The sequence below is a fragment of the Triturus cristatus genome, chromosome 8 (genome assembly GCF_964204655.1).
Source record: "Triturus cristatus chromosome 8, aTriCri1.1, whole genome shotgun sequence".
Classification (NCBI taxonomy): domain Eukaryota; kingdom Metazoa; phylum Chordata; class Amphibia; order Caudata; family Salamandridae; genus Triturus; species Triturus cristatus.
The window spans coordinates 1,096,179,584-1,097,333,016 of NC_140591.1; the positions used below are offsets into that span (position 1 = coordinate 1,096,179,584).

General features: G+C 45.5%; 1 protein-coding gene and 2 long non-coding RNA genes across 4 annotated transcripts; 2 read left to right on the forward strand and 1 right to left on the reverse strand.

Moving 5' to 3' along the window:
• Window positions 1-187,771: 187,771 nt before the first annotated feature.
• LOC146805427 (uncharacterized) lies at window positions 187,772-567,439 on the forward strand. The gene is made up of 4 exons (XR_014967842.1): window positions 187,772-187,903; window positions 286,958-287,019; window positions 503,530-503,619; window positions 567,332-567,439. It is a non-coding gene; the product is annotated as an uncharacterized LOC146805427 (long non-coding RNA).
• EDAR (ectodysplasin A receptor) lies at window positions 559,786-913,427 on the reverse strand. Of its 2 annotated transcripts, none has more exons than XM_085622640.1 (12): window positions 913,039-913,427; window positions 794,930-794,999; window positions 792,592-792,714; window positions 771,862-772,043; window positions 759,472-759,557; window positions 654,685-654,771; window positions 632,476-632,604; window positions 632,309-632,383; window positions 629,302-629,371; window positions 614,444-614,603; window positions 569,446-569,506; window positions 559,786-562,041 (listed from the first exon to the last, which is right to left on the reverse strand). In XM_085622640.1, exons 2-12 carry the CDS (start codon window positions 794,978-794,980, stop codon window positions 561,704-561,706), a joined length of 1,362 nt encoding a protein of 453 aa, XP_085478766.1. In that variant the 5' UTR covers window positions 794,981-794,999; window positions 913,039-913,427; the 3' UTR covers window positions 559,786-561,703. The 2 variants fall into 2 exon arrangements, with proteins under 2 accessions (XP_085478766.1, XP_085478767.1); XM_085622641.1 differs by lacking the exon at window positions 913,039-913,427 and adding an exon at window positions 908,211-908,324.
• LOC146805429 (uncharacterized) lies at window positions 814,840-815,897 on the forward strand. Its single transcript, XR_014967460.1, has 3 exons — window positions 814,840-814,900; window positions 815,404-815,473; window positions 815,564-815,897. It is a non-coding gene; the product is annotated as an uncharacterized LOC146805429 (long non-coding RNA).
• Window positions 913,428-1,153,433: the final 240,006 nt, after the last annotated feature.

Genomic DNA, 1,153,433 nt, shown 5'->3' on the forward strand with positions numbered 1-1,153,433 from the left:
GTTTTTTATAGCGCTAAATCAACCCGAAGGTATCAGGGCGCTTTACTTGAGCACCAGTTACATGACAGAGGAACACATTCATTATTAAGGCACGGGGAGATTTCAAAATCACAGGACGTTTGAACCTCCTGCCAGACTGGAACCTCGTGCCGGAACTTCAAGGTCGGCCGCTCTAGCCGTTAAACCACATCCTCTCCCATCTTGGATACGGTGATGTGGCCCAGTAAAAATCATTTTTAATTTGTACAATGAAGGAGCGCTGTTTGAACAAGTGATGAGAATGCGGACTATGATAAAAAGTTCCATTTATTTTAAATGAAGACTTTAAAAAACCCTGCATTTTATATTGATTCGAAAGGCGCGTGCCTTCCCAGCGGCACCAGAAGCAAAATCCTGTGAATGGAACGCTTATGATGTAACATCACTGTGATGTCAGGAGGCGCAGGGCAAATTCAGGGGGGAGGCCGTCCCCGCAGTAGAGAGGAAAGGAGAGACCACTGTTGAGGAAGTGTGTCGGGCAGGAGGGGATTTTCTTTCAGGTTCATCGCAGGTTATTTTTGTCATGAAATATTTGGATTTACTTAACGAATACCGCAATACCAGTGCCTTGCCTGCTCCCCCGTTAATCTTAAAACACATGGTATCACCCACAAAGTTGTGATGTATGATGACACGTCGAAAAAACAACATTGTGACGTGTCCTTGGTATAAGAGGCTGGTAACCAGGCAGCTGCAGCATTGCACTCGGGGACACTGGAGGGAGAGGACGGCTGCTGGCGGCTGGATCTCGCGGCAGGGAGAGGCCGAATCTGCAGGGTCTGAGCAGGCTCTGAAAAGGGAAAGGGGCGGTGAGAGGTGTGGGACGGAATAAGGCGACAAGGTGAGTGAATAAACCAAACTGAAAGCTAAACTTGAAATCAAACTGAAAGCTAACTTGAAACTGACTTGATACTGACTTGAAATTCCAATACCCTTCCCTGAAAACCAAACTGAACTTTAAACCAAACTTGAAACTGACTTGAAATTCCAATACCCTTCCCTGAAAAACAAACTGAACTTGAAACCAAACTTGAAACTGACTTGAAATTCCAATACCCTTCCCTGAAAACAAAACTGAACTTGAAACGAAACTTGAAACTGACTTGAAATTCCAATTCCCTTTCCCCTTTTCATCTTCACTTTTTCCGTCCATTTCATTTCCTTTCTTTTCTTCTTTTCTCTTTTCCTTTCTTTCATTTCCATTACCTTCCTCCCCCCCCCCACACCACCACCTCTCTCTTTCTCTCCTCTCCCCTTCTCTTCCTTTCTTTTCTGCCCTTCCTTTCCCTCCTGGCCTTCCTTTCCCTCCTGCCATTCCCTGGTCTCCTGCCCTTTCCTGCCCTCCTGCGGTTACTTGCCCTCCTATCCTTCCTTTCCCTCTTGCCCTGCCTTTCCCTCCTGCTCTGCCCTCCTGTCCTACCCTGGAGCCCTGACCCCTGTCTTGCCTTCCTGCCTTGCCACCTGCTCTGACCTCCTGCCTTGCCCCTCTGCCCTCCCACATGCCCTCCTACCCTGCCCCCTGCCCTGCACTCTGCCCTCTTGCCCTCCCACCCTGCTCCATTGACCCACCCTTCTTCCCTACCCCACTGTACTGCCTTCCTGCCCACCTGCCCTCCCATTCTGGCCTCCTGCCCTGCTCTGCCTTGCCATCCTTTCCTGCTCTGCCTCACCATGCTCTGCCCTCTTACCCAGCCCATTCCTTTCCTTTCTTTCCTTTCCTTTCCTTTCCTTTCCTTTCCTTTCCTTTCCTTTCCTTTCCTTTCCTTTCCTTTCCTTTCCTTTCCTTTCCTTTCCTTTCCTTTCCTTATGCCTCCTCTCGTATATCCTTCCAAACTAACCCAACCCATCCGCTTCCCTGTCTCCTCCTAAACCCCTTCCCTATCTCCTCATATACCTGCTCCTGTCTTCTTCTGTAACCCTTCCCTTCCTACTCCTATACCCCTTACATTCCCTTCCTCCTCCTATACCCCTTCCCTTCCTCCTCCCATATGCTTTCCCTTCCTCCTGCTATACTTTTCCATTTCTCCTCCTATACCCATTCCCTCCCTCCTCCTATATATCTTCCCTTCCTCCTCCTATACCACTTCCCTTCCCTGTCTCCTCCTATACTCATTCCATTCCCTTCCCTGTCTCCTCCTACACCCCTTCCTTTCCCTCTCTCCTCCTACACCCCTTCCCTTTCCTCCTCTTTCCTGTCCTCTCCTATACCCATTTCCTTCCCAGCCCCTCTTATACCCCTTCCCTTGCCTTACCTTCCCTTCCCCATTTCCTCCTATACCTCTTCCCTGTCTCCTCCTATACCCTTTCCTTTCCCTTCACTTCCCTGCCTCCTCCTATACCCCTTATCTTCCATTCTCTGTCTCCTCCTATACCCATGCCCTGTCTCCTCCTAAACACCTTCCCTGTCTCCTCCTATACTCCTTCCCTTCCCTGTCTCCTCCTAAACCCCTTCCCTATACCCCTTCTCTTCCACATCTCCCCCTATACTCCTGCCTTCCCTGTCTCCTCCTCTACCCCTTCCCTTCAATGTCTCCTATACCCCTTCCCTGTCTCCTTCTATATCCCTTCACTTTCCCGTCTCCTTCTATACCCCTTCCCTTCACTGTCTCCTCCTCCTATACCCCTTCTTTCCCTGTCTCGTTTTATACCCTTCTCCTTCCCTTCTTCCCTCCCCTTCTTCCCTTCTCCCTTCTTTTCCCTTCTCTTTCCATTCCCTTTCACCTCTCCTTCTCCATTTCCTTTCCCCTTTCCCCTTCCCACTTCCCCCTTTCCTTTGCCCTTTTACCCTTTTCCTTTTCTGCTTCTCCTTCCTCTTCCCTTCCTCCTCTTATACCCCTTCTCTTCTCTTCCCTTCCCTGTCTCCTCCTATACCCCTGCCCTTTCCTTCCCTTTGTCCTATACTTCTTTCCTTTCATTCCCAGTCCCCTCCTATACCCCTTTCCTGTCTCCTACTAAACCCCTTCCCTGTCTCCTCCTATACCCATTTCCTGTCTCCTCCTCTATCCCTTCCCTTCCTTGTCTCCTCCCATACCACTTCCCTGTCTCCACCTATACCATTCCATTTCTCATCCTATACCCCTTCCCTTTCTCCTCCTATACCCCTTCCCTGTTTCCTCCTATATCCTCCCCTTCCATTCCCTTCCCTTCCCTGTCTATACCCCTTCCTTTTCTCCTCCTATACCCCTTCCCTTCCATGCTTCATCCTATACCCCTTCCCTTCCCTGTCTCCTATGCCTTTCCTCCACTTACCTGTCTCCACCTATACTCCTTCCCTTCCCTTTTCCCTTCCACCCTCCTTTCTCTTCTCCCTTCCTTTACCGTTCCTTCCATTTATTCCTCCTCCCTTCCACTCCCCTCCCCTTCCCATCCCCCTTTCCTTCCCCTCCCCTCCCCTCTCACTTTCCTTTCTCCTTCTCCCTTTGCTTTGCCCTTTCCCCTTTCCTTTGCCCATTTTCCCTTTTCATTTTCCCCTTCCCTTCATTTCCCTTCTCTGCCCTTCCCTCTCTCCACTTATACCTTTCCAACCCCCATGTTCCCTCTTTTTCCTTCCTCATTTCTCTTCCCTGTCTCCTCATATTACTCCTCCCCATACTCCTTAGCTTTTTCCTCCCATACTCCATACCTTTCCTGTCTCCTATACCCCTTCCCTGCCTCCTACTATACCCCTTCCCTCTCTTACTTGTCCCCTATACCCCTTCTCTGCCTCCTACAATACACCTCCCCTCTCTTACCTGTGTCCTCCTTTATCCCTACCCTTCCCAGTCTCCTCCTATACCCCTTTCTTTCCATCCCTTTCCCTGTCTGCCCCTTCACCCCTTCCCTGCCTCTTCCTATACCCCTTCCCTGTCTCCTCCTATACCCCTTCCCTGTCTCCTATACCCCTTCCCTGTCTCCTTCTATACCCCTTCACTTCCCCGTCTCCTTCTATACCCCATCCCTTCACTGTCTTCTCCTCCTATACCCCTTCTTTCCCTGTCTCGTTTTATACCCCTCTCCTTCCTTTCTTCCCTCTCCATCTTCCCTTCTCCCTTCTTTTCCCTTCTCCTTCCGTTCCCTTTCCCCTCTCCTTCTCCATTTCCTTTCCCCTTTCCCCTTTCCCTTCCCCCTTTCCTTTGCCCTTTTGCCCTTTTCCTTTTCTGCTTCTCCTTCCTCTTCCCTTCACTGCCTCCTCTTATACCCCTTCTCTTCTCTTCCCTTCCCTGTCTCCTCCTATAACCCTGCCCTTTCCTTCCCTGTGTCCTATACCACTTCCCTTTCATTCCCAGTCTCCTCCTGTACCCCTTTCCTGTCTCCTACTAAGCCCCTTCCCTTTCTCCTCCTATACCCCTTCCCTTCCCTGTCTCCTCCTATACCCCTTCCCTGTCTCCTCCTATACCCCTTCCCTGTCTACTCCTATACCCGGCCCTTCCCTTCCATGTCTCCTCCTATACCCCTTCCCTTCCCTGTCTCATACGCCTTTCCTCCCCTTACTTGTCTCCTCCTATACCCCTTCCCTTTTCCCTTCCCCCTGCCCGTCTCCCTTCCTTTACCTTCCCTTCCCTTCCCCCATCCCCACCCTTCCCCTCCACTCCCCTTCCTTTTTCCCTCCCCTTTCCATCCTCCTCCCTTTGCCCTTTCCCTTTTCCTTTCCCCTTTTCATTTTCCCCTTCTCTTCATTTCCCTTCCTTTCTTCCCTCTCCCCTACTATACCCCTCTCTTCCTGTCCCTTTTTCCTCATACCCCTTGCCTTTTGTCTCCTATTCTCCGTCCCTTCCCTGTTCCCCCTATTCCCCTGCCTTCCCGGTCTCCTCTATCCCTTCCTTGTCTCCTCCCATACCACTTCTCTGTCTCCACCTATACCATTCCCTTTCTCCTTCTATACCCCTTCCCTTTCTCCTCCTATACCCCTTCCCTGTTTCCTCCTATACCCTTCCATTCCCTTCCTCCCCTTCCCTGTCTATACCCCTTCCCTTCCCTTTCTCCTCCTATACCCCTTCCCTGTCTCCTCCTATACCCCTTCCCTTCCATGCTTCATCCTATACCCCTTCCCTTCCCTGTCTCCTACGCCTTTCCTCCACTTACCTGTCTCCTCCTATACTCCTTTCCTTTTCCTTCCCCCTTCCTTTCTCTTCTCCCTTCCTTTACCTTTCCTTCCATTTATTCCTCCTCCTCTCCACTCCCCTCCCCTTCCCTTCCCCCTTTCCTTCCCCTCCCCTCCCCTCTCGCTTTCCTTTCTCCTTCTCCCTTTGCTTTGCCCTTTCCTCTTTCCTTTGCCCATTTTCCCTTTTCATTTTCCCCTTCCCTTCATTTCCCTTCTCTGCCCTTCCCTCTCTCCGCTTATACCCTTCCAACCCCCATGTTCCCTCTTTTTCCTTCTTCCTTTCTCTTCCCTGTCTCCTCAAATTACCCCTCCCCATACTCCTTATCTTTTTCCTCCTATACTCCATCCCTTCCCTGTCTCTTATACCCCTTCCCTGCCTCCTACTATACCCCTTCCCTCTCTTACGTGTCCCCTATACCCCTTCTCTGCCTCCTACAATACACCTCCCCTCTCTTACCTGTGTCCTCCTTTATCCCTACCCTTCCCAGTCTCCTCCTATACCCCTGTCTTTCCATTCCTTTCCCTGTCTGCCCCTTTACCCTTTCCCTGCCTCTTCCTATACCCCTTCCCTGTCTCCTCCTATACCCCTTCCCTGTCTCCTATACCCCTGCCCTGTCTCCTTCTATACCCCTTCACTTCCCCGTCTCCTTCTATACCCCATCCCTTCACTGTCTTCTCCTTCTATACCCCTTCTTTCCCTGTCTCGTTTTATACCCCTCTCCTTCCCTTCTTCCCTCTCCATCTTCCCTTCTCCCTTCTTTTCCCTTCTCCTTCCGTTCCCTTTCCCCTCTCCTTCTCCTTCTCCATTTCCTTTCCCCTTTCCCCTTTCTCATTCCCCCTTTCCTTTGCCCTTTTCCTTTTCTGCTTCTCCTTCCTCTTCCCTTTACTGCCTTCTCTTATACCCCTTCTCATCTCTTCCCTTCCCTGTCTCCTCCTATAACCCTGCCCTTTCTTTCCCTGTGTCCTATACCACTTCCCTTTCATTCCCAGTCTCCTCCTATACCCCTTTCCTTTCTCCTACTAAACCCCTTCCCTGTCTCCTCCTATACCCCTTTCCTGTCTCCTACTAAACCCTTTCCCTGTCTCCTCCTATAGCCCTTCCCTTCCCTGTCTCCTGCTATACCCCGGCCCTTCCCTTCCATGTCTCCTCCTATACCCCTTCCTTTCCCTGTCTCATACGCCTTTCCTCCCCTTACCTGTCTCCTCCTATACCCCTTCCCTTTTCCCTTCCCCCTGCCCGCCTCCCTTTCTTTACCTTCCCTTCCCTTCCCCCATCCCCACCCTTTCCCTCCTCTCCCCTTCCTTTTTCCCTCCCCTTTCCATTCTCCTTCTCCCTTTGCTTTGCCCTTTCCCCTTTCCTTTCCCCTTTTCCCCTTTTCATTTCCCCCTTCTCTTCTTTTCCCTTCCTTGCCCTTACCTGTCTCTGCCTATACCCTTCTAACCCCCACTTTCCCTCTCTTTCCTTCTTCCTTTCTCTTCCCTTCCCTGTCTCTTCATATTGCCATTCCCTTCCCTGTCTACTCCTATACCCCTCTCTTTTCCCCCATACTCCTTATCTTTTTCCTCCTATAACCCTTCACTTCCCTGTCTCCTTCTATACCCCTCCCCTTCACTGTCTCCTCCTTCTCCTGTACCCCTTCCTTCCCTGTCTCCTTTATACCCCTTCCCTCTCTCCTATATCCCTTCCCTCCCCTTCTGTCTCCAACTAAACCCCTTCCCTGTCTCCTACTTTACCCCTCACTTTCCCTTCTTCACTTCTCCCTTCTCTTCCCTTCCATTCCCCTTCCATTCCCATTCCCTCTCCCCTCCCCTCTCCTTCCAATTTCCTTTCCTGTTCGGGTTCCCCTTTCCTTTGCCCTTTCCTTTGCCCTTTTGCCCTTTTCCTTTTCCACTTCTCTTTCCTCTTCCCTGCCCTGCCTCCTCTTATACCCCTTCTCTCCCCTTCCCTGTCTCCTCCTATACCCATGCCCTTCCCTTCCCTGTCTCGTATACCACTTCCCTTTCATTCCCTGTCTCCTCCTGATGAATACAAGCCCCAGCTAGGCCCGCAAGAGACAAGGGTTCGCTCTTCTGTAACAAAATCTATAAGGAAGTTGGCACGGAAACTGCAAAGTACAAAAACAACGTTTATTAACCCTTAAGGGTGGTCCTACAATCCACACAACACTCTTCAGTATTGCAAGGAGTAGCACAAAGAACATTCGTACACAGTCCCCTTTTATACACAGCAGAGGGGCTCATAAGTGGGTGGATACCACATGAGGTTGAAGAACATTACCATTTAGGGTCATTCTCGATACTGAATCAATACATGGGCGGAGCCAACACGCTCCTTGGGCCCGCGAAAACACATGGTCAAGCAAAGCTAATTATAACAGATGTGGTCAAGTCTGGGCATGCACCAGATAGACAAGAAAGCTATTTATAACTGTTACTAGGCAGATTACAAGAGCAACTAACACAGAGGTCGGACTCTCCTCGTGTTGAACACATGGCAGCATGTCAATACAAAATGGAGTCCGGACTTCGGCCAACATAATGAGGAAAACATGATCTAAAGGGAAAGTATTAATGTTTTCAGTAAATGCTTAATCACATTCTGCCTTAATTTACAACAGACGACCCTTTCAGCATTTACTGAAAACATCCGGTTTCCAAGAATAATCATCATATATGTCAATTATCATCATTCCTTTAACCTCTTTAGCTAGCCCCTTCTGGCGGGCAACATCGGCAATAGCTTTCTTATCTGGAATGCAGAATGAAATGCATACGGAACAGCACAATGGTCCACATTGAATACACATACAGAAAAGGAACAGAATTGCTATAATAATACAGAGACCAGTTAGAACCTTCCAACCCCAGGCAGTAACCAACGCCCAAAACCATCCAGAAAAGGACCAAGTGCCGTTTTCTGTGTGGATTTCAGCTGCTATTTTGTGCAGTTTGTTAATGGCATTATAAACGGATGGCGTATGATCAGGAATGAACACACAGCAGCTACTTCCAATAATTTTACAGGCTCCTCCTCGATCAGCTAGCATTACATCTAACACCATACGATTCTGCAACGCAACAATCCTGGTTATTTGTAACTCTTCCGTAAGATTCCCAAGAGCAGCGGCAGTCTGATTGGTCACAGCTTCTACCACTCTTGTTAATCTTCGGATCTTCCTACTATTCAGAGCGGCTCCAACAAAGAAAAACAGTCCTAAGTTAAAATCAATATACTGTTGCAAGCTGGTATCTGTTTGATCCACCTCATCAATTGATAGAGTACGTTTATATCTATTTACAGTCACATTATTCAACAGTTTTAAATCCTTATGATATGACGCGGGTGCTAAAAATACAGGAGGTAATAGGAATGATACATAGCATACCCCAGACCACCCAGCCGGCAAACGGTAATAACCTTTATTTCCACATACAAAGTAGGTATTATGGGATGCGAGGAAGGTACTGTTGTTTAACCCATCGATGTTTAGTACGGTTATACAATCACTGACACCCACAGGGATAAAACCCACACTCTGGACACACAGGTCTGCTTGGGCTTGTGCTACTTGGATTACGAATTTGTCCTTCCCCACAGTGTCTCTAGTGTTCGTGAAGATATAGGGGATGGATTCATTGTCCGGTCGGTACTCTTCCCATTCCCAAATTGTCCCATTCGCTTGTGGATATCCATTCTTGTCCTGATGGCATTCTTTATTAAGTCTGAAAAGCAATCGTCCCACTGTCGGTTTCCGAGTGGCAAACAACAAAGTGTACCAAGCTCTACAAGAGCCATTGTGAGAGAAAGGAAGTGGTATGAATGGCGTACCTCCTTTCTTCTGATGGGCTGGCATCATCCCACATATCCAACAGTTCGTAGCGTTCGTAGCAACGTGGGTGTGATGCAGCATCTGAATGAAAGTGTTATTCAAATAGGATTGTCGATGCTTCAACTCTTGATATGGCAATGTATAAAAGTAGTGCTCCGCAGGCACTGGAGTCGTCAACACAAGTGTCTTTCGAGCAGGAGTTGCCTCCTCCACAAACCATGTGGTTATACCAACAATAGCTACTGTTAGCATGAACCCCAACGCACAAAGAATTTTCTTCTTCTCCATGTCAAAGGAAACAATACCCTGATATCTTCCTGAAACTAAAAGTCTGTCAGAACTCTTCCCCTTGGGCAGCGGTTGATTTCTTCACCAGCGGGCCAAGACGGGTGTCACTACACTAATGCAGGGCTGATCCCCCCCCTTGCCTCATCGGCTCTCCGTTTCACTAACCCAAGGGCCGTTCTGACAGTATGTCCCGGTACTGGAAACCTCACTTCCTTGGTCGCAGATGATATCGCCTTCCTCCAGAAGTCGCGTGGTCCGGAAAGAGCTCCTCAGTGTCGCTTGGCTCTGCAGCACGGCCTGTTTCTGCTGCTAGGATGTCTCGTTGATCGGTCAGCACGGCAGACTCTACCAATCCGGGCGGTACCTTTCGACAGTGCAGGGAATGGATCCAATTCTTCCTGTTCGAGACTCGCACTGCCGTCCTCGTTGCAAGAAGGACTTGCTCAGGTCCGACCCATCTCGGCTCCAAACTGTTCGATCTGTCGAAAACCTTTATCATTACATGATCTCCAGGCCGGAGACCATGTCCTTCGCCGGTAGACCGATCAGGGAGCGCCTCTCGGACCTGTTGATGAATAGAAACCAAGTTATCCGTTAACTGCGCCAGATAATCACTCATCATCACACAAGGTACATCATACACAGCCTTAGGCCTTGGTGGACCCCAAATGTTCATTGGGCGTCCGAATACTATTTCGTATGGCGTAAGGCCGGTTCGAGAGTGTGGCACTGACCTAATTGACAATAACGCCAGCGGCAGGGCGTCTGGCCAAGTCAAAGACGTTGAAGCTTGGATTTTGGCGATCTTAAGCTTCAATGTACCATTATATTTCTCGACTAGTCCTGCAGACTGAGGGTGGAACACGGCGTGGAACTTCTGGGTGATGCCTAGGCCCTTCAAGACATACTTTATAACATCCGCTACAAAGTGAGGGCCATTATCACTCCACAGAAGTCTACAGACGCCGTATCGGGGGAAAAACTCTTTCAGCAGTAGCTTCGCCGTGGTCATTGCAGTATTGTCTTTCGTAGGGTACGCCTCAACCCATTTGCTGAAAGCGCAAACCACTACTAGAACATACTTCAAATTGTTACAGCGCTCAAGCTGGATGTAATCCATCTGCAGGACCTCAAAGGGTGCAGTGGGCGTCGCAAATCCTCCTGCTGGAGTTCGCGTGCCTTTCCCTGGGTTATACTTCAGACAGATCATACAGGTCTGCACCACCCTCTTTGCCGTGCTAGCAATCTCTGGATGCTCCCAGACTTGGGTAAGCAATTTCACAATTGCGGAAGCTCCAACATGTGCTAGCCCATGTGCCATTTGAACCATAGGTTGTACAAAAGCCGTGGGTAACTTCCATCTATCCATCTGCTTATTTCTCCAACAGCCCTCATCATCCAACTCTCCCTCGCTAGCCCATTGCTCCCGCTCTTTATCAGAAGCGGTCCTTTGCATTTCTCGCACTTCCTCCTTCGCATCACGCCATCTTTCCACCTGTGACTTTACTACATACATGGCAGTAGTACCGGGCTGCATCGCAGTCTCCCGTGCTACTCGATCCGCTAACGCATTCCCTTCTCCAACCTTATCAACCACTTTCCTATGGGCGCTACACTTAACAATGGCGATTTTCTTTGGGTATGTCAATGCAGTTAAAAGATTGTGGACTAACTCCCCATGCATTATCTGTACCCCATGTGACGTTAGAAACCCTCTCTCCTTCCAGAGTAGGCCGAAATCGTGCGCTACTCCGAAGGCATAGCGGCTGTCTGTGTAAACATTCACACACAATCCTGTACTGAGCTCACACGCTCGTGTTAATGCTATCAGCTCCGCTGCTTGAGCTGATTTCTGTGGTATGCGTGCTGTCTCCACTATCGTGTGTAATGTGGTAATTGCATACGCTGCTGAAGTCGTACCATCTGGTAGCTTCAGGCATGACCCGTCTACCCACAACTCTCCATCTACCTCTGAAAAGGGCGTATCCTGGAGATCAATACGACCCTTTGTTTGTTCCTCAGTCACAAGAATACAATCATGCGCTTTCTGCGCCTCAGGCTGGGTCTCGGGGTATGGCAACAATGTTGCCGGGTTTAATGTCACGCACCTCTTTAACGTAATATGAGGAGCCAAAAGCGTCAGCTCATATCCCGTTAAACGGGCACTGGTCAAATGCTGCGTCTTTGTTTGATTAAGCAGGGCATCCACAGCATGGGGAACTAACACCAACAATTTATGGGACAACACAATTCCTTCACTTTGGCGTATTGACACAGCTGTCGCCGCTACCGAGCGAAAACACCCTGGTAATGCTCGGGCGACAGGATCAAGCACAGCCGAAAAGTATGCACAAGGGCGCTGCTTGTCGCCGTGCATCTGCACTAAAACTGACAATGCACATCCATCTTTCTCATGCACATACAACGAAAAGGGTTTTGCATAATCAGGGGTCCCTAACACTGGTGCTGAACAAAGGGCCTGTCGCAGTTGCTGAAAAGCAGCATCACACTCATCTGACCAAGGGATTGGGATAGGCGTGTCTTTTGTCAAAAGAGCTAGTAATGGCTTAGCTATGTGTGAAAACCCCAGTATCCACTGCCTACAAAAAGAAACAAGACCCAAAAATGCACGCACATCCTTCTGCGTGGATGGCCTTGGTGTGTCCAAAATTACTTGGATACGATCTGGTGTGAGTGCACGCCCCTCCTTAGACAAAAGGTGACCCAAATAAGTCACCTTTGGTCTACAGAATTGCAACTTCTTCCTAGAGACCTTGTGATTGTGGAATGCTAAAAAGGAAAGTAAGGCTATCGTGCTTTTCTCGCACAACTCCAGGGTGTCAGCCGCCAACAGGATGTCATCGACATATTGAATGAGGGCGACCCCCTCGAGTAAAACAAAGGAATCCAACTGTCGCTTCAAGGCCTGACTATAAATACTAGGGCTTTCTGTATAGCCTTGGGGAATTCTACAAAAACGATAAGATCTATTGTTTAATGTGAACCCAAAAAGAAATCGGCTATCAGGGTGAATGGGAATAGAAAAGAAGGCATTTTTCAAATCAATCACTGAGAACATGGTCGCCGTAGGCGGGACCAAGGTAAGCAACGTCGTGATATCGGAAACCACCGGGTACTGAGGTATCACGATCTTGTTTACCTCCCTCAAATCAATTATGAACCGATAGACCTTTGCATCCGTGTCTTTTTTCAGAATAGGGAGAATCGGACTGTTACAGATATTATAGGGAACTTCTTCCACTACTCCTACTGCGATCAAATCTCGCACAATCTGTATGAGAGCTTCCTCGCCCTCCTGGGAAATACGATACTGTGGGAGGCGCGGTAGTACCGCCCCCTCCTGGACACTAATGTGGACCGGAGGAATCACCATTTGTCCCACATCTGTGTCCGAAGTCGCCCATAAAGCTCGGGGGAGGGTAGCCAACAACGCATCCTCTGATATCGTACACATCCGCCCAGACCGGGGGTAGTTGTCATTTAAAATCACCCTCACACCCTCAGGGGAACAGCGGATTGTAGCCCTAAAGTACTTTAACATATCAAGGCCCATAATGTTATCCGGTGTGTACGGAGCAAGCAGAAACGGACAGGGCGCAGAAAAACAATCAACTTTAAATGCAAGGGGCTGTGAAAGAGGGCTTCGGGAGAGTGTACCGTCAAACCCTACCGATGTAACTATTGAGCCGGATGGGGGAGCCCCCGGAACCAAGTACCTAGACAATGCACTACGTGTCGCTCCTGTATCCACTAGGAACTGATCAGTAGAACCTAAAACCTCAGCCGATACATAAGGACCCGTCTGATCGACCGGCACCTCAACTGATTCAGACCCCCATCCAACGCATTCCTATGCATGCTGAGAATCATGATATCCCGATCGATCGATCGATCGATGTCCGATACATGATACTGGTGCTGGCGATCGAAAACGTTTGAGCTATCTCGGTGCTGTCCGGCAGTATCGAAACGGGCATTATCGTTGGAATTCCCTCTAAAGTTCGAGAAGCCCCCTCTACCTCTCGGGCCACCCGGAGCGTGCCCCTGACGCGAAGCACGCAACGCTGGGCAATCCCTGGCCCAATGGCCCAACTGCTTGCAATACGCACACTGGTTCCTATTCAAATCAGATCGGCCCGAAGGGGGACCATAAGATCCACCCCTTCCCCTATTATTATTACCCCGGCGGGGCGGGCCATATACTTGTGCTAACATCACTTTGGTTTTAAGATCTTTCGATTTCTTCTCCTCCTGGCCCTTCGCCTCGTGCTCCTGACGCTCATAATACTGGGCGATGGTCAGAAGGGCCGTCGGTGTCGCGGAGGACCAAGAACTCTCACTCGCTTTTAACCGGGCCGCAACTGCCGGCAGCAGATTAGCCACATATTTGTCCGCGAAAAGGTGGCGGCCCGTGTCGTCAGTAAGCGACTGGCCACTAAAATCATGAAACGTCTCCTCAAAGCGCGTAAAGAAGTCCGCGACTGACTCGTCAACTTTCTGTTTACATGCAGCTAACATATTCCAGTCAATCTTTTTAGGGGGGATAATCGTCTTCAACTTAGCCACAATAGCCGCAGGGAGATCTAAAATATTCTGGGGTGGTTTCTGTGCGGGCTTCCGTTCCCTATCCTCATCCTCAAGGTCAGACCACCGGGCCTTGAAGGCAACCGCATCATCTACCTTTCGGACAGAGCGCCACGTATCCGGCGGTAGGATAAGGCCAAAGAACAGGTCTATATCCGCTAAGGTCATAATGCAAGAATTCAAGGCCCCCTCGACTTCTTCATAGAAGGCCGCTGGATTCTTGCGGGGGTCAGGCAGCGCATTCTTTAATGCCATAACATCGGCCCTATGCCATGGAGTGTAAACCCAATTATATACAAAATATCCCCTTGCATCGGCGGAGTTAATATCCGAGCTAGTCCCTGCTCCCTTAGGAGGAACATACAAAGGCGCCGCCTCTCGCATTGGTTTAGCATGCACTATGTCATCCTTATCTGACTGGGAGGCGGATGGGTGGCCCCCTGCTGCAGACGAATCCGACTGCTTCTCCTCCTCCGTTTGTTGACGTGCTTTCTCTCTAAGGGCCAGCACCTCGTCCCGTAAAGCGAACAGCCGCCGAGCCGCCTCAGGAGCCTTAGGGGGAGAAAAAACACCATTACGTAATGCTCCGGCATCCGAAGACACTTCGTCAGGCTCAAGGACACTAGAATATTTTCGGAAAGCAGCAATTACTTCATCCGCGAAATGAGACAGAAAATACACCCTCTCTCTATCTTGCCACGACCCCCAAGTATGGAACAACTCATCCTTAGACATCTTGCCCTTAAGTACACGGAGGGAAAGTTTCCGAAGATCAGCCATATGCTCGGTCGATAACATGGACCGTGTGTCGACCTTACCCGAAGCCGGGCCAGAATCTTGCGGCCGCGGAGCAGATGCGCCAACATAAGGGGGCGGAGAGCGATCTAGTAAATAAAAATCGTCATCAGGATTATTAAGGACAGGATAAAGTGGCTGACGAACAACATATTGACCCGACACTTGTAGCCTACGCTCTTTCTCTTGTCTGTCCGTTTGCTCTTTGTCCTCCCGACGCTTCGCTTCCTGCGCTCGCATATGATCATTCTTTCGTTGCTCCTTATCAAACAGCGCTTTCTCACGTTTCTCTCGCTCACGCACTTCCTTCACCCATAATCGCACACACTCAAACATATCCTGACGAGCACGTCGCTTACACATACACTGTTCCACATACTCAATCTTACGTATATCAAACGATCCATACAAAGGCCATCGCAACTCAGGATCCTTCCTCGTATATTTCCTCCATAACGCGCTGTACATTATGGAAGAAAGACCATGCTTCACGTACATATCCCTATTAGGAGTCCCCTCTGGGGGAGCTGGAGCAGATTCCTCGAGGTTCAACCGGTTCCCAAAACAGCAGCACCACTTACGAAGTGCGCTAAAAGCAGGCATGCTAGGAATAATGCAAAATATGCAGTATTATCAAGAAAAATGGCACTTAATCGTTGCGCCGTTCAAAGTTTACACAGCTCCGGAGAAATTTCTCCACATTACCTGCCTATATGTGTTGCAACGCATATATTTTCACAAAGACAAATTCAAAATATGACTAGTCACCATCAATCAAACTCAAATAGCCAGACCAGGCTTCAAAACTCGGAGCAAGTACCGTACAACGGTTCTTACCAATCAAGAGTCCAGGTTCCAACTGCCAAGCTCCACAATCGCCCAAACGGCTCTCACGGCAGGACCGACAGAAGAGGTCTCAGTCGATGACCGGCGCCACCCAGACGGTCAGCTCGGAAGGGAAGGAAGAAAAACCTCGGGATGCCAGGGCTAAGACGCCGCTGGCAGTGATCACGTCCCCGGCCAAACTCCTCACCTTCGTCGCGACCAGTCCTTCGAGCATCCGAGTCGCCGATGAGCCCCACGTTGGGCGCCAATTGATGAATACAAGCCCCAGCTAGGCCCGCAAGAGACAAGGGTTCGCTCTTCTGTAACGAAATCTATAAGGAAGTTGGCACGGAAACTGCAAAGTACAAAAACAACGTTTATTAACCCTTAAGGGTGGTCCTACAATCCACACAACACTCTTCAGTATTGCAAGGAGTAGCACAAAGAACATTCGTACACAGTCCCCTTTTATACACAGCAGAGGGGCTCATAAGTGGGTGGATACCACATGAGGTTGAAGAACATTACCATTTAGGGTCATTCTCGATACTGAATCAATACATGGGCGGAGCCAACACGCTCTTTGGGCCCGCGAAAACACATGGTCAAGCAAAGCTAATTATAACAGATGTGGTCAAGTCTGGGCATGCGCCAGATAGACAAGAAAGCTATTTATAACTGTTACTAGGCAGATTACAAGAGCAACTAACACAGAGGTCGGACTCTCCTCGTGGTGAACACATGGCAGCATGTCAATACAAAATGGAGTCCGGACTTCGGCCAACATAATGAGGAAAACATGATCTAAAGGGAAAGTATTAATGTTTTCAGTAAATGCTTAATCACATTCTGCCTTAATTTACAACATTATTCCCCTGCCTTCCCTGTTTCCTCTTCTATCCCTTACCTTCCCTGTCTCCTCCCATACTACTCCCCTGTCTCCACCTATACCCTTCCCTTTCTCCTCCTATACCCCGTCTCTTCCCTGTTTCCTCCTATACCCTTCCCACTTCCTTTGCCTTTCCTTTACTTTATCCCATCCTCCCCTCCCCTCCCCTCCCCTCCCCCTTCCCTTCCCTTCCCCTCCCCCTTTCCTCTTTCCTTTGCCCTTTTCCTCTTTTCATTTTCCCCTTCCCTTCATTTGCCTTCCCTGCCCTTCCTTATCTCCGCCTATTCCCTTCCAAACCCCAACTTTCCTCCTCTTTCCTTCTTCCTTTCTCTTCTCTTCCCTCTCTCCTCATATTACCCTTCCCTTCCCTGTCTCCTCCTATACACTTCTCTTTTTCCCCAAACCCCTTATCTTTTTCCTACTATACCCCATCCCTTCCCTGTATCCTATACCCCTTCCCTCCCTCCTCCTATACCCCTTCCCTCTCTTACCTGTCTCTTATACTCCTTCCCTGCCTCCTCCAATACACTTCCCTTCTCTTACCTGTCTCCGCCTGTATCCCTTCCCTTCCCAGTCTCCTCCTATACCCCTTCACTGTTTTCTCCTATACCCCTTCCCTTCCATTCCTTCCCTTGTCTGCTCCTATACCCCTTCCCTTCCCTGCCTCTTCCTATACCCATTCCCTGTCTCCTCCTATACCCGATCCCTGTCTCCTCCTATACCCCTTCCCTGTCTCCTCCTATACCCCTTCCCTTTCCTGTCTCCTACACCTCTTCCCTGTCTCCTTTATTACCCCTTCACTTCCCTGTCTCCTTCTATACCCCTTCCCTTCACTGTCTTCTCCTCCTATACCCCTTCCCTGTCTCCTTTTATACACCTTCCCTCTTTCCTATATCCCTCCCTCCCCTTCTGTCTCCTTTTAAACCCCTTCCCTTCTTCCCTTCTCCCTTCACTTCCCTTCCCCTCACATTCCCTTTCACTTCCCCTCTCCTTCCCCATTTCCTTTCCCCTTCCCCCTTTCCTTTGCCCTTTTGCCCTTTTCCCTTCCTGCTTCTCCTTCCTCTTCCCTTCCCCGCCTCCTCCTATACCACTTCTCTTCACTTCCCTGTCTCTTCCTATTCCCCTGCTCTTTCCTTCCCTGTGTTTTATACCCCTTCATTTTATTCCCTGTATCCTCTTATACCGCTTTCCTGTCTACTCCTTAACCCCTTTTGTCTCCTCCTATACCCCTTCTCTTCCCTGTCTCCTCCTATACCCCTTCTGTGTCTCCTCCTATACCCGTTCCCTGTCTTCTATACCCCTTCCCTTCCATGTCTCCTCCTATTCCCCTGCCTTCCCTGTCTCCTCCTCTATCCCTTCCCTACCACCTCCCATACCACTCCCCTGTCTCCACCTATACCCTTCCCTTTCTCCTCCTATACCCCTCCCCTTCCCTTTCTCATCCTATACCCCTTCCCTTCCCTGTATCCTTCTATACCTTTCCCTTCCATTCCCTTCCTTCCCTGTCTATACCCGTTCCCTGTCTCCTCCTATACCCCTTTCCTTCCCTTCCATGTCTCCTCCTATACCCCTTCCCTTCCCTGTCTCATACGCCTTTCCTCCCCTTACCTGTCTCCTCCTATACCCCTTCCCCCTTCCTTTTTTCCTTCCCTTCTCTTCTCCCTTCCTTCACCTTTCCTTCCCTTCATCCCTCCCCCACCCCACCCCACCCCTCCACTCCCCATCCCTTTCCCCTTCCCTTTCCCTTTCCCCTCCCCCTTTCCTTTCCTTTCTCATTCTCTCTTTGCTTTGCCCTTTTCCCCTTTTCATTTTCCCTTTCTCTTCATTTCTCTTCATTTCCCTTCCTTGCCCTTCCAAACCCACTTTCCCTTCTTCCTTTCTCTTCCCTTCTCTGTCTCCTCATATTACCCTTCCCTTCCCTGTCTCCTTCTATATCCTTCTCTTTTTCCCCATACCCCTTTTCTTTTTTTCCTATACCCCATCCCTTCCCTGTCTCCTATACCCCTTCCCTGCCTCCTCCTATAACCCTTCCCTCTCTTACCTGTCTCCTATGCCCTTTACCTGCCTTCTCCAATACACCTCCCCTCTCTTACCTGTCTAATCCTTTATCCCTTCCCAGTCTCCTCCTATACCCCTTCCCCGTTTTCTCCTATACCCCTTCCCTTCCATTCCTTACCCTGTCTGCTCCTATACCCATTCCCTGCCTCTTCATATACCCCTTCCCTGTCTACTTCTATAGCCCTTCACTTCCCTGTCTCCTTCTATACCCTTCCCTTCACTGTTTCCTCCTCCTATACCCCTTCACTGTCTCCAACTATACCTCTTCCCTGTCTCCTACTTTACACATCCTCTTCAATTCTTCCCTCCCCTTCCCTTCTTCCCTTCCCTTCCCCCTTCCCTTCCATTCTCCGTCTGTTCCCTTTCCTCCCCCTTTTCTTTCCCCTTTCCTTTGCCCTTTCTCCTTTCATTTCCACTTTTCCCTTTCCCCTTCCTCTTCCATTCCCTTCCCTGTCTCCTCCTATACCGTTTCCCTGTCTCCTCCTGTACCCTTTCTCTTCCCTGCCTCTTCCTATATCCCTTCTCTTTCGTCTCCCCATACCGCTGCCCTTTCCTTCCCTGTCTCCTATATCCCTTCCCTTTCCCGTCTACTCCTATACCTCTTCCATGTCTCCTCCTATACCTCTGCCTTTCCTATCTCCTCCTCTACCCCTATCCTTCCCTGTCACCTCCTATACCACTCCCCTGTCTCCTCATATACTGTTTCCCTTCTCTGTCTCCTCCTATATCACTTCCCTTCCCTGTCTCGAAGAGAAGAGAAGAGAAGAGGAAGGGAAAGGGTAAATGGGAAACGGAAAAGGGAAAGGGAAGGGGGAAGTGTTATATGAGGAGATAGGGAAGGGAAGTGAAGGCGTATGAGGAGACAGGGAATGGATATACCCCTTTCCCTTTCCCCTTTCCCCTTTCTCTTCCTCTTCTCTCTTCTCTTCCCCCATTTGTTCACCTTTCCTTCCCTTCATCCCCTCCCCTTCCCCTTCCCCTTTCCCCTCCCCTTCCCTTCTCCCTTTCCTTTCCTTTCCTTTCCTTTCCTTTCCTTTCCCCTTCCTTTTCCCTTTCCCCTTTCCTTTGCCCCCTTCTTTTTCCCTTTTCATTTTCTCCACCCCATCATTTCCCTGCCTTTCCTTTCCCTTTTCCGTCTCTGCCTATACCCTTCCAATCCCCACTTTCCCTCCCTTTCCTTCTTCCCTTCCCTTCTCTTCCCTTCCCTTTCTCCTCCAATTACGCTTTCCCTTCCCTTCCCTGCCTCCTCCTATACCCCTCTCTTCCCTTCCCTGTCTCCTCCTATACCCCCCTCTCCCCTCCCCTATTTCCCCATACCCTTTCCCTTTTTCCTCCTAAACCCATCCTACCCTGTCTCCTATACCCTTTCCCTGCCTCCTCCTATACCCATCCCCTGTCTGCTCCTATACCCCTCTCTTCCCTTCCCTTTCCCCATACCCTTTCCCTTTTTCCTTCTTAATCCCGTCCTTCCCTGTCTCCTTTACCCCTTCCCTGCCTCCTCCTATGACCCTCCCCTTCCCTGTCTTCTTCTTTATCTCTTCCCTTCCCAGTCTCCTCCTATACCCCTTACCCTATACCGCTTCCCTGTCTTCTCCTATACCCATTCCCTTCAATTCCTGTCCCTGTCTCCTACTATACCCCTTCCCTGCCCTTTCCTATGCCCCTTCCCTGTCTCCTTCTATGCCCCTTCCCATCCCTGCCTCCTCCTATACCCCTTCCCTGTCTCCTCCTATACCCCTTCCCTGTTTCCTTCTATACCCCTACCCTTCCCGGTCTCCTTTTATACCCCTTAACTTCCCTGTCTCCTCCTATATCCCTTCCCACCCCTTCTGTCTCCTCCTATACCCCTTCCCTGTCTCCTACTTTACCCCTCCCCTTAATTTCTTCCCTCTTCTCCTTCCCTTCCCTCTTACCTTCCATTCCACTTCCGTTCCCTTTCTCCTCCCCTTTCCTTCCCCCTTTTTTCCCCTTCCCCCTTTCCTATCCCTTCCTCCTTCCCATTTCATTTCCCCTTTCCCCTTTCCTTTGCCGTTTTGCCCTTCCCCTTCCTCTGCTTTCCCTGCCCTTCCTGTCCCTTCCCTGTCACCGCCTTTACCCTTCCAACCCCATCTTTCCATCCCTTTTCTTCTTCCCTTCCCTTCCCTTCCCCTCCGTTCCTTTCCTTTTTCTTTCCTTTCCGTCCCTTCCCTTCCTTTTCCTGTCCTCTGTCCTATCCCCTTCCAATCCCTCCCATCCACTTCCCTATCATGTCTTTTCCCATGCCTTCTTTCCTTTCCTTCCCTTTTCTCTCCTTTCCTTACCTTTGCCTACCATATGCTTCCGCCTTTTTTCTTCCCTTTCCCTTTCATTTCCCCTTCCCTTTTTCTCCTTTCCCCTCCCGCTTCTCTTCCCTTCTCTCCCCTTCTCTTTTCTTTCCTTCCCCTCTCTTTCCATTCCTTTCCATTCTTTCTCTGTCTCCTCCTATACCCTTCCGTTCCTTCTTCTTACCTATCTCTATCTTCTGTCCTTTACCCTTCTAACACCACCCATCCCTTTCTACTACACTGTGCCCTTCCCTGTCTCTCTTCTCCATATATGTATATATATCTGTATATATATATATATATATATATATATATATATATATATATATATATATATATATATATATATATATATATATATGTTTATTATATATATATATAATTTTTTGATCAATCTAAAACCCTAAGATTACTCTTACTACCCCAATGCCCCTACCCCCTTAAATTCTTAAAATACCCTTACCACCCCCATACCCACCGTAACTTACCTTTAGCACTCCAAAACCCATACCCACCCTGAACCCCTAAATTACCCTTGACACCCCAAAACCCATACCCCCTGAACTTTAAAATTACCCCTGGCACCCCAAAACCCATAGCTACCCTGAACCCTAAAATCACCCTTAGCACCCCAAAACCCATACCCACGCTTAACCCTTAAATTACCATTGGCACCCCAAAACCTAGACACCCTGAACACTAAAATTACCATTGGCACCCCAAAGCCCATACACCCCATAACCCTAAAAATAAACTTGGCACCCCAAAACCCATACCTACCCTCAACCCTAAAATTAACCTTGGCACCCCAAAACCCATACCAACCCTGAACCCTAAAATTACCCTTAGCACCCCAAAACCCATACCCACCCTGAACCCTAAATTTACCCTTGGTACTCCAAAACCCATACCCCAAAAATAACCATGGCACCTCAAACCTACAATGTACCCTAAAATTACCCTTAGTACCGCAAAACCTATACCCATCCTGAAACCTAAAATTACCCTTCGCACCCTAAAACCCATACCCACCCTGAACCTTAAAATTACCTTTTGCACCCCAAAACCAATACCTAAAATTACCCTTGGCACCACAAAACCCATACCTCCCATAACCCCAAAATAACCTTGGCACCCTAAAACCCATACCTACAATGAACCCAAAAATTACCCTTAGCACCCTAAAACCAATGCACACTCTGAACCTTAAAACTACCTTTCGCTCCCCAAAACCCATACCAACCCTGAATTTTAAAATGACCCTTGGCATCCCAAAACCCATATCCACCCTGAGCTCTAAAATTACCCTTGGCACCCTAAAACCCACATCCACCCTGAACCCTAAAATTACCATTGGTACCCTAAAACCCATACGCAACCTGAATCCTAGAATTACCCTTGGCAACCCAAAACCCACAGCCACCCTGAACCTAAAAATTTCCCTTTGCACCCCAAAACCCATACCCACCCTGAACCCCAAAATTACCCTTGGCACCTCAAAACCCATACCCAGGCTCAACCTTAAATTGACCCTTAGCACCCCAAAACCCATACCCACCCTGAACCGTCAAATTAACCTTTGCAGCACAAAATCCATGCCCACCCAGAACTCTTAAATTACCCTTGGCTAGCCAAAACCCATCCCATACTGAACCCTAAAATTACCCTTGGCGCCCCAAAACCCATACCTACCCTGAGCCCTAAAATTACGCTTGGCAACCCCAAAACCCACACCCACCCTGAGCCCTTAAAGTATCCTCGACACCCCAAAACCTACACCCACCCTGAACCCTAAAATTACCCTAGGTACCCCAAAACCGATATCCACCCTGAGACCTAAAATTACCATTGACACCCTAAAACCCATACCCACCCTGAACCCTAAGGTTACCCTTGGCCACCCAAAACCCACACCCACCCTGAACCCCAAAATTACCCTTGGCACCCCAAAACCCATACCCACCCTGAACCACAAAATTACCCTTGGCACCCCAAAAACTACTACCACCCTAAACTCCAAAATTACCTTTGGCACCCCAAAACCCATACCCACCCTGAACCCTAAAATTACCATTGGCACCCCAAAACCCATACCCACTGTGAGCCCTAAAATTACCTTTGGCACCCCAAAACCCACACCCACCCTGAACCCTTAAATTATCATTGGCACCCCAAAACCCATACCCATCCTGAACCCTAAATTTACCCTTGGCACCCCAAAACCCATTCCCACCCTGAGCCCTAAATCTACCATTGGCACCCCAAAACCCATACCTCTGTGAGCCCTAAAATTACCTTTGGCACCCCAAAACCCACACCCACCCTGAACCCCAAAATTTCCCTTGGCACCCCAAAACCCACACCCACCCTAAACACCAAAATTACCCTTGCCATCCAAAAACCGATACCCAGGCTCAAACCCTAAAATGACCCTTAGCACCCCAAAACCCATACCCACACTGAACCCTAAAATTAACCTTTGCAGCCCAAAATCCATACCCACCCTGGACCCTAAGGTTACCCTTGTCACCCCAAAACCCACTTCCACCCTGAACCCCAAAATTAGCCTTGGCACCCCAAAACCCATACGCACCCTTAACCCCAAAATTACCCTTGGCACCCTAAAACCTATACCCAACCTCATCCCTAAAATGCCCCCTAGCATTCCAAAACCCATACCCACCCTGAACCCTCAAATTAACCTTGCCAGCCCAAAATGCATACCCACCCTGAACCCTAAAATGACCATTGGCACCCCAAAACCCATACCCACGCTGAGCCATAAAATCACCTTTGGCACCACAAAACCCACACCCACCCTGAAACCTTAAATTATCCTTGGCACCCCAAAACCCATACCCATCCTGAACCCTAAAATTACCCTAGGCACCTGAAAACCCATACCTACCCTGAACCCTAGAATCCCCATTGGCACCCCAAAACCCACACCCACCCTGAACCCCAAAATTTCCTTTGGCACCCTAAAACCCATACCCACCCGTAACCATAGAATTACCCTTGGCACCCCAAAACCCACACCCAGCCTGAACCCCAAAATTTTCCTCGGCACGCCAAAACCCATAGCCACCCTGAACCCTTAGAATTACCCTTGGCACTCCAAAACCCACACCCACCCTGAACCCCAAAATTACCCTTGGGACCCCCAAATCCATACAGTCTCAACCCTAAAATTACCCTTTGCACCCCAAAACCCATACCTACCCTGAACCCTTTAATTACCCTTAGCACCCCAACACCCATACCCACTCTGATCCCTAAAATTACCCTTGTCACCCCACAACCCATACCCTCATAACCCCCCAAAAAACCTTGGCATCCCATACCTCCAATGTATCCTGAAATGACCCTTGGCACCCAAAAACCCATAACCACCCTGAACCCTAAAATTACCTTTGGCACACAAAAACCCATAACCATCCTGAACCCTAAAATTACCCTTTGCACCCCAAAACCAATACCTAATATTACCTGTGGCACCCCAAAACCCATATCCCCCATTCCCCAAAAATAACCTTGAGACCCTAAAACCCATACCTACAATGAACCCTAAAATTATCCCCGACACCCCAAAACCCACACCCACCCTGAACCCTAAATTTACCCTTGGCACCCCAAAACTCATACCCATCCTGCGCTCTAAAATTACAATTGGCACCCTAAAATCCACACCCACCCTGATCCCCAAAATTACTCTTGGCACCCCAAAACCCACACCCACCCTGAACCCCAAAATTACCCTTGGCACCCCAAAACCCATACCCAGGTTCAACCCTAAAATGACCCTTAGCACCCCAAAACACATACCCGCCCTGAAACTAAAATTACCCTTAGCAACCCAAAACCCATACTCACTCTGAACCCTAGAACTACCCTTGGCTCACCAAAGCCCATGCCCACCCTGAACTCTAAAATTACCCTTGGCTCGCCAAACCCCATCCCATACTGAACCCTAAAATTACCCTTGGCACCCCTAAACCCACACCCACCCTGAACCGTAAAATCAACCTTGTCACCCCAAAACCCATTCACAGTTTGGTGTTATTCTCTGTATTGTGTTTATTATTTATGAAAAATACATTTAATAAAAAAATTTGAACACAAAAAAAGGAATGTCTTTCTTGTTCAACTTTTCGTGTTAAAGGGTGAGACGTTTTGTGTTTTTCATGCTCAGTTCAGTTTGCTCTCCAAGCTGCTGTATCTTTGAGCTAGCGGAAATGGAAGAGATGGAAAAGTAGAATTAGGGATGGGAGGGAAGGTCGGGGGATATAACAAAGTCGAGAGGAGAGCCAGGGAACTAAGGACGACAAGGGAAGTGAAGAAAAGGGCAAGGAGGGGAATAGGAGATAGTGAAGGTGGGAAGGAGAGGTGGGGAGAGGAGAGAGCGAAGAAAGGAAAAGGGTGGGGAAGGGATTGAAGGAAAGTGCATATGAGAAGAGAAGAGTGGAGAGATAGGTAAGGAATGTAGGGGAAGTGAAAGGAGAGGGGGAAGGAGAGCTAGATAAGTAAGGAAGAGAACCAAAGGGAATGGAAGGGAATAGAAGTGGAGGGAGGGTTAGACAGTAAAGTAGAAATAGGGAAGGGAGAAACAATGGAAGGAATAGGTAGACAAGTTGGGGAGAGATATTAAGGGTGGAAGTGAGGAGAAAAAAGAGAGGGAAAGAAAATGGGAAGAGGCAAAGGAAGGGATTAGAAGAGCTAAAGGGGGAGCAGGAGAGAAGGCATGTGGAGGAAGGAAAAGGGAGATGAGAAAAGGCTAGGAAGGGAAACAGAGGAACTAGAAGAGAACGGAAGAGGCGAGTTAAAGTCGAGGAGAGGCAAGGCAGGGAAGCGGAGAAATGGGAAAGGAAGAGAATGGAATGGAGGGTAATACTAGAGGTGATAGGGAAGGATGAAAGGAATGGATGGAGAGGGGAGTGGTTTGGAGAGGAGAGACAGGCAAGGAAAGGAAAGGTTATGATAAAAGGGAAGTAAATGTAAGAAGGGAAGAGGAGAGGAAGCATTAAGTGAAAGGGAGAGAAGGTGAAGGGAGGGTGGAATGTCAAGAAAAGTGTATGTAAAGGGGAAGAGACGCTGAGGAGATGAGAAGAGTGGAGGGATAGGGAAAGGAATGGAAGGTAAGAGCAAAGGAAAAGGGAGAGGAGAGGACAAGGAGTAGCAGAGAGGGAAAGGTTTGGGAGAAAGAGGAGTGTACAGATGGAGAAGAGAAGAGAAGAGAAGAGAAGAGAAGAGAAGAGAAGAGAAGAGAAGAGAAGAGAAGAGAAAGGAAAGGGTGGAAGGATAGCTAAAAAGGCTGGGAAGGGTACATGGGGAAAGAAATGGGCAAAGAAAGGAAGGGAAAGGAAAGAAGAGAAAGGGATAGAAGAGATAAAGAAACTAATGGGAAGGGAAAGGAAAGCAAAGGAAGGGGTGTATCGGCAGGGAAGGGGAGAGAATAGATGGGGAAGGAAGTGAAGTAAGGGGGTGGGAGAGGGAGAATGAGGAGTAGGGACGGAAAGAGTATGTAGAGGGGAAGGGAAAGGAGGTATGAAAAGATGGGGAAGGGGAGGTAAGGGTAGAGAAAAGAAAAGAAGAGCTAGGTAAGAGGGAGTGAAAGGGGAGGGTACTTGAGGGAAGGCTCGAGTAGAGGAGAGATAGTCGAGGGAAGGGAACAGTAGGGGAGAGAAGAGACAGAAAAGGAAGGAAGTCAGGGAAGGGAAATGAAGGGAAAGGGAGAGGAGAGGAGTGATAGGGAAGCAAAGGAGGGAGGCAAGGGAAGGGAGGAAAGATATGGAAGGGATAGGGAAGAAAAATTAGGGAAGGTGAGGAGAGCCGAGAGGAGAGAAGAGCAGGAGAGAAGGGATGCAGCAGAAAGTAAACGGGAGAAGACAGGAGACATAGGTAAGGGGAGAAGAGATATAGGGACGCGAAACAGGAAAGATAGAGATGAGAAGAGAAGAGGATGGTAGACGGGAAGGTGAGGAGAGCAGATGGGAGAGGAGAGGCAATGAGGGAAGTAGATAAAAGGGAAGAGGAAAGGAAAGGAGAATATACATACGCAATGGAAGAGAAGGAAAGGGATAGAAGGGAGAGGAGCCATACGGAAGGGACAGGAAAGGGAAGGAGAGATAGGCAATGGGAGGGGGAAGAGGGATGGAAATGAATGTGAAGCATAGGGGCGGCAAGGAAGTGGAAGATGCAGAGAGGGGATAGGGATTAAGAAATGGGGAGGGAGGTGAAGGGAAGGGGAGAGTTGAGACAGCGAAGGTAGGGGGTGGGAAAGAGAGTAGATGAAGGGTAGAGAATGGGAAATTATACAAAAATTAGGGTAGTAAGGAAGGAAAGGGGAGTGATGGGGAGGCGAGGGCAGAGAAGGGAAGGTGCAAGGAAAGCAGAGACAGAAGGAAGGAAAATGCCATGGGAAGGAAGGGAAAGGGAATGTTAAGGGAGATACATTGGAGGGAGGGATGGGGTGGGGATGAAAGGGAAGGGATAGAAGGGATAGAGAAGCAAAGAATGCATTGGAAAGGGAGAGGAGAGCAAGGTAAAGGCATAAAGGGGAGGGGAGGGGAGGGGAGAGGAGAGTAGAGATAGGGAAGGAAGGAACAGAAGGGAAGGAGGGGGAAGTGAGGGGAGAGATAAGCTGGAGAAGGGCAGGGGAAGGGTAAAGGAAATGAATGGAGGGGAGAGGGGAGGAGAGATGGGAAGGATTGAAGGGAAGGAGAGGCGAGAGAAGATAAGCCAAGAGATAGGGAATGGAGAGGCTGGGGGAAAAGGGAAGGGTAAGGAAAGGATATGGAACAGGGGAAGGGATGGAAATTGAAGGTGAGGAGAGGAGAAGAGAAGAGAAGAGAGATAGACAAGAGGCCTAAAGTGGAGACGCTCAATATGGAAGGAAGAAAGTGAGGGGAAGGAAAGTGGGGGAATGGTAGAGGAAGGAGAGATAGGGAAGTAAGGGAGATATAGGAAAGGGAATGAAATGGAAGGGGAGATGGAAATGAATGGAAGTAAGAGGTAAGGCAATGAAAGGGAGGGACAAGAGGAAGGTGAGGGGGAGTGGAGGAGAGAAGGAGAAGGAAGGGAATGAAGAGAATTGAAGGGAAATGGAAAGGGAAGTGAAGCAAATGGAAGAGAAGCGAAGGAGAGGAAGAGGAGGGAAGGGGAAAGGATAAAAGAGAATGGGTAGGAAGGAAGGCGAGTGGAGGGGAGAGGAAGGAAGGGGAAGAAAGGTAGGGGAGAGGCGATGTAGAGAAGAAAGGGGAAAGACATTTGAATGGAAATGAGGAGAAGGAAAAAAGAACAGAAGGGGATAGATGAAATTGGAAAGGAAGGAAAGGGGAGATGAGAGGAGAGTTAGGGAAGGGAAGTGAAGAGGAGATAGTCAAGGGAAGTGATGAGAATAAGCAAAGGGATATGGAGGAGAAGGAATGAAAGGGAAGGAAGGAGATGGGAGGGAAGGTGAAAGGCTATTAGAGATAGGGTAGAGAGGAAGGGAAGGGCATTGGGAGGCGGGGACAGGAGAGGGAAGGGGAGAAGAATGAAGGGTAGAGGAGAACAGACATAGAGAAGGAAGGGAAAGGAATAGGAAGTGAAGGGAGGTAAAGGGAAGGAAAGGAAGGGAGAGGGAGGGGCCCCTTCCTTTTCGGAGCCTGTTCAGCCCCTGCAGCTCCGGCCTCTCACTGCCCCGAGCTCCAGGCGCCAGCAGCCGTCCTCTCCGTACGACGTCCCTGAGTGCAATGCTGCAGCTGCCTGGTTACCAGCCTCTCATACCAAGGACACGTCACAATGGAGGCTTTTCATCGTGTCATCATACATCCCGGCTGTGCGGGTGATGCCATGTGTTTCAGTTTAACAGGGGGGGGGGGGGGGGCAGGCAAGGCACGGGTATTATGCAATTTATTGAGAAAATAAAACTTTTTAGCTGCAAAATGTTCCTGTAATGAACCTGAAAGAAGATCTCATCCTACCCGATATACTTTCCCAACAGTGTTCTCTCCTTTTTTCTCCGCTGCGGCGACGATCTCCCCCTGCATTTACCCTGCGCCTCGTGACATCACATTGGAGGACCTGTTACATCATAAACCTTCCATTCACAGGATTCTGCTTCTGGTACCGCTTGGAAGGCACGGGCCTTTCAAGCGTATGTCAAATGTGGCTGTTTTTGGTCTTCGTTTAAAATTAATTACATTTCAATTGTACGTCTTATTCTCACAACTTGTTTTCACGGTTCCCTTACATTGTACAACTTAAATGATTTTTCACTGGGACACATCCGCATCTCTGTCTGTCCAGTTTCTCCCCTCGAGTATTGTCCAGTAAACCGCTTCATCCCTTTTAAGAAATGTTTGTATTGATAACTACAAACGTAATTGTTCTCATACGGTGAATATTATAGTGAGCAGAAGGGGCAGTCTTTGGGTCTCGCCTCAGGAGACCTGTAGTTCGAGCCCTGTACAGTGCTGGCCGCTCAGTCCAATCGTCCTTAGTGAGTCTGTAGATGTGGCTTCTGTCGGTCTAATTGTTAACAATTGAAAACTGTTCTGGTCTCCTGCACGAAGCACAGTGCCCGTCTTTGCGGAAGGGCGAACGTGTAGTCTCCGATTGAAATGTACAGGCCCAGCTCTTTACAACCTGTGCCGGAAAGGGTAATGTCTCATATATACGTATGGCTGAATAAACGTGAACATTTTACCAATTCGAATACCAGGAGATAAGACCAGGGAATGACTGACGTGTCTGGAGTGCGCGTGAAAGAAGAATGATTAGGGTGACCAACTGGCATGGGTGAATATTCAGGATGGTCGGTGTGAAAATTCAGGACAATGGGTCAAATATCGGTATAAAAATTCAGGACAGAAGGTCAAAATTCATGACAAGACTTTGGGACAAAAGGTATGTTTTACAGACAAATGTTAAACTGTGATCAGCGCTGGCCTAGTCGTTGCGGCGCGCAGTAAAGGAGGCCACACATTCAGGTTCTCAGTCGGTGCGCGAATGCCCAGCCCGGGCACGCCCCTTTTATTTATACCTTGTGCGTACGCCACCGTCGTAGCGTACGCACGTCACAACCAACAAGGGCGCTCTAGCGAGAACCGCTAGAGCGCTGACTGCAACATCCCTATCCAACTTTAGCTGAAAGTTCAGACCCCAAGTCCCTTCTATCAGTCACTTACTTGACAGGCAAAGTCTCTGAGGCGGCTGCTTGGCGGGGGGTTCCGCCGCAGCTCATACCTGGCCGTCGCTCGTGTGTTGGTGACCCCTGGGTCCTCACAGGCGGTTTCCTCAGTTCCGGAGCTGGCCCCCTCCTGAGCTGCCGTCTCTTCACGCTGGTCGGGTGGCGGTGACGGCGACCTCACGGGGCCCTGTGCGCCTCTGTCCTCTTCTACCTCCGACTCGGGCTGGTGTCTTGTGGCCGTGGGGATGCGTTTGAACCACGAGATGTTTCGGGTGGCTGACTCATTCCCTCGGCGCACTGTGACCATTGTCCCCTGACATCGTTCCACTGTCCAACTGCCCGACTCGTACCGTGGCTTGAATTTACTCCCCGGCCGCCGATCCTTGATAAGGACACTGTCTCCCGGCTCGAGGGCGCGTTCTCGGCACCCTCTCGTCCGGCTCGCCTGCTGGTTTCGGTGCGCTCGTCGTCGTAGAGCGTGTTCTGCATCAAACGGTGGGGGAGCCCACCCCGGGACCGTGGGCAACCCATCCCGGCGGGCCCCCTTCAGCATGAGGGCCCAGGGAGCTTGCTTGGTCGAGCAGTGGGGTGTACTTCGGTATTCTCCAAGGAAACGCTGGACCTCTCGCTCGGGGTCCAACTGTTCCGTGACGGCAATGCGGATGATTTTGTTCAGGGTCCTCATGAACCGTTCGACCTCGCCATTTGCTTGAGGCCACTGTGGGGTGATCCGCCGGTGTCGTATTCCGTGGCGGACGAGGAATTCTTTGAACTCGTGTCCTTGGAACGGTGGCCCGTTGTCGCTTTTTAGTTCTGACGGGCGTCCGAACATCTGAAACATTTTCTCCAGTGCTGGTCCTACAAAGGTGAACGCCGTGGACGGCAGCGCCTCTACCAACGGATACTTGGAGAAATTGTCCACCACTACCAGTGTGACTCTGCCATCAGGGAGGGTCCCAAAATCAACGCTGACCTTGTCCCACGGGTGTCTTCCGGGTTCCTCAGTCGCGATGGGGGCTGGACGTTCCGGTCCGCTGGTCATCTGGCACGCTGAACAGCTCCTTACGACCTCGCCCACCAAGGCTTCCATCCCTGGGAACCATACCTTCTCCCTCATCCTGGCTTTCATTTTCTCCGTCCCTTGATGTCCGTTGTGGGCCAGGAGGGTGGCTTGGCGTCGCAGAGTTGTTGGCACGACGATCTTGGCCCCCCGTAGGACTATTCCGTCTCTGGTAATGCTGAGCTCGTTGCGTACTTTCCAGATCTGCTGCAGGTCAGCCCTTTCTTCCGGCGTCCACGCGTTAGCGGACTGGAGGAACCTAGCCCATGACCCCTGCAGGAGGGCTTCTTTGGTTCTGGTTATCACGGGGTCTTGGTCTGCTGCTTGTCTTATCTCTTGCATTGTGAGCACTTGTGGACATGTTAAGGCTGCAACGAAGTCGAGGTGTGCTTCGGCGTCGTCTTCCTCGGTTGTCCCCTCTGGGATGTGCTCACGGGGGCCTGGGTGTCTCGACAGGAAGTCGGCGGGGTTCTTGGCTCCAGGCCGGTACGCTACGTCCATGTGATACTGCTGCAATCCGATGGCCCACCGTTCTATCCGTGGCGGGGGGTGCGGAGCAGTTCCTTTGAACAGGGGTACCAGCGGTTGATGGTCCGTCACGACCGTGAAGGGATGTCCGCAGACGTACAGGTGGAAGTGTCGACAACCCCACCGTATGGCTAGCGCTTCCCGCTCAATCTGTGAATACCTCCGTTCGGTCGCTGTGAGGGCCTTGCTTGCATAGGCCAACGTGGCCCACCGGCCTGGTTCTTGCTCCTGGGTGAGGACTGCACCAAGTCCTACTGGGCTGGCGTCGACTATCAGCTCAGTTCTTTTTTCCGGGTCAAAATAGACGAGCGTGGCTTGGTCGAGGAGCGCCGTCTTAACAGACTGAAACGCCGAGTCTTCTTGTGGGCCCCAGTGCCACGGGGCGTCCTTTTTCGTGAGCTGGCGGAGCGGCTCTGCAATGGTTGCTAGGTTAGGAATGAACCTTCCACAGTACGTGGCCATCCCCAAGAAACTTCGCACTTCTGCGGCCGACATGGGTGCAGGAGCGTCTTTGATGGCCTGTGATTTGCGGGGGTCTACTTCAATGCCGTCGTTTGTGAAGGTGTATCCGAAAAACTCTATTCGCTGTTGGAACAGCTGGCATTTGTCCTTGTGGAGAGTGACCCCATACTCTCTGAGGCGCGTCAGTGTGGCTCTGACTCGCCGATAGTGTTCGTCTACAGTCGTCGAGTGAATCAGGATATCGTCGCTTACGTTCATGACCCCAGGCTGACCTTGCAGGATGTCTCTGATAGTGTTCTGGAATATCTCCGCTGCCGAAGATATTCCGAAGTTGAGCCGCCGGTATCGCCGTAACCCTAGGTGCGTGCTGAACGTGGTGATGTACCTACTCTCCTTGGCTAGTGTCAGTTGGTGATAGCCGGCGTTGAGGTCTAGTTTGGAGAACCACCTCGCCCCGTTCAGGTCTGCAATGATGTCATCCATGGTGGGCGTGATGTGCCTCTCCCTCTTGATGGCTTTGTTGGGGAGCCTCATGTCGATGCACACCCGGATCTTGCCTGGTTGGCGGGGTTTCTCCGCGATCACCATCGGGGACACCCATGGGGTGGGTCCGGTGACTGGCTCTATGACCCCTTGTTCTTCGAGTTTTCGGAGCTCTTCCTCTACCAGCGGCCGGAGGCAGAACGGGATTCGCCTGTGCTTCAAGGCTGTGGGCGCAACAGCGCGGTCAATGTGGAGCTTGACTGGTGGTCGTTTGATCTTCCCTAGGCCTGTGAACAGTTCGGGGAATTGATCCAACAGGTCGGCCGTTTGCGTGTCCTGCACCTTTCGGAGGAACACCAGGAGCCCCAGGTCTTCAGCGGCGTGTCCACTCAGGAGGGTGTCTACCTCCTGGTTGATGATGTGCACTTCAATGGTGATCTCCGCATCTTCCGTCCCTACCGGCACTGTCATCTTGCCTAGGAGGGGCAGGGGGACGTCGCTGCCGTACGCATAGATCCGGGCCTTCGAGGTTCTGAGCTCTGGTTTGGGCCGGAGGCGGTTGTACTGTTGCACCCCCATGACGGTGACAGACGCCCCTGTGTCGATCACGGCGTTCACTTTTGATCCGGCGACCATGATGTCGCACCGAGGCTGGGGACGTCTCGTGCTTTTCAGTGCTCTGGTAAACGAGACCACGTAAGTTTCTTCGTCGTCATCGGAGTCCAGTTCGCCTTCTCGTAGGGCTTGCGCGTGCCGCTGCCCCGTTTCAGCTTTGGATGAGAGGGACAGATGGGAGAGTTGCCTCACCATGCCTCTTGTGGGTCTCTTCCCCCGAGCCTCCTTCCGTGTGACGCGCTTTCTGCAAACGGAGGAAAAATGGTTCATCGTGCCACAGTTCGTGCATGTCTTTCCTTTTGCTGGGCAGGTTTTTCCTTGGTGTTCTTCATACCCGCAGTAGTCGCACTGTGCTGTGGTTGATTGTCCGGCTGCAGGCCTGCGTTTCTTTTCGTGCGTCCGCACTGCGTCAGCGCGTTCCGTTTTGATTGTCGCGCTCGGCCCTGGGCCTCGTGTCAGTGCTAGTTCCATCTCTTCTGCCCGAGCATCGGACAGGTCGTGGGATCGGGCTAGCACGAGGATGTCGGCCATGGGAATATCTGGCTGGCGGAGGATGAGGGTCCGCAGCTTCTTGCTGCGAATGCCACAGATGAGCTGGGCTCTGATTTCTTCTTTCGCGCGGTCGCCGGCCAGGTGGGTGTCCGCCAGCACCCTTAGTCGTGCATGAAATGCGTCTACCGTTTCCCCTTCCTTCTGCTTGGCCTGGCGCATCTTGAACATCTCGAAATCTGGGTTCGTCTGGGGGTCAAAGTGTGCATTGAGGGCCGTCACGGCGGCATCGTAGTCATCTGCGTTACCAGTGTTCGGGAGGTGTTTGAACAACAGGTAGACCTCCTCCCCCGCGTAATGTAGAAGAAGGGACCTCTTCACCGCGCCGTCCGTCTCTCTGGTTCCGATGAAATAGTTGTTCAATCGCCCAATCCACGTGTGCCAGCGTGGAGCGGCGGTCGCCGGGTCAGCCATTTCGCTGAACGGAGGCAGGACACCTGTGGGCGGGTGGAACGGGTGGGCAGGAGGTGGAGCCTCATCATCCGCCATGGCGCAGCAGCTGGGGTGTGACCCTGGGTGGAAGGGGCACCAAAACAGGCCTACCGCGGCACACCGAGGGCAGATGCAGGCTCGCGGCAGGGCCAGAGGGCGGGAATCTTCGTCCGCCTCGCTGCGTGGCTTGTGTCAGTGGGGTACGTGCTCACCTCACGGGCAGGCCTGTAGCGTGGGAGGCGCCGGGGCAGGAGCAGCTCGAGGGCCTCAGGCGCGCGATCGCGGGTCTGCCGCGATGCGCTCGGCGGGGCGCCGTTGAAGGTGCGCACGGCGGGTCCGACCGCCTCGTCGCCAATGTTAAACTGTGATCAGCGCTGGCCTAGTCGTTGCGGCGCGCAGTAAAGGAGGCCACACATTCAGGTTCTCAGTCGGTGCGCGAATGCCCAGCCCGGGCACGCCCCTTTTATTTATACCTTGTGCGTACGCCACCGTCGTAGCGTACGCACGTCACAACCAACAAGGGCGCTCTAGCGAGAACCGCTAGAGCGCTGACTGCAACAACAAACAGGCGGTTGCGCAATAGTATATGAGTAAGTAAATTGACAACCAAAATAAGTACAAGTCAAAAAAAGTTCATATTAGATTGAGACGATCGTGTACTTCACAGTTTATCAGTGTGCGCACAGTTTTGAGCAACTGTGCAGTTCTTTTTGTGGGAATTCATTTGATCATAATCTATTTTATGTAATTGTTTTCTCTCTATTCTTTAAATTCATATTTCATTTTCTTTTCATATTTCCCTATTCCATATTCCCATTATTTGTTTTGTTCCTTTTTTCGTTTGATCATCCTCTTGTCCTTCCTTTATTGTTAAATCCGTCTTGTATCTCATACTCAGTTTCTTCCTTCGTTTTCTCACTCCATTTGTGTCATACGTCATTTTGATTTACCATTTTAATAATTTATCTTTCTCTCCCCACTTTTGCCAACTTCGGCATCCTTTGGGCCCCTCCCCACGGCTGCATCCCGGTGATTATTCTTGTTTTGTTTACTAGGCTCTTATCCTGTCTTGTGCTGACCTGGGAGCCATGGATTAAAGTTAGGAAGGGTGATGAAACACTTTTATCTGACGCAGTACATTTATATCATTTCCATCACCGCTAGTACCTGGGTAACGTTGGGGACACGTGTGTTGTGGTTTCCTTGCACTACTAGTAGCATGACACTGTACTGCGATGTATGACTGGGCCATGAAAAGTGCATTTTCATGTTTTTATTATTGTTAGTTCTGATTATCCAAGGCCTATTGATTTTATAAAAATTATATTTATAATAGTCTCAATTGTAGGGTCTGTCGGTCAGCCCTTCTCGCCATTGGTCTCTTGTTATGTCATTTATATAGTCTTCTGTCCACTACAGCATACAACATGAGGCAGTGGGTCAGCCCACTTCAGCCATTGGCTAAGTTATCTCTGACTGACAGCATTCTGCTCTTTCACAGGGAGCACATGCACAGACAAAGTAGTTATCCTCAGTGCCAGGGACAACTTTGAGTGCTTTTTAAAACCAAAAATGATTTTTCCTTTTAGGCAATTTTTGAAATTCGTTTTGGCCTGGCAGCTCCCTCAGCAATAATGTTTTAGAGAAGTTATGAGAAAACAAAAGAAGCAGTGAAAAAGTTAAAAGACTGGCAGCCAGCTCCAGATCTTTTGACTTGCTCAAAGCTTGTTTATTTTGTTGTTGTTTATTTTGTTCACAGCACACATGCGGATCATTTTATTTAAAATGTAATGATATTCATACACACTTTTTAAGTGACAACCCCAGCTCCGGTTCTGGATGCCCGACATCAAAGACTTGTCCCAGGGGTTCAAGATGGTGGAATCCGAACAGCTGGATGACGCTTCCTTCAAAGCCCTTATGTGTAAAGTAAAGTAGGGCTCCCCCGATGATCCGATTAAACCAGATCTGATACATAAAGCTGAGGAGATTCCTATCCCCATCTTTGCAAGCCTAAATAATCTTTCTTTGTCCACTGCAGCGGTGCCTGCTGGGTGGAAACATGGTAAAGTCATCCAGCTTTTATAAAAGATCTATTCTCGACCCTCCCTGCCTGATAGTGATCGACTCATTTCTCTCCTTCCCTTTCTGTGGAAAGTGGAAGAGAAACATCTGAACAGTCTCCTGGTGGATTTCTTAGAAAAGCATCAGCTGCTGGACCCTTTGCAGAAAGGCTTCAGACCTGTCCATAGCACCGAATCTGCCCTTCTTAAAGCGACAGAGGCCCTTCGACAAAATATCGATGAAAGAGAGCCCGCAGCTCTTATTCTGGTGGAGTTGAGCGCTGCCTTTTATAGGGTGTCCCATGAGGTGCTCCCTATGATCTTTTGTGTTAGTCGGTGTTATTTTTGGGAGGATATGCAATGGCGTTACCGCTGATTCCCCTTTGTGATAGGTTTACATGATGTCAATCATGTTCTGTCTTCCTGTGAATGGCTTTGAAATTCCGCACCTGCTTCACAATCAGCCTCCAAGGTTCGGACCAGTCCTAGCATGTGCCATCCTCTCGGAAACAGGACAAGCACCTCTTCGGTTTCAGCCCTGTCACCAGCAGGGGCATAGAGCCTCACCTGTCTCTAGGGTTTTAAGTGGGCCGGGTTCTGCCGGTGCTTAGCACCGCCATTTCTTTAAAGCCGGTTCAGAGATGTTGTAGGTGTAATGTTACTTGTGTTATATTATCTGGATGAATGGACAGAAGCAGCATAAATCAGTGGGCAGCACACTATGCTAAGTACAGATTTTTAGCTTCAGTGTTCTAAGTCACGTCCTTAACTACATAGGCCACGCCACTATGGGAGACCCCGAGTTTTTTCATCCCTCTTAAGCCCTTCCTGTCTCCCAGTAGCACGTCATGGGCCTGCAAAGGAAAATTGAGAGAGCTCCAAACGAAGGTGGCCATCTTGGAGCCGACCCAACCCAACCCAACCTCAATGGATTATTTTCATATATTTCTAGTTTATTTTTTGCTTTCAAAACACAACAGCATTGTGAAAAAAATGAATTTATTTTACATTATTAATACGAATACAGTCTATGCAGAGGTGAAATACACAAAATTCTGAATATGTGTAAAATACCATCATTGCAACGAAGAATGGAAAGAGAGGGCAGGACAGCCCAAGACTCTTCCGCCCAATTACATATACAAAAAAACCCGAGGCTATCTAGTTTAATTGTCACACCTGCTCAACAGTTTGTTAGGGGGCGGATGGGCTTCCTGTGTTTACAGGAAGCGCTTTGATGGTATTAAATACCATCCTATTGAGGGATCTTAGGATACTAGAAATCTCTCTCAAAGGGCCCTTTATCAGAATTTATTGTGGATTCCTTGGAGGGATATTAAAAACGAAGCAATGGGATAGGTGGGATAATTATTGCTCCGCTATCCTGTAGGTCGACATGTTTCAGGCTCTCTGGGGCTCCTCAGAGGTCCAGGGCTTTCTTCAGGATCATGATCCCCATTGATTTAGAGAACTCTCATTCATCCGTGCTTACACAAACACAGTAAGGCCTAGTGAACATAAAAGTCACAGTGGGTGTTTTGCTTCTGGTGTAAAGTTCCTGTAAAATATAAGCAGGACAAGAAATACGGACATGAATAACAGCCTATGCACGTAGAGGAGTTGTCTTAACTCTTTTGCCATTGAAAACCTCTGTCTTAAGAGTATAACAGCAATTAGTAGCCTATAATATAAAATAACATGACAGATGTTGCCCACTGCAAACTGTGGAGCCTAACTCTGTACAGCTTCTCTTGAACCCCCCTAAACGTGGGGCACAGTCGGGCAGATTTTCTTAACCCAAGGACTGTTTGCTTATCACTGCCTTTTGGAGAAAAGGAATACAGGCAGGTGTCTCATTCTTCTCTATTATGAGTTAGACTCATCTAGATTATGGGGCATATTAGCAAGGAGCTGCGATAATTATCGCATAGCGCGCTTAGCTCTGTTTTAAATATCGCCGGCTATCGCAGCATTTCATCGCCGAGATGTTGCATTATTATCAACGCTTATCTCCAAGGCGATAACTAATGCAGCGATAGCGGCGAAATGCTGGGTGTTATTGCTGGAAATCCAGCGATAACACTGCAGCGATAGGGAATTCATTGTCGATACGCCATGATGGTCGTAGACTGACAATCCACCTCCCTTTATACATATAGCTAAGTCTGAAATTTAGCAGACGTTAGCTTACGGCGATAACCGCGGTTAGCGCAGCTTTTTATATCGCTATGAGTGTCAGGGTCTGGCTTGTCAATATTGCGATGTGCGGTTAGTGACTTTTTCACTGTTGTTTTCTGAGGGAACGCCTTCTTTGCATCTCATTAGAGATGCAATGCGAGGCGTTAGTGAAACAGCGACTGACACAAGGAAACACGCGCTGATGCCTATTAGCGTGTCCTTGCTAATACTGAGGTAATTCAATCGCCGCTTTTCGTCTGAAACTGGACGTTAAAGCGGCGATGTTGGCCTTGATAATATGCCCCTTTGAGTGTTGTGGGTCACACAACTCTGTCATCGGTATTCTTATCTACAAAGGATATTTGCAGTTTTGTGGACCATTGATCTGATCTCTGAAAGCAGTGGACACACACAGTAAGTGGCACTTGTCATAATTAGTCATTTATTATGTACAATCTGCACACACACTCTGAGTGTAAATGATGAGAATCTTGTATCATGCATCCCTACTAGTAATTGGTCTAAACCCTCACCAACTTTACACCTATATGATCTCCAGCCTCCCACTTATGGAACAGTTTTCACGATTAGCTGCTTATCTCACTATGTTATGCCAACCATGTATTATCCTTGAATACCTCAAAGAATGCCCGATCTCAGCTCTCCGGTATTCTCAAGGAAGCAATCAATCTTCGTGTCTGCCCCTCTTTAATTCTTGGGTCTCTTTCTCCCCAGTGATTTTCTGTGGAGGGAGGCGGGTTGCGTGTGCAGCTCCTTGCACCCACATTACTATGTGAACAAAGCCTCAGTTACAGACATGCCCAAAAGGCAGGCAATTGTATAAAAACAAGCTTCCTTCCACATTAGCTCTACTGAACATAGCTTCCTAAACAGCAGAATGGAAGCTTTTATTTTTGATGCATTTCTGCTTCTTTTGTTATCACCACTAATGCCAATTTATTTATAAAATAATGTGCATACTCTAAAGGACGGTCATGTCTACCATGCAATTAGACCTCATTTGTATGTAACATGCATGTCCCCAAAAAAGCCCTGCAATTACATCAAGCTGAGGTCATAGAAATTAAAAATAAGAATCAGTGTATTTATTCATGCATTTAGCTTGGAGTCACCTCAAAGCTGAGAGGGGACAGAAGCAGGCAGAAGGATAACTCTTGAGGAGCAACAGAATGAACAGCCAAGATATAGGACTCAATTCATGTGATCACAGTATATACAATGGAAAAGCCATGTTCATGACGAGAATGGTCATGTGTCATCAGCTGTGTGAGTGAGTGTCAGGTCCAGTTGTAGGTGTCTGCCAGACATGATATACTCTTAGGTTTCGAGTGGTGTAAAAGAAAGACTGAGAGACAGTACTGCGCTTTTAGTCAAATGTAGGGGGGAGGGTTCAGTCCTCTGTTGGACTTGGAGGCGTCTTTGTTGGTTCCTAAGTGTCTAAAGTGCTTTTCTCAGAGAATTAATTGTGTGCATGAAGCAATTGACCCCCAAATGCTTTCGTAATCTGGCTCATTTTTGGCAACCGGGCTTTGGATAGCTGACGTCAGACTTATGACAAGTTAGAATAGATGTAAGGCATAGTAAAGGTATCCATGGAGCTGCCCATGCAACCATTGTGGAAAAGCCAAGTGTTTGACATGCAATCTTTCTTTTACAAGGAGCCATTTTAGCATTTTGATGGTAGACCTGATATGATCTTAGCATTTTAGGTAGAAAATGAGCTGGACTGACTGGTTCGGGACTCCTGAGAGTTTGGAAATGACCTTTTCTGGGAGCTCTGTGTTGATGGCTTTCAGTAGCCTAATTGGGAAATAACCATAGCTAGAATCAGGCACTTTTATGAGAAATGGGCATCACAGGAAGAATTCCACAGTTTTTCATGCATCATTCATGACTGAATGGATTTGGGATCTGAAGAGGAAGCTGATGTCACACAGCACTCCTACTCTGCATGTCAGTTTAGTCTGGGCAGATTAGTGGTGTGGGTGGACAATATCTAGCAAAATGTTCCTGAAATCTGTGCCTCCCGTCTTGTGCTGGCTTCTACATCCCGATCATTTGGGCGCAGACCTGCCCCTTATGCAGGTTTAGAGTGACACTGTAGGAGAACGAGACACTGGCATGTAAACCCTCCAACTGTTAGTGAATTCATGTAGCCTAAAATTCAAACACAAAGTTAAAGTCAGATTTCAATACAATGTTACTTCCTTTTACTATCAGGGGCTGAGGTGAGATTTTCTCATAACAGTGTTTTGACCTAACCAGAGTGAGTTTATTGAGGCGGTGGGGATACCCCCCTCTCAAATTATTAAACCTGTCCTGAAACATAGAATATCCCATCTCCAGGCTCTTCAGCAACACACATTGGGGGATATTCTCAAGAATGTGTGTTAATTATCGCAAAATTATCTTAATGCAACTTTGCACATCACAGTCTATCGCGGGAAAATAACGCACTGTTAACATTGTATTCTCAACCCGGTGGCACCATGCAATAGTCTCATGATAACGTGACAAATGACCCCGTTAAAATCATCGCAATTCTGAAAAAATGCGAAACACGAACGCGAAAAAAGTTGCGATGTCCCAAATCACGAAACAAAAATCTGTGATAACTAGCGACAGGCCTGCAATTCCCACGTGTCGTAGCACCATGGGCGCACCCGGACATAGTGCAGAGGACAACGCGACCCCCAAAGCCCCAAAGACGACCAGCAAGGAACCCCGGGGTCGGGGAAGGCCAAGGAGAAGAGGAAGACGCAGTTCAGTCCACAGGAAAACAGGATCAACGTTACGGAGGTGATAGAACCCTACCAACAACTGTTCATCACCTCCAACGTGTCATTGGCAACAAAGACACAAATATGGCAGACCATCTTGGAACATGTGAATGCAGTTGCAGCGTTGAGGAGGGCAATGGAAGAGGTCAAGAGGCGCTGGAATGTTGTGACGGGCAAAACCAAGAAGGAACTCGATGCCAACATGAAAGCAGCAACTTAGATTGGAGTTGGAGGTCCAGCAGCACACCAGGAGCTGGATGAAATGAACGAAATTAAATTAAATGAAATAAAATGTATAAAGCGCGGGTTCTCCCAGCGCTACGGACGGGTACAAGAGACAGGACAGTAGGGGTGACTACAGATCTAAAACAGCCACGTTTTTAGGAGTTTTCGGAATGAGAGCAAATTAGGCTCTTTCTGCAGTAAAAGTGGGGGGGGGCATTCCAACCGATGGCACCATTATATGAGAAGGAGCGCCCACCACATTTGGCTCTCCTTATTCTGGGTTGAAGGGCAAGGAAAGCGGTAGTTGACCGAAGGTCTCTCCTCGGTTTATAAGGAATGATCAGAGATTGAAGAATGGACTGACCATTCTTCCAAAAGGCTTTATGGGCCAGGCACATAGCCTTAAATGGAATCCTTTCCCTAATCGGCAGCCAGTGCAAGCTTCTTAGAGCTTGTTTAACGGGCTGCCGACGAGGAATATGCAGGAGCCTGCGGGTGGCGCTGTTTTGAATAATTTGGCGCTTGTTGATGGTATACTGCGGGCCTCCCAGGTATAAAGCATTCCCATAGTCCAAACGGGAGAGGATCAGCGCTTGAACCATAATTTTTCTGGCATGGAAAGGGAGAAGGGGGAGAACCCTTCGGAGCATCCTTAGTAGACCAAAGCACGTTGCTGAAAGCTTAATTGCCTGTTGATTGAAGGTAAGAGAGCAATCCAGCCATACACCAAGGCTCTTAATCTGGTCTTTATGGGCCGGGGCAGGGCCTAGGCAGTCTGGCCAGAGAGATGCCGGATTAAAGGAAGGGGAGTTGCCCAGGAGCATAAGCTCTGTCTTGTCCCCGTTGAGTTTGAGGCATGAGAGTTCCATCCATATGGCCACCTCCTCTAGGCAACAGCCTAGGGTGCTAGATGACCCTTCGGGTGGTTAAGTGCCACCACGAGCTGCGTATCATCTGCATAGGTGATGATTTCTATGCCAAATGGATGGACAATCTCTGCCAGGGGTCTCATATAAACATTAAACAGTGTGGGGCTCAGGGCAGAGCCCTGGGGAACCCCACAACTGAGAGGCAACTGGTTGGAGACATTTCCCTCAAAAACCCTAACGGAGCGATCGCTGAGAAAAGACTGCAACCATGCTACTGCCGATCCGGATACTCCTAGATTCCTGAGTCTAAGGATCAGAGTATTATGGTTAACAGTATCAAAAGCGGCACTGAGATCAAGGAGGATAATTGCCGCTGTGCCCCCTTGATCTAGAATCCTTCTTGCTTCCTCTGTCACTGCAAGAAGGGCAGTCTCAGTACCAAGCTGGGGATGAAACCCAGTCTGGCAAGGGTGAAGGAGATTATTAGACTCCAGAAAGGCTACAAGCATGGTATTTATGTGTCTCTCCAGAATCTTACTCACCCAGGGCAGAAGGGAGCACATTTCCAGGCCAATGGCACTTCACCTGTAGAGATACAGGAATTCACCAGGTCAAGAATCGCAGGACGAATAGTCTCTGCGACCAAAGAGAGAGCTTGGGGGGGGGGGGGGTGGGGTCAATGGCAGAGCCCGATTTGATATTCGTAATAATTAGCTCCAATAAAGCAAGATCCAGCAGGGGAAACTGTGCTAGTAGGATTTGAGGTCCTACAATCGGCTCGGAAAGGGAAGTCGAGAGATTAATGGACTGAGGAGGTGAAAAAGTGAGATATATATCCTGAATTTTCTGTTGAAAAAACTCTGCCATATTATTACAGTCTGTAAGGACATCATCTAGCAGAGGAGGTTTCTGGGGCAGTTTGATTAAAGTTTTAGCGATTTAAAAACTTTCTTTGGGAGAGTTCGCAGCTTGAATGACTTTGATTTCAGATTTGTAGGATCTAATAGAATCCCTATATTCAATTTTGCTAAGAGCTGAATAATTCACTCTCCATCTCCTTTCAAGCCTTCTGCAGCGTTGTTTAAGTTCCCTCAATTTAGGAGTGAACCAAGGGGCATTTTTCAGTCTGTAAGTTATATGGGAGGATTTCTTAGGGAGTACTATATCCAAGGAACCTTGGATCCGAGAGTTAAATGTTTCAATAGCATTGGCTAAATTAATGTTAAGGTCATGGGTGGTCTAGTGGTTTCTAGAGCCAAGTTCCATTGATCAACAGGAAGCCTTCACCAGTTCCACTCTCGGACCGGAATTATATTGGGGGGCATACGGGTCCAGGAATTTCCCAAGTCATAGGGATCAGGAAGTGGTCAGTCCAAGGAAGAGGGACGGGGGGTCCTACCGTGAGTGTGCTACAATTGCTAAAAACTAGATCCAATAGATGACCTTTATTGTGAGTGGGTTTCAACACTTTCTCCGTAAGCTGGAGTGCTAAAAGATTCTCAGTCAGTTCTTTAGCCAAATTATCAGCAGGATCATCTAGGTGTACGTTAAGGTCACCAAGCACCGTGAAATTGGCTGGTCCCAGGGCTAAGTCAGCAATTGCGGTAGGGAATGTTTCAAAGAATTGTCTAGAACTGCCAGGAGGGCGATATACTAGGAGGACGGAAAAGGTGCTGGTAGGAGAGGCCTCTACGAAGAAAGCCAAGCTTTCACAATCTGTTACGGGGTCTGCAATAATACGACAGTTAAAAATCTTTTTAAATATAATGGCTATACCCCCGCCTCTACCGGTCTTATGATCGGACCGACTTATGGAGTAGTCGGGAGGAAGGGTTTGCGCAAGAATGGGCTCAGGTTCATTATGTAGCCACGTCTCTGTTAAAAAAGGACGTTGGGCTTTAAATCGTCCAACAACATTGAAAGTTCTGTGGAGTGCTTAGTGAAAGATCTGCTATTAAGGGAAAACATCTTTAGAGTGGAAGGGCAGTCAGTGTTTACAAAAATTTTAGTGGGGGACGAGAATGCAAAGTCACAATAGGAACATTGCACATTACCATTCATCGCGTTCACGGAATGCCGGCATGCTTCCATGATGTCTGTCCGAAGCTCATGGAGGTGTAATGGACTATATGATATGGCTTCGGCCGAAAAACCGACAGGGGTTGTGGCCCCTGGGCCCGGCCGGGCGCAGACGGGCTTGCCTTTGGCGTGCAGCTGGCGCGCCTGCTGCACGCGTCTACTGGGCGTCGGGTAAAGCATCCGGTTATATAGAGGAGGAGCGCGAATGCTAGAGTGCTAACCTCCTTTGGACCGGAAGTCGTCTTCCCTCCCTCCACACAATTGGGACGACACCCGTGGTGGACTGGGGAGGGGCAGCCAGGAAGAGAACAACGGAAGACACGGCACGAATCAGTGCAAAAAGTTGCCAATAAAGTGCATACAAATAAAACAAAGTTAAATGACGTTTTTAAAAGACAGCGCTAAATCAGGTTAAAATAGTTTACATTTGCTTAAAACAGGAAAGAACAGAGCTTCTGCCTTGCCTATACGCGTCCGCTGCGCGTCTGGTAAACCATCAGGTTATATAGAGGAGGAGCGCGAATGCTAGAGCGCTAACCTCCCTTGGACTAGAAGTCGCCTTTCCTCCCTCCACACAATCGGGACAACACCCGTGGTGGACCGGGGAGGGGTAGCCAGGAAGAGAACAACGGAAGACACGGCGCGAATCAGTGCAAAAAGGTGCCAATAAAGTGCATACACATAAAACAAAGTTAAATGACGTTTTTTAAAAAAAACAGCACTATATCAGGTTAAAATAGTTTGCATTTGCTTAAAACAGGAAAGAACAGAGCCTCTGCCTTGCCTATACACGTCCGCTGCGCATCGGGTAAAGCATCCGGTTATATAGAGGAGGAGCGCGAATGCTAGAGCGCTAACCTCCCTTGGACCGGAAGTCGCCTTTCCTCCCTCCAAGCAATCGGGATGACACCCGTGGGTGACATGGAGGAAATGGCGGCCACAGTCATCGGGATACGGTGCCAGGAGTTGGGGATCCGGACACTGCTCAACATGACCTGACACAATATCAACAGGGTGAGTACCGACCAGGGACTGGGGGGACGGGGGGAGATGGGCACAATGGCATACATGCACAAGTGAGTAAAGTACATTGCACACCCACTATTACTCTGGATCATGTCCCTGATCCCCTTGGCACACTGCAGCACACATACAAACAGCAAGTAGGACCCCGTCCACTATGGGCAAAAAGGGGAACCTCCCCACACAGTACCAATCTCACTACCAACCCATGCACACGTGTCAAAACCAGCAAAGCTGCATGTCTGTGAGCCACACTGACAATGCAAGTGACACTGCATGACAAATAGCATGGCTGCTATCCAATTATCATGACATGGTGCACGCCACGACGAGGGGCGTGGCTTGGTCGCCGATGAGGACGGTCACGTGAGCCAAGAGCTCCACGCCAACCTCACCGCTTATCCTGCACAGAGAGCCGAGCAGGCTCTTCTGTGACCCTGGGAGGGTTCCTCCAGCTGCGGGAGCCTGCACAGCATGGAAATGGGTGCTTTAATTCTGCCTGAGACCGAGCCGAGCAGCGAAATAAAGAGGAGGAAGACCTGGCCTGCATGGAAAGAAAATGGCGCCCAACTCCTTGGCTCGAGTTCTAGGGAGTGCCGGAGGGAAGGCGTAGTTTGGAGCCCTAGAAGGACGAGGGCTCTCCCCGCTTACGAGCGGTGAGTTCCGGATGCCTGCAGCGAGATCCTGGGCCCCCCGTGCACCGTGAGGAGAGTGAGGTGGTTGCCGGTAGCGCGGCCCCTGGGGGGGTCGTAGAAGTGTCTGGCTGCAATGTCGCAGTGAGTTACTGGCAGAAGAGGAGCGGGGAGGACTGCGCCTTGCCCGGTGTATCGTTGGAGAAGACGGGCAGGGGTCCCGACACCGATGGCCTGTGAGCGGCAGCTGTGCTTACATCGGGGGTGACATGGGCCTCTGTGCTCGGCCGTAGCGGGCGGACTCAGCCACTATCTGTTTGTTGGGCCGCGAGAGGGAACCCGGCCCTGCCTACGGCGAGGCGTGTTCTACCCCGAGATCTGAGACGGGAGCCTGTAGCGGGATCCTGGCCCCCCCCTTAGTGGTGCAAGGAGGGAGCGGTCTCCTGGCGGTGCGGCCCCGGAGAGGGATATTGGAGACACCCGGCCGCCAAAGTGAAGTGCATTGCCGGCTGCAGAGAGACGGGGAGGACTATACAGTGCCAGGGGAGTTACCAGAGAGGACATGTGGAGACCCTGGCTCCGGCGGCCCGCGAGCAACTCCTGCACTAGCGGTGGGGGCGAGATGGGCTCCGGCTCTTGACTGTCGCGGGCGGAGTTAGCTGCTGCCTACTTACTGGACCGCGAGTGGGGGTTTAGCCCTGCCTGCTGTGGGGGCCCGCTCTACCCCGCTAACTGGAGTAAGCAGAGGAAGCTGTGACGTGACACTGGGGGGGCCCTGACCTCGTGAATTCGGGGCGAAGTGGAGCTGCCCACAATTTGGCCAGAGGGCGGAGGAGTGAGCTTGCCGGTCATTCCAGTGTGGGTGGCCTGGTGCGGTAGAGCTGTTTGGAGGCTGCGGGCGGACCTCTGGAGCCAGCGGCGGGGGCTGGATGTGGCGTGGCCCCCAGCTGGCAGTGCATGAGTGGACTGAAGTGAACTGTGGCACCCTGGACTGGAGGAGTGACTGGCAGGGTGCTCCGTGGTGCTTGCGGGAGTGACAACGCTAGTGGGCAGAAGTTATTGCCCCCTGCGGCTTGCAGCGGCATCTGGCCCTGGATTGGGATACTTGCTTGGTGTTGCGGACTGTTGGATCTCCCTCCTGTGAAGGCTGGCTCTGTAGGCTGGGGAACCCCGCTGGATTATCTCAAGCGTGGGGGGATCCTTACGAGGCCGCGGTGGTCCTGCTGGGTCTGATGCACCCTTGCCTGGCGGCTAGGGGTTTTGCCTGAGAGTGGATTGTCCTGTCGGGATGCTTGCAGGAAGTGGAGACGGGTGAGGACACCGGGAGCGTTGTGGATGGAGGGGGCTGACGACTCGGAGAACCCATACTTTCGACTAACGGGGGACCCACGTCACCAGATTATAGGAGGAACTGGATGGTGAGACCAGGACTGGGGGCCAAGTCATCTGACACCCATGGGGGAAGCCGCGGGGCCGACAGGGGGGGGGCTCCCCCGGAGCCAGAGGAGGAGGCAGTGGAGGAGCAGAAGCAAGATGTGGTTGAGCCGGCCCCAGAAGGGCCGATGCAACAGCAGGTGGATCAGATCCTCCGAGCAATTACGGATACAAAGGAGGCGCTCCAACAAGACATTGCTCAAGTGTCACTGGGACTGGGACTCCTCCGGGTAGATCATGTAAAGCTGACTGACCGAGTGAATCAAGCTGAGGCTACCTTGGAGGTCTTAAAACCGGCTCAGAAGGCAATGGATGCTAAAATGGGAGAAGTCACTCGCAGGCTTCAAGTGCTGGACAAGAGGGCCGGAGATGCAGAAGGGCGTAATAGACGGAACAACATCAGGGTAGTGGGCCTTCCGGAAGGAGTGGAAGGGGACAGAATGATAGACTACCTGGAACAGTGGCTGCGCACTGAGGTTGGCCATGAGGGCCTGACACCATTTTACACCTTGGAGAGGGCGCACAGGGTGCCTGCCCGCTCGTTGGCACCTGGGAGACCGTCTAGACCTGTGGTGGCCCGCTTGCTTCATTATAAGGACAGGGATCTACTGCTTCATACAGCACGCACCGCAGGCCCATACAGAGTGGACAATAATAATGTGTCACTGTTCCCGGATTATACTTTTTATGTACAGCGACATCGAGCCTCGTTACTGGCGATCAAGAAGGCCCTCCGAGACGAAGGCATTCAATACTCCCTGATGTTCCCGGCACGCCTGCGAGTGACTTTGGATGACAAAACATTCTTTTATAATGACCCAGATGAAGCATGGAGCGGGTTGGAAACCTACCGGGCAGGGACGGATGGAGCAGAAGGGTCAGGAAGTTGGACAGAAGAGGCACCGCGACCGCGCCGCACAAGGCGTACCAGACGACGGCATCCTGGGACACAGAAATCTTCCACGACACAGACGGAGAAAGAGAGGTCGGCGGCCCTGCAAGCTGCGACAGAGATCTCACAGGCGAGCGGCACAACACTGCTGAGAGTGACCGACTCAGAAAAGGAATCGGCGGGGACGGATTCTGATGGGACAGACGTGGGGAGTGTCACCCTACCACATGTCACTCCAGGGACGGCGGACGAGATCGCTGATGCCTGACTTTATGCACTGTCTCAAGTGGCTAGTAAGAGGGGTCAAATGGTCCAGGCACTGTTGCTTTTGGGCAGGGGTGATAGGGTGAGGCTCAGCGGTTCGGTGGGCTTGGGCGAGGTGACATATGCCCTGTGCGGTTGGCCGTCTGTCTGTGGGCCCTCCCGGGGTTGAGGGGAATTCTTTATTGTTATAGTGAGGTTGGCGTCGGGATGCAGTGAAGCAGCGGGCCAGATCCTCTTGGCGTTAAAGCTCCCCCTAGTTTCACTCTTAGAGTGAATCCCTGGTAGCTACCATTACGACTGTTTGTGGTTAGTTTGGATGGGTACTAGCTGTTTAGAGCCTGTTCTGGGGAGGGGAGGGGGGAACATTTTGGGGTTGTTTTTGGGATTGTTAGAGCCACCGGTGTGTCAATGCAAGGAGTGCAGTTGTGGAACAGAGATAATCCGCATTATGGAGATATCACCTGAATTCAAATGTATCATGTGGAATGTATCGGGAATGCATACGATGTTGAGACGCCACAGGGTCCATGCTTATTTGGTGCGGTACAGATAGCTTTCCTCCAGGAAACCCATATGGATCGAGTTGAAGGCCAGGCTTTGCAGCGCCGGTGGAGGGGGCAGCTTTTTAACACAACGTATTCTGCTTTTGCTAGGGGCGCACTGATTTGGGTGAGGGTTCCCTTCCAGCCGACTCAACAGACAGTGGATCCTGAAGGGAGGTTTGTGGCTGTTCAGGGGAGGTTAGATGGGAGAGATGTGGCATTGTGCAGTGTGTATGCCCCTAATGTGGAACAGAAGGCTTTTTTTGCTCGGCTATCAGGGAGACTGGCTTCGTTACTTGTTGTAAATAGGCTGTAGGCAGTCTCCACTTGCTCATCTCTTTATTCCTCCAACAGCCCTCATCGTCCAATGTTCCCTCCTTAGACCATTGCTCAATTTCTTCTGCAGAAGCAGATCTCTGCATATCTAGCACTTCCTGTCTGGTATCATGCCAACGTTCAGCCTGTGACTTCACTACGTACATAGACGTGGTGCTTCGCTGCATGGCAGTTTCACGGGCTGTCTGGTCTGCAAAAGCATTGCCTTGTCCTATCTTATCAATTATTTTCTTATATGCGCTACATTTAACAATTGCTATTCTCTTCAGGTATGTTAAAGCAGTCAAGAGATTATGTACTAATTCTCCATGCATTATTTGCATCCCGTGGGATGTAAGAAAGCCCCTCTCCTTCCAGAGTAGCCCAAAATCATGAGCCACTCCGAAAGCATAGCGGCTATCTGTATAAATGTTCACAGATAAGTCAGTACTAAGTTCACATGCTCGTGTTAAAGCTATTAGCTCAGCTGCCTGAGCTGACTTCTGTGGAATACGAGCTGTCTCAACTACCGTCTGAAGTGTTGTAATTGCATATGCAGCTGACGTTGTACCATCTGGTAACTTCAAACAGGACCCATCAACCCATAGTTCCCCATCAACACTTGAAAGGGGCGTGTCTTGTAAATCGACACGACCCTTTGTCTGTTCCTCAGTAAGGAATATACAATCATGAGACTCCTGTGACTGAGACTGAGTCACCGGGTATGGCAACAAAGTGGCTGGGTTTAGTATCGCACATCTCTTTAGTGTAATGTGAGGGGCCAACAATGTCAATTCGTATCCTGTCAGACGAGCACTAGTTAAATGCTGCGTCTTCGTCTGATTTAAAAGGGCATCAACCGCATGGGGTGCTAGCACCAACAGCTTATGTGACAAAACTATCCCTTCACTCTGACGTATTGACACAGCTGTTGCTGCAACTGAACGGAAGCATCCAGGTAACGCACGAGCAACAGGATCAAGTACTGCTGAAAAATATGCACAGGGATGCTGTTTGTCACCGTGTGTCTGCACTACAACTGACAATGCGCATCCATCTTTCTCATGTACATAGAGTGTAAAAGGCTTCGTATAATCTGGAGTACCTAACACTGGTGCTGAACAAAGAGCTTGTCGTAACTGTCGGAAAGCAGTCTCACATTCATCTGTCCATGGGAGGGGCATTGGAGTATCTTTAGTCAAAAGTGCTAGCAAGGGTTTAACAATGTGTGAAAACCCTAATATCCATTTTCTACAAAAAGAAGTAAGGCCAATGAATGCACGGACATCTTTCTGAGTAAGGGGCACATGGTGTGTCTAAAATAGCTTGAATGCGATCTGGTGTGAGTGCACGGCCCTCCTTAGACAGAAGGTGACCTAAGTAGGTTACCTTCGGTCTACAATATTGCAATTTCTTTCGTGACACTTTGTGATGATGGGAAGCAAGAAAAGATAGCAAGGACAAAGTACATTTTTCACACTGTTCAGGGGTATCGGCTGCCAACAAGATGTCATCGACATATTGTATGAGAGCCACACCTTCAGGCAAAACAAAAGAATCAAGTTGTCTTTTTAATGCTTGACTGTAAATACTAGGACTCTCAGTATAGCCTTGAGGAACTCTACAAAATCTATACGATCGATTATTCAAAGTGAAACCGAACAAATAATCGGCTATCAGGATGAATAGGGATCGAAAAGAAAGCATTCTTCAAGTCTATCACAGAGAATGTAGTTGCTGTCGGAGGAACCAAAGTAAGAAGTGTCGTTATGTCAGAAACCACGGGGTATTGTGGTACTACAATCTTGTTAACTTCTCGCAAATCAATAATGAATCTGTAAATCCTAGTGTCAGTATCTTTTTTCAGAATAGGAAGAATCGGACTGTTACAAACATTGTAAGGAACTTCCTCAACAACCCCCACTTCAATGAGATCATGGACAATACGTATGAGTACTTCTTCACCTTCCTGTGAAATTTTGTATTGAGGCAAACGTGGCAGCACAGCGCCCTCCTTGACACTAATATTTACTGGTGGAATAACTATTTGCCCTACATCAGTGTCTGAAGTAGCCCACAAATTACTAGGGAGTGTAGCTAATGCAATATCCTCTTTAACAAGACAAGCTCTCTCCTTCACAGGATGGTTGTCATTCAAGATAACACGTACACCTTCTGGAGAACATCGTATCGTAGCCCTGAAATACTTGAGCATATCAAGACCCACAATATTGTCTGGTGTATTCGGGGAAAGCAAAAATGGACACGGAGCAGTAAATTTATCCACATGGAATGCAAGTGGTTGTGACAATGGGCTAGGGGAAGGGGTTCCATCGAAACCTATCGATGTAATGGTTAAGCCAGACAGGGGAGCCCTTGGAACCAATTGTTTAGACAAGGCGCTACGAGTAGCTCCTGTATCAACCAGAAACTGATCAGCGGAACCCAAAATATTTGCTGTAACATAGGGACCCCTCTGATCTACTGGAACTTCAACTGATTCCTTACCCCATCCTAGGCAATCCTATGCATAGGCAGAATCTTGAGAATCAGACGGCACATAGTCGGACATTTGATATTGGTTCCTTCTATCAAAAGTGTTAAACCCATTCTGCCCACGTATATTAGCATCAAACCTAGCACGATCACCTGTGCTTCCTCTAGGCCCTGAATATCCTGAATAATTTCTCATTTGTCCCCGACCACGTGGACACTGCTGAGCACACAGTGCTGGACAATCGGAAGCCCAATGCCCAAATTTCTTACAGTACGCGCACTGGTCAGCAGACAAATTCGAACGAGTATAAGAAGGGAAAGACGAACCATAAGATCCACGTCCACCTCTATCACTACCTCTAAAAGGCGGACCATAAGCCTGAGCCAACATAACCTTCGTTTTTAATTCTTTAGTCTTCTTATCCTCATTACCCTTTGCTTCTAATTCCTGGCGTTCATAATACTGAGCCATAGTCAAGAGAGAAACCGGAGAAGAGGTAGTCCATGAACTCTCACTGGCTTTTAAGCGACTAGCTATTCCTGGCAACAGGTTTGCGACATATTTATCGACAAACAGATGTCTGCTCGTATCATCTGTCAATGACTGGCTACTAAAATCGTGGAATGCTTCTTCAAAGCGTGTAAAGAAATCAGAGACCGATTCATCTGCCTTTTGCTTACAAGACGCTAAAACAGTCCAATCTATCTTTTTAGGGGGAATAATCGTTTTTAACTTAACTAATATAGCTGCGGGAAGATCTAAAATTAACTGACATGGCTTCTGTGCGGGTTCCCTTTCTACATCCATTTGTTCTAACTCTTTCCATAACGCCCCAAAAGCTGCACAATCATCAATTTTACGAACAGTTCTCCACATATCAGGCGGTAATATCAATCCGAAAAATAAATCAATATCAGGCAAAGTCATAGTACAAGAGCTAATAGCACCCTCAACTTCCTCATAAAAAGCGGCTGGATTTTTCCGCGGATCAGGCAATGCAGTTTTAAGTGCCATGACATCCGTCCTATTCCAAGGAGTGTAAACCCAATTATAAATAAAATAACCCTTTGCATCGATAGAGGCCTTATCATCACTTGTACCCTGTCCTTTGGGAGGAACATACAAAGGCGCGGCCTCCCGCATAGGTTTTGCATGAACTATCATTGTCTTATCTGTTCCGGAGATAGAAGCTTGTGCCATGCCGGTCTGAGATGTCTGTGCAGCTGCGTCTGCAGCCTTTTTCTCCTCTCGCAAACGGACTGCATCAACACGCAGTTTAACCAAACGCCTGATTGTATCATTCACCTGGGGGAAAACAAAAAGACCATCACGCATTTGCTTACAATTAACTGCTACATCGTCGGGCTCTAACTCCTCAGAATATTTCCTAAACAGCTCAAGGACCTCTGCGGCAAACACCTCAGTAAAATACAGCTGCTCCCTTTCCTGCCACCCTTTCATACTATCTATAAGTTCAGAGGCGGGGGCAATGCTACGAACTGCTTTACGAGCAGGAGATCTAAGCTGGGTCAAACGCGCAGCGGTCAACATAGAACGAGTTTCTCGTGCCTTGTGTTCCTCCGAACTAGAGTCCTCATCTGACTCATGAGGGGCAGAAGGAACAGTATACGGAGGTGGAGGACGATCTAATAATAAGGAATCATCTTGTGGTTTATTAAGTATAGGATAAAGGGGCCGCCGAACAGCATATTGGCCAGTTACCTGTAAATTGAGCTCCCTATCTTCTCTCTCTTTTAACTCTTTTATTTCTTTGTTCTTCAGCTCTAATGCTTTCACATAAATGTTCTTTCGCTGTCCTTTTTCAATCAAGGCTTGCTCACGCTTCATTCGTTCACGCACTTCTTTCTCCCACATTCCTACACAATCAAACATATCTTGCCTAGTTTTTCGCTTACACAGACATTGTTCCACATACTCAATCTTTCGTAAATCAAATGACCCATACATAGGCCAACGCAACTCAGGATCCTTACGAGTGTATTTATTCCATAATGTGCTGTACATTATAGAAGAAAGACCATGCTTAATATACATATCCCTATTAGGCGTCCCCTCCGGGGGGGCCGGTTGTGCTTCATCGAGTCTCAAATTGGTACCACTACAAAAGCAACAAATCCTACGAAGTGTGCTAAAAACAGGCATGCCAAAAATAGTGCAGAATATGCAGTATTATAATCAAAGTAGCACTTAAGGTACCTTTAGTACGATGTGCCGTTCAAATCAATTCAGATAGAGAAAATTCTCCTCATTACCTGCCTATATAAATTGCAATTTATATACGAATCACATAGAAATTAAGTTGGCCAACACAAATCCACAATACAAAAGCCGCAGTAAGTGTTACTAAACTACCTTACCAATCCCAGGCATAAAAACCAACAGCAAGCGCCGCAGAATGACACTTACCAATCACTTGGTGTCCAGGTTCCAACTGCCAAGTTCTAAAATCGACCAAATGGTCACTGCACGGCGAATCAACAGAAGAGATCTCAGTCGAGGACTGGCACCACCTGGATGGTCAGATCAGAAAGAAAGGAAAAACGCCGTGGTTGCCAAGACTCGGGTCTCATCGGGCAGCGATCACGTCCAGAGCGAGATTCCAATCCTTCGTCGCAACCAATCCTTTGGGCATCCGAGTCGCAGATGAGCCCCACTGGTTGGGCGCCAATTTGTAGAAGTGGACCTCAGCTAGGCCTACCAGTGCAAGGGGTTCGCCCTTCTCTGCACAGAGTCCTCAGACCAATAGGAAGAAGTTGGCACAGAAACTGGAATAGAAAATACAAAGTTTAATAAACCTCATGAGGTGGAACTACATTCACACAGCACCCTTCGGTATTGAATGAAGTAGCACACCAAACAGAAGGAGCATGGTCCTTTTATACCCACACAGGGGCTTGAAAGAGGGCGGTACAAGTACAGCAGAAGATTTTATGTACATATAAGGTCATATAGAAATGCACAGTCGACAAGTAGGAGGAGTTAACAGTTTGCCAATGCTAGTAAACACATCCTGACAGTTACATACTACTAACAGCTGCAAGGACAGTTGAAAACTCACTGGGCATGTGCAAAGGTGGAAGATGCTAAATATAGTTTGTTTCTAGGCAGATTACAAGAGCAGTCAACACTGAGGGAGGACAAAGCACATGGTGAGCACATGGCAAACAAAATGGCTGTCCGAAATACAAAACGGATTCCGCAAAATGGACAAGATAGCCTCTAAATACAAGATGGATTCCGCTAATGCTAAGCCAATCGCTGCCAATTTACAACATACTGACCGGCTCTGTGATCCTGGGGGGCGATTTCAACTGAGATGGATAGGTCACATTCACCGCTACCCCAGGCACCCATACATAAGCTCTCGAAACTCTGGAGGAATTGGCAGGCAGAGTGGGGGCTGATAGATACGTGGCGGGTGCAGCATAGGGGCGAGTGGGACTATTTTTATTAATCTGCTGTACATGCCTTGCATGTGCGGCTGGATGCAGTGTTGTGCTCCCCGGACGTCCACGCGCTGGTCCGCCATAGTGAGTACCTGGCAAGGACAATCTCGGATCATAATCCGCTACTTTTGGCGCTGAGGTGGTCTCGGGAACGGCCTACAATCCCTTCCTGGTGATTGCGCCCAGAGGCTTTGGAAGACCCGGTGTTTCGCACAGAAGTACAGGAGGGTATTGAGCATTATTTCCTCGAGAATTAAGGGATGGTGTCGACCCTAGCCCTAGAGTGGGATGCCTTTAAGGTGGTGGTGCGGGGCTTATGTATTGCTAAAACGGCAGGAGTGTAGAGGACGCTTTTGCAGGACATAGAGAGGGAGGAACAGCGGCTGCGTTGAGCAGAGAGGGCCCACTCTGAGGACCCGGGGGCACAGGCCGAAGTCCTAACTGCAAGAGAGGGAGTGGCGACGCAGGTAGAAAGGTTGCGCTGCTTTGACCACAAGGAGTATTTAGTGCAGGCACACGCGGAGAGAGTTAAGGTGGGTTCCCTCTTTGCGTGGCTGGCTAATCCGGCCCCGGGTGGCACGCCCATTCTGGCTTTAACCACACCAGCGGGCGTACTGGAATATACCCAACAAGGGATTAACGAGATGTTCTTGATGTTCTATGCGGACCTATACGAGAGTAGATTGCAGGGTGTATGTGATGGATTAGATGAGTTCTTGGCTGAGATACGACTGCCACGTCTCGAGGACGATCAGAGAGATACATTGGAACAGGACATTTCAGTGGGGGAAATACGTAGTGCAATAAAACATATGGCGCGTAATAAAACCCCGGGAGCAGATGGTCTACCGATTTAATTTTACTCAACATATGTCGATATCCTTGCCCCCAAAATGCTGGTGGTCTATCAGGAAACCTGGGACTTGGGGAGATTGCCAGATTCCACTCGCGAGGCCATCATTATCCCGTTGCTGAAACTGGGTAAGGACTCGTTGTCTAGGTCAGCCTACCGTCCACTATCGATGTTAACAACCAACTACAAAGATTTTGAGTAGGATTCTGGCAACCCGGCTTCTTCCTTATATGACGCAGCTGGTCCATTCTGACCAGGCGGGCTTTATTCCAAAGCGCAATACTGCGACTAATGTGCGACGCCTTTTGCGGATTTTGGGCGAGGCCCATAGTGAGGCCCCTGCTGTGGCGGTTCTCTCAGTTGACATCGAGAAGGCGTTCGACAGCCTAGAGTGGCCATATTTATATCGGATCCTGCGCAAATTTGGACTGGGGGACACCTTTGTAGGGTGGACGGAACTTCTCTATAGGTCGGCGACGGCTCGGGTGCGGACGGGTGGGACGATCTCATCAGCCTGCCAAGTGGGACGGGGCACGCAACAGGGATGTCCGCTCTCTCCATTGTTATTTGCCCTAGCCATTGAGCCTCTGGCTTCACATGCCCGATTGGGGACGCATTATCCAGGTTTATACCTCCATGTGGACATGCAGTTTATCTCCCTTTATGCGGATGACTTGTTGATCTTTCTCGCAGACATGGCTGCGGCTTTAGAGGGCGCGCAACACTTGCTACAGGTGTTTGGGCGGTACTCGGGGCTGAGGATGAACTGGGCAAAGACCTGCTTGTTCCCAGTGGCGCCGGCTGTGCTGAACCCGTCGCAGGCATCCGTTGGGAGACCCACTGTTTACCTTATTTAGGCACCAACGTTTATCATACCTCCGAGGATTTGTTGGAGGGTAATTTGGGTCGGGCCATGCACGGACTTAGGGGCAGTTTTGGGTTTTGGAGCATGTTGCCGCTATCGGTAGCGGGTCGGGTGGCGCTCCTAAAGATGGTGGCGCTCCCGCGCTTTTTGTATTATTTTCAGACGTTGCCGGTCTGGGTGCCGGGCTCCATCTTCCGACAGCTCCGCTCTATGGCTGTAGGATTCATCTGGGGGTCGGGCAGACGGTGGGTTGCAATGGCTACAATGATATGCCCGAGAGCTGATGGGGGGCTGGCAGTGCCAGACTTGGAATGGTACTATTTAGCAGCGCAATTGCAGTGGCTCACCCAGGCTGTTGCTCAGGAGTTCCGGGGTCCGGATGGTCCTGAGGGGCGATAGATCCCACGCTACATCTTGTCCTTTATAGTGCTTCAGCAGAAGATGCGTCTTAAACCACTCACTGTGGAAGAGAGGACGCTGCGGTTGTGCTGGAATCGGATCCAATGTCGGGCCGGATTCACTCGCCCTTTATGCTCCGGAGATACCGCTGGGTATGTGCACGGCCTTCCCACATGGTGGGGATTGGACGGCACTGGCTAACTGGGAAGACATGGGAATACAAATGCTAGGAGACCTCTATGTGAATGAAACCCTGTTGACATTTCAGGCCCTTCAGCATAAATACGATCTCCCGCGAGGGGATTATTTGCTGCATTCAGCGCTTATTTCAGCAATACAGCGCTATTGGGGGACGGGTCTGTCGGAACCGCGGGCCTCAACGGTGTGCCAATATGTGGTAATGGCGAGGGAACTCTTAAGGCTATTACCTGCCTTTACAGACGCATGATGACAGAGGCTCTGGTGCCATCGAGCAGACCTTGGCAGGGAAATCCCAGAAAAAACGTGGGCCCAGTTGGTCAGAAGAGCTTGGAAGAGCACGAGGAATGCTAGATTTCAATTGGTACAGTTCTATGTCCTGCACAGGGCGTACTTGACACCAGCCAAGCTTAATCAATATTTCAGTGCGGCGTCCGCTGCATGTCCGAGATGTAGTTTGGAGGGAGCCGACTTCCAGCATATGATGTGGGGATGTACGAGTTTGGGAACATATTGGAAAGAGGTGCTGGAACTACTGTGTAATATAACTGATCGTATAATAGAACTGGACCTCGGTGCTTGTTTGTTGCATTGGTTCCCGCATACAGCTAAAACAAAAGTGACAAGTAAATTTATAGATCTGGGCCTCGTATTAGCCAAGAGGGAAATCACTATGCATTGGAAGTCAGCGAGGGGGCCAGGTGTGGGGAGATGGCTGGTGGAAATACTCAAGTGGGCACGGAGCGAAGGTACGCTTCGGCTACAGCAGGCCCTACGTACTAATAATGACAAGGCGCAGGAGGCGGCAAGGGCGTGGGAGGCCTTAGTTGCAATATTACAGGCTCCAGAGCCAGGTATGGAGGAGAACTCGGACTTGGAGGACCGACAGGATCCAGCTGGCACTTTAGCACAAGGAGAATGACCTAGGGTGCGATCAATGGGACACATGGTGATCTTTAAGGTATATGTAAGCCCTGTACTGTATTACTGTTGTTCACGACTGCTATTGTATTGGATTCTGATGCACCTTAATGGCTTAACGACCATGCTCTTGAGGTACACCGGTGGAGGGGGAGGGATGTGGGCGGGGGACACACTGAGAAGCGACTTGTGAGATATTATATTGTCATTTATCCGCTTGTTACTGTATTGCTTCTCAATGACGTTGGTTGTTTGAAAATCAATAAAAAAAATATATTTTAAAAAAATGGTGCACGCAACGACACTGAGGTGGCTGAGTGTGGAACACATCAGGAAAGGAGCAGGTAACACTCTGACACATCCACTTGCACAAACAACCCCTGACGACAACAACACATCTGCGATAAACTATGCCCAGGAGTACAAAATACGAACAAGTCTGAAACATCTCAGCACTGTAGAAGCACAGAAGTCAAAGGCACACCACCTCAAAGGGAGAAGGGGCAGCAGATTCACAGCTGAAGGGGCGACTCTCCCACAATGCAGCACACACACATAGCAAGAACAGCACATCAACATTGACGACAATGTGGCACAAAGTGCAACACTTTCACTACAGAACAGAGGACACAACTTGTTCCGCTTGTGCGTAGAAACTGGCCAATCACATCTGGCATAGCAGAAAACTGTGAGATGAAGATGTACGTGTACAACCTCACATCCAAGATGTAGTTCAAATGTCCACTGCCCCGTATCAAATAGTGAGCTCCTCCCAAACAGTCACAATGTACATTGTCATGCAGTCTGTTTGTAGACCTGAGCAATGTGTCAACATACATGTCAACACAATGTTTAAATGCATCTCCCCTTCACATTGCAGAGCAACAATCACCACCTACCACAGAGCAGAGCGGACAACCCATCAGTGATGATGAAGAGGACCTCCACACCTTCGACACCGACGCCCTACAACAGCTCATGGACATCTTAGGCAACTCACCTCCAGGAGCAGGGCAGCCCAGCTGCATCGGGGAGACCCACCCCCTGCACAGACCACACAGAAGGAAGCACCCACCACCAGGGCTGGCTACCATCACCTCACCGAAGCACACCGCATTCCAAGACCAGGTGTTAGACTGCCAGAAGGAGGTGGCTGATTATGTGTGGGTGGGGTTTGACCTCATGGCAGCCGAACTAGATTACATACATGGCTGTCTAATTCCCATCAGGGACCACTTACACTCCACAACAGACACCCACACTGCGACAGAGACACAAGCATTTGCACATTTCCAGTACTGAACCACGCCCAGAGCCCCGGGATAATCATTCCCACCCCTACGCTGGACTTGCGTATCCCGACCCAGTCCACTCCTCTTACGTGTAAAGGGGACGACGACAAAGCTACATGTCCAAGGTCTAACCCACTGCCTGAGGTAACATGGTTGCGTCCGCTGTACACAGCACAAAACCCAATCAGAAAGGGTCCATGAGTTGTGGTTCACTGAGTTAGTGGCACCTGAAGAGCTGAGCAGGGTATCAAGCTGATGATGGCATCCAAGACAGGTGTGACCAACTCTGATAGTCTGGCTGTAAGACTGTTTCGACTCTGGCAGTTGTTGGTTGGAGGAGTTCCTGGCGGTGGTGGCGTGTGTAGCCAGCGGTAATGCATCTTCTGGGCAGGTCAGGCTCGATTTGATGTGAGAGCCCTGGTGGACCACAGTTGAGGCAGGAGTCAGCGGTCAGCGCAGGGCCACAGACACATGGCATTGCTGGCCCCCAGGCCATCGACTCACAGGCCAGCCAATATTCAATCAGACAGGCTCCATGACATGAGCTGCACAGAGTTAGTGGCCCCGGATGCACTGCGGCCGGCACAGGCACACCGCCACGGGACGGTGACTTGCGATGCACTGAGGTAGGGCCACGAGAGCTGAGCGGGTCCTTGTCGATGTCCAAGGTGAATGACGCGGTGTGTTTCAGGGGACAGTGGAAGGTGTTCTTCCAGGGCATGATGCAGAGAGCAGAACCAAGCAGAAACAGGCAATATGGAGGTGATGAATGCTACAGATTCATTTTTAACACCAAGTCAGTATCAGCTACATGATGATGAAGGCAACCCCCAGGCCATAGACTCAGACCACACCAAAGTTCAACCAGAGAGTGTCCATAAATTTCAGGGCACAGAGTTAGTGGCACCAGAGCTGAAAGTGGATGCAGTCTGCGATGAGGCCTGTACAATGGTATAAACTCGGCCATAAATAAATCAAGGCTCAGTTCCAAATGTGTGACCTACTCGACCGCAGTGTAGGCCGGAAGCAGCGGTCAGCAGGGTCCCACAGCCATGTGTCGTTGGCTTGAGATGCACAGAGTTAGTGGCACCAGAGCAGTTGTTGGTAGTGTCCGATCAACTCCGTAACGATGATCCTTTTTTCCTCCGAACTGAACCGCGTCTTCCTCTTTCTCCTCTCCTTGCGTCTAATGATATGAACACGGCCATTACTAAATCAAGACTCAGTTCCAAATGTGTGACCTACTGGACCGCACTGTGGGCCAGAGGCAGCGGTGGAGTATGTCAATGAGAAAGGAGTACTGCGGGCCTGTCTCGCGGAGGCCAGCAATGGTCTGAGGAGGCTGCCAAGGTCGCAGGACTCAGGCTTGGAGCATGCACCGGCACGTGGTGGGCCCTCTTTGACACACGCTGGTGTCTGCAGGTGAGCTTTGAGGCCTGGGTATGCAGGGGGGGCCAAGACGGGTCTGGGGACCAGCGGCCTGGGGTGCAGAATTCGAACAGGATCGCCAGCACTACCGCTCACGGCGTCGGCCTAGTGGCGGGATGAGCGGCGCTGCCCTGGCTGCAAGTTGGCCATTCCGGAAGAGAACCACGCCCAGAGCAACATGCTTTTTATTCACACCCCTACGCTAGCATGGCGTATGCCGGGCCAGCCCACTCCGCTCACGCTTGCACGGGGTGACGTAACAAGCTCCATTTCCCCAATCTTCCCCACTGGCTGAGCTAACATGGTTGCGTCCACTGTCCACTGCACTCCAAACAAAAGCAGTGTATATCGACATGGACATGTCTGTGGTCTGCATACTGCAGTCTGGCCAGCACATCCACGCCACACTTGCCACTGTGTACATTCTCATTCATGGGTCACTTGCCTCCTTTGCACATGCCTGGTTCCCACCTTTCCCCACATTCTGCTATTGTGTGGCTGAGGTGCCATGCCGTTGATGGCTTGTGTACATGGCCAGCCCTGGTTACCACAGTAAATTGTGCTGTCGTGTCTGGTAGGTGGGCATGTTGTTTGGCATGTTGTATGTGAGTTTGTAGCGTGTGCATTACCAAAGTTCTGATTTGCATGATTGGGGAGTTGAGGTATGTGGTGTGTTCATTTGGTACTTACTAACGAGCACTGCATTCACATAGGTGCCAGCCACAAAGCGCTGATTGATGATGGACTGTTGGAAGATGAAGGAATCATTCACACTGCCTGGGTAGTTGGCGACGACATTGGTGAAGAGTCCCTGGTGGTCCACTATTGCCTGCACATTGATGGAATGTGTGTGCTTTCTGTTGCGGTAATTGTGTGCAGTGGCGGCTGGGGGCACAAGTAGGACATGTGTGCAGTCAATTGCCCAACACGTGCGGGAAGCCAGCTATGGCGTAGATGCCTTGCTTGGTCTCCAGCGGTTCCTGCGCAGTGTGGGGGAAGTGAAGGTGCTGGGCTATCAAGCTGATGATGGCATCCAAGACAGGTGTGAGGAACTTTGATAGGGCTGGCTGTGAGACTCCTCCGACTCTGGCAGTTGTTGGTTGGAAGGTACCAGAGGACAACAGATGCAGCACAGCCAGCAGCTTTGTCTGTGGAGGGATGTTGGTTGTCCGCTGTGTTGGTACCATCAGCCTGTGGGCAATGATGGTCAGAATGCAGAGGATGGTTGTCCTTTTGAGCCTGTAGTGGGCAATTACATCCTCTGATGTTAGGTCTGTGAGGCTGGTGCATTTTCTGAAGGTCCGCTGTCTTGTTCTGCGCTGCCTCGGTGGTAGTCCAGAGGGGATGGTCCTGGGGGTGAGGGTGGTCGTGGGGGTGGTGGTGGTGGGTGTTGTGGCCCTCTTGGGGCTCCAAGCTGCACGATCAGGAGCTCCATAGCATCTGTTGTTTTTCAGGTGTGGCTCTGGGCTGGGCTCCCTTTTATAGTGCAGGTTGTTAAATCCCTGCTCCTAACGCGCCTTAACGCCTGTTTTGGGATTTTATCGCCGATCTGGCTGGTCATTGAGAATGTTGCGGAGTAGTGTTGTCTCTGCTTTTTGCACGGGAACGCCTACTCTGCATATCATTAGCGTTAGTTGCCGGGGTCATCTGTGGCGATGTTTTTTGCGGCTGCTATCGCAGGTGAACTGTTGATATCAGCTGTTAGCACCAGATTGTGAATAGGGCGATAAATTTATCACCACTTTGGCTGCGATAAAGTGCCACTAACTCTGCGATATGTCCTTGAGAATATGCCGCTCTATTCCTAGCAGAAACCTGCTCTTCATTAGGAAATTACAGGAGTATTTAAGTAAAGGGCGTTTTGATTTCAATGGGTCCAAGAGAAAAGGATATTGGCCTTTGTACATTGAATTTGAGCCATCTGAACCTCATCTTTTTCTAAGGATTCATCACTTCTGAATAGTTTGACAGTCTGCATGGGTCCCTAGATCCTTCTTTTAACTTAAGGGACATGCTGCTCACGTTACCACAGCTTTCCAGTGCTAAAGGTCTTGTATTCTCTCCCATGAACGTGGTAATATTGGTTCATCCCAAATTGGCATATTTAATTTACTTATAGGCCACTAGTAAAGTGCCTAAACGTACCCAAGGTCTGTAAATTACATGCTATTAGTGGGCCTGCAGCACTGATTGTGCCATCCTCTTAAGAAACCTTTTTACCATGTCCCAGGCCAGCCATTGCAGAGCCGGTGTGTGCAGTTTACACTACCATATCAACCTGGCAAAAGTAACCTTTTGCCAGGTCTAAACCTTCCCCTTTTATACATATTCTCTTTCCTTACAGTAGGCCTCGGACAACCCAGAGGGCAGGGTGTAATGTAGTTAAAAGTCAGGACATGTACTTTTAAGGTTTACGTGACCTGGCAATGAAAAACTCTCAAAGTCATTTTTCACTACTGCAATGCCTGTTGCTTCCATAGGATTACATTAGGATTACCTTAATTTTATTTTTTATAAGTGTAATCTCCAATTAGGAAGAGATGAACCTTTCAAGTCTGGTGTCTCTGGAATCACAATTTGAAATCCAAACTTATGGTGAAGTCGGATTTTAAATTACAATTCTGAAAATGACATTTTTAGACTGTTGGCATTTTCTTGCTTCAGCCATTTGGTGCCTATAACCTGTCTCTGATCACATATCTGGGTGCAGTTGACAGATGATCTTTGTGTATTCCTCCCAGTCAGCAACACACAGTGGGACCTAGGTGTGTCTCAATGGGCCATCTCGGACAGGGTGAGAGAGAGGAGCTGGGCATAGCCTCACTTACACCTGAATAGGCTGTGTCCTTCCCACACAAAAATGGCTACATACCCCCTCTGTATTGAGTCTGGACCAGGGCAGGAAGAGTGGACATTTGTGCTCCTCAAAGGGCCACTGGGTTTAAGTACTGCAACTCAGACACTACCACTTCAGTACACTTCTAGATCTGTGTATACTCTGTTAGTAAGAAGGACTGCCGTGCTGCTGAAGAACCGCCACTCTGCTGGACTGGACCTAGATGGACTCCTGCTTTGCTGTGGTGAACTGCCTGCTCCCCTCTTGCCTGGGTGAGAAAGACTGGACCTTCATCACTTGAACCCAGCACCTAGAGTGACTCCAAGGGCTACTTGGCTGGCCTCCAGATCTGAAGCCTCAGGGACATAATAGGATTCCAACCTACTTGGATTTGAACTGCGACTCTGCCATCTGTGAGTCTACCCTGCCAAGTGGTGCCACCCCGGTCCTGGACCCTTGGATGTGGGCCTAATGTGCTTACCAGTGGAACCAATCATTGGTTTACTCACATGGAAACATCAAAAACAACACACATGGAAAGACCATAAAGGGTATTCAAAAGTTTTATAAATTACATCATTTATAAATACCCACATTGATTTGCGTGGCTGTCAGAAACATAACATAAAATGCGTTGCAATTTGTGACAAGGTGAATATGGTGCTCAGTGCCGTAGTGAGGGTGCAATATATACAGATTGAATTTTTGTCGTTTTTTTAAGAGGCCAGGAAAAGAACAACAATGTTTGAATAGCTCTGTAAGTTAAATGAATACGTCTTGACACAGAGTCTTTCAACTGGTCCAGGGGATATGTCGACGTTTCAACCCAAGGAGCATTACTATGTTAGTCAATGCGGGTCTTCATCAGGACAAGAAGAATAAGGACAGCCTATGAAATAGTAAGGGTATTGGTCAGGTGTGTTGTAAAGAAGAATGCTAGAACTAATCGTGACAATAAGGCGGGAAACTCACCTAAAAAGCCCAATTATAATCAAAGGGCGTATGTATCTTCAAGGATTCGGACAGTTACAACAATGTACTGTACAGCGAGGATTAATCCAATTAGGGGGACCCTATTAAGGAAACGAAGCATATTAGGGACCCAAAAACGCTAAAAATTAAGGTGTATAAGGTGTAAGCATGCTCAGTTCAATTGGCTACTGAGGACTTACCCCAAGGAGGCATTGACTAACATAGTAATGCTCCTTGGGTTGAAACGTCGACATATCCCCTGGACCAGTTGAAAGACTCTGTGTCAAGACTTATTCATTTAACTTACAGAGCTATTCAAACATTGTTGTTCTTTTCCTGGCCTCTTAAAAAAACGACAAAAATTCAATCTGTATATATTGCACCCTCACTACGGCACTGAGCACCATATTCACCTTGTCACAAATTGCAACGCATTTTATGTTATGTTTCTGACAGCCACGCAAATCAATGTGGGTATTTATAAATGATGCAATTTATAAAACTTTTGAATACCCTTTATGGTCTTTCCATGTGTGTTGTTTTTGATGTTTCCATGTGAGTAAACCAATGATTGGTTTAATGATTTAAAGAGATAATTTACACCTGACAGAACCAATTGTTTATATAACATAATTGCCCAGGTTCTGAGGGATACTGGGTCACCCCATTGTTACTATATTCATACCAGTGGAACCAAGGCATTTTCTCTGATGAACGACGCATACCAAACAGAATTAACACAGCGGCGCTTCCGCATGGATTTCGACCATAATAAAAATCTAGCATCGCTACCACCTCTTGCATGTTTGGACTCATGCATATCCTTCAGAACTGCCACTGCACAATGCTTTTCCTGCCGCAAGCGTCTTCTCACGTCCCTCGTCGACGGCAGCCTCAAGGATGACGACAAAACTCCTCATCGCAGCTTCACTGCTCATTAAACCCGATGCATCACCTCGGCTGTGCTTTACATCCTCGACACTGGGCTTTGCATCGCAAGCCCATCAACAGGATCCTCTATGTCGACACAACAGGGCCACGCACCACAGCCTCTCCGCATCTCGGAACTGACGCATTGCCTCTGCTGTGCGATGCATCTTTGACACAGAGCCACACAAACATCTACAACCACGATTTAAGGTAATTTGTTCAGAGGGACTAACTGGGTCCCCATAGCTCGCCCGTGCACCACTATGGTCAGCCTAAACTGGTGACTTTGTCACAGCCTGAAGTGACCAGATATCCTCAATGGTGCTTTTTGCTTCTTGCTGTTATTTTCTACTATAAATTTTACATTTGATATCTCCGAGTCTGCTAATTGGATTTTTGTTGCTTTTGTTCAGAGCTAATTTTCTAAACTGGTAAGGGATCATTTGGCGTTATCACCATTTTACTGTTTGTAGTGTTGCACAAATACTTTAAACACTGCCTCTAAAGTTAGGCCTGACTACTCTGTGCCAAGCTACCAGAGGGTGAGCATAGGTTAATTTAGGGTAGCCTACTTCTCACCGTGACTAGAATTGTGGTTGCTGCTTGACCAAGGCTCATGCCCCTGTCATCCAGTAGCCAATTTTGACTTGTAGTTGTGCAGTGCCATACAGTGATTTGGTATACACTACCATTCCACACCTAGGACCAATTTGAATTTCAAATTCTCCCTGATCGTCATTTTTTATTTCCCAAATTATCTCTCTACATATTGGATCTTAAAACCACACCTGCAAGCATGGAATTTGAGCTGGCCAACTTGGAGGTTTACACTGTGGCCCTACTCAAGGACTTTGCAAGGAGTTTGGACTTCCTGCCAAGAGCACCACCAGGAAGGTGAAGTTCACTCCATACAGAATGAGACCACAGGAGAGGATGACGAGCGGGAGGGGCCTGTGGAGGACCCTTCCATGGAGCCACTTGAAGAGGAAAGGAATTACTTGATCCCTAGAATGGATCCCCCTGCTAGGGCAGGGAGCAGTATCTACTCCCCTGGCCTGTCCCCCAAGGAACGGGCAGAAAGGAGGGAGGAGTACTGGCTTATGAACCAAGTCTGAAGGAGCTGGATCTCAAGGCCATACAGGCAGAGTCCAGCAGTGAGGGTGGCACCATACCTGCAGATACCATTATATGGTGGGAGATGATATTGACAAATGGTATTCTGCATACGAGGTAGCCCTGACGGTTCACAAGGTCCCAGAAGAGCATTATGAGGGTGGTTTATGGAAACACATGCCTCTGTGGGATGGAACACACTTCTGACTCTAAAGGTTGGGGACCAAACCAACGAAGGCTCTTTTAATTGTAAACTTTGGGCTGACCCCTCAAAAGTACTACCAAATGCCCATTTGCCTGACAATATTTTGAAGTACTGGCAGTGGCTCACCGTTATTTGCCAACTGTTGGAGGCTCTGAGAGACACAGGAACCAGTATGACTAATGTGAATAATCAGCTGGTGTCCTCAGAGCAGGTCCTTCCCAACACATTTCACCAAGTCATAGTCACTGACAATCGTGAGAGCCATCTACCAATAGCTCTGGTTCCCTTTGAGTGGGCCTAAAACAATGGCCCAGACTACTGCCATGAAAGAGAGAGGCGGGGGGGTGAGAAAGCAGCCCCTGAATTCCCCATGGTCGAGGTTGACGGGGCACCTGAGGAGGAGGCCCGAGCCAAATGGGGAGGACATTGAGACCCTTGGTGACCTGCCTGAACTTGCTGGTTGGCAAGTTGAGGGCGGGCCCACCAGTTCTGCAAGATGCATAGAGACTGTCGCACTCTAGAGGGCTTGAGGGAGCAAGACCAAGCCCAGGCAGAAGGTGACACCTCTGGGGATCACCTGATCTATTTTGAGAATAACCTCCTATATAGCGAGCCTAAGGGTTCTGGTTAAGCCCTTATGCTGGTGGTCCCCCAGTGTTCCAGGACCTTCCACTAAGTATGGCTCCTCATATAGCTCTGGCAGGACATCTAGGGGAAGATAAGACCTTTGCCAGGCTTTCTGCACACTTTTATTGTCCCTGGATGAAGACGGCCTCAGATGCATACTGTACGTCCTGCCCAACCTGCCCAACCTGCCAGGCCAGTGGGAAGTCAGGGAAAAAGCATAAAGCTCCCCTGACTCCACTACCTGTTGTTGGCACTTCCTTTGAAAGGGTAGGCATCGACATTATTGGACCCTTGGACCCTTAGACCCCAACACAGCCTTTAACAACAGGTTTGTGCTGGTTTTGGTGGAATATGCCACCGCTAGCCAGAGGCCATCTCTTTGAGGTACGTGACTGTACCTGTGTTGGCCAGAACTCTGATGGGTGGCTAGAACTCTGATAGGGATTTTTATCTGTGTGGGGTTCCACAAGGAGGTAGTGTCTGACTGAGGTACTGCCTTAATGTCAGCGTACATGCAGTCCAAGTGGGATGAGTGTAGGGTAACCTAAAAGTTCACTGTACCCTATCAGCTCCAAATCAATGGTCTTTTTGAGAGATTCAACAAGACCTTGAAAAACATGATAATGGGCCTTCCTGAGCCCATGAGGCATGAGTGGGACATCCTCCATCTATGCCTTGACTTTGCCTACAGGGAGGTGCCACAGAAACAATTAGTTATTGGCCCCTTTGAACTCCTCAATGACTGTCCTGTTAGGGTACGTATGAGCTTTGTGAGGGAGGGGTGGGAGCAAGCTCCCAGGAAACCTCACCAGGATGTGGTCATCTACATGCTGGTCCTCTGCAACCAGATGCACCGCTTCTGGAAAATATAAAAAGTAACCTTGAGGCCAATCAAGAGGTTATGATGCTCTAGTATGACCACACGGCCACTCTGTGGAGTTTCAGCCTGGCCAGAAAGTATGGGCCATAGAGCCTGTGGAGCCCAGAGCTCCCCAGGATTGCTGGGCGGGCCCATATGATGTGAAAGAGCAACAGGAGAAGTCTCCTACCTGGAAGATTTTCAGACCCTAGAAACCTTCTAAGCTTGCTCTACATGAATCGCCTCCAGCCTCAGTTTGATAGGTACGAAGTGGGCATGCTCCTGGAGATAGATGAAGGTGTGGAAGAGGAGAGCGAGCCTCTCCCTCGCCTCCTCTTTCCAGGAGCACAATGCTTCAGTGGAAGGTGTTATTCTCTCTTCTACCCTAGCCCCAGCCCCAGAGTGACTGTTATCAGTTACTGGGCAGTTTACCTCTCTTTTCTCCCTCACATCTCGACTCACACACCTGCGCATCCATGATGTGGACCCTGGTACAGCCTACCTGTAAAGATCAAAATGTACAAGTTGTCAGACAGAGTGCGAGTCAGCATCAAGGAGGTCTAAAAGATGCTGGTGTTAGGGGTGATTGAGCCTTCCAACAGTCCCTGGTCCAGCCCAGTGGTGCTGGTATCAACGGCTGCCCCACTGGGCGCACCCCCTGAACTTAGGTTCTGCGTGGAGTACAGGGGTCTCAATTAAGTCACCAGGAATGATGCACACCCCACCCCCTCAGCTGATGAGTTCATCGACAGGCTGGACACTGCCAAATTCCTCAGTACTTTTGATTTGGTATCAGGGTGCGGGCAGGTTGCTCTGACTGAAGGAGCAAAAGAGAGGTCAGAATTCTCAACCCTATAGGGCCACTTCCTATTTCGGGTGATGCCCTTTGGCCTGCAGCATGCCCCTGCCACCTTCAAGAGATTGGCTACCAGCATCCTAGCTGGAAAGGAGGTCTTCTTTGCCTCTAATCTGAACTACATTGCGGCCTACAGCTCCAGCTAGGAGGAGCACTTGCAACATCTCCAGATGGTGATTCAGGCCCTGCAACAGGCAGGCCTGACTATCAAGGTCAGTAAGTGCCAGATAGGGTAGGGTTATCTGGTGTGTCTGGTCCACCTGCTGAACGGAGGCAAGGGTAGCCTCTCCAAACCAAGATTGGGACAATCATGACCTGGCAACCACCTAAAACACAGAGTGAGGTGATTATCTTCCTAGGCCTCACAGGATACTACAAAAGATTTTTTTTTTTAACAAGAGTTTTATATAGCGCAAACTTGACCCGAATCGGGTATCAGAGCGCTTTATATAGCACCAGTTGCATTACATGAGGACACATTCATTTTTGTTAAGCACGGAGAGATTAAGTGATTTGCCCAGAATCACAGGATGTTCAGCTTCATTGCCGAGACTCGAACCCAGGTCCCCCGGATTCAAGGTCGACCGCCCTAGCCGTTAGGCCAACTCCTCTCTCCTAAATTTGTTAACGGATAAGGCACCGTTGTTGCCCTGGTAACAAAGGTGACATTGAAGAAACAGCCCAGATCGGCGATCTGGACACGGGCCTGTCATGAAGACTTCAATACCCTCAAGGAGGCCATGTGTACAGCACCTGTACTCAAGGCTCATGACTTCTCCAAGGAATTAATAGTGCAGATGGATGCTTCAGAGAATGGCATGGGGATGGTCTTAGCACAGTTGAAGGAAGAGGGCCCATACCAACTGGTAGTATTTGTAAGAAGCTGACTCTGTAAATAGTATACCAAAGTAAGGTATACACGGAGTCCAATGACTCCCGAAAGGTAGGCAGAGGTAAACATAGATAATACCTTACTCTATTTTTGTGGGCGAGCAGTAAGGCTATATCAGAGGGTAGTGTTAAGCATTTATTGTACACACTCAGGCAAGAGATGATTTCACACACTAAAAGACTGAACTCTGACCAATTTGTTTTGTAAAAATATAATTTAGTTTTATTTTATTTCAAGAACCAAGCCAGGCCTGGTGCAGGTAAGTGAAATAATACTTTGCAGGAATAACACAGTTGAATGCAGTTGTATGTAATTGATTTGAATACAGATAGGTTAATTATTCAGAAACAATTTAAATTACTTTTCAGTTTCTTTGCAGTTACTGTCTGAATACTTATTAGATTACTTTTTCTACTCAGTGGGATGTGCCTAGATGTCACACTGGGACATTTCCTAAATAAAAGGTAAGTAAATCAGTTTTTGTGAGTACACAGTTTCTTAAGGTTTCATACAATTTTCCAGCTCCACACTTAAAACATTTTTCATAGAAAAGCAGTCAATGCAATCCTATGGGGGAGGAAATTAACTTATTGGTTTACAGGTAAGTACTTAATTTTGGGAGTTGGTTTTCTGGGGTTAGAACAAGGGTCCCTCCAGGGTCAAGAATGCACTCCTAGAGCACTCTCAGCCGGCACTAGGGCGGCCGGGTGCAGAGTGCTGAGGCCCAATGTTATCCAATGAGGGATAGCTGGCCCCTGGCTTGGCAGGTCGGGCTGGACTGTGCCCATGAGGAACAAGGTCAAGACTGATTTTCATATGGCTGAATCTGAACTGGGGTGACAAGGTAAGCTAAAGAACGATGATGGATTCAACCCAGATCTGTGACTGGGGGTGAAAGTCTGAAAAGTTTCAGAACTTTGTCAATCATCTCCTTGTGTTTGCTTTGTTTGCTCCAAGTTGGCAGGGTATGCCCAGATATGGGTCCCTTGCTCACTTTGCCACTGGATTCACGCTAGCCTGGCTGATGAGGGGAATTACCCCGAAACCGGTCCTAGGATGCTTGCTTCCGGTCCAGAAAATACCTGGCTTGGCAGTTCGGGCAGGACTTTTCTCATGAGGAACAGGGTCAAGACTGATTTGCATATGGCTGGGTCTGAACTGGGATGGCAAAGAAAGCTAAAGAACAATGATGGATTAAACCCAGATCTGTGACTGGGGGTGAGTGTCTGAAAAGTTTCAGCACTTTGTCAATCATCTCCTTGTGTTTTCTTTGTTTGCCCTAAATTGGCAGGGTATGCCCAGACATGGGTCCGTTGCTCACTTTGCCACTGGATTCAAGCTAGCCTGGCTGATGAGGAGTGTTACCCCAAAACTGGTCCCAGGAAGCTTGTTTCCAGTTCAGTGAAGATCTGGCTTGGCAGTTCAGGCTGAATTTTTCCATGAGGAAATGGGTCAAGAAGGCTGATTTGTATATGGCAAGGACTGAACTGGGGTGGCGAAGTGAGATAAAGAACGATGATGGATGGAACCCAGATCTGTGACTGGGGTGAGTGTCTGAAAAGTTCCAGCGCTCCATCCATCATCTACTTGTGTTTGCTTTGTTTGCCCTAAGTTGGCAGGGTATGCCCAGACGTGGGTACGTTGCTCACTTTGCCACTGGATTCAAGCTAGCCTGGCTGATGAGGAGTGTTACCCCAAAACTGGTCCCAGGATGCTTGTTTCCAGTCCAGGGAAGACCTGGCTTGGCAATTCGGGCTAGACTGTTCACATGAGAAATAGGGTCAAGGCTGATTTGCATATGCTTGGTCTGAACTGGGGTGGCGAAGTGAGCTAAAGGACGATGATGGGTTCAACCCAGATCTGTGACTTGGGGTGAGTGTCTGAAAAGATTCAGCACTCCATCCATCATCTCCTTGTGTTTGCTTTGTTTTCCCTAAGTTGGCAGGGTATGCCCAGAAGTGGGTACGTTGCTCACTTTGCCACTGGACTTAAGCTAGCCTGCTGATGAGGATTGTTACCACAAAACTGGTCCCAGGATGCTTGTTTCCAGTCCAGGGAAGACCTGGCTTGGCATTTCGGCCTGGACTGTTCCCACGAGGAACAGGGTCAAAACTGATTTGATTATGGCTGGGTCTGAACTGGGGTGGTGAAGTGAGCTAAAGAACAATGATGGATTCAGCCTAGATTTCTGACTGGGGTGAGTGTCTAAAAAGTTTCAGCGCTCCGTCCATCATCACCTAGTGTTTGCCTTGTTTGCCCCAAGTTAGCAGGATATGCCCGGACGTGGGTCTCTTGCTCACTTTGCCACTGGATTCAAGCTACCCTGGCTGATGAGGGGTGTTACCCCAAAACTGGACCCAGTATGATTGTTTCCCATCCAGGAAAGACCTGGCTCGGCAGTTTGGGCTGTACTGTTCCTATGGGGAACAGGGTCAAGACTGATTTACATATGGCAAAAAAGAGGGACTTCCCTGGCACCCAAATGCAGATGGGCCTGGGCAACCTGACCAATCCATGGCCCTCTGGTGCAGCCATCAACCCCCATGCATTCCCATATTTTGAAAGGTTTGCTGAAGTAGTATACAAGAAGGATTATCCATGGGCTACCCTGTCAGGCTATGGATGATAGCTGCAGTGGACGTCACCAGCCCTTCTCTAGAGACAGTGGGGACATTACCCTGGCTTGTGCCAATGGCTTAAAACCAATTCCATCTTGAGTTCGCCTGTAATCATACTCCTGAATGCCAAAGTTGTTCACTTCTTTTCTGGCCAACAGCAACTCCTCCACCACCACAGGACCCCCGTATCCCTTTGCCTATTGTTGTGAGAACTATTCTATTACGAAAGTCACCAAGTCCTCTATAAATAACTAGTTGCCCCAGGCTGACAGATAAGCCCTATCTTTGTGAAAGGATAATTTCCTGGGGGCAGCCACGGGAAATTGTGTTAAACCAACCATGGTAAGCACTCCGCTTCCTATTTAAATGATTGACTGATTCATTGAGGCCCTTGAAGGACTGCCCTAACTTCTAAATTCTCCATGGGGTGATGTGTGACCATGCTATGACTGTCACTTCCAAGCCAACCAAGAGATTTTGACTATCAGGTTCTCGAATAGGATCTTTCTGCCCATTGTCACCTATGTGGCAGGAGCCTCTGCGTATAAACTCCTCAACTAGATGGCGTAATCCATCAAAGTGGAGACCGCCCCCATTAGCCATGGGGAAATGAAAACTCGCCTCTGCTGCCTGCCTGTTCAACCCAGTCTGGGTAAACATCGACTTTGCATGTTGCACAATTGAATGACCAATGATCGATACACTGGCCATAGCCATGTGCCTAATGCAAAAACTGACATGTGAAAAATACATGCCATTACTCCAAAAGTCCAAAGACATTCATATCTACAGAATGTTGATACACACATAGTGCTTATAACAGTCTAACCTCCACCAGACAATCTTCTTGACCACCTCGGGTTTAACCCCTGCTCCTACTGCGGATGTCCCTGTCTCAGTTCTAAAAGGGAGTGAGCTGAAATTGCCATGGATGCTTGCTGCTGAAGGTCTTTGTGCAGAACCTTAAGGAATTGGTATCTAGTGAAAAGGACACCAGTGACGTGAGCCAGTATGGAGGTAGCTGCTACCTGAGGACGTATCTGAGAATGTGCATACCACGACCACTGGACCACCTGAGAAACTACCTGTCCTCGAAATTATTAAGTCCCCTTTGCCCAATGGGTACATCGAGGTATGGGGATGACCAAGTCCTTTCCAAATCAATATATCATACTGACCAAAACCCCCATGTACGTCTTGTATGTACCTCGCCACAATCTCAGAGACTCTAAATGCACCAAAAATATGAGAAATTTGACGTGAACAGCGTCACCTCATATGTAGATTTGCATACTCTGTGAAAGGCAACAAAAATCCTTCCCAACTTGTCCACGTTGTTGGGGTGCCGTCGATTTAGGTTTGACCCATCCAACCTTTCCCACCCCCTCAGGGCTTTCTAAATTTAAAAGGATTGTAAATGATCTGAGTCCCCCCCCAATTTTGGGAAAAATGGCACTGCTAATGTGTGTCACTTAGCAAGCACCGCTGATCTACCCTGCCACTGCATGTGTTCAAGGAAAACCAGTCAATTAGTCAAAGAGAAAAGCTGTTCCTGAGGTCTGGCCGCAGTGTATACAATTTAGCTGAAAAATGCCCTTTCATATGCCTGTGTTGTTTTAGGCGCAATGGTGTCTGAAACAAACTCGGAGAGAGTTGGGTTCCATGGTTCCATAGATGTCCAGGTAAGTGGTGGGTTCTGCCTCTGCCCATGGGTGGAAACTCTGGACATTCAGGACAAGATAAAACATTGTCTGCATTAGTCAAGATACCAGGTACATGTTTTGCTTTAAACATAATGTTATTCTTCAGACAAATCAAGTCCAATTCCTTCGAGCACCTTGGGTACTGAGAATTGATTCGCTCAACCACCGCCACGTTGTCCGACAAGAATATGACCAATTGGTTGCAGAACCTGCTAGTCCAAATGCGAAGAGGCACCAAAATGGGGTACAGTTCCTGGAAGGTGATAATCTGGGCCGAGCACATGTCCAGCCAAGACTAAGCCCAGGTCTGGGTAAACCACCTGGTGCTTACATCATCACCGAAACCCACACTGCCTGCTGAATATGTAAACAACCCAAAATCATGGCTTTACCGTAGGTGCCTGACCACACCCATGAACCATTAAAACCTCTCAGAAAGGACAACCAAATCCTCAAATCTTGTTTTTGGTCTGTTGAAAGGTGGGTCATATGGTACTTTTCTTTCAAGCCATACATGGCCTGAGCTATGGTGCATGAAAGTGGGTGACCCACGGGTATTACTTATAAGTCAAAATTGAGCTGATTTGTAACTGGTGGAAGGTGACCTACTGTGTCCCCAGGTAGGACTCCAGGAAGGCTCTGAAGACGTCCACTTTATCTATTGGAAGTCTGCAGTCCCCTTTCACTGTATCGATTTCTATATCTAAAAATCAAGGTTGTTGCTGATCCTGCATTTGTTTCCTGAGTTTCAAATTCAGACATTAAGCACTGAAAAGTAGCAGGTGATTTGGCACAGCAAATGGACCCACCTGGTCCCAGGAGTAGGAAATCGTCCAAGAACTGAATGACTGAACAGACACCAATACCTGTGTGGAAACGCATTCCAAAAAGGTGCTGAACTGTAGGAAATAGGCACAAGAGACAGCGCACCCCATCTGCATGCGCTTGTCATAATAGAATTTATCTTGGAACTGAAAACCTAGGAAGTGATAGTCATGGGGGGCACTGGCAAAAGGCAGAAAGCCAACTCAATCTCTGCTTTGGCCATGAAGGCCCCAGACCCAATTACCTTAGTAATAGGGTGCCATCCAAGGATGTCTATTTGACAGAGCAAAGGAATGGGTCAATAGCATCATTAACAAAAGCCCTTCTAGGTGCTGAGTGCTTATGAACCAATCTAAATTCCCCAGTTTCTTTCTATGGGAACAAACTTCGAGCAAATAAGCACTACTAGAAAAAGGCTTACAATCGGTCCAGGCACCCCAGTGGTGTAACAATAGCCCTCGCAACCCTTGCAGAGCATGGGGGCATCGAGCTACAGGGGGCGCCCTCTGGCACTCTGCACAAGGAGCAGGCTGAGAGCTCTTAACTGGGTCTAGAGCATTGGGAGCCTCCTCCATGTACTTTGCAGGGGGCTGGGCCTCACGTTGCGCCACTGAGCCACCATACTCAATCTCATGGACTTATTTACAAGAGGCCTGCGCTGCTGGAACATCACTTTTTTGATGCTCCTGTGGCGCAGGCCTCTCAGTCATATCTATGAGACGATGCAAAGCCACCCTGAGTGGGTCTGCATGGCCTCATGGATATGAAGTAAGGCAAGGCAGCGCAAGCGTTGCTTTGCCTTACTCTGCTTCAAGGAGGCGCTCCATGGGTATTGTAGTGGGTGTCGCCACACAGCACCCATGGATTTTGACTCTGCCCCAAATTTACAAAATCACATAAACCTGGGTCAGTGCCAAAACCTTACACCTCCCCAGAGCAGGTGTAATGAGGAGAAATCCTTTCATTTCTGCTTTTTTTTTCCTCTTCCCATGTGTGCTGCATTCGGCAGCACACATAGAATAAGGAAAATGTCTCCATGGATTGTTTTTATGCAGGAAGGTGCCCCTCCATGCACAAAAACAATCCTGCTAACAACGCAGACACCCTTGCACCATGTTGCAAGGGTGCCCGCGTTGGCGCTAGGCAACAAATTTTGCGCGGTGCTAGCTGAAAGGACTGGAATGCACCATATATATATATATATATATATATATATATATATATATATATATATATATATATATATATATATATATAACACAACAACGGGTGTCCCCAATAAAGATGTCACTCCTGGGGGGGAATCCGCACACACACCTCCGGCAGCAGCTGTCAGCAAAACACCTCAGCTTCCAAATGCAAATGCCAAACGCGTTTCAAGCCGTAAGCCCTTGTTCACTGGCTTGCATTGACAACAGAGGCAGCATGAAGTTTAGGAACACCTTTATTTAATTAACACAGTCCCGCCCCAATGGGCGTCAACAGGCAAGGCATTGTGGTAATTATAGTCCATGTGCCAGCGATGAATGCGGTTCCATCCAAACCCAAGTGGGTGTTGCTGCCCCCATTGAAATTAATCCTCAGTGGGATATCTACTTGAAAGTCGTCATCCCCAGTGGGTGAAAGTCAAAGGAAAATCACTGACTGCTCATCAATGTACTCCGTAGGTGAGGCCCCCTCCACTTCTGTGTGTGCTCGTGGTTGCGGGCACAAATAATCCGCTATTTAGAGTAGCGGGACATCTTTGCGGCCGGACCAGCCGCTATACAAAACAACAACGGGTGTCCCCAATAAAGATGTCACTCCTGGGGGGGAATCCGCACACACACCTCCGGGAGCAGCTGTCAGCAAAACACCTCAGCTTCCAAATGCAAATGTCAAACGCGTTTCAAGCCGTAAGCCCTTGTTCACTGGCTTGCATTGACAACAGAGGCAGCATGAAGTTTTTTCCCCTTTTTCCCCAGCAACCCCCCCAGTGGCGTAGCTAGAGCTTGTGGCGCCCGGGGCTATCCCTCAGATTGCCGCCCCCCCCCTTCCCGGCGGGAGGGCATGCACTTCAAAGAGGTCCGAGAAAAACATAATATCGCCTCTAATGGTTACCTTGATCATACAAGTTACATGCACATACATGACACGGTCCAAGGCTACACAGTTGAATACACCGGTGACTGGCAGTACAAAAGAGAACACACAGACTGCATGATCTATCTGGGGACTCAGAAAAACCTCATATGACATCCATCAGAGAGCTGCGTGAACAATTTCTTGGTAATCCCCTCAACACAATGCAAACATGCACACACATGACACTGTTCATGTAACCTTCATCTACAGCTGACATTAAATGATCATACATCATGGTCCCACCATTAAAGCAGTGGGGACCTGCACGAACGTGATGTGCTCTGTGGACCCAAAACCAACTTAACAGTGTCGAAGCCTATGATTCTTTATCTTTCAAAAACAGCAAATTAATTATTCACAGGGAATGACTCACTGTGTGCCCTTAAAACTAAACGCAGCATAAAGGGGTCAGTCAGCTCCACCTTGCCAACACAGACCAGATACAAAGCCCACTCTGGTGGCCCAAATGCAACATCCAGGGGTCGCTCCCTGTCATTACTTCCAAGCAGCAGCAACCAACTCCCTGGGAATGAAAAGACGTGTGCTCTTGGTACCCAAAACCAGCTTGTAATAGTGCATCTCTCCTTCACAGCAGCCTCAGCACACACATGGTGCACAGCCTGCCTGGGGGCCCAAAGCTAAAATACAGGGAGGGGCGACATTATGATCACAATCCTTAAATACAGTTGTGGGGGCCATGGGAACTTGTTCAACTCTATCCAAGACCCGGGACAAACTGTTCCGGCGCTGCGGCACTCCTTGAATATTCAGAAGAAACAAGAAATATTAAACCACAGTGATGTCGGCCAAGAATGGTCAATGTTTCGAAATAAAGAAATGTGCAGGGCAAATAAATAGATACAAGACAAAGACGACATCAAGCATGTTAAGTGAGATTGTCAGCTGCTAAAATTTAAGTGAAATACATCTAGATTAAAGGAAGTAGATGTACATAGGTGAGTCTTGAGCATACCAGGTAGGCTGCATTATGCTAAACTTACATGAGATGCTGTTAGGTGTGTCTATTTAAATATATTGCCAAACTAATACCACACATACATTATGGCTAAATTAAAGAAGACAATAACAATCAAACTGAAAATTAAGGGATGTAAAGCCAGGGAATCGAACCCTGGATGTACATGAGATAATCATGGAGATTATGGGATGGGCTGTATTGTGCTATACTACTGTGCCCCCCTGTTATATGTGCCCATTAAAATCTATTACCAACATAAGTTAAAATAATTTGAGTAAGCTACATCTGAATTATACATTAGAGAAGAAAATTGTGCAATCTACATGACTTATATGGGGGTACTGCCAAAGAGATTCAACCCTTGATGTGCATGGACAAGTCACAGATGATACACAGTAAGAAGAGTTCTACTGTACATTGTTGTTTTGAGTAGTTCCAACGTCAGTTGGTAAAGAGCAGCCTCAAAGTGCATAGCTGCCAAGCTTTCAGATTGCTGGGTGTGATATTTTCATAATTTTATTGCAATTATGAGTCCGCCGCCGCAGACATTTGCACCAGTTTTAGTCTTCTTAGAGTTTCTCATTGCTCAAATGGGTGTAATTACTGATATATATATATATATATATATATATATATATATATATATATATATATATATATATATATATATATGTGTGTGTTTCCCTCGTCTTCATTGCTTGAGTTTTGCTCGCAAAGAAGTGTCACTCATAGTCGTTGAAATGTCACTCACAACTACAATTGAATTATGAAAATGTCACACATAGCAATTTGAAACCTTGGGAGCTATGCTCATAATCGTTGAAATGTCAATCATAATTACACTGAAGTTATGAGAAAATGTCACACATCTGAAACCTTGGCAGCTATGCTGCCACTCTGCCACTCACTAAATATCCCCTCTGAAAACGTTTAGCTCTTACCTCACTCAGCCTCCAGCAGCACTCCACAGTGGTGGCAGCCAGAGCCAGGGTCTCTATGGCAGGGGTTGGTTCACGTCTGGGGACGAAGGACACAAAAGAACCTGGGAGGGCAATGCACAGCAAGACACACTCCGGACAGGGAGGGGACCTCATGGAAGAGGACGCGATGCAGGAAGAAAAAAGAACGTGCAATAACATGGTCAGGCTTGTGTCAGAGAGCAGCGGGAGGTAATGAAGGAGTAGAGGCAGGCAAATTGGTAGAGGGACTGTAGATGCACATACTTAGGGGGGCGACCAACAGGCGAGACAGGAAGAGAATGAGGAGGGCCAGTGTGAGGGAGAGAGGCCAGGGAGTGATAAAGAGAATGAGGAGGGTTTCCAGAAAACGGCATTAGCCACTCGGGCAACCGGAGAGGGGTCTTCATTTTCCTAATGGGCTGGAAGTGCAGCCAATGGTGGGAAGCTGAGAGCCGCCTGTCCTGTGGGCTGAGCCTGTAACTTACCCCCAAGTCTACCCAGGGCACAGGAAGGGAGCCACTGCCGAGAGAGACACGGGCTGGGAGGCAGTCCCAGGGCAGGGCTGCTCTGTGGAGTGCCATGCTGTCAGCTTCAGACATCCATTGTTTGAATGTAAATGGTCGAGGATCAACTAAGCCCCTGGGTCCAAGCTGTTACATTCTTCCTCAATGTGGAGTGGGATTTTAATGTGTGTAATGGGTCTTAATTTTGGAAGTACTGCTCAGATGCTGGAACCACAAGATTTGTCTGTTAACATCATTATACACCCAGTCATTGATCGCTTATGGAATGCTTTCTGAAGCCCCATGCCTCTTCTCTGTGGAGAGCCTTTCAGCTTCAAACCGTTTAGAGCTGTGCTCACCCATTCTTTGAACGTAAAGGGTTGAGGATCTTTAACACTGTGTGGCCATTCAACCCTAACCATACATATCACTATCCCCATCGCACATAAATGTTCATTGTAAAATACTAGCATGCATCGTAGCCAGCAGGATAAACCCACTGAGGCCCAGTCGGATGCCTCCAGATGAGGCAGCTTAAAAACAGTCACCACCACAGAGCAATGCCACACAACAAACATGCACAAATATTTTTGCCACACATCAGGCCCGGGTCCAGGAATTTTTATTTGGGTGGGCCAAGGGTGCATTTGGGTGGGCCACTGTGGGCTCAATTTGTCGCATATATGTCTGGGCAGGCCTGCTTCAGAGCCCTCCTTTATCTCTTCTTAGTCTTATAAGGACCAGTAAAACTCACTCTTTTCCAAATTTCTTTCTAAATATTATCACTCACAAAAAGTGTTTTTTCCATGTAATGTTCCTTTGATGGGAAGAGGATGTTTCTGAGGTGGGAGTATCAGGCGAGTGATACTACTCAGGCTCCATCTGTTTGAGCCTTCATGGAGGATCCCTCTTCATTACTACCTCCAGCTGACCCCGGACTCGGCAACGCTCTCCCTTACAGGCTTGATTATCCGCTACTCCTCTCTCCAGTGCACCTTATCTCACAGCTGACCTTGGGCCCCAGCCCCATATCAGGCACCATCGGGCTCCACTTAGATTTTTCCCGGTAAAAACATTAGTAAAATCACCTTCAAACTTCAAACATTGAAAGTAGCAGTAAATATAATTAGCATGCACTTTAAAGTATGTTCCACAGTAGCCCTTATGACCCGACTGCTAATTAAATAAACAAAAACAGAAAGGCCATGACAGGGCCGGCTTTAGCGCTGATGCGAAAGTCTTTTTTGGCGCCACACTAATAACCTCTTTCTCCGTAAATACCTTTACTACCACCTTCCAACAGTGCCCCTCATCCCTCCATGGCCCCCTAGTGACCTCCTCCTCAGATTGCCTCACGCCACAAGTGCCCCTCATCTCCCCATAGCCCCTCCCCCTCATGACCTCCTCCTTGGACTCCCTCACTACCACTATCCACCAGTGACCCTTATCTCTCTGTAGCCGCCTCTCCCCCTCATGACCTCCTCCTCAGACTCCCTCACTACCACCCTCCACCAGTGCTCATCTCACCCTAGCTTCCCCTCGACACCATGACCTCTACCTCAGATTCCCTCACTGTCACCCAGGGCACAAGTCCTAAAAAAAGAAGTGGGTGGGGGGACGCTGACGTCACAACAACAAGTTATGTCACGAAAGGTGGCTTGCACCATCAGACTCATTGCCTCCCCTCGCTCACCCCTTAGATGCCACTGGGGATTTCACAGTTTGTCTTTGGTTGGTCAGCATCAACAGAGTGCCTATGATTTTGACAGTAATGCTACTGCGCGCACACCAGTAAAGGCTTTATCAATATATTTTTAGGTCTGGCATGAGACAGTTTTGGGTGTCATGCTAAATACACAAAGGGTCCTTGCATCAGCTATCTTTATCCGCTGGCCTGTTCAAATGTCATTCCCATATTTCTTCCGCCCTCCAAAGCATGCAGCAGGGGCAATGGCTCACACCAGTTTTGCCTACTCACATAGGCACATCTGCCTAAAAAGAAGTCTACTTCAGTGCCAGGGCTGGTGCTAATACTTTACTTTGCTGATACTTTTTTCTTCACTTCTTTATCCCTTTTTCAATAGTTTTATGCGCTTCTGGGTATTTAAACAACCTTCTGGTTAAAGTACTTCGAAATAAATAGTACCTTTTGTGTGCACCTAAATGTATTATATTTCCCTTTGATGTGCATTAAAACTAAAAAGCGTGAGTCCTGTGCTCACTCTGCCACAGGACTCAAAAGGACCTCACTGACAAGGCCCAGGTGGGGTGCGGTTGCGGAGGTTCCCTCTCAGAGGGATCCTTGCTAGACTTTTCTTATTGGAGCAAGACAACGCCCGAGTTGCAATCTGTCCCGAGAGGCACAGTGGAGGAAAAAACAATGGAATGCAGCTTGAATAATTTCAGTTTCAGTCTTCAGAGACTTTCTGCATGTATTCCCGGGACCCATCTCCATCGACTGTTACCAATTCTCTAAGGCAGGCGCAGCAACCCACTGAGCTTCCACACAAAATACAGTTCAGCCAGTTATTTGAAAACTACTAACAGACAAATAATTGCTCTCCAGCGGATCATTAATCACCAGCGTTATTGGGGCATCTTTTAAAATTGTTGTCTTATTGTTGTCCTGCATCGGCCATGATAAATAATGATAAAACAGCCCCCTCTGTTAGGACATCTAAAGTGCACGCACAGCCCCACTGTAAGGACATCTCAAGTGCACGCACAGCCCCCTCTGTAAGGACATCTAAAGTGCACGCACTGCCCCCTCTGTAAGGACTTCCTAAGTGCACGCACATCCCCACTGTAAGGACATCGCAAGTGCACGCACAGCCCCTCTGTAAGCCAGGACATCTCAAGCGCACGCACAGCCCCACTGTAAGGACATCTCAAGTGCACGCACAGCTCCTCTGTAAGGACATCTCAACTGCACGCACAGCCCCGCTGTAAGGACATCTCACGTCACGTGCATGCACAGCCGCCTCCTTTGAGGACATCTAAAGTGCACGCACAGCCCCTTTGTAGAGACATCCCAAGTGCACTCACAACCTAACTATAAGGACACCTCAACTGCACGCACAGCCCACTTAAACGACATTGAAAGTGAACGCACAGCCCCCTCTGTTAGGACATCTAAAGTGCACGCACAGCCCCACTGTAAGGACATCTCAAGTGCACGCACAGCCCCCTCTGTAAGGACATCTAAAGTGCACGCACAGCCCCCTCTGTAAGGACATCCTAAGTGCACGCACATCCCCACTGTAAGGACATCGCAAATGCACGCACAGCCCCTCTGTAAGGACATCTCAAGTGCACGCACAGCCCCCTCTGTAAGGACATGCTAAGTGCACGCACAGGCCCACTGTAAGGACATCTCAAGTGCACGAACAGCCCCCTCTGTAAGGACATCTAAAGTGCACGCACAGCCCCCTCTGTAAGGACATCCTAATTGCACGCACATCCCCACTGTAAGGACATCGCAAGTGCACGCACAGCCCCTCTGTAAGGACATCTCAAGTGCACGCACAGCCCCCTCTGTAAGGACATGCTAAGTGCACGCACAGGCCCACTGTAAGGACATCTCAAGTGCACGCACAGCCCCCTCTGTATGGACATCTAAAGTGCACGCACAGCCCCCTCTGTAAGGACATCCGAAGTGCACGCACATCCCCACTGTAAGGACATCGCAAGTGCACGCACAGCCCCTCTGTAAGGACATCTCAAGTGCACGCACAGCCCCCTCTGTAAGGACATGCTAAGTGCACGCACAGGCCCACTGTAAGGACATCTCAAGTGCACGCACAGCCCCCTCTGTAAGGACATCTAAAGTGCACGCACAGCCCCCTCTGTAAGGACATCCTACGTGCACGCACATCCCCACTGTAAGGACATCGCAAGTGCACGCACAGCCCCTCTGTAAGGACATCTCAAGTGCACGCACAGCCCCCTCTGTAAGGACATGCTAAGTGCACGCACAGGCCCATTGTAAGATCATCTCAACTGCACACACAGCCACTCTGTAGGGACATCTCGACTGCACGCACACCCCCTCTGTGAGCACTTCTAAATTGCACGCACAGCCCCTCTGTAGGGACATCACAAGTGCACGCACAGCCCCTCTGTAAGGACATCTCAACTGTACGCACAGGCACAGCCACACTACAAGGACATCTCACGTGCATGCACAGCCACCCCCTTTGAGGACATCTAAAGTGCACGCATAGCCCCTCTGTAATGTATAGACATCCCAAGTGCACGCACAACCTAACTGTAAGGATACCTCAATTGCACGCACAGCCACAGCCCCCACTGTAAGGACATCTCGCGTGCATGCACAGCCGCCCCCTTTGAGGACATCTAAAGTGCATGCACAGCCCCACTGGACATCTCACTGCATGCACTGCCACCTCAGGAAACTTCAAGTTTCCCATGGGGCACAGGGTCAAGACGGATTTGCAAATAGCTGGGTCTGAACTGGGGTGACAAAGTGAGCTAAAGAATGATGATGGATTCAACCCAGATCTGTGACTGGGGGTGAGTGTCTGAAAAGTTTCAGTGCTCCATCCATCATCTCCGTGTGTTTGCTTTATGCTATTTGAGCCAGAAAGCAAATATCAAAAACAAAAAAACCGTCTTTGCCTGCTTTGTCGACTACACGGCAGCGTTCGATGGGGTCTCTCGTCATTAGCTTTGGAATAAGCTACGGAATTGGAACTCCCCAGTAGGCTTCTTGAATGCAGTCATCTCTGTATATAACAAAACCTGGGTAAGAGTCAAACTAGCAGAAAATATAATTTCAAAAAAGTGCTATCCAGACCGCAGCCTAAAACAGGACTGCGTTCGTGCCCCAACTCTTTTTAATTTATATAGAGCAGATTTGGTGAAGACGCTTCAAAATGCTAACCTCGTAACTCCTGAAATAGGCCCCAACAGATTCCATATCCTACAATATGCAGATGACCTCATGGACTATACCAAAATTGGCCTACAAAGGGGATTAAACACTCTCAATAGTTACAATGAAACTAATGAACTGGTCATAAATCCTTACAAGCCCAAAGTGATGGTCTTTGGGCATTGTGCAAAAAAATCATTACTCAAATGGAAAGTGGGTAATCAGACAATTTCCACCAACGAACATATAATTATCTTGGGGCGTGGCTCAGCGACTCCGGGAAAGCGACCTTACATCTCCAAAAAAGGAAGTCAAAAGTTCAGTTGACAATTTACCCCTTATGCAACTCCATGGGAAGCTGCAAAGTCCGATGACGGGGCCAATAAGAAGGGGCATACAATGTAAAATAAGGTCAATACCGGGTTATGCACAACAGGCATTCCTAGGCCAAATGGACAGGTTGCTTGAAAAATAACAATGTCAGGCGTAAAAAACGCATATTCATTCTACTAGAGCATACCGGCAATACCCTAATTCACCTGGAGTACTGCCTGGTGCCGCAAAACTATGAATGGCTGGGAAAGCAGACAAAATACTACTCCCAAGTTCATAAAGCACCTCTTGGAAGCGTAAAGAGCACGCTCAAACCCTTCTATGACGGAACAACTAATCCATGGAAAACGTATATGCAAAACACGGGGGGGAACACTTGGCCTAGTAACACAAAACTGGGGCCCGGAAGGGCTAAGTTGTGCGGCAATCAAAAATTCACTTAACAAACAAATCCAGCAATTATCACGGGAAGCAGATTTTCAAAACTATACATCCAGGGGAGGCCATTCCGAATTGATTACATCATACAAGGAGCGCAGAATACAGCCGTATCTGAAGCAAACACTGGGGATGAAGTGCCTAAAAGATACTCAATGGGTTAGGCGTGTGCCCCTTCCAATAAAATAACTAAATCCCGGGTGGAAATCCTTGGGCCCCATAAGCAGGTGCAGAATCTGCAAGTACAGAAAGGAGTCTCAGCTGCATTTGGTGTTTTGTTGTCCTGGCCTGCTACCTCTACGTCGGAAGTTGTTATGACCGATGCATCTCTCTAAAGGGGTCGGGACATGCAAAGAAGCAGTATCTGCTTTGTTCTCTTGCACTGCACCAACTGAACTGGCCAAATTTGAGAAGTATATGTCAGATGTGCGTGCTCGGCTCTCTGAACAAGAAGGGCCCGACGACACTATTGCGGTTTGCACGAACAATAAGGAAGTATGCAGTGATGAGACCCGCCATGTAGTTCCAATACGAACTTTATTATTCGCCTGCCAATTAGTGAGAATAGGTATGAGTCAGGAAACTTCAAGTTTCCCATGGGGCACAGGGTCAAGACGGATTTGCAAATAGCTGGGTCTGAACTGGGGTGACAAAGTGAGCTAAAGAATGATGATGGATTCAACCCCCTAAACTGTTTAAATGAAGCGCACAAGTACGTGTCATGCTGGGCCTGCGCGCATATTTTTAAAAAAGAAAAGAAACATTCTCTTACCTACTACTACTGCTGCACTGTCTAAAAGGATTTATCCACGGCGGTGACGCTGCGCAGCACAGACTACCCGTGCCCCAGGCCACAAGGTCGTCACGAGACTAGAGTGCGTAGTGGTGAAGCGCGTGACGCGTCACCGCTCCGCTACGTTCTCATCGCGACGCGAGGGCCGGGCAAAAATGTAGCCAGGGCCGTCATTGGTAGCGCTGGCGCGCGCTCTCCAGATTGACGGCCCTGGAGCGGGCTGGGGGATGGGCCAGTCAGCAAGCAACATATACGCGGCACCGCGCCCGCGGGCAGAGATAACGGTCAGTGAGTCAGTCATCATCATGTAAAATGTAAATGTTGTAGACTTGTAAAGCGCACAGCTACCCCAGCAACGGGGTGTCCCGGCGCTGTAGACCGCTGGGGAACCCGTCCTGGCTATCCCTGTGAGATGGTCCCTTTCTGGGTATCTCCAAGGTGAAACCAGGTATCCCCGGCGTCTGTGGGGGGCCGTTGTAGAGATGAGGCAAGCTTAATGCCCAGAGTCGCCGAGTGTGTTCCTGGTTAGAGTAGGTACCGAGGCGAGAATTATCGAGTCCGTTTTGACCCTGGTCCACGACCCTGCCGTGTCGGGAATTGAACCCTGGTCCCTGGCCGATTCTCTGCTTACGGGTCTGCCCCCTCTAACTAGTGAGCCACACCTCTCCACTAATGTGATGTCATGTGGCTGTGGCAATGTGTTATTTCAAATTGCAAGTGCAGCAGCAGCGCGCGCAGTGCGCAGCGCGCTGCTTGCACTCAAACTGGCCCACCCGGCCGCGCGCGCCGTTGCGGCCGGGCCGCGGCGGACTTTACAGGGATTTTATTATAATTTATTTTAGTACTGTGTGTGTCCCACTCCCTAAATAAATTATAAAGGCCGCCGCAGGCAGCCGCCCTAAATGTAGTGCCGCCTGGGGCGGTCCGCCCCCACCGCCCCCCCCCCCTAGCTACGCGCCTGAACCCCCCCCCCACAGGGGCGGCAATCTGAGGGATAGCCCCGGGTGCCACAAGCTCTAGCTACGCCTCTGTTTGGGAACTATATGCTAGGGACTTATAGCTGTGTTAAATATGCCAATCTGGAGTATATTAATTTTGCTGTGTTGAAAAGAGAAGCACAACAAGCATGTTACCACTGGTTAGCAGGGGTAAAGTGCACAGAGTTACATAACCAGCAAAAATAGGGTTCAGCAAAAAGGCCAATGAATCAGGGTGACCCTGAAGAGAGGGCAAATTTCCAACAACCACTCCTGATCTCCTTTCTGCACACTTACCTCATCCAGGTAACATGCAGCTCGGATGCTGGCTCATTGGTTTCATCAACGCTCACCGCCAGTCGAGCCTGGCTAGAATGCTATATAGGTAGGAGTGAGTTGGCAGTCTCACACCTGCCCTACAACAATTAGGCTGAACATCTGGCGGTTCTAGGCTATATGCAAAGGCTAAAAACACCCTTTAACCCCTAGAGTATATTGCGAGGAACAGTTTGGCACTTGTTACCTGTGTTTTTGGAGAATTAAGATGCCAGGCCATTCACAGCCTCTCTAACAACGGCAGTCGTGACACACTAGAGCCAGAGCGAGGTGTGAGTCATTTCCGCCTGCCTTAATGGACACAGCAAAGCAGGGGCAGGGAAGAATAATTGTGACTCTGTGTGACCACAAATAACTTCTCTAGTTCTGAGCTTTTCTGGGATCTCTTGTTTTATTTCTCTGTGTTCGTCCATTTCAACGGGAATAGCTCCCATAATGCAGTGCTTTGTTAAATGACACTGCATGATTTGAAACAGACTGTCACGGGCATGGAATCATTTAACAAGTGCTAGCATGGCACCACCACCAGAGCCCTGTGTAAACCATTAATGGAATGATTGCTAACGGAGCCTTCCATTCTCCACCACATTATCCGTAGATACACTCACTCGTTCATTTACCCGTTCACTCTATCGCCCCTTGGCCTTTACCAGCCATTCATTCTTACACCTATCGGGCCATCTATTAATGCACTGAGTCACTCGGTGCACTTGTGTGCCCATTGAGCCATCTATACACGCATTCATTCATTCATCCATCCACCAGTGCACTCAATCATCAATGCAAACATCGACTTTTTCACGCATTCACCACTCACTTGCTAATCATGTTGTCAGGGAAGGAGAAAGACTTGTTTCCCAAAGACATTCTCATGACGTCAGTGCTCGTTTTTCTATCACATTCGCTGACTTCATAGTTAAATGACTGGAATAACACCAATCGCCTCGAGTGCAATGAGGCTTTCCGCACATAACTTACCACTGCTGCTAGATAGGTACCAGTGGCCCGAGGCTGCATTCCTAGGAGGTGAGGGAGTATGTATTCATGAGTGAAGCTCGAGGACTTCCGTGTCTGATGATGATGTCACGCCTCGGGTTGGGGACCGGGAGATGTCACAGCGAGGGGGGATAAGTGAGAAGGGCTTGGAGGGAAATCATGCCTGGAGGCTGTAGACTGAGGGGGGTTTCGGGGTGGTCCTTCCCTGGGGTGGTCAGGAATCAATGTATTAATGTGCCGGAATGGGCAGTGGGACGGGAAGTGCATCTACTTGTTAATGAGTGGAATGGCTTTTTTAGTCCGTTGCTGTACAACGGATTTGAAACAGTAGAAAGTGTAAAATGTAAGTATTCTACGAACAGTTCATAAAATTGAAATAGGTAATTTCTCCGCAGTGTATAACGGAAGTCGTAACACAGGAAGGAGTGGATTACTGGACAGTACTCGAGGTGAGGAGCAGGGCTGACAGGGAGATGTTGTTGTTGCAGTTTTTTATAGCGCTAAGTCAACCCGAAGGTATCAGGGCGCTTTACTTGAGCACCAGTTACATGACAGAGGAACACATTCATTATTAAGGCACGGGGAGATTTCAAAATCACAGGACGTTTGAACCTCCTGCCAGACTGGAACCTTGTGCCGGAACTTCAAGGTCGGCCGCTCTAGCCGTTAAACCACATCCTCTCCCATCTTGGATACGGTGATGTGGCCCAGTAAAAATCATTTTTAATTTGTACAATGAAGGAGCGCTGTTTGAACAAGTGATGAGAATGCGGACTATGATAAAAAGTTCCATTTATTTTAAATGAAGACTTTAAAAAACCCTGCATTTTATATTGATTCGAAAGGCGCGTGCCTTCCCAGCGGCACCAGAAGCAAAATCCTGTGAATGGAACGCTTATGATGTAACATCACTGTGATGTCACGAGGCGCAGGGCAAATGCAGGGGGGAGGCCGTCCCCGCAGTAGAGAGGAAAGGAGAGACCACTGTTGAGGAAGTGTGGCGGGCAGGAGGGGATTTTCTTTCATGTTCATCGCTGGTTATTTTTGTCATGAAATATTTGGATTTACTTAACGAACACCGCAATACCAGTGCCTTGCCTGCTCCCCCGTTAATCTTAAAACACATGGTATCACCCACAAAGTTGTCATGTATGATGACACGTCGAAAAAACAACATTGTGACGTGTCCTTGGTATAAGAGGCTGGTAACCAGGCAGCTGCAGCATTGCACTCGGGGACACTGGAGGGAGAGGACGGCTGCTGGCGGCTGGATCTCGGGGCAGGGAGAGGCCGAATCTGCAGGGTCTGAGCAGGCTCTGAAAAGGGAAAGGGGCGGTGAGAGGTGTGAGACGGAATAAGGAGACAAGGTGAGTGAATAAACCAAACTGAAAGCTAAACTTGAAATCAAACTGAAAGCTAACTTGAAACTGACTTGATACTGACTTGAAATTCCAATTCCCTTCCCTGAAAACCTAACTGAACTTTAAACCAAACTTGAAACTGACTTGAAATTCCAATACCCTTCCCTGAAAACCAAACTGAACTTTAAACCAAACTTGAAACTGACTTGAAATTCCAATACCCTTCCCTGAAAACCAAACTGAACTTGAAACCAAACTTGAAACTGACTTGAAATTCCAATACCCTTCCCTGAAAACCAAACTGAACTTGAAACGAAACTTGAAACTGACTTGAAATTCCAATTCCCTTTCCGCTTTTCATCTTCACTTTTTCCGTCCATTTCATTTCCTTTCTTTTCTTCTTTTCTCTTTTCCTTTCTTTCATTTCCATTACCTTCCTCCCCCCCACACCACCACCTCTCTCTTTCTCTCCTCTCCCCTTCTCTTCCTTTCTTTTCTGCCCTTCCTTTCCCTCCTGGCCTTCCTTTCCCTCCTGCCATTCCCTGGTCTCCTGCCCTTTCCTGCCCTCCTGCGGTTACTTGCCCTCCTATCCTTCCTTTCCCTCCTGCCCTGCCTTTCCCTCCTGCTCTGCCCTCCTGTCCTACCCTGGAGCCCTGACCCCTGTCTTGCCTTCCTGCCTTGCCACCTGCTCTGACCTCCTGCTTTGCCCCTCTGCCCTCCCACATGCCCTCCTACCCTGCCCCCTGCCCTGCACTCTGCCCTCTTGCCCTCCCACCCTGCTCTATTGACCCACCCTTCTTCCCTACCCCACTGTACTGCCTTCCTGCCCACCTGCCCTCCCATTCTGGCCTCTTGCCCTGCTCTGCCTTGCCATCCTTTCCTGCTCTGCCCCACCATGCTCTGCCCTCTTACCCAGCCCATTCCTTTCCTTTCCTTTCTTTCCTCTCCTTTCCTTTCCTTATGCCTCCTCTCGTATACCCTTCCAAACTAACCCAACCCATCCGCTTCCCTGTCTCCTCCTAAACCCCTTCCCTATCTCCTCATATACCTGCTCCTGTCTTCTCCTGTAACCCTTCCCTTCCTACTCCTATACCCCTTACATTCCCTTCCTCCTCCTATACCCCTTCCCTTCCTCCTCCCATATGCTTTCCCTTCCTCCTGCTATACTTTTCCATTTCTCCTCCTATACCCATTCCCTCCCTCCTCCTATATACCTTCCCTTCCTCCTCCTATACCACTTCCCTTCCCTGTCTCCTCCTATACTCATTCCATTCCCTTCCCTGTCTCCTCCTACACCCCTTCCTTTCCCTCTCTCCTCCTACACCCCTTCCCTTTCCTCCTCTTTCCTGTCCTCTCCTATACCCATTTCTTTCCCAGCCCCTCTTATACCCCTTCCCTTGCCTTACCTTCCCTTCCCCATTTCCTCCTATACCTCTTCCCTGTCTTCTCCTATACCCTTTCCTTTCCCTTCACTTCCCTGCCTCCTCCTATACCCCTTATCTTCCATTCTCTGTCTCCTCCTATACCCATGCCCTGTCTCCTCCTAAACTCCTTCCCTGTCTCCTCCTATACTCCTTCCATTCCCTGTCTCCTCCTATACCCCTTCCCTATACCCCTTCTCTTCCACGTCTCCTCCTATACTCCTGCCTTCCCTGTCTCCTCCTCTACCCCTTCCCTTCAATGTCTCCTATACCCCTTCCCTGTCTCCTTCTATATCCCTTCACTTTCCCGTCTCCTTCTATACCCCTTCCCTTCACTGTCTCCTCCTCCTATACCCCTTCTTTCCCTGTCTCGTTTTATACCCTTCTCCTTCCCTTCTTCCCTCCCCTTCTTCCCTTCTCCCTTCTTTTCCCTTCTCTTTCCATTCCCTTTCCCCTCTCCTTCTCCTCCATTTCCTTACCCCTTTCCCCTTCCCACTTCCCCCTTTCCTTTGCCCTTTTACCCTTTTCCTTTTCTGCTTCTCCTTCCTCTTCCCTTCCTCCTCTTATACCCCTTCTCTTCTCTTCTCTTCCCTTCCCTGTCTCCTCCTATACCTCTGCCCTTTCCTTCCCTTTGTCCTATACCCCTTCCCTTTCATTCCCAGTCTCCTCCTATACCCCTTTCCTGTCTCCTACTAAACCCCTTCCCTGTCTCCTCCTATACCCCTTTCCTGTCTCCTACTAAACCCTTTCCCTGTCTCCTCCTATACCCCTTCCCTTCCCTGTCTCCTCCTATACTCCTTCCCTGTCTCCTCCTATATCCCGGCCATTCCCTTTCATGTCTCCTCCTATACCCCTTCCCAGTCTCATACGCCTTTCCTCCCCTTACCTGTCACCTCCTATACCCCTTCCCCCTTCCCTTTTCCCTTCCCCCTTCCCTTCTCCCTTCCTTTACCTTTCCTTCCCTTCATCCATCCCTACCCCTCCCCTCCCCTCCCCTCCCCTTCCTTTTTCCCTCCCCTTTCCATTCTCCTTCTCCCTTTGCTTTGCCCTTTCCCATTCCTTTCCCATTTTCATTTTCCCCTTCTCTTCATTTCCCTTCCTTGCCCTTACCTGTCTCTGCCTATACCCTTCCAACCCCCACTTTCCCTCTCTTTCCGTCTTTCTTTCTCTTCCCTTCCCTGTCTCCTCATATTGCCATTCCCTTCCCTTCCCTGTCTACTCCTATACCCCTCTCTTTTCCCCATACTATTTATCTTTTTCCTCCTATACCCCATTCCTTCCCTGTCTCCTATACCCCTTCCCTGCCTCCTCCAATACACCTCCCTTCTTAACTGTCTCCTCCTTTATCCCTTTCCTTCCCAGTCTCCTCCTATACCCCTTCCATTCCTTTCCCTGTCTGCTCCTATACCCCTTCCCTGTCTCCTATGCACCTTCCCTTCACTGTCTCCTATACCCCGTCCCTGTCTCCTTCTATACCCCTTCACTTCTGTGTCTCCTTCTATACCACTTCCCTTCACTGTCTCCTCCTCCTATACCCCTTCCTTTCCCTCTCTCCTCCTATATCCCTTCCCTCCCCTTCTGTCTCCAACTAAACCCCTTCCCTGTCTCCTACTTTACCCCTCCCCTTCCCTTCTTCCCTTCTCTTCCCTTCCTCTTCCATTCCCTTTCCCTCGCCCCTCCCCTCTCCTTCTGAATTTCCTTTCCCGTTCCCCCTTTCCTTTGCCCTTTTGCCCTTTCCGCTTCTCCTTCTTCTTCCCTTCCCTGCCTCCTCTTACACCCCTTCTCTTCTCTTTCCTTCCCTGTCTCCTCCTATATCCCTGCCCTTTCCTTCCCTGTGTCCTATACCCCTTCCCTTTCATTCCCAGTCTCCTCCTATACCCCTTTCCTGTCTCCTACTAAACCCCTTCCCTGTCTCCTCCTATACCCATTTCCTGTTTCCTCCTCTATCCCTTCCCTTCCTTGTCTCCTCCCATACCACTTCCCTGTCTCCACCTATACCATTCCATTTCTCATCCTATACCCCTTCCCTTTCTCCTCCTATACCCCTTCCCTGTTTCCTCCTACATCCTCCCCTTCCATTCCCTTCCCTGTCTATACCCCTTCCCTTTCTCCTCCTATACCCCTTCCCTGTCTCCTCCTATACCCCTTCCCTTCCATGCTTCATCCTATACCCCTTCCCTTCCCTGTCTCCTATGCCTTTCCTCCACTTACCTGTCTCCACCTATACTCCTTCCCTCCCCTTTTCCCTTCCCCCTTCCTTTCTCTTCTCCCTTCCTTTACCGTTCCTTCCATTTATTCCTACTCCCCTCCCCTTCCCATCCCCGTTTCCTTCCCCTCCCCTCTCACTTTCCTTTCTCCTTCTCCCTTTGCTTTGCCCTTTCCCCTTTCCTTTGCCCATTTTCCCTTTTCATTTTCCCCTTCCCTTCATTTCCCTTCTCTGCCCTTCCCTCTCTCCTTATACCCTTCCAACCCCCATGTTCCCTCTTTTTCCTTCTTCCTTTCTCTTCCCTGTCTCCTCATATTACCCCTCCCCATACCCCTTAGCTTTTTCCTCCTATACTCCATACCTTCCCTGTCTCCTATACCCCTTCCCTGCCTCCTACTATACTCCTTCCCTCTCTTACTTGTCCCCTATACCCCTTCTCTGCCTCCTACAATACACCTCCCCTCTCTTACCTGTGTCCTCCTTTATCCCTACCCTTCCCAGTCTCCTCCTATACCCCTTTCTTTCCATCCCTTTCCCTGTCGGCCCCTTCACCCCTTCCCTGCCTCTTCCTATACCCCTTCCCTGTCTCCTCCTATACCCCTTCCCTGTCTCCTATACCCCTTCCCTGTCTCCTTCTATACCCCTTCACTTCCCCGTCTCCTTCTATACCCCATCCCTTCACTGTCTTCTCCTCCTATACCCCTTCTTTCCCTGTCTCGTTTTATACCCCTCTCCTTCCTTTCTTCCCTCTCCATCTTCCCTTCTTTTCCCTTCTCCTTCTGTTCCCTTTCCCCTCTCCTTCTCCATTTCCTTTCCCCTTTCCCCTTTCCCTTCCCCCTTTCCTTTTCCCTTTTGCCCTTTTCCTTTTCTGCTTCTCCTTCCTCTTCCCTTCACTGCCTCCTATTATACCCCTTCTCTTCTCTTCCCTTCCCTGTCTCCTCCTATAAACCTGCCCTTTCCTTCCCTGTGTCCTATACCACTCCCCTTTCATTCCCGGTCTCCTCCTATACCCCTTTCCTGTCTCCTACTAAACCCCTTCCCTGTCTCCTCCTATACCCCTTTCCTGTCTCCTACTAAACCCTTTCCCTGTCTCCTCCTATACCCCTTCCATTCCCTGTCTCCTCCTATACCCCTTCCCTGTCTCCTCCTATACCCCTTCCCTGTCTACTCCTATACCCAGCCCTTCCCTTCCATGTCTCCTCCTATACCCCTTCCCTTCCCTGTCTCATACGCCTTTCCTCCCCTTACCTGTCTCCTCCTATACCCCTTCCCTTTTCCCTTCCCCCTGCCCGTCTCCCTTCCTTTACCTTCCCTTCCCTTCCCCCATCCCCATCCCCACCCTTCCCCTCCACTCCCCTTCCTTTTTCCCTCCCCTTTTCATCCTCCTTCTCCTTTTGCTTTGCCCTTTCCCTTTCCCCTTTTCCCCTTCTCTTCATTTCCCTTCCTTTCCCTTCCCTCTCCCCTCCTATACCCCTCTCTTCCTTTCCCTTTTTCCTCATACCCCTTGCCTTTTGTCGCCTATTCTCCGTCCCTTCCCTGTTCCCCCTATTCCCCTGCCTTCCCTGTCTCCTCTATCCCTTCCTTGTCTCCTCCCATACCACTTCCCTGTCTCCACCTATACCATTCCCTTTCTCCTTCTATACCCCTTCCCTTTCTCCTCCTATACCCCTTCCCTGTTTCCTCCTATACCCTTCCATTCCATTCCTCCCCTTCCCTGTCTATACCCCTTCCCTTCCCTTTCTCCTCCTATACCCCTTCCCTGTCTCCTCCTATACCCCTTCCCTTCCATGCTTCATCCTATACCCCTTCCCTTCCCTGTCTCCTACGCCTTTCCTCCACTTACCTGTCTCCTCCTATACTCCTTCCCTTTTCCCTTCCCTCTTCCTTTCTCTTCTCCCTTCCTTTACCTTTCCTTCCATTTATTCCTCCTCCCCTCCACTCCCCTCCCCTCCCCTCCCCTCTCGCTTTCCTTTCTCCTTCTCCCTTTGCTTTGCCCTTTCCTCTTAACTTTGCCCATTTTCCCTTTTCATTTTCCCCTTCCCTTCATTTCCCTTCTCTGCCCTTCCCTCTCTCCGCTTATACCCTTCCAACCCCCATGTTCCCTCTTTTTCCTTCTTCCTTTCTCTTCCCTGTCTCCTCATATTACCCCTCCGCATACTCCTTATCTTTTTCCTCCTATACTCCATCCCTTCCCTGTCTCCTATACCCTTTCCCTGCCTCCTAGTATACCCCTTCCCTCTCTTACTTGTCTCCTATACCCATTCTCTGCCTCCTACAATACACCTCCCCTCTCTTACCTGTGTCCTCCTTTATCCCTACCCTTCCCAGTCTCCTCCTATACCCCTGTCTTTCCATTCCTTTCCCTGTCTGCCCCTTTACCCTTTCCCTGCCTCTTCCTATACCCCTTCCCTGTCTCCTCCTATACCCCTTTCCTGTCTCCTATACCCCTGCCCTGTCTCCTTCTATACCCCTTCACTTCCCCGTCTCCTTCTATACCCCATCCCTTCACTGTCTTCTCCTCCTATACCCCTTCTTTCCCTATCTCGTTTTATACCCCTCTCCTTCCCTTCTTCCCTCTCCATCTTCCCTTCTCCCTTCTTTTCCCTTCTCCTTCCGTTCCCTTTCCCCTCTCCTTCTCCTTCTCCATTTCCTTTCCCCTTTCCCCTTTCTCATTCCCCCTTTCCTTTGCCCTTTTCCTTTTCTGCTTCTCCTTCCTCTTCCCTTCACTGCCTTCTCTTATACCCCTTCTCATCTCTTCCCTTCCCTGTCTCCTCCTATAACCCTGCCCTTTCCTTCCCTATGTCCTATACCACTTCCCTTTCATTCCCAGTCTCCTCCTATACCCCTTTCCTTTCTCCTACTAAACCCCTTCCCTGTCTCCTCCTATACCCCTTTCCTGTCTCCTACTAAACCCTTTCCCTGTCTCCTCCTATAGCCCTTCCCTTCCCTGTCTCCTGCTATACCCCTTCCCTGTCTCCTCCTATACCCCGGCCCTTCCCTTCCATGTCTCCTCCTATACCCCTTCCCTTCCCTGTCTCATACACCTTTCCTCCCCTTACCTGTCTCCTCCTATACCCCTTCCCTTTTCCCTTCCCCCTGCCCGTCTCCCTTCCTTTACCTTCCCTTCCCTTCCCCCATCCCCACCCTTTCCCTCCACTCCCCTTCCTTTTTCCCTCCCCTTTCCATTCTCCTTCTCCCTTTGCTTTGCCCTTTCCCCTTTCCTTTCCCCTTTTCCCCTTTTCATTTCCCCCTTCTCTTCTTTTCCCTTCCTTGCCCTTACCTGTCTCTGCCTATACCCTTCTAACCCCCACTTTCCCTCTCTTTCCTTCTTCCTTTCTCTTCCCTTCCCTGTCTCTTCATATTGCCATTCCCTTCCCTGTCTACTCCTATACCCCTCTCTTTTTCCCCATACTCCTTATCTTTTTCCTCCTATAACCCTTCACTTCCCTGTCTCCTTCTATACCCCTTCCCTTCACTGTCTCCTCCTTATCCTGTACCCCTTCCTTCCCTGTCTCCTTTATACCCCTTCCCTCTCTCCTATATCCCTTCCCTCCCCTTCTGTCTCCAACTAAACCCCTTCCCTGTCTTCTACTTTACCTCTCACTTTCCCTTCTTCACTTCTCCCTTCTCTTCCCTTCCCCTTCCATTCCCATTCCCTCTCCCCTCCCCTATCCTTCCAATTTCCTTGCCCGTTCCCCTTTCCTTTGCCCTTTCCTTTGCCCTTTTCCTTTTCCACTTCTCTTTCCTCTTCCCTGCCCTGCCTCCTCTTATACCCCTTCTCTTCCCTTCCCTGTCTCCTCCTATACCCATGCCCTTCCCTTCCCTGTCTTGTATACCACTTCCCTTTCATTCCCTGTCTCCTCCAATTCCCCTGCCTTCCCTGTTTCCTCTTCTATCCCTTACCTTCCCTGTCTCCTCCCATACTACTCCCCTGTCTCCACCTATACCCTTCCCTTTCTCCTCCTATACCCCGTCTCTTCCCTGTTTCCTCCTATACCCTTCCCACTTCCTTTGCCTTTCCTTTACTTTATCCCATCCTCCCCTCCCCTCCCCTCCCCTTCCCTTCCCCCTTCCCTTCCCCTCCCCCTTTCCTCTTTCCTCTTTCCTTTGCCCTTTTCCTCTTTTCATTTTCCCCTTCCCTTCCCTTCATTTGCCTTCCCTGCCCTTCCTTATCTCCGGCTATTCCCTTCCAAACCCCAACTTTCCTCCTCTTTCCTTCTTCCTTTCTCTTCTCTTCCCTCTCTCCTCATATTACCCTTCCCTTCCCTGTCTCCTCCTATACACTTCTCTTTTTCCCCAAACCCCTTATCTTTTTCCTACTATACCCCATCCCTTCCCTGTATCCCATACCCCTTCCCTCCCTCCTCCTATACCCCTTCCCTCTCTTACCTGTCTCTTATACTCCTTCCCTGCCTCCTCCAATACACTTCCCTTCTCTTACCTGTCTCCTCCTGTATCCCTTCCCTTCCCAGTCTCCTCCTATACCCCTTCACTGTTTTCTCCTATACCCCTTCCCTTCCATTCCTTTCCTTGTCTGCTCCTATACCCCTTCCCTTCCCTGCCTCTTCCTATACCCCTTCCCTGTCTCCTCCTATACCCGATCCCTGTCTCCTCCTATACCCCTTCCCTGTCTCCTCCTATACCCCTTCCCTTTCCTGTCTCCTATACCTCTTCCCTGTCTCCTTTATTACCCCTTCACTTCCCTGTCTCCTGCTATACCCCTTCCCTTCACTGTCTTCTCCTCCTATACCCCTTCCCTGTCTCCTTTTATACACCGTCCCTCTTTCCTATATCCCTCCCTCCCCTTCTGTCTCCTTTTATACCCCTTCCCTTCTTCCCTTCTCCCTTCACTTCCCTTCCCCTCACATTCCCTTACACTTCCCCTCTCCTTCCCCATTTCCTTTCCCCTTCCCCCTTTCCTTTGCCCTTTCCTTTGCCCTTTTGCCCTTTTCCCTTCCTGCTTCTCCTTCCTCTTCCCTTCCCCGCCTCCTCCTATACCACTTCTCTTCACTTCCCTGTCTCTTCCTATACCCCTGCTCTTTCCTTCCCTGTGTTTTATACCCCTTCATTTTATTCCCTGTATCCTCTTATACCGCTTTCCTGTCTACTCCTTAACCCCTTTTGTCTCCTCCTATACCCCTTCTCTTCCCTGTCTCCTCCTATACCCCTTCTCTGTCTCCTCCTATACCCGTTCCCTGTCTTCTATACTCCTTCCCTTCCATGTCTCCTCCTATTCCCCTGCCTTCCCTGTCTCCTCCTCTATCCCTTCCCTACCACCTCCCATACCACTCCCCTGTCTCCACCTATACCCTCCCCTTTCTCCTCCTATACCCCTCCCCTTCCCTTTCTCATCCTATACCCCTTCCCTTCCCTGTATCCTCCTATACCTTTCCCTTCCATTCCCTTCCTTCCCTTCCCTGTCTATACCCCTTCCCTGTCTCCTCCTATACCCCTTTCCTTCCCTTCCATGTCTCCTCCTATACCCCTTCCCTTCCCTGTCTCATACGCCTTTCCTCCCCTTACCTGTCTCCTCCTATACCCCTTCCCCCTTCCTTTTTTCCTTCCCTTCTCTTCTCCCTTCCTTTACCTTTCCTTCCCTTCATCCCTCCCCCACCCCACCCCACCCCACCCCTCCCCTTCCCTTCCCTTTCCCCTTCCCTTTCCCCTCCCCCTTTCCTTTCTCATTCTCTCTTTGCTTTGCCCTTTTCCCCTTTTCATTTTCCCTTTCTCTTCATTCCTCTTCATTTCCCTTCCTTGCCCTTCCAAACCCACTTTCCCTCTCTTTCCTTCTTCCTTTCTCTCCCCTTCCCTGTCTCCTCATATTACCCTTCCCTTCCCTGTCTCCTTCTATATCCTTCTCTTTTTCCCCATACCCCTTTTCTTTTTTTTCCTATACCCCATCCCTTCCCTGTCTCCTATACCCCTTCCCTGCCTCCTCCTATAACCCTTCTCTCTCTTACCTGTCTCCTATGCCCTTTACCTGCCTTCTCCAATACACCTCCCCTCTCTTACCTGTCTAATCCTTTATCCCTTCCCAGTCTCCTCCTATACCCCTTCCCTGTTTTCTCCTATACCCCTTCCCTTCCATTCCTTACCCTGTCTGCTCCTATACCCCTTCCCTGCCTCTTCATATACCCCTTCCCTGTCTACTTCTATAGCCCTTCACTTCCCTGTCTCCTTCTATAACCTTCCCTTCACTGTTTCCTCCTCCTATACCCCTTCACTGTCTCCAACTATACCTCTTCCCTGTCTCCTACTTTACCCATCCTCTTCAATTCTTCCCTCCCCTTCCCTTCCCTTCCCCCTTCCTTTCCATTCTCCGTCTGTTCCCATTCCTCCCCCTTTTCTTTCCCTTCCCCTTTTCTTTCCCCTTTCCTTTGCCCTTTCTCCTTTCATTTCCACTTTTCCCTTTCCCCTTCCTCTTCCATTCCCTTCCCTGTCTCCTCCTATACCTTTTCCCTGTCTCCTCCTGTACCCTTTCTCTTCCCTGCCTCTTCCTATATCCCTTCTCTTTCGTCTCCCCCATACCACTGCCCTTTCCTTCCCTGTCTCCTATATCCCTTCCCTTTCCTGTCTACTCCTATACCTCTTCCATGTCTCCTCCTATACCTCTGCCTTTCCTATCTCCTCCTCTACCCCTATCCTTCCCTGTCACCTCCTATACCACTCCCCTGTCTCCTCCTATACCGTTTCCCTTCTCTGTCTCCTCCTATATCACTTCCCTTCCCTGTCTCGAAGAGAAGAGAAGAGAAGAGGAAGGGAAAGGGTAAATGGGAAACGGAAAAGGGAAAGGGAAGGGGGAAGTGGTATATGAGGAGATAGGGAAGGGAAGTGAAGGCGTATGAGGAGACAGGGAAGGGATATACCCCTTTCCCCTTTCTCTTCCTCTTCTCTCTCTTCTCTTCCCCCATTTGTTCACCTTTCCTTCCCTTCATCCCCTCCCCTTCCCCTTCCACTTTCCCCTCCCCTTCCCTTCTCCCTTTCCTTTCCTTTCCCCTTCCTTTTCCCTTTCCCCTTTCCTTTGCCCCCTTCTTTTTCCCTTTTCATTTTCCCCACCCCGTCATTTCCCTACCTTTCCTTTCCCTTTTCCGTCTCTGCCTATACCCTTCCAATCCCCACTTTCCCTCCCTTTCCTTCTTCCCTTCCCTTCTCTTCTCTTCCCTTCCCTTTCTCCTCCAATTACGCTTTCCCTTCCCTTCCCTGCCTCCTCCTATACCCCTCTCTTCCCTTCCCTGTCTCCTCCTATACCCCTCTCTCCCCTTCCCTATTTCCCCATACCCTTTCCCTTTTTCCTCCTAAACCCATCCTATCCTGTCTCCTATACCCTTTCCCTGCCTCCTCCTATACCTATCCCCTGTCTGCTCCTATACCCCTCTCTTCCCTTCCCTTTCCCCATGCCCTTTCCCTTTTTCCTTCTTAATCCCGTCCTTCCCTGTCTCCTTTACCCCTTCCCTACCTCCTCCTATGACCCTCCCCTTCCCTGTCTTCTTCTTTATCTCTTCCCTTCCCAGTCTCCTCCTATACCCCTTACCCTATACCGCTTCCCTTTCTTCTCCTATACCCATTCCCTTCAATTCCTGTCCCTGTCTCCTACTATACCCCTTCCCTGCCCTTTCCTATACCCCTTCCCTGTCTCCTTCTATGCCCCTTCCCTTCCCTGCCTCCTCCTATACCCCTTCCCTTCCCTGTCTCCTCCTATACCCCTTCCCTGTTTCCTTCTATACCCCTACCCTTCCCGGTCTCCTTTTATACCCCTTAACTTCCCTGTCGCCTCCTATATCCCTTCCCACCCCTTCTGTCTCCTCCTATACCCCTTCCCTGTCTCCTACTTTACCCCTCCCCTTAATTTCTTCCTTCCCCTTCCCTTCTCCCTTCCCTTCCCTCTTACCTTCCATTCCACTTCCGTTCCCTTTCTCCTCCCCTTTCCTTCCCCCTTTTTTCCCCTTCCCCCTTTCCTATCCCTTCCTCCTTCTCATTTCATTTCCCCTTCCCCTTTCCCCTTTCCTTTGCCCTTTTGCCCTTCCCCTTCTTCTGCTTTCCCTGCCCTTCCTGTCCCTTCCCTGTCACCGCCTTTACCCTTCCAACCCCATCTTTCCATCCCTTTTCTTCTTCCCTTCCCCTCCGTTCCTTTCCTTTTTCTTTCCTTTCCGTCCCTTCCCTTCCTTTCCCTGTCCTCTGTCCTATCCCCTTCCAATCCCTCCCATCCACTTCCCTATCATGTCTTTTCCCATGCCTTCTTTCCTTTCCTTCCCTTTTCTCTCCTTTCCTTACATTTCCCTTCCATATGCTTCCGCCTTTTTTTCATCCCTTTCCCTTTCACTTCCCCTTCCCTTTTTCTCCTTTCCCCTCCCCCTTCTCTTCCCTTCTCTCCCCTTCTCTTTTCTTTCCTTCCCCTCTCTTTCCATTCCTTTCCATTCTTTCTCTGTCTCCTCCTATACCCTTCCGTTCCTTCTTCTTACCTATCTCTATCTTCTGTCCTTTACCCTTCTAACTCCACCCATCCCCTTCTACTACACTGTGCCCTTCCCTGTCTCTCTTCTCCAAATATATATATATATATATATATATATATATATATATATATATATATATATATATATATATATATATATATATATATATATATATATATATATATATATATATTTATATAATTTGTTTATCAATCTAAAACCCTAAGATTACTCTTACTACCCCAATGCCCCTACCCCCTTAAATTCCTAAAATACCCTTACCACCCCCATACCCACGTAACTTACCTTTAGCACTCCAAAACCCATACCCACCCTGAACCCCTAAATTACCCTTGACACCCCAAAACCCATACCCCCTGAACTTTAAAATTACCCCTGGCACCCCAAAACCCATAGCTACCCTGAACCCTAAAATCACCCTTAGCACCCCAAAACCCATACCCACGCTGAACCCTTAAATTACCATTGGCACCCCAAAACCTAGACACCCTGAACACTAAAATTACCATTGGCACCCCAAAGCCCATACACCACATAACCCTAAAAATAAACTTGGCACCCAAAAACCATACCTACCCTCAACCCTAAAATTAACCTTGGCACCCCAAAACCCATACCAACCCTGAACCCTAAAATTACCCTTAGCACCCCAAAACCCATACCCACCCTGAACCCTAAATTTACCCTTGGTACTCCAAAACCCATACCCCAAAAATAACCATGGCACCTCAAACCTACAATGTACCCTAAAATTACCCTTAGTACCCCAAAACCTATACCCATCCTGAAACCTAAAATTACCCTTCGCACCCTAAAACCCATACCCACCCTGAACCTTAAAATTACCTTTTGCACCCCAAAACCAATACCTAAAATTACCCTTGGCACCACAAAACCCATACCTCCCATAACCCCAAAACAACCTTGGCACCCTAAAACCCATACCTACAATGAACCCAAAAATTACCCTTAGCACCCCAAAACCAATGCACACTCTGAACCTTAAAACTACCGTTCGCTCCCCAAAACCCATACCAACCCTGAATTTTAAAATGACCCTTGGCATCCCAAAACCCATATCCACCCTGAGCTCTAAAATTACCCTTGGCACCTTAAAACCCACATCCACCCTGAACCGTAAAATTACCATTGGTACCCTAAAACCCATACGCAACCTGAATCCTAGAATTACCCTTGGCAACCCAAAACCCACAGCCACCCTGAACCTAAAAATTTCCCTTGGCACCTCAAAACCCATACCCACCCTGAACCCCAAAATTACCCTTGGCACCTCAAAACCCATACCCAGTCTCAACCCTAAAATGACAGCACCCGGCCAAAACCATACCTACCCTGAAATCTAAAATTACCCTTAGTACCACAAAACCCATACCCACCCTGAACCCTAAAATTACCCTTGGCACCCCAAAACCCATACCCCCCATAACCCCAAAAATAACCTTGGCACCCCATACCTACAATGTACCCTAAAATTATCCTGAGCAGCCCAAAACCCATACCCACCCTGAAACCTAAAATTACCCTTGGCACCCCAAAACCCATAACCACCCTAAACCCTAAAATTACCTTTTGCATCCCAAAACCAATACCTAAAATTACCCGTGGCACCCCAAAAACCCATATCTCCCATAACCCCAAAAATAACCTTGACACCCTAAAACCGATACCTACAATGAACCCTAAAATTACCCTTAGCACCCCAAAACCCATACTCACACTGAACCCTAAAACTACCCTTGGCTCCCCAAAACCCATACCCACCCTGAACTTTAAAATGACCCTTTGTACCCCAAAACCCATACCCACCCTGAGCCCTAAAGTTACCCTTGGCACCCCAAAACCCACAACCACCCTGAACCCTTAAATTATCCTCAACACGCCAAAACCCACACCCACCCTGAACCCTAAATTTACCCTTGGCACCTCAAAACCTATACCCAACCTGAGCCATAAAATTACCATTGGCACCCTAAAACCCATACTCACCCTGAACCCTAAGGTTACCCTTGGCACCCCAAAACCCATACCCACCCTGAACCCCAAAATTACCCCTGGCACCCCAAACCCCTTACCCACCCTGAACACCAAAATTACCGTTGGCACCCCAAAACCCATACCCAGGCTCAACCTTAAATTGACCCCTAGCACCCCAAAAACCCTACCCAGCCTGAACCGTCAAATTAACCTTTGCAGCACAAAATCCATGCCCACCCAGAACTCTTAAATTACCCTTGGCTAGCCAAAACCCATCCCATACTGAACCCTAAAATTACCCTTAGCGCCCCAAAACCCATACCTACCATGAGCCCTAAAATTACGCTTGGCAACCCCAAAACCCACACCCACCCTGAGCCCTTAAATTATCCTCAACACCCCAAAACCTACACCCACCCTGAACCCTAAAATTACCCTAGGTACCCCAAAACCGATATCCACCCTGAGACCTAAAATTACCATTGACACCCTAAAACCCATACCCACCCTGAACCCTAAGGTTACCCTTGGCCACCCAAAACCCACACCCACCCTGAACCCCAAAATTACCCGTGGCACCCCAAAACCCATACCCACCCTGAACCACAAAATTACCCTTGGCACCCCAAAAACTACTACCACCCTAAACTCCAAAATTACCTTTGGCACCCCAAAACCCATACCCACCCTAAACCCTAAAATTACCATTGGCACCCCAAAACCCATACCCACTGTGAGCCCTAAAATTACCTTTGGCACCCCAAAACCCACACCCACCCTGAACCCTTAAATTATCATTGGCACCCCAAAACCCATACCCATCCTGAACCCTAAATTTACCCTTGGCACCCCAAAACCCATTCCCACCCTGAGCCCTAAAATTACCATTGGCACCCCAAAACCCATACCACTGTGAGCCCTAAAATTACCTTTGGCACCCCAAAACCCACACCCACCCTGAACCCCAAAATTTCCCTTGGCACCCCAAAACCCATACCCACCCTAAACACCAAAATTACCCTTGCCACCCCAAAACCGATACCCAGGCTCAAACCCTAAAATGACCCTTAGCACCCCAAAACCCATACCCACACTGAACCCTAAAATTAACCTTTGCAGCCCAAAATCCATACCCACCCTGGACCCTAAGGTTACCCTTGTCACCCCAAAACCCACTTCCACCCTGAACCCCAAAATTAGGCTTGGCACCCCAAAACCCATACGCACCCTTAACCCCAAAATTACCCTTGGCACCCTAAAACCTATACCCAAGCTCATCCCTAAAATGCCCCCTAGCATTCCAAAACCCATACCCACCCTGAACCCTCAAATTAACCTTGCCAGCCCAAAATGCATACCCACCCTGAACCCTAAAATGACCATTGGCACCCAAAAACCCATACCCACGCTGAGCCATAAAACCACCTTTGGCACCACAAAACCCACACCCACCCTGAAACCTTAAATTATCCTTGGCACCCCAAAACCCATACCCATCCTGAACCCTAAAATTACCCTAGGCACCTGAAAACCCATACCTACCCTGAACCCTAGAATCACCATTGGCACCCCAAAACCCACACCCACCCTGAACCCCAAAATTTCCTTTGGCACCCTAAAACCCATACCCACCCTTAACCCTAGAATTACCCTTTGCACCCCAAAGCCCACACCCAGCCTGAACCCCAAAATTTTCCTTGGCACGCCAAAACCCATAGCCACCCTGAACCCTTAGAATTACCCTTGGCACCCCAAAACCCACACCCACCCTGAACCCCAAAATTACCCTTGGGACCCCCAAATCCATACAGTCTCAACCCTAAAATGACCCTTTGCACCCAAAAACCCATACCTACCCTGAACCCTATAATTACCCTTTGTACCCCAAAACCCATACCCACTCTGAACCCTACAATTACCCTTGTCACCCCAAAACCCATACCCTCATAACCCCCCAAAAAACCTTGGCATCCCATACCGCCAATGTATCCTAAAATGACCCTTGGCACCCAAAAACTCATAACCACCCTGAACCCTAAAATTACCTTTGGCACCCAAAAACCCATAACCATCCTGAACCCTAAAATTACCCTTTGCACCCCAAAACCAATACCTAATATTACCTGTGGCACCCCAAAACCCATATCCCCCATTCCCCAAAAATAACCTTGACACCCTAAAACCCATACCTACAATGAACCCTAAAATGATCCCCGACACCCCAAAACCCACACCCACCCTGAACCCTAAATTTACCCTTGGCACCCCAAAACCCATACCCATCCTGAGCTTTAAAATTACAATTGGCACCCTAAAATCCACACCCACCCTGATCCCCAAAATTACTCTTGGCACCCCAAAACCCACACCCACCCTGAACCCCAAAATTACCCTTGGCACCCCAAAACCCATACCCAGGTTCAACCCTAAAATGACCCTTAGCACCCCAAAACACATACCCGCCCTGAAACTAAAATTACCCTTAGCAACCCAAAACCCATACTCACTCTGAACCCTAGAACTACCCTTGGCTCACCAAAGCCCATGCCCACCCTGAACTCTAAAATTACCCTTGGCTCGCCAAACCCCATCCCATACTGAACCCTAAAATTACCCTTGGCACCCCTAAACCCACACCCACCCTGAACCCTAAAATCAACCTTGTCACCCCAAAACCCATTCACAGTTTGGTGTTATTCTCTGTATTGTGTTTATTATTTATGAAAAATACATTTAATAAAAAAATTTGAACACAAAAAAAGGAATGTCTTTCTTGTTCAACTTTTCGTGTTAAAGGGTGAGACGTTTTGTGTTTTTCATGCTCAGTTCAGTTTGCTCTCCAAGCTGCTGTATCTTTGAGCTAGCGGAAATGGAAGAGATGGAAAAGTAGAATTAGGGATGGGAGGGAAGGTCGGGGGATATAACAAAGTCGAGAGGAGAGCCAGGGAACTAAGGACGACAAGGGAAGTGAAGAAAAGGGCAAGGAGGGGAATAGGAGATAGTGAAGGTGGGAAGGAGAGGTGGGGAGAGGAGAGAGCGAAGAAAGGAAAAGGGTGGGGAAGGGATTGAAGGAAAGTGCATATGAGAAGAGAAGAGTGGAGAGATAGGTAAGGAATGTAGGGGAAGTGAAAGGAGAGGGGGAAGGAGAGCTAGATAAGTAAGGAAGAGAATAGAAGTGGAGGGAGGGTTAGACAGTAAAGTAGAAATAGGGAAGGGAGAAACAATGGAAGGAATAGGTAGACAAGTTGGGGAGAGATATTAAGGGTGAAAGTGAGGAGAGAAAAGAGAGGGAAAGAAAATGGGAAGAGGCAAAGGAAGGGATTAGAAGAGCTAAAGGGGGAGCAGGAGAGAAGGCATGTGGAGGAAGGAAAAGGGAGATGAGAAAAGGCTAGGAAGGGAAACAGAGGAACTAGAAGAGAATGGAAGAGGCGAGTTAAAGTCGAGGAGAATGGAATGGAGGGTAATACTAGAGGTGATAGGGAAGGATGAAAGGAATGGAAGGAGAGGGGAGTGGTTTGGAGAGGAGAGACAGGCAAGGAAAGGAAAGGATATGATAAAAGGGAAGTAAATGTAAGAAGGGAAGAGGAGAGGAAGAATTAAGTGAAAGGGAGAGAAGGTGAAGGGAGGGTGGAATGTCAAGAAAAGTGTATGTAAAGGGGAAGAGACGCTAAGGAGATGAGAAGAGTGGAGGGATAGGGAAAGGAATGGAAGGGAAGAGTAAAGGAAAGGGGAGAGGAGAGGACAAGGAGTAGCAGAGAGGGAAAGGTTTGGGAGAAAGAGGAGTGTACAGATGGAGAAGAGAAGAGAAGAGAAGAGAAGAGAAGAGAAGAGAAGAGAAGAGAAGAGAAGAGAAGAGAAGAGAAGAGAAGAGAAGAGAAGAGAAGAGAAGAGAAGAGAGAAGAGAAGAGAAAGGAAAGGGTGGAAGGATAGCTAAAAAGGCTGGGAAGGGTAGATGGGGAAAGAAATGGGCAAAGAAAGGAAGGGAAAGGAAAGAAGAGAAAGGGATAGAAGAGATAAAGAAACTAATGGGAAGGGAAAGGAAAGCAAAGGAAGGGGTGTATCGGGAGGGAAGGGGAGAGAATAGATGGGGAAGGAAGTGAAGTAAGGGGGTGGGAGAGGGAGAATGAGAAGGAGTAGGGACGGAAAGAGTATGTAGAGGGGAAGGGAAAGGAGGAAGGGAAAGATGGGGAAGGGGAGGTAAGGGTAGAGAAAAGAAAAGAAGAGCTAGGTAAGAGGGAGTGAAAGGGGAGGGGAGGGTACTTGAGGGAGGGCTCGAGTAGAGGAGAGATAGTCGAGGGAAGGGAACAGTAGGGGAGAGAAGAGACAGAAAAGGAAGGAAGTCAGGGAAGGGAAATGAAGGGAAGGGGAGAGGAGAGGAGTGATAGGGAAGCAAAGGAGGGAGGCAAGGGAAGGGAGGAAAGATATGGAAGGGATAGGGAAGAAAAATTAGGGAAGGTGAGGAGAGCCGAGAGGAGAGAAGAGCAGGAGAGAAGGGATGCAGCAGAAAGTAAATGGGAGAAGACAAGAGACATAGGTAAGGGGAGAAGAGATATAGGGACGCGAAACAGGAAAGATAGAGATGAGAAGAGAAGAGGATGGTAGACGGGAAGGGGAGGAGAGCAGATGGGAGAGGAGAGGCAATGAGGGAAGTAGATAAAAGGGAAGAGGAAAGGAAAGGAGAGTATACGTACGCAATGGAAGAGAAGGAAAGGGATAGAAGGGAGAGGAGCCATACGGAAGGGACAGGAAAGGGAAGGAGAGATAGGCAATGGGAGGGGGAAGAGGGATGGAAATGAATGTGAAGCATAGGGGCGGCAAGGAAGTGGAAGATGCAGAGAGGGGGTAGGGATTAAGAAATGGGGAGGGAGGTGAAGGGAAGGGGAGAGTTGAGACAGCGAAGGTAGGGGGTGGGAAAGAGTAGATGAAGGGTAGAGAATGGGAAATTATACAAAAATTAGGGTAGTAAGGAAGGAAAGGGGAATGATGGGGAGGCGAGGGGAGAGAAGGGAAGGTGCAAGGAAAGCAGAGACAGAAGGAAGGAAAATGCCATGGGAAGGAAGGGAAAGGGAATGTTAAGGGAGAGACATTGAAGGGAGGGATGGGGTGGGGATGAAAGGGAAGGGATAGAAGGGATAGAGAAGCAAAGAATGCATGGGAAAGGGAGAGGAGAGCCAGGTAAAGGCATAAAGGGGAGGGGAGGGGAGAGGAGAGGAGAGATAGGGAAGGAAGGAACAGAAGGGAAGGAGGGGGAAGTGAGGGGAGAGATAAGCTAGAGAAGGGTAGGGGAAGGGTAAAGGAAATGAATGGAGGGGAGAGGGGAGGAGAGATGGGAAGGACTGAAGGGAAGGAGAGGCAAGAGAAGATAAGCCAAGAGATAGGGAATGGAGAGGCTGGGGGAAAAGGGAAGGGTAAGGAAAGGATATGGAACAGGGGAAGGGATGGAAATTGAAGGTGAGGAGAGGAGAAGAGAGATAGACAAGAGGCCTAAAGTGGAGACGATCAATATGGAAGGAAGAAAGTGAGGGGAAGGAAAGGGGAGGGAATGGTAGAGGAAGGAGAGATAGGGAAGTAAGGGAGATATAGGAAAGGGAATGAAATGGAAGGGGAGATGGAAATGAATGGAAGTAAGAGGGAAGGCAATGAAAGGGAGGGACAAGAGGAAGGTGAGGGGGAGTGGAGGAGAGAAGGAGAAGGAAGGGAATGAAGACAATTGAAGGGAAATGGAAAGGGAAGTGAAGCAAATGGAAGAGAAGCGAAGGAGAGGAAGAGGATCGAAGGGGAAATGATAAGAGAGAAAGGGTAGGAAGGAAGGCGAGTGGAGGGGAGAGGAAGGAAGGGGAAGAAAGGTAGGGGAGAGGCGATGTAGAGAAGAAAGGGGAAGGACATTTGAATGGAAATGAGGAGAAGGAAAAAAGAACAGAAGGGGATAGAAGAAATTGGAAAGGAAGGAAAGGGGAGATGAGAGGAGAGTTAGGGAAGGGAAGTGAAGAGGAGATAGTCAAGGGAAGTGATGAGAATAAGCAAAGGATTATGTAGGAGAAGGAATGAAAGGGAAGGAAGGAGATGGAAGGGAAGGTGAAAGGCTATTAGAGATAGGGTAGAGAGGAAGGGAAGGGCATTGGGAGGCGGGGACAGGAGAGGGAAGGGGAGAAGAATGAAGGGTAGAGGAGAACAGACATAGAGAAGGAAGGGAAAGGAATAGGAAGTGAAGGGAGGTAAAGGGAAGGGAAGGAAGGGAGAGGGAGGGGCCCCTTCCTTTTCGGAGCCTGTTCAGCCCCTGCAGCTCCGGCCTCTCACTGCCCCGAGCTCCAGGCGCCAGCAGCGGTCCTCTCCGTACGACGTCCCTGAGTGCAATGCTGCAGCTGCCTGGTTACCAGCCTCTCATACCAAGGACACGTCACAATGGAGGCTTTTCATCGTGTCATCATACATCCCGGCTGTGTGGGTGATGCCATGTGTTTCAGTTTAACGGGGGGGGGGGGGGGGGGAGGCAAGGCACGGGTATTATGCAATTTATTGAGAAAATAAAACTTTTTAGCTGCAAAATGTTCCTGTAATGAACCTGAAAGAAGATCCCATCCTATATACTTTCCCAACAGTGTTCTCTCCTTTTTTCTCCGCTGCGGTGACGATCTCCCCCTGCATTTACCCTGCGCCTCGTGACATCACATTGGAGGACCTGTTACATCATAAGCCTTCCATTCGCAGGATTCTGCTTCTGGTACCGCTTGGAAGGCACGGGCCTTTCAAGCGTATGTCAAATGTGGCTGTTTTTGGTCTTCGTTTAAAATTAATTACATTTCAATTGTACGTCTTATTCTCACAACTTGTTTTCACGGTGCCCTTACATTGTACAAGTTAAATGATTTTTCACTGGGACACATCCGCATCTCTGTCTGTCAAGTTTCTCCCCTCGAGTATTGTCCAGTAAACCGCGTCATCCCTTTTAAGAAATGTTTGTATTGATAAATACAAACGTAATTGTTCTCATACGGTGAATATTATAGTGAACAGAAGGGGCAGTCTTTGGGTCTCGCCTCAGGAGACCTGTAGTTCGAACCCTGTACAGTGCTGGCCGCTCAGTCCAATCGTCCTTAGTGAGTCTGTAGATGTGGCTTCTGTCGGTCTAATTGTTAACAATTGAAAACTGTTCTGGTCTCCTGCACGAAGCACAGTGCCCGTCTTTGCGGAAGGGCGAACGTGTAGTCTCCGATTGAAATGTACAGGCCCAGCTCTTTACAACCTGTGCCGGAAAGGGTAATGTCTCATATATACGTACGGCTGAATAAACGTGAACATTTTGCCACTTCGAACACCAGGAGATAAGACCAGGGAATGACTGACGTGTCTGGAGTGCGCGTGAAAGAGGAATGATTAGGGAGACCAACTGGCATGGGTGCATATTCAGGATGGTCGGTGTGAAAATTCATGACAACGGGTCAAATATCGGTATAAAAATTCAGGACAGAAGGTCAAAATTCATGACAAAACTTTGGGACAAAAGGTATGTTTTACAGACAAACAGGAAGTCGCGCAATAGTATATGAGTAAGTAAATTGACAACCAAAATAAGTACAAGTCAAAAAAAGGTCATATTAGATTGAGACGATGGTGTACTTCACGGTTTATCAGTGTGCGCACAGTTTTGAGCAACTGTGCAGTTCTTTTTGTGGGAATTCATTTGATCATAATCTATTTTATGTAATTGTTTTCTCTCTATTCTTTAAATTCATATTTCATTTTCTTTTCATATTTCCCTATTCCATATTCCCATTATTCTTTTTGTTCCTTTTTTCGTTTGATCATCCTCTTGTCCTTCCTTTATTGTTAAATCCGTCTTGTATCTCATACTCAGTTTCTTCCTTCGTTTTCTCACTCCATTTGTGTCATACGTCATTTTGATTTACCATTTTAATAATTTATCTTTCTCTCCCCACTTTTGCCAACTTCGGCATCCTTTGGGCCCCTCCCCACGGCTGCATCACGGTGATTATTCTTGGTTTGTTTACTAGGTTCTTATCCTGTCTTGTGCTGGCCTGGGAGCCATGGATTAAAGTTAGGAAGGGTGATGAAACACTTTTATCTGACGCAGTACATTTATATCATTTCCATCACCACTAGTACCTGGGTAACGTTGGGGACACGTGTGTTGTGGCTTCCTTGCACTACTAGTAGCATGACACTGTACTGCGATGTATGACTGGGCCATGAAAAGTGAATTTTCATGTTTTTATTATTGTTAGGTCTGATTATCCAAGGCCTTTTGATTTTATAAACATTATATTTATAATAGTCTCAATTGTAGGGTCTTTCGGTCAGCCCTTCTCGCCATTGGTCTCTTGTTATGTCATTTATATAGTCTTCTGTCCACTACAGCATACAACATGAGGCAGTGGGTCAGCCCACTTCAGCCATTGGCTAAGTTATCTGTGACTGACAGCATTCTGCTCTTTCACAGGGAGCACATGCACATACAAAGTAGTTATCCTCAGTGCCAGGGACTACTTTGAGTGCTTTTTAAAACCAAAAATGATTTTTCCTTTTAGGCAATTTTTGAAATTCGTTTTGGCCTGGCAGCTCCCTCAGCAATAATGTTTTAGAGAAGTCATGAGAAAACAAAAGAAGCATTGAAAAAGTTAAAAGACTGGCAGCCAACTCCAGATCTTTTGACTTGCTCAAAGCTTGTTTATTTTGTTGTTGTTTATTTTGTTCACAGCACACATGCGGATCATTTTATTTAAAATGTAATGATATTCATACACACTTTTTAAGTGACAACCCCAGCTCCGGTTCTGGATGCCCGACATCAAAGACCTGTCCCAGGGGTTCAAGATGGTGGAATCCGAACAGCTGGATGACGCTTCCTTCAAAGCTCTTATGTGTAGAGTAAAGTAGGGCTCCCCCGATGATCCGATTAAACCAGATCTGATACATAAAGCTGAGGAGATTCCTATCCCCATCTTTGCAAGCCTAAATAATCTTTCTTTGTCCACTGCAGCGGTGCCTGCTGGGTGGAAACATGGTAAAGTCATCCAGCTTTTATAAAAGATCCATTCTCGACCCTCCCTGCCTGATAGTGATCGACCCATTTCTCTCCTTCCCTTTCTGTGGAAAGTGGAAGAGAAACATCTGAACAGTCTCCTGGTGGATTTCTTAGAAAAGCTTCAGCTGCTGGACCCTTTGCAGAAAGGCTTCAGACCTGTCCATAGCACCGAATCTGCCCTTCTTTTTTTTTTTGAAAACTTTATTTTTCGTTTTAATACAAACAATCAAATTTCACCCCCCTCCCCCCGACATCAGAAATAAGCAGTACATACAGGTCCAATCAGCAAACATATACATATGTAGTACCTTGGAGTGAGGCAGGCCACCGGCCATAACGTGAGAGTACCCGGGTTAGCCCCGCTCAGTGCCGCACAGGATCAGCCTCGCCTTCATCACCTCCCCCCTCCCCCTCCGAAGATAGCGGGGAATACAGCTCCCCACTCGTTCCCTCCGACTCACTCTGTGGCGATTGCCCCTCCTCCGCCAACCCCTCCATACACAGAACTCGCCACGCCAGAAGGTCCCCCTGCAACTTCTCGTCCCTCCTAGAGCACTGCATATGTGTTTCTTCCGCCAGCGACCATTCCCTCACATCCCTGAGCCACGTATCGAGCTCCGGGGCCTTCCGACTCATCCAGGTAATTGCGACCCTACGCCTCGCCAAAACCAACATTAACTGCAGCAATTTATAGGCTAGTCTCTGTTTCCTCGGTTTGGGAACCAGGGCTAACAGGCAGTGTAGGGGTGTCTGTTGGATTCGGAGGCCAGTGGCGGCCATCACCCTTTTGAGTTGGTCAGTCATTCGCGGTTTCGTCCCTGTAGGAAGGTGGATATCTGACTATGGTTACCCCCAATTTTTTGCCTAGTGTCTAGCTGGTTTTTCGACTTAGTTGGCCTGAGATCCTGCCATTCAGGCTCTCAGGCTATCTGCTCTCTCTTTAAAATTGACACTGTGCACCCTAGGTGCATAACCTATTGGAATTGGATCACCCTGTGAGCCCCTGTACCAGTGTACACTAGGTACCCAGGGCATTGGTGCATCTAAGGCCTACCAGGGGCTGAAGCATGTATTATGCCACCCCTGGCCTGGCCTAACAAATTTGACACAACTGGCTGATCACTCAGCTGGGGTAAGTTGGTGTAACCACCTCTTACTTAGGTGTAGTATACCTATACCTAACCTTAAATGGGACACCTGGTAACCTATAAGTCACTCCTATGGCAGGCCTTAACAATCCTGAAGGCAGAGTGCTTGGTTCCATGTGAGATGGTGCTCTGGCATGAGCTGAGCCTGTCTGCAGTGGTCGGAACAACTTCCTTCTACTGTTTCCAGATATCGTCATACCATATACTCTTAAGTGCATTATGAACCTCGCGGTTAAATGCTAACTTTGGTTTGGCTTTATCAAAACATGTCGAGTAAGGTGTCATACGAATTGGAATACTAACCCCTCGCCAATTCTGGCGACGGGGTTAGCATTCCACCCTTCTAGAGGGACACGACATGTACAGTACCTGAAACCCGGGTAAAATCAGACATAGCCTCAGCTCCACAAAATGGATGCTGCCACCACAGACACAAGTCTGCCCTCCTGCTGCTGGGAGTCCTTCCAGCTTGGGAGGTGTGGACAAAGGGTTTCCTGCCAGGGGAGGTGCGTGCACCACCCCATACAGGATTTTGTGTATTGGTCAGGTAGGGCTTTTATAGAACCAGACATGCCTGAGGCTCACAAGGAGCCTCGGTGCATATGCCAGTTCCAACCGGTCCTGGGGCACACCAGTCCTGGGCCTGGGGCGAGCTGGACAAAGGATTGGGGGTGTAACCACCCCCCTTCCTGGTCCCACCCTTAGGGAGGGACCTAGCAGGTAGTCCGGCCCCTAGAATCCGCTTAAAGGTAGGAGCTGTGTCCTAAGACTTCAGACATCCTGGAATCAACTTGAAACTAAGAAGAAGACGGGAACTTCGACGCTCTGCCGCACAGAGGACTGAAGCCAATCTCCCCTGTGGTCAGGGAGTGACCACCTTGCTAACGCAAGCACCATCCAGCGAATCAACGTCTGCTTTGCCGCCGCCTCCCGCCGGAGCCCGAGCCCAGAGAATGACAAGACCTGGACCTCCAGACCTCTCACCGCCCGATCCACAGTCCCTAAAAAAGAGGAGACCCGTGGAGGCACCGAGACACGTGGAGCCAGCCATCTTGGAACGACTACGACAAGCTGACAAGTGCAACAACCGAGGCTCCCTCCAAGTTGTGCTTTGGGATCTGAGAAGCCCAACATCCGAGCAGCATCTGCACCAAAGGTGAGCCCTCCAGCATCTCCACGATCTGCGTGGGGCCCTTCTGCATTTTGCCACTCGACGCGCCTAACCGGTTGCTGGCCCGCTGGCTAGTGGCCATCTTGGCGACGAACTTCACAAAATACACCGCTGGTCTGGTTGCTCCAGACTGGCCCTTGCTCCCCTCCAAAGGAGCAGTCCCTCTGACCTTGCTGGTCAGAAACATCAGCTTATTTCCTTTCCTACAACAATTGCTTTTGCCAAGGCTTGTTTGCTTTGATCAAGTCGCCGACACCGCCGACAGCGAGAGCCTGCGTGGGACAGCTCGTGACTTGACTCCTGGACGTCGTCAACCTTCAGGGACCACGTGGCTGCAGAGACAAGCTACGCCTTTCTTCCTGTTTGCACCCGACATCGCCTGGTACCCACCTGGTGCCACGCTGGTCACTGGCTAGTGACTGTGAACACTGTCCCCTCTGCTTACAGGTCTTCAACATCTCCGATCCACTCTTGGATCCACCGCATCTCTTCCAGACCGACCGCCTGCAGCATCGTTGTCCACAGGCTCCACGGAACAGATAGAAGAAACCCGACGCACTTCGACGCCTATGCACCCGCTTCCTGTGGGTGAGGTAAAGCTGGCACTCCGGTGCCCAAGTGTAGAGAATCCTCTCTAGTGTCTGTGTTTCCAATCTTAAGTTCCTAGGTCATCCGGAAGATCCTCCTTGCAGTAACTTTGTACTTTTTACGCACCCATTGAAACCTATGGGAGCCCGCGTGTGACTATTTGCTCTGCACACGCAACCCGTGGACCTCCTGGTCACTAACTGAAGTTAGCTCCTTGTAGGCCCAGCGATTCTAGAGGCCCTAGGCCTTTTCCCTTTTCTGTTCGTGGTACTTATACCACTATTTTAGTATATGGTTTGAGTGGCCACCAGGGCCTATCCATATAAAGTGCAACTTCTGTGTATTCTAACGTATTCTTGTTTAACGATTTGTGCTCCTGTGCTCATAAAGAGACTAGGGGTTACTTTGAGAAATAAATACATATATATTTTGAATATATATCTGTGTGGTGTCCTTTCATTGGTATAAAAGGGGGTTGCATTTGGTAAAACAGCTTGCTTAACACGTTTCACGAGTTTAGCCTCAAAGACTGCTTAGCCTACGCTACCACTAGGGCAGCTAGTCCGAAAAGGTTGACTTACAACCACACCATAAGGGTTGCTTGGCATGGTACAAGGTGGTCACTTTAACTAGTGAACATCATATACCAGGCCAACTTCTCACATTGGTGAGCAGCGGTTGGATTTGAGCTTGCTGTGTTTTACCATTGTAATCTCTTGGTTACCAATTGAAAGATCACATAGGTACCTGTAGGTACATATAAAACAAGATTAGATATACATAAGTTCTACTGAACTTAGTTGTTGTAGAGCAAAGGGAGTAGCACACCCTGACTACAACTACTAGATAGGTTTAGTAGGTAAACCCAAGTGTAGGTAGATTGCAACACATCCACCCACACTTAAGAGCAATGGCTGGAGCAGAGGGGTCCACTGTACCCATCTCTGTTGAGAGTGACCCCCAGAGGGCACCATCCATCTTTGCTACCCTTAATCAAAATGAGCTCAGGCAGTTGGCAAATATCAGGGGCCTTAAACAGCCCAAGAATCCTACTTCTGCTGAACTCAGGGAGCTTTTACAGGCTGATGAAGATCAGAAAGCTCTCAGGAAAGCCTCCCAGTTAGCCCCCTTAGGGACAGGAACAGGAGGCCCCCCTTCTGAAGATGCTACAGAGGTACCCCTTCCCAATAGTCACCCCTTAGATGGGATGCCTACCACAGAGGATGAGAGTGAGAAGGATACTGAAAGTAGTGAGGATGAAGGGAGAACTAGCCCAGTGCCAAGTATTATACGTGGCCCAGCTAACCTAAGGCTATTGGGGACTGACAGTGGGTTCACCCCACTGGATCTCCCCAGTGGACTTAACACAGGGCTTGGAAGGCAAAGGAATCGCTCAGGTGAATCCAATGCCTCCCATGGCTCTAGAGGCTCTCAAGGTCACTCCAGAAGGAGACTGACCACCCCTCAGAGGAGGGAACATGAGGCCAGAATGCAGGAAGCCCAGTTGAGGATCAGGAAGCAGGAGCTAGAGGTAGCCCTGATGGAAGAAAAACTGAACAAGGCTAGGCAACCTAGAGAGAGTGGGTCTATACCCACTGGTGGCAGCATTGTCCCTAAGGACAAAGATAGGGTCTTTGACAATAGGAACCTGTCTAAGGTTGTGCCCCCCTACAAAAGTGGGGATGACATCCACAAATGGATGACTGCTCTTGAGAGAGCCTGCAAAGTGCAGCAGGTTCCTGAAGACCAGTGGGCAGCAATCCTCTGGCTCTCCTTTGAAGGAAGAGGCAGAGACAGACTCCTCACTACTAGAGAAGAGGATGTCAGAAATTACAGAGTCCTGAAGAGTGTCCTAGTTGATGGGTTAGGCTTAACCACTGAACAGTACAGGTTAATGTTCAGAGACACCCAGAAGACACAGACTCAGGACTGGTCTGAATATGTTGAATGTGCCACTAAGGCTTTGGAGGGTTGGTTGCTGGGAAGTAAGGTGTCTGATTATACAGGATTGTACAACTTGATTATGAGGGAGCAGATTTTAAGTAATTGTCAAAACCAGCTTCTCCATCAACACCTGGTAGACTCAGATTTGACCTCTCCCCAAGAATTGGGAAAGAGGGCAGATAAATGGGTCAGGACCAGGATCAGGCCTAAAAACCAGGGTGGTGACCAAAAGAAAGATACCACCAAGCCTCAAGAGAAGGGTGGGGATAAAGCAAAAGAGAAATCTTCCTCAGGGCCCCAAAACTCCACACAGGGTGGTGGGTCCCAAGCTCCCTCCTCTACCACAGCTAAAAAGCCTTACTGCCATGAGTGTAAAACTCCTGGGCATTGGAAAACTGACAGCAGTTGCCCAAGGGCTAAAAACAAAACTGTTCCTCCAATTACTCCTGTCACACCACCTATTACTGTCAGCAGTAATCCCCCAGGTGGTGGGAGTGCCCCCAGAAATCTGGGTGGGTTTACTTGGGGAACACAGGGGGACCCTGGCTTAGCCAATTCCCCTGCAACAACTACTCTTGTCTGTGATGGTGGCATGGGGTTTGCCAACTTCACTGCCTGTCCCAACACTTTGGGTAGGTACAGACAGGAGCCCTACATCAATGGTACCAAAGCTGAGGCCTACAGAGACACTGGAGCTAGCATCACAATGGTGGCCCATTGGCTAGTTCCCTCTGAGCAGCTTTTGCCTGGTTGCTCCTACCAGGTAACTAACATTGATGGCAAACAGAACAGTCATCCCATGGCAGAGGTGTGTCTCAGCTGGGGAGGTGTCACTGGCCCTAAAAGGGTGGCAGCGTCCCCAACCTTGCCTGTAGACTGCTTACTGGGGAATGACTTAGAACTCTCAGCTTGGGCTGGAGTTGAACAAGACACCCATTCTAAAATGGTAGGCCTTTCAAAAAAGGGTAGTGGGGTTGTGCCAATCACAACCCCTGTCCAAATAGGTTTCCTCCCTGAAAAGGTTGGAAGGGCAGTGGTAGCCACAGCCCAGGCACAGACAGACTTCCCTGTAGAGACTGGCAGAGCTGTGACAATCACAGCTCAAACACAAACTGAGTGCCCCCCTGAAAAGGTTGGCAAGGCGGTAATGGTCTCAGCCTATACTCAGACTGACATAGGTGTAGTGAAGCCTGAAACTATGGATCACTCCACACAAACAGAGAGTAGTGGGGAGGAAGAAAAGTCTCCCTCTCCCCAGACATTAGGAAAAAGTCAGCCTCCTCAGGGAGCTGACCTCACCCCTTGTGAAGGAACTGCCCCAGAGGTAGCCAGGCCTGGCCTGGCAGAGCCTCTGATGTCAGTGGCCCCTTCCAAGGTGGGACCCAGTCTGGTGCAGGTAGCCTGCCTCTCTCTACCCTGCCTCAGTCAGCCCAGGGCTGCAGAGGTCAGGGAGGCCAGTGGACCCCAAGAGGGCCCCTGTCCCCAAGAACCCCCCCATCAAAAGAATGAGGATTGCCTGGCTAGTAGCCCTAGTCAGGTGATGGTTAAAAACATTCCTGAGGGATCTCCTTTTCAGGTAGTTAGGGACCTCCCCCAGAGGGATTCTGTTGGGCACAGGCAAACATGGGACCTTAGGGCCCCAAACCTGACCTGTCCCTCCAGTAAGCCCACAAAAGGGACCCAGCCTCCAGCTTTAGGTAGCCAGAGGCTGACCCTGAGAGCACAGTGCAACTCAGTTAAGGAAAGAAAGGCATCCATGGTGGAGGATGATTGGAGGAAGCTGAGGCCTCACTTTGAGGACACTCACTTCAGTACTCCATCTCAACACCAGCCTTTTACTTTGCCAAGACACACCAAAGGTAGAGATTCCCTATGGTGGAGACCCTCTGATACCCTTAGGGTGAGGGATTGCTTAGTGGACCATGAGACAGGGGGTAACCATGCCAGTGCTGGTTCCTCCTTATATGGCCACTTGGGCAATATAGGCTTACCTAGTCAAGGTCAGCCTTATCTCCCTTCGTTTGGGGGGGGTTGTGTAGGAAGGTGGATATCTGACTATGGTTACCCCCAATTTTTTGCCTAGTGTCTAGCTGGTTTTTCGACTTAGTTGGCCTGAGATCCTGCCATTCAGGCTCTCAGGCTATCTGCTCTCTCTTTAAAATTGACACTGTGCACCCTAGGTGCATAACCTATTGGAATTGGATCACCCTGTGAGCCCCTGTACCAGTGTACACTAGGTACCCAGGGCATTGGTGCATCTAAGGCCTACCAGGGGCTGAAGCATGTATTATGCCACCCCTGGCCTGGCCTAACAAATTTGACACAACTGGCTGATCACTCAGCTGGGGTAAGTTGGTGTAACCACCTCTTACTTAGGTGTAGTATACCTATACCTAACCTTAAATGGGACACCTGGTAACCTATAAGTCACTCCTATGGCAGGCCTTAACAATCCTGAAGGCAGAGTGCTTGGTTCCATGTGAGATGGTGCTCTGGCATGAGCTGAGCCTGTCTGCAGTGGTCGGAACAACTTCCTTCTACTGTTTCCAGATATCGTCATACCATATACTCTTAAGTGCATTATGAACCTCGCGGTTAAATGCTAACTTTGGTTTGGCTTTATCAAAACATGTCGAGTAAGGTGTCATACGAATTGGAATACTAACCCCTCGCCAATTCTGGCGACGGGGTTAGCATTCCACCCTTCTAGAGGGACACGGCATGTACAGTACCTGAAACCCGGGTAAAATCAGACATAGCCTCAGCTCCACAAAATGGATGCTGCCACCACAGACACAAGTCTGCCCTCCTGCTGCTGGGAGTCCTTCCAGCTTGGGAGGTGTGGACAAAGGGTTTCCTGCCAGGGGAGGTGCGTGCACCACCCCAGACAGGATTTTGTGTATTGGTCAGGTAGGGCTTGAATAGAACCAGACATGCCTGAGGTTCACAAGGAGCCTCGGTGCATATGCCAGTTCCAACCGGTCCTGGGGCACACCAGTCCCGGGCCTGGGGCGAGCTGGACAAAGGATTGGGGGTGTAACCACCCCCCTTCCTGGTCCCACCCTTAGGGAGGGACCTAGCAGGTAGTCCGGCCCCTAGAATCCGCTTAAAGGTAGGAGCTGTGTCCTAAGACTTCAGACATCCTGGAATCAACTTTAAACTAAGAAGAAGACGGGAACTTCGACGCTCTGCCGCACAGAGGACTGAAGCCAATCTCCCCTGTGGTCAGGGAGTGACCACCTTGCTAACGCAAGCACCATCCAGCGAATCAACGTCTGCTTTGCCGCCGCCTCCCGCCGGAGCCCGAGCCCAGAGACTGACAAGACCTGGACCTCCAGACCTCTCACCGCCCGATCCACAGTCCCTGAAAAGAGGAGACCCGTGGAGGCACCGAGACACGTGGAGCCAGCCATCTTGGAACGACTACGACAAGCTGACAAGTGCAACAACCGAGGCTCCCTCCAAGTTGTGCTTTGGGATCTGAGAAGCCCAACATCCGAGCAGCATCTGCACCAAAGGTGAGCCCTCCAGCATCTCCACGATCTGCGTGGGGCCCTTCTGCGTTTTGCCACTCGACGCGCCTAACCGGTTGCTGGCCCGCTGGCTAGTGGCCATCTTGGCGACGAACTTCACAAAATACACCGCTGGTCTGGTTGCTCCAGACTGGCCCTTGCTCCCCTCCAAAGGAGCAGTCCCTCTGACCTTGCTGGTCAGAAACATCAGCTTATTTCCTTTCCTACAACAATTGCTTTTGCCAAGGCTTGTTTGCTTCGATCAAGTCGCCGACACCGCCGACAGCGAGAGCCTGCGTGGGACAGCTCGTGACTCGACTCCTGGACGTCGTCAACCTTCAGGGACCACGTAGCTGCAGAGACAAGCTACACCTTTCTTCCTGTTTGCACCCGACATCGCCTGGTACCCACCTGGTGCCACGCTGGTCACTGGCTAGTGACTGTGAACACTGTCCCCTCTGCTTACAGGTCTTCAACATCTCCGATCCACTCTTGGATCCCCCGCATCTCTTCCAGACCGACCGCCTGCAGCATCGTTGTCCACAGGCTCTACGGAACAGATAGAAGAAACCCGACGCACTTCGACGCCTATGCACCCGCTTCCTGTGGGTGAGGTAAAGCTGGCACTCCGGTGCCCAAGTGTAGAGAATCCTCTCTAGTGTCTGTGTTTCCAATCTTAAGTTCCTAGGTCATCCGGAAGATCCTCCTTGCAGTAACTTTGTACTTTTTACGCACCCATTGAAACCTATGGGAGCCCGCGTGTGACTATTTGCTCTGCACACGCAACCCGTGGACCTCCTGGTCACTAACTGAAGTTAGCTCCTTGTAGGCCCAGCGATTCTAGAGGCCCTAGGCCTTTTCCCTTTTCTGTTCGTGGTACTTATACCACTATTTTAGTATATGGTTTGAGTGGCCACCAGGGCCTATCCATATAAAGTGCAACTTCTGTGTATTCTACTGTAATCTTGTTTGACGATTTGTGCTCCTGTGCTCATAAAGAGACTAGGGGTTACTTTGAGAAATAAATACATATATATTTTGAATATATATCTGTGTGGTGTCCTTTCATTGGTATAAAAGGGGGTTACTTTTGGTAAAACAGCTTGCTTAACACGCTTCACGAGTTTAGCCTCAAAGACTGCTTAGCCTACGCTACCACTAGGGCAGCTAGTCCGAAAAGGTTGACTTACAACCACACCATAAGGGTTGCTTGGCATGGTACAAGGTGGTCACTTTAACTAGTGAACATCATATACCAGGCCAACTTCTCACAGTCCCCTCCCGGGGGGGGCGCCCTGTCCAGTACCGGGTCCAGGACACAATTGAAATCACCACACCAGAGTATCGGGGTCCCCAGATTGTAAGTCAAAACATCCTGCAAGGCCCGGAAAAATGCGGGGTCATCTATATTGGGCGCGTAGGAATTCAAAATGACTATGTCCCTGCCATCTAATCGCGCCCGGAGGAGCAGGTATCGGCCTTCGACGTCTGCTTCTATATATCGGATGGCGAACGGCACCCCCGGCGCCACCCAAATCAGGACCCCTCTGGCGTGTGTAGAGAAGGATGAATGAAACAGTTGTCCCCGCCATTTTCTCCCCAACTTCTGCGCCCCTTCATCCATTAAGTGGGTCTCCTGTAGGCACGCTATCGATACTTTGTGCCGCCGGAGGAAGGAGAGGACCCTGTATCGTTTTGTGCACGTGCCGAGCCCCCTCACATTCCAGATCAAAAACTTATATCCCATGATCTCTTAATCACTCCACCCCGCCTCGGCCACTCCCTCCCAACGTAGCCCCACTTCGGTACCTGACCTACAATACAACTGATGTCATCAACTTTCCCCATCAACATCCCCCCCAACAATGCCCCCCTCCCCCCACCCTCGAGCACTTTGCCAGCAACAACCAAACCTGCCCATATGCCCTTACCCCGCTGGTGCCAGGACGTGCACAGCCACCCCATTCACACACCCAAACTATACCCCCGTGCTCAAACCACCACTCCCCCCCCCACCATGACCCCCGTTCTGACCCCGTTACCAACCATGCATGCCAGGCGCACCCTGACCAAATCTCCCCTCAACACCCAGTCCCCCCACCCCACTCCCTCCCGCCCCAGTTCTCAAATTCCACATAGACGGCAAAACCCCTCCCGGATCCATGTCTCAGCCCCCACACAGCCTAGTACCGACACCGCAACCCAGGGTAGTGTCTCATCCCTTCCCCGACTCCCCAGGCCAGGGCGACAGGTTGCTTCAAGAGGGCTCCCCCCGACCCGGAGTCTCAACCCCCACAGTTTCCGGGATCACCAGGGTTGCGGCCACGACCTCTCCCTCCGAGGCCAGCAGCGTGTCCGGGACCAAAATGTCGTCGGGGCCCGCCGGGCGTCCTGCGGAAGGCTCCGGCCCCTCCTCTGCTCCCTCCTGTCCCAGCTGCAATGCCCCGTCAGCTCCCACTGTCACTCTGCCACCATCCAGGCCTGCCACCGGCCCCGCGGAATACCTGCGCCTGTTAGGACGTTTCCGCTGTGGCCGCATGCCCCACGCCTCACGGGGGCCCCTCCCCGCTCCCGACGGGACATCCTCTCCCCGAGCTTCCAACCATTCCCAAGCCTCTCCCGGGGTCTCGAAGAAGTGAGCCTTCCCCTGACACAGTACCTTTAGCTTGGCAGGATAGAGCAGCATGTGTTGCAGGTTCATCGCCCGTAGCTTCTGTTTAACCCCCAAGAACGACTTTCGTTGCTCCTGCACCTGCTGGGTATAGTCAGGGTAAATGGAGATCCTGCTGTTCTCATACATAAGATTCGCCACCTCCCTCGTCGCCTTTAGAATACAGTCCCTGTCGCGGTAATTGAGGATTTTGGCAATGATGGCCCGTGGAGGGGCCCCCGGTCTTGGCGGTGTCACCAGTGCCCTGTGTGCCCTCTCGATAACGAAAACGTCCGACAGCCCCCTCGGGTACAGACTCGTGCGAATCCAGCGTTCTAGGAACCGTTCCGCGTTGCCTTCCTCCGCCCGTTCCGGTACACCAACGACCCTAATGTTACTGCGGCGGGCCCTCCCTTCCGCATCTTCCGCCCTCCATTCCAGGGCAGCTGTGGTAGCCCTGAGCTGCCCGACTGTCTGTGTGAGGGTCTTCACCTCTCTCTTTAGGTGCTCTATGTCCCCTTCTGCATCGGCCACTTTATCCGCCACGTTTCGGAGGTCTGTCCTGAGCAAGTTCACATCAATGGAGACCGTTTCGATTTGCCGCTCCAGCGCCGAATGGGACCCCTGTATCGCTTTTAACAACTCCGCACGGGAGGGCTCCGCCGGGTCGTCCTCCGCCCCGCTTAGGCCCGTCTGCCGCGTAAGCCGCTGGGATGGCAGTCTCTGCGTGGTATATTGCGTGATCGTGTTCGGTTGCGTCGATCGAGACATCTTACCCCTCGTCATCCCCGAGTCCTCCCGAGGCGCTCAAGGCCGCCGCGAGGCCGCGCAGGGGCCCAAAGTCGGCCCTCTCTCCCGACCGTGGGAGGTGCTCAGGCAAGGATTAAGGAGTTAGGACCCCGGGGGCTGCGCTGACCCCACCCCGCCACCACTCCCTGGAGTCACCGCCCGAGTCCAGCGGCCGTTCCCGCGTCAGCAGCGGCACCCAGGCGGCAAGTCAAGTATCCGGAGCAGGCCGCCCACAGCTAGGCCTCGCCCCGTCTCGCAGCGTCCAAATCTCTCTCCTCCGAGGCGGTCCAGGCGCTGCCGGCCAATCCCCACCTGGCCTCTCAGGTCCGGGGCCGTCGTAGGATTCTGCAGTGTGGTCTGGCGAGAGCCCGGCTCAGGGAAACCTCCAGCGCCCCCCCCGTGAGGCCAACCCCAGTCTCCCTCGCAGCTCCGCACCTCAGGGCCCCACGGCGCCACAGGTCCGGTCCCTCGCCGCCAATCGTATGCGCCAGGCACTCCCTCGCAGGAAAGGAACCGTCCTCACCTCATCTGCAGTCGGGCCCGGCAGCCCCTCCACTCCGTCTCCCGCCACTCTCACAGGCTCCCAGTCGCGGGCCTCTCCGCCAACCTCCTCACCAGGCCGCCGCACCCGCTATGATGGTAGGCCGGACCCGCTGCGCCAGGCTCCGCCGCACTCCACAACTGTCTCAGGCCTGCCAGAGGCCCGTCCCGGCCTCCCGCAGCGTCTCGGGGGTGCCAAGGCGGCAGCGTTGTCCCCTCAGGATCTCCGCTTGGGGGCGGTCTCGCCCTCCCCGGCGTCCAGTAGTAGGCCCCAGACCTCGGCCTCGCGTCTTCCGTACCCCGGTCGGGGAATGCAGGGTCCGCTCTCCGGCCTCCCCGCCAGGCACTCGCGGAGGCTCCTGACCTCAAGCCCCCCGCCACGTACTGGACCAGGATGTCGCTCTCGCCAAGGGGGTAGTTTGGGTCAGACCCACCAGCCACTCCGCCACCCTCCGGCTCGTCCGCCCGGAGCCCCCCAGTGCACCCGTCCCGGGCACCCGATGTGGCTCGAGGAAGTTCTTTCTGCCGGTCAAGGCGCCCGCATCCCCTCCTCCGGGGCTCCGCCGTGTAACACGCTCCGGCCGTCCTCAGCGTCCGGGAGCAGGCCCCAGACCCCGGCCTCCCGTGATCTCTTATCCGGGCTGGCGACTACGGGTGCCGTACCACTGCTTCACCGCAGGATTCCCGCTCCACTACGCTCCGGAGCGATCCCCAGGGCTTAGGGGGTCGATGCGCTCTCCATCCGTGGGCACAGGGGCCCTGGCAGGATCGTTATGACAGGATTTTGGGGTCAAGGGAGCGGGAGCCGGTGGAGCTCACGTCCTGTCGGCCATGCTGCTTGGCCACGCCCCCCGAATCTGCCCTTCTTAAAGCGACAGAGGCCCTTCGACAAAATATCGATGAAAGAGAGTCCGCAACTCTTATTCTGGTGGAGTTGAGCGCTGCCTTTTTTATAGGGTGTCCCATGAGGTGCTCCCTATGATCTTTTGTGTTAGTCGGTGTTATTTTTGGGAGGATATGCAATGGCGTTACCGCTGATTCCCCTTTGTGATAGGTTTACATGATATCAATCATGTTCTGTCTTCCTGTGAATGGCTTTGAAATTTCGCACCTGCTTCACAGTGGGCCGGGTTCTGCCGGTGCTTAGCACCGCCATTTCTTTAAAGCAGGTGCAGAGATGGGTCCCTTCCATTTTTACCTTCAGGGTGGGAGAAAAAGCTTAACTCTGCAATATAGTACCACCCTCGTTGCTTTTGATGTAACTTCAAAGAGACTCATTTTTCAGTTTTATATAGCGCAAACGTGGAGCACACAACGAGCACCAGCTACATTACACAAACACATATTCATGTTTTGAATCACAGGATGTTGAGCCGACCTGAGGCTCGAACCTGTTTTCTCGGCTCGAAAGTCGCTAGCTCTAGCCTTAGCCACAACCTCACACACAAGAATGGAAGAATTTTCAATATGATATACAACGAAGTCATAGTTGTTCCTTATTTATCTTAAGCAGTTTACAACCATTGACAAAGCCAATAGTTCTGGCTTGTTGTAGGTGTAATGTTACTTGTGTTATATATCTGGATGAATGGACAGAAGCAGCATAAACCAGTGGGCAGCACACTATGCTAAGTACAGATTTTTAGCTTCAGTGTTCTAAGTTACGTCCTTAACTACATAGGCCACTATGGGAGACCCCCAGTTTTTTCATCCCTCTTAAGCCCTTCCTGTCTCCCAGTACCACTACATGGGCCTGCAAAGGAAAATTGAGAGAGCTCCAAACGAAGGTGGCCATCTTGGAGCCGACCCAACCCAACCTCAATGGATTATTTTCATATATTTCTAGTTTATTTTTTGCTCTGAAAACACAGCATTGTGAAAAAAATGAATTTATTTTACATTATTAATATGAATACAGTTTATGCAGATGTGAAATACACAAAATTCTGAATATGTGTAAAATACCATAATTGCAACGAAGAATGGAAAGAGAGGGCAGGACAGCCCAAGACTCTTCCGCCCAATTACATATACAAAAATACCCGAGGCTATCTAGTTTAATTGTCACACCTGCTCAACAGTTTGTTAGGGGGCGGATGGGCTTCCTGTGTTTACAGGAAGCGCTTTGATGGCATTAAATACCATCCTATTGAGGGATCTTAGGATACTAGAAATCTCTCTCAAAGGGCCCTTTATCAGAATTTATTGTGGATTCCTTGGAGGGATATTAAAAACGAAGCAATGGGATAGGTGGGATAATTATTGCTCCGCTATCCTGTAGGTCGACATGTTTCAGGCTCTCTGGGGCTCCTCAGAGGTCCAGGGCTTTCTTCAGGATCATGATCCCCATTGATTTAGAGAACTCTCATTCATCCGTGCTTACACAAACACAGTAAGGCCTAGTGAACATAAAAGTCACAGTGGGTGTTTTGTTTCTGGTGTAAAGTTCCTGTAAAATTTAAGCGGGACAAGAAATACGGACATGAATAACAGCCTATGCACGTAGAGGAGTTGTCTTAACTCTTCTGCCATTGAAAACCTCTGTCTTAAGAGTATAACAGCAATTAGTAGCCTATAATATAAAATAACATGACAGATGTTGCCCACTGCAAACTGTGGAGCCTAACTCTGTACAGCTTCTCTTGAACCCCCCTAAACGTGGGGTACAGTCGGGCAGATTTTCTTAACCCAAGGACTGTTTGCTTATCACTGCCTTTTGGAGAAAAGGAATACAGGCAGGTGTCTCATTCTTCTCTATTATGAGTTAGACTCATCTAGATTATGGGGCATATTAGCAAGGAGCTGCGATAATTATCGCAAAGCGCGCTTAGCTCTGTTTTAAATATCGCCGGCTATCGCAGCATTTCATCGCCGAGATATTACGTTATTATCAACGCTTATCTCCAAGGCGATAACTAATGTAGCGATAGCGGCGAAATGCGGGGTGTTATCGCTGGAAATCCAGCGATAACACTGCAGCGATAGGGAATTCATTGTTGATACGCCATGGTGGTCGTAGACTGACAATCCACCTCCCTTTATACATATAGCTAAGTCTGAAATTTAGCAGACGTTAGCTTACGGCGATAACCGCGGTTAGCGCAGCTTTTTATATCGCTATGGGTGTCAGGGTCCGGCTTGTAAGTACCGCGATGTGCGGTTAGCGACTTTTTCACTGTTGTTTTCTGAGGGAACGCCTTCTTTGCATCTCATTAGAGATGCAATGCGAGGCGTTAGTGAAACAGCGACTGACACAAGGAAACACGCGCTGATGCCTATTAGCGTGTCCTTGCTAATACTAAGGTAATTCAATCGCCGCTTTTCGTCTGAAACTGGACGTTAAAGCGGCGATGTTGGCCTTGATAATATGCCCCTTTGAGTGTTGTGGGTCACACAACTCTGTCATCGGTATTCTTATCTACAAAGGATATTTGCAGTTTTGTGGACCATTGATCTGATCTCTGAAAGCAGTGGACACACACAGTAAGTGGCACTTATAATAATTAGTCATTTATTATGTACAATCTGCACACACACTCTGAGTGTAAATGATGAGAATCTTGTATCATGCATACCTACTAGTAATTGGTCTAAACCCTCACCAACTTTACACCTATATGATCTCCAGCCTCCCACTTATGGAACAGTTTTCACGATTAGCTGCTTATCTCACTATGTTATGCCAACCATGTATTATCCTTGAATACCTCAAAGAATGCCCGATCTCAGCTCTCCGGTATTCTCAAGGAAGCAATCAATCTTCGTGTCTGCTCCTCTTTAATTCTTGGGTCTCTTTCTCCCCAGTGATTGTCTGTGGAGGGAGGCGGGTTGCGTGTGCAGCTCCTTGCACCCACATTACTATGTGAACAAAGCCTCAGTTACAGACATGCCCAAAAGGCAGGCAATTGTATAAAAACAAGCTTCCTTCCACATTAGCTCTACTGAACATAGCTTCCTAAACAGCAGAATGGAAGCTTTTATTTTTGATGCATTTCTGCTTCTTTTGTTATCACCACTAATGCCAATTTATTTATAAAATAATGTGCATACTCTAAAGGACGGTCATGTCTACCATGCAATTAGGCCTCATTTGTATGTAACATGCATGTCCCCAAAAAAGCCCTGCAATTACATCAAGCTGAGGTCATAGAAATTAAAAATAAGAATCAATGTATTTATTCATGCATTTAGCTTAGAGCCACCTCAAAGCTGAGAGGGGACAGAAGTAGGCAGAAGGATAACTCTTGAGGAGCAACAGAATGAACAGCCAAGATATAGGACTCAATTCATGTGATCACAGTATATACAATGGAAAAGCCATGTTCATGACGAGAATGGTCATGTGTCATCAGCTGTGTGACTGAGTGTCAGGTCCAGTTGTAGGTGTCTGCCAGACATGATATGCTCTTAGGTTTCGAGTGGTGTAAAAAAAAGACTGAGAGACAGTACTGCGCTTTTAGTCAAATGTAGGGGGGAGGGTTCAGTCCTCTGTTGGACTTGGGGGTGTCTTTGTTGATTCCTAAGTGTCTAAAGTGGTTTTCTCAGAGAATTAATTGTGTGCATGAAGCAATTGACCCCCAAATGCTTTCGTAATCTGGCTCATTTTTGGCAACCGGGCTTTGGATAGCTGACGTCAGACTTATGACAAGTTAGAATAGATGTAAGGCATAGTAAAGGTATCCATGGAGCTGCCCATGCAACCATTGTGGAAAAGCCAAGTGTTTGACATGCAATCTTTCTTTTACAAGGAGCCATTTTAGCATTTTGATGGTAAACCTGATATGATCTTAGCATTTTAGGTAGAAAATGAGCTGGACTGACTGGTTCGGGACTCCTGAGAGTTTGGAAATGTCCTTTTCTGGGAGCTCTGTGTTGATGGTCTTTCAGTAGCCTAATTGGGAAATAACCATAGCTAGAATCAGGCACTTTTATGAGAAATGGGCATCACAGGAAGAATTCCACAGTTTTTTCATGCATCATTCATGACTGAATGGATTTGGGATCTGAAGAGGAAGCTGATGTCACACAGCACTCCTACTCTGCATGTCAGTTTAGTCTGACCAGATTAGAGGTGTGGGTGGACAATATCTAGCAAAATATTCCTGAAATCTGTGCCTCCCGTCTTGTGCTGGCTTCTACATCCCGATCATTTGGGCGCAGACCTGCCCCTTATGCAGGTTTAGAGTGACACTGTAGGAGAACGAGACACTGGCATGTAAACCCTCCAACTGTTAGTGAATTCATGTAGCCTAAAATTCAAACACAAAGTTAAAGTCAGATTTCAATACAATGTTACTTCCTTTTACTATCAGGGGCTGAGGTGAGATTTTCTCATAACAGCGTTTTGACCTAACCAAAGTGAGTTTATTGAGGCGGTGGGGATACCCCCCTCTCAAATTATTAAACCTGTCCTGAAACATAGAATATCCCATCTCCAGGCTCTTCAGCAACACACATTGGGGGATATTCTCAAGAATGTGTGTTAATTATCGCAAAATTATCTTAATGCAACTTTGCACATCACAGTCTATCGCGGGAAAATAACGCACTGTTAACGTTGTATTCTCAACCCGGTGGCACCATGCAATAGTCTCATGATAACGTGACAAATGACCCCGTTAAAATCATCGCAATTCTGAAAAAATGCGAAACACGAACGCGAAAAAAGTTGCGATGTCCCAAATCACGAAACAAAAATCTGTGATAACTAGCGACAGGCCTGCAATTCCCACGTGTCGTAGCACCATGGGCGCACCCGGACATAGTGCAGAGGACAACGCGACCCCCAAAGCCCCAAAGACGACCAGCAAGGAACCCCGGGGTCGGGGAAGGCCAAGGAGAAGAGGAAGAGGAAGACGCAGTTCAGTCCACAGGAAAACAGGATCAACGTTACGGAGGTGATAGAACCCTACCAACAACTGTTCATCACCTCCAACGTGTCATTGGCAACAAAGACACAAATATGGCAGACCATCTTGGAACATGTGAATGCAGTTGCAGCGTTGAGGAGGGCAATGGAAGAGGTCAAGAGGCGCTGGAATGTTGTGACGGGCAAAACCAAGAAGGAACTCGATGCCAACATGAAAGCAGCAACTTAGATTGGAGTTGGAGGTCCAGCAGCACACCAGGAGCTGGATGAAATGAACGAAATTAAATTAAATGAAATAAAATGTATAAAGCGCAAGTTCTCCCAGCGCTACGGACGGGTACAAGAGACAGGACAGTAGGGGTGACTACAGATCTAAAACAGCCACGTTTTTAGGAGTTTTCGGAATGAGAGCAAATTAGGCTCTTTCTGCAGTAAAAGTGGGGGGGCATTCCAACCGATGGCACCATTATATGAGAAGGAGCGCCCACCACATTTGGCTCTCCTTATTCTGGGTTGAAGGGCAAGGAAAGCGGTAGTTGACCGAAGGTCTCTCCTCGGTTTATAAGGAATGATCAGAGATTGAAGAATGGACTGACCATTCTTCCAAAAGGCTTTATGGGCCAGGCACATAGCCTTAAATGGAATCCTTTCCCTAATCGGCAGCCAGTGCAAGCTTCTTAGAGCTTGTTTAACGGGCTGCCGACGAGGAATATGCAGGAGCCTGCGGGTGGCGCTGTTTTGAATAATTTGGCGCTTGTTGATGGTATACTGCGGGCCTCCCAGGTATAAAGCATTCCCATAGTCCAAACGGGAGAGGATCAGCGCTTGAACCATAATTTTTCTGGCATGGAAAGGGAGAAGGGGGAGAACCCTTCGGAGCATCCTTAGTAGACCAAAGCTTAATTGCCTGTTGATTGAAGGTAAGAGAGCAATCCAGCCATACACCAAGGCTCTTAATCTGGTCTTTATGGGCCGGGGCAGGGCCTAGGCAGTCTGGCCAGAGAGATGCCGGATTAAAGGAAGGGGAGTTGCCCAGGAGCATAAGCTCTGTCTTGTCCCCGTTGAGTTTGAGGCATGAGAGTTCCATCCATATGGCCACCTCCTCTAGGCAACAGCCTAGGGTGCTAGATGACCCTTCGGGGTGGTTAAGTGCCACCACGAGCTGCGTATCATCTGCATAGGTGATGATTTCTATGCCAAATGGATGGACAATCTCTGCCAGGGGTCTCATATAAACATTAAACAGTGTGGGGCTCAGGGCAGAGCCCTGGGGAACCCCACAACTGAGAGGCAACTGGTTGGAGACATTTCCCTCAAAAACCCTAACGGAGCGATCGCTGAGAAAAGACTGCAACCATGCTACTGCCGATCCGGATACTCCTAGATTCCTGAGTCTAAGGATCAGAGTATTATGGTTAACAGTATCAAAAGCGGCACTGAGATCAAGGAGGATAATTGCCGCTGTGCCCCCTTGATCTAGAATCCTTCTTGCTTCCTCTGTCACTGCAAGAAGGGCAGTCTCAGTACCAAGCTGGGGATGAAACCCAGTCTGGCAAGGGTGAAGGAGATTATTAGACTCCAGAAAGGCTACAAGCATGGTATTTATGTGTCTCTCCAGAATCTTACTCACCCAGGGCAGAAGGGAGCACATTTCCAGGCCAATGGCACTTCACCTGAGGAGATACAGGAATTCACCAGGTCAAGAATCGCAGGACGAATAGTCTCTGCGACCAAAGAGAGAGCTTGGGGGGGGGGGGGGGGGGGGTCTATGGCAGAGCCCGATTTGATATTCGTAATAATTAGCTCCAATAAAGCAAGATCCAGCAGGGGAAACTGTGCTAGTAGGATTTGAGGTCCTACAATCGGCTCGGAAAGGGAAGTCGAGAGATTAATGGACTGAGGAGGTGAAAAAGTGAGATATATATCCTGAATTTTCTGTTGAAAAAACTCTGCCATATTATTACAGTCTGTAAGGACATCATCTAGCAGAGGAGGTTTCTGGGGCAGTTTGATTAAAGTTTTAGCGATTTAAAAACTTTCTTTGGGAGAGTTCGCAGCTTGAATGACTTTGATTTCAGATTTGTAGGATCTAATAGAATCCCTATATTCAATTTTGCTAAGAGCTGAATAATTCACTCTCCATCTCCTTTCAAGCCTTCTGCAGCGTTGTTTAAGTTCCCTCAATTTAGGAGTGAACCAAGGGGCATTTTTCAGTCTGTAAGTTATATGGGAGGATTTCTTAGGGAGTACTATATCCAAGGAACCTTGGATCCGAGAGTTAAATGTTTCAATAGCATTGGCTAAATTAATGTTAAGGTCATGGGTGGTCTAGTGGATGTTAGAGCCAAGTTCCATTGATCAACAGGAAGCCTTCACCAGTTCCACTCTCGGACCGGAATTATATTGGGGGGCATACGGGTCCAGGAATTCCCCAAGTCATAGGGATCAGGAAGTGGTCAGTCCAAGGAAGAGGGACGGGGGGTCCTACCGTGAGTGTGCTACAATTGCTAAAAACTAGAACCAATAGATGACCTTTATTGTGAGTGGGTTTCAACACTTTCTCCGTAAGCTGGAGTGCTAAAAGATTCTCAGTCAGTTCTTTAGCCAAATTATCAGCAGGATCATCTAGGTGTACGTTAAGGTCACCAAGCACCGTGAAATTGGCTGGTCCCAGGGCTAAGTCAGCAATTGCGGTAGGGAATGTTTCAAAGAATTGTCTAGAACTGCCAGGAGGGCGATATACTAGGAGGACGGAAAAGGTGCTGGTAGGAGAGGCCTCTACGAAGAAAGCCAAGCTTTCACAATCTGTTACGGGGTCTGCAATAATACGACAGTTAAAAATCTTTTTAAATATAATGGCTATACCCCCGCCTCTACCGGTCTTATGATCGGACCGACTTATGGAGTAGTCGGGAGGAAGGGTTTGCGCAAGAATGGGCTCAGGTTCATTATGTAGCCACGTCTCTGTTAAAAAAGGACGTTGGGCTTTAAATCGTCCAACAACATTGAAAGTTCTGTGGAGTGCTTAGTGAAAGATCTGCTATTAAGGGAAAACATCTTTAGAGTGGAAGGGCAGTCAGTGTTTACAAAAATTTTAGTGGGGGACGAGAATGCAAAGTCACAATAGGAACATTGCACATTACCATTCATCGCGTTCACGGAATGCCGGCATGCTTCCATGATGTCTGTCCGAAGCTCATGGAGGTGTAATGGACTATATGATATGGCTTTGGCCGAAAAACCGACAGGGGTTGTGGCCCCTGGGCCCGGCCGGGCGCAGACGGGCTTGCCTTTGGCGTGCAGCTGGCACGCCTGCTGCACGCGTCTGCTGGGCGTCGGGTAAAGCATCCGGTTATATAGAGGAGGAGCGCGAATGCTAGAGTGCTAACCTCCTTTGGACCGGAAGTCGCCTTCCCTCCCTCCACACAATCGGGACGACACCCGTGGTGGACTGGGGAGGGGCAGCCAGGAAGAGAACAACGGAAGACACGGCACGAATCAGTGCAAAAAGTTGCCAATAAAGTGCATACAAATAAAACAAAGTTAAATGACGTTTTTAAAAGACAGCGCTAAATCAGGTTAAAATAGTTTACATTTGCTTAAAACAGGAAAGAACAGAGCTTCTGCCTTGCCTATACGCGTCCGCTGTGCGTCTGGTAAACCATCAGGTTATATAGAGAAGGAGCGCGAATGCTAGAGCGCTAACCTCCCTTGGACTAGAAGTCGCCTTTCCTCCCTCCACACAATCGGGACAACACCCGTGGTGGACCGGGGAGGGGTAGCCAGGAAGAGAACAACGGAAGACACGGCGCGAATCAGTGCAAAAAGGTGCCAATAAAGTGCATACACATAAAACAAAGTTAAATGACGTTTTTTAAAAAAACAGCACTATATCAGGTTAAAATAGTTTGCATTTGCTTAAAACAGGAAAGAACAGAGCCTCTGCCTTGCCTATACACGTCCGCTGCGCATCGGGTAAAGCATCCGGTTATATAGAGGAGGAGCGCGAATGCTAGAGCGCTAACCTCCCTTGGACCGGAAGTCGCCTTTCCTCCCTCCAAGCAATCGGGATGACACCCGTGGTTGACATGGAGGAAATGGCGGCCACAGTCATCGGGATACGGTGCCAGGAGTTGGGGATCCGGACACTGCTCAACATGACCTGACACAACATCAACAGGGTGAGTACCGACCAGGGACTGGGGGGACGGGGGGAGATGGGCACAATGGCATACATGCACAAGTGAGTAAAGTACATTGCACACCCACTATTACTCTGGATCATGTCCCTGATCCCCTTGGCACACTGCAGCACACATACAAACAGCAAGTAGGACCCCGTCCACTATGGGCAAAAAGGGGAACCTCCCCACACAGTACCAATCTCACAACCAACCCATGCACACGTGTCAAAACCAGCAAAGCTGCATGTCTGTGAGCCACACTGACAATGCAAGTGACACTGCATGACAAATAGCATGGCTGCTATCCAATTATCATGACATGGTGCACGCCACGACGAGGGGCGTGGCTTGGTCGCCGATGAGGACGGTCGCGTGAGCCAAGAGCTCCACGCCGACCTCACCGCTTATCCTGCACAGAGAGCCGAGCAGGCTCTTCTGTGACCCTGGGAGGGTTCCTCCAGCTGCGGGAGCCTGCACAGCATGGAAATGGGTGCTTTAATTCTGCCTGAGACCGAGCCGAGCAGCGAAATGAAGAGGAGGAAGACCTGGCCTGCATGGAAAGAAAATGGCGCCCAACTCCTTGGCTCGAGTTCTAGGGAGTGCCGGAGGGAAGGCGTAGTTTGGAGCCCTAGAAGGACGAGGGCTCTCCCCCCTTACGAGCGGTGAGTTCCGGATGCCTGCAGCGAGATCCTGGGCCCCCCGTGCACCGTGAGGAGAGTGAGGTGGTTGCCGGTATCGCGGCCCCTGGGGGGTCGTAGAAGTGTCTGGCTGCAATGTCGCAGTGAGTTACTGGCAGAAGAGGAGCGGGGAGGACTGCGCCTTGCCCGGTGTATCGTTGGAGAAGACGGGCAGGGGTCCCGACACCGATGGCCTGTGAGCGGCAGCTGTGCTTACATCGGGGGTGAGATGGGCCTCTGTGCTCGGCCGTAGCGGGCGGACTCAGCCACTATCTGTTTGTTGGGCCGCGAGAGGGAACCCGGCCCTGCCTACGGCGAGGCCGTGTTCTACCCCGAGATCTGAGACGGGAGCCTGTAGCGGGATCCTGGCCCCCCCCTTAGTGGTGCAAGGAGGGAGCGGTCTCCTGGCGGTGCGGCCCCGGAGAGGGATATTGGAGACACCCGGCCGCCAAAGTGAAGTGCATTGCCGGCTGCAGAGAGACGGGGAGGCCTATACAGTGCCAGGGGAGTTACCAGAGAGGACATGTGGAGACCCTGGCTCCGGCGGCCCGCGAGCAACTCCTGCACTAGCGGTGGGGGCGAGATGGGCTCCCGCTCTTGACTGTCGCGGGCGGAGTTAGCTGCTGCCTACTTACTGGACCGCGAGTGGGGGTTTAGCCCTGCCTGCTGTGGGGGCCCGCTCTACCCCGCTAACTGGAGTAAGCAGAGGAAGCTGTGACGTGACACTGGGGGGGCCCTGACCTCGTGAATTCGGGGCGAAGTGGAGCTGCCCACAATTTGGCCAGCGGGCGGAGGAGTGAGCTTGCCGGTCATTCCAGTGTGGGTGGCCTGGTGCGGTAGAGCTGTTTGGAGGCTGCGGGCGGACCTCCGGAGCCAGCGGCGGGGGCTGGATGTGGCGTGGCCCCCAGCTGGCAGTGCATGAGTGGACTGAAGTGAACTGTGGCACCCTGGACTGGAGGAGTGACTGGCAGGGTGCTCCGTGGTGCTTGCGGGAGTGACAACGCTAGTGGGCAGAAGTTATTGCCCCCTGCGGCTTGCAGCGGCATCTGGCCCTGGATTGGGATACTTGCTTGGTGTTGCGGACTGTTGGATCTCCCTCCTGTGAAGGCTGGCTCTGTAGGCTGGGGAACCCCGCTGGATTATCCCAAGCGTGGGGGGATCCTTACGAGGCCGCGGTGGTCCTGCTGGGTCTGATGCACCCTTGCCTGGCGGCTAGGGGTTTTGCCTGAGAGTGGATTGTCCTGTCGGGATGCTTGCAGGAAGTGGAGACGGGTGAGGACACCGGGAGCGTTGTGGATGGAGGGGGCCGACGACTCAGAGAACCCATACTTTCGACTAACGGGGGACCCACGTCACCAGATTATAGGAGGAACTGGATGGTGAGACCAGGACTGGGGGCCAAGTCATCTGACACCCATGGGGGAAGCCGCGGGGCCGACAGGGGGGGGGCTCCCCCGGAGCCAGAGGAGGAGGCAGTGGAGGAGCAGAAGCAAGATGTGGTTGAGCCGGCCCCAGAAGGGCCGATGCAACAGCAGGTGGATCAGATCCTCCGAGCAATTACGGATACAAAGGAGGCGCTCCAACAAGACATTGCTCAAGTGTCACTGGGACTGGGACTCCTCCGGGTAGATCATGTAAAGCTGACTGACCGAGTGAATCAAGCTGAGGCTACCTTGGAGGTCTTAAAACCGGCTCAGAAGGCAATGGATGCTAAAATGGGAGAAGTCACTCGCAGGCTTCAAGTGCTGGACAAGAGGGCCGGAGATGCAGAAGGGCGTAATAGACGGAACAACATCAGGGTAGTGGGCCTTCCGGAAGGAGTGGAAGGGGACAGAATGATAGAACCTGGAACAGTGGCTGCGCACTGAGGTTGGCCATGAGGGCCTGACACCATTTTACACCTTGGAGAGGGCGCACAGGGTGCCTGCCCGCTCGTTGGCACCTGGGAGACCGTCTAGACCTGTGGTGGCCCGCTTGCTTCATTATAAGGACAGGGATCTACTGCTTCATAAAGCACGCACCGCAGGCCCATACAGAGTGGACAATAATAATGTGTCACTGTTCCCGGATTATACTTTTTATGTACAGCGACATCGAGCCTCGTTACTGGCGATCAAGAAGGCCCTCCGAGACGAAGGCATTCAATACTCCCTGATGTTCCCGGCACGCCTGCGAGTGACTTTGGATGACAAAACATTCTTTTATAATGACCCCGATGAAGCATGGAGCGGGTTGGAAACCTACCGGGCAGGGACGGATGGAGCAGAAGGGTCAGGAAGTTGGACAGAAGAGGCACCGCGACCGCGCCGCACAAGGCGTACCAGACGACGGCATCCTGGGACACAGAAATCTTCCACGACACAGACGGAGAAAGAGAGGTCGGCGGCCCTGCAAGCTGCGACAGAGATCTCACAGGCGAGCGGCACAACACTGCTGAGAGTGACCGACTCAGAAAAGGAATCGGTGGGGACGGATTCTGATGGGACAGACGTGGGGAGTGTCACTCTACCACATGTCACTCCAGGGACGGCGGACGAGATCGCTGATGCCTGACTTTATGCACTGTCTCAAGTGGCTAGTAAGAGGGGTCAAATGGTCCAGGCACTGTTGCTTTTGGGCAGGGGTGATAGGGTGAGGCTCAGCGGTTCGGTGGGCTTGGGCGAGGTGACATATGCCCTGTGCGGTTGGCCGTCTGTCTGTGGGCCCTCCCGGGGTTGAGGGGAATTCTTTATTGTTATAGTGAGGTTGGCGTCGGGATGCAGTGAAGCAGCGGGCCAGATCCTCTTGGCGTTAAAGCTCCCCCTAGTTTCACTCTTAGAGTGAATCCCTGGTAGCTACCATTGGGACTGTTTGTGGTTAGTTTGGATGGGTACTAGCTGTTTAGAGCCTGTTCTGGGGAGGGGAGGGGGGAACATTTTGGGGTTGTTTTTGGGATTGTTAGAGCCACCGGTGTGTCAATGCAAGGAGTGCAGTTGTGGAACAGAGATAATCCGCATTATGGAGATATCACCTGAATTCAAATGTATCATGTGGAATGTATCGGGAATGCATACGATGTTGAGACGCCACAGGGTCCATGCTTATTTGGTGCGGTACAGATAGCTTTCCTCCAGGAAACCCATATGGATCGAGTTGAAGGCCAGGCTTTGCAGCGCCGGTGGAGGGGGCAGCTTTTTAACACAACGTATTCTGCTTTTGCTAGGGGCGCACTGATTTGGGTGAGGGTTCCCTTCCAGCCGACTCAACAGACAGTGGATCCTGAAGGGAGGTTTGTGGCTGTTCAGGGGAGGTTAGATGGGAGAGATGTGGCATTGTGCAGTGTGTATGCCCCTAATGTGGAACAGAAGGCTTTTTTTGCTCGGCTATCAGGGAGACTGGCTTCGTTACTTGTTGTAAATAGGCTGTAGGCAGTCTCCACTTGCTCATCTCTTTATTCCTCCAACAGCCCTCATCGTCCAATGTTCCCTCCTTAGACCATTGCTCAATTTCTTCTGCAGAAGCAGATCTCTGCATATCTAGCACTTCCTGTCTGGTATCATGCCAACGTTCAGCCTGTGACTTCACTACGTACATAGACGTGGTGCTTCGCTGCATGGCAGTTTCACGGGCTGTCTGGTCTGCAAAAGCATTGCCTTGTCCTATCTTATCAATTATTTTCTTATGTGCGCTACATTTAACAATTGCTATTCTCTTCAGGTATGTTAAAGCAGTCAAGAGATTATGTACTAATTCTCCATGCATTATTTGCATCCCGTGGGATGTAAGAAAGCCCCTCTCCTTCCAGAGTAGCCCAAAATCATGAGCCACTCCGAAAGCATAGCGGCTATCTGTATAAATGTTCACAGATAAGTCAGTACTAAGTTCACATGCTCGTGTTAAAGCTATTAGCTCAGCTGCCTGAGCTGACTTCTGTGGAATACGAGCTGTCTCAACTACCGTCTGAAGTGTTGTAATTGCATATGCAGCTGACGTTGTACCATCTGGTAACTTCAAACAGGACCCATCAACCCATAGTTCCCCATCAACACTTGAAAGGGGCGTGTCTTGCAAATCGACACGACCCTTTGTCTGTTCCTCAGTAAGGAATATACAATCATGAGACTCCTGTGACTGAGACTGAGTCACCGGGTATGGCAACAAAGTGGCTGGGTTTAGTATCGCACATCTCTTTAGTGTAATGTGAGGGGCCAACAATGTCAATTCGTATCCTGTCAGACGAGCACTAGTTAAATGCTGCGTCTTCGTCTGATTTAAAAGGGCATCAACCGCATGGGGTGCTAGCACCAACAGCTTATGTGACAAAACTATCCCTTCACTCTGACGTATTGACACAGCTGTTGCTGCAACTGAACGGAAGCATCCAGGTAACGCACGAGCAACAGGATCAAGTACTGCTGAAAAATATGCACAGGGATGCTGTTTGTCACCGTGTGTCTGCACTACAACTGACAATGCGCATCCATCTTTCTCATGTACATAGAGTGTAAAAGGCTTCGTATAATCTGGAGTACCTAACACTGGTGCTGAACAAAGAGCTTGTCGTAACTGTCGGAAAGCAGTCTCACATTCATCTGTCCATGGGAGGGGCATTGGAGTATCTTTAGTCAAAAGTGCTAGCAAGGGTTTAACAATGTGTGAAAACCCTAATATCCATTGTCTACAAAAAGAAGTAAGGCCAATGAATGCACGGACATCTTTCTGAGTAAGGGGCACATGGTGTGTCTAAAATAGCTTGAATGCGATCTGGTGTGAGTGCACGGCCCTCCTTAGACAGAAGGTGACCTAAGTAGGTTACCTTCGGTCTACAATATTGCAATTTCTTTCGTGACACTTTGTGATGATGGGAAGCAAGAAAAGATAGCAAGGACAAAGTACATTTTTCACACTGTTCAGGGGTATCGGCTGCCAACAAGATGTAATCGACATATTGTATGAGAGCCACACCTTCAGGCAAAACAAAAGAATCAAGTTGTCTTTTTAATGCTTGACTGTAAATACTAGGACTCTCAGTATAGCCTTGAGGAACTCTACAAAATCTATACGATCGATTATTCAAAGTGAAACCGAACAAATAATCGGCTATCAGGATGAATAGGGATCGAAAAGAAAGCATTCTTCAAGTCTATCACAGAGAATGTAGTTGCTGTCGGAGGAACCAAAGTAAGAAGTGTCGTTATGTCAGAAACCACGGGGTATTGTGGTACTACAATCTTGTTAACTTCTCGCAAATCAATAATGAATCTGTAAATCCTAGTGTCAGTATCTTTTTTCAGAATAGGAAGAATCGGACTGTTACAAACATTGTAAGGAACTTCCTCAACAACCCCCACTTCAATGAGATCATGGACAATACGTATGAGTGCTTCTTCACCTTCCTGTGAAATTTAGTATTGAGGCAAACGTGGCAGCACAGCGCCCTCCTTGACACTAATATTTACTGGTGGAATAACTATTTGCCCTACATCAGTGTCTGAAGTAGCCCACAAATTACTAGGGAGTGTAGCTAATGCAATATCCTCTTTAACAAGACAAGCTCTCTCCTTCACAGGATGGTTGTCATTCAAGATAACACGTACACCTTCTGGAGAACATCGTATCGTAGCCCTGAAATACTTGAGCATATCAAGACCCACAATATTGTCTGGTGTATTCGGGGAAAGCAAAAATGGACACGGAGCAGTAAATTTATCCACATGGAATGCAAGTGGTTGTGACAATGGGCTAAGGGAAGGGGTTCCATCGAAACCTATCGATGTAATGGTTAAGCCAGACAGGGGAGCCCTTGGAACCAATTGTTTAGATAAGGCGCTACGAGTAGCTCCTGTATCAACCAGAAACTGATCAGCGGAACCCAAAATATTTGCTGTAACATAGGGACCCCTCTGATCTACTGGAACTTCAACTGATTCCTTACCCCATCCTAGGCAATCCTATGCATAGGCAGAATCTTGAGAATCAGACGGCACATAGTCGGACATTTGATATTGGTTCCTTCTATCAAAAGTGTTAAACCCATTCTGCCCACGTATATTAGCATCAAACCTAGCACGATCACCTGTGCTTCCTCTAGGCCCTGAATATCCTGAATAATTTCTCATTTGTCCCCGACCACGTGGACACTGCTGAGCACACAGTGCTGGACAATCGGAAGCCCAATGCCCAAATTTCTTACAGTACGCGCACTGGTCAGCAGACAAATTCGAACGAGTATAAGAAGGGAAAGACGAACCATAAGATCCACGTCCACCTCTATCACTACCTCTAAAAGGCGGACCATAAGCCTGAGCCAACATAACCTTCGTTTTTAATTCTTTAGTCTTCTTATCCTCATTACCCTTTGCTTCTAATTCCTGGCGTTCATAATACTGAGCCATAGTCAAGAGAGAAACCGGAGAAGAGGTAGTCCATGAACTCTCACTGGCTTTTAAGCGACTAGCTATTCCTGGCAACAGGTTTGCGACATATTTATCGACAAACAGATGTCTGCTCGTATCATCTGTCAATGACTGGCTACTAAAATCGTGGAATGCTTCTTCAAAGCGTGTAAAGAAATCAGAGACCGATTCATCTGCCTTTTGCTTACAAGACGCTAAAACAGTCCAATCTATCTTTTTAGGGGGAATAATCGTTTTTAACTTAACTAATATAGCTGCGGGAAGATCTAAAATTAACTGACATGGCTTCTGTGCGGGTTCCCTTTCTACATCCATTTGTTCTAACTCTTTCCATAACGCCCCAAAAGCTGCACAATCATCAATTTTACGAACAGTTCTCCACATATCAGGCGGTAATATCAATCCGAAAAATAAATCAATATCAGGCAAAGTCATAGTACAAGAGCTAATAGCACCCTCAACTTCCTCATAAAAAGCGGCTGGATTTTTCCGCGGATCAGGCAATGCAGTTTTAAGTGCCATGACATCCGTCCTATTCCAAGGAGTGTAAACCCAATTATAAATAAAATAACCCTTTGCATCGATAGAGGCCTTATCATCACTTGTACCCTGTCCTTTGGGAGGAACATACAAAGGCGCGGCCTCCCGCATAGGTTTTGCATGAACTATCATTGTCTTATCTGTTCCGGAGATAGAAGCTTGTGCCATGCCGGTCTGAGATGTCTGTGCAGCTGCGTCTGCAGCCTTTTTCTCCTCTCGCAAACGGACTGCATCAACACGCAGTTTAACCAAACGCCTGATTGTATCATTCACCTGGGGGAAAACAAAAAGACCATCACGCATTTGCTTACAATTAACTGCTACATCGTCGGGCTCTAACTCCTCAGAATATTTCCTAAACAGCTCAAGGACCTCTGTGGCAAACACCTCAGTAAAATACAGCTGCTCCCTTTCCTGCCACCCTTTCATACTATCTATAAGTTCAGAGGCGGGGGCAATGCTACGAACTGCTTTACGAGCAGGAGATCTAAGCTGGGTCGAACGCGCAGCGGTCAACATAGAACGAGTTTCTCGTGCCTTGTGTTCCTCCGAACTAGAGTCCTCATCTGACTCATGAGGGGCAGAAGGAACAGTATACGGAGGTGGAGGACGATCTAATAATAAGGAATCATCTTGTGGTTTATTAAGTATAGGATAAAGGGGCCGCCGAACAGCATATTGGCCAGTTACCTGTAAATTGAGCTCCCTATCTTCTCTCTCTTTTAACTCTTTTATTTCTTTGTTCTTCAGCTCTAATGCTTTCACATAAATGTTCTTTCGCTGTCCTTTTTCAATCAAGGCTTGCTCACGCTTCATTCGTTCACGCACTTCTTTCTCCCACATTCCTACACAATCAAACATATCTTGCCTAGTTTTTCGCTTACACAGACATTGTTCCACATACTCAATCTTTCGTAAATCAAATGACCCATACATAGGCCAACGCAACTCAGGATCCTTACGAGTGTATTTATTCCATAATGTGCTGTACATTATAGAAGAAAGACCATGCTTAATATACATATCCCTATTAGGCGTCCCCTCCGGGGGGGCTGGTTGTGCTTCATCGAGTCTCAAATTGGTACCACTACAAAAGCAACACATCCTACGAAGTGTGCTAAAAACAGGCATGCCAAAAATAGTGCAGAATATGCAGTATTATAATCAAAGTAGCACTTAAGGTACCTTTAGTACGATGTGCCGTTCAAATCAATTCAGATAGAGAAAATTCTCCTCATTACCTGCCTATATAAATTGCAATTTATATACGAATCACATAGAAATTAAGTTGGCCAACACAAATCCAAAATACAAAAGCCGCAGTAAGTGTTACTAAACTACCTTACCAATCCCAGGCATAAAAACCAACAGCAAGCGCCGCAGAATGACACTTACCAATCACTTGGTGTCCAGGTTCCAACTGCCAAGTTCTAAAATCGACCAAATGGTCACTGCACGGCGAATCAACAGAAGAGATCTCAGTCGAGGACTGGCACCACCTGGATGGTCAGATCAGAAAGAAAGGAAAAACGCCGTGGTTGCCAAGACTCGGGTCTCATCGGGCAGCGATCACGTCCAGAGCGAGATTCCAATCCTTCGTCGCAACCAATCCTTTGGGCATCCGAGTCGCAGATGAGCCCCACTGGTTGGGCGCCAATTTGTAGAAGTGGACCTCAGCTAGGCCTACCAGTGCAAGGGGTTCGCCCTTCTCTGCACAGAGTCCTCAGACCAATAGGAAGAAGTTGGCACAGAAACTGGAATAGAAAATACAAAGTTTAATAAACCTCATGAGGTGGAACTACATTCACACAGCACCCTTCGGTATTGAATGAAGTAGCACACCAAACAGAAGGAGCATGGTCCTTTTATACCCACACAGGGGCTTGAAAGAGGGCGGTACAAGTACAGCAGAAGATTTTATGTACATATAAGGTCATATAGAAATGCACAGTCGACAAGTAGGAGGAGTTAACAGTTTGCCAATGCTAGTAAACACATCCTGACAGTTACATACTACTAACAGTGAAGTACTCCAATTTTTGAGACCCCAGAGGTGCTAGGGGTAGCACCCTTTGACTTCGAGTACTTCCTGATGTGGTATTATAAAATTCTGCATATCTTGATAATATCACAAAGAACTTGGCAACAGAAGCTGAAATATGAAAAGACATCTTTATTAAACTCAAATGAGTGAGACTACGTCGCACAGAAGCCTTAGCAACTGAATGAGGCAGTCTGCAGAACAAAAACCAGTCTTCCCTTATATACAGATTCTTGTGCTTCAGGCACACATTCTTCAGTTTATGGTATGGTCATTCAAAAGTATATATTACAAACGAAAGAGCAGAGTCATGATGACCATCCCACATTCCAGTTAAGCCAGCCCGCAATTATTTACCCAGCAAGGCTCAGATCCCGCATCAGATATCGATAGGCCCCAATAAACATGAGCATCTCCTGTTAGGGAAAGCAAGCCATAAAACAGGAACAGTCAGGTGTGAAAGAGATTAGCTGGAGGCTTGTGTGAGATGAAAAGGCTTTATGGTGTGTCAAGCCCCGATGCTAATCACAGGTGGCCAGGGGACGGGGAGCTCGTGAGACCGGACTGACCTGGTGCAGCGGAGCCAAGCTGCCCAGGTCACAGAGAAGTCAAAGGAAAGTACATGTGTTCTGGAGGCTTGTATTTGTTCTTAGAGTGTAGTCTATGTGAGGGCAACTATAAGATGGCCACCGCTCCAAGATGGAACCCACGGAGTCAATGTATAATAACGTATACATCGTGCATTTGGCAATGGGACGTTATGCAAAGCGCTTGTACATACCGCATTGACCAATCGCGGTTTGCTAATACATGAATAAACAGGGGTAGGGCCCTGTCTCCTACGTGGTCCCAAATACCAAAGTACGACAACAGCTGCATGGACAGTTGAAAACTCACTGGGCATGTGCAAAGGTGGAAGATGCTAAATATAGTTTTTTTCTAGGCAGATTACAAGAGCAGTCAACACTGAGGGAGGACAAAGCACATGGTGAGCACATGGCAAACAAAATGGCTGTCAGAAATACAAAATGGATTCCGCAAAATGGACGAGATAGCCTCTAAATACAAGATGGATTCCGCTAATGCTAAGCCAATCGCTGCCAATTTACAACATACTGACCGGTTCTGTGATCCTGGGGGGCGATTTCAACTGAGATGGATAGGTCACATTCACCGCTACCCCAGGCACCCATACATAAGCTCTCGAAACTCTGGAGGAATTGGCAGGCAGAGTGGGGGCTGATAGATACGTGGCGGGTGCAGCATATGGGCGAGTGGGACTATTTTTATTAATCTGCTGTACATGCCTTGCATGTGCGGCTGGATGCAGTGTTGTGCTCCCCGGACATCCACGCGCTGGTCCGCCATAATGAGTACCTGGCAAGGACAATCTCGGATCATAATCCGCTACTTTTGGCGCTGAGGTGGTCTCGGGAACGGCCTGCAATCCCTTCCTGGTGATTGCGCCCAGAGGCTTTGGAAGACCCGGTGTTTCGCACAGAAGTACAAGAGGGTATTGAGCATTATTTCCTCGAGAATTAAGGGATGGTGTCGACCCTAGCCCTAGAGTGGGATGCCTTTAAGGTGGTGGTGCGGGGCTTATGTATTGCTAAAACGGCAGGAGTGTAGAGGACGCTTTTGCAGGACATAGAGAGGGAGGAACAGCGGCTGCGTTGAGCAGAGAGGGCCCACTCTGAGGACCCGGGGGCACAGGCCGAAGTCCTAACTGCAAGAGAGGGAGTGGCGACGCAGGTAGAAAGGTTGCGCTGCTTTGACCACAAGGAGTATTTAGTGCAGGCACACGCGGAGAGAGTTAAGGTGGGTTCCCTCTTTGCGTGGCTGGCTAATCCGGCCCCGGGGGGCACGCCCATTCTGGCTTTAACCACACCAGCGGGCGTACTGGAATATACCCAACAAGGGATTAACGAGATGTTCTTGATGTTCTATGCGGACCTATACGAGAGTAGATTGCAGGGTGTATGTGATGGATTAGATGAGTTCTTGGCTGAGATACGACTGCCACGTCTCGAGGACGATCAGAGAGATACATTGGGACAGGACATTTCAGTGGGGGAAATACGTAGTGCAATAAAACATATGGCGCGAAGAAAACCCCGGGAGCAGATGGTCTACCGATTTAATTTTACTCAACATATGTCGATATCCTTGCCCCCAAAATGCTGGTGGTCTATCAGGAAACCTGGGACTTGGGGAGATTGCCAGATTCCACTCGCGAGGCCATCATTATCCCGTTGCTGAAACTGGGTAAGGACTCGTTGTCTAGGTCAGCCTACCGTCCACTATCGATGTTAACAACCAACTACAAGATTTTGAGTAGGATTCTGGCAACCCGGCTTCTTCCTTATATGACGCAGCTGGTCCATTCTGACCAGGCGGGCTTTATTCCAAAGCGCAATACTGCGACTAATGTGCAACGCCTTTTGCGGATTTTGGGCGAGGCCCATAGTGAGGCCCCTGCTGTGGCGGTTCGCTCAGTTGACATCGAGAAGGCGTTCGACAGCCTAGAGTGGCCATATTTATATCGGATCCTGCGCAAATTTGGACTGGGGGACACCTTTGTAGGGTGGACGGAACTTCTCTATAGGTCGGCGACGGCTCGGGTGCGGACGGGTGGGACGATCTCATCAGCCTGCCAAGTGGGACGGGGCACGCAACAGGGATGTCCGCTTTCCCCATTGTTATTTGCCCTAGCCATTGAGCCTCTGGCTTCACATGCCCGATTGGGGACGCATTATCCAGGTTTGTACCTCCATGTGGACATGCAGTTTATCTCCCTTTATGCGGATGACTTGTTGATCTTTCTCGCAGACATGGCTGCGGCTTTAGAGGGCGCGCAACACTTGCTACAGGTGTTTGGGCGGTACTCGGGGCTGAGGATGAACTGGGCAAAGACCTGCTTGTTCCCAGTGGCGCCGGCTGTGCTGAACCCGTCGCAGGCATCCGTTGGGAGCCCCACTGTTTACCTTCTTTAGGCACCAACGTTTATCATACCTCCGAGGATTTGTTGGAGGGTAATTTTGGTCGGGCCATGCACGGACTTAGGGGCAGTTTTGGGTTTTGGAGCATGTTGCCGCTATCGGTAGCGGGTCGGGTGGCGCTCCTGAAGATGGTGGCGCTCCCGCGCTTTTTGTATTATTTTCAGACGTTGCCGGTCTGGGTGCCGGGCTCCATCTTCCGACAGCTCCGCTCTATGGCTGTAGGATTTATCTGGGGGTCGGGCAGACGGTGGGTTGCAATGGCTACAATGATATGCCCGAGAGCTGATGGGGGGCTGGCAGTGCCAGACTTGGAATGGTACTATTTAGCAGCGCAATTGCAGTGGCTCACCCAGGCTGTTGCTCAGGAGTTCCGGGGTCCGGATGGTCCTGAGGGGCGATGGATCCCACGCTACATCTTGTCCTTTATAGTGCTTCAGCAGAAGATGCGTCTTAAACCACTCACTGTGGAAGAGAGGACGCTGCGGTTGTGCTGGAATCGGATCCAATGTCGGGCCGGATTCACTCGCCCTTTATGCTCCGGAGATACCGCTGGGTATGTGCACGGCCTTCCCACATGGTGGGGATTGGACGGCACTGGCTAACTGGGAAGACATGGGAATACAAATGCTAGGAGACCTCTATGTGAATGAAACCCTGTTGACATTTCAGGCCCTTCAGCAAAAATACGATCTCCCGCGAGGGGATTATTTGCTGCATTCAGCGCTTATTTCAGCAATACAGCGCTATTGGGGGACGGGTCTGTCGGAACCGCGGGCCTCAACGGTGTGCCAATATGTGGTAATGGCGAGGGAACTCTTAAGGCTATTACCTGCCTTTACAGACGCATGATGACAGAGGCTCTGGAGCCATCGAGCAGACCTTGGCAGGGAAATCCCAGAAAAAACGTGGGCCCAGTTGGTCAGAAGAGCTTGGAAGAGCACGAGGAATGCTAGATTTCAATTGGTACAGTTCTATGTCCTGCACAGGGCGTACTTGACACCAGCCAAGCTTAATCAAAATTTCAGTGCGGCGTCCGCTGCATGTCCGAGATGTAGTTTGGAGGGAGCCGACTTCCAGCATATGATGTGGGGATGTACGAGTTTGGGAACATATTGGAAAGAGGTGCTGGAACTACTGTGTAATATAACTGATCGTATAATAGAACTGGACCTGGGCGCTTGTTTGTTGCATTGGTTCCCGCATACAGCTAAAACAAAAGTGACAAGTAAATTTATAGATCTGGGCCTCGTATTAGCCAAGAGGGAAATCACTATGCATTGGAAGTCAGCGAGGGGGCCAGGTGTGGGGAGATGGCTGGTGGAAATACTCAAGTGGGCACGGAGCGAAGGTACGCTTCGGCTACAGCAGGCCCTACGTACTAATAATGACAAGGCGCAGGAGGCGGCAAGGGCGTGGGAGGCCTTAGTTGCAATATTACAGGCTCCAGAGCCAGGTATGGAGGAGAACTCGGACTTGGAGGACCGACAGGATCCAGCTGGCACTTTAGCACAAGGAGAATGACCCAGGGTGCGATCAATGGGACACATGGTGATCTTTAAGGTATATGTAAGCCCTGTACTGTATTACTGTTGTTCACGACTGCTATAGTATTGGATTCTGATGCACCTTAATGGCTTAACGACCATGCTCTTGAGGTACACCGGTGGAGGGGGAGGGATGTGGGCGGGGGACACACTGAGAAGCGACTTGTGAGATATTATATTGTCATTTATCCGCTTGTTACTGTATTGCTTCTCAATGACGTTGGTTGTTTGAAAATCAATAAAAAAAATATATTTTAAAAAAATGGTGCACGCAACGACACTGAGGTGGCTGAGTGTGGAACACATCAGGAAAGGAGCAGGTAACACTCTGACACATCCACTTGCACAAACAACCCCTGACGACAACAACACATCTGCGATAAACTATGCCCAGGAGTACAAAATACGAACAAGTCTGAAACATCTCAGCACTGTAGAAGCACAGAAGTCAAAGGCACACCACCTCAAAGGGAGAAGGGGCAGCAGATTCACAGCTGAAGGGGCGACTCTCCCACAATGCAGCACACACACATAGCAAGAACAGCACATCAACATTGACGACAATGTGGCACAAAGTGCAACACTTTCACTACAGAACAGAGGACACAACTTGTTCCGCTTGTGCGTAGAAACTGGCCAATCACATCTGGCATAGCAGAAAACTGTGAGATGAAGATGTACGTGTACAACCTCACATCCAAGATGTAGTTCAAATGTCCACTGCCCCGTATCAAATAGTGAGCTCCTCCCAAACAGTCACAATGTACATTGTCATGCAGTCTGTTTGTAGACCTGAGCAATGTGTCAACATACATGTCAACACAATGTTTAAATGCATCTCCCCTTCACATTGCAGAGCAACAATCACCACCTACCACAGAGCAGAGCGGACAACCCATCAGTGATGATGAAGAGGACCTCCACACCTTCGACACCGACGCCCTACAACAGCTCATGGACATCTTAGGCAACTCACCTCCAGGAGCAGGGCAGCCCAGCTGCATCGGGGAGACCCACCCCCTGCACAGACCACACAGAAGGAAGCACCCACCACCAGGGCTGGCTACCATCACCTCACCGAAGCACACCGCATTCCAAGACCAGGTGTTAGACTGCCAGAAGGAGGTGGCTGATTATGTGTGGGTGGGGTTTGACCTCTTGGCAGCCGAACTAGATTACATACATGGCTGTCTAATTCCCATCAGGGACCACTTACACTCCCCAACAGACACCCACACTGCGACAGAGACACAAGCATTTGCACATTTCCAGTACTGAACCACGCCCAGAGCCCCGGGATAATCATTCCCACCCCTACGCTGGACTTGCGTATCCCGACCCAGTCCACTCCTCTTACGTGTAAAGGGGACGACGACAAAGCTACATGTCCAAGGTCTAACCCACTGCCTGAGGTAACATGGTTGCGTCCGCTGTACACAGCACAAAACCCAATCAGAAAGGGTCCATGAGTTGTGGTTCACTGAGTTAGTGGCACCTGAAGAGCTGAACAGGGTATCAAGCTGATGATGGCATCCAAGACAGGTGTGACCAACTCTGATAGTCTGGCTGTAAGACTGTTTCGACTCTGGCAGTTGTTGGTTGGAGGAGTTCCTGGCGGTGGTGGCGTGTGTAGCCAGCGGTAATGCATCTTCTGGGCAGGTCAGGCTCGATTTGATGTGAGAGCCCTGGTGGACCACAGTTGAGGCAGGAGCCAGCGGTCAGCGCAGGGCCACAGACACATGGCATTGCTGGCCCCCAGGCCATCGACTCACAGGCCAGCCAATATTCAATCAGACAGGCTCCATGACATGAGCTGCACAGAGTTAGTGGCCCCGGATGCACTGCGGCCGGCACAGGCACACCGCCACGGGACGGTGACTTGCGATGCACTGAGGTAGGGCCACGAGAGCTGAGCGGGTCCTTGTCGATGTCCAAGGTGAATGACGCGGTGTGTTTCAGGGGACAGTGGAAGGTGTTCTTCCAGGGCATGATGCAGAGAGCAGAACCAAGCAGAAACAGGCAATATGGAGGTGATGAATGCTACAGATTCATTTTTAACACCAAGTCAGTATCAGCTACATGATGATGAAGGCAACCCCCAGGCCATAGACTCAGACGACACCAAAGTTCAACCAGAGAGTGTCCATAAATTTCAGGGCACAGAGTTAGTGGCACCAGAGCTGAAAGTGGATGCAGTCTGCGATGAGGCCTGTACAATGGTATAAACTCGGCCATAAATAAATCAAGGCTCAGTTCCAAATGTGTGACCTACTTGACCGCAGTGTAGGCCGGAAGCAGCGGTCAGCAGGGTCCCACAGCCATGTGTCGTTGGCTTGACATGCACAGAGTTAGTGGCACCAGAGCAGTTGTTGGTAGTGTCCGATCAACTCCGTAACGATGATCCTTTTTTCCTCCGAACTGAACCGCGTCTTCCTCTTTCTCCTCTCCTTGTGTCTAATGATATGAACACGGCCATTACTAAATCAAGACTCAGTTCCAAATGTGTGACCTACTGGACCGCACTGTGGGCCAGAGGCAGCGGTGGAGTATGTAAATGAGAAAGGAGTACTGCGGGCCTGTCTCGCGGAGTCCAGCAATGGTCTGAGGAGGCTGCCAAGGTCGCAGGACTCAGGCTTGGAGCATGCACCGGCACGTGGTGGGCCCTCTTTGACACACGCTGGTGTCTGCAGGTGAGCTTTGAGGCCTGGGTATGCAGGGGGGGCCAAGACGGGTCTGGGGACCAGCGGCCTGGGGTGCAGAATTCGAACAGGATCGCCAGCACTACCGCTCACGGCGTCGGCCTAGTGGCGGGATGAGCGGCGCTGCCCTGGCTGCAAGTTGGCCATTCCGGAAGAGAACCACGCCCAGAGCAACGTGCTTTTTATTCACACCCCTACGCTAGCATGGCGTATGCCGGGCCAGCCCACTCCGCTCACGCTTGCACGGGGTGACGTAACAAGCTCCATTTCCCCGATCTTCCCCACTGGCTGAGCTAACATGGTTGCGTCCACTGTCCACTGCACTCCAAACAAAAGCAGTGTATATCGACATGGACATGTCTGTGGTCTGCATACTGCAGTCTGGCCAGCACATCCACGCCACACTTGCCACTGTGTACATTCTCATTCATGGGTCACTTGCCTCCTTTGCACATGCCTGGTTCCCACCTTTCCCCACATTCTGCTATTGTGTGGCTGAGGTGCCATGCCGTTGATGGCTTGTGTACATGGCCAGCCCTGGTTACCACAGTAAATTGTGCTGTCGTGTCTGGTAGGTGGGCATGTTGTTTGGCATGTTGTATGTGAGTTTGTAGCGTGTGCATTACCAAAGTTCTGATTTGCATGATTGGGGAGTTGAGGTATGTGGTGTGTTCATTTGGTACTTACTAACGAGCACTGCATTCACATAGGTGCCAGCCACAAAGCGCTGGTTGATGATGGACTGTTGGAAGATGAAGGAATCATTCACACTGCCTGGGTAGTTGGCGACGACATTGGTGAAGAGTCCCTGGTGGTCCACTATTGCCTGCACATTGATGGAATGCGTGTGCTTTCTGTTGCGGTAATTGTGTGCAGTGGCGGCTGGGGGCACAAGTAGGACATGTGTGCAGTCAATTGCCCAACACGTGCAGGAAGCCAGCTATGGCGTAGATGCCTTGCTTGGTCTCCAGCGGTTCCTGCGCAGTGTGGGGGAAGTGAAGGTGCTGGGCTATCAAGCTGATGATGGCATCCAAGACAGGTGTGAGGAACTTTGATAGGGCTGGCTGTGAGACTCCTCCGACTCTGGCAGTTGTTGGTTGGAAGGTACCAGAGGACAACAGATGCAGCACAGCCAGCAGCTTTGTCTGCGGAGGGATGTTGGTTGTCCGCTGTGTTGGTACCATCAGCCTGTGGGCAATGATGGTCAGAATGCAGAGGATGGTTGTCCTTTTGAGCCTGTAGTGGGCAATTACATCCTCTGATGTTAGGTCTGTGAGGCTGGTGCATTTTCTGAAGGTCCGCTGTCTTGTTCTGGGCTGCCTCGGTGGTAGTCCAGAGGGGATGGTCCTGGGGGTGAGGGTGGTCGTGGGGGTGGTGGTGGTGGGTGTTGTGGCCCTCTTGGGGCTCCAAGCTGCACGATCAGTAGCTCCATGGCATCTGTTGTTTTTCAGGTGTGGCTCTGGGCTGGGCTCCCTTTTATAGTGCAGGTTGTTAAATCCCTGCTCCTAACGCGCCTTAACGCCTGTTTTGGGATTTTATCGCCGATCTGGCTGGTCATTGAGAATGTTGCGGAGTAGTGTTGTCTCTGCTTTTTGCACGGGAACGCTTACTCTGCATATCATTAGCGTTAGTTGCCGGGGTCATCTGTGGCGATGTTTTTTGCGGCTGCTATCGCAGGTGAACTGTTGATATCGGCTGTTAGCACCAGATTGTGAATAGGGCGATAAATTTATCACCACTTTGGCTGCGATAAAGTGCCACTAACTCTGCGATATGTCCTTGAGAATATGCCGCTCTATTCCTAGCAGAAACCTGCTCTTCATTAGGAAATTACAGGAGTATTTAAGTAAAGGGCGTTTTGATTTCAATGGGTCCAAGAGAAAAGGATATTGGCCTTTGTACATTGAATTTGAGCCATCTGAACCTCATCTTTTTCTAAGGATTCATCACTTCTGAATAGTTTGACAGTCTGCATGGGTCCCTAGATCCTTCTTTTAACTTAAGGGACATGCTGCTCACGTTACCACAGCTTTCCAGTGCTAAAGTTCTTGTATTCTCTCCCATGAACGTGGTAATATTGGTTCATCCCAAATTGGCATATTTAATTTACTTATAGGCCACTAGTAAAGTGCCTAAACGTACCCAAGGTCTGTAAATTACATGCTATTAGTGGGCCTGCAGCACTGATTGTGCCATCCTCTTAAGAAACCTTTTTACCATGTCCCAGGCCAGCCATTGCAGAGCCGGTGTGTGCAGTTTACACTACCATATCAACCTGGCAAAAGTAACCTTTTGCCAGGTCTAAACCTTCCCCTTTTATACATATTCTCTATCCCTACAGTAGGCCTCGGACAACCCAGAGGGCAGGGTGTAATGTAGTTAAAAGTCAGGACATGTACTTTTAAGGTTTACGTGACCTGGCAATGAAAAACTCTCAAAGTCATTTTTCACTACTGCAATGCCTGTTGCTTCCATAGGATTACATTAGGATTACCTTAATTTTATTTTTTATAAGTGTAATCTCCAATTAGGAAGAGATGAACCTTTCAAGTCTGGTGTCTCTGGAATCACAATTTGAAATCCAAACTTATGGTGAAGTCGGATTTTAAATTACAATTCTGAAAATGACATTTTTAGACTGTTGGCATTTTCTTGCTTCAGCCATTTGGTGCCTATAACCTGTCTCTGATCACATATCTGGGTGCAGTTGACAGATGATCTTTGTGTATTCCTCCCAGTCAGCAACACACAGTGGGACCTAGGTGTGTCTCAATGGGCCATCTCGGACAGGGTGAGAGAGAGGAGCTGGGCATAGCCTCACTTACACCTGAATAGGCTGTGTCCTTCCCACACAAAAATGGCTACATACCCCCTCTGTATTGAGTCTGGACCAGGGCAGGAAGAGTGGAGATTTGTGCTCCTCAAAGGGCCACTGGGTTTAAGTACTGCAACTCAGACACTACCACTTCAGTACACTTCTAGATCTGTGTATACTCTGTTAGTAAGAAGGACTGCCGTGCTGCTGAAGAACCGCCACTCTGCTGGACTGCACCTAGATGGACTCCTGCTTTGCTGTGGTGAACTGCCTGCTCCCCTCTTGCCTGGGTGAGAAAGACTGGACCTTCATCACTTGAACCCAGCACCTAGAGTGACTCCAAGGGCTACTTGGCTGGCCTCCAGATCTGAAGCCTCAGGGACATAATAGGATTCCAACCTACTTGGATTTGAACTGCGACTCTGCCATCTGTGAGTCTACCCTGCCAAGTGGTGCCACCCCGGTCCTGGACCCTTGGATGTGGGCCTAATGTGCTTACCAGTGGAACCAATCATTGGTTTACTCACAATGAAACATCAAAAACAACACACATAGAAAGACCATAAAGGGTATTCAAAAGTTTTATAAATTACATCATTTATAAATACCCACATTGATTTGCGTGGCTGTCAGAAACATAACATAAAATGCGTTGCAATTTGTGACAAGGTGAATATGGTGCTCAGTGCCGTAGTGAGGGTGCAATATATACAGATTGAATTTTTTTCGTTTTTTTAAGAGGCCAGGAAAAGAACAACAATGTTTGAATAGCTCTGTAAGTTAAATGAATACGTCTTGACACAGAGTCTTTCAACTGGTCCAGGGGATATGTCGACGTTTCAACCCAAGGAGCATTACTATGTTAGTCAATGCGGGTCTTCATCAGGACAAGAAGAATAAGGACAGCCTATGAAATAGTAAGGGTATTGGTCAGGTGTGTTGTAAAGAAGAATGCTAGAACTAATTGTGACAATAAGGCGGGAAACTCACCTAAAAAGCCCAATTATAATCAAAGGGCGTATGTATCTTCAAGGATTCGGACAGTTACAACAATGTACTGTACAGCGAGGATTAATCCAATTAGGGGGACCCTATTAATGAAACGAAGCATATTAGGGACCCAAAAACGCTAAAAATTAAGGTGTATAAGGTGTAAGCATGCTCAGTTCAATTGGCTACTGAGGACTTACCCCAAGGAGGCATTGACTAACATAGTAATGCTCCTTGGGTTGAAACGTCGACATATCCCCTGGACCAGTTGAAAGACTCTGTGTCAAGACTTATTCATTTAACTTACAGAGCTATTCAAACATTGTTGTTCTTTTCCTGGCCTCTTAAAAAAACGACAAAAATTCAATCTGTATATATTGCACCCTCACTACGGCACTGAGCAATCCTCCAACATATGAGCAGAATAAGGTGTAAAATACAGGGTGCACCTTTGGTTGACCACTTCTTGACACACAACCACTCTCCCGACAGCATAAGATGGTGGATTATTGAAAAGATCTGTCCAAACCCAAGGGGAGGTGCTATTTCTGGGGTCCGGAACTACAAGGAATGCAGATGGATACATTCGCTCAACTCAGTACAGAATGGGTTGAACGAGATAGAAGAGATTACAAGACAGATGGGGCAACTCTAGCTATCTATGTCCCATTACTAGTTAGGCATTCCACATACCTGAGACTCGCATCATGGGGCCTTACCCAGCAACCTAGCCAATTAGACACGATACTCCCTAGCTTGTTGGCCACTTCGGCCCCTTCCCCACTGGCTTTAGTTTTAACCTTTATTAATACCCTAGGAGATTGTATGACTAAAACCAATGTATTACCAATGTATTATACTGTACTTTGATCTCGCATATAACAGACCGCGATTCTTTCTTGACTCGAATTATGTATTATACTGTAATTCATTTCGCATTTTGATACACACCTGTGAATTTTGTGTTTCCATCAAAATAAGTCAACCTAATTGTTAATTAAGTTTGTTCAAAATGTCTAGATTTATGCGGATTTGGCTTCTCATTCTTTTCCGCTCCAGGGATGCATGCAGGGCTCTTTGAGACCCACTGGTAATTGCGGATTGTAATTCTTCATTGCACTTTAGTTGCCTTCCAATGGTATTACACCAGATCACCCACGTGTCAACTTGGCAATGAGACATGAATCCCCTATGACGGAGCACGCCACACAAGTTACGCGTTGCTTAGCAACTAGCACCAAGACGCCACGTAACTTATACGCGTCTTTCTTTTAACCTGCAGTCGATTTCACTTCATTGCACTAGAGCTGCCTTCCAATGGCATTACACTTGACAACTAGACATGGACTCCCCCATGACAGAACACGCCTAATACGTTACGCGTTGCCTAGCAACTAGCCCCAAGAAGCTACGTAACGTACACGCGTCCTCCCCCCTTTTTAACTGCAGTCGAATCGCATACCCGTGACTAACGCGGACGATACAGGACGCTTGCCTGCGCTGCTTAACTTGGCCCCCCGGTTCCTCTAAAAAGTTTAAAAGATTATAAGGTAAGCATGCTTTTGAGGCAGTTTTTATCCCGAGCTTAGATGCGTTCCGTGCTTGGAACTAATCCCCTTTAAACCTTTCGTATAGAAACAAGCATTTGGTCTGCACGACTGCATAGGAGACGTGAGGTCCGTCTGCTTCTCCGTTCCTGGGTATTTATTACCAATAGCAACCGTGGATGATTGATTCCCTCCTTGGGGTAAGTCCTCAGTAGCCAATTGAACTGAGCATGCTTGAACCTTAATTTTTTGCGTTTTTGGGTCCCTAATATGCTTCGTTTCATTGATAGGGTCCCCCTAATTGGATTAATCCTCGCTGTACAGTACATTGTTGTAACTGTCCGAATCCTTGAAGATACATACGCCCTTTGATTATAATTGGGCTTTTTAGGTGAGTTTCCCGCCTTATTGTCACGATTAGTTCTAGCATTCTTCTTTACAACACACCTGACCAATACCCTTACTATTTCATAGGCTGTCCTTATTCTTCTTGTCCTGATGAAGACCCGCATTGACTAACATAGTAATGCTCCTTGGGTTGAAACGTCGACATATCCCCTGGACCAGTTGAAAGACTCTGTGTCAAGACTTATTCATTTAACTTACAGAGCTATTCAAACATTGTTGTTCTTTTCCTGGCCTCTTAAAAAAACGACAAAAATTCAATCTGTATATATTGCACCCTCACTACGGCACTGAGCACCATATTCACCTTGTCACAAATTGCAACGCATTTTATGTTATGTTTCTGACAGCCACGCAAATCAATGTGGGTATTTATAAATGATGTAATTTATAAAACTTTTGAATACCCTTTATGGTCTTTCCATGTGTGTTGTTTTTGATGTTTCCATGTGAGTAAACCAATGATTGGTTTAATGATTTAAAGAGATAATTTACACCCGACAGAACCAATTGTTTATATAACATAATTGCCCAGGTTCTGAGGGATACTGGGTCACCCCATTGTTACTATATTCAGATTAGTGCAGGTAGTTACCTGCAAGGGTTTTTTGCTCTCATTCATTGTTCTTAAATTATTCGTATTGCATCTTTACTATTGTAGTATGTCTGAGAAAGATACTCTGTCATATAGTGAAGATTACATTGGAAGGCTTATTCAAGACCAAGGTGCTTCTAACTTTTTTCTAGGATCAGACAGAGTTTCAGTAGATGTAGGCCTGAATGAAAAATTAGCCAAGATCGAGAGATTAGAAAAGAAACTCATCAGATCCCGCCTTCACGGGCATGTACTAACTAAATATTTGCATGCCAATATAATTCTTAAAGGGTTACAAGTTCGCAATGAACCAGCTATATTTATAGACGTCCCGAAGTTCAGAGAGGGGTTCAGCTTCGTGGCTAACAACTGTTCCCGACACTGGATGGTCCTTGGGGTCGAAACTGCGATTGAGTACGTCAAAAAACTCACGCAGGAAATCTCTGACCTCAAGAAGGAGATCCTTGAAGATAGAGCCCTCTCAAACGCTAGAGAAGCCCTAGAGCGAGCAGAAAAAACTCTTGCCGATTTCAACACAGTCACACTTAATCGTAAGTTAGATAAACTTGCAAAGGACATAAGAAGCTATGATAAAAATGTAACCTATCCTTACTTGTCTGATGACTACTATCAACAGGATAGTCAGGGCTTTTTCTCCAATAGAAGCAGACAGGGCCCTAGGAGGTTTAAAACATTTTCAGACTCCTCGGCAGGGAGTGGTACAGATTCTGACTCCGAGAGACCCTCCACTAGTTACCAGGGTAATCAGGGCTCCCATTTTTTAGGGGAAGGTTACCGACAGACCAACAGGGGAGGAGGGAGGTCACAGAATTGAGAAAGACCAAGGGGCTGGAACAGAGGCAGGAATACCCAACAGGGAACATCGCGGGTGCGCTTCTACCAACCGGAAACGCATGGCGAGATCTCAACCCGAAGGCAAACCTACGGATGGTAGAAACTCAGAGGGTCAATTGTGATAATATTGAGACAGAGTAGACTTAACTCCACTGATACTGACAACAACAATATTGACATACTTATTATGGCAGACCACGAAGTGATTCCTATCGATTCACTTAGGACCAACATTTCGGAACCACGACATCCTATGACCACTCCCAACAATGTGATAACTTCCATCCCGCTCAGCACTAACATTCCTACACCACAGGAGCTGTCTAATAGTGCGTCTAGACATATAGTACCACCCAATGAAATCACATTGTTAGATCAGAGTGAACCAATAATTAACCTGTCCACTCACGTTATGTCTATTGCTGAGAGAGATGTCCTTGCCAAGGGGCTCTCCTTTGTGCCAACTGTCATACCTGACTCATTCCAGGTTAAACTTGAGCTCCAACAATTTTTTCGGAAGATCAGACTGAAATATTATTTCAGCAAAAACACATACAGTCCTAAACCGGCTGCTACCTGCTTCAGACCCGTTTCCACCTTCACACCAAACTCATACCTGATAAGTGAAAAAATACTGGCATTTGAGAAAATTGTCCTCCAAGAAACTATGCAAGTCTTGGCTGAAAGAAAATACATACAGTACAACATCAGCAAGGAAGAGAAACTTGCACTAAATTTGCTGCGAAATAATGATTCTATCGTCATTAAAGCCGCAGACAAGGGTGGGGCCGTGGTGCTACAAAATTCCAATGGACTATGTAGAAGAGATAGACCTCCAACTGAGTGACCGGGAGAGCTACCAACCAACTCCACGTGACCCCACGCCAAACCTAAAATCCATGATAGAAAACGTAACTAAGGAAGGCATGACTTCTGGATTCCTCAGCCAACATGAACATGATTTCCCCAACAAGAAAGAACCTCGGATCCCAACTATCTACACACTACCTAAAGTGCACAAGCGGATAACCAAACCACCCGGCAGACCGATTGTGTCCGGTTGCGGCTCCATACTTGAGCCATTGAACCAATTCATTGACCATTTCCTCCAGCCATGGGTCCCGAAAACCAAATCCTTCGTACGGGACTCGATGCATATCATACAACTTCTGGAGGGTCAGGCGTTTGATGTACAGACACAACTGCTGGTAACACTGGATGTATCATCCCTGTATACATCAATCCCCCAGGACAAGGCATTGACGGTCATCAGAAACACACTTGACGGACGGCAGAGACCCCATTGGATCCCCACGGATTTCTTGATTTCGCTCTTGGAGATTGCTATGAAGAGGAATTATTTTGTCTTCAAGAAACAATTTTATTGTCAATGCAAAGGTGTGGCGATGGGGGCTACCTATGCGCCGAGCCTGGCCAATATTTTCATGGATCATTATGAGGAGGAACATTTGTACAGTAATGATAATCCATACCTGAACCAGATTAGTTTGGAAACGCTACATCGACGATGTTATAATGGTTTGGACAGGCGATGTGCAAGAACTGAATGCGTTCCATGGCTGGCTCAATGCCAGATCTAATGACATCCAATTTACAATGACGAGTAACAATGATACAATAGATTTTTTGGATCTCATGTTTCGGGTCGAAGATGGTCTCCTGTATTGTGACCTTTACCGGAAACCAATGGAAAGAAACACATTGCTGATGTACAACTCACACCATCCCCGCAACCTGAGGGATAACCTGCCCTATGGGCAATTCCTCCGACTCAGAAGGAATTGCACCAGGCGAGCTGATTACTTCAAAGAGGCGCATACCCTCGTGAGTCGCTTGAGAGAAAGAGGATATCCGAAGGGACTACTAAAACGAGCAAAAAAACGCGCTTGGTATTGCCCACGGGACCAACTTTTGGAGGTCAAGACCAAAGAAACCAAATCAGATAACATCGTCTGTGTCACGACATTTAACACCAGGAGCAATGACATCAAAAGAATCATCAGGAAATATTGGAATCTGGTGGCAAGTGAACTACTGACTAAACAAGACCCGATCTTTGCCTTCAAGAGGGGCAAGAACATCAAGAACACTGTTGTCAGAGCATTTCTAGAACCGCCCAAGCAACCGGATCTAAGGAACTACTTCGGACTACCAGCACTAAGTGGACACCATAAATGTGGACAGTGTAAAGCCTGTGATTTATGTCAGGAAGGAACGACTTTTACGTACAACAACAAAACGTATAAGCAACCACACTTTACCAATTGCAATAGCTCCTATGTGATTTATGCCATCCTTTGCCCCTGTGACCTGATATATGTGGGGCAAACCACTCAGAAAGCCAAAACTAGAATCCTCCAACATATGAGCAGAATAAGGTGTAAAATACAGGGTGCACCTTTGGTTGACCACTTCTTGACACACAACCACTCTCCCGACAGCATAAGATGGTGGATTATTGAAAAGATCTGTCCAAACCCAAGGGGAGGTGCTATTTCTGGGGTCCGGAACTACAAGGAATGCAGATGGATACATTCGCTCAACTCAGTACAGAATGGGTTGAACGAGATAGAAGAGATTACAAGACAGATGGGGCAACTCTAGCTATCTATGTCCCATTACTAGTTAGGCATTCCACATACCTGAGACTCGCATCATGGGGCCTTACCCAGCAACCTAGCCAATTAGACACGATACTCCATAGCTTGTTGGCCACTTCGGCCCCTTCCCCACTGGCTTTAGTTTTAACCTTTATTAATACCCTAGGAGATTGTATGACTAAAACCAATGTATTGTTTGTAAAATAACAACCTAGGCAGTTCTTGTAAATAGCAATAATAGATATTTTCCTTTTGATAGTCAGACCAATTAAAGCAGTAAGACGAAAAAATGAAGATTGTGATTCTTTTTTTTAATTATAAGTTCTGAGTACATTCACAATTAAAAACAAATTTATTATATACATAATAAAAAATCATAACAAATGATAAAATAAATTGTAGGTTACATGGGGATAAAAGATAAACAAATGTGGTGGCACAACTGTTTATAATTCGACGCGCGTTTCGGCGTAGTTAACGCCTTCGTCAGGAGAGCTAAGGTCACAATTCCTGTAATATAAAAACAGATAAACAAATTCTAAATCATGTTTCGTCACTGCCATTATATTTTTTACAATTTCTCTTAATGTTGGGTTAGACATCTCTTAAGTCTGACTAGATAGTTTAATTTAATAAACATGTGGTATGCCTTCGATCACGTGGTTATAGTTGAGACTTTTTTATGACAACACTTAGTTTGATCACAGAGAGGAGAGAGCAATATCTGAGACATCATCAGCTTCTTAATACAGTAGAAACACTTACACAGTATATTCCATTTTTTAACATTTCAGCTTATTGATAATTAGTAGTGATTTCTATAGAAAGAAAGAGTAATAGGATAGTATAGAGCAGATATTTACGGACTCCACTAGTTTAATTTAAGGTGAAGAGCAATTCGTTAAATGTCTACCTGTTTTTCAAGGTTCAGAAGGAGGGTTTTTCCAGGAAGTTAGGTAGATTATTTTCTCTTGTGGGTGAATCCCTATTAATATAGAGCATATGATTAGCTGTTTTTATTAGAAGACATTTTCTTTATTCTAGTTCATCCCCAATTAGTTTATACCTTAATGGATGTTTATTCAATCAAAGATAGTAGATGTTGAGAGGGGATGGCTATTCTTTTATGATCTGAATTCCGGTAAATCCATAAATATAGCACAACCTAAGATAGGAATTAAAGAATACATAACTAGCTAATATTTACATGGGAATGTAGCAACACAGCTTGGTTACTCATTGGTGTCGTTGTTATATTACCTTATTTGACGGAAGTTTTACGTGTCAGTGACAGTTCTTTTGGTATTTCATTATAAATAGTTCTTATATGTGTTAAAACCTAGGAAAATGAGAGTACAATGATGTTCAAATGACTGTTGTATTAGATCAACGTGTAGAATATACATTATACCTTTATGTGGTACCGCATTACCTGGTATTTAATAGATTCTTGTAAATGCCGGTCTTGGTAAAAGTTGTTGATAAATAAAACAATGGTTGAAGGGGCGTCGCAGGTATGATATAACCTAAAAGTTGGAAATGACATGATTTAAGTTAAAGTAATGCGTGGAGGAGGATATAGAAATCAGAATTATCGCTGTATTATTAATACGAAAAAATATATATGTGTATGTTGCTAATAGTTTGTCACGTTCAAAAGAATATCGCTTTTTGGGTGATATATGAATCAAATGTTTTAATATGATTCATGCATGCGCGAAAGAGTATTGTTATAGCGTGGTTTAAATGTACAGCGTGTGATAATTGGTGGCGAACCTTGATCAGGTCGCATTGGATATGAGAATGACTATTGGTTGGTGTAAACGGATTAGGTTTAGCATACAAGGCGTTTAAAAAATAGACAGTTTCATTTATCATGATGTTTACCGGCTTTTCGTTTGTATATTGCAAGAGGGCACGGCTACATTGTGTATATATGCAAAGCGAGTGACGGGCGTTCTTCTACCCTTGTTTGCAAACTTAAGTTCCAATTTAAAATCTTAGCAGTCTCGTCTATGTTCTAATTAGTTCAGTTGTCTAGTCTATTATTAAGTATTAGGGGTGATATTAAGTAGCGAACCACCTTACCTTTGTATTCGACGCGTTAACGATGTCGACCGGGCTCCTTGGATAATAGTTGAAACAATGTATCAATGTATTCTGTCTTTATATTGGTTTTCGCTTTCTAAAGTCGTGCTTTCTGATTGGTTCAATTCTGGAGCCTAACGTGTGCAGGTTACGTAGCTTTAATGACGTTAGGCTTCATTTACAGCGTGTTTGAGTGGCTAGCCTATCAGTGTAACGTGTCTCTTTTCAAATTGTGTATTAGTGCAATGTGAAAAAGACGGGAAGACGCGTAGCGCGGTGGAATTCTTTTACACGTGATACTCGTTCTCATGTTGCAGTTCGTACTTTTTTCGTCTAAATAGTATGAAATTAGTGAATGAGGAAAGGTATATATGTCGCTGATATACGGTACAACCCCCAAGTGGTGGAATAGTTAATATATCACAGTAGTGACATAATGAGAGGTCTCTTGATGTTTATTTTGTTCACTGAGCACTGAGTATTAAAACTTTTTCTTCTAGTGTATTGTAGCTGTAATAGTGAATTAATTAGTACAGCACAAGTTCAAATTACAGAGCAAGTACTACCGGAAGGTTCGCGTAGAAGAACTTTCCATTCTTTATGTTATTTTTGAAGAAAGGAATTTCTCAAGGTTCTCTGGGGTTATAGAATTTCTTAAATAGTGAGGGTATGTCATGACTAGGGTGATAAATGGGTACATGTTGTATAGGGAGCGTTAGCAGACTAGGTGGGACTTTTAGATAATTGCATTTTCCCACGGTAATTCATTGTTGAGACCATTTTTAAAGGTATTTAATGAAAAAATCCAAAAAACTTCCCGTTTTTTGCGGATTTTGGTTCCATATGTTTCATCTGATATGTTGATTTTCTCTAAGATACGCCAGCGGATATCATCTGGTTTATGTTGAAGTTCTATGAAATGTTTTACCAGAGGGGCTGTCAGTTTTTTGGTTTTTATAGCTGAGCGATGTTCAGATATTCTTGTCTGTATTGCTCTTGATGTCTCTCCCACGTAGCCTAATTGGCACGGGCATAGAATGAGATACACTACATTTTGTGTTTTACAGTTCCACATCTGTGTTGCTCGGATTGTAAAACTATTATGTATTAGTGTTTCACCTGTATTGATGAGATCGCAGGATTTACAGTTAGTACATTTGAATGTTCCCTTGATGGGACGTTGTCCATCAATGGATTTCTGTATGTACTGGGTTTTGGTATTGCCATCTTCAAATTTGGAGTGTACTAGGATGTCTTTCAGATTTTTATTCCTGCGGTGGGCATATAAAGGTTTTTCTAATTTGGTGGTATTAGTGGCGCTGCAATTCAAAATATGCCAGTTTTTATTGATAATGCATTTGACTTTAGCATTCAATGTTGAATGCCTTGTTATGCATACCAATTGTTTTTGTTTTTGTATTTTCTCCTTCCGCAATAGGCAGTCTCTATCGTAGAATCTAGCTCTTTTATATGATTCTCTTATGAGGCGATGGGGGTAGCCTCTTTCTAGAAATTTGGTTTTCATGGTGGTAGCTTGTTTGTCAAAGTCTGAAAGGCTAGAGCAATTCCGTCTGACTCTTAGGAATTGTGAAAAAGGAATGCTTTGTTTCTGGCTGCGAGGGTGATAGCTTTGGAAATGTAAGAAAGTGTTTCTTGCGGTTGGTTTGATATGGAGATCTACTTCTAGTAGTCCTGTTCGGTTTATGATGTTAATGTCTAAAAATTCAACTTGGTTATTGCTGCTATTGCTTGTAAATTTCAAGTGGGGGTCTGTGAGGTTGAGCCATTGGATGAATTCTGGGAGTGTGTCGTCCCCACCGGTCCAGATAAAGAAGATGTCATCAATGTATCTGGACCAGTGGGTCACAGATTCGAAGAAAGGAGCTATTTCATTGTAAATGAATTTGGATTCCCATCTTGCCATATAGATGTTGGCTATAGATGGGGCTACAGATGCTCCCATACTAACGCCTTTAGTTTGGCGAAAGAGATGATGTCCAAATGAAAAAATATTTTCTGTGAGTATAATTTGTAGGCACTCTTTAATGAATGGTTTGGAACAGGGTATTTTAAATTCATCTATGAACCAATCAGTAGCCTCTATTGCTTCTTGTTGTGGAATGTTACTGTATAGCGACTCGATGTCGAGGGTCACTAATACATCAAAATTACTGTTGAAAGTTAGATGTTCAACTTTATTAATTATATCTCTTGTGTCTTGCACATAGGATGTAATTTGAGATATATAAGGTCTTAGCTGATTATCTACAAATTTAGATAGTGGTTCTGTGACTGTGCCGATGGTAGAGACTATCGGTCTATATGGGGGGTAATTAAGACTTTTGTGGATTTTTGGTACTCCATATATACATGCTGTTTTATTTTTTGAGGAGTTAAGGTAATCATATTCTTTAGATGTAATATGTTTTTCATCTAGAGCATGAGTAGTTAGAGTCAATATCTTGAAAGAGTTCAAAAGTATTAGCCGATGTATGGGGAACAAAAGAGAGGCCCTTAGATAGAAGGTCTATAGCAGGGGGTTCTAGTTGATGAGATGACAAATTGAAGATGGGAATTACATTCCGCTTTTCCAATATCTTTCAAGATATTTTCTCATTCTTTAGAAAAATTAGACTTAGCAAGTTCTTCACAGACAATGAATGAATACAGACTTAGACCATAATGTGAGTAAATTGAGACTACCGTCCACGTTCACCCCCACACTAGAGCAATTAGGACCAGAGGTATCAACCTTCGAAAACACGGTCCTCAAACAACTTGAGCAAGACTTAAAATTTATTCCAAAACCAACCTATAATCTAAATAAACAAGAATTCACAGCAATGAAAAGCCTAATAGGAAATAAGCACTTAACAATAAAATGCTGCGACAAAGGTGGTGGAATTGTCGTCTTAGACACTGACGACTATAAGAATAAGATGCTCAATATGCTACAAGATAATACCTTCTACTCAAAAATACAGACTAACCCTATTTTTGAAATAGAAAAAAGAATATTGACTCTAACTACTCATGCTCTAGATGAAAAACATATTACATCTAAAGAATATGATTACCTTAACTCCTCAAAAAATAAAACAGCATGTATATATGGAGTACCAAAAATCCACAAAAGTCTTAATAACCCCCCATATAGACCGATAGTCTCTACCATCGGCACAGTCACAGAACCACTATCTAAATTTGTAGATAATCAGCTAAGACCTTATATATCTCAAATTACATCCTATGTGCAAGACACAAGAGATATAATTAATAAAGTTGAACATCTAACTTTCAACAGTAATTTTGATGTATTAGTGACCCTCGACATCGAGTCGCTATACAGTAACATTCCACAACAAGAAGCAATAGAGGCTACTGATTGGTTCATAGATGAATTTAAAATACCCTGTTCCAAACCATTCATTAAAGAGTGCCTACAAATTATACTCACAGAAAATATTTTTTCATTTGGACATCATCTCTTTCGCCAAACTAAAGGCGTTAGTATGGGAGCATCTGTAGCCCCATCTATAGCCAACATCTATATGGCAAGATGGGAATCCAAATTCATTTACAATGAAATAGCTCCTTTCTTCGAATCTGTGACCCACTGGTCCAGATACATTGATGACATCTTCTTTATCTGGACCGGTGGGGACGACACACTCCCAGAATTCATCCAATGGCTCAACCTCACAGACCCCCACTTGAAATTTACAAGCAATAGCAGCAATAACCAAGTTGAATTTTTAGACATTAACATCATAAACCGAACAGGACTACTAGAAGTAGATCTCCATATCAAACCAACCGCAAGAAACACTTTATTACATTTCCAAAGCTATCACCCTCGCAGCCAGAAACAAAGCATTCCTTTTTCACAATTCCTAAGAGTCAGACGGAATTGCTCTAGCCTTTCAGACTTTGACAAACAAGCTACCACCATGAAAACCAAATTTCTAGAAAGAGGCTACCCCCATCGCCTCATAAGAGAATCATATAAAAGAGCTAGATTCTACGATAGAGACTGCCTATTGCGGAAGGAGAAAATACAAAAACAAAAACAATTGGTATGCATAACAAGGCATTCAACATTGAATGCTAAAGTCAAATGCATTATCAATAAAAACTGGCATATTTTGAATTGCAGCGCCACTAATACCACCAAATTAGAAAAACCTTTATATGCCCACCGCAGGAATAAAAATCTGAAAGACATCCTAGTACACTCCAAATTTGAAGATGCAATACCAAAACCCAGTACATACAGAAATCCATTGATGGACAACGTCCCATCAAGGGAACATTCAAATGTACTAACTGTAAATCCTGCGATCTCATCAATACAGGTGAAACACTAATACATAATAGTTTTACAATCCGAGCAACACAGATGTGGAACTGTAAAACACAAAATGTAGTGTATCTCATTCTATGCCCGTGCCAATTAGGCTACGTGGGAGAGACATCAAGAGCAATACAGACAAGAATATCTGAACATCGCTCAGCTATAAAAACCAAAAAACTGACAGCCCCTCTGGTAAAACATTTCATAGAACTTCAACATAAACCAGATGATATCCGCTGGCGTATCTTAGAGAAAATCAACATATCAGATGAAACATATGGAACCAAAATCCGCAAAAAACGGGAAGTTTTTTGGATTTTTTCATTAAATACCTTTAAAAATGGTCTCAACAATGAATTACCGTGGGAAAATGCAATTATCTAAAAGTCCCACCTAGTCTGCTAACGCTCCCTATACAACATGTACCCATTTATCACCCTAGTCATGACATACCCTCACTATTTAAGAAATTCTATAACCCCAGAGAACCTTGAGAAATTCCTTTCTTCAAAAATAACATAAAGAATGGAAAGTTCTTCTACGCGAACCTTCCGGTAGTACTTGCTCTGTAATTTGAACTTGTGCTGTACTAATTAATTCACTATTACAGCTACAATACACTAGAAGAAAAAGTTTTAATACTCAGTGCTCAGTGAACAAAATAAACATCAAGAGACCTCTCATTATGTCACTACTGTGATATATTAACTATTCCACCACTTGGGGGTTGTACCGTATATCAGCGACATATATACCTTTCCTCATTCACTAATTTCATACTATTTAGACGAAAAAAGTACGAACTGCAACATGAGAACGAGTATCACGTGTAAAAGAATTCCACCGCGCTACGCGTCTTCCCGTCTTTTTCACATTGCACTAATACACAATTTGAAAAGAGACACGTTACACTGATAGGCTAGCCACTCAAACACGCTGTAAATGAAGCCTAACGTCATTAAAGCTACGTAACCTGCACACGTTAGGCTCCAGAATTGAACCAATCAGAAAGCACGACTTTAGAAAGCGAAAACCAATATAAAGACAGAATACATTGATACATTGTTTCAACTATTATCCAAGGAGCCCGGTCGACATCGTTAACGCGTCGAATACAAAGGTAAGGTGGTTCGCTACTTAATATCACCCCTAATACTTAATAATAGACTAGACAACTGAACTAATTAGAACATAGACGAGACTGCTAAGATTTTAAATTGGAACTTAAGTTTGCAAACAAGGGTAGAAGAACGCCCGTCACTCGCTTTGCATATATACACAATGTAGCCGTGCCCTCTTGCAATATACAAACGAAAAGCCGGTAAACATCATGATAAATGAAACTGTCTATTTTTTAAACGCCTTGTATGCTAAACCTAATCCGTTTACACCAACCAATAGTCATTCTCATATCCAATGCGACCTGATCAAGGTTCGCCACCAATTATCACACGCTGTACATTTAAACCACGCTATAACAATACTCTTTCGCGCATGCATGAATCATATTAAAACATTTGATTCATATATCACCCAAAAAGCGATATTCTTTTGAACGTGACAAACTATTAGCAACATACACATATATATTTTTTCGTATTAATAATACAGCGATAATTCTGATTTCTATATCCTCCTCCACGCATTACTTTAACTTAAATCATGTCATTTCCAACTTTTAGGTTATATCATACCTGCGACGCCCCTTCAACCATTGTTTTATTTATCAACAACTTTTACCAAGACCGGCATTTACAAGAATCTATTAAATACCAGGTAATGCGGTACCACATAAAGGTATAATGTATATTCTACACGTTGATCTAATACAACAGTCATTTGAACATCATTGTACTCTCATTTTCCTAGGTTTTAACACATATAAGAACTATTTATAATGAAATACCAAAAGAACTGTCACTGACACGTAAAACTTCAGTCAAATAAGGTAATATAACAACGACACCAATGAGTAACCAAGCTGTGTTGCTACATTCCCATGTAAATATTAGCTAGTTATGTATTCTTTAATTCCTATCTTAGGTTGTGCTATATTTATGGATTTACCGGAATTCAGATCATAAAAGAATAGCCATCCCCTCTCAACATCTACTATCTTTGATTGAATAAACATCCATTAAGGTATAAACTAATTGGGGATGAACTAGAATAAAGAAAATGTCTTCTAATAAAAACAGCTAATCATATGCTCTATATTAATAGGGATTCACCCACAAGAGAAAATAATCTACCTAACTTCCTGGAAAAACCCTCCTTCTGAACCTTGAAAAACAGGTAGACATTTAACGAATTGCTCTTCATCTTAAATTAAACTAGTGGAGTCCGTAAATATCTGCTCTATACTATCCTATTACTCTTTCTTTCTATAGAAATCACTACTAATTATCAATAAGCTGAAATGTTAAAAAATGGAATATACTGTGTAAGTGTTTCTACTGTATTAAGAAGCTGATGATGTCTCAGATATTGCTCTCTCCTCTCTGTGATCAAACTAAGTGTTGTCATAATAAAGTCACAACTATAACCATGTGATCGAAGGCATACCACATGTTTATTAAATTAAACTATCTAGTCAGACTTAAGAGATGTCTAACCCAACATTAAGAGAAATTGTAAAAAATATAATGGCAGTAACGAAACATGATTTAGAATTTGTTTATCTGTTTTTATATTACAGGAATTGTGGCCTTAGCTCTCCTGACGAAGGCGTTAACTACGCCGAAACGCGCGTCGAATTATAAACAGTTGTGCCACCACATTTGTTTATCTTTTATCCCCATGTAACCTACAATTTATTTTATCATTTGTTATGATTTTTTATTATGTATATAATAAATTTGTTTTTAATTGTGAATGTACTCAGAACTTATAATTAAAAAAAAGAATCACAATCTTCATTTTTTCGTCTTACTGCTTTAATTGGTCTGACTATCAAAAGGAAAATATCTATTATTGCTATTTACAAGAATTGCCTAGGTTGTTATTTTACAAACATATGTTACCCTGTCCTAGGAATTTTCAGGGGGTCCTCATTATCTGCACAAAATAAAACCAATGTATTACCAATGTATTATACTGTACTTTGATCTCGCATATAACAGACCGCGATTCTTTCTTGACTCGAATTATGTATTATACTGTAATTCATTTCGCATTTTGATACACACCTGTGAATTTTGTGTTTCCATCAAAATAAGTCAACCTAATTGTTAATTAAGTTTGTTCAAAATGTCTAGATTTATGCGGATTTGGCTTCTCATTCTTTTCCGCTCCAGGGATGCATGCAGGGCTCTTTGAGACCCACTGGTAATTGCGGATTGTAATTCTTCATTGCACTTTAGTTGCCTTCCAATGGTATTACACCAGATCACCCACGTGTCAACTTGGCAATGAGACATGAATCCCCTATGACGGAGCACGCCACACAAGTTACGCGTTGCTTAGCAACTAGCACCAAGACGCCACGTAACTTATACGCGTCTTTCTTTTAACCTGCAGTCGATTTCACTTCATTGCACTAGAGCTGCCTTCCAATGGCATTACACTTGACAACTAGACATGGACTCCCCCATGACAGAACACGCCTAATACGTTACGCGTTGCCTAGCAACTAGCCCCAAGAAGCTACGTAACGTACACGCGTCCTCCCCTCTTTTTAACTGCAGTCGAATCGCATACCCGTGACTAACGCGGACGATACAGGACGCTTGCCTGCGCTGCTTAACTTGGCCCCCCGGTTCCTCTAAAAAGTTTAAAAGATTATAAGGTAAGCATGCTTTTGAGGCAGTTTTTATCCCGAGCTTAGATGCGTTCCGTGCTTGGAACTAATCCCCTTTAAACCTTTCGTATAGAAACAAGCATTTGGTCTGCACGACTGCATAGGAGACGTGAGGTCCGTCTGCTTCTCCGTTCCTGGGTATTTATTACCAATAGCAACCGTGGATGATTGATTCCCTCCTTGGGGTAAGTCCTCAGTAGCCAATTGAACTGAGCATGCTTACACCTTAATTTTTAGCGTTTTTGGGTCCCTAATATGCTTCGTTTCATTGATAGGGTCCCCCTAATTGGATTAATCCTCGCTGTACAGTACATTGTTGTAACTGTCCGAATCCTTGAAGATACATACGCCCTTTGATTATAATTGGGCTTTTTAGGTGAGTTTCCCGCCTTATTGTCACGATTAGTTCTAGCATTCTTCTTTACAACACACCTGACCAATACCCTTACTATTTCATAGGCTGTCCTTATTCTTCTTGTCCTGATGAAGACCCGCATTGACTAACATAGTAATGCTCCTTGGGTTGAAACGTCGACATATCCCCTGGACCAGTTGAAAGACTCTGTGTCAAGACTTATTCATTTAACTTACAGAGCTATTCAAACATTGTTGTTCTTTTCCTGGCCTCTTAAAAAAACGACAAAAATTCAATCTGTATATATTGCACCCTCACTACGGCACTGAGCACCATATTCACCTTGTCACAAATTGCAACGCATTTTATGTTATGTTTCTGACAGCCACGCAAATCAATGTGGGTATTTATAAATGATGTAATTTATAAAACTTTTGAATACCCTTTATGGTCTTTCCATGTGTGTTGTTTTTGATGTTTCCATGTGAGTAAACCAATGATTGGTTTAATGATTTAAAGAGATAATTTACACCCGACAGAACCAATTGTTTATATAACATAATTGCCCAGGTTCTGAGGGATACTGGGTCACCCCATTGTTACTATATTCATACCAGTGGAACCAAGGCATTTTCTCTGATGAACAACGCATACCAAACAGAATTAACACAGCGGCGCTTCCGCATGGATTTCGACCATAATAAAAATCTAGCATCGCTACCACCTCTTGCATGTTTGGACTCATGCATATCCTTCAGAACTGCCACTGCACAATGCTTTTCCTGCCGCAAGCGTCTTCTCACGTCCCTCGTCGACGGCAGCCTCAAGGATGACGACAAAACTCCTCATCGCAGCTTCACTGCTCATTAAACCCGATGCATCACCTCGGCTGTGCTTTACATCCTCGACACTGGGCTTTGCATCGCAAGCCCATCAACAGGATCCTCGATGTCGACACAACAGGGCCACGCACCACAGCCTCTCCGCATCTCGGAACTGACGCATTGCCTCTGCTGTGCGATGCATCTTTGACACAGAGCCACACAAACATCTACAACCACGATTTAAGGTAATTTGTTCAGAGGGACTAACTGGGTCCCCATAGCTCGCCCGTGCACCACTATGGTCAGCCTAAACTGGTGACTTTGTCCCAGCCTGAAGTGACCAGATATCCTCAATGGTACTTTTTGCTTCTTGCTGTTATTTTCTACTATAAATTTTACATTTGATATCTCCGGGTCTGCGAATTGGATTTTTGTTGCTTTTGTTCAGAGCTAATTTTCTAAACTGGTAAGGGATCATTTGGCGTTATCACCATTTTACTGTTTGTAGTGTTGCACAAATACTTTAAACACTGCCTCTAAAGTTAGGCCTGACTACTCTGTGCCAAGCTACCAGAGGGTGAGCATAGGTTAATTTAGGGTAGCCTACTTCTCACCGTGACTCGAATTGTGGTTGCTGCTTGACCAAGGCTCATGCCCCTGTCATCCGGTAGCCAATTTTGACTTGTAGTTGTGCAGTGCCATACAGTGATTTGGTATACACTACCATTCCACACCTAGGACCAATTTGAATTTCAAATTCTCCCTGATCGTCATTTTTTATTTCCCAAATTATCTCTCTACTTATTGGATCTTAAAACCACACCTGTAAGCATGGAATTTGAGCTGGCCAACTTGGAGGTTTACACTGTGGCCCTACTCAAGGACTTTGCATGGAGTTTGGACTTCCTGCCAAGAGCACCACCAGGAAGGTGAAGTTCACTCCATACAGAATGAGACCACAGGAGAGGATGAGGAGCGGGAGGGGCCTGTGGTGGACCCTTCCATGGAGCCACTTGAAGAGGAAAGGAATTACTTGATCCCTAGAATGGATCCCCCTGCTAGGGCAGGGAGCAGTATCTACTCCCCTGGCCTGTCCCCCAAGGAACTGGCAGAAAGGAGGGAGGAGTACTGGCTTATGAACCAAGTCTGAAGGAGCTGGATCTCAAGGCCATACAGGCAGAGTCCAGCAGTGAGGCTGGCACCATACCTGCAGATACCATTATATGGTGGGAGATGATATTGACAAATGGTATTCTGCGTACGAGGTAGCCCTGACGGTTCACAAGGTCCCAGAAGAGCATTATGAGGGTGGTTTATGGAAACACATGCCTCTGTGGGATGGAACACACTTCTGACTCTAAAGGTTGGGGACCAAACCAACGAAGGCTCTTTTAATTGTAAACGTTGGGCTGACTCCTCAAAAGTGCTGCCAAATGCCCAATTGCCTGATAATATTTTGAAGTACTGGCAGTGGCTCACCGTTATTTGCCAACTGTTGGAGGCTCTGAGAGACACAGGAACCAGTATGACTAATGTGAAGAATCAGCTGGTGTCCTCAGAGCAGGTCCTTCCCAACACATTTCACCAAGTCATAGTCACTGACAATCGTGAGAGCCATCTACCAATAGCTCTGGTTCCCTTTGAGTGGGCCTAAAACAATGGCCCAGACTACTGCCATGAAAGAGAGAGGCAGGGGTGTGAGAAAGCAGCCCTTGAATTCCCCATGGTCGAGGTTGACGGGGCACCTGAGGAGGAGGCCCGAGCCAAATGGGGGGACATTGAGACCCTTGGTGACCTGCCTGAACTTGCTGGTTGGCAAGTTGAGGGCGGGCCCACCAGTTCTGCAAGATGCATAGAGACTGTCCCACTCTAGAGGGCTTGAGGGAGCAAGACCAAGCCCAGACAGAAGGTGACACCTCTGGGGATCACCTGATCTATTTTGAGAATAACCTCCTATATAGCGAGCCTAAGGGTTCTGGTTATGCCCTTATGCTGGTGGTCCCCCAGTGTTCCAGGACCTTCCACTAAGTATGGCTCCTCATATAGCTCTGGCAGGACATCTAGGGGAAGATAAGACCTTTGCCAGGCTTTCTGCACACTTTTATTGTCCCTGGATGAAGACGGCCTCAGATGCATACTGTACGTCCTGCCCAACCTGCCGAACCTGCCAGGCCAGTGGGAAGTCAGGGAAAAACCATAAAGCTCCCCTGACTCCACTACCTGTTGTTGGCACTTCCTTTGAAAGGGTAGGCATCAACATTATTGGACCCTTGGACCCTTAGACCCCAACACAGCCTTTAACAACAGGTTTGTGCTGGTTTTGGTGGAATATACCACCGCTAGCCAGAGGCCATCTCTTTGAGGTCCGTGACTGTACCTGTGTTGGCCAGAACTCTGATGGGTGGCTAGAACTCTGATAGGGATTTTTACCTGTGTGGGGTTCCACAAGGAGGTAGTGTCTGACTGAGGTACTGCCTTAATGTCAGCGCACATGCAGTCCAAGTGGGATGAGTGTAGGGTAACCTAAAAGTTCACTGTACCCTATCAGCTCCAAATCAATGGTCTTTTTGAGAGATTCAACAAGACCTTGAAAAACATGATAATGGGCCTTCCTGAGCCCATGAGGCATGAGTGGGACATCCTCCATCTATGCCTTGACTTTGCCTACAGGGAGGTGCCACAGAAACAATTAGTTATTGGCCCCTTTGAACTCCTCAATGACTGTCCTGTTAGGGTACGTATGAGCTTTGTGAGGGAGGGGTGGGAGCAAGCTCCCAGGAAACCTCACCAGGATGTGGTCATCTACATGCTGGTCCTCTGCAACCAGATGCACCGCTTCTGGAAAATATAAAAAGTAACCTTGAGGCCAATCAAGAGGTTATGATGCTCTAGTATGACCACACGGCCACTCTGTGGAGCTTCAGCCTGGCCAGAAAGTATGGGCCATAGAGCCTGTGGAGCCCAGAGCTCCCCAGGATTGCTGGGCGGGCCCATATGATGTGAAAGAGCAACAGGAGAAGTCTCCTACCTGGAAGATCTTCAGACCCTAGAAACCTTCTAAGCTTGCTCTACATGAATCGCCTCCAGCCTCAGTTTGATAGGTACGAAGTGGGCATGCTCTTGGAGATAGATGAAGGTGTGGAAGAGGAGAGCGAGCCTCTCCATCGCCTCCTCTTTCCAGGAGCACAATGCTTCAGTGGAAGGTGTTATTCTCTCTTCTACCCTAGCCCCAGAGCAGGAGAGTGACTGTTATCAGTTACTGGGGCAGTTTACCTCTCTTTTCTCACTCACATCTCGACTCACACACCTGCGCGTCCATGATGTGGACCCTGGTACAGCCTACCTGTAAAGATCAAAATGTACAGGTTGTCAGACAGAGTGCGAGTCAGCATCAAGGAGGTCTAAAAGATGCTGGTGTTAGGGGTGATTGAGCCTTCCAACAGTCCCTGGTCCAGCCCAGTGGTGCTGGTATCAACGGCTGCCCCACTGGGTGCACCCCCTGAACTTAGGTTCTGCGTGGAGTACAGGGGTCTCAATTAAGTCACCAGGAATGATGCACACCCCACCCCCTCAGCTGATGAGTTCATCGACAGGCTGGACACTGCCAAATTCCTCAGTACTTTTGATTTGGTATCAGGGTGCGGGCAGGTTGCTCTGACTGAAGGAGCAAAAGAGAGGTCAGAATTCTCAACCCTAGAGGGCCACTTCCTATTTCGGGTGATGCCCTTTGGCCTGCAGCATGCCCCTGCCACCTTCAAGAGATTGGCTACCAGCATCCTAGCTGGAAAGGAGGTCTTCTTTGCCTCTAATCTGAACTACATTGCGGCCTACAGCTCCAGCTAGGAGGAGCACTTGCAACATCTCCAGATGGTGATTCAGGCCCTGCAACAGGCAGGCCTGACTATCAAGGTCAGTAAGTGCCAGATAGGGTAGGGTTATCTGGTGTGTCTGGTCCACCTGCTGAACGGAGGCAAGGGTAGCCTCTCCAAACCAAGATTGGGACAATCATGACCTGGCAACCACCTAAAACACAGAGTGAGGTGATTATCTTCCTAGGCCTCACAGGATACTACAAAAGATTTTTTTTTTTAACAAGAGTTTTATATAGCGCAAACTTGACCCGAATCGGGTATCAGAGCGCTTTATATAGCACCAGTTGCATTACATGAGGACACATTCATTTTTGTTAAGCACGGAGAGATTAAGTGATTTGCCCAGAATCACAGGATGTTCAGCTTCATTGCCGAGACTCGAACCCAGTTCCCCCGGATTCAAGGTCGACCGCCCTAGCCGTTAGGCCAACTCCTCTCTCCTAAATTTGTTAACGGATAAGGCACCGTTGTTGCCCTGGTAACAAAGGTGACATTGAAGAAACAGCCCAGATCGGCGATCTGGACACGGGCCTGTCATGAAGACTTCAATACCCTCAAGGAGGCCATGTGTACAGCACCTGTACTCAAGGCTCATGACTTCTCCAAGGAATTAATAGTGCAGATGGATGCTTCAGAGAATGGCATGGGGATGGTCTTAGCACAGTTGAAGGAAGAGGGCCCATACCAACTGGTAGTATTTGTAAGAAGCTGACTCTGTAAATAGTATACCAAAGTAAGGTATACACGGAGTCCAATGACTCCCGAAAGGTAGGCAGAGGTAAACATAGATAATACCTTACTCTATTTTTGTGGGCGAGCAGTAAGGCTTTATCAGAGGGTAATGTTAAGCATTTATTGTACACACTCAGGCAAGAGATGATTTCACACACTAAAAGACTGAACTCTGACCAATTTGTTTTGTAAAAATATAATTTAGTTTTATTTTATTTCAAGAACCAAGCCAGGCCTGGTGCAGGTAAGTGAAATAATACTTTGCAGGAATAACACAGTTGAATGCAGTTGTATGTAATTGATTTGAATACAGATAGGTTAATTATTCAGAAACAATTTAAATTACTTTTCAGTTTCTTTGCAGTTACTGTCTGAATACTTATTACATTACTTTTTCTACTCAGTGGGATGTGCCTAGATGTCACACTGGGACATTTCCTAAATAAAAGGTAAGTAAATCAGTTTTTGTGAGTACACAGTTTCTTAAGGTTTCATACAATTTTCCAGCTCCACACTTTTTAAAATATTTTTCATAGAAAAGCAGTCAATGCAATCCTATGGGGGAGGAAATGAACTTATTGGTTTACAGGTAAGTAATTAATTTTGGGAGTTGGTTTTCTGGGGTTAGAACAAGGGTCCCTCCAGGGTCAAGAATGCACTCCTAGAGCACTCTCAGCCGGCACTAGGGCGGCCTGGTGCAGAGTGCTGAGGCCCAATGTTATCCAATGAGGGATAGCGGGCCCCTGGCTTGGCAGGTCGGGCTGGACTGTGCCCATGAGGAACAAGGTCAAGACTGATTTTCATATGACTGAATCTGAACTGGGGTGACAAGGTAAGCTAAAGAACGATGATGGATTCAACCCAGATCTGGGACTGGGGGTGAAAGTCTGAAAAGTTTCAGAACTTTGTCAATCATCTCCTTGTGTTTGCTTTGTTTGCTCCAAGTTGGCAGGGTATGCCCAGATATGGGTCCCTTGCTCACTTTGCCACTGGATTCACGCTAGCCTGGCTGATGAGGGGTATTACCCCGAAACCGGTCCTAGGATGCTTGCTTCCGGTCCAGAAAAGACCTGGCTTGGCAGTTCGGGCAGGACTGTTCTCATGAGGAACAGGGTCAAGACTGATTTGCATATGGCTGGGTCTGAACTGGGATGGCAAAGAAAGCTAAAGAACAATGATGGATTAAACCCAGATCTGTGACTGGGGGTGAGTGTCTGAAAAGTTTCAGCACTTTGTCAATCATCTCCTTGTGTTTTCTTTGTTTGCCCTAAATTGGCAGGGTATGCCCAGGCATGGGTCCGTTGCTCACTTTGCCACTGGATTCAAGCTAGCCTGGCTGATGAGGAGTGTTACCCCAAAACTGGTCCCAGGAAGCTTGTTTCCAGTTCAGTGATGATCTGGCTTGGCAGTTTAGGCTGAATTTTTCCATGAGGAAATGGGTCAAGAAGGCTGATTTGTATATGGCAAGGACTGAACTGGGGTGGCGAAGTGAGCTAAAGAACGATGATGGATGGAACCCAGATCTATGACTGGGGTGACTGTCTGAAAAGTTCCAGCGCTCCATCCATCAACCACTTGTGTTTGCTTTGTTTGCCCTAAGTTGGCAGGGTATGCCCAGACATGGGTACGTTGCTCACTTTGCCACTGGATCCAAGCTAGCCTGGCTGATGAGGAGTGTTACCCCAAAACTGGTCCCAGGATGCTTGTTTCCAGTCCAGGGAAGACCTGGCTTGGCAATTCGGGCTAGACTGTTCACATGAGAAATAGGGTCAAGGCTGATTTGCATATGCTTGGTCTGAACTGGGGTGGCGAAGTGAGCTAAAGGACGATGATGGGTTCAACCCAGATCTGTGACTTGGGGTGAATGTCTGAAAAGATTCAGCGCTCCATCCATCATCTCCTTGTGTTTGCTTTGTTTTCCCTAAGTTGGCAGGGTATGCCCAGAAGTGGGTACGTTGCTCACTTTGCCACTGGACTTAAGCTAGCCTGACTGATGAGGATTGTTACCTCAAAACTGGTCCCAGGATGCTTGTTTCCAGTCCAGGGAAGACCTGGCTTGGCATTTCGGCCTGGACTGTTCCCACGAGGAACAGGGTCAAAACTGATTTGATTATGGCTGGGTCTGAACTGGGGTGGTGAAGTGAGCTAAAGAACAATGATGGATTCAGCCTAGTTTTCTGACTGGGGTAGGTGTCTAAAAAGATTCAGCGCTCCGTCCATCATCACCTAGTGTTTGCCTTGTTTGCCCCAAGTTAGCAGGATATGCCCGGATGTGGGTCTCTTGCTCACTTTGCCACTGGATTCAAGCTACCCTGGCTGATGAGGGGTGTTACCCCAAAACTGGACCCAGTATGATTGTTTCCCGTCCAGGGAAGACCTGGCTCGGCAGTTTGGGCTGGACTGTTCCTATGGGGAACAGGGTCAAGACTGATTTACATATGGCAAAAAAGAGGGACTTCCCTGGCACCCAAATGCAGATGGGCTTGGGCAACCTGACCAATCCATGGCCCTCTGGTGCAGCCATCAACCCCCATGCATTCCCATATTTTGAAAGGTTTGCTGAAGTAGCATACAAGGATTATCCATGGGCTACCCTGTCAGGCTATGGATGATAGCTGCAGTGGACATCACCAGCCCTTCTCTAGAGACAGTGGGGACATTACCCTGGCTTGTGCCAATGGCTTAAAACCAATTCCATCTTGAGTTCGCCTGTAATCATACTCCTGAATGCCAAAGTTGTTCACTTCTTTTCTGGCCAACAGCAACTCCTCCACCACCACAGGACCCCCGTATCCCTTTGCCTATTGTTGTGAGAACTATTCTATTACGAAAGTCACCAAGTCCTCTATAAATAACTAGTTGCCCCAGGCTGACAGATAAGCCCTATCGTTGTGAAAGGATAATTTCCTGGGGGCAGCCACAGGAAATTGTGTTAAACCAAACATGGTAAGCACTCCGCTTCCTATTGAAATGATTGACTGATTCATTGAGGCCCTTGAAGGACTGCCCTAACTTCTAAATTCTCCATGGGGGGATGTGTGACCATGCTATGACTGTCACTTCCAAGCCAACCAAGAGATTTTGACTATCAGGTTCTCGAATAGGATCTTTCTGCCCATTGTCACCTATGTGGCAGGAGCCTCTGCGTATAAACTCCTCAACTAGATGGCGTAATCCATCAAAGCGGAGACCGCCCCCATTAGCCATGGGGAAATGAAAACTTGCCTCTGCTGCCTGCCTGTCCAACCCAGTCTGGGTAAACATCGACTTTGCATGTTGCACAATTGAATGACCAATGATCGATACACTGGCCATAGCCATGTGCCTAATGCAAAAACTGACATGTGAAAAATACATGCCATTACTCCAAAAGTCCAAAGACATTCATATCTACAGAATGTTGATACACACATAGTGCTTATAACAGTCTAACCTCCACCAGACAATCTTCTTGACCACCTCGGGTTTAACCCCTGCTCCTACTGCGGATGTCCCTGTCTCAGTTCTAAAAGGGAGTGAGCTGAAATTGCCATGGATGCTTGCTGCTGAAGGTCTTTGTGCAGAACCTTAAGGAATTGGTATCTAGTGAAAAGGACACCAGTGACGTGAGCCAGTATGGAGGTAGCTGCTACCTGAGGACGTATCTGAGAATGTACATACCACGACCACTGGACCACCTGAGAAACTACCTGTCCTCCTCAAAATTATCCGGTCCCCTTTGCCCAATGGGTACATCGAGGTATGGGGATGACCAAGTCCTTTCCAAATCAATATATCATACTGACCAAAACCCCCATGTACGTCTTGTATGTACCTCGCCACAATCTCAGAGACTCTAAATGCACCAAAAATATGAGAAATTTGACGTGAACAGCGTCACCTCATATGTAGATTTGCATACTCTGTGAAAGGCAACAAAAATCCTTCCCAACTTGTCCACGTTGTTGGGGTGCCGTCGATTTAGGTTTGACCCATCCAACCTTTCCCACCCCCTCAGGGCTTTCTAAATTTAAAAGGATTGTAAATGATCTGAGTCCCCCCCCAATTTTGGGAAAAATGGCACTGCTAATGTGTGTCACTTAGCAAGCACCGCTGATCTACCCTGCCACTGCATGTGTTCAAGGAAAACCAGTCAATTAGTCAAAGAGAAAAGCTGTTCCTGAGGTCTGGCCGCAGTGTATACAATTTAGCTGAAAAATGCCCTTTCATATGCCTGTGTTGTTTTAGGTGCAATGCTGTCTGAAACAAACTCGGAGAGAGTTGGGTTCCATGGTTCCATAGATGTCCCGGTAAGTGGCGGGTTCTGCCTCTGCCCATGGGTGGAAACTTTGGACATTCAGGACAAGATAAAACATTGTCTGCATTAGTCAAGATACCAGGTACATGTTTTGCTTTAAACATAGTGTTATTCTTCAGACAAATCAAGTCCAATTCCTTCGAGCACCTTGGGTACTGAGAATTGATTCGCTCAACCACCGCCACGTTGTCCGACAAGAATATGACCAATTGGTTGCAGAACCTGCCAGTCCAAATGCGAAGAGGCACCAAATTGGGGTACAGTTCCTGGAAGGTGATAATCTGGGCCGAGCACATGTCCAGCCAAGACTAAGCCCAGGTTTGGGTAAACCACCTGGTGCTTACATCATCACCGAAACCCACACTGCCTGCTGAATATGTAAACAACCCAAAATCATGGCTTTACCGTAGGTGCCTGACCACACCCATGAACCATTAAAACCTCTCAGAAAGGACAACCAAATCCTCAAATCTTGCTTTTGGTCTGTTGAAAGGTGGGTCATATTGTACTTTTCTTTCAAGCCATACATGGCCTTAGCTATGGTGCATGAAAGTGGGTGACCCATGGGTATTACCTATAAGTCAAAATTGAGCTGATTTGTAACTGGTGTAAGGTGACCTACTGTGTCCCCAGGTAGGACCGCAGGAAGGCTCTGAAGACGTCCACTTTATCTATTGGAAGTCTGCAGTCCCCTTTCACTGTATCGATTTCTATATCTAAAAATCAAGGTTGTTGCTGATCCTGCATTTGTTTCCTGAGTTTCAAATTCAGACATTAAGCACTGAAAAGTAGCAGGTGATTTGGCACAGCAAATGGACCCACCTGGTCCCAGGAGTAGGAAATCGTCCAAGAACTGAATGACTGAACAGACACCGATACCTGTGTGGAAACGCATTCCAAAAAGGTGCTGAACTGTAGGAAATAGGCACAAGAGACAGCGCACCCCATCAGCATGCGCTTGTCATAATAGAATTTATCTTGGAACTGAAAACCTAGGAAGTGATAGTCATGGGGGGCACTGGCAAAAGGCAGAAAGCCAACTCAATGTCTGCTTTGGCCATGAAGGCCCCAGACCCAATTACCTTAGTAATAGGGTGCCATCCAAGGATGCCTTTTTGACCGAGCAAAGGAATGGGTCAATAGCATCATTAACAAAAGCCCTTCTAGGTGCTGAGTGCTTATGAACCAATCTAAATTCCCCAGTTTCTGTCAATGGGAACAAACTTCGAGCAAATAAGCACTACTAGAAAAAGGCTTACAATCGGTCCAGGCACCCCAGTGGTGTAACAATAGCCCTCGCAACCCTTGCAGAGCATGGGGGCATCGAGCTACAGGGGGCGCCCTCTGGCACTCTGCACAAGGAGCAGGCTGAGAGCTCTTAACTGGGTCTAGAGCATTGGGAGACTCCTCCATGTACTTTGCAGGGGGCTGGGCCCCACGTCACGCCACTGAGCCACCATACTCAATCTCATGGACTTATTTACAAGAGGCCTGCGCTGCTGGAGCATAACTTTTTTTGATACCCCTGTGGCGCAGGCCTATCAGTCATATCTATGAGACGATGCAAAGCCACCCTGAATGGGTTTGCATGGCCTCATGGATATGAAGTAAGGCAAGGCAGCGCAAGCGTTGCTTTGCCTTACTCTGCTTCAAGGAGGCGCTCCATGGGTGTTGTAGTGGGTGTCGCCACACAGCACCCATGGATTTTGACTCTGCCCCAAATTTACAAAATCACATAAACCTGGGTCAGTGCCAAAACCTTACACCTCCCCAGAGCAGGTGTAATGAGGAGAAATCCTTTCATTTCTGCTCTTTTTTTCCTCTTCCCATGTGTGCTGCATTCGGCAGCACACATAGAATAAGGAAAATGTCTCCATGGATTGTTTTTATGCAGGAAGCTGCCCCTTCATGCACAAAAACAATCCTGCTAACAACGCAGACACCCTTGCACCATGTTGCAAGGGTGCCCGCGTTGGCGCTCGGCAACAAATTGTGCGCGGTGCTAGCTGAAAGGACTGGAATGCACCATATATATATATATATAACACAACAACGGGTGTCCCCAATAAAGATGTCACTCCTGGGGGGGAATCCGCACACACACCTCCGGCAGCAGCTGTCAGCAAAACACCTCAGCTTCCAAATGCAAATGCCAAACGCGTTTCAAGCCGTAAGCCCTTGTTCACTGGCTTGCATTGACAACAGAGGCAGCATGAAGTTTTTTCCCCTTTTTCCCCAGCAACCCCCCCCACAGGGGCGGCAATCTGAGGGATAGCCCCGGGTGCCACAAGCTCTAGCTACGCCTCTGTTTGGGAACTATATGCTAGGGATTTATAGCTGTGTTAAATATGCCAATCTGGAGTATATTAATTTTGCCAAGTTGAAACGAGAAGCACAACAAGCATGTTACCACTGGTTAGCAGGGGTAAAGTGCACAGAGTTACATAACCAGCAAAAATAGGGTTCAGCAAAAAGGCCAATGAATCAGGGTGACCCTGAAGAGAGGGCAAATTTCCAACAACCACTCCTGACCTCCTTTCTGCACACTTACCTCATCCAGGTAACATGCAGCTCGGATGCTGGCTCATTGGTTTCATCAACGCTCACCGCCAGTCGAGCCTGGCTAGAATGCTATATAGGTAGGAGTGAGTTGGCAGTCTCACACCTGCCCTACAACAATGCTGCTGAACATCTGGCGGTTCTAGGCTATATGCAAAGGCTAAAAACACCCTTTAACCCCTAGAGTATATTGCGAGGAACAGTTTGGCACTTGTTACCTGTGTTTTTGGAGAATTAAGATGCCAGGCCATTCACAGCCTCTCTAACAACGGCAGTCGTGACACACTAGAGCCAGAGCGAGGTGTGAGTCATTTCCGCCTCCTTAATGGACACAGCAAAGCAGGGGCAGGGAAGAATAATTGTGACTCTGTGTGACCACAAATAACTTCTCTAGTTCTGGGCTTTTCTGGGATCTCTTGTTTTATTTCTCTGTGTTCGTCCATTTCAACGGGAATAGCTCCCAGAATGCAGTGCTTTGTTAAATGACACTGCATGATTTGAAACAGACTGGCACGGGCATGGAATCATTTAACAAGTGCTAGCACGGCAGCACCACCAGAGCCCTGTGTAAACCATTAATGGAATGATTGCTAACGGAGCCTTCCATTCTCCACCACATTATCCGTAGATACACTCACTCGTTCATTTACCCGTTCACTCTATCGCCCCTTGGCCTTTACCAGCCATTCATTCTTACACCTATCGGGCCATCTATTAATGCACTGAGTCACTCGGTGCACTTGTGTGCCCATTGAGCCATCTATACACGCATTCATTCATTCATCCATCCATCAGTGCACTCAATCATAAATGCAAACATCGACTTTTCACGCATTCACCACTCACTTGCTAATCATGTTGTCAGGGAAGGAGAAAGACTTGTTTCCCAAAGACATTCTCATGACGTCAGTGCTCGTTTTTCTATCACATTCGCTGACATCATAAATAGTGAAATAACACCAATTGCCTCGAGTGCAATGAGGCTTTCCGCACAGAACTTACCACTGCTGCTAGATAGGTACCAGTGGCCCGAGGCTGCATTCCTAGGAGGTGAGGGAGTATGTATTCATGAGTGAAGCTCGAGGACTTCCGTGTCTGATGATGATGTCACGCCTCGGGTTGGGGACCGGGAGATGTCACAGCGAGGGGGGATAAGTGAGAAGGGCTTGGAGGGAAATCATGCCTGGAGGCTGTAGACTGAGGGGGGGTTTCGGGGTGGTCCTTCCCTGGGGTGGTCAGGAATCAATGTATTAATGTGCCGGAATGGGCAGTGGGACGGGAAGTGCATCTACTTGTTAATGAGTGGAATGGCTTTTTTAGTCCGTTGCTGTACAACGGATTTGAAACAGTAGAAAGTGTAAAATGTAAGTATTCTACGAACAGTTCATAAAATTGAAATAGGTAATTTCTCCGCAGTGTATAACGGCTGTCGTAACACAGGAAGGAGTGGATTACTGGACAGTACTCGAGGTGAGGAGCAGGGCTGACAGGGAGATGTTGTTGTTGCAGTATTTTATAGCGCTAAATCAACCCGAAGGTATCAGGGCGCTTTACTTGAGCACCAGTTACATGACAGAGGAACACATTCATTATTAAGGCACGGGGAGATTTCAAAATCACAGGACGTTTGAACCTCCTGCCAGACTGGAACCTCGTGCCGGAACTTCAAGGTCGGCCGCTCTAGCCGTTAAACCACATCCTCTCCCATCTTGGATACGGTGATGTGGCCCTGTAAAAATCATTTTAATTTGTAAAATGAAGGAGCGCTGTTTGAACAAGTGATGAGAATGCGGACTATGATAAAAAGTTCCATTTATTTTAAATGAAGACTTTAAAAAACCCTGCATTTTATATTGATTCGAAAGGCGCGTGCCTTCCCAGCGGCACCAGAAGCAAAATCCTGTGAATGGAACGCTTATGATGTAACATGACTGTGATGTCAGGAGGCGCAGGGCAAATGCAGGGGGGAGGCCGTCCCCGCAGTAGAGAGGAAAGGAGAGACCACTGTTGAGGAAGTGTGTCGGGCAGGAGGGGATTTTCTTTCAGGTTCATCGCAGGTTATTTTTTTCATGAAATATTTCGATTTACTTAACGAATACCGTAATACCAGTGCCTTGCCTGCTCCCCCGTTAATCTTAAAACACATGGTATCACCCACAAAGTTGTGATGTATGATGACACGTCGAAAAAACAACATTGTGACGTGTCCTTGGTATAAGAGGCTGGTAACCAGGCAGCTGCAGCATTGCACTCGGGGACACTGGAGGGAGAGGACGGCTGCTGGCGGCTGGATCTCGGGGCAGGGAGAGGCCGAATCTGCAGGGTCTGAGCAGGCTCTGAAAAGGGAAAGGGGCGGTGAAAGGTGTGGGACGGAATAAGGAGACAAGGTGAGTGAATAAACCAAACTGAAAGCTAAACTTGAAATCAAACTGAAAGCTAACTTGAAACTGACTTGATACTGACTTGAAATTCCAATACCCTTCCCTGAAAACCAAACTGAACTTTAAACCAAACTTGAAACTGACTTGAAATTCCAATTCCCTTTCCCCTTTTCATCTTCACTTTTTCCGTCCATTTCATTTCCTTTCTTTTCTTCTTTTCTCTTTTCCTTTCTTTCATTTCCATTACCTTCCTCCCCCCCACACCACCACCTCTCTCTTTCTCTCCTCTCCTCTCCCCTTCTCTTCCTTTCTTTTCTGCCCTTCCTTTCCCTCCTGGCATTCCCTGGTCTCCTGCCCTTTCCTGCCCTCCTGCGGTTACTTGCCCTCCTATCCTTCCTTTCCCTCCTGCCCTGCCTTTCCCTCCTGCTCTGCCCTCCTGTCCTACCCTGGAGCCCTGACCCCTGTCTTGCCTTCCTGCCTTGCCACCTGCTCTGACCTCCTGCCTTGCCTCACTGCCCTCCCACATACCCTGCCCCCTGCCCTGCACTCTGCCCTCTTGCCCTCCCACCCTGCTCCATTGACCCACCCTTCTTCCCTACCCCACTGTACTGCCTTCCTGCCCACCGGCCCTCCCATTCTGGCCTCCTGCCCTGCTCTGCCTTGCCATCCTTTCCTGCTCTGCCTCACCATGCTCTGCCCTCTTACCCAGCCCATTCCTTTCCTTTCCTTCCTTTCCTTTCCTTTCCTTTCCTTTCCTTTCCTTTCCTTTCCTTTCCTTTCCTTTTCTTTCCTTTCCTTTCCTTATGCCCCTCTCGTATACCCTTCCAAACTAACCCAACCCATCCGCTTCCCTGTCTCCTCCTAAATCCCTTCCCTATCTCCTCATATACCTGCTCCTGTCTTCTCCTGTAACCCTTCCCTTCCTACTCCTATACCCCTTACATTCCCTTCCTCCTCCTATACCCCTTCCCTTCCTCCTCCCATATGCTTTCCCTTCCTCCTGCTATACTTTTCCATTTCTCCTCCTATACCCATTCCCTCCCTCCTCCTATATACCTTCCCTTCCTCCTCCTATACCACTTCCCTTCCCTGTCTCCTCCTATACTCATTCCAATCCCTTCCCTGTATCCTCCTACACCCCTTCCTTTCCCTCTCTCCTCCTACACCCCTTCCCTTTCCTCCTCTTTCCTGTCCTCTCCCATACCCATTTCTTTCCCAGCCCCTCTTATACCCCTTCCCTTGCCTTACCTTCCCTTCCCCATTTCCTCCTATACCTCTTCCCTGTCTCCTCCTATACCCTTTCCTTTCCCTTCACTTCCCTGCCTCCTCCTATACCCCTTATCTTCCAGTCTCTGTCTCCTCCTATACCCATGCCCTGTCTCCTCCTAAACTCCTTCCCTGTCTCCTCCTATACTCCTTCCCTTCCCTGTCTCCTCCTATACCCCTTCCCTATACCCCTTCTCTTCCACGTCTCCTCCTATACTCCTGCCTTCCCTGTCTCCTCCTCTACCCCTTCCCTTCAATGTCTCCTATACCCCTTCCCTGTCTCCTTCTATATCCCTTCACTTTCCCGTCTCCTTCTATACCCCTTCCCTTCACTGTCTCCTCCTCCTATACCCCTTCTTTCCCTGTCTCGTTTTATACCCTTCTCCTTCCCTTCTTCCCTCCCCTTCTTCCCTTCTCCCTTCTTTTCCCTTCTCTTTCCATTCCCTTTCCCCTCTCCTTCTCCTCCATTTCCTTTCCCCTTTCCCCTTCCCCCTTTCCTTTGCCCTTTTACCCTTTTCCTTTTCTGCTTCTCCTTCCTCTTCCCTTCCTCCTCTTATACCCCTTCTCTTCTCTTCTCTTCCCTTCCCCGTCTCCTCCTATACCCCTGCCCTTTCCTTCCCTTTGTCCTATACCCCTTCCCTTTCATTCCCAGTCTCCTCCTATACCCCTTTCCTGTCTCCTACTAAACCCCTTCCCTGTCTCCTCCTATACCCCTTTCCTGTCTCCTACTAAACCCTTTCCCTGTCTCCTCCTATACCCCTTCCCTTCCCTGTCTCCTCCTATATCCCGGCCATTCCCTTTCATGTCTCCTCCTATACCCCTTCCCTGTCTCATACGCCTTTCCTCCCCTTACCTGTCACCTCCTATACCCCTTCCCTTTTCCCTTCCCCCTTCCTTTACCTTTCCTTCCCTTCATCCATCCCCACCCCTCCCCTCCCCTTCCTTTTTCCCTCCCCTTTCCATTCTCCTCCCTTTGCTTTGCCCTTTCCCATTCCTTTCCAATTTTCATTTTCCCCTTCTCTTCATTTCCCTTCCTTGCCCTTACCTGTCTCTGCCTATACCCTTCCAACCCCCACTTTCCCTCTCTTTCCGTCTTTCTTTCTCTTCCCTTCCCTGTCTCCTCATATTGCCATTCCCTTCCCTTCCCTGTCTACTCCTATACCCCTCTCTTTTCCCAATACTATTTATCTTTTTCCTCCTATATCCCATTCCTTCCCTGTCTCCTATACCCCTTCCCTGCCTCCTCCAATACACCTCCCTTCTTAACTGTCTCCTTCTTTATCCCTTTCCTTCCCAGTCTCCTCCTATACCCCTTCCATTCCTTTCCCTGTCTGCTCCTATACCCCTTCCCTGTCTCCTATGCACCTTCCCTTCACTGTCTCCTATACCCCGTCCCTGTCTCCTTCTATACCCCTTCACTTCCCTGTCTCCTTCTATACCACTTCCCTTCACTGTCTCCTCCTATACCCCTTCCTTTCCCTTTCTCCTCCTATATCCCTTCCCTCCCCTTCTGTCTCCAACTAAACCCCTTCCCTGTCTCCTACTTTACCCCTCCCCTTCCCTTCTTCCCTTCTCTTCCCTTCCTCTTCCATTCCCTTTCCCTCGCCCCTCCCCTCTCCTTCTGAATTTCCTTTCCCGTCCCCCCTTTCCTTTGCCCTTTTGCTCTTTTCCTTTTCCGCTTCTCCTTCTTCTTCCCTTCCCTGCCTCCTCTTACACCCCTTCTCTTCTCTTTCCTTCCCTGTCTCCTCCTATACCCCTGCCCTTTCCTTCCCTGTGTCCTATACCCCTTCCCTTTCATTCCCAGTCTCCTCCTATACCCCTTTCCTGTCTCCTACTAAACCCCTTCCCTGTCTCCTCCTATACCCATTTCCTGTCTCCTCCTCTATCCCTTCCCTTCCTTGTCTCCTCCCATACCACTTCCCTGTCTCCACCTATACCATTCCATTTCTCATCCTATACCCCTTCCCTTTCTCCTCCTATACCCCTTCCCTGTTTCCTCTTATATCCTCCCCTTCCATTCCCTTCCCTTCCCTGTCTATACCCCTTCCCTTTCTCCTCCTATACCCCTTCCCTGTCTCCTCCTATACCCCTTCCCTTCCATGCTTCATCCTATACCCCTTCCCTTCCCTGTCTCCTATGCCTTTCCTCCACTTACCTGTCTCCACCTATACTCCTTCCCTTCCCTTTTCCCTTCCCCCTTCCTTTCTCTTCTCCCTTCCTTTACCGTTCCTTCCATTTATTCCTCCTCCCCTCCACTCCCCTCCCCTTCCAATCCCCCTTTCCTTCCCCTTCCACACCCCTCTCACTTTCCCTTCTCCTTCTCCCTTTGCTTTGCCCTTTCCCCTTTCCTTTGCCCATTTTCCCTTTTCATTTTCCCCTTTCCTTCATTTCCCTTCTCTGCCCTTCCCTCTCTCCACTTATACCCTTCCAACCCCCATGTTCCCTCTTTTTCCTTCTTCCTTTCTCTTCCCTGTCTCCTCATATTACCCCTCCCCATACTCCTTAGCTTTTTCCTCCTATACTCCATACCTTCCCTGTCTCCTATACCCCTTCCCTGCCTCCTACTATACCCCTTCCCTCTCTTACCTGTCCCCTATACCCCTTCTCTGCCTCCTACAATACACCTCCCCTCTCTTACCTGTGTTCTCCTTTATCCCTACCCTTCCCAGTCTCCTCCTATACCCCTTTCTTTCCATCCCTTTCCCTGTCTGCCCCTTCACCCCTTCCCTGCCTCTTCCTATACCCCTTCCCTGTCTCCTCCTATACCCCTTCCCTGTCTCCTATACCCCTTCCCTGTCTCCTTCTGTACCCCTTCACTTCCCCGTCTCCTTCTATACCCCATCCCTTCACTGTCTTCTCCTCCTATACCCCTTCTTTCCCTGTCTCGTTTTATACCCCTCTCCTTCCTTTCTTCCCTCTCCATCTTCCCTTCTCCCTTCTTCTCCCTTCTCCTTCCGTTCCCTTTCCCCTCTCCTTCTCCATTTCATTTTCCCTTTCCCCTTTCCCTTCCCCCTTTCCTTTGCCCTTTTGCCCTTTTCCTTTTCTGCTTCTCCTTCCTCTTCCCTTCACTGCCTCCTCTTATACCCCTTCTCTTCTCTTCCCTTCCCTGTCTCCTCCTATAACCCTGCCCTTTCCTTCCCTGTGTCCTATACCACTTCCCTTTCATTCCCAGTCTCCTCCTATACCCCTTTCCTGTCTCCTACTAAACCCCTTCCCTGTCTCCTTCTATACCCATTTCCTGTCTCCTACTAAACCCTTTCCCTGTCTCCTCCTATATCCCTTCCCTTCCCTGTCTCCTCCTATACCCCTTCTCTGTCTCCTCCTATACCCCTTCCCTGTCTACTCCTATACCCGGCCCTTCCCTTCCATGTCTCCTCCTATACCCCTTCCCTTCCCTGTCTCATACGCCTTTCCTCCCCTTACCTGTCTCTTCCTATTCCCCTTCCCTTTTCCCTTCCCCCTGCCCGTCACCCTTCCTTTACCTTCCCTTCCCTTCCCCCATCACCACCCTTCCCCTCCACTCCCCTTCCTTTTTCCCTCCCCTTTCCATCCTCCTTCTCCCTTTGCATTGCCCTTTCCCTTTTCCTTTCCCCTTTTCCCCTTTTCATTTCCCCCTTCTCTTCATTTCCCTTCCTTTCCCTTCCCTCTCCCCTCCTATACCCCTCTCTTCCTTTCCCTTTTTCCTCATACCCCTTGCCTTTTGTCTCCTATTCTCCGTCCCTTCCCTGTTCCCCCTATTCCCCTGCCTTCCCTGTCTCCTCTATCCCTTCCTTGTCTCCTCCCATACCACTTCCCTGTCTCCACCTATACCATTCCCTTTCTCCTTCTATACCCCTTCCCTGTCTCCTTCTGTACCCCTTCACTTCCCCGTCTACTTCTATACCCCATCCCTTCACTGTCTTCTCCTCCTATACCCCTTCTTTCCCTGTCTCGTTTTATACCCCTCTCCTTCCTTTCTTCCCTCTCCATCTTCCCTTCTCCCTTCTTCTCCCTTCTCCTTCCGTTCCCTTTCCCCTCTCCTTCTCCATTTCCTTTCCCCTTTCCCCTTTCCCTTCCCCCTTTCCTTTGCCCTTTTGCCCTTTTCCTTTTCTGCTTCTCCTTCCTCTTCCCTTCACTGCCTCCTCTTATACCCCTTCTCTTCTCTTCCCTTCCCTGTCTCCTCCTATAACCCTGCCCTTTCCTTCCCTGTGTCCTATACCACTTCCCTTTCATTCCCAGTCTTCTCCTATACCCCTTTCCTGTCTCCTACTAAACCCCTTCCCTGTCTCCTTCTATACCCATTTCCTGTCTCCTACTAAACCCTTTCCCTGTCTCCTCCTATACCCCTTCCCTTCCCTGTCTCCTCCTATACCCCTTCTCTGTCTCCTCCTATACCCCTTCCCTGTCTACTCCTATACCCGGCCCTTCCCTTCCATGTCTCCTCCTATACCCCTTCCTTTCCCTGTCTCATACGCCTTTCCTCCCCTTACCTGTCTCTTCCTATTCCCCTTCCCTTTTCCCTTCCCCCTGCCCGTCTCCCTTCCTTTACCTTCCCTTCCCTTCCCCCATCCCCACCCTTCCCCTCCACTCCCCTTCCTTTTTCCCTCCCCTTTCCATCCTCCTTCTCCCTTTGCATTGCCCTTTCCCTTTCCTCTTTTCCCCTTTTCATTTTCCCCTTCTCTTCATTTCCCTTCCTTTCCCTTCCCTCTCCCCTCCTATACCCCTCTCTTCCTTTCCCTTTTTCCTCATACCCCTTGCCTTTTGTCTCCTATTCTCCGTCCCTTCCCTGTTCCCCCTATTCCCCTGCCTTCCCTGTCTACTCTATCCCTTCCTTGTCTCCTCCCATACCACTTCCCTGTCTCCACCTATACCATTCCCTTTCTCCTTCTATACCCCTTCTCTTTCTCCTCCTATACCCCTTCCCTGTTTCCTCCTATACCCTTCCATTCCCTTCCTCCCCTTCCCTGTCTATACCCCTTCCCTTCCCTTTCTCCTCCTATACCCCTACCCTGTTTCCTCCTATACCCCTTCCCTTCCATGCTTCATCCTATACCCCTTCCATTCCCTGTCTCCTACGCCTTTCCTCCACTTACCTGTCTCCTCCTATACTCCTTCCCTTTTCCCTTCCCCCTTCCTTTCTCTTCTCCCTTCCTTTACCTTTGCTTCCATTTATTCCTCCTCCCCTCCACTCCCCTCCCCTCCCCTTCCCTTCCCCCTTTCCTTCCCCTCCCCTCCCCTCTCGCTTTCCTTTCTCCTTCTCCCTTTGCTTTGCCCTTTCCTCTTTCCTTTGCCCATTTTCCCTTTTCATTTTCCCCTTCCCTTCATTTCCCTTCTCTGCCCTTCCCTCTCTCCGCGTATACCCTTCCAACCCCCATGTTCCCTCTTTTTCCTTCTTCCTTTCTCTTCCCTGTCTCCTCATATTACCCCTCCCCATACTCCTTATCTTTTTCCTCCTATACTCCATCCCTTCCCTGTCTCCTATACCCCTTCCATGCCTCCTACTATACCCCTTCCCTCTCTTACTTGTCCCCTATACCCCTTCTCTGCCTGCTACAATACACCTCCCCTCTCTTACCTGTGTCCTCCTTTATCCCTACCCTTCCCAGTCTCCTCCTATACCCCTGTCTTTCCAATCCTTTCCCTGTCTGCCCCTTTACCCTTTCCCTGCCTCTTCCTATACCCCTTCCCTGTCTCCTCCTATACCCCTTCCCTGTCACCTATACCCCTGCCCTGTCTCCTTCTATACCCCTTCACTTCCCCGTCTCCTTCTATACCCCATCCCTTCACTGTCTTCTCCTCCTATACCCCTTCTTTCCCTGTCTCGTTTTATACCCCTCTCCTTCCCTTCTTCCCTCTCCATCTTCCCTTCTCCCTTCTTTTCCCTTCTCCTTCTGTTCCCTTTCCCCTCTCCTTCTCCTTCTCCATTTCCTTTCCCCTTTCCCCTTTCTCATTCCCCCTTTCCTTTGACCTTTTCCTTTTCTTCTTCTCCTTCCTCTTCTCTTTACTGCCTTCTCTTATACCCCTTCTCATCTCTTCCCTTCCCTTCCCTGTCTCCTCCTATAACCCTGCCCTTTCCTTCCCTGTGTCCTATACCACTTCCCTTTCATTCCCAGTCTCCTCCTATACCCCTTTCCTTTCTCCTACTAAACCCCTTCCCTGTCTCCTCCTATACCCCTTTCCTGTCTCCTACTAAACCCTTTCCCTGTCTCCTCCTATAGCCCTTCCCTTCCCTGTCTCCTGCTATACCCCTTCCCTGTCTCCTCCTATACCCCGGCCCTTCCCTTCCATGTCTCCTCCTATACCCCTTCCCTTCCCTGTCTCATACGCCTTTCCTCCCCTTACCTGTCTCCTCCTATACCCCTTCCCTTTTCCCTTCCCCCTGCCCGTCTCCCTTCCTTTACCTTCCCTTCCCCCATCCCCACCCTTTCCCTCCACTCCCCTTCCTTTTTCCCTCCCCTTTCCATTCTCCTTCTCCCTTTGCTTTGCCCTTTCCCCTTTCCTTTCCCCTTTTCCCCTTTTCATTTCCCCCTTCTCTTCTTTTCCCTTCCTTGCCCTTACCTGTCTCTGCCTATACCCTTCTAACCCCCACGTTCCCTCTCTTTCCTTCTTTCTTTCTCTTCCCTTCCCTGTCTCTTCATATTGCCATTCCCTTTCTACTCCTATACCCCTCTCTTTTTCCCCATACTCCTTATCTTTTTCCTCCTATAACCCTTCACTTCCCTGTCTCCTTCTATACCCCTTCCCTTCACTGTCTCCTCCTTCTCCTGTACCCCTTCCTTCCCTGTCTCCTTTATACCCCTTCCCTCTTCCCTCTCTCCTATATCCCTTCCCTCCCCTTCTGTCTCCAACTAAACCCCTTCCCTGTCTCCTACTTTACCCCTCACTTTCCCTTCTTCACTTCTCCCTTCTCTTCCCTTCCCTTCCCCTTCCATTCCCATTCCCTCTCCCCTTCCCTCTCCTTCCAATTTCCTTTCCCGTTCCCCTTTCCTTTGCCCTTTCCTTTGCCCTTTTGCCCTTTTCCTTTTCCACTTCTCTTTCCTCTTCCCTGCCCTGCCTCCTCTTATACCCCTTCTCTCCCCTTCCCTGTCTCCTCCTATACCCATGCCCTTCCCTTCCCTGTCTCGTATACCACTTCCCTTTCATTCCCTGTCTCCTCCTATTCCCCTGCCTTCCCTGTTTCCTCTTCTATCCCTTCCCTTCTCTGTCTCCTCCCATACTACTCCCCTGTCTCCACCTATACCCTTCCCTTTCTCCTCCTATACCCCGTCTCTTCCCTGTTTCCTCCTATACCCTTCCCACTTCCTTTGCCTTTCCTTTACTTTATCCCATCCTCCCCTCCCTCCCCTTCCCTTCCCTTCCCTTCCCTTCCCCTCCCCCTTTCCTCTTTCCTCTTTTCTTTGCCCTTTTCCTCTTTTCATTTTCCCCTTCCCTTCCCTACATTTGCCTTCCCTGCCCTTCCTTATCTCCGCCTATTCCCTTCCAAACCCCAACTTTCCTCCTCTTTCCTTCTTCCTTTCTCTTCTCTTCTCTTCTCTTCAATCTCTCCTCATATTACCCTTCCCTGTCTCCTCCTATACACTTCTCTTTTTCCCCAAACCCCTTATCTTTTTCCTACTATACCCCATCCCTTCCCTGTATCCTATACCCCTTCCCACCCTCCTACCATACCCCTTCCCTCTCTTACCTGTCTCTTATACTCCTTCCCTGCCTCCTCCAATACACTTCCCTTCTCTTACCTGTCTCCTCCTGTATCCCTTCCCTTCCCAGTCTCCTCCTATACCCCTTCACTGTTTTCTCCTATACCCCTTCCCTTCCATTCCTTTCCTTGTCTGCTCCTATACCCCTTCCCTTCCCTGCCTCTTCCTATACCCCTTCCCTGTCTCCTCCTATACCCGATCCCTGTCTCCTCCTATACCCCTTCCCTGTCTCCTCCTATACCCCTTCCCTTCCCTGTCTCCTATACCTCTACCTGTCTCCTTTATTACCCCTTCACTTCCCTGTCTCCTTCTATACCCCTTCCCTTCACTGTCTTCTCCTCCTATACCCCTTCCCTGTCTCCTTTCATACACCTTCCCTCTTTCCTATATCCCGCCCTCCCCTCCTGTCTCCTTTTATACCCCTTCCCTTCTTCCCTTCTCCCTTCACTTCCCTTCCCCTCACATTCCCTTTCACTTCCCCTCTCCTTCCCCATTTCCTTTCCCCTTCCCCCTTTCCTTTGCCCTTTTGCCCTTTTCCCTTCCAGCTTCTCCTTCCTCTTCCCTTCCCCGCCTCCTCCTATACCACTTCTCTTCACTTCCATGTCTCTTCCTATACCCCTGCTCTTTCCTTCCCTGTGTTTTATACCCCTTCATTTTATTCCCTGTGTCCTCTTATACCGCTTTCCTGTCTACTCCTTAACCCCTTTTGTCTCCTCCTATACCCCTTCTCTTCCCTGTCTCCTCCTATACCCCTTCTCTGTCTCCTCCTATACCCGTTCCCTGTCTTCTATACCCCTTCCCTTCCATGTCTCCTCCTATTCCCCTGTCTTCCCTGTCTCCTCCTCTATCCCTTCCCTACCACCTCCCATACCACTCCCCTGTCTCCACCTATACCCTTCCCTTTCTTCTCCTATACCCCTCCCCTTCCCTTTCTCATCCTATACCCCTTCCCTTCCCTGTATCCTCCTATACCTTTCCCTTCCATCCCCTTCCTTCCCTTCCCTGTCTATACCCCTTCCCTGTCTCCTCCTATACCCCTTTCCTTCCTTTCCATGTCTCCTCCTATACCCCTTCCCTTCCCTGTCTCATACGCCTTTCCTCCCCTTACCTGTCTCCTCCTATACCCCTTCCACCTTCCTTTTTTCCTTCCCTTCTCTTCTCCCTTCCTTTACCTTTCCTTCCCTTCATCCCTCCCCCACCCAACCCCACCCCTCCACTCCCCTTCCCTTTCCCCTTCCCTTCCCCTTTCCCCTCCCCCTTTCCTTTCTCATTCTCTCTTTACTTTGCCCTTTTCATTTTCCCTTTCTCTTCATTTCTCTTCATTTCCCTTCCTTGCCCTTCCAAACCCACTTTCCCTCTCTTTCCTTCTTCCTTTCTCTTCCCTTTCCTGTCTCCTCATATTACCCTTCCCATCCCTGTTTCCTTCTATATCCTTCTCTTTTTCCCCATACCCCTTTTCTTTTTTTCCTATACCCCATCCCTTCCCTGTCTCCTATACCCCTTCCCTGCCTCCTCCTATAACCCTTCCCTCTCTTACCTGTCTCCTATGCCCTTTACCTGCCTTCTCCAATACACCTCCCCTCTCTTACCTGTCTAATCCTTTATCCCTTCCCAGTCTCCTCCTATACCCCTTCCCTGTTTTCTCCGATACCCCTTCCCTTCCATTCCTTACCCAGTCTGCTCCTATACCCCTTCCCTGCCTCTTCATATACCCCTTCCCTGTCTACTTCTATAGCCCTTCACTTCCCTGTCTCCTTCTATACCCTTCTCTTCACTGTTTCCTCCTCCTATACCCCTTCACTGTCTCCAACTATACCTCTTCCCTGTCTCCTACTTTACCCATCCTCTTCAATTCTTCCCTCCCCTTCCCTTCTTCCCTTCCCTTTCCCCTTCCCTTCCATTCTCCGTCTGTTCCCTTTCCTCCCCCTTTTCTTTCCCTTTCCCTTTTCTTTCCCCTTTCCTTTGCCCTTTCTCCTTTCATTTCCACTTTTCCCTTTCCCCTTCCTCTTCCATTCCCTTCCCTGTCTCCTCCTATACCTTTTCCCTGTCTCCTCCTGTACCCTTTCTCTTCCCTGCCTCTTCCTATATCCTTCTCTTTCGTCTCCCCCATACCGCTGCCCTTTCCTTCCCTGTCTCCTATATCCCTTCCCTTTCCTGTCTACTCCTATACCTCTTCCATGTCTCCTCCTATACCTCTGCCTTTCCTATCTCCTCCTCTACCCCTATCCTTCCCTGTCACCTCCTATACCACTCCCCTGTCTCCTCCTATACCGTTTCCCTTCTCTGTCTCCTCCTATATCACTTCCCTTCCCTGTCTCGAAGAGAAGAGAAGAGAAGAGGAAGGAAAAGGGTAAATGGGAAACGGAAAAGGGAAAGGGAAGGGGGAAGTGGTATATGAGGAGATAGGGAAGGGAAGTGAAGGCGTATGAGGAGACAGGGAAGGGATATACCCCTTTCGCTTTCCCCTTTCCCCTTTCTCTTCCTCTTCTCTCTCATCTCTTCCCCCATTTGTTCACCTTTCCTTCCCTTCATCCCCTCCCCTTCCCCTTCCCCTTTCCCCTCCCCTTCCCCCTTTCCTTTCCTTTCCCCTTCCTTTTCCCTTTCCCCTTTCCTTTGCCCCCTTCTTTTTCCCTTTTCATTTTCCCCACCCCGTCATTTCCCTGCCTTTCCTTTCCTTTTCCGTCTCTGCCTATACCCTTCCAAGCCCCACTTTCCCTCCCTATTCTTCTTCCCTTCCCTTCTCTTCCCTTCCCTTTCTCCTCCAATTACGCTTTCCCTTCCCTTCCCTGCCTCCTCCTATACCCCTCTCTTCCCTTCCCTGTCTCCTCCTATACCCCTCTCTCCCCTTCCCTATTTCCCCATACCCTTTCCCTTTTTCCTCCTAAACCCATCCTACCCTGTCTCCTATACCCTTTCCCTGCCTCCTCCTATACCCATCCCCTGTCTGCTCCTATACCCCTCTCTTCCCTTCCCTTTCCCCATACCCTTTCCCTTTTTCCTTCTTAATCCTGTCCTTCCCTGTCTCCTTTACCCCTTCCCTGCCTCCTCCTATGACCCTCCCCTTCCCTGTCTTCTTCTTTGTCTCTTCCCTTCCCAGTCTCCTCCTATACCCCTTACCCTATACCGCTTCCCTGTCTTCTCCTATACCCATTCCCTTCAATTTCTGTCCCTGTCTCCTACTATACCCCTTCCCTGCCCTTTCCTACACCCCTTCCCTGCCTCCTCCTATACCCCTTCCCTTCCCTGTCTCCTCCTATACCCCTTCCCTGTTTCCTTCTGTACCCCTACCCTTCCCGGTCTCCTTTTATACCCCTTAACTTCCCTGTCTCCTCCTATATCCCCTCCCACCCCTTCTGTCTCCTCCTATACCCCTTCCCTGTCTCCTACTTTACCCCTCCCCTTAATTTCTTCCCTCCCCTTCCCTTCTCCCTTCCCTTCCCTTCCCTCTTACCTTCCATTCCACTTCCGTTCCCTTTCTCCTCCCCTTTCCTTCCCCCTTTTTTCCCCTTCCCCCTTTCCTATCCCTTCCTCCTTCCCATTTCATTTCCCCTTCCCCTTTCCTTTGCCCTTTTGCCCTTCCCCTTCTTCTGCATTCCCTGCCCTTCCTGTCCCTTCCCTGTCACCGCCTTTACCCTTCCAACCCCATCTTTCCATCCCTTTTCTTCTTCCCTTCCCCTCCATTCCTATCCTTTTTCTTTCCTTTCCGTCCCTTCCCTTCCTTTCCCTGTCCTCTGTCCTATCCCCTTCCAATCCCTCCCATCCACTTCCCTAGCATGTCTTTTCCCATGCCTTCTTTCCTTTCCTTCCCTTTTCTCTCCTTTCCTTACCTTTCCCTTCCATATGCTCCCGCCTTTTTTTCTTCCCTTTCACTTCCCCTTCCCTTTTTCTCCTTTCCCCTCCCCCTTCTCTTCCCTTCTCTCCCCTTCTCTTTTCTTTCCTTCCCCTCTCTTTTCATTCCTTTCCATTCTTTCTCTGTCTCCTCCTATACCCTTCCGTTCCTTCTTCTTACCTATCTCTATCTTCTGTCCTTTACCCTTCTAACTCCACTCATCCCCTTCTACTACACTGTGCCCTTCCCTGTCTCTCTTCTCCATATATATATATATATATATATATATATATATATATATATATATATATATATATATATATATATATATATATATTTATATATGTTTATTATATATATATATAATTTTTTGATCTAAAACCCTAAGATTACTCTTACTACCCCAATGCCCCTACCCCCTTAAATTCCTAAAATACCCTTACCACCCCCATACCCACCGTAACTTACCCTTAGCACTCCAAGACCCATACCCACCCTGAACCCCTAAATTACCCTTGACACCCCAAAACCCATACCCCCTGAACTTTAAACTTACCCCTGGCACCCCAAAACCCATAGCTACCCTGAACCCTAAAATAACCCTTAGCACCCCAAAACCCATACCCACGCTGAACCCTTAAATTACCATTGGCACCCCAAAACCTAGACACCCTGAACACTAAAATTACCATTGACACCCCAAAGCCCATACACCCCATAACCCTAAAAATAAACTTGGCACCCCAAAACCCATACCTACCCTCAACCCTAAAATTAACCTTAGCACCCCAAAACCCATACCAACCCTGAACCCTAAAATTACCCTTAGCACCCCAAAACCCATACCCACCCTGAACCCTAAATTTACCCTTGGTACTCTAAAACCCATACCCCAAAAATAACCATGGCACCTCAAACCTACAATGTACCCTAAAATTACCCTTAGTACCCCAAAACCTATACCCATCCTGAAACCTAAAATTACCCTTCGCACCCTAAAACCCATACCCACCCTGAACCTTAAAATTACCTTTTGCACCCCAAAACCAATACCTAAAATTACCCTTGGCACCACAAAACCCATACCTCCCATAACCCCAAATTAACCATGGCACCCTAAAACCCATACCTACAATGAACCCAAAAATTACCCTTAGCACCCCAAAACCAATGCACACTCTGAACCTTACAACTACCTTTCGCTCCCCAAAACCCATACCAACCCTGAATTTTAAAATGACCCTTGGCATCCCAAAACCCATATCCACCCTGAGCTCTAAAATTACCCTTGGCACCCTAAAACCCACATCCACCCTGAACCCTAAAATTACCATTGGTACCCTAAAACCCATACGCAACCTGAATCCTAGAATTACCCTTGGCAACCCAAAACCACAGCCACCCTGAACCTAAAAATTTCCCTTGGCACCCCAAAACCCATACCCACCCTGAACCCCAAAATTACCCTTGGCACCTCAAAACCCTCAACCCTCAACCCTAAAATGACAGCACCCGGCCAAAACCAGACCTACCCTGAAATCTAAAATTACCCTTAGTACCACAAAACCCATACCCACCCTGAAACCTAAAATTACCCTTGGCAGCCCAAAACCCATAACCACCCTAAACCCTAAAATTACCTTTTGCATCCCAAAACCAATACCTAAAATTACCCGTGGCACCCCAAAAACCCATATCCCCCATATCCCAAAAATAACCTTGACACCCTAAAACCGATACCTACAACGAACCCTAAAATTACCCTTAGCACCCCAAAACCCATACTCACACTGAACCCTAAAACTACCCTTGGCTCCCCAAAACCCATACCCACCCTGAACTTTAAAATGACCCTTTGTACCCCAAAACCCATACCCACCCTGAGCCCTAAAGTTACCCTTGGCACCCCAAAACCCACAACCACCCTGAACCCTTAAATTATCCTCAACACGCCAAAACCCACACCCACCCTGAACCCTAAATTTACCCTTGGCACCTCAAAACCTATACCCAACCTGAGCCATAAAATTACCATTGGCCCCCTAAAACCCATACTCACTTTGAACCCTAAGGTTACCCTTGGCACTTCAAAACCCATACCCACCCTGAACCCCAAAACTACCCCTGGCACCCCAAACCCCTTACCCACCCTGAACACCAAAATTACCCTTGGCACCCCAAAACCCATACCCAGGCTCAACCTTAAATTGACCCTTAGCACCCCAAAACCCTTACCCACCCTGAACCGTCAAATTAACCTTTGCAGCACAAAATCCATGCCCACCCAGAACTCTTAAATTACCCTTGGCTAGCCAAAACCCATCCCATACTGAACCCTAAAATTACCCTTGGTGCCCCAAAACCCATATCTACCCTGAGCCGTAAAATTACGCTTGGCAACCCCAAAACCCACACCCACCCTGAGCCCTTAAATTATCCCCGATACCCCAAAACCTACACCCACCCTGAACCCTAAAATTACCCTAGGTACTCCAAAACCGATATCCACCCTGAGACCTAAAATTACCATTGGCACCCCAAAATCCACACCCACCCTGAACCCTTAAATTATCATTGGCACCCCAAAACCCATACCCATCCTGAACCCTAAATTTACCCTTGGCACCCCAAAACCCATTCCCACCCTGAGCCCTAAAATTACCATTGGCACCCCAAAACCCATACCACTGTGAGCCCTAAAATTACCTTTGGCACCCCAAAACCCACACCCACCCTGAACCCCAAAATTTCCCTTGGCACCCCAAAACCCATACCCACCCTAAACACCAAAATTACCCTTGCCACCCCAAAACCGATACCCAGGCTCAAACCCTAAAATGACCCTTAGCACCCCAAAACCCATACCCTCACTGAACCCTAAAATTAACCTTTGCAGCCCAAAATCCATACCCACCCTGGACCCTAAGGTTACCCTTGTCACCCCAAAACCCACTTCCACCCTGAACGCCAAAATTAGCCTTGGCACCCCAAAACCCATACGCACCCTTAACCCCAAAATTACCCTTGGCACCCTAAAACCTATACCCAAGCTCATCCCTAAAATGCCCCCTAGCATTCCAAAACCCATACCCACCCTGGACCCTCAAATTAACCTTCCCAGCCCAAAATGCATACCCACCCTGAACCCTAAAATGACCATTGGCACCCCAAAACCCATACCCACGCTGAGCCATAAAATCACCTTTGGCACCACAAAACCCACACCCACCCTGAAACCTTAAATTATCCTTGGCACCCCAAAACCCATACCCATCCTGAACCCTAAAATTACCTTAGGCACCTGAAAACCCATACCTACCCTGAACCCTAGAATCACCATTGGCACCCCAAAACCCACACCCACCCTGAACCCCAAAATTTCCTTTGGCACCCTAAAACCCATACCCACCCTTAACCCTAGAATTACCCTTGGCACCCCAAAACCCACACCCAGCCTGAACCCCAAAATTTTCCTTGGCACGCCAAAACCAATAGCCACCCTGAACCCTTAGAATTACCCTTGGCACCCCAAAACCCACACCACCCTGAACCCCAAAATTACCCTTGAGACCCCCAAATCCATACAGTCTCAACCCTAAAATTACCCTTTGCACCCCAAAACCCATACCTACCCTGAACCCTATAATTACCTTTAGCACCCCAAAACCCATACCCACTCTGAACCCTAAAATTACCCTTGTCACCCCAAAACCCATACCCTCATAACCCCCCAAAAAACCTTGGCATCCCATACCTCCAATGTATCCTAAAATGACCCTTGGCACCCAAAAACCCATAACCACCCTGAACCCTAAAATTACCTTTGGCACCCAAAAACCCATAACCATCCTGAACCCTAAAATTACCCTTTGCACCCCAAAACCAATACCTAATATTACCTGTGGCACCCCAAAACCAATATCCCCCATTCCCCAAAAATAACCTTGACACCCTAAAACCCATACCTACAATGAACCCTAAAATTATCCCCGACACCCCAAAAACCCACACCCACCCTGAACCCTAAATTTACCCTTGGCACCCCAAAACCCATACCCATCCTGAGCTCTAAAATTACAATTGGCACCCTAAAATCCACACCCACCCTGATCCCCAAAATTACTCTTGGCACCCCAAAACCCACACCCACCCTGAACCCCAAAATTACCCTTGGCACCCCAAAACCCATACCCAGGCTCAACCTTAAATTGACCCTTAGCACCCCAAAACCCTTACCCACCCTGAACCGTCAAATTAACCTTTGCAGCACAAAATCCATGCCCACCCAGAACTCTTAAATTACCCTTGGCTAGCCAAAACCCATCCCATACTGAACCCTAAAATTACCCTTGGTGCCCCAAAACCCATATCTACCCTGAGCCCTAAAATGACGCTTGGCAACCCCAAAACCCACACCCACCCTGAGCCCTTAAATTATCCCCGATACCCCAAAACCTACACCCACCCTGAACCCTAAAATTACCCTAGGTACTCCAAAACCGATATCCACCCTGAGACCTAAAATTACCATTGGCACCCCAAAATCCACACCCACCCTGAACCCTTAAATTATCATTGGCACCCCAAAACCCATACCCATCCTGAACCCTAAATTTACCCTTGGCACCCCAAAACCCATTCCCACCCTGAGCCCTAAAATTACCATTGGCACCCCAAAACCCATACCACTGTGAGCCCTAAAATTACCTTTGGCACCCCAAAACCCACACCCACCCTGAACCCCAAAATTTCCCTTGGCACCCCAAAACCCATACCCACCCTAAACACCAAAATTACCCTTGCCACCCCAAAACCGATACCCAGGCTCAAACCCTAAAATGACCCTTAGCACCCCAAAACCCATACCCTCACTGAACCCTAAAATTAACCTTTGCAGCCCAAAATCCATACCCACCCTGGACCCTAAGGTTACCCTTGTCACCCCAAAACCCACTTCCACCCTGAACGCCAAAATTAGCCTTGGCACCCCAAAACCCATACGCACCCTTAACCCCAAAATTACCCTTGGCACCCTAAAACCTATACCCAAGCTCATCCCTAAAATGCCCCCTAGCATTCCAAAACCCATACCCACCCTGGACCCTCAAATTAACCTTGCCAGCCCAAAATGCATACCCACCCTGAACCCTAAAATGACCATTGGCACCCCAAAACCCATACCCACGCTGAGCCATAAAATCACCTTTGGCACCACAAAACCCACACCCACCCTGAAACCTTAAATTATCCTTGGCACCCCAAAACCCATACCCATCCTGAACCCTAAAATTACCTTAGGCACCTGAAAACCCATACCTACCCTGAACCCTAGAATCACCATTGGCACCCCAAAACCCACACCCACCCTGAACCCCAAAATTTCCTTTGGCACGCCAAAACCCATAGCCACCCTGAACCCTTAGAATTACCCTTGGCACCCCAAAACCCACACCACCCTGAACCCCAAAATTACCCTTGAGACCCCCAAATCCATACAGTCTCAACCCTAAAATTACCCTTTGCACCCCAAAACCCATACCTACCTTGAACCCTATAATTACCTTTAGCACCCCAAAACCCATACCCACTCTGAACCCTAAAATTACCCTTGTCACCCCAAAACCCATACCCTCATAACCCCCCAAAAAACCTTGGCATCCCATACCTCCAATGTATCCTAAAATGACCCTTGGCACCCAAAAACCCATAACCACCCTGAACCCTAAAATTACCTTTGGCACCCAAAAACCCATAACCATCCTGAACCCTAAAATTACCCTTTGCACCCCAAAACCAATACCTAATATTACCTGTGGCACCCCAAAACCAATATCCCCCATTCCCCAAAAATAACCTTGACACCCTAAAACCCATACCTACAATGAACCCTAAAATTATCCCCGACACCCCAAAACCCACACCCACCCTGAACCCTAAATTTACCCTTGGCACCCCAAAACCCATACCCATCCTGAGCTCTAAAATTACAATTGGCACCCTAAAATCCACACCCACCCTGATCCCCAAAATTACTCTTGGCACCCCAAAACCCACACCCACCCTGAACCCCAAAATTACCCTTGGCACCCCAAAACCCATACCCAGGTTCAACCCTAAAATGACCCTTAGCACCCCAAAACACATACCCGCCCTGAAACTAAAATTACCCTTAGCAACCCAAAACCCATACTCACTCTGAACCCTAGAACTACCCTTGGCTCACCAAAGCCCATGCCCACCCTGAACTCTAAAATTACCCTTGGCTCGCCAAACCCCATCCCATACTGAACCCTAAAATTACCCTTGGCACCCCTAAACCCACACCCACCCTGAACTCTAAAATCAACCTTGTCACCCCAAAACCCATTCACAGTTTGGTGTTATTCTCTGTATTGTGTTTATTATTTATGAAAAATACATTTAATAAAAAAATTTGAACACAAAAAAAGGAATGTCTTTCTTGTTCAACTTTTCGTGTTAAAGGGTGAGACGTTTTGTGTTTTTCATGCTCAGTTCAGTTTGCTCTCCAAGCTGCTGTATCTTTGAGCTAGCGGAAATGGAAGATATGGAAAAGTAGAATTAGGGATGGGAGGGAAGGTCGGGGGATATAACAAAGTCGAGAGGAGAGCCAGGGAACTAAGGACGACAAGGGAAGTGAAGAAAAGGGCAAGGAGGGGTATAGGAGATAGTGAAGGTGGGAAGGAGAGGTGGGGAGAGGAGAGAGCGAAGAAAGGAAAAGGGTGGGGAAGGGATTGAAGGAAAGTGCATAAGAGAAGAGAAGAGTGTAGAGATAGGTAAGGAATGTAGGGGAAGTGAAAGGAGAGGGGGAAGGAGAGCTAGATAAGTAAGGAAGAGAACCAAAGGGAATGGAAGGGAATAGAAGTGGAGGGAGGGTTAGACAGTAAAGTTGAAATAGGGAAGGGAGAAACAATGGAAGGAATAGGTAGACAAGTTGGGGAGAGATATTAAGGGTGGAAGTGAGGAGAGAAAAGAGAGGGAAAGAAAATGGGAAGAGGCAAAGGAAGGGATTAGAAGAGCTAAAGGGGGAGCAGGAGAGAAGGCATGTGGAGGAAGGAAAAGGGAGATGAGAAAAGGCTAGGAAGGGAAACAGAGGAACTAGAAGAGAACGGAAGAGGCGAGTTAAAGTCGAGGAGAGGCAAGGCAGGGAAGCAAAGAAATGGGAAAGGAAGAGAATGGAATGGAGGGTAATACTAGAGGTGATAGGGAAGGATGAAAGGAATGGAAGGAGAGGGGAGTGGTTTGGAGAGGAGAGACAGGCAAGGAAAGGAAAGGAAAGGATATGATAAAAGGGAAGTAAATGTAAGAAGGGAAGAGGAGAGGAAGAATTAAGTGAAAGGGAGAGAAGGTGAAGGGAGGGTGGAATGTCAAGAAAAGTGTATGTAAAGGGGAAGAGACGCTGAGGAGATGAGAAGAGTGGAGGGATAGGGAAAGGAATGGAAGGGAAGAGTAAAGGAAAAGGGAGAGGAGAGGACAAGGAGTAGCAGAGAGGGAAAGGTTTGGGAGAAAGAGGAGTGTACAGATGGAGAAGAGAAGAGAAGAGAAGAGAAAGGAAAGGGTAGAAGGATAGCTAAAAAGGCTGGGAAGGGTAGATGGGGAAAGAAATGGGCAAAGAAAGGAAGGGAAAGGAAAGAAGAGAAAGGGATAGAAGAGATAAAGAAACTAATGGGAAGGGAAAGGAAAGCAAAGGAAGGGGTGTATCGGCAGGGAAGGGGAGAGAATAGATGGGGAAGGAAGTGAAGTAAGGGGGTGGGAGAGGGAGAATGAGAAGGAGTAGGGACGGAAAGAGTATGTAGAGGGGAAGGGAAAGGAGGTATGAAAAGATGGGGAAGGGGAGGTAAGGGTAGAGAAAAGAAAAGAAGAGCTAGGTAAGAGGGAGTGAAAGGGGAGGGGAGGGTACTTGAGGGAAGGCTCGAGTAGAGGAGAGATAGTCGAGGGAAGGGAATAGTAGGGGAGAGAAGAGACAGAAAAGGAAGGAAGTCAGGGAAGGGAAATGAAGGGAAGGGGAGAGGAGAGGAGTGATAGGGAAGCAAAGGAGGGAGGCAAGGGAAGGGAGGAAAGATATGGAAGGGATAGGGAAGAAAAATGAGGGAAGGTGAGGCGAGCCGAGAGGAGAGAAGAGCAGGAGAGAAGGGATGCAGCAGAAAGTAAACGGGAGAAGACAGGAGACATAGGTAAGGGGAGAAGAGATATAGGGACGCGAAACAGGAAAGATAGAGATGAGAAGAGAAGAGGATGGTAGACGGGAAGGTGAGGAGAGCAGATGGGAGAGGAGAGGCAATGAGGGAAGTAGATAAAAGGGAAGAGGAAAGGAAAGGAGAGTATACATACGCAATGGAAGAGAAGGAAAGGGATAGAAGGGAGAGGAGCCATACGGAAGGGACGGGAAAGGGAAGGAGAGATAGGCAATGGGAGGGGGAAGAGGGATGGAAATGAATGTGAAGCATAGGGGCGGCAAGGAAGTGGAAGATGCAGAGAGGGGATAGGGATTAAGAAATGGGGAGGGAGGTGAAGGGAAGGGGAGAGTTGAGACAACGAAGGTAGGGGGTGAGAAAGAGAGTAGATGAAGGGTAGAGAATGGGAAATTATACAAAAATTAGGGTAGTAAGGAAGGAAAGGGGAATGATGGGGAGGCGAGGTGAGAGAAGGGAAGGTGCAAGGAAAGCAGAGACAGAAGGAAGGAAAATGCCATGGGAAGGAAGGGAAAGGGAATGTTAAGGGAGAGACATTGAAGGGAGGGATGGGGTGGGGATGAAAGGGAAGGGATAGAAGAGATAGAGAAGCAAAGAATGCATGGGAGAGGAGAGCAAGGTAAAGGCATAAAGGGGAGGGGAGAGGAGAGGCGAGATAGGGAAGGAAGGAACAGAAGGGAAGGAGGGGGGAGTGAGGGGAGAGATAAGCTAGGGAAGGGTAGGGGAAGGGTAAAGGAAATGAATGGAGGGGAGAGGGGAGGAGAGAAGATAAGCCAAGAGATAGGGAATGGAGAGGCTGGGGGGAAAAGGGAAGGGTAAGGAAAGGATATGGAACAGGGGAAGGGATGGAAATTGAAGGTGAGGAGAGGAGAAGAGAGATAGACAAGAGGCCTAAAGTGGAGACGCTCAATATGGAAGGAAGAAAGTGAGGGGAAGGAAAGGGGAGGGAATGGTAGAGGAAGGAGAGATAGGGAAGTAAGGGAGATATAGGAAAGGGAATGAAATGGAAGGGGAGATGGAAATGAATGGAAGTAAGAGGGAAGGCAATGAAAGGGAGGGACAAGAGGAAGGTGAGGGGGAGTGGAGGAGAGAAGGAGAAGGAAGGGAATGAAGAGAATTGAAGGGAAATGGAAAGGGAAGTGAAGCAAATGGAAGAGAAGCGAAGGAGAGGAAGAGGATGGAAGGGGAAAGGATAAAAGAGAATGGGTTGGAAGGAAGGCGAGTGGAGGGGAGAGGAAGGAAGGGGAAGAAAGGTAGGGGAGAGGCGATGTAGAGAAGAAAGGGGAAGGACATTTGAATGGAAATGAGGAGAAGGAAGAAAGAACAGAAGGGGATAGAAGAAATTGTAAAGGAAGGAAAGGGGAGATGAGAGGAGAGTTAGGGAAGGGAAGTGAAGAGGAGATAGTCAAGGGAAGTGATGAGAATAAGCAAAGGGATATGGAGGATAAGGAATGAAAGGGAAGGAAGGAGATGGGAGGGAAGGTGAAAGGCTATTAGAGATAGGGTAGAGAGGAAGGGAAGGGCATTGGGAGGCGGGGACAGGAGAGGGAAGGGGAGAAGAATGAAGGGTAGAGGAGAACAGACATAGAGAAGGAAGGGAAAGGAATAGGAAGTGAAGGGAGGTAAAGGGACGGAAAGGAAGGGAGAGGGAGGGGCCCCTTCCTTTTCGGAGCCTGTTCAGCCCCTGCAGCTCCGGCCTCTCACTGCCCCGAGCTCCAGGCGCCAGCAGCGGTCCTCTCCGTACGACGTCCCTGAGTGCAATGCTGCAGCTGCCTGGTTACCAGCCTCTCATACCAAGGACACGTCACAATGGAGGCTTTTCATCGTGTCATCATACATCCCGGCTGTGTGGGTGATGCCATGTGTTTCAGTTTAACGGGGGGGGGGGGGGGGGGAGGCAAGGCACGGGTATTATGCAATTTATTGAGAAAATAAAACTTTTTAGCTGCAAAATGTTCCTGTAATGAACCTGAAAGAAGATCCCATCCTACCCGATATACTTTCCCAACAGTGTTCTCTCCTTTTTTCTCCGCTGCGGCGACGATCTCCCCCTGCATTTACCCTGCGCCTCGTGACATCACATTGGAGGACCTGTTACATCATAAGCCTTCCATTCACAGGATTCTGCTTCTGGTACCGCTTGGAAGGCACGGGCCTTTCAAGCGTATGTCAAATGTGGCTGTTTTTGGTCTTCGGTTAAAATTAATGACATTTCAATTGTACGTCTTATTCTCACAACTTGTTTTCACGGTGCCCTTACATTGTACAAGTTAAATGATTTTTCACTGGGACACATCCGCATCTCTGTCTGTCAAATTTCTCCCCTCGAGTATTGTCCAGCAAACCGCGTCATCCCTTTTAAGAAATGTTTGTATTGATAAATACAAACGTAATTGTTCTCATACGGTGAATATTATCGTGAACAGAAGGGGCAGTCTTTGGGTCTCGCCTCAGGAGACCTGTAGTTCGAACCCTGTACAGTGCTGGCCGCTCAGTCCAATCGTCCTTAGTGAGTCTGTAGATGTGGCTTCTGTCGGTCTAATTGTTAACAATTGAAAACTGTTCTGGTCTCCTGCACGAAGCACAGTGCCCGTCTTTGCGGAAGGGCGAACGTGTAGTCTCCGATTGAAATGTACAGGCCCAGCTCTTTACAGCCTGTGCCGGAAAGGGTAATGTCTCATATATACGTACGGCTGAATAAACGGGAACATTTTGCCACTTCGAACACCAGGAGATAAGACCAGGGAATGACTGACGTGTCTGGAGTGCGCGTGAAAGAAGAATGATTAGGGAGACCAACTGGCATGGGTGAATATTCAGGATGGTGGGTGTGAAAATTCAGGACAACGGGTTAAATATCGGTATAAAAATTCAGGACAGAAGGTCAAAATTCATGACAAAACTTTGGGACAAAAGGCGTGTTTTACAGACAAACAGGAGGTCGCGCAATAGTATTTGAGTAAGTAAATTGACAACCAAAATAAGTACAAGTCAAAAAAAGTTCATATTAGATTGAGACGATCGTGTACTTCACGGTTTATCAGTGTGCGCACAGTTTTGAGCAACTGTGCAGTTCTTTTTGAGGGAATTCATTTGATCATAATCTATTTTATGTAATTGTTTTCTCTCTATTCTTTAAATTCATATTTCACTTTCTTTTCATATTTCCCTATTCCATATTCCCATTATTTTTGTTGTTCCTTTTTTCGTTTGATCATCCTCTTGTCCTTCCTTTATTGTTAAATCCGTCTTGTATCTCATACTCAGTTTCTTCCTTCGTTTTCTCACTCCATTTGTGTCATACGTCATTTTGATTTACCATTTTAATAATTTATCTTTCTCTCCCCACTTTTGCCAACTTCGGCATCCTTTGGGCCCCTCCCCACGGCTGCATCACGGTGATTATTCTTGTTTTGTTTACTAGGCTCTTATCCTGTCTTGTGCTGGCCTGGGAGCCATGGATTAAAGTTAGGAAGGGTGATGAAACACTTTTATCTGACGCAGTACATTTATATCATTTCCATCACCACTAGTACCTGGGTAACGTTGGGGACACGTGTGTTGTGGCTTCCTTGCACTACTAGTAGCATGACACTGTACTGCGATGTATGACTGGGCCGTGAAAAGTGCATTTTCATGTTTTTATTATTGTTAGGTCTGATTATCCAAGGCCTTTTGATTTTATAAAAATTATATTTATAATAGTCTCAATTGTAGGGTCTTTCGGTCAGCCCTTCTCGCCATTGGTCTCTTGTTATGTCATTTATATAGTCTTCTGTCCACTACAGCATACAACATGAGGCAGTGGGTCAGCCCACTTCAGCCATTGGCTAAGTTACCTGTGACTGACAGCATTCTGCTCTTTCACAGGGAGCACATGCACATACAAAGTAGTTATCCTCAGTGCCAGGGACAACTTTGAGTGCTTTTTAAAACCAAAAATGATTTTTCCCTTTAGGCAATTTTTGAAATTCGTTTTGGCCTGGCAGCTCCCTCAGCAATAATGTTTTAGAGAAGTTATGAGAAAACAAAAGAAGCATTGAAAAGTTAAAAGACTGGCAGCCAACTCCAGATCTTTTGACTTGCTCAAAGCTTGTTTATTTTGTTGTTGTTTATTTTGTTCACAGCACACATGCGGATCATTTTATTTAAAATGTAATGATATTCTTACACACTTTTTAAGTGACAACCCCAGCTCCGGTTCTGGATGCCCGACATCAACGACTTGTTCCAGGGGTTCAAGATGGTGGAATCCGAACAGCTGGATGACGCTTCCTTCAAAGCTCTTATGTGTAAAGTAAAGTAGGGCTCCCCCGATGATCCGATTAAACCAGATCTGATACATAAAGCTGAGGAGATTCCTATCCCCATCTTTGCAAGCCTAAATAATCTTTCTTTGTCCACTGCAGCGGTGCCTGCTGGGTGGAAACATGGTAAAGTCATCCAGCTTTTATAAAAGATCTATTCTCGACCCTCCCTGCCTGATAGTGATCGACCCATTTCTCTCCTTCCCTTTCTGTGGAAAGTGGAAGAGAAACATCTGAACAGTCTCCTGGTGGATTTCTTAGAAAAGCTTCAGCTGCTGGACCCTTTGCAGAAAGGCTTCAGACCTGTCCATAGCACCGAATCTGCCCTTCTTAAAGCGACAGAGGCCCTTCGACAAAATATCGATGAAAGAGAGTCCGCAACTCTTATTCTGGTGGAGTTGAGCGCTGCCTTTTATAGGGTGTCCCATGAGGTGCTCCCTATTATCTTTTGTGTTAGTCGGTGTTATTTTTGGGAGGATATGCAATGGCGTTACCGCTGATTCCCCTTTGTGATAGGTTTACATGATATCAATCATGTTCTGTCTTCCTGTGAATGGCTTTGAAATTTCGCACCTGCTTCACAGTGGGCCAGGTTCTGCCGGTGCTTAGCACCGCCATTTCTTTAAAGCAGGTGCAGAGATGGGTCCCTTCCGGGCTCTCCATTTTTACCTTCAGGGTGGGAGAAAAAGCTTAACTCTGCAATATAGTACCACCCTCGTTGCTTTTGATGTAACTTCAAAGAGACTCATTTTTCAGTTTTATATAGCGCAAACGTGGAGCACACAACGAGCACCAGCTACATTACACAAACACATATTCATGTTTTGAATCACAGGATGTTGAGCCGACCTGAGGCTCGAACCTGTTTTCTCGGCTCGAAAGTCTCTAGCTGTAGCCTTAGCCACAACCTCACACACAAGAATGGAAGAATTTTCAATATGATATACAACAAAGTCATAGTTGTTCCTTATTTATCTTAAGCAGTTTACAACCATTGACAAAGCCAATAGTTCTGGCTTGTTGTAGGTGTAATGTTACTTGTGTTATATATCTGGATGAATGGACAGAAGCAGCATAAACCAGTGGGCAGCACACTATGCTAAGTACAGATTTTTAGCTTCAGTGTTCTAAGTCATGTCCTTAACTACATAGGCCACTATGGGAGACCCCCAGTTTTTTCATCCCTCTTAAGCCCTTCCTGTCTCCCAGTACCACTACATGGGCCTGCAAAGGAAAATTGAGAGAGCTCCAAACGAAGGTGGCCATCTTGGAGCCGACCCAACCCAACCTCAATGGATTATTTTCATATATTTCTAGTTCATTTTTTGCTCTGAAAACACAGCATTGTGAAAAAAATGAATTTATTTTACATTATTAATATGAATACAGTTTATGCAGATGTGAAATACACAAAATTCTGAATATGTGTAAAATACCATAATTGCAACGAAGAATGGAAAGAGAGGGCAGGACAGCCCAAGACTCTTCCGCCCAATTACATATACAAAAATACCCGAGGCTATCTACTTTAATTGTCACACCTGCTCAACAGTTTGTTAGGGGGCGGATGGGCTTCCTGTGTTTACAGGAAGCGCTTTGATGGCATTAAATACCATCCTATTGAGGGATCTTAGGATACTAGAAATCTCTCTCAAAGGGCCCTTTATCAGAATTTATTGTGGATTCCTTGGAGGGATATTAAAAACGAAGCAATGGGATAGGTGTAATAATTATTGAGCCGCTATCCTGTAGGTCGACATGTTTCAGGCTCTCTGGGGCTCCTCAGAGGTCCAGGGCGTTCTTCAGGATCATGATCCCCATTGATTTAGAGAACTCTCATTCATCCGTGCTTACACAAACACAGTAAGGCCAGTGAACATAAAAGTCACAGTGGGTGTTTTATTTCTGGTGTAAAGTTCCTGTAAAATATAAGCAGGACAAGGAATACTGACATGAATAATAGCCTATGCACGTAGAGGAGTTGTCTTAACTCTTTTGCCATTGAAAAGCTCTGTTTTAAGAGTATAACAGCAATTAGTAGCCTATAATATAAAATAACATGACAGATGTTGCCCACTGCAAACTGTGGAGCCTAACTCTGTACAGCTTCTCTTGAACCCCCCTAAACGTGGGGTACAGTCGGGCAGATTTTCTTAACCCAAGGACTGTTTGCTTATCACTGCCTTTTGGAGAAAAGGAATACAGGCAGGTGTCTCATTCTTCTCTATTATGAGTTAGACTCATCCAGATTATGGGGCATATTAGCAAGGAGCTGCGATAATTATCGCAAAGCGCGCTTAGCTCTGTTTTAAATATCGCCGGCTATCGCAGCATTTCATCGCCGAGATGTTGCGTTATTATCAACGCTTATCTCCAAGGCGATAACTAATGCAGCGATAGCGGCGAAATGCGGGGTGTTATCGCTGGAAATCCAGCGATAACACTGCAGCGATAGGGAATTCATTGTTGATACGCCATGGTGGTCGTAGACTGACAATCCACCTCCCTTTATACATATAGCTAAGTCTGAAATTTAGCAGACGTTACCTTACGGCGATAACCGCGGTTAGCGCAGCTTTTTATATCGCTATGGGTGTCAGGGTCCGGCTTGTAATTACCGCGATGTGCGGTTAGCGACTTTTCACTGTTGTTTTCTGAGGGAACGCCTTCTTTGCATCTCATTAGAGATGCGATGCGAGGCGTTAGTGAAACAGCGACTGACACAAGGAAACACGCGCTGATGCCTATTAGCGTGTCCTTGCTAATACTGAGGTAATTCAATCGCCACTTTTCGTTTGAAACTGGACGTTAAAGCGGCGATGTTGGCCTTGATAATATGCCCCTTTGAGTGTTGTGGGTCACACAACTCTGTCATCGGTATTCTTATCTACAAAGGATATTTGCAGTTTTGTGGACCATTGATCTGATCTCTGAAAGCAGTGGACACACACAGTAAGTGGCACTAATAATAATTAGTCATTTATTATGTAGAATCCGCACACAGACTCTGAGTGTAAATGATGAGAATCTTGTATCATGCATCCCTACTAGTAATTGGTCTAAACCCTCACCAACTTTACACCTATATGATCTCCAGCCTCCCACTTATGGAACAGTTTTCACGATTAGCTGCTTATCTCACTATGTTATGCCAACCATGTATTATCCTTGAATACCTCAAAGAATGCCTGATCTCAGCTTTCCAGTATTCTCACGGAAGCAATCAATATTCCTATATGCCCCTCTTTAATTCTTGGGTCTCTTTCTCCCCAGTGATTGTCTGTGGAGGGAGGCGGGTTGCGTGTGCAGCGCTCCTTGCACCCACATTAGTATGTGAACAAAGCCTCAGTTACAAACATGCCCAAAAGGCAGGCAATTGTATAAAAACAAGCTTCCTTCCACATTAGCTCTACTGAACATAGCTTCCTAAACAGCAGAATGGAGGCTTTTATTTTTGATGCATTTCTGCTTCTTTTGTTATCGCCACTAATGCCAATTTATGTATAAAATAATGTGCATACTCTAAAGGACGGTCATGTCTACCATGCAATTAGGCCTCATTTGTATGTAACATACATGTCCCCCAAAAAGCCCTGCAATTACATCAAGCTGAGGTCATAGAAATTAAAAATAAGAATCAATGTATTTATTCATGCATTTAGCTTGGAGTCACCTCAAAGCTGAGAGGGGACAGAAGCAGGCAGAAGGGTAACTCTTGAGGAGCAACAGAATGAACAGCCAAGATATAGGACTCAATTCATGTGATCACAGTATATACAATGGAAAAGCCATGTTCATGACGAGAATGGTCATGTGTCATCAGCTGTGTGAGTGAGTGTCAGGTCCAGTTGTAGGTGTCTGCCAGACATGATATGCTCTTAGGTTTCGAGTGGTGTAAAAAAAAGACTGAGAGACAGTACTGCGCTTTTAGTCAAATGTAGGGGGGAGGGTTCAGCCCTCTGTTGGACTTGGGGGTGTCTTTGTTGATTCCTAAGTGTCTAAAGTGGTTTTCTCAGAGAATTAATTGTGTGCATGAAGCAATTGACCCCCAAATGCTTTCGTAATCTGGCTCATTTTTGGCAACCGGGCTTTGGATAGCTGACGTCAGACTTATGACAAGTTAGAATAGATGTAAGGCATAGTAAAGGTATCCATGGAGCTGCCCATGCAACCATTGTGGAAAAGCCAAGTGTTTGACATGCAATCTTTCTTTTACAAGGAGCCATTTTAGCATTTTGATGGTAGACCTGATATGATCTTAGCATTTTAGGTAGAAAATTAGCTGGACTGACTGGTTCGGGACTCCTGAGAGTTTGGAAATGACCTTTTCTGGGAGCTCTGTGTTGATGGTCTTTCAGTAGCCTAATTGGGAAATAACCATAGCTAGAATCAGGCACTTTTATGAGAAATGGGCATCACAGGAAGAATTCCACAGTTTTTTCATGCATCATTCATGACTGAATGGATTTGGGATCTGAAGAGGAAGCTGATGTCACACAGCACTCCAACTCTGCATGTCAGTTTAGTCTGGGCAGATTAGTGGTGTGGGTGGACAATATCTAGCAAAATGTTCCTGAAATCTGTGCCTCCCGTCTTGTGCTGGCTTCTACATCCCGATCATTTGGGCGCAGACCTGCCCCTTATGCAGGTTTAGAGTGACACTGTAGGAGAACGAGACACTGGCATGTAAACTCTCCAACTGTTAGTGAATTCATGTAGCCTAAAATTCAAACACAAAGTTAAAGTCAGCTTTCAATACAATGTTACTTCCTTTTACTATCAGGGGCTGAGGTGAGATTTTCTCATAACAGTGTTTTGACCTAACCAGAGTGAGTTTATTGAGGCGGTGTGGATACCCTCCTCTCAAATTATTAAACCTGTACTGAAACATAGAATATCCCATCTCCAGGCCCTTCAGCAACACACATTGGGGGATATTCTCAAGAATGTGTGTTAATTATCGCAAAATTATCTTAATGCAACTTTGCACATCACAGTCTATCGCGGGAAAATAACGCACTGTTAACGTTGTATTCTCAACCCGGCGGCACCATGCGATAGTCTCATGAAAACGTGACAAATGACCCCGTTAAAATCATCGCAATTCTGAAAAAATGCGAAACACGAACGCGAAAAAAGTTGCGATGTCCCAAATCACGAAACTAAAATCTGTGATAACTAGCGACAGGCCTGCAATTCCCACGTATCGTAGCACCATGGGCGCACCCGGACATAGTGCAGAGGACAACGCGACCCCCAAAGCCCCAAAGACGACCAGCAAGGAACCCCGGGGTCGGGGAAGGCCAAGGAGAAGAGGAAGAGGAAGACGCTGTTCAGTCCACAGGAAAACAGGATCAACGTTACGGAGGTGATAGAACCCTACCAACAACTGTTCATCACCTCCAACGTGTCATTGGCAACAAAGACACAAATATGGCAGACCATCTTGGAACATGTGAATGCAGTTGCAGCGTTGAGGAGGGCAATGGAAGAGGTCAAGAGGCGCTGGAATGTTGTGACGGGCAAAACCAAGAAGGAACTCGGTGCCAACATGAAAGCAGCAACTTAGATTGGAATTTGGGGTCCAGCAGCACACCAGGAGCTGGATGAAATGAATGAAAAGAAATAAAATGTATAAAGCGTGAGGTCTCCCAGCGCTACGGACGGGTACAAGAGACAGGACAGTAGGGGTGACTATAGATCTAAAACAGCCACGTTTTTAGGAGTTTTCGGAATGAGAGCAAATTAGGCTCTTTCTGCAGTAAAAGTGGGGGGGCATTCCAACCGATGGCACCATTATATGAGAAGGAGCGCCCACCACATTTGGCTCTCCTTATTCTGGGTTGAAGGGCAAGGAAAGCGGTAGTTGACCGAAGGTCTCTCCTCGGTTTATAAGGAATGTACAGAGATTGAAGAATGGACTGACCATTCTTCCAAAAGGCTTTATGGGCCAGGCACATAGCCTTAAATGGAATCCTTTCCCTAATCGGCAGCCAGTGCAAGCTTCTTAGAGCTTGTTTAACGGGCTGCCGACGAGGAATATGCAGGAGCCTGCGGGCGGCGCAGTTCTGAATAATTTGGCGCTTGTTGATGGTATACTGCGGGCCTCCCAGGTATAAAGCATTCCCATAGTCCAAACGGGAGAGGATCAGCGCTTGAACCATAATTTTTCTGGCATGGAAAGGGAGAAGGGGGAGAACCTTTCGGAGCATCCTTAGTAGACCAAAGCACGTTGCTGAAAGCTTAATTGCCTGTTGATTGAAGGTAAGAGAGCAATCCAGCCATACACCAAGGCTCTTAATCTGGTCTTTAGGGGCCGGGGCAGGGCCTAGGCAGTCTGGCCAGAGAGATGCCGGATTAAAGGAAGGGGAATTGCCCAGGAGCATAAGCTCTGTCTTGTCCCCGTTGAGTTTGAGGCATGAGAGTTCCATCCATATGGCCACCTCCTCTAGGCAACAGCCTAGGGTGCTAGATGACCCTTCGGGGTGGTTAAGTGCCACCACGAGCTGCGTATCATCTGCATAGGTGATGATTTCTATGCCAAATGGATGGACAATCTCTGCCAGGGGTCTCATATAAACATTAAACAGTGTGGGGCTCAGGGCAGAGACCTGGGGAACCCCACAACTGAGAGGCAACTGGTTGGAGACATTTCCCTCAAAAACCCTAACGGAGCGATCGCTGAGAAAAGACTGCAACCATGCTACTGCCGATCCGGATACTCCTAGATTCCTGAGTCTAAGGATCAGAGTATTATGGTTAACAGTATCAAAAGCGGCACTGAGATCAAGGAGGATAATTGCAGCTGTGCCCCCTTGATCTAGAATCCTTCTTGCTTCCTCTGTCACTGCAAGAAGGGCAGTCTCAGTACCAAGCTGGGGATGAAACCCAGTCTTGGCAAGGGTGAAGGAGATTATTAGACTCCAGAAAGGCTACAAGCATGGTATTTATGTGTCTCTCCAGAATCATACTCACCCAGGGCAGAAGGGAAATGGGACGGTAGTTAGCCAAGTTGGCCTGATCCAGATTAGGTTTTTTAAGAAGGGCCTTAACCATCGCACATTTCCAGGCCAATGGCACTTCACCTGTAGAGATACAGGAATTCACCAGGTCAAGAATCGCAGGACGAATAGTCTCTGCGACCAAAGAGAGAGCTTGGGGGGGGGGGGGGGTTCTATGGGAGAGCCCGATTTGATTTTCGTAATAATTAGCTCCAATAAAGCAAGATCCAGCAGGGGAAACTGTGCTAGTAGGATTTGAGGTCCTACAATCGGCTCGGAAAGGGAAGTCGAGAGATTAATGGACTGAGGAGGTGAAAAAGTGAGATATATATCCTGAATTTTCTGTTGAAAAAACTCTGCCATATTATTACAGTCTGTAAGGACATCATCTAGCAGAGGAGGTTTCTGGGGCAGTTTGATTAAAGTTTTAGCGATTTAAAAACTTTCTATGGGAGAGTTCGCAGCTTGAATGACTTTGATTTCAGATTTGTAGGATCTAATAGAATCCCTATATTCAATTTTGCTAAGAGCTGAATAATTCACTCTCCATCTCCTTTCAAGCCTTCTGCAGTGTTGTTTAAGTTCCCTCAATTTAGGAGTGAACCAAGGGGCATTTTTCAGTCTGTAAGTTATATGGGAGGATTTCTTAGGGAGTACTATATCCAAGGAACCTTGGATCCGAGAGTTAAATGTTTCAATAGCATTGGCTAAATTAATGTTAAGGTCATGGGTGGTCTAGTGGTTTCTAGAGCCAAGTTCCATTGATCAACAGGAAGCCTTGACCAGTTCCGCTCTCGGACCGTAATTATATTGGGGGGGCTTACGGGTCCGGGAATTTCCCAAGTCATAGGGATCAGGAAGTGGTCAGTCCAAAGAAGAGGGACGGGGGGTCCTGCCATGAGTTCGCTACAATTGCTAAAAACTGGATCCAATAGATGACCTTTATTGTGAGTGGGTTTCAACACTTTCTCCGTAAGCTGGAGTGCTAAAAGATTCTCAGTCAGTTCTTTAGCCAAATTATCAGCAGGATCATCTAGGTGTACATTAAGGTCACCAAGCACTGTGAAATTGGCTGTTCCCAGGGCTAAGTCAGCAATTGCGGTAGGGAATGTTTCAAAGAATTGTCTAGAACTGCCAGGAGGGCGATATACTAGGAGGACGGAAAAGGTGCTGGTAGGAGAGGCCTCTACGAAGAAAGCCAAGCTTTCACAATCCGTTACGGGGTCTGCAATAATACGACAGTTAAAAATCTTTTTAAATATAATGGCTATACCCCCGCCTCTTCCGGTCTTATGATCGGACCGACTTATGGAGTAGTCGGGAGGAAGGGTTTGCGCAAGAATGGGCTCAGATTCATTATGTAGCCACGTCTCTGTTAAAAAAGGACGTCGGGCTTTAAATCGTCCAACAACATCGAAAGTTCTGTGGAGTGCTTAGTGACAGATCTGTAATTAAGGGAAAACATCCTTAGAGTGGAAGGGCAGTCAGTGTTTACTAAAATTTTAGTGGGGGACGAGAATGCAAAGTCACAATAGGAACATTGCACATTACCATTCATCGCGTTCATGGAATGCCAGCATGCTTCCATGATGTCTGTCCGAAGCTCATGCAGGTGTAAAGGACTATATGATATGGCTCCGGCCGAAAAACTGACAGGGGTTGTGACCCCTGGACGCGGCCGGGGGCGGCCGGGCGCAGACGGGCTTGCCTTAGGTGCGCAGCCGGCGCGCCAGCCGCACGCGTCCGCTGCGCGTCGGGTAAAGCATCAAGTTATATAGAGGAGGAGCGCGAATGCTAGAGCGCTAACCTCCTTTGGACCGGAAGTCGCCTTTCCTCCCTCCACACAATCGGGACGACACCCGTGGTGGACCGGGGAGGGGCAGCCAGGAAGAGAACAACGGAAGACACGACGCGAATCAGTGCAAAAAGGAGCCAATAAAATGCATACACATAAAACAAAGTTAAATGACGTTTTTAAAAGACAGCGCTAAATCAGGTTAAAATAGTTAACATTTGCTTAAAACAGTAAAGAACAGAGCTTCTGCCTTGTCTATGCGCGTCTGCTGCGCGTCTGGTATAGCATCAGGTTGTATAGAGGATGAGCGCGACTGCTAGAGCGCTAACCTCCCTTGGACCGGAAGTCGCCTTTCCTCCCTCCACACAATCGGGACGACACCCGTGGTGGACCGGGGAGGGGCAGCCAAGAAGAGAACAACGGAAGACACAGCACGAATCAGTGCAAAAAGGTGCCAACAAAGTGCATACACATAAAATAAAGTTAAATGACGTTTTTAAAAGACAGCGCTAAATCAGGTTAAAATGGTTTGCATTTGCTTAAAACAGGAAAGAACAGACCTTCTGCCTTGCCTATACGCATCCGCTGCGCGTCGGGTAAAGCATCCGGTTATATAGAGGAGGAGCGCGAATGCTAGAGCGCTAACCTCCCTTGGAAAGGAAGTCGCCTTTCCTCCCTCCACACAATCGGGACAACACCCGTGGATGACATGGAGGAATTGGCGGCCACAGTCATCAGTCGGGATACGGTGCCAGGAGTTGGGGATCCGGACACTGCTCAACATGACCTGACACAACATCAACAGGGTGAGTACCGACCAGGGACTTGGGGGGACAGGGGAGGATGGGCACAATGGCACACATGCACAAGTGAGTAGAGTACACTGCACACCCACCATTACTCTGAATCATGTCCCTGATCCCCTTGGCACACTGCAGCACACATACAAACAGCAAGTAGGACCCCGTCCACTATGGGCAAAAAGGGGTCCCTCCCCACACAGCACCTATCTCACAACCAACCCATGCACACGTGTCAAAACCAGCAAAGCTGCATGTCTGTGAGCCACACGGACAATGAAAGTGACACTGCATGACAAATAGCATGGCTGCTGTCTAATTATCATGACATGGTGCACGCCACGATGAGGGGTGTGGCTTGGTCGCCGATGAGGACGGTCGCGGGAGCCGAGATCTCCGCGCCGACCTCACCGCTTATCCTGTACGGAGAGCCGAGCCGGCTCTTCTGTGACCCTGGGAGGGTTCCTCCAGCTGCGGGAGCCTGCACAGCACAGAATTGGGTGCTTTAATTCTGCCTGAGACCGAGCTGAGCGGCGAAACGAAGAGGAGGAAGACCCAGTCTGCATGGAAAGAAAATGGCGCCTGACTCCATGGCTCGAGTTCTAGGGAGTGCCGGAGGGGAGGCGTAGTTTGGAGCTCTAGAGGGACGAGGGCTCTCCCCTCTTACGAGCGGTGAGTTCTGGACACCTGCAGCGAGATCCTGGGCCCCCCGTGCACGGTGAGGAGAGTGAGGTGGTTACCGGCGGCGTGGCCCCTGGGGGGTCGTAGGAGTGTCTGGCTGCAATGTCGCAGTGAGTTACTGGCAGAAGAGGAGCGGGGAGGACTGCGCCTTGCCCGGTGTATCGTTGGAGAAGACGGGCGGGGGTGCCGACACCGATGGCCTGTGAGCGGCGGCTGTGCTTACATCGGGGGTGAGACAGGCCTCTGTGCTCAGCCGTAGCGGGCGGACTCAGCCACTATCTGTTTGTTGGGCCGCGAGAGGGAGGCGAGGCCCTGTTCTACCCCGAGATCTGAGGCGGGAGCCTGTAGCGGGATCCTGGCCTCCCCTGAGTGGTGCGAGGAGGGAGCGGTGGCTGCTGACTGTGCGGGCCCCAAAGGGGGATATTGGAGACACCCGGCCTCCAAAGCGAAGCGCATTGCCGGCGGCAGAGAGACGGGGAGGACTATACAGTGCCAGGGGAGTTACCAGAGAGGACGTGTGGAGACCCTGGCTCCGGCGGCCCGAGAGCAACTCCTGCACTAGCGGTGGGGGCGAGATGGGCTCCCACTCTTGACTGTCACGGGCGGAGTTAGCTGCTGCCTACTTACTGGACTGAGAGTGGGGGTTTAGCTCTGCCTGCTGTTGGGGCCCGCTCTACCCCACGAACTGGAGCAAGCAGAGGAAGCTGTGACGTGACACTGGGGGGTCCCTGACCTCGTGAAATCGGGGCGAAGTGGAGCTGCCCACAATTTGGCCAGCGGGTGGAGGAGTGAGCTTGCCGGTCATTCCAGTGTGGGTGGCCCGCTGCGGTAGAGCTGTTTGGAGGCTGCGGGCAGACCTCCGGAGCCAGTGGCGGGGGATGGATGTAGCGCGGCCCCCAGCTGGCGGTGCATGAGTGGACTGAAGTGAACTGTGGCACCCTGGACTGGAGGAGTGACTGGCAGAATGATCCGTGGTGATTGCGGGAGTGACGACGCTAGTGGGCAGAAGTCATTCCCCCTACGGCTTGCAGCGGCATCGGGCCCTGGATTGGGATACTCGCTTGGTGGCGGACTCTTGGATCTCCCTCCTGTGGAGGCTGGCTCTGTAGGCTGGGGAACCCCGCTGGATTATCTCAAGCGCGGGGGATCCTTACGAGGCCACGGTGGTCCTGCTGGGTCTGATGCACCCTTGCCTGGCGGCTAGGGGTTTCGCCTGAGAGTGGATTGTCCTGTCGGGATGCTTGCAGGAAGTGGAGATGGGTGAGGACACCGGGAGCGTTGTGGACGGAGGGGGCCAACGACTCGGAGAACCCATACTTCTGACTAACGGGGGGACCCACGTCACCAGATTATAGGAGGAACTGGATGGTGAGACCAGGACTGGGGGCCAAGTCACCTGACACCCATGGGGAAGCTGCGGGCCGACAGGGGGGCTCCCCCAGAGCTGGAGGAGGAGGCATTGGAGGAGCGGAAGCGAGATGTGGTTGAGAAGGGCTGATGCAACAGCAGGTGGATCAGAACCTCCGAGCAATTACGGATACAAAGGAGGCGCTCCAACAAGAAATTGCTCAAGTGTCACTGGGACTGGGACTCTTTCGGGCAGATCATGTGAAGCTAACCGACCGAGTGAAGCAAGCTGAGGCTACCTTGGAGGTCTTAGAACCGGCTCAGAAGGCAATGGATGCTAAAATGGGAGAAGTCACTCGCAGGTTCCAAGTGCTGGACAAGAGGGCCGAAGATGCCGAAGGGCGTAATAGACGGAACAACGTCAGGGTAGTGGGCCTTCCGGAAGGAGTGGAAGGGGACATAATGATAGACTACCTGGAACAGTGGCTGCGCACTGAGATTGCCCCTGAGGGCCTGACACCATTTTACACCTTGGAGAGGGCGCACAGGGTACCTGCCCACCCGTTGGAACCTGGGAGACCGCCTAAACCTGTGGTGGCCCGCTTGATTCATTATAAGGACAGGGATCTACTGCTTCATAAAGCACGCACCGCAGGCCCATACAGAGTGGACAATAATAATGTGTCACTGTTGCCGGATTATACTTTTGATGTACAGCAACATCAAGCCTTGTTTCTGGCGGTCAAGAAGGCCCTCCGAGACGAAGGCATTCAATACTCCCTGATGTTCCTGGCACGCCTGCGAGTGACTTTGGATGGCAAAACGTTCTTCCATAATGACCCAGATGAAGCATGGAGCGGGTTGGAAACCTACCGGGTATGGACGGATGGAGCAGATGGGTCAGGAAGTTGGACAGCGGAGGCACCACGACCACGCCGCACAAGGCGTACCAGACGACGGCATCCTGGGACACAGAAATGTTCCACGACACAGACAGAGAAAGAGAGGTTGGCGGCCCTGCAAGCTGTGACAGAGATCTCACAGGCGAGCGGCACAACACTGTTGAGAGTGACCGACTCGGAAAAGAGATCGGCGGGGACGGATTCTGATGGAACAGACGGCGGGAGTGTCACTCTACCACATGTCACACCAGGGACGGCGGACGAGATCACTGATGCCTGACTTTATGCACTGTCTCAAGTGGCTAGTAAGAGGGGTCAAATGGTCCAGGCACTGTTGCTTTTGGGCAGGGGTGATTGGGTGAGGCTCAGAGGTTCGGTGGGCTTGAGCGAGGTGACATACGCCCTGTGAGGTTGGGCGTCTGTCTGGGGGCCCTCCCGGGGTTGAGGGCAATTCTTTATTGTTATAGTGGGGTTGGCGTCGGGATGCAGTGAAGCAGCGGGCCAGATCTTCTTGGCGTTAAAGCTCCCCCCCTAGTTTCACTCTTAGAGTGAATCCCTGGTAGCTACCAGAGGGACTGTTTGTGGTTAGTTTGGATGGGTACTAGCTGTTAAGAGCCTGTTCTGGGGAGGGGAGGGGGGAACATTTTGGGGTTGTTTTTGGGATTGTTAGAGCCACCGGTGTGTCAATGCAGGGAGTGCAGTTGTGGAACAGAGATAATCCGCATTATGGGGACATCACCTGAATTCAAATGTATCACGTGGAATGTACGGGGAATGCATACGATGTTGAGACGCCACAGGGTCCATGCTTATTTGGTGCGTAGAGGGGTACAGATAGCTTTCCTCCAGGACACCCATATGGATCGAGTTGAAGGCCAGGCTTTGCAGCGACGGTGGAGGGGGCAGCTTTTTTACACAACGTATTCTGCTTTTGCTGGGGGCGCACTGATTTGGGAGAGGGTGGGGGTTTCCTTCCAGCCGACTCAGCAGACAGTGGATCCTGAAGTGAGGTTCGTGGCTGTTCAGGGGAGGTTAGATGGGAGAGATGTGGCATTGGGCAGTGTGTATGCCCCTAATGTGGAACAGAAGGCTTTTTTTGCTCGGCTATCAGGGAGACTGGCTTCATTCCTGACTGGTTCTGTGATCCTGGGAGGCGATTTCAACTCAGTCATAGATACTGAGATGGATAGGTCACATTCACCGCTACCCCAGGCACCCATACATAAGCTCTCGAAACTCCGGAGGGATTGGCAGGCAGAGTGGGGGCTGATAGATACGTGGCGGGCACAGCATATGGGCGAGCGGGACTATTCTTATTATTCTGCTCTACATGCCTTGCATGTGTGGCTGCATGTAGTGATGTCCTCCCCGGACGTCCATGCGCTGGTCCGCCATAGTGAGTACCTGGCAAGGACAATCTCGGATCATAATCCGCTACTTTTGGCGCTGAGGAGGTCTCAGGATCGGCCTGCAATCCCTTCCTGGCGATTGCGCCCAGTGGATTTGGAAGGCCCGGTGTTTCGCACAGAAGTACAAGAGGGTATTGAGCATTATTTTCTCGAGAATGAAGGGACGGTGTCGACCCTAGCCCTAAAGTGGGATGCCTTTAAGGTGGTGGTGCGGGGCTTATGTATTGCTAAAACGGCAGGAGTGTGGAGGACGCTTTTGCAGGACATAGAGAGGGAGGAACAGAGGCTGCGTCAAGCAGAGAGGGCCCACTCTGAGGACCCGGGGGCACAGGCCAAAGTCCTAACTGCAAGAGAGGGAGTGGCGACGCAGGTAGAAAGGTTGCGCTGCTTTGACCACAAGGAGTATTTAGTGCGGGCACACGCGGAGAGAGTTAAGGTGGGTTCCCTCTTGGCGTGGCTGGCTAATCTGACCCCGAGTGGCACGCCCATTCTGGCTTTAACCACGCCAGAGGGCGTACTGGAATATACCCAACAAGGGATTAACGAGATGTTCTTGACATTCTATGCAGACCTATACGAGAGTAGGTTGCAGGGTGTATGTGATGGATTAGATGAGTTCTTGGCTGAGATACGACTGCCACGTCTCGAGGACGATCAGAGAGAAAAATTGGGACAGGAAATTTCAGTGGGGGAAATACGTAGTGCAATAAAACATATGGCGCGTAAGAAAACCTCGGAAGCAGATGGTCTACCGATTGAATTTTACTCGACATATGTCGATATCCTTGCCCCGAAAATGCTGGCGGTCTATCGGGAAGCCTGGGACTTGGGGAGATTGCCAGATTCCACTCGTGAGGCCATCATTATCCCGTTGCTAAAACCGGGTAAGGACTCGTTGTCTAGGTCAGCCTACCATCCACTATCGATGTTAACAACCAACTACAAGATTTTGAGTAGGATTCTGGCGACCCGGCTTCTTCCTTATATGACGCAGCTGATCCATTCTGACCAGGCGGGCTTTATTCCACAGCGCAATACTGTGACTAATGTGTAATGCATTTTGCGGATTTTGGGAGAGGACCATAGTGAGACCCCTGCTGCGGCGGTTCTCTCAGTTGACATCGAGAAGGCGTTCGACAGCCTAGAGCGAACATATTTCTATCGGTTCCTGCTCGAATTTGGACTGGGGGACACCTTTGTAGGGTGAACGGAACTTCTCTATAGGTCGGCGATGGCTCGGGTACAGACGGGTGGGACGATCTCATCAGCCTGCAATGTGGGACGGGGCACGCAACAGGGATGTCCGCTCTCTCCATTGTTATTTGCTCTAGCCATTGAGCCTCTGGCTTCACATGCCCGATTGGGGACACATTATCCAGGTTTGTGCCTCCTAGGGGACATGCAGTTTATCTCCCTTTATGCAGATGACTTGTTGATCTTTCTCACAGATACGGCTATGGCTTTGGAGGGCGCGCGACACTTGCTACAGGTGTTTGGGCGGTACTCGGGGCTGAGGATGAACTGGTCAAAGACCTGCTTGTTCCCAGTGGCGCCGGCTGTGCTGAACCCGTCGCAGGCATCCGTTGGGAGACCCACTGTTTACCTTATTTAGGCACCAACGTTTATCATACCTCCGAGGATTTGTTGGAGGGTAATTTGGGTCGGGCCATGCACGGAACTTAGGGGCAGTTTTGGGTTTTGGAGCATGTTGCTGCTATCGGTAGCGAGTCAGGTGGCGCTCCTGAAGATGGTGGTGCTCCCGCGCTTATTGTATTATTTTCGGACGTTGCCGGTCTGGGTGCCGTGCTCCATCTTCTGACAGCTCCGCTCTATGGCTGTAGGATTTATCTGGGGGTTGGGAAGACGGTGGGTTGCAATGGCTACAATGATATGCCCGAGAGCTGATGGGGGGCTGACAGTGCCAGACTTCGAATGGTACTATATGCAGCGCAATTGCAGTGGCTCACCCAGGCTGTGGCTCAGGAGTTCCGGGGTCCGGATGGTTCTGAGGGGCGATGGATCCCACGCTACATCTTGTCCTTTTTTAGTGCTTCAGCAGAAGATGCGTCTTAAACCGCTCACTGCGGAAGAGAGGACGCTGCGGTTGTGCTAGAATCAGAGCCAACGTCGGACCGGATTCACTCGCCCGTATGCTCCGGAGATACCGCTGGGTATGTGCACGGCCTTCCCACATGGTGGGGATTGGACGGCACTGGCTAACTGGGAAGACATGGGAAAACAAATGCTAGGAGACCTCTATGAGAATGAAACCCTGTTGACATTTCAGGCCCTTCAGCATAAATACGATCTCCTGCGAGGGGATTATTTGCTGCATTCAGCGCTTATTTCGGCAATACAGCGCTATTGGGGGACGGATCTGTCGGAACCGCGGGCCTCAATGGTGTGCCAATATGTGGTAATGTCGACGGGAACTGTTAAGGCTATTACGTGCCTTTACAGACGCATGATGACGGAGGCTCTGGAGCAATTGAGTGCGTTGCAGGAGAAGTGGGAAGCGGACCTTGGCAGGGAAATCCCAGAAAAAACGTGGGCCCAGTTGGTCAGAAGAGCTTGGAAGAGCACGAGGAATGCTAGATTTCAATTGGTACAGTTCTATGTCCTGCACAGGGCGTACTTGACACCAGCCAAGCTTAATCAATATTTCAGTGCGGTGTTCGATCAATGTCCGAGATGTAGTTTGGAGGGAGCCGACTTCCAGTATATGACGCGGGGATGTACGAGTTTGGGAACATATTGGAAAGAGGTGCTGGAACTACTGTGTAATATAACTGATCGTATAATAGAACTGGAGCTGGGCGCTTGTTTGTTGCATTGGTTCCCGCATACAGCTAAAACGAAAGTGACAAGTACATTTATAGATCTGGGCCTCGTATTAGCCAAGAGGGAAATCACTATGCATTGGAAGTCAGCGAGGGGGCCAGGTGTGGGAAGATGGCGGGCGGAACTACTCAAGTGGGCGCGGAGCGAAGGTACGCTTCGGCTACAGCAGGCCCTACGTACTAATAATGACAAGGCGCAGGAGGCGGAAAGGGCATGGGAGGCCTTAGTTGCAATATTACAGGCTCCAGAGCCAGGTTTGGAGGAGAGTTCGGACTTGGAGGACCGACAGGATCCAGCTAGAACTTTAGCACAAGGAGAATGACTCAGGGTGCGATCAATGGGACAAATGGTGATCTTTAAGGTACATGTAAGCCCTGTACTGTATTACTGTTGTTCACGATTGCTATTGTATTGGATTCTGATGCACCTTAATTGCTTAACGACCATGCTCTTGAGGCACACCGGTGGAGGGGGAGGGATGTGGGCGGGGGACACACTGAGAAGCGACATGTGATATATCATATTGTCATTTATCCGCTTGTTACTGTATTGCTTCTCAATGACTTTGGTTGTTTGAGAATCAATAAAAAAATATTTTTTTTAAAAATAAATGGTGCACGCCACGACACTGAGGTGCAGGTCACACTCTGACACATCCACTTGCACAAACAACCCCTGACGACAACAACACATCTGCGATAAACTATGCCCAGGAGTACAAAATACGAACAAGAGCCAAAAATAGCCAAGTCTGCAACATCTCAGCACTATAGAAGCACAGAAGTCAAAGGCACACTACCTCAAAGGGAGAAGGGGCAGCAGATTCACAGCTGCAGGGGTGACTTTCCCACAATACAGCACACACACATAGCAAGAGCAGCACATCGACATTGACGATAATGTGGTACAAAGTGCAACACTTTCACTACAGAACAGAGGACACAACTTGTTCCGCTTGTGCGTAGAAACTGGCCAATCACATCTGGCATAGCAGAAAACTGTGAGATGAAGATGTACGTGTACAACCTCACATCCAATATGTAGTTCAAATGTCCACTGTCCCGTATCAAATAGTGAGCTCCTCCCAAACAGTCAATCAACACCTCCCACCGAGCAGAGCAGACAACCCATCAGTGATGATGAAGAGGACCTCCACACCTTCGACACCGACGCCCTACAACAGCTCATGGACATCTTAGGCAACTCACCTCCAGGAGCAGGGCAGCCCAGCTGCATCGAGGAAACTCACCCCCTGCACAGACCACACAGCAGGAAACACCCACCACCACGGCTGGCTCCCATCACCTCACCAAAGCACACCGCATTCCAAGACCAGGTGTCAGACTGCCAGAAGGAGGTGGCTGATCATGTGTGGGTGGGGTTCGACCTCATGGCAGCCAAACTAGATTACATACATGGCTGTCTAATTCCCATCAGGGACCTCTTACACTCCCCAACGGACACTCACACTGTGACAGAAACACAAGCATGTGCACATTTCCAGTACTGAACCACGCCCAGAGCCCTGGGATAATCATTCACACCCCTACGCTGGACTTGCGTACCCCGTCCCAGTCCACTCCTCTTACGTGTAAAGGGGACGACGACAAAGCTACATGTCCAGGGTCTAACCCACTGCCTGAGGTGACATGGTTGCGTCCGCTGTACACAGCACAAAACCCAATCAGAAAGGGTCCATGAATTGTGGTTCACTGAGTTAGTGGCACCTGAAGAGCTGAGCAGGGTATCAAGCTGATGATGGCATCCAAGACAGGTGTGACCAACTCTGATAGTCTGGCTGTAAGACTGTTTCGACTCTGGTAGTTGTTGGTTGGAGGAGTTCCTGGTGGTGGTGGCGTGTGTAGTCAGTGGTGATGTGTCTTCTGGTAAGGTCAGGCTCGAATTTGATGTGGGATCCCTGGTGGACCGCAGTTGAGGCAGGAGCCAGCAGTCAACGCAGGGCCACAGACACATTGCGTTGCTGGCCCCCAGGCCATAGACTCACAGGCCATCCAATATTCAATCTGACAGGCTCCATGACATGAGCTGCACAGAGTTAGTGGCCCCGGATGCACTGCGGCCGGCACAGGCTCACCACCATGGGACGGTGATTTGCGGTGCACTGAGGTAGGGCCTTGAGAGCTGAGCGGGTCCTTGTCGATGTCCAAGATGAATGACGCAGAGTGTTTCAGGGGACAGTGGAAGGTGTTCTTGCAGGGCATGATGCAGAGGGCAGAACCAAGCAGAAACAGGCAATATGGAGGTGATGAATGCTACAGATTAATTTTAACACCAAGTCAGCATCAGCTACATGATGAGGAAGACAACCCCCAGGCCATAGACTCAGACGACACCAAAGTTCAACCAGAGAGTGTCCATAAATTTCGGGGCACAGAGTTAGTGGCACCAGAGCTGAAAGGGGATGCAGTCTGCGATGAGGCCTGTACAATGGTATAAACTCTGCCAGGAATAAATCAAGGCTCAGTTCCAAATGTGTGACCTACTTGACCGCGGTGTAGGCCGGAAGCAGCGGTCAGCAGGGTCCCACAGCCACGTGTCTTTGGCTTGCGATGCACAGAGTTAGTGGCACCAGAGCAGTTGTTGGTAGTGTCCGATCACCTCCGTAACGATGATCCTTTTTTCCTCCGGACTGAACCGCGTCTTCCTCTTACTCCTCTCCTTGCTTCTAATGATATGAACATGGCCATTACTAAATCAAGACTCAGTTCCAAATGTGTGACCTACTGGACCGCATTGTGGGCCGGAGGCAGCGGTGGAGTACGTCAATGAGAAAGGAGTATTACGGGCCTGTCTCGCGGAAGCCAGCAATGGTCTGAGGAGGCTGCCAAGGTCGCAGGCCTCAGGCTTGGAGCATGCACCGGCATGTGGTGGGCCCTCTTTAAAACACGCCAGTGTCTGCAGGTGAGATTTGAGGCCTGGGTATGCAGGGGGGCCAAGACGGGTCTGGGGACCAGTGGCCTGGGGTGCAGCAGGCGCACAGGATCACCGGCACTACCGCTCACGGCGTCAGCCTCGTGGCCGGATGAGCAGCACTGCCCTGGTAGACACGTTGGCCATTCCGGAAGAGAACCACGCCCAGAGCAACGTGCTTTTTATTCACACCCCTACGCTAGCATGGCGTATGCCGGTCCAACCCACTCCGCTCACGCTTGCACGGGGTGACGTAACAAGCTCCATTTCCCCGATCTTCCCCACTGGCTGAGCTAACATGGTTGTGGCCACTGTCCACTGCACTCCAAACACCAGCAGTGTATGTCGACATGGACATGTCTGTGGTCTGCATACTGCAGTCTGGCCAGCAGATCCACGCCACACTTGCCATTGTGTACATTCTCATTCATGGGTCACTTGCCTCCTTCGCACATGCCTGGTTCCCACCTTTCCCCACATTCTGCTATTGTGTGGCTGAGGTGCCATGCCGTTGATGGCTTGTGTACATGGCCAGCCCTGGTTACCACAGTAAGTTGTGCTGTCGTGTCTGGTAGGTGGGCATGTTGTTTGGCATGTTGTATGTGAGTTTGTAGCGTGTGCATTACCAGAGTTGTGAGTTGCATGACTGTGGAGTTGAGGTGTGTGGTGTGTTCATTTGGCACTTACCAACGAGCACTGCATTCACATAGGTGCCAGCCACAAAGCGCTCGTTGATGATGGACAGTCGGAAGATGAAGGAATCATGCACATTGCCTGGGTAGTTGGCAACGACATTGGTGAAGAGTCCCCAGTGGTCCACTATTGCCTGCATATTGATGGAATGCGTGTGCTTTCTGTTGCGGTAATTGTGTGCAGTTGCGGCAGGGGGCACAAGTAGGACATGTGTGCAGTCAATTGCCCAACACATGCGGGAAGCCAGCTATAGCGTAGATGCCTTGCTTGGTCTCCAGAGGTTCCTGCGCAGTGTGGGGGAAGTGAAGGTGCTGGGCTATCAAGCTGATGATGGCATCCAAGACAGGTGTGAGGAACTTTGATAGGGCTGGCTGTGAGACTCCTCCGACTCTGGCAGTTGTTGGTTGGAAGGTACCAGAGGACAACAGATGCAGTACAGCCAGCAGCTTTGTCTGCGGAGGGATGTTGGTTGTCCGCTGTGTTGGTACCATCAGCCTGTGGTCAATGATGGTCAGGATGCGGAGGATCGTTGTCCTTTTGAGCCTGTAGTGGGCAATGACATCCTCTGATGTTAGGTCTGTGAGGCTGGTGCGTTTTCTGAAGGTCCGCAGTCTTGTTCTGCGCTGCCTCGGTGGTAGTCCAGAGGGGGTGGTCCTGGGGGTGGTGGCGGTGGGTGTTGTGGCCCTCTTGGGGCTCCGAGCTGCATGATCAGTAGCTCCATGGCATCCGTTGTTTTTCAGGTGTGGCTCTGGGCTAGGCTCCCTTTTATTGTGCAGGTTGTTAAATCCCTGCTCCAAATGCGCCTTAACGCCTGTTTTGGGATCTTATCGTCGATCTGGCTGGTCGTTGAGAATGTGGCGGAGTAGTGTTGTCGCTGCTTTTTGCATGGGAACGCATACTCTGCATATTATTAGCGTTAGTTGCCGGGGTCATCTGTGCCGATGATTTTTGCGGCTGCTATAACAGGTGAACTGTTGATATCGGCTGTTAGCACCAGATTGTGAATAGGGCGATAAATTTATCACCACTTTGGCTGCGATAAATGGCCGCTAACTCGGCGATATGTCCTTGAGAATATGCCCCTCTATTCCTAGCAGAAACCTGCTCTTCATTAGGAAATTAAAGGAGTATTTAAGTAAAGGGGATTTTGATTTCAATGGGTCCAAGAGAAAAGGATATTGGCCTTTGTACATTGAACTTGAGCCATCTGAACCTCATCTTTTTCGAAGGATTTTTCACTTCTGAATAGTTTGACAGTCTGCATGGGTCCCTAGATCCTTCTTTTAACTTAAGGGAGATGCTGCTCACGTTACCACAGCTCTCCAGTGCTAAAGTTCTTGTATTCTCTCCCATGAACGTGGTAATATTGTTTCATCCCAAATTGGCATATTTAATTTACTTATAGGCCCCTAGTAAAGTGCCTAAAGGTACCCAGGGTCTGTACATTACATGCTATTAGTGGGCCTGCAGCACTGATTGTGCCATCCTCTTAAGGAGCCTTTTTACCATGTCCCAGGCCAGCCATTGCAGAGCCGGTGTGTGCAGTTTACACTGCCATGTCAACCTGGCAAAAGTAACCTTTCTCACATTAGCACTCAAAAGCGGAAGAGCCGCTGTAAGAAAGTGATACAAGCGAAATTTCTTAGTTTTATGCTTTTTAATTCATATTGACTTCATATGATCATTTTCGTTGTGCTTTATGGTTCATACTGACTTTTTAGTGGATTCAGACCACGGAAGTAATGTACTACAGTATGTCCATCATATAATGTTGAGCCAATTATTTACAGATATCCCCGATGCATTTCGGGACAAGCCCTTCGTCAGGGGGAATTCTACGAAAGAAAATAGATAAAGGGAGGACATAAGGCTGAGATCCAGGACGTATACAAAATACAGAGAAAATAAACGGTAACAATGTCAAGAATACTGGCGGTTTGGTAAACAGCGTAGCAACGGTAAATTAGTAACGGCACAAGGACCGTGTGGGGTGAGCGCTTAACGGTGCAGTGAAGCTGGTACCGGAAACTGGGGTGACACATTATTCATATCATGTACAGAACTAAAACAAGTAACGTGCTACACAAGGAAGAAAATGTCGGCTTTCGCGACGTGAATAAAGTTTTAACAAGGGGTGATGCATGTTGCATATTAAGTGGCGTAGGTGATGGCCGTGAAATGAACAGAGCGTGAGACTAACAAGTGAGACAAAGGTAATCCCCAAGGCTACCGCAAATAAATAAATACCTGAATGGCCACAAAGGTGTAAACGGCGAAGGAATCTCGTCGGAATGAGTGAAAACATGCCATCTAAACCCGGAACTAAATATGTGTGACCCGGAAGTAGTGAACGTAAAGAGGACGCGCGAGTCGGTCAAGTGATTAATAGAGTTAGAAGAAAGACTGACAAGAGTGACTGGATATTAATGAATAAAGTGATACAAATGTGAAAAAATAAAATAATAATCAGATGATTAAACAAAATTGACAAGAAGGGAAATGAAGCGCGTGAGTAAGCGAGAGGAGACAAATAAAAACAAGAAAAAACATGTGTACAAAAAAAATAAGGCGGAACAAGCAGAAAAAACAAGGGTAGGGAAAGAATAGAGTGTAGGTAAGTAATATAAGAAAAGTACAGCGACAGAACTGCATAAGAGGGTACATGGACACGATTACAGGAAGCAGCTGTATTCAAAACGTTCATTGAGCCCGTACGGGTAAACTGAATTCAGTTTATGTATCCAGTAAAGTTCGCGCTGTAACAACACAGCTCCATTGTCTTTGCCTCTTTGCATTTTAACTTGTTCCAGAATCAGGAATCTTAGTTGACTACAATTATGATTGTTTTCCATGTAGTGTTTTGCTACAGTAGATTTTGTATTCTTTGTTCGGATGTTACTTTTGTGCTCTATAAGTCTCGTTTTCATTTTTCTTTCCGTTTTACCCACATATGGGAGTCCACATGGGCATTTGAGCAGGTACACAACATTGTTACTGTCACACGTGGCTGTAACTCTGAGTTTAATGGGCGTTCCTTTTGAGGGATGCATGAAGGTCGTACCCTTAATGATGTTGTTGCAGCCACCACAATTTAAGCAAGGGATAGTGCCTTTGAATGTTTTTGCGGAGTCTGGAGGGTTCTTGTTAAGGAGTTGCTGTAAATTCTGAGTTCTTTGGTAAGCAAAAATAGGCAAATCGTTAAAAATGCCTTTGAAGTCAGGCTCAGATTGTAAAAGCGGCCAGTATTTCCGGATTGTGGTTTTGATTTTTTGACTTTGTCTTGAGTATTTGGATACAAAAACTGTACGTGAATCCTTAGGAGCGGTGGGAACTTGTGTATGTAATAGTTCTCTCCGATTTTTGGTTTGTGCTCTTTTAACCGCTTCTTGTAGAATGGGATCAGGGTATGCTCGTTTCTTGAATTTGTCAATTAGATGATGACTTTGTTCTTGAAAAATCTCCTCCGTAGATGAAATGCGTTTAATTCTCAAGAGTTGTGAATACGGTAGATGTTTTTTGAGTGATTTTTGGTGAAAACTGGAGAAATGTAATAAGTTATTACGATCGGTGCTTTTGGTAAACACAGATGTGATAAATTGATGGTTGGATATGGAAATGTCAACATCCAGAAAAGTGATGTGATTGAGGTTGATTTCATGGGTGAATTGAATTCGTTCATTGATGGTGTTGAGTTGGGTGATTAGGGTTAGTAATTCCGTCTGGGAACCTTTCCAAATCAGGAAGATATCATCAATGTATCTGTTGAACATCAGTAAGTTTTTTGACCAAGCCTCCTGTGTTAGTATGTGATCAAGTTCAAAGCGATGCATGAAAAGATTGGTATATGCTGGAGCAGCACAATTTCCCATGGATGTTCCGGAGAGTTGAATGTAGTAGTTGTTGTTCCACGTAAAATAGCTGTGATATAAAGTGAAGTGTATAAGTTCAAGTAAGAAAATTTTCATGTCTTCATCTTTGTCAGTGTCAATCAGAAAGGATTCAATGGCCTGTATACCTAGGTTGTGAGGGATGGAAGTATACAGAGACTTGACGTCAATGGTACATAAGAGAAGCTGATCGGATTCCTGAATCTGAATGTGATTAAGTTTGATGAGGAAATCTGTAGTATCCTTCAAGTACGTAGACATAGATTCAAAACCACAATCCGGAAATACTGGCCGCTTTTACAATCTGAGCCTGACTTCAAAGGCATTTTTAACGATTTGCCTATTTTTGCTTACCAAAGAACTCAGAATTTACAGCAACTCCTTAACAAGAACCCTCCAGACTCCGCAAAAACATTCAAAGGCACTATCCCTTGCTTAAATTGTGGTGGCTGCAACAACATCATTAAGGGTACGACCTTCATGCATCCCTCAAAAGGAACGCCCATTAAACTCAGAGTTACAGCCACGTGTGACAGTAACAATGTTGTGTACCTGCTCAAATGCCCATGTGGACTCCCATATGTGGGTAAAACGGAAAGAAAAATGAAAACGAGACTTATAGAGCACAAAAGTAACATCCGAACAAAGAATACAAAATCTACTGTAGCAAAACACTACATGGAAAACAATCATAATTGTAGTCAACTAAGATTCCTGATTCTGGAACAAGTTAAAATGCAAAGAGGCAAAGACAATGGAGCTGTGTTGTTACAGCGCGAACTTTACTGGATACATAAACTGAATTCAGTTTACCCGTACGGGCTCAATGAACGTTTTGAATACAGCTGCTTCCTGTAATCGTGTCCATGTACCCTCTTATGCAGTTCTGTCGCTGTACTTTTCTTATATTACTTACCTACACTCTATTCTTTCCCTACCCTTGTTTTTTCTGCTTGTTCCGCCTTATTTTTTTTGTACACATGTTTTTTCTTGTTTTTATTTGTCTCCTCTCGCTTACTCACGCGCTTCATTTCCCTTCTTGTCAATTTTGTTTAATCATCTGATTATTATTTTATTTTTTCACATTTGTATCACTTTATTCATTAATATCCAGTCACTCTTGTCAGTCTTTCTTCTAACTCTATTAATCACTTGACCGACTCGCGCGTCCTCTTTACGTTCACTACTTCCGGGTCACACATATTTAGTTCCGGGTTTAGATGGCATGTTTTCACTCATTCCGACGAGATTCCTTCGTCGTTTACACCTTTGTGGCCATTCAGGTATTTATTTATTTGCGGTAGCCTTGGGGATTACCTTTGTCTCACTTGTTAGTCTCACGCTCTGTTCATTTCACGGCCATCACCTACGCCACTTAATATGCAACATGCATCACCCCTTGTTAAAACCTTATTCACGTCGCGAAAGCCGACATTTTCTTCCTTGTGTAGCACGTTACTTGTTTTAGTTCTGTACATGATATGAATAATGTGTCACCCCAGTTTCTGGTACCAGCTTCACTGCACCGTTAAGCGCTCACCCCACACGGTCCTTGTGCCGTTACTAATTTACCGTTGCTACGCTGTTTACCAAACCGCCAGTATTCTTGACATTGTTACCGTTTATTTTCTCTGTATTTTGTATACGTCCTGGATCTCAGCCTTATGTCCTCCCTTTATCTATTTTCTTTCGTAGAATTCCCCCTGACGAAGGGCTTGTCCCGAAATGCATCGGGGATATCTGTAAATAATTGGCTCAACATTATATGATGGACATACTGTAGTACATTACTTTCGTGGTCTGAATCCACTAAAAAGTCAGTATGAACCATAAAGCACAACGAAAATGATCATATGAAGTCAATATGAATTAAAAAGCATAAAACTAAGAAATTTCGCTTGTATCACTTTCTTACAGCGGCTCTTCCGCTTTTGAGTGCTAATGTGAGGACGTCTTTCCTAGAGACGCGTATTCTCTCAGTTTTAAACCACACCTCTACGATTAGGAGGTGGTCTCACCAGCACCAAAACATTTACACGGAAACTACCAGATCAACCTTTATTTACCTGTGAGTGCAACCGCTCTATTTAACTTTTCAAAAGTAACCTTTTGCCAGGTCTAAACCTTCCCTTTTTATACATATTCTCTACCCCTACAGTAGGCACTGGACAACCCAGAGGGCAGGGTGTAATGTGGTAAAAAGTCAGGACTTGTACTTTTAAGGTTTACGTGACCTGGCAATGAAAAACTCTCAAAGTCGTTTTTCACTACTGCAATGCCTGTTGCTTCCATAGGATTACATTGGGATTACCTTAATTTTATTTTTTATTAGTGTAATCTCCAATTAGGAAGAGATGAACCTTTCAAGTCTGGTGTCTCTGGAATCACAATTTGAAATCCAAAGAAATCCAAACGTATGGTGAAGTCGGATTTTAAATTACAATTCTGAAAATGACACCTTTAGACAGTTGGCATTTTCTTACTTCAGCCATTTGGTGCCTATAACCTGTCTCTGGTCACATATCTGTGCGCAGTTGACAGATGATCTTTGTGTATTCCTCCCAGTCAGCAACACACAGTGGGACCTAGGTGTGTCTCAATGGGCCATCTCGGGCAGGGTGAGAGGGAGGAGCTGGGCACAGCCTCACTTACACCTGAATAGGCTGTGTCCTTCCAACACAAAAATGGCTACATACCCCCTCTGTATTGAGTCTGGACCAGGGCAGGAAGAGAGGACATTTGTGCCTCTCAAAGGGCCACTGAGTTTAAGTACTGGAACTCAGACACTACCACTTCAGTACACTTCTAGATCTGTGTATACTCTGCTAGTAAGAAGGACTGACGTGCTGCTGAAGAACCGCCACTCTGCCTGACTGCACCTAGATGGACTCCTGCTTTGCTGTGGTGAACTGCCTGCTGCCCTCTTGCCTGGGTGAGAAAGACTGGACCTTCATCACTTGAACCCAGAACCTAGAGTGACTCCAAGGGCTTCTTGGCTGGCCTCCAGATCTGAAGCTTCAGGGACATAATAGGATTTCAACCTACTTGGAGTTGCACTGCGACTCTTCCATCTGTGAGTCTACCCTGCCAAGTGGTGCCACCCCGGTCCTGGACCCTTGGATGTGGGCCTAATGTGCTTACCAGTGGGACCAAGGTATTTTCTCTGATGAACGATGCATACCGAACAGAATCAACACAGCGGCGCTTCCGCATGGATTTCAACCATAATACAAATCTAGCATCGCTACCACCTCTTGCGTGTTTGGACTCATGCATATCCTTCAGAACTGCCACTGCACAATGCTTTTCCTGCCGCAAGCTTCTTCTCACGTCCCTCGCCGACGGCAGCCTCAAGGATGACGACAAAACTCCTCATCGCAGCTTCACTGCTCATTAAACCCAATGCATCACCGCGGCTGTGCTTCACATCCTCGACACTGGGCTTTGCATCGCAAACCCATCAACAGGATCCTCGATGTCGACACATCAGGGCCACGCACCACAGCCTCTCCGCATCTCGGAACTGACGCATTGCCTCTGCTGTGCGATGCATCTTTGACACAGAGCCACACAAACATCTACAACCACGATTTAAGGTAATTTGTTCAGAGGGACTAACTGTGTCCCTGTAGCTCGCTCGTGCACCACTATGCTCAGCCTAAACTGGTGACTTTGTCCCAGCCTGAAGCGACCAGATATCCTCAATGGTGCTTTTTGCTTCTTGCTGTTATTTTCTACTATAAATTTTACATTTGATTTCTCCGGGTCTGCTAATTGGATTTTTGTTGTTTTTGTTCAGAGCTAATTTTCTAAACTGGTAAGGGATAATTTGGCGTTATCACCATTTTACTGTTTGTAGTGTTGCACAAATACTTTAAACACTGCCTCTAAAGTTAGGCCTCACTACTCTGTGCCAAGCTACCAGAGGGTGAGCATTGGTTAATTTAGGGTAGCCTACTTCTCACCGTGACTAGAATTGTGGTTGCTGCTTGACCAAGGCTCATGCCCCTGTCATCCAGTAGCCAATTTTGACTTGTAGTTGTGCAGTGCCATACAGTGATTTGGTATACACTACCATTCCACACCTAGGACCAATTTGAATTTCAAATTCTCCCTGATCGGCATTTTTGATTTCCCAAATTATCTCTCTACTTATTGGATCTTAAAACCACACCTGTAAGCATGGAATTTGAGCTGGCCAACTTGGAGGTTTACACTGTGGCCCTACTCAAGGACTTTGCATGGAGTTTGGACTTCCTGCCAAGAGCACCACCAGGAAGGTGAAGTTCACTCCATACAGAATGAGACCACAGGAGAGGAAGACGAGCGGGAGGGACCTGTGGAGGACCCTTCCATGGAGCCACTTGAAGAGGAAAGGTGACTTGATCTCTAGAATGGATCCCCCTGCTAGGGCAGGGAACAGTATCTACTCCCATGGCCTGTCCCCCAAGGAACTGGCAGAAAGGAGGGAGGAGTACTGGCTTATGAACCAAGTCTGAAGGAGCTGGATCTCAAGGCCATACAGGCAGAGTCCAGCAGTGATGGTGGCAGCATACCCGCAGATACCCATTATATGGTGGGAGATGATATTGACAAATGGTATTCTGCGTACGAGGTAGCCCTGACAGTTCACAAGGTCCCAGAAGAGCATTATGAGGGAGGTCTATGGAAACACATGCCTCTGTGGGATGGAACACACTTCTGACTCTAAAGGTTGGGGACCAAACCAACGAAGGCTCTTTTAATTGTAAACTTTGGGCTGACCCCTCAAAAGTACTGCCAAATGCCCATTTGCCTGACAATATTTTGAAGTACTGGCAGTGGCTCACCGTTAATTGCCAACTGTTGGAGGCTCTGAGAGACACAGGAACCAGTATGACTAATGTGAAGAATCAGCTGGTGTCCTCAGAGCAGGTCCTTCCTAACACATTTCACCAAGTCATAGTCACTGACAATCGTGAGAGCCATCTACCAATAGCTCTGGTTCCCTTTGAGTGGGAGGGGGTCTCAGGTTCTCTGAAAGTAGCTATGAGCCCTTCCATGCCTGTAGATTGTCTGTTAGGCAATGACCTGGAGCACACTACCTAGAGGGGAGTAGAGCTCAGGTCGCACTTGGAGATTTTGGGATTGCCTGAATGGGTCTGTATGATCACATGGCCTATGCCTGCCCGTGAAGGGAGTCAAGGGTCTCTGCAGCCTAAAACAATGGCCCAGACTACTGCCATGAAAGAGAGAGGCGGGATGTGTGAGAAACCAGCCCATGAATTCCCCATGGTCGAGTTTGACGGGACACCTGAGAAGGAGGCCCGAGCCAAATGGGGAAGACATTGAGACCCTTGGTGACCTGCCTGAACTTGCTGGTTGGCAAGTTGAGGGTGGGCCCACCAGTTCTGCAAGATGCATAGAGACTGTCCCACTCTAGAGGGCTTGAGGGAGCAAGTCCAAGCCCAGGCAGAAGGTGACACCTCTGGGGATCACCTGATCTATTTTGAGAATAACCTGCTATATAGCGAGCCTAAGGGTTCTGGTTAAGCCCGTATGCTGGTGGTCCTCCAGTGTTCCAGGACCTTCCACTAGGTTTGGCTCATCATATAGCTCTGGCAGGACATCTAGGGCAAGATAAGACCTTTGCCAGGCTTTCTGCACACTTTTATTGTCCCTGGATGAAGACGGCCTCAGATGCATACTGTACGTCCTCCCTAACCTGCTGAAACTACCAGGCCAGTTAGACGTCAGGGAAAAAGCATAAAGCTCCCCTGACTCCACTACCTGTTGTTGGCACTCCCTTTGAAAGGGTATGCATCGACATTATTGGACCCTTAGACCCCAACACAGCCTTTAACAACAGGTTTGTGCTGGTTTTGGTGGAATATGCCACCGCTAGCCAGAGGCCATCTCTCTGAGGTCCGTGACTGTACCTGTGTTGGCCAGAACTCTGATGGGTGGCTAGAACTCTGATAGGGATTTTTTCCTGTGTGGGGTTCCCCAAGGAGGTAGTGTCCGACTGAGGTACTGCCTTAATGTCAGCGTACATGCAGTCCAAGTGGGATGAGTGCGGGGTAACCTAAAAGTTCACTGTACCCTATCAGCTCCAAATCAATGGTCTTTTTGAGGGATTCAACAAGACATTGAAAAACATGATAATGGGCCTTCCTGAGCCTATGAGGCATGAGTGGGACACCCTCCATCTATGCCTTGTCTTTGCCTACAGGGAGGTGCCACAGAAACAATTAGTTATTGGCCACTTTGAACTCCTCAATGACCGTCCTGTTAGGGTACTTATGAGCTTTGTGAGGGAGGGGTGGGAGCAAGCTCCAAGGAAACCTCCCCAGGATGTGGTCATCTACATGCTGGTCCTCTGCAACCAGATGCACCACTTCTGGAAAATGTAAAAAGTAACCTTGAGGCCAATCAAGAGGTTATGATGCTCTAGTATGACCACAGAGCCACTCTGTGGAGTTTCAGTCTGGCCAGAAAGTATGGGCCATGGAGCCCGTGGAGCCCAGAGCTCCCCCAGGATTGCTGGGAGGGCCCATATGATGTGAAAGAGCAACAGGAGAAGTCTCCTACCTGGAAGATCTTCAGATCCTAGAAACCTTCTAAGCATGCTCCACAGAAATCGCCTCCAGCCTCAGTTTGATAGGTACGAAGTGGGCATTCTCCTGGAGACAGATGAAGGTGTGGAAGAGAAGAGCGAGCCTCTCCCTGACCTCCTCTTTACAGGAGCACAATGCTTCAGTGGAAGGTGTTATTCTCTCTTCTACCCTAGCCCCAGAGCAGGAGAGTGATGGTTATCAGTTACTGGGGCAGTTTACCTCTCTTTTCTCCCTCACATCTCGACTCACACACCTGCGCGTCCATGAGGTGGACCCTGGTACAGCCTACCTGTAAAGATCAAAATGTACAGGTTGTCAGACAGAGTGCGAGTCAGCATCAAGGAGGTCTCCAAGATGCTGGTGTTAGGGGTGATTGAGCCTTCCAACAGTCCCTGGTCCAGCCCTGTGGTGCTGGTATCAACGGCTGCCCCACTGGGTGCACCCCCTGAACTTAGGTTCTACGTGGAGTACAGGGGTCTCAATTAAGTCACCATGACTGATGCACACCCCACCCCCTCAGCTGATGAGTTCATCGACAGGCTGGACACTGCCAAATTCCTCAGTACTTTTGATTTGGAATCAGGGTACAGGCAGGTTGTTTTGACTGAAGGAGCAAAAGAGAGGTCAGAATTCTCAACCCATAGAGGGCCACTTCCTATTGCCCTTTGCCCTGCAGAATGTCCCTGCCACCTTCAAGAGATTGGCTACCAGCATCCTAGCTGGAAAGGAGGTCTTCTTTGCCTCTAATCTGAACTACATTGCGGTCTACAGCTCCAGCTAAGAGGAGCACTTGCAACATCTCCAGGTGGTGATTCAGGCCCTGCAACAGGCAGGCCTGACTATCAAGGTCAGTAAGTGCCAGATAGGGCAGGGTTATCTGGTGTGTCTAGTCCACCTGCTGAACGGGGGCAAGGTCAGCCTCTCCAAACCAAGATTGGGACTATCATGACCTGGCAACCACCTAAAACACAGACTGAGGTGATTACCTTCCTAGGCCTCACAGGATACTACAAAAGATTTTTTTTAACAGAGTTTTATATAGCGCAAACTTGACCCGAATCGGGTATCAGAGCTCTTAATATAGCACCAGTTGCATTACATGAGGACACATTCATTTTTGTTAAACACGGAGAGATTAAGTGATTTGCCCAGAATCAAAGGATGTTCAGCTTCATTGCCGAGACTCGAACCCAGTGCCCCTGGATTCAAGATCGACAAGCCTAGCCGTTAGGCCAACTTCTCTCTCCTAAATTTGTTAAGGGATAAGGCACCGTTGTTGCCTTGGTAACAGAGGTGACATTGAAGAAACAGCCCAGATCGGCGATCTGGACATGGGCCTGTCATGAAGACTTGAATATCCTCAAGGAGGCCATGTGTACAGCACCTGTACTCAAGGCTCCTAACTTCTCCAAGGAATTAATAGTGCAGACGGATGCTTCAGAGAATGGCATAGGGATGGTCTTAGCACAGTTGAAGGAAGAGGGCCCATACCAACTGGTAGGTAAGAAGCTGACTCTGTAAATAGCATACCAAAGTAAGGTATACACAGAGTCCAATGACTCCCCAAAGGTAGGCAGAGGCAAACATAAATAATACCTTACTCTCTTTTTGTGGGCGAGCAGTAAGGCTTTATCAGAGTGTAGTGTTAAGCATTTATTGTACACACTCAGGCAAGAGATGATTTCACACACTCAAAGACTGAACTCTGACCAATTTGTTTTGTAAAAATATAATTTAGTTTTATTTTATTTCAAGAACCAAGCCAGGCCTGGTGCAGGTAAGTGAATTAATACTTTGCAGGAGTAACACAGTTGAATGCAGTTGTATGTAATGGATTTGGATACAATTAGGTTAATTATTCAGAAACAATTTAAATTACTTTTCAGTTTCTTTGCAGTTAATGTCTGAATACTTATTAGATTACTTTTTCTACTCAGTGGGATGTGCCTAGATGTCACACTGGGACATTTCCTAAATAAAAGGTAAGTAAATCAGTTTTTGTGAGTACACAGTTTCTTAAGGTTTCATACAATTTTCCAGCTTTACACTTAAAATATCTTTCACAGAAAAGCAGTCAATGCAATCCTATGGGGGAGGAAATTAACTTATTGGTTTACAGGTAAGTACTTAGTTTTGGGAGTTGGTTTTCTGGGGTTGGAACAAGGGTCCCTCCAGGGTCAAGGATGTACTCCTAGAGCACTCTCAGCCAGCACTAGGGCGGCCGGGTGCAGAGTGCTGAGGCCCAATGTTATCCAGTGAGGGATAGCGGGCCCCTGGCTTGGCAGGTCCGGCTGGACTGTTCCCATGAGGAACAAGGTCAAGACTGATTTTCATATGGCTGAATCTGAACTGGGGTGACGAGGTGATGATGATGGATTCAACCCAGATCTGTGACTGGGGGTGAATGTCTGAAAAGTTTCAGAACTTTGTCAACATCTCCTTGTGTTTGCTTTGTTTGCTCTAAGTTGGCAGGGTATGCCCAGATATGGGTCCCTTGTTCACTTTACCCATGGATTCACGCTATCCTGGCTGATGAGGGGTATTACCCCGAAACCGGTCCTAGGATGCTTGCTTCCGGTCCAGAGAAGACCTGGCTTGGCAGTTCAGGCAGGACTGTTCTCATGAGGAACATGGTCAAGACTGATTTGCATATGGCTGGGTCTGAACTGGGGTGGCAAAGACAGCTAAAGAACAATGATGGATTAAACCCATATCTGTGACTGGGGGTGAGTGTCTGAAAAGTTTCAGCACTTTGTCAATCACCTCCTTGTGTTTGCTTTGTTTGCCCTAAATTGGCAGGGTATGCCCAGACATGGGTCCGTTGCTCACTTTCCCACTGGATTCAAGCTAACCTGGCTGATGAGGAGTGTTACCCCAAAACTGGTCCCAGGAAGCTTGTTTCCAGTTCAGTGAAGATCTGGCTTGGCAGTTCAGGCTGAATTTTCCCATGAGGAAATGGGTCAAGAAGACTGATTTGTATATGGCTAGGACTGAACTGGGGTGGCAAAGTGAGCTAAAGAACGATGATGGATGGAACCCAGATATGTGACGGGGGGTGAGTGTCTGAAAAGTTCCAGTGCTCCATCCATCATCTCCTTGTGTTTGCTTTGTTTGCCCTAAGTTGGCAGGGTATGCCCAGACATGGGTACGTTGCTCACTTTGCCACTGGATTCAAGCTAGCCTGGCTGATGAGAAGTGTTACCCCAAAACTGGTCCCAGGATGCTTGTTTCCAGTCCAGGAAAGACCTGGCTTGGCAATTCGGGCTGGACTGTTCACATGAGGAATAGGGTCAAGGCTGATTTGCATATGCTTGGTCTGAACTGGGGTGGCGAAGTGAGCTAAAGAACGATGATGGGTTCAACCCAGATCTGTGACTTGGGGTGAGTGTCTGAAAAGTTTCAGCACTCCATCCATCATCTCCTTGTGTTTGCTTTGTTTTCCCTAAGTTGGCAGGGTATGCCCAAAAGTGGGTACGTTGCTCCCTTTGCCACTGGACTTAGGCTAGCCTGACTGATGAGGATTGTTACCACGAAACTGGTCCCAGGATGCTTGTTTCCAGTCCAGGGAAGACCTGGCTTGGCATTTCGGGCTGGACTGTTCCCACGAGGAACAGGGTCAAGACTGATTTGATTATGGCTGGGTCTGAACTGGGGTGGCGAAGTGAGCCAAAGAACGATGATGGATTCAACCTAGATTTGTGACTGGGGTGAGTGTCTAAAAAGTTTTAGCGCTCCGTCCATCATCTCCTAGTGTTTGCCTTGTTTGCCCTAAGTTAGCAGGATATGCCCGGACGTGTGTGCCTTGCTCACTTTGCCACTGGATTCAAGCTACCCTGGCTGATGAGGGGTGTTACCCCAAAACTGGACCCAGTATGATTGTTTCCCGTCCAGGGAAGACCTGGCTCGGCAGTTTGGGCTGGACTGTTTCTATGGGGAACAAGGTCAAGATGCATATGGCAAAAAAGAGGGACTTCCCTGCCACCCAAATGCAGATGGGCCTGGGCAACCTGAGCAATCCATGGCCCTCTGGTGCAGCCATCAACCCCCATGCATTCCCATATTTTGAAAGGTTTGCTGAAGTAGAATACACAAAGGATTATCCATGGGATACCCTGTCAGGCTATGGATGATAGCTGCAGTGGACATCACCAGCCCTTCTCTAGAGACAGTGGGAACATTACCCTGGCTTGTGCCAAAGGCTTAAAACCAATTCCATCTTGAGTTCACCTGCAATCATACTCCTGAATGCCAAAGTTGATCACTTCTTTTCTGGCCAAAAGCAACTCCTCCACCACCACAGGACCCCCGTGTCCCTTTGCCTAGTGTTGTGAGAACTATTCTATTACGAAAGCCACCAAGTCCTCTATAAATAACTAGTTGCCCCAGGCTGACAGATAAGCCCTATCTTTGTGAAAGGATTATTTCCTGGGGGCAGCCACAGGAAATTGGTTTAAACCAGCCATGGTAAGCACTCCGCTTCCTATTTAAATGATTGACTGATTCATTGAGGCCCTTGAAGGACTGCCCTAACTTCTAAATTCTCCATGGGGTGATGTGTGACCATGCAATGACTGTCACTTCCAAGCCAACCAAGAGATTTTGACTATCAGATTCTCAAATAGGGTCTTTCTGCCCATTGTCACCTATGTGGCAGAAGCCTCTGCGTATAAACTCCTCAACTAGATGGCGTAATCCATCAAAGCGGAGACTACCCCCATTAGCCTAGAGGAAATGAAAACTCGCCTCTGCTGCCTGCCTGCCTGTCCAACCCAGTCTGGGTAAACATCGACTTTGCATGTTGCACAATTGAATGACCAATGATCGATACACTGGCCATGTGCCTAATGCAAAAACTGACATGTGAAAAATACCTGCCATTACTCCAAAAGTCCAAAGACATTCATATCTACAAAATGTTGATACACACATAGTGCTTATAACAGTCTAACCTCCACCAGACAATCTTCTTGACCACCTCGGGTTTAACCCCCGCTCCTACTGCGGATGTCCCTGTCTCATTTCTAAAAGGGAGTGAGCTGAAATTGCCATGGATGCTTGCTGCTGAAGGTCTTTGTGCAGAACCTTAAGGAATTGGTATCTAGTGAAAAGGACACCAGTGACATGAGCCAGTATGGAGGTAGCTGCTACCTGAGGACATATCTGAGAATGTGCATACCACGACCACTGGACCACCTGAGAAACTACCTGTCCTCCTCAAAATTATCCGGTCCCCTTTGCCCAATGGGTACATCCAGGTATGGTGATGACCAAGTCCTTTCCAAATCAATATATCTTACTGACCAAAACCCCCCATGTACGTCTTGTTTGTACCTCGCCACAATCTCAGAGACTCTAAATGCACCAAAAATATGAGAATTTGATGTGAACAGCGTCACCTCATATGTAGATTTCCATACTCTGTGCAAGGCAAAAAAATCCTTCCCGACTTGTCCACGTTGTTGGGGCGCCGTCCATTTAGGTTCGACCCATCCAACCTTTCCCACCCTCTCAGGGCTTTCTAAATTTAAAAGGATTGTAAATGATCTGAGTCCCCCCCCCAATTTCGCGAAAAATGGCACTGCTAATGTGTGTTACTTAGCAAACACCGCTGATCTATCCAGCCACTGCATGTGTTCAAGGAAAACCAGTCAATTAGTCAAAGAGAAAAGCTGTTCCTGAGGTCTGCCCGCAGTGTATACAATTTAGCTGAAAAATGTCCTTTCAAATGCCTGTGTTGTTTTACGTGCAATGCTGTCTGAAACAAACTCGGAGAGAGTTGGGTTCCATGGTTCCATAGATGTCCCGGTAAGTGGTGGGTTCTGCCTCTGCCCATGGGTGGAAACTCTGGACATTCGGGACAAGATAAAACATCGTCTGCATTAGTCAAGATACCAGGTACATGTTTTGCTTTAAACATAATGTGATTCTTCAGACAAATCAAGTCCAATTCCTTCGTGCACCTTGGGTACTGAGAATTGATTCGCTCAACCAAAGCCATGTTGTCCGACAAGAATATGACCAATTGGTTGCAGAACATGCCACTCCAAATGCGAAGAGGCACCAAAATGGGGTACAGTTCCTGTAAGGTGATAATCTGGCCCGAGCTCGTATCCAGCCAAGACTAAGCCCAGGTCTGGGTAAACCACCTGGTGCTTACATCATCACCGAAACCCACACTGCCTACTGCATATGTAAACAACCCCAAATCATGGCTTTACCGTAGGGGCCTGACCACACCCATGAACCATTAAAACCTCTCAGAAAGGACAACCAAATCCTCAAATCTTGCTTTTGGTCTGTTGAAAGGTGGGTCATATGGTACTTTTCTTTCAAGCCATACATGGCCTGAGCTATGGTGCATGAAAGTGGGTGACCCATGGGTATTACTTATAAGTCAAAATTGAGCTGATTTGTAACTGGTGTAAGGTGACCTACTGTGTCCCCAGGTAGGACTCCAGGAAGGCTCTGAAGACGTCCACTTTATCTATTGGAAGTCTGCAGTCCCCTTTCACTGTATGATTTCTATATCTAAAAATCAAGGTTGTTGCTGATCCTGCATTTGTTTCCTGAGTTTCAAATTCAGACATTAAGCACTGAAAAGTAGCAAGTGATTTGGCACAGCAAATGGACCCACCTGGTCCCAGGAGTAGGAAATCGTCCAAGAACTGAATGACTGAACAGACACCGATACCTGTGTGGAAACGCATTCCTAAAAGGTGCTGAACTGTAGGAAATAGGCACAAGAGACAGCGCACCCCATCAGCATGCGCTTGTCATAATAGAATTTATCTTGGAACTGAAAACCTAGGAAGTGATAGTCATGGGGGGCACTGGCAAAAGGCAGAAAGCCAACTCAATGTCTGCTTTGGCCATGAAGGCCCCAGACCCAATTACCTTAGTAATAGGGTGCCATCCAAGGATGCCTTTTTGACAGAGCAAAGGAATGGGTCAATAGCATCATTAACAAAAGCCCTTCTAGGTGCTGAGTGCTTATGAACCAATCTAAATTCCCCAGTTTCTTTCTATGGGAACCAACTTTGAGCAAATAAGCACTACTAGAAAAAGGCTTACAATCGGTCCAGGCATCCCAGTAGTGTAACAATAGCCCTCGCAGCCCTTGCAGAGCATGGGGGCATCAAGCTACAGGGGGCGCCCTCTGGCACTCTGCACAAGGAGCAGGCTGAGAGCTCTTAACTGGGTCTAGAGCATTGGATGACTCCTCCATGTACTTTGCAGGGGGCTGGGCCCCACGTCACGCCACTGAGCCACCATACCCAATCTCATGGACTTATTTACAAGAGGCATGCGCTGCTGGAACATCACTTTTTTTGATACCCCTGTGGCGCAGGCCTATCAGTCTATGAGACGATGCAAAGCCACCCTGAATGGGTTTGCATGGCCTCATGGATATGAAGTAAGGCAAGGCAGCGCAAGCGTTGCTTTGCCTTACTCTGCTTCAAGGAGGCGCTCCATGGGTATTGTAGTGGGTGTTGCCACACAGCACCCATGGATTTTGACTCTGCCCCAAATTTACAAAATCACATAAACCTGGGTCAGTGCCAAAACCTTACACCTCCCCAGAGCAGGTGTAATGAGGAGAAATCCTTTCATTTCTGCTCTTTTTTTCCTCTTCCCATGTGTGCTGCATTCGGCAGCACACATAGAATAAGGAAAACGTCTCCATGGATTGTTTTTATGCAGGAAGGTGCCCTTTCATGCACAAAAACAATCCTGCTAACAACGCAAACACCCTTGCATCATGTTGCAAGGGTGCCCGCGTTGGCGCTAGGCAACAAATTTTGCGCGGTGCTAGCTGAAAGGACTGGAATGCACCATATATATATATATATTCACTGAAAAAACCATAGGTTTCACACACGTTATAGTTAGGAATTAGCATTTAAAAAACCTTGCAAATTCACTGAAAAAACCATAGGTTTCACACATGTTGTAGTTAGCTGGACATTTTACTGATAAAAAACCAATGAAATTCCACCGTTATAGTTACTGTAGGCAACTATAACTCACGCGACCGTAATCCTCTGCTGATGCTAATACTGTATTTAGACACTTATTTGCCCATGTCTTCTTCCATTAAATTTTAGCTATACATATATTACAAATATTTTTTTTTCATAAAGACACATATGTCATCAGCAGAGGATTACGGTCGCGTGAGTTATAGTTGTCTACAGTAACTATAACGGTGGAATTTCATTGGTTTTTTATCAGTAAAATGTCCAGCTAACTATAACATGTGTGAAACCTATGGTTTTTTCAGTGAATTTGCAAGGTTTTTTAAATGCTAATTCCTAACTATAACGTGTGTGAAACCTATGGTTTTTTCAGTGAATTTGTACGGTTTTTTAAATGCTAAGTTACTTTACGCCATTTGTGGCGTGCGCGCCCACTTAACGCAGTTCGTTCCGTGCACAGTGAGCCCACGTTACGCTAGATGGGCCATGAACGCACGATGCGCTTCACGCACCGTGCGCACATGGAGGACATATGATGAGCATCGTTGTGACAGGTAAAATATATGTTTTGTTTAGCTCTAATAATCCATGCACAAAAGGTGCCCTTCGGGCACCTTTTGCACACGGGGTGGGGAGAATGTGGATATATTTCTTTTTTTTTTTTATTATTTCTTACCGTACGCGTACGGTAAGCGTAATCAGCGAAATTTTCGAAAAAATTAAAATTGCCTTTTTTCACTTGGGGGATCGTTGGGGACTCCCTCGACATGGCTAGGTGCTTGGGAGCTGTGTAAACAGCCCCTTTACATGTTTTTGCACTTAGTTTTTCAACCCCCTGTCAGAGTGCGAGAGAGAAAATGGCGGCCGCCGCTTCCTGGTTTTGACCGATTCGAATGTTTACTAAGATCTAAGGGCCAATCAGAATCGCGCTCGCGCACACCACCGTACGCGTACGGTAAGCGCACCGTAAGCGCACCGTACGCTGGCTCAGATATATATATTGATTTAAAGGCTATTTTCTCAGAATCTACTGAACAGATTTACACCAAACCTACAAAAGGCACTTCCTTGACCTGAGGACTACCTCTCTGCCAAATTTCAAGTAATTCTGTTCAGCCGTTCGGGCTGTAGCTGTGTCTAAAGGTCCTATGGAAAAATGCATGGGAAAAACGCGTTTTGGGACCCCCCTTTTATCTCAGCCCCCGCTTGACGAATCCCCCCGAGACTTTCAGGGTAGGAGCGGAGCGTAGCGCCCCACCTATTTTGAAAAATTTGCGATGATTCGTCGACCGGCGCCAAAGTTATTCAAAATAGAATGTTGCGGTTTTCCTATGGAAACAGGGTCCTAACTATAACTACCTACTGGCGACCGCCAGTAGGTAATATATATATATATATATATATATATATATATATTCACTTAAAAAACCATAGGTTTCCCACATGTTATAGTTAGCTGGACATTTCCCTCGTAAAAAACCAATGAAATTCCCCCGTTATAGTTAGTGCAGGCAACTATAACTCACGCGACCGCAATCCTCTGCTGATGACGTCAGATATTACATCACTGATTAAATATGTGTCTTTCTGAAAAATAAATATTTGTAATATATGTATAGCTAAAGATTAATGGAAGAAGACATGGGTAAATAGGTGTCTAAATACACCTATTTACACTAACTATAACGGGGGAATTTCATTGGTTTTTTACGAGGGAAATATCCAGCTAACTATAACATGTGTGAAACCTATGGTTTTTTAAGTGAATTTGCAAGGTTTTTTAAATGCTAATTCCTAACTATAACGTGTGTGAAACCTATGGTTTTTTAAGTGAATTTGTACGGTTTTTTAAATGCTAAGTTATGTATTTATTAATATTTTTTTTTTTTCATGTTCTTCACCGTGCGCGCAACGTGCGCGCGCTGCGGGCCCTCGGTGCACTTCGCGAACCTAGCACCCACGTTGTATTGTGCGTGCCGTGCGAGCACAGTGCGCGCACCCCGCGTTTTTTCGAAAAAAAAAAAATGGTTTTTTTCATCCTTGGGGGTCCTTCAGGGACCCCCGGACAAAGGCTAGGGGGTCAGGAACTGTCCACCCTGCCCCCTTTTCACATTCTCCACCTTTGTTTTTCACTGCCTCAGACTGCGAGAGACAAAATGGCGACCGACACTTCCTGATTTCGACCGACTGGAATGTTTACTGTCATGTAACCACCAATCAGAATTACGCTCGCGCACGTCAGCGTGCGCGTACGGTATGCTTACCGTACGCGCACGGGGCGCGCCTATAGATATATATGTACTTTTAACTGAAATTTTCTCAGGAACTACTGAACAGATTGACTCCAGATATTCAAAAGGCACAACCCTGACCTGAGGACTTTCTCTTTGCCAAATTTCAAATAATTCTGTTTAGCCGTTCGGGCTGTACCTTGGACTAAAGGTCCCTATGGAAAAATGAATGGGGAAAACGTGTTTTGGGACCCCCCTTTTTTCTCGGCCCCCGCTTGACTAATCACCCCGAGACTTTCAGGGTAGGAGCGGAGTGGAGCGCCCCACCTATTTTAAAAAATTCGCGAGGATTCGTCAACCGGCGCCAAAGTTATTCAAAATAGAATTTTCAGATTTCCTATGGAAACACAGTCCTAACTATAACTATCTACTGGCGACCGCCAGTAGATAATATATATATATATATATAGAAACACACCTGATCCTTAGTCTGCTCGCTGCTTCCTTTTTGCCGACCCAGCCACCAAGGAACCACGAACCACAGAATTAAAGCAGCAAAATGTTTATTCCAGCTGTTGAATCCTTTGAAGACGCGTTTCGGGCGTCACTCGCCCTTGTTCACATCAACAAGGAGAGGTAAAATTGCCATTTTTAAATTGTGATGCTGCACCCATGTGACCACACATCGTGAATAAACATAGACAAAATACTACACACATTCAATTGTTAGGTATGTACCTAAATGGATACCCCAGTCTTTTTACGATATCTTTACTTCCTTCTGTTTCATTTCAAAAGGTGCCCATTAATTTTACATTGTTGCTGTATTGAATCAACATCTTATTAATAAGAGTTAAAACGAAATTAGTGCATGTCAAACATTAATGCAGAAAGTGTCCTTAGGAATTCCTATTGAGTTTCTTCCCATAATCGTAAATACCAGGTCCAGAGATGAATCTCATAAAAATACATAGCTGTATGGACGACAAATTGTTACAGCCCATGAATCCAATTTCATCTGTAACAAGGCAGAAATAAAAAATATATAAATATATAAATATATTAAAAATATTAAAAACAATTCAATAACACTTATGTGCAAAAATGCTGTCATGCCAGTCTTCAACCTATTGACAAGGACCCGGTAATACTGATATTTCTGCATGAATGTATGTTTAAAACCATCATCTAATGTTCGTACAAATTTCTATATTTCTTAACCCAAGATACGGGCAACTTAACTATCCTGGTTATAAGACTGTATCCAGAACATAACATAAAAACCTAGAATGTTTATAGAATGTGCAAAATTTGCAAAAGTGTAACTGTGTGAATTACAATAGTGTTACTACTACGGTGCATGTATATCTAAAAACATCTAAGCCACACATTAATCTAGAATATACTGCAAATAATTTATATTTTAACTAAGATCATCTACCTGTGGCAATTATGAGTATACATGCACCATGTCTAAAAATGAAAAAGGATAAGATACATAAAAAAAAACGGACTTAAAACAGATTTGAAAGATCAGACCTAAAACTGCTAGTTCATAAAAAATTATTATGCAGATCCTCTGTGTTATTGAGGCCAGATGGGAACTTAGTGTCAAGTTCAATGATTAATTTGGATTCCAACTGTCTCAGGGCTTTTTCACGATCTCCACCCGGACGCAATTTAGGAATGGCTGCTGCCACAAAATAATTTAAACAACTAAGATCATTGTTATGTATAGATTTAAAATGGCGATATATATATATATTATCTACTGGCGGTCGCCAGTAGATAGTTATAGTTAGGATCTATTTTCCATAGGTAATTCGCAACATTCTATTCCCAATAACTTTGGCGCTGGTTGACGAATCTTCGCAAAATTTTCAAAACTCGTGTATATTTATAGGACGCAATCAATATTTTTCACGAAAGAACAATTGAGGATTTGAAAAACTTATATTACAAGGTCAATCATGCCAAGAAAAAGAAAAAAATGAAATTTCGTGAGAAAGAATATAACAATCTGATTGCTAAGTTAAAAAATAATCAGGAAATCCTAATCAATAAATCAGACAAGGGGGCGTGGCCAGGCGCCGTACGAAATGGCCGCCTGATTCCTGAGCTCCGCCGGGACCGTTGGTGTCCGTCTACATCCGACACCAATCCGCGCTGGAGGGATCACCCGGAGAGCCCCCCAGCTTCCTCGGGCCCAGTGCTCTGCCGGAGAGGCTTCGCGGACTCCGACAACCTGCTGACGCCTCCACACGGTGGCCGTGATGGGCGGCGGCGGCTCGGCGTCTCGTCCATGGAACTCCGCGGCCGCTCCCTGCTATAATTGAGGCCCTGGCTTTCGGCCTGCGGCGCGCTGCGCCCGGAGCGACGGCGGCAGTAGGGGGCGGCGCCTCGCAGGTAACGCCGAGGCGCCGCAGGACTCCGGCTTCCTAGCGGCACTGCTGAGAGACCCTGACGCCCGGAGGATAGGCGAGCTGCCGCGGCGGCTGCGACAAGCTGACGACCCCTCCCGGGGAGAGGGGAGGCCAGTTTCTACCTGCTGCCGCCGGAGTGAGGAAAGAGGACCGGTTGGGGCTGCTGCTGCGGGGTGCCACATATCGCCTGCCGGGTGGGGGCCCGAGTTCGTGGCTGCTGGGTGGGCTGGACACATGAGAGCCGGCGGCGTGGTGGCTGAGGTTGCTGACCCCGGATCGCGACGGCCTGAACACACGGGGGGCCCCCCGCCCTGAGCTGATACTTGTCGAGTGCCGGTGGGGCTGCGGCTACACCCAGACTTCAACCGGGGGGATCGGAGCTGGCGCGGACCCGTGGGCGCCCAAGCGCAGAGGCGGGCGGAGGAACACCAGGCTCCAGTGGCACCGAAGCGATCATTCGGCCTAAAGGAGGCACCGCGACCCAGACCAACAAGCTGGACCAATACACTATAGCCAAAACGACGCCGCAGCCGGGAGGGACTACGAAGGAGGCCGCAGGGCAGGCGGAACCCTCCCTGACGTCTATAATGGCCTCAATCCAAACCCCTGGGACGAACCTGGAGACAAAAATGGACAAGATCACTATAGAGGTGAACCTGCTCCGGGCCAACTTGGGGAAAACCACGGACCGGTCCAAAACCAACGAAGTGGACATAAAAGCCCTGCAGGAATCGGCAAAGCGGCTCGAGGGCAGGGTAAATGAGCTTGTGCACCAACATCGGCTGATGGCCCTACGGCTCGAAGACCAGGAAGGTAGGGCCAGGAGGAGCAACATACGTGTGGTGGGTGTGGCGGAAGGACTCGAGGGGGACTGTGTGGAGCTCTTTCTGGAGGATCTGATTCTCCGCCACCTGAAACACAAGAGGCTCTCCAAGCTCTTCACGATCGAGCGAGCTCACAGGGCCCCGATCCCAAAACCCAAACCAGGGGCCCTACCACGAACAATTATTGCTAAAGTACTGAACTACCGCGACCGCGACGCAATTCTCCAGGCGGCTCGACAACACGGCGATCTACACTACGAGGGGGCCACGGTTCGCTTCTTCCCGACTTCACGCCCCAGGTCCAACAGGAAAGGCGCTCCTTTTAAGGGGTCAAGGCGGCATTGCGAGATCGTGGGCTTCGGTACATGATGTTCTTTCCCGCCAAACTGAAGATCATCACTGGCGGTAAATCCCTCTTCTTCACCTCGCCGGCGGCGGTGCAGGAGTGGCTGGACGCGACCGAGATGGCAGAGGCCCCCCGGCGGGACGGCGCACAATGGCGTGGCTCGGGGCACCCCTCCCCGGGCTTAACGGCAGGACGAGTGGAAGGTGGTGAGCAGAGCCAGCGGTCCTGGCGTTCACGATCGAACAGCCCCCGCTGGGACTCACCCAGAGACGACGCAGCGCGATGAGGCACTAGAGCTCGACCAGAAGCCGTCGGACAGTAATGTATGAAAGTTTTTGACTGTAAGACTTACTTGCTCCACGGGGCAGGGTGAGGGCCTGCCCACATCCTTTGAGCCAGGCTCACTGTTAGATGATGCACTGCTGGCCTGAGGGCTGAACGAACTGGGGCACCACGGACAGGCGGTCAGGAGGGGGCTGGCCCACGAACTTCCCACGTAGAGTTCCTCGGTGGGCTCCACCGGGGCAGGGTTGGGCGACAGGCGCTCTGCTAATTGGGGTGGTGGGTAGTTCAGAACCCACGGAGCAGGGGGCAGGGAGGGGGGGTTTGTTTTTTGCAAGGGGGGGCAGGGATTTTGGGGACAGACGGGAGGGGAAGTGGGTGGCGCGCATGGTTTGCCAGTTCTTTGACTGTCAGCATTACAAGCACATGCGGGGTGGGAACCAGGGAGAGGTGGGGAGTTGGGGAATTTCTACGGTCACACGGAATATGTTGTCTTACAGTAAGCCGTACTACCTGGGTGGTGGGACGAAGCACCCTAACAAGCTACAGTTATGGCTAGGAGATGGGAAAAAAGTTTGAAGGTCCTCAGCTGGAATGTCAACGGACTAGGGGACAGACTTAAGCGCACCATAGTCCTGCAATTCCTCAAGCGGCACCAGCCGGACGTAGTGCTACTGCAAGAAACGCATATGCTGGGGAATGTCTGTCAGGCCCTCAATAGATATGGCTACACTCTGGCAGCTCACTCTGGCTTCACCTCCGGCTCGAGGGGGGTGGGGGTACTCTTGCGTCGCGCGCTACCCCTCCATATAGACCTAGTCAGGACAGACCCACAGGGCCGCTTCTCGGCAGTGTCTGGACGCTGGGAGGGCCGCACGCTTAACCTACTATCTGTTTACATCCCGCCTGGCCTCCAAACCCGGGCCTTCGCGGACCTGGGCACTTTTCTCCTTTCCCTTCCCGAGGGTCAGATGGTGCTGGGAGGGGACTTCAACGCAGTGGTGTCAGGCACCCGGGATAGACAGCCCCCAAGAGACCTGCCCCAGGGGCAGGAGTGGTTGGCGGACTTTCTTGAGGCCTTTGGGCTTACGGACGTCTGGCGCCTGCTCCACCCAACATACAGCCAATTCACCTTCTTTTCAGGGTCGCATCATTCCTTCTCGCGATTAGACTACATCCTTACTCTGCTACAACAAGACATGACAGTACTGGAGGCGGCGCATCTGCCTAGAGGCATTTCTAACCACTCACCAGTCCACACGCACATCACATTTGGGAATAAACGGGAGGGCTGCATAGCACCAATAAACGCATGGCACTTAAAACACGAGGACACCAGAAAACAGATATCCAACTCAATCTCTCGTTACTTCGAAGACAATCTTGGCTCGGTAACATCCCCCGTCACCTTGTGGGAGGCATTTAAACCCGTGATTAGGGGAGAGGCGCTTTCGGCCATATCGGCTAGGCGGCGGGAGCGGTGCGGGCAGGTCGCCACACTAGAGGCGGAATTGGAGGTCCTGGAGAGGGAGGCGCCAGAGGCAGGGGACAGGGAGGTCAGGCACAAGCTGCAGTTGAAGGCGGCGGAGTATAAAGAAATGGTAACCCAAGAGGCCCAGACCGTGGCTCGTCACAAGCTTGGTAGAATATACGATCAGGGCGATAAAGCCGGGAAACTTATTGCCTGGCTAGCGAAAAAACAACAAGCCAGTAAGGTGGTGCCAGAAATACGTACCGAGTGCGGGACTGTAGTTACTGAGCCTCGGGAAATAGTGGAACAGTTTGCGAGACACTACCAGCAGGTCTACAGGCGTGAGTCGGACCGGCCGGAGGAGGACTCCATGGACCTCCTAACGGACATTCGAATGCCCACCCTAACGGATAAATATCGGGAGGCTATGGACAGCCCAATCACTGAGGCCGAACTTCAGCGTGCAATAGGAGAATTGCGCCCTGGTAAGGCGCTCGGTCTCAACGGCCTCCCAATTGAGCTCTACAAGCTCCAGCCGGACGTCATTACCAAGCATCTGAAACACTTGTTCGAGCATAGTAGGTAGAGGGGGGTGCTGCCCCGTGATCAGCGTATAGCGACCATAGTGGCAATACCGAAAGAGGGGAAACCCAAAGATTCATGTGCGTCATACAGACCAATTTCGCTCCTAAACGCGGAGCCCAAAATACTGGCGAAGACGCTGGCCAATAGGCTCAGATCGGTGCTTCCCTCGTTGGTCCACCCGGACCAGTCGGGGTTCATGCCACACCGTAACACGGCCCTCAACATTAGAAGGCTAAATGACGTACTGGGGCAATGCCACAGACTACAGGAGGACGCAGTGGTGGTTTCCTTGGACGCCACCATGGCCTTCGACACCTTAGAGTGGGCGTATATGTTCGCGGTCCTGCGCAAACTGGGCTTCGGACCTCACTTTATAGCGTGGGTGCGTCTGCTATATGCTAAGCCCCTGGCGCGGGTGCTGGTGAACAATAAGCTGTCCGAGGTTTTCACGCTTGAAAGAGGGACCAGGCAGGGCTGCCCCCTCTCTCTCCCTCTCTCCCCTTCTTTTCGCCCTCTCCCTCGAACCACTCGCGGCCTGGATAAGGCAGGCTGTCGACCTAAAAGGTATATCTTGGGCGGAGGGGTGGGAGGATAGAATCTCCTCTATGCCGACGACATACTCCTGTACCTTTGTAAGCCGCTCAGGTCGATAATTGTGGCGCTCGACATACTTGCGAGTTTCGGTCGTAACTCGGGCTTCCGGGTCAACTGGGCCAAATCACACCTATATGTCTTACGGGGTGAACCTCCGCGGCTCCCGGACGCCTGCCATATCAATGTGGTAGAGGACGGGTTTAAGTACCTGGGAGTGTACATCACCACTAACAAGGCTCTGTCATTTGAGCGCAACCTCAAGCCGCCGCTGGTTCGGCTCCAAAGAGAGGCCAAATCCTGGCAGCACCTGCCGCTGTCTCTGCTGGGCCGGGCGGCCCTATTTAAGATGCTAGCGCTACCACGGTTTCTATATGTGCTACAAAACTATCCAGACTTAGTCCCCAACGGCTACTTTGTGGCGATCGAGGCCGCACTGCGCGACCTCCTGTGGGCCGGGTCACCCCGAATCTCCTTGACCAAACTCACACTGGGGTGGTACGACGGCGGTATAGCCCTCCCTGACATCCGCAAATACTACTGGGCAGCCCACTTATCCGCGATAAACCAGGGTACGTATGGAGACGGAAATGATCCCGCCTACGGCATGGACAGATGGCTGCTTCCCGGGGGAAACTATGAGATAGCACTCTACTCCAAACGGGGTATACGTCAACTCACCGGACCTACACTTCACTCGGTACAGATATGGCACATTGCCCAGAGGAAGCTCGGATGGGCAGGAGTCCTTACTATGGCCACGCCACTTTGGGCCTCCGACAAATTAGGCAACCTGGGACGTACCAAGGGGTTCCGCAACTGGGACTTGATCGGTATCTCCCAAATCAAGGATATCTTGGGCCCTACGGGGATCCGCACGTTCGCCCAAATGCGAGATACATATGAGCTGGCGCACACCGAATACTTTAGATACTTACAGGTGCGACACTCCCAGCAGGCCAATATCCCACCGGAGACCAAGCTACCACAAACCTCCCCGCTTGAAGATAGGTTACTGGATGGGCACCTCACGGAACACGCCATATCACTCACGTACAAAAAGCTAATCAATAACCCCCCCGACATGCTCCTACCCCTTAGAGAGTAATGGGCCGCTGATGGGCTGGAGATAGACGACGAAGAGTGGCTATACGCTCTGGCTTCCCCCCGCGAGGTCGCGATATCAGCCCGGCTGCGACTTATCCAACTTAAGATCCTGCACAGAGTATACATCTCCTACACTAGGCTACACATGATGGGGAGGGCGGATTCAGTACGCTGTAGGAGGGGATGTGGTGGAACGGGTACCTTCTTCCATGTGTTGTGGGATTGCCCTAAGATTCAACGGTACTGGAGAAGGGTGGTGCATTGTATGGAGGAGGTATGGGAGGTGGGAATTCGCCTGGATGCCAAGAGGTGCCTCCTCAATATATGGGAGCCAACGGACCTGTCACCGAAAGGGAGGCTCTGGGTGACGCTCGGACAAATTGTGACGAAAAGGAACATTGCCAGGCTCTGGGGCAGTCCTCTCCCACCCAAAGTGTCGGATTGGCACAGCGACATGGACTGGTGTATGCTGCAGGAAAAGACTGTGTATATAGCGAGAGGGTGCCCCCGGAAGTGGATTGAAGTGTGGTCCAATTGGAATGATTTCAGGGGGGGCATCTGCGAGCCTCCTCCCGTTGGGCAGGAAGGCGCAGGGGATCTGTAAAACCCCAACGCAATGGTGGCTCCGGGTGCTAAAGAGTGTGATGCGGAGGTCGCATCACCGGTACGTAGGCGATTTATGGTGCTGAACGTGATGACCTTGTTTCGTTAACGGGGGGGGGCGGTTCGACTGTTAGGCGCCTTTACGCCATTTTGGCAATATGCGTATGTTTTATGGTTGGGAAACAGAGAAAAATGAGTCCTGCACTATCCCTCTATACACTGTGAGACACTTGTACCCTCTAACGCCGCCGTACCCCCAGGTTGACGGCACAGGGCTGTGTGATTTACGACGGAAGGCAGGGTACATCCTCCGCGGCCGGCCCGAGGGGTTGTAGGCTGGAAGCTGTGTAATATGTAAGTCTGCAATAAAGCTCTTGGAAAAAAAAAAACAAAAAAAAAAATCAGACAAAGGCGGTAATTTAGTGATTTGGCCGCACAGTGATTATATGAAGGAAGCATTCCGACAATTAAGCGACACAACATGCTATGTGAAATCATCTATAGTGGAATACAACAAGGCCAAAGATGCACTCAAGAAAATGCTGATGGGAAAAAAACGTGAGGGTCTTGTTTCCAATCAAGAGCATTTATTTTTGTATAAAGAATTCCCTATAATCCCTATTTTGTATCTCATTCCAAAGATACATAAGAAAACTGAACCAGTACCGGGTAGACCTATCATTTCGGCAATTGGTGGCATGTGTGAAAATATGAGTCGCTATGTTGATTACTTTCTACAGAGCCATGTGCAGATGCTTCCTACTTATGTCAAAGATACAGGGGATTTTCTTAACAAATTGGAGCTAGCTTTTTGGAATGACGAATGTGTACTAATTACTCTTGATATAGAATCACTCTATACAAGTATTGAGCATCAAAAAGGATTGGCTGCAGTTAAACATTATCTAGAGACCAGACCTCTGAACTGCTATAACCACAATATCATGTTGATGGAGATGATTGAATGGTGTCTTTTTAACAATTTTTTTATGTTTAATAAACAGACATATAGACAATCCAGAGGTGTTGCGATGGGAGCCTGCTTCTCTCCCAGCTATGCGTGTTTACACGTGGGGTGGTGGGAGGAGCAGGCTCTCAGAGGGACATATAAAGACACTGTAGAGACACATGTTATGAATTGGTTTCGTTACATAGACGATGTTTTTATAATTTGGAAAGGTAACATCCAGAGTGCAGAAATGTTTATAACGGACATCAACACTAATGAAATGAATCTGCGATTCACATCATGTATAAGCAAAGTTAATGTCGACTTTCTGGATACCACTGTTTATGTAGCCAACAATAAATTACACACAACTCTACATAGGAAATCTACATCAGGCAACTCCACATTACATGCTACTAGTTCACATCCCAAACATTTGATCGCAAGTATCCCATATGGTGAACTTTTGAGATTGAAAAGGATCTGTAGCACTGAAGAAGAATTTAACAAATTCACATCAGATTCCTTGGAAAGGTTCAGACAAAGAGGGTATAGCGAAAAAACACTTAAGGAAGCAACCCATAAAGCAACACTTAGATCTAGGGACTCTCTTCTGAACAAAAGCTGTGCCATACAAGGGACGAGCCAGGAAACCAATGAAAAATTGGATGCACCAAGGTTAATTACTACATATAGCCAACAACAGAGGCAAGTAAAGGCTATAATAAATAAGAATTGGCCCATCCTACTAACTGATGTGGTACTGGCACCTATTTTACCTACTGCACCCACTCTCACTTTTAGAAACGCAAAGTCGATGAGGACAGAACTTGTTAGAAATAGTCCAGAAACAGTTACCAACACAATATGGTTGAAGCCTAAATTAGGCTTCTACAAGTGCTCCCCATGTAGAGCTTGTAAATTTGGTAAAAACACTACTCACTATACTGTTCCTTTCAGTCCACATCAAAGAGAGATAAGAGGCCATTTTACTTGCCGCACTAAATTTGCGATATATGTTCTTACCTGTACCTGCGGTTTAAATTACATAGGAAGCACTAAACTTGCAGTACATATCCGCATCCTACAGCACTTTCGTGCTATTGTGAACAATGACACCAATTACCCTGTAGCACGTCATTTTAAGGCAATACACCATAATGATCTCAGTTGTCTCAAATACTATGTAGTAGCTGCCATCCCGGTACTTTTACGAGGTGGTAACAGAGAGCTCATGCTTAGGAAACTTGAAACACACTTGATTATGGAATTTGACAGCAAGGCCCCCAATGGACTCAATACTACAGAAGACCTGTATTATTACCTGTAGAATTTCTGAAGACTATGTTCCCATCGTTATTAGGTACAACATATGTTATCATTATAACAAGAAATATCCATCTTAGTTGGTAGTTTTTTGAACGAGTAGGCTTCAGCCTTTTTGCATCACCCTGTTCAATTACCATCTTATGATCACACAGATTGTTTTTATATAAAATTCTTTTTTATCAAAAAAATCCCATAAAAATGAAACCTAGTTAGAAGTGTATTTTTTTAGAAGTGTTTTTTAGATATATATTATTTTTAATATCTTTTATTACACTGGTATTTATTCAGCACATCATTTGCACTTTAGACTTGAGAGTAGGTCTCTCTAGTTGCGTTATTTGCACAACATATAGGGCTGCAATTTATTAACTTGAAATGAATATAATGTTACAGTAATTTAGAGATATACATTTAACAATTAAAGCTCCATAGTACAAAGACATTCTATATACTACTGGGCGTGATTCTATTGGCAGTATCAGTATTACACATAGTTTTGCCGTGTTTCCTTTATATTTGTTGTTCTGAGTATTATCTTGCATCGGGGATAAAGAATCAGTTATGAGCAGTAATGTTTACCATACAATGTCATTGCATTTATGCTAATTATTTGGTATACAGGTATATTAGTATACCCGTATATCCATGTTTCGCTTCCCAAGACCATATACACAATTGTTATGATCTTACTATATTTTAGAAGCAAGTCCAACTCTCTGACAACATATATGCCAATTTAGTATATCGCGCTCTCTATACAGTGCTAGATTCACGTTGACTATTCAATATATTCCTATGCCAATAGATATACTGTAAAAACTGTGCATTTACGCCGTTTTAGAAATTTCTCTCAAAGACATAATGTGATTTATATCTCTTATTCATAATTTATTGGTCATAATATTCTATTTATTCAATTTTTAGAATTGTCAGCTTTTAATTATTACAATAAATAACATTCTAATGCAATAAGTTTAGCATTATTTTGCACATTATATGGTGTATACTCATAGTATGTCTTCTATGTCTATGGGGATCACGTGACACTAGGAGGTGGTATTTAAAAAATCAATGGCAAACGCATTTCCTCATGTGATCAAGGCTGCTGTGTCAGTCGAAACGTGTAATGACTACAATGTGAGCAATAAACAATCTCGCCATACCAAAAAGAGGAGTTCGTGCTGTCTTTTCATCGCCCGTGTGGAAGTTGGAATCAGCATACATATATATATATATATATATACATGCACACACACAATGTAGCAACGTAGCACCCCGAAGTCTGACCTGTTCTCTTTGTGGATCAAGAGCCTTGCCTCACTGGGACTGGTCTAAGAAGGCAGGCCAACTGTGGCCGCATCTTATAAGTTTTTTATATATATATAGTTGCCAGTAGGTAGTTATAGTTAGGATCCAGTTTCCATAGGAAAAGCGTTTTTTGTTTTGCTAATAACTTTGGCAAAGTTTGATGAATCGCCACAAAATTTAAAAAACAAGGGTCCCACTCACTTTAGCTGCTGTCTTAAAAGTTTTGGGTTGATCCGTCAAGTGAGGGCTGTAGGAGGCTGGCTTAGTATATGATGCACATTTATTTAAGTGAAGCACCCTGCACTAATCCAGACAACCCTTATGGTAATTTTAGTGGTCTTAGACAACCACAGAAAGCTCTCTAAGTGGTAACTGTGGAGAGCAGCCTCCAGGCTTAGGCTCCAGGCTTAGGCCAGAAGAAGTTTAAAGCTGCTGGTATTACCAGTACTAATCAAGTAGTGTAGGTTAAGCGAAAAAGAACCACACAGTGTAGTTATAAAAATAGTTATATTTATTATACACACTCACTAACACATTGGTATATCTGCTACCCATATATATCAACACAATACATACAATATTTCAAAAGGAGAACAGGTAAGTAGCACAAATACACAGAGGTCTCCAGGGGGAGACCAAACCGTATACTAATAAAGTGGAATACGAACTGCGACAGAAGTTGAGACTTGACCCAGAAGACTTAGAAGAGCTGGGGACCCAAGAAACCACCCGAGTTGTAAGTACCCAGGAACCGCATGGAGGCTGTGTGCAGAGTGGAAACACAGCCATGTACTCAATGCAAGTCAATGGGGAAGTCGCAATTGCAGTTTTCAAGAAGAAGGACCCTTCCTAGAGGACCCTGAAGAAACCACGTGGAAGATGGAAGGATGGAGAGTCACCCCACCCATGGATACTCCAGGAACAAGGATACCTACACCAGGGAAGCCGGGAGCATAGGTGCAAAGTGACGTCGGAAACCGCTGTAGACCACAATGGAGGACTTCAGTGAAGATGCCACTTGCAAAGAAGGTGAAAGAGTCCGGTGTAATCCAAAGGTGGATTCTTGATTAGGAGTACCTGTAAGCAGAGGGGACAGAGTCTATGCCACTTGGGAGTGATCAGGAGGCACGGAAGACCAATGACCACCGATGACGAACGGTGACCTTATCGCTGCAGTGTCAGGACCAGCAAGGTCCAAGGGACTCACCAAGTGCAGGAGAGTCAGAGCGGGCCCGACCAAATTGGGAAGCCCACTGGAGCCAAAGAAGACCCTCAAGAGGACTTACAGGCTGAAGGCACAGGAGTCACATAAGGACCTCGAGCAGCTCACCAAAGATACAGGCCCACGGTGCAGAAGATACAGTGAGGACAAAGATCTTAGCAGGAAGAGATGCTGGGGGCTGGAGCTTTCTGGAGACCGAAGATCTCTGGAGAAGAGAGTCAACAAGCCTTGGCAAGGGCAAGCCAAAGCAGTGCACAGGGGTACTGTTCCAGCGGGTCCGACGAGGGATACTGGCCTCAAACTTGCTGAGAAGACAGTGCAGCCCTTGAGGGAGTTGCAGAACCACCACCTGTGTTGCTGGGCCTTTTGAAGTCTAGAGGACATCAGGAGAAGCAGACCGATCAGCTTAGTTGCGGTGCCTGCAGATGCAGGGGAGTGACTCCTTCACTCCAAGGGAGATTCCATTGGTGTCTTTGATGCCCACAGCCTTAGAGAAGAAACTGGATGAAGCACAGGCACAGACAACGCAGAAGACTGGCAGGAGGATGAGACCAGGAGCAGCAGCATTCTTCACAGATGCAATCTCAGTTCCCAAAGCGAAGTCCAGAGAAGTCCATGGTGCCCAGACAGTAGAAGTAGAAGATCTGAATCTTGTCCCATGACAAATCTGAAGAGCCACCACAGGTAAGCCCTTAAGTACCCTAAAGAAAGAGTTGGGACCTTTCAGGGGTCCCTCCCAGATGAGGGGATGGACAGAAGGGAGGATATTCCCATGTCCTTTGTCCAATTTCACACCAGAGCAGGAGCCAACAGCTCCCTTAACTGGATTCAACTGGAGTATGCAAGGAGGGCACCAAATGTGCCCTTCAAAGCAGTCTGTTGTGCTGGCATGCGCCCCCAGCCCAATACACTAAGTCCTGTCTGGGAGGTGGTCACATCTCCCCGTGACAGAAAGCTTATTGTTCTACCTTTCCCTGCTCGAGCTCAGCTCAGCAACAGGAGGGCAGAATCGTGTCTTTGGTCAGCAGCAGCACTAACTGTATGTATATGTATAAAATGGCTGAGCATGCTCACAAAGCCTTGAATCGACTCCTGGGTTTGTTGGTGGTGTCCTGCTTCTGCAGGGCACCCTCACTCTTATAACCAAGCACCCTGCCTTCAGGAGCGATAGGTCTGCCTTAGTGGTGACTAATAGGTTTTAAGTGCAGTGACCTCAGATATAAGGAAACTTATATCTTGTGTGATTGGTGTTAGCACTAGCCCACACAGGCTGCAATGGCAGGCCTGTAGTCACATTTTGAGTGGTCTCTCATCAGTGGGACAATACATGCTGCTGCCCATGGGAGGCCCCTAGTGTACCTATGACCCGAGTAGCTAAATAGGAAGGTACCAAAGTACTTACCATAGGCCAGTTTAGGGAGAGAGCACAGTGACTGGGGTCCTGATTATCAGGATCCCAGTCAGACTAGTCAGAAAACAGGATGAAACCAGCAAAAAGTAGGGGTAACCATGAAAGCAAATTCTACTTTCCTACACAACCCCCCCAAATGAAAAGAGATGAGACTAACTTTGCCCAGTTGAGTCTTAATTTTCTAGATGGAAATATCTGGAGAGTCGACCTGTGTTGGCATGGTTACTCTCAGGTCTATGTTCCACTGAAAAGTCAACACCTGTAGGGAAATGGACCACCTCAAAAGTTTGGGATTCTCACCCTTCATCTGTTTAAGCCATAAGAGGGCCTTATGAAGTGAGTACCAAACAGGTCTGGCCACAGCTTCTTCAAGGCCCAGACCACAGGAAAGGCCTCCCTCTCAATAGCTGACCAACATTTCTCCCTGGGGGTCAACCTTTTGCTTATAAAAGCTACTGGTTGGTCCTGGCACTCTGCATTAAGTTGTGACAAAATAGCTCCTACCCCTATCACAGAAGCATCTGTCTGGACAATGAAGGGTTTGGGGTAATCAGGACTTTGCAGAATGTGAGCAGTACACATGGCCTGCTTCAGGTCAAGTGCCTTTTGGCAGCTAACTGTCCATTGAACTTTCTTAGGAATTCTTTTGGAGGTGAGATCATTAGGGGAGTCACAATGGACCCATGCCTCTTAACAGACCTCATGTAGTACCCAGTCAGGCCCAAGAAAGCTCTGACCTGAGTCTGGGTAGTTGGGGCAACCCAGTCCATTATGGCCTGGATTTTGCTCTCCAGTGGGTGAACTTGGCCTCCACCTACCAGGTGACTCAAGTATACAACCTTACTCTGCCCTATCTTGTCACTTTGTGGCCTTGATAGTAAGGCCATCCTTTTGCAGAACATTGTTGAGGTAGACCAGGTGATCCTCCCAGGCGGAAGTAAAGACAGAAATATCATCTAGATATGCTGCACTATAGGCTTCCTGACCTGTTCGGACTTTGTTCACCAACCTCCAAAATGTGGCAGGTTCCTTTTTCAGACCAAAAGGCATGACAATAAATTGATAGTGCTCACGAGGGGTTGAAATTGTTATTTTGGGCTTGGCATCCTCAAAGAGTCTGGTTTGTCAGTAGCCAGCAGTCAGGTCAAATGAACTCAGATACTTGGCCAAAGTATCAATAAGATCATCGGCCCTTGGAATTGGATGGGCATCAGTCCTAGTGACTGGATTGAGGCCACTGTAATCCACACAAAACCTCATCTCTCTCTTACCATCTTTGGTGTGAGGTTTTGGCACAAGGACTACTGGACTAGCCCAAAGGCTATCCGAAGGCTTAATGACCCCCAACTTCAGCATCTTTTGGACCTCAGTCCTGATGCAGTCTCTGACATGGTCAGGATATCTGTAAATGTTATTCTTCACAGGCAAAATATCACCTGTGTCCACTTCATGGGTACACCAGGTGGTTTGACTGGGAGTCAGAGAAAACATGTGGGAAAACGAATTGAGGACTTTCCTGCAATCAGGTTGCTGCTGGTCAGTAAGGCTGCTTGCCAAGGCTACTCCATCAGCTGATACATCAACAGGGTCCTGATAGAGGAGATCAGGGAGAGGGTCTCTCTCTTCCTGCTGTCCCTCATCAGTGGCCATGAGCAAGCTCATGTCAGCCCTGTCAACAAAAGGGTTTAGGCGGTTCACATGAAGTACCCTGGGGGTACTTCTAGGAGTACCTAGGTCAACTAAATAGGTGACCTCACCTTTTTTCTCAAGAATGGTGGGGGTGGGGGGCACTTGATTTGTCTTGGAGAGCTACTGGGGCCACAGGCTCCAACACCCACACTTTTTGTCCTGGCTGGTAAACAGTCAGTATATCCTGTTGGTTATGCCAGGTTTTCTGTAGCTCCTCTCTGGCCTCAAGGTTTTTGCTGGCCTTCTTCATATACCCAGTCATACACGAATGCAGGCCATAGACATAGTCCTCAATATCCTGTTTAGGAGGTTTGAGAGGCTGCTCACAGCTCTCCTTAACCAGCACAATGGACCCCTAACTAGATGCCCAAACAGAAGTTCAAATGGGCTGTAACCAACCCATTTCTGTGGAACCTCTCTGTAGGCAAAGAGAATGCAGGGTAGTAAGATATCCCATTTTTGCCTGAACTCTTCTGGGAGTCCCATGATGATACCCTTAAGGGTCTTGTTGAACCTTTCAAAAAGCCCATTGCACTATGGATGATAGGGTGTGGATAACTTGTAGTTCACTCCACACTCTTTCCAAATTGCAGTGATATAACTAGAAATTAAGTTTGTACCTCTGTTTGTTAAGACCTCCTTAGGGAAACCCACTCCGGAAAAGACTCTGAGAAGGGCCCTAGCCAGTACAGGAGCTGTAGTGGTCCTTAGGGGAATAGCCTCTGGATACCTAGCGGCATGGTCAACCACCACTAGGATGTAATTGTGTCCAGATGCTGTTGGGGGGTTTAAGGGACTAACAATGTCTATCCCTACCCTCTCAAAGGGAACCCCAGGCACTGTAAGTGGAATTACATGGGACTATGTAGTGCCACCTGACTTACCACTGGCTTGGCAAGTAACACAGGAGCGACAAAACTCCTTGGTGTCTTCAGACATACAGGGCCAGTGAAAATGAGGGACAAGCCTGCCCCAAGTCAGCCACTGAACGTTTAAATTGTTACCAACCTCCTTTTGGCACCAGGCTTGGGATCTCCACACTCAGAGAACAAGAGCCAATCTTTCCAGTAGATCCTATGGGACCCACTGACATTCCCTGCCTGCTCAGCATCAGCTTGCTGTCCCAGCTGTTCAAGAGGGGGGCAGGATTTCTGCTCCAAACTCAAGTCTGCCCTGGAAGGGCCCCCTGCCCCCAAGAACTCTGCCTGGTCAGGCCCAAGTTTCTCTGGGACAGTTACTTCACAGGGACTGAGGTCCTCATCTCCAACTGCCAAGGAGTAATCAGTCCTGTCATTGCTAGCATTGATCATTTGGAACAACAGACCAAGTATGATCTGTTCAGGGGACACAAGTTGCTCTGCCACCATTGTGACACTGGCCCACCTGTCCCTGTAATCCACAGCTTCTATTCCATTAATCAAAGGCTGTTGCCTGTACTTGCCCAAGTTAGAGGGACTTTTTGTAAACCTTTATTTATAATGTTGGCATTCGTGTACATTAATACATATCGTTTATTATGATAATGCGATTTCACAGTTGGCATCTCTTATATTTACAACACCTTGTACAACATGAGTTTATACACAATGGACATCCACTCTCTGAATCACGCAGCCAAGGGGGGTCTTATGGGTTGGTGTTCGGTTCTTGTTGACGCTTATAACTAATAAAGGCTTCCCAAATGTCACAGGGTCGAGATCTCAGAGGCATTAAGTCCCAGTAATTAGACAGCTGTTCATGGCAGTAAGCAATGCCTTTTATCCAGTCTCTTGTTTTGAGCGCCAGGGTCCCACCTCAGCACATTGCGACCCTACGTCTTGCGAGGAGTAATAGCAAGGCGGTGAGTTTGCGAGAGCTATTGGGTATCTCTGCCACGTGCCCCAGTAGTCCAGTTAAGGGAGAGGGGGACAACTGTAATTGTATAATTTCTCCTACCACCTGAAGACCTCCACCCAGTATGCTGCAACCGCAGGGCACTGCCAGGCAAGATGAATGAAATCTGCTGCAACTGCATGGCATTGTGTACATTGGGAGTCTGAAGATATACCCATTCTATGTAGCAGTACTGGAGTGCGGTAAGTGCGCTGTAAACATTTTTAATAAATGAGGCACAACCTGTAGTTCGGGAACAGTAACTGGAACTGGCTGCAACAAAACGACCACAGTGCGTATGTGAGTGGGAGAGCGAGGTCTTCCCCCCCAGGCCTCTCGAGCTGGTGTTTGCGTTGCGAGCCAGGTGCGTTGCACACTTTGGTATAGTGACGTGATAGGTTTCCAGGGTAAGGCGGTGGTGTAGGTATATTCTAGTACTGGAAGGGTCTCCGGGGGTACTGGGAACATTGGGAAGAGCTCTCGGCATGCCGCTCGCAATTTGTAATATAAAAATATGTCTAACGGTGTGTTAGTTGCATGGTGTGGGGTCGGAGGACCGCAGAAGTGATCTTCTGGAAAAAGATCTGAAAAAGTATGCATGTTGAGCCTGTCTACACAGCTACAAGAGCCGCCATCTTGTAGAGAGGGTATTAATGGATGTTTCTTCATCGGGACTGATGGGGCATAAAGGAGAGGAACACTTGCGTGCCGCGCCAGCCCAATTCATGCCCATCGCATACATTGTGGGGTCTCTATTTTTGAAACGGGCCTTTTATATGGGGCAAACAGGGCTGTTGAGAGAGGCCAAGGTGAGATCGCGTCTATCTCTATAGCGATGTGCGGTTGAAATAGTGTGGGATATGTCCAGTAATGAAGTAAGTGTGCTGGCGGTGAACTTAGCTCCGTTCGCGGAGTTTGCGGAGTTTTCTGCTTCGCGATGTGCAGCGGAGTTTTTTCCCCACTTGCTATCGTGAACAGTAAGTTTGCGATCGCGAATGGTAAGTTTGCGAGCGCGAGCTGCCATTCGGGTAGAATTTCTACCCGAGTAGCAGGAATACCAGCACAAACTGCAGTTCGCACTGCACTCCGCCACTTGAGGAACTTCGCAGAGTTTTTTTGTAACTTCGCGGAGTAACGCGTAGCAGGTAACCCTCCAGTAACTGGGGAACTAGAATGTCAGAGTATTCTTTGTAAAAGGATGCAATCAGTCCATCCATGCCAGGGACCTTGTCCGGGAAGAGACCAGCAATGGCCTGTTCTACCCCTGAGCGGTAATAGGGGAGTCCAGAAAGTCTTGGTGTGAGTTGGAGAGCCACACTAGTTCAATGACATCAAAGTATGTTTGCAATGCCAAATGGGGTATCGCTCGGGAAGTAGAGTGTAATTGAGTAAAGAAGTCCACCATGATGTGTATTAGATCGGGGGTATGAGAGTGATGTTGGCCCTTTGAGTCCACCAGGCCTGTATTTTGTAAGAGGACGCACGTGGTTTCTGAAGTAACCTGGCTAGTGTCCTGCCTGGGCGGTCGCCCTCCCCATATCTGCGTGCTTGTGTTTCTTTGCATAGGAATTTAACTTCCCTAGGGGCATATTAACAAGGCGGCGATATGAAATTATCGCCGCTTTTGCGTCTGTTTTCGGGCGAAAAGCGGCGATAATTTCATCGCCTTATCAGCAAAGACACGCTATCGCGTGTCTTGCTGACTTAGCGCCCGTTTCCAGCACGCCTAACTTTGCATCGCTAATGAGATTTAAAATAGGCGTGGCTGTGAAACCAACCAGGGAAAATATCGCGAAGGCAGCTTCGCGAAATTAACAAGGAAGGGGTAGCGATTTTTTAAATCGCGTTAAGTATGCCTTAACGCAGGGATTTAACGTCTGTTAAATTCCTGACTTGGGCATACCTAACATGGGGGGGGTGAAATCTGTGGCTAAGAACACAGCCCCTATCATCTAGGATATCGCCGTTTTCCACCATGGAAAACGGCAATATCCACACTATCTCTGGAATTTTTATCGCCTCGGGCGATAAATTCCAGAGATAGCCGGCGATAAATATGCAAGCGCTAAGCACGCTTTGCGATATTTATCGCCGGCACTTGTTGATATGCCCCCTAGTTGCTTCCTCCTGATACGTCGTCAGTTTACTAGAGATGTCAGCTAATATCTTAGGGTCGTTAGAGTGGTGAAACTGAGTTTCGAGTGCGGAAATGTCTGTTTCAAGGGTTGAGAGTGTTCTTTGGATGGCTTTGAGCACCCCATGCTGCTTGGCTATGCAGACGCCACGGATAACCACCTTAAAGACATCCCAAAGTGTGTCGGGGGAGCTTACTGATCCAGTATTCTGCATAAAGTATTCCTCGATGGCAGCGCGCACCTCTTCTCTAAACACCTGATCTCTGAGCGCATTCGGGGGCAATCGCCAGGAGAACTCGCCTGCTGCTGCATGTGGGGGGTTGAGGGTCAGTAGGATCGGTGCTTGTTCAGAGAGGGTGTGGGGTAGATGAGATACTGTGGGGCTCCAGGGGAGCATAGTTTTGGACGTTAGCCAATAGTCAATTCTTGACCATGCTTTGTGTTGTAGGGAAAAACAGGTACCTTTGCATGCATCAGGGTGCATGTCACGCCATATATCTAAGAGTTGGTTGTCTGTTATGATAGTCGTGAGTGTGGATGCTGCTTGTGGGTGAGGCAGTCTGGAGCTCCCTGCCTTGTCATCTATCAGTGGGACGTTAAAATATCCGCAACAGAGTACCGTTTGTGGGGTGGTGTTAGCGGTCCGTTGCCAGACATTTGGAAAAAATGCCGGATCATCTGTGTTTGGTCCGTAAATAGTGGATAAGGTTACGGAAGGGTTATGCAGTTTGCCTGCTAGAATGATGTAGCGTCCGTCAGTGTCACATATGTATTGATCTGTGGTCCAGGCCAGTTCTTTGCATATTAAAATGCACACCCCCCCTTGCAAAGTTAGATTAGGAGGAGACGTATGTGGACCCCCATCCACAAGTGAGTAGGGTTGGTAGTGTAATGCTTGAGAGGTGGGTTTCTTGGAGTAGGCAAATATCTATGGCATGTCTGTTTAGATAGGCATGCACAAGGCGTATCTTACTGGCATCGTTAAGCTCCATTATGTTCCAGGAGAGTAGTTTGACCGTGGCCCTCCTATCCATCTGCACTGAAAGGAGTCATGGTGTTGTAGTTATACTTGTGGTGTGTAATAAACACAGGGATCCACCCTTGTAACATAAGGCAAAAGTGTTCTTCCAACAAAAGGTGTGGCTCCTAAGTTCTGGGAAAGCACACAGCTTTGTTAAAATAACCCTCACCCACCAAAAGGACCCTTGGTGGCATGCTTCCTCATCGGGGTCTTCCCGCCCGCTGAGGGACGGGGCGTGCTGCAACCTACGACTACACGCGAGCACTGATTTTGACAATACTTTGTGTGTGTTGGAGTGCGAGTGGAAGGGTGAGGAGTGACTAAGTGAAGTGAAGAATTAATTAAAAGATACCTGTCTAGGTGGAAAAAAACACTTTAATGTTCCGAAAAGCTGGTATTGTTAAAAGTGGGGAATAAGTGGAGGTACTATGCTTTAATGTTCAGTACTTCCTTTGTCAACATGTTTCTAGGCCTTCCCCTGGCTTCTCATCAGGACCTAGACAGATCCCTTCTACACTGAAAATACTAATGATAAAAAAAAGGATTCTTTACAAGATAATCACTACGTGGTGCATACTCTAATCAACATGCACTTTATACTGTACCCTAATAGGTATTCCTCTTGTATTGGGTCTGGAAGAACAGGAACACGATTAAAATATTACATAACACAGTCCCCATACCCTCTGTGGTGCCAACCTGTAAAAAAGGTGATATATTTTTGCAGGCGTGATATATTTTTCTTGTGTCTTGACGTGTTGTGAAAAGTAACTGTGCTATGCCGGCGATGTGGACAATACATGACCAAACAAACATATAACATAAACCACACACTCTATAGTTGGGGACCGAATTATTAGCGAGCCCTCAGTAAATGCATTCATGCAACTCCTCTTAGGTGCATTCTCTATGTGAAATATCAGTTGTGATTAGGCTTTTTCACGTACTTTTAAATAGCCCATCTAGTGCTCCATGAGCCTGTAGAAGGGGAGGGAAGGAGCACCGGTAGTCAAACACTGTCATGGGAAGAACAAAATACCACTGTAGGTTTCAAAGTCGGTACACCTTTAGAAAAAAAACATCCGTTTTCTGCTGTTGTGCAGCTATGCCGTACTTACATCATCAAGGTGGTTTTGCCAACCCTGTGTGAAACTGTGCGAGAGTCTGCTGGTGTGCTAACAGTTTTTGTGCTAACAATAAACTTGAGGTAATAAACCCTTAACAACCCCCCGCAATTCCCCCCTCCCACTCCAACCCCCCAATTAGGATGAGACAATCCATCCCCCGATAAACACAACTTCTGGGAGTCATCCCAGGGGGTAGTGGAGTCACCGTAGGGTCTACCTGTCTTGAGGCTGGGTGGCTGAGCATAAATGTGGAGTGGAAGCTTTACCCACCCCATCCACTGTTATGCCACAAAGTACTCATAGGTCACTTAGCTGAGACAACAGTTTCATGAAGATTTGGTGATGTTGGTTATAGCAGCGGCTGGCTGTTCTTGCAGTCACCCCATAGATATGCGTGGGTAGCGGTTAGTCGTTATCACTGAGCCACGCTGCTGCCGAGGAGGAGCTTGTGTGGTCTTCCCGGGAACGTTCTCTTTGGGCCTGCAGCTTGGCAAATTTAAGAGACAGTTTCGGGTCTGTGAAGTGGGTTGACTTACCGTCTAGGGTGATTTTGAGCTTAGCGGGCTAAAGCATTGCATATTTGATATTGGCTTTTGCTGAAGTTGTTTTGCCGGCAAGAACTCACGACTAGCGGCCTGCACCGCTAAGGTGAAATCTGGGAAGAGAGATATGGCATCTCCTTTGTATTGAATGTAGCCTAGCTCGCTGGCCTGTCGCAAGATAGTGTTGCGGTCTTTATAGTTCAGCAGGTGCGCCACGCTGGGGTGTGGGGGGGCCCTGGTGGAGGCCGCGTCCCCAGCAAACTGTGAGCTCTTTCGACAATGAAGACCGGCGACAGATCTGAGCTGAAGAGGTCTCGCAGCATTCTTTCAACAAATTCCTCCATTCTGGAGATGAGATAGCTGTGGACTCGCGAATGCCCGTCACGTGGAGATTGTTGCATCTTAAGCAGGCTTCAAGATCTTATTTTCTTTTGTTTTATTAGCTCCCATACTTTGTCCATTTGTAGCATACGTTCAGTGGTGGCTGCTTGGTTATCTTCAGTTTCAGAGACTCTGGTTTCCACATGAATATTGTGTGCGTCCAAAGCAAAAACCAAAGGAAATGATGGACGGAGTGTTGAACATTGCAAGCACTCACCCCCAGTCAACTGATCTGGGTTTAATCCATCACCGTTCTTTAGCCCACTCTGCCACCCCAGTTCAGACATGGCCATATGCAAATCAGTCTGACCCTGTGCCTCATGGGAACAGTCCAGCCCGAACTGCCAAGCCATGTCTTCCCTGGACCGGAAACAAGCTTCCTAGGACCGGTTTCTGGCATTTCAGCCGTCTTCAGCCAGGCTTGCTTGAATCCAGTGGCACAGTGAGCAAGGGACTCACGTCTGAGCATACCCTGCCAACTTATGGCGAACAAAGCAAAAACCAAAGGAAATGATGGACGGAGTGTTGAACATTGCAAGCACTCACCCCCAGTCAACTGATCTGGGTTTAATCCATCACCGTTCTTTAGCCCACTCTGCCACCCCAGTTCAGACATGGCCATATGCAAATCAGTCTGACCCTGTGCCTCATGGGAACAGTCCAGCCCGAACTGCCAAGCCATGTCTTCCCTGGACCGGAAACAAGCTTCCTAGGACCGGTTTCTGGCATTTCAGCCGTCTTCAGCCAGGCTTGCTTGAATCCAGTGGCACAGTGAGCAAGGGACTCACGTCTGAGCATACCCTGCCAACTTATGGCGAACAAAGCAAAAACCAAAGGAAATGATGGACGGAGTGTTGAACATTGCAAGCACTCACCCCCAGTCAACTGATCTGGGTTTAATCCATCACCGTTCTTTAGCCCACTCTGCCACCCCAGTTCAGACATGGCCATATGCAAATCAGTCTGACCCTGTGCCTCATGGGAACAGTCCAGCCCGAACTGCCAAGCCATGTCTTCCCTGGACCGGAAACAAGCTTCCTAGGACCGGTTTCTGGCATTTCAGCCGTCTTCAGCCAGGCTTGCTTGAATCCAGTGGCAAAGTGAGCAAGGGACTCACGTCTGAGCATACCCTGCCAACTTATGGCGAACAAAGCAAAAACCAAAGGAAATGATGGACGGCTGAAATGCCAGAAACCGGTCCTAGGAAGCTTGTTTCCGGTCCAGGGAAGACATGGCTTGGCAGTTCGGGCTGGACTGTTCCCATGAGGCACAGGGTCAGACTGATTTGCATATGGCCATGTCTGAACTGGGGTGGCAGAGTGGGCTAAAGAACAGTGATGGATTAAACCCAGATCAGTTGACTGGGGGTGAGTGTTTGCAATGTTCAACACTCCGTCCATCATTTCCTTTGGTTTTTATTGTGTGCGTCCACCCTGCTTTTAACTCTGTCCAGGTGGGAAGAAATCAGGTCTAATTTGGCATCAATGTTCCTCAAACTGGATTTTACAACCAATAATATGGCTCTCAGGTCCTGTTCTTGGTCCTCTGGGGCATTGTTGTCTGGGGGCTGCAGTGAGGCGTTTTTCTTCGCTTAAGATTCAGTTTACTTAGCACTGTGTGTTTTTTCAAAGCTGATCCTGGACCGCCTGCCCTCTGTTTTCCCCATGTTCGCAGTTGTGCAGGCCAGCCGGGTGCCGGTTTTCAGAAGCTTTGGGGGGGGTGTATCTTGCTGTCCCATCTCACCCTCAACATTCAGCAATTACCAGGCACCCCCCAACACCTCTTCGTTGTCTTGAGGTGCGCAACGAACGGCCTGTGGACGAGAGTCGGGATCACGGGTTGCACTGTGGGCTGCAGGTCCATTGTCCCGGCGTTCCTGGGCACGAGGCCGGACTGCTTAGTGGGTCGAGGTGGCTGGGCCAAGCAGTGGATTTAAGCTGGCCGAGGTCAAGGGCACAGCGGTTATGGGCAAGTGACGTGCTCCAGATTCATGTGCGGGCCCAGATGATCTATGGCGCGCAGCACCAGTGCCTTTGGATATGTTCTCAGAATGGGGACGTGGGTTTTATGTAGTGGCGGTCGCGGGTTGGAGGCCCCCTCCCTTTTTTTTAAACTCCCTTTCTTCCTTAAACCTTGGTGGGTGGTAGCTGAGCCACTCGCAGTTGTGACATCCGTGCCTACGGTGCCCGCACAGGCCAGAGTCAGGCACACCAATCGCGCGGCAGCTGCTGGTTCACAGGCCGCCGCACACCTCAATGCTAGACAGTCACCCGGGTCCACTCCGATGCGGTGCAGCGGGAGCTCTGCAGGCCCACCAGGCACCTGGGCACCCACAAGTCGGAGCATCGCTGCAGGAGTCCAGAAGCCGCAGCACCGGGGAGAGGGAATGTAAGGCCGGCCCGCCCGCAACCACAGTCAGCCCCACAGGCCCTCCACTCACCGCCTTCTGCAGCCCTGCGCCCTTGTGTGCAATGCTGGTAGGCCCAGTTTTGCCACGTCACCTGAAGCGACCAGGCCTGAGCAGCGTCACGAGTCCTCGGTCCTCTGGCCCCATGTCGGGGCACTCCGGTTCAGCATATTTGCGTGGGTGGTGCAGCCAAGCCCTCAGCGCCACACAGTCTCTGGTCTTGATGCCTCCTCTTGGTGCACGGGCCACCCGTACAGGCCTAAGCTCTCTCCGGGCCTTGCACAGTCAGCGGCCGCGCCCGATGATGCTGGGAGGCAGGATCGATGCTGCCTGGCCAATGCCACTAGTGCTCACAGGACACTGCGGGTCAGTGGCGGGGATGGATGGCCTCCGTTACGGCTGGCTCATGTCGGATTTTTAGCTCAGGCAGTAGAGCTCGCCTAGAGGGCGGCCATCTTGCACCGCGGCATAGCCACACCCCCCAAGTTAGAGGGACTTACTAGCAAAGTGTCAAGATCCATGCCACTGTCACAGACAAGACAGCCTGACTGGGAGTTCTGACTAGGCCAGAACCCACTTCAGAACCAAAGTTTAACCCAACTAATCCATTGGGGGCTGTACTACCACTTGTATAGGTGCTAGGGGCAGCGGTTGCCTTAGGGGCAGTGTGGTTGTAGCTTCCTTGGTGTTGGCCTTAGGACAATTAGCATTCATTGGCCTAAGGCCTTTTTCCTTGTACAGGTAGCACCAAGATTTCTTTTTGGAGTTGTTGGAGTTTTGGGACTCACCCTCAGAGGCAGGTTTTTGGGGACCCTGTGAAGGCTCTCTTTTGTCTTTACCCTTCACCCACCCTTAGGCCTTAGAAGAATCTTGCTTCTTTTGGTCAGCTCCACCACCATCGCTTTTCTGCTTAACCCTGGTGTGGACACATTTTTCTGCCTTCTTTCCCAATACTTGGGGAGAGGTCAGATCAGAGTCTACGAGGCACTGGTGCAGTTGTCGATTCTGATGATTATTAAGGATGTGCTCCCTCATAAACAAGTTGTACAATCCCTCATAGTTCTGTACCTTGCTTCCATGAAGCCAGCCTTCCAGAACCTTAATAGCATTGTCTATGAAATCAACCCAGTCTTGAGTGTGTGCCTTCTGGGTATTCCTAAACTTAACTCTGTACTGTTCAGTAGTTAAGCCAAACCCATCTATGAGGGCACTCTTTAAGACTGAGCATCCTCTTCTCTAACAGTGAGGAGCTTGTCTCTACCTTTGTAAGCAAAGGAGAGCCACAGGATAGCTGCCCACTGCCCTTGAGGGACCGTCTAAACTTTACAGGCCTTCTCTACAGCAGTAATCCATTTATGGATATCATCCCCCTCCTGGTAAGGAGGGACTATCCTGCTCAGGTTCCTAGTAACAAAAGATGATTTCCTGACTCTAGGTACACTAGTGCTGCCACCATGGGGCTCTAGTCCCAAATTCTTCCTAGCCCTCTGGACTTCCAGGGTCTCTTTATCAAGGGCCACTGTTCTTGCTTGAGCTTGAGTTTAACTCTCTCAAGTTTGATCAGGTGGTATTCACTCTCTAAAGAGTCCTCCCTCTTGCTAGCGATGGAAGTCCCTGTGGAACTAACAGAAGCATTGGAATGTACCTCTAGGGACACCCTCTGTACCATCAGTACTATTCCCTGGGGGATCAGAGTTCACCAGGGTGGAGTCATCAGACTCCTCCTGGTCATGCTCAGAATTAGGGCCATTAGGTACAATCCCTCCTGGCCCATCTTCTGGAGCATCCCCACCCACTTTGTCCTGCTCTTCTGACCTATCAGGATTCTGGAGGTCATCTAGGATAAGCAGCTCTTTAGAGGTGCTTAGTGGTGGGGTTACTACTTTTCTTTAACTTTCTAGCGGTACACAGGGTCCTTAGTTCTTGGAACTTATGACCACTGTATCTCGAGTTTTGGGACCCACTGGGTTCCATAACTAAAGAAATGGGGGGGTCATTATGATAGCGGAAGGCCCACCACCGCCAGCCATGCGGTGGTGCGCCTTCCACCATCAGACCGCGATTTTGCCCCCGGACAAATTAGGATGGCGGGGTGAATCCAACCGCAACCGTGGCGGGTGCAAAGACCACCCGCCACAGATCCGCCACATGCAATTGGTCCGATTGCCTGGCAGAGCGGTCAGCATCCGTAAAATGGTGGCGTGCCTAGCAGGCACCATCCGCCAAATTACAATGCTGCATCTCCACCAGCCGGTGTATGGCGGGGATTGTATTTGCGTGCCCGTTGCGGGCCCCCCTGGGGTGAGGGGGTGGGGTGCACTGGGGGGTACACCCTCTACATGTCCCTGCACTAAGTGGCAGGCACCGTGTGGTGCCTGCCACGTAGTGCTGGGAAATGCACAGCATGGCACTTTAACATTGCAGAGGGTGCGGCAGCCAGAAGCACCCGCCGCAATGTTATAGATACATGATGCAACCGCCACGGTGGCAGGCACATTGTAATATCATGTGCGGAATGTCCACCTTACAGGCAGCCGGTCCCAAGCTCGGCAATGATGGCGGTCGGACTAAAGTCCAACCGCCATCATAATGACCCCCATGGTGCCTAGGTATAGTGTGGTATAGCACCTACCTACCCTAGTGGAAACTAAAATTGCATAGACTGGAGAAAGGGTTGTACTGGACCCCTAACAACCAATCTAAAAGTTCAGTAGAATGTACTGGTCTACAAAAATATTTTATATGTGCCTAATGCTAGTGAGCGTTTTTCACCTAATCGACACCTAGATTAGCTGGTAAAACAGTGCCAGCTTAAATCCCCACCGCTGCACACCAATGTAGGAGGGTGGCATAGTATATGGTGCACACTTATTCAAGTTAAGCACCCTGCACTAATCCAGGCAACCCTATGGGGATTTTAGTGCTCTTAGACAACCATAGAAAGCTCTCTAAGTGGTAGCTGTGGAAATCAGCATTCAGGCTTAGTCCAGAAGGAGTGTTAAGCAACTTGTTTTACCAGGACTAATCATGTAGTGTAGGTTAAACAAAAAAAAGAACCACACTGTGTGGTTATAAAAATCGTTATATTTATTATACAGACTCACCAACACATTGGTACATCTCCTACCCGAATATATCAACACAGTACACACAATATTTCAAAAGGAGAACAGGTAAGTAGCACAAATTCACAGTGGTCTCCAGGGAGAGACCAAGCCATATGCTAATAAAGTGTAATGCGAACTGTGACCAGAGTCGAGACTTGACTCAGAAGACTTAGAAGAGCTGGAGAACCAAGGAACCCCCGAGGTAAGTGCCCAGAACCCCACAAAGGCTGTGTGCAGAGTGGAAACAGCTGTGTACTCAATGCAAGTCAATAGGAAAGTCACGGTTGCAGTTTTCGAGACAAAGGACCCTTACCAGAGGACCCTGAAGAATCCCCGTGGAAGATGGAAGGTTGGTGAGTTACCCCACCCATGGATACCCCAGGAACCAGGATACCTACACCAGGGAAGCCGGGGGCATAGGTGCGAAGTGACATCGGAAACCGCCATAGACCACAATGGAGGACTTCAGTTAAGATGAGACATGCGAAGGTGAAAGTGTCCAGTGGAATCCAGGGGTGGATTCTTGAAGAGGTGTACCTGCAAGCAGAGGGGACAGAGTCTATGCTACTCAGGAGTAACCAGGATGCACAGAAGATCAATGACCACAGATGACGGAAAATGCAGGAGAGTTGACGGTGGCCATGTCACTGGAGCTGTGATGACCAGGCAACACTGTGGAAGACCAGGAGCCATTCACGAGCTGTCCCACGCCCCTGAGATATACATATAGGAGAGCCGGGGGGAGGCGGGACCCTGCTTGACAATGTGGAGACTATGTGATTTCTTTTTTGCATTTTGTATCCCACTGCATTGGAGTGTTGGTAGCTGGCATAAGCGATGTTCGGCTAATCAGTACTTTCTTTCTTGCCTACTGCTTGCCTACTGTCTATACAGAAGGGCGGCTAATTCGAGGCATCTGCCTGTATTGCTGTCACTCAGATGTTAAGTAGGTGGCTACAGTCTCCACATCTTTGGCGATTGTGCAAATAATCCTGATAAGAAACATGGACAAAACGGATGGAAAACAACAAAAGCTGTTGTTTGAACCACACAGGAGAGCAAGGAGGTTGATGGTAGACAAGGCCCTATTAAGAGACCAAACTCAGTTAGCCAAGGTGAAGACATGAAAACACTCCGTAAGGCCTTGCAAGCAAATCTGAAGTCCATAGATCACCAAACAGATACGCTTAACACAAGCATAGATACCATCTCCCGGAATTTTTGAGAGGCATGATGTTAGACTTACAGAGCAGGAACAACAAATTTCAGCTGTAGAATATACTCTGGCTGCTATTATAGATATGCTCGCTAACATGGAAAAAATCCTCCATGTTATAGCTGCTAATAATTTTAGATTTAGAGACCGGGTCTTGTCAGAACAATATTCGAAGAATGTATGATGGTATTCCACATGCGTTTAGCACACATGCCTTCTGAACGCCGTCATTAGAACAAACACGTCTTAATTGTATTGTATTGTAATTACATTTATATAGCTCTTCCTACCCCTGATGAGGCGTCAAAGCGCTTTTTCGGTGAGTAGTACGCTACTACGGAACCCTAAAGGATTAGTGTTGAATTATTATAGTGAAATATGAAAGTAATTTGAGTGGTGGATATGTTAGTCAGTTATTTTAATTGAGAAGGGTAGCTGAGGGATGGAAGAGGGAAAAAGGTTTGCATTTATATAGCGCTTATTACCCCATGATGGTGTGTTGAGGCGCTTTTTTGGCGAGTACCACGCTACTATGGAGCCCATAAAGGATTAGTGGTGAATTAGTATAGTGAAATATGAAAGTAATTTGAGTCGTGGATATGTTTGTCAGTTATTTTGATCAAGAAGGGTAGCGGAGGGATGGAAGAGGGGAAAAGGTTTGCATTTATATAGCGCTTGTTACCCCTGATGGGGAGTTGAAGCACTTTTTTGGTGAGTAGCACGCTACTCCAGAACCCATAAAGAATTAGTGGTAAATTAGTATAGTGAAATTTGAAAGTAATGTGAGTGGTGGATAGTAGTCGGTAATTTGAATTGAGAAGGATAGCGGACGGATGAAAGAGGGAAAAAGGTTTGCATTTATATAGCGCTTGCTGCCCCTGTTGGGGTGTTAAAGTGCTTTATTGGCGAGTAGCCCGCTACTCCGGAACCCATAATGGATTAATGTTGAATTAGTATAGTGAAATATGAAACTAATTTGAGTGGTGGATATGTTAGTCAGTTATTTGGATTGAGAAGGGTAGCGAAGAGATAGGAGAAGGAAAAAGGTTTGCATTTATATAGTGCTTGCTACCCCTGATGAGGTGTTGAATTGCTTTCTCAGCGATTAGCATGCTACTCTGGGACCCAGAGAGGATTAGTGGTGAATTAGTATAGTAAAATATGAAATTTGAGAAGTGGACATGTTAGTCTGTTATTTTGATTGAAAGGATAGTGGAGGGATAGAAGAGTGAAGGCGTGTATTTTTTATTTTTTATTTTGGAGGTCATAGCCATAGGAGGAGGATTGGGATGAGTAAAAAGGGAAGTGGAGGGAAAGAGTCAGAGGGAAGAGTTTAGAAAGTCTTGTTTTGGGGGATCGGTATAGTAAAGAGGTGTCAGATGATGCAAGGAGGGTTGAGCAGGGGTGAGTCTAGAAAGGGTTATTTTGGGGATCATAGTAGCGGTATGGGGTTTGGGATGAATGAGATAGTGGCTGCAGAGGATATATTGATAGAGGTATAGGATGAGAGATAGGGTAGTGCATTGGAAAGATTAGTAGAAAGAGGTTGGAGATGAGCCAGAGTTGAGGTAGAAGATATATTGAGAGAGGCATAGGGTGAGAATAGGGTAGTGCATAGAATATGCTGAATTAGAAGAAAGTAATACATATATTGATCCATAAGTACATGGAAAGAATATAGATGCATAAAAAAAGTAAGTATATGTGGATTAAGGATGTTGAAAGAGGTGTAGGGTGAGAAATAGGGTAGTGCATTAGAAAGAGTTTGAGATGAGTCAAAGAGTTGAGGTAGAGGATATATTGAGAGAGGTGTAGAGTGAGAAATAGGGTATTGCATTGTATGCTTTTTTATGAGAAAGGTAATACATTTATAGATCCAAGTACATGGAAGGTATACAATTGCATAAAGTAGGTAAGTATATGTAGATTAACGATGCATTAGATAAACTCTGGTTTTCAAGTGTTGTTGTACTTAAAACATTTTTCATTTTTTAAAAACATAATTATTCTACATGTTTATACAAAGCAATGCACATATATAGGCACATCTTTATAATACAAATAAATGCTCATACACAGAGTGATAAGCTGTATATTTCTGTTTGCGTATGATGCTTATGTGGGGAAGAGCTAATTCTTGAGTAGTTTTCTGAAGATAAGGTGGTTGTCTGTGGATCTTATGTTGGGGGTAAAGAGTTCCATAGTTTGGCTGCTTGAACAGAGAAGGATATGCCACCCATGGTTTTTTCTTGTATCTTGGGATTTTGAGGTGAGGTGCCACTCTAGACCGGAGGTTCCTTTGTTGAATGTGTTTGGTGATTTTATTCCTGATGAAGAGAAGTCCCATTACATGTATCGCTTTGTGGGTGATACAAAGCAGCTTGAACATGGATCTTCTGGCAACTTGTAACCAATGCAGGGCTTTCAAGGCAGGTGAGATGTGGTCTCGTGGTTTGATATGCAAGAGTAGTCTGGCAGCCGAGTTCTGAATCTGTTGTAGTCTTTTCATGGTCGTTAAAGGTGATCCGTGGTAGAGGCTATTGGAGTAAGCGAGTTTGGACAGAACAAGGGAGATGGTAGCTTGGACCTTGTATAGAAAGCACAAATGGGGAAAGATTTGTCGCAAAGTTTTTATAGTAGCAAAGCTTGATCTTGCTAGTTGCCACTTGGGCATTCATCGATAGCTTGGAGTCCATGGTCAGTCCGAGGTTTCTTACTTTATTTGTTACTTTAGGTGGTGATCCCAGTTCATCAGGCCAGACGGCAAGCAAGTCATAATGTTTCCAATCGTAACATGTGAGTATTTCCATTTTGGAAGCATTCAATTTGAGATGGCTCCAAGTCATTCAATGATCCATGGCTCTGAGACAACTGAAAATTGGTGAGTTTCCAATTTCTTTGGGGTATTCCAGTTGAAGGAGTGGTTGTGTGTCATCTGCATAGTTATAGCATGTAAGGTGAAATTGATTGACCAGTACCGCTAATGACTTCATATAGATGTTGAAAAGCATGGGCGAGATGATAGAGCCTTGAGGGACTCCTGCTTTTGTGGAGTATGGTTTGGACGAGAAAGGTGGGGTATGGATGACATTAGTTATGTTTTGAAGGTAGGACGTGATACAGTCTAGAGCAGTCTCCTCTATGCCGGCTTCGTAGAGTCTTTGTATCAGAGTGTCATGGTCAACTGTGTCAAAGGCAGCCGACAGATCCAAAAGGAGTAGCGCAGCAACCCTGTTGTGGTCAACTGTGTTCTTCAGGTCATCTCAGATGGTAAGGAAGGGCAGATTCTGTGCCTCTTCCTGGACATAATCCTGTCTGGAAGTCTGAAAGTATGGCATTCTCTTCTATGAATTATGACATATAGGCGAATACTGCTCTTTGTATTAGTTTACCCAGGAAAGGTCCATTTGTAATGGGTTTGTACTTGTCAGGGTTCAGCGGGTCCAAGTTTGCTTTCTTCAGTAAAGGGCATATGTATGACTTTTTTTTAGTTCTTCTGGAAATATTCCGGTAGTTAAGGAATCATTGCCGGATCCATTTTTGCTTGAAACTACTTCCCCTGCATCAAGCGTGAAACGTCAAGCGTGAAGCGTCAAGATTTCCTGTTGGGGGCAGAGCCGTGCTGTCCCGTGCCGAGCTGTGCCGGGGGGCGCTGTAAGCGGGTTGCCGGCGGACCAAGTTGTAGCGGTGGAGTAGCGGAGCAACGGTGCATTTTTTGACGGTCGGAAAGAGCAATCGACCCCCGCCTCCTGGTTTGTCCTCCGACGCTATCCAGACGCCGGTGCGAGAACTGCCTGGCCTGAGCTGTATAAGACATTGCGGATAGCCTGCGTGGAGTGCCCGAGGGAGGAGCCGAATTTGCAGTCGGTACGGTGGAGTGAGAGAGCCCGTTTGCCCGTTGGCCAGCGAGCCCGTGTTTTGGAGCCTTGGAGTTGGAGTTAGAGTCATGGTGCTGACTGGGGCTGGCCTGGGCTGCTCCCCCCCCGGATTGTCGTGATTTCCACCTGGCTTGCCGCTCGGCTGAAGTAGCGCCATTGGGAAACTCCGGTCCCTCGCACACGTTGCTTTAGGGCATCGGGGAGGGGTGCGGTAGCAGCGAGAGGCCAGCAGCAGGAGGAGGAAGAGGAAGAGGATGGAGGCAATCGTGGGCAGAGGCCAGATGTAAGAGTTGAGAGCCAAACCCAAGCCCCCAAGCCCCCACACTGCACTCTCCCAGGTTCGTCCTCATACCTGTTTATTGTTCATCGTTCATTGTATAGCACTGGACACCTCCCGCTAGGAGGGAGACATTATCACCGCACATTGATACCGGAGGGGGCAAACAAACTGCCACACAACGAGCGCAGCACCACCCGAATAAACAGTGAAAAGGAGGAAGGAGAAGAAGTTGCAACCATCCTTCAGCAAGCCCCCAGTTGGTGTCAGATCTTTTCCAAACTAAGGAACCCCAGCTTAAAACTCTTTAGGGAAGGTCCTGGCTGGGCAACAAAGAAATCAGGATTAAAACCAGACTCACTCATCCTTGTTTATGCTCTCTGCCCTGAGTAAATAACTTCACACCGACCAGCAGGTAACACTAAACGGCTTAGGAATTTAGTTACCATCTGTGCTTATATTCCCTGTGGAGTCACGGAGAGTTGCCTATAAGCGTGAGGAATTTAGCCCTGGTGTTAGGCCAAGTACAGGGCTGCTCAAATGAGATCGGGGACAATCCGCCAAGCGGCAACAGGCAGAAAAATAAGCAAAAAATCAAAACTCAAAAAATCTAAAGAAGAGGATTCACTGTTTAATCATTTAGCAAAGGTAAAAGGCTCAAGGGAGAGGCTGGTTTCTGCACCAACAATAACAATGCCAAGCCCGAAAAATAAAACAGGGATCCGCAAATTCTTTTTTTTAAAGGACCCTATGGCGGCATTATACGCTCCAACAGTTGAAGCCGTCCAGTTGCCAAGTCCAATTCTCCCCGACAAATCAAGAGCCAACCCCTTTCGGACCCCAAAAGATTTGAGCAAGGCTTTACATAGGGAATTATTCCCATAAACAAATATGGAATGCTCAGACGTGGGAAAGCCAGTAACTACAACAGCTCAGGTACATCAGACAATGCCCACAATTTCAACCACCACATTCACAAATAAATTCGAAGTGATTGCAAAATCTCTTAACTCGAATGTACCTGAGCAAGCAGTCAATGCTGTATTAGAGGGGGGCACTGAGATCCCCATGGAGAGGAGAGCATGGATCAGCCCCAACAATAGTTCTGCAGCCCACAATATAGCCTTGGACGGCCACATAATCGCAACGGGACCTAAGGCAGGAAAATACTTGGCATGCCCCAATGAAGATGGCCTCACCAACTCAAAAGGGACATATGACACAAAAGAAAAATCAATAAAACCTTCAGCACAGGCAGGCCCTATGGAAGAAGGTCCTGCCAAATCATTTTCTATGCTAAATGACTCTACTTTGGTGGAAATTCTGGAAATATTGGAATCCAAGAGCCAGGAAAAAAATCTTCTAGGAAACGACTTACAACCAGACTTAAGTAACAAAACCCCACAGGGCAGACTAAAAATAGCCGTATCGACACCCCTAAGTTCACCTGGTAAGCTAGTTTACCAGCGCTCAGTACCTGTCAACTAAATTTCTCGCCACCAATAACCATTTCTTCAGTCAGCAGGATTGAGCTCGGGTCAGAGGCCTCAGTGAAGTATAACGAATACCAGTCTAATACACATTGGACCCAAACTCTGATTTATTCCCTGGAACAAGCCATAAGGGTCTTGAACTTCCAATCAGACAAAATGGATGTTCAAATTGACCTTGTAAATCTCATCGCCAGTCATATTTCTGGCATAAACACCAAAATGGACCTAAGAACATCTTTATTAACATGTAGGGGAAAGATGGACCAGTTAATAGATAACAATAGTCAACCTTTCACCTGCGGCTGCGGCTCAATTATAGAGAAGCTGTCATCCCTCCCTGAAATCCTAAAGGATATTTTAGGGGTAGTAAAACAATCCTGTAACAGCAAGCAGTCTAACCAACCACAAAAAACCGTTGAGCAAGAGGAAAAAATAAATTATACCAAACTAGCTATAGCGGAAACTAGTAATGCAAACGATACAGAGAGAGCGGAGCAGCAGGTCCAATTGGATCTAACAGATCCCCATATAGACGCCTCACAAACTCTCTTGAAGCCCGCGGGGGTAGCGAATCCCACAAAACGGGAAAGAAAGCGCGCAAGGAAGGCCCGGCTTAAACAAAACAAACAGTTAAGCCCTGTTTTGTAGAAAACTTCCCCGCCAGCTAAAATAAAAGCATCACAAGGGGAAAAGATCCACTCCTCCCCTTGTGGGGCAACACATCTGGATATTGAGGAAATATGAATTTTGTGATCAGTTATGTCCCCTATCGTAGACCCCAACGGCTCCATGTGCATGCTATAAGTACATGTATGTTCCCTCCAGTTCCAGTTTTGAAGACGCAAATACATGTGCGTCCACCGTCAACATGTCCTCTTTCAGATCCGCCATGAATGGGTCAGATATTCCATTCCTAAGTATGAAAGGCCACCGACTTTATGTGGTTCACTTTCCACATTTTACAGATTCAGGCGAGTAGGCCCAGAATTCTGTCATCAAGCCTTTTCCTGCCTTCTGCCTCTGAAAGCTCCAGTCTGAGCCTGCATCTGTATCCATGAACTTTGTCCTACTCCCTGCGCGGCTAACGGTGCCTGATCCAGCCTGTTGCCTGCCAAAAACTGTATTTCACCTTCAAGATTATCTGCTCCGCTCCTCATCCGATGCATTCCTGTCTAGTAGTTTAGGTAAACATTCCTCCAGCTACCGTGCAAAGGGCCAGGCCTCGCTGTCCTCATGCAAGTAATTCATAGCCCCCGTTACCATGGAATATTCCTACCCCCTCGCATCTCGTGTAGACACTTAGACGCTTGTACACGCACTAACAGTCAGTATAGAATAGATTCTATCCTAGAAACCTTTCCTTTTGGATAACACAGTTCTTTAAACATAGGATATTAGATATGATTTGGGATTAGGTTGACATGACCCCCAGACTTCTGTCTCCACATGTAGACCTAAATGTCAAGTCCCCTTCACCCTCTAGTTGCACGTCAATTACACGTCATGCGGCTGCGCGCGCATCTCTGCCAAATATTTCTGCTGACATTGCAGGATTCTCTTATGGATCCACCCACTTGTGACATCATGTATAATGACGTTATCTAAGTTACGCCTATATGTCCGCCTCTATTAGTTACGTATGCACATTTTATCTGTATTATCAGCTGTTACGCCTCCTGCATCTGTTTCACTGTAATGCATTTCCTATAAAACTGATTATCTGTCAATAATGTATGCCCTTCCTTCCTGAACTTTCGTGGTGATGGAATAGAAGCCTGCAATTCGAATTGTATTACCTTTGTCAAGGAATAAAGCCTTTTAGAACCTCTAATACCACGGATTCTGCCTCTTATATTTACTGAGTTATTCTTACTAGACTTTACCGCATAAAAAATAGTACCGGTAATGAAATATTTACCACATAAATTGGCGCCCGAACAGGGACACTTTCTCATCTCACGCGCCGGAGGTGCGTTGCAGGCCCGGTCTCCTGCCACAGCTGAACGGACAAAAACGCGTACCTGCAGGATTTCCTGTATCTCCCTCCGGCCAAGCGGGGGCGACTGAGGCTGCGATCAACACCCAGACGAGGCGGTGAGAAGTGCGAAGTATCCCGACCAGAGCCTAGCTGAGAGAGCAAGATCCGAGGTATACAGAGGCCCACCAGGTTCCGAAGTCCCGAGTCCGGTCGAGTCGAGTCCAGTCCGGTCCAGTTTCAGTTCCGTTCCGAGGCCTTCCGTTCCGAGCTACCCGGTGAGTACCATTGCCGGGGAGGCATTTAACGTGCACATAGTCTGTGCCGGTCAAGACGGGTTTGGGTACACAAATCCGGTCTGCACTGTTTTAGCAGTGTATCTGTACTGTTTAGCAGTATATCTAGTATGTCTTGCATTTAAATAAGTATTATCTAGTGTCAGTATTATGTCAGTAACTAGTTTTCTATTAGTTATCATCGTTCGTTAAAACTGTTAAATGTTAAATGTTCTAAATACGTTTTATATATTGTAGTGTGAATGATTGTTCCTCATTGTGTTTTACTGTATTACGTGTGTTTAAGGTTAAGTAACCAGATCTAGGGAGGAGCCAAGATGGCGACCGGAGCAGACGCTTGAGCGCCCGGCTCCGTCGGCCCTTGGCCTCGGACTATTATCCTGATGCCCATCCTCGCCGATTCTAGAGGTGCAACGTGTGCGAAGACGCGCTGACCGCGCCGCCGCTTCCCCGGGGTCTCCGCCCGCCCGGATGCCGGAGTTCTGGGTGCTTTTGTTCTCTGCACTGGACCCCTGTGCCATTGTGGCCTTTGCCGGCCCCCTGGAAGCTCCGCAGTTACCGGACCCGCTAGCGCAAACCTGAGCCCCGTGGTCCCGATCTCACCTCGCACCACGGATCGTCGCCGGATGAGCCCGGGGAGGGACGGCCAGACACCTTCTGCACCCTGCGCCTGACGGGCTGGAGCTGTGGGGTGGGCCCCGGTGCGGCGGGTCTCCTGCCCCGCTCTGAGGACCGCGCTGTGGGAGGCTGCTGACCCCCTTCTTCTATTGCCTAGCCGGCGGCAAAGAGAACCCGCGGGAAGAGAAGCGACTGTTGGCCTTCCCTGTTGCGGCGCAGACCTGAGGGGAATTGACTCCTTGCCACGACCCCCCCCCCCTGGCCATTACACCGTACAGCGGTAAAACATGGCGTTGATTGCCTGCTCGCGGCTGGGGGGTGATGCTCCGGTCTCGCCCGCTGCCCATTTCGCCCTCCCTCTTCCGGACACCAGCTCCACAGTGCCGTCCCGGATTGCTGCCGATGTGGGGGCCCAGCTTCCGCTGACATGCGGCTCCGTTCTGGCTGTCCTGCGGGACTTTCGACTACAAATGTGTGCTGGCCTGCAGGCGCTGAGTGAGCGGTTTGACTCCATACTGTCGGCTGCGGGTCGTGAGCGCTCTGTTTGTCATCAACAAGGCGTGGGTCTACCAGTGCTTTTGTCCTCTTGCGGGGACGCAACGGCGGTGTATGATTGTGCTACACTGGTGCCTGCATCCGGCGTTCCCGGCACCCAGGATCAACCGCTCTCCAGCTCAACTGCGGATACTTTGTTCCCCTGGTCATGGCTGCCTGCTTCATTGTTGCCTGCCTCACCGCGTCCGCAAGAGTATCCTGCTGAGCGATACCTGATAGCCTCGAGGAATCGTCCGCGGTGGCCTACTGCTTCTTTTCTGTGGAACTCCTGTACTCTACTTGCCAGGTCTGGATTTTATGTGGTGCAAAGAGGGACCTCAATAGATGGTCGGCGGCCATTTCGTGATCCTACTTCACCATCTTCTCACAAGCAGCCATCTTGTCTTTGTCTGCTCGGGAGGCGGGGCCTTCATGTAGGGGCTGGCTTAATCCCAAGCCCGCGATCGGGCCAGGGCTAGAATGACTTATATCGCCATGGTTCATGGACGGGCTGGACTGGGACTGGAACTGTATGTATGTGTTGTGTGCACTCGTCGCGATTTGTCTTCCTTCGCTTAAATTGTTGTGACACGTTATTTTCGCACGCAGTTTTTTGGCGTAGTGGGTTCTCAGTGTGTGGAGGCCATAGCTGGCTGATGGTATGGGGCGCTCTGGTGTTCCGTGGGCTCCTCCCCACCTTCTTTTCTGTTTTCTTATTTTCTTTACTCTATTCCTACTTTCTCTCTTGTCTATATTTCGGGTTCATTGGGCGACAGGCACTATGCTGGGGGGGGGGGCAGGCCGTAGCCTCCGCATTGGTGTAGGGTGGGGGGGTAATACTCTGTTCTTAATTAGTTCTATGGGCCTTTTTCTTTTATGTCTCTGCGCTATACTTGCTTCGATTCGGGGTCCGGGTGTGGGGTGGATTGAGTGGGGGCGGCTCTGGAGGGGTGCGTAATTGCTCATGTGACTATCCTGTTATATCACTGCACCGCCTCACTGCTTGAGATTTTACTTCCATTGTTGTTTTAATGATGCTGCTGCTCTCCCGTGTGGTGAAGCTATTTGGCGGACTCGAATCTCTTTTGTTCTTATCCTTCACTGACTTTTTTTCCCTGATAAAATTACCTTAAAAACTTAAAATTAACCTTCACTTCTCCTTCCCCTGGTGTCAAGGATCTCTCCAGTATATAACTCATAACTCGTTGTTAATCTTGACCGTTGAAGCACAGGGGATGTAATGTTGGTATCAGTGCTTAACCGTATCGTGGCCGGCCTGACGGTTGTAGGCCCGTATTTGTTCTATTAAGATGCACGAATAAAGGTTTTTGAAAAAAAAAAAAAAAAAGTAACCAGATCTAAAAAATGCCGCTCTTTTCGAAATTAAGACAGATCAAAACCAGAAAAGGGGTACTCGAAGAAGCTGTTCCCATTCCACCTAGGGACACTCCAGGGTACTTTATGTATCATAAGCATGGCCTAGATGCCGTATTATTTCTTGATTTATGGGTGGACTACACCAAAGAGTTACCAGAGAGTCAGAGATGGCCGGCAGCGGGGACCTGGGATGCAGATTGCATCATGAGAGTAGAAGAAGAATTATGGAAAAAGAAAGCCAGACAGTCACAGAAAGATGCCATTGAATTATGGCGTAAAGAATCATATAGACGTACAGAAAAAGCGCTCAGACAGGAAGAGAAAGGTAGAGAGAATTCAAATAAAACCCGAGAAAATCTATTAATTGAGGAAGGTACCCGAGTAAAATCAGAACAAGTAGATAGACAAAGAAACACTCTTATGAATGGTATGTATCCTCTTCTGGCCGAAGGGTTACCTAAGGCTACCCCGGAAATACCAAAAGACTTAACTCCTCCATTGCTCCCGATAAAAGCACATCCCAAAACACATCCCAAAACAGCAAAGGACGTTTTCCTTTCCTCCTATTTAGATGACGTAGCTCCCGAGTATGCTAATGCCATACCACATACACCGCTTGCCGATGGTGTTCAACACCAAGAGCATCCGTCTGTATCCCCGCAACTACAAACTCCTACGCCCATTCCCACAGGTCCGTCCGTTTCTACAGTTTTTCCCGCATCTACAATCTCTATCCTACGTCCAACGAATCCTTTCTTGCCCAGCACCTCAGATGGTGCTACAGGAGGTACGACAGACATGTTTGCCACACCGCCGCGAAATAAACAGACCCTTAGAGATTTAGCACTCCAACGTACACCCCAACTAGCGACATCCGACATGTTTAAAGAACAGCTTGTGGATTGTAGATACGATCCAGTGCCAGGTAGACAGGACAAATTGCTCATATCATCACTACGTATACGACGAGCTACATTGTATTTAATGACGATACCAGGAATGGTTGAACACCTAGACGATATATATCGCTTTGTCCAAACAGGGCGAGGTCCAGAAAGTATTAACGAAGCTATGGAATACCAGAAAGTGGATGTACAAAGACAACTACTACGTTTCTTCATAAATTGCGTGATTAGGAACCAAGACAGGCCTGGGGCAGATCATGATACCATGCAAAAACTTGCCAAATGGGGTCAGAACATATCAGAAGAGAAACATGATAGATAGGCGTGTATAATCGCCATGTGTCGAAAGATCCGTAAGGAAGTAGAACGAATACATAAAGAAAGACGAGAAGCAGACAGAGTAGAATCAGAAGAAGAGGAGGAGCAAGAATCAGAACAATTAGATACGATAGCTTATGTAGGTAGAGGAAGACCCCATAATAATACCAGAGGTTTTAATGACCCGATTCGTCCGATACGTCCAGAATATAATCGACATTTTCAAACCCCTATGTTAAATACCAGATCCCCTGAACACCTATTCCAAGCCGCTGATAAATTACTCCGAGATCGAAGGGGGTACCACATGCTCGATTCCATGGACGAACAAGAATTAGCCAGGTCAGCAGTACAATGGGCTGATAGTCCCAGCGAATACAATGATGATGCACTAGCACACACGTTTCTGAATCTTGACCCATACGAACAGCGTTTAGCTAGTATATACATGATTCAACACCTCCTTATATTATATAAAAGCCAACACTCCGATCCAGGACCCTTACCTGACATATTGACAGAACTACTCACGAATAAATGGAGAGGGTCAGGTACTGATTTAATTAATGAAATTCTAGAATTCCGAAACCAGTATATAGCTTTCGTATGCCCAGAACACGTTCCAGTTCCCATTATGGGAAGAAAAATGTATCACATAGATAGACAGAATCCGTTACGTGAAGTACACCCAATCAGAGGTGAAGGTAATAACTTTACACGCGTGTTTGTGTACACGCCTATAACTAAAATTGAATTATTAGAAATGAAGAAAGTAGTACCCAGCCATGACAAGGATCCAGCAGGTTTCCACCGTGAGATAAAAGACATGTTACTCATGGGAGAGTATACCTACCCCGACATTATGAAAATATTAAAAGTCCTATTACCCGCCGGTGTTTACGAGAAACTCAAAGAAAAGGAATGGGAGGTGGGAGACCAAAAGATAGATTGGACAGCATTAGAAAACGAAGAAAGGGCCCGAGCTGCAGGAGCAGGGCTTGGGGAAAAGACTACAGCATTACCAGGATTACTAGTACAGGTACTGCCACGTTTATTAACTACGAAAAAGGAAGACTGGGGTGCAATCTCAGCCTGTAAACAAAAGCAAGATGAAGACACTAGTGATTTCTATTCCCGATTTGAAAAATGTTTTGGTATAAATAGTGGCATAAAAGCAAGTAGCGAGTCATATCCACATCTGTTTGTGACAAAATTAGTTGAAAATTCCCTACCACAAGTCAAGAATAGAGTATTGAAATTCGAAAGTACCTGGCAAGGTAATACCCCGTCACAGATGTTACAGATGTTACAATATCACCACAATAGAATTAGAGAAGAACAAGAACACGAACAAAGACGTATGAAGGATACAAAAATGAAAATGCTTGTTGCTCAGTCAGTTCCAGCTGATGGTCATCTAAAGGGTGATTCCGCAGGTCCTACGAAAGGGACATGCAACTATTGTAAACAACAAGGTCATTATATACACGATTGTCCAGTCCTGAAACATAATATTGCAACAGGTAGAACACAGGAAAGACCACGTCCACCTAGACAGGATCAGAATCAACAACAAATCCCTCAGCATGCACAACCTAGGTTAGCTCCGCAACAGCTAGCTCCGCAACAGGCAGCTCCACAACAGACCGTAGCACCACCACAAGCGCAGCCTATTGCTACAACACAAGCAACAACACAACAGATGTATCAGTATGCACAAGCAGATTATCCCGATTATCAGCGATATACATGAAATAGCCTAGAGAGGGAAGTTGGCTTACCCCTTATTGAGGTTCCTGTAGACCAAGAGGGACCTTATGTACATAGTGAACTATTAGGGGAAGACAGAAAGTTTTTACTTGATACAGGGGCAAGCAGAACAACTATAAGACGCAGTGAAGTTCCAGGGGCACCCCTCTCAGGCTCACAGAATATTTCCCTTGGATTCTCAGGAAAACCTATCATTAATGAAGTAACACAACCTCTTCCACTGACGGTTGGTCCATTGACACGTACTACAGATTTATTGCTTACTAAATCATGTCCAGAAAATTTGTTAGGTATAAAAACATTGAAAGCTCTAGGAGCTATAATATGTTGTTCTCCGGAAGGAGTACGATTATTTTTGCGTGACTTTAAAGGTCACTACGTGTCTAGAGACATGGATCACCGGCTGCAGAATTTACCTACACATTTATGGGCACAAGGCCCCACTGATGTTGGTTGCATGAACATTACACCATATCGAGTCACACTGAAAACAGGAGTAGTACTACCACGAATGCGACAATACAAGTTACCACCAGATGCTGTTGTGGCTTTGCTGCAAATCATTGACGAGCTCATTGCACAAGGAGTGGTTGTCGAAACTGACTCCAATGTATGTAATTCCCCGATAATTCCGATTCTTAAAAGAACGGATCCAAAAGCACCACCAGTATATCGATTAGTTATTGATCTGCGCGGATTAAATAAATGTATTGTACCACAATATCCTGTGGTCCCAGATATCTCTTCATTACTAACAGCTATTGACTCGGAAGCAACGTTCTTCACTGTAATTGATCTCAAGAATGCTTTCTTTAGCGTCCCAATAGATCCGGAAAGTCAATATCTGTTCGGATTCAGTTTAAATGGACGAAGTTTTAAATTCACACGCGCACCTCAAGGATTTACAGAAAGCCCCAGCATCTATAGCCAAGCACTGAAACGAGAACTTGACAGTATCCACATGCCAGTTAACACTGTCTTGCTTCAATATGTCGATGATCTGCTGATCACCGCCCGAAGTGAACATGAATGTGAAAAAGCGTCACTGACGGTTTTAAAATTTCTGGCCGACAAGGGGCACAAGGTGTCCCCTTCTAAGCTGCAATTCTGTGTCCAGCGAGTTGTTTACCTTGGGCACTCGCTGTCCAAGGAGGGAAGGCAGCTTACATCCGACCGCATCCAGTTAATTGCTAACATGTCAGCACCCAAGACACAAAAGGAGGTGCGGGCTTTTATAGGTCTCACTTCATACTGTAGGCAGTGGATCCCTCAATATGCATTTCTAGCAAAGCCACTCATCCAGTTGACAACACAGGAGGCAGCCACATCGACTGTCCTCCCTTGGACTCAAGAACATACACACGCCTTTGAAAGCTTAAAGAAAGCTTTATGCCAAGCACCTGTTTTAGCAACACCATGTTACAGTAAACAGTTTACACTCTTTGTTACAGAACGCGAAGGTACTGCCTTGTCAGTACTCACTCAGGAACAAGCAGGATCACACAAACCATGTGCTTATTTCTCTAGTACATTAGATCCAGTAGCTCAGGCTCTTCCTGCGTGCCTGAAATCGGTGGCAGCAACAGCTTTAGCAATCAGACAAAGCGATGCCATAGTGTTAGGACACCAATTGACAGTACAAGTACCACACGCAGTAGAGGTTCTCTTGAACCGCACACAAACACAACACTTGACTATAGCGAGACTCACTGGTTACGAATTGACATTGTTTCAGCCACACATAGAAATCAGACGTTGTAATACGTTAAATCCTGCCACACTGTTACCAGTGGGCGGAACAGATCCATTGGCACATGATTGTGTCGAAGTCATTACTATCACGACGAAACCCAGACAAGACTTGACAGACATCCCTTTGTCAGATCCAGACTTAACATTGTATGTAGATGGGTCATGTATGAGAACAAGTACAGGAGAGTTAGTGGCCGCTTACGCAGTCACAACCGACACTGAAATCATTGAAACAAATTGTATTAACACTCTGTCAGCTCAAGCAGCAGAGCTCATCGCTCTGACACAAGCCTGTACTCAAGCCAAAAATAAGAAAGTCAACATATACACAGATTCACGTTATGCATTCGGAGTCGTCCATGACTTCGGCGTACTGTGGCGAGAGAGAGGTTATTTAACTTCTCACGGTGCCCACATCCAACACGGACCCCTCATTCAAGCCCTATTAGATGCGATTCATCTACCTACTGCAATATCGATTATGAAATGCAAAGCCCATACAAAAGTTACCGATATCATTTCTCGGGGTAATGACCTAGCTGACAGAACAGCTAAACAGACTGCTCAGAATCAGACTCACACAACTGACATGACAAAGACAATAGTTCCGACACCAACACATTGCATGACAGTTAAGGATCCCGCCCTTGATGTAATTGACATACAGACACATGCTACACCAGAAGAAATAAAGAAATGGACTGAATTAGGAGGGATCCAAACGGATCAAGGATGGATGACGAAGGAAAAATCTATATGGTTTCTTCCCGACTCCATGGTTCAAGTCATCATTAACACAATACATAGTCCAGCGCACCTAGGAGAAAAAGCTATGCTAGACAGCATTCAACACATTTGGTTCAACAAACACTTGCGAGCAGCAGCTAAACAAAAAGTTCGTACCTGTATGATATGTTGTCAGTTTAATCCAGGTAAAAGCATCCCCGTAGAGCAGGGTGGATTTCAACATCCCGATCATGCTTTTGAAGTCCTCCAGATGGATTATATCCAGATGGAACGATGTCGAGGATTCAAATATGTTCTCGTAGTTGTCTGTGCTCTTTCCCGTTGGACAGAAGCCTACCCGCTTTCAGATTACACTGCCCCGACTACTGCCAAACAGTTAGTTCGAGAATTCTTCCCACGGTACGGTTTACCACGTGTTGTCTACTCAGATAACGGCCAGCCATTCTCATCCGAACTAATGAAACACGTTTCCCTTTTGTTAGGCTACCAATGGAAATTTCACTGTGTCCGACATCCCGAGGCAGCAGGTCTCGTGGAACGCCATAATCAAACTCTGAAAATTAGATTGTCCAAAATATGTAGAGAAAAAGGTGTCGATTGGATAGTAGCCTTACCAGTTGCGCTCTTTTACATGAGAATGGTAGCACATTCTCGAACAGGGCTATCCCCGTACGAGGTGATCTTCGGTAGACCACCAAATATGTGGGGGACGCCTATACCTCGCAAAATCACTGATGTTGACTGTAATATGCTACCACAAAAAAGGTTGGGCACTGTTCCAAAGATAGGGTCCAGAGATTGACCCATATGTCTTATACAGAAGACAAAAAAGAAAAGATGGGAGTCCCAGGTTAAACAGACCCACCACAAGGGGGAAAGCACATGTCTTGCCTCTTGATGCCCTCACACACCCCGAGGGGTGTCATGCTTCATCATCGGGCTATGCTCCTCGTCAGGCCGGCGCTGCAATTCCCAACGGGCCCCCCGAAGGGTCACTTTCTCGGAGATCTTTTGAGGCATGCCGGATGGTGTATGAGGGTGTGTGGGGTGTGGGTTTTAAATGAGGGTCGCTAGAATGTGTGTAAAGTGGATTAAAAATGGCTGGGGGTTATATTGATGTAGTAACCCTCCTGCCAAAAATAAAAAACTCTAAATTAGAGTATGGTCCCCAAGGACACATTGTACCTCGGTGTCATTAAAAACGGTCAACATGTTTCGCGCCTCTGTCGCTATTCAAGTCGTTGGCGCTTCATCAGGACCAAAGAAGTGCAAAAGGTAGTGACATGCACATGAGTGTGTGCGTGAATATAAAATTGAAACATAAATACCCACAATATATGTCAGGGCGGGCCAATTGTACTGCTCCTGAACATAACCTAGGACACAGAAACAAAAGAGGATACAGTTACAAAGGACGTGCATTAGACTGGCTTAATGCAGCGTAGTGTGCCACAATCGTGTGCACCACATACCAATGTCATACAAAGAAAAAAGGAAAAAGGACGAGACCAAGTGGGGATACATAACTCCCTTGTCTGTTGTTTACTTAAAACATGGAGGATACCAAGGCAGGTGTATCGTGGTGTGTCAATATTACAAGGGAACCCTCTTGTATGACGAGCGGAGAGTCTCCCTATTCGTAGTGATATACACTCCATTATAAAAGGGGGGTTTCTCTACTTGTTGAGATCCCAGACAAGTTTTACTAGACATCCAACAAACAAATTCCCTTGAGGTATGCTTACCTCTAAATGAGCACAAATCACCTCAATGGCTGTTGGCGATTAGACGCCCGCACCGTGTCAGGTTGCTGAGATAAAGGCATGACAAAAAGTAAGCACAAGTGAACAGGGGGTGCTGTCATCACATCCAAAGACATAGGTTACGTGACCTTATCCCCAATCGTCATCGGGTACTCACTGTCGATAGCAGGTGCCTGTACTTCTTACACCTACGCGTCCAACCGCCAAGCCAGTAATACATTGGAGGCAGCGGGACGGAGCTTTTAAACTCGTAGGTTCCTCGATAAATCCTACTTCCGGGGCGTGCCATGCTTAGAGTTGCAAAAGCGCATGCGTGCAAATGCGCCCTTACTGTGCATGCGCAAACCGGGGCTAGTAATCCCCTGAGCATGGGCGTCCCGAGTGGAGGTTTATTATTAATGGCACTCTATGCGGTCAAAACACAGCTTATAAAACGTGTACCGGTCAATGCCAGGGTGAAGCGATCTGGTCGTAAAAGGTAGGTAAAGTCCTCCTAATGGCTGCGTCTACTAAACTCTCAACGTAGATCACAGTAGGCATACCCATAATGGTTAGTGGAGTATAGCCCATGCCACATATTTATCTGGGATAATCAAATTACTACATCTTGTGTATTGTTGCAACAGAAAAAGGTTGGTAGTAAAAAGAGATAAGAGGAATGAAAAGAACGGGGGGCCTCCACCACTGAACCCACATTACATGGAGAAAGTATCACTCATATCCAAGTCTAGGAGCCTTACATTTTGAGGATATATAGGTCTCATGTATGAAGGGAAATGGAAAACAGAAGGGAAAGAAAAGATAAACGGTCCCTCGGCAAAACTGCCGTGCAAGTATTCCATCAAAAAAAGGGGGGGGACCAAGGAGCCAGTTAATGGTCCAGTGTCCATGCTCCCAAAGATTATATTACCACAAAAAAGGTTGGGCACTGTTCCAAAGATAGGGTCCAGAGATTGACCCATATGTCTTATACAGAAGACAAAAAAGAAAAGATGGGAGTCCCAGGTTAAACAGACCCACCACAAGGGGGAAAGCACATGTCTTGCCTCTTGATGCCCTCACACACCCCGAGGGGTGTCATGCTTCATCATCGGGCTATGCTCCTCGTCAGGCCGGCGCTGCAATTCCCAACGGGCCCCCCGAAGGGTCACTTTCTCGGAGATCTTTTGAGGCATGCCGGATGGTGTATGAGAGTGTGTGGGGTGTGGGTTTTAAATGAGGGTCGCTAGAATGTGTGTAAAGTGGATTAAAAATGGCTGGGGGTTATATTGATGTAGTAACCCTCCTGCCAAAAATAAAAAACTCTAAATTAGAGTATGGTCCCCAAGGACACATTGTACCTCGGTGTCATTAAAAACGGTCAACATGTTTCGCGCCTCTGTCGCTATTCAAGTCGTTGGCGCTTCATCAGGACCAAAGAAGTGCAAAAGGTAGTGACATGCACATGAGTGTGTGCGTGAATATAAAATTGAAACATAAATACCCACAATATATGTCAGGGCGGGCCAATTGTACTGCTCCTGAACATAACCTAGGACACAGAAACAAAAGAGGATACAGTTACAAAGGACGTGCATTAGACTGGCTTAATGCAGCGTAGTGTGCCACAATCGTGTGCACCACATACCAATGTCATACAAAGAAAAAAGGAAAAAGGACGAGACCAAGTGGGGATACATAACTCCCTTGTCTGTTGTTTACTTAAAACATGGAGGATACCAAGGCAGGTGTATCGTGGTGTGTCAATATTACAAGGGAACCCTCTTGTATGACGAGCGGAGAGTCTCCCTATTCGTAGTGATATACACTCCATTATAAAAGGGGGGTTTCTCTACTTGTTGAGATCCCAGACAAGTTTTACTAGACATCCAACAAACAAATTCCCTTGAGGTATGCTTACCTCTAAATGAGCACAAATCACCTCAATGGCTGTTGGCGATTAGACGCCCGCACCGTGTCAGGTTGCTGAGATAAAGGCATGACAAAAAGTAAGCACAAGTGAACAGGGGGTGCTGTCATCACATCCAAAGACATAGGTTACGTGACCTTATCCCCAATCGTCATCGGGTACTCACTGTCGATAGCAGGTGCCTGTACTTCTTACACCTACGCGTCCAACCGCCAAGCCAGTAATACATTGGAGGCAGCGGGACGGAGCTTTTAAACTCGTAGGTTCCTCGATAAATCCTACTTCCGGGGCGTGCCATGCTTAGAGTTGCAAAAGCGCATGCGTGCAAATGCGCCCTTACTGTGCATGCGCAAACCGGGGCTAGTAATCCCCTGAGCATGGGCGTCCCGAGTGGAGGTTTATTATTAATGGCACTCTATGCGGTCAAAACACAGCTTATAAAATGTGTACCGGTCAATGCCAGGGTGAAGCGATCTGGTCGTAAAAGGTAGGTAAAGTCCTCCTAATGGCTGCGTCTACTAAACTCTCAACGTAGATCACAGTAGGCATACCCATAATGGTTAGTGGAGTATAGCCCATGCCACATATTTATCTGGGATAATCAAATTACTACATCTTGTGTATTGTTGCAACAGAAAAAGGTTGGTAGTAAAAAGAGATAAGAGGAATGAAAAGAACGGGGGGCCTCCACCACTGAACCCACATTACATGGAGAAAGTATCACTCATATCCAAGTCTAGGAGCCTTACATTTTGAGGATATATAGGTCTCATGTATGAAGGGAAATGGAAAACAGAAGGGAAAGAAAAGATAAACGGTCCCTCGGCAAAACTGCCGTGCAAGTATTCCATCAAAAAAAGGGGGGGGACCAAGGAGCCAGTTAATGGTCCAGTGTCCATGCTCCCAAAGATTATATTACCACAAAAAAGGTTGGGCACTGTTCCAAAGATAGGGTCCAGAGATTGACCCATATGTCTTATACAGAAGACAAAAAAGAAAAGATGGGAGTCCCAGGTTAAACAGACCCACCACAAGGGGGAAAGCACATGTCTTGCCTCTTGATGCCCTCACACACCCCGAGGGGTGTCATGCTTCATCATCGGGCTATGCTCCTCGTCAGGCCGGCGCTGCAATTCCCAACGGGCCCCCCGAAGGGTCACTTTCTCGGAGATCTTTTGAGGCATGCCGGATGGTGTATGAGGGTGTGTGGGGTGTGGGTTTTAAATGAGGGTCGCTAGAATGTGTGTAAAGTGGATTAAAAATGGCTGGGGGTTATATTGATGTAGTAACCCTCCTGCCAAAAATAAAAAACTCTAAATTAGAGTATGGTCCCCAAGGACACATTGTACCTCGGTGTCATTAAAAACGGTCAACATGTTTCGCGCCTCTGTCGCTATTCAAGTCGTTGGCGCTTCATCAGGACCAAAGAAGTGCAAAAGGTAGTGACATGCACATGAGTGTGTGCGTGAATATAAAATTGAAACATAAATACCCACAATATATGTCAGGGCGGGCCAATTGTACTGCTCCTGAACATAACCTAGGACACAGAAACAAAAGAGGATACAGTTACAAAGGACGTGCATTAGACTGGCTTAATGCAGCGTAGTGTGCCACAATCGTGTGCACCACATACCAATGTCATACAAAGAAAAAAGGAAAAAGGACGAGACCAAGTGGGGATACATAACTCCCTTGTCTGTTGTTTACTTAAAACATGGAGGATACCAAGGCAGGTGTATCGTGGTGTGTCAATATTACAAGGGAACCCTCTTGTATGACGAGCGGAGAGTCTCCCTATTCGTAGTGATATACACTCCATTATAAAAGGGGGGTTTCTCTACTTGTTGAGATCCCAGACAAGTTTTACTAGACATCCAACAAACAAATTCCCTTGAGGTATGCTTACCTCTAAATGAGCACAAATCACCTCAATGGCTGTTGGCGATTAGACGCCCGCACCGTGTCAGGTTGCTGAGATAAAGGCATGACAAAAAGTAAGCACAAGTGAACAGGGGGTGCTGTCATCACATCCAAAGACATAGGTTACGTGACCTTATCCCCAATCGTCATCGGGTACTCACTGTCGATAGCAGGTGCCTGTACTTCTTACACCTACGCGTCCAACCGCCAAGCCAGTAATACATTGGAGGCAGCGGGACGGAGCTTTTAAACTCGTAGGTTCCTCGATAAATCCTACTTCCGGGGCGTGCCATGCTTAGAGTTGCAAAAGCGCATGCGTGCAAATGCGCCCTTACTGTGCATGCGCAAACCGGGGCTAGTAATCCCCTGAGCATGGGCGTCCCGAGTGGAGGTTTATTATTAATGGCACTCTATGCGGTCAAAACACAGCTTATAAAACGTGTACCGGTCAATGCCAGGGTGAAGCGATCTGGTCGTAAAAGGTAGGTAAAGTCCTCCTAATGGCTGCGTCTACTAAACTCTCAACGTAGATCACAGTAGGCATACCCATAATGGTTAGTGGAGTATAGCCCATGCCACATATTTATCTGGGATAATCAAATTACTACATCTTGTGTATTGTTGCAACAGAAAAAGGTTGGTAGTAAAAAGAGATAAGAGGAATGAAAAGAACGGGGGGCCTCCACCACTGAACCCACATTACATGGAGAAAGTATCACTCATATCCAAGTCTAGGAGCCTTACATTTTGAGGATATATAGGTCTCATGTATGAAGGGAAATGGAAAACAGAAGGGAAAGAAAAGATAAACGGTCCCTCGGCAAAACTGCCGTGCAAGTATTCCATCAAAAAAAGGGGGGGGGACCAAGGAGCCAGTTAATGGTCCAGTGTCCATGCTCCCAAAGATTATATTACCACAAAAAAGGTTGGGCACTGTTCCAAAGATAGGGTCCAGAGATTGACCCATATGTCTTATACAGAAGACAAAAAAGAAAAGATGGGAGTCCCAGGTTAAACAGACCCACCACAAGGGGGAAAGCACATGTCTTGCCTCTTGATGCCCTCACACACCCCGAGGGGTGTCATGCTTCATCATCGGGCTATGCTCCTCGTCAGGCCGGCGCTGCAATTCCCAACGGGCCCCCCGAAGGGTCACTTTCTCGGAGATCTTTTGAGGCATGCCGGATGGTGTATGAGGGTGTGTGGGGTGTGGGTTTTAAATGAGGGTCGCTAGAATGTGTGTAAAGTGGATTAAAAATGGCTGGGGGTTATATTGATGTAGTAACCCTCCTGCCAAAAATAAAAAACTCTAAATTAGAGTATGGTCCCCAAGGACACATTGTACCTCGGTGTCATTAAAAACGGTCAACATGTTTCGCGCCTCTGTCGCTATTCAAGTCGTTGGCGCTTCATCAGGACCAAAGAAGTGCAAAAGGTAGTGACATGCACATGAGTGTGTGCGTGAATATAAAATTGAAACATAAATACCCACAATATATGTCAGGGCGGGCCAATTGTACTGCTCCTGAACATAACCTAGGACACAGAAACAAAAGAGGATACAGTTACAAAGGACGTGCATTAGACTGGCTTAATGCAGCGTAGTGTGCCACAATCGTGTGCACCACATACCAATGTCATACAAAGAAAAAAGGAAAAAGGACGAGACCAAGTGGGGATACATAACTCCCTTGTCTGTTGTTTACTTAAAACATGGAGGATACCAAGGCAGGTGTATCGTGGTGTGTCAATATTACAAGGGAACCCTCTTGTATGACGAGCGGAGAGTCTCCCTATTCGTAGTGATATACACTCCATTATAAAAGGGGGGTTTCTCTACTTGTTGAGATCCCAGACAAGTTTTACTAGACATCCAACAAACAAATTCCCTTGAGGTATGCTTACCTCTAAATGAGCACAAATCACCTCAATGGCTGTTGGCGATTAGACGCCCGCACCGTGTCAGGTTGCTGAGATAAAGGCATGACAAAAAGTAAGCACAAGTGAACAGGGGGTGCTGTCATCACATCCAAAGACATAGGTTACGTGACCTTATCCCCAATCGTCATCGGGTACTCACTGTCGATAGCAGGTGCCTGTACTTCTTACACCTACGCGTCCAACCGCCAAGCCAGTAATACATTGGAGGCAGCGGGACGGAGCTTTTAAACTCGTAGGTTCCTCGATAAATCCTACTTCCGGGGCGTGCCATGCTTAGAGTTGCAAAAGCGCATGCGTGCAAATGCGCCCTTACTGTGCATGCGCAAACCGGGGCTAGTAATCCCCTGAGCATGGGCGTCCCGAGTGGAGGTTTATTATTAATGGCACTCTATGCGGTCAAAACACAGCTTATAAAACGTGTACCGGTCAATGCCAGGGTGAAGCGATCTGGTCGTAAAAGGTAGGTAAAGTCCTCCTAATGGCTGCGTCTACTAAACTCTCAACGTAGATCACAGTAGGCATACCCATAATGGTTAGTGGAGTATAGCCCATGCCACATATTTATCTGGGATAATCAAATTACTACATCTTGTGTATTGTTGCAACAGAAAAAGGTTGGTAGTAAAAAGAGATAAGAGGAATGAAAAGAACGGGGGGCCTCCACCACTGAACCCACATTACATGGAGAAAGTATCACTCATATCCAAGTCTAGGAGCCTTACATTTTGAGGATATATAGGTCTCATGTATGAAGGGAAATGGAAAACAGAAGGGAAAGAAAAGATAAACGGTCCCTCGGCAAAACTGCCGTGCAAGTATTCCATCAAAAAAAGGGGGGGGACCAAGGAGCCAGTTAATGGTCCAGTGTCCATGCTCCCAAAGATTATATTACCACAAAAAAGGTTGGGCACTGTTCCAAAGATAGGGTCCAGAGATTGACCCATATGTCTTATACAGAAGACAAAAAAGAAAAGATGGGAGTCCCAGGTTAAACAGACCCACCACAAGGGGGAAAGCACATGTCTTGCCTCTTGATGCCCTCACACACCCCGAGGGGTGTCATGCTTCATCATCGGGCTATGCTCCTCGTCAGGCCGGCGCTGCAATTCCCAACGGGCCCCCCGAAGGGTCACTTTCTCGGAGATCTTTTGAGGCATGCCGGATGGTGTATGAGGGTGTGTGGGGTGTGGGTTTTAAATGAGGGTCGCTAGAATGTGTGTAAAGTGGATTAAAAATGGCTGGGGGTTATATTGATGTAGTAACCCTCCTGCCAAAAATAAAAAACTCTAAATTAGAGTATGGTCCCCAAGGACACATTGTACCTCGGTGTCATTAAAAACGGTCAACATGTTTCGCGCCTCTGTCGCTATTCAAGTCGTTGGCGCTTCATCAGGACCAAAGAAGTGCAAAAGGTAGTGACATGCACATGAGTGTGTGCGTGAATATAAAATTGAAACATAAATACCCACAATATATGTCAGGGCGGGCCAATTGTACTGCTCCTGAACATAACCTAGGACACAGAAACAAAAGAGGATACAGTTACAAAGGACGTGCATTAGACTGGCTTAATGCAGCGTAGTGTGCCACAATCGTGTGCACCACATACCAATGTCATACAAAGAAAAAAGGAAAAAGGACGAGACCAAGTGGGGATACATAACTCCCTTGTCTGTTGTTTACTTAAAACATGGAGGATACCAAGGCAGGTGTATCGTGGTGTGTCAATATTACAAGGGAACCCTCTTGTATGACGAGCGGAGAGTCTCCCTATTCGTAGTGATATACACTCCATTATAAAAGGGGGGTTTCTCTACTTGTTGAGATCCCAGACAAGTTTTACTAGACATCCAACAAACAAATTCCCTTGAGGTATGCTTACCTCTAAATGAGCACAAATCACCTCAATGGCTGTTGGCGATTAGACGCCCGCACCGTGTCAGGTTGCTGAGATAAAGGCATGACAAAAAGTAAGCACAAGTGAACAGGGGGTGCTGTCATCACATCCAAAGACATAGGTTACGTGACCTTATCCCCAATCGTCATCGGGTACTCACTGTCGATAGCAGGTGCCTGTACTTCTTACACCTACGCGTCCAACCGCCAAGCCAGTAATACATTGGAGGCAGCGGGACGGAGCTTTTAAACTCGTAGGTTCCTCGATAAATCCTACTTCCGGGGCGTGCCATGCTTAGAGTTGCAAAAGCGCATGCGTGCAAATGCGCCCTTACTGTGCATGCGCAAACCGGGGCTAGTAATCCCCTGAGCATGGGCGTCCCGAGTGGAGGTTTATTATTAATGGCACTCTATGCGGTCAAAACACAGCTTATAAAACGTGTACCGGTCAATGCCAGGGTGAAGCGATCTGGTCGTAAAAGGTAGGTAAAGTCCTCCTAATGGCTGCGTCTACTAAACTCTCAACGTAGATCACAGTAGGCATACCCATAATGGTTAGTGGAGTATAGCCCATGCCACATATTTATCTGGGATAATCAAATTACTACATCTTGTGTATTGTTGCAACAGAAAAAGGTTGGTAGTAAAAAGAGATAAGAGGAATGAAAAGAACGGGGGGCCTCCACCACTGAACCCACATTACATGGAGAAAGTATCACTCATATCCAAGTCTAGGAGCCTTACATTTTGAGGATATATAGGTCTCATGTATGAAGGGAAATGGAAAACAGAAGGGAAAGAAAAGATAAACGGTCCCTCGGCAAAACTGCCGTGCAAGTATTCCATCAAAAAAAGGGGGGGGACCAAGGAGCCAGTTAATGGTCCAGTGTCCATGCTCCCAAAGATTATATTACCACAAAAAAGGTTGGGCACTGTTCCAAAGATAGGGTCCAGAGATTGACCCATATGTCTTATACAGAAGACAAAAAAGAAAAGATGGGAGTCCCAGGTTAAACAGACCCACCACAAGGGGGAAAGCACATGTCTGACAGATTACCTGGCTTCCTTGATGTCTGCACTACAATCTTGTCGTTCACAGGTAGCTGCAGCTTTTCCCGATAATACTGAGGTGAAGCCCCATGACGTGGTTCCAGGCGACCTGGTTCTGGTCCGGAATTTCGACCGGAAGACCCAACTGGAGCCTAGGTGGAAGTCGCCGAAGCTTGTTCTACTAACCACAAGGACAGCCGTGAAGATCGAGGGACGTAAAGGGTGGTTGCACTCGAGTCATATCAAGAAATTTTATGGACTACCATCTAGTGTGGACGCTCAGCCCTGCATTCCCTCACAGACAGACTCAAAGCTCCCCTTGGTTGAACCAACAAACACTGAACTTTATAAACTGAAGTTAAGGTCTAGCAAGTCAGACAATTTGATTGTTTAAGTCCTCTCCAAGGTGAATCGGTTGAATTTGTCTCTGACATGTATCCTCTAGACCGGAATAGAGAAAGAAATCAACAGATGCAGCTTAAAAAGCATGCGTATTGTAAATCACTTCGTAGTCACTGCACAGTAACATTATTAATTTTGTTTTTTCTAAGTCTTCTGATCATCATTTCCAGCATACTATTACACATGTATTACCCTATTCTTAAGCGTGCTTACAATGTAACTGCAGAACATTCTTTTAGCGAATTACCTCCGCATGAGTTGTCCTATAGATTTGCGCTGCGCAACAACACATTCATTAGTATGTTACATCATTCCCATCAAACCAGCAATGCCACAAATTGTTGGATATGTGGCCGACTCCCTCCCTATCAGAACTATAAGGGAGTTTTGCCCCTCTTTCCATATCCGTTCACACACAATGGCTCCTGTGGAGCATGGTTTAGTTTGATTAATTCCCTAGATTCAAATTCCGCAGTTTATCAAGACAACTGGGTATGGGGAAACCTGAACCTAGTTTTGCTTAAAGTCTGCTACCCTAACAAGGAGGGACTTCCCAAAAGAACAGGAACTGATCTAGAAAATGAAGTATATGGATTAGGTAATTTTACACTTAACCTCATGATCCTGAACGTTGAATCTGAAGCTACACCAATCTTGCCCGCCATGTCAGTATTCCCAGTAAAAGGGGAATTATGTGTAAGAAAGAATGGCTCCATACACATGGGCCATAGTAAATGCACCACTGTAATAAAATTCAGTGATCAAGGCAAGTCTACATTTAGAGCTTCCCGTCATTCCTACTTCATATGTGGCCAGACCGCATATATACGTCTACCTCTAGATTGGGATGGTACCTGTTACATAGCATTCCTTCTGCCACCTGTTTTTCTAGCTCCTCCTGATTATCACAGAAATACCCATTTAGTACACAATAGACAGCAGAGAGATCTCCCAATTGTCGATTACACTGAAACAGCATGGGAGCAATACACAGATTTCAATAAAGGTTTCTTTCCCTATATAGGTACAGTCACTAATAGTAAGCTGATACGTAGATTAACTAGAACCCTTGAAGCAGTAGTGAACGAGACTACTTCCGCCTTAGGCAATTTAACAGAAGAGCAGTCTGCCATGCGGATTGTTGTGCTTCAAAATCGTCTTGTCCTTGACGTCATCCTGGCCGATAGGGGCGGAGCTTGTAGGGTCATCGGATCAAGTTGCTGCGTTTTCATACCAGAAAATTCGCCGTCAGTATATAAAGCCATAACTCGCCTTCATAAGATTGTGAGCCAGATACACCAGAGTCCAGGCACCTGGACTTGGTCCGGTTGGTTTTGGAGCGTGTTGTCAGCCTGGGGATGGAGAATCCTATCCTTCCTAGGTATTGGCTTTCTCATACTATTCAGTTGCTGCTTATGTCTACAATGTGGGCCAGCGATTTGTGGTCTGTGTGCCACATCGTGTATCCCACATCCAAGTTTTCGTTCAAGATCCCGGAAGAAGAAAAAAGAACAAATAATGCTATATGAACAGATCGATGGATTGATGAAGATCGATATCTCCTGAGGTCCGTAGGGGACAAGGAGGGAATGAGGAAATATGAATTTTGTGATCAGTTATGTCCCCTATCGTAGACCCCAACGGCTCCATGTGCATGCTATAAGTACATGTATGTTCCCTCCAGTTCCAGTTTTGAACACGCAAATACATGTGCGTCCACCGTCAACATGTCCTCTTTCAGATCCGCCATGAATGGGTCAGATATTCCATTCCTAAGTATGAAAGGCCACCGACTTTATGTGGTTCACTTTCCACATTTTACAGATTCAGGCGAGTAGGCCCAGAATTCTGTCATCAAGCCTTTTCCTGCCTTCTGCCTCTGAAAGCTCCAGTCTGAGCCTGCATCTGTATCCATGAACTTTGTCCTACTCCCTGCGCGGCTAACGGTGCCTGATCCAGCCTGTTGCCTGCCAAAAACTGTATTTCACCTTCAAGATTATCTGCTCCGCTCCTCATCCGATGCATTCCTGTCTAGTAGTTTAGGTAAACATTCCTCCAGCTACCGTGCAAAGGGCCAGGCCTCGCTGTCCTCATGCAAGTAATTCATAGCCCCCGTTACCATGGAATATTCCTACCCCCTCGCATCTTGTGTAGACACTTAGACGCTTGTACACGCACTAACAGTCAGTATAGAATAGATTCTATCCTAGAAACCTTTCCTTTTGGATAACACAGTTCTTTAAACATAGGATATTAGATATGATTTGGGATTAGGTTGACATGACCCCCAGACTTCTGTCTCCACATGTAGAGCTAAATGTCAAGTCCCCTTCACCCTCTAGTTGCACGTCAATTACACGTCATGCGGCTGCGCGCGCATCTCTGCCAAATATTTCTGCTGACATTGCAGGATTCTCTTATGGATCCACCCACTTGTGACATCATGTATAATGACGTTATCTAAGTTACGCCTATATGTCCGCCTCTATTAGTTACGTATGCACATTTTATCTGTATTATCAGCTGTTACGCCTCCTGCATCTGTTTCACTGTAATGCATTTCCTATAAAACTGATTATCTGTCAATAATGTATGCCCTTCCTTCCTGAACTTTCGTGGTGATGGAATAGAAGCCTGCAATTCGAATTGTATTACCTTTGTCAAGGAATAAAGCCTTTTAGAACCTCTAATACCACGGATTCTGCCTCTTATATTTACTGAGTTATTCTTACTAGACTTTACCGCATAAAAAATAGTACCGGTAATGAAATATTTACCACAATATAGAACACACTAATACCCCTCAGGCTTCCATTGAAACACAACAAAGTATCATCTCCCCTCCGATACCTCAAAAGAAAGACCAAATCCTTCAAAAAGGTGGTGGATCCTCTTTGGCGGGCAAAGCACGCCAGAAATCCAAGCAGGAAGCAACAAGATAGCAACGAAGTAATGGAAAAAGGTGAGGGACACGGAAAAATAATTCAAGTGTCTGGCAAAAGCGACTCCAGGCGTAAAAGTGATCCAATCATAGATATACAGATCAAGCCCAATGAGGAAATGAAAAAAGGTCCAGAAGGGGGAGAGCGGAAACCTGTATCAGCTAAGATGTCCCAGGTATCCATATCCACCATGGCCCAAAATGTTACCAACCTAATAGAGGTCACAATAAGCGGAACAGCCCGACATTGTAAGCTACACCATCCGGATTCCGGGCCGGTGCAAACAGGGAACAACATAATTAGCAAATCCGGCCCGATGGAACGGATAATGGAGGAGGAAAAAGCTGACCTGAAGGAGTGCGAATTACGATCTTTAAAAGGCTCGCCACCAACAACAACTCCAGAGACTGGAAGCAAAGAAAACCTATATTCCTGCTTCAGTGTCCAAAATCAATCAGAGGGGTCTGAATCGAAACTGCTATTTGTTCCAGAATATAAGACCAAAAGAATGCAAGATACATTAAACAGAGGGAACCTATTGAGGCTATTTAAAGAAGTCCCAGAATTAAAAGGAATTCATTCCCGTGATCTAGTAGCCGTAGAATTTAAACAAAGTCTAAGGTTGGGAGCTGAAGAGACCCTGACTACCTGGTCCTCAAATGACCTAGTGGATAGAATACACTCAATGAGTACAAGGTTTGGAGCATGGGGAATTACGCTGAAGACTTATAAATGTCCAAGATATCCGTATCCCCTCCTTAAAAATCTAAAAGACGGGGATGCAACGGCAAAAAATAATAACACATGCATGCGAGGTGCACGTTCAAATTCTCCTGCCACGCCATTCAATGAGGACAGGTCGAACATAACAGGAAGCATTAGAAACCCGGTGGGAACTTCTCTGGAGACGAGGGATTGGTCCTGGGTACCAAAAACATTAAACAATAAGTATACCTAATGAAGGAAGGAAAAACTTGGGGGGTGCTAGAGGGCGCGCGGCCAAGATGGCTGCGTTCATGTGAGGCTCCCGTGATACAGAGCCGTTCTCCGTTGTTTCTCCTGGCCGGGATGTGCCCCGGGACTGCCGATGCTGCCTGCTTCCACCTGTGAGGTCCCGGCGGCCCTGTGGGACCCAATCTGAGAGCGGGGACGACCTCCGGCTGAGCACCGCCGCCCTGACGACTTACCCGGCGGGAGGTGCGGGACGCGCTGGAGGCGGCGCCCGGCCGCAGCAACCACCCTGCACCGCGGCCTGCCACGAGGGGGTTGGGCCGCGCAACGAGCTGGTGATCGGCGGCTGGCTGGCTGACGGCTCGCGGGGGAGCTCCCACTCTCCCACGAGACGGCGGGACCCGGAGGGGCTGATGACCGACTGCATAGTGGCCCTGCCTGTCTGGGAGCGCTGAGGCTGGAGGCGCTTGCTGCAGTGGATGATGGCGGCGGCCATTACAGGTGGAGACGATGGGGACAGGCGTGAGACCCTGCAGCGCCCAATAGCCCGGTGAGTGAGCTGGCGAGAGGCCCCATTCTGGCTGTGCTTTGGTGCGCGAGGACCCGGTGAGCACCTGGCTGCTGCCCTCAGAAGTGAAGGGGACCGCTGAGACATGGGGGTGACCCCGGGGAGCGTGATGTGGCCCTGAGTGTGATGCCATAGGAATGACCGGACGGACCATCCCAACCTGAGGAGCTGAGGTGGCTGGTCGCTTGCCCATTGTTGGGCGCGCTGTGGTGGCCCGGCCATCGTGAACTCGACGGTGTGAGGATTGGGGTTTGGACATGATCCCAGAACCGGCTGCCAGTTGAACCGCGGACCGAGACGCACTCCCCCCGCCGGCGAGGCTGCCTTGCGTTTGTCCGACTGCAAGGGGGGGGCCCCCACTCGTGGTGACGGGACTTGGCTTCTTGCTGCCAGCGTCTAGTGGTGTCCGGGTTCCCATCTGATCACGACACGCCATTGGACCTTCCGAATGCCGTCAGCGCAGCAACTGGCCATGGGGCGGCTTCGGAATAAGCAAAATGAGGGCCGGCTGAGGGCGGAGGGCCCTGACTCGGCGCCGGGACGCTCTGCTGGGCCTGCGGTGCCACCTGCGTCGACTTTGGAAGCCAAGATGGATGCCATGCTGGCGGCAGTAGACCGACTGGGCAACACCCTAGAACAAACCAGAGCCTCATTGGAATCCCGGATCGACAAAGTCACGGTTGATTTCACTTTACTCCACGTTGACCACCGTAAACTGGCGGACACTGTTGCCAGTCAAGGTCAGGCGCTGCAGGATGTCCAGCCGATAGTGCGCAGCCACTCCGCAACTTTAAAGGACCTACTGGACCGCGTTAATACCCTAGAAGACCGTGCAGAGGATGCAGAGGGCCGCTCTCGGCGCCAGAACATACGCGTAGTGGGTCTATTGGAAGGCGAGGAGGGACGGCAACCGGAGCAGTTCGTTGAAGGATGGTTGCGGGACATACTCCCCCCGGGGGTGCTCTCTCCACAGTTTGTGGTGGAGCGGGCGCATAGAGTGCCGATGCGGAGACCTGTCCCTGGGGCACGGCCGCGTCCCTTCCTGTTTCGACTCCTCAACTACCGTGACAGGGACGTGATCCTCCGGGAAACGAGGAAAATGGGTGCCCTGACGGTAGGGGGTGGCGCAGTGATGCTGTTTCTGGTCTATACTGCGACAGTTCAGAGGCGGAGGAGTAACTATCTGGAGGTGAAGCACCGGCTCCGTGAATTGCAGATCCCATATTCGCTGCTGTTCCCTTCGCGCCTCAGAGTGGTCACGAAGGACGGGACACGTTTTTTCGACGCCCCGTCTGATGTCTGGGACTGGCTGGAGGAAACGGGTCAGCATGGTGGCCCCAGGCCCTCGGACCCAGGCCTCGTGGGGCGACGGGAGAAACGGCTGAGACGACGGAGGCAGAGGGACCGACGCGGTGGAGCGGGGCCGAGCCCTCCCGCGGCCCCGAGCCCGGAGAAGATACGAATGGAATGGCTGGAGGTTCTTGAGGCTGTGGCCACCCTGGAATCTGTGAGCAGTCAAGGGGACGTGGTGATCCGCGCGCATAGTGACACTGAGACTGACCGATCATCCTCTCCGTCCATCATGCTTTCGGAGGACCAAGTGTTACAGGTGGTGACGCCTCAGATGGCCGACCTTATGGGGTGAACTCTTGTCTGATTGCACAGTGCTCAGTGCAGGTGCCATGCGGTGGTGGGGTGAGTGCTGCGGACTGCTCTTGGGGGGGGGGGTCACTGACCTTGCTGCCTCCTTGTTTGCGGCACTGTGGCTCTTTCTGCTAGCACGAACGGGCTGGTTGGGGTGCCACTGTTGACACGGGGGCTGGGGGGACAGTGTGGGATCCTTTACACGCGGGGTGGGGCGGGAGGTCCACATATGCTTCAGTCGTGGGGGTGCACATATCTGGCCTGGTAGTTCACAGGCGATTGAGTTTACACGTTTGGACGAATGCCCGTACTGGGGTTTACTTGACCCGGTCGAGTGTCCCTTACGCCCCCGCCATGCCGATTGAGGGTTCCCCTAGCGGGCGGAGGATACTACGCTCGGCGGACCTTACGGAATGGCATGCGGTGGATATTTGCACATTGGGGGACCTCTACCGCGATGGTGCGCTTATCCCATTCGCCCAATTGGCAGAGGAGACGGGGTTACCAATCGGCCAATTTCTCCGTCACCGCTCGCTGATAACGACATTGACAAGCCGGTGGGGAGCTCCTCAGGAGGAACCGGCACAGCACCTCATGATGCAATACCTGCATGTCATGGGCCGGGGGAGCCACATGATCCGTTGGTTCACGGCCTCCCTGCGTACACAGGTGGCGGCTGACCTGTCTCCATTGCGCCGTAAATGGGAAGCGGACTTGGATCGCCCCATGGCTGACAAGGAATGGAGTAATGCGCTACGGGGGCCGACACGGGTTCCCAGAAACATGCGGTTTCGCCAAATTCAATATTTTATACTACACAGAGCATATCTCACCCCTGACTCTATAAATCGATATTTCCATCGCGCGGATGCAGGCTGCCCGCGCTGCAAGGCTCTGGATGCTGGGCTGGTACACATGTTGTGGAGCTGTCCGGCGCTAGAATCGTATTGGCGGACGGTGCATGGAGCGCTAAGTAAATGCGCCGGCCCACTGGCGCCGCGGGAGTGGCCGGCTTGCTTGCTGCACCTGTTTCGTAGAACCCCCCAACGAAGGTTGCCTGTCGCTTCTTTGACCTGGGTTTGGTGGTGGCGAAGCGGTTGCTCACCAAGCGCTGGAAGGCAGCTGAACCCCCCCGAGCGCAAGCATGGCGGAGTTCCCTGCTGGTGTGGGCGGGGGCGGAGGGTACGGCCCTTTTGCGGGAGGAAACGCTGGGCCTCAGGCGCACACCTATAGCGAACCAGTGGGGCACACATTTGCAGATCCTGATGCAGCTGGATGGGGACGCTCTGGGGCTCTGTGGGACACGCGCTGTGGAGGCACTCCCTGAGGAGGGAGGGAGCGGAGGTGAGGCCCGGGGGTCCAACATGGGGAATGTCGCGGAGGTCCTTGCTGAATCGGGGGCGTGTGAGGACACTGAAAATTGCCATTAATGGAACTGTTTGTACCGGGGGGTGGGGAGTTGGTGGGGGGGGGGGTCGGGTCGGGTCGGGGGAGGAACCTTGGGGATCACATGGTAAACGACCGAACCTGCTGCTGCTGTTTTGCTGGGGCCTTTGTTGCTTTGCCCTTTTTCTTTTTATTGTTTCATGGAACTGTTTAGATAAGGGTGTTGGTCCGGAGACCCACGGGATTCATCTTGCTGGGCACACGGGTGCGGCGCTTGATCCTGTTGTTTACCGTGCTCATGACTGGTGGCGTATCATCAGAGTAGCTGCCTCATTGCCTGTAAGGTAATTCATGTGTACTATGTGCTATGTCTATATTAACAAAATGCCAATAAACAGATTTCATAATAATGAAGGAAGGAAAAACTTAACGGGAGAATGGAGGCCGGTCTCCAGCTCGGAAGAAGCCTGTTTAGTTAACATTGCGCTTTGTTCATGGAATGTCCACGGCTTTAAAGACATGGGGCAGGACCACGAAACATTAACTTTTCTCACTCATCAAGATATTATTCTGCTTCAGGAAACCTGGAATATGTCACCAATTTCCATCCCAGGATTTATAGAATTCCACATCCTGGCCGAAAGATTCTCAAGCTTTGGGCACCCAAGAGGGGGCCTTTCAACCTTCGTAAATCAAAAATTGGATTGGTCAACCGAAGAATTGGACATGGGGGCCGCATGGGTCCAAGTGACCAAACTAAGTGGCAGACATTCGCCCGAAGAATGTAAGTGTCAATTTTTAGTAATTAACGTCTACATCCATCCTGAAAGGAAAAAACAGAACGAAAAATATACTACACTAACGAATCTAATAAAAGCATTGCAGAAAAGTCACCAGTACTGCCAAATGATTTTCTCGGGTGACTTCAATTGCAATTTAATAGCCAGTACTTTGCATGAAAGCAAAAGGCAGGACAAACAGGGAGCTAGAAAGCTATTGACACAACTTGAATCTCTCGGCCTGACAATCTTGAATGGGAAAATTCCGGGTGATATCCCAGCAGCAGTTACATTTCTGAGTGGAAAAGTTGCTTCAACGATCGATTTTGTCATCTTAAGTAATAATCTGCATTCGCAAGTCGATACCTTTAAAGTTACATCACGAGTCGAAAGTGATCACCTTCCTCTTATTGTAAGAATGAACATCAAAGCAAAGTTCGCCCAAAAAATCAAGTCCATAGCGCATTACCCAGAAAAGTTCAATCTTCGAAAACTTAAATGGCTGGGAGTGTTCCCACAAATTATACAGGAGACGGCTAGGGAATTTTTGGGCAATCAGGTTACGCAAACAGAAGTCGGCTGCGTTAAAATCTGGGAACAGCTGGTCGAGTCACTAGTCCATAGATTCCCAGCTACGAGAGGTCGCTCCTCAACGTCAGTCATCAAAAGAGAGCCCTGGTTCAATTACGAGCTAAGAGAACTAAAAAGAGGGCTCGCATGAGAGGTGCGATCACAATTACGAGCAGTAAAAGCAGGTAGGAAAACAGAAAAACTGAAGTTGTGCCAACTGAGGAGCAACTACAGGAAAAACCTGAGGAGCGCAAAATTAGAGCACAAAAGGGGTATTTGGTTACACTTATTGACCGCAAGTAAAAGGACCAACAGCAGCGACTTCTGGGGCATTATAAATAAATTGTCATCGGGCCCAACATTACAGCAAGAAGCGGGAATCGGTCAAGAAACGTGGGTTCACCACGTGAAAACCCTGTATAGCAACACAGTAACAGGCGCCGCAGAAGAGCCAAGTGGGCAGCATCTTGATCAAGTGGTAAAACAATCAGCTCCAGACCCGGATTATTTGGAATGCAATGTAGTAAGTTCAGAGGTACTTAGCCACGAACTAACTAATGCAAAGGAGTTAAGAGGTTATATATAAAAGCTTAAGACCAAGGGAGCGCCAGGTCCTAATGGCCTACCAAACGCTATTTTTAAGAACGATCCAGCCTTTTGGTCCGTCCATCTTACCCCCGTCTTCAACTAGATCTATATACGAGCTAATGTCCCGGTTTCCTGGAAAGGGAACATTATCCACCCCATATTTAAAAAGGGTGACCACCGCAAACCAGGCAACTATAGATTGATCTCATTGATAGACATGGAGGCTAAGCTCTATGCCTCTTGCCTGTTGGTCCAGCTTCTAGATTGGATGGAGGAGAAGAATAAAATCCCCAAGTTCCAGACGGGCTTCAGGCAAGGGATGGGCACCTTAACTAACTTGAAGATTTTAGCACTTTTAATTGAAAAAGCACAAAAAAAGAAATTGCGACTATTCGCATGCTTTGTGGACATTAAATCTGCCTTTGATCGAGTAAACAGGGGTCATCTTTGGAAGAAACTCAAGGCTTGGGGTTTGCCAAGTATAATGCTTAATGCCATAACCACCTTATACTCGGACACCTGGGCCAGAGTTAAGTTGAGCGATGGATACAGTACAACCCCAAGTATCTATACGCAGCGAGGCCTGAAACAAGGATGCGTTCTAGCTCCTAGTCTTTTTAATTTGTGTCTTTCAGACATCGCACCGCACCTTGAAAAAGCTGATTGCCATCCACCTAACATGGCCAACGAGTCAGTCGCCATTTTACAATACGCAGACGACATTGTATTGCTGAGCCAAACCCCAATTGGCTTACAGAGATCTATAAATAATCTAGCAACCTACCTGGAGCAGGAACAACTTGAGTTAAATAAAGAAAAAACAAAAATCATTTGTTTAGTGGATCATAAAAAAGCAAAATTTAAATGGTCGGCTAACGGGGCAATAGTGGAAGTACAGCGCTCATACAAATATCTCGGCATAATAATTGGGCAAAATGCCTCTTATAAAGATCATAAACTGGCTCTCAAAGCTAAAGCGCAATCATTAATTTACGCGTTTAGGCTTCTACGTAAAAAAATCTATTGCCCGAATTATATTCACTTGCTAAAAATGATGGCCGCACAAATTCAGCCCAGTTTATCGTATGGTTTAGCCACCTGGCTCCTCTAACCCAGACTCTATGAAAAGATTATGCTGGGAAGAAATTAGGGACCAGATGAACTCTGAAATACCAACCTCATGGGGCAGCTTCCTGAAAACATCTTTGGATGTGCTGAAATTACAAACCGCATGGGCAAACAGGGATGACAAAGAAAGTTTCAGCAAAGTTGCAAATGCTGCAGCAAAAAGGAAATCTTTGTTGGCTGACAAAAAAGAACTTAGCAAGCGCCGCCACGGGTGGACGGTCATCAACTCGTACAAATACTTATCTGCTCACTTCAGCCTGCAGTTAAAAAAGAGTTTTACAAACTTCAGAATGGGTGTGTACGACTCAAAAGACCTGTATCCAATCTGGAAAAAGCCTTTTCTATCCGAGAACTGTCGACTATGTGGTTATAAATCAGAATCCTTAATCCACTTATTATGTGCCTGTCCAGCTGTTTTGCCCCAAAGGAGACAGTGCTTAAAATTAATTTTTAACGCCCTGGACATTCGCTCGAGCAGGCAAGCGGTAATACGCTGGCTGGAGGGCACATCCATTATCTTGGCCTGCCGGGGTGTCAAATATATGACAACGGTTAGAAGACTTTTAGATCAAGCTGACGGCGAGCAACCTGGTTAGTAGTCATCTCCTTATAGTTAATCGATCATAATAATTAAGTGGATAGTAAACTACGTCCAGTTGCAGGCAGCAAATAGACAGCAAAGTCCATCAAAGTCTTGAACATTGGGGCAGCATTAAAACACTTCTCTCTTTTGAGGGGTCCCTATATTTTTATTTATGCCGTTTAATTTTAAACTGTACCGCCCACTGGAGTGTAATTCCGCCGCTAAATAGGCAGTTATGAGAATGTCTCCGTAAGCAGGAATTTTTGTAAATGAATTTTTAACGTAAAGCAACCGCACTTTTTATAAATGTAATGCAATTTTTATCATGATTTCAATGTACATTGGGAAAGGGGGATTGTAATGATTTTAACTAATCAAACAATAAAACTGAAATTGAATTGATGATCCTTCTTACTGGAGTGGAAGCAGAGGTTGTTAGAAGAATTGTCTTGAAAATTTGAGGGAGACACAGGTCAGAAGGCCTGCCGGCAGGCCTGCTTGCTTTGACCAGGTCCATGAATTCATTGCGTGAAATGTGTTGGAAGGAACAGAGAGGCGGGGTTCGGGTATTCTTGGCTTTTCTTTTGTAAAAAGGTTAGTGCTGGTGCTTTGACCCTGTTTTAAGTATGACTCCTGTGTGTCTGCTTTGTCCGTGTAATGATTTGCCAGTTCGTCTATGAAATCTTGAGTAACGGAATGAGTTTCTTCTAGGAAATTTGGTTTACGAAATTCATTGAGTATTTTATAGAATTCTTTATTTGCACATTTAGCATTTTGAATTCTGTCTGAATAGTACCCTTTTTTTGCTTTTTTGATAGCTGACTTGTATGATCTGTTAAGTTTCTGTAGGCGAAGTTTGTCTTGTTTGGCTTTTGTTTTGAGCCAGGCGCGTTGCAGATTTCTAATTTGTTGTTTTATTTCTTTTATCTCTGTATTTCTCAAAGGTGCTTGTTTTCTTTTGTTGTGTTGTGGGGTTTTGAGTGGTATCAGGATATCAAAAGCTTCCTGTAGCCACTCATATAGTTTTTGAACAGAATGTATTGTTTCCAGACAACTGTACTGTACTGGATGTTAGTTGTGTTTCTAAGTGTTCCAAATTGAATTTGTTCCATGGTCGATAGGTGGATGCATGTAAGGAGGTTTTAGGTGAATTGCTTTGTGTTGTTTTATGTTGGAAAGCAAGCAAGTGGTGGTCTGACCATGTGACTGGAGTTATAGTTTGAAAGGTAACTATTTCAGTATTAGCAAAAATTACATCTAGGAGGTGTCCAGCGATGTGTGTAGGTTTGTGGACGATCTGATGCAGGTTCAGTACGTCTAGACCAGTGATGACAGTTTTCGGATGGGACATATGGGGTCTGTAAAGGAGCAGGAAGTTACAGGAGGAAGACGGTGTAGAATTGCATCTGGTGAGAAGAGCCTCACAATTCTTTATGGAGATGTCGTCCACTTTAGTGATATGTAATGTTTGCCTGAACATAACAGCTAGCAAAAGACACAAAATTGATGGATGGAATGCAGAACAAATCAAAACATTCACTCCCAGTCAAGAGATCTGGGTTAAATCCATCATTCTTTCGCTCACCATGCCAACCCAGTTTAGACCTGGCCATATGCAAATCAGTCTTGAACCTGTGCCTCATGGGAACAGTCTAGCCCAAACTACCAAACCAGGTCCTCCGTAGACCGGAAACAATCATCCTAGGACCTGTTTCGGGGTTTCACCCCTCTTTAGCCAGGATAGCCTGATTCCAGTAGCACAGTGAGTCCAGGACCCATGTCTGGGCATACCTGGCGCACTTAGGGCAGGAAAGCAAAAGACACACCATTGATGGACGTAATGCAGAACAAATCAAAACATTCTCCCCAGTCAAGAGATCTGGGTTAAATCCATCATTCTTTTGCTCACCATGCTACCCCAGTTTAGACCTGGCCATATGCAAATCAGTCTTGGCCCTATGCCTCATGGGAACAGTCCAACCCGAACTGCCAAGCCAGGTCCTCCCTAAACCGGAAACAAGCATCTTAGGACCGGTTTCGGGGTTTCGCCCCTCTTCAGCCAGGATAGCTTGATTCCAGTGGCACAGTGAGCCCAGGACCCATGTCTGGGCATACCTGACGCACTTAGGGCGAGAAAGCAAAAGACACACAATTGATGGACAGAATGCAGAACAAATCACAACATTCACCCCAGTCAAGAGATCTGGGTTAAATCCATCATTCTTTTGCTCACCAAGGCCCAGATCTTTGTACTGGGGTGAATATATGACATTGTTCTGCATTCTGTCCATCAATTGTTCTTTTTGCATTTGTCACCCCGAGTGGGACGGGTATGCTCAGACGTGGGTCCCTGGCTCTACATGCCACTGGAGTCAAGCTATCCTGGCTGATGAGGGGTGAAACCGGTCCTAGGATGCTTGTTTCCAGTCCAGGGAGTACCTGGGCTGGCAGTTCGGGCTGGACTGTTCCCATTGGGCGCAGGGACAAGACTGATTTGCATATGGCTGGGTCCAAACTGAAATAGCATGGTGAGCAAAGAAATGATGGATTTAGGCCCAGATCTTTGTACTGGGGTGAATGTATGACATTGTTCTGCATTCTGTCCATCAATTGTTCGTTTTGCATTTTTCACCCCGAGTGGGATGGGTATTGCCAGACGTGGGTCCCGTGCTCTCCATGCCACTGGAGTCAAGCTATCCTGGCTGATGAGGGCTGAAAGCCCAAAACCAGTCCTAGGAGGCTTGTTTCCAGTCCAGGGAGGACCTGACCTGGCAGTTCGGGCTGGACTGTTCCCATTGGGCGCAGGGTCCAGACTGATTTGCATATGGCTGGGTCCAAACTGGAATGGCATGGTGAGTGAAAAACGATGGATTTAGGCGCAGATCTTTGTACTGGGGTGAATGTATCACATTGTTCTGCATTCTGTCCATCAATTGTTCTTTTTGCATTTGTCACCCCGAGTGGGACGGGTATGCTCAGACGTGGGTCCCGTGCTCTCCATGCCACTGGAGTCAGGCTATCCTGGCTGATGAGGGCTGAAAGCCCAAAACCAGTCCTAGGATGCTTGTTTCCAGTCCAGGGAGGACCTGGCCTGGCAGTTCGGGCTGGACTGTACCCATTGAGCGCAGGGTCAAGACTGATTTGCATATGGCTGGGTCCAAACTGGAATGGCATGGTAAGCAAAAAAAACGACGGATTTAGACCCAGATCTTTGTACTGGGGTGAATGTATGACATTGTTCTGCATTCTGTCCATCAGTTGTTCTTTTTGCATTTGTCACCCCGAGTGGGACGGGTATGCTCAGACGTGGGTCCTGTGCTCTCCATGCCACTGGAGTCAAGCTATCCTGGCTGATGAGGGCTGAAAGCCCGAAACCGGTCCTAGGATGCTTTTTTCCAGTCCAGTGAGGATCTGACCTGGCAGTTCGGGCTGGACTGTTCCCATTGGGTGCAGGGTCACGACTGATTTGCAAATTTCTGGGTCCTAACTGGAATGGCATGGTGAGCAAAACAACAATGGATTTAGTCCCAGATTTTGTACTGGGGTGAATGTATGACATTGTTCTGCATTCTGTCCATCAATTGTTCTTTTTGCATCTGTCACCCTGAGTGGGACGGTTATGCTCAGACGTGGCTCCCGTGCTCTCCATGCCACTGGAGTCAAGCTATCCTGGCTGATGAGGGCTGAAAGCACGAAACCGGTCCTAGGATGCTTGTTTTCAGTCCAGGGAGGACCTGGCCTGCTAGTTCGGGCTGGACTGTTCCCATTGGGCGCAGGGCCAAGACTGATTTGCATATGGCTGGGTCCAAACTGGATAGCATGGTGAGCAAAAAAAAAAATGGATTTAGGCCCAGATATTTGTACTAGGGTGAATGTATGACATTGTTCTGCATTCTGTCCATCAATTGTTCTTTTTTCATTTGTCACCCCGAGTGGGACTGGTATGCTCAGACCTGGGTCCCGTGCTCCCTATGCCACTGGAGTCAAGCTATCCTGGCTGATGAGGGCTGAAAGCCCGAAACCGGTCCTAGGATGCTTGTTTCCAGTCCAGGGAGGCCCTGGCCTGGCAGTTCGGGCTGGACTGTTCCCATTGGGCGCAGGGTTAAGACTGATTTGCATATGGCAGGGTCCAAACTGGAATGGCATGGTAAGCAAAAAAAGATGGATTTAGACCCAGATACTTTACACATTGCCTTTGGGATAAGCCAGTGAGCTCGTGCCAAGCTACCAAGGGGGTGAGCAGGGGTTATCTAAAGTGTGTATCCCCCTTGCCCTGACTAGAAGCAAGAGTCCCTATTTGGTCAAAGGTACCTACCTCTGCCAACTAGAGACCCCCATTTCTAACATTGGTGGTCAGTGGTGCGGATTTGAACTTGTATTTGTACTTGACCCACAGTGATTGGTGTACATCACTAGATTAGTGCAGACCACTATGCAACCACATACTGTGTTTTATTTTTGGTTATTTTTTTGATCTGATCCTTGAGTCATCCATGCATCATGTCTCAAAATGGCAAAGTAGCAAGTGAGATGGCAGAATTGGAGTTTCACATTGAGGATTTGTATTCCTACAAAGTAGATCAAGTCAAACAATTTTGCAAGGATTTGGGATCTCCCATGAGGAGTAGCTCTAAGAAGCATGAGCTACGGAAGGCCTTAAAAGCCTGGTGGGAGGCCAAAGGAGCTGTGGAGCCGGAGAATGGAGAAGTGGATGAGGATGCACAAGGGGATGGTTTCGGATCACAGGATCTGCCAGTGCCAAGGGCAGCCTCAAGGGCTGCCAGTGTCCATTCCGCAGGAAGTCTCTCCCGAGAGGAGCGGGAGGAAAGGAAATTGCTTTTGGCTCATGAGTTGAGCATGAGGGAACTGGACATCAAGGCCAAGCAACTGGAGTCCAGTTCAAATGGTGGCAGCGCACAGATAGTGCAAGGGGGTAAGCTGTACATACCCAAGAATTTAGAGCAGAATTTCCAGAAGGAAGAGGATATTTATGCATGGTTTGAATCATATGAGCTTTCATTGAGGATAAATGAGGTGCCTGAAAAGAACTGGGGGGCGGACCTATGGAAACACTTTGAGGTTTCTGGGAGGGCTGTTTTACCACCTTTAGAGAAGGCGGGTACTCTGACCTACGTCAACATGAAGGAGGCCTTATGCCTTAAGTATGGGCTCACCCCAGAACAGTACAGAGTGAGGTTCAGGAACTTCAAGAAGCATGATTCAGACACTTGGGTTGAATGTGTGAAAGTGTACATGTGTGCACTGGAAGGTTGGATAAAGGGCAGCAAAGTTACTGATTATGAGGGGTTGTGCCATCTAATTAGTTGGGAGCACTTGAGCAGTCTATGTGTTTCAGAGCTGCGCCAGCATCTTTTGGACAGTAAGTTAACTGATCCCAGTGAGCTTGCTAAGGAGGTGGACCGCTTGACCAGCACCAGGGTCCACAAGGGGATTGTGGGTACCACAGCCAAAGGTGGGCAGGGTCCCCAGCAGAAGAGTGGGGGGGGACAAAGGTAACCAAAAGGAGTTCTCTAAAGGGCCCCATAACAGTTCAGAGGCAAAGGAGTCCAAGCCCCCCCAGCCTAAGACGCGCAGTCCCCTAAGGGCAGGGTAAGTTCCAGGGTCCTACCAGGTGTTACAACTGTGGTGAGAAGGGCCACATTGCCCCAAGGAGCCCCAAGAAATCCCAAGCACCCACTAGTGCTCAGACACCGAGTTTTATGAGTGTAGCTTTGGGGTAGGAATTAGTTTTCAGTGAAAGGGAAGAGCAAGCAGTTATGACCCTTGTCTCTTTAGGAGACAGAGATATGGTCCAGGAGACCTACCTGCCTGAGAACACTAAAAAATACAGGCAGTGGGTGACCATCAATGGGAGGAGGGTGGAGGCTCTGAGAGACACAGGAGCCAGTGTGACATCTGTTAGGTGTCAGTGGGTGTCTGAGGAGCAGGTAATTCCCAATGCACTTCACCCTGTAGTTGCAGCAGACAACTCTGTGCGCCTCTGCAAAGTGGCGCTAGTTCCCTTTGAGTGGGGGGTCTCAGGTTCCTTGAAGGTTGTTGTCAGTCCATCCATGCCTGTAGACTGTCTGCTGGGTAATGACCTGGAGAGTTCCCCATGGAGAGAGGTGGAACGCCAGGCTCATTTGGAGATGTTGGGTCTGCCTGAGTGGGTCTGTGTGACCACTCGGTCAATGGCAGCCAGTAGGGGTAATAAAGCGGACCTGGAGCCTGAAACAGTGGCCCAGATGCCTGCCAGGAAGAGAAGGGGCAGGGGGCATGGGAAACCAGCCCCAGCCGTTCCCATGGTCCAGGAGGAAGCAGAACCTGAGGGGGGTGCCCTGGAACCTACAGGGGAACAGGTGGTCGACCCGAGAGACCTTTCTGAGCTGACCCATTGGCAGCAGGAAGGAGGTCCCTCCAGGGAGGAGTTCTGGCAGGTTCAGATGGAATGCCCTTCTCTCATTTGTATGCGGCAACAGGCTGCAGTGCAGACCAAGCGGCAGGTGGCGAGTCCAAGACTTATCTCATTTACTGGGAAGATGGATTACTCCATTGTGAGCCTAGGGTCGCTGAGCCCGGTGCAGCCCGTGTTCTGGTGGTACCCGAGCGCTTCAGGGCCTTCCTATTAGGTCTGGCTCATGACGTGCCTCTAGCAGGACATTTGGTGTGCGGCAAGACCTTTCAGAGGCTTGCCACCCACTTTTTCTCGCCCCAAATGAGGAAGCACGTCAGTACACACTGCAGGATTTGCCAGACTTGCCAGGCAAGTGGCAAGAGCGGAGGAAAGTGTAAGGCTCCCCTCCTTTCCTGTGGTAAGCACCCCTTTTGAAAAGGTGGGCATTGATATTGTGGGGCCACTGGAACCCAAGACAGCCTTAGACAACAAGTTTATCTTGGTCTTGGTGGACCATGCCACCAGGTACCCGGAAGCTGTCCCTCTCTGGATAATCACAGCCCCTGTGGTGGGCCATGCATTGATGGGGATCTTTTCCCGTTTGGGGTTCCCCAGTGAGGTGGCCTCCGACCGGGCTACCAACTTCATCTCGAAGTGCATGAAGTCTTTGTGGGAGTAGTGTGGGGTAACTTACAAGTTCACCACTCCTTACCATCCTAAAGGGAATGGGTTGGTTGACAGATTCAACCGAACCCTGAAAGGCATGATAATTAGGCCTGGGCGAAAATTTCCGTTCCGCTTGCGAAAGTTGCGAAGTTTTGGCATATCCGCGTTCCGCGTAGAACGCGGAGATGTGGAAACTTCCGCGACCCACTGCAAAAGCGGAAGTATTTTCTTGTTTGTGCTTTAAAAATGCATTCTCGCGCGCGGTAGTGACTTACTGGATCCCTGCGTTCGCCGACAAGTTTTCCTATCCATTCGCGTGCGCCATGAGATGTTGGATTGTTGATAGCCGGTCGCGCTATCCCTTGAGAGTTTGCGATCGCGAACACGTCATTTGACCCGGAACAGGAAATAAGCATCGCGAGCAAAATGGCCACGCCCATTAGCACCCGCATGGGCAAGTTAGAGATATATTTCCCCGCGAGCACGCAAAAACACATCGCGAACGGGCGGGAAAAGCAATCTCTGCGTCTTCGCGAAAGTTCCGCGTGCTCGCAGAGATTTGGAGCAATTTCGCGATAACTTGCGTAGGGCAACTACGCAAATTCTGCCCATCCCTAATGATAATGGGCCGTGCGGAACCCATGAGAAGAAAGTGGGACGTCTTTTTGCCATGCCTGTTGTTTGCCTACAGGGAGGTACCTCAGAAGTCCTTAGGGCTCAGTTCCTTTGAACTCCTGTACCTTCACCCTGTGAGAGGACCTCTGAGTCTGGTGAAGGAGGGTTGGGAAAGGTCCCCTGGTAAGACCCCCCAGGATGTGTTCAGGTAAATGCTGGCCCTCCGCAACCAGACTCAATGCTTCAGGAAACTCGCTCAGGCGAACCTGGAAGCTAGCCAGGAGGAAAGGAAAAGATGGTTCGACCAGAATGCGACTCTGGTCGAATTTCAACCTGGACAGAAGGTGTGGATGATGGCGCCGGTGGAGCCCTGTGTGCTCCAAGACAAGAGAACTGGGCCATATGAGGTGGTGGAGTGCAAGAGCGATGTAACCTATCTGGTTGACTTGAAATCTCCCAGGAACCCTTTGAGGGTTCTACATGTGAACCGCCTCAAGCCACACTTTGAGAGGTCTGATGTGACAATACTCCTGGCTACAGATGATGGGATGGAGGAGGAAAGTGACCCTCTGCCTGACCTCCTGTCAGCAGAGGAGCAGGATGGGTCAGTGGATGGGGTTAACCTCTCGCCTACCCTGACCCCAGAGCAGCAGAGGGACTGTCGCCACGTGTTGGGTCAGTTCGCCTCCCTCTTCTCCCTGACGCCAGGAGTCACTGGTTTGTGCATCCAAGATGTGGACACTGGGGACAGTCTACCTGTGAAACAGAAATTGTACAGGGTAGCTGACAAGGTCAGGGTCAGCATCAAGGAAGAAGTTTCCAAGACGTTGGCGCTAGGGGTAATTGAGCCCTCCAGCAGACCATGGGCTAGCCCAGTGGTCTTAGTACCAAAAGCTGCTGCACCCGGTGCCACTCCAGAACTGCAGTTTTGTGTGGACTACCGTGGGATCAATGCGGTCACCAAGACTGACGCACACCCCATCCCCAGATCTGATAAGCTTGTGGATCGGTTAGGCGCTGCCCAGTACCTCAGTATGTTTGATTTAACATCTGGGTACTGGCAGATTGCCTTAACTGAGGGGGGCCAAAGAGAGGTCAGTGTTTTCAACACCAAAGGGGCACTTCCAGTTCCGTGTCATGCCCTTTGGGTTGAAGAACGCCCCTGCCGCCTTTCAGAGACAGGTCAACCGGGTACTGTCCGGGCTGGAGGAATTCAGCGCTGCTTACCTGGATGACATTGCTGTGTTCAGCTCCAGTTGGGAAGAACATTTGCAACACCTCTGTGAAGTGTTGAAGGCTCTGCAAAGGTCAGGCCTCACTATCAAGGCCAGTAAGTGCCAGATAGGGCAGGGATCTGTGGTGTACTTGGGACACCAGGTAGGGAGCGGCCAGGTGGCACCCCTAAAAGCAAAGATTGATACCATTCTGGCTTGGGAGCCCCCCAAGACCCAAACAGAGGGTCTTAGGTCTTAGGTCCCACCGGGTATTACAGACGGTTTGTCAAGGGGTATGACACCATTGATGCCTCCTCGACAGAGCTGACTTCAAGGAAGCAGCCCAGGAAGGTGATTTGGACCGATGCCTGCCAGACCGCGTTTGATGCCCTGGAAGCTGCCGTGTGCACGGCACCCGTGCTCAAGGTGCCTGATTTCTCCAAAGAGTTTGTGGTGCAGACAGATGCTTCAGAGCATGGAGTGGGAGCAGTACTCTCACAATTAAATGACAAGGGCTTGGAGCAATCCGTAGCTTTCATTAGCAGGAGGCTACTTCCCAGGGAACAGAGGTGGAGTGCAATTGAAAGGGAAGCTTTTGCTGTGCTCTGGGCGCTGAAGAAGCTAAGGCCCTACTTGATTGGGACTCAATTCCGGGTTCAGACAGACCACAGGCCCCTCAGATGGTTAATGCAAATAAGGTGTGAGAACCCAAAACTGTTGTGGTGGTTCATCTCCTTACAGGGAATGGACCTTACGGTGGATCACCGCCCTGGTACAGAACATGACAATGCTGATGGTCTGTCCAGGTTCTTCCGCCTTAGTGATGAGAACTCCCAAGAGGAGGGGATACGTGTTAGACCGGCATCCTTGGCGTGGTTTCCTCTGACTTTTTGCCTCTCCCTCCTATATTTTTGATATTGTGCTGGATTTCATTTTTACTGGTTTAGATGCTTTGGGCACTTTGCCACTGCTGATCAGTGTCAAAGTGCAAGTGCTCCCAGTGTAAATTGTCATTGTGATTGGTTATCCATGACTGGCTTATTTGTTTTACCAGTAGGTCCCTAGTAAAGTGCACTGAGTGTGCCAGGGCTGGTATTTCAAATGCTACTAGTGGGCTTGCAGCACTGATTGTTCCACCCACATGAGTAGCGCTGTAAAGAGGTCTCAGGCCTGCCACTGCAGTGCCTGTGCGCAGTTTGTTAATTGCCCTGTTGACCTGGCCAAGTGTACCCACTTGCCAGGCCTGACCCTTCCCTTTTCTTCACATTGGACACCCCTATGGTAGGCCCAAGGAACCCCCCTGGGCAGGGTGTGTGTATGTGAAAGGTAGGACTTGTACTAGTGTGGGTAACATGTCCTGATAGTAAAATACTGCCAATTTCGTTTTTCACTATTGAAAGGCCATCTTACCCATAGGACAGAATGGGGAATGCTGTGTAACATGTTTACCTACATATCTTCCCATTGGAGCAAGATGAAAAAATTGGAGTCTGGTATCCCTGAACTCAGAATTTAATAACATCTTTTAGTAAAGATGTTTTTTAAATACTGTGTTTGAAAATAGCACTTTTAGAAAGCGGCTATTTTCTTGTTCAACCTTTCTGTGTGCCTCTGCCTGTTAGTGGATTGATGTCTGATTTGAGAGTGACAGGGGCTGGGGTGGCACCAGGAGTCTGGGTGAGTCAGCACTAAGCTGAATATACCTATCAGCATTTGGAGTGGTGGGAGGAGTAGCACATGGGCCTGAATAGGGCTGTGCCTGCCTTCCACAATGCTAGTTCCTCCTGTGGTGTGTCTGATGGCCCTGGCCCACACTCACAAAGGCAGAGTGCCCCCAGAACTGGTTTGGACTGGGTCCAGAACCCCTCACACATGGAGAACAAATAATTTTGGGGTATAAATATGATAGCTGAAACCCCTGAAAGTTAGACTACTTTGTGATCAAGAGGAATCCCTGCCAAAGAAGATAAGCTGAAGAGACTGAGGACAAGTACCTCCCTTGCTGTGTGTCTGAGGTTGGCTTGCGGTTTGCTGTTTCTACTGAGGAGAGGACCAATGGACTTTGCTGTGTGCTGTGTCCCCTGCTTGAAGAAGGACTTTGCTGTGTGCTGTGTCCATCTGAAGAAAAGTCTCCAAGGGCCTGAGAAGAGCTGGCCTCCTCTTTCTGAAGTCCCAGGCACAAAAGGACTTCACCCACAGCTTCCCTGAACTTCCTTGCTGGGAGTTCCAGTCTGCTAGGAGGGCCTGTAACTGTGTGTGAGGCATTTTTGCTGTTGGGAGCTGGAAGCATGACGCAGCGAGAGAGAAGCATGACGCCGTCGCAGCAGCCGCTTTTGCATCATCAAGGAAGCGTGTCGCAGCTGCCACTGTTCGCCGTCGCATCGCCGGAGAAGCGTGCCGCCACCACAGAGGGTGCTGTCGCATCACCGGAGAAGCGTGCCACAGGGCCGTCGCATCGCTGAGGAAGCGCTCCACCGCAGCACCAGAGAAGCATGTTGCAGTCGCCGAGGGTGTTGTCGCATCACCAGGGAAGCGTGTCCCAGGGCCTGTTGCGGCAGCCGTCTGGCGTGCACGCATCGCCTCCACATCGCAGTAAAGACGCCATTTTGTCGCATCGCACCGGATCGTCGAAAAGCATTGAGGCGCCATCTTTTTGCATTGAACCGGTGCACAGGAAGAATCGACGCATCGCCTTCTCTGCGCCCCTTTTGTTTGTTTTGCGTTACGCATCCCAGGTACTTTGAGACTAAAGTGTCACATTTATCATCTACAAGTTTAATTTTGCAACAACCCTTTTTAAAGATATTCTACTGAGTTCCTGTATGTTGGATTTTTGTTGTTTTGGTCTTGTTTAGTTTAGATAAAGATATTTTATTTTTCTAAACTTGTGTGGTGTCCATTTGTGGTGTTTTCACTGTGTTACCGTGAGTGTTGGTACAAATACTTTACACATTGCTTTTAGGATAAGCCTGTCTGCTCATGCCAAGCTACCAAGGGGGTGAGCAAGGTTTATCTAAAGTGTGTATCCCCCTTGCCCTGACTAGAAGCAAGGGTCCCCATTTGGTCAAAGGTACCTACCTCTGCCAACTAGAGACCCCCATTTCCAACTCAAGTGCTTAATTTGTAAAAAAAAAACACTTCCACTTGCACTGCCCATTGCCGCATAAGTAATAAGGCACACTCCTACAAGTATGAGAATTCTGACTATATTAGGCCCCCAAAGTTAAAAGAATGGTTTTGGCAGCATGCATTGCTCATTGTTAATTTATACTGAATTAATAAACAACAGTTGTTGTGCTCATCTCTGAAATTAAAAAAACAGTGCCACTGTGTCGCAGACTGTCATAGGTGCTGGTGCTGACAATTAAGTGCTGGTGCTGAGCACCGGAAACCACCTGCTCAAATTAAGCACTGGAAAGTCCAAGGCTCTACAGGCACACACTTGCAGCGAGCCACCAAAGGTATAACCTCTGGGGCTCTGATTATGATTTGCATGCTATTGAAGAAGATTTACTGCACAGTCAATTGGCATGAAAATTTACTTGTGGCATAATCGCCCTTGTACAGTGGGTGGAGTAGGGAAGTAAAAGGAAGGTTTTTTTTCCAGCTGGCGGAAGCATTGTATTCTTACTCCATTAAAAAACAGCAGGATGAAACTTGGCGCTGCTGCAGCAAAATACTCAGGTAGTTTTTCCAGATGGTTTTACCTGCCGGAGAAATTGGGTCAGGTTCTTCCACAACCAGTAAAACCAAGAAAAACGTAAACAGTAGTAATCAGGCGGAGCTAAATTCATGCATAAAACCATGCATCAATTTCGCTTGCTTGACTGTTAATTGGACCATGGATGATGTCATACTCTCAGCAGGACTCAGTGATTGGCCTTTGTGATTAATCTGTATTTTCAATAAGGAGCTATAGAGGGAATTAATGTGCCAGGTCACCCTCCAATCAACATTAAATCAAACAACAAAGACCTGTAACTAATAGGCAACCTCATCCATTTTATAAGTATCTTGGATTGATATGGGGTGATACTCTTATCATTTCCCACATTCAGATGCTATTGTATGCACTCTGACCTAATCCACTATGCCTGGTTGATAAATAATTTAAAACAACCCACAATGAGAAAACCAGTCGTCTGTCAGATCACTTGGAAGACAAAACTCACAAAATTAAGTGTATATCCACAAAGAAAAAGTGTGGAGAAAAGGAGAAAGTGTCTCACGTATGCACCACCCAACAGGCAGGTACACACATACTTATAGCTTTTAATCCAGCACGTGAGTTCGCCCAATATTAAAAACACGACATGTTGTGAACCACTTCAAGGACGGCCAACATGTTTCATTGTCAATTCAATAGTAGCGGCAAATTCATCAGGGCAACCGAGGTCACACGTCACCTCCCTGGACGTCTACTGTAATATCAAAAGCGACTACTGAGAGCCATAGGCCCACATACCAGCTCTCAAAAATCACAGGGGTGTATACCATATATACTGTTCTCCCCTTTCCTGTCAGCACTTTAGTTGCTCATAGAATAACCGCTTTTTGTAAAGATCCTCACGGTCAATCGTCCCGGCGTCCTTCGTGATTAATCAACAGTTGCCCCGTAGTTTTGAGGAGCTGATTCAGTTGTTTGATAAAGGAAAATTGGCGAGGGAAGGAAGTCATCTAGGAACCTAGCCCAGGGCAGATCCTGCAGATGCCATTGCTGAAATTGCCTGCATGAATATTGAGTGAATGCAGTTGAAAAGTGCAAACAAAGAGTGAATACAGTTGAAAAGTTCACAGACGTTCTTCTCTGCTGATGAACTGAACTACACAATATGTGTTTCCACTGCACAGTGGAACTTTGTGTGCTCACCATTTGCTTAATCGCACAGACATCCTTGCACCATCTCTTCTCCTGGCATGATGTCATCTTGAGGTCACAGAGCAAATCCTGGGTTCAAAGGAAGTGTTCATTTCAAGTAACAGCTGTTTTTGGCGTGTGCCACTGTTTGGAGACTGCAATCAACCCCACAAGCACTGTAGACATATACATCACAAATAGGTCTCTTCTACAGTGTACATTGGTAGGCGGACACAGCAGCGACGGCTTCTCCCTAATGACAGAGGAGCGTCGCCCCACCTGCCAGCAGCTGAAAAAATGAAAAATATTTTTTTTCTCTCAGAGCTGAGGCTTGGGGGCGGGGCCAGGGTGATGACAGGCTGGAGAGAGTGTATTGGGCACTGCTACTCAAGTGTGCATGGCATCGGCACTGCTACTCAAGTGTGCATGGCATCGTCTGCATTGGTTTCAGAGTTCATATTAAAACGCTCTGTATGACGGGTAAGATATTCTTACAGGCATCGGCCCAGGAATCCTGAGTGATCTATGCGCCCATTACGTACCCTCAGGAGCGCTGCGCTCAGCGGATCTGCTCCTGGCAAGAATTCCACGAATACGAAGGACCGGATCGGGTGGTCGATCTTTTAAACGGCTGGCTCCCGCTTTATGGAACTCCCTCCCTCTACATATCCGTAGCAATCCTGATCACCTGGTCTTCAGAAGGCTTGTAAAGACCTGGCTTTTCTACCACTATTATTTCTCTGTCTTGCTTCCTTATTCTGTGCTCTGCTTCGGCGCCGGGACGCCTCGTTGCTGGGGCAGCCATGCGCTATACAAGTATTCTAATCTAATCTAATCATGGCATACGCACTGAAGCTCTCTTCAACCCCAGGTGCGTTGCCGGGATGGAGAGAGAAGGCACAGGCTACCAGTCTAACTGAGAGCACAAATCATCAGCACTCAGGCCAATTCTGACGCTGCTTTCAGCAGCATGAAAGCAGCAACAGGATTGGCCGCAGTGCACTCTGGGAGTATGTGCCTGAAAAATCGAGGGGTGCGATGTGGCGAGCAGGTAAGTGCTTTTTTTATATTATTTGTCTCCCCCTATGTCCGTTGTACCCCTCTGTCCCCACCTGTTCTCCACCTCTTCCCTGCCCTGCAACTCTGTTAACACCCAGGCAGCTACTGGGACACAGATGAGCTGTGCAGGGAACTCCGGGTAACCTTTAGGGGGCGCAGGGCATGTGACAGAAACTAAACCCAACATGGTTTGCAGACTACACTCCAGACGTGGTGCACATGAGTGTTTGGTGAAATAACTGAGATATAATTTTTTTCAGGTGAGCAACGCTCAATGGGCTGTAAGGGCTTCAGCCCTCCTTCCCTATGTGTTCTGTAGCCTGGGCTGCAGGCCTGCAGCTGTGTGGGTGTCTGTCCCAGGGAAAGTCTGGGCAAACTACAGCTGATGAACAGAGTGTTTGAACAAACATTTTCTCCAACAGACACCTTCAGCTTATCTTGCTTTTGCAGTGTCCTTTTATGGAGGTGATAAGGGTCACAGATGAACTACCATACCCAGGACAAAAACCTCACAGTGGGGGTTCAAATGTGTAAGGCAGTGTGCTTTACTTATCACCATTGTTTTAAAGAGAGACAATGAGTGCTCTTTAACACTCTATTTAAGGGACTGCGTCTACACTTCAAAAGCAGTTTCTGCCGTCCTCCTCTGCTTTCAAGCAAACAAGGCAGAAATAGCAAATTGGCTTGCTTTGGAATTGCATTTATAAAGTGCTTACTACCCATATATGATGAGTAATAAGCAATAAATAAATGCTAAAAAGGTAAAGAAAGACATTTTGTTTTTTAAATGCAGCGACCAGACTCTTCTGCCAATAGCGCTTTCATGATGGGGGACTGGGGCTCAAAGGCATCATGGCACTTTACACAAGCACCAGATTAAATAACACAAAATCAGATAAAAAATTTTAAGCACAGGGAAAATAAGTGATCTACCCAGGATCACAGGACACTGAGCTGACGCTGGGATTCAAACTACCCAGTTCCAGAGTCAGCAGCTCAGGCTGTTAGGCCACATCTCGCCGATTGGTATTGGCGTGAGTGGCTGCTGATCTTTGAAAGTGGTGGGATGCAATACTCCCCAGGAGTTCAGCCCATCTTTTTCAAAACTAGCCCCACTCATACTTAATCCCTCTCACATTTAGACCAAGATTTAAAAACATTTTGGGATGGGTTTGCATCTCAAAAGGGATGCACACCTACTCAAAATGTGTTTTAATTTACTTTCCAGCACAAAAGCTGTTTTGCACTGGAAAGTTGCCTGAAAGTAATGCAAAGCAGTGCAAAGAGCTGCTTTGCTTTATTCTGTGTCAAGGGGGCGTTCTATGGGTGGAACATGGGTGTTACTGTGCAACCACCTATGGTTTTTGATGCAAACCCCTATCTACTAACAACAATTGAAAGGGTTTGCAGCAAAATATAAACACCACTTTAAAACAGGCATTAAAAAGGAGTAACACCTTTATTTCTCATAACTTTTCCCGCTTTGAAACTGTACTACACTTTACAGCACACATCCAAAACAGGAAAAGTTGTATTGTTAGACAAAGCATAGTATTTAGTGCTGGAAGGGCACCCTTCCAGTACAGAAGCTATGCTACAATTTAAACAGACATCTTTGCACTACAGTGCAAAGGTGTCTGTATGACGCTTGGCCGCCTTATTGTACACCAGTGATGCGGAGAGGGCAGGATAGTACCACATCTTTGTAGCTATGGTGCTTTCCAGCTCTCTTATGCAACACAGCAATGTTGGGTGCTGTTCTGCATTGTGTGAAAGTATTGATAATCTGTGCCTTAGTCTCTTCCCCTCACTCACTCCAACTCACATTCTCTCACTTGCTCATTTCTTCCCACTCAACGTTACTCATACACAAACATACTCCCAATCACTGGTTCTCATTCTCACTTGCTAACACGCTTATACACACTCCACACACAGGTCCTCATACCCAGTGGTGGCTGGACAGAGTGCAACCTGAATCCCCCTGCCAAAAAAATAATCTTCACCCTCTCGGTCTCAGTAATTATTGGCCTTTCTCCTTGTTACCTGGAGTCTACAAACTCTCAGAAAAACATGTTAATAAAATCTCTCCCCTGTCCTCGAATCCAAGGAAGTGCTTCATCCAACTCAAATGGCCATCCGCCCACAGCACTGAAACAGCTCTGTTGGTGGTGGACCAGGAGCTAAGACATCTCCTTGATCAAGGAGGATCTGCAGCCATTATTCTCTTAGATCTCAGTGCTGCCTTTGACACCGTGGACCATCTAACTCTCACTAAGAGGGGCATATTAGCAAGGGCGGTATCGCCGCTTCAGCTGCACTGTTTGCCGCTAAAGCGGCGATATTTCTATTGCCCTATTAGCAAGCTGTCGCTAACAGCCATTAGCGACAGCTTTATGCCACTTTGCATGTCAGCGATATTTATCGCTAATGACATGCAAAGTGGGCATTCCTCCACACAACTCCTTGACAAACACTCGCTAACACAGCTTCGGGATATTAGCAAGGCTGCACAAGACCCCCTTTACCGCACGTTTTGAACACCTGCTAAAAATAAAACTGAGCCATCTTTAACATGGGAGGTGGATTGCATGGCTGAGTCCATGCCTGCCTATCAGCAAGGAATGCAGTATCGCAGGGAAATCATCGCTTGTTTTCCCGCGATACAGCATGTTATCACGGCTATCGCTGGATTTAATATCGCCTTGGAGATACGCGTTGCTAATAACGCACAATCTCGGCGATAAAATCCAGCGATATCCGGCGATAAAAAAATGAGCGCTAGGCGCGCTTTCCGATATTTATCGCAAAGCGTTGCTAATATGCCGCAGAGAATTTCAAAGGCCGGTGTCAAGGGCCGGGCACTAGAAGTGCTCGACTCTATTCATGGAGATCCAATCTTTTCAGGTCTCGGATCAGTCCTATAACTCAGCCAGACTCCCCCTTAGCTGTGAGGTTCCTTAGGGCTCCTCCCTGAGCCCCAACCTTTTTAATCATTATATGCTCCTCCTTACCGACATCGTAAGGCTTGGGCTGTCATTGGTCTCAAATGCCGATGACACCCAGTTGGTCATGTCAGTTTCCCCCGACCCCAACTCCAGACACCTGTCTTTGAATCCATGTCTCCAGGAAGCAGCCAGTTAGATGGCTGGTTGTAAATTTAAACTCAATGAGGAAGAAGTGAAACGCGATGTTCAGGAAATAGGCAACCGTGTAGCGACCCTTGAAAACCATGAAAACAGAAGGGATGAGGAACTAAATATGATGCAGCAAGAAATCCTCCGGCTCAAAGAGCAGAATATTGAGCAACAGGGACACACAGAAGATCTGGAAAACCGCTCCTGCTGAAACTATGTGTGCATCAGAGGTGTTAAATCAGGTGCAGATGAAGAGGACATTAGGGAGTTTGTTGTGGCCCTCTTTTGAAAGGTGTTGGGTGACAACCACACGGCCGACATCTAGATTGACAGGGCCCAACGGGTGGGATTGCCGAGAAGTGGTAAGGCTCCACCGCCGGACATTCTGGTTTGTGTAAACGACTTTCAGCTGAAGAAACTGATTATTAAGAAGGCGAGCGCCGCTCACCTCTTGCAGTTCTGCGGTCACTCGCCTACATTTTTCTAAGATCTGTCGACTGCCACCCTGTTCAAGCAACGTGAATTTCGGCTAATTACGATGCACCTGAAAGAGAAAGGAATCACATACTCCTGGGGTCATCCCTTCCGTAATATCTTCTGCTATGAGGGTAAGCTGCGACAGATACGTTAACTTCAGGCCAGGGATGTCCTGGGAATTACGAAGCCCATGTCCCCGGAAATGCAACGTAAATCCCTGGAGGGATCAAGGCACACTCAACCCCCTCCTTCCACAAACCAGAAACAGCGACTATAGTGAAGGGACAAGAAGCAGTCATTTCTTCGCTGGCCACTAGCCCGGAGCCATTCGTCCCCCAGCTGAACGCTTAGAGAAAGCACGATGAGCACAACTAAGTGGCAGAGTCTGAGACCGCCCTCACCTTCCCTTGAAGCTCGGCCGTGGGCACCTGCCCCTTTACCCAGTTCTACCTAAACAAACTTTTGTCTCCAGGAATGCTTGCTCTTGTTCCACCCAGTCTGATGGGAAAGTTTATGTTTTCTTGCATGGGGTCTATTTTTTTTTGTGTAACCTGCACCGGTCATAGGGAGGCCAGATATGCGAGGATAGCGCCGCACACTCCCTGGCCCACCCCACTTCACCCATCCTACTATGCGTACACCTCCATATATCACTTAACATCTGATACACCACATGGGTAAGGATCAAAAGATCGTATCCCTCAATGTACGGGGCCTCAACCACCCTGTGAAATGCGCTGCCATCCTCTTGCTGCTGGGGAATGTAGACTATTACATTTGCATGTTACAAGAAACCCACTTATTATCTAGAGACACAGCCCGCATGCATACATGCCGATTTCCACACCAGTACTGGTCCTCGAGTGCCACTAAAAAAATGGAGTGCTATCCTGTTTAGAGCAAAGGGGAGGGTTCTCGCACTTAGAATTTAATGGGGCTCCACTCCTTTCACCTTAATTCATACACACCAAACACGCACCAAGAACCCTTCATTATGAGGACCCTCTCAGAAGGTCTAGCATCTCCTGACGCAGTGATCCTGGTGGGAGGCAACTTCAACTTGGTAATGGATAATGCCAAGGACCGTTCCAACCAGCGGTCAGCTCAGATAGGGGCACTCTCCCCAGTAGGTAAACAATGGTTCAAAGATAATGGGCTGCATGAAGTCTGGTGCAACCCCCACCTAGAGACAATGGGACTAAACACAATACTCAGCTACACACAAATCTTATGTGCACCTAGACCACTTACTAGCCTCCACAGCGCTTCTGCATAGGGTGCGTGAAGCAACTATAGAGCCACAGTCACAGTCGGAACATGCGCTGATCACTGTCACCATTCAGCCAGATGATGCCAGCCATAAATACACAAGATGGCACCTGCGGGAGGGCCTGGTGCAGTCACCGGAGACGGTGAAGGTGATCTGAGCCAAAATTGTAGAATACATACAACACAATGATGGGGAGGACACTTCGCTAGCGGAGATATGGGTGGCCCTGAAATTAGTAATGAGGGGGAAATTTGTGGCTGTCTCTTCCGCTGACAATAGAAAGCGTCGGGAGATCCATCAGAACAAAGAACAAGAGGTGAGAGAGCTGGAAACTATACATAAGCGCACAGGTGCACCATGGGTATGGAGAGAACTGGAGAACAAAACGTCTCCTCCTAAAGCGCCTAGACCTGGATAGGGTGGAATACGCCCTACTCCGTCTCCGCCATACGTTCTACCTGTGCAGTGACAAATGCGGGAGGTTGCTTGCTCAGAGGCTTAGAGCTTAATCCCTGGCGGCGGCTATACCGTCGATTAAGAAGCCCTCAGGCGAGGAGGTGAACTCGGACTCTCAAATAACGGCGACCTTAGGTGAATTCTACCGGTCTCTGTATACCGACGAGGAGGCAGGGCAGCCGGTAGCCCATGCGTACCTGGAGGCAAGTAATTTCATGCGACTACCCGGGGCCCTGGCCAGCCAACTGGACGAGCCCAAATGCCCGGAAGAAATTATCTCAGCCATCGCTAGGCTGAAATTAAATGAAGCCCCTGGACCCGACGAGTTTCCCGCTCTGTTTTATAAAACCTTCTGCGTGGAACTGGCGCCTTTGTTGATGTGGCTTTTCAACTCCTTTTTGGAGAGCGGTGCGGTGACTGACTCCATGGCAGAAGCTGCGATCTCAGTAATCCTCAAACCTCACAAGGATCACAATGTATGCGGCTCTGATCGACCCAGACCAGGCGGAGTTCATCCCCACACGACAGGAGATTGATAATACAAAGCGACTCCTACACCTTTTGGATAGTATACATAGATGCCTTAAGGAAGCCTTACTTCTGTCAATAGATGCGGAGAAAGCATTTGACAGAGTGCGATGGAACTACTTGTTTGACACACTTCATTGCTTTGGCTTCGGCGAGCGTTTTATAAAATGGGTTTGATGTATCTATCAGCCCCCCGTGCATTTGTCAGGGTGACTGGGGTGTCTTCGGAACCCTTCCCAATAGCACGGGTCACGAGGCATGGGTGTCCACTTTCACCCCTCCTCTTCGCTCTGTACGTGGAGCCCCTTGCCCAACGGATTCGGGACCACCCGCAGATACAGGGACTACGATTTGTAGGTGATGTCTATAAGATAAGCCTTTATGCGGACAACGTAATTCTATCCCTAGTGGAGCCACTCACCTCTCTGCCCGTCCTCGTGGCCGAGCTGGAGGCCTTTGAGGAAGTGTCGGGATTTTTAGGTGAACCTAAGGAAGTCACAGATTCTTAACCTTTCCACCCCCCCCAGGCACATGAAGAGATTTTAAGGGAGAGATTCCCCCTACAATGGGTCAAGCAACCGATAACTTACCTGGGCATCTGCCTGGCTCCAATGATAGCGAAAATCCTGGGTATAAACTACTCAGCAATGGTGGAACAAACGATGAAGGCCCTGGATGGGTGGTCGAGACTAAAACTAGCCTGGTTTGGACGAATAGCCGCGGTAAAGATGATGGTGCTACAGCAGATTCTATCAGTTTTCCAGACTCTACACCTGCCCACCCCCCTCCAAAAGATATAAGCGCTGTGCAACTAGCCATTAACAAATTTGTCTGGGGAGGGAAGAAGGCGCGATTACCCATTTCCCAAATGAAGCAACCTAAGCAGGACGGAGGGGTGGGTCTCCCGCTGGTGCATAGATATCTTCAAGCCTCCCACCTTCGGTATATTCTGGAGTGGAATCGTCCGCTGTCTGAAAAACACTAGTCCTTTATGGACCAGGCGGTAGCTGGAGCAAATATATGGAGGGAGGCATGGCTCCCACATAATTTAAGGGCCTGGGGTCTCTACTCTTTCCCTGTCACTGTGGCGACGCTAAAGGTACGGGATGCCGTGGCATTAAGGAGAGGCCTGACGACATTCCCCATGCCGATGTCCCCAATAGTGGAAACCCAGACTTCCCACCAGGCTGCAAATCTGAGGTCTTTCAGAGATGGAGAGAAGCGGGGTGTAAAAGGGTGGGTTCGCTGTTTGATGTACAGGGCATACTTTCCTATGAACAACTGCGATTGGATTATGGTCTGCCCAAGTCGGACCACTTCCACTACCTGTAACATAGGCATTGGGTCACTTCACTGACCTATCTAGTGAAGGCCTCTCGGCCACTTACCCCTTTCGAGAAGTGGCTAACGTGCAAAAAGGATGATAAGCATATGATCTCAGAACTGTATGCTATGCTTGCCACAGGGCAGAGGGGGGGGGGGGCGTACAGAGGGTCAACTACGATGGAAGGAGGAGCTGGGCAGGGCCCCCTCGGACAAAGACTGAGAGAACATCCATTACAGGGCACACCATACAGCTTATAATACTGCAGGGGCCGAATCAGCATACAAAGTTACATCCTATTGGTATTTCACTCCAGCCCGAATTCATATTTGGGACAAAAATCATACTGAGAAATGTTGGAGGGGGTGTGGCCTTTACGGCTCTTTAGTGCACTTACTCTGGCACTACCCAAGGCTGGAGCGCTTCTGGCAGGGGGTGTTGAATGATATTGACAAAGCCTTTGATACTGAGATCCCACGCTTCCCGGCATTCACACTACTGGGGCTATCAAACGCGCTGACATTTCCCCTTCGCTCACTGAGGGGTAGGCAGATGGCACTGGCATTGCTAGCAGCGCGCCAAACAATCCTTGCACAATGGAGCTCCATGAATGTCCCTGACCACACGGCCTGGCTGCATAGACTTTGGCTGACTCTCGCCATGGACCACCTCTCACTAGTTAAAGATCACAAGGGCGAGACCCTATGCCGAATTATGGGCCCCATTCATCCAGCTTCTTTCGAAGGAGTTTAGGGAGGTAACATGCCTCAAATATCTCCAAATATTGCATTTGATTCCTGAGGTAGAAGGGGCGAAGACGTCCCGCATGTAGTGGGGCACACCTTATAAGAAGACTAGGAGCTTATGGTGGGCGGTATCAACGCTAATTAATCCACGAACGGTGCAGGTCTTTTTTCTTTGAGGGGTGGAAGGGAGGGACTTTTGCTTATCTCTTCATTCAGTCCTGTGCTGTTTCTAGATTTGTTCTCATTATTGTAGTTAGGTTTTCTACACAATCCAGACGTCGCTGCCAGCCCTCGGGTTGTAGGCACTGAAGCTGTGTAAATGTAACTTGCTCTTTGACCCCACGCTGTCAGCCATTATGGTTGTAGGCACACAGCTGTGTATTGCCTCAGGATTGTCGCCTAATATTAATAAAAAGATTGGTTCCATAAATTTAATGAGGATAAGATGAAAGGTATGCTGCTGGGTAATAACTTCTGCAGTAATGCCCCAAGCCCCTTACCAGACTGGCAAGTTGCCTGCTCCAAAAAGCTCAATAAAGAGCTTTGGGATGTGGCTGGGCCCCAATCTCAAGATGGACCATCAAGTTAAAAAGCTTGCTGCCAGCTGCTATAGCATCTTCACATGATTGAGGAAGGTTCTTAACCTTCTTTCATTTACAGCCAGAAGAGTGATCATACAGGCCATTGTCCTATCAGGCCTTGATTACGGGAATGCCCTGTATCTTGGTTCACCCAGTTACGTTGTCAGAAGGTTGCAGATTGTACAAAATTCTGCTGCCCGACTTCTAATGAACATACCCAAACATCAGTCTGCTGCTAAAGCTCTAAAAGACCTCCACTGGCTTCCGATGGAACGTGAAGTTCAGTTCAAGTGCCACTGCATTATGCATAGTGCAATTGATAGTAAAAGCCCTTTATTGTTAAGACCATTGGCCTCCCAATATCTGCCTGGGAGACTTCTTCGATCTTCCTCATTTATTGAAGGTTCCCTGGATTCGTAGACCTGGTTGGGGTGGATGCTCCACCTCTTTTCTGGCATCCAGACTTTGGAATACCGTACCTCTTGAACTGTGTCTACTGAAGCACCAATTGACCTTCTGTAAAGCCTTGAAGGCCTGGCTGTTTAGGGATTAATCCTTTGCAGCCCACGATGATCTACGGTTTCTGTTGCAGCACTGGAAGGGCCCCCGGGTAGCCATGCACAATATAAAAACTGCAGAATAGAATAGAATAGCTGTGGAAAATCACTTAATCAAAATCTGCCTAAAATGTAAATGTGTGAGATACTACTGTAAGTATGTGCCACAAGAAGATTTAAGCTACCACTTGAAGAATACAATCCAGCATCATTTTCCATCACTTCCCATAATGTGCAACGTTCTGTTGCTCTGAGGAAGGGTTCATGCTATAGGAATACCAACACATGCGTGCTTTTACTTTGTGAACAGGTAATTAGCTTATTATTCTCTGTGGCTACTCCTTCCTTTTGAGCTGTTGGTGAGCCCCCCTCATGTTGTGACAGCCAGATAGAAGGTCCCCACAATTGTCTTTATTCCAGTTTATTCTTCACACCTCAATTCTACTTCTCGATGTGTGTGGGAGCACTTTCGTGGGCACATTGGGAGATTCCTCCCACACTCATCTTCTTGTTCCTTGGAAGCATTTTATCATTATGCAGTTCATGCTTCTTTTAATCAGATAAGACACTTTTCTTTTCTGTGCCTCGGACAGGGGGCATAGCTATCACTGGTGCAGCAGGTGCAGTGGCACTGAAGCTCAGAGCCCTGAGGGGCCTGTTGAACCCTGACTATTGCTGTATTTACTACCACACCAGCATTCAAAGTGGCCATTTCTTCTGCTTGCACCAGGGCCTATGGCATCCTTGCTAAGCTGCTTCCTCAGACATGCATAGGACCTGCTTGCTAGCAACCATCTTGCAGAAATCTGATGCTCGCAGGTCTGGTGTACACACTCTGCGCTCCAGCAGCGCTCGGTGTCTCAGAGGAATGCTTTGGTGAAGATAAAAGATCTAGCTTTAATGTGCTTACATTATGATAGAACAGTCATGCACACATGCCTTTTCCATGCATTAACACATTAAATCTGGACCTATTGGCCTTCCAAACGTGTCTGGTTCCCAGTGTGCGCAATTGTGGCCCCACCATCACTTTTAAGTACTAGTAGCCCCCCCCCCCGCCCACCCCCAAGTTCAGGTCTAGTTGTGCCCCTGATTGACATCATAGCTAGCTGCATCACTGTGAGTTCTAGTGTATTCATTAGCATATATTGTAGGACCCGCTGCGTTTCTGCTTAGCGTTTGTTGTCTGCTAAAATACATGGAAGAACGACAGAAACTTAGAACCCAAGATGGCGGCCGTGAAGAATGCTAAATTAGGAACTCTGCTCCATAAGCCACACAACTTGGAATGTTTGTCTCTTGCAAAAATCTTCCACCCCAAATCTAAACGCCAACAGAAAGCATAAGAGAAACTGGAAACTAGTGCCGCACTACCAACAAACAGTCCATTTAAGAGATCTTGGCTCCTTCTCTGGACATATTCTCCCCACTGGCTCACCCCGATCCACCAGTGATATATGTGCTGACTGGGACTATGAGAATGTTTTTTTTTCATGTGAACTTCTAATATTTCCCAATAAAACTATGAAAAATGTGCAGTGGCTGTGAACTTCTAAACAAGTTATGCACTTGTGCACAAAATCCATGCAAGTTACTGGTACGAATATGTTGAAGGCGCTCATGAGAAAGAGCCAATCAGCATATGCACTCCCATAAAAAATGACTACAAGTTACTCATGTGACAATGTTTCTGAGTACTCGAAGAATAAGCTGAGCAAGGTATGCACTAGCAAACATGATGCTTACGAGCTCCTGGTACCAGCTAATGTTCAAGGCAGGAGAATGGCAATCAGGAAAATCTGCAAACACCTTGCAAGCCAGTAATTGCAAACTATGCAACCTATATTTATGCAATGAAAACTGCACATCCTGGTGTGGTGTATTCTGGCGCTGTTATAGATTAACATATGTAGTTGACTTTAACATAATGTTTATTTACCATGAGTTTTGCTCGTTCAGACTCTGCAGAATAATCTCTTTTTTATGTGCATATTGCCACATGCCTCCTGCTCAACACTACTCTGCTTCAAGGGCACGTTACACTTCTGCACTGATAAATATTAAAAACATCAAGGAGGGAGAACTTTACTTGCAGAACAATCTAATGAGGTCGCCAGTTTCCAGAATAATGGAGGTCCAAATTTACAAGAGCACTTCTGATGCTTCGAATGATAGTTGTGTCCATCAATATCTGGCTATTGCCCAACATGGGGTTCTCAGTTTGAGAGGTGCCCTCACCAGCTCCACAGAGCCGCTATAGAATGAAGTCTAGATAAGATCCCCTCTATTAGAGAAGAGGGAGAGAGATTGTTGCAGGAGTCACCAGTTATCCTAAATGGGGTGGGGTAGTTGGGAGGGAGGGTGTGTGTGTGTGTGGATGTGTGTGGGGGGATGGGTGTGTGTGTGTGTGTGTGCATGCGTGTGTGTGTGTGTGGGGACTTGGGTGTGATAACACACTCACGCTGTGGGGACTTGATTGCATTGTGGGGACCTGAACCCAGGTCCCCACAAGGCAATGTCTTCTAAATTATAAATAATGACTCCAGGAACATCTATGTCAATTTTTACAACTTTTGAAAAAACTGCCTTGTGGGGACCTGTGTTTCATCAAGTGTGTTTAGATTTTTGCTCCGCTCAGCCCCTGTAGAGAGGAGGCGGTACTGCAGTCTTAAACACACTTTGCATTTAAACACACTTTGCTCACCAGAAACAAATACTAACAGCAGAAAGGACTGCATTTAAACACACTTTGCCAAAGTAAAAGTTGCATAACCTTGTGTTTATCCAAATATTTTCCATTCAAATTACCTTTTGCTCTATTGTTTAAAATAAGCTTATTGTGCTGGATTTACTGGATAGGAGAATACCTAATGGCTAAACGGTTTTTCAGGAAACAGTCAGGGTTTGATTTTATTTTGCTGTAGAAATACAAATGATGTGTAAGTGCCCTCTGTGACACTTTTCATGTCCAGAAAAGAGGTTATCCACCAGTGCAGTATTAGGCAGGACTGCTGGCTGAATTAATGACCACTGTAAAAAGAGCATACACTCAGGGCCACTGCAGTGACAGCGTGGTGCAGGGGAAAAAATTGTTAGCGTTCAACAAATTATGTGCCATGAAAAGGCAAAGAAAACAAAAAATAAGCGGCATATTATGAAATTAAGTCAAACACACAGGGGCAGATTGACAAGCCCCATTGCGCTGCCAGTGCGTCACTTTTTGTGACACACCGGCAGCGCATTCTTCTGTCCCATATTTACAAGGACAGGAAAAGCCACCCTGCATGGCTTTTTCTGTCCTTGTACATACAGCCCCTTCATACACAGCATTTTGCATGAAAGGGGGGTTACATGGGTGTTGTTGTGGGTGTTCCCACGCAACACCCATGGAACCAGACACATTTCCAGATTTACAAGAAATCTTAAATCTGGAAATGCGTGTGAATGCTACGCTTCTCCAGGGGAAGACATTTATTTATTTCTCCTTGGTTTTTTTCCTCTTTCTATGCATGCTGCATTCTGCAGCACACATAGAACGAATAAATAACTGCTAATGATTGTTTATGTAGAGGAAGGTGACCCTTCCTGCACATAAACAATCCTTTAAAGAATGACGTTTTGTAAGTCCTAAGGGGCATATCAGCCAGCAGGCAATAAAAAATTATCGCCGCTTTTGCGTCCATTTTCGGACAAAAGGCGGCGATAATTTTATCGCCTGATCAGCAAGGTCACGCTATTGCGTGAAACCTTGCCTGATCGCCATTTTCCTTAACGCCCATCTTTGCATCTCTTATGGGATGCATAGTGGGCGTTCCTCCCCAGGATAACTGGAGAAATGTCGCTAAGCGACATTTCTCCTAATATCAAGCCGCACGCAAAGCAGCATAGCGACAAGAAAAGTAGCGATAACCTCTGTTATCCCTACTTTCCTTACGCCTGCTTTGAAACTGACTTAGCCATGATATCCTATGTAAGGTGGATATCATGGCTAAGTATGTGAGGCCCTATCAGCAAGCTATCGCCAAAAGTTTTGTGATTATCGCTGGATTTCCTGCGATAATCGACATTTGGCAGCTTGCGCTCTGAATTTTATCGCTTTGGAGATAAGCGTTGCTAATAGCACGCTATCTCCGCGATAAAATTCAGAGTTGGACGGCGAAGATTCTCTTCACGCTAAGAGCGCTGAGCGATAATTATCGCCGGCCCTTGCTGATATGCCCCTATGTATGCTAATGCAGCACACATAGAATTTGTAAAACACCATTTCTGATTGTTTATGTGCAGGAAGGGTTCCCTTCCTGCACATAAACAATCATCCCCGTGACGCAGGCATCCTTGCACCATAGTGCAAGGGTGCCTGTGTCAGCGAATGGCAGCAGTTTTTGCACCAACACAGGGGGAAGCACAGAGATGCGACATATTGTTGTAAAAATGTCACATCCAGTGCTTCCAAACCAGTGCTGCGCAGCAAAATGACTTGCTGCACCGCGCTGCGTTTATTTATTGTAAATCTGCCACACAATATTTACTAGCAATTTTGTCTTTATGACACGTTACAATTTTGATAGATAATGCACGTTTTTTTAAGAAATAATCAGCAAATTCTGTTCGAAATATTATACACCAGCAACATAATGGGGTTTCTGCTTTGAGGAAAAAGAAGAACATATTTTTAAAACGGTCTGCGTATGACAAATATATTGCAATCTAGAGAAAACATAAATATACTTGTAATAAAATGTGCGCTTTTGTCATTCTACGCATCCCATTTATGTTTTAAAACTTGTCTTCAGTGTTGGGCTTAAGCAGTATTCACACTGCAGAGCCTCTGGGCACGCCCATTTTCATTAAGACACATTTCCTATTTAGCACAAATGTTTAATTAGGAAGAATCTTTACATGGAAGCCCTGAATCTTTAAAAAAGAGATGCGATATATTAGATATTATTTTAAAATGAGAGTGCCCTCTTTAACCAATTACCAATTCCAGAAAAGTCTGTAACATAAATCACTGCATTTAGAATAGTTCCTGTAATTTACACGTGAACGCACATCAAATGAAAGGAAGAATTTCACGTTTAAGAAGAAATTCTTCTTCACATTGCTTTTAAGCGCTAGTTACAGCCTGCAAGCCGTTTTTTGCCCCATCAACTACACAAAGTCCTTCCCCGGTCTGCCATTGGAGATGCTTTTATCAGCCTTGAGAGGAAGTTCAAGGCTGGACTTCAGGATGGGCAGCTGCCCCCATACAAGCAGTCACCTGCGCATAACAAAAGGCTCATTAGCATGTGAAGAGGCCAGTGCGCCGCCGGAATCCTTCACACTGCAGACTGGGGGATGGGCCCTGTGCATAGAAACACCTTTGAGAATCAAGGAGCGTCAGGTGCCTGTGATCTGAGACCCTGGCTGCAGCAAGGATGGGGCGAAGGCCTTCAAAAAGGGGCTGACTCGTAACCTCCAGCTCGCAGCGAATTTCTTTAAAAGGAATAAAGCAACATATAAACGTTTTAGGTGCATAGTACATTTAAATGGATCTGTTCTTCTAATATATGTACATTTGCAAATAATTCCTTCTGTCCATGCCAACAGCTGGTTTAGGCGCTTGCATTAAGTAAAAGGAACATGCGTCTGTAATCCCTTCAAAAGCTGAACACCGACATATTTTGTAGCGTTGTCATAAGATTTTCACAATGTGCACTACAAATGGACAGATGAAGAGAAGGGCAGATTGGAAGGGATGGAGACTGAGATATGCAAATGCATCTCAGGGTGGGAAGGGGAGAAGGGAGGGGCTGCAGACAGAGCATGAAAGGTTTGTAGAGTGTAATATGAGGAAGGTGAAACATATAGGAACCTGTCAAATGAAGGAACACGAAGGAGAAAGTGGAAAGAGCTGAGGTTGAAACCGGAGAAAGGAGGGAATTTGAAGTCTGGTATGTGGAATATACGAGGAAGTAGAAATGGTGCAATCTAGTGTGATATGGAACATTTGTAAATACAGAAAAACATATTTGAGATTTAAGAGGGTGAAGTCTATTGTAGCCACGGATGCAAAGATAAAGGGTAGTAATAAAAAAGACTGATTTCAATCTGCAAAGCAAGCTGCAAAAAATAACGTGCAGAGTACCAAACCATTTGTAATTTGTCCAACATTATAAGAAAGGCCTAGGAAAGGGAGAGACAGGGAGAGAGAGAAACAAAGAGAAAGAAGACAAAGATAAAGTCGGAGGAGAAGAAGGAGGGTGGGGAGAGAGAAAGCAAGAGAGACAAATCAGGGGGAGTGAGAGAGAGAGAGACCAGGATAAAAAGACAGGGAGAGATAGAGAAAGACAAAAGGAGAGAGGCACAGAAGAGAGAGACGTGGAAAGATATGAAGAGGAAGATATGGGCAGACATGGAAAGACAGAGAATGCCAGGAATGAAAGCAGAAACACAAGGATAGATAGACTTGGAGAGTCAGGGGGAAAAAAGAAAGACAGAGGTAAAGCCATGGAGAGCCCGGAAAAACGAAGAGAGAGAGAGACATGAATATGTACAGAAAGACCACGAGACAGAAAAAGACAGCAAGAGACGCTAAGAGAAAGATTGAAAAAGACTGGCAGAGAGACACAGAGATAGTGGAAGAGAACGATAGGGAGAACACTGGACAAGAGAGACCGGTAGGGTGAGAAAAAGTGAGGGAAAGTCTGAGAAAGCAGGTTTTACAGAACCACAGAGCAATATATATGGAGGTAGTAAGAAAAGAACAAGCATTTACAATGCAACGGTCTCGGCATTGTTAAAGTTAGAGCTATTGGCATTGCTCATGACAATGCCGTTTCTTTAAATGTTTTAAAAACAAAAACATAAACAAAAATAATGTCATGAGCAATGCCAATAGCTCTAACTTTACCAATGCCGAGACCATTGCATTGTAAATGCTTGTTAAAAACCGGCATGGCGCCCGGTAAACCAGACGAAGCAACGCAGCACCGTGACTGAGAGGCAAGGAAGGGAGATTCATTTCCTTTAGGTACGAGTCTAGTCACTAAGGGCCTGGCTTGGTCTCTAGGGTCTGTATTGTTTTAGGCTAGTGATGCAATTGTGTATTATTTATAGCCTTGAGAATAGCGTGATGCTGAAGAAGGCCTTTCTCTCGTGGAGACAATGCGGGTTCGCTAAGGTGAAAACTCAGTTTTCTCACCTACACACTTTTTGGGTGTGATGAAGTTGTAGTAAAGATTCAGGCACCCCTATTCATAAACCAACAGTGTGGCTTAGAGGATGCAAAGCATGGTACTTGCATGTAACATAGCAATAAGGCATACCTCTTGTTTTTAAACACTTTGGGCATTATATGATGCAGTGGTGACCACTAACATATGTGTTGTGAGGGTTAGGACACCACCAGAGTGCCACTTGAATGTATTTATGTATACATATTTAGTCCTAATGTAATTGAATTAGATATAGGTTTGGTTTTTGAAGGTGGATGTTATCAACTATGTAAATCCTTGTCCGTTTTCATGAAGAGGCCCGGAGTAAGAGGGCCGAAACAAAACAATATTTTACATTCATGGATTGTTTACGGAGCACCCTAAGGTCATACATAGGCTGTATTTTGTCCTTTTTTGAACTACTCTAATAGTGGACTCTGCTTGAAAAAATGATTTTGAGACACTCGGGTAAAGAAATACACAGGGATCACAAGAATTAATTAAGAAGCATAATTGTCTTTGTTCATGTATGTATACAATGTCCTGTATTTGACTAATGTATGTTCAAAGTGTGGTTATACTATATTAAAGTAAAGCAATCTCAACTTGCACAATCATATGAAAAAATCTTTGGTCTCCAACAGTGAACCATGTCTATTTTAGAGTTACGAATGAGAGCAAGATTCCTCAAATGTTCCCAGCGTTCTGCAGCGTGTACGCACAGGCCCCGCATACGCGGACACCTCACGTCACGTCACGTCACGTCACTACACTTAGATTTCTAGGTGTGTAGGTTGGGTGGGAAGGATGTCAAGGTGTTTATTTTATACGCAGTTCACACCAGTCCTAACAATGGACAGAGGCAGAAAGGTGTGTGCTAAACAGCTTGACACGACTGTTCAGTGGCTTGTTTGGAGGTTTATTTGGCACCGTAGTGGTCAGTCTCAGCAGAGGGGCCAAGGATTTATTGGAGACGCAGCCTGCTCGACACTCCTCAGTGAACAGGATTCACTAAAGTGGTTTCCTACAACTCTACCCAGATTGCCAGGGGTGTCACGATGCTCTTATATAGAGAGGGCATTATCAGAAATATGAATCGTGACGAGACATCAGTTTAAAGTCACTGAGTCTTTGGTTGGGCACACAACTGACTTCACGTCAGGATGGCGCAAGCACCCCTCTGCAGTAAAATACCATAAATGATCAGAAGAAATGTGTAAAAGAAAGGAGACAGGGTGGTTGTCCTGTGCTACAAGGCAACAGGTTTCATGTGAGCAGGACATGTCATAATGACAGGTGCAATAACTCAAATCTGTTGATTATTAAAACTTTCTTTTCTTTTGAGGTCAGCATAGCATTATACTTTTTCCAAATGAGCACTGGGAAAGGTCTGCCAGTCGCTGGCTAATAGTGAAGCATTGAAATTGAATGTTTTTTGCTGAAAATGCACAAACCCTTCGATGCCACCCCTCTGGACACATGAATGTGTACGGTACTATAAAGGCAACCCACAAAGTGCAATATGTTTGAAAGAGGAACGCCCACGACGCGGCTCAATAACTGCTGTCTGGAATCCCCACTGACGGTTCGTGCAGTGCGTGCGCCCACTTAAATAACCACACTGCACGCAGAGGCGCAACTAGAGCCAAATTTCGGGGGGGGGGGGGCTGAGCAAAAATTTCGGGGGGGGGGGCTGAACTTTAAGCAATAGGCAGAGTGGAGCTGCAGGGGCTCTTAGAAGGGGTGAAACAACAGCGAGGCCTCATTAACATGCAAATGGTCTTTTAAAGACCTGTGAAGTGCTCGGGTGCGGCTGTGTGCGCGCCGCGAGGCTGTCTCATCCCAGGCTGCCACACACGACGGAGGGGGCTGAAGCCCTGTGAGTCCAATGGGTGTTGCGCGCCTGACTGCACGTATACCCAGGCGTGCACGGAAGGCAATGGAACCATGCGCACCAGGTGAACAATGCTCTTTATCACAAAGGTGCTGCTTGCCACTAACACTCCGTTTGTTTGCACTGTACTGTACAGTGCCCAATGAAGTGGCGGTGTAGTGCAGACACGAACAGCTAAGGGTTAACTGGCTCCAAGAGGAGCTGACGCGCTCCCTCTGGAGAACGGTTGTAATTGTCCAGGTTTATTGAAAGCTTCTTGTGTATAGTTTATGGAGACACTTGCTAGCTCGTACAGCACCAGGGTTCATACTTATTTACCTCCAGCTGAAACTTAGGAGTTTTCTTGTTCATTCGTTAACTGATGGTTCCAGATAGCATTTGGCCTGGTGTATGCATTTCCCAATTCATAGCTGTTACTACATGTTGACAAACGCACAAAACGGCATCTCAAAGGGGTCCATAGGATTTCTATTTTCAGTCACGGGAAACGTCATTTCACACAGGCTCTTGATTGTCAATAATTCTTGTGTGAAAGATGACTGCGGAGACTCTATTTCAACTATTATCAAGTCTTCATTGATATCAGTCAACTACTCCCACGTCATTCAATGTCTTCAATCAGAAAATAAAACGTGACTTACACAAGTGCACCTTGCAGGTCACAAAAAAAACAAATAAAAGCTGCCTGCATTAACCATCAATCACTTGGAGGCAGATACATAGATGCCTTTTTGTAACCAGGGGATAACTATGTAAGCACAAGGCTTCATTGCAACCTTCTGCCCAACGAGGAAACAATGAAGTACCCTGTACAATCAGTTGCACTATTTACTATTGACAACCACTCCACTATGTAGATAATTTCACCTGGTTACAATTATTCGCATGGGTTACCCTATAGTGGCTCTGGGAAAACTCTAGGAGTGCATGCCTAGGCCCTGACCCTGGTAGGTACTGTGTGTGGGAGCTCTTGTTACCGCACATATTGCAATTAAGAAGTGTGTGACAGGCACTGCACCCCCTGCATTTTCACAGCTAGAGTTTAGCATGTCAGTCCCATCATATTGTGCTGCCGGAAAACCTCTGGTAGATAATGAGACTTGTGTTTCGAGTGCGTATTTGCTGAGGATTTTGGTGCGGTCGCATACTATATCTGGTGTGATAAACGTAACACACTTTCCACTTCGGCCACAGCCAGGGTCTCATAATTTGCATTACACATGAGTTGTGAACCATCTATTTGGGACGATCGTCTGTCTGCGATTGTATAGCATGACTTTAGCAAATATATGATAAACACACGTTTCATTTTCAACGAAACTAACACAGTTTAGTGTCAGAAAATCATAGCATCCGTGAACCGTTCTAAAAAGCTCTTTACTGGTGCGGAAGACATCTTCAAGTGCACCCTTGTTCAAAAATGGCCTGTGGTCCAAAAACACCAACTTGTTAAGGGCACATATATTATTAATTTGCTTTCACTAAATTAATGGAAATCCGAGCTCTGACCCGGCCTGTAGCACCTGCCCACCCCCCCCCCCCCCCTCGACATTATTGATTTTTCGAAGAGCTCAGCTCTGAACAGCCTTTAACAAACTAAGCAAAGATTGACTTCCCACGCCGATCACATTTGCTAATGTCCCATCATCAAATATTAAGAAAATCAGACATGGCTTACACCAAAGCTTGAAACATGCAAACACTCTATCGCTGCGAATAAGTGGGCCCACGCAACATGTTTAACATATCCGAGACCATAGTGGGAGCAAAGTCCTTATCTTATCTTTTTTTCACTTTTTTCATAGACATAAAGGCATCCTTTTACGTACTTGGGGATTAAGCACAGACATCTTCTGCGAGCGCTGTGAGGGGCGGTTCTAACACTCCCTCTTCATGGCCACACACATGCAATAGCCATGTGTGGAGAGCGCCACAAACTTTACCAGCATGATGAAAGACGCCCCGAGTCCCGTTTCACTGCAGACAGTCCAGCATCACTAGCAGGTTATATGTTACCTCTGCAGCAGGCAGCCGTCACAAGCAAGGGCTCCGGTGACACTTCACCCACAAGTCTGAAAAAAGCAACCCTGGTGGAGCCAGGGGAGGACGGTGCACTGCCGCGAGGGCTCCTCCTCACGAGCAACAAGGAAGCTCAAAAATCCACACCCGCCTACGGCTCGAGAGACAGCGACAAGGAAACAGCCAACGTGGGGAGGAAATGTATTAAGGGGAAGAAGGCGGCTGCAACAGCCAGCGATCCTCGGCTACAGCCCGTCCAGCGATATTGATTGAGGATACCACGGCACAGTGGCTGCAGTCTTGGAGCCGAGCAGAATGGAGTTCAGCCAGGCACAAAGGTCTCCATGGAAACGGTGAATTTAGACCCCCACCGGCATTATTTATGCAACATTTCATCACAAAAGGACCCTCCCCCTAGCCGGGCCGGTGGAGTCTACAATTTTCCAATCTCTCCCGCTCCCTCTCTTATTTCCAGGGCTGCCTCTTGGCTGCTTCCATCGCGAGCTCGGATCACACAATGGACGCATCCTGCCTCGCGCTGCGTGGGTGCCATGTTTGCGCCGAAGGGGAGGGGCTAAGCGAGCGAGGATGGAGCGTGGAGGGGAAGCGCAAGACAGCAGAACTTGGAGAGGACAACCCGAGAGTCCTTCGGTGAGAGGAAGAAGTGAAAGTGAAGCTTGGCGGGAAGTGACATTGAATGGGAGAAAGCGGGCGAGAAATTGAACAAGTATTGGAAATTAACAAATGCGTCCGGACGCCGGGACACCACCGCCTTTCTCCGAGGCAAAGCAGAAATGCCTCGGAGAAACGCAGCCTCGGTTTCGGATTCGGGGGCGTGTTTCTTTTTCTCTCCTCTTGCCATTGGCTGGAGGAGAGAAAAACACGCCCTGCGAAAAGCAACGAAAAAACACGCCCCCCGATCCGAAAAGGACGGGGCTTCAACGGAGTGACTGGACCTCTTCTCCAGTGGCTGGCCAGCATTTAAGAGGCCAGCCAATGGTGAACAGGAGAGAAGAGGGGCGGGTGCAAGCCCCTCTTCTCAAAGACATTAAATCTCCGGACTTCCGGTCTGCCGACCGGATGGTCCCGAGACCTAAAAAACCAGCTAGACGAAGACAGGGAAAGGGGCAAACACGAGGGGGGGCAGAGAAACAGAAGGATGATAGAGAAAGACCAAAAAAATAGGCTGCAAGTGAAAAAAAAGGCGAGGCAGGCGCCCCCTGAATTCACTATGTCCACCATTCATTCTATTTGTCTCTGTTCATGGTTATCTGTCTATTCATTGCTCCCCCTCTATCTGGTTTCACCTCTATCTGTCTCTTCATCGCTAGCTGTCTCCCTGCCTCTCTCCCTGTTTGTGTCTTTATCTCTCTCTATCTTTGTCTCTGCTCCCCTCATGCTGCCCATGCTCTGTATCAATAAATCTTAGGAGCTGATTTAGAGTTTGGTGAAGGGGATACTCTGAGTCAATGGAGAGAGAGTGCCCTCTCTTCCAAACTGAAGGTTCACCCGCCTCATTTAGAGTTAGGTGAACCTTTGACATGCCAGCAACTGAGACCACTTCACCTCCATCAATGACAAGCTCCTCTGATGGCCTGATGGGACCAGTTGCCTATGGTCCCTATGGCTGCATTATGTGGCCAGAGAAGTATAAAAGAAAGGCTCTGACACATGTTTGTGGTTGTTTTGAATATAAATTCTTTGTTGGCAATATTGCTGATGAATGTTGCAATGCTTATGATGATTACCTTTGAATGTCTTTATTGTCCCTTTTGATTTTAATAGTGACATGTGGCTTAATTTATTAACGTGGAGACGCAATGACAAAGCCAGTAGGTCTGCCTTATTTAAAATGAAATCCCCTTATATTGAGATATTGCAGCTGGCAAAGTTGGGGTATTGCAATTATTGGGTTCAGAACCCCTCAGGAGTGGAATAAAATATGAGGATGTCACCAATGGGATTTCCATCTAATTCAGGCATATATTTGTAATTTGATGCATAGTAGTGTGTGTGTGTAATCAATGTAATTTTCCTTTTTAAAAGAATAGGAACTGACAGGAAAATATTTTGAGTGCTGTTATTGTTACTAGTCTGCACCACCTCCCCAAATATGCCTTTGACTGCTCTGCTTAATTACCCTGATAGGGCATAGTGCTACAATGGGGTACCTGGCTCCCAGTTAACAGGTAATTGCGGAATTTTTACTTGTGCAGGACCCACATACTTCACAACTAATAACCTAATTACTTATATTGGATGGGATCCACCACCCAGATATCACTAAAGTTTTGGCCCCTTCACGACCATGCTGATCACCTCTTTCAACGAGAGTTTTTCCAAAATGGCTGACCTAATTTATACTAAATAAAGAAAAGCAAACTTTCATTGTAAAGTTCTAACGTTTTGTCAAATTTGGTGTAATTCAATTCAGCTGTTTTCGCTGTATCACTTCCTAAAACATCCTATAGGAATTTACATGTTTCAGGACACCCCGTTTCTTGGCCATATTTGTGTGACGATTTATCAACAAACGCCAAAGGTAATTTCAAAACAAGCAAGCATTTGCAAAGACAATAGTCTGCTAGCCTTTTGCAGTTCTTTCTTTGTTCTATCATTGTTTGTGCTAAACTTTATTATTAGGAAAGCAGCAGGACTGTCATCAATAAACATCATTTGATTAAGGCAACAATATATGGGGGTTAAACCACCCCCAAATTACTGTAGTAGCCCCTGACACAGAAGGGGACTGCTTTGTGTGTTCATGTGTTTCTTGTGAAAGGGCAGCATACCATATCTACCAGTAAAGTCAGCCCAGCCAGAGGCTTAAGTGTGTTGGCCAATTGCAACATGATGCAGAATTTAGTAGCTGGATGAAAAATGCAAATGACACAACAGTCTAATTGATGAAGTCTGGTTGAAACCTCCTATAAGTAACTATTTTATACATAAACTTTTAGAAAAATCAAAAGGTTTTGTAAAACACTCTTCAAATAGAGATGCTTATAAACACAGACCGATAAGGAAGCTTGCAAAGACAGATAGACAGACTTGCAAAGACAGATACATAGGGTGTGATAGATAGATATATAGAGTTGTATAGATAGATTTGTACAGATAGAGTTGTATCACTGTGTATAGATAGATTGAGTTGTGATAGAGTTGTATAGATAGTGTGTATATACAGATATAGATAGAGTTGTTTAGATAGAATTGTATGAATAGAGGTGTGCAGATAGAGTTATATAGAAAGATAGAGTTTTATTATTATCATTATTCAGCATTTGTAGAGCGCATAGCTACCCTCGGTCATCTCAGCGCTGGCGACTGAACAGAGAAATGGGTGGAATTATAGGACCGACTGTTGAAATAACCAGGTTTTTAGAAGTTTACGAAACGGAAAGAGATGGGGTTCTAAGCGGAGGTGTGGGGGAAGTGTGTTCCAGAGTTTTGCCACATTGAATGAAAAGGATCTTCCTCTGCTTGTCCTCCTGATTTTGGGAACCACTGCACGATTGAGATTAGCTGATCGCAGGTCCTTCTTAGGGCAATAGGGGGTGATGAGGGATCTGTTGATGGCCGGGCCAGTTCCCCACATAGTCTTCTGAGCAATGCAAAGTGCCTTGCATTTTACTCTTTCGGGAATTGGCAGCCAATGTAGTGTATTTAGGGATGGTTTGGCTGACTGGATTTTTGGAATCCCGAGCATCATCCTGGCGGCACAATTCTGAGCAACTTGGAGCTTCCTTAATGTTGCTTTGGGAGCCCATAGGTAGAGGGAGTTGCCATAGTCTAGTCGCGACAGGACCAAGGCCTGAATCATGATTCTTTTTACAGCCGTTGGAAGGAAAGGGAGGATCTTTGGAAGTAGTCTGAGTGTACCAAAGCAAGCCCATGTCACCCTCACTTGTTGGTGGTCAAATTTGAGAGAATTGTCTAGCCGAACACCCAGACATTTTATCCTAGTTTTGGGAGTTGGGGCTGGCTGGCTAGGCACTTGGTCCATATCTGTTTCAGATCCATGTTGGAGTGGTTACCTAGGAGCATGAGTTCTGTTTTTCCTCCGTTAAGTTTGAGATAGGATTACTCCATCCAAGATGCCACTTTCTCCAGACATGTTTCAAAGTCGGAGGGGAAATTATGGGGGCCATTAAGAGTGATGACCAGCTTGTGTCATCCGTGTAGGTGACGATTTTAATCCTGTGAGGCTGGATGATCTCAGCGAGTGGCCTCATATATACATTAAATAATGTGGGGCTCAATGAGGATCCCTAAGGGACTACGCAGCTGAGCATTGCGTCTCCTGAAAAAGTTCAAAGGTTCTGTTGCCTAGGTATGATTGTTTCCAGGTGATTGCCTCATCTTGAATCCGTAGCCTCTTGAGTATCTCTATTAAGATGGTAAAATTGACTGTGTCAAAGGCTGAACTTAAGTCAAGGAGGATGATGGCAACTGCTCCTCCTTGGTCCAGGATTTGTTTAGAGTCTTTGACCACGGCCAGAAGGGCCGTTTCAGTTCCGTGTTTAGGACGGAACCGATCTGGGTGGAATGCAGGAGGTCATGGGTCTCTAGAAAGTCAGAAAGAGTAGCGTTCACATGTTTTTCTAAAAATGTAACGATCACCGGCAGCAGCGAAATTGGGTGATAATTGTAAGTCATCCGGATCTGGCTGGGTTTTTTCAGTAAGGCCTTGACCATGGCATGCTTCCATGGACTGGGGACTAATTCCGTGGAAATGGACCAATTTACAATTTCCAAAATAGTAGGGAGGATCACATTTCCTGCTTTATGTAGGATGTGTGGGGGGCTGGATCTAGAGGGGAGCCTTATTTTGTTCGGGAGAACATTTCTGACAACTTATCCAGATTCAGAATTGAGAATTCCTTAAGCACATATTCTGGATGGAGCATGGGGTTGTCCATTAATAGGAGGTCACTGGGGCGGGGGTGCTAGGAAATGTAGTTTAAAGCTTTTTGATTTTTCCCTGAAAGAAATCTGCCAGTGCATTACAATGATCTGGGGGGGCCACGAGAGCTAGTTCAGATTTTGGAAGCTCTAGGAGATCTTTCGCAGCTCAAAAAAATTCCCTAGGAGTATTAGCAGCAGCGGTAATGATGCCTTTGTAGTAGCTGGCCTGCGCTGCTTTTATTTCCTTTTGATAGCCTTTTATGGCTTCTCTATATTTTAGTTTATTCAGGTCCTGATAAAATTGGCCGTACCCTCCTGGGCTGCAGTAGATGAGAACTCCAGCAAAGGAGTGGGAGGGAGATAGTGAGATGAGAAAGAAAAGGCTTTCACAGTCCAGAATGATAGTATAGACAGAGTGGTATAGATAACGTTATAGAAAGATAGATAGATAGGTAGATAGAGTTGTATAGATAGATAGATAGATAGATAGACAGATAGATAGATAGACAGACGGACAGATAGACAGACAGACAGATGGACAATGATGTATACATAGAGTTTTATAGATAGAGTTATAAAGATAGAGTTGTATAGGTAGATATAGTTGTATAGATAGAAAGAGTTGTATAGATAAATAGATAGACAGAAAGAGTTGCATAGATAGATAGATTGATCAATATATAGATATAGTTGCAAAAGTAGATAGTGTTATAAATAAATAATAAATAAAAAATCATTTACAAAGCACCTGGTTACACCAGCTGGCCTGTCCCTGCGCTAGGAACTACTACGCAATGATGGCTGAGAGGACCCAAAAGCAGTGAAACCGAGGCAATACCAACATAAGACCTCAGAGCTGGATAGCCAAGTTTTAAATCTTTTTCGGAAAATGTTCTCTGATGGCTCTACTCAAAGAAAAAGAGGTAATGCATTCCAGTTTTTGTCTGCCGAATAACAAAATGAACGTGCACCCATTCTTGCTCTTTGGATTTAGAGACTTTAACCAAGTGAGCCCACATTGACCTAAGGTGACGCCTCGGATTATGGAGGACAAGAAAATCATGGAGATAGCTGGGTCCTTTGCCCAGCAGAATCCGGTGGCAAAAGCACAGGGTTTTAAAAATAATTCTTTTATTGACAGCCAGCCAGTGCAGGGAGTCAAGGGCTTTCACAGTGGAAGCTCTCCTAGGTAAGTTGAGAAGTAGGCATGCTGCCGCATTCTGAATGCTTTGTAGCCTATGGAGACATTTTTTTGTTGCTCCAAGATAGAGGACATATCCATAGTCCAACTGGGACATTACAAGAGTGTGGACCAGGGTTTTCCTGGCTGAGATGGATAGGATGTCCAGCGTTTTCCTCAACATTTTGATTTTTGATTTTTAACTTCCTCCTTTAGGGAGGGGTGTGGGACCCAGTGTCTGGGGCCACCACGCTGAGAACCATATGGAAGGGAACTTCCCTACGACCAAGACCTCACTTTTAATGCCGTTCAGCTTAAGGCAATTACTTGACATCCAGGAAGCAAGGTCCCTCAGACAGGAAGAAAACTGTATGGCTGCATCTTCTGAGTTGTGGGATAAAGTGACAACAACTGCGTGTCGTCCACATAGGACACAATGGTGACATTGTGTTTTTCCACAAACTCCGCCAGGGGTCTGATGTAAAGATTAAAAAGAGTTGGGCTCAAAATTTAGTACTGTGGGACCCCTTGTGAGAGTGGAATGCTTTTGGACATATGCGGACGCTGCGCAAACTATGATCCTGAAGAAAGGAAATCATCAACTTTAGAGTTGCTCCCTCCAGCCCACCTGGCCAAAGTCGCTACAGGAGCAGTTTCTGGGATACCGTGTCAAAGGCGGCGCTGAGGTCTAGCAGGACCAAAGCTACAGTTTGGCCATCATCCGCACGACTGCATAGTGTCTCCATAGCGAGGAGTAACCCCGACTCTGTAGAGTACGTGGCTCTAAAGCCTGATTGCGTGGGGTGGAATAGGTAAGCTGGTTAATATGCACAACCAATTGCGTGTTCACCACCTTCTCTGCTATTTTAGAGAAGTAAGGCATTGGTAAAATAGGACGCAAGTTATCCAACAAACTCGGATCTGCAGATGTTTTTTTCTTTAAGGGGAGGACAATTGCTTGCTTCCACTTGCTCAGGACCTCACCACAATGGAGGGATAGCTCCAGAAGTTGCTGTACATAAGGTAAAATATGTCTAGCCCTTCCCTAACGGTTTTAGGGGAAGCTGGGTCCATTGGAGAACCAGATTTGATACTTAGATCTATACCTTTTAAATCTTCCAGCGAGGAGGCGAAAACTCTGAGAGGTAGTTGGCCCCAAGTACAGAAGCTCTCTCCGATTGGGAAAAATTGCCATTATGGGCCTCATCAGGAAAGGAATCGTATATTTTAGATACCTTCGAAGCAAAGAAGTCAGCAATTTGGTTACACTACTCTGGAGAACTAATGGCAGAAGCCATGGTTCTCTCTAGGGAGGATAGGTCTTTAAGGATAGCAAATAATTCTCTAGAGGAGTTTTCCGCCTGCTGTATTCTAGCATTATAATAAGCAGTGCAGGGTTTCCTAATAAGAGGCTGGTAGTTTTTTGTGCTACCTTATAAGCAGCCTTATTGCTGTCAGATTAGTCTTCCCTCCGTAGCCACTCTAAGCGTTTGCAAGATTTTTTAACCATCCTTAGATCTTTATTGAACCATGGTGCTGATTTGGTTAGTCTCTGAAGGGTATTGGAAGTCCATGGAGCAATTACATCCAATGTGTCAGAGATTCAGTTGTCCACTGCTGAGTTAGCAGCATTAATATCTTCTCCCAATTGAGGCCTTCTCTGCTGAAGAGCTTGAATAAAGCTCTTAGCGTTGATTCTGGCCCATTTTCTGCGTGGAACAATTGAGCCTATTCTAATTTTGAGAGGAGGTTTGACTAAAAAAATAAAGAATGCCACAAAATGGTGATCGGACCAGGGAACAACAATCGGGGCTTCAGCCACTAACTGTAAGCAGTTTGAGAAAATAGGATGTAGTACGGGACCCAATTGATGTGTCGGATAAGTGGATAAGACTCATTTAGCCAAGTTTCCGTAAGAAACATGGCATCAGGTTGATTGTCTCCAATATAATTGTGAATTTCAATCTTATGTTTACTAAGTGACCTACACTTAGTAAACCTACACTTGGGACCTACCCTTGATACAGTCGATTCAAATGGGCAGTGAGTACAACATAATTAGATAGGGTTATACAGGTAGATCAATAGGGTTGTACAGGTAGATTGATAGGGTTCTACAGATAGATAGGGTTCTGTAGATAGATTTGTACAGAGTTAAATAGGCTTTCTTCAGTGCCCGCCTCATTTCAGCTCTGGTATTCCACTTAGGGGCAGGTCTTTAATACCAAATAGATGTTATTTCATTGGATTGCAGTGCTGGCCCGTCTCCACGACTTCTGGCTGCGCCCATCCTGCAATAATCTATGTTGGGTTTTGTGCTTCCTGTAGCGAGAGCAAATACAGTGATTTGCATATTTGTACACCGGGTGGTGTCCCAAACAATGCTGGCTATGGATGAACACACCAATCCAGCAGGTAGAACAGGAGACAGTGAAGGTATGTCTGACGCAAATCACCTTCATGCAGTGGGAGACTGCTTCCTTTCTCCCAATGTCCCAATGTGGCCGTAAATTGCAGTGAGCCTCTTATGCCTTCTGGGGGGCCGACACGCTCTTGTTTCAAAGACTACACTTAGCAAGCTTTAAGATATATATATATATATATATATATATATATATATATATATATTTATAGATATATATATATATATGTAAAGAGCTTACGCTGCACACAACGCAAGAACCAGTTGCACTCAGGATATATATCCAGCAAAGGTATTTATTGACTTTGACTCGTTTCGACAAACCGTCTTTGTCAAAAAGTCATACATTGGAACAATGGCAGTCATGTCTTTTTAAAGATGCATTTCCGGGTTGCAAATCATAAACATAGAAAACATGTTTTCAAACATGTAGGTCTATCGTGAACATTCGTTGAAAGAAAGACTATATTTAAATCTAACAACAAAACTTTATCGTTCACAATATTGAATGCAAACACAATTCATTTACTAAATAAAATATATTCAAATTCATAAATGTATTCAATGATAATTGTGTCATTGATAATCTCCAAAAATAATTCGTATATAAAAATACGTGCATGATTTGTGTTAAGAAAAAATGCCAAGTGGCATATATCTTATAAATCAATTTCAATCCGGCCAGTGCCCATAAGGAATGCCAAACATCAAAAAGACCTGCATCCAAAGCATGCCATTGATACATTTTTAATTGAAAAAAACTTATAAATGATCAATTACGGAAAAAGCTTGAAAGCTGAAGAACCGGGCCAATCAAAATAACACCAAAGGAAAGAGAATCATAAGCCTAAATAATAGGCATAGTCAGACCCTAGTGTTCTCTATGCAAGTGCATGTATATTGTACATAGCCGTGAAAGGTTAACAGACAATAGTATCCTAATGTCATATAGAATACCGGATAGCACATACTCCAATTTACAAAAATTCAAGAGAGGGGAGAAAAATTCTTATTTAACCCAGATGAACATGGAGATCTTCCTCATGGTTAAGGCCTCCCGGGATCTTGCTCTGTAGTTTTATTATGTATTCTGACTCCAGGCGTCGCAAATGACGTTCCCGGTCTCCTCCTCTCGTTGATGGCACAACTCTGTCAATGCCAAAAAATGAGATCTTAGTGCTTATATCTTTGACATTGGGATGTAGCTGATCACAATGTTTGGCAATAGCATAAGACAAATCGCCATTCTTGATTGCGCGCAGATGTTCTAAAACACGCCGGGAAGATTGTGCTTCCCACATAGCGAAGCCCACAGATACACACTAGGACATAAACAACAAAGTCTGTATTGCAGTTGATAAAACAGCCAATTTTTGTTGTTTTACCATTTGCCAGAGTAAATGTCTTGACATTTGTGCTACTGTTACAAGCTTTACATCTGCCACATTTGTGGAAACCTGGAAGTTCTTTTAACCAGGTTCCACTGGGCCTTGATTTAGTAGTAAGATGGCTATGCACCAAAATGTCTTTCAGCGACTGGCATTTCCTGTATGTTATATGTGGCATGAGGCTCACCTTTTTCCCTATAACAATGTCATTCTTGACTATGTGCCAGTGCTTCTTGACTATTTTGTGAATCTCTTGTGAAGCATGATTAAAGGTGGTGATAAATCTTATCTCATGCTTCTCGCTATTTTTCTCTTTAGGTAACAATAAGCTGTTCCTGTTTACTTTCTCTGCTTTATTAGTTGCGAGTCTGATAGTCCCTCCTGAATATCCTCTGTTCTTAAAACGAGCCCTCATGTGTTGTGCTTCTCGCTGATATGCATTGTTGGTACTACAATTACGCTTAGCTCTTAATAGTTCCCCGTAGGGGATACTATTCTTAAGTCCCGTTGGATGGTGGCTATGTGCATGCAAAATGCTGTTCCTGGATGTGGGCTTCCTAAAGAGGCTCGTGTTCAATGTTTCATGCTCGACCTCCACAAGAATATCAAGGAATTCAATTTTGGTACGGTCAGTCTAACTGGTAAACTGTAGATTTAATTTGTTTGCCGATAAGCTTTGGATGAAAAGATCTAAGGACTCTTGTGGCCCGTCCCAAATTAGAAAAATGTCATCTATATATCGGGTCCACATTATAAGATTGTCCATATACTGCACATTATTGTCATTCCACAGATGTTCCGCCTCCCACCACCCCATAAATAGACATGCATACGATGGAGCAAAGCAACTTCCCATCGCAGTACCTGTATACTGTTCATACCAATTGTCTTCAAAGAGGAAACAGTTATTATACAGGCAAAATTGTAGCATCAGCAGTAAAATTTCAGTGTGATCATACATAGTGATGGGTCTGTCCCTGAGATAATATTTGCATGCTTGTATGCCCAAATCATGTTCAATACAGGTGTATAGTCCCACCACATCAATTGTCGCTAGGATATATGTTTCCTTCCATGGAATTTCCTGAACTTTACTTAAAAAATCCATGGTGTCCCTACAGTAAGATGGTAAATTAAGGACATAAGGACAAAGAAAAAAGTCAAGATAGATGGAGGTGTTTTCGAGGAGACTCTGTTTGGCTGAGATAATAGGTCTCCCAGGGGGATCTGTTGGATGCTTATGAACCTTCGGCAGCATATAGAAAACCGGAGTTACAGGTTTCTTAACCAACAAAAATAGATATTCGTTTTGACTCAACATGTCATTCTCGCGCCAGCCATCAAGGAGTCTATGATACTCCACAATTGTTTTATTGTATCTCGCCTGGCTAGATCTAAGATAGCAACCTGAGAATTCCAGTTGCCTCCTGGCCTCTGTTCTGTATTTATTGATGTCCCAAAGGACCACGTTACCCCCCTTGTCAGAGGGTTTGATAACAAAGTCAGTGGCATTTCTCAGAGACTGCAACCCAACTCTTTCTGCAGCCGTCAGGTTTTTGGCAAAGTTGTTGCCCTCCTTTTTCCACAGAGACAGTAAGTCAAGCAAAACAGACTCATGGAATGTGTCTAATCCATCATGTAGTGTAACTGGGTTAAACTTAGAATTGGGTTTAAAGTCATTTCTTGATCTTTTACTGATCTCCATATCCAAACTGATTAGGAGGTCCCGATCCGAGTCCCAATCTTTCGTACCCATTTGTATTTCCCTCATGCCAGCTAAAGTATCAATATCCCGTAAGGCTAAGGTGGTAGGTGCGGGAATCTGAGACATTTGAGGTTTTGTATTGGAGAAAGTGACATTCTGTTTAGAAGTATATAACTTCAATAATTTCAATTTTCGTAGAAATAAAAATAAGTCAATGCGTGTTCGAGCAAAGTCAAAGTTTGCAGTGGGGCAGAAAGAAAGGCCTAATTCCAAAACCGATCTTTCATGCGGGGTCATATATATATATTCAACTCCAGTTACCATCGAGTACAGGGACTCCACTCGTATTTAAAAGAGAGTCTCTTTTTATTTCGGTTCTCATGTAACGTGTTACGCCTGTATCCACAGGCTTGTTCACACTAAATACGCTGCGCCATTTGCATATTTTTAAAACCACAGACTCCCGATCACGTGGGTCGCTGTCTCCATAGCCATGGAAGACAGACTGCAGTTCCCATCGTGTTTAATACATATTTAAAAGACATTCACTGCTTAAAATCACCTTAAATGTAACAATTCATGTATTTTATATTTGACAATGTATACCCAATATTTACTAAGATTATAAATATTTTCATGACATTCATTAGACGGACCGGTTTTTGGCAAGTGCCAGCATCCTCCTAAGTCATACTAACAAACTTCATGAGTTGAATATTTTGTGCAAATCTTCACATAAATAGTTCATCTCTCATCTACATTTTTCTAAAAACACCATATTTAAATTCATAGGTATTCTTAAAATATATACACTAATACAATACCTCTAAAAATAAATTCTTTTCAGAGAGATTCGATATATGTTTCATCATTTTGTTCAATATGGATTAAATCATATTACTCCATGCACTGTGCAATTTATTTGCTTTCTTATTTCTGATTTTTTTCGTTCCAAACGATAAATAAACATTAATTGATCACATTGGTTAACTGGCTCAATGATCCTATTTAAAGTGCCTGTGCACTGTGCAAAATAGAAAGTGCAAATATACAATGTGCAAAATACAATGTGCAAATGCAAACCATGCAGTACATCAAATATTAATGTAGTGCAATTTTTCGTTAAAGTGCAAGTGCTTTAGCAGTTATTAGTTTCAAAATATCTTGGTTTCTCATTGTTTAGAACTGTAGATTTCTAGATAAAGTGCAAGTGCATGTCTATTATTAAAACACTAAACTTCCAAATGCTGAATTTCGAGATGTCTGTATTACTGCATACTGGACTCCAAACCTCAGGTAATACATTTTTTATTTCTTCATATATCTTTCTACATTTTTACTTTTGGCAACGGCAAGTTAAATGATCTTAGGTTTGATTATGTATTTACGGGAATCTAAAAATTAAAATTAAAAATTAAAAATAAACCATATTATCAGGATACTGTTAATGACTAAGGTGTACATGTAAATTCTCATCTGTGTTCATACCCGACGGGATTCTAGAGTCGAATAGCATTATATATTTTGACTCGAGTTGCCGCAGCTTCTTTTATCTATTTCCTCCCCTCTTCATCTTGGGTACCTGATCTATTGCAAAATAAGTCAGTTCTTCCAATTTTCCTTTATGGATGTCATTAATGTGACGTGCCACCGGATAAGTTTTGTCGTTATTTTTTACTGCACGCATATGTTGTAAAATACGAACATGGACCATGTGGATGGTGCTTTCCACGTATAATTTAGGACAGGAGCATTTTAAGATGTAGACCACATGGTCACTTCGACAATTTAAAAAGCATCTGATTCTCCAAGGGTTAACCATTAATGGGGACAATATTTGTTTGGTGTTCTGGGATATTGTACAGGCTTTGCACTTTTGGCATTTGTAAAAGCCCTGGTTTGCCTTGAGCCAATTTCCCGATTGGATTAATTCTGGACTGCTGTCTACCAATTCCTGCCTCATGGACTTTCCTCTTTTGAAAGTAACCTGGGGTCTCTGTTTTATTGTTGTACCCAATATTGGATCACTTCTTATTAGATGCCAGTGCCTACTCACACAATCTCTCACTTTTGTGTGGTAGACACTGTATCCGGTAATTAGTCTAATTTCCCCTTTGTCCTGCTTTTTGATGTCTTCCTTACCTCCCTTTGGTTCTAACAAGACCTTTCTTTTGATTCTGCTGACCTTTTGAAGTGCTTGACTCAGGACTTGTTCTTTATACCCCCTTTCTTTAAATCTCTCTGTTAAGCTGTTTGTGCATACTCTAATGCCTGTCCTCCACTACAGTTTCTCTTCATCCTAAGATGCTCGGCTTAAGGGATGCTCATTTTCAGCTTGGTAGGGTGTAAACTGTCCGCATGCAGGATCAAATTTCCTGCTGTCGCTTTTCTGAATGTGCGTGTATATAGTAGATTATCTCTCACATAGATCTCTAGATCCAGAAATGTTACTGACTCCCTGTTTATTGTGTCTGTGAATCTTAAATTAAGTGTGTTATCATGCAATTGCATTATAAAATCCTTTGCAGATTCAAATGGACCTTCCCAGACCACAAAGAGGTCGTCTATAAATCATTTCCAAATCACCACATTCTCATTCCTTTCTTTTGAATGCTTGACTCTGAGCACCTGCTCCTCCCACCAGCCCATATGCAAATTAGCATAACTGTGGATGAAGCAGGTGCCCATTGCCGTGCCACGAACTTGTTTGTACGTTTTACTTCCAAATGAGAAACAATTGTTCTCTAAGCACTTTCTACCCATCTCTAAAAGCATTCGCGAGTGTTGATGATAGGAGATGTGCCGAGTGTCCAAAACGTGACGAATTGCATTCAGTCCTGCCTCATGTTCAATACTAGTATATAATGAGGTCACGTCAAGCATGATCAACAAATAGGTATCTTTCCATATTAAAGATTCTATTTTATTCAGAAAATCACGAGTGTCCTGTATGTATGCTGGGAGTTTTATGATAAATTCTTGCAGGAAATGATCTAGATATGTTGAGGTTGTTTCAAATAAACTCTCGATCGTGGAAATGATCGGTCTTCCTGGCAGCTTCTCTTTGTGTTTATGGACTTTGGGGATCAGGTACATGATCGGTGTCACAGGATTATCTATCTCCAAATACAAATATTCAGCTTGTGACACTAACTCTAATCCTCTCCAACGTGACAATTCCTTATGCAGCCTATTCTTTATTTCCATCAGGTTGCTATGTGGTACCTTCATGTAGCAGCTTCTATCACTAAGTTGTGATTTTGCCTCTTAGTTATACATTGATAGTGGCCAAAGGACCACATTGCCCCCTTTGTCTGACTCACGTTCCACTATCGATTTGTCCTTTTTTTGTTTTATTGATGACTTTATTATATCTTCTGTCTTGAAATTCGTACTCTTTTTCAAAGTTCTTGGGCCAGATTCATAGAACTAATTTACGACAAAATCCTAAACTCACTACTCACGGTATTCACAGAATGCACTTACGACTGTCCTAAATTTACGTCCAATCTCAAGCTGGAATTTTCGCACCCGGAGCAGAATTTCCACCATCGGGCTGTAATCTCTGCTTCCGGGCCGGAAAAATATAAAGTGCAAATATACAATGTGCAAAATACAATGTGCAAATGCAAACCATACAGTATATCAAATATTAATGTAGTGCAATTTTATATATATATATGAATGCTCGTTTGCCTTACCCCCAAAATTGAGCTGCACTCGAATGCTGGACCTAAGGTGGCAAGCCTTTATTAAAGAGTACAGGCAAGATGATGCTGGTAGTTACAATCTGACAGCTGCAAACGCGATAAGCCTGACGCATTTCGAAGGTAAATCCTTCTTCCTCAGAGGTAGTCGCGGTCACAAATACGTGCTCGGGTCTCCATCCAAACGAGCATTCATGCATTTCTCCTAACACACACACACAAATATATATATATATATATATATATATATATATATATATATATATATATATATATATATTCACTGAAAAAACCATAGGTTTCACACATGTTATAGTTAGCTGGACATTTTACTGATAAAAAACCAATGAAATCCCCCCGTTATAGTTACTGTAGGCAACTATAACTCACGCGACCGTAATCCTCTGCTGATGCTAATACTGTATTTAGACACTTATTTGCCCATGTCTTCTTCCATTAAATTTTAGCTATACATATATTACAAATATTTTTTTTTTCATAAAGACACATATGTCATCAGCAGAGGATTACGGTCGCGTGAGTTATAGTTGCCTACAGTAACTATAACGGGGGGATTTCATTGGTTTTTTATCAGTAAAATGTCCAGCTAACTATAACATGTGTGAAACCTATGGTTTTTTCAGTGAATTTGCAAGGTTTTTTAAATGCTAATTCCTAACTATAACGTGTGTGAAACCTATGGTTTTTTCAGTGAATATATATATTTGTGGCGTGCGCGCCCACTTAACGCAGTTCGTTCCGTGCGCGCACGGTGCGCTTCGCGCACCGTGCGCGCACAGTGAGCACGCGGTGCGCTTCGCGCACCGCGTGTCCACGTTACGCTAGATGGGCCATGAACGCACGATGCGCTTCGCGCACCGTGCGCACATGGAGGAAACATATGATGAGCATCGTTGTGACAGATAAAATATATGTTTTGTTATGAATAGATAAGCCATGCGCAAATGGTGTCCTTCGGGCACCATTTGCACACGGGGTGGGGAGAATGTGGATATTTTTTTTTTTTTTAAATAAATTTTTACCGTACGCGTACGGTAAGCGTAATCGGCGATTTTTCGAAAAAAATTTTTTTTTTTTTTTGGCCTTGGGGGTTGTTTGGGGGCCCGTATATCACTGCTGGGTGATTATTATCTCAATATACTGCCCCTTTACACATTTTTGGGCTTCATTTATGCTGCCCCACTCAGAGTGCGAGAGAGAAAATGGCGGCCGCCGCTTCCTGGTTTCGGCCGATTCGAATGTTTACTAAGATCTAACGGCCAATCAGAATCGCGCTCGCGCACGCCACCGTACGCGTACGGTAAGCGCACCGTAAGCGCACCGTAAGCTGGCTCAGATATATATATTGATTTAAAGGCTATTTTCTCAGAATCTACTGAACAGATTTACACCAAACCTACAAAAGGCACTTCCTTGACCTGGGGACTACCTCTCTGCCAAATTTCATTAAATTCTGTTCAGCCATTCGGGCTGTAGCCCTGTCTAAAGGTCCTATGGAAAAATGCATGGGAAAAACGCGTTTTGGGACCCCCCTTTTATCTTAGCCCCCGCTTGACGAATCCCCCCGAGACTTTCAGGGTAGGAGCGGAGCGTAGCGCCCCACCTATTTTGAAAAATTCGCGAGGATTCGTCGACCGGCGCCAAAGTTATTCAAAATAGAATGTTGCGGATTTCCTATGGAAACGTGGTCCTAACTATAACTACCTACTGGCGACCGCCAGTAGGTAATATATATATATATATATATATATATATATATATATATATATATATAAATATGCGCTCCAATTTCTCTCACTTTTCCAAGAAATTACCGCACTCACGGGGGACATTGAAGTCGTTCTTTATTAACTGCTTCCCGCAAACAAAAACAGACGCGTTTCGGCGATAGCCTTCCTCGGTGTCAATAACACAACAGAAGGGGCATGTTTAAAAGCGAGATCATGGGGCATGAAAATCAAGAAGGGACCAACATTGCAATTGATAACATGGGTGCCATTTTGTAACGATGCATTTCATATATACATATATACAAAATCATTGAGTCTGCAATATTAAAGTCAATATGACATGATATCCTTTAAATCAACATTAAATAAACAATATATCGCTTGACAGGGAACGCCTCTAAACGCCGTGTATCGGCATACAAGTAAATACTTAAGAAGCAATTACCTCTTAGGCACCCCTAGACACTTATATGTCTATGCAGATCACGCCGTGTATCGGCTTACGTCCCCTCTTGTTGCCCCGATATTGATCATATATTTCATTCACTCGATTTACGATCACATGATTACAAATTTTCAGAAAACAACAGGTTGCAGAAATTAATACATATTCAGATTAATGATGTAGCCCAAAGTTATCTGCATGGAGCTCATGTCATCTATAGGCCTATGTGGACTACCAGTTCCTCCCCGCTGTTTAATCCTTTCGGGTACTTCGTCCCTAGGTCTATAATATACCGTGACTCTAGTCTCCTAAGTCTACGTATTCTGTTACCTCCCCTAATGTTTACAGGAACCTGATCAAGGCCAAAGTATTGTAATTTATTCCTATCACTTTGGTGGCATTCTGCAAAATGACATGCTACAGGATATGCAGCATCTTTTTTGTCAATCGCTCTTAGATGTTCTAGGATCCTGATTTTAAGTTGGTGTATAGTACTGCCTATATAGCGCAGCCCGCAGGGACACACCAGACAGTATACAGCAAAGGGAGTAGTGCAGGTCAAGAATTTGGTTATATTCCGTGATCTTTGAACCTCAGGTATATTGTATGACAGAACCCTTCTGCTATTTGAGCACGCTTTGCATCGGTTACAGGGAAAGAACCCCTTCATCTCTTTTAGAGTACTCCTTCGGTCTGGGATTTTTTCTAGGTGGCTCTTTACCAGCATGTCTCGTAGTGACCTTGCCTTCTTAAAGGTCACCAGAGGATAGGCTGGAATGTCCTCCCCAATGACACTATCGGTTTTTAAGATATGCCAGTTTTTTCTCAGCATACGTTTCAGATGGTTTGCCTCTGAGGAGTAGGGGGTAACCATCCGGAATTTCCCCTTGCCAACATCATCACCCTGTATGGGTTTCTCCATCAGAAGTTTATCTCTCGGGATCTTTCTGACCTTCTGCAAGGTTTTTTCAAGGGTCTGAGATTTATACCCTCTCACCGCAAATCTGGCTACGCACTCCGAGGCAGCCGCCTCGAAGTCACTTTCCCTAGTGCTGTTCCTTTTTAGTCTAAGCAGTTCCCCATACGGGATGCTTTGGATAAGTTTTGGTGGATGGTTACTGGTGGAAAACAGGGTCGAGTTACCTGCAGTGGTTTTACGGTATAGTGCCGTGTGTATTCTCCCTCCATCAATAAACACTCGGAGGTCCAGATAGTCCGCTGCCACCGGACTCACTGTACCTGAGAAGTGCAGATTGAGATTGTTGTTATTCAGGATATCGATGTAGTTGTATGCTGACTCCATTGTTCCCTGCCACACAATAAATAAATCATCGATATACCTATACCACTCCACCACTTTACCACCATATTGTCCGGTAGAGGTTCTGGGCACCTGCTCCTCCCACCAGCCCACAAATAAATTTGCGTAGCTGGGTGCGAAGCAGGTGCCCATCGCCGTACCCGATCTTTGTCTGTAATGTTGATTTTCAAAAAGGAAAAAATTATTCTCCAAACAGAACTCCAAACACTCTATCAACATTTCGTTATGTTCCACATATCGCAGTTGACGCTTTTCTAGGTACATTTTCGCAGCCCTGATACCATGTTCATGCTCTATGCATGTATATAGACTTGTTATGTCCAAAACCATTAGCAGATAGGTTGAGTCCCATTCCATCGTACTTATTTTGTTCAAAAAATCCTTAGTGTCTTTGATGTATGACTGAAGTTGTACTACATAAAAGAACAAGAAATGGTTAATGAACATCGATAAATGTTCTGTCAAACTGTTCAAAGAAGACACTATAGGTCTGCCTGGCGGGTCCAAATTGTTCTTATGCAGCTTCGGAATATGGTAGAAGGTGGGTATCATTGGATTGTTGCTTCGGAGAAACATGTGCTCTTCTGTGCCTAGCATCGATTTCGCATACCACTTTTGAATTAGTTTGTCGTATCTCCTGATACTCTCAGTGTATGCCTCATTGGTAGTTTTTTCATAATGTTTTCCATCCGAGAGTTGTCGTAGTGCTTCTTTACAGTACCTTTCCCTGGTCTGTAATACTACGTTCCCGCCTTTATCCGAAGGTTTAATTATTGTTGACATGTCTTTCATTAGGTCTTGTAATGCCGCCTGTTCTGCGACCGTTATGTTCTTCCCTGTGTGGTGCAGGTTTTTGTTCGATCTGAATTTTAGAAGATCCTTGACCATAGTGTCTGAAAAGACATCAATGGCGTCAAATGGCATTTGGGGATTGAACATTGAGGTAGGTTTGAACGGGCTCTCCTCTCTTTCCTGTTCTATACCCACCCTCCTTGTTCTCTCTACCATACTTGTCGTCATTTCAGGGTTAGCGTTCCCTTCAGATCTCAAGTTTTCCAGTAATTCAATGGCTGGTAGATCTTTCCCCGTAAGTATATCCGTGACTGTTATTCTTGACCCAGTTTTTGAGTCTCTAATGTTGGGTCTTATTTTAAAGTATTTATGCAGCTTGAGTTTGCGTATAAAGCAAAAGAGATCAATTCTGGTCTGAGTATATTCCAGATGATTGCTTGGACAGAAAGTTAAGCCCAGACTCAGTACTTTCTTTTCATTGTCCGTGAGAGTTTTATCGGTTAAATTAACCACTGTCAGATTCGTGGCATCTACTGCCGTTTGCCCGCTCTCTTGCTGCGACCTCTCCACGCTGCTGGCTTGCCTCTTGTTGCCCCCCTGCGCTCGTCGCGTTCTTCTCCGTTTCCTTCCGGTGGTTTGTTCTTGCCACCCCTTAGCCATGACTGCCGAATAATTTGGAATTCGTCGTGAAAAGGGGTAGTGGTCTTCCTCCCCTCTATTATTCTTCCTGATGGCTCATCACTCGACTCATTACCTGTAAGGTCTGATTCTGAGGTCTCCACTCTTTGAGGTGTTGGATGTTTAGATCGTGAATTCAATTCCCTTCTCGGGCCATCAAATTTCCGGGCAAAGGTCAGGATTCTTCCTTGGATGTAATCATTCTCATCACGAATAAATTTCTCTTGTTTTCTTGTTTTTATTTTTTGCTCATATTTTAACAGTCTTGTCTTCATTTGCGCTCTCTGTTCTTCTATTTTCTCTTTCTCATCTTCTTTGGCCAGGTCTTCCTCCAACAATTTTATTTCACCCAGAGCCTTTTCCCTGTCACTCCAAGCGTATTTCACCAAGAGTTCCAGGGTTCCTTGGCAGTAATGCGCTGTGTGCTCTGCCCAGTCAGTGAGAAGTTGAGGGTCCGGGTTCTCATACGATGGGACCGTGTAGACTCGTAATCCCCGCGGTACTCTTTTCTCGTCTATATAGCTTTGGAGGCTCGTCGCTTCCCACCACTTGCGGGTTTCGCGTTCATATAGTCGTTCGAGTTTCCACAATATTTCACTGAGTTTGTCTCTGGGTTTGTCGGGGTCCGGTGATTTCGCACCTGCTGCTCCCCCATGCTTCCTGAAAATGTCTTTGGCCGCTTCGCGGCGTGTTGACTCACAAAACATGCCACCTTCTGAAAGAGTCGCTGTATTCCGTGTTTTCTGTTGCTTAATGTCCCCCACTACGCCCTGCCGCCTTGCACTGCCGTTAAACGATAAATAAAGTTGCACAGCTCACCATTTGTTGCATTCTTACGTTGCCGATCGAAATCCAAGATTCCCTTCAGTCCACGTCCAGAATGCGCTGTGCCCGGCGGTTGCGGCGGTGCTCCCGTGAATAATCCTCGCTCAGTCTCCACTGTTCCAACGAGGCACTCTCGGGCGGGTGCGGTTAGCGGTAGTGGAAACCGCTGTTAAATTTGCGCTCCAATTTCTCTCACTTTTCCAAGAAATTACCGCACTCACGGGGGACATTGAAGTCGTTCTTTATTAACTGCTTCCCGCAAACAAAAACAGACGCGTTTCGGCGATAGCCTTCCTCGGTGTCAATAACACAACAGAAGGGGCATGTGCTCTGCATAGACATATAAGTGTCTAGGGGTGCCTAAGAGGTAATTGCTTCTTAAGTATTTACTTGTATGCCGATACACGGCGTTTAGAGGCGTTCCCTGTCAAGCGATATATTGTTTATTTAATGTTGATTTAAAGGATATCATGTCATATTGACTTTAATATTGCAGACTCAATGATTTTGTATATATGTATATATGAAATGCATCGTTACAAAATGGCACCCATGTTATCAATTGCAATGTTGGTCCCTTCTTGATTTTCATGCCCCATGATCTCGCTTTTAAACATGCCCCTTCTGTTGTGTTATTGACACCGAGGAAGGCTATCGCCGAAACGCGTCTGTTTTTGTTTGCGGGAAGCAGTTAATAAAGAACGACTTCAATGTCCCCCGTGAGTGCGGTAATTTCTTGGAAAAGTGAGAGAAATTGGAGCGCAAATTTAACAGCGGTTTCCACTACCGCTAACCGCACCCGCCCGAGAGTGCCTCGTTGGAACAGTGGAGACTGAGCGAGGATATATATAAATATATATATATTTATATATTTGTGTGTGTGTGTCAGGAGAAAATGCCAGTTAAAACAACAGTTTTTTAAACTAACAAAACCACCAAAATCGACCTGTTTTAGGTATCTCAAGTTAATAGAACTTATGCACTAAAGTAACAATGACTTGCACCCTTGTCATGCACAGTTTTGTTATCAATGATGTACTTTCAGATATCATTAGAGATGTTATCAAAGCAGTCATTGAAAATGTAATCAGTGATGCACGCTGTGTCTCCTTCCTCCCTCTTTGACCGTTACCACTCACCATTGAGACCTTGCTTTTTGACCGATGCCCGGTGGACCTGCCTTGATAGCTATAGAGGAGATGAGCTGTGGACTTCCCCCCAGCCGTCTCCTACCCAGCTGGACTTTGGGCAGACTTTCCTTTGTCTCTCCGCCGTATCTCCCTCCAACCCTTTTACCTTACCCTTCCACGCTCCTTTTATCTTGTCTTCTATGCTCTTTAAATGCTTGCAACAGATGTGATTTGTAACTGATGTATCTTTGTAACAATGTGGAACCTCATGTAAATCACTCTGATATAGCCAGCGCTATATAAAACTCAAATAAATAAAAAAAATAAAAAAAACTTGAACATAATTATAAGAACACATAATCTTTGTGGGGACTTTCACAACACTATAATAACATATCATCTCTGTGGCTGCTTGATCCTTCCTATAAATATACCTCATCATTAGGTTAACACTCCTTGGGGATTTAAGCTTTGTCTTTGCACACTATTTCAGTGAAGACTTGAATACAATAATCTTTCCACACTATCTCTGTGGGGACTTGAACATCAAAAAGATAACACACTATCTGTTTGCGGACTTGGCACTTCATTATAATGACACTATCTTTGTGGGGACTTGAACAACACTATCATAACCCACTATCTCTGTGGGGACATGAAAATCACGTTCAAAGCATACTATCTCAATGTTCCCTCTAATTTATTTCCTCTGTGTGGGGCAGTGGAGGGTCTCGGTGCGCTGTAACCATGGCTATGTGCACTAGGAACTAGACCACGCGTGTGTGCATCGCCAAATGTCACAAAACGTTTACATAAAAAAGTGAAAAGATGGTGCATTCCCACACATACAGCGCCACATCAAGGGTCTTAAAGCAGGTTTGCAAATTGGATAAACACGCCATGACATGAATTAGTTATACAGACATGTACACTCCAGGTTTAGAAAAGCACAAGACGCCAACGGTGGTACCATCATAAGATTTTACTAAGTCAGAAACGCCACTTTTCTCTGCTACGTTCTGCCATAACCCTGATTGTTCACTGCTGTATTCATGTTAATCACAGCCCCTTCATGAGCTGTGATTAACATGAATACTTAGACAAAAGCACACAATGTGCTCTGCACTGCGCTTTACTAACAAAACAAACGAGTACAGCAAGTTTAAAAACACAGTGTGTACTTTCAAAATAAATTGAAAGTACACGCTATGTTTTTAAACTTGCTGTACTCTTGAGTAAAGCGCGGTGCGGGGCAGATTGTGTGCTTTTACTTAAGTATTCATCATGTTAATCACAGCTTGTGAAGGGGTTGTGATTAACATGAATACTTATAAAGCACACAATATGCCCTGCACTGCGCTTTACTCAAGAGTACAGCAAGTTTAAAAATACAGCGCGCTGGAGGTTACACGAAGATCTCAGTAACAGGAGCATCACATTAAACATAGCTCCATGAGCACTTTGCAGCGCTAAGGAGCAACCGACGGGCTCAGCAGTCAATCACAGGGCGATAGATACCGACATTAACAGCATCATTTATAAGCATGCCTGCCAAGTGCCACACATTAGGCGTGGGACTAACGCATTTCAGTGTGGTGTTCCACGTCACTGCATTGAAATGGAAAGTCACGCATTTTAGGTATAGCGCTTGGCTCGGTAGTTAAGCCGTAGCGCTTCTCTGCTGAATGAAACTAGCTGGAATGCCATCCCTGCAGGCACTAAAAGTATTGCTTCCCCATCTATTTTCTTGCTAATGGTAGCAAACTTATTGTGCATGGCTGCATTTCTTTTGCACCCCCACCACCCTGCAGGCTGGCACATGTGAATCTCTCTGCCTCCTGGACTAATGCAGCAGCCTGTGACGTTTAGCCTACTTCTGACTGGCAGCTGTATGTGCGCAAGACTTCTGACATGGCGGCAGTGCAGTGAGCACACCCGGAGGATGTGACCTGAGATGGTCGGAGGGCCGCACCATTCCCTCACTGCCCTAGGCCTCGCTTAAACTGAAGCTGCTAGCGGGTGCCGCCTGTGGACCACTCTCACCACAATGTCCTGCAACGCATTCTAGAGCTGGGGCGCACCCGGTGTGCATCCTCTAACACTAACAGCACCAGAGCCTACCCCCCCTACCTGCTTGCAGTGCCCGTGGGCCTGCAACCACAAAGACACGATCATGGCACGGGGAAGCATACAGGCCTGTAAGGTTGGGGAGGAATCACAACATGCTATGTGAAAATGCACAAAAAAATAGGCAAAACCACCTGATGAACACACTGGAGATATGTGGGACCTGGGAGCACTGAAGCTGACGAGGTGCTCACTGACTGAGGCCAGCAGCATTGATAACCACTAGAGGAGTGGGTGGGCCGGTAGGAGCGCTGCTTCTGTACAATAACGGCCTCATGCAGAGCCAGCTACAGATGGAATTTCCCAGCATCACTGGTGCTTTGCAGCGGTTCGAGATCTTAGTTTCTGGCTGCTGAAATAGGTGTAATTTCAAATAATTATATGTCTCCCTCATCTTCATTGCTTGATTTTTGCTCATGAGACAGTGTCACTCATAGTTGTTGAATGTCACTCAAAATTGCACAGAATTTATGAAAATGTCACATATAGCAATCTGAAACCTTGGCAGCTATGTATGTTTTTGCGGTTATACACCGCGTCAAAGATGCGTGCACTGTTGCCTCGCTGCAATGGGTGCTCGCGGCGGCTGCTTCAAAAGCTGAAAGGATTGCGTTGATCTGGTACCCAGTCCTGCCAAGTATCACGCATTACGTGTGACACTAACGCATTTCAGTATGGTGTTCCGCATCACCGCACTGAAATACTTTGTCACCCATTTTTAATGCCACTGAAACTGGCTACCGCGCTGGTGATATTGCGCAGGCTCTGCTGCTCCAGACTTGCCACCAGCAGCTCTGGCAGTGTTGTTCATAAACAGTTAAATTATTGTGCTCTCCTCCGCTCTGGTTGAGTGAATCACTGAGAGTGCTGGCTGCAGTGCTACAATGTTACATTTGCGGCCTCAGCCGCCTGCTAGCCTGGCTGCATTAATTAATTAATTTCCAGGCTGGCCGCGGCACCGTGCGCCGTGCGCCAGGCTGTCTTCCAGCCCACACTCTCTGCCGATTAACACCAGCGTGGAGCGTGCCGCTGCTCGCACTGACGGCCTGTATGGTGCATGCGGCAGCCTCGACTCATCAATCAAATCTGCCAGTGTACTCACAGGTAAGGTAAATCCTAATTATTTTTTAATTTTAAAGCGTCATGAGCATACGTGCCGAGAACCTGTTACAGCTCTGATCACGCCCTGTCTCAGTGTCCGGTGCCCCGTGTGCCACCAGTTCGATCCCGACTGGAACTCGTGCCCCGCAGCCTTTTATTTCGGTCCTGACCGGGACTCCCAGGCAGAAAGGGCCACATCGGCATAGTATCGGGGAGCAGTGGTGGTGCCAGCTGATCCCTCCCACCCACAGTGAATCTCTGGTAACACAGGCCAGAGGACCGTTAGGTTAACCGGTGCAGGACAGAGTTTGCACCTGTAAAGTGAATGTGCATTGCACAATTGCAGCAGACATTCAAGCACTGAGAGCAGCAGATCGCTCCTCCTGACCCCTTGACTGCACAGCGAGGAAGCCTGTGCCCTGGAGGGTGGAAGGGGTTGTGTCTGGACGGGCCACAATGAGGGAATTTATAGCTAACTTGGCACGCACCTTAAAGGAAACAGTGCTCACAACCTGTGTGTGGACTTGAACACCATTACTTTCATAATTTGCAATGAGATTTAAGCTTTGAATTTGCACACTATCTCAGTGCAGACTTAAAAACAATCGTTTTCAGACACTTTCTCGGTGCGTACTTGAATAACACTATAATAACACACTATCTTTGTGGTGACACAAACATCACTATAATAGCATACAATCGCTCTGGGAACGTGACGATTCCTGTAACTTTACACAGTCTCTGTTTGGACTTGAAAATCATTAGCTTCACACTTTCTATATGGGGATTTAAGCTCGGTCTTTACACAATATTTCCCTGGAGACGAATGCAATCATCTTCCCACACTATCTCTGTGGGAACTTAAACACCACCATGATACCACAATATATCTGTGGGGACATGAGCATCACTATAACACACAATCTTTGTGGGGACTTGAACATCACTATAATAACACACCATCTATGTGGGAGTTTGAACATCACTATAATAACACACAATATTTGTGGGGACTTGAACATCACTATGATAACATACCATCTCTGTGGGGACTTGCGCACTCCTCAAATTACACAGAACCTCTGTGTGGACTTGAACATCATTAGCTTCACAGTCTTTATAATGGGATTTAAGCTTTCAATATACACACTATTTCAGTGGGGACTTAAACACAATCATGTTCACACACTATCTCTATGGGGACTTGAACATTACTATAATAACACACTATCTTTGTGGGGGCTTGAACATCACTATAATAACACACTATCTCTGTGGGGACTTGAACATTGCTATAATAACATACCATCTCTGTGGGGACTTGCGCACTCCTCAAATTACACTGAACCTCTCTGTGGACTTGAACATCATTAGCTTCACAGTCTTTATAATGGGATTTAGCTTTCAATATACACACTATTTCAGTGGGGACTTAAACACAATGGGCCCGATTCACAGAACAAACTTAAGACTAAATCCTAAACTTAGTACCAATCTGGTATTCACAGAATGCACCTAGTACTTCTGGTATTCACAGAATGAACTTACTACTTTTGCTATTCACAAAATGAACTTAGGACTTTTGCTATTCACAGAATCCATTTACGACCACTAAACTTACGTCCGCACTCGGGCCGGAATTTACGCACCCGGAGTGGAATTTCCGGGTCCGGAGCGGAAAGTCCGCATACGGGCCGGAAAGTCCGCTTACGAGCCGGAAAGTCCGGCTACGGGCGGAAAGTCCGGCTCCGGGCCGGAAGTTCCGATTACGGGCCGGAAAATCCGGTTCGGTGGCCATTGATCATGTGAGCCAAGGGTGAACCTGTCCAAGTCCCTACCATCCCCCACCATGCATCAGCTGACACACTCCAGCCAATCCTAGCTCGGCAGCACGTATAACTGCAGAGCAGACACACACAAACCCTTTCAACATGCCACTGAATGTGTTTGTTGCACTGCCCCTTCCCATGCAGCAAAACCACTTGAGGAGGAGGAGGAGGAGGAGGAGAGCCAGAGCAGAGAGGATCTTCAGACAGAGGATCAACTTATTTGGAATGTCCAGTCAAGATATAAGGGCCAGGTACCGTTTCCCTCCTGAAATCATCTTGGATATGGTATGTGAGTGGGAGCAGGAACTTGACTCCGTGACCAGCTGCTCACATGCAATACCAGCATACCTAAAGATCCTATCAGCGCTCCATTTCTTCGCCACTGGCTCATTCCAAAGGGTCTCCAGTGACCATGTGGGCATATCCCAGGCGAGCCAGTCGCGGTGCCTGCATCAGGTACTGCGATGCATCACTGCAAGATCCCACCACCACATACATATGCCACCGACACTGGCCCTGAGACAAAGGGCAGCACGAGATTTCTTTCGCATTGCACAATTTCCACGTGTGCTGGGTGCAATTGACTGTACCCATGTGGACCTTCAGCCACCCCGCCACATTGCACACATCTTCTGCAACAGACACCGATGGCATTCCATCAACGTGCAAGCTGTCTGTGATGCCAGAGGGAGGTTCATTGATGTGCATGCGGTGTTCCCCGGCAGTACCCATGACAGCTTCATATTCCGCATGTCACCTCTTGCCCGGCGGATGGCTGCGGAAGAATTTGGCAACATGTGGCTACTGGGTAAGTACCAAGCGTTAGAAAGGAGGAATATGTGTTTTTGAAATGTCTGAATGCTCCCCAAAATTAACCATTGTACTATAAGAATCATAAAGCTAGATACAGGGCCCACCTGACAATGCATGTAATACAGTATAGATCATGTCCTGTGCAAGTCAAAGAGGGAAATCTAACCAACTGCCCTTTCCCCTCTACTCAGGTGACGCTGGGTATGCACTCACCCCACATCTCCTCACCCCTTACAGGCGTGCAGACACTGTACCACAGCGTAGGTACAATAGGGCACACATACGGACTCGAGCCATCATAGAGCGCACTTTTGGTCTGTTGAAGTCGCGATTCAGATGTCTCGACCGTACAGGGGGGGTGCTGCAGTACTCCCCAGAAGTAGTGTGCAAGATCATTTTAGCCTGTTGTGTCTTGCACAACATTGCCTTAACGCATGGCTTACAGATATCGCTGGAACCTCGGCTACCTATGAATCTGGGAAACCGGGCCATGGCATATAACCGAGGTCAGGGCATGCAAGTCCGTGAGCAGCTTGTTGCCACGTTTTTCACATGAGCAACCTATAGTGGAATGGACTAAATGTGGATTGCTGTCTGTTGCCAATGATGAAACTTGGATATACACGACTGTGTCAATAAATTCCTTCCTGAGGCAACTTTGCAAGCCACACTAACTGCATGTTAATCACAGCTCTTGACAGTAGTCAAAAGGTTGAGCCTGCATCAGCACATGTGCCCATGTCAGCGATCAGTGTAGTGGATGTCCCGAAAGAATCTATAGCTGCAGATGCAAGATGATACATGTACTGAGAGACACAGCCAGACCTCATGAGGATGGGTCTCTTAATCAGAAAAGGCCATAACCATAGCATTGTTGGCCCTGTGCCATCAACAGATGTGACTCCCCCACAAATGATGCGCCCACGACGTGAGTGATGCAATGGGTCAATCAGACACCATGGGGCAGATTAATGTGGGACTTGCGGCCCTTTCACGCTGCCGTTGCATCACTTTTGTGACGCAGCGGCGGTGCAAAGCCAGCGCCATGCTGCGGGGTATGTACTATATGACGCATCTGGGAGATGCGTCACGTTGTAAAGGCCTGCGCCACATGTAGGCGTTCTGGTGCAGGGGGGGGGGGCTTCCGGCGCAGGAACGCCTCATAAAAGTGGCTGGCTGAAATCTACAATATTTCACGCAGTAACTTTTAAGGCCATGCTGCGTCAAAACCCTGCGCCTGCTTGAAGCAGGCGTAAGGATTGACGCAGCATCATAGGGATAGGGCACCCCCGAGCCTTGCTGGAGCTGCGTTGTGCATGCGACGCAACTCCAGCAATGCGCCGCCTTTCCAACGGGGGATGCGTCACGCATCTGCACATCCGAGCAGCACGGTGCACCGAATTGTCAATGCGGCGCATCTGTGTTGGCGCACGGGTGGGCAGATGCATCGCAACTCTTCTGACGCATCTCTGCTGATTAGCAGAGATGCGCCAGAAGCCGTAAATCTGCCCCCATGTGTCTGTGATATATCCACACTTCTCAAACACAATGTTCCGGAACACATCACACAACTCTGCAAATGAGCACCTAATATGGACTACATGTACCATAATGCAAAGCATGAGAAACTGAAACAGAAACTGCAGAAATGTCTTGAAATGGTCTCTTCACCCTCTTGTCACATTTAAATAATTCTCACATGCACTGTCTTTTATTTTTTTTATTTTTTTTATTTATTTATTTTTTTTCCAAAAATTTTTTATTGAAACAATAAATCAGTTACAAGCATGGGCCTACAACCACCAGGGCCGGCCGCTAGATTCAGAAAGGATCGTACATTAGTCAAGGCAGTAGGCGACACCTGGGGCCCAGCCCCGTAAATGGCTCAGGATAGCTCGAGAGAGGCAGGAGACATACATTTAACATAAATAACAACAAAAAAACAAAAGGCGAGGCATACGGGCAGAAAACGTGGGTCAGGCTACATCCGGGGGACTTGTACTCCAAGACTTCAATTAGCTATCAACAGGAGGGAGTACTGAAAGATCGGGGGGGGGTAACGGGAAAGGAACATCTATATTCGATTATCACAATCAGTTGCGAGGAACCATCAAGGGTCAGGGGGACAAAGCAATATTGGTGTCCACTAGGGGGGGCGTACAGATACCCCCACGATATACGTTCCATTGCCCCCAAATTCTACCCCATGCCCCGGGTTTACCGCGGGCCACATATACAGTCTTCTCCCTGAACATACACCAGTCCATGTTTTCCTTCCATACTGACACGGTGGGTGGCCGCTGGGAGCCCCAAAGCTGCGCTATATCCCTCTTGGCAATCATGTAGCCCAGGGCCGCCCACCGAGTCTGCGCCGCGTTATAATCATTGGGCTCCCACACATTCAAGACACAGCGACGCACCTCCGGCAGCAGCGCCACCCCGGTGACTTGTCCCATGACCCCATGAACCCGACGCCAGTATTCCGCCACCTCCCGGCACTCCCAAAGGATATGGAGAAAGGTGGCACTGAGCCCACACCCCCGCCTGCAGAGCCCATCCTCCGAGAATCCCATCGAGACCAGACGGGGGCCCGTAACATACACCCGGTGGAGAATCTTTAGCTGGACCAGGCGGAGGCGGGCTGGAATGGCAACTTCCTTGGGGGATGATAGTGCGGACTGCCAGTCCTCGTCGTCTAATTCCACCCCGTCCCCCGTCCACGTCTCCCGAAGGCGCACCAATAGGGCAGCCCGATTATTAATGAGTTTTTTATAGATTAAGGAGATAGTACTGTCGGGAACATGACCATCAAGTATGCGGTCCTCGAGGGGCGAAGAGGCCGGGATCTTGGTCCCCTCCCCAAAGACAGAGAGCAGGGCGTGCCGAACCTGGGCGTATCGGAAGAACTCCTTTTCCGTGAGTTCATATTCGCTCTGGAGCGCCGCGAAGGTCTTAACCGCGTCCTTCATCCATAAGTCTCCCACTCTACTGATGCCAATCGTGTCCCAACGGTCAAACCCCTTCGTTGTCCAGAGGCTTCCCAGTCGGTCGGAGGCAAATAAAGGAGTAGCGCATGTTAGTCGCTCACTCCAGCCCATGGCTACATTGGCCGCCTTCCAAATCCATACCGCGATCTTAGTGGGGCCCGTCAGGGTCCGTCCAGCCGAGCGGGAGTAAAGCGCCCTGTTATAGTTACCGCCGGGAAGTAGGAATTTATCCATCTCATACGCCGGGTTCAAGCCAGGCGCATACGTGGCGTGGTTAATGGCTGATAGCTGTGAGGCCCAATAATACCTGCGAATGTCGGGAAGCGCGATGCCCCCGTCGTACCAGGGGAGAGTGAGTTTGGCCAGGGCGATACGCGCCCGTCCGTCCCACACCAGTCTCCTCTGCAGGCTCTCTACTTCCCGAAAGTAGGCCACTGGAATGATGTCGATGGAGTTCTGAAGTGCATAGAGGAACCTGGGAAGGGACATCATTTTAAACAATGCGGCCCGACCCAGTGGGGACAGGGGCAGCCTACACCACCGAGCCGTGTCTTCCCTCAAACGCCGAAGTGGAAGCAGGAGATTGTGCTCATAGCGAGCTACCGGGTCCAACGAGATGTGTATCCCCAGGTATTTAAAGCCGGACAGAGATATTTGGATCGGAAGCCGAGGCGGCAGGAGAGGGGGGCCACCGGAGATAGGATAGACACAGGATTTAGACCAGTTAATCGTGAGACCCGAATTTCTCCCGTAGGAAGTCAGAACATCGAAGAGAACGTTAAGCGACTGCCGCGGCGAGGTAAGATACAGGAGGATATCGTCAGCATATAACGAGACCCGATCCTCAAAGCCCGGGGCCCACCGGATCCCCCTGATCGAGGGCTCCCAGCGGAGCCAAGCGGCGAGTGGCTCCAGGGCGAGAGCAAAGAGCAGAGGGGACAACGGGCACCCCTGCCTCGTACCCCTACCAAGAGCGAAGGGCCGAGAGACCCGCCCATTAACCACCACCTGAGCCATGGGTCCCGTGTAGAGAAGCTTCACCCAGCCAAGAAATCCCTCTCCAAAGCCAAATTTGGTCAAAACAGCCCAGAGGAATGGCCACTCGATGGTGTCAAAGGCCATCGTGGCATCTAAAGAAACCAGCACGGCCGGTTCGGAGAGGTACTCTGCCCTGGCGAGGGCGCCATGGAGACGCCGCAAGTTGAGGGCGGTGTTGCGATGTGGGATGAAGCCACATTGATCAGGATGAATCAGATCACAGATGACGCTCAACAAACGATTGGCAAGGACTTTAGCCAGGATTTTAGGCTCTGCATTTAGCAGTGAGATAGGCCTGTAAGAGGCACAGCGGTCCCGTGGCTTACCGTCCTTGGGGATCACGACTATCGTGGCCAGTCGCTGGTCGACCGGAAGGGAACCGGCCTCGAGGGACTCCTGAAACATACGACGGAGGAAGGGCGCTAGTTTATCCGGGCGCAACTTATATAATTCGATAGGTAGACCGTTGGGACCCATGGCCTTGCCCGAGCGAAGGGACCGAATCGCAGTCGCGATTTCATCTACCGACAAGGGAGCGTCCAGCTGCTCACGGTCCTCGGCAGAAAGGCCAGGCAAAGCAATGTCCCTCAGGAGAAGGCGAGAATCTTCCTCATCCCTATCAGTCACCGGGGAGTACACAGTCCGGAGGTGGTCGGCAAAACATTCCACAATCTCACCAGGCTCAGTCACACACACTCCATCCGAGACACGCAACTCCGGGACCACACGATTCACTCTCTCCTTCTTATCCAGCCACGCAATCAGCTTTCCCGCCTTGTCCCCGGCATCATACAACCGACCCTGCTGCTCCCTATACATAGTTTTGGCAGCGTCGGTGACAAGAGATCTGTATTCAAACTGTTTCAGGTTGAGGGCATGGAGCCCGTCCGGAGTGACACCCGCCTCCAAGGCCGACTCCAGCCCCGAGATGTCAGTCTCCAGCTTCACCACCGCCTCACTCCTGAGCTTCTTAGCCACCACTATCTGGGAGAGGGCGTGTCCGCGGATTACGGTTTTAAAGGCTTCCCACAGTGACATTGCAGACAACACAGACCCCTCGTTTTCAAGAAAGTATTGGTCCATAGCCTTAACCAGACTCTCGCGGGTCGTAGGGTCTCGCAGGTACCACGGGTTAATGGGAGCGATCCGCCCTGCAGACCGCGACTCGGTGTCAAAGAGAAGCCACAGCGGGGAATGATCGGAGATACCCCTCGCCAGGTGCCTGACCTCTCGAATTCGACCCGTCTGCGCCGCGGGCATAAGGAAATAGTCTAACCTAGAAAGACTCCCATGTGCCCCAGAGTGAAAGGTGTATTGACATTGGGTCGGATGCATTAATCGCCAACTATCCACCAGGCCGAAGGTCTCCAAAAGACCACCTAGCCAAGCCTGGGCAGCGGGGAGGGCCCTGGGTGGGTGACGATCCAGGTCACCCGAGACCACCGAATTAAAATCCCCGCCCATAAGCAAAAGGCCATCCGGAAGTTCAAGCAGCATTCGACCCAAGTCCGCGAAGGTGGAGTTCTGGAGGCCTGGTGGGACGTAAATTGAGACCAGGGCAAGGGGATGCCCCTCCCACCTCCCAGTCAGACAAACATAACGCCCTCTGTCATCTGAGACCACCCTAGTGATCTCCAACGGAAGTGAGGATCGCAGGAGAATGCCCACCCCCCTGGAGCCAGTTGTGTAACCAGAGTGAGCCACGAGGCGGTATCCCCCCCTGTTCATTGCATGGCAGACATTGCCAACCAAATGCGTCTCCTGGAGAAACACCACATCAGGAGTCAGACGACGCAAATACTGCAGAACTACACCCCGTTTGATACGGTCCCCCAACCCATTGACGTTCCATGACATCAGCTTCAACCCGTCCCCCCCCATCCCCTCCAATAGATCAGAGGTCCCCCCGCAAGTAGCACAAGTCCCAAAAGTGGAAGAAAATCAATACCTCCCCTGCAAACAAAAACCACACTACAAAACAACCCCTCCTTCCCCCCCACCCCCCCCAACACCCAACTCCCCCCACCCTGCACCCCTGCGGGCCAAAAAACCCCCCCAAATTGCAGTGTGCCTGTCGCCCAACTAACCCCAGTCTACAAAAAGACCCCGGAGGAGGAAAGGGACCCGTCCCCGCCCGCCCCCCATACAGGTACTAGCAAAACACACTGAACCAAAGAAGTACAACCCAGCTGAGCAGTGCAAAGTGGCAAAATTAAGGACCAAAAGTCACTCCAAAGGGGACCCGTCACCGTTGGCACCCGCAGAGGGCCCGGGACGGCCACCTCTGTCCGGCAGCGAGTCCAACCAGTCACTCACGGCCACAGGAGAGTCAAAGAAGGCAGTCCGATCCTCATGTTCCACTCGGAGTTTGGCAGGGTAGAGCATAGAGTACTTTAGGCCCAGCTCACGAGGACGACGTTTCACCCCCTGGAATCCCATCCGCTGCTTCTGGACAAGTTGGGTAAAGTCCGGATAAAAGTTAATGGATGAGTTCTCATGTCGGACCGGGCCATGGACCCGCGAGGCCTGCAGAATCGCATCCCGGTCTCTGTAGTAAAACAGTTTGGCCACGATAGGCCTCGGGGGGGCCCCCGGCCGTGGCCGCCCGCCCGGAACTCGATGAGCCCGTTCAACGGCAAAAAATTTACTCAAGCCCGCAGGGGTCAGCTGTTGGAGGATGAGTTCCTCGACCAGGAGGTCAACCGGGCGGTCGTCGGAGGACTCCGGTACGCCGATGACACGGATGTTGTTGCGTCGGGCCCGTCCCTCGAAGTCCTCCAGCCGCCGGGCCATCTGCTCATTGACCACCTTGATGTCGCCAAGCGCGGCCTGCAGGTCCGACACCTCCGCACCCAGGGTGGAGGTCCGCGCATCGAGAGTTTGAACCCTCTCGTTTGTTTTGGAGAGGTCCGCCCGTATTAAGGTGACATCAATCGCCACCGTATCGATCTTGCGGGCCAGGGCCTCGTATTGCGTGGCGATGGTCTCCCTGATGCCATCAATGGCGCCCATGATGTCCTGTAGGGAAAGTTCCGAAGAGACGGATGTGCCACCACCGGCGACGTCCGAGGGGGGACCGGCCGTTCCAGGAGAGCCTCTGCCCTGAGTGTAGCGGTCCATGTTGTTGGTCTGGACCGATCCTCCACGGAGGGAGGATTTAGTCTTACGCCCCTCGGGGCCCCCCTTGCCCCCCATGCGGCCACGGACTCCGAGGGGGACCGCCGATCAAAAGTAGTTGGGATACCGGCCCTGGAAACCAGCGCCTCACCCGAGGCCGCAATATGGCGGTGCGGGGGGACCCAAGGCGATAGGCACTCTAGTGGCAGGTGGAGACAAAGCTTTGTGCAGAGCTCAGGGAAACACCCCGCCACCTCAATCGCTCCACCGGCCAGCCCCCTGAGGTCCGAAAGTGAAACCGAAAGTGGCCAAGCGGCCCCTGGCACCGCGCCACAGCCGTTGTTGTTCAACTGCGACACGGCCCCACGGCTCACCTTCGCCCCGGGCACCTCCGTCGGGTGGGTCCCAAAAGTTCAAACAACGATATTTCAGGATTCCCGGGTCCGATTAAATTCCTGAAGAGATACGTGCTCAGCCGGTCGTCATCTCCCAGATTCCATAAACCAAATCAGGATATTGTCAGGATAAATTCCGAGGAGCAGCGAGGGTCCGGGGAGCCCTGTGCTCACGCGACCATCTTGGATGCGCGCTAGGCTCCTCCTCTGTCTTTTCTTTTTTATCCACAACAGAACCGCAGGATGGCAGTAGATGTGATTCCAGATTGTGGATGGATCTGGATGAATACAAAATTGCAGGCAACTATTTCCTGTGATGTATTTGCTGCCTCCCACTCCCTGTCAAACATTTCCTGTATGGAATTATATGTTCCGGGTCATTTTCGGAATTTGCGGCCAAAAAGCGGAAGCTCCGATGACGGAGCGTACGGCCCATGTGCGGACGCTCCGATTACGGAGCGTACGGCCCGTGTGCGGACCCCCCGCTCCGGAACCGGAAACTGCGCTCACGGGCCGTAAACTCCGAAAATGACCCGGAACACATAATTTCATTCAGGAAATGTTTTACAGGAAGTGGGAGGCAGGAAATACATCACAGGAAATAGTTGGCAGCCATTTTGTGTTCATTCTGAGTCATCCTCTATCACAGACAGATATTCTGACATCCTGCTGCTCTCATCCTTCTTATTATCCCCATAATGGCTGAGGGTTACGAAGAGAAGGCACCCCCTTTCACTGAAAGTGAGTTGGACATCTTGGCTGAGGGGGTGCTGGCCAAATTTTCTCAGCTATATGGGGACCCTGAACACCAGCTGAGCAATGCAGCCCGGGCCAGGCTGTGGGCCAACATCGCCGAGCGCTGCAGTGCAGTGGGAGTCCACACCAGGAGTGCGAGGGCATGCCGCAAGCGCTGGGAGGACCTAAAACGGTGGGCCCGGCACAAGGCTGTGGAGCTGGTGGGCCAGTCTTCCCAGCACCATGTGCATCGTCCTCGCCTATCCCCACTGTACAGGAGGGTCCTGCGATCAGCTTGGCCGACCCTCCATGCTCAGCTGGAGGAGCATGAGCAGCAGGGACATGGTAAGTGCATCATATGCTAAATGTTTCTGGGAGTAGGATGTGAGTGAAACAGTGCTGTACCATTGTGTGTCCGATGCCTCCATTCACAGATTCCGTGTCCATGCAGCAGTAACCAAGCTTAAAAAGGCACACTGTGGCATATGGACTGTACAGGGCTGTACAGGGCAGAGTGCATTTTGGGAGTTGGAGTCTCGTCATGACAACTGGCTAAATGAGCCATAATTGTGCATTTGTACTGAAATCTGCTCTTCCCGCACCACTACAATTGGCACTAGGAAATCATGTGTGCATTGGATGAGCAATGGTATAGACACTGTCCAGTGTGCGCATGGCAGGCCAAAGGGTATTGGATGCTATGACTTGCATTGCATTTTTAGAGTTTGGGTTCCAATTGTGACAAAACATCATGTGCCATGGAGTCAAGACAGACTTTGACATCCTTGCATCACTCTTAAGTGCTTCTAAATTTACAAGGGGTGTCCACTGACAGACGTCTCAGCCTCAGTGGCCTGTTTCACATTTCACATGTACAGGTAGCTGTCACTAAATTCCCCCAGTGTTCAGCGGTGTACTGCATTACCATATCAGTCACCAAAGCCAATATGTGCCACTGGATTGTCAGTACATGTGTGGGGACAGCCAAAGGCTAGACTCACAATTTAGCTACAGAAATAGGCCAGAGCCTCAGTGCATGTGTGACCCACATTCGCCACTTGTCGTGTCCCATACAATGCTACAAAGCAGATGACACTTGTCCAGACCTTCAATAGCTGTGACTCCCTATGAATGGCCATAATCTGAGATTCGGGACTTCATGTTCTCCATTGGTGGACTGCTTTTGGAACCTGCACATGTAGCTGTGGCAGGACACACAGATCACCAGAATGCCAGGTTAAGGGTTGGCCAATACAGTTGTGTAAGCCACACACATCCACGTGAGATGGCCATGTCAGACTCAATCCAGTAAATGACGGTGAACATACACGTAATGTCAGCTCATAGACACTGACAACTATTGAGTGTGATCAGAGGAAAATAAGTCTGACCTTGGCTCCTATGAATGTGTCTCGTCCTGCATGACACAAACATAACATTCGGATTTTGCTTACATTTCAGCAGGCACAGCTGGCGAAACAGAAGGGCAGCAGGACCAGGTCCGGAGCAAGAGGCCACCAGTGCGGCGGCGGCTACACCCTCTTTCCACCAGCGAGGAAGAGGAGGATGGGGAGGGACCCTCAACATCAAGAGGCAAGGGGATTGCGCCCACCCGGACTGACAAGGGACACCCTGATGCTGGTGCCACATCCCGGGTGGAGGCTGCAGACATTGAATCGGGGGGGAAGGGGGTGAACACGACACCTCGGACCATGAGGTGTTGGAGAGCTACTCTCCTCAGGAATCTTCACCTGTGGTCCCTGAAAAGGTGTCCTCGGGGCAGGCCAACAAACAATCTGGGCCTGCCATCAGCCCCTCCCTACCTCTAGAGTTCCCCATTCCATCGGGGGACCCAGCTGCATCCCCTGCAACCAGTCCCCCTCATCGTAGCCGCCAGCTCCCCAACATCATTGGCTCCGGACCTCAGGCACCACATCCCTCCTTTTCCCCCCAGGCCCCTCCCGGTGTTGTTCCTCCTGTGGCTGTGCCAGTGGACTTGATGTGGATGTGTGAGGGTCAGCCAGACATGTCCGCTCGCATCCAGCTACAAGTGTGTATGGAGGTACGCATGATGCGAGAGGACATGCTCCGAACAATGGCCACCCTCACCACCAGCATCAATTCACTGTCCGCAGCCATCTCGTCTGTTGTCTCCCCAATCCCTTCCCATACCACTGTCAATGTCTCCCCCTGTCCGTTGGCCCACACTGTTTCCCCCCGTACTCCTCGTGTGGCACGAACCCAAGTGGTGCCTGTTCCTGCACCCGCCAGACGTGTGCCTGCATCGGACTCTGAGGATCTGGACATTGTGGTCCTAGAGGATGACCAGAAGGACACTTGACTTTTGACTTGAACAATTATTTCATTTTCCCCTTGTAAATAGACTGTTTTCCCTGACGCTCCCTGACGTGTTATATTTTTTTTGCCCCACCCCAATCCAGGTTCCCATCTCCCTCTGCATTAAGATCATCATTTGTTTTCCTTTCTCCCTTCCAAACGGACGGTTGTTCTTTTGTACCTTCTTAAAATACAATTCGGAATACTAATAACTTCCACTTGTTTTACTTCATTCTGAATGTCTGGTTCTGAATATGGACACATATTTGGTGAGTCATCTGCTATGCACATAAAGGCTGGTTGCAATGATGGGTTACACTTGTAACTGTGTCACACACACACACATACCTTCTCACATCTCGAGGCCACCTGCAACGTTACACAGGACATGATACACAACAGATTTTTATTTTTGGTAGGTGTTTATTTGGTGCACACACAATCACGTGATCACATTGTCCTGGGTTCCTGTCACTGGTGAGTGCGACGCCGCAATTTGGGGGGGGATGACCGCTCCGAGTGCTCAGGTCTGGCTCGCCGCCTACGTGGAGGTGGGTACTGTCCAAGGGACTGTCCAGGGTCATCCACATGTGCTGGGGCAGATGGTGTATGCACACTTGATGGTTGTGCCTGGACAAGGGCAGGTTGTTCAGGTGGTGGGAGTGCCTGTACAGGTGGTGGTGGTGGTTGTGCAGGTGGCGGGAGTGACTGTACAGGTGGTGGTGGTGGTTGTGCAGGTGGCGGGAGTGACTGTACAGGTGGTGGTGGTTGTGCAGGTGGCGGGAGTGACTGTACAGGCGGTGGTGGTTGTGCAGGTGGCGGAAGTGACTGTACAGGTGGTGGTGGTTGTGCAGGTGGCGGGAGTGACTGTACAGGTGGTGGTGGTTGTGCAGGTGGCGGGAGTGACTGTACAGGTGGTGGTGGTTGTGCAGGTGGTGGGAGTGACTGTACAGGTGGTGGTGGTAGTTGTGCAGGTGGTGGGAGTGCCTGTACAGGGGGTGGTGTTGGGAGTGCCAGTTCAGGCCGCTGGTGTGGATGTCTCCCTTTGCTGTGTTGGTGTGCAGTTGGTACAGGTGTGGGGATGTACTGTCCTGTGGGCAGATATGATGGCTCCCCTCCCTGCGTTGACCGTGAAGGGAAAGGTTGGCTCACTCTCAATATGCCCTCCATCATCTTCATGGCCAAGGCATGGTGTCTTGCACTCTCTTCCCTCTGGATGGATAGCATGTCTCGCATATTTCTGGACATGTCCTGCCAAGTCCTATCCATCCTATCCAACACTTGGCTCAGCCTCTCCACCGCCTGAGGGAAGTGGACCATGTCCTGCAGGGAGTCCGACATGGCGGACAGGGTAGCCCCTATGGCACTAATGTCCTGCCTCACATCGCTCTGCTGTTGGAAGAAGTCCTGCTCCCACTGGTCATCACAGCCAGGTGCAGGCCCTCTCTGCAGCTGTCTGCCATGGATGGGATGTGCAGGTCCTACAGCAGGGGGTGGGGTGGGAGGTGGTCGCCTGTGGGCAGGTGAATGGTGCCCAGGGGATTCCAGCAGCACAACAGGGCTGGTACTACCCCCAGATGGTGGAGAGGATGGCAGGGATACACTGTCTAGGGAAGAGTGGGTAGGGGAACCACCATGTTGCTCCTGGACGTGAGGACTGTGAGGGAGTGATGTCTGTGTTGTGATGCGTGTGTGCTGTGGCTGGTTTGCTCGAGTCTGGGGACAGGCCATGGTATGCCTGGGAGGAGGCGGAGGGACGTTGCTTGGCAGAGGAGTTGATGCCCTGACCGATTTAGCCAATCTGGCACGATATCGCGCATTGGCATCTTCATCGTCAGACATGTAGTCCTCATCATCCACCAAGTAGAGGTCCTCAGGAAATTCTTCCTCCTCCTCCTGAGCAGTGCTTGCAGCCGACATCACAGCTTGGAGGATCAGGGGATTCTCCCCTCTGATTCCACGTCGGCCCGCACTGGTCATAGGCCTGTCATCCTCGTCATCAGCATCCCCTGGAACAGAGGTTGCAACCGTATTAGGGATTGACCTGGTATGACATGTGGTGCAACACAAGGGTTTGTATCAACTGTACTTTGCATCAACAGATGAGGATCATGTGACCTGTGTAGGGTACCACCACAAATGACAGCTCACACCATAGCACTGAGGTGTTACACAGATACAGGCAAACTCACCAGCTCCAGCCACAACTCTCTGTCCCTTGGTGTTCCCCCCTAGTGTCACCTGCTGGACCTGTCTCCTCACGGGCCTAGCTGTCCCTGAACCAGCAGCTGTAGAGGGAAGTGACAACATTCTCAATTATCTGCATCACCAATTGTCAGACAGGCACATGACACTCCTGATTTGTATTTCACTTTGTACACAACAACTGCTGATTACATGCAGAGGGGAATCAGGATCTCTGTCATGGCTTTGGAGTCGAAGCCAGTGACACACCTCATGCTAGAATTACCTGAAGGACGGCTGTGCGAGGGTTGGATGTCATTCAGTCCCCGGGATGGTGCATGCTGCTGGGGTGTAATCCGGTCAGCAGCTGTGATAAGACATAAAGGTCTATATTTTGCAACAACAGATGGTAGCTCTGAGCCAACATGTCATTCTCAATGACCATTTGTGGGTAATCCAGAACTATGTGCAGCACGTTTAGCTCCTGAACTTTACATTTGGGTACCTGCTCACATGCAGCAGTTGCCAGCCGTTCCCTCCACACAGCAGTGACATCAATAAGATGACACATCAACAGACACCTCATGCTAGAATTACCTGAAGGACGGCTGCGCGAGGGTTGGATGTCATTCAGTCCCCGGGATGGTGCATGCTGCTGGGGTGTAATCCGGTCAGCAGCTGTGATAAGACATACAGGTCTATATTTTGCAACAACAGATGGTAGCTCTGAGCCAACATGTCATTCTCAATGACCATTTGTGGGTAATCCAGAACTATGTGCATCATGTTTAGCTCCTGAACTTTACATTTGGGCACCTGCTCACATGCAGCAGTTGCCAGCCGTTCCCTCCACACAGCAGTGACATCAATCAGATGACACATCAACAGACACACATGTATGAGAAGATTACTGATAGGAAGGGATAAATGACCCGGATTCCTCCCCATTACACTGCTATCACCTTTGCCATTCAGACTTACATATTTCCAGAGTCTCATGTTGTTTGTTGTCAAGTCAGTAAGGGTTTCATGTGTGAGATTTACAATAGTCAGGGACATGATGTTGCTCATTTGTGCTTCCCCACGCATGAAGTCACACATATTTGTATGAGAGAACACAGATGTCTTATGTCCATCCTTTGAGTGTCCTCTCTTTGCGTACTCTATTTCCCAGATCATGGTACTACTTAGCTGACGACGATTGGTGTCTTGTACAGCAGACATCCAAACCTCTTTTGTCAAACACTCACCTATACATGTGAATACAGTAGGAGAGGAGGCATGCAGAATGTAACATTTGGTTTATACTCACACATTGCGGACAGGCTGAGAGGCTTTGATGCCTTCTGCCTGCACTGGATTAGCGTGTTGCTCTTCTGCCTAGTCATTTAGCAGGTGTAACTGCATGAAGATTCACCTTAGCAGCTCCTACATTAATCTAAAAGGTACACTACTGGCATCAGTGTTGGCCTCAGCCATGCTATTTTCATCATGGTGTTTCCTATCATTGAATTGCAAGCCGGTTGTGTTTTGGTCACTTCATATGACTCATGGTACTATTGAATGTCCATTCTGCACTCACTTGGCATACATTTTGTGTCATCCTTTCATTAGCCACCAGGGTCTGATCTTGCATGGGTTCAAATGCCATATGTGAGCATATTGTGATGCAGATCAACAGTGTTGTAATACACATGCAACATACGGCGGACGTGAAAGGCACATTTCATGAGCAGTCAGCCTGATATATTCTTGGGTTCCCCTCCCTTGGCCCAGCACGGGAACAGTGTGTGGGCCCTGAACAGATGTCACAGCCAACCTTGTAGCAGAAGTCAGTGTGTGTCTTTGATTCTGGGAGGACCTCGTTGTACCTACAATGATAAGTGTGTTTTGCTACTTTACATTCCGTCAGCCACATGTGATGCACTAGATTTCTGGCACAAAGGATGAGCACAAGCAGTTGTGGGCACCAGCGTTGCATTAGTGTGTTATACGTAATATCATGATTGCTCCCACATAACTTCGAATGGGCCCACTACCTGGATGCAACCTATATCACAATGACTTGTCTACGGATCCTGATGTGAGGTCCACTATCGTGTTTTGTTGATGGGCAACACAAAAGCCAGACAATGTAAGTGGTACATGACCAGCAGTGTGGACTGGGAATTTGATCTATATTGGAAACATTCAAAGTTGGACAGTGTATGCATTGTCAATACTAATGACCCTGGGATCTCACTTGTTCATCATTGCCATATTTCAGTCAATTACTTTGATTGATTACGTCTACAGACACCATTACAACATAGTGGGGGCACCCTTTTGAGTAGTTGTGGCACTCGATAACAGGATTGGATTCCCAGGTCTGGGCCTGTTGCTGTAAAACATGTCATGTTCCACAATTACAAAGGTTTGATGAGCCAAGGCATTTAATATATTATCTTTAGCTGTTCACAATTATAATTAGCAAAAGGTGGATGTCCAGAGCACAACTCCAATAGTAATGCAGCTATTTGTACATCTCTGGTTGACTTTCATATGTGGGCACTACATGTCCCTCGGTCACTCCTGGCAATGTATGCATTTTGACCATCTCCTGGCCACTTTGACTTACCAGTCGGTGAGGGTGTACGGTGGCGATGCCTCCCAGTCGATGCAGGGACCTCTGCTGCGGCAGTTGTCTGTGCTCTGGCTGAATGTGTCAATGGGTGAGAAGAGAGAAAACTAAACAAATGGGAAATGTGCTTGTGGAACTTTTCTGTGATTTCCCCATTTCTTCTGCATGCTAACAGTGTTATGTAGTACTGCTGCTGACTGGGCAGGTAGGAGCAGTGGTGCATTGGGGTCGCAGTGGCGTGGCAGGGTGGGAAATGTACAACAGAATAGGTGTCTGACTTTTGGACCAGATGGTTCTCTCACCTTCTGCTTTGTGCTTTAAGCTTGCACGGGGTGATTTACTTCTTAGAGATTTAGTGGCATGTTTCCACGCCCCTTGTAATACATTTACACTGCAGTTGCGTCACTTCTGTGACACAGCGGTGGGGTAATACAGGTGACACATTTAGACTTATTCACAATGTTATGCATCTATGGGGATGCCTCACGGTGTGCGGTCCTGCGCAACATTAAACATGCATCAGCTGTGATGTAGGCAGGGTGTGTGTTTATTTGGTTATGCCTCGTACAAGTGATGCATTGTAATTGACGGCATTTCACGTAGTCACTTTTCATAGGGTGTTGCCATGCAAACTTAAACCAGCTTGAGGCACCTGTAATGAGTTGCCCTGAACGTTAGGTGTAGGCGGTCCATGGACATAGTTGGAGTTGCGTCACACTTGCAACACTACTCCAGCAGAGCATCCCCCTAATGCCATCAGTTGCAACACCCATCTGTCTATCCCAGCGCCACAGTGCACCGCATTGTCAATGTGACGCATCCGCGGTTGCACAAGAGTTGGATTGGGTGTGGCATTGTTACTGGCGCATCTCTGCTGTTATTTGTCAATTGCTACTTAGCGGGCTGGTGTATTAATGCTACTGGACAGTGGCCATGTTTTCAGAAGTGGGGGAGGGATTTGCCATTTCCATCGCTAAGAATTGTGGGACTTGTAGTGCTACATACAGAGGGTGACACAGGAGTCTCTGACTGACGGATTAATTTATACACTTTGGACTACTTCCTTATTCACACTGACAGTGCAACACAGACATTCTATTCATGCACTTTATCTTTTCATCCCACTTACCTGGTACCACGTAGCGGACGTCACTGACAGGCAGCCCATGGACCAAGTGGGGGTGTATGGTTGTCAGGATGTCCTCCTCCTGTGTGGTGAGGCGGATGCGTGGTCCAGAGTGTGCGGCTGGGAGGATCCGTTGTAATTCCATCCTGGAGTATTTCTCCTTTACCCTCAGCCGCTTATCCTGCCATTTTTTTTTAAGGTCCTGGACAGTGCGCCTCTCCTCACCCAATGCTGTGACAGCAGTGGCTAATTGCTGCCACAGGGCTGCCTTCTGGGTCCCACTGGTGCAGTAGGGTGGGAGTCCATAGAGGCGTTTGTGGTGCCTGACAATGAACTCCACAAGCATGGTGGTCTCCTCTGCTGTATAGTTCATCTTTCCCTTCAGGAGCTCCATTTTTCTTAGCCGGTCTCTGCTTGCAAATACAAACTTTGTGTGGCCAAACCTGTTCCTTCACTGTGTGCTGCTTTTAAATGTTTTTTGCTGCTGGTCAATGAGTGTTAATTGGCTTCAGCTGGATCATGGTGGGGGATGGTAGGCACTAGCAACATGATGGCTAACTGGAGCTGTTGGCTGGGATTGGCTGGAGTGCGTCAGCTGATGCATGGTGGGGGATGGTAGGGACTTGAACAGGTGTTTCCCCTTGGCTCAAATGATCAATGGCAACAGTTAATGTAGTCTGGTCCCAATTCTGATGTTCCGGCCCGGGAGCGGGATTTCCGGTCCAAGGACGGAGTTTCCGGCCCGGGAGCGGATATTCCGCGTCCGGAGCGGACTTTCCGGCCCGCGTGCGGACTTTCCGCTCCGGGCCCGGAAATCCCGCTCCGGGTGCGGAAATTCCGGCCCGAGTGCGGACGTAAGTTTAGTGGTCGTAAATGGATTCTGTGAATAGCAAAAGTCCTAAGTTCATTTTGTGAATAGCAAAAGTAGTAAGTTCATTCTGTGAATACCAGAAGTACTAGGTGCATTCTGTGAATACCAGATTGGTACTAAGTTTAGGATTTAGTCTAAAGTTTGTTCTGTGAATCGGGCCCCATCATCTTCACACACTATCTTTGTGGGGACTTGAACATCACTATAACACACTATCTCTGTGGGGACTTGAACATTGCTATAATAACATACCATCTCTGTAGTGACTTGAGCACTCCTCTAATTACACACAACCTCTGTGTGGACTTGAACATCATTCACTTCACACTCTTTATAATTGGATTTAAGTTTGAATTTACACACTATTTCAGTGGGGACTTAAACACAATCATCTTCACATGCTATCTCTGTGGGGACTTGAACAATACTATAATAACACACTATCTTTGTGGGAACTTGAACAACACTATAATAACACGCTATCTTTGTGTGGGCTCAAACATCACAATAATTACACACTATATCTGTGGGGACTTGAACATCTCTATAGTAACATACCATCTCTGTGGGGACTCAAATACTCCTCTAATTACACACAACATCTGAGTCGACCTGAACATCATTAACTTCACACTCTTTATGACGGGATTTAACATTTGAATTTACAAAATACTTCAGAGGGGACCTAAACACAATCATCTTCACACACTATCTCTGTGGGGACTTGAACATTACTATAATAACACACTATCTTTGTGGGAACTTGAACAAAACTATAATAACACACTATCTTTGTGGGGGCTTGAACATCACTATAATAACACACTATCTCTCTGGGGACTTGAACATTACTATAATAACACACTATCTCTGTGGGGACTTGAACATCATCTTCCTTGATTCCATATGTTAATTCATGTATATGTTAGTTCCTTTATCGCCTAGATTTCAAGCACTAATAAATTAGTTAAATACAGTTTTAACTGTCTTTCTGTAACCACGATGTGATATTTTCTGACACACTAACATAATCTGCCTTTGTGTATACCCCTAGCATATATGCAGCAATTCAAATATGAATAGATTATAATGTTGTTTGTGTATAATGTTGATAAATGTAATATTTACCCATCTGCCATGGACTGTATTCAATCATAAATGGTGGTATGGACTAGGTCCTCACAAGGATGGTGTGACGTGTTCAGGTCCCCACAAGGATGGTTCTGTGTACGCGCTTAAATAACAGTATATTTGCAAATTTGAAGCAGGATCCTGTATCTTGAATTTTTTCTTAATATTTTTCTGTTATAGTATATTTTAAAAACATTGGGAAAGGTTAGTCCCCACAAGGCAGGTGTCCACATATAGTCCCCACAAGGATGGTAACACGTGTATGCGTGTGTGCGTGTGTGTGTGTGTGGTTTTTTTTGGGGGGTCATCAACATAAAAATGATTCACTAAGGAAGGATCACTGTTGAAAAGTCTCCTTTCATATCTTTATATTTTATTAGGGCATTAAGCTGGCTAAAATATTCCTGGTGTAAATGCAGGCTATAATAATGACTACTCTATCCCTCAATAGTATGCACTCACTTGTTGTAGTTAAGATATGATCCTTGCCTTTAAGAACACATAGGGCCCGATTCACAGAACTAACTTAAGACAAAATCCTAAACTTACTACCATTTTGGTATTCACAGAAGGCACTTACTCATTTTGGTATTCACAGAAGGCACTTACTCATTTCGGTATTCACAGAAGTTAGGAGTCCTAACTTTAGGACTCCTAAATGCCTTCTGTGAATACCGAAAGTCTTAAAATTAGGATTTTTCTCAGTTTAGTAGTAGTATAGTTAGGACTGCTAACTTTAGGACTCCTAAATGCCTTCTGTGAATACCGAAAGTCTTAAAATTAGGATTTTTCTCAATTTAGTAGTCCTAAGTCTAAACTTAGGACTACTAAATTGAGAAAAATCCTAATTTTAAGACTTTCGGTATTCACAGAAGGCATTTAGGAGTCCTAAAGTTAGGACTCCTAACTTCTGTGAATACCGAAATGAGTAAGTGCCTTCTGTGAATTCCAAAATGAGTAAGTGCCTTCTGTGAATACCAAAATGGTAGTAAGTTTAGGATTTTGTCTTAAATTAGTTCTGTGAATCAGGCCCATAGTGTTTAGGACTGTCAATCCCACGCAAGGGGCCTCAAATGCAGGAATGGAGACGTGTGAGGGAAAGCATACCTCCATCACTGCAGGCACAGGATGTCTTAATGTTTCAATGCGGACCCTGTTCTTCAAACAGACAAAGGGGAGCAGCATTTGGGAGCATACATCAGAACCCTGGATCACTGTTTGCTCCTTCCTATGCCGACCCTCTACAATTGACAAGTGGAGGCGGTCCCCTGGAGGTTCCATTCCGCTTTGATTATATATGTTACCCTCTTTTGGGAGTTGTTAGCTGATTTACGTTGTGGTCAGAAACCATAGCTAAAATCTCATTGCATATGCAAAGTGGGATGAGATGCCCCTTCACATCCCCTACACCATCTGAATCGCAATGGGTCGCAAAATGCATTCTGTACATTGTGATTCTAGGTGTCAGAGTCTAGTCGCCGGTTGCGCACTGACTGCAATCAGCCGGGTGAACCAGGAAGTAACCCGACCCTCACAAACTACATTTCCGGGCAAGCAACGCGAGAGCCACGCCCCACGTGACTCGGACGCAGCACCAGATACCAGTTATAGGGTGGCTGGGAGATCAAACGCTGCCAATTATCCTGGCGAATTCCCGTAGCAACATTTCCTAGGATTACAGGACCAAAGGCGGTAAGAGTGAGTTGTGCACTTTCAGGGCCGTCTTACTCATATTTGTGGAGGCTGGTGTGGTCGTTACCCCACTAGCGCGCCCAATCACTCCTCTGTTGTTCAAGATACGAATTCGGTGATCTCTTGTAGAGGAGAGCAACAGCGCCCTTGGTGTTTTCCGAATTGCCTCCTCGCTCCTCTGTTGGCGGAGACAATGCGACTGCTGCAGTTCCGTACAGAGGAGAGCCTGGAGTTATTTCAGGGGCATAGTCGCCCTATAACTCCCTGTTGGAGAGACCAGTGTCCTACTGAGGTCTCATGCGGGGAGGTATTGTAGTTTCCTATCCGACCGGACCAGGCAGTCCAGTGTGAGTAAACTAACCAATATGATCTACTACTTCTTCTCAACAGGGCTGTACTGTGAACCCTCAACATGGAACTGCCTTAGTAGCTCAGACACTGTTGGAGGGCAGACACAGTGATACTGTACTACCGATATTGTTTGCAGAACATTGTTAGCTTTCTTATGCCAAACAGGAATTTCCCTCAGTGATGCGTATTACTAAGCAGGAGGCTTATAATCAACTGAGGGTTGTGGATCTTACAGAGGTCCAGACAGTAACCTGAGAAAAGTTTTACAAGAGTGGCTTGGGGTATTGTGATACCTGAACAAACCGAAGCACGTTCCAATTTGGGCTAATTCAAGAAAGCGATTGTACCTTGGCCTTTTGTTATTTCTTCACGTTTGGATGTTCTTTATTTCTCATTTCCTGGGAGAGAGGGACAATAGAGGTTGTGCAGAAAGACTCTGCCTTGCATACCAGGCAAATCCACATGTGACCTTGGGTAGGTGTGGGGAAATTCCTCTCTCTTGTTAGCAGAGTAACAAATGCTATGTTGGTGTAGGAATTGCTTCCTATGTTTGTTCTCTCTTCTTATTAGTTTCGTGTTGGAAGCTTGCAACCACCCTCTTCTCTCTTCTGGTATCGTTCCCTCACACTCTTATTTTACAGGTAGTGTGTTACAAACCTTTTTAGTTGTTTATGTGTCAAAGCTTCCTCTAGCTGTGTTACCAGAAAAATAACCAAAATACTTACGGTGTGTTTACTGTGTTATCCTCAGGTCTCCCTCCACTCTGTTCCTACCGTTTCCTTCCCCCGCTTGACTATCTCACCAGTCCGTGTGTATTTATAATCTGGACTTGGGGCAGTCGAGAGGTGGACCCTCTTGAGCATCAGCACAATCCCGAGGGTTCTGGAAGAAGGAGCCTGACAGAGTAATCTGACCATGAATTGTATTCCTCCTGGTTGTGCTGGTGTCAAGGATGGCCACCTTGGAGGATGTCATAGCTGTATTGGCTCTGGTACAAACGTTGCTCGCTGCCTCACATAATAAAACAGTGGCCCTACAAGCTAGGGTAGAAAGGATGCATAGAAACCCTTTTGATGCTGGGGGGACATTACACCCGGCACCTCTTCCATTGGTGGTAGAAATGCCGTCACAGGTACCATTAGCCGTGCCCGAGAGGTTTTATGTGGCTATTAAGAAGGTACAGGTGTTTATGACTCAAGCTCTGCTCCACTTTACCTGCAAGCCAAAGATGTTTACAACCAACCAGGCAGGGGTGGCTTTCCTAATCTCATATCAGGGTGGCGAGGCAGCTCAGTGGGCAGTCCCCATAGTACGGCGAGATGACCTCTTGCTCTCTGAGTGGGACGAGTTTAGGCTGGAATTCGAGAAGACGTTTGATCGTAGGGCAGAGACCTTCTCAGCAGACAGGGACTTGTTAGAGCTCAGACAGGGTAACTCAGATCTGAACAGTTACCGTAACAACTTTAGAAGACTGGTGGCAGAGACAGACTGGCCTGAATCCAAACAGTCCGCCATCTTCTATCAGGGACTCCAGGATAAGCTGAAAGACGTCCTAGCCCAAATCGACCCCCAACCCCGAACGTGTGTGGCACTCATAGAGCTGACTCTGCGACTGGACTACCGACTAAGGGAGCGAAAAGGGGAACACAAACGGAAGGACAAGTATACCCCGCAGTACGATCGTGCTCATTCTATGGATCAAGGTACAATGAAGCCCGAAGCGATGGAGATCGGGGCTGTGAGAGCGTCATGAACTCTCAGCGAGAGAGACCACAGACGCAAACAGGGCTTATGCCTGTATTGCGGGGAAAAAAGGACATTACCTCTGCGACTGTCCTGTCAAACCGAATTACGGACGTTCTCGACCAGGACAAGTGGCTGCAGTAACAGCAGAAAAAGGGGCGGAAAACTTCAAAGCTTGAGGGCACAGGAAGGGAAGCCCTCAAGCGGATGTACAATCCCTTCAGTAAACCTCTTTGCCTTCATGGAATCAGAACATTTCTTTATTTTCCTGGATATTGGAATCAATCAGGGACAAAGACAAATAAGGGCAATGGTGGATTCTGGGGCAACGGGGTGTTTCATGGACAGAAAGGAAGTGCAGATGCTAGGGGTGCAGCTCATCCACAAACAATCCCATGAACTGGTGTACGCTGTTGATGGCAAGGAGCTGGAATCTGGACCGATCAGTTACATCACACCTGAATACAAACGTACCTATGATGGGTACCACCATGAATGGTTATCATTCAATATCATTCAATACGGAGTGATATTGGGCCTTCCCTGGTTGCAAAAACACGAACCCACCATAGACTGGACCAACAAGACTTTGCACATGCAATCTACCTATTGCCAGAACCACTGTAACCAGCTGCTCACCTGTCCATCCAAAGCTTTGGCCGCCAGACATCATGTCGCGGCGGCGGCAGAAAAGAATGTGGTTCTACCCACGTGCTACAAGAAATATGCAGGCGTATTCAGTGACACCAAGGCAGAGGAGCTCCCCCCACACAGGGACTATGATTACCGGATTGACTTGATTCCAGCAGCTGTGGTTCCATGCAGCAGAATATATGCTCTTACAGCTCCCGAGAACCTACACCTGCGGACGTATTTGGACAAACATCTTGCTTTAGGGTTCATTCGCCCTTCCAGGTCTCCTGCTGCTTCTCCCCAATTTTTCATCCCGAAGGCTAATGGGGATCTGAGGTGTTGCATAGATTACAGAGCGTTGAACACTATCACCGTCAAGAATCTAGACCCGCTTCCATTGATTCCGGTCCATTTTGAACAGGTGAAAGCAGCGGTCGGTCGTTCTATACCAAACTGGACCTTAGAGGGGCGTACCATCTGGTCCGGATGCGTGAAGGCGATGAATGGAAGACAGCCTTCAAAACGTGGTATGGGTTATTTGAGTACCTTTTTATGCCGTTCGGGCTATGCAACGCCCCGAGGCCTTCCAGTTTTTCCTCAACGAATTCCTCAGGGACTTTCTGGACCACTTTGTTGTGGTATATCTCGATGATATTTTGATATATTCCGCTAACGAAGAAGAACATGTTATACATGTAGGCCGCATTCTACATGCACTACGTGAACACCAACTGTTTTGTAAAATCACCAAATGTGAGTTTCATGTGACCTCCGTGAAGTTCTTAGGGGTCATGCTCACCCCATCAGGTCAAGTCATGGCTGAAAGGAAAGTTAAAGCAATCATCGAATGGCCGCGCCCCCAGATTGTAAAAGACATCCAAAGTCTACTGGGTTTTGCCAACTTCTACAGGAGGTTCATTCGTCAGTTCTCCGACTTGGTAGCACCCCTGACCAGATTGAAACGGAAAAAGACGCCTTTTCTCTGGACATAAGAAGCACAGACGGCGTTTGATCTCCTCAAATAAGCCTTTACATCGGCCCGGTTCTCACGCATGCCAACCCTGAGATACCCTTCATAGTAGAAGCAGACGCATCCAAAGTAGCGGTAGGAGCAGTGCTGTCCCAAAGACACGAGACAACGGGATATCTCCACCCCATCACTTTCATGTCCAGGAAACTCAATCCCGCAGAGCAGAACTACACTATAGCTGAGAAGGAGTTACTGGCTATAAGGGACGCATTTCTGGAGTGGAGACACTGGTTGTTGGGGGCGACACATCAGGTGACGTTTACTCGGATCATCGCAACCTCCAGTTCATGCGAGCCGAACGACATCTCACTCCACGCCAACTCTGTTGGATGCTGTTCTTTGCCGAGTACCACTTCATTGTTACCTTTCGACCCGGCAAAGACAACAAAAAAGCAGACACTCTTACGAGGCAAGAAAACACTACGCATCAATCCGTTGCTATTGAAAGAGCTATCATAGAACCTAGTAGAGTACTATGTACCATACAAACGGATGATTTTCTGCAGAAAATCAGATAAGGGATACAGTCTTTTACCTGGAGAAACTGGCTAAAATTCCGCCCAGAATGGCAAATGCACCAATGCCTCCCCATGAAAGACCAACAGGTGTTAGTCCCTACTAGGGACTTACGAAGAACTGAGTTTGGCTGGTGTCACGATCTTCCATGCACAGGACACACTGGAGGGAAGAAAACCTTGGAAAAGGTGTTACAACAGTTCTTGTGGCCGACATTCCGCCCGGTTGTCCTCTCATGGGTGAAGAGCTGTTCCACATGCGCCCAGATGAAGACCGACCACAGCCAAGCTCAAGGGCTTCTCCAGCCTTTGCCCACACCAGATACCCTGTGGGAAAGGTTCTCTGTAGACTCTATTGTAGGATTACCCAAGGACCAGGGATGCACCGCGATTGTGGTGGTCGTTGACTACTTGTCAAAGATGGGACATTTTATCGCGTGCAAACAATTGCCCTCTGCAGGACATTTGGCATGATTGCTATTGACTAATATAGTCCGCCTTCATGCCCTTCCCAAGGTAATCGTTTCCTATAGAGGGGCCCAATTCACTGCCCTCTTTTGGAAAACCTGGTGTTTTGAATTACAGATAGCTTCTTCATGTTCCACGAGCTTTCACCCCCAAACTGACGGCCAAACAGAGAGTTTAAACCACACCCTTAAACAGTTCCTCAGGTGTTATGTCAACAACAATACTGAAGCATGGGTGGAGTGGTTGTGGGTAGCAGAGATAGCGTACAATAGTGTCAAACATTCCTCTACACAACACACTCCTTTGTTTAGCACCTATGGCTTCCACCCTCGTTTCACCCCCTTAATCCTTCCCTGTGAGAACACCAAGGTCCCAGACTTACACAAGAGGTTATCACGTATCTGCAAAGCCTTGCTTGAGACACGGAACAATCTGCTCCGTGCAAAGGAATGGTATAAAGCTCAGACAGACAAACATCGTAGGCCAGGCCCTACGTTCAAGAGAGGGGAGCGGATTTGGCTGTCGACTAAGCATATTAGGTTTAAGAAACGCGGTGTCTTCAACCCTAAATTTATAGGTCCTTACAAGGTGGTCAAACACATCAATCCAGTGGCTGTAAAACTGCGGCTACCGGCTCATTTCCAAATACACCCTGTCTTCCATGTATCCCTATTTAAGCCGTCACACTGCCCGGTGAAGAAAAAACCTGTGTCCATTTGGGTGCAGCAGGATCAGGAATACGAGGTCAAGGGGATTTTGGATTCCAAATTGGTACGCCGAAAGCTAAGGTACCTCATTGCATGGAAGGGTTATGGCCCAGAGGAAGACTCGTGGGAACCTGCAGAGGCAGCACATGAGTCTCGGCTGGTGGCTAAGTTCCACAGAGAGCATCCTGGCAAGCCGAAGGGCAGTCAGTGTCCTCCGGGAGGGGGATGTCCTGTCAGAGTCTAGCCACCGGTTGCGCACTGACTGCAAGCAGCCGGGTGAACCAGGAAGTAACCTGACCCAACAAACTACATTTCCCTGCAAACAACGCCCCACGTGACTCGGACGCAGCACCGGATACCAGTTATAGGGCAGCTGGGAGATCGAACGCTGCCGATTATCCTGGCGGATTCCCGTAGCAGCATTTCTTAGGATTACAGGACCAAAGGCGGTAAGAGTGCGTTGTGCACTTTTAGGGCCATCTTACTCGTATTTGCGGAGGCTGGTGTGGTCGTTACCCCACTAGCGCGCCGAATCACTCCTCTGTTGGCCGAGATACGCATTTGGCGATTTCTTGCAGAGGCGCACTTGGTGTTTTCCGAATTGCCTCCTCGCTCCTCTGTTGGCAGAGACAACACAACTGCTGCGGTCTCGTACAGAGGAGCGCCTGGCGGTATTTCAGGGGCATAGTCGCCCTATAACTCCCTGTTGGAGAGACCAGTGTCCTACTGAGGTCTCATGCGGGGAGGTATTGAAGTTTCCTATCGACCGGACCAGGCAGTCCAGTGTGAGTAAACTAACCAATATGATATGTGTAGCTACTTCTTCTCAACAGGGCTGTACTGTGAACCCTCAACTTGGAACTGCCTTAGTAGCTCAGACACTGTTGGGGGGCAGACACAGTGATACTGTACTACCAATATTGTTTGTGGCACATTGTTAGCTTTCTTATGCCAAATAGGAATTTCCCTCAGTGATGCGTATTACTAAGCAGGAGGCTTATAATCAACTGAGGGTTGTGGATCTTACAGAGGTCCAGACAGTATCCTGAGAACAGTTTTACGAGAGTGACTTGGGATATTGTGATACCTGAACAAACCGAAGCACGTTCCAATTTGGGCTAATTCAAGACAGCGATTGTACCTTGGCCTTTTGTTATTTCTTCACGTTTGGCTATTCTTTATTTCTCATTTCCTAGGAGAGAGGGACAATAGAGGTTGTGCAGAAAGACTCTGCCTTGCATACCAGGCAAATCCAAATGTGACCTTGGGTAGGTGTGGGGAAAATCTTCTCACTTGTTAGCAGAGTAACAAATGCTATGTTGGTGTAGGAATTGGTTCCAATGTTTGTTCTCTCTTCTTATTAGTTTCGTGATGGAAGCTTGCAACCACCCTCTTCTCTCTTCTGGTATCATTCCCTCACTCTCTTATTTTACAGGTAGTGTGTTACAAACCTTTTTAGTTGTTTATGTAGCAATGCTTCCTCTAGCTGTGTTACAAGAATAATAACCCGAATACTTACGGTGTGTTTACTGTGTCATCCTCAGGTCTCCCTCCACGCTGTTCCTAACCTTTCCTTCCCCCGCTTGACTATCTCACCAGTCTGTGTGTATTTATATTCCGAACTTGGGGCAGTCGAGAGGTGGACCCCCTTGAGCATCAGCACAATCGAGAGGATTCTGGAAGAAGGAGCCTGAAACTAGGTTCTGTAGTTGTAAAGCATGTGATATTGTGTATTGCAAGCTTTGGATGCTCAAATCCTGTTTTTTCCTCAGGCCCACAGAGAACTAAAAGAACAGAAACAATCAAAATTACATTTAATTGATGTTTGGCTTTCTAACATCCTTGCAGAGATTTATCTTGACGTGGACAGTGATTAGGGAACATACCTTGATAGAGTATATTGGGTTATCCCATTTGGCACATTGAAGATTCATCTCTGATCAGCATGACTCCATCATCAAGATAATATGCCAAGAACTCCTATAAGTTTCAGTTTAGAAAGGCGCCCACGTTAAAGGTGGTGGAATAGTCTACAACAATTGTATGTTTGCCACTAAAACCCATTTGTTGGTTGCAATGCCAGAGTAAACACACCAACATTATCAAACTTCTATTCTCTTTGTGGAAGTTTTCTGGATGCAGAATACCTTGGACTGAACATATGCAAGCCACAAAGGCATGCTCACCGTCGTTCTGCCACTGCCTAGTGATCACATTCTTGGTGTCACAACAAAGTTTACCATTAGTGGTTAATCAACCAGATATACAACCTTTAATCAAAAACTTTTTTATTTGTTATTCACTTTAAGAAATGAATGTTTCTGTGTTAGCACATGTGCTTTTTAGACAAATCACTCACATACATAAATAAGTAGGTGAGTGATGAGAAGCAGTTGGTTGCTTAACAGTAAACTTTAGGGTGGTTCATCAGAAGGTTGGAATATAAAATATTTTGTTTTTTTCAATATTAACACAATTTTGATTCACTTTTTCATTCGGGGGCAATTTGCTAGAGGCAGCATCGGACACACGTACATGTAGATTAGTATTCCCCTTTTCTCTTCCATCTGCCGCAATATTTTCTTGTTGTACATATCTCATTTATTATGTACGGTGGTCCATAATTTGCCCTCTTTTTCTGCTCAAGTAGCATAGTTTCCTGGTCAGAATTATTTGCAACTCACATCTAGTTCCCTCTCTCAGTTCTCAATGTGGTGCATTCAGGGTCAACCCATTTACACTCATCAATCAGTCATCTATTTAACTTAGATCAACTAGCCATTTCCAAGAATTGGCAATCCTTTTTCCAAGAGGACGGAAAAATCAATGCATTTGTTTTTCTGCTGATTCAATGATTCAATATTTTATTAAAGATTTGGAACTCCTAAGAGGTCCACATAAAAGTGCATACATATTATTACAAGTAATAAAATCATAACAGAACTCAATCCATGGGCCATAATACAATTATCAGAGACCTGCATTAGCAAGGCTAAAACTCCTTTAAATAACATCAGTCAATATTGTCCGTTATCTCAGTACGCAAAATACTTAAGATGTTCAACAATAAAGCCATTTAGCACACGGCAGAAACAGAGCCCTAGACCTCTACTGTAGAAGTTAACATTTTTGTAAGTTTTTTGTATAAGAACCGTATTAGACAATAACAGGTACATTTAAGTTAAAAATAATATACAAAACCTCAGTGCTTGGAGAAGATTTTTCAATTTGGGCAGCAGCACATAGCCATTTCGACGGAAAATAGCATTTAGAATTAGCAGCATAAGGATTGAAGTAACAGAGCATATCCTAGGATGTACAAAGGACGTTTAGTCGCTGCCAGTTCATATACAAAACAGAGTTCAAAATTCAGCTTCAGCAAAAGATCAATTTAGAATTAGCAGCAAGAAGAAAGGAAAACCAGAGCGTATCCTAAAAATGTGCAAATGGCAGTAAGTAGCAGCCAGTTCATATGCAAAAAGAAGGCCAGAATTCAATTTCGGCAAAAAAGTTTCATTTGAAATTAGCAACAAGAAAAAGGAATAACAAAACATATCCTAACCTGTGCAAAAAAGCAATTTAGTAGCAGCCAGTTCATGTGCAAAACAGATCCAAAATCCCACTTCAATTAAGTTTTGTAGTTAACAACAAGTGCATAGTGGGAAATGAACGCAACATATCCCTATTGTGCAACATAGGAGTAAATAGAAGCCATTCAATTTGCAAAATACAATTTGACTAAGGACGAAATACTAGTACTTCGTAAGAAGATGACAAACAGGGGGGTTAACCACCCAATTAAAAGAATATGTAAAAGATTTAAAATATAAACATAAACTCCTTAAAATAATTAAAAAGTTTTACACACACTGCTTCATTTTTTGGACAAAAGAGATAGTCTCAGGCTGATGCTACATTTTTTACACAATTTGGTAAAAACATCGGCCGAAGCCAATGATGACGACTCAGAGCCAGTGCTGGACAAACAAACAAAGACATGGTCCAAGGTCTGAATGCTCAGCTTACACAAATTACAAGTTTTTCCATTTTTTCAGATTCTGGGACCAGTTTGCTGTTAAGTATTTTAGAGGTAAAAGATTCATACGACATAAAGTGAGCAAGCGTCGAGTTCTGTGTTCTAAATTTCAAAATAAGTATTTTTGTGCAATTCTCGGTGAGTTTGTCCTGGCTATTAGTTTTAATCTCTCTTTAGAACTGCAACATTTTTTATCTCTATCAAAGCAAATTTTGCCACTTAAGGTCTTTAAGAGAGATTTAAATCCTAATGGTGGAAGTGTGAACACTGATTCTTTATGTATACCAAAGATTTTTAGTGCCAATGAGACATCACGATAAAAAGAGTAATTACCTGCCTTAACATTGAAGATTTCATAAAACATGAGACCTCTTAATGAATCTAGCTCGCAATTTTTTAGCTGATATCCCCAGCGTAAAACCCTGGATAAACCTTGAATATAGGAGCTTATCAAGCCAAACTCCAGTCTAATTGATGCAGTTGGAACTAACGTGTTAAAATTACATATTTTACGAAGTATCTGACCTTCAATCCTATCTAAAAAACTCCAGTCCTTAACAGGGATTGATTCAATCGCGTAGAGCAGGGTTGGAGAAATTTTTGCCTTAAAACCATCAGTAGATGTTAAAAATGTCTTATACCCATAGCACTGTAAAACATACGCAAACCATTGGCGTGAGATGTAGCTTTACAAGGGCTATGTTCAATATGAGGTTTGTTCTTCGTACTACCTGTTAAAAGTTTTCCTAAAGAAAGGTATGAGTCTACCACCTCCACCTTTTCAGGACCAATTTGCCACTTAAAGTTACATGATTTTCTACTTTTGTTACTTTACATAATTAAGATTTTACTTTTAGAGACATTTATTTTGAAAAAGTGGACAACTGTATTCTTTTGTAGTGATATCAGCTTTCTATTCAATCCAATAGGGGTTAGGTCCATTACTACTATGTCATCTGCATACAAAAGACATGCAAAAGGCCGGCCACTTATCTTTGGTGCATCTCCATCAGCTTGAACAAAGCAATCAGGTAAATCTGCTATATATATAGAAAATAGCAACGGTGTTAACAAGCAGCCTTGTTTCAAACCATTTTCTGTAGGGATTACATCTGATAAACCTTGATTTCCACCCATTAGTATCTGGCACCAAGTTTGCGAATGTAGTGCAATAATTAAGGATAGCAGGGGTGAGGCAGTCCCATTTTTTGCAATTTTCTCACCTTATCGAAGGCTGTTGAAAAGTCTATGAAAGCCATGTATACATTTGAGTTACGAGAGATTGTGTATTTCTCCTCCATTAGTTTCAGCATAGAGATATTATCTAGAGTGGAATGATTTTTTCTAAAACCTGCTTGTTCTATGGGGAGGACTTCCTTCTCCGTCACCCATTCCGTAAGGTGATCGAGGATACTACGTGCAAATATTTTCCCCGTTGTGTCCAATAAGGCTATTTGCCGTTAATTACCTGGGTGTGTTCGAGGGCCCTTTTTGTATAGAGGTATTAAAATACTTCCAGACCAAGATGGTGGTGTCTTCCCCTGGGAGTAGCAGAGATTAAACAGTGGAGCTCGATAAGTAGCCCACAAAAGTGACTCCTTTTTAGGTCTCGCGCCTAGCGTTGCAGTGCGCAGCCCTGCTCGCGCAGCGCGAGACGTCTTATAAGGGGGTTCTGGAAGCTGACCACACGCTCGTGCGTGTGGTTTCGTTTTTGCCGGCAGCCATTGGGTTTCGCGTGTTTTTTTTTTAAAAAAAAGGCACGCTATTGGGCAAAGGCGGGCACATGTCCCGCCTTTGCTCAGCCCATTCCCGTCGGTGTCTGTTACGCGCACCAAAGTCCATGTGGTTTCAGTTATCGTGCCCAGGCACGGGCGCGATAATCGAAACCACATGTTTTGCTGTGGCGCACACAGCACTCGCGGGTGTGTTTGTTTTGCTTTCACTGCCGCTGGTTCTGTGAAGCGGGTGGGCCAAAGGCGTTCCTGCAGCTCCCTGCCCTTGTCCGGCATTGCTTCCTGCTTTTTTGCACCCTGGTTGGATCGCAGGAAAGCTGGCTTGCACGCTGCTGCGTGTGAGAGACTTGGGCCTTTTGTGGGTGGTCCCAACAGCTCCCACATTGACTCGCTTCCTTGTGGAGCCGCCCGCTCGCCAAGCCAACCCTCCGAGAGGCCAGGCAGGCTTGCACGATATCACGCGCACCTCTATTTAGGCACCACTTGGGCCGCTGATTCAGGATCAATGCAGCACAATTTGCTCCGTCCATCCAACGATGTTGCAGCACACTCCTGCGCCATACGACTGCCCAATGCTCTCCCTGCGGACTCGGCGAACAGCTCTGGTGCAGTACTGCTCCCGTGACGGAACCCCGAAGCCAACGGTGCATGATGAGCTCCAGCAACGAGCAGGCACGGTCCAACGACGAGGTTCCAACAACAACAGGTCAAGGTATGGCTGTCCTGCACTCTTGCCCCATTTCTTATCCTAGTTTGTTCATATGTGTGGTACTTAGTAGGGTCGCTTTCCCTAAATGTGGCGTTTAGTAGATTCTCTGTCTCTGGGTCTGGCTTTTTAATGGAACCCCTGTCTGTGTGTCTGCCTTGGTAGCAGCGACGTCCCGCTGTGTGTCTCTCTGCGTTTACTCGATGGAGAGGCGGGTACGAGGACGTTCACTAGCGAGGGAGGGGAATGTTGCAGGTTTGTCATGGTTACTAGATGGGGGTGGGGGGCTGTAGAGAGCCTTCGTGCCACTGTGCCCTTGAAGACCTGGTGCCCCCTCCCGTGTTGCCCTTTCATGACCTCCCAAGTGGCCCTACCTACCCAGCACCTGCCCTCTACCTAGGGGGGATTCGGCAGTGCACCTCCCAGCCCCCACCGGGTTACGATAATCCTCGGATCTCTGCTGCCATCTCCCCGGTGCTTCGGAGCTCTTGTTTCCACAGGAGTATCACAGGCCTCGGAAAATGTTCCTGCAATTAAATATGCAGAGAAAAAAAACGAGTCCAGCGCTCCACTCGGAGGAAGGAATATGCAAAGAGGCAGCAGCTGTTTGTCACCATAGAAACCGCCCCCAGCCCCCATCCTGCAACCCCATGCTTAAAATTCCAGTATGGCCTGCCGCCATGCACCGGTACTCCACGGAGCTCTAGGGAGAGTGCACGCCTGTACTGGTGTCTGTACCTTTGTGTTTGTGTGTGCAATCTCTGTGTGTAGCCGTGTGTGTTTATGTCAGTGTGACCATGTGTGTTTGCTAGTGTGACGGTTCTCTGTGTGTCTGTCGAAGTCTGATCGGTGCTTGAGTGGTTGATCTGTCGGCGGGAGTGGGGTGAGTATTGGTGGAGGGGCGTGCGGGAAGTCACTGTGCGTCTCTATGTAGATATTTGCGTCGTATGTGTGTGTGATGGATCTGTGTGTTATTTCTCTGCTAACCAGCTGTATTTGTGTGCACGTGTGAGTATCCTTGATCTGTGTGTTTGAGGGCGTCTGAGTGTGTGAACTTGTCTGGACCAGTCTGATCCACCTGTGTTTGATGTGTGCGTGTGGATTTCTGCGTGTTCAACAAATCTGTACGTTTCTGTGGGAGATCAGTGTGCGTGAGGGCATCTATGCGTGTGTGTTCAGGTGTGTGGGAGATGGGCATTTGCGTGTCTATAAATCTGCTTGAGTGATAAATTCTCGATGTGAGAGGTAGTGTGCCTTGAGATATGCGCATTTGTTTGTGGTCTTTAGTTTGTGTGTTGATGTGTGTTTTTGCGTGTACGTGGTGTGCCCATATGTCTCTACACGTGTGCTAGTGCCCACCTGCTTGTATTTGGGTGGAGACGAAAAGAGACCGTCGTAGTTTGCTACCTCGCTCATAGAAACGGATTGGCAGCTTGACGCGCCCACCGTCTGCCAAGGCCTTGCGTCTTGCATCTTAGACGGGAGATGGATGCGTCTCCTTGTAGCTCCCACCCTTGCAAGTCCTTGCTTTCGTGTTCGCGGCCTGGCGCTCACGATGAGACCTAAGGTGGTGCTGTCTGGCAAATCTAGAGAGGTGACCAAAACAACAGTTAATTATGTATTCAATATACATTAACAGTCACTATTGTCTGCTGCCCAAGCCATTCTTATAGCTTTGGGGGCCTGAAATCGTCCGAATTATTACGCTTTTAGAAGTGTGATGGTTAGTAGTTGTGTTGTTACTATCATTGGCAGCACTGACACAGGCAATGTGTGGTGCAAGCTGCAGCGGCCTCCTGACGAGAGCCCTAGCACCCTCTAGATATATTCGGGCAGTGGCCTCGGGCAACCAGCAGCCCATTTGTTTAATAATGTTTCGTACCGAACTGGCCCTCAGTGTGCTTGTGGCTACAATGTATAGTAGAGGCCGGATGGCACTCAACACCTGCCCTGGGCACCACATGAATCTTATTCAACCGAAAACGTACACAATTTGAGCTCTTCCTTTCGCTTTTCACACCCTTTAAATTGTGGACCCTTGGTCGCCTCAAAAACCTACAGACTCGGCGATGAGAGGGTGAGACCTGAAGGAGTACAGGAGGGGTGGCGGACCAGTGAGCGTGCGCAGCCCGGCTGGGGTTTCCCGCTTCCTCCGTCATCGGCCCGTGCCCTGGAGCCCTGATTGACTGCGCTGGACCAGATTGCGCAGCCGGAGGGTGGACAAAGAGTGGAGGACTGCACGTGTGGAGGTGGAGGACTGGGGGTGCCCGTTCCCCATAGGAAGCGGGGCCTGACGAGACGCCGTCGGACCACTGAGGCGCTACACGCCGAGTGTGTGGACGGAGGCGGATACGAGAGCGCACCAAAGGCGTGGGGCCCGGTGGGGACCGGGGGAGCGGCGAGCCCATATACAGAGGGCCCTCGAAGGCTAATTGGGTTACACAGGTGAGGAGGAACAGTTCGTGTTCGGGAGTCCCGGACCACCCGGCCGACTGAATATCCCAGTAAGTGAGCGCAGCTCAGTCGGCCCACACAGTGAGTGACCCGTCGTGGTGGAGCCCAGGGGGTGGCGCAACGTAATGAAGCCCAAACATGCGGCGCCGGTGCAATCGAACAAATTGGACAAATACGCAGTCACTAAGCCAGTGCCACAGGACGGTGAGCCGCAGGGAGAGCAGGCTACCGAAGGGGAACCTTCTTTGCACTCAATCATGGCAACCATCAAGGGGCTGGGAACTACCCTCGAAACCAAGATGGATAAAATGTCCATTGAAATGAACCTGATGCGGGCGGATATGAACAAGACGGCCAAAAAAGTCAAAGTGAACGAGGCTAGCGTGCTAGAACTCCAGACCTCCACGAAACACCTAGAGGAGCACATTAATACTCTCACCCACCAGCACCGCCAGATGGCCCTAAGACTCGAGGATCAGGAAGGACGGGCCCGTCGGAGTAACGTACGAGTGGTGGGGGTCCAGGAGGGCCTGGAAGGGCAGAGCATGGACCTCTTCCTGGAAGACTTCATCCTCAATCACCTAAAACCAAAACGGCTCTCCTCGTTCTTCACAATCGAGAGGGCGCACCGGGCGCCGGTTCCGAGACCTAAGCCGGGGGCGCCCCCTAGGACCATCATCGCCAAGATCCTCAATTACAGAGACCGGGACGCCATTCTTCAAGCAGCCCGGACCCAGGGAGATCTGCGTTACGAAAACTCCACCATTTGCTTCTTCCCGGACTTCACACTTAAAGTACAGCAGGAGCGACGCTCCTTTGAAGGGGTGAAAGCAGTTCTGCGGCAGCGAGGACTGAAGTATATGATGTTCTTCCCTGCAAAACTCAGAGTCATAGCGGATGGGAAGACGTTTTCTTTTTCACACCAACGTAGGAGCAGGAATGGTTAGATGGGCAATCGACGCAGCAGCAGACCGCCGGGGCGAGGGGCGGTCGAGGGAGCCCCAGGGCCCGCGGGTTGGAACCGGCAGGCGGGAGGCCGGGGACGGATTGAGATGGTGCCCGCTCCTGGAGGTCGAGATTGAGCAGCCCTGGGACACGTGCAGCTCTGAGGGACTGATCGACCCCTGGGTCTTTACCCGGACTCAGGAAAACGATCCCTGCAAACCATAATGTACACACTGTTATTGATCACAAATGTGGGGGCTGTTAAATTGAGCGTCCTGTCTCCCCGAGGGGGGGACCGCCCCGCTCCTGCGCTGTTTGGGGGAAGGGTTGAGTTGAGTTGGGTGGGGAGACCACTCCTACTCGGCTGGGAGGGGGCAGGGGCCTCCTAGAAAATGGGCCGAGGGACACTAGCGATAGGCGATGGGGGGGTCGGCATCACCGGGAACTCAACTGCCTGGTGAAAATTGATATGGGGGGGGCTCTGGGCGGCTGGGGTTGGTTCTCGCCCGCTTCCTCGTAGCACAGTCAACCAGTTTGTTGGGCGATAGGCGCTCTGCTAGTTGGGGATGTGGGTAGTTTTAGACCTACTTGGCAGGGTGGCAGGGGGGGGAGTTGGGGAAGGGTGTTTCGCAAGGGAAGGAAATGGGGCAGTTGTTCAGTGGCCAGGCGAAATACAAAACGTAACAAATCGGGATGACCGCAGGGGACGTAAGTTGGACATGGACAGCCAATTTCAAGTCTGGGATGCATTGGGATAAAAGTCTGAAACTTTTGAGTTGGAACGTGAATGGGTTGGGGGGCAAGGTGAAGCGTAGTATAGTGTTGCAGTACCTCAAGCGGCATCTCCCGGATGTAGTATTGCTCCAGGAGACACACCTAATCGGTAACACCTGCAGAGCTCTAAATAGATGGGGATACACGATGGTGTCGCACGCCGGGTTCACGTCTGGATCCAGGGGAGTGGGCATACTGTTAAAACGTACCTTCCCATTCCATGTCCAACATTCGTGGGCGGATCCGCTGGGGCGCTTCACAGCTATATCGGGGCAATGGGAAGGACAAACACTGATTCTTTTAGCAGTCTACATCCCCCCGGGCCTTCAAGCCCAATCTTATAAGGACCTGGGTACTTTCATGCTTTCCCTACCAGAGGGGGTGCTTATAGCTGGCGGAGACTTTAACTCGGTCATTTCAGGAGCAACTGACCGACTTCCACCACGAGACATTAGCGTCAGCCATAACTGGCTGCCGAACTTCCTGGAGGCTTTTGGTCTTGTAGATCTCTGGAGACAGCGGCACCCCACTTTACGGGAATATACGTTCCTGTCGGGGGCACACAACACCCTCTCTAGAATAGATTACATCCTTATGCAGCTGCACCAGGGCGTGAGCACCCAAGAAATTAGACACTTGGCACGTGGCATCTCGGATCACTCCCCCCTGTGGGTCCACCTCACGTTCGGGGAAAAGAGGGTGGGACATGTACCATCAATACATCCCTGGTACCTTAAAAACCAAGACATCAAGCCAACCCTCACGCGGGCCATAGACCATTACTTTACAGAGAACGAGGGTACGGTCGGCTCCTCCTCTTCACTCTGGGAAGCCTTTAAAACGGTAATAAGGGGACAAGCCCTATCAGCAATTGTGGGGACGCGTAAAGAGAACAGGAAACAAATAGTCAATATTGAACAAGACCTTACCCGTCTCGAGGAAGAGGCGGGAGAGGGTGCAGACCAAGACGCCATCCATCGATTGCAGATAAAGGTAGCCGAATATAAGGCCTTGGCCGCTGACGCCGCGAGTACCCTAGCCAGGGACAGAGATGGGCGGATCTACGGTCAGGGAGATAAGGCAGGCAAAATGATAGCCTGGTTAGACAAGAAAGAGAGGGTACAAAGAGTGGTGCCGGAGCTTAAAACCGGACCGCGGACGGTTCTCACTGAGCCCCATGACATTGCCAGAGAGTTTGCGGTGCACTTCCGGGAGGTGTACAGGAAGGGGTCGGAGCATACGGAAGAGGACTCAGCCGACCTACTGGCAAATATACAACTGTCGACCCTCTCTGACTTGGACAGGGAAACGTTAGAAATGGCGCTCACAAACGACGAAGTGGCTAGGGCAATTCGCGACCTCCGCCCAGGTAAAGCGTCGGGCCCAAACGGTCTACATATTGAGTTGTACAAACTCAAACCTGATAAACTGGCACCTTATCTTAAAAATATGTACGAAGACAGTAGAAGACTGGGGCGGTTGCCAAGGGACCAACGTATGGCAACACTAGTGGCCATTCCTAAGGAAGGGAAGCCTAGAGACATTTGTGCTTCTTACAGACCTATCTCCCTGCTTAATGCAGAACCCAAAATACTAGCGAAGCTTCTGGCTAACAGGCTCCGCCCAATACTAGCCAAGCTGGTGCACCCAGACCAATCGGCATTATGCCCCATCGCAATACCGCCCTCAATCTGAGACGTCTGACTGGAGTACTGGGACATAGCCACACAATACAGGAAGGCGCAACGGTGGTCTCCTTGGACGCCACCATGGCTTTCGACACATTGGAATGGGCGTACCTCACGGCGGTACTTAAACGGATGGGTTTCGGCCCTAACTTTTTCGGGTGGGTAAGACTGCTATATGCAGAGCCTCTGGCGCAAGTGGTAGTTAACAACAAGATATCTGAAGCATTCACACTTGAGAGGGGAACGAGGCAGGGGTGTCCGCTTTCGCCGTTGCTCTTCGCGCTCTCCCTGGAGCCACTGGCGGCTTGGATACGGGGCGACGCATCAATCAGGGGACTGAAATGGGCCGAGGGGTTGGAGGATCGGATCTCCCTCTACGCAGATGACATCCTCCTCTATCTGGCCTCCCCCCGAAAGTCCTTAAGAGTGGTGTTGGACATCTTCACCAGTTTTGGGAAGAACTCCGGCTACAAAATCAACTGGAGTAAGTCAGTAATCTATGTCATACACGGGGACCCCCTGCCCTACCAGCTGACTGCCCTATCCAGGTGGCAAAGGAGGGGTTCAAGTACTTGGGGGTGTTTGTCACCACTGACCCTAAGATCCACTATGAGCGGAACCTTATACCACCCCTGCAGAGACTCCGGCGCGATGCTTACGCATGGAAGACACTTCCTATATCCTTACTGGGAAGAGCCACGCTCTTTAAAATGATGGCGTTGCCCAGGTTCCTCTATGCCCTACAGAATTGTCCTGACCCTGTTCCAGACGCGTACTTTACGGCCATCGAAACCGCACAACGGGACTTACTGTGGGATGGGAAACCACGTATAGCTTTTCGAAAGTTAACCTTGGGATGGTACGATGGAGGCATTGCTCTCCCTGACATCCGGAAGTACTACTGGGCAGCGCACCTCTCAGCCATTAACCAGTGTAGGTATAGCGACGGGGGCGACCCAGCATACAGTATGGATAAGTGGCTTCTCCCAGGGGGAGATTTTGCCGGGCGCTATATTCAAAACAGAAGCGATACCCCCTTACAGGGCCAACGAGGCATTCAGTGCATCTCTGGCACGCGGTTAACCGCAGCCTGGGGTGGGCGAATAGGCTTACACTGGCAACACCACTCTGGGACTCAGAGATATTGGGACTACTGGGACGGACGAAAGGGTTCGATAAATGGGATCTCATCGGGATCTCGCGTATAGGGGATCTCTGGGGGAGGAATGGCATTGTATCATTTGCGTCGCTACAGCAGACGTACGACATGGCAGCCTCGGAGCACTTTAGGTATGCACAAGTTAGGCACTCCCTGCAGGCCAATATTCAAAGAGGATCGACATTGCCAGAGTCCTCCCCACTTGAGGACATGCTCTTAGACGGACACCTTCCCGAAAAGAGTATATCCCTCACGTATAAAAAATTATTACACCATACCCCGGACCCCCTGTTGACACTGAGGGAGAAATGGTGTAGAGACGGCCTTGAAATAGACGATGAGGAATGGCAGGAGGCCTTGTCCTCCCCTAAGGAGGTGGCCATATCGGCACGACTGCGACTGGTGCAATTGAAAATTCTACACCGGGTTTATTTTTCCGAACGCCAACTACTACATATGGGGAAGAGCGCAGATGGTAGGTGCAGGAGAAAATGTGGCCAAGAGGGGACTTTTCTGCATACGATTTGGGAGTGTCAACTGATCCAAAATTATTGGGGGAAAATACATGAATGCATGAGGGGGATTTGGGGGGTGCAGCTGCGGCCTGAGGCTAAACGATGTCTTCTAATTATTTGGGAGCCCACGGACCTCAACACAAGAGGTAGGACCTGGGTGACGCTGGGGCAGATGGTCGCAAAAAGGAACATTGCCAGGCATTGGGGAGCGACAGCGCCACCAACGGTCAGTGCCTGGAAACAGGACATAGACTGGTGTATGGCAAGGGAAAAAACGGTGTACGTGGCCCGTGGATGTCCGCGAAAATGGATACAGTTATGGACTAAATGGAATGTATACCGTGGGAACATATGTGAGCCCCCACTGGCCCCTTCCCTAGACGATCAATTAATGTTTTGCAGTCCCAGAACCGAGACAGCACAATAGTGTGAATACGCTGTTACGCAACTGCTATAACTTGGGACCAACACTGTGCCTTGCGGGAAGAATATGTACGCTTGTATGCCACTGTCTTTTGTTATTTGTTTAATAAAAAGAATTTATTAAAAAAAAAACTACAGACTGCTCAAATAGTAATTTAGTAAAGTATGAGTCGTATTTATTTACAAAGGGCATTTGGGTAAGTTTGGCCTCCACATTGTGCCAGCTACCTTCTGACAAGATAATCTAAACTTGACATGAAACTTAGAATTTGACAAAATCAGCACACAATATCTTCTTCAGAAATGTGTACAAGCAAAAAGCTCGAGCTCAGCATTGCCCCAGCCCAGAAGCCATTTGGCCAGAGGTAAAAATGCATGACAGGACTTGCTCACTGGCAACACTTGAAAGTGCTAGACTAAGGGGACACCCTTGTCATCGTGCTCCAGTGGCATGCCGTCCTCAAACACCAACATTTTAGGATTGCTCCTGAGCAACCATCAGTAGATGCCCGACCCATTTCTCTATTTGCCACCTGGGCTGTCTTGGTTGGACAGACAAAGATCATAAGCCTCCCCCCGTCATGTCATGTGTCCCCAAAAACTGCCAAACCCCTCAGTGGCCCATACTAAGGGCAACATTGTCATGCAAGGCATTCATGCGTCAAACTGTGAGATGTAAAGTTCTCGAAAAATGTTAAAAATAAACTAGAGCAATACTAAATCGACCTCCTACCACCAAAAACCAAATTTAAAAAAATAGGCCAATAACTTTTAAGCACAGAGTTAACAAACACCTTAATATCACCTGAAAGGCGGTATTCAAAACAATAGGATGGGGGGGGGGGGTCAGTCATGGCAGCCCTCAGGTCCTGGGGGCGTCCGAGGGGCAGGAAAGGGGGTGTTTTTGGATATCGTGACTTGAGCCTCATTAATCCATATTCACTTTGAATTTTTTAAGTTGCAATTTTGTTTTCTTGTCGATTTATAGCATTTGAAACGAGCACTTCCCGAAGGGCCCTCTCGGTGCCTTCATCTCCCCCTGTTGCTGTCTCGGAGCCTTCCTCTCCCCCTGTTGCTCAGGAGCATTGTGATTCCCTTCCTGGGCTGAAGCTACATTCAGTGCCGCCACAGGAGAGTGCCCCTTGTGTTTGGCAGGGCTCAGGCCCTTCTCAGTGGTTCCCATGTGGAAAGGTCTTCTCCTAACTCTGCTACCGTCCTGCTGGAGGTGCGGTAAGTCAGGTAGTGCAACTGCAGAGAAGACAGGAATGATGTCCACTTCTCCTGCTCTGCCGCTGCCAGCTGCTCACCCCTCTCTCTTTCTTTCTCTTCCGCCCTCTCTTTCTCTGTCTTGCTCCCTCTCACTTGCTGTAAATAGTTCTCGCATTATTAAAGTTTGAGCTATTGGGGTTGCATTATTTAGCAATGCCAATAGCTCAAACTTTAATAATGCGAGACCTATTGCATTGCAAATGCTTGTTATTTACTGTCATGGGAATTTCATCATGACCCATTGCTCCTGAGGATCTAATTTTTTTAATAGCTCCGGCCACTTCATTGATTGAATGTACATAATTGGATGCTGAAGTTTTAGACTGATCGGGTGCCGCAGTGGGAAATCTAAAGGAATTAAAATTCGAAGAATACAGTTCTAGCAAGTGAAGTTTCCATTCCTCTTCTTTTATGGGTATTGGGAGAGATTTCACTCTAGTGCCACAGCAGTCGGCAATTATTTCCCATTACCTTTTGGAATTCTTTTTTGAGGCTGCCTCTTTTAGCTGTATCCATGCACCGTCTTCCTTTATTTGTCTAAGGGAGCGTTTTTTTCTCTGTCTTTTCCTCTTTAGTAGGTTTATTAAAGAACTTCGCTTGCACGAAAAGTTCAAGAACTGGGCTGTTAGACCTGGCACCTTGGCGTGGGTCTCCCTTGCATTTTTTTTGCTGTGGCCTCATGTGTTTTTGCTGGTTATAGATGCTTTGGGCACTGTGCCACTGCCATTCAGTGCCACACTGCAAGTGCTCCCTATGGTAAATTGATGTATGGATTAGTGACTCCATGATTGGCTGGTTTGGTTTGCTTGTCAGACCCTAGTACAGTGCACTGAGTGTGCCCAGGGCTTGTAAATCCAAATGCTGCTGGTGGGATTGCAGCACTGGTTGTGCCACCCACAGAAGCAGCTTTGTAAAGTGTGTCTCAGGTCTGCCATTGCAGAGCCTGTGTGCAGTCTGGTACTGCCATGTTGCACCCACTTTCCAGTCCCTAAACCTTCTCTTTTCTGCATATTAGTCACCCCTATGGTAGGCCCAAGGGCAGGGTGCATTGTAGGTAAAAGGTAGGACAAGCCCTGATGTGTTTGGCATGTCCTAATAGTGAATTGCAGCCATTTTCGTTTTTCACTATTGCAAGGCTACCTGTTTCCCATAGGCCAGAATGGGCAGTTTGATTATTACATCTTATATTCGTAACTGACTCAGGGAACTAGGTAGAAATTCGAGTTTAGTATGCCTGAACTCAGAATGATAAAATGCACCTTTTAGTGAAGTTGGTTTTAACATTCTGTGTTTGAAAAGGCCACTTTTAGAAAGTAGGTATTTTCTTGTCTAACCATCCAAGCCTGCCTCTGCTAGGTTGTGTATTCCTTGTCTGGAGTTTGAGTGACAGGGGCTGGGGGATTCCAGGGGAAAGCGTGTCACTGCTGCAGTTGTCGCATCATTGCCGAAGCGCCTCGCATCGCCGGAGAAGAGGATCGACATTGCATCAGATGCCGCCACATCACCGGTAAGCGGGTCACAGGGCCTGTCGTGGCTCAGAAGAATCGTTGAGTCGCCGTACGGCCGTCGGGCGTGCACGCATCATGTTGCATCAAGAAGAAGACGCCATCTTTGTTTCATCGCACCGGATCTTCATTGCATCACGGCGTTGCGGGTCGCATCGCCACAACAGTGCAGTAAGGAACCGACGCATCACCTCCCCTTGCAGAGAAGAACCAACGCATCCCCTACGTATCAGTAGGGACCCAACGCATCATCGTTCTTGCGTGTAAGGAACCGACGCATCACCTTCCTTGCAACACTTTTGTTGTATAGCGTTACACATCCTAAGGTACATTGAACTCAAAGTGTTGCATTTTACATCTTAAGCGAACTAAGCTAATTCCACCATTTTTAAAGTACAGTATTGTGGATTTTTGTCGTTTGTGGTCTTGTGTTAAGTCTATATAAAAATACTTATTTTTATACTACAACTTGTGTGGTGTCCATCTGTAGTGTTGTCACTGGGTTACTGTATGTGTTCACAAATGCTTTACACACTGCCTCTGAGTTAAGCCTGTCTGCTAATGCCAAGCTACCAAGGGGGTGAGCAGGGGTTATTTAAGGAGTGTACCCCTTACCCTGACTAGAAGCAAGGGTCCCTATTTGGTCAAAGAGACCTACCTCTGCCAACTAGAGACCCCCAGTTCTAACCTGGGCCCTCACTAATTTATTTATTTCCCTATTTATGGTAAGCAATGTGTTAAAATATGATCTCTGTTTAACAGGAGCTTGCGTTTATTTACAGGATTTAGCCAGGAGACCTATATTATGGGAAACGGCTTTGAGTAAATCTGGTTGGGTAGAATCCCACTCGACCGTTAATAAGTGATGCTGATCTCTTATTAGAGTCGATAAGTACGCATTTAATTTAGCGGTCGCTTGGGTATTCCAGTGAATTCTACCATTTGTTACATTGAACCCTACTGTGTCGCCTTTGAAGTTCCAGGGGCCTACCTTCGCGCAAGTAAAATCAAATTTAAAACAGATCAGCATATGGTCACTGAAAACATTTCCCAGGACTTCCACATTTGTAAGTTTACAGACAAAATCTGCAGAAACAATTAAATAATCTATAATAGATCTCCCAGTTGGAGCCTTATGAGTGTAATTTGCTGGAATTTCTTTTTCTCGCCTCCCATTAGCAATTTTGAGATCTAAACTTCTCAAACCCTCGAGTAATGAGACTCCTCTTTTGTCTGTCCTGCTGTTATTCGGAAATTGGGCAAAGGGAATATTTAGGGCTTTGTTTTTTTCGGTGTTAGAAAATACCCTTATACTATGAGATGAGACTTTAGAGTTCAAATCTCCAACTAATAATAGGGACCTGCAGTCTTCACTTTCCAGGGTAGATGAGATAAAAAGGAATAGATCTTTTAATAGATAAGAATGAGATGCTTCGGGAGGTAAATATGCATTTATGATCAACAAGGAGTCCAAGATAACCTGGCCATCCTTGTGATCTAACATAATTGCCTGAATTAGGTTAGAGGCATGAAAAATGTCTTTATATGACCAACTAAGGCTTGTGCTTAACAAAATAGCAATACCTCCTTTAGCGTGACCTCTATTCACAGGGAGCGCAGGCCGGCTCAGCACAATATAATCTTCGGTGGACCAGTTCTTTGTGATCCAAGTCTCTTGTAGACAAATTATATCGGCATTCTGCTCTTTCAAGAATAAGAGTTTGTTTTATTAGTGCTTAAGCCAGCTGCGTTGCAAGATATCACATTAATATCCTTGCTAGGAAGAGTTCCCACATTTTAGGCCTAAGGGTCTATTTGAATTAAGAACGCCTGCAATCCAACTCCATTTCTTATCTTTCTCCTCTGCAGGAAGCACGTGTTGAGCCTTTTTCTCTGTATGGAGCGAAACCCTCCTATCTTCTTTTCCGAGGAATACCTGCAAAATGCTCTCTTTCTCCGAGAAAGGTATGCCTCTTGTGGAGGTTTCTAGATCAATGTTAGGCAGCTTACTTAGGGCCACTTTTTCAATGGTAACTCCACTTCAGGTATTAAAACATCAATGCCACTACAGTGTAGATTATCGCTGTGTGCCATTATCAGGTGGGAGATAGCTCTTGATGTAAATGTTACTCTTGCACCCCTAAGATTGTTACATTTTTGTATCTCAACCAGAGCGATGTCATTACTTTCGATCATCTGTAGGCCTGGAATTTCAACAAAGCAACCCAACAAAAAGGTCCTATTATATATAATTCATGGTAAAAAATAAATGAGAAATCAAGGCTATAAGGGGTAGGATGGGAGTTGTTACCTAGGTTAGAAACCTCAAAAATATTATCATTGGAATTATAAATGACATAATTATCTAGAGAAGAAGCATTAGGGTTCAAAATACTCTGAACAATAGGAGGAACACTTATATCTAATGTCACTGCATCTTTGGTAGATTTAATTGGTACACTTGAGATCAGAGAAGAGGAACAAGGACCCGATAGAATGTACTCTGTTTGTCCATCTTCTTTCTTCAATGCATTTGAATCCAGCTTTGGTGATATAATATGGATAAGGTTAGGGTCGAACCGTAACCGTTTTGTCCTTTTTTTTTATTTATCCTTTGACGTTTTTCCCTTTTTTTCTTCTTCTCTTTCTTACAGGCATTGTTACTTTTGTTCTTGATATCATTTTCCTTAATAGGAGAGCATCCATCTTTAAGACCTTCCTCTATAGACTGCTTTGAGGAATTTACACCAGTTTTTAGGAAGATAGGGAAAACTTTTTGAATTGTACTTAAATTTGTATTTTCTGTCTTAGATTGCGGGCAGGACGGAGGTACAACCACTGTAGCTAAAGGCTCAGAATTGAAAAGCTGCTGTAGAGTAGAGGAATGTAATTTATCAAATATATCTTCGTTTTCTTTCATTTTAGTTTTATTATTTCTACTAATGAAAGGCTTACCAGCCTGGATGCCAAAGTCTCGCCCTTTAACGAGTGGAAAGGAATCTGTTTGAGGAGAATATAGCTTGTCGGAACCTTCCTTCAAAAGAAGGGGAGTGGAAGATCCCTTCCCTGGATTAGACATACTGAGAGGAAGCACGGAAGCTTTGTCTGGCAATAGTTTTTGTTCAGAGGCTATAAACTTTGCCAGGGCCAAAACAGAGTCCAAAATAAAGTCAGAATTACTCACTGATTTCTCCATTAGGGCTAGAATGGAAGCCACCACTCTTTCCAGGCAGAGTAGCGATTCCGACATCAGCATTTTTGACTCTGGATTATTAGTTAAAGGAAGAAAATTCGGGGATAGTTCAGGATTTATTGAACCCCGTGAATCTAATAAGCTTGTTCTGCTGGGTGTACTACTAATCAGTTGCAGTTTAACAGGATGATCCTTGGAGTAAATGAAGTGGCAGGAATAAGAATCCTGGACGATTCTAGATTATGAATGTGAGACATTTTATGAGACTGATCTAAATTAATGTCAGGTAGCGTGCAATGTTCCATTAAATGTTCTCCCACTTTTGGGACTAGTTGAGAAACTCCTTCGGGATCAAAGACTCCATTTACAAGGGAGTGAATGGTTAAATTTGCCAGCAAAGAGTCAGCCACCTTAGATTCCGAGTGTTGACGATCTGTAGGCCATGATCCCCCAATTTTAGACGGTAGTATAGAGGGTACTACTGGCAATGGATTTCCGGGAATTACTGTAGCCTCTACAAGATCTTCATGTTCTTTTTGGGAAGACTCCGGCATCCCTACTGATTTGAAACTTGTTTCCTTTTTATGGAAGAAGGAAGGGATGGTATTGAAACTCTTCAAAAAGTTGATTTGCAGTGAGTTGTTCCTTAGAGGATTGGCTCTAGTTTTTTGGGAAGCTCTTGTGTACACCAATCTGCCAGAGCGTAATTTATTTGTGGTCATATCTTAGTTCTTATATGACAAGTCCATTTGCAAGGCCGGCCAGCACAGCCGGAGAGGTATATACGCTAGTGCGCCGATGCGCCGCTTATACCGCACCGAGCGTCGAGTATCCGCTCTCCAATGCACAGCACGCAGTCTCACAAACTCACGAGCTCGGACGGAGGATTTAATTACTGGCTGCCAACACAGGGCTCTGGGGCTCAGAAAGGTGCAGGAAGGGGAGCCGCGCTTAACTCCAGTAGTCAGCGCGCTCGTCTTCAAGGGTCTTTAATGGTCAGACGTCACTACCGTTATACACTACAGGCACCCTGTAACTCCTGCGTATCGCCAGTTAATCTTTTCACCAAGGACAGATTGCAATTTGTAGTTTTGGAAATACCAAAGTCTGATGAAATCTTAGCGAGGTTGTGGCAGAATTGTTGTGGGAATAGACACAATCCTAAATCATTAATTGCTTAATTGCTTGAGTACTTCGCAGCTGAGCAGCTTGATGGCCTGGGTATTTGGGATCTTAGTGGCCTTGAAATGCTTACAATGCTTAGAGTGTTTAATAAAAAACGAAAAAATAATACGGCAAAAACAGGGCAAAAACCAAGGCTAAACCACAAGGGAGGGTGGTGGGGCAGGAGGCTTTACGATATCTCCTATGCCCAGAGCCCGTCAACCCCCCTCTACCACTCAACCTAACCGCTCTGCTTCAGGCCAACCTTCAGTCCACCTTCGCCGTCAGACTGCACTCCCCTGCACTCCTCGTTACTTCACTTTTGGGAGACTTGAGTGTTTTCCTGTCCACGCCGTGCTGCCTCTTGCACCTACCGCACTCCGGCGACCGGCACCCTCATGGATCGAAACTGCCTCCACCGGGAACAACAACAGCAGCGGTGGTGGCCCTCAGCCCTGAGTCCTCAGCGGGACTCAGCGGTACAACAAGCGAGACTCCGAGGGCTGTTTTCGGGCTGTTTTCGTGCAAATATCGGGCCGTTTCTGCCGAGTTTTGGACGGATTTTTGGCTGCGGCTGCAGCTGTGGCTTCTCCTCCTTGTTGTGTCCCAGGCGTCAGTGTCAGTGTCAGTGTCTCTGAACTGTTCAATTCCACATCCTAAACATCTGCTGATATATTCTGGACCTTGGCATCAAGTACAACACACATACTTAAGTCTTGCACTCAACCATAATGCCGGTCAATGGGGACAACACACCAGTTACTACCATCCAAGATGACTGGAGAACTGTGCATATCCGTGGAGGTAGAAAACAGAATCTACTGTCTTGCATATGGGACAGTGGTCTGATAATCAGTTGTAAATTTTGCCCGGTTGTCTTGGGGGTCACGTACGACTGGTGAATGAAATAAAAAATGACAGACTTGATTGTCAAGCTTAGACTGCTTCTGACGACCTTATCTGTTTTTTTAATGCATCTCTGTTGGGAGTTCTGCAACTAGAGACCTCCATTTTCTGGGCAAAATAACGCAGGGCCGGATGCATGAGGCACTGGTTGCAAAATACTGAACGCAATTTGCAACCAGTATTTTTGCTACAAGTTTGGTAATTTGTGAACTGACCTAATAGACCGGTTTGCAAATTACCAATTCCTAGTGGGTTGTATTTCGACCAAACTCATAAACAGTAATGAGGTACTTTGCAAATTGAGACCCACTAGAAATCGCAGCCATCGCTGGGATGATGGCTTGCCGAGGACAGCAGACCACCATGACCTTGATTACTTTTAACTAAAGCAAATTTTTTTTTTTAAATGCATCCCGTTTCCAAAAAGAAAAACGGGATATATTTAAAAAAAATGTTTCAGTAACATTTTATAAGAGTAGGCAGTAGTCCATGGAGCCACTGTCTGTTCTTAAAAAAAAAAAAATTCAAAGGGGAAGGAGTTCCTTGGGGACACCTTCCTATTTGCGAGTGACTTGCCACTACCTTTCAGTAATTGGTAAAAGGTTAATGTTTTATGACCAGAATTTGGTCGCAAAACATTAATATATACCCATCAGATTTGGTATTTGAAAGGGATGCCCTAAACACACCCTTTTCCACTACTGAATCGTTATTTGGTCGCAAACATATGTTGCGATTTAGTAACGTATTACTGAATCACAATTTGGATTTGTACATTCACAAATGCAAAAACGCTTGATACATCTGACCCTTATTGTTCCACCACCTACAGAACATGGAATGTCACACAAAGTCAGTCATGCCCCATTCTGTGATTCTGTCCATACATGTGGTTTGTTTTGGCCAATCAGACTGGACGAACTGTTCCTCATCCATTTTGCACTGTCACTGAAACAGAAACAAGTAATAAAGTGAATTCTACTCCGATTGGCCGGTGTAGGCAATGTACAACCTGCATTTTTTAAATGGAGAAATCGTTTTGCTCAGGCACTAATCTTTGAAGCATAACTTAGTGTACTTCTACTATTTCCACAGCACCTTCAGGTGTCTTTACAGACCAACAGATAAAATACACCAGGCACACAGCTCTTGCAAATTGCTGTGATCCTGGCCCTAACAGCAGCAAGGAAAAATGTTGTCCAATCCTCAAAGACTTCACCACACCTCCTGTCGCCTCCAGTGATATCACCCCCTCACAAGGCCTTTGTAACAAGTTCTCTGATTACTTTTGTATCAAAATCACTTCCATATATATGAACTTTGACCCTCAACCAGACCCCATCACCATTGCAACTCAACTTCCCATCAGTTGAGTAACAATAGCCCATGCAGCCTTTGTGTTGTGGGGGGCCCTAGCTCCAGGGGGCCTCCCTCTGGCACTGTGTACAGACAGCGAGCCCCTGGCCTGAAAGCTCCTGAATGGGTCCAAAGTGTGGGGTTCCCCTCCATGTACTTTGGATGAGGGCCCCTCAAGCTTCATTACACCACTGTTTCCCATCACAGCTGAAGAACAAAGCATGACCTCGCGGTCTGCTGTCACAACCATCAAAATCACTGCTACCATGAAGACCATACACTCGTGAGCCACATCTGACCCTTGCCTCCACCACGCTTTCACCAAAGGACTCCTATTCGTAAGTAAAGCACTAACAACCTTCCTCAACGTCTCCATTGACTCAGCCGCATTCCATGACACCTGGAAACATGCCTTCCATCATGCACGTGCTCAAGAAGTCATCCGCTGATACAACCGCGCTTTTCAACTACAGAATCATCTCCCTCCTACCATACTCGACAAAGGGTTTAGAGAAACTAATCAAATGATGCCTCATCGACCACCTCAGCAACCACCAGCTCCTCGACGCCATGCAGCCCAGGCCCCAAAAGCGGTCCCAGGATTCTTGCTTTCGGTCCAGGGCGGACCTGGATTGGCAGTTCGGGCTGGACTGTTCCCATGAGGTGCAGGGTCAAGACTGATTGCATATGGATGGGTCCAAACTGGGGTGGCGTGGTGAGAAAAATAACGTTAGATAAAACCCAGATCCTTGTGACTGAGGGTGAATGTTTGCATTGTTCAGCATTTCGTCCATCATTTGTTCCTTTTGCTGTTGTCCAACCAAAGTACAGAAACAGTACTCATCACCACCACAGATGACATGTGCTTGATCCCTGGCAGAGGAGACATGGCAGCCCTCATTGTCCTGGACCTCTCTGCAGCATTTGACAAGGTCTCACACTCCTTCAGGTGCCTGCACAAGATTGGCATCCCAGGACCCGCTTTTTGTTGGATCTGCTCCTTCTTAACAGATAGAACACAAGCTGTCAGCCTGCACCTTACTTCTCAGAAGCTCACAAACTCCTCTGCAGAGTGCCACAAGGTTAATTGCTCAGCCCCACCCTCTTCAATGCCTACATGATCCTTTTGGTCATCTTCTGCGCACACATCAGCATCCACTCCTACGCCAACTAGGAGCAACTCATACGCTCCATTTCAGACGAGACCACTAACACAGGAAAGAATTTCACCGCCTGCATGACCAAAGTAGCTAACTGGATGAAAGTCAACTGTCTCAAGCTCAACACCAAGATAGAAGTAGTGATCTTTGGCACGAGCATCTCACCATTGAACCCCAAACAGGTGGCTGGCCAAACTTGGACCCACAACCACTCCTACCACACACTCCAGGAACCTCAGAATAATCATTGTCAGCAACCTGCACATGAGCACACAAGTCAATACCCTCACTGCATCTTGCTTCCATACCGTGAAGATGCTGAGAAAGCTCTTCAAATGGCTCTCAAGAAACACTAGAAAAACTGCCACTAGCGCGATGCACTACGGAAATACCCTCAATGCACTGGAATATTACAAATCATTCAGAACCTGGCAACCAGACTCATCCTCAACCTCCGATACAGAACTCACATCACATTACATCATCTGTTTTCTCCCAGTACGCAAACACTCTCATATCAAACTCCTCAAACGCATTCAGGGCACTACACAACTTAGGCCCCACGTATAGAAACAGTCACATTACCTTGCACCAACCACCCAGACACATCCCCTCTGCAAGACTCCTAGTCGCAGTCATACCACGCATACACAGAAGCAGATCAGGAGGACAGGCATTCCCTTACATCGCTCCTAAGGAGAGGAATACCCTCCCACTCCACATCAGAGCTTCCTCCTCTCTTCTTGAATTCCACAAGAAGCTGGAGACCTGGCCTTTCAATTAAACAAACCTACCATAGGCAGGGTTAGGAACAGGAGCAGCTCCTCCGCTAAGGGTCAGAGGAGCGTCGCCCCACTGCTATTTCAGCAGTGCATAAAAGAAAAAAAAGATGATAATAACAGGACGTTACCATTTTATTTTTCTATGCCGGGAATGGAGGCGGGGCTGGGCTCTGTGATGCCAGAGCAGGGGAGGAGTGGTTGGCACTCCTCTAAGTGCACATTACAGTTTGGCCGGCCCTCTAGGGTCAGCCAAACCTTCATGCCCACTGGGAATGTTCTCAATTGGGCTGTGTTGCACAGCCCCGTGGAGAACATGCCCAGGCTCCCAGGCACTGCCTGAGCGTCCAAACAGGACGCTCAGACCAATCAGGACGCTGTTCCAGCAGCGTCGTGATTCAGCTGGGTGGGTCCGGAAGCCTGGGTGCTTCCAGCAGACCGAGCACAGAGGAGAGGCATGCGGCGGAGAAGGTACGTTTATTTATTTATTGTTTTAATCCACCCACTCACCCTACCACCCCCCTTCTGAGGCAGCCGCCACTGGTTAGGCATACACATCTGCTCAGCTTCAGGATACCCTCACGGGTAAATACACATAACATAACATGTACCCTTTAGATGGTGATACTGTGCCATTACTATGCTTCAGAAAAGTATTTAGATGAATTGTGGTTACACACCAAAACATTGGCTGTTTCTCTATCAGACAACTATGTACCATGCAGCAGAAACCGACTGAGGAGAAAAAAAAGTTCACAATAACTTCTTCTCAAACTACCTTTTATTGTGTCTTCAACAGTGTGTTGTAAATGGAATGCAGGAAAAGGGACTGGCGAAACATTGTAGTGTATCGTATACCAAGGTGGATATGCCACATATGCCCGCGTTATGAACAGTGTCAATTAACGTATTAAAGTTCAAATTCTCGAAGGACTAAAAGGCAGGCATTTAACAGACAGAGTGGGTAGCATTGCACCACATCTGAAAGGAGGGCGGGGCCTCTAAACCTCACGTAAGAAGATCATGGCTTATGGAGGATGAAAAAATGAAGCCCTGCTATTTACGTGAAATCCTTTCGTAGCCCCGCGTCCTTTCATCCTGCCTTGTCTGTGGTGTATCCTTCGGGCGATAGCAGTTTAGAAACAATGAGCTGTTTTTCTGCGCGCAGGGCTTTTATTCCTTAATCCCTTAATTATGGAATAGCCCATTTTGATCTGTTTGAGTGAATCTGAATTCGGCGCAGTCGGGAGACGTAAACCAAAGCGGATATGACGGGGCCTTTCCTTTCAGCTTGGACCAACTGGAGCATTCAGAACTTTAATGGAAGCCATGCAGGCCGTCACCTCCGCTCCTAAATCTTACAACAGTTTGCGGACTTCTTGAGGGTCCTTCTCTGGGTCTGGACTCCAGGGGCGGCTGGTGACATTTGAAAGTGGCGGGGCGTAAAATGCTTGCAAAGGAAGCAAACGAACGTGTGAGGAGGGTCGCACGGGAGAATAGTGTTTGGGCTGAAGAGACGTGGCTTGCAGTAAACAGCAATAGTGAGCATTGGAATATATTTCTTAAAGGAAGTTAGAATTACGAGAGATAAGGAGATTCTGCTGGCTGAGTGAAATGCTTGAATAAAATACCCTGTTTGCCCGTGCCAGGCCAGGCAAACCTGGTTATCATGCACTAATGAGTACTCTACGTCGCAGTCCTTTTTCTTCAGAATACTCTATCGTCCTGATAAGAGTGGGGGCCCAGCAGGGAATTGAATTTTAAGTTCAGAAGAACAGAAAAATGTAATTTCCATTATAGCTTCTGCTCACACGTGGCTCAAGCAACCAACGCAAGCTTACCCAAATAACGGTTCATTTTCCCCAAATCCGAATAGCCAAGCGAACAGTTCCTGGCGCAGTTAACCATCTCGTTAACGTGACAGGTAAACGCCGTTTAGCGATCAGGGTTTGCGAACACCAGGTCAAAAAACCCGTATGAACATCGTTATATTTCGAAATACCAATGCTATAATACGCCCATGTCTAACACTAAAGACACATTTTATAAACACTACAAACAAGCCTTATACATTTAAAATTAAGAGGAAAACTTACCTGACCGCCTCTGCTCCTGGTCCGCGTTGGCGCCTCTGCCCTCTTCGAACTGGAACAGCACGTCAGCACTGCGTGGCAACCCCTCAGCCAATCCTGGCGCTGCTGCAGCGCCAGGATTGGCTGAGGGCACAGCCTACTCCTCACCCACCGCCTGCCCATTAGAAGACCGAGGGGCTCCTAATGGGCATGCGCAAGGCAATAAAAACACAAGTACGCATGACTGGGCACGGGCTAAAAATTACTCTCCATGCCCACTCATGCGCACTTGTGCTGCCTTTCCCTGGCTTGTCTGACAATGCATGTCAGTCAACATGACGCCGGACCGCCCACGGTCCGACGTCATGCTGACTGACATGCATTGTCAGTTCTTCCCACCCTCGGCGTCTCTGAACTTAAGTAAACTAAGTTCAGAGACACCGAGGGAGCTGCGGGCGCGGGCGGACTCTCTGGAGCAGGGCACAAGTCCTAAAAATACTAGCGGGACTAGCCAAGTTAGGCAGTCTGCACGTGACATCATGGCGTGTGACATGACCTTGTGTCACATCATGGTGTGTGGCATCGCACGTAAACTCACAGGAAGTGGCATCACAACCCATAACCTCACAGGAAGAGACATCACAAGAAGTGACATCCGATCTTACAACTTCATACATATGTTTATCTCAGCATTTCTATCATGAGTACAATTGAGTGCATTACAATATTTAACTAATAAGATTTTGTGTCAGGGCTGTGCCAAAAAAGTGAAACAATAGAGACAAACAGCTGACTTAGGTCAGGCACGTAAAATTCCATATATCTTCCATACAAGTATACGAGTGCAACAACTTCCAGTATCCGCTGTTTAAAGATACTTGTTTTACAAAAAGTCCACAAAGAGAGGGAAGGTGCACTCTATCACGAGTCATACAAAGCCAACACTTGTGTCAGGGTTGCTCCAAAAAAGTGACGTAACCCCAACACAAAATCTGGGTCTCAACATATACATTTATTTTTTAAAACCCCGACACAAAGAAATTGGCAACAAATCTGTTCAGATTCATTGGTTGCAAAGTCTGCATTTTAAAATACACTATGACGTTAAGGCACCCGCTGCAGAGATCTTTGTGCCTTAACTAAATCTCAGAGAATAATAATGTTGGTAAGATAGTTCTGGAGGTTAACATATTCGTATTTGCTGGAGAGATCTGTTTTTTGTCTAGTCCCATTTTTGAATCAAAGTAGTTTAGAGGGTTAATATGTCTGATGCAAAGCACATTATGTAACAAGCCGATCCACAGATTTTTATTTTATGTAAATGGATAAGTGGGTAACTGCCTTTAACACACACAGAGTACCTTTTGTTACTTGCAGTTCATACATTGTAATCCAATGTAGCACAGTGAGCTGTGTAGGACATGTGGTTCCTACACCTTGCAACTCTCACTGTCTTATGTAACACATCCTACACATTGATTTACACACATATGATTTATAGTCAATGTATACTGTATACGTGTAATGCAAAGTGCTCTGACACTCTGCATTGGGATGAGAAGCGCTATAGCGCTATAAAAGAAATAAAACAAAATAGTGGTAGTTAAATTGTTTTTTGTGTAAATACTGGGACAGACCGACACATCTAACATATATCCAGGGACTGAACAAAGTCAAAAGCATGCCTCTCTCTTAAGTATCTGTGAAGTGATAAGCCCGGTGCCTCTTTTTCCTCTCCATTGCATTTAGGTGTGAGACTACTAATAGCTCCCTGCCAAGAAACTCCTACAAAAAGAGGCCTGATGGTCCCTTAAGTTTGGTCTTTGATATTGGCCCAGCTGGAATCTGAAAAGCCCTCTCCCTGCCTGCACGTTGCTGCTTGAATTGAAAGATGACAACTGCAGGCGCTGTTGAATGTGTCCTGGTGTTTGAAAATTACACTGGGACAAGTTTAGCATATTTCAGTATGGCCCGACCTCATGGCAGGGTAGACGGCGCCCACCCTGTGAAAAGAGTGGGTAGCGGTCTTTATCCGCGTGTACCCTCGACTTGTGCCCGGGGTCTGCAGGGACACAAGGCTTCACTGGATACTAGGGTTGGCACACGCAACAATCCTAGTTTTCTGTAGAGTAGACTGCAGTGCAGTCAGAGGAGGCCTGACATGAAAAAGACGTGAAAACCACTAACAGTTTAAAACTGTTTAGTTATTGGGGAAGGTCAACAGCCACGGGCAACCTCTGATTCCCCCCTTTGAAGTCTTGGCACTAAATAATAATAATAATAATGTTTTTTTTTGCCAAACTCAATTGTGCTAATTTTATTGATGCTAGAAGGATGAAAGGCTAGGCCAACACACTGGGATTCAAATCTGTTCCAATGTTTTCAGCACATACATTTACTCAAAAAATCTTAGTGTATGTAAGTGCATGTGCAGCTGGCAGTAGAGATCAAAAATATAGTGCTGTTATTGCTTCTTTGTGTTTCTGAGCTCTGCTGTTAGCAAAACTTGCACTAACTCTGAAAAATGTATGAGTTAATGGATGCGCTGTTAATACAAAAAAAAAGTGCACACAGATCCCATCTGTGCCGCCGCAGTGCAGAATATTGGCTCATGATACAGCCCCCGGTATGGATACCTTAGTCACTGCACTACCAGATGTGGCCTATTAGGTGAATGACACACTGGGAATAATTCTGAAAGCCGACCTGCCAACCTTAAGATACTTTCACAGCATGATCATATAGAAATATGTGCATGGCCTTTTCAATGGGGCGGGCACACATGGTAGGTGTGACTAGGACACTCTGCTGTGCTTAAACAGCCCCCACCTTCCTCTCTAGCCTGCCCCTGTTAAAGCAGGAAGATAAGGATGATATTTTCACTGTACAAACTAGTCACAGTCTCCAGTCCGTGCTTCATTTACTCGAATGGACCGTTATCGCAAACTGAGGCGTATAGTAATCTATTTGGACATTTTAATCATAGAGAAGCATATTTTGCTCCACAGGAATGGCAGAGAGGAATACATTTGTGAACCATAAAGGTTTATTAAATTACTAAAGTTACAATCTCAAATCAGTAAATTCAATCATAAATCAATAATTACCTGGTTACAACACAGTCATAAATCAGCCAGGCAAGTCAAATAGGCAATATACGTTCAGTTATCTAAAGGCAGAAGGGAATTACATGACACTTTAGTTCTCCTTAAGGGAAATACACTATGGTAATATGTTAATGACAGAGAATTAATAAGCATCAGGTGTCAGCATACATAGAATCTCAAATAGAAAATTAGAGATCTATTCAAGTAAACGAGAAGTCGGCTTCCTCTATAAAGTAAGGGCAGATATACCAAAGGTTCACGCAGCACAATGCAATGCAGCAAGATACCTCGCTGCGCTGCGCTGCATGAAAGGGAAAGGGCAGGAATGTGCAGTATTTACCATGATGCAGACCGTTCCTGGCCTTTCCTTGCGCTGGCACGGAATGTGCTTCCTTGCGCCAATAAAGACACCCTTGCACCATGGTGCAAGGGCGCCTGCATTGCAGACAGGATTATTTTTGTGCAGTAAGGGGCCCCTTCCTGCACAAATAAAATCCTCAGAGGCATTTTTCTTCTTTCCAAGTGTGCTGCAGAATGCAGCACACTTAGAAAGAGGAAACAACGAGGAGAAAGAAATATATTTCTCCTCATTGCGCTCCCCCCGGGAAGACGTAGCATATTGACGCATTCCCAGGTTTATCAGTGTTGGTAAATCTGGGAATGTGCCAAAATCCATGGGTATATACATGGGAACATCAACTCGCCACCCATGGAACGCCGCCCTGAGGCGGGGCAGCACAAGGCAGTGATTTGCGCTGCCTTGCATTACTCCAGATTTATCACACCACTCAGGACCCTGCAAGGTGCCCTTGCGTGGCTTGATAAATCTCACATAGGTTTTGTGTCATCCTTGTGCCCCCATGCATGGTGCAAGGGCGACGCAGAACCATGATACATTTGCCCCCAAGTCTATGAACAGAAATATAAGGAGCCTTGAGTCTCAAGAAAGAGAGAGAAAACATCTGCCTGGCCTGCAAGGGTGGACATGGGCAAGTATCCTGACTAACTCAGTTCACGCAGTTAAAACATTAAATTAAGTCAAAGAGATACATTCTACAGGTTTCCACAGAGTAAGAATCAATCAAAATCAATGATTCTTACATCACTGTGGCCTTCATGATAGCTCACTAGCGAGTTGCCACCTTCACTGTCTCCCATTCCGTGCAGGTTCTGAGAATCCCTGTCCAAACCAGTTAATTGCTTGTATATGGCCTTCAAACTGTAAGCTAATGAAGAATAACATTTTAACAAGAACACTGTGACTCTGATGCCTGAAACAGAGAGAGGGTTATGCACAGCAAGCAAAAGTACATTTACTTTAACAAGATGTCGGACACCTATGCCCACTCATGCCAATGTTAAGATGAACATTCTATCTAAAGTTAATTAAAACATGTGGTTCATTCAGTTTGCTAAATCTAAAAATAAAATGATGTGTAAAATAATGCGTGCACACAAATAAGCAATGGTTATGTGGGTTACAGATTAACATACGATCAATCGCAAATAAATAATGGTGACACTGCATCACCAAATCCCCTTGTAATGGATTTGGGAGCCATTACAGAAAACTTGCACCATTTTCCTTCATGACAGTCCTAGATATCAATTTCTGACCACTTCTATTTACATGTAGATTCCTCCAACTCCTTCAGCTAATCATAGACAAAACACTGTACCCTTTCCAATTCTATTTCTTCTCCTTTCTTTTCAATCCTCCAGCGGATTTCTATCTACTTTTCTGTATTATTTTCCCTTTTCATCAGTTTGAATTCTTTTATCATCAGGAACAAACAAAACACAAAAACTCCAATAATCAATCTATGCCTTTTTATAGGACATAAAAGACCACCACCAGGTTCACTAAGCCATTTGTCTACAACAGAACATCTCTTACCAATTGTTTCTTACGTGCCTGTTTCTTCCAACTTCTTCAAGTGTTTAGATAGAAAAGTAATATTCTTCACAATCTTGTTGATCTCCTTGCTCTTATCTGGCACATAAGTGAAGCATTGTTAGGGCGTGGCTAACCGCCGAACATGGCGGCCGCAATATAGCGGAGCTCTACGACCGGACCGACATATCCGACAAATATCTATGAAGCTGGGGGGCATCCAGTATGAAAACCTCCTCTGTTGGGCATAAGAACCGAAGAAACACGGAATGAGATCGGTGAGACCGTGTGGTGCGCTTGGAGACACAAACACAGCGACGAGGGTGGAAATGACATGCTCTATGGGCCCGGTGCACTGACTGGGAGGCCTGCGCTAGCCGGTGAGTCAGGGGGCTGTCACCCGACAGGCCTCAAGGCACGTGCAAACAACATCAGAGACTTGCACAGTCTCCCGGCTGGATCGCCTGAGAGATATGGAGCATGGCCCGCCTTGCCGGGCGCGGCGGTGCCTCTAACTGCGGTGGCCTGTCGCCCAGCCCCCTCCTGGATGACTGGGCTGTGAGCTTCGAGGTGGCGGCCACCCCGCACACTTCATAGAGGCCTGCGATGACGGAACGCTGCACTGGCCCGCACACTCCATGAGCCCCGTAAGGCCGGATCTCTGCACCGGAGCGACTTCACCGATCGCGGTGTGTCCGGGCTGCGGGGATATGCGTGCAGTCTCCATTTGATGTGCCCGCTGTCCTGGGAGGCTGAACAGAACGGGACAGATCCCCCCCTCCTGCTGATCCACCAGAAGGGGCATCGGGCTGTGCGGTGGATACTGGGGCACTGATTTGCAACATGGTGAGTCGGATGCGCCGGGGTGCTTGTTGATCGGTGAGGAGCTCTCACAAGTGTACCTCCCTCGTCCCTCGAGCCTGAGTTGGGGGAGACTGGGGACAATGGCGGCCTGGGCCCCTCATTAGACTACTCACCGGGGGGCGCCAGGCCTGAACGCGACATTGCACGCCAGAACACTTGAGACGTTGCAGAGGGGGGGATTTGCTGACGATGGAATCGTGAGACTGTGACCGGACGAACAGCTGACATCTCCGTGCTGGCAAGAGGGCCCTTCCTCGACTCAAGTCAGGCCATAGATCTGCCTTGGTGGCGGAACACTGATACTGCCAGTGGACCTTGCAGGCTTGATCAATGGTGCTGAAGGAATGGGGGATAACCGCACTAGTGCCCATGGCTGAACATTGAGCACGCAGAGGGGGTAATGAGCTATCCGATAGTCCTAATTGTTGCAAGGACTGGCGAGAGTATACTCATTAACTTTCAGGGGCTATCTGCTGCAAATACAGCCCTCTTTTGCGAGTAAAAGATCTAAAGCTAATCTATTTTGAGTAACAATGGCTCTCATTGCTACCAATTCTGACTATGTGGCACCGAATTCATCTGTGGGAACAGTTGCCAGCCTGTCAACCAAGGTGGACAGCTTTCTAATTTTTGAATCATTCGAAGTCACATATACAGAAGGAATAAAAGCACAAAAAATATCATCCATTACTTGTGACGAATTGCAAACACATCACCTATGAGTGGCATTAATCCTGTCTTCTAATTCACTTACATGATATACTTTTGGAAATACTAATTCCATTTAACAACTACCCATTCAATTAGAAGGCAACTGGAAATAAGCATTGGTTCTTCAAATATAATAAACTTCAGGGATCACGGGGTCTCTTCGATCTAGAATATATATATTAATTTTGAACCTCTACTCCTTTTTGCACACTTACTCCATCCTACCTCTAGTTTATTCTTAAACCATCATTTCAATCTTATAAAATATAACTTCCCTTCCTTTTCCATATCTAGACTCAATCTAGGGTGTATTACTGTATTTTTTAATTCCTGTTCTTCCTTTTCCTAACTAGTCGTCTTGCTATTTGCTGAATCAGTTGCAATCTGTTCCCTTCTTGCCTCTAATTCTTCCAGAAAATCCTTTTAATTCCTGTTCATCTTAAAAGTTAGAGTCCCTTCATTATAAAACAGTGGTATGTCATCACTGAAAATGTATCCTATTTCCTTTACAGCTCCAACTGCGGAATATGGATTCAGCCCTCTACAAATAAGCATCCCATGTATGGATTTGGCAACATTCAAAAAATGATATCCTAAACTACTCTGTTTATTATCAAACTAGTGATAATACTAGATACCAGGATAAGCTAGTGGAATGTGGTGGTAGTTCATGCCACAAGCAATAGGCTTTGGCAAATAAATAGAAACATAACACCATTTACCATCTATTAGTTGTGAGTTACCATGCAACAGCTTGAAGAAAATGTTATTTGAAAAATTACTCTCAGAACCTTTTCTGTGCAGAAGCTCTAAGTTAAACATATGCTACTTGTTAGAAATTGAGTTACTGGTTGACTAGGGTGTGAGCTCTGGTCAAGCAGCAACCACAATCCTAAACATGTAAGGCACAAGCAAACTCCAAATTAACCTGTGCTCAGCTCCCTGGTAGCTTGGCACAGATCAGTCAGGTTTAACTTAGAGGCAATGTGTAAAATATTGACTTAGGTATGAGCCCCGGTCAAGCAGCACTCACAATTCTAGTCAAGGTGAGCCTCAAATAAACTCCAAATTAACCTGTGCCCAACCCCCTGGCAGCTTGGCACAGAGCAGCCAGGCTTAACTTAGAGGGAAGATGTAAAGTAGGTGTGCAACACTTCAAACAGTAAAATAGTGTAAAACACCATACAATAAGATCCCACACCAGGTTAGAGAAATAGAGGAGAATTTAACAAATAAAACAAAACAAAAACAACAAAAATCCAATTAGTAGAACCAGAGTTATGAATTTTTAAAGAATATACTGCAATATAGCGACTAAAAGCATAAAAGCACCAACCACAACTATCTGGTTGCACTGGGCTGGGTCAGTCAAACATTCAAGCCGGCCATGATGGAGCACGGATTGTGTACAGTCCCAGAATATTCTCGCTGAAGGTTTACATACTCAAGTTTTGCATCAAGAGTCCCGATCGCATTGGAGGGGGGTCTCAAAGAGATCATCTCAGGCAGTGATCGGCATGGAGCAAAGAGTAGGCTGGGTTTCGCAGGTGGGTTGGCTGGTGCTTTGCACTGCTGTTCCCCTGAGAGGTCTATGCTGCTGTGTGAAGAGATGGCTATGGTGTTGTTTTTCGGCCTGAGTGGCGCTGTTCCGATGTGGACGGGTCCATTCGGGCTTGCAAAAGCTTGAATTTCACAGAGCTAGCAGCAGGTCAGCAGAGCAAGGCTGTATGTAGCTCCTTCAGAGTAGCAGTTCAGCAGTGTGGCAGTCTTATCAGCAGCACATCAGTTCTTCTTCTGAAGAGGTGGTGTCTGAGGTCCTTCGTTTATACATTGATGCCCAGGTTCTGGAAGGTAGGAGAAGCTTCTAGACAGTGTATTTAAAGTACCTTTTCTGATCTGGCTCCAAGCCAGCTGATGTGACCATTCTGGGACTTTAAGCCTATTGTGTGGAGACAGGACCCATCCTATTTAGATGTAAGTGAGGCTGACCCCAAGCTCCTCCCTCACATCCTGCCAGTGATGACCCGTCCAATCACAACTAAGCTCCCACTGTGTGTGGCTGTCTAGGAGGATTACACAAAGCCCAACTGTCAGCTACACCTAGTCATGTGACCCAGAGACGACAGACTCCAAGCACCAAATGGCTTGGAATTGCCATTTAAAATCTGACTTCACCATAGGTTAGGATTTTAAATTAATTTAGAGATATGCCTTGAAGTGAAAAATAAATATAGGAGGTTTTCAATACCAGAACATGTTAAACTTAAAAAGTCATGTCATACCCTTTAGATACACTGCCCCCTGCCCTCTGGTCTGTCTACGGCCTACCCTATGGGTGACATATATGTATAAAACAGGAAGGTTTGGGCCTGGCAAAAAGGTTTATTTTGCCAGGTTGACATTGCAGTTTAAAACTGTACACACAGGCTCTGCAATTGCAGGCCTGAGACATGTTTAAATGGAAACTTAAGTGGGTGTCACAATCAGTGATGCAGGCCCACTAGTTGCATTTAATTTACAGACCCTGAGTATATATCGTACCACTTTACTAGGGACGTATAAGTAAATTAAATATGTCAACTGGGGTTAAGCCAAAACTACCATGATTTAAGGAGTAAGCACATGCACTTTAGCACTGGTTAGCAGTGGTATAGTGCACAGAGTCCTAATGCCAGCAAAAATGAGATCAGAGGAAAAGGCAAAAAGTTGGGAGGAGGACCACCCTAAGGCTGACAGGTCTAACACTGTTATTCTACATCATTTAAACTTGACTCTAGTCTGGATTGATCTACTAAGGCGTAGCGGCAACTAGCTCTGCGTGAGAACTCAAACTTATTAACAAGCATATCAATGAAGTGACAGAAATGACTGATACTATGACCACTATTGCTGTATGTAGGTTTAGCAAAAAGATCAACTTGGTTTTTCATTAATCAAATGAAGAAGAAAAATGCAAGACTAAAAAATTACATAAAACAAACAGTCTTTAGGTGTCTTCTTATCTGTCCAGATTCTGAAAAACTGTTAACTTGTTTATGATGAATGCCATGTTTGACTGCTTCTAAGTCAATCCCTATGTCATTCTTCTACTAAAATGACAACCCTACTATTCTACAGGAGCATGGGCCCTAAAGATATCACAAAGTTTAATGTAAAGTTCATCCATTCAGAAGCGTCAGTTAACTTTAGTTCAGTCGAAATCAAATTCTGTCAAAGTCAGAATGGGGAAGCTTTGATCATTGAGCTTTCTCATGAACAGTCTGTTGGTCATCAATCTCATGTATTCTCAGGTCAGCTTTGCTTTCAGCAAAGTATGTCCATTCAGGGGCCTAGTACGTTCGACTAGGCACCTGTGTGCTCTTAGGCCTTCTAACTACTGGCTGTTCGATGTCACGATCGATTAGCTCTCTGCTCTCTGTCTCCTTGTTGAAGACATCTAAAATTCGTTCTTCAGACAAAGAAACTTTCCATCTTTCTGCACTCCTTGGCCACCTTTTGTTTCTTCACCCCCTCTGGTCACACTGCGTGTCCCTTCTCTAAGCTCAGAGTTTGTGCTTCAGCTTCTTCAGTTTGGGTCACTGTGGCTACTGGTGGCTCATTCATCACAGGCCCTACTCTTGTCTCGAGTTCACTTTGAGAAACTTGTACATGCTCTTCTTCTCCCTCGGAGTCTTCTTGTTGCATCAAATTCAGCCTGTGGAACTCAGTAGTGGCCTTCACCACTTCTTCTCCAGCTTGTCTTATTATCCGTGTGTGTGACACATATATCCAGTATGGAAGGCCTCCACATTTAACAGCAATGTTTGTGACCAGAATGACTTGGTAGAGGCCACACCATCTGGGATCCACGCACAACTTTCTCACATGCTTCTTCATCACAACCCAATCACCAGGACTGAGGTCATGACACTGCTTTTGCCATAGGAGGTGAGTCACCAATTCAACCTGATGGGAGACAGAATGCACCACATCAGCCAGCCTTTGCAATAGGTGCAGGCACAGGAGGAAGTCTCATGGCTCTGCCCATGAGAATATCATGCGTGGACAAGTCTGTCCGCCAATCCGAACTACTCCTCAGACTCATCAGTACCAATGGAAGGGCCGCATGCCATTTTAGAGATGAGGATGCACACACTTCAGCAAAACAGGACATCAGCATCCTGTTAATCTGTTCCACTTTGCCTGAAGCCTCAGGTTGGTAATTACAGTGGAACTGATGTTCCATCTGTAAAGCTGCACATAAAAGTTTCATCACCTCATTCTTGAAGTGACTGCCACAGTCTGATTCCAGAGAAACCAGGATCCCAAATGAATGGATCAACTCTCGCAGCAGTAATAATAAGACGGTCATTCCTCCTAGTATGGTATGCCTCCACCCATCGGGAAAAGAGACAAACACCACTAAAATGTGACAGAGCCCATTACAAACAGGCATCTCGAAAAAATCAAGCTTTATGTGATTAAAGACACCACCACCTGGTCTCCCTCTGTGACTGGTGAGGACTGGAGTTCTCCTTCCTGCGTTCAGCTGTTGGCTCATGAAACACCTATGACATCATTTAGCTGCAATTACATGGAACCTGGAGTTAAAGCAATATGCGCAAAAGAGACGAACCATTGTATCTCGGCCTATGTAGGTCGCACCATGGAAATAACATGCCGGGGGAGAGGTGGGCAACATTGAAACGGGCAACACAGGATAACATCCGCAGAGAGCCAAACTTTATCTTTGTAATCTTGTACTTAGGACTCCGTGCTCTATCTGTCTTTCACTTCTTCCCATGTATCAAAAATGGTCAGCAAAAGTCTCACAGACATGTCATACTCGGATTCATTTGAAAAATCCCCATTGAAGGCTCACGACCCAGATTACAATCGCATAGGAGTTGCCAGAGTTAACAAAATCATTTTCGCTCTTGTTTACATTTTACAATGGCTATTTCAATGGGCTTTTGCAAAGCATCAAGAGGATCCATAACATGTTTCACATTATGGGTTGGAGAGCCAGATGATGTAATAAAACCATGCAGGGACCACAACTGTCCAAAGTCGTGGACCACACAAAACCCATATTGACTATAAGTGTAGATGGTAAATTGTCAGAGACTCAACAGGCTCTAGTAGGAGCGATCAATTTAGCCACCTGTACAGAGGTTCCATTTCACAAACAGGAAGCTTCCACTACACCTTCTAAGGTGTGATAGAGCGTTTTTTATAAACGCTAATTAATGCAATTAATATGTAGAAATAACATGTAGACCTAAAACGAGAAGTCACAATTTTAAAAAGGTTAATGGGAGCACTAGATTCCCATATCTGCACATGTTAAGTCAGAAAGGCTCATGAACACAGTTTTTCTTTTTTCATTCTCATTGAGGAGAGGATGTAGCCTGACGGCTAGAGCGGTTGACCTCGAAGCTGGGGAACCGGGTTCGAGTCTCGGCAACTACGCTCAACATCCTGTGATTCTGGGCAAATCACTTAATCTCCTCGTGCCTAACAAAAATGAATGTGTTCTCATGTAACGAAACTGGTGCTCATGTAAAGCGCTCTGATACCTGATTTCTCGGGTCTAGTTCGTGCTATATAAAACTCCACAAAAAAAAACTTAGGCCGACATTCTTAGTAATGTGAAGACGTAAGGAGTTCAATCATAAAATGTACTAAACCAACATGATTTAATAGAAAAAGATTTGTTTTCGACTTTCCCATAGATAGATTTTATTTAGAATTCAATAGGGTATTAAATAATGTAGTTAAATTTTACTTAAATGTTTCTACATGCATAAGATTTGTAAGTTAGAAAATGTGAGAGAGAGATGATTAAATTTGTGGAATGATAGACCTAAGCGTTAACTGTTTTGTTTTGTGGAAGAAAAGCCAGTGGGAACCAAACCACACTTGTACCTTGTTGTCTAAAATGTTACATATAACAGTTAATATTTGGAAGTCTTTGTTTCAAGACAACATAGATGGTGGAAGGTTTCTGTTCCCATGAAGACATCATGTTCCTATTGGTTGGAAGAATGGACTATTGCAACATTTGTTTTGGTTTTGCAGATTTCAAAATGCTATGTTAGTGCATGTTCTTAGATTAGACACAGTCTTCTTAATTCATTCGCTTGCCGCTCACACTCACTCTGTTAGTGCTTTGAGCTTCCTTTGAAGACCCAGGCTCTCTACGCTCTGAAGCTTTGCTCATTGAGCAGAATGCTATGCTATATTTCTTAGACTCCACTGAATTTCCATAACTTCTCTTCATGAGAAGTGCTATTTGAATTGCTTAAAGCTTTATGCTTTCACCTCTCAATTTGGAACTCTTTATGGGCTATAAAAGACACTTTTCATCCATTTTCTAGTATATAGATTTTATCAAGGATCCTGCAGTGGTCGCACAGTGGCCAGGAGCACTAATATGCTGGCGGTGCAAATGCGGCACTGCCAAGCATATTAGGAGTTGCCTGTCTACCGCCCTTTGCATGGCGGAGAGCCCGCCATTAAAAGGGTTGCGGAGTGGCAACAAAGGGGCCATAACAAGCCTTCTGCCACTCCTGGGCCTGGGGATGCATGTGGGGGGCACCCTCAGTTCCTGCACAGTGTAGAATGTATGCCACACCGTGCAGGAAGGTGCAGTTGGCACTCTGAGAACGGCAGTCTGCATGCCAGACTCTTCAATGAGCTTGACAGACCGCAGCCTTTGGCTGCCACAGTACCACCTGCCAGATCAGGATTTAACTCCTAATCTGGCAGGCGGCAGCACCATGGCTTTGGTGGTCCTACAGCAGACGACGTGTTGCACCGCCCGCTGTAAGACCGCCAAAGTCGTAATAAGGCCCATAGAATAGGAATTTGCCTTTATGGAACTCACTTTATGCAATTGTTCTGTATTGTATTACTGATGAATTTATTACTTACTGATGACTAATAAAGAAATACTTACTAGGAAATTTTAATAAAACTCTTTAAACTCATACCAAAACATCATCATTGACTTACAAATAAATGATCTCTAATTGTAGTGTCTAGTTTGAATTTTGATTTATTTGCAGCTCCTGATTAATTCTTTACCTACGACAAAGATCCAAAGCACAAGGGCCCAGTAAGAGCTGGGACTGTATTTCCAGGTATGCTGTGACACAAATTCTGAATCGTAAACCAAATATTTATTAAGGTCTCATGCTCCACCAGGTGTAAACGGAATTGGGTGCTTTCAAAATCCCTCCTACATTACTCAAGAAAGAGCAATCTATAAACATCATTCATTCAGGCTCTTCCAGAGGAAGCATCTTGAACACCGGGTCTTGGCTTGGTACACAACTTGGTAACATCAAGGCAGTCATGGACTATCCCACCATTATGTACATCAACAGGCAATGGTACTAGTGTAGCAGGATTAAGCCATGAGTATCTCCTCAGTGTGATGTTTTCTACAGCAAGAATAATCTGTTCATACTTTGTGAATCGACTGTTGGTCATGTGTTGAATTGAGTGTGGGTTAGTAGGATTTCTACAGAATGGGGACCATTGCTTTAAGAGGATACCCCTTACAATGCCCTCATATTGCTTAATGCTAACACCAACTGCGGCCACTGCCTTTTGGCAACCCAGTAACGCTCTGGCTACTTGGTCAACAGTGGCTGAGAAATAGGCAACTCAATGCTTTGAAGTTTCATGCATCTGAGTCAGTACTGACAAGGAGCACCCTTCCCTCTCAGAGCAGTAAAGGATAAAAGGCTTCTCATAATCAGGCATTTCTAGAGCCGGGGCACAGCACAGATCTTCTCTCAGCTCGAGGAAGGCTTTTTCACAGTTGTTTTCCCATGATAGTGGCTCTGTCACAGTCTTGTGTATAAGCCTCTGTAGAGGCTTGGTCACTAGGGAAATTTGGGAATACACTCTTAAGACACCTTTCTTCTCCTTTCTCAATGTGATGTTCTAGATATATGACCGCTTTCTGACAGTACTGCAGCTTAGGTGAGGACACTTTATGTCCATTTTCAGCTTGGTGATTCAACAGGGCTTTGGTATCTTGCAAGCATGCCTCTTGGGTTCTTGACGTCACCAATAGGTCATCGATATTTTGAATCAGGACTATATTAAATGACAGCTTTAGGGCCTCCAGATTCTTTTTCAAGATTTGGTTAATGATCGAGGGGTTTTCTGTATACCCTGGAGGAACTCGGAACTTAATTTTGGAACTGGAACATGAAAATAAGCTGGCTGTCTTTGTGCAATGGAATGGAAAAGAAAGCTTGACATGATCAATGGATATTCCATTGGAAACTAAGGGATGCGGATAGTGCTGGGGCAGATTCTGGCAGATTTTAGGGCAAATTCTAGCTATCTATACCTAAGTGAGAACCATCTTCTGCTTTCATATTATATTAGCGTGCATAGAAAAAAATTGTATTTGCACTTTCAAACTAGGAGCACTGGTATTTGCACTTCACTTACTAAGATGGACCTTGATCTCGAATTGAGAAATTCAATTGCAATTAAGCCTATTTTGTTCAAATCACAATTTCAACATTTCAATCACAATGAAGCATATTTTGCTCCATAGTAAAGACAGAGAGGAGTAAATGTGTGAACCATAAAGTTTTATTAACAAATAAGTAATCAATAATCACCTGAGTACAGCACAGTTGTAAATCAGCCAGGAAAGTCAAATAAGCAATACAAGTTCAGTAATTTAAAGGCAAAATTAAATTACATGAAGATTCAGTTCCCCAGACGAACAGAAACATAAGGAGTCTTGGGAGAGGGAGGAGGAGAGAGAGAGAGAGAGAGAGAGAGAGAGAGAGAGAGAGAGAGGGAGAGAGAGAGATTGGGAGAGAGAGACAGACAGACAGAGAATAGAATAGAATAGAACAATCTTGAATAAAAAATAGAGTTTTCATAGCAGAGCGGTAAGTGGAATGAATTTTAGCCTCAATTGCATCCCATAAATCAATAGAAAATTCAGTTCCCAAGTCCATTTAATCTCTGTAGTTTTTTCCCTGAGATATATGAGCATAACAAGTCATTTATATAAAATGAAGGCCTCCCTGCCACCTGACCTCACATCAGGAAGTACAAGAGATTCTTGAAGTCCTTAATAAAGAAACTTGAGAAGTACATCCTATTGCTTGTGGCAGGACCTGGGTAGCTTATAAATGTCAGCTAGCTGAGGGAAAGGTATTAATGTAGATTCCTGAAAAAAGTTCAAATGCAGTATTAATACCACAGTCTTTCCAGACCTTTCAAAATAGTGTTTTTGTCATTTATTGTAATGGTTTTATTGCATTACAGTGTACTAGAAATAAACCTATTTTGGAGAGAGAGGAAAAAAACAAGAAGAGGACTAAGCACGTTACAGGTCATTGACATAGTAGGTCGTAGTAACTCTTTACATGTTAAGTTTTGAAAAGTAGTACGTTCTATCAAAAACCAGACCTTATCTAGGAGAGTAGAAGGCAAAAACTGGAGATCTCATATCTGTTTTACACTAAAGGCTTGATGATATTTAATAAATGAAGTAATAAGTTACCCGGTCAAGGTGAATGGCAGATGTATTTGTTATGATGTAGCTAGAGCTCCATATGTTGTAAGTCCCACGAGGTTTGGACATTTCCTGTCTGCTTGGTTTAGAGGGCACTCTCCCTTACCAGCAATTACTTGCTATTGTCCTTTCGTTGCTCACTATGTAACCTCCTGAGCACACAGCTACATGACTGTGCTATTGGTGCAGCAGTAACTTGTTCCTGTCTGCTTGTCATTCTGTGTCCCTGGTACAGTTTGCTTTTCCTCAGTGGCTTCACCAGTGTTCCGGTGTGGATTGGCACCTGGCTTATTTGTAACTGGACTTAGCCAATCTTGGTTATGTGTGTTGAAGAGTGTCATTACCCCTTCTTACCTTGATAGTCATTGTACAGCCAACAGACTTCTGGCTATATGTATTGCAACACTTTTGTCCCGATGATGACCCTGGTCAATTTTACTGTTGGGCTAAAACGTCAACTATATTTAATTAAATATGGACTGCCATACATTTATGTTGTATTTGTTTTCCTTGCACTGTTTTGCTCTCAGATTCAACTCCCTGTGTGTCACTGTTGTTGAATCAGAGGTAGCCATTCATTCTGTATGGTATGTATTAGCATTATATGTGTTGTTTCATAACGATTAAAGTTCGTTATGGCTGACCAAATTCTGACATAAGTAAAGCTGTGTGGCTAGTAACTTATGGGTTGGGACTAATGGAAGAAAGAATGAACATTTAATGATTTGTTTATTTAATAGTCTCCTTTGGGTGTTTTTTCGTGTGTTAGGCTTTACTCATTGATTGAGTTCTTTCTTATATGTATTGTAATTTAATGACATAGCATTACTCCTCTGGGTCAATGCTATCCTAAGTGAACCACAGAAATTTTCATAATAACATGGAACATTGGTCACTTCATTACTAATCTGAAAATTACCAACATTCTACTTCCAACGGTCTACTAGGTATCTCCTAAGATACCACATACACCCCTCCTTTATAAACAAAGATGTAAAACAGTAAAGAAAACATTTGCAATTATGCATTAAGAACAATAAAGAGAACCTTTGCAGTAAACAGTAAAAAACACAATTACAAAGATGATTTGAAACACAAAAATAAAAATTCTACACAACCTACATATGATATTTACACAATATGGAAAAGATTCATAGCATAAAGGGTAGAGGAAAGCAATCATGCCAAGTGCTTTCTCTATAAACCACAATATCCCATCCTCGTCACCAGTGTAATAATGCAAAAATCCACATAAAAGAATGTAGTAAATGCTTTATTTATGAACATCCCATCCACAAGTCTGACACTCCCCAGAACCAGCATCAACTAACATGGAACATTGGTCACTTCCTTTCTAATCTGGACTTCACCAACATTCTACTTCCAACATTCTATGCGATATCTCCAACGATACCACAATGTCTAAAACAATATTTGATACGTGGTAAAACCTTAGATTCATCTATGTTCAATTTATAATTAGATATGGCTGAAAACATCAACAACTTCAGAAAAAAAGCTGGCAAAGAAATCTCTGGATTGGAGATATTCAATAAAAACTCATCCGCATAGGTTGTAAATTTAAGTTGGTTTGATTTATATGTGAATTCTATTCTGCCTGATGTGTTCAAGAAAAGGTTCCAAAGTAAAGACAAATAACAAATTAGATAGAGGGCAAACCTCTCTTGCGCCTCTATGCAACTGGAAATGGGGAGCTATAATACCATTTACTAAAACACTAGACTTGGGAGAGGAGCATATTAAGAAATATAACTCAAAATACTGGGACCAAAACTATGCTATTGAAGAGCTCAAAACATAAAGTCCCGGTAAACTCGATTAAATGCATTTCAGCATCAAGAGATAATTCTGGCAATAAATCTTTCCTCCAAGAAGTGCTGCTTGTAACATTAACATTTTATTTTTAATTATCAGAAATTACTCGACCGTTGACAAAGCCTGTTTGTTCTGCACCAATTATTCCGAGCAGAACTTTCTCAATATGGAACGCCATAGATTTTGCAAATATCTTGCAATCTATGTTTATGAGCGCGATTGGCTTATCATTTTTACAATATGAGGTGTCTTTATCTATTCTTGCGATTAGACGTAGCATATACTCTGTGAATATGCCCTCTGCCTTCCCTAATGAAAGAAAGTGGCTGCAATGGGCAAACAAATAGGTAATTAATAGCTCAGAGAACAACGAAAAAAGATTTTACTGTTAAACCATCAGGTCCCGGTGCCTCATATTTGGGAAGTCTAGTTTGAATTTCAGTAATATCTAACTTATTCTCAACATTAGAGAAATCAATTGTTGATTGTTTGCTATGTGGTAGATTTAAGAACGTTTGTTTATTTGGTTTCAGAGTAGGTTGCGTCAGAGGAATATATTTTTTTACAGTAGCCTACAAAGCAATCAGATATTTCCTTATTGTCAAATACTATTAGACCTTTGCCATTAACTACACCTTTAATTTAGGATCTTTCTTTTTTGACCTTAAAATAATTGGCCAATAATTAAAAACTTTTGTTTTGACCTCCGTAGAATCTGGCATTGACTATTAGTAAGTAAACACATGCCCCTTCCATAGATGCTTTATCAAACAATTTTTTTTCATGAATGAATTTAACTAGGCAATCTTTACTTTTTTAGTGGTATAATAAGCATGTTCAGTAGTTTTAATATCTTCTAAAATTGTAATTGATTTTTATGGGCCCCCTTCTTTTTCCCAGCCACATAATTAAAACTTCTAGCGGCTCCCTTTAAAGAATCCCATAAATATGTAATGGCAGGATCTCCATAGGAATGCAACTCAAAAAATGATGTTATAAACGTTTCAAATTTAGATAAGAAAATCTGATCAGATGTGAAGGAGTTATTAAAAAGTCATCAATTTGATTTCTTTTTACGAGGCAGAATATTGAGCTCAATTTTGATTAGAGCATTATCTGACGTTAGTATAGCACCAATTTCTGCATTTGTCACTGCTGGAAAAAAGTCTTTACTTAAAACAACTAGTCAAGTTTGGCTTGCAGGTGATGCACAGGAGAAAAAAAGAGAATATTCTTTGCATTCCGAATTAAGTATTTTCCAAGCATATAATAAAGCCCTCTGTGAAAAAACCCTTTGAAACACCTTTTGAGCTGAACTGGGAACATATCTTAAAAGAGAGTTTCTATCCCTATGGAGATCTGGAATCTAGTCACAAGCCCCTGCTACCTCAACTCTATCATCAGGCAGCATCATTAGTTCTGAAAACGGTGTTTTTCAAAAAATAGTACTGGATTTATTAGGACCATACACATTCATTAGCAAAAAAAAAATATTATTAGTTTTAAGTCAGTAATAGTCAATCTTCCCTCATTTTATGATTCATGAGAGAGAATCTCTAGATGAAGTTTTTTATGGAACAAAATAGCTCCTTCATTTTGGTTATTGATGGCTCAGGAACACAAAACCTCCCCAATCGGTTGCTTTTTCAGTTTCCCAATATTATGTCTATTAACTTTACCAACCATAAACTAATAAAGATCTTAGTAAGATAAATACAAGAGAACGGCAAGATGATAAAATCCGGACACAGAACCATGACCGAGGTCCATTGCATGAGGCTTGTTATTCAAGATAAACTCTTTAAGCTTGCTCGGGTCTTTTAAAGAATAAGTTCTATACCTATATGTGACCCTGAAGATACAAAGATGAATTAGGCCATAGTGAGCATTCATCTGTTTAAGATGTGGGCATGATCCTAAAATTATTTTTGCCTGATAGCCTTAGCCCTTGAAACATCCTGTGAGATAAAGATAGCGTGATTTCTCCAATGTAACCATTTTTAGTCAGCTCACAGACTGTCATCAAATCAGTATATTGCAGAAAATAGAGAATGATGGCTCGTGGCTTAGCATGAGATAAAAAAAACTGGTGATCATGGACCCAGTCTATGAGCTCTTTGAATACTGAATGGTGTTGATCCGGAGATCTCCAACAATTCAAGGAGTAGACTTTTATGAAAGGATAACATGTCTGAGCCCTCCAAACCTTTTGGAATTCCATAAATGCATAGATTTTCCCTCCTATTCCTGTTTTCTAGGTCTTACATAAGTGTTTTCAGGGAATCACTTTCCTTTGACATAGCCTTAAATTTGTCAATATCATCTTTGTTTTTACTTATCCGTTGCTCTACCTTAGTAACCTTATGATCCAAACTAAACCATTTTTCTTCCAGCCTCTATAAAGTAGCATTAGTGTTTATAATAAAAGGTTTAAGGGCCTCTACCTCCTCTAATAAATCTTCCAGTGTTAAAGGAGTAGGAGACTTTGAAGGTGATTGCAAATCCATAGTAGGTCTTTTGGCAGACACAGAGATTTATTTTTAGGTATGGCTCCATTAGCATTATCAGACTTAGGAATATTGCTGTTTTCCATGTTTCCCACTGTGGTATCAGACCTCACTTCATTAGGGGTTTGTTTATTAAGAGGCACCAATCTAGGACTTGTAAAGCAAAAGGAAGAGGTTTTTATTAAAATCCTTTGTCTTACTAGTGCAACCCATGAAGTAATAGCAATTCAGTGAGGACTAAAAAGGGGTTCTCTACTCTAGAAGTATTAAATATCCTTTAGAATAATAACAGCAATGTCAGAGAGACCTCCCCTCAGGCAAATCTATCAGAAAAGCAGGGTGCTCAAACTGAACTCACAATCCCCCCAGAAAAGTAAAAGTGTTAGTTTAGTAAAGCATTAGGACCTTGTCTGTCTACAGCTCCCTTAATGTTGCCACTGTAAGAGAGCATCTGGACTCTTTCATGAGAGCCACACGCTCATCTTTATGGGGGTAGAAAATGGCAGACACTAGCGCAACATTCCTGAGGCGGACAGAAAGGCAGTGATAACCAATAACAGGTGCTGGTAGCGGTTATAAAAATGAAACCTCCCTCCTCTCTAGGCTGACTAACACCCGTCAGCCATTGTCTGAATGCAGTGACATGGCGTGCAAAGGCTCCTCTTGATGGAACATGGCCATCTTTGCAGGCACCAAAGCCATCCTCCCAGAATAACTTTTTTAATGAGAACATGGGGACTCTGGTGCGTGAAAGAGAGAGAGTGTTATGCACAGAAAGCAAAAGTACAACATTTACGTTAATATGGAATTGCGCACTTAGACCCAGTAATGTCAGTGGAAAGAGGTGCATTCTAACTAAAATAAATCAAAAACATGAAGTTCATTCAGTTTACCAAATCTAAACATAAAATAAAGTGTAAAATAATTTGTGCACACATGTAAACAATGGTTATGCAGGTTACAAGTTAACATATCATTAAGCGCAAATAAATGATGGTGATACTGCATTACCACCTCTTCTTCAAAACAACAGCAAAAATTCAATCTTCTGGAGCCACCATCTGTGTCCTGGGGAGGTTTTAAATAGAGCCCCAACGTGAAAAATATTTAACTTGAACTGGAAACCTATTCCATGAAAGGGCTTCCAGCTCACTGTTTGATAGGGCCTCTCACATTGGCATAGGCATCCTTGAGTTGGAAGGTCAGCAAAAGCATGCAGCCCTGCTAACTTACGGAAATGTTTCCCTGTACAAGGTGGGGCGGCGCCTTGAACAGAGAGGTCTTACAGCCCGAGGTACTTAAAATTCACCATCAAACAATAACAAACAAAGCTTCTAAGGCTGCCACTAATGTTCTGGAAGGTTTCACACCCCACAATGGACATTTGCTGTGCAGAACTTCCCAACAATAAGCTGGAAACCTGCTCTATGCATAGATTTGCAGCTAATTGTATGCACCGCATGTGATATCGGCTCCTTACCGAGTGATGGTGTGATGGGAACTGATATCGTGTGACACATGGTGGCACCAAGAGAGTTGGAGGGTTCCAGTGTGTAAAGTGCTGGGTTTGAAAACTGGCAGACACTTGTGTTCTAAATTGGAAATGGTGTGTCACACAATCAGATTTTCCAACAAGAATTGCACTTACTCAAGCTTAAAAGTCCTGTCTCAGAAAATAGGACATGAATGTTGTAGAGGTGAGTGCGACAAACAATTAACTGGGTCTGGCTTGGCACGTAGAGCCTGTGCACAAGCAAAGCCTTGAAAATGATTGCCATGTAAATCAAATTGTTGCAGGGTTTCTGCAGAGTCACAAAACTATGCTTGGGAACATAAAACCTTAGTAGGCAAAGACTGAGTCATCCTACCACTGGAGTACCCATGAGCCCGGGTCAGACTAGCTATAGTGTCTCACTTGCCCTCCGACTCACTCACACAGGAACAAGTGATTAGACACCCCAGAACACAACACTCCCGACCCTCTTAGGAATCGCGGTTTTAGGACACGCCCTTTCACTCTCACACTCGTACTAGTCCACAAAAAGTTCTGACAGAGACATGAGGAATTTTTAAAATGGTTATTTTAACTATTGTGCTCTAGTATGCACTTGTAGTGTGTATGGTTTTTATTAACTGCAATAAAATGTACTTTCTTTACACTTGCAGTCTATTGCAGAAACAGGTGTGAAACCCATGGGTGAACTTGAAAGCTGTACATGAAAAGTTGAGAAACAAATTCCGCAAGGGGTCATGTATGTGGCTCGCTCATGGTTTTCTCAAAGAAACTAATTGTTGAAATAAAAAAATAAAAAGGAAAAGAAGTAGGAAAAAATAGAAATGGGTAATGACGTTTCATTTGCAATTTTTCATTTGTAATGGCCGATTTACAAACAAATATACTGCTACATCAATGACAATGTTCTTGTCACATCGAATATATTGGGTTTGTTGGTTGTCCAAACAATACATGATACGCAGTGCCAACAACTGAGGTAAATCTTATAATAATTTTTCACTGTGGTCCGACAATGTAGTACTTTGAATGGTACGTAGAAAAACTATAATTTTTTTAAATGTACCCAAGATACCGTGTTCAGAAACAGTGGTTATTTGTTCACCTCTAAATTTGGTATTACCCTTAATATCCTGTGATTCAACGGGTATTTTGCAAAGTGTGTTCTTTCTTGCACATCAGCTTACAATTTAGAAGCTACAAATATAGAGAAATTCAATTGATAATGATATATGTTCTACTATTCTGGGTTCCCACACTTCACAATAAAAACGGTACCCCACTTGTGTGATGTGCCCTTCACCCATGACAGGTAAGCCCAAAAATGCAACATGGCGAAATCAAATTATTTTCTGGCAAACAGACCCATATTCGCATCGTGGGGTAGCTGGAATATTTGGGCCAAGGCTTGGCTGAAACCAAGGGAGATGTACTAAGCCCAGACATTTCTGAAACTTAGACAAACAGGAGAGGCCAGGCTGGTGTGACTTGTGTGTTTCCCACAATGTTTTCTTACCCAAAATACTATGTAAACCTCAAATTCTGACTAACCGTTTTGTGAAGGAAAATTCCGGAATCTCCACAGATCTACAAAAGTCCTACCATCCAGTGTCCTCACGCTTCTCCTAATGAAAATGGTACACCACTTGTGTGGCTGGACCCATCACCTGTGACACAATAGGCCCCAAATGGCAAAGTAGAGACATAAAGTTTTTCGTCCTGAAAATGTACCCATTTTGATGATTTAGGTAGCTGTGATATTGGGGCCCGGGCTGCCACCCAGGGAAACCTACTAAATGTAGACACTTATGAAAACTTGACACTCAAAAGAGGCCAGGGATGTGTGACTTGTGTGGATTCCATGACCCGGTATACTCTGCAAACCTCAGACTTTGCCTATAGTACCACCTAGCATTCTTAAACTTATCCTAATAAAAATGGTGCCCCACTTGTGTGGCTGAGCCTTAACCCGCAACAGCAGCATATGAAAAGTGTGACCGTATGAAGTCAATGTGGTTTTTACATGGTTCCCTGTATTGTCCATTCTTATCTCAAGTAATCTGCACCTGCGCCATTCTTTTTTTTTTATCCATGGGTGTAGTGGGGTTTCTGCCGGACCTCTCTAGGGCTCATGTTGTGGATAAACCCCCAATCTGCCACCTGGGTCAGAAAAACTGTTTGGCCCATTATGCAGTGGGGGCTACCCCACCCCTTCTTTGTCTGACCATTTTTCCCTGGTGTCTAATGGGCTTCCCTACCCCTCAATCTGCACCCCAGGAGGAGCTCCATTATGGGTTGAGGACACCCCACTCATTTTTTTAAATTATTTTCCCTGGTGTCTAGTGGGCTTTCTGATACCCAGGTGGAGTAGAAAGACAGTTGGGACCATTTTGGGATGGAACATGGCCCAATGTCAGATTGGTCTGCCCCCACCCTTCATGTTTTGTATTTCCCTGCCATCTAGTGGGCTTTCTGGTCTCTGGGGAGGTGATTGGGGGGAGGGTCTCTTAAAAAAAAATCCCACTAGAATGTAGTGTGCCCCAAAGTTCAATCCTCACACCTTTTTAACCTGTACATGGAACCACTGGAATCCAAGTTGCGAGATAAAGATGTCGGCATTCACTAATCTACGGATGAAACGCAACTATACCTAAAAGAATGAAACACATTGAAAACCTCCACATTAAACAACTTTCTAAACAACTATTAAACTAGATGACCTCATTCCTCAAATTGAATCCCATGAAGACTGGATTCCTTTAATTATTCTTTTGACTCCCCCCTCACTATTTAAAACTAGCTTTAAATACTGTCTCAACAGGGAATCACACGTTATCTGATCCCTCAAGTAAAATTGCAATTATTCGTCATTGATCAAAAAGTAACTCTGTTTCCCCACGTTGCTAAACTGGAATATCTGCAACCTTCAGACTTCCTATCCCTTCCACAGCCTTCAGGATAACCGTACAAGCACTGGTACTCACCTACCTAGACAATGGCAACATGGTGCTGACCTACCTCCCTAAGTTCACTCTAGCTACTTCAAAGGTTATCCTGCACAAGGCTGCTTGACTCCTTTTAGGAACGAAAAAATCAGACTGCATCAACCCCCTCCTGCGGGATCTCCATTTGCTTACTCACGAAGCCAGGATCACCTTCAAGACTGCTGGATCACACACAAATCAATTAATTATGGCCAAGCAACTTGCCCAAAGTAGAACCTATGAACAACAGGAGGGGAAACAAATATAAAAGGTGAAAAGAAAACTTCTCCTAGAAATCCCCAAAGGCAAGCATTCTAAAACACTCAACCAAGCCTTCTCGTGTCTGATCCTACTAAAGACTGACCTAAAGAATTTTCTCTATCAAATTCGCAAGTAAGACTGGTCTCCTCACTGGGTGCGGCTGGCGCAGATAAGCGGTGGGGAGGTGCGGGGGGGGGGAGGAAGTCAAGTCAATGACGAGATAGGTAAAATTAAATTAAAAAATAAATAAAACCACTTACCTTGCGCTCGGCACATCGCCAAGCCGGGGATGCGGCAAGCACAAGGTAAGTGGTTTAATATATATATTTTTTTTATTTTACCTAGCCCGTCATCTGTCAACTTCTCCACTCCCCGCCCCGCCCCGCCCCACCACTCTTAGCTGTGCCAGCCGCGCCTGCTCCCCGCCTGATATAAAATGACTGACTTCACAGATCTAAGTTAAGACCCCCCCCCCACTGTCTGTACTGTTTCATTACACGATGTATTGATTATATATAAAGTGTTTTGCTGCCCATGTGGCTAAGTCCACGCCGAAGTAATTCAATAAAATAAAAGTAATTCTGTAAAAATAATAAAATAAAATGAGTCAGTGGGCGGGGGCAAGAGCGTGTGAACAGAAGAGAGAGAAGCAAGGGAGAGCGAGTAGGATATTTTGCATAGCATGCCCTATGGAGTTAATTTACTTCTTGGCAACAAGGTGATGTGTTTCCCAACTACTTTATTCAAAGCAGCTCAGGTATGCATGAATCGTCCATATTCTTCTGACAGCGGTAGGTTCTACATGGCAATCATACACAATCCAGCACGCGTGCCCTCAGGAATGTACCCAAAGTGGGAGGAAGCGTGTCCTAACACAGGCAGCAAAAAACAATGACTGCGCTGCATGCTGTTGACTGGTCAATACAACTTTCCTGGGGGAGGGGCAAATTCAAGTGGGGTTCGGATGCGTGGCAAGGACCCCCACCCTCGTGGCATCCATGCAAAATAGTGTTTGACCTGAAAACTTTAAAGGGCCTTTTTCTACCTCCCTTTCTGCACGTGCTTAAGCAGCACATGAACATAGCAAGCCCTGAAGGCTGTTCCCTTACAGATGAATAGAGATGCATTGTGCCAATTATAATAGCAATTCTTTGTGATGCCTGCTTAGCAAAAAGAAAAATATCCACTTTCTAGGTAATTAATAGGTTTATCTTCCTTCCAGCACATGACTTTATTAACACTGCCTCTCTGCAGCAGAGTATCATTGCCCCAGGCTCAAAAGCTTTCCATGGCTTGGGATGAATGTTCGGCTTGATGTATGGAAGCCATGCAAATGTACTGAATTCATTTCCGGTTTCTAAGTGTCCTTAATAACAACTAGATCTCAAATGATCCCTCTCACAGATTCTTTTACACATTTATGGGTCAATTTATTTTGCATTTGCTCCCAATAGAAGCTCAGAGCAGATTGCTTGTATTTCCATTCTTGCACATGCAGATATCGCTGATACACAGTGTGACTGACTCAATCTTGGTGGCATTTTTAATATCAATTTCTACCATATTTTATATAACCCTAATCCATCTACTCAACTTTACATAATCTTAATCCCATCAAGTACAAAAACCCTTAGTCCAATTTTAATATTAACTTCAAACCTAACCATAACACCTTCCCTACACTTACCCTAATATCACCTCATATTTTAAGCCTAACCCTAAACCATCCCCTAAAGTTAATAACCTAAACCCAAACACTTACCCAATTCCTATGTTCTACCCCAATCCTAGCATAACTCAGTACCTCCACTGTGAGCCAAACCTATACAACCTCTCTTACATCGTCCCTCACGCCGCATGCCATACTCTAATCTAACCCCAAACATAATCTGAACTAAATCCTAAACGTCTCCCTAGCCCCACCCCAAATTCTTGAATTCTAGTCTTCTCTAATTCTTTTTTTTCCAGTCTTCTTTTTAATTTTCTTCTTTTTCTCTACTGTTTTGTTACTTGAGCGTTTTCTCTACTTTTAATGAAAACTTTAAACACTATCTTTTTGTTTCTTAAGTAATGATGGCTGTGAGGCTTGGGGGAATGTAATGTTGTGGTGTCAGTGGTTTTATCAGCTTGGTTATCCCCTTTGGTACACCGTGCTGTCTTCGCCTCAATATATTTGCTTCTTATGATTTTTCTGTAAGCTTATAAACTGTTTCCTGAGAGTCCTGGATGTGCTGACAGACCTGTTAGGGCCCTGAGACTGGATACCTAGTCAATATCTTTTTCCCTTTCCAATGCTCCCCTCTTTACTTCGAATGGATTTCCTATTTTCATAGAGAATTCATCTGTCTCTAGGTATTGTGCTAGTGCCTTGAGGGAACTTTGACTGATCATTGCTTTTCCCTCTGAGTATGTTTCTTACATTGCTCTGCCTCAACTATTCGGATTTGATAAGTGTATGTTATGCTTTATTATCCATGGAGGTACTATGTAGCGTGGGTGTGCCATTATGCAATAGTAAATATACAAAAGGTGAAGGGAGGAATGCTTGTACCAAGTCTAACCACTGGCAATCACTCGGGGTAGCATTCCAACCCGTCGTTCTTTTGCCCACCATGTCACCTCAGTTTGGAGTCAGCCATATGCAAGTTAGTCTTGACCCTGCTCCAGTAGGAACAGTCCAGCCCAAACTCCCAGGCCGGGTACTCTCTGAACCGAAATAAAAGCAACCCAAAATCAGTTTCATCCTGATCTGGCCAGTCAGTTGGGTGTAGCTTGGTTCTAGCTGGCACAGCGAGTAAGGGACCCACGTCTAGACATACCCTTGCCACATAGGGCAGGACATAAAACACACAAAGAGTGATGGGAGAAATGCTTGCAATACATCTAACCACTGGCAATCTTCCAACCCCTCACTCCTTGGCACACCTTGCCACCTCAATTTTGGACCCAGCAATTTGCAAATCAGTCTTGACCCTGCTCCAGTAGGAACAGTTTAGCCTGAACTGTCAGGCGAGGCCCTCCCTGAAAGGGAACACAAGCAATACAAGACTGCTTTGGTCTTTATTGGGACTTGTCAGTCAGGTGTGGCTTGGTTCCAGTGGCACAGTGAGCACAGCACTGATGTCTAAGCGTACCCTTGCCACTTAGGGCAGTACATCAAACACAAAAGGAGATGGGAGGAATGCTTGTAATACGTTTAAAGACTAGCAATCGCTCAGGGTAGCATTCCAACCCATTGTTCTTATGCCCACCATGCCACCACTATTTGGACCCAGCCATATGCAAATCCGTGTGACCCTTCTCGAACAGGAACAGTCCTGCCTGAACAGCCATGCCAAGTCCTTTCTATACCGGATCACAAGCAACCCAAAACCGGGCTGGACTGTTCTTACTGGGGCAGGGCCAAGACTGATTTGCATAAAGCAGGTCTTTTTCTAGAATGGCACAGTGGGTGAAAACCCATGGTTTGGGATGCGGCCTAGAGCGATCAGCAATGAGATTAATTCAAGCATGCCGACCCATCACCTAGTTGTTTTTGCAGTAGACGTCCTTAGTGCCATGATATGGCCAGACATGGGTCCCACACTCACTGTGCCATATGACTCAAACTTGACTTCGCTAAGGGGATCTAAGTAGTCTGAAACTAGTCTGGGGTTGCTAGTGTTACCATTTGTAGGAGACCTGGCCTGGCAGTTCAGGTTGGACTGTTCCTATTGGAGCATAACCAAGACTGGTTTGCATATGGAAGGTCTTTGCCAATAATTGGCACAATGGGTGAAAAATGATGGTCTGGAATGTGGCTCTGAGTGATCACCAGTGGCTAAGAATAATTCAAGCATTCCTCTGTTCACCTTGTTGTTTTTGCATTATGCAATAGTAGTCAGCATTCTGGTTTTGCTAGTGTGTCATATGTTGAATGGATGATGAAGAAGCCATTTTATGGAGAAGCCTTGGATCTGAAACCAATGGCCACAAAGGGTAAGCCAGAGATGCTCTATATGTGCCGATTTGACCTGGTAAATCAGAAGACAATAATCTATGTTTTTAAAATTGGAATGCTGTCATATTTTCTCAAGAAGAAAATAATTCTTCTTAAATTGATTACAGCAGCCAGCTTGATATCAATGATGACAGAAATCCTTTTCTGCCAAGTCATTAGCCTAGTTCTTGAAAGAAGGAACAGCCAAGCCAAAGCTTCAAACAGCAGTAACCATTTAAGCCAACATATGGAAATATGGAATTATATTCATAATTGCATACCTGGTCCGAAAATAAACCCAAGGCATGAAAAGCAGATGCATTTGCTGGGGGGGATAATATGCAAAGAAGGCTTACATGCGTATGTGGTGATCAATTCCTTAATATTACTGAAAAAGGCTCTGCCACTGTTACACTTTCCTGATGCTTTACTGGAAATCTCAGCATAAAATTATGTATTTTTGAATTGTAGGACAGCCAAAGCCGTGGTGCTGCTGCCCGACCAGATCAGGACTTCAATCCTTATCTGGCATACGGTCCTGCGGCGGTCTGTGAGGCTTATATAAGAGCCTCACATGCAGACCGCCGCTGCCAGAGTGCCGACTGCACCTTGCTGCACAGTGTGGCATACATGCAGGAAATGGGGGTGCAAATACAGAGTGGCACTTCATGTGCCCCTCCACAGGCACCCCCAGGCCCAATTCTGGAAGTGGGCCCTGTTACGGTCCTCTTTATTGCCATTCCGCCACCCTTTCGTGGCAGGGTCACCGCTGTGAAAAAGGCGGTGAAATGGCAACTCGGAAAATGCTCAGCAGTGCCGGTTGCGGCACCTCGAGCTTATTCCTGTCAGTGAAAGACAGCCTGCCCAGCGGGATCCTTGATCCCAGCTGTGCCGGCGGTCTGACCACTACGGCCATAATACTGCGGGCGGGCTTGCAGTTTAGCTGTCGTTAGACCGCCACCACAGGGACAGCCAATCTCGGAATAAGGACCTAAATCTTATGAATATTTGTGAGATATGGGAGTCCAAGGGGCCCCGCACCCCATTCAGCTGGAGAACCCCCATCATTTTGCATTACACCGCAGCATGCCAATGTATTTCCCTTGATATTGTGCCTACAGCTGTTCTGATCACATTCATTACTTCCTTAGCTGTCAGTATACATACACACCCAGGGGTAGATTTACAAGCCCCCTGCGCCACCAGTACGGCCCTTTTGTGATGTACTGGTGGCGTATCTTGCTGCTCCATATTTACAAGTACAGGAAAAGCCACCCTGCGTGGCTTTGCCTGTCCTTGTAAATATGGCCTCTTTACGGGCAGCACTTTGCGTAAATGGGGCATTCCATGAGAGTTGCTGTGGGTGTTCCCACGCAACACCCATGGAACGCGACACATTTACAGATTTACAAGAAATCGTAAATCTTGAAATGCGTGTGAACGCTACGCCTCCCCAGGAGAGGCGTAGGGAGGCACAACGAGGAGAAATGTTTTCCTTTTTCCTCGTTTTCTCCTCTATCAATGCGTGCTGCATTCTACAGCACGCATTGAAAGAGGAAAATGCCTGCAGTGATTGTTTTTGTGCTGGAAGGTGCCCCTTCTTGCACAAAAGCAATCTCCCCACGACGCAGGCATCCTTGCACCATGGTGCAAGGGTGCCTGCGTCAGCGCATTGCTACAGTTTGTGTGCCGGCGCAGGAGGAAGCACAGAGATGCGACATATTGTTGTAAATATGTTGCATCCCTGTGCTTTGAAAGTGACTCAGTGCAACGCAGCCAAATGGCTTTCGGAATGCACAGAGTCACTTTCATTGTAAATCTGCCCCATAGTATTCTGTTCAGGTGAAAGAACTACTGGTAGAGTTCCGGGACAACGGTCTGTATGCCATATGGCAACCACAAAAAATAAAATAAAAAATAAATAAATAATAATAAAAAATGAATGTGTGTCCTCATGTAACGTAACTGGTGCTATGTAAAGCGCTCTGATACCTGATTGGATTCGGGTTAAGTTCGCGCTATATAAAACTCTGCAAAAAAAAAAAAAAATACTTAAACCATGCAGTGGTGCGCAATTAGTGTGAATGGTTGCATCATTTTGGCTTGCATATTAATGAGTGGCGCATACAGACAGAAATATTTCTGGAACAGGACAAACATTGGCGAATAAGTGCAACAAATATATAAACCATTTTTCCTTATAATGATATGTATAATAAAGATCTCAACACCTAAGAACATGCTCCGAGATTAATCTTTATTAAAAAGAGGAAGCTAACTCATTTTACTTTATTTACGCATTCCTTTTTTCTTTGTAATGCAACTGACCGACTCCACTTAGCGCCAAGAAACCGTTCGTGAACGTGCGCTGTATAAATACTTTTTTACATAACATAACATAACATAGTAAGAACCACAACTGATTTTAACGCGAGCTTGGCCCAATCTTTCATATTTTAATAATGGAGAAATGTGTATTTATTGCATTTCTTAATATGTAAGTGCAGGAAAAAAGAGATAGTTTGCTTTGTTTTATGTCCTTGTGCAACAATTGTTATGTAATTTGTCCGTGAACAAATTATGTTTGCTTCTTTCCCTATTACCAAAGCAACAAGAAAACATATAAGAGTATTTAGTGCAATGTTGCATCAGTGGAAAGTGTATGCACTCTACCCCTCAAGGATGCGTGAAATTTTTTTTTTTAAAACTGTCCTCGGTTTGAGAATATGAATCACCCAGATAATGCACTATTTCTGGCATCCATTTTCGCATATGGGAGCGGAAAAAAACTGACTGCCAATAATAGGACTGACAGTATGTGCTTCAATTTGCAACAGCCACTCTGATTGTTTGTCTTGCCACTATCGTAATGGTCTGACTCTAAAACAGTCTGCTGTTTCAGGGATTCTTATTGGCTGCCCGTTAAAAAATCAGAAAAGGCTCCCGCGTGTTCACCATTGTAAGTAAAGGCAGTGCAGCCAGTAAACATAACCGTTGGCCGCCGCCTTGATCATTATGTGTTACAGAATCTAGGGCAGAACAAACAGGAGAAATTTTCCTTGTGGAAAGGAATGAGGGGGCATATCTACAAGGACGGCGATAAATAAACGCAAAGCGTGCTCAGCGCTTTGTTATTTATCACCGTCTATCTCTGGAATTTTTCGCCCTGGTAAAGCCTTTATTAACAACGTGTTACTCCAGGGCGATAAAAATTCCAAAGATAGAGGGGAAATCGCCGTTTTGCAGGGAACATCGCTGGTTTTCCAGCGATGTTCCCTGCAAAACGGCGATAACCTTGCTGATACGACCCATAGGGTCGTATCAGCATAATCCACCTCAATGGCAGGGATAGGGAAGTCTGCATATTAGCGGACGTCAGTTTAAGGAGAAAACAGCGGTTTCCTCCAAAAACTAACATGTGCTAAAATCCTGTGGGCTGCCTTGTAAATGTCGCGATGTGAACATCAGCAATATTTGCAAGGTAGTCCATCCGGGGTACGCCCAGTGACGCCCACTTTGCATCTCATTAGAGATGCAAAGGGAGGCGTTGGGAAAAAGGGTGCTAACATGCGATTAGGCATGTTAGCAACCTCTTGTCAATAGGGTGATAGTTTTATCTCCGCTTTAAGGAGATAAAGCCCTTGTAAATATGCCCCGAATTCTGTTCCGCAGCTTGGCTTAGGAAACGGCAGACTCTGTCTGTTGTGCAGTTAGGTGGAACATTGTTATATTATGTATATGTCTCTAGTCTTTCCTCGCTGTATCTTGTCTGTCCTGGAATGTGGGGTCTGTGACATATGTGGGTTCCAGGGCAGTTGGGAGTTGGGGCTGTTGGTGTCTGGCTGTACAGATGCAGGTTTCCTCTGCTCTAATAAACTGGAAGTTACAGCTAATTGGACGTACGTGTATTCTGTCAAGAACCGAACACAGCAAACATTTTACTCTTACCCCTTGACTCGCGCATATTTTTAGGTCTCGCCTGAGCCAGCGCATACGCTGCTCTGGCGAGATATTTAGTGTGTGGGCTTTAAAAAGCCGACCACAGCTTTTTGTCTGGCATAGAGCGTGCGTTACGCGCTCAGTTACGAGCATATGCGACATCTGGCTTTCATCTCTCGTCATGGTGCGCTCACATCGCACACCACTCGCCAGTCTGCTTTCACTTTTGCTGTCGCGCGCGTGCGCGCTCGCCCACAACTTGCGTGCCTTTTAAAATTTTATTTTAGCGCGTGCTGGAATGTTCTGAACTAAAGCCGAACCTGAAGGCACTCTGGAGGATTATTCTTTTTGGGCAGGGCATAACACTTTAATGCAGAGAACAATACGTGTGGACAAGATCAGTTTCTGGATTGTCTTTCCTCTTCTGTGCACCAGTAAATCAAACAAACAGCTGATCATCCGCCCAGTACGTCTAAACAATGTAGAAACTAAAGGCACACTGTATGAAATGGGTTAATTACTTGTAACCATAGATTTTCAGCTTGACATCCCTCTAGATTCACATCTCACATTATTTCCGTCATGGTGCGCGCACATCGCACACACCACTCGCCAGCCTGCTTTCACTTTTGCCGTCGCGCAAGTTGGCAGGTTTTTTGTTTATGCTTTCACTACAAGAGAAACCACTCCCCTGTGAAGATTTACAGTAGATGTCTTACAGGCCGGTTCTACACATGCGCGGTCTCCGTGAAGCCTGTTCAGCTGTTTCACTTGGGCGGGCAATGCCCGAGTAGAGCCAAAGAGGAGGGGTGGTGGGAAGGTGACAGGTCGTGGAGTCGCGCACTGCAGGCAACATGCAACGCTGGGGACCTGCGCGCGACTAGGCAAATGTACCCGAGCCCCGGTGGTGCACAGCACAAGCTCCTCGGCCGCTACACTTGGGAGGAGGAGCTGCTCTCGTACCCGGAGTGGACAAGCAGGAGTTACGTGGAGCTGATAAGCCTCAACGAGCACTCGCTGCAGGCGCTGTCCTGGCGTAAACTGTACCTCAGCCGCGCCAAGCTCAAGGCATCTAGCCGCACCTCGGCACTGTTCTCCGGCTTCGCCATGGTGAGTGAGGGCTGTAGTGGGAAATACTGAGGAGGTCGCTCTTTTCCGTGTTACGGGAGAGCTGTAATATCTTTGCTACAGTGAGTATTCACAGTGGATATTGGGGATCGTAGAATGGTAAAATGCACCAGAATAGTAGCATTTCGGTACCGAGTTTATATTGAGGCTAAGACCTCATCAGGCGAATAAGTTCCCCCTAACAGTCTGGTTAGCGGGATCGGTGCGGGGCCAATAACAGTAACACCTTATTGTGACTTCACTTTCAGACACTGGATTCTTGCAACATTTAGGGTTCTGAACACCCCACAAGTTTTAAGTGCTCAGTTCTACACCTGTGACAGAAGCAATTAATGACTACGCTTCTTCCCTCCTGGGTCTTCCTCCACATCCTCACTATAAAACCCTTTGCACTCTTAATGGGCCTAATTCTGCCAAGATGTTGTGGTGCTTTTCTGAAATGGAAGTACGGCTGGAGTCTGGTATTTTGTCTCACCACAGAGTAGGCTATAGTTAAGGTGGCACCATCAAAATATGGCTCGAATGAGATTTACTCCCTTAAATGGGTCTAGGAGTCAAAGAGAAAACAGTTCTCTGTACCCAGCCTTTATCTCTAAAAACTGCAATTGCAGGAATTCTGGAAGGTTGCTTTGATTATTGACATCAGCTATGGGGTTTTCAAATGTTTTGTGACATCGTTCACTGGATAGGTCTTTTAATCTGCCCCCTTAAACCTCCTCTTTCTTCTGTCTGTGCCCTTATTGGAATCTGTATCCTGCACCCAATTCTAGCGCACTGCAAAGCATTGGCATAGTCAATAGGTCTTGCCTTTGGGACCTTATAACTGTTTAGTCATGCAACAGTTGATGCTGTTGCACCAAGGATATTGTGCTGCATAACTAAATACTTATAAAGCGAGACCTATTAGCTATGCCAGTGCTTGTTTACTTAAGTTCCCAAAATCGTATGAAGAGACACTCATCCAGCTCAATGCTATTGGTCTGGAAATACCACAGCCAAGGAGGGTCTGATTGAGAAGTGTTCTGTTATAGGACTTCTGTCACCTCTGCTTTCCCTCATTCAATTGAGAGAAAGGCTGCCACACAATGTCAGATCAACTGCTGGCTCCACCACTTTGTGGATGTGGAGAAACCACCGAAGATGGCGCCAGCCATCCAATTTAAATTTCCTGGTCCATTCCAGACTGGTAATTCTGCCACTCTGGCAATTTCCCTGTAGAAGGCCTGGCATGCCAGGAGGTTGTTTTCAAATGTGGATGAACTGTCATGACCCAACCATGAACGCCCCATACCCCATTTGAGTGGTGTCTCCTGCAGCGTGTGGCATTTTAAAAACATTTGTGAGAGGCCTGGTTTTGGTATCCAATCTGGCCCTATTCTCAGTCTGCCACGAATTTCAATAATGTCTCCAAGGGGGATTTGGGGGGGGGGCTGCAGCCGACCGGAGGGAGGTCTCTCCCATGTGTGGTTTGGGAGGGGCGGGGGCAGCCCCTGGGGTCTTTCATTTTGTAGATCGTTGGGCTACATATTTGGAGCCCAAACATAGCCCAATGCCCATAAGGTTGGTGGGCTAGGGCTCCCAGCCACCATTTTAGGTTTGGTGACCTGGTGGCCTGGAGAAAAAAAATTGTAGCGTGTATAAATTGTTAGTACAGTCAGACGGAAAGGCTAGCTAGTTTACCGTAAGGCATGGAAGATGACAGAGTCCTGGAGGCCCTGCGTTTGCTGAGCGTGGCGGGGCGCCTCGACCTAGTTGACTCGGAGGCTGCAGGGTCAGCGCACCTGCCATGGTGGACGAAGTTGGGCATAGCGGCTGCGATTGCAGCCTTCACATCGCCCAAAAAGATTATGGTGGGTGCGACGAATAAGAGGGTACGCTCATATGCCAGGAGAGCGGCCCCGGGATCCTCCGTGCAGCGCAGAGCAAAGGCTGGCTATGCGGCTTCAGGGAAAGTGGTGGTGCGGGGCTAATACGGGGCGCAGCGGTGGGGAGACCCGTGTAGTCGGGGGATCAGAAAACAAGCAGTATCGGCCCGGAGCATGGTGACGACGAGCAAGCGGTGACCAGGGCTTTCACTGTGGAAGCGCCTGCTGCCTCAGAGCAGGTGAAGGCAAGGGGTAGGGGCGGACCCTGGAACCCAAACCCCTGCGTGAGGCCTTCGTGAACTGGCAAACAAGAAAGGGGGCATAGTAGCCCATTTGGGTGTGGGAGAAGGGGGTAGGCCAGAGTTTTACTTTGGGGAGGAGGATATAGGAGAGGCCTCTAGGGAGTGGGGGGGGCAGGGTGGTGGGTCAGAGGGACAGATGGAAGGGGTAGACCTCTGGGGGAAGGGGAGCGGGGGACCCCAGGGTCAGGAGGGGGAGAAGAGGACGAGGTACCTGTGGAGTTAGAGCCAGCATGGGGTAGCCAGGCCTGGGTGGGCTTGGATATCTTCTCCTCATGGAATGATGAGGTGAGGGGCCTGGACGGGGTTGGGCAGTTGGATGCTTACATGTCCAAAGGGGGTTCTTGTCAAGGGGAAGTGAAGGCCACGGGGCTTAGTAGGGGGGGCTAAGGGTGGGAGGGCAGGAAGGTAGGTATGGGGAAGAGACTGTAGGGAGAATGGGGCGCAGCTCGGGCTACGCTTCGGCCCTGGTGGCGGCCATGTTAGAGTGGAGCGGGGATGAAGAGGGGGGATGACGTCAAGGAGGTGGAAATGGAGTTTGGGGGATAAGGGGTAGGACGGAAGGGTATGCCAGACAGGGTAGGAAAAGAAGGGTGGACCAGGTGAGCAGTTGGAAGGGAATCAGCACATCAGACCAGACATTTGTGTTGCAGGGCGAGGAACAGAGCAAAGTGGCTGGCTTGGCAGAGCTGAGGGCGTCTCCGTGGTGCCGAGGAGAAGCGAGGGTGGAGCCCAGAATGGCGCGCCCAGTATTGGCGTGGGGGCCTGTTGCAGTCAACAGAAGTAGGCCCAGAATGACCTCGCTGGCCCCAACACCCAGCGGGTCTCAGTGGACTGCTGGGGCAACAAGGAGCGACAGCAATCGGGTGAGGGCACTGGAAGAGTACCGGCGAGTACAGTCGGCTCCACCTGGGGCAGGAGGCAAGGGGTCCAGTAGGGTCCATAGTGCAGAGTTAAATCAAGAATGGCCCCAAGATTGGGGGCAGGAAGAGCTAGATTTTGATGAGGAAAGCCTTGAAGAAGGCGAGGTACGGGAGGAGGATTATTGGGGAAGGGGAGACAAGCTAATGTGTCCACTATTATGTTTCAGGCACAGGCAGAGAAACCAAGGAAGGCGTCGGTGCATGCAGCAAGGCCACCGAGGAGCTCAGAATGCACGGGGCCACTGGCGAGGCGGACTGCAAACATACGGGCACTCTCCTTGGAGCCATGTAATGCAAAAAGTGCAAAAGAGAAGTCTTTAATGGTGTCAGTGGGCATGGGGGAATGGGGGAAAGAGGGGGGGACCGATTAAGAAAAGGGAAATACGTCATGGACATTTGGGTAGGCACAAGGGAGGCAGGAGAACCAAAGGGGTAAGAAATAGAGTGGAATCAACACAGAGAAGGGTCCTGATGATAGCGAGAAGAAAGGGGACAAGAAAGAAGGGCCAGAGAGTAAGGAACTGAAAATTAAGAAACTCCCATACATGGGGGTGACAAAACCACTAGGGGCCCATTTGATGGTGGCAATGAAGGAGCGTATCTGGAAAGGGGAATATGTTGAAATGCTTAAGTTGCTGCATAGGGAGGTGAGGTCCAAAGAAGGGACCAAAGAAGAGGAATACGAATTGGCCAAGCGGCCAAGGGTTCCGTTGACAATAGAGAACTGGACAGCAGCCTGTTTGATATAGGCAAGCGTATTTTGTGAGAAATTTCCAGAGCGCTGCGTGACATTATTTCAATACATGGATGTCATCAGGAGGGCACAAATCACGGGAGGGGGATATGCATGGGCCCAATATGATGAAGAATTTAGAGCGCACCTTGCTTGGGACCCCGAAGCGAAATGGGGGGAGCTGAACACAGATTTGTGGCAACATACGATGGGAGCTTCCAAAGGGGGGGAAGACAATATTTACTGCCAGCGGTTTGCCTATTGTCCATCGGCCCTTTCAGGGGAAACCCACCCGAGGAGGGGTGGGGGCACAAAGAAGAATCAGTCAGGAACAGGAGGTGCTTGCTGGGGTTTCAACAAGGGCTTGTGCCACGGGAGTTTTGTACATTTCGCCACAACTGCTCCAAATGTGGAGGCTGGCACACACTGGTCAATTGCTTTGGGGTTGGAGGTGGATACCAGCAAGGAGGTCAGCAATGGCACCAGACAGGGGGAACCCCAGGAGGGCACCAGCAGCAGTTTTTGTGCGCGAGGGAAGGTAAGGGGCCCCAAGGACCTTGGCCTAAAGGCTTGTACTCCGGTTAAACTCGAGAGAGTAGAGGCGGGGCTACAGGGCTACGGGGATGAAGGGCAGCACAGGTTTTGAGAGACTGGTCAGGATCAGGGTTTCTTTTGGGGCACATAGGTCCCAGACACACAAGATGGGCTGAGAATCTGAAATCAGCAACAGAGCATAAACAAATAGTGCAAGAAAAGCTAAATAAAGAGGTGAAAGAAGGGAGGATGGCAGGACCTTTTGAGGACTGGCCCACGGAGAACTTAATTAAGTCTCCCATTGAAGTGGTGCCAAAAAACGAAACGGGTCAATGCAGACTGATACAGCATTTTTCCTGGCCAGAAGGGTCTTCGCTCAATGATATAATTGATGAGGAGGCAGCTACGGTATCCTATTTATCGGTTGACGTGGCCATGTCACTAGTAGTGACGGCGGGCGCAGCTGCATCGATGGCAAAATGTGACAGAAAATCGGCTTTTAGGCTGCTTTCAGTCATCCAGATGACTGGGAACTTATGGGTATCCATTTTGAAGGGAAATGGTACGTGGACAAAGCACTGCCGATGGGATGCTCGATATCGTGCGCATTGTTCGAGTGCTTCAACACGTTTACACAGTGGCTATTTTCACTGCACACAGGGCACCAATTGGTAACACACTATCTGGATGATTTTTTCCTTGTGGGTTCTCCGGGCCCCGCGGAATGCCAGGCAGCCATGGACAGTTTCCATGGGCTGATGGGAGAACTTGGGGTGCCACTGGCACCTGTAAAGACGATGGGCCCCAGCACGGCTTTGTCTTTTTTGGGAATTGAGATCGACTCTAGGGCAATGTGGGCGCGCTTGCCAGAGGACAAAAAAGAGAAAATGTTTATCTTGTTGAGAGGCATGTTATCACGGGACAAAGTGAAGGTCAAAGAAATACAGATACTCTTGGGCCATCTCAACTTTCAGTGCAAAGTAGTGAGGACATTCTGTAGGAGACTGGGGCAAGCGTTATCAGGACAACAACTACCTCACCATGACATTCGGCTTTCGGCTGGGGTGAAAGAGGATGTGGACTGTTTTTCTACAGTCGTTTAATGCACCCAATTGGCACATTCAATTTTCTTATAAGTCCCTAGTAAAGCCGCACTACATGTACCCATGGCCTGTAAATTAAATGCTACTAGTGGTCCTGCAGCACTTATCGTGCCACCCACTAAAGTAGCCCTTTAAATGGGAAACAGCCTTTACCACGCAGTCGGAGCCAAGCAGTGCCATTACCGCGTAATGCCTTTACCATATATTGCCTTTACAAGGCATGCCTTTATCACAAATATGCCTTTATCACGCATGCCTTTACAATGCAAGGTAAGGATGTATACGGTAAGTGTGCGTGTGTTGTGTCATGGGCAAGAAATTGGGCAAGAACATTTTTGGGGCAAGAATCGAGTATCCACGGCTTCTTAATTGCTGATGCAGTCCAACTCCAACACCGGCCAAACGCAACTCATCTCATCCCCTGCGCCAATGCATGAGGGTCAAGTCTCCTCATTATGCCTGGTTCATGGAGCTATGCCATTTTTACACATTCACAGGTTTCTAACTTTAATAAATCTGTGAATGCGCCAAAACCCATGGGTGGATGCAAGAGAACGCCCATGCTCCATCCATGGGACACCTTCTTAATGCAAAGTAAGCAATGCAAGACTGCGCTATGCACTGCCTTGCATTAATTTTTGGGAAAAATCCCACTCAGAGCCTTGCAAATCTGATTTGGGTGGCTTTGTAAATCACATATAACATTTTGTGTTGTGCCAGTGCCAAAAAAGTGACATATTCACAACGTAAAAAGGTAATAAATCTGCGTCCTATATTTGGTGTAGTGAGAGCTGTGGATTCTGGTTTAGGAGCATGAACGTCGCGTATGATTAGAGGATTATACCTGGATTTACTAGTCTCTAGAGCTACCCTCAACCAAAACTGATTTAATGTGCAGCAGACTCACTGTAGATGCACGAAATCAACAGTTATTTTGTTGGGGAATCGCGTCAGGGACTTCCAGGCATCCCCTTGTAATAAACAAGGTCGATGTGTCCATTTTAGCTGGTAAAATCCAATCAACCTCATCATAATAGATTTAAATTTATCAGACTTATCAAAGAGATGTGTTTAGTGCAAGAAGAGACACCAACATATAGAAATTTATCACCATTTTGACCAGCACCATTTTTGCTTGTCATTAAGATCCGGAGTCTTAATTTTTTTGTCATCCTTCTGTGACAACAAATCTAATAAACATTAAATGTTAAGTTGTCTTCTTTTAAGTTTAATACATTGTTTATTCAAACACTTTAATGCTGCATTTGACATTTTAAATATGGGATTCCCAGGGTACCTTGGTGTCGGGATCACTTCGTGGGAAATCTATCCTGTTTAATGCAATGTGCAAAAAATGTATTCTGGTCGCTAAATGTAAGGATTTTGGAATGTATCTTTATGCCCCAGTCAGTTCTAGGCAGCAGTATTCAGTTACAACTTCAAACACTACCTATAGTAACTTACACCATGCTCCCCCCACACCCGCCCTCCGACCAGACACTTTAACGCACATGTGACACAAGGAAGACGGTATTCTTTAGTTTTGGTCTGTTCTTTCAGAGTCATCCAATTGAGAAGTCTGTATTCATGGTCTGCTCTTTCCTTGTAAAAAACACAACAAACAAATCACTCTCTATCAAAGAGATCGCCTTAGGGGGCATATTTACATGGGAAATTGCCACCAGAACGTCAACGTAGACTCTTTCTGGTGGCGATATACCCTTTTCCATATTTATAAAGAGGCATTGAGCCACTTTTTGTTGATTAACGCCGCCTTGCGAATATGGCCGCTTTACGCGCATCACTTAGCGTGAAAGGGGTGTGCAATGAGTGTGGCTGTGGGCGTTCCACCACAACACCCATTGCTTTTGACGCTACCCCATGTTTACAGAGATCTGTAAATCTGAGGCAGCGGCAAAAACTAACGCCATGCAAGACCTGGTGTTGGACTGGCAAAACGAGGAGAAATACTTTTATTTCTCCTCGTTTTTGCTTTTTCTATGTGTGCTGCATTCTGCAGCATACATAGAAGTAACAAATCGCCAATAGTGATTGTTTATGTGCAGGAAGGGACACCTTCCTGCTCATAAACAATCATTCCCTGCAACGCAGGCACCCTTGCACCTGCACCCTGCGTTGGCGCTAGGCATAGTTTCATCACCGGTGCTAGGGAAAACACAGGGGTGCGCTGTATTCTTGGGAATATGGCGCATTGCTACATTTTAAAAATGTAAAATGTAAATGTCAAGGTACTTATAGAGTGCACTGTCACCAGACAGTGTCGCCTTTGCGGTTTCCTGGCGCTGATACTCATACCGCTGTGGTACCCCTCCTGGCTTTCCCTGTGAAGTGTCCACTCCTGGGCACCCCCAGGGTGAAGCCAGGCATCCTTAGCGCTGTTGGGGCCAGTGTGGAGGCTAAGCAAGCTATTGCCCAGAGTTGCAGCATGGGGCCCGTGATTAGAATAGGCACAGAGGCGAGAATAGACAGGTCCGAGGAAATTGAGCCCGAGCCCCGCCAAGGTGGGAATCGAACCCAGGTCCCTGGCCAGAACTCTGCTTCAGGGTCTGCCGCTCTAACCATTGAGCCACACTCCTCCACGCTCCAGAGCGCAGCACTGCCAAATTTGGCTCTGATCCGTGCTCTGGCATTTTCTTGTGAATATGCCCCTGGGTGGTCTGGTTACACTGGTGATTACAGTTGCTCGGTATCCCCTTCTTCTTCAGATGCCATAAGCCTATCCAGCTTGTCTCCCCACATTTGTAGATCGTCCTCCACATTGTCTTCAGTGCACACTTCCCTTGTTCAGCTTTTTTCCGCTTGTGCACCTTTCTTCACATCTTTGTGTCAGGATACATAAGTGTGAGCTCTAGAGGACAACCAGTGTATTGCTAGCCGGCATTTACCCAGCACCAGCCCCAAAGAGGCATTCAGTATCTGATCTCTCCATTTGTTTGGGTGCAGTAGTAGCCCCAGCTGGCAGTGGCTGGGTGTACATTCTATAGAAATGTTGGTCGCATTTTTTAAAATTGACGTCACCTCTCACCAGAACACCTGTACTGGGCTACACGCCCAGGTCACATGTTGAACCGTGTTTCTGATAGTGCCACACCTAACATGGGCTGTTGGCTTGCCGTGGTCTACTTTATGTAACCGGTCGGGAGTGAGGTATGTGCGATGTAAAAAATTAAAGTGGATCCATTTAAAGAATTCCATTATTCGCTATGGGAGAAGCTGCGCGCTCCATAAATACCAAACTAACATATGTGTTGCACCAATGTGCAGATTTTCTCCCATTCCCATTCTGTTAAGGGAACGCCCAGGTCTTCCCAGCGTCATTGCTAGTCTGGGGCATGTGCGGGATACACAGTCACAGCTTCCTTGTTGTTCTAGCCTGCTTAGCAAACTGTAGGAACTGACCTCCCCATGTTAAAACTCCTCTCTGGCTTCAGCAAAGGGAATGAACCTGTCTCTGGGGCACAAGTGGCCCAGCGTGGTGTATCTCCTCTCCTCCCATCTCCTCAGTGACATGTTCCTGATATATCTGTCGGAAGGGCTGTGACAATCTCCCCTCCTCCCATCTCCTCAGTGACATGTTCTTGATATATCTGTCGGAAGGGCTGTGACAATCTCCTCTCCTCCCATCTCCTCAGTGAAATGTTCTTGATATATCTGATGGAAGGGCTGTGACAATCTCCCCTCCTCCCATCTCCTCAGTGACATGTTCTTGATATATCTGTCGGAAGGGCTGTGACAATCTCCCCTCCTCCCATCTCCTCAGTGACACGTTCTTGATATATCTGTCGGAAGGGCTGTGACAGTCTCCTCTCCTCCTATCTCCTCAGTGACATGTTCTTGATATATCTGTCGAAAGGGCTGTGACAATCTCCCCTCCTCCCATCTCCTCAGTGACATGTTCTTGATATATCTGTCGGAAGGGCTGTGACAATCTCCCCTCCTCCCATCTCCTCAGTGACATGTTCTTGATATATCTGTCGGAAGGGCTGTGACAATCTCCCCTCCTCCCATCTCCTCAGTGACATGTTCTTGATATATCTGTCGGAAGGGCTGTGACAATCTCCCCTCCTCCCATCTCCTCAGTGACATGTTCTTGATATATCTGTGGGAAGGGCTGTGACAATCTCCTCTCCTCCCATCTCCTCAGTGACATGTTCTTGATATATCTGTGGGAAGGGCTGTGACAATCTCCCCTCCTCCCATCTCCTCAGTGACATGTTCTTGATATATCTGTCGGAAGGGCTGTGACATTCTCCCCTCCTCCCATCTCCTCAGTGACATGTTCTTGATATATCTGTCAGAAGAAAAGTGACAATCTCCCCTCCTCCCATCTCCTCAGTGACATGCTCTTGATATATCTGTCGGAAGGGCTCTGACAATCTCCCCTCCTCCCATCTCCTCAGTGACATGTTCTTGATATATCTGTCGGAAGGGCTGTGACAATCTCCCCTCCTCCCATCTCCTCAGTGACATGTTCTTGATATATCTGTCGGAAGGGCTGTGACAATCTCCTCTCCTCCCATCTGCTCAGTGACATTTTCTTGATATATCTGTGGGAAGGGCTGTGACAATCTCCCCTCCTCCCATCTCCTCAGTGACATGTTCTTGATATATCTGTCGGAAGGGCTGTGACATTCTCCCCTCCTCCCATCTCCTCAGTGACATGTTCTTGATATATCTGTAGGAAGCGCTGTGACTATCCCCCCTCCTCCCATCTCCTCAGTGACATGTTCTTGATATATCTGTGGGAAGGGCTGTGACAATCTCCTCTCCTACCATTTCCTCAGTGACTTGTTCTTGATATATCTGTGGGAAGGGCTGTGACAATCTCTCCTCCTCCCATCTCCTCAGTGATAGGTTCTTGATATATCTGTCGGAAGGGCTGTGACAATCTCCCCTCCTCCCATCTCCTCAGTGACATGTTCTTGATATATCTGTGGGAAGGGCTGTGACAATCTCCCCTCCTCCCATCTCCTCAGTGACATGTTCTTGATATATCTGTCGGAAGGGCTGTGACCATTTCAGGGGGAGGTCTCTGGAGTATGGGACCCGCTTGCGGACTCGCTTGACCATCCTCTCCCATGCTCCTGTTGCTCTCTGCGCTAAGTATAGCAGCGACCATCAGGTCGCGTGGCACCTGCATTAGGAACACTTGGAAATGACCCCATTTCTATCAATCCTCCTAGTAGTCTTTTTTCCCAGTTCTCTGCATCTCCTCACCACATCGCTGCATATTGGAGCTGGGTGGTTAGGTAAGAAAGTTCCATTTCTGGCAGGCCCAAGCCTCCCTCCTCCCTGTCTCTTTTCAATATTGCCATCTGAACTCTGTAAACTGTCCACTTCCTTGAAGGTGGCCCTGGGGACCGAGGCTAGTAAGTTCTGTAGCATCTAAAGACATTGTGGGGGGAATACGATGGTTGCCACTGCCACCCTTCCAATTACCGAAAGCTGTAAGGTATTCCAGAATTGGACCGAGTTGTGCAAGCTCTGCTCAATCCTTTCCATGTCTAATCAATTTTCTGCCTCACAGTGTGCGCCGCCCTAATGCCCAAATATTGAAATGTGTCTGTTTTCTATCTCAAACTCAGGGCCAGTAGCTCTTTTGGCGTGCAATTCTGTAGGGAGGCCAGAGGAAATAGTAAGGTTTTCTCTCAATTTGTCCGAAGTCTAGGCACCTCCCCGTAACAATGCAGTTTGGCCAGCAAGTGAGGGATCACCGTCCCAGGTCATGTTAGATACACCAGGGTGTCATCTGGATACATCAGTGGTTTGTTGCTCCCAGCGTAGAGGCTGTGGTCCTTCGGTGCAGCTGCGCTGCCGCCTCTAGTGCAGGAAACCAGGGTTCGAGCCTCGAGGTCGCGTCCACATCCTGTGATTCGGGGCAAATCACTTAATCTCCCCGTGCCTGAATGTGTAATGTAAATACGGTCCTATGTAAAGCGCTCCAATACTTTCGGGTCGAGTTCGCGCTATATAAATATGCAACAAAAAAATATAATTCTGCAGGGCCGTAGCATGTCCTGTAATTGCGCCACTAGTGGTTCGACCGCCATGGAAAACAGAAAGGGTGAAAGTGAGCAACCTGCAGTGCCTCGTACCCCTTTCCACCGACCAGCTGCAGGCGATTCTGTCTCCACGCCGCACCTTGACCGTAGGGTCTGTGTACAACAGGCTAATCCAGGACCAAAACTGCAGGCCAGCACCCATCTTCTCCAGCACCACGATCATAAACACCTAGTCCAGGGTGTTGAATGCCTTTTCTATGTCCAGAATGTAATAAAAAACAAGGGTGCCCCGATATTTGAACCTGGGGTAGTCAACGATATTATAAGGTAACAGTAGTTCATGTAAGGCCAAACGGTCCTGAAAGGAAGAGCTTTTGACTTAAGAAAAGTGTTAATCACTTAGCCTATAGCATAGGGCATATTACTGAATGAATGCCAGAGGCAGCAAAAGCAGACAATTTCAATTGGAGGAAGGGACACAGATGGGCATTGAGATAATAAATCATTTATTTATAAAAATGATATCGAAACAGTTGGAATATAGTGCCGGTGCGCACAAAAAAGTGAAAAGAACATGATGTGGCGAGGGAAGGTGACATTTAAAAACATACATCGCATTGACAACATAAGCAAAAACTCCTGACGATAATTTTTTTTTTTTTTTTTTTAAACCTTTATTCGTATAAGTCAGATACACAGCTATTCAGCCGACATGAGCTGCACCTGTTCCTGGGCTTGCCATCTTTATGAATGACCACGATTGTTGCCAGGCGCTGGTCGAGCGGGAGGCAGCCCGTCTCCCGCGCCTCCACAAACATAGCTCGCAAATGTGGAGCGATCTTATCCGGCCGGAGTTTGTAGAACTCAATTGGCAGGCCATTCGGGCCCGAGGCCTTGCCCGGACGCAATGAACGGATAGCCCCCGCGATTTCGTCGACTGTGATATCGCCATCAAGATCGTCCCTGTCTATGTCGGAGAGGCAAGGCAAAGCAAGATCGCGCAGGAGTTCACACGAATCCCCCACTGGCCTGTCCGACACGGAGGTATAGACCGTGTGGAAGTAATCCGCAAAGCACTGGACTATGCCATCCGGCTCCGTGACCACGACGCCATCCTCTGTCACGAGGTCTGGCACAACACGATTGACCCGCTCCTTTTTATCCAGCCACGCGATTAATTTCCCGGCCTTGTCCCCGACGTCGTACAGACGGCCCTGCTGTTCCCTACTCAAGGCTTTGGCCGCGTCTGTCACAAGGGCCTTGTACTCCGATTGCTTAAGGCTCAAATTGTGCAGCGCCGCCGCCGTGACCTCCCCCTCCAGAGCCAGCTCTAGATCCGCGATCTCCGCCTCTATCTGGGCGACCTCCGCGTCTCTCCGACGCTTGGCCGCTGCTATCAAGGAGAGGGCCTCACCCCTAAGCTCTGTTTTGAACGCTTCCCACAAAGACACAGCCGACGTGACCGAGCCGAGATTTTCCTGGAAATAACGATCGACCGCCTTCAGCACCGCACTGCGAGTCGTAGGGTCCCTGAAATACCACGGGTTAATTGGGGCCACCCTACCCCCCACTCCTCTACCAACATCCATACAGATCCACACCGGCGAATGGTCAGAGATACCCCGTGCCATGTGCCTGGCCTCAGAGACAAAGGAGGCGTGTGCATCTAGGGTAAGCACATAATCAATTCTGGAGAGACTGCCATGCGCCCCTGAATGGAAAGTGTATTGTCGCTGTGTGGGATGCAACAGTCTCCAACAATCAACCAGACCAAGGGTATCTACAAAATCCGGAAGCCACTTCTGAGCCCCCCCCGAACTCCTTGGCGGGTGTCTGTCAAGCAATCCGGAGCCTACCGCATTGAAGTCGCCACCCACCACCAACATTCCCTCTGGGAGATCCAACAATGTCCTCTCTAAGTCCGCAAGTGTAGAAGGCTGCAGTGCAGGAGGGACATAAACCGACACCAGGACCAGCGTCCTGCCCTCCCACCTCCCCGCTACTGCCGCAAAGCGTCCCCTATCATCAACAGTAGTGGAGTCGACCTCGAATGGCAGAGAGGACCTGACAAGTATTCCCGCCCCTTTAGAACCCGAGGAAAACCCGGAGTGTGCGACAAATTTGTAGCCTTTCCTGTTGAGTGCATAGCACGTGTTACCAATCAAGTGCGTCTCTTGCAATAAGACAATATCAGGGGTACATCTCTTCAGAAATTGCAGGACAATCCCACGCTTAATACGATCCCCCAAGCTATTTACATTCCAACTGAGTATTTTTAGGCCCCTACCCCCCATCCCAACATGTAAGGAGACCACCACCCCCGCGTGGAACCGCACTCGAGTCACAGAAGCTTGCATCTTTACGCCTTGCATAACCAAAAACAACAACAACCCCAACAACAACCCCCATCCACCCCCCACCCTGCACCCCTGCGTAAGCTCTAAAATCCCCCCCAACTTGCAGTGTGCCTGTCACCCCATACAAAGACTCATCTACAAAAAGAACCCCAGAGGAGGAAAAAGCGCCCATACTGCCCCCGCTACCCCCCGGACTATCACCCTCCCGGGGGAACCGGAGTTCTAGTACTTAAGTCCTGGCTCATTGTTCATCCCCACCACCGTCTGCTCCACCGGAGCGTTCCACGCCAGTCCGTCCTTGGGGCAATGTGTCCAGCCAATCTCCGACCATGTCCGGTGATTCAAAAAAGAAAGTCCGCTCTTCGAACACTACACGCAACCTGGCCGGGAAGAGCATGGCGTATTTCAGTCCCATCTCTCGTAGCCTTCTCTTGACCGCCAAGAAGCCTTGTCGTTGCTTCTGCACCATCTGGGTAAAGTCCGGATAGAAACTTACGGTAGTGTTCTGGAATGGCATCGGGCCGGACACCCGCGATGCTTGCAGAATGGCATCTCGGTCCCTGAAGTTAAAGATCCTGGCGACAATCGGCCTCGGAGGGGCCCCCACCCTGGGCCTCCCGCCAGGGACTCTGTGGGCCCGCTCGACAGTAAAAAACTTACTGAGGCCTTTGGGCGCCAGATGGTTCACCACCAGGTCCTCCACAAACAGATCCACCGACTGCTCCTCCGAATTTTCCGGGACCCCAATAATGCGCACGTTATTGCGCCTTGCACGGCCTTCGAACTCTTCCAACCGTCGGGCAAAGTGATCATTTGCAGTCCGCAGGGTACGGACTTCCAGCTGAAGGCCGGAGACGTCGCCCAGGAGGCCGGCAGTCTTGAGGTCCAAGGACTGAACCCGCTCATTAGTTTTCCCCAGGTCTGCCCGAATCAGATTGACGTTGATCGATATGGCGTCCACTTTATGCGCCAGGGTCTCAAATTGTTGCCCGATAGAGGACTTCATCCCTTCAATGGCCCCCATGATATCTTGCAGGGTTGGTTCCGCGGAGGGGGGCGACACGTCCTTCAAGGCCTCCAGCGCCTGGCCCGATCCGCCCGGTGACCCCTTCTGGTGGGCATAGCGGTCCATGTTGTTAGTCTGGGTGTAGCCTCCCCGCCTGGTACTCTTGGGCTTCTGTTTTTCGGCGTCCGATTTGCTCGACATCGCAGTCTGCCGCGGAGACAATCTCCTTGCCCACACAGAGTAGACAACCATGCAACCAGTGACTGGCACTACTCACGCCCAAGCCCGGGCGCGGTGGAGACAGGAAAGCGAAAGTGAAAACACCTTCCTTCCGACGACTCGCCCCTCGCACGGCCGCTGTTGTTCAATTAGTGCACGGGCACTGTGCCAACGCAAGTCCTGGGCACCTTTCGGGGAGTAGGCCACAAACTTCCAGGCAGTACAACTTCGGTCTCCGGTGGGCGATTTCGATCCGGACAGCGGCTCTCGCCTCAGCAACGGCTCCCCTCCAATATTCCGGGCGTCGAAAGCAGGATAGTAGACAGGATAGCTGCCGGAGGGAGCGAGGGTCTCGGGAGCTCTAGGCTCACGCGGCCATCTTGATCACGCGCTAAGCTCCTCCCCCCCTGACGATAATTTTTAAACAGTAATGGCGTTTATTGTTGTACAAAGGGTCGATACATGGCTGAGTCATCTTAGGTTCATATGGGTGGCGTGCCCTGAGATGAAGCCACATTGGTCCTCATGTACCAGTGTCTGCACCACTCATATTGTCTATTGGGGAGAGATTTCACCAGTATTTTAGTGTCAACGTTAATCATGGAGAGGGGCCTTTAGGTCACTGGGTCTCTGTCTGGTTTTGGGAGTATTATGATTGTAAACTCCCTTATTGAGGCAGATAGTCTGATTATCCGTCTGGTCGCACTGTAGTCCTCAAAGAGCAGCTCACCAATTTCCTCTGGAATATGGCATAAACTCTGCCGGGAGCCCATCTGTTCCCAGTGTCTTTCCCTGCGACATCCCCTGTATGGCCTCCAACAGCTCTTCTGAATGGTAAATCTTTGTCTAGTTCCAGTGCATGAGTCCTGGAGAGTCTCTATATTGTGGCATCCTCCAGAAAGTCACATATTTCCTCAGTCTGTGGTGCCTGTGGTCCCCTGATACACCTCTCTGAGATACCGTCCTAGGGCCTCGTTAATAGCCTGCTGGGTTAACAGCCTTATTCTGTTCGTATTTACTAGGGTGAGGATAGCGGGAGGTGGCCTTTCCCTTTTCAGAAGTCAGGCCAGCATCCAGCCTGATTTTCCAACCTGAGTGTGCAGCTGCTGCCCGTAGTCTGTACTACCTAGCCTATCAGGTGCTTCCCAAGTCTCATCGACATTGTGCTGGTCATCCAGAAGGTCCGTGGCTGTGGAGTCCACCCTCTGTAGGTCAGTCACGGAATCTTCGAGTCGCCGCAGAATATGTTGTAATTGCCAGCGGAACCCGTAGATTGTTCCCAAGCATTGCTCCCATTGCACCACCTTAAGACCCTCCTATTCTGTTCTTCTAGATTCCGTCGATTCCCTGTTGTGTTTCCTGTAAGTGACTATGGCATCCCCCACTCCTTGTCTGAACGTCGGATCTCCAAGCGCTTTTGGGTTCAGACGCCATCTGGGTATCCTAGCTCCGTGTGAGTCATTAGTGTATGTGAGGGTAGTGGTCAGAGAGGAATCTGCCCAAGTATTTCACCCCCTGTACATGCAGTGCTAGTGTATGGGGGAGTAAACACAATCCAGGCATCTCAAGCTGTTGTGTACCGCTGAGTGGTTGGAGAATTCCTTAGAGTACAGATCCAAATATCTCCAGATGTCTTTGCAGCCTATATCCTTCATAATTTGCTTAAGTTGGCCCGACATGCCCAGATTTGTGCGATCTCTTGGTGATTGCCTGTCCATTGTCACCATCCAGTATGCAATTGAAGTACCCAGTCCACCATATGGGGATATTAAGGTAGAGTAGTATTTGATTGTAGACTTTAGGAAAATACCCTCGGTCAAACATGTTTGGTGCATAAGTGTTGACCAGGCAAACCTTAGCACCATCCAACACACCATATAGCACTATATAGCGCCCCTCTACATCAGCCAAGGAGCCCCTGTGTTGATAGGGAACCCCTAAGACCATCCATACCAACACCCACCCTTGCATATGCTAAGTATGTGCAGAGAATAAATTACTCCTCCACTTCTGTCTCTCTTTGCTCTCCTCCTCTGTTGTAAGGTGTATTTCCTGAAGGAATGCTATCTGGATTCCATATCTCCTGAGGTATGAGAGTACCCTGTATTATTTAGTATAATCATTCAAGCTGCAGATGTTCCATTAGAGCAGTGTCAGTGTAATGTGTGCGTTGTTATTCCGTCTTATGTTGCTCTGTCTGCAATCACTATAAACCTTCCGTCCACATTGTGTTCAACTATAAACCTGCATCAGTTCAGGCAGCTCTGCTTATCCCTTTATGCGGCATGTACCGTAAGCAAACTCCCTCCTTCCTCCCCTGGTAAACACTATATAGAACCTTCAAAGTGTGTTTCCCCAGATCGCCACCTGAGTTACCGGGTGGCATAAACTCCCCTTACTAGAGTTTAATGATAAAACCTACAACAGTCATGTTAATCACCTCTTTCCTAGTCCTCACGTAGGCGGAGAGGTTTGGCCCCCAGGCCCCTTCTGGCCTCAGGGGCTTTTGGGATGCCTTCCTGTGGTTGGCCGACCATAAATCCTGTATCATCAGAAAAAAGTGGTGGTTGTCAAAGGGGCCTAGCCCATCTCCACGCTCCCCAGTACCCATTCATTTCTGTTGTTGTTGTTCATTTTAGTCAGGAAATTGATATATAATTGATATAAGGTAGACACTTTGTGGCTATAGCCTTTTTCACACCCCTGTTCCCTTTCCTCGTCACCCTTATGGGCCATACCTCTGCTTTGCTATCTCGCGCACCGGGGCCAAATCCCTGCTGTCTGTCAGTCTGTGGATGGGCCTCTTTTTGCATATGATTCCACCTGCGAATTTGAGTTCATGAGTGTTTGTTCTAATACCAGTGTGCTGTACTGTTTCACCATTAGCTGGTTGTCTCGCTATGGCATCTAATCTACTGGAGCTGGCCACTCTGCTGCCCATGCATCTGCTAGTGCCCCTTCTGCCCAGGCTGCCTTCTCGTCTAATGTCATCTTGTTTTCTGTTTCCACATTCCAGCCAATCCCAGACTTCTCTGATATGGTGAAGAAATGGGCCTTCCCCTGTTGCAGTACCTTTAAACTGGCCAGGAAGAGGAGCAGATATTTCAAACTCATGACTCTGAGCTTAGCCGTGACTGTGAGAAAGGATTTTCTTAGGCCCTGGACTTTAAGTGTGTAATCTGGGAATGCCCTGAGGAATTGGTTCTCAAATTTGACTTCCCCGGTTTTTCTGAGCAGTCTGTTTCTGTCCCTGTAGATAAGGATTCTGGCTATGAAGTCCCTGGGTGGTGCTCCTGGCAGCGGCAGTGGCACCGGCACAGGTAATGCCCACTCGATGGCAAAGATCTGTTACAGGCCCTCCGATTTCACCACCTGTTTGAGACATCTCTCCAAAAACAGCGCCAGGGTTGTGTACCCGGCGCACTCCAGAAACCCCATAAAGCAAAGATTATTTCTACGTGACCTGCCCTCTTCATTTTCCACTCTGGAGTCTAGGGTATGGATCACCTCTGAGAGTGAGGGGACCGTATCCTTCAGCTCCTTGATCTCTTCCTTTAGGGTGTCCACTGTCTAATGGGTCTCCTGTGCTCTCTCTCTGACCTTGTGGAGGTCCGCTCTGAGTAGGCTGACCTTTATCGACATTGAGTCCATTTTGTGCTCCAGCGCCTGTCTTAATTTTTCTATTGCTGGTAGGATCTGTGCTCCGGTGGGCTCTGTCTATTTAGTGTGCCATCCAGAAAGGCCGCCCCCGCATATTCGTACACCCGTTTGGTTCCCCCTGTTTTTTGTTCTACCCAGGTTTGTGGAGAGTCTCAGGGCAGTTTGTCTTTCCCCATGCTGGGGGGTAGGTTTCCTCAGCGCAGGCCTCTAAATCCACTGACATCAGAGTCTGCAGTCCTCACTCTCCATGCTGCCCCCTCAAGCGATGCTCCTGCTTGTGGATTGAGAAGTCAGCTTTGTGCCCTGTGGCATGCAGGGCCTGTGCCGCCTTTGGCCTGGTCCCACATTGAGTTCTGTGCCTTTCGCCTCACTGGGGGGGCCACGCCCCCAGCTGCTGTTATGGCCCAGCAATATGGGGTGCCAAAATCAAGCACTCTGCTGCAGTCTGAGAGGCCGTGCTCCTCTGCGTGAGCCAATTTGCAAAGTATGCTCTCTCAGCTGTGCCCCTTCGTTCCAGGCAGCGGGCTCCATGCATCTCACCTCCATGATGGATCGGGCATCACCACTCCCAGTGGCCTTCTCACACTTGTGGGTGCCTCTATGCAGAGTGCACGAACCCATGCCACTCATGTGTCTCCCAGGGCCAAGTGGACTTCCAACTCACCCTTTCAGGGTCTGCCTCCATGTTGCTCCTGGGTGGTAGCTCACTCACCGCATCGTTGGGGTTCCGTTGTTTGCCCACTTGGGCCACTCACCTGTGGCCCCCTCCATGACCCCATAGTCGACCTCCTCTGCCACGGCATGCCTCACCGATGCTCTCCCCCAGTTGTGTTTGGGTTTAGTCTCTGTCTCCACTGTTTTCCAGCCTCCTTTGTGGTATCGGACTCACCTGGGGCAAAATCCCTGTTGTGATTGCCACAGGATGTAACCGCACAACTGCAGGTGGCCCCCGAGTTTCAGGATGCTACCAGTTGCTGCCTGTACCGCAATAGGCTCCTGGGTCCGCCATCTTGGTCCAGCTGTGGCACGGCACCTCTAGGTGCAGTTCGACGGTCTGACTTGTTTTTTTGTCCTTGAGTTCTTAGCATGCTACAGGGTGTCCATCTTAAGGTGTCTTGGTCCTTTTGCCTTTGTTTGGACCCAGGATGTCATCGGATAATAGTGAGGCCCATCGGAGCACTGGACTCAAATCAATCAATCAATCATTTGTAAAGCGCACTACATACTCGCAAGGGTCTCAAGGCGCTGGGAGGGCGCTACTGATCGAACAGCCATGTCTTGAGTACCCTCCTGAAGGTCAGCAGGTCTTGGGTCTGTCGTAGACTCAGTGGGAGGGTGTTCCATGTCTTGGCGGCGAGGTGGGAGAAGGATCTCCCGCCGGTGGAGGTTCTTCGGATGCGCGGGACGGTGGCAAGTGAGAGGTCGGCGTAGCGTAGCTGGCGGTTGGGGATGTAGGAGGAGAGCCGTCTGTTGAGGTAGGCTGGGCTGTTCTTGTGGAGTGCTTTGTGTGCGTGGATGAGGAGCTTGAAGGATATCCTCTTGTTGACGGGGAGCCAGTGCAGGTTTCTCAAGTGGGGGGTGATGTGGCCGTGTCGTGGTATGTCGAGGATCAGTCGCGCCAAGGCGTTTTGGATGCGTTGTAGTCGTTTGATGAGCTTGGTCGGGGCTCACGCGTAGAGGGCGTTTCCGTAGTCGAGTCTGCTGCTGACGAGGGCCTGGGTGACTGTCTTTCTTGTATCTGTCGGGATCCATCTGTAGATCTTGCGGAGCATGCGGAGGGTGTTGAAGCAGGAGGAGGAGACGGCGTTGACTTGCTTGGTCATTGAGAGCGTTGAGTCGAGGCTGATTCCCAGGTTGCGTGCATGGTCCGTGGGTGTCGAGTCTGCCCCCAGTGCCATCGGGCACCAGGAGTCGTCCTAGGCTAAGGGGCTGGAGCCAAGGATGAGGACCTCCGTCTTGTCCGAATTCAGCTTCAGGCGGCTGATCTTCATCCAGTCGGCGAGGGCCTTCATTCCTTTGTGGAGGTTGGCTTTGGCGGTGATGGGGTCCTTGGTGAGGGAGAGGATCAGTTGAGTGTCGTCTGTATAGGAGATTATGTTGAGGTCGTGCTGTCGGGCGATGTGTGCGAGCGGGGCAATGTAAATGTTGAACAGTGTCGGGCTGAGGGAGGATCCCTGGGGTACGCCGCAGATGATCTCGGAGGCTTTGGAACGGAATGGGGGGAGGCGGACGCTCTGGGTTCTGCCGGAGAGGACTGAGGTGGTCCATTCCAGAGCCTTGTCTCGGATCCCTGCGGCATGGAGGCGTCCGCAAAGTGTGCGATGGCAGACGGTGTCGAAGGCGGCGGAGAGGTCTATGAGGATGAGTGCTGCGGTCTCACCGTTGTCTAACAGAGTCCTGATGTCGTCGGTGGCGGCGATGAAGGCAGTCTCGGTGCTGTGGTTGCTGCGGAACCCTGACTGGGAAGGGTCCAGGATTCTGTTTTCTTCGAGGTATCGGGTTAGCTGTCTGATGACGATTTTCTCGATGAACTTGGCTGGGAAGGGGAGCAGAGAGATGGGCCGGAAGTTCTTGAGGTCTCTTGGGTCTGCCTTAGGTTTTTGAGTATGGCATTTATCACGGCGTGTTTCCAGCTCTCTGGGAAGGTCGTGGTCTCGAGGGAGAGGTTGATGACGTTGCGCAGGGTGTGATGGAGCTGCTTGCTTTGTTGAAGACGTGGTGCGGTAATGGGTCTGACGGACAGCCGGAGTGGATTATGCTCATGGGCTTGATGGTGTCATCGACGCTCACGCTGGCCCAGGCTAGCAGGGAGTCGTGGTCGATGGTGTGCGGAGGGTCTGTTATGTTGCTGTCTGTTGGGACTGTCTGGGTGTTGAAGCTGTCGTGGATGTCTGCTATCTTGTGGTGGAAGAAGGTGGCGAGGGAGTCGCACAGGGCTTGCAACGGTGGATGTCGTTGGTGTTGGAGCTGGGGTTGGAGAGTTCCTTCACGATGTTGAAGAGCTCCTTGCTATTGTCGAGGTGGTCTTTGAAGGAGGTCCTCTTGGCCGCCCTGATGAGGTGGTGGTGGTTGCGGATGGCGTCCTTGTGTGCTGCGTGGCTGTCCGGAGTTTGTTCACTGTGCCATTCCTTCTCTAGTTTCCGGCAAGCTTGCTTGGAGGCAAGGAGTTCTGGGGTGAACCAGCTGGCCCTCTTGCTGGTGTCTCTGTGGGGGGGTTTCTTCAGCGGGGCGAGGGTGTTGGCGCAGTCCTCGATCCAGCGTCTGAGGCTGTGGGCAGCGTCGTCGGCATTGGAGGGTTCGGTGGGTGGGCTGAGAGCGAGGTTTGAATGTAGTTGGTCTTCGGTGATTTTGCTCCAGCAGCGGCGGGGGATCTGTTGGGTGCGGTGGTGTGTGGTGGGTTTCTGGAAGGCGAAGTGGATGCAGCGGTGGTCGGTCCAGAGGAGTTCGGTGGTGTGGCTGACGGAGACGTGCGGGCTTGAGGAGAAGACGGGGTCGAGTGTGTGGCCGGCGGAGTGGGTGGGCGTTGTGACGAGTTGCTTCAGTCCGAGGTTGGCAAGGTTATCGATCAGGGTTGTGCAGTTGTTGTTGTTGTTGTTCTCAAGGTGAAAGTTCAGGTCTCCGAGGAGGATGTAATCGGTGGAGGTCAGGGCGTGCGTGCTGATTAAGTCGGCGATGGAGTTGCTGAACTGGGGACAGGGTCCGGGTGGTCGGTAGACGAGGGTGACTCTGAGGGTGGAGTTAGGGTCTGTGTGGATCTAGAAGTGCATGTGTTCGGCGGTGCTGAGCGCGTCGTCGGTGCTAGTTGAGATCCTGATGCTGTTCTTGTGGACGATGGCAATTCCTCCTCCGACTAGCTGTCCGTGCAGCCATCTTGTCAAGCCACAATCCCTATATGTAATGTAATGTATTCATGCAAGATGTAAACACATAATAATCCATTTTTAACAAACTATATAGCTGATTTGCATCCTTATAAATATTCCTGACTCACAATTTGTGATTCAAGTTTAAATCTAGTAGGTTTACCTATTAATTGTCTTGTAAATTTTATTCCATACCTGTCCTCATCATTTGTATCTTTTCTCAAGAAAAAGTTATGTGGCCGCAATGAGAAATTTCTAAGTAAGACATGTTGATACACTTGTCCCCAAACCTCCCAAATCGGTCTACAATATCCACATCTCTAGATAGAGTAGCCATTAAATCACAAACACCACAATTAGTTTAAATATTGAGAAAAATCCTTTTATTTATACAAGGATTTGGAACTTTTCAGAATTGCACAAGGCAGATTACAGCTCCTTCTTCTACATTGCCGCCAAGATGTGGAACGACTTGCTACTCCACAGCCGAACAGCACAATCTTTGGTGGACTTCAGGAAAAAGCTCAAGACCTGGCTCTTCGATAGAGACACGACTCCTTCAGTGGCCAGATACCCCTAGGCATGATAGTGCAGCGCAATACTAAGGCTGACTTACTGACAGCCTGTGACGACCGCCAACACTAAACCACAGCGTTGACCATCTGCATAGCCCCTCCAGCTCTTTCCACCACAGGGACGACTGTCCACGATGCTCAGCCAGTTCTCCGTGCTATAGCGACAACCATATGCAACACTCCAATGTGAATTAAACTCTTCACGACAGAAGGTAATTCTTCGGCGGGACTAACCTTGTTCCAGTATCGACCCACACTCTATCGTGGTAAGCCAGAACTTGTGACTTTACCTTGATCCAGTACGATCAGATGACCACTTGTGGTGCTTTGTGCTTCTAGGCACTATTTTCACACAAAAAAGCTTAATTGAATATCTCCGGTTTTACTAATTGGATTGTTGCAGTTCCTGTATCAGTTTATGTATAAAAATGTAATTTTTTTAAAAATTGGTATGTGATTTGTCTTTACACTTTGCCTCTAAGTTAAGCATGACTGCTTTGTCTCAAGCTACCGGAGGGTTAAGCACAAGTTAATTTAGTGACTTTTGTGGTTATACATGTTTATACAAAGGAATACACATATGTAGGTACACACATATAGTCCAAATAAATGCCCACATACACAGGAACCCGCTGCACATCTATATTTGAGCACGGTGGTTATGTGGGGAGAAGCCAATTCTTGAGTAGTCTTCTGGAGATAAGGTAGTTATCTGTGGATCTTATGTTTGGGGGTGAAGAGTTCCATAGTTTGGCTGCTTGAACAGAGAAGGATGCACCACCTATGTTTTTTTTCTTGTATGGTGCTGATAAAGCTGGATTCTTATCTTATCGTATCTTACCATCTCTAAGAATCCTCAGGTCGACTAGACCTTTTTACCTGCTGAATAGTGTGAAGGGAAGAAAATCCAATTTCACAATATAGCCAATTAAACTTCAACTTTATACTTCAAAGATCACTGACTCCGAATTCCAAAATTTAGGGTTTATTACAAAGCCAAAAATAGTTGCACATACAAGCACCTCATCACGAGGTTAAGGAAATAAATGGGCATTAATACAAAGAATATCCTACGCAGGAGCCTCATCCGACTCAGAATAAGGAGAATAGTGAACTCCAGAAGCATCAGACAACCAATAACTGCTCCAATCTCTATGTTAGAAGTCATTAACCTAAAAGGAAAAAAAACAAATGGTCTATCCCTACACTGTCTCTAAGTTGACATCCCTACTTAGCATTTTCACCAGGCAAGAGAGTAAAAAGGTGTCAGTAGTGAAGACTTCCATAGAAGTACACTCACTTTGCTTAAATCAGTAGCCAAAACTATAGAGCTCGTTCTGAGATGCTCCTTCTAGCTTCCCCTCTAGTCCTCGACTGCTCAACCCTCAAGGTACTGTCCCTAATTCAAAATCACAAAATAGTAGAACATGCCCTCGTCACACCTCCTCGGCCAGGTCTTTCTTCCGTACTTTTCCATCGCAACTCTTCCTTCATCCAAAGGCTGTTGGAGTGACCTTGGGTTCCAGGCATCTTCTCCGCTGAAAGTATCATATCTGCATTCCAGTGTACTCTCATGGTTGCTTCTCCTACCATCCTAACTCCTAAAACAAAAGGGTTAGTCTTCCTAACGAGCTAGGTGTCCTTGCACCTGCAACAGAAACATGGGAACAAGAAACTTTCCACTCTCTAAGATCTGCTGACTTTTCTAAAACCCAGAGCCTTTCTAAGGGAAACAATTTTTGGCCTACAAAATTCAGCTAACATAAGAAACGAATAGGCCTATCTCTTAAACGAATATGTGATCAGACCTTTGCATTTAAACGAACATTTCTAAAATCACATTTAAACATTGGGTAAATCACTCTCCATACATGCATAAGCAAAACGACATGTGCAGACTTTAATATGTTGCACGTTCAAACCTAATGCATCACATTATACGTGAACTAATTCATTATGCATCATCTAAAATACACCTTCGAATAAGCATTGCATTGATCTACATAATTGACACGATTACACTTCTAGTCGCACCATTATATGCTACTTTAGTACTATATTTCTAATACCAAACATTAATATTTCCTCTAAATATATGGGTGCGGACTACCTGTGATTGTCATGCACCCCTACAATTTCAGAATAACATGGCGCTCTATCAGTTCCCCCCTTTGATGACTAGTGTTATCACACCTTTACACAACTTCCTTGGAGAAAGAACTGATCTAAACAGAACTTGTTGCCATTCTCCCCCTTTCGGATTCTCTCCATATTCTTAAGGTTCTGGTATTGACTGTCCTGCAGTCTGGCCATTCTCATCTCATTCTCCCTAAGGGCTCTCTTGACTCTGTTTCCTTTATACTACTTACAGGCTCTGGCAAATCCCCTCAAACAAACCACACAAACCACAATGATGATGAGGGGTCTCAATACATAGCCAAGAAACCCTCTCCCCAGATTTGCGAACCAACTTCCCACCTGACTGAATCCTTTACCAACCTTTTCCCAAACACCTATTTCAGTCAAATCCTCTATCTCCTGATGGATTGTAGTGATGTTACTTATATATTTCTCCAGATCTTTGCTATTGTCTGGTATATAAGTACAACACTCTTGAAATTTCAATAATTTACAGACCCGCCCTCTTTTGCCAATAAAACATCTAAAGCAAGGCGGTTCTGCAAAACCATTGTCCTTATCAACAACATCTCTCCATCCACAAGTAACAGCGACTTTGCTGTATTCATCGACAACTCATCAACCACAGTCGTCAATCTTCTAATTTTCACATCATTCAGAATTACTCCCAAACTTGGTATTATCGCTCTAAACACATCTCCAATCACTGCTCCTGCACTCTCAGCTCTTTTCCCTCTCGATTCTTTCCAGTCTGTAAAAGCTCCAAATCCTCTGCATGGTAGATCTTTGGAAAGATAATCCCCAAATAACACGTACCATACCAATTCGCGGGCAATCTAACATAAGCATTCTTTCCATACACATATTAGACGGTTGGTATCACTTGTACAGAACCTTACAGAAAATTCTTAGCAGAGTCTTCCATAGTGAAAACGTGATCACACGTACTTTGTCCCACTGGGACCTTCTCGTAATAGGTCTGATATCGTCTAACACACAACTTCCCTCTCTGCTCCTTGTCCAATGCTATAGGACCATAACTCCCCTTTGCTCTGTGAGACCTTTCTTCTTCAGTCGAATCTTGACTGTCTCCTGTGTTAGTTTCCTGTATCTATCTTCTACCTGATCCACAAACTTTTTCTCTACAGCTGATAATGAACATGTTAAATTGTGTCTATGAGCATATGCTGTATCTAGTTCCAAAGACGGTATGAAATACTTCCTACGCCTATCTTCTTGCTTATGGTAATCGTACTTGTTCAAATGCTTGTAAGCTGGAACCTCAGGAAGGACTGCATCGTAATCGGAAAAGAAATATTCAAACTGACCTCTTTCATACAATATACTGAGCAACAAACTACATGAAATCCCATATGTCAGTGGAAGGTGGTGATACCTAATACCCTCATCCACTGAAGCAGGTAACTGCATACACATATAGCAATCTTTCGCATCCATTGCATCCACATATTTATATAGCAGCCTGTTGTACGCATTAAGCTTAAAATCACCTCTAGACAAATCTATGTGAAATCTACGACTCTCTTCGATTAGAAAAGGTCTTTCGGCTCCTATGGTGGCCTCCTTTTGGTTAGGAGTGGTGGGTGTAGGAGTCCCTTGCACCTCCACTACCTGCTCATGTGGGACTATATACGAAACCACAACTACTATGATTATGGAAACTATCACTCCACCTACAAGTGTACCTACTACTAATTTGGATCTACGGTGTGTATCTCCAGCCTCCATGATTTCAAAAAAGTTCTCAAAAAGTTCTTGTTTTTAGCAGCAAACACTCAAAAATCTCTTTCCTCTTCCACCCGCCGCTTGCTAAGCAGTTCCAACAACACTCCGAAAACTGGAAATCCCCTTTGCAATTTCAGTTCCTTATTTACACAGTCCACAAAAAGACTTCCCTAGCTTACTTTCTTCGTTTCTGTGGAAAGTCCTTAAGTTTATTCTTCTTCCACTCGGGCCTAGGTTATCTTCTTTGTAGACTCCTATTTACAACAAAGTTCACTCTCAGTCCAGAATAAGATCAGCTCCAAGAATCTCTAAAACATGCTCTAAAAGTTCAAGACGAAGAATTATCGTTTCACGAGTCGGCGGCTCAAAACCAAACGTCGGAAAGGTCAATCTGTGCAGTATCAGATGGCAAACTCTACTCAGAAGTGGGGGATTCAGAACCATTAGAGTCAGTACTCCTTCAATTTCAAGTCCTGGAACCAAGAATTCTAAGTCAATTTTCATGTTAGGAATCTTGCTGACCACAGTCACGGACCTCAACCTCCCTAAGCTCACCACTCCTGGCATCAATCACAACCCCCTTCAGCTTGTTCCGGTGCACAGCCAGCTGCATCAGCGACTCTCACAGCTTGACTTGACCTCTCATGTGGCCCTGCCACATCAGCTGGATTTTCATTCACTAGAGGGGCTGTTTCTTCCAAGGGTGCTGGAACTCTGCGGGTATGGGAGGCATGCACCCAGTTTGGCAATCCTCCACATTTTACTGCTGTGTTCAATACCAGTATAACCTGGTAAGGGCCTCGCCACCGACCATCCAGGCAACTCTTCCTCACGTGCTTTCGAACAAGCACCCAGTCCCCGGGACACAGGTCGTGGCATTGGTCACTCGAGGCTGGAACAGTTGTTGCTTGTACCTGCTGAGACGCAGAACGGACCACATCAGCTAGTCCTTTGCAGTAATCGAGAATAAAATCATCAGTGATGTTAATTAAAGCTGTAGCTGGTACTGCTGGCAATCACATCGCCCTCCCCATCAGGAGACAACCTAGTTCTCCTGTCTGGAACACTGTGGATGCTCATGGGCACAATGGGCAATGCATCAGGCCACTTCAGGGACGTCAATGTGCTCACTTTTGCCATTCGAGCTTTCAAGGTCCCATTAACTTGCTCCACAATCCCAGAAGCCTCTGGTCGAGAGCTACAATGTAACCTCTGGTCCACATTCAATGCGGCACAAAGCAACTTCATGATATCACTGTGGAAATGTGTCCCCCTGTTTGATTCCAAAGAGGTCGGAATACCGAACCTCGGGATAAGCTCCCTCAATAACAGCTTAGCTACAGTGAGAGTGTCACACCTACATGTTGGGTAAGCCTCCACCCATCGTGCAAAAACACACACCACCACCAAAATATACCTCAACCCATTACACTTAGGCATCTCAATGAAATCCAACTGCATCCTATTGAAAGGTCCTCCTGACCTCCCAATGTGACTCAAAGTAACCACAGTCTTCTTTCCAGCATTCATCTGTTGGCAAGTAACACACCTCTGACACACTGTTTCAGCAACCGCACGAAATTTCAAGTTGCACCATGTCTGTCTAAACACTCGCACCAGTGCATCTCTGCCAAGATGTACTGCACCATGTATCAATCTTGCCATTGGGCTCAATGAATTTTCTGGTAACACTGCTCGACCATCACTTGAAACCCAAACATCAACATCTCCTTTCTCACACCCTGATCTGATCCATTCATTACGTTCATGTTCAGTAACCTCATCCTGCAGTCGTTTTAGTTCCTCCCAAGTGTCAGCCATGGCTAACATCATGCTGAGCTTGGTTCTTTCTTGGCTCTCTCCTGTGTAATCTCCTTTAAATATACATCCTTGCTCTGCACAGAAACGGGCAACTTCCTCAGCGTAATTCTTGCCCAAGGAGACAAAATCAGTCCCCCTCCCATGAGCTGCACACTTTACAACGGCAATTTCCTTGGGACATTGCAATGCATCTATAGCTGTCTCACGTGGGAAACACCCATTACAACGACAGTGTTTTCACGTGGTGCCATCGCAACGCGACTTTCACATCGCAGGCGGCTTTACATCGCATGCTTTCATAATGCATGCTACAACTGCGCATTGACATTTACATCGCTAGCGATGACAACGCAATTCAATGACATGACAGATGCAGTGCAAATGACATGACAGATGCGGTGCAAGTGCAAGATGACAGATGCGTGCACAACTTAAAATGAACACACTCTAGCTATCGATTAGATGACGGCCATGTTGATTTCATTTACACAAATGCGGTGCAAGTGCAAGATGACAGATGTTGCCGCGCAGACTTACAATGAACACACTCTAGCTAAGGTTAATCATTTATATGCGTTTTTATGCGTGCACACACTCTAGCTAAGGTTAATTATATGCGTTGTTATGCGTGCACAACTCTAGCTATCGATTACATGACGGATTATGAGGCGTGCACAACATGTTGATTTGCCAAGCAGATTTTTTATGAACACACTCTAAGGTTAATTATATGCGTTTTTATGCGTGCACAAGATGACGGATTATGATGCGTGCACAACATGTTGATTTAATTTACATTTACGTTGCCGTGCAGACTTTAAATGAACACACTATAGCTATCGTTTTTATGACGGGTTATGACTGATGCGTGCACAAGATGACGGATTAAGAAGGTGCCAGAAGGCGGGCACTATAATGAACACACTCTAGCTATGGTTAATTATATGCGTTTTTATGACGGGTTATGACTGATGCGTGCACAAGATGACGGATTATGAAGATGACAGAAGGCGAGCATTATCATTTACACAAGATGACATGACAACGCAATATGATCACCGATGCGTGCACAACATGTTGATTTCATTTACATTTACGTTGCCGCGCAGACTTACAATGAACACACTCTAGCTGCGGTTAATTATATGTGTTTTTATGACGAGTTATGACTGATGCATGCACAACATATTGATTTCATTTACATTTACGTTGACGCGCAGACACTTCTGCTGCCAGTTTATGTTACTGCTGGTTTATACTTTTTTGCCACTGGTTAAAAACAGAACCGCACAGCACGCCTGGTGACTTAATTATTTTCAGCTGTGCATGACCTGGACCTGTGCTAAGCCATTTGATACCCAGTGATGGAAAATATGGATATGTGATCACTTGTCTTCTTTGGGAAATGTAAGTGGATAAATCGGATGGCTCAGTGTGTTACATATACATTCATGTCAAACATATGTTTCGATATGCATTTCACGAGGTCAAACCCCGATTGGGCTGCCACTATAGCAGAGCAGATGTGGTAACAGATGCGTGCTTTACATTACATCATTGTCCTTTTTTCATTTTCACAATAGGCGGTTTAGGCGGTTACGTAGCTGCGCAGACGTTACTGACGTTCTTACGGGACTCGCCACGAGACAGGTGGAAGGCAGACCTCCGCGAAGGTAAGGAACTTCGATTTACCTATATACTTTTTTATAAGAATTCGTTCAGTAAAGCAAGTATTGTATTAAAAAATAATGGCAAAAAGCAGTACAGCTCAATCTGTTTTGCAGTCATAGTTTCCTGTTGGGAGATTAAGGGGGGAGAGGGGGGCAAGCCGACACCAAACACTTTATTGTGTGTGAAAAAGGCCGCTTTATTGAAACAGGTGCATATCACAATTTAACTCCTTGGCCACTGCCTTACAAAACTAACGCCTCACTATACAATAACCTCCTGACCCCTTGTGTTTTCCCCCCACCCCTACGATCCCCACATCATTTCCCCCATCCCCCCAAAATACAACATAACATTCCTATCCAACACATAACCCAATCCTACACCATGTAGCCTTTCCCAACTCCCAAACTCCCCTGACCGTAACCCCTACCTGCCTTTAATGCAACTGTAACTATCCAACCTCTAATCTAAACTTATCCAACCTGTCTACCCTTTACCTGTCCCTGGACCCACATTACCAAACCTCTAACAACAAACTCTAGCCAATCCCGGCCAACTGTCAACCACCCCGCTTGCACCTGCTCCAAGCGACAATACATCCAACCGCCTCTATGTACCTGTTCCAACAAATGCTGCCCCAAACCCGCAAAAATGCAACCCCAACACCCCCTGTACCAGGCCCCCTAAACCCCTCTAACCATAGGGAGGGAGGGTGGGAAAACTTTTAAACTAGCGCACCCAGCCACCAGGTCACCAAGCCTAAAATCGTGGCTGGGATATCGCGCGTTTTGCCTATATACCCCTTGGGCTACTGTCCCTGGATTTGGGCTACATTTGGGCTATCCCTCAAATGTAGCCCAATTACTACAAAATGGCCGTTCGGCCACGCCCCCCTCTCCCCCCTCCCAACCTGCCCGGGCGGCAGACCTCGCGGTGCTCGGCTGCCCCCCAGGCTCCCATTGGGAGATTAAGGGGGGAGAGGGGGGCAAGCCGACACCAAACACTTTATTGTGTGTGAAAAAGGCCGCTTTATTGAAACAGGTGCATATCACAATTTAACTCCTTGGCCACTGCCTTACAAAACTAACGCCTCGCTATACAATAACCTCCTGACCCCTTGTGTTTTCCCCCCACCCCTACGATCCCCACATCATTTCCCCCATCCCCCCAAAATACAACATAACATTCCTAACCAACATATAACCCAATCCTACACCATGTAGCCTTTCCCAACTCCCAAACTCCCCTGACCGTAACCCCTACCTGCCTTTAATGCAACTGTAACTATCCAACCTCTAATCTAAACTTATCCAACCTGTCTACCCTTTACCTGTCCCTGGACCCACATTACCAAACCTCTAACAACAAACTCTAGCCAATCCCGGCCAACTGTCAACCACCTCCGCCACCCAGGAAAAGGGGGGAAGTGTCGGCGACTGCGCCTCCTCCTCCCCTTTTTCTGCCCCCCACCCCACGCGCCGCGACCCCGCATGACCTAACCTCTGTAAACTCCCAGCAGACGCGCCAACACTTCCCTCAACTCCAAAAGGTACAGGTCCATTCCCATCCTGGACAGGTGCACCCCATCGTCCCTGAACATCTCCCGCGCATCGTAGCGAATGTCCCCATGTGCCACTCGGCCAATCCCCAAATGCCGACAAAACCTCACCATCTCCGTATTAAGTTTACGCCGCGCCTTATCCACCGCACCTGGGTTCACCGCCCCCCTCCAGCTCCTCCGGGGGACAAACTCCGTCCATAGAATAGAACAACCCGCCCATCTCTCCTTAATCAAAGCCAGGTCCTTCTTCATTGCCCGCATAAGTGCCAAGCCTGTCTCCTTCACCATGTCGTTCTCCCCAAAATGGAGAACCAATACATCTGGGCACCGACCTGCCCGTAAGATCCCGTTCAACACCGGCACCAATTCCTTCCAACGCATCCCCCCCCTACCCCTCCACCCCACAGAGAACACATCTTTATTGAAACCCAACTGTTCCCCAAAATAGCTCTCCTGCGCCTGCAATTGGGCCCTCCTCACGAGTGCCCCACAATCCATATAGACATTTCTCGGGCCAGGGGTCCCATGACCGAACCTGAAAAGAAAAACAAGAATGAAAAACCTAGCCACACCCCTTGAAACGCTCCACTGCCCTTTGCGAAGTCCCCCTTCTGCTTTTTTTTTTTTTTTTAATTTTTTTTTTATTTTGTCACCCCACCCCCCGGCTCGCTGCGCACATAACGCTGGTAACAATTCGAAGACCACCTTCCCAACCTCATGATTTCTTCCCTGTCCCAACCCCTCGCATGCGCCTCTGACGCTGCCCCAATGCGAAAGGAGTGCGTGCCAAAACCCTTTTCCTCGACCCCCAGCTTCCTAAGTGCTTTCCTCAGTACTGCCAGCAATTGCGAAGCCTTAACGCCTCGCCCCTGCTGATGGGAGAAAACCAGTCCCCCCAGTCCCCCAGAGCACGCATTCCACCGCCGACCCCAGCGGAACGGACACACCCCCGGGGATCGCCCTTTCCTCAACGTAACCCACTTCCCCCGACTCTTCTGGTCAGTCTTCGCCTTCCGCAGCCAAATGCTCACTACCTGTTCCCCAAAGGATACCTCATCCCAGGCCAAACCCCGTTCCCCTTTCGACCCCAGCAGCTCCGACACCCGAAACGCCCCAAAGAACATCCAAGACATAAGCGTGGCGAACAGCAAGGCCTCCCCACCGTCCCAACACACCACGGGCAACACCCCCAGCACCCTACCTAACAGCTCCCAGGACAGTGGCCTCCGCACCCTGGCCACCCTTCCGCATTCCCGCGCCCAGCCCTCCAAAATCCGCGCCCCCAGCTCCCCCGCGGATGGCGCATAACCCCACAACAGTTTGCCGATGAACGCAACCCCCGCCAACTTGCCCACTATCGTCACCCTCGTCAAACCTCTCTCCACTAAATCCAGAATAAATTGCACTACATCCTCTCCGCCTGGGAAGCCCGCCATCTCGCCCCTGAGCGGACAAACTCTTCCCACGCCGCCCTGTATGCCAGTTTCGTTGACCGCGCTAATGAACCTAGAACCAATTGTAGCATCCTGTATTGCCTACTTCCCAGAGTTGGTTCGGCATCCTGGTCGGGTTCACGTCCGCGTCCTTGGCGAGCCCACGGAATCTCCCCCACTGTGAACGAGACAAGGCATCCGCAATGTCATTGTCCACTCCTGGCACATGCACCGCGCAAAACGCAATATCATGCCTCAAGCACCCCAGCACAAAAACCCGCAACAGCTTAAGCACCTGTGCATCCCGCGCGGACTGCCTGTTCACCACCTGGACCACTGCCATGTTGTCGATCCTGAACGTGACCTTTTTGTGGGCCAACAGAACCCCCCAAAGTGTAACTGCCACCACTAAGGGAAAGATTTCCAAAAACGCAATGCTCCTGCCTCCCTCCAACCATTCTTCGGGCCAGGGCTCCGCACACCATCTCCCCTGCCAATACAGACCAAATCCCTTGCTCCCCGCTGCGTCCGAGAAAATCTGTACGTCCCATACCATGTCCACTTCCCTCATCAAAGGCACCCCATTAAACTGGTGCAGGAAAAACTGCCACAAGTCCTCTCTCACCCCTGCTGACAGCCGCACATGATGGTGTGGAGGCCTCTGCCCCTCCAATGCACGCCCCAGTCGCCTACAGAAAGTCCGCCCTACTCTGACCACCCTACAAGCAAAATTGAGATGTCCCAGCAACACCTGTATGTCCCTGACCGTCACCTTCTGTCGTGCTAACACACTGGTCAGTAAGCTCAACATGTTTCGCTTCTTTTCGTCCGGGAGGCGCGCCTCCATTTGGACCGAATCCAATTCAATACCGAGGAAAGCCAGTGCCGTACTGGGGCCCTGCGTTTTCTCCGGGGCCAGCGGCACGCCCATGTCCCCCATGATCTCATGGAAGCTGTCCAGATCCTGCTGGCAGTCCGCGGAGTCTGAGGTGCCGACAAAAAAGAAGTCATCCAAGTAATGTGTCACGCCTTAGTGACCCGTTCGTTCCATAAACAACCATTGTAGGAACGTGCTGAAACATTCAAAAAGTGCGCAGGACATGGAGCAGCCCATCGGCAATGCCTTGTCCACATACCAGTGACCGCCGAATTGTATGCCCAACAGATCCCAGTCATGTGGATGAACTGGCAGCAACCGGAAAGCTGATTTGATGTCGCACTTTGCCATCTGTGCTGCTGCGCCCGTGGACACCACCAGTGCCATAGCCACGTCAACAGATGAGTAGGACACAGTGGCCGCACTGTCCGCAATAAAGTCATTGACCGACTCCCCTTCCGGCCATGACAGATGCTGAATAAGGCGAAACTGGCCCATCTCCTTTTTAGGTACCACGCCAACGGGTGACACAATCAAATTGGGCAAAGGCCACTCGCGAAAGGGTCCCGCCATGCGGCCCTCCTGTTCCTCCTTATCTAGTTTCGCCTGAACCACCTGTGGATGCTCCCTCGCTGATCGCAAATTGTCTGCCCATCTACGGACCCTTGGCCCTTCGTACCCCAGCCTGAAACCCTCTTGAAACCCCAATCTCAGCTTCTCCGCCGCCGCCCTGTCTGGATAGCCCCCCAGCGCCCCTACCAACTGCTCTAACCTAACCGGAGTACGAGCCTTTGGCCCCAGACCCCCTCGCCCCCCTCCCTCCCCCTCCCTGCTGCGACTGCTGCTGGGCTCCAGCCTTAGGGGCTCCCGACTGCCATTGCTGACCGCTGTGCCCCGGACCTGGCGTCCACCAACACTTGACCAGCGGATGTCGTTTGCCGCAGCCCGAGCATTCGTGCCGAAACTTACAGTACTCTCTCGTGCATAGGCCTTTGTTAAAGTCCCAGCAAGCCCCCTTGTCTCCTGTCGTCCCTCTGCCGGCTCCCCCCACCCCCCCGCGGGTGGGACCCCCTCGAAAGGGCTGATACACCAGCGGCAGCCCGCTGGCCGTAAACATAGTCTTCCCCGACCCAGCCAGGCCCATGGTATGCAGCCACAAATCCGTATCCAACTCTCCCCATTTTGCCTCCGCATCCCATGCCATGCGCGCCCGGAATTCCTCATCATACTGAGCCCAGGCATATCCACCCCCCGTAATCTGTGCCTTCCTAATGACGTCCATGTATTTAAACATGGCCACTGACCTCTCCGGAAACTTCTCGCAATACACGCTGGCATATATCAGAAAAGCCGCTGTCCAGTTTTCTATTGTCAGCGGCACCTTAGGCCTTTTTGCGAGCTCAAATTCCTCTTCCTTAGAACCCTCTTTTGCCCTGACCTCTCTGTGCAGGAGTTTGAGTATCTCCACATACTCCCCTTTCCAGATCCGTTCCTTCGTTGCCAACATCAAGTGCGCCCCAAAGGGCTTGGTCACTCCCATATATGGTAACCGCTTTATCTTCAACTCCTTACTTTCCAGTTTTGTCTACTCTGCCTTTGCGTCCCCTGTCCCCTTCTCGCTTGTCCCCTCCTTCTTGGTCTGCCCGCTGTCACCCTGCCCTACGCCGTCCGTGCCCACAGCCACATCGACCACATACGTACCTTTGCGCAATCTTTCCCCTACCCCCCCCTCCAACCCCGCCCCCCCCACCCCTCTCGACACCATCCTTGGCCGCCCGAGCAAATGTGCATTACCTGGCGCCAATGTCTCCGTCCGTCGCTCCTCCCGACGTCCAGTCCTGGGAGCCGAGCTGCTTTCCCACCTTGATGTCCGACCCGTGGGCTGCGCCTGGCGTCGTGACACCTGTAAGAAACTAGCCACAACATTACTCGGCCCCCCGTCCCTACCGTCTCCCACCTCACGCAACTCTCCTTCCTCCATACTCTCCTCCTCATAGTCCAACTCCTCCTGCCCTGCACCCCCAGCGCTGCCCGCTGGTGGTGCCACCTGCCTCCGCGATACAAACACAACTTCCTCTTCGGCGTTCCTCCGGCGCTGTCCCCCGGGGCGCTGTGACCCCGTAGGTGTTGGGGCTGGCGAGCCCGCCACGGGCCTACTTGTGCCAGCCGCGTCGGGATCCCTCGCAGGTACTGGGCATGCCGCCCGAGGCTCCACCCTCCCTTCTCCTTGGCGTCGCCAGGCCGCTCCCAGCCCTGCCAAGTCCGGTACCCCGCGCTGTTCCCGCTGTCTCTCCGCTACCTGCAAGGAAAAAGAATGGTCTGGTGTGCTGGGCCTACCTACTTTCCTCCTGCCGTCCCATCCCCGCTTGCCAGCCCCCGACGCCTCCGCGACCCACGCCTTACCCACCGGGCTCATATCCGCCACTTCGTCGTCCTCCCCATCGCCGTCGTCCCCGTCGCTCCACTCCCCCTGCCTGCTCCATCCTGCACCTAGCCCGCTCGGTCCCCCTCCGTCCGTGCCACCCCCTACCCGCCTCTCCCCCCTCCCTTCCGTCTCCCCCGATCCCAGGCCCCCGACCCCTACCCCCGACGCCCCCCCAACCCCTCCGCCCAGGACTCAAAGATATCCAGGCCGCCCCAGTCCCTCTCACTGCCCTCTGACTCAAATAACACTGGGGATTCTCCCCCTGCTGCTTCCCCCCCCATGGCCCCTCTACCTGCCCCCACCCTTCGTCACCGCACCCCGCCGAACCCCTGTCCCCTACTCTCCTCTCCCATGCGCCCGCGTCGCACCCCCCCCGCCCCTCCCCGGCTCCACCTCGTCCGCCTCGTGGCCCGACGCGATCGCCACCCCACTGAAGGCCGCGCTCCCCCCCCTCCCCTGGCCCCCCACCTTCTGTCTAACCTGCCTGTCAACGCCTCTCCTATCCAGGCCCGTGCCGCCCGCCCCCCCCCGCCCTGTCCCTCCCCACTCCCCAACTCCATAGCCTGCAACCACGGGGCCGCGCGCCTCCGCGCTGTGCCGGCCCCAGATATCCCCTCCAAAGTTGCGCTCTCCCCGGGCCCTTCCCCAATCCCCTCATCCTCTTCGTCTCGCTCCTCCCGCCCCCGCGCGCTCCGCGATCCTGCCTTCTGCCCTGCCCGGCCCTCTGCCGAGCGTCCCCGCGCCCCCGCCGGTACCATAGCAACGGCCGCTCCCCGGCTCGAGGAGCGGCCCGCGTACGACCTGGGCCTTCCCTGTAATGCGTCCGGGGCCTTCCCCCGCCGCGCCGCTCGTCCCCGCCCCCTCCCCGCCTCCAACCCCTTCGCGCCCCCCTCCGCTACCGCCGCAGATCCAGAGGCGGCGCTCCTGACATACGCGCCGCCTCGGACACTCACCGCTCCTCGCAACGGACTCCCGGGTGGCGAACAAGCCGCGACGGCGGCCGCCACCCCCGCGGACGCGCGCCTCGCCGGGCGCCTCGTCCAATTAGCGTCTTGGACCAGCAGGTCCATCCTCCCCGCCTCGCTCAACAGACGGATGGCCTCCAAGACACGGTAGTCACCTCCAGACATGACTCCAGGTACTTTCCAAACACCTACTCTACCTCTACACAAAAACCGCCAAAAACTTTTAAACTAGCGCACCCAGCCACCAGGTCACCAAGCCTAAAATGGTGGCTGGGATATCGCGCGTTTTGCCTATATACCCCTTGGGCTACTGTCCCTGGATTTGGGCTACATTTGGGCTATCCCTCAAATGTAGCCCAATTACTACAAAATGGCCGTTCGGCCACGCCCCCCTCTCCCCCCTCCCAACCTGCCCGGGAGGCAGACCTCGCGGTGCTCGGCTGCCCCCCAGGCTCCCATTGTGTGTCGCTTCATTAGTAGCTGCTTGGATAAAATCACGTGAAAAAATAAATGCCATTGCTCGATTGAAGCAGAAACCGGTCCTAGGAAGCTTGTTTCCGGTCCAGGGAAGGCATGGCTTGGCAGTTCGGGCTGGACTGTTCCCATAAGGCACAGGGTCAGACTGATTTGCATATGGCCATGTCTGAACTGGGGTGGCAGAGTGGGCTAAAGAACGGTGATGGATCAAACCCAGATCTGTTGACTGGGTGTGAGTGTTTGATTGGTTTCTGATGCTCGGTCCATCACCACCCTCTTTTGTACCCCTTTGTTCGCCATAAGTTGGCAGGGTATGCTCAGACGTGAGTCCCTTGCTCACTTTGCTTCCGGATTCAAGTAAGCCTGGCTGAAGACGGCTGAAGACGGCTGAAATGCCAGACACCGGTCCTAGGAAGCTTGTTTCCGGTCCAGGGAAGGCATGGCTTGGCAGTTCAGGCTGGACTGTTCCCATGAGGCACAGGGTCAGACTGATTAGCATATGGCCATGTCTGAACTGGTGTGGCAGAGTGGGCTATAGAATGGTGATGGATCAAACCCAGATCTGGGTGTGAGTGTTTGATTGTTTTCTGATGCTCCGTCCCTCATAAACATTGAGATTTTCATAACCATTGTGCTTTTTCAATGTTCCCAATAGGTGGTTTATGGGGGGGCGTAGTGGATGTTCCAGAGTTGGGATGCCCTGGAAAGCCTGAGACCACTGTTCTCATTGTTTGGGGGACCAACTCCCACCTTGGAAATGATTGGAACATTTGCTTTAACAATAACAGGAACAAATCTCGTTCCAGGATGACAATGGGAAGTTTAACGACCCTAAAATTACTTAGGCTGTGTGGGAAGGACTTTGTCCACTTTCCAAGCAGCGTCCCCCCTAGTAATATTTCTCACCCTCCCTCAGCTTTGTCAGTTTGTTAGTACTTCTCTTTTCATACCTCTCTGCTTTGTGACTGTCTCTTTAGAAGCAGTGTAATTTTAAGGCTTTTGGGCTCCTGCTAAAGACATATTGCAGCTGTGTTTATGGGTAAAAGTTGAGCAATATTTCAATTTATTAGGCACAAGACCGCCATGATATAGTCAAAATTAGTTAATAAAATGCAAACTTGGACAGAAAAGGACCACAAAATCTATCTTGCCCAGATGCCAAAAAGCTTTAAGATAAGATGAGACTGGTAAGAAAGTGAGTGCAGATTTATGATTCTATAAACGTACACAATGTAGGGATGTCCCATAACAAATGCCAGTGTTTTCAGGTTGTCTTGAAAATGGTTGTCTATTCGAGGGTTAGAAATGGGGGGTGATTAACCAAAATTGAAATACACAGGGGAAAGAACACACAGACCACGGGGAGGTGAATGGTAAATTAAGGTTGTTGCATCCAATGGCAAAAGACCTCTTGGAGAACACATGGACAGAAAACAAGGGCAATTGTTGAAGAAAGAAAACTTAATGCGCTAATTACACACCAAACGTTAATTTCACTAATTGTTGCAGTTTTGTTGGAAGTAATAAAAACACAAGGGGATATGCAATATAACGGGCAAACAACACAATGGGGACATTTTTGCATTTTTATTCGCATTACATTGGATCGATATCGCATAAATAGATACTTCAGAATTGTTTAATAACAGAAATTATTTACATTTGATTTACACTGAAAGCAATGACGCAATGGTTAAACGTTTTGCATTCTTGTTTGATGTAAAGCCGAAATTGTCGGTGGTACATTTGCATATAACATTTCTGGATGGTTTATTAGACAGTTGTATGACTTAGAAAGTGATTTATTCTTATTATTTGGTTTATTCTACAACATATTCCATATGTTTCACATCGGATTTTATTCGGATTCTTGTGCACAAAATGTGTGGTTTACCCGAATAAGAGTGTGCCGCAGTATGCAGTTTAATACATTTACCAATTTATGGACACATTTAGGTAGACTACAGGAATATTTCGCCTGAAATTTGGTGTGATAAATAGTAAAGTACAAACATTCTTAGGCAAAGGAATTCAATATATATGCAATGGAAGCTAGGTAGTAATAAGCCAGAGACAAGGTAAAAATTTTTAGTGCTGCCAATAGTCTAGCAGACATTTCCTTTGTGCAATGGGAAATACGTAGATTTAGAGTACCTGCTAACGATTGTGACATGCGCATTTCCTGGTAACTTTGCTCTTTTCACAAAAATTTTAGAAATTAGGGTACGGTTTGCCAATACTGTTGTTTAAAGAGTTGTGCCAACCCTCTATGGCATTGTTTGACTTTGCTCCATCCATCCATCCATCCACCCATCATGCTTCCATCCACACTTTTATCCATCCATCCATCCACCCATCCATCATGCATCCACCCACAATTTTATCCATCCACCCATCATGCATCCATCCATAATTGTATCCATCCATCCATCCACCCATCATGAATCCAACCAAAATTGTATCCATCCATCCATCCACCCATCATGCGTCCATACTCAATTAATTTTATCCTTCCATCTATCCATCCATTCATCCACCCATCCATCATGCATCCACCCACAATTTTATCCATCCATCCATCCATCCACCCATCATGCATCCATCCACACTTTTATCCATCCATCCATCCACCCATCCACCCATTATGCATCCATCCACACTTCTATCCATCCATCCATCCACCCATCATGCATCCATCCACACTTCTATCCACCCATCCATCCATCCATCCACCCATCATGCATTCATCCACACCTTTATCCATCCACCCATCCACCCATCATGCATCCATCCACAATTGTATCCTTCCATGCATCCATCCACCTATCCATCATGCATCCACCCACAATTGTATCCCTCCATCCACCCATCATGCATCCATCCACAATTTTCTCCATCCATCCACCCATCATGCATCCATCCACACTTTTATCCATCCATCCATCCACCCATCATGCATCCATCCACACTTACATCCATCCATCCATCCATCCACCCATCATGCATCCACCCGGAATTTTATCCATCCATCCATCCACCCATCATGCATCCATCCACACTTCTATCCATCCATCCATCCACCCATGATGCATCCATCCACACTTCTATCCATCCATCCATCCACCCATCATGCATCCATCCACACTTTTATCCATCCATCCATCCACCCATCATGCCTCCACCCACAATTTTATTCATCATGCATCCATCCACACTTTTATCCATCATCCATCCACCCATCATGCATCCATCCACAATTGTATCCATCCATCCATCCACCCATTCATCATGCATCCACCCACAATTGTATGCATCCATCCATCATGCATCCATACACACTTGTATCCATCCACCCATCATGCATCCATCCACACTTCTATCCATCCATCCATCCATCCATCCATCCATCCATCCACCCATCATGCATCCATCCACACTTCTATCCATCCATCCATCCACCCAACATGCATCCATCCACACTTGTATCCATCCATCCATCCACCCATCCATCCATCATGCATCCATCCACAATTTTATCCTTCCATCCATCCATCCATCATGCATCCACCCACAATTTTACCCATCCATCCATCCACCCATCATGCATCCATCCACAATGTTATCCATCCATCCATCCACCCATCATGCATCCATCCACAATTTTATCCATCCATCCATCATGCATCCACCCACAATGTTATCCATCCACCCATCATGCATCCATCCACAATTTTATCCATCCATCCACCCACAATTTTATCCATCCATCCACCCATCATGCATCCATCCACAATTTTATCCTTCCATCCATCCACCCATCCATCATGCATCCACCCACAATTGTATCCATCCACAATCAATTTTCTCCATCCATCCACCCATCATGCATCCATCCACAATTTTATCCATCCATCCATCCATCCATCCATCCATCATGCATCCATCCACAATTTTATCCATCCATCCACCCATCATGCATCCATCCACACTTGTATCCATCCAGCCACCCATCCACCCATCATGCATCCATCCACACTTTTATCCATCCATCCTTCCACCCATCATGCATCCATCCAAACTTCTATCCATCCATCCATCCACCCATCATGCATCCATCCACACTTCTATCCATCCATCCACCCATCATGCATCCATCCACACTTTTATCCATTCATCCACCCACAATTTTATCCATCCATCCATCCACCCATCATGCATCCATCCACACTTTTATCCATCCATCCATCCATCCATCCACCCATCATGCATCCAGCCATAATTTTATCCTTCCATCCATCCATCCATCATGCATCCACCTACAATTTTATGCATCCATCCATCCATCCACCCATCATGCATCCATACACACTTTTATCCATCCATTCATCCATCCACCCATCCACCCATCATTCATCCATCCACACTTCTATCCATCCATCCATCCATTCACCCATCATGCATCCATCCACACTTCTATCCATCCATCCATCCACCCATCATGCATCCATCCACACTTTTATCCATCCATCCACCCATCCACCCATCATGCATCCATCCACAATGTTATTGTTCCATCCATCCATCATGCATCCACCCACAATTGTATCCATCCATCCATCCACCCATCATGCATCCATCCATCCATCCATCCACCCATCATGCATCCATCCACAATTTTATCCATCCATCCATCCATCATGCATCCATCCACACTTTTATCCATCCATCCATCCACTCATCATGCATCCATCCACACTTCCATCCATCCATCCATCCATCCACCCACACTTCTATCCATCCATCCACCCATCATGCATCCATCCACACTTTTATCCATCCATCCATCCATCCACCCATCAAACATCCACCTGCACTTCTATCCATCCATCCACCCATCATGCATCCATCCACACTTTTATCCATCCATCCATCCACCCATCATGCATCCACCCACAATTGTATCCATCCATCCATCCACCCATCATACATCCATCCGCACTTTTATCCATCCATCCATCCATCCACCCTTTCACCCATACATCATTCATCCACCTCACCCACCTTTTCACATTGTCAGCTGGCCCTTTCACTGCAAAGTTGCACACACAAGAGGGCCATTAAAAAAATTCAGCCCTGCTGTACTCCCTAAAGCAAGGGGTAGGGTTGGGGGTGAGGTGGGGGAGGGTTCACTATGCCGCTGCGCTGGTTAGCATTGTGTTCCGTGCAACTTGGATTATGTTGTTTCTGTCATTGCATCCAGATATATAATACAGCAAGTAGCTTTACACCAACAACAAGTCAGGACTATTGGCTTTGTGGACTACAATACAAAAACAGCAACCCTGGCTTTGCTGTTCCGGTCGCAAATGGTGAGGCTGTGAAATAACGATTTCCGGTACCAGCCTGCAACCAAACCTCCCTCCCCCCCCCCACCCCACCCCGCCCCCTATCCATGTAACACCTCTCTTATGGCACATCAGTAGGATTTGTTTTCAGGCTACGCAACGGACAGTCCAGAGAATGTACACTTCTCAAACTGACAAACACTTGATTGCAATTCAAAATAGTGTTATAATGCAGGCCCAATTAAACAAATAGTATTAAACATTGCTACTACATATGTGATACGTATATGTTAATTACTTACAGGGTTCAATGCTGAAGAGATTGCTCACGATTTGGGCGCCTTTAACAAAAAAAAAACGTTGCCGTTCACAGCCTGTAAAAATTAAGAAATAAGTACTTTACGTTCATTTAATGCTACAGGACAGTTACTTGCATGACATTACTGGGTTTTAAGTGACTTACTTGTTAGGTTGAAGGTCTCTGCTCAAAGTCATAGTCCGAACGTAAGCACAATGTCTAGTGTGCCGTGAGAACTGGTAAAAACAGGCCTGCAAATGGAGTGCGCCTCCTTTCATATCCTAGTTTAAGTGTTGCATTCAGTGAAAGTGTGGTAGGACTTTTGTGGTAAGCGCTTGTTTAAATAGTGTCTCAGTAACCCAATTTTTATTGATACTTTGCAAATGTACAACATTCGGTGTTCATAATCCCCAAAAAGTACTTCTGCAACATAAAACAATAGACAGGCTTTAATTGTAAGAATGTAGAACATTTTTGACGTAATCGATTGGTGAGCGTATGTTGCCATTTATTATTACACTATACAAACTTAAAAGTCCAGGATTACAATACAACACGGCCCGGAGACTTAATAAACTCAGTGAAAAAAATTGATGTAATAGCATGCGATTTCGTGAACTGCGTTGTAATGACCGAAAGCAGCAGAGACACTACAATCGCGTGGTAACAGCATGCGCAGTGAATGCGTGCGATGTAATGCCTTTTGCGATTTTAAAAATGCGTGGTAATTGCTTGCATTGTTACGGTTGGCGATGTATCATCATACATCCTTCTCACGTACTCCCCATTCCTAATGGGTGAACCAGATGATGTCATGAATCCCCTCTGTGACCATAACTGTCTGAAGTCATGAACCACACCAAACCCATATTAGCTGTCAGTGTAGATCGTGATTCGGATTTGCTCAGCGGCCAAACAGGCACGAGTCAAGGCAATTATTTCAGCTACCTGTGCGGAGTGTACTCCTTCTAGACAAGCAGCTTCAACAACTCCTGTAATGGTACATACAGCAAACGCTGCTCTCAACTGACCAACATTGACTCTTAGACATGAACCATCTACAAAGAAAATTTCATGGGGGTCAAGAAGTGGTTCATTGACAATGTCAGGTCTCGGCTTGGTGCATAGTTCAGTCACATTGAGACAATCATGGTCCTCACAATCCTCCCCATCTGTATTCGGTACAGGCATCAATGTAGCACGATTCAAGACAGAACACCTTTTCAGAGACCCATTCTCTGCGGCAAGTATGACTTGCTCGTAGCGTGTTAATCTGTTGTTCGTTAGGTGCTGTGTCTTGGTCCTTGCCATTAACAATTCAACATAATGTGGTACGTACACAGTCAAAGGATGCCCCATCACAATGATTTCACATCTTTCAATGCTGACACCTGTTGCAGCAACGGATTTGAGACATCCGGGCAATGCAGAAGCTACTGGATCTAAAGTAGCTGAGAAGTAGGCAACTGGTCTACGGACACCTCCATGACTCTGAGTCAAGACTGACAATGCGCAACCTTCTCTCTCACAACAGAACAGCGAGAAAGCCTTGTTGTAATCAGGCATTCCCAAAGCCGGAGCACGGCACATGGCCTGTCTTAGCCTTAAGAACGATATCAAACAATCGTCGTCCCATGGTACCGGATCACTCACATCCTTGTGCATCAGCCTCTGTAAAGGCTTCGCCTCAAAAGAGAAGTTGGGAATCCATTGACCACAGTAGCCAACCATCCCCGAGAACATTCTGACCTCCCGTTGAGTGGTAGGCACAGCCATATTCATAATTGCCTCAATTCGGTCTGGTGACACCTTCCTCTTGCCTTTTTCAATTCTGTGGTGCAAGTACTGTACTTCGCTCAGACAGTACTGCAATTTGTTCGGAGACATCTTGTGTCCGTTCTCTGCCAAATGATTCTGTAGGGCTATAGTATCATTCCTGCAAGCGTCTTCCGTATCTGAGGCAATAAGCAGGTCGTCTATATATTGCACGAGAACTGAGTTCTGCGGCAACACGAAACTCTCAAGATTCTTTCTCAAGATCTGATTAAAGATCGATGGACTCTCTGTATACCCTTGAGGGATACAACACCACGTTAACACACGGTTTTCCAGCCGGAAAGCAAAAAGAAATTGGCTCTCCTCATGGAGTGGTATCGAGAAGAATGCTTGGCATAAGTTAATCACTGTAAACCACTTGGCTTCACATGGGATCTGAAACAATATCACTGATGGATTCGGTACCACTGGACAACATGGACAACTATCGTGTTGACCTTTCGCAGGTCTTGCATGATCCTGAATTTCCCGCTCGGTTTCAGTAGACCTATGATAGGTGAATTACATGGGCTACCCATTATCTCCTTCAAAATCCCCTGCTTGAGCATAGACTCAATTACAGGTTTGATCCCTGCAATAGTCTTGGGTGACAAATTGTACTGAGGCGTTCTAGGGAATTCTACATTCTGTTTGACCTGGATCTTCACTGGTTTTACACCTTTGATTAACCCAATCTCTTCTCTGGTAAAGTCCCACACTTCATGAGACACAGAATCTCTCAAATCGAGTGGAAGCTCTTCCACTGTCAGCGCTGGGTACATTTCTATACACAAGTGCTGATTGGCAACCTTAAAGGTGGCATCGTCGTCTTTCATTTGTACTTCAACTCCCTTAGGTGTGCAATATATGGTACAATTTAACTTGCACAATAGATCTCTTCCTAACGGACAGGCTGGACTCGAGTCGCACACCACAAACTAATGTCGGTCTCAGAAAGTTCCTATTGTCACAGGAAATGGTTCTGTCAAGTGGTTAGTCATTTTCTTGTTCGCTACTCCAACAATTCAGATCGATTGCCCCGAGAGGGGTAGGTTAGGAACTACTGCGGATCTTACAGTAGATCTGGTAGCACCAGTGTCAACCAAAAAGGTGGTAGGGTGACCGTCAACATCTGCTTCTACAAACAGTCCCCTCTGGTCTACCTCCAGGACTGCTCCAAGTGTGCAGTCCTCCTCCCCCCTCAGGCACCGTCATGCCAACGGGTCTGGGCTGTACTCATCATATTCTTCAAAAAGGTACATCTGCTGATAGGTCCGAGTTCCCTGGGGGACCCTCGGTGGCTGGGAAACTTGTACCTGCGGACTGAATGTCCCCCCTTTCATCGATCTTGGCCTTGTCACTGTTATAACCACTTCGGGTGCAGGTACCTGAGCTACCTCTACCTCCTGCTGCATCTGGTTTGCCGGGTTCAAGGGACACTCGTGTTTCCAATGTCCGATCTGACACGCAGTGGTCTTCTTCAATGTCGCCACATCCATTCCCGTCTTAGGGTCTACAGGTTTTCCTCTTTCCTGCCCTTGTACATTCTGATTCCCTTGATTATTTCCCTGTCTTCTTCCCAGCGTCACTCCACTAGGTTGGACCTGAGCCGTTTGCATCTGGACAAGCATCAGTTTGTCTTTCAACTTCCGGTGCTTCGAGTCCACCTCGTCACTACAGTACCTTGCATACCGCAAAATTTCATCTACTGGCTTATTCTGCCAACTAATCAAATGTTGCTGTATCATGAGACTAAACTCTGGCCTCAATCCCAAAACAAACTTTTTTTTTTTTTTTATTGACATTTTAATACCAATACAATGACATACTATGTCAACAACTCTAAAACATACATACTGTGGCGCAACGACATTCGTCATCCACTTTTGAACGAGAGTGTCCCAAGGCTGTGGATCTCCGTAAGCACAAGTCCAGCATCTATCCACTTTTAGGCAATCGGGTAAGCTTGCAAGTATTGCACCAGGTATTGCCAGTAGTCTCTGGGCCGCGAGCCCATTGGTAGCTCCTCCTCGTATGTTTGTAACGTTTCTTTACAGTGCGTCAAATCCTGTAACCATTGTCTAGTCTGAGGCGCCCTTCTTCCGCCCCAGCACAGCGACACCCTTCGTTTGGCCATCAGCAACGCCACCGCACAGAACTTTCTCTTATTCGCCCTTATCCCCGATAGCAGTCCCAGCAGACAGGTTTTAATGTCACATTTGATTGTCGCCTCCACCATTTTCCCCACCGTCTGTGTGACCTCCACCCAATATCCAGCTACCTCACTGCAGTACCATGCCAAGTGTGCGAAATCTGCGTTGTCCACCCCACAGCGGCAGCAACTGGAATCCGCCCGCAGCCCATATTTGTAAAGTTTTTCTGGGGTGTAATATGTGCGATGTAAGTATTTGTAATGTAGCATACGTAGGCCTCCATTAGACGTTAACATACCAGTGAGGGAGCAGGCTGTAGCCCACTCTTCCTCCGTCAAAGGCTCTTCCAAGTCATTACTCCATTTACCCTTCACATCATCTGTATTTCCTGCTATGTCCTCTTGCAGTGAGGTGTATAGTCTCGAAACCATATGTGTGGCCGTATCAGTCGTGATCAGCAGTTGCAATGTAGCCATCGCTGGTGGCTCCTCTGGGTGTGATGGGTAAAGCGCTTTCAGTGCACCCTGTAGTCGATGATATGTGAATTGAAATAGTAATGTTTGATTACTGATAAATGTCAGTTCTGTGAGTGGTCTAAACGCCCCCTGCTCATAGAGGTCACCCATTGTGACAAGCCCCACCTGTCTGAGAAATCCCATGCCCACCCCCTCCTGAGTGACTGACAGCTCCGGGTGGTGGTGTATCGGCATCGCCGGTGCATACAGTGGCAGTCTGCCCGCCTTTCTACCCATGATTTTCCACGCTTTAACGGTTGTGTCAATAGTGTTGATATCACGATTATGCAATGGGGGTCTTTGGTGGGGTAGGATGGCGTCTAAAGGTATCGGGTGTGCGTCCCCCTCTTCTATCGCCGCATGTGTCAAATAAGGAACTGGGTGGTACCACACGTGGGCATGTTGGGCCTGCGCGCATAGATAATACAGGAAGAAGTCAGGGACCCTAAATCCCCCTTTAGCATAAGGTAACGTAAGAGCACGCATTCCGATTCTAGCGTGTCTGCCTGCCCAGACCAGGCGAAGAACTAGGGTGGATATCCGACGGAACACCTCGAGGGGGGGTTGAATCGGAATATTATTAAATAAATACAACAACTTCGGCAGTATGACCATCTTTACCACAGCTAAGCGGTCCGCCAGGGACAACGGCAACTGAATCCATCGCTCTACTTTTTCTTCTAATGCCGCAATTGCTCTACCGTAGTTAGTACGAATCACTACTTCCGGATCCCGATGGTACCAGACACCCAAGTATCTCACCGGGTCCGATTGCCACTCCAATGGGTAGTCCAATGCGCACGGTCTTGTGGTGTCCGTCAGCGGTACTATTAGGGATTTAGACCAGTTTATTTTTAGGCCCGAGTGTCGTCCGAAGCGGATATATTCCCTCAGCAAGGGGTTCAGGTTGAGCTCAGGTTCACGGACATAAAGTACCATGTCGTCCGCATATATGTGTAGCGGCCGCTGTGGAAACTGCAGCGCCAAGTAGTGGTGTTTTGCCGAATTTGACATGCCAAGGGCTCCAACGCCAATGCAAAAAGCAGGGGCGACAGCGGGCAGCCCTGGCTTGTGCCCCGCGTGATGCGTATTGGGTCAGAGATGTAGTTATTGACCTTAATACAGGCGATGGGCGCCGTATACAGCAGCTGTATCCCCTGGAGAAAAATCTGTGGGAAGCCCATGCGTTGCAAAATCGTTTGCAGGTAAGGCCATTCGATGGAATCGAAGGCCTTCGCCGCATCAAGGAGCACCGCCGCCGCCTTGGTATTAGGAGTTAAATAGTGCGACAATGCAAAGAGCGTCCTGGTGTTATGAACCGTGGACCTAGTCGGGATAAACCCCGACTGGTCCGGCAACACCAATTTAGTCATAAGTGGTTGTAACCTCGTGGCTATGAGTTTAGCGAGTATTTTATTATCGACATTTATTAAGGACAATGGCCTATACGAGTCACAGCATTCGGGGTCTTTATCTGGTTTTAATAGAGTTATAATCATGGCCTCTCGCAGGGACGGCGGCAGCTGCTGCCGCTCATGAGCCTCACCATACATGTCCACCAAATGTGGCACCAATTGTTCTGCAAATGTTTTGTAGAACTTGCCTGTAAACCCATCAGGGCCCGGCGCTTTGCCGTTTGGGAGAGATTTGATGACCTCCGTCACCTCCTCCTCAGTTATAGGCGCAGATAAGTATTCCCTCTGTGCATCTGATAGCCATGCAATCGCAACATCTGCCAGATACTCCATTATCTCTTCCGACGTTGCCTTAGATTGCGATGTATAGAGAGTTTCATACGTTTTCTTGAATGCCGCAAGTATGCCTGGCATGTCCGACCGCAGTTCGCCCGCGTCGTCTCTTACCGCCCTTACCACCTGCGGTCGTCTGCCGGAACAGATTTTTGCTGCCAGACTTCTGCTCGGACGGCCCCCTTCCCCATAACGTAGCGCTTCCTGCCGCCTGCCAATATATTTTAATTCATCGTCTGCATATGTCTGGTATTCCGTGAGAAGAACACGAATTTCACCAAGCAGGCGCAGATCATGTGTGCTCTCATATTCGCGTTCTAGGTCACGGAGCTTATCTTCACGTATAGTAAGCTGTCGTCTTATATCCTTTAGTATGCCCGCAGTTGTACCAATGCAAACGCCGCGAACAGTTGCCTTAAATGCCTCCCATAACAGGCCCCTGTCCTCCGTCGTGGGGGCATTAATGGCAAAATATTCCTCTATAGCCTGAGTTAACGTTTCCTTATAGTTCGGGTCCAACAGTGCCCTGGCGTTGAATTTCCAGCTATACGGTGGCGGTGTGTAATGCGGGATTTTTAGCGCCAGCAGGACCGGACTGTGGTCTGATATCGTCCTGGGGAGGTGCTTAACGGTATCCACCCAGTGTATTATCTCCTCCGATCCTAGCCAATAGTCTATGCGTGACCAACTGCCATGAGCAGCCGAGACATGCGTCGCTTCTTTGCCGGTCGGGTTCCGGACCCGCCAAATATCTAATAGACACCTGTCGATCATGAGTTCCGTTACTTTGCTTACCGCCTTTCTATGCGGCTCCTGTGCAGTGCCCGACCTATCTAGTGTGTCATTCAGTGCAAGGTTGAAGTCTCCTCCCCATAGCACTGGCACGTCTGGTAGTTCACACAATGTGCGCCATATCTTGTGGTAGAATTCGGGGTCGTCCACATTGGGACCGTATGTGTTGAGTATGGCTATTCGTTGCCCCCGCACACTCCCCGAGATGAGGACCGACCTCCCCGTGTTATCAGTGAGCGTGGTGTCAATATCGAACCGTATTCCCTTCTTTACCAATATAATTACACCCCTAGCGTATGACGAATACGAGGATCCATGTGTGGCTTCCGCCCATCTGCTACCCAGCTGTGACCTAGTTGTGGGTGCTATGTGCGTTTCCTGTAGTAGTGCAATGTCTATCGCATGTCTATCTAAGTATGCAAAGACTTGTCTAACTTTTTTGGGGTTGTTGAGACCCCTGACATTCCACGTTAATAACTGCAGTGGCTTAAGTTGTGCTGTCATAGTTGTGTAGATGCATCTATGTGCTCTGTACGAGTAAACACTTGAGAACTTGCAGCCATGTTCCAATACCCCCACAGCCACATAGTCATAGAAGTCCAAAAAAACACAGTGGATTCAGCAACGTGTCTCAAACGCCCCAGTCTGTGAACCAACAAACCCCAACCCCCTTGTACCCCCCCACCTCCCACTTCAGCACCCCAAGCATGCCAAAGCCATATCCCCTCTGCAGTTAAACACATAACTCAAACTTTGTTTGGGGAGCTCCCATGCAGGGGATCCACCTAGAGCGCACATCATCATCCACCGAAATGGATGTGGTCAAGCATACAGATATTTCGCAGACCTATCCCAGCCCGCACTGCCATGCTCACTGCCGTGCATGCATGAGCACTCCCTGAGACTCTTAGCGCCTACATCACGTTCACCGGTCTCCTTATCACCAACCCAGAGTTTAATAGCAACAATAGCGGCCTGATTTCCCGCCCCGCAGCTCATGGCCACAGTGTCCCAATGTACTTCAAGCCGTACATCAGTTTGGGGCTCGCCCAGTCCAGTCTATAATATCCCAGCTGAGTATATATATGGGTAGACCTTACCAGTGTATAATGCTGCATTAGCAAGTGTCGACATACCCACGGTGGTCAATTAGTCCTGGTCACTCTCTTGCACTGTATGCTGTTTTTCTTTGCGCCTGGCTAGCACTTGCTTGAGGAAGTCCTGGGCTGCTTTCGGTGACTGTAGGATGGTCACGCGGCCTTCATGGTTCACTTTTAGGCGCGCGGGATACAACATTGCGTACTCGATTTTAAGATTGAGCAGCTTCTCTTTTACCGCTCCGAATTCTTTCCTTGCCTGCTGCACTGCCATTGTGAAATCCGGGTAAAATTCCAGTTGATTACCTTTGTAGTTGATCTGCTTTTTTCCCCGCGCCAACCGCAGTATAGTATCGCGGTCTCTATAGTTAAGAACACGGCCCAGTATGATACGTGGCGTTGCTCCTGGCTTCGGTCGCGGGGCCAGAGATCTGTGGGCACGCTCTACCACGAACATCTTGGATAGATTCTCCACACCAAATACATCACGTAGTAGGCCCTCAATATATGTCTCCATGCGGCCTGTGTTTGTTGACTCAGGAATCCCCGCAATACGAACGTTGTTACGTCGGGATCTCGCTTCTAAATCCTCCGACTTGGCTCTAATAACGTCCAGGAGCCGCTCCATCTCTGCACATTTCTTGGTCGTGCTATGGGATTCATCTTCCACCGCCGAGATACGAGTTTCCGCCTCCACCAGCCGCTCCCCATGTTTGTCCAGCTTAGCCGCCATGTTGTCCACACGTAGAGTGATCGTGTCCAGTTTGCCGTTTATATCTTGTAGGCTGCGTTGAATGGCCTGCAGCACCCCCTCCATGCCCTCCGACAACCCCGGGTCAGTGTCCGGTACGGTGGCCTGTGTCGTCGCCGTCTCCTTGGATGCTTTTTTTGCCTCAAATTGGAGCTTGGCCTGTCCCCTGTCCGGCTTTCCCATGTCGCCTTCCCGCTGGTGCCAATCCGCAATCTGGAAGCACCTGCTCCGAGTGGCGCCACGCCAATGTTAAGGGTCACAGCCTTTCCCCACGGGTACCGCCACCAGGTTTAGGTATTCACTATTGCCAAGATGTCACACCATGCCTTAGACTGCGTGCACCTGGGACGGTAGTGAGGCCAGGTCGTCAAGCACCACACGTTGCTGCTCTCTGCTCAGCGCTCCATCGCCATCACAGACGCTTCACTGGGACAGGACACCGACAGCCAGACCGTCCATAGCACGTTATTGAGCTGCAGCCCCCATAGCACTACGGCCCGTCCACCGATGTTACACGATCCAGCAGAGCTACATCGGGGACGCCGCAAGGGCAAACCGCGGGCGCCAGATGCAGCACACTTCCGCCGTTAGCCCTCAGGCCGGGTTCCCCTCACCAGTCCTCCGACGTGAGGGAGCAACTGCGGTCTTCTGTTGCTCCGCCGTGTCACCGCAGGTGTCCCGGGCGCCCTCCCTCAACGAACAGGTGTCCAGCAACCCCCACCGCAATGTCCAACGCTCCTTCGTTCCATGCCGACGGCAGTCGCTCGCCGCCCCCCCCGGTCACGTTCACCTTCTCCGCCACGTGTAGCGCCGTCCCAGGCGAGGTGGTTCCTCGTCGGCGCGGGACCCCCACCTCACCGTTAGGCGCCGTGTACTTCAATAACAGGTCCCTGGGGGGCCACGCAGCGCTCCGTCCGCCTCTCTGTGCTACCGAGGCAGCCCGTCTATGCCGTCTCTCGAGCGTTTACTGTTGGTCTCTGGGCGCCGCCATCTTGTTCGCGCCGTTTCTCTACTCCAGGTCGGAGAACAAGTTCGGCTTACGGGTCGCTGCAGCCGTGTATCCGCTGTATCACACGGTCCGATCCAAGCCCCACGTTTCCGATGACTGTTGCTTTCATTTGCGGGCCGGTTCGAGTCCGCCTTACGCTGTTACTACCGCATTTTCAGCTTGACCAGGCGGAGCCGTCTTAACAGGTGGCCATCTCGCCGTGCGCCCTCTAGCGCCCCCCCATCCCAAAACAAACTTTGAAACAAACTGTCCCATATCCTTTGGGTCTAAGGTGTCTAACCCACTGTACTCTTTGAAGGCTTGCAAAAGACGTTCTTAATACTCATGAACTGTCTCTTTCGGTTCCTGAACAGTTCGGTCTATCTTAACCCAATCAATATCTTGAGGTAAGATCTTCAACTTCAACCATGTCATCACTTGTTCAAATTTTTTCATAACTATAAGTGACGGACCATTCGTGACAGGATCCCTGTGTGGTTCAGAAGTCGGCCATTCAACAGCAACTTAACAAGCTGACCATAAATCGCCTGGTACTACAATGTGTCAAACAATGTGTTTAAATCAATCCACAACACTTTCGAGATCTTAAAAAAACGGTCAACCTGTTTGTACCATTCTACAGGCTTTTCTCTCAACCGAGGAAAATCGTTCGTAAACGCAGCCAAATCACCTCTACTCCAAGGCACATGCACGTATCCTCCATTTTGTACTTCTCGCAAAGGGTATTTCTCTACCCCTAACATCCCTCCACCTGGAGGCGGCGTCTCTCCTACAGTCTTTTTGGAGCTCTTTTTCTTAGACCATCTTTCTTCCCATTTATCAAGCATGATCCATGCGCGCATCCCTACAATCAAATCTCTGATGTGTGTCCTCATTCCTATGACCCTCTTTTCTTCCAGTTCTTGATCACTATACTGCAACCTATGGCTTCCCTGCAACGCCTTCGTTTTGGACAAATCCACCTCTTACTTTTTTGCCAAGTCTGTCAGTTTCTCATGCGCAGTCCTCGCTTTGCGAGTCACGTCCTTTGCTACAAAAAGCAGCTCATCTTGTTCATAAATTTCTATCCTGTCCAAAGGCATATTTCCATTAATTATTTCATCTACCTCTGCTTTCAACCTCACGGCATCCAACATCCTTGCCCTCATGGCACCTCTCAACGTTTCTCGACAATCTGCGCCATTCCGTTGATCATACTTGCAGCTCTAGTCTCGAGACCTACTCTCTTCTGCCATGTTCCTAGAGACTGGTCTGTTTCCTGAATCATCTTGCTCACTATTCCCTGTTGTCCTACCATTCTGATTCCTCGCAGGTGGTACCCATATTCTCAGATCTGATCTCGACTCGGCCAAAGACCTTGGTCTCATCGGTCTCGCATCCACCTGTCCTCTAGAGGAGTCTGCAGTGGCTGGCAATGCCGTACTGCATTCTATCGATCTCGGAGCCTGTGCTATTTCACTCATGGTGCCATTCCCTTTGGCAGTGATTCTCTCCCCTGCAGTTGTCTTTGCTAGACCGCTAGTCTTCACTAGATCTGAGCCGTATACCGATACTATGGGCCCAATGGTAACCGGTACTGTAAAGGCATCTGGTAACCTCGCAACACCCGCTGCTTCTGTACCTCCTGGAGACTGTATTTTCATGTGCTCTGTTACTGTTGAGATTTTCCTTACTACTCTCACATTTGACTGAGTCTGTGGTCCACCAATCCCTTCTACTGGTGTTGACTTTCCTTCATAAGAAGCTGTCATCCGTATCACTGTCATCTTCCTCTACGCCCTTTGCCTGCACACCTTTCGTTTTTTCTATTAGCGAGTATAATCTATCCCCCTCAATCGTTTCCACTCTCCACCTTTTCTCCAATGCATCCCATCTCGCATCTTGAAATGCCCTGAATGACTTCTTCACTCTTTCCTGACTTCTATCTCTTTTCCTGTCAAATTGTGTCGGTCTAGGCAGAGGTCGCAAAGAAGACATCACAGATTTCAACTGGTACAACACATCTAGCCTGAAAGTACCATATCATGGGAAAATCAATTCTCCCTCTCCTTGAGTCATTTTATGCCAATTTTTAAGCCAAATTATAGTATGCAACCCCACATTCTTTGCCATGTAATGTGCTGGAGTATCCTCGGGGGGGGGGGGGCTTCTTCTCCTCCCCGAGTATCCACATGTCTATCTCCTCTACAAAGTTCTCGTAAAAGTTTAAAGCATTTCATGATGAACTGATTTTCGTTCGCGCACAGTATATTCGTTTACTTCCTGATGTCAATCCACCAATACCAGCGCGACTCACACCAACCGACCTATTGCAGTGCGACACTGTCTGACGTCACCCTTCCTCCGCTCGCAGCAGTTCTCCTCCTTTACAATTCGCTTCTCACCCTTTCATGCGTCTCATTCACATTCTGAAGTAATTATCTGTCCACGAAACGACCGGTCAATCACTTCTCTGACTGTCTATCCACCAGACGACTGGACAGTCTCTTGAAACTGTTGACCTCAAATCTGGCAACTGTCTGTCCGCGAAACGACCGGACAATCGCCTCTAAATCAATCGATAGGATTCAAACTCTCAATGTCACACATTCAGCAACCTACGACCAGCGTCGGTTACTCACACACTCACACATACGCTCCCTATCATCCGTGGGTTGTCAACGACGTCTCATGACTCTCACAATCGCTGGTCAACAATCTCAACTCTGGGTGTCTTCTACACCACAATCTCTTATCCCGGGATATCAAATTCAAATCTCTTGGCCTGCGCGCGTTCACGGTCCAAACCTCAGTCACATGACTCTCATTCCAACTCCGCAAGACATCACACACTCAAATCAGCACCACAATCTAACAAACATCAGCCTGTTCATACTCACGCTACCACGAACTGCTACTTCCGCTGCACCGCTACTCTCTGTCGGTTTCCATCGACCGCCGTCGTCCTCCGCTTACAATCCAATGGATCACCATCGCTTGAACTCTATGGGACTCAGTAATCTCTTATCCTAATCTAGATCTCCCCTTACTATCAGAGATAACCATCCTACTCTGCTACCAACTGATAAAGCTGGATTCTTATCTTATCGTATCTTACCATCTCTAAGAATCCTCAGGTCGACTAGACCTTTTTACCTGCTGAATAGTGTGAAGGGAAGAAAATCCAATTTCACAATATAGCCAATTAAACTTCAACTTTATACTTCAAAGATCACAGACTCCGAATTCCAAAATTTAGGGTCTATTACAAAGCCAAAAATAGCTGCACATACAAGCACCTCATCACGAGGTTAAGGAAATAAATGGGCACTAATACAAAGAATATCCTACGCAGGAGCCTCATCCGACTCAGAATAAGGAGAATAGTTAACTCCAGAAGCATCAGGCAACCAATAACTGCTCCAATCTCTATGTTAGAAGTCATTAACCTAAAAGGAAAAAAACAATTAGTCTATCCCTACACTGTCTCTAAGGTGACATCCCTACTTAGCATTTTCCCCAGGAAACAGAGTAAAAAGGTGTCAGTAGTGAAGACTTCCGTAGAAGTACACTCACTTTGCTTAAATCAGTAGCCAAAGCTATAGAGCTCATTCTGAGTTGCTCCTTCTAGTTTCCCCTCTTGTCCTCGACTGCTCAACCCTCGAGGCACTGTCCCTAATTCAAAATCACAAAATAGTAGAACACGCCCTCGTCACACCTCCTCGGCCAGGTCTTCCTTCCGTACTTTTCCATCGAAACTCTTACTTCATCCAAAGACTGTTGGAGTGACCTTGGGTCCCAGGCACCTTCTCCGCTGAAAGTATCAGATATGCATTTCAGTGTACTCCCATGGTTGCTTCTCCTACCAACCTAACTCCTAAAACAAAAGGGTTAGTCTTCCTAACGAGCTAGGTGTCCTTGCACCTGCAACAGAAACATTGGAACAAGAAATTTTCCACTCTCTTAGATCTGCTGACTTTTCTAAAACCCATAGCCTTTCCATGGGAAACAATTTTCAGCCTACAAAATTCAGCTAACATAAGAAACGAATAGGCCTTTCTCTTAAACGTATATGTGATCAGACCTTTGCATCTAAACGCACATTTCTAAAATCACATTAAAACATTGGGTAAATCACTCTCCATACATGCATAAGCAAAACTACACGTGCAGACTTTAATATGTTGCACGTTCAAACCGAATGCATCACATTATACATGAACTAATTCATTATGCATCATCTAAAATACACCTTCGAATAAGCATTGCATTGGTCTACATAATTGACACGATTACACTTCTATTTGCACTTTTATATGCTACTTTAGTACTATATTTCTAATACCAAACATTAATATTTCCTCTAAATATAAGGGTGCGGACTACCTGTGATTATGATGCACCCCTACAATTTCAGAATAACATGGCGCTCTATCAGTGCGATTTTGAGGCAAGGGGCCAATCTAGAGCACAGGTTCCCTTGTTGAATGTATCTGGTGATTTTATTCCTGATGAGGAGCATTCCTGTTCCATGTATCTCTGTGTGTGATACAAAGCAGCTTGAATATGGATCTTCTGGCAACCGGTAACCAATGTAGAGCCTTCAAGGCAGTGGAGATGTGGGCTTGTGGCTTTATTTGGAAGAGCAGTCTGGCAGCAGAGTTCTGCACCCGTTTTAGTCTTTTCATAGTTAAAGATGATTTGTGGTAGAGGCTATCAGTGTAATCGATTTTAGACAGAACAAGAGAGAAAATAGCCTGGACCTTGTTTTGAAATCCCAGGTGGGGGAAGATGCGTCACAGAGTTTTAATAGTAATGAAGCTTGATCTTACTAGTTTGTCCACTTGGGCATTCATTGATAGATTGAAGTCCATGGTAATTCCGAGGTTACTTACTTCCTTAGATACTTTACGTGGCGTTCCCAGATCGTCAGGTCAAGCGGTGAGTGGGTCATAATTTTTCCAATCACCACGTGTGAGTATTTCCATTTTGGAAGTATTCAATTTGAGATGGCTCCATGTCATTGTAGGAGAGTAGGGTCTGCTATCCTATGGTCACCCCAAATTTTTGCTTTTTGCTTCACTGGTTTTTGACATTTTGAGGCTGTGGGCCTGCTAATCAGACCCCCAGCCTGCTGTTCTCTCTAACTAAATTGACACTATGCACCCTAGGTGCATAACCAATTGGAAGTGGATCACCCTGTGAGCCCCTGTACCAGTGTACACTAGGTACCCAGGGCATTGGTGTATCTAAGGCCTGCCAGGGGCTGAAGCATGTATTATGCCACCCCAGGCTTGGCCTAAGAAATTTGACACAACTGGCTGATCACTCAGCTGGGGTAAGTTGGTGTAACCACCTCTTACTTAGGTGTAGTATACCTATACCTAACCTTAAATGGGACACATGTTAACCTATAAGTCACTCCTATGGCAGGCCTTAACAATCCTGAAGGCAGAGTGCGTGGTTCCATGTGAGATGGTGCTCTGGCATAAGCTGAGCCTGTCTGCAGTGGTCGGAACAACTTCCTTCTACCGTTTCCAGATATCGTCATACCATATACTCTTAAGTGCATTATGAACCTCGCGGTTAAATGCTATCTTTGGTTTGGCTTTATCAAAACATGTCGAGTAAGGTGTCATACGAATTGGAATACTAACCCCTCGCCAATTCTGGCGACGGGGTTAGCATTCCACCCTTCTAGAGGGACACGACATGTACAGTACCTGAAACCCGGGTAAAATCAGACATAGCCTCAGCTCCACAAAATGGATGCTGCCACCACAGACACAAGTCTGCCATCCTGCTGCTGGGAGTCCTTCCGGCTTGGGAGACGTGGACAAAGGGTTTCCTGCCAGGGGAGGTGCGAGCACCACCCCAGACAAGATTTTGTGTATTGGTCAGGTAGGGCTTGAAAGAAACCAGACATGCCTGAGACTCACAAGGAGCCTCGGTGCATATGCCAGTTCAATCCGGTCCTGGGGCACACCAGCCCTGGACCTGGGGCGAGCTGGACAAAGGATTGGGGGTGTAACCACCCCCCTTCCTGGTCCCACCCTTAGGGAGGGACCTAGCAGGTAGTCCGGCCCCTAGAATCCGCTTAAAGGTAGGAGCTGTGTCCTAAGACTTCAGACATCCTGGAATCAACTTAACCACAAGAAGAAGACGGGAACTAAGGAAATCTCCCCTATGGTCAGGGAGTGACCATCTTGCTACGCAAGCACCAACCAGCTATTGAACGTCTGCTTTGCCGCCGCCTCCTGCCGGAGCCCGAGCCCAAAGCCCGACAAGACCTGGACCTCCAGACCTCTCACCGCCCGATCCACAGTCCCTGCAAAGAAGGAACCCGTGGAGGCACCGAGACACGTGGAGCCAGCCATCTTGAAAGACCGACGACAAGCTGCAAGCGCAACGACAGAGGCTCCCTCCAAGTTGTACTTTGGGTCCTGAAAAGCCCAACCACCGAGCAGCATCTGCACCAAAGGTGAGCCCTCCAGCATCTCCACGATCTGCCTGGGGCCCCTCTGCACTTTGCATCTCAACGCGCCTGCCCGGTCCCTGGCCCGTTGGCTAGTGGCCATTTTGGCGACGAAACTTGAAACTAACGATGCTGGTCTGGTTGCTCCGGACTGGCCCTAGTTGCTCTCCAAAGGAGCAGCCCCTCTGACCTTGCTGGTCAGAACAATCAGCTTTCCTCTCTTTCCACGACTCCTGCCTTTGCCAAGGCTTGTTTGCTTCTTTCGAGTCGCCGACACCGCCGACAGCGAGAGCCTGCGTGGGACAGCTCGTGACTGGACTCCTGGACGTCGTCGACCTTCAGGGACCACGTGGCTGCGGAGACAAGCTACACCTCTTTGCCTGTTTGCACCCGACATCGCCTGGTACCTACCTGGTGCCACGCCGGTCACTGGCTAGTGACTGTGAACACTGTCCCCTCTGCTTTCAGGTCTTCTACAATACCGATCCACTCTTGGATCCACCGCATCTCTTCTGGACCGACCGCCTGCAGCATCTTTGTCATCAGGCTCCATTGAATCGATAGAAGAAACCCGACGCACTTCGAGACCTATGCACCCGCTTCCTGTGGGTGAGGTAAAGCTGGCACTCCGGTGCCCAAGTGTAGAGAATCATCTCTAGTGTCTGTGTTTCGAATCTTGAGATCGTAGTCCATCCAGAAGACCATTTCTGCAGTAACTTTTTAACTTTTACGCACCCATTGAAAACCTATGGGAGCACGCGTGTGACTTTCCTCACTGCACACGCAACCCGTGGACCTCCTGGTCACTAACTAAAGTTAGCTCCTTGTAGGCCTAGCGATTCTAGAGGCCCTAGGCCTTTTCCCTTTCCTGTTGGTGGTACTTATACCACTATATTAGTATATGGTTTGAGTGGCCACCAGGGCCCATCCATATAAAGTGCAACTTCTGTATATTATAACATTGTCTTATTTAACGATTTGTGCTCCTGTGCTCATAAAGAGTCTAGGGGATACTTTGAGAAATAAATACCTATATATTTTGAATATATATCTGTGTGGTGTCCTTTCATTGGTATAAAAGGGGGTTACATTTGGTAAAACAGCCTGCTTAACACGCTTTAACGAGTTTAGCCTCAAAGACTGCTTAGCCTACGCTACCACTAGGGCAGCTAGTCCGAAAAGGTTGACTTACAACCACACCATAAGGGTTGCTTGGCATGGTACAAGGTGGTCACTTTAACTAGTGAACATCAGATACCAGGCCAACTTCTCACATTGGTGAGCAGCGGTTGGATTTGAGCTTGCTGTGTCTTACCATTGTAATCTCTTGGTTACCAATTGAAAGATCACATAGGTACCTGTAGGTACATATAAAACAAGATAGATATACTTAAGTTCTACTGAACTTAGTTGTTGTAGAGCAAAGGGAGTAGCACACCCTGACTACAACTACTAGATAGGTTTAGTAGGTAAACCCAAGTGTAGGTAGATTGCAACACATCCACCCACACTTAAGAGCAATGGAGGGGGCAGAGGGGTCCAAGGTACCCATCTCTGTCGAGAGTGACCCCCAGAGGGCACCAACTCTCTTTGCTACCCTAAATCAGAATGAGCTCAGGCAGTTGGCAAATATCAGGGGCCTTAAACAGCCCAAGAATCCTACTTCTGCTGAACTCAGGGAGCTTTTACAAGCTGATGAAGATCAGAAAGCTCTCAAGAAAGCCTCCCAGTTAGACCCCTTAGGGACTAGAACAGGAGGCCCCCCTTCTGAAGATGCTACTGAGGTACCCCTTTCCAATAGTCACCCCTTAGATGAGATTCATACTACAGAGGATGAAAGTGAGAAGGGTACTGATACAGAAGGTAGTGAGGATGAAGGGAGAACTAGCCCAGTGCCAAGTGTTATACGTGGCCCAGCTAACCTAAGGCCATTGGGGACTGACAATGGGATCATCCCATTGGATCTCCCCAGTGGACTTAACCAGGGGCTTGGGAGGCAAAGGAATCACTCAGGTGAATCTAATGCTTCTCATACCTCTAGAGGCTCTCAAGGTCACTCCAGGAGAAGGATGACCACCCCTCAGAGGAGGGAGCATGAGGCCAGAATGCAGGAAGCTCAGCTGAGAATCAGGAAACAGGAGTTAGAAGTAGCTCTGACGGAAGAGAAACTGAGTAAGGCTAGGCAACCTAAAGAGAGTGGGTCTATACCCACTGGTGGCAGCATTGTCCCTAAGGACAAAGATAGGGTCTTTGACAATAGGAACCTGTCCAAGGTTGTGCCCCCCTACAAAAGTGGGGATGACATCCACAAATGGATGACTGCTCTTGAGAGAGCCTGCAAAGTGCAGCAGGTTCCTGAAGACCAGTGGGCAGCAATCTTATGGCTCTCCTTTGAAGGAAGAGGCCGAGATAGACTCCTCACTGTTAGGGAGGAGGATGTCAGAAATTACAGAGTCCTGAAGAGTGTCCTAGTTGATGGGTTAGGCTTAACTACTGAACAGTACAGGTTAATGTTCAAAGACACCCAGAAGACACAGACTCAGGACTGGTCTGAATACATTTAATGTGCCACTAAGGCTTTGGAGGGTTGGTTGCTGGGAAGTAAGGTATCTGATTATACAGGATTGTACAATTTGATGATGAGAGAACAGATTTTAAATAACTGTCAGAACCAGCAACTGCATCAACACTTGGTTGACTCAGATCTGACCTCTCCCCAAGAATTGGGAAAGAAGGCAGACAAATGGGTCAGAACCAGGGTTAAGCAAAAGAACCAGAACCAGAACCAGGGCCAAGGGGGTGATCAGAAGAAAACAGACCAAAAGGGTGGAGATCAGAAATCTAAAGACCAGAAGTCTTCAACAGGGCCCCAAACTAGTACTAACGAGGGTGGGTCCCAGCCTAAAGGGAAGAAGAAAGAAGGTCCAAAGAAACCCTGGTGCAAACATTGCAAGAATACAACTCACTGGACTAGTGATTGTAGGAAGGGTGGAGCCCCCAACACTGTTGCCCCTAAGGCACCTGCTCCCAGTACTACTGTTAGCAGTGTTTGTCCCCAGACAAAGGGTGTAGTGGGAATCACTATGGGAACTGAAGGAGATTCTGACTTAGACAGAACCCTGACACAGGCAGTCTTGATCTGTGATGGGGACATGGATTTGTCCCTAACTGTGAGCCCCAGTAACCTGGGCAAGTACAGAGAGACTCCTTTAATTAATGAAAAAGTGGCTCAAGCCTACAGGGACACATGTGCCAGTGTCACTATGGTGACACCAGGCTTTGTGGATCCTGGACAGTACATACCAGGTGAGAATTACCTGGTGACCAATGCCAGCAATGCCACTACTTCACATAGTGTGGCAGTTGTTAACTTCTCATGGGGAGGGGTAACTGGCCTCAAAAGGGTTGTGGTTAGTGCAGACCTCCCCGTAGAATGTTTGTTGGGCAATGACCTAGAGAGTTCTCTATGGTCAGAAGTGGAGTACAGGACACATGCAGAGATGTTAGGTATATCACCACATGTCCTTGCTGTGACCAGGTCACAGGCCAAAAAGTGCCTTACTGAACCACAGGTCTTGGATCCTGGAACAATGGACCAAGCACCTACCAAGAAGAAGAACAGGCTGTGCCTTCCCCCCTGCCTCAAAGTGATGATCAGCCTTCCCAGGAAGATGATCTAGAGGACCCTGAAGGAACTGTCCCTGAAGAGCTTGAACCTGATCAGGTTGAGTTTCTGGGGACAGGGGGACCTTCCAGGGCTGACCTGGGGCAGGCTCAGTTAACCTGTCCATCTCTTGAACCCCTCAGACAGCTGGCTGCTGCTGAGGCTGCTGGGAATGCTCAAGGTACCCATAAAGTGTATTGGGATGAAGGGCTCCTTTATTCAGAGGCTAGAGACCCAAAACCTGGTGCAACCAGGAGGTTGGTTATACCTCTGCAATTTAGGGGCTTCCTTCTTACCTTGGCCCATGATATTCCTCTAGCAGGACACTTAGGCCAGAACAAGACTTGGGACAGGCTTGTCCCTCACTTTCACTGGCCTCACATGAATGAAGATACAAAGGAGTTTTGTCGCTCCTGTGTGACCTGCCAAGCCAGTGGCAAATCAGGTGGCACAACAAAGGCCCCCCTAATACCACTACCTGTGGTGGGGGTCCCCTTTGAAAGAGTGGGAATAGATATAGTGGGTCCCATGGATCCTCCCACTGCATCTGGGCACAGGTTTATACTGGTGGTAGTGGATCATGCCACCAGGTATCCAGAGGCAATTCCCCTTAGGACCACTACAGCTCCTGTTGTGGCCAGGGCCCTGCTGGGAGTATTCTCCAGAGTGGGGTTTCCTAAGGAGGTGGTTTCTGACAGAGGTACCAACTTCATGTCAGGATACTTGACAGCTATGTGGAAGGAATGTGGTGTCAACTACAAATTCACCACTCCTTATCACCCACAATGCAATGGGCTTGTTGAGAGATTCAACAAGACCCTAAAGGGTATGATCAAAGGATTACCTGAAAAGCTCAGGCGAAGATGGGACATCCTTCTACCCTGCCTTCTGTTTGCTTACAGAGAGGTCCCACAAAAAGGAGTTGGCTACAGCCCCTTTCGAATTGTTGTTTGGGCACCCTGTGAGAGGCCCACTGTGTTTAGTGAAGGAAGGATGGGAGTTACCTCTCAAAAAGCCTAAACAAGACATAGTGGACTATGTACTTGGTCTCCGCTCCAGGATGGCTGAGTATATGGAGAAGGCATCCAAAAACCTTGAGGCAAGCCAGGCCTTACAGAAAGCTTGGCATGACCAAAAGGCTGTCTTGGTTGAGTTTCAGCCAGGACAGAAGGTATGGGTGTTGGAGCCGGTGGCCCCAGCAGCACTCCAAGACAAATGGTCTGGACCCCATACAATCCTGGAAAAGAAGGGAGAGGTTACCTACTTGGTGGACCTAGGAACTCCCAGGAGTCCCCATAAGGTACTCCATGTTAACAGGTTAAAAGCATATGTTGACAGGGCATACATGGGCTTGCTCATGGCTACAGATGAGGGACAGGAGGAAGAGAGTGACCCTCTCCCAGACCTGTTGTCTCAGAACCCTGAAGATGGCTCAGTTGAAGGAGTGACCCTTGGAGGCAACCTCACTGATCATCAGCAGATGGAATGTAGACAGGTTCTACAATCATTTCAACACATGTTTTCCTTGATACCTAGTCAAACTGACTGGTGTACCCATGTGGTGGACACTGGTGACAGTCTGCCTGTAAAGAACAAACTTTATAGACAACCTGACCACGTCAGGGACTGTATAAAGGCTGAGGTACACAAAATGCTGGAACTGGGTGTCATTGAACCCTCAGAGAGCCCCTGGGCTAGCCCAGTGGTTCTGGTCCCCAAACCTCACACCAAAGATGGCAAGAGAGAGATGAGGTTCTGTGTGGATTACAGAGGACTCAATGCTGTCACTAGGACAGATGCACATCCTATTCCAAGGGCAGATGAGCTCATAGACAAACTAGCTCCTGCTAAGTTTTTGAGCACATTTGACTTGACAGCTGGCTATTGGCAAATCAGATTAGCTGAGGAGTCTAAGGCCAAAACAGCATTCTCAACCCCAGGTGGGCATTATCAATTTTTGGTGATGCCCTTTGGTCTGAAGAATGCACCTGCCACCTTCCAAAGGTTGGTGAATCAAGTCCTTACTGGGTTGGATGACTTTTGTGCAGCATATCTTGATGACATTGCTGTCTTTAGCTCCACCTGGGAGGATCACCTGATCCACCTGAAGAAGGTACTTGAGGCTCTGCAAAAGGCAGGCCTCGCTATCAAGGCTACTAAGTGCCAGATAGGGCAGAGTAAGGTTGTGTACTTGGGCCACCTTGTAGGTGGAGGCCAAGTTCAACCACTGGAGAGTAAGATACAATCCATCAAGGACTGGTCCCCTCCAACCACCCAGACTCAAGTTCGAGCTTTCTTGGGCTTGACTGGGTACTACAGGAAGTTTGTTAAGAACTATGGGTCCATTGTGACTCCTCTTAATGATCTGACATCCAAGAAGATGCCCAAAAAGGTTCAGTGGCCAGTAAGCTGTCAAAAGGCATTTGATGACCTGAAGAAGGCCATGTGCTCTGCACCTATCCTGAAAAGTCCTGACTACTCCAAAGAGTTTATTGTCCAAACAGATGCTTCTGAGTTGGGTGTGGGAGCTGTGCTGTCACAACTTAATGTAGATGGTCAAGACCAACCCATTGCTTTTATTAGCAGAAGGTTGACCCCCAGAGAGAAGAATTGGTCAGCTATTGAGAGGGAGGCCTTTGCTGTGGTGTGGGCCCTGAAGAAGCTGAGGCCATACTTGTTTGGCACTCACTTCAAGATTCAGACCGACCATAAGCCCCTCTTGTGGCTAAATCAGATGAAGGGTGAAAACCCCAAACTGGTTAGGTGGTCCATTTCCCTACAGGGTATGGACTTTACAGTGGAGCACCGGCCAGGTACAGACCATGGGAATGCAGATGGTCTCTCCAGGTACTTCCACTTAGGACATGAAGACGAGACTGGTCAAGGCTAGTTTAATGTCCCTGCGTTTGGGGGGGGGAGGGGGGGGTTGTGTAGGAGAGTAGGGTCTGCTATCCTATGGTCACCCCAAATTTTTGCTTTTTGCTTCACTGGTTTTTGACATATTGAGGCTGTGGGCCTGCTAATCAGACCCCCAGCCTGCTGTTCTCTCTAACTAAATTGACACTATGCACCCTAGGTGCATAACCAATTGGAAGTGGATCACCCTGTGAGCCCCTGTACCAGTGTACACTAGGTACCCAGGGCATTGGTGTATCTAAGGCCTGCCAGGGGCTGAAGCATGTATTATGCCACCCCAGGCTTGGCCTAAGAAATTTGACACAACTGGCTGATCACTCAGCTGGGGTAAGTTGGTGTAACCACCTCTTACTTAGGTGTAGTATACCTATACCTAACCTTAAATGGGACACATGTTAACCTATAAGTCACTCCTATGGCAGGCCTTAACAATCCTGAAGGCAGAGTGCGTGGTTCCATGTGAGATGGTGCTCTGGCATAAGCTGAGCCTGTCTGCAGTGGTCGGAACAACTTCCTTCTACCGTTTCCAGATATCGTCATACCATATACTCTTAAGTGCATTATGAACCTCGCGGTTAAATGCTATCTTTGGTTTGGCTTTATCAAAACATGTCGAGTAAGGTGTCATACGAATTGGAATACTAACCCCTCGCCAATTCTGGCGACGGGGTTAGCATTCCACCCTTCTAGAGGGACACGACATGTACAGTACCTGAAACCCGGGTAAAATCAGACATAGCCTCAGCTCCACAAAATGGATGCTGCCACCACAGACACAAGTCTGCCCTCCTGCTGCTGGGAGTCCTTCCAGCTTGGGAGACGTGGACAAAGGGTTTCCTGCCAGGGGAGGTGCGAGCACCACCCCAGACAGGATTTTGTGTATTGGTCAGGTAGGGCTTGAAAGAAACCAGACATGCCTGAGGCTCACAAGGAGCCTCGGTGCATATGCCAGTTCAATCCGGTCCTGGGGCACACCAGCCCTGGACCTGGGGCAAGCTGGACAAAGGATTGGGGGTGTAACCACCCCCCTTCCTGGTCCCACCCTTAGGGAGGGACCTAGCAGGTAGTCCGGCCCCTAGAATCCGCTTAAAGGTAGGAGCTGTGTCCTAAGACTTCAGACATCCTGGAACCAACTTAACCACAAGAAGAAGACGGGAACTTCGACGCTCTGCTGCACAGAGGACTGAAGGAAATCTACAATATGGTCAGGGAGTGACCATCTTGCTAACGCAAGCACCAACCAGCTATTGAACGTCTGCTTTGCCGCCGCCTCCTGCCGGAGCCCGAGCCCAGAGCCCGACAAGACCTGGACCTCCAGACCTCTCACCGCCTGATCCACAGTCCCTGCAAAGAAGGAACCCGTGGAGGCACCGAGACACGTGGAGCCAGCCATCTTGAAAGACCGACGACAAGCTGCAAGCGCAACGACAGAGGCTCCCTCCAAGTTGTGCTTTGGGTCCTGAGAAGCCCAACCACCGAGCAGCATCTGCACCAAAGGTGAGCCCTCCAGCATCTCCACGATCTGCGTGGGGCCCCTCTGCACTTTGCATCTCGACGCGCCTGCCCGGTCCCTGGCCCGTTGGCTAGTGGCCATTTTGGCGACGAAACTTGAAACTAACGATGCTGGTCTGGTTGCTCCAGACTGGCCCTAGTTGCTCTCCAAAGGAGCAGCCCCTCTGACCTTGCTGGTCAGAACAATCAGCTTTCCTCTCTTTCCACGACTCCTGCCTTTGCCAAGGCTTGTTTGCTTCTTTCGAGTCGCTGACACCGCCGACAGCGAGAGCCTGCGTGGGACAGCTCGTGACTCGACTCCTGGACGTCGTCGACCTTCAGGGACCACGTGGCTGTGGAGACAAGCTACACCTCTTTGCCTGTTTGCACCCGACATCGCCTGGTTCCTACCTGGTGCCACGCCGGTCACTGGCTAGTGACTGTGAACACTGTCCCCTCTGCTTTCAGGTCTTCTACAATACCGATCCACTCTTGGATCCACCGCATCTCTTCTGGACCGACCGCCTGCAGCATCTTTGTCATCAGGCTCCATTGAATCGATAGAAGAAACCCGACGCACTTCGAGACCTATGCACCCGCTTCCTGTGGGTGAGGTAAAGCTGGCACTCCGGTGCCCAAGTGTAGAGAATCATCTCTAGTGTCTGTGTTTCGAATCTTGAGATCGTAGTCCATCCAGAAGACCCTTTCTGGAGTAACTTTTTAACTTTTACGCACCCATTGAAAACCTATGGGAGCACGCGTGTGACTTTCCTCACTACACACACAACCCGTGGACCTCCTGGTAACTAACAAAAGTTAGCTCCTTGTAGGCCCAGCGATACTAGAGGCCCTAGGCCTTTTCCCTTTCCTGTTCGTGGTACTTATACCACTATTTTAGTATATGGTTTGAGTGGCCACCAGGGCCCATCCATATAAAGTGCAACTTCTGTATATTATAACATTGTCTTGTTTAACGATTTGTGCTTCTGTGCTCATAAAGAGTCTAGGGGATACTTTGAGAAATAAATACATATATATTTTGAATATATATCTGTGTGGTGTCCTTTCATTGGTATAAAAGGGGGTTACATTTGGTAAAACAGCCTGCTTAACACGCTTTAACGAGTTTAGCCTCAAAGACTGCTTAGCCTACGCTACCACTAGGGCAGCTAGTCCGAAAAGGTTGACTTACAACCACACCATAAGGGTTGCTTGGCATGGTACAAGGTGGTCACTTTAACTAGTGAACATCATATACCAGGCCAACTTCTCACAGTCATCCACTGATCCACGGCTCTGAAGCAACTGAAAATGTGTGGGTTTCCAATGTTTTTGGGGATTTCCAGTTTAAGGAGTATTTTTGTGTCATCCACATAGTTATATCATGTGCACTAGTCACAGATGTTCTGTGATCCAGCCCCTAGTGTTTTTTTAATGGGTGAGTTTTAAGTTAATAGACAGTTGTCATAATAAGGCAATGTGTTTTTTTTTCCTGGTGGACCCTGAGCACATGAGCTGCAGTATCACCCAAAGTGAGCTGGTGGTTAGAAAGTCATTGGCCAGGCCTCGAACTGGCATCACCTCAGGACTACACTTGTGGCACAAAATCTTGGGAACATGGATGTTCCGTACTGCTTGGAGCAGAAATGCAACAAGAGGGCAGCCCAGTTAGCCAGGGCCTGGGGCAATTTGGATTTTCTCTCTCAAGTGGGTAGACATTTGGCATCACCTTGGAGCTCACATGAATCTAAGGAACTTCGTGAAGGGGCTTACAGACTGGATTGGCAAGTGATTCCGAATCCTCTTTTAGAAGGAATCTACTTAAGTTACCAAAGGGTCCTGAAAGACATAGAAGGTATGATGCCACTGATAGAGGTGATAGTTACGATCAGAGAATTCCCCTGGGCTCCAGAGAGTCATAGTTATTTCCTGAGAAGAGACGGCTTAAGTTGAGGGTGAAGCACAGGAGGAAATCTCTTACTAATCTACACAAAAAAGAATAATACTTCTGACTGTCCTCTCCACATTCTGTTAGCCATTTGAGAGGTAAGACGCAGAAAGAGGTAAGCTTCAAAACTGGAAGCGTGGGATACTATTGTTAGTATTAGGGCCTGGAGGGTTCTAATAAGGGACCCCTTGCTCTTCCTCCAAGCTTAGCATCCTGCAAGTGGGAGAAAGGTGTGCTTAGGTCCACAAACTAAGTTAAATATCAGAAATACCGCATGTGTGCCATTCTTCTTTAGACGTCCTGGCCAAGAAGGGCTTATGCAAGATTTAGCTTTGTCGCCAGCAATTTCTAAGGGACTAACCCAGATATGGGGACATTTAAATGTACATTTTAATGTGGAAATAAATGACTTCATGACTTATGAAATTTCTGAGTAGCCCTGATTCTGTACAAGATCAAAAAACCATGAACAAACGTTCAGCCTGGACAGGTGGGAAAAAATAATAAATGCAATTAGTGATAATTTGTTTTCTTAAAACTATTCAATCATAATTTGTAATGCTCTGTGATTTAGTAAGAGAAATGATGACGTACGAGTGTAAAGTTAATATATGCAAGGCGACATCAATTACATTTCTTTGTGGAACGTGGACAGGCTACTGGGTAGATCTAATGGTTGAGATTATTCGTAAGAAGAAAAGTTTGATATCATGCTATCATGGAACATTCCCACAAGATAAAAATGAAGAAGTATTATTTGGTTAGGTGACTTGGAAGTGTTATTTTCTCTACACAGTCCTGCACTACCAAGGGTGTAGCAATTTTAACATTAGCCCCAGCCAGGGCTAACATAGGATAGAACATAGCTGATAACACAGGAAGGATCTTTTAGGATTTCATCCTTTTACCACAATCTGGCTGATATCAATATCTCTCAGTGTTTTTGATAATCTAATAGACTTTGCATTACAACTGACAGCAGTCTACTTCCTTGTCATACAATAGGAATAATATGTTACAGGCAATCTTGCATATTATAGTTCAATATCTCAGCCTTGTAGATGTCTGGACATATTAAAGGATCCACCTGTTAGGACACACTTTTTATTCCAAAAATATATTCACTTTTCAAGGTTGGGTTATTTCCTTATACAAGAGTCCTTAAGTAGCTCAGAGGAGGAAATGCTTACACCTTCCCATTCATTTATACCATGGATGAATGAAAGGACTACATGGTATCTCTTGTTAGAAACCTCCTTCATGGGGCAAAGCACAATCCAAACAGTAAAATTATTTCCGTATAATCTTGACACGGTCAATTAGCAGACCATTTGTGAGTCTCATAAGGCATGCTTGAGGGGTATGCTAACGGCACACAGTGATGAGGAAGAGAAGAAAACTGGTGAGCTGCAAATGAAGTGCATGCACATGTACGATGAGATGAGCCAAGCAAAAATAGAGGACGAATAAACAACAGCACTTTGAATATGAGGAATCTTGTTTAGCAGATTTAGGAAGAAATTATATTCGTGCAATAGTCTATCCAACAGTATAAAAACTGACATCCGGGAAGAGATTGACACAGCTTTCCTGCAGTGTTTGGCTATGTTTCAGGAAGACTTATTTTCAGTTGTGAGCAAGGTATTTCGCTGATTGGGCAGCTACGATTATGCCGAGAGCATGATTACAAAATATCATGCTCCAAATAACCTGCTACAATAATATCATAGCAAAAATATAGACAGGAGAAGGATATATTGGTACACATACATTTACTGCTTAAATGTACATACATGTACGTAGCCTAACATACATATTACTCAGTGGTGAGGATTGGGTTTCCATAGGAAATACATTTATGGTTTGCTAATAACTTTGGCGCCATTTGATGAATCTTCACAAACCTTTCCACAAACAATGTTACCCCAACTCAGTTCTTTCCTAGAAAGTTTTGGGGTAATCCATCATGCGAAGGCCATGAAATAAAGGGGGGCCCAAAACACGTTTTGCCCATGCAATTTCCCATATGGTTGAGTGAAATTACACCAAATTTGGCAGACAGCTAGACATTGATCCAGAAAGCCTACTCTCTGTGATTTTGTGTAAATCCATTCAACAGTTTTTGAAAAATTAAGATTAAAAAATATAGCTATATGGCTGGTTGGACCTGCGTGGCAGTCCTGCAGTTCCACAAATTAAAAAATGGAGCGATCTGATTGGTTATGAGGGCTTTTTTCCATGTTGGACAATCTCGGTACTTGTCAACAACTATTCACAGTGAGCTCACTCCCTTCACACACCCAGCACCCATTAGCAAGCTAAGCATTTTGCAAAAACGTTCACCCGTTAATTGAAAAGAGGCTGTAGAAAATTACATATAGACGTTGCTTGCAGAATTCCTTCGAGCATGCTAAACATATACCAAATTGCCACATTCATTGGATTATCCCATCAGCGATGTCATCAATGATGTACTTTGAAATTTCACCGTGATGTTATCAAATTCATAATTTCAAGTCATGGGTAATGTCATAATGAGGACATAAGCAGTAGGCAGATATAGAATTATGAATAAAGTACCTACTTACCGATATATACATACCTCCCTGATATTTTGGTTGACAATATTTTTCCTACGATATTCTTGTAGCACAATATTTATTCCATGACATTTTGACATACAACCATCTTCAGGGCAACAAGCTGAGTTGGAGGAATGCATTTCAGAGGAGGAAGAGGGTAGAGGATGTAGCCTTATGGCTAGAGTGGTCGACGTTGAAGCTGGGGAACCGGGTTCGAGTCTCGGCAATGACGCTCAACATCCTGTGATTCTGGGCAATTCACTTAATCTCCCCGTGTGTCCTCATGAAACGAAACTGGTGCTATGTAAAGTGCTCTGATACCCGATATCTTCGGGTCTAGTTCGCGCTATATAAAACTCTAAAAAAAAAAAAAAAAAAAGTCAGAGATAGCCTTAAATGTTTGCAAGATGGAAAAAACCACAGGGCCTGATGGTCTACTTCTGGAGGTATTTAAAATGTTGATAGACGAGCCCCAAGTCCTTGTGGACCTATTTAATGCAAACACACGGAGATGATGGACAGAGCGCTCCAAACCTGGGTAACCAGCTACCTACTACCTGGGCTCTGGTCTTGGGGGACAAGGTACTGCACCACTAATGTGGCTGATTACCCCTCCATCAAACCCTAGGACTGCCGACTCTGCTGTGGGACAGGCGGACGGTTATATTTCTGCCAACAGTGGCCCTGCTAACTCCGTCATTGAAAAGCTTAATCCGATAGCTTGATGGAGTAGGGGATGGAGTAAAAACATTAAGCTGCTTGCTCGATTTAGAGGGGACAGTCTGATGTACTTTTTTTCTCTCCATCACAGAACAGAAAATATGAAAACTGACCCCACATGCAGAAATAAAACTCTCAGGAGTTGAGGGTAATTCGTTTTTCATTTGTCATTAACAAACTACCTCCTGGAGAGTTTTTTTCTGAATAGCAAAAAGTTTTGGTCTGCGACAGCGCACACCAAATTTGGAGTGTCTTCAGAGGAGGCACCAGGACTGTGCTTCATCTGAAGGCAAAAATATCGCAGCTGGGCCGGCTTTGATCACTAGACATGGCAGGCGTCAGTCAGTCTGTCCGAGTGGTGGGCGTAATGTTCTCCACCACCTTAACAAAGGCGTGCCACCTGCTAAACTGTATACCAGGCCATTTGTCCTGACGCTTGAGAAGTGTCTCTTTAAGGGTGTAATAGCTGGAGACCCATCTCTTCTAAATACTGTTTATAAATGTTTCTCAGGTAGTTTTTCTGGATGACCGAACCGATGCATTGTTTAATTCTTGACAAGGATTTATTCCAACTAGAGAGATCAGAGTTCTTACTCAAAAGTTAATTGGTTCTACTGATTTAGTAGTGATTGAATCCCCTTGTCAGTTTTTAAACTGGACACTACCAAGCCCTTTGACCGAGTTAACTGGGACTCGATCTGGATCACTTTGAAGCACTTTGGCATGGAGGAAAAATGAAAGCAGCAACATGTGCATTATATTTAACCCCTCAGTCTAGTCACTTTATACATGGGAGTCTGTTGTCAGACTTTCCTGTTCCTAGGGACACAAGACAGAGTTGCCCCTGGGCTGATTGACTTTCATACTAATCCCCAAGCACGAAAAAAGGAGGCAGATACAAGACTGATCCGTTTCACGTGTCTTGGCTATGAAAGTGCAGTCACAGTACATGGAGATGACCTCAGGATTTCCACATTAGAATCCAGCCATACAGTCCCGCGAGTAAATAAAACAGTGATTATTTCGGCCATCTTTCCAACTCCTTAGCTTAGAAATATAACTCTGAAATCATGGGCTTAGAAATATAACTCTGAAATCATGGGACCTTCATTTTGCTTCTCCAATGGTGATTTGTGAGATGAGGTAATTGACTATTTCAGCCAAAAAGGACCTAGATATCCTAGTTGCAACTAAAAAAATAATGTAACCGAAAAGGCTGAGTCGGTATTACACTTTTGGGTGACCTTCCTCGTACTATTTTCAGCAGGTTGAATTGAATACAAATGCATACTTTCCAAAGTATATCCATCCCTCTTTATCTATTTTTTGATGATCATTTTTTTTTTTTTTTAAACCGTTTATTACAAGTCTCAAGAGTATACAAGTATGGGCCTACAACCTTCCGGCCGGCCGCTAGCAATGACAGGAACATACGACATACATTTATGGAACACGTGGTGTTGCGGAGGAGCATGCTCAGGAGGTAACAACGTCAAAAGCCACATCATCCAGACCCCACTATACGGTTTCATTTTAAATTAAGAACAACAAGAAAACCCCACCCACAAGGCAACCCACAATCGGAAATAGCAGCACGTGCTCCCCTAGAGGGGGGATCCCAACTATCCACAAGAGTCTAAAGAGGGGGAAGAGAGCAGAGCGAGGACTGGGGGAACCCAATGCCCGGCAGCGGGGGAATGAGTCGGCTAAGGGGATGGGGCTGGCGAGATATCAGGCAGCAACGGTGGTACACAGATACCCCCACGGTAGGCGTTCCAGGGGCCCCATACTTTCACCCATGTCCCAGGCTTACCCCTCGCCACATACACCACTTTTTCTCGAAACATGCACCAGTCCATGTGTTCTTTCCAGGCCGAGACCGTCGGGGGCCTCTGGGATCCCCACAGTTGAGCAATATCACGCTTGGCTATCATATATCCCAGAGTCACCCACCACGTCTGCGGCGCCGAGTAATCAGTCGGTTCCCACACATTCAACAGGCATCTCCTCGCTTCGGGCAACAGCGCCATGATCATCAGTTTTATTGGGATTTTCAAACAATTATAGCAAATAAGATAAACAGACAGATAGAGCAGCTATGGGGTTGGCAACCTCAACAACGTACACCATGCCTTTTACAGCCATCGGTGCTAGACATCAGGAAACAGTCAGTATTACAAGATCTAGGGGCATATGTATCAAGCCCTTTTCCCGTTCGCTAACGGGCCGATTCTCAGAATCAGCCCGTTTGCGAACGGGAAAAGGCCTTTTGGGATGTACCATCCCAAAAGGGCATCGCAAATTAGAGAATCGCAAATTTGCGATTCTCTATTTTGCGATTGCATTTAAGGAATTGCAAATTGCGATTCCTTAAATGCAATGTAACAAGCACCCAAGTTGTGCGATTTCTCCTTAAGAAGTCGCAAATTACCACCAACTACAAGTTGGTGTTAATTTGCGATTTCTTTGAAAGATGCATTTTTTGGTATCTTTCAAAGTGCCATGTGGCGCACATACATGCCCTTAGGGCATGTATGTGCACCACATGCGCACACATGCTTATTTCAGGGGTGCATCAGGGTGTCCTTATGACACCCTTGCACCCTTGAAATTATTCTCAATTTGAGATTCTCTAATTGCAAATCGCTAATTGACAATGTCTTCCCATTCATTCCTATGGGCCTCCTAGCCCATAGGAATGAATGGGAAAGTATTCCTTAATTGCGATTAGCAATTTGCTAATCGCAATTAAGGAATGCTAAGAAATCGCAAAACATTTGCAAATTTTTTATTACATCCCGTTTTGCAATTCTCAACTAGCGATTCCCTAAAAATCGCTATTTGAGAATTGCAAAAATGGAACTTGATACATATGCCCCTTAATCCATAGTATTCCCATCATTTACTCCAGATCTTGGTATGTTTCCATGGACAGCCCCTCGCCGCGTATCTAGAGGATTCTAAGGCAAGCCCGTCTGCGCCCGTCCGTGCCCGAACGGGACCAGGGCCCACAAATACTGCTCAAATCAATAAACCTAAACCCTTCATCTATACCTCTGACATGCTTGCAGTTATAGGACACACTTTCAGCCCCGATAAGGCTTGTATTAGAGCATCCCCTGAAAAGTTTGAAGGCCCTTTCTCCTGCAAGCACTGCAAATGGGATAGCTGCGAGCAGCAACCTATCCACCCACGGGCACCATCTATACCCAAACATAATATGCTTGATCTTAACTGTATCTATTAAAATGCTAGATCACTTCCTAAACACAGTATTGAAATTTGGGATATATTGGATGATCTAAGCCCAGACTTAGTTTTTATTACTGAGACCTGGCTTGACGCTAATAATACTCCTGACAGTGTCACCGCCCTACAATCTGGATATAACATTCTACAACTTAATAGGAAGGGCGGTAAGAGAGGAGGGGGAATTGCAATTGTGTATAAAGACCACCTCACTTGTATCGCTATTTCGCTCACCAAAGCTGGCACACATGAGATTCTAGCGTTCTCAGTGTCTGTAGGTGACCATAAATTATTTGGAGGAGCAGTCATTTATAACCCGCAAGGGTATCAGCCTGATTTTAGCGCTAATCTACTCTCACGACTTCTTCCTCTTTGTTTGCAGTATAATGAGTTTCTAGTCATAGGAGATTTTAATCTTCACTACGAGGGACCTACAAATCCAGGTGTTGAACATCTTGATAATGATATGGCTATATTGCAACTATCTCAAATGATTTCCAAACCAACACATGTGGCCGGTCATATACTTGATCTATTGTTCTCTAACATAGAATCACTAAGTATCCAGGAAATTAAATTTTTAACATGGACTGATCATTTTCTAATCCCCTTTTCTTTTAGCCTACCTAAATATACCTTAAAGGCTGAGATGTCGGGTCAATTAAGGTCTAGGGCCTGGAACCAAATTACGGAAGAATCATTTAGTGCCTTTTTCTCTAGTACTTTAAAGCCTCTACAACAAATCTCTATAAATACAATGGCTATACAGCTTCAGTCTGCTATTGAAGAAACACTCGATCGGTGTGCTCCTAGAATGACTCGGACATCAGCTACAAAAAAATCCGAAAAATGGTATACATCGAATTTAAAACTTATGAAAAGGGACTGTAGAACTAAAGAACATAAATGGAGACTTTCAAAATCAAGTACAGATAGACTTATTTATATAGCCAAACAAAATACTTACTATGGAGCTTTAAAAAAGGCCAAAACTGAGCATTACTCGAAAAGAATTGAAGAAACCGGAGGTTCTTCTAAAGAACTTTACAAAATAATTCGAGAACTTCGCAAGCCTACTCTGCTGTCACAAGCTATGGCACCTTCCCCTGAGAATTGTGAACTACTCAATAATTTTTTTATAAACAAAGTGGCAAAAATGTATACTACTTTTGCATCGACAGATTTGAAGGACTGCAAGGACTGGGAAAAACTAGCTCCTCATCCTGCAGCCCATAGCCATCTTGATAAGCTGACCCCTTTCTCTGAAGAGCAAGTGGCCAAAGCCATGAATGAAATTAAGGCAGGCTCACCATTGGACCCCTGCCCACATTTTATCTTCTCACGATTGGTTCTAACACTTTGTTCTCATGTTACTAAAGTCCTCAATCAATCATTAGAACACGCCTTTTTTCCGGACATTTGGGAAAAAACAGTTGTCTTCCCACTTTAAAAAAAGCCCGGTCTCGAAATCTATGACCCAGCCAATTACAGACCGATAGCACAACTACCATACTTATCAAAGGTCTTAGAGAAATTGGTCAATAGACAACTCACGGCCTTTATCAAATCCAATAACTTACTTGACCCCTCACAAACTGGATTCAGGGCTAACAACAGTACTGAGACCACTTTGCTAGCTGTATCAGATAATATCAGATCTTTAGTCGATCAGGGAAAAACGGTGGCACTGATCCTTTTGGATCTTACTGCAGCATTCAACATTGTATCCCACAATAAATTACTGCGAATTCTACATGAAAAAGGAATATGTCGAAATGTTTTAGCATGGTTCGCGTCATTTCTTAAACACCGAACCCAGATAATCCAGATGGGACCTTACTCCTCTACGGCTAAGAACATTGACTATGGAGTACCCCAGGGAGCCACTTTGAGCCCTACCCTTTTTAATCTATACGTATCCTCCTTGGCAGATATCAGTAAGAAATGGGGCTTTGATATATGCTCCTATGCAGATGATACACAATTGATAATTCCTTTGTCGGATAAGCTGCATAATGGGAACTCTAAGGACAACCTTATTAATTGTCTCACTGAAATAGCAAACTGGATGTCAGGACATTGTCTAAAACTTAATGCCGGAAAATCAGAGATTCTACTCTTTGGAGGAGCCCAAACAATTTGGGATAACAGCTGGTGGCCCCAGGCTTTGGGAACTGCTCCAGAACCTAGGCAGGCCGCCAAGAATTTGGGCATTATCTTTGATAATGCCCTGTCTATGCAGAACCAGGTTCGGTCTCTATGTGGAAAAAGCTTTGCTATACAAAACTTCTCAGAAGGCTTTTTCCATGGATTCCTTGAACCATAGGAAAACTGTGACACAGGCATTACTGATGAGTAACTTGGACTATGGTAACGCACTATATATTGGCATGGCCGATTTTCTTTTTACTAGATTGCAAGTAGTCCAAAATGCAGCTGCTAAACTGGTATGTAATAAAAGCAGATACAGCTCTGCCTCTTTCTGCATGAAAGAACTACATTGGCTACCCATATGTCAAAGAGCCAATTTTAAGCTCATGTGTTTTGCACATAAGACTTTATATAAAACTGGCCCTCAAAATCTGCATGGAAGATTAAAATTCCATGCTCCTTTGTGTAATTTGAGATCGCGCCATCAGGCACTAGCTTCAGTCAAACGCACAACCAAGGTTAGGATGGGCGATAGATCTTTCTCTAAAGTAGCAGCTGTAAACTGGAATATACTTCCTTTAGAACTGCGTCTGACTGAAGAACACTCAATGTTCAGGAAAAAATTAAAAACATATCTTTTCCCAATCTGTTAATCTGTTTCCTAGTTACTTCTCTCCCCGCTCACACTTCGGTTAGTGTTGTTGTTTTGGTTTTTTTTAGCGCCGTGATGTCCTTTGGGACGAATGTTGCGCTTTACAAATACAAATACAAAATTCTTGTTGGTCACACCAAACCACCTACTTGCGGCACATGGTCAGTGTAGGTGGGTGTAGGTGGTTCCATAATCGGGCTATATCTCTTTTTGTTACTTAGGGTGGCCACGCCCTCCATCTTTTTGTCCATATTGGTGACGCCCAGGTCATTCAGGATTCCCAGTAAAGCACTCTTTAGTGTTAGTGTGATTTGATATTCTAGTACTATGGGTTAAAGCTTCGCCAACCCTGCTCCAAAATTGAGCAATAATGGGACACAGTTAGGTCATGTGATAGAAAGCTGCGTTGGTTTGGTAGCAGAGTGGGCAGGTCGAGGTCAGCTCCTGACTCGCTAGCCATTGGCATCAGGTGTAAGATATGTGGTGTGAAGGGAGTTAATTTGGATCATCCAGAGGCGATCTTCAATTTGCGGGGGGTCATGCAGGCCTCATGCCATTCGATGTCTTCAAGAGGGCCCACCCACTCCTCCCATTTGGGTCCAAGGGGGCCCAGAGGATTGCTGGCGTTGAGTAGTAAGGTTTGACATATTTGCAAACCCCCTTTCCCTCCAAGAGTCCCCGTAAGGAGTTTGGCCTCTTGGGGGCTACTCAGGCAGGTCCGCCAACGCTGTGAGTTTGTGCCAGAGCTGGAGGTATTTATGAAACTGGGTTTTAGAAAGGTTGAACTGTGTCTGTAATTCCTGAAAGGAGTGTAGACCACCTCTTCTCCATAGGTCTCCAAAAATGGAAATCCTAATACTGTCCCATTTGGTGAACCCCTCCAGCTGTGAGGTGTGACTAAGGAGGCGTCCATGCAATAAGGGAGTCTGGAGGGCCAGTCTACCCTGCCCTCCTGTGAAGCACAGTGTCTCTCTCCAGGTTAAGGACACTAGTTGGGTCATGTCAACGAGGGTTCAGGGAATCAGGTCCCCATATAGCAGTCACATCACCTTATCTAATGCCGGTATAGAGATTTCTGAGTGGCATGCTGGATCACTCCCACCTCCCCAAAACCAGTCATTAATCACTAGGAGGCGGGCGGCTTGGTAGTGTTGTATGTTGGCCATTCCCATCCCACCGTTGTATGTCAAGAGTCAGCATTTGACCGTGGACATATGGGGAGTTTGGCCCATAGGAAGGAACAGATGTCTGCAGTCAGTTTCATAAACCAGGTGATGGGGATCCTTTAAGGGACGTTTTGGAGGGTGGATAGGAAACGGGGGAGGATCATGATTTTAAATAAGGCGACCCGTCGTAGGATATTGAGTGGTAGAGAGGCCCAGTGTGCAAGATCAGTTTTCATCCTATTGACTAAGGACTGGGGTTCAGGCTCCATGTGAGCTCGAGTTCAAGAGCCTTTGTTACCCGCAAGCATTTAAAGCTGAGCCGTGGATATGTGAAGTGCCATGCATTTAGGCACCACTTAGATCTTGGACCAAGTGTGGTAGGTCAATTCAAAGAGTGAATGGGGAGTGGTAATATATGCCACAGGGACTAGGACTAAGTCAATGCGAGAGTGGGTTTGTGGGGGGCAGATTTACTTTGTGTAACCTGCTTCTTCTGGGTGCCTGATCCTCCAAATATCGCAAAGCCCTAGTGAGTCTATCCAGGTTTTAAGTTGCACCGCTCGATGACAGCAGTATCGCGTGAGGGTCCCGAAACATCCTTGTCAGGGTCTGAGGGCACTAAAGTTCGGGGAGAGAATGTGGCTTAAAGGATTGAGCGGCCGACTTTGACGCTGGGGAACCAGGTTTGAGTCCGGCAGGAGGCTCAAGCATCCTGTGATTCTGGGCAAATCACTCAATCTCCCTTTGCCTAAAAAAATGAATGTGTCCACCTGTAATGCAACGGGTGCTCATGTAAAGCACTCTGATTCCTTTGGGTCGTGTTTGCGCTATATAAAACTGCAAAAAATAAATAAATGATCCCTCCATGAAAGCCGTACCCATTGGGAAGGCAAAGAGAACTGTTTCCAGGTCATGGAGGGCAGCTGAGGGCAAAAGTGGTGGCCCGTACAAGCTGAGGAGATTGTAGTGTTTTCCTACTCGGAACCCTTCTATCCCCACACACAGGCGAAAGTTGTCATTAATACAGTTGGTCATTGTCATAGGGTCGATTTATGAAAAAGTGTGGCAACAACCCTGGAGCCCCTTGAGTAGTAGACTCTGTCCTAGCCAAATCTACAGAGAAAAGGACAGGCAGTGCCCATTAGGTGGCTCTCTTGTAACAGTAGGATTGAGATTTGGAAGCGTTTGGCATGTTTCAGTACTGCAGATCGTATTACGCAGTCCAGGAGACCGTTCACATTCCAGGACAATAGGAAGAATGTCATGTTGCCCAGGCTGGAGTCTTATATGAGTTGGGGCCCCTGGGTGGTGGGTCTCCACCCTGGTGATTAACTTGCAGACAAGATGCTGTGGTGGTGTTTACGAGCTGTTGGTGCTGTGTATCAAGGACTAGGGAAAAGAGAAAACCAACAAACCAACGGCAGAGCAACATAATGTCCCCCCTCCAACAAAAACATCGCCCCTCCCTACACTTCCTCCCCAGACGCATCGGTCGCCTCATTTACGAAGGGTATTAACGTCGATGGGCTCCCAGTTTCTGGTGTCTTGGAGTGTGGAGGGACCATGAGAGGATGCACAGTGACTCTTGCCCCCATAGTTTCCAGGCTAGATCCTGGAGGATTTTTGCAGGGCAGCTTTTGGTACATGATAGGGGCAGCTCATGGAGCGCTGCCAATGTGTCTTGGGATCCCACAGATCAGGCCCTTCCATCACCCACTCTCACTCTGGTCTTATTGCTTTCATACCTCAGGGGTATTTTTACTGGGAATGGTTCGTCTTTCGATTGCGAACACGGAGGATTCTCAAGGTGTGATCGCCATCTTTGCCCTCTTGGCCGAGCCTGCCCCTCTTTATTTTAGTAGAGCAAAAATCATTAAAATTCAGGGAATGCTTTATAATTTTGTATGGGCATCAAGGGGAGTCTCTCTTCTGAAAAATGTTGAGTAGATCTTTACCTTAACAGTCCTATAATTATATTACTGTGCAATACATGTGAAGAGTATTGGGGTTCTCACAGAATGACTGGACATGCTTCTACCATAAGGCGGATAAGGGTTTCTTTATAAGTATTCCCTCCAAGAGATCTCCTTCACCTCGCACAGCCCACTGGTCTTGGTCAGGTCTTGGGTCAGGCAGAAGCTGGTGCTAGAGGCTCTAGGTGACTGTTCTTGATCCAATTGGGTGATGTCCCCTCACCAAGCATGAGAGACTGGCAGACTCTTGGTCCGCAGTCTTGGTCACTACAGATAGAACTCGTACTCAGCTCCTCCACCCTGATGTACAGCTTCAGTTGGACAATTTGGAAGTCTCAATCTACCAATTTTATAATCCATTTCCAGACACACTTGTGATTTAGTGTCTCTGTATTTGAAGTTTGTGTTCTGGCAGTTGATCACTTTGAAGTGCCCACTCCTTTGTTGCGTTCTTCCTTCAGAGAGCAGTCTGCCCCAAACACAGGAAAGGGAGCGATTAGGGATTCACACCTGAATGTCAGCCTCAGTAATATGTGCTTTATGGTCCTCTTATCAACCCCATCTCCTTCCTCAGATGTGCCCAGGCTCCTTTGGCCAGTGACGCTATTTCAGAATCAAAGTGATCCTATTGAAATGCGCTTAAGAGTCTGGATGTTCCTTCCTCCAATGTGTGTCCCACCCAGCTCTCAGAAAAGCAGAAATCCACAAATCTGTCCAGGGAAAACTTTCACCCCTCCTGCTCCTCCAGCAGGCCCTAGATCTCCCAAAATGGAACCTAGTGTCTTCTGTGTTGTACTCTTCACAAGTGCACATATACCCCTGTGCACACACATTAAGATGCGTGCAGTCTTCAATGTACTGTACCTCTTCCTGAGCACGGATACATCCTAGCGTGTTCATGCAACATCACATGCTACCTCCTATGTGCTGTCCCTTCCCACAGGCACACACACATCTTAGCATGCACACACAACTTCTCACGCTATTTCTCTCGCATTGTACCATCTTTCAGGCAAACGTACATCTTTGCGCGCAACTGCTCAGCTCGTGCTATTTCTCCTGCACTGTCTCCCAGACATACATACATCCTTGCACTGCAGAAAACCCAATTCAGGCCAATGTTCGGGTTAGGCACACAGCAACGGACTGTTCCAAGGGAGGGCCAGGAGGCACCACTCTAGTGAGGCAGGTAAAACTTCACTCTACTGATCACTAAAACACAGTATTTTGCCACCACTGCGATCGTGCTACTTAACTCCAGATGAAAGCAGTAGCCTTACTCATACTGAGGGTAACTTTAGGCGCCCCTCCCAGTCTAAGCAGACTGCAGACCATGAGACAGACCTACATCACACAGAATATGCATGATCCATGGTTCGCGCATGACCAAAAACGATTATCTAACATTCCAAATATCACAGCAGCTGGGGCACTCATGGCAGAGGTACACATCAGATGCCATGCAAAGGAATGTTTCATCCCAACAAGTGTCAAAAAGAATGCCCACAGTCCCCACCCTAAATATTTGGCGGAGTTTAGAGGAGTCATCTCTGCCCATTCAGGTGAGCCTATTGTTTGCTCCTAGGAGACATTTTACACCTATTCAAGGCTAATCACTGGTTTGGAGAAACTGGAAAGCCAGTGCAAATTAGCCTCCATGAACTTCTGGCAGGGAAAAAGTAACTTTCTAAAAGTTACTTTTCCTTAATATTGATTTAAAAAATTCCCACTTGACCCTTTGAATTGGATTTTATTAACTATTAAAAATAGTTGTTTAATTTTTTGTAGCAGGTCTAATTCCAGAGATATAATACTAGTATTTAATATAGCTTCCTAGTGTTTCTTTATACATCAAAATAATCAAACTGAGAGGATTATCCTTCTCATATCTGGTGATGTCTTCATTTCCTGTCAGATAAGACGTCAAAGGGCATATTTACAAGGGAATATCGCCTCCAGAAAGTCACCTTTAGCGACGTTCTCGTGGCAATCTACCCTTCTCCTTATTTACAAAGCGGTGTTAAGCCACTTAATGTGGCTTAACCCAGCCTTGCAAATAAGGCCCCTTTTCAGACTTCACTTAGCGTGAAAGGGGAAGGCGTTGCAGTGGGTGTCCAACTGCAACACTCATTGCTTTCTGACACTGCCCCATATTTACAATGCTGGGCCAGTGCCAAAAACTAAGACCAGGGAATACCTGGTCTTGGACTGGTGATACGAGGAGAAATTATTACTTTCTCCTCGTTATTTGCTCTTTCGATGTGTGCTGCATTCGCAAATCACCTGACAAGATTGGTTATGTGCAGGAAAGTGTCCCTTCCTGCATATAAACAATTGCCCCTGCAGCACAGGCACCCTTGCAACATGGCGCAAGGGTGCCTGCCCTGGTGCTAGGCAGCTTTATTAGGGGAAACAAAGAGGTGCGTCGTATTTTTGTAAATACGGCACATGCCTGCGTTTTGAAAATTTCAGAGCGCGGCTTTACCAATTATGCCATAGCACCGTGCTCCGACATTTTTTGTAAATATGCCCCTTAGTCTTTTTTAAATGACTCTCACCCACTAAGATTTAGTCGCATGCTTCATCGAGTCCTCACCCAGAATGTGTGCACATCTGGACGGGCTCAACCATACAAGTGTCAAGGGAGCACTGTGAGATCTTGGTTCAAGACAAACGGGACCTAAAAATAATATTGCCTAGATGAATATTCCAATGACTGATAACTAATTTACTTAGGGGTCTATTGGAAGAGGCAAAAATAGATCAGATGCTATTGTAGATCATTAGGTTCTTCCAAATCTATGGGTCTAGATGTTTTAGCTGTTTGTTCATGCCAAAACCAGTCATACAGCATTCATCAAGACTGGTGAAAGATTCCTCATTTTTATATTCTCAAAGTTGCGTACACCATTTGTGTATAATATTCGCTGTGGCATGCCCACATTCATACATGCTATATATACAAACCAATCGAAATTGTCAGGGTGCTATTTGGGATATGGACTAGGGATGCCTCATAGGGCGCAAGAGATGGGCTAACCTTACAGTAACACTTCCATCAAAAGTTACACCCCCATTTTGCCTACTTTTCGGTCTCCAGACTCTGTATGTTGGGTAATCCCAGCCTTCCTATAGTAAATATAGCTTTTGGGTGCCAATCATTGTAAGCACATGTTAACAATACATTTCTTCATGTTCTACTTTTAATTACCATGCACCCTGCCATGTGGGCTACAAGGCCTACACATGGGTGGCCTATTAATATTTGAAAGGGAGGTATTGACCTGACAAAAGGGTTTATTTTGGCAGATCGATTTGCATTTTTTCCACTGCTTATGTGAAACTACAATGGTTGCTCTGAAGCCATGTTTGCACTTCCACTGTAGTGGATGGCACAATAGGAACTGCACTCTAAAAGTGGCATTTAACTTCCAGGCCCTGGGTACACTTTGTACCACATATTAGGGATTTATAGGCATGTTAAATATACCAATTAGGATTATGCTAATTCAATCATGTTTAAAAGGAGAGTATAGGCACTTTACGACTGGTTAACTATGGTAAAGAGCACAGAGTTCTAAAGCCAGCAACAAAAATAGAGTCCAGTGAAGGAGAAAAATTCAGGGCAACCACACAGAAAGGTGGATTTAATACAATCAGATTTCCTACAAAATACCTGATGAACCTAAAAATACTTGTTTACGAATGAGGACAAATATGAATGTATGTGCAAAGGCGTTTCATCTGTGGACTAAAAAAATGAAAATAACTGAATGTGCAGTCAGGAACAATGTTGTATAGTTATATGACGGGCCATGTATAGAGATTGGCTGACCACAGTTTGTTCATGAACACAAAAACAGGGTGGATAATAGACAATCACCAGACAAACATATGACGACATCAGGAATTCAGAGTCGAACTACGCAGATGTTTTTTTTCAAAATAACATCCATTTACTACGGCAGCTGCAAACATGACATAACACAAGCATAGCACCTGTTTTAAAACTTAACACAAAATCTTCAACATTTTGATTGGTAAAAAAACGTTTGTTTCAAAGAAATGAAACATGCAATTTTTTTGTTGATAATAAATTAGCAACAGGTTATCACGAAGACATTACACATACAGCTCATGATAGTCCAAACAGTGCTGCACCGTTTTGAACTTTCTTAAAACATTTTGAACTTTCTTAAATCTGCAGTCTCTTGACAACTTTTCACATCTCGAGTACACACTAGAACAGCTACATTAAAAAGGGCTATACTTTTCCAGGTTTTACCCAGTGCCTTGATCACAATGTTAAACTCAATTGGGTAGAAAAATACCAAATGAATTCCATACTAGCCCTCCATTATTCTTTGGTCTGTCAGGTCCAGCCGCGGTCGCTGCAGGTAAGAGCGGTGGGGCGGTGAGGCCTGGTGTGTGGGGGGGGGGGAATTTCGACGGACGGTGACAAGGGAAAATTAAATAAATAATTAATTTCCCCTTGTCATCGTATGTCGAAATCCCCCACCGCCCCACTGCTCTTACCTGCAGCGGCCACGGCTGGCCAGGTCTCGATTTTCTGTGCAGGTTAAAGTTCACAAAATGACTGCGCGAGAAACAGCTGTCACAGGATTATAGCATTATTTGTTGGAAGGAACTCCCTGCCACTCACATATGGCGTAGTACAGGAGGTCCAGATTTCTGTCTAATTTCCATACTATCAACATGGGATAAATGTACATATAGTGAAACTAAATTGAATGAAGTTCATTTACATAATGGTTATCATGACAATCTGACAAGGCGCCACCAGCCTTCCTGAACCACCTACATGGACAGCTCTAAATTGGAACATTTTGATGAATCTGGAAGGTATACTATCTCTGGAGACTCTGTACCTGATTTTCAAATTAACTTGTTCAAGTTACCTTTCTATTTTTTGTGCAGACTCTCTCTCACTAATCATCTGCCCAAAACCCACATGCGGTGATGAGCTACACCAATTGTGTGTACATGATCACCTGGTGATTGGAAGTATAGATGGACTTTATTTAGTTCCATTCTTACGCAGTAGTTTGATCCATGCCAAAGCTTTTTTGACATTTAGCCAGCGCTGACAGTACAGAACTTTATACATTTACGGTCGTATACATAAACCAGTCAATATCAGGTGAACCCTGCAGCTACTTCCATAATGCTGCCTACCAGCTTTTGAGAAGCGTCTCTCAAGGGAATTTGGCAAGTTTGTCTTCATCTTCTACAGCACGCAGTATAACTTAAATTTATGTAATTTGTTTTGATTCCAATGGTGATCCATATGTAAATTAAAATGTAGGATTGTTTCATCCGCGCAAGAAAAAAATGCAACAAAACTTCATATGTTAAATTCAGATTAACAAATTAACAACACAGAAATGCAGTAAAAACGACTTGCGCATTGTTTTTCGATCCCTTCACATATTGAGAACCAAGTGCGGGTAGGGCAAACTTGGCTTCCTCCAGCTATTAAATAAGTTTAGAAAAAGTCTCATTTGTACAAAGTATCCTCAATGGATATAAGATTGTCTTTGCGGGAGCCGGCTGGGAAAACCGGAGATAGTCACCATGGCACATCAGGTGTTTTTGGTAAGGAAGACATTGTGTGTACCCTGTTTCTTTATTTAAAATACCTTCCTTTGTCATCTTTGCCTTGTAATGACAACAAAGACCTCCAGTCCGTTCTTTTGTAAGAATCTTGCTGTCTTTCGGATTAGCCTCTGTTTGCAGCTCCTTGATTCCCATTTGCTAGGAATGCTACAAGATCCTCTCGACTCCTGTGCAGAGCAAAAGAACATGAGATCCTGCCTGGAGTGGCAACTAAGGTGTAGGTCATACGCTTTGGCATCTGGATGGGAGAGTTGGTTCTGGTGTAGGAGGTGTGCTCTGGGCCCACTCCAAAATGTCTCCGCACAAGGACTCAACAGCATCGAGTCGCTCGATTTGTACCAGCCTCGTCAGAAGGTCCGGAATGCTATAGCCAGCAGTACTGATCCGATCGAACAGTTGCAGTCCGTCGGTCATTCCCCCGATTTCGTCCCTCTTGAGTCCAAAGCTCTCGGCGAGGTGTCGCCACGTTTTGACAACAGCCTTTTCTGTGTTGTATGTAGCACTGAGCATCCTACTGGTCTTCTCCAAGCAGTCAAAGGGAAGTTCTGTGGGGCTTAGGCCTACAAGAAGATATATTAAAATTAGAACCAGAAATTGTTCAAACAATATAAATCAGCAAAATAAATAATTTAGTAGACAAGGAATTTAATTTGTAGTATATGTTGGTAAGTGTGTAATATCTAAATTATTGGCGGAACCAGGGTGCTGCGGGCCCTAATGCAAATAAGGAAAAAGCCTCTCCCAATACAGCATGGTGGGGTATTAAAAGGTAGCCATTATTGGGGTGCAGAGGGCCTCTCATACCCCTGGGACTCAGGGCCATGACACCGGCTTCGCTAATAATGGCTATGCCCCTGATCTAGAGAGACATAATGTGTGCACACAATCCAGGTTAGCAGCTAGCCAACAGGAGGCAATAAAACAGTGTTTCTTCACCTGGTCGGAGACAGGTAGGATATATTTAATTGCATCGCTATTGTTTATGAGTTAGCGCTTGACCATTTTGCAACAATCGCTATTAAGCCCTCTTTTTAGTCTGCCGTTTCCCTGTCCATTGTATCTCTGTGTGCCAGGGTACTATGGTTTATAACATTTGCGACAGCAGAACGATGAGAAAATACCTTAGGAATATATTATTCACCCTTTCAGTCTAGTGCTAAAACCCACCGACCACGGATGCCCATCATGGGCAAACGAGGGCCAGATCTCTACCAAAATTAAAGGATAACCACATACTATGTACATTAGTTTGATCCTACTTGAATATTCTGAATATCTGGCTTGGCTCCGTGCCTCCTGGGCTTACACTGGACTCTCTCAATTGAAGGGACTACTGGTTCAGTTCTTCTGTCATAACTAAAGCTAGTCTACATAACCTAATACCATGATCAAAGGATTAACTTTACTTTTAATGGTGCTTTGGTGTAGAGGTCATCTAAAAGTGAAGATACACCTTGTGGTAGAAAGATGGGTCTGCGTTTGCCCCGCCTGATTGATTATAGAATATTATACATCAAGCTCAGGTGAGGGACTTTTGGCACAGGCTCCTAGCGGCCTTTATTAATAAATGTTCACAAACCAATAGGTCAATTAATAAATGTGGTTAATGTAAGAATAGCAAGCAAATTGCTGTCAATTTTGTAGTTTTATGTCCACTGCATAAACAGCTCAGACAGGGTGGCTAAAATATATGCTTTAAATATTTCAACTGATGTCTAACGTTTTGCGGCCATTAACCATTCTCTGTTGCCTAGAAGACCGAAGTCTCTATTTACCAAATATTTAATGAAGGTTTTGCACATTTATTCAAATGTGTAAAAAAAAAATAACTTTTTAGGTATACTGTAGCACGTGTTTTGTGGGATGGTACTCGAAAAAACAAGCCCTGATTTTTGAGTGTGCATTTCCATATTATGTAGCAGGGTATAACATTGTGGACAAGACGAGTCAAAAATTGGAGCATTATTTTCTCTGTCGTTCCATGTGCCTTAGCCCAATTTGTAAAACTTAGCCCGATCCATTCTCTAGAGTGCTATCTAAAATATCTGCTGTGTAATAGCATCCATAGTTTTTATACTGCAGATGTCCATGTCACCACACGGTAACAGAGTTGGGTGGGAAGGGACTATGTATTTAAGGGGGTGGAGGGAATGATTGACACAAGCCTGAGCAGAATGGGGAACCTGTTGGAGCAGTCTCTAACTTCTGGTCACCCCTAGTCCACATGGGGGAACCTTCCTAATCCTACAGTGCTAGTCGGGTAAGTGCCTCACGTGGAATACAGGATGGGGAGCATCCTGAAGACAGAGGCACGCAGCATGCTCCAGCGTACATCTTTTGTCTACAGATATTAGCTGGGGACCAAGCACCAAAACACGGCTGTGCATTCTCCCCTTTAAAAGGGGACAACATGGGCTTACAACATATTTTCCCTCTTCATGTAGATCATGCAAGAAAGATGACTGGTATCGCTTCAACTACATGGCGCTGAATACCCCACACCGATGATACCCAGCCATTTCCACCTGTAACTCATGCTTGATCCTGCAGCATTCCAATAAATGCGAGCCCATTATGGCCTCTGTGCCCTGCTCAGAAAGAAAAGGATGCTCTTAAGGGAGCTCTTGGGAGAAACGTCGGGACTTTTGTGCCCTTTACAGAGCTTGCCTCAGTCCAGCTTGTGTGAATCTTGGCCCACTAGACTGCTTTGAAAAGCAATCCTGTGTCTCTTCTCTGGGAGAGTTTGAAACTCTTAGCCTCTCTCTAACTGGGCCATCTGACGTCAGGGTCTTTCTAGGGCCTGTGGGACTCTTTACGACCCTAAATATGGCTTGCATGACTACTGAGCTGTACTGCAGTCACACCTGTGGCCTGGTTCTGTTTGGTCATTCACTTCATGCCTTGTTCTATCGCTTGCTGAGCCATACCAGGACCTAAACGGTATGTCACTCTTCCTAGCTCTGATCCAACCTCTCCTTCGAAATGGCTGATGCTCATTCCTCCAAATCCTGTTTTAAAGGGCCCATCCAGTGAAGAGAAAAAGCAAATCTCTTAAAACAGTCTTACATTGCTAACAATCACCAGCAATAGGCATTCTAGAATGCTGCTTTGCTTCATGACGCCAGCCTGGGCTTTGAAATCTATTGTGACATTCACCGGAAGGCCCCTTTGAGGCTTGACTTTCTAACATTGCTACCCACCACCCATGACCTGATTTTATCCACAGTTATATCTTGGACTGACAGCCCTCATTTTCTAAATCAAAAGTACAGCGAGACAATTAGTAGGCTTACACTCCTCTGCCTAACCTAAAGGCTGTGTAGCAGCAGAGGCCATTGTAGCAGACTCAAAGTACTGGAAACAGAGGTATGGAAGAAGGAAAGCTACAGCTCTAGCTTTATTCCCTGAACGTGGTTGGTGCCATTGTAAAATGCCAGCCCTCTCAGTTTTCCATATGTTGAAGCAGCTAGTTAAGGTCCTTTCTGTACACCGCGAGAACACACCCAGTTTGCACACTATGGGCAATGGAGAAATTCCACATCACTTTTTTCAACAAGGACTTTACATAAATGAGTGTGCTACCCATGTGGAGCTAAATGCGAGTTTGACATAGCTCAGAGAATGTATTAAATACCTTAGGACAAGTTGTACCGAAAAAAGATATTGCTAGCTCATGGTATAGCGAGCATCGGAAATATTGTAGAAGCTGCCTGGTGGCTATGGTAAGTACAGTGTTCTGGTAACCTCATTATCAGAGGTTCAGATAGCTAAGATCCAATAGTGACTCCCCTGCGGTGGTGTGCACTGTGGTGTCATTAACTTTATTAACAAGATTCTTAGCTTTATTAGTCTTAGCATATTATGGCCAAATGAACCCGTTTGGGGGTTTGGGAGATGACACCATGGGATAGTCCCATTGTTAGCGCTGGGTATTTTGTCGGGGTGGCTGAATAATTCCGCTTCGCTGGCAGAGTTCACAGAGTTTTGCACACTCCACCACAGAGTTCCGGCAAAACTCTGCCAACCGCTGTGTGGTGGAATTTTCTCTTGTGTGTTGCTCGCCAACTGAATTTGCATTCCCTAGCATGATTTTTGGGTGGTAGTATGACTCCCGGTGAGATTAAAGCAGGTAGCGACTGTTCGCATTCAGAAAGCTGCTGCTTAAGTAGAGAAAATCTACTCGAGTGTCAGAAAGAAGCAGCACCCTTTGAAGCGCCATGTGTTGCTGTTTGTGGTGATTTTACAAGCTCCTGGCGCTAAAAATCATCACAAGCAGTGCAACATGCAGAATTCAGCCCGCTCGCGGAACTCCGCAGAATCTTGTGGACTTTTTATGGAACTTGTCGGAATTCCGAGGAGTGAAACTCCACGAGTTCTGTGCACCCCTAGTATTTTGGTGCCCCATGTCCCAGTTTAGCAGAGGAGACTTTGTCAGGATCTGCACCAAAGTAGGTGCTAGCTGGGAGAACATTATGATTCCTACATAAGATTGTAAAACCAATCCGCTGGAGTAGGAGGTGGGTCGCTAGTATTCCACTTTAAATAATAAAGCTTGTTCTACGGCCTAGTAAGAGAAATAAACACTGCCCTTAAATGTTAAATGGTGTGTATTTTCTTAATTTATGCTTGGTACATTGTCTTAATTGTGCAGATGGCACTCTTGCATACTTATGTCTTTATATCCGATTGTTCCCTGAGTAACTCAGCAAACAGCAATGCGATTGAATTTCATCTCTGAGAGCATGTATATAATATTGTTTCCTGACAAAGAAAGTCATAATGTAAACACAGCAGAAATAGTCATAAAACAGTTTGGCTGCAGCTAGGCCTATTTGGCAGGGTTGGCCTTTTTGTATCTCTGGTCTAAGCCAAGACCTTTTCTTTTTCCTCACAGTCAGTCCTCTTCGTTTATAGGTCTGTTATAGGGTCATGCGTATTTTGCTTCCGTCCATGGTAGCATACAGCAATAGGCCAGCACACTTAATACACTAGCTATTCGCAGTGCAAGTGACAGCATTCTTCGTGCGCACAATGTACACATTTGCCTCAAAAGTAGTCCCCTTCAGAGTCAGGGACAGACTGCTTGGTCGCAGTGTCCTTTATTAAAACAAAAAACATTCTGAGACGCTCCCAAGACACTTTTTCTACCAGACCCTCAACTGGTGCTTGGAGTGTGCTACATCTCGCATGGGCACTAGTAGTGCCATTGCAATATGGCATCCTGGACATGTGCATGTGTGCTCATGCATGAGCATGGCTATCTTTTAATGTTTTTGAAATGCTTCCTTAAAAATCATTCAGAGATGGTCATCTTTGCATGTGGATGCACAGGTAGCCATTTTGTCAATAAAAAAAAATACTTTATTAAAGACAATTCTAAGATTGCTATCTATGAATGTGCATGTCTGTGGCTGCATGGCCAGCCATCTTTGGATTTTGTTACACTTTATAACAAGTACTATTCCAAGACGCCACCCATGCGTGTGCAGGTGATCTTAAAATGTGTTTTTGACAAAGTATAGCAAAAACTATTACAAGATTATCCCACTGTACATCTGCATGCATGCTTGTGCTGGTCAGCCATCTTGAAATGTTGACAAAGTATAACAGAAACGATTACAAGATTGTCCCACTGTACATTTACATGCATGCTTGTATATGGGCGGCCATCTTAGAATGCTTTTTGTTACCCTTATAACTGTTCCAAGATGATCAAAGTCTAGCTTTCATGGATCTGCAAGCTAATAACAAACTATAGGAAAAGAAACAAGCATTGCCAAAGCCAATTAGCTCTGTAGTCAAAGTCAAACCTATTGCCTTTTTCAAAGTTTGTTTTATTTCTCTTCACAGCACTAGAAGCACATCGCTGAAGAGATCTGGTTTTGAGGACCTGCATCCAACTCCACATAAACAAGCTCCAAAAACATTGCAAACTAATTTCTTCTGTTTTACTGAAACAGTTCAAAGTTTATGTGACACCTATGTAATTAAACTGTCAAAGGAGAAATTAAGCTGGTCGTTTGCCTCGAGTATCTGAATTAAAAACACTATTCCACAGCCAGTACCAAAATTAATTTTGGTAACAAATTAGTGCTTGGGAAGGAAAAATTGTACATGTATTTTTGAAGCTTTTTTTGGTGTTGATAGATAACAAATATTTTGTCGTTTTATACCTTTTGGTCGCACTATTTTCTGTCTGTTTGATAACCATCATATGTAGAATTTTGCACCGTTATAGACTGGAGCTACAAGTAAGTGGCCAGAGAAACTGGAAAAACAAATGTCCATAGGTAATCAGCTTTCTATAGAGAGTAAAGGGACCCTGTCTAAAAGGCCTCGGGTCATTCTGGTTAACGGAGCAGTTAGACCTCTGCCAAGAAGACCCACAAGTGGTGAAAGTCAAATTCATAGAAAAACAAGGAGGAGTGAGAAGCTAAATTGGGGCTACCCTCAGCCTCCCTTAAACTTAATCAGGACACAAGAGAGGGAAAGCCTCACCACTGATGAACTCCTAATATTTTAAGAGATCAAATTAACTGGTCTCAATATATACATCTAAGTGGAAAGGAATCTGCACCCAGGTGAATCGGTGCAACCCTTGCAACACATGGATAAATTAGTAGGATCCTCACCCACTAGTACCACCAGTGGCATGCTTCATCATTGGATCCTCACCCACAGCACCTATTGTGAGTGGGTGGGCTCAACGCGGTTTGTAAACGGAGCTCTTACTAAAACCTAAGTGCAAGTTAAAGAAGCCTTCAGGGGAGCTGAATATGTGCAAGAGAGGGTGATGTCCCTTGGTGTAAGTGTGACGACAGGGATTGCCTCACCCCCACTACCTCATGGAGCCTGAATTTTTAGGAGTCATAGTCCACTAGAGGGAACATTTCCTATATGGTCTGTATGACTGCATTCTTCATATTTACCGTACTGTGTAAAGCAGCATTAGGAGTTGGTATTTAACACAATCTGTAGAAAATCTATGAATTGAGTTGGTTCTGAAGAAAGTCTGCTGACCCTGAGTGGCACTTGTAACAGGCCGAAACATGTCAACCTTACTGAGTTAAAGATGTTAGGGGTCATTGCACTCATAGGACATCACACTGTTTTTATCCCAGCTAAAGCACCTTATTAATAAGCAAGAATTAGGATCCTAAAGGCTTTTTTAACTTGCACTTAGGTTTTAGTAAGTGCTCTGTTTACAAACCGCGTTGAACCCACCCACTCACAATAGGTGCAGTGGGTGAGGATTCAATGATGAAGAAAGTCCAATTCAACCATCTTAAATTCTGAGGGGAAAAATCCCAGCAACAGTCTTAAAGGCGCAACAGTTATGATTCTATTATTTAGTCAATCAGACCGAACAGAGATTGCGAATTTGGCAAACATAAGTGATACATGAATCATGGCACCTCACAGATACTCCTATTACCAGGCTTGAACCAATCAGTACTACAAAACATATCACAAAAGTGTAGTTTGTGAATTCAGACCCTTATTTCTTAGATAAGGGGAGATTTTGTGATATTGTTGTATTGTGCGAAAAGAAAACAACCAACCCTACTGCTGGTTAGGGTACTTTGAACAGTGTTTTAGAGCAAAAAGATTTACACAAGAGGGAAAAATGTCTCGATTACCAGCATTGTTCATTATTTCATGCACAATGCTTTTATCAATAGATTCGATTCCTTGAATTCCCTCCCTCAGGAAGGAGAGAAAAAATCCATCTTCTCCCCTTCCTGAGACCTGTACTTGCCTTCAACCACAATAGCTATTTGGTAGCATTACCAGTTGTTGGAAGAGTCCTGAATGTTCTTACAAGGACTGGAAGGAAAGGGGCTCAGTTTAAAATGTAAATAACATTAATATGCTAATATTTTAAAGAGTCACTTCACTGCTAAATGCAAAAATAATACAAGCTAATTTTGCATGGTTGTGAAAGTTGAACTAGTAATACTTACCTTCCGCGACACCGCATGCATTAGCATAGAGATTCAGAATCTTTTTCCTCCGACTTTGAATCTGTGGGCCAGAAGAAACATATCATTACTGGATTTGCTAATGATTTGAATTCACAGTTACTATGCAAATTCTCTGGAAACATATTTACATTCCATAAGTCACGTCCATAGGAGGGAAAGTAATGATTTGAGAGGTAGCATTTCCTGTTGTTGATGAGTTTTTCTCTGTTCTTACTAACAACTCTTTATATATATTTTAATGGGAAGTTGGACTTGTCCCCCAACCAGGCCTATACTGTGCCTCTGCTCACCTGTGTATTGCTGGAAGTCCGAAAAATATATCACTTCCACTTCCCAGAAAATTCCTCTCGTCGGAAGGGCTGCACCTTGTCCCTCATCACCTCTAACACCATTGGGTCTCTACTCACTGATAACAGCATCAACATTCACCAATATTGCAACAACACAAACTTTATTTAAACATCATCTCTGCTGCAGATAACCAACGCCTCAAAAACGTTTTTTTCTGTAGAACTATGTTGTGGACTATAACATAAAACCAATCATTAAAATAAACTTGCACTATATTCCTCACTTTTTGTCTAAACTTACCTTGAGCTGTATGCCATAAAAAATTTAGGAGTGCCCGGGTGACAATGTTAAAGCTTAAGGCTTTGTGTATTTTTGTGAAGTACTGCCCCTAAGTTTGAGCACTACATTACATTTCACAAAGTGCTAAAACAAAACCAACCTATTCCCCAAAAACCTAACACCAACTCCTCTTGTACTTTGTCGAGGGAGACGAGTAGCCTTTTTTGGAACAAAATGACCCTGGGTTCACTTTGCAAGCTAACAATAGCCATTGAGTCCAACAGACTCTCTTTACCATACTGTTGCTTCTATCACTGTCTTCCAGTGATTGAATAAATAATGACTTGTACATGCATGCCCCTGGCTTCTTGGCGAACACACAACACTCCAAAATAAAGTATCAATGAGCCAGAATAATACGATATTCACACTGCTCTTTATCAAAAGTGATTTATATACATTTTGATATAGAATTAATGACCAGACCCACAGGCATTATCATGTGATAACTGCCTGTAAGACGAATGGGGATGGCCGACTGAAGGAGAGTGCCACGAAAGAAGGTGAAGGACAACTATCTTCATGATGAGGCCTGTTTCCCACATCACTAATGCTATTAGAGCAAGATCAAGGGGATACAGTTTGACCCTAAAATGCAGGTTGTGAGTTACCATCTCCTCCTTTTGGATTCCAATGTCACAAAATGACTGAGCAGGAGCTGGGTTTGCGGGCAGGATCGGCTTTGACTCCAACTTTGACTCAAACTTTCATTTTGTGGCAATGGGAGATGACTGAACGAGGAGGACTAACCACCCCCAGTCAACCCACCAGAGCGGCTGCCTATGAATGAATGAATGCTGCACCAGGAGCTACCCTCGCTGGTGTGGATGGGTCCTACTGCAGTGGACATTTACTGGAGATAGGGATACAACATGAAAATCTTCAGGCAGTGGGCCTTCTCCACTAATTAGAGCTTGTTACCACACAACACAATATTTCTGTGTTGCAATACGCAATTATTATTTCCCAATTAAAACTAATCCTCATATTGACCTCAGAACATAAAAGGCTCTTCGGGTTTGAACTTCCCTCCGTACCCTGTTTCAATTAGTTCACCAGGCAGTCTTTTCACTTGTATTATTTCCTTGTTGTGGAGTTTAACTCTTACCCTCTTTTCTTTCTCTTTAAACTTTTCCATCTCTTGCTGGCTGTCTCTCTTCAATTGTCTGTTTGAATTCTGGGCTTGCCATGCACTCCCTCGTGCAGGTGCTTTGTGTTCCTGCTTGTTCTACCATGATTTGAGCTGGAATGCTACGAAGTAATGGAATATTTGTTTCTTTCATTTCCAAACTATTATGCCAGATCTGATCTTTGCATGGGCACCTGTGGTGGCCAAGTTATTACAGCAGAAATACCCAGTATTTCTCAAGTCTTTCAAAGCTGCCTGAGCCAAAGAGGTTTGAAGTGGATCGGGAGAAGAAGCAGCTTGAGAGCAGGAAAGAGAATTGTTAAGGGCCTGACAGATAAATGGCTAATTTACTTATACGGTGTGCTTGAGGTGTAAAGAATCTTGTGCATGGGTAGTGACAAAGAGAGCAAGGTTGCACTCGGGCCGGATGGGCCATGTATCCCACTGGGCATTTCCACAGGGCGGAGAGCCATTGGAGGCCATGTTTTGAAGGCCCACGCTTCTTCTGACAACTGTGCCATTCTCTTCAGCTCCCAGGGTTTATTGTAGAGGGCACTGCAGGAGGAGGAAGGGACGGGGTGGGGGTCATAGAGAGATGGAGAAGTTAGAGAGGAGAGAGAAAGAGAGAGCGGAGACCAACATGGAATCAATGGATGGAAAGAAAGAGAGGAGCCATGCTGGTGTGAACATTTTTGCTAGAACTGCTTTTGGTCCCCAGTCCAGCCCTGATTGCAATAAGTTTAACTTTTGCGTCAGATTTTCTTTGTACAATGAGACTCAAAGTGGAGGCAGCACAAGGCGTCACTAAATCAGGGCTAATGGGATGGCTTGCATGGCCTAGAAGAGCTTAGCAGTAGACAAATAAAACAAGCTCGTTTTAGGACTAATATATAGTAGCAGAGTAAGGAATATGCTACTTACCAGTATGCATCTGTTCTTGGCATGTAGAGCTGCATAGTTTTACACTTTTGCATAGATCGCCATCTGGTGTTGGGCCCGGATGTTTGCAGTTTGTTTTTGTTCTTGGACAGTCTTTGGAAGTCACGAGTTCGGTGACTCCTCCTTCGGTCCGTACTGCGCATGGGCTTCGGCTCCATCCTCAGATTTTTTTTCGCCAGCAGGGAAATGATGGAGCGTAGTGATAACAGTGAGAAACCCATGTGTGTTGTATCTAAATAAGATAGACTGGAACGGATACAGGTAGCCGGGGAGGCGGGTGGGCGTGTACAACTCTGCAGCTCTACATGCCAAGTACAGATGCATACTGGTAAGTAGCATATTCCGTTCGAGGCATATGAGCTGCAGATTGTACACTTTTGCATAGATTATATAGCAGTACCCAGCCCTAGCGGCGACCACCGGTATCCGTTGCAGCGGTTTGAAATAGTGTCTTTAGTACAGCCTGGCCCACACTGGCTTGTTGCTTGGAATGCACGTCTACACAGTAATGTTTTGTGAAGGTGTGCGGTGTTGACCATGTGGCTGCTTTGCAGATGTCATCTAAGGGTATGTTCCCTAGAAAAGCCATAGAATCCCCTATCTTTCTTGTAGAGTGGGCTTTAGGTGGAACAGATAATGTTCTTTTTGCCTTGTGATAGCAAATTTGTATGCACTTTACAATCCACCTAGCTATCCCTGATTTAGAGATGGGGTTGCCTTTCTGCGGTGGAGAGAAGGAGACAAACAATTGTTTAGTCTTCCTGAAAGGTTGCGTTCTTTGTATGTAGTACAGTAAAGCCCTCTTAACATCAAGTGTATGTAGAGCCCTTTCCGTAACAGATTGAGGTTGCGAGAAAAAGACAGGTAATTCCACCGATTGATTAAGATGGAAGGGGGAAATGACCTTGGGCAGAAATTTTGGATTTGTACGAAGTATCACCTTGCTGTGATGTATTTGTAAAAAGGGTTCCTGTATAGTGAACGCTTGTATTTCACTAACCCTTCTAAGGGAAGTGATAGCTACGAGAAAAGCTGTTTTCCAGGTGAGGAACTGTAGCTCACATTTATGCAGTGGTTCGAAGGGCGGACCCATTAGCCTTGTAAGAACTACATTTAGATTCCATACAGGAGAAGGTGGTGCCCTGGGCGGAATTATGCGTTTAAGGCCTTCCATAAAGGCTTTAATAGCGGGCACTCTGAACAGTGATAAATGCTGTCTGTTTTGCAGGTAAGCAGCAATCGCTGCTAGGTGTAGGCGTATGGAAGAATATGCCAGGTTACACCTTTGAAGATGGAGTAGATAGCATATAATGTGTTGTATGGATGCATCTAAAGGGTTGATTGTATTGTTACGGCAGTAAACAACAAATCTCTTCCACTTTGCGGCATAGCATGCTCGAGTGGTAGGACGACTGGCTTCCTTGATAATATTCATGCAGTCAGGGGGAAGGTTAAAGTACCCAAATTCTAAGATTTCAGGAGCCAGATCGCAAGGTTGAGCTGAGTTGGGTCCGGGTGTCTGATTTCTCCATGGTTCTGAGTTAGGAGGCATGGGGACAGGTGCAGTTTTTGATGTGGTACCACTGATAGCTGTAATAGTGTGGTGTACCACGGCTGACTGGCCCATGTTGGGGCTACCAGAATGAGTGTGAGGGAGTGCTGTTGTAGTTTCCTGACCACTAATGGAATTAGTGGGTGAGGTGGAAAGGCGTATGCAAATTTGCCTGACCAGTTCATCCATATCGCATTGCCTTTGGACAATGGGTGTGGGTATCTGGCGGCGAAGCTTGGGCATTTTTTGTTTTCGTGGGTGGCGAAGAGGTCTATCTGAGGATGCCCCCACTTGCGGAAGAATGGGCGAAGAACTCGTGGATGCAGTTCCCATTCGTGTATTTGTTGCGTTTGTCTGCTGAGCAGATCTGCCATGGTGTTTTGTATGCCTGGGACGTGTTGTGCCAGGAGAAAGATGTTTTGTGGAATTGCCCATCTCCATATGCTCTGTGCTAAGCGGGAGAGCTGGGGAGAGTGTGTCCCCCCCTGTTTTTGAATATAATACATTGCAGTCATATTGTCTGTGCGAATGAGGACTGCTTTGGCTGAAATCTGTTTTTGAAAGGATTTTAGGGCTCGAAAGATCGCCAATAGCTCCAGATGGTTGATGTGGAGCGACTTTTGCTGTGGCGTCTATAGACCTTGCATTGTGAGGTGTAGGAGGTGCGCTCCCCAGCCGGAGAGCGATGCGTCCGCTGTTAGAATCACATGAGGAACCGGGTCCAGGAACGGCCACCCTTTGGAGAGGTTTGTGGTGTTCCACCACTGCAGAGAGTGATGGGTGCGGCCGTCCACCAACACCAGATCCGTCAGCTGTCCCTGGGCCTGGTTCCACTGTCGTGCTAGGCACTCTTGGAGTGGACGCATGTGTAGTCTTGCATGGGGCACTATGAAAATGCAAGATGCCATCATCCCTATTAGCTTCATGAACACTCTTGCTGGGAGAGAATGCTGAGCAATGAACGTTTGGCGCAAGGCTTGTATGCTTGCGATCCTGGCTGAATTGGGATAGGCTATACCCTTGGAGGTGTCTATAGTGGCCCCGAGATATTGCTTTGTGTGAGATGGTATGAGGTGGGACTTTTGGTAGTTCACCGTGAAGCCTAGCTGGTGGAGCAGTTGGATGGTGCTGTTTGTATGTTGCACACATTGGTCGTAAGACGCGGCTTTTATCAGCCAGTCATCTAAGTAAGGGAAGACGTGAATGTGTTGGCGTCCGAGGTGTGCTGCTAGTACCGCTAGGCATTTGGTAAACACCCGTGGTGCGGTGGTGACCCCGAAGGGGAGAACCGTGAATTGGTAATGCTGACCGTCCACCACAAACCTGAGGTACTTCCTGTGAGAAGGGTGTATTGGAATATGAAAGTATGCGTCTTTCAAATCCAAGGTAGTGAGAAAGTCTCCCTGACAGAGGAGTGGGAGGACTTGTTGGAGGGTGACCATGTGGAAATGGTCCGAATGTATGTATGCATTTAGAGGCCGGAGGTCCAGAATGGGCCGCAGGGTCCCGTCTTTTTTCGGTATTAGAAAATACAGAGAGTAGACCCCTAAATTTTGCTGCTTGACGGGGACTTGCTCTATAGCGTGTTTTTGTAGGAGGGAGATCACCTCCTGTTTGAGCAGTGTGGAATGTTCCTGTGACATTGTACGGTGCCTTGGTGGAATATTGGGTGGGGTAGATGTTAGTTCGAGACAGTACCCTGACCGAATAATTTGGGTCACCCATTTGTCCGATGTTATGGACTCCCAGGCATGAATAAAGTTTTGCAGTCTGCCCCCGACCGGAGTGGGATGGTCTGGGGGGAGCGAGGGGAAGTCATTGGGAGGGCGGTGTGGCAGAACGGGTGGTGTTGGTTTTGCCCCTGCCCCTGCCCTTATTGTTGTTGCCCCTGTATCCACCTCTTTGGTAGCCCTTTGAGAAGGTAGTTTGAGGAGGGGACTTGTAGGAGGTAGAGGCACTATTGGTGGAGTAGCCTCTGCCTGTGCTACGAAAGGACGAACGTCGAAAGGAACGTCTAGGGGTTTGGGATTGTAATGCCCCCATAGACTTTGCTGTGTCCGTGTCCTTTTTCATTTTTTCGAATGCTTCGTCCACCTTTGGCCCAAATAGGTGTTGTTGGTCAAAGGGGTGATTTAGTATGGATGCCTGGACTTCTGGCTTAAACCCTGAGATCCTGAGCCAGGCATGACGGCGAAGCAGGACACTAGTATTTATAGCTCTAGAAGCAGTGTCCGCTGCATCGAGGGCACATTTAATGGAGGTGTTAGTAATGAGCTTTCCCTCCTGTATTAGGTCATGAGCTTTACGTTTGTGTTTCTCTGGGAGGTGTTGCATAAGAGCCTCTAGCTCATCGTAGTGTGCTCTGTCATAACGCGCAAGCAGCGCCTGTGTATTCGCAATGCGCCAGATGTTTGCGGCTTGCGAGGCAGTGCGTTTACCAGACGCATCTAAGAGTTTTGATTCCTTATCTGGCGGTGGAGCCTCACCTGAGGACTGGGAGTTGGACCGCTTTCTAGCTGTGGACACAACTAGGGAATCTAAAGGAGCAGGTCCTTTAATGTATGCAGGATCTGTGGGGGCTGCTTTGTACTTTTTTTCTATTCTGGGGTTTAAGACCCTGGCCCTGACTGGGTCTTTGAACACCTCTGCAGCATGTTTGGTAACACCCTTAAGCATGGGCAAGATGGCTGTAGATTTATCCTGAATATCAAATGTATCCAGTAAGAAGTCTTCCTCCACTGGTTCGCTATGTAGTTCCACCCCATGATAGTGTGCTGCTCGCTGCACTAAGTGGTGAAACCCTAGTGAGTCCTCCGGGGGAGATGGCCTGGATGGGTAGAGGTCATCTTGAGGCACATCTGGTATGTCAGGGTTTTGGTAATCCTCCCATGGGTCTGGGGTCCCTGGGGGTGTGGGGTCCATCGGGGCGTCCGCTGGATCATAATCTGGATCCCCGTAATCCGGTTCTGGGGATGGGGTTGGGGAGTGATGAGGCAAGGGTGGCGGAGACCTGGGAGGGAGAGGAGGTGGAGGAGGTGTAGGAGGTGGTGGGGAGGGCACTCTGAGAGGAGATGTGGCAGAGTCCTTCCGTTTCGGCGGTGGAGGAGGAGCTGGTGTGTCAAGACGTCTTTTCTTGATAGACAAAATCAAGAGCCCAGTCTATGGATCCTTTGATAAGGTTTTTTGAGAAGGATCAGGTGTAAATAGTTCCGTTGGCGCCGAATCGTCCGCTGGCGCCGATGTTTTCGGAGCCGAGGACTTGGGTGGTTTCTCTGCGCCATGCTTTTTTGGAACCTCCGGTTTTTTCGGCGTCGAGGTAGGCTTCGGCGCGGGAGCGTCGGTGCCGAGGGATTTATGCTTGTGTTTCGTCGGCACCGAGAGTCCAGGCTTCGGCACCGGTGGCTTCGGAGCCGAGCTGGGTGTCACTTTCTTCGGTGCCGAACGGTGTTTGTCGGCACCAGGAGTAGGCTGGCTCGAGCCCGAGCTGCCGTGAGACTTGTGATGCTTCGACACCGGGCCCGAAGGTGGGGTGATAGAAGCTGCATGTTTGGTTTTCCCTAGGCCCGGAGGCGAAGGTGTAACCTGAGTCTCTTTGGATATGGGCGCGGGGGTGGGAGGGGGTAGAATACTCACGACCCTCTGCGCCGGTGTGATGTCCTCCAGGTCGGAGTCGTCGGCCTCGGAAGCGCTGACGATGTCTTCCTCCTGCTCGGTGTGTTGTTGCCCCGAAGCTCCGGTGTCGTCTCCGAAGATGTCCGGTGGAGCCGAGGTCGATGAGTGCGCCATGGTGCGTCGAGCCCTTCGATCCCGGATGGTCTTTTTCGATCGAAAAGACTTGCAGGCGGGGCAGTCACGAGCCTCGTGTTCGGGAGAGAGGCAAAGGTTACACACCTGATGGAGGTCGGTGTGGGGAAATTTAGACCCACATTTTGGGCACTTTTTGAACGGAGTCCTTTCCATCGGCCGGGACCGGAGTCGAGGAGGGCCCGAAGGCCGGTGCCGATGAGTGGAATCGAGAAAGCGCCTCTAAGAGAGATGAAGAAGATGATTGATGAAGAATCTCGATGGACGAGGATTTTCCGTCGAGGCTGGAACTGGAAAAGTTCGAAGCCGGAGCACCACATCCGAGCCCGATGGCGGAAAAAAACAATCTGAGGATGGAGCCGAAGCCCATGCGCAGTACGGACTGAAGGAGGAGTCACCGAACTCGTGACTTCCAAAGACTGTCCAAGAACAAAAACAAACTGCAAACATCCGGGCCCAACACCAGATGGCGATCTATGCAAAAGTGTACAATCTGCAGCTCATATGCCTCGAACACATATTTCAGTTGAGGTGTGGATCTGGGGACATTAAATGTTTTTTGTAGGTTGAGTGTCTGCATATTAATATTATGATGTTCTTCATATACATACACTAACTCCATGAAACTCCCCAAAGTTGGTCAATAGAGTAACAGAAATTTATGAAGATGTGGTTAACCCTGATTTTACCACTGTATATGACAGGGCTGTATTGAGACTTCTGGTTAGTCAAAGCGTCTGCCACTGTCCTATGGGCTTATTGGGTGCACTTCCTTCTCATATTTTCTTTACATTGCACGCTCTTTGAAGAAGTGCATAGAATATTTTATTATTACGGGATTAAAGTAAGGAGGAAAATAGTGAACTGGTTTTCACCCGCAGCTGCCGACAGTATTTTCCTTAATTTTGTAGCTCTTATTTGCAGTTCAGAATTTATCCAACTTTTCTGAACATTTATCAATATGGGGAGTTAACTGTGGTTTAGTGGATTTATATTTATATATCTAATATTTTGATGTATGAAGTAATGCAAGTTGTTCAAAATTACCCATACAAAATTCGTGAATAAAAAAAGAATAAAGGCCAGGTGGAGACCCTGGAAAGAGCAATGATAATATAATGTAAACAAAGTTGTTAACACTCTGAAAACAATCGAAAAAAGCCTCAAGCAAAGAGTTGTAATACATTTTTTTTCTTTCCACAAGCCAAAGGCCAAGTGGTTCGTAAATATCACCAGAACTCCGAGGTGGGAATTTAAGACCATATTACTCATGGTACCGGTTATGTTATTTTACGTCCAATTTGGGGGGAAAACTTGTAATAGCACTCTTCAAAGTGCAGCTAACAATTGGCACTGATTGGAATGAGGGCGTTTAGCCTTTGTTTATGTTTCTTGAATTAAATTGTTAATAAACCAGAGGGCAATGATGAGGGTCAGTGGATATAGGCGATTCTGTGGTTCCAGTGTTTGCCCCATAATTAAGGACTTAATGCATTTGCCACATAATTTGCCAAATGGGAATATTACCCCCATAAATGTTGTTTCTATTTCAAATGGTTAAAAGCAATAGTGATTGATTGATTTGATTTTTATAAAGCGCAAACAAATGCCCAGAGGCGTCTAGGCACTAAACTCTGACAAGTGACTCACCAACGTGAATTGTGGGGCTCCTCCAAGCCATTCCTGAGGTCCTTCATAGTTAAACAAACTTTAAGGTGGGAACAATAAGTGACAGAAGATCTTTTACACATAATTTGCATTTTTGCTACATAATTTAGATAAACTTGCAGCATAATTAGGTCCACCGTGCTGCACAAACCTAATAGCTCTGATAACGTTAAAACTTTGAAGAGTGGTTTGAGGGCTGTCATTATGATGTTGAAATGTGTATTTCACTGGCAACTGTGAAATATTTCCTTCATTTCTCTGTGAAATATAGGTTTATAGACCACTCCATTTTGTGCAATAAAAGCACCAACACACTGCCATCACTCAAAGTGATTCGTGTTACTGACCTCCAAAGGACAAAAAGAAGTCCTTTGATGGGTGGTAAGTAAATGTGTCACCTGCAAACTGCTGGGAGATATCTTATGTGCCTCTGTTCTGTATGGATTTTGAATAACATGAACTTTTCCTGTTATGGCCAACAACATTAATTGCACTGTCTGATTATTTACACTGCTCCAATTAATTCCTAGACATTCTAGCTCTCAGCAGTGCAGCTGTGTCGCTTCCTGCCCAACTGGGCCACGTGCGCATTACATAAAGCTCACTTGGAAACGGTGGGCGGATGTTTCTGGAAACAGGGAAGCGTTACAATGGCGTCTGTTGGTCCCCATGGCAGCGGGTGCGTTATGATGACCCTTCACGTTTTCTGAGAGCTGCTTGGAGTTAATAATCTGCACAAACCCATGTGTGCACTGTTTCAGAACCCCTCTGGACCCCTTCTCATTAAATTCAGGGTCTCCTAAACTCAAAACCAATAACGGTCGATTAGAGCGGAGGTCAAGCAAGCAAAAACAGACCCGGTGCCGCGGAGGTGGAAGACGGTGAAAATTGGGAGCAGCTGTGTGTTTACATCTCTATCGGAATTGTGTATATGAAGTCACCGTCGACGTCCCACGGCGGAAATATTATCACTGCCTCCAAACGTCCGCTTACACTCTAGGGCATAAGCTAGCTTATCAAATTGATGCAAAAGGTGATGTATGAACTTCACCTGAGACAACCTATGCTAACCCTGCAACAGAAGTGCTATTGTGTTTGTTCTTGTATAAAATAAATAAAACATGTTGAAATTAAAAGGTGCCTTCTTGAAAAGTGCCCCAAAAAGAGTGGCAGGAAACGTTCGTCCAGGGACTTATTGGACCAGAATGGCAGAAGTGGCTAAAGCATCAGTACTATTTCTTAAGCCGCCTCCAGTCAGTGGCGAAGCAAGGTCCCCAAATGCCATAATGCCAGCAAGGAAAATTGACCCTTCACCTACCTGCACTTTTGAAGAAAACACGTAACTGTGGCGTAAACTAATGGATAACGTCGCATTTGTGCTGTCCATGTCCGCTTACTGCTGGTACGCCAATGTGTCCACGGAAGCACGTTTTAAATGATATTTTAACTTCTACCTATGGCATCCATCTTGGGGGCATGCACGGAGAGTGTAATAGGGTGGAAAGTGGGGCTTAGCAGTAACTTACTCCAGCAGTGGACAACAGCCACAGTGAAGGTGTAGAGGGAAACATAAGGAACACAGAATTATGAAGAAAGCTTGGGGTAACCGAGGAGAGTCCAAAGGGGCCTAGGCCATCAATGCTCACGAAGATGTTTGGGCTCAGAGGCTAGAGTCTGTACACGTCCCCTGCAGAGCTCTGAGAGTGTGTGCCCCTGCCTCGAATTCCCTTCAGAAAGGTACTACTTTCTTGATTGTTAATCTCAGCACACATGACAACCATGCATCTTTGATATGGGTTCTTTGACATAGAACAGGAGCCAGATTTGGGTTTAGTGGTCAAGAGGAGACTCTAAGTGCGCACTCCTATTTTGAGGATGATTACAATTAGTCCACCAGGCTTACAGAAGTGGGTAATGGCAGCAGCAGATCCTAGTGGCAGGGCAGTTTGCGTTACCTGTCACCTGTCGGGAAAAGTTGTCTACTTGTCTCGCCCATCCTTTAAATCCATCTGTCAGTCCTGTGCAACCAGGCCCTTCCCTTCATCCATGTGGGACATGGATGACATGACTGTCTATAGTATGTATGTTGTGCAAGTGTGATGCATAGCACTGTGGGAAACCAGGAATCTATTTTGATTTCCTGAACCAAATTGGTACATAACAAGGACTCTTGGGAGTCTCATACACCAACGTGAATTGCGGGGCTCCTCCAAGGCATTCCTGAGGTCCTTCGCAGTTAAACAAACTCTAGGGTGGGGACAATGGATCTTTTTCAATCGTATGGAAATTCCCCTGACATTTCTCGCTCCATTGTCCCTTAGGAGTGCTATTCCAAACAAGTTGAGTGGTAGATAAGTTTTATGTCTCCCTTAACAGTCCACCCCCCTGTTGAAAATGTCAGATAAAGACTATGGGACAACCAGTTTGGGACGAATGCGCACATCAGAAACTGCCTGGAACTAGGCCCAGAATGGACTAGTGGAATACACAAATCTCTGTCTGCAATCGTAGGATAAGTATGGGGTAGAAACATCCAGTCAAGGTGACAAGAATCTTCAGAACCTGAGATGGACAAGAAACGCTTCTGTGCTGCTAGGTTAGGGTCACTGCCTGCCAACTCTCCTGCAACATTCGGGAACAGGAATCTGGATGTTCTGCAAATCAACTGCCAGAAGCTGCTTGAGGGCTTCCTTGAGGTAAGTAGCTAACATCCTGTTGAGGAGAGTGCTGGAGGTGCCTATGCACAAAGAAGATGCTGCCTTGAAAGGAAGGACTGTGAGTAGCTGAGGCAGGAGGAACAAAACACGACCCACCACATCCCACAAAAGGATCTTCACTGCCAGGCCATGTGGTGGGGCCTTGACCCTGTTGTCCTGCAGCATGCCTAGAAACTAAAGTGCCTGTAATGGCTAGGCACTCATGGAAAGCACCATTGCATCTCACGATCTCACCATACTGAAACGAGGAGTCTGTGTCTGTGTCTGTAGAGGTGCCTGAAGAATTGAGATTACACATCCGCGGCCAACTCAAATGAAACCAAAGCACCTTGAGAGAGTGCTTCAACTACAAGATCAAAATATGCATTTGACAGCCTGCAACTGACCTTTGCTGGAGCACAACTGCCTCTGAGAGGGGCTCTAAAATTTGTTTGGAAGGAAGACTTGCATTTGGGCCTGAGGAAGACCCACCAAGGGTGGATCTACCTAAATCTGAACAGGACTTCTTCCCTGGAGCATGCACCTGCGTACTTGTTGCAAAGCTGAAAATCCCAACAGCGTCAGTAGGGCTGGGGCAGTGTCAGTGCACCTGCTCTTGGTGGTCCATGCAGGGTCGCACACCACTGGGAGCCTTTTAGTCACCACCCACAGCCTGCAAGACCAGACAGATCTACCCAGGACTATAAACACTAAGGGACAGTGCAAGAGAATGACATTAAGGGACCTATCACTGCAGAAATGGATATATGTAAGCACAAACCTAGCCATATTTCCAGATAGAATAGTTAGAACCCAGAATCGAGGATCACAAGACCTATAGCCACTAATTTTCCAGGAAAGACAATGATCTAGTTTAAACTGAAAATAGTTTGTGCTGCCTTAGCACAGAACATTTTTTGCTGTTGCTAATTTCCTTACACAATAATTGTCCTGTTAATATATGTATGCAAGATTAAGGAACAAAAATCGTGTGAACATCTTTGACCAACTCTTGGTGGCAAAACCAGACCTACCCATCATCTTAGAAACTGCCTCAGTAACGATGACACCTCCACATGTAATGAAACCATTCCACATGGATAGGGCACAATCAACAGAAACCAACAGCCAAGACAGCAGGAAGCTCAGCGGTCACCTTTAAGAAGTCCTTGAAAATCATACATATCAGGAATGTGTCGTAGCGGAAGGGAATCCATTCTAGTAAGGTACTACCTGACCCTAGCCTTTGCCAGTCCTTTCTCCTGATCCATCGGCCACTTCCTAGCAACGGAAAATGTAAGTTTGCTTTACTGGATGCATTGACAAAAATTCTGCTAAATCACCCCAACCAGAACATCCTAGGGGACTTTAAGATCTGCTTTGCAAAACAACATCTACAAGAATAGTATTTATCACATCGAACCATGAGTCTCTCAACATCTGACAAACTGTATCTAAACCCACTCATTCCCCTAGCCACATACTAAGAGTCCATTAAAGGTTCCTGGTTAACAACTGGTGAAAATACTGCAGACAAAATTTACAAAATTGAGCGGTATCTTCCCTTGAGATAACAGGGATTATGAAACAGACCTGGGAATACTGAGGCCAATGCCATGAGTTTTCTACCTTCTATGGGAAATAACAGGCCCAAATCTGCGAAGATGTACCACTTGTTTGAAGCAGGTGGCAAATGTTCTTGGGGCTTTTTTGGGCTTTGGGGAGTTGATGGGGATGAAGATGGCAGTAGGGCGGGTCTTCTTTTATTTCAGTTGGGGAGAGCTCTTCTGCTACCCCTATCCTGAAACGTGTGAGTGGGCATGGACCAGGTGCAGCAGCCGCCTGCAGCCCCTCCAGCTCTGCGGGGAAGTCTGTGACCCATGCCTCCAGGCCTGGATTTATCAGGTACGGAGTTTGGGACACACACAAGTGCCCAGTGTGGTATTCCAACCCTCCTCCCCCCTAGGAATACTGCTCAAGGCAACTTGTGATGATGCCCTAGATGTCATTCTCTCCCCTTATGGTCATTCCTTAGTGATTATGGAGTGACCATCATGTCAGTGCCTTCAAGATCAAACGTGTGGCATACAGACCACAGCCAGCTGCTAATAACATGATGACAGAAACAGGTAACCCATCAGTAACAGAGACACCTTGTCCTCTCTTAACTATTCAGTAACTGTAGCAATCCACCACCCGTATCTATGTAACTATGTTTGCCCATATGAGTGAGACATAATTACCCAGCCCACTATAACTAAATGTAAATCCGTATTTGTAAAGCGCAAACTACTCACCCTTACGGGTCTCAAGGCGCTGGGGGCCGTCGTGGAAATTAAGTGAGCTATTGCGCAGAGTCACATGGTGCTGAACTGAGCTGCTGCCGGAGCCGGGGATCGAACTGTGAACCCTGTGCTCAGAAGTCAGCTGCCCTGGCCGCTGCACCACACCTCTCCACCATTCATACTAATTGGACAAGCATTTAATATCTAAAGAGATCTACTGCACTACTGGCCTCTGTTGAGTCCTTGCTTTTGCAGGTCCCAGTAGCCACATATTGTGATCATTACTTGACATCTTATAGGATAATCATATAAAGGATGGCTGTAACCTAGTCTATCCTGCCCAATGTATGTCTCTCACCTCTATCGTTATACCGCAGCTTCCCTCCCAATTCCATGAGACATCAGAGATGATGACCTTCCATTACCTTTCGCATATACATTCAGGGCAAGAATATAAATAAATCTTAAACATAATAATGGGACCGGAACAGCTGTTGCTGATGTCAGCACACTGCTTCGCAGCAGCTCAGTCATCACAGAGCTAAGGGCAGTGTCCCAAGGCAAGATAAGAGCACCTCTCAGTTCACCCATGCACAACACGAAAACCCTTCTCACATAATCCCAGCACACTTCTAACTATACACCCCACACTGTGTACTGTGCTATCCGTATGTGTAAGTACTTTAGCTCCTCAGATAGGAGTAGTAACTCCTATATGAGTGCTACATTACTATGAAATAATGCATTCTGTCTTGTCCTCTAATATTTTATGTTGTATAGTATTGTGTTGTGAGACTGGAGTCAATTATTTGTTCTCTTTGTGTCAAAGCACTGGCTGGGCATTCATTTATTGGTTGCTAATAGATATTTCTTTGAGTTGTGACATCTCAACCAACATCTCACAGAGTAAGGCGTAGACTGCTTGACTTCTCTAGCCTGAGCGACAAGTTGTAAAGGAGTTATCTTGGTGCTCAGTTTTGAGCTCAGTAGTAAAGTAAAGCTGTATAACGTCAGTGGTAACATGCTTCAGTTGTTACAATCCTAACCCAGTAACCTCTAACTGCATTGGGACTCTTGAAAAAGGTCCCAAAGAAGGTGTAACTCAAATCTACAACATATGTTACACCAAAGGACCCAGCAGGTATTTTTACATACACTTCCTCTAGCTTAGACATGTGACAGATATATGCTCCTTCTACGGTGCTCTTTTTTCACCAGCATGTGTGAAAACATTTACCCTCTCCTCCTACTATGTTCCTTTTTCACCAGCAAGTGAGAAAACATTTACCCTATCCTCCTACTGTGTTCCTTTTTCACCAGCAAGTGAGAAAACATTTACCCTATCCTCCTACTATGTTCCTTTTTCACCAGCAAGTGAGAAAACATTTGCACAAATGAAAGCTGAACAATCCTGTTGAAGCACATACTGAAGTACATTCACAATCTGAGTAGGGTAATACACGTAAAAGGTGTGGAGATACAGGGTGCCTTTAAAGTCAGTACTAAGCAAGATGCATTGTACCTGAGCATACTGTATGCCTGCAGTCTCCTGGTCATGAACCACCTTGGCATCCACTCAAAGCTACTGTATTCTGACGGGAGTCATTTCCAATGAGTCCCCTCCCCATGGTGCTTGTAAGTTACAAATTGACAGCAACTCTTACCCCTATATTACACGCATATAGGATATTGTGATGTGCCCTGGCAGTCTGTGCCCTATGAAAATCTACAGGGACAGAACCATTTCACGAAGAGCTCTTTGCATTGCAGTGTCTCCTTGTCCTCAGGCTAGAAGCAGAGATATCAGTGGTAAAGGCGAATCAGCAGACATTATTAACAATAACTGTGTGCTCGGAAGTATAGGTGCCATTGTTCACTGTATAAATAAATTCTCCCTTCGTACTGAAATTATCATATTGCAAAGTGTGACACTCAGGGCCTGGAACTCAACAGCTATTGGGAATAGATATGTACTGTTAACTGTACGGTACGCTGCATCATTATGCAGAAAAACACTATACATAGTTTATTTCTGTTCAGTGTGATTTCTTTCTTCTAAATTGGCATCAACTCTTCTTAAGTTTTCTTTAGAGTGGGCTTTTCTTTTCCTTGCGTTTCTTTATCCTTTACCGCTTCGATTCTTTTCCCATCTCCGCATCCAACAAATAATGATCATTTTATCCATTTGCCACTACACTACTAGCATTAATGGGATTTTAGCATTAATGGGATTTCACTGCAGAAATCTGTTAGAAGAATCACTCTCCTTAAACCTCTATCTAATTTTCCACGACAATTTCTTTCTCATGGCATGAACACCCAACAGTAGACGACAAACCCCTATGCCGGCAACTAAGCAAAGTTTACATAAAGTGAAAAGAAGCCCTTTTACTATCTTGCCCACAACTTGCGATCTGCTCAATTAAAATATACCACCAGTGCTCATCTATGTGGCTCCACCTTTTATGGAAATGCTCTGTGGTGCATTATGTGTGTTTGAAAATACAGGCACAATTAAACATACTTAATTAAGGATTTAGACAGTTGTGAATTTTGGATTTACATGAACCACCGTGCAACATTGCCCTTTATCTCTACAGAAGAGCCAATTTGAATCATACAAATTTGCAATATAATTACATCATTGTGTGACATAAAGTGAGATGCTTAAACCAACTAAAGAGTCAGAATGAGTCACAAGATTACTGATGAGGGTAGGATTACAGCACTTACTACTTGGCAGGAAAATCATTTATTGTTTGGCGGTTTGACATGGGCTACATTCTCTGTCTTTGATAGGACACAAAGCCAACTACAAAGAAACTGCATGCTCTTTTTCTGATGTGTCTAATGTGGTTCCAATATGTCTGGTGTGTGTGTTATTCCCCATTCCAAGGTAAACAACCTATAATCTCTGTATTTTGGTGCAGGGAAGCCAGCCGGAATCTGTGACTCAGGCCATTGGCAACTCCGCGGTACAATAAAGAAACTTGTAATGGGAGCCTTTGAGATGAACACCGCACAAGCACTGTCTTCACCTTTTGAGCCAAAGGAAGCTTTGAGATTTATTTTGAGTGACTGGATCCAGTCCAGAGAAAAGGAGGGGAATTCTCGTTCATATGATTTGCTCTCAGACTTTTGTTCGTAAATGCTTGTTTTTCAAAATATTCATTTGATTGTCACCAAAGCATCAATACTGATCCATCCACACACACGTCTGAAGCATTGATTCACCCCACATAAAATCTTCAGTATTACTTAAATTCATGTGTAATCACAAAATGGTGTCATGATAAAACATAAGCTAATGCATCGAAACCCAAAGCCCTGGAACCACAAATCCATAGGGTAGCACTATGTATGGCCCATCACTTAGGGCCCTTTTCACAACTGTAAATTCACCTGAAAACGTAAGTTTATGACTCATTTAAATTTGTAGGAGCTGCCAAGAGGTAAAAGGGATTCCTGGCAGGTGTAAACTCATTAATGCACGAGTTCAGTGTTCTCTGCACATTTACATCCCAATCAAGGCGTGAAAATGGGGTTTCCAAGGTGCGGTCTGCATTGGAAGTTTGTGAATGCCATTAATAAGTATGTTTGTGGCATTCATAAACTCCTCCCATTCCTCTTTTCACCTTGGGATAATTCAGATTTTTCCTTTAGATAAAGGCTGGCATTAATTTCCTTCCACCATGATAAGGAGACTAATTCATGCCCAGATTTGAGTGGATGCAGGGGAGGGGTTTCTCCACCCGAAAAAATACTTTCCTTTCACAGGGAAATTTTTTTGCATTTGCACTATTTTCCTGTGTGGAGTTCTCACTATGAAGAAACTATGCAGCAGGAATGTGTAAGCCTGTCAACCTGCATCAAGCCCAAGCATGCTCTTGGGAATGTTTGTGAATAACAAAGGCGTAAAACTACATGCAGGCATAGGCAGTGATATCTGTCCCTACTTTTCCAATGTTATTGGTGAATACCTGTGCAAAAATGTCATCTGTGACTGGAAATCACAGATCATTGTTTTTGGAAGCAGGATCTGCAGAATTTTCTGTTCACAGATGGCACCTATGAATGTGGAAAATCTGTCACGTGGGAGGACTCTCCACAGCTGAATCCGCAGGAAGGTGAAATTGGGTGTTCCTTATAAGAGCCTTGGGAGGTGGTATTGCCAATGTGATGAAAACCCAAAGTGTTGTAAACTTCCAGCTGTTCACAATAGTTGTAATGTCATTTCCCTTACCTATTGCACATCTACATTTACCCATACTTCAAGTTGGTGTAAGTTATGCAATAAGTGTGGCCTAAAAACTCACATTTATTTAGTGAGATATTGATTTATTTATAGAAAAACGTTTTCTGAATGAAGAACATTTTGTGGAAAATGTTAAAACGCCTATGTACCCTAAACCAAAATGTGAACATTGGGCAGCCGGGCGTGTTTCAGATAAATTATACAAGTTCAGTTAAGCCGTGGGTGCTCTTTGGTGTTTCGAGAAGCTCCAGAAATGCTGTGTTTTCTAAATACTTGCAGGATGATCATTGCTTTATATCAATCGGGATTGTGAGATCAGTAGGATGAAATCTACTTTTGCCTCATTGTTTCCCATTATCTTCAAATGGGATTGTGTCGATTGGGAGCAAATTGATGTCCAAACACCATCCAACTCGTATCTAACTTCTCTAATTTCAAATGCGTATGAAAATCGTATTCATTTTGTTATTACTTAGCAACTCGTCAAGCAAACTGTTGCCAGAGACAGTCTCAGTGTATTAGAGCAATTGACATGCTCTTTATTGATCGATTTCGTTCTTTCTTAAGGGGCTACAATAAGTTTGTCATAAAACTGAAGTCAACAGAGCTTCTCAAAAGGGAAAAGGAAAGGAGCGTGCAGGGAATACCAGAGTGAATAGCCTTTTGCAGGATTCGTGTGGCCTAAGAGTTCAGAGAACCTTAATCAGGGAATTGATAGCTTATTGATATAAAAGGAACTGTGGAATCTCCAACTCGAATCCCTGGAGACTGGTGAATGATTAATACTCCATGGCATTTGTGAGGCCCTGAAAAACCAAGACTACATTCCTAAGCGCAATTTTTGGCTACCAAGCAACAAGTGAAGCTGTCTACAGTGTGACTATAACAATGTGAAGTTGTGTTCAAATATTCTTTCCTGGAAAGGATTCAAGCAGTTGTTCCCAAACAATACAGAGTGGGGCATTCAGAACCAACTTCTGTCTCTCTTCATCACCATAGCAAATCTATAACCTTAGGTGTTGTGCAAATTGTGATTATTGACTTTTCTTTTTATCACAACCTGGCTCTACAGCATACCCCAACATGGTCATACAGGTACCTCTTCTGCTGAAGAGTACAAGCGCCTGCAGGCATTCACGTAAAATCAACCAGTGCCAAACACGGGTGGGCTGTTAACAATGCGCCTTAGCATGCAATATTTAAAATATATTTTTTTCTAATATGGTCTCCTCTCCCGCTCTCACTGTTTTGGCGCTCTGCGATTTTTAAAATGGTCTCACTGCCCAGAATATTATACAGGTTGCAGAATTTCCATTATAATATACCACGGGCCTGGTTGGCGCAAGTCAATGCTATGCTATACATAATAAATTCCTGTGGAATGGTGGGGTGGTCCGGGCGGCGCTAAATACGTGCACCCAGTCCACGTACTGTGGAGGCATTGTGGCGGCAGAAGTGTATGCCTATTACGTTGCCTCCCACTTACTAATCATAAATGAATGGTGGTATAACTCCCCAACAGACCCAGCATTTGCACTTGAGCATACGGCCATGGAGGGTGCCCCCCTTCTTCAACTCCTACCTCCCGCCAGCAGAACAGTGGTCTGGCTCTGGAGATACATGGTCCGACAGATGGGGTGGTATGGCCGCCTAACACTGGTGACCCACTATGGCATGGTACACATCTGGGCCCTGTGACAGCCCTAGCGGGATTTCGTAGATGGGACCTAGTGGGCATATCCACTTTGGGAGACGTAATGCAGGGTACTACTCTAAAGTCGTTCCAACAATTACAGAAAGTGTTCCATTTGCATAGAACGCAATTTTCGAAATATCTCCAGTTACGGCATGCACTTGCTCCCCTGATCCACTCAATTGAGACTCTGCCCGAGTTCCATCCCCGTGAAGGCCGTCTGCTAATGGGAGACCTAGGCACACATAAGGTCTATCAGCTTTATCAAACATTGACCACACACCCCCCTACGACTTTACATAAGATTAAAAGGGCATGGTTAGAGGACATACCGGACCTGACCGAAGATGACTGGCTTAAAGCCCTGGCTAGCTCCTGGGGTACGGCAGTGTCATCACGCTACCGCCTCATACAATTTAAGTACATACATCGTATATATTACAAACGATCTAGGCTGTGGAAAATGGGAGTTATCCGGTCCCCTCTGTGTCCGAGATGCGGGAGAGAAGAGGGGACTTTCATACACATGGTCTGGAGTTGTACAACATTACAGCCATTTTGGCAGAGGATTTCGTCCTGTATAGGTGAGGTATTATCATGGGATCTCCCACCTGATCCGAAACTGTTCCTTCTCCATAGCACTGAAGGGATGGGTGGGAACCGGTACAAAAAAACACTTACTATTTCTGGCCCTCACTATTGCTAAGCGCTATATCGCCCAGCTATGGAAGGGGGTGTCCCCTCCGACGATGGGTGGGTGGAAAAAGGCCATGGATCAATGTATGGGTGCAGAGATTCCTGTGTTCCAGGCCCAAGGCTGTCCCCAGAAGCATAAAAAAATATAGTCCCGCTGGGCAATTTATCGATGCATAGATTTACCTACCCTTCCATCTCTGGACCCCCGATAAGATTTATTTTCACATGTTATTGGCCACTGAGCAACCCGAACTACAACATGTAACCGTCTGTATCTATAATCAATTGGAATTTCCAAGACGTATGGGATCTGAGACTATCTGTGCCATGTTTCTGTTGTTTTACCTGCAGGCTATGCAGAAGTTACATGGTTTGGTACTTTCGATCTATTCTGTTTCCAAAATGTATATGTAGGGCCACGGCCCAGAATGTACCATGAAAACCCAATAAAATATGTTATTAAAAAAAAAAAGATAAGCGCATCCCCATAGTAGGAACTTTGGAAATCAGAACAATATACAACAAGGACATCAGTTCAAAAATATAGAATGCTAAAATCTGGACCACACAATATATCCCTGGAAGAATTTTGACATGCACCCTAACACAATATAAAGCACTTGCCCTCAAATATGCTAAGATTGAAGTATGAATGACAAAGGAACCGAGACCTGGGGTAGGTGGAAAGTGAGTTTGGCTGGATTCATGAATTTATGACAAGTAGAAATGTGAGTCGGGAGATAGTTATCTGAGGTTGAGACGTTAGATCACTTTATTTTGAAGTAGATGATACTGCAATCTATTCTTTTCAGGCTAGCTTTTTACAAGGAACCCAAAGGGTGCCCTCCTTTGAAGCGCTTAGTGTTCCCAACAAACAGACTGAGAAGGATCACTTTCAAAAGAATTCCATTAGATAGACGTTTTTGTGCTTTGATAGTTATCACTACTTATACTTGTATAATTAAATATGGAAGGTGTGGATTGTGTTCCTTGCTAAAAACCTCAAGTGGTACATGGAGATCACAGCTTCTCAAAATAACAATGCCCCTCCCTCCAATGACTCTCTGTATCAGTACATCTCATTCCACCTCATATTGCTGTATGTCTGCTTGAAACCTTGCATAAGTGTGCTTATTTAGTTATTTGTTTTATTTGCAGTGTGCCGACCTGTCCTCTAGGCAAATGCTCAGTGCAAGTAGGAAAGGGTGGAACAACAAAATACAGCAAATCAACAGGGTATGGTAATGAGGCATGTAATCAAGCAAAGTGACATGGTGGTAGCTTGGTAGTAAGCTAAATTAAGATGATCTAACACATGGCAATCTCTTACAATGTGAGGGGGCCTTTCCCGAACGAATTGTGGAATCCCAATAGAGTCCGCTCATGTGTCGTAGGTGTATTTGAAAATGTTGCCTGCAGTCTGTTTTTTAAAGGATGCTAAGTACTCAGGGCTCATAGAGGCAGTTTATGGAATTCCAGAGTGCAATCCCTGAACTCTTACTCTTTTCCCCTCTTCTTTCGTCTGTATTTGGGAATGTCTATCAGAGTGGTGTTGCTGGTGTTTGCATATTTATAAATCCAGTCAAAATGGTGAGGGATAATCTGCTACTGTAGTATGGCTGGCTTAACTACCAATTGGCTACCAGCCAGTTCACTTTCAAGTTTGTAATACATAAGCATCTTCTCAAATTAATCACATTATAGTCTTGATCCATGCTGTGCAAGGCTATAATGCCTATTTTAATATCAAAGGTCCTTAAAACTACAGTAAAAATGAAAATAGTTAAGAGTACCAGGAAAATACCATTGGACCTCACATCTTGTCACAATGATATCTAGCCACAATCTCGTCATGATTATTTTCAAATCAGCTTACGTTATTGAAGAGACTATGACGCGTAATTCAGACTGCTTTAAAGGAACTGTCGTTGGCTATTATGAGTCAAGGCTTTGGTCCAGGAAGAACATTGTAGGAATATAGATATATTTTCAATAACATGCATGCATCGTTGAGGATAATGTTGGGAATAGTTATGGGCAGAGATTTGTACATGGTGTGATTTGGGATGCGGCACTGAAATTGAAGATATTTAGACTTTTATTTTAAAATGTATTTATCTATTTTGATTGGCCAGAAACTGGAAGGCTGCATACAGTAAATCTCTAGGCTGCACAATGCTAAAAACAAGATTTTATATGAGATGGTAGGACATGATGAGATTTTCAGCCTAAAGAAGTCATTAAGCATTTTGTTGTACAATTATGTTAGTTACAGTGAATAAATCCAGTCAGTAAAGAGTCCTCACATAGTCTGACATCTCTCAGTTGCCCTAATTCCTGCAAGAAATACTTCTTTAAGGTGAGTTATCTTTTTCATCTTTAAGGTCTAATCTGCAAATGTAAGGGGCGGTGGAAGGAGAACTTCTGATCTCCATTTCTGTGCAAAAATGGTACTTGCACCCAAAGAATCAGAGATCATAATAATGTCTAACTAAGCTCATACTCTGGCTGACATTTTACTGCCTCTGTTAGAGGTCTGCTCCTGGGTCAGAGTTTACATTGGCACCTGAAATGGCTTTGAGTAACTGATAGTCAGAATGATTACAATCTGACTCGGCCCCATTATACGCAATTCCAATTCTTCTGGACATATTGGCTACTATGCCTCAGCTAGACTTGATTCATTATGACAGATCCATGTTGTCAGTTTTGTTCCTTGTTATCCTGAACTCCCACCTCTCCAATTGGACAGCATCTCTTTCTATATCCTAAGCCCCCACCTCCCTCTGGAAAATCATAAATATGAATATAATATCCGTTAGATAAATATTGACATGAGTACCTATTAGTGTTCAATACAAGAATTAAAACCATCCGAGTCAAAATTGTCAATCACGCCAAGTGAATCAAGGTCCTGGAGGGCCAGACCTATACCTACTGGTTTAAGCACTTACTATGCAGTGGCGGCTGGTAGGGAACAGAGGTCGGGAGCGGGGGTAGGAAAACAAAATCTTATCTGCTGGTCGCTGAATGCCAGCCGCCGCCTCTTCTTTGTCCTCCCTGTTTTCTTGACTCCCGGCAGCACCCAGGCTCCTGGACTTCCATAGCCAATCACAATGCTTCTGTCACCAGCATGACAGCAGCGCCGTGATTGGTCTGAGTGGCCTGGTTCGGTGCTCAGACAGGGAGTAGGAGACTGTACATGTTCTCCACCCAGGCTGTGCAATAAAGCTGGGTGGAGAACATCCTAAGTGACAGTTTGGCCTTATGGTGGAACAACCCCTCCTCCTCCCTCTGGCGCGAGCCATGCCCGCACTCTCCTAACCTGGCTTCATACTAAAAATAAAACTATACCATTCTGTTATTATCATTTTATTTTTCCTTTGCACTGTTCAGAGAGCAGTGGGGCGATGCTGCTCCACCTTAGCGGAGGAGCCGCCGTTGTTATTATGTGAATTAGTGCAATTCATATTCACAGCGTGTAATTGTATCATTTGTGGATATTCTTATCATCTAAAATAGATCTCCCACTCCCCCCACTCTATGAAGACAACACATCCCATCTTAGTCCCTCACGTCTGCAACTGTGTCTTCCTGCTAAAGACTTTGTCCACTTATGTACCAAGATCTCAATCCACCCAACACCACCATAACACACAACTATAATTAAATACACTGTAATGCAATGAAAACCTAATTATCTGATGGTATGCTCCTGAAATATGAAAATGCACTGAATCATGGGAACTAGTGACATATGCTGTGGAGAAGGTAGACACCCTCTGTGCATATTGCACTCCATAAAAAACTAAAAATATTTTTAAAAAAGTAAATAAATAATAATACATTAGTTTGGAGTGCTAATTAAGTGCTTCCTCATTAAGTAACCATAAATTGTTTCTCTAATTCAGGCACGGCCGGTCCATTTGGGAAGAGGGGCCACGCCCCTCCACCCTTTGCCCCGTACAAACAGTGTCTGTCAGGCTGAACAAAGGTCAGCCTGACAGACACTGTTCACTTTCAGTTCAGGCAGCCAGGAGCCAGACATGCGCATTTAGCGCAGGCTGCTGGCTGCCTGAACTGAACTTTGCTGGGCTGAGAAAGTCACAGCTCCTGTGGGCGTAACATTTTCAGCTCAGCAAAGGTTCCTGAGGCCCTCCCCTCAGTGACGAGGGGTAGCGTCACTGATTGCCTCGCACCTGGGCGCTTCAGTTTATAGCCCTGAAGCCCCCAGGGTCGAGTGCCAATCAATGACACCTCATCATATAGTGGGGTGGCGTCAGTAGTCTCACTGACCCCATCCCACTCTGTGATGACGTTGGGACTGCTGCCTTCCCTGATTAGCCAATGAGGGAAGGCAGCAGTCCCAAGCCTTCTAGAACCACTGAGGCAGAGCTAGCTGCAGGTAAGTGTGTGTTTTGTTTTCTTTTTAAATAGTTTGGTGCATGCATGCGTGTATGTATGAATGTTTGGGAAAGAGTGTAGTGAATGAATGTGGTTGTGTGTGTGTGTGCGCACATGTGTGAATGCATGGTTGTGAGTGTTATGTGTGTGTGTGTGTGTGTGTGTGTGTGTCCCGTCGCCCCCTCCCTCCAAAACTTACCGGCCTCCCCGGCTCCAATTACAAGACATTCTTATTGTGAGGAGGGTCTCGTGGACTGCAGTGCCTCCTGTAATTTTTGGGCAGATTCTAGTGTATACAGCAGGAACACCCCTTTCTGTGGGACAATATACTGGTTGTGGAATCTCTGCAAATGTTTTTATTTCCATTTTTATTCATGCGCATTTGAATGGCCTCAAACCATGCACGATCAACAAAAGGCATTGTGTCCCAAACTGAATTTTTTTCGACACGTTTCTGCGAATCAAAACGCAATTATGTGAAAATTGGCAATTCACAATGACAGCCGTGTAGTTGAGACGCTTCTGGCTAAACAGAGGCAACCAAACAGCCAACAGTGAAATAGCTAATGTGTTTCACTGAGGAGCTAATAATGCTTTAGACTACTGCCAAAAAACCAAAACAAAGAGAGGGCTATAAGCAATTTGCAAACTAGTAGCTCTTTTGCCAAAGGCCATATCATACCATGTAATAAAGCAAAACCTCCTTCCTGCAATATCACGCAGGAGGAGCACGAATGCCAACCATAAACAAGCCGGGAAGCACTAGGTATTACTGGTGTCCATGGACTTCATACCAACCCGTAATCCTTCCTCAATCATATTGTTTGACACAAATCCATGACTAGCCACTACCATCTGCTCTGCAAGATGCCGGTGAAGCTTGTTCAGCAAAATTTGCATATATTAGCGAAACAATTATAGAGATATATATTTAATTCTGAGAATACAATTTAATGTCTTTGTCCCAAATGACGAGAAACAACTTAAGTCCATCTGGGAGGAAATGGATGATGTGAATAGTACGTAACCTATGGAAATTCCTGTACACGGAAAGGATTGTAAAGGCATGGGGCAGTGGAGGAAAGATCGCTACTAGGTCTTAAAAGACAATGAATAAGGGGAGTGAACACAGAGTCAAAGTACAGTCAACAGTAGTAGAGCATCTATATTCGGACAGTTGTGTAGTTGTAATTTTAAAAACATTTTACATCATCATCAGAGGTAGATACTGATAACATCAGAGAGATGTACGAAATTAGAAAATAGAGTAATAAAAGTAAAAAAATATATAAAAAATAACCCCAAGCAATAACGTAGAATTATTTCAAACATGTAACTGGAAGTTTCAGTAGTCACCAATGTAACGTTTTAATCAACTGCTCTGACTAATAAATAACTCTTACATGTAGTTTTCAGCTGCCAAAATATATCCACATACAGCTTATTCGAATCAAATGGTGCTCTTAGGTGTCGAAAGGTGTGATATTGGCGCTTTATAAAACACCGCATTACATAAATGGAGTGCGAGTCCAAGGAGTATCAAAGTTTCAGGAAGCTATATTGCTGGCAATAACTGCTCTCACTTGGCCAGATTCCAAGAGATCGGCTCCAAAGGAAATTAGAAGTCTGGAAGAATCCATATTTACACTATACGTATGTTAACGTATTATGTATGGTTTGCATTGAAGCTAGTCGGGTGTTGCCTGGAGCATCTATGAACTGTTTAATATAACTCCAGGATGCACCTCATCAAATTTATTAAATTCTATTCATAGACGACCATCTCTAGGATGTGTCTAGTTTTGCCCCAGGGTTCATCGCAACAAATAACTCACAGCATAGTGTATCTATGAGATGACAATGGGATCTATTGATGTGCTTCACATCTCAATATAAGGCTGTATGTACTTAAGCACATCAAATCTCACTGTAGCTTTGTGGCTAGGTGTGACTTACTCTTGAAGTACTCCTGACTTGAACCGAGGCTGTCGAAGAGCACTGTACAAAGAAATCCATGAACCAATTGTATAAATCGGATGGATAGAACATGAAAATAGGAGAAAAGAAACCTTTTCTGAGGAGAACTGACAATTTGGCAGCATCTTTAGGCTGCACTTGAACAGAGCTGTTGTGAGGAATCTGCACTCAGGAAAACTACAGCTGAACCACTCAACCTCTGCTAAGCAGAATTGGTCCGAGTTGTTAAACTTGAGGATAGTAAGTTCAGAAAATGAGTCAAAGATCCCCAGCAGGGCAGAAGGCACAGTGCATCAGTGATCGGGGTGTGGTAAGTCATGCAGTGAATAATATTGATAGAGGTTGGGATGTAAACGATGTCCTTGTAAGTAAGCAGAAAAGCATCAGGCAGCCCAAAGCCCTGGCTTTGACAAGCTGGTATGATGGTTTACATTTTGTACTCCTTTACTACAAGTGCATGGATAAAAATTAAGAAAAATAAAAGAATTAAAAAAAGCACGCAATCGCCTAAATGTGGTAGCCATATTCTTGCAATACAATTTTTTAATTTAAAAATAAAATAATCATAGCATATAATTTTAATAGAACAGTAGTGATGCCTCTTAGCAGGCAGGTGTACTTAGAACAGATATTGGAAATATTTCCTGTAACTTCAAGACCTAGTTTAAACATAACAGAGTTACTAAATAATGAAAAAGATAAAGAATGAAAAGAAAAAGCACTAATGAAGTCAATATTGGCCCATCATCCCTGGCACAGACATGCAGTTCATTTAAGGCAGAAGAGCACGTGTAATCACTGCAACTGCTGTTACTCACAGTATTAGAATACAATGGCAGAAGTGGGCTCATTTCCCCTTGCTATGGGGTTCGTAGCAAAATGTGATTGACAGTTGAATACCAATGGATGAAGCGGGCGGACTCAAAACACCTCTATGTAGCATATATGCATGATTTCTTTATTTGTAATTGTTTTTATTAGACAAGGCTGGTGCCCAGACCTAAAAACCACAGTCCCTTCTCTCTGTGGTCGATGTTCATCTTCTTGACCTCATATGACTACTCTATTCTTGGCTTCAAAATAGTGACATCCCAAGCAGGGAGTGATCTTTAATTACACCAAATCTATCCTGTCATGACTTCTTTAATTTACCTGCCTCACCTTTATTAACTTGTCTCAGTGCCACGCCATAGTGGCTTCTCACTCTCTCTCTTCCGTTTCTCTCACACATTCTCTTTTAACCTTTCTCTACTTTTTGTTGTGCTCTTCGGTTATATTTTTAGCCTCTTTTGTCACCTTCTATTTCTTTATCTGGCACCATTATTTTTCTTTCTACGCTGTTGAATACCTCCTTGATGCGGACGTGGACCCAGTTATTCACATCTCTCATAAAGGTCACAATATTTCGCTGGAAGGTTCCTGTTCATGGTCTCCTCCAACCTAACGTGAAAAGGGACCAACCGCCATGGGTGCTTCCTTCAACACCGAGGCGAGTCTCCTTCTACGGAGGGGTTTTTGGCGCCAATTCCACTTCCATGACACCATGGGCGCCACCGTCCTTGCACTGACCCATCCATCGCCAGGGGTTACGGCGGTCACCGCAATGTTTATGAGGATTCCATGAGTTTGTGGTAAATTTTCCCTCTAACCATCTGGACGGTGACGCATCAGAGCCCCTGGGTATGAGGGCCACCATGGCTGCACACCACACCGCCCATGGTAGTGCATTACGAGGTATTAGTCTGCCTTTACCTTCCTGATTTATACTCACCCCCTTGGGGTCATGGTATGACCTCACTTTTTTCATCCCGCACGGGGCCCGGCTTTGCGCCTTTAACAATCCATTTCCCCCCCCCTTTCTGGTTTTTATCTTAGGACCCACGTTGGAGTCCTTTTACCCGCCGGTCACTGCTGCAAGATTGCCTTGTCAGTAGCATAGGTGAGTTTTTCACCTGTTTTTTTTTTTTTCTTCTTTTTTCCCCCTGTCTCTACCCATTGCTCTGTCACTGTTTTCGCCCCCTTGTAATTGACTCTTCACCACCCACTTGGGAGCATGATACTACCAGCCTCTTGATGATTTGAGCTGATTTTACCTTGTGAGGGCATTTTACTATGTGGTATTCTGTCATGTGTTTTCTCTTTCTTCTATTTCCTAGGTTACTTCTAAGCACCTGTTAAGTATGTAGAATTTTCACACACCTTTGTTGTAGATAGTTCGTATCTTTGATCCTGAGGAATTGCCGTGACCATTTCTTGGCTACCTAGGCATGAAACATGTTGATCTTCTTGAGCGTAGGGCATACATAACTAGCTACATAACCACTAGTGGCTATACCCACCTCAATTTCCATTTGTTTTAATTAGGCTGTTCACCACTTTAATAAATATTCATCCGTGGACCAACAGTACCTATTTTAAATACTTTCACTACATCTACACACTCTAGGGCCCCTTACCCCCACAGCACCCTTCGGCAGGAACAAAAGATCCCCGCCAAAGAGCCCCATTATTGGGAGCCCGTCAGGAATTGCTGCGCCGACCTGACGAGGGGCAGGCTCAAATGATGAAGCATGACACCTAGCTTGCTGGGTGTGTGAGAGCCCTCGTTCTAACAAGGGTTTCCCCCCTACCTGACACATGACAGTCCAACAACCCCCCCTTTTTTCTTTCTTTGACTATAGGAACTTTGTACCTTTTTTTGCATTACTAGTTGTTAGGGTATGTACACTGGACCTCATTAAACTTACCCTCCTGTCCCCTATTTTGTTGACATACTTGCACGGGCTTACACCCGTGGGATTCTTAGGTTACCAGCTGATTATAATAATTGATAATCTTCTCTGGCCCACACCTGATTAAGGTTTTTCTCTCCCCTCTATTACGCTTAATACAACACTGACCCAGGATGGACTCCCACCAGGGTTTGAGTTTTGGCGACGATGCAGTAATGGATATTTTAGGCAGGACGCCTTCTTTACTAGGGGCTGATGGTAATGCGGCAACGGGCTCACAGTCTGATGACTGGACGGCCCTAACACACCTGAAGAGGGAATGGCTTAAGATAACTTTACATGGGGCACTCATGACAGAATACCTGCGGGCTAACATAGCACCCTCAGGTCTAATTGTCAACAACTTTCCTAGACTATTTCTAGAGGATGCCACCTTCAAGAAGGAATGGTCCCTAGTTGCGTGGAAATGCACTAGGGACTGGCTAGTCTTGATTATCAACACCGCGAGAAGATTGGCTGATGCCATCCTCGTGAGGATCCAAATTTCTGAAGGAGCACTCAAAACATCCATACAGATCACGGCGTTCAAAACCAAACTCGCCGAGATCAATGCTGAAATCGCCGACAACAAAGATTATTTAATGAAACAAAAAATAACTAAATTACAGAAGGACATACAGAAATTTGACAAGGAGAAGGTTTATCCATACCTCAAAGCCGACTACACCTCTGATAGAACAAGCTACTCCTCTGATGACACCTCAGATAGGAGAGACTCTAGCGATAGTAACTCCAGCACTAACAGTTGGGGTAGTAATAACTCTAGGAAGAATCAATGGACCAACAGGTTCTACAATGGTCCCCCCTTCCATGCCCCCCCATGTTCCAAGGTCCACCACCACCAATACCATTCTGGCAATTTCCCCAATATCAACATTGCCCCCCTCAGTTCTTCAATGGTAACAACCAACCTTTTTTAGGCAGAGGTTGGGGCAGAGGAAGAGGGTGCAACAGAAGAGGCGCACAAAAACAGGTCCATTGGCAAGAACCTCCGACCAGTGGCATGGACACCAGGAGCAGAACGAAGGACAAGAGGAACTAGTAGTGAATCTTTCACACAGGATCCTCACAGCCCCTGAAAAATCACTGCTACAAAAAGGACTAGGCTTTGTCCCTACCCCGAGGGTTGACAGGTTTAGGGATCATTGTGAGGTCCACAACCTGTTTCGCAAGATACGTCTCAAATCTTTTTTCCAGGACCAACCCCACAATGAAGAAAGCGACTCAGGATTGAGAAACCCCTCGACATTCACTCCACAGAATAACATGGTTCCTGTGGAGGTCCTCACTTTTGAAAAAGCAGTCGTGAAAGAGCTGAACTTACCCTATAGGGAGGCACCTTTTCACAACTTGACCAGACAAGAAACCCTGCTACTGAAGAACCTCTCAGAGGACACTTCTATCACTATCAAACAGGCAGACAAGGGTGGAGCTATTGTGATTCAGTCCACTACTGATTATGAGACTGAATGCAGACGCCAACTCTCTAATGAGAGATATTACACCCCCATGGCGTCTGATCCTACCCCACGCCTCAAAACTACCATTTCCACCCTGGTTCATGAAGCTGAATCTAATAGTTGGATCACCCATAAAGAAGCAGAGTTTCTTGTGACTCGTGACCCTAGGGTCCCCTTTTTCTACACCCTTCCTAAGATCCATAAGGGGACGACCCCGGTCCCAGGACGACCGATCGTGTCTGGCATAGGCTCGCTTCTCGAACCGTTGTCTAAGTTTTGCGATCATTTTTTACAACCTTTGGTACGAGACACACCTTCATTTATCCAAGACACCACCGATGTCCTCAAAATCATTGATGGCTTCCCAGACACAGGTGTTGTTGACTATCTTGTCACCTTGGACGTAGAGGCCCTCTACACGAATATTCCCCAGAGGGCCACATTGGCGGTTATTGAGTCAACACTACGGGCACTCGATTGGTCATCACCCACACCAGTCACATTCATTGTTGATTGTGCTACCTTGGCTTTAACTGAGAATTTCTTTGAATTCAACCGACAACTATACCATCAAAGCCAAGGTACATCTATGGGGAGTACCTTTGCTCCTAGTGTAGCGTGTCTATACATGGCAGACTTTGAACAGAACGTGATCTTGAATACCTCAAATCCTTTCCATGACAACATCACACTTTGGAAACGATTTATTGATGATATACTCATCTTCTGGCACGGTACACACACTGATTGTGTAGGTTTCATCAAATGGATTAATGAGCAAAACGAGTTCCTCAGATTTTCCCACACAATATCAGAACACTCAATACCATTTTTGGACCTGAACATCACACTATCCGATGGCACCCTTACCACCACACTATACAAAAAACCCACCGACCGCAATAGTCTACTGCGTTATGACAGCCACCATCCCAAAACACTGAGGGATAACTTACCTTTTGGGCAATTCTTACGCATTAGACGCAATTGCACTAGGATATCTGACTATAACACAGAGGCTAGGGTGTTATCAACTAACCTGACGGCCAGGGGCTATCCCACTAGACATGTCCATAACTCTATGAAAAGGGCTAAGAATAACCCACGTGAGGCACTCCTTGAAACACGCACCAAACCTGCAACTGACATCTTGACCTGTGTCACCTCCTTTACACCTGATTCTACTAGGATTAGGAAGATCATTTTGAGAAACTGGAGTATTCTAGAGACGGGTAATCTCAACATACCCAAACCTAGGTTTGCCTATAAACGTACACAGAATATCAAGGACCTATTGGTCCACACTAGACCTAGATTGAATATGACTGGTTCACAAAGGACAATGTGGGATTTACCCCCAGTCAGAGGCCACTTCCCTTGTGGTTCCTGTGTGGTCTGTAACCTGACTATCACCAGCAAGGACATCACTTTCAAAAATGACTTCCACTGGACACTGACCAGACATACCAATTGCAACACCAAGAATTGCATCTATATGATCAAATGCCCTTGTGATTTAGTCTACATAGGCATGACTACCCGTATGGTTAAGACTAGGATAATGGAACACAGGAGCAACATACGTTGTCAGAGAGTGACAACTAAACTCTACACGCACTTCAAAGAAATGCAACATCATACCGATGCTATCAGCTGGGTGGTTTTAGAAGCGCACCCACAGATCCCTCAGAATGCATTGTTCAGGCTAGAACAGAGATGGGTCCTCAGATTATCTTCACACCTGACTGGCCTAAATGATGATATCCCATGGTCTGCGCTCACTGGATGAGATCCTCCCTGATACTACTTGAGTCTTCTAGTTAACTTTGTGTGATTGACATCTCACACAATCGTCCAGCCACGTCCTGTGGCCTTTGCCCCTTACCACTCCCGTCTGCACGTTTTCGTGACTATTCTGTGCCTCCTAGTAGTAGACTAGATTTTATATAGACCCCTTTGGTGTTTTAACCCCTCTGTACTTTATAGGCATCTTCACGTGCACCTTTCTGTTTTAATTTTTAATTTCCAATTTTCATTTCATTTTTCCTTTTTTCCCCCCAGCGGACTAACGCCGTACTGGTTTTATATATATATATACGTTTGGCATCCCCCAAGTGTATGCACGGCCTTCCCGTCCCAACATGGCCGCCGTGACTGTTACCTTTACCCCTGTCTCCCCGTTAGTTTTTCCCGGGTTGATGGCATTTCTCCAAACCTCCCGGATACTGCCAGTTTCATTTCCCTGCTCTAACATGGCCACCCGGACCGCAACCCCTCCACCTATGGGGACCTGTTCCCGCGGTCACGTGGTGCTCCTTACTGTTCCCGGATGCTGGCAGATGTATTTCCTGCCTGTTCCAACATGGCTATTCGGACCGCAACCCCTCCTCCAATGGGGACCGGCTCCCGCGGTCACGTGGTGCTCCTCACGGCTTCCAGCTTCCTTATCTGGCTCACACCCGATGACTCCTCTACCCATCCCAGGTCCGGCGGCAGGGGTAGGTCTATGAGTATACACGTCAACCGACGCAGGTGAGTTGAGCACGCTCCTTCCTTTTCTTACATCCGGACACCTACCGAGGCGAGTCTCCTTCTACGGAGGGGTTTTTGGCGCCAATTCCACTTCCATGACACCATGGGCGCCACCGTCCTTGCACTGACCCATCCATCGCCAGGGGTTACGGCGGTCACCGCAATGTTTATGAGGATTCCATGAGTTTGTGGTAAATTTTCCCTCTAACCATCTGGACGGTGACGCATCAGAGCCCCTGGGTATGAGGGCCACCATGGCTGCACACCACACCGCCCATGGTAGTGCATTACGAGGTATTAGGCTGCCTTTACCTTCCTGATTTATACTCACCCCCTTGGGGTCATGGTATGACCTCACTTTTTTCATCCCGCACGGGGCCCGGCTTTGCGCCTTTAACAATCTATTTCCCCCCCCTTTCCGGTTTTTATCTTAGGACCCACGTTGGAGTCCTTTTACCCGCCGGTCACTGCTGCAAGATTGCCTTGTCAGTAGCATAGGTGAGTTTTTCACCTGTTTTTTTTTTTTTTTTCCCCCTGTCTCTACCCATTGCTCTGTCACTGTTTTCGCCCCCTTGTAATTGACTCTTCACCACCCACTTGGGAGCATGATACTACCAGCCTCTTGATGATTTGAGCTGATTTTACCTTGTGAGTGCATTTTACTATGTGGTATCCTGTCATGTGTTTTCTCTTTCTTCTATTTCCTAGGTTACTTCTAAGCACCTGTTAGGTATGTAGAATTTTCACACACCTTTGTTGTAGATAGTTCGTATCTTTGATCCTGAGGAATTGCCGTGACCATTTCTTGGCTACCTAGGCATGAAACATGTTGATCTTCTTGAGCGTAGGGCATACATAACTAGCTACATAACCACTAGTGGCTATACCCACCTCAATTTCCATTTGTTTTAATTAGGCTGTTCACCACTTTAATAAATATTCATCCGTGGACCAACAGTACCTATTTTAAATACTTTCACTACATCTACACACTCTAGGGCCCCTTACCCCCACAGCACCCTTCGGCAGGAACAAAAGATCCCCGCCAAAGAGCCCCATTATTGGGAGCCCGTCAGGAATTGCTGCGCCGACCTGACGAGGGGCAGGCTCAAATGATGAAGCATGACACCTAGCTTGCTGGGTGTGTGAGAGCCCTAGTTCTAACAAGGGTTTCCCCCCTCCCTGACACATGACAGTCCAACAACCCCCCCTTTTTTCTTTCTTCGACTAGAGGAACTTTGTACCTTTTTTTGCATTGCTTTCTTCAAGCACCACATTGAGAGCCTAAATAGATCGCCACAAAAGGTTTCAAACCTTGGCAAAGTCCCACATTGTGGTATAAATGCACCACGAATCTGCCATCTGAGCAATGGAAAAGGACAGACAACCTGGCTATGAACTTGCTTATTTCAGCAAACACAAGAACAAACCAACCTGTTCTATGAACCCACCAATAGGCAACTTCTTTGCTTGCTGAAACAATAATGTCAAACAGACTTTGAGTTTTGAGGGTCCTCTCCTACCTCTACCCAAGTTCCCCCTCCCCCACCACAGGCGAATTCGATGCATCTACATTATTGAAACAATGATATAAATCATTAACCAAATGTATCCGCCTTTGGCCACTTCGTAATGTTTAAGACACAGGCATAACGAAACTTGACGGGGGCCCCCTGCACGGTACATGGAAGGGCCCCCTCCGCACTCACTCAGGAGCTCTCAGGTCAAGGTACTGTGCTGTGGGGGCCTTTGTTACACCACTGGTTGAAGATAGTTGCATTTGATGGATTGGTGTTCCTGATCTTGGAAGAAGATGCATCTCGATCACTTCTGGTACTCCACTGTTAAAACACGGCAGAGAAAAGCTGAGTTATTGTAAATGGCTGGTGGGCCATGGACCATACTTAGGTGGTAAAGTAGGGTATGGGTGAGGCAGTCCTTGCAGACGCACTCTATCAATACAAACCCTACTTAAAATGTATTACCCTTTTCATAAATAACAAAAGTGTACTTTGGGTCTGCTAACTCTCATAGTTAAGAGGCATGTTCATACAGTGAGCAGTAAAAGATGCTGGACCCTTTACATGGCGTCGGATGGAAGAGAATCTGCACTGTTGGAGTCCATTTTGTCTTTTCCTCCCTCTGAGGAACAAGGGAGGCAGCCACTGGTGCTTTGTTGTCAAAGGTATGGGTGGCTCCTCAACTACCTAGGCATTACTGTTGCTCCACACCCTACCCCCTCTCTATCGCTGCACCGCCTCCAGAGCATGTTCTGCTCTTCTACTTTGTATCGCATGCAAGAAATTATTCCTAGGGTGAGAAGTCTGGGATTACATGCACAGGAGGCAGCTCCAAAGCTGTACAAATCTCTTTCTCCGCTACATGGGAAGACAGTAGCCACAGCTCAGACATCTATTGGTCCCTCAGATCCAATGCTCACATTACACAAGGACCCGGGGCATGTGTGTCACTTTGACACAATTACCACAATTGCAGTCCAGTTGTTGTTTACCTGTGGCTGTATCCTGGAAAGCTGGCTCCTTGTTTAATAGCTCATCTGCCTGTCATCTCAGTCTAGCAGTTGTCTGTTATATCAACAAGGCTTGCAGTTTTATGGTTGTTCAAGGGAAGGACAGCAGCAGGTCTTATGAGCATTGGTGTATCACTAGTAACCCTTATCTCAGAGCTGAACAATCCACCTATGATATGTTGTGAAGCTGGTGTCTGCTCTCCCTGCTATGCTGCGGGATCTTGACAGCCATGGCTTTCCAACTCCTGTCCGGATCAATGCATCGTTACTTTCATCTGCCATTATTTGATGGACTTAACTCTACTTCTTGTAGCATTCAAGTCAAAATAAGAAATTTTCTGTACCTTTTCCTTATACTTCATATCTATGGAATCCATAGGTTTAATGGGCGAAAAACAGACGTGGAAGACTTTGATTCTGAGGAATTGCTTACATCTTTCACGTGAAATACTTCAAACTAGAAGGCCTTGAAAACAATTTGCAAATGTTTCAAATCTTAGTGAACTTGGTTTCATACTTATAATATAGAAAAGAGCACATCGGGTAGTTTAAGGTAAATGACGAGTTATTAATAATCGTTTTACTTGCATGCATATTTATTTGAATGGTTGCACACCTTTAAAAGTATATCTATTCATCTATCTATACATACATACATATATATATACACATATATATACATATATATACACACACGCACACATTCTGAGATGTTTTACAGCACCGGATTATGTGTTTCCCCAAAAAATATTTATATTTCAATAAATGTGGACATATTCCATGTCATAAATGTATGAAATGCGAAGCTGTTAACCAACAACATTTACAAGCTTTTAAGGAGATATACTTGTAATGACCCGAAGTTTTTTTTCTATATTCATTGATAATATGCACTAGCACTTTAAATAGCAGGATGTTATGCTGAGCGTCGTCATGTGATCAAGGCCGCTTGTACGGCCGAAACGCGTTATGGCAAGAGACTGAAATAAATATTATTTGCACCATTGGAGGTCTGCACTCGTCATTGTTGCTCAAAACAGTACGAGGTGTTACGAGGTCAAGAGATATATATATATAAATAGCTTAGCAATAGCAAGCGGTCCGTCTGCCCGTCAAGGTCTCCTGTCAGCTGTATCACGGGCTCGTGGTAGTGCTTCGGCGGGGACCTCAGGGGCATCAAAGAGAGTTTGGAGTGAAACGGACAGAGCTCCCCAGTTGCAGCACGACAATTTTGACCTAAGGAATCGGAGGTTTGATAGCGTGAAGTAAGGATGCCGCCACACGCCGGAGGATATCGCTCGGCTGAGCAGGTACAGGACGATGGTTGTTTCCAGACACCTAGCGCTATCTTAAGACATTCCGGTTATTTCAGTGCTGCGAGGGTTGGGAGGTGTGCTTGTCTCCTTGCAAACCTAGGACAGTGTTTGGGCTTAGCTGTGCAACGTCATTGGGATTGATTTAAGGAGCCATCAATTTATTAAAATTAAGTCAGATGTCTGCTGACGCGCTCAGGAACTGCAAGCTTGCCGCGGAGGAAATGTTCTCAGATTCTATGGAGAATCAAGTAAATGCCATTGTAGAGGGATCTGATGACTCCAATGCCAGAACAAATGGTCTTAAAGAGAATTTCAAGCTGCTGGATAAATGCAAACGCCAGGAACAGTCCAAGTGGTGGAAGGCGCGCTCATTGAAGAGATATCTTGATGTAGGGAGAATCCCTAGGGGGCTGCGTATTATGATAGCCCCCAGTTATGAGGCGCCAAGCCCCCTGGTGATGGCTGAGTGGGTTGAATGTAACCTTGAATCAACAAAAAGATTGGTACAAATACTGGTAAAATATGCCGAAATTGATAGGGCTGAATTACAAACCAAAACTGAAGCCCTAGAAGAAAGTATTAAACAGCAGGAAGGAGAGCCCAGGCTAGGACAAAAAATTAGGGAAGAAATGACCAATAGACTGGCAAAAGAGGAGGAAAAAATAAAGGTGTGCAAAGTGTACAAATTCAAGAGAGACCGTGACGATTATGCTAACGGCCAAATCTTCACATTTGCATGGCGCTATGATTCATTAAGGGCAGCCACAGCAAACAAGCGTATGCAGGGGGATAACAGTACAAACAATCAGCACGTTGAAATATCCTCACAGTCGGGGATGAGCTCGGCACCCAAGAGTGATTCGGATAACGAAAATGCCAGAAAAAAAATGTAGAACATGGAATTAAGTTTACATTGGGGGAAGAATTGGATATTTTAAAGCAGGGCAGAAGGGATAACTTGCGGCCACACAATCAAGGAATGGTCACAAAACAAAATCCCAAAGGAGAAGGGGGAGATGCCAGGCCCGCAGGAATTGGAGAATCCAAGAAGCGGGGCTGAGGCCGAGCCAAGCGAAACTAGTTAATCCAATTGAAGAACAGCAATGCTCTGACAGTGCAGTAGAAAGACAGGAAGCAAACACCATTGTGAACCTGGCTAACATCAACCTGTCAACAGCAGAAAAGCAAGCAGTTACTCTCCCTGGGACTTTCCTTCTGCCCAGAATCCAACTTCCAGTACATTAGAACCAGAGCTGATGTTTATCAATTTATACGAAAACTTAAACTTAAAAAATTTCATTTACAAAGACAAAGATCATCAACTGATTCAAGGTCTTCAGTCACCATAACCCCATCAAACAAAGACTCTCCGGGGCTAATGGTCTCAGATATTAATTTATATTGAGATATGTGTCAACTGGAGAGTGGGGAACAATTCAATAGTCAAGATACTATGTTCCCATGTGGACAGTTTAGGCCAGAAACACCATTTAAAATGAAATCCAAGTTTGTCCCCCTAGCAGCACGCGACGGGCTGGATTCTTTCAGCGACCATGTGGTAGGCCAGATTAAGAAATTGACCTACGCCACCAATAGATCGAAAAGAACATACACCAATAGTGAAAGAAAATATAACCAATTGATGTCAAAATTGCAAAGGGTAAGATGTGGTAATACGAACCTCTGATAGGGCAAAACTATTGTCCTCTGGCCTATGAAAGACTATCTACAGTCAATTAAATGACCCTCAATGCTATAGAAAAAGTACTCGACTTAAGTATAAAAGCACTCAAGACTCTCTGTTTAAGAATTTGCTGGCCTGGAAGAGTTTAGGACTTTTGAGTTGGGATGAATATAAATTTATTAAGAAAGAACATCCGCTGGTGCCATACATTTACTTTATACCAAAAGTCCATAAAAGTATGGATGCACCGCCAGGTAGGCCGATCATCGCAGCGTGTGATGGGCCATTGGAAAACCTCTCCAGGTACATTGATTATTTTTTGCAGGTGCATATGAAGCAATTAAAATCATACATCCAGGATACAAGTGACTTTTTAAATAAAATCAAAGAGTTGTCTTGGGACTCAGATGTATTACTTGTAACATTGGATGTATGTTCTCTTTACACCTGTATTAGCAACCAGGATGGACTGAGAGCAGTGGAGTACTTTCTTAGCACAAGATCTATGATGTATGCAGAACACACTCGAATGTTGTTAGACATGTTGCTTTTTAGCTTAGAAAACAATGTATTCCTTTTTAATGGCTAGTTTTATCAACAGATTCAGGGTGTCGCGATGGGGGCCAGTTTTTGCCCCAGCTACGCCTGTTTGTTCATGGGCTGGTGGGAAGAACTGGTCCTCATGCGAAAATATGAACATGTATACACCACTAATATTGTTTCCTGGATGCGTTTTATTGATGATCTTTTTATTGTGTGGTGAGGAAGTGAGGAAAGTGCCTTGGAATTCATAGATGAAATTAATCAAAATGGTTTTAATCTTAAATTCACTTTTACCATAAGTAGGCGCTCAGTGACATTCTTAGATGTCCAAATTTTAGCAGAAAATAATGTCTTAACTACTACTTTTTTTAGAAAGCCGACTGCAGTTAATACACTTTTACACGCGTTGTGTGCCCATCCTTCACATCTAATTAGGAGCATCCCCTATGGGGAGATGCTCCGTATCCGTCGCATCTGTAGTAATCCAGAGGATGCGAGGACAAAGCAAATGGAAAGTCGTGCCAGATTTCTAGCCAGGGGCTACAGCACTGAAATAGTGGATGCCGCTATGAGAAAATCTCAAGCGAGGGCAAGGGAGGATCTCCTTGTCTATCACAGTTAGCTGTAGAACAGAATACACAACCTGTAAGGCTTATTTTAACATACTCTAAACAGAAAAAAGAACTGAGGAGCATCATAAGACGTAATTGGCACTTTATCCAGGATGATCCTGTGATAGGTGACCTGATGCCCTCCAATCCTGCAATTTCATTCAGAAAATCTATGAGTATGGGGAACATGTTGGTTAAAAACAGTCAGGAGAGTTGCCGAAAAGACATGTGGTTGACTATAAGAAAAGGTTTTTTTAAATCTCTATCATGTAAGGCATGCCAGTTTCGGATTAATGCAAAAACTTATACAACTGCCTTTTCCAAAACTGTTAAGGAAATCAAACAACACCTAACATGTAAGACAGAATGCTGTGTTTATGTTTTGGAATGTGACTGTCACTTGAAGTATATAGGCAGCTCCAAACTGGCAGTCCATAAACGCATTTTGCAACACATAAGGGCAATAACCAATAAAGATCAGAATTACCCCGTTGCAAGGCATTTACAGTTGATACATGATAGTAACCCACATCTGTGTTATTTTGCTATTGAAGCCATCCCCACGACAAAAAGAGGGGGGATAGGGAAGCTAAATTGCGACGCTTGGAGACCAATTATATATTGGAATTTGATTCCAAGTCGCCGGGAGGGCTCAATATAACGGAAGATCTTCATACCTATCTATGATCAGCAAATGTAGTCCTCTCTAGCATATAACTGTAGATATGTCAACAACTAGTATGATGAATGTAAAGAAATGACATTGCTTTTATGTAAATTATGGAGAGAGGATGAACCATAGCCCTTTTTCATTGTAACTTGGAACTATTCAATGAACAATATACATGGTAGTTCTTTGGAGGTGGCATAGTTTTTAATGAGTGGTCTTTTGGACATTGGGTAGTTTTTATCTTTGTGTCTTATTTCCAGTCATTTTAAGCAGGGCTTCTACATAATTGTTATTAACATTGTCTTTCAAGGTATCGTTTGAAACTACCATGAAATCAGGTCAATCTCGAGATATTGGTCTAACTTAATGAATCTAATAATATATTGCGATCATTTGCACTTTTGTGAAAACTTGAATTTCAGATCTTTGTACATTTGTACTTTAATGGCATTAGTCACTTTAATCCGAAGTACTGTTACACAATGTCACTTTAATTATTTATTGAAAAAAAGTAATTTGGGATAGTATACAATTTACTGAGGTGTATAAAAGGCATTAGCCACGAATGGAAAATGCACTGCAGTGAATCAAACCCACTGAGTACTGGTCTAATACGAGCCATACGGTAAAGCCAATAGATGAAAAGTAGGTGACATATAGAGCGGGGTATCAGGGATTTGATATGACTATGATATAAATCTTTTTTATATTTCATATGTATAAAATGTATTTGTTTTTTTTGTTTTATTGTTTGAAGATTATACGTTAATATATTTTCATTTCCACGGTTAGGGAGCACTTTTAATATTTTTACATATTGTTCACTTAATATATCATTTTTGAACTGTATAAATTGGGTCAACTTGGCATTTTACAGCACCAGATTATGTGTTTGCCCCAAAAATTTCATTCCATGTCATAAATGTATGAAATACAAAGCTGTTAACCAACAACATTTACAAGCTTTTAAGGAGATATACTTGAAATGACCTGAAGTATTTTTTCTATGTTCATTGATAATATGCACTAGCACTTTAAATAGCGGGATGTTATGCTGAGCGTCGTCATGTGATCAAGGCCGCTTGTACGGCCGAAACGCGTTATGGCAAGAGACTGAAATAAATATTATTTGCACCATTGGAGGTCTGCACTCGTCATTGTTGCGCAAAACAGTACGAGGTGTTACGAGGTCAAGATATATTTATATATATATAGTATTTAATAGATTTTGCAAAAATTTTGATATCCCTCTCCGCATTTCCAAACCTTGAACAATTATTTGTTTTCTAGAAGAAATTTAATAAATTACACTGATTTGTTGCCGTAATTCAGCTCAGTAGTCATACCAAATGCAATAATGCTTTTCACTGAATACCCTCACGGTGCAGCCTGCTATTGAACTGGTGACAAAAGTAGCACTAACAGAGGGCCTTTTTCTCCTCATCGTCTTATGCATTAGGAATAAAAGAGGCGCTACAGTGTACCACTTTCATTAAATAGAAAAGTGCAATGCTTCTGTGGCTGCCACTGGCTGGAAAGTAAGGACCCCATAAGGAAGGGGCAGAGAAGGCATAAGTATAATAGATAGATTGAAAACTATAGGACAGAACAGGAGGGTGGAGTCAGAAGGGATCCTGGGTTTAAGGGTAGAATTTGGAAAATTATTCATAAATCTTAAGTACCGGTGAAGCCTGGAGGTTTACAACACACATACTGTTCACAGGGTCAGGGCACTAAGAAAAAGTAAACACCTAAGGTGGCCCATGAGCTCCACAGTGAGACCTTTTAATCTCAGTCCTAGTAAATACATATATTTAAGCATCCTTATGCACTGCAAACAAAAGACCTCAAATACTTTATACATTTGTTTTATAGGATATCTTCCTAATATCTTCCATGGCTCAGGTTGGGATGGCAATGCTAATAGTAACTCCCATGAGCCCAGAGTTCAATTCTTCAATCCCACACGTCCTCAGGAATCAGGAAAGCTACAGAAGTAGTATACTCAAGCCTCTGGTGTCCAACGGGTGAGGGGGTCAACCTCCAACGGTGACAAAAACAGTCAGTGCCAGTTCCAAGTAAATGCAGAACTCACAGATGTCTGTAAGACGGGTGAATAGGCTTCCCTACTGCATCCTCTGCTCACCACATACCCATTTCAGCTGCTGCTGTGAGTGTTTGATTTGCTCAAACGCTCCGTCCATCATCCCCTTTCGTATCGCTTTGTTCGCTCTAAGTTGGCAGGGTATGCCCAGACGTGGGTCCCTTGCTCACTTTGCCACTGGATTCAAGATAGCCTGGCTGATGAGGGTTATGAACCAGAAACCGGTCCCAGGATGCTTGTTTCTGGTCCAGGGAAGACATGGCTTGGCAGTTCGGGCTGGACTGTTCCCATGAGGCACAGGGTCAGACTGATTTGCATATGGCCATGTCTGAACTGGGGTGGTGGAGTGAGCTAAAGAATGATGATGGATTAAACCCAGATCAGTTGACTAGGGGTGAGTGTTTGATTTGCTCGAACGCTCTGTCCATCATCCCCTTTGGTATCGCTGCATCAAGTGTGAACATGATTTCATGGGTTCTAATCACAGTGTGTCTCGGTCAAAACATCAAAGCACTGGCTGGGGCTAAGACAAAGGATGCACTTCATAAGACCCCAATATAACGTACCCTAATATTCTGATTTACAAAAAATAAACATCATCCTCATTACAAAAAAAACTGCCCAAAGAGGATATAATTTACTGCCCAAAATAAGATAAACTCTGAGTTGGTCTCAAAATTGGCAACACCTATTACTCGCCTCCGCAACATAAGGTGTTAGTCATGGGTGGCTAAATGCTGACGTACAGACCTGTTTTCACCACAGGTGCGCTATTGCTCACTGAAATTAAAATGTATAAAGATTTTTATTGCATGTTTTTTTTTTACACCCCAGTAATAAATTTTGCTGTATTTTGGTAACATTTTGGTCATCAACATTATATACTTAATGCAATTGTACTTTCATATCACAGGCTCAGTTGTAAGAAACATAGGCTTTAATTTGTCCTTCTGTCTCCCAAACCCAAAAATACTTTAGCTTGTCTGCTAGGGTGATGTGCGCCTTACCACTGTTAGTTTGCTGTGCGTATAATTTTTCTCCTTGGCCAAATGAACCAGGGATAAAAGACATAGGTCTGTGGTTATCTGCTTCTCAAAGGCAGCCTCCTCGTCGCTGTCGATGCTGCGGCTTAAAAGTTGTTCATTCTCTGATGATGCATCATTTTCACTGGAAAGAAAGGGGATACAGAAAAGTCTTAAATTTCAAGTAAACTCAATACAGCAATTTATAAATCATTCCAGTATCAAGGGCAGTGGTCAGTACAGCGAGCATGCGGTAAAATTATAGTGGAAATGTAGTGTGCATTGCTAGAGACAACTTATAAGATGCCATATGCGCAGAGGGGAGGGGTGAAAATAACTCATGTACATAGGAGGACAGGGATCTTGTAGCTAGCAGCATGCATCTATGGGGGAATGAGTGTGTGGGGATGGTGTGGACAAGCAATGAGAATCAAGTAATGGACAGCTGGGTGGAGGGAGGAAAACTAAAAACAAAAGCATAAGTACCGATAAGACTTTGTGTTTTTAGACAGAGAAAGCAAACTAGGAAAGCAGTAACGGAGAGAAGACTGAAACATTTTGGGGCCTTTTTACGAGTCTGGGAGTTGTAAGACTACTAGACTTGCAGCGGCCTATCTGCCACGTTACGAATTCAAAAGTTGTTGCGGGGGAGGACTACCAGCTGCACCAGGGAACAGTCATTCCCTGGTGGAGCAACGCCACAGTGTAACATGCTAAGCAGGACTGGCACAGTCCTGCTCAGCATATTACGAGTTCCACCACCGATAGCCATTTTATGACGGGAACCTCTCCATTAAAAGGCTGGTGGTGGAAGAACAAAGGGGGACCTACAAGGCCCCCATAGTCCCCACCGGGATACATTCAGGGGTGCACATGTGTGTCCCCTGTCTGTATTCCCCTAAAGTTCCAGTACGGCATAGATGACACAGTCCATGCCGTGCTACAACTTTTTTGCCATCCCCATTGCGGTGCCTATTTTTCAGGCACCGCCATGGGAAAGGCGAAGAACCGTACGCCTTACCCGAGTTCAACTCGTAATAAGGCAGGTGGTCCTTGCGCAGCTGTGTTGGCGGAGAGCCAGCGCAACTGTGGCAAAGTCGCAATCAGGCCCTCAGTGTTTGTAGAGGAAAGAGGACGAGAAAGTGCGCAGCACAAAGCAAACATGATGTTGTACATCAAGTGTGTAGGGGAGCCCAGTCACATGCTTTCTCAATTTTCAATCAAATTCCACTTATCCAATGCAAGATTGTTCTGCTCAGTTCTTGGTTTGTTAAAAAGAATACTAAACATAAGTGCAGGGTCCACAGTGTTTCTCAGGGGCCCTCTGCCAACTTCCAGAGAGGTCAAATCTCATGGCTGCCTAGCCTGGATTCTTACCCCACCACTCTACATTTTTTGTCTCTCTCTACCTCAATCTTTCAGGTTCTTTTGCACTCCTGGTTTCTCCTCGTGTTACTACTGCCCTATCATTCTCTACCTTCTGCCTTTTCTGCCTTTATGTCTCTTAATCTGTGCCGAAGCCTGATGAAGAAATGTAAGACTTAGTCCCACAAAATGAGTGTTGTATCTATGAATAGCCCACACAGAAGGACACACATGATTTGTCTGCTGCGGGGTGTAACTTATAAACTTATTAAACACATCTGTAGCCACTAGTGTGTCATAAAAATGCACGTTTGTCCAAAGAATGGATCTAGCCCACGCTTTATGTCTTTAATAGTATATAGTAGTCCCCTAAAGATGACTACCAGTCCACTATACATTCACCAATTCACCCCCTTTGTGTCTTTCCTATAGAAGAGGAACAGGTTGGCTACACACTGAGTTTGAATTAAAATGTTTTTAGCACAACAAGAAATCTAGATCCAGGTGCAAAATGGTGTTATGAATGTTATTCAAGCTTTCATTTGGTACTATTTGACTGTTGGATGCAGATTGCGTGAACATTTGGCTATTTTTATGAAAGTTTAACATATATTTCAATTTTGAGGGTGCGAACATACATGCCATCAGTCTTAAAAGAGGAAAGTGAGAGATTTAAAAGCAATAATCGTGAAAATGCATTGTATTGAAGCAGAGGCCTGAATCGGGTGTATTGGCAGAGCTGGAAATTGGTCATAATTTCAAAGGTGTTCTGACCTGGCGGTCCAAAGCCATGACTTGCCCGTGGCCACGAAAATCTTTATATTAGGCTGTAGCCGAGCATACTAGAGTACCCTGACACGGGCATACATTTAATAATTGCAAGATTTACTATTATATAAAATAGCAGGCACACATGTAAAACATACCATAAACAGATGTCAGTCCCTTTAAATATTCACACGCGTTCTCCATGTACAGCATATACATCAGAGGCATCAGCACGCATTCACTACTGCTGGCTTATTCGGCGAATTCTGGTGTCAATTATTCCAATTCTATCAAAAGCATATGTGCATTTTATTTATTTATTTAACTAAAACAATTCCTGCCCACATACTCATGCTCCACCTGGGAATGATTTCCATATGGATGCAGAGGTTGGGATGGAGAAAGAACCATTTGAAAGCTGCAATGAACACGGACACACAATGGCAGGTGGAGTCTACTTGGCGTATTCCTGGTTCCCGAAAAATCAGGTGCAGGCTGAATGTAGGGGATATAGTTCCTCTGGTGCCCCCTCCTGCCCATAACATAACCTGAGGACATACCAGAGGCAGGGTGACGCCAGGCAGGCAGGGAGGAACCCCCATGGGCAGAGTTCAGTCTGTTGAACCCCCCTACCCCGCCCATGCCCCATAACTCATTCTTTTAAGGTGAATGTGCTACATGTCTGTGAATAAGCGGGACCTGCATGGCTCTGGAAAACACACTTTCCCTAAATTTTTGAGGACTGAAGTAGGGTTAGAGAATCATCCTTTCCTCAAATATTCAGTTTTCATTGGAAGCAAAGAAATGCTACTACTTCTGGCAATCATGGGTCAACTGGGGAGCGTCAGCAGTTATAACACCAGTAAACATGGCTGCCTATCATCCATGCTCAAAAGAGGGGGTGATATAAAGTATGGTGGATGGTCATACGTGGATGGTCTTCCAGGCTTTGAGATAGGCAGAGCCCATCGTCTCCTTCATTCTGGAGGAAAACTGTCCACTATACTTAGAGATTTCTGTTAGGCAGGAAGGGATCTCTCTGCTCGCACTGGAGCTGCTGGGGTGGCATATCCACTGAAGTCACTGAGGCTTAGCTGAACTGGTGCCATATGTGATCTACCCACTCTGCAAGGTTTTTGTTTTTCAAGAATAAACTCACAAACCAGGAGTTTATTCTTAAAAATCAAAAACACAATGACCCCAATGCACACAGAGTGTCCCCCCTCTACATGGGTGCCACTGAGTGATTTCCATGTCCATGACCACCATGTCTTCCTTGCAGGGAAATCTAGTGATGGTCAGCTGACCCTAAATAGGACATGGTGATGGTTGTGTGACCTGTCAAACCTCTTGCAGATGGGCAATTGGGTCAGCGGAAGCTTCACTGTTGGAAACCTTGCTCTTCCCCAAAGTCTGAATTGAGTGGAAGAACCGCAAATTCAGTGGAGCAGGAGTTCGAAGAATTGTATGCCCTCCCTATCGAAGAAATTTCCCACACTCTTGCATTCTGGCTCTTGCCAAGCATAGTATTGCCCCCAGTTTAGGGGATCTCAGATTTTTGCAGGGTAAATTTTGAAGCCAGAGGCTGAGCCGAACCTAACTTGCTCCTCCAAGAGGGGTGGTATTGAACGGACTGGATCTGTAAGAGCCACCAGGACATCATCAGTATACATATTGGTTGTGTGCATCTGACTCCCTGTTCTTACCCAAGTGATCAAATTGGATCTGACTCAATTTCACAGGGAATCACAAGGCAAAAAGAAGGGGTGACAAGGGGCAGCCCAATCTCGTGCCCTTTTATTTTTTTTAAAGGATCTGTTTTTATTTTCTACAAACAAAGTAGAACAGAGGTCCACATTGACACAGCGTTAAGCCTACAACCCATTTAGGGCCGGCCGCGTTTCATCCAAGGCTCTCCAAGAATATGTGAAGGCATCAATAGACAGTTTAAAACACAGCATGTCGCCTACAACCCTTGGTGGGCCGGCCGCGTAACATAACATATGTAGCAGTATTAGAGTGTTGTGCGAAGTCTCAGGACCTTTTCGGTGTAACAAGAACAGTAAGAACACGGGCAAGATGCCCATCTAAAGCGGATAGTAGTGACTAGACAGAGAAGGGGAAAAAGAGGAGAGGGGAAGAGAAAAAGGAAGTATACAGCAACAAAAGCAGCTAGGTAGGTGGACGGGAACACGTGCGCAGCAGAGCATGGTATTAGTAGTGCATATCTTGAGGCTTGCCGTAGAGGGTGTCGCCCAGGGCAGATCTGGTAACGCAAGGAGCCTATTGGGATCCGATGGGAGTATGGCATCATCAAAAAGTCTTAACGCTCTAAGCTTGGAGGGTAGATAGCGCGCATGCTCTATTTTACAGAGATAGTGGATTAAGGGTCTCCAAAAAGCAGTAGAGCAGGTGTCACGTGATTGCAGTCAAGCTGTAAAAAGTTCCATGGTTATCACATGCCATAAGCGCGTGTACCAAGCAGCTATTGGGGGAGGTTCTGTTTTTTTCCAGTACAACGCTATAATTTGTTTCGCCGCCCCAAGCATATGAAGTGCTATAGTCCAATCACTGCGTGTAAGTGCTTTCAGATTGGTAGGTTTAAGGCCCAAAAGAATCGTGGTTGCAGACTCAGGCAGGGGAAAGCCCAATACCTCCTTGATATGACTAAGGACTTCCTTCCAGAGCAGGGTCAAGAGCGGACACGCCCACCAAATGTGAATTAAATCTCCAGAAGCATTCGAACACCTCCAGCACAATGGGGACACGGCAGGGAACTTTTTGTGCAGTCGAGTAAGCGTATAATACCATTGCGTCATAATTTTATATGCATTTTCCCACTGCGGGATAATGCGATAGACCCTAGGGATATCTCGCCAGAGGCGATTCCATTGTATTGGTGTGATTTCCGTGATTGACGTTGATTGCCATTGGCGCTGATATGAGTGTGGGGTTAGTATTGGAGGATGCTGTAGGATCTGGTACGTCCGAGAAATAAGGCCCTTCGATTCATCGAAGGAACGGACCAGCCTTTCAAAGGGGGTGAATGGTCGGACAGCGGTCTGTTGCATCTCAGGTGAGGACACCCAATGCCGCAGCTGTGCATATTGTAGTCTAGTGCTCAGTGGGAGACGAAAGTCCTCCCTACACCAGGCAAATGTCTTAAGTGTTCCCCCCCTCATACAGGTCTCCGATAACTCTGCATCCCCCCTGTCGCTAGTTAGCGAATGTTTGAGGATGGAGGGCCGGAGGAAATAGTGGGTTACCTGCAATGGGAGTATGGGGGAGGGGAAGGTCGTTAGTCTCTTACGCACTGAAACCTTGTCCCATATATCCAGAACCGTTTTAGTAGGTACTGCGATATAGGCACTGCGTGAGCGCGCTGTACGATGGTGCCACGCAAGGTCCCAGATGGAGCGTCCAGTTACCGTCCTGTCCATATGGAATCATATGTTTTCGCTTTCAATGGGTATCCACTCCGAAACGAAGCGGAGATGCGAGGCCCAATAATCATCCAAAAGGTTAGGGCACACTAGTCCCCCTCTGTCTCGCGGTGACATGAGGGTCTTGTGAGAGAATCGCGGCCTAAGTCCGCCCCAGATGAAGCAAATGAGATCTCGCTGGAGGCCCTGTATTTGGTGCTGCAGTATAGGGGTGGGGAGACATTGAAATAAATATAAGATTTTAGGGAGTATCAACATTTTCACGGCATTAAGCCTACCCAACCAGGAGAGCATTAGGGTTTTCCATCCCCGTAAGTCTTCTAGAACGGTTCTCCTGCATTCTCGCCAATTTACCTGGGTCCATGTGTCCAAGGTGGGAGTCAACTGAAGTCCTAAGTACCTGATATGTTCTGTGGCCCATTGATAAGGAGCGAGCGTTTTCAAGATTGGTATCTCTTCTGTCGGGATCGTGAGGTTCAGAGCCCAAGATTTGCCATGATTAATTTTAAGGCCTGAAACTTGCTCAAAAGACTGTAACAGGACGTGAAGCGCTGGAAGGGATGTATGCGGACGCGATATGGTGAGGATGAGATTATCCGCGAAGAGCGCTACCTTGTTCTGCCTGCCACCAAGAGAAATCCCATGTATGTCCACATTCTGCCTGATCGTCTTTGCTAAGGGCTCTACCACCAGGGCAAACAACAGAGGTGACAAGGGACAACCCTGCCGTGTACCTCTATGTATGGAGAAAGGGTCTTCAAGTTGCCCATTAACCCGAACCCTAGCTTGCGGGGATAAATAAGGGGCCATGATCATAGAGATCATATTCCGGCCCAGTCCGATCTTTTGCAGCACCGCGTGAAGAATGCCCCAGTCCACCCGGTCATACGCCTTCTCCGCGTCAAGCGAGAGAAGGCAGGCTGGTATATTCCAGTGTTGTGCTTTCCCTACCAGATGCGCGATTCTACGCACATTGTCCTCCCCTTGCCTATTGCGGATGAAGCCAACTTGATCCGGCTCCACAAGGCCAGGCATGTGGGGATCCAAGCGTCTGGCAAGCATTTTGGTGTAAATTTTGAGGTCCGTGTTCAGCAAAGCGATGGGGTGATATGATGCAGACAACGTGGGATCTTTTCCCGGCTTGGGGATAAGAGCTATTTCAGCCATACCCATGGAGGGCAACGGCCCCTCCTTGTCCGAAAAGGAATTATATAGTCGCAGAAGGTGTGGCCGGAGTTGTGGTAGGAACATATGGTAGAAGACCAGTGGCAAGCCATCTTGGCCTGGTGTCTTCCAGAGAGGAAGATCTTTCAACGCTGCCATCAGTTCCTCCGCCGTGAGAGGATCTTCTAATTGTTTGGCATGGTGTGGGTGGATTGGAGTTCAGGGGCACTGGGTCAAGATATCATCAATATGGGCTTGGGAGGGTGTTTCCGCCATATAAAGGGCAGCGTAATAAGCCCTAAAGGCCTCACATTTAGCTCGCTCCGTGGTGGCCCAGTTCCCATCCGGCGATTGAATATTCGCTATGTGAGCCTTCGCTGCACGGGCCCTCAAGCGCTTCGCCATCAATCTGCCCACTTTGTCTCCCCCCTCAAATATCTTTGTTTTAAGGCTAACAGGGACCGCTCTGCTTTATTGGTGCGCAGAGCGCGGAGCTGAACCCGGAGGTTAGCAAGTCACCGCCAATTTGCAATCAAAGAATGGCCCTGATCTTGCTTCTCTAACGCCTTAAAGTCCTTGGAGAGGCTATCTTCCAGGCGGCGGGCTTCCCGCGCCCGTGCAATCGATAAAGATGTGATGTGACCGCGGATTGTAGCCTTAAAGGCATCCCACACTACAGGAAAGGGAGTCTCGGGAAGGTAATTGCTCACAAAATAAGAGTCAATGGCGGTCCGTATGCTCTCCACATCAGCCGGGTCACGCAAGACATGTAGAGGCAAACGCCATCTCGGGAGGTGGGTGGGGCAAGCGGCCGGATCCTGCAGAAGGAGCTCCACGTGGGCATGGTCAGATAGCGATATGTCAGACATAGACGCCCCCAACGTGTCCCTCATGATGTCGTGTGAAATAAAAAGATAATCAATACGCGAGTACGAGCGGTGAACGTGGGAGTAGTACGAATAATCTCGTACCTCCGGAGAGTGATATCGCCATACGTCCAGCAGGCCAAGGTCTGTTATCTGTTTCCGGAGTGTGGAGGACATGGCTCCCATCCCATTGGAAAAAGCTTCACTACGGTCCATCGCAGAATCCCACACCAGGTTAAAGTCTCCCCCCAAAATTAGGGAGGGGTCGCCATATGGCACATGTTCCCGCAGAAGTGTTCGGAGATAGGAGTCCTGCATCTGGTTTGGTGCATAGACATTACGCAGTGTAAGTAGGCGTCTCCCCACCCCCACCCCCACCCTGATGAAACGTCCATCTGGACTGCGAAAGACTTTGGGGTCCCCCTGCCTGATGCCAGGTCTGCATAGAATAGCCACTCCAGCGTTTTGGTAGTTGCTGTGGCCCAGAATTGGAGGGAGTAGTTTGGGTGCGCCATGCGGGGTATATCTATGTGCAGCAGGTGGGTCTCTTTCAGAAAGATAATGTCTGGGCTATGTTGACGCAGGTAGCGTCACACCTGTTGCCGCCTATTGGGAGAGTTAAGCCCCTTAACATTAAGGGTTAGTACCTTAAAAGGGCCGGGAAGAGCCATAAATAAAACGGATCGCAAATTAGTCCATCATGCCACCGCCGAAAGCATGTCAGGGGAATGGAAGGGGGATGCAGGAGTGGGCCTACTCTGTCATCAAGCGCGCGTCGTAGCTTTGGGGTCGTCTGTCCGCCATACCTAGTAAACAAAAAAGAGGAAGAGAAAAGGTACAGACAAGTAGGAAGACAGAGAATAGAAAGATGTGTAACAAACTTTGGCCAACCGGGCCACATTGTCCTGTTCCAGTCGCAGGCTAGCCTACACCCTAAGGTTGGGATAAGCCCAGAGACGTCACTCTCTCAGGAACAGAGGGGGGTACGTCGGCAGCTGCTCTCTAGTTCATCCAGGCGGAGTGCTCCGGCACCAGCTACACCGCAAGAAAAAAAATGGGAGCTGGGGTAACTTCAAGGCCCCCATACCAAACATCAAGTCCGACTAGAAAGAACTATGCTCCCAGAGGAGGGTTCCAAGGGCCATCACGGGTGTATGAGCCGTTGATCAAGGGATTGGAGAATCTGGACCAGACTCGGACTTGTCCCCTTCCAAGCACCTAATGTGCGCTATAATGTCCTGTTTAGCCTGCAAGGACTCTTGTTCGTTAAAGGGTGGTGAGCGTCTGGGCCGGTGCACGGTCGACCAGGTCGGCTGGGCAGGCACCCGTGCAGAAGGCGAAGGAAGAGTGGGGCTGGCGGGCCGTGTGGAGGGAAGTCGGAGTAGTTGCGCCGCATCTTTGTAGGACCGAATCACCTTACGCTTGGACTCTCATGTAAAAATATGGGCAAAGGGGTGACCCCACTGATAGGAGATGTTCATGCTCTGCAACTTGTCCGTCACAGGTTTAAAGTCACGGCGGCGGCGCAGGGTAGTGGGGGCCAGGTCCTGAAAAATCTGGATCTTGTGCCCCTCGTACGTGAGATCTTGCTTGGCTCGTGCCGCCCGAAGAATAGCTTATTTTTCTGTAAAAAAGTGCACCCTGGTTAAAATGTCAGGAAGGAGGTCCGGCCTTCCCGCGTCCCCGGAGACTCGGTGAGCCCGATCCAAAGCCGGTGGGGAAGCGTCATCATCTCCCCACATCTCGTGTAACAGCTGTGCCACGTATGTCATAATGTCCTTCCGTTCCGCTTCGAGAGGAACCCCCCGGATGCGGAGATTATTCCGGCGACTTCGATTTTCCAGGTCCTCCTGCTTCAGTTGCAATTTTATGTGTTGGTCTTCCAGGACAGCTAAGCGCTGCCAAAGTTGCTCCTGGTCTTCCGTACGGGCGTCAACTGTCTTTTCCAGCCCGTCTACACACTCGCCAAGATCTGTGACCTCTTTCCGGAGTTCCCAAACACAGGAGTGCACTTCGGTACGCAGGGAGCCAATTTCAGACTTCAACTCGGACATTAAGGAGGCCATAAAAGCCTGTGTCACCGGTGACGAGTCCCACCCAGCCTGAGGTTGCCCCTCAGTGGGGGCGGACGGGCCCACCTTGCCCCACATTGCCGCCATCGAGTTGTCTTTGGGGGTTGGCCCTGAAAAGTCTTTGCCTCTGTTAGTGTGTGTCATTCTTGCGCCGCGGCTGTTCAGCTGGTTTCTAGTCCCAGAGGGTAGCGAAGGACCATCTGCGGTGTCTGCAAATCACAGGTCTCAGGGGGAGCACGTCCCCTGCCACAGGACCCCCCAGAGGTGTCCGGCCCCACCGCAGACCCAGGCAAACCAGGCAGTTCAGAATAGTAAGTCCCAACACTCAGGCTGATTCCGCAGTTCCGCAGCACACAGCCACACGCGAGTCCAGCATCCCCTGTCGATCTCACAGCGTTCCTGCAAATCTCGCGGTGGCCCCGCAGGTATGTGGCCGGGCCTTCAAGACACAATCTCCCCTCAGACCCCAGTCACGTGCAGTCCGGTATGTCGCGGCCCAACACTGTCAACACAGGGCAGAATGTCGAAGGTGAGCCCCCACGCAGGAGGGTCCCCAGACCAGTGCAGATGAGCAGTCCGGCAAGATAAGCGGCCACAGTTAGGGGCGATGCACAAGCGCAAGAGAGTGTCCTCCCAGGGGCAGCGCAGGGGCCGCTTCAGGCCAGTGGAAAGGGCAGGCTGGGCAATCAGGCCAGGTGGGCGGCAATAGCGGCGGGCGGCTCACGACAGTGATCCAATGGGTGATAGGTGACAGCCAAGGGTGCCTCCGAGGGACTCCCCTACAAGGGAATCCTCAAGCCACTGGCACACAATGGCCACGCAGAGAGGCAGGACGCGCGGACACATTGGCGGCCTTTATCAGACGGGCAGCAGCCTAGTCCCCGGTCAACCCCAGGCTTAGGGCCCCTTCACGCCACAAATACAGGACACTGGGAGCAGAGTCATGCCGGGCCCACCGCAGCCAAAGTCCTCCCCACGTCGTTCTCATCCACCGCCCGTCAAGCAGGAGCGCCACACACCGCCATGCCGCCCAGCTACCGGCAGCTCACCACAGTCCGCTGCAGTCTAGTCTTCGCCACCATCCGCTGCAGTCCGGTCCGCGCCACTCACAAAATGGAGGACAGCTGGCACGATCGTCGGGCTCCCAGGCGACTTGCAACGCCCCCCGCTGTCTCCGCCGCCTCCGAGGGCCGCGCCGCTGCTTCCAGGATGGCGCGGCACCAATGCGGCTCGATGAGGGTCAATGCAGGTTCCGCCGGTCCCGCGGCGTGTCCCCGGCCCGTGATCCACAAGATGGCGGCCGCCGGCGTTCGGAAGGGAAGGTCGGGGTATCAGGGCCGTATCACTGCAACCAGCGCAGCCCCAGCATCCCCCACTTGGCAGGAGATGCTGTGGACCGTCCGCCACCTGTGTACCCCAGAAAACGGCAGCGAATGGGCCCCAGCTCCGCCGATGATGGCTCGGAAAGGTAGCGATCTGCCGGAGCCCCCGCGACGTGCGTCTCACCTCATTTGCAGCGAGACTACGCCCCCCGTGCCCTTTTTATGTCCGTAGTGACTCCATTTAATGAGACCCATGCAATTAGATCCCTTTAGCTACTGAGGATCATTGTGCAAAACTTTGGGTCGAAGGGATATGGTCCCAGTGCCTTCACAAGAAATGTCCAATGTACCCAGCCAAATGTTTTTTCTGCATTGACTGATAAGGTGCGGGATGTTTCCTTCAATCTCCTAACATGATTTGGAGGATATGTTTGGTATTTATAAACATTCACTCGCCTGTCTTTTTTCCTTTTATGATCACAGCAACGTTGAGCCTTTGAGAAATGCAAACTACAAACAGGTTCTTTTAGCTAAGACTATAAGTTGATCAATTGGATCTTTTAACATTCAAACTGTATTCACACTGTTGCTTTGATAATGCAAAGATTGAACGCACCCGAATGCAAGAAAGTAAAATAGACTCTACTGCCCCCGTTTTGTGTAGTGAAAAGTCTTCATAACCGGGGTGTGTGGTTCCGTGAATTCTGAACCCATTCAATGAAGGTTGTCGTATCGTGATGATTTTGATATCAGCGAATCGCGACTGACAAGTGCGGTATGCGTAAGCGTTTTCGCCGTGCTACACCGATGGATTCACTGTGTATTTGACGATCTAGTCTGCACCCTTGGGTTTCATTTTGTGCATAACCGCCATTTTGTGGTTACCCTCACATAGGCTAATAACTACGGGATGACTGTGGCCAAGCGAGCCTCTAAGGACGCGTATACCTTAGCTTGAGTTCGTGTTGACTCCTGTTTGACCTGAGTCAACTGACCCTGTTGCCCGAGGCTAAACTTGTTGAGCCAGTACCTTGTTAAGCAGCTGGTCAGATAGAGATCAAAGAGCAGGACATTATTGATTCTATGGCACACGCACACACCCCTCTATCTTTCTCCTCTTCTGTTTCTGCTCCTTCCTTTTATGGCCTTATGGCCTAATTATTGATTTGGGTTGAGGTCTTTTATGATGGGCCCATCCGGCCTGTTCGAACAAGAATGCTGGATTTTTACCTTGTCATTGGCGATGGGTTGGATAACTGAAAGTGGGTTTGTCGTTCTGTGATGCCTCTGTAAATATCATCCTCTGATTGGTCAAATTTGTGAGTAATTGATGCTAGCCAGGAACGTGGTTTTTGGCATGAAAGACGATGCTCCGCTCTATTATGTTGAGCAGTCTCCTGAGAACATACACCGTGTTGTACTTCTAGGACCTCTGTTACTGGCTGCAGCTAATAAAATTGATCTTTGAAGTCAACAGAAGAATCCCGTGTCTCTGTACTCTAAGACAGGTGAACCTGAAGACTTCGGGCGTGTCCCCTGCGCCGCTGGGTTTAAATCCCGGTTCTTCAGGTGGTGGTGGCCCCTGACATCCTTTGACCACGGTGACACTGCACCTGCTGTATTAATGATTGCTATGCCCGTGAACTGGTGGACTTAAAAGAGATGCTTCCAAATTTAGAAAGGCTTCCTGTAGACATAGCTTCACTACAATCAATACCTGTCCGCATGTAAAAAAACATTGCTTTATCAATGAGGTTATTTAACACAAGATTACTGGGGGGATTAAAACAATAAATTAAACTGAGCGCAAAAAACACCTTGGCACAAAAAAACATTGACACCAAGCACTATGTGTTTTTGAAACTGATTTATACTTTTTTAATACATAAAGGGGAATGACGCATGAAATAGTTTTTTAGCTCCCATTTCATGTGCATTATTGCCCTATATTTTACATTTAACTCAGATAGTTACCACCATCTATTGCTGGTGGTGATTCGCTTGGCTAAAATTGCAGCCAGCACTCTTTGTGTGTGACTCACGCTAAGCGCTGGTGTTAAAACATGCATAAAAGGCAGTTACACCCAGTTCACATCTATTGCTTCAGTCTAAATCACCTTGTCAATGTCTCATCAGTGCAATCTTGTTGAAATTTATGGACAGAGCACAAGAAGTGGGGGGAAGTGGGAGGACTAACCAGGTTAGGCAGTGTGCGTGCCATCACAGCGCATGATGTCACAACGCGTGACATTGCATGTGACATCACAGGCAGTGAGCTCACTGGAAGTGACATCACAAGAAGTGACATCAGATATTAGGCCCTCACACATATGTTTATCAGGTATATCATGAGTACATTTAAGCACATTATGAGATTTACCAAATTAGATTTGGTGTTGGGGTTGTGCCAAAAAAGTGGCGCAATCTCGACACAAAATCTGCGCCTCAACTAATGCATTCATTTTTTTAAACACTGCCACAAAGAAATTGGCAACAAGGAGAATCACGGTAGTAGATCTGTTATGCTTAATTGGTTGTGAAGTCTACATTTTAAAATATTTGATTGGGTTAAGGCATCTGTTGAGAAGGTGCCCAGTAAATCTCAGGGAATAGTAATAATGGTGAGATAACTCTGGTGGTTAATGCACTTCCTGGAGCGATTTGTGTTTTGTAAAGTCCCAGATTTGAATCAAAGTAGTAGAGAAGGTAAATGTGTCTTCTGCAAAGCACATCATCTAACAGGCAGATTACAGATTTTTATTTTATGTAGGTAGTAAAATGGGTTACTGTGTTTAACATAGAGATCCTTTTGTTACCTGTAGTTCATAAATTGTAACCCTTCTAAATTATCACAGTGAGGTATGAAGGACATGTGACACCTACATCTTGTAACCCTCACTGTCTCATGTAACTCATCTTGTACATTGATTTACACATGCATGATTTATTGTCAATGTATAATGTGTATGTTACATAAAGAGCTCTGACACCCTCCATTGGGTTGCATAGCGCTATAAAAAAGATAATAGTGCTACTGAAATTATTTGTGTACATACTGGGACAGACCAACACACCTGACATTCTTATAGTGCATGCATCTATCATATACAGGGACTGAACAAAGGCAAAAGCTGCCTCTCTTAAGTACTTGCGAAGAGTTAACAAGCTGTGTCCCTTTGTGTCCCCTCGGTGGTATTTACATTTAAGTGTTAGGTTCCAGGCCGCCTCCAGTCAGGATATTCGAGCAAAAGGAGAAGGAGGCCTCAGGCCCCTTAACTTTGGCCCAGCTGGAGGTGAAAAAATAGCTCCCTCGCTGCCTGCACGTTGCTGCAGGGAATCGAAAGCAGACAAAGTGCAGGCGCAGCTGAAAGTGTCCTGGTGTGTGAAAATACACCTGAACAAGTTCTGCTTATTTCTGGGGAGCCCAACTTCTTGGCAGGGGGGGACGGCGTCCACCCTGTGAAAAGAGTGGGTGGACCCCGTGTACCTGTGGGTACCCCCAACTTGTGCCCTGTTTATAGATGTGAAACGCTTCCACAAAGGTACACATTATCACACCTGGCAGCAGCGGCAGCGTCACCATACAGTTTTTGTCACTGTTTTGGGGGATCTTTATTGACGATCCGGCATAGCATTTCAAAAAAGCATTGGCAAAACCAGTGGCTCAACAAGGCCTATTGGATTTGCCATTGACTGTTTGTTGTGCCAGTGAAAATCTTAATTAGTGATTCTCCATCATTGGGGTAAAGTGTTTGCTTTTTTTTACATGATTTGTATTTCACATTTTTGGGTGCTCTTTCGCTACAATGCGTTTGTTTCCAAAACTGTTCTTTTTGTACTCACTTTTTCTCTGTCTTTACGGGTGTTTCTGGATGCTTTTCAAATTCTTCCTTCTCTGTATATATCACGTCTTCTGCAGTGAAAAAAGTGTATTTAAACTTTGTAACAATATTAAACAATCTCTCCTAAACTTTTTCTCAATTGAAGTCTGAGTTCACAAATATACATTTATCATACTCATATATTAGAGTGCCTGTTGCAAATTACAAAACAAGTATTGTAATATCAAACATTTCCCCAAGTTTTTTGGTAAGAGCACCTAATAGAGTAAAGGCTTTGAAAAAGCAGTCGAGAGGCATTGGCTCCATTGGGTCTTTTTATCTGATGGATTCATTTTTACTTTTTATTTAATATGTTTATTTAGCTTCATAGCTTTGAAACATGTGGAAAAACCTTGAGATGTTTACACCTATGATGTTGACATGGGTGAGGGACTGCTTCTACACAGTATTCACCATTTCAGAAATCAAAATGAATTGGTTATTTATATAGCGCTTTGCAAGTGGTATGAACGCATTAAATAAATAGCTAATAAAATATAATTACATGCTATGTAAATACATCTGATGTATCTCTACGATACACATGGTTGCCAAGTGTCACTAGTCATCCTTGTGTGAGCAACTCCAAAGCAAAAGTTTTTTTTTCACAGACTGGGGGATCATTTGCAAGCTTTCAAATCTTCTTTGTCAGCTGTGCTTGGATCAACCACTGATTTCAAGAAATGTTTCCTTAATGTGTGAAGTAATGGTACATTTTGCTTATTCTAAAACATGAACATCTGACTTAAGTCATGGAAGGCAGAAGACACCGGATTTTCAGGATCCCCACATTAGATACATTTACATAACATGAAGCCAAATCTGGCAGGTCTTTGGCTCTCCTGGACCCACATGAACACCCAGCTCTAAGCCATTGGAAAGGTCACCCTCAGAAAGTGTTCCTTTACCATGCTTAACATTCAAAATGTAAATACATCTGATTACATTGATCTCTGTAAATTCTAACTATTACTCTCCTTGCAAATTCCACTTGAAGAGCTATGTCCACTTTGTTGGCTTCTGGGCATACGAGATTATACAACAGCAACTAAGATAATGAGAACCGATACAAGGAAATCTATAGTGTTTGCGGTCTCACGATTACTGTTTTGTATGTGGGGATTATGCTCTAAATATATGCAGTCCAGTGATCCTGGTACTATTGTAGATTGACTTGCAAATATTTTGTATGTAAATGTGCTGCTCATGCTGGGGTTTGATTGTTTTAGTCTATTTATTTATGTATTACATTTAGTGCGGAATAAAGAATTTATATAATAAATATCAGTTTTGAGGGGTCACAGCTGAGATTCACACCTTGTTCAGAAATCCAGTGAAGATGTAAACATCACACCTATTTCTAGATGGAAGGATGCATGTTTAACATGGCAAGGATTTTATGTTTCTTTTGTTTTGTGAACAGCTCTTTCTCTCCGGAATGAGGGGATGCTCCCTTAAGTGGGTTATGGTAATTGTAGGAGATATTTTGATTAATTAAAATGTTTGCTTAGTGTAATGAGTGTTTTAAATTAAAAACGACAACACTGCACTTTACAGAACAAGGTTTTCGTGGGATTGGCCCAACTCGGTAAAACTGACGTCATCTTGAACTTCAAACATGATCTTGTTTTCATCTCTTACTGACTCACCATGCAGCGAAATATGCAATGAGACTGTAATTGTTTTGCATGTAGCTAGATTTGTACTATCACAACCAATGACGTTAGTTCAGAAGGGTAGTCATTGCATATTCATTTAGAGGATGGTGTTGTGATAGTGTTATGAGATGATGCATTTATCCTGTATTGTGATTTCTTGAGCCCATGTAACATTTTGCTAACCATAGGCTAAATTATCGATTTTCACTGTAAAATGTATTATAAAAAAGACTCATTCTGGAGGTGAGCCAGACTTTGGTCTGGACTCTGATTCAGTCTAAACTTTTTGTCTTGAGCCTTGATGTTGCTTTTCTCCTTCTTGGAGGACAGACTCATATTGATTTATGCACTCAGAATGATTAGCATATTTTATTTGAGGGAAACGGTATGTCTGATGCTGCATCTATTAGCTTAAATCCCAGCCTCGTCTGGTATTAGCAACTGATTTCTGCAACTAAACTGTGTGCTAATTCACTATACCCAATTGCATAATTAATTAATTATTATATATATATATATATATATATATATATATATATATATATATATATATATATATATATATATATATATATATATATATATATATATATATATATATATATATATATATATATAGTTTTATTATGCAATTGGGACTGTCTTTTCAGACTAACCCTATTTTGCCCTCTGTAATATACTTATACATTTAATACACCTTTATGGTTTCTATTCAGTCTTGCATCGAGATGGCTTATTTGATTAATTATGTTGCTTGATTTTCTAACCGAAATTTAACCTATGATGGGGCATATTACCTTATACTTTCTTGAGCACAACGCTGCCTCATTCCTGCGATGGTGCTTTATCTTTAGATTATTTGATAATATAGCGCCAACAAAAGGCAGAGCAACCCAGATCCGAGAGAGACATCTCTCTGGGATCCTGAGCTGAGTAATAATAAAACATTTCTTTGTAAGTCTCAGGGTGGTGCTCTCCCCTCTACCAAGTGCTGGCCGAAAAAAAGAAGCCTGTTAATAAAACTACTTTTATGGAGCCCCTCATGCCTAGTGTGGACTCTCACCACTGTGTTAGTACTGAAGCTGTTGTCTCTCCCTGTACTTATAGCACTCGTCTGCACAACCACAAGAAGCAAAGATGCAGACTAGCCAAGGTTGACTTGGCCCACCTAAACCAAGTTAGGTTACTTGGAGCATTTTGGAGGGAGTGGACAAACACATTTTTTACTTTTAGCGTCCTTCAGTTCTTATTTAAAAACCATCTATATTAATATCCCACCAACTAAAAACCTTGTTAAGCAGACTTTCAAACCTTGAGCTTCCTTCTTCTCTTCAGGTTTATTTGTCTGGGCTTCCACTGTTTTGACTGACTGGAGGGTACAGCATGCTACAAGAGAAGGAGAAGGGGTCAAACAATGGCTGGGTCCTTCACCCGCATGCAACATCTAGCAGTGTGAAGGACAGCACTATAGCGGTTACCTTGAGAAGATGGCTTGGCCTTCACGATGTAGAACATGATGATGAGTACGATCGCCACAGCCATGATGAATATTGTCGACATGGCAATAATGAGGGCATTGGCCAGGTGCCCCTGCCCTGGAAGTTCTGCTAAGAAGACGAAGATTGGAGTCATCAGACCTTCGTTTTTAGTCAAATCCACATTATGGTGGTCTGCTCAGTACAAGGCAGTGAGTAAGTAAGTACATGTTTATTGCATGATTAATGAAAACCTCTGCAATGTAATACACAATAAAACACCTTTTCAAAACAGATACAATCAACTCATACTTTCATAATAAGATCAGTTAAAACCCATTTAAAATTGCAAGTGCTTATGTTGCTTCAGAGCAAATAAAATATAGGGTCTAAAAGTGTGATACGGCCATTAATGTGCAATGAGAAACATTAAAGCACCCTGCACTACAGGTGAGTAGTTGCACTTTACAAGTCACTTGATTGATTGACTTTAAAGTGCAAAGTGTCTATTCGTAAAATCCATTTTTCTAAAAATAACGAGAGTACAAGGCAGTGGTAAAAAGGTACAAGCAGGGTTTGAAAAGGCATGGCTTTTATATATATAAATAGCACGGAGGAATCATACGAAAGAAACAAAAAAGAAATGTCAGAAAGATTTCTAGCTAGAGGGTACCCTCATGGAATGCTCAAAAAAGCTGAGAAAAGAGCAGACGATATTAAGAGAGACAAGGCACTTTACAAAGCACCAAAGAAAAAACAATCTGAGACTGATTCACCCATTAGACTTATCACTACCTTTAATTCCCAATCCAATCAATTTCACCAAATAATCAAAAAGTGATGGGATATCTTAATCCAAGACAAGGTATTGAAAGAAAAACTTGGCCCATACCCTGCAATAACCTACAGAAAGGGAACATTTATAAAAGATATGATTGTTAAAAGTCATTTCAGTAATCAGAAACCAACATGGTTGGAAAAAGTAGGAGTGTTCCATCGATGTGGTAAGTGTAAGGCGTGCAGCCAAAGCGAGAATGTCAAACAAGTGGTCCTAGAAAGAACTCAAAGAAAGTGGTACATTCGCAAGAACATACAGTGCAGAACAGACATCACTTGTCCTTGTGGCAAGTGGTACATAGGTTCAACAACTTTCCCAGTGAAAAAGAGAATATTGGAACATTGGCGTGCCATTACCAATATGGACTTTAGCTACAGCACGGCAAGACATTTTTGTAATGAACACAATGGAGATTGGCCGAAGGCTAAATTCTTTGCCCTTGATACCATTACCAAGAACCCCAGAGGAGGGAATAGAATCCAAGCCTTACGCAGATCAGAATCGGGATTTATTCTGCAAGCTGGAAGTGTAGCTCCCTTTGGGATGAACAATGATGAAGAGATGCATATACACCTTTAATCTATTAACTCAGATCAGTGTAGCCTCCACCTTCCACCCTTTAGGAACCCGAGTTCCTTTTTAGATGAGTTGAGTCTCTGTTATTTGAAGAGTTTATGTTAGTCTAGTAATGATATGGATCATTTGTTGTCTGTTTTTTCCTTGTGACTTTTTCCTTGTTAATTGCATATGCATTCATGTTGACTGTTTTCATGACACCAGTGTTTTGGAAGATATTGAATGCAAAGATTGAAAGGGCCTTTTTACTTAATCTGATTGTTTATATGACTTAATCTTTCAGTTAATTTGACTTAAATCCTGGAGTATATATTACCTGTATTGGACTTTATACATGCATTAAGATTAAACCTGTGTCTCATTTTTTGTCTCTCCCTTCTAGACTGGACCTATGGAGCCCACAAGCACTACTGTTATTGCTAAGTGATACGAGCACGGAGACTTAGGGGGTTGTTTCACAACCACCTTCTCCTTTACTTTTAGGAATTTAGGACCATGGGCCACACCATTATGTTGCACCTTTTGATTGAAGCTAAGTGCACTCTATGTAAATATATTAATAGCGTGTGTTAATCCTTATAGTTGGGATTGTATATGGAGACATAGGTTTTGTTGCTAAATTCTCCGTCACACTGAATGATCTTATTTTCAATTGGGTACTACACCCTCATTTTTCTGTTTCTTTGACACCATAAATTAATGAATGCTCTCCCCTTCTGTATTATTAATTAAAGAAGAGAGGTAAATCAAAAATGTTTTGATTAATAGGCATTGATTTAATTAAAAGTCAGCGACCTACTCATATCAAAGAGTGGTCCGACATGCAGTCCAAATGAGATATTTGTTCTTTTTTATACACTGTAAATTTGGCCATGAAATGCATATATAATTTTCGTTATGAACAAATTCAATGACATAGATCTTCATTATCGCTGTAAAACGCTGTGATGTATGAATTAATTTTGATTAATAATTTAAAGTCACAGAAGTAAGGGACAACATTGTTTTTTGAAGTAGCTTTGTGAAGTCTTTTGTTTATGTCCTTCGAATTTCTTTAAATAGACTGAACTCTGAACTTATGGTCATGTGACCAAGAGCTTGTATGCTCGAAACGCGTCTGTTTTTTGCCCTGTAAATAAATCAAGTATCATTGAAAACTGGATTTGTGTGGCTCGTACTTGCATCAAGAAAGGATTTGCGAGTTGTTGGTGGATATATATATATATATATATATATATATATATATATATATATATATATATATATATATATATATATATATAGGCACAGAGCATTCGTCAGTTTCTCCAAGAAAAAGAATGCACAAACTCCTCTTCGTCGGTAAACACTTTTTTATTTTCAAAAAGTATTAGAGTCTCCCTTCTGTCATGACGCGTTTCGGCCGACGGACGGCCTTGATCACATGAGACAAACTTTGCGTATGACGGTCTTTAAAAATGCTGACACCCATGTCACATGACGGAGAGAAATAGAAGACATACTTTCATTTTGCAAATTCAATTACCCGCAAAAAACAACATCGTAATACCTGCATAATGTAAACAAATAATTATGTTCGTGTGTGTGTATGCATTCAATACAAAATTTGATCTAACCTCCCGAGTTTGACACTTAATATAGAGTCTAAATACTGTTGATTATAACAAACTCAGAACACATGAAGTCAAATTTGTGCTGAAGTTGGATCGTATGGAGTAAATGGCCAATCCCAAACAGATCTCCTATGAAATGCAAAACCTACAATACGAAATAATTATAACTGAGTGTGCAAATATTATCAACAGTGTGTCTTGAGACCCGCCAAAAGTATCATCTGGATAAAATCCAAAAAGCAGGAACGTCGTGTATTCAATAAAGTTCTATTTCAGTCCTATCAAAGAGTACTATGTGGCTTACTATCGATATGAGTGATGGTTATTTTTGGTATAGTTTAAGTTATTATGTATTTTTTTATAAATAGTTTATTTCTTTAATGTGTATGTGCAATTGGATTAAAGTGCAAATAGTGCATATAAGTGCAATTAATAAAGTGCAGATAGTGCAAAAGTGCAATACGAGCATATGTGCAAATGCGCAATAAATGTGCAAAATGTAAAACACTCATAAAGCACATACACTGAGATGATGCATAACGATAGGATCCTAATATCACCTAAAATAGTGTTTTTGAATTACATAGTAATGTGGGTGTTCTGAAGAGCATATTTTGTATCTATTCTGAATAATAACCATGAGAGTGAGGTTGCAGACACCTCCCAACGTGAACTGCAAGACTTAAAACCCAATGGGCATACAATCAAAAATGAAAACATGTATGCAGACAAGGAGCATAGTAAATGCACAATCAAAGCATCATGGATAGATATCAGAATCCAATCATGTTCAATATTTTTTCGTTATCATGAAAATTCATAGAAAGTTGTGCAAGTCTTCCGTTGTGTTGAGCCCAAGCGGTGTCTTAGTATCGAGCTCAATGATTAACCGAGTTTCCAATTGTCTAAGCATGCGCTCTCTATTCCCCCCATGTTTTAATGTAGGGATTGCGTCTATTACAAATATGAGAGGCAGGTTAGATCATTGTCATGAACAGCTCTAAAGTGACGGGCCACAGGATAGGTGGAATCATTGTTTACGATGGCCCTAAGGTGCTGTAGAATGCGCGCATGAACCTGCAGTTTGGTGCTGCCCACGTATTTAAAACCGCAGGTGCAAGTTAAAATATACACTGCAAATTCAGTACGACAGGTGTAATGGCCCCTAATTCGTATTGGAGTGGGACTAAAAGGAGTGTTGTACTGCGAAGTATTCACTCCAAATTTACATGCCCTGTATGATGCGCATTTGAAGAAACCTTTGATGGGTTGCAACCAATTTGTTTTGGCAGAGGTTTCTATGTTTTTGGACACCAACTGGTTTCTCATCGAAACTGCCCGTCTGAAGGTAATAGTAGGAGTAGATGGTAATCTGGGTGCCAATACTGCATCTGTTTTCAGTATTGGCCAATTATGGTTAACTATCCTCCTGAGCTGGTTATGTTGTTTGTTAAATGTGATGATAAGACGGGGTGCGTTAATGTTTTCAGAGCTGCTCGTCAAAGGTGTCATAGTATCATTCTTAGGGGATGGAAGGTCCTCTCTGGATTTGAGAGCCACCTTCACCTGAGCTTGTCGAAGGATATTGTTATTATATCCCCTTTCTCTGAATCTGGACAATGCCTCTTCAGAGCATTTGACATATTCCTCATCTGTGCTGCAGATACGTTTCAACCTAAGGAGTTCCCCATAGGGGATACTCCGAATCAGATGGCTGGGGTGAGAACTGGTCGCATGTAGAGTGGCGTTCCCTGCTGTAGGCTTTCTAAAGAGTGTTGATTCAAGACGACCTTCCTGAATGTAAATCTTAGTGTCAAGAAAGGGAACCTCAGAGGCGCTAATTAATGCAGTGAACTTAAGGTTACATATGTTGTTATTGAGTTCATCAATAAACAATAAAGCACTCTCACGATCACCTTTCCAAATAAAAAACACATCGTCTATGTATCTATGCCAATGCGAAACTTGTTTGTCAACCACTCTAGCCAGGGTGCCATGGAGGGTCTGCTCCTCCCACCAGCCCACGTGTAAACACGCGTAGCTGGGAGAGAAGCAGGCCCCCATGGCTACACCCCGCATCTGACGATATACTGCATTTTCAAACATGAAAAAATTATGAAAAAGACACCATTTGACCATCTCTAGGAGCATAATGTTGTGGTTATACAGGCCTAAGGGTCTACTGTCCAAATAGTGTTTAACAGCTGTCAGACCAGCATGATGGTCAATGCTGGTATATAAAGACTCAATGTCCATTACCACTAAGAACAAATCATCTTCCCATTTAATATTTTGGATTTTGTTTAAGAAATCCCCTGTATCTCTGATGTAAGATGGCAGTCCTTGTACAAAAGGTTGTAAAAAATAATCGACATATTCAGTGATATGTTCACTCATTCCACCTATCGCCGAAATAATGGGTCTGCCCGGTGGGGGATTAATTTCTTTGTGTACTTTCGGTATTAGATACAGGGTTGGGATGATGGGATAATCATTAAGCATAAAGTTCAGTTCCTGGCTGGAAATAAGCCCCTGTCGTTTCCAGTTCATAAGGTCTTTCTTGATGATATCCTTAGCTTTATGATATTCACTTAACATGGTTTAAGAATAGCATTCTGTATTGGACAATTGTGTCTGAGCCTCCTTTGTATATTGTTCCCTTGGCCAGATGACCACATTGCCACTCTTGTCCGACATGTTGATGACAATATCTTTTCTGTCTCTCAATTTGCGAATAAGATTCTCATATTGTATGTCCTGATGTTTAAGTCTGGTTTTGTTGTGGTTGGTTCTGTGGTATAGTTTTTTGATGTCATCAACTATACGTTCATGAAAAATGTCTATGGCGTCCTTGGGCATCATAGGATAGAATTTTGATTTAGCCTTAAATGGACTGAGCCCAGCACTGGATTCCGTCAGATTAAGTAAGCCAAGCCTTTCCTGAGTAGAAAATTGACTCATGGTCGGGACATCGATAAGACGGTTTTCATTATTGAGTTCACTGATAGTAAGCATGATGGATGCATCAGATGCTACAAGATTGGGTTGGTTAACAGTATTCGAAGTACTCGCATTGCCAGGCAGGGTTGAGATGGTATTGCCCTCTTTGATGGTAAAAAACTTTTGTAATTTCAGCTTCCTAATATATTTATAAATGTCAATGCGTGTTTTCCCATAATTGAAGCTGCTCTCCGGGCAATAAGATAGACCGAGTGCTAAGATCTGCGTTTCAGCTTTTGTAAGGACGAGTTGCGACAGGTTGACAACAGTATTGTTGTTGGCCATTATCTCCTGCGCCGCTGCTTTCTTGATTTGCCTCTTCCTGCATTTGCGCCTTTCTCGGCGACGTGGATTTTTTCGCTTGTTGCTGTTTGAGGCAAGTTCCGATTCCGTGGTCGCAGTGTTTGTAGGCGGTCCTCTGCTAAAAAATTAAGCTCCTCAGCCGGACTAAGAATGTTCACCTGCTCACCCGCCCTTTGATTTCTATTCATGCCGTCATCAGATTCATATTCGCTCGTAAGTGAGCCTGTTTCGGAACTCAATTCTCCTCCGTCATTACCAGTTGCCGCGATCTCTGTGCTGGGTACCACATTTTTATGAGTCGTTCGTCCTGATATGTTTTTCTTGGCATGGTCATACTTACGAGAGAACGTGAATATTTGTCCCAACTCGTAGTCAGTTTTATCCCTTGCATATTTGAATGCCTTGCGTATCTTGATTCTATCCTCATGTTTTTTCATCCTTTCGCCAATTTCTTTCTTTGTCTTAGTGATGTAATCGGTTTGTTCAAGTTTATTCAGTTGCTCATTAATATCTTCAATTTCTTTTAATAAACTCTCACGATCAATCTTGGCGTATTTGATAAGTATAATGACCATAGTCATTGATGCTGCCAAATTATTTGCTGCCCATTCCTTTAACATATCAGGGTTAGGGTTCTCATAAGACGGTGCTACAAAGATTCTTAGACCACGGGGTACTCTTCCCGCTTCCTCGTACTTCTGTAGAGACTTATGTTCCCACCACTTTGTAATCTCGCTTTTCATGCATTTCTCCAAACGTTTAAGCAAAGATGTAACATCAGAATTAATTTCAGTTGTAGCTATGTTCGAACTTTGTACCACTGTACTAGGCGTATTACTGAAGAGAGCATCAGCTGCTGCCTCACGATCTCGCAAAGCGTCCATTGACATACTTGAATTCTAATGGGAGTCCAGCGCCAAAATAATCCAACAGCACTTAAGAAATATATATACAGACACCTCCCCACCTGTGGGTGTATTCAATCCCACTCACCGCTTACATCAGACAAACTCTGCTGCCGGCACGTCCTCCAACCCGTCTGCTGCTCGGTTCGTCGGTTTGGATGAGGAAATCTTGACACAGGGGGCTGCCGTTGTTCAATGTCCTCCCGGACCGCTTCTCGAACACGTTGGCTGGTAACGGCTGCCTGCTTGAGAGGAGGGGGTTCGTAACCGGAAGCAGACCCACTTCCTGACGATACGAATATAGGCACAGAGCATTCGTCAGTTTCTCCAAGAAAAAGAATGCACAAACTCCTCTTCGCCGGTAAACACTTTTTTATTTTCAAAAAGTATTAGAGTCTCCCTTCTGTCATGACGCGTTTCGGCCGACGGACGGCCTTGATCACATGAGACAAACTTTGCGTATGGCGGTCTTTAAAAATGCTGACACCCATGTCACATGACGGAGAGAAATAGAAGACATACTTTCATTTTGCAAATTCAATTACCCGCAAAAAACAACATCGTAATACCTGCATAATGTAAACAAATAATTATGTTCGTGTGTGTGTATGCATTCAATACAAAATTTGATCTAACCTCCCGAGTTTGACACTTAATATAGAGTCTAAATACTGTTGATTATAACAAACTCAGAACACATGAAGTCAAATTTGTGCTGAAGTTGGATCGTATGGAGTAAATGGGCAATCCCAAACAGATCTCCTATGAAATGCAAAACCTACAATACGAAATAATTATAACTGAGTGTGCAAATATTATCAACAGTGTGTCTTGAGACCCGCCAAAAATATCATCTGGATAAAATCCAAAAAGCAGGAACGTCGTGTATTCAATAAAGTTCTATTTCAGTCCTATCAAAGAGTACTATGTGGCTTACTATCGATATGAGTGATGGTTATATATATATATATATATATATATATTATCTACTGGCGGTCGCCAGTAGATAGTTATAGTAAGGACCTATTTTCCATAGGAAATCCGCATCATTCTATTCCCATTAAGGCTGGCGCCAGTTGAAGAATCCTCGCGAAATTTCCCAAACTTTTGGCCAGCTCCGCTCCGCTCCTACCCTGAAAGTTTCATGGTGATTCGTCAAGCGGGGGCCGAGAAAAAAGGGGGGTCCCAAAACGCGCTTTCCCTATGCAATTTCCCATAGAATCTGTTGTCGCAGCTACAGCCCGAACCGCTGAACGGAATGACACCAAATTTGGCAAAGAGGTAGTCCTCAGTTCAGACTCATGCCTTTTGCATAAATGGTGTGAATCCGTTCAGTAGTTCCTGAGAAAATTAGAGTTAAAAGTACATAAATATCTATGGCCGGGGAGGATCCGCGGACCCTACACGCACCGTAAGCGCACCCTCCCCGAACCGAGCGCGCACCCTCCTGATTGCGCGCTGAATGCTAATTGGCTGTCGAGTGTCTGTCTACATTCGAAACCAGGAACTGTTGGCGGCCATTTTCTGCCTCGGTAGAAGCGAGGCTGAAGAAGCAAGGGGAATAAGTGTGTAAAACATATAAAGGGGGCAGAGTGGAAATACTCTGACCCTCTAGAGGTGCTTAAGGGGTCCCAGAAGGACCCCCTGGGCCCCCCTTTTTTAAAAAAAAAACGGCAAAATGCGCGCACGGTGCGTGCATCCTATCGCGTTGGATGCACGGATCCTCTCGCGGTGGGTTTGTGGATCCAAAAACATGGAAAAAAATATATAAAATAACGTTTTGAACATATAGTTAAAAAAATATTTTGAAAAATATAAAAAAATATGTTTGAAAAACCCATGAAATTCAAATAATATTTTTTAATTTTTAAAAGAATTAATTGAAAAAATAAGTTTAAAAAATGGTGCTAAAAACGTATTTTAAAAAAAGCATAATTAATGAAATTGACACACTGAATTGGAAAAATATAGAAATCCAATCAAAATCATTAAACATGATATCTTTAGAGATAAGTTATAGATAGGAATTAGCATTTAAAAAACCTTTGAAATTCACTGAAAAAAACAGGTTTCATGCACGTTATAGTTAGGAATTGGCATTTAAAAAACCTTTGAAATTCACTGAAAAAAACAAAGGTTTCAGGGGCGTTATAGTTAGGAATTGGCATTTAAAAAACCTTAGAATTTCACTGAAAAAACCATAGGTTTCAGGGGCGTTATAGTTAGCTGGACATTTCCCTCGTACAAAACCCTAGAAATTCCCCTGTTATAGTTAGTTCAGCCAACTATAACTCTCGCCCCCGTAATGCACTGCTGATGACGTCACATATTACATCACTCATGACATGGTAAGTGACATCACTGATGACATCACTGATGACATCTCTGATGACATCACGGATGACATCACTGATGACGTCATCCATGTGATAAATTAGTGCATCTTCTCACACCCTAATATAACCTTTGATACACCGACTCAAAATTTCAGACGGCCATTTTGAAAACCATAGATACTCCAATACCAATAACTACATACCCACTCATTAACTCTTAGGTCTACATACACCTCCACTCACTAACCTGTACAGTCACTCATACTTACAGTCACTCCGTGCAAGACTATCATATTCATTTATACACCTATATAGACACTCACACACCACCAATCATCCACTGAGGTACTGACACACCTAGTCAGTCATGCAAATAATTAAACACAGTCCAATTTACTCACCTATACAGTTAAACACACTTAAGTTCACGTAATCATAAAAATAGTACCACATTCTTACGCTCTTATACAATCATTGATACAAGCACACACTCATCCATACAGCCACTCTCACAATCACACACTCTCACATATACCCACTTATATACTCTTTCACACATATATACTGCCTTTCACATATGTAGTTAGTCACACATGTACCACTGAGATATACATTCAATCCCTAACACACCCATACATACACTCACCCAACCATACAGTCCATCACAGATGCACTCTTAAACCCATACACCCATAGAATCACCCACTCGCACATCTATGCATAGAGTCTCACACACACCCTACCCACACAAACACTTAGGCACCCATACAGATACTCAGACAACCAATCAATAACCCATATAGACACTCATATAGCTATTCACAGAACCATGCAGCCACTTATACACCAACACACAGACACATACAGAAATTCACACAGTTTAGTCACTAGTCTGCAGTAAGATACATTTAATGACTCACTTATAGAGTCAGTTACACACCTAGAAAATCATCCATTCACACACTTGTACACCCACTCATTCTTCAACAGACCTTTCCCTATATATATTAAACATATTAAAACTGTACAGAAACACATACTCACTGGATGATGTCATCAGTGATGTCACTGACCATGTCATGAGTGATGTAATATGTGACGTCATCAGCAGTGCATTGCGGGGGCGCGAGTTATAGTTAGCTGAACTAACTATAACAGGGGAATTTCTAGGGTTTTGTACGAGGGAAATGTCCAGCTAACTATAACGCTCCTGAAACCTATGGTTTTTCCAGTGAATTTCTAAGGTTTTTTAAATGCCAATTCCTAACTATAACGCCCCTGAAACCTTTGGTTTTTGTCAGTGAATATATATATATATATATATATATATATTTCTTTTGTGGCAAACTATCTGTTGAGGGTAACCTCAATAAATGTATGGTATTTGGTACTGAAAGGGCAGCAATATTACAGAACAAAGAATCTAAAAGGAACTTTCTTACTGGGGCAAAGTTGACACTATAACTCGCTCAGGTACTTAAAAATTTGTGGCGATAAAGATTAATATTGATTCGGTGTGACAGCACTGCTCCAAAAACAGCACTTTTTTGTTTATGTCAAATGAATACACATAAATACGCAATACTGCAATGCGACTGGCTGATAACAGAGAGCAATAAAGGATATAGGAAAAGCACAATTGACTGCTGAAAGTCTGCAACACACAGATTAAAGAGAAAGCGTCGGCCCGCGTCCCAGAGGACTTGACCGTGCCCGGCATCCAGCACCTGGCAGTGGGCACTTTTCTCTCCGTCCCCGGAAGACCCTCGTCTGGAACTGACTGTGGAGGGGGGCTGTGGCTACCGGCACCATTTGGTTTCCGTGGCCATTTGGTAGTCTTTTGTACTGCTGCCCTCGGACCAGCCCGGCGCCCGATGCCCGGCGGTGGTGGCCGGCGACACGCTTGTGCCTGATGGCACTCCTTGTAGCCTGTGTACAGCCAAAATCCAGGAGTTCGGCACATTATTTGTTGTGCCACCCTGGACCGCTCCCGCCATCGCGACAGACAAGCGGAAACTCTCGACACACCAGCCACGTAATAGAGAGCTGGAATACTAGGCTCAAGTAGCGGTCTGCCAAGAGCACCTCTGGAAGTGGAGTGCTTGCGCGATCCGATAGCTCATTGCCTCTTTGTGCCCCGAGCCATCAGGCGGCCACTGCGACCAGTGGAGAACACTTTGCTTGGACCCTCAAAATGGCGGACGACATTGCGCTACTCAGCCAACTTCGCATCTTACGCAGGGGATAAGCAAGACCACCGCCCCTCAGCCCCTCACTTGCCAACAGATAGCCTCCCTGTTAGCCGACCACATACCACGTCCCTCTAGGCATAGTCTGAGGACCGTCCTGGTTCTATACTACCTCACTCTGCCTGACCTTAAAATGGCTGCTATTTACGAGGCTTGATACCACCTAACAAGAAGCCTAAACAGATTTTGATCAGCTCGCCTGGCTTCACTTTCTACCATAGTAATTAAGCCTGGTCATTTCACATAGGGCCGCCACCACTAAGCGTGAGGACCGCCCTTACTCTATACTACTCACCCTGCCTGTCCCCATGATGGCCGCCACCTACGAGGCTTGACTCACAAATTAAGTAACCTAATTTGATTTTGCTCAATTCGCCTGGCCACGTATTCCTTAGAGACAGTGACGCCTGGTTACCACACACAGGGCTGTCACCACGTAGCTTGAGGACCGTACGTGCTCCAAACTACCTCACCTTGCCCGTCCCCAGATGATCGATACCTACGAAACGTGACTCCTCAGAATTAGAAGCCTATAACGAGTTTGCTCAACTCACCTGGCCACAACAGTTACGCCAGGTTATTACACACAGGGCTGCCACCGCGTGCCCCAATGCCTCTGAGACATCCGCCACTCAACTATCCCCATCTCGTCTCTGGGTCACTCGCAGTTCTGAGCAATCCAGTGTCCCAATGTGATCTGCCCTGGACTGACCATTTTCGCTCCTCCTCAACCTTAAATTTGCCCTACTTCTCTCCTGCATGGAAGGGCCCTGCCTAACCGCTAAGGGGGACAACTCCTACACTGTGGTCTATCCTCCTAATCTTTCCAAAACCGCCACTAAATTCTTAAAACATTCCATCCTGAAAAGTCACCCTGAGACCCTGATCTCGGACCTACGATTTAGCGCAGACAAGGGCACAGTCATCAACGACCTCATCTTCTACTCCCTATGTCGCAAAGCCATCTCAAACCTTCTTAACGTGCATGAAGCCAGGAACATCCCTTACGGCAATAAACTCACGATCGTTCCGTCCGCTAACCTTACTTTATACAAAAACGTCATCATCCTGATTCAAGCTTCACCCAAAGACCTCATTAAATTCGCGGACCTCTTCACCCTCCTCAAAAAATATGGGCACGACCCTCCTCCCTCCTCACCTCCCCGCACCTTTCTTTGCCCAACCCGACAAGGGTGCCTAGCCTTTCACGAAACTTCCTTTCTAGGGCTCACGACACAGGTCGACCCAGCCCTATTACCATGCCACCAGAGCATGCAAACCAATGCGCGCCCAAACCTCTGACCCCCTGCCCTCAAGTTCTTCCCTCTCTCTTGGCCATTGAAACTCCCTCTAGGGCTCTCAAATCTAGCCGACCTAGCCCTTCCACCCTGCTACCAGCGCTTGCCAACAGAAGCACCCTCAAACCTCCAACCTTTCAACCGCAAAATCCCACCTCCCTTTGGGATATGGGAACTCCTACTATGGTTCATGACACGGATCGACATAGCCTCACTACCAGGCTACCAGCACAGTCTCCCATAATCGCCCCCACACCCTCGGTCCCCTGCCGCACGAGCCTCCCACTTATAGTGATATTGACACTCTCCACCGCAGAGCTGCTGAACTAACCCTGAGCATCCACATCGCCATTCTGGATCTAAAGAACCTCCTGCACCTCACTGAATTTTCCTTTGCGAATCTCAAGCTCTCGCAGTACTCTACTCCCTCCCCTTCCTCCGTGCCCCTCCTTCACCCATTACTGCTATCATTGAGACACCTGCGTCCCCGCAAGCACCCCTGCCACCTCTCTGAGGACGAAACTCAGACCCTCCTCTTTATTCACAAACCTACCCCCGTTACGCCTAGCCCTCTAGATCTTATGGAGGAAGAAGGCACAGAGGTGCCTCGTACCGCCAATATCGCATACCACATGTATGCCGACGACACTCAGATCTACATTAAATTCTCTTCTGCTGAGGGCATTCTCTCCCTGAATGAGGCCTTGAAGCTGACTGTGCATTGGCTCACCTCTAACCAGCTCAAACTAAATGCAAAAAAAATGGAATTTCTCCTCATCTCACCAAACAAAAACAACCTTGACATTCAAGAATGGATCAAGGCTATCACAGCGTTAAACTGCCCCCCTGTCATTGTAGACTCGGCCAAATCCCTTGGAACAACCCTTGACGGCTGCTTGAATTTGTGTGGTCATATCAATTTGATGGCCAAAACCGTCAGATTTCACCTGAGCTACCTAAGAAACCTGAAACCCTTCCTCGACACTCCCGACCTAAAAATGGCAATCCAGGCTCTAGTCATTTCCAGACTAGAATATGGATGCTCGACCCTCGCAGGTCTACCCAAGAGCCAAGTCGTTGGCCCCACTGAAAGACTGCCTCAACTCCGCTGCCAGACTCCTAACTGGTTCAAAGAAATTCGGTCACATCCCTCCCCACTTGAAAGCTCTAAAATGGCTTCCTCTAGAGGCCAGGATCCAACTTAAGCTGGCTTGCATCACTCACAAGGCTCTATATTCCAATTCCCCAGCATTTCTGGCCCAGAAACTCGTGATATCCAGAGGAGCCAGAAATTCCCGATCTTCCAGAGACCTTTTGCTCCAACTGGCACACTTGTGGAAAAAAAAACGTACTATCGGGCCTTCTCTGGGGCCACTCCTAGAATTTGGAACTCACTCCTGCCCGCCATCAGAAGACTTCCCTCTCTGGCTCGCTTCAAAAAAGAGGCCAAAACATTCCTTATGGGCAGATTCCTCCGCTAACGCGGACATTACATGCACCTCAGTGACCCTGTTCCACCCTTTATTTCGGCATTTTCCATGGTCTTTCTGGATGATACCTACCCACACTGAGACTGTTGTTCTAAATGTTTTCACCTGTTTTTTCCCACAGGTTTCCTGCGGATTGAAACCGCCTGCTTCTTTGTATAATGTATCTCCCTGTTTTCATCCCAACTGTTTCCTCACCTCCCAAAGCCCTTTGTTTACCTTCTATCATTCCTGTAAAGCGCTCTGATGCCTTCACGGGTCTGGTTCGCGCTCTATAAAACTCTAAATAAATAAATAAATAAATAAAATATACCAAGCTAATGAGGGACAGTGCATGGAGCCTGAGTACATATGGCAAATTGCAGCACGGGGAACATGAAAAACACCTAGAGCCACAAAACACATCACTCACATGCTCTTACCAGTAGATTCTAGAGACCTACCACCACCTCACCCTACAACTAACTGACATCCTCAGGTTCACAGAAGCAATGTTTAGTCCATGATCTACTTCACCTTCTCTTTAATTCAAGAAGCTCTGTAAAATGCCAGACTATGTGCTCCCCCAACTAGTGTCACACTAGAGACTCCCACACTAGAAGGGAGCAAGCCTTGTAAGTGTGCACTTTTTCAGTATTTTATATTTCTAGTGTGCTTGGTCATGATCAAAGAAGATGTAGCTGTATAACACAACTGTTCCAACTGCAGCATTTCAACGTTGTTCCATCAGCTATAAAATGAACTATAAAAATACCATGAAGAGCAATAATACTGAACAATAATCAATGTATTTGATTCTGTGCCACCCCTCGAAGAGGCAAAATCTACACACTGCAGACGGGGTTATCAGGCTGTATGCACCATTGGTACTGGAACAATATTCAGAGATGGGGTGCTGCCATCAATGGTACATCAATGTAGTCAAAGGGATTGTACAAATTCCAAGCATCACACAAAGAACAAGTGTAGCAAATGAGTCATGTCAGCAGAAAAGTGGTAAGGGTGTGGTATGTGGCTGGTGGTAACTGTCGCAAGTATATTACTAAAGCATGGTGTGGAAGCGCACTGTCATTTACAGACACATGTTTTCCATTGGTATGTTCGTAAAATTCGCACTGACTTGCTGTTTTAGTGATAAACTATATAGCCCACAGCGATAATGTGTGAAAATCGGGTTTTAGCAAATATTAATCGTGGGCAACCAACAAGTAATGTGTCTTGATTTGTTTTGATCCTATTAAAATATTTGTTTCAATCACATTTCATTAAAAAAGCGTTTCATTTGTTCTTTCCTAACTGCTGATATATTTTGAAATATTTGTACAATTCATTTATAGATATTTAAATATTGTTGTGTGTTAGGAAAAACTGATATCCCACAGCCTTTCTCTTCACACTCCCTGCATTCCAGTAAGATTGTCAGATAGTTCACATTAGAAAATCCTCTAACTTTGCAGTCAGAGAAGGAAAAGTAAACACCAATCTCCATGTTAAAAGAATGAGCAGCAGTTTGTCAGAAGATGTAGCCTAACATTTGACCTTTTCGAAAGCACAAAAAATGTGACACAATAAAAACAAAATTAAAGCCACCTTTCTTTCACATTCACCTTCTGAACCCCAGCATGGTTTTTTTGCTGCTGCAGGCCATGCATCCCAACTTCCAGCACCTATGTTATGCAACGGAACAACTCATTTCAGATATAATTGTAATGCAAGAATCCAAGACTATGTCTTCACAGCTGCCACAGCATGCAAGGCAGTTTTATATACTTACCTCACTTACTTTCACAATATAACTTCAACACATTGGTTTGTAGAAAGAAAGCACCACAGGGCTGGTAAGGGATCTTATTTAGTTCCCCCCCCCCCTCAAAATAATAAAAAATCGATTATATTAACACGTAGTGAGTCTTGGCCCAGTGCATGGGGATAGTGTTTGTTTTCCCTGCCAGGGTCTTCCAATTCTCACACAGACGAGCAAGGTAGAGAAAATATGCATCTGGAGGACCGTATTAAATAACGCAGACCTCCTGATTCATGGCACGTGCACCCCTGTGGCTGATGAGCCCCCGCATCTCATTGACCAATGGTGGTAGCTCCATTGTTAGCAGCACCTCTAAATGAGTTGGGTGACTTTGAGTTTGGCAAGGCGGGAAAATCGCTGATTCCCACAAAACTATAAATGACTCGTCTATGTACAGCTGGGAGGGATATAGATCTTTCGAGCTTCTGCAAAATCATAAAACTCCTGTTACTGTGCTAACTTGAAAACTTTGCTTTTCAATTACTCTTCCCTGTAACTACTCTCAATAAATCATTTTACTAAACCATGGGCTTGATTCACAAAAGTAAAATTTCACTTTTCTGTAAGTCTACTATTTTTTTGGTATTCACAAACTACGAGTTTAATTTTTCTAATAATAATTTTATGACTGCAGAGACTCCGCACATAAAGAGATAGACCTGTCCTATCTAGTTATGTGCGGAGTCTCCGCAGTCATAAAAATGCGGCTCCCTCCAATATTATTACACTCTTCCAAACGTCTGTCAAATGTTCTGAACTAACTGAAATGGTACACAAAGCATTTTGTACAACTTCCTAAAAATTAGCTAGCTAGCTAACTAAATAAATATACTACCGACGAACCTTCTGTGACAAGAAACATCTATAATTTATAAAATTGGGGCAACATCTGTACCAGTCTAAAAAAAGACTTCTTGAAATGAGCATTCTTCTGTTCATAAAAGGTTAGGGGGGACCCCTTCCCATTGTCTCCTTGCTCATTTTACCTTATGCCTACACCTCATGCCTACACCTCATGCCATATTAATCAATTTAAGAGGCTTAATCGTGTACTAATAAAATTATTTGGGGGTAATTCTGCAGGATCCCGAACAATGTCCCATTCCAGCTGAATCACAGGTTTAGATGATAATTGTTGAATGCTAGACCCAGTCACATTTCTGCTTAGAAAGCTTACCTTCCCTCAGCATTGTTTGTCTTTAATCCCAAAAAAGGACTTGCATTCTTTAACTCTTGAACTGTATCTGCTTGGCATCATCAGCTGCTTAGGATGCCACCTATTGTTCTTCCCTCGCTGGCATACTCTTTTCATCTAAGAACCATTTTATGTCTTTACATTAAGGGTTCCAAAACAATGCATAATGCCACGCTTCCAGCATTCCAAACATTCTCCTTGAGCTGTCTATGTAGGAGATAGAACTGAAAAGTTATTGTGGTGCCCAGGGCTGAAAGAATTTGCATCTCAAGCATCTAAACCTGTCAGCAGAATGCAGGATTAACTACACTTTCAACTTACTATCTCTTCGGCTTATGTGAACAACACCCCCTTCCTGCCCAAAAAAACATTGTTAATCACTCAAAGACTGAGTTTTAATTTGTATATTTGCAATGATTAAGCATTTTTCCATTTTAAACATGTCAATTTTGTGATGATGTCACAAATGCTAATTCGTACCTAAATACCGCAGTTTATAATGTGAACTCTAAGGATTGAGTTGTCCATAATTTTTCTCAGTGTGGTGATGACACCAGCTACACAAGTTTGAGCTAAAACAACATTGCAGATAAAATGTGACAAATCTGCTGCATGGGTCTTCCACTTATTTTTATCGTTTACTAAATTGAGGTGGGTGGATTGAAAATAAATTGAATTATTAATGGTGTGAGGTGCTTTATAGGTCAGTTGTGTGGGACAAGTTTTTGAAATGCAGTTATGATTGGGAGTTTTAAAAAAAATATAATTGTGTGCTAATAGGCTGGATTTATTTGTATATGAATATGAAAAAATAGATTATTTGACCCACACCCTTTTCCCTCCTCAAACTGATTGTCATCACCTCCACTACCATGTATCTCACATTCCTAATGTTCCTTTTTGTAAAAATTGAATTCCGGCCCATTGAATGCACTTCATCCGACCCGAGATGGAAATTCCGGCCCGGGTGCGCAGATTCTGGCACGACTGCAGACGTAAAGATACGACTCGTAAATGACCTCTGTGAATACCAAAAATTGTAAAGTTAGACTTTTGTCTCAGATTGCCTTTGTGAATCGGGCCCACTGATTCCAGTGAATAAGGTTTTTGCAGATCACTGCTAAAACCTTTTGTAAAGCAATTTGCACTTATTCTACTGATGCAAAAGAGAATTATAAACAAAACGTGCTAATGTGAGCCACAAAATTGGCATCAAAAACATACTTTGTTACTATTGTAGATAAGGAACTTAAGAGCTGCAATATATTAGGAAATCTAGCTACAAACCTCATTTTAAAGGGGTCATCCAGTATAAAGGGAAAACACTGTTCGGTTTACCCAGTCCTGCAGTGCTAATAATCATAAACAATAGGCATTTCAGAATGTTCAGTGGTTTGATGAAGCCAGCTTCGGTTTTGAGATCCATGGAACATCATTCGCTGGATCATGCTTTTAAAATTATGTCAATTTGGAATAACCAAGAGTGAGTTCTTTTACTGTATTCACATCTAACACTGGGTCACACAGAGCTGCATGAAACTAAGTGCCACCGGAATGCTTACACCTTTCAAAGAGTTCCTCCAATGCATCACATTGCCAAAACACCTGTCCTCTCAAATCTATAGCATACTCAATTCCCCAATGATTGCAAACAAACCCTCTTTTCAACTACAGTGAGTGAAAGACTTCATCCCAATACTTGACAACAAGCAACTGCATGTGTTAGTCCTTCATACTCACAATTTTGCTCGCCACGCTTAAGGTAGAGATACCCTATAGAAAATACTATTTAGCGGGCACCTTACCCTTGTCACATCACTAACCCTACCATTCCTGACACTTGCTGGCAAGGTTGTAGAGGGACAGGGTCCCTAATGCTCATCTTGTGGTTTTGCCCACACCTAGGGGACTATTGTGATAGTATTTTCTCTGCCATCTCGCAGATCCATGATCAGGACATAGATAAGCTTCCTGAAATAGGTCTACATGGTAGACCATGAGCGGGTTTCTTCCCCTCCACTCCACTGCGGGTAAGAGGATATCCCATCTCCTTCTGGCAGCTAAACCCTATCCTTCCTCTCTGAGGGAACCTATTAGGCCAACGTACAAACTCTGGTTACATATGCTCTGGCATCTCATGCAACACAAGAAAATAGTGTATGACCTTCTAGACAAATCTTGGCTTTTCACAAAAATGTGGAGCCCAGTTCTCCCATACTTGAACAAAGACTACAGAGGCACAACCTTGCGCGCTTCTGGACTGATTGGCCCGTTTTTAATGCCACAATTTGGATCTTCTGCGATCCTGAAAAATGGATAAATTACGAACTTCCTTTCAAAGACCATAAGTGGTCTGGTGTGGGGGGCAGTGAGAATTTGAGAGTGGGAGTTGAAAGTAGGTGGCTGCATTCTTTAGAACAATGTTCTTGTTTCACAAGAAAGAATATTTAAAAAACGATTGAAAATTAAATTAAATTTATGTCATCAGTATAATCACAGAGGGGTATCTCATTGAACAAATAGCCAATGGCCCTTTGCTGATACCTACTCAGGGTTAGCTAGGTGCAATTTTCCTACTCTAATCCCAGGAGTCAAAGATGCTGCTGTGCTTATGAGAGATTTATGGTCAGGATTCAGCTCAGTGCATCATTTGAGCTGTCGTTGCAGGTGCGGCCCACCGGAGCAAGAGGAGGGAGGAAGAGAGAGACGAAAAAATCATGAAAAAAAGGGAGAGAGCAAAAAATAGCAAGAGTGAACTAAAGGGGCAGGGAGTGTCTGGTGGTGGATTAAAGACAAATGCGGGGGAATCGAAACTATGCCACCTTAGTATTCAGCATGTGTCTGGGGGTAGATAAAAGGGGAATGAGGTGGACTCGAGATTACGCCACTTAGTACTTAGCAAGGTCTGGTGGGAATGCGGTGGATTCGAGATTACACAGCCTTGGTATTAGGCACGCTGACATACAGTAGTGCAGGCCATGGGCTTCTGAGCAAAACATTGGACCTTGGCAGGTATTCCTTTCCAAATTAAGCACTGCACCACTAGTACAATTAGAAGCTGCTCATGACTGCTGCCTGTGAATTGATGGTGCTTTGTTTTTCAACATTGCACTTTTCATCTGACTTACATAATTGATTGATTACAAACAAAAACATGGTTCCTCCTTGCTTCAGAAATCACCTATTTCCATTGACAATTGTTCAGCGAGGTTGAGTTGACAGGTCAATAGCACAAATACATCCATCCTACGTAACCCAGAGTTTTACCGTGAAAACAAATGACTCAAGGACAGAGTTATAATTAAATTGGGTCCAGGTTTCCAATCATACGGCTGTATTTGCCTGTAAAAATTGAAGACGTATACCACAAATAAGCCCATACTGCTCCCATTAATTTAGAGGTTTTGTAGCTGCGGGACACTTGCTATGTTATGTTCAAACCCAACTTAAGCCCGTTTCTAAATATAAAAAGCTGAATGCTTCTGTGTTGTGCAAGCCTCACACCCAATACTGCAACAGCTAAATCAAGTGGGTTCAAAGTGCTCCCCCAAGGAATAAAGCCATGTTGTTCCAGACATACTAGTTTTGATATAACCTTCTCATGTTTATTGCAACATTTTCCATTCGTGCCAGGGGCAAATTAGATCCATACAAGGGACGCAGTGTTTCAGGTACATCTTTTTAGGAAATACCACAATTATTGCATGATCCGATGACGCTGGGGATGACCCACCTCAGGTACATTCTGTTATGACCTTTAATATAATAGGCACCAATTGTTTCACAACTCCTTTGTAGGATACTCCCGGAAAAGCATTGGCCACCAGTGCCTACTTGTTAGGCAGATGGTTAATGACGCGTGCTACTGCGGTTGTCGGTATGGCACGCTGGAGCTTATCAACCTAAGGTTCATGCTTCTTAAGCATGCTTTAAGCTGCTCATAACCCACATCGCCATCTTGAGTGTGAAGTGACTGGTAATACCCAGTGAAAATCATATATTACTTTAATCTTCAATTAAATTAGGTTTTCATCAATATTTACTGGTTTCTTGAACTTTAGCTTATAATGCTAAAAGTCACCCAATATTTGGGTTAGATTTGTACATATATGTGATAGCTCCTCCTAGTTTTAGTAATTCTTTCCTTCAATATCACATCCAGTTGAACTTTAGGATCTGTATATTTTTTAAATATATCTGATGCTTGTGGATCCTTGTCACATATTTAAGCCATAAGTAGCATGTCTACTTTTTATAATTCACCTTAATGGCTATTCTGCCTGTAAAACGTGCTTTCATGTTTATTTATTACATAGCATGGGTTTATAGCTGACAAAAAGGTCTTGAGTGTATCCTCAAACAAAAGTATAAATGTCTATATATGACAGGAGCTCAGTCCATAGTTTAGAAAATACTTGAACAGTACGCAAGCAAGGGCCAAGCTGCAGTTTTGTAGTAGTTTAGTAGTAGCTGAGTAGTAGTTGCGCAGTTGCACAATGGAATCTCAGTGGTGGTTCACCTGTAGTTTGGCAGCATTTGAGCAGGAGATCAGCAGTTCCCAGCAGTGTTTTAGTAGGTGTTGCCTCAGACTTTGGTAAAAGGTCTTACCTTTCTGTGCATGATGGAGGGGCGGTAGTGTATTGGTGGTGGTGCTAGTGGTGGCACTGGCTGAGAGGACTGAGGAGGATGCCATACCTGAAACAGAAGGAAAACCTTGATTACTGAAGCAGAAGCACATGGAAAGAAGCACATGGCCTGTGCAGGATGGCACACAAAGACACTTTACAACAAGAAGCTATAAAAAGTTTATGGCAGGTATATATGCACTCAAACAAGAAACATTTACATTAAACAAAAACTAATTACCTTGTGTAGAATAGCATTTAGAGACTCACATATGATCAATCAATAAAAGTGCACAGATGAGTCTTAGTAGAGAATATATTTAGTGCACTAATCTTAAAGGGTACATTCGTCTAGAGTGAGGGCTCCTTCATTGCGCCAATGGAATTGTCTTTTCAGCAAGAACATTATGCATGATTTCTTACGGTTATCAGGCACCAGTGTACTCCAAAGGGAGTATTTATATTGCTTGGCACAGTTGGTTCATTCTTTTCCCAGGCACAGGGAGATCAATTGGGCCTATTGGACATAATAATTGTACTCAGTCCTCTAATGGTAAAGGAGTAGCCACCGTGGGCTCCCTATCTGGTGTTATGCTCAGACAAAGGCGTCTATGAGTGACAATTTATTACTGATAGTTCTGCCATAGCTAGCTACTTAGCTTACCTTACCATATCTTTTATAGTAGTCTATTTTAATCTATTGGTGCCAGTATTTTACCACATGCCACAACTGACAGACAGACTAATGACATTCAGAAATGCACCAGACTATACATAGCATACATAATGCAAAATATTTGATCATGCAAAAGATGGTTTTATGCATTTGTTTCTTGAGTCTAGAGACCAAAGCATCCTAAAAATATTGGTAAAATGTATGCTAGAGTTCATATCCTCAAATGTTTGTAGTCAAAGATTCTGTTGAAGTAGCCTATCCCACAAGCACAATACAGATTTCCAGAATAAGGGTTCTTTTATAGGATGTTATCTGAAGATCCCCATCCAGGATAAAGTTAGGTCTTTTTATTGTGATGCCAGTTTATGTTAAAGCCATATAAAATAAGAAGAAGAAGGGGTGATGGGTGTGTTGCAGTGCATTAGTTCCCTTATTTTTTGTCATTTTCTTTGCCCCATTGCTTCCATTTTTGTCCCTGATTTCAGCTCCTTGCTGCTGGAATTTTCAACTGAACCTTATTTCTCAAATTTGGCCTGGCTCTTTTCTCCCTCTTGGTCCTCAGTAGGAGTTGGGGCCTTTTTCATTCTCTTCATTGCTCATTTTCTATCACAATGTATAAGATTGCCAAGGGGTTTGCACCTTTGTGGAATCTTTCTCTTATTTGAGACCCTATTATAGACACCTGTGTGTGTATGATTCTGTAGATGTCGGCACAGTGGCTTGTGGGATCCGTTGGCCTTTATTACAGCAATCTAGAAGGGGAGTCCACAAACCATTCAAGCATCTGATCCTGGACAGATTAATATAGGTGTGGTTAGGTAGTCAATGAAGGGAATTATGATGAAAGCAGATTTATTTTTGAAGAAAGTGGTCCTCTTTCCCCTCTTAAGCCAGTGCAAATAAACATGTGTCAACGATTATTGGTTTATATAGTTGTCTTTTTCTTGCATTAGCTGTTCTTCAATCTTGGTCTAATCTGTCCCATTAAGGGTGAATATATTAAATGTTTTATAACTAGGTTTTCATACACAACCGATTAAAAGATATACGATTTGACGAATGTTATGTTGACATTTTATTCAAGTTGCATTAGAGACATATTAACATCAACAAGGAAATATTGTTCATCCTGTGAGGAAGTGCTACATATAAGAGGCAGTTAGGAATATAGATAAGAGTTGGCAATACATTTGTCTCATCACAGAATGTTGCAAATTATATACTGAAAAGTAAATATTGTAATTGTATATTGGTGTACGTATTGATGCATTTGGAAAGATGACTCTGCAAGTTCACGCTTGCTGCAGACATCAGAAGTAATCTGAAAGTCACAATTATGGATTCAGGTAAGGCATACTCAGCCTTCCATTCTTTCGTGGTCAGTAAATAAGTTATTATTATACATCATATAGTGAAATAAATAGAAAACAGAATGAAGTGTGTAATTCAGGTAACAGAAATGATATGTGCAGAGACATCTATATTATATATACTGCAAATGTAAGACATGTAATGAAAAACATATGCCCCATCATGAAATAATAAAAATACATTCTGAACATTCTAATATGATATAAATTGAAAGAATGCTATAGCATAGTAAAATCAATAGTTATATACTTCGACGCACATGCCCAATAATGACAATATAAGATGTGTTTAAATTGGTATGACTGATACTAAAAACTGTTAGATAAAAAATTTAAATCATTTGATATATGCTTTTGAGTACATTACACACTAAAGGGCGGATTAAGAGTTTGGCCCATAGGATGCTCCATCTCAAGTGTGACAGATATCCTGTCCGCTACAAGTGCATTGTATCCTATGGATCTTGTAATGCAGCAGACAGGATATTGATTATGTTTGTGACACAGAATCCCATCCACAAAACGATAAATCAGGCTCTAAGTTCTGTGATGAGAGAGTGCGCTGGCAATCCTCAAATATGCTTCTAAAGGACACTAAGGGTATTATTAAGTTTCTATTAAACAATGCCATCCTGACACTGCAATGCACATTCTCTTCTACTAGTACTGGCACAAAGCACACTTATTGGCCATTTCTTACAAATGGTAGCTTCTATATATGTAAGCATCATGTGTTGTTGAGACAGCCCCGCAGGACTTTGTAAAGTGATTGTAGTTTTATAGGAAAAATGACTGGCTGAGTTTGTGGTCTAGAAACCTTGCAAGCAAAATTTATGTTAGTCTATAAAAACTTTCTTCTTTTCTTAGACAAGTTGTTCTTTCTCTTATAACAAAGATTGGTTTGTTATTGTAGCAGCACCATGGAAATAATAGGGACACACATGCATTTAGCGTTTATTGGGGATGCTTGGAATGGTTAACAAACCTGAAAGACATATTGGCTCTGATGAAGAAGAATTTCACCTGTAATGTTTCCCCAGATTCATACTGTGTATGGAGCAATAAGTTATTACTCTCCCTTATTAGGTTGAAAATGTTTTGCTGGGTGTTTTCTTTGGCAGTCTGCTCACAACCAGCCGCAAGCTGAAAAAGTAAGAGACCCAGTTCTGCCAAAGACAACACTTTGCATAACATTTTAAAACTGTCAGGGTAGGGATCCAATATTGCCGCCCATCGTGGAGAGGATTGAAGCAAAAGTCCATAAACTTCAATTTTGGGTAGCCAGGGGCATCAGCTACTACCCCAAGCACTGCCCTTCCTGACCTAGTTTCAGAGATCATGACAGCAGAGACAGAACGAGAAATAAACCATGGCATTAAGAACCAGGGCCGGCTCTAGGGCGGTGCGATCGGTGCCACCACACCGGGTGCTGACTTCAGGGGGCGCTCTGTTGTCAAATATATTGTGTTTTTAAAAGCACTTGCTGCAGCGTACCTTGCCTCTAGCAGGATTCAGGCAGCAATAAAAATGTCAAGATAACAATGGTGATTAATGGACCTGCTGGAGAGAGATCGAGTTTTGTCTAGTGGAAGTTTTGACTCATCATAAAGTAGTGCAGAGGATGAATATGCCTGCTGCAAAGTACGTGTACCATGCCGATCACAGAAGTGCGTATATTGTAAATAGTTCAGTGGGTTACTGCTTTTGTCGGAGAGATCCTTTTCTTACTTTCAATTTATACATTAAATCCTAATATACAACAGTGAGGTATTAACTGTCATCAAAGAGCTGCATGGAAACTGCAAAGTACAGGTCGGCCCCATTCTTTCATTATCCCAATGTTGCAAAAAGGGTTCATTTGGGTAGAAATCAATTTTTATTAGTAAAGACTACCCAACCATGGTGGTACGTATTAAATTCTGAGTCTGTGCTTCTCCAGATCAAGCGCTCGTAAAGTATACTGCCTACCAGTATGGATGACATGTGACTCCTATACTCTGTAGTCCTCTTTCTGATGTGACATTTACTATACACTGACTTACACACTTGCGATTTATTGTCTCTGTGTAACTTGTGTGTGATGTAAAGTGCTCTGGCACCCTATACTGGTATGAGTAATGCTATAAACCAAAATAAAAAGCATGTGAGGGAGAGAGGTTATGGAGATGTGAGGGTCACTGTTAAAGGGCGGTTGTGAGGGAATTCATGGAGAAGGAGGCACCAACAAACATAGTTGCACTGGGCGCCACCAGCTCTAAAGCTGGCCCTGCTAAGAACACACATTTTAGGTTGTGTAGTTACCAATCCTAGCCCTTTCCATAATTCCTCAACAGCAATTAATACACTTTGGATGGGCTAGGGGTGGGACTATGTGATCAACATATAATGTTATCAGGGCATTAAAGGGTGCATAATTTCACAGTTTTAAGTATCGTGCTACCGCAATATCAATCGACCAAAATGCCAAAAAGCTAAGGATATACAAGTAAATATTTACTTAACTCCACATATGTATATATATGCCTTTACGATATTTTTCTACTTAGCAATGTATATTTGTTGTTTCAGAATTTTGATCGTCAGCATTTCTGGTGCAATATTTTGAGCAGCGAGACATTAAAAAGTCTGTATTCTGACATACAACCTTTCCCTTCCCCAGGCATTTTGGCAAAATTAATTTCATGCATAGGTAGGACTTGAAAATAACAACTTGTCTTTGCAAAGTACTAGCTAGGACATGCTGGGTAGTTCCCCATCTTTGGGTGAGGGGCTGCGCTTTTTCATGGAGTGCACCTACACTACCAACAACACTCTGAATCAGCCTACCTGAAATGTCTGTGTTTCAAGCAGAAATTTGAAGCCTAGGATTCGCTCCACTGCTATCTATGTTGAGCCAGAAAGTTACGAAGCATTTTGGAATTTCAGCAAAGTTTTTAACAATAGAACTAGCAACTGTGCTATCTATCCTGGTGTTTTGCATTATTATGTGGAATCTTAAGTTTGCAGACTTTTTATTTTGACTTTCAAACAAGTACCTCTTTGTGGCTGGACAGAGTATTTCTCTGACAAGCTCTAATAAGAGTTAAACATGTTTCAGGAGATGCTTTTGCATATTCTTGGTTTACTTGGAGTGTATTAAACCAATGCAGTGATGGAATGCTGTGCTTAAAATGATAAACGGTCTTCATCATTTTAGGTCGTGCCTACCAAGGTTGCCAAGGATCTTTTGTGAATTTACAGTAGGCTTACAGCCCACCCAGTGGTTGATTTATTGTCACTCCCATCTGCTTGCTCCTTATTTGACAGTGTGTCTTCCACTTCTTGTGCTTTCCTTCCATAGCCTCATTATGAATCTTTTGATTGGCTGACCTGTATCCTTCCACAACTCACATTTGAGGAACTACTTTTTTCTTTTTAATTCGGCACTCTGAGAGTGTGGAGGTTCACTGGGTCTTTCTCTCTTCTGCTACTTCTGTGCGCAAATACTTCTTCCCTGGTTCTGTGTTGCTCCCCACCCCTCCCAGATTGTCTTTAAAAGCACAGCAACAGGGATATAGTTGCCGGCGTATATGGCTAAAATGTAGACTTTTAAGAGTTGTTCTTGTTCTTTTCCTGCATTACCCATATTGCATGGATGTACACGTTTGGCACACAAAGGCCTTCATGGTGCTGAGGGAAGGGCCGTCTGTTGCACTCACTCAGCAGCCATCTCAGGCAAAGGGGTACTCTGTGGAAAGTATTTTAGGCCTTGTGAGCATTTTTCCTTATATTAGGGCACTTTCTTATTCTTTTAAATTCTTTGCAGTTCCTGAGTAAACTACACTATACATTTTATAAAAATTGAAAACACTTAATTCGTTCTGCCATGTTGAGATATATTTTGATATGTTTGCTTTTCCTCCAGTGTTTTTTTTTCTTTCACTTTTTTTAGACAGTACTTTATAGGCATTGGCAAAGCCAGCAGCTTGGTACTCACATTCTAAAGGCAAGACCTACTGCCTTTGCCGCTGCTTGTCCAGTTTCGATTATACTGGCGTATTAAAAACAGGCATGAAAAATATCAATGGATGACACTGGGGGGCGACCTGACCTCTCACTTGGCTACACACACAGATCTTTGGACCTGCCAAAACACCACTGATTAGCTCTTTCCCCGGCCCTGTCATTTGATGCAGTGCAGGATGTCGTTAACAACCCAAAACAGGTTATACAGGAAAAGTAAATGGCCTGGAAGGCTAAGAAAATATAATTTAACTTATCAATGTTTCAAAAAACATCTTTTTCCAATGAAGTCTGACGTGAGTTTGGAAAATATAGCCTAATAAAGCATGAAACTGTTCGTAGATTTATGTGGAACATGTTATTGCTCCTAGAAAATATATGGCCCAACTTATAGCAGGCTACAAATCATACACGAACAGACACATTCAAAAGCTTTACAGCAGTGAACTAGAAACACTGCAAGTCACATCGCAAGGCCCAGTGGGATGCCATGTTATGTATCCATAGGCTACTTCTGCAGCTGCACAGCTTGTTCTTTTATTTGGAACCAGCACCAGACATTCACCCTTTGTAATCCTTGCAGAAGCATCACTTTACATTATGGCATTCGTCTACAAATTCTGTGCTCTGTTCCAAACCTTTTCATTGAGATCTTGTTAGTAATGATGGTTTACAAATATAGAATATTAACAACATGTTAGGTGCGTCAGAGCAGCATGCGGTATGATTTATTCCACCAAATTCCACCCTGCGGCCACTGCTCTTTATGAGGAACATGAAAAACAGCAAGAAACCACAAAAGAGTGGAGAAAGGGATATCCATAGTCTTATTGAGCAAATACCACGTTTCTGTATCAACAGCTCCAGGCAATATCACCCAGTGTGAATATAAATTAAATAGTGTAATTCTTGCTTTTCTTGTCAAGCGTGCAAGACACAGAAGTTAGGATCGAATTCGCCTACTTTTTTAAAAAGTCCTTTTTTGGAGGAAACACCTTCATAGATAGTGAAATTCAAAATAATGAATACCCAAAACCAATAGCTTTTGGTGATAACATTTAAGAAGATGCAGCCTACTTTCTAAGGGAGCCCCGCAGGTTCTGCTATTGCCACACTTCCATGAGAAGGCAATGATAAGCTTTAATAAGCTTGGAACCCTTCCGCTTTCCTTCCTTCAACCTTTAAGTATCTTTGATCGGAGCTCTCACCTTCACAAAGGATTTATACATTGGCCTTCCTACACACATGCCACAGCATCTACACATTGAAGAAGCCAGATTTCTTTTTAACCATGTGCTAGTACCCCCCCCCCCCGGTTCCGCTGTCTCGGGCTGCCTGGGAGACAGATCTCGCCACCCCGCTGGAGGAGAGACAATGGGCACGCATAGGCTCCCTCACACGCACAGTTTCATGCAACACCAGGTTTAAGCTGACGCACTTCAATTTTTTACACCGCACCTACCTAACCCCGGTATCCCTGACACGTATCTCTGTGGACAGGGGAGATAGATGCCCTAGATGTGCCGCTGAGAAAGCAGGCTTTTTACATTTGGCTTGGGAATGTCCATTGGTTAGGCAGTTTTGGGTGGGGGTGGTGGATCGGATAGTTGCAGTTACAGGCCTTCAGATGGCACCTGAACCCTTGTATTGTCTGCTTGCATTAGTCCGGAAACCCAAGAAAAAGAAACTCCCTTATAAACTCCTACTATTAATGCTGGTACTAGCCAGGCGCAGAGTGGCAATAACTTGGATGGGGCAGAAGGCCCCGGAGGTGCCCATCTGGCTTAAAGATGTCCGTGAGTGGTCCCTAGCCGAGGAAGCCCACATGCAACTTACTCGACGGGCTGAGAAGCTGCAGGACGACCTAATGGCTTGGCGGGTCATGTGTGCTTCTGGATTAGCAGAAGGGGAGCCCTTCCCACAGGATACGACGGACAGTGAGGGAAGTGGGTTGGATCTATCCATTGGGTCTGGGCCCGACGGGGAGCAAGAGGGTCGGCCCCAGTAAAGTCCGCAGTGCGATAAAGTGCTGTGCCCGGTTCCTTCCTCACGGTGCTCTGTTTGCACATTATTTATTTAATTTTTTCTTTCCCCATGGTCCCGTTCCCTCCCTGATGCTGCCTGTAGTCCTATGTGCTGTTAACGATCGTAGATTTGACTGTACACAATGATCTGATGCCAGCTTGTGTGTTTTTAGTTTTTATAACATGTAAACTGAAAAATAAAGTATATAAAAAATAAAAAAAACATGTGTTAGTAGTTTTCAACAAATTCACCATAAATTTGCTGTTGAGTCTCATGTCAAACTAAAAGTTCTCTGTATCACTCACAAAGTTCTCCAAAATATGGGGCCACATCTGCCCTTAAAATGGAATTACCAGCTGTATTCCCACGAGAAACCCAAGATTAAATTCACTTTGTTCCTCTTATTGCTTCGATACAGATACTTGAAGGAATGACTTGGAGGCTGTCAATTTGCTGTTCAAGGACTCATAGAAAAGTATAGCCACCTTCAATATCATGGGAAATTGAACATCGTCTAGTAAGACTTGCTTTTTAAATTCTTGAGTCTTTGGTTGCCATCTCTAGGCCAAACTCTTAGACACAGTGTTATATTACCAACTCTCCGCTTAATGTCTCGCTCTCCTTGTGATCCCCTGTCTGTCTCACCTCTACTTTCCCTTCCATGAAGTTGCTCCCTGCTTCAAGGAATGAAGGAGAGTCACTGGTTGAATGGATGTTGGTTGTGTCAAGTATTTCACATCCAAAACCAATAGTAAAACGTGGGGGTGCCAGTAAAATAAATCTCATTTGTTAACATTGATCTGCCTTGCTTAAGGCGTCTTTTGTTAGATTCCTCCCAGAATGAAACCATCTTGTGGTAGAGAGAGGTGACAGCGAATATTAAAAATGTCTCTATAAAGAGGGAAGACTTGCTAACAAAGAACTCTGTCACTGAATGTCTTGAGGCTAACCACACAATGACATCTTAGAATTATTAAACACATGTGCCATAGAGATGGCACTGAGTCAGCTTGAGTGAAATTTACCAGCAAGTGAAAATGTTAATTTTTAATCTTTTTTGTCCATCTTTCCACCACAAAAATGTACATCCTAATAGCATGATTTCAAACCCTCTGAAATGTTAATTTTGTGACAGCAGTTTGACTAAGGAGATTCTCTGACAGGCAGTGTCACATGCCTCTAATATGTTAACATTTGTAAGAGGTACTTGAGGTGGTGAGTGCAGCTAGGGCAACTGCAGGGACAGATCATATCATGGTGCCCATGGTTTAGGCCTTGAAACTTTATGTGTAGAGTAGTTCACAGATATTGTGGCTCTAAAGGAATCAAATAGAAGCAGTACATTCTGCACGTGACTCTGACAGCACCAGTAGCTAGCTTGAGTCTGCAGTTCCACGTTATGGTACTAGCAGCAAATAATGGGCACTCTTAGCAGGCATAGTACCAGCACTAACTCCAATGGAGTGGTGGAACCCAAAAGGAAATGTCCAAAGCCAGTGGATAAGGAATGGGCGGAAGAGACAGATCATACTGATACTGCAGAGAAGTGTCTCTGTATATCACCAGAATAGTAACACTCTGCCACACTGGTCTGATGCTGATGTTGCCTATTTTCCTTAGAAATTATTCTCACTGTTTAGTTAAGAGAAGAAGGAAATGGGTTGAAATAGCTCTTTAAACTCTTCAGTGCCCATGACGAGATAGTCTCGTCATGGAGCACGGTTGCGCTGTGCCCATGACGAGACTATCTCGTCATGAACCCCACCCACTAATGCAACGCCCGGCACAGGAGGGGGAAAGGGCGTGGCACTGAAGGGGTTAACCACCAGTGACAAGAGCAAACACTCCATGGGCACAGGGTGTTTTTTTTAACAGTAGTTCTGACAAGGAGAGAGGTATGAGCCACATGGTAACTTTCGATTTATCATGCCTAATGTTACTGCATGATTCATTTGTAAATCTCTGGTTCATAGAAGAAGATGAAGGTGCAGCATATCAGGTCTCCAGAGGAAACTTTCTAGCTGGATCCTGCTATCAATGCAAAATGAACTGTCCTAAGTGCCCGACTGCACATGTATCTAGTACCCTGAGTTTTATTTTAGGTGATAGGGCCATGCTAATCTAGCATGTGCTCAGAGGCCTAGGCCTGCCCCTAACAATGCATGGTCTAGGACTTGTTCTGTCATATGGACCGGTGCACCGAGTGTACCCTATACGAGTGGACGTAGAACTACTGTCCCAATCTTTGGTTTAGCAAATCAGGCAGTGGTGGCACCATACCTTGTTTTGTGATGCTATGTACCTGACTAAACTTTTTGTCTGTGTCAGTGGCAGTGTGGCATACTGGCCTCTTTCGTGTAAAGTTCTGCTGTTTAATGCGAGAACCCAGGACCTTACGCTGACATCCTGCATCTAGGTCAAATATGAGTATGGTATGTATGTAGGACACGTATAGTCAGAAAACTCTGTGTGTGCATAAGTCTTAGGATTGAAACCAGTGGGATCCATTTTGGATTCCCCTGGTTTACCTTGGCACAAGATGGGGGATGACAACATTTTCCACAGACAGTAGAGTCGTGTTGTTTACATTCTAGTGGCTGGAGATCCAGGCTCTGAAGTGGTAGGATGGAGAGAGAGTTATGTTTAGAAATTCCCTGGAAACTTTGTTAGCAAGGGGTGGTGATTAGATATTTCTGAGCACTGCCATTTAGTTGATGGTAGGGGTGAAGAGTGGGATTGACGTTTCTGTTGTGCAAGGTGAGGAAGTTTCTAGGTCAAGACAGCCCAATTTGTTTGTCCCTTATTATTGCTTCAACGAAGCTGATGACAGCCACATGCAGAATCATCAAACTTTGTTTTGCTTATGTTGTGGATGCTACACTTTGGAGCCAGCCCCAGTGCTACCTGCTGTGGGAAGCATCACATTACAGAAAGGCCATGTCTTGAGAGAAGCCTGAGAAGGAAACTTGAAAGAGAACCTCAAGAACCACCAAAAACTGGTTCTGATGTTTGGGACAGTGTATCCAAATCACCTGTCTAGAAAGAGTATTCAAAAATTGGGACCCGATCCACCCCACTTTGTTCTAAATCCAAGTACTTCTTGACCAAGGAAGGGAGTGCTGTGCAGAGTACCTGAAAGACTGACATGGGCTGGTGTCTACATGACAGTCTCACCAGAGTTGATGGGTAATCACCTAAGTCTACACTTTCTACTGGGGTATGTGAGGGCCTATCTATGGCCTAGAAGCCGCCCTGCTTGCTGAGAGAGAGAAAGAGCCTGACTCTGAAGGAGTAGAAACTGTTCAGGAGAGGAAGCCTTGGGAGTTCCTGGACTGAGAAACAGCCAGAAAGAGTGGACTGCCTGAGCCAGTGAAGTCAGGACCGACGGATGCTGCAGAGGGTCTCCCGGTCTCTTTGAGGTTCCGAGCAAAAACTGCACAAGTCTACACATATCCGCATAACAGTCTAAGCTGGGCTGCAACTGCTTTGCTGTGCATAACAGCTCAGGTTGGGGCTGCATCTGCCTTCCTGTGTGTATCAGTCCAGGTCCAAGCAGCATCTACCTTACTGTTCATATTGTCTCGGGTCAGGGCTGCATCCGTGTCATGTGTACTGGCCCAGATCAGATTATAATTGCATGACTGTGTGCATACTGGCACACTGGGTGTTCTGTAACTAATACACCATACAATTCAGCCCGGATCAGGACTGCAACGACCCTGACAAGCATCAACATAAACTCAGAAGTGGACTATGACTGTCTTGAGCACCTGCACAGCTGTGCAGGATTCCACACATCAATACCAAACCATCCAGGGTGGCTGAGTGTGGAGAAACCATGCACAACACCCTCTGTCATGACCACAGAAGCTGCGCATGATTACTTCTACCTCCCGTGGCAGGAATGAGCCACTGAGTTCAAGCTGAAGGAAGCACAAAAGTAATGGATGTCGGATATAGACTGGTGTCAAAATGCGGATCAAGTGGTATTTCAGGGGCGGATATGCCCCAAACAAATGGGAAAAGGTGTGGGGGGGGGGGGGGGCTTAAAGGAATTTAGAGGGGTATAGTGTTTTGGCTGGTTTAGAAAAGTATCCAGCACTTGGGGCCTCATAGATATTGTGCTATAGGATTATGAGCCCAGAAAGTAATGGCAATATTATGACTAAATGTTATGGTGTTAAATGGCCACTTCCTGATGGTTTATCTACCATATAAGAATTCTGAAAATGTATCTTTTACCCGTGCAAACTGTATGATGCAAAATTCAATAAAAAGATGTTTAAAAAATAAAAGAAAACACAAAGGACTAAAAATTATTTCCAACCCACTATGACACCAGGACTGAGAACCTCAGTAAACAGTGACTTAGTGCACATTTGCCTTGGGGGAAACGTTAACTGCACCTGAGCATTGGTCATGCTTCTATCATCGTTATGCTGGGGGACAAATTCAATAAGGGGACACCTGGGTTTCAGAGAGCACAGGGGGTGGGAGTAAAGGGTGCAGTGCGCCAAAGGGAATTGTGAGCAGCTGTAACACCCTGTACGCTGGATTGAATTGTTTAGTATCGAGCACTACTATGTAATTGAAAAGTACATTATTTGTCCTAAAGGCAAGCACTGATCTGGACACTGAACTTATTGTATCTGTTGGTTGAGTTCTGGGCTTGTACCCCTACACACTACTTCCTTGAGAAGCCTGTGACTGATTGCCCTAGTTATCCCGATAGTGAAGACCGGAAAATGTGTAATTGGCCCAATTTACAAAGCCATTGTATTACAGACCTCAGGAGGCTATGGCAAACAACCTAAACCACCATGGGTGGGACTCAGTTGACTTGTCTGTCCTGTGTCCCCCCCCACCCTCCGAATGGGGTCTGACATAGATTATCAATAATGCCCACCTGATCATGGTGGGTCACCCTTGCCAACATTTCTGCCAAATCTGCTTCACAGAATGAGAACTTTTACTGCTAATTCAAAAGAAGTGAACTTTGCTGCCAATGCTGTAAGTAAGGAAGTTGTGTAAGAAGAAAATCCCAATGCCAAACATCAGGCTGTGGCAAACAGATTTACTAGGGACATAATTTAGGGATTACCAGAAGTCACAAAGACCACTACTATGTTTTTCTTAGGACCTCTGTGGTCCCAAGATTTTCATATAAAATATCTCATGAGTATCTTGCACCCACCAAAGTAGAACTAAGAATACCACTCCCACCAACATGGGAAAGGTGTTGATAGTAGCAATAGCCTGGTGTCTTTGGTGGCAGCAGCTGTTAGAAAATGGTAGCTCACTGCATTATCTAACCTTGAAGGAATACTTTAAATGTGGTTCAATGTTGTCATTTTCCTTTTGTACAGGGTGGGACCAACATTGGGGTTGGCATTTTGTTTAGGTTGTGTGTATTCAGATGGATTATAGTATGTTCTTTTCATATTGGCTGTGACTGGAAGGGCCCTTATATATGACCTGCGATACCGCATACTAGGTTAATACCTTACACAGCTAAACCTTTCTAAAATGCTTTGCCCATTGCACGGTACTCAATCCTGAGTCTGTTGTGACTTTTTTCTCTCGCTGTTGTCAAGGAACCATCACCATGATTTTCAATAAAATTACACAACATTTATAGCACTTTCTTTTAAGGTTCGACCCTCTTGCAGTAACCTCATATCAGCTTCTTGGCCAAATTTGGTGATTGCCACCTTTTTATTACAATATATTCTACAAATATACGTTTATTCTCTGTCAATGTATGCCAGTGTGTGTTCTGCTAAATGTGTGGAACCAAGCTTCATTTCCAGAGTCGGAAGCAGCTCATTGGTTTAACACCTAAGTGTTCATTTTCGCTGTGCTCTAAGTTAAAACATGAATATATTTATCGGCGCAAAAACTGCGGTTCTCATTTTTTTCTGGTTTCAAACCCTCTGGCTGCTACCTGAAACTAATCAACCCTCTTTAAGGAGAGGGCAGTAACTCCTTCCAGGCAGGAATTACCTCTCCCACCACGAGGCTATGGCCTATATGAATTGGTAGAGGCTCAACCACTGGGAGCCTACGAAGAGCACTGACCATGAGGGGCAGAGTGATGCACTTGGAGTTGTACCTCAGGTATCCAGTCCTGTTACGGTCACCCTTTTCGTTAATGAATTAAAATATTGATCCCCACTTCTGAAGGGGACTGCCTTGCCCCTGATGTCCTCAGCTACCTCTTACTACTGGCCTCCTCTTGTCCCAATTTTGGTCAATGGGTTTTAGAGCGCATAGATATCAGCAAGCTCCAGTCAGCCAGTGCTGAATTTGAACTGGTGGTTTCCGGTGCTTGGCACTGGAACTTAACTGTCAACACTGGCACTCACAAAAGTTGCACTGTTTATCTACGTTAGAGATTAACACAACAACAGTTGTTTATTATTTCAATGAACATTAAAAATGACTAATATCTGCTGCCCAAGCCATTATTGTAGCTTTGGGGTCTGGAATAGTCTGAAATGCCATACTTGTAGGGTGTGTTGATTAGCAGTTGTGTTAATTCTGTTAATTCTGTCACTGGCGGCACGTATTGGGGCAACGATCAGTGCAAGCTGCAGTGGCCTTTTGACGAGAACGAGAACCCCAGCACTTTTGTTTTCCTCAAATTAAGTACTGCAGTCAGCACATATGGGATAACCTCCCTTTGAGGACACAGGCTTCCACACAGACATCTTTTAAAAAAAAAAAAAATTATTGACATAGGTCTGGAGTGGTGTCGGAAACAGCCATCATTCTCAATGGAGGGCGGTGAAGAAGTACTGCTGCTGTGAAGGTGAAAAGGGACCGGAGGAATACAAGCCTGGATTTTGAAAGGAATGAACCTGAAAGCAGAGGGGACAGAGTCTGGGTCACTTAAGAGTGACCAGGGGCTCGGTAGACGAATGCCCACCGATGTCGGGTGCTTCAGGTGCGAAGAAGGGATGCTTGACTCTGTAGCCACGAGGTCCAGGAGACGTCGAGGATGACCAGGAGCTGGAAGTAAGCTAGTAAGGAGTGATTGGCAGACAGCGGGACTACATTTCCCGGCACCATCAGCGGCAAGCACGTACGAACGGCTCCAGGAGGCGCATTTAAACCGCGTTCAGGCCCGCTACGCGGGACGCGCACGGGCGCGCGCACGGGCGCGCGCCGGGCGAAGCCCGGGCAAAGGGCGGGCCGTCCGGGGCCAGAGGAGGCCGGGCCGGGACACCCCCCTTGGATTCGCTGATGAGAACGACCTACGTACCCAGGTGACATTTACTACCCCTGCTTGTGTGATTCACCGCACCACATGTGCATTTGTGTTTTGAAGGGGCATCCCAATTAGCGCACTATGAATAGACGTAAGGGCGCTGTGGGGACTCTTGATGCTTTTATGATTAGGGCTGAGAGTCTATTGACACATGAGATTGAGCTAACTGAGCGGCATCTATCCTTAGACTTAATAACGGCCCAGCGACACTCTTCTCTTGATGCTCTGACACAGGGAGACATTATATGCCACCGCCTCTCAGTGTCACCAACTCTGCCCCCAATGCCTGTGACACCTTCCCATCAACCTTCCCCATTAGTCGTCTCAGATTTACCTTTAGGTACTTGCCCTAGTGGTCAAAAAACCCGCACTAGATCTCGCACCTCTAAATTGATCGGAGAGACTAAAACCAGTGGCCCACCGGCCAAACGGAAAAGGGGCACCAACAATAAACGTAATACTCATTGCTGCCCCGTAAATTGTAATAATGCCTCATTAAAAACAATTGCTGCCCTTAACACTGTGTCGACGGGCACTCAAACTGATGAGATTACTATTTCTCAAAGTAAGGACGACATCATGTCAGCCCTGGAGTCGGGTTTAAAAGCCATAGTTAGCCACTCCAAGGCTTTATTTGATACAAATTTTGCCCCCTTAAAAGAAAGACTTATACGCATGGAGCAATTGTTAATTCGGGAGTCAGCCCCTGTTCCATTGGCTGTTAATGGCAGTTCTCTATCCACATTGACGCGCCCGTTGGGGGACCCTGACAACCTAGGTCCCGGGATGGCCAATGTCAACAACAGAACCCAGTGCTTACATAGCAGTTCATTACAACATCCCCCGGTGATTGTCCCTCCTCAAATATTGGACCATGATGCCAGATTATTGCCCACAGCTCCAATTTTACCAAAGACTTTTCCCAATACCGAGACTTTGAATCTCCCCCCCGCATCACACCCCTATGTAATAATTCTGGCCGGAGTCCCCTGTTTGTCTGATACAAAGAAGGAGTCATGGGTGGACCTTCGTACTAAATGTGTGGACTGGTTAAGGAAACATAAGGGTTTTGACCCGGCCAGATTGCATGAAATTTTAATGGTGCGGAGAGTGGGATGGGTGGGCACATCTGTTAAAAATATCACTGGGGATTGCATTGTTATAAACTTTTGTAGACCTCACACTGTTCAGTCTTTAATGCGCACCCGTGAGTTACTGCCGGGTCTTATGACGAATATATGTATGTTCACTCTTGGTCATTTTTACAAGCCCATTTTTAATAACAGTGAGCCCACGCCCACGGTCCTTCCTTTGGCAAACCGCTTCTTGGCTTTGTCTGATTTAGATGTCCCTGATTGACAACCAAGACTGAGCGTTGAATTCTCTGCCTTGTTGCAGAATGAGGATCCTGCACCGCTGTTAGCATCTGTACCCGTCACCCCCAATAGTCTTGCTAATTTATCAGAGTGCATAGCATCAAGGGCAGGTACCCTAAATGTTCTAAGTTGGAATATAGCAGGCCTCCAACAAAGGCTTTGTGACCCTGGGTGGGTCAATTTTATCCAGAGTCAGGACATAATTATGTTACAGGAGACGTGGGCAACTGTTGATTTACATGTTAATGGGTTTCAGTGCCATAATACTCTTGCCACCAAATCTAGAATGGGCCGCCCTTCGGGAGGCTTATCCATCTGGATCAACATTTCTGTTGGAGGCACTACCAGGGTCATACAAACGAATAATCAGAATTTCCAGGCAATACTTTTTAAACAGAAAACAAGTTTATTTTTGGTTAATTTTTATAACAATGATTTTAGCTCATTACCAAATATACATTTTAGAAATCTTTTTAATTTTATTACCACTCTGGAGTCTAGGGCCGACTTTAATGATACTTCTGGCCTTGCATTGGGTGGTGATTTTAATGCAAGACTTAATGAAGACCGCTCAACCATAAAGGATTGGAACCCGGTCCCGGGGTGCCAAAGGGGTGTGGAATTAACTTCCTTTTTGAGCACACATAACTTGGAGAATGTTATGGACATAATGGTTAATTGTTTTCCCACTACCTCCCTAGTGCCCACATTTAGAGGTAGAGATTGCTCTTCAACAATTGATTACATTTTCATTTCCCCTGGGCTGGCCGATTGCATTAGTAAGGCCATGGTTATTCCAATGCCCCAAGGGGATCACAATCCCATTAAGGTCTGTTTAAAAGCAATCCACCGACCAGTATATAATAAGGAATGTGGTGCTAGGAACCTCTCCATTAGTTCAAACAATCTTAGATTAAAATGGAGGGGTATTAATGTTACGACGACCGTCCAGACCTTGGTCAGAGATAATCTACTCCTTTTCCTCTCATGTCTGTCCGATTTAAGCCCGAACCCCGGGGCAGTAGATGATTTTGTTAAGATTTGCTCAGCTCTTCGAGCTCAGCTCATGACTCCGTTGCGTGCAATCACAGCTGACCAGGGATGGTTTGATCATGAGTGCTATTTAGCAAACCGGGATTTGCGGCTAGTCTTATCTGCTTGCCCGAGGAATCTGACTGACGTGAAAAATGCTAGGACTCGATACAAACTGGCCATAAGCAGAAGGAAGGAGGAGATTCTCGAGGAGCGCTGGGAGGTGCTAGCGCAAACTGCTGCCCGCGGAAGGGGGGATATCTTTTGGGCCGCGGTCAAAGACCTGCGCTGTTCAGGCCAGCTCTCGACCCCGATGGACTGTACCATCCCTGGAGCTGTATGGGTGGACCATTTTTCTAAGATTTATGCGGTTCCTTCCTCATTGACGGCTACCCCAATATTTAACTACCCTCCATGGGTTGATATATCATTACCTGAGGTGGAAGAGGCCATCGCACAGAGCGCGGGGAATAAAGCCCCAGTCTCCGATGGCCTCCCAATTGATATTATTAAAGCCTACCCCGACCTATGGGCCCCCCTCTTGCTGAGTGTTTTTAAAAATTTAACATTTACCTCCCCACCACCACCAACTTGGTCATCGAGTATAATAGTGCCTATTTTTAAGAAGGGCGATCGCTCCCAACCGTCATGTTATAGTTCTATCTCCCTTATTGATAATACTCTAAAGATCTTAGGGAGAGTATTGTATAATAAAATCCTATCATGGGCCGAGGATAACCATATTCTAGAGAGTTGCCAGCTGGGTTTTCGTAATAAGGTTGGCACCGCAGAGCAGTGCCTTAATCTCAACCTTATTTTGGGCAAATACACCGTTGCACGTAAATGCCCAATTTACCTTGCCTTTATGGACCTATCCACTGCTTTTGACCTTGTCAATAGGTCATTGCTTTGGAGGGCTTTATTGGATTATGGCCTGGATGAATCCTTGGTTCATTTCCTGGCCTATTTGCATAGAGATTTGAAGGCTTGTATCAGGATTGGCCATGGGGGCGAGGTCACTGAGCTGGTTAGAGTGAATAGAGGGGTTAGACAGGGTTGTGTCCTAGCCCCTCTTTTATTCATAATCTATATTAACGACCTACACAAGCACCTGGTTTCCCTAACTGGTGATGTCCCGACAATAAAAGGCAACCATCTCCCCGCCCTGCTATATGCAGACGATGCGGTCCTCATGGGCCGCAACCCAAACGCACTACGCACTTTAGTGAATGGCTTTGTCGAACATATGGATTCCTTAGACTTGAAGACTAATTTAAAAAAATCTTTTGTAATGTCATGCGGCCCGAAGAGGCGTCATATTGGCAGCATCGTTGTGGGGACAGAGAGACTGGGGTCAACTAGTAGTTTCCCGTATTTGGGTGTGGTCTTTGCTGCGAACATCTCCTGGAGTGGGCATATTGCCCACGCCAGGAGTAAGTTCTCAAAGTCCATTAACTCAATCCTGAGCCTTCCCCGCCCTAAGTTGACTGGTGCGATGCCTGCTATTTTAAAAATATACAAAACCCAATGCGTCCCGGTTGCCACATACGGTGCTGAGGTTTGGGGAATTGCCAGATGTTCTGACATAATTGCTGAGGAAAATAGATTTTGTAGGAAGCTCCTCTGTGTCCCTATCACTTCCCCACACTTTATATGTCATAGGGAATTGGGGTTGCATTTTATAGGGGATTTTATTCGTGCTCGCCCTGCTCTTTTTTGGCTGGCGATTTGGAAAAACCCTGCCGCCAATTTGACTAGGGACATCATTGAGGACTGTTTACGCTGCGACAAGGGTATGGCTATCCCCTGGCTGTCAGGGGTGCTGAGTGTTTTCCGCAGCGTGAACTTTGAAAATATTTTCCTAAAACCCACCACTATTACGCTTCCCTCAAAATGTGAACTAAAAAAAGAACTGTATATGTCATTTAACGCTGAAAGGGTAGCGAGGGAGTCTTTGAAACCCAGTGTTTCCAGATATTTAGCCCGTAACCTTACAATTTATCCGACACCCAGTTATTTAACTCTCCCACTGAGTCATTGGGAGCGCGGCCTTATATTCCTCCTTAGGGCAGGTACTATTAAACATGTACTTAGTTTTCCTTTATGGAATTTTAATGACCAATGTATTGAGCCATGCCCGTGTGACTTTCAGAGTAAGCAAACAATTTTGCACTTTTTATTTTTTTGTAAATTTTACACGAAGTATATTAAATGGTTTTTAATTCCGTATTTTAAAAAACTAAAACCAATTAGCCTGGAATTTGCATTTTCAATGATTTTGTCCCTGGATGACCATGAACTTGTCTTTCGTGTGAGCTCTTTTTTAAAAACTGTGGTTCGTGCTCGTTTAACAATGTCTTAAAATTTAAATGTACTATTTTATGTGTAAGCAGCACTTTATTGTACAATTGTATGTTTTGTTTTATTTTTTTTGTGCTTTTATGGATTGATACTGATCCGAATAAAGTTTCTTTGACTTTGACTTTGGAAGTAAGCTGTCCCACAAAGGATGTCGAGTGCTGAGGGGTCGGTGTCTGGCTAGAGCACCAGCAAGCCTTGGCAAAAGCAACCCACACGGGAAGGTCAAGCAGGTTACGGTGTGAACCAGCAAGGTCTAGGGGACTCACCAAGCAATGGAGAGTCAGGGCACGTCTGGAGCAACCAGAAAAGCCCAACAGAAATCAAGATGACCCTCAGGAGGACCCACAGGCCGAATGACCAGGAGTCGAGAGGGGACCTTGGACAAGATCGCAAAGTACCAGCCCACGAAGCACTCAGTGAAAGGAGGCTAGAGTTCTTTGGTGCAAATTCTGCTCAGGGTCAGGACTACACGGAGTCCAATGCACAAGCTCGGGAATCACAACAAGCATATGCAACTGCAAATAAACGCGGTGCACAGGGGTTCAGGTTATGCAGTCCCCACGAAGGGATACTGGTCTCAAACTTGCTGAGAGGGCAGATCGTCCTCAGGGACCTTTGAAAACCCACCTCCTGTGTTGCTGAGATCTTCGGAGTCTGCAGGAGCTCAGGAGCAGCAGACTGGTCAGTTGTGTTAAGGTGACTGCAGTTGCAGGGGAGTGACTCCTTCACTCCAAGGGAGAATCTTCGGTTGTCCTTAGTGCACCACAGGTCCTGCACGGAGCCTGTATGGAGCAAGGGCACAGACAAAGCTTTGGACGGAGAGGGAGACAAAGTCAGGCCCAGTCGAAGTCCAGCGAAGTCCAGAGTGTCCAGACGGTCGAAGGTCAGTGGTTTCTTCTTGTAGAATCTTGTCCACGTAAAATCTAAAGTCTTACAGTCAGGTAAGCCCTTTTGTACCCACGGGAGAGGGTTGGACAGATTCAGGGGAGCCACCTAGGGGAGGGTCAGGACTGGTTTGAGCTGGACTATGCACAGGGACACCAAATGTGCCCCAGTGCAGACTTCCAGGCACTCTAAGAGTGCACCCACCCAGCCCCTGTGACAGGATGCCTCTTATGCTGCCTTCATCTACTCGACCTTGGCTCAGCAGCAGGAGGGCAAAAATGTGTCTCTCGTCGGCAGCATCCATTTTGTGCTGTCGGGTCGAGAAGGCTGGCACCGGATAGACCAGTGACCCCACGAAGCTTGCTTCTGGATTGTGGAATCATACCTCCCACACCGATTACCGGTGTGGAGGTATGATTCCAAGGTGTTTGATACCAAACATGATATGTTTCTATACAGTCGTTTTCGAGATAGCATTTACTGCGAGGTTATAATGCCCCTCTACCTATATGTCCGGCTGAGTCACAGACAACTCGGGAGAATGGTCTCCGAAGGCTGCAGAGGGGTTCTGCTCATGCAGGTGCACTCTCTCAATCAAAGCCCAGCACCCTGCCTTCAGGATTGATAAGGCCTATTATGGGGTTGACTTATAAGTTTAAGTGTAGTGAAAGATAGATATAGTGAACCTATATCTAACATAAGTGGTACAAGCACCATCTTACACAGGTTGCAGTAGCAGAACTGTAGTTCCATTTTGCATAGCCTCTCATGGGTGGCATAGTACATGCTTCAGCCCATGGGAGGTCTCTGGGGTTCCTATGCCCTGGGTACATGGGTACTATATACTAGGGACTGATAAGGGTACCCCATTATCCTATCTGGAGTGTACTTAAGTACATGTACGACAATTTAAGGGAGAAAGCAGATCGACTGGGGTCCCGATTAGCAGGATCCCAGTCAGACTAGTCAAAAACAGCGCAACATCAAGCAAAAAGTGGGGGTAACCATAAGAAGCAGATCCTACTTTCCTACAAGCGCATTCATGTGAAAACATGGAGCAGCCGCTCTGTGTTTTCACAGTGCAGGCGGCACCCGCCTGCACTTTTAAAGGGGATTAGAGATCCCCTTGCAGGCAGGTGCAGTCAGTGAGGACGTCTAGGCGATGGAGGGAACACCCTCTGTTGATAGCGCTGGCGCTTTAAGTGCGCCAGCGCTATCGGTGTTATAGAAGGGGACACACAAGTGTCTGCGTCCCCTTCTATAATTCCAAAGTGCCGCTGGGGCGCACAAAGTGGGTGCAAATGCCTGTTGCGCCCCTGGGGCACCTTATGTAATATGGCCCCTGATGTTTACACAAAGGATCTTACAGTGACTTTTGCCCTTCACAGGAAAGATCTGTCATGTCGAGTTTCTGTAAGGATCTGTTGGGAACAGAGTGATACATAAGGGAGTTTAAGTGGGAATCAGTCTACAAGAACAGGTGAGAGCCCAGCAGCAGCACCTTTGCTCCATTTAACTCCAGTCCACACTGCTTCATCCGAGCCTCCATCGCCATGACGTCCTCCACGGACTGTTGACGTGCATCAATCAGCAACATTTGAATGAACTGAAAACCCTAACTCAATAAGGAGCCAGGATAGCCAGCTTGTTTTAAATCTAGCAGCAGAGGGAGAACATAATGAGATGTCACAATCACCATGACCAACCACCAAGGGGCTCATGTGGCTGTGAACGACATTCACTTTAAGCTCATGCTAAGTTAGAGTAAGAGGCGTGAATGTTGGTATTATGTGAATGGGCCAGTCCACAAAAGTAGATGAACATATGCATATGTTTGCAGGTATTTATATACTCTTGCACAGGGCTGGTTTTAGCGATGGTGGCACCCAGTGCGACAATCATTTTTGCCCCCCCATGACCTCCTTCGCCACAGATTCCCTCACTACCACTCTCCAACAGTGCCCATCTTCTCTCCATAGCTGCTCTCTCACATGCATTTCATTTGTTTTTATAGTACTACTCTTACCAGTGTAGGGCATCAAAGCACTTTATATTAGTTATATACGCAAGGCCAAACTTCCATCATAGTTAAGTAAGTGGAATTCTCCACAGGTTAAAATTCCACGTAGTAAATGTTACAGATTGGATTACTCCAGGAAACATATGACTCTCCTAGATTTATTTCTACTAGGGCTCCTGGGATCCATTTGGACTTGCTAAAAAAGTTGTAAATCTGCTTCACAAATAGGAGTACTCCTGTTGTTGCACATTACTGACTTCTCAACACATTCGAGCCCTGTGTACTTAGTTAGGATTTGGAGGGAGTTCTTAAAATGAGGCAGAGTGGTAGCTTGATAATCAAGCACGAAGCAGCGACATTGAACAGAGTGACCTTGTGCTAAAGGTTCGAGCAGAAATGGATCTTGGGTTCTGTGTTGCTGCTTGGTATTTTTTGTCGTGTTATTCTCAGTGTCCCTGAATTTTAATACTCTGTACCGCATCATGCTCCATGTCACTGCCTACTACTACTTCATACTGTGTCATCTTTCTTCTCACTCACTCACTCTTCTGTGCTGCTTGTAAATCTTTGTACCTCTGCCATGCTCCTTGGCAGTGCCTATTACCACTTGTAATGTGTCACGTTCCATGTCACTGCTTGTTACTCCTTTGCACTTGTCATGCTCCATGGCAGAGTCTATTACTCCTTGGTACCCCTCATGCTCCAGGCTACTGACTCTTATTCTTTTGTACTGCACAATGCTCCGTGCCACTGCTGGTTACTCATGTGTACCTCTGCCATGCCCCATGTCACCGGCTACTATTACTTTGTGCTGCATCATGCTCCATTTCACTGATTGTTACTCTTTTGCACTTCACACGCCATATAAGTAGATGTCTTATCCACTTTATGCTGCGTCATGTTCTATATCACTAACTCTTACTCTGCTGCACTGCCATGCTCCATGTCGTTTCTCGTTACTCCGTTGTATCGTCACGCTCTGTGTAATTGTCATTTACTGCTTTATACTGCACCATATACTCCATATCACTAACTCTTACTCTGCTGTACTGTGTCCTGCTTCATGCCACTGCTTGATACTCCTTTGTAGCTCTGTCCTGCTTGGTGTCACTGGCTGTAGTTACTTTGTACTGTGTCGTGCTCAGTGTCCCTGCTTGTCACTTGTTTACACCGCTGTTACAACCTGTGTAATTGCCTTTTACCACTTTACGCTGACTGATTCTTCATGTCGGTGGCTCTCACTCGTCTGCACTGTCATGTTCCATATCACTGTTTGTCATTACCCTGCACTGATATGCTCTGTTGAGGTGGCTGCTGTTTTAGGAAGTATGGTGATGTCCTGACACCAGCATGTTTACTTGTGCGCCCCTGAGCGTCACTCCAACCTCCCGTCATTTATTAAACAACCACCTGAGGATGCCAAACAACTGAAACAGGCTTTAGCATGTCAACAATAGCTTTTTTTCCAGAAAGCTTTTAATTAATAGTCGCAAATAAAGTGCTGTTTTGTCTGGTTTGAGATTAGCCAACAAGCTGGAGCTCGCCTCGCCTTCAAGCGAGCTGTACGCTGCTTCCCTGCGCCCATCTTAGCGGAGTTGACGATGGCATTAATGGAAGAGCTCTTGCGCTCTCCGTTTGATCTTACCCCTACTGCATTACTAATGCACTCCATTTGTTCATTGATCTATTGGATGCAAACAAAGAGTTTTTTTATATTATTCGAGCTAAAATGATCATACATGTGCAGTCCTGAAGAAATGCAACGTTTCTTCTAGATCCACCTCCTTCAGGGGCGGCTCCTCCATAATGGCGGAAGGAGCGTCACCCCACTTGTCAGAGTTAGTAACAGAAAAATAAAATGATAATGAAACAATATCATTTTGGTTTTCTGTGACTGGCTCTGACGTGTGCAGGGCAGGGTGTGGCTGGGCCATGACAGGCAGGTGGTGGGGCCAAACATGCATGCACACTTCTATTGCTCCAACCTAGCTATAATCACAGCCGGGTTGGAGAAAAGCCGCAGGCTACACAGCAGTGTCTGAGCGGCAGAGCAGACCGATCAGACCAATCCTGGGTCTGCTCTCCCAACAGGAGAGCAACGCCAGGATTGGCTGAGCAGCCTCTGCCTTCCTATAGACTGCTGGGAGAGCTCTGAGACAGCCGTCAGTGTCGGAGGTTGCAGTGAAAGGTAGGTTTAAAAAGAATGTTGTCCCCCCCCCGCCTGCCCGTCTGTCCCCCCCACCTTCGTGTTGTGGCGGCCGCCACTGCCTTCCATGTGGCGGAACCAAAGTAAGGGACGAAGCCATACTGGCAGGAAGCATGAACAGGAGTAAGCAGTTAACCCCTGTAGAAGGAACAATAGCTCTGTGTGTGGATTCTATTGAATACGCTAATTGCAGACCTTAGATATTGAGTTCCTGTGCCTCGTGCTTTTTGAAATGTCATCCTAACAGAAGAACCCTGTGACTAAACAGTAGCAGAAAACCCTGCCAAGGAAGATCCAAGATCTGGTTTGAAGTCAGTTTGCTCCTCCCCAAGCAACTTTGCAATGAGAAGGCCTCATGTCAATGCTCGCACCCTCAGGGCTAAAGGGGAGTACCTGCACCATGCTCCTCAGTCCAAACGAAACACTGCTTTTCAACCCACTGGAGGGACTTTAGCTACAGAACTGCTACAGCCGGTGGCAGGATAGATTAACAATATGAGAATGTAGAGATGCGGAAGTACTCCAACAAGATTGTTTTAGGGTCAACACTTTTCTTAAGACTTAACCATAAAAGTGTACAATTTTATGCAGATTATACATGTTCTCTTATGAAAAGCACAAGGTAAAAATACATAATATTTTCCTAATGCTTCGAACAACAACTGCTGCTTAAGTGGCATTATCTTGTCTCGTCTGGTTAATAATTTCCAAAACTGGCTTTGTGTTGCACCTATGTAAGCCAACTAGTGGTGGACAGTTTAATATTTGCTCACCATTTTGGACTTTGGAAATCAGCAGAGATCACATTCTCCTTTGAATGAGCTGGATCGTGATATGCCTTGCGGCATAGGGTTCTAGGATTATTTGATTTTTATACTACTATTTGTGATCTGAAAAATGTTGTACATGACCATAGTGGTGTTGCTTGAGTCTAATCTTGGTAATATCACAATGTGTAGGTACTGGCGATTTCCTAAATAGGATAAAAGTGGTAAATTTGTGGCTTGATTTGCTGCAGTATATCATATGCCACTGAGCTGGTGTCATTCACAGGATCAGGCTGAGGAGAAGAAAGAGGAGTGAGGTGATTTAACATACACCAATGTACAGCAGATGATGATAACAAAAACCCTCAACTATGTATAATGAAACACATCCCTGAATCTATGTTAGTGAGATATTCATCACAGCCAATGAGGAATGCTGATCAAAGGATGGCCCATTCAATTTTCTTTCATGAGCATGAGCTAATAATAGGTACACAACAGCACATATTAAAACCATTAAAACACAACATTTCAAAGCAAACAGAACCAGAGGGAAAGTTTGTAGATGAAAACTACAATTTAAATTTAGAGAGCTGCACTTAAAGTGCGGTGTTTCAGGCATATACAGAAGGGGACTCTTCTACATCTCCTTCCCCTCCAGATACGATTGTAGACTACAAAGACATTGCTCTCCATAATATAAGATTATGCTAGAAGACCTTGCCAATATGAGGAGGGAGACATTGAAGATGGCTCAAATATTGCAGTGTTCCTAAAAAGACTCAGACTTAATCTGATGCAGGAGACGCAAGAGAGGATATTGCGGGAAAATGAAGAGGATAAAAAAGAAGGTAATAAGTTACACTCTCCCTTAATGCATCTAGTAGATGAAGTAACATAGTAAACATCTTCCATAAGCTAACTAACCAAGTTGCTGTGAGAAACACCTCTGTTGGTACCACAAAAACAGTGAAAACCACGTATTTTTCAATAAAACCAAGTAGATTCCCCCTCCCCATTATCAATTTTCCGACACTGGATACTTCCTTTCCTCAGTTAAAATTCTACTGAAAGAAAAGGGAAGTAAGCTGGATGATAAGATTAGATCATCAACCCACTGGTGGAACCCTGCCCAGCAAATTGAATCAAAGGTCTGATACTTCAGCACTGGCTCCTGATATCACTGGCCTCACCAGTGTGTTAGTAGTGAGGGTATGGACATCTTTTTCACCAGTGGTTTGGCAAAGATACCGATGTTGGCCTTTCTCGAAAGTTGCAAAGATTCCTAGTTTACACACAACTTAGCACAAGTAAAGTTTTTGGCCTCATTATATATCTTCCCCACATACCCAAGTTGGAAAATATCTATAGAATTTTTCTCTTCAAGTTTACCTTTTGCTGAACCACTCTATGCCCTTTGCCAATATATAGGGAAATAACGCTACGCCTTTATTAAGGGTGATCAGTTATTTCTCTCCCCTTGATTTAATATTACCCAGGGTTCGGAGGGGAGAGAAATGACGAACATTATGACTTTATTTTTGGAATAATGTGGAAAACTGGCTTACTCTTCTGATTTCTGCATGCTCTTTCTTGGTATTCCACCCACAGGCCGTGTCTATTTGATCCAGGTGAACTATTAAAATGAAACAACTTTGAACAGCAGTGTTTCTGCTGAACTCATAATTCTGATGGTCCCAATACCTGTCATTATTGGGCCTATCAGGATTAACACGCCGATTGAAATGGGGCAGATTGGCCTCATTATGACTGCCCTAGTAATGCAGCTGGCAGCTCACCCTGGATTTACTGCTATGGAGGAACTACTGGCATTTCCAAAGTTTCCACTCACACCTATGTGTTAAATTCCTCATTGCTCCCTCATCCCCTAGTTAACGTTGTGTGGTAGTGCTGCGCAGCACATTTGGCTTGATCTCCGAGCCAAATAATGTCACACTATTTTTTGTGCCGCTTTGTATCTAGTTTATTTTTAACACAGGCTGGAAACAAACCAAACCAAAAGAAAAGGCCAAACTAGTTCTGTAGAATGGAGAGAGAGACAGTGTTACCGAACCTTGAAAGTGTCCTGCAGACTGCGTCAGCTTCCACCTAGCAGGTTGCCATGCCTCGTGCTCAGTACTCTGTATGCACTCGAGAGTCTGGCTACAGAAGCCTCTCTGTAGGTCAGGGAGAGCAGAGTTTTCGCTCATCTTCTCAAAGTGGGAGCAGAACAATTCAAACCCTATCGAGCCGCGACAAAGTGTAGGAGCAGCACGCTTCACTGCCAGAAGGTCATAATGCACCCAACACAACCTAACTGCTCTTGATATACTAAAACCAGCAGACACGAGCCAACCTCCAAACCTAGGAAGGGAAAAATGAAATTGGGAGTAATACTTTCTCCTGTCTCCCATAGAAAGAGGAACAACGGTTATGTGGAAAGCCTGACCCCAAAATACCTCAGATAAGGGGACAAGAAATCAGAGCAAGAAATCCTCTCAAATTCACTGTAGAAATAACCACCACCAAAGAGTAGGCCTTCGGAGTCAAAAACATAAGAGAACCGCCTGCAGAGGTTCAAAAGATGGGTCATGTAAGGAGGCCATAGCAAAAGTGAGGTATGGTGCAAACGCTAATGGTCTAGAAGCACTTTGTAGAAGTGAAAAGGCACAGCAAGGTTATAAAAATATGTTTCTTGGATACCAAGGGGTCGATTAGGATGGTGGGCAGACCTGAGTCCGCCCGCTATCCAGGCGGTGTTGGGATCGGCCGCCAGACATGCAGCGGTCCCACACCATGAATTAGGATGCGACCGCGACCCTGGCGGTGGCATCCCGCAGTTTAACATTGCGGCGGGTGCTGCTGTAAGCAGCACCCGCCGCAATGCCAAATTGCCATGTTGTGCATTTCCATGCACAACGTGGCAGGCACCGCACGGTGCCTGCCATCCTGTGCATGGAAATGGAGGGGAGTACCATGGGTACCCCCCAAGAGCACCCCCCGGGCACCCGCAACCCGCCCCCAAAGCAAATACCCGCCAGCATCACCGCCATGGAATGGCTTTACACCACACACAACCTAATATGGATGGCGGCAAGAATCTCACAGTATGTGTTCTACGACAACCACCTGCTGGTACAGGAGTGAGAACCATACAATCTACCACCAGAGGGCCACTGTCTTAGATGTAGGAGAGTAGGATCTCCTTCACATGTTTACCCCCACTTTTTGCTGGTGTTTCACTGTTTTTTGACTTTAGTCTGGATGGTACCCTGCTATTCAGGGCCCCAGCCTAGCTGCTTCCTCTCTAAATTGATTGCATGTACTTTAGGTACACCACAGATTGGATCCTGAGGTACCCTTGTGAGTCCCTAGTATATGGTATACTATATACCCAGGGCATAGGTACCCCAGAGGCCTACCAGGGGCTGAAGCATGTATTATGCCACCCAAAATGACACCACAGGTCTGCTACTGCAGCCTGGGTAAGGGGGTGCATGCACCCCTTACTGAGGTATAGGTTCACTATACCTTACCTATCACTGCACATACAAACCTATCAGTCACCCCTATGGCAGGCCTTATCAATCCTGAAGGCAGGGTGCTTGGTTATATGTGAGAGGGGGCCCAGGCATGAGCTGAGCACCTCTGCAGCCTTCGGAATCTCTTCTCCGGGGTTGTCAGTGGTGCAGCCTGACCATATACTCTTGTGCATTATATGTTAAACGGTTAATGCTAACTTTGGACTGGCTGCACGGAAACATATCGTGTTTGGTGTCAAACACCGTGGAATCATACCCCCAAATCAGTTCTTGATGTGAGGATATGATCCCACCCTTCTAGAGGGGGAGACATGGCAGTACTGGTATACCCGGTAGAAATCTAATAGAGCCCTGGCATCACAAAATGGATGCTGCAGCCACAGACACGGGTCTGGCCTCCTGCTGCTGACCGAAACTCCGGCAGGGGAGGCCTGGACAATAGGTTTCCTGTCACAGGGAGGTGTAACCACCTCCCAGACAGACTTATGTGTATTGGGGCTGGGTGCGAGCACCCTCAGAGTGCTTTGAAGTCCTGCACTGGGGGCACATTTGGTGTCCCTGTGCATAGTCCAGCTCAAACCAGTTCAGGGGCTTCCAGCCCCTGCTCTGGTGCGAAACTGGACAAAGGAAATGGGTGTAGCCACCCCTCTTTCCAAACCCTCCCATAGGTGGGTCCCTAGAGCTAGTCCAACCCCTTCCTTAGGTATAAGTAAGGAACCTCGTTAACCAGAACTTTAGATATCCCCGGACGAAACTCTGAAGCTGAATCCTGGAACTTTGACACTCTGCTCAAGACTAGAGGACTGAAGAAATCTTCCTTGGGGTCAAGGAGTGACTCCCCTGCTTGGCAGGCACCAACAAAGTAATTTGCCCGTCTGCATTTCCGAAGCTCCCACTGGACTCCGAAGTATTTGCAGCCCAGGAAGAGGAGTTCCAGACATTTCGGAGGCTGACCCGAGTTCCCAGCAAAGCTGAGACCTGCAGCCCTCGTGAGTAGCGTGGAACTGGAACTCCTGGTCACTGGGCACTTTTGCAACTGCATTGACTTCTCGACGTCTCCTGAAGTCGTGCTTGGGTTGACTTGTAGCCCCTACCTCGAGCACAGAATCCACTGAAGATTGTTGGCCTAGTCACCCCAAGTGACCCGTGGGCCGCCATTTTGTGTTTCGTCTCGAGGTCCCTTCGCGATCCCTGGTCCGTCGACTGGTGGGTACCTGAGGGGGTAACTTTGAATTTCCTTGGGCTTCCCTGGTTGCTCCAGATGTGCCCCGACTCCCTACCAAGTGGTGAGTCCCACAGACCTTGCTGGTCTGCACCGAAGCATCTTACTCATTTCTGCGTGGGTTGCTGTTGCCAAGGTTTGTTGTGTCCAATCTGGGCACCGAACGCTGCTGCACTCGACATCCTTCGTGGGACAGCTCGAAGCCAGCTTCTGGTTGTCCTCGACGCCTCCTGGTCCTCGTGGCTGAAGAGTCAAGCTTCACCTTCTTCACCTGAAATCACCAGACATTGGTGGGCATCTGCCTATCGCCTTCCTGGTCACTGGCTAGTGACCTAGACTCTGTCCCCTCTGCTTTCAGGTTCTTCTCATCTTCGATACAGGCTTGGATCTCTTCGAACACTTTGCATCTTCCCGGCAGCAGCACTTCTTTGCCAGGTCCAATTGAAATAGACGACGCAACCCGACACCATTTGACACCCATGCACCCGGCTTCCCTGGGTGAGGTAACACAAGTACTCCGGTGCTCCCTTGGGTGTTGGCCCTAGAACTTCCTAAGTCCAAAATGGTTTGGTCCTGACTCACTTCTAGGTGTCCCTAATCTTTAAAAATCTAACCGCGACTTTCTCCATAGAAGCTAACGGGAGCTCGCAGCTGTGTTCTCACACTGCACACGGCCCCCGTGGGTCCCCTGTGTCACTACCTTGGGTGGTTCCTTGGGGTCCTAGCGATTCTACAGGCTCTAGGCCTAGTGTCTAGTTAAGTCGTGGTTCTTATACCACTATTTTAGTATATGGTTTGGCTCGCCTTTAGGGCCTGACGTGTATTTGTGCTATTTTACTGTAATATTTGAAGTGTAACTTATGTGTTTTGACCTCTAGTCTCCTAAAGAGACTAGCAGGGTGTGTTTAGTAATAAATACATATATTTTATATATATATACCTGGTGTGGATGTCTTTCATTTAGCCACTCAAGAGATTATAGACTTAGTAAAACAAGCTTCTTTACATTCCTTCAAGACTTAGCCTGAAGGCTGCTCTCCATAGCTACCACTAGGATAGCTTTCAATAAAGTTCGTCTTTAACCTATAACCAATAAGGGGTTGTTTGGACTGGTACAGGGTGCCCACTATAACTAGTGGACAGCATATACCAGGCCAACTTCTCACATTGGTGTGCAGCGTGTGGGATTCCAGCTTGCTATTGTTTTACCAGATAATCTCAATTGACTGACTAACTGAAAACCACTAAAGGTACCCTAGGTACATATAATACAAGCTTTAGAATACAGTAAGTTCTACTGAACTTAGAGTTGTGTGTTAAGGGCTTAGCACACCCTTTCTACAACACAACAGAGTTTAGTAGGCCACCCTAGAGTAGGCAGTGCACTACACCACACCTCACTAGTAATGTCTTCAAGGCCAGGAACCAGTGGGTCCCTGCCAGAAGCCATTGGGCTTCTAGTTTCCAAGTATGATAACCTCCCATTCTTGGAACTGAGAGCATTATGCACAGCTAGGAAACTGAATATAGGCAAAAGTCCAACCACCCAGCATCTCATAGAGGTACTCAGGCTGGATGATGATCTCAGAAGACCTATAGGGTCTGAAGGGGTAGGCAGAGTGGGTGGGACAGCACCAGAGGAAGGGCCCAGGGGTGGAACTCCCCATGACCTAACATCTGAGGCTGGCCAGGCAGATGACAATAATCTGGACCTGGAGAATCCAATTCCCCTAGAAGGTGATGGAGAGGACCACAATGGACCCCTCTTTGTCCCTCCTGGAAGAGTTGGTGGTGGGCCTAGAAGGTCTAGATCTCCCTCAGTGGAGTCTAACCATTCTTACTCATCCATAGGGACCTCTATTTCCTCACATAGGAGGGAAACCTCTCAGGAGAGGAGGGAGAGACTGCTTAAGTATGTGGAAGCTCAGCTGGAAATCAGAAAGAGGCAGGTAGCCCTAGATAAAGAAGCCCTAGAGCTCTACAGAGCTAGAATAAAGTTGGGACTAGAGTCCCATGGTGGCAGCAACATCCCTAGAGATAGGGAGAGGTCTTATGACCATAGAAACCTGAATAAGATTGTCCCTCACTACCAGAGTGGGGATGACATCCACAAATGGATAACTGCACTGGAAAGGGCCTGTAAAGTTCAAAGGGTCCCCCAGGAGCAATGGGCAGCAATCTTATGGCTCTCCTTTACAGACAAAGGTAGAGATAAGCTCCTCACTGTTAGAGAGGAGGAGGAGGCAGATGATTACAACAGTCTGGAGAATGCCTTGATTGATGGGTTTGGCCTAACCACTGAGCAATACAGGTTAAAGTTCAGGGATACCCAAAAGGCACAGAATCAAGACTGGGTAGACTTTGTAGATTGTGCTATTAAGGCTCTGGAAGGTTGGTTACTTGGCAGCAAAGTGCATGACTTTCAAGGATTGTACAATTTAATTATGAGGGAGCAGATCCTTAATAATTGTCAGAAACAGCTGTTGCGGCAGTACCTGGTGGACTCAGATCTGACCTCTCCCCAAGAATTGCGAAAGAAGGCAGACAAGTGGGTCAGGACCAGGGTGAGGCAGAAGGTACAGAACCAAGGTGGTGAACCCAAGAAGCAAGATCCTAAAAACTCTGACAAGGGTGGGGAGAAAGGTAAAGACCAGAAGTCTTCACAAGGGCCCCAAAAATCTTCTTCAGGTGGGGATTCACAGTCTAACAAGGGAAAAGGCCAAACGAAACCATGGTGCAAAATCTGTAAGCAGAAAACTCACTGGACAAGTGACTGCACCAAGTCCAAAGAATCTACTTCAGCCACCATTGCCCCTTAGGCAACTGTTCCCCCTAGTACAGCTACAATTGGTAGTGGTAATGTTCAGAATAAGGGTGTAGTAGGGTTGACCCTGGGTTCTGAGATGGACTCTGGCCTAGTCAGAGTTCCAACTCAGGCTGTTCTAGTCTGTGATAGAGGCATGGATATGTCCTCCTTTGTGAGTCCCAGTAATCTGGGCAAATACAGACAACAGCCTTTGATAAATGGTAAAGAGGTTTGGCATTCAGGGATACAGGAGCAAGTGTCACAATGATGACAAAAGATCTTGTGGATCCTGGGCAGATTATACTTGGTGAAATGTACCAAGTTACGAATGCTAGCAATGTCAGAACAGACCATTCTCTGGCAGTTGTTAACTTCTCCTGGGGAGGGGTAACTGGCCTTAAGAAGGTTGTGGTAAGTGCAGACCTACCAGTACAGTGCTTGCTTGGCAATGATCTAGAATCTTCAGCTTGGGCTGAAGTGGAGCTCAGGACACATGTAGAAATGTTAGGGATCCCTGCTCATGTCTTTGCTGTGACTAGGTCACAGGCCAAAATGTCTATCACTGGACAGGCCCTGGATTCTGGAATAATGGACCAGGTGCCTCCCAAGAGGAGGAGCAGTAGGGTTAAGGCAGAGCCTTCCCACCTGACTCAGAATGCAGATCAGTCTTCTCAGGGAGATGATCTTGAGCCTGAAGAAGGAACTGTCCCAGAGGAGCTTGAATCTGACCAGGTTGAGTTCTTGGGGACAGGGGACCCTTCCAGGTCTGATCTGAGCCAGGAGCAGAAAACCTGCCCCTCTCTTGAACCCCTCAGAAAGCAAGCTGCTGATGAGGCTGCTGGGAATCATAGTGGCACCCATAAGATATATTGGGATGATGGACTCCTTTACTCAGAGAGTAGAGACCTCAAGCCTGGTGCATCCAGGAGGTTGGTTATACCTCTGAAGTTTAGGGGCTTCCTATTGACACTAGCCCATGATATTCCCCTAGCAGGACACCTCGGCCAGAACAAGACTTGGGACAGAATTGTCCCCCACTTTCAGTGGCCCCACATGTCTGAAGACACTAAGGAGTTTTGTTGCACCTGTGTGACCTGCCAAGCCAGTTGCAAGGCAGGTGGAACCACAAAGGCCCCCCTGATACCACTACCTGTGGTGGGGATTCCCTTTGAGAGGGTTGGGATTGACATTGTTGATCCCTTGGATCCTCAGACAGCATCTGGGCACAGGTTTATACTGGTGGTGGTTGACCATGCCACCAGGTACCCAGAAACCATTCCCCTAAGGACCACTACAGCACCTGTGGTGGCAAGAGCTCTCTTGGGTGTATTCTCAAGAGTAGGCTTTCCTAAGGAGGTAGTATCTGACAGCGATGCAAACTTCATGTCTAGTTACTTGACTGCTATGTGGAAGGAGTGTGGAGTGAACTACAAGTTCACCACACCCTATCACCCACAATGCAATGGTTTAGTTGAAAGATTCAACAAAACCTTAAAGGGCATGATCAAAGGTCTCCCAGAAAAGCTTAGGCGCAGATGGGACATCCTTTTGCCCTGCCTTTTGTTTGCCTACAGGGAGGTGCCACAAAAAGGGGTTGGTTACAGCCCTTTTTAACTTTTGTTAGGCCATCCTGTTAGGGGTCCTTTGTGTCTGGTGAAGGAGGGATGGGAGGTACCTCTCAAACCCCCTAAACAGGACATAGTGGTCTATGTGCTTGGTCTCCGCTCCAGGATGGCTGAGTATATGAAAAAGGCAACCAAAAACCTTGAGGCTATCCAGGAATTACAAAAAGCCTGGCATGACCAAAAGGCTCTACTGACTGTTTACCAGCCAGGACAAAAAGTGTGGGTGTTGGAGCCTGTGGCCCCAGCAGCCCCCCAGGACTAATGGAGTGGCCCCCATACAATTGTTGAACAGAAAGTGTAGGTCACCTACTTGGTAGACATTGGAACCCCTAGGAGTCCCCACAGGGTACTTCATGTCAACAGACGTAAACCATATGTTGACAGGGCAGACATGGGCTTGCTCATGGCTACTGATGAAGGACAGGAGGAAGAGAGTGACCCACTCCCTGACCTGCTTTCTCAGAACCCTGATGATGGGTCAGTTGATGGTGTAGCCTTGCCAGGCAGCCTCACTGCCCAGCAGCAAACTGACTGCAGAAAACTTCTCAGCCAGTTCAGACATATGTTTTCTCTGACTCCAAGTCAGACTACCTGGTGCACTCATGAAGTGGACACTGGGGACAGGCTGCCTGTGAAGAATAAGATCTACAGGCAACCTGACCATGTCAGGGACTGCATAAGGACAGAAGTCCAAAAGATGTTGGATTTGGGAGTCATTGAACCCTCAGATAACCCTTGGGCTTGTCCAGTAGTTCTGGTACCTAAACCTCACACCAAAGATGGCGAGAGATGAGGTTTTGTGTAGACTACAGGGGCCTCAATGCAGTCACTAGGACTGATGCCCATCCCATCCTCAGGGCAGATGAGCTGATAGATACTCTGGCCTCAGCCAAGTTTCTAAGCACATTTGACCTGACAGCTGCCTACTGGCAGATCAGACTAGCTGATGATGCAAAGCCAAAGACAACATTTTCTACCCCTAGTGGGCAATATCAATTTGTGGTAATGCCCTTTGGTTTGAAGAATGCACCTGCCACTTTCCAAAGGTTGGTGAATCAAGTCCTTACAGGCCTGGAAGACTATAGTGCAGCATATCTAGATGTTATTGCTGTCTTTAGCTCCACCTGGGAGGATCACCTGGTCCACCTGAGGAATGTTTTGAAGGCCCTGCAAAAAGCAGGCCTAACTATCAAGGCTACTAAGTGCCAGATAGGGCAGAGTCAGGTTGTGTACCTGGGCCACCTTGTAGGTGGAGGCCAGGTTCAACCATTGCAGAGCAAAATCCAGACCATAATGGACTGGGTTGCTCCCACTACCCAGACTCAGGTGAGAGCCTTTTTAGGCCTGACTGGGTACTATAGAAGATTTGTCAAGGGGTATGGATCAATAGTGACACCCCTGAATAACTTAACCTCTAAGAAAATGCCCAAACAGTTTCAGTGGACAGTTAGCTGTCAAAAGGCATTTGATGACCTGAAGCAGGCCATGTGCACTGCTCCCATTCTGCAAAGTCCTGACTACTCCAAAAAGTTCATTGTCCAAACAGATACACCTGAGTTGGGGGTAGGGGCTATACTGTCACAGTTGAATGATGAAGGTCAAGATCAACCAGTAGCTTTCATAAGCAGAAGGTTGACCCCCAGAGAGAAACGTTGGTCAGCCATTGAGAGGGAGGCCTTTGCTGTGGTTTGGGCTCTGAAGAAGTTGAGGCCATACTTGTTTGGTACTCACTTCATTGTTCAGACAAACCATAAGCCCCTCTTATGGCTATAACAGATGAAGGATGAAAACCCTAAACTTCTCAGGTGGTCCATTTCCCTACAGGGGATGGACTATTCAGTGGAACATAGACCTGGGAGTAACCATGCCAGTGCAGTTGGACTCTCCAGATATTTCCACTTAGAACATGAACACTCAACTGGTCAAGGTTAGTTTAATGTCCCTGCGTTTGGGGGGGGGGGGGGGGGGTTGTATAGGAGAGTAGGATCTGCTTCACAGGTTTACCCCCACTTTTTGCTGGTGTTTCACTGTTTTTCGACTTTAGTCTGGCTGGGACCCTACTATTCAGGGCCCCAGCCTAGCTGCTTCCTCTCTAAATTGATTGCGTGTACTTTAGGTACACCACAGATTGGATCCTGAGGTACCCTTGTGAGTCCCTAGTATATGGTATACTATGTACCCAGGGCATAGGTACCCCCGAGGCCTACCAGGGGCTGAAGCATGTATTATGCCACCCCTGGGAAGCCCCCCAAAATGACACCACAGGTCTGCTACTGCAGCCTGGGTAAGGTGGTGCATACACCCCTTACTGAGGTATAGGTTCACTATACTTCACCTATCACTGCACATACAAACCTATCAGTCACCCCTACGGCAGGCCTTATCAATCCTGAAGACAGGGTGCTTGGTTATATGTGAGAGGGTGCCCAGGCGTGAGCTGAGCCCCTCTGCAGCCTACGGAATCTCTTCTCCGGGGTTGTCAGTGGTGTAGCCTGAACATATACTCTTAAGTGCATTATATCTTAAACGGATAATGCTAACTTTGGACTGGCTGCACGGAAACATGTTGTGTTTGGTGTCAAACACCTTGGAATCCTACCCCCACGTCAGTTCTTGATGTGAGGATATGATCCCACCCTTCTAGAGGGAGAGACATGGCAGTACTGGTATACCCGGTAGAAATCTAATAGAGCCCTGACATCACAAAATGGATACTGCAGCCACAGACATGGGTCTGGCCTCCTGCTGCTGACCGAAACTCCGGCAGGGGAGGCCTGGACAATAGGTTTCCTGTCACAGGGAGGTGTAACCACCTCCCAGACAGGCTTATGTGTATTGGGGCTGGGTGGGAGCACTCTCTGAGTGCTTTGAAGTCCTGCAATGGGGGCACATTTGGTGTCCCTGTGCATAGTCCAGCTCAAACCGGTTCAGGAGCTTCCAGCCCCTGCTCTGGTGCGAAACTGGACAAAGGAAATGGGTGTAGCCACCCCTCTTTCCAAACCCTCCCATAGGTGGGTCCCCAGAGCTAGTCCAACCCCTTCCTTAGGTATAAGTAAGGAACCTCTTTAGATATCCCCGGATGAAACTCTGAAGCTGAATCCTGGAACTTTGACGCTCTCCTCAAGACTAGAGAACTGAAGAAATCTCCCTTGGGGTCTAGGAGTGACTCCCCTGCTTGGCAGGCACCAACAAAGCAATTTGCCGGTCTGCATTTCCAAAGCTCCCACCAGACTCCAAAGTAATTGCAGCCCAGGAAGAAGTTTTCCAGACATCTCAGAGGCCGACCCAAGTCCCCAGCAAAGCTGAGACCCGCATCCCTCGTGAGTAGCGTGGAACCGGAACTCCTGTTCACCAGGCACTTTCGCAAGTGCATTTACTTCTCGACGTTTCCTGAAGTCGTGCTTGGGCTTACTTGTAGCCCCTACCTCGAGCACAGAATCCACCGAAGATTGTTGGCCTAGTGACCCCGAGTGACCCGTGGGCCACCATTTTGTGTTTCATCTCGAGGTCCCTTCGCGATCCCTGGTCCGTCGACTGGTGGGTCCCTGAGGGGGTAACTTTGAATTTCCTTAGGCTTCCGTGGTTGCTCCAGATGTGCCCCAACTTCCTACCAAGTGGTGAGTCCCACAGACCTTGCTGGTCTGCACCGAAGCATCTTTCTCGTTTCTGCGTGGGTTGCTGTTGCCAAGGCTTGTTGTGTCCAATCCGGGCACCGATGCTGCAGCACTCGACATCCTTCATGGGACAGCCTGAATCCAGCTCCTGGTTGTCCTCGACACCTCCTGGTCCTCGTGGCTGAAGAGTCAAGCTTCACCTTCTTCACCTGAAATCACCCGACATCAGTGGACATCTGCCTATCGCCTTCCTGGTCACTGGCTAGTGACCCAGACTCTGTCTCCTCTGCTTTCAGGTTCTTCTCATCTTCGATCCAGGCTTGGATCTCTTCGGACACTTCGCATCTTCCCGGCAGCAGCCATTCTTTGCCAGCTCCCATTGACATCGACGACTCGACCCGACACGATTTGACACCTATGCACCTGGCTTCCCTGGGTGAGGTAACACGAGTACTCCGGTGCTCCCATGGGTGTTGGCCCTAGAACTTCCTAAGTCCCAAAGGGTTTGGTCCTGACTCACTTCTAAGTGTCCCCAATCTTTAAAAATCTAACCGCGACTTTCCCCATAGACGCTAACGGGACCTCGCGGCTGTGTTCTCACACTGCACACGGCCCCCGTGGGTCCACTGTGTCACTACCTTGGGTGGTTCCTTGGGATCCCAGTGATTCTACAGGCTCTAGGCCTTGTGTCTAGTTAACAAAAGACACACAATTGATGGACGGAATGCAGAACAAATCAAAACATTCACCCCCAGTCAAGAGATCTGGGTTAAATCCATCATTCTTTTGCTCACCATGCCACCCCAGTTTAGACCTGGCTATATGCAAATCAGTCTTGACCCTGTGCCTCATGGGAACAGTCCAGCCCGAACTGCCAAGCCAGGTCCTCCCTGGACCGGAAATAAGCATCCTAGGACCGGTTTCGGGGTTTCACCCCTCTTCAGCCAGGATAGCTTGATTCCAGTGGCACAGTGAGCCCAGGACTCACGTCTGAGCATACCTGGCGCACTTAGGGCGAGAAAGCAAAAGACACACAATTGATGGACGGAATGCAGAACAAATCAAAACATTCACCCCCAGTCACCCCGAGTGGGACGGGTATGCTCTCCATGCCACTGGAATCAAGCTATCCTGGCTGAAGGGGGGTGAAACCCCGAAACCGGTCCTAGGATGCTTGTTTCCAGTCCAGGGAGGACCTGGCCTGGCAGTTCGGGCTGGACTGTTCCCATTGGGGCACAGGGTCAGGACTGATTTGCATATGGCTGGGTCCAAACTGGAATGGCATGGTGAGCAAAAAAACGATGGATTTAGGCCCAGATCTCTGTAATGGGGTGAATGTATGACTTTGTTCTGCATTTTGTCCATCAATACTCCCTTTTGGTTGTGTCTAGTTAAGTCGTGGTTCTTATACCACTATTTTAGTATATGGTTTGGTTCGCCCCTAGGGCCTGACGTGTATTTGTGCTATTTTACTGTAATAGTTGAAGTGTAACTTATGTGTTTTGACCTCTAGTCTCATAAGGCGACTAGGAGGGTGTGTTTAGTAATAAATACATATATTTTATATACATACCTGGTGTGGATGTCTCATTTAGCCACTCAAGAGATTATAGACTGGTAAAACAAGCTGCTTTACATTCCTTCAATACTTAGCCCGAAGGCTGCTGTCCATAGCTACCAGTAGGATAGCTTTCAATAAAGGTTGTCTTTAACCTATAACCAATGAGGGGTTGTTTGGACTGGTACAGGGTGCCCACTATAACTAGTGGACAGCATATACCAGGCCAACTTCTCACATTAGAGAGCTGTCCTTGCTAATATCTGTGACAGACCCCACTGTATCACTGTTAGGGCAGAAAGGCGTGCATCAGTGGGGGAAGCCAAGGGGCAGACTGACATCTAGCCCCAGTGTACTACCTAATGAAATCCTCAATGCAACCAGAAAAGGATTGTACAGTTCCACCAAACGAGCCAAAAGTAGGTTCCCCAACATCTTTCAGATGTCAAAAAAGAAACTTAGGCCAAAACAAACAGCGCAAGAGGACAGGGACCATCAGAATAGAAGGTTTGCCGGTGTGCTTTTTGCCCCTCCAACGTGGACAGTATGTGTAGAGACCCACACTTGATTCTGCCTAGCATCTTATCTGGAAATTCAGAGAATATAGAGCCTGGAATCCTCTCCCTTTCTATTCATTGACATAAGAGTTTGTCTTTTCGTATTGACACCTCCTGATCTAAGATTCACTTGTAGAAGAAATAGTGCGCCAAGAGGGCAGCCACCATATCTCTCAGACTAGAGTATTATTGCTTGAAATGGGACAATATCTTTAGAAACTGTTGCTCCCCATCGTCAACCCAATCTCTTTCAACTCACTTCTTTCATAATTATAGCTGGTCTCAGGAGGAAGAGAGACCGACTCCTCTGTTGAAGTTTCCAGGAAGCAGTCCCTATTGTATCTTTCTCCAGACTTCTTAAGATAGCACAGTCAGTCCCTTGATGTTCAACAGTGTCCGCTTCAAATACAAAAGCAAGGGTATCCACAAGCAGTACTGTCTATTATACCACCACAAAGGCACAACTGGCTTTTGGAAAGTCAAAATAAATGCCATCAGTTATACCCTTTGTGTTACCATAATGGCATAATCATATATAAAAGGGAAGCCCCTACCTGCATCTGATGCCTGATTGAACTAGTAACCCTTCCCTGGCTACGGCCGGCTTCATCTTCAAAAGGTTGGACTGACTCTGGAGGTTTTATTAGGCCCAGTACAGAACTATGAATAAAATTTCCCTTCATTCTTTGTCATCATCATTTGATGTGCTGGTTTGGAACACAACATGCTGTGAATTTATCCAGAAGAACTAGTACTAAGGTGTGTTTCCCATTGGCTTCATTCTTTTGGGCTGCCTTGAAGAAAAGGTGAGCTCAGTTACTTCATGAAATTAGATTTCAGCGTTTTTTTTCCATTTTTAAAGAAATGCTACTCACGTGATTTTATTGTTTGGTCTTATGGATGAAATTGTTTTTTAATATTGTAAGTCGATTCTTATAACATATTTATTGTTAGTCTTTATCCTTACATGATATCCTGTTTTTGTACTAGATTTTAATATGAACTTTTATTGTATCTGTACTTTACATTCTATGAAATTTAGCGAAATGAATAGTATTGACTGACTAACTAGTACTACCTGATAAATCGACATACAGGGTGATGACCAAGTTCTTTCAGATGTTGTCCATCATACGTTATGACTCCCACATTGGTTTCAAGCCTGAATGATGGTTGGTTTTTGGGTGACATATGCTGCTCCACACATTCCTGCAGTTGTCTTGTGACATTTCCCATTGATTCAACGATTTTGCCATGTACCAATAGTTTGGTTCTTAAAAATTCAAATCGTAGGGTGTTGGAATCCGACCTACCTCATGAAAATTAGTGAGGTAGACTGCACATTGCGACTCACTGTGATTGGATGCAGTCAAAGGGGTGGTGGCCTGCTGGGGTTGTTATCACACCACTAGTTTGTGATCACATTTCAATATTGTAAGCTTTTTTTTTAAATGCAGTCCGTTTTCCTAAAAGAAAATTAGACTGGGTTTAAAAAGAAAAGTTTACTTATTTTTTTGTTTTGTTTGAAAGTTTGCAGTGGTCCTGTGGGCACTGTCTACATCCAAACAAACTTTTCTTTTAACATTCACAAAGAGATTTTTAGTGGTTGCTACAGTTACCGACTCTTACAATGGGTTTAGTACATTGCTAGAAGCAGGTTTTCAGTCGCAAGCTACAAATACAGTGTTTGCGACAAAAAACTGCTTTGTATATCTTGCCCCAAGTGCATAGATTTGTGTTTGACCTGTATGTCATAGTTCCCAGTCTTTCTGAGGAGGCTCTTTCCCCACAGCACAATGGAAGGGGAACCATTTGTTGGAAGGGTCTTATGCTTAAAAAATATTGTGATTAAACAATTCAAAAATGTACTCTTAAATATACCTATGTTGCACCCAAGGCCACCTCCAGCTCGGGGTATTTTAGATGACAGAATGGCTGGGTGAGCAGAATGCTCAGCTGCCAGATGCAGTGTTCTGAAGGTTGAATCCTGGCAAGGCAGACTCGGCCTTCTAAGGTCAGTGGAAGGAGGACCAACAATTGGGTAACGATAACATCTGGGTTTTTTACAACACTAAGGGCCAGATGTATCACAGGATTTTACCAATTCTGTATCTATGGAAAAATGTGTTCATACATCTTGCCCTAAAAACGGCAGGCCAGTGGTGCGAGACCCTAAATGAAAACCATATTATTTGTAAACCAGTCGTCACTTCACTTTAGTTAGAGCTCTCGGTTTATCTTCCCTGCCCCAGTCCCAGCCCTTTGCCTTTGACCTCCCGACTTCACAGTAGCTACCCCAGACTACAAACCGCGAGTTCCCGCAGCGCTTGAATATGCTTCCTATACTTCACTTAGTTCACAGATTACCTCATGAAAGAAAGCTGGTTAGCTTGACAGGCGCCACCTTTCGCTGACCCGTTGCCATGCATGCACGCGCACGCACTGCCTCCCATAAGGAGCCCAGCTGCGGCATGCTGCAGGCTCACTTGAGCCAATGAATCTTCAGCTTTAATAGACAGGAAAATCGCAGGAGGCACGTTGTCTGGTGTTACGTCACCTGCGTCTCTCTCTCTCTCTCTCACAGGTAGTTTGCAAGCAAGGCATGACTAATTCTTTTCATACGTTGCCTTCCTTCACGCTGAATCACTTGTCTGCTTCCACGGCCGTGAAACTAAAGCCCTTCTTCCTCTTTGTTTTTTTTCTGTGAAGAATTGGCAGACTTCGGAAGTGTCGCGGTTTGACACGAGGTCACGGCGAACGCGTAGAGCCGCTTATCGGGTGCAAGGGTCATGTTGATGAGGTCACACATTGTGTTTCGCCCTATGTTTGACAAGACAGCCGTTTTCCTTTTCACCTTTGTACCATCTTTAAACTGTATGGCAACAACTACAACGTAACATTGTACTCGAGTGTTTTGTTTTTTAAATCTACTATATGCAATCAGTATTGCCCCTACTTAAAACAAGACACTTCTGCTTGTGCACCCAAGACCACATTCCCTCGAGAAAACAATCACATATTCTGTGGTTCAGCATTATTGTTTTTCATATCTCACTTTGAGTGCCCGTATATTTCATAGCCATACATGGATGTTGTTTGTTATTGATGTGAACAGGTGCTGGGAACTGCTTGTTAGTAGCTTGTAAACGGATCTTCCCACAAGCACTGTTACTTTTTTGTAGCCAGGCAAATATTTGCCACCTCTCTCAAAGTTAAAGTGTTTCTAGAGAGACTGTTAATAGCCACATTCTTTAAGAGCAGCATTTAAAATTGCAGCGGGATCTTGCAGCAGGTAATTTATTGTTTCTTTGTACAGGTTTACATTGACAGATAGCATATAATCAATGAAAGGAGCGAAACAATTTACAAACATAATTATGAATCAATTATTCTTTGGTTGCACATAGAATAGTAGTCAATTGTATTCTCTATTAAACATTAAGTCTGAAATTAGATTACACTTATTTCACTAGGTTGAGGAGAACGATGTGGCAAAGAAGTTACATAGGAGGGTACCTTATATTAATCCTTCTCAACATTTTCACGGTATGAATTAGCAGCAAACATATATATTCTATTATACATTTTCTTAAATTTAAATTGGTAACCAAATACAGTCCCAAATGGTGTGAGATTTTTTCCTATCACCAATTGATTAAAATATAGAGTGTATACCGTACAGGTAGCTCCAAGGATTGGAACAATAAACAAATTGGGGTGCCATTATGTAATAACTTAAGTAAATTGAGTACAAACACTGCAGATATGTTATTGGCAAATAAATGTAACAATGAATGAAGCAGATAACTTGTTGAAATCGATATTAATGAGTATGTGTCTTCCATTTAGAGCAATATGGGGATAATAATTTAGAATGGAGATAGGCAGATTTAATTGATGTTGGCATTTAAATCAATGTACAATTGTGTGCATATAATTTGGAGTGTCTATTACACTGATTGGTAAATATTTCTTATTGTTTCAGCCCTGATGAAGTCCTATGTTAGGACGAGACGCGTAGGCTGACACTGTATGAAATGTGCTTTTGATTGTTCCGAAAATATGGATAGATCAACTAATATGTGAAGAATAAGAATATGAATAAGAATATGGTGCTATGAACTTTATAACGAATGTTATCTGCCTATGAAGTGGAGTGCTTGATCGATACAGAATAATTGATTCATAATTATGTTTGTAAATTGTTTCGCTCCTTTCATTGATTATATGTTTTGAGATAGGTGGACTTTTAGCGGTGAGCCACTGAGAGTGAGCGCAATAAAAGTGAACTATAAATCAAAAATCTAGCTGGTGCACACATAGTTCTATAACCTCAACCGCAGACAGTATATGATAAAAATTGACAGATAGCATGTTATCTCAGAAAACCTCTCCCGCTATATTCCTGAAACCCTGCATGAAAATTCACCTGGACTTGTCATTTTGAATTTTTCCCTCCTTTGTTTCTTTTGAATGACCCTCTCCTTCCCTTCCACCTTCTGCACACCTCCTGAGCATGCCTGTCAGCCTTAATATCTTTCTTTGAAACCATAGCCCTGAAAACTAACAACATATCTATTCATTACTTCACCTATTTGCTTCTTACATAGCCCCACTAAAGATCATACCTAACTTATTAATGTAGCACAAAGAAACGGGAGTACAAATGTGCGGAATGGTTTCCTTGAGAGCACAAGGCAATTCTCAATAACCACTGAACAAGCGACTACATTTGTGTTCTGGAGTGGCATGCTACTTGTCATAAAGCACATTAATGCCTCGTCAGGGGTTAGTAAGCAATATATAAATGTAATTTCACTTTCAGTTCAAATCTATATGCATAAGCTGATATTTACATGCTCATAGACTGCTGGCTGGCTCAGCAGTTGAGCTCCCTATCAGACCCTTCTGTTTTCTTCATTACTTACCCATGTCCCCTCTGTGAATAAGGCACATGCGCAAGCAGAGACCAAGGAGCAGATCTGCGATGCACAATCTGTTCTCAGGCCTTTGTGATTCACCCTCTTGTTCTACAACAGAAAATGACTTCCATTCTGTATGGAAGACTGTTGCGATACTTCTCTTGTTTACTCTACAGCTCTGATTGACCTGCACTTTGGAGCACACTCTTTGCCATGCCAAGATCGACACACTTCAATTAGGATGACCCACCCATGATATTTATAAACTCTGGCACCAAAAAACATTGGATTTGGCACTCGATTATGGAACAATGAAGTTCATAGTATTGACTTTTTGTTTTTATGGGTGCAATTCTAGCAAGATCATCTTCTCTGGAATGAAAGAAATGTGTAGCCTTGCATGTTTCTCTGTCTTATCTTGTCCCGATGAACAATGAGAGCCTTGAATTTAAAACGCCAGCTTCACGCCCCCATGAGCGGTAAACCACATGTATGTACTAATTACTGCTTCCAGAGAAAAGCTCTGGGTGCAGGAGCCACTTTGTTGATGGTCTTCGGGTGAATGTGAGAAGAACAGAGAACCCTCTGTGCATTGTTGTGTTCGAGCATCCCTTGACTGTGCCCAGAACCTCAAGTAAAAGCCAGAACGAATTGCAGTCCAATGTTTGTGCTTACAAGCAGCAGCTTGCTGTACACTGGGTCCACAGGTTGCCACCGTACCCTGGCAAGAACCGCATGGAGCAACTTCAAAGTGATACTGTTTATGCGAACACAGAGAGTACTAATAGAATTTGAAATCACTGGATAAGTCTCAAGTTTCCAGCCAGGTGCACCAGATGGTAGAGATATGCTTTCACTTGGACCAAGAGCAGCACGCACACCATCACAAATCCTCCTGTGAGTAATCCGATGTATACAGCTGACTCACAGTATTTTTTAAGGTTTTCAACTCTTTCCTAAATTGGAGCAGCAATGGGGCGGTCCTTATGGATAGAGAGATGTTGTTCAAGATCCTGGGTGCCTAGCTGGAAAACCCCTGTTGCCTTGGTTTTTCTCTTTTATACTTCTTAGTCCCTACTCTGATCGTGTCCTAGCTGCGGGTGTCCTCAGAGCCACCAGAGATGGTGAGCTTGTCTGCAAGATAAGTGGGCATGCTGATTGTGAATGCTTTGTTAATGAAACTGCTGGTTTTGAAGATGGTGTGGGGCAGCAGGGGGAGCCACTGGAGTTCCATCAGGATAGAGGTGGTGTGATCATATTTCTTCTGTCCCTGGATGTAGAGTCCCATGCATACGCCGGCTTTCTACGTTTAGCTCTGCAGATTGACCTCAGAGCAGAGTACTGGAAACGTGTATTAGCATATGAAACATGCTAATGTGCATGACAGGAAAAACATTTGCCGGATGAAAGAATCCCTTTTCCTATAGACCCGTGGAATATGGCGGTGTGTGGTGAACTTTTCTACTTTTCAACCCCTTTTGCACATGCCTACTTGGTGTGAATTAACAGTTAGTAAAAGTGTATGAATAACCACAAAGGTACAACTAAGTGCATTTTTCCTGACCTTCCCAACGGCCAGACCTTTGCCATTCACCAGGGAAGACTCATGTCCTACCTTTGCCCCTCCTCCTGACCATGGCTGTTCAGAAAATGCACCATACTAGGAAATTTCCAGCAGCTCGAAGTTCCACACATGGTCATAAATATGTGCAGATAACGATGCTGTGAATTATGATCTGTCATTTGGTCTCAAATATTTTTTTATTTTTTGCACCTCCAAGTTGGACTCAGTGTGCAATAAATGGTGGCAATCAGGACAGAGACAATGAGAAAAAACACCTGGCCCAACTTTTAGCCACATATGCCTTTATTTAGGCCGTGGTGGAGGAACGATTGTGCCTTACTCTGCCTGGGTACCACAACCCATCCACCAATTATAAGGTAGTGAGTGGGACTGCTTGAATCAAATGACAGTACGCAAACTCCACCAAACCACGGAATGTAAGAATTGGATGACAGTATTTGCCACCTGATATTTACATGGCGTGGTGGGGTAGAAGGATGGTGGTGTAGTGGGCCCGGGCCATGGGACACGCCAGCTCAGAGATGATGGCAGCCCTTTGTAAACTCCTCTATGGGACTCGGAGAAACCCTGGGGATTCTCTGAACCCCGGCATCCTAATGCTCTGTGTTGTTTTTAACAATTAACTTCTCAGAGGGGCATAAACTCCCAAAAAAGGATTCGGATTGGGATTATCAAGGTATCTTTAGGACTCAGGATAATGGTAATACATGGGAATCCCCATGCACTGATGTGTATGCAAAGTACCTGTGGCCTTCTCCAGCGCCTGGTGCTATGCTCTAACCATTCTGCCCCTCAAATGCGCATATCTTGAATTCTCCATAAGCATTTAGCAAAGCAAGTGTTTGTAATTTACCAGGGTGTCCCATTCTTATGTACTTTTCATTGCATAGAAATTACAACCTTTCAGCCTCCAGCTCTCATATCCAGCCTACAGAAAATCCTTCTTTTCATTTCATTCTAAAGGTGCCCAGTCCTGCCATATAACATCTCTGTGATCCCAAGCTCTGCCCCTTGAGGAGCTGCATAGTTAGACCGCTACACGTTTTGTAAAGAAGGGAAAGGATATTTTGCTGTTAATGTATAGGAGCAGTGGAGCTGGGGGCGTATTAGGGGGCATGGTATTCAATTCTGTGCTGCTGCAAAAGGATTTCTGTGTATAAAAACCTGTGCTGTCAGAGCCAGTGACTGCAGTGGCATAGCAAGGTTTCCCTGGGCGTTAATGGAAGCAAGGAAATTAGATCCCTATCCTTCCTACCCCAACCACTGCTGGGTAGCACAAGACAGTCATAATTGTGGTGTAGTGGTACGGTCTTAAAAAAATACAGACATTTTCCCCTTACTTGCACCATGATGTTGTGAAAGCACCTAGAATTGTAACAAAGGGAGCGGCTATGCCATTGGACTCTAGAGTCCTTATGGCATTAGGGAGGTATCATGTTTGCTGGGAAGCAGCATAGATGTGAGTAATGGCTCAAATAGGACGAACTTGTCCATATTTGAAACCATTTGGGACTGTTCGGGAGTAGAATCCGATCTCATTATGAACACTTTTGGGATCCAGGAAGAAGATCAGCAATCACCATTAACCATCTCTCTTAAATATGGAGGCACTGGTCCACGATAGGGCTGTGGTGGACATCAGTTTGTCAATAGAGCTACTGCAGTGCGGATGTCCAATGCTGTCAGGCAGCCTTGCAGGACTCTTGGGTGGAGCTCAGCATGTGGGAGGAGGGGGTATGGACTGTCAAAGGGCTAGGAGTAGCCCTAGTGAGTCACTCTGAATTCCCCACACTGCCATGTATTTGGGAAAACTTTGGGGGGGCTGCCCGGGGTTTCTCAGGGTATTTTGACATGAGAAATGCCTTGAATTACCCACCCAACCAGTGGTCCGCATATTCTACTTGACTGTCTACATTAACAAATGTATTTTTCATTTTGACAAATGTATACTTCAGTTTTGAGCTTTATGGATTTTTGTAAACATGATATGTGATTAATCTTTAAAACTCAAAATCCAAGGTCAGATCTTTAAACATGGTAGGTCGCTCAGTTTATTTATCTGAGATCTATTTTCGGACTACCTAAAATAGAAATTTCTTTTTTTGCCCTGCTAATGCAACACCAAACCATTGTTTTTGAAAAGCAACATTTTTTATTAAAGCATCAAACACAAATAAATTCAGCTGACTTGGCGCTGGTATAAATTGTGATAGAACCACATTTCTTCTCCTCACCCCTATATCCCAAATATACACATGGACGTTGATTCACCAAAATGCCAGGGGTAGCGTAAGTGACATCATATACCCTTTGACCTTAATGATGTCACAGGAAGGGACATCATATGGTATTTGACCCTGCATCGTCCCGAGAAGTGATTTCACATTACCTTTATCCTGATGACATCACAACAATTAACATTTCTGAAGTTACATAATTGAATAATTAATGTTATATATTCATCTGGAGGAGAACAAAGGTTAGGGGTTTCTCTTCCCCTAGAAAAGTTTGAAAAAAATGTTTACTAGTGCATTTTAAAGCTCAATTTTCACATAAATTTGCTAAAAAGCCATTGGCTCCAGAAAAACACTCATTAAATAGTCAAGTCCTTTCATGGTGTGCCAAGCTACTGAAATAAGACAGACCCCATTAGTTCACCCAATTATGTTTTTAAAATGTCCAATGGGTGCCCCTTATGTCAAAAATTACCTCCATTGCTAGGACCAGCATTTTGCCATGGTAGCCCATTTTGCCGAAACATTACATACAGTATGCCAGTGCCAGAATTTTCCTAATACAGGTGCCAACTATGCTAAGAATTTCCTCCAGGAGGCTAGCGCTAGCATTTTTTCATTGGTGCGCCATACCAAAATCTACCTACAGAGTGCCAGCAGTAGTATTTTGCCGAGGGTATCCCACATGCAAGTATTGCCTCCAGTATTCCAGCATCAACATTTTGTCAAGGGTGTTTCTATAAGACAATAAGCATGCCAGGTCCAACAGCGAATCTGCATTCATAATAACACATGCACACTTACATTCACTTATTTACATTTATGCTATCATTAGCACTGACTTGGACTCATTCCTTTTCACCTACTCTCATGCACTCTCTCTCACCTTGAATCACTCTTTCGCACTCTGACTCACTCTGACTCACTTATACTTGCTCACTCATTTTGACACACACATCCACGATCCCATATACAAACATGCATGCTCATACATATTCACGCTCTCTCACCCAAACTCACTCTCGCCCACATGCATGCACACAACATACATTAAAACCATTTTATTTTTCTAATCTATGATGCCAGTGAAAGTCCAGATCTTGCTGCTCTACTCTTTATTACAGTAATAGTGAATAATAAACTATTCATGTAATAACAATGAGCAGAAAACGAGATTAGAGCCCGACTCTGATAATGCGAGGCATCCCTGTGTTCTCTGCATTTATGTTGCCACCTCTGAGGCCAGGAGTTTCAAAGACAGTGCCAGGGGTAGCAAGGGTCAAGCTAGGGTTGCAACTGCGACACCCGGCAACCCCTAAAAGACATCAATGAAAATACATGTCATCAGGCAGTACATCAGTGGTTGGAGTCTCATGTACTTCAGTGTTGAGCATGTGTACAAATATTGCCCCTGTGAGCGTTCCAACCCGTCCAGATTCTCTCCCAGTTCATGGGAACACCAAAACATTGTTGTGCACCTGCAATGAGGCTTGAGCATGAGCTCTGTTGCGTATGCACTAAGAATCCCGAAAGTGAATTGGCAAGAAGTGTGAAACATCTAGCACTTAAACTGTCCCTCACTGCACCTGCAATGAGATTTAGTAACCTTGCTCAATGGAAGTCTATGACGAAATTAACATTGGGAATCACACTAAAGTTCCTAGTGGCAAATGTACAGATTTGCTGCACATCAACAATGTGGGTATTGAGCTGGTGCCCTACGTTACGTTTTCTCTGGTAATCTGAAGATCTGAGTTGTGCTGCAGTACCTCATAGATGTTGTGTTGCACAGCACAGGACCCTAAGAATAGCACGAAATAAAACTGCACGTTCGAAAGCCACTGGTGGTTCATGCTTGGCCCATCACCCTCGCACACAGCGTGCTCTTTGGAGCGCCGATTCACTAGCACGCTATTGGTAACTGTGGCATTATAGGTTGAACCACAGTTCTCCAGCAAAAGAGTAAACATCAGCCCATCAAAGCCAATATCAGGTTCGGTGTCAAACTTTCAGAGTGATTGCCACCCCACAGGGTTTGTAACACAGCCAATCGCCATGAGGATGAGGCTGAAGTATATTTTGCTGTATTACAAGTCCTGTGGTGACAACACACCACTACACATGTGAAACTGAGAGCCAGACGTAAGTGGAGATGGGCAATCCAGCAGTGGCGGCGGATAGGGGATGGAGGCAGGAGTGGGGCAAGGGGGGGTGGATTTTTTTTTAAAAAGACACCTGTAGGTCTTCAGCTGCCGCCTCTCCTCCGTCTGTGCTGCATTCTGCCTTCCGGAAGCACCCAGGCTCCCAGACTCCTCTAGCCAATCACAACACTGCTTTACAGCAGTGTTGGGATTGGTCCTAGCGCAGTAGTTTGGCACTCAGAGAGGGACTAGGAGCCTGTGCATGTTCTCCACCTGGGCTCTACAATACAGCAGGTTGAGAACATGCACAGCGCGCAGGACGGTTTGGCCAAACAGTCATGCGCACTTATGGTGCAGCCACCACTCCTCCCTCTGCTGGCATTGCGTGAGCCCAGCCCCACTCTAACATGGAGCTCATTGGCAGACTAACATTTTTTTATAAAAACGTCATGTTATTATCATTTTTATTTTTACTGTACTCTGCTCTTAGAGCAGTGGAGTGACACTCCTCCACCTTAGCAGATGAGCCGCTCCTGCAATCTTGGTGAGGTGGTGTGGCAAATGTGTCCATACAAGTGTATATATAAAGGTGTGACTGAGATGTTCTCACCTATAGTATAATGCCCAATCTGGCATATTTGTAGTAATGTTTGGCATTCTGTGTGCACGCAAGGATTGACGGTGCCTGCCCCTGAAAGAATGCTGACCCTGGAATATTGGTGGAAATTCTTGGAATATTGTGGGCATTCATGACTTGAGATGTTGATGCATAGTCTTTTAAAGCAGAAGCTATCCAAGTGTGGCAATCAGAAAGTGAGTACTCAATGAAAATGACAAACTGATATTTGGGCACTAAATATATAGTTACTAAAAGTTAACAGCTAGTATTACAGCACAGAAATTGTGTTTTTGATGAAATAATAACACTTTTTTTTGTTGTGAAGCGAGCTTCCATTTCATAGCAAAACGTTTGTATTTTCAGTTGGAATCTGATATCATATCTTGCAACAAAATCATTGGATTTCCAAATCTAGTTTTAAAGTTGATATGTGAGTGATAATCAGTACTGATATCTGAGATATGTAAATTTGGTGCAGTCTATTGCCCAAACCTGTAATGTCTTAGTAATCTGAGGCAAGCATTGCTGCACAAGCCTGTAAAATCGGCCTAATTCTGGAGTCCATGACCTAGGATTATGAGATTTTTTAGTTTATTTTTCCACCCATCTCATTCCAAGGAGACTCTCGGCCTTAGATAAAATTGCCTTGATGAAATGTAGTTTGGATGTAAAAAATGATAGGCCATGTAAAATTGCATTCTCTGTACTATCTCTTTTAATTATATATTTTAGAAATTCTTTAGGCCAAAGTCCAAGTGTTTACATCTCTGTCAAAGATCACCACTTGTCATTGCTCCAATAAAAACATTATCAAAATGATCTCTTCTGGCAAATTTTACAGAAGGCGCTAAAAAGTGTTGACCATTCACAAAAAGGCAACTCTGTTTTCCGTACTGTAAACCTACCAACAATCCATGAATTTGGAAACACATCTACCAATGCTTTTGTCTATATTTGTGGAGGCAAATTGGATGAGGACTGAATCATGGATAACCATTTTGGACTTTGCATGTCATTACATGTCCATAGTCATTCTTTCATAAGAACTAATTAATGATCATTAAGCCATATTTTCTGTCCTATGTCTGTACTACTTAAGAGCATGAATACATGTCAACCTCATGAAGCTACTGCATGGTGGGAAGGGGAAGTGAGTGTTGAAAAGAGCCTGTTGTCTGAAAGCAACACAAATGAAAGATTTAGCTATTTACACAATATAAAGCATAAAGTAGATGTTTGGAACATGGAGGGAGGGCACCACGTCTGGCAAGTGCTATTGTCTGGTGCTTAAAAAGAGGTGGGATGTGGTGAAAGCATATGTCTTTTTTATGTTCTTCATTATTGTACATCTGGTTTATCACCTACCAAAATTTATATTTCAGAATTTAAAAATATAAATAAACAGTGCGCCTCCAAGAAGAAGCTGAAATTGACAATGCTACATCACTTTTTGTACACTTTGTGTTATGGGAGGATGAAGCAAGTAGCACTATTCTTTTTATCAGAACAGGAAGAAACCATAGGTGGAAGTTGAGGATTCATTGCTTGGCTTGCACGAAGGGAGAAGGATCTAATTTTAACCACTTCGATTAATTAAGAACAAGGGCTCTTACTATCAACTATCCTTCACTTTAAAAAATGCACTGGACTACAATATGGAAAAGCAAAACAATATTTTATTGTGTGAACTTATACAATGTTTTTTTTTAAACATGATTGTGAGTCATTTGGTAGTGACACTATATAAAATTAGCACATAAATACTGATACTTTATTTTGACTGATAGGTAGTAGGGTTAAATATATAGTATTTAATTGGAAATAGGATCACAGTGATGGTACGAAGGGTGCCCAGGAACCATAAAGTTGTTAAGATGAGTGTTTTGGGGAATTATCCACATATTAATCCGATTCTTAGTCGCTCTCAATCAATGCACATTTTTCGCTTTCGATCTTTTTTCTTTCCTTTGGAACCTGGGAAGAGAAAAAATACATGCAGTGAGGTGGTGTGGAATGTGTAAGGTTGGGGGAGGGGAGATTTTACTTCTAGGTTATCTAGTTTGAGGATGGTACAAACTTTGGTCTGGGTTAAGCCATGTATTAAATTCAGCTAATGAAAGTAGACTTCGGTTTTATCCTGTAAGTAAGCACAGTGTTCTAAATTGCTACACGCCAGTGAGGTACTTCTGACTTGGAGTGTTTGTGTCGCAGTGACTTGACAGCTGAAAATGTTATCTGCTAGTTTCACTTGCTTTTTCGGGCTGCATTTGGTGTGTTTATGTGTGGTTTTTTGATTACTCTCTGCATGTTGATGGTGCTTGCCACAGTTTGTAAAGAGTATCCATGAAACCTTATGCACGTCTATCAAAGGAAAGAAGGTGAACTAATAAATCTACTCTCCAGCACCAGATAACGACTTCACATGAAAGTAATGCAGAGAAAATGGGCACAAGGTATTTTTATTAATTATTTATTTAGGAAAATGTTAAAAAAATAGTTATTGTTGCTGGAAAATCCCGCAGGATATTCAAAACCATTCCGTTGTTCCCCTTTATTCAAGGCAGGCTTATCTTCCAACAGAAAAGAGACATTAACAATAATTTTCCCAGTGATAACAGGAATCTGAACATAGGCCCTTATTTACAGTATGGGAGTCCCTGGGAGAGGACCTTCAGCTCTACTTAGAAATCTCCACCAGGTATGCAGGGATTCTCTGTTCCTTCACCAGAGCTGCAGGTGCACGAGCTCCACTGAAGGCACCGAAACTTTGCTTTGATGAGCGGCTGCATCAAACCTGGCAGCCGCTCATCAAAGCATTTTTTCTCCCAAACAAACTCATGCTTCTTGAGTTTGTTATTAAAAACAAAAATAACGTGCTCTCCCAGTATGTGGGGTCCATTTCTTTAGTTTCTTTTTTGGGAAAACAGGAAAGAGTACATTGGAACGCCCATTCTAAATAGGCCGGACAGTCTGAGTTACATCTGACCAATGGCTCAACATCTGACACAGTGTGGTCAAAGGTTTCCGCCGGCAGGGCCAGCACAGGCTCCTCTTGGTAACATGGGGTTCTCCCACCTCTAAATAAAGTGGGGAAACCAAGAGTTTGGCAGATGAGATACCTGCCACTTTTTTGATAGAACATCCAGTCCACCAAACTTGAAAGGAGGGTCATAGATTTCACTTTCACTGCTAGGCTTAGGCGGTCCATCCTGAACCCTACAGAGGGGAGTGTTCAGAGGGTTAACTGAGCCAAGATTGGTGTAAATAAATCATGAGCCCCCAGCCATGTCAGTCGGTTGCTTCTGATTGAAAAAACTTCAACTACTACCTGAGCCAATATCACCCATAGGCTTACACCATCAAGAGCTTATCGAGCAACATTCGACAATGTAAAAAAAGCAGCTTAACAGTGGGCTAACCTGCCTGTTCAGAAAGATAATTTAAGCGTCACATTATATAGTAGAGACATTTGGAGACGATTTACGTGTTAGAAAAACTTGCTCAGACTTTACATTTAGTTCAATTTGATTTTCTTTCACATCTCTTGTCCACTGTGTGCTACCGGCTCTGTCTTGCAGCAGCAGACCCTAAGCTCTTGAATCTAGAACGGTTCTGGATTGAGCTGAAGAGAGCAGCGAGCAATCACTAGACAAATCTACCAGGTGATATATGTAACAAATGGTGGGCCAGTTAGAAAGAGCAGCATAACAGGAGTGGGATTACTTTCCATCGTATTGCAGGTCTTATGTGGATCTGCATTTGTCTTAAGTTGCAGGGTATGAGTGGATAAAGTCTGCAGTGAGGGCGGTGCTCCCTTGGTGGCTGGGGCTGCCATTTCAGGGGGATATTTGGTGCGACCAGATGAAAGGAAACTCTTTGATTTAGGAGTACAAATTCTTGGATCATATCTAAAGGGAATCTATGCCCCCTGTACTTTCCTATCCTAAAGATGATATGGGGCAATATTTTTGAGTGAGGTACAATACAGATAAAAAGTAAAATGAAAAAAGGACATCAACATCACAGTCTAGAACAAAACTCAGTATGGGCTGCTGAAAGTACTTTAAGGGAAACAGAGAGAAAAGGAGAGCAGAAATAGGAATTTGTGGTAGTATGACACTAGATCAAGGACAGTATATCGATCAATAGTAATATTGTATCTAATACATCAAACTAGCACTGCAATGGAAGGTTTGTATATATTTACGATTTTTAAGCCCACCCATACTTACATGGGGAGAGAAGTATAAGTAGAATTAGGAATAGGAATTTTCCTAAATACCTTCTAATGTAGTGGTAAGATATGAGATTATGGTCATGTGATATATCAATTTATCAGATGTGACTTAGGGAACTCCCCCCCCCCCTACTTGCTGAGGGGCTGAATTTCACTGCTGAAGGACTTTGAACATAATAAGAGAATAAACATGATGGGTGCGGCTGTTGGATCTTCTAGAGTGTCTGTAATTACTTATGAAAACCTCATTAGCAAATCAATGCAAAATCAGGATTTTCCCAACTCATAATGACAAAGGGGACAACACTGATCGCCTGCGGCTAACAACACACCAGCTAGCGGCATCAGGTCAACTCATTTCAAGCATAGGGCTGTCTTACTGTGAGAGCCAACAGGCTGCCAGAGAATTATTAAGGTGTCATAGTTGGTTAATTAATATAGAGACATAGTTACAGAGCGGATGGGATAGAAAGCAAGAAGACTACATGATGGTGCAGGGAAAGAACAAGGATGGGGTAGGAATTAAGGTATTTTTTCTACCCAATTCTGTGAACACCAAATAGTACAGCAACGTCTATGCTCGTGACTCCTAACTGTATGATACAGAGGAAGCAGAAGCCCCAGTGTGTGTGCAACAACAATCATTCTGCTGTACCCTAAGGACTATCAGGCAAAGTTGAAGTGGGAGCTAAAGAAGGAAATAGAGGACTTATAAAAAGAACTGGAGTAAATTATATCTGGCCTCAAGACTGTCATGGCTTAGCTGAAAAAGAAAATGAAAGTATCCGAGCAAGCCATGCCACAAATTGTAAACGCTCTGGAGATGGGCAGAGATAAAGGGAAGTTGCTAGAAGTACATAGAAGAGCTGCATATTCTTGTGACTCCCTCAACAATTAAAGTAGAGTAAAGATCACAAGCATCAGACGATAGATGTATGGAATGGAAGGCCATGTTCTACCCTTTTTCAGGGGATGAGTCACACAGCTTATTTTGACCCTAAATAGAGAAGGAAATATAAGTGACTAAACTAAGTACATAGGGATAGGCAAGCTATGCCAAACATGGAAAGTAAGCTGGGCAAACTGTGTTCCTACGCAACAAAAGAAATAGTAATGCTCCACCATCTCAAATCAGGGAACAGGCATCACCTCTACAAGCTCCTATCTCAGGTCACTCTTCAGAATAATCAGGTTCCCAAACTGGTAAGCAGCAAGCACAAGACAAAAGGGTGAAATTCCACTGAACCTACATTTTTACTTCTAATTTGACTATGAGGAAGAAAATGTTTGGAGTAACAACCTTGAACAAAGTTCCAAGAATAGATCTTATGTTGAAAGAAAGAGAGAGGAGACAATAGCATTGGGGTTGTGGCCATGTAACGAAGACTGAAGTGGAAAAAATATAAGGGAGAAAGAACATTGCTACTGGGGTCTAAGCGTGAAATGAAGGAGTGAAATCGAATATGATCCATAGTCTGAAGGAAAACTGTGTTGTCAGTTTCACCAATTTAAGTGAAAAATATGTTTTTAAGCCCCAGAATTCACAGGGATTGTTGGCTGAGTTAGGGAATTATTAGGTTGGGATAGTATGTATTTAAGGATTTTACTGAATTACATCCACATGTGGGACTTGGAGAATCTTTATAGGGAAACAAAATACATCTGGAGGCATGAGAGGGGGCCAGGGAGTTGTGACTGTTTCCTGGGGGCTGAAGGTGGTTGCCCAGATCTTTTGGGACACTAGTTTGAGATTTTGTTTAGGACAGTTACATCCTAGAACAATGGGGTTCTTTGACACCATGATCCATGCTTACTTGATGACGAAGCAAACCAGTGCTTAATTTGAGCAGGTGGTTTCTGGTGCTCGGCCCAAGCACTTAATTGTCAACACCGGCGCTTGTGATAGACTGCCACACTGTGGTGCTATATGGCTCATCTAGAGATCACCACAGCAACAGTAAATTATTTATTCAATATACATTAACAGTGACTGTTGCCTGCGGCGCATTCTTATAGCTTTGGGGCCTGAAATAGTCCGAAACCTCACACTTGTAGGAGTGTGATGGTTAGTAGTTGTGTTGTTACTGTCATTGGCAGCATGACGGACAATGTGTGGTGCAAACTGCAGTGACCTCATGACTAGAGTTCTGGCACTTATACTTTTACAATTTAAGCACTGGAGCAAACCCATTTAGACAAACCTAGATCTAAAATTTAGAGAGGCGATAGGAAGGGGATGAGAAAACTATGATTGTAAGATGTGGTTAATAAAGGTAATTTGTAAGTTCTGTGAGTGATGGGGCAGTGATTACTGCCAAACTAATCTGGAACACTGGTTAGAATGGGTAACTGCAAAGTGCAAACTTTCCTATAAGATCATGATATCTCAGAGTAGCCTAGTTACCATTTTAGGTCTTGCTTATTTATACCCAAACCAAGCTGTATCACAAACATTCATTCCAACTTCCTAAAATGCCTGCATTTTGATCTTGCTTGTATCAGGACAGCATTTCTAGATTCCTGGAAGCTCAGAAGAAATTATGGCACACACCTAATAATATTCTGAAGCTCATAGGACAGATTGCATAGTAAAGTGAGGGGTTGTCTATTATTGCAAGACTTGTATTAATACCCCTCAGAGGCTCAGTGTGGGGTCGTACATAGATGGGGGAACCAGGAGGCTTTCCAAGTTGTGCCCCTTATGAAAAGGAAAGTTGTTGCAACACTTAATGTATTTGCTATGAAGACTATGACAAGTATAATCTACAGGCGATTGACAACCTGTGGTGTGGGATAAAAAAAAGGTTGAAACTATGTTAGCTTGCAAATCACAGCATTGGGTTTCATTGAATGCAAGTCTATTTTCTGTGGAAATCCTGAAAATCTGTAATCGATCTGGCCCTCCTGGATCTATGTCGGACACCCCCCGGGTAGCATGATGTTGGGAGCAAGACACCATTAAAAGTGGCTTTGCAAGAATGTCTCTCCATAACACAGATCAGCCGCTATATGTACATCAGCAAGGGACAGGGAGTTTAAGATGTTGGAAGAGGGTGGATATCAATTTGCAACCATATATTCAAATATATATTTCCAAAAGTTAATAAAAATGTTTTATGCAATTTTAGAATGATTTTGGACTGTATAAATGTGAAAAGATTTGATATACACAGATGAGGTAGCAGCTTATTCATTAAGCAATGAAGAAGGTAGCCAAAACAATTCTAACAGAATTTGAAATGTGATATTTTAAGCAAGTGGTATATAGACTCTCCTTTCAAGGATGCACTGAGTCTTAGAGGGTGAATCCAATATCAATTTTACTGATTATATTAGGGCTTCAAAAATCCAACAAACGCTTCTGACCCTAAGAATCCTGAAAGAGGTATTAGAATGATTGAAAAATAGACTGCCCAGGTGCCTCTATTAAAAGGACATAAACCCTCAACCACCTACTTCATTTCTAGGTTGCTCTTCATCCATATTCCATTGCTGGTAGTACACATGGGCTCCATAAACTAGGATCTCTTGTTGGAGATCTTTTTAGGATTTTTATGTGCAGTCACTGGGATCCGCAACATACAAGATTAAAATTACCTCCAGGGAAACTATGCGTATGTTTATTCTGGTTACCTACGGTAATATTTTTTTTTTTTTTTTTTTTTGAAAATTTTATTGAACAATAAATCAATTACAAGAATGGGCCTACAACCACCGGGGCCGGCCGCTAGATTCGGGAAGGATCATACAGAGTTAAGGCAGTAGTCGACTCCCGGGGTCCAGCCCCGTACATGACTCCGGAAAGTCCTAGGGAAGCAGGATACATAGGTTTAACATAAATAACAAATAAAAACAAAAGGCGAGGCGTAAAGGCAAAAAATGTGGGTAAGGCTACATCCGGGGGACTCTACTTCTGATCTTCAAATAGCTACTAAAAGGCAGGAGTAATGATAGGTCGGGGGGGGGGGGCACGGGAGAGGAACGTCTATATTCAATTATCCCAAAGGTCGCAGGGAACCGTCAAGGGTCAGGGGGACAAGGCAATATCGGTGTCCACCAGGGGGGGAACACAGATACCCCCACGATACGCATTCCATTGCCCCCAGATTCTACCCCACGCCCCCGGTTTGCCACGAGCAACATACACAGTCTTCTCCCTGAACATGCACCAGTCCATGTTCTCCTTCCATACGGACACGGTGGGAGGCCGCTGGGAACCCCAAAGCTGCGCTATATCTCTCTTGGCAATCATGTTCCCCAGGGCCGCCCACCGAGTCTGAGCCGCGTTATAATCATTGGGCTCCCACACATTCAGGACACAGCGACGCACCTCCGGCAGCAGCACAACCCCGGTGACTTGTCCCATGACCACATGAATCCGACGCCAGTATTCCGCCACCTCGCGACACTCCCAAAGGATATGGAGAAAGGTGGCTCTGAGTCCACATCCCCGCTTACAGAGCCCGTCTTCAGAAAATCCCATCGAGACCAAACGGGGACCCGTCACATACACCCGGTGGAGAATCTTAAGTTGGACCAGGCGGAGACGGGCTGGAATGGCCACTTCCCTGGGGGACGACAGTGCGGACTGCCAGTCCTCGTCGTCCAGTTCCACCCCATCCCCCGTCCACGCCTCCCGGAGGCGCACCAAGAGGTCAGCCCGATTGTTGATAAGTTTTTTATAAATTAATGAAATAGTACTGTCGGGGACATGACCATCGAGTATGCGGTCCTCGAGGGGCGAAGAAGCCGGGATATTGGTCCCCTCCCCAAAAACAGAGAGCAGGGCATGCCGAATCTGGGCGTAGCGGAAGAACTCCCTTTCCGTAAGTTCGTATTCGCTCTGGAGCGCCGCGAATGTTTTAACAGCACCCTTAATCCATAAGTCTCCCACTCTACTAATACCAATCGTGTCCCAACGTTCAAACCCCTTCGTTGTCCAGAGGCTTCCCAGGCGATCGGAGGCAAACAGAGGAGTAGCACATGTTAATCGCTCACTCCAGCCCAAGGCTACATTGGCCGCCTTCCAGATCCGTACCGCAATCTTAGTAGGGCCCGTAAGGGTCCGTCCCGCCGAGCTGGAATAAAGTGCCCTGTTATAGTTCCCGCCGGGAAGCAGGAATTTATCCATTTCATACGCCGGATTCAAGCCAGGCGCATACGTGGCATGGTTAATGGCCGACAGCTGTGAGGCCCAATAATACCTGCGAATGTCGGGAAGCGCGATGCCCCCGTCGTACCAGGGGAGAGTAAGCTTTGCCAGAGCGATACGCGCCCGTCCATCCCACACCAGTCTCCTCTGCAGGCTCTCCACCTCCCGAAAGTAGGACACCGGAATAACATCGAAGGAGTTCTGAAGTGCATAGAGAAATCTGGGAAGGGACATCATTTTGAACAGCGCTGCCCGACCCAGCGGGGACAAGGGCAGCCTACACCACCGAGCCGTGTCCTCCCTCAAACGCCGAAGTGGGAGCAGGAGATTCTGCTCATAGCGAGCCACCGGGTCCATCGAGACGTATATTCCCAGGTATTTAAAGCCGGACAGAGATAATTGGATCGGAAGCCGAGGCGGCAAGAGAGGAGGGTCACCAGAGATAGGATAGACACAGGATTTAGACCAGTTGATCGTTAGACCCGAATTTCTCCCAAAGGAAGTCAGAACATCAAAGAGAACATTAAGCGACTGCCGCGGCGAGGTGAGATACAGGAGAATATCGTCCGCATACAACGAGATCCGATCCTCGAAGCCCGGGGCCCACCGGATCCCTCTGATCGAGGGCTCCCAGCGGAGCCAAGCAGCGAGCGGCTCCAAGGCAAGAGCGAAGAGCAGAGGGGACAACGGGCACCCCTGCCTCGTGCCCCTACCTAGAGCGAAGGGCCGAGAGACCCGCCCATTAACTACCACCTGAGCCATGGGTCCCGTGTAAAGAAGCTTCACCCAGCCAAGAAATCCCTTCCCAAAGCCGAATTTGGTCAAGACAGCCCAGAGAAATGGCCACTCGATGGTGTCAAAGGCCATCGTGGCGTCTAAAGAAACCAGCACGGCAGGTTCGGAGAGGTACTCCGCCCTGGCGAGGGCGCCGTGAAGACGCCGCAAGTTAAGAGCGGTGTTACGGTGAGGGATGAAGCCGCATTGATCAGGATGAATCAAATCGCAGATGACGCTCAACAAACGGTTGGCAAGGACTTTCGCCAGGATTTTAGGCTCTGCATTTAGCAGCGAAATAGGCCTGTAGGAGGCACAGCGATCTCGTGGCTTACCTTCCTTGGGGATCACGACTATCGTTGCCAGACGTTGGTCGTCAGGAAGGGAGCCTGCCTCAAGGGACTCCTGAAACATACGACGGAGGAAGGGCGCGAGTTTATCCGGGCGCAACTTATATAATTCAATAGGCAGCCCGTTAGGGCCCATCGCCTTCCCCGAACGAAGGGACCGAATCGCCGTTGCAATTTCATCTACAGACAAGGGGGCGTCCAGCTGCTCACGGTCTTCGACAGACAAGCCGGGCAAAGCAATATCCCGCAGCAGAAGGCGAGAGTCTTCTTCATCCCTGTCAGTCACCGGGGAGTACACGGCCCGGAGGTGGTCAGCGAAACATTCCACAATCTCACCAGGCTCAGTCACACACACTCCATCCGCGACACACAGCTCCGGGACCACTCGGTTCACTCTCTCCTTCCTCTCCAGCCATGCAATCAACTTTCCCGCCTTGTCCCCGGCATCATACAATCGACCCTGCTGTTTCCTATACAACGTTTTGGCGGCGTCAGTGACAAGAGACCTGTACTCAAACTGTTTCAGGCTGAGGGCATGGAGCCCGTCCGGTGTGACACCCGCCTCCAAGGCCGACTCCAGCCCCGAAATGTCAGTCTCCAGCTTCACCACTGCCTCACTCCTGAGTTTCTTAGCCACCACTATCTGGGAGAGGGCGTGTCCGCGGATTACGGTTTTAAAGGCTTCCCACAGGGACATTGCGGACGACACCGACCCCTCGTTTTCAAGGAAGTATTGGTCCATAGCCTTAACCAGGCTGTCGCGAGTCATAGGGTCTCTCAGGTACCACGGGTTAATGGGAGCAATCCGCCCTGCAGACCGCGTCCCGGCGTCAAAGAGCAGCCACAGCGGGGAATGATCGGAAATACCCCGCGCCAGGTGCCTAACCTCCCGAATCCGACTAGTCTGTGCCGCGGGCATAAGGAAATAGTCTAACCTAGAAAGACTCCCATGCGCCCCAGAGTGAAAAGTGTACTGACATTGGGTCGGATGCATTAATCTCCAGCTATCTACCAGGCCGAAGGTATCCAGCAGGCCACCAAGCCATGCCTGGGCAGCGGGGAGGGCCCTGGGTGGGTGACGATCCAGGTCACCCGAAACCACCGAATTAAAATCCCCGCCCATAAGCAAAAGGCCATCCGGAAGTTCAAGCAGCATTCGACCCAAGTCCGCGAAGGTGGAGTTCTGGAGGCCCAGGGGGGACGTAGACTGAGACCAGGGAAAGGGGCTGCCCCTCCCAACTCCCAGACAGACACACATAGCGCCCTCTGTCATCCGAGACTACCCTAGTGATATCCAACGGAAGTGAGGATCGCAGGAGAATGCCCGCCCCCCTGGAACCAGTTGTGAAACCAGAATGGGCCACGAGGCGGTATCCTCCCCTGTTCATTGCATGACAAACATTGCCCACCAGATGCGTCTCCTGGATAAACACCACATCAGGAGTAAGACGACGCAAATACTGCAGTACTATACCCCGTTTGATACGATCCCCCAACCCATTGACGTTCCATGACATCAGTCTCAACCCGTCCCCCCCCATCCCCTCCAATAGACCAAAGGCCCCCCAGTCAGTAGCACAGTTCCCGTATCTGGACAAAAATCAATACCTCGCCCTGGAAACAAAAAACACACAGCAAAACAACCCCTCCCTCCCCCCAACCCCCCCCCAAAAATCCCAACTCCCCCCACCCTGCACCCCTGCGGGCCTGAAAACCCCCCCAACTTGCAGTGTGCCTGTCGCCCTACTAACCCCATTCTACGAAAAGACCCCGGAGGAGGAAAGGGACCCGTCCCCGCCCGCCCCCCACACTGGTCCTAGTGAGACAAAATGAACAAAAGAAGTAAAACCCAGCTGAACAGTGCAAAATGGCAAAATCAAGGACCAAAAGTTACTCCAAAGGGGACCCGTCACCTTCGGCGCCCGCAGAGGGCCCGGGACGGTCACCTCTGTCCGGCAACGAGTCCAGCCAGTCACTCACGGCCACAGGAGAGTCAAAGAAGGCAGTCCGATCCTCATGTTCCACCCGGAGTTTTGCAGGGTAAAGCATAGAGTACTTTAGGCCCAGTTCACGGAGACGGCGCTTCACCCCCTGGAATCCCATCCGCTGTTTCTGAACAAGTTGGGTAAAGTCCGGATAAAAGTTAATGGATGAGTTCTCATGACGCACCGGGCCGTGGACCCGTGAGGCCTGTAGAATCGCATCTCGGTCTCTATAGTGGAACAGTTTGGCCACGATAGGCCTCGGGGGGGCCCCCGGCCGTGGCCGACCGCCCGGAACTCGATGTGCCCGCTCCACGGCAAAGAACTTACTTAGGCCAGCAGGGGCCAACTGTTGGAGGATGAGTTCCTCAACCAGGAGGTCAACCGGGCGGCTGTCGGAGGACTCCGGTACGCCTATGACACGGATGTTGTTGCGTCGGGCCCGTCCCTCGAAGTCCTCCAGCCGCCGGGCCATCTGGTCGTTGACCGCCTTAATGTCACCACCCTACGGTAATATTAAAACAAAAATGTGGAATTTACAGAGCATAGTCAATCCTCAAATTCTTTGAACTGAGGATAATTGACTATCCTCTGCAGGTCCCAAAATAGTTTTCTTGGGGTCTGAAGAGTCTGTTTGATTTTTGTAACTTGAAGAATGGACTGATTCCAACTGTTTTTGGGAAACAATATGAAAATGAGACATAAATATAACGTGGTAAATGGCAGAGAAATAGTCCATGTTGCTGCTACATAAAATGTAGCCATTTAAAGTATTCTGTAGGTGGCACTTGATCCCCCTTTGGGTGACATACTTTAGGGGGATGATGCAGAGTTATGTTGGTGTGAATGTAGGGATGATCTCCCTTCCTGTACATACAGTTGAATAGCTCTAGACAAATGAGATCACCAGATAAACAGTGTTGGAGAAATTATGGGGTGTGATCCAAGAGGACCCCAGCGAAAATCTTTCTTAGTTGCAAGTAAAGGATGCATATCTAGGGTCTTTCAGGTTGGTGAATTGACTTTAACAACTTGTTCTTGCTGTCTAGAAGTAACTGCATATTGGAAAGTGCTTTGTTCCCTATATGTTTGATCTTCACATTTCGTGTTTTTGCCTTTGCAGCGGCCTAATAAATATGTTCCAATTATGCATTGAAACATTGAAACTGTTTTTATTTCCAATCTGCCATACCTACTACTCTGCTCAAACAACTTTTTGAGCACAGGGCACATGCACAGTTGGACAGACTATAGATAAGCGATATAAGAGAGAGACTCACACCTACTTCTGAAACATAACACGTGATTTTGGATTACAGGCTTTTTCTAAATGACTGCTACATGGCATGTTCTTACTTTGCAATATGCACTAAACCCTGTAATGCTTGCTAGAAAAGTACTCTAAAAATACATTTTTAGTGGAGAGTTAGTCTAGCCTAAGAAGACCAGTGGTAAAGTTAAATTCTTACTATAATCCTTCTACCTAATATGAAAAATATGCGCCTGAGTTCAGCTGACGTGAATTCCCAAACGCTTTTTTGTTTTGAATCACAACTCTCTCACTCCTACGATTCACAAGGTCAGGTCATGCAAGAGGCATGATGGTATGAAGGAAATCCCAGGGAGCTCTCAAGTGGGCCATATGTGTCTGACGAGACCTCTGCAGCACCCTTCATACTCAGTGCAGGGGTCTCTTACACCGGATTGAACTAGGCACTCTAGGGGACCTAGCACAAGAGCTGGTACAGGGGAGGAAACCTGCTTTGAATTCATGTGGGCTGGAATGCAAGGGTCAGGTGTGGATTTGGGGGAGAGAAGAGAACACCACAGAGAATAGTTTTTTTGTGTGCCTGGAACTCTGAAATAGTTTTCACCCCCGGGATAGGAAGTGCCTTAGTTTGCCAAGGAACAGAGTGTAGGAAGAATTTGGATTGCATTATAATTGGATAAACCTCGTCAATAATAGCCTGACTGATCTACCCTTTTAAAATATACTTCTTCACACACTGTAATGGGAAATCTGCTGCTGCACAGAATAATTCTTGCTTGCCTGCGTACCTGTGGAGTTGAATTCGTCAAACTCTCTGCTTTTTGTTTCTGCTTTTTGCCATGGTGGTTATGCTAGCCTCCTACTAAGCCCTGGTTTGACAGGAATCCTAGTCCTGTCAGAGACGCCTGCCTCTATCTGCGGACCTTCTTTCAGGTTGCCGGAGAGCGAAGCAGCTCCTGAGACTGCCTTCCTGGAAGAAATCAAGTGGACCAGTGGCAAAGGACATTCGTCCTTGCCCTGTAGAACCTCTCTCCTTTGGGTGGAGCCTGCAGAAGGACCTAAGCACAGGAGAAGCTGTTGCTGGGAATGGAAGAATTTGAGTGAAGCAGGTTAAACTGAGCATTTCATGAGGCCCTAAAAGGAAACCGTAGAACGTCTTCTGTAACTGGTGGGGTCGGAGGAGCAAATCTTGAAGATTTGATGAGCTTCTTCACGGTAGCAGAACACTGACTGCAAGGCTATATTTCTCTGCAGGACAAAGTGTCATTGCTACCCAAAAAAGACCCTAATTCAGCAACTCAGTCTTAAATATTCTCCTGCTTGCAGCTTCTTGGTGGAAAGTTCAAGCTAGGGCAGGAGCACTCAACCTAAGTATCTGACCTTGTGGAGAACTGTACGGCTACAGCTTTCAGGCTTGCCCAACTAAATATTTTCTACTTCGCAAAAAGTCAAAACGTAAATATTTTCTATGAGACCAACTAACAGTTTTTGTCCAACAATGGTCACTTGTGACTTTGCCAAGGTCTGTAACTAGACCCAATCAACTTCATAGAGGACAAATTGACACTATTTCATAATTTGTCATAAAGTTAGAATTAATTCTGCTCTTTAATGAATGACTATGGTTATTTTTTGCTTTCTTTATAAAATTTGATCTCTATATTTGATTTTTAATTTTGTGTGTTATTTTTCTTTATTAACTAACTTGGTCAGGACCCTTTACCTTTTTATGATGTATTATTGGGGGCCTAGTTGGTGTGCATATACCACATGCATATTCTACGAGGAAGGCTAAGCTGCTTGTTATAAGCGGCCAAGAGTCCACCGGAGATTCCTCATAGAACAAGTTTGCCACTATGAGCCAGATGGTTTGGTCCTTAAGGCAGCTCCGACACATCTCACATCAATACAGTGGTTCTCTGTTCATATTATAAACACTCCTATGCTTTGGGAAATGTCTCAGAGAATGAAATATAAACTAACAAGCTTGATTATGTACAGATCTAAGTGTCTTCTCAATAAACCATCGACTGGGGTAACCCAAAGGCGATAAGGGTGGAAGATCTAACTTCAGAATAAAACATTATTATCTGTTATATGTAAGATGTGGGTTTGGAATAGAGAGGCAGCAGTATTACAAATAAAGATTGCATCTAGCGAGCAACACCCGTTGGTAAACTTAGAAATGTAACTCAGGACAACTGTTTGCTTTTATGAAACGAAATTTAACGCTAATAAAAAGTTGTAGATACAAAAAAAAATTGGGTCTGATCTTTTCACCCTTTTATTTGCAAACTAAGTTCATTTTAGGAGTGCAAAATGTCCCACTCGAGATATTGCTAAACTTTTCTTTGAGCAAAGGGTAATTGTGAATGCAGAAGTTCTGCATGCTAAAATGGAGTTCCATAGGAACGCATTTTGTTGTGAGGACAGGTTGTGGATGTTCCCTGGTGTGTCCTCCTCTAAAGTTGAGGTTCACCCACCCACCTGTCTGCTTATTGGCATTCACAAACATTTTGAAGGTAGTTTCTCAACGTGGAAACATACGCAAAAGTGTGTTCCTACCACGGGCAGGACGAAGTGAGTTTCAAGAGCCAGATTACAGATTCATTCCAGTAGCAGGGTGTAGGTGAAGGGATCCTTTATAAGAAAAAATACATCAATTGTGTCAGTATGAGAGATGCAGCTACTGGGACCTTCCATTTCCAGTAAAATTTGCAATACTGGGCTTGTGTATTTTTTTAAATATATCCTTTCTCATTAATGTTTGTTTTTCTTCTGAATGTATTTTCAATTTCGTATGTTCCCATTTCGTTAGAAAACGTATATTGCTCGTAAAACCATTTTCTAGGGACCATAACACTAGTGATTAGTGTACCCAAGTCTGGCTTTTTCAATCCATTATACTCACTGTTACAAGACAGCCACTGTATTTCTAATACAACACACAATCCCTAATTTTTTTCCTGCAGGAACTGGGGCACACTACACTATCACGATCCCAATATCCAGTGGCGGCTCCTCCGCAATGGCGGAGGAGTGTCGCCCCACTGCCTGGCTCAGAGCCAACAAATGAAAAATAAAGTAACGTCAGCGTTTCATTTTTTCATTTGTAGGCTCTGAGCCAGCCTGTGCAGGGAGGGACGGAGCATGGGGAGGAGGAGGAGTGCTATGTGCACTCCATAAGTGCGCATATGTGTTTAGCCTTCTGTCTCAGGCCGACCAAAACACACATGCGCACTTAGGTCTCTCCAACCCGGCTGCATTGAACAGTCTGGCTGGAGAAACCCCCACAGACTCCTTGGTCTGAGCGAAGCGTCTTTCCAGACAGCTCACACCAATCCCTGCGCTGCTCTCACATTAGAGCAGTGCGGGGATTGCAGGAAGTCCATGACGCGACCCCAGTGCTTGCTGGGACCAGGAAGGACGAGGCCGAGCGTGACGCGGGATGCGTGCGGCAGCTCCAGGTAAGTGCTTCTTAAAAAAAAAAAAAATTATTACCCCCCTTGTGCCCCCCCTCCCGCACTCACCCGCACCCCCTCCACCCACCCACCACCTCTTTATTGTGACGCCCGCCACTGCAAATATCTAAAACAGATATTAAATATGTTATCACCATTATACTGCATCCACCAACCTTTGTGTCTTGCATCTATATGGCCCAATTCACACAGCTGTTTGCACATATACATTAACTCACTGTTACAAGGCAGCCACTGTATGCCTAATACAACACACAATCCCTAATTTTTTTCCTGCATGAACTGGGGCACACTACACTATCACGATCCCAATATCCAGTGGCGGCTCCTCCGCAATGGCGGAGGAGTGTCGCCCCACTGCCTGGCTCAGAGCCAACAAATGAAAAATAAAGTAACGTCAGCGTTTCATTTTTCATTTGTAGGCTCTGAGCCAGCCTGTGCAGGGAGGGGCGGAGCATGGGGAGGAGGAGGAGTGCTATGTGCACTTCATAAGTGCGCATATGTGTTTAGCCTTCTGTCTCAGGCCGACCAAAACACACATGCGCACTTAGGTCTCTCCAACCCGGCTGCATTGAACAGTCTGGCTGGAGAAACCCCCACAGACTCCTTGGTCTGAGCGAAGCGTCTTTCCAGACGGCTCACACCAATCCCTGCGCTGCTCTCACATTAGAGCAGTGCGGGGATTGCAGAAAGTCCATGACGCGACCCCAGTGCTTGCTGGGACCAGGAAGGACGAGGCCGAGCGTGACGCGGGATGCGTGCGGCAGCTCCAGGTAAGTGCTTCTTAAAAAAAAAAAATTATTACCCCCCTTGTGCCCCCCTCCCGCACTCACCCGCACCCCCTCCACCCACCCACCACCTCTTTATTGTGACGCCCGCCACTGCAAATATCTAAAACAGATATTAAATATGTTATCACCATTATACTGCATCCACCAACCTTTGTGTCTTGCACCTATATGGCCCAATTCACACAGCTGTTTGCACATATACGTTAATTCACTGAGCAAACAGGCGTTTAGTAGGTATAAAACCACTTCTGATTCTTAAAAACGATGCTTTACATATAAAAATAGATTAACATACAAAACCTTTTGAGGGAGTAAATCTACTGACTGGTCGTGGACGTCGGCGTTGCAGGGCAAGAAGGTCCTAACAGGTTGGGCATAGCCAAAAACATATGTGTTTGTTGAATTTTTTTTAACCAGGTCCCACTCCGGAAATAGAGAGAGATTTACTCCAATCTAGGGCAGGAGTAAATCCCTTACCAGAGTGGAAAATCAGCAGGAAACATCCACAAATTTGGTAGGGATGTAGAGGAAGGGATTCCCCCTGGAGGAAAAACATTTTCCCCTTGGAGAAAACGAAAAGAAAAAAATCAATTGCAGACATGTAAAGGCATGTTTAAATGTACAATACCACTCCATTTACATATCTGCAGAAAGACCTTCCTATGCATATAGATAGGAATGTTCACGCTTCTAGGAGTAGGGCTGGAAACTTACGACTCTCAAGAGATTCCATGAGTACTTTTGGAAAAGTTTTGCATTTCTAAAATTGGGAAACCTGCCCCCATGGATTGGAGTAGACATGAAGTAGATTTCCATTTTTTTTTAAAATAAAATGAAAGTCACAGTTCCAAGACATACCACCTCACTCTGGGGATCCGAACCTCGCATCAAATGTAAACCCTACTTTGTTTTCTGTTCTTTGTTGCCCCACAGAACTAAAAAGAGAACATATCATATGTTTCTAACTTCAACCTTCCTGATGCACTCGCCAACATAATGCATACATAAATAAATACATGAATGTTGCTTATTCTGGCCCACATCTCACAATAATAGTTCATTTTAAATAGCACTTAAAATCACAGTTTTTGCCACTCCTAAATATTCTATAATTAAGCTTTGCATCATCCTATTTAAGAGTAAATCGACGTTATAAGGATGAAAGGCAGAGCTGTTTTTGTCATGATGATGGGCCAACTGAGGGGCTGATTCAGAGTTTGGCGGAGAGGTTACTCTGTTGCAACATAGATGGATACCCTCTCCGCCAAATTCTCAGTCTTCCTGATTTAGGATGGGAGACAGGCCAGGATTACGCCGACAGAGTAAAACTAGGTGTAAATCTTCCTTACAAGGCCTGAAGGCGGAGGGGGTCAATGAAGGTACGCCATCCGGCCGTCTGTCCTCTTTAGAGTGGGCGGTCAGATGTCTTTTTCTTTTACTATCTGTCACCGCCAGGGATATCATGGTTATAAGAATTGAGGTTTCTAGAGAAACCATTAGGAAATTAACTGCTCATTAGTGGTGGCTGATCAAAGATGTGTAAGATAAAGTGAAGATTCCAGTAATCTCAAAGCCATGTGTGGGCTTTGAAAGCCTGGTGCAGATGGATAACGTTTTGCAAACTTTGTGAGCCCAAAGCCTATTTAGAGCATGATAACTCTTTGCATTCGTGGATCTGTCTAAGTGAATTTCCAGGTTTAGAAGGACAGCATTTAAAAGCAGTGCCTTTGATGTTGACTTGTATGTATTATTACACGTGGCAGTGTAATGAGTTGCACACTTTTACTAATGAGGTGATTCTGGAACCAATATCTGCACATGAAGTAATGGTAACTGCGGACCAAAAATCTTGATTTCCATTGACAAGTAATCACGCTGAGTGTTTGGATCCTTTATAGTCATATTTTTGGTATAGTAATCACATATGTTTGGAACCAACATGGTATTCGTTAATCACTTCATCTTTCAACAATGCGAGCTGAAGTTTTGCAGTCATTTACAGTGAATCCGGTGGAGTTCATGATAAGCAATGGATATCTCAGATGGCTAACACTCACCTAAGTAGGTTTATGCCTGAGTTTGAAGTAGTGCTTCAATTTTGTGCCATCCTCAAAAAAATTCCAGAGTAGTCCTTAGGGGTGGCGACAGTCGGACCTTTCGCAGACTGCTCACCATTACAAGCATTTATACACTAGTGAATGTAATTGGTGTATATTCCAAACTAAAAAGATAGAAGGACAGAATAGTTCACAAAAGAATGGAGAGGTGAAGGAAAATCTCTCAAAGCATTAGAACTTATCTGGGACGGTCAACCTTCGAAGTAGAACCTTTGTGGCCTTGTACCCTTTGCAGGTCTTATAGAAAAAAACATATCCTGGCAAGGCAGTGTTAACTCAGCAAAATATCATCCTCGAAAAGTAGATGATATTGTGTGAAAATCAGCAGATACCCACGGTTGCCACGTTGACCTTTGAAGGGCTATTTTACACTAAAAACTTTAAAAAGTAATAACTCCAGTTCTACTGGTTGAATTGAATTGGTTTTGCTGTCATTTTATTTATTACAATTTTATTCATTGTTCTGAATTGGTTTGGGATTTGCCTTATGTTTTCACTTTATTAATGTTTGAGTGCTGCATAAATACTTTACACAGCGCCTCTAAGTTAAGCCTGACTGCTTTTCTGCCAAGCTACCAGAGATTTAAGCACAGGTTAATTTAGTGACTTTTGTGGTATACCCTGACAAAGATTATGGTTGTTGCTTGTGTAGGGTTTTCGCCCCATCAATTAATAACAACCAATTTCCTACATTGGTGTTCAGTGGTGGGATTCAGTACTTGTGTTTGTGCAGTCCCACTCAATGATTTTGTGTAGCACTAACATCCCATAAAAATAATCTGACATTAAGTTCAAATTTATTTCTATCCTTGCCTTAAATTTGGAAAAAGGAAAATATTGCCAAATCAAAAACTGAGCCTTACCTTACATCCTTTTTGCTACAATTTAGATGGAGTTGAGCAGCATTGACAACCTCAGCAAGGTAGACCTGAAGAGGCTCTGCAAGGACAGAGGGCTGAATATGGAATGGAAGGCCACCATGGGGGTCCTCCAGATAGCATTCAGAGCATTTGAGGAAGTCAGGAGGATGCAGGCAACACCAGAGGAGCAGGGGTGGATGACCCTGAGGATGGGGAGATGGAAGGGAATGAGGAGGAAGGAGATGCCCTGGCCACAGGCCCTGGGCTCCAGCACCCTGAGGAGGTGGAGTAAAACTTGGCCACATGAGTGAGGTCCCATGCCAGGGCAGAGAGCAGTGTGTCTTTCGCAACCTGTCCCCTGAGGAACTAGAGGACAGGAAGGCTGAGAGGGTGCTCAAGCTGTAACTGACCAAATTGAAACTAGAGTCTGCCAAGGAAGAAGCAGCTACTAAGATGGCCTCGGAGGAGAGGAGTTTGGCCCTAGAGAAGAGGCTGGTAGAAGAGAAGGCTGAAAAGGCTTTAGAGGAGAACAATATCTTGCTGGCTCAGTGAGACTCTACGAACTGGACCTAAAAGGCTAATTAGCAGAGTCCAGCAATCAAGGTGGTAGCAATAGTTCAGTGAGGGTCCACATTCCCCAAGTCCTGGTGTCTAGCTATGTGGTGGCTGAATTACATTGATAAATTGTTTTCAGCCATTGAGGTAGCCCTAAGGATGCACAGGGTCCCAGGGGATGGTTGCGGTCCAGTCTCTGGAAACAAATGCCTACAGTGGTGAGGGATCCTGCTTACACTAGAGGTAGGGGATGAAATAAGGTATGTCACCATAAAAAGCATTCTTATCACTAAGTTTGGGCTCACCCAGAGAAGTACTGCATGAGATTTGGGAACAGCCAGAAACTACCAAACCAATCTTGGGTGGATTTCCTTGATTACTTCAGTAACACACAGAATGGTTGGTTGAGAGGCAGAAAAGTGAGTGATTTTAATGGGCTGTATGATCTGATTTGGAGAGAGCACATACTCAGAGCTTGCTTTACAGAGTTGTGACAACACCTGATTGATAGCAAACTCACTTCACCTAGAGAGCTGGCAAAGGAGGCGGAACTCTGGGTCAGCACCAGAGTGTTCTAGAAAGTACCTAGGAGTGACTCCAAGAAGGGAAGTTCAGGTCTTCCCCAGCACAGTGAGCGGGAAGTCAAAGGTGACACAGACAACTCCCAGAGTAAGGTGGGGAAAAGGGTTCCCATGCCCCTCTTGAAAAAAGGAAGGAGGTTTTGAGTGGTGGTGGCTCAGGGCGCCCCATTTCCAACCTTGTTGCTTTGAGTGTCCCATTTAGTACACAAGCAGGGGGGCTCTGTCTGTCCCAAGACACCACTCACTGGTGGGAACTCTACAGGGGTGGCCAATGTGGCATTAGGGTGAAGGAGTCCCCCAGAGCAGAGGGTAGAATATGCCCTAGTCTCCTTAAGTTGGGAGGTAGACTCAGTGGGTAGCTTGTGATCCTTAAGGGTGGGAGTCATTCTTTCAATCAGATTACAGTGAATTGGATCCCTGTCACCGCTCTGAGGGATACCAGTGCCAGCCAGACCATGGTGGTGGAAGGGTTGGTTTCCCCAAGTCAGTACACCAGACAGTTGTATAGGGTAACCCATGCCCAGGGGCCGGACTTTGTCCTCCTATGGCTCTGGTGCCCCTGGAATGCAGTGGGGAAGTGACTCTGGAAGGTCACAGTCAGTCCTCAGATGCCATTGACTGCATTATGGGAAGTAAGTTACCACAGGTATTAACAGAGTTGGGATGAGCGGCCACCTGGGGGGCTCTGACAGTTCTGGCTTCTGGGGTACAGCTCCCAAAAGGGGAGTAGAGAGGCCCAGATGGAGGATCAGAAAGGGGAGACAGTGCACAGTTGGAGGACCAATGAACCAGGAATGGCTAGCTCTGCCAGAAGAGCACCCCAAGACTGACCCTGGTGAGGCCATTTCTGACCTGGAGGTACTGCCTGTGCTGTCACAGATACAGCAAACAGGAAACCTGCACCAGGCAGGCCCCTGCATGACACAGACGGAATGTGTCACCCTTGAGGGGGGGGTTGTGGTTTCCTCAGGAAGTCCTAGCTTGCAAGAAACCTGTTCAGACCCAGTTACAGACCTTGATTTAAGAGGCCAGGACCGGTGAGAACGAGGGTGGAATTAGGGCACCTAGCCTACTGGAATGCATCTGTGAGCAAGTTTAGTCAAGAAGCTTCACAGATGGGATCCACAGATGGAAAGAAGGGTTCTCCATGGGCTAGTGCAGTGACGGAATAGGATAATACCAGGGGGATACAGTCTGGCTTGGATGGACACAGAACTGACAAGTGCCTCCACAAAAGACGGCCATTGTCCAAGTTCTGTCACCCATGCAGGGAAGGCAATCAAGGTATTGATTAGTCTATTCTAATTTTTGTCTGGAAGGGGTCACGTTGGACCTGGTCCTTTTTGCAGGGTCACCCTCAGATTTTTGCCGTCTTGTTTTGTTGGCAGTAAGACTGTGTACTTCACTGATAACCAGTACCAAAGCATGTGTTCTGTCCTTAAAACATGGTAATGTTGGCTTACTCGTAATTGTCATATTTAATTTACTTGTGAGTCCTTAGTAGAAGGTACTTCATCTACCCAGGGCCTGTAAATTAAATACTACTAGTGTGCTGCAGCACTCATTGTGCCACCCACTAAAGTAGCCTTATAGAACATGTCTCAGGTCTGTCCTGAAGCCTGTAGTGCAGTTTTAAATTCCCATTTTGACCTGGCAAATGGCAAAAGGCATTATACCCTTTCTAGCTTTGCATGGATGTCACTGTTCTAATCCTATGCTTAAAAACTTTAATAGAAAAACAGACATTTGAGGTGAGCAGATTCAGAGTGTCACTGATGTTGCAGGGTGCTTTATATAGCAGCTGCTCTACCTAAATTTGGGAACTACCTAGAGTTCTACGCTTCCTATTTTGCATAACTTATTTGGCACTCTAAGTCTGAAAGGGTATTTTTTTTATATATTAGTATATATAATATATATATAAAAATATACTTGCCAGGCTTGTTAAAGGTATTTGTGTGGTAAAGGCATGCATTGTAATATCATACTACATTTGTGTTATAGAATCTTTGGCAATTTTAAAAAGGTCTGACTTTTTCTTATGCCACTTGCACCTTTCTATGCCCAACTATAAATCTCACTTAGCCAGGTGCTGCCTTATACGCAAAGTGAAGCTATCATATGCCACTTACAATCCGAATTGGTAAATTACAGACACCTTATGCTAGCGTTGACTTTCACAATACCATTGCAAAGTTGACGTCTTTGTATGCCCTGTACCCACCATATGGCCAAGTATGTCTATGATAAACCATGTGGTACCACGAGCAGCTATCATATGCAGGATGCCACTGTCATGTGCAATACTATGCCATGTGCAGCCTCATATGTCCAGCTACAGATACATTATTGCCAGATACATTCACCACAAGTCAGGAAAGCCAATCATATCACATGCCCTGGAAGTGCGTTACTATTACATTTACTACCTCATAGGCCTAGATGTCACCTCATATGCCTTTTTTGTAGGATAATAGTCATCATGTCCTATGTACAGCCTCGGATGTTTAGAATCATATGCCTAGTGCAGTCTCAAATGACCATGCACTGCCACCAAAAAGACCAGACATATTTTCATTGGAGATACAGGCTCATTTGCCCAGATTCAGTGATCACATGCGAAGGCACATCTTAAAATGTAAGTGATAGGATATTAAGGTAATATGCACATTTATACCCTCTCTGAGGAGTGCAGGATTTAATCAGAATTAGAAGGCCTCAATCTAAAACCTCTGGTTTTCTTACATTTGAAGTTCTCTGAGTATAAGAAAATAGGAGGAAACCCACCTACAATTTATATAGTCTATGTGTAAGTCGCAAATTGCCAAGCATATTACAAATGGGATTATTGATGTTCAATACCCATCATTAGGGGGTGCAAGAAGTTGCAACCTCTGCCGCCGTTACTAACTGACAGACCATTTATTGCACCTGTCCAAAGAGAGAGTAAATTCTTTTACCAAGCTGCAAATGTCCGGTGGCGGGCATACACCACCTCGAGGAGCAAGTAAGCAGGCTGCACCTTCATCCACTGATTGCATACTATGAACGGTATCACCAGGTGAAATAAAGCTCCCATTCAGACCACTGTCTTTTTATGATGTGAAGTCCAGTGATGGCTGCCTTTAGTCCCACGTGGACCTCTGTCCTTGTGTTATATCTGAATGTTAAGAGCAATGCATTCTCCATACTTTCCCAGTTCCCTGCTGCTTAGCCATTTTGTGTGTGACGTCATGGAATGTTTAGGAGTGCTTGGAGAGATCAGTTGGAGAGTGTGGGCTGAGCAGTGAGGATACTGCTTCTGGTACGGCATTGCTATATATAATATATAACCTTTAATCAAGGCTGCAACTTCTTCATTAAACTACAATTTATAATCTACATGATTTGTCTACCTGATTACTGCCTACCAAGCATCTTCTTTTTTATTGTATTACAACACCTTGTGATCACATTCATCGACAATGAATGTGTGGGCATCAGGGCCCGCATACGGAACTCTCGGGGCCCGATTCACAAAGGGACTTAAGACTCATAAATTTACGAGTGTGGAGTCTCCGCGCTTGTGGTGTAATCTTGGCACTCGGTGTGGAATTTCCACACTGAGCACTGCAGTGCTGAGATTCCGCTATGACGGTGGTGATTTTGCTATGAGGGCAAAGTGAGGAACTTCGTGGAGCTTAATGCGTAGATGCAAAAAACTCTCATTCAGTCCATCATTTTAGATCTATTAATATCTTTTATCCAGGTGCTCGTTTTAAACAAATAGTTTTTTACTGATGTGGTTATTTCTCATTCGTTAGATACACTTTGTCTCTTTGATCCCTAGGATGTGACACACTTCAAACATTTATCAAAGGGCACAAGTAGGTCTGCAGTACTTAATATTGGGGTCGCCTTGTTTCACCCAAGAGCAGGATGTTATTTTCTGCCCAAGGGGAAGATTTTTATGCCACCTCATTCAAGGGCCAGAATGGTGGGGCATTACTTGCCCTCTGACATGCCCAAGTGCATGGAGATGTGTGCCCCACCTTACCCAAAGGCAGGGTCAGCTAACAGCTGCATTGGTGTCCTGTTCCTCATTCTGAACAGGGCACCGAGGTGACTGTTTGCTGACCCAGTCCTATTTAATGATCAAAAGAATGAGGCTGATGGGGGATTGGGATGGCTGCTGCAGCGCCATTTTGACAAGTGCCAAGTGGGCATAGGAGCAGCTGTTAGCTGTCCTGTATCTTTGACACCTTCATTTTTTTAGATTGGAGGATGCCCAGGACAGGTGACAGCTGCCTTGATGCAACATGAGAATTGATTGAAGAAATGCTTGATTTAATCTCATCCACTAGTGATCACTCCGGCTGCATTCCAGTCTATCCCTTCAGAAGCAGGGGATGTGGACAGCAGTGAGCTGGGAATGATTCTTTAGGTAGACCAGCCAAAATCCACCCTCTCACTGTTCAGCAAGGTGAGGGAGAGCACAACATAACTTCTTCTCCTTGAAGGGTCAGTTATTGTGTACATATCTTTCAAACAACAGAGGAGATACAGAAAATTGTACCTCTGGAGGGTCTAGCAAAAGAAATCATTGTGCTGCTCAAGGCTGCCCTGGTGTCGGGCTTGCAACAGCAAACAGGCATAGGGCCAGCTGCCAGCTGCTCAAGGGCTCCCTCGCCAGCTACAGCTGTCACCAACCGTGATCCTCCCCATCCTTTGCATTATGAGGACTAAAGAGAACTGGGACAGTCAACAACTCTCTAGGTACCCGCTTCACAATTGCAAACAGGGAACATATTTTCCTACTTTTTAATGGAACACCTACACTCTAGCTGCTGGGCAAGGCGGGGGAGCAGAACAAATAGTCACTATACCCTTTCCCCATGGGCAAGGGGTGTGTGGATACCTAAAAGAAGATAAATCTTATTTCCATTAGCCATTGGTCAATGCAGAGGGTTGATAAAGATCCTGGCTAGCCATTCAGCAGGGCTAGAGGATCAAAAAAAAATGTTTGGGAAAATCTCCCCCTCCCCCCACCCCCCAAAAAAAGAAATCGGGATCGCAGGTGGGTACTAAAGGCTTCTCTCTAGCCCTGAGGAAGGGATGGAGAGCTAAGAAAAACAAGCCCACTAGTCTTGGGACGGTAGGGGTATATAAATAGAAGGTAGCAGGGCCGGACACTCCGCAAGGCTAGGGAAATGTGTTTGTGAACCATATGCTCTTGGACAGGGTCAGGGGCTGAGAGCGAAGGGCTTTTTGCTTTGCCAGGGGTCACATCTATGTGGTGATATAAGGCCACGATGAATAGGCCTTTTTGCATATAAACCCAGCTGTTCTGCTCTTTACAGCCATTTCAATATGAAATAGAAATATTTTATATATAGTTTATATAACCAACAAGGTACATGCCTCATATATCCTGGCAGCACTACCATTCAATACAGCTGAGGTAAAGCCTCATTTGCCAGGCACCGACTCGTATGCCTAGATTTGCCTTTTATATACCAGGTAGAGCATCACATGATATGGAATAGGCATCATATTCTAGGTGCTGCCCTTTTGTCAAGGGACGGTCACCTCCCACCATCAGCCATCTTATGCCCTTTGCATACTTCCCCGACAGCTTTCACCGTAGAGAGCTATGTGTGTGCTTTCTTCAGCTAGGTTTAAATTGTTCTCTTTGCTGTTCGGATTTTACAAACTAAGATTTGAGCATGTATTTGCCAGTCTTTCTGTATATTGTTTTTAGATTGCACCGTCGTTCTTCAGCGCATGCTGGAAAGAAGAATTCTACATATTAAGTTGTGGGTCTGGTCCAGTAAATGGGACTCCCGTTGCTATTTACTTGAACAAAGGGTTGGATCGTTTCCAGTTGAGCTGGTGCAGGTTTTGACTGGCTGCCATTAAGCTGTAATGAAAAGATGTTGTCAATTAAAACCTTTTCAGTTTGCTTGTAATCATTCATAAAACCACCAGGCAGGTTAAGCCATTTAATGTGGATATTTTTCTAAGGAGAGATGAAACTTACATGCGGCTCATTAGAATTAAAAGCATCTATTTGTGGCAATTGACACGTCCCACACCAAAGCTTTCTGCACGGTTTATTGCTTGTCATGGCATTGCTCTGCTGTGTTAGCCAGTACTGGCCATTCGTTTTATATCAATATATAATTTAATGACAGACGTGGTAGCTTAGGAATGCCCTAATAAACATTTCAGCACAATTGACATTGACATTAACATTTTCCAAAATGGCTGAAAATTAAGTTTATCACTGCTGTGATATTATCAAGGGAAGTATTTTCTTTCCTGGTGAGGTCTGCAGAGACCCGAGTGGTGATAGCCTGCCCTCTCCTCTCCTTCTCCTGTGGCTCCACAGACATGAAGAAGTCATGGGAATAAAGGTGGCGCTCTTGCCACACCAGCCTCTAATACAGTGGGGGCTGCCTCAGAACGGGGATGGTGGGATGGGTGGGTGAAAAAAATAAAAATAAACGTACCTTCTTCTTTGCCACTGCCCCACGTCTCTCCTCCGTTCTAATTCTGCAGCCCCTGACGCACCCAGGCTCTTGGACTCTCCCAGCCAATCATGACGCTGAATGAGCAGCGTTGTGATTGGTCTGAACGGCCTGTTTGGCCACTCATGCAGTACCTGGGAGGCGGGGCATGTTTTACACCAGGCTGTGCAACACAGCCCAGTGGAGAACATGCTAAGTGCGCATGACTATTTGGCCGGACCCAGAGGGCCGGCCACGTCGTCATGCGCACTTAGGGAGTGCAAACCACTCCTGCTCCCTCTGACGTCGTGGAGCCCGGCCCTGTCCCACACCTAACATGGTTTTGAGTGGCACAGAAAAATAAAATGATAATAACTTCTTGTTATTATCATTTTATTTGTCTTTTGCACTGCTCAATGAGCAGTGAGGCGATGCCTCTCCACCTTAGCGGAACAGCCGCCACTGCTCTATTAGTGTAGGAATTATACTAAGGTTGGTGGAAGGGCGTGTCAGGGCGCAGGTTATATTATTTCAAATATTTGGACAGAATAAGGGAGCATACTGCTTAGAGTGGTTCGGGAAATTAACCAGACAACAGGTCTTTTAAAAAAAAATGTTTTATTTCTTTTACAATTTGGACTAGGGAGGGTGTTTGTATGGTGGTGGAGGGGGTAGCAGGATGTATATTTAATATGTTTTTGGTTGACTCAGCTGCTGAGATTTCCAGGAAGAAGGTGAATGGGAGAGGCTGTGAGATTAGGAACAGGGGAGTAGGAAGGGCATTTGTGTGTTTCTCCCTATGACTTCACTTAACAGGCAAAGCTGTTTTTTAAGACCTGCTTACAGGTGGCATTCCTGCTAGAAGCATATAGAATATAATACTGTGAATAACTACCAATAACTATGAACCTTTCAGCTGGAGGTTCGTAGTGACATTACAGACAACTTGAGCTTCACTCTCTTTGTCCTGCTGACATCACTCGGAACCCCTCGTTGACAAGCAATCCTGTTATTGATGTTTACCCATCTATAATTCAGTATCTCTTGCCTTAACCATTAATATGACAAGCGTAGAATGCCCATAGAATGTGTTAAATGGATAACGGTGTTGTTAAATGCCATTTGATACTCCTGAAGAGAGAGCAGTTTGATGGTGCCGCTACTTAGCCAAAACAAATGAGTTCGATCACATTATTACAGTCATTTTGCTGGAAACCACCTGTGTGAGCTTTGAAGAATACATTACTTTTTAGTTCGAGTCTGGGCAGCGCATGCGCTGCTCTACGAGGCATGCTGTATTGGATTATGGAATTGAAGCCCCGCCCACTCTCTGCCCATATTTGTCATTGGCTTGTGTCATTGTCATTCGAAAATGCTGGCTTCTGCTTTGTTTATAGGCTTGTTAGTCCCTCCTTAATACCGCCTTGTTTTCATTTGTAACCTCCCATAAGGACTGGCCCTTTTACTTTGGTCTGTAAGCACAATTTTCCTTAATGCGTCTCTCCTACTGCAGACACTACATGCTTTTCTGCAACATTCAGCACATTCAGCGTACCATTACAAAAAAAAAGCATTTGTTTGTCAACTTGATAGACAAATGCTTTTTTGGGTAAAAGCTTCTCATCCTGCACTTTCACTTTAATAGAAGCGGTGGACCTTTCTTTAGACACGGCTTTTCTAAAGAAAGGGGCGTGGCCTCTATTAACGTGAAAGCACAGCATGGGGCGCTTGTAAACAACAAGCATTTGCAGTGCAATCGGTCTCGCATTTTAGAAACTTTGACCTATTGGTATTGTAAATGACAATGCCTTTTATTTATGTGTTGTTTTTTTGAACACATGAATAAAAGACATTGCCATTTACAATGCCAATAGCTCAGAATCTTGCAATTGCTAGAACTACTGCATTGCAAATGCTAGTTTTTAAAGCCAGTGGTAGCAACCAAATGCAATAAAGTGCGATTGTGCGTGATCTCTCCTCCCCATTCCTCTTCTCTGCCCTCCACCATCTGGTCATGGAGCTCAGTCCAACCATTACAATTATTAATCTCATACGGAACTGGCTTGTTAGTCCATAGAGCTCAAATCTATTGGTTATCAGGGATCGGATGCAGCAGAATTGACTGAAGTTGAGTTCTTCAAAAATAGAAGGGGTTGCCATCAGAGACCATGTCTGCATTTGTCTTGCTAGCTCTGGGCAGCCAAGACACATGACAGATTGTATACTCCACTATATTCTCTGTGGACAGGGATTGAGAACTTCAGAGGGACGTCTATTTATCAACGGCACCACAGATGACATGGGGGCTCACATTTGTTAATTCCTCTTGAAGACACTCAAAAACGTCCATTCTTTGCACTTTTCTTCTTAAAGCATCAGTAGACACTACAACTTTTGCCTCCTACTCCAATTATGGACATAATCCATATGTTGGGTTGCCTGTACACGTTATCCAAAGGTTCTCTAATTCATCCAAAATGCTGCATTGGTAAATTGTTTTCGAATCAGAAAGAGGATCCCAGTTCCTCATCAACCTTTATTGGTTGACGGTGACACTGAGTTTACTTTCAAGGTGTTATGTAGAGTATAGATTCATAAATGGTGCCCAATTTTCCATTATTCAAAACACAAATTCAGTGAAAAAAACCTCCACTTTTTGCTGTTTGAAACTTCGAAAACATGTTTCATAACAACCCAATCTTCAATACGCAAATAAATCAGCTAATTACACCAGGAAACCACTACCTCTACCTTTTTTAGAAGTTTCACACAATATACCTGCCTTTTCATTTTAAGGCCTCTTTGGTCACAGGAGTCAAACTATCTAGGCTTCACTATATCAACTCCCCCTATCTTTGCCTTACATCTTTCAGGTCATAAAAAGTTATTAAGAAGGTTCCTATTCAATTTAGCCCCTTGAGTGTGGTATTGATTTTAATTGCCATAAAAAATATCTTTCCGCTGGTATTGTTGCTGCCACTGTGTTCGACTCACCCGGGGAGGTGAGTGAGGTGGTTGTGCGGCAGGGTGGCAGGTAATCTGGCACTGGAGGGCTGGGTCACGTTTCAGCACCCTCAACAGGGGTTAACTGAGTGAGGATATGGTCCTGTGGTCTTTGGACCACCCTCAGACTACTTTTCCCTCCCCACTTATACTTAGAAGGGCTCAGTGCTAAATAATTGGGCAAGAGAGGTTAGTGATCTTCCTGTGAGGTCTGGGGACTTGTGCGAGGGATATTGAAAAGACCCTAGAAGACATGGGAAGATACTCTGGGTTACAGTGTTTGAGGAAATGCATCCAAGTGTTCCTTTGTGTGTGCCTGTGGGTGGAGACGGCGGTGGTCATCCATAGTGACCAGGGGAGGAGGTAAGTGCCTTATACCAACGATCTTCTACTTGGTTTTATCTGCCTTCACATCCTCTACCTTCTGTAATTGTGCAGTTGTGCTCAGTAGGCCTAGGCTGTGCTGGGACACTTTGAATATAGTGGGTGGTACCTTTCTAACTCCTTCCCTTGCTCTTATATCGTACCTTTAGACTTTACATGATGTGATAGGACTCTGGTAATAGGACTATGAACTCCGGTAGCTGTAAGCAAGTTAGCGTTTTTGACCATTGCACGTGCTGCTTGTGGACTGTGTTTTACTGCGTTTTACCTGTTTGCTATTAACCTGTGTTGTTGTTTTAAACCGTGTTTGGGGTGTTGTGCGAATTTCCCGTGGTTTGGGTCTGGGGGCCAATAGCCCACCTTCTCTTTTGCACACCTGGGGCAAATGGAGAAACGAAGAGCAGTAGAGTTGAGGGCTAGAATTCTGCTTGGTGCTACCCTGGATGGGTTTATCAAGAAAGCAGTGGAATTTGTAAATAAATAAATCAATATATATCTGTGAGCAAGGACGTTCTCGTCCGAAACGCATCAGATTTGAAGCCCCAATAAAAATAACAACAGTGCCTAATTCGCAGGATTCGTGTTGTCTCTGTTCGCCACATACACTGCGGAAGTGCAGAGATTGCCTGAAGGTGTTATATGATCCATTCAACTTTCTTATTAACACTACACCAATTTTCCTGCATTATTCAGCTGCCCCATATCCACCATGTACCGTTGTCAGGTACCTTAATTAGCTTGCAGGTGCATCTCTAGTTAATATTCAATATCGGGTCATCAACACACCATTAGACCACACTGCAAACTGATTTAGGTATCTATAGAGGTGAGCTTTTGTGTTTCCCTTCAGGGCTCGGACCAAAGCAAAACGTTGCTGGGAAAATATTTTAAAAAGTGATACCAAACCTATCTGGGTTGCTTATAGTCTTGCTCCAAGGGTATGTGTCCCAGGAGCTCGAATTGGACAGCTCTTTTTAGAGCAGAGAAACAACAATGTTTTATATTTCTATTCCCTGTCTCTGGACGATCACAAGTTCTCCAGAATTGCAGCAATATTAGGCCTAAATATCAACTCAAAAATATAAACCATAATATTGTTTACTTAAGTAAGTAAGTAAAAAATTTTATTGTATCAATTAACAAAAATTGTTACAAAAATATCTCCAATATAATATGCAAAAGCTTAGTTACTACAATAGACACAATTAAATACTACAAGTCTAGTCAGTAAATTCTAAAATAAAAAATAAAAAATCATCAATTTAAAAACAGATAGTATAACTCGTGTATCAAGTTAAAAAAGCTCAGGGCATCTGTCCCCCTGAGCAGGAGCATCACGATACAGAGAAGTTCATGTAAATAGAACATTCGAAGACCTATTTAAGAAGTGAGATATAGATTCAATAAGTATTAAATGCGTCTTGTCGCAACATACAAATCAAGTCTAGACATGCCCGAGGTGCAGTCTTAAAGTTCTAGATTGCAAGATGCGTTATTTAAGCAGTCTTTTACTTTGTACACAAATTTAGCAAACCTAGCTAGTTCCATAGGTAACTCCAGACTAAACAAGAGAGTCATAGCATCCTTGCAGTTACGTGTCCCATATTTAAAAAACAATGGTCTTAAAAAAGTGCGACATGCATGTGTTAGGCAATTGCATGTACAGACCAAATGTACCATGGATTCAACATGCTGGTTACATAGTCTGCAGTTGGTAATCGTCTCTAGTGTTTTCCATTGCCTGTTGATGTCTTTTATCGGCAATACCATGAGCCTTGCTGTTAAAATTTGCCTTAAGATTGACTTATTTAGTGCAGCGTCGAGGTATGCTTGCCATTGCCGATCTTCGTAGGAGGTGATGAGAAACCCGATGTTACTTTTAGATCTAGTCAGCTCTTTCATGTCTTCTTCCTTCGAGAGTGCCCTGACCTGCTTCTTTAGGATAGATTTTAATGTGCCTGGCAGGTGGGTTAAGTTCTGCAGTTTAGTCATGTCGAGATGTAGTACAGTGCAGGCAATTTTCAGGCCATTGCTCCATGAGTTGTTAGGTTGCATGAAGATCACTTTCAGAATTGACTTCAGAGTATTGGGGGTAGCCGCACAAACTCCTCGATAATACCGCACAAACGTTGCCCAGTGCTCATAGTTTTGCTTATTAAGCCCGAATTCCAGTCGCACCAGGACGTTACGTGTATGTGATGGGATCTGGAAGATTCGCTTGTACGCTCGGCAGTTGATGTGTTCAAGGCTGTTGTCAAAAGCAGTTGGGAATGCTAACTGGCCATATGTAATTGAGGGCAGCAGTTTTGCCTGTATAACTTTTCTGATGGATTTTGTTGTCGGGCTGTTTAGTTAAGCATTAAGCTTACACAAAGCAAACGTTACTGCCTTGGCCTTTGTTTTGGCTGAGGCAAGGTGAGCGGTTGGTTTCCCATTGCTCATCAGCCATACCCCTAGATAATTATACTTGGATACTGTTGATATCTTCAAGTTGCCCAACCTCCAGTAGTGACCGAGTTTGTTAGCATACTTTCCAAATATAATTACCTTCGTTTTGCCTGCATTTGCTCTTAAATCATTCTTGTTGTTATAGCGATTTAATGCGTCCAATAATCGTTGCATGCCTACTTTTGTATGATCCAGTAATACCATGTCGTCTGCATATTGTAACAAAGAAAATGTATTAAAGACAATTTTCGGAGATAGAAATTTTGCGTTGAAAATTGTTTTAGCCAAATCTGCTGTATATAGGTTGAAAAGCAGAGGTGCCAATACGCAACCTTGTTTTAGGCCACGGTCTGTAGAGATCTTTTTGGTGGCAGAATGTTTTGAGGTTTTCACCCGAACCCAGGTTCCAGTATAAAGGCTAATTACTGCCTTTAAAAGGGTCTCTGGTATCCCCCAGCCATGTAATTTCCGCCACAACAGGCCGCGATTGACTCCATCAAAGGCTGCGGAGTAGTCCACAAAGCATGCAAATAAAGGGAGAGACTTTTTTTGTGTTGTTTGTTCTATCATGTAAGCCAATGTTATGATGTTATCCATTGTAGATGCACCAGGGCTTAAAGCCATTTTGGCATCTTGGAAGGATTTCGTTTTCATTGGCCCACGTCTGGAGATCTTGTAGTAGAAGACTAGCATATCCTTTGGCTTCAATGTCCAAAAGGGGTATCAGCCTGTAGTTTGCGGGATCCCCAGTACTGCCCTTTTTGTAGATAGGTTGTAATAGAGATCCTTTCCAAGACTCTGGGATTGTGGAGTTTACTAAGCAGTTATGGTAGAGTGGCGTTAGTATACTACTCCAAAAGTCGCAATCTACTTTAAACAAGTGACCAGGTAACCCATTGGGGCCAGGTGCCCCATCTTTTCTAATACTTGTTAGAATTTTTTTCACACGTTTCCCTGCAAACGTGGCGGTTCGGAGAGTCTCCATATTTGATGCAATCCTTGCCACTGCCTGTCCAGATGTATCTTCTATGGCTACTAGGGGAGCTTCAGGCAGGGTAGCGGGTAAGGACTGTTCTTGGCTATGCGCAGGTGAAAAATTTTGTGCAACACAATATAATGTTGTTATATGGTTTATCCATATTTCGCAAGCGATCGTATTGCACCTATCATGGCCTTGCCCAAATAGTTTGTTAATATGTATCCAAAACTCTGCCTGTTTGTTTGGTTTTAACAAGGAAAAAATATGTAGCCACACCAATTCTTGTTGTTTTCTTTTATTATTCCACACATTTTTCCTATGGTTTTTCTTTGCTAGAAGTTGGTTTTGATAAGTTACATGATTTCCATTTTGCTTATACAGCCGTGTTGCTGTTCTGAGAAGCTTTTTACTTTGCTCCACTTTTTCACATTTTTGCTGAAATTGGCGACCAGAGATTTCTATAAAGTGAGAATAATGTTTCTTGCCTTTCAGGAGTTGATATACTTTGGACGTTAGTTTGGTCCAGTTTGCATTAATATTGCCTGTCATTAAATCTTCGGCTATACCAGGCCAATTATTTTTCCACCACGTTAATGCTGCTGTATCTATTTTTGTCCATTTTAACCTCCTTGGCAAGACGTATATTTCCTCTCCATTAATGTTGCCCAAGGTGCTAGTGGACTGAAGGCGGGCAGTGTTTAGAGTAATAGAAATGGCAAGTGGGAAATGGTCGCTGGTTGGGATGAAAGGTTTTTGAGATTCTGTTACTTGCCCAAGAAGACAACCACATAGGAACATATAGTCAATTTGTGATTTAGGATGGCCTTGTGTATCATTGCTAGGGGCCAATTTGGTTTTGGAGAACATTTGTATTGATTTCAAACTATGTGTACTTAAGAATGTATTCATCGTCATTCCAGCCTTATCGAGGGGCAATGCTTCTTCTAAGTTTGTTCCAAGGTTTTTCGCATTGAAGTCTCCGACGATTATGATCCCGCAATTAGGTCGGCTACTCAGTAGTTCCTCTAGGGTATCCACTAGTAGTTTCATTTCAGTATGTCTGGGTGCCTTTATGGGATTAAAATAGATATTTGTGAGAATGATCTTAATTGGGCATCCGTTTAGTTTTGGTCCCTGTACTAGGACTGCCTGAGCCATAACCGTGTTTAATAGAGGTTTTATTTCTATATTACTGCTGATCCGTGTATATATTGATAAACCCCCTGACGGTCTTCCAAATATGTTATGCTTTCTTGCGGGCTGTTGAAATTCCGTAAAGGCTGGTATGGTCGTCGGAGTAAGCGACCAAGTTTCTTGCAAACAGAACAGATCACATGACTGCAAGTATTCGAAGGCTTCCTTATTCTGTAAAGAAGCTTTTAGCCCATAGATATTCCATGATATTACTTTAAGAGTGTTGCCAAGTCTATTATTCATGTATCCTTTACCTTGTGTGCCAGGAGCACATATGCTTTGTTTGGAGGGAGTCGGTCTGGAATTGTATTTTTATATTGGAAAATGCTGTTGTACGAGGGACCTGTTTTGTCCCTTTTAAGATGGACTTTCGTAGGCTCTGTGATGAGCTTTTTTGGTGTCCGCTTTTTAGCATAAATGGGTATTTTTCTTCCTCTACAATATGAACGTTAATCCCCCAATGTGCGAACCTTTCTTTTTCTTTCATGATTTTTTGTACAAACAAATCATCAATCCATTTTAGTATTGTTGATTCTCTGGTTGTGTTATTGTCCAGGATTTTAAATTGGACTTGGATTAGGTCTTCACTAGAGATGGTGGAAGGCTCTGGGATGTGGTGGAAGATTTGTAGAATATTTGACCGATTTAGTATGTCCATACTTCCACGTGACGTATATTCTGGTGTAAAATATTGTTTACTTTAATATTTCGCTTATTATGGTGTTTTATTGTATTGTATTATGTTTTCATGTTGTTCTATATGTCAATGTAATTTTTTTTAAATTTTATTAAAATACACTACCATGTATTTTTGGGGGGAGGGGGTTCTGTGGTTTATTGAGGGGTTGGGTTGGTAATGTTTTTTTAGAATATTAGTTGATTAATAAATTCATTATTTTATAAATGTAAACTATTCATATTTAAGTTTTAACAATTGTTTTAATTATACATTACATTTTAGTTATGTGTTCTGGGGTTTACTTGGAAATTGGGTGGGTAGCCTTTTTTATATATAAGAATTAATGTTAATTGGTTAATACATTAATAAATTAATATTTCCAATTATTTATTTCTCTTAATGTTTAGCTTTTGTATTGTATTATTAATTTCGGGTTGTGAGATTTTTTGAGGATTGGGTTTGTACTTCTTTTCATTTTATATAAATATAAATTGATATTAATTGATTAATACATTAATTATGCATTTTGTAATTTGGAAATGAATTTCTTGTATATCTGATATTAACATTTACAAATATATATTTATTTAATTTTTAAATATGTTAGTATTCTTAACAGGTTGTAGGGTACATTGAGATAAAGAGAGTGCATGGTTTTGAATATTGATTTATTTTAAATCAAAATTCAAATATGTAAAATTTAAAAACATTTTTGTATATTTTATGTGTGAGTTTGAGGGTTGTTTTATTTGAAAAATGTTTTGATAGTTGTGATTTTTAAACAATTCTGTTACATTCTTAAATATTTTGGATGTAGTGAATCTGTCCCACCAAATATTTGCACTTTCCCCAAAATGTGTTAACTTGGCATTAGAATAGTTTATTGGACCCCCTCCAATGTAAGCAATTTCCCCAATGTTTGTTAGATTGAAGTTACTGGAGTAAATATGACCTCCCCACTTCACAAGGTATGTATTTCCCCCCGTGTTTGTAGGATCACAGTTACAGAAGAATATTCAAATTAATTTCTATCTGTTTATTTTATAATGTTTTTGATTGTAGTTAGTTTACTATGCTTGTTTTGCTTCATTATGGATTTTCATAAGATATTTTGTGAGTAGTTCCTTTAAAGGATATATTTGTAAAATAATTTCTTCTGATTGAGTCTCTTTGTTTTCTTTTTTAAATTATCTCCTGTATTCATGTGATTTCAGTTTTTAAAAACATTGCTTTTTGTTAATATTTATATAATCTTTAATGGCTTATTAAACATAAATATGTGTCTAAGTGTTTCTTAAATTATTATGATAATGACAAATATCTTTAATGGGTTTTATTATTTAATATAAATTAACTATATGTTATATTTATTCTAAACGACATTTATTTGAATGTATAATTTAATATTATGTTTTATTTTGTTTTATTTGTAAATGTATTTTAAAGTTGCACTCATTTTTAAATACTTAAATAGTGTTTATATGTCATTTATATGTTATGTTTATTTTTAAAATGCATTCATTTTTTCATTACAATAATGTTAATTCTATTTACATATGTAAACTTACCAATACAGCATTGTTATTTTGATTTTTGTTGTCGATATTCTTGTAATTTACATGACATGTAGGTAAAGTTGATATATTGGCTGTAAATATTTTGCCAGTTTTGTATTTGCACTGCAATTATTTGTGGTGTATCTTTTATCATACAACCTTTCTTGAGGGGGGCGTAACACAATCTCCAGCCCTTCAATTACTGTTTCCCAGTTAATTTCTCATTCATCACGAGAACCACAGGAGTCAATTTGTGATCCCCATTTACTCAGCTCGCCCTCGAGTTACCAGGACACCTGGTTTTGGTAATTTGTGGAGAATGGATAGGAGTGGAAATGATGGGGTTGCCAACTTGAATGAAAATTTGACTGTGAGGGGAGGGGGCGGGGCCTTGGAGTGGGTGGGGCGTGGGTCGGATTAATACCTAAGAGGCACTTTCCGCCACCCTGCTTCCAAGCCCCCCCCCCCAGTGCCCTCCAAAAACAACAAAAAAAGCTTGCAGAAGCTGTTGCTAATGTTGTGGGGTGTTTTCACATCCCTTAATGGACGTGGGCATTTGACGTTAAGCGAGCTGGAAATTCACTATTTACAGCGTTTTCAGCTCGTTTTCCCAGTCTGTGTGATATCCTCCCAGGTGACAGGAGCCGATATCATGTGTCACACTGTGCCACCGTGTGAGTTGGCAGGTCTGGGGCTGGTGGCGCCCTGTGCGAAAATGCTTGCTGGCGCCCCCGCCTCCCCCCCCAATGACCACCTCGCTACAGATTCCCTCACTACCACCATTTGACAAAGCCCCCCAAGTCTCCATAACCATTGTCTCTTCGATTCATTTTCTTTTATAGCGCCACGCATGCCAGTTTAAGGTGTCAGAACACTTTACATCACACATATGTTGCACGGAGACAATCATACGTGTATAAATCAGTGTACAGTATATGTTACATGTGACAGAGGCCTACAAGGTGTAGGAGTCACATGGCATCCTTACTGGTAGGTGCTATAGTTTAAGAGTCCTTGGTCTGAAAAAGCCCAAATTCAGAATTTAAAATGTAACACCATTGTAAGGGGTTTTCTTTAATAATAAGAATTGATTTCTACCCAAATGAACCCTTTTTGCAATATTAGGATAATGAAAGACTGGGCAAAAAACATGTAGCTGTAATATATTCCTTGCAGTTGACAGTTAATAGCTCACTGCACTATATTAGAATTTTAACATTTAAACTGCAGGTAACATAAGGATCTCTCTGGCAAAAGCGATAACCCATTGACCTATTTATATTATATGCACTTTGTGATGTGAATGCGACACGTTCTTTGCAGCAGACATATTAACCTTCTGCGCTATGATGAGTCAAACTTCCACTACCAGACAAAGCTCTGGGCTGTCTCCAGGAAGAACATTAATCACCAGAGTTAAGGTGACATTTTTATTGATGCTTGAAAATCGCTGGGGCAAGGAACCTGGCATCTGGTGTCTTTAAAACAATAAACATGACGCCCCCACCCAAGTCAGCGCCCGGTGCGGTGGCACCGATCGCACCGCACTAGAGCCGGCCCTATGGGGCTGGCACAGGGGACCTGATTATGAAGCCTATGTAGTGTCACAGAGGAGCTAAAAAACGATGGATGGAATGCTCTCCAGAGCAATTTCCAGCAGTAGACAGCATGGCTGACGTTTCCTTTTTGCTCTCTCATTGAAGAGACAGGCTAGGAGGGAGCTGGAGCCCAGTTTCTGTCAAAAGATGACCTCTGGTGCTCTGCGCTGCACGTGGGCGGAGGGAGATGAATTTAAAAACCTGGATGTGGTTTGTGACAAATCAGTCAGACATATGCAGGTCACAGGTGAAGGAAACATATTACTAGGAGAGTAGACACGGCAACACCTGGTGTAACAACGGTAGTACGGTGTTTAGGGAACAGCGCCACCTACAGGGAGCTCGCAAGCGATGCCTGCTTCTGGTGTAGTACCTTTTACACGAAGAACGCGCAGTGGCTTGCCAGGACAGGCCTCGCGAAGGTGCCGAGGGTTTTCAATCTTTGCAAGAAGAACAGTTTAGCATTGTTGGGAAACGGAGCGAAGCGTGCACGAGCAGTTTTAATCAGCCGCTGCATCTCCCTCGAAGGATCCTGCCAAGAACTCTAATGGGCAGGCGGCGAAGAAAGGCGCAGAACATAAAATGAGCAAACTTGGTGATGAAAACGTGGCCCTAGGGTCCGGGCGATCTGACCTGGAAGACGAACAAATAAAACGTGTGCTTCAAAGCAGTTTTAAAGCACTGTAAAGAGCGAAAAGACAGCCAGCCTGCAAGTACAATAAATCTTAGTCAAGTTCAGACTTGAGTGATAGGGCCCATGCACAAGATAAGGCCCATTTAAGTCAACGTACCCCAACTGGTTTGACGATTAAGGGGCTTAAGTCAAGAAGAAAAGACACATGGAGACTATGTTTTGGAAAAAGAAGGGTCAACCTTATACGAGTCATTTCAAACGGAAAACTAGTTTTGGCAAAGTCAATAGGCTTGGCCATAGCAAGCTTGGGTGATAGTGATAATTTTTATTTTGTATTGCAAGCTTGTGCCGCAAACCATAAAAATAAGGGGGAAAAGGAAAATGTGGTCCTGTCTAAACATGTTGGTCACGTGCTTGCTATAAACATGTTTAATTTGAAAATAAAACAATAGTTACATGTAATTTTAATAGAACATTACAGTTTTATCCTAGCAGGCAAGTGTTCTTAGAACAGGTATATAAACCTTTTTCATTTTAATGCACGTTACAGGGAAATATAATTATTAGCTCAAAGACAAAGTGCTATTGGCTTTGATGGACTGTAACCCGAAGACCTCATTTAAACACACATGGATGAATACATAAATTTAACAGGAGAAAGAATGTGAACAAAAATCATTTGCAAAGTAAAGTGTTGCCCGCCAAGTGCACTTCTTTTAGGGCAGATGGGCATTTGTGATCAGGCAAAGTGCTGTGACTCGCAGGGAAAGAGAGCAATGCTTGAGGTGGGCAGGCCCATTGATCACATGCTCTGGTTTGTTTGATAGTAGCAAAATGTAAATGATATTTGAACAGACAAAATGGATGATGAGTATTGACCGAAAGCCCCTCTACATATGTGTATATATGTATGGTATATTTATTGGGTTTTTTTTTAAACGAGGCAGGCAAAAGTTCTCTCTGGGTCTGACCTAAAACTATTAGAGTTTAGTGCTTGATTCATCCACAAGTTCATGAAAAAGTAGAAATCTTACTCCTGCATGGTTCCTAATGCATATAGATTAAATCATTTTTGGGGGGAATTCTGAAAGAGTTCTAAGAGTAATTATTGGCATCTATGGAAATCATGTACCTCCATTAGTAGGTCAGTGAGCATTTTTGACTGCTGAACTGCACGAGGTGTAAAAGGCAGTGAACAGATACAAAATTGAATTTGCACTTAAAATGTTTTTTTTTTCCACAGCGAAAACATTTTTTCCCTGAAGAGCCCTCTTCCTATACACACTCATACATTTTGGGGTGTTTTCTTCCCACTTCCATCTTTAAAAAAAACAAAAAAACGTTTTCAATTAATTTTCATGCCATCAACAACCGAGCAGCATTTTTCCAAAGGTCATGCTAAAATATTACCAGCAAATATGACATTCCATTGTTATATTAATAGCAATCTTCAGGGGACCAGTACCTGGGATCATGACAGTGACACAGGAAGGGATACGGTCAATCACATCCAAATACATGACCAATGGTGGCACAATTACAGTTCAGTGTCAGTGCTCTCGTCACTACGGTTGTGGTGACCACCATGGTGTCTGCTGAGGATAAGGGTGTATATTACCTCGTCCCCTCCCTCTTCTCCCAAAATACGGGGGCGCATATTCAGAATCAGAATCATTCGAATCACTCCATTCATCAGAGTTAGAGGTCCATTCATCTGTATCCTTGCACCATCCTATTGGTACCCCAGTACATGTGTGTTGGTGGTTCCAGTGCAGGTCGTGAATATAATACAAAGATAGGGGAGAGGGGTTGGCCTAACGGCTAGGGCGCTCGACCTCGGACCTGAGGAACTGGGTTCGAGTCTCGATAACGACGCTGAACATCCTGTGTTTCTGGGCAAATCACTTAATCTCCCCGTGTCCAACAAAAAATGAATGTGTGTCCTCGTGTAACGTAACTGGAACTTTTGCTTTGTAAAGCGCTCTAATACCTGATTGGATTCGGGCCAAGTTCGCGCTATATAAAACTCTGCAAAAACAAAAAAAAAACCAAAAAAAAACTTAAGTGTATATCGTCCGGCTTAAAACCTGTTACACAAGGCCACCCAAGCAACCAGGTCATCCTAAAGTTGTTCATCCCTTCCGCTGCACTTCTGCACTTCATATGTAGCTACTCTGCCAGGGACCACTCTGCCACATTCCTGTTCCAATGTTCCTTCCGATGGGGCTATCTGCCCCTTCCAGGTAACAGCCACCCTCCTCCTAGTGAACACCAATGCCAGCTGAAGAAATTTGTAAGCCATTTTTTGCACTTAGGGCCTGCAAATGTTACCCAGAAGCCTGAACTGTGGTGTACGGGTACAGTGAGAGCCAGTCTATCAACCACCAGAGATCAGAAAGACCGCACCAATGTGCAACCTCAGGCCGTATTCATAAAATCAGTTTCCAAGAAGCTACAATGAGGACAGGCAGTGGACCGATCTCAGGGTGTCACATAAATATGGTGAAGAAAATTGAAATGGATCAGTTTAAAGCTGGCACTGCTGGAGAAAGACGCCATCAGGGTGCAAACATGTGCCCAATCCGCGTCCGAGGCCGGGTCCCCAGAATCAGTATCCCACACCTGACGGAACCGCAGAGACCAATGGGTGACATCCGCCACCACAGCCTTATACAGCAATGACACCAAGTGCTGTCCAGTGCGACAGCTCAACAAGGGCCGCTGCATACTGGATGCTGCCAAAACCGCAGGGAACGCTTTCCAGGTGTGCCTGGCGAGCTCTGCCAGGCCAGCATAATGAAACAAGCATTGGCATAGCCAATAGGTCTCGCCTTTGGGACCTTATAAGTGTTTAGCCATGCAACAGTTGCATAACTAAATACTTATAAGGTTCCAAAAGCGAGACCTAGTGGCTATGCCAAGCGGCCATGCGGCCGCGAAAGTGATCGCGATCGCGATCAAGCATCAAAGCGGCCGCACTGTAGCTCTAGGCTGGCCTGGTAGCACTTTTTGGAGCCCTCACAAAATGTCTCGCCAGACCAGCGCATGCGCAGGGTCAGGCGAGACCTAAAAATGACTGGGTCCACCCCAAGCTCAGCCTGCACATCCTCAAAGGAGATAAAGTGCTCATTAGGATATAGATCCCTAAGCAAGTCACAACCCCCATCATGCCATGCCTCGAAAGACATATTGTCTTCTATGGGCCAGATTGGTGCAGTAGTTCCTGGTGAAAGGGTGCCCTCCTAATCACCACTGTCACCAACCTCTGCCACACGCACACAGTCTGATGAATCACATAGGGTAGTTCCATTGATATACTAGACCCCTCCATCAGCAGTGGCGCCAGAAGCTCGGCCTCCTCAGCCATTCTTGCCAGCACCTGTTTCTCCCAGATATCGCCTTTGGTCATCTATCTGGCAGCATGCTTCATATGGGCTGAAAAATAATAATACTCCTGCCGCTGCACTTCCAGCCCTCCCTCCTCATAGCTCCTTGTAGCGGTGACTTGCGCCACCCTATTTCCCTTGCCTGCCCAGAGAAGGGAGATAAGAATGGAGTGTACCCAAAGGAAAATGCTAGAAGGCAAAGTGCACAATGAGTTCTGAATAGTATAAAGACAGCGTGGGAGAAGCACCATCTTAGAGATGGCTACTCTACCCATAAGCGAAAGAGGCAAAGTGTTCCAAAAAGCCACCAAGGAAGGCAACGAGTCCAGCACACTCCAATGTTGTGCCATATCTGCTTTTTTTGGTATGTGTAACAATCATGTCCAAGTATCAATAATGGTCAAGTTTCCACCTCAGCCCAATATCAGGTAAGCGCCCCCGGCGTCCCCACCAAAGCCGCTAACAGAAACAATAACATCTTTTTTTGATTGATCCACAGTCTGACCACCTCACCAAACTCGTCCAAGAGTCGCGACAAGACCCAAGAGACTACTTGGGAGCCCTGAATAGAACAGAGCATTGTTTGAATACAACCACAGAATATGCAGCACCGCCCCCATCTCTAAACCACAGTCACACATGACCCTGCTGGCCCATATAGCCATGGGCTCTAACGCTAAGGCAAGCAAAAGGGGTGAGAATGGGCAACATTGCCGGGTCCCTCTCCCCAATTCCCAGCTGTCCAACCAACATCCCCCTACCTGGACACAAAATTGAGGCCCAAATACCATGACCTGCAATACCTCATGAAAATACCCCCAGCCCATAGTATTAAAAGCTTTCTCTGTGTCACTTGAGACCATCATCATTTCCTTGTCCATGTAGGACATGCATGAGTCATCTCAGATTCATCCCCATGTTGCAACTAAGGATAAACCAACACTGGTCCTCATGCACCAAGCTCCCCACTATCGGACTCAGGCGGTTAGCCAAAAATGTATGTACAACTTTCACACCCGTGTTAATCATTGTGGGCGGATGGTGTGGTGCTGGGTCTGATATATCCCCACCTGGCTTCGGTATCATACGATTTGATTCAAAATCTTTATTCAGCACAATTACAATGGCCATAAAAGTTCATAAAAACACATCATTAATAAATACAGAGTATAAAAGACAGCTACATTAAAAGGATTTAAAAAAATCAAGTTATCCCTGTTGAAGTACACTACAGTACAATATTTTTCATAAGATGTACAGCTCCCCATATGTACAGTGCAGGATCAAAACATACCAAAGGATTCTCAGGTGTAAATATATAGCGTGTAGCAGCTTTATAATCTCCGACTTCCTGTGCGTAAAAAATTGGTTTTAAGTAATTTCTCCTTAGACCCTCATAAAAAACACAAAATAAAATAACATGCTCTGTGCTTTGTGTCAACACACTATCACAAGGGCAAGGAGTCATAGCTGTTGGGCATTTTTTGATGTCGGGGAAGGCAACTGAAGGTGGACAATGCCCAACTGCAATCTGGTTAAAACAAAGCGATGCCCAGATTCACCCAGATCAAGTAGAATTGGCAACCCTCGGGCAAATCATTTGATCTATATGAGGCAACTGTATGCTTCCTAAATTCTTCACACATTCTATGCTCCTGTCTGTAGTTCATAAAGGAAGCCTTCATTACACTCTTCTCTTGAAAGGCTTCTTTCAGGGTCACTTCAGACCGGTAAGTCAAATAGACAAAAAAATTAATTAATGTATGACAACCAAGGGATTTTAGTAACATGGTCTAGGCAATCTGAGATGATGGACTTAGTAAAAATGCCAAAGTAGTAGGGGTTTTAGTGCTAATGTATCCTCCAGAAAGTGCAGACCAGTTCCTTTGTGAAATATAAAGGATAAAGTGGATCCAGGTACACCCAACAGACTCTTTAGGAAGCTGGTCTCCTCCATCTGAAGGGGTTTGCTAGACATATAGCCCCATGGGCCACCCCAGTGAGTAGCGGCTGATAAACCTCTCACTTTATATATTCCCAACACTTTCTTAACTTCATGGCTGCCAATTTTACATGAGAACCTAAATACTCCCCGCATATTCAGTTAATTTTGAATTGTGTATTTAAAACCTGTTGTGCCCAAGATCCATTATTGTTGAATACCCTAAATAACAAAAGGTGTTAACACTAACGGACAATCGTAAACATGAGTTGATCAGAGATATGGCCTTACCATCCAGCATACCCTGAAGTAGTGTACATATACCTTCAACATCAGCCTCCACATAACAGAATGGCATTCCTGGGCCACCCAAACCAGCAGTCCCTTTGCATATGCATAGCATAATGCATGATAAACCTTTACCTTCCACTTCTTTACTAACTTCTCAGCCTCAGTACCATCCAAATGTGCCTCCTGTATGCAGGCTATACTAATTTTAGACGCCTCAGGAAGGAGTGCACCCTATATTGCTTAACGTATGGCCCCTAATCCGGAGAGATTCCAAGTCAAGAGTCTGTACTCATGTCCCATATGCAGAGTTCAGGAATGCAGAGATCCCTTCCATGCCCTGTAGTACTGTGACAACCCAACTTAGCTGAAACAATGCATTCTGCATCAATGCTACCACAATGAGGAACACCCTCCCATACCCAGACAAACATATTAAAACATAGTTTCTACATATGCCCACCCCAAGTATGTGCCAGGACCAACACAGCCTCCCCTACCCATCCAACAGGGACAGATCCCCCAACACATGACTCCTATCCCAACTGACCTCTGCAATGAGAACATACATGCCCCAGATAGGCTGCACCGGTACCACCCCACCACAATGAAGGCATGGAGGCCCAAAGAGGAGAATACACTCAGCGATACTCTCACAAACAATTATGCACATCAAAAAAGCCAAATTATGCAAGTATAGGCCCCCATATGTCCATCCTGAGGCTGTCGAACCATAGGCATGCAGGGAAGGATCCAAGGCAGTTTGTTCCCCGTCCCCAAGGCTAAGGTCACATATCGAAGGTGAGCAAGAGCACGCTGATGGGACTAGCCTGGCATCAAACAGTTAATACTGTGTCTGGTACAATGTCTGCTGTGATAGATGGGGTGTCAGGGACCAGACCAGCCAGGGAAAGAACCAAAGGCACCCCCTCAAGTGACCGTGGGACATCAGTAACCAACACCTGCATGATGCCATTCTCCTGGATTGTGATTCTATGTAAAACTGGTCTGGCACTGTCGATAACCCCCCCCCCCCTCATGAGTGGGCTCCCAAGAACCACGGACAGGACCAGTGCCAGATGTTGAGCTTCTGCGCTCCCCCAACTGGTGAGCCGGAGCTTGTCTCACAGCTGCAGCCACTGCCAGACCTCATTCGGATGCTCAAGGAGGCACCCTTTTGCCTGAGAAATGACTTTCAGTTTTGAAGGGTACTACAGCATATATTTCAACTGTAGACTGCACAGTTTTTGGTTTACAGCAAGGAAAGACTTTGACTGTTCCTGGAATACATTAATTTTAGGAGAGGATGCAATTTGCGCCTTTCCTTCGATCCACTCATTGGATGATTTCTTCAATTTGAATGATTCGTTGGGGAGCTTTTGTGTCCTGGATTGTATTCACCCAGTCTCCTGAGGGATCACTGGGTTGCGCTACTGTGGTCTGTAATAGGTTTAAGGGTGGCATATACTTAAACTTCCAAGTGATGCTCATTTATCTGATTTTATCCAGAAGGACTGGTTTTTGTAGTTGATAAATCGCATCATAATATCGGCGATCTTCTTGGCAAAATAGGCCTGAAGTTCAGACCAGTGTAAAAATAACTAACACTACAAGGTAGAAACAGTTAAGAATATTTGTAGGATAAAGTATTTATGGTAATGGTAAATGGTAAAATGCTTTTGGTCGACACACAAAAATAATTGGATGGATGGAGCACGTTAAGCGACCATGAAATGTATTCCTCGTCGCTCTCTGTCATTTGTATCTACAATTACTCCTAATGTATCTCATGTATTTGCTGTAAACTCTGTGAAGCACTCTCACGCCCTCGTGTCAAGTGTGCGCTACATAAAACTCAATAAATAAAATATTGTATGGGCTTTGGTTATTCCAAAAACTAAAAAACAGCTGTGAAGCTCAGGTAAAAAGTCAGAGCTTCCCCCTTCAAGTTTGCCTTTCAAAGGGGACCTTGGGTTAACCAGTGTGGATTGAATGCTCTCATGCTCCAGCTGGCAGATGCCAACTCTTTAATTTGAGATTTTGAATAGGTATTCTTCATGATGATCACCGTGGCTTTTCTCATGCTATACATGCTATACAATATAGGTGTAGACTGGGGAAGTATGGTTTATTAGGACCAGGAGAAATTAGAGGATGTTGAATGCAAGCAGAAACATATGTAAACATATGAACATTTAAGTGATATAACCCACCTTCAGTTGTAATCTAACAGGAGTGCTGGGCGCATACAAACACCACTCAAATTGCGCCCTGCTAGATTTAAATTGTAAATTGATACCTGTATAGCGCACTACTCACCCGCAAGGGTCTTAAGGCACTTGTACGAATACCGCTGTGGAACCCATCCTGGCTTTCCCTGTGAGGCGTCCACTCCTGGGCACCCCCAAGGTGGAGGCCAGGCATCCTTAGCGTTGTGGGGGTCGTTGTGGAGATTAAGCAAGCTATTGCCCAGAGTTGCACTCCATGATTGGAATAGGCACCGAGGCAAGAATTGTCAGGTCCATGGAATTTTGAGCCCAAGACCCACCGAGGCAAGGAATTGAACCCTAGTCCCAGGCCAGATCTCTGCATCAGGGTCTGCCACTCTAACCATTGAGCCACACTTCTCCACCTTCTCTTTAGGTGAGGATGAGATGTCACAAACATCGTTTTTAGACCTGTACACATTTTTAGCCAGTAGGTCAGCAGCATTTTAAAGAATGTTTCAGATATAAAATTGCTTTTAAGAATTATATTCTTTACATTTTAAATGATTGTTATTACGTTATTTAAATGTACGGAATATTTGATGTGCCTTTCTTAATACAATAAACTTTAATTCCATTATTATATGTATATTTGCCAATATAATATTGATATTTTGGTTCACGATATGTAGTTGATATTCTTGTACTTTACATTATATGTATGTAAAGTTGATATTTTGGGTGTCAGTATTTTACCAACGATATTTTTGTACCAGAATATTATTTTTGTTGATATTTCATTATATAACCTTTCATGATTGGGACCTAAATACATTCACCGTCCATCAATTAACGTTTCCCATTTAGGGTGAAGCAAAGCCTGGTTGCCATATGATTTGCGCAAACTAGCTCATAGATAACAATTCAGCGCCACTAAGATTTTTAAGACAGTGCCAATCACCACTAGGTGATTGTCCGGATCAGTCTTCATAAGTTGGAGAGTTAGGCCTACAAGTGGGTGCTCCAGCCTTTTGGCCTTGAGAGTCCCCTCTCCTTGTTTTCGAGATAGGCCCACATAGGGGTTCCGAGCAGGTTGCGCTTGGGCACTAAAGCTCCACTTTCCTGTGGTTGCAAGTACTCCCATGCAGTCTTCCATGGGCTAGTAGCTCAGTCTTAACTGTTCCTTTTGTGGCAGTGACAAGATGTAATGAAACCCAAACAAATTCATATTGGCTACAGGCAATCACTGATTTCAATGCTTCACCTTTCCGTTGCTGAAGAAAGTAGGACCTACAAAAGATAACCTGAGGTGGTGACTAGGGATATTAAAGCCCTTTAGGACAACACGTATGACCTGTTGGGCTTTAGAAATGGAACATAATTACATGATAGGGATTTATGTGCTTTCAAAATGACACCAGGCCCTAAAGCTCAAAATAACATTGGGTCCTATAGAAATTGTTATCCATTGTCCGGAATGGATCTTCGGTTACTAGCTAGCTGCTGAAACTGTTCAGTCTGGAGTATTCTACCAATGATGTGTTTATTATTCGTGGACAATAAGGCAAAGGTGGCCGACACAGTTGTACAAGATCTCAAACCTGCTGTGATATGTCTGCCCCTCACCATAGTTCTTCATCTCCACTGGGAGCACGAGAGTACAACTCAAAGCATTTGAGCCCAATGACCGAAATTTCAAGTCTTTAATGCATGAAGTACAAAACGATCAGCGACGGCACCTCCACAATGGCGGGGGAGCATCACCTCACTGCCTGACTCAGAGCCAGCAAATGGAAAACAAAAAGATGATCTAGCATCGTTTTATTTTTCATTGTCAGCTCTGAGCCAGCGTTGTAGGGAGAGGCAGGGCCGAGGCAAGGGAGGGGGAAGAGGAGTGCTATCTGCACTCCCTAAGTGCGCATATGTGTTTTGGCCAGTCATCTCAGGTCAACCAAAACACACATGCACACTTAGGTTACTCCAGCCCGACTGCACTGAGCAGCCGGGCTGGAGAAACCCCACAGACTCCATGACTTGAGAGGAGCGTCTTTTTAGCCTGCTCAGGCAAATCCCTGCACTGCTCTGCAACAAGGTGAGTGGATGGAAGTCTGTCCCAGGGGCTGCTGGGACCAGGAAGAGGAGAGGAGGGGCGACGCAATGCGGGAGGGGGCCTGCAGCTTCAGATAAGTTCTATTTTTTAAATTGATATATTATTACTAACCCCTCCGCGCTCGACGCGACCCCTTCTGTGTTTCCTCCACCCCCGCACCACCCTTTATTTGTGGCAGCCGCCACTGAAAATTATGTGTCTGATAGTGCTTCTTAATCCATTCAGATACCAGATATTATGCCATAGTCATTTGGGCCAAACGGCTCCTTTTGAGGCAAGATAAGACTGATCTGCGTACAGGTAACCATATCTAGCAAAGTCAAACTGGAAATGATGGAATGATTTTTGGGAGAAATCACATAAGTGTATGGACCTGCATGGTTAATCGTATCCATTGCTTTTTTGACATCTGGTAGGTTCACCCTAAAGTCTAGATTATTGCCTGGAGGGAGGTCTAAGAAAACAAAGCATAGGATCTTCGTAGATTAAACACAAATGTCAAATACATGATAAAAGGGAGGGTGGAGAAAGAAGATAAGGCAGCTAGAAGTAGAACAATCATCCCTAAAAATAGAGTATGGTAATGCAAAGCAAAGCTTGACAAGAAACTGGAAAGACATAACAGTTTTTGTTAAGATATAAATTGATTTGTCTGTTAGTGAGGCGTGACTGCTCACCCTCAGGCTATTAACATAGATAGCATTTTATCACAATGTTCTTGTGATTCCAGCAAATCTGTAAATGCCTGTCTATCAGTAGCCCTGCACCATGTTTTTAAACATGTTTAACTCTTAGTTCCTGGCATAGTATGTCTCCATATAGGTCAACATGAGTTTACAAAAGTTAGATTGCAAGTACTTTTATAGTGAAATATATTGAAGGACTTTACTGGTAGCTCACGCCCGTTTTTTTATTTAATCCATATTCCAGCTCCACTACCCACATAGAATTCAAATGAGTCAGAAACAGAGGACTTTTTGGAAGAGAATAAGTGACGTTTTCTTTAAGCGCACTATTTATAAGGTACGTTTTTGTACTGTGTAAAGCAGTGTTTAAAGAAAACTCTCAAACAAACGAGAAGAGTACATTAAGGTTTCAAAGCTCAAATGGATTCCATTGTTACCAGGTTGGCTGTGGTTATCAAGCCAGATCCATAAAACCTGGCTCATGGTCTTGGCTGGATATAATCTATTTTACTGAAAACTACATTGGGCCATTTCAAACTTTACAGCCCAAATTCATACCATAGATACAAATAGGACAAAGCTTAAGGCTTTGTGAATCATATCTTAAAATAAAAACACTTACATTCCTTGATATTTGGTGGTGCCAGTAAACACGAGTAGCAAACCATCATATAGCTATTCCTCGGCCGGTTCTCTAGCATATAATACCTGTAATAGGAGGCAAGACAAGGCAAATCAGAAGACAGCTTGCTACAATCCTTTGACAGTCTGATTGGGTGAACATTTACTCATACGTACAAAAGTGTGATCTTTTAAAAGTGTGTTTACAAAAATCAGTGTATCTCTCCATGCTTCATTTTCTAATCTTCAGCTGGGAGTGTTTAGCAGAATAATCAATAGACCTTGTTTATAAACAAGGAAACAGAGAAAAGGGCACCACATTCAAATACTGTGATTTTAGCAGAAGGCTTTGCAAGGAGATGGTCTTTCAGGCTTTGATATCATTAGAAACTTAATTTGAAATAGCCTATTCAATTCCTCAGAAAAAGTACATGTCTACTGCCTGCTTTTCATACGGGTATTGTCAAAGAAGTAGTCAAGCTGGTGCAACGCTCATCTGAATTTATAATCTTGCACCTATTTAATATACGTGTAAGTGGTTGAGAAAGTATGGACAGTCACCAACATTCCTATTTTCTTGGAAGTCGGGAAGGATTTTTTAGAACATTTCATAAAACATTCCTTCCACAAAAGGAATAAAATCAAAACTAACTTTCAGTATTTCCCTAATTTCCCAACACCCTATTTACAGAATCTCCATAACTTGGAGTATTTTAACAGGTGGGATTGAGGAAACCTGCATATTGCAGGAAGGTATGTGAGACGCATACACCTATAAATAGGTATATGGATAATATATCCTGCTAGAATTAATAAGTTAGACTGAAATAAATTCATGCAACACACATGAGAACTCCACGTATCTAGGGATTTGCAGCTTTTTTGTGAATCTGGCCAAGGCTGTGTAATTGTTCATACAAAGGATAAATATGCTCTTTCCTAGGACTGCAGGCCCTTCCTAGATTTGAACTCTATGTGAAATCCACTTACATTACTTGTACATTCAGTAAATTATAAAATAGTGCTCTGTGAAACAAATGATTTGCAAGACGTGTTGAAATTCTGGCAATTTACCATATAAAATGGCAAAGTTAATTATACACTTTTCTAAAACTAGTTGTCATTGCCACATCAACGAATAATTTTCATTGAATATGATTATATGGGTTTGCATTGTTACCTGCAAATGCTACAAGACACAGGAAGCCCTGCATGGACGTTTGAAATAAAGCCGATATTGTTATATGAAGACAACATTTGGCCACCTCCATTGTGCCCTGGTATTGGTCTCAACTATTTGAATTGGGAATACATTTTTTTTTTTAAAAACAAGGTACATGGACCGGGATGCTGGTGTGAAGTGCTGATACTTCAATGGAGAGGACTACACAGCTACAAAACCACTTACCTTGGGGCAAGAGATGTCAACAAATGGCAGACTGTACCACATTCACAGTACATTAACGTGGATCTATTAGAGTAGCAACTACTCTAGTAATATAATTTTGATTGTCACCCGTTTAGTCAGTGCGATCAACACAATATTCATTCCTGGTGCACTGACATCCCACTTGTAAGATTTGACTGTCTGCTATTGGAAGCCATTTCAGGTGCCAATTGGAGTGCTGCACCTTAAATGGCGGCCTGAAATGAACTTGTGGACAACAACAAAAAAGTAGATACATCCAGTTTAGAGACATAAAACTTACAATATACTTATTGAATGAAGATACAAGTACAGCGTTATGGAAGTTGGGGAACCAGCCTCATGTGGCTCTTATTAAAAGGTTGGAAAGTTAAAAAGATAGGAAGGCAGTGTCATTGCCTTAATGGCACAGCCTGTTGGCATAAGTCATCTCTTAGGTCTCGCCTACATCATAGTTGTTTGTTGTTGAAGACCTATAATATGCAATTCATAGAGAGGGTTTGAGTTAGTCCCTTGCTCAGAACTGGATAGATCAGGATATCTCAGATTAATGTCATGTTCCCAATTAATTGGTTTTCACCCAATTTTATTTTCTGCCCCGTTCCTGGACCATAATTCCTTTAGCATTGTTTTGATCAGATGAGGTATATCTTACCACTGCTGACATCAAGGAATTATTTTCTCACTTGTCTTTGAGCACTTCATGGGAGTGCATGGCTTTCCTCTCTCTAGCTCCCTGTCCACGAACTGTCTGGCAGCTGCACACTGCTACGACGACATTTACTTATTTTTTTTGGGGGGGGGGGCGGAATCACATGCATGCTTTATTTTCAATCTACCATTCACAAATGCCTTTTTGGAATGTCAAATTAAAGGTAAAAAAAGAACACTTAAATGACTTCTGGTGCGTTATGGTGCATGTGCACGCATAGACATGCATAAGCAGCCATCTTGGACTGGATTTTTTTATTAGAAAAACCATTCAAGAATGGTGACCATGTATGTGCAGGGATGCAACTGCATCATAATGCACTGGGGGGATTTTTTCTATTTACCAATCCCAAAGCAAACTAGCACTGGCAACGGCAATAGCTTGGCAATCGCCTTCCATAGCAGGAAATATTGGCTTTGCCAATGCTTGTTTTCCCAAATATGGGCATGATGTGAATTTGCTGTTCGAATAAAAATTAAATGTCCCAAAAAATGAGTGGCCATGGCAGCTATCATTTGAGAAAATATCAATAGCAAGAGCCTGTCTACTTTTTCCCTTCCTATTCTTGACACCATGGATCCCTTCTTCCTCCTGATGCTTTACTTGGATCTTTAAAAACTATAGTAAGCATGTAGCAAAATAATGGCAAGAATACAAGATATTCCAATTTCTTTTGTCCAGTTTTGCTGGGACATGGCGGGAGTGTTTCTCAATACGGAGGGTAGAATTGTGGTATCAATATTTGCGACCAATCTGTTCCATTGTCCCATTAGATTGGTCAGGACCTCAGCCATTGAACACTGGTGGTTCTTTATTTGAAACCACCACTGATGTAAAACATTGATGCAGAAACACAACCTTTTCAATTCATTTGCACAATCGTATTTTCTTTGGCTGTGGGCATTATGTGTCTTCCTCCTCATGCAATGTTTTTTTTTACAGGTTTCCTCAATTTGCCTGTGGGTTTCCCATCTGGCTTGTTCCTGTATTTGCGCTAGTTGTTCTGCTGCTCTCCACACATGTCACACTCCTCTGTATAATGCACATCTGAGTGACTAGTGCTACTCTTGGGCTGTTTTTATCTCACTTGTCTAAACATGGGTTGTTGTAATCTGTTTTCCCTCCTGTCAGAGTTTCCCTAGAAAACATATGCGCTTAACATTTATTTGTTGATCTACCACACTGGTGTGTGATCCACTTAGCCAACTTTTCTAGTCCCAAACCACATATCTCTCACCGCCACCCTCCCCCCGCTTGTCCCCTGCATTGTCAGGATCAGCATGCACCGCCTGTCCTACTTCTGTAGTTCAAATCCCAGTCCTCGTATGTCCTTGGAACCCATTCATGCACACAGTGTTCATCTTCAACAAAGGACGGCACTGTGGAGACACCCACACTGAATAAACACAGTCACTGCCAAACCACAAATGAACGTAAAAGGCCAGATATACTGAGCGACTTATTAATTTAAGTACAGCGCATTCGGGGGGAGCAATCTACTAGCTACTGTGCAGTAGGGAAAGATAAACATCTCTCACCACAAAGCTAACAAAATATGTTATCATCAACATAATAAAGAGTGTTTCTAGACCTTAGGAGATTCACTCCTTCTTATAAGTGAAGGTAAATGGTTACCTCACCACACATTACTGGAAAGTGAATGGATGTCTGACATACGTCTACGATTGTTAATCCACGCCAGAATTTCACGGAATCCACATTAGATACGTTTTACGTACAATAATCAAAATGTAACTCATCTACACAGCCCGTGCTCCTCCTTGGATACTCGCCTCCAGACCAACACTAGTTAATCAGGGACTACTTTTATTACTTTCTTCGTTTCTGGGATAGGGACCTGTTCCTTCCTTCTGGCTGTTTAAGAGGAGCCTGGACTTATGCCAGCCGAGCAGCCTTCCATTCCAAACGCAGTTGGGACCCAGTGCTTGACATCTATACACACCACCGAGAGAAAGACACACACGCACACTCACACGTCATTAGCATGCTTCAAATGTTCCTCTTACTTCCGTTTTGTTCTTGTTTCTGCCTATGTTTTTGAAATGTCTGCTTCTCTTCCTGTACTCGTTCACAGTCCCGCTTGCCATTGTATTAATAAACTTAGGGATGAGCCTTTGTCATTTTCATTCCCTATTTAGTTTACAAACAGTATGTTGTTGGCTTTTGCCATTGTTCTATTTAAATTTTTCAGATCGTCATGTCTCTGCATTTTTTTAATATAAGCACGGGGAGAGCGGACGCGGAAACTAGAACCTGGTTCCCCAGTTCCAAAGTCAGCAGCTTTGGAAGTTATGCCACATCCTCTCTACACAACAATTGGCATTTTTGGGGGTTTTTGTCTCTGTTTTGCTCAGTGACTTACCCTCCCACCATGGACCAACCCTTCAGCCCTTCCTTCTTTTTGTTTCCCTGAGCGCCCACTGTGTACTCAACGTTTCCATTGGATCCCCATAAATGCTATGTAAAACGGCCTGCCTCCCAGGCTAAGGTCTGCCAGACCTGCATCCAATGCGAGCAAAGGAAACTTGGGCCAATCTGAGCCCATACTGCCCGAGGACGCAAGAGAAGGCAGCAAAAATTGGGAACTGCTTTCATTCGCCACAGCGATCTTCCTTTTGTTTCTTTTAATCATGTCCCTTACAGATGGGCAAACTAGAGAGTAGTGATCTCAATGGTAAGCACTATAGTGCAGTCAAGTGTCAGATTCCCATGCACCATTCTACCCAACACCATTCAAGAACTATGCAAAAGGGTACCACCAACATCAGTCTTCATCTACCATGTTATCTCAAAAACTGCCTTACATCTACGTCCCTCGTCCTCGACCCGGTCATAAAAAAGGAGGTAATATTCACTGACAGGAAACGTTTGCTAACTCCACCCACCCTCCTGCCAGGGACTATAAAACTATAGCCAGAGCAAAGCACTACCTGTTATATTTCCTGCTGGGCTTTTACCTCCTTCGGTGTGTTGTTTCTAGGCCTCTCCTTCTGCTGGGCTCTATGAGTGCCTGGGGACCGTCGTGGGAGCTCCTGGTGGTCAAGACGCGGGGTTGGTCTCCTGCAACCCATGAGTATGCTTCACTGCTGGGAGTCCTGCTTGCTGGGCTTGGTTGGACTCCCGGTCAGCGTTTTCTGGTTACTGTTGTTCCTTCACGGATGCTGGTTGGGGGCCGCATTGAGTGATGCCGCTGTTTGGCCCACCTCGGTCTCAGCTCCTGCCGGCGTCTTTAGCTTCGTGGCTCTGCGGTGCTGAGAGTGGGTTGTATTACAGATTGCCAGTCGTGGCTTGAGCTGCCTCAGTGTGTGGCGCAGTTGGGAGCCAGTGTGGTCTGGAGGGGTGAATTTCTAGTTTTCTCCCGGGGTGTGATAACAGAGGCAGCATTCGTTTCTGCCTGGAGCCTCTCCCAATGCTGTCTGCCGCTTGGAAGTGCCCTGCGGTGGCTGCATGGATCAACGCCTGCCGTGTGGGCGGGCTGCTTGAGGCAGCTGGAGCAGTATGTGGTGGCTCTTCCCCTGCATTCTGTAAGTACTCCCAGCGGCATTTTCAGCTAGTTTTATTGCTATTTGCTGTTCGTGCGTGGGGAGACTGGTTGGAAGCAGTTGTCTCTGCTTCACCTATATTTATTACTGCTCTCCAGGGTGGTTCTGCTGTCACGTGTCTAAGACAGTATGGGGAAGCATTCTTCTAAGCGCAGACATTGCTCTCCATTTTCTTCTTCCTTCTCCTCCGGGGGGAGTTGTAATTTGGCCCCTCCCTTGAAGAAGAGTAAAGGGGGTGATGATGACCGGCTGAGGCACTTAATTTTGGAGACCTTGTCTGCTATGAAGCAAGTAAAAAAGCCAGCTGGTGTTCCCTCTGGAGGAAGGCACGACATCTACTCTGACATTTACAGTTTGAATTCTTCTGATGAGCCCTCCTTGGGTGCTGTGGACCTTAAGGGGAAATATATCTCTAAGAATGTATTACCAGATCTTCTTTCCCATGTGATTGACAATATGGGTTTCCCAGCTGTGGAGCTAGCCAGCACCTCAAAGGACAAGTTTTGCACCATTTTTGAAGCTGCCTACCAAAGTCTTGCCCATTCATCCGTTTGTGATGGATGTTCTTTTGAAGGAATAAAAGGACCCTGATCGCATCATGATGCCTTGATTCATGTATAAACTTTGCCCCTTGAGAGACATGGAGGATACTATTCCAGAGTCGGTTCCTGTGGACTCTATCGTGGTCAGTCTGGTGGGGCGTCCATTCATGGCTTAGGAGAATGTCCTGAAGGATGGTGTGGATGAAAAGGTTGATTACTCTCTGAAGAAGGCTTATGCGGGATCCCATCTTGCCATTTGTTCAGGGGTATATGGTGCTTATGTGGCCCAGTCTTTATTGTCCGACTTCAAAACAATGTTCTCAACGATCCAGGATGGTGGGCAGTGTCCTGAGTTATTGTAGTCAATTGGGATGTCAGGCTGAGTTCTTTCTGACATTGTGTTTGACTCTGTTAGGGTGTCAGCTTTCTCCTGTGGTGCTTCCATTACGGCCCTTCATAATTTGCTGCTGAAGGGTTGGAAGACGGATGGTGCTCAGTGTCCCATGGCTTTGAGACTACCATGTACTGGAACTCTGCTTTTTGGTAAAGGCCTTGAGAAGAAGTTGCATAAGGTTTATAAGGAGCGGAAGCATTCCTTTTCCTTTTAGAGGCATCAGTGGCACAAGGAGGCTTTCTTTTCCTCTGCAACGTCTTTTTATCAGCCTTCTCACCATCAGAGGAGTAACTTCAGGAACCAGAAGGCCCGGGGAAAGGTTTCCAGGGGATATTCTAGAGGAAGCCTCATCCAGATGCCGGTCCTGGGAGTCAGCGTTCTGGACTATGTCACCCTCCATAATCCTGCTGGCGGTCTACCTGAGGTTGGTGGGAGACTGCACAAATTCCTGGCTGCCTGGAGACTCACGACTATGGACCTGTGGGTGCTGAGTGTGCTGGAGAGGGGTTACCAGATGAAGTTCCTGTCCCCCCACGCACCCCAGAGTGTGGCACGATTCGTACTCCGGTTCCGGAGGATGTTCCCGGTCAGAGGGCTCTTTTCGAAGGGGTTTAACTGCTATTCCTGAAGAAGCAATCATCCCTGTTCTGAGGTTGGAATGGGGTCACGGCACTTATCCATTCGTCTTCCTGGTCCCGAAGGTTACAGGGGGTTTCTGAATTGTGATCAACCTCAGGCTCCTGAACAGGATTGTCCGGAAGAGCCCCTTCAAGATGAAGACCCTACAACATATGATTCCATTGATTCAAGCCAGCTGTGTAATGTCTACCTTGGATCTTCAGGATGCGTATCAGCATGTGCCTGTGGCATTGGGGTTCCAGAAGTTTCTGCAGTTCTCCCTGCAGGGTTGCCATTTGCAGTTTTGTGTCCTCCTTTTAGGCCTCCACTCCTCACCCATGGTCTTTACCAAGGTGGTGGCTCCCCTAGTGGCTCACCTGCACCTCCAGGGGGTATCTGTGTTTCCGTACCTGGAGGACTGGCTGCTGCATGCCCCTCTATCCTGCTGATGTTTCAACATCTGTCTTTGACCATAAGTACGATTGCAAAGTCACAGATTCCTCCTGAATTTTCTGAAGAGCCCCCTTCAACCTGCCACCAGGAACTATTTTATAGGGGCAGACTTCGACTCTATTCTGGGCAAAGTGTTCCTGCCTCCCTCTCTGATACAGCGTCTGCAGTCGTTGTTGAGGGCTCTGTTTTCTCGACACTATGCCCGCTGCTTCATTGGATGGAGGTGCAGGGGCACATGGTGGCCTCGATGTTCATGGTGCCGTCGGCCAGGTTGCATCTTCATCCCTTGCTGTGGCATCTTCACCTCTTTGTTCGTTTTCCTGTTCAGGATTTGTCCTTGGTAGTCCTGGTCCCTCTGGATGTGGTGCACAGCCTGCAGAGGTGGATGGATGCATCCAACCTCTACTGGGGTATATGGTTGCGTAGCGCACCACCAGTGGTTCTGACGATGGACGACAGTGTCCGGGGATGGGTTGTGACTCTGGGTCGGTGAACTGTGCAGGCTCGTTAGCTGGGGTCAGAAACCAGGCGCTCTTCCAACTTGAAGGAGCTGTTGGCTGTGCAGAAGGCCCTTCAATACTTCCAGGCTCATCTTTAAGGTTGCAAAGCCCTGGTGCGTCCAACAACACTGTGACTGTGGCTTACGTGAATCATCAGGGCAGTACTCACAGTCATTCTTTGAATCTTGTGGCCTGTGCTATAGCGAGCTGGATGGCACTGCATCTCCAGGCCATTTCAGGTCAACACATCAGGGGCACAGACAATGTGATGCGGATGCCCTGAGTCACAGGTTTCCCTCCTCTCTGATGTGTCTGTCTCCCAGGGTGTTCCGCGGAGGTTCGGAGCTTCCAGGTTGGACTTGTTTGCTTCCAGGACCAATGCTCTCCTGCCTCTCTTTTGTTCATGAATTCCAGAGCAGGGGCGTGGGGTGTGGAGGTATTGTCCCTCACATGTCTTCCTTGGTTCCTGCATGCTTTCCCTCCTTTTCTCCTCATTCCTGCGTTTCAGTTGAAGGTCCAGAGGGCGGGGTCAAATATGGTGGCTGTGTTATCAGACTGACCATAGAGGTCTTGGTTCCTGCTGTTGTTGAGTCTGGCGGAGGGTCCTCCTTGGATCTTGCCGCGGCATCTGTCTCCTCGGTGGCCTTTCTCTCCTGCCGTGCTGGTCTGCTCCCCTTAGTGGTCTGGAAGTTGAGCAGCTGTCGCTAGGTGGGCGGGGTTTGCCTGACCACATTAATTCTGTGATGCAGAGTTTTCCTTCCTTTTCTAAGCATTGGTCTTCATTAAACAGCTGGTGGTCTGTTCTCTACTTCTTTTTCTGTCTCTGCGAGTCTGCAATTCTTTTAAGACAGGTTCCATAAGGGTTTTACTCTGTCTCCCCTGAAAGGCCAGCGGGCGGCTGTCACAGCTTTCCAGGATTCGGCTTCTTTGTTCTCTGTGGATGGTCTGTTGGTGTCCCAGTTGTTCCGAAGCTTTTCTCTCTCCTCTCCTGCTGTCCGGTCTTCGGTCCAGCATGCTCTTCAGTCCTCTTCTTTTGAGCCTTTGTTGACTGTGGATGTCAAGTTCTTGTCTCTTAAGGGGGCTTTCCCGGGGCAATCAATTCGGCTCGGAGGTTGGAGGAACTTTCTGCTTTGCGTTTTTCTCTTCCTTTTTTTAGATTTGTGAAGGATGCTGTGATTTTGCGTTTGGATCCTTGTTTTCTTTAGAAAATTCGTTCTAAGTTTCAAACATCTCTGGAGTTGTTGTTGCCTTCTTTCTACCCTTCATCTTCTACTCCTGAGGAACACTTGTTGCACTCTGTGGATATGAAGTGTGCTTTGTCTGTGTATGTGGACAGGTCTGCTGCCTTTTGTGCTTCTGGCAGTCTGTTTGTGAGTTTTGGTCTTGCTGGCAGTGGGAAAGCTGCCTCTCGGCTGACCCTAGGTTGTTGGATCAAGTCCGCTATTTCTGTGGCTTATCAGGGTTCTGGTTTGCCTTGTCCTTCAGGGGTCCAAGCCCGGTCCACTAGGATGGGTCTCGGCTTCCTGGGCCGTCTTTCATGCGGTGGCTTTGGATGAGATCTGTTGTTCTGCGACTTGGGCTTCTGAGTCCATCCTTATTCGACATTACAGGTTGAATTGGTTTCTTTTTCTCAATGATGCCTTATCCAGGCTGATTGTCTATTTAACATATTTTACCCAGTCTACTTCTGTCTGTGGTAAGTTACTGATCCAATTTTTACAGATCTCTCTTCGAGCCAAGAGGATCGGATAGAAAAACAGATTTTTTACCTCATTAGTGATATCAACATGCAGCACTGGTAAACCAAAAATATGAGAGGCAGACTTACCTGGAGTTCTGTGTCAAATATAGATGAAATAAATCTACTTACATCACCCCAGAATTTTTTAATCACAGGAGAAAGAAACCAATGTTGTTCTCCAGCTCTAAATTGGTTAGATCTCAAATGAATGGAGGTGGTTAAGGGAAGGGACAGGGCCAATGATTATGCTTTCTCTCTACTCCTCTTGTGTGATCTGCAGTTCTGCTGGTTGGCCAGGGCATAAAACTGAGGGAGAAGTGTATGGGACATTATGATCCTTGGTATAAATAAATAGCTCTGGTAGGTGCTAGAAAAGGGGGGCCACAGGGGTTGATTCCAAGGCGAATGAGGAATTAAAAAAAGAATAAATAAAAATATTACAGGTTGAGTTGCGCTCTGGGTGACCGTTTGAATTTTGTGTGTGGTGTTTTGCGTACTGTGGAGCCTGATGCTCCTCACTGAGTTGTATTCATGCCATTAAAGTTCACTGTGATGCGCTTCTCTCCTGTGTCTTGTCTGGTTTTTCTGCCGGGGAACAACCAGGAAGAACGCCCGGGTTAACGACGGACAGAGCGTTGCCTCACGCCCTGAGATGTTACCAGGAGTGGAGGGTGCGATCCCCGACTTTTTGCGGGTGATTACCTTGTGTCCCTGTAGTTTCGTCTACTTATGAATACGCAGGTATACCAGATGGTTGTATTGTTCCTTTGATATATGGTTTTGTGACAACCTTCACTTTATTTATAACAAGTGTTGCAGTAGTATCATCTTATGGTCCTGAAGAAAGCCAAGATCATATTGTCAGATCATAGTTGGCTAAAATATGTAGACAGCATTTGTCACTAGCGCGTTCGGTTATTAACCCAGACCATGCTTTTCTGTTTTTTAACCTTTGACACCCTGAGATATTTAATAAACATATTTTTCTCTGGGTAGTCAATTTTAACACACTCTTCATACACACTGCACCCATTTTTCTCACTACACCTTAGGTAGCTTCATTGATCTTTAGTAGATCTAGTCCTCGGTTTTTCACTAAAACATCCGCGAGCTCCTCCTTTTGACACTAGCAAGGAGTTGTAGCTCCTTAATTGCACCAGGTGCGGTAAAGAGGAGGTCCCATATGATGAAGCATGCCACTTCGGTGGGTGATGGGATTCCGTCCTCTTTAAGAGGTCTCTCCTTATAGCTTGTTGTTTTGCTGTTATATCAGTCAGTTCTCAGTCTTGATTTATGAGACCCGCGGACTTTGTGTTGATATAGATATAGTGAGTGGGGGATTTGTCTGCGCTGGTCTGTAAATTTCCCTCAGACACTTTAACCTACCGGTTTTTATGATATTTTCTGCCGGTGTGCCAAAAGCCTTCACGTTGGAGGGGTCTGCTTTGGTATGCCTCTAGTTTGATGGGTAATCTCCTGATTAATTACTGGTAATCCTCATTACTCTTAGTCCTACTCATTCTTGACCCAGTCATCTTTCTTTCCCACCCACTCTCCAGGTGTCAGGCCTTTGTTGTGCTTGGTATGTCAGGAAGTGCTTTGCTCTGGATAGAGCATTATAGTCCCTGGCAGGAGGGTGGGTGGAGTTAGCAATAGTTTCCTGTCAGTGAATATTACCTCATGTTTAATGACTGGGTCGACGACGAGTTTGACTGAAAATAATGAGGATTACCAGTAAGTAATCAGGACATTGGTGGGCAATAGAGTTTCCCCAGAGGTACCCTGCTGTGAAGACTGATTGTCAACTATGGAACTGAAATTCAGAATGTAAATCCCTTCTAATTTCTGTCTCAGTGTATTCCAAGAACCTTAGTGCAAACAGGTACTCTAAAGAATGAGTACCTGCCATTTCTATATTTCCAAATAAAGCAGTGATAATATGTATATTCAGGGAAAAGGGAATTCCACCAAACCTGACAGGGCCACACCATATAAGGCACCAATTAACCAACTAATTCTGCTTTAAAGTTTATATGTGAAAGATGGGATTAACTTTGATGCAAAATCAGTGTGATTCTGATTTCATTAAAGAGCGCGCTACCGGCAATTGGGCTGTGGCTTATGTTTTTTTTATGTGCTGTAAAGCAGTGGAGAGTATGACGTGTGAAGCCCACCCTCAAAAAACGTGTCCCCTGCTGAAGAGTCACAAGGTGGCACAGTGCATTGCAGATGTGCTTTTAAAATGGGGTCCATTGTGAATGCCTGGTCACTTCTACAAGACCCTCATACGTTTCGCAGTCATTTGTAACTTTTCTCTGTGTACTATATACATTTTCACTCGACATATTTGACTCTACAAGTTTTCTACAGTTAGAAAAGCACAGTGCTATGAACAAAGTGTTGCGCTGTTTGCGCTGTACATGTAACCAAAGCAAGCATTACCCAGGAAGGCAAGGGCCGCACTCAGAGTCCTTCTCTGCATTGCCATAGGTCAGAACGGTGGCACGGTAGAAGCCTTCACAATCCTTGTGACGTCTACACATCCGGTAGCCTCCTCTTGAATACTTGCCACCTGGACAAGGTGTACATCTGTAGTCGTCATCTTTTGTGCCATACCCACACGTCTGTAATTACAGGGAAGTTTTAGAATACAACATTTACATTGGTTTAAGAGTTATCAATTGAAGGAACACAAGGGGGTAATATGTCAGTCAATTCTTAGTGGCCCATTTTACTCAACACAGAATTTCAAACTGAAGCAGCACTCCGAAGCCAAACTACTTACACAGAAAATCAAATATAGCTCATTTGTGTCAGGGTCAATGACCGGTACAAGTGTGTTATCTTAAAAGTTGTGCTATAGAGGTGCCTGTGTTTTCTATGGCATGAGCAGTCCCAGAATTCCGGATGCGCACATAGTGACTGAAGATCACAAACAAGACGCATAAAACCAAAGCAGGGGATTCTTCACTTTGCTTCCAATGCGGGGTGCGCAGGCATCTCAGATGTAAAGAGACAATTTATTTTTCACCACCTGTCCAGCAAATGTTAATAAATTTATCACTTGTCCCGATTTTCAGAGAGGGTAGTCTCAACACAGAGGGCACCACTTTATCATGTGTTTCAGTGCAGAATTACTTACCAGACCATTGCAAAAAGCAGTTCAGTTAACACAGGTGACACTGTGTGTAAATGATGCACTTACTTCCCCTTATTGCCTTGTTAGGTCTTGCCTAGGCAGTGCATGTGCTGTCTCTTAGAGACATGCTGTATCTACTCGGTAGGCTTACAGCCCGCTCATCGCTTTTATTTTGTTGCTTTGCGTGTCCTTCGCAAAGGCTTTCTTCTCTGTGGCCAATATTGGTTGTATGTCCCTCCTTTTTGTGTGTCATCCCCTCTCATAGAGCATGCCCCTATTACTTATAGGCTAGCCCTTTTGTGCATGTAGGTTTGTTGAAGTGCATTATTTTGTTCCTTTGTTTCTGCCTGCGTTTTTGAAACTTCAGCTTCTCTGCCTGTACGCATTCACTGTCCCGTTTACCGTAGTGTTAATAAACTTATGGATCAGCATTTGTCATTTTCATTCCTTTTAGTTTACAAACAGTATTTTGTTGGCCTTTGCCATGGTTTTATTAAATTTTTCAGATCGGCATGTCTCAGCATTTTTTGATGTAGGCCGGAGGAGAGCTGATGCTGAGACTCACACCCCGTTCCCCAATTCCAAAGTCCGCAGCCATGGATGTTATACTACATCCTCTCTCCACAACAATAAGCATTTTGGGGGGATTTTGTCACTGATTTACCCTCCCACCATGCACCCACCCTTAACTCCTTTCTCTTTTGTTTTTCTGAACGCCCCCACCATGTTCTCAACGTTTCCATTGGATCCCATAAATGCTATGCAAAACAGCTTGCCTCCCAAGCTAAGGCCTGCGAAAACCTGCGTCCAATGGGAGCAGAGCAAACGCAAGCCAATCTGAGTCCATACTGCCAGAGGGCGCAAGTCAAGGCAAAAAAACGGGGAACTGCTTTCGTTAGCCACAGGAAATGACGCACAATGTCTCTTCTCTTGAGTACGTTACATTTTGTGATTATTTTGAATATAGTTTGGTATAGCGTAGTTTTTATTTAAAGGCCCTATGGAGAACAGTTGACCGCTGTGGAGATCCCACTTGTGGTGTGATGTTGCCTGGACAGCGTGACTGGAATAGACCTCAAAGAAGGATGGGGCATCTTGACTATTTTAAATGACTACTTTGAGGCTCATCTGATTTCATGCAGTGAATGGGTCAGAATTCTCAGGATTCCTCAGACTCAAGTTTCCTTTTATTTGGTCTGCATTCGTGACTAGTAGCAACTTGACTGTACTTGATGCTTCCACCGGTCCATGGTGCTGCTGATTTGTAGCACTGTAAACTACAGATGTTCCTATGACCCGATTGAATGGTGCTCAATGTGTAATCGCATTCCCGAGGGTTAAATTCTTGGTTCTGCTGGGGTTCGGACTGGTGACCTGGGGGTCATTCACGCATCTAAGGGGTGCAGCAGTGCACTACGATAGCTCCTGGTGTAAAAGTTTAATAAATGTGATGGGCTGGACCGAAGTGAGTCCCGAGCCCATTACTCAGTGAGTAAGTAGCCTGGCTGGCTGCTAGACTTGTACTACTACCTTAACTTTGGTCTACCGCCCACCAAGCAGAGGGGGACATGACTTCCATGTCTTTCCTTACATTCTAGATCCTGTGAAAGGCTAGAGTGAGCAACATGTCTGACACAATGACAGACTCTGTCCCACCCCGCTAGCCTGGCAAAGTGCTATATGGAACTAGCCCTGACAACTTTTCAGAGGAACTAGTATGCCAAAAATCATTCAAGTTTCTTCAATCGCCCAGCTGCCTCAGAGTCACTTTGACGTAAGGCAGCTTAGTAGCAGCAGCTGCAATATGTGATAAACCCGACAATAAAATGTTTACATTCTAGCCAGCACTGAATTTCATCCTTCTGAAGTCGATACCATAAGCACCAGTGAAGTGGCTGGTAGCATCAGTGATACAGGACTAATAGGATACGGATTTAAGGATTCTGGTGTCTTGTGTGTACCGTTATGTTGTTTGTTAGCAGAAGAGATTGTGATGTGTTGTTGGATGTTGGTGGGTCCACTCCTGGTTGGGGTTCTGCCCCTCCATCACCCAATAAAGGTAAGCACGGATACACGGTCCTGGAAGGGCTCAAATCTATAGCAGAAATAGAATGCCCTGTGATGTTCGTGCAGTGCAACAAGCGTATACTATATTAATGCCAATGTCTGCTAAATGTTGTGACCCTACAAGCACCTTCTGCTGTTGCGTCATGTGGACCCTGGGTGTCATTATCACATAGGTATTATCCGTTTCCTTACCACAGCTTCACTCCTCTATCTAGGCACGAGCCATGGTAAAGCAGCGGACTGAAGCTGGCCTTACTAAATAAGATTATTTCAGGGCCTCAAATTCCTCCAACATGAACAAATCTTTAATGTCTGATTTCCGATTCAGGTCCATGTCCCACACCATGCTGTGGTGCACTGTGATGCAAAGAGTCAATCTGTTCGATAAGATTTGCTCAGCTAGACAGCTGCCTTCCTTGTTTTTCGTACAACTTTATCATCTGTTTTTAAATGAGAAGGATCTGTTACTAAGTTATTGACAGCGAGCAATAGCATAACAAACAACAAGCATTGGCAAAGCCAATGGGTCTCACCTATGCAAGATCTATTGGCTTTGTCATTGTTTGATTACACATGTTGCACATCCAGTCTGCTGTGCAACATGACTGAGAGAAACGACAAATATAGAGTTATGACAGTATAGGATAGTAGTGCTTTTATTTTCTACTTTAAGCTGCGCTGCTGTTCAAAATGGCCCAGGAAAATACTGACCATGACAAATAGAGATTGCATAGGCGAGACCTAATGACTTTGCAAATACTTGTTTCTGTGTTTCCAACATGGTTGAGGAATATCAAATAAGTCATACTGCTCTCCTCTGTCGATACAAAATTGTAGTCTTGTATCTAGGTTTATGAAAAGCCTCGGTTTTTGTTTTCCAAAATCTGGTCACCCCATTCATAGGTCTTTATAATGAAGTTATATTGCAAAAACTCCTTTTCATATTGTTTTTATTAGAGCAAATGATATCAAAAACATTGGAGTTCAATACAATGTGTCCTGCGTTGCAGGTCGGGTAAAGGTTATACTGTCAGCTATGCCAACTGGAAAAACAGCTATGTTCAACTAGAATGCCTCGGTCAATAACATTATTGTGGGATACATAATTTGATTGCTACATTGGAGCCGAATGTTAGAAATGGGGGTCTCTAGTTGGCAGAGGTATTCACCTTGTCCAAGTAGAGACCCTTGCTTCTAGCCAGGATAAGGGAGTTACACACTTTAGATAACCCCTGCTCATCCCCTTGGTAGCTTGGCATGAGCAGACAGGTTTATCCCAAAGGTAATGGGTAAAATATTTGCCCTCAGAAACACGGTAAAAACACTACAAATAAACACCACACTAGTTTAGAAGACGACAAAAATCCAACATACACAATTCAAAATATGACTTTTAAAAGGTTTCAAACAACTCTGTCCATAAAAATCTATGGATGCGTGATTTTACACAATGTACCTTTAGATAAGTCAAAATTCACAAGGCCAAACAGCTGCAGAGAAGGGAAGCGTAGAAAAACACAGTGATGCGTCAGTTCCTGAGTCCTTGGGGAGGTGATGCAACAGTTCTGCTGCATGCATGCCAAGTGATGCATCAAATCCGCACTGTAGGGGGAAGTGATGCATTGATTCCAAAGTGGTTCTGGTCTGCGAGTGATGCATCAGAAAACTTGCCACACAGGTGCGATGTGTGGAAATCTGTGATGTGTTGGAGGTCGATGCTGTGGTGGCAAACAAGTACCGCGTCGATTTTTCCAGCTGCGACCCCATGATGCGTCGATTCTTTCAGCCACACACCAGGCCCTGCGATGGAGTCAGTGTGGTGATCTCTGACTTCGGAGGTCAGTACACTGGACTCAGCGTAGAGTAAATTTTTCAGCCATTAATAGGTGCTGCCTTGATTATTTGGCCACATGGTGGCTGTGCATGGAAATTTTTCCCACACGGCGGTGCGGCGTTGGAAAAACAGGAGCTGGAATACAGATGCGTTTATTTTCTTGGTTTCTTCAAGTTTTTTCAGCTCCCAGCACAACCTCCAAGCAATCAATCGGCATTTGTAAAGTGCAACTCGGCATCCCTAAGGGTATCTGGGCGCTGTGTCTTGTCGAAGAGCCAGGTCTTGAGTCTCTTTCTGAAGTGTGTGAGCGAGGGGGGCCGTAGGGAGTTGGAAGGGGAGGTAGTTCCAGGTCTTGGCTCTGATGTAGGAGAAGGAGCGCCCGCAGCTGCGGGTGCGATGAATGCGGGGTGTGTGTGCGAAGGTGAGTGAAGAGGAGCGTAGTCGTCTAGTGGGTCGGTGGAAGTTGAGTCGATAGTTAAGGTCCTATGTCGTGGAGTGCGTTGTATGCGTGTGTGACATTCTTGAACTTGCATCTTTTACAGATGGGAAGCCAGTGGAGCTTTCTCAGGTGGGGGCGATGTGGGTTAATTTGGGGAGGTCCAGGATGAATCTGGCTGCAGTGTTCTCTACGGTCTGGAGTCTTCAAAGGAGCTGGATGGAGATGCCGGCATAAAGGGTGTTGCCGTAGTTGGGGCGACTGGTGATGAGGGCCTGAGTGATGGTCTTTGTTGGTAGGGATCCATCTGAATCCAGAGGACCAGAATTGAAACAGGCACATCTGACAGGTCAGAACACCCAGCAATGGAGTTCAAGAAAGCTGCAAGTGAAGTCTTCGTGTCCCTGAGACTTTAGAACAGGAGGCAAGCACATACAAGCCCCTGGAGATTCTTCACAAGAAAGTTCACAGCAAAGTTCCAGTCTTTGTCCTCTCCTTAGCAAAAGCAGCATCTGCAGGCCAACCCAGCAAAGTTACACACAGCAAAGGGGCAGTCTCCTCCTCACAGCTCTTCAGCTCTTCTTCCTTGGCAGAGGCTCCTCTTGATTCCAGAAGTAATCTGAAGTGCTGGGGTTTTAGGTCTAATATTTATACCCCATTTTCTCTTTGTAGTCTTTGTTGCAAGAGTCTCTGAGCTTACTAAAAAACAGTTCTGTCCTCCCTGGTCCAGCTTCACTACAGGGGTGGAGACTGCATTGAGTAGAGCAGACACAGCCTAGTCAGGTGCCAGTGGAAACTCCTCCCACCACTCTAAATGCAGAAAGGTCTATTCAGTCTGGCTAGAGTCACCCACGAAAGACAGGACACACCTCAATTCCCTTGTGACTGCCTAGATGCACATCCCCAGCTCTTGTCACTCCAAAACCAGATGGTGAAGACACAAACAACCCGAAGCACACAGGATGGTTAAACGAGAATATGCCCACTTTTTAAAAGTGCTTTTTCAAACACCCAATCTAAAAACCACCTTCACTAAAAGGTGTGTTATTAAATTCTGATTTCAGAGACCCTAAACTCCAAATCTCTCTCTTGTCCCAATGGAAAGCTACACTTGTAAGATGTTACATGACAGCTCCCATGTTAACCTATAGGACAGAGAGCCTTCCAATAGTGAAAAACGTATTGCACAATATTTTACTACCTGGACATGTAAAACACACAAGCACATGTTCTGCCTTTAACATACACCGTGCCCTGGCCATGAGGGTACCTTGGGCCTACCTAAGGGTTGCCTTACATGTAAGAAAGGGGGAGGTTAAGGTCTGGCAAGTGGGTGCACTTGCAGTTAGACATGGCAGTTAGAAAACTGCATGCAGACACTGCAGTGGCAGGTACTGGTCTAAGACCCATTTGAAAGGCTACTGGTGTGGGTGGCACAATCAGTGCTGCAGGCCCACTAGTAGTATTTGATTTACAGGCCCTGGGCACAAACAGTGCACTTTACTAGGGGCAAACATGGATAGCCAATTCGAATCACAATTTAGCAAAGGAACCCTTGCACTTTGGCACTGATCAGCCGTGGCAAAGTGCCCAGAGTACCTAAACCAGCAAAACAAAATCCAGCACACAGTCCAAAAAGACAGGAGGTAGAGGCAAAAAGACAGGGGAAATCACGCCAAGGATGCCAGGTCTAACACTGTACCACTCATAAATGGAGACAGACTGAAATCAAACCAAAAAGAGTCTGTGAGCACTTTTTATTCCATAGAGACGGGAGCTTGTCTTGGGACCTCGATAGTTTTTGTCCAATCCTCTGCATGCAACATCCAAGCTAAAAAAGAATACATGAGATTTAAAGTGCCAGCCACGCGAGTTAAAGAGTGTGTGCTTAAACACCTCTATCAATATACTGTTCTATACTGACCTCACAAAAATATACATTGCACACCATAAATTGGCTTTATTGCATAACCCTAAGTAATTGGCAACTCACTGTAAAAAGAAATTGCATTCGTAAGTCGGATTCCTGCTGAATTTTATTTTGGGACACACAGTTCAATTGAGTGAAATGGGTACAAACATTTTGAATAATGTTAAAAATAATACTTCATGAGCTATTTCAAATGGTCGCAGAAGGGTGTAAAGGTTTAGTCAAATTTTTTTAAATTTATTTTTTTGCTCGAAATTCTTTATTTTAAAAGTTTTTAATCTTTAAAATGTCTTAAAGTCACTTGAAAGTGTTATTTGGATGAAATATATACGTATCCCGAAAACAAACAAAACACATTAAATTAACCAAAACAGAAAACGAAAGGGTTGAGCCAGAGGTACTTTCATTGTACTTTCTACCACCTAATGTAAACATCTTCACCCCTCCTTTTATTTTGCATGTCATCATTAAAAATACTTTATAAATAGTATGTAATGACCCAAAATTTTGAATGAAATGAATGGATTCCATGAAACGACATTTAGTCTAAGTCTGGGCAGTGAACTCCGCTCACAGAGTTTGCAAAGATTTCCGCACTCTGTGTTACGCGGAGCTCACAGAGTTCCGAAAAAGTTTTTTCCCTCGCTCGTGTTTGTCAACATCAAGTTGGCGAGCACAAGCAAGGAAAATCCACCTCCCTGGGAGATTTTCCCTCGTTCGCGATCGTCAACATCAAGTTGGGTAGAGCGAGCATGGAAAATCAACCTCCCGGCGAGATTTCTCAACTCAGGCGGTCAGATTTCTCATTGAGAGTGGTCGCGTATGCTCGCAGCCACTCGAGTTGAGAAACCGTCCGCTCGTGTTGAGAAAGCTGCCTCGCGAGTAAAAATTTACTTGAGTGGCAGAAAGGAAGCAGCGCCTGCTTGCGCTGTGCATGGTGCCGTTTGCGAAGATTACACAGTGCAGACAAGCGCCTGGCACTGAAAATCACTGCGAACAGCATTTATCCAATGCACTCTGCCGCTTGAAAAGCTCCGCGTAGCGCGGCGGATTGTTTTTAGCACTTTGCGGAGTTCCCTGTAGCAGGACTCCGTGAATTCTGCCCAGGCTTAATTTAGTCAAAGAACGAGACATCAAGTACACCAAGAGTTGATTACACACTTCCACATGATTGAGAATGATGGCATTATATATTGCGCTCTTGAGTTTTTCAAATCTGGTTATTTACTACAACAAAGCAAGAGTGAGACACAAAAGTGAGATAATTACGTTTCACCCTGTTGCCATGCCATAAGGGGAAGTGCTTGCCTCCCAGGTGTTTTCCTGCCTCGCCTGGCTCTCGAGCCATCCAAGCTCTTTTGCCACAGACTGACTCATTGCCAGTCAGCTGCTGGTCCCTGCTGGTCTTGTTGTTAGGAAAAAACATATACAACACTGGCTAGCAACTCACACAGAGCTGCTGTTAGTGAGGTGTTGGGGTGGTTCTACGCTCAGTGTGAGAGCGCAGACAGAGGCTTGGGCAGGGTGAGGTGAGGTTGTGCAAATGATGGTTTAGGAGGGTGGCAGAAACCCAAATGGCTAGTTTTTTGTATAGGATTGGAGTGAGGGTATTGTAGAGAGTGGATGGGGGGAGGGTAGAAGAACACCATCTATGGAGTTTTGAGTATGGAGGGAAAGATCAAGGAAAGGGAATAGAGGGGGGGGGTCTCGGAAGATGGTATGACACCAGGAAATCATTTTTGTATCAGCCCAAGGATTAGAAAGTAAAAGTGGAAAACCATCTCTATACCTGCTAAAGGCAGGTGCTAGCTGCACACAACCATTCTTAATCCCTGTGCCTCTGGCACACGTTTGAACAGGTCTTCACATATTGTTGTGGGGTGTATGGTTTGAAGGTGTCTGCCACGTTCCTATTCTGACCTACTCTTCAACCAGATCTGGATGATGTGTTTTTCTCACCCCAAATTTAAATCTAGTGGAGTTGTTTCATCCCAGAAAAAAGTTGCAGAGTGCTGCTTTAGGCCTGTGCAGCGAGTACTGGAGTAAACTAGTGGCCCACAAGCTCTGGACATCCAAAATAAGTAGCCAACAAGGTGCCTTACACCATTTGACACATGGAAGAAAAAGTAAATTGTACTTTTATGAGGAAAGAAATCACAACAGGCAAGAAGACCAGAGACATATTTAGGGTACCCATGGTCTGTTTGTCTGAATATTGTTAGCAAATATATTGTCTGACAAATGATATTTAGAACAAAATATTTCTAACAGAAAAATCATGCCTGGTGTGGAAGGAGGTAGCAGTGCAATGTGACAGCCATTACTCTTTGCTGTGGAGTGAAACAAGTAGACTATAGAAGCAGTTGTGCATCAACTTTGTGTCAAAGTGGTGGAAAATGTGAAATTGCCACCTTAAAAGAAACAGGCCCTGCTGCCTCACCACTGCCTCTGACCCTATGTTGTAATCCACCAAATGTGCCACCATCAGCTTCCCTGAATCGGATCAACAGAAGGGCAGCAAAGGAGTGTCCAGCGAGTATATACATCAGCAGCACTCTCAGACTGAACTAGTGCACAGCCTGGCACGGTTCTCGGGAGCAGCGGGGATTGGCTTGTGTTTGGAGATGTCTGTAAGCAAGATGGGGTAGGATAACCAGAGACACCAGGAATCTGAGTTTGAGAGGCATGAGCGAGGTGGAGCGTGGTGGGACATAAAGTACATTTTAGGGTATGCATAAGGGGAAACAGCACTCGCCACTTTTGCCGGTCCCTGGCCCTAGAAGCACGAGCACTTTACCACGGTCCCTGCTTGGAGGAGAGGAGGGGCTGAGGATGCCTGAAAAGGCCAACCCGGGCGAAGACTGGGCCAAGACGGGCTCGTCTTAGCCCGTCATAGACCGGAAGAGGCCGGGCTGGGCCAGGTCCTTTGGTTTTAGCAACGGACAGAGGAGTACTTGGAATAAGATCCCTGCAATCCATAGTGCAAGGAGGAAGGCAACACAAAGGTAGGAGGATGGGAAAACGAAAAACACCTATGCCTACTGCTAGAGCTAGACCATTAACCTCATCAATTACCAACTTTTTAACAACAGCAATGGGGGCAATAATGAGTGAGATAGAGTCGGTGGAGAAGAGGCTGGGGGAAACACAAAGGGCCCTTCAAAATAGTAATTTGACCGTGATTGCCCATGAGCACGAAGACAACACGGAGGACATTGTCCCGGTTAGCTTGGGTGTAAGCAGAGACGAAGTCAGCTCTGTCATTATTCAGGAAGGGGGAGTTATTGACACTCTTTGCCCTCCACCATGTAAAAAACCCAAGGCCTGTGGAAAAACTAAAAAAGAGATATCACCTATGGCGACACATAAGAAAACTACGGCCCCCCCCACGAAAGTTAGTCACAAAAGCCCACGTATCGGCTGTTGTCACGGACACTATGAATACTGAGCCTTTGGGAGAGAGTGTACTAACTACACATTTAACAAATTTAGTGGAAGCTATAATCAAGTCGGTAATTGATCCTCTGGTAGTGGTCTTAAATAGTATTGATGTTTCTTTAAAAATAATAATTGGGTCCAGTATTTCAAAGGCAACCTCTGCCCTAGGGGGTTTAACAAATACGACTAAACCACAGTCAAATATAAACTTGGGCACAAACCGGGCATCCTCATCCTTTCTACCCTCTTCGATATCAATCCCTGTGGGTGGTGACACCAATAATATTGAGACACCATTGCAACCCCCAAACCCACAGTCAATCCAATCAGACATAGCAGGCCCAGGTCCTTCCAAAGTCACCTCGGGAAATGGAGAGTTTAGTTCTAATGGTAGGAATATTAATCCATTCTTAGTTGACACAAGGAAAAGCCATTTGAGAACACTCCATTTACCTCCAGAAGTAACGCCCTATGTCATTTATCTTAAAAATGTTCCATCCCTGCCCCACGGTAAAGAAGAAGACTGGAAACAACTCAAAAACAAAACAGTGCATTGGTTGGTAAAGACCTTGGATTGGCCCGGTTGTGACACATTACATGATAACATCAATAATGTTGAACGTGTGTCCTGGTTGGGTTCACACACAAAAACTGGAGTAGGAGATTGTATTGTGGTGAATTTTACGGATCGGAATTTGGTACATTGGCTCATGGATAGGCTTGTCTGGAGTGAAAGTGCGGGTGGTTCTATTGAAGCTGTACCATTAGGATATTTTTTATAAACCACTGTCTAATACTGGTACTGGCCATGTGCATTCACAGATTTAAAGGCCTCCTCTGTTCTCTATCCCAACATTTAATTATTTCTCACCTTTAGACCAGGTGGAATGACTAAATCATCAGCCCCGGTTGAAGATTGGAGCAGATATCTCGCCAGCACTAATAGATGGAGTTGGTTATCAAGCGCCAACCTCAAGGGCCCTATCCAACACTAGTAGTAATATTGGAACAAAATCTAAAGGTGAATCCCATTACCAGATCTCGGATGGTACGGTGGATCTGATAGTACCTGATCTTTTTAATACTACCCATGAGAATGCCATGGAGTCATTGTTGATGCGATCTGACATATTTTTGGTCGAAGCGCAGGATCCCAGTACGTCACCAGAAAAGCCGATGGTAGTGAGTGATGTTTCAGGTAATTCTGCCATTTGTTGTTTAGAGAATGACCACTATGCCCAGACCAGTGCCATTGCAAATGGTAGTTTGTATTGGAATATAGCAGGCCTGCAAAGCAAACTGGAAACTAAAGAATGGTTAGATTTTGTTATGAAATATAATACTGTCTGTTTACAGGAAACCTGGTGTTATGATGCAGCTCACATAAATGGTTTCTACTCCATACATACACCAGCTAGAGCTTCTATAGGTGGACACAATAAAGGAGGACTATTAACTCTAATTTCAACAACATTAAATGGTAGAATAAGGGAAATTAAATTGGAGTCTCCACATTTTCATTTTGTTTGAGAAACATTTGATGTTTGTAGTTGTCAATTTTTATCATAACAATTTCATAAATACACATATTATTATTGCACAGGAACTGGAAATTGCATTAACAAAGCATATAGAGGAGAAAAAAATTGATTTTGTAGTATTATGGGGGGTGATTTTAACTGTAAACTTTGCTCTTTGTCCAAATTTGGGGCCTGTCATCGTTTGCCCAGGGAAATGAGGGGTGCCTACCATTTTGAACACAGTCCATGTGGGAACATTTTTAATTCTTTGTTGGTGAAATTTTCACTATTTTTAACCTTAGATTGTATAGAATTGACAAACAATAATGTGGTAACATATGTGGGTAAAGGCCAAGGAACTCTGATTGATTTTATTATTTTGTCTGATCATTTCAATTCTCAAATAGTCACATTTAAGATACCTAAAGTATATTTTAGTGATCACTACCCGTTAATATTGGACCTGATGGTCCCAACCTATGAGTCAGCAACGCCAGAAAGAGTACCACCCTCGTCTTATACTATAAACAAGGGGCTAATAAGGAAATGGTTCACTATTAATCCAGCCCTCGTTCTGGAGGAGATAATAAAGCGTAACCTTGAGCAAGTTTTGGAGTGTCTGGAAGTTACATTAAATATTCCAGTTATGATTAAATCATATAAGGCCATAAATGAGACAATCAGGAAACTTTTAACCAAGAGTCAGCGTGATGGAAAACAAAAGGTGGTTCAATAGAGAATGCTCCCAACAGCATAACAAATTAAATACAATTTTAAAAAACATACCTCGCGATCAGGAGGCAGTCAAGCTGGCCCGCATAGATTATAGGCGTGCTTTGGAGCTCCGTAAGACGGAGATCAGGAAAGATGCTTGGGGTAAATTACATCAGGCATCACAGTGCAAAGACTCCAGACTCTTCTGGCAGACAGTGAATGAGGAATATTTTCGTGATATACAAAATAGTAACATTATTGTAACTATTATGCCGGAAACTTGGGTGAAACATTTTACTGACCTCTATGGAAATAGTACCGAATCAACTAGTGGCATTGATACTCAATAAATGAGGTATCTCCCTTGCAACCCCCGACCCTAGCTGAGGTAGATAAGGCGCTTAGCCAGACTGTAAAGAATAAGGCTCCTGGGCCTGATTACTTATTTTTAGCAGATACAACCTTGTGGCTACCAGTTTTAACAAATGTATTAGGCTGCTACGCGGCCTTGGGGCCGCCGGATTCCTGGATCGGTAATAATAGTGTCCATATATAAAAAGGGAGACAGGTCAGACCTCAAATGTTACCGACCAATCTCCCTAATTGATTGTTCTTGTAAAATAATGGGGCGAATAATATTGGAGAGATTGGAGGTCTGGATGGCAGAAAATGGGAATTTCTCCAATATCCAGTATGGATTTAGAAAAGGTCTGGGCACCGTGGAACAGTGTCTCAATCTGCACCTAGTCATCGGCAAATATACCATGGCGAAGCCAGGAACCTTATACCTTGGGTTTATGGACCTGACTTCTGCCTTCGACTGGGTGCAGAGGGGGAGACTGTGGGAGAAAATGCTGCTTAAGGGCATCGATCCATCTAACGTCCATTATTTAGCAGCAATGCATCACGGAGTCACAGGGAGAGTACGTTATGGAGCAGCTGGCGAGCTTACCCCGCCAATAATGATGGATTGTGGGGTTCGCCAGTGATGCGTACTTGCTCCTTTTTTATTCTGCCTATATATAAATGACCTAGAAAGTAACATCAGAACTGGTAATATAGATGCACCAATAGTAGGTACCAGGTCTTTACCGTCCCTACTATACGCGGATGATTGTGTTTTAATGTCGAGGACTGGGGTTGGATTACAAAGGCTTTTAACTGGTTTTAACGATTTTATGAGTGCCCTTGGCCTAAAAACGAATGTTGCGAAATCACATGTAATGGTAATCGGTAAATCCCCTACAAAAACAAAAACCTTTTATATAAATAATGAAATATTGTCCCGGGTACCAATTTTTTCTTACCTAGGTATACTTTTTAATGAAAAAAATTCATGGACACATTTAGTAGATACGTCAATGACACCAGAGCACGACATATACATGTTACTTTCATCCTCTAATGTATTGAAACAGACATAGATGATTCCAAATCACTGGACGGCAAATGAAGCTGTAGATCATTCCAATTTATTATTTTTTCTTTTTCCAAAGACAACAGCCGACGCGCGTTTCGGCCTGAAAGGGCTTCCTCAAGGCTGAGAATAACATCTAAAATACATATATTGGAACATATACCACATATATATACAAACAAAGACAAAAACAGTTCCTAGAAACAGACATAACAATATTTTTACGTTGAAATGGTGAGCTTTCACTTCAATATGTATCATGACCACCATGAATATACAAAATGTATGTACATACGAAAACGACTTCTAAAAAGCCAACATCTCCATTTTTGTTAGATTGATTTTTAAGTTTGCTAATGGTCTAAAATGTATAACCAATAATCTCGTTTCAACATAAACCGTGACCCCCATATAAGGCCAACAGATGTCCAACAAGACCAAAACACCCCAGTAGTCTTTTAATTTATTTCTAAAAAACACCAAGAAGAAAATTAGAAGTGGTGATGATGCACCCAGTGATCAGATATAAAGGCTGCCGACTATCTGTGCAATATCAATAAACAAATAAATCCTAAGTACGCAACTCCTGTATTAAATATATGGAGGCGAAACGCGCGTCGGCTGTTGTCTTTGGAAAAAGAAAAAATAATAAATTGGAATGATCTACAGCTGCATTTGCCGTCCAGTGATTTTGAATCATCTATGTCTGTTTCAATACATTAGAGGATGAAAGTAACATGTATATGTGGTGTTCTGGTGTCATTGTCGTAATTGTAACCTATATCACAACTTGTGTATTTAGGATTGGATGCTCTAGGTGGATGAGCATTAGACACCAATGTTGCATCTAATATTTTGATTTGATGTTCTCTGAGTCAACACAGGATAATAATGAGACACTCTTGATGTGCAGATTTTCATAAGCATATCCACTATATCTCAATTAACCAGTTATTATTGCAAATCTAGCACTCAATCACCTTTGTAAGTAGGTTGAAACTATCTGAGTATAAATTAAGAAAACTGTATCTAGAAAGGTTATAAAAATATAAAAATAAGGTTGATAATATCTTGAATAAATAGGAGCTAATCAAGTATTTCTATATCAATTCTTTGATTTTTGGTTTAAATCAGGTTGATTATCATTATGCCAAAACAGACATGACTACATTTGATGAAAATAGGGATGCTCTATTGGAGGATCTTTTTAATGAAAATCCTGTACGAAATGTGACCAATTTAAAAACATCAGCCAAAGAGGGATTACGCCAACAATTCGTGAGGCTTGAAAAATTAGAAAAACAAGGACTTTCCCGTTGGTGGGATGCTACGGTCTTACGTAAATATATCAATAAAGAACAGATTCCTAGAGGGCTACGAGTATTAATTTTTCCATCATTTGAAGACCTAGATAGAGGACATCTAAAAGAGTGGGAAAAATTGTTATTGAATTCCTCTCTGGGCATGATGGATATTCTAATAAGAGATGCGGAATTAAAAAGAGAGAAGCTTCTCCTAGAAATTGCTATCTTGGAAAAGGAGATACAGGATCTTAATTTATCAGAGGTAACTGAACGGAATCTGGTTATCCTAAAGGATGAATTAAAAAAACATCTAATGTATTTACGAGAAAAGAAATCCCCAAAAATACAACATGATGACAGGGATTATCGTAATGGCAGAGTATATACTTTTGCTAGAAAATTTGATAATATTAAACCACAACTAAATAAGGAAATTCCAGACTGTATATCACAGTCCACTGAGGCAACTAACATGTCATATATATCTAGCAATAGTAGTGTGACAAGTGAAGATTCACCAAAAGCACAAAGTAGTGCAACGAGCATGAGCCATGACCCCTTTTTTTTAGAACTGCAAAGGTTCAGAAAGGGCAACAAACAAGTATTCAGAAAGGATATGAACACAAGAGAACGCGGAGGGGTAGATTCAGAGCAAATTCCAAAAGCAAAAATAGGAGTGACAACAAGAGCAGGGGCACGCAATCAGAAAGTATAATAAATCGACATGATGATTATGTATCTGAAGAAATCAATATTGTTAACCTCTCTGAACATGTATTATCTGATACTGAAATAAAGATTTTGAGCAAGGGTCTGGGCTTTTGTCCTAGTTCAATACCGGATTTTGCATTATTTCATATTAGTTGTTTTAAATTTGTAAGAAACATCAAATTATTCAAACATTTCCAAGATAGGCCTGATATATACGCTAAAAGTACAAGCTCACACATAGGGGAAATAAACTCATCTATTAAAGAGATCAAGGATGTGCAACTACTGCTTAGTTTGGAGGAACAGGAGGACGGTCCGATAATTCAAACCGTGGCTTCAGACTTAAATTTAGACACATACAAACAAATTGAGAGTGGGTTTAAAGTAAAATCTAGATTTATTCCCAAATGCAAGGTGGCAATAACATTGACAAATTTCAACAGAATGTCATGCTGGACCTATATAAAATGGAGGACAAATTTCATTCTAAATGGAAATTCCACAAAAATAACATCACCATACAGGAAAGAAAAGCTTTGGAGAATTTAAAGATAAATGACTCCCTTGTCATCCGAGAGGCTGACAAGGGAGGAAACATTGTCCTCATGAATCATCAGGACTATGTGTCTGAAATAGATAGACAACTAAACGATTCAACCACCTACATTAAGTTAAGTGGTAATCCCATTAATCAGACCAGAAAAGTAATATATGGACAGTTAAAGTATTGGAATGAACAATGTCTAATCACAGATCTAGAAATGAAATACTTGTATAATGATACACCAACCTACCCATGCATCTATTGCCTGCCTAAAATACATAAGGGAGGGGATTTTCCTCCGGGGAGACCCATTATATCTGGTATTGGATTTCTCACGGAAAAAATATCAGAATACATAGATCTATTTTTACAACCGTTGGTGACTAATCTCCCCTCTTTTATTCAAGATACAAGGGATGTCTTGAATAAAATTAGTGATGTTGATTGGGTATATGGACATTACCTGGTAACAATGGAATGATTTTCTTTATATACGAGTATTCCAGGTAAGTTGGGCATTGATGCAGTACAACACTTCCTTGATACTAAAGCGATCGAAACTTACGAGCATTCATTAATGCTATTAGAGATGATCGAACTTGTGCTGAACAACAATGTTTTTCTACATAATGGTGGTTGGTTTCGGCAAATAAGAGGGGTGGCCATGGGGGCGAAATTCTCGCCGTCTTTGGCCAACCTCTATATGGGTTATTTTGAATTGATACATCTGTGGCGAAAAGGACCCTTTAATTTGACAAACAACATTCTATATCTAGGTAGATATATAGATGACATCTTACTTTTCTGGTCTGGCACTATTGAGGAGCTAGATGAATTGTTCATATACATGAATGATAACCCCCTTAATTTGAGCTTCACGAAAGAACAAAGTATCACGAGTATACATTTTTTGGATGTCATCATTGTGGTTGACAATAACAAATTATTGTCGATACCTTTTAGGAAACCTACCGCGTGCAATGCATTATTGCACGCGGAAAGTGCACATCCCATCTCACAAATTAAATTCATTCCATTTGGTGAGATGATCAGGACTAAAAGAAATTGCAGTGATGTTACCAAATTGGACAATGAACTGTCTAGAGTTGAAAAAAGATTCCTAGCCAGGGGATATAGTACCGATATAGTGGACAAAGCACGGTACAAAACGAATAAGAGAGATAGGAACACACTTCTCTCTAAACGGAGAAAGAATGCCTCCCATAATAATAAAATCAGATTCATCACACCGTATTCCCCGGTTAGTACAGAGTTATACAAGATATTAAACAAGCATTGGCACTTGCTATTAGAAGATCAGAGCCTGCATGATTAGATTGGTAAGAAACTATCTATTACATTCAAAAGGGGGAAAACCCTTAGACAACAGTTGTGCCCCAGTTATATTCCACCCAAGATAACAAATACATGGTTACCCACTGCTCCGAAAGGCTTCTACAAATGTGGTATGTGCAGCATTTGTTGCTTTGCAATGAATAAAACAATGATATTTCAATATAATACCAAAAATACTTATTTGATAAATCACTTTATTAATTGCAACACAACACATGCAGTGTATTGCATTAAATGTATATGTAACAAAATATACATTGGAAGTACTTTAAGACCTCTCAAAGAGAGAATTCAGGAGCATATAAGGGCCATAAGCAATAATAACACACAATATCCACTTGCGGTACATTTTAATACCACACATGGTAATAAAGAGATCATAAATATAGGTTTTCATGGTATAGATGTGGCACAAATTGGTCAGAGAGGTGGAAATAGAACATCTCAATTTCGCCAAATTGAAAGCCGATGGATTGTGACCTTGCGAGCGGTGGAAATGGGGATTAACATTGATAAGGAACTGTTTGAGTTTCTATGAGGGACATATGTAAATGAGGATAAGTATCTGGCACATGCTGAAGTGTACAGACATAACAACTATATGTCCTGTAAAATAGAAACTAAATGGCTTGAGATTTCAAACCATATGACTGCAGGTTAATATAGTATGAGAGCTAAATAGATATGTATGATCGATTAATTTGAATTGTCTAATTACATGACTGTAGGCTTTAATTTGAGAGCGTAATAGACACATAGAATATGTAAAGTAGAAAGTGCAATGATGACTTGAAAAATAATAAGATTGAGCAATAGGTGTGTGATTGGTGACACACAAATTTTGATCTCGAATTTACCTTTACCATAGGGAATGGAATGTTTATAAGCTATCAATAATTATATTTGGATAACAAGTGTACCACTTCTCTGGCTGGTGTAGATGCACTAAGGTGATGATAAAAGGCGCATTTGAACAGTCTTGATATATTTTATACATACCTATTATTTTCACGGTATGTTTTTGGGATATTAAACTCAATTTGTGGGTATTTTCACAAGTTACGGATATTTTAAGATGGCCGCCGGATTGGTTGTGTTACAGGTTGAAAGCACACATAATGTCCTTTTTCTATTTTTATAACTTTTTTGACGTCGGACGTAGTGTTTTAAAACTCTAGGAAGCGCGGGACGCGAGGCAAATGGAACTCGGTGTTTGATTTACGAGAAACGACGGATCGTAATAACGCTTGGGTAAGTGAATTACGATATTGACATTCAATACCTAATATTTTGATTTGATGTTCTCTGAGTCAACACATGATAATAATAAGGAGACACTATTGATGTGCAGATTTTCATAAGCATATCCACTATATCTCAATTAACCACACATTTAGTAGATGCAAGGATTGGAAGCTTTAATAAAAACGAAGAGGCCATCTTCAGATTCACAAAAAAAATAGGCTCTCGCCCAATTAAAGCTATAATAGACATCTACAAGGCACGGACATGCTCCGTTGCTTTGTATGGTGCTGGAGTATGGGGCTTCACCAATACTTTGGGGCTTCAGAGAGCGAACAATATGATGTTAAAACACATATTAACACTATCAAAAAGCATTCCTGCCACTATGTGTCACATCAAACTAGGTGCAACACCGTTGACTTTTTATACGCAATTAGCTCCCCTGAAGCTCTGGCACAACATATGGACTAAGGAGGAACCCGTCCTGAAGCGTGATATCATTTTAGACTGTTTGAAACTAGACTTTGTAAAACAAATTCCCTGGTTATCTTATATACATGAACAACTAGGGAAGCTGGGTCTGGAGGACTGTTTCAGCACACCGGGTGATATTTCTGCAATCTCAAAAAATAATCTGAAAAAGGATTTTCTCTCTTACTGGAAGCAAGTAAGAGATAGTAAGGCCAAAATGTTCTATTTGATTAGATTCAGGATGGGTATTGCTCATCTCCTGGTTTGGTATCCACATGACGCATACTGTGATTACCAAACTAGAAATGTGTCCATGTGATTCATTTTCTGCACAGAGCACTTTACATTTTAGGTTTTTTTGTAAACTTTATTCTGGCCCGAGAGGTAACTTTTTAAAACCACTATTAAGATGTTTAAATATTAGAAAGTGCCAACCTGTGCTACGCCATCTACTTCTCCTGAACGACGAATTCACTTGTTTAATGATTTGTAGGTTTATTTCATCCGTTGATCAGCTACGTAACATTGTAAAAAAATGATTTGTGCGTCCTGATTTTGTCAAAGATTAATTTTGCTAAGTATATTTATGTAATTCAAATGTTCTCTTTTATTGTTCTTTTATGGCTAAATTAGCCGAATAAAGATCTTTGACTGACTGACTGTATGCATAAGTTTCCCATTCTCCTCCCCTCATCAGAAGCACTTCTTTTATGAGGGTAGAAGGGATGCATGGGAGTAACAGGGACATTTCTGCTTAGACAATGCAGACTTTTGAATGACTTTGCCTTGAGCGCCCAGGTGTTACCATCTATCACATGCTTCTGAGTTGCCAAAGATGACACGAGCTACGCTCACACTTTGGAACACTAAGAATCCCCCAAGGAAACACATCCCTTTTGTTTATGGTTAACCGCACACAGGAAAAAGTACTATCTGACTAATCCTTTCTCTCTTCAGTACAGAAGAGAATGCTGTGAAGTGTGTGGTTTGATGATGCATCAAGTCACAATGGACACAATGGGCATATAACTAGATTGAAGACTTACCATGTAGGGCTCTTCCCCTGGTTCACACTCTGGGCAGCTCTGGCACAGCCCCGTGGTCTGGTTATAGTACTCGTTTTCACCACAGTTGGAGTACTCTGCTTGGACAGAGTATACCAGCGATATCTGTGACCCAAGAAAAGAAGAATTAATGGAACTTTTAGGTGGAATTTGTAATAAAGCCCAAGGCAGCAATCAGTCCTCGTGTATTCTGATCAATATTTTTTCATTTGTCCAAAGTTACTTTTATCCGTTTAATGTCGCAAAGATAAAATGTCACAGTGTATTGGTCAGAGCAAACACAGTTTTCATTCTTGTCACTCAGTCCAAAGGACAGATAATTGGAAAATAAGTCAAAATTGCTTTCTATAAAAAATTGAAAACAAAAACTTTTTTTCTGCAAGGTTGATGTAGAAATTGAGGACATACTCAGAGCTTTGCAAGCAGATATATACATGTTCACAATGTTTTGGACTTATACATATAGTTCACGTGACAACAAAGATTATTGATTCATCAGGATTTCGGAGCAATATACAAATTGGGTATCTGACCCTAGTGATTATTTGAAAAGTTGGTTTAAGTGAAGAAAATTAGAAGTAGGAGGATGGACTTGGGAGACGAAAGCAGAGAGCAGGAGAGTCGCTGTGAAGAAGTTAAGATCTATCGCTCAAGATGCCGTCAGCCCAAACACCATTCTGGCTTAATGATCAAAGCCAATGCTTTTGGACACTAGAGACATGGGTGCTCCAGCATATTACACAATTTACATTCGTGCAAATAAATCTTAACAAAGGCAATGCTAAGATTACATTTTATTGTTATTACGTCTTTTTGATCATGTAGTGAGTCAAGTTGAGGGATGAATCCTGTCTGCCCTTCAAGTCCCGTGTGTAACCTTGTCATTGGAAAGATACGGTTAACTTTTGACTCAACTTCATAATTCAGTGTTCAACATAATACTAATATTTTTAAAGTGACAGTGCCTTTTTTATTCGTTTCAGTACACAGCATTATTTTTGCACGATGATGTGCCATTACAAACTAGAGGTGCTATTGGTACATTTTATTATAGTTTTAAAGTTTGCCAAAAAGACATAATGGTACAAAGAAGTCTGGTTTCATTTTTTTTTAAAAGATACTGTTTTCTTTGTAAAATGGCATAGTGGACGAAATGCAGACTGAAGCTTAGAACTTAGTTCTACCGGTTCCAAAGCAGCTTCTGTCTTTAAGAGTATACACGATTCCCCTTGATAATAGTCTCGAATAGCACTTCAAGAAATTCACATTTTCAGATATGTAAGGCATTGGTTCTAGCAGATAATTGACTGGTGACTAATATGAGTGGTGGCATTTCCAAGGAGCGTTAATTCCATTGGAGGGGATGTCTCCCTAGCCATTACAAGTAGGAGGGTCTTTCCAGATGCCCTCTATTCCAATAATTCGTTCTTAGTGTCCCACTGAAGTCATTCCATCAAAGCCCTAGACCCTATACAGTCCCTTACCTAACTCACAAGCTGAAACTCAAATCTTATATTACCTCTAAGATTAATTGTAAACATTCTCAAACCACCCCATCACTAAATTTCAAACCACTCCAGATGAGGAGTGTAAAAAATATAACTGTTGTACAATCTAAATGTAACGATAATCTCTCCTTTGGAATAAAGATGCCCTTTGCAGGATAACATTGGTGATATTTGAGCCATTCGTTGCTCTGATTTATAAGAGGCTACAAAGAAGCCAGTGTGATTTTATTTATGTGGCTTTGACCAATTGGAAGTGTAAATCTCGTCTACCTTTTCGCTTAGAATGTACCAAGCAAAACATGTCTTTAATTTTGTTTTAAAATGGCATCTTGTTTCAATTCTTTTTTCATTTTCTGCAAAATATTAAACTGTCATTTTTAAATATAAAATACTTTATCATCCCCAAATTCCCTTTATATTTACATTACAGACGTTCTGTCTGGTCTCGACGCAGAAGCCATCATGGTATGTGTCCATACCATGATGCAACACCTGAGCATCACAAAAAGGGCAGAGCTCCCTGCATCTTGTCATTTGGAAGATATAAAATATTGTTTCAAACACAGAACTCCAGATTTGCCCTGATTCTGGTGTGAACCCCAATATAATCATCTGTGGGCAGATGTGAGAAAAGATGACCTCAAGACAATGCCAGTAATACTACACAACAAGCTAAATCAGACTCTGGTTTGCAATAGTTAACCTGAAACCATGTGGAAGTTCAAGGGATGAGCAAAAGCACTACGTAACAATGCTCTTGGAAGATTGTAATGAGATGCCCCTCTTTTCTACTTACAATGATGAAGGCTTACCATGAGAAGTCGGAAAACACGGATCCGTCTGTGCTCCTTATCCTGGGCCATATCCTTCTGGCACTTTGACCTGTAAAGATAGGGAGAGTTAGTATGTTTAGATCAGCTAAATTCAGTTGTCACGTGGAAATTACCACATCTCATAATATAGCATCTCAGCATCATGGCATTGAGACCTGCACACCCACTGGTTCCCAAAATGTAAGTACCAGTTCAATCCCTGCAATGTGGCAAAGAAAACACACAAGGTTGCAATCTATCTGGTCAATCAGAGTGCATGGACAGGATGGGGTTAGGGCTGCTAAAGGCTTTTGATTTGAACATTGGCTCTTTGAGAATGGCAAAATGCAACAGGGGCAGCCCGTAAACACCTGGAACCAAAGACCTAGACCTCATGTGAAACAAGCCCTTGTGGGAAGATGCTATAGGCAAGCCAATGATAAACACTCAAATATACATATAGAATTAGACAAGAAGATAAGTGGTGACAATAGCCATAAAAAGCTTTTTGTATACATAACATTTAATGTATAATGGCTTTGCTCAGTCTCAAGTGATCATACAGTGCATTAGAGCTCAAAGAAACTTGAGAATGTGTATATTACAAGCGGGCAATGGAACAATAATTGTTTCATTGTTGCTCGTACTGCTAAAAGTATCTCCACAGTAGAAAAATCAATTCAGAAAAAAAGTCAAATTGAATAAAGGTTTGATGGCGTTTCGACCCACGGTGGTTTAAGGGCTCATTTGAAGGACATTAGATTTAGAGAACATAAGCCATACTAAATTCACTTGATCTGAACACATTTAGGAATAAATAATTTAGCAAAGAGTTATGTTTTTTGAACTTTGACTAAAAGTTAGAACATAAAAATCAACATAACGTTGCGAGACAGAGGAAAGGAGAATGATCCAGTGACATAGGGCCTGATTATGACTTTGGTGGTGTAGGAGCGGGCCGCCATGCCAGCACCCGCTCCCACACCGCCAAAGTAGACCGTCCTCTACCCGCCAGATAATGAGTAATTTTGTGGTCTGGCGGGCGGGCAATGCGGCGGTCCTGCGGTGGTGCAGTTCTAAAGCTCATATGTGAGCCTTTGAGCTGCATCACCAAAGGAGTGCCAAAGCAAGTTCTTGCACAGCTTGAACTGTGCAGTCCATGCTTTGCAAGAACTGGGGTGCATGCACATATGGGGGCACACCATATGCCCCTCTGCATGCACCCCTATGTACATGGGCACCATGGGGGCCTGTAGGGTCCCTTTTCTTTCCTGACCGTCACACTTTTCATGGCGGGATCACCACCATGAAAAGTGTGGCCATGAAAAGTGTGGAGGTCAGGAAAGTCGTAATATATTTAACAATGCAGCAGCAGCATCACCAGCATATTGCTACCCCAGACCACCGCTCCACCGTAGAGGGATCGAGGATCACCGGTGGTTAAGGTGGTCCTATGGTGGTCTGACTACCATAGTCGTATTACGGAAGTCGGACCACTGGTTCGGAGGTCCCCGACTGCCACTGCACGTCAACTGCGGGTTTGGCGGTACGATGGACCGCCAAACTCATATTTAGGCCATTAGTTCCTCACTAACTTGTTCTGAGTGTTGACTCTCCATAGGGCTAAAGTGCCACCACAGGAGTCGGTGTGCCGGTACTGACTCAGTCAGATAGGACTAAGAATGGAACAAATACTTGGCATTGCGTTTCTATTTGGGGGTTACGATTTCAACAAATGGTGATTTAATGGCCTTTTTTAGAGTTTGGGGGGACGTGATACTTTGTCATTAAATGTGCCAGAAATCCCATTGTGGGGGGGGGGGGGGGCGTGGCCAGCAGCCGATCCTAATGGCCGCCGCTTAAAGGAGCTCCGACGGCAGAGCAGCTTTCCCCTGACTATCCGGTATATAATCCGGTCAATCATCCTGGCCCAGAGACGGACACACTTTGTAGAGGCGCCGGGGCTTTGATCGCCCATATTCCCTGTCCATATGACAAGCAGCGCGCTGGGCAGAGCGTGTGGCGCGGAGCGGCCTAAACAAGCGGCTGAGACCGGGGGCTTGCCTGGAACTGGGGCCCAGGGTGGAGGCTCACGGCCCGGCGAACTTGTGGCGGTGGGGCGGTCCTCGGCGTATATCAGGAATCGAGTGCGGGAGCAGCGCCTTTGAACCGGACGCTGCCTGGCGCTCGCTAGACCCCCCTGCTGCTCGGCGAAGCGGACGTCCTGAGGAGGGCGCCGGTGGAGAGGGCGCCGGCCAGGCCTGGAGAGCGGCGCGCCCTGAGAGGAACGGCAATCACGAGGCCAAAGGGGACTGCAGCAGCTACATAGAAATACCGAGGACGGCCATGGGGGGCATGGGGCTGATCCTGGGGCCACACACTTACAAGCGCGTATCATCACCCCCATAAACAGCCAGTACTTATAGTGAGGCACGCTCAGGGGTGGCGGGCCGCCTGCTCCACCGGCAGAGATCGGGGTCTCACAGGGAAACGTGACCCACTTGGTGGAGTGAGAAACCAAGAAGTGGCAGCACATATCTCTGTTATATCAGTGCTGCATCGGGAGACTGAGCACAAACACCGGCCAACAGTCGACGGGCGGCAGGGGGCAGGATCGGTGCCCTGGGGGAGTTATGCGAGGCCATCCTCCCTCATTTCCAGCGGTGGCACAACTTTGGGCAGCAACTCCCTGCATGGCAGCTATATGGGTACCAAATTTAATTGAATAAAGACCAAGCGGTGATCTTAATAACAAAGTCGGACGTCCACCGGCTGTCTATGGACACGCGGAGACTGAGTGCACGTCTGCTGGCTTGCCACGTCTAGGTAAATACCCCATTGCCCACACATTCTGACAAGGCGGGAAAACCGACAGGCCGCGCAGACCTGGAGGTCCTGCGGCAGGCAGCGGTGATTACCGATCAACGCGATCTTGGCCTGTCCGCAATGGGGGGCAAAGGGCAGCGCACGAACTCACAGTTAAAGCTGGATAAGTTTGCCTACGCTTAAGACACTCCTGCGCAGTCGAATCGTACAGCTGTCACAGACACGGCCCCCGATGGGGAAGGAGCGAGTAAAGTGACGTTAGATGACATTATGGATGCTCTTACTAAGGTACAGTCGATGGTGGGTTCCATTTCTACTGATGTCTCGTTCTTGAGAGCCGACTTCCAAAAAATGACCGCCAGGGTCACCGAGGTGGAACAGGTGACAAAATCCTTATCTAAAGTCTCGGCTACGCTAATCCAAAAGGTCAGCCAACTGGAAGCTGATAATAGAATGATGGCGGCGAAGCTGGACGACCAAGAAGGGCGCTCACGCCGCAATAATGTTAGAATCACGGGTATTCCCGAAAGTGAAGGAAGTCCAGCCATGGACCTCTACATTGAAGACCTTATTAAAACCAAACTTCAGCCCAGAGGCCTCTCAACCTTCTTCTCTGAGGATAGAGCACACAGGGTGCCGGGGGGAAGGACCAAACCTGGAGTGCCCCCCAGACCAATACTGGCCCGTATTTTCAATTTCCGTGATAGGGATGCTATTCTGCAAACAGCGCGAGTGGCTCCGCCACTAGGCATTCACAACTCGGTGATATCCTTCTTCCCAGACTTTACGGCGGCGGTCACCAAACGTCGCAGAAGCTTTCTTGAAATAAAGAAGGAACTTAGACGGAGGGAGCTGTCTTATTCCAAGCTGTTCCCGGCGAGGCTACAGGTGGTGGCAGATGGCAAGGCCTGGTTTTTTGATACGCCAGAAGAAGCCTACGACTGGCTCGAGGGTTGGCGGCGAGTGGATGGATCCAGCCGAGCGGAGAGACGACAACAACAGCGAAGGGAGGAGGTGGATGCCGGAGAACGCAGTTCCGAACAGGAGGAAGATACCACGCGGAGACCGGAGGTCGAGGAGTGAGGTCAAGTGGAATCATATAATTGGGACTCACCAAACTCAGATGCAGCGTATATAACTTGGGCGAGGTTGTACAGAGGGCCTTAAACGTGGACGAGACGGTGAGAACGAGATGCCCCCCCCCCTTGCCCGGGGGAGCACGGAAGCCCGCGGCGGTGATACCACCAAGAAGCTGTAGTAGTTCTTTGAGGTGGGATTGTCTCTAGGGTGGGGATGGACTGCGGAATGCCTCGGACTCCTCGCCCTCACACGCAAGTACTGTTCATGGATTCGGGGAATAAGCACTCGGCACAGTTGGGGTGGCGGGTAGTTTGGTATCCGTCTAGCAGGGAGACAGGGAGGGGGGTGGGGGGACAGGGATTGGTTAGATGGTTAGGTTTTTGTTTTATTGTTGATTTTGTAAAGGCACACATATTTGAGACATTCCTGGGCACTGGTCGACGGGGGCTTCAAGTAATTGAATCCGCATTACCTCTTATACAATCACATTTATGGCGGAACTAGACTCATTGGTCACTTATCAGAGGTTGTGTCCTACGACTCAGGTAGCTCCATTAACCCTAATTACGTGGAATGTGCGTGGCCTGGGGGACAAAATAAAGAGAGGCTTAGTTTTGCAATGCCTAAAACGCAGCTCCCCGGTGGTGGCCCTGTTGCCAGAGACACATCTCACCGGCGCCACCTGTAAGGCGATGGACAGGTGGGGGTTTAAAATGGTTGCGCACTCGGAATTTTCCTCTGGCTCAAGAGGGGTGGGTATCTTGGTCAGAAAGCAGTCACCACTAATAGTACATAAAATAAAGACAGATGGATACGGTCGCTTCGCGGCCATTGCTGGACAATGGGAAGGGCGAGCTATTAATATAGTGTCAGTTTATGTTCCCCCGGCCCTGCATGCTGTCACACTCCCGGCTCTGAGTGACTTTTTACTTGACCTTCCAGAGGAAGAGCTGCTGATCGGGGGGGACTTTAATGCAATTATAGATGGGTCCACTGACTGATACCCTGTGAAAACGCACCACACAAGTAGTTCGCGCCTTGGGAGCTTTCTAGAAGCGCTGGGACTCATTTACATATGGAGAAGTCACCACCCCACAACACGGCAGTTCACTTTTTACTCTGGGGTTCATAACAGTCTATCTAGAATAGATTATTTCTTCGCCACCACGGACAGTTTGAAAAATGTTGAAAAGGTAGAGATTAGACCCAGAGGCATCTCGGACCACTCCCCAATGTTGTTGACATATACATATCGCCACAGAGTGAGGCAGGGCGTCTACCCCATTTTCCCAGGTTATTTACAGGTTCCTAAGATCCGAAAAGCTAGCATTGAGGCGACACAACACTACTTCCAAGAAAATGCCCAATTGGTCCGCTCTCCAACTACCCTGTGGGAGGCTTATAAGGCGGTTTTCAGGGGACATGCCATTGCGTCTATCACAGGGCATAAACGGGAAAAACAACAGGAACAGAATGATATAGAGTTAGAACTATATAACGCTGAGGCCCAACACACCAATAACCTAACACCGGTTATTTCCCAGCAATTGCGTTTGATGCAACAACAGTATAGGGAATATCTTAGGGAAACAACTAAGCTAAGACTGCTGGCCACACAACATAGGGTTTACGACACAGGTGATAAAGCCGGTAAACTCCTGGCGTGGCTTGATAAAAGGGAGCAGGGGAAAAAATGGATAGCGCGACTCCGAACGAGGGAAGGGCAGGAGACGGCCGATCCAGGAACGATAACACGCACCCTGGCGCAGCACTTTCAGCAGGTATATGAGTCGTCCTCAGTGATGACTATGGATGAAGCATTGACATATATAAAAGATATTGCTATGCCCAAACTCACTCTGGAGGCGGCCCTGGCGCTGGAGGCCGATCTCACAGTGGAAGAATTGTTAGTGGCGATTAGCTCGCTGCAATCTGGGAAGGCGGTGGGGCCTAATGGTATACCAATAGAGCTTTATAAGACGGTGGCTGGGACCCTTGCCCCTCACCTGTTACATATGTATAATGATAGTTTACAGGTGGGTGAACTCCCGCTGGATCAGCGAACTGCCACTATAATAGCAATCCCGAAACCTGGAAAGCCCCCTGAGGAATGTGCTTTATATCGCCCGATATCTTTAATCAACGCAGAGGCCAAAATTCTTGCGAAACTCCTTGCGCTCAGGCTGACGCCACACCTGACGACTCATGCCGGGCAGAAACACGGCTCTAAACTTAAGACGCCTGCACGGGGTGATGGCCCGTATCCCATACATTCAGGAGCCTGCGGTCATACTCTCTCTGGACGCGCGAAAGGCGTTCGATATGGTTGAGTGGACCTTCCTATTCGCTGTGCTTCTGCATTTGGGCTTTGGCCCTAAATTTTGTGCTTGGATCCGTTTACTATACACTAAACCGGTAGCACATGTTACGGCCAATGGTCATATTTGGGGGAACTTTCCGTTGGCACGGGGCACGTGTCAAGGCTGCCCTCTGTCACCACTACTATTTGCCCTTGTACTGGAGCCACTAGCAGCGTGGATTAGGTGGGAGCCGATGATTCGGGGAATCCGATGAGTGGAAGGATGGGAGGACCGCATCTCCCTATATGCGGATGATGTGTTATAGTATATGACCTCACCCAGGCGCTCCATACTGGTACTCCTAAATACTTGTGGAATCTTTGGTAGGGCTTCCAGGTACACCATAAACTGGTCTAAATTGGTCATGTTTGTTATACGTGGTCCACCGCCGCGGATCCCAGAGGAGTGCCCACTACAGATCGCAGAGGACACGTTTAAATATTTAGGTATATACATAACACCCAACCCAGATATTTTCTTTAAACGGAACCTCGTGCCCCCCTTGGAGCATCTGAAAAGAGATGCGGTTCATTGGGGAACACTACCACTGACGCTGCTGGGTAGGGCTGCGCTTTTCAAAATCATGGCACTCCCTCGCTTCTTATGCGCACTGGAAAATACGCCGTTTCCAGTGCCACCCAGCTACTTTAAAACGATAGCAGCACAAGTCGCCACTCTAATGTGGGGGAACAAACCAGCACGCATTGCGCAGGACAAGCTGGTTAAGGGCTGGTATGACGGAGGGATAGCACTCCCAAACATAGTTATATTATTGGGCGGCTCAATTGAAAGTCATTAATCAGTGGATACACACCTCTCAGGCGGACCCTGCCTTTAAAGCGGACAGATTGGGACTGGGAACAGACGGTATGTTGTCAGCCCTTTATAACAAAAAGCAGACCCCCTCTTTCATAGGGCCCACAAGACATACAGTTACAATATGGCACACAGAACACACCAAACTGGGCTGGCAGGGGGTCATAACACAACTCACTCCGCTCTGGGATGCGCAAAGGCTGGGAAACCTCCGGAATTGCAAGGGGTTCACACGGTGGGACGCAATTGGTATATCCACAGTGGAGGACATGTGGCACAGAGGAAAAGTAATCACATTCGAACGTCTGCAACAGCAGTACGAGTTGACACCCTCCGAAGTCTTTAGATATATGCAGGTGAAACACGCGCTCCAGGCGGCCTTGACACCGGGCGCTGAGGTCCCGGAGGCAACCCCACTGGAGACCCAGCTGTTGACAGACTACATGCACAAACGGGCTACCTCTCTCACCTACTGGAAACTAATTAACAACCTTCCTGATCCCACCAAGAGACTTCGGGAAAAATGGTCCCGGGAGGTGGGAGATCTGGACAACACTGAGTGACAGGAGGCACTGGCTTCACCGAGGGAGGTGGGAATATCTTCAAAACTCAGGTTGGTGCAGCTTAAAATACTGCACCGAACCTACTACATGAGGATCACTCTATACAAAATAGGTACAGCATTAAACCCGTATTGCCTAAGGTGCTGTGGGGAGGAGGGCACATTTTACCATACCCTGTGGCAATGCCCAAAGGTCACAGATTACTGGGTTAAGGTGATGAGAACAATATCGCAGGCGGGGGAAGTATCACTAATACCTGAGCCCAGGAAATGTTTATTAAATATTTGGGAGCCGAATGATCTTACTCGCACAGCGCAGAATTGGGCCACATTGGGGATAATGTTTGCAAAATGTAATATTGCACAAAAATGGGGCTCAGCAGACTTACCAACACTCAAAGCATGGTGCAAAGATATGGACTCAGCTATGGTGGCCGAGAAAACTGTATATGTCAATCGTGGCTGTCCGCGAAAGTGGAATAGGGTATGGGGGAACTGGAATAAATTCAGGGGATACATATGTGCACCGCCAAGGATAATGTAGGAGGAGGGTACTGATGATGATGGAACTGAAATTGAGAAGGGGGACTGAACGAAGGGGTGTCGACAATAACTATGATAGGAGGTTTGATTATGAGCCAGTGCTACCGAAATGCGGAAATGCAACATATGTGTAAGATGTTTCTATGACGTGTGTCTTGGTTGTAAGCGCTATAATAAAAAGTTTTTTTTTTAAAAAGAAATCCCACTGTGTTACAAGTGCATTATAGCCTAAAGCACTTGTAATATGGTGGATAGGATATCTGCCCTCCAAACTCTAAATAAGGCCCTATATATTATCTGATATTCCTGGGGCAAATGAGGCATTTATGAAAATCTTCGATCAATTGTAAATTAGGTCTTTTAAGATTTTGTCTGTTGCCTCACATGCTGTCGGTGCGAGGACCTCATTGTGAGTGCCTAGTAATTCTCACTTCAAAGATCTGCTGAACACCACAGTTCTGTATATTCTCACCTAGACATTTCACCTGCTCAAAGCAGGAGAAATGTAGAGATGAATCACTGGGCAAAAATGGGGCAAAGCACGCAGAAATTGGTGCGGATATAGGGTTGTCATTGCATTATTACCCAAAAACAAGTAATCAATAGTATTTCCATTGCCTGTACCCCAAATATACCAATACACACGTTAGTGGTAGTTTTGAGAGGGGGGTACTGGAACATTTTCCAGCCCATTTAAAATGGGACCTTTAGTGGCAAGATGCTAATTTTGTTTTTTGTGCTCCCACTGCTATGTCCTACAGCAAAAGTCTGAGAGCAAAGACGATAGATTGCACATTTTACTATGTGTTCCATAGATTGCCTGGCCCTTAGTGAGCATTAGAGAGTCCATGAATGGCTGGTCAGAGAAATGACTGAATCTGCTTATCTGCATTACTAACATCTTGGGGGTGCTGTCTGTCAGATCATCTAATACTTGGTTTTAGCCCGTCATTCATCATTGTAGCCACAGATGGATATTCTGTATAACTCAATATTCTCTATAAAGGGTAACAGAACAATCAGCTGCTCTGCAAAAATGCACAGTATGTGCGTCGACTAGACAGCGGTTAATTGTGTCGTTAATGCGTTTCCTACATCCTATGTAGTTACTGATGTCATTAAAGGTGAAACAGACTAAGATTAAGGATATCATTTTGAGGGTTGTCATCAATGACCCTCACAATGTAATTTCCTGTTTGGGCACTTTTAAGGGCTTAACTGAGTAATAACATAAATATCCTTTTTCGAAGATCAGACAGGATGCTTCCAGTTTACAGACTGAAAAGGCACGATTTCACAGATGAGCGTCCACTTGGTTAACAACCACTTTTCCAACATTTACAACAGAAGTGATCTCTTCAAGGCACAATGTGTGCAATCCAAGGATGGGTCCATATTCTGCCCCATCGCTTCCACCCTGTATTTCACAGATAAGAGTGTGAGGTAAGAGATTGTAACCAAAGTACACTTCAACTGGTATCCTGAAAATATTTCCACCCTGCCTGCATAAGTCATATGTTCTGATTTAAGATGGTGGTATAGATTGTGTGGAAATTCCAAGAGGTGTATTGCGTTTGGTATTTATTTAGTATGCCTCTCAGCCAACATTATAGGTGAAGTGACATCTTACCCCTTCCCAGACCTTCTAGTATGGCGACGATCATGAATGCATTTTTGAGAAGTCTGTTACACCATTTTGAAGCACCTAGCTGATGACGAATTGGCCCTACTTTCTCAAAACTTTAACAGCAACCTTAAACTTTTCAGTTTTGTAATTGTACAGAATGTAATATTTAACTAAAGCTGGGTGAGCTGATCACCTATGGGTTAGCAGAAGTCCATACAATCATCTAAAATGCCTTTACAGTATCAGCGGTGAGAAAAAAATATGTGGCAGGACAATGAGGTGTCCACATCAAACCACCAAAGTTGAAGCAGAATCTATTATGAGATACTAATTGAGTGCATTGACGCTTTAAGTTTGAGAAGATATGCATATAGACTGGGGTTCTATTTGGTTACTGCCATGGGGTCTCTATCTTATCATCTAAGAGCATACCCCGAATACACATATATCAACAGATAAGGTTTGTAACTATAGGTGGTACATTGTGAACGATACTACCAATTTGGTGACATTACAACATACTATTAGTGATAAAGTCTGTTATCACGATCCTTTTTAGGTTCTCTTGTGTACCAATACTTTGGTGTCTGCTATATGAGTTATGATTATATTTTTAATAAGTATCTACATTTCCTAATAGCATAACTGACATGGTGTGGGACTCGGCAGATGGTTGAGTAGACACATAGACTATATGCTATAGGTAAGAATTTTACTTTTGTCACTGAATTTGGGCTTTGGTGCACATGGGTGTACGTTTATATCTTTTTAAGACATGGTTCTATTGTTCTTACAGAGCCTTCTGATCCATCGCACAGATCGACATTGCGATTGATGGTCAAGAGATTAAGGCCTAAGTATTATATTATGATTTATGCACTTTACTAGCAGAGTGACTCTCTTATGATCCTGATGAATGCCTTGAACATTTTTCGTCACCTGGGCAGAAACATGTTGATCACTAGATAGGGTATTCTTTTCCAACCCTACATTCACTTGCATTTTAACAGACTACTACTTAGGCAGGAAGAATAAAGTTGTTGCCCCTAGGTAGATCGTTTTTTAGTCACACTATTTCTTTTCTTTTCACTCTGCCCCTCCTTACCATACTGAGTTGGCAGAACCAACACATGCTTTGTACTCCTGCTCCTTCCCCTTTGGGTAAAGTCCTAGCCCACAAGGGGTACCTTGCGGTCCCCTTGTGTTGGAGGAACCCATTGATGAAGCATGTCACCCTCGGGTAAGTGAGGGTTTTCGTCCATAACATTTGTTATGCCCGGCCCATCTTCTTTATTATTATTTAGATTTTATAGTAGCGCTACCCTATATTAGGTGTGAGTATCATAATGCATTGTGATGCAATGTTCTTTAAAAAGGTGCGTTCAGACCTTCCCTAAATTGGAGCAGCATTGGGACAGTTTTGATAGATAGGGGCAAGTTGTCCCAGAACCAGGGTGTATAGATGGAAAAGGCCTGCTGCATTGTTTTCTTTTTTAAACTTCTTAGTTGGTCGTCTCTGTCTGAAGGAGTCCTGGCTGTGGGTGTGCCAAACACCACAAGAAATGGTGAGCTTGTCTGCAAAATAAGCAGGGGTGCTGGTCATGATCGCTTTGTAAATGATGCAGCTGGTTTTGGAGATGGTGTGGACCAGCGACGGGAGCTAGTGCAGTTCCATCAGGAGAAGGGTGATATGCAAGCTTCCTGGGACAAGGGAGAAACAAGTTGGTATTTGTGTTTGTCTAATGTTGCTTTTGGGTTAGTTGGGCTACAAGGGGGTCTAAAATTTGGATGCTCCAAAAACCAATCGACGTTCACCTCCATTTTGGCTAATGGTATGATTCTGTAATTCATTAGTAAGGAGCCAATCATGCAAGGTTGAATAAAAATATGGGGCAGCGTCTATTACACTTTTTTTTCACAGAACACGTGGATTAAGGGCTCCACAAAACAGTGTCCTCACTTTCAAATATACCTCGGAGCAATTCCGCAAGTTTATTCAGGTCTTAAGTAAATATTGAGCCCCTTTGTTCTAACAATTTCTCCTGGGAAAACCGCAAACAGGAAACCCAGGCACGTTCATTTTCTTCCGTGAGCCGAAGTCCGTGTTTCCGTGTTTCATAATGTATAGTTCGTTTTTCGCGAGTGTTTACAAAGCCTAGCACTATTATGAATTTCTGAAAATGAATTTACTCAATAGCATGCTCCCGGATTTCAGCTGACTGCCGAGCCTTTCCAAGAAAGACATCTTTTCCTTGGAGGCCTCCCAGAAGAGAAGACGTAAAATTCACTATCTTCCCTTAGGACCAATCAGTAGGATCATTAAAGTGCTTTCGAAATTGAAACTCTCAACTCTGAGTAGACAACTCTTGAATAAAGCAATTCTCATAGCACCTCTGTAAGCTTTGCCGAAAACAACTAACAACCCTATAATAGATCTCACCTTTTTTGTTAACAAAGCAAAAACACTTAAAAAAAAGGCTTAGAACCCCTTTACATACAATTGGTTAGCTCCATTGTCACTCTGATTTCCTTGCTTCTTTTTGGTTGGCAAGTGCTGGTTCCACTGTCTTCTTTGTGTGTTTGCCCCTTTGATGAAGTATGGGCCAAGTACTGATTAATTGCATGATCAGCGTCCTTCTGCAGCTCGCGTGCTTCGAGAAGTACTATTTAAAAATGTTTAGTGCCAGCTCTCTGTAAGAGTGGATGTTTCCAATCCATCTATTCCTGTCCCGCTCCATCTCCCTACGCCCATCTTGCATTTCCATCCTCCTTTCCACCCTCCATCTTTGCCTTCTTTTTGCCAGCCGTCATCTGCTTTGCCTTTGCTCCCTCCCTTTCATCCTGCGTACATTTTGCCTTTGCCAACTCTCTGTGTTGCCTTCAACATCTGTCCCGGTAGCCTAAGCCCCCTCTGTTCATTTCTCTGTTCTTTTCCTTATTGCCAGGATCCTTAGAGGCAAAGTTTGTAAAAAATTAAACACAGATTATCATTAGGGGTGGGCGATAAATTCTTCTCCACTGGCAGAGTTCGCGGAGTTTTGGCCACAGTGCGTTACGCTTGTAATGCGGAGTTCCGGCCAAACTCTTCCAACCGTCGCATAGCAGTGGTTTTTCTTGTGTGTGGCTCGGCAGCGGTAAGTTGGCAAGTTGGAGCGAGAATTGGTGTCCCCAGTGCGATTTTCAGGTGCTAGGAGGGAACCCGCCGAGATTTCTCTATATGGGCAGTTGCGCCCGTTCGCGGAGAGAAAGCTACAGCTCGAGTAGAAAATCGACTCGAGCAGCAGCAAAGAAGCAGCGCCCTCTGGCGTGCTGCATGGTGCCATTTGCACTGATTTTGCAGTGCGTAAAAAGCTCCCAGCTCTAAAAATCAGCATGAGCAGCACAACGTGCCGATTTCCACCTGTTTGCGGAACTCCACGGAACCTCGCGGAGCTTTCATGTAACTCCATGGAGTGAAACTGAGTTCCCCCACCCCTAATTATCATTCACTTTACCCCCCTTGACTCCACACCCAGCCCTCCATTCTGCCTCTAGCCCTAGTGTATGGTTTCCGGATGTCACCACATTATTTTCCTTACTTACTACAACTCCCAGAAAGCTTTTATGTGGTTCTTTGGAAACCCCCAAATAGATTTATTTCCAACTGCTCGTACTAAGCCTCTTAAGCCAGTCCTCTTGGTCTTCTCCGTCCTTGAGTTTTAAGTCATCCCTGTACTATAGAATATTAATCACAGATGCAAATTTGATTGGGTTTGTATTTCTCTTTTTGACAATTTAAAGTAAGCCCTTCAGCAGGATTGTTACTCTGTGGCATATCTGAAATGAAAACCCATGCATTTTTTAGATTTAAATCACTATTTATGTAATTGATGGTTATCATTATGATACATACTGATGTAGCAGCGTGTAACGTATCCCATTTGCAGATCTTAAAATATGTTTTTAGCAAGAATTATATACTGCTTTTTTGTTGCTTCAATTAATAGTAGCACTTGGTCGACAACAACAGTGCACCGAATTGTTAGTTTAATGCATGTTACATTATTTATGTATGCGTTTCACGTATAATATTGAATTTGTAATACTTTATGGGTAATATTTATAATATTTGGTGTGTTTACATATAATGTGTGTTGTGTTCTTATACTTACATACAAACAGAAGTTATCTCAGCCATCGCCCGCCTGAAACTGGGCAAATCGCCTGGCCCTGATGGCTACACAGCGGCCTTTTATAAAAAAATTGCGCGATACTTGGCGCCCTTTTTCATTCTTTTGCAGAGTCTGGGGCCATCCCTCCCTCCATGATAGAAGCGGCGATAGTCGTCCTCCCTAAGACAAGTCAGAATGCAGTTCATATTGGCCTATCTCACTTCTAAACATAGACCTGAAGCTCTACACCAGCATTCTGGCAAGCCGACTCACCCCCTATATGCAGGGGCTAGTGGACCCCGACCAAGCTGGGTTCATACCGCAACGGCAGACGAGCGATAACTCGAAACGCGTCACTCATCTCATAGAAAAAGCCTCCCGCATACCGGGGAAGTACATGCTTCTCACGATCGATGCAGAGAAGGCCTTTGATCGAGTCCATTGGCCATATCTCGAGCAGGTATTGGCCTGTATCGGCTTTGGAGAGAAAATGCAGACACATATTTTTAATTGCTACAGATCTCCCACGGCGACCGTAAGAATTAATGGGCACACCTCTGCTCCCTTCCCTATTCATAGGAGAACGAGGCAGGGATGTCCCCTGTCACCTCTACTCTTCACTCTCTATATGGAGCCCATGGCGCAGAGGATCAGGGATCACACTCAGATCACAGGCTTCCGCTTTGGCGGGGACACCCATACCATTAGATTGTATGCGGATGATGTGCTCGTCACCCTAGCGAACCCTGAGAGAGCACTGGGCACTTTTCGGAAGGAACTAGACACCTTCGCCGGAGCCTCGGGGTTCAAGGTTAATCTGACTAAATCTATAGCAATGAACCTCTCATTACCACCCCAGGAGAGAGCTGACTTGCAGGCCCGCTATCCTCTGCGATGGTCTGATGACACCGTTCCATATCTGGGTATATATCTGGCCCCAACCCTACAGGACAATAGCTAACTTCTCCCTTCTCCATACTCACATCCCCACTGAGCTCTGGAGGTGGAAACACCACCAGATCTCATGGCTGGGGCGTGTCGCTGCGATAGAGATGACAATCCTTCCCAAAATCCTCTATCTATTTCAGACACTTTCCCTGCCACCTCCAACTGGCTTGGTTCAGAAGGTGCAATCGGACCTCTCCCTTTTCGTCTGGCAGGGAAGCAAACCACGACTAAAACGAGCAGTCGGCTTTCTGCCACCCCATGAAGGGGGACTCGGGATCCCGACCTCGCACTCTATTACAAGGCCACACAGCTTCGATATTTGGTCAAATGGAGTCGGGCCAAATCTGAAAAAAAATGGCTCTTCCAGGACAGCGCCGTGGCAGGTACCTCTCTAATGAAGATTCCTTTTCTCTTGAAAGCCCACCGCCCCAAAATCTATATGCTTCGCAGGTGACACGCACAATCCTCACGGTCTGGGATCAGACGAACATATGCCACGACCTCATGACCTTCCCTTCTCCGCTCACGTCGATATTGGATAACGACGATTTCAGCCCTGGAACGGACTCACAATCCTTTCATTCGTAGCGAGAGGTCGGTTGCCATGCGTTAGGTCTCTTATTTGCCAAGGGTGACATCATCCCCTTTCCGCAGCTCCGGGCCGACTATGGTCTCCCAGAGTCGGAACGCATGCGCTACCTCCAGGTACAACACTGGGCTATGCACCCTGACAACCGCCCACAGGTGGCGAGGCTTCTTACGCAATATGAACGGTCATCGGACAAGAAACTGATTTCGGATCTCTACAAGATGCTACAATCCAGATACACCCACACCTACCATGCGGGGCGGGCACGTTGGGAACATGAACTGGGACGAAACCTCAATCCCGAGGAATGGGAAGGTGCATGCTATAGGGCACGCCACACAGCAATACATGTAGGTCTCACCGAAACACTCACCAAATTAGTCTATCACTGGTACTACACCCCAAAGAGACTCCACCAAGCCGACGCGACACAGAGCCCTGACTGCTGGCGGGGATGTGGAGGGAGGGGCACACTGGTTCACCTACTGTGGGACTGTGAACATCTCCGGTCCTACTGGACACACATATTGGACGAAGTAAACAAACACCTTGATACAGAGATCCCTAGACTCCCCGCATATGTCCTCTTAGGAGTGCCCAACCCCCTTACCTACCCCTTAAAATCCAGGCGAGGGAAACAGATAGCTATGCACAGCTGTCCAGAACATACTGATTCACTGGAGGACCCTCCGCATTCCTTCACACACGGGTTTGTATCAACGACTATGGCATGTCTTGGGCATGGAAAAGTTCTCTCTTACACTGGCCGGAAAAGGCTCCTCCTTCAGCGACGTATGGCAACCATTTCTCACTCTGCTCGCACAATACTTTCGAGAGCTGACCAGCCCTAGATATCTGCGTCTCTTACGCTTAACAGCACCAGAACCTACTTTGTAGATCGAACGAACACCAGGACCGACACATTGCCTGGCCTAGCGCTCTATCACCATACTGGACCAAGGGTGGGTGGCGGGTGGCTTACGCTTTATCTTTTCCTTTCCTCTTTTCAACTCTCCGGGTGGCGGGTGGGAGGCATATGGTATTGTTCACTTTGAGATATTGTTACACTGCTTTATTTCCAAGCCGGGTCCTGCGTGACCCTTATAATGTGCACTTACCTTCTGCAGCACTTGATAAAAAAGAATTAAACCATAAAGATCCCAAGCCAACTGTAGGAACTTTTGAGGCGCTCAGACAACCTACTAAGCTCAAACAACGTAACAAGCACAAGTACAACACACAAAAAGTTAAATATTAACATATATCTAAGAAGGTAATCCCAAGTCATTTGTTTTTTTTAAAGATTAAACATTTAACTACCATAACATTAAAGGAAAATTCATGGACAAACTGTATTGCTAACCTGGTTTAAGTTTTTAAGACCAATTATTGTTGGTCGCTTTTCAGACCAGTCAGTTCCAGGCCAATACAAACTGATTTGACAGAAATAGTTTGTCATACTGTGTGTGCGATTGAAAAAAACCTATTAGTTTATCCATTACTCACAACAAACCAGAAAGTGAGGTGTATATTTCCTCTATATTAATGTGCATTTTTACACATCTTTGTGCCCTAGATCATTTTGTAACATCATGCTATTGCGGCCTAAGTCACAAATTCCCCAGGAGTGGCTTTACAGGAGCTAACAGTAATTGGGACGTTAAACGAGCATACAGTTATCACCCAGATTTTGTTAAATATATTTTTATTCTCGAATTGGAGCCCTACTTAACTCGGTGACCTTGGTGTCAGACTAGTTTTCCTATATGGACAGACATCCTCTGATTTTCACCAACACAATTAGCGCAAACTATCATGACATGCATTTGGGGCATCACTTACTGCAAAAGCAGACACCCTTGTTTAGTTATAAAAGTTTGGGTTTAACTTGTGACCTGCAAATTACATTCAAAGCCCAGCCGGAGGTGCTCAAACCAATGACTCCTCTTCATGAATAGTTTTAATCTGCCACATAGTACAGGAAAGTATGTTTCTGGAAATCTGTTGTGTAAATAAAAGAGTTGCAGGTCAGTGCAATAAACCCTGTCTTGAATTTCCTCGCACAAGGTTTAGGAAGATGAGAAAAAGGATTTATCCAAGAATACACCACTCGCATTTGTGATAAAAACGAACACAGGCCCATTGTTTTGATCCCTTTTATTAAAAAAAAGTCAAGCCTGTGATTGCCCAACTGACTTCTTAAACAGTATCGCCCTTTATGATTTTAATACAATGCACTGTAACACACACCACTGAGGACGAGGCTACTCCTCGAGGGCTCTCTACCTCAGGTGTGCTGCGGAAACTTGCAGGGGTGAGATGTGGATAGGCACACCAACACCCGAAGGCCATCAGACTGCTTAAGCCACCACTGAACTCCACTGGAGCCTCCACTTTGTGGAAGGCCTCAGCAACCTCAGATGGGATTTTTGTCATGCCCTGCCACTTAGACGCTTATAGGAAAACACAGCACAAAAAGATGTTGTCTTAACAGATCCCTATAGCAGTATGGGCCTAGTCAACATCTTCATTAATGCATTGTACATTATGTTCAATCATCTTCTAGATTGATAATACCTTGTGGTGGGAAGGCCAGAAAGTTGTAAGAGCTGGACAGGCCCCAATGCTGCTTCTGGGGTTCAGCTTGCCTCCATGTATTCAACAACAACCTGCTCCAGGGACCACTTTGCTTACACCTCTGATCCATTGTAGTGATTCAATTGGTCTTCCTTTTGAGCCAATCAATTCCCTCCACCCCATATATCAACTTTAGCTCTTCATCTTCCCATGCAAATGAGGCAGAGGTGGTACCAGGCCGGAAACTGACTCATGCCTAGCTTGAGCATTTATCGAATTATTCACCTCTTCTAATGCTGCCTAACAGAAGCGGGAGCAGCAAATCATTCTTCGTGACCCACTGTTTTCAGAGCCGTGTGCTAGTGCTGCAATAATTACTTATACATGTTAAACCAAATGTTCCAGATTTATTAATGATGAACCAGCTAGCCCTGGCTAATACCACTTGATTGCACCATATGTTGGAGCTTTGAAACATGTCTTCATCCTAGAAAGGGTATCGCTTCAGTTTGCTGACCCAGGCCCCTTGAACACATCTGAGATGCCTCCTGCCCAAGCCAAATAAAGGCACTGATGTCCCAGGAAAAAGAATATGAAGGCAAAGGATACTAGAAAGTGGATGAAAGTGGAAGTCCGCGTGTCAGGTGTAAAGTAAAGATTATGGGCAGATTACTGCCAAGGTAGTTTGAAAAAGTATGTAGCAGTCGCATCAAGTCAGAGTACCAAACTCTATAGGAATATGGGGACACATGAAGTGCTCATATTATGGTGGATGGTGTCTCGCATGGTAACTAGTAGAGGTGTGTCAGTTTCCCACCTGTGTGATGATCAACAAACAGAGCTCCCAAGTAAAGGCAACTTAACTTTGTGTGACATGGTTACTGAATAACGACAAAGTACGGGGAAACTAAAAAGTGGTGTTTATGAGTTGGACACACCACATAGGTTGCTGGGATCTCTGACATATTATCGACAGACACATTATCGAACTACACAAATATCGCAACAAATATATCGACATCAAAAATATCGACATTGTATACTTATTTAAAAAACTACACTAATATCGACACTACAATATCGTAATACAATTATATCGATCACACAAATATCGCACACATTAATATCGAAATACTAAATATCGACATAAGTTAATAAATATGACACATGTCACAAATATCGATAACCAAAATATAGACATCAATAATATCGTTTTTTTAAATATATCGACAATTCTAATACTAATAAAACCAATACTTTCAACAACATAAAGACAATATTTTACCAAAACATACATTTTCAAATGAGATTCTACTTAAACATAAACATAACATTTATAGCGATCTCTATATTTAACAACATAATAAAAAAAACCTAAAATAATTATCACATTGGCATTTCGAACACATTTAAATAAAATTAGTACACATTCTAAACAATCTTTTTATATATAATAATTTAAAACTCTCCTCCTTTAAAACTAAATATACTCTTACTTAGCATTTTCCATAAAAGGAAACCAATTAACTAAAAAAAATTCAAACCATCCAATAGAAAGGCCACATACAGAAAACAACCAATAACATTCAAGAAACAATTTGAAACCACTATATAAACCAATTAAAACAAGTGTTCCACGGTGCCTTAAACCAAAGCATTGAACGAAGAAGAAGCTCTACTAAACAGAAGAAACCTACATCCTATTACTATTCTAAAAACGTAAGTAAATATTCTTTTCTAACTAAACTGCCAAATTAAACTAAAACACTAATTTATCTTTACTCAAATAAATAACTAACTTATATATTCCATCTCTTCATGTTTCCACTACAGATATTACTCCAAACAGCTAAAGAAAATATTGAAGATTGCCAGAAAAGACTCACTAAAAAGTAAGTATACTATCAAAATACTTTATAAAATATTAATTAAATCCTACTCAAACCCCAAAACATCCTAAACCCCTAAACAAATCCCTGTTCTCTTTTTTAAATTGTAAAAAACCTGTATAAATTAACACCTATAGTCTATACCACTGGGCATGAGGGTAGGCTCTGTTTGCTTAGTGAGAGGTTAGGCTACTGCATCTTATTTATTAGGCAGGAGGGGCACATAGTAAGAGGGGTAGGAGACGGGGGTACATTGACATGTGGTGGGGGAGGGGGGGGTAGAGAACTGGGTGGAAAGGTTGTTCATTCTCCTGAATAATTGGTCTTGATGATAAATGTGTGGTACTTCCGGGACAGATGAAGGTGGGGGAATGTTTTTTGAATTGTTAATTTGTAAAACAATAAAATAAGTTTCTTCAATAAAAATATAGTCTATACCAAACAGCAATACCACCCCACTTAAAAAACTAAACCAACCACAACAATAAATGTTCTTTAACTTTCAGAGACTAAATCAACTAAACAACATTTTTGCGACAAACAACATCTTCATTCAAATACAACAAAAAAGACTTGGTAAGTATATATAAAAAAAATGCTTTTTTGCTAATTTCATATAAAGATATAAAGTACTATAGCATATATTTTCATATACATTTTTTCCAGAATTGTAACACATCACGATGACAGAAGAAGCCCAATTTATAACTTCGCAGAAAGGAAAATTCCTATTGTGTTACATGGGTTACACATACACCCAAGAAAAGCAGACGGACCGAAAAGTGAACTGGAAGTGTACTAAATATTATTCTAACAAATGCTACGGCCGAGCAACAACAAGAGAAACAACTGTACTATATACAAGAGAGCATAACCATCCACCCAATCTCTCTGAAATAGAAGTCAGATCAACTCTTGAAAATATCAAAGAATTAAGCACAGGTTCACAAACTGCTACAAGTGTAATCCTAAAAGAACTATTACCTAGAGTGCCCAAAGAAGCAAGAGGCCAATTACCATCAATTGCTTCTATAAAAAGAACTATTGCTAGGACCAAAAAAGCAACCACGACAACTATACCATCCCCTAAAACTTTTCAAGAGATCATCATTCCACCAGAATTAAGTATCACCCACAATAATGAACCTTTTATTTTTTTTGATAACAAAAGCCCAGAAAAAAGAATCATAATGTTTGCTACTGCAAACAATATAACTAAACTGCAACAATGCCAAACATGGATGATGGATGGCACCTTTACAATATGCCCAAAACCATTCTATCAGCTTTACACAATACACGGTCAATATCACAACACTTCCATACCTTTAATTTATGCACTATTACCTAACAAACAAAACACAACATATAATGAAATGCTAGGAAAAGTAAAACAAGAATCTAATGATTTTTACCCTCAAACAATTATCATAGACTTTGAGCAAGCCATGATAAATTCCATTCTAAAACTGTACCCCCATACAGCTATCCAAGGATGTTACTTCCATCTTAACCAATGTATATGGAGACATTTACAAAAATCTTCACTAAGTGTAGAATACGCCACTAACATAAGTTTTGCACATCAAATAAAACTTCTAACAGCCCTAGCTTATGTACCAACCACAGATGTTGCAGAACATTACAATCTTTTATTAGAAAGTCCATTCTACAAACAAAATGAAGTAAAGTTATCTCCCCTGTTAGATTATTTTGAGGATACCTGGGTGGGGAGACTGCACAGATCAGGCCATAGACGTCAGCCCAAGTTCCAAATACCTTGGTGGAATGTATATGTAAGTACACTCAACCAACAAGCCAAAACTAACAACGCCGTCGAGGGCTGGCATAATGCATTCCTAACTTCTACTGGGAGAACAACTCCAACACTACAAAAACTACTAATTGCCATACAAAAGGAACAAAGTTTCCAAGAATTAAAAATGCAACAATCTGTCCTACAATTAAAACCAAAACAGTCTAGACAAACTACTCAAATGTATAATTACCTACAACAACAGGTACAGCTATACCCATCCACAAGAGGACTTGAGGACTTAAATATAATAGCTCAAACTCTCTTCTAAACCCTTTTCTAAATATTAACCCACAATTCTACTAAAACAACTATCACAACATAAATAATCCACTTTATTATATCACATATTTAATTATGTGGTCTAAAATATATACATGAATTATATGGACATATATTTAGACAACATAATTAAACAAACCAAGTACACAACAACAATATTAAATATATAAGGTTTCGCCACCAACAATAAAAATATTTAAATGAACTTACCTGTGTAGTATCTCCAATGGGATAATAACATTCCTTCCAAATAAATCCAGGGAGTTCAAAATGCATAGTTATCCAAAAAATGACTATCCATTAACCATAAAAATCCCGAAAAATATAAAAAAAGTAAATAACCGCTCCTGGAAACCCGAACAATAAAGGAAGTGTTAAATAAACATTAGTAAACACAACTAATACACACTTCCTTTAAAAAAATAAGGTGTTTGAAACCGACGAAAATATCTTCTCCGTAAAACCTACAAAACAGAAACAAACATTCCCACCCACCCACAAACACACAAAACGCACGTACAAACCTCACTACAAACGTTATTCAAACACTATAAAACTTTAACACACCGAAATACCAAAACACTAACAAAGCCACAAACACGGAACACAACGTTAATTATAAAACCGTATACAAACTATTACTAACACCCTAACTTCTAAAACATCAATCAATACACACTTATTACAACATAACTACTTCCACAAAACACTTAAAACTATTTAATAATAAAGCAAATAACTCTTACCTTCTCAAACGCGAAACAGCTCCGAACCGCGACCTGGATTCGACCAAAATAACCCAAAACAACAGCGAGCGGTTACAAAATAAAAGAACCAAACAAACATAGGAAGTTTGAAAATTAAAGCAGCACGGTTTTAGGTGAATGCTCAGCCTGGACTTTTCACTTTATCAGTAACGATAATATTGCCCACCTCAAATGGTCAGCTGCTCAAATGACCACCAAGACAACAATTATCCACAAGTATGAGAGGCAACATATTGGAAGAAATGTAAATTAATGTCAAAATAAACTTTTGTGTTTCGAATCCACACAGTAGTTGAGTATTTGCTTGAATTCCTTTATTCCAAGATTTAGTGAGACCAGATCCGCAGCCAATGCATTTCGCACAAACATGGGATTTTCAAGGCGAGTTTCAACAATAAGAAATATTTACACGTCAAAACGGGGGGTAGTATGACGAAATCGGCAGGACCCAGAGTTCAATCTAGGTAATAGGTCGATAGCTTTAGACAGTTCGTATGGTATATATCAGACATGTTTATTGCAATGATGTAATTATTAAAATATGCGTAATAATAAACAAAATTTTCTCTCGAATGAATATACATTCCAACAACTATAAAATAAATATTATTTTCCTATCTACTATTTAATTTAAAAATAATTTGGAATTTGCATTCTGATATAACTTCTATGTTTTATCCAACCCAAACTAAAATCTACAGATTTTTTGTCAATTAAATCCAATAAATTTAACTATTCTTATTCAACTCTATAATTAATTCTAATATTTGCTATTTACCAAACTTAATTAACATACTACTCCCACTACATACTGAACTTAATTAATTTACTATTCTCACTCCAACCTATATTAAATTAGGGTAGATGCTGGACACTGAACTAAATTAATTTACTATTCCCACTCCAGTCTATATTAAATTAAAATAAGTGCTGGACACTGAACTTAATTAATTTACTATTCTCACTCCAACCTATATTTAATTAGAGTATGTGCTGGACACTGAACTGAATTCATTTACTATTCCCACTCCAATCTATATTTAATTAAGATAAGTGCTGGACACTGAACTTAATTAATTTACTATTCTCACTCCAAACTATATTAAATTACAGTAGGTGCTGGACAATGAACTTAATTAATTTACTATTCCCACTCCACTCTATATTTAATTAAGATAAGTGCTGGACACTAAACTTAATTAATTTACTATTCTCACTCCAACCTATATTAAATTAGGGTAGGTGCTGGACACTGAACTAAATTAATTTACTATTCCCACTCCAGTCTATATTAAATTAAAATAAGTGCTGGACACTGAACTTAATTAATTTACTATTCCCACTCCAATCTATATTTAATTAAGATAAGTGCTGGACACTGAACTTAATTAATTTACTATTCTCACTCCAAACTATATTAAATTACAGTAGGTGCTGGACAATGAACTAAATTAATTTACTATTCCCACTCCACTCTATATTTAATTAAGATAAGTGCTGGACACTGAACTTAATTAATTTACTATTCTCACTCCAACCTATATTAAATTAGGGTAGGTGCTGGACACTGAACTAAATTAATTTACTATTCCCACTCCAGTCTATATTAAATTAAAATAAGTGCTGGACACTGAACTTAATTAATTTACTATTCTCACTCCAACCTATATTTAATTAGAGTATGTGCTGGACACTGAACTGAATTCATTTACTATTCCCACTCCAATCTATATTTAATTAAGATAAGTGCTGGACACTGAACTTATTAATTTACTATTCTCAATCCAAACTATATTAAATTACAGTAGGTGCTGGACAATGAACTTAATTAATTTACTATTCCCACTCCACTCTATATTTAATTAAGATAAGTGCTGGACAATGAACTTAATTAATTTACTATTCTCACTCCAACCTATATTAAATTAGGGTAGGTGCTGGACACTGAACTAAATTAATTTACTATTCCCACTCCATTCTATATTAAATTAAAATAAGTGCTGGACAGTGAACTTAATTAATTTAATACTCTGACTGAAATCTATATTTAATTATGTGATTAGTTAAATTTAAAAATAAATTTAAATTTTCTAAATATTAATATTTTTTAAAGTAACAATATATAAACATGTTAAATTAACTTCCCACCCTTATCCCCTATAACCCAACATTCCGCTCCTAAAATTATTTGTAACATTCTAAAAAAAAAATTAAATTTCTAAATTAATTTGTTAAAAAATTAACAGATATATAAACATTTTTACAACACTTCCCACCCTTATCCCCTATCAACCAACATCCCACTCCGAAATATAATTGTAAAAATCGAAAATTTATTTCCTATTTATAAATATTTTTAATAAAAAATTAACAAATATTTATAAACTTCCCACCCTTATCCCCTATAAACCAACATCCCGCTCCTAAAATTTTATTTAAAATGCAAATTTTAATTTACAATTTATAAATTTTTTTTTATTTTAAAATTAAATAATATATAAACATCTTTAAAACACTTCCCACCCTTATCCCCTATAAACCAACATCCCGCTCCTAAAATTTTATTTAAAATGCATATTTTAATTTACAATTTCTAAATTTTTTTTTTTTTTTTAAATAAATAATATATACAAATTTTTAAAAAACTTCCCACCCTTATCCCCTATAAACCAACATCCCGCTCCTAAAATTTTATTTAAAATGCAAATTTTAAATTACAATTTCAAATTTTTTTTTTTTTTTTAATTAAATAATATATAAACATTTTTAAAACACTTCCCACCCTTATCCCCTATAAACCAACATCCCGCTCCTAAAATGATTTCTAAAATTCTAAATTAAATTTACAATTTCTAAATAAATTTCAAAAAAATTCTAACAATATATAAACATTTTTAATACACTTCCCACCCTTATCCCCTATAAACCAACATCCCGCTCCTAATTTTTTTTATAAAATTCTAAATTTAATTTAGAATTTCTAGAAAATTATTTTAAAAAATGTACAAATATATAAAAAAATGTAAAACACTTCCCACCCTTATCCCCTATAAACCAACATCCCGCTCCTAAAATTAAATATACATTTCACATTTTAAATTAAATTTAATAATTCAATTTTACAATATATTACAAAAATAAATTAACTTTTTTAAAACACTCCCCACCCTTATCCCCTATAACCCAACATCCCGCCCCTAAAACAATATAAATATTTCTCATATTACACAATAACGATATTTTCACATGTCGATATTATTACGAACGATATTACTTACATCGACATATAAGTAAAAAAAAAAAACGATATTTTTCACATCGATATTAGCTATTTCGATATTTTGAACATTCGATATTTTTGACTCGATATTTATGTCCCTCGATATTAAAAAGTCGATATATAGACTGCTCACCAGGTTGCTGATCTGTGTTTAATAGACCTCTGAAGTGAATTATATGGCCCTTCTCATGGTTGACACATTAATAGTGTTCAGAAAATTCAATTTCCATATAATCCTGTTGGGTTCCAATCATTTGTGTTAGTTTTGATCTTCCTTGACAGCACAGCTGTCTATTGACCTAATGTTAAATATTTATTAAAACATAGAGCAGGCTTTGGATCCATCTAGAGCGGGTTAATCTCCCTGCTCAAGCTATTTGCCTGTTTGGCGTATCATTCTGCTTAATATAGCGTGCTTGCGTATTGAACATCAGATAAATATGCCACATTCAATTCTTTATTTCATGCATACATTGCACTGTTATGGGCTTTTTGTTATTATTTTTGTGGGAACTTGAGTGTGAGCCATTACCACCACCTTTATAACTATCACTACCACCATGTTTACTACCATTACCACAATTCAATAAAGCCCCATTACTAACCTAGTTCCACCACCACACTATAACATGACATCATTACCAACACAACCACTGCCATTAGTGCGGTTGTAGTTTTTGTGCATGCCTGTGTGTGCATGCTTTACCACGTGACAGCCAGACCTATTGCCTTTGCCAGTGCTACCTACTAGTGACTGTCAGTGGCTGAGACTAACGGTTGTTGCTTTGCTTCCCTGTTGGAAGCACTGAGGAACAGCTGACACCTATTCAGCAGAAAGTGCTATCATGAGGCTAGTGTGTTTCCTAAATGCGGAGTGAGAACAAGAGGCAGCGAAAGTGAGAGAGCAGGTGAAAGATTGAGAAGAACAGAGAGAGAGAAAAGAGTTAGAGGGACATGGAGAGGGAAAGAGGTTGGGAGAGATAGAGAGAGATAGATAGAGAGAGAGAGAGAGAGAGAGAGAGAGAGAGAGAGAGAGAGAGAGAGAGAGAGAGAGAGAGAGAGATGGTCATGCAGAGAAAAGTGGACTTCTGAAAGAGAAAAGTTCGAATTGGAAGACTTCTTGAAACCAGTGCTAAATTTGAGCTGATAGTTTCTGGTACTCGGCACCAGCACTTCTGACAGTCTGCCACATGGTAGGCTTTTTGTCTGATTTAAAGTGAGCACAACAACAGTTGTTTACTAGTTCAATATATGTTAAAAATGACAAATACCTGCCGCCCAAGCCATTCTTCTAGCTTTGGGGACCTGGAGTAGTCTGAATTGTCACATTTGTAGGAGGAATGTGATGGTTAGTACGTGGTTTGGAGCGGTCATTGGTAGAGCTAGCAGGGGCAATGGGTGGTGTAGGCTGCAGTGGCCTCCTGATGAGGGCCCAGGCACCTCATTTTTTGTGGCGCAGGTTTAACATTTGTATGGTCCTGCTATGCTTTCTGAGTCTTGAAACACGTTATTGGTCAGGGATTCTCCTTGACCAGAGACTGTGGACATTGTGGTCTGTGGACACAGTGTTCGGTTCTGTTTAGTAATTAATGTTATTGAATAGTGGCTTGCTAGATTGTCATGTATCTGTCTCTTACATTGTGGGTATGGATGAGTGCGTGCTAAGGACCTTGCCAGTGGTTTCATTTGGTTGTGGTGCTCAGCTGTCCATTATTCAGCATATGGTGGTTCTTGAGGAGGCATAACTAGCCAAATCTTTTTTTTGATGCAATGTTAAGTGCATGTGAGTTTGGTATAGTTAAGTTAATTTCTTCTGGATGGCTGATATGCAGATTAGTGAGGGGGATAGCTGTTGAGGTGCCAACACTTAGCCAACTATACGGCTTTTATGAGGAATGTTTGTCTGCATGAAATGTGTGGTGCTCAAATTGGCAATACGGCTCAGCAAGTTAAACACTGGCCGCTGACATCGGAGTGTACTGCAGATCTTTATTTTGGATGGTGCTAGGGCCGGCTCAACCATTCACCGTTTACTCTCATGAGCTTGATAAACTGAGTTAAATTATTTTTTGGTAAGAGTACACCAGTTAGTTGCAGCACTTAGAAACAGTAAAAATTGCAAAGTTAACGCCAGATTAACCATGGTATGATTATTCTTTAGATATCAAAAGGGCCACATGGACATCTTGAGAGGGTCGCCAGTCCCATAAATGCTGCCACCCCATGAGGGATGTGCAGTAGCGTAGCAAGGATGCCATGGGCTCAAGTGCAAACTAGGAAAATGGTCCCTTTGACTGCTGATGGGGGAGTAAAATACAGCAATTATCAGGGGTCGGGGCCCTGTGGAGATCTGGGCCCGGTGCCACTGCACCTACTGCACTGCACCAATGGTAGCTACGCCCCTGGTGGTTCATGGCTTGTGGCCATGGGTGGAGGTACGTTCCATGGTTAGACACAGTGGCGTGTTCTCCCTAGCCTGTTTGTGTGTCCTTGAGTTGGACGTTGCAGAGCTTAAACAGCAGATAACAGAAGTACAAATATTTGGGTGGCACAGAAGATGTATATGCTGCAAGCAAACAATACAGTGCGTCTGATGTAATGCAGAACTAAATGTATACCATGGACGAGGATACTGAAAGAGACGATAAACAATAGAGAGGGCCTAAGCTTTACATCCTTCAATAAAAATGCCTGTCTAATCCACTTTACTTTATACAGAGTTATGGTTAAACTATCAGATTGCAGTGTGGGAGTGAGGGTGGGACAACCAAAGAGAGGAGAGAGAAACCATGTGAGTGAGAGGTAAGAAGAGAGGAGAGAGAGTGTGAGAGTGGAAGAGAGGAGAGAAAGGAGGAGAGAAAGAAATAAGGAAATAGCATAGAGATGAAGGGGCACTGAATGGGGGGAGAGAGAGAGAGAGAGAGAGAGGCGAGGCGGGGCGGAAGGAGACAGAACATGATCAGCCAATGATGGGTTATGAAGAAAGGCTGGTGGCAAGAGATAGCGAGGGAGACAGAGATGAGCAAGGGAGAGAGGGGCGAGAGTGGAAAAAGCTAGACACAACAAGAAAGAGTGGTGGGAAATAGAAAGTCGCAAAGGCTGAAAAGGCAGGTCGGAAAAAGAAAAGCTGGGTTTGGACAGCGTGAATGAGCAAGGGTGGTGAGAAAGGAAAGAAGAGAGTGAGAGAGAAAGATCTAAAGAAGAGAAAGACAGATAAAGGGCAAGAGAGTGAGAAAGCGATAGATAAAGAGAGCAAAGGGAAGTGAAGTGAGAGAGAGGGAGTTGTGGGAGAGATGAAGGCAAGCACGGCAATGAGAGGGAGGAATAACGGGAGGAAGCACGAGAGACAGGTAGAAAAGCAGATCATGAGGGTGAGAAAAAAAGAGGGAGAGGGGGGAGGAGCGTGTGATTCCCAATCACAGAACGCAGCAGGAGTCCCTTTCTGGTGGACCATAGTATTAAAGGAAACGTATTCTTTGATGATTTAACAACCACTTAAAAGGATGAGGCCATCATAGGGTTGCTCCAGAGAAGGGGGGGGGGGCATAGATGTGCCATGATGGCAGCTCCATCTAGGGTTGCCACCTGACCAGTTTTATACCGGCATGGCCAGTGTTTTAATGTGTTTTGCAGCTGCCCTAATGATCCATGAATAATATTTGAAGTAAACAAAGACAGAAAACCCTTGTTAAAAATGAAGAGACCAGGGCGGGACTGGGAACCCAAAGCAGCATGGCAATTTTGTAGGACTAGCCCCCCCCTCGGGGGAGGAGGGAGGGTCTGTGGTGGGGGTGCAGGTGTAAAGCTCTGCTGCTTTTGTTACTGGGGCCTGATATTGCAGCACCGCTGCAAAACTGGCCCTCAGTAGCAAAAAACTGCCCCCACAGCTGAAAAAGCGTCTCCCACCCTTCCAGCCTCTCGGGAAAACACCTAATGCCCGGTATGACCAGTCCGGCCCTGATAGAGACGATTTCATAGAAAGTTCTACTTAAGTATCATGTCCAGGCCTTTGCAGAATCGTCGTAATATGTGAACACGTGACTGGTGTTTTTATCGGGGAAAAGTGACAATCCTAAAGCCATCTCGGCAGCTGTGACGTGCTGACAATTCTGGAGGGTGGCATCTGCCATGTTTGTGGGTTCACTAATCCTCTTCATTCATGTGTACATCGTGTTTTACATGTGCATTTGGCTTTGGATGCCCGCTGGCTGCGCGGAATCAATGCAGAGTGACTCTTTGACAATAAAATGTAGGGAAAGGGATATTCCAGGGTTGCCCAATTACACTGGGCACGATTTGCAGGCATGGAATGAAAAGCTGAGCTCAAAATATCACCAAAATAAATCAACTAAAATGCCTGCAGTCAGTATAAGGGTGGAATCAGACATGCAGTGGCACTGGAAGCCCCCAACATTTTTAAAAGGTACAGCACCGAGGCAGGGATTGCATATCGTTCACCTTTTCATTGTTTTTAGCGCCTGTGTACTTGACTAGAGCATAGTTACTTAAACTGTGGCAAAGCTACTCCAAACAACAGGGACATACTAGGTTACTGCGATTTCCCAATATGTGAAAAACCAAGGAATTAACACAAAAAGCAGGGCTCTGAGTGACAAAAACAGGATTTTCAGGGTGGTGAGGTGGGATATCACTTAAGTTAAAATGGTGCCAGAACTAATATATATTCAGTCACTCATCGTCATTATCAATCTTTATTTTGCTTGATAAATAAGCCATAAAAGGACAGTTTATGTATATACAATAAAATAAACATGAAAAACATTCAGTTCACTACAAATAGAACTAATAAAACCATCATCACTTCACTTAAAACCCCTAAAAATAGTGTCACTTCAATACCTATTGCACATATTCATACAATTAATCAATTCATACTGCATGCCATAGGTAAAATAGTATGCAAAACAAACAAGGCCACGAGAATGCTATTTACAAATGCCCAGAGAGGGGGCATAAAGCATACAATTCATTATTATTAATAAGCTAAAGACAGAATCCCTCCATCATTTATTACATATGTTTGAACTATTGATCCCCATGCATATACTAAAAACATAGATTCATGAATTTGTAAAGCATACCATAAATAACAAGCATTTGTAATGCAATAGGTCTCGCATTTACGAGAGTTTGAGCTATTGGCATTGCAAATGCCAATGCCATTCAGTTATGTGTTGTTTTTAAACAGATAAATAAAATCCATTGTCATTTACGATGCCAACAGCTTAAACTCTGCAAATGCGAGACCTATTCCATTGCAAATGCTTGTTACAGTATGAGACCACTCTCCTGGCATCTTTGTTACGTACTTTCTCCATATTAAATTTTCCAGAAGTGGGTCTCGTGACGTTTGGGTAAACATCGTTTATATAGTCATATCTTCTACAGTACTTTTTCGGCATACAATTGTGCTTTAACGTCCTCGTTTACAAGTAGAGATATATTCTGACTGGGAGCTGATCATATATACTTTTTTCAAGTCACTCAAGTGTGATCTTTTAAGGCAAGAAAATGCGTGTTGCCCACTGAGAGGTCGCCGATACAGGCAGTATAATTATAAAACGTGTTAACCCAAAACGTGATTAAAAGCTCTCTTGGTTTGAATGTTGTTTCCGCCTCAGCGATCCTTCGGTAAACATTCTCAAGCCGAACACTGAATCAGTCTCTGCGATCATAGTTCTTTAAATTTCTTTTCGTCCTGGGGATCAATAAAACCGCTTGATCTTCTAATTACTCTTACAGAAGGTGTTCCTTCTGAGAAAAAGCAAATATAGCACCTGCGGGGGATGTCATGGTGGTGCTGAGGGGGTCACGCGCTGGATATTGCACACACCCCTGAAAGTTATTTGGTTGGAGCTCCCCGTTTAGCACGCCCCAGGCGGAGAGTCCCTTCCGGCAGCCCTTCTAAATATAAGCTAACAGCGCTCATGGAAACTCTCCGAAGTGTATTACATAAGCACCAGAGGCTTGCTGCCAGGCTGTGGGAGCCGTTGCACGCCATGGCTTGCGTAATGGCTTCAGATTGCTGGGCCTGCCTGGCTGACGTCAGTTGGAGAGGAAACTCTCGGGCTGAGATACCCCTCCTTACCATCCGTTTTCAGTTCCAACGTATGTGGCTGTGATTTTGTTTCAAAGAAATAAGCCATGAACACAAATCTGCTTGCTAAATTAGCTTGGCGAAACCCTCTGAAACCAACACTCCTATGTAGCAGAAAACAGCGCCTTCACACTAAATTGGCACTGTCCCCATTCAGAGATGGCTGCCGACATTCGTGGGTGGGAGGGTTGTAGGGTCAGAGCAGTTTGTCATTGTTGTCCTTCCTCTGTTTCCACTGCGCAGCTGCGCTGTGTGACCATGGGTTATTTGTGGTCCTCGCCGACGCCACGGAGTCTTGAATGCGCTGACGTTGTCTCTGACATGCTTGGGTAGTGCAGAGTAAGCTCGCGGCTGTGAGCCCAGCACGCGCTGGGCACAATGAAGCTCTGTCTGCAGCCGCTGAGCGGAGGAAGGCAAGCCCCATGAGGAAAAAAAAAACTCTCTCGAACGGGTCAGGCGGGGAGCAAAGGTGAAATCCGGAGCCCCCCTCCAAGGACACAGAGATCTTTCACCTGCCGCCCACCTCTGCAGTGGGAGTGTAAGTAGGATCGGGGAGACTATAGCATCTGTATCTGGGAGAGACACCGTGGACAGCAAGTAATGTGCACAAAGCCGTGTGAGAAGTTTTAGATACGGCGTGGTGGGAGGAAGTCAACAAGCACGAACATTTTTGAGGCAAATATTATTTAGCGAGAAAGCCAGTTGTACACGCGACCACCAACGCGCCATAGGCTGTCACATGCAAATTAATCTAACGCCATGGTACGCGTTCACGGGCGCGTTCATAGGCTGTCACATGCAAATTTATCTAACGCCGTGGTACGCGTTCACAGGTGCGTTCATAGGCTGTTGCATGCAAATTAATCTAACGCTGTGGTACGTGTTCACGGGCGCGTTCACAACCCCCAGTCGCCCCTGCGTGTGCACATGTCCTGTCTCCCTTCCGAAGCAAGTCAGTAACAATAGATCTCGCTGGCGACAACGCTTTCGCGCTGCGTCTCCAGGCGAGACCTAAAAAATGCAACAGCGCTATCGCGCTGCGTCGCCAGGCGAGACCTAAAAAATGAGTTCTTAATGACAGTATCACTTCATCACCAACTGCACATAGTCAGTCCATTGGTCCCCATAAATGTCTTAATTAGCAAGGCATGCCATAAATAAGATGAAACAGAGGCTCATATTATGGAGGATTGCAATTGATGTAAGAAAATTTGGGCCATCCTGCTGGATCTCATGTTATGCTGTTTGAGAATGGGTCACAGATATATAGCCTACAAACCTTATAAAAACCCACAAAACAGTGTAAAATGTACCATACATTCAGTAGAACGGTTATCACTGAGGCATTTGGCAAGGTGCTTGATCAATTGTTCATACGCATTGAAAAATAGCTATATGATATACCATATTGAGCCTAAAACTTATTAGAAAATATCAACACTGAGGGCATGATTACGATGTTGGGCAACACTGTTGTGGTCTCTGGACCGACCGACCGACCGACCGACCAACCGACCTCCGGTCGACAGTCCCGACACCACAATTACAATGTGACTGCACATGGTGCGGTCGCATACTCCCATTTCTCTATGGGAGCTTGTGCTGCAGCCGTACACCGGCCATAGCACAAGCTCCCATTGAGAAATGGGAGCCTGTGTAAATCCCTGGACCCAGTGGCACTCGGTGCAAGGATTTACAGGGGCGCCCCATAGGTGCCATTCAAGACCCCAACCGGAGGGCCAGGGGGCCCTGCTAGGGGCCCCCAAAGGCACTTTCCAACAGCAAATCGATGTCGGAAAGCCGTGAAGGCAGAAACGCCTTCCTCACAGGATTATGAGGCCCTTCTGACGGTCCCATGGGCTCCTCAAGCCCGTCAGAAGTCAGCCGGTTTGAATTCCGACCGCCGTAATTGTAATACAGCGGTCGGAAGTCAAACCAGGGATGTCGGTTGGAATGCCTACGACCAGCGGTCGGAGGGGTTCTGACCGACATCCTAATTCACCCCTGAGTGTTCAAGATTGAAAATAAGTAAGGTGTTGTCAACTTACAGTATGCTTTAAAACTTATTTTATGCCAAATGCCTGATAAGCTCTCATGCTCAAAAAGCTGAAAACACATATTTTGAGCTCTGCCTTACTAACATCCAGCAGTGATTCAGGATCATGAGAAACAATTTTACCTATTTATCCTAAGGCGTAAGTTCTTAAAATTCTTTAGCCAGGGCATTTCTAGTGCCCACTCGAGTAATAAGCAGTCTGCTACTACTCTCCTGTTTAAGCCGCGCCTCTGGTTTGGACCTTTTACCATGCCATAGGAGTGAGGGTTTTACTCTGGTGAGTTCTTCTATGTGTGACAGCCCTAATTTAAAGTGGCATAAGTCTGACATGCAGCTTGTAGGCTCTAATAATAATCGCTTGAGGCACGTATTGTCTTGTATAATTAATTTCCTCACGTTGCCTGTCCCCAAAGACCAAACCTGTATGCTGCTACCAATATATACTGCGCCATTAGCACTATTCCTTTAGTGGCTTTAAACCCAGTTTAGATGAGAAGGAAAAAATTGAATTAAGACTGCACTGGCAAATTGATCACAATTCCTACCTACCTGATGCCTTAAAGTTCCTCTGGATTACAAAGCAACGCTCAGGTAAGAAAACGTGTGTGTTTGTTTTAAGTCAACACCCTAAATGCTAAAGCCTTTCTATATTGAAAAGGGCGCCCCACAATAATTACAAATGACTTCTTGATATTAACCTTTAGGTCCAGAGCTCCCTTGTAAGCTAAAAAATTATCCATCAGAAGGTGAAGCGCATTGAATGTGTGTGGCATGAGAACCGCGTCATGCGCTTACAGGAGCGTGGGGACTGGACCATGACCTACTTTGGGGATGTCCTTGCCGCCCAGTGATGTTTCTTCTGTTACTGCCTCCGGTCTATAACTTATTATTTGTGTTTAGTAACACAAGGAAGAAAGGTTGGGCTGCAGCTGGCCATGTTGTAACTTTATTGTGTTGTGAAGCTGGGTACAAAACTACACAGAAGAAAAAACGATCCACATTGTTGATGCTTGTTTTAATGCATGGTTTCAGTGAAAGAGTGACACCTAACAAAATATGTGAGAAACGGTTTCTTTTGATTTTACATATGAAACAAGGGTTTTTTTGAAACAGAGCCGGTGACTTTGTCAAATTAAACTTTTTGTAAAACTGAGCTGCCAAATGGCTCCATATCATCTATAAAACCTCCAGCCAGTTTCGGCATTTTAGCCAACAGCACTTTGCATACTGGGGCAAGGAGCTCATAATGAAACTGTTAAAATAAATAATCCAACCCCCACAATGCGACCTGCTGTTGGTTGAAAAAACACAGAAACAGATGATGGGATCTATGTCATAGTGCCAAAGCGCAGAGTTGTGAAATGCAAAATTAAATGTAATTCTTGGCTGTCCGCCCGTTTTTTTTCTTGCAGGCACTCATGGTTAAACAGCCTAGAGCCCGAGAGGGCAGAGATAGCCTTTCAGATGTAAATGCAAACATCTCCTGCTAAAGAGCTAACTAACACTCCATGCATTCTAAAAGGACCTTCTTTATTGAAACGACGCAGTTAAATGTGTCAAGAGACGCAGCGGAAAGAAAAAAAATACTGTCACCCCCTCCTGTGAGTTGCACCACATCAGTGGATCAAGGCTTATTCCCACATGGAGGTGATCTGTCACCCTATAGTTGCTCTTACTATAAGAAGCCTTCATCACCCGTCAGGTGAGTAATTAGAAGATTGTTTCCTCCAGATAATTGTCCAGACAGCGAGGGAGATGATTATTGCTGTGCGCAGCGGAAGAAGAGAGTGAGTGGGATGGAGCCGCAAAGACAAGTCTGCAGCTGTCTCAACTGAAAGTCGTCCACACGTGCGTTTTTTCCCTCGCCCGGATGTGTACATTTATAAGCTCGCTTCCTCGTTATTGAACGTTAGAAAGCGTAAAGGGAAAAACATTGGAGAATACTAACAAAAAAGGTATTGTTCTTTTGGTATTACACATTAGGGGCTAACCTTTTATTTAAAGACTACCAAGTCACGGAAGACACCTAGGCACACCTTCCAGCTCACCATCGTTTGCAGGGTGTCACTGTCTGTTCAAAGATAGACGTCCTCCTGAAACTCAACATGCACTCACTCACTTATTTAGCATCACTCTCTTTGCAAACCTCCATCACCCTCAAAAAATGTTTTCTCCATTCATTCTAATGGATTCACCCTACTATACCCTTGTTCTAACTCTTGCTCAAGAGCCAACCAGGGTCGGACCGGCCGACAAGGCAATCGGGCAGAGCCCGAAAGGGCTGGTCTGACAGGTCAGTGTGTCGGAAAGTTTTAAGCTGTTTGCAGGCCTGTTTTATTGTTTGCTGGGAAGGTTTTTACAGTTTATTTCCCTGATCTTAAAACAAACAGAGCCTGCAGCAAGCTCAAATACATAGTCTTCCAAACCTTGAAAAAGACTTATACAGCATGTCATTAAAAGCGCAAACCAGCCCTAATTTGCAAACATGGGCCACTTTTTAGGTATCAAATCTACTAATGGGGGCCTCTTTTATTTTGGTGCCCGGGTCTGTTTTCAGTCGCAATCCGACAGTGGGGCCAACAGACTGACTGGCATATCAGTGCTGGAAATAATACCGAAGGATCTGTAGGACCATCCCTTTGGGTATCTCTTGGACACCATTATAACCCTGTTTGTTGATAAAAAAAGACTTGTATATCTCACCCAAGCATCTTCCACTAAGGTATATTCAGGGCTTTAAGTGGGATGAAAAAACTAGGGGGGGGGGGTCTCTCAAAGGGGCGTGGCCAAAGTGATAAAGGGTGTGGCTTAAAACACCTAAACTAAAAATCTGCACTTAGCACAGTATGCCACCTGACTTGTATTTTGCTGTTTCAATCATTGCTTCCAGATATATGATATAAGTAGCATCATACCTATAACAAGTCAGGACTTTTGGCTTTGTCAATGGTTGTTAGTTGCATACGATAAATAGGCAGGAACTATGGCTTGTATATAATATTGAAAAAGCTTCCACTTCAAGCCAAGGTGACACCACAACAATGTTGCTGCTCCTGAGTTTCAAAAAGAGAAGGGAAATCCGGAGAGAAAATGACTCTCTTTAAAGGATTTCCCTTCCCCTATAACACTCACGTGGCATGACGTCATGCAGTAACTTCTCCACTACTGAGAAGTGAGCAGTGTGAGCACCCGCACATCCATGTGCCTGCTGTCACTGCACTCCGGAAGAAAATCGGACCACCTGTGCCAGGGTACAAAACAGAGCCTGATAGAGACCCGTTTCGAGCCCCCCCTTTAAAAAACTGCCGGTGCTCAGACCCGGTGAGACCCGGCCCACTTAAAGCCCTGGGTATATCGCCTCTCCGTTCCTGGTCTGCAAATTGAGGGACTATGCGCTGAACCTTGCCTGCAGTGATGCCTGGACAGTTGTCACCTGGGACGCAGATAGGCTGGCAGTCATTATGCACATGTGTTCTGCTGGTCTGCAGGTTGAAAGGTGGGAGAAGATACAGCAGAACCTGGTGCATCGGCCAGTGCTCTTTACTCTTCAATGTTGCCATGCAGGTTCAGTATAAGCCAGAGTTTATGATCCCCTGTTTACTACAGCCTGTAGCTGATCGTGAGCTATGTGAATAAAGTTCGTGTTGCTTCAACCCGTATCTGTCATGTTCGAGACAATACAATACTCTCAGGACAGTCAATGAAGGTAAAAGTACAAGGCAATGAAAAACACAAGACAAGGGGAAACAACAATATTATCTAGAAATGGTTAGAATGATGAAGTAACAGCGACTAAGAACCCAAGGTCTGTAATCACAGATGGAATAAATACACATTTAAAAGAGCGGATTGGGAGGGTTTTTGAGAGGGCAGTCACATAGGGAATAGATCGAGCAAGTAGATTTAAAAAACTCGATTTTTTTCCTAACCAGTAAATAAGTCTTAAGATACTTTTGGAGTAGGTTTCATATGAGTGTATAGGACACTGCAGATTTTTGGAGCACTGCCAGAGAAAGAGCATGTCAGACTAAACTTCGTTTTAAATTGGAGAGCTATAATGTGTAGAAGTAATTTGCTTCTCAAATCTCCTATGCCTCCCTAAATGTTCAGTTTTTGCAATAGGTGCTTGGGATTGCCCATGTGGTGAACCTTATAGGTAAGAAAGCAGTCATGCTTGAATTATGATTCCCTGGGAATCCATTTTAGGAGGTGTGAGCAGGGTGGTGGAGGAAAGCTTTGAGAGGGACAAGATGTGATCGGACACGAAAAACGCCATGCTGTCCCACCAGAAGGCAAACACAAGGAGATGATGGACGAAGCGCTGAAACTTTTCAGATTTTCACCCCAAGTCACAGATCTGGGTTGAATCCATCATCGTTCACTAGAAGGAGCAGTACAGAGAACACTGCCCACTGATATCCCTGGGGGTCATACAAATAGTTCCTTAGTGGTGAATTTGGCCCTGAAGGACTGTCCATGCCTTTGTCAACTCTGGAAATCTGATTCATTCCCAAGGGGCAACCAGGTTCAGACTGTGGAATAAAGTGGTGGTTTGGATTCACACAATAAAGGCAGAACTGTGGTGATGTTTTAGTTTTTCATGTAAGTGACTCCTGCCGTGTGATGCTGATTACTGTGATAAATCATCTGAATTGATTCTTACATGTTTTGGAATGCATTTAGGGAGACTGGTCTGGTCGCAAAGAAGCCTTCTCATGAGCCTTTCATGTTCTTAACACTGGAAATTTCTCATTGGTGCCCAATGATGTTGGTTGTCCTATGAACAGATGAGCTTTGTCTGTATTTTGGACGAAACTATCTAGAGTAGAACATGGATATCAGGGTTCTGGTACAGGCATTCCATGTTGACTAAATGATGTGATTTATGCAACAAAAAAACGCCCCAAAAAAAACATTTCCTTGTGCCGCAGTTCCCTTATTTGCCAAACATTGGAGGCGCTTAGTAATGCTTTGTGAAGGGATAGACAAAGAAGCTGCATTTTTCTATCAATCACTGTGATTCTTTAGGCAATGCATTATTCCTGCAGGTAGGTAGTCCAATGGGCCACGTCATGTCTATGTTCATTTGTAGAACCTAGCTTCCATTTCATTATACACCTCTCTTCAAAATCTTATAATCCATTGCCTGCCACCTACCTACTTAGAAAGCCATTTATTCCCTTGGAAACTCAGTATTTGCGATCTCTTTTTCGATATTTTTGAGCTCTTTGAAACTACTTGAACCAGAACACTGCTGTGAAAGGACCCCAGACTGGGCTAAGTCCACCTTGCTCCTGCTCTACGAATTGAAATGACATTCACAAAGAGTTGCCTTTAACCGTGTTTATCGCTGCATGTGCTTTTCCAGGAGGTACTATGCACAAACAGCAAGGGTGTTCTCTAAACAGGACATTAATCCTTGGAACGTTCTCTGAAATCAGAGTTCCAGTCAGGCATTGACCAAGCTATCAACTGCATCTCTTTACAGACCACGAGTCTTAACCTCTTCAGTGCCCATGACGAGATAGTCTCGTCATGGAGCACGGTCGCGCTGTGCCCATGACGAGACTATCTCGTCATGAACCCCACCCACTAATGTAACGCCCGGCACAGGAGGGGGAAAGGGCGTGGCACACAAGGGGTTAATGATTTAGGGCATCACAATAGGCATATGCCACAAATCCCAGGAAAAAGAAACACAATCTCCACCATTGACAGAAGATCAGAGAGAGAACAAACTCCAAGGGTGTGCAATTCACTGTGGACCCTTTGAGGGGTTCAGCCTGATATGAACACGAGTACAACAAAAACTGATAATTGTACATTCTGTTGGCAGGGAGGTGGAAAAGAGGCTGTGTGGAAGTTGTGCCACCAAATCTTGTAGTGCTTTGTAATGAGGATACATTTGGACGGAAGGTTGAAAAGGATCAGTAGTGGAAGATGCAGAAGACCCGCCAAAGCAATGTAATAATCTCTCCATATCAAGACCAAGCACAAACTAACAATCTGGCTGCTGAATATTCCACATTTCATTGAAAAATGACAAAATACTACAAATAGCCTTATGCAAGATAACCAGAACAAATATCATATCACTCTAGAAGAAATCCAAAGGGAACAGAAAAATGACTACAGAGCAGATAGAAAAATACAATGGCACAAGGAGCAAGTAATACATCGAGGAAAAATATACAAAGAATCTATTATGCCAAAATCTACTCAGCAAAAGCATGTTTCTAAATCCTTCCACGCCTTAAGGGTTGCTTGCTTTCTTCTGATTCATTTTCCTACACAGGGCAGTCTCTCTTATTTTCTAAATCATTTTTTTTAAATTAACGTTTTCATTCCATTTCAAACAATGCAGGATGCTGCGTTCCATTCAATTATAAAACCATAATAAAATTAAAAATGCATTACATGACTTGACTCACCAGAGACGCCAACATTTTTTAATATTAAAAGACAACTAAGGTACTATACTCTTCGTTTAGCCTTGAGGGGCAAATAGCCAGTCTATCACTCACCTATTATACACAAATTAGCTCAATGAGTAACAAAGAGAGGATATACAGAAGCCTTCCCACATTAGATCAGTTCTTGTTTTGAACTTGCAAGCTTTCTTTGATAGTATGGTGCACGTTCTCTCAATACTTTTGTCGTGAAGAACAAGAACCCCACCACCCTCTTCAGATGTTTCCTAGCTTTTGAGAGGTGCAAATTTGTAATACCGGGGCTGACCTTCTTCCTCACTCTGGTGATTCTATAAGCTGCTGGCAGAAAGTTCTGTTTAAAAGTTGGCTTTATAGTCTCTGCTGCATACAATCAAAAGTGGGAGAGTCCATCCTGACCTTCATGTGCAATAACAAATTTGTTTCTCCTGGTCATAAGCTCGCTGACCTGTTGTAGCCATAACATTTGTTAACATAACTAGCGATCGATATCGATCAATCTATCTCCGGAGAACCTAACACTTAACGGGGAGGTGGTCCTCGTCTCCTTGAATATTTTATTGGCTAAAACAACCAATTTCAAAAGTAGAGGAGTTTAAACATTTGGTTTACCAATCCGGGCCATTGATGAGCCCAAGACCCCAATCCCACTACAGATGAACATTTTCACCCGCAGCTGTTAAATCTTAAAATATTGTTCCCAGAATGCGAGGCACCCTAAAAACACAAACTTGACTACAGTTTGGAAAGAGTCAGTAGTCAGTTCGACAGGACACCTATTAAGTCAGTATCTGCACCACCGAGAACATCACCAAAACTATCCATGGTGCTGAAACCTCATGGAGAGGCTCACAATCCTTACATTGTGTGAACAATGGTTTGTGTAATGCATAGTGCTGACAAACACCATAGCAATTGTGAAACATGTTGGCATTATAATTTAACCGTATTTACTGTAGATGATTTGTAATTTCTTACCATTTGTTGGTTTTCTTTTTACTGTGTGATAATTTCAAGGTTCATTTGCTATATATTTTTCAAAGTAATAATCCTGGGTCAACAAGTCATTTTTATTGTGGTTGTAATTATGATATCTGCAGCATATAATCCAGTGGCGGCTCACATAGGGCGTGCTGCGAGGCGGTAGGGCGGGGCAGGGTGGGGTAGTAGCAAACACGGACATACTACGGAACAGAGGAAAGTAATTATTACATTCCATAGTATGTCCGTGTTTGCTACCCCCCGCCCCACCGCCTTGCAGCACGCCCTATGCGAACCGCCACTGATATAATCTCATTCTTGGCACTACCTCCCATGAATTGGGCTATGGCTGTTTGTGCAAGCTATGCTGAGGAGTCAATGAGTCAAGAAGACAATAAGACATTGGAGGTCCAACATTCCAAAGGAGACTAAGGGGCCTGCAACATCATGGACCTGGGTAAAGTCCAGACAGTGACCAAATGCGACAGCCATCAATTCATGCGCTGTGGTTTAGGTCTGGTTTGACGGTACAGCTGCGTTTATGACCTATTGATACAAATTCTTTAAAATAAACACTCAGCGGGCTAAGGCTCCACTTGGAGTAGTTTACTTTGGTGTATCTATCGTTCCACCACTTATGAAGTGCTTGCTTGCCTTGCCTTGCATGAGGGACTATTTTACACCTGTAAAGAAAACTGTACTCAATCATCACATTTATATTCTTTATCTCACATAAGAATTGTAAAAAGAAACAATCGTTTTTTTGTTTTCTTTTTTCACTACTGCAGGCCCATTTAAACGTTTTAATCAGGACTAAGAATGAAAGCCAGGCCTATTGACTTTGCCAATGCCATATGTCTACGCACTGAATTGCACAGTTCATGCACTGTTCACTTTGCATTCCGCCACTTTCAACTGTGTCCACAGCCTAGTTCGGTTTCGATTTTAGAATGTCTGTGAAACTAAAATCCAAAAATACTGAATTGTGGCTAAAAATTAAATACGATGACTCAATGGGTCAACCAGCTTAAGACTGCATTACGCTGTAGCACCTTTTGTAATATAAAACTGCACTAGACAGGAATGTGGACTTTTTTAATAATGATATTCACTGGGACATCCTTGATTTATAGTAACATGGATGTCTGCAGCTTGGCTTAGAGCACATCGCTTTGCATGTAGGCTGTCTGTACACAGCATAATATTGGTATCAGTGCCAACAGCGCAGTACAGAGAGAGCCCCTCGGCTGCCTACGGGTGCAAATGGAGATCTGCCCTGTTATCTTACCAAAGGCAAACACTTGTAAGTCAAGGGTAAATAAGTGAAAGACATGGCCGTGATTATCACCCATTCTGCCACCTACTGTATTACTTCATGGCATATGTGTCTTACTGAACCTGGCTGGCTGCCACTGCCTGGAGGGTGTGTGTTTAACACTAATGACTCATTGGAGCAGAAACATTGTGGGGGCATATTTGTGAAATAATCACGCAGCGCAGCAAGTCACCTTGCTGCGTTGCGCTGTAGGGAAAGGGCAGTAATGTGCTGTATTTAACATAAGACAGTCCATTCCAGTCTTTTCCCTGCGCTGGCGCACAATGTGCTGCCTAGTGCCAAAACAGGCACTTTTGCACCATGGTGCAATGTTGTGCAGGAAGGGACACCTTCCTACACGAAAACAATCCTCAGAGGCATTTTCTGCTATTATGCAGCACACAAAGAAAGAGGAAGCAACAAGGAGAGATAAAGATATTTCTCATTACGCTTCACCTGGGGAGGCGTAGCAATTTGCGCCCCGTTGCATGGTACAAGGGCAGTGCAACTCTTTAATAAATCTGCCCCCATTGTGTTTGCTTACTGAGACGTTCAATTTGTGCAAGTACCCTGAGTGCGCCAAACTCTGCCCAACTGATGCCAGGGTTAGGCCGGCAATTATCGAACACGCCTGACATGTATGTTAGCTGTCAGACATAATCAGCAAAATTATGAAACAAAATGGAGAAGGCATTTTATAAATGGGTGCTGCGTGTCGCCAATCATGTGTTTATAACGGTAATATTACGACGTGAAACCGTACATCTGGAAGGGCTTGATTGCTGGACATGTATTTCCCCCAAAGGGAGGGAATAAAGTCTGGGCTTGATGAGCGGTAATAGCAACGTGCAAGAATGTCCTCTAGAGACCAACATGGGTGATCTGAATGGGATTCCAGTACAAGTGAAGCAAATCGACTCAAGCCTCCGCGAGCCAATTTAGCAAACTGGAGTCTGTTCTGCGCACCATCCATTCCCTGTGAATGCAGTAGAGGCATGGGTGAGGGTTTACAAAGTTAGGTGACTTTGGAGGTGCTCAAGCAGCTGGTCTCAGCGTTTTAAAGGAGCCCCATTCATGGGGACCTTTTGATTGGACCCACTGGAGGGACATAGGCAGGTTGCCAGACGTACATCTGGATCTTCTCATACAGGTTGGTTGCCCACTTGCTGTGTTTTGTTTAGGATCATTTGTGTATTTTAGCCCAGACCCTTCATTTTTATTTCGGTTTTGAACTTCTTGGACAAGCAGGTGTGCACAGATTAGTCAGGTATCCTGTACGTGGAGATATGGCGAAAACGCTTGCACATCTGGTGGCCAGAGCCACTGCTGAAAATTGCACTAGGGGCCCTCGGGAGAAGGCATGTGTTCACAGGAGATTCATTCCAGGATTAAAGTGCGCAATAATTCAGCGGAACCAAAGAGTTATTGAGGGTGACAGAAGCTAAAGGTACTCCTTTTCCAGCTGTGTTCAATGGCACGTAAATCGAATTATGTGTTTCTAAAAAAAAATGCATGTACAAGACCACGTGGGTTTCTACCGCTGTTCTGAACCAATATATCATTTGTGGGACTTTCTCAAACTAGAGTAGGAACCAATATGACTCTTAACTTCTTAAAAGGTAACATGATCACAAGGTGTTTATGTAGTGGGAATGCAGATCATGATTTTAATAACCTCACTCCGATGCATGCAACTGTGCAAATCTTGCATGTGGAGGCGGGCAGTGTTACTGTGTCATGTCAGACAGGGCTCTTGGGAAGTAACCAGTCAGACCCAAGTGGAAGAAGGTAAGGCCAAGCCCTGCAATCTCACACTGTCGCAGCCTGCAGATGTAGGTTCATCAGCTCTCTATCCTGCTGATCCAGGAGACTATGTCCTCTGAGTACTTTACTGTATACGTATATTGCTTACCATTGGTGGGGCAGCACAGAACTCCCAATTGCAGGGGGTTCCTGACTGTAGGATGTGGTTTGAATGCAGTATGTCCTATATGGGAGATGTTGGGGAGATGCTCAATCAATCAATCAATCAAGACATTTATAGAGCGCGCTACTCACCCATGAGGGTCTCAAGGCGCTGAGGGGGGGGGGGGGGGGGTGCTGCTATTGCTCGAAAAGCCAGGTCTTGAGGTGTTTCCTGAAGGTGAGATGGTCCTGGGTCATTCGTAGGTGTGCGGGGAGGGAGTTCCATGTTTTGGCTGCCAGGTAGGAGAACGATCTTCCTCCGGTGGTGGTTCTGCGAATCCGTGGGATGGTTGCGAGGGCGAGGCTGGCGGAGCGGAGCTGGCGGATGGGGGTGTAGAACGAGAGGCGGTTGTTGAGGTATTCGGGGCCCATGTTGTGGAGCGCTTTGTGTGCATGGGTGAGGAGCCTGAACGTGATCCTCTTGTTGACGGGGAGCCAGTGCAGGTTTCTCAGGTGGGCGGATAAGTGGCTGTGGCGAGGGATGTCGAGGATGAGTCGTGCGGAGGCGTTCTGTATGCGTTGTAATCGTTTCTGAAGTTTAGCGGTGGTTCCTGCGTAAAGGGCGTTTCCGTAGTCCAGTCGGCTGGTGACGAGGGCCTGGGTGACGGTCTTTCTGGTTTCGGTGGGGATCCATCTGAAGATCTTTCAGAGCATGCGCAGGGTGTTGAAGCAAGAGGACGAGACGCCGTTGACTTGCTTGGTCATCGAGAGGAAGGAGTCCAGGATGAAACCCAGGTTGCGTGCGTGGTCCGATGGTGTCGGCGCGGAGCCTAGTGCTGTGGGCCACCAGGAGTCGTCCCAGGCGGATGGGGATTGTCCGAGGATGAGGACCTCCATCTTGTCAGAGTTCAGCTTCAGGCGACTGAGCTTCATCCATTCTGCGATGTCTTTCATTCCTTCCTGGAGGTTGGTTTTGGCGGTGGCTGGGTCTTTGGTGAGGGAGAGTATGAGCTGGGTGTCGTCGGCGTAGGAGACGATGTTGATGTTGTGTTTGCGTGCGATGGCGGCGAGGGGGCTCATGTAGATATTGAAGAGGGTCAGGCTGAGCAAGGAGCATTGGGGTACGCCGCAGATGATCTCGGTGGCCGCTGATCGGAAGGGAGGGAAGCGGACTCTCTGGGTTCTGTCAGAGAGGAATGAGGTGATCCAGTCCAGGGCCTTTCCTTGGATCCCCGTGTTGAAGAGGGGGTTGTTAGGGTACGGTGGCAGACGGTATCGAAAGCGGCTTTGAGGTCTAGGAGGATGAGGGCGGTTGTTTCTCCGTTGTCCATCAGGGTCCTGATGTCGTCGGTCACTTCGATGAGGGCGGTCTCGGTGCTGTGGTTGGCTCGGAATCCGGACTGGGACGGGTCGAGCGAGTTGTTTGCCTCGAGGAAAGCAGTCAGCTGTTTATTGACGGCCTTCTCAATGACTTTGGCCGGGAAGGGAAGAAGAGAGATGGGGCGGAAGTTCTTGAGGTCTTTGGGGTCCGCTGTGGGTTTCTTCAGGAGGGCGTTGATTTCTGCGTGATTCCAGTTCTCGGGGAAGGTGGCTGACGTGAACGAGATGTTTATGACGTTCCGGAGATGGGGTGCGATGATGGTGTCGGCTTTGTTGAAGATGTGGTGGGGGCATGGGTCGGAGGGGGAGCCGGAGTGGATGGAGTTCATGATGTTGGTGGTGTCTTCAGTGCTGATGGGGGTCCAGGCGCTGAGGGTGGTGGTGGGGGTCGCTGGTTCGGTGACTGGAGGCGGAGTCTGGGGTCCAAAGCTGTTGTGTATATCTGCGATCTTTCGGTGGAAGAACGTGGCGAGGGAGTTGCAGAGTTCGTGTGACGGTGTGATGTCGTTGTTGCTGCCGTTGGGGTTGGAGAGCTCTTTGACGATGTTGAAGAGTTCCTTGATGTTGTGGGTGTTGTTGTCTAGTCGCTCTTTGAATGATGTCCTTTTGGTGGTGCGGATCAGCTGGTGGTGTTCGCGGGTGGCGTTCTTGAGGGCTGTCATGTTTTCTGTAGTTCGTTTGTGGCGCCAGGTTTTTTCGAGGGATCGGCAGGATTTCTTTGAGTCTTTGAGGGCGTCTGTGAACCACGGGGTTTTCCTGTTGCCGGTCTTGCCTGGGTGGTTCTTCAGTGGGGCGAGGTCGTCGGCGCAGTTGGTGATCCACTGTGTGAGATTGTGGGCTGCGTCGTTGGTGTCGGCGGTGTCGGTTGGCGGGTTCTTGCTTAGTGATGCGAGGAGTTGGTCTGTGGTGATTTTGCTCCAGCGTCTTTGGGGGATTTGTTGCGTGCTGTGATGGGATGTAGTCTTTTTGAAGGTGAAGTGGATGCATCTGTGGTCGGTCCAGTGTGGTTTGGTCGAGTGGCTGAAGGAGACGTGGTTGCTGGCGGAAAAGATGGGGTCGAGCGTGTGCCCAGCGATGTGGGTGGGGGTGTTCACCAGTTGTTTGAGTCCGAGGTTGGCAAGGTTGTCGAGCAGGGTGTTGGTGTTGTTGTCGTTGTTGTTCTCCAGATGGAAGTTCAGGTCCCCTAGGAGGATGTATTCTGGTGAGGCTAGGGCGTGCGAGGCTGATGATGTCGGCGATGGTTTCGCAGAATTGTGTGCGTGGGCCCGGGGGTCTGTAGATGAGCGTTCCTCTAAGGGTGTTCTTGGGGTCGGTGTGAATCTGGAAGTGCAGGTGTTCGGCGGCGGAGAGTGTGTCTTCGGCGTTGGTCGTGATGTTGATGGTGTTCCTGTAGATGATGGTGATTCCTCCTCCAGTTTGGTTGCTGCGGTCCTTCCGGGTGAGCTTGTAGCCGCCCGGGATGGCTATGGCGATGTCGGGGGCCGATGAGGCATTCATCCAGGTTTCCGTGAGGAAGGCGACGTCTGGTGCTGTTGTGTTGAAGAGGTCCCAGAGTTTGATGGCGTGCTTGTGGACGGAGCGTGTGTTGAGGAGGATGCATTTGAGGTGGTTGTTGTTGTTGCTCGGTTTGGTGTGCGGGGGGTAGGTTCGGAGGCAGGTGAATTTGCAGGCTTGACAATTGAAGGGTCCATGGGTGCGCTTCGGGGTGGCGCGGTAGCAGGCGGGCGGTCGTCCGGTGTTGAGTGCGTTGAGGGCGGCGGAGTCGTACCTCAGTCGGGTGGCCTGGCTGCGGTGGGGGCCAGGGGTTCTGGCGCTGGGCGCGGTCCAAGCGCGGATGGGCGCAGACGGGCTTGCTGGAGGTTCGAACAATGGGTTCTACCGGTCCGTGGTCAATTGACAAGCATTTAACTAAATAATGCAACATTCTACTGAGATCCACAAAGAGCAATTAATAATACAACTGCCACCAGGAGAACAACTGTTTAATGTATTTCAGAGTGTGTTTTCATGAATACCCGCCTAGAAGCAAGTTACTGTACTGGAAACAACACAAGTCCCCAAACAGTCACTCAACAGCGCTATTACTCACAACTTAGTGTGGCCTGGACCATTCTCAGGACAGTGACCAGCGTCCGGGAACTCAGCTAAAAAGCTTTCTGGAACCATTTGAGCCACGGTGTGCTCTACTAAGATGTCTATCTGACCTTTGAAATGCTTCCAGACTAGGACCACAAGCACTCTTTCCATGGGGTGTGCAGTTCAAGTGCTATCTTCTGACTGGGCTCACTTTTGAAGGGGGCCTGCCTCTGTGACTATAGACCACTAGCAGGAGTAACTACTGTCTTTAGGTTAGAGATTGACTTTTGCTTAGGTCTGGCTTGAGTGCGCAGCACTCTGCAAGATGTACTGGTACCAACTCTTAAAACATATATTTAGAGTGCTTTAGCTCCAGCATAAGGAGAATTTGTCTGTGCATGCAACACATGCAAGAAGCAATTGTGTATGTCTTTGCTTGCATACTTTGGCACAGGAAAACCAATGTTTGTATTTTTATTCTCCGCCTGTACACCTCAATTTATAACTATTTCCATCGGTGACTTTTCATTCCTGTGTATCTTATGGAGATTGACTTTGAAGGAGTACCTGCTAAATGGAAAACCCATAGAAAGGAGAGGAGTTGTACGTTCCCACCACCTTCTCCACGCGGCCCCTTTCTAATTACCTCAGATAACGCTGTAGCCACTTAAAGATAAATATGTATTTGTGCTATTTTTAATCTTCATGAAAGCCTAGCACTGCACAGAATTCGAAACATAAACAAAGTTAATTACAGGTGTCTCACAGTCAATAGTAAACTCGACATTTTCCCACATACACGTGCGCACACTGACGTACGCGCGAGGAGAACGCGCACGTACCAACACTCACGCGCACGCAGTTTGTCTTCAAGCAGTCTTGGAATTGGAAAGAAAGGATTTTAACTGTAACAGGAAATCAAGAAACTGCCAAATGACTGTGCCCGTGAGCCTCACTCCCACTATCACTCAAAGAAATTAGCACGGCCCTCTGCTTTCATCCCCTTCCAGGCCCACTGAAAAAAGATGACACAAAGAGGAGTTTCTGAAGAGCGGAATGCACCCTGGCTGTTTGAAGGGAAGATTTAGGCCTGACACCTCTCTGTAAGCGAACTGTCGAGACTCGCCTTTTACTATCAGCTCGAGTCAACCGCAGACGGCCTACCTCGCGCGCTTTGTCTCATAATGACCGCAGAATCTCAGATAAATCCACGGGGCATCATCCCTGCAACGTTATTTTACACAAACTGTTTCCTCCCAGTAACAGTGAACAATACAAAAAGACACTTCTCGGGGTTTAGGCAATAAATCGCACGTCGCAGAGATGTGACAAACTTCCGGATTTCCAACACCTTGTCTTTCAAGTCTGGCAATGAGCAAAATTCCTGCTCCCAAATAGGCCCAACATGGCTTTACCTCGCCTGTGATAGAAGCCTGCCTGTTACTAAGCAATTGCTAACCCTAGGCATTTGTTGCATCCGCAGCGTGTCTCTCCAAAGGCTGCCCAACGTATGTCCAGAATGTCCATTCCTAGCTAGATTTTCACAATAAACCACTCTATGTAAACAAGCTTTATTTAAATCTTCGCACATACATTTTTCTTGTGGAGATATGAATATTTGGTAATAATCCAGCCAGTCTGAAGTGTGTGGGTGGTGTGATGCCTCTTGCACTATTTAGTGATAACTCTTCAAATTTAAAATGTACGGGTGCCGTGCCTCCGTGTACTCTTCAATGCTCATCAACTACAGACCGATATCCTGGCTACAAGTCCTGGCCAAGGTCTTAGAGAAAATCATCAACAGACGCCTCACTGAATACCTGGCCACCAACTTTGCAACACCACTCAGTCTGGTTTCAGACCCAACCACATCACAGAAGCTGCCCTCATCGCCACCACGGATTACATCTGCTTGACTCGATGGAGGCTCTTTTTCTATTGTATCGCTGCAGCGTTTGATACAGTCTCCCACCCAAACCTCATCCAACGCTTAGGCGACATGGGAATTCAAGGACACGCTCTGATAGATCTGCCCCTTCCAAACTGGAAGGATCCAGTGTGTCAGCCTGGCACCGCACACCTTGATCAACTGTAACCTCATCTGCGGAGTTCTACAACGATCATCCCTGAGCCCACCCTTTTCAATGTATACATGATCCCTCTATCGAGAATCATCCACTGTCACGTTATCAACGCCCTCTTATAGGCTGATGATACGCAACTCATTCTCTCCCTCACCGACAAGACTGAAATCTTCCACTGGATGAAGAACAGCTGTCTGAAGATGAACCCCAAGACCAAAAACGTGACAGTGGCAGCATTCAGTTCTCCTATGCTGCACTGGTCTCTGGGATGTTCGCAGAAACCTGGAAGGGATGACGTCTTCTCTGGTAGATTGTGTTGATCATGGCAGGGTACTGTATGAAATGGTTAGCAGCTCTTGTCACGTGTAGGAGTTCATGTGAGTGATATGGTGCCAACTAGGGGTACCACAGCTGGATCACACATGGCAGCCTTGCATCTGCAGATTGCCAGTGGGGATGAGCTTCAAGTTCTGGGTGAAGGGGTCACAGTGATGATGGGTGACCAACTTGAGGGTGCCATAATGATATTTCACAAGCTACTGTCACATTTGCAAATGTTTATTCTCTAGCGCACACTAGTCTTAATATGACAACAGCGCTAAACACGTTCCAGTGATAGTGGTACGGCTGTATTGTAGGCTGTGGCAGTATGAAGCAGATTCTTAGCACAAGAGGCAGACCACCTCCTCCTTCAGCAGAGGCTCAGCAGCCTAGGTGTTCTCCACAGTCCTAGGTGTATAGTCCTTATCTCGCCAAGCGAGACACCCCAAAATTAATTAGCCTACTCAAATTGTGAATTCAAAGAATATCTGTATGACAGATCATTGAAAAATACCTTATGCAGGGCTAGTTCATGGGATGGGGATATTGTGATAATGCCTGTTGTGGGCTCTATGCTCTATTTCCCAAGAAGCTATTTTTAAGACTTAATTGTGAAACGAAACTGTTTTGCAGCATTATCATAAGCATATTATTTATTTTGCAGTCGTATATAGTGCATAAAAGGCACCAATCCGTGTACAAAACACAAAAGTGAAAACAAGTATGAGTACAATTTTTTTTTCACTTTCAAAAGTGGTAAATCACCGCTGCTCCTGCTCTTCGACTATTTCAGAGAGCAGTCAGCCCAAACTGTGGCACAGACCTATCTTACATTAGTACTCCCAGTGCTCACTTTATGTGATACAGACTAAAGAGTCAAGCAATATCCCAATTAGTACACAACGGATACAATATATACCCAAAGTAAAAGGTATAAACGTCGCTGATCAGAGTACAAGAGGGGCATTCATTAGTGCTAAGGAAAAGGAAAGTAGAGTCAGAGAGTGTGAAAACTGGCAAAACTTCTTATCAAGAAACTCATTAGAGGGATAAGAGAAATGCTATGTTACCATCCTCATTCCCCCCCTTTAAGAGGGTAGTTATCAAATAATAAAAAATGGAGCAGAACAAAAGAAATAACCAAATCAGACCATGTGCAGTAACATTAAATGGCCAGGGGCCGGCTGGGTCCTAATAAATCAAAAAAAGAAATACTGCAAGGTTAAGGAATCTTCCTGAAAAGCACATCATGCTCATAAATTGAGAAGACTACAAAGTAAGATGTTCTGTCATAAGAAAAGGTGTTGACAAGACAAAAAAACAAGCACTGGCAAGGCAGATCGGTCTGGCATTTCCTGCCAACATTTTAGCTTTATTAATGGTTGTTTTGTTTTACATGGATTTTGTAAAACTTTATTGTTGATGGAGCTGCCAGGCCATCATCAATATAAAAACAATCATCGGGCAGATGCAAAAAACAATTTTTGTCACAAAAAGCACACACTGACATGGTAGTCACTGACACTGAAGGGAACTACTTTGTGAACAGATGTGCTCCTTGTGAAACAGCAGAATGCAGTCACTCACAGTGGAGTCAACCAAAAGCTATAATGGGCTGACCCGTTAGCCCATTGCTGTGTGCTGGAGTGGGCAGAAGAAAAATGTGAGTGACACAACGCACCGATGGATAAAGAGGACTGGCTGAAAGCGCCTATATATATAAAATTTTAGTAAATTCAATAGGTCTTGTCTCGGTGAACGACAGACTTAACAAAATGGAAGCCTGCATGAGTTAAGCCCCCCCTTCTTCCTCGTTCTTTGTAAGACCATATCTTGAACATTTGTGGTTAAATTGTTCATCTTTTGACTGCCTTGTGAAGGTGTCCTAATGCAAAGGTGCCCATCATTGCTCCTTGAGAGATAGAGCCCAGCTAGATTTCCTCATACCTACTGACAACAGGAATGGATGCCAGTTAGATTCACCATACATGAATATATCATATTCGGCTATCCCAACAAACTGGCATGTCCCCGGCCAGTCGTGGAGTAAGGTTCAGCAACCCTCCCCTAGTGCAAGAATGGTGAACAGGAATAAGCTCCAGGAAGCACACAGGTATTGTGTCAGCTTAGCTCCAAGGTTGGTAAACGGATGTGGCATAAAGGTATAGTGCTGAAAATCCATTTATGGCTCTTGGGACCTGTTGCAACAAGTAATGTATTCCGAGGTGGCCATGCAACATCAACAACACTCCACCAGATGCCACTTATCACTGCAGAATATCTGGTCTCTGACAGTTTAAAGGGAGTCCGAGAAGGAATGATTATCGTCACCATTTCTGATTACATGTGGGGAAACTGCGGATACACTGGAAAAGGAAGCAGCTGTAGAGTGGCATGTACAGTAGGTAGCGGGGCTGCATTCCAACTACCCCACGCCCCCCACCGCCCCACACCCTCATTACTCATTCAGGCCGAGACTAAAGTTAACACCATCCCACATCATCAGGGCTGTGTGCACGACCTGACACTCTCAGGTTCAAATGGATGAGTTATTTATAGGCAATGTAGGTAAAATGTCAGTAATATCGACTAGCAGACCCATATACACCGACCCTGCTCCAAGGACCACTGTATCTCTATTCACAATGGCATTTCCGCAAAAGAAAAACAACACCGGTTGAATTGTAAGCAAATAAAAGCCACATATGCTATCTGAGAGTCATGCCACAAATGTGGGTCCTTTCAGGGTCAAGTTCCGTCAGGTTGAACAGATGATGCTCTGGTATCTAAATCCAGCATCAAACATCAAGCAAGCTACAAGGCACAGAGCATAATATGCAGCGATGGGGCCTGACTTCTACTCTGGCCAGTGACGAACACCTCTGAATCCTTTACAAAAGGTCCCCCGGACAACTAACAGTGCTACCAGCGTTCCAAGCGTTCGAAAAAAACAAGTGTCACTTTTACTCGATTTAATGGTACTGCATGTACCTACCTTGTAAGGATGAAGGCGGAGTTGGCCTGGCAAACACTCGAATTCAGCGGGGAGCATTTAACTCACAGAACAACCTAGCCAGTTACGACTGCGCGGCCACAAAGAAGTCCGACAAAAGAAACTACACTGACATCAAATGAGATGGCTGAAAAACAGCTTGAAGCTGTTCTATTTAGTGCTGTCAACAAGAGAACACAAAATAGTTCACCTCCTATATCAGCAATATTAAAGGGATAATACAGCGATGTCAGGGTGAAATAGTCTGTTGCAGTATCTCTCGGGGTGAGATATGCAGCCCCCAGCTACAAGCATCCCCTACAAGAAGCGTTCATGGCCCCACAAACCTGCTCAAGCCAGCACAGCCTGATGCCTGCATGTGATTTGTCAGGCATAAAATGTAGTAGTGGGAACTCTTCCAGGTGTCATAAAGTGGCCTTATCTGCTAATGGATCAGGGAACGTGCATTTACTGTTTTACAGATCCCCAAGCTGGCTCCTAAGTGTTTGTACTTCAGTAACTAAGGCTCTGGGGCATTAGGTTGTCAGGGTGGAAATCGCGATTTAAGCTTAAGAACGACTCCTAATTCAACCTTACCTCGAGTGACCTGGACCACACAGTTGTCCTTGTGAAGTCCATGTTTCACATCAGAGTGCGAATGCTTAGGAGTGTAAACAAAAAATCGTCAACCACATAACTGTTGCACTTTATACAAAAATAAATGCAAAAATGATGAAGTGGAATGGTCAAAAAGCAGTGAAAACTTTAAACCTGTTGTAAAACGACCTCTGTCTCTAATGAGTCAATGCAAAGGACCTCATATCCGCTAAAACACGTGGCATGAGGATAAACACCAATATAGCAATCTGCTCCCATTTGAAAGTGACAAGAAGGAAAATGGGATTTGGTGGGGGTCAGACAACATCAGCAAGTAGGAGGGAACAGCTCCTTCATGGGTGGCTTCCTCCACCAAAAATGCGGTTGTCAAAAAGCTTTGCAAAGGGAATGAGTCTCACCTTTTCACTTAGCCGATACAGACCTATTGGCTTTGCCAATTCTTTTTGCCGATGCTGTTAAAAATTGGCAAAAAGAAACAAAACGAGTATGGCCGATCCCAAAAAAAGTGTGTGGATGTATACATATGCAAGTGTCGTGACACAGTGGCCATTCTGTTTTTTGTTTTGTATATTGTTCTATGATGGCAGGGGAGAGGGGAACAGGAAGGCAGCAATAGGAAGAGAGTTAGTTGCAAAGTCCTCAGTAGGGAAAAGTATTTTACTGTTTGTGAAGATTGTTCAAACCCCAAAACAGATGGGACTCTGATATAGATAGCTAGTTGTCTGACAAAACAAGAACATCTCACTTTTAACTTGGGACAGAATGAATATGACACGTTACAATGCACACGTTTCAACGCATGCCATTACAACGCAGTCATTGCAACGACCGCGTTGTTATATGCATTTCATTACAACGCAAGTCATTGCAACAACTTGCTGTGGGGGGAGGGCGCTGGAGTTTCAAATAGCATAATTTACTATTCCAACTCCAGTCTGTGCAACAGCAGGGAAGGTGTTGGATTTAAAATCCAACACCTTCTGCACCGTACAGCATGTCGTTGTAATGACTTGCGTTGTAATGGTACGCGATGTAACAACCGCGTTGTAACAGCATGCGTTGTATCAACCTCGTTGTAAACAATGTTTAACGGACAGAATATCATAAGTCACTTATTAGCTGAATACAGAAGAACAAGCATGCACAATTGAACGTGAAGATGTCTTGTTGTAGTTTGAACTCTATTGCCCGAATATGAGTGCGCCGGATAAGGATGAGTAGTGTACAACACCCAGTAGATATCGATACATGGGGGTACGGGATTGACCGGATATGGTCAATACCTCCCAACCTGAGTTTTCTCTTGAAAAATGGGTAAAAACGAGCAGAATTTGGTGCTTAGCACACTGAATACCGCTGAAAGAATGTCTACCACACGTACTCACTGGTAAATTTCTGCCCGATATGCCCAAAAATACCTGCAGTAAATTGCAGCAGATGTGGCAATTGAGGCATCTTTAACTATTTACCACACAATTTCATACCGTACATTTCGCACATTTTGACCTACCAAGTTTACCTGACCTGAAATGTACCCTGGGAACATTGTGGAGGGATACAACAGATCCCAGAAGGTTGCTGTGGATGTAAGGTTTCTGCCCCTCTGAAGGATGTTAGGTAGGTTACTCTCCTACAGGCTTGCCCTGAAAAGAAGTATCCACGACTAGCTTGTGCTATAAGGGAGGTCATCTGAGGAGTCAATGCGCCGGCTGCTCAATGACCAGTCAGGGATGAACCCAGTTATTCTTAGGTTATAAGAAACTAACATCCTCATTGTGGCCAAAGTGAGTGGAAGACGTTTCCCATCCCTAAGGAGCACACGGTTGAAAAATTATTTTCATAACAGATGTGAAGAACAATTTTTACTAACTACTGCTGACCATCTGACTGATGATGATATTTTATTCAAAATGGTAAGACAGACTGTGACATATTTTAAAATTATATTACGAGGAAGAAGAGTTAATGAAACATTTGTGAGGCCAGTGCTTTAAATGGGCCAGTACTGTGCGGTACTGAGTACAGGCACTTTTTTATTTTGAGGGGGAGAGTGCTGGCACTTCTCAAGAGAAATGTAATACTTTTATTTGGAGAGTACCGGCACTTCTCAGAAACAAGCAAGTACCCTGGTACAGAGCACCTGCACTTCTATTTTTTCAATTTCAAGCAAATGGTGAGGACCAATGCATCTCCAGGAGCATGGGATGGGGTTTGAAGGATTAGGTGGGATTATCTTTCTTTCTACTGCTCGTTATTGGCTGGTTTCATCCCTTTTCCCAACCACATCTTTAAAAATGCTTCTTATTTTTAAGTAAGTATGAGGACTACCATGTAGGTGCTTTGCAGTGATCATTGCTGCAAAGTACAGTAACTGTTCAGGATGACACCGACGGCCTCCAAGCGGGGTTTTAGATTAAAGGAACATTTTCTAATTCCCAAGATATTTTAAAGGCAGTCACCTTATTAGAGTGTGTTTTCTATGCATTAAACTCGTTTTTCACAAGCCTTCACTTCCTGTAGCTGTCTCCCGTCTATAAGTCAACTTGCCTTTTTTTCTTGCACTGTCAGTGGAGTTTTATTTGTTTTATCCGTCCCTCCCTCTCTTTTATCCCCAGGTGAGCAGTTTCTTCAAAGATAGAGCCTGGTGGCTAAACCTTGCGATTGAATCGATTCCAAGTGAAATCTGGGATTTTCCGCATTGAGCTCTGCTCCACCTATTGAGGACTCCAGGGCATCTGATTTTTTCTTTAAATCCCTGCTGACGCACCATGATATGCCGCCTAAAAATAGAGCGGTGGAGAGCAGGCTTGGCTCAGATGTACTTCCTATTTCATTTCCAAGTGATAGTGGAAGGCATTGTGCGGGAACTGTACCAAGTGCTGTTCTGGGTATTGATTGTGTGTTTTACAAGAAAATTAACAAGTTCTTGCGGTCACAAATGTAGTTGTGAACATTCCCTACATTGGACCCATCTAGGCTGGCAGGGAGTGCACCCTGTGGAAGTGGTTTCTTGTTCTACACACCTTCAGCTAATGCAGGGACATTGCAAACCGGAGGGCATTAGTCATACTGCCTGGTGCATCCATGCCAAGACATTCAAGGGGATGGGTGCCTCTTGCACTTTGTTGCAGCATTTATATAGTGCTTCGTGCCCTCGACAGGGCCAGGAAGTGCTCCAATTTGCATCAATTTCTGGCCAAGTTGTGCACAACTTCAGCCATTTGTGCTCAAGACCCACATGAGGTGTGGCATAAATCAAAAGTCCCGTTCATTAACATGCACCCAACTGCACCACATAAGAAAAGACTCATTTTGCCAGCTGGAAGAAGGGCAAAAACCAATTGGAACTGCAAGGAAGTTCAGGTCCATGCAAGACACCTGGTTTATAGTGCCCTGACCACACATACAAGCACCTCCTGTCCTCCCCCGTTTCAACAGTATAGATTAATCACAGCACTTTGAAGTTAGAAGTGTGTACCTCCCTTGGCAGTGGAAACCACGGGCATGATCTTAGAGTACCTTGTGGGAAATCTGGCAATAGTGTCACTATCCCATGATAACGACTCCACGTGGGTGATCAATCACTCAATCAATCAGAACATTTGTAGAGCGTGCTACTCACCCGTGAGGGTCTCAAGGCGCTAAGGGTGGGGGTAGGCAGCTACTGGTTGAACAGCCATGTCTTGAGGCCTCTCCTGAAGGTCAGCAGGTCCTGGGTCTTATGTAGATGGGCGGGGAGAGTGTTCCATGTCTTTGCGGCGAGGTGGGAGAAGGATTGACTGCCGGTGGTCGTTCAGCGGATTCGTGGGACGGTAGCGAGGGCGGTGGAACGCAGTTGGCAGTTCCGGGTGTAGAAGGACATTCGTTTGTTGAGGTATGCTGGTCCGGCGTTCTGGAGTGCTTTGTGTGCATGGGTAAGGAGTTTGAAAGTGATCCTTTTGTTGACCGGGAGCCAATACAGGTCTCGTAGGTGGGTGGTGATGTGGCTGTGGTGGGTGAGTACGAGGATGAGGCTTGCGGAGGCGTTCTGTATGCGCTGGAGTCTCTTCTGGAGAGTAGCCGAGGTTCCTGCGTAGAGTGCATTGCCGTAGTCCAGCCTGCTGCTGACGAGCGCCTGGGTGACCGTTCTCCTGGTTTCGGTGGGGATCCATCTGTAGATTTTACGGAGCATTCGGAGGGTGTTGAAGCAGGAGGAGGAGACGGCGTTGACATGCTGGGTCATGGTGAGCGTTGAGTCCAGGATGAACCCCAGATTGCGTGCGTGGTTAGTGGGTGTCGGGGCAGCTCCCTGCATGGTTGGCCACCAGGAGTCATCCCATGCGGAGGGGGTGGAGCCGAGAATGAGGACCTCCGTCTTGTCTGAGTTCAGTTTCAGGCGGCTGGTCTTCATCCATTCTGCGACGGCCTTCATTCCCACGTGGAGATTGGATTTGGCGATGGCCGGGTCTTTGGTGAGGGAGAGGATCAGCTGCGTATCGTTGGCGTATGAGACGATGTTGAGGTGGTGTTGTGGGACGATGTTGGCAAGCGGTGCCATGTAGATGTTAAAGAGGGTTGGGCTAAGGGATGAACCTTGGGGTACGCCGCAGGTGATCGTGGTGGCTTCGGATCTGTACGGGGGAGGAGGACTCTTGAGTTCTGCCGGTGAGAAAGGAGGTGATCCAGTCCAGGGTTTTGCCTTGAATCCCTGCGTCGTGGAGGCGTGTGCAAAGGGTGTGGTGGCAGACGGTGTCGAAAGTGGCCAAAAGGTCAAGGAGGATGAGGGCTGCGGTCTCGCCTTTGTCTAGTATGGTCCTGATGTTATCAGTGGCGGCGATGAGGGCGGTCTCGGTGCTGTGGTTGCTGCGGAAGCCGGATTGGGAGGAATCCAGGACGTTCTCCTCCAGGAAGAAGGTCAGTTGTCTGTTGGCGGTCTTCTCAATGACCTTTGCCGTGAATGGGAGCAGGGAGATGGGTCGGAAGTTCTTGAGGTCCTTTGGGTCCGCTTTGGGTTTCTTGAGGAGGGCGTTGATTTCTGCGTGTTTCCAGCTCTCTGGGAAGGTGGAGGTCTCGAAGGAGTTGTTGATGATATTTCGAAGTTGGGGGGCGATGGTGGTGCTTGCCTTGTTGAAGATGTGCCATTTGCATCTGGGTATCGAAGCTGTTGTAGATGTCTGTGATCTTGCGGTGGAAGAAGGTAGCCAGGGAGTCTCAGAGTTCTTGTGACGGTGGGATGTCGTTGGAGCTGGAGCTGGGGGTGGCGAGTTCTTTCACGATGTTGAAGAGCTCTTTGCTGTTGTGTGCGTTGTTGTCTATGCGATCCTTGAAGGAGGTTCTTTTGGCGGATCTGATGAGCTGGTGGTGTCTGGCGTTAATGAGGGCTGCGTGGTTGTCTGGTGTCTGGTCCTTGCGCCATTGCTTCACGAGTTTTCTGCAGGTATGCTTGGAGTTCTGGAGTTCTTCGTTGAACCAGATGGCTCTAGTGTTGGTGTGTCTGTTGGAGGGTTTCCTGATTGGGTCGAGGGTGTTGGCGCAGTCGTCGATCCATAGTCTGAAGTTGTGGGCTGCTGCGTTGGTCTCGGAGGGCTCGGGAGTAGGGTCTCGAGGGAGTGCGGTGATGAGCTGGTCTTCGGTGACTTTTTTCCAACTGCGGTGCGGGATGCGCTGCGGTTTGTTGTGTGCGGTGTGTTTCTCAAAGGAGAAGTGGATGCAGTGGTGGTCGGTACAGTAGAGTTTGGTGGTGTGGCTGAAGATGACGTGGTCACTGGTGGAGCAGATGGGGTCGAACGTGTGTCCAGCGGAGTGGGTGGGTGTCGTGACGAGTTGTTTGAGTCCGAGGTTGTCGATCAGTGTAATGGAGTTGTTGTCGTTCTCTCGGTGGAAGTTCAGGTCTCCGAGGAGTATGTAGTCTGCGGAGGCGATGGCGTGCGTGCTGATGAGGTCAGTGATGGATTCGCTGAACTGTGGTCGGGAGCCCGGGGTTCTGTAGACGAGGGTTCCTCTGAGGATGGTGTTGTTGTTGACGTGGATCTGGAAGTGTAGGTGTTCGGCCATGTTGAGGGCGTCTTCGGTGCTGGTTGAGACTCTGATGGTGTCCCTGTGGACGTAGGCGATTCCTCCTCCAGGTTTGTTGTTGTTCGGTCTCTGCGCGTGATCTTGTAGCCGTCGGGGATGGCTATGGCTATGTCCTGTGCCGAGGAGGTGTTCATCCAGGTTTCCGTCAAGAAGGCGACGTCTGAGGCAGAGGAATCGAGCAGGTCCCACAGTTCGACGGCGTGCTTGTGGATTGAGCGGGTGTTGAGCAGTATGCAGCTGAGATTGTTGTGGCCTGCAGTGTTGGGATGGGCATGGCGTGCTGGTGTGCGCTGGCTGGAGAAGCTGCAGCTGCGGCAGGTGAAGGGTCCGTGGGTGATCTTCGGGGAGACCTGGAAGCAGGTGGTGTTTCGGCCATTGTTGAGTACGTGGAGGGTGTTTTCGTCATAGCGGCGTCGGGTCCTGTGGGGCTCGCGGGGACCAGGGGGTCTGGCGCTGGGCGGGTTCCATGTGCGGACGGGCGCAGACGGGCTTGCCTTAGGTGCGCCAGCGGCGCGCATACGCTGCGCTCGTATGCTGCGCGACCGCGTAGCGGGCGGCATTAGAAGGGAGGGGGCGGACGAGCAGCCTGGAGGCGGAAGTGGGGAGGAAGGGGAGGGGTCTGAGGATAGCGGCGAAAATGGAGTGAAAACGGAGGGGAGGAACAAATAACAGCGAGGGGGAACAGAAGAAAAAGGACACAATAACGATGTCAGGCACAAATAAATACAGGACAATGAAGGAAACAATAGCAGGCAAAATACCAAGGCAGATCCTCAGGTGGAGAAGAGGAACAGGGTGTCTCGAACCCTGCAACGGGGGCTGGATGAACCAGAGGCGGCACAGAGCACCGCTGAGCTGCTGGGGAGAGTGAAGTCCTCTGACCAAGGTCTGAGGACTCACGCGCGATCCCCGCAGCGGCCGGCTTAAGAAGGGGAGAGGGGAGGGACGGGCAGCTGGGAGGCGGGAGTGGGGTGGAAGGGGAGGGGTCTGAGGATAGCGGAGAAAACAGAGGGAAAACGGAGGGGAGGAACAAATAACAGCGAGGGGGAACGGAAGAAAAAGGACACAATAACGATGTCAGGCACAAACAAGTACAGTACAATGAAGGAAACAATAGCAGGCAAAACACCGAGGCTGATCCTCAGGTGGAGAAGAGGAACAGGGTGTCTCGAACCCTGCAACAGGGGCTGGATGGACCAGAGGCGGCACAGAGCACCGCTAAGCTGCTGGGGAGAGTGAAGTCCTCTGACCAAGGTCTGAGGACTCAGGGCATAAAGGGGAGCGGGGAGGGCCCAGGGGGAGGGTGGTGGGCCAAAGAGTTTGAGTGGTCATGGAAGACAGATGAGACACACAGTGTACCAGTTACTCGCACACATTGAAATTGCTAACAGACGCAGCAATCTTTTTTATGAAATGAACAACTTTAGGCTGCAAGCTTTATGAAAAGCCAACATAATGTTTAATCATTTTAGTGTATGAAAAGCACAGAGGCGTTGGATAGTTTACTGTCTATCAGCAACTAGGCTAGCAAGTGTATGCCCTGCCCAGTCACTCGTGTGCATTGTTAAGTGTCAGAAGTGGAACCAGAGTGTACAATCATGAGCCAGACAAGGAGTTTGTTGTTGACTAAATCTGGCAAATACAAAAAGGTACACATTTTTCAAAAATTTCTTTCAGCCTTCGAGCTTCACTGGGGATTCCCACTTATGATTGATGCTGCCATAGTGGCCTATCCTATAAAGAAGATGAGTCGTAGTCTGGTGACATCAGGGGACAAAACTTATGGGGAACAAGGAAGTGAAGAAGCCTAGCGCACAGCGCCGTGGTAGAATAGCATAGCAGATGGACTGTTATTCAAACTGATAAAAGAGAAAGAGGACATGTGAAGAGAAGGTAGTTTCTAAATAGCAATTAATCATAGCCAAAAGTGTGGATGTCATGCTGTTACACATTAAATGTATGCCATATTTACGCTGGAAGTTGTATACTAGTAGGAAAAATAAGATAGTCCAATTGTAAGGATATATTTAAGTGAAGACCATGCTCTAAAGTGTTTTTGTATAGTTCATTGTGATACCCTAAACCCAAGGCATATGCCCAGACATGGGCCCCGTGCTCACAGAGCCTAGCTGCGTCCGACTGAAGAGGCCCAAAATGGCCCAAACCAGTTTTCAGGTGCTTGTGTTCGCTTCAGAGAGGACCTGGCTTTGCTGTTAGACCTGGGCTGTTCCAACTTGAGCAAGCGACCGTCTGATTGGCACATGGCTGGCTCTAATCTGAGGTTTTATGGCAAGCAAAAAACAATATATTGGGATGGGGCCATGGGTAATTACAAGTGGCTGAGATTAATTTAGGCATTCTAGCAATCACTTTTTGTATATTCCTCATGCTCTACAGTTCAGCAAAATGTATTTTATTACACACTGGAAGAAAGGGTGCCAGAAAGAGCATGCTGTTCTTCACATAAAAGTGTGTGACAGGTATCTGTTTTAGATGAATTGGGTGACCACAATGTCGATTCTTTGATGCTGCTGAGAGGCAATTGATAAGTGGCCCACAGCACCTGATAAAATCACAAATATATAAATAAAGTACTGAGTAGAGGGAAGCAATACGAGTCACGGTGACTAATGACATCAGATCGCCAATAGAAAAGAACGAGCTGAGCTACAGAAAAATGTAAAACAAATAAATAATGAAATCACATCCCTACTTTGAGATACCAGGCTCCCTGCTTTTGATGAAAGCCCTAAGGAAACAAATCGCCTTTCCTAAAAATCACATTGTGGTTGCTCAAACAGGCTCTTGATAACCTTGATACGTTTACATACAAACCTCATGTCAACACAACAGCCTGCCCTACAGGGAGATCTGGTTGTAGGAGTACGCGGGAAAGAGTCCTCTTCTGTCCTTGCTGCCCAATCGATCTCAAATGCTGGAATTTCAAGTCTTTTTTTAATCAACCACGGCTGCCCCCTGAACCCAGACAGGCGCGCAACACCCATTGAGCTCACCGGGCTTCAGCCCCCCCCCCCCTGTCATGTGTGTCAGCCCGGCTGAGACAGCCTCGCGGGCTGGCGTCCGTCTATTTGCAGCCGGACCCGAGTACTTCACAGGACTTTAAAAGACCATATACTCGTTAATGAGGCTTTAGTTGCGTTTTCGACCCTTCTTACAGCCACTCTGCCTATGGCTGGAAGACTTAGCCCCCCCCCCCGAAATCTTTTTCAGCCCCCCCCCCCCCCTTCCCGAAATTTGGCTCTAGTTGCCCGCCTGAACCCAGATCATTTATGTGAACCCCAACGGCCCTCCTGCATGCGTTCATAGTGGACGGGTCCTCCTTGCCCCAAGCCATGATGGCTGCGCCGGATTCTCGTCAGGTTCATCCTTCCTCTATTCTAATGGTCATTTCCTGTGAACTCTCCCAGCAATCATTCTCGGACTAATTAGTGCACAGGAAACAGGATCAAAGGGCAGACCCTTGTCCCGCACTGGCCCCGGTCCAGTGTCTTTCATGCCAGCTGGCTTAGGTCCTGTAGAAATGCAACTATTAAAGTGCCCAAAAAACGTGGGGTCGCAACAATCAGGGCTCACTCTATGAAGGAGGAGGTGATGCGGGGGGAGGGGGGTTCATTTCTTTGTCAAGAGCTTTCTTTTCTTAATGCGGATTGTAATCTTTACTGCTCCTTTAATTAAGTAAAATGTGATTAAATGCAGTCTGTGATGTGGTTAATCACACAGTCTTTCATGTTCCATGCCTCCAGTGCTCGCTCCAAGGTCCCTCGAGGTTTAAAGGCAAACATCTTGCAAATGACATGCATTAGTATTGCACCAACATCAGTCACGATCTGTTTGTTAGAAAGCATCCTTCCTGTCACACATATTGCCTTTATGCCATCTCGAGAGGTTACACGAAGCTTCCGCCTACTCAGCTCTTATGGTATTTTAAAGACTTTAGATTTCCTAAGCATTTTCACATCTACATCACAATTAGCATTCCTGTTCCTAATACGATCTTTGGCTGGCCTGCCTCGTTCTTCCCGGATTCCAGCTGTTATTTATAGTCAGGAACACTCATTGAGAAATGTGTTTAAATAGATTGGAAAAAAAATATTTTGTTTAACTTTTTCTAGCTTGAAACCACTAACTTTTTATGATTTAAATTCAAGTGTCCTGCACAGCCACCGCCATCGGGCAGCTGGTCTGCTTTCTATCTTTGCTGTTTCTGTTTCCTCCATCCCACAAAGCAGCCGGTCCTCTCTTGAGAACTCCTTTCCCACTCCAATAGATATATTAAACTATGTTCAGCATTACAGCGCTCACTCCACCATCCACGCAGCTAGTCAGACAGGAAGTACAATTATAACAAGTGGCTCGCTGTTCAATGCAAACTGGCCATCCCTTCCTGTTGGGACACTCATAGCATTCAGATCACGCCCGCCCAACACACGCTCAATACAAACCGGCCATCCCTTCCTGTTGGGGCACTCATAGCACTCAGATCACGCCCGCCCAACACACGCTCAATACAAACCGGCCATCCCTTCCTGTTAGGACACTCATAGCACTCAGATCACGCCCGCCCAACACACGCTCAATACAAACCGGCCATCCCTTCCTGTTGGGACACTCATAGCACTCAGATCACTCCCTCCCAACACACGCTCAATACAAACCGGCCATTCCTTCCTGTTGGGACACTCATAGCATTCAGATCACGCCCGCCCAACACACGCTCAATACAAACCGGCCATCCCTTCCTGTTGGGACACTCATAGCACTCAGATCACTCCCTCCCAACACACGCTCAATACAAACCGGCCATTCCTTCCTGTTGGGACACTCATAGCAGTCAGATCACTCCCGCCCAACACACGCTCAATACAAACCGGCCATCCGTTCCTGTTGGGACACTCATAGCACTCAGATCACTCCCGCCCAACACACGCTCAATACAAACCGGCCATCCCTTCCTGTTGGGACACTCATAGCAGTCAGATCACTCCCGCCCAACACACGCTCAATAGAAACCGGCCATCCCTTTCTGTAGGGACACACATAGCACTCAGTCAAGTTAACCTTCCTTTCCTGTAGCTACAAAAACTAGACATAGTCTCGAAGTTTAAAATTGAGTAAAAGGCCATGTACCACTTCAGTACCACAGTCCACCCTTATCCTCCAAGGAAGAAACACCAATTAGCATCCCAACCAATAGTAAAATCAACTACCCCTTCATTGACTGTATGGGTACAAATTCCTTGTAGCAGATGATAAAACAAGCAGCAAATGCAACCTCTCCTCCATCATCCTCCTCATCGCCAACATCAATTGAGACCCCAAAATAAGGAAAGCGAGCAAAAAAACAAAACAAAACAAAAAAACTAAGCCATTTTAAGTCAAGAGAAAATGATAAGACCTATACTAGACTTTAAATTATACCTCAGATCACATACAAGAATATAGATAGTTGCAATCAGGAGTGACCATAAGGGTATTATATATATCTATATATCTATATATATATATAACCTACTGGCGGTCACCAGTGGGTAGTTATAGTTGGGTCTGCTTCTCCATAGACAGGGCTTTTTTTGGTTTACTAATAGCTTTGGCCCCGTTTGACAAATCTTCACGAAACAAAAAAAAAATCAGAAAAAAAAAAGTTCAGGCGCCTCAGCACCTCCCTGGAAAGTTTTGGGGTGATCCATCCAGCAGGGACTGAGAAAAAAGGAGAGTCTCAAAACATAAAATCTCCATGCATTTTCTATAGGCTTCTTTAAGACAGGTTTTAGCAAAAACTAATGAACGGAATTACACCAATGCAAGTTAGATCAGATTGCGAATTTTGTGAGTTGGTGTATATCAGTTCAGTAGTTTTTGAGAAATTAATGGTAAAAAATAACTTGTTTTGGGAGTTGGGCTCAAAAATTGAGCCTTGTGATTGGTCGAGAGTCCTGTTTTTCCTGTGAGCCTTCAAGCTCTCCCAAGAGGCTTCAGCGACTGTTGTGAGAGCGAACGCTCTGATTGGCTGGCTGTTTGAATATTAGAAATCAAAATGGCCGCCATTATTGTTTACTGAAAAACTCGAGGTGTAGTGGAAATAAAATAAAAAAGTTGTATAAGGGAGCAGCAGGAAGGCATGCTGTCCCTGTAGATTTAAAGAGGTGGTGTTTAAGGAATAACTACTGTGAAGAAAAAAAATATATTTTTACCTCATTTTATGATCTCGCAGGACTCTCGAAGGATCATGAATAGTAAAAAGGAGTAGATGAGTTCTCAATACACTCCATTCGTAGGAATGCATATTGTGGTAATTGTTTTTGAGAGGAAGTGCGTAAGAGATATGTGCTGTGATGATTAGAAGTTTACATTTTGTTTAAAGAAACGATCTTGCAAGACTCTCGCGAGATTGTGAAAAGTAGAAAGGGGTAGGTGATCTTTGAATACACTCTGCTATGCAAACTTGTTACTGTATGAAGGAGTTTTACGGGAGATGTTTTTTTATCAGACGTTACTATTTATGCTCATTGGTTTGAGAAGAGTTGTGAGTAGAGTTAAGGCTCATCCAAACACCCTACTAACCACACCCATCATCTAAGAGGGAGGTCTGAAAGGAAAGCCCAGTTACTCCCACACCCTACTACACATACCTACAATTACAGAGAGAGGTCTCAGCAGAGAGGCCAGTCCCCCCCACACTCTCCTACGCACACCGATCATATGAGAGAGGTCTGAAAGGAGAGGGCAGTCCCTTCCCACACCCTACTATGCACACCCGTCATCTGAGAGAGAGGCCTGAAAGGAGAGGCCAGTCCCTCTTCATACCCTACTACGCACACCCATAATTACAGAGAGAGGTCTCACCAGACAGGCCAATCCCTCAACACACCCTACTATGCACATCCGTAATCTGAGAAAGAGAGAGGTCTGAAAGGAGAGGCCAGTATCATCTCATACCTTGCTATACACACCTATCATTCACGAGAAGGGGTCTTACTGGAGATGCCAGCCCCTCCATACACACTACTATGTACACTTGTTATCTGAGACAGAGGTCTGATGGAGAATCCAGTCTTTCCCCACACCCTACTGCACACTCCCGTCATGTTAGAGATAGGTCACAATGGAGAGGATACTCTGTCCCACAGACTACTATTTCCCTATAATTTTGTTGCTATTCCGCGAGAGAAGCCCACAAGTTGCAGGGAGTGAAGCTCACTGCATATACACAAGCGATCACACAAGAGTAATTAGTGAGCCTTCCACAAGGTGTTTTACAATCCTCCGAGAGTCTTGGGAGATAGCATGGGGGGAAATAAAAAAAAAAGGGTCAAGGCTCAACCAATAGTTACCATTTTCATAGCATGGTTGAAGAAATGCTGTGGTGGGATTGGGTACAGAATCAGGGATAGCTCAGATTGTTCTTGGTGATTTGGAGGAGAAGGAAGCCTGTTGGAGTTGTGCATAGCAGAGGTAGCTCAATTTAGAACTGAGACAGACTGGTGTCTTCAGCTGTATATAAGAAACTGCTCTAAGTTCAAGTAATTAGAAGTATACTTTATGAACTTTGTTGAGAACTGTCAGCAAGTGGTCTGTTGTTGGTAAACTTATTCTATACAAGGTATAGTGAGTCAAAGCTGTTTTAGAGGTGCATGCTTATAAAGATAGGTTTTGAGAGGTAGACTAGAATGTGGAGAGATATCACCAAGTATTCAACATTGTGTTAAAAAATAAATGTTCAATCTGTATGTAGTTGCAAGTAAAAGAGGCAGTGTTTCTGAAATTATAAAACAAAGCATCTGCAATCTGTTAATACAAGGCCTAGGGCCCGATTACGAACTCCGGCTGACACCATCGCAATCTCGGGACTGACCGACTGCTGGTTCCGACATCGCAATTAAAATGCGATCGCACATGGTGGGGTCGCATACTCCCATTTCTCATGTACATAGAAAGAGAAAGCAGCCGGGTCACAGAAGACTGCACCACCAGAGTCAGTCACTAGTAGTATGCAATATTGCCCACCTCAAACGTTCTGCTGCCTGTAGAACGTGAATAAATACTTGAAAAATGAATTGAATGAGAGGCAATATAATAGCACAGATGAGTAAAATACAACACAGAACAGATCGAATAAAGATGTTTTGTATCTTCCGTCTTTTATTGTTCTTGTTGTACTTCGTAAAAAACAGCCAGCCAACGCGTTTCGCCCAAACATGGGCTTCTTCAGGGCAAAATTATTGTGAGTATAGGATATTTCTTTTGATGATCAGCAAACAAAAAAACGTCAGATCCGTCAAGCCAACTTGTAACGACAATAAGACTCAAAGACCCAAGAGTAAACGATCTCTGTCTGAGTGAGGTCTGATTGAATGGTGGTATGAGCCACATCCAAAGTAGAGTGTCCAAAGCCGTCTCCGTACGCCGCGTCCCGTACCAAGACTCTATGGGAGCTTGTGCTATAGCCATAAACCGGCCGTAGCACAAGTTCCCATAGAGAATTCTGGAGATTCTGTTAATCCCAGCACTGCCCTGCCACGCGGTGGAGAGTTTAACAGGGAGGCACCATAGGTGTCCCCTCGGCCCCCAACCGGAGGCTGGAGGGAGAAGGGGGCCCTGCTAGGGGCCCCCAAAGTCGCTTACTGACAGGCTTTTGCATGTCCGAAAGCCCAGCATGGAAAGCCTGTCGGAAAGTGACATTGTAATCCCGACGGCGAAAAAGCTGTCCGATTGAGATTACGTGCTGGTTCCAACTGGCTGACGGGCTCCTTCAGCCCATTGGAATCCAGCCAGAATGACCGGCCGGCTTCACTTTCAACCGCCTAGATTGGAATTAAGCGGTCTGAAGTGAAACCGTAGATATTGTTTGGAAAGCCTCCGACCACAGGTCGGCGGCTTTCCGACTGACATCGAAATAGCCCCCTAGTGTTTTTATGAATCCTACTGTGCACATATTTTATCCCTATGAGTTGTTTGAGTGGAGATATTGCCATTTCTAGAGTAAAACACTGTGCTCACTGTTAGGAAAAGTGTGTAAAGAGAAATGTGTTATTTTACTCATTGTTATGGAACCAAGTTTGTCGACATGTTATAATTTAATTGTGTTAAAAGCACTAGTTGAGGGTGTTGAATTCTTCCTGAGAAAGGAGAAGATAGTGGTTCAGTACATATAACTATGTGATTGTGGATGAAAAATATAGAACCACTTACAGTATATAGTGATGTATCACTTATCGGTTATTAATCAGTATGTAACTTTAAATGTATTGGTTTTCATTCCTTTTTTAGGTGGAAAATAGAAAACAGAAGCTTTGGAAAACAAAAGTATCATGTCACAAAATATATAAAAACAAACATTGTTAACTTTGGAAGAGAGAACAGTAACCGTGTGGAAAGCCACGGGAAAACATGATTTGCTCAATTGATGTTGTTGTTACTGCCTACGGTGAAATATGTACACTAGAAGAAGCTTTTTCTGTGTAGCTCTACTTGTTTTTGATGACAAAATGATCTGCTTGCTCGAACAGCAAAACATGCATTATTTATATAAGGAAGGTTGTTATCTACTTGAGCAAGTGCAGATTCCTGTAATGTTATAACACACAGGTTGTTTCAAATTTCCCGGCTGAAGTGCTTTTTTAAAATGTCATTTTATTTGAAGAGACTCTTGTTACCTAGCTTCCAAGAAAAAGACTATTAAAACAGATATTGTTTGCCTGGCTAAGGTGGCTGAAACAAAGGAAAAGAAGATTTACGTACATCATCAAAAACCAGTAGACATATGAAGCAAAAGGGAAGGAGGTGCATTGGTGCCTGGTAATCGGAATGAGGAATAAACCAATTGTAAATTAGTTTCGCTTGTTGTTTTGTTTGTTTACAATTGTTCTTGTAGTTTGTTAATGTCGTTGTTGTTTGTAATGTTGTTAAATTGTTTTTTGTGATTAAAAAGTTTAACGTTTCTACTGATTTCTTTCCTTAATTGCTTTTAAAGATTTTAATATTATTACAGTCTTGCAATGTTGACTTAAAGTGTCAGTTCAATTTTCAAGTACTGTAACTGTGTTGCTTGATGTATACGCATATATAACGTACTATAGCGAGAGTGGTGCTTCTTCCCACTGGAGAGAGAGGTTTTGGCACAGAGACAAATGCATCCTCATAGTATACTACACACTGCTGTGAGCTGGTGGAGATGGCAGTTCTTTTGCACATCTTAGTAAATATGGTTGTCACTCTGGAGAGAAGTTTCAGCACAGAGTTCTGTCTCTGTGTACACCTTACTACATATACCTGTCTCCATAAGGAGGCGCCTGAGAGGCGAGAGCATCCTTACATTCAAATATAAACAATGGTTGTCCAAGACACACTTGCAAACAGAGAGGGTACTCATTTTATACTCTACGAATGACCTTCATTACTATGGGGAGAGGAATGAGCAGGGAGAGCAGTGTCTACAGACAGCCTATTTTGCACATGTGTTACTCTGGAGAGATGTCTGAGCTGACCCGGCAGTCTCTCTATAAACTTCTCAGTATAGAGCTCATTTCTTCCCCACACCCTAGCTGTAAACCTGTCAACAGGGATGTCTCAGCAGATAGGCTAGTCCCTACAAACACTCTACTATGCATACTCATCATCCAAAAAAGTGATCTAAGGATAGGGGCCAGTCCCTCCTCACACCCTACTACATGCACCCGCCATCCCAGAGAGAGGTCGCAGTGAAGGTGTCATTACCACCCCATACCCTACGACGCACACCTTTTTAAAAAAAACTTGTTTTCATTTTAGGGCGTGGAAAGCAGCAATGTATAGTAGGATCACATGCAAGAAACACATGGTGCACAGTGGGTGACAAATCAAGTTTACAACACACACCTTGATCTGAGAGAGGTCTCAGTGTAGAGGTCAGTTTCTTCATACACGTCATTACACACCCTCTTTATCCAAGAAAGAGTTCTCAGTGTTTAGGCCAGTCCTTCCCCACAAGGTATTCCGCATCATTACTGTCCTGGGGAGAGGTCTTAGTGGAATGGTCAGTCCCTATTGTAACCTACTATGTAGAGTGGTTATCCTCAGGTGAGGTGTTTTGAAGAGTCCAGTCTCTCCTCCCTCCCTAATATATACTGCTGCCATACTGTGGAAAGATGGGACTGGAGTCGTCACTTTTCTAAAATCGAAGGAGAAGGAAGTAAAAGCTGTAAGTATTGTAATGAAGGATAGTGCACATTATGTGACTTAAAAAAGCTTCACGTTCTCGAGAACGTCTTGCAAAATCAAAAATATATGGTCTGGTGAGACGCTCGCGAACGCACACACCTTACTCTCCAGTGGGGCATGCGAAAATCACCCATGCAGTGTATGGGAGCCTCATGGCTCTCGAGAGTGTCTCACAAGAGGTACCAAGAAGGAAAAAAAGGGATACATACTAGAAACAACATACATAATAAAAGTATAGCGTAGCTCTGAAAAGAGCTTTTTCAGGAAAAACACTTTAAACAACTGTTTTTTAAAAATATTTTTAACTTTTTTTGTATTTTGTTTTTAAATAGGGATAGAATAAAAACAAGAAACTGGCAGTAAAAAATTTCTTCAAAACAAAGAGAAGAAAAATATAGAAAAGAAAATTGTGGGGGAAAAAAACTACTGCTAAGGTAGACATTTATGTTCCTGGACAAGCCTGTTCTGTGCAGCCCGGCTTGTCTCAGAAGGATAAATAATCTGCTTGCATAAGCAGCAAAAAAGGGCTTTGAGTGTATAAGCAGAGTTGTTATCTGCTTGAGCTGTGAGTATCTGGGCAGGCACAGTATCCCCAGTTTGAAAATATGTGGATGCCCCAGATGAGCTGTCAAGCTCTGCAGCATGGGCTAACAGCCCAAGCAAGGCGTTCATCGTGCATAGCTCTCCGATGTCGCCACTTCCCAGTAATACTCATGTAATATTGCTTGTTCCGACTGTTACATTTTTTTTGCCTATGTTACAAATTACATAATTTCAAGTCACTTTCTTCCCACCAGGCCTCATCTAAAAACACTGCCAGACCAAGGACTTCCTGGGTGGCTGAGGTGGCTGACTTGCAGGAACAAGAGTAGGGTTCTCCTCTGAATATGATGATGCCATTCTGTTCACAGAAAATCAGCAAAGTCAGAGATATAGCCAAAATGGTGTAATAACAGAAAAGCCCGATAGGCAAATGATGCAACAAGAAAGGAATCTTTCTTTGGTAAATAAAGACATCCATATGAGCCAACCACAATCTTTCCTTGGCATGTCTTTCCTCTCCAGGGAGTCTTTTGGGTGTCTCGCAAACAGCCCACCAGATCATTAAAAACGGAGAACTTTCTCAATATCTCAAATGCAACAATACATCAAGTGTTTTTCTACTTTAAACAACACTTCTCATGTCCTACTTTCTTCAGAACTGCAATAATAAAGTGTTATGAACTTAATTCCAAATGTAATATCTTGCGAGCGGATCCCGCGAGCCGGACAGGAAGTACAGCCCCGTCATAGTCCACTCAGCGGTTGTGTGTTCGACTCCCGCGATCATCTTGTGAGAGCCGTAAGTTTGTAAAAAAATAATACAATATACATACTGTACTGACTTTAATTATTAAACATTACCATTCAATAATAAGTGACCAGGTGAAAAACAACTGTACAACAGATTAGAACAAAATGTATTACCCTGCGAGTTCGCGAGACTCCCTCGAGAGTGATCAAACACCTTAGAAAATCAAAGTACATAGTGAAAACATATAGTTTATAGTATAGGAAAAACTGATAAGTATCTTTTTGACATATAAAGTGGAGTTTATGTGAAGTTACATACAAAGACTATGAAAACTATGCTGGGAATATTTCTGTATATGTGAATTACAAAAACAAAGAAGTTGAACATTCTCAGCGTAAACAATGTTGGAGTAGTTTGTGTCGGTGTATTTTTAATATATTTTTATTTTAAAAACACCCTTGAAATTCAATAAAAAACAAAGGTTACAGTAACGTTATAGTGAGGTTTAATATAAATATGAGTTTCTGATTAGAAAACCATAGAAATTCACGGAAATAAATTAAGGTTAAAGTAATGTTATGGTTAGGTTAATTTCTCAGTTACAACGCTAACGTTTTGAACTTTAAAAAACACACGGAAATTCAGCAGTTATAGTTAGGAGCACTAACTATAACCCACGACCCGTCATGCATTGCTTATGACCCTTTATATAAGACATCACTCATGACATGTTATATGATATCACTGATGACATCTCAAACGATACAATACATAAGTGATACATGCCAGGAAACTGCTGATCACCCTTAGGTGGCTGGGTATGAAAATAAAGTATTCATAGGCTGACAAACCCCACCAATATCAGACATTTGTACAAACGCCAACTCTGTACACAGTATAGATCAATTAATTTGAAGACAGCCTCTATTTCTAGTGATAAATTATTAATTTCAAACCAATATTTGATTGGTATCATAATCACTTGACTTTAAATGATCTTTGTAAATATAAAAAAATATAGGCTACGACATTTAACCTTATGCAATGTGCCAAGTCTTCAATGCAGAGATTTATATTATTATTTTGAGGTAAATATGCGTGTTTCAGGACTCCAGGGAGATATTGAACGCAGGATTTCTCCATCCTATCACAGAAGACTACTGATCCCATCGGGTTTGGCTATGTTCCTACCTATTTTGGCTCCCAGAAGCCTTTTTTGGATCAAGGTGTAAACGGGCTGTCCCCATATCTTTCTCAACTAAAGCACAGCTTGCTTATTTGTCTTGCTGTACCTTAAGCACCCCTCCTTCACCAAGAAGTACACAAAGTAGCAGTTGCATGAAGCCCACACCGCAGTTTACAATGTTTTCAACCCTCTCATTGAATTTATTTACACAGTAACTCGCCGGAGCCCACGTTTATCCCACAAAGATCCGTCCATGAAAGAGGGAAAGGCAGACTTCTATTTAAACACAAACAGAGCATTACTTCAGCCCTTTCAGTAATGTTTGACGAGCTTAGCGGGTTTTGCTGCACAATAACTGTGTGACTCCTTGTGAGTAATTCAGTGCTAGTTGGTAATGTCCCCTAATCACAGGAAGTGATGACAGACCGCGTAAACAGCGTGCGCATGACATCCTGAGAAAAGGAAGGCGAGAGAACGGGAGACTCTGACCCTGTGCTCAGGAGTTGAGGAAATGGAGTGAGGCAGTTGTGAATAAAAGCATGAGTTTTATTCATTCCACGCGCACCCAAAAAGAGAAAGGACAGGAAGAACAGAGAGCTGAACAGGTTATTTTGGACTAGTTCGCCCTCACTTCTGCGGTGCTGAAGTGCATTCTACAGTAGTAGGGAGTATTCCTGCCTTTGATAAGGAGCCTGGCTTCTGGTTATGTCATCAAGTCCAATTCTTGCCCATTTGGCATCATTATATTCATTTCACAGCATCTCTCTGCCTTGCGCATTTTCCCCTGTGGCACACTGGGCCTTCTCTAAATACCCCCCTTTTTGCAGTTTAAACACAGACAGTACCCAGTTGCCCCCTTGACTAGGTTGGTACTGTTTAGCAGCCCATGTGCCTCATTACAAGTGTCCAGTGTCAGATTAGATAATTCTCGCATCCAACAAAATCTGACCTAGAGGTGTTTGAAATTTATCGGAGGTGATAATAATCGCTTATGCTGACTTTTGAGGGAACATGCAAACGTTGGTGCTTACTGCACGAGCACCCACATGTCCCAGTAAACACCGGACTTTTTACTCTTGTAAACGCCTGCCAAATTTAAACGAAATGTACTATACTGCCAAATTTAAACGAAATGTACTATCTTTATTGCAGCTGGCAATTACCAGATGTGAGAAACATCACACCACTTGTACCTGCAGGAAAGGACATATGTAATTGTGAAGTATATGTTTTAGTGCTAACTCAATCAATTAATCAATCAATCAATCAATCAATCAATCAGGGGTTTATGAAGCTCCGGTTCAGTCGAAAAGCCAGGTCTTGAGGTTCTTCCTGAATGTGTGCAGGGTAGGGGAGTGTCTGATGTTCACTGGGAGCTTGTTCCAGGTCTTGGCTGCAATGTAGGAGAAGGCTCTTCCTCCTGCCCTGTGTCTGCGGATGCGTGGGTTCTCTGCCAGGGCGAGGTCGGCGGAGCGGAGGTTCCTCTTGGGTATGTGGAAGGAGACTCTTTCGTTGAGGTATTTGGGTCTGATGTTGTGGAGGGATTTGTAGGCGTGGATGAGGAGTTTGAAGGTGACTCTCTTCTCGATGGGGAGCCAGTGGAGGTCTCGTAGGTGTTGGGTCATGTGTTCGTGCCGTGGAGTCCCGAGGACAAGTCTGGCTGCTGCTTTCTGGATTGTTTGGAGCTTGTGTAGAAGAGTTCTGTTAATTCCAGCGTAGAGGGCGTTGCTGTAGTCCAGTTGGCTGGTTATGAGTGCGTGGGTGACGGTCTTCCTGCATTGGGGGGTACCCATTTGAAGGTCTTGCGGAGGATGCGAAGGCAGTTGAAAATGGTGGAGGCGACGGAGTTGATCTGGCAGGTCATGGTGAGGGAGGATTCGAGGATGATGCCGAGGTTTTGTGCGTGGTCTGTAGGGGTGGGTGGGCTTCCGGGTGGAGGGCCACAACATGTTGTCCCATGCGGAGGTGGAGGATCCGAGGATGAGGACCTCACTCTTCTCCGAGTAGAGCTTTAGGCAGCTATCCTTCATCCAGGCTCCAACGTCTTTCATTCCTTCCTGGAAGCAGAGTCTGGTGTCTTCGGGGTTCTTTGTGAGGGTAAGGATGAGTTGGGTGTCGTCGGCGAAGGATACTATGCTGAGCCCATCCTGTCTGACGATGGCGGCGAGGGGGACCAAGTAGATGTTGAAAAGCATGGGGCTGAGCGATGATCCTTGAGGTACTCTGCAGTTGATCTCTGTGGGTTCGGAGAGGAAGGGGGGTGGGAGTCTGCTCCTCTGGGTTCTGCCGGGGAGAAAGGATTGGATCCAGTTGAGGGCGGTTCCTTGTATTCCCACGTCGTGAAGTCTGGCTGCAAGAGTGCGATGTAAGACGGTGGCGAAGGCTGTGGAGAGGTCTAGCAGGATGAGGGCCGCAGTGTGTCCATGGTCGAGTAGCATGCAGATGTCATCAGTGGCGGCGAGGAAGCCGGTCTCGGTGCTGTGGTTGCTGCAGAATCCAGACTAGGAGGGGTCTAGGATGGAGTTCTCTTCGATGAAGGCAGTCAGCTGGGCGTTTACGATTCTCTCTGTGACTGTGGCCCCGAAGGGGAGGAGTGAGATAGGCCGGTAGTTTTTCAGGTCGGTCGTGTCGGTCGTGGGTTTCTTGAGGAGGGGTTTAACCTCCGCCCGCTTCCAATCATCAGGGAAGGTGCTGGACTTGAAAGAAGCGGTGATGGTCCGTCCTAGTTCAGATGCGATGGCGGCGGCGGCCCTGTGGTAGATGTGCAGCGGGCAGGGGTCCGTGGGGGCTCCTGAGTGGGTGATTTTCATGGTTTTGGTGATGTGTTCGACGGTGGCGGGATTCCAGGTCGTGGCGGTTGCCTTGTTCACAGCAGTGGGGAGAGTGGTGGTGTCCGACGTGTGTTCGCTGAAGTTGTCGTAGAGGGTCTTTATCTTCAGATGGAAGTAAGAGCTGAGCTTGTTGCAGAGTTCCTGGGACGATGTGACATCTGTGGCTTCGCTGGGGGGTTTGGCGAAATGCTGTATGATGTTGGACAGTTCTTTGGCGTTGGTTGCGTTGGTGTGGGTGATGTTCCTGATGAAGGTCTGTTTGGTGTCTCTTAAACGCTGGTGGTATTCCTTCAGGGCACTCCTGTGGTTGTTCAGGGCTTCCGTGGTTTTCCGGTTTCACCAGGCTTTCTTGAGGCGTCTGCAGGAGCGTCTGGCTTCTTGTAGTTCTGTGGCGAATCAGGCGGCCTTCTGGGGCCTTTGTTTGGCGGGGTGGCGGAGGGGTGCGAGCTTGTCGGCGCAGCAGGAGATCCAGCGGGAAAGTTCTTTGGCTGTAGAGTTGCCGTCAGTCGTGGCGCAGGGGGGGGGGTCTAGGAGAAGGGTGGCGTTGAGGTGATCATCTGTGATCTTGCTCCAGTTCCTTCGTGGCGGGCATGGGACAGGCTTAGGTGCGGTGGTGGTGTTGAAGGTGAAGTGTACACAGTGGTGGTCCGTCCAGAGGGGCTCGGTGGTGTGGCTGAAGCGGATGTTGGTCCCTCCTGCGAAGATGGGGTCGAGGGTGTGACCTGCTCTGTGTGCGGGGGTGTTGACGAGCTGCTTCAGTCCAAGGTTGGCGAGGTTGTCAAGGAGGGTGATGGAGTCGGGGTCTCCTTGGTTGTCGAAGTGAAAGTTCAGGTCCCCGAGTAGGATGTAGACCGTGGAGGTGACGGCGTGGGGTGTGATGAGCTCGGCGATGGAAGTTGCAGCCTGGGTGCGAGGTCCCGGGGTTCTGTAAGCGAGGGTGCCGCAGAGCGTGGTCCTGGTGTTGTTATGGATCTGGAAGTGGAGGTGGAGGTGTTGGAGTGGGGGTCGTTCGTGCTGGAGGTGGAGAGTCAGAGGGAGGTCTTGTGTGCGATGGTAAGTCCTCCTCCTCGGCGGTGGGGGCGGTTCTTCCTCTGGATCTTGTAACTGTCGGGGATGGCAGGAGCGATGTCGGGGCCGGAGGTGGCGTAGGTCCAGTTTTTCGTGAAGAAGGTAACGTCGGGCCCGAGGGTGGTGATCAGGTCCCAGATCTCTACGGCGTGTCTGTGTAGGGAGCGCACGTTGAAGAGGATGCAAGTCAGGGCTCCGACGGTGCATGCGTCCGGTGGGCCTTTGCCGGTTGAGGGGGCGATGTTGATGGTGAACGATCTTCGGCAGTGTCTGCAGGAGAACTGGCCGTGGGTGGTGTTCGCTGCGGACCTTTGGCAGTCGGTGTGTCCTCTGGGATTGAGTCATATCGGCGGGGCATAGAAGATCCAGGGTTCCTGGCGCTGGCCACGGTTCGGGTCGCGGATGGGCGCAGACAGGTTTGCCGTAGGCGCGCCTTTGGCGCGCCAGTTGCGCGACTGGCAAGCGGCCGCCATCAAATAGGGGAGAGGGGAGGGATGAAGCTAGGAGCGGGAACGAGCGTGAGCAGGGGGGAGGGGCCACAGGGGCAGTAGCGGCGGGGAGCAGAAAAAAAGAAAACAACAGTGGGCACAAGGAGGAGACCTCGGGGCACACAGCAGATAGAGGGGGCAGAAAAACAAAAAAACACAACAGTGAATAGCAACGAAGATTTACGGTGGAAAAAATAAATAGAAAAGTACTGTCACACAGCAGGCAAGATCGGAGCAGGCAGCGGCCTCGAACCCCTCAAGGGAGGCAGCAGGGGCTCACGGCATCGACGAAGGCGAGGAGCTGATGGGGAAGAGCGTGCCGGTGACCAGGGTCAGCGGACTCACTTCGCCATATTTCATGCTCATATCTCTCACACCTTTTTATCCATGACAAGATGGAAGCACCTCCCCACTCACTCATGAGGACAGCAAAATCCTTCCTATAGTAGGATCAAAACACATATACCACTCTGACACTCAACCAAATAGCTCCTCACAGAAGAGCGTGCTAACAGTCTTAAAATTAGCTTTGGTGCCCCAGATTGTGGTATGAAGCACTTTTATAAATATCTGGATTGAAGTGATGTCAGAAAAGAACTGAAGTATTTTAAGAGTAACGAGAGGGAAGATTCAAGTCCAATTGGTGGTGGTATGCTGGGGCCATACAGTGGCATAACATAGCTTACAGAGCTTCTGAAGAGCAATTTAAAACAGATGTTATAAGGTGGGATGTAGGCTCAGAATGTCAGTAATGTACTGCTCAATTTGGTATGCTTAAGTACAGTGCCTGATGCCCTGTGGTGACCTTTGGTAAATTAATGATTCAGTGGGTAATTGCTGTGATGTGGCCGTTGATTGCATCATGTATTGTGGCACTGCATACTGTTGCAGTTGCCATGTGAAGCTCCTATTTTGGCAGAAAATGACTTGCACAATGTATTAGTAATTATCTTTCTGCGCTGCAGGTCTAGTCACATGTGCAATGTCGCCCTTTACATGTAACAAGCAATATAACACATTAGAGTAAAAGTATTGTGATGGACGGTGTAGCTACAGACACAGAGAGTCTTTCAGGTTGATTCTGAATAGGTAGGTTCTAAGGTCTTTCTGAAATGATAGAATGAAGGGCAGGTTAGATTTTCTCAGGTGAAGGGTTCTAGCTTTTTGTAACCTAACAGGAGGAGACCTGGTTCAGATTTTTTTTTTGTACATATTCGGTTTTGGGATTCTGAGTAGAAGATAGAGAGAAACCACAGTTAAAGGCTATCTCTGCTGATGCAAAGTCTATTCTTCAGATATCGGGATAGCTTGGAATGTAATGCTTTGTACTTGGTACATGGCATTGAAGTTGAATTTTTCTTCCAGGGGATGAGGCTGATATATTTTGATTTCTTTGAAACTTTGACAAGGCAAGCTGCGGCATGGAGAATGGCCTAAATGGGTCTTGGGTAAATTAGGGAACAATGGCTAGAGTCGCATTGCCATCGCCTAGGTGTGAGAGCCTAAAGCTTGCCCTGGAGTATTAGTGGTTTTAAATCTTCTGTGTGGGAGCAGTTTGAAGGAGGCAGTTTTTATCGAAGTGGAAATTTAAGCTACATTTTAGTTAATGATAAAGCCTAGTGATGTAATAAAAGGCACCGGAGTGGGAGCGATGCCACCAGATGAAAGCTGTCCTACAGATTTTAGGTGCGTGCATTCTGAACTTTCATCTATCCCGAATAGCCAAGTCTTAATGGATGGGATCCACCATTTCCGTTTCAGACTAGCAGGAGACCTCAAGTATGACTAGCTGTAGGGAAGAGCAAGACAGGGCACCACCAGTAAGTGAGGCAGATTAGCAATATAAGCAGCAAAGCAGGGTGTGGTGAAGGCCAGTACAGTGGCACCACCTACGGAGGAAAAGAAGCCTCACATTGGCCATGCTGCGCTGTCAGATAGCAATGCGTCACTCATACGACATCCTCATTCCATTTGTATCGCATTGCAAAGAACACAACATCAGACATTTCAATGTCTTAGCCAAGGCAAACTGAGTTTTCATTCACACTTTGTTAAATCTTCCTAAGAGAACAAAACAAGGCCAGCTTCTAAAGTCAATCTGCACCTGTCCCAAACAAAATAGTGGTCCACTCCAATAATAAAGACTTTCCGGCCTCATTGGAACATTTATTGTAAACATGCACTGCTGCATCATTGGTTGTATTTATTTACAGATTTTACTACTGCTTGTATTTAATTACGATGCACTGTAACTCAAGCACATGTTCAAGAAATCATAGAAGAAGAAGGGTTTAGAACTCAGATGTTCATGATGCCACAGGACATTTAAAATGGTCGAAGATAACTCATGCATCACCTATATCTTCCCTTGTACTCAGAAAAGAACAGCATTACTGTGCATGTTCAACATGGGTGACAGTACTGTTGCAAGTGATTCCACAACATTCAGTTGAACTACTTTTTATCTGGTCACTGTTGATGTCACAAGGCCCAATATGGCTTCCCTGGTGAGAAATATTCCCATTACTTGCGCTCATAATAGTATGTTTTAAAAATCCGACGCAGCCATGGAGCTAGCATAGCCAACAGCTAACAAGCTGAGCTATCCCATGACTAAATTGGCAGAAACACATCCCAGATAAAGACCAAAGGTGCAAAGGCTGGCAGCATCATTTGAAAGGGAGTCTTGCTTGTGACTTCACAGTCTGAAAAATGTGGCTGTCCATGTCTCATGAAATGAGGCATCTTGGCAGGCAGCAGCTTAGCACTGCATTCCCCTGGCAGACTGTACATAAGTTTCATCCCACCCTGAAAGAGTTGTGGGAAGTCTGGACATCTGGGGAAGCAGGCTATCCCAACCTCCATTTAGGTTACTTTACGGGGAGGGGTTTTTGGTCTCACCTGAGATAGTGCATGCATTGTCTCTTGTGAGAGAATTTTTTAGCTTTCAGAGGGCTTTCATGCCTCCCATTGATGACCTTTATTCTACTCTGTGGTCACTCTTTTTGTTTGCTTCTCTTTGCTTAGCATGTGACTGCTTCACTTTGACTTCTTGTGTTTTGCCCTACCATGGAGCATGGCCCAAATACTTGTGTCATTCCACTGCCCGTACTGTGTCCAGAGCTACTTTTTTGTTGAAGCACTCCATAAGAGAGCATGTGCTTGCAGGCCATCTCCCTTATGCACCACAACCTCCTTCTGCTGTCTCTCACCTGTGTGATTTTGGCCCTGTCTGTGTTGTTTCTTGCCCCTCCTGATGTCTGTGATTTTGCATTACCCACCCACTGTCCGTGTTGCTTGCCCCCACCCACTGTCCGTGTTATTGCTTCCCCCTCCCACCCTCCATCCAATGTGTTGCCCCATCCCCTACTCCCACCTGCCAAAACAATAAAAAAGCAATATGAAGTGGACTTTGCTGGTGCATGTTTCTTATTGGCGCCTGAAGCAGCTCAAGGGCATGGACAGCCCTGTTCTGTGGGGTGTCCTGCCCAAAGCATTGGCTGCTGATGACCTTTGTACATCCCCTTTATACTGGATCAAGCAGACTGCTTTGGTCTCACTCCAAAGATCAGCAGAAGCTCATTATTTTTATCAGTGGAGCAGACCTAAAAACAATAAGCATTGGCAAACCCAATAGGTCTCGCCTATGCAACAGTTATTGGCTTTGCCAATGTGCTTCAGCCATGTTGTACACCAGCATGGCTGCTGTTCAGCATGTTGAAAGGTTAGCGGCATAGAGGACAGTGGTGTGAAGTGGAGTGGCTTATAGTGTCGTAGAGTGTCATGAAGTGCCGTGGAGGGAGTGGAGTGGAATAGAGTAGAAGGGCGTAGACTGGAGGGCTTTAGAGTGGAGTAGAGGTAGTTTTGTACAGTTTATTAGAGTTTAGTGGCTTGGAGTGTAGTAGATTGTCAGAGTGGAGTGAAAGAGGAGAGTAGCATAGATTGACGTAGAGTAGAGTGGAATAGAGTAGATTGGAGTGGCGTAGAATGGCACAGAGTGGAGTAGAGTGTATGGAGTAGAGTTGTTCAGTGAAGTAGCATAGAGTAAAGGGAGTGGCATAGAGTGTTTTAGAGTGGAGTGGCATAGAGTGGAGAAGAGTGTAGTAGAGTAGAGCGGCAAACAGTGTTGTGGAGGGAGTAGGGTGTCATAGAGTTGAGTAGAGTGGAGGGGGATGGAGTGGAGGGAGGTAAAGTAGAGTAGAGTAGAGTGTCATGGAGTAGTATAGAGTGTCAGAGTGGTGTAGAGTGGAGTGGAGTTGAGTGGAGTGACGTAGAATGGAGTAAAGTGGCATGGAGGGACCTAGAGGGAGTTGCTTAGAGTAGAATGGAGTAGAGTGTTGTGCAGTATAGTGGTGTATAGTGGAGTAGATTGTTTTAGAGAGGTACGGCATAGAGTGGAGTAGCATAAAACGGAGTGGAGTGTGGCACACAGGAATGTAATAGAGTGAAGTGTCAGAGTGGAGTGTCACAGTACAGTGAAGTGGAGTGGCACAGAGTGGAATAAAGTGTTGTAGAGTAGAGAGGTATAGAATGTTGTAGAGTGGATTGATATAGAGCGATGTAGTGTAGTAGAGTGTTATAGAGTAGAGTGTAGTGGTGTAGAGTGGAGTAGAGGGAGTTTTATACAGTGGAGTAGAGTGTGGTGGTGGAGAGTGTATTAGATTGCCATACGGTGGGGTGACAGAGTGAAGTAGCATAGAATGTCGTGGAGTGGAGTAGAGTAGAGTAGACTGGAGTGGCATAGAGTGTCATGGGGTGGGGTAGAATGGAGTGGTGAAGAGTGTCGTGGAGGGAGTAGAGTGGAGGGATGTAGAATGGAGTGGAGGGATGTAGAGTGGAGTAGAGGGTCATACAGTGTAGTGGCATAGAGTGTCGTAGAGTGGAATGGCATAGATTGTTTTAGAATGGTGTGGCATGGGTGGAGTAGAGTGTTATAAAGGGAGTAGAGTTGAGTAGAGTGGAGCAGCATAGAATGAAGGGGGTAGAGTTGAGCACACTGTCATGCAGTGGCATGGAGTGGCATAGAGTGTTATAGAGTGGAGTGAAGTAGAGTGGAGTGACGAAGAGTGGAGTAAAGTCTCATGGAGCTGCCTATAGGGAGTTGCGTAGACTGAAATGGAGTAGAGTGTTGTAGAGTAGAGTGGTGTAGAGTGGAGTAGATGGTCATAGAATGGAGTGGCTTAGAGTGGAGTAGAATGTCATAGAGTGGAGTGGCATAGAATGGAGTAGAGTGCTGCAGAGTGGATTGTTGTAGAGTGAAGTGTCAGAATGGAGTCTCGTAGAATAGAGTGGAGTAGAGTGGCATAGAGTGGGGTGGCGTAGAATGTTGTAAAGTGCAGTGGCATAGAGCAGCACATAGTGGAGTGGTGTAGAGTGGCATAGTGGAGTAGAGTGGAGTAAAGTAATGTGGAATGACAGAGGGAGTTTCATAGAGTTGCGCAGAGTGGAGCAGAGTATGGGTGTGGAGTGGAAGGACATAGAGTGGAGGGGCGTGGAATGGAGTGGCATAGAGTGGAGTCACGCAGAGTGGCGTGGAGTGTCGTAGAGTGGCAGGACATAGAGTGGTGTGTCAGAGTGTAGAGACAGAGTGTGGAGTTGAGTGGTACTTTGTAGAGTAGAGTGGAGTGGTGTGTCTTAGAGTGGAGCGGCGTGTCGTAGAGTGGCATAGAGTGGAGTAGCGTAGAGAGGAGTGACGCGGAATAGAATGTCATAGAGCGGAGTGGTGTGTCGTAGAGCAGAGTGGCATGTCATACAATGGAGTGGCGTGTCGTAGAGTGGTATACAGTGGAGGGCCATAGAGTGTAGTAGAGTGGAGTGATGTAGAGTGGAGTGGTGCCATGTGCATGGTGTAGTATCACACTGCCATTACAGACATCATATTTTCAAATGAAATAACTTACATACTGTTTTGCCGATAAACGTATACAGCACACAAATGATAATGTGTGAAAATGTCATCACCTAGTGTATTGATTTAGTTTGATCGTATTAAAATATTTGTTCTACCACACTTCAGAATTACAAATGTTGCTTTATTTGTGCTATCCTAATTCTGATATATTCTGAAATATCAACACAGTTCATTTTCCAGATATTTAAATGTTGTTGTGTGCTAGAAAAAAGCTGTTGCTTTTTACAGCAAGACTATCACATAAATCATCTCACTTTGAAGTCAGAAAATGAAAAGTAAACACCAAGTTCCCTCGGAGACTGAGCATGAAATTTGACCTCAGTCTTTATTTGCAGTGCAAATGCAACAAGATAGAAACACATTTTAAAGGCATTTTTACAGGAAAGTGAGCACTGAGGAAGAATATGGTAAATAGGCTATGCTCTACGGGAGGGACAAACGCAAGCTGGACTGCCTTGACAAATAAAGCCATCAAATAGAAACCAAGCAAATGTGAGTTTCAAAACACAAAGCCAACGGTAAGCAGTGAGCTGAAGGCATTCCCATGGAAGCTTTAAGAATGTTCCCAAGATGTCGTTAGCAAAGCAGACAGCTGCGTTATCTGGTAGACTTTGACCTAAAAATTCAGGATATGCGCCTCTCACTGATGTACCCTGATCTCAAAGCAGTACTCCATTCTGACCATGAAACACCAAGTACTTTAACCCCTTGGGTAGCTTCATATTAACCTAGCGTAGAAAATCGAGACGCAAAAGCCTTGTAAATTTAAAGTGACACGTTTCAAAATATTGAGCAATGCCACAAGCTGGTGGTTCTCCCCTGCAATCCACATATGGTACAGGGCCGCAATTGTTGAGGTCACACCTTAAATGGTATGTGCCGGCCAGAAGTCTAAGATCTGCCCACGCAAAACTTCTGCATACACCCAGGTTTAAGAAAGCCCGCTGGGGTGGAAGAAGTTTCTGGGAACAGTGAAGATCTGGAACCAGCTGCCCACCGCCATAAACAGCAGCCCATCACTTTTGGCCTTCAGAAAGGCGCTAAAGACCTGACTCTTTAACAACTGATCCTTTATGTATAGCCGCCTGCACCGTTTTAGATCTTCCGCCTCTAGCGCCAAGACGCCCTCGGGCATTCGTTCCGCTCTACAAATATGCCAATGAAATAAAATCAAATCAAATAAGACTAGTACCCTCTTAGTAACACTCAATGAAGACCTAAGAGTATGAATTATCCCACTGTACCTCCATGAACATTCAACATATTTAACTCTAGCCTCGGTATAAATATAACAAGCATTGTCAAAGCCTACAGGTCTTGCCTACGTGAGCTATGGGCTTTGTCAATGCTTTTAGCCATGATGCACAGCAATTAATCTGCCAATGACTAAGGTGTCCTATTAGGAAAACCTCTCTTTGAAGGATTTTCCTAACTAAGGAAAGCACATACTTCCCAGATGAGACCAATAAAAATGCAGGATAAGGTGAGTGGCCAGTCAGCTTTCCTCCCCATGCTATTTCGGGCTAGTTTTCACTTACTTTTATGCTTTATTGATCATTACTGTAACGATCTATATGTATATATTCTGACCTCCGAATTTTTGTCGGAATATGGTTTTTGTACTCGATAGTGTGACAAGCACTGGATGGCCACGTTGTGTTTTCGAAATGCGGGGGATCTGTAAATAATCTGGGATAGTCGTAACTAGGTTTCTTACATGCGACATGAAAAACATTCTACACAAACTGCTGTGATTTATTAAATCAAGTTTAACAGGCACACAGCATCTGCAAAGGGCGTTCCCAACTGCCTGCCTCGGCTGTTCCAACATGTTGCACGGACAATCCACTTGCCCGGGGTGCTCGTGAAAGAGACACTTTGATGTCATATATAGTTCCCCCTGTCAGTCTTCTCAGACACATATCCACTGCGGTTAAATTGATGAACTAACCAGTTGTAAACCTTAAGTTCAACAAATTGTGTTCTTGAATGGATTTTCTTTCTGCACAAAATGAGCCTGCAAAGGTGGGGGGGGGGGGGGGGGGGGTTCTGCGCGGTAGTAAGCGGTTTATTCCAAAGTAAAAGTATCTGAACAGGCGACAAGGCTCGGGGGTTTCATTCAGCAATGGAAGACGCCGAACGCTAATGAAATTATAGAATACAGCAATAATGTTGGTTCAGTGGGCGCCTCTGGGCCCCAGCGCCAATGCACCAATAAAAGCAATGTTTCTGATGTCCATAGTTAGAGTGTGGAGAAGTGAAGCTGTATCTAGTAACCACGGTGTTATAATGTATGGCACTGCTGTGATACTTGCACAATTAATCACCATCATATCATTTTTACGGGACTGTGTACATGATCCGTCTCTTGAAAAATCATAACTGGTCAAGTATCGATTTGTGTGTAACTGATTTCATATATGATATTTTTGAGAAACATGTTGTATTTTGTTTAGAAAAAATAATATTTTTGTTCATGGAAAGATGGGGACATTTTTAAGTGGACATTGATCAATGTGAAATGAATCAATAAAGGTCTTCTGGTTTGAGGGGTGGGGACATATGCACTATGTAGCTGAAAGTAATACACGATGCGTTTCTTATTTATTCACATGCTATAAACCACTTGAGCCCTCATGCCAATATATAGGATTAACTGGCATAAGATCGATACCACATTTCCTAACCTTGAACACAAGTCTGCATTGTTAACTTCAACATTTCACTGCAGTAATACAACAGGTAATTGTCCACACAGTCATGATATTCAGATAAAAGCACCGTCATCGTTTATTGTCGATTACACATCATATTAATTTTCATCACCTTAAAACTTCACCGAGGTGGTTTGGTATTGATCAGTCAGAATATGAATACTGTTATTGATTTTCCCCTTTTTGTCCCAAACATTCAGTTATTAGCTTTTTTCATTCTTGTGCGTGCGTTATAAATTCATTTAAAGACACTCATGTGAATCATCTTTTTCAAAAATTAACTCTTTTAATCATGAATTTGTTTAATTGGTCAAATCAACGATCCCCCAGAAAAGTGAATTTAGTTCCAATACGTTTCGTGCTCTTGCGCTTCTTCAGGGGTATATGCACAAGTTTTCATACACATGGGTTAACACTAAAAAAATTGTGCAAACTGCAACTGTATCAATGTGCTGCACCTTGGATAAAGTGTGTCCTCGTCTTCGATAACCTAACGGTTTGTGTGTTAAACCTATCCCTCTTTTCGCCCAAAAAACGACACCAACACCGCTATCCTTTTTTATCCTTCTGCAGTTAAAAGGATTATCATCTTTTCGACTGCGCATTACACAAAACGTTCAGTTTCTCAATGTTCTCATCATCTTAAATCCTCAAAATGTGGTCTGGTATCCATCAGTCAGACTATGAATATTGTTCCCTGACACATCTCCTTTCATGTATTGACACTGCAGAGGCCAGACTATGGAACCCCCAAATCATGTTTGTATGTGCTCAATCTTCCTCGGTGCTTCCTGCTTCCCTGGTGTCTGGTTCACATTGCTTAAGTGATCACATCTTAATTCAAACCTGACCCCTTCTGGCCTTCATCCCAGCACACAAGATGGACACCGAAGGGCATAGGGTCATAAGAGGAGGATCTTGGCACTTTCATGTTAATAGACAACACATCTGCCATTCATGCTGTTGGGTGTCATTCCATAGAGCAAGAGAGAGCTGCTTCCCTAAGGAATTTAGAGATATTTAGGGAATGTTTTCCAGAAATTGTCTTATGGCATAAAATAATTCACAGTGGAGTGCCCATAATGTAAGGTTTTGACCTAGATTCAAAATCATGTTTTATGACCGTCACTATATTATAATTTTGCCATTATCAGTGCTTAATTTAGACAGGTGGTTGCTGGTGGTGGCCATCAGCACTCACTTTTTGGACTTATTTATCATCTTCAGAGGGGAAAAGGGATCAAAGGGTGGAGAAAGAAGAAAATGAACGATAGGAAAATAAGTACTAAGGGAGAAGGCAAAAATAGAAATAACCTGCAAGAGACAGAACATATAGGGTGGTGAACTAAAGAGGCGTGAAGTACAATCAAGACTAGGCAGCCTATGTATTCGGCAATCCTGGCATTTGGCAGCACTAGTGACAAGCGCCTAAGAAAGACAGTGTTTCTCACTTCATTTTTCACAAAATATGGACCGGCTATTGGGAATATGTTGAACACAAGCTGTCTATTCTGACAATAATAAGAAGACTAGATGGCCCTGTAGTGATAAAGTTTGCAAAAGACTTTTGCCACTGAAAGAATGGGATGAAGGGGACAGGGTCAGCCACATGGCACACTATCGAGACATGTAATTTACGTAACTTACGTAACGTACGCCCTTGCTTCCACGGCCTACATTCTCCTGGTAGACCTGAACTTCCACCTCGAGAACACCAACGACAGCAACTCCACCACCCTGCTCGACAACCTCAACAGCCTCGGACTCAAACAGCTCGTCACGACTCCCACCCACTCCGCCGGACACACGCTCGACCCCATCTTCTCCGCCAGCAACCACGTCACCTTCCGCCACACGACAAACTCCACTGAACGACCACCGCTGCGTCCACTTCACCTTTGAGAAGCCCACCACGCACCACTGCACGCAGCGGGCCCCCCGCCGCAGCTGGAACAAAGTCACAGAAAACCAGCTACTCACCACCCTCGCTCGAAACCCACCAACTGACATCACCGACATCGACTCTGCCGCCCGCAACCTCAGGCAGTGGATTGACGACTGCGACAGCACTCTCGCCCCGATCAAGAATTCCTCTAAGAAATGCACGGACAGAAAAGCCATCTGGTTCACTGCCGACCTCCAGTCATCTAAGTAGGCCTGCCGTAGGCTCGAGAAGAAGTGGCACCACGAACAGACACCTGACAGCAACACAGCCTACAAGAGTGCCATCCGCAGACACCACCAACTCATCTGAACCACCAAAAGGACCTCCTTCAAAAAGAGCATCGACAACAACGCTCACAACAGTAAAGATCTCTTCAATATCGTGAAGGAACTTTCCAACCTCAGCTCCAACTTCAACGCCATCCCGCCATCGCAAGACCTCTGCAACTCCCTAGCCACCTTCTTCCACCGCAAGATCGCAGACATCCAGGACAGCTTCAACAACCAGGCCCCCGTGACAGACACCGACACCTCAGACTCACCGCCCCCCAGCCCATCAACCTCCTGCCTTCCTGGACCCACGTCAACGACGATGACACCATCAAAATCATGAACACCATCAACTCCGGCTCACCATCTGACCCCTGCCCTCACCATGTCTTCAACAAAGCAAGCTCCACCATCGCACCCCACCTCCGCAAGGTCATCAACAGCTCCTTTGAGACCACCACCTTCCCGGAGAGCTGGAAGCACGCCGAGATCAACGCCTTACTCATGAAACCCAAGGCGGACCCCAAGGACCTCAAGAACTTCCGGCCCATCTCCCTACTCCCGTTCCCGGCGAAAGTCATCGAGAAGATCGTCAAAAAGCAACTGACCGCCTTCCTCGAAGAGAACAACATTATGGACCCATCCTGGATTCCGCAGCAACCACATGACCGAAATAGCCCTCATCGCCACCACCGATGACATCAGGGCCATGCTGGACAACGGGGAAACTGAGGCCCTCATCCTCCTGGACCTCTCGCCACCTTCGACACCGTCTGCCACCACACCCTTCGCACACGCCTCCACAACGCAGGGATCCGTGACAAAGCCCTGGACTGGACCACCTCCTTCCTCACCGGCAGAACTCAGAGTGTCCACCTCCCGCATTCTGTTCTAAAGACACCAAGATCATCTGCGGCATACCCCAAGGATCGTCCCTCAGCCCAACACTCTTCAACGTCTACATGGCATCGCTCACCAACATCGTCAGATCACACGACCTCAACATCATCTCATACGCCGACGACACCCAGCTGATCCTATTCCTCACCAAGGTCCCCACCACTGCGCCAAATCCAACCTCCATGAAGGAATGAAGGCCATCACCGACTGGATGATGAGCAGCTGCCTGAAACTCAACTCAGACAAGACGGCATCATCGTCACCACCCCCTCCGCCTGGGACGACTCATGGTGGCCGGCCGCACTGGGAGCAGCACCGACGCCCACCAACCATGCTGGCAACCTAGGGGTCATCCTGGACTCAGCGTTGTCAATGACCCAGCAAGTAAACGCCGTCTCCTCCTCCTGCTTCTACACCCTTCGCATGCTCCGCAGATGGATGCCCACCGGAACCAGACGGACGGTCACCCAGGCCCTCGTCAGCAGCAGGCTGGACTACGGCAACGCTCTCCAAGCGGGAACCTCAGACAAACTCCAGAAATGACTACAACGCATACAGAACGCCTCCGCACGCCTCATCCTCGACATCCCCAGCCACAGCCACATCACAGCCCGCCTGAAAGACCTGCACTGGCTCCCCGTCAACAAGAGGATCACCTTCAAACTCCTCACCCACGCTCACAAAGCACTCCACAACACCGGACCAGCATACCTCAACGAACGACTCACCTTCTACACCCCGTACCGCCGGCTTTGCTCCGCCAACCTTGCCCTCGCCACTGTTCCCCACATTCAACGAGCGGCCGGCGGCGGCAGATCATTCACCCACCTCACCGCTAAGACATGGAACACCCTCCCCATCCACATGTGACAGACCCAGGACCTGCTGACCTTCAGGAGACTCCTCAAGACCTGGCTGTTTGAGCAGTAGCAGCACCCCTCCCCCCCCCCCCCACCCCCCACTAGCGCCTTGAGACACTCACAGGTGGATTGTGTGCTCTACAAATGTACTGATTGATTGATTGTAACTTATTTTGCCATAACCTGACTTCCTCTCAGCGGCGTAGCGTGGGTTGCCAGCGGATGGGGCAACATTTTAAATGAAAGTATTGCGCTCCCTCATCCATGGACCGTTAGCTCAGGAGGTGCTACTGGTCCATAGGTTAGGTGGTGCAATACTTTATTTTAAAGTTTTGCGCCCCCCCCTAAGAATTTCGTGCCCTGGGCAACTGCCCCTGTAGACCCCCAAAACTACGCCACAGCTGACTCTCAATGGCACTGGCCTGCTACTGGATCACAGTACAGTTAATCTCTGAAGAAAACCTGTGCTGAAGACATTTGAGCTATTCCTTCTGCCGCCGGGCAGATCGTAGAAGCTCGATCCATGCCATGTTCACGTTTTGTGCAAAGTACAAAATGTAGAATGCACAGAACAGCCAGCACCTGTTTTTTGGCATGCCTTTATTTTAATGCTGAAAATATATTTAAGACAAGCATTGTCAAAGCCAGTAGTTCTGGCACTGGATGCCAGCCTTTTGGCTTTGTATATGTTTATTTTGTTTTGACATGGTTTTTCAAAACTGTATTGTTGGGAAAGCTGCTGTGCCATCACCAGTAAAAGAAAAATGGTTAAAAGCAACAAAATAAATTGTTTCAAAAAGCACACATTGCTATAGTAGTCACTAGCAAAAAGGAATTACTTAGTGTGTGGATTTGCTCCTTGTGAAAGGGAATAATGTCCTCACTCACAGTGAAGTTAGCCAATATGCTGACCTACTACCCCAATCTGTGTGGTATAGTGGGTGGAAGAAAAGTGTGAATGACAAAAAAAATGGATTGTGAGTGTCTGCTGAAAACCCTCCAAGTATATTAAGCATATCATTTTAGTAAAACCAAAAGTTCCTGGCTTACGCCAATCCTAAAACTTAGTCACCAATGCATCACAAAGGTTTTTCATACTATAATTGGTTGCAACATATTTCAAAGGCGAGCTTCAATTGCTTTCATAACTTTTGATGAGGCAGCCCAAGGGGCACACAAAATATGCAGTGTCTGTTTCCATCTAAAATCTCCTGTCCCTCAAAAGCAAAGAGGGAAGCTGCCATCTTCTGTTTCAAGTCACACCGTGTAAACGGAGGCTTTACATTTTTGATAACACGATACCTAGTAGTGCCTATCAAATTTTCAAACTGTGCATTAACTTCTCAAAGAAAGTGATGTTTCCTATCAATCTCGGTTGTTCAAAAAAGTACACATGGGTCTGTCAGGGACCACATGGCAGGCAGTGATGGATTATATGTAGGCTTTTTGTATTGTGTTAAGTGCCATTGTCAGCTGACAAAAGTCCCCCTGAAGACTAAGGCTCTGATCTGCAAGATCTACTTACATGCATGGCTGCAGGCGGTGGTGTGGGCTACTGCGCTGTCACTCGAACATGGAGGATCGTTTTCAAGTCAATTCACGAGAAGTGGTTCAATCGTGAAGGAATTGTTCTCTAAGCTCCATGTTTGCCTTTTCCTAGCACTCGGGGACACAAGAAATAACAACCTTACAGTTTGCACACGCGTCTGTGGTTTCCACCTCGAAGGCACATCTTCCATCAAAGAGCTATCAGATAATAATTTTCCTTCTGGTTCAGATGTGTGAAACTCATTTGACACTTTCTAGACTCCATTTTGTTGAAACAAGCGATCGCCCCACATTTTTAGGAAACTTTTCCAATTGAAAATTGATGAAAATATAATTTCTTCACTCATTATTTAGCGTGTGAAAATTATTCTAAAATCCCACCACATTATCCACACGCTCCTCCCACGCTCACCCTTAATTTGGTATATTCCATATATGGGGGCTGATAAAGAGTGTAGGGAAGATACACATACTCAAAGACCAATCATAGGCTGCAGATCATTTTATAAAATCAAATCATAAACCTGAGGAGTAACAGGCGAAACCCTTGCCAACTTTAACCTGATACTGATAATTTTGGTTTCATACAATTGACATCATTGACAATTTGCAACATGATGACATTTTGTACAGTTGTATACAACTTGTTTTCCAGTATCATTAACAAGTGATAACATCAGATGCATGATGATATTATTTAATGGCATATTCAGGAAATTCTCCGCCGATGCCAAATAAAAATGGGTGTGACAGAATCAAACACCACAGCCCTATTAAACCCCGTGAAAGGAGGCACCTCTTCCCCGGGGAATATAGAAACAATCATGGGCAAACCTAACAGCTCTGGCACGCTACTGGCTAGCCTTGCCAATACTTTTTTCTTTTTGTGGTTTTAAGTAAAGTTTGACAGAAACAGTAAAAGATGGGCGTGCGTGTGCCCACATTTGTGTGGATGAATCAGCGGCCATCTTGTAATGGTTTTCGTTTACTTTGTCAAAAAACATTTTAAGATGACGACCAGTGCATGCATGTGCACTCATGGATAGCTATCCTGGATTGGTTTTGTTATGTGTTTCAAGGTGCAGATGCTGTGATTGGCTTGTAAAGCATTTGGGAAACCAGATACACGTGCATCTGTGTTGATTATGCTCTGTTCAAAATATAGGAAGGGCCAGGAGTGCAGTGCTGCTGGATACCACCAGTGTGGAAATACATAGAGGACCACTCAGTGGTGGAATTAACTATGGAAAAATGTCATGAACACAAGTATAGGACCCAACTATGGAGAAGGGACCATAACATTTTCTTAGATGTCAAAGCTGATGTGCTCTGCCTCTAAAAGCACAATCTCAAACATCCACAAAACGTCTGAAAGGACAACTTCAAGGATGCCACACACACAAAAGAATACACCTAACAGGTCAAGTAAAACACTTCTTACTAATCTGGATTTTTTCTCCTTGGTTGACCTATTCTGAAGGCTGCGTGATATGCTGTTATTGTACTGTAGTTCATACATTCAGCACCTCAACAGATCATTTTCTGTTGCTGAGGGCCATAGAGGAAATCAGCGCTGAAATTTCCATCATTCCAACTGTGGCACCTTCAGGGAGGCTCTTTAACTCACTTGGTATTCAGGGAACTAATACACTGGGGGGTAATAGAATATTTATAAGAAGCAAAACGTTGATAAAGAGTGTGGGAAATTTTCAAATAGATGCAAGGACAAATGCATAGCTATAACAGGCATGTCCAAGATAACTAAAATACACAGCTTTAATATGAGATTAGAGAGCTAGAAATGTATTAGACCATTGTTGTCCTACATAGATTAAGGAGGATCAGATTCAGGCAACATTTCCAGGATATCCACATTGGATAAATGCCATACAACATCTAAATGAAAGTATTTTAGACAGTGGTTATCCCAATAATCTGGCATGATTTGTCTCTTCCTGGAATGAGGTAGGACACCCGTAATTTATTAGATAATTCCTAAACATACCGACGTGTTGAAAAGCCACCTGGAGACAAGAAACAGGGAGTCTTCAAACATATACCCAGGGAGCTACATCACCTAATCACTCCAATTAACAGTCAATAACACATAGAGACAGAAATGTTAGGTGAATAGCGCAGCATGCCAATAGCATATTGGTGCACTAAATTCAGCCCACTAGGGCACCTACTGTAGAGACACATCAAATAAACAATATTAGAACGGGGAACAGCCATTACAACGCGGTTTTTACCACGCGCAGCTTTTACATCGCATGCGTTACAACGCATGCGATGTTACAACGCAATGCCATTACAACGCAAGTCTTTACATCGACTTGCGCTAGATGGCGTGCTAACATTACAAATAGTGTAGTTTACTATCCCAACACCTTCCCTACTGTTAAGTGGACTGGAGTTGGAATAGTAAATTACACTTTTCTAATGTTAGCACGCCATCTAGCGCAAGTCGATGTAAAGACTTGCGTTGTAATGGCATAGCGTTGTAACATCGCATGCGTTGTAACGCATGCGATGTAACTGCACGCGTTGTAATGACACGCGTTGTAATGTCATACATCCTATTAGAACACTGGAATGTAAGAGCACCACTGAACACCATAAAAAGACTTGGGGCGAACAATTCCTGGAATAGAACTTCAGTTCCAGCATTCCAATGCTAGTCTTTCTGTTTCCCCCCAGACTGTTCCAATTGCATTATAATCATTCTGCTGCTGGCTTTAACAATTGTTAAACGCCCTTTTACTTCTTTTTGGCCCTCAACTGCAGCCTATAACTCTGGACGCGTGCAGTGGGCTATTATGCTAGAATAATAATCATAGTGTTTGACTAATGGGACCTCCCTTCAAGCCTTCATCTTTCTGATGTCAATAAAATGTTTAGTACTGCATGGTGTAACGGTACCGCTTTTAAGAACATTATTTAAATTTGACTAGTAATTAAATATCCTCGAATTTTTAGAATGAGTGCCAAGTCAGGAGAAAAACTGAACAGCGGAATTTACTCCAGGAAAGAGACTATGCAATGGATAACATTTATACGTTTGTTGGCTTCTGAGTTAGCCCTTCTTCCATTAATCAGACGATTTCCCATTACCGCCTAAATAAAAATCAGGCCCTCAGAGGGAGTTCTTTAAACCATAAATATTATTCAATCAGCGAGAATATGGGCGGGTGGAGGGGGAGGGTGTGGGGGCCAGAGACCTACACACTCAGGTAACTGAGTAAAAGTTTCAAACGCTTGTGTATGACATTATATAGCCAGCTGGGACGCCTAGAGACGGTGCTTAATTCGTGCCCGTGTTTACAGGAGGTGGGCACCAGCATTCGTTTTGAGTGACTTATTTTTAATCCTTGGGCTTCGAATTAGAGCAAAGGAGAGGAAGGCAGAAAAGAGAGAAATGGGGAGGAAAATAAAGATAGAAAAACAAAGGAAGAAAGCAGGATGAAAAAAACCCACTCAAGAGTGAGATGACGTCACAGGAAGTTGAAGGAGGTGGAAGGAAGAGGCATGAAGTGGAATCGCGACTAGGCCGTGTCAGCCGCAGGCTCCTGAGAATGTTTGCTCTTTTTTTAAGCACGGCCTATGGGTACTACTAAGCCACATTCCTGTTTTATTACAACTTTAAAACGCTGGAATATACAGATTTTGAGGCCTTTAGGCGGGATTTACACTTCAAGAAATAAAGTTAACAATTTGGAATCTGAACTTGGGAAAAACCCCTCTAAGTGGCAGTATACCCGTGGAGTTTTACAAACTGCGAGATTGGCTCGCAGCTCCTCTCCTTCAAAAGTACAAACGAGCCGCACTCGTATCAGATTTCCATCAATATCCCACACTTGTCTATGCCTGAGGGTTACCAAAGACAACTGTGGAGCTGTGCTGTAAAAATCCAATGCCTATACTAACCGCTTGAATGCAATATGAAGGCGCACATGTGGAAGTGACATCTCTTACATTTTTAAAATTAAAATTAAAAGTGGTCAGTTGGACAGGAATATGATCACAGTGTTTGTACTCAGCCCTATGTGGCGCCCTGGATTGCACTCAACCAGCATTCACCGCTGGAGAGGTACTGGGGCAGTAATAGCATGCATCCATGGTGATCTATTGTATTGTATTGCAACATTTATAAGGAGCTTACTATCCTTATGTGGGGCGCTGAAGCACCTGCCTACATGGGTAGCACACCACACTGTGTATGTAGGCTATGGGCGGGGCATTGCTCTTCTTTCTTGATCTCTTGAGTGCATGCTCAATGCCTCAGATTCTATGATCTCACTGGATCTTTCGCAATCAATGACTGACTGAAATGGTGCATTCTGGGCCAGCTGGCCCCCAATTATTCCGTGACAGGATTGTAAAGAAGTGAGACCTTGCCCTCTTGGCTTCAACAGGTTGGGTGCCTAGGGCTGGCTAGTGCCAAGGTTTTGAGGCCCTTCGTGCCAGGCTTGGCCATAGGGCATTGTGAGGGCGCTGGGTGGAAGCTATCCAAGCTGTTTTCATTTGGGACTCAGGCCTCTGAAAGCCAGCAGGGAAACAGATGTGAATTAAACAAGATGGCACACGCTGGCTGCAGTGCGTAGGGGCATGTCTTTGCGCAGGGCTTCAGTGCCTGTGAAAATGGAGCCACTGTTCCTGCAGGTACTGTTTGTGCTCACTAGACAGCCGTGAGCAGCGAACAGGCTCGCAAGTGCCTGGAGACCAGCGGCCACTTTCTTTATGAACCCCTACACTAAATCAAAAGGGCAAGATCACAATGGCTATGTGACCAGAAAGTTGGGCGTCTAGAGTGGAAGCACTTAGGGCCATATGTAGGAAGCCTAATACCGGTCGGTAACAGCCGATTTTCGGTAAATATCCCGTTACCGACTGGTATTTAGGCTTTTGGTATGTAGGGGGCACATTTCAGGATTCAGTAATTTACCGAATCGGTAAAATTACCGAATCGGTAATTTAACCATTCAGTAAATACCGAATCCTGAAATGAGATGTAGGGGGAGTGTGTCGTTGGTGTGGGGATTCGTTATTTACCACCAACTAAAAGTTGATGGTAAATGACGAATAGCTGGAAAAAAGCATCTTTGTGCACTTTGAAGTGTGCAATGTGGCAGACATACATGCCCTTAGGCACACATGGACGAATCAGGGGTGCAACAGGGTGTCAATGTGACACCCTGCCACCCATGATGATGCCTCCCCCATTACCGATTCGGTATTTACCGATTCGGTAATGGCAACTGGCTTCCCATTCATTCCTATGGGCCTCCAGGCCCATAGGAATGAATGGGAAGCCAGTTGCGATTACCGAATCGGTAAATACCGATTCTAAAATACCGACACTTACCGATTCGGTAATATTTTACCTACATTACATTTACCGATTCATAAATACCGAATTGGTAAAATTCGGTATTTAAGAATTGGTAAATGTAATTTACCTACATATGGCCCTTAGTCCTTTGTGGATGCTTCAGCAGAAGAAAATTGAGGGTACATCCTCCAGGACAATTGCACTGCTGTATCACTGATCTGCATGGTCAGGTAAGAGAGGTGTTGCATTTTTCTCTATTTGAGGATTTCCTGATTTTGACAAAATACGTACAGCTTCTCTGGAAACATTTCCTATTTTTCATTACGGCCTATTTCTGGTCTTTTCATGTTTGGTTGACATCAGCTTTGACCTTGAGAATATGATTAAGAGCTTATTTTGTGACACCAGTTTACAGACTCAATTTTTCTTCCGGGACCCACGTTATATGTTTGTACACAATTTGGTTGCTGGCTTCTGAAGCATCCCTGAGTGATCCTATCTTTAGATCTTTTCCATGGCTAGAAAGCATCTTCTACAACTTCTATGTTATACATATCAGTGAGATGAAGGGAATACTGCAACCCGACTCTGCAAAACAACTAAGGACGTCAGAACTGTCTTAACGAAGCCTAAATACTGACCAACAGTCAATACCTGATCTGTCTGGACTTGTCTGAGACACAGACTGCAAAAGGGGACAAAACACACCAGAGCAGGTGAATTCATGCTCCCTGGCATTATGACCAGTTTATAACTCTTCTTTAATCTTAATCTCAGTTGATTGTTTACTCATACCTCCCGTTGACAATTGATATTCACTGAGGACAATCAAGAGCTGAAGCCAATCCAGCATTTAGAATTACCACAATGAATATTCAAGAGGTTCATTAACATACAATTGACCAAAATAGGGACTTATCAGTAGTCATTGGTTATGTTGAAATCACGAATCTATTTTGTCCATGGGGGTCACCAGCAAGATGGTACCCTGCTTTCATTATGGAATTATGTCATCTTAGATGGAATTCTGTCGCAGCCCTCAGCTCCTAATACGCTTCTCTTCTTCTCATATTGTCTGTGTGACAAATGTAAACATTTGATTCCTTCTAGGTCTGTATATTCAACTTGCGGAACGTCCAATGTATAACCAAGCCCTCTCCGGTGAGATAGTGGGGACGTGTAGATTGAGAAGAGGGCTCTGGAAGCCATGAGGAAGGAAGGGTGCTGTCAAAACAGACCGGGATTCTACATGAAGAAAAGAAATGCGGAACACATATGGTTCAGACCTCAGTTTAAGATATTTGTATCTTGTACAGGGATATTATATCCCTTTTTACTTAAAAACAATTGAGTGAAATTATTGACTCTGCAGGACAGGTACTGAAAGCCTAAAATTTAGCCCAGCTCCCAATTAAACTCTTTCTGTAACGGAAACAATAGGTTTGGCCAACAGACAGCTAAAGGTGTTTGTAGCAGAGATTTAAAAACGAGTCCGCTGATGGTAAGATATGTTCAGTTATAGCCATATCCCATATCCAGCACACTGCAACTCCAGAATGCAAAGTCATTAGTATCCTTGCATATCACTTCCGTTCAGTGTACATTTTGCATGCTTCTTTGGTCAAACTGTGTTCTCGTCTTTGGGTCAAAGTCAAATAATCACATATATTATCACATACAAAGCTCTACTTTTAGAATCTATATCACCAAGTCAATAAGACAAGACTGAGCAACCACTGAGCAACCAGATCCTCAGCTGTGATGCCAGTATCCATTCTGCAGCATAAACTGATCCGGCATGGAGGCTGATCCTACAAGTTAGTTCCCCACCTCTTCTGGAACTCACCCATGACCAGAATCAGGCAAACGCCTAACCTCCTGGGACCCCATAGGAAGCCCCTTTTCAAACTGAACTTCAGAAGCACACACATCCTTCTCTGCATGAACACAGTGTATCTGACCACTGTCCAGTGACCTCGAGTGTGGGGACCCATGCTCCTCAGTGCACCTCCTGCATCATGACCAGGCTCCACATCTGTACCCGAATTCTTTTACTTTTTTCTCCCACAGGTCCCACTTACAATGCAGTGGCACAACAGATGCAATAAATGGCTTTATACCAAACTGAAATATCTTTTTCAGGAGTCCTATGTAAACAGCTTCGGCCCGCTTCACAGAAATGTTTGGATGTATATGTTCAAGCAAGGTGCCTAAAACATCTCATTTGCTGTTTGCGATTACAAATCATGATTCCCGGGATTTGTGTATTTTACTCACAGTAAATTCCACTTAGCACTGGGTAAAATCTGCTAGTATTAAGGACTTTCTGCAGTAGTGGGTTTAGGATTGGGGTGAAGGAAAAGGGGTGGTCAAGTATTGGGGAGATACACGAAAAATGCTTGGAACACCCAAAAACCAGAACATGTGTCTTCGCATACATTGTGCATATCTGCATCCATCTTCAAAAAGTACATATAGCAAATTATACAAAAGGTAGGAGCCAGATCCACAGACTCAGAGCGTTAATCATACCTTGGTGGTAACAGTGAATTCTTTGATAAATCTGGACAGAATCCATCAGCGGAATTTCCTTCACTGTGCTGTCTCTTTGGTGAAAGGATTTCTGATGATTGATTCTGCTCCTGAGAACCCTTACACCAGTAATTGGAATACATTCTCTTTGCCACGCAAATATAAATTAGGCGCTACCGCTGTAAACCTTTTAGGCTCAGTTCACCCAGGCTTACTCTAGTAGTACTTCTTGCTTGCTTTTGAATTCCAGGACAACGCCAGGAGTGCTGCATGTGCAAGTCACTCATACTCACAACAAAATCTTTCTTGCTCGAACCCTATCAATTTGATCTCTACTATGCTATACAAACAGCGGCAAAGGGCCAGATTACTTCATTAATGCTCGGATCAGTACATCTTTACTCCAACCCACCATGTAGAGACTGTTTCAAGGTTTCTCTGTAGTAAATACAACCTTCCACAGTAAGTTGCGTGCGCGCCCTAATCAAGTCCAGATTTGCAACGAAAAGCAGCAGATAATCTTCGGTAATTATTGACCAAGGCAACCGACGACACCCCCTACTTCCAGGAGAGATTTATCCTCTGTTTGGGGCTTTAATAAAAGTCGAGCTCTTCATCTCGAGCCAATGCAGGGTGTAATTAAATGCAAACTGGTGATTATCATATGAGCTCACAAGGAACCGCTAGCGATAGGTGCTCTGCTGAAAATCAGTCCAAACCTTTAGGAGGCTGAAATATAAGTCCTTTCATGCTTGCTGTGAGAGAGACATGCAAAGCCTCTGGGTGATAAATGGTTTTAGTTTTGACCCGAACACTTAAGAAGGTCACTGAAGAGGAACAGCATTGATTCCGAAGGGAAAACCTATCAGTGATAAGATCAAATCCCACACTCCGCTTGCCAAAAACTGTCAACACAGCCTGGGGGCATGTCAAATGAACTCTGCGGCCGTGGCTGCAGCCCTACAAATGATTTTTACAGCTCACAATCCCCGGACTGCAGCAGTAATTAGAATATTTGACAATTTGATTTAAAAAAATGCAGAGAATGATAATGTCATGCAAAGTTTTGCACTGGTCACAAAAAGGAACAATTTCTCTTAGCGCTTTTTTAGGTTTGATGTCTATGGTAAGTTCACCATTCATAGGGAGCATGGTGTATTCTATGCTTACATTAATGGGGGTTAAGACTGCCTCCTTAAGCAATTGCTGTGGTTTGCTCCGGAGCCTTCAGCTATTGGCCTGCAACATTGTTACTCATATTTGGGATCAGCCCACAGGATTATCTTAGTCTCACCGTCTTCCTATTGGCTCTTTGGACTTGTCCATCAGACTGCAGTGGGATACATGAAGAGCTATTTTACATCTCAACTCAGTCCGGCGAGTTTAAAGTGAGAGCTGCCAAAAACATCTGATCTGAAAACTAGATTCTACAGAAAAAAAGTATTGCTTCATCTTCTGCAGTGTCATTATTTTCAGATTTGTTTTATATGTGCTTGCGCTCCAGTGCTGCTGGGCAAACAAGCATTGGCAAAGTCAGTGTGTTTCAGGTTTGTGTGGTGTGCTCATGCCAGAATTGCATGTCAAATCAACATCAAACCGATTGGATGTGCCAGTGCTTTTTTGGATGTTTTCTTAATCAGAAATATAAAGTGTAATAGGCCAGGTGCACATTGTTAGGTCTGTAAACAAGGGAGCGATCACCCCTATGGCACACTATAAAGAAAGAAGATCTCTATTACAGATCAATGGAAGAGTGACTCGTGACTGTTCTGTAGGGAACCCAGAAGAATAGAGAATAAGTACTCAGGAAAAAGACTTCTGCATCTCAGAGACAACCTTGGAGTGGATGATTGGGGTACTCATGGTCTGGTCATCCAGAATAGAAAGAATATGAATTGCACCTGTTCGACTCAAAAGAAGTACCTCAGTGGAATGACATCTAGCTGAACGGCAATGAGCAGAACAAAGCCAACTTTAAGATGTGAGTTAAATGTATAGCGAAATACAGGTCAGATTTGGATCTGGCATAAAATTTATCTTAAAATGTAGTGAGAACCTAAAAATACATTTAACGGAGCAACTAGTGGAGAAAAAAGCATGGCAGAAATACTGCAAAATTTGGATATATCCAAAGAGGTCCCCATGGAACCTAGTCTTCAAAAACTGCAATCCGTTCAATCTTCAAAATACTAGTCCTGCCTGCATGAGACTTGTTGCGTAGCGTGCCACAGAATAAACGATTTGCTGGCCCTTAAATAATAGGTATTTTTATTCAACAATCAATGGCATCCATTGTATCATCCTCGGAAGAGCATAAGGCGGAGTATCCTTCAGCACGGCTTGAAACCGGCCACCTCTTGACGTCATAATGGAAGGAAATACAAGTAAAGAGGAGGGCGGTTGTCTTGGCCTCAGAATAGCTATTAACTTGAAGTAATGTAATCCCTTACAGACTTCCTCATACTATATCATCCATAGACAGCCTTCGGGGCTAAAAGCGGGAGTACTTTGTGACAGTCAGCAATAGGTCTAGCATGCGTTTCCAACAGGAATGTGCTAAGCTGCATTGTGTAACATACTGTGACAGAGTACCACTTCCATCAAACTCTAAATTCAGACCCTTAGTCTGCTAAAATATCTTCCGTTAAGGTCTACCTAACTTTTTAAACACCTATTGGGGGAAAAAAAGAGTGCTGCAATGACTCAAATGAAAAGTTGAAGAATCACAGAAAATAATGACCTTAATTTTCTGAATAACAGTCTGCCAGCACAGTGCAATTAGCTACAATGTGGCCTTAAGGACACCTCGAGAAACACGATTGGGAAATACATGATTAAGGGAGAGAACAGAGGTACATCAGGCTCACAAGTGAGTGATTATTATTTGATGATTTCCAAAACCGGAAATAAATGCAATGAGAAAAGTAGCTACCATGTCTACATTTTAAAATTGCTCAATAGAATGTGGCCACCTCCAGCTCCTCTTCCTCTGGAAACCTACATATCTCCACACCAGATCAGAAGACATACCTGGTTAAAGCCCCACAAAAAAAGTAGGCATGAAACATGCACAGTGGGCCACCTATTTAACCCTTTCCTATGCACACGTGCAGGTTGCAGATAAAATAATATTGTCAAGGGATTATTTTGATATGTTTTAAACAGGACTGGACGATGGAGGAAACCAGGGGATGGATACAAAGATTTTCAATATATTCCCACTCTGCATTTTTCAGAGCCCAGAACAGCAATGCAGACCAATGACAATAATCAGCTGTATATTTATTATACATTTAGAATATACGTTTTATAAAGTGCTGCCTATGACCTTTCAGTTACTTCAGGGTACTAGAAAAGACAGGAATACAAAGTTCGGTGGAACCAATGGAAGTTTGGTCCCAATTAGTGGGGCAGAGCTCGTAACTGATATTCATGGAGAGTTACTCTTATACACATGCAGTGAGAAAAGTCGTCCGAAGAGTTTGGTCTTCAAGAGTTTCCGGAATCAGAAATGGTTGGGTTTTGATCCCATAGAGGGGTTTTAGGCGTTTCAAAGGCTGTGGCCCTAAGCTCGCAGAGATCTGCATCCTTTTTTCAGCCTCTTGGATAATCGTTGGTGGATCGGGTGGGTAGCGGATGATTGGAGGTTCCTGGCATCAGCCTACTGCAAAGCCAGTTTCTCCAGATAGTCTGAACGTTTGCCCCTGAAGGCTCTGCGGTTAGTACACAGAGCCTTGAATTTGGTCTTGGTTTTCACTGGAAGCCAGTGGAGAAAGTTCAGGCCTGACTTAAATTTTCTAATTCTGGGCACAATCTGGAATCCTGGTTTTGTAATCTTTGCAGTCTGGCAACTAATTTCTTGGGGAGACCTTTGGACAAGATGTTGAAGTAGGCCATGAGAGCCTGGGCAATGGATTTCCTCCACTTGAATTTTGTGAAGTACTGAGAGTTTGAGAATGGCAACTACGTTGAATTGGGTGGTTTAGTAAAAGTTGAGAGCCAAACAGTATTTTCAGGTGCATGGCCTTTTGTGTGGTTGAAGAATAGGTTCCAAGATCTTGGGCCAGCCAAAGGACAAGGTGCCTCTCTATTTACTCATTTCACACAGAGTAAGCTCTTCTTCAGTGATGAAATGATCTTCTCCACGTGGTCTGACCCAAACATGAGTGTTGATAGAGACTTACTTTGTTAAAAGCTAAGCTCCATTCTTACAATAGTTATTTGATAGGATGTCTCTGATGCCACCTATCAATTTGCTGCTTCTAAATCAAGCATGAGCCCATGAGGTAATTATTGTTTAGAGTGGGTAGGTTTAAAGAATATTTTAAATACTATTACAGTTACCTTTGATTTTTGGCTTTGTACTTTTTAAAATCAAGTTTGAGAATCTTCTCTCTATGCACTCACACAACTTACTCACATTGGAGGCTAAGTATCTCAGAGGAAATATTGTGACGATTGCTGAGCCTCTAAGGTCTAGAGGGAGTCAATTCCATGTCTCAGGAGCCGTAATGGAGAAAGGCCATACACCAAATGATGGGTGTGGTACTCTAGGTCTGAGAAGACAGGCATCTGTGGTCTCTAGCATGGTGTTGGAGTTTGCAGAGATGAAAAATAACCAGTGTGATTGTAATGCTTAAGACAACCCTGGCAATCTTTTGTGCCTTTGGCAGGGAGTGTAAGTGATACAGATAACCAATGCACTCCTGGCACAATGTGCAGTTAATAAGCAACCAATGATGGGCACTTTGGCCCTTGTTATGAGAGTCTTTGAAAATGGCCTGGTCCCCCCGCCCCACAACCGGGCCATTACGAGTTGGACCCTGAGGATCCCCTTAGGTTTGATAAATAACCAGGCAGAGTAGTAAGTCTGGGTCCCATTCCCCTAGTGATTCTCAACCCATCCCTGGATTTCCATAGCGATTTTGGCCTCTGAAATCTCCATGAGAAGAGAAACAGATCTGCGGGAAGACCACTGAGCTCATAATTCCATCAGAATTTGGAGGCCACTCGCAATGAGTACCTTTATGGTTCAACACTTTGAGCAGAGTTGAAAAAGCGGGACGTTATTCCCAAGTCATATTTCCTTTTCAGACGGCAGCACCACCAACAAAGTAAGGCTTGTGCCAAACACAAGAAGCTTCCAGTGTCTGATGGAACCCCATCCTACGTTCATTCCACAATACGTGCAGCCTAGTCACATGTTCAACATCATTTATCTTTAATACATGTATGAACAGCCAGCTGCACAGAGGCTACAGAGAGTTCATGTAACTGGGTAACCCCTGGGTAAGGCAAGACCCTTCCGGGTGTATTGTCCGTCTGCGTTCAAGGACCAGTCAAGTCATCACCAGCAAAGGGACGCTGAAGGAGATCCTCATCATTCACACCAAAAAGTCCACTTCTCTATGTCTGGCATGTGCAAGGACAAACAGCCTGACCAAACTGCAGTCAGTGGCTGCAAAACCTCTGCGATAATGGCCTGTAAGCACCGGCCAAACTGCAAGAGCCGGCAACCATTCAGATCACGGTCGGCCAGGATCCATGCCAATTTACAGTATAGCTAAGCAGATAGATTTACATAAGTTAATCTGCATGCAACCCATTACATGCTCTGGGGTTATCCTGAAAACATAGCATGGATCCGGATCTCTTGGAGCTACGTTTGACACCTACATTGTAGACCATCAGAGTCATTACTCTTATGATTGTTCTTGGAAAATCCACCCGATTATCTACACTAGTTGAGGGCAACGGTAGAGTAACATGTTTGTGTGAGGAAATGGGCTGCTTATCTCACTCAAGCTGTGATCTTAGCACTTGTTAATGATCTTTCAAAATAAAGATAATGTTTGCCCCTGCCATGAGGTACGCACATACAGCAATATATTAATGTATGATTATGCATGTGTGCACACATGCAAAATCGCAACCCATTCGCACACACCGCACATGAACGTAAACGTGCACATGCAAGCGCTTGCACACACTAACATAGAAGTATACCAGCAATGCATAGTCTTAGGTCTCGCTTCTGAGGGAAATAACCAAGAAGCAAGGGGAAAGCTCATGAAAGAATGAACTTGATAAAAGTTGTGTCTCTGCATGCTTCTTTGTAGTTTTTGCCAGTAGTATTGACAGCGGGGGCAAAACGACGAGGCAGGTAGAGACGTTTTAAGGCATGGGCAAAATGGGCAATTGCCCATGGCCCCCCATCTTTTAATGGGTCCTGTAGGAAAGTGATTTTCCTCTCTATATAAACTCGGTTTCTCTATCCCGACCTCATTCCCTCTCTCTACCTTCTTCTACTTTGGATTCTGTCATTCTCTATCCTCTGACAAATTGAGGATTTTGAGGCCCCAGTGAAAACATATTTCGGCAACTCATTGTTTGTATATTTAATGTATAATTCAGTATTAGCTTGAGTTCTTCTGAAAAGAGGTCCCAATATATGTCTTGCCCCTGGCAAAATCCTTAAGATGACACTGCACAGGAGTTCAAAGAGCACACGGGTTCTAGATAAGCATCCAGAGGGTACAGAGAAGAGGCAGGGGCAGAATGGAGAAAGAACCACAAGGAGATCAGGGAGTCATGAATTATTACCTGAAAAGGAAAGTCTTCATGTCAGGGCCTTATGTGTTTGAAAAGGTGTGTGGGAGAGCGAGGGCCTCTAAACAGGGCATGGCCTATAGAATTGAATATGTAAACTAGATTTCTCTGATTCCCATACCCAACCTGTAGTTTGGTTCCACTCTGAGTTTTCTGTAACTGCATCCTGATATATAATACAAGAACTGACATACACCTAAAATTAGCCAAGACTATGGGCTTTGACAATGGTTGTTATCTATATAAGATAAATGAGTAACAAGGATTTTGTTGTGAATGACTAATATTGATGATATTTCAGTTCTAAAATTATGAGATTCTGAATAAAACTTTACTAAGGCTTGTGGAAGGAGTAGTGTTCTTCGGAATGTCTCAATCACTTCTATGTTCACTTCATGTTAGAAATGTACAGCCATTTTCACTCCACATTGCGTCTATCTGCATATCTTACACCTCATATCTCTCCTCTTCAGCACCATCTTTTCACTCGCTCCTGAATGCACTTCCTGCATCTACTCAATTCCTCACCCCACAAGCACACAATACAGCCACTCACCTGTAAGCACTGCATTTTCTTCCACTTTTGCCTTATCATTATTTTGACAACTGTGCACCTCTTTCACACCCATTTGCACAAAATCACAATTGCAATTGGAATACGTCACCATTTTGTGCGCTCTACAGCGAGGCCACATGTTGGATGACCATGTACTGTGAACACTTTTTGACCCTCTGACTGGCACTATCAGAAACCCACACTGCCTTCAGCCTCACTCTGGAGCTCTCAATCATGGCCCATTATAAACATCTGGAGGCGACTTGGTCGAAGTATGTACTAATGCTACACGAACAAACATACAGAAGAACAACATCCTGGAAATAGCCAACTCTCTTAGGGAAGACAAATATAAGTAAGGCACTGTATCTCTAACAAGGAGTCCCTTAATGTGTTTTACATTCATTGTTGAGAAATCGATCAGTGTTTTGCCATTGGGATTAAAAACATGTATATAGAGCGCAGTTTATTGTTGTGTGCAAAAGGCATGCTGATCCATCAGAGAAACACGACATACAGAAACAGACATATTTCCATGCACACACAAACACACCATTACCCATACAATACAAATAAAAACAAAACTCCAGTGGCACTGAGAAGATTCCAACAGCAGGATTACGTCCTGATTTAGAGTTTGGCTGGCATATTTTGTGTATGACCCGCTGATGGACTTACAACATCTGCCAAGATGGAAAACCCGTTGGTTATTGAGTAGTTTGCGAAGGTGGCTGAGATCTCTCCACCAAAGTGCCTGCATTCACCCTGGAAGAAGATTTTTGGTGGAGATACACTTCAGTGGGTAGATTTTGCCCACATACTGGTCTCCCTCATACACTGGAGCAGTTCCCAACATGTCAGTGACACTTTCCTTATGTTCTCCACTATTTCCATGGAAGTTGTTCACGGAATCAACTCTTGCCAGTTATCGTGGTGGTCCAGTCCCCCTAAAGTGCTATGTAGAGCCTGTTTGGGGACATTAACTCTGGGACGTAGTGGAAGGTAGGAATCTACTTACGGTCCTCTAAACAAGGTGTATATAGCGCCAGAGGTGCAGCCGAAAGTCGGCCTTTTTTTGGCACATCCTCTGTTACTACTCTCCCTAATCAAACCCTTAATCTTAGTTCAACATTTTTCAATGTCTAAACAGAAGTATTTTTTGCTGGAACTGGTCCTTATTAATAAGCATTTAATTATTGGCAATCGATTGTATTGGTACTTTTGTGACCTCACACCTCTTACTCACAGCAGCTTGTTAATCTGCTATTCCTCTACAGATTTTTCTCTGTTATTTTTGCTTTTGCTCATTGTAAACATAGAGTCAGTCTGTAGGCCTGCAGTTTAAGGCATTACCAGGAGTGGTACCTCTGCCCCCACCACCCAAAAATACAGGGCCCGATCTACGAAGATTTTGTTGTGACTCACTCTTGTAGTACTCCTGAATTCCAGGAGTAGGCCAGCAATAATCCAGGAGTACTCCATCTCTACTTCTGAATCTCGTGAGTAGGAAAAGAGTCTACATGAATAGGTCACACCCACTCATACACTAATCTTTCTGAACTGAGCCCACAGGGCCGGGTCACAGAAAAGCTGCCTACAGAGCCGGAGTCTTGTATCGTTTTCCAGACGGATGGGCATTTGGCAAGAGCGTGAAATTGAATTAAGCAGGAAAACAGTTTCAGAGACCGCAGAGCCGCGTGCACTGGAGATCTGGAAACCAAGAGCGCCCCCTGGGATTAAACTGCATAATGCACGCGCTGGAGCACTCTGCTCCTTGCCGTTCAGAAGTGCCCAGTCTTGTAAAACAGTGGCTCTGAATGAACCTCATTTGTATTTCTAATGTAAGCAGGAATAACTCTTAGGTGCCCACCACAATCATCCTGAGCACATAAGAAACCGGTGAATATCATTTTACCAGTGCTATATGTCCTCATGTTTTTTGTGTACCCTTTGTGGAGGGTGTTGGCCTGTTTGGAACATTGAGTGGACTCACAGCTGGACCAGGCCACAGTGGCCACCGTCCAGTGAATTTGGCTTGGAGTGAGGTCCCTATATAGTGGGTCAATGAGACATTATATAACGGAAGCTGAAGCAGAGGTATCCAATTTAGGTCAAAGAGGGATAGATCATGGGAAGATTCCGTGGGATCTAAAAGAGATATATTTGTATAAAGTCAGGGCCACTGGAATTATGCGATTCTGCTGTGATTTCCGCATAGTTATGGATTACCTGCATTTGCCACGTAGTCCCTAATCCGCTGTATAATCTGCAGATTTTAATTAAAAAAAAAAAAAATCTAGCTCAAACAAATGAAAGGTTACTAAAATGCAGCAACAGATGTTGCAACGCAGTGGGGGGGGGGGGGGGCTTTAAAAAGATTAACTGGTCACCTTTCAGTTCCTTATTCTTTTGTTAGGGCGTTAAACCGGCACTAATGAGGTGAATCATTTGCCCATCAAGTGTTAATAGGAGTAAAAATCATAAAGTAATACAATCATAATATTTGCCACATTATGCTGCATAATTTGCCATTTCTGCTTGCCTAATATATGCAACCCTGGTGCACAATGTGATCCTCACCTGCCGCGTAATTGCAATAGCCCTGCTTACAATGAACCTACATGTAACTTATTTACATACACAATGGATATCCAGATAATTATGTGGTGGACTCAGCCCTTCAGGAACTGCTGGAGACCCATCTACTGTGTGCTGCAGGAGACTGTTCATCTGCACCCCAGAACACATTGCATAACACTTAAGGATGTAATGTTTAGAAACGCATAGAATTGCAGATAAGGACACCCGGGTGGGGCCTGGGTCACAAACTGTGTCGGCTCAATAAAAACATCCTTCAAAACAGAAACAATGGCTGGGATAACATTTGGAAGTGACATGCATTCTGGCACCATCTAGTGGCTGCTACCATTAACTAGATTATCTGAATATATCCCAAAAGCAGGCAAAGCTTACTTTGGAGATGTAGAAATACATTTTCCATTTGGAGTGCGGGCCCTGAAAAGAGCAGGTCCTGGGACAGTTAGCCTTGGTTGCCCCATTTTGACAGCCTTGGTTTTCTGTTCATTTTCAGACCGCTTCCGAATGCCAGGGCTGACAACAACATGACTTCCTAGTCTAGGGTTCATCTCCTAGTATGCCACTTGAATATCGAAACCATAATATTAATGAGATACAAAATTGAGGACAGAATATGGAAAAAATATCAAGAGGTAAGTCTAGATTGTATATACCTTACTTCACATATATGTACCTATGCTGTACATATATCTTCAAGGTATATAGATATGAAATTAAGAAGATTATATCTATCCTGTATATGTACTTACTTTTTCCATATTTTGTCCCTTAATAATCTGTGCCCGATATTCTTGTATCACAGTTGCTGCTGTCGATTTTCAGTAGTACAACCCACCTCATGTTTCTTGCTCCCACCACCCTATACCCCCTTACCTCACTCTTGCAGGTTATTTTCTGTCCCTACTTTATCTTTTTGCCACTGTTGTCCTAGCTTTCGTTTCTGCCATCTCCCTTTTCTGCCTTTCTCTCCCTTCCTCTGGGTCAAAGTCCAAGGAATTCAAATAAGTTTGATTTAAAAAAAGTGAGTGTGGCGCCCACCACCTGCAAGCACCGGCACAAAGTAAGCACTGCTTCTGAGCCGCCATGCCCCCTTTCAGTGTGTCTTCTATTTCGACAAAAACCCTTCCGTTTTAAAAGTACTGCCTCGTGCACTGTTGAATACCTTTTGGGATTTGAAGAGTTCTGTTGCATAATGCCACTTCCTTTATGTCTCAACCTCTGCTTATAAGGGTTGTGGCACGAGCGCCCCCCTTGCTGGCAGCGCACAGGTGGTTTGGTGACATTCTTTGAAAGCAATGCGAAAATGTTATTTCACACACTGGGCTTGCCTTGTGCTACAGGATGTCACAAGGATGGTGTCACCGGACCTGCTATGTGACTGGCTGGATCTTCATACATGTGTGCAGAGGAGAGTAACTTGTTTCAGTCTAGAGTCCTTCATACTTCACTTCTGTCGTTTCTGCTCACTGTAAGTAAGGCTATCACTTTTCTCTAATTCACTCGTACTTGATTTACCGACCTCGGAAGAATGGAAGGATGATTTGACCTTGCTGGATTCAAATTCGTGACTTGTAACCAACAACAGATGTCAGCAGCGAGCGTCTAAATCACCAAGCCATCTTGCTAGTCACACCTTCTTAGTTACATGTCAGACTGTACAGGTAAACGCAGGTTTTGACACGGGTATAATCTTGAAATAACAGGTGTGCACCAGGGTTAAAACTGGATTTGGATCTTGGAGGCTGGGCACTAATCCGGACATGACAAAACTGTGAAATCCTGGGCAAATCATTCAAGCAGCTGATTACTGTAACTGTAAACACTGTAGCACTCATGAACAAACGCCCCTTTATTAATCAATATTTTAATAGCACTTTAATATAAAAAGGTCCCTTTGTAGGGCACGGTTTACCAAAGTATGCGAGTTATCCCCTTTTAAGTGTAATGTAAGAAATTAAAAGATTAAGGATTTTAGTAAAAAAAGAACTCAGATTAATAATCTATGTAGAATTCGAGGAAATGTATATATTGTCTTTATTTGGTCAAAGTCTGCATCAAAAGGACATGCATGGTCATGGTTCATGCCTGTATTTGGAAAATATTTTCAAACCAGTCACAATTTGTTTACAGATTCCACTAAACACATTTATTCCTTGGACACATATTCATGAATCTGCAATGCGCACAGTTTTTAGGGCTAGGAGTACAGATACCACAGTTGTGGATAACGGCACAGCACTGGGTAAAAAGCAAGACACATGATCCCAAAACACGCTTTAAAGATTAAGATAAAAAGACATGGGGGAAGGGAGTGTTTACATAAGAGGGCTGTCTTAAAACTAGAGAATAGTCGGCAGGGTTAGATGCTCGCTCTTCAGTGATGTTAAGTCTGATAAACTGCAGCCATTGTTTAATTTGTAAACTAATAAACCACACAAAAAAACACAGAAAAACCATTCAAGTACAAGGACCCAAAGTTATTCTTAAAATCCCGTTCTGACGCTACCCATTACCAAAACAGCCTTCTTCTGAATCCACCTCTTTATTTCACAATCCTACAATTCTGGTTTCTTTATCTCGCCTTTGAAGTTTCTTTTTCATCCTAGCTTTGTCCTTTCTTACTGTTTTTCTATCGATCTATATTTCTTTTCCTTCTCCTTTCTCCCATTCCTGTTTTTCCCGCTTTAGAAAAATGAATCCCCGGTCCCCAAACATGAGAGCCAGTGCCCACCACCTACAGCCACCAGCGTAACCTAAACAGTGACAGCAGCCGCACCAATTACGCGGCAAAGGAACCTCTCTGTTGGACTGCCCTGACTTGTCTCTTGCCCAGCACTGCCCGCAGCGTTGGCAGTCACTGGACACCAGGGGGATGAGAGAAGCGGGTCAACAGCCTAAGGAGCGATCAAAAACACATTTCTAAGCACTGATGCCCAGTGCTGGAAGAAACAGCATGGTTACCTCTCCGGGGTATCCCCTGACAGTGGGCAGAGGCGGCGTCCACAGCTCGCAGTCAAGGCGCTGATCCCTGCTGCTGCACTTCAAAGCGCATCTTCTGCAGCACGGGCTCAGGAGGCGCCTCTTGTGTCTGCCCATATGTGTGCGAGAGGGGTGGGGTATGTGTGTGGGGGATGAAAATTGAGACCATCCTACTCAGTCAGTTATTGTCTTATATAGCTCAAACTCCACCCAGCTAGGTGTCAGAGCGTATTTAAAGAGGAAAAGGCAACCGTATATTGATTGGGGTATCATATAACTATGCAACTTTTAGCATATATTGCTCCTCAGTATGAGTGGCCTCTTAATTCCAAGGGGTCCGGTACCACAGTTACCAGCACCTTTGGAATTTTACATTATTTTAATTGCTTTTACACATAGATTTTTGGTTTTGAAAACAATCAAAATGTGTGTGTGAAAGTCTGGGGGAAAAATGAGGAATTACTGGTGGTATCAGACCCGGAAATCCCAATTCCCACGGTAATTCCAAATCTGTTGGTGGACCATCATGGCTGGATTTTCTCCTCCCCCTGAGTTATCTACCCACGGTATCAGTACCTCTGCAGGCCAGGAGTATGCTGCCCATTTTACAGGCCACACGCAATAAAGGCATAAGAATGTGTGTGTGTTTTTGTGTACGCATATCAGGGCCATTGAAATGATGCAACCAAATTATGCCGCATTGTTGAGTACATTATGAGGCAAGAAAGACAGAATATGCTGCATATTGTGGCACATTTTATGATAGTATTACTTCATTATTTTCTAATTTTTACACTTTAACACTGTTGGGGCACAGGTTTCACCTCCGTAGTATAGCTTAACCAGTTTAACTCTCAAATACAGCAATAAGCAAGCGAAGGGTGGCCAGCCAATTTTAGTGAAGGGCCTTCCACTGCATGCAACATAGGCTACCATGTTTTAGTAACTTTTGATCTGTGTGAGCCAGAAACTATATTTTTTTGTTAAAACCTATGAATAATGGAGCAGATAATGGATTCTTTGGGAAATACATCAAAACAATAATTATGCGGCCAACACCACAGCTGCAGAATTGGATAATTCAATTGGCCCCGATACACATGTAGATATCAAAATACTTCATGATTTTTACAGAGATACTTGGTAGCTCCACATTTTTACTGCTAAAACATTTCCATTAACTTGCTATGTGCTTATGATACCTACACTAAAGTACCAACCATGCATAATGAACGGAGTAGGCTCGTATTCGAAGAGGGTAAGTACACTAAAATGTGTCTGTACACGCCTGACACCTTATAGCTTCAGTCCATGATAATTTGGAGCCACACGTTTGCACATCTTGAGCTTCACTCTTGACCTCACATGTGGCATTACCTTACCCACATGGGTCACTCTGTATTCCCACACTCTGCCAACCACACACAACAAATGATGTAGTCCCTTACTCATCCTCCCGAAGCGCTCAGGGCCTCATTACACGCTTGAGGAGCTACACATATGGTGCAATATATTTGCTTTACTCTATATTTGCTTTACTCTATCCTTTGCCTGCAAGTTCTGAAAGCTGATGGATAGCAGTTTTACGAAGGGTTATGAATAGTCAACATCATATGTAACGTTTCTACTACTGTGGTTGAAAATGGTGTAGGCAACAAATACCGACACCAGAATATCAATGGCACACGATATCAAGAACACAATATCGACAGGTGAGTACGTCTAGTTTTTCTATACCAAACTCTGCATAAGTTAACCTTTGCAATATACATCTTCAAGCTATGTGGAGAAGTGTGGCTCAATGGTTAGAGTGGCAGACCCTGATGCAGAGGTCTAGCCTGGGACCAGGGTTCAATTCCCCGCCTCGGCGGGTCTTGGGCTCAAAAATAATTCCACGGACCTGATAATTCTCACCTCGGTGCCTATTCCAATCATGGAGTCCCACTCTGGGCAATAGCTTGCTTAATCTCCACAATGGCCCCCACAACGCTAAGGATGCCTGGGGTGCCCAGGAGTGGATGCCTCACAGGGAAAGCCAGGATGGGTTCCACAGCGGTATTTGTACAAGCGCCTTGAGACCCTTGCGGGTGAGTAGTGCGCTATACAAGTATCAATTGACATTACATATGTAGATGTGGAGTTAGGAATAGTAAATCTATATTTCCCTATATGCACTTAACTTTTCATATTTTGCTCCTTGATATTTTATTCTTAATATTGTTGTACCACGATATTCTTCAGTAGACGGCACTCCAACCATGGATCAGATCCATATTCAATAGCATAACCATAGAAAACTAAACACATGTTTGATGTGGACAAAACAAAAGAAAAAGCATAGTGCTGTTTGTTCCATGTACGCATACATAAAAAATGTAGCAGGCATCAATTGTGAATAGCACATCGTATAGAAAGCGGACACATCGGAATGAACTTGTTTCTAGTCTCCTTACTTTGGGCAGATGGGAGAATTCAGGCCCACACTGAAAAAGTGACTCACCCAGGATCCCAAAATTTGACAAAGTGTGGATCCCACGCCTAAAATTAAAGTCTCTCGATTCCCTGCCCACTAAATCACATTGTCTATGGAAATCTTTTAAAAAATCTGTTTCACAGTTTAACCAAAAGACTACTTCCTAATCCCAGACATCTACTCAGTTATCGTCCTCCCACAGGACTCTTTTACAGATTTTTGTGTGCTCCACAAATTTGAGGAATAATACGTGCTACAACATGTACTAGGATCGCTCGTCCCAAGGTCTTGAAGATGTTTCTACCATGTTGTGTCTATAGTTTTCTTTGAGGTGTGTGTGTGCCCTTACTACCTTTAACTTTCAAAATGTAACAGTGGGCCAAAGATTCCCTTCCCCGTCAGGCCATCTCAGGCTTCTGGTATGCCGAGATGGGGATTGTCAACAATATGGAGTGAATTATTGTGAAATGTAATCTCAGTGCACACAACATATGCTACAGGTGCAGAATAAATTGAGTGGCACCGACTGCAATACTTTGACCAGGAGCATAGCTATTAATAGTGCAGCAGGTGCAATGGCACTAGGGCCCAGGTGTATGAGCGGCCCACTGTTCTCAAGTTATAGCTGTCTTTTACTAAGTAGCTGGTGGGGCGGGGGACAGTGGGGCATGTTCCTTGGTTTCATTAGGGCCCATGACACTCTTACTACGCCACTAACTTACTGTTGATGAGTGGAGGGAGGGGGTTATATTCAGGCACATTTTATATAAAGTATCATTTGAGCCCTCTCTTGCACATCATTATATAAAAAACACACACGCATTTCTTTCCTCACAGGAAAACAGTTTGCAATGCTGAAAATCTCTCAGCTGACAAGTACCACTGCCCTGCAAGAAGACATTGCTAAAGTCACGTTTACCCATTTTCCTTGTGAACATTAACGCCTAATGCGAATAATAATACAGCGAAGCAGAACGATTTTCAGCTAAGTTGTGTACATTCCGTTAGTGGTTTGTCCATAAAACAGACACCACTAACTTCAGAGAAGTGTAGTTTTCACGCATGCACCCGCTGGTCTCTGCAGGCGTTTGTGTTCTGCACGAATGTAGTGTAATGTAAAACGTATAAAGCGCTTCATACCAGATTTGTGGGGTGCAGAAGCACTTTTTCAAAAGGGAAGCATGATACACGGTGGAGGAGTGCATTGGTGGCAGCGTGTTACATTTATTGTGATCCAGTGGGGGAACGATGTAGGTGCAGTGCGTCAGTGATCAGAGATGTACACTTATCTTATCTTGGGGAGCACTGGGCAGTTCAATTGAGAAGGTAGTGTGAGAGAAAGGCGTGCAAAATATAATTGTAATTAGCTAGTGGTTCTAATTCACTCTACAGGCCCCGAGTTATGTTCCAAGGTTTCCCCTTAATGCAAAAGTCAGTGGAACACGGCAAGGACCTACATTAATGTCATGGGGCCACAACACCCTGAACACTATTCCCTCATCATTGCAGAAACAGTTCCCGGGCCTGCACTCCCTTACTGCATGCAGCAGCCTGGCTAAGTATACCACCAACATGTAATCGTGCACACACATATATCAATCCATTTGTGGCTGAAAGGCATGCGTTTGTGTGGAAGGAAGAAAAACACGCTCCAGGCTGATGTCTCCGTGCTGTTCTGGGATGCACACTTCCATGCTCACAACACACTGCATGCAATATTAAGAACAACAAAACTTTGTGCATCACAATCACAGCACACAGTCTCAAAAACAGAGCATCGACTCCCAAAGACAGTAAGGTAAGCATTTTTTCCATACCAACAGTCTCACCACCCGCATCTATGATTAGCAGAGAAACGCGGTTTTAAGCAATAGTGCAACTATAACGTTAAGTGGAAATTGCACTGATGTTTTTGTTTGCCTTTTGATGCGGTTCTACACATTGTTCAGACTTAAAGTCCAATTTTATAATACTGACGTTATTGCTTGATGAATCAAAACAGCGCTACATTGTGTATAACAAAAATTGGCCCTTTAGGGCAATAAACTACAAAGATATACATTAACAAATACAGGTACTTTTGATAGTACAACTCCTGCCTTCTAACGCGAATTGCTGGCATTCTCCCATGGAAAGCAGTACACCCCTGTGCTTATCTTGGACACTGGCCCACTTCAGCAAAAAAATACATTTAAAAAAGTGCAGGTACCCAGATGCTGCCCATTGGAGGCACTGGTGCCAATAGAGACCGTGCTTAAAGCACTGCATGACACCCCTGAAGCTACACGTGGTTGGCTTTGTAGGCGCTCTAGAAAAATGTAAACATAGACCACTTACCTCGTCCAACAGACCAGCTGGTGGAGAGTGGACAGCGCCGCCCCGCGGCCCGGGAGGGGGTCAGTCAGCGCCCAGGTCCGCGCGCCCCAGAGCGGCACCGGACGGAGCTGCAGTCGTTGCCGTCGGGTCCCTACTTCATGCTGCACACAGAGCGCCGCCGCCGCCGGCAGGCAGCCACCCTCTCGCTCCACGCTCCGCCCGAAGACTCCCCTCTCTCCGTCCCACCTTTGGCTGCCTCCCCTGTCCCCGGTGATGCTCACGCGCTCCCGGGTGCCGTGCGGCGTGCGCCCTCTGGGAACCCGCTCGTGCCACCTGGAGGCCCGTCTGGCGCGATGGAACGCCAGCTTTCCGCTCTCCACGCGCGTCCCACCTCCAAGGTGCACCCGCTGTCAGAGGCCCCTTTGTAATTGTAGCCTCGAGAGGTCGGCTCAGAAGCTTGGCACCGGCTCCACAGGGATTTTCCGCTCAGCACTTTGACAAAAATGATTGTGGCTCGCTTCTCTTTTAACTGCGCGCACACGTCTCGCGGGGTAATTAAGTTCGTAACAGTGAGCTGTTCTTCCTTAAGGTTTTTCACCTGAGGGACAGCGCGTTTATCATCATTCAGCCGGCTTTGAACTGCGTCGGAATGGACCTCTGTAGGCGTCCCAGCTTTGAACAGTTTTTCCTCGTTTATAATATTAATTTCAGTTTAGATTCAAAGATTGAACCGAATGTAAGGGCTGGTGAGAAGTCACTCCCTGCAGAATGTGACGCACAGATGCTCTGAACTGGTGCCCCCTGGCGAGTGGAGCCCTCTTGCACCAGAGGGGTTGCAGGGGTCTGCCTTATGCCGTGGGAATGGTAAGGGGTTTTAGTCTGACCACCCATAAACTACAGTGAGCCAAAAAACAACACAAGTAGTACAATTTGGAGTACCACAGAAATTGTAAAACCGGGTGCAAAGTGTGTTTGCACCTGGTTATGGAATCACGGATTTGCCTTCCCAATTGTAAAACCGGGTGCAAATGGTGTTTGCACCTGGTTATGGAATTACGGATTTGCACACATTTCATTCAGTCCCAGGGATTTTCCATGAACAATTTCCTCCAAGCAAAATAGGACCATTCCAACTCAATGTGGGTGATCAATATGGAAAGACGTTTTACGGCATGGGGTAGTGGGCAATTACCCAGGTCCTCCATCTTTCAAGGTGCCCCCTGAAAGATAGAACTTTCTCTCTGTTTGACCGTTATCTGGTCTTTTTTTCTTTATAACAACCTCTCTCTCTTTTGCCTATCTTTATCTCTGTACCTCTATGCCTTTTCGCCCAATAAATCACTATCCACTACTTCTTGGTTTAGCAAAAAAGGCCACTTTATTAAGAAAGGTGTCAAACTTATATTTTACTCTGAAACACAATTGCCATCATGAGAATAACAAAAATCCAATTTTTCTTGACTTATCTATAAAAGCATAAACCCCAAAATATTCCCCCAAGCAGCAACCTAATAAATGACTCCTGTTGCTAGATCCCCGTCATTCCCATTTCCCCATCCCCGTGACAGAGTACCCCACCTCCCCCGTTGGAGGATGGGCAATCCCGCTCCAGTCTGCCCACCCCCAACCAAAAAACCCGCCTGCCAACAAGAAATAGACGAAAAAGAAAAAAACTGTCTTATCGTGGCGAGGTGAAGCCCAGGCCCGGCAGTAGCCAAAGCCCCTACCCAAAAACCTAAAAGAAGATAAAATAAAATCCAAGGAAGGGGGAAGGGTGGGTTGGACAAACTAACCGGAAACCACTCCTCCCGGCTTCCCTGGGAACAATCTTTTTCCCGCCCTAGCCCGCCTACTATTAATAACCTTGCCTCACGCGCCTCCCGCCTCCCTGATCACCCCCTCCCTCACCTGCGTGACCGTTCCATTGTGCGAACCCACCCAGGGGGAGACCGGCTCGCGCCTAGCTCCCCCTGGGTCCCTCCTCGCACAATAAATCACTATCCACTACTTCTTGGTTTAGCAAAAAAGGCCACTTTATTAAGACAGGTGTCAAACTTATATTTTACTCTGAAACACAATTGCCATCATGAGAATAACAAAATCCAATTTTTCTTGACCTATCTATAAAAGCATAAACCCCAAAATATTCCCCCAAGCAGCAACCTAATAAATGACTCCTGTTGCTAGATCCCCGTCATTCCCATTTCCCACTCCCCGTGACAGAGTCCCCCACCTCACCCGTTGGAGGATGGGCAATCCCGCTCCAGTCTGCCCACCCCCAACCAAAAAACCCGCCAACCAGGAAAACCGATAGCGTTTTCCTGCCCCACCCAGGAAACTTTCCAGACTCTGGTTATGCACACCAGATACTCTCTTTCCAAATTTGAGAAATCAAATCCCGTAATTCCAGTAAATAGAACGCTTGCCCCATTGTAGACAAATGCACCCCATATTCCCGAAAAAGATGCCCTTCAGAGCTCCGTATGTGAGAGTGTGAAAGCACCTTTATTCCCATGCCCTCACAATAAAGTCTCATAGCTCTATTAAGTTTCCGCCGCACCTTCTCCATGGCTGCGTGGTTCCGTGCTCCTTTCCAATGCAACCTCATGACGAACTCTGTCCAAACCACAGTGGTACCTTTCCAAGTAGCCATGATTACGTTCAAATCACGCTGCATCAACTGTATTAAAGTCAGGCCAGCTAAGGCCACAAGGTCATTTTCCCCCAAATGAATAATGAGCAGATGTGGAGGGCCCATGCTAAAACTCATCCTGGATAGCGTGGAGAATAAACCCCCCCAGCGCATTCCCCCTTTACCCTGCCATACCACCTCATGGCTAGCACTTTGAAGTCCAAGCGAACGCCCAAAAATCTGTTGTTCAGCATACACAGCGGCCCACTTTACGAATGAGTGTCCTACTATCAATGTAGTCTTTTTTGACAAACTTACAACCTCCGTAGTCTTACCTAGGTAGAAAAACAAACATTAAAATGTGCACAGAAACTGAAAATTATTTCCTTACATATTTCTCACAACATTTGGATTTCCATCTCCCAATGCGACGTATTTGGGACCAGGACCACCCCAATCTAGCCGCCTCCGTTGCTGCCCCAATGCGGAAAGAGTGTGTACCAAAGCACAAAGGATTCTCCCCCAATAAAACTAGCACCTTCCGCATCACAGCCAACAACTGTGGCACTGAAATCAGAGTCCCCTCTACATGGCGGAATATATCACCAGGAGAAAAATAACTAGAAGCTTGGAAAACCTCCCATTCCCGCACCGGGCAACATTGACCAACCCCGCTCCTATTTAAGAAAACCCACTTGCCCCTACCCAACTGATCCGTTTTTGAGACCCTCAACCAGAGACGCAACCTGTGCTCTTCCAGGAAAACTTCCTCACTCTGGATACCTGGCCTATGACTCAAACCCAAAAGCTCAGATGCCCTGAAAGCCCCAAAAAACAACCATACAAAACATAGCCTAAACAAACCACATTCAGACTCATTATAGCAGCAAAACGGTAGCTGCAAGAGCATCTTTTGCAACAAATCAAAAGTCACAGGCCGGCGCAACTGTTTGTTTCCTGCCTGAATCCTACTCAAACCTCTGAGTACCCTCCTCACCAAAACCCCCTTTACAGGATCCCTCCCCCACCTCAACTGCCCATAAAAAGAAATCCCAGCTAATTTACCGGAAATGGTATTGTGGGAAAAACCTTTATCTATCAGGTGTAACACAAAACGTAATAAAAACTGCTCATCGTCCATCCCCCCCCGTAGTCCCAGCACACATGTTACCATAACCTAGGAACTCGTTCCATGCTTGCTGGTAGCTCCGCCGCGTAGAAACTGCTACTGATTGCTCTACTAGGTCGACAATTCTTAGTCCCCCCACTCCCACACAAATTGCGGGACCTGAGTCTTGTGGGGTTCGGCACCAGGAGCCAGTCTGCGAAATTTCTTCCACTGCAAACGAGATAGAGAGTCTGCTATACAATTGTTGACCCCTGCAATATGTCGTGCCTTAAACACAATGTTAAGCTGAAGACATTTGAGCATAAAAGCACGCAATAAACGTAAAACTCTCAAGTCCCTGGCTTTCTGGTGATTAATCAGTGCCACCACAGCCAGATTGTCGAACGGTTCTGTAATTCCTCACCCCAGATATACAAAGCCACTATGAGCGGGAAAAGTTCTAAAAAGGCGATACTGCGCCCTTGCGATAACCAACTCTCAGGCCACTGTTCAGCGCACCAACGCCCCTCCCAAAAAATGCCAAAACCTTGTGCTCCCGCCGCATCCGAGTAAATCTGTACCTGCCAAACCATGTCTTCGTCCGCAAAAAACAGAGACACTCCATTAAAATGCTCCAAAAAATCCAACCAAATTGCCAAATCAGCCCTAACAGCCGCAGAAAACCGCACTCTATGATGAGGGAGAAAAGCCCCAGACATAGACATCCCCAGCCGCCTACAGAAAGTTCTCCCGGCTCTAACAACCCTACAGGCAAAATTGAGGTAACCCAACAACTTTTGCACTTTCCTGAGCTCCAATTTGCGTTCCCCCATAACCGAGGACAAAAATGTGGATATCTCCTGCACCTTCTCAGCCGGCAACCTGGCTACCATCAATACAGTGTCAATTTCAATTCCTAAGAAAACCAACGTCGTACTAGGACCTTCTGTTTTGTCTGGAGCCAAAGGTAACCCTAGCTCCTGAGTCATCCTCTGAAAAGCCAACAGCGCCGCTTCACACTGCCCTGTGTTCTGACTCCCAATGAATAAAAAATCATCTAAATAATGACAGATTAAATCATGACCAGTACGGTAGGTAAAAAGCCACTGCAAAAATGTGCTGAAAGCTTCGAAAAGGGCACATGAGATAGAACACCCCATTGGCAGCATTTTATCCACATAAAACGCTCCTTGGAAATGCATTCCCAACAGTTCAAAATCAGAAGGATGAATGGGTAGTAACCGAAAAGCAGACTGTATGTCACTCTTAGCCAATTGGGCTGCCCTCCCGGTGGAGCGGACGAGGCGAAGGGCATCGTCCACTGATGCGTAGGTCACACCAGAGTCAGCTGGCGATATAAAATCGTTAATTGAGGCACCTTCCGGCCATGACAAGTGGTGTATCAAGCGGTATTCCCCAGCCTTCTTTTTGGGCACCACCCCCAGTGGAGAGACAATCAAAGTGGGCAGAGGACACTTCATGAAAGGACAAGCCACCCTGCCCGCTTCCACTTCAGCCCGTAGCTTCCGGACCACAACCTGAGGTAACTCCTTGGCCGACTTCAAGTTATCTGACCACCTGCTCAAACGCGGGCCCTGGTAACCAATCCTAAAACCCTCCTTAAAGCCCCACCATAATCTGTTGGCCGCTGCAGTGTCCGGATACTCCTCCAGCCACTGGCCCAAAACCTCCAAGTTAACTGGGGTAGGAGCCTTTAGATGCAAAGTGGAAAGCCTGTCCTCGACCCCGCTGTCCCCTTCCTTGATCACCAAACCTCTGCCCAGCGAAGCATTGCGTGAGGGGATGTCTGCCCACACATTGCGAGCACTCATGCTTGTACTTGCACAACTGTCTACTGCAAAAACCCCTGTTGAAATTCCAACAGGCCCCAAAAATGACTGACTGACCTCTGCCAGCAAACCCCGCCCCTGGCTGGGCGGGGCGAGATGGAAAGGGCCGATAAGAAACCGGCAGGCCACTGGCAGTATGCGTGGTAGCCGGCGTCTGAGAAGATGCCATCCATTGCAACCAGAGCTCTGAATCCACATCACCCCAGGGTCTCTCAGGGAAAACGCTCATACGAGCCCTGAATTACTCGTCGTAAGACAACTAAGCATAGCCCCCAAAGTAACTCTGAGCCTTCCTGATAATATCCATGTACTTAAAAAGCGCCACCGCTCTATCTTGAAATTTTTCACAATATATGCTAGCAAAAATCAAAAAAGCAGAAGTCCAGTTCTCAATAGTTTTGGGGACCCTAGGCCGCCGTGCCAACTCCCACTCCTCCTCTTTGGAGCCCTCTTTAGCTTGAATATCCCGATTCAACAATTTAAAAACATCGACAAATTTGTGCCTCCACATTCTGCTCTTTGTCCTGTCAGATAAATGGGAGCCTAAGGGCATACCAATCCCCATATAAGGTAATTTTTTGTGGATATTCCTGTCTTCTACTACGGCCTCCTTGCCTCCCCCTCCCTTAGCCTGTACATCCGCAGCACCTGCAGAACTGCCCCCCACCCGTACAACCCCTTGAACATTACTGGGGCGCACATCCCCAGAAGGAACCGTCTCCATCAATATTTCCCCCCCAACCCCAATGGACCTGGTATATTTTGGTAAGTTAACCCCTTGCTGCCAAGCAGACCACCATCCTGACGTACCCTTTTGCAACCGAGGCGCTGTTTGTTTGCATTCTCGCAGATCGACCCTTGGGCGAGCGCCAGAGCTATGAGCCCGCAACGACAGTTGGTCCGCACTTGACGTCTGCAAAAGACTAAACACACTGGGTTGTCCGAAAACACCCCTCTTGCCCCCCGATGCATCCCCAAAACGCTCTCCCACCGCCCCATCATCCCCTTCTCGCAGTTCCCCTTCTTCCAGATCATCGCTGTCAGCATCCAATAACAAAACTTCCCCACCGCCACTGTAAGGAGTCTCAAGACACTCCTGCCTGACCAAATCAACCCGCCCCCTAGCACCAATACGTCGAGCCGCTGGTGCCGCAATTGTTGGGTTGCCTGTACGTGAAGGGAAATCCGCTCCAGATCCCCCCCCCCCCTCCAGAGGCCCCCCAGGCAAAGCTGCAAAGTGCTCTGTCCGCGATACACGCCTGTCCGCCGTCTTTCGTTTGGACAGAAAAGGCATGTTTCCGCTAAAGCCGCTCTGACTGTTTGCTTCCTGAACTTCGGAGGAACTCCCAATGACCCCAAACTTGCCCCCCAGAGTCCCGACCGATTTTCCACCAACACCCACCCATACCCAATGACCCGCCCGTGGTTCCTGTACCGACGGCTGGTCAGACCCCACCAAACGCACTTCCGGGGTAACCGCCCCAACCTCATTGCTATGCACCCTTCGCACGGCCTGGCCGCTGCTCTCCGCACACAGTGACCCCGAGCCCTGACTTTGCAAATGAGTCTGCCCCGCCGTCTCTGAAAACCCTTCTGCTTTACTCTGCTTCCGGACCTGCTGCCCTGCAGTGTCATTCCATGATGTCCCGGTCAACTGGGTACCCTGGCCCCACAAACCAGTCTCCTGTACAAATAGCCCTGACTGCTCCACCATGCGGGGCTCCAAAATAACATGGGATGTGCACCCGCTGGCTACAGATGGGGCGGGACTCATTAAGTAGGTCTGCCCGTGGACCTGGACCAGCTGTTCTCCTCCCTGCCATAAAGTACTACCAGTCTCTGGTGCTATGATGTTTTCATGGCTTGCAACGGCACCGGAGGAAAATGACACCCCTGCACTGCGCGCCCGCTTCCCCGCCCTGCCACTCATGACGCGCGTCTCCTTCCTAATAGCAGCGCCTCTCCCCCGCCTCCCAGTCGCGCTCAGAGACCTTCCCCGACTAACGCTCGCTGCAGCGTGCCACCCGCCTAAAGCGAGACGGGCAGATGCACGTACCTTAGGGACCTCTGGGGAACAGACACACTGCCATTCGTGCTCCTCCAGGCCAGCCGCCCCACCTTCCGATGTCCGCGTCGGTACCTCCGCTGCCCCCTCCGTCTCGTCCACGATATTAGGGGACATACAGGCCACTACCGCCCGCGCGACACCACCAGCCGACTTCCTGGGCCGGCGCTCCAGGCCAACCCACGCCTGCCCCGGGACTCCAGGCTGCAGCAAATCCGCTCTGCCCGCCGCACAAAGCACCCGGACCGCCTCCCTAACTTCCTCGTGTGACGCCATCCCAATATTACGGAATGAGCCTCAGGACAAACTAACCGGAAACCCCTCCTCCCGGCTTCCCTGGGAACAATCTTTTTCCCGCCCTAGCCCGCCTACTATTAATAACCTTGCCTCGCACGAATCCGGCCTCCCTGATCACCCCCTCCCTCACCTGCGTGGCCGTTCCATTGTGCGAACCCACCCAGGGGGAGACCGGCTCGCGCCTAGCTCCCCCTGGGTCCCCCCTTCTACACAGTGCAGTACTTAATTTGTACAAAACTAAATGCCACAGCCCTTCTCGGAAGGCCACTGCAGCCTGCACCACTCCTTGCCCCTGCCAGTGCTGCCAATGACAGTACCAACATAACACCGAACCATCGTACTCCCACAAATGTGACAATTCAGACTATTTCAAGCCACAATTCAGAATTGATTGGCACCACGGGGGCTTGAAATAGCCTGCAAGGCTAATACAATTTGTAGTTGTTTCCAACAGGGCTCCACAAAATATATCTTATCTGGGGTTCCTGATCACCTTACAATGACACTATTTGCACCCAATTCTGAGTCGTATCATCCAAAATTGGGAATTGTAAATATCTTGTGCATGACTTCACCCAGTCCAGGCGTCTGGCAACCAGGCCTGGCTGCAGGGTTTTGTATCTGTAGTGGCTATGAAAGCAGTGCAGGGTGAGGGCCTCAACTAGACAGCCTTGACATACATTCCATAAAGCACACTTTGGGTGAAGCCAGACCATGCAGATAGATACTAAAATGGGGAGAGGATATGGCCTAATGGCTAGGGCGGTCGATCTCAAATCTGGGGAACCGGGTTTGATTCTCTGCAATGACGCTCATCATCCTGTGATTCTGGGCAAATCACTTAATCTCCCAGTGCCTAACAAAAATTAATGTGTCCTTGTGTAACACAACTGGTGCTATGTAAAGGGCTCTGATACCCAATACCTTCTGGTCAAGTTCGTGCTATATAAAACTCCCCCCCAAAAAATGATTATAAGAGTCCCAAAGATTGTCAAAACAGGAATAAAGCTAGACATTGCTCAACTCTTTATTTTTTACTAATGAACACAGAGTTTGCTAAGACCCCTAAAATCTTTAGACATAGCAGAAGAATGCACAGCAGAGGAAGAAAGGAGATCCTAGCATCCCTGTAGATCCTGAGCCGAAGGCCCCTGTAGGTCCAGACATCCACACAACTCCTTAACGGAGACCTCCGTTTTGTTCCTGGCATCCCTGTAGCTCCTTGGCTCTGGGATCCCTTTAGTTTCTTTAATTTCTGCAGCTCCTGAGCAGAGGGATCCTTTAGTTCCTTTAATTCCTGTAGCTCCTGAGCAGAGGGTTCCTGTAGCTCTAAACATCCATGTAACTCCTGAACCGAGACCTCCCTTTAATTCCTAGCATCCCTGCGGCTCCTGGGCTCTGGGATCCCTTTAGTTCCTGCAGCTCCTTAGCAGAGGGTTTCCGTAGCTCCAAACATCCATGCAACTCCTGAACTGAGACCTTCCTTTAGTTCCTAGCATCCCTGCGGCTTCTTGGCTCTGGGATCCCTTTAGTTCCTTTAATTCCTGCATCTCCTGAGCTGAGGGATCCTTTAGTTCCTTTAATTCCTGTAGCTCCTGAACAGAGGGTTCCTGTAGCTCCAAACATCCACAAAACTCCTAAACTGAGACCTCCCTTTAATTCCTAACCTCCCTGCAGCTCCTTGGCTCTGGGATCCCTTTAATTCCTTTAATTCCTGCAGCTCCTGAGCAGAGGGTACCTGTAGTTCCAAACATCCACGCAACTCCTGAACTGAGACCGCCCTTTAGTTCCTAGCTCTCCTGCAGCTCCTCAGCCGAGGGATCCTTTAGCTCCTGGCATTCCTGCAACTTCTGAACTGAGAGCTCCCTTTAGTTCTCTTGGACCTGCAGTTCGGCAGGGGAGGGCTACATTTTGCAACATTAATGACTAACTTACAGAGCAAGGAAAGGTAAATAAGGTGACACAATGCAGCATATTTTGTGTTAGTATTACCTTCTTACTTTGGTATTTTAACACATGCTAACACTTTCTGGGCACAGATTTCACTTCAAAAGTACCACTTTGACACCCAAATACAGAATAAGCAACACAAAGATAACTGCTTTACCTTTGCAGAGGGCCTTCCATTGTATGGCAAAACATGTGGCTATGCTTTTAGTAACGTTTAATCCGTTTGAGCTGAAAATCTGCAGATTGTGCAGCAGATGACGGATTATGTGGCAAACTCGACAATTCCATTATTAAGATGAAAACCCTGCAGTGGCAAAATCAAATAATTCCAGGGGCTGTGCTCACAGCAAAGGGGCCGATTACGATGTCAGTCGGAAAGGCTCCGAACGGCATTCGATTTGTCTGAATCCGATTTGGAACCCGCGTTTCCGACAGACTCAGAAGCATTTCCGACCGACCGATTACGGTGATAGGTAACCGTTCGGCCCTTCTGACTCGCTTCCAACAGTCATTCGGAGAAACTGAGTCGGTCGGAGCCAACTCGTACGGCTCTATGGACCATATTTCCGACCGAGCCATTATGATGTTGGATTTGGACAGCCTCTCCAAATCGGTTTGTCCGACACGGATGGGCTGTCAGAATCGGACTATTGGGGGCTGTAGCAGGCCCCCCTTCAGCCAGAGACCTACGATTGGGGCCCGTGGGGGTACCCATGGGTCCCCTCTTTCTAACCATGCATGATGTGGCAGGCACCAAGGGGTGCCGTCACAGGGTGCAAGGTTTTCTGCAACCACCCCTTTTTTTCAATGGGAGCCTGTGTTGTCGGTGGCAACACAGGCTCCCATTGAAGTCAATGGGAGTCTGACCGAACGGTGTTCGGAGACATTGTAATCGGTGGTTCGGACTCCCCGAATACGATTTGATCGGAAACCATTCCGACACTGAGTTGGTTGGAAATGCTTTCCGGTCGACATCGTAATGAGGCCCAAAGTGTTCACCATTAGTTGGTGCAGCCAGTGCTGGCATTTCTGTGCCTTGATATATATTTCTGAGTTTTTGCCCTTTTCAGCTTGAACCAGCAGGTCACTTTATGGGTGCTGTAAATACTGATTATTGGACACATATTTCTGGTTCTCGGCGTCTCCTCACTGTTGGTTGTGCACTCTCTGCACTTGGATCCTGCCACTGCAGCTCTCGAGCTCCTTTCATCTGCTAACTTCCTTGCAGATTCATGTCCCCCTGGAGATCTTTCCCTTCATGTTTTGGCTATTGTTTCAGCTGCTGACTCTTGTTACTGCTTGAGCTGGCAGAGTTTCCCGCAGGTCATATGGTTGAAACAGAAAAATATCAGAAATTAAATATCAATTAGAAAAATATCGACGCCTTATACTTAACTTCAAAAAAGCACAAATATTGAGAACACAAATATCATTGCTAGAAATATCAATTTTTACATATATCAAACACAAAAATAAACACATATGTCAAAAATATCTATTCACACAATATACAATATTATAGCAAAAATAATGACATAATCATTATTAAAAAGATTAAAAAAACACTTTTCACGTAAAACAATTACTTCAAAGAAACCCAAAACTTGTTTTACACATTTAAATTAAAATAAATTAAAATATTTAACGTCAACAAACAATTTACCATAAAAAATTATATATCAAAAATATATATAATAAACCCCCAAAATTAGCATTCGCTACAAATATTGAAACACACCAACCTAAATAGTAATAAATATATATCCATATAGATATGCATTTATGACAAAAAATATTAATCTATATATTATAAATAAAAAATAAAAACAAAATTAGCGTTTACCATAGAAGGACTCATCTGTTAAATTCAAACTATTCTAAACCAACCAACAAAATAAAACTATAAGCAACTTTTACCAATAAAATCAAACAAATAATTAAATGAATATTATACAAGGCACTCTAATTTAAACAACTAAGGGCCTAATTACAATGTCGGTCGTAAATCCTCTGACCGCTGGTCGGAGGCTTTCCAACCAACATTGTTGGTATAAACTCCGACCGCCATGTTACAATGACGGCGGTCGGGGTTTAAACCAGCCGGGGAATCCGTCTCAGTTCCAATGGGATCAAGGAGTAGGCCAGCCAGTCTGAAAGGCCTCTGAATCCCTTAAGGACGAAGTTTCCGCCATCAGGATTATGATGACACTTTCCGACAGCATTTCCATGCTGGCGTTTCCGACATGGAAATGCTGTCAAAAAGTGTCTTTGGTGGCCCCTAGAGGGCCCCCTTCCCCCTGGCTCCCTGCATGTGGCACCTGCCACACGGTGCAGGGTTGTTTAAAAACTTCAATTTTTCAATGGCAGCTTGCGCTGAGGGCGGTTTCAGCCGCCACACAAGTTCCTATTGAAAATGTAAGTTTGCGACCTGAGGTCAGTCGGTTCCTCATCTGCTGCATTACCGACCGACATCGTAATCAGGATGTAAAAGCTTCAAAAACCACAGAAGCTGCAAGATGAGTAAACTCTGCTGGATTCTCTCAGCAAATAATTAAAGAAAAAATATATACATTTCAATAGCTACATAACCAAGTAAGTAAAACGTAACTGTTCTGAAACTTCAAAATGTAAAATAGCAAATAAATATCAACGCACTCTCCAACTTTTAACTTTTTACATAGACTTCCTAAAAGACAAATTCTACAACTTGAAAACTGATAAACTGCCATAAAATAATAACTATCACAAACCAGCAAACAAATGTAAGAAAGAAATTAAGTATACATAAATAATTAATAAATTATAAACTGACCCAAATAGTGAACTAAAAAAACCTAACAACCTCGATAAACGATCAACAAAGTACCATTTAAAATTCAACCTGCTTTACATTAGAACATCCCCAACGTAAAAGCTGCAAAACCGTGCAAAACAACTCAGCAGAACAAACATGTAAGTATACAAAATAGAAGTAATTGCATTATTTAACATGTTAATAATAAACGTGCAAAAGTTAAAATATTTAGATTTATACTATCACACTACTTACAGACAGAGACCGCCATATTTATCACTTCTTAGAAAGGAAAGCATTTACAAATCACCTGGGCTACACCCACAGCCAAGTAAGTGCATCATTAGACACTATAAACTGGATATGTACTAAATATTATTCTAATGCATGCTATGGCAGGGCAGCTACAAAAGATGATGTAATTCTTGTAAGAACACAACCACTCCTGCAAATGTGACAGAAATAGAAGTAAGAGAAATATTGCAAGATATAAGCGAGGCAAACACTAGCTCCCAGGAACCCTCAAGCCAAATATTGAAAGATATACTACCTAGAGTCTCAGAAAACATAACATGGCAACAACCACTTATCCCTACTTTAAAAACATTTAATCGCACAAATTAAAAAAGCCACCAGCGATACCCCACCATCCCCTAGAAGATACCAAGACATACACCTACCTGAACATTTAACAATCACACGTAATGAGGAACTTTACCTTTTTCATGACAATCTAAATATTGAGAAACAAATCCTAATATTCTCTACAGCAAACAACTTAATGAAACTTAGCCAATGTCAAACCTAGATGATGGATGGAACAGTCAAAATGTGTCCCAAACCATTCAGTCAAATATTCACCTTACACAGTGAATTTCAAAACACAAATATCCCTTTTATATATGCTCTATTACCAAATAAACAAAGCAGCACTTACTACGAGCTGTTAAATCATATAAAACGTAAAACAAACAACTACTACCCTCAAAAACGAATCATAGACTTTTGAGCAAACCATGATTCAAATCATTCTAAAAATATACCCCCACACAGCCATGCAAGGCAGTTACTATCAATGAAACTAAAGTATATGGCGACACCTCCAAAATCTCTGCACTAAGTGTACAACATTCCACACACAGCCTATTTGCCTTTGAAAGAAAAAAATGATAGCACTGATCTTTGTCTCTGTCAATGAAGTAGCCAACTACTAAAATGTACTAATAGAAAGCCCTTTCTACCAAAAAAATAAAGACACACTTAGCCACCTAATGGACTATTTTGAAGAGACTTGGGTTGGCAGACTGCATTGCTCCGGACACAGACACAAACCCGAATTCCAAATATCATGGTGGAATGTCTATGATAGCACCTTGGCATAGTAGGCCAAAACAAACAAGCAGTGGTAGGAGGGCACGATGCCTTTCAATCTAAACTAGTCAGAACTCAACCTACACTATACAAATTTATAGAAGCATTACAAAAAGAGGAAAGCTACCAAGAACTACAAATGGAGCAATCTGTTAGCCAAATTGGCCCTAAATGTAGCAAACAAACCAAAAGAATGTATGGCATGCTACAATTTAAAGTCAAACTTTTCATAAGTAACAAAGGAGTAGATGACTTGTAAATCATAGCCAAAAGCATGTTATAAAATAAATGTTAGGCTACCAAAGTCCTCAAAAACTATAACAAACTCTGAACCAACATACCAAATCAATTAAAAAATATATATTTCATTAGATCTGTCAAACAATTATTTAAAATAGCTTTGTCAATAAAGACTGATATCATAAAACTAAATAACTTGTTTTAAAAAAATGTAACAATCACCAACCAAAATAGATAAGACCACACAAAATAATCACAGCACATAATCCAAACAATTTGACATAACAATCACATACATTTGACATAAACAATATAATATCACATTTCCGACCTAAAATAAATCAAAGAAATAAAACGTAAGGCCTGATTACGACTTTGGCGGTCTTTGGACCGCCATCATATCGGATTCATGGCTGCCGAATAGGCAGTCTGCTCGCTGTATTAAGATGTTGGGGGTTTGCAGAACAAATGACCGCCGGAGTACAGCCAATACTGCTAGCCATTTCCTGGCCGCGTAGACGTTGATCAGGGAAAAGCAGCTGTCATAGGGTGGTACAGAAAAGTTCACCACCGTCGAAAGTTCGAGTTGACTTTACGATGAGCTGACTGTGGCCGGAAGACCACCTGCTTTGAGTCGGGTAAATCGAAGGAATTGGGGTGCATACTCACCCACTTACTTTTCTTCTCTTCTGTCTCCCATGTGGATCTCTTCCTCTAGGCCACCCTTCACAACAGCATCTTGACCCTGAAGAAAATGATCCAGTTGGCGCCGAAATCCAGGTACACCCCTTTTGCAGTATTCACCCATAGACTAGACTGGGCACATCTGGTCCAGCAATGGGAAAGAACTGGTAGTAGTTTTTGTTTTTACATGTGTCATGCATATGTTTACATTCACCACTTGTGCAGTCATAGTATACACACATGCATAGCCTTATGGAAAAATATACATGCCTTCAGAAACACTGCCGCTGGGCCAGGGGGAATATCATAATACAGTGGGCAGGAGATGGCTGTTGCGGCGGTCTTCTAGGGACCGCTGTTGTGGCAGTACATTGGTAAGACCGCCAAACTCTTAATCAGGCCCTTATTGTTCTGTAGCTGCAGATCTTTTTCAGTCCCCACATGATAAAAGATTTGTAATCCACCAAAAAAGAGATAAATAAATCCAAAAATCCCCCCCAAAATGCAGAAATATAATGAATCCAATCGAAATCCTTCAAAGCAATCCAAAGTATCTAGGTTCCCAAAAAAATCTGAAAAAGTGTTTTAAAAACAGAACAGCTCCAGGAAACCTGAAAAAAATAAAATCAAAGTAAAAACTTTGTTTTCTTATAAATTAAAACTTACTTCCTTTAAAAAAAGAAAAAAAGCTGAAACTCCAAATACCCATAAAACGTGTTTGTAGATAAAAGTCTGTAAAGTAAATTTAAAAACCCACCTGCAAAACACATTACATCCCAAAAATACATATACATAACAGTTAATCATGCAAAAATAATTAACATCACACAATTTAATGATGGATAGTGATGCACTACTAAAACAGTGTACAGAAACACAAAACGTCAAACTAGTGAAGAAAACTAACAGGAATACATCTAAATATACAAAAACCCCACAACCAGCCCTATAACTAACTTTTAAACCTCTCTCCTAAATACCCCCTACCCTCAAAACCTTAAAAAATGACTTACCTGTTCCTACGAACAGCAGCACGTTACCACAACCTGGTTCCAAGAAAATAGACTAAAAATAACACAAATAGATTACAAAACAGAAGGCAGTGTTTAAAAAAATGGTCACTGAATGAAACAAAAACAAAATGATAATCTCCCCATAGAAATGAAAGGGAAATGTTTTTTATTCATGAAAAATGTTTTTTTTTGTCCTCATATCACCACAGCTTCTGCAAATCTCAGGCCGTTTGACCCTTTCTATCCACCAAACTGTCTATTGCATTCACATTTGGTTCCACCACACTTATCCAGCCAACCTGGCCATCACATGGTGGCGGTGCCTTGGTGTTAATCATTGGACCTATGTTCTTCCTGCGGTTCTTCCCTCGAATCCACTCCATCTAGAAAACTAGACGTTCTTCCTGACTGATTTCCCATGTGTAGGTGACAAGTCCATTTTACTGCTTTGATCCAGTTCATTACGCTTGAAAGTGATGGGGTCAATCCAATATTTGCAAATCTTAGTATCAGATAAAAAATTAGGTCACTTTGCTCCCTTCTCAGTATTCTATAGGAAGTATCATTGACACCCAATAGGACTAATACGGAATTTAATGCTATAGTTACCCCCAAAATAGCTCTTAGAAGAGTCTCAATATTTGCCCAGAATACCTTAAACTCAGGACAAGTAAAGAAAACATGATCTTCATTAGCTTTTTATAAGGCACATCTTCTACACCTGGGAGTGGGCTGTGTACCAAACATTGCATTTTTTGGGGGTGACCAATATAGTCTATTAATAGTGAAAAAGTGATTTCTCTTTACATTTGCAGACTTGACCGAATGTAGCAGGTTTAGGGAGTTATGCCATAGTAGTAGTAAGTCCACCCCCTTGAAAATATCTTCTCACACCATGTATGGTTCCGTCACTTTCTTATCTTCAGCTTGCAGGAGTTTCCAGTACCAAGTGGCTACCTTCTTTCTTTTAGGTCTCACTTCCTGGATGACTCAAATTCCCAGTTCTCCTGTATCTGAGGTCGAGGTCGCAATCCAGGATTACAGCTGCACATATTAGAACCTGGAAAGGCTATCCCCAGTTTTAGCTTTCAGGACTTCCCATGGAGGAATCCTCTGCACTGTCATCAAATCAGCCCAGGTCACTATCCCTGCCCGCCTTAGTGGGAGACTCAACCCATCCTTCATGCATTCCAGGTACCAGGAGAGTCCCATATGGGGGCAAAATCAGAATAGTAACTAATATTGGGTATCTTCCTCACCTGCACCAGAGGTTTAGTGCTGTCTTTAAAACCTTCAATCGAACCTTCTTGAAAAACTTTGGGGCACCAAACTTATATAGGAAACCAAACTATCCTGACTTCCTTATCATTTCGTCTAAGAGCTTTCCCCATGTTGAACTGTGTGGTTTTCCCAGGAGCATTCAAAGTGCTTTAAACTGAAATGCCATGCAATATAGATTAAAATCAAGTAGAGCTAAACCTCCCTTCTCAAGCCTACGACTCAACTTCTTTCATGCCAACCTTGCCCTGCGGGACACCAAAATGAAGCTGGTTATTTTCCCCTGGATCTTATTAATAATTAACCTTGGGAAAGTGAGAGGGGTGCAATTACATAGATACATCACCTTGGGAAGGATTGACATCTTAATAAGATTCACTTGCCCATAAATTGTCAATTGCAACTTCTTCCATCTTGACAATAGGGTATCTACCTCCTGGGCCACTTTTTCCAGATTATATACAGGTATTTCCTCCATAGGGATAACAATAACAATCCTGAGGTACTTTAACTCTGCACACGCATCCCTCCTCCAGCCATCTAAATTCCACTACATTAGCTCCATCTGACTTACTCACCAAATACCCTGAGAAGGCACCAAACTCTGCCACCAACCCCTCCACCCTAGGTATGGTTTGGGCAAAGACCGGTGTAAAAATTATCAGGTCATCCTCATACAACGCAATCTTACTGCTGAATCGGGTGGGGGAGTTAGAGGGAATAACATGGTTGTCCTTCCTAAGCAGTTGCATTTAGGGCTCAATATAGATGTCAAACAGGAGAGGCGACAGAGGGCACTCCTGCCCAATACCCCTTTGAATACTAAAACTCCTGGTCAGAGACCCATTGAGGAAATTCTGGCTGACGAGTATTCATAGAGTGGCTGAAGCATAGAGATCCAGGACCATTCATAGGTAAGGCCAACATACCCGATCAAATGCCTTCGCCGCATCTATAATGATCACAGCCAGGGGAATCAAACAGGCGGTGGCAAGATCGACAATTCCTATAAATTGCTGTGTAAGTTCTTGAATTTGCCTCTTTGGCACAAATCCTTTCCGGTCCGCATATAACAACGGTGGGGCTAGCTTGGCTAATCTCCCTGCCAAAATGCTTGTGACGTTTTTATAGTCTGCGTTTAACAGGGAGATTGAATAGGAGTCTGCCTTCAGAGGGTCCTTGGCAGGTTTTAAAACCAAGACAATTGTGGCCTCTTTACATGAACTTGGGATCCGTCAACCCCGCTGGTATATTGAGTTAAATATTAGTTCCCATCCTGAGATGATCTCATCCATTAGGATCTTATAGAGCTCAGATGGTATTGAATCCGGGGCCAGCAGCCTTTCCCTTCTTTGTCGGTAAGGGGTGTGTACTAATTTTCCCCATGGTTATTGGGGCTTCCAAGCCTTCTCTACCTTCCTTTGAGAGGTCTAGGAACTTACAGCCATTCTCTAAACCTCTCCGAATCCGGTTGAATCTCTTCTGTATACAGCTCAGTAAATAAGGATACCAAGAGGCTCTGCATTTCCTCAGCCTTATTCATTACATCTCCCTGCGAGTTAACAACCAATTCCCTGATGTGGTTCCTAGACCTCTCGACCCATGCCTTCCATGCTAACAGTGCCCTCGCTTTCTCACCATACTCAAATTGTTCCATACACTCAGTTTGCCAACGCTCTCTGCAATTAGCTTCCAATTTAATCTTATAATTTAACCCCTCTAATATATGTTTAAAGGTGTCCCAGATTACATCGAATGGGCCGGTCCAGCATTGCTCAGAAAGAAATCCGCAGTAGCTTTTTTCAGAATGGCAACTACCTCTGGATCTAGGAGGACAGCTTTTTTTAACATCCACCTTGCATTACTGCAGCCTCCAAAACACTTAAGGGTCATGCTAACTGCCGCGTTGTCCGAGATATGTCGCTGCAATAGATTAATTTCTTTTATTTTCCTGGCTAGAGCTCTATCCACGTATATATAATCCAGTCTGGAGAAGTGTCCCTACTTTCTGCTGTGGAAAGCATAGCCCCTTCTTGAACCCTTTAAATATCTCCATGTATCTACTAAGCCTATGTCCTGCAGCCTATTTTTTAGGGGCTTGTCTCGCCCTAGGTGTTTGGGAATCATTCTTTCGGGTAGATCTATGTAAATTGGGTTGCAGGAGAATGTTAAAATCTCCCCCATTAATTACTGGAGTTGTAACCTCCACTAAGTTCCATTCCAGATTTACTATAAGTTCAGGGTCATCTAAATTCAGACCATGAAATCCCTCACGCATAAACTCAGAATCAACGCATCTCCGAGTTGCCAAGGCCCACCTGCCTCAGCTGTCGGTTTTCAAAGATATTACCTCAACGCCGGCTCCCCTCCTTATTGGAATTGCCACCCCCTTACAATGCACTGCCTGATCTGAGACAACATAGCTTTCTACCCATCGAAGTTTAGAAAAGAGGGCTCTACTCTCGCTGGCCATTAAATGGGTGTCTTGTAAAATTATGATGTGGGCCAGGTTTTCCTCTAAATACCTCATTATCAATCTCTGCCGGCTTTTAGTCCTGAAGCAATTGACATTCCACGTTAAGAAGATAACTCTCTGCTACTCCCCATCATCATCTGAGATTTCAAGTCCCTTCTTTAAGTGGATTGTCCTGGGCCAGTTGACTACCAAAGTATAGCTAGATGATATCAAGACCTTATTTTTTCCATTATCACTCATTGCTCCCCACCCGGTGCCCTTTCCCACCTCGGTGCCCCCCCCCACATCACACCTTGGGGAACCCTCTCACAGCTAACAGGCATAAACTGCCTGATGAGCTTCCCCGCGGAGGAGTGATTATACTCAATTTAGCTCAGCTTGGTGGACCCCTCCCAACACTCATTATCTTAACAAGGATCAGGATAATGTCCCTTTTTTAATGGCTTTGATAAGGGTGTCTACTTCTTCCACTGTACAATTTGATTGTTCCACATAACACAAAGCATTGCATGGAATTTCAGTTGTGCTTTTGCCCCTAACTTATTCAGTACCTCCATTCTTTTACCTAATTCCCACTGCTTCTGATCTGTTGCCCAACAGACATCTGATCAGATCAGAAGGGAATAAGAACCAACTGTGAAAAGGTCATTTCTTGAAGCAGCACTCAATACCACCTCTATTACTGAATATGAGAGAAATTTCACTAGGATATTCCTTGGCTTGTGCCTTTGGGGTTTGCTTTTGAAGGGGTCTCTATAAACCCGTTGTATCTGTAGATAAAGACTGATGTCAGGCCTATCTTTTAGGGCAGTGTCTTGGAGCAACGTGATTATAAAGGCCTTAATGATGGAGCCCTTCTCAGCCTCTGGAACATTCAGAAGCCTAAGGTTATTCCTCTGTGAATGGTTTTCAATACTTTCAAGATATTTCCTTAATCCATGGTTCTATTTAGACAGCAGACTTATCCTGTGTTGCAGCGCGGAAACTTAGGTAACGGGAAAACAGGACAAGATCCCGTACCAAATATCCTCCCTTCGTCACAGACCAAATATCACATTAACACATTCACTCCTACAATCATTGGTGGGGCACATAACACCAATCATTCACACTTCACTTCTCACTTGCCTGCACTTACAGGAGAGATGAATGTTCCAAGCGCTGACATGAAAGGAATACCTTATACCTATAGAGAGAAATGTATTTACATATTTATACATTAATATCCTTACCCCTACAGATCTCAATCCTAAGCATTAAGATACTCCTCCCACGTGATCAATGGATCATTTAGTTGGATCAGCATGGTGATTTAGACCAGCTTAAATCACATTTAGGATTTGATCTATCCTCCCTTAATAAATGACAAAACACATTTGCTCGTTAATCAATAGTTGTTTATCTAATTAAAACAAGAATTTAGTTCCATCTATTACATTTTATTAAGTTGTGGAACATCATATTTACCTAATCTGGCTAGTAGTCGTCCTCTAAGTCATCAAATTTAGTCGTCAATCAGTCGGAATGTGAAAGTTCTTCATGCGGCACGCTACAGTCCCTAAGATGGACAAGGACCAGAGACGTGCAAGCATCTATCAGTGCCCATACATTTTACAACGTTTGCAGTTCATCAAGGAAATGGGCAGCATTCAGTCTGTCAAAGATTCAGGTATGCAGCAGTCACGTAGCGTCACCGTCGTCTCCATCAGCAAAAGGAAATGATATAGGGGATTTTTTTTTCTCTATTCTACCGTCATTTTTATAATAAAAGTAATGTCAAGATGTTACATTTTACAAAATTTGGGCTTATCCCATTGGTCGGTTGGGATCGTCCGGTGGGGTTTCACACAGTTCAGGAGGTTATGTCATCAAACATGATCTTTCCGGTTCCTTGTGTCTGTCCATTGTTAGTGTACTTGGCGGGCTTCCCATCGTGGCCTTGCTTGGGTGCAGCGAGAGTAGGGTCATGTCGAGGCCATAGGAACAAGTTGTAGCGCAGGCGTACTTTGTCCGAAACCTCGTGGAATGGTGGCCATCGCGTCGTGTTAAGTTGTCGGCCATCCTTGCTTTAGGCCCATTGTACAACTTAAGCGAAACAAACACAAAAGAGTAATTAATACATAGAAATAATGAATAAAATGTTAAACCCTCACTAATTCCCCTATGTGCTTGTAATTATCTAGCGTATAGCGACATTTAAAGCGTTCATATTCACCCATTGATGTCATCTGGTGCGACATTACGAAAACGTCACAGAAGCAACATATATCATGCGATATTCTATTTTCTATTGTTAGTATGCGTACATATGTTAATAATAACAATTGTTTAGTCATGCAAAAAATGCAAATCCCACGTGTATTTCGTTCATTAGTAATGTTGATTAAACTTCCTGCAAACACATTAATAGCTTTATAATTAATAGATTATTCTAATTAGTATAGGCATGCAGATTAGGGGGGGGGGTATTCAAAATGTTGTACTAGCCGCTCCATCAATTCCCCCTTTGGTGATTTTATCACCACACCCTTAAAATTTTGTATTACTTTTCATGTGGGTTGAAATGAGTTCTTGCTTTCGTTTTTACATCTCAGTCTCTCCAATTTCTTCTCTTCTGGCTGTCTTATACATATTTTCCTTTACTTCTTCTAATTCTACTTCTTCAAATTCCCTCTCTTGTCTCTTATCTTGTCTTCTTAAATGTTCTCTTTTTAGCTTTTTCTGGATTTTCTTACTTTTACGACATAGACAACCTAATCTTAATATTAATACTATAAAAATCACACACGTTAATGGAAATAAAATTGTACCTAAAATGGTACTACCTAGGTTTACTAAGAAATTTTTAATAGAAGATATTTTCTTTCCAACCTTTTCCCAAACACTTTCAACCTCCAGTGGTGCAATTTCATCATGCAGATCAGTTATATTTTTAATATAAATTTTCAAATCTTTACTTTCGTCCGGAATGTAAGTACAACAATGTTGAACTTTCAGCATTTCACAGACTCCACCCTCTTTTGCCAATAATATATCAAGGGCAAGTCGATTTTGCATTACCATGGCACCCATGGTAACCATTTCAGTGTTCACCAATAAAAATCCTCCAGCAGTGCTTGTTGACAAGCGATCCACTACTGTTGATAGCCTTCTAATTTTGTTTGCATTCAGAGATATTCCCACTGCTGGTATCAATGCACCAAAGATGTCACCTACAATTTCTGACCAAGATTCTCTCTTTCTACATGCTAAATAACTACCTAACTTATGTACACCATATTCTCCTCTTGCCATGTGAAAAATCTTTGGGAAAACCAGGCATACATAACATGTGCCATACCAATGGTCTGGCAAACAATAATACGCCTTGCTCCCGCAGATAAAGTAGGACCCAGGAAAAACAGGATTATTTCCTCCTTTAAATCCCCATCCACCCATGATTCGGTATGTATCATGGCACTCACTGTTACCTACAAAGTAATTATCATATGCAGTCTGATTCCTTCTAATACACAATTTCCCTTTCTGAGGCCAATCTAAAGCCATAGTTGGACTAGCTTCTCCCTTCAAGCGTTTTTCCATTTCTACATCCCAGACTGTCTTTTCCACTTTTCCCTCAGATGCCTTCCTTTGCATTTTCAATCTCCTTTCTTCAACCATATCCAAAAACTTATTTTCTTCTTTCTTTAAACTGCAAGTCAAATTATTTCTAAAAATATACTCTGTTAGTTCTTTAGTCTCTAAGAAACATTCACCTAATACCTTTGCAGGTTTTACCTTGTTTAGCTTGTTAATTGATGGTACTTGTGAAAATACGTGATCTACATCTGAAAAATAATACTCTAACTTCCCTGTTTGGTAAAATAAACTAGCTATTACACTACATGTTATTCCATAAGTTACTGGAAGGTGGTGATAGGTCACTCCCTCCGATACAGATGCAGGTAACTGCTTACAAACGTAGCAGTCCCTTACGTCCATTGTCTTTACATATTCATACAGTAATTTTGAAAATACATTGTTAGAAAAATCAGTTATAGACCTGTCTTTATGCAAATAATTTCTATCCATTCTAGTCGGCACCACTTTTTGAATCTTCTCTATATTAGTCTTATTTTCACTATATCCTTCTATTGTGTCTATGGTAACCTTAAATGAGATCATCAGAGCTAGTACACTCCACAGAAGCATTAGTAATCCTGTACAACAACAACACATTTTACACCATCGCTTCAAGAATATACATCTATCTTTTCTACTATCTGTGTTTGCCATTTTTGTAAAAATGAACAGTGTCTTTTGACTTAGCCTCTTCTTCTTCACAACTAGTTTGTCTAACCCAAGGCTCTAAGCACCTACTTGGTTGTACCAGTTTTTGTCCTTTTTCCGTATTTTATTGTCTTTCCATTAGCAGCATTCTTGTCTTATTCAGTTTGGCATCTCATCGTCCTTCACTTTTCCTTGTGATCTGAATACAGAATTTCCTGAACATCCGTCTCTTCTCCAATATCGGACAAGATAACTCTCAGGATTTCCGATTCTTCATCTTCCTCAACCACTTCCGGTACAGTCACCTCTGGGTTTTCTTGGCTATCCGCCTCTTCTTTTATTTCAGGCAGGGCCGCATACGTCCATTCCGGCGACTTATACTTCTGGTTAGGTTTTCTCTTTCTTTTGCTTTCCTCTATTAAAATTATTTCTTCGTCCTTTGATTTCTCTTGACTAGTCACTTCATTCACCTGTTCAGCTCTTGGTGAATTTACTTGTGTCAGTCGATATCTCAGCCTTTTTATTTTGTTTGGCCATATTTCATCTCTTGCTGATCTTTTCAGTTTACTTCCTTTATCATTCTTTTCAGTTCTCCAAGCTCACTTTCTTAAGACTCTACCTTCTGGTACTTCGTCTTCGCTTTCCTCCGACTCTGTTTCAACTTGCTTTTTACTTTCAACAGCTTTTCTTTCCACCGCTTCTTTCGTTTTCCCTACTTCTGTCCCTCCTCGAGTTTCCGACGCATAATCTTCCTGCTGACTACTTGTCTCTTTCTCTAACTGGATGTTGGAGTTCCCTACACCTCCTCGGGGGTCTTCCGCAAGAATCTTTCCCTCTCTCTCTGTATCTGGAACCTGTCCATCTAAATTTGTTATCTCAGGTGGAATTTCTCGCAGTTTTTCATGTGAAACTTCTTTATCAATAATTTCTTTAATTGTCTTTTCACTGTCTTTTTCTTTTCTCGAGCGTAAGGTTACTTGTTCAGTCTCTGAGTCTCAGCTGGTATCGGAAAGCTGTAACCTTCTCCTCAGGGGAATACTTCTTGGGACAAAAGTTAGATCTAACTTGTCTCTTCATCATCTGATTCAGTACTAGATTCTGTTTCATAAAAATATTCTCTTTCTGTGCTATCCACTGGATTTGGGATTCTCAATGTGTGACTTGCATGAATCCAGTTCTTGCTTCCAGCACACTTCACAGCTGTTGTTGTAATCAAAATCACTTGTCGTGGTTTTCCCCACCTTGGAAGCAAACAGTTTCTTTTTCTGTGTACTTTGATTCTTACCCAGTCCCCTGGGCTCAGATCATGAGCTTGCTTCTTTTCAAGGGTGGTGGCATCCGCTCCAACCTGATGAAACACAGAATGAACTGCGTCAGCCAGGCTTTTACAGTAATCCAACACCATGTCATCAGTTATAGGCAACAGCTTGTTGACTGGTATGAACACATGATGCATTGCTCTACCCTTGATAATTTCATGGGGGCTCAACCCTGTAGTTCTGGCTAAACACATTTTCCCTATCCTGTTTTTGATAGTACCATTCATTTGTTCTACTACACCAGAAGCCTCTGGGCGATAGGCAAAATGTAGTTTTTGTCGTACATTCAATGCATCACAAATCAGTTTTATGATCTCACTATGGAAATGTCTTCCTTGGTCTGATTCAATTGTTACTTGGAACCCGAATCTGGGAATACATTTCCTCAAAAGCAATTTTGCCACTGTGATTCCATTGTTTCTTCTCGTTGGGTATGATTCTACCCATCTAGAAAACAAACAGACCATAGCTAGAACATACCTCAACCTGTTTACAAGGAGGCATTTCAATGAAATCTACTTGCATTCTGGTAAAAGGCCCTCCTTCTCGACCTATTGTTCCTAGACTCACCACTGTCTTTCTTCCAGGGTTGTATTGCTGACATATAAGGCATATTTGACAAAGACTTTCTGCTACAAGTCTAAATTTTGTATTGTACCAGGTCTGTTTGAATGACCATATCATGGCATCTCTCCCTATGTGTCTCTGTCCATGATACATCCGTGCCAACTGGTCTTCCATCCCGATTGACCCACACATGGTCCTTCTCCCTCGGTGCACATCTTGCTTTTACCCACTGCTTCATTTCCTCATCTCCTGCTTCTTCTTGCAATTGCCCTACTTCCTCCCAGGTACTCACAATGTTAGTAAACATTAAGGTGCAAGAAGTCACTTCCTTCTCCTTCGTCCGATTAATGGAATTCTGATTTCGATGGCGATGTAATCGCCAGACTGACTATGTGCAGCACACTTCACAACAGCCAATTGCTTAGGCAGCTGTATCGTCTCAAGCAATTTTCAAACCACTTCAGCATTCTTAATGGGAGTTCCACTTGATGTCAAAAATCCTCTCTGTAGCCATATTTGGCCAAAGTCATGCACCACACCAAATCCATACCGACTGTCAGTGATCACAGTCACTCTCACACTCTTCCCAATCTTACATGCTCTAGTCATAGCAACAAGTTCAGCTACTTGGGCTGATCTCACTCCTTTCAGGTAGGATGCTTCCATTACTGCTGCAACTGTACATACTGCATATGCTGCACTCAACATTCCATCATCTGTTCTCAGGCAAGAACCATCTACAAACATCACAAAATCACTTTCTGGCAATGGTACATCTTTTATGTCCTGACGTGGTTTGGTACAGAAGTCGAGTACATCCAGACAATCATGATCCGCTTCATCTTTGACTTCCACATTCTCAGCATCAGGCCGCGACGTTGAAGGATTCACATTCAAGCATCTCTCAAGGCTCACATTAGTTGCACCTAATATGACCTTTTCATATTTAGTCAGATGACTATGTGTCATGAACTGAGTGCGACTCCTTGTTATAAGGATTGCCACATCATGAGGTACAAACACTTTCACAGGATATCCCATCACAATTCCTTCACTCTGTTCCAAACTCTGACAGGTAGCAGCCACTGCTTTCAAGCACCCAGGTAAGGCTACAGCTACTGGGTCTAGCATTGATGAAAAGTATGCAATTGGTCTCCTCAGTTTTCCATGCTTCTGTATTAATACAGAAAGTGCACATCCATTCCTCTCACTGCAATACAACTCAAACTCCTTCTCGTAATCGGGCATTCCCAATGCTGGCGCTTCACACAAACCATCTCCCAATCGTTTAAAAGCTGCCAATTCCTCTTTGTTCAAATCAATGGGATCTCTCACATCACTTCTTGTCAAACGTACCAAAGGCTTTGCAATCAGGGAGAAATTGCTTATCCACTGGCGACAATATCCAACCATTCCAAGAAACATTCTCACCTCTCTTTGCGTCATGGGGGCTCTCATTCCTTTTATGATCCTGATTCTGTTTATTGTCATTTTCCTCAGTCCTTTTTCGATATTATGGCCTAAATAATGTACTTCTTTCTTGTAAAATTGCAATTTTGATGGTGACACTTTAAGTCCTCCATCAGCCAGATGATTCTGCAAGGCTATAGTGTCCATTACACAAGCTTCACGAGTCTTTGATGCCACAAGAAGGTCGTCAATGTACTACACTAACACCAAATTTTCAGGCATTTCTAGGCTTTCTAAGGACTTTTTCAATATCTGATTAAATATTGAGGGGCTTTCTGTATACCCTTGTGGAATTCGGCACCAAGCCAAAATACGTTTGCCAAAACGAAACGCAAAAATTTGCTGGCTGTCATGGTGCAATGAGATGGAAAAGAAAGCATGGCATAAGTCAATTACAGTATACCATTCTGCATCATGGGGAGTCTGATACAAAATCACAGATGGATTTGGTACAATGGGACGACATGACACAACGATTTTGTTTATCTTTCTCAAATCTTGCACTATCCTGAACTTTCCATTAGGCTTTTTCAGTCCCATAATTGGGGAATTACATGGACTACTCATTATTTCTCTCAAAATGCCTTGTTTGATCATTTTCTCAATTATAGGGGTAACTCCTTCAATTATCTCAGGTGTCAGTTTATATTGAGGGACATTTGGATAGCTTATTCCTTCCTTCACTGTTATTTTTACCGGGTCCACATTTCTCATTAGTCCCATATCTTCTCCTATGAAATCCCAGACTTCTGCCTTTACAGTTTGTTTCAATTCTTTGGGTAATTCATCAGGGTTAAATACAGCATAGGCTTCAGTAACCTCAGTTTCCCTGTTTGCCATAGTCATCTTATACAGCACATCTTCATCAGGGGTCTCAAATGCTATACCATCAGGGGTACAGAAAATAGTGCAATTCATTTTGCACAGCAAATCCCTTCCTAACAAATTCACAGGACTTGTATCGCACACAACAAAGCGGTGCATTTCAGAAAATTTCCCTATGCTAACTTTCACTGGTTCTGTCTGATAAGTTTTAATCTGTCTGTTGGATACCCCAACTACTTGGATTGTTTCATCCGAGAGAGGAAGATTCTTAACATCAGCTGACCTAACAGTTGATCGAGTAGCACCAGTATCTATTAGGAAAGTAATATTTTCATTATTTATCCTCCCATCCACAAATGGGCCTGTCTGGTCTACTTCTAGAGTTGAGCCAAGTACGTACTCTTCTTCCTCCCTTCGGCACCGTCAATAACCTTCTTCTGACTCGCTCTCGTCGCGTTGTAGCCAATACTGCAAAACAGCGCTAGCGCGCGGCAGCTTAGTTACCTGTTCTTCGTTGTAGAATCCTGTCTCATTACTGTATTTCTGTGAATTTTTGCTTTGTGGAAAAGGCGGTTTTGGCACCTGATTCTGTTGGGTAACATCCTGCTGCTGTTGCTGCGGTTGACCACTCACCTCATTCTGCACCTGTGGATTCAAAGATTCATTTTCATTATTAGTACTTGGGAGAAATTTACACTCGGATTTCCAATGCCCTACTCTACCGCAATTATGACATGAGAATTTCTTTTTGGCTTCTTCTATGTTAAAATTTCCCTTACCTTTCCCAGGAGTGCATTTTCCGGGGCCTGTATTATTCACTTGTTCCGCTAACTGAGCTTCCTGTCTTTCTGCCACTTTTACTTGTGCCCACATAGCCTTCTCTTTTAATTTACGCTGTTTGGCTTCAATCTCATCACTGAAATATTTTGCATGTCTCAATACTTCATCTATTTTCTTATTTTACCAATCTACAGTATGTTGCTTAATCATTTCACTAATTTCTGGACATAAACCATATACAAATCTGTATACAAAATGACTCAAATCCTTTTCACTCAAATTTTCATCACCACTAAACTGTTTAAAGGCCAAAATTAATCTCTGGTAGTACGCATGTACCGACTCTTTAATCTCCTGATGAGTTCTGTCAATTTTCACCCAATCAGTTTCTTTGGGAGGTACTTTATTTTTCAGAAAGGCAATAACCTGTTCATAGTTCTTCATAACTTCTGGGTCAGGGGCTCCTGTCTTTGGGTTCCTAGGGTACACTTGTGTAGGCCAATTTATCATTAGCTTGCACTCTGTCCATAAATCTGCTGGTACTATTATGTCAAATAAACTATTCAGATCAATCCATAATACTTTAGATAATTTCACAAATCTTTCCACTTGCCTATACCACTCGACGGGTTTTTCGCGTAGTCGAGGGAAATCATTTGTAATTGACAAAATATCTTGTCTAGTTCATGGAACATGTACATATCCTCCTCCTGGAATTTCTCTCATGGGGCATTCTGTTACTACCTTTTCTTTTTCTCTAACAGGGAACGCTGCAATTGTTTTATCTGAGGCATCATCTCGTTTTCGGTACCACCTGCTTCTCCATTTATCCACATCTCCCCATTTTCACAGCAAGATAATTATTTCCTTGATCTGACTTATTCGTCCTGTGGTATTCAAATTTTCAATATCTTTTTCAGTAAAATCAATTCGATGTGGTTTCTGTAGAGCCTTTACCTTTTCAATATCTATTCCCATTTCATTTGCTACTTCTTCTAATCTTTCATGCAGATTTTTTGCTCTCCAAGTTACACTTTTGCACAAAAAAAGTAACTCCTCATCCTGGTAGGTTTTTAACTTCTCTGAGTGGATAGTTCCTACTATTAACTCTTCCAGTACCATTCGTAGTTTGGCCACATCTATTGATTGGGATTCTTTGTCTTTTCTCGAGAAGCTTCTCAACCATTCGCTTAATTCCTCTGAAGTAGGATCTACTGGTTTCTCTACATTACTTCGTTCTAAGTCTTTTTGAGTTTCTAATACTGATTCCATTGTCTTTGTATGTCTTTCTGTTATATTTGGACTTAGTATCAGGTTTCTAGGAGCATTTGGCTCGATCGTACTCACTGTTTGTCTCTATGGATTTTCATTTAAGCTCTGCTTTGGCTTCTCAGTCTGTTTATTACTGTTATAAGGAACTGTTAAACAATGTTCACTAGCTTGATGTTTATCAAAAATAGGCATCACAGGGCCTATAGTCACTGGAACAGTTACAGCTTCTAAATTTTTGGTCAATTCTCTTATCTTTTCAGTTAATTCTAAAGTTGTTTTTGCTAATTCTGCCGAATTTTCACCACTCATATTATCATCTGATTTTCTCTCTATCTCTCTCATGGAATTATTTTTCCCTAATTCTTGGAGTACTGGTTCAGTCTTAATGCAAAGTTTCTCTCATTGGGGCACTTGGTGTCAACATTTCAGATTCTGGTAGATACGGAGGTGGATTTTTATAAAACATGTCATCAAGAATATCATCCTCCGATTCATTCACTCCATACCCTCTTGGTTCTATATTATGTCTCTTTTCCGTACATTTGTTACCTCCAATTTCTTCAACGTTTCTTACAGGAAACAATCCATCAGTCATACTTGCATTCCGCTACCTTCTCATTCTTTCATCATGAGTGTCATGCCCGTATCTACCAAACATGTACTTATACCTTCCGCCACTTCTCTGTCTTTCTCTGTCATGCATCTCATCTTCCCATTCTGCTAGTGTTTCAAACTGTGTTGGTCTCGGTCTTGGTTCTAGATTCATCATTTTCTCTCTCGAATTTCTCAAAACCGCTAAATTAAACGAACCATGCTCTGGAAATGCCAAAACTCCATCATTCTTTGTATATTTCACCCAATTATCTAACCAAATACAAGTATGATATCCGTATTTCGCAACCATAAAGGATGCAGGGGTGTTTGGTGGGGGAAGCAACTGTCCCTCCCTAGTCACAATCGGTTTGTCCTTTTTAAACAATTTCTTGATTTTCCCAAACCAGGACTTTTTCTCCTTTTCAGGTGGATCGTAATACATCATTTTGTCTTTCGTGTATCGCTAGTCTTTTCCTTACGACTGTTCTATTATTTTAACCAATCGACTCACACTAACGCACCAATCCGGAGCGTCGACGTCACCTCTTCAATTCTCCAATCCCAGCGCATCTCACACCAACGCACCAATCAGCGGCATCTACGTCACCCTTCAATTCTCCAATCCTAGCACGGCATGCACTAATACATCAATCGGGGGTGTCTACGCTTCTTACTGACTAGCCAATCCCAGCGCGGCCTTTCTGACGTCAGCTCTTTCTCACTGTCGCAGCTCCTGCTGACCCCTGCTTTACAAAATGTTATCGGTAACTTTTCTTACGTTCTTTTATTTTACAAATCTGTTAGTAACGACATATAAAACGCCACCATTGTCCGCTTCGCAAACCAAAGACTAGTTAATGACCTTTCTCACAAGAATTCCGTCTTTCCCACGAACAGCGCTTACCTCTGCCCTACTACGGAATTGTTACTTCCGTTGATTAAGTAGCACATCCCTCTACTTCACCCTACTATCAAGCATTAGCTAACCGTTTCTCCAGAATTAAGAAACCTAGTTGAAGACCCAATGCTCCTGAGAAATAAAACTAGAGTTTCACAATTAACCTGAATGCTATTTCATTCACGCACTTTCATACGGAAAATATAGTTCATTCACACAGAATCCTGTTTTTCCAGAGAACAGCGAACAGTCTGTCCTACTACAGAATTATGACATAAGTTAATAAAGTAGCACTTCCCTCTACTTTATCCTTCTAACAAGCTTAGGGAACAACTATTACCTTTCCAGTGATAAGCGTTATCAGAGCTCCTTCTGGACTCCTGGTACCTAAGACCAAAATTTCACAGGTGACCTTTGCTACCATATACTTCTTTCATACAGGAAATGTTTCTAATGGCAGTACACGATGATGTCACCGAACCGAACCCAGACAATGCATTGTGCAATTCCAATCGTCACACGTTTCCCCCGTGTACCTACAGGGCAACAACAATTCTGTCTTTCCCGAGAGCAGCGCTTACCTCTGCTCTACTACGGAACCGTTACAAACTTCCGACTTCCTACCTCCCAGAAGCCGTGCAAACAACATAGAACTCAACGTGACTCAACATAGAGTGTTAATACATAAACCAATACTTTCCAATAATCAATAAGCTATTTACAAGCAATAATCACCAAACCAAAACAATAAAAACCATCATACTGCTACCAGAAAAACTGTTGCATCGCGGAAACTTAGGTAACGGGAAAACAGGACAAGATCCCGTACCAAATATCCTCCCTTCGTCACAGACCAAATATCAGATTAACACATTCACTCCTACAATCATTGGTGGGGCCCATAACACCAATCATTCACACTTCACTTCTCACTGGCCTGCACTTACAGGAGAGATGAATGTTCCAAGCGCTGACATGAAAGGAATACCTTATAACCTATAGAGAGAAATGTATTGACATATTTATACATTAATATCCTTACCCCTACAGATCTCAATCCTAAGCATTAAGATACTCCTCCCACGTGATCAATGGATCATTTAGTTGGATCAGTATGGTGATTTAGACCAGCTAAAATCACATTTAGGATTTGATCTATCCTCCCTTAATAAATGACAAAACACATTTGCTCGTTAATCAATAGTTTTTTATCTAATTAAAGCAAGAATTTAGTTCCATCTATTAAATTTGATTAAGTTGCAGAACATCATATTTACCTAATCTGGCTATTCGTCGCCCTCTAAGTCATCAAATTTAGTCGTTAATCAGTGGGAATTCGAAAGTTCTTCATGCGGCACGCTACAGTCCCAAAGATGGACAAGGACCAGACCCGTGCAAGCATCTATCAGTGCCCATAAATTTTTTTAAAATCCACAGTTCATCAAGGAAATGGGCAGCATTCAGTCTGTCAAAGATTCAGGTACGCAGCAGTCATGTAGCGTCACCGTCGTCTCCGTCGCCTTATATCAAAGGAAATGATATAAGGGATTTGTTTTTCCTCTATTCTACCGTCATTTTTATAATAAAAGTAATGTCAAGATGTTACATTTTACAAAATTTGGGCTTATGCCATTGGTCGGTTGGGATCGTCCGGTGGGGTTTCACACAGTTCAGGAGGTTATGTCATCAAACATGATCTTTCCGGTTCCTTGTGTCTGTCCATTGTTAGTGTACTTGGCGGGCTTCCCATCGTAGCCTTGCTTGGGTACAGCGAGAGTAGGGTCATGTCGAGGCCGATTAGGGGGGGTATACAACATTTTGTACTACCCGCTCCATCACCTGTAGGAGTTTTTTTGCTATATCTTGTCTCAGCAGCCCTACCTCCTCCTCTAATGCTCTGGTCCTGACTTCCACTTCTTCCAGTTTTAGGGCTAGGGCAGCACACAAAGCTTGAATGTCTGCCTGGTTGGTCTCTGATATCTTAATTCTGTTCTTCATTCCCTCTTTTAACCCCAAGAGCATTGCCTGACTGTCACCCCTGCCGCAGTCCCCTTTTGGCGATTCCCTCACTCTGATCTTAACTTATCTGGTGCTGCAAGAACATCAAACCTACTGTGCGTAGGGACCAGGACTACACCACTTAGATCCTCATGAGTCCCACTGTCCACTTCAATATTCATGTTTTTACTTATGGGGGAGTCTCCACCAGTCCATACTATGAGTCCTCTGAGTTATCTCCACTATCCCCCTCTCTCTCTTCACTTTGTTGGGCTAGGAGGGTCAGGACTTTATAAAAGAATTTATGAGAGAGAGTTACCTAAATCTTGAGGGGCAGAATCGTTTAGCCCCTTCCCTGTGGCTCTTCTCTGACAGTTTTTCAGACTTTCCCAAATTACGTCATAGTGTACTCCATATTCGTTGCCTTATTGAGTAAATAGTTCTGCCCCCTCCCAATATCCTTAGCACCAGGGGCAACATAGACTGGGGGACACTCAAGCCCAGGATTTACCATTAATCCTTCTGTTGCTGCTCTAGTGCACAAAGTATATCTTGAAACCTTGCCACTGAGCCTACCCGCATTCTCTGAGGACAGACTGCTCCTCTCCATTGTCTGATAAGGTCATAAAAAGGTTTCACTTTTTCTGCGTAATCCGAAATGTATGTTCTGCCAAAATGTAGGAATCCTAAAATGGATTGCAATCCTTTCAGAGTCTTTGGAGGTTCGAGCAGCGCACATGTTTCTAGACAATTAGCTACCAGGCTTTTCCCTTCACTTGATAACTCATGTCCCAAAAATAGGACATTGAGGTGGGCAATTTTCGATATTTTAAAGTTAAATTTGTAGCCCCCTGTGGCGAACCCCAAGATTATGTTGCTCACTCTGTGCTACAAAAATTAGTCGTCCATCAGATAAATATCATCTACATAGGACAATGCCTCCTCATCACAATTTTGAAGTAACTATGTTACTATTGCTGAGAACAGCCCATGGTTATTCTTATACCCTTGGGGATATTCTTATACCCTTGGGGCAATTCTTATACCCATGGCAGTCTACAGAATTGGCTCTGAAAATGCTGTCAAATGTCTGCTTTCAGGTGCTATATTTTGGCAGAAAAGTTCATTTGAGATATCTAATATTTGTATTTTTTCCGCACAATGTTATTCATTAATACGACACTGTGTGCATTCTGTACAGCAAATGTTTTCGTGCATGTGTTCAAATGCCTGCATTCGAAAACTATATGGTAGGATTTGTCTGGTTTCATTACGAGAAACAAAGGATTATTCATGGTGGAGGTGCAATCTTCAATCACCCCTTGGTATTCAGTTGATCTAAGATCTGCCTGACTTGTTTCTATGTGTCATGTTTTATTGGGTAGTGCCTCTGCAGTGTAGGAGTAGTTTTAACTGAGATTTCATGGTGAGGTGACTCAGCATCCCACCCTACATGATTGCTGTAAAGTGCAGGAGCTAGCGTTAACGCCCACCCCTGCATGTATGTATGTTTGAGTGACTCTGGAACGAGGTCAGAGAAAGCTGGTAAAATTACCTCTTCCCCCTTTGGACAACCCATGACGAACTCAGGTGGGCAATCTCTTTCAGCCAAAAGGATATCATATCCAAAAGTCATGTTTTCCGAAAAGAGACCCTTCCCTTTTCTGGGTATGTCCCCCTCCATTTGGAGTGTTATTTCATATAAATGATGTGGGACAATTACCCTACTATCAGGTGTTTCCACAGTGATATGCTCATTCAACGCTGCTGTCACCAGAAATTCCATCAGGTTCTGCCGAGCTATTGTTACTTCTGCTGCGCTGTCTAGCATCGTCACAGCCCCTTCCCCGTTCAGTAGTGGAGTCCTCAATAGCCTGGGCATTTCGTATTTTAAGGCTAGCTACTTTCTTCTTTTTAAATTGAGGTCTGCTTTTGGGTTTATCCTCTTGTTTGATAATGTAGTCTGAAGTGCGATGTTTGTCTCTTGGCTTTGCTCTCTCTTCTGACCTGCGTTCTGACCATCTTTCCCTCTCAGAGTTTTTTTATGAACCCTGAAAGGAATGAGAGGAATGTGTATCAGTATCCTGATACCTGTCAGGTTTTAATATTATCATGGTTCCTAAGATTATATCTTCTATCAGAGGGCTCCTGTTGAGGAGACCCACCCTGTGATTGTGATGCATTCTGCTTATTATTTTTTTTATTGTTTGCTGTCCTATTTTTTTTTAGAAGAATCGGGTGCTTGCTTTGAGTTGTCCTTTTTTGGATTACTTGTCAATTGTGGTTTCACAGGTTTAGCTCTCAAGTTAGCTCTACCCAGCGAAGCATAGGTGTCTTCTGTCAGGATTCGTAGGCCGACGTGTCTACCTAGCGTTTAGACTACATTTCCCAGCAGCCTCGAGGACCCGGAAGTGGACGCCCATATAACGACGTCCCCCGCAGCCGAAGGTGTGCGTTATTCTACTTTCCAGAGGAAACTTCCGTGTTCGCCGCAGACGAGTGGAGCTGCGCATTGTCCTCAGAGAGCACCTGGAGTTTAAGGCACCGAGCAGACGGAAGCCGCGCACGGCGGAAGGACAACATCCAGCGTCTGCCGTGATTCGTTCAGGAGCAGGTAGGAAGCGAGTCCCTGGCTCCTTTCCCCGTACTCACGCGCTCGTAACCCAGAGGGGAAGCGAGAGTGCAGAACCGTAGGTCCGCGAGGAGCGGATATCCCTTGGGAGGGCACCATAGGAGGTGCACCAGACTTGTACTATTTTCGAGGGTGCTACTCACCCCACACAGACCCCCTCCGGGTTCGGAGGAGGAGTATCCCGACCAAGCCTTGCTCGGCTGAGCAGGGGGACTAAGGAGTAGGGGAAGCCTTGCAACCCACCTGCTGTATGGGTGGTGAGGATTAACCATCGAGCAGCAGTGGTACTTTTGGGGAAGCAAGACTAGTAGCGTGTTGATCCTCACGGGTGTGAAGGAGCGCTATCTATTTGGTATACTCAGGCGGCGGTATAGTAACCGTGGAAGCCAACAGTCAGTACATCGGAGCAGAATGAGCGCTTAGGGAGTGGATGACTTCACCTCGGGTCTGAAGAAAGACTGAGGCTCATGACTTTGCGGGTGTGACTGAAGCTGAGTGTGGTGGCTGTCAGACATTGAATACGCCTGGGTATTGGAGGGAGATTTTTGCGGTCCTGAGAGAGGTATCTCAGTGATCGCGGGGAAGGATTCCCACTACACATGGTAACTACCTTTCTAGTGAGAATTATATGAGAGTAGCTAAACGTTGTAACTACGATATAACTTTTGTGCCATTTGTCTTTCAGGTTCTATTCCCCGCTGTCCCTTCCCCCCTTCCTGTTTTCCCTCGCCTGATCGCCTTTGGGCTCTGTAACCTTTTGGTTGGAGCCCGGGGATATCGGGAGGTGGACCCCTATTACGTCGCTCGGACCCTGAGGAGCTCAGTTCCTAACAGAATAACGCACCCACGAATCGTGCTCCTCCTGGTCCGAGGTGTACGACATGGCCACCTTAGATGAAGTAGTACAAGCGCTAGCCTTGGTCCAGCAGGAACTAGTGGCATCGCGAGCCGAGACGGCAGCCCTGAGGGACAGGATAGATAGATCGACGCGTAACCCCTTCGATGCCTCCCTAGGGGGCAGCCCGCAGATTCAGGTGACGGTGCCACCGCCCATTCCTTTAGCCAGTCCGGAACGGTACTCCGGAGATCCCCAAAAGATACAAATCTTCTTGACTCAGATTATGCTATATTTCTCGTGCAAGCCCTCCTCTTTTCCCACCAATCACTCACGGGTAGCGTTCGCGATATCCTATCTAGTAGGAGACGCGGCCTCTTGGGCGGTCCCGTTGGTCAGAAACAATGATATGGTTCTGTCCGACTGGGACGCGTTCAGAGCGGCTTTTGAAGCGGTGTTCGACAGACGAACCACCACATTCAGTACCGACAGAGAATTGCTCTCCTTGAGGCAAGGGAAGAGCGACCTGGTTACCTACCTCACCTCCTTTAACCGGTTGGTGGCAGAGACGTCCTGGCCCGAAGACAAGCGGATGTCCTTGTTCTACCAGGGATTGAGCGAGGATCTCAAGGACCTAGTGGCCCAGATTGACCCCCAGCCTACCACGTGCACCGCCATGATGAATCTGGTATTGCGACTGGATGGGCGCATGGCGGAAAGGCTGGGAGATAGACACAGAGGGATAGGGTCCACTTACAGATCCGCACGGAGAGACACGGCTCCGGTGGCCTCTGACAGCGAACCGATGGAGGTAGGGGCAGTGAGAGCCCCTTTGTCCAAAACCGAAAGGGAAAGCCGCCGCACCCTAGGCCTTTGTATGTATTGCGGGAAACGCGGGCATTTCGTGCGCGAATGTCCGGCGAAACCCAAAACCACCCCTCCGTTGTACAGAGGAAAGAGGGCAGCGGCGTCTACCTTAAGTAACGAAAGCAGCGGTTTGGAGAAGAGCCTGGGGGGACCCTCGGGGGATACGGAGTGGAGAATACCGTCGTTGACCACGACTCGGTCCACCCGCACTGAAGCCCACATCGTGTTACAGGCCGGGCTAGAAGTAGGGCAGCAGGTGCATCAGGTACTGGTAATGTTGGACTCGGGGGCCACTGGCAACTTCATAGATCAGGGGTTGGTACGGTCTTTATCGATAGGGGTAGTCCGCAGGGACTCCCCGGAGGAAGTACTGGCCGTAGATGGAGAGCCGTTGAAATCTGGTCGCATTACACTACATACCGAAAGCCTGAAGATGTCCCTAAGAGATGGGCCCGATCAGCATATAGAGGCCATAGAATTAAATATCATCGAGGCCCCTCAATATGAGGTTATTCTAGGAATGCCGTGGTTCTGTTGCCACAACCCGACGGTGGATTGGAAAGCCCGGACGGTCCGGTTTCTCTCACCAAGTTGTGTGGACAGATGTCTACAGAAACATCAAGCGCTGGCCCTGGCCTTGACATACCCCTTTTGTGTCGCTACGGCGGCAGAAAAAGAGGTGGAGTTGCCGGTGGTGTATGCAGGATACGAAGACGTGTTCAATAAGAGACAGGCGGAACGTCTTCCTCCACATAGGACATACGATTGTCGGATTGACCTGGTGGAGGGAGCCGTCATCCCCACGTGTAGGGTATATGCATTGTCCGAGCCTGAAACACGACATCTGAGGGAGTACTTAGACCACTACCTGGCACTGGGATTTATCCGGCCATCCCGCTCCCCTGCAGCCTCTCCCTTGTTTTTTATAGCTAAAGCCAATGGCGAGCTGAGAGCATGTTGCGATTACAGGAGTCTGAACAAGAACACCATCAGGAATAGGTACCCGTTGCCACTCATCAGCGTTCTGTTGGACCAAGTGCGTAAGGCAGTCATCTACACTCGACTAGACCTACGAGGGGCCTATCACTTGGTGAGGGTCAGACAAGGGGATGAGTGGAAGACAGCGTTCAAGACCCGTTTTGGGCTCTATGAATATCTGGTGATGCCGTTCGGGCTCTGTAATGCCCCGGCGGCATTCCAGTTCTTCTTGAACGAAGTCATGCGAGAGTACATGGACATCTTTGTAGTCGTCTACATAGATGACATTTTGATCTATTCCTCCACGATCGAAGAACACACCAGACACGTAGGGTTGATCTTGGAGAAACTAAGAGAGAATAAGCTGTACTGTAAGCTCAGTAAGTGCGAGTTTGGGGTGGACACGGTGGAGTTCCTAGGAGTGATTCTAAGTCCGAATGGGTTGAATATGTCGGAGAGAAAGGTGAAGGCGATACGCGAATGGCCCATTCCCGGGACAGTTCGGGATGTTCAGAGTTTTCTGGGGTTCGCGAACTATTATCGCCGATTCATACATGAATTCTCCCAGATCGCCGTGCCCATTACTCGCCTGCTTCGCAAGGGAGTGCCGTTTGTGTGGACCTCTGAAGCCACCCAGGCTTTCGAACGCCTCAAGAAAGCATTCACCTCGGCTCCCATCCTCCGACACCCGCAGATGGACCTTCCATTCATAGTGGAAGCGGATGCGTCGGATGAGGCCATCGGGGCCATATTATCGCAACGTGATAAGGTCACAGGGAGGTTGCACCCGGTAGCCTTTCTTTCAAAGAAGCTAGACAAGGCAGAAGTAAACTATACCATTGCAGAGAAGGAGCTGCTGTCAATAAAAAAGGCCTTCCAGGAGTGGCGACACTACTTGTGGGGAGCCCAACATACAGTGACGGTGTATTCCGACCACAGAAATCTTCAGTTCATGAAGACGGCCAGGCATTTGACACCCAGACAAATGCGGTGGACTCTCTTTTTTGAGGAATATGACTTCCTCATCACTTTTAGGCCAGGCTCAGAGAACAAGAAGGCAGACGCACTGTCCCGACAGGCCATGAAGGAGGACCATCTCACTCCAGCGCCGGTGGCTATCATTAACCCATCCAAGGTCATCTGTGTGTTGAGGGCAGATCAATTTGTGGAGGAGGTACGCATCAGCCGTTCTGTGGGCGACTGGAAGAAGTGGGCTCAGAGAGACACAGAGCGAACCCTGACGAAGGGGCTCCCCTTTCATAGAAACAGGCTGTTCCTGCCCAAGCCCAAACTGCAATACCAGGCGTTCCAATGGTGTCACGTGTCGCCCGTGGCAGGTCATCCTGGAGTCAGGAAAACTGTGGAGGCCATGAGGCGGCATTTTTGGTGGGACGACATGACCCAAGACATACACAAGTGGGTCAGGCAATGCGAAATATGCGCCCGCGTCAAAGGAGAGAGAGGCCGAAAGAAAGGGAAATTGCTCCCACTGCCCACCCCCAAACAGCCCTGGAGGAATATCAGTTTGGATTTTGTCACCGGTCTCCCCCTGGATCAGGGGTGTGCGGCTATCCTAGTGGTGGTGGACAGTTTGACCAAAATGGGCCATTTCATCCCATGCAAAAACCTCCCCACGGCGGGTCAGACCGCGCAACTGTTGTTGAATCATGTGGTGCGATTCCACGGACTACCATCGGTGATCGTGTCGGACCGAGGCCCTCAGTTTATAGCCAGTTTCTGGAAGACTTGGTGTAAGGCGCTGCAAGTGGAGTCGGCCACATCAACCAGCTTTCACCCACAGACCGACGGGCAGACAGAGCGCTTGAATCAAACTCTGAAACAGTTCCTAAGGTGCTATGTGTCGGAAGCACAGGGCTCTTGGGTATCCTGGCTTTGGTTGGCGGAGCTGTCATATAACAACGCCTTACACAGTTCGACGGGGATGTCCCCGTTTATGGCAAATTTCGGGTTCCACGCCAAGACGCTCCCGGTTGCCATACCAACAGAAGTGTCCGATCATCCTTCGGTGAAAGAGCATGTCCGCGCCCTCAGACGGCTGCATCGGAAGGTGCAACGCGCTTTACAGGCAGCCAAGCGGTCCTACAAGAGGTGGGCTGATAAGAACAGGATTGATGGTCCCCAGTATGCGGTGGGCGACAGGGTATGGCTGTCCACCAGGAACATCAGGTTCAAGCTGCGCAGCGTTTTCCACCCACGATACATCGGGCCTTATGAGGTGGTCAGGCAAGTCAATCCGGTGGCTTATCGACTCCGGCTTCCAGGATCTCTCAGGATCCACCCCGTTTTTCATTGTAGCCTGCTGAAACCGGCGGTGTCGGCCAGGAGGAGAGCCCCGCCGCCTGTTTGGAGTGAGCAGGGTTTGGAGTACGAAGTCAGGAGCATCCTTGACGCAAAGTATCGCAGGGGCAAGTTATGGTTCTTGATCGCGTGGAAGGGGTACACGGCGGAGGACGACTCCTGGGAACCCGCGGAGGCGGTGCATGCGCCGCTCGCGGTGCGGAGATTCTATAACCGGTATCCGGGGAAGCCGGGTGCTAGGAGGCGCTTGGGAGGAGGGCCTTCTGTCAGGATTCGTAGGCCGACGCGCCTACCTAGCGTTTAGACTACATTTCCCAGCAGCCTCGAGGACCCGGAAGTGGACGCCCATATAACGACGTCCCCCGCAGCCGAAGGTGTGCGTTATTCTACTTTCCAGAGGAAACTTCCGTGTTCGCCGCAGACGAGCGGAGCTGCGCATTGTCCTCAGAGAGCACCTGGAGTTTAAGGCACCGAGCAGACGGAAGCCGCGCACGGCGGAAGGACAACATCCAGCGTCTGCCGTGATTCGTTCAGGAGCAGGTAGGAAGCGAGTCCCTGGCTCCTTTCCCCGTACTCACGCGCTCGTAACCCAGAGGGGAAGCGAGAGTGCAGAACCGTAGGTCCGCGAGGAGCGGATATCCCTTGGGAGGGCACCATAGGAGGTGCACCAGACTTGTACTATTTTTGAGGGTGCTACTCACCCCACACAGACCCCCTCCGGGTTCGGAGGAGGAGTATCCCGACCAAGCCTTGCTCGGCTGAGCAGGGGGACTAAGGAGTAGGGGAAGCCTTGCAACCCACCTGCTGTATGGGTGGTGAGGATTAACCATCGAGCAGCAGTGGTACTTTTGGGGAAGCAAGACTAGTAGCGTGTTGATCCTCACGGGTGTGAAGGAGCGCTATCTATTTGGTATACTCAGGCGGCGGTATAGTAACCGTGGAAGCCAACAGTCAGTACATCGGAGCAGAATGAGCGCTTAGGGAGTGGATGACTTCACCTCGGGTCTGAAGAAAGACTGAGGCTCATGACTTTGCGGGTGTGACTGAAGCTGAGTGTGGTGGCTAGGGTCCCACCTAATGATGTGACCCCATAATCTAATAATTTCATAGTAAGTGCATGTCTGCAATTTTCTGAAATGTTAAGAGCACCTTCCTGCTCAGCTTCCTCTGCACCAGCACCTCTCGCACCACTCGTACTAGCGTCTCCAGTCTGAGACATTATGAGAGGAAATTAATATGAAAAAAATATAAGGTCTATGCACAATGTAGGGAACTATGGGGCACATGCATCAAAGTTAGGAATTGTGATTACTTAATAGCGATTATTAGGAATCGCAATTAAAAAATAGCAATTGCCTATACAAATAGGTTTCGCTAAAAAACTAGCTATTCCTACACATTTCCTAATAGTGAATCCCATATCGCGATACACTATTAGTAAATGCTTTCCCATTCATTCCTATGGGCCTAAAGGCCCATAGGAATGAATGGGAACCCAGTCGCAATTTGCGATTACCAAAAAGGTAATTGCAAATTGTGAATGCAATTTCAAGGGTGATAGGGGGCCAAAAGGCCACCCTGATTCACCCCCAAAACTGGCATGTGTGCACATGTGGGGCACACACATACCCCAAGGGCATGGGTGTGTGTCACAATGCACTTAGAAAAATGCCATTTTCAGCCTTTTTCTCAGGAATTGCAACTTACCACCAACTTGAAGTTGGTGGTAATTTGCGATTCCTTAATGCAAAGTCGCAATCCCAGATTGCCTCTTGCATTCCATTTAAGGAATTGCAAATTGCAATTTCCTCAATGCATTTGCAAAATAGGTAATCTCAAATTTTGCGATTACCTATTTTGCGATTGGGTTTGGCATTGATGCATACCAAATGTCAAAATAACAGTCCCAAAAGGGCAAATTCTGCGAATTGGCCCGTTTGCGTCCGGGATTTTGCTTGATGCATGTGCCCCTATTATCCCAGATGTCTCTGGCTAAATGTGAGTAGGGGTACCTGAAAAGGCACGATTGAACTATTCAGATTTGACCGTTAAATAGGAGCCAAACTAATGTTGGCAGCCCCATGTAGTCTAGTTTTTAATAATACATAGGATCTGCGTGTTGCGATAATATAAACTAAGGGCTGGTGTCTAGACTGATACCTAATACCCTACGTCCTGAGCAGGGGATTAAGATGTGATACTAGGAATCCTCATGCATAATAAATGAGGCCCGTTTAGGAGAAAACTGATAAACATTTATTCAGCACATGACTGGGTAAAAGGCTAGTGCCATCACAGAGAAAAACTCTTTCCTCCTGGGAGCTCGCGGCCGTTTAGCTTGCAGCCACCATATTCCCGGTGTCCCTCAATAAAAGGGAAATATGTATAAATGTTGAATAAATGTGTAAAACATGTAAAAAATGATTAAACATGTAAAGCAAACAATGTTATAAAAATTATGAAACAATTGTAAAGTATAACTTAAATAATAGTATAGAATATATACAATTATTTTTTATATACTAATAAAACATGTTAAAATGTTGACTACAAATGAAGAAAGTTTCATCTACCTCACTTTATATTTTGCATTTTTTCTTAACTTGAAGTACATATGATTCAAAATGTAAAACTGTCGAATAAAAAAAAAAATGGAAAAAAATAACATTGTGACATCTTTTTATACACAATTTGGGGAAGGCATTAGACACTGAAGGGGCATCATTTACTATTCCCACTCCAATCTTACCATATTGGGGGAAGGTGTTGATCAATAAAGGGTGACATTTACAATTCCGGACCCAATGTAAACCAATTTAAGGAAGGTGCTGAGCACTAAAGGGGTGACATTTACTATTTCAACTCCAATCTAAACCAATTTGGGTAAGGTGTTGGACACTAAAGGGGTGACATTAACTATTCCCATTCCAATCTAACCATATTGGGGGAAGGTGTTGGTCACTAAAGGGGTGACGTTCACTTTTTCCACTCCAGCTAATCTAAACCAATTGGGGAAGGTGTTGGACAATAAATGGTTGACATGTACTATTCCCACTCAAATGTAACCATATTGGGAGAAGATGTTGATCACTAAAGGAGTGACATTTACTATTCTCACTCCAATGTAACGATACTGGGGGAAGGTGTTGATCAGGAGTGACATTTACTATTCCCACTCCAATCTAACCACATTAGAGGGAGGTTTTGGAGACTAAAGTGTTGAAATCTACAATATCCAATTCAAAATAAAACATTTTATATAACATATTACAAAATAAAAATATACATACACAATCCATACTCCATATTCTCACATTTTTGTTTTATATAAAAGTAACTAAAATGTTATCTGAAACACACTGATTTAATCTGAAATCCTCTATATACATATTTATATTTAAAATTATAAAATTACTATTGTGGCTGCCATTAAAAATTGAAATAATGTTCAACATATTTATTTTCAATCATAAACTTTACACAATAAAATATAACTGAAATAAGATAAAAGTAAATTTATAACTCTAATTTAACAATCATAAATTAAAAAAAATATTTATGTAAATTCTATATTTGACATAAAATGTGACTTAAAATTAAAATGTAATTTTTTCTAACAAAATTATAGAATTGTAAATATTAAAACATTTTCATTTATTTTTTAACATAAACATATTTTGAAATATTCTACTGAATTACATTTTTTCTATCTGCTTCTAATATTTAATATTTCATTTATTTTTATTTTAAACATATTTAATGACATTATAACATATCTTAATTAACATACAGTTAAAATATATTACAGATATTAATATAGTAAAATACGTTTTAAAACTCTGACTTATTCATTTGCATATCTTTGAAATTTTTACCTTACAATTTCAATTTAAAATATTTTTTTAAAATCTCCCCATCATTATCCTCTAAAAACTCAATATCCTGTCACTAGAAAAATATTTAACTATTAATTATAGACATTAATAATACAAATTTCAACAATTTCATAAGTAAAATAATATCTTACTAAAAATACACAAAACATAAACACGTACAATCATACACACTACATACGCATTAACACTTACAAACAATATTACATACAACAATATTTTCTACATCGATATTTTTTACAACAATATTAAAAACAACACTGAAAACAATATTTTTACATTTGATATTCCTGCCCATGATATTTTTGATGTTCAGATATTCTTGATGTGATATTTGTGTATCATAGTACTATTTTCTCAAAATTTTGTGCAAACACCAACGCAGCAGAGGAGGACCAAATTAAGTGGCAGGGCTGATTAAATTATGCAGCAAGATAAGGAAAATTATACGGCATAATGTCTGGGCAGAGGTTTCACCCTGTAAGTACCTGTTTAACAACCAAAGACAGCAATAAGCGGAAAAAAATGTGACAACTCAACCTTTACTAAGGGTTTCCCACTGTGCGGCACACATGCTGCTCTGTTTTTTGTAACTTTTGAGCTATTTGAGATAGAAACACTTTTTTTGTTAAAATCTGCAGATTATGCAAAGGACGGTAGAATGTGTGGCCAATATGGCAAATCCATAATTATGAGACAAACACAGAGGTTGCAGATTCTCATAACTCCAGTGGTGCTGTTTGTATTGTGTGCACTTTAGCTCAAACAAACATCCCACTCCAACTGAAATCTGTCTTCTCGCTGTTTTTATTTGTTTTAGGGTCTAGGACTGGGTCACCTAGGAAAGTGGACACTCTGCATAAAGGAAGGCAGAAGAACCTATGCAGAGACCTTGTGCCTGAACATAGTCACTCTATCCCATGCGGGAACGGGGACTATTGGCAATCACCAGCTGCAGCCTAACTTTCACTCTTGTTGGGGGCACTACTTGGCCTAGTGTCCTTCTGCTAAATTGGGGGAAGGGGTAGCTTTAAGGGGAGCCGATGTTACAAGGGGGGTTCCTTTGACCCACCTTGTATGTGGCTGAGATGATGGACTGAGTGATATTAATACAATCTATTTAGAATAATTGACATTACAAATACTAATCCTTTTTTGCTAACATTTGACACATTACAATTTCATGCACAGGCACATGAAGTAAACAGCCCAGAATCACACAATGTGAGGTTAAGAGTCAACGCTGGGATTACCACTTGGTCTACCATTTTCAAGATGAGTGATTTAGCTACTTGATTAACCATTTGCCCATAGTCTCAATAATAGCAAATTAAACTTCTAGTTTGTTTCATTTTTGCTCTGTACACTTCAATCTATCCTGGACCTCACCAGTAACAATGCTATATGCTACAAGTACCAGCAAAGCCAACTAATGTGGTTTCTGTAAGAGATTGGTTAAGTGTGAAAGTGTGGAAGGGATGAAGGAGACAATTGCTGGTTTTGTTCATGCTCTGGAAATACATAATTACAAAACTAAACATTTTGAAATAATGAGATTATATTTTATGAGCATTTATCGCTTCATTTTTTAATGGTTTTTTTTTACTATGTGTTGTGGCGCATGCTAGTAGAAGTGCAGTTGTCCAATCTAGTGGCCACACAGAAACAGATGTACTCCTTTATTCATGAACTGATGTACCGCTTTGTAAATATCAATATTAAGGCACCTTGGAGCTGGCATTATAGCAAGACTATAAACTGTATAACCCCCCCAAACTTGTTCCACCCTAACCCTCCCTGTGGAACCCTCCCTGTAATTAAAAAGGGCAACTGGTCATGCCCATTGAGCTTTGTCTCTCTGGTTTGATTTTTGTTTGCTTAACATTGCAATTGTAACTGATTTATTAGACTCTCAACCTCAGAAGGCTCTTTAATGTTGTGCATCTTGCTGTTCCACATTACTCCTATGGCCTGATTTCGAGTTTGGAGGTGCAGTACCGGGTCCGTCCCGCCTCCGCCCCGCCAACCCCATGGTGAGGGTGCCCACCAGATTACTAGTGTAACTTGTGTCTGTCAGGCTTTTTTTTGCATTCCCACTGCGGTGCATTTAAAAATAGGCACCGTAATGGGAGTGCCAAAAACAGTTCCTGCACAGCATGGACTGAAAAGTAGATGACGTGCAGGAACTGGTGTGCCCCCTGTGTGTATCCACAGGGTGCAGAGGCACCAGGGCGCCCTGTAGGGCCCCCTTATTTTCCTCTCTGACAGGGTTTACATGGAAACCCTGGTGGATCGGAAACTCCTGATATGCTTGGTGGGACCACAGCAATCCCACCAAGCATATGGATGCCTCCTGCCCCGCAACACCACAAGGGAACTGCAGTTCCCTGGCGGCTGTGGCGGGACTGTGGTGTCCTGTGGGGACCTGAAGAAAGGGATTCACGTCGGACTCTACCTGGAAAAACAAGAAAGGCATGGGTACACACCCCAAATCCTTTGTTTCCGCCACCTTGAAGCAGGCGGTCAGACCGCCGCAGTCAGCTCATGGAAAAGGCAACTTGTAATATGGACGGCGGTGCAGCTTCCCTGTACCACCCTATGGTAGCTCCCTTTCCCTGATCACAAACCCAGTGGCTGGCAGTCTTGACGGATCAGCCCTGATCTTTGTCAAGGCAATCCGCCCAACTCGTAATATGGCAGTCGGACCGCCAAAACTAACCACGGTCGGACTGCCAAACTCGTAATAAGGCCCCAAATGTCATAAACAAGCTGCATTTTGTATTTACACCTCTCACATGTGTGACAGAAATATATCTCTCCAGAAAGCACCATTGTTCTGTGGCTGAGCTGCAGTTTAAAAGCACTGCAATGTCACATGGCAAGGAAAAGTGTTTTGGTCATGTGTAAAAAACGATCTTAACATAGTAGTCAACGTGAAAGTGTACCTACAGGTGTTGAGCGTGACTGAAGGAGATGGATCAGTGAAGAATCGCAGTCCTCATACCTGATCTACAGCAAGCAAATATTACTGATAATAGCCTGTTGTAAGCAGAGGTGAGGGGAATATAGAGGAAAGGGAAATAGGCACAAAAACTGGCCAACAGGGTGAGATGGGTCAGTCACAGGACCTTCGGGCACACAGGGCCTCCAGTGTAAGGTTGCAAACAGAGGAGAAAAGGACCAGAGCATTAGTTAGAGATATTGGTGAGTAAAAGCATAAATAAAAGAGAAATTGAACCACTTATACTCCAACAAGGATGATGAATAGTGAGCCCACTCACCAGCTGGGAACTAGCTGAGAAGCACAGGATACCAAGGAGCTGTAAGGCAGAAACTGGTGATAACAACAGGATACCAAAAAAAAAGAGAGATAGACACAGACTCTGTCAAAATGGAACCAAGGGAATTAAAGGGAAGAAAATAACAATGTGGAGGGATGATTGGACCGGGTGACAAGCAGAGAAGCCATACTTCATTTGCCCATTTATCTTTACCCATATCTCTTCCCAATTCCTTTCTTTGCTTAATCAACCCATTTCTATCTTCTAATTCATCAATAAAGGTATTTTCAATTGCAGTCATGGAACAGGCCAAGTTCTGTCCATGGACATAAGCAGTTTCAAGCTTAGTTACGGGCCGAAAGAAACTCCAAACTGTTTCTATCTCATTGGCATTATAGTGTGAATTCAATTGTTTGTACATCAGAACTTCTAGAATTAATCATAATTTGAAAAGTATTACTGGATGTGACCCTGTCGATATAAAAGACTAAGCAAAACACAGCAGGTAAGAGATTGCTAGCAATCTGAAGGATTTAAATACTTGCACTGCCATAGTCAACCCATAAGTGAATGCCCAACTTGGAAATGACTGATTCCCAACTAATCAGCAGCCTAGTATTTTCCTTCCTATCCACTACTGGACAATTGCGATTCTCCTATTAACAATTAACATGACTAGAGAATCTGGATTTCATTAAAGACACGGAGGCTATCATTATGCATTAATCCTTTAATGCAGTCACAGACAGCCACACTACATCACAAAGAAAGAAACAGTTCTAGAATGTAGTGATCAGGATACAAATGGCATGAGACACAAACAGACTGCCTCTTTTAAATGCAACGAAGTAAATAAAGTTCAGAAGTAAGGTCCAACTTGGTCTTGAAATTGAAGAAATTGAAGGTAGTGACGAGCTCGAAGAGAGGTAGGGTGAAGGTTAGATGATCATGTAGAATTATCTGAAAGGAAAAAGGAGAGCAAAGGTATAAAAGGTAATATAATAGTAAGGTCATAAATTGATGTACAAAAGAAGTAAACATCAACAAAGTACATAACTTCAAGTAAACATCAACAAAGTACATAACTTCAAGTACATAGTTCAAGACATATATCAACCAAGGGAGTGGAGCAAAAGGGTGGGATAATGATAGCCTCCGTGTCTTTAATGAAATCCAGATTCTCTAGTCATGTTAATAGGAGAATCGCAATTTCATTACAAGACCAGAGGCTACATTATGCATGTTGGTAGCCATGAAGTACTACATCCGACATGTGTTCAATAGGTTTACAGTAATGGTGGGCGAAGGTTGAGGCATTTGACCAATCGGCCGCTTTAAGAATATCATCTAACTTTCCTCCAGACCAGAAGGATTTGCTTGCCATAGCACCTCTGAGAGAATGAGCTTGGAACTTAGAAAGATCAATTCCAGGTAGATTCATTACACACTTGACCCATCTAGAGATGGAGGAGGAAGCAACTGGTTTAACAAATGAGATAAGGAGCTGTTTGGCATCTGGAGGACGAAGGTCCTTCGTTCTCAAGTCATATTCTTTCATACAGTCTAGGACGCACAATTTCTTGCAAAGGTCAAAACGAGGATAAAAAATGGAGTCTGACATGGTTTTAGTTCTTCTAAATATATCAAATTTAACTCCAAACATATCGTAAGATCTATGAGAAATATCCAGGCATTTCACATCTGAAACTCTACGACAAGAGATTAGGCATAAGAGAGTAGCAAGTTTAAAAGAAAGGTATTTTCTGTTGAGGTAGGCGTTATCTGGCCAAGAACAGAAAAGGTCTAGGATAGCTTTAACATCCCACATGGATTGGTATTTGGGTCTGGGAGGTCTTTTTAGTCTCATACTTTTCATCACTCTACAAATAATATTGTTCTTACCTACCGTTTTACCATTGACTAGGGAGTGTCCGGCGGAGATTGCAGATCTATAACAATTAATAGATCTATAAGATAAACCCCTGTCGAATTGTTCGACGAGGAAATTAACTATATTGACGATAGGAGCCTCCAAGGGATCCAAGTTCCTCTCCATGCACCAACAAACCCATTTTTTCCAAATGTTGTTGTATCTATAATGAGTTCCGGGTGCCCATGATTCTCCGAGGAGGGAAAGAGCTGATGACGAAAGGCCAGACAATTCGTTGGATTGCATGACACTTTCCAAGCAAGAAGGTTCAAATTCCCTGAAGAGATTAGGTGGTGATCTTCTCCGTCTGTGTTGGTGACCAGACCTTTGTTCGCTGGAATGAGGAAGGGGATGTCGCAAGAAAGTTCGAGTGTGGTGGGGAACCAAGCCTGAGAGGGCTAAAATGGGGTTATCAGGACCAAGCAACATTGGTCTATTCTGACTTTCTGTAGGACCCTTTGTATCATGGCAAAGGGGGGGAATGCGTAACCTCGGAGGTTTGACCAGGATTGAAGAAAGACATTCACCGCTAGAGCTCCCGGGTCTGGCATCCAGCTGAAATATTTTGGGAGTTGGGAAGTTAATCTGCTTGCAAATAAATCCACATCTAGTGGACCCCAAAAGAGAGAGAGGGTATTGAAAACGTTCACATTGAGTTTCCAATCTGTACGGTCTGAGAGGAATCTCGAGTTCCAATCTGCAGAGAGATTTGACTTCCCTGGAAGATATTCCGCCTTCAGGGAAATCTTGTGTTCTAGACAGAACATCCAGAGTTTTTTCGCTAGAGCGGATAAATCTGCTGATTTGGTACCGCCAAGGGGGATGATATATGAAACTGCAGAGATGTTGTCCATCTTGAGAAGAACAGATCTGCCTTGAAGAGAGTGTCTGAAGCTCATTAGGGCATATAATCCAGCTGTAAGTTCTAAGAAGTTTATGTGGTGGGAAGATTCCGCAGAGGACCATGCACCACCAGTGTTTTGATCGAGGAAGCGAGCGCCCCAACCGTGGAGGCTCGCATCTGATTCCAAGACAAATTCCGGGACAGAGCCGAAAATTGCTTTGCCATTCCAGGCATCCAGGTTCTCTAGCCACCATGAGAGTTCCAGTTTCCCTTCTTGGTCGAGAGTCACAGAGTCCTCGTACCAAAGACCAGATTTGAGGGCTTTCCCCTTTATTCTCTGAAGGGCGCGGTAGTTCAGTGGTCCTGGAAAGATAGCTTGGATGCTGGATGAGAGGAGACCAAGAAGACGGGCTAACTCTCGTAGGGTTATAGAGTCTTTTTTTTAGGACATACCTGATTTCTTTGCGAATTTTGGCGATCTTCTTGGTAGGGAGAAGGAGGAGAGAGTTCGAGGTATCTACGATGAAGCCGAGAAATTCTAGGGATTTTGAAGGTGTAAGGATGGATTTCTCTCTGTTTATAATGAAACAGAGACTTTCGATAAGGTGGATGGTGGTGGTGAGGTCTTTCTGAATTTGGGAGTAGATTTGAGACATGATCAGAATGTCGTCTAGGTAAATAATGAGACGGATACCCCTCTCTCTTAGGATAGAGACGATAGTTCTCATCATTTTGGTAAAGCACCAGGGCGCGGATGAGAGACCGAAGGGAAGAGCTTTGAATTGGTACAGGCGTTCTTTCCAAGTAAACTGGAGAAAGGGCTGGTGTTCTAGTGCCATCGGAATGGTAAAGTAGGCGTCCTTAAGGTCTAATTTCACCAACCAGTCTTCTTTCAAGAGAAGGTCCCTGAGAAGGTGAATACCTTCCATTCTGAAATGTCTGTAAACTAAGTATTTGTTCACCTCTCGAAGATTTATTACTTGTCTCCATCCTTTGTCCTTTTTTTGAACTAAGAAAAGGGTACTGATAAATGTTTTTAAGGACCAGGGAACCTGTATGATAGCTCCTTTTTTGAGCATTGAAGAGATTTCCTCTTCGACGATCTTCTGATGGTCGACTGAAAGGGTTAAAGGATTCGGGGAATGAGATTGAAAGGGGATTTCTAAAAAGTCTATTTTGAAACCCTGGACGGTCTCTAGAACCCAAGGATCTTGAGTTAGGGACTCCCACATGTGGTAGAATAGTTTTAGTCTGCCCCCTACTTGGGAAGAAGAGGAAAGAGGAGGAAGACTTACTTGCAGGACTGGAGATGTTTGGATTTCCACGGGATCTGTAGCCTCTATTACGAGGGCCTCCTCTGGCTCGACGGGTGTAGAATTGTTGGTTTGAGGGGTAGAAGCCTCTACCAGAACCTCTGAAGGACGAGAAGGGCCGCTGCGAGTTGCAGCCGGAAGAACGGCCCCTTCTTCCGGCCTGTCCAAAAAGGCTTGTGTTGAAGACACGCTTCATGTTTGATTGAGCCCTGTCAAGGGCGGTAAAGGTGGCGACGTATTTCCCGATTGACTTGATCATGTCTTCTCCGAAGAGAAGACCCTTAGGGTTGTCAGAAAGTTCTTTTTCTGCCAGGTCGCTGAGTTTGGGATTAATCTTTGCCAGGATAGTTCTCCTCCTTTCGATGTTCAGACTCGAGTTCGCGTTACCAAGGAGGACGATAGCTCTTTGGCTCCATCCGTGAATGAGGTTGGTATCGAGAGGCGTATTTGAAATGTGTGATTCCTCTGCTAGGTCTAAGATCCTGGTGAGGGGGCCGAGGACGTCAAGGAGGTGGTCTTGGCAGCCCTTGAGTGCTCTCTCCAGACCTCTTCTAGGGTCTTTTCCTAATTTAAATAGAAATTTAATTAGGTCGGGGTCGAGGTTATGGGTTTGAGAGACCTTATCATGGATGGTGGGTCTCGGGCACTCAGATTTGAGGGTATTCCTGGTCTCTCTTTCCAGAGAATTTCTTAGCCATCTCCTAATGAACTTAGAAACATGTACTTGGGGAAACCACTTTGAGCTGTTAGGGTGGGAAATGCTTAGGGGGGAGAACATTTCTTCTCCTAGAGGATTGAGGATGATATTATCGGAAGAGGAAGGTGATTCTCCTTCGCCAGGGTTGAGGTCTAGGTCTTGATTTGGTACGTCAAGGTCCAAGACGAATTCGTCATAGGGGTTGTGGAAATTTTCTTCCTCTGAATCAGAGTCTGCGACATCCTTCCCGTCATAACGGGATGTACCGCGAGGGGCACCAGTCAAGTTTGTGCCGCTAGGGGCACCCATCAGATTTATGCAGTGAGCGGCAATGTTCTCGTTTGAGGCGCGAGGGCCTCCCAACATGGAAGACGTGCTAGGACCTCCTAGGTCAACTGAGGTACTACGACCTCTTGTAATGTAATCATAAGGATGTTCACAGTATTTCACTTTTTTAGTCTTTTTTCCGTGAGTTGTGAGGTCGAAGGTAGGGTCATCCTGACCAGAGGGGAGAGATCTTTTAGAAGACATCACTTCTTTGAAGGTAGATAGCATGCAGGATCGCATTTCCTTCTGTAAGAATTGTTTAAAGGAGTCATTATCATGGAGGGGTGAGCTAGCAGTAGCATCATCCGAGTCAAGATCTGACATTGCTAAAACCGTAGTTAATAAAATATATATATAAATGTATTATTTGCTAGGAGTAATTAGGTGAGTATTAAGTTCTCCCCTTTTTTTAAAAAATATTTTTATTGAGATGGCAAAGGTAACAGGTAATTTGGGTAAACTGAAGGGATCAGGTGGGAGTGGGGTGGTATAAAAGACGATTGGTGTAAGAGAAGTTTTGATTTATAAATTATTGGTACAAGATTTATAAGCTTATTAAGTTTTTTTCTGGAAATCCGTTGAGACGCGATCCCTGGCAGCAGCTGATCGAGCGGAGTAACTGAAGCTCTCGCTCGAGAGCAGCTGCTGCCAGGGAGCCGTCAGTATCAGAGGAAAGAGCCTCGGGGGAAGGCTTGTGAACGTGCACCGTGTCTAAGGTGCATTCCTCTAGGTTATGACGCGCTCGCTCGGATCAACGCGAGCGCGTCAAGAAATCCCAAATAATTACGAACGCTTCGAGATTGGGTGTGAGTTAGGATTAGAAATGTAGGAGGTAAGCGAAAATAAGTTAATTTATCTTGGTATTAAGATAGAATTTTAGTTTAGAAATATTGAGAAACACGCGAAAAGTAAGGGATCGACAACCTTAATAGGAAGTCGATAGGAAGGGGGGGTTAAGGGAAGGGGGTGTGAGCCCATAGTCGTTAGTGGCACGAAGGCAATTGGGTAAAGGCGATGGTTAGAAGAAAATTGCGCAACGTTAAAACACCATCAAAACCAACTTAAACACCATGAAAATCGGTAAGGTAATCCAAATGTTAATAGTAAATCGTTTTTTCTCTTTTTTTTTATATTAAATAAATATCTTAAGACAATGTAACATTAGAAAGAAGAATTGTTACTTATCTGCCTGTGAGCCGCATTTAAAAGAGGCAGTCTGTTTGTGTCTCATGCCATTTGTATCCTGATCACTACATTCTAGAACTGTTTCTTTCTTTGTGATGTAGTGCGGCTGTCTGTGACTGCATTAAAGGATTAATGCATAATGTAGCCTCCGGTCCACTACTGCACAATCCTCCAGTCTCCAACTCCTTTCCTTGTGTATTGATGTAAACCAGCAGGAAAAGTTAAAGGAAATCTATTTCTTCCCATCTCTTGCATGTTTTCTACTCTGAATCTTGGCCATTCCCCCTTTTGCCCCGGACAATGGCCTTTGCAAAATTATAGTTGTTACATAAAAGAGTCTCAGGCTACTGAGCATGAAAGGCTGTATGGATCACAGAGACTAGTTCCCAAGAGCTGTTTGATGCATCTGATGGAGCTGGGATTTTTAAAATCTCAAGCACTTGGTAAAATCATCAAACAGAATCCCCTATTGATCGTATGGAACTTTGGTAGTCGACATGAAGCACAGAGAGAGAGAGCTAACATGGCGATACATTTCAAATACTGTGAAACCAATGTGGTTTCACAGTGGCAATAGAGAGAATGGTATTCAACCGCAAAGGATTATTTTCCAATCATTAATCAAATCATCAATCAGCAAATTGGAAATTATTAAGAAAATATATCAATACAGCTAGAATACTATGATGCTCACATACTCTAAAATTAAGTATTATGCAATGCAAAATAGTAACAATCAATATAAAAAAGAATGCAAAATATCCAAATTTTGTATTCTATAAAGAGACTTACTCTGTCTAAACTAAGCAAGGTAAGAGAGTTGGAGTTTTCCAAAGAGGAAGAGAAGAAGGTGGTTCGGAGCCAATCCCATGATGGCATCTGCTGCAATAGGGTAAACCCCTTAAATTCCGATCCTCACACAATTAGGTATACATCTGCTTGTCTTTGAGAGTTGCATCATCCTAGTATGATGGGCACAGGAGGCCACTTTTACTGTCATCACTCCACGCCTATTGCCAGCTTTATCTTCCCAGATCTAACTCTCAGTCTAATACATAACAATAATTGTTTTCTCTAACTAACAAGGTACCCGATAAAACACCTGCAGAGGAAAGAAAACAGCATACTGGCAACCTTTAAAGTGAGCAGTATTCAGCTAAGGCCCAAAGTCAAGCTAAGTTAACTCGAGAATCAAAGTGGAAGTGCATTGCAACATTATTAATCCGTAGTGTTCGAATGATTAATATTAGAGTGTAAATGCGGTTACATTGATTATATTTCAAATCAATACAGCTGCATCTGATTTCTTAACATGCTCAGAAGTGATGGCCTTCTACAATTCTTATTAGGGTGAAGCATACAGGTTAATGAAGTTAAACACACATTGAATATATAGGTTACATGTAAATGCACATAAATGATATATAGAAGGTGGGGTGTAAAATTATGCTGTTCCACATCATACTTGTTCCATTCAATCAAATATTGCAAATGCCCAGGATGCATTCTTGAGTCTAGGATGGATTCACCTTCATATTGTGGGGACTTATCAACTAACATAGGTGGAGGAGGACTACCTTGCCAAGGCCCAGTAGAGGGGGGGGGGGCGGGGGTCTGATGCTTCAAATCGTTTTTAAGAGTTGATCAGCAGAAGGTAGTTTGGAAGATGAAGAGATCAAAAGCAGAATACGTGGTTGAGAACAGAAGAAGGGATAAGTACTCATTGAACTGTTTAGCAAATATGTGCCAATTCAGCAAAGGAATCAATTTACTCAATTATGTAGGATGATTATTGAGAAAACGTCTGAGGTATTGTTCTAAGGATTCATACCGTTGCTCTGTCTCTCTGTGGATGGTAACTGCTAGACTTGTAATGGACTGTACCTTTTCTCTTTATTTGTTCTTTCCATAATCTACAGTCTGAGATGATGTGGTCTGGTAGGCCATAGAGACAGAAAAGATTTTCCAGGAACCTGTATGCAAGTTCTATAGCTGCTGGCAATTTTTGTAGGGTAACAAAATGTTTCTACTTACTGTAATAGTCCACCACCAGTAACTATACAAGTATCTAAAGAATCTGGGCTGCTCTACTATAAATTCGTAGAGATTGTGGATCAGTGCTTTTTGGATCTCACTTTAATAAACATTTTCCGGACAGGGGATGTGGATTTACTGTCTAAGGCTTTAGAACTGGATCGTGGATATTCCTCAGTCACAGCCATTGTGCAAAGTGACGCCTCTCACGGTAGGTAGCAATGGGGCTGTCTTCAAGCAGAAGTATCCAAACAAGACCACAATACAATGTGCAATTTCTGCACCTGGCTGTCATCTGCCTCCACAAAGCAGTGTTCTGGAATAAACAAAAGAGCAGGATCTTCTAAGAATCTTACTCAACTCTGTGCCAGGATTTTCACCCTCCAGCCACAGGGTGCATGCAACACACTTCCATTGTCCTTGGAAAGTATGTCCATACTTCATATTGTGTCATGGTAATGTAAGGGCATTAAAAATGGATCTTACTGGCCCTAGCACTGCCAGGAACTCAAAATCCAAGTCACTGTACACTTCCCATCCCAAGTTACACAGAAAAAGTGGAAGATTCCATCATGGTGGTTGTGGAGCAGTGAGGTTGGCACATTAGTGTTCAGTGCTGGGCTGCTCCGCAGGGAGATGGATCTAGACGCATCTGGGTCAGACCAAGAAGATGTTTTGGGCAAGAAGAGTAGGGACAGGATACCAAGCCTCATCTTCATGGGTTTAATACCTAGCAACAATGGTTGGGGTTTTCTCTTTCATCCTTGATGAGTTTGCACCCGTTCTGCATCTCTGCATGCTTTTTTTGTTCACCCTGGTGTGGTTCCATGCCTTCAGTTATTCCTTCAAACCTGCAGATAACTGGTCAGTTTGTTATTGTAGATACTGGTTTCTCTTTCCCTTCTCCTTCAGTTTGGCAGCCCAACAACAGGATTCTGGTTCAAAGTTTCCAAATACTGGCATCTTTCTTACTGTTTGATTCTCTGGCTGATTCCAGGTAGCTAGGGACTAATGACAGAGACACACACTGTTTTGACAAGTAAATTTGTGCATTTAAACTTACACATGTAGATGCTAGTTGAATCCCATTCCTATCTATTATTTATCTTGTCTTCCTACTTTAACCTGCCTGTGCTCATGTAATATGCTCCATTCTGAAGCTCCAGAGGGATCTTCCACTGAATCCAGAATTGTTTCTTTCTTTGTCCATGACCCCTTTTCCCCCTAATGGTATTCCCATTTCTAGATTACTAAGCATAGACCATTACCATAATAGGGATAGAGTGGGATTAATGCCTGCACCCAGAGCTACTTACAAAACTTTTAGAATCCTGACAAGTGATCAGACTCTCATAACACACATAGTCCACTTACCATACTTGTGTTCCACACTCTGCATAAACACGCACTCAACACGTGGACTGAATGTCAGTGCATGGTTCTGGGTTTCACATAACCGTTGAACTTTAAATGAGAGGAGCCCATCTCCTTGACATAGACAAAAATATCTGCCCATAGTACTGATTCTCAAACATGGTATGCTGCTGCCACCACTTTATGTGATACATCCAGAACATGTACCTACCCCCCCACCCCCCAGGTCACAGAACAGGTTCCCTCACATTACCAGACACAGGCCAATCCTACGGGGAGCACACTAGATTAGCGTGATGCCAGGGCCTAACAAAGTCAGGATACCAATTTCACATGCAGTTGAACACTCAGTGCAGGGGTGCATGCCGGTTTACAATGCAGGCAAGATTTCCTTCCCAACCATTCCCCTCAAGTCCAACCTCTTGTCTCAGGGGAAGGGAAAATTATTTGGGGGGGGAGAGTGAGGGGAGCATCTCTCAGGATTTTGTTTCAATGGAAAAATTGGATCAGGTGTAAGATGATTCAGTGTTGGCGACTCTGAAAATGGGGCAATCAAAACTGTGGATACTCATAACACTAGACTACTAACCGAGGTGTTGGCTTACAAATTTTACTGACTTTATTGTTTCAAGACATTGCTGGCACAGAAGCGGTCAGTATTTAAGATACTAATACACATGGGGATGGCGCCTGACAACCTGTTGTCAATTATTGTAGCTCTTCATGTCATACTAGTTGGCACCCATATTTGCATCCCTCTGGTTTGTTTTTTTCCCCTTTCAATATCTTTACCTTAGATTCCCTTCCTCTGCCCTACCGTTTCCTGTATCATTGTTGATGATACCTCTGGGTATCTTCTCTCTTTTGCTTGCGTATTCTGCTCCTGTCCTGTTGGGTTTGTGGTGGTGTCCAGGGGCCACTTTGTGGCATGCTGGTCTGTAGGGGGTTTATCACAGCAACATTCAACACCAAAACCTTTAACCCTTAGTATTGGTTGCACTCGTGCTATATTCACAAAACAGTACCTCATACTCTGGTTTCTTGCTTCATTGCAGCCAGCACCACTAATTCCCATACTCCTACCAGCAAGGTCTTTATTATTGTGATCCTGATCCAAGCATAGTCTAGCCTGAGAGCTCCAGATTCCAGCACAGTCCAGCGTGGGAGTGAACTCCAGTCCAGTGTTTCTCTCTCTCCCTCTTTCCCATCTTGCCCTGATTTGATACCATTAGTAAATAGTCTCCATTAACTGTTCACAGAGTAGTTCAGGGACAGTGAGGTTTTTCAGTGAGTCTATACATCAAGAAGCTGCCTACAAGCAGCCATTAAAAAGAAATTCTACTTAGTTTTACACATGCAATATATTGGTAGAAGAAGATTTTTTGATAACTTTAGTGACAATTTTACTTCAGAAAATGCACTTTTTTGCTGACACTGAGTGAACCAGTTTAGAACAGAGATGACTCTCAGCCCTACTCCAGAGACTGATTTGTCATCCTTGGTTGACTTGTTAATGACCCCTTCTTAGAAGACAATGTCTTGGCCTCTGGCAGCAGGAAGGCATGATTAGTGTCAGCAAGTTGTCCTTTAGCAAGTACTAGCCATATGGGAGCAGGACAGGATCAGGTGGCAGAATAAAGGGCAGCCTTTCACAGCTCTTCCCTTTACTTGGACGTGCATAGTGGAGCTGTCAGGAACCTCAACCATTTATCCCCAGAGCAATCCTAGAGTTACTTTTTTCCAAACCCAGCAAGAGGGAAAACCTCCAGCAGCTCCAGTTTGAGGACTGGAACCGCTCTCCTGGGGTCTAACGGTTGACTGCCTGTTACTACTGCAGGGACACAAGAAGAAGAACTCATGACACTGTGAAGGCCCAGATGAGCACTGAGGACTGAATTCAGCTGGATCCCTGACTCAAGAGAAACCTTAATCCTTTAACCCTGCACTGAGTACCCCAGGGTTGCAGGAGTGACCTGGATGAACTTTCCCAGTAGTTGGAGAAAAGCAAAACTTAGCATTTTTTCTACCTCTGAAGGACTGGGACAAGATGCTGAGGAATTTCTCAAGAAGGGTGCCCCCTCTGCAAGCGCGAAATCCATGTTTGACCTCCTTGGAGCTTTGTGCCGCTCTGAATCCTGGTTCAGCCGGACCTTGCAGTAAATATATCAGACATTAGGGAGCCCTGCTAGGCTACAGCTTCCAGCCTTGCTCTACTCGTGGGCTTTGGGAACCAAAAAGTGACTAAGTCCAAAGGCAAAACTTTATTCTGGGACAAGTGGAAAAATCTATCCCAAGTAGCGACAAACCTCAGAGGCTGCTGAATTCAGTATTGTCCTGCTTTAATTTTTTGGTGCCAAAACCAACAGCTCCTGTGTAAGTAGGATTACGATGTATCTGACTTTTAGGGACTCTTGCAAGCTTTAACTTTGACCTCCAAAAATCAGAAAAAGTGATAAGGTAAAACTGTTAACTGGCGCAACCTGCTTTCCATATCCAAACCTCAGTCTGTTGCTGTCAGATAGAAATTAACTTGATTGGTGCTTTGTGTTTTCTTGGGCTTTTGTCCTTAAAAGTTTTTTTGAAGCATGTCTATGACTCTCCTATTTTGTTATATTTTTTGCTTATTACATTTTTCTGTATTTCCCTGAGCTGATTTCATCATTTTACTGTGTTGTGTTCCTGGGCTAAAACTGTTGGTGTTGTTTGAACTTAACAAGCATTTCCTCAGGGAATTGATTTCTGCTTGTGCCACACCTGCAAGGGGTTAAATCATTGTTTCTCTTAGAACTGTATTGTGACCTAACTAGGGTATGCTTATTACCTTATTAGGGGTATACCCTTCCCACATTATTAACCAACCTTCTGACAGCATTTACTTTGGCAATAACTATTTGTCCCTCTGTCTGGGGTGTTTGGATTTGAAAGGCATACCTTTTTGCTCTCTGATCACTTGTTCATTTTACAAACAATGGAGCTCAACTTTGCACTTTTCTATTTTCATCAACTGATATTGAGCCTAAACCAGGCTTAGAAATGTTGTACTCTACTAGAACATCATTGCAGCCTGTCTGTTCTTGTTCATTGCCTCTTAAATGATTTATTGGTTGCACTAGTTCAGATTTTCCTTAGATTTTTCATAGATATTGCAGTCCTGTTAGGCTTGATTTACTGTAACTTTTCCATTGCCTTCACAAACCACCTCTACCTCACCTAATTGAGTGTTGCAACTTCTGCAGTTTCTCATGTTTTGCTTTTATGTCTTTTTGAATCTTAATTATGTTGTAAGGCAATTACCTGCGATAGTTTCGGAAAAAGCAATTTGTTTCTAATTTATCTTGCAGTGGCCCACTGCAACAAGAATTAAAACAGGGCCATTGAGAGACACAGAGGGAACACATGCACATGAAAGATGTTAACTGGGGGCATGGGGCCATGTAGAATACTTTTTAGAAAAGGTCAAAGTAACCCTCACCAGCACAGTTACTCACCATCACTTAGGAATGTCTGTATGGGGTAAGCAGGCAGTCTGTAATCTGTGAGCCACACTTCCACATCTGACTCTGGCTTGGCAGAAGGTAAGAAGACCATCATCACCAATGCAATATACCGAGCAGGGACAACCCAAACACATATCAACTCCATATGGGTTTGGATGGTAGGCCTCTAGGTCCAAACCCACCTCCACCTACTCATTCCTCACCATACGTATTGATGCTGATTGGGTCTGGGTATATCCACAACATATTCCCTCCTCCCACATGAAGACCTGTCCTGTGGGAAGATCCACAATTACAGACAAGCTCTGCACCAAAACACTAAGGGGCCAAGCAATTGTGAAGTGTTTTCTATACAAAAAGCCAGTGGCATCACTTTGAGGGTGACAGCGAGCCGTGAGCAGAAGGTAAAGATTTGTATTTTTTTTACTCTCATCAGCAACCCCCCTCATTCTCATCTGTCACCCAAAACCCCCACACATCCCCCTCCGCTCTTATGGCACTGGGCAGCAAACTAAGGGATCTCCCTGGGCGTCTAAAGCTGTAGCTACGCCACTGCAAGAAGCGTGTCCTATAATATTAACTGCACACAATGCCATAACTATATACATATACATCCCTAGGTATCATCTAAATATACTGATAGTGCGGACTGGGCCCTCATCCTTTTCAATTATGTGTTTAGTACTATCACAGATTGCTATCATCTACAGGGTTGAGTCCCGTATTCTGCCCTTGGGTCTTCTTCTTCCTCCTGATGGATCTTGGAATGTTATATTAGGAGTTAAGGAGCAAATTCAACAACTCAAATTTAAATAGCATCAACAATTTTGAGTTCCGTTCAATGATGAGAGTTGGAATAATTCTCTAAGCTCTTTATTTTCATTAAGAGATTAGTACATTATTTTTCTTTTTGTGGCTTTCATTTCGATTAGTCCATTAATCAAAATAACGGTTAGTACATAGCATCAAATATATATTGCATTATGCGTGTTCCATAAAGGAATAATCCCCTATTCTAAGACCAGGATCTGAATTTTTGATTTGTAGTTCAGGTTCAAACTAAAAGAGTGAGATCAGAGGAACATAAAGCTTCAAAGTAAAATTAGAACAACAAACTTCCCATAAAGAGTAGTTCAGAGGACTCAGCCGAGTCTCAATAAATCCAAATAAATTATCAGACAGTTGGAGTAGCATCTGTTAAAAATCAAATAGCAAAGAGAGGTAGAATGGAGAAACAGTAGCAGCAGTAGCACAACCATCAGGGGCCGGCAAGGGCAAAGGCAAAGCTTAAAAAGCATTGCCTCTACCTAGGAACACAAACTAATATAAAAGCCAGGAAAACATGTTAAAACATTGTATCAGGCTTCTTCCTCCAGGGACCAATAGGATGGCAACATTCTTCGGTAACCAGATTCAACTCCTCCGTTTCCACAAAAATATACACTTTATCACAGGTTTAGCCACAGTCAGTCTTGCGTAGTCATATTCTGAAAACATTAGACTTGGTTCCCATAAGCTTTAAACCATAGATTAACCTACTACTTCTCAATGTTTCACTGCGAGAACAATGAACTATTATCTAAAAAGCAAATCACTGTTATTTAATGTATTCCTTTTACTATGAATCAAGCATTATTTTTTAAATTGCACAAGTTATTCTATTCAAACATTATATAAAACATGAGAAAATTGGAAGTTCATGATATTTAATTAATAGAATATTGCTTATAAGACAATATGTTTGTTACACAAGAACATTCTGCAGTTATGACAACATTTCAGCAACATTAGGTTTACTTCTAGTAAAAAAAAAACGGGCTTCATAGCTTTTCTATGACCTACATGCGTAACTATGACTGCCTATTGTAAATCAGCACATTTCAAATGCGTATCTTTTCTGCATTATATTTTATTTTTATCCTTGCACATGTGAATTAATTTGCTTTCTCAATTCACCCATCCGATGGCTAACTTAAATATCATACTATCATGGTTTCACATGTGAATTCTGTTCAAAAGGCACTCTCATCATCTGTTTAGTTTCTCTTTAAACTCTGAAATTTCAATGACTTTCTATAGCCGTCGTTCGTAATGTGATTCAATGTTACGTCCTTTTCAAATCTTTTATTCATTTACTTTTCCCTTTTATTGTGTAAGTAATATCTACAGCCCTTGAACAAAGAAAACAGGCATATCAAACAAAGCCCTATTATTAGAACTGGTATAAGTATAGCTTTCAGAATACTTCCTCCTCCTGTTGCAATCCAATTCCATATTGTGTGTATTCCTTTCCCAAAATGTTCTAGAATACAAGGTGTTTCCAACTCTTCCCATTCAGGTTTCAAGTCTGAAATGTTCTTTGCAAAATCCTCTATGTTCCAACTCTCATCAGGCATGTCTGAACAACAATGGTTTAATTCAAGCATCTTACAGATACCTCCTTTTTCTGTGCATAAAATACTAATGCTAAACGATCCTGAAAAACCATTGAACGTATGGCAATCAGCTCAGTGTTTACTACAAGCAAAGCTCCAGAAGTACTAGTTACCAGCTTGTTGACAAAAGTTGATAGTTTTCTAATTTTTTCATCATGTAATATGACTCCTACAGGTGGAATAACTCCTCCAAATATAGTTCCCACTGATTGAGCTCCCTTCTCTGCACTATGGGAGTGTCTGTGTGCTGGTGTTGTGGGTAATGCATCTATAATATTCACATGGTACATTTTAGGAAATAGCATCCCTAAATAACAGATTCGCTCCCAGTCAGCAGGTAACAGAAAATAAGCACTCTGTCCACAAACAAAATAAACTCCTAGAATTACAGATTCCTTTCCCTGTAAAATTTATCATGCCCCTCCCATTATTTCGAATTTATGTTCACAAATACTAATTTCCACGTGTCTGGTTAGTTTGGGCGTCCTTCATCTGTAAAAGCAAACGTTCCCTTTATGTTGACTTTCTAATCCTAATTTCGGGTATACCATTTTCTTTGTAAATTCATCTTCCTCCTTCTTCCAAACATTTTTCAGGACATCACTATGATTGTCTTTACAACGTGTCATGTTAGTGTTCCTCTCTTCTAAGGACATATTAAAACGTTTTGTATGGTCGCATCAAACAGGATAAATTTTTTTGATACGCCTTGACATTATTCATAGGTCTAAGTTGCAGAAAATAAGACCAGGCTGTGTCCATTTCCTTTCTTTGTGAGTGTAAATTCATACTTTCTATCAACGGCACTCTAGAAAATATTAAGTCATAGTCAGAATAGAAATATTCAAAGTCTTCTTGTCCATATACAAGTGTACGCAATATGCTACATGAGATTCCATAAGTCAATGGCATGTGGTAATCTGTGACTTTTTCTGATGCTGCTGATGGTAAATGAGCACAGACATAACAGTCCTTGGCTCCCATGGCCTGTGTATATTCCTGTACTAATCTAGAGTGAACATTTTTTGAGTAATCCTCCCTGTTGTAGGTGACACATAAAGCTTTCAATTTCCCTTCATCATTCAAATATATTTGTGTTTTTGTTGTGTTTCAAAAACCATTCTCAGGTGTTAAATAAAATGCTACGAGCACTATGGTAATCATAATTACTTTTATTACAAAAACTGTGCACATAATATATTTACATCTATCTCTAAGGCAACACATGTTTTCTCTGGAAGCAGATTAAATGTAGGCAAATTAAAGTTCAATATGCAGACTTTGCAAATAGCGTCTTTCAATGATTAGTCTTCAGCAAAACAATTTTAGACAATCCTTAACCCTACTTCGTGTTCTTCTACTAATGTTATCTTTACTCTTCTACTGCAGACTTGGGCCTAGGTTGATCTTCTGTAAAATAAAAATAAGAATCAATCAGTGCCAGTTTCAGTATCTTGTTCATCTTTCTTTTAAACTTTCCAAAATCTTTCTGTAAATGCACAGTTTGTTTTTGTCAATTATTGTTTATCCAGCCAGATTTCTTGTGAGGATGTCATGGAGGTTCGAACAGTTCAGATCTCACATCACACAGATAATCAATTGTGACATTAATTACTCTGTCCATATTGTAAGACCACTCAGGTGCTGAATACCTTCAACAAGGTACTCTAACTCTTTTTGATCTTCTCAGCTTTTTATTATTTTTTCCTGCATCACTTTCATCACTTGTCTTGGTTTCTTCTGGTGTTTTTGATGGAATTAGTTCAATTGACAAGCTTTGTTTCAGTCTTCATTGCGTACAAGTCTGAGGCCATTCAGCTTCATGGGTGACTCTTCTCAGTTCAGTGCTTGTTTTTTTACCCAGATCTTCTTGCTGTACTGATGCTCTTTCAGTCACATTTCCAAATTGAGGTTCAGTCTCTGCTTCTACTTTGTTAGAGACTTCAATGCCACTTGGAGCATCCTTAGATATTTGAATTGGGGCTACTGATTGCAGTTCTTCACTCCTTTCTTCTTGCTGCTGGTGAGATCCCGGTACCACTGCTCCATTCAGTCTCACAGCTTGTAGTGGTGCAGTCACCAATGCTCTTGGTCCAGGAGGAAAGAGTACAATTTCTTTTTCAAGATTTCTCTCTTTCTTGGTGTGCAAAACATGCACCCTGTTGGGAACTCTGCCTCACTTCACAGCAGTATTGGTCATTAGAATAACCTGGAAGGGGCCTTTCCACCTTGGCTCCAAATAATTCTTCTGAAAGTGCTTCTTGATTAAAACACACTCACCAGGATTGAGGTTATGACACTGTTCTTGGTGTGGATCCTTGGTGGCAGCTGCAACCTGGTAAGAAACAGAATGCAGAACATCAGCCAATCCTTTGCAGTAGTTGAGTATCATATAATCTGCAATATTCAAGAATGCATTTGCATGTACAGCAGGCGACCTCATTGCCCGTCCCATCAGTATTTCATAGGGCAGTCTTTCTATTAGGGATACTTTGAATACTCATCAGCACCAATGATAAAGCATCCTGCCATTTCAGTGATGTTGAAGCACAAACTGTTGCTAAATGAGACTTGATAGTCCCATTCATCTTCTCAACTATGCTAGAAGCTTCAGGTCGGTAGCTGCAAAGTAGTCTTTGCTAAATTTGTAATGCTGTGCAAATCATCCTCAAGACCTCATTATTGAAGTAGGTCCCTCTATCTGAGTCCAAATAAACCAGCATGTCATTTCTTCTGGTTGGGTAAGGTTCCACCCATCTTGAGAAGATGCCTACAATGACTAGGACATACCTCAGTCCATTACAACCAGTCATTTCCATAAAGTCCATCTGCATTCTTTTGAAAAGACCACCCGATCTCCCTATTTGACTCAGTGTGATGTGTGTTCTTTTCCCTGCATTCATTTGTTGACATGTCACACATCTTTGACACACTTCTTCTGCTAGCATCCTGAATCTGGGATTAAACCAGTTCTGGTGAAAAAGTCTAGTCATGGAATCCCTACTTAAATGTATGTATCCATATAAATATCGAGTCATTGCGAACAACAAACTATCAGGTAACACTGGCTCCCATCAGCTGGCATCCAAATGTCTTTGGCATTTTTCACACAAGCTGCTTTAATCCAACACTGTTGTCTGCTTCTGAAGCATTACCTGTTTTAACTCATCCCAAGTGTCCGTCTATTTCATTAGCATAGAAAATGAAATGTCTTCCTCAGACTCACATGTGAAAGCTCCATTAAATGTGCAGGCCAACGAAGCACAAGACCGTGCTACTGAGTCGGGATATCTATTTCCCAATTCTATGTAGCCATTCTCATTCTGATGAGCTGCACATTTAACACTTTCACCTGCACCCCATTGTATTTAGGGTTATTGAGGAAGTTATGAAACTTCTTTGTGACCATAAGTGCCCAGAATCATGGGCAAAACCAAAGCCATACTGACTATCCGTAAATATGGTCACTCTTATTTGAGCAGTCAAACTGCATTCTCTGTTAAGGGCAATCAATTCTGCAACTTGTGCTGATTTGACCCCTTGAAGCCATGAAGCTTCAATAACATCATTTATTGTACATATGGCATAATCTGCTCTCAGGGTACCTTTGTTTTTTTCTCAAGCATGAGCCATCCACAAAAATTACATGATCAGACTCAATCAGGGGTTCATCTTTGATATCGGGTCTAGGCTTTGTGCATAAATACGTGACATATAGGCAATCGTGTTCAGTTTTATCACAAACATCACCATTTACAGAAAGCAATGTAGTAGGATTTAAATTCTGACATCTTTTAATTACAACATTTTCTGAAGATAAAATTCTCTGCTCATATTTTGTCAAACGATTATGGTCATGTGCTGTGTTTTCGTTCTTGTCAATAGAAGCTCCAGAGTGTGAGAGACAATTGCAGTTACTGGATATCCCATCACTATGCTCTTACTCTTTTTCAGATTAGTGCTCACTGCCGCAATGGCTTTAAGACAGCATAGCAGACTTGCGGCAGCAGGGTCAAGGGTGGTTCAAAAATAAGCTACCGATTTCTAAGCATCACCATGCTCCTGTATTAGCACTGAGAGCACAGCTCTCCCTCTCACTTCAAAATAGAAATAATTATTTACTGTATTCTGGCATTTCTAGTGCTAGGGCACAACAAAGATTTTCTTTCAGCTCTAAGAAGGCTTTTAAACATTCATTGTCCCAAGAAAGCGAATCAGACACATCCTTATGTGTCAACCTCAGTAAAGGTTTAGCCAGTAGGGAAAAGTTTGGTATCCACTACCTACAGTAGCCAACCATTCCCAGAAACAATTGACTTCCTTCTGAGCTCGAGGTGGATTCATCTGAACAATTGGTTACAATCTCTCCGGTGACAACTTTCTAGATCCCTTTTTAATTATATTTTTGGGTTATAGAACTTCTTTCTGACAGTACTGCAGTTTACCTGGAGACACTTTATATCCGTTCTCAGCTAGGTAATTTAACAGAGCAATGATAGCTTGTTTACAAGCTTCTCATGTCTCTGATGCCACAAGTAGTCATCAATATACTGCACAAGAAATGATCTATTGGGCATCTGTAATGACTCCAGATTCTTTTTCAAGCTCTGGTTAAAAACTGATGGACTCTCTGTATACCCTTGTGGAATTCAGCACCATGCCAAAACCCTCTACTGAAACACAAATGAAAAAAAGGCACCATACAGTGCCTTGTAAGGTGACTGGACGCTGTGGTTCTGTTCTTGTGCATCTGATTCCTGCACCCCGCGGTACTGGCATTGTGTCTGCGACGGTCCCCAAGAAGCTGCTGATGATGGCTGGTATTGATGACTGTTACACCTCAGCTAGGGGCTGCACAGCCATGATGGGCAACTTTGCAAAGGCCACCTTTGATGCTATCTCAAAGACCTTCAGTTACTTGAACCCAGATCTCTGGAAGGAGACAGTCTTTACCAAGTCTCCATACCAGGAATACACCGATCACTTGCCAAGACGCACACCAAAGTGTCTGTGCAGAACACCCAGGCAGCAGCTGTCCCTGGCGCAACCCCCACATAACATGTTCTGCTGGAAAATAAAGTAGTTGGAACTGTTAAAAAAAAAAAAAAGAATGAAAAAAAGGAAGCGGGTATCTTCATGCAATGGCACTGAGAAGAAACTGGCAGAGATCAAGGACTGTAAACCATTCTGCAGTACAAGGAATTTAAAACAATATTATGGCTGGATTCAGTACCATGGGAATACCTTTGACAACTATCTCATTAATTTTCCTCAGGTCCTGCACAATCTGATTTTTCCCATTGACTTTCTGCAAACCTATGATCGGAGAGTTACATGGACTCCCAATTAGCTTCCTCAAAATTCCTTTTTGTATCATGTCTTCTATTACAGGCTAAATTCCTGCAAATGTTTCTGGGGGACAGATGATATGGTGGTGTTCTTGGAAATACCGCATTTGCGTTTACCGTAATCTGGACTGGTTCTACTCCTTTAATCAATCCTATGGGCCCGATTCACAAAAGTAATCTGAGACAAAATCCTAACTTTACGACTTTCGGTGTTCACAAAAGGCATTTAGGAGTAGTAAAGTTAGGATTTTTTCTTAAATTTGTCATAAATTTTGGTTTTAAGACAAAATCCTAATTTAAGATTAACTTTAGTTAGGATTTTGTCTTAAAACCAAAATTTAAGACACATTTAAGATAAAATACTAACTTAAGTTTAACTTAAGTTTGACTTAAGTTAGGATTTTGTCTTAAGACCAAAACTTAAGACAAACTTAAGAAATAAACCTAACTTAAGTTTAACTTAAGTTAAATTTAAGTTATGATTTTGTCTTAATACCAAAATTTAAGATAAATTTAAGACAAACTCCTAACTTTACTACTCTTAAATGCCTTTTGTGAATACCGAAAGTCATAAAGTTAGGATTTTGTCTCACATTACTTTTGTGAATCGGGCCCAATGTGTTTTATTGTGAAATCCCACACCTCTGGGTTCACAGTTTCTCTCAAGTAATTCTTCAATTATTATTGATGGGTAAAAACCTACAGCTATCTTTTGTTGAATAATTTTGAATCCATCATCTACATCACATGTCTGTTATTCCACAGAATTAGGTGCGCTGTAAATTGTACAATTTAACTTGCACAATAACTCTCTCCCTATCAAATTGACGGGACTTGTGTCACAAACGACACATTCATGATTTTCCTCAAAAGGAGCCTATTTTACCGGGACCTTCTTAGAAAGTGGATTGGTAATCTGTTTATTTGAAACTCCTACAACTCAGATCTTCATTCCCAAGAGGGATAGATCTGGGACTTCCACAGTGGATCTGGCAGCACCAGTCTCTATCAGAAATAGCAAGCATGCAATCTTCCTCCCCTCTCAGGCACCATCATTTAGAGGTGTCTGAGCCATCACTCTTGAAAACAGGAAATTGCCAAAAGGATTTTGACCTGCATTAGGGAACTGTTGGAATGCAGTTTCATTTAAATCCTGGAAGGAATTTGCATTTGCTTTTGGCATCTGGCTCACATTGAGTTTCGGGTTTCCCACATTTTATGGGATCATTTAAGCCTGTGGGACCTGTATCATCCGGGACTTGTTTTTACATTGGTACTTGCATCATGCCGACCTTGTGACAGATCTGTCAAGGAGTCATTTTCTTTAATGCTGAAACCTCTGGTCCTGAACCTGGATCTATAGGTGCAGCTCTACCTCTACCCTGTGAAATACCAAATTTCCCTAGAAACCAGTCTGCGGAACAACAACACTTTGCATACCTCCTTGATTTCCTGCAAAAAAGAAAAATTCTGGAAACCTTTTTGAGCCAAAATAAATTTCTCTTTAATCTTTTTCTACTTCATTTCTAATTTGTTATTGCAATGCTTTGCATACCACAGAATCTCATTAAGTGACATATTCTGCCAACAAATTACACTTGGTGTTTTGTGGGAAGTAATCTCTGGTCTTAATCCCAAAACAAACTGGGATACAAAAATCCATATGTCCTTTTCTTCAGAGTATTTCACTATGGTGTTGAAACACCTGCAACAAACGCTCATAATATTCTTGAACTGATTCTTTTCCTTCTTGGGTGGTTCGAATAATTTTCAACCAATCTAAATCCTTTGGAGGCACTCTGCCTTTCAGAAAGGTAATCACTGCTTCATATTTCTCCATAACTACAGGAGATGGTGCATTTGTGCATGAATCTCTTGGTGCCTCATCACGTGGCCATTGTACAGTAGTCTTACACTCAGCCCACAAATCACTTGGCACCGCAATATCAAGTAATGTATCCAAATCAGTCAACAGCACCTTTGAAATGTTCACAAATCTATCAACTTGTGTGTACTACTGCACAGATTTGTCTCTTAATTTTGGGAAATTGTTCGCAAATGCTCCAAGATCACCTCTCCTCCAAGGAACATGAACATGCACTCCTCCCGCTATTTCAATAAGTGGATAAGCCGAAGCTCCTTCCTCATCTGGGTCCTTATTTTCCTTTCCAATTTCTGTCTGTTTCGTTTTCTTTTTATGTTTCTTTGCCCATTTGTTCTCTAATTTTACAAAATCGCTCCATTTGTTAATTCATTTTATTAATTTGGAAATATGTATTCACATTCCTGTAGGATGCATGTTTTTCAATTGCTACATCATCTAATTGTACCCTATAACTCTTCCGGTAAGCAAAGCTTTTTGGAATATCAACATCATATTTCTGGGCCAATTCAGCCAATTTCTCGTGTGTAATTGCTGCTCGTCTCGTTATTTCTTTACATAGGTAAATTATTTATTTTTCTTTGATATGTATGCAAAAATCCTAAGTCCAAACATCCCCAAGCCCCTCTCAGCTTCTGGGCTAGTCCCTTGCACTGTGCTTTCTGTCTTTTTAATACCTACAGCTGCCTCAATTCATTGGGGATAGGCGCCGTCGCACTACTTCCAGGCTATCAGCTGGAGTTGCATAAGGAGGGGGTCATGCAGCTAACATCTCTTCCAATATATCACCTCCTGAATCACTGTCTCATTTTCATCTTCTTTTCCCTCCTTGTCTTTTTCTTTAGGATTTTTCTTCTTTCCTTTTTCCGTTTCAGTAGAAATTCCTGGAAATAATCTAGTGCCTTCGACTATGACTTTCTTCCATCTATGCTGTTCCTCATCCCAACAAGGATCTGTATAGTTACACATTGCTCTCTTTGCCCTTTTCTGGTATTTTTCTCTCTCTTTGTCTCTTGCATTTGTCAATAATTCTTATATCTAAACTCCTATATTTTGGAAATCTCAATGGACCCTCTTTCTCTGTAATCTTGCACCATTGACGAAGCCATAAACACGTATCTAATTTCACTTCAGTTAACATAAAATGTACAGGCATACCGTCAGGAGATGCCTGTTCACCGTACTGTATCAGAACTGTAACATCTCCTCTCACAAAACTCTTTAATCCTTAAAAAAAAATGTTTTCATAAGATTTTTAAAATAAATAATTCAAAATTCAATGTTATGATTCTGTTCCGTAAACACCAAATGTTTCCCTTCCAATACTGTCTCAGTTGTTAGTTATCATAATACAGTTTACAAATCCCAATGCAGCATTCACAAAGTCGCTGAGCTGTCACAGCGTGGCACCTTGATGTTACCAACCAATCCCAGCGCAAAAGCACACCAACTAACCAATGTCAGTGCGAAACACTATGACATATGATCTCGCTCCTTTTGGCAAATCACCCTCTGTTACAACGTCTCTCTTACTTACACAAACCAAACAAAAAAACTTTTTAACAAAAGAAAACATACCAGTTTTTGTTTCCGTTTTCAAAAGGAGAACAATAGCAATTCAACAACCAGAATATTAAGGGTTTTACACCTACCAGCTTTGATCATACACACAGGAACTCCATTCGCAAATAAATTCTCGACTAGAGTGAATTCACCCTAATCAATACAGCTTCCCCTGTTTGTGCAATTAGGTTCTTCTAACATCAATTAATGTTAGACAGCCACAACAGATCATTAGTATTTCCATCTGCAGACAAGAAGTACCATTCAATGATGGCTCATTCAAGTGCCTTCTACACTTGTCTCAATATCTTTTATTATCCTAAGACCTTAGACTACACTGAGTCTGTACTCATTAATCTCTTCACATAGAAACAATAAACATCTTTATTCATTCAAACAAGTCATTCTCAACTCACTAAAACAAATACAACAGTAAACACAAGTACAATAGATGTTGCATGACCCTCTTAATACTCACACCTCAAATCAGCAACCGCCTTTGAAAATCAGCTCCTCAAAACTCTGGGCATTGGATTCCATGATTCGGGTATTTTATTCTAACTTGTGTAATTGTTTATACCTTCTTGCTCCAAACATTAAAGCATTACTCTGCTACCACAAAACTGATGGCACAGACTGGGCCCTGATCTTATTCAATTATTTGTTTAGTGTAATCACAAATTACTTTAATCGACAGGGTTAAGCCCCATGTTCCGCGCTAGGCTCTTCGTCTTCCTGCTGGATCTTGGAATGTTGTATTAGTAGTCAAGGAGCAAATTCAACATCTCAGATTTGAATAGCATCAACAATTTTAAGTTCAGTCAATGATGAGAGTTAGGATAGTTTTCTAAACCTTGTTTTTCATTAGGAGATTAGTAAATTATTTTTCATTTTGTCATTTTTATTTTGATTCGTCCATAAATCGGATACGTTTACAGAAATCTATTAAATCGAATGGTTAGAACATAGCATCAAATATATAACACATTAAGCTCGTTGTATGAAGGAATAATTCCCTATTCTAAGATCTGGATCAGAATTTTTTATTTGTGGAACCCATGAGGAGTTCATGTTCAAACGAAAAGAGTGAGATCAGAGGAGTATAAAGCTTCAAAGTAAAATTAGAACAACGGACTTCCCATAAGGAGTAGTTTATATGACTCAGACGAGTCTTAATAAATCCAAGTAAATCAGCATACAGTTGCAGTAGTAATGTGTTAAAAATCAAATAGCAAAGTGAGGCAAGAGGAAAAAACAGTAGCCGCAGTAGCCACAACTGTCAGGGGTCCGGCAAGAGAAAAAGGAAAAGGCAAAAAAGCATTTCCTCTATCTATGAACATACAATAATATAAGAGTCAGGAAAACATGTCTAAACATTGTATCAGGCTTTTACCTCCATGGACCAATATGATAGCAGCATTCTTCAGTAAGCAGGTGCAGCTCCTCCGTTCCCACAAAAATACATGCTGCTTGTACACTTTATCAGGAGGCTAGCTACAGTCTGTATGTTTGTAATGCATTCCTTTTACTATGAATCAAGCATTATTTTTTTAATTACACAAATTATTATATTCAAACATTATAAAACATGAGAAAATAGGAAGTTCATGACATTTAAATAATAGAATTTTGCTTATAAGATAATGTTTTTGTTAAAGCAGAACATTCTACAGTTATGACAACATTTCTTAGCATATTTTATTAATCAAAGGAAAGTGAACTACACTGGTGTTTGGGGGCCAAGTCCCTTGAGTATTAGACTAAAAACATCAACCAGTAATTGCACTTGCGGTGTAAGTGATCACCACGACGGTATCTTATTGGGTGGTGTCATTGTTGGGTTTCGCACCTGGGTACTTGCTTCACCAGGTTAGTGCTGCCTCTGTCTGAAGGAGGGTACTGGTGAGATCTTTGCAGTGGAATCTAAAATTACCTCCTATTCCTTAATTAAGAAGTTCATTGTGGGTGAAGAGTGTAGGGGTGAGGTTAAAAGGTAAAGTGGTGATGTTGTTCGGACGTGTTATTTGTCCATGTTTCGACCTTCGTTGCCCTAATGGGTCCAGGCCTTCATTAGCACCTTACCTATGGTAGTCAGCTACCTTTCTTCTACCTCGTAAGTTTGATTTACTCATGCATTTTTGGTATAGTTGTTATGCAGGCTTGCATTGAGCGTGCAAAGTGTTATGGAAAAACATACAGAAGAATTGAGGGATAAAAAGTGCGAGAGAAAGACAGGCATTAATGTGTACACAACATAACATTCCCTTATTACTGTGTCCCAATACGAGGCTGTAAGGTGCCTGTGCAACTATCTTCATTTCGTGCAGGGCATCATGATGTTTATGTGTGTAAAAATGCACACATGGTCTCCACCTCTAGGACGGTTTGGAAATGTGTGGTAAGTGAACCAGGCATTCCTGCACATGTTACTTGTGAACACAAAATTTCTTTAAAAACCAGGTTAAAAGACCTGCCATAGGCCGAAGGGGAAAGGAAACAAAGGTGGGGTAGGAGGTGAGGAGGAGGAGCTTGTACCTTAAAAGCTCTTAGCGAGAATTCGCTACTGTTTATGTTAAGTGCTAGAAGCACTATATGTTCTCTTAAACATCACTTCAAACAATACATAACTTTTAATGGTAGTAGGCATCAGGTGAGGCGCCGGGTCCTGTACCAATCTGGAGATAAACATAAGCAGGAAGAGATTACCAGCTTAGCTCTCTATTTGTCAACAGTGATTAAGTGTGCACGGTGGAGATCACATGGTGATGTCTGGATGACTGGTTGTCAATCAATCAATCAATCAGGTGACTTGTAAAGTGCCACTACTCACTCGTAAGGGTCTCAAGACACTGGGGGGAAGGTTGAGGGGGGATGCTTATCCGCCGAAGACACTGTGGTTCAGTCGAAGAGCCAGGTCTTGAGGTACTTCCTGAATTGAGGCAGTGACGGTGATTGCCTGAAATGGAGAGGCAGGGTGTTCCAGGTCTTTGCTGTGAGGTAGGCGAAGGACCTTCCTCCAGCCGTGGTCTTGCTGATTTGTGAAAAGGTGGCCAAGGCCAAATAGGCGGAGCGGTGGAATCTGGTGGGTGCGTGGAATGAGAGGCGGTGGTTGAGGTACGTTGGTCCCATGTCGTGTAGAGCTTTGTAGGCATGTGTGAGGAGCTTGAAGTTGATTCTTTTGTTGACTGTAAGCCAGTGGAGGTCTCTCAGGTAGCTGGTGGTGTGGCTGCAGTGAGGGGATATTGAGGATGATTCTGACAGAGGCATTCTGAATGTTCTGCAGTTTCTTGAGGAGTTTCTGGGTGATGCTGCACAGAATGTGTTGCAGTAGTTGAGTCTGCTGCTGATGAGTGCTTGGGTGACTGTTTTTCTGGACTCAGTGGGGATCCACTTGAAGATCTTTCAGAGCAGGCATGGCGTTTGGAAGCAGGATGATGAGATGGCGTTGATCTGGTGGTTCATGGTGACAGCAGAGTCCAGGAGGATTCCAAGGTCGCGTGCTTGGTCTGTGGGTGTGGGGGGGATCCAAGGTCTGTGGGCCACCAGGACTCGTCCCAGGTGGAGGGAGTGGAGCCCAGGAAGAGGACTTTGGTCTCCTCCGAGTTGAGCTTGAGGCAGCTGCCCTTCATCCAGGTAGCAACAGCCTTCATCCTGTCGTGGAAGTTGTTCTTGGCAGTTGTGGGTTCGTTGGTGAGGAAGAGGATCAGCTGGATATTGTTGGCATAGGAGGGGATGTTGAGTCTGTGATTCCTGACGATGACGGCAAGCGGGCCATGTAGTTGTTGAAGAGAGTGGGGCTTAGGGAGGAGCACTGAGGCACTTTGCAGCTGATCTCTGTGGGATCAGAGTGGAGTGGAGGTAGTCTGACTCTTTGTGTTCGCCCGGTGAGGAAGGAGCAGATCTGTTGTTGGGGGTCTGACATTGTCCTGGAAGATTCTAGACACTAAAATGTGTGTGCACCCTGTTAGCAACTAGGACGTGTCATTGTCTGAAGGATCACCTGGTTGAAAGGGTGTTATATATAATGTTTGTCTTTCATAAAGGAGACTACAATAAGCATTTTTTGTTGTCATGTTGAAGGACAGGTTCCCTGTATTTGAAATGGGGCCACTTTTCAAAATATATAATAATAGGGAGCGATATGGCATTACAAATTAGATATTACTCATAGAAAGGCACTTCAGTGGCACAGAGAATGCACAATTGCCTCAGGAGTGTGGACAGGCATAGGAAGGGAACTAATTTGTACATAGGACTTTTGTCATTGTATTTACATTTACAAGGGAAAAAGCTTGAAAACACTTTGGCAGGTAAAGGACACTCAGGTGGAATAGTTTTACAAAAAAAAGGCCTATTTAGGGCAGGGAAGCTAGATTAAGCTGGCTCGGGGAACAGAACCGGCAACGAGGAAACACTGTGACCGCTACATAACTTACTTTATTAGGTTTAGTCCTTAGAGTGCTCACCTAAATCCTCCTAACACATCCTGGATCAAGGACATACTGCGAAAAACCGTGGTATATGAAACCACCGACAGATTGGTTAATTGGTGACATAATGAAGCTGTGAGTCTAGGATCACACTGATTAGTGATAGAAAGAGGCCCAAAGGTTCCCCCTCATTCATAAAAAGATGTGGACGGTCATAGATGTTGCCACAAAAGTATTGTATTGTATTGTAATTACATTTATATAGCGCCTGCTACCCCTGACGAGGCGTCAAAGCACTTTTTTGGCGAGTAGCACACTACTCCAGAACCCATAATGGATTAGTGTTGAATTAGTATAGTGAAATATGAAAGTGATTTGAGTGGTGGATAGGTTAGTCAGTTATTTGGATTCAGAAGGATAGCGGAAGGATAGAAGAGGGAACAAATAGGTTTGTATTTATATAGCGCATGTTACCCCTAATAGGGTGTTGAAGCGCTTTTTTGACGAGTAGCATGCTTCTCTGGAAACCCATAAAGGATTAGTGTTAAATTAGCATAGTGAAATATGAAAGTAATTTGAGTGGTGGATATTAGTCAGTTATTCAGAGTGAGAAGGATAGCGGATGGATAGATGTGGGAAAAAGGTTTGCATTTATATAGTGCTTGCTACCCTTGATGAGGTGTTGAAGCACTTTTTTTGGCAAGTAGCACGCTACTCTAGAACCCATTAAGGATTAATGGTGAATTAGTATAGTGAAATATGAAATTTGAGAAGTGGACATGTTAATGTGTTATTTTGATTGAAAAGGATAGTGGGGGATAGAAGAGTGAAGGATTTAGACTTTTTTTGTTTTGGAGGTCATAGCAGCAGGAGGAGGTTTAGGATGAGTAAAAAGTAATGATAAACATAGAAGTGGCGTTATTGAGTGCAACCCTAAAATGGATATTTAAAATCCTTTTGAAAGATGAGCAAACTCAGTATTGAGTTTTTCAATTTTGTCAGTTTGCTGGAATGAGTCATGCCAGCTTCTATATTCTGGAAAATGGAGTGCATAAGTCTTTTGGGTGTTGCAGCAAGGGATTGGGTTTTTTCCCTCTGTGAAGATGGGTGGAACGGGACACTGGATGAAGCAAGCAGTGCTAGCGTATTTCTAAGCATGCAAATTTAGGTTCAAGTTCGAATTTGTGTTGTGCACATCTCAGCAATGTTAGGTTTGCTTCTAGTAAAAGAAAACTTGCTTCAGAGCTCTTCTATGGCCTACATGGGTAACTATGACTGCCTATTGTAAATCAGCACATTTTAAATGTGTGTCTTTTCTGCATTACACTTTATTTTTATCCTTGCACATTGAACCACTATATTATTTTTCATATTAATTAATTTACTTTCTCAAAACCTTTCTATACTTACCAACCTCTGCCTGAATTTGCCTCATAAACTTGAGTTTCTAACAGATTACATTCTTCTACAAGGTTTTAAATAGTAACTTCTTTATTTGACAATCGGTCATGTTGATACTGAAGGTTATGCCCTAGTTTAATAGCCAGAGTAGACTATTAATCTTGATTGAGCACATCTTGCAAATCAAGGTTTATAGCTCCATCTGCCTCTAAAATATTTTCTTTAAAATTTGGCACTGCAGATTTTCACTTAATTACTTTCTCGTCTTTCAGCAAGGATTTCTATGAAGCAAAAACTATGTGTCTCAGAGTGCACTGTCAATGAAGCCCTTTTGTGGCATGAGTTGTCCCTCTACATTAATACCTCACTATTTACTGATAGAAGCATGTGTCAGATTTTACCCTACTAAGGCAGTTTACTGGTAGACACTGTGTCATCAGGCAGCAGATGTTGGTTAGTATTGATTTCTGGACAATCACTATATAGAGTTATAACAGATAACTGTGAGGTGCGGGGATCTTTTTCACAAAGGGGTTCTGACTGACATCAAGTTGACAACGAGAGCCAAGTGCAAGTTGTCCATGATCTCATTCTAAACCAAGAGGTGAAAAACATCCCCGCAACTCACAGTTACCTATGTATAACTTTATTATATATCCCCCAAAATGATCATGCTCTACCTATAACTGCTAGGCTGACACAGAGAAGTTTTTTTTGGGGGGGGCATACATAATATGGCCTCTCCTACTTGCACGGTATGTGAAAAAAGTATCTGATATCCTTAACTAATCCCCACCACCGTCCCTGCCTTCTTCCCCTTCCTTCACCTGTAGTTTTCCTTTCAGTCAAAGAAGACAAGCAGTGCTGTGCTGACAAGCCCCCCCCCCGAGAGCCCTGTCAGCCTGGCCTGGAAGGCCTTAATGATGTAGCAACAGTAGGTAACAAATATTATTATCAACTATTGCTATGTCATAGCAGTGAATTACCAGATTTAGGTCCAGATGTACGACCCTAACTTGCATGCGCAAACGGGTTAGCGACCCGTTTGCGCATCCAAAAACGAATAGGGCCATGTACAAATCCTATTTAGCGAGTCACAATTTATTTGCGACTCGCAAAATAGGAATTTCGACTCGCTATTAGGAAGGGGTGTTTCAAGGATGTCCCTTCCTAAAAGCGACTCTCTACCACATGTATGAATGTTTTGCGACCGCAATTGCAGTCGCAAAACACTCACAATTTACCGCCCTCTTCAAGAGGGCGGTAGTGCACTCGCAAATGGGAAGGGCACCCCAGGGGACCCCTTCCCCTTTGCAAATGCAGGGGAAAATATTGTTTAGGGGCAGGCAGTGGTCCCAGGGACCATTACCTGCCCTTAAAAAATGAAACGAAAAAATTTCATTTTAATTTTTTTAAATGCAACCCGTTTTCCTTTAAGGAAAAAAACTGCTTTATTTAAAAGCACTCCCAGACATGGAGGTCTGCTGAACCCAGCAGGTCTCCACACCTGGGAGGGCCAGCCATTCCTAACGGGGTCGCAAATTATGAGTGCCTCATTAATATGCATGAGGCATGCAATTTGTGACCCCATTAGGAATTGCTAACAGTGTCTTTGACACTGTTGTACATGGCATTTAGCGACTCGCAAATTGCGACTCGCAATTGAGTGCAATTTGCAAGTCGCTAAATGACATGGTCCTACATCTGGCCCTCAGTATCTTAATTGAGGCCGTCCTGCCCACATGTGGTTATCGGCCCCACCTCCTTTGAGGCGTGAGCTGGAAAAAGCACATTAGCCTGATCAACTATTAATCACTTAGTGATAAATGGGCATCAACCCCAGTCTGCAGTAAATCCCACCAGACAAGGATCCCAATTTTGCTAGTCTAATTAGGGTTCGCAATTAGCAAATATCCCAAGTAAGAAGGGAACTGCTTGGGGGACCTTGATGTTAGAAATTCTATTGATATTAAGCAAATGTGTTTCTGGGGTGAAATAGGCTGATCTTCAACAACTTCACAGAATGCTGTATTATTGTATTTAGGAATGGTCACTCACACAACAACAAAAGACACCGAAAATGTTCTGTAATACATTGTATAGTATTGCAATTGCATTAATTTACTGCTTAATACCCCTGACATGGTGCTGGAGTGCATTCGCAGATGTGTAGCACACTACTATGTGGAGTGCTGAGGATGGAATTACACCCTTGAATAAATACAGAAAATATAATTTCTCTCCCTGATTGCTGTTTATATTTTTAATTTTTAAGCATAGAAAGAAATCATAACTATCTGAATAATTCACTCTGGTGCAAAATCAGACGAATTGCAGGAATACAGTGTAACTGACAAGATTTGGCCCATATGTACTACCACAGTTTCCCATAGATACCGAATGGCAAATTTCTTTCCTACATCAGGCATTTAGGACTTGATGTATAAAGGTATTTTGTGGCTGCAAAGAGCGAGAGTCAAGAAATCACAGGATTTACAATCGCAAAATAAATGTTTACTATTAACAAAAGAACAGCTATGGTTATCAGTATATATTAGTCTGTAACATGATCAACTGAACATCTATACTGTCCTCTATAATATTTCTTAAAATATTGTGAATACAAGGTTGTTCGTAAATACCATCGCTAAGTATATATTAGTGAGAAGCTAAAGAGAGCAGGACTACTATGTGATTTTATGGTCACAGCATTTTCTGCATAACTATTGTTTTTGTTGCAGTTGCCACATAATCTATCATCTGCTGCATAATCTGCAGATTTCAATCAAAAAATAATGTTGTTTCTAGCTGTGCAGTGGAAAGCCCTTTGCAAGAGTTGACTGGACCCCTTTCTGTTGATTATCATGTATTGGGTGTTTCTGATCCTAATGAGGTGAAAGCTTTGTCCAGACAGTGCTAGCAGGTGTAAAAGTAACAAAATATGGAAGTAATACTATCACAAAATGTGCCTCATTATGCTGCATAATTTGCCTTTTGTTGACACATAATTTTGCCAACCATGCTGCATAATTTATTCCCTGAGAGCAGTGGCCCTGCCCTTAAGTAAATTAATTGTAATCAAGCACAGGTTAATGAAATATATACATGTATTTCAATTGTGACATTTTATTAAGGTATCTGTGAAAACGTAATTGTGAGCACAGAGAATGCTAGAACCCGATGGAGGTGTTTGGCATGACCTGTGATGAAAACAGTTGCTAGACAAGATGATGAACCATCAGTGAAACAATTCTAGTTGCTTACTTTATTTACTTCCAATTGTACTGGTAATGTCCAAACAATACTCTGATACCTTTCCGCCAGTGTGCAATGACTCTGTCCTAACCTTACTGCTTACAACTGATAGAGCGTCATGATGTTCTGAAAATTGTAGGGGTGCATCATAATCGAGGATAGTCCACACCTGCATATATTCTTGTGTTGTATTAAAAGGTGATCATTAGAAATGTGCAACTAAAATAACAGATTATGTACGTGTTATGATAGAAAAATTAATTTGTGCCATTTGAGAAGTATAAAGTGGCATTTAAATGTGATTGTATAACTTTCGATTTTCATTGCAAATGTTTAATGAAGTAGCTCATGTGTAATGTAATGCCTTAGATTTAAATGTGCAACATATTAAAGTCTGCATATGTAGGAATGATTAATCGTGCCTTAAACGTGATGAAGAATAGTACTTGCTGATGCAGCATTTATTAATGCGTGTAATTTTTGATGTGTAAAGGCCTAAATGAATGTTCACGTTTTGCTATGAAAGGCCTATTCGCATTTCTTATGTTAGCTGAATTATATAGGCCTGAAGTGTATTTTCCCTGGAAAGGCTCTCATTCGGAGGTAGTCAGCGAAATTCATGTGCGTACGAGGATATTCTGTTCTCATGCTTCTGTTACAGGTGCAAGGACACCGTCTTCATTAGCTAGACAGATGCCTTTTGTTTTAGGAGTTAGGTATGGAGGAAAGCTGAAACACTGTATCCTGGAATGCCGATAACTGGAAGAAGCCTGGGACCCAAGGACATATCAACCGTTGTTGGACGAAGTACAAGTTTTGGTGGAAAATTACCTACGAAAGGTGCTTAGCCAGAGGAGGTGTTCTAGAAGGCGTGTCCTCTATATTGTGCATTCTGTATTAGGGATAGTGCCCCAAGGGAAAAGAGAGCAGATGGAGCAGAGAGCCGTTAGAGGGTAGAAGGAAAGGATCGATACTGAGGAAGGAGACTTAGAACGAATCTGTAGCTTTGGCTACTGACCCTTACAACGTGACTGTACTTCTTAGGAAGTCTTCACAAGCTAACACCTTTTCTTGATCTTGTTTGGGAAGTGCTAAGTAGGGTCGTCACCTTAGTGGTAGTGTAGGGACAGATTAATGGATTTCTTCACAGGTATCAATGAAGACTGATTTAGATGTTGGAGCAGTTATCGCTTGTTTAATATTTCTGGAGATTCTTTTTATGCTTCACCGGATTAGATTGGTGCATAGAATGACCTTTGTATTAGTGCCTATGTATTTCTTTAACCTCGTTATGAGGTGCTTGTATGTTCAGTTATTTTTGGCTTTGTAATAAATTTCCTAAAATTTAGTTCGGAGTCAGTGATCTATCAGAGTCTGAATTGATTGGTCCATTGATCTAGCTTTGAATGAATTGGTTTTCTCCCCTTTACACTTCACAGCAGGAAAAAAGGTCCAGTCGGCCGAGGATTCTTAGGAGTGGAAAGAGAAGATAACATAAGATAAGAATCCGGCGTTATCACTATTCTTTATTACTATGAAGGCAGTGAAGGGGGGTGTGGCTTCAGCACCAGCATGGTGCACAATCTCTGAAAGAGATCCGCATTGAATCTTATCATCCTGCTTTAATCGTCCAGCGCTGGTCACCATTGACCCCCCCGTGCTGACGGGGATGACTGCCCTGGTTGTTACAGCCCGGTATTGATGGAGCTGATAAGCTGGGCACCCGGGGGATGCCGTGTGACTTGAGGCCTAGACCGCTGACAGTCGTGGAGCACTAGGGTCTAGCCCAGGGTCGGATTAAAAATCAGCCCTGGCACACTAAAAAAAGTGTCCTACATTTACATATTGCCTTTCCGTAAAACACTGCTTCGGCGACATTTTATTAAAAAAAAGGTGGGTGGAGGGGGTTAAAAAAATGCAAAGATTAGTTTACACTGGTGAAACACACCTGAAAACAAGTAAGGCCACTTTTGCTCATTCCCCCTTCCCCCTCTCAATATGCATATATTATTGGGCCAGCCTAGCGAGAGAAAGGGGTGACACCTCTGCCATTGATAAGGGAGGTAAAGGACGCCCATCGACCTCCAGAAAGGCCGCTCAGGCACTCACTGGGCTGCTGGCAGCATCGAACAACGCAGAAACCGCCCAAATCGGCCCCCAAAGCTGCTAAAAAAGCAGCCCACAGCTGAAACAAGGATTCCGGCCCCTCAGGCATTGCCTGAGTGCCCGCGTTACCAATCCGACGCTGGTCTGGTCTCGATCAGCGCCTGAGTCCATCCCCGCTATACGCGCGGGGGCATGGCCCTCCTGCAGTTGTTGGGAGAGGCATGAGCTGGGGACTGCTTTGCGGGACTGCTTTTTCCTACAGTGTGGGCCCCCACTCCGAGGAATGAAGTGACGGGCCCGAACCTCTGAACACATGGCACAGGGACAGGTGAGAGTGGACCAGGGGAGGCGACACTGAGAATCCTGGCCCCCGCCCCCGACTGTGGCCATACTTTGCTGGGGACCTGCACCTGGGAATGCTGGTCTGGCCCTCTAAGCCACCACATGGGTGGCTTTTGGAAGCTACAAGCCCCACTGGATCAGAGGAGCATATGTTGGTGCCACCGTCACACAATCAATGGGGTGGTGTAGGCAGGAATCATGACTTTGGACAGGGGCAACCACGGCCACCGCAGCACTAATCGTGGAGGTGCGGGGCCCAGTGAAGCAAAGTGCATACATTGTGGACTGCAGAACAAGACTAACGAGAGCTTTTATCTGGCTCTGCCATACAACTAGACCACTGTCATAGGACTTGACTGTTAATGGATGCAACACACAACTTCTCCAGAGCGGTCATGACCAAACTTACCCTGCTGCGCGATGAACCCTGAAAACTGACTACTAGAGTCCACACTATGGAACAGTCATTGGCTACCTGTCTGCCACAGGCACAGGACACAGACACCCAACTAAATGCAATGTGAGACCACATTTCTGTGCTGGAAGTGAGGGTGGAAGATGCTGAGGGACGCACTCGCAGCGACAATGTTTGTGTACTGGGCCTATCTGAGAGCGCAGAGGGTCAGGGCACAGTGGCCTACCTAGAGTCATGGGTCCATAGCATTGTCCCCTCCTCTGCGCTGCGGCCATTCTTCTCAATCTAATGGGTGCATCAAATGCCAGTGACGGGGCTCCCCCGGGGCCGCACCTCGGCTACTTGTGGTTTGCCTTCTCCACTACAAAGATCATGAACTCATCTTTAAAGAGGTCCGTAAACTTGACAACCTGACTTTGGATAATGCTAACAATAATGGTCTTTCCAGATTATACACAGTTTGTTCCTTGTTGTTAAGCGTAGGCTCCGTGACTCAAACATTAAGTACTCACTCCTATTTCTAGCACAGCTCTGAGTCTTGGCGGAGGGACAGATCTACTTTTTCATGTATCCCTGGGAGGTTTGGGAATGGGCTGACCGCTGTGAACTTGGGGATTCTGACGCATAGCACAGACAAACGTGTTAAGAACTCATGCAATGCAATGAAGAAGAACGAGTTCTTTATTTCCATAATGCACCAACACAGGCTCCAAAGGCAGAGCTCAGGAATGTGCTGCGCGTCGGGTCATCAGCTGTCAACTGTCAACCAGCAGGTGACATTGCCAGCTGATGAGGGAGCGGGCAGTACGGTGTCCTCGCAGGGACACAACTGGCAACACATAAGGTGTCCTTGCAGGGACACAACTAATACACATAACACATCTTCCCCCGAAAGAACAGAGATAGACAGTGGGAGAAGAAAAGGGAGAGAGAGAGAGAAAAAGAGAGAGAGAAAAAGAGAGAGAGAAAGAGAAAGAGAAAGGGAGAAGTAGTATGAGGCAGGAGAGGGAAGTACAATACAATGCTGAAATTCCAAAAACTACAAGTAGTTAATCACAGATGTAGTCAGAAAGTTTCACTGGGGGTAACACCCTTCTTCCAACTCTGCTGGTGAAGACCGAGGGAGCTTCACCCAACTCTGGAATGGGAGGTAACTGTCTGCTGACTCTTCCCGTGATGCTGTTTCGGGGGGAAGCCTGTACACAGCTCGCCGGATAAGATGGAACTCTGCTGTACGAGGCAGACTCATTAGTGGTGGGCTCTGGTTCAGATTCAATGTTGGATGAATCAGACAAAGGTCTGCTGTTTTTACTCAGTAGGGTTTGTTCTTGACAGGACGCCCCTTCTGTAGGAGTGGCAGTTCTCTCAGATATGTGTCTGCGTACTGAGAGCGCAGAAAAGTGCCACACTCTTCCGACGCTTAACAGGGCTGAGTTGCAGTACAATTTGCTTACAATCAAGGGCGTGGAAAATCTGTCCTGCCCTTTGCTTACATATCCACTCTTCGTTACCTTAACGGTGTCCCCTACCTTGAGTTGTACTGGTTTGAACCCATGCTTTTGATCAAAATGTATTTTGTATTTGCTCTATGGCTGCTCTACCATTTTCCTTACTTGTTTGGCAGACCAGTGTACTATTTTAGCGGCCCTGCACCAACCCACATTGTCTTTTGTTAGGGGAGTTCTGCCCCGCAGGAGTACGAATGGGCTGTGGCCTTTGGTTTCATTAGGGGTGATGCAGTACGCCCACACTGTTTTTAGTATTTCTTGCTTCCAATGTAACCTGTTGGCCTTAGCTAATTGGATGATTCCCTTTAAGACTCTATTAAACCTCTCCACTGCCCCGTTCCCAGCGGGGTAGTAGATGGAGGTAGTCTTGTGTTCAATTTGATTTCTTTCTGTGTACGCTCTGAAAGCGTCTGACATGAATTGTGGCCCATTGGCGCTGACAATTTGTTTAGGTAGCCCTTCTCTTATGAATACGCCATCAAAGAATTATACAATGTTTTTTGAATCAGGTGTAGTGAGAAACTCGATTTCGGGCAACTTGGTAAAATAATCTATGATGATAACGATGTACCATGGTTCATCATGTTCCATGACTGGTCCCATTTTGTCCACCGCTACTCTTTCCCACGGCATGGAGGGGCAAGAGATAGGTTGGAGGGGAGGTCTAAGCGTGACCTGTGTCTTGTCAGAGTTTATGCACTTGTTGCATTCTCTGACCAACCTTTCTACTGCGGTGCTTATCCCTGGCCACCAGTAGCTTTCTTTTATTCTGCTATTAGTTTTTACTATTCCCAAATGACCCTCATGACATAAGTCCATTATTCTTTTCCTTAGTGTAATAGGAGGGACTACTCTTCCACTCCTCAACAGCAAACTCTTTTCGTAAGATAGTTCGTCCTTTACCTCAAACAATTGTCTCAAAGTATCACTGAGTGTGTTTTTGCACGCCCACCATTTCTGTACCATGTCTATTACTTTGCACAGCTCAGAGTCTTTCTCAAGCTCTGCAAGCCATTCTTCTTTGGAGATCCCCTGGAAGTTTACATTTAGGTTTGCGACACATGTATCCTCACTTTCTGTGGGGTTATCTTGCTTTGAATCATTGACTGGCATTCTGCTTAGAAAGTCTGCTACTACGTTTCTAACACCTGGTACGTAATGAATAGTGTAGTTGTAATCAAACAAACTCATTGACAAGAGTGCCAACCTGGGAGATGCAGCATACATGCCTGCCGTAGTGAACACTTTTGCAAGGGGCTTGTGGTCAGTGCACAATGTGACTTTGTTTCCCCACACAAATTGATGGAAATGTTCTAAAGCCCATACGCACGCCAATGCCTCTCGTTCGATCACAGAAAATGTTTCTTCAGTTGGCATTATTGATCGTGATGCGAATGCGATGGTGTTTTCTATTCCCTTACAGTCTTTCTGCATCAGCACGGCACTCAGACCCTTAGAACTAGCGTCTGTGGTGATTGTGCTTTTGAGCGAAAGATCAAACCCCTGTAGTGGCATGGTTTCACACAATTCTTTTTTGAGAGAGCTGAACGGGTTTTGACACATATCGCTCCATTCAAATTTTTTCTTCATTTTTAGTAACTGTCTCATTTCATAGGTCTTGCTCGAAAAGTTTTTAATAAACTTTGCGTATAACCTAGGAAAGACCTCAGTTCATCGTTGTTACTGGATACAGGTGAGTCTCTGATGTCGTGTAGTAGTTCCTTTTTGGGGCTGATGCCCTCGCCATTCATTTCATGCCCCAGATAGTTTACTGAGTTACATGCAAATTTGAATTTTTTGTGTTCTGCAGTCAGCCCCTTGGAGTCTAAAATGATGAGTACTTGTTCAACCTTCTCATCATGTTCCCCTCATGGCTTACCCATTACAAGGATGTCATCTTGGAACATTAGTATCCTGGTTACTCCCATGAAAGTATTGCTCATCAGCCGTTGAAACATCGTGGCAGCTGATGTCAGACCGAATGGGACCCTCGTGAACTGGTAACACCCGAAGGGTGTGATGAAGGCTGTGAGTTTTTTGCTGTCACGATGAAGCGGAATCTGGTGGTATGCGGCCTTTAAGTCGATCGTAGAAAACCACTTAACACCCTTGGTAGTTGCTAACATTTCGTTTATCTTGGGGAGGGGAAATTGCTCAACCACTATATTCTTGTTAATGTCGCGTGAGTCGATACACAGTCTCAAACTCCCGTTGGGACGTTTGGCTACGAGCAAAGGCGCAATCCACTCCGACGCCTCCACCTGTTCTATAATTCCATCTTCGAGCAGTTTCTCTAATTGCGTTCTTACTTCATCCCTTATTGAAAATGGAAGATTCCTGACCTTATGTACTGCGGGGTTGGCATTGGCTTTAACCTGGATCTTATGTTGGTATCCTTTCAATGCACCAAACTTGCCATTAAACACATTGCTGTATTTGCTCATCAGTGTTTTTCCATATTCGTCTTCACCTTGTACAACAAGAACTGGATCATTCTTGCATGGATGGAGAATTATCCCTATATGTCATTGATCCATCCATCCCAGCACGGAAGGACCAACGGCCGACACGTATAGTTTGCAGACCGACTCTCTTCCCTTGAATTCGAATTTTTGTCTTCTGAAACCACACACATCTATTGGCTCTCCTGTAAAGGATTTTATATTAATGTCTGCTTTATCTAGATCATTCCCAATGCTAATGAGAATTTCTCTTCCCAGGTCTTCTTGTTCTTGTTCACAATTGTATATGGGGATCCAGAATCCGCAATGATGCTGATACTAACTCCACCTATAGTCATGTCACATATGTTTTTTTTTTCTTTTAACAGTGCCATCACTGATCTCATTAACTTGTTGGTCTTCTATGCTGAGTACACATATGTCTACGTCTTCCTCATCATGTGACTCTATGTTGTCAGCTTCGTCGTCATATACTACTCGAATTGAGTGTGTATTCCTCCCGTGGCACACCTTTTGGAAATGGCCTACGACGCCATAGAATGTGCAGTTCACGCCTCTTGCTGGGCAGTTTTTGTCTATTGCCCAGTGTGAGTTGTTTCCGCATCTGTAGCAGCACCTCTTCTCGTTGCTTTGTTGTCTATTGTACGTAGACCTTTGTGCGGTGTTGCTCCCTTTTTGACTAGGTTTATGTTTTGCTTGAATCACCCTGCTCACTGTTCCATCTTCATTTTTTTCTTTTGCTTCTGAAATAACTGCTTTGGCACAGCGTCAATTCAGCTTTTCTTGCAATATCAATTATGTTTTGCAAAGGGTACTCTCCTTTTGCCCATAGATTGTCGTATATGTCAGTATTAGACCCCTGCATGACTATTTGATTTCTTATAAATTCGCCATGCAGAGCTCCAAAACGACAGTTAAGGGCTAATTCCTTGAATGCGGACACATAGTCATCAACAGATTCTTCTTTGCCCTGCTTTCTATGGAAGAATTTGTACCTGTCCACGCCTACACACACTGTGGGCTTATAGTATGTATTCAGGTCATCAATTGCATTGGCATAGACATTATCCTCACTTTCTCCCCTGGCCTTTTTGTTAATTTTGTGGTAGACCTTAATGCCACTGGCCCCTAAACGATGCAGCAAGAGTTTGAGTTTCTTTTTGGGGGGAGAACTCATCATCATCTTCAAACTGCGAAATATAATTCTCAAAATACTCCATCCATTCTTCCCACTTGATCACTGGATCACCCACACCAGGTAGGAATGCTTGTGGTGGGGAGAGATTCCATAAGTATCCTGATGCCACGCTAAAACTTTCCTGCTATGTATGGAAGTTGACTTGAGTCACAATAGTCACTTTAATTTCTGTAGGTTAATTATTGTTCTTAAAATTGCTCCATTAGTAAGTGTAATGTTACCCCCTTTTTTTGTGTTTGTTTCCCTGATGTACCAAGTCTTTCAGTTCATTTTAATAGCACTGTTTGTATTTCTTTTTTCTAATACCGCTTGCTATGTAACCAGCTCGCTCTGCACTTTACCTTTCTTTGTTTGGTGGTCCGCTTCGTGCTAACGCCTAAGCAGTTGTGAGGGGTTTCCCCAGTTCCATGCACATCGCTAGTTCTCTTCGCAACGTTACGTAACTTTTTTTTTCCGTTTGTGAAGAATACAAGATGGCACCCGTGAGCGTGCGCTTAGCGTCACGGAAAGACTAGACCGCCTCCTTCATTCATACTCAAAGGATGCAGGTAATGGCCGGTGCCACTGGTGGAGTCTTGGTGCAGCACGTGCTCTACAGTCACCAGATTCACCTGACCTGAAGCAGATTATACGAGAATGGAGACTAGCTACTTCAGGCGGCTGTGACGTTTCGAGATCCAACTCAGCCCTCAGATTCGGAGGGCAACGTCTCTGGGTCCATCAATGACGACGGCTCCTGAACATCCTGCCCTCTCAGGCTCTGTTCTGCCATACCGCTGATTGTGACACCTCCAGATGGCGGATGATATCCTTTGAACTTCATCAAACACCTACTTGCATTCATGACATCTGTTTTATCAATCTTTTATTTTCGCTATATATGATGTTTTCTTTACAGCGGACTTAGTGCTGCTTCTCATGGCTTGTGTTGTTCCTAACACTTTTGATAGTGCACAGTGCTTGCCACACCAGATACCTGCTCCGCTTGACAGGATGCTGCTGGTGCACATCATTTGTGGGCAGTGCCCCCTGATGCACGTGGCTGTCGGGGGAGGGGCTTCGTCATCACAAATGTGCTTTCCTCCACTAGCATGGCTGGCACCTTGTCTCCTGATCACTGCAGCATCGGCTGCCTGGAGAGCCCGCCCCGGCTGCCCTCTCCCTCCTGCCTGCTCTCATGCTGCTGGGGTCTGTCCCTGCTGGGCTGACCTGACAGTCAAAGGGTGTCTCCCCCTGGTTGGGTTGCAGTGTTTGTGACTAGCTTATCATCTCGCACTGTGCCTGTGGTGGTGATGTCTTGCTGCCTTCTTGTGGGACTGGGGGGGTATTGGTTTAGGGGCCCCTGCTGTCTGGGCTGCCACCCTTGCAAATGGGGGAACAACCTTTACAACGCAACTTTTACAACGCACTACCATTACAACGCATTTTTTACAACGCATAATCCATTACAACGTATGACATTACAACGCATGACACTACAACGCATTTTTAAAAACTACCTTTACAACGCATTCCATTACAACGCATACTACCATTACAACGCATACCATTACAACGCATAATATTACACTATACTATCCAACACTTACCCTACTGATGCACCCCCTGGAGTTAGAATAGTAATTTTTACCCCTACACTATCCAACACTTACCCTACGGTTGCACCCCCTGGAGTTAGAATAGTAATTTTTACCCCTATACTATCCAACACTTACCCTACTGATGCACCCCCTGGAGTTAGAATAGTAATTTTTACCCCTATACTATCCAACACTTACCCTACTGATGCACCCCCTGGAGTTAGAATAGTAATTTTTACCCCTATACTATCCAACACTTACCCTACTGATGCACCCCCTGGAGTTAGAACAGTAATTTTTACCCCTATACTATCCAACACTTACCCTACTGATGCACCCCCTGGAGTTAGAATAGTAATTTTTACCCCTATACTATCCAACACTTACCCTACTGTTGCACCCCCTGGAGTTAGAATAGTAATTTTTACCCCTATACTATCCAACACTTACCCTACTGATGCACCCCCTGGAGTTAGAATAGTAATTTTTACCCCTATACTATCCAACACTTACCCTACTGATGCACCCCCTGGAGTTAGAATAGTAATTTTTACCCCTATACTATCCAACACTTACCCTACTGATGCACCCCCTGGAGTTAGAATAGTAATTTTTACCCCTATACTATCCAACACTTACCCTACTGATGCACCCCCTGGAGTTAGAATAGTAATTTTTACCCCTATACTATCCAACACTTACCCTACTGTTGCACCCCCTGGAGTTAGAATAGTAATTTTTACCCCTATACTATCCAACACTTACCCTACTGATGCACCCCCTGGAATTAGAATAGTAATTTTTACCCCTATACTATCCAACACTTACCCTACTGTTGCACCCCCTGGAGTTAGAATAGTAATTTTTACCCCCATACTATCCAACACTTACCCTACTGTTGCACCCCCTGGAGTTAGAATAGTAATTTTTACCCCTACACTATCCAACACTTACCCTACTGTTGCACCCCCTGGAGTTAGAATAGTAATTTTTACCCCTACACTATCCAACACTTACCCTACTGTTGCACCCCCTGGAGTTAGAATAGTAATTTTTACCCCTACACTATCCAACACTTACCCTACTGTTGCACCCCCTGGAGGTAGAATAGTAATTTTTACCCCTATACTATCTAATACTTACCTTAAATGTAATTTAATATTATGCGTTGTAATGGTATGCGTTGTAAAAGTAGTATGCGTTGTAATGGTAATGCGTTGTAAAGGTCTTTTTAAAAAATGCGTTGTAGTGTCATGCGTTGTAATGTCATGCGTTGTAATGGATTATGCGTTGTAAAAAATGCGTTGTAAGTGCATGCGTTGTAAAAGTGTGCGTTGTAACGTCATACATCCTTGCAAATGCATCCAGTATTTGTTTCCCCTTGGGTCCCTGGCAGGGCCCTTGTCTGCAGCCCCAGCCTGCAGCTTAAACAATGCCTGTCTACCCCAGCTCAGGGGTGATATGCAAGTTGGCTTACAATTCTTCAACACCGAGGATTCAAAGCTACAATGTGCACCACATGCTACCACATGCCGTCTTGTTGGTAGTCCTCTCCTGATGCCTTCAGTTCATACCTTTGGGTGGAAACACATTGTACCTCTGCTTTCCATGGTATTTTGATTTTACTTGTATTGATTTTCATTGGTTCACTTTTGCGCCCGACACCTGTCTCTGTCCCGTAAGTGGGAAGATTCTACAGCATTTCCATCATTCGAGCCGGAAGTCCTCTCTTACACACCATTACATGATGGTTCCCACTAATGTACTCACCTAGAATGTTTGAGGCATGCACACACCTTCCTGCAGATATGCAGTGTACTCTTACTTGTGCTGCTAAACAACACACAAAGCTTTTCTGCAGGATTCCCATCTTACTCAGGCGGAGGCTACAATTTTACAGAAGCAATGACATAGGCAAGCCTACTCCACTAACAACTCTATGTATTATTCATGACACGGGCATAGGCGTACTCGCCGACGCTGACCTCAGGGACCACTTTTCATTGGGGTAACACGCTTGGTAGGTGGAGCAGAGTGCGACCAATTAGACTTAAGTTTATTTTCAGGCTCCCTTGAGCCGGTGGAGCCGACGGGCTCATGGTGTACGCCTTGCGCGCTACGAGAGGTATTTACCTGATAACGATTTTAGCAGCTTACACAGCAACCCTACACACTTTCCTACTCCCTGCTGACGAGAGGCAACTACCTCGAAACACGTGTCCAGGGATGGCTAACGCTACTCATATTTGCATTCATGACACGGGCATAGGCGTACTCGCCGACGCTGACCTCAGGGACCACTTTTCATTGGGGTAACACGCTTGGTAGGTGGAGCAGAGTGCGACCAATTAGACTTAAGTTTATTTTCAGGCTCCCTTGAGCCGGTGGAGCCGACGGGCTCATGGTGTACGCCCTGCGCGCTACGAGAGGTATTTACCTGATAACGATTTTAGCAGCTTACACAGCAACCCTACACACTTTCCTACTCCCTGCTGATGAGAGGCAACTACCTCGAAACACGTGTCCAGGGATGGCTAACGCTACTCATACTTGCATTCATGACACGGGCATAGGCGTACTCGCCGACGCTGACCTCAGGGACCACTTTTCATTGGGGTAACACGCTTGGTAGGTGGAGCAGAGTGCGACCAATTAGACTTAAGTTTATTTTCAGGCTCCCTTGAGCCGGTGGAGCAGACAGGCTCATGGTGTACGCCCTGCGCGCTACGAGAGGTATTTACCTGATAACGATTTTAGCAGCTTACACAGCAACCCTACACACTTTCCTACTCCCTGCTGACGAGAGGCAACTACCTCGAAACACGTGTCCAGGGATGGCTAACGCTACTCATACTTGCATTCATGACACGGGCATAGGCGTACTCGCCGACGCTGACCTCAGGGACCACTTTTCATTGGGGTAACACGCTTGATAGGTGCAGCAGAGTGTGACCAATTAGACTTAAACTCTATGTATGCTCGCGGGGCAGTATTGTGGATTAGAGCTGGGGTCCCCTTCATTGCAGACACCAGAATTATAGACATGGAGGTGCGGTATGTATTTATTGCGGGAACACATAAGGCTATCACATATTGCTTGGAGCTTATATGCCCACAACTCGGAGAAAATGGCATTTCTAGACACTCTGTCTGGGATTCTGTCGTGATGGAGCAGGATCCCTTGGCTGCTGGCAGGGTAGTTCAAGAGAGTCCTGCGGGAAGTTCTGGACCGTTCCTTCCCTCCTCTTCCCTGCACTGTGGCCACCTCCAACGTGCTTGGGCTGTCAAGCTGACTGACTCACTGGCAACTACTCGACATCTGGCACCAGCGTAATGTCTTCACAAAGGTATACCCCTTTGACTACCATCCTGATGACCTTCATGTCCGCATAGATCACCTGTCAGCACCCCTGATCTAGCCCCCCCTGTCATTCACATAGACCACCTAGGCAGAACTCACTCCGACCACAACCTAAAATAGTTGCGCTTAAGCTGGGATCACAGCCCCATCCTCTTCCCACATGACGACCGCAGCCTGCAGCATTGGAAGATCTCTCCTTTCCTGCTTCCCTTGACAGCAGCACAATAGAATATTTTGACCTGAACACGAACACCGCTACCTCCCATTCACTGTAATGGGGTACCTTTTAAGTGGCCACCAGAGTACCCTGCTTGACCAATGCCTGGAACATGTACCGACAATTCGACCGCGAAATTACCAAGGTAGAAAGAGGTTTGATGGGCTACAAGATACAGGCGCGATCATCTGTGGAGGAAAGGAAACACCTAGCAAGAGCCTAGCGTGGACATACTAAACTACTGGGAAGGCTGCGCTGCCTCAACTACATGGCCCACTCGGCCAGGACACATGCGGGGGCAGATAGATTGGGGGCATTACTCACCTGGCTCATCCACAAAGAGCAGCCTCGTCACCCTATACTAGCACTACGCTCTGTGTCCAGAACCCTTCTGCATACACAGACAGATATTCACATTGATTTCACGAGATTCTATACCACCTTCTAAACATCAGCATCTAACGCACCTGTGGAACAGATTGAGCATTTCTTGGTGTCTGTGTCACTCCCCCAAGTGCCCCCTGATCAGAGAGAGGAGCTTAACAGTGACATCACACTTTTCAAAATTAAAAAGGCTGTCCGAGCACTTGCCACTGGCAAGACCCCGGGCTCAGATGGGCTCCCACTGGAATTTTACAAAACATATTCTTCCCTTCTTGCTCTATGCCTGAAGACATTATATGACGAGGCACTAATGTTAGCCTGCCTTCTACCTTCACTCCGCAAGTCCCTGCTCATATTATTGCCAAAAACTGGTAGGGACCATTAGGCGCTGGAATCTTATCGACCACTGGTGCTCCTCAAAACTGACCACAAGATACTTGCCAAGATGGTTGTATGGTAGAAGCATGAATGGTTTTACCACACATGCCTCTACCACGCCACCTAAACCACGAATGCATCTTAACCTCGCATTCCTTTACCACGCATGCCTTTACCATGTAATATCTTGGTAAAGGCATGAACGGTAAAGGGGTATGCTTGGCTAAGGTTGCCCTCCCCTCCCTTTGCCGTAAGCCACAAACTCCCACGGCCCCCCTCCCCTCCCTGAGGTCCAAATACCCGACCCTCTCCCAACCCCCACACTGTCCCTAACCTTTTACAAACACTACCTCGACGCCCTCCCACCCCCTTGCGCTGTCCCTAAAATTACCCTAACCCCTTCCACTGTCCTTAGGCCTAAAACCCAAACCCCTATTTTAAAAACTACCGACCCCCCTCCCCTGAGCCCTAAAAATGACCCGCCCTCTCCTAAACCCTAAATACTCCCTCGGCTGCCCATTCCCCTCCCCCCCTGCCCTGAGGCCTAAAACCCTGTCTCTTAACAAACACTATCCAGACCCCCTCCCACCCGCACTGTCCCTAAAACTACCCAAACCGCTTCCACTGCCCTTAGGCCTAATACATTAACTCCTAATTTAAAAAACTACCGACCATCCCTCAGACCTGAAACCTACTCCGACCCTCCCCTAACCCTGAACACTACCCTGAACCCCCAGCCCTGAAAACGATCTCCGACCCCCTAGCCCAGAAAACTACCCATGACCCCCTCAGCCCAGAAATCTACCCAACCCCCAGCCCCATAAACTACTCCCTACTCTCCAGTCAAGAAAACTACCCCCAGCCCAGATAGCTACACCGACCCCTCCAGCGCAGAAACTACCCCTTGCCTCACCAGTCCAGAAAACTACCCCCAGTCCAGAAAACTACCCAGCTCAGCCCCACTTACGTCACCACGGCTCTCTTCCTGGTGAGATCTTCCTGCTTCCGTCCCTGCTGCCTGCAGCAGCCAGCAGCTAGACCGCGCACTGCCTTAACCACATATGCGTGGTTAAGGCATATGAATGGGTAAGGCAAGCGTGGTTAAGCTTGCGTGGTCGCAACATGCGTAGTTAAGACTGCGGTGTTCCGACCGTTTCCCTGCGAAGATACTAGCAGACTGCCAGGCCCCGTTGTTTCCAAACTTGGTACACTAAGACCAAAATGGATTTGTATCTGGCAGACACACCTAGCTTAATTTGCCCATACTTTTTCATGTTATGGAATATGACCCTCCCGCCTGGAACAGAGCTGGCTGCATAGTGCTAGATTTGAAAAATTTATTAAAATGGGTTTACCTGTTTGAGGTGCTACCGTGGTTTGGTTTGGGGAATCGTTTCATCCATTTGGTCAAACTCTTCTACACCCTGGAGCTGGCCTGTGTAAAAAGAAGCTGCTTTATATCGGATCCAATATCGATCGACAGCGGCACCAGTTAGGGATGCCCATTGCTCTTCTCTCTGGTGATGGAGCCACTGACGCATGTTCTCCAGGAGCAGGGGCAGCGATAGGGTACACAGCTAAGTGACGGCCTGCATTCGGTTTCAATCTATGCAGATGACATGTTCCTGTACCTTAGGGACGTTCATAACATCACGACGGAGATAGCACTGGCTCTTAGCAAGTTCGCAAAACTCTCAGGCCTGAGGGTCAACTAGCCTAAAACCTACCTTTTCCCCATCTGCACCACATTGACCAACCCCGCACCTCAAATCAATGGCACCCTCTTGGTGTGGCAACCAGTCATGTTTTGCTACATCCGAACCTACCACAGCTCCGCTGACTTCTTGGAGGGTAACCTAACAGGCTGTGACCTCGCTATGGGCACAGATGACATTCTGGAAGACCCTGCCGTTCTCAGTGGTGAGTCGCATAGCTCTTACAAAGATGGTCATGTTCCTGTGCCTTTTATACTTCTTTGCTAACCTTTCCCTCTACATCTCCAAGCCCTTCTTCCATTTGCTGGCGCACTTGACAGGCAACTTTATCTGGAATACCACACGCCGCAGGGTAGTTCTTGCTAAACTTTATTCACCGACTAATCAGGGAGGTCTCAAAGCACCAAACTTTGAGCACTATTAATTGGCCTCTCAGCTCCAATGTGTGGCCCTGTGGCTATCGGGCCGCCAACTGGATGACACTGTGACTGACTCCCTCAGTGCGGTGCAACACACATTTTATACCTCTTCCATCCCATTCCTAGAACACGACCACCCAACCCACCTTTGTGCGGGTCACCTACCATTGCTACCATAGATGCCTCTTCCTCACCTGGACAATGACACCATATGCTCCAGCACTCCCATTACAGGGCATGCCACAGGAGAGACAGGTCACTTCCTTGAAGACGATGGGTGTCTGGCGTGAGGTGGGCCTTCATACTCTGGGAGATCTATATCATGATGGTGCCCTCCTTCCAACTGGAACACTCATCACAGAAGCTGGGCTTCATCCTGGCAAGTTCCTACAATACACTGCACTCACTTGTATGTTGGGAGAACACTGGGGCAACATACAGCAGGAGCACGAAATGCACCTCACAATCTAATACCTACACATCATGGGGACTGGCCGCCATTTGACACACTATCTTGCTAGCTCGTTACGCACTCATGCAGCCATAGCACTTACCCCTTTGAGACTTCTTTGGGATGGTGACCTGGCCTGGCAATGCACCAACAAAGAATGGCAGAACATCCTGGCCTATCCTGGCCTAGTGTCTCGCAATACCTGCTTCGGCTCATACAGTACTACATACTCAATAGGGCCTACCTTACCCGAACTGCCACCTCCATCCTTCCTGCCCAATAAATTACTGGCTTGGGGCAGATGCATCCCCGCCCCCTATTTTATTATCAAGACTTTCATGCTCGACTACCTGTCATCCTTTTCCTTAAACTGGGAATAGGTGCGAGCCGGGTTTCTTTTCTTCTTTGTAGTTTTGAACATTGATATATTTTTATTGCATCTGTACTATGTTGCTGTTACAGGCATTGCCAATGCTCTGCAAAAATAATCAACCCCATCTCCCAGATGGCTTTCTGTACTGTTTGAACCGATATCTGCAACTGTGATATACACAATACCTATGTTCCCTGATTCATGCAATACCTCATTGTAAGTTACTGTATGATCAATCATCACTTCTATGCAAAAAGTTCAATCAAGAGATTTTTTAAAAATGGAGGCAGGAAATGGAGCTATGTTAAAAGGTTTTGTAGGCTCAAGTGTAAAAACCCTGCCAGCCAAAGAGTGAGACAGTAATTTCATATCAGGTCCAGTTCACTCCAACATGGTCTCCAGTGCCTTTTTGGTCTGAGTATATTTCAGGAAAGTCTTCTCCGTCTGCTTACCAATCTATATGTTGTTGAGTCGGTTTGTCTTCTGATCACCAATACTTAAGAGTATTTTTAATCCTCATCTTAAGCAGCTGAGCTGCCTGGTAATACCATGATTGGCTAGTCAAATTTAGTAATCTGGTTTGGTTATGAAACCAGAGAAAGTGAAGGCAAAATATAATTCTGCAAAATATACTGGTGTATACAAAGCATCAAAAAAGGGTCTTACAACCAGAGGTAATACTACACCACTTCAACTGGCTAGAGAAACTATCCTTCAAGTATAGAAACAGTGCTGCCTATGAAAATATGTTTTTCTACTGCTCCAACGGTAAAGGGCAAATTTACATATCCTCCATGCGTCACAGATCCGTCACCACACAAGTTTATTTACGCATGCATTCATTGGTGGGGCCCATAACACCAACACTCATACGTCTCACTCAACGCTGCACACAGGAGGAAGAGAAGCAACGCTGAACATGTGTGGGGGTACCTTATTACCTATAGGAAAAATATTTACATTAAATACATTATATACATCTGCATCTGTAGAATCCTAACTTTAACATCAAGGCACTCCACCACTTGGTCGATGGACCAATTAGTTGGACTGGTTGATGGTGATTTAGAACCAGCTATAAACCACATTTAAAGTCTCAGAGTCTATAAAGAACCACAAACTCACTCTTAATAATAATTATTTAGTTTATCAAATTAAATTCACCTCCATTGGCATAATCAGCATTAATTTCAATTCAGTATTTTTATCACATTAGCATAATTCATCATGACATTTATATTTACCTAATCTTGACTTCCGCGACCATTAACCCTGCATAAATCAACTCCCTTCTGATACAACCCTTCAATTGAATGCAGGCTACGGCCCAATTAGTCCGGATAAAGTTCTTTGCCACGGACAACTCAGTCCCAACGATCTCCGGAGACCTGACCCTCGTGCAAGCAAATCAATCAACAGGACTCGGATCACACTCCTGGAACGCAGTACTAACGACGACGACGCCCATCTACTAACCCTTCTTTTATAATAAATTTGGATCACCCTACTACATTTGCTACTTTGGAGACGACTCTGATTGGCCGAGCCATCAAATTTGTGAATACCGATGACTCGTCGAAAAGTTCTTTGGTTCCCATACTCTACAAAAGATGTAATCTATGAATGGGACAGTTCTCATGCGAAAGGGTCCGAAGTATCCATGTCATGCTTACTTGCAATAGGTATCCTTTGTTTCTTTCAGTCATACTAGTTTAACTTTGGCAGTCCTCCACGTTCCTATCCTTGACAAGGAACACTGTGACTTGGGCAAAAGGACGCCTGGAGATTTTCGGTGCCATCCGATTCTGCGCAGTAGACATCGCGCTCACACAACGGTGGCCACTTCCGAACTCCATTTTGGATATTGCAGCCTAGTAGGCCCGAATGCCAACTTAAGCGAAACAAACATAAAGAATAATTAATATACGGAAATGATGATTCTAATGTTTAAACCCACACTAATCCCTTTATATATTAGTATTTTCCTAGCTTATAGCAGCATTTAAAAGCAATATTACTCACCATTTCGTCCAAACAGGAACGCAAAATATCACAAAAAAGCAATATAACCATGCAATTTTCTATATCAACACAATCTACTGTTAATATGCGTACAATGGTTATTGATTAATGTTATTTGCCATGCAATTTGCATTTAGTCCTGTGTGTAATTTGTGTTTATTAAAGTGTAAAGTTGGTTAATTTAAACATGGCACACAATTAATATACATTAGTAATTAGAGAGTTACATAATTAGTATTTTCATGCAAAATAGAGAAGGCATACAAAATTTTGTTTTACCTGCTCCACCAATCCCCCCTTTGGTGATTTTTAATATCACCACAAATTCCCCTAAATTTTCAATATAAATTTTTATGGAAATGATGTCTCAGTTCCCTTACAGCATGTTAGGTTACCTCACTGTTTCTCCCATCTCATCCTCTTTTGCCTTTTTATACATACTTTCTTTCCATTCTTCCAGTTCTATATCTCCCCTTTCTCTTTCCTTTCTTTCTTTTTCTCTCTTCCTGGTGACTTCTCTTTTTATTTTATTTTGTAATTTTCTTCTTTTTATACATACACAACCTAATCTTATTATTAATACTAATATTACCACAAAAGTTACTGGAATTAAAATCTTGCCTATAAATGTACTGCCTAACTTAACTAAAAAGTTCTTAATAGTAAAAAACCCTTTACCAATTTTCTCCCAAACACTTTCAACTTCCAATGGAACAATCTCCTCATGCAAGTCTGTTATATTCTTAATATATGTCTTTAAATCTTGAATTTCGTCAGGAATATAAGTACAACAATGTTGCACCTTCAGCATTCCACAAACTCCTCCCTCTTTGGCCAAAATGATATCAAGGGCAAGTCGATTTTGCATCACCATGGCTCTCATGGCAACCATTTCGGTATTTACTAATAGAATCCCTCCAGCAGTGCTTGTCGATAAACGATCCACCACTGTAGACAATTTTCTGATTTTATGTGCATTCAGAGATATTCCAACGGCTGGTATAAGTGCTCCAAAAGTATCCCCTACAATTTCTGACCAACTTTCCCTCCTTCTACGTATTAGTTGTCTACCTAGCTCATGTGCACCATCTTTTCCCCTTCCCACAAGAAATATCTTTGGGAAGACCAGGCCTAGGTAACATGTGCCATACTAATGGTCCGGTAACCGATAATAAGCTTTGTTCCCACAGATAAAATATAACCTAGGGAATATCGGATCGTTTCCTCCTTTAAATCCCCATCCTCCCATGATTCTAAATGTATCATAGCGTTCACTCGCACCTATAAAATAGTTATCATAGACCGTTTCATTTCTTCTAATACACAATTTCCCTTTCTGAGGCCAGTCTAAAGCCATAGCTGGACTGGGTTCTCCCTTCAAATGTTTTTCTCTTTCTACGTCCCAAACTGTCTTCTCTCCTTTTCCCTCAGGTATCTTTCTTTGCATCTTTAATTCTTCCTTCTTCCACCATGTCCAAAAAGGTATTTTCTTCCTTCTTTAAACTACACGTAAGATTATTTTTAAACACGGCCTCTAAAGTTAATTCTTTAGTTTCTAAGAAATATTCACCTAAAACTTTACCATGTTTTATCGTATTCAATTCAGGGACTACAGGTACTTTAGAAAAAATATTATCTACAGCGGAAAAATAATATTCTAATTTCCCTATTTTATAAAACAAACTTGCTAACACACTACATGTTATTCCATAAGTCACAGGAAGGTGGTGGTATGTGACACCTTCTGATACTGATGCAGGTAACTGCATGCAGACGTAACAGTCCCTAACATCCATATTTTTTACATATTCATACAATAACTTCGAAAACACGTTATTAGAAAAATCAGTTATGGACTTATCCTTATGTAAATCAGTTCTATCTATTAATCCAGTGGAATGAGTATCAGGAATCCTTTCTACATTAGTCTTATTTTCAATATGATCCTCTATCGTTTCAAAAGTTACTTTAAATGAAATTATTAAAGCTAATATACTCCATAGAAGCATTAGTAATCCTGTACAACAACAGCACACTTTGCACCATCTTCGAAGGAACACACATGTAGATTTTTTCCTTTCTGTGTTTGCCATTTCGGAAATGATTAGTGTCTTTTGACTTGGCCTCGTCTACTCACAACTAGTTTTGTCTAACCCAAGGCTCTGAGCGCCTACTTGGTTCCTTTAGTCATATGTCTTTATCTGGTAGATCAGTTTCTCTGCAGTCTTTACTTTCACCTCAGTCTGGCATTTGATCGTCTTTCACTTCGTTTTCAGAATCTTTACTCAGAATTTCCTGAACATCCGCTTCTTCTCCGATATCTGACAAGATAACTCTCAGGATCTCTGACTCTTCTTCCTCCTCAACCACTTCCGGTACAATCACTCCTAGACCTTCCTGGCAATCTGCTTCCTCTGGTTCTTCAGGAAGTGCCACGTATGTCCATTCCGGTGACTTATACCTCTGGTTGGGTTTCTTAATTCACTTTCCCTTTTCCAGGTGTGTATGTTCAGTGTCTTTTAAGTTTTCTTGGCTAGACACCTCATTCACTTGTTCTGCCTTAGATTACTTTACTCGTGTCAATCGATATCTCAGTCTTTTGACTTTGTTTGGCCAAGTTTCCTCCTTCGCTGGCCTTTTCAACTTATTTTCCTTTTCACCTCTTTCGGTTTTCCAGGCTCGCTTTCTCTAGACTCGTCCTTCTTGTACTTCTCCTTCACTATCCTCAGACTCAGTCTCAACTTGACCTTTAGCTTCGATAGATTCTTCTTCCACAACTTCCTGTTTTCTATCTAAATTTGTCCCTCCTCGTGTTTCTTCCACGCAATCTTCCTGCTGACTAACTGTCCCTTCTTCCACCTGGATGTGTGGTTTCCTTACACCTCCTCGGGGTTCTTCCGCAACAACCTTATCCTCACTCTCTGTATCTATTTCCTCACCTTCTACTTCTACAACATCAGGTGGAATTTCTCTTGTACTTGCACTTGGAGCTCCCTTTTCAAAAATCTCCTTAACAGTTTCTTCAATGTTCACCCTTGGATATTTTCTCTTGTTCAAGATCCGACTCTGAACTGGTATCAGACATCTCCAATCGCCTTCTTTACAGTAAATTTTCTGTACCTGGTTCCAACTCTTGCCTTCTTGGGGTTGGTCTTGCTCTGCCTTCTTCTGAGTCTGACTCGGAACTGGTATCGGACTCTCTAAAATATTCTTATTCAGGTCTGTTCACTGGACTAGGAATTCGCAGAGTGTGACTCGCATGAATCCAATTCTTTACTCTGGCACATTTCACAGCCGTTGTCATGGTCAGAATCACCTGACATGACTTCCCCCAGAGTGGGACCAGACAATTTCTTCTTCTATGTACTTTAATCCTTATCCAGTCTCCTGGACTTAGATCATGAGCTGGCTTCTTTTCAAAGGTGGTGGCATCCGATCCAACCTGATGAAGCACAGAATGAATGGAATCAGCCAAACCCTTGCAATAATCCAACACGAAGTCATCAGTTATAGGCAGTAGTTTGTTGACAGGAATGAAAACATGTCTCCTCGCCCTACCCATGATAATTTCGTGAGGACTCAGTCCCGTGTTCCTATCAGGGATAGATCTAATAGTCATGAGCACTAGAGGCAAAACATCAGGCCATTTCAATGCTGTGGCCAAACACATTTTTCCCAATTTGTTCTTAATGGTGCCATTCACTTGTTCCACCACTCCAGAAGCCTCTGGATGGTAAGCACAGTGCAGTTTTTGTTGTACATTCAATGCTTCACAAATCAATTTTATAATTTGATTCTTAAAATGCTTTCCTCTATCTGACTCAATCGTAACTGGGAAACTGAATCTAGGAATAAATTCTCTCAATAGGAGCTTGGCTACTGTGGCCCCATCACTCCTTCTGGTTGGGTATGCTTCTACCCATCGGGAAAACAGACACACCACTACTAAGACATATCTTAGTCTATTACATGGGGTCATTTCAATGAAGTCAATCTGCATTCTGGTGAAAGGACCTCATTCCCGTCCTATTGTTCCCAAACTCACCACTGTCTTTCTTCTTGGATTGTATTGTTGACATGTGAGACATCTTTGACAAAGGCTCTCCGCTACAAGCCGAAACTTAGCATTGTACCATGTCTGTTTGAAAAGTCTGATCATAGCATCCCTTCCTATATGTGCTTGCCCATGGTACATCCTTGCCATAGTAGAGACCATGCTATCAGGCATGACTGGTCTTCCATCCCGATAAACCCAAACTCTATCTGACTCTCTGGGTGCACATCCTGATTTTATCCACTGTCTCTTTTCCTCATCTCCTGCCTCATCCTGTAATTGTCTCACTCCTTCCCACATATTTACGGTGTTAGTAAAAAGTAAGGGACATGAGTTAATTTCCTTTTCCCGGTTCTGGTTTATCGCATTTTGATTGCGCGCACAATACTGCGCTATGTCATTTGCAAACTCGTTTCCCGCTGACACATAGTCAGCGGTCTTCGAGTGGGCAGCACACTTTACCACTGCTAATTGTTTAGGCAGCTGTATCGCCTCAAGCATTTTCCAACCACTTCAGCATTTCTTATAGGAGTTCCACTTGATGTCAAGAACCCCCTTTGGGACCATATCTGCCCAATGTCGTGCACAATTCCGAAGCCGTACTGGCTATCGGTAATCACAAACAGTTCAGCAACTTGAGCTGATCTCACTCCTTTCAAACAAGACGCTTCCAATACAGCTGCCACAGTACACACTGCATATGCTGCACTCAAAATCCCTTCATCAGTTCGCAAACATGACCCATCCATGAACATCACATAGTCACTTTCTTTTAGAGGCACATCCTTTATGTCCGGACGTGGCTTGGTACAATAGTCAAGCACTTCCAAACAATCATGATCCACGTCATCTTTCACTTCCACACTTTCAGCATCGGGCAACAACGTTGAGGGGTTTACATTGAGACACCTCACCAGGCTCACATTTGTTGCTCCCAAAATGACTTTCTCTTATTTAGTTAGACGGCTATGTGTCATAAATTGTGTGTGGCTCCTGGTTAAGAGGATTGCCACATCATGCGGTACAAACACTCTTACAGGATGTCCCATCACAATTCCTTCACTCTGTTCCAAGCTCTTACAGGTAGCAGCCACTGCTTTCAAACAACCAGGCAATGCCACAGCTACAGGATCTAACACAGCCGAAAAATATGCAATCGGTCGTCTTCACTTTCCATGTTTCTGTACTAACCAGAAAGTGCACATCCATCTCTCTCACTGCAATAAAGAGCAAACTCCTTCTCATAGTCAGACATGCCAAGAGCTGGAGCTTCACACAAACTGTCTCTTAATTGTTTAAAAGCTTTCAACTCTTCTTTGTTCAACTCAAGAGGGTCTTTCACATCACTTTTCGTCAATCGCACCAAGGGTTTTGCGATCAATGAAAAGTTACTGATCCACTGACGACAATATCCAACCATTACAAGAAATATTCTCTCTTCTCTTTGATTCATTGGTGCTCTCATTCCTTTTATTATTCTGATCCTGTCTGTAGTTACCTTCCTCAAGCCCTTTTCAATTTTATGGCCCAAATACTGTACTTCCTTTCTGCAAAACTGTAACTTCAATGGGGATACTTTAAGTCCTCCATCTGCCAAATGATTTAACAGTGCAACAGTATCTACTACACAGGCTTCTCGGGATTTCGATGCCACCAGTAGGTCATCGATGTATTGAACTAGCACTGAGCTTTCAGACATTTTTAGATCTTCCAGGAATTTCTTCAGAATTTGATTAAATATTGAGGGACTTTCTGTATACCCCTGTGGGATTCGGCACCATGCCAAGGTACGTTCGCCAAACCGGAACGCAAAAATCTGTTGGCTGTCAGGGTGCAATGGGATGGAAAAGAAAGCATGACACAGGTCGATGACTGTGTACCATTCTGCATCGTGAGGAATCTGATATAATATCACTGAAGGATTCGGTACAATGGGACAACATGGTACAACAATTTTATTTTACCACAAAACTTTTTCCCCGCAGGGAATCACAACGCGGTCGTTACAATGACCGCGTTGTGATTCCGCATACCATTACTCCGCAAGTCGGAACAATGACTTGCGGAGGGGGGGGAGGTGTTGGATTTAAAATCCAACACCTTCCCTATTGTCCGCACAGACTGGAGTTGGAAAAGTAAATTATACTATTCCAACATCCAACACAAGTCGTTGTTCCGAATTGCGGAGTTATGGTATGCGGAATTACAACGCAGTCGTTGTAACGACCGCGCTGTGATTCCCTGCGGGGAAAAAGACTGCGGGATGATGAGATACATTCAGGAGAAGAATTAGGACAAAGCAGAGATGAACCAATAATAGCAAGGAGAGAGGGGAGATAAAGAAGAAGGAGATAGAGACCATATACCTCTTAGAGAATTTCGACAACACGGTTATCACGACATCTTGATACCCCTACTTCAGACTGGTGTAAATCCGTTCAGCCGTTTTTGGTAACTAGCATTTAAAGAGGAGCTTTGGTTAGGCATGAAGCGGTTAACCCACAGAAAAAGTTAGGGATATTTGGTCCATTGGTACCGTGGGACTCCTGATGTACCAAAATTCAAAATATACTCCGAGCTGATTGGTTGGGGGTGTTTTTTTATCCCATCAGCCACTTCGGCACCATGGTACTGAGATGATCTGATTGGCTAGCCACAACATTGATACTACTCTTAATACTAATGAAGGAGTGGAGGGCCCACATGATCCATGACTCCTGTGCATCTAAAAAATGTACTAGATAGATAGAAAGACATATAAATAGATAGACAGACGAAGAGAGAGAGAGAGAGAGACAGAGAGAGATTACACAGTTGCACTCTGTAGTTATGATGCAGCTGCACATTCTGTTGAAAAGTAATGTTTTGATTTCCCCACAACATTTGGTGCCCATGGGCAGAGCTACACTAAAGTGGCTGTTGCTTAGCATGTGCAGCTCAAGGTCTGGCATTCCACTTTTCGTGCACTGCCATGAAGATGAAAAAAGGTAAAAGGAGAGGGGGTCAATAAAGGTGCGTTTTCCCATTTTAGTTCCTATAGGAATTTGTGATCACAGTTAAAAGCAGAAGCTACTGAACGGATTTACACCAAACTTGGTATGAAAGCAAAACTTTGCTCTGGAACCGTATTTTTTATGATTTGGTGTATATCCACCCATTAGATGTTTAAAAATATTGATGTTTTTAAAAAGTGCTGTGAACAATTGAAAGGGTCACTTTTGTACATCTTGTCAGTTGAAAATCCATTTGTTAATTTGCTTATAAAGTTTGCATTGTTTTACAAATATGCATGAAATTTGGCAGACATTTAGTATGTTAACACTACTCTTGGTAATTTCAGATTATTGCAGATCCGGGGAGGCGGGGAGGGAATTATAAAGAAGGGAGGATGGTTCACTTACTAATAAGCTTGGCAAGGAAGAGGGCAATTACCTTTTTATTTGCTTAGAATGCTAGCTCAGTTTGTTAAATCCGCATCAAATATTAGGGGAATTTTGTAAAATGTGCTGATCCACTGAGCAAGGTACAGAGTCAAAAGGGGATCAAAAAATGTTTGATTTACTGATAGCTTTGGCACAGTTTGATAGATATCCATGAATTTTGGCAGAAACATGTTAATCCTGTTCTTAGTTTCTCATGCAGCTTCATCATGTTGGGGCTGTTTTAAAAAGTGGCTACATTAAGTGTTCCATTGCTAATACGTTTGGCACCTTTGGCTGAATCTGCTTGAAATTTGGCAGACATTTAGCATTTTTAGCTTTCTGTTGGTTATGTCACGTTTGAAGCTGATCCATTGGGGAGGGGCAAAGATAATTGAAGGGCAATCAAAATGTAATTCATAAATAATTTGGGTGCTGTTTCATGACTCAGCATGAAATTTGACAGTTACTAAATTAAGCCCAGTGCGAGGCATGGCCCTGTGACCAACTCCTGCTGTACAAGGCTTAGTGGGGATTGGGCACGTGGCCCGGCTGGAGGCCAAGCACAGCACAGAAAAGGTACATGGCAGGTAAATGCAGAGCACCACAAAATAAAATGAAACACAGTAAAATGTTAGTTATGGTTCAATGAGGCCTACACCAAAAGCCCTGACATTTACCATCTGTGCAATACACAATGCACACTATAACTCATAACTCATGCCCCTGCCATGCTCAGCGTGCCCCATAGTGGATGGCATGTAAAAGAAAAGACTGGATACAAATACAAAACATAGAAGGGGCCAACTTGTAGCTATTCAAGGTCAAGGAAATCTTTATTCGGCTGCTTTATAAAACAGACATAAAAGCACATAAAATTATACATTTCATAATATTTACACAAGTATAACGATAAAACACAGTTCATTTTGTACAAGATGCTCCAATTATAATTCAGTGATTATACATTTCCTGAGTTGGAGCACCTTCTTTAAAAACTTGGCTAATCTCCACGCTACACGCTTACGCTTGTTTTCCAGTAGCTGGAGTAAAAACATGGCTAGGCGGTACTGCCAAAGCCCCTAATATTAGCCTCCGGTCTTGCCATAAAATCCAAACCTTCCTTGGCTCAGTGTAAAATTTACAGAACAGGACTAGGTGCATAGTGGATTGCTCAGAGATATTATCACAGGGGCACAGTGACAAATCATGCGACCAATCATTCAATTTCGGGAATGTCACTAGCCTATGTACATGTAGTGCGTAACAGCTGGTGTTCTCTCATACTAATTTTAGAAGATTCCCCTGCCACTCTGACAGATTCCAATAGCTGAAGACTCTCTAGTTTTAAGATCCTTCTGGGAATTTCCATCATAGATGTAGGATTTTAAAAATATTCGGGATGGCCCAGGCCGTTCATGAAGTCGTGGACAAATCTGATCCATGGAATCCTTAAAGCCCCCTCTAGCCTCAAAGTGTCTTGCATGATCTCCCTGTTTAACTTAGTCTGCTCATTACACCAAACTCTGTGCCACAAGAGTATTGGCTCTACTTTTGTAGCTATTCACCAAACTTACAGTTTTTTATAGACCGCCAAAATCATGATGTGGGACCAAATTATTTTTTACAAATCCTTTTCAAAAAGAAAGGTTGTAATAGCTCTTTATTTAGAAATTCAGTGAGAGAGTTATTTGACAGCGTCGAATATTTTTGGAAAACCGTGTCAAACTGTTGCAAATCAAAGCAGAAATCACAGTCTTCTTTAAGTTAAGAATAGTGCCTTGCACTCTTAGATTGAAAGAGGGAAGCACTGATAAAATCTTAAAAGAGAACTCTTTAGCATAAAGTAATTGTAAAAAAACTATTTTTGTTACTTTAATCACAACAGTACAAACATCTTTCTTTTGGAACCAGCAGGATGCCAGGATGCGCTAACCTTGTTCGTGGAATCCAGTGGGATTGATGACTCCTCTGTATCTCACTGCCTCCACCAATGATCGCGCACACGGGAATATAAGGGCTAGGGTAGAAATGGGAAAACGAGAAAGGAACAAGAAAGAAAAGAGGAACACTTTATTCCATCACTCAGACTTGTCACTTCTCCTGATCAAGGATGCCTGCAGGCTGTGGCGGATATCTACAAGCAAAGAAATACCATGTCATAGTAGGCTCTATGCTTTACTGTAATAGTTAATCGATATATCGTAGTGTAACCGACTCTCCTTATTTTGATGTAGAACTATGTAAACTAAACCTAGAAATAATAAGTACCTTAAATATATATTCATTACCACTTCTGTTTGCAGCTTGAATATCTACAGCAAGGTAGTCACTATGCATTCTCTGTGGAAGATAAGTTATAGTTTCTAGTTGACTCTTCCAGAAGGGCAAGGTACCCAACAATGCTAATAGTCTGTTGTTCCCTAGTCTCTGCAATTCATTTGTTCATACTGGAATGTAAAACTTTATACTTGAGTCATACATTACATGGGCCACAAAGTGCACATCAAGAATCTTTCTTGTACCGTCACGGGATATCCCTTAGCAAATGTAACAACTCACAGTGTTAGATGAGTTGTTCAGCAAACTTTTCAAAGTAGAAGATGACTTTCTGAATATGACTCCATATTTCAAATTTCCTTCAATACAAGTGCATGGAAAAGCAATTGCTATTGGCAAGTAAATCTGAGATCCATGGAGCGCAGTCCTGGCTGCACCGATATAGTATCACAACTGCCTAACATCTGATTATGGACCTCGAGGGAAGTTATACCCAGATAGCCAAGATGGTAGTTCCTTATCGGAATGCTGCTGTGTAGCACATCAGTGGTGGCCGGCACAAACAAAAGTAGTGGAGCGGGTGGAGAGGGTGCGGGGGAACGCGGGGGGGAGGTTTGATAATTAAAAAAAGAGACTTACCGTAAGCTGTTGGCCGCCTCGCGCCACAGTCTTCCTGTGCTTCCTGGTCCCAGCAGAGAATGGGACAGCATCACAGACTCCCTGTGCAATTCCTGTGCTGCTCTCATGCTAAGAGAGCAGCGCAGGGATTGGCTGAGCAGGCTGGTTTATTGCTCACTCAGGCACAGGGAGTCTGTGCTGTTTCTCCAACCTGACTGTGCAATACAGCTAGGTTGAAGAAATTTAAGACTGGCGGCCAAACACACATGCGCACTTAGAAGTGCACCAACCAATCCTCCTCCTCGCTCCCATGGCCCCAGCCCTGCCCCTCCCTACACACGCTGGCTGAGCTAGCAGATGAAAAATAAAACGATGATAAAATATTGCTTTATTTTTCAGCTGCTGGCTCTGAGCCAGTGGGGCGACATTCCTCCGCCATTGCGGTGGAGCCGCCCCTATACACAATCTCTGCATACACGCTTTGCTGACAACGACACCGCTCTGCATTGACTTCCAGCATTTCTGTCACTGAGAGAAAGTCAGTGTGAGCAGTGTTGGAGTATCGTCATGCTTGTGTAGTTTCCAGGGGTATATGTTGCCTCCAGCTCTGGTTCCTGACTCAAGAGAACATAAAAAGATTTTTACTGCTTTATAAACTTGAAAGGGTTTTTAAGAGCGAAGCATGTTTGTGGTCATTTTAACAATGCACAGGCTGTTTGTCTACGTGCAACACACAGCACCATGTTTCAGACGGCCAGTAGTGTAGTTGCACAAACTCGCAGAGTAAAATGTACACAATGTAATCTATACCGTTGCTAAAGAAACACAGGCACATTGTAAACATCGGGCTGATTTAAAGCATCCCCCAAAAAGATTTTCTTCAAAATGGGGGATAAACTGATGAGTGCAAAGGGGTGGCATAAACAGCATCAAATGCAATTATTTTTCTGTAATGAACAATCCTAGGTTTTATATCATCAAAGACACCCGCATACCAAAACTGAAAATTAAAAATTGTGTTTCATATGGAATGCACCCAAGAACATGGTGCATGACCCCTATAACATCCTTGCTCGCCACTTAAGGAGTTTGTGGGCACAGAGTTTGTGAAAGATGTCCTCACTAACTCTAGCAAAAGGAACTGATGCCTGGGCTTCACAATGATGTCCCCTAACTCAGAGGCATATGAGGTGCACTTCAGCTTGTGCCGATTTATGGCTGGAAAGATTGTGATAAAACCGCCCCATCAAGGTATTAAAACGATGCTGCTCTTGGCGGTGTCAATATGCATAAGGTACTGACCTTTTGTTTATATGAAACATAGTGAATAGAAAAAAGGCATTTGGTTTTCCAGCACATTTTTAAAACCTATGAAAATAAAAGCAGTGAGATTCCAGTTCCTTTGCTTGAACCTTGTGGTATAGATTTCATGATGCTGGGTGAAAAAGATTTCTGATGAAAACAGAGACAAGAACTGGAAAATGTTTTTATCTCATGCAAATCTTGTAAACTATTTATAGATGACAAGTTACAAATGGCAAGGAAACAAGCTATTTTATATCTTAACAGCCCTGGGGTGACAAAGTGCATTGACTGAATGGATTCCGTTCAATGTGTGATGCTAGCTTCAATATATTGGTTTGCTTATAAGTAGGGCTCCCGGTTTTATGGTATTTATTTTTTAGACATTTCCGTCTGTATTTATCCATATTTATTTTTTGCTAATTTGATCTGTATTTATCCATATTTATTTGGGGTTAAGTGGAAAAATTAAGCTGAATTTAGTATATTTCCACATTTATTTAACCGGTAAATATGCACTCATGCTTGAATGCCTTCCAGGTTTCAGTGCTGTAAACACCCACAGAAGATAAATCAATGCACTTAAAAGAAAATATGTACATTTCAGTATCAACCTTGTGCTTATCTACTGCTGTTAAAGCCTCTTTACTAAAATTCCTTTCTTTTTTAGCCCCCTTAGCTAGCAATCCACACAGCTATTGGCCTGGTAGTCATGGCAGACAGTATTTAGAATTCCTCAAAAAGCAATCCAATTTCCGTTTTCATCCACATTTAAAAATAAATACAGACAAGAAAATAAATGGTTTCTGTCTGTATTTATCTGTAAAAATCTGCAAAAACGGAAAACAGGGAGCCTTACTTATTAGCAATCTAAGCACACAGTCCTGGTCCCACCTAGTTTGTATAACGTCAAACAAAAGTGCCATTCTACACTCGCCACTTAATGTACATCCTGAATGGACAACATTTTTATTCAGCAAGCTTTACAAAGTGGAGACCATCACCCTCGACTCACACTTACTGTAGCTACCTACGATAGACCATAATATCTATCGTATGCTCAATCCATGTTTTTAACCACGACAAAGGGAACCAATAATTAAAATAGCCTTTGGATACCATTAGTCATTTTTATCGCACACCCTTTTCCCATTCTACTCACACCTGGTCATCCAACCTCACACCTCACATCGGCAAAAAAGCAAAGAACTCCGGCAAAGCGCCCCCTCGAGGGGCCCGTTGGGTATTGCAGCCCCGGCCCAACGAAGAGCTGCCCAATGAGGAAGCATGACACCGCTCGGGTGTGTGAGGGTCCTTGCTCTTAAAAGGAGCCTTCCCCTTGATTCACCCCATCAGGAGGCCTGGATACCCACATAGGAACTGCACACTCCTTGTTCTAATAGCTGATTTAGAGGTGCGTGTGCTGGACATTATATAAGCCCTTGTCTCCCCACCTTTGTATTGACTATCAGGTGGGGCCATACTTCCTAGACACATATGCAGTAATCAAGAGTACCAGCAGCTTTTGGAAATAATAGTTGTTTTTATCATGGATGCCCCCAGTGCTGCAAACCCAATTCAGAAGACTGCGGAAACCATCCTTGACCAACTGCAACGACTGACTGTGTTAACTGACCATTATATTGAAAACCATGCCATTGTTGTGTAAATATTGTGGGAACAAATGCTTATTATTCATTTATTTTGTCATGAAAATATATATTTACCAGAGGTTCTTGAGCACCAGGATGCTTTATTTGGGGACCACAAGCAGACCTGAGAGTGTTGAAATAATGTCCACCATGTGATGATGCGGGGAAAGAAGAAGGAGGGAGAGGGGTGGGGCTGTGGTGAGGGGGCGGGTCTGTATCTCTCTCACTCTCCCAGGGACTGAGTGAGCAGCCACCACTAGCCTGCTTTATAGCAAAACCAACATCACCTGGACCCACCTACCAAGTCCTGCGGAAGTGTAAAAAGTCCCTCTTCACTAGGTGAACGTGCAAAGAGTGCTGAAACCTTATGTCACACAGGAGCACTGCCTGAGTAGGAAAGTCTGTACAAAAAATGCTGCCCAATTGTATAAGTCTGTGATGAAGAATAGAATAACACACCACTAAGGTTTCATATCATTATGGAAACAAGATGAAGGTGTATCCTCTAGGGTGCCTGTTCATAATTTATTGGGATTTTAAAGACCTCACTGAGTACTTTGGCTTGATTAATTGTCAAGTCATACCTCCCAGGAGATCTTATTTTCAGTTCCTTCACACAGGGTTGGGGAGAAGCAAATGTTCCTTTTATGCCAAACATATGTTAAAAGTGCACAGACTATGAAATGTGGTGATCAGGAACGGTGAATCACAGATGCTTGGTGAAGCAGAGAGATACAGACACCCCTATGGAAAGGCTAACAGATTTTAAAAAATCAATGAATTATGGCACTTTGAAAAGACTTTGCCTGAATATTTTTCAGACTATATTTAATTTATTTTCAAAGAAAAACAGGAGGTCTGTAATTATTCACATTCAGGTACTGATGAGGTCACAAAACTACAATATAATTAGGATTACTAACTGCACTAAAGTGTTCAACTAAAGATAGGTTTATCCTCGCTGAACGTCAGTTAGCTAAAATATGTTCCAGTTCTTTATGGGACAGATTTGCCCATGGTACAAACTAATCAAACACTAAAATCATCATACATCCTGATAAACGATATAAATACATTTGCTTCTAGTGCTTCAGGGTCTCCGGTTGTGAATTCATAGATGATCAAAGTGTTTTTTTTGTTTTAAATCCACAAAAGATTACCCAACTTCTTGTCATAATATAAATATCTTAATAGCATGTTTTGCAACTGCTGATGCTCTGTTAGACTTTTCCAAAACTAATAGACAAACTGAATGACAGGTGCTTGTACCACGATGCTGATTCATGGTTTTTTGTGAACAGACCTGGGGATGGAGGTCCTGAACTTGGTGATTAGTGACCGAATGCACCCTGATGAATACATTGTACAGTATTGGTCAGCTGGTCTTAAAATATATTCATATTGAACATCCCAAAGTATCCAGGGCTATTCACAAAGGTAACTTACAGTTATAATTTATACATGTAAGTTTACTCTTACACTTTTGAATAACTTTACTTTTTTGGGCTTTTCACAAAATCCGAGAGTAAAGCTACTCAAGAGTGTAGACTTACATTTCTTTACCCTAATGATATGTTATGTTGATTAGTGTAGCGCACTAATCACCCAAGAGGGTATCCAGGCGCTTGGGCAAGGTGTGTAGGTATGTGCTCCCAAGGTGCTTATATGAGGAGCCAGGTCTTCAGCTTCTTGCGGAACTCAAGAAGTGAGGAGGAGGCTCTGATGTGTTGAGGGAGGTTGTTCCATGTCTTGGGTGGGATGTAGGAGAATAAGTGACCTCCAGTTTTGCTTTTGCGGATGCGGGGAGTTTGTGGGTGCGAGAGTGAGGTAGAGAATAGGTGTCTTGTTGGTTGGTAAAAGTGTATGCGGCTGTTCAAGTATTCTGGCCCTGTGTTGTGTGGGGCTCTGTATGTGTGCGTGAGAAGTTTGAATTTTCTGCCCTTGTGAATGGGGAGACAATGAAGCTTCCTGGGGTGTGGTGTGATGTCGGTGCGCTTGTGGGAGGTCAAATATGAGTCTTGCGGCTGCATTCTGGATAGTCAGGATTCAGTGTAGGAATTGCTTGGAGATTCTGGCATAGAGAGTGTTGCCGTATTCCAGTCTGCTGGTGATGAGTGCATGCGTGACGGTCTGTCTGGTGTTCTGATTTGAAGATCTTTCACAGCACATGTAGGATGTGAAAGCAGGAGGTGCACACTGAGTTGACATGAGACGTTATGTTGAGCTTGTCTTCTAGTATGATCCCTAGATTTCTTCCATGGTCTCTGGGTGTGAGTGTTGGTCCTACTTTGACGGCCACCAAGTGGAATAACATGGGGAGATCTTGTTGCCAAAGACTAGTACTTCAGTTTTTTGGTTTGCATCCAGTCTGTTACCATGGGCGTGGAGTTGGTGACGTTGATTCTGGTGGTGTTTTCTTGTCTGTCAGGGAGAGGATGAGTTAAGTGTCTTCGGCATAGGAGATGACGGTGATGTCTTGTGATCAGATGATGGTAGCAAACGATGTCATGTAAAAGTTGAAAAGAGTGGGGTTGAAGGATGATCCCTGTGGGTCACAGCATTTCAGTTTTTCGTCTCTGATGTGAAGAATGCCGTGCTAACCCTTTCGGTTCTTCCCATGAGGAACGAACAGAACCATTTGAGAGTGGGTCCTTGTGTGCCAATCTTGTGAAGTCTGCTGATGAGGTTGTAGTTGTGGGAGACAGAGTCAAAGGCTGTCGAGAGGTTGAACAGGCTGAGGGCTGCTGTTTCTCCTCAGTCCAGGATGTTTCAAATGTCATCAGTGGCTGTGACGAGTGCAATTTCGGTGCTGTGGTTCTTTCTGAATCCTGATTGTGAATTGTCTTGAAGATGGGGAACTTCGAGGTGGGTTGTGAGTTTCTTGTTAATGTCATTCTCAATCACTGTGTCTGGATAGCGGACCGGGGAAATGGGCTGGATGTTGATCAGTTCATTCGGGTCAGCTGTGGGCTTTTTTAAAGTTTCCATTCATCTAGGAAAGTGGCAGACATAATGGAGTTGTTGATGATGTGGGTCAAGGTGGTGCTTTTTGGTGATGTTTTCAGGTTGTAGATGTGGTGGGGACATGGGTCCGTTGGGGCCCTGAGTGGATGGTCCGCATGACTGCCGCTTTGTAGTTTCTGGGGGGAGGGGTTGTCCATTCCGTCAGGTGGCCATCTTGATCGGTGGTTGGTAGGTTAGTGATGAGCTCTCTGGGGTTGGGTTAGTATGCGAAGTTGCTGTAGATGTTTGCGATTTTCATGTGGAAGAAATTGGATAAATTGTAGCAGAGTTGTTCGGAGACAGCAATGTTGTTGACAGTGGCTGAGGGCAAGGTGAAATCCTTGATGATCGAGAAGATCTCAGTGCAATTGTTGGAGTTTCCTTCGATATGGTCCACTATGCTTTTTTCTTGGTGTGTCTAATCATTATTCCATAATAAAAAAAATAGTTTTTTCAACTTTATTTGGGAATTTATTTAATCTAATTTAATATATTTAGATTTATCAAATATTTAATTATTTAATACAAAGATATCTTTGCTAATTTATTATAACATTTAATAAAGTTTTTTATTTTCCCTATACTTTTCTACTTGGAGTTCTCCATGTCTCCCAATGGTATAGTAAAAAGTTATATATATATTCACTGAAAAAACCATAGGTTTCAGGGGTGTTATAGTTAGCTGGACTTTTCACTTGTACAAAACCATTGAAATTCCCCCGTTATAGTTAGTTCAGCTAACTATAACTCGCGCGCCCGCAATGCACTGCTGATGACGTCACATATTACATCACTCATGACATGGTCAGTGACATCACTCATGACATCACTGATGACATCTCAAATGACATCACTGATGACATCACTGATGACATCATCCAGTGAATGTGTGTTATTCTGAAAATTAAATATGTTTTATATATGTATATCTCAAGGTCGATGGAAGAATAAATGGGTATATAAGTGTCTAAATGGATGATTTGTTTTTGAAAAATTGATTGTGTAACTGACTGATTAAGTGTATCATAGTGAATACATGGCTTAGTGAGTAATGTTTAAATATGTAAATATCTGTATCAGTCTCTCACTTTGTGTATAAGTGGCTGCATGGGTTGGTGAGTAGCTACATGGGTGTCTATATAGGTTATTAGTTGGTTTTTTGAGTATCAGTCTGAGTGTCTGCATGGTTCGGTGGGGGTATTACGTAGTGCATAGGTGCATGAATGAGTGACTCACTGTTTGTATGTGTTGAACACAGTATGTGTGCAGGACTGTATGGGTGGATGAGTGTGTGTATGGGTGTGTTAGTGAGTGAATGACTGTCTCAATAGTGTCTTTATGAGTAACTACATATGTTTTAAACTAGTATATGTGACTATTGGTGTATATATGTGAGTATATGTGAGAGTGAGAGATTGAAAGAGTTCCTGTATGAATAAGTATGTGTTTCTATAAGTGATTGTTTAAAAGACTAAGTATGTGTAAGTTTCCGTAGAAGTAAGTGTGGTGGTGTGTGTATAACTGTATATGCAAGTAAATGTATGTTTGATTCTTTATTAGCATGAGTGACTATGTGTGTGAGTAACTATGGATGAGTGGCATTGTGTAACAGGATGTATAGGTGTATGAGTACATATGATGAGTGAGTACATGTATGAGTGACTGTATTGGACTGTTGGTGAATGAGTGGATGTGTATGTGGATCTTAGAATTACTGAAGAGGTTGTTGTAACTGGTATTGGTATGTCCATTGTTTTGAAAATTTTAGTCTCTATTTTTGAATGTGTGTATCAAAGGTTATATTAGGGTGAGAGGAGGTCTGCCACTCTATCACAAGGATGATGTCATCAGTGATGTCATCAGTGATGTCATTTGAGATGTCATCAGTGATGTCATGAGTGATGTCACTGACCATGTCATGAGTGATGTAATATGTGACGTCATCAGCAGTGCATTGCGGGCGCGCGAGTTATAGTTAGCTGAACTAACTATAACGGGGCAATTTCAATGGTTTTGTACAAGTGAAAAGTCCAGCTAACTATAACACCCCTGAAACCTATGGTTTTTTCAGTGAATTTCTGAGGTTTTTTAAATGCTAATTCCTAACTATAACGTGCCTGAAACCTATGGTTTTTTCTGTTAATTTCAAAGGTTTTTTAAATGCTAATTTCTAACTATGCCTACAGAGATAGGACATGTGAAGAAAGAAGAAACAATGCACAGAAAGAAACAAAAGAAGTGCAGAAAGAAGCAACAGAAGTCCTCAAATACGAAGATAAGTGCAGGAAGAAGGATAACGTGCAGAAAGAACAAAAAGAAGAGCAGAAAGAAGCCTTGTTGCAAAATCATCCTGTACCCTCAACTTTTTCAGACGGATACTGGTGGTAACTGAGTCTGACTAACCAGTCCTAGAGCCAGTGCTATGTTAAAAGACACTTAGAATACAGTGAAAACACCTACATACACTAGGGAACATTATGCGTTGGGGTCCCCCTGTGATTAGCCTTACCTCCTCTATAAGCCCCTAGTATATAATAGGGCATGGGGATTAAAACTACCTCTTAAAACAGGCCACAGGGCGTTTTTGCACACGTTAACTCAGGCCCCGTCCCCTCCTTTCACCATTGTGTAAACACGCCCTGTGCCTGTTTTTAGTTGGGAGATTAAGTTCATTTGAGTCCTGAGGGTCCCTAGGGTCCAACTAGCCCACTAGGTACCTCCAGTAAGTGCCACAGAGCTGCGTTGCAGAGAGGTGTAAAAAGTGGCACGGCCTGGACCACCTCTCTGCAATGCAGCTCAGTGGCGCTTACTGGAAGCACTTGGTGGGCTAGTTAGCCCCCAGGGGCCCTCAGTATTGAAGGGAAATTATATCCCCAATTTAAAACGTGCCATGGTGCGTGTTTGCACACGTCACCTCAGGCCCCGTCCCCTCCCTTCACCACTGTGTAAACGCGCCCTGTGGCTGTTCTAAGTTGAGAGATTAAGTCCCCTTGAATCCTAAGGGTCCCTAGGGTCACACTAGACCACTAGGTACCTCCAGTAAGCGCCACAGAGCTGCGTTGCAGAGAGGTGTAAAAAGGGGCTTGGCCTCAGAACACCTGTCTGCAGCGCAGCTCCCTGGCGCATACTGGAGATGCCTGTTGGGGGCGCGTTTGCAGAGTGCTGCATGGAGGGGGCATGGCCTCCGGCACGATGCCAGTCTTTTATTTATTTTATTTTTTTAAGAAGGGGGGCTGTGTGGTTCCCCTTCTTATTCTAATTTATTGGCCCTGATGACCCCATCCCCCAGGGCCTGTCTCCTAATTATATTTTTTTGACCCCAATCCCCAGGGCCGGCCACTGTTTTTTATTATTTTTAAAAAATATATATTTATAGACACACCTAGGACATGCTGGACAAACCGTACGTACCTATCACCATGACGATTTGCGTGATATTCATTAAAAGGCGACTATGCATGCAATTAATCCACGTGGAATGTATTTACACCACTAGTGAAGCTCTGACATGTCTGATGCTCTACCGTGCCTAATCCCGGTAGACACCCTTGTCGTTTATTTATACAAACATGGGTAGCTATTGACGGGCACATTTAATACACATGCACACCAAGCCATTCAAAGGGGATTCGACAAAAATTCGACCAAAACTATGCAAGAAACCCCCCTCACAGTTAATAAAACACACATCCACTGCCGGATGTGTAATACTTTTTATTTTACTCTCTGGAAAGGGGACGAACATCACTTGCGAGTCACAGCGTGCTCCTGACAGAGCCCAATGCTGTGTTACACCCACCATTGCCTGCCGAGTGCCACACACCTCTGTATTGTATTCCACTAGCTAGTGCATATGCTATGACACTCTCTAGCCCATGTGCACTGTAACACCACCCCGTGAAAATGTCATGCCACACTTGTCTTCGCACGGGTTATATTGCCCCATCTAACGTGCCTTCCTCGATGCCTATGTTATAACGCACAGTGCTATGCCATACATATTACAATTTGGGATCCATATCTTTGTCACAGTGCATATGCAACGTTACACTCCCCAGCACATATTTTATATTACAACTTTAGAGACTAGTTAGGTTACACAACACTGCCCTGTGCATATTACACTCCAAGGCGCATATCGCATAGCACACGCTAGTGCCTGTGCTATCTCGCGCTCTCCAATGAATCTGTCATTGCGCACAATGTATTGCATATTATATTTCACGCCTGGTTCATCTTATATCACACTTTTTGGTGCATAGTTTATACCATACACTATATCTAGTTTTCATTTTCAATCGTGCTCTCAGGACTATGTTCTATATAACACTGTGTTCACCTACCCTTTTCACGGGCATTACATTTTGCGATAGGGGGTGGAGGGTCAGGGGGTGTTTTTGCCAAGTGAGCCCGGAGTCACAGTCACTAACGTCTTCTTCTTCCTGAATAAAAGTGAGATTATGCTGCATACTTGTTCATATTTTAAGTAGTTTGCACAGACAAAATGTTTTAAAAACAATAAAGTTTCTAATACCCGCCTTCTATGAACAGTTAGCTTGCTGCCCCATCCCCCTCCTCCCTATCCTCTGTTGTGTAAATCCATGGACTAGCCTCCTCCCTCCTGCCATGCATGATCTGATGTGCTGCCACTGCCCTCAATTTAGTATGATGTACCAGTCCACTCCTCCTGCCCTCCATTGCCCAATTCTATGCCCCATCATTGACCTCCTGCTTAAACTCTGTGCTTAGCTTGCTGCCCCTATTCTCCTTCCCCCTGCCCTCCGATGTCTTTGTGCATGCCCCTGCTCCATCCTTTTTGCCCACCATGTCCCATGGACCTGCCACTCCTATCTACTCTGAGTGTTCTGTTGAGCTGCCACTCCCCTCCCACCTGCCTAGCATTGTCAGATGACTGTAACCTGTCCCTGCCACCTCCACCCTGCCTGTCCACATGCCATGCCTCTATCCTCTTCCTCCTGTCCTACATGGTCCATTGTACTGCCACACCCTTCTGCCCTCCCTGGTCTGTTGTGCTGCAACTGCTCCTCCTGCCTGCCCCGTGTGGTCTGTTGTGAGGCCCCTTCCCCTGAACTTTCTTGTCTGTGCACAGGTCCTGACCCTCCCTTCTATCCTCCATCGTCCTTTGTGCATGCCCCTGCACCCTCCTTCTTGCCCATCATAGCCATTGTGCTGCCACTAACCCTCCCACTTGCCATGCATGGTCTTCTGTGCTGCCATGGCCCCTCCCACCTTCCCTGTGTGGTCAGTTAGCTGCCCCTGACCCCCTCCCACCTTCCCTCCATGGTCTGTGTGTATGCCATCACAGTCTCACTGTTGCTCTTCATGTTGTGTCTTGCTTCTAGTGCCCATCCTGCCTGACCTCCATGGCCATCTTGCTGCTCCTGCCCTGCCCCCTTGCCCCCAGCCCTCTGTTTACATGTGCAGACCCCTACTCCCTCCCTCCTGGCTTGTCTGTTCCATTGTAATGCCCCTGATCCGTCCCTCCTGCCCTTTATGGTCTGTTATGCTGCAGCCTTCTCTCCTGTCTGTCCATTATGGTCAGCTAGCTACCATTGCCTCTTGCCCCTCTGTTCTCTGTTGTCCATGTGCATGGTCCTGTCCCCTCCCTCTTGCTTTCTATGGATTGTTGTGCTGCACTCCCGTCCTGCATGCCCTGTGTGGTGTATTGTGCTTCTGCAAACCCTGATGCCTGCCCTGCAGGGTCAGTTTGGTGCACCTCTCCATGTCTCTCCTGTCCTCTGTTATCCAAGTCCATGTCCCTATCCCATTTCCTTCCATGATCCAATGTACCATACTTGCGAACATTTTGAACTTGGTGAAGTGATGGTCGGTACGCTTCGTAGTAAGTCACTAGCTCTTTATTAAGAACAATAATGTGAAACAGGTGAGCGCCAGGATACACCTCCACATCCTCAGCCAGACTAACAGCAACTCCCCGAACCCGAATGTCACAGAGACCATGACATTCCATACACGCACACACACTCACCTTAGGAACACTCTAAACCACGAGACACACGACACTAAAGTAGGACACAACACATCCCCCCCCCTTAACACAACAACAAACAACTAACAAACCAAAACACAAACACAATAAAAAAAAACAACATATATTCCCAAACACAGAAAGAACACCAAACACAAACAACAGTACTACACGATATACTCCTTAAGCCAACTAGGCAAAATCTTTTTCCTTTTTCCTACCCCCATGCCACCATCACCAGAAACAACATCCCCCTGTAAAGGTAATGTGACACATTCCTGTGAAGGTACCATGCTTGGCTGACACGACATAGACCCTTCCCCCTCTGTAACAGAAGAAGTGTCCTTGGCACCCCCCAGACATAATTCACCCTCCTGAACCACCTCATGTTCCCATACATCTTCCACACCTAACTGTGACCGTAGGTTACTATTCTCAAAATAATCCTCCACCCATTCGAAATCTTCCCTCAGATCCTCCACAGGGTTACCACCATCCTGACCACCAACCACAGCTATGTCTTTCAGATTCCACACCTTCCCATCACTTAACCTAACCGAATTCCTCAAAACCTCCATAACTTGCTGAGGTGACTCAAATTTACTCTCTCCTTTAACAACTTTGAATGGTTTCCTGACCCGTACCCAATCGCCAACCTCAATATCCACTTCCTTGGCACCATGGACCCTATCATAATAAACTTTAGTTTTTGCATGTACTTCTTCCAATTTACCTCGTACCTCACTAGGAGACCAATGATGTACTCCACTTTGTACTAACCACTTTGGATTATACTTACTCCTTGGCATTCTACCCCTCATCATAACAAAAGGAGGCAACCCAGTTTGAATTTGAGAAGTAATTCTGTATGACCACACCGCTTTTTGCACTTGTATCCTCCAATCCAGATTTTTGTTCATTGACGCTTGGATGACCCCTTTAATCACCCTATTAAAACGTTCCACCGTACCATTCCCACTTGGATTATACAGCGCCGAGGTTTTATGTTTAATCCCACACCTTTTAAAGTACTCTTTAGCCATATTAGAAAGAAATTGCACCCCGTTGTCCGTAAGAATGCAACCTGGTAAGCCTTCCATCACAAAGATATTATCCAAAAACCTTAAAACGGACTGAGTATCTGCCTTCTCTACTATTTCTACAACTGGCCATTTGGTAAACAAATCTATAGCTACCAACCCATACTCTTTTAACTCACCAACCGGTCCAAAAATGTCCACCGCAATAGTATCCCATGGCAAACTCGGAATTAAACCTTCACTCATAGTGGGTCTTAAAGTTTTCAAAGACTTGTCCGCCGAGCAACAAACCGAACAAGTCCTCACAAAACTTTCAATCTCCTTGTCAATTCCTGGCCACCAGAACATCCCCTTCACAATCAACTTCGTTCTGACAATTCCAAAATGCCCCTCATGGCATAATTGTAAAATCCTTCCACGCAATGTCTTTGGAGGAATTATTCTATCACCTCTTAATAACAGATCTCTATCTAGAACCAATTCCATCCGTACCTCCCAATAAGATTGCAAACCCCCTGAAATACTCGCCTTCCTCGGCCACCCTTTAGAAACGTACTCCACAACTCTCTCCAACACCTCGTCCTTAGACTGTTCCTCTAGCCATTCACCTTTACTGATAGCAGCTGCACCAGAATCATGTACTAAAGCTATACTACAGTTCCCCCAAGGGTCATCCACACACTCCTCCAACGGAGTGGGCAATCTTGATAGGCAATCCGCCACAACATTATCTTTGCCCGGAACATGCACCATCCTATAAATGAACTCCTTCATCCTCATTGAAATTCTGGCCAATCTAGCCGAAGCAACTGCTGTACCCTCACTAGATAAAATACGAACCAAAGGTCGGTGATCCGTACGAATCACCACAGGTTTCCCCCACACAAAGGCACGAAAATGTTCAAGTGCCCATGCACACGCCAATGCCTCTCTTTCTATGATCGGATATTTACTTTCTGCAGGTGACAATGCTCTAGAAGCAAATAAGATAATCTCCTCTCTTCCGTCCTTCCCTTTTTGTGACAACACAGCGCCAAGCCCTTTATCGCTAGCGTCCGTAGTCAAGAAACAATCTAAATTCGGATCAAAACTAGCAAGAGCATTCACTGCTTGAAGATCCACCTTGACTTCCCTAAATTCTCTTTCACACTCCTTATTCCAATCAAATTTTGCATTTTTCTTTAAAAGTAAACGAATATTGTACACTTTTGATGCAAAATTCTTTATGAATTTCGCACAATATTCAGCCATACCCAAAAATGACCTTATCTCTTCCTTAGACACAGGAGCTGGTGACCTAATGATGTTTTCGACCAATGTTGGCTTAGGTCTTACCCCTTCCTCACTTATAATGTGCCCCAGATACGAGACACTCCTCTGACCAAATTTACATTTAGTTAGCTCAACAGTTAACCCCACTGACTGTAAAGTTTCCAAAACTTGAACCAATTTTTTATCATGCTCCAGTTTGTCTTTCCCTGCTACCAAAATGTCGTCTTGAAAAAAACGAACTCCATCCACATCACCAAACAATCTGTGCATTAGTCTCTGAAAAACTGCTGCAGCAGATGCCAGCCCAAAAGGCATTCGTGTGAATTGAAAGCACCCAAACGGCGTAATAAAAGCTGTGAGGTTCCTTGAATCTGCTTCCAACACAACCTGATGGTAAGCCGCAGACAGGTCAATGGTAGAAAACCACGTAGCCCCTCTCAAAGATGAAACCATCTCATTGATTTTGGGTAGAGGAAACTTTTCTATGACAATGTTATTGTTTAAGTGGCGCAAGTCTATGCAAAGCCGGATTTTTCCGTTAGGCTTGCGGGCCACGACAACCGGAGAAATCCACGCTGATGTCTCCACTTCTTCAATAACTCCTTTGCTTAACAAATTCTGTATTTCACTCTTTACCTCATCCCTAATCAATATCGGAATGGGTCTTGCTTTGTGAACTTTAGGTTGTGCATCCTTTCTTAGTATTATTTTGTGCTCAAACCCTCTGAGCTCCCCTAGCACTTTCCCGAACACCCTAGGAAATTTCCTGCTCAACATTTCACTCATCTTACTGCACTCATCCATTATCAACACTTTTTCCACACTATTAGGATCAAGAATTACATGCAGATCCTTTTGATCGAACCATCCCAACACTGACGGTCCCCTCTTAGCTATGTACAATTTCCCTCTTGTGGATCTCCCTTTAAATAGGAATGTCAACCATCTGAAACCTAACATGTCAATTTTTTCACCAGTGTAGCTCACAGGATTTACATCTGATTTGTTTAAATGATTCCCAATTTTTCCTACAAATTTTTCTTTCCAAATTTCTTCATTTATAATTGTGTATGGTGATCCTGAATCCGCATACACCATCACTTTAACTCCACCCAAGGATAGCTCACAAATAGGTTTCCCCTCCATAGAATTATCCTCTATGTTCAACATGAAGCTTCCCCTCACGCTCTTCACACATTCTTCCTCGTCTTCACCATCTTCCTCCTCATCATTCCATATGTACTTTACATTGCTGCGCCTACGACACATTTTGCTAAAATGGCCTAACAACCCACAAATACCACACTTTTTCTTCAAAGCCGGGCACATTTTGCTAAAAGCTAAATGTTCTTTGCTGTCGCAACGATAGCATCTTCTCTCCTCAGTCTTAAAATCTCTCGCCTGGCTCCTCATGGGTTGACTTGTCCATCGCCCTTGCGTACGTTGCAAATTCGGTTTAGCTTTACTTTGAATTTTAAATACTCCCTCTGTCGCCTTTTCCGGATCCTTCTCTGCTGCCTTAACCACTGTCGCACATCTCCCAGACATTTCTGACTTCCTCATTATGGCCAGTACATCTTCCAGTGGTGCATCACCATTCACCCATAAGCGATCTTGTAGAGGCGAATTGTTATTATGCATGACCAAATGATCTCTAATTAAGTCATCATGTAGATCACCAAACTTGCAATCTATCGCCAATTTCTTCACATCATCTAACCAGTCATCAACAGCCTCATTTTTGGCTTGCTTCCTCTGGAAAAATCTGTGCCTAATTACACCTATGCATACCTTCGGGGCAAAATACTTGTCCATATCTTTTATTGCGTTTTCAAAAGTATTCAAATTTGCATCTGACACTTTGGACATTCTTGAATAAGTTTTCAGCCCCATGGGTCCTAAGGAATGTAAAAGTATTCTTTTTTTCTGCTCTGGTTTCATTTTCCCCGCTTCATCCACAGCCGAGATATAGTTAATAAAATATTCTTTCCACTCTAACCACTTGATACATGGTTCTGCTCCTGTTGCCCAAAAAGTGTGTGGGTTACTTATTGAATAATTCTGATGTGCCATCTCTATATTTGTGGAATTCCCTTCGTTATCCCCTTCATCCATTTTCAATCTTTCTTCTTTTTTTTTTTTTTTCCTTTATAACAGCAACTTAAATTCTAGTGCTAAATTCTTTTTCTGGGGTATTCTCCCGGCAATCTCACCTGTTTCCGCAGCGCTCCGCAACTTCAAACACCTTGTGGTTGCTTTTATTCGCCGTACGAACGTGTTGCTAGGTAACCACGCTGAAATTGATTAAACCAAAATGGCCGCTACGTTGGGTCACGCAACGTGACCTTGCGTGGCTGCGTAGAAGTATTCCTAAACACTGCGCATGCTCCTGACGTGTCCCGATGTTCCTCTTACGTCAGGAGTGCTTCGCGCGTACAGTTCCGGAATCTCCCAGCGATTTGTATCTCGCCAACAGCGCGGACCCTCCAACCGTCCGAGACTCTTCTGGACAGACAAGTGAGACCCAAATTCCTTTTCCTGCTTTTTTTTTTCTTGTTTCCGTCCACCGTCGTCCGTCCCAATGGCAAATACTTGAGAAGAAAGCTCAGAATAACAAAAAAAAATATCGATTTCTTCCGATTTTTTTTTTTTTTTTTAAATCCTTCGCACGCCGCTGCTCCAATCCCAATCGTCGCCAATTGAAGTGATGGTCGGTACGCTTCGTAGTAAGTCACTAGCTCTTTATTAAGAACAATAATGTGAAACAGGTGAGCGCCAGGATACACCTCCACATCCTCAGCCAGACTAACAGCAACTCCCCGAACCCGAATGTCACAGAGACCATGACATTCCATACACGCACACACACTCACCTTAGGAACACTCTAAACCACGAGACACACGACACTAAAGTAGGACACAACACTTGGTAAGAGGGAGATTTTGAAAAAAAACTGGGGTATTGATTTTCCCCTTTGAGTTACATTGAAAAAGAGGATATTGTAGACAGGAGACAGATCAAATAAAGCCCATTTGAGCTTAAAAACATTGGACGTTTCCTGGCTGAATCGGGTCTGTTGGCATGTATGGTTGTACTACCATTGCCTCTTCCTTCTGCCCACAATGGTCTATTACATTGCCACAGCCTTGAAGGAGGGTAGATTTTGTATCACAGGGGGCCCCTGGCCCGTTCTGTCCACACCTGAAGTATGAGACCCTTGTCCTTGCCCTGCCAGCCGCATTTGTAGGCCGTATTAAATTGACCAGCGGGTCCTGTGTTGCTATATAATTATCCTGAGACATCCTTACCACTCAGCCAGCATAAAACCCCTGTGTAGGCCCTTCTGTTCAATATGTAGGCCTCTTTGTTAAATTGACCATAGCTCTGCAATTTTAGTGTATAGCAGTCTGAAGGCAGGTCTGCGAGGCCTTCTGCTCCAAACTAGTAGCCCCCACCCTACCCGAGTGCTCCGTGCTCGGTATCAAAGTTCAACATCCCCCTGAAGCTGTCGACATACAGTAGGCTGCATCCTGGACTGGTACTTGCTTCCTGGGCAGGTTTCCCGCTTTTAAGGAAGTGGCAACCGCAGAGCGTCAAGTTAGGAGAACTGAGGAGATTTTATACATGAATATATTGAATTCCTGTACAATACCCATTATTTTCTGCTTGCTCTATGGAACTTACGATAAGCGATTGGCCTGAGAGACTGACCTTTTCACCCAGTCCATTGTCAGCATTAAGTGGGTAAATGACGAAATGTCTGGTAAAATCTGCAGACGAAGCTTTTGGGTAGCATACGTAGGTAGATGTAGCGTGCAAAGGAGCCCACAAAATGATATAAAAAGGGAGCACCCACAGATATCGACGGACAACCTCGCCGTCTGTATGTAGGTTAACAGGCTGTGCAGGTTTTCCCCAAGAACTGGGAGCTCTTGTCTTCCTTTGCTTAAAATGTCTTGCTCGGCTTTGCTTGAAGTATCTTATTCTATTTTACCTATATGAAATGTCATGTTATGTTTAACCATTGTTCTCTTTACTTTTGCATTTAAAAGATGTTGTATTGTAATTGCAGGAATGCTTGCTCTAAGAGTAAATGTGAGTGTCCCTAGGTAACATTTTCCTTGGTGTAACTTGTTTCTCATGATGCATTTATAGATGTGTTTTCTCTCTCTCTCTGTCAGTCCATTAATTGAGATACAGAGAATATCATGACAGCTGTATGATTATCTGGATTCTGTATTTTGTACTTTAGGTCTCTATTCTGCGGTTTCTTTGAAGTTGCATCTTCTCATTAAACTGCCATTGTATTCTGCCTCCAATTCCATGTCTCATATGTCTGTTTTCTTCATTTTTGGAGCAAGCGTTCCTAGGCACCCCGGCTCAAATTAAGGTGCCCCTTTTGTCCCTGACTCACTCTCCTGCTCAGTTCTGTGGTGGCTCCCGGGGCTCTGGGGACCGCCCCTAGCTTCCTTGACCCGTAATAGATCTTCCCTCCAACAGCCTCTCTTGCAAGTCCTGTATTGTTGGTTTGTTGCCCCTGCCCCCCTTTCCACTGCCCTCCATAGTCTGTTGTGCCTCCATGGCCCTTCCTGCCTGCTCAGTGTGGTTAAATTGTTGCCTTTGCACCCTCCTACCTGCCTTCAATTTTCAGAGTCCGTGCCCCTGGCCTCTGCCTCTCAACAGTATCCTAATGAACAACTAGATTGCTAACATTCTATATTTATTACAAAAGTGTGGAGCGCCTGACATCATCTTGATGTAATCAAAACTGTAATACCTAGAGCATTCCTTTAGAAATTACATATATGAGAGGGTCTTATTGGCATCAAAATTATGGTTAGTGCTCTAAAAGACTAAAATAAGGACATATTTTCTGAGTTTTCAAATAGCGACAAAGCACTTTTAAATTATTTGTTATCTTTATGTTTTTTTATCTAGTTGACAACTTGATTAAATGTTGCACTTAGGGGAGAGGATGTGGTGTTACTTCCAGAACTGCAGACTTTGCAACTGTGGAACCAGGTTGAAGTTTCTGCTTCAGCTCGACATTCTGTGATTCTGGTCAAATCACTTAGTCTCCCCATGTCTACAACCAAAATGAATTTGTTCTTGTGTGATGTAACCAATGCTCATGTAAAGCACTCCAATACCTGACAAGTCTGCACTATATAACACTGCAAAAACACAAAATAATAAGTGTTTTGCACACTTCTGTCATTGGGCTATATTTGGGCTATATCTGGGTGATTTTGGGCTACATTTGGGCTCTTTTGTCTCCGGTGGCCATCTTGGGAGATTTATTTGTTATGAAGTTTCCTAATTTCCTCATGTACTGCAGTCTCCTCAGTCGGAAATGCTTTCAGTTTTTTACTTTGATTCCATCATGAAGGTATTCAGATATGTCACACATTTGCCATGAATTCTGAATGTTAGCACTCTAGTTGCTCATTAGATCACTGTAGTAAAACTACTGCTCACCATGGAAGTCTGCTCCTGGTATTAAAAGTGCATGTTTCAGTCTGCATGTCAGAATTTTTTAATGAAATAGAAGAGGATTTGAGAAGTCACTCAAAATGTGCCCTCATTTTCTTTCTTCAGCATTAATCATAATTTCTATGGCAAAATGAACCCCCTCATTGTGTTCCTTTTTAAATTAAATGTTTTAAGTGTTACCAGTTTATTCCAATCAAGATGGCTTCAGGTGTGCCATACTTTTGTCATAATGAAGACAGTAAGTGCTCTAGTTGTTTTTAAGAACATTCTTGGACATTCTGTCATTGGGCTATACTTGGGCTACATCTGGGTGATATTTGGGCTACATTTGGGCTCTTTTGTCTCTGGTGGCCATCTTGGGAGACTTATTTGTTATGAAGTTTCCTAATTTGCTCATTTACTACAGTCTCCTCAGTAGGAAATACTTTCAGTTTTTTACTTTGATTCCATCAAGAAGGCATTCAAATGTGTCACACATTTGCCATAAAATCAGAATGTTAGCACTCTTTTTGCTCATTAGATCACTGTAGTAAAGCTACTGCTCACCAGGGAAAACTGCTGCTGGTATTGAAAGTGCATGTTTCAGTCTGCATGCCAGGATTTGAGAAGTCACTCAAAATGTGCCCTAATTTTTCTTTATGCAGCACTAATCATACTTTTTATGGAAAAATGAACCACCTCATTTTGTTCCTTTTTAAATTAAATGTTTTAAGAGTTACCACTTTAATCCAAGCAAGATGGCTTCAGGTGTGCCATACATTTATCATAAGTAGGACGGTTAGCGCTCTAGTAGTTCTTTGGAACACTCTGGAAAGCTGCAGTAGAACACAAAGGAATCAACTGACAGTCTCTGCCCTTGTTGGATGTACATGTTTTACTGAGAATGCCAGACTTCATTCTCACATGACTGAGAAAGATAATGTGAATTTACAGAAAATAAGCTCTCAGTTTAGCTTATAGATCACCTTCAAAACCTCTGTGGTAAAAGCATGAGAAAATATTTTTCTCTCAATCATGATATCCCAGCAGAAGGCTTTTTCACATGGTGAAATCACCTTAGAACATACCACAATTCCTAAAATGAGTATGGTACCATCAACAAATGATTTATAATGTAACTAAAGTCTTAAAATCTTCTATTAACTGCAATGCTTTTTAATGAGGTGCTATCATGTATATTGGTCCCAAGATGGCTGCCAACACTTCTTGGATGAAGTGCTGACAGCCAATCAGATCTCAGGATGAGATGTGTGGTTAGGCTCCGCCCACATATATATATTGATTTAAATGCTATTTTCTCAGGAACTACTGAACAGATTTACACCAGACCTACAAAAGGCACTTCCTTGACCTGAGGACTACCTCTCTGCCAAATTTCAAGTAACTCTGTTCAGCCGTTCGGGCTGTAGCTGTGTCTAAAGGTCCTATGGAAAAATGCATGGGAAAAACGCGTTTTGGGACCCCCCTTTTTTCTCAGCCCCCGCTTGACGAATCCCCCCGAGACTTTCAGGGTAGGAGCGGAGCGTAGCGCCCCACCTATTTTGAAAATTTCGCGAGGATTCATCGACCGGCGCCAAAGTTATTCCAAATAGAATGTTGCGGATTTCCTATGGAAACAGGGTCCTAACTATAACTATCTACTGGCGACCGCCAGTAGATAATATATTATATTATATATATATATATTTATTTTAAATGTAAAACATTAAATTAAAAAGTGCTACAGGACTATTACCTTAATTATGAATTTAATCTTTAATTAATTGAAATAAATTATATAAAATACAAATTGTTTTTCTGAAGTTTAAATCAAAAAATAGATTCCCAACCTAAAATAAAAAAATACATTTTGTATTATGCATTAATAATTATTCAAAGTGATTCATAGAGGTAATTAAATGTATTTTAATTCATGTTTTTAATAAAAAGTAATGTTACAATAATTTATAAAGTGAAAAAGAATTGCTTCTTAACATTACAATACAATAATTTATATTTGTATCTATTTTAAATCATTTTACATAATTTCCTATTTTTTATTGTTTTTATTTTAACTCCCTGTCTCCATTATTTTCTATTAAGGGTGCTGCAGTAGCAGTGGTTGGCCATGTGTGGTGCTGGACTAACTCCAGCTCTGAGCTGGATTAATTTACTACTGTTTTGGGCCCATTTGTAGCTGTAGTAACTTTAGAAGTACAGTTTGTGAATAGCAATGGGCCTACTCTTTTGTGTGGGTTCATGTCCCTCTACAATTCCCCCCTAACACTCATTAAGCCCCCTCCTTACTCCTCCCTAAACTCATCCAATTTAGTATTAGTAATTATGCGCATTTTTACAGCCACTCCCATTCGTCCCTTTCACATTTTCCACTTAGGGGGCAATTTTAATGCGGTCGGAAACGTTCGGACCGCATCGAAATGTCAAGTTCGGATTCCTTTCCAACTGACTCATTTTTTGGGGTAGGTCGTAAAGGAATCTGTATCGGATTTCTGAATGGCCTCTGACAGGCTCGGAGAGCCCGTCTACCATTCGGAAAGCCTCCAGTAATCCCTCGGGCGACTCTTTCCACCCGAGGGATTACGATGGCAGATTCCAACAGCCTTTCTGTGATGCCTTTTCCGACACAGAAAGGCTGTGGGAATTCAACTTTGGATGCCCCCAGGAAGGCTCCCATGGGTGCAAGGCCTCCGGATGGCAGCCAAGGGGACACCTATGGTGCCCCTCTGTTGATACCTGCCGCGGGGTACAGGGATGAACTGCACCTCAAATCTTTACAATGAGAGCATGCATTCCGGTCGGAATACATGCCACCATTGTAAAGAATAGGAATGCGACTGAACAGTGTTTAGTCGCATCCTAATTGCTGGGTTGGAGGTCGTTCGGTCCCAGTTCCTAAACGAGTCCGTCCGACATCGTAATTAGGCCCTAAGTAGAAAAGTTACATGTGTGAGGATCCCCCCCATAGAAAATATAGGAAACTTGGAGGTGGAGATGTCTGCTTGTGGGTTTGCGAATAGCATTATGTATTATGTTTAGAAGTGTTACTACATGCCCTACAAAACGCTGTTTGTGAGTCGGCCCGTAGTGTATATGGAAGTTAACGGTATTACACTTAGGACCTCATTACGATGTCGGGTAGAGTTTTCTCCGCCCGACATTGTCTCGGTCAAAGGACCGACCGACACCTGGTCGGCAGTCCCGATCAACACCAGGTCGGCAGTCCCGACCGACAACCGGTCGGCGGTTCCGACCGATACCCAGTCGGCGGTCCCGACCGACTAATTAGGATGCGACGAACAGTGTTCGGTCGCACTCCTATTCTTTACAATGGGAGCATGCTCCCAGTGTAAAAATGCAAGCTGCATTATATCCCTGCACCCCGTGGCAGGCACCTCATGGTGCAGGGATCAACAGGAGAGCACCTTAGGTGCCCCCTTGGCCTCCAACCAGAGGCCGTGCACCAAAGGGTGCCCCGCTGGGGGCCCTCAAAGTGGAGTTCCGACAGCCTTAATGTGTCGGAAAGGCCAGCACAGAAAGGCTGTCTCCACCCGACATCGTAATCCCAAGGGTGGAATGAGCCGCCCTTGGGATTACTGGACGCATTCCGACTGGCTGACGGGCTCTCCGAGCCCGTCGGAAGCCAATTGGAATGTCTGTTTGCATTCTTTTCCGACCAACTCCATCATAATGGGTCGGTCGGAAAGGAATTCGACGGGCATATTGCAAAACGGTCGGAACGGCGCTGTTTCTGACCGCATCGTAACTAGGCCTAACATTTTAACAGACTCAAAATCAAATTTGGACAGTGGAATGCCTGCCAGTCAGTTTAGTGCTGAAAATGTGCATAATAATGATGAAACCATTGTTGTACAACAGACTAATATTGTCACTTTCTGGTCAGGGGCATGGAAGATTTTACATCTGTAGCTGGACTTCCAGTACGTGGAAAAAGGCACGATACCTGACACTTTTTTCAAACAACACCCATGCTGAGTTGAAAGCAAGGTATCCCAATAAACTACTCAAGTGTTACTATGACTCTGTTTTTCAGTTTTTTTTAAAATGAAGGGTTGAGTTGACTCTACTATGACTTGACCTTGTGTGATCTACTCAACAAACACACACACACACAATACACACACATGCACACACATCCACATACACACACACAACAGATTTTCATTCCCCCCATATGTTTAGAGTTGGAACACATCACAAACTTCATTTGTGTCATTTGTGAGTACTTAAAGCCCTGGTCCATTTTGCCAGAAGTAGCGGTAGCCTAATCAAGTCACCAGTGGCATGCAGTGCTAGGGGGTTCTCTATGACCTGGACAAGCAAATTAGTTGAGGAAGCCAATACGAACACATCTCTTCTGATTAACCAATTCCCATAACATTTTCAAAATAAATAACATTCACAGAGTTGGCAAATTCAACCTGGTAAATGCCTTTCATGTCCAAAATATTCGAATGTGCATGCTTTTTCTAGGGAAAACATAGTTCCTATTTTCCGTTAGACTTTTTTTCAATAAGAAAGCCCTCAACTTAGATTTTTGTGCCCACCTTCTACATCTATGCCCACATTCCAGGGACCTCATTGACTTCCGTGCTGCCCTCTTGCTATTTTTATTCTCCTCCATGTTGTCTTCCATTTTTTTTCTTGGCTGTCCAGGTTGTCCAAACCTCTGCTAGAGGCACCCTTAACACATCTTCTTTAGAGCATCTATCCTTCTTTAGTTTTTTCCTTCCCCCTCCTTCATTCACTGGTTCAGTGTTACTCCTTACTTTCTTTTAAAGTAAACAAAATTAATTTCCCCTCGCTTCCCTTAACCTATCCTTTGTCCCTTTCCATTTCCTCTCTCCCTCTTTCCTTTTTTCTGTTCTATTCTCTGGTCGTCCTTCCTCCATCTCCTCCTCCGTTCCTGCTTCCTCTTTGGGGTTGCACTAAACATAGAAAAAAGAAAAAAGAACCAATTTTTGTTCTTCCATTTCGAAGAAAAACATTTTACTTTTCATTATTTTATTTACAAAGTTTGCAATTGGTTTTACAAAACCATGCAAACAGCAAGTACCCACGTTAAAGCATCACATTAAAATATACATCATCAAGAACTGCACCTTAGTCATGATCCACGCACAATTTTACTGTTCACTTCCTATTTTTTTCAGTAACTTGTGAATGTTTTCAGGTTTTTTTAACCCCTTCCCCGCTCATGACGGAACCACTCCGTCATGAGCCACGGTTGCGCTGTGCTCATGACGGAGTGGTTCCGTCATGCTTCGGCCGTTGGCGGCCGCTCCGCCCACGCGGCGCTAATTCCCCGCCTGTGAGGGCGATTAGCGCAGTGGGCGGAGACGTGACAGAACCACTCCGTCATGAGCACAGCTCAACCGTGGCTCATGACGGAGTGGTTCCGTCACGAGCACAGCGCCACCGCACCTGCCCCCAAACCCCCCCAGCGCCGCAGCGGAATTCCTGCCGCGGCGAAGGGGTTAATGATCGTTTCAGCCCTGATACAGGTTTGGAAAATGATTCTGTGCTTTTTGATGACTACCATATGATTTTAGATCAAAACTTAATTCCTTAAACAAGGCAATTCACCAGTTGTACCGTCAGTTTCTTTTCGCTATTCAGCTACTTGACACACTTCTGCTGCCTGGCCATATTTTCTCTTTAAAGATGTATAGCTGCATGCTGCAGACCCAGGGTCTTAGCTGCAAAGGCTTCATATTGTTATATGTGACATTTTCATAATTTCAGTGTAATTATGAGTGACATTTCAATGACTATGAGTGACAGTTTCTCACGAGCAAAATCAAGCAATGAAGACGAGGGAAACATAAATATCAGAAACTGCACCTATTGAGCAACGAGAAACTCTAAGAAGATTTTAAAACTGTTGCAAAGCACCAGGAATGGAAGGGCACTTACCGGAGACAGACTGCGTGCCTGCAGTTCTCAGTAAGAGAGGACAGGCAGGCACTGCAGCTGTTCAGAAGATGATTTCATTGATCTGATAATTCATGACCGTGTTCTAGTCTAAAAAGCTAATTTTATAGCATAACAATTGCAACTAGGAGATTATACCGTCTCAGGCACTTCTTTGTGAGTCTGGTGTGCTAGCGCCGCAGTAACATATCTGTTGAGGTTTTCAGATAGCTTATGTGTGACATTTCTTTGGTTCAGTGTGTGACATTTCATTGCCTTTGAGTGACACAATAGAAACTAGCAGTTAAGCCTTGTGCCATTCTGCACACATACAGAGTATAAATGGCTGAGTGCTAGCCAGGGATTCAAGTGGGATGAAAAAACTGGGGCGGGGGTTTCTCAAAGAGGTGTGGCCTATGTAATTAACGCATAAGACACACAATTGATGGACGGAATGCAGAACAAATCAAAACATTCACCCCCAGTCAAGAGAACTGGGTTAAATCCATCATTATTTTGCTCACTATGCCACTCCAGTTTATACCTGGCCATATGCAAAGCAGTCTTGACCCTGTGCCTCATGGGAACAGTCCAGCCCGAACTGCCAAGCTGGGTCCTCCCTGGACTGGAAACAGGCATCCTAGGACCGGTTTCGGGGTTTCACCCCTCTTCAGCCAGGATAGCTTGAATCCAGTGGCACAGTGAGCCCGGGACCCACGTCTGGGCATACCCGGCGCACTTAGAGCAAGGACGCAAAAGACACACAATTGATGGACAGAATGCAGAACAAATCAAAACATTCACCCCCAGTCAAGAGATCTGGGTTAAATCCATCATTCTTTTGCTCACCATTCCACCCCAGTTCAGACCTGGCCATGTGCAAATCAGTCTTAACCCTGTGCCTCATGGGACCAGTCCAGCCCAAACTGCTAAGCCAGGTCCTCCCTTAACTGGAAACAAGCATCCTAGGACCGGTTTCAGGGTTTCACCCCTCTTCAGCCAGGATAACTGGAATGGCATGGTGAGCAAAAAAACGGGAATGGCATGGTGAGCAAAAAAACGATGGATTTAGGCCCAGATCTCTGTACTGGGGCTAATGTATGACATTGTTCCGCATTCTGTCCACCAATTGTTCTATTTGCATTTGTCACCCCGAGTGGGACGGGTATGCCCAGACATGGGTCCCGTGCTCTCCATGCCACTGGAGTCAAGCTATCCTGGCTGATGAGGGCTGAAAGCCTGAAACCGGTCCTAGGAGGGCAAAAATGGAGAGCCCGATAGGGACCTGTCTCAGCACCTGCTTTTTGGAACTGCCGGTGCTGAGCACCAGCAGGACCCGGCCCTCTTAAAGCCCTAGTGGTAGTATTTGTTTGTCTGGCAGTTAGAAGTTACATCACACTGCCTTAGAAACACATTTACCTTCATTATTGATAATAAAGAACATTATCAGATGATCGTGCAGCTGTAATACATCACTGTGTGCTTTGACTTCAGGCATTTAATACAGCAGTCCTAACTAGCACTGGCCTGACATGATTAACAGCCAATCTGTCAGTTAGAAAGTGCAAGTACAGGCCCTGGAATGTACAGTGTTGTTGGCTGTATAGTAAGCCTGGGCGGAATACGCTGAGTTCCGCGGAAGTGCAAAAACAAACTCCACCGCACTACGGGGAGCTCTGAGAGCAGCTGAGTGCATTAGATAAATTCAGTTCGTGGTGATTTTCAGTGCCAGGTGCTTCTCCGCACTGTGCAATCATCGCGAACGGCACTATGCACAGCACAAGCGGGTGTTTCTTCCTTTCTGCTGCTCGAATAGAATTTTACTCGAGCGGAAGCTTTCTTGACATTGACAAACACGAGCGAGGAAACAAACTCTGCTTCGCTAGGTAAAGCGGAGTTTTTCAGAACTCCACGAGCTCCGTGTAACGTGGGGTTCAGAAAACTCCATAGACTTACTGTAAAGCTAGGACTGATAGATGGGTTTCACCTCACTGCCACATAACAGCTATCTGATGGCCACACTCACACTGCATTAAATGTAAGGATTCTGATGTAATGACTTACCACATCGTCAAAGGCATTTGCAATATGCATATTCTCAATTTTCTTAAAATAACTTTTGGGAAAAAAATATATGGACCTCCAAACATCAAATTCATTGTCCTGCTTCTGTGAAGTTTGTTTTTACTTCCAGATGGTTGTACTGGTCATGCCCCACTTCTGCCACTGTAAGAAATGTAAGAATTTGACTGGTGCCTTTGCTTTAGCGTCATGTCATGATATGCCAGAAAGGTAATGACCCACGTGCCATCATAATGAATTAGAACTTTAGCCAGCTGTGGCTCTAGCAGCCAACCCCTTACTGCATTCTGGGATTTGTAGTTTTATTTTTTTATGTGCTATGGTCTGTTGCCTGAAAATTCAGAACTTGCTGAAAGTGCATTAAGTTCATCTCAGCCTACATAATTGTTACTAAACTTCAAAGCCAACAAATAATTGAATGAGTGGGTGAGGGGACTGTATCACCACCAATAGACCGTTCTAAAGGAACTCTATAGCTACATTCTTCCATTCCTGATTTCTTATATGATTTCATGCGCTTAAACATGCAATGGCATGGTTGATATTTGAAGGTTTGAGCAGTGAAAAGTAAAGACATGCATGGTTCCGTTATTTTGTCTTTAATTGGCCTTTGCTATTCCTGCAAACTGTTCCTTAGGCTAGAGGCTTGCTTTCTAGTCCCCAAAAGCAACTTCTCAGGGTGATATTCCCAATTTACTGTAGCAGTGACAGTAATACGGTCGGTGCAGAGCCAGCCACTGAGCAGCTGCTGTATGCAGAACACCCTATATATAATAATGACTTCCTTTACCTTATACTGTCCATGCCATACTCTGGCCTTGCCCAGCGGCTGCACAGGTTCTTTCAGCTCCCAATATGCCCCTGCCAGGAGTGCCCCAGCCTGCTCAACAAATATGTGTAGGCCTCTGAAGCCACCGTCTCCCCAATCATGGCTTTAAGTGGGCCGGGTTCTGCCGGTGCTCAACACCAGCATTTCTAAAAAGCAGGTGTCGAGACGGGTCTCTATCGGGCTCTCATTTTTGCCCTCACCGTCAGCGTGAAAAGAAATCTTAATTCTGAAGCAGGGCCACCTTTCACTGCCTCTGATGTAACTTCAACGAGACTCGTTATAGTTCTCTCACAGTCTCATCATTTTAGAACGAAAGCCTTTTCAATATTATATACGATGAAGCTGATAGAGATCAGGGTACCTAAAATAAACCCACTTCCACGGATAGAGTAATTTCACAGTTACACGCACATACATTCATCATACGCTAGGGCCCATTTCACTAACATACACTCAAATACTCTACCAGCATAAGACCTGTGGGAAGAAAACCCTGCATCTATATCTAGGACGATAGGACCTGATTATAGTGGTTATCCTTAATCATACTCTATACAATCTATACAACAATGATCAAAATGTACACAATAATTGACAAGAAAGAATATTCAACACCATGTTTAAAAGTTATATTGCTTTATCTAAAATTAGTCAAAGTAAATCAATCAGAATAAATCATTTCTCATGGTTACCTATTCTAACTAAGTGTCAGAACGGGTCAGGACCAGTCTCTCGGTAAGTCTCTCAAGATAAAGCCCTCAGCATCGATCCTCAGCAACGCAAGTTCACGCGGCAAAGGTAAAATGGCAAGTGGCAAGAACCCTCCCTAAGCTAGCAATTCTTATAATGAAAAATACAATAGAAACACACATAAAGTTGGCAGGATAAACTGTATCACTGAGCAGAACGAAAAGGAAGAAATGTAACATTGCTACATCTGGAAATCTCCGCTCAGGAAAAGTCACAAGACGTGAACTACGGAACAGGAACCAAGAAACTATTAAAGTATCCAACTTGTACAACTTCCCTCGGCAGCCAGGCCACAGTTCATTGTCTGTTTCTGAAGCTCCTTTGTTTGCCAAGGACGTTCCATTTCTTTTGGAGATCCTCCAAACTGCTGATGTCCTCATGGAAAAATACAATAAGGACCACGGTCAGTTGTCTTCGACCTTTTTCCAGCAGGGGTCTCTCTTGCCACATCACAGAATATGCCACAGCCAGGCTTCGAAATACTCTCAGCTCGGTTAAGGCCTTCATAGGCCACAATAGACCATCTTTAATTAAAGAGACAAAATAAACGTTACTACAGCATAATGATTAAACAGTGTAAACCCCACTAATACCCTTATGTGTATGTATTTATCTAGCTTTGCGACATAAAAAGCATTAATCCAGACAGCGTTTTGCGCTCAAAATAAATAGCACACAGCAACGTTTAAACATGAAAACTTGCACGTTATTGTAAATACAAAAACAGCACAAATAAGCTAACCCTCATGTAACTTTCTCTTGTGTTAGGACAAACGGGTTGATTAGTAAAACACACTTGCACAAGACAAATAATTAATTGTTAATTATTAATGAATTAATAAAACGCATAGACATGCCAGAGCTTCAAAAGCCCCAGAATTTTCTAAAAGAAAACTCTGCTCCAGCAATCCCCCCTTTGGTGATTTTATCACCAAATAAACCCAAAAAAAAAAAATTAGTGAAAATTTAGTCCCATTTTAGGAAATCAGAAATGTCTCTTCCCCTTAGACAACATTAAACACCAGTCACTCTTTCATCATCTCTCTTTGTCTCTAAATAAACACTCTCCCTCAATTCTTCTAGTTCAATCTCTTCTGGTTCTCTTTTCGAAAATTTCAAATTCTTGTTTTTCTTTTCCTTTTCCAATTTCTCTTTCCCTCTCCTGTTTTTACAACACACACACACCAATCTTATTATCAGTAAAGCAACAATTATACAAGACAAAGGAAACAATAGTCTACCTATAATAGTACTACCTATTTTTGCAATAAAATCCTTAACAGCTATCATCTTATTAGCTATTTTAGTCCATAAACTCCCAGCTTCAAGTGGTACTAATTCTTCATGTAAATCAGTAATATTTTTGATATAGACCTTCAGGTCTTTACTTTCGTCAGGAATGTAAGTGCAACAATGTTGAACTTTCAAAATTCCACAGACTCCACCCTCCTTGGCCAATAGAATATCAAGGGCAAGTCGATTTTGCATAGACATGGCACGTACGGCATTTAATTCCGTATTCACCAAAAGAAACCCTCCTGCGGTATTTGTCGATAAGCGATCAACCACTGTGGACAGTTTCCGAATTCCATAAGCATTTAAAGAAATTCCCACTGCTGGAATCAAAACCCCAAAAATATCACCCACAATTTCAGACCAAGTTTCTCTCTTAAAACGTGTTAATAAGTTAATATTTTCTACATCTTTTATTTTATCTGTATGAAAAATCTTAGGAAAAACCAGGCCCACATAACATGTGCCATACCAATGGTCAGGCAACTTGTAATAAGCCTTGTTCCCACAAACATAGTACACTCCTGGAAAAATTGTATCTTCTCCACCTCTGAAACCCCAACCTGTCGCAATGAAGTATGTATCATGGCACTCACTAGTTCCCACAAAATATGTATCATATTGGGATTTCCTTCTGGTAATGCATAGTTTACCCTTCTGCGGTGCATCTAGAGCCAAAGTTGGACTAGCCCCATTCCTCAACTCTTTTCCCATCTCAATGTCCCAAATTGTCTCACTCACTTCATATTTTCCCCCTTTTCCATGCATGTTCACTCTCCTTTCCTCAACCATATCCAGGAAAGCTTTCTCCTCTTCTTTCAGACTGCAAGTTAAATTATTCTTAAAAATGTAATCTAATGTTAGTCCTTTTTCTTCAATAAAAATTTCACCAAAAGTGTTAGCTTCTTTAGCTGGATTCAGCTCTTTATTCATTGGCAAGTGCCCAAAAATACTATCTCTGTTAGACATCTTATAATCTACTTTCCCTAACAAATAAAAAACACTACTTAAAATACTACAAGAAATACCATATGTAGCTGGTAAATGGTGATAAGTGACACCCTCTGAAACGGACGCAGGTAACTGCATGCAGACATAGCAATCCCTTACTTCCATTGTCTTCACATATTCATATAACAGTTTAGAAAAAACATTACTAGAAAAATTATTAATTGACCTTTCTTTGTGTATGTAACTACTACTTCTAATTGGAACTACTTTTTGTGAATTCTTCTCTATATTAGTCATATTTTCCATATTCATTCCAAATTCTACTCTAAAAGTAACTAATAAAACTAAAACACCCCATAGAAGCATTAATAATCCAGTACAACAGCAGCACATTCTGCACCACCTCTTGAAGAAGGCACATCTATTTCTATTTTCCTCTATGTTAGCCATTTTAGTTTAGCCTCTACTACTCCACTACTGTTTGAACTTCTTCAATTTCCCAGCAATTCTTCAGCTTCCAATTTATCCAAATGATCTCCTCGTTCACTTGATCCAAGTGAATCCTTCTTTCACTCAGTTTGGATATTTGTCATTTTTCACTTCAATTTCTTCAACATCAAATTGTATCAGATCTCCAACGTCGGAATCCTCAGTACTCGACTCTTCTCCAATGTCAGTCAAGAGTACTTTCAGAATTTCACCAGTATCTTCCTCAACCACTTTTCTCAAGACCACTTCCGGATTATCTCGAGTCACTGTTTCTTCTTTTCCTTCTTCAGACAGTGTCACATAAGACCATTCCGGTGATCTGTACTTTTGGTTGGGTCTTTTAACTCTTTTTATTTCTATTTCTACTGGTTCTTTTGATTTCTTTGATTCTTCTTCTTCAGCTCTCGAAGTTTGGCTTGATACTTCATTCACTTGTTCAGCCTTTGATGAATTTGCTCTTATTACTCTGTATCTCACCCTTTTCACTCGGTTGTTAGGCCAACGATCTCCTTTCACAATCTTTTTCGGCCTCAATTCTTTAACACTCTTCTCTCCAATCGAAGTTCTCTTTCTCAGAACTCGACCTTCTGTTTGTTCATCTTCATCATCTGTTTCAAGTGCCTCTTGTTTCCGTTTCCCAGTAGCTTTTCTTTTCTCCACAGATTTTTTCACCACTGTTTGAGACTTCCCTATTTCTGTCCCTCCTCGGGTCTCCGACACGCAATCTTCTTGCTGTCTACTTGTCCCTTCACCTAGCTCCTCATCAATGTTCCCTACACCTCCTCGGGGGTCTTCCGCAATCTGTCCCTTTCTATCTTCTTCTGACCCTGTTTCTTCAAGAATAATCTCAAGTGGTTCTTCAATCTCCTCCTCTTCTGATTCAGGAGTAGGTTCTGTGTGATTTCTCTTTTCTTTTCTTTTTCCCCCACTGCTACTTGAAACTTCAGGCTCTTTATCAGAATCTGATCTTCTCTCTGATACTCGCAGTGATTCTCTTGAAGCTCTCTCTGCTTCTTTTCTCACTGATTCCGTATCTTCAGGATCTTCACCATCACTGGAATCTGACTCTTCAAAATACTCTTCACCAGTTCCCTCTCTCGGGCTTGGAACTCTCAGAGTATGACTTGCATGTACCCAGTGCCTCACTCCAGCACACTTTACTGCAGTCGTTGTAGTCAGAATAACTTGTCTTGGCCTTCCCCACCTTGGAATCAAGCAATTTCTTCTTCTGTGCACCTTAATCCTCACCCAGTCTCCTGGACTCAGATCATGGGCTTGCTTCTTCTCAAGTGTGGTAGCTTCTTCTCCAACCTGGTGAAACACAGAATGAACTGCGTCAGCCAGGCCTTTACAGTAATCCAAAATCATGTCATCAGTTATTGCCACCAATTTATTTACAGGCACGAATGCATGGCGCATTGCACGTCCCATAATTATTTCATGCGGGCTCAAACCTGTAGTTCTATCTGGAGTGGATCTCATTGTCATCAGGACTAGAGGTAACACGTCTGGCCATTTCATGCCAGTGGCTAAACACATCTTTCCAATTCTATTCTTGATTGTGCCATTGATCTGCTCAACCACACCAGAAGCCTCTGGTCGGTAAGCACAATGTAGCTTCTGCTGTATTTTCAATGCTTCACAAATTAAACCAATGAGTTCATTTTGAAAGTGTCTACCTCTGTCAGACTCAACTGTAACTGGAAACCCGTACCTAGGAATCAACCCTCTCAACAGTAATTTCGCCACTGTTAATCCATCATTTCTTCTAGTCGGGTAAGCTTCCACCCACCTTGAAAACAAACAGACTACCACTAGAACATACCTCAGTCTGTTCACCTGGGGCATTTCAATGAAATCAATTTGCATTCTTGTAAAAGGACCTCCTTCTCTGCCAATTGTCCCTAGACTCACCACTGTCTTTTTCCCTGTGTTGAATTGCTGACAAATCAAACACCTTTGACAGATGCTCTCTGCAATTGTCCTAAACTTTGCATTGTACCAGGTTTGTTTAAAAGACCTTACCATCGCATCCCTCCCCAGATGTCCCTGGCCATGATACATCCTTGCCATTGACGACAAAATTGAGTTTGGCATTACTGGTCTGCCATCTCTGTAGACCCAAACATGGTCTGTTTCTCTTGGAGCACATCCTGGCTTAACCCAATCTTGTTTCTCTTCCTCTCCTGCCTCATCTTGTAACTGCTTTACTTCATCCCACGTTTCTAGGACATTAGTAAACATCACAGAAAGAAAAGACATTTCTTCCATCCTATCCCTGTTAATCGATTGATTTGTTTTGGCACAATACTGTGCCACATCGTTGGCGTATCTGTTACCAACAGTGATAAAATCGTCCCCTGAACCATGTGCAGCACATTTTACAACCGCTAACTCCTTAGGCAGCTGTATCGCCTCAAGCAATTTTCCAATCAACTCAGCATTCTTTATCGGAGTTCCACCCGATGTCAAGAAACCTCTTTGTAGCCATAGTTGGCCAAAATCATGCACCACTCCAAATCCATACTGACTATCAGTCAACACGGTTGTTCTCAAATCTTTCCCAATCTCACAAGCTTTTGTCAATGCCACTAGTTCAGCAACTTGCGCAGATTTCACTCCTTTCAATGGTGATGCTTCCATGACCTCTGAAACTTTGCACACTGCATATGCTGCACATAGCACTCCATTATCATTTCTCAGGCATGATCCATCCACAAACAAGACATGGTCATTCTCAGGTAAGGGAAGATCCCTTATGTCTGGCCTCGGTTTTGTACAGTACTCAAGCACATCCAAACAATCATGATCATCTTCCATTTTTATACCCACATTTTCAATATCCGGCAAGAGTGTTGCTGGATTCACATTCACACATCTCTCAAGAGTCACGTTTGATGCTCCCAGAATCACTTTTTCGTACTTAGTCAGCCGACTATGTGACATATGCTGAGTTCTGCTTCTTGTCAAAAGAATTGCCACATTGTGAGGTACGAATACCCTTACAGGATACCCCATTATTATTCCCTCACTCTGTTCCAGGCTTCTGCATGTCGCAGCCACAGCTTTCAGACAACCTGGTAACCCCACGGCAACAGTGTCAAGTGTCGATGAGAAGTATGCAATAGGCCTTCTCAATTGCCCATGTTTCTGGATTAACACTGAAAGTGCACATCCATTTCTCTCACTGCAGTACAATTCAAACTCTTTTTCGTAGTCAGGCATACCCAAAGCTGGGGCCTCACACATTTTAGTTTTGAGCTCTTCAAATGCTGCCAATTGTCCTGCATCCAGATCCAACGGATCTGTCATTTCACTTTTCGTCAATTTAATCAATGGCTTTGCTATCAGGGAAAAATTAATTATCCACTGACGACAATATCCCACCATACCCAAGAACATTCTCACTTCTCTCTGGGTTTTCGGAGCTTTCATTTCTCTGATTATTCTGATTCTGTCAGTAGTCACTTTTCTCAGACCTTTCTCAATATTATGTCCAAGATAATGCACCTCTTTCTTGCAAAATTGCAATTTGGCTGGAGATACCTTTAACCCTCCATCTGCCAGATGATTCAGTAAAGCTATAGTATCCACTTCACAAGCTTCACGTGTCTTTGATGCCACAAGTAGGTCATCAATATATTGTACTAGCACTGAGCTCTCAGGCATGATCAGACTTTCCAACGATTTTTTCAATAACTGATTGAATATCGAAGGACTCTCCGTATACCCCTGTGGGATACGACACCATGCTAAAATACGCTGGCCAAACCTAAATGCAAAAATCGGCTGGCTGTCATGATGCAATGGAATTGAAAAGAACGCATGACACAAATCAATCACTGTATACCACTCAGCATCATGTGGAATTTGATACAGAATCACTGATGGATTTGGCACAATGGGACAACATGCCACCACAATTTGATTAACTTTTCTCAGGTCTTGCACGATCCTGAACTTGCCATTGGGCTTTTTCAGTCCCATTATCGGTGAATTACACGGACTACTCAATAGTTCTCTTAGGACTCCTTGCTGAATCATTTTCTCAATTATAGGAGTTATCCCTTCAATTATTTCTGGTGTCATTTTGTACTGAGGAATGTTAGGATATGTAATTCCCTCTTTCACTGCAATTTTCACTGGATCTACATTATTCATCAATCCCACATCCTCTCCTGTAAAATCCCAAACTGCTCTTTTCACTGTGTCTCTCAGCACTTGAGGCAAATCCTCCGGGTTAAACACAGCAAATGCACCAATTAACTCACTTTCTCTATTTTCTAGAGTCATTCGGTAGAAAACATCATCATCTGGTGTCTCAAAAGCTATTCCATCTGGTGTACAAAAAATTGTGCAATTCATCTTACACAATAAGTCCCTACCTAACAGGTTCACTGGACTCGTGTCACAGACAATAAATCTATGCATGTCTGAAAATTTCCCTATCTGTACTCTTACTGGTTCAGTAAGACGTGTTCTGATTTGCGTATTGGCTACACCAACTACTTGGATTGTTTCATCCGAGAGAGGAAGATTTCTAACATCTGTTGACCTGACAGTTGATCTTGTCGCACCTGTGTCTACCAAAAAAGTAACACTCTCCTCATTTATTTTCCCATCCACAAATGGTCCTGCCTGGTCTATTTCTAGAGTTGCACCAAGTATGCACTCTTCCTCCTCTCTTCGGCACCGTCAATAATCACCCTCAGACTCACTCCCTTCACTCTTTAACAAGTACTGCTGTACTTTGTTAGAATGTCTTGGTTTGTTTACCTGCTCATCATTGAAGAATCCCGAGTCCTGATTGTACTTTTGTACCCCTCTATTCTGCGGTAAGGGCGGTTTTGGCTCTTGACTCTGCTGTCTCACAACTTTCTGCTGTTGTTGCTGCTGGTTATTCCCATCATTCTGCACCTGTTGATTTAAGGATTTACCCTCATTTAATGGTGGATTAGGACATTCCGATCTCCAATGTCCCAGTTGGCCACAGTTGTGACACGGGAACTTCTTTTTGGCTTCCTCAAGACTTCCTTTTCCTTTTCCTGCAAATCTCGGGCTATTTCCTGCATTATTTCCTGGATTATTTGCCTGTTCCACCAACTGTGCTTCCTGTCTTTCTGCAACTTTCACTTGTGCCCACATTGCTTTCTCTTTCAGCTTTCTTTGTTTTGCTTCAATTTCATCACTAAAGTATTTTGCATGTCTCAGAATCTCATCTACTTTTTTACTCTGCCAATCCACTGTGTGTTCACGAATTCTCTCACCAATTTCAGGTCTTAAACCATATACAAATCTGTATACAAAGTGACTCAAGTCTTTGTCACCCAGGTGTTCATCTCCACTGAATTGTTTAAAAGCCAGTATCAGCCTCTCGTAAAAAGCATGAACTGATTCTTTTGCTTCCTGTTGTGTTCGATCTATTTTAACCCAGTCTGTCTCTTTTGGAGGAACTTTACTCTTCAGGTATACCATCACCTGATCATACTTCCTCATCACTTCTGGATCTGGTGCCCCTGTTCTCGGATCTCTTGGATATTCCTCAGTAGGCCAACTTACAACTATTTTACACTCAGTCCACAAGTCTGCTGGAACAATTATATCAAACAGACTATTCAGGTCAACCCACAGCACTTTTGACAATTTCACAAATCTGTCTACCTGCCTATACCACTCGACGGGCTTTTCTCTCAATCGAGGGAAATCATTCGTAAATGATAAAATATCCTGTCTGGTCCATGGAACATGTACATATCCTCCTCCAGGTATTTCTCTCATGGGGTAATTCTCCACTGGTTTCTCCTTTTCTCTCACTGGAAATGCTGAATAAGTTGTTCTATCTTCAGATTCCTCTCTTTTCTTATACCACCTATCCTTCCACTTTTCTACATCACCCCATCTTCGCAATAATGCCACCATTTCTTTAATCTGTCCTGTTCTACCAGAAGTATTCAAATTCTCTATGTCTTTCTCTGTGAAATCCATCCTGTACGTTTTCTGCAAAGCCTTTACTCTATCAATGTCAACTCCTTGCTCATTTGCTATTGCTCTTAGTCTATCATGAGTATTTCTTGCTCTCCATGTTATGCTCTTGCACATGAACATTAGCTCACCATCATGATGACTCTTCAGGATTTCTGTTGGAACTGTTCCTGTCACAAGCTCTTCTAATTCTATACGTAATTTAACCACATCAATAACTTGTGAATCCTTGTCCTTTTTCTGAAGAACCTTCATCCAATCATTCAAATCATCAACTGTTATTTCAGCAGTTTTTCTCACTGGAACCACTTTTTTCTGCGGTTCTAAAATCGGCATCCCTGAACAACTAGGTTCACTAACATCCAATAGTTCACTACATGTGTCATGTCTGGTTTGTCTCAGGTCACTTCTCCCTGTTCTTTTATCTGAATCTCCTGAAGGACCAACTGAATTTGTCGATTCATTTGCAATATATGGAATTACCAGTCCTTTCTCACCTGCTCTCTGTTTATCAAACACAGGCATAACTGGACCTATTGTTACAGGCACCGTAACAGCTTCCAGATTCTTCGTTAACTCCCTAATTTTCTCAGTCAGTTCTGTTGTCGTCTTTGCTAATTTTCTAGCATTTTCCTCACTACTTCGATTTTCTCTCTCCCTGAAAGAACTACTACCTCTTGATTCAGGTGTCATTTTTTCTTTCTCATCTGTATCTCTTATCGGAGAAACAACTGGTGTACTTTCATCTGGTTCTGGTCTATATGGAGGTGGTCTCTTGTAAATCATGTCATTTAAGACCTCATCCTCATACTCTCCATATCTTCTCATATCTGACTCAGGAACCCTTTCTACAGAAGGAGCAGAAACTTCAACTGTTCTCATTAGATATAATCCCTCTGTCATACTAGCATCTCGCCATCTTTTCATTCGATCATGATGTGTCTCATGATCATGTCTCCTCCCAAACATGTACCTGTAATACCCTCCAGACCTTTGCTTTTCTCGGTCATGAACTTCCTCTTCCCATTCCACTAAAGCCTCAAACTGTGTAGGTCTCGGCTTCGGGTCTAAGCATAACATCTTTTCCCGTAAGTTTCTCAACACGGCCAAATTAAATGAACCATGTTCTGGAAAGGCTAGAACACCATCTTCTTTAGTATACCTAACCCAATTCTGCAACCATATACAGGTATGTAATCCATATTTCGCAACCATGAAGGATGCAGGTGTTTTCGCTGGAGGTAGCAACTCACCCTCTCTCGTCTTAACCTCTTTATCCTTGCTAAACCACCTTTTGACTTTTCCAAAGAACGTCTTTTTCTTTTTCTCTTCTTGGTAATACATTTTAGCGCTTACTAAAACTCTCTACTCTTTCCGTATTATAAATATACAATACGAGTTTCCCAACCAATAGCAGCGCGACTCACACTAACGCACCAATCCTAGCGCGAACCCTATTCTGATTCACTATCCAATCAGTGCGCGGACCTTCTGACGTCAACAGTCGCTGCAGTCTCTGTCTCCTGTCTCTGTCACTCGTCTACCCCTCCTTTACAAAAAACTCTCAGTAGACTTCGTGTGTCAAAATTTCTACAAAATCTATTAGTTACAACATAAAAACATCTCCATTGTCTGCTTCGCTAACCACAGAATAGTAAAAGAGAGTCTATTTCTCAAGAATCAACAACTTTCATACATCGCATAACTGCTTCCTCTTGGACTTATCCAAAGAGCCTTACAGTCAATAAATGTATATGCATTCACGCACATTCATACAAGAAAAATATAGTACATGCACACAGAATCCTGCTTCTCGAGAACAGCACAATCTGTCTCTGTACAGAATTATAACTCAACAACTAAGCAGCTTACCTCTGCCCAGTTCCTCAAACAAGCTCAGAGAATACCTATTACTCCTCCCGCAATAAGCTTTAACGGCAATCCTTACGGATCCCTGGGACTTAAGACCAGAGTTTCACAGATAACCTTCACTACGATACACACTCCTTATATACCAGAAATATATCTAATAGTAACATACGACGATGTCACTGATTCCGAACCCAGACAATGTGAACGCGCAACTTCTATTGTCACACGTAATTCCTTACAATCCCGTCTTTCCTGAGAGCAGCATATACACCCTCTGCCCTACTACGGAACTGCTACAACAGCTTCCAAGTTCCAGAAGCACTACATATAACTCAACATAACGACTTCAACATATAATATTAGTACATATACCAATATCATCAAAAATGAATCAATAAACAATAAGCTAATATACAAGCAATCTTATCTTATCAAGATCAAGACAACCATCTATAACCATCCTCTGCTACCAGAGAAATTGATAGAGATCAGGGTACCTAAAATAAACCCACTTCCACGGATAGAGTAATTTCACAGTTACACGCACATACATTCATCATACGCTAGGGCCCATTTCACTAACATACACTCAAATACTCTACCAGCATAAGACCTGTGGGAAGAAAACCCTGCATCTATATCTAGGACGATAGGACCTGATTATAGTGGTTATCCTTAATCATACTCTATACAATCTATACAACAATGATCAAAATGTACACAATAATTGACAAGAAAGAATATTCAACACCATGTTTAAAAGTTATATTGCTTTATCTAAAATTAGTCAAAGTAAATCAATCAGAATAAATCATTTCTCATAGTTACCTATTCTAACTAAGTGTCAGAACGGGTCAGGACCAGTCTCTCGGTAAGTCTCTCAAGATAAAGTCCTCAGCATCGATCCTCAGCAACGCAAGTTCACGCGGCAAAGGTAAAATGGCAAGTGGCAAGAACCCTCCCTAAGCTAGCAATTCTTATAATGAAAAATACAATAGAAACACACATAAAGTTGGCAGGATAAACTGTATCACTGAGCAGAACGAAAAGGAAGAAATGTAACATTGCTACATCTGGAAATCTCCGCTCAGGAAAAGTCACAAGACGTGAACTACGGAACAGGAACCAAGAAACTATTAAAGTATCCAACTTGTACAACTTCCCTCGGCAGCCAGGCCACAGTTCATTGTCTGTTTCTGAAGCTCCTTTGTTTGCCAAGGACGTTCCATTTCTTTTGGAGATCCTCCAAACTGCTGATGTCCTCATGGAAAAATACAATAAGGACCACGGTCAGTTGTCTTCGACCTTTTTCCAGCAGGGGTCTCTCTTGCCACATCACAGAATATGCCACAGCCAGGCTTCGAAATACTCTCAGCTCGGTTAAGGCCTTCATAGGCCACAATAGACCATCTTTAATTAAAGAGACAAAATAAACGTTACTACAGCATAATGATTAAACAGTGTAAACCCCACTAATACCCTTATGTGTATGTATTTATCTAGCTTTGCGACATAAAAAGCATTAATCCAGACAGCGTTTTGCGCTCAAAATAAATAGCACACAGCAACGTTTAAACATGAAAACTTGCACGTTATTGTAAATACAAAAACAGCACAAATAAGCTAACCCTCATGTAACTTTCTCTTGTGTTAGGACAAACGGGTTGATTAGTAAAACACACTTGCACAAGACAAATAATTAATTGTTAATTATTAATAAATTAATAAAACGCATAGACATGCCAGAGCTTCAAAAGCCCCAGAATTTTCTAAAAGAAAACTCTGCTCCAGCAAAGCCATAGTTGTTGCTTGTGTATCTTATGAAACTAATAAGCATTGACAAAGCCAATAGTCCTGGCTTGTCGTAGGTGTAATGTTACTTGTTGTATTATATATCTGGATGCAATGATAAAAGCAGCAAAATACTATTCGGGTGGCAAACTATACTAAGCACAGATTTTTAGCTTGCGTGTTTTTAAGCCACACCCTTAATTCCAGTGGCTATGCCCCTTTGAGAGACCCCCCCTAGATTTTTCATTCCACTTAAACTCCTGGTTCCTCCCACTAAAGGGGGCCATGGAGAGGCCCGAGCAGGTGCTGTGTTGATGTCACAGCTGATCATGATCCCATCAGTGACCCCAACACTGACACCGTTTCCAAGACGATCCTACAACGGGACGATCTGTGGCTTGCTGATTAGTGTTCTGTTCTGCTAACATTATACGCCACGGATTTCATAACTTTTCACGCAATTGTTAAAATGCACTTTGTAGCGGTCTAGTCTCTGGCCGCTGTGCAGACCCCCAACACGGAACCATCCACATACACTATATCACCTTCTGGCCAGGCGTGGCCAGAAGGCTATAAATAAACGGACCGGAGTCGCTCGTGACTACTGGTCCATACCAAGTAATCGTGCGTCCCCATTAATTGTATTGATCCCCCTAGTTCATGCCACGCGTGAACCCCAACACTGGCGACGAGGGCGTGTACATGAGGGAACCCTGTTGGCTGTTTCCCGTCTGCTCCTGTGCATACTCCGGCCGCCCTCGGGTGCGTGTCCGTGCACGGGGCAACGTGAGGAGGAGATCTTCGCGTGGTGAATCGCCCGCCGGTGGACGAAGCATCGGCACCCCTCCTGGTGGGCGTCCGCGACTCGATGTGTCCTGGAGGCACCGCTGTGGTGCTCCGTGCAGTGCATTGCCGAGGCCCCCACAGTGACGGAGAAGCACTTTGAGGCTGGCGCTGGATCCAAGGTAGAGCGTGCGTGCTCAATAAAGCCGGTTCCCATGAGAGAGCAGAGGACGCTCTTCTGATTGGCAGCAGCTCCTGGCGGCGTCCGGCAGTCCCCAAAGCTCAAGTGTATGTGGGATCAGCATCCCAGCATCAAGCACTGGCAAAACCCATGGCACACTGAACTCAACAAGCATTGGCAAGAGGGGTTAAAGACTCATATGCTAAGGAACCACACAGTTTGAGCTCCTGGATCTAACTAAGGTCTGCATACACAACACTGAGTGGTGGCAGAGGGGGATTAATAGTGACCTGCCAGAGACCATACAAGAAAAAATAAAAAAAAGAAGAGAAGGAGAACACGTGCAGGCCAAAAGGAAGTGGTCTACCCAATCAGGAAAAGCCAGTAGGCGCACGCAACAGCGACTACAGACGGGGGAGAAGCGCATCAGGACGTACGGCTCAGAAGCCATCAGGAAGCAGGTAGGCGGGGTCAATACGCCTAACTATGACAGACCAAGAAGGAGCAGCAGCAGCAGCAGCTCCACAGCAAGCATCAGCGGCAGCACCAGCAGCGCCCATACACTCTCAGGTCAGCGCGCTACCGCCGTTTAGCGAACTGATTGATCCCAACACTGCATCCCCAAGGTGGAATGTGTGGGTCGGCCGGCTGGACAATTATTTCATCGCCACCAGGGAGACAGATGGCGCAGTCAAGAGGTCTTTGCTACTGCATTTCGCAGGGGACGATATATATAAATTATTTACGCACCTACCCAACACTGGACCCCCCACAGATTACGACGCAGCAGTGAGGGCACTCAATGCCCACTTTGACCCTCAACTGAATCCTGATTATGAACGGTTTAAATTGGCCCGTCAGAGAGAGGGAGAGTCGATGGACACGTTCCACGCACGCTTGAGAGAGCTGGCTAGTACATAAACTGAAGATGATCCGGTCAAAGAGGTGCGCGTACAACTCATCCAGGGCTGCCGAAACAAAACGTTAAGGACGCTCATTTTTCGACAACCCAGGATTTCCCTAGAAGATATGCTGGTACTAGCGAGGTCGCATGACCTGTCCGAAGTCCGGTCCACAGCGATGGAAGCGGCGCTCATGCCCACAGCGAGTCAAGCGGTGACGGTCAAAACGGAACGAGTGGATGCCGCTTACACCCCAGGGCGTGGTAATAGAGGGCGATGGCCCACGAGGATGCCGCGTCAGTCGCAGTGTGGGTACTGCGGCAAAGAGGAACACGCCCCAAGCGAGTGCCCGGCCCGAGGAAAGACCTGCTCGAAGTGCGGGATTCCCAAGCACTTCTCCAGCATATGCCGAGGGGGTATGCGGGGCAGAGGAAGTGCAGGACGACGACCACCAACGAAAGCAGTAAGACACCTCTCGCTTGAAGAACACGACATGGCACGGACGCTGAAGGCATCACCGCAACACACAACATACCTCGAAGACCCGTCCACGGACGAAGAAGAAGAGTGCCTCCTCATATCCTTCACAAGTGACCAAAAGCAAAGGCGACGCCCTCAACCAACATGCACTATTGAGATCGCAGGATACCCAGTTACGGCCCTCATTGATACCGGAGCCTCGGTCAACGTAATGGGGAGCCAGCACTACAAAAGGCTACATCCAAGACCTCAACTCACACCATCCAAAGTAAAAATTCACACGTATGGGAGTCAAACGCCTCTATCACAGAAAGGTAAAATGACTGTGCAGGTAAAGTCAGAAAATCATGAGGTAACAACCACGTTCCATGTGGTCGATAGAGAAGCGGATATCCTGGTGGGAAGTCACATCGCTGAAGATCTACGCCTAGTGACCTTCGCGAATGCGGTAAGGGTACTGCAAACGGAAGACATCCTAGAACTGTTCCCTCAATTATTCAAAGGGCTAGGGAGCATGAAACGACCTCAGGTACGACTGCACATCGACACGTCAGTAAAGCCCGTGGCTTTAAGACACAGACGCATCCCATTCCATCTCCGACCGTTGGTTGAGCAGGAGCTAATTAAACTTGAACAGCAAGGGGTGATAGAGAAAGTAACTGGACCAACCCCCTGGGTGTCACCTATGGTCATTGCTGAGAAGCCGAAACAGCCCGGACAAATCAGACTCTGCATAGATATGCGCATGCCCAACCAGGCAATACGAAGGGAAAGACACATAACACCCACGGTGGATGATATCCTGGCTGATCTGAATGGGTCCAGGTGGTTTTCTAAACTAGACCTCAACGCAGGATACCACCAGTTGAAGTTGGCGGAGGAAAGCAGGTATATAACTACCTTTTTGACACATCTAGGGCTTAGACGATATAAAAGACTAAATTTTGGAATATCGTCGGCTGCCGAGATTTTCCAAAATGCCGTAAGGGAAGTTCTGTCTGGGCTCCAAGGAGTATTAAATGTCAGCGATGACATCTTAATTCACTCAGCGACGTTAGAAGATCATCACCGGCGACTCAGGGCCACCCTCCAACGCCTCGCAGAACACGGAGTGACTCTCCATAAAGAAAAATGTCAGTTCTTTAAAAAGACTATTGAATTCTTTGGCTACGTCTTTAGTCAGGAGGGTGTTAAGGTGGATCCCCGAAAATCGCAAACAATCCAACTGGCTCCAGCCCCCAGAACAGCATCAGAGATTCAGAGTTTTCTAGGTATGGCAACATACTGCGGGAGATTTATTCCTAACCTTGCAACAGTTGCAGAGCCATTGCGAAGCCTGACCAAGAAAGACAGCATATGGAAGTGGGGCCAGGAGGAACAAGAGGCATTCTGCAAGGTGAAATCCGCTTTGTTGGAAAAGACAACCATGGCATATTTCGACACGAAATGACCAACTGAGCTAATAGTAGACGCCAGCCTTGTAGGGCTAGGAGCTTTGCTGTCCCAAGAAACAAACCCAGGGACGTGGGTCCCACTAGCATTCGCTAGCAAGTCACTGACTGCAACAGAGACAAGATATTCACAGATCGAACGGGAAGCGCTAGCCATCAAATGGGCCTGTAACCATGTTCATCTATATCTGAGTGGACACCCGTTCCGCGTGGTAATGGATCACCAACCACTTGTGTCGCTATTCAAAGGAACGGCCCCCACCTACCGCCACGGATCGATCAACTCCAGCACTATCAATTTGACCTAGTATACAGGTCTGGTGCCAAAAATACAGCAGACTTCCTATCACGGCATCCAACCGTTGCCGCCAAGGACACCTCCGACCAAGAACAACTGACGGAGGCCTTCGTCAGCATGGTCACACAGTGGACGTGCCCAAAAGCCCTAACGCTGGCCGAGATTGAGAGTCTTACCCAGTCGGACATAGTCCTAAAGAAAGTGCTGGAAGCAATACGAAAAGGCTCATGGGCCGGGTTCCTCCACGACGTCAGTGGATGGACCGAAACAGACCGAGCCTGCCTCGGGAAGGTGTGGCGAGTTCATGAAGAGCTAAGCGCCGCAGCCGACGGAGTGGTGTTGAGAGGTTCACGCATTGTCATACCCCTGGCCCTCCAGGATCGGGTGACCGCTCTAGCCCATGAGGGTCACCAAGGCACCAGACGGATGAAGGCAAGGTTGAGGGAGAAAATTTGGTTCCCAAACCTAGAGTAGACTGTAGAAGACTTTGCACGCCGATGCCGGGCATGTCAACTTACGGGAGGCCCGGAAGCCCCATCTCCAGTGATAACAGAAGAGCCAGCACCGTCACCCTGGTCGTGGGTCAGTCTTGACTTTGGAAGTTTCCCTAACGGGTGAGTGAGCGCTGTCCTGATAGATTAGTACACAAAATACCCCGTGGTGGAAGTTCTGCCATCGACTGCATTCGACCACTTACTACCAATGCTGGATAAGACATTTGCACTATTTGGACTCCCTCATATTGTCAAAACAGACAATGGTCCCCCATTCCAAGGGCACAAATTTAAGGACTTTCTGGCGCGCCTAGGCGTAAAACAATATCGCATCACACCGCAGTGGCCGCAAGCAAACGGAGAGGCAGAGAGATTCATGCGGACGCTGAACAAAGTGTTACGCATATCCGTGGCTGAACAGTACGACCCAGAAGTCACTCTCCAGAGGTTCCTGCTGGAATACCGGAGCACTCCACATTGCACCACTCAAAGATCCCCGTGGTCACTGATGTTATCTGGGCAAAGGCGAGACAACATCCCCGTTGCAGCCAACTGGGAACCTGAACCTTTTGACCCGGCAAGCGCACAAGCCAGGAGGACAGCCAATAATGAGAGAGCGAGCAGGCGGAGAAGAGCAAAAGTCCGACGGATGACACCACGGTGTGTTGTTCTTGTAAGGAATCGTCGCAGCGGAGGAAAGTTCCGCACACCCTATGAGCCAGGTCTGTGAAGGGCACGGCTGTGACAGCTGAGAAAAGTGGAGAAGTCATCACTCGGAAAGTTTCCTGGTTCAAGAGAGTACCTAACCCAGAAGTAGAAAGACCACGAGGCGAAGAGATCCCCGATGGAGGCGATGGGCCGCTAGGCGGAAGCCAGAGCGCCACAGGTGGCCCGAGTATGAGTGTAGTGGCTCCGGAAAGTCCGAGGGACCTCAGGACCGAAGAGCAGCCGGTGATTGAAGAGGCAGCCAACCCGAGAGGTGAAATTCGGCGACATCGTTACAATCTAAGACCCCACCCGAAGCCCAATCAGAAGCTCACTGACTATGTGTGTTAAGTTTATGTTGTTTTAGTTTAAACTGATTTGGGATGGGATGTAGCGGTCTAGTCTCTGGCCACTGTGCAGACCCCCAACCCAGAACCATCCACATACACTGTATCACCTTTTGGCCAGGCGTGGCCAGAAGGCTATAAATAAACGGACCGGAGTCGCTTGTGACTTCCGGTCCATACCAAGTAATCGTGCGTCCCCATTAATTGTATTGATCCCCCTAGTTCATGCCACGCATGAACGCCAACACACTTCGTAGTGAAACAGACAGATAGTTATGTTGCCTAATCCTTATGCTTCATACAGTTTACTGCTTCCTTTCCAGGGCCGGACTGGCCGTACAGTGCATCGGGTGTTTCCCCGACAGACTGGAAGGGTGGGGGCCATGTTTGCAGCTTTTGTTACTGGGGGACGGTTTTGCAGCGGTGCTGCATTATTGGCCCCCAGTAACAAAAACAGCAAGCAAGCCTTTCCAGCCTCCCGGGGCAAGGCAGGGGCTGGTCCGAGAAAATTGCCAGGGCTGCTTTAAGTTTCCAGTCCAGCCCTGTTAATCCTTCCCTTGAGCTGAGATGAGCATTGGAAGTTTTGAAACCAATCTGGGCAGGAGTGCAAATGGACTGTAACAGAGGTAGCAGTTCAACGTTTTTTTCGGGTGGGTGCAAAGTCAGCTCTCCTCTCGATGCTCGGGAGTGTCTTCCTCTGGAAGGCGCAGTGCCACAATATTTGAACAGCACACTAACATCGCATTCCTTTTTTCGCGCTCAAGGGCTATCTGCTCCAGCCGGAGACAACAGCCCCATTTAATGACTTCCTTAAGTTTATCAGCCCCACCCACGCCGAAGACCCAGCAACTATATCTGTGTTTTAGTAAGGCTCAGCGAGACTGACAGAGGGAGCACAATCTGTGTTCGCAGCATGGAAAAAATAGATATATTTCCCAGAGGTAACCATAAAGATGAGTTCTCCAGGCCCAGTGCTGGCAGGATTCATTTCTTTGCAGACAGAGCAGCAGTGCAGATATTGAGTTTGTGCACAACTGTTTTTTGAAGCGCTGCATGAGCCCCCTAGCGTATCCGGGAGCTATGTATGCGTGACTAATGTATTTTAATGTGGTGATGCGGACACCAGCATTAAACTGCTGTAGTCTAACGCCTGATGCGTGGTACTTGGTAGTGCTAGGTCTGCTCACTAGTTGGAGATCACTTGTAATCAGGTGGAATTGCTGTGATGGAGGCCTTTGGTCATTCTGGTATGGGTGTATGGGATTGGGCTTCAAGGGCTTGTTCTCTTGCTTACATCTACTCTATCCATAACTGTTAAAATGAAAGATACTATGCAACAGCCACAAACCTGAGCATAAGACTCATAACAGGGTCCACTGGAAGAAGCCACTGGTTAAAGACTATAGACTAGTGTGGGGGCAGGGAGCGTTATTTGCAAATTGTAACAAAATGTCTATGTTTTTGTTACACCTCCTTGTATAATTTTTGCCAGAGTTTTTAGTATCACGTTTAAAACAAATTACAATAAGGATTACTTATCGACCCAGTTGATAGATATTGATCACGTATTAAAGGACGTTAGCGATTAAAAGCTAATTTTGTCCAAGAAGAAGACCACACTTTGGCAACTAGAAAGTAAAAATCTTCGTCACAGTAAGTTTATAGATTTTACATACAGCTTCATATCTATTCATTTTTTGTTGCTCATAAAGACATTAAGAAATAGCCAAAATGTAATATGCATTATTTCTGTCCTTAAATGGAATCAAGCTTAATAATTTTGATTTATTGTCCAACACCTATTTCACTAACCAATGCTATCCCATTGGAAGAAATCTGATTCTAAGTGCTGCAGGCAGTTACTGTTACAAAAGAAGTTGGTTTTAGTTTCAATCTACACTTGTTAGCCTTGAAAAATAAGAGGTCGAAAGGTATGTTTTTTCTGCACTTAATCCAGTTTTAATATGAAAAACGCAAGAGTCCTCCTTAGCAAACGTTCTGTGTGAAACATGGCTCTATTAATTCTTTTTTAATGCCTTTAGCTGATATTCTTTTCGTTCACCAAGTGACCTTCATAATCTACCTACATTCACTTTCACCAACAAATTTCCTTTTATATTGACCGCTTGAAACCATGTGGGACATGTTCATTTTCATAGGAAAAAGACAACAAACATCCTGCCTCCAGCACCACACATACTGTCCAGCATAGCATTCCCAACTAATTTCTAAGATATATCTTTACCTACTCTCACAACCCCGCGTCTGTCGCCTGGAGGAACCCACTCCTGGGACTAGTAGTCATAGCCTCTGGACCCCAAAAATTCTACATATTGGTGACTAACAGCACCACAACTTCAGACCCAAAGTTTCCACTTCTCCAGACCTTACAACCCTACCTCTTAACTGGCAACCACCTCTCTCAGCACAAATGTCTTTATTTTGATTCTAGCTGAATGAAACTCTTGCTAAACTACCCGCTCCAAGGCGCTGCTTTAGAATCTAAACAATTGCCACACAATCAGGTGGAAGAAAAAAATGCTCCCTACCTCCCATTTAGGTTGTCAAATGTAGCAGGTTGAGTGGGCCCCTTAGGTCCTTGGAGCCTGGTGCCACTGCACCTGCTGCAGCAATGTAAGCTACGCCCCTGCATTCAATTAAAGAAAATATTCTAATTAACCCAAATAGTTGCCTGTTTTCCTCACTGCTAAGAGTCTGGCAATAGTCCTGGTTAAACTTCAACAACAGGGACAATGAGAGTACATCTTGTAATACCTAAACAGCACTACCAAAACACACACATTTACATCACTTTGTGAATTCATTTTAAAAGGCTCTGTACAGGAATAGTGACCCTTGTCCCAACCAAAAACGAGGGGTGGGCAAAATTAGTGTAATTACATCAAACTATGCGAATTGTGAATATGTCATTTAGCGCTATATTTCACCATGAAATGTGCTTCTGCATCAATTTTCGACAGCAGGAGGAATTTAATGCTAAAAAATAGAGTGAAAAACACGATGAATAAGAGTCACTCACATTTTGATTGTTCACATTGTGCTCTTCCTCCTGTAGTTTCTCTGGTGCAGATGACATGCTGAAGATTGTGAAAATCACAAAAAAACACACCAAGTCAAACTAAATGCTGCCTATGCAAAGGAAAGTATGAGAATTCACAGCCACGCCCTAGAAATTCTGGAAATGGTGGGACTTTCCTATATTTATGGTAAAAAGTTGTTACACCAATCAAATACATTTGTTTCTGTGTCACATGAGGGTGCGGCTCCGTTGCGCCTGGGCCTCGATTCCGCAAAATGTATTAAAGCGGCTTTTATAACACCATTTCTCTCTAGTTTTTCTGGTTTTCTTATATTATTAGTGAGCCTCTTTCACTTTAAAGAAATCTAACAATCTCTATATATGTATTTTACTACTATGAAAACGTCAGAGTCGGGACCCTGGAAATACATGCTACAACGGTGCCCGGGGAGAGGAGTTGGCCTAACGGCTAGGGCCGTCGACCTCGAATCTGGGGAACTACTGGGTTTGAGTCTCGTCAATGACGCTGAACATCCTGTGATTCTGGGCAAATCACTTAATCTCCCTGTGCCTAACAACAATCAATGTGTCCTCATGTAATGCAACTGGTGCTATGTAAAGCGCTCTGATACCCGATTCGGGTCAATTTTGCGCTATATAAAACTCTGTAAATAAAAAAAATGGTGTTGCGATTCTTGAAAAGCTATAACAATCACTATAAAAATATACTTTATTCTTTGTAACACTATTTTCTTTACTGTATTAGTGAATCGGTTATCAAAAAGTAAACATTAAAAGTGTCGTTATATATCTATTACTACTACAAAAAGTTTGCCGGAACCGCTTATCATATGTGACAGATCAAGGTGCCGGGAACGGAACTCTGAAAAATTTAGTAAAACCTCATTTATACTAAATTTTCTAAGGAATTCAACTATTTACTTTTCCTTATTAGTACGTCTTTCTTTAAATTAAACCCTAGTAGTGTCTACATATATATTTTAGTTTTTTTTAAAAATAATGTCGGAGTTGCGTCCCTGGCGTGACTCCGTAAATAAGTGGCGCAACGGTGCGCTACAGTGTTGCGACTCTCTAAAATCAATTAAAACGACTATTCTTTTTATTTATTTCTTACTTCAATGCTATGTTTACTAAATTAGTTAACCTATAACCTAGAAATAAACTAGAAAACTATTGATATATGTGTATTAGTAGCACCAAAACTACGTAGGAGTCACATACCCTACGCGGCGAATTGCGATGGGTGCGCGACTCCTACTTTAAAAAAAATAAATAAATACCTTTAACTACAATATCCTTATGGACCACTTACGGTTTCAACTAGTTTGAGACCCACTGCTGAGGAGCCTGGAAATACAATGTTTTTTCTAGGTAGATTTGATATTAACAATATCTTTTTAATATGTTAAAACTGTTTCATACCACATATAATTCACCCATAAGGTACACTGCAATGAGACATATAGTTAAAATATTACACGTACACTTTTAACTATTAGTGTCTTTGCAATTCACTTACAGGATGATATGCCCAGTTTTACGTACTTCAAAGCTATGTACACCCAACAAATAATCCATGCAAACTTCACCATACATGTTTACAAAGCCTTATACTGAGTAAGAGAGGCACTCAGATACTACCATAGTTTCTTAAATATGCAAACAAAGACTAAATATTGGTTCACACATTTATGCAAATGTATACTGTCAAACTGACAGCAAAAACCCAGCTATGCACACCACTTCCATTTTTAGAATGTCTCAAGAGTGCTACTGCAGAGCATCATGTGTATGCAGTGTTACTGCTAGGTAGACCTCACATTTGCAACATGTTTTAAAAAGCCCTCTTCTACTATATTTAACTCATCCTTAAGGTAGACTATAAGTAGGCCAAAATATGTGCTAAAAACATAGCATATATACTTTGAAGTTTCACTTTCTTTCATGTGCACTTACATGCTCAAATGCCTAGTATCACACCTATTCTGCAACTCACATACCTAACTAGAAAAGGATACAGGCATTTACAGAACAACAAAGATATTCACAAAATCATTAGAGCATCCACTACCAGAAAGACACAGCTCATATATAACTAGGTGTAATGAAGGCAATTGCACACAGACTTACAGACTTACATACTCCAATGCTCTATAATACACTTATCAACCAAGCAGTGCAGCTGTCTCCACACACATTCACACACTGATCAACTAATTAACAGAGGTACTCATATACCAGCATACTTCCTTATAATTGTAAAGACAAACACAAGTGAGAACTGACACATTCATTCACATATATACGGAGTAGCTTTCTACATGATTAATAAAGTCATGCTTGCACTAAAAGAATAACTAACACACTGATGACCCCATTCACAGACCCACTTACACACTCACACGCACACTCACAAACCACTCAAACAGACATAAACTCAGTAACATATCCATTCAAAATGTCATACACCTACTCATATATCCATTAAAAGCGTCTTTCACCCACTCAGAAATCTACTTAGATTCTCATACATCCTCTAACAGAACCTCTCACTTACTATCACTGCCACGCAGACACCCATTAACACACTGATACAGTCACTCACACACCCAGAGACATTCATGCAGAGATTTACAAATCCATTCAGAAATGGTGTATAAATATTATACTTATAAAATATATCTTAAAAAACCTTAGAAAGTCACTGAAAAAAACAAAAGTTACTGGGACGCTAGAGTTAGGAAATAGAATGTAAAAAAAACCCTTAGAAATTTACTGAAAACACGAAAGGTTACAGGGACATTATAGTTAGGCTCAGATCTAATTCATACAAAACCATAGAAATTCAGCAGTTATAGTTACCTGAGCTAACTATAACTTACATCCCCGCAATGCACTGCTTATGACCTCACATATTACATCACTCATTATATGGTCAGTGACATCACTGATAACACCGCTGATGACATCATCCTCAGAATCACTCACACGCACACTTACACCCTCATCCAACCTCTTGTACGCTCAGTCACACAACCACTCACATACCCATACCAGTAATCACACACCCACTCACTGCTCCAGAGCCATTCACCCACCTACTCACTCACTCATACAGCCAATCACACAACCATGTACTCACCTATACAGCCACTCATACAGTCACTCACCCACACAGCCATTCACATAGTCAAACACTCAACCATAGAGCTACTCACACCCAGACTTATTCACCTATGCAGCCACTCACACACCTACACAACCACTTACATACCCATTCATACATCCATACAAGCGCTCCCATATCTGGTCACTCACCTATACAGTCATTCACACACACACACACACACTCACTCTCCAATACAACCATCCACACAACTCACATAACCAAACACCACTTACACACCCAGTCACTCACTCATACAGTTATTCAGACACCCACTCACTCACCCATAAAGCCCCTCACACAGCCACTCACTCACCCATACAGCCACTGACACAGCCACTCACTCATCAAAATAGTCACTCACATACCCACTCACTCACCCACACAGCTAGTCACATACCTACCTATTCACCCATACAGCCACTCACACACCCACAAAACCACTCACACACATATACAACCACTCAGATACCCACTCACATTCCCATACAACCACTGACACAACCACTCACTCACCTACGGACCTAGTCAGAAATCCACTCACTCACTCATACAGTCACCCATGCATAAACTCACACACCCATACAGCCACCCACACACTTACTCACACACTGATACAGTCACCCACCCACTCAGATCACACATATTAGAGATAGTATCACTCAGTAGTAAAACTAGTATAGTAATCTAACTTTTGTAGTAGGTTAGTATATAAGTTTAACACCCATAAACCTTTAAAACACTTATACTCACTTGATGTCATCAGTGATGTCACCAGTAATGTCATTTGAGATGTCATAAGTGATGCCATCAGTGATGTCACTGACCATGTCATTAGTGAAGCAATAGGTGAGGTCATAAGCAGTGCATTGGGGAGGCATAAGTTATAGTTAGCTCAGGTAGCTATAACTGTTGAATGTCTATGATTTTGCACAAGTGACATCTGAGCCTAACTATAATGTCCCTGCAAACTTTGTGTTTTCCAGTAAATTTCTATGTTTTTTTTCTATTTTCTAACTATAACGTACCTGTAACCTTTGGGTTTTTCAGTAAGAGAAAAAAAGTTTAAAAAAAAAATAATATATATATATATATATATATATATATATATATATATATATATTCACTGAAAATCCAAAGGTTACAGGGACTTTATAGTTAGGAAATTAAATAAAAAATACCTTAGAAATGCACTAAAAAATATATTACTTAATTACATTTACCTTGTGTAGTAAAAGCATTTGCGTGGTGAAGGTATGCATGGCAAATTATACGTGGTAAAGTTTGATTCCCTCTGGTATGTTGATTCGCCCTACCCTCACAATCTTCCCTGCCCCCTGCAACCTTCTGTCCACCACAACATTAAAGAAAGCCAAATAGCACTTGCATACCCGAAAGCTATTTGGCTTTGTCAATGCTTTTTTGGACATATTGCACAGTAGCACAGGCTGCTATGCAACATGGCTTAAATAGAAAACCAGTGCTATGACGCGGTCAATGCTGGCTGCATAAATGGATTTCCAACTCGTGTGTGCAGAGACGTCTTCAGATTACTTTATTTGTGTTGTGGAGGTGGTTAGCATGGGAGCTAAAGTAGAGACTAGCAGAAAGTTCCAAGTTCCAAGATGGCCGACGGGTAAGGCGCTCCGGCCGGGAGCTCCCTGGCTAGGGATCGCCTTATGATGAAAAATCCTGGAGAAAAGCCCCCATCTAGCCTCCATTACCTCCGAGAATCGGAAGGCTACGACCCGCGATCTTCCAGTGCGGCTCTGCTGCTATCGCCGACAGAGATGAAGCCGGCAACAGCAGCAATCAAAATCAAGAAAGACAGTCTCCAGTAAAAACCTAGCAAGATGGCAAAATGCACGGTTGAGCTGCTAATAGCAGCTGAGAGGAGATGGGCTTGGGATCACCCCTCCGGTGTAATCTACAGCCGTCACCTACCTTCTGGGCTGGGCCACAGTTGCTCAGCTTCCAGTTACGACTGCCTCTCTCTACGCTTCCCGTAGCAGTTGCTTTGGTGCCCGTGACGCTTCCCACAGATTAGGCAGCGAGAGAACTCCTGAGCTACTGCCGCCCTTTTATCCACGAGCGATGTGGTGTCCTCCATCTTGGCAGTGAAAATCGTATGCAGGAACGCCGCATGCAGCCTGTCTTTGTCAAGGATAGGCAGCCTGATTTACGCCTCAAGGCGGACTACCCCATCGGGAACCTCGCTGACATCTTATTGGTAAGGATGGTTTGGTGCAAGACAGCCATTATGTCCCCTTCTATTGGCCCTCTCTGCGGCCAGATCACTCCAGTTCAGAGAGCGAAACCGGCCCCTGGTGCTGCGATATCGCAACCCTGACCGGATTAAGGGTTTGCCTACATGACTTGAAAGGGACCCCTGATGTTTCCCTTTTTGGTAGCAGGTATGCGGGACTTGAATTAATTCCAGCTACAGGCTCCATTCCCCGTCCCCCACCACTCTTTTTGTTCACCATTTCCTGCATTTATGTTTTTTTGTTATTTTGTTCTGTAACCGCTTCATTACTATTTTTCTTTTAAATTGTATTGTATTGTATTGTATTGTCATTTATATAGCGCGGTTGCTGCCCAAGGGCGTCCAAGCGCTGAAGCATAAGACAGAACTGAATATGACGGATGGGTTTAAGGTTCGGTAGACCTCGCAAACAGGTAGGTTTTCAATTGTTTGCGGAAGGAGAGTAGGTTTGAATTAATCCGGAGGTGTAAGGGGAGTGAGTTCCACATCTTAGAGGCGTTTAAGGAGAACATCCTGCCTCCGGACCTAGCTCTCCTGACTCTGGGTACCACAGCCAGGAAGGCCTCCTTAGATCTAAGGTTTCTGTTGGGGTGGTATTGCGTGACTAATTTGTCGGTGATAGCTGGGCGCGACTTCCAGAAAGCCCGGTGGGCAATACAAAGTGCCTTGAATGCCACTCTTTGTCTCACTGGAAGCCAGTGTAGACTGTTCATTGCGGGTTTTGCTGACTGAGTTCGCGGGATCTGTAACAGGGTGCGGGCCGCACAATTCTGCACCACCTGTAACTTTTGCAGGGTCATCTCTGGAGCTCCAACATACAGGGCATTGTTCGAGTCTAGCCGGGACAGAATCAGGCCCTGTATTGCCACTTGTTTGGCTTCCATTGGTAAGAGAGGAAGAACTTTCCTTAGTGTTCTTAGTAGGCCAAAACATGTGGCAGATAGTTTGGTGGCCTGAGTAGAGAAGGAGAGGGTTTTGTCGAGCCAAACTCCTAGACTTTTTACGCTGTCCTTAGGAGTTGGGGGGGTACCCAAGCAGGGAGGCCAGAGGGGGATGAGAGACACTGGGGATGCTGGGCCCAGGAGCATAAGCTCAGTTTTGTCTCCATTAAGCTTTAAGGAGGAGAGTGTCATCCACTCCTAAACATCCTCAAGGCATTTCATCAGACCTCCTGCCATATGTTTGGTACCCTCTTGAGCCAATGAGACCACTAGCTGGGTATCGTCGGCATACGATACAATTTTTATACCGTATGGTTTGACGATCCCAGCCAGTGGCCCCATGTATACATTAAACAACGCAGGGCTCAATGAAGAGCCCTGCGGTACTCCACAGTTCAGCGATTTACTGGCTGATACTGCATCCCCGTCAAAGATCTGGAAAGATCTATTGTTAAGGAAAGAATCAAACCATCTCAAAGCATCGCCTGTGACGCCGATGTTACATAGGCGGTTCAGCAAGGTGGCGTAGTGTGGGTGCTGTCTTAACCATCTTTGGGTTCCGAAGGGCAAGGCCTCTAGGAATTGTTCCATGTATATCTTGGCCATGATTTCCTCTTTGGAGCTGGCGTCAGGCTTCAGCCACTTGTCCGCCGCCGTTTTTAGGTGGAAGTATAGGGTCCTGGGATTTTCTCCTGGTACACCTCTTTCCTTTCGGAATTTGCACCGGTAGGCTTCACCATCCAGCCCCAAGTGTTCCAAGATGATCTCCTTGATGGTTTGATAGCCAGTGGCACCGGTTGGGTTGGCCACCTGGTACGCGGCTTGGGCCTCCCCTGACAGGAGCGGGGCCAGAAAGAAGGGCCACTTTTCTTCGGGCCACCCACAGGCACGAGCGGGCCGCTCAAAGTCTGTCAAAAAGGCATCCGGGTCTTCGCCGGGGGCATACTTCTGTAAGGACACCCCAGCTGCACTCGAATAAGGGAGCCGTCTCTCTACGGGAACAGGAGGGGGCATATCCGGTATTGGCTTGGGCAGTGAGTCGAGATGGGCTTTCATGGAATTCTGGAACAGTTCCCGGTCCGCTTGGGCGGACGTCATCTGCCTCTCGACGGCCCAGCTGAGTTTCTCCTGGCCCTGAATCAGATGCTGCACGAGGGCCTCCATCTTTGGTTCACAGACGGAGTGAGATGGTAATCCCACTTCTGACACCACGTGTAATGGGGGACCAAGAAGAGACGTAACACGGGGTCGGGGTAGTTTAGGTTTTATTGCTATAAGTTTGCGTTTTGTTCGGATTTTCAGTCTTTCACGGGCAAACCGGGCGGGATCCGTGATGAGAGGAGGGTTAAGGTCTTGGGGCTGTCTTCTCCCACGGAGGGGTTCCGGTTTCTCGTCTCTCAAGGTCCGCTCTCGCCGGTCCCCAGAAGGAAAGAAAAGGGGCTTATTAGGCTTGTGTATTAGAGATTGTACCTAACACCAGGGCCAGGGGAGTGAGGAACCACCTTGTGATAGCCACAAACAAGAGACTCAAGTGATAGTAAACGTGAGGGGGGGGGGTTAAACGCAAATAAGGCCTAGGGAGAAACGCTGCGGTCGCCGACTACCGTGGACGGTCCCGCCTCCCCATCCAGCCCGCTACCCGGTCCCGTACCTGTCCTAGCCACGCTCCTCCCCCGGGAACGTGGCAGGGCGCTTCGCCGGATCCGTATCCTGCGGTCCTCTCCACCTCCGTGCTCCTGCTGTACTCCGGTGGGTTCTGCTGCTCCTCGCTCTCTTTCTCGCCGTGCTCCTTGCTCTGTTCGACTCCAATACTCCTCCTGGGCTCGCCGTCCGCCGACTTCCTGGTTCCACCCACGTTTGTAGGACCTCGCGTCGTGACGTCCTCGCAGGGCGGGCCTTGTGATTCTATGCACTCCCAGTTAAAGGGCCCGGCACCCATCCGGAAAAGCTGATCCTCGGCGGCCGAATCCCACTCATCCTGCGGATAGGGAAGAAGGTTAGAGACCCGTCTCAGCGGGGTCCACCACTCAGTGTCTTCAGTAGCCCCCTGGGTAGCGCTCGCAGTCCCGTCACAGGGGCGCTGTTAAAAAGTAAGACGTCAGCGTTTCTAACATTGTTTGTGGAGAGCTGTGCATAACAATACAAAAGCGGCCAGAATTTTACATATTAAGCGCTACCATTAAAGTGAAAAGCACGGCATGGTGTGCTGTCAAAAATGAAAATGAAATCCAGGAACAAAAGAAAAGCAGGCAGCCATTATTCCAACTGAGGCTTTCTGCACTAGTTAAATAACAACAAAAAATGCGTTATGGGAGAGCATGTCCGTCTTGCCTGCAACAGCAGGCAAGAGAAAGTTGTTTAAGAAAAATAGTGTTCCCAGGCTGGAGTTAAAGCATACCATGTAACAACACATGTAACAGGGGGTGTCTTCATGGGAGGTTACAGGAAGCGAAAAAGCGGTACTAAGGAGGGGCTACTATGCCTATAGACCAATGGAAAGCCACCATTTACACTAGGACAGTGATTGGAACCAATTAAAAACATGGGTGTAAACCGGGCGGAGCTTCATGCCCATATCCTAAATACAACATGTTGTGAAGAGACAGCGCAAGCGCTGCCTAGGCAAGACCTAAAAATGGGGATAAAACTGCAATTTGAGACAAAATTCTGCTTGGATCCGTGGAAGTCACCTATATAGCCCCGTTCTTTGAACCTTCCTCCTGTAGCTTGTCTATATATTTTAATATTTGCCAGGGTTTCAATCCTTAGCCCACAGGCACAAGAGGATGAACCCCAGCTTCAGAGCAAAGTTTATCACTATTATCCAGGCATCGGTATTTCAACTCCTACATATCAAACTTTGTTCTCTCCGTGAGACGGGATCCTCCAAGAAACTATTTGAAGGGAACTGTGTTGTAGTAAGTTTTAGTAAACCTAATTTTATCGGAACCGTGCTTGTTAATCAGCTCAAACATGATGACAAACAAAGATGCATTAAGGTTTTGCCATTAGGTTTCTTTTATAAGCCACCCACTCTTCAGTTTATGTCACTTCCTGGTCTTGCTGCCCGTGACTTTGTAAATATGAACAGTAACCCAGTACCGCTGGTTAACAGAGTTTCATCTCTACAAGGACTGTCCGATTTAGCTTCACAGTCATTTCCATCCCGAGCAGTTAACTCTGACTCACAGTTAACAGCGAGCATTGGGAGTGTCCATTCATTAACTGCTCCAGCCCAAATGAAATATAAATCTGCACTAAGCATTATCTGCTGGAAAGTTGCTGGGACAGGTTGGAAAATGTGTAGCAAATATTGCTTATCCTTTATAAGAACATTGGAATGTTGAGCGCTCCTTTGAAGACAATGGAGTGCTCCGGGCTTCTAATGGCTGGTGGAAGCCCAGAGAGCAACATTCCAATGTTTTTTTCATTTCATAGCTATTGCTGTGAACAGAGGTCTCTTGGAGCCCGAGGGAAATTAAACCCCCTCGGGATACGAGAAACCTTTGTTTTTACAAATTAGAATAATCTGCCCTCTAGGGGTGGAATGTTCTAATAGCCTTAGAGTCTTCCATAGTGGGCTCTAATGGCCAGCAACGGCCTACTCCCTTGTTAAAGGCCCTCGCATTCGGCTCAGGATTTTAACATTGAGTGGGCCTTTAATGGCCAGTAAGGCCAGCTAGGTCAGGCTTTAAGGCTATATAATTACATATGGCATTGTTGTGTTGCAGGAGACTTGGGGCCAGATGTACGACGTGATTTTGCATGCGCAAATAGGTTTGTGACCCGTTTGCGCATGCTAAATGTCACAGGGCCATGTACAATTCCTAAATAGCGAGTTGCAATTGATGTGCAACTCGCTATTTAGGAATTGCGAGTCGCAATTAGGAAGGGGCGTTCCCTTCCTAATTGCGTCCGCAATGCTATGTGTGAATGTTTTGTGACCACAACTGCAGTCGCAAAACACACGCAAGTTCTTCAAGAGGGAGGTAATGTAGTCGCAATTTGGAAGGGGTGCCCAGGAAATCCCTTCCACTTTGTGACTGTCTCTAAAAATATTTTTTAAGGGCAGGCAGTGGTCCCAGGGACCACTGCCTGCCCTTAAAAAATGAAACAAAAACGTTTCATTCTGTTTTTTAAAAAATGCGTCCTGTTTTCCTTCAAGGAAAATGGACTACATTTTTAAAAAAAAGATGCTTTATTAAAAACAGTCCCAGACATGGTGGTCTGCTGAGCCCAGCAGGCCACCATCCCTGGGAGGGCTGGCATTCCCAATGAGCTTGAAAATTGCGAGGGGCTCATTAATATTAATGAGCCTCGTAATTTGCTACCCCATTGGGAATCGCAAAACAGTGTAATAACACTGTTTTACATCTCATTTAGAGGCTCGCAATTTGCAACTCGCAATGAGTCGCAAATTGCGAGGCGCTAAATGAAAGAGTCGTACATCTGGCCCCATGGTCTGTTAATGATCTTGTCTAAGATGGTTACAACTGCTTGTCTGTCCCAGCCCTTAGATAACATTCCGGTCAAACAAAGGATGGCCCTACAATTTGGTTCGAGCTTGCTCGTAATTTTTTTATTTTTTAGCTTTACTGCTGAAATCAATAAGACACAGGCTTTCCTTATTGATTGTGGCACAGATTTAACATGTTTTCTTGCTAATTTCTAGAATGATGATTTTACTTATTCCCGCGTCAATTTTAGAGAGTTGTATATTTTGTTGATTCATTGTTAGTTACATCATGGTTTCCTCTTCTGTTCACTAACTGTGTTATTTGTGGTTATTTTAATGAACAGATAGGCACGGATGATAATTTGAGAAGCTATTTACCATGCTGTCGAGCTACCAAGGCACCAGTGACCTGTGGTAGCAAGAGAGGGGCTGAATTAGGAAAAATGTATTGCAGCATGGTTTGATCAATATGCACGAGAGATTAGACCCACTGCTCCCTTTACCCCAACTTTCTTTGGCAGAGGTGTTCCTCAATAATTGATTATATTTCTTTTCAGAAGTCTCCTGAACTGTCTATTAGCTTGCAGTATCCCTGACATGCATTATGGGGATCATAACCCTGTGGCAGTGGTCGCATTATGTCCTTTGGCTAAAGAAGCCTAGCAGTTCTAATGGCCTCAAAGCTCTCAATACTAAAAGCCACAACTGGAGTTTTACATGGAAATTGGCAAATCCAAGCTCATATTTTAGCATTTTAATTAAATCCATTCTTAGTTATTTTTATATCTGCCTCTCCGATTCCACAGGGAGATGCACTTTTGTGGCTGCCAACCAGGGCCCATACTACAGATAGGGCACGCATTTCATGTTTGCGCCACGGCGCACCTTTAACAGGTGCGCCAGATGCAAACATTGGAAGTACCTCCTATCAGGATGAAAGTGCTGCCCTTGGGGGTAGCCGCGAACGTGCATTGCCCCCAGGGCAGCGCAGTCAAGTGAAATATGCAGCAGCTATTTAAAAGCTGCTCGTGTTTCTCTGTGCAGACTACAGTCTGCCTGCACTTTTAAAAGGGATTAGCGATCTTCTTGCAGACGGGTGCAGTGAGTGACTGTACCCTCCTGCAAGGAGATGTCTGGGGGCCCCCATGGACCCTCTTTAATCCCTTTAAAGGGCTGCATTTCAAAGGTGCTCTAAAAGTGCGCCACCTTTTAGTGGGGCACTTTCTGTGAGCCTTCTAAAGGCATGTTTGCCTCTGCGCCCACGTCAGTAATACAACACGGGTGAAGAGGCAGAGTTATTCCCTAATTTGCATGGGGCCACACCCCCATGCAAATGAGGGAACACCCTCTAATGATTTCGCTGGCGCTGTTCGTGCACCAGCACTATCTGTATTACAAACAGTACTGCACAAGCATCTGCGGCCCCTTCTGTAATCCCAAAGCGCCCTGGGGACGCATAAAGCGGGCACAAACGCCATTGCAGCCCTGGGGCCCTATGGCCTCTGGAGTTGTAGGCTGCCGCTAAATATTTTTTATTAAAACCTATCAATGCCCTGAAGCAGCACTCTCCTAGATGGTTCAATAGAGTCTGCTTCACAGCAAAGATGCGATTGAGGGATACGCTAGTAGCAAAACCAAGGGATAACAAGCATTGAAAATGTAATAGGTCTCGCCCTCGTTTAAGTTAAAGCAATTCTGTTTGTAATTAGGTGGCTTTTCAGCTTTGCTTTCATTAGTGTTTTTCAAACTTTCATGTACATAACATGCATATGTATGCATATATGTATATGTATGCATGCATTTATATTTGTATTTATATAGATATGCAGATGTTTATATATGTATGTATATATATATACATATACATATATATAAATGCATATGCATATATATGCATATATATACATATATATTAATGTGCATATGTGTGCGTGTAGAGAGAGGTTGAGAGGTAGAGGTAGAGAGGTAGGGGTAGAGAGGTAGAGGTAGAGAAGTAGAGAGTAGAGAGTAGAGAGTAGTAGAGAGAGAGGTAGAGAGAGAGGTAGAGAGTGAGGTAGAGAGTGAGGTAGAGAGGTAGAGAGTAGAGAATGAGTAGTAGAGAGTAGAGAGTGAGTAGTAGAGAGTAGTAGAGTAGTAGAGAGTTAGTAGTAGAGAGTAGTAGAGAGTGAGTAGTAGAGAGTGAGTAGTAGAGAGTAGTAGAGAGTGAGTAGTAGAAGTTGAATAGTAGAGAGTAGTAGAGAGTGATTAGTAGAGAGTAGTAGAGAGTGAGTAGTAGAGAGTGAGTAGTAGAGTAGTAGAGAGTGAGTAGTAGAGATTAGAGTAGAGAGTAGTAGAGAGTAGTAGAGAGTGAGTAGTAGAGAGTAGTAGAGAGAGAGAGAGAGTAGTAGAGAGTGAGTAGAGAATAGTAGAGCGTGAGTAGTAAAGAGTAGTAGAGAGAGAGAGAGAGTAGTAGAGAGTAATAGAGTGAGTAGTAGAGAGTAGTAGAGAGTGAGTAGTAGAGAGTAGAGAGTAGTAGAGAGTGAGTAGTAGAGAGTAGAGTAGAGAGTAGTAGAGAGTAGTAGAGATTGAGTAGAAGAGAGAGAGAGTAGTAGAGAGTAGTAGAGAGTGAGTAGTAGAGAGAGAGTAGTAGAGAGTAGAAGAGAGTGAGTAGTAGAGAGTGAGTAGTAGAGAACAGTAGAAAGTGAGTAGTAAAGAGTAGTAGAGAGTAGTAGAGAGTGAGTAGTAGAGAGTAGAAGAGAGAGAGTAGTAGAGAGTAGTAGAGTGAGTAGTAGAGAGTGAGTAGTAGAGAGTAGATTAGAGAGTAGTAGAGAGTGAGTAGTAGAGAGTAGTAGAGAGTGAGTAGTAGAGAGTAGTAGAGAGAGAGCAGTAGAGAGTAGTAGAGAGTGAGAAGTAGAGAGCAGTAGAGAGTGAGTAGTAAAGAGTAGTAGAGAGTAGTAGAGAGTGAGTAGTAGAGAGTAGTAGAGAGAGAGTAGTAGAGAGTAGTAGAGTGAGTAGTAGAGAGTAGAGTAGAGAGTAGTAGAGAGTGAGTAGTAGAGAGTAGTAGAGAGTGAGTAGTAGAGAGTAGTAGAGAGAGAGCAGTAGAGAGTAGTAGAGAGTGAGTAGTAGAGAGCAGTAGAGACTGAGTAGTAAAGAGTAGGCTGCCAAATGGTGCGCGCACCCGGCGCACATGCACTGTAGTTGGCGGCCTGAAAGCACTGGTTTGCACTTCCAGAACCCCCTTTTACAAAAGCTCTCGCGTGAGCAGCGCTAAAGCGCTGGCTCAGGCGAGACCTAAAAAGGCGGAGAAAGCTAACAAAAGACAAACAAATACCGTCAATGGTAAGAGTGTCATGCGGTTGTCACTCGTGCGCTTTGTCTCAGTGCAGGCCTATGGACAGCCTCCCGTCTCATGCAGGAACAGTCACTGTGTCTGTGCAGAGGGATGTAGGAGTCCTAACAAAAGCCGGCGAGTGGAAAACCAAAGTGGAGGGTGAGGAAAACATATACCAAACACCCAATTAGTAGGCTTTACAAGATGTGAATAAAAACAAATAAATAAAAAGTCGTTTTAATTTACGATCTATCTCGGACCAGCAATAAAAAAAAAAGAGTCTCAGCCTCAATTCCCTTTGCCAGTGCTTGCTACTTACTTTTTTCTTTTTTTTACAAGTAATTTGCAAAAAAACTGGCAAATCAATAAAAAAGAATAGCAGAGTGGGCAAGTAGACCATGCATACCAGGTCTGGTATTGAAGTGCACTCCTGTTTTTAGGCGCTGTGCACATGCGATCAAACATAATCCTTACACTCGCTGTGCTATGGATGAAGTGGGCTGACCCACTGACTCATGCTTTATGTTGCGTGTGAGGAAGCAAAATGTAAATGACACTTTCCAGGCCAATGAATGAAGAGGGCTGACCCTAAGCCCCTGTATATGTGTGTGTTTGATTATCAGTTGTGAACAAAATGGGAAAAAGAGAACGAAAAAGCGCGAAACTGTGGAAGCGTATCAAGGAGGGTATGAAAGAAAGAATGAGACAGTAAGTGGAAGGAGAGGTGACAGACATATAGGAAATCACTGAAGATAGAGTATTTCACCTTTGTACTGTAACCTCGAAAATGGGAAGGTTGCACTGTGCGATCTGCCTCGAATCAGTGTTATTGCTCGAGACGCCGCTTCTCCCATCTGTACACCGATATCTGCACTGCAGTTTGGACTCAGAGGTACACAACCGAGGATTGGGCAACACTCCAGCTCACACATCTTTAATTGGTTTATCAGGCAGCTTAATCTCCTCGGTCAGATAGACATTAAGCAAACCGTGCCACCCGTTAAGAATGTTGATTGTCCTTATCTCAGTACACATAGTCCACCAAGAAAACAAGGGAGGTCGGCTGGGCTGGCATGCAGTTAACGCGCGCGCATGGCGGCGTGCTTTCACTTTAAACTGCGTTTAAAGTGAAAGCACGCCATGTTTAAAGTGAAAGCACGCGTGTTCAACAAGATGGCAGCGGGCTGTCCACTGTCCTTACATGCACGCGCATGCTGTTAGGTTTGGACAAATGGCGAGAGCAATGGCAATGATGCATAGCCGCCGTTCTGCTGTTCTGCATAGCTAAAAATACTTTGGCAAAGCCAATACCTCTCGTAGGCGAGACCTACTGTGGGGTGACTAGATGTCCAAGATTTCCTCCAACAGTCCCGGTTTTCAAAAGTCTGTCCAGGTGTCCTGACGATTTCCTTAATTTGAAAGGTATGTCCTGGTTTTTGGTGCAGAGGTCAAGTCATCCAGAAAGGAGAATTGAAAGGTATGCTCTCCTTGAGTAAATAGTTTCTTTCAGCCAGCGGCTGCATGCATGCTGCAGCAGATGAGGAGACAGAGTGGGGATGGAGAGCCAGGGGGCTCAGGGTAGAGGTTGTGGCATAGCTAATGTTATGTATATGTAGCTTGTAAATGTGTGGCATACATATATATTTACACACACTTACCACATATGTGTGTGCGTGCGTGCACACATTTACAAGGCTACGCAAAATCGGGACAGGCCGACATAAAAGTAAGGTGAAGGCAGTGGCGGCTCCTCCGCTAAGGCGGAGGAGCGTCGTCCCATTGCTTCAACTGCAAGCTCAATACAAAAAATAAAATGATAATAACTTTCCGCTATTATCATTTTATTTTTTTTGTATCGAGCTTGCAGTTGAAGCCAGGTTTTTAGGGCGGGGCGGAACTGGGCTCCCCGCGTCACAGGGAGGAGGAGTGGTGGCTGCATCTTGTGTGCATGACGGTTTGGCCGGCGGTCTCAGACGGGCCAAACCGCCATGCTCACTTTGCATGCTCTCAACAGGCTGGATTGTACAGCCTGGGAAGAGAACATGCCCAGCCTTCCAGTCCAAGTCTGAGCGCCGAACCACAGCGCTCAGACCAATTACAATGCTGCAGTAAGGCAGCGTCGTGATTGGCCAGGGGGTTCTGGGAGGCTGTGTATTTCCTGCTGCAGAGCGGACGGAGGAAAGGCGGTGGCCGGCGGCATGATGGTAAGTGCATTTTTATTTTTTTGTCACCCCCTTTCTGTTCTCCCCTTCCACCCCACCACCCCCGCTGCTACTGGGTAAAGGCTTTAGTCCTACTTTGATGTCTGGCCTGTCCCGGTTTCTCTAATCAAAATCTGGTCACCCTAACCTATAGGCTTTGCAATTCCTTATGTTTAAGGGTTGGCAGGTCTGGTTCCCATAGCCATAGCAAGCAAAGCTTGTCCCTCTGGTGGGATGAGAGGGAAGGAAAAAATCGACGGGGGCACGAAGCTATTTAATATTCGCTTTGCATGGCAAACGTCTTTGCACCCGAAGTAGAGATTTACTACACAAACAGTCTTGCATGCTTTCGCAAGTAGACATTCCCTGCGAGCTGTTACAGAGCGACGGTCATATTTATTCACTTGGGACTTGCACTTCGTTAGTCCGTTGATTTATGCATCATCGTCGCATTTTGAAGCGATATTTTACGAATACATAGAATTGGTGAAATGTTTTTGAGCGCTATTTTTATCTTACATAGAATGCCTCCAAACTTCCATGCTCGCTAACATGTATGCGTCATAGCTAAGTAATAAAAATCAAACTTAATTTTTGGCTCCATCTAGCGACCATAAATGGCAACTGCCAGACAATGAAAACCTTTATACATGAGACAATGTTACAGACATTATTATATCGAGGTACCCATGTGCTGCAAAGCAAGGTGGCTACAAAATTATGCGTCACTAGACAGCTTATGCCAAAGACGCACACCCAGGGGAAATGGAGACCTGACCTAGAATTTTTGGCTGTGGGAAATGACGCATGCAGTATCAAGAAGGCACTCTTCCCACACAGTCTAAGGCGGTGTTGACTCGGATGACAGCCCGAAAAAAATGGTTGTAGATTAAAGCTCCCTGTCCAGTGGTGCATGACAGCACTGTTAAAAAGGAAACGCCACCTATCATGTGTGTCATCCAAGCAGGTAAGGGCAATCCTGCATCAGCACAAAGTCACTGGATCATATACAGTGACTACAAATACAATCTTAGGTATGTTAAAAAAGTGGATTGAAAATATATGCACAGGACAACAGTTCCAAAGCACCGGCCGCTACTTTGCTATGGTGTAGGAGCGTCGCCCCCCCCCAGCCCCACCAAACGGCAGGAAAGGAAAAATAAAATGGCCAGTCGCGGCTCCTGGAGGGAGTGCTGCGGGGCGGGCGAGGGGCAGGGTGGGGGGTAATAAACTCCGGCATACGGCCGAACAAAGTTAAGTACATAAATAAATAAAACAAGTACATTGCGCGCACTGCAACGCCATTTGCGTTGGAGCGCACGCAATGTAATTTTTTTTATTTATTTATTTATGTACTTAACTCTGTTTGGCTCTCTCTAACCCAGCAACACAGCTGGGTTGGACAGAGCAGGCACAGACTCACAGTCTGTCCTGGAGCGCAAATCGAGGGCGCTCAGGCCAATCCTAAAGCTGCTCTCATGCGCAAGAGCAGCTTCAGGATTGGCTGCAGGGCATTCTGGGACCCTGTGCCTTCCTGAATAGGTGAAGAGGAGCGTGACGCAGCCGGTTGAATGTACGTTTTTTATATTGGTTTTATTCCCCCTGACCCCTAGTGTCCCTTCCTGCCTATAAACCCACCTCACCTCCTCCAGCAATACCGTCTACTCCTATCCCAAAGTGAAATTTATGTATTTTATTTATTCTACATTGTATTAAATTAAACATACTGACAGTTGCTTCAACAGGACTGACAGGAACTTGAGTTGCAAATCAAAAACATAATGGTGGATGACAAAACGACAGTATAAACTCCATAACTCTATCTATCATCTATCTCCTCCTAAGGCCAACACTGTATATTTTTGTACTGTTGATGCATCACCACCGTCCCCTAACTGACCTCTGGTACCAGTGCCCCCTCCACTACTGACATATTGCTTAGGTTTGATGCCTTCTTACTCTCCCCAGCTGGAATAACTACCCTCATTTCTTAAAGGGCTGACGTTCCTCTACTGGAGACTGTAGGAAGGGGGAGTATTATGTGGTGAGGTTGGTTAGACTTCCTTATGCAATACTGTCACAAACCCCAAAGCTGGTCCTTGGATTCACACTAATGAATCCTTAGCTCAGTTCTGGTAGAGTGGCATAGAGCAGTAAGGCTTTACTAGAGGAACATGTGTCAAGCATTTCAGAGTTCCAACATGGATGATAAGTAATTGACATGACTCAAGAGAATTCTGACACCAATTTATAAAAATAGAATATATTTTTTCTTAATTTAGACACCAAAATGAATGGAATAGCATACATATAACCGGAGTAATAGGTTTTAGGAGCAATATTAAATCAAGTTTTTTTAATGATGCAGAACTTCTACAGAGGTCCACATAATTATACAGTAAAGATAAAACAAAGAATACATTTCCTACAATAAACAATTTTTCTTTATAACAAAATATTTCCTTAAAATATATTACAATGGATACCAAGCAGAATACAGAATAGAATAAAACAGTCTTGTAAGGCAACAAAGTGCAAAGTGCAATATACCAAGTGCAAGTGGAAACAAAACATTTCTAAAATATTGCAATGCACATACACCTAAGTGAGGAACAATTAAACATTTTACAATGTAAGAAGTCACATTAAAAAATCCTAATAAATCTCCAGAAAAGTTTAAAAAAATAGATAAATCCTATTACAAACCATTTCATTTGGGGGGGGCAAAATAAACAAACAGGCCTCGAGGGCGGAGTGAATGTTGAATTTGAGGAAACAAAAGGACTTAAAAAATAGTGCCTAGCCTTTTGCAACTCCGGACACACAAATAACACGTGATTAATATCTAGGATTTGTAGATGATTAAATCAGTGCAAAATAATACAGTGAAACTTTAATATCGTGGTCAATGGGAAAGCTACTAAAGAAAATCGGTCACTTGCAGGTCGAGTTGCATGCCACCCTTGCAGGGTTAAAGGTGATGCAAGTCCCAGGACCAGGCCCGACAATTAGTTCAATTTTACCTGGCCCGTGGAGCCCGGGTGCAGAGTTATCCTCACTGTCCCTGGTGTTGAAGAATGGGAGCTGCAGGAGAGATGCTTTTACCGCTTACACGATGCTTCGTGGAACAAAATGCAGAAACACAACAACAGGATGGTTGCTGACGTCAGTCGAAGGAGTTCCCTTTTAGTGCAGTGTTGAGTGCAAGGGTTGGTTACCGGACTGGTGACAAACAAGCCTTGGCAGCAGTAATCCTTAGAAAAGGGTATTTCGACATTTGGTGGTCCTGGAGAACACAGTAGATGCCTGTAACTTCAGGGGAAGGCAGGGCTGCAGTTCCTACAATGCACTAGACCATCTGGATTTTCGCGATCCCACAGAGGGCCCAATGGCAAGCGATTAATTGGATCCAGAGTGCGGTTTTGCCTGAAGTTTACAGAGGACTAGTGCCACTGGTTCAGTGGAGTTGGTGTGCTTCAGGCTCAGTCTGGGGGAATCAAGAGTTAGTCTAGGAAGAGTCTCAATCAGGCAGTTCCAGGAGAATTGCCACAGGTTCAAAGTATCCCTCTTGTACTTTTTGGAAGTCCTGCTATCACAGTTTCTTCTATTGTCCTCTTCGATGCAGGTTGTTCAGAACTGAGGTTTTGGTGTAAGGGTTAGCCATTAAATCCTAGATTTAGGGGTGTTAGGGGTGTGGGTGCAAGTGGGCAATGGCTGGTTGCTGCAGCAGCTACTCTGCCCTGAGATGACCACATCCAAAAGTGTAGGGTCACCTTTTCTACCCAGAACCCTCTTTTCTGCCACTTCTAAAAATGGCAGAACCCTTCTTTCATTGTACAGACCGGACTACCCAACCTGGAGGAGTGGCTAGCCTTCTGGGGGTGTACACCTCCTTGACTACATAATTTTCCACCTGCCCAGGTGCAAATGTCCCTGGGGCAGTGGGAGGGCTGTTTACTCCTCCGGCCCCTGCCTGCAGGGCTGGTCGCTCCACGCACCGCACAGCTCCCTCTGTGACTGCTGGAACCCTAGACCCCCCGCTGCTGCCTCGCACAGCCGTGTGCCTGCATTGCCGTTCTGCCTGCCCACTGCCGGTTTGTGCCCCGATCTTGTACTCTGCTGTGCCTTCTGTGCCTGTGCCCCTGTTATTGTATATTGTTGTGCCACTCTGTGCCTGTGCCCCTGATACTGTATTCTGTTGTGCCACTGTGCCCTGTATTTTCGCTGCCCCAGTGTCCTTCTACGCCGCTTCTTCCCCGTCCCTGCTCCCCGCCGCTGCTCCCCTGCGGCCCGCCCCCTTTTTTTCCTTGTAACCCACCCATTGGCCACCCCGCTCCCGCCTCCCAGCTGCTCCTCCCTCCCACTTGGCCATTTATGGATGTCGCCGCGCGGTGGTGAGCTGTGACCTTTGCCCCTGCCTGCAGGGCCGGTCGCTCCACGCACCGTGCAGCTCCCTCTGTGACTGCCGGGACCCTTGACCCCCCGCTGCTGCCTCGCACAGCCGTGTGCCTGCATTGCCGTTCTGCCTGCCCACTGCCGGTTTGTGCCCCAATCTTGTACTCTGCTGTGCCTTCTGTGCCTGTGCCCCTGTTATTGTATATTGTTGTGCCGCTCTGTGCCTGTGCCCCTGATACTGTATTTTGTTGTGCCACTGTGCCCTGCATTTTCGCCGCCCCAGTGTCCTTCTATGCCGCTTCTTCCCCGTCCCCGCTCCCCGCCGCTGCTCCCCCATGGCCCCGCCCCCTTTTTTTTTCCTTGTAACCCTCCCATTGGCCACCCCGCTCCCGCCTCCCAGCTGCTCCTCCCTCCCACTTGGCCATTTATGGAGGTCGCCGCGCGGGAGCGCAGCGGGCGCGCCGATTGTGCGCCGAAGGCGCGCCAAAGGAAAACCTGTCTGCGCCTGTCCGCGCCTGGCCCGCGCCCAGCGCCAGGACCCCTGGCCCCCATCGATTCCAGCCCACCCGCCGGACCTACGACGCAGCAACCATCTACGCACTCAATACCGGCCAAACCCCCGGCTGCCACCGAGCCACCCCAGGACGCACCCACGGACCCTTCACCTGACAATCCTGCAAGCTCTCCTGCATTCGGACCTGCACCACATCCGCCAAGCCGAGCACCAGCAGCAACCACCTGAAGTGCATCCTGCTCAACACCCGCTCCGTCCACAGACACGCCGTGGAACTCTGGAACCTCCTAGACACCACATCACCTGACGTCGCCTTCCTCACGGAAACCTGGATGAACGCCTCCTCAGCGCCCGACATCGCCATCGCCATCCCGGATGGATACAAGATCACCCGGAGGGACCGCGTCAACCAGACAGGAGGAGGCATCGCCATCGTTCACAAGAACACCATCCTCATCACGACCAGCTCCGACGACACCCCCACAGCCGCTGAACACCTGCACTTCCAGATACACACCGACCCCAAGACCACCCTCAGAGGCACCCTCATCTACAGACCCCCAGGACCACGCACACAATTCAGCGAAGACATCGCCGATTTCATCAGCCTGCACGCCCTCCCCTCCGCTGACTACATCCTCCTCGGGGACCCCAACTTCCACCTGGAGAACAACAACGACCGCAACACCACCACCCGGCTGGACAACCTCGCCAACCTCGGACTCAAGCAACTGGTGATCACCCCCACCCACTACGCCGGCCACACGCTCGACCCCATCTTCTCCTCCAGCAAGGACATCACCTTCAGCCACGCCACCGGACTCCACTGGACGGACCACAGCTGCGTCCACTTCAGCTTCAGAAGGACCATGATCCACCACCGCCCACAACAGGTCCCCCGCAGATGCTGGAACAAAATCACAGCCGACCAGCTCGCCACCTCCATGAGCCAGAACTCTCCCGCCAGCTCAACGAACCCCAACCAAGCTGCCAACAACCTCACGAAGTGGATCAGTAACAGCGCGGACGACCTCACCCCACTGAAGACCCCCCCCGCCTGACCCGGCACCAAAAAAGCATCATGGTTTACCGACGAACTCAAGAGCTCCAAGAAGAACTGCCGAGCCCTCGAGAAAGCCTGGCGCAGAAACCCAACTACAGACAACATGACCACCCTCAAGCTCGCCACGCGAAAACACCACCAGCTGATCCACACCACCAAGAAAACCGCATTCAAGGAACGACTTGACAACAACGCCCACAACAGCAAGGAACTCTTCAACATCGCCAAAGAGCTCTCGAACCCTAGCGCCGGAGACAACGACATCACCCCATCGTAAGAACTTTGCAACTCGCTCGCCTCGTTCTTCCACAACAAGATCGCAGACATACACAACAGTTTCAGCACACAGCCGACGCACCCTACGACCGCACCAACACCCCCCACTACCACCATCCGCGCCTGGACCCCGGTCAACACCGAAGACACCATCCGCACGATGAACTCCATCCACTCCGGATCTCCAACCGACCCCTGCCCTCACCACGTCTTCAACAAGGCCGACTCCGTCATCGCACCACACCTGCGGAACATCATCAACGCCTCCTTCGACACCGCCACCTTCCCAGAGAGCTGGAAGCACGCCGAACTCAGCGCCCTACTGGAGAAACCATCAGCGGACCCCACCAAACTCAAAAACTACCGACCCATCTCGCTCCTTCCTTTTCCTGCCAAAGTCATTGAGAAGACCGTCAACAGACAGCTTGCCGCCTTCCTCGAGACGAATGGATCCCTCGACCACTCACAGTCTGGCTTCCGGGCCAACCAAAGCACCGAGACCGCCCTCATCGCAGCCACCGACGACATCAGAGCCCTGCTCGAGAACGGAGAAACAGCGGCCCTCATCCTCCTGGACCTCTCCGCGGCGTTCGACATGGTCTGCCACCGCACCCTAGTACAACGCCTCAGCAACACCGGGATCCAAGAGAAGGCACTGGAGTGGATCATCTCCTTCCTCGCCGGAAGAACCCAGAGAGTCCGCCTCCCCCCGTTCAGATCCGAGGCCACCGAAGTCATCTGCGGCATACCCCAAGGATCATCACTCAGCCCCACGCTGTTCAACATCTACATGAGCCCCCTTGTGGCCATCGCACGCCAACACAACCTCAACATCATCTCCTACGCCGACGACACCCAGCTGATCCTCTCCCTCACCAACGATTTGCCACCGCCAGAACCAACCTACACGAAGGGATGAAAGACGTAGCCGAGTGGATGATGAACAGCCGCCTGAAACTGAACTCAGATAAGACGGAAGTCCTCATCCTGGGATCTTTGCCCTCCGCCTGGGACGACTCCTGGTGGCCCCCTGCCCTGGGCAGCGCACCCAAACCAACAGACCACGCACGCAACCTGGGCTTCATCCTGGACTCCTCCCTCTCCATGACCAGACAAGTCAACGCCGTCTCCTCGTCATGCTTCAACATTCTCCGCATGCTATGTAAGATCTTCCGGTGGATCCCCACCGAAACCAGGAAGACGGTCACCCAGGCCCTCGTCACCAGCCGTCTGGACTACGGCAACTCCCTCCATGCCGGAACCACAGCCAAACTTCAGAAGAGACTCCAACGCATCCAGAACGCCTCGGCACGCCTCATCCTGGACATCCCCCGACACAGCCACATCTCTTAACACCTGAGAAACCTGCACTGGCTCCCCGTCAGCAAGAGAATCACGTTCCGACTCCTCACCCACGCACACAAAGCTCTCCACAACCAAGGCCCAAGATACCTCAACTACCGTCTGACCTTCTATACCCCCACCCGCCAGCTACGATTGACCAACCACGCCCTCGCCGCCGTCCCCCGCATCCGAAGAGTCACAACGGGAGAAGGATCCTTCTCCTACCTGGCGGCCAAGACGTGGAACTCCCTCCCCATCCACCTCCGCCTGACCCAAGACCACCTCTCCTTCAGGAAGCAACTCAAGACCTGGCTATTCGAGCGGTAGCGGACCCCCTTCTCCCAGCGCCTTGAGACCCTACGGGTGAGTAGCGCGCTATACAAATGCTCTGATTGATTGATTGATTGATTGACTCCTCTGGGAGTCAGTCCTGATGCATATCAGCTCACTCATTTGATGGGCCACTTTACTAGCCTACTGGGAGGGATGAGGAGTGGCCTCCATCCTTCCCAGGTCTTTGTTCCTGACTCCTAGGAGTGATCACACTGCCTTGCAGAAGTCCAGAATTCTGAGTTGGTGGCAGCAAGCACGGGCTGCCAGACAGAAGGTAGCCCCCTGGGTGCAGGCCATGTCGCCCTCGACACAAGATTTATGTAAGTGGTGAGAAGGCATGTTGTTTGATACCAAACACAACATATTTAGGTGGTAGCATAATGGAGCTCCCTACCTCAGGTTTGCCCGGTTGCCAACTCATGTTATCTTATGGACCGTCTATCACTTGTTAGTGGCCTTTAATGGTAAAGACCACTATAGGGGCATATAAGCTTGCACTTACAAGTCCACACCTTTAATATAATGCAACCTGTACCATTTACTGGGGACTTATAAGGGAGGTAAAGTCCTTATCAACCGGGGATACCAATTTACGCATAACAGTTTTAGGAAGAGAGCACTGGGACTGGGGTCTGGGTGGAAGTCTCCAGTGCACTATCAGAGTCATAATCATCAGCTTTGGAGCAAAAAGTGTTTGGGGATACCATACAGAAATGGCACTTTCCTACACAGACACTACCTGCACTAGGCTTCTAGCCCCTAGTTACATCTCCATTGCAGAGAACAATCTTCACTTGCAAATTAACAGTTTGTCTGCACAGATTAGCTGTATAACTTACTAACCTATCCACTGAGCGCCCATAGTTCTAAAAATAAGTTTCAACATGGAGGTGATGATGCCTGTGGGATGTGGAGTCTTCATATGCAACTGGAACATGTGAAATCACAGTTTATGACATCCCACAGGCTCTTCTTGTGAGTATATGGAACCCATTATTTACAGTAGTATTTAGGTCTGTCACTTTTTTACCCAAAGGTAGAGTAGCCATCATATATGTTTTGGACTCTTAGCATCGACTGTCCTAGTTGCCTGACTTGTGTAGCAATTGGTGTTCAAGCATCAGTAGTTACATCTCTCTGTTGACTGATGGTTGGGTCTTCTTACTGATGGTTGCTGTTGTCATGTTGATAAAACTTGAAGCTTGTGCAGATTGAGTGCGCTCTGGTGAGGCTCTAGGTGCTGCGGTCATGGCTGGTGTGACTGTGGTGCTTATGTTGGTGCGAATATCACAGATGTGTAGATGTAGCCTTTTCTCTATGTCCATTCTGGGCAACCGCATCAGTCTCCTCCTCTTGATTCTTTAGATGTTTAGATTGTACTATATAGTAGATATGGTATGTTTGGAAGGTTGAGGGTGATTAGAGAGGCATGCTGTTTTTGAATTGACCTGCACCGACATATGCCTGTTATTAGAGGCAGGTTGCAAATGTCTACAGATATTCAGCACGTTTTCAAGAGGCAGTGTGTGTGTGTGTGTGTGTGTGTGTGTGTGTGTGTGTGTGTAAGAAGTTATAAAAAATGAATGGTGCATAGACAATGTGTAGGATTACTGCGTTGGAAATCCAATATGGTGCATGTATGATATGTATTGAGTGTGACTTTTCTCCCCACATCATTTTCTAACTAAACAGGCCCTCTCGTTGAATGGTAGGTGCACCTGCAGAAGTGTCTATGGTGCTCACACCAATTATTGCCTCAGGATAGAAGGTTGATGTGATTGGATACTCCATGGGTGCCACTTGTGTTCCCTGCTTGACCCACCTCCTGTTGCAAATGCATCCTTCCTTTTGGTGGCTGTGATTGGAGTTCATAGCCATGTTTACTTATTGCATCAGTTCTTCTTTTGGTGACACCCACTGCATGGATGTGTTCTTGAGTGTGTGCCAAAATCTTACTCTTGGTGGCTTCAGGTACTGCTAGTGAAGCTTTTATCAAACAACTTGCCCAGTGCGCTACCAATATTCCACTTCAGCATTACTGAGATGCTTCTTTGTTTTCCTTCAGAATTTATCTCTTTCAGGTGGCTCCTGACCTGCTGTTTTGAGAGTGTCCTATTCTGGCCTCCAACCATCCTCTCCTCACCCCTTCAGTTCCAAAGGCCCCTTCACCTTTTGGGCTTCCTGGTTATATGATGTCTGCTACTCCCCCTCTACATTGTGGTTTGCTATTTCCAATTTTGATTAATTATTTTTCGCAAATAATCCACAAATATTTCCGTTCATACGACAGATCCTTAGATATGGCATCTATTGCCTCTTGTTGACAATATCAAGCCAAAAGTAGGGGAAAGGAAACGTGGCAGTCAGGGCTGGTGTTATAATGAAGACAGAAGATAAGGTAAGTGAAGAACTCTTCTTTATTGCTCTTCCCACCACCACAGGTTCCATGCAGCTCGAGGTCACTGTGGAATGTTCGTAAACACTGGAGGGAACTAGCCTAAGGGGAGTGCAGGGAAGGGGGGGAATGGAACGTACCAAGTGGAATGGATTACAACACACCTCCCTGCATAGGGTGAATGAAGATATTGCAAAAAGGGAAAGAGGAGGAGAGGGAGAGGAGAAAGGGGTGAAGCAGAGCAGGAAGCAGGTGAACAGGGAAGAGGAAGCAAGATGCAAAACCATAACCTTGCCTGCCAATGGATGCAGGAAACAACATGAAGCAAAAGATCTCACTTAACACAATAGTCTCTGGTCCACATGGGTGTGGTTCTTGTTCTCAGAGATCTCCCGGGACCAAGAGCCTCTGACTCTCTCTCTAGATTCCTGCCGTTGCATAGGTCACCACCTTGTTCATGAGGGATAATCCTGTCCATACTCCATTTTTGACCGTTATCAATATGGACTACATTTTTCCCTACCCTTGATATTCTGCACGGATCAGAAAACCTGGACGCTTCTTTCCTGTGTGCTTTGGGCAAGTCCACCCGGACCCATTCTCTTTCTTTGAACATTTGTTTTTTGACATGTTTGGTCTGGTCATATCTGACCTTGTATTTGCCTTGATGTTCGCCTACTCTTCTTGAGATTTTGCCTACGATTTACCACACATGTGTCATTCCTTAGCAATACAGGTGGGCACTGTTCCCACTAACCTGCGCGCGTGGGCGCGCGCCCACGATGGTCACCCGGAGCGCGCAGTGTACTGCATTTAGCGCGCACACTGTCATCCCTACAAGACCCTTCACGCCGCCGCTTTTTAAACGCGAGCGGCGCGAAATCCGGGCGTGAGGCAGGGGAAGAGATATGGTGCTTGCAGGCGTGCAAAGCCCATTGTGCTTAAAGGGCTTCTGCTTCAGCCCCCCACACCCCCGTCGTGTGTCAGCCCGGCTGAGCCAGCTTCCAGGGCACCCAACAGCCGCACCGAGTACTTCACGGGTCTTTAAAAGACCATTTGCATGTCAATGAGCTTTGTCGTTTTCGGATAAGACCTGTATTTTGGACTCCTCTTCCCAATAGTCCCCGGACTACCAAAAGCACTTTGGCCCTCATTTGCACTCTGACAAAGTCACTTCTACTTCCTTTTTTTTCCTTTTTTTTTTGTTGCACATTTATATAGCGCAAACTCGAGCCGAAGGTATTGGAGCGCTTTATATGAGCACGGGTTACATTACACATTCAGGCAAGGGGAGAGGTGCTCGAAGGTGACAGAGGGAGGGGCTGCAGCTTCAGGCGCAGGGGCATCTATTCACATGCAAACAGCCCTGAATGCGTCATGTCTGTGCAATTTAGAGGGGCCTCACACATTCCCTTCCTGCGCAGGGCCCCAAACATCCTAGAACCGGCCCTGATTACCCCAAGGCAGCACGTGGTTCTCTTCAAAGAGCTTAATTGCTGTCACTAAATTGTAAGCAAACCTCGGTTCTTCAAACATGCAGTCTATAATGTAATAAAATAAAGAAATGGCACAATCGCACCCACACTGATTACAATGTATGGAGGACAATCAGTTAAATCAGTTCTCTTGGAGTATCTCCTTTAAGTACTGTACATCACAGTGGGGGGTGGCAAAATTAACATTTTGGAAAGAGAGCCTGTCTTCTCGTTGTCTTGTCCAGGAGGGGGTGAGGAGCCCTACCCCACCCTGGCAGAGATCAAGATGATAGTAGAATACTGCATGCCCACCCCTGTGCCCACCCTGGTGGATCCTGTTCCCCCTCCTGTGATGGCTTCTGCCCCCACCCCCAGTGATGGCTCCTGTCCCCCAATGTGGTGGCTCCTGTCCCCCCCCACCTGTGATGGCTCCTGTCCCCCCTGTGGTGCATCCTGTCTCCGCCCTGGGTGGCTTCTGTCCCAGTCCTGGAATGGCTCCTGCAGCGAGGGTGAAGTTCTTGATGGGCCTCTTCTCAAAAAGGTTCAGCTCAAAATTAATATGAAAAGGTGGGCGAGTGAGTAAGTGAAGGAATGGGTGGATGGCTGGATGAATTAGTGAAAGGGTGAATGGATGAATGAAAGATTGAATAGATGGATAATGAGAGAGGATGGATGGATGAGTGAGTGGAAGGATTGATAAGAGAAAAGGTAAATAGCTGGATGTATGGGTGGAAGGGTAGCTGGATGGGTAAAAGGGTAGCTGGATGGGTAAAAGGGTGGATGGATAAGTGAAAGGATGGATGGATGAGTGAAAAGGAGGATGATGAGTGAGTGGTTGGATGGAGTGAAATGATGGATGGGTGGATTGATGAATTGATAAGTGGAAGGGTGAATGGATGGACGGATGAGTGGAAGGGTGGATGTAAGGATGGATGAGTGAGTGAAAGGGCGGGTAGATGGACAAAAGGATGAATAGATGAGTGAAGGAGTGAAAGGATAAATGGATGAGTGATAGGGACAATGGATGGATTCATGAGTGGATGAGTTGATGGATAGGTGGGCGGATGGAAGGAAGGATGGCTAAGTGAAAGGGTCGATGGATAGAGAAAGGGATGATGGATGGATGACTGAAATGGTGGATGGGTGGAAGGATGAGTGACTGGGTGGATGGATGGATGAGTAACTGAAATGGGTAGAAGAGTGGATGGATGAGTGTACAGGTGGATGGATGGATGGATAATGGATAGATGAGTGAAAGGATGGATGAAGGGATGGATGAGTGAAATGATAGATGGAAGGCTACATGATGGATAGGTTTGCAAATGGTTGAATATGTTTGGATATGACTGGGCTTACTTATATACTATTGCGCGGCCACCTCTGATGTGTCTGTAAAACTTACCTATTGTCCAGAAGTTTTGTCCTGAATTTTGACCTCCTGTCCTGAATTTGTGTCCTGAATTTGCACCAATGCCAGTTGGTCACCCTATGGCAGAGGTCACGGACAAAGTCGGTTCAACAAGAGAAATGTACTATTGCAGTTGTGCCAAAATATAAATGATGCTCTCCATACCGTCCACTTACGAGACATTCTCACATGACCAGTTCCAAGGCTTCTTGATCCTATTCCGCTCTAAGGTGGCCGGAAGTCGTATGAGGGTCTGTAGAGTGAAGCAGCTGGGGTTCACACAAACAACTCACATTTTAACTTATTTTTCCACTGCCTCGATGTCATAAGGATTGACTTGAAACCGAAACTGCCCTTTCAAATAAAAAGAACTTACAACATCCAAACCGAAAACTAGATAGCAGGATCGTAGCTGCTTTCTGTTTTAAAAAGAAAACTGTGCCAAATGAGGAGTAGCTCTGACCCCTGCTTAACGTAAGCTTTTGGCACTGGTGACTGAGGATATATTTTAATGCACTTTGGCACAGCAAATAGGTTTGGCTTACGAATAGAGTGAAGTCACAGAGGGGCCTGGCAGAATATGCACGCACAAACACAGATCCCCAAGCACAAAGAGATAAAGATGCAAGCAGACAAATGGACATCTAGGCATACCAAGACTTGCATCAGAGCAAACAGACAACACATATGCACCTACAGACAACAGTACAAAGGCACACATACAGTCTCAGATATACAGGAAGAGGAATGCACGACTGTGTGAGTAGAGAGTAGATGGATACGTGTGCAACTGTGAATGCACACATGATTTAATGTATACACATGGGTGCATGAATGGATTAACAAATATACATTTGTTGTTTATGCCTTGTTTTTTGGCTTACAACGTATTGGATTAGTTTTACTATGATGCGATTTTGCAATTGTTTGCATTGTAAGAGCAGAGAACAAAGATGCTGGCACTTTTTCTGTGGATTACGTTTTACTAAGATATATGCTTAAGAAGCAGGTTCTAAACTTCAGTCTCCTTTAAGAACATTCGGCAGTGAAAATATCAAACAAAACATTTGAATTATTCACTACACGCCTTTACGGAAAGCAACTCTGAAACACATTCAGGCAATTACAAAATGTGTGCCCCCATCCTGGTATCTGTGTAGAAACAACCCCTTTTTTAATCATAGATCAATGGCATCTAGAGTATGTACATAATGCCTTGTTAGCCAACCAACGACCACAAAACGTATAATTATATAGAACAACCCTCAGACACTTATAGTGACGCATGCAGAAAAGTAGCACAGGAAGGGAGACCAAAAAAGCTCATTCGATAATTATTGCTCCTGTTTAGACAGAGTAGTGCACAGAGACAGAAAATAAACCTGATTGGCACATAAAAGATCAAGGTCCACTTAGGGAGGCTATTTTCTTAACTGTCATAACCCTGCCTGGACTTTAGCTTTTGTTTTATTCTTGAAACACCAAGACTGACGAGCTCTGCTCAAACTTCATGTTTTTGTTCTCACTACTTACACTTGAGATTTTTAGCTGGTCATAAACCTTCTCACTAAAAGAAACTTTTTCATGTGCTACTTCTGAGGCTATCTCTTTAACCTTAAAAACATCTTCCCTCTGACGTAGTACTTCTATAAAACACACACACAAATACACTCAACAACTCACAGATTTGCATTTCTTCTAGATACATAAAAGCCTTGTTCAAGAATAATGTGTTAAGTGCTGCTAGATACCCCAGTGTAGGACATTATCCAGAAAATGAAGCAAATGCAGAGGATAAAAATACTCTAAATGCTGTGTTCCACCTCCACCAGATACATGTGTGGAAATGCACTCTTTTTTCACTTTTTTAAGCAAAGGTTTGGAGTGATATTTGGCGCTGCACCACATACGCTGTCTGGATTCCGGCGCACATAGCCTTAGTTGCAGCGCACAGAAACCTTATACTGCCGCACACAGAGGAAAAAAATTAGAGGGAACATTGCAGGTGGGGTAAGTTTAGTTTTCGGGATCCTCCCTTTGAGAGAGGTGAACGGGTATTAACCAGTTACACTATTAGGAGAAGTGCGATAAGCCCAAATAGTGTCCATTAAAGCTGAACTTGCTGGTGTCCCCATTACTTCTGCCCTCTGCAGACACTCTTTGAACAAACGGTTGATCGGCACCACTAATCCGTTTGCACGGGGTCAGTACAAGGCAGATTTGTGATGAGTGATTCCCCTGTGAGAGAGAAACTCTTTCATACTGCCCGAAGTGAACTGCACTCCATTGTCTGTTACGAGGGTGTCAGGTATTCCTTCCTCAAAGAACACACTTGTTATCACGTGTGTGATAGTCCACTAGTACTAAAAAAAAGCGTTCCTTCAATGATTTCAGGTTGAAGGGACCTATTATGTCTAAGGCTAACTTTGACCATGGCCGATCAGGAACTTCAATAGGAGAAAGTGGTGGCTTCCGGGTTTGGTGAATTTTGTCACTGCGGCTACAGTCTAAACAATTTTTTACCACATTTCCCGTCATGGCATCCATCCCTGGCCACCAGTATTCCAACCGGATTTTGCTTTTAGTCAGACTGCGTCCTAAGTGTCCTATGTGTGCTAACTCCACAATTTTCTCTCTTAAGTTCTATGGTGGAATCACTTTTTCCCCCTTGCAAACCAATCCATCTTGTATGTTTAATTCCAGTCTTATGTCCCAGAATTTGCCCAATGTTGTTGGAACATTACTTTTGTTGTCCGGCCAACCACCTATGATGAGTAATTTGACGGAGTTCATCTCTGCATCTGCTTGCATACTATTGTCTCATTCCTGCTTGTTCAGACAAGTAAGTTGCAGTACATCACAATCACAAGAAACAGAACTGCTTTCCACCAAAGAGGAAGATTGTGATAGAAAATCAGCAACAGTGTTTTGAGAACCCGGCACATACTTTACTCTGAAATTGTACCCTTCAAGTCCCAGGATCCACCTGGCTATCCTGGGGGTGGTTTTATTTGCCCCTTTAGTGGTGAATAAAAACATTTAATGGTTTGTGGTCGGTTTTTACCGTAAATGGAATGTCCCACAAAAAGAAACAAAAGTGTTTGATTGCCCAAAAGCAAGCAAGTGCCTCTTTTTCTACCACCGAATAGTTGACTTCGGCACCCTTTAAAGCTCGGGAGGCAAATGCGACAATCTGTTCCTTTCCATCTACCATTTGGGTGAGACTGGCTCCCAGGCCTTTATTGCTGGCATCAGTGCAAAGGATTGTAGGTTTGCTGGGGTCAAATCTACCCAGGGATGGGGCAGCCATGATGCTATCTTTTACTGTTTGAAAAGCATCTTGACAGTCATCAGACCACACAAAGGGAGTTCTGTATTTGAGCAGATGCCTTATGGTTTAATACCATCTTGTGAGATGGTGTGTCCAAGGTACTCAACCGATCCCACTCCAATGCGGCATTTCTCCTTTTTGAGAGTGAGACCAGCTTTTCCCAAATTGGTCAACACCATTCTGAGGGTGGTATTGTGTTCCTCCAGATCCTTCCTGTAGATGAGTATGTCATCTTGAAAACAGAGTGTTCTAGGAAAGTCCTTCAGAACATGCTGCATGATTCTCTGGAATGCAGCCACAGCAGATGCCAACCCAAATGGCATGCGAAGGAATTGGAATGCTCCTAGTGGAGTAACAAATGAGGTGAGATGGCGTGAGTCAGGGTGGAGCTCTACCTGGTGGTAGGCTGAGGATAGGTCAAGAACACTGAAACAACTCGCACCTTTGATAAGGGTAAGGACCTCATGAATGTGTGGAAGAGGATGCCTGTCCACCCAGATGTTCTCATTAAGGTCCCTGATGTCAACACATAGCCTTATGTCCTTGCTAGATGCTTTCGTGGTGAGAACAATGGGGGCCAGCCATTGAGAGCACTCAATGGGTTCAATCACCCCCAGGGACAGTAATCTGTCTAACTTCATGCTAAGTGGAGCATGCATCAAATGGGGTATGGGTCTAGCTTTGTGTGCCACCGGCTTAGCGTTAGATTTTATTTTAATGGAGTGTTGGTAACCCTTAAGTAAACCTAGTTCCCCAGAAAATACTTTGGGAAAATCGTTGCACACATCCATCCCCCCAACTGAAGGATCTACCAAAAGAACCTGATCAGAACTGTTGGGATCTAACTTGATTCCTAGTTCCCTTTGGTGTTTCCACCCCAACAAATTGGATCCCATCTGGGTGATGTAAATCTTGCCTACAGTATTCCTTCCTTTAAACCCTATCTCCTTGGTGGGCATGCCCAACAAGGGTATGGGATCCCCATTGCAACCGCCCGGTTGGATATCAGGAGGCTGTATGTATTCTTGCCATGAGGGAAACAGTTGGGAGAATACCTTAGCATCAACCAGGGTGTATGGGAAACAAGAATCTGCAAATACAGTTACAGGTTTGTTGTCTAATGTGATGTTACAAGAAGGAAATTTTTCCGTATCGTTGGAATCAGTAAGTTGGAAGATCAACTTGGGCTCAGGGGACGATTCAGGATCAATAGACAATACAGAATTGGAGTGTTGATCATGACAAACCCTGGACAAATGCCCCTTTTTTCACATTTGTGGCAGATGATAGAACGTGCTTGGCATATGGGGTTGTTGGCAAGGTGGCTAGGGCTCCCACACCTATAGCACTTAAGTTTGGTTCCTGGAGGTAACATGTTAGCCAGCTTATTTTTGTTATCTTTACCTGTAGCGGGTTTGCTTATGGCATTGACCTCCGTGGATTTACCTGGTGATAGGCTGAGGATAGGTCAAGAACACTGAAACAACTCGCCCCTTTGATAAGGGTAAGGACCTCATGAATGTGTGGAAGAGGATGCCTGTCCACCCAGATGTTCACATTAAGGTCCCTGAGGTCAACACATAGCCTTATGTCCTTACTAGATGCTTTTGTGGTGAGAACAATGGGGGCCAGCCATTGAGAGCACTCAATGGGTTCAATCACCCCCAGGAACAGTAATCTGTCTAACTTCATGCTAAGTGGAGCATGCATCAAATGGGGTATGGGTCTAGCTTTGTGTGCCACCGGCTTAGCGTTAGATTTTATTTTAATGGAGTGTTGGTAACCCTTGAGTAAACCTAGTTCCCCAGAAAATACTTTGGGAAAATCGTTGCACACATCCATCCCCCCAACTGAAGGATCTACCAAAATAACCTCATCAGAACTGTTGGGATCTAACTTGATTCCTAGTTTCCTTTGGTGTTTCCACCCCAACAAATTAGATCCCATCTGGGTGATGTAAATCTTGCCTACAGTATTCCTTCCTTTAAACCCTATCTCCTTGGTGGTCATGCCCAACAAGGGTATGGGATCCCCATTGTAACCGCCCGGTTGGATATCAGGAGGCTGTATGTATTCTTGCCATGAGGGAAACAGTTGGGAGAATACCTTAGCATCAACCAGGGTGTATGGGAAACAAGAATCTGCAAATACAGTTACAGGTTTGTTGTCTAATGTGATGTTACAAGAAGGAAATTTGGCCGTATCGCTGGTATCAGTAAGTTGGAAGATCAACTTGGGCTCAGGGGACGATTCAGGATCAATAGACAATACAGAATTGGAGCGTTGATCATGACAAACCCTGGACAAATGTCCCTTTTTTCACATTTGTGGCAGATGATAGAACGTGCTTGGCATATGGGGTTGTTGGCAAGGTGGCTAGGGCTCCAACACCTATAGCTCTTAAGTTTGGTTCCGGGAGGTAACGTGTTAGCCAGCTTATTTTTGTTATCTTTACCTGTATCAGGTGTGCTTATGGCATTGACCTCTGTGGATTTACCCCCTTCTCCTTTCATTGCCACCATACAATCAGCTGTGTGCTCAATCCCCACCGCTATGTCTATGGCTTCCTTGAGGTCAGGGTTGGCCACCAGAAGCCTCTCCTGTATCTTGGGATTGTTCGTGCATCTAACCAACTGGTCCCTAATTAAGGAATCTTGGAGAGACTCAAACTCACATGTGTTAGCTAGGCCCTTCAATGCAGCAATGAAAGCTTTAACTTTTTCACTTTTCCCTTGTGTCCTTGAAAAGAACTTATGCCTCTCTAACACCACATTTATATTCTTGCTGAAGTGTTTTTCTAATTTGTTTACGGCCAACAAGTACACATTTTCATCATCATCACTATTACTTCCTCCATCTGCATTGACCGAAATATCATCGTAAACTTTTCTGCCCTCATTCCCCAAGTTGTGCAATAGGGTGTGTAGTTTACGTAAATGAGAACATTTCTCTTCACCGATAGCAATTAGGAAAGATTCTAATAATCCAAACCATTGCTTCCATGGCAGTAAAGGTTCTCCCCCCGCGTAAGGAAGGGTGGTGGTTGCGACATGTTAGCAACTGCAATGCTAGCAACTGTTGAAAATAGATATATAGGGAGGTTCAAACGTACAATTGCATGGTATACAGATACAGGGAAATGTAACTCAAGACTAGAAGTAATTTACATCATGAATTAGTGCCCGTCTGTATAAAGTAATAACCCCAGCATTACATCATAAACACCCACAGCACAAAAACAACACTGTGCGCACTGCAAATGTAGATGAACAGTACTGAGAAGACAGCAAAATTTTGAGGAGCTGAGCCCGTCAGTGTGAAAAAACAGGCAAGAACTATGGTGAAAATAACTGTGCCCATCAGTGTGACATTAATAAAGTAAACCTGTGCCCATCAGCGTGAAATGACAGGCAGGACAGTATAGCCAACAACTGTGCCCATCAGCGAAACAACAAAGTTGAAAGGAAATAGTGAGACTCCCTCTGAGTGAAAAATACCCCGAATAGCTGTGCTAGTCAGCGTTAACAGGTGAATAAAGCTGGCCGGCTTAGGAATGAAGGAAACCATGCAGGAGGAGTCATGTGAGGTGCTGGTTATACCATGGAAAGCTGTGCCTGAAGGTAGGCAGGCAAGAAAGGAAGCCGCTTTTCCTTTAGTAAAAATTCCACACTTGAAGTTCACAGTTGGTCAAGTACACTTGTAGAGTTGTGTGCCAATAAACAACGCTTGAATTCAAAGGAACAGAAAAAAACAACTTGACAGCTGGACTAAACTATGCGGAGATTGGAGTTTAATACTGCTCTTATCGGTATATTAGCATTGAGGAAGGCAAAGAAGAACCAGCAGAGCCCCGCTGCCACCTAGTGGGGAGAGAGCAGAAGTGCACCACAAATCTCCTCAGCTGATGATTTAGTCAGCAGCGCCGGTGAACAGCTGAGGGAGTGCGTCAGAGTTCCCACACCACGCTCTGTCACTCGGCTTCGCCAGAATCACCTTGAAACATGATACGAGCGGGCGAGGAAATCCCTGAGCAGGCACCACTTCTACGAAAATTCTCTTGTGTTCAACGAGTGCGCAGACGGTGGATATTCTGTCAGACACCTCACACGCTGTGAACACACATGCACATTCCTCAAGTGAAAGAAAGTCCACGGTGAAGGTCCACGCAGACGGCAGATAAATATTCAGACGCCTCCCTCTCTCTGAATACTAATTTAACACCCCACGGAGCTGGCGCTGCCTAACAAACCATGACAAGGAACACAACTGCGACGTCAGCTGGGGCCATGTGAGTGAACCTTGAGTAGGCAGAGGCAGAAGCTGGAAGTCCTCAACAGCACATACCAAGGCACAGCATGACTGGAATAAGCGGCGAGGCTGGTAGAACAGGATGAAGAAGTGAGGGAACTACTCACTTGGATATAGTAGAACCAGAACGGCTGACCTGGAGTAAGAGTTGGGGGTGGTGGTGAACCGTCCCCAACCGGTGAATCTTCGCCAGTGTTATAATGAAGACAGAAGATAAGGTAAGTGAAGAACTCTTCTTTATTCGTCTTCTCACCACCACAGGTTCCAGGCAGCTCGAGGGCACTGTGGAATGTTAGCAAATACTGGAGGGGACTAGCCCAAGGGGAGTGCAGGGAAGGGGGGGAACGGAACGTACCAAGTGGAATGGATTACAACAGCTGGACAGGGCTTTTACTCTGCCAGGCATTTCTGTAGTGGGTTTGATCCCGTGGAGGCCGATTTTGAAAGCACAGGGCTTCTCCTGGTGCCGCTGTTATTTTCCCCAGCTCCCGAAGATTAATTGCAGCAGTGCCCAATTTGTAAAAAATATAAGTGCCAGGGCTCCTGTCAGGAGGCTGCTGCAGCTGGCACTACACATTGCCCCTGCCATGCTGCCACAGGCAGTAACAACATGACTACTAACCATCACACTCCTACATGTGTGACAATTTGGACTATTCTAGGCCCCCACACCTTTAAGAATGGCGTGGGCAGCAGGTATTAGTCGTTTTAATGTATTTTGAATTAATAATTAACTGTTGCTGTGGTCAACTCTAATTTAGACATTGCCACATTGTGGCAGACTGTCACAAGCACTGGTGTTGACAATTAAGTGCCAGTGCTGAGCACCAGAAACCACTGGCTCAAATTAAGCACTGAATTGCAGCAGGCCCTGGAGGTTTCAAGGAAGGTTGGAAGAGGGAGGGAGAAGTCAGAGAGGGAGAAGCGTGAGAAAGGAGAGGAGAGAAGGAGAGAGAGAGAGAATGGATGGATGGAAAGAGAGAGATTATGCGAGGGGATAAATGGAGTGGGCTGGTTTGAGCCTTTTTGTCAGGGTTGCTTTTGGTTCCTAGTCCAGCTCTGATGGCAGTACACTGAGATGTACCCTCAACATGCCTCTGTTGTTGATTTGAGTGCACCATCCTGGCAAAACATCTTAGTATAATTAGAAGCCAGGAGCCACAGGTGATCTTTGTATGTGGTGAGGCATAAATACCACTGTATTTCACCTAGCAAACATTGTAGAGGTGTGTTTTATCCCAATTTCCTACCAGGGTTGTTTGGAATCCCCCACTCCTTTGACAACATTTTGATAAAATTGAACCAAGGAGAGCATTTTGCAGAACACCTTTCAAATGTACTATAAAGCTATAGATTACTCATGAACTATTCCAATACTTCAAGTTGTACCAAACAAACCTGGCCCACACAAGCAGTGTTGCAGAGTCTACTACCCCAAGAAAAATATTGAAATATGGTGGCAAATCATGTAGTTTCACTATTTTCTTATTAAATGCATTAAAAGTCAGACCAGAGAATGCAATTGCATATAACATTGTGATAGCATTTTTCTACACTTCTACATTTGACTTCCTTTCATGCTTCCATGTATTCTCCTATTATTGTTTTATGACTTAGAATTTGCAGTTTAATTTGCCTGGGAGACCGGGTTGCCTTGAGGGACTCCATTTCCTGCAGCATCTAGTGCCAGGAGGCACTGACTCAGACCTCTCGCCTCCCGCCTGAAGTGCTGATAAGCGTGCTACCAACCCACTCCACAGGACATGCCTGGGAAAAGCCAGGGCCAAGGGCAGGTCCGTCCTGCACCAGGAAGAGACAGGGGAGGGCACCCCCCTTGGCCCTACACTAGGACATCTGCATGCGTGGTAACACCCTACAATAGCATTGGAGGTTATTGACCAGCATTGCATTGAGCTTCCCTGGCAGGCGGTGGGTCAGTGAAGTTTGAATGCTGGGTTCTTGAGGTGGAATGGCACCCTATTCAACACCTTGGAACTGACTTTTTGTTTTTGGACCTTTCAGACACATTGGGACCCTGGTAGCAGTGTGCAAGTTAGCAAGGGGAGTAAAGAATCAGCCCAGCAAGGACTACGGGCTCTAGCATCCTACGTGGCAGGAACCGTCACACCCAAAATTAGCAAGCGCCTGCCGGTACATAAAGTCGCCGTTGTCCAAGAGCAAGCCCGTCTGCACCCGTCTGCATCTGAAAGAGACTGGACCTGGCCCTCTCCCTTGGCCCGGGGCCTTTTTGCACCCCAGGGCTTAATATTAATGTGGTAAGATAGACCTTTTCTTTCTTACATTTTAGGTTTTTAACGTTTTTGTACTAGCCTTTTTGACATCTTTTCTATAAATAAAACATGGAACCATAGTAAAACAGAAACTGGTTCAAAGCTCTACTGCTAAACAATTGGGGAGTTTAACCACGTCAAATGCTATAAGAAACTATTGGACAGATGCGGTGGGCTTAAAAAACAACCAAATTGCAAATGCTGAAGTCAGACTAGCAGATATTATACTGACTAATATTGAGACAATAAGCCCCCCCCCCTCCTCCTCCGATGATGTCAAAACATTCACAAGTGCAAATAACACTGGGCAGGCACACTGTGTCTAAAATATACCCCTGGACATGATCAAATAATCACCAAACCAAGTGCTGCAATCATCACCAGGAGAAACAAAGGGTCCTGAAAAGGACAATGAATTTCCTTTACCGAAAAATGTGGATACTATGCTAAAAGGTGTTTAGCACAAAATTAGATAACAACGAGAAGAAGCGCTTGATCAAAAATTTAGGGAAATAAAGGAAAGAGTCGCATTACTTGAGAATGCAGTTTAAATCCTACCAGGCACTATCCAGGCTGGATCAAAGTGATTAATGAACACAAGGCCCACCACAGTCAATGTTGCCACTGAAATAGAGCTCGTTGCATTAAAGGATCACGTTTTTCTCAGTCTGCCAGGTCAAGTAACATACCTCATCCAAACGATCTGTAAGAAGGGTTCCATCGCAACCAACTGAGGACATGAGAAGTGCCAGATGCACGACAACAGGGCAGCTGTAACATCTTCTGGGACCTTTCATTTATTGCCTGACTCTACTTCTAATGTCATCATCTTGAAGGACGTCTCTAAATTAGGTTTACAAACTGGATGGACCTGAAAAATAAATTTCTCCACTAAAATTTGTAATACCAACTTTTTGTTTTCCCAATTTGGCTGTCTTGTAACTGCTTGTACACCCAGTTAAAATACACCAGTTAAAATATAACTTTGTAAGGCTTTATATTAGTAGATTAATGATGATGCTAATCTCCAATAGTCAATGTTTTGCCCACTCTTTAGTATGCTTTTTTGCTCTACAAGACAAAATGCACTTTGTATTATGAGAATAATCTGAGATTTTTTATGAAAACGATTTACAATGACTTAGAATCTCCCCGGAAGGGAAAGAGTGGGCTAATAAAAATGACACACTTCTCCCAATATCAGTCTTTAGACAGGATATCTAAGCATATTTTACAGCCTTACATAACAGTGCTATTTTTCAGGTAATAGAGACTACAAAGATTTTTACAGCAGACAGGTTTCACCAGTCGTACAGGCTAGGGCCTCAGCCAGCAGGAGGGATTATCATTCAAATTTCGGCAAAACAAATATATTTGATATATTTGCAAATATGATTTCCTCAGCTATCCAGTACATGAAATTATGCAAGGTTTGCTACCAAATGCAAGCAATTCAGTTTAGAAAATTAAACTCCTCAAACCCCTATAATTCTTATGAAACAACTGCCATTCTTGTCCTAGAGCTCCGGTTTTTAATGTTTAATAAACAACTGAATGGGGCCCAACATTGATTGTCAATTTCATCAAGTAATCACATTCACTACTGCCACATAGAAAAATTCTAACATGCATACCCATGTATCATCATGTCATACAATGGATGCCTTCAATCAGCTAAGAATTGCCTCCATTATTCAATGCTTAGCCTAATGCCAGTGTTAGGCACCATCATGCATCATGCCATGAGTGCCCACCTTAAGATAGAAACTACTACCATCATGCCAGGGCTAGCATCATATCAGGGGTGAGTTCAGCAAACCATCAACCTTTCACGTACACATACACACAAAACCACACAGATGTTTGCACACACACATGCCCACAAAGTCACATACACACCCACATACACTTGCACTCGCAAACACCAGAATGAATTCTAGACTTATTTTTAGACTTATCCTACAACACATACTGCCCTGACTATCAAGGAATGAACGCTATGAAAGTCTCTAAAGTTTCCTTCTTGATTCGCTGAAGACAGGTTTAATCCTCCCAGTAGCCACAGTTCCACCTTGCTCACAGTATACACATGAAAGGCGATTACTTAAGAGGGTCCCAGTTAGGAGGAAACAGCCATAAGGGCAAGAAATACTTTCCTGGCAATCCAGATAATTCTTTATTTACAAGAGTTGATAAGCAAGCCACTAACACCATCCTGAATCAGGGTTGAGAAAGAGCTGAGTGTAGATTTTCAAGAACTAGAACTCCAAGCAGAATGAACCAGAGTAAGAAGAAAAGACGACTGAAAATATCATAAGATGATAGACTCTTCTTTCCAAAGAACACGCCAAAGTAACATTCTGTAGAATAACCAGGTAAAGGAACCTGACATTACTCTCTGGGCACTGGAAATGCCAGGATTGCAAATTATCACTATTTCTGTGAAAGGGATTTTCATTTATTGGACTATAACGTGACCTCCGTTTTGGTTTGGGATTAGCTTGAGACCATTCTCTAAACATTCTTATATGTGAACATTCTAATATGTGAAGAACAGAGTCAAAAGTAGATTAGAACAGGTAGCTAAATAGAAAATTTGGAAGGCAAGAGCTGCATGAGAAACACAGCTCAAATTGGAAATGGGTTATGAGCATCCTTCTCTTCTCAGTCATTGACTTTAACAGATTTGATCTGTTTTTAAGCACTTTACTTCTTCAAGAAGAAGCTGAAAGAGATAGCGATCACTGAGGTGTTTGGTTACTGGGATCCCCTATGTCAGTCATCTATGACTTTTCCACACTAATTATGTAGTGCAAGATTGACACTAAGGCCAATGTTTGATTCTTCTCTGGAAAAAACACAGCCAGCCCTTAGATGTCGATGATATTGGAGGTCACAGGAGAACCATTAGTTTGCACCGCATTATGATAATCTGTAAAAATTGGGAGAAATGGAGCTGCATACTAATTTTTAATGGTTAAATGGATATCACTTGATTTAGATAGATTGTATGTCCCAGTCGCAATGTGTCTAAATGAACTTAGCATCTGATTGTTTAGCTCATGTAGATACCGTTAAGTTGAGGAAACACAACCATACTAGGTGCAGTGGCTTACCTGTATTAGGGATGATTCCCTCAAAAGCTCAGAGAGGAGCTATAGGATTCTTCCTTTTCTGTGTGCTTTTCTCATTTTTGTGTACGAGTGATATATTACGTAATCGTATGAGGGAGGATGGCTTATGGATGGATAACAACTGCCTCAAGTTGAACTCCTCTAAAACAGAGGTAATTTTATTTAGAAATAACATCTCCTTCTGGAACTCCTCATGGTGGCCAGACGAACTAGGCCCGCTTCCAGTGCCAGTGAAAAAGGTGAAAGATCTGGGAGTACTGATCAACGAGAGGCTTACTTATAAGGATCAAGTAAATAAGGTTATTTTCACCTCCTTTTTTTGCTTCGATTGATCATGAAAATAGCTTAGTTTCGTCCTTCTAATCTGTTGAAAACAGTTTTCTGGCCCTTGCAATGTCCAGAGTAGACTATTATAATGGACTATATCTCAACCTGCAAAAAGTTCCTCTGAAAAAACTTCAGATTCTTCAAAACTCAGTGGCAAGGATGTTGATGAATATTCCGAGATTCCATTCCGCTTCTCAAGCCTTAGTAAGTCTACACTGGCTTCCCGTCCACAGGAGGATATTGTTTAAAGAACTCAGTATCACTTATAAGGCACTTCAGGGACTAGGTCCTGTTTTTTTAAAGAGAAAAACTTGGAAGGTATGATCCTGAGAGGACTCTTGGGTCCAGTTCAGCCTGAATTCTGGTGGTGCCTTCACATAAACTCTCCTCTCGGGGTGGCAGTAGCTTGGTGGTTTGTGCCACTAAGAATTGAAACTTGCTTCCTTTTAAAATGAAAACTGCTTCTTCTTTTCTGTGTTTCTGAAGTCTTTTAAAACCTGGCTATTTAATAAATAGTGTTGGTGGTCTTTGATCTTTGGTCTTTTCTACCTTGTTACTTAGCGCCAAGACACCTCAGGGTATTTGTTAGCGCTTTACAAAATTCAAATCAAAATTCAAATCAAACTGAGTTGGCGGCATATTTGGACCTTTGGGGGCTCGGAGGCTGCTAAACACCTCAGATTGCATGCACTCTGACTCTTAAAATGTAGCAAATATTTACTTACCTATTTGGCATACCTGACCATTAGATAAGGCGATGGTAAATCTGCTCACAAATGTGGTATAGAAGTTAAATATCCCCTTTGGGCCATGGAGGGGCAGCACGCCATCTAAATAGGAGCCTTTAAAAACATGGAATCATTGCTGCCACTGCAGTCTTGGACTTCTGTAGGACAGGCTTCAGCGAACACTAGAATAACCTTTTTTTCATATATTTAATAGCCAGGTCGGAGGAATAGAAGTGCGCATGTCTGTTTGGCCGGCCTGCAAGGGCACTTCTAAGTGTCCACTCCTGCCTGTTATGGCCTGGCCCCGCCCAGCCCAGCACGCACACATGCTTGCATGCACAGTCAGTAAGAGCCCCTCACAGAAAAATAAAGTGATATTTGTTTTACTATTATTTTAATTTTCTTTGACAGACTCTGACCAGTGGAGCTAGGCTCCTCCGCCATTACAGAGGAGTCGCCCCTGCTCTACAGTGAAAGAGTGAGCGGCTAGGTGATTCTGTTCTATGAATTGTGCACTTTAATCCTGCTCTTAAATTTAATGTTTTTATATGCTTACCCTATATTAGTGTTCACATTTGCACTAAAAAAAGCTGTATTTTTAATGTGTTTTTTTATATTGTGTACGTGGTACTTTTATGATCTTTTTATTTAACTATCCAATAAAGTGATTTGACTGACTGACTGAGAAAATGTCCCATTGTCCAGAGAACTTCTGCAGCTACAGTTGTTAAGTTGATCTCATTAGGAACATTTGGCTGCAAAACTTAAGGCATCAGTGAGACCTCAGACTCAACGTATGTACTTTGTGGAGCCTTCAGCATCCACAGCATTCTGCCTGGCCCAGGTATGTTTGCCTGCAGAAAAAGAGAGTTAAAAGGCAGACTTGTTGACTGGGGCAAATTGCTATGCCTGAACCAACACAGGCCCCATCACAACTGACATGAAAAGGAAGATGGGTTCCTATCACTTGTTCCTCATAAATCAACTTCGATATTTACATTCCCCATTTTTTCCATTTTATGCTTTATGTTTTTTTCTGTAAAAGTGGTGTTCTTTAGCCATCAAATTGTATTCCTTTTTACTAAACTGGTTCAGGGAATTATAGCTCTTTAATGTCTCAAATTTAATGTTTTTCTGGTGTTGGTAAAATACTTTACAAGCTTACAGACTGAAGCATTTTGTATTGAGACGAAGGACACCACATGCCCACACCAAAAGGAAATAACTTACACCATTCTTATAACTGATTGACAATAATAGGCAAGAAAGAATTACTCCAGGGAAATGATGCTCAGATCATGGAAGGATTGCAACATTCCACATTCAATCTTTGCATCAAAAATAACAGACTGGCATTGGAGAGGAGATAGCTCTTCATGGTTTGAACAGCATACATTGCATGTCGTTTTAAATGGAATTTGTTTAGGGTTGTAATTGGTGTTGTGGACTCAATAAATGTTTTGTTTGCAGAGAACATTCATTTAGGCTCCTCATGAAGTGTTTAAGACTTTAAAATGCATATGATGGAATTTAAAGAGCTTATATCTTGACTGAATGCATTTGTTTTTAAAAAAGAGTACTAAATGAAGTGTGATCAACTATTACCTAATTGAATACATTCACATTTGATTAAAGACCAGTATGCCTGAAGTATGTAAGTGGTAGCTTGAAATCAGATTGCTATAGATGATTGCAGGGCATATGGCGTGGACTCCTCTGGTGGGTGTGCTCTCCACAGTCCTAGCATTCATCATCACTCTTGCCCAGCTTGGTTCAAGAGTGTCCCCACAATCCTAGCATCCACCAATGCTCTTGCCCAGCTTAAGCCAATAGTTTTTGAAACCCCCAGGCTAGCAGCCTCTAATTGAGTGTCTTGAATTCCTGGGATGACAAATGATTATGTAAGTGTTTCTTGGTTGAGTGTTTAAAAGTGTCACAACTGTGCCAACACCAATTTAGTGGGCAAACATTCAACAGGAGCTCTGCTTGCAATAAAGTTACCAGTTTCTCAAAAGTCACCACCTTTTTATCATGCTCCCACCCTTTAAGGTTCTTTGTAGAACCAAACAGCCATGACTCCCAGACCTCATTCATCTACCTGATGGCCCTTTTAAACTTTAACTCATATTGGTCAGATGTTGGAGGCAAAGTCTGCATAATGCCCTTTTAATTCTTTCATACTTCTGGATGTCACCAACATGCATGATCTCCTGCTCTCTCCTCACAACTCAGCGGCCTGAGATGCAAGCTCATATGAAGTAAGACACGCTAACACAATCTTGCCCCACAGTGCATCGCTATCTGACCATTCAGGATATTGGATGAGGTAGGAAGAGTTCACAGAGGTGGGTGAAACTATAGCAATTTTATGGCTTCAGTCATTAAGTGCTCTACGTTGAGCGCGTAAGCCCTATATTTCTTCATCTATCTTTTACTGTACATAACCTATCAGTATGAAATTCCCTCTCTCAGACTGCCACACCAGTCCTGGTCTTCTCTCCTTGACTACCAGTTCATTATTCTCTAGTTTGATTAATCTGGAGGGAGACTGTCTGTTAACCTGGATGTTACAGAAGTGGGGTCCAACGAGGTACCATGGTCTGGTTTGTCTTAGGGAGGGTTTGTCTCTGTCTCTTAACAGAGAATCTAGCAGCTCCAGCCTGAACCCTTCTGTCGTGCGATTCCTACTATTTCAGTAAGACTGTGTATTTGGACAACTTAAATTTCAAAACTATGCAGGACTGAGTCCGTGCACACAATCAGAATGTGATGGCTTAAGACCTGGCTAGCTCTCAGTGCACCATCTGGACCGCTAACATTACATGGTACCAGATGTAACCGCCAAACATGACAACTCTGATTCCCCAAGGAAATTGTGGAAACCGATCTAATCTTTCGGTGTTAAATCAGGCATACCCTAAGGGAGACACATGAAGGACACAAATTGGCATTTCAAATATTTATTAAAGTTAGTGGATTCTTTTGTAAAATACATGTATTGCAATGTTTAATAGAATGCAGCAAAACATTGTTACCAGCGTTACAAGAATGGTGAAAAGAATGAAGCGTTCAATCATTGTGCAATTGCATTGATTAAGTGCATACATATAATTATACTATTACCTAGTGCTGCCTATCTTCTAAATCATAGGGTGTGTGAGTCTGCTAGAATACCTTAGAGTGGTCTAATTCCCCATTTACCTGCAGGTGTGTGTCATCTGGTAGCCAGTTTTAGTGTCGAACAGGCCGCCATCCCTCTCGGGATGGTAACAAAATTCAGCTGGGCTGCCATTCTGGCATTGGGTGATCTGAATCCCACTGAAATGCTCCTCTGTCTAAACAAAGGCTGGGTACAGTTTATTTAATAAACTTCAGCCATTCCATCTATGCCCGGATTCTACTCATGCAGAGCTATTGCCGAATGGACATCCACTAACAGCAACATTTTGCACAGTGGACTTAGTCTTTATACAGAATGTTCTAGGGCCTGTTAATATGCCTACAAAGAAGTGTAAGTATAAGCAAACCAATTTCTGAGAACATTATCCCATACGGGCATGCAAGCAAATGTGTGTTAAAAGTCACAGTGTAAAAAGGATGTCATCTTAAAACATAAACATGTAAAATGGAGGTGGTGTATGCCTGGGGCATATGTAACCTCACAACACTTCCCTTTTTAATTGTTTAAGCTAACACTGCTCTGTCTGCACCCCCAGCACTCATTGTCCTCAAACACCTCAGAGCCCAGTCTCCTTCATTTCTACAATCTAATTGACTTTTGATTCAGGAGATCTTAACAGGTGAAATTTACTGAGCTATCGTTACATTTTCTATGATTCCCAGACTCAGATCCAACCGCTAGTGGGAAATGTCTGCCTTTTTCATTGAACCTGTGGGGAGAGAACTTATGTTGCCACCAATCAAGACTCAGAGAACTTGGAATGCAATTGAACGTTGGTCTTCTAAGCCACCTTCACTGTTCAGATAGAGCTGGATGAGTAGTCAAGGCCCAGCTCAAAGCAGGTTATTTATTTGGGGTAAAGTACAACACAATTAATTTGAGGTACAGTACAACACTGTTATAATAGGTCAATAGTAACAACGTGAATGCATGGCAGCGCTGTGAAGTTTTACACGTACACCAATCTTTGATAAAATCTCAAAATGTAAAAAGGTAAATATGGTATGAATTGGCATCAAATACGAAAAAAACGCACAAATCACAATATACAATAAAACATCAATGCAGCACAGTATACAGTAATACAGCACAGAACACTAATACAATCATGGCCCCTGCTATAAACTTTAATGTCCTGGGGTATAAACACTGTATACTTTACGTGATCACTAAATGATCACAGATAGCAGAACACTGCTAAAAAAGGAATAACAATGCTGTTACTGTGATGGTGAATTAATGCAAGCAATGTTCAGAGACATAAACTATTCATGATAATCTGATTACAGTAATAACTCTATGAAATAGGGAACTGTAATCCTTACACCAAAAGTCAGTTACTTTCTATAATGATATATACGGTGCGCGCATCCTATCGCGTTGGGTGCACAGATTCTCTCGCGTTGGGTGCGCGGATCCACGGAATTTGTTTTTAAAAAAAAGACAAGAAATCATTGGTTGTATCACTACTTTCTACACTGAAAGGTAGGGTGTATATTTCTGTTTTTTAAAGGTATGAGTCTTATTGGTTAACAAAAACATGTGTCACCACAGTTTAAGCAGCCGTGCAGAGAGAAGCATAGATTTGCAAAATATTTATGTACATATGTTGCATCCCTGTGCTTTGGAAGTACTACAGCTCACTGTAGTTAAAGAGGTTACTGTGTGATGCTGCAGCACTTCCTCATAGTTCTGCACTCATACATTCAGCATACACTACTAATGCTTTCGTTCAGTCAATTACGTACTACACATACATTCATCTAAACTTTCACAGACAAACAAACAAATATAGCTCTTTTTTGAAACCAGGAAAGTTAGTTCTTAGAAGAACTTTTTTTTTCTTCTTTTTTGTTTTTTAATTTTTTTGTACTTTTTGGAACTATTTTGTTATTTTTTTCAAAAGGAAAAAAAGACAACCGGAGGAACAAAACAGTCAACTTCTTCAAAAAAAAAAATAAACACAAGTTTAGCACTTGTGGTTTTGCTGCGCTCGGCAGATTAGTTCAATTGACTGCTCGCCGTAACATAGCAGTTTGTTGCATTTAATGCAACTAATTTTTAGTTTTCCAAATTCTGGACGTATGTCCGGGTGAGTGCTTGATGGTGATGCTGCAGAAGTTCTTGCCACTGCTGGCTGAGGCTGCTGTCGGAGTCTTCTGCATTCCTGCTTGGCCAGTTTCACTGGATGCAGAGTCTTCAGGTGTTTTAACATACTCGCAGTACCACAAGAGTACTTTTTTGATGGATCTCCTCTGGAAAGCACTCTTTGACATATTTTACATGTCACTTTAGTTGAATTAGTTTTATTTTGTCCTTCTGTGAAGGTAAAAAATTTCCACACCACAGAGGTGTATCTTTCTGTGCATGAAGGTTCCACAACAAATTCCTCATCGGACGAATGGCCCGATTCTGATGGTGGCTGCTGTGCAGAAGCCATTGTCTTCAGAAAAATTGCAGCTGTGGAAATCTTCCCCAAAAAGTTTCTTCTAGTTCTAAGGTGTGAGATGTTCCTCCAAAGAAGCTCAAAGAAGAATGATAGAAATGGGTGGGGTCTTTCAATAGTTAGAATAGGAAGTGTAATGAACCAATCAAATCTCTTTTTTTGCAGGTCACATGGGATCCGTGCACCGTACGCTTACGCAGCACGCACCCAGCGCGCATACGCGAAATTGAATTTAAAAGGAATATAGGATTTGATGTAAAAATATATTACTTTCATGAGTAGTTTACAGTTTGTGTTCAATTAATATTCACATGAAATACATATATATATGTTTTTTTAAATGTTAAATATTTCGCCGGATCCGCGCACCCATCGCGTCATACACGCATATGACGCATCGCGGAAGCGCGCACGCGTCGCATTACGTACATTGTACGTGTCGCGTATAGGCTTGGAGTCGTGTACCGGTCGCATTGCAAACACGTACCCAACGCATACCGTGCGCGGATGCTTTCACGTAGGAATCGTGAACGGTGCGCATAGGGTGCGCGAATCCCAAACATTTTTTAACATAAAGTTTTGAAAATATAGTTTAAAAAATAGTTCTAAAAATATAAAAAAATATTTTTAAAAAACCTAATATTTTTTAATTTTTAAAAGAATTAATTAAAAAAATAAGTTAAAAAATGGTGATAAAATAGTATTTAAAAAAAAACATAATTAATGAAATTGACACACTGAAATTGAAAAATATAGAAATCCAATGAAAATCATTAAACATGATATCTTTAGAGATAAGTTATAGATAGGAATTAGCATTTACAAAACCTTTGAAATTCACTGAAAAAACTATAGGTTTCATGCACGTTATAGTTAGGAATTGGCATTTAAAAAACCTTTGAAATTCACTGAAAAAAACATAGGTTTCAGGGGCGTTATAGTTAGGTATTGGCATTTAAAAAACCTTAGAAATTCACTGAAAAAACCATAGGTTTCAGGGGCGTTATAGTTAGCTGGACATTTCCCTCATACAAAACCCTAGAAATTCCCCCGTTATAGTTAGTTCAGCTAACTATAACTCGCGCCCCCAGCAATGCACTGCTGATGACGTCACATATTACATCACTCATGACATGGTCAGTGACATCACTGATGATATCTCAAATGACATCACTGATGACATCACTGATGACGTCATCCATGTGATAAATTAGTGCATCTTCTCACACCCTTTGATATACTCAATCAAAATTTCAGACATCCATTCTCAAAACCATAGATTCTCCAATACCAATAACTACATACCCACTCATTAACTCTTAGATCTACACACACATCCACTCACTCACCTGTACAGTCACTCATACTTACAGTCACTCAGTACAGGACTATCATATACATTTATACACCTACATACACACTCACACACCACCAATCATCCATAGAGGTACTCTCACACCTAGTCAGTCATGCAACTAATTAATCACACTCCCATTTACTCACCTATGCAGTCATACACACACAAGTTCACTTACTCATAAAAATAGTACCACATTCTTACGCTCTTATACAATCACTGATACAAGCACACACTCATCCATACAGCCACTCTCACAATCACACACTCTCACATATACCCACTTATATACTCTTACACACATATATACTGCCTTTCACATATGTAGTTAGTCACACATGTACCACTGAGATATACATTCAATCACTAACACACCCATACATACACTCACCCAACCATACAGTCCATCACAGATGCACTCTTAAAACCATGCACCCATAGAATCACCCACTCACACATGTATGCACAGAGTCACACACACCCCACCCACACAAACACTCAGGCACCCATACAGATACTCAGACAACCAATCAATAACCCATAGAGACACTCATATAGCTATTCACAAAACCATGCAGCCGCTTATACACCAACAGACAGACAGATACAAACATTCACACAGTTTACTCACTAGTCTGCAGTAAGATACGTTTAATGACTCACTTATAGAGTCAGTCACACACCTACTAAATCATCCATTCACACACTTATACACCCACTCATTCTTCCATAGGTTTTTCCCTATATATATATTAAACATATTTAAAATGTACAGAAACACACACTCACTGGATGATGTCATCAGTGATGTCATTTGAGATGTCATCAGTGATGTCATCAGTGATGTCATCAGTGATGTCACTGACCATGTAATGAGTGATGTAATATGTGACGTCAGCAGCAGTGCATTGCGGGGGCACGAGTTATAGTTAGCTGAACTAACTATAACGGGGGAATTTCTAGGATTTTGTACGAGGGAAATGTCCAGCTAACTATAACACCCCTGAAACCTATGTTTTTTTCAGTGAATTTCTAAGGTTTTTTAAATGCCAATACCTAACTATAACGCCCCTGAAACCTATGGTTTTTTCAGTGAATATATATAGATATTCACTGAAAAAACCAGAGGTTTCACACACGTTTTAGTTAGGAATTAGCATTTAAAAAACCTTGCAAATTCACTGAAAAAACCATAGGTTTCACACACGTTATAGTTAGGAATTAGCATTTAAAAAACCTTGCAAATTCAATGAAAAAAACATAGGTTTCCCACATGTTATAGTTAGCTGGACATTTCACTCGTACAAAACCATTGAAATTCCCCCGTTATAGTTAGTTCAGCTAACTATAACTCGCGCGCCCGCAATGCACTGCTGATGACATCACATATTACATCACTCATGACATGGTCAGTGACATCACTCATGACATCACTGATGACATCTCAAATGACATCACTGATGACATCACTGATGACATCATCCATTGAGTATGTGTTTCTGAACAGTTTTAATATGTTTAATATATATAGGGAAAGGGCTGTTGAAGAATAAGTGGGTGCACAAGTGTGTGAATGGATGATTTTCTAGGTGTGTAACTGACTCTATAAGTGAGTCATTAAATGTATCTTACTGCAGACTAGTGACTAAACTGTGTAAATGTCTGTATGTGTCTGTATGTTGGTGTATAAGTGGCTGCATGGTTTTGTGAATAGCTATATGAGTGTCTATATGAGTTATTGATTGCTTGTCTGAGTATCTGTATGGGTTTCTGAGTGTTTGTGTGGGTAGGGTGTGTGTTACTCTGTGACTAGATGTGTGAGTGGGTGATTCAGTGGGTGCATGGTTTTAAGAGTGCATCTGTGATGAACTGTATGGTTGAGTGAGTGTATGTATGGTTGTATTAGGGATTGAATGTATATCTCAGTGGTACATTTGTGACTAACTACATATGTGAAAGGCAGTATATATGCGTGTAAGAGTATATAAGTGGGTAGATGTGAGAGTGTGTGATTGTGAGAGTGACTGTATGGATGAGTGTGTGCTTGTATCAATGATTCTATAAGAGCGTAAGAATGTGGCACTATTTTTATGAGTAAGTGAACTTGAGTGTGTATAACCGCATACGTGAGTAAATGGGAGTGTGATTATTTGCATGACTGACTAGGTGTGAGAGTACCTCTATGGATGATTGGTGGTGTGTGAGTGTCTATATAGGTGTATAAATGCATATGATAGTCTTGTATGGAGTGACTGTAAGTATGAGTTACTGTACAGGTGAATGAGTGGAGGTGTACGTAGACCTAAGAGTTAATAAGTGGGTATGTAGTTATTGGTATTGGAGTATGTATGGTTTTGAGAATGGAACTCTGAAAATTTGAGTCGGTGTATCAAAGGTTATATTAGGGTGTGAGAAGATGTGGTAATTTATCACATGGATGACGTCATCAGTGATGTCATCAGTGATGTCATCAGTGATGTCATTTGAGATGTCATCAGTGATGTCATGAGTGATGTCACTGACTATGTCATGAGTGATGTAATATGTGACGTCATCAGCAGTGGATTGCGGCTGCGCGAGTTATAGTTAGATGAATTAACTATAACGGGGGAATTTCAATGGTTTTGTACGAGTGAAATGTCCAGCTAACTATAACATGTGTGAAACCTATGGTTTTTTCATTGAATTTGCAAGGTTTTTTAAATGCTAATTCCTAACTATAACGTGTGTGAAACCTATGGTTTTTTCAGTGAATTTGCAAGGTTTTTTAAATGCTAATTCCTAACTATAACGTGTGTGAAACCTCTGGTTTTTTCAGTGAATTTGCAAGGTTTTTTAAATCCTTTTTTTTTCTTTTTCTTTTTTCTTTTCTTTTTTTTTTTAAACAATATGCTACCTATGTTTATAATGATTGATTTACTGTATCCTGCAATATAGAAAGGTTCACCTTTTTTTAAAAAAATGGTTAGATATAGTTGAATAACATAGTTAATATCTTCTACAAACCTTTATTCATTTATGTATTTTTAGGATTTTTTACCGTGCGGGTACGGTAAGCTTACCGTACGCGCACGATACGTTTTATGTACGGTGCGCGTACGTAATGTTTATGCTCCGTGTGCGCATGCGTACGCGATTTACGTAGGTGTCCGTAATTCGCGTGCGACGCGTAAGCGCTTGCTCCCTACGCGCACGCGCGCGCACATGTTACGCGGAACCGCCGTACGTGCACGCGCGCATGCGTGCGAGCATCTAATGCGCATGCGCGCGTGCCTCTAATGCGCATGCGCGCGTGCGTACTTTTACCGTGCGCGTACGGTAAGCGTACGGAGCGCGCACGGTAGGTCATGTGATCCAGAAACAACACTTTTCATTGGTTTAAACTTGTTTCATTTCCAGAAACTTCCAACACCACACCCATTCCCCTCATTACTGCTTGTGATTCCTTAGGAGAAGGAGCTGAATTGTCTTTGGGATACAATGGCAGAGCAGCAGTCCTCTTCTGAGAGTGAGCAGGGCAGCAGCATCATTAGACAGAGAAGGAGGAAACAGAAGAATTCTTTTGTTTGGGAGTATTTCACATTTCCTGAGGGGCAGAAAAAGGTAAATGCTCCATTAGTCACCTGCTCACTTTGTGAGCGTGTCTTATCTAGAGGTAATCCAAGGAAGAAGTATTCCTTTGGTAATCACACTATGTTGAGACACATTAGGGATGTACATCCCAGGACTTTTGCTCGACATACTGAAGCAAACCCTTCAGTAAGTCACCCGAGCACATCCGCAGAAGCTCAGCCGAGTACATCTTCGGCAGCTCAGCCGAGCACTTCCTCTGCGGTGGGAGCTTCACCCTCTTCTGCTCCTCTGGACATCTACCCTCGGTTTCAGAGGGTACAAATAAGGTGCATCACTTGTTACTCTCTTATTGCTGTGGGGGAATCTAGTATTCCTCTAATAGATAATAAGATTGAGCAGCACAAGTGCGGTTCATTCTAATATTCCCATTCTTTATTTCCTCTGTCCCTGTATTAAAACAAGGGCTCTTTTAAGAGCCACCCTACCTCACAATTTTTATTTTTTATTTATTTCATCTGTTTTTATTTTTTTTATTTTTTACCATACGCGCACTTTTTTTTTTTTTTTTAAATAAAATTTTTATTACACCCTTCAATGTACTTGAGGGACCACAAGAGAAATGACAAAAGCAGAGTGAGGAGAACTGAAAACAAGGAACTACGAAAGTAAATGTGTGATAAATACAGATATTTCAAACTTACCTGACCAACTTAATTTTCATTAAATGGTTTTTTTAAATTGCTAGAAAAAAGGAATAATTTTCATAACATTTCTTTCTCAATCTGTAACAAAAGAAAAAAAGTATTAATATTTAATAATACATTTTACAATACATTACACATATTTTCATATTTAACAAAGACACGTTTTGCCCTTTTTTTGCTGTTTTCAGAATATATTGAATTTCACTGCAAATTGTGAAACCAATTGCATTCATCACTTAACAGCGGGCAAAAAAATTAACAATCTGAAAGATTGTTTAAGAAAAGCCCTGAATCTCTTCTCAGTAAAACATACCTTGATAGAAATATAATATATATAATAAAAATATCATCTAGCAACAATAACTATTTGTAATAAATAACGTCTGTAAATCTTGTTGCTTAAGCTCATACACCCAAATAAAATCTGTCAAAGAAGTCCACAAGAGAAATATTTACCTTTCCATGAGGCCAAATGGTAATTTTTAAATTCTTTTTTGATGAAATATCCAATGGTAATCCAATAAAATCGCAAAAAATGATTTGTTCAGATATTGCAATTTGTATCTAAAATTTTGGTTTTAGAAAAAATAAATACGAATTTGGTAATTCTGCAGGCAAACGTTGCTTGAAAATCAATTGAGAACCATTACACAGTGTCCAGCCTTTTTCACATTTAAGATAAACTGTTTAATGACCAGAAGTTATCGTAGGTCCATCATGGAAAATTATTGCAACTGCAACAAAAGTTTTTCCTGATATTGATAATTGTTTTCCTACAAACTTCTTTATAGAAGTGTCCAATTTTGTTCCATCAGCTCTACAACGTTGCATCGTTAAAATTACATACTGTCCATATTTCTTTAAAAATAACATTGAAAACATGTCTGTTTTACATTTAGAACATTCCATGCTGTGATTGGCATCTTTAACTAATTTACTAAAAGTGACTGATTGACTCTCTGGTAATGTTAAATATATGAACCTTTCAGAATCAACATTAGAGCTGCATGTGTTGAAACAGTTTTCACAACTATGTTCCCATTTATAAGACAGACCAAACATATTTTCAATTTCTACCCCTTCTTCTTCCAGTACCATAAGAATATACATCAAGAATTTCTGTGCATCTTGCTGGACATTTTGAGTAAACTGTGTACTTCCTGAACATACATCTAAAAGTTTTCTAACATCAGAAGCACTTTCTATTTTAGTTTTATTGTTACTCAGCTTCTCAAAAAGAAAACTCAGCAGGGAACAGAATCTTTTTTCATGATTTAGTATTATCTGCTCTTGCAAACTTTCAAGATAAAATACAACATTCAGCACTACATTAGCGTAGCAGTTGACACCAGAGCTATTTTCAAAATGACAACCAACAACCTCTTCAACACTGTCCTTTTTCTTTTTGCTTGCAGTCACATCACTCTCCTTTTGTTTTCTCTTCTGTACATCCTCATTACAGATATTCTCAATTCTCCTTTTCCGACAAACAACACGTTTTTCAAACACAGGATACTGACCTAAATGAGGAGCATAGCTTCTTCTTAATCTATTATATTCCTTTACACAGTTTGCATCAGCACTAACTTTTGAGTCATCAAAGTCTATCATGAATAGACCAGATAATGTTTTCACTCGTGACAAAGCAACATACGCCATACCTTCTTTGAACACAGTTGAACCAATGTTTACAAAAGCACTATCTACAGTTAATCCTTGAGATTTGTGAATAGTTACAGCATATGCTAGAGAAAATGGAAACTGCTTCCTACGTACATATAAGTCTTTCACAAGCAAGAAACGAACTGAACAACGACAAATGTCTTTAACCTCTTCAATCTGATCAAATTTTATTTTTAAAAATTCAATTCCATCTTTTTTCTGGTATTTCACAAAACCCACAACTTTACCCATAGCTCCATTCACTAAACCTTTTTCTACATCCAAATTTCTTCTTAAAAATACTCGACAGTTCATACAAACATAAAGATATTTTTCTAATCCAGCTGTTTTCGAAATATTCTTCTCTAGAGAATCCAATTTATTTTTCAGTTTGCCTGTTAATGTAATAGTAATTCCTTCATGCTGAATTTTGTCCACTGCTTCCATTTTCTTAATCTCTTCCTTTTCTAATTTCAAAAGTTCCTCATTGAATATCGATCATTCACGTAGTGTTGGCATTAAGCAGATTACAGTATTTTTTTCATCAATGTTCTGGTATATTTTCTCTGCAACTATTTCTTCATTTGGAAATAAATTATGTAGCAACCGACTCTGTAATGCTTCTCTGCCAACTTCTGTGAGTAGTCCAATTCTGATATCTTTCAGAATACTTGCATAATCTTCATCGTTTGCTTGCCTCATATTGGTAGTGAGTTCTTTGTACTCAAAGAATGACCAAATATTCGCATTACCAATACTTCCTAATGACTTCTTTGTGTCTTCATGTGTCACAGTATTAAACACTGGTTGTCCTTTAACTGGAGTGAGCTGCAGAAGATCCCCAAAAACTATAACATGTTTTCCTCCAAATAACACGTCATAGTCTCTCTTTAGAATTTGCTGCATTCTTAAATGCACAAAGGCAAGCATTAAGTTTGATACCATGCTTACCTCATCAATAATGAGAACTTGCATCTTCTTCAACACTCTTGAAACTTCGAAGCATGCTTCTCCTGTTAACTTGTGATATTCTATTTTGTTCTCATGCTCCACTGGTAACATTAGCAAGCGATGTAAGGTAATTCCTTTTATGTTATATGCTGCTAACCCAGTTGGAGCAGTAACAACACAAGACAAAGTCGAATCTGTTTTTTGCTGTAGGTAGCTTTGGATGACTTTAATTAAGAAACTTTTTCCAGTTCCAGCTTGTCCACTCACATACATCCTGATTGGTTCAAATGATGCGCATGAGCACTCTTTCTTTTCATGTAGTAATCCATGATCAATTTTTTTTGTGAGTTCTTCATAAATTTGTTTTAGTTCTTCATTCAGTTGCTGGTCCAAATTTGGTAAGTCTACTAAATCTTCCTGAGCTTGATTCATAGCTGTTTCCACTTCAGTCATGGCTATTGCAGCTTCATTTTATACGATTGGTTGTCCTAGGGGATCTTGACTGAGTGTTCCAGAACCTTGGCTGTCTTGAGAACTGTCTCTAGCTACTTCAGCTGCAATTGTAGCTTCCTGTTCAATTTCTTCATTTAACATTTGCACATAATTTGTGAAAGTACTGCATTCAATCGTATCTTTACATGCATTAAAGGAATCTTCATAGCTGTGAAAATCTCCAAGTAATTCATCCTCTGTACGCCATGGTTTAAACAGCTGTAAAAGTGCTAAGTAGTAAAATTCCTTTTTGTCAGGAGTGTCGCAACTCAGCTTCCTGTGATTAATCAAGCTTCCTTTTGTTTGCTTCACCAAACATCCTTCCTCACCAATGACTTTATATTTTCCATTGTTGATGTCTTCTGTGTCTTTCCTTGTAAAAATGTAGTTCTGCAGCACTTCATAGAGACACATGTTCTCAAGATGATGACTTCTTTTTGGGTATTAAGTGTCCAACATGTTTGATTTCAAAATATCTGTACTTTCCGGGTCGTTCTCTGCCAAATATTCAATTTCTCCAACAGATTTCAGTACCCGATTTCGCATTCCTGCAAGGCCTAAACTTACCCAAATTATTCTTCTGGTTTTGGAGTACAGACTTGCAGATGATAACCTATCTGAGCATTCGTAGGATCCAATTTCTCGATGCGATAACATCTTTAAACTGAAACTGTATAGCTTCTTACTGCCAGTCTTCTCGTGAGAAATCTCTTCCCACATTTCCTTCAATTCCTTTTTCTCAGATTTAGTGATGTAAGATGTGACATACCGAGCAACAGCAATAGAACTGTCAGCTACATACTGAATATCCATGTTAGCATTCCACATGGATAAAATGACTGGGTTGTAGTCATTTATATATTTTGACTCTTCTTTTCTTCTTAGGTTGTAGGTGTTTTTAGGCGATTTTCTTGTAATAGTATGTCGCACAGCTGACATAAAACTGTTGACTCTTCCTTTTGAAAGAACAGGTCGTGGAAATCCAAATCGACATTTTGTGTAGAATTTTTCTGTACTCTTGTACTTTCGTCGACAGTATTTTCCACACCGATGACTTTGGAAACGTAAAACTTGCTCTTTTAAGTGTTTCTCTTCTGTGCTTTTAGGTATAGCACATGTTGCATATCCTTCAATGAAACTTAAAACTGCATCATCAGAATCTGTTACAAATTTTGGGGCATCCTTGATCCACAACAGCATATGAATATGAGGAGCATCTCTTGCTTGGTACTCTTTTCTCCAAAAGAAATCCGTAACTTCTCCAAGAGGTGTTTTTTTTTTATTGCAAATGAAGGACATCATAGCCTCAAATCTATGATTGAAATATCTGCAAACATTAACCGGATCTAATGAGCACAATTCTCCTGCTGTCTTGTGTTGGATGTTTTCAATATTTGAATTTGCCTCTCGAAGAAAATCCAGAAGATCATCCCAAGCGTACCCAGCACAGCTTAGGGTGAGAAACCATGTAGGAGTTCCTAAATTCCTTAACATACACTTCAATTCTCCATGGCGTCGGTACCAATATTCATTTGTCCCACGCTGACAAGCCATTAGATTAATCAATTGAGATTCCAAATGATCATCTCGCTGGTGCACTTTGTTCATAAAATCCTTTGCAGACACATTACGTAGATGTACTCCAGTTTTCAAAATGTGATTTACTGCATAAGATAGTGCTGCCAAGTCACTTTCAAATAAAAGATGGAACAAATAAGGAATACTTTGACGAAATCTGGGATCTTCTGCATATAATCTTGTAGTCCGATACTCAGAAGCAGGAATCTGTACTGGACGTTCATCATATCGTCCACCTTTTCCTGTAGGAAACAGCTGGGGAAAACAACGAGCTTCCAAGCTCTACTCCCATACACTCACTGGAGTTCCTTGTGCTTTCTTCATCTGAAATAGATCAATAGTGTTTGCCATAACTTCTTTTGAATAAAGAGGATGTATGCTGAAATGTTCATAAATTTCTTCTTCTTTTGACTTATCCACTTTTTCAATTTGCCCAGCTGGTATTCCTGAGTCTGGTAGTAAAACGTCTTCATCTTCATCCATATAAATTGTTTCATACCATTTGTTATTTCTTTTCAAATATAAATTTGCTCTTTGTACTTTTCGTACATCTACCAGCTCCTGCCAAATTTTCTTGTTCTTTGTTGGTACTCCATTAACCAAAATAACTAATGGTTCAGTTTCCAATGTATCTGCATCAATAGTTTCCATATTTTTTTTCAAATCCAATGGCAAATAGACAACTCTTCCTTTTAAACCTCTTTGTAAATCCGAAGGAGGTAATTTGCCTGTTTTGGGCTCCATACGAACTATAGTCTGGAATGGATGGACACTTTGAATGAGTATAGACTCATACGTATTTAAATCACTAAGTTCTGCAGGAATTTCAACCAATTCTAAATTATTATGTACAGCTCTTGCTGGCATTTTATTTTCTTCTAACTTGTTATAACAGTATTTACAAATACGGTGATATTCACCCAAATCAAAACAATTTTCCAGAAATAAATATGTAGCAAAATCCAACCACTTAGTATTATTTTCTTTTTCACTTTTTTTATAGAGATCAACATACCTTGTTTGTTTTTTATAATGGCTTCTCCGGCAACATATACAAGTAATATTTGGTCTTTCATTAGAGATGATAGTAAATTTTGTCATTTGATCTTCAAAAATTTTACTATTAGTAGGTTCTACATTGTCTTCCACATTTTCTTCAATTACTGTGTCATTATCTGCACTTTCTTGTTCCGGACCAAAGTAACAAAACTGAATTTCATCAGTAACCTTCTCTACATCTGATACAGATCCACGGAACAGAGCCCTATTCAACTCATTTAACTTTAGTGCTGGACTTTTAGCAAATTACAATCTTCTCACAAACTTTCTCATTTCAGTATGATGAACCGCCAGCATCCTAAAATGGTGAAAAACACTTTGGCAAACTTTCCTAGAAAGACAAGCCAGAGAATGTCCTTGCAAACCAGTATTCTCTCTCACTCTACATGGATCTAGTCTTTGAAGCACCTTAATCTTCTGTTTAACACTTTTTTTCACTATATTCTCTTAGAAATTCACGTAATTTATCAATTGATTCCTGTCGTACAGTACAAATACTACTACAATTCCAAGTGTACACTTGGGCTTTAGGACGTCTCCCCATAACCTCATCAGCTATCACTTCTTCCTCATTTCTTGGAACCATTTTCTCCTTTTCCATTATACAACCATCTTTCACTTCATAAGCTCAGCCACTGGTGTCAACTGCATGCAGCAAACTATTACTTTGAGGATAACTCTCTTCATTAAAAAATGGTTCAGTACTTGAACTATGCATCCATTCTCATAAAAACACTTTACAAAAGTTATTTCTTTTCACTACTCTTTTCGTTTTGCTTTGTGACTTCATTACATTGACCATTTTATCTAATGTACGGATCCTGTTCAAAATTAAAATGAATAGTTTCCTTTTTAAATCTAAAGCCTTAGCTACAATTGATTCAATATCTTTTTTTCGCTTATAAAATTTCGCTTTCTTCCTATATTTTTTCACATCCTTTAGCAAATTGGACATCACTCTCCTCTGAAACATTTTTCTACGAATGTCTTTCAATGCTGTTTTTCTTTTTAAGTCAATCTTTATTGCTTCTAATTGTACATTAGCATTTTCTAATTTCTCACTTTTGTCCTGTTCTTTTCTACTTGAAACTCTATTTGCAGTGCGGACTCTTTTTAAAATTTGTTCTTTTTTTGATGATATTTTTTAAAAAATCCTTGGTTTGCTTACCAGAAGACTTTTTCTTTTTTCCAACATGAGGATCTTCAACTAATTTGGGTCCTCCAGTTGTCTTCAAATATAAATGTTTTTTCTGTTCTTTTCTCTTCCTTGATTTTATAGGCATCTTTAACGTATTTCACTGTTGTTCAGCAATACCTGAAAGAAACAAAAAAAAAATACCTTTATGTAATTTAAATTTACTACTATATTTTTTTGTGCTTTTCAAATCTTATAATACTATCTCCCCCTTTCCTACATGTGAAAAACACAATAAAACCAACACGAATTAAAGCTGCCCCTTTCCTACGAATGTAATTCTAAAAGAACCAGAGTACCACGAATTTGATCTCTGACAACAATTCCTGTGTGCGCACAGACTCATGGTGTGATTGTAGGCAGAAAACAAAATTTGATTTGCAATTTGAAAGCACACTTACTACTGTGGTAGAGCAAGTGATAATTACTCTAACAGTCTGACACATTTTCATTATTTTTTTTCAGAAACAAAAAAGAGCACATGCCCAAACTGCTTTTTGAGACCATGAACATGTGCAACCTGAATGACGTACTACACTCTAGCAAAGGAAATTAGCCTTGGTGAGGTTCAATGTATTAGCGTTACTCACTGCTATCTGAAACACCACACAGCGCTGAATAGTAAGCTTCACTGTACATGAGAAACAGCTTGCTCTCTGCTAAGAGTGTGCTTCTGGAGACTGTCTACTGTCAAGTGCAAAAGAGATCTGCATTGATCCTTGCGCAACTGCATAAACATTGGAGACATGTATGTAACACTACATGTGTGGTAAGGGTTAATTTGACTTCTGAACATGTACAAACTACATGACCCATTGCAGGAGTGTAAGGAAAATCTACCATGTTGATGTCAAATGTGTTTGCATTGCCCTCTCATTTGTGACATATTAATTTGGGCTCAATGCTAGCCATCACAGTTCAATAAAACAAGCTGCCCCTTTCCTACGAATGCAATTCTGAAAGAACCAGAGTAACATGAATTGAATCTCTGACAACAATTCCTGTGTGCGCACAGACTCATGGTGTGATTCTAGGCAGAAAACGAAATTTGATTTGCAATTTGAAACCACGCTTACTACTGTGGTAGAGCAAGTGATAATTACTGTAACAGTCTCACACATTTTCATTTTATTTTTCAGAAACAGAAAATAGCACAAGCCCAAACAGCTTTTTTATGCTGAATACAAACCATCACAGTTCCAAAAAACAAGCTGCCCCTTTCCTGCGAGTGCAAGGCTAACAGAGCAAGAGCAACACGTATTAAATCTCTGATAACAATTCCTGTGTGCACACTGTCTCATGGTGTGATTCTAGGCAGAAAACAGTATTCCTGGGTGATACCAGTACACCTTAACTTATGGTGAAGACATACTCCATAATATCTAACATGTTCAAGGCACTTAAATATCTTCCTTAACATAAAATGTAAAACACAACTTTTAAAGTGGTAGGAAAATGTACCATGCTATTTTCTAATGTGTTTGCATTTGCCTCTCATTTGTGAGAAAGTGATTTCTGCTGAATGCTAACCATCACACTTTAAGAAAACAAACTGCCCCTTTCCTGCGAGTGCAAGGCTAACAGAGCAAGAGCAACACAAATTAAATCTCTGATAACAATTCCTGTGTGCACACAGACTCATGGTGTGATTCTAGGCAGAAAACATTATTTCTGGGTGATACCAGTACGCCTTGACTTATGGTGAAGACATACTCAATAATATCTCACAACTTCAAGACAGTTAAATATCTCCCAAAACACAAAATGTGAAAAACAACTTTAAAAGAAGAATCACATTTCTATTATTTATATCAAAATGCTCCACATACATTCCCTCTCAAATTCCTAACTCACCTTTCAAAGTAGTTAGTTCAGAAATAAATGTGGCACTCAAACAGCAGATTATCAGAGCCAGAATCTCTGAGCTGTACACCTCTCTCCTCTCACCAGAACCAGTTAATGGCAATGTTTCCCTCTCTTTTTCCACACATATACATGTTAACTCCAAATCACAGTCCTTCCCACAATTTTTTCAAATGGAAACACACATTTCTATTGGTTGCAAATGTCATCCCTTTCCAAATGATCCCTTCCCCCAACATGACTTCTGACTGCTACCATAGCAACAGATCATGGAACACTGGTGTGAGCAGAGAGGTCACAAGTTCAGCACACAATGTTTCTAATCCAAAGAGCAAGAGTGCTTGACTTTTCAAACCTAACAGCAAATCCAAAGTAATGTTCTGTGTGAACACATTTTTCTGAACCACTACAAAATATGCTTGTAAAAATCTAAACATACAGCCTAGTTTTAACTGTAAAATGGTTTGAATCAGCCAATCAGTTCTTTTTTTTTAAAAAAAAGTATGTTAGCCTCCATTTTACATCTATCTTTCTTTTCATATTGCCATTCTACTGAAAGACACCTTCTGAGTGCATCCAGATCTCCTTGAAAGATGTTCACAGTGTGGATTGTAGGTCACAGCTATGTCTTCTGGAGTGAGAAGTTTGCAGAAAAAAAAGGTATTGCGAAAGACCTTGCTTTGCCAAATGTAGACATTAAATGGATTGGTCAGAGAGGGTTAAAGTGGCACCAATTAATGCCTTTGGTGAAAACCTTTCTACATCACCCACAGCCTAACCTTATTATTGTGCACTGTGGTGGAAATGACCTAGGCACTTTAACTGGGGTAGGTCTGGAAATGCTTATTAAGGACACATTTGTGCAATTGATGTCACTCTTTCCACAAACTGCCTTTGTATATTCTAATATATGCCAAAGGCAAAAGTGGAACCGGTCCAACCAATTTTGTCCGCAGATTGACAAAGCAAGAAAGCATGTCAATAAGTCTGTTTCTGCTTTCCTCAGAGACTATGGTATGGGTTCTATATACCACAACAACTTGCGTTACAACATGCAAGACATTTATAGAGGAGACGGTGTACATTTCAATGATGAAGGGAACAGAGTCTTCCTCTTGAACTTTAGACTCTGCATCGGTACTTACTTATAGGTACAAAAAACACTTCATGAACACAACAGCTCTTTTTAGAGCCAACCAACATCCAAACATTTAATTTTGATTTTTAATTCTATTTTTTTTATTTATTTTTTCCGCCGTACGCTTACCGGGAACGTGAAAAGGGGGCAGAGTGGACAGTTCCTGACCCCCTAGCCTTGGTCAGGGGGTCACAGAAGGACCCCCAAGGGCGAAAAAAACTATTTTTTATTTTTTTAAAAATCGCGAGGTGCGCGCACGGCGAACCGTGGGAGCTCGGTGCGCGCGCGGTGAAAAACCTGGAAAAAAAAAAATACATAACTAAGCATTTAAAAAACCGTACAAATTCACTGAAAGAACCATAGGTTTCACATACGTTATAGTTACGAATTAGCATTTAAAAAACCTTGCAAATTCACTTAAAAAACCATAGGTTTCACACATGTTATAGTTAGCTGGACATTTCACTCGTAAAAAAACAATAAAATTCCCCCGTTATAGTTAGTGCAGGCAACTATAACTCACGCGACCGCAATCCTCTGCTGATGACATCAGATATCACATCACTGATGACATATGTGTCTTTATGACAAATAAATATTTGTAATATATGTATAGCTAAAGATTAATGGAAGAAGACATGGGTAAATAAGTGTCTAAATACAGTGATGTAATATCTGACGTCATCAGCAGAGGATTGCGGTCGCGTGAGTTATAGTTGCCTGCACTAACTATAACTGGGGAATTTCATTGTTTTTTTACGAGTGAAATGTCCAGCTAACTATAACATGTGTGAAACCTATGGTTTTTAAGTGAATATATATCTATATATATAAAACCTACTGGCGGTTGCAAGTAGGTAGTTATAGTTAGAACCTATTTTCCATAGGAAATCTGCAACATTCTATTCCCAATAACTTTGGCGCTGGTTGACGAATATTCGCGAAATTTTCAAAACTTTTGGCCAGCTCCGGTCCGCTCCTATCCTGAAAGTCTCGGGGTGATTCATCAAGCGGGGACCGAGAAAAAAGGGGGGTCCCAAAACGTGTTTTTCCCATGCAATTTTCCAGAGGAACCTTTAGTTGCAGCTACAGCCCGAACTGCTGAACGGAATTGCACCAACTTTGGCAAAAAGGTAGCCCTTGGTTCAGAGTCATGTCTTTTGGTTAAATGATGTAAATCCGTTCAGTAGTTTTTAACATATTAATGGAAAAATAAATATATATATCTGGGCGGAGCCTAACCACACATCTCATCGTGAGATCTGATTGGCTGTCAGCACTTCATCCAAGAAGTGTTGGCAGCCATCTTGGGACCAATATACATGATAGCACCTCATTAAAAAGCATTGCAGTTAGTAGAAGTTTTTAAGACTTTAGTTACATTATAAATCATTTGTTGATGGTACCATACTCATTTTAGGAATTGTGGTGTGTTCTAAGGTGATTTTACTATGTGAAAAAGCCTTCTGCCGGGATATCATGAATCATGTTTGAGAGAAAACTATTTTCTTATGCTTTTCCCACAGAGGTTTGGAAGGTGATTTATAAGCTAAACTGAGAGCATATTTTCTGTAAATTCACATTATCTTTCTCAGTCATGTGAGAATGAAGTCTGACATTCTCAGTAAAACATGTACATCCAACAAGGGCAGAGACTGTCAGTTGATTCCTTTGTTTTCTACTGAAGCTTCCCAGAGTGTTCTAAAGAACAACTAGAGCGCTAAAAGTCCTACTTATGACAAACGTATTGCACACCTGAAGCCATCTTGATTGGAATAAAGTGGTAACTCTTAAAACATTTAATTTAAAAAGAACAAAATGAGGGGGTTCATGTTGCCATAGAAAGTATGATTAGTGCTGCAGAAAGAAAAATTAGGGCACATTTTGAGTGACTTCTCAAATCCTCTTCTATTTCATTAAAAAATTCTGACATGCAGAATGAAACTTGCACTTTCAATACCAGCAGCAGACTTCCCTGGTGAGCAGTAGCTTTACTACAGTGATCTAATGAGCAACTAGAGTGCTAACATTCTGAATTTATGGCAAATGTGTGACACATCTGAATGCCTTCTTGATGGAATCAAAGTAAAAAACTGAAAGTATTTCCTACTGAGGAGACTGCAGTAAATGAGCAAATTAGGAAACTTCATAACAAATAAGTCTCCCAAGATGGCCACCAGAGACAAAAGAGCCCAAATGTAGCACAAATATCACCCAGATGTAGCCCAAGTATAGCCCAATGACAGAATGTCCCAGAGTGTTCTTAAGAACAACTAGAGCGCTTACTGTCTTACTTATGATAAAAGTATGGCACACCTGAAGCCATCTTGATAACACTTGAAACATTTAATTTAAAAAGGAACACAATGAGGGGGTTCATTATGCCATAGAAACTATGATTAGTGCTGAAGAAAGAAAAATTAGGGCACATTTTGAGTGACTTCTCAAATCCTCTTCTATTTCATTAAAAAATTCTGACATGCAGACTGAAACATGCACTTTTAATACCAGCAGCAGACTTCCGTGGTGAGCAGTAACTTTACTACAGTGATCTAATGAGCAACTAGAGAGCTAACATTCAGAATTTATGGCAAATGTGTGACATATCTGAATACCTTCTTGATGGAATCAAAGTAAAAAACTGAAAGCATTTCCTACTGAGGAGACTGCAGTAAATGAGGAAATTAGGAAACTTCATAACAAATAAATCTCCCAAGATGGCCACCAGAGACAAAAGAGCCCAAATGTAGCACAAATATCACCCAGATGTCGCCCACATGTAGCCCAATGACAGAAGTGTGCAAAACACTTTTAATATTTTGTGTTTTTGCAGTTTTATATAGTGCAGACTAGTCAGGTATTGGAGTGCTTTACATGAGCATTGGTTACATCACACAAGAACAAATTCATTTTGGTTGTAGACATGGGGAGATTAAGTGATTTGACCAGAATCACAGAATGTCGAGCTGAAGCAGAAACTCCAACCTGGTTTCCCAGTTGCAAAGTCTGCAGCTCTGGAAGTAACACCACATCTTCTCCCCTAAGTGCAACATTTAATCAAGTGGTCAACTGGATAAAAAAACATAAAGATAACAAATAATTTAAAAGTGCTTTGTCACTGTTTGAAAACTTAGAAAATATGTCCTCATTTTAGTTTTTTAGAGCACTAACCATAATTTTGATGCAAATCAGACCCTCTCATATATGTAATTTCTAAAGGAAATGCTCTAGGTATTACAGTTTTGATTACATCAAGATGACATCAGGCGTTCCACACTTTTGTAGTAAATATAGAATGTTATCAGTCTAGTTGTTCATTAGGATACTTTTGAGAGGCAGAGGCCAGGGGCACGGACTCTGAAAATTGAAGGCAGGTAGGAGGGTGCAGAGGCACCGCGAGCAAACAGAGACCTTACCTGTAGTGCGAGCCCAGGAAGCCGCGAGGGGAACGGCCGGGTGCTCCTTGACGAACTACATTACCCAGCAGCCCCGGGGAACCAACGCCCACCCGTGACGCATAAGCCTGCACCAGGAGGTGCTAGAAATTGCCTGATAGTTTGCGGCTGTGCGGGACCGCGAGCAAACAGATACCTTACCTGTAGTGCGAGCCCGGGAGCCGTGAGGGGAACGGCCGGGTGCTCCTTGACGAACTACATTACCCAGCAGCCCCGGGGAACCAACGCGCACCCGTGACGCTTAAGCCTGCGCCAGGAGGCGCTAGAAATTGCCTGATAGTACTCCGCCGCGGGCCATCTGTGGCCGTCGGAGGCAGGGCTGGGCCCCCCTTCTAACAATTGGCACCCCATCTGGAACCGAAATACGCCTATATGAAGGGAAGGTACAGTACATAAATAGACCTGTGTACACCTCGAACCACGCAGGAACAGAGACATAGCTTACCATCCATGGTTCTCTTCCATCATTTGGAACTTGTTATTTTTACTCAGACCTTTTCTTTGCTGCTCCCATTGCTGCTACTTTTTGGACTATTTTTGTATGTTTGATATAGTGGGATTTTAAACATTTTAAACATTTGTGTGATATCATTGTATCATAGTACTGTATCTCTCTCTAGCACGTGTCACTTTATTTTAGGTCTATTTATTCTGCATTTGCACTTTACAATTAATAGGTTGCCTGATGTTTAGTACCCCAAGTTCACGCCCAATGAGTACAAAGTGGTAGACTATTCTATTTGTATTGTGTAATGCGTGTCGTTTTAGGCATTTGCACAGTTCTCCCCGTAGTAAGATTATGGCAAGGAGGAAAACTGTGAAGCCCCCTATTGATCGATCATGTACCACGATCGATTCGTTTTTGGTTAAAGCAGTTAACGTCCTTTCAGAAGAAATTAATCGAACCGAGAGACGTCTTTCTATGGGTTCAAGCTTTATGGGGGCTGACCAGGGAAATGAAGCCAGTGCTTTCCCCGGCCCCCCTGGTGAGATTGAGATCAATATATCGACTAATAACTCATTGGTTATCGGGGAGTTGGTCCCGGACACCATTGGTACGGGAGGAAATAGAGGGGATTGTACTCGAATATCACTGACCCCTAATTTGATTCCCCCTGAGAGCCCCCTGCCATTGAAAAAAACTAGGGGATGTAGAAAGAATATTTTAGAACGGGGGAACTCCAATCCTAATCCCAAGCCAAAAATGGCATTTAAGAGTACTCGTGTTGCGAAACCAGGTTTGCCAGTCGATCAGCCGAATAGAACAGATCTTATATCCCAACATTTAACATTGGCTACTATATCTGATAAAATGATAGAGCTACTAAGGCCATTATATGATAGATTAGATACTCTGGCCAGAGAAATCCATAAAATTATTGGAGCGCTGGATAAAGTTAACGATAAACTTATAAAGGAGTCAAGTAGAACCAAACAGAAAGATGTTACTACAGGCCCAACTAATTTGATTACTGTTCAGGATAGGGAACCTATTGATAATTCAAAGGAGCGGACTATTGCCTCAGAAGTGAAGAATAGGGGAAATGAAAGAATTTTAGCATCAGGTAATTCAGTTAATAACTATGGATTTAAACCACCTCAGAAGGAAAGAACAGTGACTAAGCCGGATAAACTTATTACACCCAATTCTGCTAAACCAGATGGTTTAAGAGTGTCAGTCCATGAGGACAGGAAGATGACCTCGGTTATAAACCTGCCTCCTGAATGCAGTGCATATGTCGCAATTCTGACCAACGTACCTAAACTCGAATTTGGTCAGGTAGAAGATCACGAGTCTCTCATAAATAAAGTAGTGTTTTGGTTAGCTAATAATTGTAATTACCCAATGGAAGGGATAAACCAGATCCTGACAACACGTAGAGTAGGTTGGATCGGACCTTTAAAAAAATGTTTTGCTGGTGATTGCATAATTATTAATTTTAGGTCCCCGATGTGGGCATCTAATACACTCAATAACGCGACATTACCCTCATCTCGGGAATTTAACACTACTCTTCTCCCCTTAGGGTACTTTTATCGACATTTAATGGGAACACTCGAAAACGGAAATGCAGGTCGACCTAGAATGGACCCCCTTCAATCCCTTTTTTGTACCCCCCCGTATCCAATTTTGCTGTCCCAGTAACTAATAAATATCAGGTGTTAGGTAATTTGGACAGCAATGACTGACGTGAGGGACCATTATGGATTAGCCAGGTAATAAGGGAAAGACATGTATCCAAAAGTCCCAAAACAGGGAATTTAAATGTTAAAAATACAACTAGAAAGGCCGATCTATGCATGTTGGAGCAGGGTGAGATTTTAACTAAAAATGCAATATGTCCATCCATTGCCTCTAGTGAACTAGAATGTATCTTACCAGAAGTAATTATCACTAGAAAAGAGGTGGGACACGGAGAACCTCTTCAGCAACTTGTTGTAACGAATACGGTCATAGGGTATCAGGTTACTACTTGGAATATTGCTGGTTTTAATAGCAAAAAAGGTACTCCATCATGGTTAGATCTCATATCGGCTCAACACGATATTATTTGTCTACAGGAGACGCGGTGTACTGATCCAATTTATGTAGAGGGCTTCACCTCCCATTGGCTTCCGGCTCAGGCTTCGCCCTCCGGTAGAGCCTAGGGAGGTCTTTTGATTCTGATCTCCATCAGTTTAAACAAATGTAAAATTGAAAGTTGTACTAATGTGGGTATTTATGCTCAGATTATGTGGCTGGTTTCCCCTGTAGGTAAAGATGTCATTTTGATAAATTGTTACAACAATGTGTTTAGCTCCTCACGTGGCCTAATTATTAACGATTTGGAAAGAGAACTTGAGAAGCTGACCAGTACTATTAGGAAGTCAATTGTTATCCTTTGGGTGGGTGATTTTAATGTTCAAATATGTCCATTATCTTTAACCAAAGTTTGTGGCCCTAGGAGGGGGTAATCTGATGATGATTGCCATATGCATTTTCCCCACTGCGAATATGGTACGACCCTAAATGGTGCTATGGCTAAATGGGACTTAGAACTGTTACATTGCGCTTCTGACAAACACAATATGAAATGCCCCACATTCACAGGTAGAAATGCAATGTCTAATATTGATCACATCATCATTTCCTGTAATAATGCACATTTATTTTCCTCACCCTGGATAATGGATCAACCTACTAGTGATCATAACAGCATTTCTGTGTATTTACTATGTTGGGGACCAAAACATATTTTCAGCGCACCCCAAAGCTCATGCATTGTCCCCACTAGACCAAATGGTGTCCGGATAAAATGGGCTGGTGTGGACCCATCTAAAATCTTGCACGATGCTGTTACCCAATGTCAGAATGAAATTGAAGTTTGTCTAGGGGATGAGGTCGATTCTGCATTGATGCTAGAGAATTTCACCAAGATAAATAACATTGTGGAGAATCTTTTGATGAAACCAGTCTGCAAAAATAAAAAACCTAAGGCGGGCTGGTTCGATACCAGATGCACAAGGGCCCTGAGTAATCTCAAACAAGCTTTGAGATGTAACCCCAGAAATTCGGACATAATCAAGGCCTTGCGTGCAGAATATGCTAGAGTCCTAAAAATTAGAAAAACGGAACTCCAAGAAATAGCCTGGAAAGATTTAAGCCTGGCAGCCGACACAAAAAATTGCAAATTGTTCTGGGATACTGTAAATAGCACCTTCTTGAAGGATGACCATATTCCCGAAATTAACTCCTATATCAACTGTAACGCTTGGGTAACCCATTTTTCTAATATTTTTAACCCTATTAATACAGTTGTATTACCCATCCAATCCAAACAGTACTCCGATGAATGGACAATTATTCCCTTATCAATTAGCATAGAAGAAGTTACCGATGGTATAATTAACAGTAAGGGGGGTAAGGCATCAGGACCCGATGGGGTTCCCATAGATTTTTATAAGAATGAAATTGCTCTATGGTCCCCTTTTTTTAACAAGAGATTTTAATGCCGCCGTTGAGACCCAATTCCCTTTGTCATGGGGTCAATCCATCATAGTACCCATACATAAGAAAGGAGTTAGTGGAGTGGTGTGGCTCACTGGTTAGAGGCAGCAGACCCGGAAGCAGAGGACGGCCCGGGACCAGGGTTCAATTCCCGACGCGGCAGGGTCGTGGACCAGGGCCAGCAGACTCGATAATTCTCGCTTCGGTGCCTACTCTAACCAGGGATAACACTCGGTAACTCTGGGCATTAGCTTGCCTCATCTCCACAACGGCCCCCCACATTCGCCGGGGATGCCTGGTTTCACCTTGGAGATACCCTGGTGTTACCATCTCACAGGGATAGCCAGGATGGCACCATGATGCCTCAGGGCTATCCCTGCGCTTTACAAGACACATACATTTACATTTTTAAAACCGATGTTTGTAATTACCGCCCAATATCTCTACTTGACTCGTCTATTAAGATCATGAGTAGGGTCATGTTATCGAGATTAGAAGCTTGGGTCCAAGAGAAGGTAGTTCTTACTCCAGTACAATATGGATTTAGAAAGGGAGTTGGCACACTAGAGCAGTGTGTCAATTTGGACCTCTTGATTGGAAAGTATACCCTAGCTAGGGAAGGAACTTTATATTTATGTTTTGCTGACCTTAGCAGCGCCTTTGATTTGGTAGACCATTCAATTTTATGGCCATTATTGCTAGATATGGGTGCCCCTAAGGAGATAATCTATTTCCTAGCAAGATTATATGGAAATCTGTCAAGCAAGGTGCGGTATGGTCTTTTAGGCGAATACACTCCCTCTTTTAAAGTTAAAAGAGGCATCCGACAGAGTTGCGTTCTGGCTCCATTGCTTTTTTCTTTGTTTATTAACGAAGCAGACGCAGCCCTGAAATTGTTTGAGTCGGATGCCCCAAGGGTTGATGGTATGCCCGCCCAATTCTTTTATATGCGGACGATGCGGTTTTACTCTCCCGTACTCCCATTGGTTTACAACGTCTTATGGATAATTTTACTGCTTTTATTGCTAAAAGGAAACTTTTAATTAACAAATCGAAAACTTTTGTAATGGCTTGTGGCAGGAACCCTATAACATCCAGCACTTATAACATCGAAGGCTCCAAGGTTCAGACAGTTAAAATATTCAGTTATTTAGGCATCACGTTTGCAGGAAATAGGTCATGGGTCCAGGAACAGGATAACGCCTGTTCTAAGATGTTGAGAAACATTAATGGTATTTTTAGATTTGCTGCCAAACTAGGCAATCGATGCATCAGAGACATGTTGACAATTTACGAGATACGATGTGTCACAATAAATTACAACAAATTGAAAATTCATTTTTAAAACGCCTACTGTGTGCCCCTTTATCTGCCTCTACTGAATTGATCCATAGGGAGGTGGGCATTAAATATATTTCAGACTTGGCTCCAATACGCCATCTCCTATTATGGAAATCTATATGGTCAAAAGAGGAGACACTGTTTACGCAATCTATAATACGGGACTGCCTTAATTTGGAAAACTGTTTAAAAATACCCTGGCTTAATTATAATATCCATTGGTTTAAGTTTTTATTCAACTGTGATATCCGATTGGATCCAGAGTGTTCAGTTTCTGTTGCTAGAACTGAGATAAAAACAGTTATGCTGGCTAACAAAATAGAGGCTAGATCCCATGCTATCAAGACTCAACCAACTCTCGTTTTTTATCTGCAAATGGATCTCAAACAGGGTTTTCAAAGTTATTTGTCAGTCGTGACCAGAGCATCACATCGTTTCGTGTTGACACGTTTAAGACTGGGTACTATACATCACCTCGTCAACTTCCCAGTCACGAAAAAGAGTTCTACCCACCCATGCCCATGTGACGGAGTCTCCCACCAAAGCTGTTTCCACATGCTACTTTTTGTACTTTTTATACTCATCTTAGAAAATTTTATCTAAAAACTTTCTTTTTATATTATAACACCAGATCTATTAAAAATGCCATGGAGTTGCTTTTTAGACTGGATGATCCACAATTGTGTTTTTAGTTAGCCACATTTCTTATGAAAGCTATTAGTACTAGGAAATCTTTGATCATTGATAATTGACTGTATGTTTCTTTTCGGTATATTATGCATTTGCACTTTGAATCAGGACTGTTCATGACCAAGTAAAATGTTAGGGGCGCTTTGTGACTTATGCATTTGCACTTTTGTACTTGATTCATCATGTTTATGAACTTTGATACTTTTATATTTTCAATCCCACTGTTTTTACATTCCATTTTGTTTTTAATTAGACTGTTTTATGAATGTATTGCTTATATGGTTGATTTACTTGACCGAATAAAAGCTTATCAAATTGAAAATTGAGTGACTTCTCAAATCCTCTTCTATTTCATTAAAAAATTCTGACATGCAGAATGAAACATGCACTTTCAATACCAGCAGCAGACTTCCCTGGTGAGCAGTAGCTTTACTACAGTGATCTAATGAGCAACTAGTGTGCTAACATTCTGAATTTATGGCAAATGTGTGACACATCTGAATGCCTTCTTGATGGAATCAAAGTAAAAAACTGAAAGTATTTCCTACTGAGGAGACTGTAGTAAATGAGCAAATTAGGAAACTTCATAACAAATAAGTCTCCCAAGATGGCCACCAGAGACAAAAGAGCCCAAATGTAGCACAAATATCACCCAGATGTAGCCCAAGTATAGCCCAATGACAGAATGTCCCAGAGTGTTCTTAAGAACAACTAGAGCGCTTACTGTCTTACTTATGATAAAAGTATGGCACACCTGAAGCCATCTCGATTGGAATAAACTGGTAACACTTGAAACATTTCATTTAAAAAGGAACACAATGAGGGGGTTCATTATGCCATAGAAACTATGATTAGTGCTGAAGAAAGAAAAATTAGGGCACATTTTGAGTGACTTCTCAAATCCTCTTCTATTTCATTAAAAAATTCTGACATGCAGACTGAAACATGCACTTTTAATACCAGCAGCAGACTTCCGTGGTGAGCAGTAACTTTACTACAGTGATCTAATGAGCAACTAGAGAGCTAACATTCAGAATTTATGGCAAATGTGTGACATATCTGAATACCTTCTTGATGGAATCAAAGTAAAAAACTGAAAGCATTTCCTACTGAGGAGACTGCAGTAAATGAGGAAATTAGGAAACTTCATAACAAATAAATCTCCCAAGATGGCCACCAGAGACAAAAGAGCCCAAATGTAGCAGAAATATCACCCAGATGTAGCCCACATGTAGCCCAATGACAGAAGTGTGCAAAACATTTTTAATATTTTGTGTTTTTGCAGTTTTATATAGTGCAGACTTGTCAGGTATTGGAGTGCTTTACATGAGCATTGGTTACATCACACAAGAACAAATTCATTTTGGTTGTAGACATGGGGAGATTAAGTGATTTGACCAGAATCACAGAATGTCGAGCTGAAGCAGAAACTCCAACCTGGTTCCCCAGTTTCAAAGTCTGCAGCTCTGGAAGTAACACCACATCCTCTCCCCTAAGTGCAACATTTAATCAAGTGGTCAACTGGATAAAAAAACATAAAGATAACAAATAATTTAAAAGTGCTTTGTCACTGTTTGAAAACTCAGAAAATATGTCCTCATTTTAGTTTTTTAGAGCACTAACCATAATTTTGATGCAAATAAGACCCTCTCGTATATGTAATTTCTAAAGGAAATGCTCTAGGTATTACAGTTTTGATTACATCAAGATGACATCAGGTGTTCCACACTTTTGTAATAAATATAGAATGATATCAGTCTAGTTGTTCATTAGGATACTTTGGAGAGGCAGAGGCCAGGGGCACGGACTCTGAAAATTGAAGGCAGGTGGGAGGGTGCAGAGGCAACAATTTGACCACACTGGGCAGGCAGGAAAGCAGTGGCAGCACAACAGACTATGAAGGGCAGTGGAAAGGGGGGCAGTGGCAACAAACCAACAATACAGGACTGGCAAGGGAGGCTGTGGCAATATAATAGACCATTGTGGGCAGAAGGAAGAGGCAGTGGTAGTACAACAATACATGCCATCAGACCCAATTCAGCCAGGAAACGTCCAATGTTTTTAAGCCCAAATGGGCTTCATTTGATCTGTCTCCTGTCTACAATCGCCTCTTTTTCAATGTAAGTCAAAGGGGAAAATCAATACCCCAGTTTTGTTTCAAAATCTCCCTCTTACTAAGCTCAAAATGTTAGCAAGTATGGTACATTGGATCATGGAAGGCAGGAGGAATTGGGGTAGGGACATGGACTCGGATAACAGAGGACAGGAGGGACATAGAGAGGTGCACCAAACTGACCCTACAGGGTAGGCATCAGGGTTTGCAGCAGCACAATACACCACCCAGAGCATGTGGGACGGGAGTGCAGCACAACATAGAAAGCAATAGGGAGGGGACAGGACCATGCACATGGACAACAGAGAACAGAGGGGAAAGAGGCAATGGTAGCTAGCTGACCATAATGGACAGACAGGAGAGAAAGCTGCAGCATAACAGACCATAAAGGGCAGGAGGGACGGATCAGGGGTATTACAATGGAACAGACAAGCCAGGAGGGAGGAAATAGGGGTCTGCACATGGAAATAGAGGGCTGGGGGCAAGGGGGCAGGGCAGGAGCAGCAAGAGGACCATGGAGGTCAGGCAGGATGGGCACCAGAAGCAAGACACACCATGGAGAGCAACAGTGAGACTATGATGGCATACACACAGACCATGGAGGGAAGGGGGGAGGGGGTCAGGGGCAGCTAGCTGACCACACAGGAAAGGTGGGAGGGGCCATGGCAGCACAGAAGACCATGCATGGCAAGCAGGAGGGTTAGTGGCAGCAATGGCTATGATGGGCAAGGAGGAGGGTGCAGGGGCATGCACAAAGGACCATGGAGGATAGAAGGGAGGGTCAGGACCTGGGCACAGACAAGAGAGTTCAGGGGAAGGGGCCTCACAACAGACCACGCAGGGCAGGCAGGAGGAGCAGTTGCAGCACAACAGACCAGGGAGGGCAGAAGGGTGTGGCAGTAAAATGGACCATGGAGGACAGGAGGAAGGGGATAGGGGCATGGCATGTGGACAGGCAGGGTGGAGGTGACAGGGACAGGTTACAGTCATCTGACAAAGCTAGGCAGGTGGGAGGGGAGTGGCAGCTCAACAGAACACTCAGAGTAGATAGGAGTGGCAGGTCCATGGAACATGGTGGGCAAAAATAATGGAGAAGGGGCATGCACAAAGACATCGGAGGGCAGGGGAAGGACAAATAGGGGCAGCAAGCTAAGCACAGAGGCTAAGCAGGAGGTCAATGATGGGGCATAGAATTGGGCAATGGAGTGCAGGAGGAGTGGACTGGTACATCATGCAAAATGGAGGGCAGTGGCAGCACATCAGACCATGCATTGCAGGAGGGAGGAGGCTAGTCCATGGATTCAGACAACAGAGGATAGGGAGGAGGTGGATGGGGCAGCAAGCTAACTGTTCAGAGAAGGCGGGAAGGCCGGTTGCAGAACAACAACCACACAGGGCTGTAATAAGGGAGCAGGGACATGGACTTGGACAATGGATGGCTAGGAGGAGGGAAGGCAGGGCAGCAAGCTTGGGTGGGGGCAGCACAATGCCAGGCCCTGCTTCCAATCCCCACCATCCATTGTGATATGCATCTTACTTAACGTTAAAAAATATCCTAGAAATTTGCTGAAATAAACAAAGATTACAGGGACGGTATAGTTAGACTCAGATTTCACTCAAACACAACCAGTGAAATTCTGCAGTTATAGTTACCTGAGCTAACTATAACTTACGACCCCGCAATGTACTGCTAATTACCTCAGACATTACATAATTCATGACATGGTCCGTTACATCACTCATGACATCACTCATGACATCTCAAATGAGCTGTGAATGGAATGGAACTATAATTGCTAGAACTTTATTTAGTGATAGTGTGTGTATATTAACACCCCTTTTTTCCCTTTTCTTTCGTGTAAGTACCATTATAATACGCAACGTGCCCAGATTAATATGGCCGATAGCCTGTCACTTTAAAATAATTTTTAGTCCATTGTTTATGTTGATGTTTGCATATGGCGTCCAGCTTTTTGGATTAAAGTAATGCACTGCTGATGACGTCACATATTACATCACTCATGACATGGTCAGTGACATCACTGATAACATCTCAAATGACATCACTGATGACATCATCTACGTGATCATCTGATGCACCTCCTCACACCCTAAAATACAGACTACCATTCTCAAAACCATAGACACACC

Bases quoted from the DNA above. Each gene is read 5' to 3' on its own strand.
- EDAR (XM_085622640.1), bottom strand. From the start codon at position 794,980: ATGGCCCAGGATAAGGAGCACAGACGGATCCGTGTTTTCCGACTTCTC. The intron at 629,372-632,308 runs GTTTGAAAGTCT...TTTTCACTGCAG, and splicing joins AGAGAAGAAGGAAGCTCAAG to AAGACGTGATATATACAGAG. The intron at 562,042-569,445 runs GTAAGTATTACT...ATCTTCTTGTAG, and splicing joins TGCATGCGGTGTCGCGGAAG to GCCTAAGCCCCACAGAACTT.